At 42.3% G+C, this 956,290-nt stretch overlaps 17 protein-coding genes, 1 long non-coding RNA gene, 2 other non-coding genes and 1 pseudogene across 51 annotated transcripts; 7 read left to right on the forward strand and 14 right to left on the reverse strand.

Moving 5' to 3' along the window:
- Positions 1–5,158: 5,158 nt before the first annotated feature.
- On the forward strand, positions 5,159–5,240 carry TRNAL-UAG (transfer RNA leucine (anticodon UAG)). Its single transcript has one exon. It is a non-coding gene; the product is annotated as a tRNA-Leu (tRNA).
- A 2,172-nt stretch (positions 5,241–7,412) lies between these two features.
- On the reverse strand, positions 7,413–33,908 carry SDR42E2 (short chain dehydrogenase/reductase family 42E, member 2). 2 transcript variants are annotated; one of them, XM_003930172.4, is made up of 12 exons: positions 33,854–33,908; positions 32,925–33,109; positions 32,372–32,467; positions 29,301–29,358; positions 27,880–27,998; positions 26,495–26,570; positions 19,895–19,977; positions 17,570–17,707; positions 16,948–17,013; positions 14,656–14,719; positions 11,287–11,360; positions 7,413–8,159 (listed from the first exon to the last, which is right to left on the reverse strand). In XM_003930172.4, exons 1-12 carry the CDS (start codon positions 33,906–33,908, stop codon positions 7,905–7,907), a joined length of 1,269 nt encoding a protein of 422 aa, XP_003930221.3. In that variant the 3' UTR covers positions 7,413–7,904. The 2 variants fall into 2 exon arrangements, with proteins under 2 accessions (XP_003930221.3, XP_074238049.1); XM_074381948.1 differs by having other exon boundaries at positions 32,925–33,304; positions 33,431–33,908.
- A 10,094-nt stretch (positions 33,909–44,002) lies between these two features.
- On the reverse strand, positions 44,003–111,561 carry VWA3A (von Willebrand factor A domain containing 3A). Of its 4 annotated transcripts, XM_039478452.2 has the most exons (33): positions 111,474–111,561; positions 103,019–103,142; positions 100,405–100,529; positions 100,229–100,306; positions 96,506–96,560; positions 89,857–89,955; positions 88,449–88,555; positions 83,479–83,604; positions 82,457–82,565; positions 82,148–82,213; positions 80,366–80,491; positions 77,981–78,116; positions 77,461–77,564; positions 75,768–75,848; positions 75,234–75,328; positions 73,264–73,383; positions 70,389–70,463; positions 69,941–70,085; positions 68,575–68,770; positions 66,949–67,019; positions 62,262–62,414; positions 60,854–60,944; positions 59,399–59,509; positions 58,378–58,475; positions 56,809–56,946; positions 54,505–54,613; positions 52,191–52,335; positions 50,273–50,417; positions 49,368–49,519; positions 47,480–47,603; positions 46,016–46,113; positions 45,782–45,847; positions 44,003–44,813 (listed from the first exon to the last, which is right to left on the reverse strand). In XM_039478452.2, exons 2-32 carry the CDS (start codon positions 103,088–103,090, stop codon positions 45,796–45,798), a joined length of 3,402 nt encoding a protein of 1,133 aa, XP_039334386.2. In that variant the 5' UTR covers positions 103,091–103,142; positions 111,474–111,561; the 3' UTR covers positions 44,003–44,813; positions 45,782–45,795. The 4 variants fall into 4 exon arrangements, with proteins under 4 accessions (XP_039334386.2, XP_074238050.1, XP_074238051.1 ...); XM_074381949.1 differs by lacking the exon at positions 45,782–45,847; XM_074381950.1 differs by lacking the exons at positions 44,003–44,813; positions 45,782–45,847; positions 47,480–47,603 and having other exon boundaries at positions 46,014–46,113.
- Positions 111,562–123,495: 11,934 nt separating this feature from the next.
- Positions 123,496–198,551, reverse strand: MOSMO (modulator of smoothened). Its single transcript, XM_039478377.2, has 3 exons — positions 198,278–198,551; positions 129,442–129,654; positions 123,496–124,304 (listed from the first exon to the last, which is right to left on the reverse strand). Exons 1-3 carry the CDS (start codon positions 198,381–198,383, stop codon positions 124,120–124,122), a joined length of 504 nt encoding a protein of 167 aa, XP_039334311.1. The 5' UTR covers positions 198,384–198,551; the 3' UTR covers positions 123,496–124,119.
- Positions 198,552–224,279: 25,728 nt separating this feature from the next.
- UQCRC2 (ubiquinol-cytochrome c reductase core protein 2) lies at positions 224,280–250,601 on the reverse strand. The gene is made up of 14 exons (XM_039478089.2): positions 250,475–250,601; positions 247,125–247,208; positions 246,877–247,026; positions 245,877–245,941; positions 241,153–241,209; positions 240,785–240,909; positions 238,216–238,313; positions 237,828–237,885; positions 235,445–235,540; positions 234,954–235,153; positions 232,210–232,290; positions 229,940–230,016; positions 225,490–225,643; positions 224,280–224,544 (listed from the first exon to the last, which is right to left on the reverse strand). Exons 1-14 carry the CDS (start codon positions 250,505–250,507, stop codon positions 224,461–224,463), a joined length of 1,362 nt encoding a protein of 453 aa, XP_039334023.1. The 5' UTR covers positions 250,508–250,601; the 3' UTR covers positions 224,280–224,460.
- Positions 250,602–266,388: 15,787 nt separating this feature from the next.
- On the reverse strand, positions 266,389–335,241 carry LOC101044186 (phospholipid-transporting ATPase ABCA3-like). Its single transcript, XM_074383182.1, has 16 exons — positions 334,666–335,241; positions 326,229–326,327; positions 325,771–325,936; positions 324,514–324,808; positions 311,531–311,777; positions 311,178–311,382; positions 305,517–305,733; positions 301,473–301,646; positions 294,872–295,050; positions 283,357–283,482; positions 282,933–283,127; positions 273,411–273,598; positions 272,598–272,768; positions 271,999–272,180; positions 267,806–267,879; positions 266,389–267,415 (listed from the first exon to the last, which is right to left on the reverse strand). The coding sequence occupies exons 1-16, from the start codon at positions 334,794–334,796 to the stop codon at positions 267,275–267,277; spliced, it is 2,790 nt and encodes a 929-aa protein (XP_074239283.1). The 5' UTR covers positions 334,797–335,241; the 3' UTR covers positions 266,389–267,274.
- Positions 335,242–343,299: 8,058 nt separating this feature from the next.
- On the reverse strand, positions 343,300–374,474 carry LOC141580551 (phospholipid-transporting ATPase ABCA3-like). Its single transcript, XM_074381952.1, has 8 exons — positions 372,638–374,474; positions 365,701–365,874; positions 364,341–364,519; positions 362,537–362,671; positions 347,041–347,170; positions 345,126–345,280; positions 344,733–344,888; positions 343,300–344,077 (listed from the first exon to the last, which is right to left on the reverse strand). Exons 1-8 carry the CDS (start codon positions 372,660–372,662, stop codon positions 343,841–343,843), a joined length of 1,191 nt encoding a protein of 396 aa, XP_074238053.1. The 5' UTR covers positions 372,663–374,474; the 3' UTR covers positions 343,300–343,840.
- A 6,817-nt stretch (positions 374,475–381,291) lies between these two features.
- LOC141580552 (phospholipid-transporting ATPase ABCA3-like) lies at positions 381,292–400,160 on the reverse strand. The gene is made up of 5 exons (XM_074381953.1): positions 400,019–400,160; positions 398,855–399,116; positions 390,948–391,075; positions 388,261–388,408; positions 381,292–382,868 (listed from the first exon to the last, which is right to left on the reverse strand). The coding sequence occupies exons 1-5, from the start codon at positions 400,076–400,078 to the stop codon at positions 382,585–382,587; spliced, it is 882 nt and encodes a 293-aa protein (XP_074238054.1). The 5' UTR covers positions 400,079–400,160; the 3' UTR covers positions 381,292–382,584.
- A 39,845-nt stretch (positions 400,161–440,005) lies between these two features.
- Positions 440,006–460,938, forward strand: CRYM (crystallin mu). Its single transcript, XM_003930166.4, has 8 exons — positions 440,006–440,280; positions 440,793–440,946; positions 442,792–442,854; positions 448,771–448,872; positions 451,206–451,389; positions 457,033–457,154; positions 458,065–458,149; positions 460,599–460,938. Exons 1-8 carry the CDS (start codon positions 440,111–440,113, stop codon positions 460,661–460,663), a joined length of 945 nt encoding a protein of 314 aa, XP_003930215.1. The 5' UTR covers positions 440,006–440,110; the 3' UTR covers positions 460,664–460,938.
- A 3,087-nt stretch (positions 460,939–464,025) lies between these two features.
- Positions 464,026–507,242, reverse strand: ANKS4B (ankyrin repeat and sterile alpha motif domain containing 4B). The gene is made up of 3 exons (XM_010340768.2): positions 507,131–507,242; positions 484,720–485,177; positions 464,026–470,669 (listed from the first exon to the last, which is right to left on the reverse strand). Exons 2-3 carry the CDS (start codon positions 484,881–484,883, stop codon positions 469,580–469,582), a joined length of 1,254 nt encoding a protein of 417 aa, XP_010339070.1. The 5' UTR covers positions 484,884–485,177; positions 507,131–507,242; the 3' UTR covers positions 464,026–469,579.
- Positions 507,243–507,345: 103 nt separating this feature from the next.
- Positions 507,346–523,266, forward strand: ZP2 (zona pellucida glycoprotein 2). Its single transcript, XM_039478210.2, has 19 exons — positions 507,346–507,438; positions 507,529–507,617; positions 508,919–509,002; positions 509,383–509,477; positions 512,029–512,181; positions 513,235–513,279; positions 513,420–513,584; positions 514,593–514,689; positions 514,786–514,967; positions 515,766–515,892; positions 516,703–516,890; positions 516,972–517,063; positions 517,483–517,607; positions 517,755–517,944; positions 520,872–521,007; positions 521,084–521,180; positions 521,845–521,961; positions 522,879–522,971; positions 523,109–523,266. The coding sequence occupies exons 1-19, from the start codon at positions 507,377–507,379 to the stop codon at positions 523,249–523,251; spliced, it is 2,280 nt and encodes a 759-aa protein (XP_039334144.2). The 5' UTR covers positions 507,346–507,376; the 3' UTR covers positions 523,252–523,266.
- On the reverse strand, positions 507,495–523,229 carry LOC141580553 (uncharacterized). Its single transcript, XR_012512757.1, has 3 exons — positions 523,058–523,229; positions 512,000–512,159; positions 507,495–507,644 (listed from the first exon to the last, which is right to left on the reverse strand). It is a non-coding gene; the product is annotated as an uncharacterized LOC141580553 (long non-coding RNA).
- A 17,762-nt stretch (positions 523,267–541,028) lies between the features above and the next one.
- Positions 541,029–566,273, reverse strand: LDAF1 (lipid droplet assembly factor 1). Of its 4 annotated transcripts, XR_005581730.2 has the most exons (6): positions 566,174–566,273; positions 563,310–563,502; positions 551,128–551,296; positions 549,098–549,236; positions 548,049–548,181; positions 542,561–542,599 (listed from the first exon to the last, which is right to left on the reverse strand). XR_005581730.2 is itself a non-coding variant. In XM_003930162.4 (5 exons), the coding sequence occupies exons 2-5, from the start codon at positions 563,403–563,405 to the stop codon at positions 542,518–542,520; spliced, it is 486 nt and encodes a 161-aa protein (XP_003930211.1). In that variant the 5' UTR covers positions 563,406–563,502; positions 566,174–566,273; the 3' UTR covers positions 541,029–542,517. The 4 variants fall into 4 exon arrangements, 3 of the variants coding, with proteins under 3 accessions (XP_003930211.1, XP_010339068.1, XP_074238078.1); XM_003930162.4 differs by lacking the exon at positions 548,049–548,181 and having other exon boundaries at positions 541,029–542,599; XM_010340766.3 differs by lacking the exon at positions 548,049–548,181 and having other exon boundaries at positions 541,029–542,602.
- A 140-nt stretch (positions 566,274–566,413) lies between these two features.
- Positions 566,414–780,313, forward strand: DNAH3 (dynein axonemal heavy chain 3). 4 transcript variants are annotated; one of them, XM_074381954.1, is made up of 64 exons: positions 566,414–566,595; positions 569,366–569,900; positions 572,930–573,353; positions 579,434–579,538; positions 580,564–580,789; positions 584,545–584,617; positions 585,191–585,362; positions 588,629–588,818; positions 590,876–591,071; positions 599,004–599,129; positions 601,143–601,338; positions 604,401–604,580; positions 609,732–609,868; positions 613,768–613,873; positions 614,062–614,240; positions 619,080–619,264; positions 621,090–621,213; positions 626,136–626,289; positions 627,548–627,692; positions 631,624–631,835; positions 637,141–637,232; positions 640,744–640,858; positions 643,318–643,434; positions 644,535–644,714; positions 646,743–646,879; positions 652,921–653,122; positions 654,908–655,000; positions 657,071–657,181; positions 660,741–660,855; positions 663,742–663,940; positions 665,611–665,719; positions 665,945–666,058; positions 667,363–667,539; positions 669,196–669,287; positions 672,464–672,683; positions 673,641–673,775; positions 676,581–676,692; positions 680,319–680,560; positions 684,468–684,568; positions 686,494–686,599; positions 689,418–689,547; positions 693,382–693,627; positions 704,586–704,689; positions 707,615–707,909; positions 710,996–711,175; positions 714,265–714,388; positions 714,478–714,634; positions 714,881–715,024; positions 716,929–717,595; positions 720,126–720,291; positions 721,560–721,776; positions 726,201–726,383; positions 731,673–731,871; positions 736,613–738,754; positions 745,441–745,666; positions 747,526–747,770; positions 749,981–750,097; positions 753,297–753,451; positions 757,714–757,881; positions 761,022–761,164; positions 762,244–762,448; positions 763,653–763,790; positions 765,959–766,342; positions 780,034–780,313. In XM_074381954.1, exons 3-63 carry the CDS (start codon positions 573,324–573,326, stop codon positions 766,310–766,312), a joined length of 12,210 nt encoding a protein of 4,069 aa, XP_074238055.1. In that variant the 5' UTR covers positions 566,414–566,595; positions 569,366–569,900; positions 572,930–573,323; the 3' UTR covers positions 766,313–766,342; positions 780,034–780,313. The 4 variants fall into 4 exon arrangements, 3 of the variants coding, with proteins under 3 accessions (XP_074238055.1, XP_074238056.1, XP_074238057.1); XM_074381955.1 differs by lacking the exons at positions 704,586–704,689; positions 710,996–711,175; positions 714,265–714,388; ... (16 more) ...; positions 765,959–766,342; positions 780,034–780,313 and having other exon boundaries at positions 566,414–569,900; positions 707,615–707,762; XR_012512758.1 differs by lacking the exons at positions 689,418–689,547; positions 704,586–704,689; positions 710,996–711,175; ... (17 more) ...; positions 765,959–766,342; positions 780,034–780,313 and having other exon boundaries at positions 566,414–569,900; positions 707,615–707,683.
- Positions 651,887–652,754, forward strand: LOC120367343 (large ribosomal subunit protein eL8 pseudogene; annotated as a pseudogene).
- LYRM1 (LYR motif containing 1) lies at positions 774,884–799,977 on the reverse strand. 8 transcript variants are annotated; one of them, XM_074381978.1, is made up of 5 exons: positions 798,985–799,125; positions 797,552–797,632; positions 784,021–784,179; positions 778,950–779,042; positions 774,884–775,096 (listed from the first exon to the last, which is right to left on the reverse strand). In XM_074381978.1, the coding sequence occupies exons 2-5, from the start codon at positions 797,555–797,557 to the stop codon at positions 774,980–774,982; spliced, it is 375 nt and encodes a 124-aa protein (XP_074238079.1). In that variant the 5' UTR covers positions 797,558–797,632; positions 798,985–799,125; the 3' UTR covers positions 774,884–774,979. The 8 variants fall into 8 exon arrangements, with proteins under 8 accessions (XP_074238079.1, XP_074238081.1, XP_039334407.1 ...); XM_074381980.1 differs by having other exon boundaries at positions 784,021–784,211; XM_039478473.2 differs by lacking the exons at positions 797,552–797,632; positions 798,985–799,125 and adding an exon at positions 799,887–799,977.
- DCUN1D3 (defective in cullin neddylation 1 domain containing 3) lies at positions 799,549–846,158 on the forward strand. Of its 6 annotated transcripts, none has more exons than XM_039478469.2 (4): positions 799,549–799,683; positions 803,702–803,775; positions 838,493–839,028; positions 840,737–846,158. In XM_039478469.2, exons 3-4 carry the CDS (start codon positions 838,598–838,600, stop codon positions 841,218–841,220), a joined length of 915 nt encoding a protein of 304 aa, XP_039334403.1. In that variant the 5' UTR covers positions 799,549–799,683; positions 803,702–803,775; positions 838,493–838,597; the 3' UTR covers positions 841,221–846,158. The 6 variants fall into 6 exon arrangements, with proteins under 6 accessions (XP_039334403.1, XP_039334404.1, XP_074238077.1 ...); XM_074381976.1 differs by having other exon boundaries at positions 799,554–799,610; XM_074381975.1 differs by lacking the exon at positions 799,549–799,683 and adding an exon at positions 799,946–800,005.
- Positions 846,159–852,727: 6,569 nt separating this feature from the next.
- On the reverse strand, positions 852,728–898,365 carry REXO5 (RNA exonuclease 5). Of its 3 annotated transcripts, XM_074381957.1 has the most exons (20): positions 898,161–898,365; positions 897,774–897,913; positions 891,087–891,199; positions 889,511–889,637; positions 887,850–887,946; positions 882,710–882,853; positions 879,411–879,499; positions 878,315–878,430; positions 877,054–877,192; positions 876,797–876,891; positions 875,708–875,810; positions 871,588–871,691; positions 870,405–870,525; positions 863,802–863,906; positions 863,137–863,274; positions 858,709–858,801; positions 857,846–858,062; positions 857,459–857,643; positions 856,367–856,485; positions 852,728–852,994 (listed from the first exon to the last, which is right to left on the reverse strand). In XM_074381957.1, the coding sequence occupies exons 2-20, from the start codon at positions 897,909–897,911 to the stop codon at positions 852,913–852,915; spliced, it is 2,325 nt and encodes a 774-aa protein (XP_074238058.1). In that variant the 5' UTR covers positions 897,912–897,913; positions 898,161–898,365; the 3' UTR covers positions 852,728–852,912. The 3 variants fall into 3 exon arrangements, with proteins under 3 accessions (XP_074238058.1, XP_074238059.1, XP_010339061.1); XM_074381958.1 differs by lacking the exons at positions 897,774–897,913; positions 898,161–898,365 and having other exon boundaries at positions 889,511–889,579; positions 891,087–891,175; XM_010340759.2 differs by lacking the exons at positions 875,708–875,810; positions 876,797–876,891 and having other exon boundaries at positions 897,774–898,266.
- Positions 898,344–928,898, forward strand: ERI2 (ERI1 exoribonuclease family member 2). Of its 5 annotated transcripts, XR_012512759.1 has the most exons (12): positions 898,344–898,466; positions 900,399–900,466; positions 900,553–900,636; positions 901,152–901,279; positions 903,034–903,190; positions 903,986–904,086; positions 904,349–904,430; positions 905,363–905,451; positions 905,646–906,997; positions 911,079–911,155; positions 916,469–916,543; positions 927,893–928,898. XR_012512759.1 is itself a non-coding variant. In XM_003930158.4 (9 exons), exons 1-9 carry the CDS (start codon positions 898,444–898,446, stop codon positions 906,984–906,986), a joined length of 2,073 nt encoding a protein of 690 aa, XP_003930207.1. In that variant the 5' UTR covers positions 898,344–898,443; the 3' UTR covers positions 906,987–907,354. The 5 variants fall into 5 exon arrangements, 1 of the variants encoding a protein (XP_003930207.1); XR_012512760.1 differs by lacking the exon at positions 900,553–900,636; XM_003930158.4 differs by lacking the exons at positions 911,079–911,155; positions 916,469–916,543; positions 927,893–928,898 and having other exon boundaries at positions 905,646–907,354.
- Positions 907,315–956,016, reverse strand: ACSM3 (acyl-CoA synthetase medium chain family member 3). Of its 4 annotated transcripts, none has more exons than XM_074381970.1 (14): positions 955,622–956,016; positions 938,633–938,902; positions 932,665–932,875; positions 931,137–931,344; positions 927,770–927,913; positions 926,846–927,002; positions 926,186–926,265; positions 922,161–922,284; positions 920,786–920,866; positions 915,133–915,234; positions 913,688–913,815; positions 913,483–913,582; positions 908,529–908,652; positions 907,315–908,138 (listed from the first exon to the last, which is right to left on the reverse strand). In XM_074381970.1, the coding sequence occupies exons 2-14, from the start codon at positions 938,831–938,833 to the stop codon at positions 908,056–908,058; spliced, it is 1,743 nt and encodes a 580-aa protein (XP_074238071.1). In that variant the 5' UTR covers positions 938,834–938,902; positions 955,622–956,016; the 3' UTR covers positions 907,315–908,055. The 4 variants fall into 4 exon arrangements, with proteins under 4 accessions (XP_074238071.1, XP_074238068.1, XP_074238069.1 ...); XM_074381967.1 differs by lacking the exon at positions 955,622–956,016 and adding an exon at positions 945,467–945,588; XM_074381968.1 differs by lacking the exon at positions 955,622–956,016 and adding an exon at positions 945,390–945,588.
- Positions 922,643–922,749, reverse strand: LOC120367537 (U6 spliceosomal RNA). The gene has a single exon (XR_005581904.1). It is a non-coding gene; the product is annotated as a U6 spliceosomal RNA (small nuclear RNA).
- Positions 956,017–956,290: the final 274 nt, after the last annotated feature.

Raw genomic sequence — 956,290 nt, forward strand, 5'->3', positions numbered from 1 at the left:
TCACCTGAGGTTGGGAGTTCGATATCAGCCTGGCCAACACGGCGAAACCCCGTCTCTACTAAAAACGCAAAAAAGTAGCCGGTGTGGTGGCCTGTAGTCCCAGCTACTCCGGAGGCTGAGGCACAAGAATCGCCTGAACCTGGGAGGTGGAGGTTGCAGTGAGCCGAGACTGTGCCATTGCACTCCAGCCTGGGTGACAGAGTTAGACTCCGTCTCAAAAAACAAACAAACAAACAAGAACAAAGCTGAGGCTTGTGAGATGATAGGCCCCAGGTGATGCATCTAGGAAAGACAGAGCCCACACTAAATCCAGACTTGTCTGATTTCAAAGTTCAGGCTCTCCAAAGAACCTTTCTCTTTATGTATAACCCGCTAAGAGAGTAAACTCCAGCTTTTGGCAAAAGACAAAATTGCACCTAGAATTCTGACCCTGAGGCGGTCAGGCAAGAAGGAAATATCAAAGATGCTGAGATAGTCTGTCCAAGCTCAAAGCAAAATTGAAAAAAAAAAAAAACAAAAACAAAAAACAAAAAACAAAACCTGCCGGGCGCGGTGGCTCAAGCCTGTAATCCCAGCACTTTGGGAGGCCGAGGCGGGTGGATCACGAGGTCAAGAGATCGAGACCATCCTGGTCAACATGGTGAAACCCCCGTCTCTACTAAAAAATACAAAAAATTAGCTGGGCATGGTGGCGCGTGCCTGTAATCCCAGCTACTCAGGAGGCTGAGGCAGGAGAATTGCTTGAACCCTGGAGGCGGAGGTTGCGGTGAGCCGAGATCGCGCCATTGCACTCCAGCCTGGGTAACAAGAGTGAAACTCCGTCTCAAAAAATAATAATAATAAAAAAAAACCTACTGCTTAAAGCTCTATGGCCCTTGAGCAAGTTATTTTATCTCTCTGAGCCTCTGTTATTTTTGTCTGCCCAGCAGGAGTGTCCTTCTTTGCATGAGCATCTTGATTAGACTTCAAGGAAACAGCTTACTCTATTCTCAGTTCAGGAAAATAGCCCTCCCCACTCCCTTGGTTCCAAAATGAACAGAAGACCAGACCTGATCAATTAGCATATTTTATCCCTTCAGCCCCATTGATTGGTTCAGGGATGAGCATATGATCCAAGTTAGGCCAATGAAATACTAATCCGTGCCTTTTATAGTAACCATAAAAACAGAATATCTCCTTTCCAGGGAGTTGTTGAGCATGTAGCATGTAATCATAGAGTTTCTGAGCATTCAATCTTTTTTTTTCTTTTTTTGAGACAGTCTCGTTCTGTGGCCCAGGCTGGAGTGCAGTGGCACAATCTCGGCTCACTGCAATCTCCGCCTCTGGATTCAAGCAATTCTCCTGCCTCAGCCTCCTGAGTAACTGGGATTACAGGCATGTGCCACCAAGCCCAGCTAATTTTTTTGTATTTTTAGTAGAAACAGGGTTTCACCATATTGGCCAGGTTAGTCTCAAACTCCTGACCTTGTGATCCACCCACCTTGGCCTCCCAAAGTGCTGGGATTACAGGCATGAGCCATCACGCCTAGCCTGAGCATTCATTCTTATGGCAAATATGTATTAAGCTCCTATTGTGTGCCAAATATGGTGCTAGGAAGTGGGAGAAACACTTTCCTTCAAGGAGATGTCTACTGTGGTAAAACGAAATTAATCAAGGCCAGCCCGGTGGCTCACACATGTCGGAGTTTTGGGAGGCCAAGGCAGGAGGATCAATGGGGCCTGGGCAACGTAGCAAGATGTCTGTCTCTAAAATAAAACATTAAAAAAATTAACCAGGTGTGGTGGTGTGTGCCTGTAGTCCCAGATACGCAGGAAGCTGAGGCAGGAGGATCTCTTGGGCCCAGCAGTTTGAAACTGTAGTGAGCTATGATTATGCCACTGCACTTCAGCCTGGGCAACAGAGTGAGACCTGTCTCTAAAAATTAAATAAATAAATGAAAAAGGCCAGGCGCAGTGGCTCACGCCTCTAATCCCAAAGGGAGGCTGAAGTGGGCAGATTGCTGGAGCTCAGGAATTCGAGACTGGCCTGGGAATCATAGTAAAACCCCATCCTTATCAAAAAAAAAAAAATGCAAAAATCAGCCATATGTGCATACGTGGTGGCTTGCATATATGGTCCCGGCTACTCAGGAGGCTGAGGTGGGAGGGGCGCTTGGGCCTGGAAGGCAGAGGTTGCAGAGAGCCAAGATCTCACCACTGCACTCTAGGCTGAGCAACAGAGTAAGACCTTGTCTCAAAAAACAAAAACAAAAACAAAAACAAAACCCCACAAACAAAAAAGAAAGCGAAAAGACAACCAGAGAATGGGAAAAAAATCTGCAAATCACATCTGATAAGGGATTTGCAGGGAGAATACATAAAGAACCCTTACAACTCAATAATAAAAAGATAAATACATAGCCCAATTTAAAAGTGGGCCAACAATTGGAATAGACAGTTCTCCAAAGATGTACAAATGGCCAATAAGGACGTGAAAAGACGCTCAACATCATTAGCCACTAGAAGAATGCCAAGGCCAGGCACAGTGGCTCATTCTTGTAATCCCAGCACTTCGGGAGGCTGAGGCAGGAGAATTGCCTGAACCCAGGAGGCGGAGGTTGCGGTGAGCCGAGATCGCTCCATTGCACTCCAGCCTGGGTAACAAGAGCGAAACTCCGTCTCAAAAAAAAAAAAAGACAAAACCAAGTTTCCCTTACCAAAAGGATTGACAGAATTTAGCTGGGTGGAGACATGAAAAGAGATTATTATTCTTGTTCGTGCTTTTCCTTTCTTTGCTTGAGTTTCAACAAGAAAAATGCATTACTTTTGCCAAGTTATTTTTAAATGTCACATAGAAGAAAACAAAAACAAAAACAACCAAACAGCCCAGCTGCTCTGGCGTCTGTGGCCTCCCCACCCTTGCTTGGCCGTGGCTGGGCTTTTTGCATATGAGCTGCCCTGGCAGCGTCACCCTCGAAGGCATGAATCAGCAGAGACGCCTTGTCAGCAGGACTGTGAGAGGCCAGCAGGGCGTCGGGGCTGGAGAAAGGCAGGGTGGAGCAGGGGAACTGGTGGCCTTGCCTACACAGCTGAATTTTATTTTATTTTATTTGAAACGGAGTCTCACTCTGTTGCCCAGGCTGGAGTGCAGTGGCACTATCTCAGCTCATGGCAACCTCCGCCTCCCGGGTTCAAGTGATTCTCCTGCCTCAGCCAACCGAGTGGCTGGGATTACAGGTGCGTGCCACCATGCCTGACTAATTTTTGTATTCTTAGTGGAGACAGAGTTTCACCATGTTGGCCAGGCTGGTCTCGAACTCCTGACCTCAGGCGATCTGCCTGCCTTGGTCTCAAGTGCTGGGATTACAGGCATGAGCCACGACGCCTGGCTCTACCACTGGGTTTTTATTCTGTTAGAGAAAGCAACTCCAGCACAATGGTTCTAAGCAGCTCCAGAAACAGTTCTCGTCCCCTCCCAGAGCCTGCAAGGCCTGATCTTTGGCTGATCAAGCCTAGCAGGTGCCGGGCAGACGTTGAGTTGCATTAAATGATCAGAGACAGAGTTAGGGAAGTGATGGTGCTGGCAGATGGTCCAACTGCCAGAAGAGGCTTTGAGTAATTGTAGGGAAATTTACCTAAAGAGAACGCTGCTTCCCTCTTGTGGCCACAGAGGGCAAGTCACAAGTCACAAAATAACTTTTGCAAAAGTAACGGTGTTCCTTGCTGAAACTCAAGTTCAGACAAAAGTTCTCTGAGCCCTTATGTTGGGCAGCTCCAGCCGAAAGCATCTATCTCTGACTCTCAAGTTCACTTGGCAAGATGGAGTGGACTTAACCAAGAATGCAAAACTATTTTTTTCAAGGAATATTCCTGCTGCCCACACTGTTCTAGGTCCTGAGGATACAGCAGTAGATGAACAAGACAGCATCACTTGCCCTCCTGGAGTTGACCTCCCAGCAGGGTCCGGTATCATCCTGGGAGAGACCCCCTACTTAAAACAGGGGGTTTGGAGAGATGCATGTGGAATGCCACCAAGTGACCAGTGCCGGTATAAAAACCCTGTGGTGGCCGGCCATGGTGGCTCACTACTGTAATCCCCGCACTTTGGAAGCCTGAGGCGGGTGGGTCACCTGAGGTCAAGGAGCTCGAGACCAGCTTGACCAACATGGTGAAACCCTGTGTCTACTAAAAGCAACCAAGCAAACAAACAAACAAAACAAATACAGTTAGCTGGGCGTAGGGGCAGGGGCCTGTGATCCCAGCTACTCAGAAGGCTTAGGCAGGAGAATTGCCTGAACCCAGGAGGCGGAGGTTGCGGTGAGCCGAGATTGCGCCATTGCACTCCAGCCTGGGTAACAAGAGCGAAACTCCGTCTCAAAAGAAAAAAAAAAAAAAATTGAAGCTAATATGCAAAATATTAGTAATAATTCTGAATGGTGGGAAATGGAATTTTGCTAGGTTGTACTCTACATTTATTGTATTTTTTTTTCCCCTAAAATACACTAAAATCCTCTACATGGATGAACAAGGGTCTTGGAAGGCTAGGGAATGCCGGCTGGCTGGGGCACCCGAAGCTAGTTACTTAGTGGCTGTATTTTCCTCCTCTGTAAAATAGGTCGCACAGCTAATGAAAGCTGTATAGTTTGAGATGGAAAGAGCCTGCACGTGCAAAGAATCTGTAACAACGTTCAACGATTTTCCTCCCTGAACCCTTGATTCTTAGATCGCGAGGGCTAGGGGTAGGCTGTGAGGCCACGCAAGGCTACAGAGGCGCCTTGAGCTGGACAGATCGTCTGCAGGTTGAGGACTCAGCTTGATTTGGTACAAACTGGGGCTCAGCGCGAGACCTCGGCCCACCTGGGAGAAAGAGGCAGTGCGAGAGCGCCCCCACGTGGCTATGGGCAGGATCACGCCCAAGGAAAACGCAAAAGCAAATCCAAACACATGTGAGGATTTAATATTAAAAATATTAATGTTTGCTATTTAGACTCTCTTCGTTTTAATAGTGCTTTCCTAGTGTATTTACTACTGCTGATCTCCAGAGCACTGTGATTCCAGGACTCCCTGAGTGACGCAGCGAACGCCGGTTCCATATAGAGCATGCGCAGTTTGAGGGCGGGGGGGGGGGCACCTGCGTCATCACATTAATATAGCTGCACAGAAAGACGTGCGAACGGTTGGTAGCGTGGCCGAGTGGTCTAAGGCGCTGGATTTAGGCTCCAGTCATTTCGATGGCGTGGGTTCGAATCCCACCGCTGCCACACCCCAGGCGGGTTTCACTTTTCTATCCCTTAACCAACCTTCGATCTCTGCAGGTAGTCCTTCTCCAACCTCTCCTCTTTTTTCCTCCTTTCTGACGCTCTTTCTTTTTTTAAAGCTTTAGATTGCTTCTAATCAATTTTTTTTTAATGGAAGGGGGAAGGACGGAGAAAAGGAAGAAACGGTCGTGCAGCCTCTCTCACGCTGTAGCCCAGTACACAAACCTCTCTTTCACCTACCCATCCACCTCCCTCGAAGCAAGACAAAAAAACAAAAAACAAAAAAACAAAAAAACAAAAAAACAGGCTCTCCAGGGGAAAGCGTCTGAGCTAACTTGAAAAGTTCCCAACAGTCTGTCTGGGTCTTTCCAGGGTTAGTTGGGGGTGGTTGTAATCATGACCTGAGTTGAAGGGGGCCCCATTTCTGGCCTGCTCTGCTCTGTGTACTTTAGAGGTGTGAGATTGTTTTTCCTGCTCTAAGAACAGATTTCCCAGGATTAGCAGGGAGAAGAAAGAGAGGAAGGAAGTTTCAATGTAAGCATGTTATTGAGAGGAAAGGAAGCCCCAGGACTGTCAGCTTCAAATAGCCCAAGTTTTGCGGATCTGAGAGAACAAAACCAATCCCAGAGGTCAAATGTAAGCCTGGCATGGCCAGGGTGCAAAAGAATAGAATTCACCCTGTGTTGTGTTTAGGTCAGTGGGGGCTTAGGCGATGTTCCTCCAAATTTAGAGCAGAAACCCTCACCCTCCTCTGCTCTTTGGAATGAGACAAAGCCCGTTTCCCTAAAAAGGGAGAATAATAAACCCTATTTAAGGGTGGCTGTAAGAATTAAACAAGATCATATAGATGAAATCCCTTTCACACTGTCATGCATTAAACAGACATAAAGGTTTATTATCGATCTTTAAAAAATTACATACACACATACAATTCAGCCTAGCAGAGAGGAGCATACTGTTTTTGTTTGTTCGTTTGTTTTTGCTCCTTCCCAAACTGCCCACCTTGTTCAGCAGAGTGGGACCCACTCTGCGGTGTCCATGTTGGTTCTGATGAGCCCATTCCGTCCCCTCCACCTCAGGCTTGGGACGCTTTTCTTCTGTGCCAGTCCCACGTGTGCATATTATGATCTATACATGGCTGTATTTACACTCTGATGTCTTGGTACTCACCACTGATAACTGACACCAAGACTATGGTGGGGGTGGGGGTGATTTCTGTGGAGAGCAGGGCTGGATTAAGAAGTTTTGTGACGTTAAACTTTAAAGATTATGGTGATCACCACTACCTCTCAATAAATAGAAACAGTACTAAATAATAAAATATAACCTACTAAACTCTATTTTTCCCATTATAACTTTATTGGTACTTCACTGGGACATCCAATTAAGTTTTTTTTTTTTAATTAAATTTTTTGATGCTCTTTCTGGTACTGAAACCTGTGCTTACTGTGCTGTCATCTCCAGACAGGAACCCAAAAGGGCCAAGTAGGGCTCGGCAGAAGCTTGGGTCCCGGTTTTTCCCCCAGCCCAGGCTGTCAACACCTAGATCTGTGTGAATGAGAAGCCCAGAACATTCGGGTCGGGGTGGATCCAATGCAATGTGACCAGACAGAGCGGGTCTAACTCGGGATTCTGAGACGATCTCAGGACAAGCCCAGAGAGCCTGGGCGGGGAGGCGGGTTCACTGTCCCAGAGCAGCAGCCGACGGCGCAAACTCCTGACGACGCCACCCCAGCCAGCATTAGCCCACAGCGACTGCTGCGGCCAGGCCCCAAGGAGAACCCACCCAGGAGACGGGGCTGGAAAAAGGTGGAGCCAGAGAGGGAGGGGGCAGGGCCAGGACCCAATTAACGCGAGAAGGGCGGGACTGGACCCAGAGGGAGGTGCAAGGCCAGACCCCAACGAGAAGCCAAGGGGTGGGCTCAAGCGCGCGAGGAGGACCAGAAAGGGAGCAAATACCAGATCTGGGGAGAGCCAGGACTGGGCAGGGACTAGGAGAAGGGCCGGAAGACGGAGCAGCCTGTGAGCTTTGACCTCTCAGTAACCGGGCCAGGCCAGAGGGAGGAAAAAGGAAGCAGGGCCAGGACATGGAGGGCGGGTCATGGGCGTAGCCAAGACTCAGGGGGCGGGGAAGGGGGAAGTTGTGACTACGAATCAGAAGGCGGGCCAGAACAGGGAGGGGAGAGGGGCGTGGCTATAACACGGGGGCGGGGTTAGGCCTGGAGAGCGGCCCAGGAACAGGCCAGGAAGTCAGGGGGCGGGGCAGAGGCGTGCGGGGGACGACATGCCCAATTTGAAGGGCGGGGCCAAAACACGGAAAGGGGCTGGGGCTAGGCCCCCTGGCCGACCAGGGGCGTGGCCAGGATTCAGGGGGCGCCCGGGGAGCGTGCCCACTTCGAAGGGTGGGGCAGGACAGAGGCGGGGCCAAAACACAGGCAGGTGTGCGAGGCAAGGTCTGGGAGTAGTCAGCGGCACGGCCAGGACTCGGGCGGCGAGGCGGGGTCTGGAGGGCGGCTCAGGGGCGTGGCCAGGATTCAAGAGGCGGAGCGGAGGCGCGCTCAGACCCAGAAGGCGGGGCAGGGGCTGGTACCAGCCGAGAGAGCTGGGCGAGGGCAGGGGTGCAGCAGGGCCGACCCCGGCGGGCGGCGGGCGGCGGACGGCGGACGGTCAGAGGCGCTTCATGGCGGCCTGTAGAGGCTGCAGGCCTAGGAAGTGCAGGGCCAGGGCGAGCGAGCCTAGGAGCAGCAGCAGTCCGAGCAGCGGCAGCAGGAGCGTCTGCGCCGTGGAGCTGCGGGGTCGCCGGCTAGTGGACTCCATGTATCGCTCCACGGCGTCGGCTAAGCTGAACTTGTCCGGCGCATAGCCGAGCTGGGCGCGGGCCTTGGCTATCTGGAAGGTGTGCGTCACGGCCACGCTTCGCACCTGCGGGGACAGGTGGGGCATCCGAGGGCGGGGCTCGTGGGAAGGGGGCATCCTCTACCTCGCTGTTCACAGAAAGGGAAGAGAGGGTAGGAATGTCCCCTCCATTGCACAGCGATTTAAAAGAACCTAAGTGCAGCGTCTTGCTCCTGCGATGCCCTCATTAGGGAGGACTTCCTTTCTTCTCTCCATCTTCATTTTTATTGGAGGTTGCCGCCTCTGCATCGCCCCCTCCAGCCCCGCTGAATTCGCACCCTGTTTAACCCCTTGACCCTTAGGAAGCAGAGATCTAACCCCTTGACCCTTAGGAAGCAGAGATCTCCTCTTCCCAGCCCAGCACGGTGCTGGGACTCAGGAGGCCCTTGATACATTCTTAGGCATCGGCAAGGAGAAGCTGAACACCTGCCAGAAACAGATCTCCAGAAAACGACCTTGGCTTCCTGCCCCCAGCCCCAGACCAACTGTGGCTAGGCGGGCCCCAGGGGCAGCCTTCACGGCCTCGCTTATTAACTAAGCTTCCCTAAGAGAGGAATTCGATTATGCAGAACCGATTACTCTCAAAGCTGTGTTTCCCCTGCTGCCAGATGGCTTGGGGCCCAGTGGTTTCAAGGGTAGTAATGACAGCTGTCAGTTAAGGAACACACACCCTGCACTTGGCCTGGGCTAAATCCTTTCTATGCCTTACCTCATTTAATCCTCTAAGGTGGTACTAGCACTATCTGTTCTGTGTATACTTGGAAAATGGTCAGAGAGGTTGAGTGACTTGCCGGGGGTCACACAGGGGAGCCAGATTTTAGCCTAAGTCCTTCCCTGCTGTGCTGGCACCTGGAGATGCCCTCCCACCTGACTCATTTCTTCTTCTCTTGTTCTTCAGTCAGACCCCGGGGAAGAGTTCACCAGCTGCTAGATTCTCCAGTGCCACTGAAACAGCCCCTGGGGTCAAACCTGTGGTCTTAGATGCTTAATGGGGGGTAAGTGCAGGGCTTTGAGGAGCACAGGAGCTGAGTTACGCTAGATAAGCAGGGTCCCTAACACACCTAGATGTCTCTAGATGTCACCTCCTCTGGGAAGCGTCCTTTGACTTCCTCAGAGTTGGCATAGGTGCCTCTTCTGTGTGCACTGGCTTTCTCTCGATTTTCCCAAGAATGGCTCTAATTACAGGGTTGAGTTGCCTGGTCAATGGGATGTCTTCCCCTTTGGACTAGGAGCTCCCCGAGGGTAAGGACTATGTCTTCTCGCCTCCATTGCTTAGCTCAGTGCCTGGTACTACAGGAAATGCTCCATACATGTTAAATGCATAAAAGGCTGTAAAGTCAAACTGGAGGGCTGGTTGCTGTGTCACAGATTGACCAGCAGAGGGTACCCGAGCCACAGCCAAGGAACTTCCACAGTTAAGGACACTACCTCAGGGCTGAAGAAGGAAATTTCCAACTTAATTAAGAGGGAGAGGAGCCACGTCCCTGCCTGATCACAATTCAGCAGCAGCCTGGCAGCTATTTTATGTGGATGCGATTCCTGATGCATTTCAAAAGCTAATAGTTAAGCTTGAAATCACTGAGGACTGGGTTCAAATCCTAGCTCTGCCATTTAAGTGAGTGACCATGGGCAGTTTATTTCACTGTGTGTCTCATTTCCTCCTCTCTGGAGTCTACAACTCAGAGTGGTAATGAAGATGAAATGAAATAAAGCACAGTGCCTGGCATATTGTCATCACCCAAGAGATGGTCACTATCATCTTATTCTCTCCTCTACTAATCTAGATGGCTCAAAGGGGAAACCACTCCTTTCTGTGGCCCATTCTGCACTCTCCCTCTCTGACTCCCCTGGTTAAATAACACTAAACATGGAGTCTAAAGCCAACTCCGGTATGGTGTGGCCCTGGACAAATCACTAATTTTCCTTATGCTCAGTTTTTCATCATAAAATGGAGATCACGATCTTTTTGATATTTCTGACTTAGCAGGGCATCAGAGAGAATCAAACAAGAGAGTTGACTGGAAGGATTTTTGCAAATAACCTCAACCACCACCTACTGCTTTGCTATTTACAGTCTGTGATGAAAACATTCTCTCTTTTAACTAAGCAAATATAAACCTGCATCATCATTCTTATGAGAATAGTATTCTGAGCCAGGCATGGTGGCACATGCTTGTAATCTCGGCGACTTGTAGCCTCCCCTTAAGAGGCTAAAAGGGGAGAATCGTTCTCTCTCTTTTTTTTAGGGGTAGGGTCTCCATCTGTTTCCTAGGCTGAAATACAGTGGTGCAATCATAGCTCACTGCAGCCTTGAACTCCTGGGCTCAAGCGATCCTCCCACTTGAGCTGGGACTAAAGGCATGCACCACCTTGCCTGGCTAATTTTTAAATTTTTTGTAGAGCTGAGATCTCGCTATGTTGCCGAGGCGGGTCTCAAACTCCTGGCCTCAGGGGCGTGGCCAGGATTCAAGGGGTGAAGCAGAGGTGTGCTCAAACCCCGAAGGTGGGGCAGGGGCTGGTACAAGCCCAGGGAGGTGCTTACAAGTGATCCTCCTGTCTCAGCTTCTCAAAGCACTGGGATTATAGGTGCAAGTCACCACACCTGGCCAAGAGGATCTCTTGAGCTCAGGAGTTTGAGACCAGCTTGGACCACATAGTGAGACCCTGTCTCATAAAGACTTATATTCTGTATACAGTAGGTACTTAATATATACTTATTCAGTAAGCATAACTATCAGCCTAGGACTGTCAGGCTGTTGTGTGTGTGTGTGTGTGTGTGTGTGTGTGTGTGTATGTGTTGAGAGTTGATGGGATTGGTAACATTCAAAGGAGTGAATGCCTGAAACCTGCCTTTGAGAGCCCCCAGTCTGGCTGGAAAGACAAGATGCTTATGAATGAAAAGAACAGTGATGATGGATGGGCTTGGAGCTGTCACATTTGAGACCCAGAAGGCACAGCCTCAGCAAAAGCTCAGAGGTTGGGGTGATAATAACAGAGCTAGCACCAGCTTTGGACCCACATGGAGACCTCAGACAAGCATCTGTCATCATGGCGTCAAAGGGGTAAGGAGTGGCAGCAGTGGGGGCGGCGGGGAGAGGTGGGAAGGGAGGGAGGGGGAGCAAGGCTGGGGCTCCCATAGCAGCAGCTCACTTACCTCACTCCGGGTGAGCAGCGGTGGGAGGCTGCAGATGGGTCTCAGGGCCAGATGCAGGTGCTCCATCACTGCCGCTGCGGGGAGGGAGGGGGCCAGTGACCAGGGACCTCACATTATGCAAACTCCTGAGAGGCCCTCAGGGACAAACCAATGAGGGGCATCATTTGCTTTGCTAGAGGTCACTTTGCAAAAGTCATTGGATTCCTTTAAATCAGCAGCCTGTGCTGGGGTGCCTTGTTTAGCTGTGAAATAAGTCACAAGTAACTTGTTTTTTTTTTTTTTTTTTTTTTTTTTTGAGACGGAGTTTTGCTCTTGTTACCCAGGCTGGAGTGCAATGGCGCGATCTCGGCTCACCGCAACCTCCGCCTCCTGGGTTCAGGCAATTCTCCTGCCTCAGCCTCCTGAGTAGCTGGGATTACAGGCACGAGCCGCCATGCCCAGCTAATTTTTTGTATTTTTAGTAGAGACGGGGTTTCACCTTGTTGACCAGGATGGTCTCGATCTCTCGACCTCGTGATCCACCCGCCTCGGCCTCCCAAAGTGCTGGGATTACAGGCTTGAGCCACCGCGCCCGGCACAAGTAACTTGTTTTTAATATTAAAGGGCTGGGCTGGGTGCAGTGGCTCAGGCCTGTAATTCCAGCACTTTGGGAGACCGAGGTGGGTGGATTGCCTGAAATCAGGAGTTTGAGACCAGCCTGGCCAACATGGTGAAACCCCGTTTCTACTAAAAATATAAAAATTAGCTGGGCATAGTGGTGGACACCTGTAATCCCAGCTACTAGGGAGGCTGAAGCAGGAGAATCACTTGTACCTGGGAGGCAGAGGTTGCAGTGAGCGGAGATTGCACCACTGCACTCCAGCCTGGGCAACAGAACAAGACTCTATCTCAAAAAAAAAAAAAAAAAAAAAAAAAGCCAGCCTTGGTGGTTCACGCCTATAATCCCAGCACTTTGAGAGGTTGAAGTGAGCAGATCATGAGGTCAGGAGTTCAAGACCAGCCTGGTCAACATAGTGAAACCCCGTCTCTACTAAAAATCCAAAAAGTAGCCGGGTGTGGTGGCACATGCCTGTAGTCCCAGCTACTTGGGAGGCTGACAGGAGAATCACTTGAACCCGGGAGTCAGAGGTTGTAGTGAGCTGAGATCATGCCACTGCACTTTAGCCTGGGTGACACAGCAGGACTCTGTCTCAAATAAAATAAAATAAAATACAAAATTAAAGGACTGAAGCTTTAAGAAAATCTGGGCAGATTCAAAGTGACTCATATAATAATCTATCTCACTTCTACTCCAATTCGCTCTCTAGAATAGGAGAGAAGGAGGTTGGAGTAACAGTCCTCAAACTGGGCTGCACGTAGGACCAATTTAAAAAACATACTGGTTCCTGATCTATCATGATCTACCTATTTTATTAAAAAAAAAAATACTGGTGAGAGCCAGGTATGGTGGCTCATGCCTGTAATCCCAGTATGGGAGACTGAGAAGGGAGGAGATCTTGAAGCCAGGAGTTCAAGACCAGCCTAGGCAACAAAGTGAGACCCTCCCCGATCTCTAAAAAAATTGAAAAAATAGTCAGCACAGAGGTGCATGCCTGTTATCTCCACTACTCTGGAGGCTGAAGTGGAAGGATTGCTTCAGTCCAGGAGTTCTATACCAGCTGGGGTAACACAGCAAGACCCCATCACTACTAAAGTATAAAAATTAGCTGGACCTGGTGGAAGGAGCCTGTAGTCCTAGAGCAGGCATCCCCAAACTTTTTACACAGGGGGCCAGTTCACTGTCCCTCAGACCGTTGGAGGGCCGCCACATACTGTGGTCCTCTCACTGACCGCCAATGAAAGAGGTGCCCCTTCCTGAAGTGCGGCAGGGGGCCGGATAAATGGCCTCAGGGGGCCGCATGCGGCCCGCAGGCCGTAGTTTGGGGACACCTGTCCTAGAGGCTTGAGAGGCTGAGGCAGAGGATTGCCTGAGGCCAGAAGGTTGGGTCTGCAGTGAGCTCTGATCATGCCACTGCACTCCAGCCTGGGTGGCAGGGCAAGACCCTGACTAAAAAAATTAAAAATACTGACGCTTCCCTCCTGCTTCCGCCCTGCTGATCTCAATTTAATTGGTCAGTGGTGTGGCTGAGACATTTCTCTGTTTCAAAAGCTCCCAGGTGACTGTAAAGTGCAACTCGGGTTGAGAAGCACGTAGTCACTTTTAGCCCACTAGGAATTGGGAATGCATTTGTAGTCCTCTCCAAGTGCCCACAGCCGTGGCTCAAGGCCAGGAGTGCCAATCACTGTGAGAGTGCTGCACGTGAGAAGTTGCCCTGCACGTGTACCCTGGTGAACACAAATTTGCAAGCCCCTGCTTTTAATAGCAAGCCACTCGATGCATTTAAAATACAACAGGCATCCCTGGAACACAACTATTTGGGCTGGAGAGCTATCATCCCCCTCAGCCTGGTCACTCCATGTCTGCAGCTGGGAGGAGGCCAGTGGATGGGTGCTGGAGACAGAGGGAAGGGCAGCAGCCAGGACTCACTGTCGGGGCTGGAGGTGGGAAGAGAGATTGACCTTCAGGCACAGGAGGAGAATCTAGGATCAAAATGGAGTCTCTGTTCTAAAGCGGCTCTAACTTCAGAGTGACCTTGTGGGACAGAACAGCCCCAGGGCTCTCTGTCCTCCTGACTGGCATGCGAACTCCCAGTAGCACCACGAGCAGCCTGCCAAACCCAGGTGTGAATTCTGCTCTCCTACTTTCTTACTGTGGCACCTTGAGCAAGTCACTAACCTCTCAGAGCCTCAGCTACCTCAACTTTACAATGGGCCCATTAATGGCTGCCTTGCACGTGGAAAAAGGTGGGACTAGGGTGTGGAATTTAAGGAGGCGCTTGCTCCCAGCAGCAGGCAAGTGCAAAACCAGGCTTGGAGTTGCTGCTCGACCTCCTTAAATTTGTGCCCACAGTGCCTCACTGTCCTCATCCTAGTCCTGACCCTGAGTTTTTTTTCTTTTCTTTTTTAAAAATTTGAGACAGAGTCTTGCTCTGTCACCCAGGCTGGAGTGCAATGGTACAATTTCTGCTCACTGCAGCCTCCGCCTCCTGGGTTCAGGCGATTCTCCTGCCTCAGCCTCCCAAGGAGCTGGGATTACAGGCGTGCGCCACCACACCCGGTTGATTTTTGTACTTTTAGTGGAGACGGGGTTTTACCGTGTTGGGCAGGTTGGTCTGGAATTCCTGACCTCAGGTGATCTGCCTGCCTCAGCCTCCCAAAATGCTAGCATTACAGACGTGAACCACGGCGCCTGGCCCTAAGTTTCAATTAAGGCTATGCAAGGTACACCTGGGACACAGAGGGCTTTTCTACACACACTCCTTTCCTTACCTGTCAGGTAGACCCAGGAAGTAGGCACCTGGATCCAGGGCTGGCTGTACCCCAGCTTCTTAAACTGCAAAGAAACATGACCTGGGGTGAGAACAGGTTGTTGAGGGGCTGGTGTGGAAAGGCCACACGCTCCCTCTACTGGGGACCAGCAGAGGTACCTCCTGTCTCCCCCTCACCCACCCCAGAGGGCAGACCCTGCAGCCAACCCCAAGCCTGTGACAGTCTTGAAAGGAAATCCACACCTTGACCCAGAAAACCCAAGGAGGAATTGAAAGCATGGGATAGTTTTAAAAAAATTGTTTTGCAGAGATCGGGGGGTCTCACTATGTTGCCCAGGCTGGTCTCAAACTCCTGGCCTCAGGCAATCCTGCTGCCTCAGCCTCCCAAAGTGCTGGGATTACATGCCTGAGCCATTACACCTGCCAGGTAGCTTTTTAACTTGGGATTCTTCACATCATTTAATTATCACCTACATCTGTCTATATCTAGAGACACTCCAAGGCACTTACATAGAATCTCATTTTTCCAGAATTGGCTTTTCTGTTGTTAAGGAGAAAACAACAACAACGGAGCATGTGTGTGGAGAGCGGCAGGAGATGCAGCAGAATGGGCTGGTGCGGGATAAAGTGAGCCCTTCACTGGCATAAAAATTCTCCAGGTCAGGAGAAAAACTGTCCTCTAGCCTGGGCTCTCTGGTCTAGCCCTTCCAGGCAAGCCTGGCTGCTAGGAGTCTGGGCTGCTCAGAGAGGACGCCAGAGTTCCTGGGCTGCCATATGGGGAGCCCCCAAAGACTAAACACCACCTCCCTTGAGCTTTTTTCTTTTCCACATACCTCTTTCAGAGCCTCAGCACATAGCAGGTGGTTCACAAGCAAACCTCCACAGGGCTAGAAGCCAACATAAATCTGGAAGCATCAAGACCAGCCTGGCCAACATGGTGAAACCCTGTCTCTACTAAAAATACAAAAATTAGCCAGGAAGGGTGGTGCACACCTGTAGTCCCAGCTACTCAGGAGGTTGAGGAAGGAGAATTGCTTGAACCTGGGAGGTGTAGGTTGCAGTGAGCTGAGATTGTACCACTGCACTCCAGCCTGGGTGACAGAGTGAGACTCTATCTCAAAAAACAAAACAAAACAAAAACATGCTGGGCTCTGTGGCTCACGCCTGTAATCCCAGCACTTTGGGAGGCCAAGGTGGGTGGATCACCTGAAGTTGGGAGTTTGAGACCAGCCTGACCAACATGGTGAAACCCCATCTGTACTAAAAATGCAAAATTAGCTGGGCATGGTGGTGCATGCCTGTGATCCCAGCTACTTAGAAGGCTGAGGCAGGAGAATGGCTTCAATCTGGGAGGCAGAGGTTGTGCTGAGCCATGATCGAGCCATTGCACTCCAGCCTGGGCAACAAGGGTGAAACTCCATCTCAAACAAACAAACCAAAAACGCCCGGAAGCAGGGTGGAAGAGAATTGCAGGTAACTGAGGAGCACATGGTGCCCCTCAAGGGCTCCAGCCAGTTCCAGTGTTGCCCAGTGAATACTATTGCCAGAGCTGTTTTTTTAAAAAATTGATTTTTAGAGACAGGGTCTTATTCTGTTTACCCAGGCTGGAGTGCAGTGGTGCAATCTTGGCTCACTGCAGCTTTGAACTCCTGGGTTCAAGAAATCCTCCCACCTCAGCTGCTCAAGTAGCTGGAACCACAGGTGTGCCACCATCACATCTGCCTAATTGAATTTTTATTTTTGCAGAGACAGGTTCTCGCTTGGTTGCCCAGACTGGTCTCAAACTCCTGGCCTCAAGTGATCCTCCTGGGTTAGCCTCCCAAAGTGCTGGGATTACAGATGTGAGCCATCTCACGGGGCAAAGAGTTGGTTGGTTTTTAACGTGAAATCTTCTGGCCTTTTAGAAATAGAAAAGGATGGCCGGGCGCGGTGGCTCACGCCTGTAATCCCAACACTCTGGGAGGCCGAGGCGGGTGGATCACTTGAGGTCAGGAGTTCTAGACTAGCTTGGCCAACATAATGAAACCCCATCTCTGCTAAAAATACAAAAATGAGTTGGATGTGCTGGCATGCACCTGTAATCCCAGCTACTCAGGAGGCTGAGGCACGAGAATTGTTTGAACCCAGGAGGCAGAGGTGCAGTGAGCCGAGATTGCACCACTGCACCCTAGCCTGGGTGACAATAGGAAAACTTAATCTCAAAAAAACAAAAAAATTTTTTTAAAATAGGAAGAGAATGTCAGGGATCCCAGAATGATCATTCGGGGTGGTGGGGGGGCATCTGGGCACCTACCAGCGGGGCCATCCACTCAAAAACGTTGACGCTCTCCCCATCGTTGATGTAGTATGCCTGCCCACTCTGAAGGGGACACGTGGGAGGGGACAGTCAGCCTTCTCTCCAGCAGCCTGGCCCCACCCTTCCAGATGGCTCCCAGCAGCTGCTCCAACCCTGAGTTCTCTGGAGCAGCCCCAAGACCTGAGGACACACCGGAGCTATTCCCTGTGAATTCCAGGATGACCACACTGACTAGCTGTGTGACCTCCATGGAGTTGCCCAACCTCTCTGTACATCAGTTTCTTCATCTGAGTAATGGGAGGATAATATTGGGATCTCCCTCTTGGACTGTTGTGAAGATTAAAGGAGACGATATGCGTGGAGGCTTAGAATTTGACAACTGTTATTCTGGGATCAACAATGCCAACCTCACATGGTCATAGAGAAGAGCTAACGATGCTCTATAAGGAATTACGCACCCCACCTGCCTGCTTCCCCCAAGCTTCCCTGGGCTGAGAGTCCCACCAGCCATCTGAAGTTGGGGGGAAATCTGGTGTGTCATCCAGGAATCCCCTAGGGATGGGGCACCCTGCCTGCAGCCCTGTGGGGAAGGTGGTTGGGGGCATCACAGGGGACTCACAGCCACGTAGCCCTTGGCCGCGGTGAGGGCTTTGGCCGCCAGCACGTGTGCCAGCACCAGATTGTGCACGTGGACCCAGTTCATCTGTGCCTTGCGGTCCCCAAATCGGAACACGAGCAGCCTCTTCTTGATGTGGCCCTGGTGGAGGGGGGTGGGTAGTAAACATAGGCTTGTGCCCAGAGTGGCTTCACGTTCCGTCTAGATGCTGATGGCTCCGCAGGTTCTAGCTCCAGGTCAGGCCCCTCTGTTCCAGGCTCACGTATCCGTGAGCTCCAGATACCAACACCAGGTCGTCGAACAGACAACTCAAACTCACCAGCTCCTGGAGCAAGCATCTGACTGTCCCTCTCACCCCACGCCTCCCTCCCTTCCCAGTGGACTGGTCAGTTCACTGTGCTGCTTGGGCTAAAACCCTAAAGCCACCTTTGACTCTCATTTGTCTTATATGCCATGTCCAACCCACCTGCAAATCCAATTGGCTCAACTGTTAGAATCTGTCCAGAATCTGACCGCTTCTCGCCACTCCGACAGCCACCCTCTTCTCACCTGGACACACGGTTGCTTCCTAACTGGTCCCTCTCTGTCCACCCTCAGCCCCTGTAGTCTGTTTTCTGCCCAGCGAGGCAGATTCTTTTTTTTTTTTTCCCTTTCTTCTTTTTTTTACCCAGCCTCCTGCAGGCAAGATTCTTTGATTTCTTTTCCTTTATTTTTTTGAGATGGAGTCTTGCTCTGTCTCCCAGGCTGGAGTACTATGGCGAGATCTTGGTCACTGCAACCTCCGCCCCCGAGTTCATGCAATTCTTCTGGCTCAGCCTCCTGAGTAGCTGGAATTACAGGCGCACGCCACCGTGCTCGTCTAAATTTTGTATTTTTAGTAGATACAGGGTTTCACCATGTTGGCCAGGCTGGTCTCAAACTCCTGACCTCAAGTGATCCACCTGCCTCGGCCTCTCAAAGTGCTGGGATTACAGGCGTGAACCACCACGCCTGGCCTGAACATACCTGACAATTTAACATGTTCATTGTTGATCATCTATCTGTTCATGTGAGAAGATAAACCCCACAAGGACAGGAATCATCTGTTTTGTTCACTGATCTGTCCTCAAACCTAGAACAGTGTGGGGCACATATAGTTTGATACGTATTTTTTTCAATGAATGAATAAATGAATGGGAAGAGAGTCACTGGGGCTGACCACATCCCTTAAGAACCTAGTTAACTAAAAAAAATAAATAAATAAATGCCGGGTGCAGTGGCTCACGCCTGTTATCTCAGCAACTTGGGAGGCTGAGGCAGGAGGATTGGTTGAGGCCAGGAGATTGAGACCAGCTTGGGCAACATAATGAGACCCTATCTCTACCAAAAATAAAAACAGTCAATCAGGCATGGTTGTGCACACTTATAGTCACAGCTACTTGGAAGGCAGGAGGATCACTTGAGTCCAGGATATGGAGGCTGCAGTGAGCTGTGATCACACCATTGCATTCTTGCCTGGGTGACAGAGTGAGACCCTGACTGTAACAAAAAGACATATAGCCAAGCAGAGGAATGTTTTGAAACTGCAGACTGGAACTTCTCCCCACTAATAACTCTGGCTCCTCATGATCCTGCGCTCCCAGATTGAATCCAGCCACAGGGACCTCATGCTGCCTCCTAAAACAATCATGATCTTTCTCACTTCCAGGTTTGTCCCCAAGCCGTCCTCTCTGTTTGGCCTATCTTCTCTCTACCACCTCATTTCCTTGGTTAATTCCTTTCTCTCTTTTCCAACAACACAGACACCACTTCCTCCAGGGAGCCCTCCTGGATTTCCCCTGCCAGGCCCATCTTCTTGTGCTCCTCTCTTCATAGCCCTCCCCATACTGAAGCTGTGACTGCAGTGTCTGTCTCCCTGAGAAATTTGAGGACAGGGCCCAGAGCCCCTTGTAGTTATATTTCTGGCACCTATATTTCCAGCAAGCCTTTAGAGAGAGGCTTTCTGTATGAAGACACTTGTGCTCCCGGCATGGGAGACACCATCCAGGCTGCAGGGAGCCCCCATGGGAGTGAGGGCAACAGGCTCCCTTCTGCCTTTTTGGGGTCACAGCTCTATGGCTCCTCTACCCATGCCTTGGCTTGGCTGGTACACTCTGAGACCTCTGTTCCTGCCAGGAGCTCTGAGGGGCCTGGGGACCAGTGGGGACATCCTGTAGAACCAAAGGTCCCAGGCTCGGGACACTTAGACTCAAGTCTGGTGCAGGGACCATGGGCTGGGAGGGCCTGACCAGTGTGCACCTCAGCCAGGATCCTTCTCTGACTCGGGTGCTGAAGGTGGGGATGACATACCGCCACACGGGGCAGGTGCCTCTGCTCTTCAGGACCGTAGATCCCTGGGGGCCGGAGCACACACGTCCGAAGAATGCCTCCTCCTAGCACACAGGGAAGTGTGGTCGGGGTCAGGGAAGGAGCAGCCCACAGGGAGAGGGAGAGAGAGGCCACCTCTATCTCCTGGTCCTTACCTGGACAGCTTAGAGAAGAAGATTGGCCCAGGGGCTTCCTCGTTCAATTTGTTGTTCTTTTAGTCAATTAGTTAGTCATTCAGCAGACACTATAAAGAGTCTGATTCCCACCTCCAACCTCCCTGCCCCCAACCCTGGTTGGATCCTGTGAAGAATGTAAATGGTCCCTGCCCTCCCAGCCCTCACAGTGTAGTCACAGAGTTAAGAGCCAGATGCAAACATCTGCACAGGCAGTCTGTTTATCAAGAATTTGGCAGAGTGATTTCCTTGGACACTCCTTGAGAGTACCATTGTGCCCATTTTACAGATGCACATAGATGCACATGCCCTCATGCCCATAGCTCTTGTTCCCTCTTTTTTATTTTTTTAAAATACGGAGTCTTATGCTGCAGCCCAGGCTGCAGTGCAGTGGTGCAATCTTGGCTCACTACAACCTCTGCCTCCTGGGTTCAAGCAATTCTCCTGCTTCAGCCTCCCAAGTAGCTGGGATTATAGGCACCCACCACCACGCCCGACTAATTTTTGTATTTTTAGTAGAGACGGGGTTTCACCATGTTGGCCAGGCTGGTATTGAACTCCTGACCTCAAATGAGCCGCTTGCCTCAGCCTCCCGAAGTGCTGGGATTACATGCGTGAGCCACTGTGCCCAGCTTTGTTCTCTTCTTTTTCTAATCATCAGTTGGATAAGGACCAGGAGAGGTCTTTATGTATAGGTAAGGACTATATAATAGATATCTAAGAGAGAAGGACTCTCAGAGAGGTCCTTCCATGTTCCTGGTGTTCTGGCACGCCAAGGTCGGAGCTGTTATAATCCCTGCCTATGGATAAAAGAACCATAGCTCAGAGAAGGGCTGTGATTTGCTTCCAGTTACACAATTCAGCGCGGTGGAACTGAGATGGGGACCCGAAGTCCACACCGTTTTCCCTAATGCCCCTGCTTCTCAGCAGTAAGGCAAACAGTAAATACTGCCTTTCAGCTCACTGAGCCTTGGTTTCCTCACCTGGAAAATGGGTGCTTTGGAAGTGGGAGTGGCTGCTACACTTTCCAATCAATGGAGAAAGGAAAGACTAGAGCCGCACAAAAGAGCCAGGCTCTGTCCCTTCACTGTTCTAGCCCAGCGGAGCTCCCTAGACCTGGACAGAGCTGCATCCGGGGCCTCCCAAATTCTCCACTGGAGGGACCCAAATGGCAGAAGTGGGTGAACATGTCTCTCCTGGGGCAATCTAGGGGTACAGTCTGAACGGTTGCCACAGACATATGTCAATCTTGTCTTAAGAACACCTACTAGCTGGTAGCAGTGGCTCATGCCTGTAATCTCAGCATTTGGGAGGCTAAGGCAGGAGGATTGCTTGAGCCCAGGAGTTTGAGACCAGCCTGGGCAACATAGTGAGACCGTTTCTACTATTTATATATATATAAAAGAACACCTACAAAATTTTCGGTTTATAATAATTTATGCTTTTTTTTTTGAGACAGAGTCTCACTCTGTTGCCCAGGCTGGAGTACAATGGTGCAATCTCTTGGCTCATTGCAACCTCTGCCTCCCAGGTTCAAGTAATTCTCCTGCCTTAGCCTCCTGAGTAGCTGGAATTACAGGCGCCCACCACCACACCTGGCTAATTATTTTTAGTAGAGATGAGGTTTCACCATGTTGGCGAGGCTGGTCTCGAACTCCTGACTTCAGGTGATCCACCTGCCTTGGCCTCCCAAAGTGTTGGGATTACAGGTGTGAGCCACTGCTCCCGGCCATAATTCATGTTTAAGATTTAAAAAATTTTCTTTTATTTATTTATTTATTTATTTATTTATTTATTTTTTGAGACGGAGTTTCGCTCTTGTTACCCAGGCTGGAGTGCAATGGCACGATCTCGGCTCACTGCAACCTCCGCCTCCTGGGTTCAGGCAATTCTCCTGCCTCAGCCTCCTGAGTAGCTGGGATTACAGGCACGCACCACCATGCCCAGCTAATTTTTTGTATTTTTAGTAGAGACGGGGTTTCACCATGTTGACCAGGATGGTCTCGATCTCTTGACCTTGTGATCCACCCGCCTCGGCCTCCCAAAGTGCTGGGATTACAAGCTTGAGCCACCGCGCCCGGCCAATTTTCTTTTATTTTTCTTGCCATATAATAATTGTAGATATTTGTGGGGTAAGGTGTGATGTTTTGGCTGTGAAGTTTAGAAAGCAAGGGATACCTGATGTTTTTCCATGCATGAATACAATGTTTAATGATCAAATCAGGGTAATGAGCATATCTATTAATATCATCTGGAACATTTATCATTTCTTTGTCTTGGGAACATTCATATCTACTGCCTGGGTAACAAAGTGAGACCCCATCTCTGACCAAAAAAGCAGCCAGGCACCATGATGTGCGCCTATAGTCCCAGTGTTCTGGGAGGCTGGGGTAGGGAAATCGCTTGAACCTAAGAGTTTGAGGCTGCAGTGAGCCATGATAGCACCACTGCACTTCAGCCTGGGTGACAGAGCAAGACCCTGTCTCAAAGAAAAAAAAAATCCATTCTTCTAGCTATTTGAAAATGCACAATCGTTGTAATAGTCACTATATAGTGCTATAGAATGCTAGAACTTTAAAATATATATTTAAAAAATTTAAAATGACTTTTTGTTTTTGAAATGGAGTCTTGCTCTCTTGCCCAAACTAGAGTGCAATGGCACAATCTCAGCTCACTGCAACCTCCGCCTCTCAGATTAAAGAGATTCTCTTGCCTTAGCTGCCCGAGTAGCTGGGATTACAGGCATATGCCATTGTGTCCCGCTAATTTTTGTAGTTTCAGTAGATGAAGTGTTTCGCATGTTGTCCAGGCTGGTCTCAAATGCCTGACCTCAGGTGATCCACCTGCCTCAGCCTCCCACAGTGCTGGGATTACAGATGTGAGCCACTGCACCCAGCTTAATGACTTAATTAATTAACTTTTTTAGAGACAGGATCTCACTCTGTTGCCCAGGCTGAAATGCAGTGGTGTCATCACGGCTCACTGCAACCTCTCAGGCTCAAGCAATCGTTCTACCTTAGTTTCTCAAGTGGTTGGGACTATAGGCTCATGCCACCACATCCAGCTAATTTTTATTTTTATTTATTTATTTTATTGTTTTTGAGACAAGCTTGCTCTGTTGCCCAGGCTGGAGTGCAGTGGCGCCATCTGAGCTCACTGCAACCTCCACCTCCCAGGTTCAAGTAATTCTCCTGCCTCAGCCTCCCGAGCATCTGGAACTACAGGCACCCACCACCATGCCCAGCTAACTTTTGTATTTTTAGTAGAGATGAGGTTTCCCCATATTGGCCAGGTTGGTCTCCTGACCTTGTGATCCACCCACCTCAGCCTCCCAAAGTGCTGGGATTGCAGGTGAGCCACTGTGCCCCACCTTAATTTTATAAATTAATTAACTCCCAGCCCCAGCTTCTCAACTAAAATGGAGCCTCTGGGAAGAGGTTCCACTCTCTCTCCCTCCCAAGGCTTGGGTTCCCGAAGGGGCTGAACCTTGGTATGGAATCCCCGGGTGGGTCACCTTCCATGACTGCTTTCCTTTGGGGAACCCCTCCCCTTCTGCATGAGGTCTTAGGGGGACCATCAGTTTAGAAGGTGGCCATGGGATTTTCTCACCCAGGAGGGGGACTCTTGATATCATTGACACTGGGAACTAAAATCCTAGGAATAGAGTCACCCAGAGGAGACTGGTCATCAGTTCCTGCCACCCAGGTCCCTGAAGCTGCCTTAACACTGTCCTTTCCAAGCCCTGGTGGTTGCGTTTCTAGAAATCTATTTTCCAGAAGCTAGCCTACATCCTTCCTAGATAAGTTCCCTTTCCCCCGATAAATGAGCTTTGGCCAGTGTCTCTGGGTCATAACCAAATGCCCTAACTGCTACATCCTCTAAGCCTCTCACTTTACCTTGAGGGCAAGTGCAGTGGGTTAAATAGTGGCCCCTAAAGATATGTCCATGTCCCAGAACCTACTGATGTCACCTTATTTGGAAAAAGGGCCATTGCAGATGTCCTTAAGGATCTCAAGATGGATCATCCTGGGTTATCGGTGGGGTGCGGGGGGGCCTCTATCCAATGACAAGTGTCCTTAAGAGACTCACAGAGAAGAGACAGATGGAAAAGAGGAGAGGCCATGTGAAGGCAGAGGCAGGGGCTGGAGCAATGCAGCCAAACGAAGGAATGCCTGGGGCCATCAGAAACTAGACGAGATGAGGAAGGAGCGCAGGCCAGGCACAGTGGCTGACACCTATAATCCCAGCATTTTGGGAGGCCAAGGTGGGTGAATCATCTGGGGTCAGGAGTTCAAGACCCGCCTGGCCAACTGGTGAAACCCCGTCTCTACTAAAAATACAAAAGTTTGCTGGGAATGGTGGCGCATGCGTGTAATCCCAGCTACTCAGGAAGCTGAGGCAAGAGAATTGCTTGAACCCAGGCAGAGGTTGCAGTGAGCCCAGATCACTCCACTGCACTCCAGCCTGGGTGACAGAGTGACTTCATCTCAAAGAAAGAAAGAAAACAAAAAAAGGAAGGAGTGCAGCCTACCCAAGCCTCTGGGAGTGCAGCCCAGCTGACACCTTGATTTCAGACTTCCAGCCTCCAGGATGGTGAGAGAAGAAATGATTGTCTTTTCTTTCTCTGTGCCATCCTGACCTCCCTGGGCTCAGGTGATCCTCTCACCTCAGCCTCCTGAGTATCTGGGAGTACAGGCATGCACCACCACACCCAGGTCATTTTTGTATTTTTTGTAGAGACGGAGTCTTGCCATGTTGCCCGGGCTGGTCTTGAACTCCTGGGCTTAAGCAATCCTCCCATCTTGGCCTCCCAAATGGCTGATATTACAGGTGTCAGTCACCACATCCAGCCCATTTCTATTATTTTAAGCCATCAAGTTTGGGTGGTATCATTTGTCAAGGGAGCCACAGGATACTAACACACCTAGAGACAGAAGACGGGAGGACATAACTGCATTAACACTGAGCTGGGATCTGCATGCCTCAGGATTCTGCTCTCAGGACTAGGGACCCCTGCGCCAAGTCAGAACAGTTTCAGGAACCCGCTTGGATAGGAGGGAGTGGAAATGACCTCAGGTGACTGCAGCTGGACTCCTGGAAGGCAGGTATCGGGTGAGCTTTCCTGTAAACAGCCTGCAGCTAATTTTAAACTTGTGGTCACCTGGGCATAGTGGGGGGAGGTTGGGTTGCAGCTTATGTTGGCAGGCGGGGCATCAGACAGCTACTTCACAGAGGGCCAGGGTATCCATGACTCTCCTGACCATGGAAAGCTGCAGATGCTCATATAAATAATTCTTGGCTGGAGGATTAGGTGTCTAGAGTACAGGCTGCTGAGCTGGCTAGCAGAGGCCCCGTGTAGAGGAAAGAATTCAACTGCACAAGATTGAACCCCTGAGTAAAGAGCAGGATAGTTCCACTGGGATCAGGGGTCCAGGCCTGACTGGCCCAGGGTGATGGGGAGTGGGGTGGGAAAGATTTTAGGGAAAAGAGCCGATGCTCAGGGACCTGCTTAGCTGGGGCTACAGCGCTGCACAGTGATTAGGCCCCAGGCTCTGGTGTTAAACTCTCTTGGGGTTCAAATCTCATCTCTACCACCTAATAGCAGTATGACCTTCAGGGAAGTCAGTTCATCTGTCTCAGTTTTCTCACCTGTATATTGAGAATTATTAATATATTTTTTTGAGATGGAGTCTCACTCTGTCACCCAGGCTGGAGTACAGTGGCACGATCTCGGCTCACTGCAACCTCTGCCTCCCGGGTTCAAGTAATTCTCCTGCCTCAGCCTCTAGAGTAGCTGGGATTACAGGCATGCGCCACCAAACCGGCTAATTTTTTTTTGTATTTTTAGTAGAAATGGGGTTTCACCATATTGGCCAGGCTGGTCTTGAACTCCTGACCTTGTGATCCACCCACCTCAGCTTTCCAAAGTGCAGGGATTACAGGGGTGAGCCACTGTGCCCGGGGGAGGATTATAATTTTTAAGCCCTCCGACTCTCCAAATCCACTTGCCTCTCAAGTTTAGATGGTTTTGATAGTGAAGGGAAACCACACTCATCATTTGGTACTCTTTTGTGTAAAGAGGGCCCCTAAAGCTGGATTCACTCCTGTGCAGTAGAAAAGATAGCTAGACTTGGGTTTGCTCAAGTCTCTTCCCTACCTAACTACGTAAGGACAGACACTGGGCCTGACTTCTTCTGGGCTGTATCCCTGGCGGGGCACAGGCACACAGCAGGCGCTCAGAATGTGCCAAACGATGAAAGGCCAAGGCCCTGGGAAACTGTCCTTTGAAAGGAAGGACACAGATACATATTAGGCCTCAGATACATATTAGCAGGAATCACACGTGTATGTTGGCGGAGGCAGCAGTGGGCAGGTGTGTTTGGTATAAGCAGAGCCCCACGATACTCACCTGGGAGTGGCGTCCCATTGGCCATGAGGGTCAGTTGGTCGGCAATGGCTTTGGTTCGGGAATAGTGGTCTATGTGCTGCCAGATACCAGGGAAAACAGAACCACCAGAGAGGGTCAGCAATGCTGCTGGCAATGCCTGCCCAGCCTGGCCAGCCCCAGGGCTGCGCCTTCCCTGGGGAATCCCACTGGGATATGGCCAAGCCCTGAGCCCCATGGCCCCTTCTCTCCCCCTGGGTGGAAGAACAGTGCATCTCCTTCCAGAGCCACAGGAGCAGAGGAGCACTGGGTCCAGAGCAGCAACAATGACCGGGGCAGGCGGACTCAGGGAGGCTGCTGCCAGCCCCAGATGCCTGCCCTGCAAAGCTGATGCTGGACACCTGCTGGGTAAATTACCTATACGTGGCTGTTTTGTGTTCACATGACATTTTCACATTGCTTATCTCATTTCCTGCTCTGCACAGCCCCATGGTGATACTGTTATCATGTTGGGATGAAGAAACAGAGGCTTCTCCGGGTGCGGTGGCTCATGCCTATAATCCCAGCACTTTGGGAGACCCAGGAGGGAGGATCGCTTGAGCCCAGGAGTTTGAGACAGCCTGGGCAACACAATGAAACCCTGTCTCCACTAAAAATACAAAAATTAGCTGGGCGTGGTGGCGGGCACCTGTAGTCCCAGCTACTCGAGAGGCTGAGGTGGGAGGATCACCTGCCCGGGAGGTTGAGGCTGCAGTGAGTCGAAATCATGCTACTGCATGCCAGTCTGAGTAACAGAGCAAAGCAAGACCTTGTCTCAAAACAAACAAACAGATAAAAACAAGGCCTGTAACCCCAGCACTTTGAGAGATCGAGGCGGGCAGATGGCTTGAGGCCAGGAGTTCAAGGCCAGCCTGGCCAACATGGTGAAACTCCGTCTCTACTAAAAATGCAAAACTTAGCTGGGCGTGGTGGCATGCACCTGTAGTCCCAGCTACTTGGGAGATTGAGGCAGGAGAATTGCTTGAACCCGGGAGGTGGAGGTTGCAGTGAGTCAAGATTGTGCTACTGCACTTCAGCCTGGCGACAGAGCAAGACTCTGTCTCGAAAACAAAAGAAAAGAAAAAAAAGAAACAGAGGCTCAAAGGGCTTAAGTGATTTGTTCAGGGACAGGGTCACATGGGTAGAATGTGGCCAGGTTGAGGCTAAGGCCAGGCCTGTCTGATTTCAATGCCCCTGCAGGTGTGACCAGTTGCAAAAAGAGAGTAATGATGCCACCCAATTTTGAGGGCCTTTTCCTGCTAGGACACATCCTGAGTTGTGAAACCCACCCTGCTTCCACCCATCCCTACCCTCTGAGCTGTGGGTCCCAGGACCGTGGGCCCCACCCACCTCTCCTGGAAGACAGGTACCTCGTCCAATGGGAAATACGGCACGGAGTCCTCATCGCCCTGCTCTATGGGCTTCCCGCCAAATGCAACGTTGACAGTGCTGGTATAGACGAGCCTTGGAACCCGCCGGCGAACACAGACTGCAGCGACAGGTGCGCAGAGCATCAAACACACACACACACACACGTGCACAGACACAGACACACACACGGGACACATGTGAGCAGGGAGTCAGCTGAGGAGGTGCCATGCAGATTTCCACTGAGTTTTCAACACACAACTTGGCCCCCTAGGACCCTCCCAGAATCTAGAGTTGTTCAGGAGGGAAGGGTCTCCTGCCCTTAACTGAGGGTGCAGGTCAAGTTCCTGCTTCATGGGCCCCTGGGAACCAGGCCTGCTCCTTATTCTTTCTCAGCGTGGCTTGGACCCTGAGCTACCTTGCCAGAGACAGGTCAGAAGAAGGTCTCACTGGATGCAGACATAGAAAAAGATCTCTAGAATCAGAGACACACGGGATCAGGCAGGACGTGCCCAGGCAGCCTACACATGGGTCTTCGATTTTGGTGCTTCGGCAACTTTTCATTGATTGACTGATTGAGATGGAGTTTTGCTCTTGTTGCCCAGGCTGGAGTGCAATGGCGTGATCTCAGCTCACCGCAAGCTCTGCCTCCCGTGTTCAAGTGATTCTCCTGCCTCAGCCTCCTGAATAGCCAGGATTACAGGCATGTGCCACTACACCCAGCTAATTTTTGTATTTTTAGTAGAGACAGGGTTTCCCCATGTTAGTCAGGCTGGTCTCAAACTCCTGACCACAGGCGATCTGCCTACCTCAGCCTCCCAAAGTGCTGGGGTTACAGGCATCAGCCACCATGGCCAGCCTTGTTTATTTATTTTTAAATCTTATTTATTTATTTATTTAGAGACAGAGTTTCGCTCTTGTTGCTCAGGCTGGAGAGCAGTGGCGTGATCTCGGCTCAGTGCAACCTCTGCCTCTCAGATTCAAGCAATTCTCCTGCTTCAGCCTCCCAAGTAGTTGGGACTACAGGTGTCTACCACCACACCTGTCTAATTTTTTTTGTATATTTAGTAGAGGTGGGAGTTTCACCATGTTGGCCAGGCTGGTCTCCAACTCCTGACCCCAGGTGATCTACTTCAGTCAGCCTCCCAAAGTGCTGGGATTACAGGCATGAGCCACCGCACGAGACCAGCTTCGGCAACTTTTCTTCCTCCAGCCCCTAAGCCCTGAGAGGTAACTCTGTTCCCCATGTTCCCACACATACTAAGGCTGCACTGACACACCCATCCAGGGCCCTGGGCAGGTCTGCAGTGCACGAAGGATGTGCTGCCCACAGGCCCTCCCTTGGATGGCCGGAGGGTCCCACGTCTGCAGGAGAAGGGGAGGGGCGATGTACAGCAGCTCACACCCGGCTCTGAGCACCTACCATCAATCACTAGTTTGGTGCCTCCGACATTTATAGACTCAATCTGCTCTTTCTGCAGCTAAAAGACAAGACAGTGAGAAAGTAATGGTGCTACCCATGCCTTCTTGCTGAGGCTGGAGGGCTGAGCTTGGCGTCAGGTGGGACGGGCAGGGCAGCAGGATGTTCAGCTCAGAAGCAGGGATCCCGAAGGCCCACCAGGATTGTGGGTGCCTGGCTTTGCCACCATCTTCCTGGGTTGCTAGGGAAGGTTCTGCCCCGCATCTGGCCCTCAGTAACCTCATCTGTGAAATGAGGGCCGACCTCCTCCCCTGGGTGGCAGGTAGGACCTAATAAGACACTTGAGAGGACCTGGTAGAGTGCCTGGTACAAAAGAGGGGCTCAGAACCTGTTGGGTCATTTTCCTGCTCTCAAAGCCTCAGTTTCCCTATCTGTAAGGTGGACATGGTAATACGGGCTGGGCCTTCATGAGGGAGCTGGGGTGTGAAAAACAAAAACTAGGCCACTCTGAGGGCTCCTGTGAGCCAGGGACAGGGTAAGAGCTTCCTGATCCACATTCTCACTTAATTCTCTTAACACCAGGAGGTGAGCTCCATGCCTATATTTCAGCTGTATTTATTCTTTATGTTTGAGATGGAGTTTCGCTCTTGTTGCCCAGGCTGGAGAGCAGTGGTGCAACCTCAGCTCACTGCAGTTGCTGCCTCCCAGGTTCAAGTGATTCTTCCGCCTCAGCCTCCCAAGTAGCTGGGATTACAGGCATGTGCCACCAGGCCCAGCTAACTTTTTTTGTATTTAGTAGAGACAGGGTTTCACCGTGTTGGTCAGACTGGTCTCGAACTCCTGATCTCAGATGATCCACCTGCCTCGCCTCTCAAAGTGCTGGGATTACAGGCATGAGCCACCACACCCAGCCTATATTTATTCTTTTAAGAACTTTTGGCCAGGCATGGTAGCTCACACCTGTAATCCCAGCACTTTGGGAGGCCGAGGCGGGTGGATCACCTGAGGTCAGGAGTTTGAGACCAGGCTGAGCAATATGGCAAAACCCTGTCTCTACTGAAAATACAAAAATTAGCCAGGTGTGGTGGTGTGCGCCTGTAATCTCAGCTACTTGGGAGGCTGAGGCAGGAGAATTGCTTGAACCTGGGAGGCGGAGGTTGCAGTGAGCCGAGATTGCACCACTGTACTCCAGCCTAGGTGACAGAGCAAAATTCTGTCTCAAATAAATAAAGATAGAGACAGGGTTCTCATTATGTTGCCCAGACTGGTCTCAAACTCCTGTGCTCAAGCAGTCCTCCCACCTTGGCCTCCCAAAGTGTTGGGATTACGGTGTGAGCCACCATGCCCGGCTCTATATTTATTCTTGTTGTGGCTGTTTTAGTTTCATAAGCAACACAATCAAGGTGAAAAAGAATTCAAACAGTAAGAATAGTGTATGGTGAAAAGTTTCCCTCCCACTCCTGATTCCAAATCTTCCTTTTCCCTCCCTAAAAGCAGCCACCGTTAAATTTTCTGTGTTTCTAGAGACAATCTATGCTTGTTAATATGAGCATGTAAGCATGTGTGAGTATAGAAATAAACAGTTTCTTTTGCTTTTTTTGTAAACAGGAGAATGCCAAACACTGCTTTGCACCTTGGAAACTGTTTTTTTATCTGTACACATTGAGTCAGCCCTTTCTTTTGAATGGCTGCAGATAATTTCATTGTAAAACACAATTTATTAGGCTGGTCGTGGTGGCTCATGCCTGTAATCCCAGAACTTTGGGAGGCCAAGGCAGGGGGATCACCTGACGTCAGGAGATCTAGACCAGCCTGACCAACATGGAGAAACCACATCTCTACTAAAAATACAAAATTAGCTGGGCTTGGTGGCAGGTGACTGTAATCCCAGCTACTCGGGAGGTTGAGGCAGGAGAATCGCTTGAACCCGGGAGGTGGAGGTTGCGGTGAGCCGAGATCGCACCACTGCACTCCAGCCTGGGCAACAAGAGCAAAACTCCGCCTCAAAAAAACAAAACCAAAACCAAAACACACACAATTTATTTAAATAGTCCTCAACTGATGGGTTATTTCTAGGGTTTTGTTATTAAAAACAATGCTGCAAATGCACAAGTGAGTGTAATTTCTGAGTCAAGGGGTATCTGTATGTTTTGGTGGATACTACCACATTGCTCTCTGAAGAGGTTGTGATATTACTAATAGTAATGTCCTCACTTTCCAGATGATGAAAGAGGATCAGCGAGGTTAAGTAAACTTGCCCTAGGTAACACAGTTATAAAATGGCAGAACTAGGGCCAGGTTCGGTGGCTCATGCCTACAATCCCAGCACTCTGGGAAGCCAAGGCAGGTGGATCACCTGAGGTCAGGAGTTTGAGACCAGCCTGGCCAACATGGTGAGACCCCATCTCTACTAAAAATACAAAAATTAGCCAGGCGTGTTTGTAGTACCTGTAATCTCAGGTACTCAGGTGGTTGAGGCAGGAGAATCACTTAAAGCTGGGAGGTAGAAGTTGCAGTGAGCTGAGATTGTGCCACTGCACTCCAGCCTGGGTGACAGTGAGACTCTGTCTCAAAAAAACAAAAACAGTCTGGGCACGGTGGCTCATGCCTGTAATCCTAGCACTTTGGGAGGCCGAGGCAGGTGGATTGCTTGATGTCAGGAGTTTGAGACCAGCCTGGCCAATGTGGTGAAACCCTGTCTCTACTAAAAATACAAAAATTAGCCGGGCCTGGTGGCACATGCCTGTAATCCCAGCTACTGGGGGGGTGTGGCAGGAGAATCATTTTAACCTGGGAGGTGGAGTTGCAGTGAGCCGAGATCCCGACACTGCACTTTAGCCTGGTGAAGAAGCAAGACTCTGTCTCAAAAACAAAACAAAACAAAACAAACCCAAAACAAACAAACCAAAATGGCAAAACTGGTATCTGGTCTCATGGATGCAAGATGCAGGCTGGGAATAGCCGAAGTCCTTCCTACAGTAGGTGAAGCATGAGGGAATGGATGGGCGTGAGGGCAGAGCCAGGACTGGAACCCCACTCTGTCTAACTGCAGGTGTTGTGTGTGAGGAGCCTACCTTCTCAGCCCCGGACATTCCATAGGAAGCCACGTGGAAGACACAGTCCACTCCTTCGAAGGCACGGTACAGGGCTTCTTCATCTCGGACATCAGCCTGAACCAGAGAAAAAAGAGATGAGGGCAGGGGGTTCAAGTCCAAGGCAAGAGATAACACCTCTGCACCTTGCCTGGTCTCAGAGCAGGCCCCCGACCCAGCCCAGGCCAAGCCTCTGTAGCGTCAGGAAAGGCTGGTGAGGCAGGATTCACTAAAGGATTCTCCAGGACACCGTGGGCATCATCCTGTGCTCATTCATCACACTCTCTAGGTCACAGAGGCTGGGCTACGTTTATGTGCACTGTTTCATCAACTCTCAATGAGACCCTGTGAAGTCAGTGTTACTATTGTCCCCTTTCTGTGACTACAGCTGCCCAGCTGGTAGCGCCAGAGCTGGAGCTCAAACAGTCTGGCTTCAGAGTCTCTGCCCCTAAACTCCACACCACAGGTTTCATATCAAACACTCTCCCCTGACCATCACCACCACCCCAGTCTACTAAGACCCTTGTCCCCAAACCTGGATGAACTCGGTTTCCGGGGACAGTTCCCACTGGGGTCTGCGGCGGTCAAGCAGAATGACGCAAGTGCCGCTCTTGGCCAGGTGGGATCCCAGGCTGAAGCCCAGGTAGCCTCCTCCTCCAGTCACCAGAACCTTCTGCCTGGCAGCCTTTGTGGGTTTGGCTTGAGTCTTCTGCTGTGGTGCTGGTGTTGGGGTTGCTGTTGACTCCCTGGGTTTGGGCCCAGTCCCAGACCCCTGTCTGAGCCCAGGCCCTAGCTCTGGCTCAGGTGTAGACCCAGCTCCTGGCCCAGGCGCCGATCCAGATCGTAGACCAGGTACAGACCCAGATCCTGGCCCAGGTGCCGACCCAGATCCTGGCCCAGGTGCCGACCCAGCTCCTAGACCAGGTGCTGACCCAGTTCCTGGCCCAGGTACAGACCCAAGAACTAGACCAGGTACTGACCCAGCTCCTGGCCCAGGTACAGACCCAGGTTCTAGATCAGGTGCTGACACAGCTCCTAGACCAGGTACAGACCCAGATCCTGGCCCAGGTACAGACCCAACTCCTACACCAGGTACTGACCCAGCTCCTAGACCAGGTGCAGACCCAGATCCTGGCCCAGGTACCAATCCAGCTCCTGGCCCAGGTACAGACTCAGCTCCTAGACCAGGTGCTGACCTAGCTCCTGGTGCAGGTACTGACCTAGCTCCTGGCCCAGATACTGACCCAGAGCCTGGCCCAGGCCCTAGACCTGGTGCGGTTCCTGAAACAGTATCAGGCCTCAGAACAGCACCAGAACCCGCCTGAGGTTCTGGAATAGCTTTGGGCCCCAGTCCAGGCCCTGAAATGGCACCAGGCTTTGGTGCAGGCCCTGACTCTGACCCTAAACCAGACCTTGGACCTGAGACCTCTCCACAGGCCTGGCAGACAGGGCAGCTCTTCTCACCCTGGCCTGCAGCTTTGCAGGCCTCTGGGGAGGAGCCTGGAGGGTTGGGCTTCATCCTCTACTGAGCCATGCAGACCCAGAAACCGACCACCTGTGGGAAAGAAAATAGAAGAAAGAATGCTCTAGAGTTGTTTCAAGTCACAAAGGTTATTAGACCTCTAGGAGGAGGAGAACTCCAGGTGGAAACTAGAGACTCTGTGAGTTCCCAGAGAACCTGTCCCTTTCAGAATCTCAAGAATCTCCAGTATGGGCTGGGCAAGGTGGCTCATGTTTGTAATCCCAGCACTTTAGGAGGCCAAGGCGGGCAGATCACTGGAGGCCAGGAGTTTGAAACCAGGCTGGCCAACATGGTGAAACCCCATCTCTACTAAAAATGCAAAAATCAGCAGAGCATGGTAGGGCACAACTGTAATCCCCGCTACTCAGGAGACTGAGGCACAAGAATCGCTTGAACATGGAAGGCGGAGGTTGCAGTGAGCTGAGATGGTGCCACTACACTCCAGCCTGGGTGACAGAGTGAGACTCAGTCTCAATAAATAAATAAATACAAATCTCCAGTGTGGCTGCTTTCCTCTGCACAGACAGTCAGAGACAAGGCAGCCAAGACTTAGATTTTAGAGCTAGGGAAATTGAAGTCTAAAGTCACACTGTGTGATGGAGGTTGATGTCAAGCATTTCTGACTTCTCTACCAGGTCCTTAATATTCTAGCCTCCATGGAGTTCCAAAGGAAGACAGGGCAAATCATCGAGCAGGAACCTCACCAGATTGGGAGGTGGCTGCTTTCTGACTTGGGAAATGGGGAGGGCTTTCTGGAAGAGGAGGAGGAAAAGGGGGGAGGAGGGGGAGGGGGAGGGGGAGGAGGGGGAGGGTCCACACGGGATCCAAAAGGACTCTGCATCCTGGTAACTTGTACATGACTCCAAGGGCTATGCCTGTCCCCACCCTACCACCTGCCACCTCTGGTCCTCCCAGGTCCTATGGTAGTGCAGGTGGCTGGTACCACAGGGTCTGCCCAATCCCTCTGCAGGCTTTAGGGTCTGGTCTATGGGTCTAGGGGGACAGCACTGAGGATCTTGTTCTTTGCTACCTCAGACTATTTTTTTTTCTCTGTCACCCAGGATGGAGTGCAGTGCCACAATCATAGTTCACTGCAGCCTCAACCTTCCCTACTCAAGTGATCCTCCTATCTTAGCCCCCCAAGTAGCTGGGACTACAGGTGCATGCTACCATGCCTGGCTAATTTTTGTATTTTTAGTAGAGATGGGGTTGTTGCATGTTGGCCAGGCTGGTCTTAAACTCCTGACCTCAAGTGATCTTCCCACTTTGGCCTCCCAAAGTGCTGGCATTACAGGTGTGAGCCACTGCACCCAGCTCCAGCTCCTTAGATATTTTTTTTTATTTTTGAGACAGAGTCTCACTCTGTTGACCGGGCTGGTCTTGAACTCCTGAGCTCAAGCCATTCTCCTGCCTTGGCCTCCCAAAGTGTTGAGATTACAGGGGTGAGCCACTGTGCCCAGCCCTCAGTCTAAACTCAAGGCAAGCCAGGGTGTCAGTCACTGTCACCATCATCCACCCTCCCCCCACTCCCCCAACCTCCTGATCCACCTGAGGGTGAGGCTGGATGACCAGGGCCAAGCGATCACAGCCATAACAGCAACCATGTGCTAGGGGCCTCTGTGCACCAGGCTCTACATACACAGATGGGTGAGTCTCTGCTCTGCATGGCATATACTGGCTGCATGAAAGAATGGAGATTTGGTGAGTGATGGGGCTGATGAGCCCCATGGTTGTTGCTAGTTGCACAGGGCAGGGACTCTGGCAAGTAGAGGGGCTATATTTTTAATTTCCTCTGTTACTGTCCTGCTCACCAAGTGTCTAGGTGAGGAATACAGTCCTGCTCCATAGGAGCATGAACGCTCATGGCTTTATTTATTTATTTTGAGAAAGTCTCACTCTGTTGCCCAGGCTGGAGTGCAGTGGTGTGATCTTGGCTCACTGCAACTTCCACCTCCCTGGTTCAAGCAATTCTTCTGCCCCAGCATTCAGAGTAGCTGGGACTACAGGCACGCACCACCACCCCTGGCAAATTTTTGTATTTTTAGTAGAGATGGGCTTTGCTATGTCAGCCAGACTGGTCTCGAACTCCTGGTCTCAAGTGATATGCCTGCCTCAGCCTCCCAAAGTGCTGGGATTACAGGCATGAGCCATGTGCCCAGTGCACTCATGGGTTTAATGAGAGAGACCCTCCTCACGGAGGAGGCGCCTAAATTCCCCAGAGGGAGGCGAGAGGATGCAGCCCCACAGTGGAGTCCTTCTCCTATTCTTAGGCCCAGAGGACTCTGTTCTGCAGAAGGGTCTATGGGACCACAGCCGACTTTCTACCCTAAGGGGATGCCTTTTGTGGCAAAGGTTGGACTCAGCCCTGGGTACTCACTTGTTGGGGTGTGCCCTTGGGTACAGGCCTTAAAACCTCACTGTACCTCAGTACCCACAGCTGCGAATGGACACAAATATTTCTGGCTGCTCCAGCTCTTCACAGGGTGGTCATGAGAAAACGGACGCCAGAATGCCTTGCAAGCCTAGATTGCAAAGCTCCAGGAAGATTTCATTCCCTGGAGTGTTCCAGCACCTAGGACAGTGCCTGGCACAAAGCAGGCAGTCAGCAAATGCTGCTGGGTGGACAAAACCTCTGGGGCACATTCGGGATCTGACGGTGCTATGGTGGCGCGCCAGACCAACCCACACATGGCTGCACTCATTCTCTTGGAAGTTCAGTAAAGCACAGGCTATGGTTTCCATTACCCAGAGGTGGAAACTGAGGCCCAGAGAACATAAGTAAACTTTGATGGACTCACAGACAATGTGTCTGCCGAAATCCACGTGGATGGGGACCCTAAAATCGGGTTTAGTGAAAGGAACTGGCAAAAGGGAAGGGAGCATCAGGGACTGACCCTGGGCGCGATGGACTCACGGGCAGCTCGAGGGTGGGGGTCCCCTTCCCTTTTGGCCCCCTCACCCTACCTGTCCCGCCAGCATCTGCGTCCCTGGCCCGCGTCCGGGCTTCGCTCACCTGGCCCGGGCTCCCGCGGCGCTGCGTGCTCCCAGCGCTGCGCCTGTCTCCTAGCCGCCAGGGCCACCGGGCCACCGCCTCCTCCGGAGGGGGCAGAACGGGGCGTGGCGTGGCATTGGGACCACCCCCCGCCTGCTCTTCTGCCCGCCCACTGCAGGTGCGGGAGCACCTGCATTCTCTCAGGTGGAGACCCGCAGACTTTCACAGAGAGGAAAACTGAGGCCAGGAGGGCAGGGATGGGCGAAATCCTCCACCTTTTTCTGGTGGGAAAGACACAAAGGCCTTGCGTGACGGCCTCTGTCCTGCCAGCCAAGTCGTCATAGAACCCGAAGAAACAGTGTTTCATCTATACCTAGGAGCAGAATTGCTGGGTCATATGATTACCCTGTTTTTAAGAGAACTACTGCCAAACTGCTTTCTAAAGTAGCTGCACCATTTTTACAATCCTACCAGCAGTGTACAGTGTTCCAATATTCCCACATCCTTACCAACACTTACTATCTATTTTTAAAATTTTAGCTATTCTATTGAGTGTGAAGTGGTCTCTCATTGTGGTTTCATTTGTTATTTCCTGATAGCTAATGCGGCTGAACATGTTTTCTTGTGCTCATTGGCAAGTTAATGTGTTTTCTTTGGAGAAGTGTCTATTCAAATCCTTTGCCCATTTTCAGTTGAGTTATTTGTTGACTTTCAAGAGTTCTTTATATATTCTGGATATAAATCCCTTGTCAGATAAATGATTTGCAAATATTTAAACAAAAACAAAAAGAGTTATTCCATCATCCATAGTTCTACCTATCCATCTATCTTTCCACGTATCCATCCATCCTTCCATTTATCCACCCATCCTTCCACTTATCCATCCAACCTTCCACTTATCCATCCAAACTTCCACTTATCCATCCAGTCTTCCACTTATCCATCCAGTCTTCCACTTATCCATCCAGTCTTCCACTTATCCATCCAACCTTCCAATTATCCATCCATCCTTCCATTTATCCATCCATCCTTCCACTTATCCATCCAACCTTCCACTTATCCATCCAGTCTTCCACTTATCCATCCAAACTTCCACTTATCCATCCAACCTTCCACTTATCATCCAACTTTCCACTTATCCACCCAACCTTCCACTTATCCATCCAAACTTCCACTTATCCATCCAACTTTCCACGTATCCATCCAAACTTCCACGTATCCATTCATCCTTCCACTTATCCATCCAACTTTCCATTTATCCACCCAACCTTCCACTTATCCATCCAACCTTCCACTTACCCATCCAAACTTCCACTTAATCCATTCATCCTTCCACTTATCCATCCAACCTTCCACTTATCCATCCAACTTTCCACGTGTCCATCCAAACTTCCACGTATCCATTCATCCTTCCACTTATCCATTCATCCTTCCACATATCCATCCAACTATCCACTTATCCATCCAACCTTCCACTTATCCACCCAACCTTCCACTTATCCACGCATCCTTCCACTTATCCACCCAACCTTCCATGTATCCATCCAACCTTCCACTTATCCATCCAACTTTCCACTTATCCACCCAACCTTCCACTTATCCATCCAACCTTCCACTTATCCATCCAACCTTCCACTTATCCATCCAACCTTCCACTTATCCATCCAACTTGCCATTTATCCACCCAACCTTCCACGTATCCATCCAAACTTCCACTTAATCCATTCATCCTTCCACTTATCCATCCAACCTTCCACTTATCCATCCAACTTTCCACTTATTCATCCAACCTTCCACTTATCCAACTTTCCACTTATCCACCCAACCTTCCACTTATCCATCCAAACTTCCACTTATCCATTCATCCTTCCACTTATCCACCCAACTTTCCATTTATCCACCCAACCTTCCACTTATCCACCCAACCTTCCACGTATCCATCCAAACTTCCACGTATCCATTCATCCTTCCACTTATCCATCCAACCTTCCACTTATCCATCCAACCTTCCACTTACCCACCCAACCTTCCACTTATCCATTCATCCTTCCACTTATCCACCCAACCTTCCATGTATCCATCCAACCTTCCACTTATCCATCCAGTCTTCCACTTATCCATCCAATCTTCCACTTATCCATTCATCCTTCCACTTATCCATCCAACCTTCCACTTATCCATCCAATCTTCCACTTATCCATCCAAACTTCTGCTTATCCATCCAATCTTCCACTTATCCACCCAACTTTCCACTTATCCATCCAGTCTTCCATCCATTCATCCTTTGCTTATCCATTCCACCTTCCATCATTTATCCTTCCACTTATCCATCCAACCTTCCATCATCCAACCATCCACTTATTCATCTAACCTTCCATCCACGTGTACTTCCACCTGTCCATATAACCTTTCATCCATCCATCCCTGTACCTATGCATCTAACCTTCCATCATCCATCCTTCCATTTATCTATCCAACCTTCCATCCATCCATCCTTCCATGTATCCATCCAACCTTCCATTCACCGATCCTTGCACCTATGCATCTATCCTTCCACCTATGCATCTAACCTTCCATCATCTATTCTTCTACTTATCCATTCAGCCCTTCCATTCATCCATCCTTCCACTTATCCATCCAACCTTCTATCACCCATCCTTCCACTTATCCATCCAATCTCCCATCATCCATCCTTCCACTTATCCATCCAACCTTCCATCATCTATCCTTTCACCTATGCATCCATCCTTCCACTTATACATCCATTCTTCCAACCATCTGTACTTCCACCTGTCCATACAACCTTTCATCCATCCATTCTTCCACCTGTCCATACAACCTTCCATCATCTATGCTTCCACCTATCCATCAAAACTTCCATCCATCCAACCTTCCACCTGTCTAATTCATCCTATCTATCTTTTGTTCCTTCCTTCTACCCATCTATCTAGTCTTCCCATCTTGCAATCTTCCACTCATCTCTGTTGATTTATGCACCAATCACATCATTCTGCTTTTGATGGGTGCTTCTTCAGTGCTGGATCATATCATCCTTTGAAAACTCATGTTCAGCTGGGCATGGTGGCTCATGCCTGTAATCCCAGAACTTTGGGAGGCTGGAGTGGGCAGATAACTTGAGCTCAGGAGTCTGAGAACAGGCTGGGTAACACAGTGAAACCCCATCTCTATAAAAAATACAAAAAAATTAGCCAGGCAAGTTGGTATGTACTTGTAGTCCCATCTACTTGGGAGGCTGAGGCAGGAGGATCACCTGAGCCCAGGAGGTGGAGTCTCAGGTGATCACGATTGCACCACTGCAATCTTACTGCTGGAGAGCTCAAGGCAATAGAGTGAGATCCTGTCTCAGTAAAAGAAAACTCATGTTCAAGTGGCAGTAGTGGAGGGTCAGGCATGTGACCAACAGCTCACAACTGCAGTAATGGAGCCACAGGGGCTGAGAGCAGGAAGGGCTGATTGCTTTGCTCTGAAAAAGGCAACTGGAAAGGCTCCACCCATACAACACTCTCTATGGGCATAGTTGTGGGGAAGAGAAAAACAAAATCTTACTGTGCATGTGCTATGAGTCAGATGGTAAGAGATCTTGCTTAATCCTCACAACTCTGTTTTAGCTCAATTTTAGAGACAGGGAAACAGGTTCAGAAAAGGGGCTCTGAATGTGGTGGGAAAAAGCCATGGGGTCATTCTTGGATTTAAATCTTGGCTTTGCCACCTTCTTGCTCTGAGTCTTTGAGCAGCTAAAAGGTTCAGTTTCCTCATCTGTAAACTATAAATGATGTGCACTTTACAGTTGTGATGCTGTGAGGTTTATGGCTAACATGCTCATTGCAAAATGTTGAGCATGGTGCCTGCTCAATCAGTGCTCAAACAATGGTAGCAATGGTGTTGAGTCAGTGCTCAAACAATGGTAGCTGTTATCCACATTACATGGGAGGTTGGGATTTGAACCTCTGTACTGTCAAACCTAGGTACTGTCCTTCCCCACTTCATAAGCCATGTGTCTGGTCCAACCTTCCATTCACAAAGGCCAGCCTCTTCTTCTCCCGCCAACAGGGCCAAGAACTCATATTCCTCAGTACAAGCTGCAGGTATTGTCTTGCAAAGAGAAGCAAAACTTATATCTGTGATGGGCTGAATTGTGTTCTTCACAAAATTCATATGTGGAAGTCCCAATCCCATGGCCTTAACTTGAACTCTGCAAATAGAGCGATTGCAGATGTAATGAGTTAAGGTCATAGTGGAGTAGAATGGGACCTTACTCCAGTATGACTGGTGTTCTTATAAAGAGGGAAAATTCAGAAAAAGACATGCACATAGAGAGAGCTTCACGTGAGGACTGCAGTTATGCTGCCCAAAGCCAAGGAACTACCAGAATGGAGAAGTCTGGAATGGATCCTTCCCAGTGTCTTCAGAGGGAGCATGGCTCTGAGGGCACCTTAATCTTGAACCTTCAGCTTCCAGAACAGTAAGACAATACATTTCTGTTGTTTCATCCACTCAGTTTGTTGTACTTTGTTATGACAGCTCTAGCCCATGAATACGAACCCCACAGGCCCTTTTCTCTGTATTTGTAGATGTGGCCCAGAATGGCAGCTGTCCAAGATGGACCAGACTGAGATTCATCATGGCAGGGGTTGTGGTCACAACTGCCTTCCTGGGCCCAGCACAGAGCCTGGCCAAAGCAGGATCTCATCAAGCATTAGCATCTTAGTTTTGTTTTTGTTTTTGAGACGGAGTCTAGCTCTGTCATCCAGGCTGGAGTGCAGTGGTGTGATCTCTCAGCTCACTGCAAGGTCCACCTCCAGGGTTCAAGAGATTCTCCTGCCTCAGCCTCATGAGTAGCTGAGATTACAGGTGTGCGCCACCATGCCTGGCTAATTTTTGTATTTTTTGTAGAGATGGGGTTTCGCCATGTTGGCCAGGCTGATCTCAAACTCCTGGCCTCAAGTCATCTGCCTACCTCAGCTTCCCAAAGTGCTGGGATTACAGGTGTGAACCACTGCAGGTGGCCAAAACGAAGTGTTTTTAAACAACTTGATGAATTTTTACTTAGGTATATCTCAGTGTAACTCCTACCTTGATCAAGATATAGAATATTTTCGTCACGCCAGATGTCCCCCATCCCACAGGATAACTACTATTTTGACTTCTATCACCAATAAGGAGTTTGGCGAGTTCTTGAACTTCATATAAATAACATTAGACAGTATGTACTCTTGTGTCTAGTTTCTTTTGCCCAACATTATGAGATTGATGCAGCTTGTTGAATATAGCTGTATAGATCATTCTTTTTTGGGGGCAGGGGCAGGGTCTCACTTTGTTGCTCAGGCTGGATTGCAGTGGCATGATCAAGGCTCACTGTAGCCTCAGCCTCTCCTGGGCTCAGGTAATTCTTGCACCGCAGCCTCCTGAGTAGCTGGGACTATAGGCATGCACCTCCAAGCCTGGCTAACGTTTGTATTTATTGTACAGATGGGGTCTCACCATATTACCCAAGGCTAGTCTCAAACTCCTGGGCTCAAGCAATCTACCTTCCTTGCTTTCCCAAAGTGCTGGGATTTCAGGTGTGAGCCACCATGTCAGCCGTTCATTCTTTTTAAGTTGGTGCATAATATTTCACTATAAAATGTATCGCATTTTAATTGCCCGTTCTGCCACTGATGGACATTGGGTAGTTTTCAATTTTGAGCTCTAATGAATAAGGCTGCTGGAAAAATTCTTATTGTCTTTTGTCTAACATATGCACTCATTAGTCTTGGAGTGGAATTACCAGATCATGGAGGAGGCATATGTTTTACTTTAGTAGAAATTGCCAAATAGTCTTCCAAAGTTATTAAGTCAAATTACACATCCCTACCCCAACCCCTACCCTAACTGGAATGTGAGTGTTCCAACTGTTCCACATCTTGATATTGTGGTTTTTTGTTTTGTTTTGTTTTGTTTTGTTTTTAAAGACAGGGTCTCATTCTGTTGCCCAGGCTGGAGTGCAATGGCTCAATCTCAGCTCACTGCAACCTCCATCTCCTGGTTCAAGCGATTCTCGTGATTCAGCCTCCTGAGTAGCTGAAATTACAGGCATGCACCACCACAACCAGCTAATTTTTGTGTTTTTAGTAGAGATAGGGTTTCACCATATTGGCCATTCTGGTCTTGAACTCCTGACCTCACGTGATCCGCCCACCTCAGCCTCCTAAAGTGCTGGGATTACAGGTGAGAGACACCACACCTGGCTATCTTGTTTTTGTTTGTTTTTAAGAGACAAGTCTCTGTTGCTTAGGCTGGAGTGCAGTGGCGCGATCATAGCTCACTGCAGTCTCAAACTCCTGGGCTTAACTGATCCTCATGCCTCAGCCTTCTGAGTAGCTAAAGCTACACGCGTGGGCCACCATGTCTGGGTAATTTCTTTTAAATTTTTGGAGACATGAGGTTTTGCTATGTTGCCCAGGCTGGTGTTGAACCCCTGGCATCAAGTGATCCTCCCATCTCAGCCTCCCAAAGTGTTGGGATTAGAGGCATGAGCCACTATGCCCGATTCCAGTCTTTTTATTTTTAGTCATTCTAGTGGGAGTTTAGAGGAATCTCACTGTGATTTTAACTTACATTTACTTCCCTGGCAGGTAAGGCTGTTGAGTACCTTCTCATGTACCTATTGTCCATTTTAAAAATTGGGATGGGCCAGGTGCAGTGGCTCAAGCCTGTAATCTCAGTACTTTGGGAGACCCAGGCAGGCTGGATCACCTGAGGTCAGGACATCGAGACCAGCCTGGCCAACATGGATGGCAAAACCCCATCTCTGTTAAAAATACAAAAAAATTTAGCTGAGCGTGGTGGCATATGTCTGTAATCTCAGCTACTCTATTTGGGAGGCTGAGGCAGGAGAATCATTTCGTTTGAACCTGGGAGGCAGAGGTTGCAGTGAGCTGAGATTGCACTACTGCACTCCAGCCTCGGCAACAGAGTAAGACCCTGTCTCTTAAAAACAAAACAAAACAAAACAAAAACCAAAAAAAAATAAACAAGATATCCAGGCGTGGTGGCTCACACCTGTAATCCCAGTGCTTTAGGAGGCTGAGGTGGGTAGATCACGTGAAGTCAGGTGTCTGAGAGCAGTATGGCCAACATGGTGAAAGTGAGACTCCATTTAAAAAAAATTGGCATGTTTATCTTTTTCTTACTGAAATTCTTTATATATTATGAGTCTTTTAATACAGTTTTATCTCACTAAAAATTTACACACATACACACACACACACACACACACACACACACACATGCCAATGGTCACTTCAAACAGTTAAAGTCATGTTGATCCTATTAGTGGAATAAAAGTAATTGCTTTTAATTTTAGAAAATGACCCCAGATGAGCAGCCTTCACTTCAGTTTGGTTGGGCAGGGATGGAGGGTGGTGGTGTGGTTCCTTTGTTTCTTCTTCCCCCAGGATGGGCCGACAGTGACTTCGTTAGCCTCTCATGGACCAGGGTGAAGATCACACTATCAGGCTGCTTTCCAGAGCTAGGCTCCCACAGCTCAGCTGCCTGCTCACTGTTCACCATGTGTCTCCCATGTGGCAGCTTCTGGCGACTTGCAGATCCCAGGACACCAGTCTCATCCTGAGGGAGCTCACAGTCAAGGAGAAGAGTTAGATCAGCAAGCCAGGTGGCAGGACGTGGAGTGCTGAGTATGAGGGGTCTGCATGGTCAGGATGCTGCAAGAGAGAGGCTGGAGGCCCCTCACTCTAGGTGGGTCCCAGCGAGCTGATGTCATTTGAGCTGTGGCTTGATGGGCGAGCAGGAGTCTCCAGGCAGAGGGGGCAAGAAGCACCGTTCAGGCAGGGGACTTGGTTTAGGGCTTCCCAGAAAGGGATGGTCTAGTGGCTGGAGAGTAGGGTGTGCTGGGGGACAGGGCAAGAGAATTAGATTAGACCCAGGAATGTCCCCTCACACAAAAGACAGAGCCTTTCCTTCCTCAGCTTCTAGGGGTTCCTGGTACTGGGAATCGTGTTTCCTGCAGGTCACAGCATTCCACCCCATTCTGCCCTCCAGGCCAAGCTTTGCTCAGTGAGTGGTCCTTTGCAGGATGACATTTCTGCTTAGATGAATCCTTTTTTTTTCAGACAAAGTTTTGCTCTTTTGCCCAGGCTGGAGTGCAGTGGCGTGATCTCTGCTCACGGAAACCTCTGCCTTCTGGTTTCAAGCGATTCTCCTGCCTCAGCCTCCCGAGTAGCTGGGACTACAGGTGCCTGCCTAATTTTTGTATTTTAGTAGAGATGGGGTTTCACCATGTTGGCCAGGCTTGTCTCAAACTCCTAACCTTGTGATCCACTTGCCTCGGCCTCCCAAAGTGTTGGGGTTACAGGCGTGAGCCACTGTGCCCAGCCCAGAATCATTATTTTTTAACTGCCCGCCCCCCACAACCAAAGTTATTATTATTATTATTATTATTATTATTATTATTTTATTTATTTATTTATTTGAGACGGAGTTTCGCTCTTGTTACCCAGGCTGGAGTGCAATGGCGTGATCTTGGCTCACCACAACCTCCGCCTCCTGGGTTCAGGCAATTCTCCTGCCTCAGCCTCCTGGGATTACAGGCATGTGCCACCATGTAGCTGGGATTACAGGCATGTGCCACCATGCCCAGCTAATTTTTTGTACTAGTAGAGACGGGGTTTCACCATGTTGACCAGGATGGTCTCGGTCTCTTGACCTTGTGATCCACCCTCCTTGGCCTCCCAAAGTGCTGGGATTACAGGCTTGAGCCACCATGCCTGGCCAAAGTTATTACTGTCTACAAAATAGAGCCTGCCACTTGGCTCTTAGTGCACACTCAGGCAGTGCAGGGTCTAGTCCCACCCCTTACCTGAGAACACTCCTCTAGGAAAGTGTGACCTTTGGTTCTGCCTCATTTTTCTTTTGGAGTTGTGATCTGGTAGGCAGGAAATGAAGAAAGATGGTCTCCTTGGTGCCCAGATTTCTGGGCAGGAACCCTTGGAGCAAGGGTACCATGACAGGTGCGGGCCCTTCTCGATGGTGTCTGGGGTCTGCAGGGGCTGTAGCCACATGGCAGGTGGGAGAGGCTGTGTGAAGCGCATACCTGAAGGATTGGGCCTGCCAGAGGAAGCTTCTGGCCTTGGTGATCTCCTCGGCCAGTCTCCTTAAATCATCTCCTTCGAATGGTGGCAGCGTGGGATCCTTGAAAAAGGGAAATGAATGTGAAGTTTGATCCATTAAATAACTGGATGGGAGCTGAAAATTCAAAATCTCCCCAGAGCTAATCAAATGCTGGCTTCCATCCAGTGCAGGAAATCTCGTGAGCCTTCACTTATATATCTCCAGGGATGGGAGGCTCACTATCAACAAGACAATCATTCTGCAAAGGGGACACTTTGAAAGAAGGTGTTTAAGAGTCAGTGTAGGGAGGGGATGGTGGCAAAGCATGATGGTGTCAGAAACTGAGTGAAGGTGGCCCCACTCTGGGCCGGTGAAACAGAAATGGCACAAGTTCCTTATCTCACTGCTATTCAGCAAAATCTGTTCAGCCTTGTTTTGTTCTAGTAACATTTCTCCTAGCAAAATAGACTCATATGTGTGCTTTTTATTTGTTTGATTGGAGAGATAGAGCCTCGCCCTGTTGTCCAGGTTGGAGTGCAGTGGTGTGATCATGGCTTACTGTAGCTTCTGGGTTCAAGCTATCCTCTCACTTCAGCCTCCAAGTAGCCAGGACCACAGGCATGTGTCACCACACCTGGCTGAGGCATGCTTTTTAAAAAATGTTGATTAGGCCGGGTGCAGTGGCTCACACCTGTAATCCCAGCAGGCTGAGGCGGGTGGTTCACAAGGTCAGGATTTTGAGACCAGCTTGGCCAACATGATGAAACCCTGTCTCTACTAAAAATAAAAAATAAAAAAATTAGCCAGGCAGGGTGGCAGTTGCCTTTAATCCCAGCTACTCAGGAGGCTGAGGCAGGAGAATAGCTTGAACCTGGGAGGTAGAGGTTGCATTGAGCTGAGACCATGCCATTGCACTCTAGCCTGGGTGACAAAGCGAGACTCTGTCTAAAAAAAAAAAAAGTTAACTAACAAAATTTTAGCACCTAACCTTAAAAATACATGTTTCACAAATCCCAGCACTTTGGGAGGCTGAGGTGGGCGGATCACTTGAGGTTAGGCATTTGAGACCAGCCTGGCCAACATGATGAAACCCTGTCTCTAATACAAATATAAAAATTAGCACACCTGTAGTTCCAGTTACTTGGGAGGCTAAGGCAGAAGAATCACTTGAACCCAGGAGGTGAAGGTTGCAGTGAGCCAAGATTGTGCCACTGCACTCCAGCCTGGGTGACAGAGCGAGACTACATCTCAAAAAAAAAAAAAAAAAAAAAAAAAAAAAAAAAAAAAGGATCAGGCGTGGTGGCTTGTGCCTGCAATCCCAGCACTTTGGGAGGCTGAGGTGGGAGGTTCACTTGAGCCCAGGAGTTCAAGAAGGAAAACCCCACACCTGTTGATATTTTACTGAGCCGTTTCAACAGACCTCACGCTCAGTTACTCTGCAACCTACGTTTTCATCGATGAAGCCTTTGGTCAGCAGGCTGTGAATTTTGGAGAGTGTGTCCTCACCCACAGGGCAGTGATAGCGTCCACCGGTGAAGGAAGCCAGCTTTCTCAGGAACTCAACCGCAGCTCTGGAAGGAAGGGACAGAGGGCTGGGGGAGGCTGTCTGACTAGGCAAGTTCCTGCGACTCCCCAGGTCCATGGGGAGCTTAAGTCAGCCTGGCAATGGGCGGTGGCTTGTGCCACGGAGATCACTATTAGAACACCAAAGGACACTTTCCCTACCAGCTTATGGATGGCTATGGCAACTGCTGCTGCTTGAGGGAAGAGGAGTCCCCATGTGAGTGTCGCCGTTTAGCCTGGACCTCCTCAAAGCATACAGGCCACACACTCCAGGCCCCATTTCTTTTTTCTTTTCTTTTCTTTTTTTGTTGAGACAGTCTGTCAGCCATGCTGGAGTGACATCTCACTCCAGTGATCTTAGCTCACTGTAATCTCTGCCTTCCGGGTTCAGGTGATTCCCCTCTCAGCCTCCTGAGTAGCTGAGACTACAGGCACCAGCCACCACACTTGGCTAACTTTGGTGCTTTTTTTTAGTAGAGACAGGGTTTCACCATGTTGGTCAGCCTGGTCTCGAACTCCTGACCTCAGGTGATCTGCCTGCCTCGGCCTCAAAGTGCTGGGATTACAGATGTGTGCCACCGTGCCTGGCCTGGCCCCCATTTCTTTATGGGACATCTATCCAGTGCCTACTATGTGTTACACCTGTGAAGGACACACATATTACACTTATGGGGCTTATAGTTTAGACCAAGAGATAAAATATATCCCTATGTAGTCTGTTTTGCTAATAATAAAGTTTTTTTTTTTTTTTAAAGGAGCTGAGTCTGTCATACCTGACGTGGTTTTTTTACATTTTTATTTTATTTTGTAGAGAGGGAGCCTTGCTATGATGTCTGGGCTGGTGTTGAACTCCTGGCCTCAAGTGATCCTCTCACCTCAGCCTCCCAAAGCACTGGGATTACAGGCATGAGACACTGTGCCCAGTCATAGCATGTGTTCTATAGTGATCCTTTATAAAAATAACCATGATGATGCTACGTGAATGTTTTCCTCTCTCGTTTTTCCCCTAAATGTCCCCTAAATATTCACAAATGTGTTCCCAGGGAAGAGTAGGAAGCAGACTGTGACATGACAGTGTGAATCCCGTGCAAATGTGTTTCCAGGCTGGAGGAAGTCAGAGGAGGGGGCCACTGATGGGAAATTTCTGAGAAAAGAAAGTAGTTTTCATTCTGTGGTGTGACATCTGCTTGGGCCCTCTAGAAAAATAATGCTTCTCTTTCCTCTCTTTCTTTCTTTCTTTCTCTCTCTCTTTCTTCCTTTCTTTCCTTTCTCTCTTTCTTTGTCCCTTCCTTCCTTCTTTTCTTCTTTCTTTCTCTCTCTCTCTCTCTTTTTTGACAGTCTCACTCTGTTGCCCAGGCTGGAGTGCCATGGTGCAACCTCAGCTCACTGTAACCTCTGCCTCCCTGGATCAAATGATTCTCATTTCTCAGTCTCCTGAGCAGCTGGGATTACAGATGCATACCACCACATCTGTCTAATTTTGTATTTTTAGTAGAGACCTGGTTTCACTGTGTTGGCCAGGCTAGTCTTGAACTCCTGACCTCAAGTGATCTACCTGCCTCAGCCTCCCAAAGTGCTGGGATTACAGGTGTGAGCCACCACACTTGGCTGCTTCTCCCTTCTCCTAATTTCCAATTTACAGGACGAGGGCCCAGGAGAGACCAGTGTCTATTTAGATTAGACACTAGATCAGGTCGGAAGCTTGGATCTCCCTGCTGAGATGTGTGGCCATGGAAAAAGAATAAAGCTCAGCCAGACTCCATATTGCTCACCTGTCTGAGCAGTTCAAGGAAATGGTGTGCACCTTCACGTCTCTTTTCTCCCTGAGTCTTCGGACTTCATTTAGGACAAGGCTGCAGCTCGTGTCTGGCTTTCCGTCAGTCAGGAGGTATAATCCTTCCAGATCATGGAAACTGAAAGCCTTCTGAAAGAACACAGGAAGGCTGTCAGGCTCAGGGAAGAGGCTCACGCAGAAGACGAGAATCAAATGCCTAAAGGTGGTGCCTGCTGTCGCCTCTGCCAAAATGCAGTGATTGGATACCACTGACTTGTTCAACAAGACTGAGAGATTCTCTTTTAGCCTCAGGCAGACCAAGGAAGCTGCTGAGGTTTAGGAGGAAGAGCATGGCTCGCTGCCTAGCTCGTTATCCTAAGCAAGTCACTTAACCTCTCTGAGCCTCTGTGTGTTCCTCTATTTTTTTTTTTTTTTTTTTGAGATGGAGTTTCATTCTTGTTGCCCAGGCTGGAGTGAAATGGCACAATCTAGGCTTACTGCATCCTCCACCTCCTGGATTCAAGCAGCTCTCCTGCTTCAGCCTCCCAAGTAGCTGGGATTACAGGTGCACGCCACCACACTCCGCTAATTTTTTCTATTTAGTAGAGATGGGGGGTTTCACCATGTTGGTCAGGCTGGTCTCAAACTCCTGACCTCAGGTGATCCACCTGTCTTGGCCTTCAAAGATTACAGGTGTGAGCCACCGCGCCCGGCCTGTGTCTTCATATATAATGCGAGAATACTGAGAATCCTTTTCTCACTGGGGTATTGGGAAGATAAAATAAAGTAGTGCTTTGTAAATTCTAAGGTGCTCTTTGTAAATCCTAAAGCATCGTGCGATATTAGCGTAGGGGATGATGGTATTTGTTTTGTGTCAAGGTCGGGCTCCGTGGTGGGACTTGCCATCAATGCTTGCAAGATGGAGGTGCTGCCCTGAGCTTGCAGGTGGGTCACCCAGTGCATAGCCTCATGACACGCTGCATCTGTGGTCTCCACCAGTGTGTCCTGCCATGACTGAAGGCCCTCTGCAAAGCTGAGCAGGTTAAAACTGGGAAGGAGGAAAAGAGGAGGTGAGGGGCAGAGAAGGGGAGAAAGAGATTGGTTAGAACAGGCCTGTCTAGATTGAATTCAGGTAAGTTACTCTCATGAGGACTATTCTCTCCTGTCATCGAAGACCCCTGCAATGAGCCCCATGGCCCCTCAGGGAGAGGGCTATGGGGCCTCTTGAGAATGAGACACTGACGATTTGGATGCAGACAGGAATAGATTTAAATCCCAGCTCAAGCCAGATATGGTTGCTTGTGCCTGTAATGCCAGTACTTTGGAAGGCCAAGCTGGGAGGATTGCTTGAGGCCAAGAGTTCAAGACCAGCCTGGGCAACATAGTGAGACCCCTACCTCTACAAAAAATTAAAAAAAAAAAAATTAGCTGGGCACAGTGGTGTGCGCCTATAGTCCAAGCTACTTGGGAGGCTGAGGTGGGAGATCACTTGAGCCCAGGAGGCTGAGGCTGCAGTGAGCCGTGATCACACCACTGCACTCCAGCCTGGGCGACAGAGTGGGAACATGTCTCAAAATAGAAAACCAAACAAAAATTTAAAACAACAACAACAACAAAGAATAATCCTAGCTCAGCAAATGTCTTAACCTCTTGAGGTCCTACTTTCCTTTTCTGAAAAATGGGGGCTGATCACAGCAATGCCTCACGGGCTCATTGTGAAGGTTGATGAAATCATGCCTGTAAAGCATCTGGTGCACAGAAAGTGCTTGATAAATGTGTACTTTAAGGCAAGAATAAGGCCTCGTCTAAGACGAAAGTCCCTTGCAGTCCCCTTAGGGTCAACCCTTCTGGATAGGGAAAATAAACAGCTTCCTCCGCTCAAAAATCAAGTTCACAAAAATTTAAATAATTAAATAATTAAATAATTTTTAAAAAATGAAGTTCAGCTGAAAGCCACACTTCAGGGCCACATGGTAGTTCCTTTGCTGTGCTTGCAATTGTCCCTAGGCCTGAAATAAATTTCTAAAAATTTCGTTCCTTTTTTTTTTTTTTTTTTTTTTTTTGAGACAAAGCCTCACTCTGCTGTCCACTCACTGGTGCCATCATAGCTCACTGCAGCCTCAGTCTCCTGGGCTCAAGTGATCCTCCCTCTTCAGCCTTCCAAGTAGTTGGGGCTACAGGTGCACAGCACCATACTCAGCCAATTTTTTTTTTTTTTTGAGATGGAGTCGCCTTCTGTTGCCCAGGCTAGAGTGCAGTGGCGTGTTCTCGGCTGACCACAACCTCTGCCCCCAGATTCAAGTGATTCTCCTGCCTCAGCCTCCTGAGTAGCTGGGATTACAGGCACATACCACCATGCCCAGCTAATTTTTATATTTTTAGTAGAGACGGGGTTTCACCATATTGGTCAGGCTGGCCTCAAACTCCTGACGTCGTGATCTGCCTGCCTCAGCCTCCCAAAGTGCTGGGCTTACAGATGTGAGCCTCCGTGCCCAGCCCCAGCTAATTTTTAAATACTTTGTAGAGATGGGGTATTACTTTGTTGCTGAGGCTGGTCTTGAACTCCTGAGTGCACGTGATCTTCCTGCCTTGGCCCCCAAAATTGCTGGGATTACAGGTATGAGCCACCATACCCGTCCTCTAAAAACTGCTTTCCTTCACAGCAGAGCAGAATACAGTGCTATTTCCTACTCAAATACGTTACTCAGAAGAGCATCTCAGAAATTCCAGGCCTGTTGGCACTAAGAAGAGGAGGCATGCTTGGCCAGACAAGCCCTGGGAACTGTCCCTTTGATCTTCCTGATCCGCGCTCACTTCCTACCTGTCACAGCGCTTCCGCAGCTGTTCCCAAATCAGCAGAACCAGCTCTGTCTTCACCTGCTGCAGGTACGGGCCCACGGATCCTGATGTGTCCAGCAGAATGCATACTCTGTTCTCCAAAACGGTGCCAAACAGTCGGCGGCTCCCTGCTCCGAGACAGGTGGGGGCAGAGGAAGGCAGGGAGGGAGTGAGGGGTCCCTTCTCCTGGGTGGTTTCCCTCAATGTATCTATCAACTGTAAATTCTTGTGACACTTGTTGCCTGCCGGATCATTGATCGGATGTCACCCCACTGGGAGATGGCCTTGTGGTGCTGAGGGATGGATCGATCGTCCAAGGGCAGAGCTGGTCAGTGGCTTGAGCTTTGGGAGACGGAGATTTCAGCGCTGGCTTTGTCTGGGATGAGTTGCACAAGCGGTTATAACCTCCTGAGCTTGAGCTTCCCTATCCTTAAAATTAAGTGATTGGACTAAATAGTATCACAATATCCCTTTGCAACATTAGATAGTGTTTGGGTGTGTAGTGGTAGGTGAGCTGGGGGACTCGTACTACAGAAGAAATCGCTGGATCTCTGGTCTTAAGTCACTGTTCCCAGGGGTCATGTGAACCGGGATGGAGAGAGGCTCACACCCTCTCAGTCCCAGCTCAGCCTCTGACCTAGCAACTGTACCTGGAGCTTGCAGCTCCCGCCAGAGGCTTTGGAAAGCAGCAGTCATCACTCTGCCTCTGCCCATGGACTGCTATACCAGGTCCTCCTGCAGAGGACTGGACCTAATGAATTTACATAGGACCCTGCGTGGCACACACACAGTCGCCTGTAGGATCTCTATATAGGACTCCCTTCCTCCCTCCCTCCCTCCACCTATTACCCCAGAAGCCCTCCAGGCCCCATAGCCTGAATCCCCTCCTGTCCAGTTCTAGCTATTTGCCAAGCTTCTTGGGCTTGATGCTTCAGATTGTCTCTCTCTCTCTTTTTTTTGACATGGAGTCTTGCTCTGTTGCCCAGGCTAGAGTGCAGTTGCACAATCTTGGCTCACTGCAACCTCTGCCTCCTGGGTTCAAGCAATTCTCCTACCTCAGCCTCCCAAGTAGCTAGGACTACAGGCATGTGCCACCTGGCTAATTTTTTTTTTGAATTTTTAGTAGAGACGGGGTTTCACCGTGTTAGCCAGGATGGTCTTGATCTCCTGACCTTCTGATCCACCCGCCTTGGCCTCCCAAAGTGCTGGGATTACAGGCATGAGCCACTATACCTGGCTCCAGATCGTCTCTTCATTCATAGCCCAACCCTGTCCATTCGCCTCTCTTGGAGGGGCTTGGTGCTCTCTGTAAAGAGGTCCATTGATGGCTGACACCTATAATCCCAAGACTTTGGTAGGTCGAGGCAGGAGGATCATTTGAACCTAGGAGTTTGGGGCCAGCCTGCTCAACATAGCAAGACTCTGTCTCTAAAAAGTAAGAAAATTAGCTGGGCATGGTGGCACATTCCTGTAGTCTCAGCTCCTTGTGAGGCTGAGGTAGAAAGATTGCTTGTGCCCAGTTTGAGGCTGCAGTGAGCCATGACTACACCACCGCACTCCAGCCTATGTGACAGAGCAAGACCCTGTTTCTAAAAAAAAAGAGAGGGTTTCTGCTTTGTCAGGCCCCCTTGTCATCTGTACCTCCACGGGCTGTTTTGCTGGGGCCCAGTCAATATTAAAGCAAACCTTTAGACAGTGAGCTCCTTGTCACTTGCAGGAAGGCAATGTGTAGCAGGTGCTCTTGCAGAGCAGGCCGGGACACGTGTGAGCTCCTGCTCATGCTCTACCCATGCTTTGGCCCATGCTTCACCTCTCTGTCATCCAGCCCCTTGCCTGACCTCTGAACCCACTGTCTTTTTTTTTTTTGTTTTGAGACAGAGTTTCACTCTTGTTGCCCAGGCTGGAGTGCAGTGGCGTGATCTTAGTTCACTGCAACCTCTGAGATTCTCCTGCCTCAGCCTCCCGAGTAGCTGGGATTACAGGTACCCGCCACCATGCCCGGCTAATCTTTTTGTATTTTTAGTAGAGACCAGGTTTCATCATGTTGGCCAGGCTGGTTTAGAACTCTTGACCAGTGATCCAGCCACTGTGGCCTCCCAAAGTGCAGGGATTACAGGCATAAACCACTGGGCCTTGCCTGCCAGTGTCATGTTGTGCCTAGATGATGATCCTGGCCTAATCCCCTGACCGGCAGTTCCAGAAGGCCTGGCTTTGGAAGACCTGACCTGGGGTCCCTGGGCCTAGCCTTCCACTTCCCCTTATGATCCTCTACCCTTCGTGGCGGTGGGCAGGCTCACCGGACAGCAGCCACTGCAGCCTCTGGACGTAGCGTCTTAACACCTTCTCCATGCACCTGATGTACACCTCCATCTCCCTGGGTGTCCACTGAATGTGTCTCACCACTCCCTGGGTTAAGGCAAGTGGAGGCAAGCACCAACCCCATCAGCCATTTTTTCATATCCCCATCACCCCCTAAAGTTGTTTACTCTATTGTGGTTCACAATTCTCAAAACATTTGTTGGCTGGGCGCAGTGGCTCATGCCTATGATCCCAGTGCTTTGGGAGGTCAAGGCAGGAGGATCACTGGAGCCCAGGAGATCAAGACCAGCCTGGGCAACATAGGGATACCTCATCTCTACCAAAAATAAAAAAAATTAGCTGGTGTGGTGGTATGTGCCTGTGGTCCCAGCTGCTTGGGGGAGGCTAAGGTGGGAGGATTATCTGAGCCCAGGGAGGTGGAAGCCACAGTGAGCTGTGATTGCACCACTGCACTCCTGTCTGGATGACAGAGCAAGATCCTCTCTCAGGAAACAAACAGACAAACAAAAACCCACAAAAGACAACCATCTGTTAAGCATATATTTTTTGTTTGTTTAAAGCCTTTTTTTCTTTTATTAAACTAGTAAGTTTGTGATTCTACAAAGGAGTAGGAAGTTACGATGATTTTTTTTTTGGCAAATGCAGTTGCTATATATTTTTCTTTTCTTTTCTTTTTTTTTTTTTTGTGAGACGGAGTTTCGCTCTTGTTACCCAGGCTGGAGTGCAATGGCGCGATCTGGGCTCACCACAACCTCCGCCCCCTGGGTTCAGGCAATTCTCCTGCCTCAGCCTCCTGAGTAGCTGGGATTATAGGCATGCGCCACCATGCCCAGCTAATTTTTTGTATTTTTAGTAGAGACGGGGTTTCACCATGTTGACCAGGATGGTCTCGATCTCTTGACCTTGTGATCCACCCGCCTCAGCCTCCCAAAGTGCTGGGATTACAGGCTTGAGCCACCGCGCCCGGCGCAGTTGCTATATTAATAAAAACCATAATAATCTCTATTTTTTTTTTTTTGAGACAGAGTCTCACTCTGTTGCCCAGGCTGGAGTGTAGTGGCATGATCTCGGCTCGCTGCAGCCTTCGCCTCCTGGGTTCAAGCGATTCTCCTGCCTCAGCCTCCCGAGTAGCTGGGACTACAGGTACATGCCACCACCCCTGTCTAATTTTTGAATTTATAGTAGAGACAGGGGTTTTACTATGTTGGCCAGGGTGGTCTAGAACTCCTGACTTCAGGTGATCTGCCCACCTCAGCCTCCCAAAGTGCTGAAATTATAGGCGTGAGCCACCGCGCCCAGCCAATAATCTCTAAATATTAAAATAGAAAACCCTTAACAGTGGGGTAAGAGGTTCATAAATTTCGAACTGAAAGATGACTTTGGGCGGAGAAGGGCCGCATACTAGAACAACCCTGTTCCTCTAGCGAATAATTTTGAATTTTGTGGCTATTTTTAAGTTTCCCCTATTGTTGACAATGTAGGATAATAGGGCAAGGAGAGAAAAGATCAGATTTTCATTCTGTACTCAATTTACTTGTTCCAGTATCAAAGCAATAAAAGATCTCCCCAAAATTAGAAAATAGAGAAGAGAACCCTTCACTTCCTATTATGACCCCTATTTGCTGCCGTAACAGAACCATCATCAGTATTGGGGTTAGCATTCTTATGTGTAGACACTTCAGCCACAGCCCAATGTTCTCAGCAATTGCTTCTTTTTCTTATCTTTTCCTTTTTATCTTTTAAGAGACAGGCTCTTGCTCCATGGCCCATGCTGGAGTGCAGTGGCATGAGCATGGCTCACTGCAGTCTTGAACTCCATGACTCAACTAATCCTCCCACCTCAGCCTCCCAAGTAGCCAGGACTATAGGCACGAAGCTACACCTGGCTAATTTAAAACAATTTTTTTTTTTGGTAGAGATAGGGTCTTGCTATATTGCCCAGGCTGATCTCAAACTCTTGGGCTCAAGCAATCCTCTTACCTCAGCCTCCCAAAGTACTTGGTATCACAGGCATGTGCCACCACGTCCGGCCTCAGCAACTGTTTCTAATTCTCTCTCCAGTGAGCCCATCTAGCTCTGGAAAGGGACCTTAGGCCCTCTGGGAAGTTGGCTTTTCTTCCAACAGGATTTTGTGTCTCCTATTTGGTGAGGGGAATCCCACTTTGGGGAGGGAGGCAGTTCCTACAAGCAGAAATAGAGGCCACAGTGCCCTACACTGCTCTCTGCCATTTGCAGCTGAGTTGGAGGAGGGGAAAAAAAGGACAATGAAAATTGTGACTTACATGGATCTCAATGCTGGGGACGACGCTGCAGTGTCTGGCTGATGCTGGCCTCTGTCCTGACTTTTGATGAGTACAGTTGGGACCCATGCATCTGGAAATCTCCAGCTTCAATTTTTTCAGCCCATATTTTGCAACCCACTTTAGAATAAAGGAAAGAATTATTATCTTAGGTTATTCAGACTCGACTGAATGACCATCTGACTAGTCTATGAGAACGTCATGTTTGAAACCTGTATGACGTTTGAAATGTGGGGTTCCTAGGTCCTTACTGAGCATTCATCCTGTGTAGATTCCTTCCCTGGCTCTGGGGGAGAGGTGCACAAGAAATATGGGGTGGGGGGGGGGCAGGCTGGACATGGTGGCTCACGCCTGTAATCCCAGCACTTTGGGAGGCCAAGGTGGTTGGATCACCTGATGTCAGGAGTTTGAGACCAGCCTGGCCAACATGGTGAAACCCTGTTTCTACCAAATAAAAAAACCTAGCTGGATGTGGTGGTGCATGCCTGTAGTCTCAGCTACTTGGGAGGCTGAGGCAGTAGAATCATTTGAACCCAGGAGGCGGATATTGCAGTGAGCCAGGATAGTGCTACTATACTCCAGCCGGGGCAACAAGAGTGAAACTCTGTCTCAAAAACAAAACGAAACAAAACAAAACGAAATACGGAGAGTGGAAAACAAAATCTATTGAGCACCTCCCAGACCCTAGTTTAGTGGACATCGTTGCTTTGCCAACATACATTTCAACCCCACCCATAACATTTGAGTGGAAAGCCATGATTGGTCCAAAGCTCAGACTCGAAAACGATTAGGATAATCTCAGTCTCCTTGTGACAACTAGGGACACAAGAATGGGCAGGCTCAAAGCAGCCAGGGATGGCATCCAGGATCAGCACAATCAGAACCAAGCTCAGGCTTTTGTTGAATAGTTGTGGGACAACCATTCCCTTGTGCACAAGAAGAGGCGTTTCTGTTGATTTCACTTTAATGAATCTTCACATCAATCTTATTTGACACACACAACTGTCCTTATTTTACAAAGGCAGCAAGATTGAGTATAGCTTGGTGACTTACCCAAGGTCACCCAGGTAGGAAGTGGCAGGCTTAGATTTTGAAATTTAGGTCTATTTAACCCTCATCCCATCTGCCACAGTAGTAATTGTTCTTAGCAGGTTTGTCCTCTTTTTTTCTGGAGACAGAGTCTTACTTTGTCGCCCAGGCTGGAGTGCAGTGGTGCAATCTCGGCTCACTGCAACCTCCACCTCCCAGTTTCAAGCAATTCTCACGCGGTAGCCTCCCGAGTAGCTGGAACTATAGGTGCGTGCCACTGTGCATGGCTAATTTTGTATTTTGAGTAGAGATGGGTTTCAGCATGTTGGCCAGATGGTCTCAAACTCCTGACCTCAAATGATCCACCTGCCTTGGCCTCCCAAAGTCCTGGGATTACAGGCATGTGCCACCATGCCCACCTGCCCTCATTTCTGAGTATGCCCACCCTCCTAGAAGTAATGGTTGGATGAGGAAATTGCTTTATCACTTAGTGGGCATGTGCTGGTGGAGGCGACTTAATACCTCTTGGCTTGAGCAAACTGTATCCTTTCTGGGTAAGTCCATAGAAGGGCTAGTCCTTCTCACACCCCTTCCTTGAGGGTACTTCTTGTACACGGAGCCTATGAGAAGCAGAGTAAGGTCATTGCTCTAGTTTGGATGCTTGATTCCTTGAAAACTCAGGTTGAAATTTGACCCCCGATGTTGGAGATAGGGCTGAATGAGATAGGGCTGGTGAGAGGGTGGGGAGCCAGTGAGTTCTCCCTCTATTAATTGCTACAAGAGCTGGCTGTTAAATAAAAGGCTGGCACCTCCCCGTTCCCTTGCTTCCTCATTCTCCAAGTGATCTCTGCACATGCCAGCTTCCCAATGCCTTCCACCGTGGGTGGAAGCAGCCTGAGGCTCTCACCAGATGCCCAAACTTCCAGCCAGCAGAACCCTGAGCCAAATAAACCTCTTTTCTTTACAAACTACCAAGCCTTGGGTATGCCTTTATAGCAGCCCAAATGAACTAAGACAGTCACCCTGTGTACCTCTCTTCCCTCTCCCTGAATCTCCCACTGATCCCTTTTTCATGCCAATTTCTCTGCCAATCAAGTCAGCTGTAAAACCCCTTAGTGCAGTTTGCTGAGTGGTAGAAAGGGAGGCTGTTGGGTGGATGGAGAAAGGCTGCGTGGGACCTCCCACCTAGCAGTGAATTGTTCTTGGGATTGGCACCATTTCACAGCCGTCAATCAGGCTGGCCCAGGTGAATCATCTCCATCCCTTCCCATCTGCCCATCTGAGAATTGCAGCTCAGTTTTTGAGCTACAGAAACTGCCCCTTAGTGGACAGAGCAGGAGTGCCCAAGGGTCACAGGCGGTCTCATCTTCAATATTGACTTTTCTCATTCCCTGCTTGTTGTATGACTTTGCATGTCCATTTCCCAGGGCTGGGAGAACTGAGTTGTTTGAGGACAGGCTGGCTGCCCTTATAGTACTTGCTGTCCTTTCAGCTCCCCCAGGGCCAGGGGGCTGTCCAGACACCTGCATAGTCTCCAACTTACCCACGTTATTCCCTGTCTCTGTGTAGAACAGTGAAAGAGATGTCTCTGCTTCCCTTGACCTGGTCTTCCTCCTGTGTTCCATCATCCCTTCTTTCACTGGCTGGGCTGCAGCTGAGGAACATTTGGCTTCTTGGCTGGAGCAGCTGTGTGCATTCTTGAGATACAGCTGTCCAGCCTGGCTTAGAGACATTCAAGTTCAGCTATACTCCAACCCGGGAAATGGGGCTCCAAGATAGCTTCAAGTCACCTCGTGTCCCCACCCTAGGTCTCTGGCTTTGCTTGGATCAGAAATAGCTATAGCTACCATTTACCAAGTCCAGATCTCTCCCCAGCATTGTGCTAAGTGCTTTGCGTATGCTGTCTTGCTTCATCCTCACAGTCCCCCAGTTTACAGATGAGGTAAATGGGACTCCATTAGTAAGAAACAGGGTAAAGATTCTGCCCAGTCCTGCTGACTCCAGAACTCTGCTCTGAGCCACTCTGCCATATTTTCGACATTAGAAATAAGATACACGGTCTTAGGTTCTATGAGCTGATTACTTTCATAAAGATTGTGAAGGCCTGTTACCACTAGAAGCACATGATCCTTAGCCTCCAGAGCTGGAATTCCTTTGTCAGTACAATAGGAAGCTGGTAGAGTACCGATTGCAGAGGATTGATCGTTACAGGCTTTAAATGGGAGAATCTTAGCAGATGGGCTGGCACATGATCAAGACTCAGGTCACTGATCGTTTTAGTTACTATAATTATTGCTATTATGATTATTTTAAGAGATGTGCCGGGCACGGGTAGCTCACACCTGTAATCTCAGCACTTTGGGAGGCCGAGGTGGGTGGATTGCCTGAGCTCAGGAGTTGGAGACCATCCTGGGCAACATGGCGAAACTCTGGCTCTACTAATAATGTAAACAAGTAGCCAGGCATGGTGGCACGCACCTGTAGTCCCAGCTGCTCAGGAGGTGGAGGCATGAGAATTGCTTGAACCCAGGAAGGGGAGGTTGAAGTGAGCCAAGATCATGCCACCGTACTTCAGTCTGGACGACAGAGTGAGACTCTGCCTCCAAAAAAAAAAAAAAAGAGACAGGGTCTTGGTCTTGCTCTGTCACTGAGGTTGGAGCGCAGTGGTGCAATTATAGCTCACTGTGGCCTCGGACTTCTGGGCTCAAGCAATCCTCCCATCTCAGCCTCCTGAATAGCTGGGGGACTACAGGCATGCACCACCACATCTGGCTTTTTTTTTTTTTTTAATTTTTTTAATAGAGATGGGGTCTTGCTATGTTGTCAAGGCTTGTCTTGAATTCCTGGCCTCAAATGATCCTTCCACTTCAGCCTCTAAAAATGCTGGGATTACAGGCACAAGCTTCCACACCTGGCTCCAGTTACTATCATTATTAACACATGCCTCAGTCATGACCGTGACATCCCTCCACCCGGTCTGACCGTGATCATGCCTTACCTGGTGAGATGCCAGCTCTGCTGCTGAGTGGACGCCATTTCAGAGATTTCAAGGGGAGGCTCTTCTCTCTGTCAGGGTCATCTTTAACATTCTAGAAAACAGGTGGTCTTTCCCATCAGAGGAGTGTTCCCTGTGGCAGGCAGGACCCCAGTTACCCTGACTTCAGTCTGTCAATCAGGAGCTTTTATAGGGAGGAGCCAAAGGGAGAGGACTCCTCAGACAGGATTGGTGCCTCTCCTGCAGCAGATTCAGAGGGGTCTCTGGGTTTTGAGGTGAAAAAGTGTGTGTGTGTGTGTGTGTGTGTGTGTGTGCATGTGTGTGTGCATGTGCATGAGTATGTATATGTGTGTGCATGTGTATGTGATAAGAGTGAGAAAGCTGCTAGAGAGCGAGCTCTGAGGGTTTGCCAGAAGTTTCTTCAATAGTTACCCACCCGTCTTCCTAAGGGATTGGGATGTCTGGGCCTCCAGTATGACAACAGAAATTTAGGTAACTTCTGTGCCTTATCAGGCACCTCAGTTTTAAAAGAAGAGCTTCTCATTCCCAGCCACAACTGAAGTGTGGTGGTCATTGAACAGTCACTCTCTGGGGAGCACTCACCCTGGTTTCAGGGGGCACTCAGGAAGCACTGAAGGTTCAAGAGGCAGCCCCTGAGGAGGGGGTGAGGTGCCTGAGCTGGCTCCTGAAGCCTGGTGGAGTTTCCCGAGTGAGGGCAGAGACTGCCTACACAGGCTCTCCCAGAAAGGCAGCCCTTGGGCTGGGAACTAGCTACCTACTTTCCGGGATGGATTTCCACATTCTGAACATGTGCTGTGCTCACTGCATCTGAGTCAGACAATGCTGAGGGACTCACCGGTGTCCCTCCCTGTCTACTCACAAGCACAGGTGCCTCTGGTCTTTCTGTTAGAGCCCCTTCTGACTGCTAAGGTGGGTCAGTATTTTATGGAGGACAGAACTGACAGGCTGCAAATGGGGATACACCCTTAGTAGGCGCAGCTCACCCTTAGGCTCCTGTCAGGCCCCTGCAAAGTCTTGGGTGGCAGCGAGAACAGCCCTTAGAGACCCTAATTCCTTTGCCCCTGAGAGACTCTCCAGGATAAGCCATCAGATGAAACAGGTGGGTGGCAATTCTGTGGCATCCTCAGTACCAGGGTGGGGAGAAGCCTGAGATAGGCTGGCAGAGCCAAGGGTGGGATGGGGGAGGCCAGAGGAGCCCCAGAGCTGGGGAGCAGGCCCCCCAGGAGAGATTTTCCCCCTGGAGGCCCAGGCGAGAGGCACCCACGGGACACTCACCACTGAAGCCCCCACCCCTATTTCTGCTGTCCCCAGCCATTTTAAGACCTAGGAAGGATCAGAAGACAAACAGGAAACCAAATCTTCTGAGTGTTATTAGGGAGGGGAGTCAAACCATTCTGGACCCCAAGGGGGTGGTGGGCCTGGGAGGGCCGAATTTCTTGGGCTGACTTCTTCGCTGAAGCGTCTTTGGTTTTTCTTTTGGGAGGGCTGCACTTCCCAGTTCTTTTCCTGAATGGTTCTTCAGGGAGGCCATGAGGAAGGCACACTGCGGTGGGATCAGGAGGGTCAGTGGCACCCCAGCCGCTGTGGACACACAGACACACAGACACATACACACACACAGCAGGAGGGACTGCATCCACTGGAACCTCTGACATCCCCTGGACTCCTCTTGTTTGTCTCTAGAAAGCAACTTGGGGCTGAGAGGGCTGAGGACCAATCCTACCAACAATAGTAAGGGCCAGGAATGGGGGTCTGTGATGCACAGGCCCCGGGCTAGTGAATGCCTGAGGGTCTCCGACCCTCATGCCGACAAGTTATGTCAGCTACGCTGGTAGGACAGGTGCTGTCATCTCCCCATTTTGCAGATGAGGAAACTAAAGCTCGGAAGCCATCATCACAGAGTTAACAAGAATTCTGGACAAAAAATATAGCTATCACGAAGCACTGATCAGACTGCACATAGCCCTGCTTCTTTGTAACTGAAAGTCACATAGCACCAGATCCTGACTGTTCACATCCCCATTGTTCCTCTAGATAGAATTTCTGACGTCAGAATCACAAGACTTTTGTTTAAGAATGGCTTAAGATGTTTTTCAGGCCCAAATTCCAGCCAAGCAGCTGATGCCAACCAGTTTGAAGTCCCCCAGAGGAACAGGAACAGCACGAGAACACAGTTTCTTCATCTGCCCCACCTATGACTTCAGCCTGCACCCAACTAGTCAATGATCTTCACTCCAAAACCCATAAAAACCCTAACGCCAAATTCCTTGGGGAGATGAATCTGAGGTTCACTCCCATCTCTGCCTTTGGCAGCTCTACGATTAAACTTCTTTCTCTGCTGCAACCCAGTGTCTCAGTGTATCGACTTGCCATGCATATCTGGCAACAGATCTATTACGGTCACAGCTCTGTGAGCTTAAGGTTCTCATCTAAGGCCACCTTACCAGTGTGTGGGGAAACTTCAATTCAAACCAGGTGGGTCTGGTTCCAAGGCCAGCACCCTGCCATTGTGAGACACTGTGGCCTCCATTTGTGGGCCGGTCAGCTCACCGCATGCCAGGGCTGATTCCAGATGCTGGCAGACTCATGGTGTAAAACTCAATGCCTTTTGTCCACCATTTCCTCAACAGCCTGACAGGTTCCCCAACAATTATTCTCAGTCAAAGCTCCAGAAGACACCATTCAAAGGTAAATAAGGATCTTCTGGAAAGGTGGATTAAGGTGTCACTGCCAATTAACACTGTATGAATGAATGAGTTTATCAGATGAGGGAATGGAACTATGTGCACCTGAGGGGAAGGGATATTTACTCATTTATCTGAGTCTTGCTCTGTCGCCAGGCTGGAGTGCAGTGGTGCGATCCTGGCTCACTGCAATCTCTGCCTCCTGGATTCAAGTGATTCTCCTGCCTCAGCCTCCCACGTAGCTGGGATTACAGGCATGTGCCACCACACCCAACTAATTATTTAAAAAATTTTTTTTTTTAGTAGAGACAGGGTTCAGGGTTACACCATGTTGGCCAGGATGTCCTCGCCTGGCCACATACGCATGGCAAGTCTCAATCTCCTGATCTCAGGATCTACCCACTTCGGCCTCCCAAAGTGTTGGGATTACAGGTGTGAGCCACCGTGCCCTGCCTGGAAGGGATATTTAAAAAGCACCCAAAGGGCCCCTTTCAGGGAAGACAGTGCAGGCACGCAGGTGGAGCCACACATCTGCAGATCCAGTGGCCACAGAGGAATAGAAGGTGGAGACATGGCCTTGCCCTCCCAGGAGTCCACAAATCCAGTCTGGGAGGTGAGTCGTTCTGCAAGTGGTGGAGTCCAGGAGTCTCCTTCACAGTCCAGGAGTCTCCTCCACTCTACTGCCTTGACTATGGCCTTGCTACGCACTCTCTGTCCATCACTGCAGCTTAAACTGCCCCAGATCTCCATCTCCAGCCATGTCTTTTCTCACCTGCCTCTCGGGCACCCTCACTTGCTATCTCGCAGGCTCCACAAACACCCTGTCCCAGACCTGCCTTCCCTGCACCTCCCCATCCTTCCATGGGTTCTTTCTCCTGTCTTCCCGATCTTGGTCAATGGTATCATTATCTCCTGCATGCCCCAGTCAGGACCATGGGACTGACTCTCTCACACTGCACGTTCAATCACTTGCGAGTCTGGGGAATTCTTCCTTATTCATTGCTCTTCACGTGATCTGGCCCCTAGCCACCCTACCTCTCTCATTGTATCTTGTCCTGCTCAACTCCCCTCTCTGTGGAAGTAACATTTTACTGGTCTAAACTAACAGGCTGGGTGCAGTGGCTCCTGCCTGTAATCTAAGACTTTGGGAGGCTGAGGCAGGTGGATCACCTGAGGTCAGGAGTTGGAGACCAGCCTGACCAACAAGGTGAAACCCTGTCTGTGCTAAAAAAAAAAAAAAAAAAAAAACCCACAAAAATTAGCCGGGTGTGGTGGCGGGCACCTGTAATTCCAGCTGCTTGGGAGGCTGAGACAGGAAAATTGCTTGAACTCGGGAGGTGGAGGTTGCAGTGAGCCAAGATTGCACCACTGCACTCTAGCCTGGGTGACAGAGTGAGACTCCATCTCAAACAAACAAACAAACAAAAAACCCCCCAAAAAACCCAAAACCAAAAACAACAAAAAACCCTAACTAATAACAAAGAGCAAGCCATGGAAGGTCTGGGATGCGAAGGACAGAGGAAAGAGCAGGTGCAAAGGCCCTGAGCTTAGGAATGAGTTTAGCAATGAGCTTGATGTGTTCAAGGAACCAAAGGAGGCCAGGACGCGCAGCATACAGACCTAAAACCAATGGCTTCTAGGAGACCCTCGTTTTCTCTGCAACCTTGGGTCTCAGTGGATTAGGACACGAGGGGGGAAGCCGACGTGGGATGAGGTGCATCCCCCAAAAGGACATGTTGAAGTCTGAACCCCCAGGACCTGTGCATGTGTCCTTACATAGAAATAGGGTCTTTGCAGATGTAATAAATATATAAATTAGGGTGAGGTCACATTGGGGTAGGGTGGGCCCCTGATCTAATCTGATTGTCCATGTGAGAGGAGAAGGGACACAGCTGGAGGAAAAAGAGCCATGCGCAGACAGAGGCAGAGACTGGAGCTGTGCTCCTCAAGCCAAGGCATGCCAGAGATTGCTGGTGACAAAGACTCCCTCTCTGACCAAACTTTAGCCAGGTTCCTCTAAACCATCTTCTCAATGAGGCCTTGACCTTGGCCTGCTGAACTCAGTTCTGGCAAAGAATTCTGTTAAGTCAGTCTAGTGAGACCTGTCCCAACCTTGATATCCAATCAAGTTCTTCATCTCCCATCTGAGATATCTTTTTTTTTTGAGATGGAGTCTCACTTTGTCACCAGGCTGGAGTGCAGTGGCTCAAACTCCGCTCATTGCAACATCTGCCTCCTGGATTCAAGTGATTCTCCTGCCTCAGCCTCCTAAGTAGCTGGGACTACAGGTGCCTGCCACCACGCCCAGCTAATTTTTGTATTTAGTAGAGACGAGGTGTCACTATGTTGGCCAGGGTGGTCTCGATCTCTTGACCTTGTGATCTGCCCACCTCAGTCTCTCAAAGTGCTGGGATTACAGGCATGAGCCACCACTCCCAGTCAGTATTAAAAAATGATGTTAAAAAATTATTTAGGCTGGGCGCAGTGGCTCAAGCCTGTAATCGCAGCACTTTGGGAGGCTGAGGCGGGTGGATCACGAGGTCAAGAGATCGAGACCATCCTGGTCAACATGGTGAAATCCTGTCTCTACTAAAAATACAAAATATTAGCTGGGCATGGTGGCGCGTATCTGTAATCCCACCTACTCAGGAGGCCAAGGCAGGAGAATTGCCTGAACCCAGGAGGCAGAGGTTGTGGTGAGCCGAGATCGCGCCATTACACTCCAGCCTGGGTAACAAGAGCGAAACTCTGCCTCAAAAAAAAAAAAAAAAAAAAAAACCTCTTTAACACTGATGGGGTTTTGCCGTGCTGTCCAGGCTGGTCTCAAATTCCTGGGTTCCAGCAATCTGCCTGCTTCAGCCTCCCAAAGTGCTGGATTACAGGTGTGAGGCGCTGTGCCCAGCTCTGTTTTTGATGTCTAAGCCTTTGGTCTGCCCTTAGCAAGAGCCCTGTTTAGTAAGAATCCTTTTACCTATCATATCTCTCCTGTTCTCTTAGTAATATTCCATCCAGCACCTCTGCTCATTGGCTGTAAATCTCCAGCTGCTTTGCTATTATTTGGAGTTGAGTTCAGTCTCTCTCCCCTATTGCAATAGTCTTAAGAAAAGTCTTCCTTGCCATTTTAAGAGAACAACCAGTGCAATTAAAACAATAATAACAACCACCACCAAACACCAATTGCTACCAGAAGCCAGGAAGGGGCAAGGAAAGATTCTACCCAGAGCCTTCAGAAGGAGCCTGGCCCTGCTGACACCTTGATTTCGGACTTCTAGCCTCTGGAAGTGAGAGAATCAATGGTTGCTGTTTTAAACTGCCCAGTTTGTAGCAGTTATAGTAGCCCCAGGAAATGAATACAGAAGGCACTGCGGTCATTGGCCCTCGCCCAGGGAATACCTTTTGGGAGTAGTTGAGAGCCTTTTCCATCTCAGACATGATGGAGTTGATGTCATCACTCTCATAAATGCCTGGAAACAAAACACTTCGTGAGCATGGGAGACAGGGTGTGGATCCTGGCAGGTGTCCGCATCATCTGGATACTAGAAAGCCACCTGGAGGTGACTCGAGGGCTGGGCGTGGTAGCTCACACTCTTGTAATCCCAGTACTTTGGGAGGCTGAGGAGGGAGGATTGCTTGAGGTTGGGAGTTCGAGACCAGCCTGGGCAACATAGTGAGACCCCCTTCTCTACCAAAAAATTTTTAAAAATAGTCAGGTGTGGTGGTGGACCTGTAGTCCCAGCTACTCAGGAGGCTGGGGTGGGAGGATTATTTGAGTTCAGGAGGTCGAGGCAGCAGTGAACTATGACGGCACCATTGCACTCCAGCCTGGGTGACAGAGGGAGACCCTGTCTCTAAGAAAAAAATGTTGTTTTGTGTACCATGTACAACTACCTTGCCAACCATGTGCTGTGAACATACCACCCTTCAAAAAACAATCTGAGGGATGTTTAGGGTGCCTTCTAACTCTGACATTCTATGACATTCTAAAATATATATGTTTTTAATTTTTAATTTTTCCTGTAGAGGTGGAGTCTTGCTATGTTATCCAGGATGGTCTCGAACTGGCCTCAAGCAATCTGCTTGCCTCGACTTTCCAAAGTTGCTGAGATTACAGATGTGAGCCACCATCTGACCCATAATATACTGTTAGAGTTTTACTTTTTTTTTTTTTTTTGAGACGGAGTTTCGCTCTTGTTGCCCAGGCTGGAGTGCAATGGCGCGATCTCGGCTCACCGCAACCTCCGCCTCCTGGGTTCAGGCAATTCTCCTGCCTCAGCCTCCTGAGTAGCTGGGATTACAGGCACCCGCCACCATGCCCAGCTAATTTTTTGTATTTTTAGTAGAGACGGGGTTTCACCATGTTGACTAGGATGGTCTCGATCTCTTGACCTCGTGATCCACCCGCCTCGGCCTCCCAAAGTGCTGGGATTACAGGCTTGAGCCACCGCGCCCGGCCACTTTTTTTTTTTTTTCTTTTGAGACAGAGTCTTGCCATATCATCCAGGCTAGAGTGTAGTGGCATGACCTCTGCTCATTGCAACCCCCACTTCCTGGGTTCAAGTGATTCTCCTGCCTCAGCCTCCCAAGTAGCTGGGACTACAGGTGTGTGCCACCACGCCTGGCCAATTTTTTGTATTTTTAACAGAGATGGGGTTTCACCGTGTTGGCCAGGCTGGTCTCAAACTTCTGACCTCAAGTGATCCAGCCGCCTCGGCCTTCCAAAGTGCTGGGATTATGGGTGTGAGCTACTGCGCCTGACCTACTTTTAACTTAAAAAAATTGCAGTAAAATATACATAAAACTTACTATTTCAATCATTAAGAAGTATACAGTTTGGTGGCATTAAGTGCATTCACTTTGTTGTGCAACCATCACTGCTATCTTCAGAACAGCAGATTTACATTTTAAAATGTGATTTTTACAAGCTGCTTTTCTGGAATACATCTGTGGTCTAAGGGAGCTATGCTGGTGCTGAGACAACTATTTGGAATGAGCTGAAGGGACAAGGAAACACTCATGTACCTGTGTCTCCAAACCAGTGGAAGCGGCCACCTGCAGCCCGGGTGACCTCTCGGTAAGCAGTGGCTGTGTCGGTGCGGCTGGCATAGCAGGCAGGGGGCGTGGTGTCCATCTTTGGCTCACCCACGTAGAAGAGACACACGTTCAGCTGGAGGTCACAGCCGCCACAGGCCTCGGCCATGTAGGCGCTGAGTGTAGGCTGGTGGGGAAGAGAAAGCAGGAGGGGCTCACGGCTGAGGGTCTTGAAGCTGCGGGGCTCTGGACAGCCCAGCCTGGTCATGTTTTTCCAAGGCCTTCTCTGTGCCTGGTCTAGTCCTTGGCATGAGGATGGAAAAAGATGAGCCTGGGTTGCAGTTTCTCTCAATATTTTAACAGAGTGTGGCCGGGAAGCTGGACCTGAGAGCCTCCTGACACCAGGCGTGGTCTAGATCAGTAGCATCCACATCCCCTGGGGGCCTGCTAGAAATGCAGACTCCCAGGCCCCACCCCAGACTTACTGAATCAGGAGCTGCACTATGTATGTATGTATATTTATTTTAAAGAGACAAGGTCTCACTCTGTTGCCCAGGCTGGAGTGCAGGGACATGATCATAGCTCACTGCAGCTTTGACTTCCTGGGCTCAAGTAATTCTTCTGCCTCAGCCTCCTAAGTAGCTGTGACTACAGGCACATGACATCACACCTAGTTAATTAATTAATTTATTTTTTGGGACAGAGTTTCACACTTGTCACCCAGGCTGGAGTGCAATGGCATGATCTCAGCTCACTGCAACCTCCACCTTCCAGGTTCAAGTGATTCTCCTGCCTCAGCCTCCCGAGTAGCTGGGATTACAGGTATGCGCCACCATACCCAGCTAATTTTGTATTTTCAGTAGAGACAAGGTTTCTCCATGTTGGTCAGGCTGGTCTCAAGCTCCTGACCTCAGGTGATCTGCCTGCCAGGGCCTCCCAAAGTGCTGGCATTACAGGCATGAATTCACCATGCCCAGTCACTCCTGGTTACTTTTTTAAATTTTATTTTTTTTAGAGACAGGGTCTTGCTATGTTGCCCAGGCTGGTCTTGAGCTCCTGAACTCAAGTGATTCTCCCTCCCCAGCCTCCTGAGTAGCTGGGACTATAGGCATGTGCCATCATGGCAGGTTATTTTTTAAATATCTGTAGAAATGGGGTCTCACTATGTTGCCCAGGCTGGTCTCCAGGGTCTGCAGTTTAATAGCATCCTTAGGCGCTTGTTTGTACATTAAAGTTTGAGAAGCACTGAAGCACTGGTTTAGAAATAATGCTGTAGAAACCTTGGTGAGGTATCCACCTGGGGGAAGACGAATGAGGCCGCAAAGGATAACGGACATCCAGGACGTGGCCTACCCACCATATCCTGGTCGGGGATGCCCCCAGTGAAGAGGTAGATTCCCTGCGATTGGTGTTTATCTTTGTCCTTGAAGTCCACTTCCACAGCCTTCCGCAGGGCGCTCAGCACGTTCCTGCTGCCCTGACACCGCAGGTTCAGGACCCACCTGGGGAGGCAGGAACGGCCATGCTGAGGGCGTTTGGCCCATGCCCAGGGCATACCTTTTGGGAATAGTTAAGAACCTTTTCCATCTCAGATGTGATGGAGTTGATGTCATCACTCTCATAAGGTGAAGACGCCCAGGTGGGGAGAGCAGCAGACGGAGGCAGCTGTGTTTTGATTTCTGCCCATGGGTGTTTGGGGCTCAGGAATTCTAGAGAACTACTTCCTGATGGAGAGGGGGACAGAGAAAACAACGCCTGCAAACCTTCCCTCAGACACAGCCCCACAAAGTCTGCCCGTCACCTACCGCCAGGCACTTTGTAAATTGTCGTGACTCATGGGAACCAGCTCGGGCCTCCAGCTTTCAATTGTGCTTCCAAACCTTTAAGAAGCAAAGAGAGTTTGTTCTTAGGCTGGTGGGGAGGTACACCTGGCGGCTCAGCTCTTTGGACTTTGCAGGCTTTTGGAGGAACAAAATTCTGATGAGATCCCCTAAAACATGAGGATGTCACTGGCCTGGGCCAGCCATGAGATTTCCTTGAGGGTCATATGGTCTCAACATACTTGAGCCAAGACACAGCGTGAGCCAGCTTTGATCAGCTTCCTTTCTGAAGTGTTGAGCTACAACATGTGGCCCCTTCTGTAACCTCGCCTAGTATGGCCCCCGTCACCACACGTTTCCCCTCTCTATCCATACTATAGTTTTTGCTTTTGTTTTTAAATAAAATCTATGTGATCAACAGGATTTGATAAAGAAAAAATATATACACATCTAGCCTGGGCAGTATAGCAAGACCCTATTTCTACAAATAAAATATTAGCTGGGTGTGGTGGCACATACCTGTCGACCTAGCTACTTAGGAGGCTGAGGGGGGAGGATCACTTGAGTCCAGGAGGCTGAGGCTGTAGTGAGTTCTAATTGTGCCAGTGCACTCCAGCCTGGGCAACAGAGTGAGACCCTGTCTCAAAAAACTAGCAAACCAACCTCCAAATCCAGAAAACCAACATTGTTTCATTTGTCTCATAAGACAGAATTGAAGATCCTTTTATTTTGAGACGGAGTCTCGCTCTGTCACCCAGGCTGGAGTGCAATGGTGCTATCTCAGCTTACTGCAACCTCCACCTCCCAGGTTAGAGCGATTCTCCTGCCTCAGTCTCCTGAGTAGCTGGGATTACAGGCACGTGCCACCATGCCTGGCTAATTTTTTTAGTATCTTCATTAGAGACCGGGTTTCACCTTGTTGGCCAGGCTAGGCTCGAACTCCTGACCTCGTGATCCGCCCACCTCAGCCTCCCAAAGTGCTGGGATTATGGTCATGAGCCACTGTGCCCAGCCTGAAGATCCTTGAGAATAGGATTTATACCCTTTATGGAGGAAAAGTTGTGCCCTTTCTAGGGGGACTTTTAAGATTAATTCCTCCCCCTGAGCTTTGACCTCATCATCACCCATCTCTTCTGAGACTTTGTCCCACAATTCTTCCCCCTCACATCCACACATTCCCAACTCACCCCACTTCCTCTCCCCCAGGGCCTCTCTACCTGTTTCAGACTCTCTATACTTAGCAAGAATGTCCTCCTTCCACTGGGCAGCTACTGTATGAGCAACTTCACTCTTTCCTCTTTACATGCCTTAGCACTTCTTAACATGCCTGTCTCCCACCATTAGGCTGTGAGTTCCTTGAGGATGGGTGTGTGTGTCTTCATGCCCATCTCCCCAGTGCCTGGCACAGGGACTGGTTCATGGCAGACTGTCAATGAAACACTGCTGAATGAATGAATGGGTAGACACATAAACAAAATTCCTCATCTATAATGCTACCGTAAACGTTTTTCTGTAGAGTGTATTAGGGAATGGTTGGGCTGTAGTACAGAATAATATCTAATATTAACTGTTGACTTAATAGGTTTAGAAAACGCCCTATTTGGTATGAGATTGTGTATAAAAGTCTACCCTTTAAGTGGGTTCCTTTTCTCTCTATCTTCCCTTATTAGTTAAAATAGTATGCAATTTAAAAAACTATATATACCGTTTTTATGGCTGGGCACAGTGGCTCATGCCTGTGATCCCAGCACTTTGGGAGGCCAAGGCAGGTGGATTACTTGAGGTTAGGAGTTTGAGACCAGCCTGGCCAACATGGCGAAACCCCGTCTTTACTAGAAATACAAAGATTAGCTGGGTATGGTGGCGTGTGTCTACAGTCCCAGCTACTTGGAGACTGAGGCAGGAGAATTGCTTGAACCCAGAAGGCGGAGGCTGCAGTGAGCTGAGATCATGCCACTGCACTCCAGTCTGGGCAGCCACAGAGTGAGACTCTGTGTCAAACAAACAAACGAACAAAAAACAACAAAATATATAGTTGTTTATATAACAAATTATATAGTTTTTAAATTAAAAATACTAGATATGTACTATATTTAATTATATATAATATATAATTTTTAAACTATATTAAAACTATGCATATTATAATTTTTAAAACTATATATAATTTTGAAGTTCAAATCTTACTTCAAAACGTCTCTGATCTTTGTTGTATTTAATTCCAAACTATATAGTTTTTAAAACTGCATATCATTTATATATATATATATACACACATAATTTAATGTATACATATAATTTAATTTATTTATTAAAACAGAGATGGGATCTCACTATATTGCCCAGGCTGGTCTCAAACTCCTGGATGCAAGTGGTTCTCCTGCCTCGGCCTCCCAAGTTGCAGGGATTACAGGGGTGAGCCACTGCACCTGGCCAAATTTATATATATAATTTAAATTTAGAATTGGAATCCTAAACATTTGAAAATAGTGTGGCTTGCTGGAGCCAGGCTGAGGACTGAGAGACTAGAGCTTGGCTGGGGTACTTCCTTTTCTCTTCGGCCGATTTCATCTTGGAAGGCAAATGGGCCAAAGGGCTGAATTACTTTATCCTGGTTGATCAAGCAGTGTGTTTTGGGGCCGCTTATCACCTTCGCCCCAGTGGGACAGTCCTGTAGCCATTTAATTATTCAATGCCCCGAACAAGATCATCCAAGTCAGATAAACCGATGGCTATCCTAGGAGGCCGCGTGCCCATGACGTCAATATCTGTTGTCCAGCTATGTCCAAAGCCTCAGCCCAGCGACAGCATCCAAACACACACGACCCACCCTTGCCCTCAGGAGCCAGGAGCCACGTACGCGATGAGGTTGAAGCAGTCCTTGTTGGACAGCTGCTCCTCCAGCAGCAGCCGAAGGGAGTGCTGGATATGAATAATGTACATGGAATTGGTCGCAGAGATGTCGAGCAGTATAACCACCCTAAAAGGAAACACGAGCTTTAAGAGGAGAACTGAATCTCTGAGATAATGTTTATTTTGTTCCATTTTACTATTTAAAGTTTTTTTCCAGGGGAATTTTGCATGCCAAATTCATAGCTGGCCAAAATCCTCTCTGTGGTTTTAGGCCAACAGAGATGGGCTTACAATGGTAGATTAAAGGGGGTCATGGAACCCCCTTCTCTCCCAGGAGATGCTGTAATGGAATAAAGCCTGACGGTGGAGATGGTTTAAGAGGTAGGGACTTCATAGAATGATTTTCATGGATTTAAAGAATTAGCATTCAATATTTTTATAGATCAGGATATACACACACATATGTACATATGTATACATATACATATATATATATGTATATCTTTTTTTTTAAGACTGTCTTTCTGTTGCCCAGGCTGAAGCACAGTAGTGTGATCAAATGAGCCTCTTGCCTTGGCCTCTCAAAGTACTGGAAATACAGGCATGAGCCACCACGCCCACCATACGTTGGGGTCTTTGTAGGGAAAACAAAAACCAGGTGAGCAAGTAACATAAGGAATTAGGTGTATCTGGGCCTCTTGGAAAATATTTTTATCTTTTTGTTTGCTCTCTTTCTGTTTTAAGATCTCTAGCCTCAGTAGGTCTTTCTCTCATTTTATTACTTAAAATTTATGTTCCCACCTCCTGCCCCATTTTCATTTTGAGATAGCTATGGATAGCAAAAGAAAATCCATGGAATTTACAGCCGGAAGACCTTGGTTCAAGTTCCACTTCCCACCAGCTGTGTGGCCTTGGGCAAGTCACAAAACCTCTCTGATCTTTGTTTAAGTAGTTTAACTATAAGCTACTTATAAGACTTCTCATAAGGGTTGCTTCAAGAACAAAATTACATAATAGATGTATAGTGGCCAGGTGCAGCAGCTCATGCCTGCAATCCCAACATGTTGGGAGGCTGAGGCAGGAGAATTACTTGAGGCCAAGAGTTTGAGACCAGCCTGGGCAACACAGTAAGACCCTGTCTCTAATAATAATAACAAATGTATAGTATTACAAAATATAATACTTTGTAAATGTTAATACATCAAACAAGGTATGGAATCATAATAATGGCCATGATAGATACCTATGGTTTCTTCCAATTCAGCATCCATGACCACATCTGGCAACAGCATCCTGATTTTCCTTTGGGCAACACCTCTGCCTCTATCAGTCAATGTGAGTTGAGTGAAGCTGACCCCACTCCAAGCTTCAGGGATGGGCATTTGACCCTGGCCAATCAGAACAGCACAGCTCTGATTGGGTGGGAGGATCCATTCATCCACGAGCCATTTGCTCTGGCCAGGGAGAGTGTATGGTTTTTTTTTTTTTTTTTTTTTTTTTTTTTCAGACACAGGGACTCCCTCTGTTGCCCAGGCTGAAGTACAGAGGCAGGATCATAGCCCACTACAGCCTTGAACCCCTGGGCTCAAGCGACCCTCCTGTTCCTGCGTCAGCCTCCTAAGTAACTGGGACTGTAGGTGTACAACACCATGCTCAGCTAACTATTTTATTTTTTGTAGAGACAGGGTCTCACTATGTTGCCTAGTCTGGCTTCAAACTTTTAGCCTCGAGCGATCTTCCTGCCTTGGCCTCCCAGTGCTGGGATTGCAACAATCCTCAGTGACACAATTATCACATTATTAACATCAATGATGGTGGTGATGACTTTTTCCTCCTCTGGGGGCTCTGCTGAGAGACTGTCAATCCCTGACCTAAGGGATGATTTCTGATGCTACCAGCAGGGTATTCATGAATCAGATAAAGGTCATTTCACACACCAGACCCACGAAGGGTAAAAACCCTCCTTAAGAAAGTTACCTTTTTTCACAGACAGTGCCCCAGATTCTTCTGCTGGCCAGGGACAGCCACTCGATTCTCCTCTCATACATCCGCATAGTTCTGCTGAGCTGTTTCTGCAGAAGCATGGGCCACAGTGAGTAGCTGCTCAAAGGCCGAGCAACCAAGGGACCTGAGGCGTACCAGGGTGGGCTTCAGGGAATGGTGTGCCAAATCCCTGGGAATCCAGGCAGTATAATCATTTCACTAAATCATGGACAAATTTGCCACAAGAAGAGAAAGGGAAGAGTCACAAGGTATTTTATTGCATCAAATGGGAGAGCAAGCAGATCTTTCCACAGAGGATTATAGGGTTTTTTTTTTTTTTCAAGGCATTGAGGTCCCTGCCTGGGGAGGAGGTGGCCAAAGCCCCAGGGGGCCTGTAGGTGGAGCACACAGTGCCTCTTCACAAGAGGGAGTTTAGTCAATGGCTTGGTGACATCACAGCCCAGGGGACCTTCCTCCCATTCCCCCTTCCTGCACCCTAGTTTCTGACCGACTGAACCCGTCACTGACCTGGTACTCATAGAGGAAGGGTGGGTCCACATGAATGTTCTTCACTGTCCCATCATGCCATTCAAACTGTATCATTGCCTTCTGTACTCAGGCACGGGCAGCAGGGTGAGCAGGCGGACAGAAGCATATGTAGTTTAATTTGGGCACTGGTTCTCCAAATCAGATGCATGAGAGGGAAGTGGGGTCTGAACACATTTGAGGTTGGATTGAACTCCCCCCACATCTCCACTACACATCCCCCAACACTACCACCACCACCACCACCACCACCACCAGGTCATTGCCTTGTCTGGAGCTGGAAGCAGAAAGCCTTAAAGAGAGTGGTCCCCGGAATGGACCATGCCTGACAGCAAGCCAGGCTGCCTTCCTGAACATCAGGCTTTTCTGAACATCAGAGTCATGAAGATATGGTTGGACGGTTTTAGTAACAGAGAGCACAGGAGACCTTAAAATATACTTCTTAGGTTTGGGAACCCAGACAGGCCTTTACAGGTGCTTTGAAAATCCAATTTGTTCCTCCTGTTTTTTCACCCTCCACGAAGTCATCATGTCCATCACTCCATCCATCTAGCCATTCATCCACGCATTGCTAGACCTACATGTCCCTACTCCTCTTCCTTTCAGTCTTCCATCTTTCTACTATCTTTCTATTCACCTATTATTCCTTCCTTCCATTTCTCCATCCTTCCCCTCCTCCCTCCTTCCATCCTTACTTTAATTTCTACTTTCATCCTTTCACTTTTCCTTTATTCTATTTTGTCATCCATCCTTCCATTTTCTCTTTTGTCCTTCCATTTGTTCAGATTTTCATCCATTCACCCATCCATGCATTCCATGCATCCACTCATCCATCCATCCATCTATCCATCAATCTATCTATCCCATCATCCATTTACCTGCCCATCCATCTATTCATCCATCCATCCATCCACTTATCCATTCATCCATCTATCCATCCATCCACTTTTCAATTTATCCACTCATCCATTTATCCATCTATCCATCCATCCATCAGTCCACTTGTCCATTCATCTGTCTATCCATCTATTTACCTACCATACATCTATCCATCCATCTGCCCATCCATTCATCCATCTATCCACTCATCCATCCATCTATGTATCCATTTACCTACCCATTCATCTAATCATCTATTCATCCATCTATCCATCCATCCATGTTTCCATTCATTCATCATTCTTTTCCTTCTTGTTGCCATCTTTCCTTCCAACTACCTTATTAGCTATGCAGGAAACATTCATTGATTTCTTATTCATACTAAACAGGGTATAGAGAGTTGAAGAGTTTTCCCTCTGTATACCTCATACTTGATAGGGATTTAAATATGTAAAAATTCATGCATTAACACTTTATGGGAGCAATAGTAGCAGTCTGCATTAGGTACAGTAAGGACATAAAGAGAGCAAGTCTGTTCTGTCTGAGTTGGGAGGAGAAAACCTTCATGAAGGAGGTGACCATGGTACCTGGTTTATCCCTCTTGCCCCACCTCCCAAGTTCAATTTTCAGATCTTTGAAAAACAGCAGTTGCAGTGGATTTGATGTGCATTCTAGGGTCCTGGGTAGGAAGCCTGAATCCCTGGTAATTCTTGTTGCCAGAACATTTAAGAAGGTGGGAAAAACCAGAAGGGAGCTCTCCTGCAGGGGACTGGAGAGAATTATGAATCTGAATTACCTCGTGGATAGTTGATGATACTGTTTTCTGGAGAATAGGTACAAATTCCTCCACAGGAGAAAATGCATTGGGTGCCAGGACCTGATATAGACTTAATTTCTTGGCTGAAAAGAAATAAATTGTGAGGTTGGAGGCACTGCTTGGGAAGCTTCAAAGGGTGCAAGACTTTTATTTTATTTTATTGAGACAGGGTTTTGCTCTGTCACCCAGGTTGGAGTGCAGTGGCACGATCATAACTCGCTGCATCCTCAAACTCCTGGGCTCAAGTTATCCTCCTGCCTCAGCCTCTCTGAGTAGGTGGGACTATAGGTGCACACCACCATACGCAGCTACTTTTACTTTTTTTTTTTTTAATAGAGATGGGGTCTTGCTATGTTGCCTAGGTTGGTCTCAAATCCCTAGCTTCAACTGATTCTCCCTTATTGGTCTCCCAAAGTGCTGGGAGTGCAGGTGTGAGCCACTGTGCCCGCCGAGGTGTCAGTCACCTGGTTCCTGGGTTCTGCCCTCTTTGGAGATTTACCTTTCAGACCATTGACCTTAAGCCACTCTGCAGAAGTCTTGTCCAAGTTTGGAAACTCAATGGTGAGAGGAGCGTCATGCTTTGGAGGTTTAGACAAGAGGCTTATGAGTGGCCCTTTTGCAATCTCTGTGGAAATCTAAATGAAATGAGAAAGCCCTCATGACACAATCATATTTCAGAGCTTAAAAGTCCTCAGTCTTCACCCCTACACCTAGTCCCTGCAAGTGAAAGATCTTAAACACTCCCTGGTAGATTAAAGGCGGTTTTGCCTTTCCCTTCCACTGTCCCCTCCCCTTCCCTGGTGATTTCTGGAATTTCCAGGGGAAGAGGGAGGTGTACCCAGCAACTGGCTTGCTCTCACAGTGGCCCATCCTCCTGGTTCCTTCCCTAACCTTATCATGAAGATCAGCATCATGGACCCCAAGATGACAGGTTGCCCCTCCATGTTTCAGAGAACTAAAAACTTCTGCACCAAATAACTTATGGAGCCCCCATCTGGCCACCCTGTGGTCACATTTACAAAGTGAATGGAGGCTCTGAGAGGTTAAATTACATAGAATGTGTAAGTAAAACACAGAACAGCAAGTCCCAAACTTCAGAGATTCACTGCCTTCATCAATTTTGCTATATCTGAATATTACTGTATTATTATTAATATTTTAAAGAATCAACATGTAACATTAAAGCTTTTTAGTTATTAATTTTAATTTAAAAAATTCACTCCCTTTCACCATTTTAGAAGGAAGATCTATGATGCCCATAATGAGCTAGTTTTAAATAGATACCATTTAAAAAATATATTAATCATGCAACACCTAAAATCATCCTGCAAACTACAAGTGGTACATGCACTTTGTTTTGGGAAACTCTTGGCAAAGTTTTGGGCCTTAGACCTGGGTTCAATCCATAATCTACTTCTGTCTCTGCAATCCTGAGCAAGTTATGTAACCTCTTAACTTCAGTTTCCTGTAAAAAGTAATAACATACTTACCTCAGACAGTTAAGATAGTGCATTTAATAATTAAACATTGTGCCTATCTTATAATGAGCATTTAATAAATGAGAACTATTATAATTCTTTTTTTTTGAGATGGAGTTTTGCTCTTGTTACCCAGGCTAGAGTGCAATGGCGCGATCTCGGCTCACCACAACCTCCGCCTCCTGGGTTCAGGCAATTCTCCTGCCTCAGCCTCCTGAGTAGCTGGGATTACAGGCACGCGCCACCATGCCCAGCTGATGTATTTTGTATTTTTAGTAGAGACGGGGTTTCACCATGTTGACCAGGATGGTCTCGATCTCTTGACCTCGTGATCCACCCGCCTCAGCCTCCCAAAGTGCTGGGATTACAGGCTTGAGCCACCGCGCCCAGCTATAATTCTTTTTTTTTTTTTTTTTTTTTTTAAGATAGTCTTATTCTCTTACCCAGTCTGGAGCGGAGTACAGTGGCGCCATCTGGGCTCACTGCAACCTCTGCCTCCTGGGTTCAAGCGATTCTCCTAATTCAGCCTCCTGAGTAGCTGAGATTACAGGTGCCAACCACCATGTCTGGCTAATTTTTGTATTTTTAGTAGAGACAGGGTTTCAGCATGTTGGCCAGGTTGGTCTTGAACTCCTGACCTCAAGCGATCCACCTGCTTCAGCCTCGAAAAGTGCTGGGATTATAGGCATGAGCCACCACACCTGGCCAAGAACTATTATAATTCTAATACTAATTGTTATTATTGTATTTATATATTTTTAAAATTATTTTTTGAGACAGGGTCTCTCTCTGTTGCCCAGGCTGGAGTGCAGTGGTGCTATCATAGCTCACTGCAGCCTCAGTCTCCCAAGTTCAATCATCCTCCCACCTCAGCCTCCCAAGTAGCTGGGACTACAGGCACATGTCATCGTGCCTGGCTAACTTTTTAATTTTTTGTAGAGACAGTGTTTTGCCATGTTGGTCAGGCTGCTCTTGAACACCTGGACTCAAGCGCTCCTCTGGCCTTGGCCTCCCAAAGCACTAAGATTTCAGGTGTGAGCCATGGCTGAAATGAGAATGACTTTAAGGCAGCCTATTCTGGGTAGTTGAGGTTTTCATCATTCTCCAAATTGGGAGTAAGGGAGGGGACAGCGGCAGGACAGAGGGGATGGCAGAAGCCTGCTGGTCTTTCTCCAAAATACATTTTACAGTTAGTAAATCCACCAAGATCTTTCTGGCACCATGGTGGGCCCACCCAGCCCACCCAACTCAGAGCTCTGGGGTGCAATGGAGGGTGGGCCTTGCCTTGTTTTAGGAAGTGATGGGCACTGGCAGCTGTGCCCTCTATGAACAAGTGAGAAAGGGGAATGAGGCCAGCTGAGTGCTGCAGGGAGGAGGCCCCAGAACTGACATTTGCATCCACCTACCTCCTCCATGGTGCAGGTGAGCTCCTCACAGAGGCTGCTTTGCTGCAGGGCTTGCATGTGGCCAAGGAGGCTCTGGGCCTTCTGAATTTCTGCCAGGAGCTCATCCACGTCCCGGCTGGTATAGAGCTAAGGGTGGCAAGAGCAATCAGACATCCAGAATCACCTGGCTACCCACAGGGGCCAACCCAGGAAGGGGCAAGCAGCCAGGCCAATGCCCAGGCAGAGGGGCAGACTCTCTCCACCAGGCCTTATAAACCAGGACCCATGTGCCAGACAGAGCCTGCAGACATGCTACACTTTGTATGTGCAATTGGCCTGCTGTGTTTTTAAAACAACTGAAGGATTTTCTGACTGTGAAAGTGTAAAGAAATACTTTACACGCACTAGGATGAGTAGAATTATTATTTATGTATTTTATTATTACTTTTAGAGAAAGAGTCTTGCTCTGTCACCCAGGCTGGAGGGCAGTGCTGCAATCATTGCTCACAGCAGCCTCGAACTCCTAGGCTCAAGTGATCCTCTGGCATCAGCCTCACGAGTGGCTGAGACTACAGCCACATTCTACCATGCCAGGCTAATTTTTAATTTTTTTGTAGAGATGGGCTCTCGCTATATTGCTTAGGCTAGTCTCAAACTCCTGATCCCAAATGATCCTCCTGTCTTGGCCTCCGAAAGCACTAGGATTACAGGCATGAGCCACTGTGCCTGGTCAAGCCACAGGGGAGGCTAAGGTGGGTGGATCACCAAGTCAGGAGTTCGAGACCAGCCTGGACAATATGGTGAAACCCCGTCTCTACTAAAACTACAAAAATTAGCCTAGCATGGTGACAGACATCTGTAATCCCAGCTACTTGGGAGGCTGAGGCAGGAGAATCGCTTGAACCAAGGAGGCGGAGGTTGCAGTGAGCCAAGATGGCGCCATTGCACTCCAGCCTGGGCAACAAGAGCGAACTCCATCTCAAAAAAAAAAAAAAAAAAAAAAAAAATTCTTGAACCAGTCAGTTTCATTTACTTTACCTTCCTAACTTCTGTAGTCTGAGTCACTTACAGACAAGAGTATAGACAATGAGGTATCAAGACAGGGTGCTGTCTGAGCTTGGCTCCCTGCTGTGAAAAGTGGGGACGGACTTGGTGACCTTTGTATTCACTTGTGGGAGGCAGACACTCATTTACTCATGGTTATAATGGTAGGCAAGACACAGCCTGAGAGCGACCAGATGATTGCCTTCTTAATCTTCCAAATACATCTACACACATGTTCGCTAATTGTTGCCTCCCTTGTGAACACGGGGTGGCTGATGTCTAGTTATTAACTGGGACGAGGACAGTAATGGATGGATTGGTACAGAATTGATTGCTCATTTCGCTCTGCAGTGGGTCCCCTGCAATAGCAAGAGTTTGTCTAGGAGAGAAAATCAAGGCAATTCAGACTTAGTCCTTTGGTGGGAACAGAGCTGGGCTGGGGCCTATAAGAATGGCAACTGGAGAGTGATTGAGGCTTCTGCAGGCAGGGTTTTAAAAGGCCTCTGGGCTCCCAGGTACGTAATCAATGCATTGTACAGGCTGACCAAAGCATCTCTTGTGACCTCAGGTTGTCCCTGTTCTTCCCACATATTAATTCTAACCTGGTTTTACCTTTGTAACCCCATTGAATACAGAAGGGGACAGGGAGAAGAGGAGAAACAAGTGTACAGTGTGGTCCTGGCCTAGATCTCCTGAGTACAACCTTGGAGGCAAACAAGGAGCGAAGGAGAGGGGCCGCCTGCTGGCACCGTGGCTTACCTCCATCTGTGGGCTGTAGCAGTGGTAGTAGCTGCTAATAGCTTCTGCAAGGTTCTTCAGGACAGCCTGCAGGGATGGGGACAGGGTCAGCCCTCACTAGCGCAACACCAATACTCCAGTAAGCCTTTTCCTTAACTGAATCGCCCGGTTATCCAAAGCTTCCCATTTTACCAAAGGGAGAACCAGGCACAAGTACGGGTGTGTTCTGGCCCACAGCCTGGGGGCCTGTTCAAGCATGGGGCCTCAAAGACCAGCCCAGCTCACTACCGCCAAAGCCAAGGGACACCTCAGAGGGTCTCAGGCACTCACAGGGGGCATCTGATCATCGCATTTGTAGGTGATTAAGTGGACAATGAGGTCTCTTCCCATGGTGGACTGCTGGATGTAGTCGGACAGGATTTCAGAAGGCTGATCTGGGCTGGGGGGGAAGGCAGAAGAGAAGCGGGCAACCTAGGTCAGACCACTTTGAGAACATTCCAGAGCAAAATGGTAATTCCCAGGGAACATCTACCCATTCTTAACTGGCCACCTGTGTCCCAGGTCACCTATGCAGGATGCAGGGCTAGGTGGACTGCAGGCCTGGCTCCCTGCCTCCTCTGCAGATGGGCAGCCTGTGACTGCAATCCTTCCCTCTCGTGTGTGTGAAGAGTCATGATTTTCTTTCTCTTTTCTTTTCTCTTCTTTTCTCTCTCTCCCTCCCTCTCTCCCTTCCTTACTTCCTCCCTTCCCTCCTTCCTCCCTTCCCTTTCTTTCTTTCCTCCCTCCGTCCATTTCTCTTCCCTTCTCCTTCCTTCCCTGTTTTCACTTCCCCTCCCTCCCTCCTTCCTTCCTCCCCTTTCTTCCTTTCTTCCCTTTCTTTTCTTTCTCCTTTTCTTTCCTCTCCCTTTCTTTCCTTCCCTCCTCCCTTCCCGTCCCTTCCCCTCCCCTCCCCCTTCCTCCCTCCCTTCCTTCCCTCCCCCTCCCCTCCCCGCCTCCTCCCCTCCCCGCCTCCTCCCTTCCTCTCCCCCTCCCCTCCCCTTTCTTCTCCTCCGTTCCTCTCCCATCCCTTCCCTTCCCTTCCCTTCCCCTCCCTTCCCTATCTGAGTCTCACTCTGTGGCCCAGGCTACAGTGCTGTGGGTCTCACTCTGTTGCCCAAACTACATACAGTGTAGTGAAACAATCATAGCTTACTGCAAACTCCTGGCCTCAAGCAATCCTCCTGCCTTGGCCTGCCAAAGTGCTGGAATCACAGGCATGAGACACCGTGACTGGCCAATCTTTTCTCCAGCAATGGTTTGGTTCTTCAGTCCCCTTTGTGTCGTAGGTCTCCTGCTTAGGAAAGAAGACCTACCAGCTTCTCAGGATGGCCACCAGGGAATCCAGCCCCTTGAGAGTGAAGATCTTCTTCAGGGCTCGTAGCAGGTTGCTGCCTCCAGCAGGCTGCAGTGTCTTTACCCAGAGCTTAAGTTCCTGGAGGCTGCGGGTAGACAACAACAGTAACCTCATTATGAGACTGTTTGTATTGAATTTCATTTTTTTTTTTTTTTTTTTTTTTTTTTTTTAGAGATAAGGTCTTGCTATGTCACCCAAGCTGAAGCGCAGTGGTGCAATCATAGCTCACTGTAACCTCGAACTCCTAGGCCCGAGTGATTCTCCTGTCTCAGCCTCCCAAGTAACTGGGACTGCAGGTATGTGCCATCCTGCCCAGCTAATTTTTACATTTTATATAGAAGGCGGGGCATGGTGGTTCACACCTGTAATCCCAGCACTTTGGGAGGCCAAGGTGGGTGGATAACTTGAGGTCAGGAATTCAAGACCAGCCTGGCCAACATGGTGAAGCCCCATCTCTACTAAAAATACAAAAAAAAAAAAAAAAAAAAAAGGCCAGGCGTGGTGTACATGCCTGTAATCTCAGCTACTTGGGAGGCTGAGGCAGGAGAATTGCTTGAACTCCAGAGGTGGAAGGTTACAGTGAGCTGAGATTGTGTCACTGCACTCCAGCCTGGGCAACAGAGTGAGACTCTACCTCAAAAAAAAATTATGTAGAGATGGGGGTCTCACTATGTTGCTAGGCTGGTCTTGAACCTTTGGCCTCAAGAAGTCCCCCTCTCTACCTTCTCAAACTGCTGGGCTTACAGGTGTGAACCCCGAACCTGGCCTGTAGTATTAGTTACCAGGCCCAGGACAAATACTAGCTCATTTAAACCTAATGATAACTTGTTAGGGTAGTACCTTTATTCCCATTTTGTAGATGAGGAAACTTGAGTTAGGACTTGCCCAAGGTGATACTGTAAGCAACTGGTAAAACTGAGATTTCGAACCAGGTCTGACTCTAAGATATGAGCTTTTAGCAGTTGTCCTATGTGAGGGTCTGGGGCTGAGTTTCTTCCTCCCTAAAGCCACTCTCTTGGGAGCCAGCCCTTAACAGGCCAGCCTCAAAGAAGAGAAAGCACTGGCTGTGCAGCTATGTCCCATATGAGCTGGGGTACACACCACTGATGAGATGAAACATGACTTAACTTGGTTCTTTCTTAGCTACTTTGCATGGCACTGGTAAAAGAGATTTGTTCTATTTCAAAAAATCAAAAATCTGGAAAAGAAAATCTCAGTGATTTTCTAATGGTGGTACTAATAAGTCAGTCTTTCATTATTATAACTGTCAAGTCTATCTTTTGAACAGCAAGAACAAGTCCCTGGTCTAACACCTTCTCTAGCCAATAGATTTCAGCTGGAATTTAAAACCACTGTTTTAAGGCTGGGCACGATAACTGACACCTGTAATCCCACCACTTTGGGAGGCTGAGGCAGGCAGATTACATGAGGTCGGAAGTTTGAGACCAGCCTGACCAACATGGAGAAACCCTGTCTCTACTGAAAATACAAAATTAGCCAGGTGTGGTAGTGCGTGCCTGTAATCCCTGCTACACGGGAGGCTGAGGCAGGAGAATCACTTGAACCTGGGAGGTGGAGGTTGCAGTGAGCTGAGATCGCACCATTGCACTCCAGCCTGTGCAACAAGAGTGAAACTCCACCTCAAACAAACAAATAAAAAAATCCCCCACTGTTTTTCTCTCATTGTATTTATTTATATGGTTGCTTTCTTTTTTTTCCTCAAAGCCATTAAAGAAAGACATATGGTTGCTTTCTAATTATAGAAATATAACTGCATGATTATAGCAGTATAATCATGCAAGTGATATTGGCTTTTCAGTTATGTTACTGATAGAAAGTTTCCTTCAGGCCAGGAGCAGCGCCTCATGCCTGCAATCCCAGCACTTTGGGAGGCTGAGGGGGGAGGAACATTTGAGGCCAAGAGTCCAAAACCAGTCTGGTCAACATAGCCAGACCCCATCTCTACAAAAAAAAGAAAAATTAAAAAAAATTAGTTGGGCACAGTGGTACCCTCCTGTAGTCCCAGCTACTGTGGAGGCTGAGGCTGGAGAATCATTTGAGCTCAGGAGATTAAGACTGCAGTGAGCTATGATTGTATCACTGAACTCCAGCCTGGGTGACAGAGCAAGATCTTGTCTCAAAACAACAGCAGCAGCAAGAAAACAAACAACCTCCCCCACCCCCAAAACAAGTTTCTTACCAGCCTGACCAACATAGTAAAACCCTGTCTATACTAAAAGTATAAAAATTAGCCAGCTGTGGTGGCATGTGCCGGTAATACCAGCTACTCAGGCTGAGGCAGGAGAATGACCTGAACCTGGGAGGCAGAGGTTGCGGTATGCCGAGATCGTGCCACTGCACTCCAACCGGGGTGACAAACCGAGACTCGGTCTCAAAAAACCAAAACCAAACCAAACAAAACCACAAGTTTCTTTCAATAATAAATAAATAGAATTGAAGTAAAGAAAAATCAACAATAGTATACATGGTAGGTAGGCTGGGTGTCGCGGCTCACACCTATAATCCCAGCACTTTGGGAGGCTGAGGGGGGTGGATCACTGGAGGTCAGAAGTTCCAGACAAGCCTGGCCAACATGGTGAAACCCTGTCTCTACTAAAAACACACAAAAAATTAGCTGGGCTTGGTGGCAGCACCTGTAATCCCAGCTACTTGGGAGGCTGAGGCAGGAGAATTGCTTGAACCCAGGAAGCAGAGGTTGCGGTGAGCTAAGATTGCACCACTGCACTCCAGCCTGGGTAACAGAGTGAGATCCATCTCAAAAACAAACAAAAAAAAAATTAAAAAAATAAACAATAGTACACATGGTAAACATATGACAGGGATGTGACAAGAGCAGTCGAGGAGGTCCTGAAGGCGCAGAACTTTGGCTACCATCCCTAACAACCCAGAGATCAGTGCTCCACCGAAAGTGGAAATCAGTTTAAAATGTTCTTGTTCATTGAGCACCTGGCACTTGCCAGGAACTTCATTTTCATCTTCATAAGAGTTCTGTGAGGAGTGAGTAGGATTGGCCTTGTTCTGCAAATCAGAGAGTCACAGTGACTGTTGGGGTTGGGATTCAAAGCCAGAGCTGCCAGAAGTGGGAATTTCTCTACCTGGAAGGGCTCCTCTTTACATCTAGTGCTGGTGAGGGGGCTTCCCTGCTAGTAATCTACACACATACTTTTTTTAACTTTTTAATTTTTTTGGAGACAGGGTCTCTCTCTGTCGCCTAGACAGACATGTGGTAGCACAATCATAGCTCACTACAGCCTCAGCCTCCCTCCCAGTCTCAACCAAACCTCTCACCTCAGCCTCCTAAGTAGCTGGAGCTACAGGCACATGCCATCACACCAGGCTAATTTTTTAATGTTTTGTAGAGATGGGGTCTCACTGTGTTGCCAAGGGTGGTCTCAAACTCCTGGGCTCAAGCAATCCTCCCAACTCAACCTGCCAAAGTGATGGGATTACAGGCATGAGCAACTGGTCCTGGCCAAAGCATGTGCCTTTTCCTGGGATCTGGAATCCAGTCCTGGCTCTGCCACTTTCGGCATCTTCCCTAACCTGAATCTGTTTCTTCATCTGCAAAATGAGGTTAATAATCCTATTCCATGGGGTAGCTATAAATACTAAATACAATCATCTATGCAGAGTACCTAGTATGGTAACTAACCAACACATGTTGGGTGGTCAACGACATTCCTTTCATGGAAAAGAAATTTCTACTCAATGGATAAGTAGAGATTCTTACATGCCTCCCTCCTAACCCTTAAAAAAAAAAAAAGCCAGACTAAAAATCCCCAACTAAAGGACATCTATGCAGTGGAATACTCTGCAGTCATTAAAGCAAATGAGGTAGATTTTGTATGCACTGACAGGTTCAAGACCAGCTGGAAAGCAGTGTTATGTAGCTCCTGTTCATGTCAAAATAAGAAGGTAAACACACAGATGCATGTGTGTGCAAAGACTTATTTGTGGGAGTAGATATAAGAAACTGTTTTGGACCATGAACAGCGTCTCACATCTGTAGTCCCAGCACTTTTCGAGGCCAAGACTGGAAGAGCACTTGAGGCCAGGAGGTCAGGAACAGCCTGGGCAACATCCCATCTTTACAAAAATAAACTGGTCAGGCGTGGTGGCTCACGCCTGTAATCCCAACACTTTGGGAGGCCGAGGTGGGCAGATCAATTGAAGTCAGGAGTTTGCGACCAGCTTGGCCAACATGGTGAAACCCCATCTCTACCAAAAAAATAAAAAATTAGCTGGGCATGGTGGCCCATGCCTGAAGTCCCAGCTACTTGGGAGGCTGAGACATGAGAATCACTTGAATCCAGGGGTGGAGGTTGCAGTGAGCCAAGATGACACCACTGTACTCCAGCCTAGGCAACAGGGACCCTATCTAAATAAATAAATCAATACAAACTCAGCAGGGTGTGGTGGCACATGCCTGTAGTCCCAACTACTCAGGAGACTGAGGTGAGAGGATTGCTTAAGCCTAGGCAGTCAAAGCTGCAATGAGCTATGATTGTGCCACTGCACTCCAGGCTGAGAGAAACACAGAGATCCTGTCTCAAAAAAAAAAAAAAAAAGAAAAGAAAAAAGAGGGAGACTTAATTTGCTATTATTTATCATCCTTTCATACTGTTGGAATTTTAAAAAACCATGCATTGTGTTATTTTCACAGTAAAACTATCTTTGCTATTTTGCTGGATAAAAAGTATCTTGTGGTCACCTTATCTTTCAGTTTACGAACTGCTCATGAAGGTGGCCATGTTTCCAAAACTTGTTTCTGCTTTTGTGAGTTGTCTCTTTGTACTCACTTATCTAGTAGGGTCCTGGGGTTTGCATTTGAATCATTCAATAAAGACTCTGCTGCTTAAGAGGAAAATGAACAAGTCAGCATCACGGTCAGGCAGAAAAGCCACTCACGTGGATGCGCTGACTTCCGTGGGGTCTGGCCAGAGGAACCTGGTGGTGGTGCCAAAGGACAGGACAAACAGCTTCTCCTTGTGGCTCAGCTGCTCATCGATGAGGCTCTGTTGGACAAAAGGGCGTCACTGGCTCCCAGAGCCAGGGGAATGGGGAGCCTGGCTTTGCCTCTCTCGCCTTGGCTGGCCCCTCTGGGTGGGGTGTGAGCTGTGCTGAAATAGGGCTGCTTGAGGCTCAGCTTAGCAGCAGCCTCAAGCCAACATTTGCTTCCCACCTGCTGGGCCTCCTGCGGGTAGGATGAGCATCTGGGTTGCCATCTCAGTGTGTGCTATAGCTAGACCCTTGACACTTACCTGTGGCATCCGGAGGTCAGGGGTCATGGTTTCTCTCTAAGGCACGTGAGCTGGAGATGGAGCTGGTGAGTATCCGTAACTCCTCCCTCTTCTTCCTGGCCAGCTGAACGTTCTACCTGTATGTCATCCCCACGAGCCCTGCCCTGGCTAATAGACTACTCCACCTGGGGGATCTTTGGAAACTCTGTCCTGAGGACTTGTCATAAAGGGGGAGACTGCTCTGACAGCTGTCCCTTGACATCCACTGAGACCAGGAACAGGAGACAAATCTGGAGGATGGCCCCACACTGAGCCTCTTTAGGACCTGTACAACATACAATGGGCTATTGCTCCTGTGGCACCTGTGAGAAAATAGCCCCTCCACATCATTTCACACTGCAGAGGCTTTTCTCTAGGCCAGACTTCCCACTGAGCACTTCACTTGCACAGGCTCCTTTTACCCTTACTGCAACCCTAGGTAGCCACTGTTATCATCCCCATTTTACGGAGGAGGTAAGTAAGGCACAGAGAGATTAGGTTACGCAGTTCCATAGCCTGGAGGTGGTGGAGGTGGCTGAGATTTGACTTCAGCCATCTGACTCCAGCATTCTTATCTTCTCTGCTGTGGATATGAGTTGGGGATGGAGCAGTGGGCAACACCAGTCTGTTCACTGCTCTCAAGCTAGACCTGGTGAATGTCCACCGGGAACCATAACTCCAAAGAAACCAGAATAGCTCTGCCATCCAGAAAAGGCCAGAAGCCCTGCGCTATGCTATGCAGGAGTCTTGATGTCCTCTTTCCAGGAAAACATGGGAGCTCTTGAGTCAAAGTCTAGCTGGCAGGTACTGCTGTGGTGAGAATTCTAGAAGTTCACACTGCAACTGAAGATGACTTTGGCTGGGTTTTGCAGAATTCCACATAGTTCTGTAACCACAGGTGCTAATTAAGTGTGAACTGTTCTTTATAAGACACCCTATCTTGCATTCGCTATAAACAAGCTAGTCCAAAAGCTCAGGAAGGAAAGGCTGGGGGTTGGGGGTGGCTCCAGATGGTCCTCTGTGCCAGACAGACTTACCATGAGGTCCTTCTGGAACTCCTCTTTCTGAGGGCCACTGCTGACGGATGACACATCTATGAGGACGCTGACTCTGGCCCCTTTGATGAGGCCAAATGCCTAAAACCAAAAAGGGAATTTGGAGATAGCCAGTGCAAGTCTGTGCATCTCCTAAGGCCTGCACCGAGGCGCTCTGTGGATGCAATGATGTGAAGACTTCCTTCACCCCTGACAAGCAGCAGCAGATGGAAACTCCGTTTTATAAGGGAAAAAGAAAACCCAATGTCATGACTTCAGCTCTGGGCATGGTCTGCTCGTATTTTGCGGCAGCCTATTCTTTAATTTTTTTCCCCTTGTGTTTATTTTTAATAATTTATTTTTATTTTTAATATTATTTTTATTTTATTCTGAGATGGAGTCTAGCTCTGTCGCCTAGGCTGGAGTGCAGTGGCATGATCTCAGCTCACTGCAACCTCTGCCTCCCAGGTTCAAGCGATTCTCCTGCCTCAGCCTCCCGAGTAGCTGGGATTACAGGTGCCCACTGCCCACCACCACACCCAGCTAATCTTTGTATTTTTAGAAGCGACGGGGTTTCACTGTGTTGGCCAGGTTGGTCTGTAACTCCTGATGTCCTGATCTGCCTGCCTTAGCCTCCCAAAGTGCTGGGATCACAAGCATGAACCAATGCTCCCAGCTTCCCTTATATTTACTGTCCAATCTTGTGAAGTAATACATGCTCACTGGAGAAAATCTGGAGATTACAGAAAAACTTTGTTTGAAGATACAAAGTTTGATAGCGATTTATATTGGTTTATCTGATTTAATTTCTCTATATCCTTTTATTTATTTTTTGCCTGCTCTACCAATGAAAGGCAGATGTGTTAAGCTCACCAGCTGCAATGATATCTCTGTGCATTTCTAATTATGTTCCTTCTTTCTTCTTTTTGAAATGGGGTCTTGCTATGTTGCCCAGGCGGGTCTGGAACTCCTGGGCTCAAGCAACTGTGTGCCACAACAACCAAGCTTCTAATTATGTTTCTAAATGCTATTACTCTACAGTCATTATTCCTTGACTTACGATGGGGCCACCTCCTGATAAACTCATCATAAGTGGAAAAATCCTAAGTCGACTAGTCAAGTACTGCTTGTATTATTTGTCGATGCTGTTTGACTCTGCACATAAATGTTCATCTTGTTATAGCTGCACTGTGGATTGGAGCTTTCATTCATATGAAATTTATAGTTGTCTAGGGACGGTAGGTTCTATTCGGTGCTTTTTGCCTTAAATCCTACTTTATTGGATATCTAATTTTCCTGTTCAATTCACTCTCCTGCTCTCAGACAGTGTTTTACATCTTCTCTCACACCTCCAGCACTCCCTTTCTGCACTCACCCAGCAAGTGATTTTGCCTCCAATTTTGCTGAGAAAACAGAAACAAACTGAAGAGAATCTTTGAAAAATCTTTCCATGCAGAGTCTACCAAACTACCGGCCCATAGACCCACACACTTCTTTCCAGTTACAATGAATCTAAGGCCAATCAGCAACAGTTTCTAGGTCAAATCTTTGACTTGCATTAATGGATCTTCTCTTGCTAAATAGGAACTCTGCTTCTGTGATCATCCCTTCTCCTGGATTATCCATTCCTACTGATTGTACAATTTCCATCACCATACAAACAGGTTATAATATCGCCCATCTTAAAAAAGAAACAGACCTCTCAGGATGCCACCTCTCCCTCCTGCTGTGGCTTCATTTCTCTGCTCTCCATCTTAGCCACATGTCCTTACCTCCTGGGGACCCATTCAAGTTAGCTTCTCGCCTTCCTATTCCTCTGAAACCACACATGTCAAGGTGATGGATGGGCTTTCTCTTGCCAAGCCCAAGGGTTAAATCCAAATTCTCGACTTTCTCAAACTCTGAGTAGCATATGGCACAGTTTGACTGTGTCAAGAATTTAACAAATTAAAACACTTAGTACATGTGTCTTCCAGGACATCACATTCTCCCACTTTCCCCTCTACTCACTGGCCAGACTTTCTTAATCTCCTTTCCCAGCGACCTCCTCCACCTAGTTCCAAAGTCTAAATGCCGGCATGCCCTAGGAACCTGCTTCTGAAGGTGTGGGTCATAGGCCAACAGCATCACCATCCTCCAGCTTGTTGGAAATGCAGAGTCTCCGGTCCCACTCCAGGCTTACCTAATCAGAGTCTTTATTTTAACAAGAGCCTCCAGGTGTGCAGTGGTACGATCATAGCTCACTGGAGCCTGGAAATCCTGGGCTCAAGTGATCCTCCTGCCTCAGTCTTCTAAGTAGCTGGAACAATAGGTGTGTGCCACCACACCTGGCTACTTTTTATGTTTTGTAGAGATAGGGTCTTACTGTATTGCCCAGGCTGGTCTCAAACTCCTGGCCTCAAGAGATCATCCAGCCTCGGCCTCCCAAAGTGCTGAGATTGCAGCCACCAGCCATCACAGCCAGCCACTCTCTTGTTTATATACCCCAGGGTTTGCCAACTTCAGCACTATTGACATTTGGGCTGGATAATTATCTGTTGTAGGGAGCTGCCTTGTGCTTTACAGGATGGTGGGCAGCATCCCCAGCTGCTGCTAATCTAGATGTCGGTAACATCCCCTCTCCTCCAGCCATGACAATCAAAAATGTCTCCAGACATTGCCAACTGTCCCCTTGGGGCAAAATCACCCCCAGTGGAAAACCACTGTTCTGTGATCACTCCCTAAGTGATCTGAGTGTCATGCCTTTGAATATCATCTGAATGTGGATGATTATCTGAGGTCCGTCTTCAAGCAGATTTCTCTTGGAACTTCAGAGCTGTGTCCCCAGCATCCTGCTCCACTTGTCTGTCTGGATGTCTACTAAGTCCCTGAGGCTTCACACATCCAAAACAAGACTTCTTGGTTTTCCTCTTCCAATCTGCTCACCCTCAGTCTTCCCCATCTTAGTAAATGCCATTCAACACCAGCCCAGGCGCTCTGGCCCCAAACCTATCCAATCCATTGGCAAGTTCTGCTGGTCCCGCCTTCCAGCCGTGCTCTGAATCTACCATATCTCATTCCATCGACACTAATGCTTGAGTCTAAGGCTCTGTTGTTCTCGCCCAGCGAGGTCTTCCTGTTTCCATTTCTACCCTCTGTGCAGTCAAGTTATGCAGCAGCCAGCGTGATTCTTTTGAAACTTGTCAGATCAGGTCACTCTCCTGCTGTATTAGAGCCGTCACCTTTGGAATCAGGCCTTCCCTGACTTCAACCTGCTCATCTAACCTCGTCGCCTTTCTCCACAGAGCTCACTCTGTGCTTGCTACACTGGCCCATGTGCTGCTTCTGGAACATACCAAGCTTGTTCCTAACCCAGGACTTCTGGACTTGCTGTCTCCTCTGCCTGGAACATTCTCCCCAAGATCTTGGTAGGGCTCACCCCTACACTTTCTTTTCTTTTCTTTCTTTTTTTTTTTTTTTTGAGACGGAGTTTCACTTTTATAGCCCAGGCTGGAGCGCAGTGGCACAATTTTGGCTCACTGCAAACTCTGCCTTCAGGTTTCAAGCTATTCTCCTGCCTCAGCCTCTGAGTAGCTAATTACAGGCACCCACCACCACACCCAGCTAATTTTTGTATTTTTAGTAGAGACGGGGTTTCACCAAGTTAGCCAGGCCTGTCTTGAACTCCTGACCTCCTGATCCGCCCGCCTCGGCCTTCTAAAATGTTGGGATTACAGGCGTGAGCCACTGCGCCCGACCTGCACTTTCTTTAGGTGCCTGTACAAATGCCTTCTCTTTAGAGTGGGTTTCCTCGACAATTCCATTTATTTGTTCATTTTATTTTATTTCTGAGACAGAGTCTCGCTCTGTCTCCCAGGCTGGAGTGCAGTGGCACGATCTTGGCTTACTGCAACCTCTGCCTCCTGGGTTCAAGCGATACTCCTGCCTTAGCCTCCTGAGTAGCTGGGATTACAGGCATGCACCACCATGCCTGGCTAATTTTTGTGTTTTTAGTAGAGATGGGATTTTGGGATTTTGGCCAGGCTGGTCTCGAACTCCTGACCTCAAGTGATCTGCCTGCCTCGGCATCCCAAAGTGCTGGGATTACAGGTGTGAGCCACTGTGCTCAGCCTCAACCATTCCATTTAAATAGTCCTTCTGTTCCACTCTCTGTTCCCTTACTCGGCTTTGTTTCTTTTTCTAGCACGTAAGCTCCATGAAGGCAGGACCTTAGTATTGGTCATGTTCTGCCCTCCCCGCCCCTTCTGGCAGCAAACCATTCCTTCAGCAAGTTCTGGTCATGTTAGTAGTCTCAATCCTGGAACAGTGCCTGATACACAACAATCACTCAATACATGTTCATTGAAATCATGACCCAAATATAGCATGAGGCTTTCTAGGGTATTCCCAATCTGGAGGCAAGAAGAAGTTGAAATCTAGAGCCAGTTTTATTTCTTTTACATTAAAAACAAGCTGCCATGAGGGCTTTACAGCTTTTGGAATTGAAAACATTCATTCCTAAACCTAGCCATTGAATTTCTAGACATTTATCCCATAGAAATAACTGGACAAGTACATAAGAGGGAATTGGAGCCCAGAAATACCAGATAGTCTCATTTTTCAAGAGAAGTCTGATAGTAGACATAAAAGTGAAATATCAGGATTTAAAAATCTTGGCAACTAATTTGAAAAATATTTACAACTAGGAAGCCCAGAATAGCATGGTTGTGCACCAGATTTGGCGTGCATAACACTAGTTTATAACTTCTCCTTTTATCCTCTGCAGACACAGACCCAGAGGAGCGAGGCCACTTGCTAGGGTCTTACTGGCAGGGCAGGGCAGGAATGGGGACCAGTGATGGTCTGTCATCATCCCAGGCTGCCCACCTCAACACCCAGGGATCCAGTGAGCTGACTGACAGGTGATCACTTCCCTGGGACCCAATCTGGGCTGTAGGCTACAGAGAAACTCTGTAGCTCCATCAGAAAGAGGTGGCAGGAAGAAGGGGCTATCAATCCCCATCTACTTTGATAAAGGTGTCAGGATGGGGTGAGGGGGGTGGGTCAGTGAAAGCAGCATTCCCTAGGCAGATGTCCATGGAGTATGGGAGGATTTCATCTCTCTGGGGTCTCTCTGCCTGTTACCATGGGCAACCAGAGGGGTCCAGCCATAGCTGCAGAAGATGAGCATCTGCTGACCCGACTCATCCACGCAAGTGAAGGAGGTTCTGGATGGGAGGTATAGACCAGATCCTGGAATTGGCGGGACAGGCAGGTTTAGCACTATGTTGTTACTCACCCCACTGGTAACAACCAGTGGTTGAGTAGAGGTGGGGATTGGGAGTAGGGAGCATGACTTTCAGCATCGGCCTCTCCCAGGGTTTAAAGCAAGAGTTGAAGATTGTGCTTAAGGGTGGAAGCAAACAGGAAGCCAGAATAGTGCCAGTTGGTAATCAAGCTAAAACAAATAAGAAAGCAAATCAAAGGTTCATTTGCCGATGATCACTCTTCTACCCTTGGGTTCTGAGAAAAACATTTAATTAAAAAAATTTTTTTAAGAGACTGGTCTTGCTCTGTTGCCCAGGCTGGAGGGCAGTGGCACAATCATGGCTCACTGCAGCCTTGAGCTCCCGAGATCAAGAGATCCTCCTGTATCAGTCTCTCAAATAGCTGAGACTACAGGTGTACAACATTATACCTGGTCCTTAACCAAACTTTTTTTTCTCTTTGAGACAGTGTCTCACTCTGTCATCCAGACTGGAGGGCAGTGGCATGATCCCGGCTCACTGCAACCTCCACCTCCTGAGTTCAAGCGATTTTCCCGCCTCATTCTCCTGTGTAGCTGGAATTTACAGGCACGCACCACCACACCAGGCTAATTTTTTGTATTTTTAGTAGAGATGAGGTTTCACCATGTTGGCCAGGCTGGTCTCGAACTCCCAACCTTAGGTGATCTGCCTATCTAGGCCCCCCAGTGTGCTGGGATTACAGGTGTGAGCCACCACGCCTGGCCCTTAATCAAACTTTTAAGAACAGTAATATCCAGATGATCAGCCTTAGTCTTCTAAATCTCACTGTGGGTCTGAAGTTAAATGCCTAGTGCACATCTTCATTCTCACCTGTCCAGCACCTGTTCCCCCTTCTGGTAACAGTGCCCTGGCCTTCCACATGCAACCATCTGTCTCCCTTTCTCAGTCCATGAGGGCTGGGGGGCTAACCCAGTCTCTTTCCGCTTACTCCCGGTTTTTTTTTTTTCACCCCAGAAGGGAGTACTAGTTCCAGGCCTAGCCAGATAGTAGATTTCATCTCCTTAGCTATGATGATTTGTGTAAATTGGTCAATGAGAGTCAATCCCAGGATTTGGAAGGTGTGCAGGGAACAGGAAGTAAGGTCCCTTCCACTGGAGCTGCTGACCGCCACCTTCCTATGTCTGAAGAGAGATGTCCCGAAAATAAAACCAACTCAAAGGAAAGCAGAGAACCACAGGCAAAGAAGTGACATCATCTGAGCACCTGGATCCAGCTGTGGCTGGGGTTTTCATTCACATAGGTTAATACCTTTTTTAGCATAAGCCAATTTACATTGGAGGTCTACCATTTGCAACTGAAAGGGTTCTAATAAGCACAGATGGGATGAGTGAAAGGGGGCAAAGAATGAAATCTATGTCTGTTACCTTCTTGCTGTTTTCTGTGAGCCACTGAATTCTCTGTTGATAGAGTTCAATAGTGCTGTGAAGACATCAGAAAGACTCATCACCCAAGGCCAGCGTCATCACTGAGCAACAGCCACGTACTTACACAGGAGGCAGCTATGGATTTTTTTTTTTTTTTTTTTTAATGTGCATAGGGTCTTGGAAGAAGGTGGTGCACCTTTTAAGTGTGCTGTAGTGCACACCTGTATTCCTGGCTATTCGGGAGGACGATGTGGGAGGATCACTTGAGGCCAGGAGTTCAAGACAAGCTTGGGCAACCTAGCAAAACCCTGTCTCTACAAAAAAAAAAAAATGTGCTGGGTATGGTGGTGCATGCCTGTAGTCTCAGCTACTCAGAAGGCTGAGGTGGGAGGATCACTTGAGCTCAGGAGTTTTTGTTTTGTTTTGTTTTGTTTTTTTTGAGACAGAGTTTCGCTCTTGTTTCCCAGGCTAGAGTGCAATGGCGCGATCTCGGCTCACGGCAAACTCCGCCTACTGGGTTCAGGCAATTCTCCTGCCTCAGCCTCCTGAGTAGCTGGGATTACAGGCACGCGCCACCATGCCCAGCTAATTTTTGTATTTTTAGTAGAGACGGGGTTTCACTATGTTGACCAGGACGGTCTCGATCTCTTGACCTCGTGATCCACCCACCTCGGCCTCCCAAAGTGCTGGGATTACAGGCTTGAGCCACCGCGCCCGGTCCGAGCTCAGGAGTTTAAGGCTGCATGGAGTTATGATTGTTCCACTGCACTCAAGCCTGGGCAAAATCGAGCAGACAAAACTGAAGATATTTGTTTGCCAGGGACTAGGTATAAGGGGATTGTGAAAGGGATGGAGTGTATAGGTGCTGCTCTATTGGTGGCACAGGGCACATGATAAATGACAATGGTTTGGTGGATCAAGGGGTGAGCTGCCCCATGAGGGCAGGTCTGTGGAGGATGGGGGAGGGTGTTCTTATGAGGAAGGTGGAAGACCACCCTTGCATTTGCTCAAATCTGTGTCTTCTCAGTGGAAATTGTTCCTAGTCTCCTGGAAACTGACCATAAAGACACAATAGAGGCAGTTTGGCAATCGTTTCTACTGGATCGATTAACAAAAAACTTAGTTTCTGAAGAGTAGCCTGGGGAACTTCTTGAACTTGCCTATTGCAAGCCATTCCAATGACTGGCTGGAGACTAGCATATAACAGTGCACAAGGTAAGGACTCGATCACTTGAATTTGATTGACTTGTCCTCACTGGGGGCAGGTGAGATTTGGGGACCTAGAGAGGGACAAAAAAGGTCTTTGGATATGAGATCATGGGGCAGTGGGTGGGTAGTAGAGTCTTAAGGAATACATGAGTTATGAATAGAGCTAAGAGGATGAGCTTTTTTTTTATTATTTCTTATTATTTGAGACAGCGTCTCACTCTGTTGCCCAGGCTGGAGGGCAGTGGTGCAATCATGGCTCACTGCAGTCTCAGCCTCCCTTGGCTTAGGTGACCCTTTCACCTCAGCTTTTTTTTTTTTTTTGAGACAGGGTTTCACCATGTTGGCCAAGCTGGTCTCAAACTCTTGGCCTCAAGTGATCCATTCACCTTGGCTTCCCAAAGCGCTGGGATTACAGGCGTGAGCCACCACGCCCGGCCTCACCTCAGCCTTTAAGTACCTGGAACTATAGGTGCATACTACCACATCTGGCTAATTTTTGTATTTTTTGTAGAGTTGGGATTTCATAATTTTCCCCAGTCTGGTCTCGAACTCCTAAATGGAAGCGATCCCCCTGCCCTTGACCTCTCAAAGTGTTGCAATTACAGGCATGAGCCACTGTGACCAGCTGTGGATGAGTTTTAAAATAAAACATGTTTGTGTCTGAGATTCAGCTCTGCCGTCTACTAGCTGTGTGGCCTTGGACAGGTGCGGTAACCTTTCTGAGCCCCAGTTTCACCATCTTCAACATGAAGGTAACAACAGGATTCTATACAAGTCAATTTGATAAAAGACAATTTACTGAAAGCCAATCCTCTGAAAATCAGAACATTCTTTAAAATTCTGGATTCACAATGAAAACTAATAAACCAAAATATTGCAGAATTCTTTAAAACCTGTTTAAGCTTCCACCTAATAAAAGTTACTATAAATTCTGCAGTTAAATGGTTTTGAGAAATTTGACCAATTGGTCATTCCATGAATGGCCACTTAGCAATTGACTTTTGGTTAGCTGGCTTGAGAGTGACACAGTGTTTTGGGCTGTTATAAGGATTAAATAAAATAATACAAGCAGCCCTTAGCAGAACTTCTGAAACATTAATACATATTCATTATTATTATAAACTTTCAAGAAACCTTAGGCAAACAGTAATCACAGATCACAGATTGCTACAGCTGGAATGGAATCTTAGGTATTATTCTGTCTACTGATCAAGCAGCCTACTTATGAAGAGATGTTTGTGTGTGTATATTTATTTCTGTGTATGCATGTTGATGTGGTTGGCTGTGTCCCAAAGCAAATCTCGTCTTGAATTGCAGCTCCCATGATTCCCACATGTTGTGGGAACTCGGTGGGAGATAATTGAATCATGGGAGCAGATTCCCCCCCACCCCATACTGTTCTCATGGTAGTGACTAAGTCTCACGAGATCTGATGGTTTTATAAGGGGAAACCACTATCTCTTGATTCTCATTCTCTCTTTGCTGGCTGCAAAGAGAGATTAGGGTGTCCCTTTGTTCTTCCTTCATCTTCCGCCATGATTATGAGGCCTCCCCAGCCATGTGGAACTGTGAGTCCATTAAACCTCTTTCTTCTATAAATTGCCCAGTCTCGGGTATGTCTCTATCAGCAGCATAAAAATGGACTAATATACATGTGCTATCAAAATCTGGTTTAGGAGTGGGGATGCATGTTTGGGCATATATTTGCAAAGGTATAAATGCAATCAATTTGACACTGAAAATCATCGAGACAGGGTCCCACTCTATTGCCCAAGGTCCCACAGAGATTGCTGTTTGAACAAAGTTACTTCCAGGCTACTGAAATGACCTAATTTTTTTTTTTTTTTTTTTTTGAGACAGAGTTTCACTCTTACTGCCCAGGCTGGAGTGCAATGGCATGATCTTGGTTCATTGCAACCTCCACCTCCCGAGTTCGATAATTCTACTTCAGCTTCCTGAGTAGGTGGGATTACAGGTGCCTGCCACCATACCTGGCTGATTTTTTTTTTTTTTTTTTTTTTGAGACGGAGTTTCACTCTTGTTACCCAGGCTGGAGTGCAATGGCGCGATCTCGGCTCACCGCAACCTCCGCCTCCTGGGTTCAGGCAATTCTCCTGCCTCAGCCTCCTGAGTAGCTGGGATTACAGGCACGTGCCACCATGCCCAGCTAATTTTTTGTATTTTTAGTAGAGACGGGGTTTCACCGTGTTGACCAGGATGGTCTCGATCTCTCGACCTCGTGATCCACCCGCCTCGGCCTCCCAAAGTGCTGGGATTACAGGCTTGAGCCACCGCGCCCGGCCACACCTGGCTGATTTTTTAAAAAAATATTTTTAATAGAGACAGGATTTCACCATGTTGGCCAGGCTGGTTTTGAACTCCTGGCCTCAAGTGATCCACCTGCCTCCGCCTCCCAAAGTGCTGGGATTATAGGCGGGAGCCACCATGCCTGAACCGAAATGACATAATTCTTGAGCTCTGAGGTGTTGGGAGGGCACTGAGAAATGTACTTACTCAGAAAGCTTTGACTCAAAGTGGCGGATGATCTGGGTGGAGAAACGTATTTTCTGCACAACATTAGTGCCCTCCTCCCTGAAGAAGCAAAGCCTTATGAGGGGGTCTCATAAGGGCCCAGGGAGCTGCGTGTGTCACTGCAGCTGTGGGAATATGGGGAACAGCTTCAGACTTACAGCACTGCTGTGCCCTGGCTTATCAGATCAGCCAAGGTGAGTTTCTGACACTTTAAACTGTGAGCTGAAAGCCAGTCTTCAGCATCCTCCCAATCTGAAGACTGGGTCTCGCTCCCCTGCAGCCTCTGCAAGATAAAAGCCAGAGTCAGAGAAGTGGAAAGAGAGGGAAGGAAGAGGACACCCTAGGTTCCCTTCACATAGATACCCAATGGGTGCCAACTTGGACTCAGCCTATCTTCTTTAGTTTGTTTTCTTCTTTTGAGATGGAGTTTTGCTCTTCTCACCCAGGCTAGAGTGCAGTGGCATGATCTCAGCTCACTCCAACCTCTGCCTCCTGAGTTCAAGCAATTCTCCTGCCTCATTCTCCCAAGTAGCTGGGATTACAAGTATGTGGCACCATACTCAGCTAATTTTTGTATTTTTATTAGAGATGGGGTTTTGGGATTTTGGCCAGGCTGGCCTCGAACTCCTGACCTCAAGTGATCCACCTGCCTCAGCCTTTCAAAGTGCTGGGATTACAGGCGTGAGCCACCGCACCCGGCCTCTTGGTTTGTTTTAGAGACAGGGTCTCGCTCTGTCACCCAGGCTAGAGTTCCGTGGTGTGATCATAGCTCACTGCAGCTTCGAAGTTCTGGGCTCAAGTGACCTTGCCTTAAGTTCTATGCCTGAGGCCTGCTCTGTCCTCTGTCTCAAAGGGAAATTAGCAAGTGTTGAAGTGTGAAAAACAATCTCATAATTACTGCAAACACTTAGATAGCATTTACTACATGTTAAGCACTTTCCATATATTAACTCATTTAATTTTACAAAGTAGGTTCCATTATGATAACCCTATCTAGCTGACCAGGGAACTGAGGTACAGATAATTGAGGCAATCAGTCCAAGGTCATCACGCTAAAAAGTGGCAGATGTGGAATTCAAACCCAGGCTGTAAAGCTCAAGTCACGCTTCTAACCATGGCACTATGTTGTCCCTCTAAGCTAGCACCAAAGTGTGACCATCTCCATGAAGGAGTGAGAGGATTGACGGGCAAGATCACTTTCTCATTATGTGATTCTATGCTAACAAATGTCCTGCCCTTGAAAGGCACCACCTAAAATCATAGGTTCCTGTCGCATACCTGGGGAAACACTGCTCTCTGTCTCATGAACACTAGATGTCACTCTTCTCACCTTTCAGACTCAACCACCTTCCTGGTTGGAAACACTGAGCATGGCAGATTTTTTTTTTCTTTTGAGATAGGGTCTCATTTTATTGCCCAGGCTGGAGTGCAGTGCCACAGTCTCAGCTCACTGCCACAATCTCAGCTCACTGCAGCCTCGCCCTCCCAGGCTCAAGTGATCCTCCTTCCTCGGCTTCCCGAGTAACTGGGACTATAGGCACATGATGCCACATCTCACTAATTTGTGTATTTTTTTGTGGAAACAGGATTTCACCAGGTTGCCCAGACTGGTCTCAAACTCCTGAACTCAAGGGATCCTCCCATCTAGGCCTCCCAAAGCGCTGAGATTATAGATGTGAGCCACTGTGCTTGGTGAGCATGATAGACTTAAAAATTCACCTTTCTTCCATCTTTGTTGCCTTTGAAATGATGTTTTAGGACACAGATTTTGTATTATTCATACTTGAAGATACACTATTAAACACATTATAGATTTTGACTTTAGGCCATGCTGATTATGTAACTCAACTAGTCCCTTTGCAGAGGGAATGGTAAGATTTTCGTGTTGGAGCAATCCTTTCCCTTTCCTTCAGGATCATCTGCAAGGCAAAGGAGGCTCCAGCTGTGGCTGATAAATATAAGAATGATCCTGTGCACACGTGGAAAGTCATGCATTTTGATATAAAATTAGAGGAAAGTTCATCAACATCTGAACTCATTACAGAACCTCTTCAGAATCTCAAAACTCTATCGACTTTTCCTCATCTTCTTTAATTAAACATGCTTTCCTGTAAGTGCCAGAACTTAGGGAAATCATGAGCATTTTTCTGATTATTTAGTCACCAGCATTATAACGGTACTGTTTTTGACTATCATTTCAGAGTTATCATATTTAAGCTCTAGGGTAGATTAGGTACATGGTTGTGCACTAGCCTTGCTTGAACATGGCAACCATTGATTGCCATTGTTTTCATGGTAGAATGAGTTCTGAGTTCTAGACAATCCACTCACCCTCTTGGGAAGGCACATTGAAGGTCAGTCTAAAACCTTAGTTTGGTTAGAGGTTCATTCTCCTGTCATACCCCTTTTGCTCCAATAGCACTTCCTGAAACAGATTTCTGAATCTAGATTTCAGGGAATCTCAAAAGCAAAGAAAATCTCAGGAAGGGTAATTTTAGAATCAAATGCCTTAGACTTCAGGCCTTGATAACATGATCAGAGTCTTCACATACTCCTGAATATTTATTGACATGGCCAAATAGTCTATAAGATTTCTATAAACACTACAGAGATTCTTCAGTCATTTCTATAGGATTAGAGATAAATGCTTAATTAATCCTTTTTCAGTCCTAGGATCCTATGAGAAGAAAGAAATCCCCAGAATTTAACACATCCTGCATTCCCTGAATGACTTGTAGTATCACTACCCAGTTAAAGTGCCATAGTCTTTACCAGTAAGTCCTGTGTCTGGTTAACATGTGTAACCAGTAATCCATTGTCCGAATTTTGACCAAGTCCATCCATGTTCTTCTGGTTTAGTGGCTTCTTTGAATCTCTGCCAGTGTTTCTCCTAATGCTGCAAAACATAAAGGATCTGATCAATGCCTCAGCACTGGGCATAGGTTTGACACTCCCAGTGCCTCCTCTCTTTACCCTAGTTCCTACAAGGATTCTAGAAACATTTGTTTTTTCTGTGCAGTAACTGAGAAAAGTTCCTGCAGAGTCCTGATAGAATGTGGACTCCAGTTTCATATTTTATTATTTAGGTAACTAAAGCCCTCAGGTAGCTATAAGAAGAGTCAATGACCATTTACCCAGTCTCACCCTCAGCTCCCATGAGCAAAATGCTGTTGCTGTTTTCATTTGCAAAATCAGAGAACTATGCTTACCAGTGGTTTTCCAGAAACATATTTTCTTGACCATGGAAGACAGGACTAGTTTGTATAGCCATTACAAAAGAACTCAATGCTTATTTTCCTAAAGAAGAAAAGAACACTGCCAGGCATGGTGGCTCACACCTGTAATCCCAGAACTTTGGGAGGCAGAGGCGGGCAGATCACTTGAGGTCAGGAGTTCGAGACCAGCCTGGCCAACGTGGTGAAACCCTGTTTCTTCTAAAAATACAAAACTTAGTCAGGTGTGTTGTCACATGCCTGTAATCCCAGCTACTTTGGAGGCTGAGGCAGGAGAATTGCTTGAACCCAGGAGGCAGAGGTTGCAGTGAGCCTCAAGATAGCACGGTTGCACTCCAGCCTAGGCGAACAAGTGAGACACCATCTTAAAAAAAAAAAAAAAAAAAGAGAGAGAGATCCAAGATGGCTGATTACTAAGAGCTCAGGATTGTAGCTGTCAGTGAAAGCGCAGACAATGAGAGGACGCCACACTTTCAGACGAATTTTGTTGCTCACAGACCAGGAGATTCCCAGTGGAGTAGCCCCACGGGTCGCCAGCGCAACTCTTGTGGCCGACGTGGCGGTTTTGCCAGTGCCCTGGTGCAGCAATTCTCAGTGCAGAGTAAACGGGACTGGGTCCCCTTTTGGCCGGCATTTGGAGCCCTGGGAAGGCAGAGTCGCCCATTCAGCTGATTGAAAAAGGGACTCAAGAGGGAAGCCAGACTGGAGATTCCTGGGCAGAAAGGCACCAAGAATCTTAACACAGCTATTTTAGCCAGCGCAGTGGGTTGCTCAGATTTCGGCACTGGGAATCAACAAGTTGGACGTCCACTCAGAGACCTAATTTGAAAGTCGGTAATTAGAAAGACGACAGGTGGATAAATTTACAATGACGAGAAGAAACCACCGTAAAAAGGCTGAGAATACTTAAAATCAGAATGCCTCTCCCTCTACAGGGGATCACAGTTCCTCATCAATAAGAGAACAAGGCCTGATGGAGAACGAGTGTGTTCCATTAACAGAATTAGGCTTCAGAATGTGGATAATAAGACACTTCTGTGAGTTAAAAGAACATGTTCTAGCCCAATGTAAAGAAACTAAGAACCTTGAAAAAAGGTTGGACGAAATCCTAACAAGAATAGACAATTTAGAGAGGAATATAAGTGAATTAAATGAAGAATATAATACGAGAACTCCGTGAAGTACGCACAGGTTTTAACAGTCAAATTGATCTAGCAGAAGGAAGGATATCAGAGGTCGAAGACCAAGTTAATGAAACGAGAAGACAAGATTAAAGAATAAAAAGTAAAAAGGAATAAGCAAAGGCTCCAAGAAATATGGGACTATGTGAAAAGAATTTACATTTGATAGGTGTACCTGAATGTCATGAAGAGAATGAATCCAAGCTGGAAAATATTCTTCAGGATATTATTCAGGAAAACTTTCCTAACCTAGTAAGGCAGGAAAATACTCAACTTCAGGTAATACGGAGACCACCACCAAGATATTCCTTAAGTAAAGCAACCCCAAGACACATAAATGTTAGATTCACCAGGGTTGAAATAAAGGAGAAAATTCTAAGGGCAGCTAGAGAGAAAGGTCAGGTTACCCATAAAGGGAAGTCTATCAGACTCACAGCAGATCTCTCAGCTGAAATCCTACAAACTAGAAGAGAGTGGGGGTCAATATTCAATATCCTCAAAGAAAAGAATTTTCAACCCAGAATCTCATATCCAGCCAAACTAAGCTTCATAAATGAAGGAAAAATAAAATTTTTCACGAACAAGCAAGCACTCAGATTTCATCACCACCAGGCCTGCTTTACAAGAGCTTCTGAAAGAAGCACTACACACAGAAAGGACAACGAGTATCAGTCGTCCCAAAAACTTACCAAAAGGTAAAGAGTATCTCCATAATGAATAAGCTATATCAACTAATGGGCAAAATAGCCAGCTAGCATTAAATGACAATATTATACTCACAAATATCAATATTAATCCTAAATTTAAATTGATTAAACACCCCAATCAAAGACACAGACATGAAAATTGAATAAAAAGTCAAAACCCATCGGTTCGCTGTATCCAGATCCATCTCATAAGCAAGGACACACAAAGACTCAAAAGGTTCGAGGAAGACTCACCAACCAAATGGAGAGCAAAACAACAACAACAACAACAAAAAAAAAAACCTCCAAAAAACAAAAAAACAGGAGTTGCAACTTTTGTCTCTGACAAAATAGACTTTAATAGTAACAAAGACTGAAAGAAACAAAGAAGGACGTCACATAATGGTAAAAGGATCAATGCAACAACAAGAGTCAATGATCATAAATATATATGCACCCAATATAGGAACACCCAGATACATAAGACAAGTTCTTAATTTCGACTTATAAAGAGACTTGGACTCCCGCACAGTAATAGCGGGAGACTTTGACACCACATTGTTAATATTCGACGGATCAACAAGATAGAAAATTAACAGAGACATTTATGATTTGAACTCAGACCTGGAACAAGTAAACTCAGTGAATATTTATAGAATTCTTCACCCCAGGTCCACAGAACATATATTTTTTTCTCAGTATCACATTACACCTATTTTGAAAGTGACCACGTAATTGGAAGTAAATCACTCTTCAGCATTTGCATAGCATTTCACAGATTTAAATGAAATATTGGTTGGCTCTTTGTTATTTTCTTCCCTTATTCCTTCCTGTCTCCACTGTTAAGTACAATTATCGGCATAAAAGAGGTTTTTAATACCTATTTTTAGATTGCATTCCAGCCTGGGCAATAGAGCAAGTCCACTGTTCTCTCTTCCCCTTTCTCTCTCTTTCATTAAAAAAAAAAAAAAAAAAAAAGAATACCAGAAAATAGGATAAATGTGGCATACACAGACAATAGTTTTGGGGGGTGGTATATATATTCAGCACAATGCTTTTTTTTTAACATTTTAAAATTATTATTTTTTGGAGATAGGGCCTCACTCAGTTGTCGAGGCTGGAGTACAGTGGCCCAATCATGGCTCACTGTAGCATTGACCTTCCAGGCTCAAGCAGTCCTCCCACTGCAACCTCCCAAGTAGCTGGGACTACAGGCACAAGCCACCATGTCCAGCTAATTTATTGTTTATTATAGAGACGGGGTCTCACTATGTTGCTTTGAATGGTCTCAAACTCTTGGGCTCAAGTGATCCTCCCACCTAGGCTGGGATTAGAGATGTGAATCACCATGCCCAGCCATTTTTAAAATCTTATAGACAAGGTCTTCCTCTGTCATCTAGGCTGGAATAAAGTGGTACTAACGTAACTCATGGCAGCCTCGAACTCCTGGCCTCAAGGGATCCTCCTTAGTCTCCCTAAATCATGGGATTATAGAAGTGACCCACTGTGCCCAGCCAACCCTTCTTTAATTAATTCATTCAATAAATACTTATTGAACACCTGCCAGGTATTAGCCACTGTGTTTGGTGCTTAGGATACAATGGTGAATGAGATAAAGCCTCTCAATGTCAACATTCTGACTCTTGGAGAGGATCATTCTTTGCTGCGGGGGCCGTCCTATGCATAGTAGGATGTTTAGCAGCATCCTGGCCTCTACCTATTAGCTCTCAGTAGCATCCCTCCTCACTTTTTCCCAGTGTGACAACCGGCAATGTCTCCAGACCATTGCTCAATGTCTCATGGACAGCAACACCGTCCCTAGCTGTGAAGTGCTAAGACAGACATTGTCCTTGTCCTCCCAGTGCTTGGGTTCTAGAGGGGGAGACTGATACTAAAACATTAAATAAGATAATTACACATTGTGGAAAGCGCTGAAGAAAGTAAAAGGATGATAGAAAGCAATCACGGGGCCAGGTGGTAGCTCACACCTGTAATCCCAGCACTTTAGGAGGCTGAGGTAGGAGGATCACATGAGGCCAGGAGTTTGAGACCAGCCTGGGCAACTCAGTGAGACTCAATCTCAAAAAACAAAATAAAGACGTATTAGCCAGATGTGGTGGTTATGTGCCTGAAGTCCCAGCTCTTTGGGAGGCTGAGGCAGGAGGATTGCTTGAGATCAGAAGTTTAAGGCTGCAGCGAAAATGATCATGCCACTGCCATCAATCCTGGATGACAAGAGGGAGATCCTGTCTCTAAAAAATTAACAAAAATATACATCAAAATCTGATGTGACACCTGCTTTTCTCTCTCTTGCTTAAAACTGATCAAAGCCTTCTCTTTATTTCTAGGATGGAGACTGAGATCCCTCAGATTGCATCTGAGGACCCCAGGGTCTGGCTGCTCCCACCTACCCCTGTAGATTTCCCACTTCACCACTGCCCGCATCTGTGTTCCACAAGGGCTTCCCTTTCCAGTTCCTGGAATTATCTACAGTTCCTGTAACCACAGGGCCTTTTCATGTGCTGCTGTCTTTGCTCTGGAGCATTCTTCTCCTTCTCCCCTACCCTTGACATTTCAGCTCAAATATTATTTCTTCTGGGAAATCTCCAGCATAACATTCTATATCAGGTTCCTTTGTTTTATACAGATTTTCATAGAACTGTGCTTTTTAGGGTGCATATCTTAATTTGGAATCATACATTCACTAGTGGGATTTTTAAAAATTTGTGTGTTCCCCCCTTACATGGTAATTTACATGAGAGCAGGGACTGGCAAATACTCAATAAATATTTTGAAGGGAAGGTGAAGGGCCAGAAGGAGGCGAAGAGACTGCCTTGGTTTTTTTTTTTTGAGATGGAGTCTCACTTTTGTCACCCAGGCTGGAGTGCAGCGGTGTGATCACAGTTCACTGCAACCTCTACCTCCTGAGTTCAAGTGAGTCTCTTGCCTCAGCCTCCCACATAGCTGGGATTACAGGTGCCTGCCACCATGCCTAGCTAATTTTTGTATTTTTAGTAGAGATGGGGTTTTACCATGTTGGCCATGCTGGTCTCAAACTCTTGACCTCAGGTGATCTGCCCACCTCGGCCTCCCAAAGTGCTGGGATTATTAGTGTGAGCCGCCACACTCAGCCTGCCTCGTTTCTTGAATTTCTAATTATATATCTTAGGGATGTGTGAGACCTGACTTTCTGCTCTTGGGTTCCATGAGATATCCTGTTTCTTAGAATTCTCTACCTTTTTTTGCTTCAGCTGGCTCCTTTAGCTTTCTGTTATTTGCAGCCAAAAAAATACTAGCTAAGACACAGCAAGCAAGAGACTCTGAATAAAGTTGCAGCTTACACATTAGAGTGTGTGTTCTTGTGAAATCATTAAATTAAATTAAATAATGGTTCAGCAACTTGCTTTTCTCTTTCAGGTCTTTAATCTTTTATTCAGAGGATGCTTTGTTTTCTGGGAAGCACCAGGATAATATGGCAATGCTTAAAAAAAACCAAACCGACTTTACTTCAGCAAGCTTTTCTGAGAGACTCTAATGGCAGAGACTGTTGAAATACAAATGCCTCATGAACACTGGCTGCCCCGCAGTGTCTCACTTCCCTCTTTCCAGCCAGTGATTAACAGCTTTTAATGAATTCAGAGGACTGCATGACTAGATTTTGGGGTGAGTGGTGCAGGCTGATGGAGAAGGGGTTGAACTGCACAAAAATAACAAACAAAATGGTGCCCCAGAGAGAGCACAAGGCTGGGCACAGTGGCTCATGCCTGCAATCCCAGCACATTGGGAGACTGAGGCAGGGGAATTGCTTGAGCCCAGGAGTTCGAGATTAGCCTAGCCAATATAGGGAGACCCCATCTCTAAAAAAACAAAATTACAAAAATTAGTTGGGCATGGTGGTGTGCACCTGTAGTCCCAGCTACTAGGGAGGATGGGATGGGAGGAGCACCCGAGCCCAGGAGGTTGAGGCTGCAGTGAGCCGTGATTGCATTGCTGCACTCCAGCCTGGGTGATCAAGTAAGAGTCTGTCTCAAACAAAGAGCACTGAACCTTTGGTTTCTTCATCTTTAGAATGGGATGGGGATAACAGTAACTGACTTGCCTTCTTCAATGCCGTTATCGAGAGGATCCAATGAAATTGAGGAAGTGGAAGCGCTTTGTGAAATATGAAGTACTATAAAAATGTAGAATACCATAAAATATGGGCTGCATCTTCAGGCACTTCAGCATATGACATGAAAACAATCATGTGTTTCATGAACATTTATAGGGCGCTCCCTGTGTGCCAGAGAGAACGAGTGACGGGGAGACAGACGTGAACAGGACACAGCCCTTTCGCTCAGGCCTTTGCTCAAATGAAATCTTATTAGAGAGGTGAGTACCTTAAACAGCACCTCCTCCACCTGGCTTTATCTTTCCCCACAGCATGTTTCACTACATGTATCACTTATTTACTTATAAGTAAATAAGTCTCTACTGAAAATACAAAAAAATAGCCAGGCGTGGTGGCAGGAGCCTGTAATCCCAGCTATGTGGGAGGCTGAGGCAGGAGAATCACCTGAACCTGGGGGGTGGAGGTTGCAGTGAGCTGAGATCACATCACTGCATTCCAGCCTGGGTGACAGACTGAGACTCCGTCTCAAAAAAGGAAAGAAAATAAATAAACTTCAGCTAACTTTCTGGCTTATTAACAGCTGGATCTAGGATTCTCCTAAATACATTTTTTTGGGTCTCACAGGTGTTTGGTAGAAAAACCCACAGTCCTCCATTTTGTCCCTCACTTCCTGGAGTCCGCCTGCAGACCCTATTCTGCCTGGTAGCGCAGGGCGACCAATCACTGCTCAGCCTTAACCCGCCAAACCTAAAGCCAACCCCCATCCCCCACCCCTTGGCAGTTGCAGTAGTCTGCCTAGAAACAAGACAGCCAATAAAATTCAAACCTAAGCCCGCCAAGAGGTGACCAATCCCCTTCTGGCACACAGAAAACCCTCCTCTGCTCTCCCTTCCACCAATCACTCCGCAACACCTAACCTAAGCAGGCCCCCTCCCTATAAAAACCCTCTCCGGCAGCTGCTGGGTGCAGCTCAGCTCCCCTCCCGCCTGGGTTGCCCGCAGATCCCAATAAACCTGGACTCGGCTTAACAACTCCTCGCTCTCATTTGCTTCGGGAAGGGTCTCTGCGGGTCGCACAACAGGGTCTCACTCTGTTACCCAGGCTGGAGTGCAGTGGCATGAGCACGGCTCATTGCAGTTTTGACCTCCTGGGCTCAAGTGATCCTCATACCTCAGCCTCATGTGTAGCTGGGACCACAGGCGCATGTCACCATGCCTGGCTAATTTTTTGATTTTTTTGTAGAGATGGTGGGGTGGTGTCTCACTCTGCTGTCCAGGCTGGTCTTGAACTCCTGGCCTCAAGCAATCCTCCTGCCTCAGTCTGCCAAACTGCTAGGATTCCAGGCATGAGCACTGTGCACAGTTTCCTTCTAAATATTAATCCAGGATAAAACTATGCCCAAGGTTTGTATTTTTTACTGCAAATGACCTCTCCTCTTGCCTCCACCCAATCTGTTCTAGAATGCTGCCAGAATGATTATCCCAGCATGCAGAACTGTCCAATTCTCTACCCATGTGGAACCCCACCATGGCTCCTCAGAGCCCTAGGACAATCAAACTGTACTTTGTTGGAAGGCAATTATTCCTTCAGGATCCGCTCCTCTCCACCTCATCTCTCAGCCTTCTCTGCTCCCAGGCAACCCCTAGGGACACACACCTTACTATTTCATACCCCGCTTTGCTCAAACTTTGCCCCTTTTGTCTGACAAGAAAACTTAAGGAGTCTTTCCTGAAGCCCATTCGCTGTCCCCAACCCCCCAGGGGGGAAACCATCCCCCACTGTGGAAGTCCTCCTGTCTCTGACACTTCACTTTGTCATATGGAGTTGTAATGGCCTGTCCCCAAGACTGGCCCCACGACTTCCTTGTCTACTGGCACCCAGTCCAATGCTCGGCATGTAGGGAGCGAATGCTTCACACCCCAGACTCCCTCAATCTTCTCACTCAGTCCAGAGCTTAGTATCTGGGCCTCCCTGACCCTCTCTGTTACCACCCCTGTCCACCCTTGCGATGCTCACCCTCACCGGATTTCTTCATTTATTTCTTCTCTCTGGGAGAAGGGCCCCTTGCCGCTCCAGGGCCTTCCTTGCTTCTCCTGGTTCACACTTCTGGTTTCTCCAAGCTCCTCCAAGCAATTCAGCAGTGAAGCTTGCCCTGCGGGGATGTGTTAGCTGGTCTCCAAGGTAACAGACTGCACCACTGCAGCTCGGGGCAGGGAAAGGGAAAACTTTTCCTCACCCCAGGGAAGAAGTCACTGCTGTATTGTTGATAAACCACCTCTCCCAGGCCACTCTGCTTTTCTCCACCTTCACAAAAACCTGGAAGCAGGATTTAGAGCTCTTTTCTAATTTCAGAACCTCTCAGGGCAGAACTATGGTTTATGCCAGTAGAGCCCTCGTGCCTGTGGGCTTCCTGTGGTAGGAACTGAGGAGAGATTCCAGAGAACTCTGCTGTGTGTGAAATGTGGTAACTCTCTTCCTCCTCAGATTCCCAGGGGGTCCCCTGAACACATTCCCTGGGAGAGATCAGACAGTCCCCTAGTCCTACCAGGTCCAGCCCCACCTAAATCTGGTAATACAGCCAAGCTCAGTGACCTCTTCGCAACAGAAGAGATCATCTGCCACAGTGGTTCCTAAGCCCTACGCCCAGGAGAATCACCTGGATTGTTTGCTAATAAAACATTCCAATTCAGGAGATTGATTCAAAACTATGATAAGGTGTGGGAGTGTGAATGTTTAACAATGGCCCCAGGTGATTATGATGTGCTAGTCCTTGGTCCACAGCTGGGAACCTCTCTAACCCCTTCCTTTTATAGTGGTCAAGAGAGACCAAGGGATGTAGCCAGTCAACCGACTTGTAAGTCGCTAAGGGATCTGCACTTAGTTTTTCGTATTCAGGTAATTTCTCAAATTAGTTTCACTTTCTGAGAGTTTTTTAAACTTCTATGTTTTATAAGTTAGAACATGAGGTTGGGTAGTGGCTCATGTCTGTAATCCCAGCACTTTGGGAGGCTAAGGTGGGAGGATTGCTTGAAGCCAGAAATTTGAGATCAGCTTGGGCAACATAGTGAGACTCTGTCTCTACAAAAATAAAATAAAAATTAGTGGGGTGCAGTGGCTTGTGCCTATAGTCCCAGCTACTTGGAAGGCTGAGGTGGGAGGATCACTTGAGCCCAAGAATTCAAGGCTAGTGAGCCATAATCCACCATTGCACTTCAGCCTGGGCTACAGAGCAAGACCCTGCCTCAAAAACAAACAAACAAACAAACAAACAAACAAAAACATATGAAACCTGTGGCAGTAACCATAAGGAAGGGAACTCCTTCAGATGCTGACCCCAGCAGCCGTGCCTATAGGCCAGGTCAGAAACAATCAATGTCCTCAAAATAGAAACTGCTTATCAACCGCTGGGCACTGTGCAGAGTAACCAGGGGTTGAGAGCCCCATGTGTAAGTCCACGGTATTTGTTACGTGGCCAGCACCAACAAGACAGAAAATGAGGAATATCAGAAAGAGGTAAGGAGGTCACAAGGGGCTGTGAGCCACCAAAGGCTACTCTGTGAACAAGAGATGAGGGTCCTTGTGCCCACCTTGATGGAAATTTTGGGTGGAAGGGGCTGGCTAGCTTTGACATACCATTTTTTTTTTTTTTTTTTTTTTTTAGACATGGAAGCTCCAGTCTACCACCCTCTCACCTTTCTTTGCTTCCTGGATACATGGGTTTTCAACATTGAGCATAGAAGTCAAGTCCAACACTAGAACCTCTTTGTTTCTGCTTTCTTCTACTTGAGTCTACACGACACACACATTCTGGCTAGATCTGTGCCAGGTGGATAAAGCAGAATAAGGCTTTCAGGGTGTACGACCCATCAAAAGGAAAGCTGTGTGGGTACCATCTTTCTTGGCTCCCCTCAGGATGCAGATCATGATGGCACCTACGGAAAGCGTCAGACCGCAACAGGCATTTCTCCTACCGTAGGCTCTTGGAAATGGATCAGGGTCAACTCCATCTCTGGTCTTTTATTTAGGAGCTCTAGCCTGGTCTCATTACCCAGGAGTACGGTGGGATATATATTTCAGATATTAATTTGTGTTTTGCTTTCTTTTTTCTTCCATTTCAAACCAGGAGCAGGTGCTTTTGGTTGGGATGAGAAGCAGTAGCCTGAAGTAACTGTTTTTTTTCTGTCTTTTGTAAAAGCCCGAGCTAACGAAAAGATTAAAGTGACATGCCAAAGCAGGGGAGGTGAGGAATGTGTTTAATGTCATGAGGAAAGTGGGAGTGTAAAGATTATTTCAGTTAAAAGAGACAGAAACCCAACTCAAACCGGTTTAAGGAAAAAAGGGAATTTATTTGCTTAAATAACACAAGAATCCAGGGATAATTGTGGCTTCAGGCATGACTTGATCCAAAAGCTAAAGTGATGTTAACAGAACTGTCTTCCTTTCTCAGCTTCCTTTCTTCTAGGATGGCTTGATCAGGAGGCTCCTCAGGTGTGGCTGCCAGCAGTACCAAACGCTTCCCCTACAACTTAGCAACTCTAAGAGAAGAAAACCTCTGTTCAGGAGTTCCAGCAAAGTTCCAGGCTGGTCACATGGCATGCTAACTTCTGAACCTGTCACTATGACTCGAGCCAAGCATGGCTGCTGTGTTGAGCTCTGAAGCCAGAAGGTGAAATTGGCCCCATGAAACCACATGAAGTTAGGAAAACAGCGATTTTCCAAAAAGGAGGACCCTTTTTTTTTGAAACCAAAGGGACCGTGGTACTAGGCAAACATGCCTCTCAGTAAAGCCAAAGGGGAGATGATATTCTCCCAGCCAGATTTTAAAAAATCAGAGATCTAAAAATCAGAGGAAGTAGAGACTTGTTCTGTGTTTGGTAGCAATACTTTGGTAAGATGGCAATATCTAAGAGAAAGTGGGTCCTTGGTGCATTCAGGGAAGAGTCCACAGATGCACGAGTTCCCAGCTCACCAAAGTTGATCATTCTCCAAGTGTGAGATGAACACAGTAAAACTACTACCTCATTTAGTCGGGGACAATTGATGTCTCAGCAGTAATGTGTAGACAGATCATCAACTAATGATGGGTGGCTGGGATGGGGGCCTCCAAATGTTTGAATCATGGACTCTCTGCACAACTTGGAGTACCCTAATAACCAGCAAATTCCTACCAACCCAGCACAAGGGATCCAGCTGAGTTTTAAGTGCTTTGGGCGTAGGGGTGAGGAGCAGCTGGTTTGGGAAAATTTCCCAAGGCTCTGAAATCCTGAAAGGGCCCCAATAAAATCAATGCCCTCATCTAGCTTCATCCATCAAGGAAGTCAGCACTAGAAAATACCAGTGGGCTGGGGCATGGTAGCTCATGCCTGTAATCCCAGCACCTTTGGAGGTTGAGGCAGGAGGACTGCTTGAGGCCAGGAGTTCAGGACCAGCCAGCCTGGAAAACAAAGTGAGACCCTGTCTCTACAAAAATTTTAAAATTAGCCAGAAATGGTAGTGCGTGCCTGTGGTCCCAGCTACTTGGGAGACCGAGGTGGGAGGATGGTGGCCCAGGAGGTCCAGGTTGCAGTGAACAGGTAAAAACCAAACCCAGCCGGGCGCGGTGGCTCAAGCCTGTAATCCCAGCACTTTGGGAGGCCGAGGCGGGTGGATCACGAGGTTGAGAGATCGAGACCATCCTGGTCAACATGGTGAAACCCCGTCTCTACTAAAAATACAAAAAATTAGCTGGGCATGGTGGTGTGTGCCTGTAATCCCAGCTACTCAGGAGTCTGAGGCAGGAGAATTGCCTGAACCCAGGAGGCGGAGGTTGCGGTGAGCCGAGATCGCGCCATTGCACTCCAGCCTGGGTAACAAGAGCGAAACTCCGTCTCAAAAAAAAAAAAAAAAAACCAAACCCAAACTCAAAGCCACTGAACGATGATTACAAAAAAAAAAAAAAAAAGCTCAACAATGAGAGGGGAATGATGGAAGATTAGCCACAAACAACTTAATAAGTGGGAGGTTTTTCTTACATTTTTTTTCCTCAACAAAGTGGAAAATGTTTCTAAATAGGGACCACCTTTGATGGTTGTTTGCAGTCCACATCCAGAAGCAGCAAACCATAGATTTAGCTGCTCATGTTTGAGCCAAGGAATCATGCAAGCAGGACAAGCTATTTTTATTCCCTTCAGACCTGCCACACTGGCGATGCAGGACAGCAGGAGTCCTAGATCTGAAGTCAGGGAGTCTGGGTGTGAAACCCAGATGCACCAGTTGCTAGTTAAAAAAGCTTGAGTAAGGTTTTCAGCCTTTTGATCCTTAGTAGTCTATAAAATACCACCCTGTACTTCACAGGTAGAGGATTAAGATGACATACGGGAAAGCACATAACACATGAATTTACTGTTAGTTTCTTTCTCTAAACGTAGAGAATGCCACTATTATTTAACCACAGTGCTTTTGAAAATAGGAATTCCTTTAATAGTTGATATGCTTCATTTAGAATGTCAGGTTATAATGACATTTGAGAAGTTTTTGTTATGCAAGGCCTAAGTTCATGGCAGCATTATCTGTAGTAACAAAAATCTGGAAGCAATCTCATATACATCAAAATGGGAAGATATATATTTATTTGATATATATCAAATGGAATACTATGTAGTCATTTAAAATAAGGAAGTGCTACATTTACTAACACAGAAAAATTTACAATGCAAATTAAGTCAAAAAAGAAAGCCAGCTGGGTGTGGTGGCACGCTTGTAATCCCAGTACTTTGGGAGGCCGAGGTGGGTGGATCATCTGAGGTCAGGAGCTTGAACCAGACTGGCCAACATGGCGAAATCCCATCTCTACTAAAAATATTAAAAAATTAGCTGGTTATGGTGGCATGTGCTTGTAATCCCAGCTACTCCGGAGGCTGAGGCGGAAGAATTGCTTGAACCCGGGAGATAGAGATTGCAGTGAGCCGAGACTGCCCCATGCACACCAGCCTGGGCGACAGAGGGAGACTCCGTCTCAAAAAAAAAAAAAAAAAAAAAAAAGTCACTGGGGATGGTGGCTCATGCGGTGATCCCAGCGCCTTGGAAGGCTGAGGCAGGAGGAGACCGGGAGATGAGTCTGGCCAACATACTAAGACTCCTGGCTCTACTAATTTTTTTTTTTTACATTAGCAGGGCATGGTGGCATGCACCTGTATTCCCAGCTACTTGGGAGGCTGAAGTGAGTGAATGGCTTGAGCCCAGGAGCTTGATGCTGCAGTGAGCTAGGATTGTGGCACTGCCTTACAGGTATAGATAATATCTTGCTTTTGTTAAAATGATCAGTAAAATGTCTGTTAAAACACCCAGTAAACTGTTTACAATGGTTATCTCTGGAAGGTGGATTGTTTCCTATTTTTGTGTACTTTTTTTTTTTTTTGAGATGGAGTTTCGCTCTTGTTACCCAGGCTGGAGTGCAATGGCGCGATCTCGGCTCACCGCAACCTCCGCCTCCTGGGCTCAGGCAATTCTCCTGCCTCAGCTTCCTGAGTAGCTGGGATTACAGGCACGCGCCTCCATACCCAGCTAATTTTTTTTTGTATTTTCAGTAGACACGGGGTTTCACCATGTTGACCAGGATGGTCTCGATCTCTTGACCTCGTGATCCACCCGCCTCGGCCTCCCAAAGTGCTGGGATTACAGGCTTGAGCCACCGCGCCCGGCTATTTTTGTGTATTTTAAAAACAATTTACAGATATGTTATTGTAAAAAGAAAACCCTTTTGTCCCAGTTCAGTGTCATAATTTCTTTCTCCACAATAGTACTTAAGGCAGGAAGAAGTTACTGATAATCCTGAACGCAGAAATGAGGTAAAGTACTGGAGTGGTGCATGTAAGGGTGGGACTGCACCAATAGGTCCATTTTGCTGCTTACTACCTTCCTTAGTAAAATATTTAGATAAGGTAGTCAAAAGCCTCCTTAGATATGTGGGTTTTTAAAGAGCAACTTATTACGGAAAATGGAAAGGATGTTGATTCAACTGTCTTTGCATTTGTCTTAGAGAACAAAGCAATGGAAAAGAATAAGAGTTTTCATGTTTTTATTTAAGAAAATACTTGAGTTGCCTTAGACAACTAATATTAAATACATAAACAACATGAGATAGAGTACCAGACATCAGAACATAGTATTTACTTCACTGACCTTGCTCTGACGGATAATGAATGGGGATTGATTTAATAGTGGCCAAATTCACTAGGCCATATTTACTAAAGTGCTATAAAGTGGCCAGTTGAGGACAACTGTGTCTAAAATGAGATCAAATCCTTGAGTCCATTCCTTTTAGCAGAAATGATTAAAACCATCTTGGCAGGACTAAGTCTTTGCAAAACATATCAAATGGATGGATGGCTTCAAGACAGCAGAGAACCCACAAGCTTGAAGAGGCCTCCAGATAGTTCACTCAGGATCAATGGGGTGCTGACACCGTCCTGGTCCTCTCTGTACAGTATCAGCATCACAGCCCTGTGAATTCAGTAGTAAAGGATCTGGAGTCCATAGGGGAATCCTAAGGTCATCAATGGAACTGACATATCATGTAGCCAAATGCTTAACAATAAAGTAACCATCTTTATAAAGGCTGACTTAGGCAAGCCTCTGCCTTCAGGAAGAGGTTCACTGAAACGAACCTGGTAAATCGATGACTCTGTCTTTCAAGTCTCCAGGAAATATGGTTTCATAATTTTCCTTTAAAACCTAGCCCCAACTTTAATTTTCATAATTCAATGTGTAAAGCACTGTGCCAGGTCTCTAGGGAGTACACAATGAGGAAGCCATATTCTTTGCATTCAAGCATTTATATAGTTATACAAAAGCACTTACTAATGACAATATGAGCAACTAACCTTTGAATGCTTACTATGTGCTTAGAACTTTGTTTCCTTTAAACCAATAATAGCCCCACTGGGTGGGTACTATTATCAGTCCCATTCTAAAACCAAGGCTCACATAAGTTACACAATTTACTAAGGGTTACACAGTTGGAATGGTGGAACTGAGATTTAATCCAAGCAGTCGATTCCTGTTTAGCAAGTTCTGTTACAGAAGCATAAGCAAGACAGACACAAAGCATAAAAGATTAGATATGTTTCAAATATGGGATGATTTTAAAACTGAGAGGAGGTGGTACAGACACAGCCAGGGCCAGGAGCAGGCGGCAGTGAATGGAGAATGGAGAACAGGCTGGTTGTCAGTATGAAGTGAAGACAGAGAGGTGGGAAATAAGACTGAACAGAGAGCCTGAAGTCAGATCACGAAAGGTTATCAAAGCTATGCTAAAGGAGTTTGGATTTCTCTCTGTAGACAGAGGGAATGACATAAATGTGAACATGGAAATAATATGCTTTCTTTTGTGTTAAAAGTATTTTGGCAGAATTGATTTGGATGGATTGGAGTGAATGAAGATCAGCTGAAGGAAGACTGGTTCAATGGCTAAAGAATATGAGTACTGGTCCTAAGTCCAAGGCCCACATGTCAAAGACACTCTTTCCTATGTCGAGTGCTCTGCTAAGATCTAGTTGGGTGACTTTGGCAAAGTCTGAGGCCTTGATTTCTTCACCTGGAAAATGAAAACACTGGACATGCCCTTTGACATTTCATCCAGCTCTAACATTTTATAGTCTCGTGAAAAATCTCTTCTTGAATTGTTATCTTGGGTGGTCTTAGACTGTGTGTGACTGGAATTGGGGCTGATTTGTAAGAATGGGCTTGAAAATACCAACCCACAGTGTTTTCTTCTCCTGGGAAAAGAACCAAAACTCTTAAAAAATATACATTGTGCTTTCTATCTTTAACGCCATTTATAAATAACTACCTTTATTTTTGTTGCTGGGTAACTGTGACCCAGAAGAGTTGACTTTGCATAAAAGGAACCCAGAGTCCTCTAGTCCTGGTGTTTTTCCTATAATCTTCTCACAGTGGCTAGAATAGAGATGATAGAAGAATTCAAGTCAAAATAAGGTATTTTTGAACTTACATTATTGTTTTTAAAGCCACTGTGTTACCTTTTCCTAAGGTATTACCAAATTAAAAAAGTGTTCCCTCCACCATAGCTCAGTATAAATCTACCATTATAATTTCCAGTTGACTTATTAATTAATGTTTATAGAAAATAACCCTCCCAAAACCTCTACTCGGTGTTACAATCGGGATAAGATTTAGATGGTGTGAAGACAGGGCAGAGTGACCAACTCATCCTAGTTTGCCTGGAACTTTCCCAGACATTGCACTTCAAGTCTCACCTCCAAGGAAACCCCTCAATCTTAGAGCCCAAGAACATCTAAATAATCTTACCATGTCTTAATCCTCCAATTCCCCACGAGGTTCCTGAAAAGGCCCCACGAGGAAGAATCAGCAGCAAACTGTAAATATTTTATTATTAATTATTATTGGGCTGGGCTGATCTTGACACTCCCAGAGAGAGCTATAGTTAAGCTGTGATAGGGCACATGGGCCTCTGTATTTGCTCCTCTAATCCATACTTTAAGATCTTAAAAGCTAAGATCTTTTGGCCTGGAGTAAAGTAGAAACAGAAGACTGAATCAAAGATGGTCTTAGGTCTATATGCAAGGAAGAAAGAAGAGAGAGATGGCTGGCTTGGGGGCTCTGGCTTGGTTCCTGTCTCCGAGCTCATGAAGCATGATGCAGAAGGGAGAGCCACATGTATGTCATCTTTTATTGCCGAGTGACTCTCACTGGTAAACGTGGCCTAATCCATGTCCTGGAATATTAATGGCATCTCTTCTCTAGTGGTGAGCGAACAGTGAGTGTGGAAGAAGATGGGGAAGGACCGTCTTCACCCCACAATGCCAACAACAAAACCAACCCAAAAGGCATGGAAGTGTCACTTGTGAATATGTGAAACCTCTATAAGAAATCAATTTTTTAAATGAAGCTTATTTCAAAGTAATAGAAGCCTTTTTAGTTTCTTTAGTAGACAATTTATTTTGATAAACTTGCTCAATAACAAAAATACAAGTGAAGAAAATTATGTTCATTTTATACAGTTGTATTAACAATTTGTTTTGAAACTATTAATTGAAAAATGTTATAACCAATTAGAAAACAATTCTTAATAAAGTTTGGGATAATATACAGACCTTGATCACAAACCTCAAAATTTCTCGAGGTGATACAACTAAAAGTCCTGTGTAGGGAATCCTACCTACACGGGCCACTTTTTTCCTTCATGTTTTTATCCTTCAAAAATTTTCTGAAAGACAGGTTACTGTTTTGAATTCTGAATGTAAATTTAATTTTTTAAAGATCAAGTGGGTTGATAAAAGTTACTACAATCAGAGTAACTTGTGGCCAGTAGTCTTTTAATAAAGACAAAATAAATGCAACATGTTCTTCTCATGAAGCCCACGATGCAAAATAATAGCTAACAGTATATGCAAAGTTAGTTTCCAAATACTGTATTTTTCAGGGCCTTTCCTCTAAATCAACAGATTGTTTGTCACCAGGACTATTTATTATTTTCACTTAATAGATTAAACAGTGAATTCACAGAACATCAAGTGGGGATATCAAAGATTCAGGCAAAAGGGTAAAAACTAATAGTGTTTTGGTCATCTCGAACATTAAAAAGAAAAAAGAGCCATCCTTCAAAAACAAAACAAATGAAACAGAAAATAGGTTTATAAGAGGTGGAAGAGTCAGAAAAATTACATACACACATTAACAACATAGAACATGGATTACCTTTGGAAATAATCATACTGAAACGTTTGCTTTTAATGAATTGAAGATTTTTCATGTTTACAGATGTTTAAGCATGTTCAATAGGAGCTTCCAAAAATTTCAAACTAATTCAGTCTTGTGCAAATAAAACCTAAAAATAGTTTTCAGCAGATTTTACAGTGATATTCTTAGGTATGAGAAGAATGCACACACTCTAAAAACAATGTAACAGACAAAAGTTTGACAAATGATTGCACCATAAAACAGTGTTTTATATACAGTTTACAAGATATGATTTCCTGCTATAAATTAATACTGTACTATATAGTACTTATTATAGTGACCTTTTTAAAAAGCAACTGCTGACAGTTGTCTATCTTTTCACTTACAGGATTTATAGAAATTTATACGAATGAGTCCATTTCAATGACTGGTCTGAAAGAGTACGAAGACTTGACTTCACATACTACTTAATGGGATGGTTTAATCCTGGGTTAGAGTGCTAACTGGCTGGAGGGAGTTTTCCCCCATCAGCCCTGTACACACTGGACCTCCAAGACAGTGATGAAATTAAAGACAATTTAACGGTTTGGGTAATAGATACAAATAAAACCTTAAATTTTGTAATCTTAAATGCAATACCACCATAAGTGAAAGAAGTAAACAGTGGGGAAATTCTTAGCAGCTGAGAAACTTTCTCTCCCCATGCTCATGATCCAGTTAAAAATATTTTGAGAAACTATTTACAATACAATTCATCTTTTGGAAGAGAAAAGCTCTTGGTCATATCATAAATTAATTTGAACCATACTTTGCTAACACTTTATTTCAGTGGTATATAACGGTGAGAACCAAAGCCTTCCTTCTAAGTGATCCATTTGACTCAGGACCAATCAAATCACAATGGCAACTGCAATCCCAAATGTCCATAGAACATGTCCAGTGGTATTCTTAGACTTGACTAGACATCATAATACTTGAGAAAAATAGTCTCCCTCAGGATCTCCCAAAGGTTTCTTTTACTTTGGGAAGGAAAAGTATGACATTCTCCCAGAACACTTAAGGAATGCACCACTGTGGTGGTCCATTTCTTTCCTCAACTCGTGAGTGAGCTCAAACACTGGGGTTTTCTTTCACAATAAAATACTGCTGAATTAACAGTAAGATGGAAGACTGTCAAATGAGCCAGTGCGAAACATATCAAGCCCCTCCATTTCATAGTTTGAATATCTGAGGAGCTTGCTCCCATCTCTGAAGTAATCATTGAATTATGATAATCTGGCTCTTAAAAAACAGTGCATTCATTTCTGCTTGTATGAAGCATGGGCCACATGGGACTCTACTGATTGGGACACTTGGGTCACCAGTTCACTATAAAGAGGAAAAACTTAGCTCCATTGCCATGAAACACCCTCCTGTCCCACATTTCAAACAGGAGATTTTCTATAGTGTTCACCAGGAAAAACAAGCATCAATGTGAAGGCATGGAAATGTGGAGAAGAGAAATACTGTATTTTAAAACTATTTTTGAGTTCAAGGGTTAGCTGCAATGCTTCTTTTAGGGAAAAACTTAAAGCTGTGGGTTTAGTACAGCCCTTTAAAGTAAATGCGAAAATATTACCTTTTAGCAAGCAAAGGCATATAACATATAAAGAAAACACTGTATTGCTCAGGTTTTGGTAAAGATGTATTAATAATGCTTACAGATGTTAATAATGAAATTAGTGTTTCAAATAGCCAAAATAGCCAGATATTTACTAGTGAACTTTGTATTTATGTAAAGTTGTGTGCTTGAACATATAAAATGCATTATTAATGTAACAGACTGAGCCAGTAGAAAAAGAATCTCTGTACAATAGACAACAGTTGCCAATAATTTAAATAGTGTCAGATTCCCCAAATTAAAAGGTTTGACATGATCTTACCTTCTACTATCATGTACAAATAAATTAACCCTACGAAGAAGTTTTAGCTTAAATTAAAATTGCACCTAGAAAGGTATGGGATTATTTGTACCTATTACAAAAACCTGTTAAAATCAAGGGCTGCTACAAAGAATGAGGTAAACTGAAGACTCTCTCCACTATGCAGCCTTCAGATAAATGGCTTTTTTTTTCTATTGAGTTCTAGGTTTGCACACCACAGTGTTTTGCTAGCAAAGCATTCAGAATTCTCTTCCAGGAACTGTTTGCATGTGTGTGTATATAAATGTACACACACAGGTACACACACATATATACACACTGTATACTGCATCAGCAAAATATATATATTATATATATTTATATAAATATAAGGAAGATTTCCCCCACCCACCCGCCCAAAACATGTATCTTAGTGATTTTCTTTTTTTTTTTGTACACAGAGGAGAGGGAATCTCAGAATTTTTACATACATTTTAGCAAACAAGTTTTGATCTTTTGGCTTCTTGGTGCAGTAACGCAGCGGCAATCCATTCTGGTGCCAAAGGCTCATACTATTACAAGGAAGTTGTGAACACTCATTTCTTAGGAGGTGAGGCCAGCCCCACATGAACTTCTCTTGCATCCCTCTGGTCCACCATGATACATAAATACTTAGACCTTTTTTTTTTTTCCCACTAATGAATCATTAGACATTAAAAACGGAACAATAGAGTCACAAAGGGCCACATGCTTTTCAGTATAAAGCATTCTCCTTTTCTAGGTTGCTATCACAGTGCAGACCTGACTGCCTGAATATGCTCAGGAGATTTAGTCAATATTGTCTGTATTTGGTTATGGAAAAGGCTCTCCTATTTTTTTTTTTTTAATCCAAAGTGCATAGTGAGAACAAATGAAAGCGTTTTTTTCCTTCTCAGCGTCAGTTTCATCCGAGCATCTTCCTAGGAGACGGTTGCTCAGATGCCTCACCTTTGTCCTCCCCACCCTCCAAAAATAAAAAAATAAAATAAAAAATAGTAAGAGTCAAGCAATTTAGACATTCATCAGCCTGGTAAACAAACTTTGCCAGCAAATAGAAGTCCTACTATTGTAAAGAAAATTGATAAGACAAAAAGTACATATGATGACCCAACTACTGTGTTGTTGGGTAATTTATAAGGTTGACCTCCGACTTCATTGATGTAAAATCCTATTGGAAATATTAGGGCAGCCATACAGAAAAGGATCACTGTAAAACAAACCAAAACACAACATTAGTAACACGGTTTGGTGATTTCAAAAAACAATGAAAATTTGGCACAAAGGAAGCTTATAAGAAGAGTTGGTCAAACCTGTTAAAACATGGGCCACTTGTCAAAAATTTGTATATATTACAGGTCACATAATATCCCTGAAGCCTAACAATACAATAAAAGCTAGGCTAGCCTTTTATGTAAGTTTTAGGACAATTCTGAACATCAGGATTTAGAAAGTCCTTCTTTAAACCTACCGAATCCTCACAAATACGATTCCTAGTCATTTCCAATAGTAATTAAGGGCACTAGCTAGAGTCAGATAGGGGCTCAATTCCAACTCTACTGCCTACTAGTTACATAATCTTAAGCCTCTGATTCCCTTCTGAAAATGGGTGAAATACTAGAAGGATAAATAATGTCTAGTCCCTGGCATAGTGCCAGGTTAACAGTAAGTGCTGAATGAGTGCTGCATACCATTATCACAATAGTTACTATTCTGAAAATTCTCTGTTCCTCTCCATGTTAGTTAGAAGGAATTAGAGAAAAGGTACATATAAATAAGCACCATTTATCTTACTCTGATTTAAAATCAGCTAGTAGAGGCCGGACATGGTGGCTCATGCCTATAATCCCAGCACTTCAGGAGGCCAAGGCAGGCAGATCGCTTGAGGTCAGGAATTTGAGACCAGTCTGGTCAACATGGTGAAATCCCATCTCTACTAATAATATAAACATTAGCCAGGCATAGAGGCACACGCCTGTAATCCCAGCTATTCAGGAGGCTGAGGCAGGAGACTTGCTTGGACCTGGGAGGCGGAGGTTGCAGTGAGCCAAGATTGCACCACTGCACTCCAGCCTGGACAACAGAGTGAGATTCTGTCTCAATAAAACAGACAAATAAATAAAAAATAAAATCAGCTAGTAGAAAGAACCTCAGATCTCTGGGATGATTAGTAAATTGTCACAGTGGTTCTCTATGATCATGGATAATATTCCAAAACATAAAATCTCTGTCCTGTTTCTGAATACCCGGAGAGGTAGGTTAAAGTCAGGGAGGGTGGATAACCTTTGAGTTTTGCATGTAAACACAAAGGAGTATATTATTTGCTAAAATGTTTCTAAAAAGATATCAGAAAACCCAGTGTCCAGGTAAAAGTGATTCCAAAGCCCAGTGTTTGAGCAAACAGCCTGCTCCCCTGTGCTACCAAAGAAATGCCCTTCTTAGTGAACACAAACTGTTTACAGAGAGGCTACCTTTTCCAAGAAAATGTTTTTGCTTTTTGAAAGCGTATCGCTTAGATGTTCATTGCCCTTCAACTTTTTCTGGAGGCAGAAATATTTCTTCAGTGTAATGTGAGTATAGATTACTAGTCATTGTACATGAAGAGTTGAAACTTCCATTATTAACTGAATGAGAAACCTTCTCCAGGTGAAAACTATTCCCCAACAGTACTGACAGAGCCCTGGATAAACATTTCAGCTGACATCTGCCTCTATTTTTTTTGTGTGTTAACCAATCAACAAAACTTTCATAGTTTTAAAAAAAGTCAATTAGGAACCCTTTCCAGAAGAAATAACTCCAGCAATACAATGACAAATAACATTTGCTTAAGTAATACATCAGCTTAAGAAACAACAGCACTCTTGATCACTTTGCACCATTTAGGTATATTATTTTATATTATACAGACTTACAGCTTACTTCATTTTGGGCAAATGACCACACCAAATAATGTTACATAAGCAAACATGGATTTTTTTCAGATACTTACTATAGAACAAATAAAAAATCCAGGCATTATGTTTTAAAGCTTTTGGCTTTTTTGTTGCACAGTCAGCAACAAATACCTATTAGTGTTGCCAATGCCCAGTTAGCAGTGTTGTCTGTCACCAATTTCTAATGGTTCTACTGCTTAATATGGTCTGGTGAGTAAAATGAAACCACAATTTAGGTAGCTATACACAACCTAATTTAAAAAACAATGAGACAAAATTATTGTTATAAAACAATTGTTTTTCTTAATGTTGACTAATCTCAAGAAACAATTTAGAAAAGTACTTCAGGAATATGCAGATGTTAAATATGTTCACGGGGCTAACTTTGTTCCTGTCATTTCCTATTTTCTACTGTAAAAAAGATCTATCCTTTATAATGGAGTAATACATTTTGCAACCACAGAGTTTAACATTTTTAAGGGTTAAATATTTTCCAAATTTGTTAGGAAAAAGTATAATCAAATTTTAAGGGAGCAAGGAAGCCCTATTTAATCTAACCTTAGATTAAATACAAGCAAGCAGGTTCTCTATACTTCCTGGGGAGCAGATTTAATCCAGGTGGATGAGTTTTTCTTTTAAGCTGTTGTGAACATGAAGTTACTTTAGATCTTAAAATATTATTAATGCTAATAATATCAACCTTTGAAGACTGAGTTCTGGATCCTAAATAAGATTGTAAAGACATAACTTCATACTCTTCATGGCACAGATTTCTTGGTGGCAGGAGTCAGAAATCAGGTGCACTGAAAGATAAGGCTGGAAATCAGGGTGGCAAAGGAAAGGATACGGGCCAGACTTGAAGAACAGATAACTCACCCTGGTTTCTCTTGCCCCTACAGGGAACACCCATCACGTGGGGCTCTTCTCTGAGACATATTTCCCCACTGTGCAGGGCCATCAGAAAATATTACCCTCACGTTACTACGAGAACTGTAGCTTAACTAGAATAGAAATATGTACAATAAAGGACATTTTTCAGGGGTGGAGTGGAAACACTAGGGGGCACCCAATCCCTCTCAGAACTGCCACCCCAGCCACTTGCTTTGGTAACAAAAACAATGTATTTTAGGAAGCTAAAAGCAAGGCAGCTCTATGCTTGCTTAAATAAAATTAACTCAAGATATGTTAAGTTTTAAAACTAAGGTACGGAATAGTAGAAAAAATTTTATATAAATATGTATGTATAGAACACACACATATAGATATGTTTCTATGCACTGAATACTTCTAGTAGGAAACCCCAGAAACTGGTAAAAATTGTTGCCTCCAGGAAAGGGGTTATGGGATGGCTGAGCGGCAGGGCCAAATATGATTTCACCTGGTTATGCTTTCACAGATTTTGAATTATGCATCATTTGCACATATTATTTCAAAAATAAAAATTAAAAATAAAGGAAAAATACACTGCACTGGGGACAACTACACATACTTAAATATTCTGTTTAAGGTGAATGAGAAACAAAGATAAGCTTTCCCTTTATTGGGTCATAAGAATCTATAGCTCATGAGAGCATTTAACATTTTGACTCATGCTACCTTGCTGAATTATATTTTAGGCTTTTGGTATTCAAAGCATATGCATTCCCAAATTTCAACTAAATCTAGAAACTAAATCCTTCTTTGATATTATTTTACTCCTTGAAGACTGAATTCTATCAGGATTAGTGAATCTGTGAGTAAAAGATAAAGAATCAAATTCTCTTTAAATTTCTCATCTATATCCTTAACTTTAGCCGCACTATTTCTACAATTGCTTCTGGACCCTCTCTAGAAAAGAATAGTCTCAGGAGGTCTGTTTGGCAGGGGAAAGATCACCAACTTGTTTCACCCTGCTTAACAAGAATGGGGAACCTTTTTTATATCAAAGGCAACTTGATCTAAATTTAAAAATTAAGAGCAATACAGATAAACAGAGTCAGAAACATACACATTAAAGAGTATAAATTTCAGAGAATACAGGAAGAAACAGGCTTATGAAGGTATATCACTGTCCCACAGCCTTTAAGGATAAACTGAGTTTTAACATTAATAGGGATACATGGGATTATCCCTTACCCCAATTATATGTGTTTTAAATGAAGATATCAAGTGAAAGTGAGCCGTTGTATTTCTTTCTTTCTTTCTCTGAGACGGAGTTTCGCTCTTGTTACCTAAGTTGGAGTGCAATGGCGCGATCTCGGCTCACCACAACCTCCGCCTCCTGGGTTCAGGCAATTCTCCTGCCTCAGCCTCCTGAGTGGCTGGGATTACAGGCACGTGCCACCATGCCCAGCTGATTTTTTGTATTTTTAGTAGAGACGGGGTTTCACCATGTCGACCAGGATGGTCTCGATCTCTTGACCTCGTGATCCACCCGCCTTGGCCTCCCAAAGTGCTGGGATTACAGGCGTGAGCCACCGCGCCCGGCGTTATATTTATTTTTAAAACCTTATGCAAACCTGAGATTATTTTAAGGTACTGAATTAAAAGTCCCATTTACATAGGTATGGTTCTCCTGTTTCTTTAGAGCAGGATTTATAAAACTGGCTCTACTGCTATCTGGGGCCAGATTAATTCTTTGTTGGCGGGGGGCTGTCCTATGTATTTGTAGGATGTTTAGCAGCAACCTCCCTGCCTCTACCCACCATCATTCCCCTAATTGTGACTATCAAAAATGTTTTCAGATATTGTTAAATATCCCCTGGGGTGCAAAACTGCTTTGGAGAGAAAGAAGCATGAAAGCAGAACTGCAGAAATGTCTTTTCTTTGTGCATTTTTCTTTCTTCTGTTTAACTTAAGTCTCTGACGTGTTCTGAAATTAAACCAATTTTGCAAAGTACAAGAGAATGTGTAATATATAAACTTATACCCTTAGGCTGAGCTTAATGGAGTAAGAAATGTTGATAAACAATTATTAAATAACCAAATGTGTTGATTTTTCAGTGGTTACAACATACAGCAGAAACTCAAAGTCAATATTAAAAAATATATCACCACCTTCATCTAATTTATATTTTTATGTATTTGTTCTATATCTTTATTTTGATAGATGATACCAATAGCTTCAAGAAGAGGAAAAGACTCAGGCTACTGGTAACTCTGAGTCACAAACCTGTAATACTTATGTCACAATCTGAGCAAAAATAAAATTCATTAAAATAGCATTTCATACAAAGCGATTAAAGTAGTGGATGTCCTGGTCTTGCAGGAAGAGTTTTGAAGAAATGATGGGACTGTGTAGAGTCTATCTCACGGCCATACACAAGTGGTGTTCTTTGATGATTATGAAGTCCTTATTACTGATTCTTGATTATCTTCATAAAAATACCAGTGTGGGTGCCTTCTAGACAAACTTAGTAAGCACAGGTTACTTACTTCCAGTGAATGCTATCCATCGAGCATATTTTGTAGCTTCTCTTCGCCAGTGGGAAGCCACCAGCAAACCACATGTGACAGTCAATGAAATGATTCCCATGATGATAAAAAACAGTGTGGTGACCCACTCCGGGGGAAGCCGGGGAGGGATGCACGTCCGGTCTCGTCCATGGATTGTTTGACACTGTCGCACGAGGCCCACAGTGAGTGCTCCTGTGGAGATGCAAAAGGTGGGAATACTTTAGTGGGTTTGGCCCGCCAGGGAATATTCCTCACCACCACACCTTTGTCCTTAAAGCTCATTCATCTCTTTGTGGGTCATTCAAGCGCTTAAATCCCCTGAGTCCTACTCTTCAGCGTTCTGCTGTAGTTTATAACCTAGTAACACTTAGTTTAACATACAAAGTGAACTTAAAGAACAACAAATGACCTCAGAAAAGTCAAAATAGGCAGTTCACTTAGGCATTCATTAAATGCTTTTCTCAGTAATTTTGTCAGGTATTCTTCTAGGCTCCAGGGAAATAACGACAGACAGAATGAGGTTCCTGCCCTCACTGAGCCTGTATAGTGGCAGAAAGAACTGGAATTTTTTATTCCCAGATCCAAGACTCATTGCATATTACTTCATTTTGGCTGCAAAGAAAATCACTTTCCAGGAAATTGAAGATAAACTTGAAAAATGCCTAATGGTAATATAGAAATAAAATTAAATAAATATATTAAATGCTAGAAGCAATATATTTATGAAAGATAAAAGGTCTAAGAATATTACAATGTAAGTAGTATTTCATTAAACTCAAGAAAATGTTGGAAAAAAATAGGAGGGCCCTCTGCCCCAAATTTGGCATATTCCCCAATTTTTGTATAGTGCACAAATGTTCACACTGCCAAAACCATGGCTGGCATGCTTCACAGAAAATCATAAAGGCAAATTATGAGGGTAATTCTTAAAATGTCTCTCCCCATTTAAATAAAATAAAAATGATTTTGTAAAATATCAAGCATTATTTTTCCATAAATATGTTCTCATGTCAAACCCAAGGACACTTCCCCAATCAAATTTGGGGTAAATTAATTCATAAAAACAGATTAGAAAGGTGACAGAGTAATTAGTTTATCTTATTCTTCAATAAGAGAATGTTTACACTGTTACTACTCAATAAAAACAACTTGTTTCCCCTTCCAAGAGCAACCAAAAATGGAGAAATACTTACCAAGAATATAGGAATGAAAATTTCTGGAGCTATTAGAAACATAGTAGATTTCTGCATTTGAGGGGATTTCTTTTTCATCTACATTCTTTTTTTTTTTTTAATTAATAGAGATGGGGGTCTCTCTATGTTGCCCAGGCTGGTCTAGAACTCCTGGCCTCAAGCAATCCTCCTGCCTTGGCCTCCCAATGTGCTGAGATTACAGGTGTAGCCACTGTGCCTGGTCAGCATTATTTTTTCAATAGGAACACAAAAATAAAAGAGACATTGATCTCAAAATCATAGCACTTGCCATGAACAAATGTCTTCTGTGAAGGGAGCTGGCAAAATTCCTAGTGTCATTTTGGGAAGCTGACCTGGTGGGAGAAGACAGGGAGGGCTGGACTTGAGTGTCCACATGCATGTGTGGGTAGGTGGGGCTGCTGAAAGGAGGGTACTTTTCTGCAACTTGCGTTTGGCCATTGATAACATTTTTAGAAATATAGCAACTTGTTGAAATAAAATAAAACAAGAAATCAGTCCTCTCAAAGTTGAGTTGGAGTCTTTGCCCCCAATGCTAAGTCTATCTGAACATAACTCCTGAGTAGAAGAAAATAAACAAGCTGCACTTTTTCTACCAAGTTATCTAATAATTAGACCCATCTGGTGATCCCTGCCAAGATGCAAGCAACATTATAATTATGGGGCTGTCACAGGCAGGAGGAAGGCAGACCGGACAGAAAGTACATAAATCTTCACAAGAATGCCCCACACTATGGCCCGACACCCCCACCAGCTTCTACTTGGAGCTGATTGACTTCATACTCCAAACAGAAATAAATCAGTTTAAAAACGGTCACACTATTTATCGCTAACCTTTTAAGTTTCATGGTAATTGCCTGAAACCAGAAGAGAGCCGAGGATTTGGTAGGGGTGAATAGGCACCAGGGAATTTCATGACTGTTCTTAAACAAAAACACTAAAAAGTCTCCTTGGAAAAAAAAACTTAGGGGAGAGGGAGAGTCATGATAAGGCATTTTATTGTAATTTTGGAAATAAGGCATTCACATCAGTGCCCAAGAACTCTTAACAGGAAACTACTCCCGATCATTCAGCAAAAGACAGCTAACGAATTATCCTTTTCTAGTCACTGTTCCATTACAAAAGATGTAATTGCTGGAATAATAAACTACAGGCAATGAAAGACCCTCTGACAAAATGCAATATTAAGGATTCTCTGGGTTTTTTTGTTCTTGTTTTTTGAGACAGTCTCACTTTGTCACCAGGCTGGAGTGCAGTGGCGCGATCACGGCTCACTGCAACCTTCGCCTCCTAGGTTCAAGCGATTCTCCTGCCTCAGCCTCCTGAGTAGCTGGGACGACAGGCATGTGCCACCATGTCCAGCTAATTTTTTTGTATTGAGACAGGGTTTCACCATGTTGGCTAGGATGGTCTCAATCTCTTAACCTTGTGATCTGCCTGCCTCAGCCTCCCAAAGTGCTGGGATTTCAGGTGTGAGCCACTGTGCCTGACCTATGGATTCTTGTATCAGCAACTTTCTTCTCTATTTAACATACAAAGTCTGTACAGTTACAAAGGTAACTCTACATACCTAGTGAACTTTTATTTACATTTGATTTTTTTTTGCTGGCAAATATTAAAAACTGTAGGTTCAGTATATCATAACCGAACTCTCTCTCCTCCAAAGTATTTCTGAGTATCATTATGTCGATACTCTTACTCTCTTGGCATTAGAAATTAAATTTAACTTAACCTCCTGTGCCTGTAGATTCTCAGTGGAATTGCTTTTCTCTTCCTCCCTTGTCTGTCTAGCACACCACACCAAGTGACTACAAACAGAACAAGTATCGAAATTACAGCAACACCTTCTACAAAACTGCAAATAACCTGACAGAGGTTTAACTTTAAAAGAATAGCTACAGTCCTGTATTTATAAAATTACTTATCACAATAAATCAAAACCAAATATTCAGCAGCTCTATTCTAGAAGAAAAAAAGCTAATGCTAATTGACAAACAGAAGGCATACTGCATATAAGAAAACCAATACACAAATATTTTACTGAGTGTCTCTTGTGCTCGGCATAGTAGCAGTCAGAGATTCAACAACTAATATGCTCACACATTCAGTAAAAATAGACTTTCCTTAAATATACAAGGGCTAATGCAAACAGTGGTCAGTCAACATTGTTGTTAGAATTCATTTTCTTAAGACTCTAAGTCAACAACATTTATATCATAGTCATATATTTTCCATAAGCGGACTGGGGGAATCTGTAAGGCTAACTGTGCTGTTACTATTAAATCTTATAAATTCAGGTACTGTTAGTACCCAGACTTTCACCAGGCCTTCAAATTTAGTATTTTACCTCAAGGAATTATTTCCTGCCTGTATGTAGCTTCAGACTCAGCACCCACATTGGCAGTCAAGATCTTTTACTTCCTCTAAATTCCCTTAACACATTTAGTCTGTATCATACAACCATGCACTTATTTTAAGGTAGCTTCTTTTTATCCCCAAACAGGACATGAGCTTTTCAGAGGAGGGAACTGTACTTTCCACTCCACTGGAAACCCCAAGATGGTCTGCAGCAGAATTCATAAGCACCGAGTTTAAGTGTATTAAAAACAAGCTAAATTTAAAATTGCACTGCTTTAAATTAGTTCTCTCCTAAAGAGCTGTCTTAGTGTGGTTTCTATACACTTATTAAGCACAAGCTTAGCCATTCACTAATTTTTGTTTTATCCAACAGGTCTTTTTGCCTTTTGAAGGGGCCTGTATGTATTTCCAGTCCCCAAACTGCCAATCCATCTGTACCCTGCAGCTGTTGCCAAGGTAACTAACCCAGCCAAATAAAAGATTTGTACACAATAGGAAAAAGGAAACTGAACTAGAAACTACAGCCTCCCACATGCCTCTCAGCATCTCACCTGTGCAGCACAAAAAAATAACACACAAAAGGAAAGTCATCATGAGTCTTACCCCATTAAATGGGGGCATCTTAAGTATAAGAGGCTTTGACACTCATGATCTGTAGATCCAGAACCTGTTAAAAAGATTTAATACAGCCAGTCTGAGCATGTCTGTTGCCACAATGAGGATGATTATAAGGCATGTCATCACTACATTTAAAAGGAGTGTCACAGAAAATCTGTAACACAGGGCTTGTAAGGCACACACCCACCAGTCTGTCTGTCCGAGCAAATCATGGGAGTGCTTGCCAATCTGGCCAGAGAGAGGGTTTTCCCATACAGGGTTGGACTTGAGCAAGAATAGTGAAGTTAATATTAGCTATTGTCTTCTTCCATCTTCCCGTTAAATTTTCCTACTACTGACAATGCTCTCTTCCTCTCATGGGGCTCTCCCTGTCAGCTCTAGGTATTGTGATCTGGTGTGCCCGATCCCCACCACAGACGTGGATCTCTTGCTCTAGTTTCTCCTTGGGGAAATAAAATCTGTTCTTGGCAAGCTGCTTCACTGGTTACACAGGCCAAAAAACACTCTACCACAAATGTCTTAATGATTGATAAAAGCTTAATATACTGCCTCTCCCAAGAGCATTTGTATTTGAGTAAGGGGCAGTATCCCAATTAAACTGAAATTACAGAGTTTCATGTTTTAGCAATGTGCTGGCTGTAAGATGGAAGGACAACAGGAAGGGGGACGGTCCCGATGTATGCAGCCCTGCGTACCTCCCTGGGTAAGTCAGACCCTGGCAGCTCGCCCTCTGAATGAGTAGAAGCACAAAAACAACACAACAGACTATAGGTAACCTAAAAACTTCACACACTTATTTTTTTTCCCTCTAGAAACATAGCTAGTGGTGATGATTTTTATCTGCTATGATTTCTAAGTTGTATCTTGGGATATAGGTGCTTATAAAATAGCGAATTGGCCAAAAAAAAAAAAAAAAAAAAAAAAAACAAAAACCAAAAAACAGAAAACAAAAAGAGTAAACAGGTAAAACAAAGAATCTTAATGAATCACCCATGGACAGTGTCTGAAAACTTGAGTAACATAAGAGGCTGAGGCTGAGCCCTCCTTTCCACTGTAGCAATAGCATCTCCTCCCGTGACTTTCACCTGTTCTTACCCTCCAGGGAGTTTCTAGTCACTGGTCCCTACACTTTCTCCCCATCTTTCACTTTCCTCTTGCCTTCATGTCTTTCCCTGTCCAGCCGAGAGTCCTTGATCCATTATGTTACCAATTTTTATCTTTTCATTGCACCCACCTGGCAAAAATGATAGCCCTGACTCAACAGAGATTTCCTACTTCTTGTACTAACTTCCAGGCTGCGGAATGCTGATGGAGAAAATTGTATCAGAGCAGAGGGGTGCTGCTGTAAATTTCTAAATTTTAATCTTGGGGCTATCACCTCTGTCCAGAAACTAATTAGGTCTCACTAATTCAGTCCTTCACTGTTCTTTGCTAAGGCTATTCCAAGTCTCCTGCACTCTCCTTAAATATAAAAATCTACCACCTTCTTCACATTCAGTAGGTATTGGTCTCCATTATTTCTCAGAAAAAAAAAAAAAAAAAAAAAAAAAGAGGCCATCAGACAGCAACTCCCCAACTGTCCACCATCAGACTTACAAATGTATCTGAACACATTCATTAATTCATCCTCACAATCCTTCTCCTTGTGTTTTGGATCCCATCCCCTCTCACTTTCTTTGGGATCTTGCCCAACACATTATTTTCTCTTTTCATATCTATCCTCTTCTGGATCTCAAGCTCCCCTACCACAAAACAAAACTATCCCATATGCCAACACATCATGTTTTCTGTTTCTGTCTTGCTTTGTCTAACCTCCCTTGCTCCCAGTCTTGGCCAGATTTCCTCCTCTTCTGCTGCTTCTACTTCCCAGAGTCTCATTCATTCTTCAACCTACTGAAACTTGGCTTTTGCCCCAACTATCCCTTTCATAGAGCTCTTGTGAAGCTCACTCACTCCGTGTCACCAACTCTAAAGGATACTTGTCTTAACATTTTAAGTCCTGGTCCCAACATTTTAGCAGCATTTGATACAGCTTCCTCAAACACATTTCCTTTGGTGTTGGTAACTCCCTCCACATCTACTGGTTTCTTTAGTTTCTCCTTCTTTCATACACATGTTTTTCTTTCCCATTTGTTAAAATTTTGCGTTCTTTCTTGGATCTGGGTCTTCTATAGTGACTCTCTCTGCTTTAAATCCAAACTCTTTAAAATGGGCTATAAAGGTCTGGGTTACACTGCTTCTACTTCTTCTCTTTCACTTAATTACTTTTCATACTTGATGCTCAAATTCTTAGATTAATTCTTAATTCATATATCTCCTTATATTACATACACCCCAGGCCCTCATATATGCTGTTCCCTCTGCCTACAGTACTCTTCCAAACCTCTTTTCATGGCTACTACCTAAGACTAGAAATTACAGTTGCAGCTTAGAAGTCTCTTCTGGGATATCTTCCTTGACAAACTCTTACACTCCCATCCCGAGTAGAGTGCTTGTCCTCTGGGCTCCTATCAAAGCATTGTATCTCCTTACTGAACCTGATGAGATAATGGAAACCCCTAAATTTGTAGCCAGCCAGAAGCAGAGGTATCCTGCAGCATCTGTATTAGGCGCGGCATCTGAATTTGTGGAGAACTGAGTCCTTAACTTGTGAGGTCTGTACTAACTCCAGGTAATTAGAGTCAGAGTTGAATTGTCCTACAGTGTACTGACTTGGGGTTAGAAAAGAGTACATATCTTTACACAAAAACTTATACATGAATGTTCATAGCAGGATTATTCATAATAGCCAAAAAGTGGAAGCAATACAAATATCTATCAACCGATGAATAAAAAACAAAGCAGAATATCCATACAATGAATAATTTTTCAGCAATTAAAAAAAAGAACTGCTGATACATGTTACAACATGGATAAACCTTGAAAACAAAATGCTTTGTGAAAGCAGCCAGACACAAAAGACCACATATTATATGATTCCGTTTACATGAAATGTCCAGAATAGGCAAATCCAAAGAAGCAGAAAATAGACTAGGTTGCCAGGGGATGGGGGAAAAAGAAATTGGGAAATACAGGGTTTCTTTTTCTTGGTATGCTACAAATATTCTGGAATTAGACATTGGTGATAGTTGCACAATTCTATATGAAAAATCATATATGTGAATACATGAAAAACCACTACATTGTACTTTTATTTTTCTGGCCATTTTAAAGACTTTATAAATTGTACACTTTAAAATGGTGACTATTACCTCAAAAGAAATCCAATAATCATTTAGATAAATACCAACTTAAATTCAGTAGCATACCAAAGCTTTACTCCAATATAGCTCCATTCTCTTCCTTGTCTTTGAACTATTATTATGCAAATTGCATGTATGCACTATAAACCTGTCAACATTTTTATAATTGATTTAAAAGAAAAAAGCAAGCCGGGCGCGGTGGCTCAAGCCTGTAATCCCAGCACTTTGGGAGGCCGAGGCGGGTGGATCACGAGGTCAAGAGATCGAGACCATCCTGGTCAACATGGTGAAACCCCCTCTCTACTCAAAATACAAAAAAAAAATTAGCTGGGCATGGTGGCGCATGCCTGTAATCCCAGCTACTCAGGAGGCTGAAGCAGGAGAATTGCCTGAACCCGGGAGGCGGAGGTTGCGGTGAGCCGAGATCGCGCCATTGCACTCCAGCCTGGGTAACAAGAGCGAAATTCCGTCTCAAAAAAAAAAAAAAAAAAAAAAAAGAAAAAAGCAGTTATAAGCAAAAATACATTTGTACTGACTTTTACTTTTACCTATGCAGTTACCTTTACCAGTGCTCTTTATTTCTTTATGTGGATCCAAAATGTTGACTAGTGTCTTTTTATTTCAGCCTAAGGACACATTTTAGTATTTCTCAAAGAACACATCTACTTGAGATGAATTGTCTCCAGTTTTGTTTACCATGAAATGTCTAAATTTCTCCTTCATTTTTTTTTTTTTTTTAGTAGAGACAGGGTTTCACCATGTTGACCAGGATGGTCTCGATCTCTTGACCTCGTGATCCACCCACCTCGGCCTCCCAAAGTGCTGGGATTACAAGCTTGAGCCACCGCACCCGGCCTCTCCTTCATTTTTGATGTATAGTTTTGCTGGATATAAAATTATTGATTGACAGTCTTTTTTTTCCTGATGTATGCAGTCCTGTGTACCTCCCTGGGTAAGTCAGACCCTGGCAGCTCGCCCTCTGAATGAGTAGAAGCACAAAAACAAAACAACAGACTACAGGTAACTTAAGAGTCTCACTGTTTTCCCGGCTGGAGGGCAGTGGCATGATCTCAGCTCACTGCAACCTCTGCTTACCAGGTTTCAAGTGATCTTCCCACCTCTGCCTCTTGAGTAGCTGGGATTACAGGCATGTGCCACCACATTCAGCTAATTCTTTAGTATTTTAGTAGAGATGGTATTTCACCATGTTGGCCAGGCTGGTATCTAACTCCTGACCTCAAGTAATCTGCCCACCTCGGCCTTCCAAAGTGCTGAGATTACAGGCATGAGTCACCCACTGCACCCAGCCGAGAGTTTTTCTTACAGAACTTTGAACATGTCCTCCTGTACACTGGTCTAATAGTTTTTGATGAGAAGTCAGCCATTAACAGTATTCAGAAGTCAGAAGTCAGAAGTCAACAGTTAACAGTGAATCCCTTGCATATGAGGATTCACTGTTTTCCTGCTCCCTTCAAGATTCTCTTATGTCTTTGGCTTTCAACTATGGTGTTACTGAATGTATATTACTTTGAGTCTATCCTACTTAGAATCTGTTAGATTCTTCAATGTACATATTAAAGTTTTTCAACAAATTTGGGGAGTTTTTAGCCATTATTTCTCTAGACATTCTTGCCACTCCTTTTTCTCTCTTCTTTAGTAATTCCCATTATGTGTATGTTGGTATACCTGATAATGTCCCACATGTTTCTTATGCTCTCTTCACTTTTCATTATTTATTCTTTCTGTTCCTCATATATAATAATCTCAATTGATGTGTCTATAAGTTTGATGATTCTTTCTACTGCTGATTTGTTTTAGCTATTTAACTTTTCAACTCCTGAATTTCTATTTTATTTCTGAAAATAATGTCTACCTCCATTAGATATTCTCTATGTGGTAAGCCACTGTTTTCAAACTTTCCTTTGTGTGTGTGTGTGGGGTTTTTTTTTTTTGGTAACATACTTATAATAGCTGATTTAAACTCTGTCTAGTAAGTCCAATGTCTGGGCTTCATCAGGGACAGTTTCTATTGAATGCTTTTATTTTTCCTGTATATAGGCCACACTTTCCTGTTTCTGTGTCTTGTAATTTTTAGCTGAAAACTGGACATATGAATAATATACTGTGATAACTAAGGCAATCAAATTTCCTTCCTTCCCCAGGATTTGTTGTTGTTACTGCTCTACTTTCCTGGAATCTTTCTGTAAAGTCTGTATCCTTTGTTGTGTGTGGCCTCACCTATTAGATTAGTTTAATAGTCAGCTAGTGGTTAGAACAAGGTTTCTTTAAATGTTTTGAACCAATAAGTCTCTCAGCCTTTGCTGAGGAGGTCTCTCTGTGTGCTGTGGCACATCATCAATGCTGTAGCAGGCAATTAATTTTGTCTTAGCCCTCACTTCCTGCTTGCATAGACTCACAAATCAGGTAGACATGAGAGAGTAGGGCTTTCCCAGTTTTTCCTGGGCATGTGGACAGCCCCAAACGTGTGGCCTTTCAGGTTTTCAGACAAATGTTGGAGCCTTTCAAAGACTCCCATGGACACACTTCTTCAAATTTTCCTTCATGTTTGCCTCTCCGTCTTTCTTACCCCCAATACCTCAGGAACCTGTGATGTTGAACAACTCCTGCTGATTATTTTTAACAAATGCCCTAGGAATAGAACAGAGCGAACTCTGAATCTGATCAAATAAAGATAAACCCTGAAAATTAACATTTTCAGTGAGCTGCCAGATAGATCAAATAGTGACAATTCTTTGGGGATGGGGCTTTAAGGAGTACCAAACCCCCTGCCTCTCAATTGGTGGCTAAGCTGCTAGTTTTCACAGCTACTATAGTTGTGAGGCTACTGGCTTTCAAGCATACTGGGGACAGGTAGATGGAATTAGCACAATTTAAACTGCCACAAAGTTTTCTGTTCCTACCAAAATTCAGGCAATTTTCTCAAATGCTCCTTGGATTGTTGTAAGCTTTAGTTAATTTCCAGAGTTCTGAAAAGGCTGATCTAATAGTTTTGCCAGTGTTCTTGTTGCTTTTATTGAGGGGCAGATTTTTGGAGGTCCTTACTTTGCCCATTCCAGAAGTTAAACTCAACAACAGGTCACAATTTGAATTTCAGTTTTGTCACTCACTCGGGCAAGTCAGTTAATCTTTCCAAGCATGCTTCAGCAGAAAAATAATACAACTACCATTTAGGTCTATGTGAGAATTAAACAAGGTAATAACACCTGGAAGGTAATCAGAACTGTAAGCACTGAATAACAATTACATGTTTTCAGGAAAAGAAATTACGTATTTTTGTTTTGGTTAAAACATACACAGGACGGTACAAGACACAACAATTTAACACAGTAGTGTATGCATGAAACTCACATTCCAACATAAAAAGGGTGCTAAGGCTATTAGTCATAAAAAGTAGTCAGGACATTACTTCCCTGTTCAACTTTTCAGTGTATTATTCAGGTTGATGACCACACACAAGGCAAGTTCAGAATTGCTCAAATAAAAGCTCTGGGGATGGATTTTATTGGAATACCAATGCTGGAAGCCTGGAGATTGAGAATGCTTTGCTATTAAAATGAAATGACAAAATGTTCTGTTATATAACAAGAAAAAAATTGTCACTACCCTTTAAGTTTAATTTTCTTTTTCCTTATATACTATTGGCTGTTCCCTCTATCCCAATTTAAAAGACAGCTATTACCACCTGTTTGTGAGCATCACTGTAGTTTGGAGGCCTTATTTTACAGTTGACTAAATCGTACCCAACACTGTGTACATATTACAACTTATTCTATTAGCTCTTGCTCTCTAAACTGACCTTAGGTTTAATCCCATAAAGACATTTTGTTTAAGCCCATAAAAACACTAACTAGCAGCAAATCTCTATTTTAAAATCTGCTTTATTGACAAGTACAACCTGCTACCAGAATCTGTCCTTACTATGACTCTGCCAATCACTGAAGCTCTTAACATATAATGCATGAAGAATTCATTAAAGAAAAGCTTACCACAATGTTTAAGCTATCCATACAATGTATAGAAAATAAGTGGAAGGATATTTGTCATATTGTCAAGAGTAGCCTACTCTGGTTGAACAGAACTGGAGGTAAAGTGGGGAGAGCAGGTGAGAACATTTGTATTTTTACTCTGTCTTATCTAAGTGTATATAAATCCATACAATTCTGTCTTTGAAAAAAAAAATGTTTGCTTTATATTTTAAAATTCTAAAAGGTTTATAGGATATTACACATTAAATTTACGTAAAGTGTGCTAATTGCATTTATATTACACACTGTGAAATCTTTCAATCATGTATGAATTTAAGCACATGCTCTGGATCTAAAAGATATTAAGAGTATGCCAAAGAAATTAGCATAAATCAAAGTCAATCAGGTAGAAGGCTAAAATGGAATTTAAATTACAATGTCTACATTTTCTGTTCCATTCCAATTAGGGTATCATGAGAAACTCCCATGGAAGAATTCCATTCAAGGATACTTATTGTTTCTTCTCTGATTAATCTGGCAAAAGTAGCCCTTTATTTCACCTGAATGAATAACCTCCATCGTTTGTAAATAGAACTGGGCTGGATTAAGGTGAGACTGGTAAAGAGAATGAAAGTTAAATTTGGTAGGTTAAATAATTCTTGTGGGCAGAAAAGTACTTGTGGGATTGTCTGTAAAAGTATATTAACAAAAAGACTAAACATTAATGACCTCATAGCCTCACAGAAAAGGATTGCCCATGGACAATGATCAAGAAACAAGCAAGCAATGCAGCAGACAATAGCAGCTGTCAATCAAGTAAAACTCCTGGCCAAAAGCAGTCATAAAATTAGAGAATTTAGAGCTAGCAGGGATCTCAGAGATCATCTGTGCTAATCGCCCCAAATCAGGGTTTAGAAAATACTGAAGCCCAGAGAGATTAAACGATTAATCTAAGGATACAAAGTTAACCAGCAGCACTGAGACTAAAACCCAGGTTTTGAATTACCCACTTCAAAACTTCCTAGCACGTGATGCTAACGTCCCTGAACAGCATTCATTGAATAAAGAAAATGAACAGTATTCCTAAAAATACCTCCAGGAACATTTAGACTTCTATCAGAACAGACTTAATTACAATTTTGTAAGCACAGTGATAGTGAATCCAAACTTTCATGGGAGATCAAAAAAAATACAGAGAGAGGGAGATGTCATGTTTGGATTCCTCTTGTCAGTTCACAGGAGTGAAGTGGGTTTTGTTCCCTATAAAATGTAACCTCTTCCTGCACTAGCCACTATTTCTCATAAACGTTCAAGGCACATCCTGCTCCCAGCTCCTTTTCCTTAAAGAAACATCCCAATATCTTTGACTGAAGAACAAAAGGATACCCTACATCAACTTTAGACTCTTATCCTATCTCCAAGGAAACTTGGCTATTTATAGTCTACTCTCAGGCATCAAAATGAACACTCCTATTTGTCTTACCTATTTGCATAGACCAGAAAATGTGCACTACTATTTTCTCAGAAAGGAATTTGTAGAGTAAGTCACAATAGCAAAGGATCCATTTATGATCTCCAGATCTATTAAAGTAACTGCTCTTTTTCAACTAGTTGATATTTCAATATTAAACAACTTTAAATCATTTCTCTACTAAATTGTACTCCCTTAACAATTTATACGAGTACAGTAATTCTCTGACATTAAATCAAATTCTAAACCATTTAGTCATATATGTGTTGTCTTCACAGGGAGATAGAATATTAGCAGTTCAAGCTCAGGTTTTAGATTAAGACTCAAATCTGGCTAGGTGCAGTGGCTAAAGCCTGTAATCCCAGCACTTTGGAGGCCGAGATGGGTGGATCATGAGGTCAGGAGTTGGAGACAAGCCTGGCCAACATAGTGAAACCCTGTCTCTACTAAAAATACAAAAATTAGCCGGGCGTGGTGGCATATACCTATAATCCCAGCTACTCAGGAGGCTGAGGCAGGAGAATCACTTGAACCTGGGAGGTGGAGGTTGCATTAACCTGAGATTACACCCCTGCCCTTCAGCCTGGGTGACAGAGCAAGGCTTCATTTCAAAAAAAAGAGAAAAAAAAAAAGAAGAAGACTCAAATCCAGGTCCACCACTTACTGGCAGTGAAATTTTGGGCAAGTTAATTAACTAACCTCTATGTAACTCAGTTTTATCAGTAAATGCAGAATGACTTCCTAGTATTGTGTATATTAACAGAATATATACAAAGCACTCAGAATAAATGCCTGGCACAGAGTAACAACTTGATAAATGTTAAATATTATTAATAATGTGTTGCTATTTCAATAGATGTACTTTTACTTTAAAAAAGGAAATAGGCCAGGTGCTATGGCTCAGCTCACACCTCTAATCGCAACCCTTTGGGAGGCTGAGGCAGGAGGATCACTTAAGGCCAAGAGTTTGAGCCTGGGCAGCATAGTGGAACTTCATCTCTACAAAAATTTAAAAAATCAGCTGGGCATGGTGGTGCACCTGTGGTTCAAGCTACTCAAGAGGCTGAGGTGGGAGGACTGCTTGAGCTCAGAAGTTTGAGGCTGCAGTGAGTTATGATCATGTTACTGTACTCCATCCTGGGCAATAGAGACCCTCTCCCTAAAATTAATAAACAAATTAAATTAAATATAAGGAAAGAAAAAAGAAATAAGAGAAACATAGTCTGGGATTCCATCTCTTAAATTTTTTTATTATTTTTAAATTTTTTAGTTTTCTCTTAACTTTATTGTCTCATAGTATCTTTGAGTCTCTCACTTTCTTAGAAGAAAAATCGTAAATTCATGCCCTATTTATGTAGATCCACTTATTTTTAAATGAATCAGAATTGTAAAAGTTTAGAGCCTCACAAATATTAGGAAAGTAAGTTTAACACTGAGACAAGTGTTTCTCTATGCCATCAGTATGGTGCCTCAATTATAAAGTGGATAAAGAGTGGAAAGCTTTGGAGAAAGACAAAAGTTCTGGTTCTGACAACTGTTCTTCCATTTAATCTTTAAGAGAAGCTTGTTTTCTCATTGTAGTTAAATTTGGTATAAGATTAAAAATGTAAGGTGGTATCTCCCTCTATTTTCAACCTCAGAAATCATTATCTAAGCTTTTGCAGAAAAATATAAAATCAATCCCTCAATAATTAGCATACATTTGTGGTAGCCATAATCTCCTAAGCAAAGAGACAGTGGTCTAGAAAACCATACTTCAGAGAAGGTTTCTCATGATCTTGAGAAGCCTGGCACCACACCATGAAATATGACTGACTTTTCTGTCCAAGTCTAGTAGGCACAAGTGTGCTATACCAAGCTTTCACTCATTCAGCAAATACTCACTGAGCACATGATCTGTGCAATACACTGTAGGACGTATGAAGAACACAAGAAGACATGATCCCTGTATTTCAGTAACTTACATACACAGAGCCAGGATGCACGTCCACAGAAAGTTAAAAAGCACAATACATAGCAGGGTGTGAGTTAATACCAAGGGAACTATGCGGTCTTGTGGGATTAGGAATCTGGACATAAGCACTCTGTCCACAGGCACCACTACCATGGAATTTTAAGCAAAAAGCTTTACTGTCTTCAGGTCTACTGTCCCATTTTACAAGTGATATCCTAAAAGGTTTCTGATAACCCTTCATAATGCTGACATGAGGTTTACTGAAGTCTAGTTTAGATATAATAAAATTTACATTTAAAAAAGCACAATTCAGTGAATTCTGACAAATATATGTAGCCATCTCAATCATGATATAGAATATGTGCATCACCATAAAAACTTCCCAGAGTCCTTTACAGTTAGCCTCCTGCACTAAGCTCCCAAGATAGATCTGCGATCTGCATCCTAACAGTATAGTTTTGCTTCTTGTAGAATTTTACATAAATGGAATCATATGCAATCATGAACAAGGCTACTATAAACATTTGTGTACAGGTCTTTGTAAAGACATGTTTTCATTTTTTCTGTGTTAATACCTAGGAGTGAAAATAGTCATATGGTAAGTGTATGTTTAAATTTGTAAGAAACTACTCAACTGTTTGCTGAAGTGGTTGTACCTTTTTTTTTTTCTGAGACAGAGTTTCGCTCTTGTTGCTCAGGCTGGAGTGCAACGACAAGATCTTGGCTCACTGCAATCTTCACCTCCAGGGTTCAAGCGATTTTCCTGCCTCAGCCTCTGGAGTTGCTGGGATTACAGGCACGTGCCACAAAGCCTGGCTAATTTTTGTATTTTCAGTAGAGATGGGGTTTCACCATGTTGGCCAGGCTAGTCTGGAACTCCTGACCTCAACTGATTGGCCTGCCTTGGTCTCTCAAAGTGCTTGGATTACAGGTATGAGCCACCACACCTGGCCGGCTGTACTATTTTACATTTCCAGCAGCAATATCCGAAAATCTAGTTGTTTGTCATACTCATGAACACTGGGTATTTTCAATCTTTTTCGTTTTAGCCATTCTAAAAATGCACAGGCAGGCATGGAGAGATCTCTTACTGTGGTTTTGTTTCCTTAATGTTTAACGATATAGAACATATGTTCATGTATTTATTTTGCCATCTTTGGTCTGTTAAAATCTTAACCAATAAAAAAAAGTTAAGTTGACTAATGATTAAATTTAAGACTTCTTTATATATTCTGAATGCAAGTCGATTTTCTGACATGTGTTTTACCAATATTTCCCCCAAAGCCTTGCCTTTAAATTTTCTTAGCAATGGCTCTTGAAGGACAAATGTTTTATATTTTGAGAGTCCAACTGTCAATTTATTTTTTCTTTTTTTTAAGACAGAGTCTTATTCTGTCACCCAGGCTGGAATGCAGTGGCACAATCTTGGCTTATGCAACCTCTGCCTCCTGGGATCAAGTGATCCTACTGCCTCAGCCTCCTAAGTGGCTGGGACCACAGATGTGTGCCACCATACCTGGCTAATTTTTGTATTTTTGGTATAGATGCATTTTTACCATATTGCCCAGGCTGGTCTTGAACTCCTGAGCTCAAGTGATCCACCTGCCTCAGCCTCCCAAAGTGCTGGGATTACAGGTGTGAGCCACCGTGCTCTGTCACTTTGTCAATTTCTTATCCTCCCTTTTGCAGCTACTTAGTGGCAAAGGAGGAAACTCCCATGGATATGGTTTGGCTGTGTCCCCTCCCAAAATCTCATCTTGAATTATAATCCTCATAAACTCCATGTGTCAAGGGAGAGACCAGGTAGAGGAAACTGAATCATGGGGGTGATTTCCCCCATGCTATTCTTGTGATAGTGAGTTTTCACGAGATCTGACGGTTTTATAAGTATTTGGTAGTTCCTCCTGTGTTCATTCTCCTCCCTGCCACCTTGTAAAGAAGGTGCCTTGCTCCCCCTTCATCTTCCGCTATGATTATAACTTTCCTGAGACCTCCCCAGCCATGCTGAACTGTGAGTCAATTAAATCTCTTTCCTTTATAAAATACCCAGTCTTGGGTATTTTTTTTACAGCAGTGTGAGAATGGACTAAAACACCCACCATCTTAATCCCAGACTGAGGCTCAGGCAATCAGAGATGACATCAGTTAGGACACCAGAATAAAAAACATTTATTATCTCTAGAGCTGTCTCTAAGAGATACCCAAGAGCTCATGAAAAAGGCTGTCAAGGAGAATTCAACCTTCCTCATTATATCTGAACAGATAGCTAAACATTATATCACCTCAATTATTTACAGGACAAGAATATAGTAAGAATGGTACCTACTACTGTATCTAGACAAAACTGTCTAACCCAGATGTTTAGAAAACATCACTTATATTACCTTTGGATGATCATTGAATGGCAAAGTATATTCACCATTTGAATAAATAGATTATATACAAAAAATAAAGAGATGACAAATATATCTGGCAAGAGAAAGAGAGGGTTACTACATCACAACACAGAGTCTCAGTTAAAACAACCAAGGTTATTTCAAAGTATAATTCTTATAAAACCAAAGTTTGTTAAGAATAAAAATCATACAGGGCTGGGCATGGTGGATCACACCTGTAATCCTAGCACTTTGGGAGGCTTGGGCAGGTGGATCACTTGAGGTCAGGAGTTCAAGACTAGCCTGGCCAACACGGTGAAACCTCATCTCTACTAAAAATATGAAAAATTAGTCAGGTGTGGTGGTGGGAACCTTTAATCCCAGCTACTTGGGAGGCTGAGGCAGGAGAATCACTTGAACCCGGGAGGTAGAGGCTGCAGTGAGCCAAGATCCCACCACTGCAACCCAGCCTGGGCAACAGAGCAAAACTGTGTCGTAAAAAAAAAAAAACAACAGCCGGGCGCGGTGGCTCACACCTGTAATCCCAGCACTTTGGGAGGCCAAGGTGGGTGGATCACGAGGTCAAGAGATCGAGACCATCCTGGTCAACATGGTGAAACCCCCTCTCTACTAAAAATACAAAAAATTAGCTGAGCATGGTGGCACGTGCCTGTAATCCCAGCTACTCAGGAGGCCGAGGCAGAAGAATTGCCTGAACCCAGGAGGCGGAGGTTGCGGTGAGCCGAGATCGCGTCATTGCACTCCAGCCTGGGTAACAAGAGCGAAACTCCGTCTCCAAAAAAACCAAAAACCAAAAACCAAAAACCAAAAAACAAAAACCAGAAGGTCACCAAAGAGTTCTTCTTCAAGTTGGTTCTCAAGCTGCCCTTTTCTGCTCACTCCATAGTCTTCCTAGGCAATCGCAGCTGGGTTCACTGATTCAATTATCACCTAAAAGACAATGACTCACAGATTTATCTCTAGCTAAGACATCTCTTTCAAACTCCAGATTCCTGCTTATTACTTACTTAATATTTCCACTGGGATGCCTCAAAGGCATCTCAAGTTCAACAAATACAAAAACAAACTATCCTCCATCTCAAACCTCCTGGTGTCCTCAATGGCAGCACTATTCATCTAGCTGCACAGGTCAGTTATTCTTAACTCTTTCCTCTTCTTACCCCTATAGGTTCCCACTCTGAAATTGTGAAGTGGAATTTACCTCCTAAACAAAAGTCTATCCTCTCCTCTCTGTCTACATGTCCAACATCCCAACCCAAGTCAAAGTCAATTCTCAGCACTCAATTCTTATCCCTTCCAATCCTTTCTTCTTCATACTATAGAGCAATTGTTTCTAACATGCAATCTGATTTTTGTTACATTACCTTAAATCTTTTCATGGTCTCCATCACTCTTAGGATAAAGAACAAAATCTCTACAATGGCCTACTAGGTCCTGTATTACCTGAAGTATGCCTATTTCTTCAGACATATCTCATCTCACTCCTTCCCCTCAGCTCTATACAAGTTAGCTTCATTAGTTTTCTTCAGCTCCTAAAGACACCAAACTCTTTTCCACTTCAGGGCCTTTGCATATTATTCTCTCTGCTGGCAGAACCATTTCCTGCTCGTGTTCTTGCTAACTCCTGCACTTCCTTTCATCTCTAGTTTATGTGTCATTTTCTTAGGGAAGACTAAAGTTACTCATAACTTCTGTTAATAGGTTCCTGTTAAAACTACATTTCTCTCTTTATAGCACTATGACAATTGCATTTATTTTTATTTTTTTGTTGATTGTCTCTTAACTAGTAGATAAGTTCTGTATGTGGCCAGTTATCTATCTTATTTTCTGTATGTGGCCAGTATGTATCTTATATATCTAATGCCTAGCATAGTGCCTGACATATAATGTCCTCAACAAATATTAAGTGAATGAACTATCAATTTCTCCTCAACAAATATTAAGTGAATGAACTATCAATCTCCCCGCAATAAATATTAAGTGAATGAACTATCAATCTCTTCTATATAACTTTTATGTCTTATTTCAGAACCCACACGCAACGATTCAACGTGCAACCCAAAATTCATGTGTTGGAAACAATCTGTAGTACAACCATACTGGGAGGTGGGGCCTAATGGAAGGTGTTCAGGTCATGCAGACTCCACTCTCATAAGTGGATTCAAGTCACTATAAAAAGAGCTTGTGAGAATGAATTCACTCTCTTCTACCATGTGAGAAGAGTATTCCTCCCCTCTGGAGGATGCAGCATGAAGGCATCACCTTGAAAGCAGAGACTGGTCCTTCAACAGACACCTAAGCTGCTGGCACTTTGATCTTGGACTTCCCAGACTCCAGAATTGTGAGGAATAATTTCTGCTCTTTATAAATTGCCCAGTCTTAGGTATTCTGTTATAGCAACAAAAAATGAATAAAGGCAACACATTTTATCACATTATACTCTCTCAAATAGTAAGTTAGGGAATAGTTGATAATTCTTCATTTTAAGGAAGAAATCGTTTATACAGTAACTTTCCTAGGCAACTGATACTATTTAACTATTTGAGAGGAAAGGAAATAGAAACATCTAGAAACAAATATGTATTTCAGTAAGTCAGCAAAACATGTTTCACTTTAGGGACATATCCAGATAATAACTATGAATCCTAATGTTCTCATTTATTTCATGGACTAAAGGTATCCCTAGAATAGAATCAGAAATGCATTTTTAACATGGCCAGCCAACTGTTATCTGAGATGTGTCTTGGGGAATATGTTGGTTCCTAATGGAGTACGCTGGTTCCTGGGACAGTGAAATGTAAACATAGAGAAACCAGGGACACATTCAAAAATTTGTGTTTGTCTAATTTGAAAGGAGGGAGAAAAGGAAATGACAAGAGAAACTTTAAGGAAAAAAAGACTACAGAATTGACAATTAATGTCTGAACTCATGCCTCAGTGGTAGATGTCCTAGGATATATTTGTCAAAGTACAGGTTTTAGAAAGAGAACTAAAGCCTAGTCCCCAAGAGGAGAAGTCTCCCAGACGAAGTTATGTAGTCTAGCATAGGGTATACAGGCAGCTTACTTTTGTTACCTCTCTGAAAGCAGCAATACACCCCAAGGTTCTACCCTGCCCCGCTCCCTGACTGTCCAAATTAGTTCCTTTAGGTTTACTGATCTTTTGGGACCACAGTGTGGAGCACGTTATCACCAAACAGCTTCACAATTTTTGGCATGATCCAACTGCATGCTTTGTACTATTCAAGTCAGTAAGGCAGCCTAACTACTCTTCCTCTAAAGTTAGTGAAAAACACAGGCATTTAAGAGGCATAATGAAAAGTCATTTTTTCCCCCACCCTAAAGTGATGGCTAAAGATTAAAATGACTACAATTATCAGCTTGCTATGTGACAGCAACACCTACTAATCCATTTTCCATTACAAAACCTGATATTGGAAAGAATTGTGACTTGAGCTGCAAGGATCAGTTTTTCAAGAAACGTATTTGCATTAAAGACTGAAGATTGTTCTGGAAAGAATTTACTCTCATGGGAGAAAAAGTCTAGGAAGCAAAGTTAAGCTAGTAATAAAGTCTTTACCATCCATCATAAAGCAGGAGTGATTCTGAGTACTGCATGGTGTCCCTTGTATTTGCCTCCAGTGGATGTGTATCTAAGCACAAGGAGGATGTAAAGGTAGTGGGAAAAAATAGCTAGTTCCTTTAAAAGTCTGCAAGATACTGGAGAAAGTGGAAATCCTGTTGTCATACTATTACAGTCAGGGTGTAACATAAAATGAAACTATTTCAGTAGCGCGTAATGTTGTTCATTTCAGTGTCCTGTCATTGAGAGGATACCAGTATATCAACACTTCACCTAGAGGAAGCAGTGGTAGATTCAGCAGTACCCAGAAGCAGTGTGTTGACTAAGGTGACCAGGCAGATGCCATGCTACCCAGTGGAAACAGCATCAATCCTTGCAGTGCCAGTTGGCACAACACTGATGTATCATGTTGCACAGAGGTTGACTAGACTTGTTCACCCTCAAAAACAACTGGAGAGAAGCCAAGACTTTTCAGTGGGCTAGAGACTTATACTAAGAGAATTCATGACTCAGCTGAATACAGGTTATGCTTACAAAGTTTTAATCATTTATACCAGACACAATAAACGTAAAGGAAAAAAAATCCTATCTTTGTAAAAGAGAATGGATTAAATGCTTTATGGAGATAAATGCCTTTGACATGTTTAAATAATTTTAATTAAGTAATAAGACCCAAATTATTCCTCTAAAATGAAAATGTGAAAAAATATTTGTGAACAACCTTAAGGAAAAAGAAAGGTGTCCAATTAGTAGATTCTCTTTCTAAATAGTCAAGATAATGGGTACAGACACTGACTTTTGTTTCCTGTCACAGGCGGGGCCTGAGTCAAGGTTTTGGTGAGATATTTATGCAATCAAATTGCGTAGCATTGCTCTAATATAAGTACGGATTACTAGGAGATGAACTTATGAAGAGGATTAAAGTTTTTTTGTTTTCCTCAAAAAGATGTTAAAAAAACACAAACAAAATTTCAGAGACTCCTTAGTAAACAATGTAAAGAGAGAAAGTAAGGTCGGTAAGATGTTGGAGAATGGTTGAGAGTGGAGTATCATTTATCTTTGAAAAATTGTATTCCATGGAATTTAACTTTCAAGGAAAAATTGGCATGAGAGATAGAATACCTACTCAACAAAAATGTGTCTTCCTGGCTGGGTGTTGTGGCTTATGCCTGTATATCCAGCACTCTGGGAGGCCGAGGCAGGAGGATCGCCTGAGCCCAGGTGTTTGAGATTAGCCTGGGCAGTAGAGTGAGACCCTGTCTTTGCAGAAAATTTAAAAGTTAGCCAAGTGTGGTGGCACGTGCCTGCAGTTCTAGCTACTGGGGAGGCTGAGGCATGAAGATCATCTAAGACCTGGAGATCGAGGCTTTGGTGAGCTAAGATCGCACCACTGCACTGTAGCCTGGGCAACAGAGGGACACTTTGGCTCAAAATGAAACAAAAAAAGTGTCTTTTTTAAATTTCTTATATGGTTTGGCAAAACCTGCAAAGTCATCAAGGTTAGAAATGATACTGGAATTTCCCCAGCCATCTCTCACAAATGATAATGACTTTTCTTTCTCCCTATATATACATTTTTTAAACGAAAATTTGAAAATGTACTATATACATTTGCTGCAAAAATTCAAAGACACAAAAGGGTACATCATAGAGTGATAAGTACATTACCTCTCAACAGTGGGCCTCCTACTACTCAGTTTCCTTTCCTTGAAGCAACAACTACTACTTTTTTTTTGGGAGACGACAGAGTCTACCTCTGTTGCCCAGGCTGGAGTGCAGTGACATGGTATCAGATCACTGCAACCTCTGCCTCCCAGGTTCAAGTGATTCTCCCACCTCAGTCCCCAAAGCAGCTGGGATTACAGGTGCCCACCACCACACACCAGCTAATTTTTGTATTTTTAGTAGAGACATGGTTTCACCATATTGGCCAGGCTGGCCTCAAACTCCTGACCTCAAGTGATCCACCTACCTTGGCACCCCAAAGTGTTGGGATTACAGCCGTGAGCCACTGTGCTTGGCTGCCACCACAACTTATTGTGTATCTTTACAGGAGGGATCATGTATGCATATACAAAAGCATGCGTCTGTGTGTGTGTGTATTATTTTTAAAATGACCCATGCAGTCACGGTAACATATATAATGTTCAATACCTGCTTTCCAACACTTATTTTTAATAAATAACAAATACAAAATATTTCTAAAATTATATAAGGTTAAACAAAACTATCACATAATGAACGCCCATCCATCCACAGGCCAGTTTAAGAAGAAAGAATAGGCCAGGTGTGCAGTGGCTCATGCCTGTAATCCCAGCATTCTGGGAGGCCTAGGTGAGTGGATCACTTGAGGTCAGGACATCAAGACCAGCCTGGCCAACATGGATGGCTAAACACCATCTCTGCTAAAAATACAAAAAAATTTAGCTAAGTGTGCTGGCATGTGTCTGTAATCTCAGCTACTCTACTTGGGAGGCTTGCGCCCTCTCTAATCCTGTTTTCTCTCCTGAGGTAATCACTCTCCTTGATTTTGTGCTTATTAATTCCTTGCTTGTAGTTTTACTATGTTTTTTTTCCCTAAACAACATGTTGTTTAGTTTTGTTTCATATAGTTTAATAAATTATAAACTTTATGTAAATGGAATCTAATCTTATTACATGTATGTTTCCACAATTTGTTTCTCTTGCTCAACATGACTGTTTAAGATTCAGATTGTTATAATTCATTTATTTTTCATGGCTGTATAGTGTTCTCAACATTTATTTATTCTACTCTGGACACAGAATTCTAGAAGTTTGTTGCTGTTTTTTTTTTTTTTTTTAATTGCATTTTAGGTTTTGGGCTACATGTGAAGAACATGCAAGATTGCTGCATAGGTACACACATGGCAGTGTGATTTGCTGCCTTCCTCCCTATCACCTATATCTGGCATTTTTCCCCATGCTATCTCTCCCCAACTCCCCACCCCCCGCTGTCCCTCCCCTACTTCCCCCCAACAGAACCCAGTGTGTGATGCTCCCCTCCCTGTGTCCATGTGTTCTCATTGTTCAACACCCACCTATGAGTGAGAACATGCTGCGTTTGATTTTCTGTTCTTGCGTCAGTTTGCTGAGAATGATGGTTTCTAGGTTCATCCATGTCCCTACAAAGGACATGAACTCATCATTTTTTACGGCTGCATAGTATTCCATGGTGTATATGTGCCACATTTTCCCTGTCCAGTCTATCGTCGATGGACATTTGGGTCGGCTCCAGGTCTTTGCTATGGCAAACAGTGCTGCAATGAACATTCACGTGCATGTGTCCTTAGAGTAGAACGATTTATAATCCTTTGGATACATACCGAGTAATGGGATTGCTGGGTCAAATGGAATTTCTATTTCTAGGTCCTTGAGGAATCGCCACAATGGTTGAACTAATTTACACTCCCACCAACAGTGTAAAAGTGTTCCTGTTTCTCAACATCCTCTCCAGCATCTGTTGTCTTCAGATTTTTTAATGATCGCCATTCTAACTGGCGTGAGATGGTATCTCAATGTAGTTTTGATTTGCATTTCTCTAATGACCAGTGATGATGAGCATTTTTTCATACGTTTGTTGGCCTCATGTATGTCTTCTTTTGTAAAGTGTCTGTTCATATCCTTTGACCACTTTTGAATGAGCTTATTTGCTTTTTCTTATAAATGGCACTATGAACGTTTTTGTCGCCTGGGGAAAACAAGCAAGAATTCCTCTAGAATCTGTTAATAAGTAAAACTGCTAGGTTATAAGGCTTATACACATCTTTAAATTTATTAGATAATACCAAACGTTTTCCAAAGGGGTTATGTAAAAATTTACTTTTCTCCCAGCAGTGTGTAAGTGTCCCACTTGTTCTACATATTCTTGCCAATACCTGATACTGTCTGCACCTGGCAATTTTACTTAACATATAATAGAGAATCTTACATATTAGCACATACAGGGCTGCCTCATCCTGTCTGAAGGGCTTCACAGTATTCTAGCATATAGATATATCATATTTACACAGTTTTCTATTGAGACAACTATCCAGTATTTCTCTTTATTGGATTATTTCCAGTCTTTTGTTATTTTAAACAATAACAATGAACAGCCTAATTTATCTGTTACAAAATTCATTTCACACATGAAACTATAAATTCCTAGAAATAAAATTTCTGGGTTAAAGAGTATATGCATTTAAAATGTTAACAGATAGGGCCAAATTATTCTGCATGGATGTTATAGGAAAAAAACCTTTCAAACCATGTTTTTTTCCCTGTCACACCACAGCAAGCAACACAGCAAGCTTTTGTGACCAACTGTGTGGGGCTTTCCCCTACGCACCAAGCAGTGGACACCAGCCAGGTGTCCTCTAATTCAATTCTGACACTACTATCTACCTGGAGATAGTGTCAGATCCTATGGGTTGACAGCTCAGTCCCCAAGACTGCCACCCTCCCCTATCCCAGACACCTCTCAGTCACAAGCCAGGGCCTCCAAAACTTCTGACTGGCTTCAAGTTGGGGATCCCATGATCCCCACTTTGGGTCCAATTAACTTGCTGGAACAAGTCACACAACTCAGTGAAATACTTATGCTTACTATTTATTATTAATATAAAGGATATTGCAAAGGATATAGAAGAAGGGATATGTAGGGTGAGGTATGGGGGAAGGGGCATGGAGCTGTTGTTGGTACTTCCCTTAATGAAGTACAAGAACTCTTTAAATTTAAGGAAATTAGCCATTTGTCTGTGGTTTGAGCTATTAATGTTTTAGTTTGTCCTTTTTCTTTTGTTTATGGTAGTTTTTTTTAATATGTAGAAATTTTATTTTTATGTAGTCTTTTTTTTTTTTTTTTTTTTTGAGATGGAGTCTTGCTCTGTCACCCAAGTTGGAGTGCAGTGGCACGATCTTGGCTCACTGCAACCTCTACCTCCCCGGTTCAAGTGATCCTTCTGCCTTGGTCTCCCAAATAGCTGGGATTACAAGTGTGCACCACTATGCCCGGCTAATTTCTGTATTTTTCATTAGAGATGGGGTTTTACCATGTTGACCAGGCTGGTCTCGAATTCCTGACCTCAAGTGACTCACCCACCTCGGCCTCCCAAAGTGCTGGGATTACAGGTATGAGCCAGCATGTCCAGCTATAGAGTCAAATTTAATAATCATGTCTTTTATAACTTCTAGGTTTTGTACCATACTTTTGGAAAGGTCTTCTCTTACTCCAATAGTAAATTACTTGTGCATATATTAAACACAGCAGTTATCAGACTGGATTGCACTAAGAAATGAATCTCAGTTTGAGTTTTCTCTACAGCAGGTTTTCTCAACCTCAGCAGTACTTTTTTTTTTCTTCTTCTTCTTCTTTTTTTTTTTGTTAAGAGACAGAGTCTTACTGTCACCCAGGCTGGATCATAGCTCACTGTAGCCTCAAACTCCTGGGCTCAAGTGATCCTTCTATCTCATCCTCCCAAGCAGCTAAGACTTGGACAAGCCTGACCCAAGTGTGTACCACCACATCCATCTACTTAAAAAAAAACCACTTTTTTTTTTTTTTTTTAGACGTAGTTTCGCTCTTATTACCCAGGCTGGAGTGCAATGGCGCGATCTCGGCTCACCGCAACCTCCGCCTCCTGGGTTCAGGCAATTCTCCTGCCTCAGCCTCCGGAGTAGCTGGGATTACAGGCACGCGCCACCATGCCCAGCTAATTTTTTGCACCTTTAGTAGAGACGGGGTTTCACCATGTTGACCAGGATGGTCTCGATCTCTTGACCTCGTGATCCACCCGCCTCGGCCTCCCAAAGTGCTGGGATTACAGGCTTGCGCCACCGCGCCCGGCGCAAAAACCACTTTTTTAAAAAAAGCAATGGGATTCCCCTATGACGGTTTCTAATTCCTGGCCTAAAGTGATCCTCCTGCCTCAGCCTCCCAAGTAGCTAGGATTAAAGACACAAGCTACCATGCTTGGCCCACTACTAACATTTTGGACCAAATAATTATTTGTTGTTGGGGTTGTCTTGGGCACTGCAGGATGTATAGCAGCATCCCTGGCCTCTACCCAATAAGTCAGTAGCACTCTCTCCCTCTAACAGTTATGATAATCAACATGTCTTAAGACATTGCCAAATGCTCCTGGGAGACAAGGTGGTCAATACTGTCCCTGGTTGAGAATCCCTGCTCTAGAAACGGGTCTACTTTCAATACTTCCTTCTATTCATAGAAATAATCAGACCTAACCAATTGTATTTACCTGAAAGTTGTCTCTAAAACACTGGAACTATTTTTTTTTTTAAGTTTAACATTTTAAAGTAGTGCTGTTAATTCTTTTTTACAGTTCTATCTCTAGCTTTAGAATAGCTTAAGAGCAGCCATTACCTTATGTCCAATGGAACTAATAAAGTATGCTATTTAAAGACCACAAGGCAGAATGTTGACAGAGGAACCCAGGCAGGATCCAATTCAATTAACTCCACTTGCTCTAGCTTAAGAAGGGTTTTCCTTTTAATTTCCAAAATTAAAGTCAGTTTTGAAATGATACTTCCACAGAGTGCTTACTTTCCAAGGTGAGCTCTGCAACCACAACATGGATACAACAACCACGATAACGAAGAGTGTGTGCTAATACTGCAGGAATAGATACATTAATCAACAATAGGGAATTGAACACCCCAATAGGGCTAGTATATATAAGATGGTATTACAAATCAGAAAGAAGGGATTATTCAATAAACTGTTTTAGGTAACTGACTTAACACTTATAAAAGAATTAAGATTCCTACTTAATACCATGCACTAAAATTAGATGGCAGATAAAGTAATATAAAAATTAAAATCATTCTAGGAAAACATTCTAGTTGACTTTGTGGTCTTAGGAATAGGGAAAACTTTGCAAGGTATACATACAAAGTCAGACTATAAAGAAAAATACCATAATTATAATTTAAATGTAAACTAAAAGCTCTGTGCAATACACATGAAGGGGTAATCTTTATATATGTTACCTTTCAAATCAACATGAAACCTAACAAGAAAATTGAAAAATGGAGAAAAATATGAACAAGCAATTCATATAGGATGGCATACAGAACATCAAAAGTATATACATTTTAAAAAGTTCAGTCTTTCTAGTAACCAAAGAAATAAAAACCCCCACCCTGGGCAACATAGCAAGACCCTGCCTCAATAAAAGGATTTTTAATTAGCCAGGCATGGAGGCACATACCTGTAATCCTACTTACTTGAAAGACTGAGGTGAGAGGATCACCTGAGCCCAGGAGATCAAGGTTATAGTGAGCTATGATCATGCCATGGCACAGCCTGGGCTATAGTATGATACCCTGTTTGTTTTTTTTAAAGCAAACCAAGAAAACAGTTCTATATTTTGACTATAAACTTGAAAAAAACTACAAACAAAAACAAGAAAAACAGGTTGGGGAGCTCAGCAAAACACTCTCCAGTAAAAACATGAATTTCTATATGTAACTCCTCAGTGCAATTTGGCAACATATATTAGAACCATTAAAATGTTAATATCCTCCCATCAGTATACATAGGAATTTAGAATATAGTAGCGATAGCATCAAGAAATATCAGGGGAGAGAAAGGTTAATGAAGAACACTGGGGCAAATGGTTATAGTTAGGAAAACATAAAGCTAGAAACTTATTTCAAGTTATGGACAAAAAAAATTTGAGATGCTTTACAAAGCTAAACATAAAAAGATAACTATAAACGTAGAGTAAGAAAGTCCTTTCAACGTAAGAAAGAAAACCCTGAGCCCATAAAGAAAAAAACTAACCCACAAAATTTTAAACATCTTTGTCAAAAGAAACCATAAATAATACTGAAAAATAAATTTGAAAAACAACGTGAGACTGGGAGAAAATACTTACAACCATGTAACAATTTAATATGTGGAATATATAAATAGGTATCAAACATTAATAAGAAAAAGATTAAAAACCTCAAGTTTAGAAAAGATTAAATATGGGGCCAATAACAAGAAAAGATATTCAACTTAAGAAATGCAAATTAAAACAAAATATCATTTTGGGGCCAAATTGTCAAAAGCTAAAAAGATTTATACTATTCAGCACTGGAAAAGATATGGAGAAATGAATATACTTTTACACATTGTTGAAAGGGTTGGAAGAAAAAGTGGTGCACCTTTTGGGAGAGCCATCTGTAATAATAATAATAGCAGCAGCAGCAGCATCAGTTAACTCTTACACAGCGTTAACATATCCCAGATACTATCCTAAGTCTTTTGTATACAGCAGCTCATTTCATCTGTTCACAACTCTATGATGGAGGTACTGTTATTTCTCCACTTCACAGATGTACAGATAAAGAACCTGAGGCCCACGGATGTGGAGTAACATCTTACTTAAATGAAGATGTTAGACTCAGGAATTTGCTTTAGAATCTGTGTTATTTGCTATGCTATACAGTCCTACGCTGCAGTAGTAACCACGGAGGTACACTGCTCAGATCTCCCTTGAAGATACATTGCAGTTCAGTTCCGACGTGCCTTTAGGACTTAACTCCCTCATCTTTCAACATCAGGCCACTTTCCTCCCTGACAGTCCCAGGTCAATAACTGAATGTGTGGGAGTACAAGGGCCTGGCTATATCTATCCAGCTGGCTACTATCCTTCTAACAGGCAATCTTCACTCGAATGCCCCACTGAGTATGCTGAAATTGTGAGATGTGAATCAGTCTGAGCACTTTCCCTTCCTTCAGCTTCTGACTGCCTATCTTTCATGGGTACTCAAAGAAATATTTGCAGTCCTAATTCTGTCTCAGTGTCCTCTTCCCAGAGGACCTGACCCAACTGCCTTTCTAAAAAACCTTCAAGTGCATATACCTTTCTGCTTAGCAATTTCATTCTTACATATGCAATCCAGAGAAAAACCTGCACATAGGGAAAAAGAAACAGGTACAAAGATGTTCACTGCGCTATTGCTTTTAACAGTGAAAAACCTAAATACCTATCAATACGGGAATGGTTAAATAAATTATGGTGCATAAACAACACAGAATACTAAAAGGAAATAATTCTGTGCATATTGAAGTGGAAAGATCTCTAACACACGAGAAAAAAGGCAAACCACAGAATAGTATAGATCATGAGATCCATTTATTAAATATATATATGTATTTCTATAAGTCTACATATTTATAAATATATAGGAAACTGATAGTAGTTCTGGAAAGGAAAGATACAGGGAGGGAGTGAGAAAGGTAGTGATGAATGAGTCCTATATTTTAACTTTTCATTTTAAAATTTAGAATGCATTAACTTACAGTCGATCCTCATTATACAGGGATTCCATACTTGCAAATACGCCTACTCACTAAAATTTATTTGCAAGCTCCAAATCAATAGTTGTGGCACTTTTGTGATCATGTGAGGACATGATCCACATGTAAAGTGGCAAAAAGTTTGAGTCACATGACAGCCATTTTCCCAGATGCAGCTGAACACGGCAATGGGCATAAGTGTATGTCTTTTTGGTGATCTCTTCAGCGCCATGTCTTTTACATTTTTACTTTTTATTGATGATTTCACTGTTTAAAATGGTTGTTTATAGTGTTGAAGCGCCGTCTAGTGTTCCTAAGTGCAAGAAGGATGTGATGTCCCTTTCAGAGAAAATATGCATGTTAGGGAAACTTCGTCCAGGCATGAGTTATAGTGCTTGTGGCACAATATTGTTGACATATATTATTGTACAGTATTATTAACATATAATATTAATGTAATTGAATCAACATGTATTAAATAATATGTCCTGAAACAGAGACAAACATATACCGAGGTTATGTATTGATCAGCTGATGAAATATGACCAGAGACCTGCAGGAACCCAACCCTGTTTATTTCCCCTAGGGGCAATGATCCAGTATTCACTAATTCAGTATTTGCAGTGACTTTAGAGAACATAACCCACATGAGAAATGACTATTATTAGTAAGTTTAAAAAACAAAAAGAACTATGTTGGCCAGAACAATAATTCTAGCCTTTAAATAGAGCACTAAAGCCATCTATAGGGGTCAAAGTGTTCCTTTAGCTCTACTTGCACTCAAATCCCACATCCCTCAGTTGCCTGCTTTTCATGGTGAAGATATGGCCATTTAAATATCTCTGAACTAAAATTTTTCTTGATAAGATACCCAAAGAGAATTAAAGAAATCAAAATGAGTTACTACTGACACCTGAATTCATTCAAAAAGACTTGCAATTTTTTTCCATAAATTATCCATAAATATTTTAGAATATTTTATGGATCCATAAATGATCCACAGAATATCTGGATTAATTATACTTACAGTTGAGCATCCCAAAATCCAAAAATCCACATGTGGCTATTGGATAAATAAAATATACTATACAATTATTATTTTAAAACAATAATTAAAGCCTTTTAAATTTACTGCCACCCTTTTAGCACAGGAAATCGTTTTAAGATATGCAAAAAGCAAATTTTTATTTTCAGGACCCAATATCTAATCATTTTTCTCAGTTCCCAAATATTTTACTACCCATCAAGGCCCAGAGCCAACATTGATAACACATTTTATTTGTAAAGACTATGGCGATCTAGCCCCAACATTGCCTTTCTGTGTCTTTCCTACTGCTGTAAAGTCACATCAGAAAATGTCACATTTTTCTAAAATACCCAAACTTTACACTATACATGTTAGAATCTTGTGTATACGAAACTATAGAGAAGAACTGAATCTTTCCTTTCACTTAGTTATAGAGAAGAACTGAATCTTTCCTTTCACTTAGTTATATTATTGCTTTTTCTTTTCTTTTTCTTTTTGAAACAAAGTCTGGCTTTATTGCCCAGGCTGGAGTACAGTGGCACGATCTTGGCTCACTGCAACCTCCACCTCCTGAGCAGCTGGGACTACAGGCATGCACCACCTTGCCTGGCTATCTCTTGTGTATTTTTTGTAGAGATGGGGTTTTGCTATGTTGCCCAGGCTGGTCACAAACACATGAGCTCAAGTGATCTGCCCACCTTGACCTCCAAAAATGTTGGGATTACATGTGTGAGCCACTGTGTCCAGCCTATTATTGCTATCATATGTAAGCTCATCATATAATGCAAAATAATTTGCTAAACTGAAAAGTTATTCTTAACATGAGGACGCATGAAAGGCAGCACAGAATAGCGCTTAGAAGATAGTAAGCTATACAGCAAGTCTGCCTGGGGCTCTGCCACTTACTAGCTCTGTAACCTTGGGCAAGTTATTTATCTTTTCCCTACCTTACTTTCTTCATCTGTGAAATGGAGATAGTAAGTAGTACAGGTTGAGTATCCCTTATCCAAAATGATTGGGACCAGAAATGTTTCAGATATCAGGATTTTCATATTTTAGAATATTTGCATTAATTACACTTATGGTTGAGCAATCCAGATCCAAAAATCTAAAATCCAAAATGCTTCAATGAGTATTTCCTTTGAGAGTCATGTCAGCGCTCAAAAAGTTTTGGATTCTGGAGCGTTTTGGATTTGGGATGCTCAACTGTACCTACTTCACAGGATTCTTGGGAAGATTAATTTATTCTCGTAGGAAGCTTAGGAACAATCCCTGGTACACAGAAGTACTTAATAAATTAGTTATTATTAATGTTGAGAGGTTGTACCAACAATGCAAACAAAACACTTCTGGCTACCTAACTTGGGGGAACAGGTAAACATGTATTCCTTCAGTGGGTAGTACTCTAGATAGCTATTATCAATACTACTTTTACATATGGTATGCTTTGGCTCTGTCCCTACCCAAATCTCATCTTGAATTGTAGCTCCCATAATTCCCACATGTTGTGGGATGAACCTGGTGGGAGATAACTGAATCATGGGGGCGGGGGTTCCCCGCCAGACTGTTGTTATGGTAGTAAGTCTCATGAGACCTGATGGTTTTATAAGGGGTTTCCCATTTTGCTTGGCTGTCTCATTTTCTCTTGCCTGCGGCCATGTAAGACCTGCCTTCTGCCTTCTGCCGTGACTGTGAGGCCTCCCCAGCCACATGGAACTGTGAGTCCATTAAACCTCTTTTTCTTTATAAATTACCCAGTCTTGGGTATGTCTTTATCAGCAGCATGAAAATGGACTAATCCAACATAATTGACACTTCAGAATTTCTCAAACCTGCCTAATCTGATAATATATTTAAGACAAGTCTCCATGATTATAAATTCAACTGCTGATATACAGAACTACGTAGACTTTATCAGATTCTGTATCTAAGACCTAAAAGTAACAACTCAGCTTTCTCTATGGCTGGAAGGGATAAACTATTTTGTCTTGAATCAAGACATAATTTTGCATCTCTCTAGATGGAAAAGTATAGTATATTAGTCTTGTTTAATTTAATTAATGAATTCCAATTTTTCAGGACACAATAGGCTTTCCTTGGGATGCCTAGCAAAATGGCTGGAATAAAATAGGTGCTCAATAAATATTCATTGATAAAATATAGGAAAATGAGGCAAGAGTGTGTGAATAGTCGGATGACAGATAAGCATCCGTGTGAGCAGTGTAAGATACATATTTAAGGAAAAATAATCCCTATGTATGTCAAATGATAGTTATGTCAGAAATGAAAATGTACTGCTGTGTCTAAGACTAAAATACTAGGTACCATCAGAATTTAATGAAAACAAAGCAGAAAATTTTTAAATTCCTGCTATTCATAATACTTATGTGTCCTCATGCAGAATACAGTTTCTATGTGTCATACTAGCAACCCAATGGCCTAAGATATTTAAAAGATCACAGAAATAGATGAAAAATTTTCCATATGTCAAATTTCCAATGCTACATGTCTTTAATTGTTGATCTTTACAGGGCAAGAGGTTGCTCCCAATTATAAATTGCTTAGTCCATAGTCCTAGTGTTAATTTATACATAAAAATAAAAGTAGCTCGACAGTATCTTACCAAATGAAGCATGATATAAAAAGGAGTATAGGGTGTGGAATAAGACAGTTGTGAGTAGAACTTTCAGCTCTCCAGCTTCTTTCCCCTATGACCTAAGGCACTTCAGGCATCTGAGCCTCAGTTTCCCCACTGTAAAGGGGAGATTCCATTATCTATCTCAGAGTTGATGAATATATTAAGAGTAGAATAACAGCAGAGTGCCCAGGTAGTCCGCTCCCTCTTCATCTGAACTGACTCCCATTTAAGCAAACCTGGAGAAAGCTCAGCAGCTTGGTTTCCTTTGCCCTAACCCAGTGTACTGAATTCACCTGGTGGTAATAGAGCACTGGGTGGTAACTTCTGGTGCCCATGTGAACCTATATACCTTCAACAGGGCTGACCTTAGAAATAATAGTTCGTGAAATGAATGGCAAGCATTACATGCCTTGTAATCAAAATTGATAAAAATTTAAACAGTATGGAAAGAACAAATGTAAATATGTTCTATCAAATCAAAGGAAGTATTTTTTGAGTTGAAAGGTAACTTCTAGATACTTTATACAGCAATTATATGAATTTCATTATTCTAGGAAGTGGCATAGGCTGAAAGCATCAAAAAAGGTTTACGTGAACGCCAGATGACGGAGCCAAGATGAATTATCAGAAGATACATGTTTTTAGACTATTCCCTGCCTAGAAAAGTGTCAAGTAACTGCCGACTGGGCCCACCAAAAACTCATGCCACCTACTTAGCAGAACCCTAATGCTGCTCAGTGATGATTATGTTCATCCTTTGTTGACTGTTGCAGCCCCCACAGCAGCTGTTCTAAACCTCTTCACAGTCTTAGAGTTCTCTCTTATCTGCCCAAAGTAGATAACCTTTCTTCCTACTCAAAGGAAAAAAATCAAGGTCATACAAATGAAGCAAACCTTACTTGCCCTCCTCCACCTGAAAATCTCCTGGAAACTCAGTTCCTAACATCTCAAAATTTCTCTTACACCATCTCCTTTTTCTGTTTGTTTTAAAGAAGATGAACTGGCCAGGCACAGTGGCTCACACCTGTAATCCTAGCACTTTGGGAGGTCAAGGTGGAAGGATCGCTCGAGGCCAGGAGTTCAAGACCAAGCTGGGCAACAAACATAGTGAGAGCTTGTCTCTACAAAAATAAAAATAGAAGAATTAGGCAGGCAGGGTGGTATGTGCCTGTAGTCCCAGCTACTCAGGAAGCTGAAAGGGGAGGACTGCTTGAGCCCAGTTCAAGGCTGCAGTGAGTCATGACTGAGCAACTGCACCCCAACCTGGGCAACAAAAGTGAGGTCCTGTTTCCAAAATTTAAAAAAAAAAATTAAAATTAAAAAATAAAGAAGATGAACTTCCTCTCTATCCTGAAGCTTAACCCTATACCTTGGTTTTTAAAAATCTAATTCCCTTCTCAGCCATTTATTTTTACTTCCATTATTACCTGAACCAGTGTTAGTCAAAGTATGGTCTAAATACTTAACTATGTCAGAATCTTCTGGGTGCAGGTTGTGGGGGGAGGTGGTGATGACTATTATTTGTTACAAAAATGTCCTGCTCTGCAGACCTGCTGAATCGGATTCTAAGTGGTGCTAGCAATCTGCATTTTAAACAAAATCCTCATGTTATTCTTGTGCACATTAAAAACTGACAATTGTCTTAGGCTATAGATCTTCTTGCTCTTTCTCCAAACCATGCTTCTATATTCAAAAAAAAGGCAAACTAAGCTTCCCTTAAATGATTCCACCTCAGATTGCCACAGTGCCTCTCTTCTCATTAGCTCTGTGGGTGAAATTTATCTCACTGTCCACTCATTCTTCACACCCTTTGTAATATGACTTTCACTTCATTACTGTATTTAAATTGTTCTTTCCCAGATCATGTCCTCTAAATCTCTAAATCCAAACATCTTCCCTAGTCCTCATTTTCTTCAGTTTTCGGAAGCATGTAATATTTGTAGCTATCTCCACCCTTCCTAGAACTAAATGTCTTTACTTACTTTTTTTTTTTTCGACATGGAGTCTCGCTCTGTTGCTCAGGTTTGAGTGCAGTGGCGCAATCTTGACTCACTGCAACCTCCGCCTTCAAGGGTCAAGCCATTCTCCTGCTCCAGCCTCCTGAGTAGCTGGGATTACAAGCGTGTCTTTATTTACCTGTAACCATAATCCTGCTGTTCGTCAGTCTCTAGGGCTGCACCTTTTCTGTCGAAGGTTGTAAATCCCAAGGCCCTTTATTCTTTCTAGAATTTAAGCCTTCCTCTCCATCTAAGTAGATGTTCTATTGTTACTTTAAACATACAATGCATCTTACATGTAACTTCTGACTTACCCCATTTTGTTTCATTCATTCTTCAGGTATTTACTGCCTATCAGTGTATGCCAGGCACTGTTTGTTCTAAATCTTTGTCATAAAAAGTGATTAAAGGAACTGAAGGCAGATACTTTCAATGACAATACTGTCACTGCATCAATCACTCAGTTTGGAAATCTTGGAAAACATTCTTATTGCCTGCCTATTATGCCCTCTAATATGCCAAAAATCATCCTTCTTTGTAATTTTTAAAATACTTTTAAGTTCAGGGGTACATGTGAAAATTTGTTATACAGGTAAACTTGTGGTAGGGGATTTGTTGTACAGATTTCATCATCCAGGTATTAAGCCCAATACCTATTAGTTATGGCCCTACTGTGTTTTGTTCCCCTCTATGTGTCTATGTGTTCTCACCATTTAGCTTCCACTTACAGGTGAGAACATGAGGTATTTGGTTTTCAATTTTTCTTATTTGTTCCTTCTGTTTCCATTGTTGTCATCATTTCTATCCAGATCTTTTGTGTTCTAATGTTGAAATTATTCTAATAATTTCTTAACTAGTCTCTCTCTTTCCAGTCCCTACTATATTTCATTCATTCAATAAACAGATCCAATGCCTTCTATGTGCTAGGCACTGTTCTGGGTGCTGAGATACAGCAGTAGTAAGACAGACAGTATTCCTTTTCTCATGAAGCATATATTCTAGTGAAGAGAGCCAGTAAAAAAGTGAACAAATTAATAAGCAAGGTGATTGCAGAGTCATAAATGCCATAAGAAAAATGATATAGGGTAAGGCATTAGAGAGGAGGAGGGAGTGCTGCTATCCTAGATTCAGGATGGTTACAGAAGGCCTCTCTAAAGAGGTGGTATCTAGCTGAGACATAGATCGTACCGTACTACTTATAAATTCATACTTCTAAAACACCACTTTAAGGTTCTCTACTGGCTCATGAACTTTTTTTTTTCCCCATAAGAGACAACGACTCATTATGTTCACCAGGCTGGTTTTGAACTCCTGACCTCAAGCAATCCTCCTACCTTGGCATCCTGAAATACTGTGATTACATACAAGCATGTGCCCAGTGAAGTTCTACTCATGAACTTTTACAGGTACCCTACTAATGATAAGACAAAGGCCAAAATTCCAAACTTAACTTTCCAATCGAATTTTCTAAAAAATTCCTTACAGATTCTTCTTCAACTAACATTACTGAGTGGTTAAAGGCTGTGTCAGGCATAGTGCCTGGCATTTTTTCCTCAAAAGATATCCAGCTGAAAATTCCTAACAAGTGTTATAATTTCCTTTTTATAGATGAAAAGGAAAGAAACTTGCCTAAGGTCACTTAGCTTATGAGGGACAGAACTGGGTCACAAATAATGTTAAAAACTGCTACTTACTGCCATTTATCATGTATCAAACTATGTGTCAAAGAGTTTACTTGCCTCATTTAATTCCCATTGCTGAGAATAGATGATTATGATAATTAGAAAACTGATGATTAAGTATGATTATTGTTAGGAAACTGAAGTAGAGAAGGTTAAGTAGTCTACCTAAGTCACTAAGCAGTCAAGATTAGACCGGAGACCTGACTTCAATGTCTATTAAGAGCACTATGCATAGTTCATTCATTGCTTTCTTCCAGGTCACGTGGGACAAATCCCAGCTTTGGATGAACACAATGGTCTCCTTTTCCACATCTCCACCCAGACCACTGAACTCTGCTGGAAAAAAGTTTATAACTGTAAGACTGACATCATTAAAAAAAATTCATGCTTTATGGACCCAACTAGGCCCTCATTACAATCCAGAAATCTGTTTTTTTTTTTTTTAGCCAGCTCTCCCTTATTCTCTACAGTAGCTATTTCAACCTTTTTTAAAAAACTCTTTTCAAACTTCCTACCAGTATTATCACTCCCCTTTCACTCCTAGCAAGTGACCCTTCCTGTTATCTCACAGAGAAAATATAAGCCATCGGAAGTAGACTTCTTCAGCTTTCTACCATATCTATAAACTAAGTTCATCTTCATTGGTCCTCACTTCCTTTTCTCTTGTCACACAAAAAAGTATTTCTTGTCTCCTAAAATCTATCCCTCTGGTATGCCCTACCACTCTGGTACTATCAGGGTCCTTGATCTATCAATTTTGGTGCATTATCAATCCTTCCCTCTCTACTGGCTCCTTCTCATATGGATGCTGACTAACCTCACTCTACCTTGCAGAGGCAAAATTCCATCTTCACTGTTCTCTTACTCTCCCTACTAGCTATTTCTCAACCCCTTGTGAAAGAGGCTCCTACTTTACCACTTCACTGAAGCTTCTCTCACCAACGTTATTAACAATCACCTTACGACCAAGGTACTTTTCAATTTGTTATACTGTGAAAATAAATATTTGGTTTTCATCAGGTTTCCCAACACAGCTCCTGAGATCCTTGGGATCTCTAGAGTGATGAGAGTTTCTTTTGTAGCTAATGAGATAGCTGGTGGCTGGCAGCCCCTATGTAGCTTCAGGATGGAGGATAGTTGTGGGAAATATCAAGGCATAATTAGAAGGCTTTCTAATCATGGGACTTTCAACCAACCTCCAGGTAAGGGAGAGGGGCTAAAGGCTGAACTGTTCGCCAATGGCTAAGGATTTAATCAATCATGCCTATGTAATGAATTTTCCACAAAACCCCAAAAGAATTGGGCTCAAAGAGCCTCCTGGAGGGTGGTATGCCAGGAGAAGGCATAGAAGTTCTGCACTTCTTCCCACATGCCTTGCCCTATTCAGCTCTTCATTTGTATTCTTGTAGTATCCTTTATAATAAACCAGTAAAGGTAAGTAAGTGTTTCTCTGAGTTCTGTGAGCTGTCCTAGCGAATTAGTTGAACCTGAGGAAGAGGTCATAGGAAAGCTGATTTCTAACGGGTTGATCAGAAGCACAGGTAAAACGACCTGGAGCTTGCAACTGGCTTAGAAGTAGGGGGCAGCTGTAGGTCTCACCCCTCAACCTATGGGATCTGATGCTATTGCCAGGTAGAGAGGGCCAGAACTGAGTTGAATTACAGGACACCCAGCTGATACCTGCTGGAGAACTGCTTGGTGAGTGCAGGGAAAACACACACTTGGTCACAGAAGTTTTCTGTGTCATGAGAGCATAGTTGGAGAAACTGATCTTATATCTTAATTCCTTTTTGGCCAAAACTGCAAACCACTTCTTTCTTATTGAAAATATGTTTTCCTGTGGCTTCTATAGTATCAAATTTTTGTTTGGTTTTCCTTTTTAGAGACCAGGTCTCATTCTGTCACCGAGGCTGGAGTGCAGTGGTGTGATCAATAATTCATTGCAACCTTGAATTCCTGGGCTCAAGCAATCCTCCCACCTCAGCCTTTCGAGTAGCTGGGACTATAGGCAGGAGCCAACATGCCCAGCTGGTTTTACTCTTGAGTCTAGCTTTTTCTCAGCATCCTTAAAATGCTGGTGACCTTCAGGGTTGTGTCCTGGGTTCTCTTGCTTCTCCTTTCTCTTCTTACTCTCCCTGGAAAATATTCCTACAATAGCTTCTAAAATCAGTCATATGCTGATGACTTTTCAATTCTGTGTCTCCAATCACAGTCTAATTTATGAGTTTCCAATTCATACATTGACCTGCCCATCAGGGAGATTCTCTGGCTTGATAACCTCCTCAAATTCAAAATATTAAATTCAGGATTCATATTAAAATGGCCTCCTACAGCCCTTACAATGGAGTCCAAATTCTTAACACAGTATAAAAGGCCCTTCAGAAAACAGTCTGGCAGTTTCTTAAATACTAATTTTGTGGCTGGGTACAGTGGCTCACACCTGTAATTCCAGTGCCTTGGGAGGCCAAGTGGGGGTGGGAAATACCTTGATGCCAGGAGTTGGAGATCAGCCTAGGCAACACAGTGAGATGCTGTCTCTATAAAACGTTTAAAACGTAGCTGGGCATGGCAGTGTAGTCCGAGCTACTCATGGGGCTGAGATAGAAGCATCATTTGAGCACAGAAGTTCGAGGTTACAATTAGCTATGATTGAACCACTGCACTCCAGCCTGGGCGAACAGCAAAACCCTGCCACTAAGAAAACCCTAAAAACCAAAAACAAATAAAAATTTTAGACCAGGCCCAGTGGCTCATGCTTGTAATCCCAGCACTTTGGGAGGCTGAGGCAGGAGGATCTCTCAAGCCCAGGAGTTTGTGACCAGCCTGTGCAACATGGGGAGACCCTGTCTCTACCAAAATACAAAATAGCCAGGTGTGGTAGTGTGCACCTATAGTTCCCAGCTACTCGAAAGGCTGAGGTGAGTGGATCACTTGAGCCCGCGATGTCCAGGCTGTGGTGAGCCATGATCAGGCCACTGCACTCTAGCCTGGGAAACAGAACAAGGCCCTGTCTCAAAAAATAAATAAGTAAATAAATAAATAAAAATTAAAAGACAAAGATTTCTACTTTTCCAACTTCTATTTGACAATGTACTGGAGGTTCTAGCTAAAGCAATTAAGTACAAAAGCAAATCCTTTAAAACATTATTAGAACTAGTGAGTTTAGAAAGGCTGCAGGATACAAGATCAACATACAAAATTAGTTGTATTCCTATACACTAGCAAGGAGCAATCCAAAAACTAGAAGGTAATGTATTTATAACATAACAGCAAGCAAAAACCACAAAATGTAGCAACAACAACCAAAATTTAAAAAACAAACACCCAAAACAAGAAACCTAGGAATACATTTAACAAAGTAAGCAGGTAACTTCTGATTTCCAGTCAAGCATGTAAGGAGCTTACAGGTTGTCATCCTCATCCACAGAACAAAAAATATGCTCAACAAAACGCGTATAAACAACTTTCTTAAATCCATCAGAGAACTCAGGGCACAGCACAAACCTCTGCCTGCAAAATTGGAGAGAGAAACAGATACAGAAAGCAACAACTTACAGGAGCAGAAACCTCAAAACCTCCACAGAAACCTGAACGAAGGTAGGAAAACCTAACCTGTAACAGGAATTTCTGAGGCTCCGTGTGATTAAATCTGAGAGTCAAAAATCCCAGAGGGGCCCAGGTTTGAGCAAGGAGAGGAGGGCTTATTTTTGTGTTTTATCTCTAGGAGCTCTACAAGGTTCTCACAGTGAAGATTAAAAAAAAATAATAATAATTCCCCTCCTGCTTCTGGCAGGGGAAAGGGGAAAGAAGTCATTTTGAAATAAGCCCAGAGCATACTGTTCTTAACAGGCCTGTCTGAAAAAAAACTGTTTCACCAGAACTGAACTGCATACCCAACTCTAGCCCTCTCTAGCTTTCCTGTCTCACCTCAGTGAGGCAGGGGACCAAGAAGTACTTGTGAAGGTCACAGCCCAGGGCACAGGCTCACTCAAAGGCTAAGATCTCCTCACAGGATTATAGAATTCTTCCCCTCCCCACGTACCTTACTGTCACATTGACAGGGCTTCTGTATAATCAAAGGGGAATATAACTCAAAGAACAGCAGCTCTTAGGCCCTATTTAAGAAGATTAGGCCAGGCACTGTGGTTCACACCTGTAATCCCAGCACTTCGGGAGGTGAAGGAGGGCAGATCGCCTGAGGCCAGGAGTTCAAGACCAGCCTGGGCATCATGACAAAACTCCATCTCTACAAAAAGATACAAGAAAATTTAGCTGGGTGTGGTGGCACGTGCCTGTAGTCCCAGCTACCTGGCAGGCTGAGGTGGGAGGATCACCTGAGATTGGGCAACCACTGTACTCCAGCCTGGGAAAGAGTGAGACTCTCTCTAAAAAAAAAAAAAGTCTCTAGACCCCAAAGACATCAAGGGAGACAAAATCCACACACAGGTATATCATATTCAAATTGTAGAAAATCAAAGATAAAGAGGAAGTACTGAAAAACGCCATAGAAGAAACCACCTTATCTACAGAGAAGCAAAGATAAGAATTACATGAGACTTCTCATCAGAAATCACATGAGTAAGAAGAGAGGAGTGAAATATTTTAAGTGTTGAAAGAAAAATAACATGAACCTAGACTTATGTATCCAGTAAAATTATCCTTCAAAAATGAAACAGAAATAAAGACTTCCTCAAACAAAAACTGAGAGAATTTTTCACCAGAAAGCTTGCCTTACTAGAAATGTTAACAGAAGATCTTTAGAGAGAAAGAAAATGATTCAGATCAGAAATTTGGACCTGCATAAGGCAAGAAAGCACATTAGAGAAGGAATAAATAAAAGCAAAATAAAATCTTTTATTTTTCTTATTCTTAATTGATTTAACAGACAAGTTTGTTCAAAACAAATAACAGCAACAATGTGTCCATGATTACAGCTTATGGGTAAGTAAAATGAATGACAGCAATAAGAGGAGAAAGGAATTGGGAATATTGTTATAAAGTAATTGTATTACCTATTAAGTGGTATAGTGTTATTTGAAAGTGAACTTAGATTAGTTGTAAATGTACATAGAGTATCCCTGTGGTCCATGACTTATAGTTTTTCAACTTGACCAATGTGTGAAACTAATATGCATTTGAGTACCTATAAAACCAGTTCATTTTTCACATTCGGTGCTGTATTCAATAAATTACATGATATAGTCAACACTTTACTATAAAATAGCCTTTTGTTAGATGATTTTGCCCAAAGATAGGCTAATGTAAGTATTGTGAGCATGTTTAAGGTAGGCTAGGCTAAGCTATGATGTTTGGTAGTTAAGTGCATCAAATGCATTTTCAATTAAAAAAATATATATTTTTTTATATTAAAATAAAGATGGGGTTTCACCATGTTGGTCAGGCTGGTCTTGAATTCCTGACCTCAGGTGATCTGCCTGCCTTGGCCTCCAATGTGCTTGGATTACAGGCGTGAGCCACCAAACTCTGCCAATTTTTTTTTTAGAAACAGGGTCTTGTTCTGTCATCCAGGCTGGAGTACAGTGGCACGATCATGGCTTACTGTAGCCTCAAACTCCTGGGCTCAAGCAATCCTCTTGCCTCAGCCTCTTGAGTAGCTGGGACTACAGGTACATGCCACCACATCTGGCTAATTATTTTATCTTTTGTAGAGACAGGGTTTCTCCATGTTGCCCAGGCTGATCTTGAACTCCTGGCCTCATGTGATCCTCCTACCTTGGCCTCCCAAAGTGCTGGAATTAAAGGCATGAGCCACTGTGACCAACCTCAACTTAAGGGTATTTTCAACTTATGATAGATATATCAGTATGTAAACCCATGTACTGCAGATGCAAGGTCAGTCCCTAAAAAAGTTGTATTTTTTTTTTTTAAGTACAGGCTGGGCATGGTGGCTCACATCTGTAATCCCAGCATTTTGGAAGGCTGAGGAAGGTGGATCACCTGAGGTCAGGAGTTTGAAACCAGCTTGACCAACACGGTGAAACCCCATTTCTATTAAAATACGAAAATTGGCTGGGCATCACGGTGGGTGCCTGTAATCTCAGCTACTCAGGAGACCTGAGGCAGGAGAACTGCTTGAACCCAGGAGGTGGAGGTTGCAGTGAGCCAAGATTGTACCACTGCACTCAAGCCTAGGTGACAGAGCGAGACTCCCTCTCAAAACAAACAAACAAACAAATAAATAAAAAACAAGACCTTGTACACTGAACATTATAAAATGTTACTGAAACTAAAGATTTAATAAATAGAAAGATGGCCGGGCACGGTGGCTCACGTCTGTAATCCCAGCACTTTGGGAGGCCAAGGTGGGTGGATCACAAGGTCAGTAGTTCGAGACCAGCCTGACCAAAATGGTGAAACCCCATCTCTACTAAAAATACAAAAATTAGCTGGGGATGGTGGCATGTGCCTGTAATCCCAGCTACTTGGGAGGCTGAGGCAGGAGAACTGCTTGAACCTGGGGAGGCAGAGGTTGCAGTGAGCCGATATCCCACTACTGCACTCCAGCCTGGTGATAGTGAGACTCCATCTCAAAATAAATAAATAAATAGAGAGAGAGATAGAAAGATGTTTTATACTCATGGATTAGAAGACTTAGACAATACTTCCAAGTTGATCTACAGATTAAATGCAATCCTTACCAGAAGCCCAGCTAGGTTTTTGTCATTGTTGCTGCAGAAGTTAGTAAGCGGATCCTAAAATTTATATGGAAATGCAAGGGACTCAGAAGAGCCATAGGAATTTTTTTAAAAAAAGTAGAAAGTTGGAGGATTCAAACTTCTCAATTTCAAAACCTATAATACTACAAAGCTATAGTAATCAAGATAATGTAGCACCGGTATAAGGACATACATCAATGGAAAACACTGAGAGTCCATATTTATGATCAGTTGATTTTCAACAAGGTTGACATGACTATTTAATGGGGAAAGAATAGTATTTTTGACAAGTAGTGCTGGGATAATCGGATATTCACATGCAAAAGAATCAATTTGAACCTCTACCCACATCCTGTATAAAATTGACTCAGGCCAAGCATGGTGGCTCACACCGGTCATCCTGAGACTTTGGGAGATCAAGGTAAGAGGATTGCTTGAGGCCATGAGTTCAAGACTGGCCTGGGCAAGATGGCAAGATCCCACCTCTATGGAAAAATTAAAAAGTTAGATGGGCAGAGTGATGTGCACCTGTAATCCCAGCTATTTGGGAGGCTGAGGTAGGGGGACACCTTAGCCCAGGAATTTGAGGCTGCAGTGAGCTACGACTGGGTCATTGAACTCCAGCCTGGGCAACGAAGTTATACCCCATCTCAAAAACAAAAGAAAAAAAGAGAACTGTTAAAATTCAGTATTAAAGACAAGTAATCCAATTTAAAATGGGTAGAGGGCCAGGTGCAGTGGCTTATACCTGTAATCCCAGCATTCTGGGAGGCCAAGGCGGGCAGATCACTTGAGGCCAGGAGTTTGAGACCAGCCTGGCCTACAGGGCAAAAACCCATCTCTACTAAAAACACAAAATTTAGCTTGGACATGGTGGCATGTGCCTGTCATCCCAGCTACTCAGGAGGCTTGAGGCACAAGAATCACTTGAAGCTGGGAAGCAAAGGTTGCAGTGAGCCAAGATTGCTCCATTGCACTCTAGCCAGGATAAAAGAGTGAGGCTCACTCTCTCTCAAAAAAAAAAAAAAAAAAAAGGGTAGAGGATCAGAATAGACTTTTATCCAAAGAAGATACAGAAATGGGGGTGGGGGAGGCATATGAAAAGATATGCTACATCATTAGTAATCAGGGAAATGCATATCAAAACCAAAAGAGCAACTACTTCATACCCAACAGAATGGCTAGAGTCAAAAACACAGATAACAAGTACTGGTGAGGATGTGGAGAAACTGGAACCCTCCTATACTGGTCATAGAAATGTAAAATGTAAAATGGTACAACCACTTTGGAAAACAGTCTGAGAGTTCCTCAAAAAGTTAAAGATACTGTTACTTTATGACTCAGCAATTTCATTACTAAGTATACATGCAAGGGAAATGAAAATGTATGTCTATACAAAAACGTGTACATGGATGTTCACATGAGCATTTTTCGTAATAGTCACAAAAAGTGGAAAGAACCCAAATGTCCACTTACTGATGAATGGAAAAATAAAATGTGACATATCCATACAATGAAATATCATTTGGTAATAAAAATGAAGTACTGATACATGCTACAATACGGATGAACCTTGACATTATGCTGTGTCAGAAACCAGTCACAAAAAACCACGTTATCATTTCCTTTATGTGAAATATCCAAATAGGTAAACTATATAGAAACAGAAAGTAGATTAGTAGTCACTTAGAACTGGGGTAGTTGGAGGGGTGATAAAGGGTACAGTCTTTCTTTCTGAGGTGACAAAAATGTTTTAAAATCAACTGTGGTGACTGATGATTGTATAACTCTGTAAATATACTAAAGAAATAATGAAATGTATACTTTAAAGAGGTAAGCTGTATGACGTGAATTATACATCAATAAATGTTTTTAAAAGAAAATTGGAATTATATTTCATTATAGCTCTTCATTATCTTGTCCCTGTTTCCCCATCTAGTCATCTGATACCACTCCTTCCCTCAAACTCCTCCTAGCACACTGAGCTTCCAGGACCCCTATATGCAATATATTCTTTTAAACCTCTGAGGCTTCCTTCTACCTGGAACATTCTTACAGCCCTTCCTTCTCTGGCCAAATTTTTTCTTTTTACATCTTGGCTTAGATGTCATTCCTCCATGTGGTTGTTTCTAATCTTCCATGCCTGTGTTAGAGGAATATCTAATATGCTTCAACTGCAATATGCACTTAACTACTATTTTAGCACTCTTCTTACTGACTTCCAATTAACTGTTTAATTGTCTGCATCTCCCACTAAAACTGGGCCTTACTGCATGTTGGCCTAGAGAAGGTAGAAAATACTTTTCAAAAAATGGGATAAACTAACCATAAATCAGAATCACTTGTCAGCTCAGAAGTAGCACTTCGGGAGGCCAAGGAGGGCAGATCACTTGAGGTCAGGAATTCAAGACCAGCCTGGCCCACATGGTGAAACCCTGTCTCTACTAAAAATACAATTAGCCAGGCATGGTTGTGCTTGCCTGTAATCTCAGCTACTTGGGAGGCTGAGAATCACTTGAACCTCGGAGGCAGAGGTTGCTGTGAGCCGAGATTGCACCACTTCAATCCAGCTTCGGCAACAACAACAACATAAAAAGAGAGAGAGAGAGAGAGACAGAGAGAGAGAGAGAGAGACAGAGAGAGAGAGAGAGAGAGAAATAGTTAAAAACAAAAAAGAGTCCCCAAACTACTGGGAATATTTAATTGTAAAGAGAAAAGTACTGACGTATGTTTTGCCTAAGAAACATGCATGAAGCACTTAATGTTCAGACACTGTAAGGAAGTTTGCAAAAGGAAAAATAATGACACTGTCTTAACTGGATAGGCTTTGTGCAGACATACACATTTAACTTGACTAGACAATACAGTTTTGATTTTCAAATATGTTAACTGTATTTGAATCTTTTTCTACAGTAATGTATGATAGATTCTGTATCCCAGTGAATATCTGTCTGCAAAATCAGATCCAAGAGAGTAGTACTAAGGCCCAGTGCATGCTTATCAATTGTAAATAAGAGTGAAGGTAGAATAAATAGTACATTTAGAGTCTCAAATAACATGGTGACGTCCTTTGTGTAGATTTCTTCAAACTTAAGTTTGAATGGGCTTCAATAAGCAATTTTGCTAGGAAACTTCCAGAATTTTCTGGGGAGAGTAAAGTGGAGAAGCATGAATTTATGGTGAGAGGAGTCAGAAGAAAACAATATTTTCAGACTATCATTAATTTTTTTCTGTGAAGTTGTTTAGCAACCTGGTAACTTAGAAATTCTGGCCAGGTGCTGTGGCTCATGCCTGTAATCCCACCATTTTGGGAAGTGAAGACAGGAAGATTGAGCCCAGGAGTTTGAGAGCAGCCTGGACAACATGGTGAAACCCCACCTCTACAAAAAATAGTTAGCCAGGCATGGTGGTGCCCATGCCTGTAGTCCCAGCTACACAAGAGGTGATGGGAGGATTGCTTGAGCCTAGGAGGTCAAGGCTGCAGTGAGCTATGATCGTACCACTGTACTCCAGCTTGGGCAACAGAGTGACACCCTGTTTCTTTAAAAAATAAAATTCTACTAGAAGTCCAAGTACGGCTTGAAAGCCTTGAAGAATATGACAGCATTTTTCTGTCCAGCAGACTTAATTGTTTAAAGTTCCAGGTCAGGTGACTGCACAGCCACATTTTGGTGACAAAATTGGAGAGGAAAAAGCTTTAAAACAGGAGAATTCTGAAGAAATGGAAAGAGAATTTTCTGAAACTATAAGATCTACAGTGACGTACATGACAGTAAGGTATGCTGGATTTCTTCCATAGACAGATGACAAGGCCAGAAGACTCTAAATGGCAACTCAAGAAATAACTACAGGCAGCCCTGTTTCATTTTATGAATCATACATGTATCTAACAGCCCAGAGAATAAATGCTTTCAAAATTGGAGGTATTTAAAATGTCAAGAACGTACATTTAACACTCTTGACTTTAAGGACTTTTAAAGGTATAAACATAGCAGAGGGTATTGGAAACAATGCTCTGATAATATACACTCATTCAAACCTATGGGAGTGAGGGAAGGTTAAGTTGAGTATAAACATAGGGGAACATAAACATGTAATTTACACCACCTTTGGAAAAGTAAAGTTGTAGAAAGAGAAAAATTAAAGAAAATATGACTGAGTAGATTATATATAATAACTCCTAGAAGAAGCTAAGAATAGTGAAAGGTCAACTAAAAAAGAAAGCAGTTGTTTTAGAAGGAAACACCTGTCAGATATTTATAGAGCAGTAATTATGTGATTCTGATGTTAAGATCCTCTCTTTTAAAATTGTTATTTAATGGGTGTAGAGTTTTGGTTCTGCAAGATGAAAAGAGCTTTGTAGATGGAAGGGGGTTACGGTGATACTACAATGTGAATAAACTTAATGCCACTGAACTGTACACTTAAAAATGGTTAAGATGGTAAATTTTGTTATGTGTATTTTATCAAATTTTTAAAAAATAAAACCATAAAGAAAGATCCTCTCTTTTTAAATTTCAGGGTCAAGTAGCCCTATCCATATTGCTGAAATGACTATGATAAAACAGATATTATAACTTCCAGTACACTTCTTGCAGCTGAGTAATCATAATAAAGGAAAGTCGCATTTGTATGGATGGATACAAATGCATATGCATACATGTGTTTGGTCTAATGATATTTTGAAAACATGAAGAGAAAACTCCAGTTTAATTGAAGAATAGTAATTTTTATTGATTATGACCTCTACACATCTTCTGGATAAAAGACATACATCTTCTCAAAATGGATGGTACAACCTAGGAAAACAACTGACACCAATAAATTTGAACCATACAAATCTAATGAACAAAAAAATGATAGACTTTAAAAATAGAAACTGTATCCAGATGTTCTGCCAAAAGGTTATGGTTAGCTAGCCATAAAACTCCTGGAGACTGCTCTTTGTGGCTTCAGTGAGGCAATTGTCTCCAAAGGAATATAGATATTTTCATATTGAGGCAGAGAAACTGAAGGCAAGGGCTAGGGGCAGGAAACAAATGAGAAATTCAATTTTCTTGTCACTGCACAAGTAGTGTAGGTGTTTAGCAGCTTGCTTTCTCACTTCCCAAACAGAATCTTCAGTGTTTTGGTTCAGAAAAATCTATTTTTGTGCTAAATTCTACTTCAAAACTTTGAGATTAAAATAAAGGGCACTCTGATTAAGAAATTTTCTGTCCCTATCACTCATAAATCTGGAGGGGAAAAAGGAGAGGAAGGAGGATAAAAAATAATAGCTGTCACTACATTGTGAGTGCTTACTTAGCGCTGGGCGTAGTATTAAGTGCTTTATGTATGCTCATTTAATTCTCAAAACAATTCAATGATGAAACTGAGTAACAGGCTAAATGACAAGGCACCAGCTAGAAAAAGTTGGTTAGAACATGACCCGAGTCTGATTCCACAGCCATGCTCAAAGTTTACTATTTAGGAATATTTTTTATAACCGTAATTTTTTTCTAGAATGTTTGCCCAGAGAGTTAAAACTTTAGAAACATTAACAAAGACGTCTCATAAACACTGATATCCACAGACAAGTGGTGTATTTTCTACAAACCGCTATTTTGGACAGAAAATACTAAAATAATTTTCTCCAGGTGTTTAGAAATTCAGTCAACTTAATGAAAGGACTATAACAACAGTTTTGCAATCTTGTGATATAAAGCACTTTTTCAAATTAATCTGATTGCCCATCTTACTTCTTTTGAAAATTTTATGGAAATCCTAGACCTAGATTTTCTTGACAACTTATCTGGTATGTTACATAGAATTATAGTTTAAAGCCACACACTGTAAAGACAGTTTAAGAGTGATTTAAAAAACAGAATTTCACTTTGATTCTGTTAATTCAAGAAGAGGATCTTCAAATGCTGTAATTTAAAAAAATGTTTGGAGACTTGCTACATGAAGTACTTTAAGCAAGAGCTAGCTAAATTCCTGAATGGTTTAACTCCTATCATTTTTACTCAGCAGAATTTCAAATAGCAGCTTGTGTACCCAAGTTATTTACATATTTTCTTCTTTAATCATCACCCTTTCAAAGGACATAGAGTTCATTTACCAACCAGATATTATCTCCTAGTTTTATTGCTATTTTTATTTGCTTTCTTTAATGAACCAATCATTTCAGAAACCAGCTTATAAAGTAATACTTGTTTCCACTATTTCATGTAAAAAGCACAGGTCCAACAACTGCATTCTTTACCACCCCCTCCCATATGTCTCATTACTGAATCACTGTAAGATATCCTAAATTACAAACAGATTAATGTCTTTAAGAATGCAATTCTTAGGCCAGGTGCGGTGGCTTAAGCCTGTAATTCCAGCACTTTGTGGGGCTGAAGCTGGTGGATCATAAGGCTAGGAGTTCAAGACCAGCCTGGCCAACATGATGAAACCTCCTCTCCACTAAAAATACAAAAATTAGCCGAGTGTGGTGGTGCGTGCCTGTCATCCCAGCTACCCAGGAGGCTGAGGAAGGAGAATTGCTAAACCCAGGAGATGGAGGTTGCAGGGAGGTGGAGGTTGCAGGGAGGTAGAGGTTGCAGTGAGCTGAGATCACACCACTGCACTCCATCCTGGGCGACAGAGTGAGACTCTGTCTCAAAGAAAAAAAGAAAGAATGGAATTCTCTCATATATAACTTCCAGACATAGTTATCATACAGTCCATATCCATAAGTAATTGTGACTTGGATACTAACTAATATTCCAGGAACTAGTTATTGGTGAAGTAGGAGGAGTTAGGAAAAAAGCTGCTAGGTCATCTAGGTCATCTTAGAATTTGTAAAAAAATGGGCAGGTCAAATACCCCTTAAGAAAGCAGATTTTAAAAAACTAGGCCGGATTACATGGAATGAAATTATTGAAAAAAGGAGACTCAAATGGTTAGTAAGTTCATGAAAATGTGGTTCTAATAGTTACAGAGGATGTTAATAAGAGAGAGGTAGTAAATAAACCAGGATAGCTAGCACAGGACTCATGGGAAACAGCACACGAGAAAAACAGCAGTATGGTATAATGACTCCAGCATTATTTAATGCCAGGTAAATTATTCCCTTCTTTGAATATGCTTCTTCAACAGCAAAATGGGGACATTTCCCTGCAGAGCTGTTATAGGGGTTTGTTACCTACTAAGATCAGTATTTCTTTGCAGTCCTTTTTGTCCTTAGGTTATATCCCATCACTAAGGGAGCACAGTTAGAGTTTTATGTTGAAAAATTACTTGATAATTCTTTTTACCTTGATGGTTACATGATTAATTTGATATACAATTAGGCTAACTGATTTCAGTTTGTATTCAATATTGAAATTTACTTTTTTCTGATAAGTTAGTAAGACTAGCCTTCTTTACAGCAGTGATACTATTCTTATGAGGTAAACACTTTAGCCAGTTGTCCATGGACTAGAACTTATATGTAAACAGTAGAATCAGTATGGTAACATTTATATCTACAACTTAGTATTTATTACAACAAAATGTTTATGATTGATTTTAAGATAATTGCCTATGGCTCCTGAAAAGACTATATTAACTTCAAAAGTTAGTCCGATTAACTTTAGTTGACACTTACATAGTGCTATGTGCCAAGCACTGTAAGTGTTTTATATACATGAAACAGACCTCTGAGGTGTATTGTCCAAGATCATGCTGCTAGTAAGCTGAAGAGAAAGAATTTTTTTTTAGACAGGGTCTTGCTTCATTGCCCAGTCTGGAGTGCAGTGGCACAGTCATAGCTCACTGCAGCCTTGAACTCCTAGGCTCAAGTGATCTTCTGCCTCAGCCTCCCGAGTAGCTAGGACTACAGGCACACACCATCATGACTAGCAATTAAAATTTTTTTTGTGTAGAGATGGGGTCTTGCTATGTTGCCCAGGTTGGTTCCAAACTCCTGGGTTCAAGCAATCCTCCCATCTCAGCCTCCCAAATTGCTGAGATTACAGGCAAGTGAGTCACGATGTCCAGAGAGAACAGGTAGAATTTGAACCTAGACTCTATAGTCTGTGCTGTTAGCCACTTCAATATAATGTCTCCTGCATTCAAACTGATCGCACGTATGTTCCTGCCATAAATAGGAGCCGAAAAACTTAAACCTTTTCTGGCTTAAGAAATGTGTGACCTTAAGAAATTATTGTATCATAACTTTCCCACTATTAAAAATGCTTTCAAAGATAATCAACTAGAGACTAAATCTCTTATACATATTTGTAAATATTATCTAGGCCAAATCAACTGCCCTACCTAACCAATGATTTCACTCAATCAACATTCATTAAACATTGTTGGGCGGTAAAGTGAGTCCTTTTATTCTCTTGTCTTCTCCAAATCCCACTGAAATGGCCAAAGACTGGCTACTGAAATGACCAATATAATATACCAAAGAAATTGTCAAAAAATCTAGGCCCAGGATTTCAATACAATTTTAAAAAGGCTGGCAACTAATTTGAAAATGTGCTTTATATGAGAATTAAGAATGTAAAATAATGTTATAGTCCTTTTGTTAGATAAACTGTTTCTTAAGAGTGTGTGTGTGTGTGTGTGTGTATACATATACATATATATACATATACATATATAAATATAAATATATATATATATATATATATATATATATATTTATACGAAATTCCATAGCAGCATGGGAAAATGACAAGAATGCCATCAGCAAAGCAGACTCACTGAACAATTTCTTAAATGTATACAAGAGAAAACAGGTTCACAGAAAAGGAGTATCTCTGTAGCCTGTATCAATTCAGTCAAAAGACAGTCTTCTTCATTAGAGAAGTTGACGGATTTTCTAAAAAACAGTAAAACCCCAAGCTCAGAGAAACAGGAGCTGAGCACAGCAGAGGGCTATTGGTTAAGTCAATGGAAACTAACCATTGAGAATGGCTGATGATATCTGTACTCTGAACTTTTTCATCTGGGTATGAACTATTTGAATGGCCACTGGAGATTTGCTACAACAGGCTCCTAAAGAGAAGGGCAGAGTGCAGTAGGACATGATGGATAAGAGATACAATATTTTAACTAATTCTAGGCTAATAAAAAGAGACAAAAGCACTGCCCAGCAACTTACAGAGGCAAAAAATAAAATAAATAGCACAGTAGAGAAAACTCATAATGTACCCAACATCCCTGATAACTGTCAAGATAGTCACAATAAAGGATAATTAAATCTTAAATACAGGGTGGTCCACTTAAAGCTGACATCTTACATAGCTAATGGTGCAATTCTAAATGGTTACAGGATAACAGCTACCTACTGAATGGTAAGAACTTTAGAGTCTGAGGTTCCCAGGATTAGTCCTGTATTAGTAACATGTCAACATAAAAGGGTTTGTCTTCTAATCCTAATCCACTAGATCTTATCTGGAGTACAAGTCTAAAAGGTGATTTAGTACGCTGATATATGACTGTCTACATTTGTTTTAAATAGGATTCTTTGCTATGGTTTCTTAAGTGACTAAATTAAAAAAAATTTTAAACCCAAAATATTTTGTCTACAGGATGAAAAAACAGAGTCTCACATTTTATGTTTCACCATAAAAATGATTAAGACTATACAATAAATTACCTTACAGGCTACCCTGTGATTTTAAATCATCCTTTACATTTAGAACCCTTGGGAGGAAAAAAAAAGAACCCTTGATTGACACTTGGTACTGTCTTAGTCCACTTGGGCTGCTATAACAAAGGACCTGGTGGCTAAAAAGCAACTGAAATTCATTTCTTACATTTCTGGAGGCTGGAAATCTGAGATCAGGGTGCCAGCAAGGCCTGGTTCTGGTGAGGGTCTCCTGAGTTACAAACTGGTAACTTCTCATTGTATCTTCACATAGCAGAAAGAGGGCTAGACCTCTTTTTAATCACCTCCCCAAATCCCTCTGCCTAATACCACCACATTGGGGGTCTGTGAATTTGGAAGGAGGGGTGCATTCAGTTCATAATAGTGACTAACCTCAACTAATGAGGTTGGCGTCATGGTTTACATACCCAGCCAGTTGGGGAAATCTACCCTAGGACTACAGAATACATCCATAACCCAGTTAGCAAACGTTGGCTACTGTAGGAAGGCTGACAGAATGCTAGTGGCTTAGTACAATCTGTTGTCATCACACTTGAAAAATCCACAAATACATGTTACCTTGGATATGCAGTAGAGCACTTGCATATAAGCATTTGGATAGGCTGTCTAGTACTCTTAGCGCACTGGGCTGGAAGAAGGTAGCAATCCAAGTATCAGGGGCACCGTTACAACGTACATCATAAAAGTGATATTATCAGGGCCAGGGCAGTGGCTCACATCTGTAATCTCAGCACTCTGGGAGGCCAGGGCAGGAGGACTGCTCGAGTTTAGGAGTTCGAAATCAGCCTGGGCAACATAGTGAGATTATTTTTTTTAATTTTAAAAAAACAAAAACTGATATTGGTAGCCAGGGATAAAACAATGATATATCCTAGCTTAAAAACATCAGGTTGTTTTCTGTGACTGTATGGTGGGAAAATCATCAACTGCAATGTTTATGCTCTATGTATCAAATGTGATAAGATATTAATCCATTTAGTTGCTTACCACAGTAACAACAGTTACCATGTGTGCCTGCACTGTGGTAGATGTTTCGGATATATTAATTCTTACAACCACCCTTCAAGGTCAGAAGTATTATTCCCATTTATACATAAAAAAACTATAGCTCAAAGAAGCCAAAAAACATGCTCAGAGCCACTTAGCTGTTACAGCAGAACCAGAATATTTGAACTGAGTTCTGACTTCAACACCATCCTTTTTTTTTGAAACAGGGTCTCACTCTGTCACCCAGGCTGGAATGCAGTGGCCTGATCTTGGCTCACTGCAACCTCCACCTCCCAGGCTCATGAGATCCTCCCACCTCAGCCTCTTGAGTAGCTGGGACTATAGGCACATGCCATCACACCAGGCTAATTTGTTTTGTTTTTTGTAGACTCGAGGTTTTGCCATGTTGCCCAGGCTGGTCTCGAACTCCTTGAGCTCAAGCGATCTGCCCATCTTGGCCTCCCAGAGTATTGGGATTACAGGTGTGAACCCGGGCCCCATATCTTTTCATTGTAACTTTGTGAATAAAATACTTTCCTAAGAATTTAACATATCATATATACTCACTTCTATTTTCAGGTAAAAGGATATTCATGAAGATGAAGTGGGGACAGGAACTATTTTTCAGTTGAGGGAAAATAAAGAATAACAAAACTCAGGTAATTTTTCAAGTACAAACAAAACATCTACGGGAAAGCCAGAATTAGAACCTAGATTTCAATATATGTACTCTGAGTTAAAAAGACTTCATTTGCACTTCATCATACCTAAAGTGGCACACAAAATACTGTTTTTCTCCTTACACTATCCAACTATGGAGGTCCCCTCAACAAACAGTAACCAGACTAACGGCCCTCCCCATGGGCTCAGATAAGGAACACTGGATCCAACCTCTTCTATTTCATCTTGCTTCCTCATGGGAGAGATCATTTACCCATTACAAGTTCCTCACCACCCCCTGCCTACCCCCTCCATAGCAAACTACGCATATCATATGCACATGCATGCATTAACACATAGCTTTCTCAGCTCCACTGAGTTAACTCTACCTCAGGTTATTTCTCTTCGGGAAACCTCTTGCACATACATTCTCCCTGCTTTCTCTATCAGGGCAATTTACAAGCCAGAAAACTCAAAACACTGTTGACATATATAAGAAGAATCTCAGTGAACAACTATATCACATAGGAGGAATGTTGTAAGCTTTGACGTCAAACTGATGAAGAATCAGAGAAATAAGCTGCCCTTTCTTATTCCTTTTTACCTTTTGGAGATGCAAATAGTAAAGCAACTGTATTGCTTTCTACTATTTTGTTGTTGCAAAAGTAAGTATTTCAGCTACAACATGGTCTTATGGGCTAGTCTAGAAATCGAACTTCCATATTGACCCAGAGAATCAACAAAGCAACCTACAAATTATGTTTCATCTTATAATATTAAAATCAGGAATGATTCATATAGTAGCTGGACTTTATTTTCCAAATGAACACCAACTGATACATTAAAAAAATGAAGACTGAATTCTATGGATATGCAGCTACTTATATGCAGCAATTTAAGTATCACACTTGTGAAAATGAGAAAAGACTGGGAGTGCCAAATATTCCCGTCTTCTGAGCTCTAGTCCCTTTCTTCTTGCATATCCTACTCTCACCTCGAACAGAAAATGTTTAAACCAATTTCTCACTTTTTACAATCACCTCACTCTCTAAAGTCCCAATTTTATTCCCTAGCCCAGGTTCGAAATCTTAGTGTTAACCATAACATTTCCTCTTTCCTACCATGCACAAGCTTAGGCTGAATGCTGCCTAAGGTATAAAGATCAATAAATCATATTCCCTGCTCTCAAAGAACTTGAAAAAAATCTATACTAGAAAAAAATTTATACTAGAAAATAGGGCAAGTGCCACACAAATAACCATGATACAGATATACTACCATAAAAAATGTGCACCAAGGGGGAAAAAATCACTTTAGGTAAGGGATCAAAAAAGGTTTTATGAAGATGGCAGCTGACATGCTTGGAAGATGGGTAGGATACTGATAAAACAGTGACTGGAGAGGATATTTCAGGTTGAGAATAAAAAACACAGGAAGAGAATTGCAGATGAGAATACAGATTGTACTTAGGAAAGAAAGTAATACAGAGTGGCAGAATGTACATCCATGCAGGGAAAAAAGCAGGATCTAAGGCCATTAAGTATTATAAAGTGGAGCTATATTGTGAAAAATCCTTGAATGTCTTTTGGTTTGTGGAAGATTAAGTCACTGAAGGTTTCTGGTACAAGCACATCCAATAGTTAAGAGCCAGGATCCACTGTGTGACATTAGGCATAGGACTTCTCTGTATTTTTACAGGGCTGTCTAAATAACAGCATTTACACAGGGAGGTTGTGGGGATCAGTTAACACATGTAAAATGTCTAGAAAAGAAATTGTCACAAAGTAAATGCTATGTATTTATTACTCTATTTGTCCTTTAGAACGGACAAATAAGCTGCAATATAGAGAAATGAACTGGAATAGAAATTTCCCTGCCTTCTATCTACCTTTACTCATGCCATTCCCTCTTCAAGAACAAGAACCACCCAAGTCTTCCTTATTAAATACTCATTATTAAACATATCATCTATTAAGCTCAAATTCCACCTCCTCTCTGATTGCCTGATCATACGTATACAGTTTTATCTTTAGAGTATAGGCTACTTCAAGGACTTTTTCATTTGCTTAAACATAATCTCTCTGATTATTTCAGTACAGATTTCTTATAGACCACAAATACATCAATAGCATTTGTGGCAAGACAGTCTGGAATGAAGTCCAATGGCATAGGGAATACCTACGGGAAGATTTTTTAAATGTCCATAGTAAATTAAAGATTTATTTTATTAAAATAATACTCTGTTAATGAAATGGTCACATCTCTTTGATAGTCTAAGCGGCCTTAAAGATTTTTGTCTTTGGAAGTCAGTGGCCTGGTCAGCAGAACTGGTCTGAACATGGCCTATGACTGAAAAGGGCTTCTATTATTATGGCTGAAATTAGACCCAACAATGTTCCAGGTAAACAACTTACTGTGAATATATTGCAATAATGAATTTTGTTCTTCCTTTTTCTTACTTGACCCACCCAATTGCATTTTTTTCTACTCCTGTTCAATCTCTAACTATAGTAGTATATGGTCCCTGGATGAACAGATCTATATTAAAAGTCAACAGCTGCCTTTTTGCTCAATATATATAACGGCAAGTGTCAAAATGACAAATGTGACATTTTATTTATAGCAAAGCTTGTATAATGAGACACACAAAAAAGTGCAGCCTTTTGCTAATTAAAAAAAAAAGCAGTTATTCAAAGATAAGTCAATATACTTCATGGGGTCACACACTGAAACTTCCCTTAAGCAAACTATACATGTTGGTTGGTATATACTCACAAGTACATGTAAGTACATTAATAGCAACATCCAAGGCCATATGTTCTTTATTTTGTCAACTCTAAAGTGCTAAATCCCAAAGGAACATCACATTCTACTTGCTCATTGCATACCTGGCAAGAATTATCCTCCATGTAATTTACAGATAACAAGAATACACAGTAAAATTGACAAACATAGTATATTTAAGTGAAATACACAGTAAGGGTGTATTATTGAAAAATGATTTTAATCCAGGTACTGATTTTAAGGCATTTTGATATTCAAAGATCTTCAGGTTTCCTCATGGCTCTTATCTACACCTTTTTAGGATTTCTACAACAGCTTTCCCAACATTACTTTTTCATCAGTTTGTAGTCGATAAAGGATAAAATAAGCGCTATTTTCAATCTGTTGTTATCAACTGAATCAGATTTTCTACTTATAAAGCCACTACCTGCTTAGTTGGGTAGGGAATTCTAGATAGTACTTGGAAAAAAAATGTGTAGCTTCAGAACATGAAAATAAAACACTCTGAAAACCAAAAAGACATGAATGTCGTGTTATATAAACCATCACAAAGGTAAAGCTGTAAATATGAAATTTATACCTATATACTTGTCACTGCTATCAATGTACAATCTAATTTCCTGGGTTTCTTAGAGAAGCATATCAAACAAGGTCACTATGTAAATAATTATGCATTAAGGTTGCATGCTTAAGCTCTTATTTATAATTCAACAATAACAATTTCATAAACAGCTACACTTTATTACATGTCTAAATTTCCCATATAAAATTATGCAATATGGCCCACCGCCTAAGCATGCATTGAAATGGGTTATGGAAAAAATGAACTCACAGTTGCATTACAGAAGCTAGTAACTAGAAAAAAAATTATTCCATAAACTAAATTTTCAGTTATACTGTTTGCCAGGTTTCTATAAAGAACCAACTACCTCATATATTTCAAACTTATTTTCACACTTTGAGGTGAGAAAAATTGACTTGATACTCCAACTGTACTACCAGCTCTTAGACAAATTCCTTTAAAAATAACTTCTGAACTAAATGATCTTAACAATACACTGTGGTTAATACTCTAACCCACAGGAGAACAAAGTTGGGGTCTAAACCTGCATTAACTATTGGAAGAAAGAGGTATTAATCAGGTCTGAATGACACAATTTTTATTAATAAAAAATCCTCAACTGCAACTTGTCTAAGATCAATTACATGGCTAGTAAATACTGGGGCTGGGACTTGGCTACATGCTGGTTTGCCCCAAAGTGTGTGCCATTTCCACTATGCTAGGCTGTCTTTCACTTAGAAAACCTCTTCAATCTGTTCCAGAAACATATAAACCTGGGTACTCCTTGGTTTTGGTACTTACATGTGTCCCATTAAGGGTATATTACATTAAGTGTAACTGACTATGCAGTTTCTCTTCCCAGATTGGACCCAGCTGGGCTCACGAACATTCAAATACAGACACACCATGTGGCCTTAAATCTCTTTCTGGAACAAGGCAGGGTATAAGTAAATAAATAAGACAGACAGTACAAAAAGGAAACACTAAAAAATGCAGATGTTTTGATCTTCTGTATAATAAATGACTAATATTTGAGCAGTTACTATATACTGGACAATGTGCTAATCTCTCATATGCCACATTTTATTTCCTCACAACTATCTTTTGAGGTATATATATCATCTCCATTTTATAGCTGAAAAATCAAATTATATGCCCCAAATAATAAAGCTAATAAAAAGAGAATCCAAGAATCAGACTGAGATATGCCTGACTCCAAATCTTACAGAACCATTTTACTATACTGCAACTGAAATAGACACTATTTATCAGGAAAGGGATTAAACAATGATGATTTTGGTCACACTAAGTGGAACAGTGGCGAACTGATGTATGTAACTATTACTAAGCAAAATTTGAAAGGGGTTCTGGTAGCCAGATAAGGAAGGATGCAACAAGTATAGTCATCTAACAAATGCATCAGCGGGCTTTAATTTTTTTTCCTTCTGAATTTCCTTCTTTTAGTGATTTCCATTTAGGCATGCCTTCTGTTCATGGTCTTGATCCTAAATTCCCATTCTCCAAAAACATTTAGGCTTATATACGCTCTCAGTTCCGAAGTGGCTCCATCTCTATTGGTAATGGTCAAACAGATGATGTTTGGAACAAAGTTTGTAAAGAAAATATTAATGCTTTGTTCAGGAGATCTAATCTCTTGTTGGAAAATCTGGTCTACACTGGGGATTCACAGTATCATAAATGATTTCAAGCTTTAAGCATGTCCTGTGAGTACTGTAAAAAGACCGTTTTTTGAATTTTTGTTAATTACTTGATATGCTGGAATAAATTATACTGATAATGTCACTTTTAAAAAAATAAATTTTAAAAACATCTTATTTTCCTTTTTAAATTGTACTTTAGGTTCTGGGGTACATGTGCAAATCATGCAGGATTGTTGTACAGGTATACACATAGCAATGTGGTTTGCTGCCTCCATCCCCCTGTCACCTACATCTGGCATTTCTCCCCATGTTATCCCTCTCAGCCCTCCCCAACCCCCCACTGTCCTTCCCTTGCCCCCCACAACAGACCCCAGTGTGCGATACTCCCCTCCCTGTGTCCATGTGTTCTCATTGCTCAACACCTGCCTATGAGTAAGAACATGCGGTGTTTGATTTTCTGTTCTTGTGTCAGTTTGTTGAGAATGATGGTTTCCAGATTCACCCATGTCCCTACAAAGGACACAAACTCATCATAAAAGCATCTTTTAATCACTTTATCTTCATAGACTTTTATGCTTGGAAGTAAAAAACGGAGTGGTTCAAATGTCCACCAACTGATGAATGGCTAAATAAATGTGGTCTATTCATATAATGGAATACCTGGCAATAAAAAGAAATACATAGCCAGGTGTGGCAGCCCACATCTGTAGTCCCAGCTACTTGGGAGGCTGAGGCTGGAGGATTGCTTGAGCCCAGGAGTTTGAATCCAGCCTGGGCAACATAGCAAGAGCCTGTCTCTTAAAGAAAAAAAAAATACCATAACATGGATGAACTTTGAAAACATTATACTACGTTTAAGAAGCCAGTCACAAAGGATTACACAGATTCTATGATTGGAAATGTCCAGAATGGTCAAATCAACAGACAGAAAGCATATTAGGGATTGCCTAGGAGGCCAAGAGACACCTCTTGGCCTGATCTTGGAGTAATGCAAGTGTTCTAAGATGGACTATGGTGATATGGTAGCACACAACTCTGTGAAGATACTAAAAGCCACTGATTTGTATACTTTAAATGGATGAATTTCATGATTATGTGAATTACATCTCAATAAAGCTGTTTAAAAAAGAAATTTACTGGAAACAGGTTTAAAAGGCCAAGAAGAAATTTTATTAATGTTTTTTAAATTCAAGGAGAACACAATCTAAAAATTTTGCCCTTTTAGGTAACCAAATCCTGTCCTTCTCTGTAAGTAATGCCCAAAGTGATTATCAAAATGAGGTTCATGACAGGTTTGTTTAACAACTGATGTTAGAGTTCTTCCATGTCAAAGTACCTTTGTGATCATTGGAGCTGTCACATTTCCAGGGAAAGGACTATTATTTAATAGTGTTCTATTACTTAATGAATAGGCCTGCTTGAGCAACCTGTAATTTTAATGTTTTAAACTGAGGATCTCCAATGTGTAGGCCAGGATCTACCTGCAGATCTTGAACCCTTATGAGATAGATGTAACAGACCACAGTCCCTTATCTGAGGTTTACCAGGATTTCCTACGAAGTAGGTAGGAGCCAACAGAATAGAAAATGACACCCCTCACCAAGTCTTTTACTTCCCTGAACACCTGGCAATCTTTAGACTTGAGGACTCCCTTACAAAATGCCAGACATATACTGGGTTTTAAACAGGTAAGGTTTTCTCCTTCTTCCCAATTTTACCATCCATGAGCAATGGAAAGCAGGAGGAGAGGACAGAATCCTGTTAGCATAATACTGTTAGCTTATTTGTGTCTCCTCATGCAATCCTTGTCAGGTCATGAGAAGTGACCTCATCTGACTGTTAGTTTAGGAGAAAATACAGGGCATATGTGAACCAACATTTTGCCTTTGGAAGCACTCAACTCTCCTTTGCCATGGTAAAGTGTTAAAGGGGCAGGTCCCCCAGTTCTGTCTGGGACTGGATAGTTAAGTTTGCTCCATTTTGAGGTCCAGAAGTAAGCCCCAAATATAAGTGACATTCTCCAATATCCTCTTTCCTAGTAATAAAATAATATTTTAGCCCCTAAGTACCTTATTCCTTTTTGCCCCTCAACTAGTTCAGAATATAAGCAGGAAAGAGGGTGTCAGCTTTAGAGACACCCTTCTAAAGAGTAACAACCCATCTAGACAATCTAAAAAACAATAAGAATAAACCTATGCTGGGCGCAGTGGCTCACGCCTGTAATCCCAGCACTTTGGGAGGCCCAGGCTGGTGGGTCACGAGGTCAAGAGATCGAGACCATCCTGGTCAAAATGGTGAAACCCCGTCTCTACTAAAAATACAAAACATTAGCTGGGTATGGTGGCGCGTGTCTGTAATCCCAGCTACTCAGGAGGCTGAGGCAGGAGAATTGCCTGAACCCAGGAGGCGGAAGTTGCGGTGAGCCGAGATCGCGCCATTGCACTCCAGCCTGGGTAACAAGAGTGAAACTGTCTAAAAAAAAAAAAGAAGAAACATATCTTCAGAAATGAATACACTAACCTTAAATTAGTCATGACAAACGATATGTGAACATGACAACCACTTTAGGGAAATCTTGACAAGACATAAGGGAGAAGTTCTTTCAGATATTTGAAAGAGACTTTTGGGGAACATCTGGAAATCTTCATAAAGAACACAAGGCAAATCCATTTAGGATGATTAGGATTACGGTCACTGAAATCCTCACTGTGAAGAGATAATGCCTCCTCACTAAAGGGATCTGTAGGCCATTTATATTTATCAGAGAAACAGCTTTACTTAACTGTTTATCTTGTTAAAATTAAGGATCACTAAATTCCCCACCCCCCGAAAAAAGTCTCTTCAGGGGTGAGAAGAAAGTGACAGTGAAATTAAGCTTAAATAAGTTATTTAATAAATTCATTTAATAAATAAGTCATTTAATAAGCTTAAAAAATAAATTAAGCTTTGTATAAGTCTCTAAGCTCATACAAAGCAAAGATGATCACTTTAAGATTGAAACCCAAGTCTCCTCCTTTCCCTCTTTGGTAATCTGGGGAAAACTCCAGCCACTGAAGAATTTTAATTTCATTTAAGTTAAGTAAAAGGTTTGCATAAATAACATATAGGTAATACTTCAATGAGGAATCTTCTTGAATGAAATCTTTGCAGCACTGAAACTGAAATCTCACATGCAAAGCACTGCTGTATGGGGAAAAATGTGAAAACGACTATTTTACATTGGCCAAATATAAACATCCTAAGGAATCAGATCAAGTAATAGATGTCAAAGTGCTTCAAACACTATGAAGCATTATGTAAAATCAAATATACTGCTATTGATGTTGAGTTCCAGCAACCAGCAGAAATTTGACCTTAGCATACAGAATTACATAATTTTGCCACTGTATTCATCTACCATTTACTATTTCTGGTTACACTAACAGAAAGAGTCCTTGTTAGCGTGCCTTCCCTCACATTCTTTCCCAATCCATATAATATGATCTTTTCTTATCTTCAAATGTTTGTGCATAATCCACAAGCCATTAGAACAGGTAGATGAAATGTTAAATACACAGGTGAAAATAAAAGGAATGTACTTTCTCTGTATCTAGACCAGGACAATAAAAACATGAAAAACTATGGTCCAAAGTATGGTCCATAATCTTAGAGTAACATAGTTTATCAATAGGGATTTTAGGAAGTTACTTTTTAAAAAAAATTTCCTTCTATGGTCATTCAAGTAGGAGCTGAGGACAAAGATGAGAGTATGGAGAGGTGAGACGGGAAGAGAAAGAACAGCACGGAAGTGGCAGAGAAAGTCCAAAGCCAAGAGGGATGTACATTTAACTTGTTCTAAGCCTGGCTGTATAATTCTTAATGTTTCCTTATTTCCTAGAATATCTAATAGAAGAAAACGTGTCGTTTCTCACAGCTCCGGGCTTTCCTTTCAAAACTGGGATTCTGACACCTATTCTTATAAACTAGAACAGCAATATAACAATATGTAATTTTTGTTGAGCGTTTACTGTGTGTCAGGTACTGTTCTAAATGTTTTACATGGATTAATTCAGTTAATTATCATACTATACCAATAAGATGGGTACTTTTATTATTTCTACTTTACAAAGGAGAAAATGGAGACAAAGGTTAAAGAATCTGCCCTAAAGCCATAGAGCAGGCGTCCCCAAACTTTTTACACAGGGGGCCAGTTCACTGTCCCTCAGACCGTTGCAGGGCCGCCATATACTGTGCTCCTCTCACTGCCCACCAATGAAAGAGGTGCCCCTTCCTGAAGTGCGGCGGGGGGGGGGCCAGATAAATGGCCTCAGGGGGCCACGTGCAGCCCATGGGCCGTAGTTTGGGGATGCCTGCCTGGGGATGCCTGCCGTAAAGCTATGAAGTGATGAAGTCTAGTCTTGAATTCTGAAACTTTCCCTAAGTGGTTCACTCCAGTGGTTTTCAAGCTACATTCTGCAGACTCTTTCAGCTCCAAAAGTTCTACTTTGAAAATGCATTTTACCCTGTTTAAAAACGGCAATGAAAACATCACAATCAAAACTTTATAGACTGAATATAACACACTAAAGGGAACCAACACATTAACTTTTTGTTGCCAGGTTACGTTGCTTCTGTGCAGCCACTGAAATAAAGCTAGACCTGTCGCTACTGAGCTCTTACTTGAACTTCTTGTAAATGTTTCATTGATTTGGAAGGTGTAACTCTGCACTTTTTTTTTTTTTAACTGAAGACTGCATCTGCCGGCTCAGGTGAGACTGTACCGCATACAAGTTCAAGCACAAGAGTGAACAAAGGAACATGTTGTCCCATTCATTTAATGTTTTGGGGGGTTTACCGCCTGATATACATAAGGCAAAAAATACATGCTAGATAATAATTTAAAATTTTTCCTATGTTCCTACTATCTCTTATTCCTCTTTCTAACTATAATATTTAATGGAATGGTATGCTGAGATGGCAGGGGAAACTTTTAGGCAAAAAAATCACTTCCCCCATCCCACATCAGCTCCACATTTTCACTGCTACACTCTGGTCCTTGTGCCTACGATCCCCTGCCATTCCACTTTGCGGGATCGATCACTTCCACTCTGACTGGTCTTCAAGTTTATTGAGTCCACTGTTCCACTGGCCATGTACCATCTGCTATTCCACTGACCAATCCATTAGTCTTTATCCACTTTCACTTTTTATCCAGCTGATACTCCGCAAGTCATCATTACAATACTTTGGCCACTATCCTAAATACCTTGGCTGCTGTCATTTCATTGCGTATCTGGCAAACCCCAAACTTGAACGAAGCCTTTTACTGGCTTTCACATTATTCTTGATGTTTCCTTATTTCTAAGAACGCTTGGAAAACTCACCTATCTCAATACCAAAGTAACTGAGCACTACTAGAGAAGGTCAAGAGAGCGGATAGGTTATCACACTGTATGTCCATGACCATCAACTTCTATGAGGAGCCGGGCGCGGTGGCTCAAGCCTGTAATCCCAGCACTTTGGGAGGCCGAGGCGGGTGGATCACAAGGTCAAGAGATCGAGACCATCTTGGTCAACAAGGTGAAACCCCGTCTCTACTAAAAATACAAAAAATTAGCTGGCCATGGTGGTGCGTGCCTGTAATCCCAGCTACTCAGGAGGCTGAGACAGGAGAACTGCCTGAACCTAGGAGGCGGAGGCTGCAGTGAGCCGAGATCGCACCATTGCACTCCAGCCTGGATAACAAGAGCGAAACTTCGTCTCAAAAAAAAAAAAAAAAAAAAAGGCCGGGCGCGGTGGCTCAAGCCTGTAATCCCAGCACTTTGGGAGGCCGAGGCGGGTGGATCACGAGGTTGAGAGATCGAGACCATCCTGGTCAACATGGTGAAACCCCGTCTCTACTAAAAATACAAAAAGTTAGCTGGGCATGGTGGCACGTGCCTGTAATCCTAGCTACTCAGGAGGCTGAGGCAGGAGAATTGCCTGAACCCAGGAGGCGGAGGTTGCGGTGAGCCGAGATCGCGCCATTGCACTCCAGCCTGGGTAACAAGAGCGAAACTCCGTCTCAAAAAAAAAAAAAAAAACTTCTATGAGGCATCAATTGCTGCTAGACAATCCTACTTATCACCATAGACAAGCTTTCTCTGCAATTACTTTTCTTCAAACAGTTTCTATTTCCTGAAACCTTTGACATTCATCCCTCCCATCTCTGTGGCAACTCATAGCCGATTTTGCCTCCAAATTTGAAAGAGTTATACCCATCTTATCCTTGCTTTCTTCTGAATACAAGAGAAGTTTGCCCTTTTTTTATTTTTTAAAGACACAGTGCTGTTCTGTGGCCCAGGCTGGAATGCAGTGGCTGAAGGGCAGTGGTGCAATATCAGTTTACTGCAACCTTTGCCTCCCAGGTTCAAGCGATTCTCTTGACTCAGCCTCCCGAGTAGCTGGGATGACAGGCATGCGCCACCCGGCCAGGCTAATTTTTTTGTATTTTTCGTATATTTGTATTTTAGGGTCTCACCCTGATGGGCAGGCTGGTCTCAAACTCCTGTCCTCAGGTGACCCGTCCACCTTGGCCTCCCAAAGTGCTGGGATTATAGGCGTGAGCCACCGCACCTGGCTATGCCCTTTTCCATCTTAAGGAATGTTACACTATCACTTATCTTTCTTCTCTTTTACATGTAACAATTCTCTTTCAACTGTATCTTTCTCATGGACATTTGGTCTATTATATCTATTGGGATTCTATCTAAAACTTCTTTGTAAAAAGGCGTTTCTGCTAGAGCACTGAGAATCCTTTTCCCCTAAGTATGTGAAGCCCGAAAGTCTCATAAAAGGAGTCAATACATATATAAGTAGGATAACATCAACAGGTCACGAACTAGATGTCACACATGTAACTGTGTTGTCTGGCAGCAACAATATTTTCATAAACGAAGCCCATAGTACCACCAAATTCGAAACCATCCTGATCCTTTCTTCATGTTTTACAATTAAGAGCTCTGCTAAAACTCTATAGGCAAGAAAAGTAGCAGAATTTTTAGAGTGTTATTTTAATAACCAGTGAATCTGACAGCATGATTTTGTGTTACTAGGTCTAGATTGGGGGAGAGAAGGGAGGGAGGAGGAAGCAACAAATGTCCCAGCTACCACTTTTTTTTTTTAAGAGCTAAAAATACTGCAGGATAAATACAGAACCATAAGTAATACTTAAGAAGTTTTGACAGCACAGTGATGCATTTTTATAAGAAATTATCCACGGAGGGAGCCTGACTTTCCCAACCCCCCAACAGTTCCTTCACCTGCACTGAACAAGCAGTTAAAAAACAAGACCATTCCTTAAATCGGAGCAGCTCTCCTGACAGCTGTTTACATTAATTAAGGTTTGGTCTCACAGGTCTGGGAGAGGGGGAGAAAGAGAGGCGGGGGACTCAGGGAAGGAGGAGAGGACGCAGGGAAAGAAGTGGCCCAAGCTGAGAAAAGTCTGCGAAGCGCATTCACCTGGGGTATCCTTCAGAAAGATGCCCGCCTCTTTCCCGAGGGCACCACCTTGCCTCTCCCGCCCACAGCTCCGTGGCGTTTACAGCAAGCACTGCTACCGCTGCCGGGCTGCCTGCAACTCTAATGTGTTATTTAATTTTGTAACTACTATTAAGATCTCTCCAGCGTTTTTGTGATGTGCTGGAATGAAAGACGCTCCATAAAATGAGGTTTATTATTAGTCGTATTATAGCTCCCGGGCCTAAAATAAAGCAAAATTATAACCACATACATACTTCAAAGGGAAAATCCGAAGCCACAAGCGTCTCAAACACTGCCAAGCGGGCAGGGGATGGGCGGGGGCGGGAGAGATAGGGGGGCTCCATTCAGGCGCCCCCCCCCCACTCCCACGAGCCCCACCAGCTCTCCCAGCACCCACCATTCACCCTGCCTGGTGGGGTCAGCGCCCGCAGCCCGGGCACCTCGCCCCCGGCCGCAGCTTCCTCTAGAGGTGGAGGGTCTGGGGTCGGACCTGACCCTCTCGGCCTCCCCTCGCCCACCAGCTCTCTAGTGGCTCCCGCACTGCCCTGCAGGCTGCCTCACTTCCAGCCCCAGCCTCTCCGCCTGGTTTCTAATTCCCTAGCAGGCGCCGCAGTTTCCTCCCGTCTCCCACCTTGACTTTTTTTTTTTTTTTAATCCAGAACGAAGCTCCTTCCTCTACGACGCCTCACATCGGAGGGCTGCTCCCCTCCTCCCCGGTCCGGGACCCTTTTCCCGTCCTCTTCTCCGTCCCCTTCCTCCGCGGCCCGGGTCTCCCCTCTGCCCCCGGGCTCCTCAGGCCAGCCCCTGGCCGGGCCCCTGGGTCTCCCCCGTCTCGCGTCGCCCTCAGCCAATCCCCCGCCCGGCCCCGCGCGCCCGCCGCTCACCCGCGGACTCCCCGGTGTTGATCCAGTCCGGGTTGGCGATGCTGGCGATGGCGAAGATATCGGCGGCCAGAAAGAGACATCCTGAGATGATGGTCAGTTTATCCATCTCCCCGCCCCGCTCCCCCCACCCCCCGAGCCCCGGACAGGCAGCGGCCTCACGCCTCCCGCCCCATGGGCCGCCGCCGGGGCCCGGAGTCCCCGCGCCGCCGCCTCGCGCCCCCTCAGCCTCAGCGCGCCGCTCGCGCCCTCCGCGCGCCCGGGACCAGCAGCCGCGGCGCGGCCCGCACAGACGGAACCGCCGCCCGCCCCGGAACTGCTCGGCCCGCCCGCCCCTCACCCGGAAGCGAAGCCTCGGCGCTGGTGAGGCCGGTCCCGGCTCCCCGGCCGCGGCGCCCCGGCTCCGTCCTCCCCGCTCGGCACTCCGCCGCGCCGCCCGGGCCGTCCCGGGCCCCTCCCCGCACCGCCCGCCTCCACGCTCCGGACCCGGACCCGACCGGCCGGGCTCAGGTCCCTGCCAGGGTCCCGGTGTCTTCCGGCAAGCCACGCCACCTGTTGCCTTTCTGCACACTAACAATAAGATCGTTGTCGTTCTTGATGACTGTTTGGACGCACGCTGCTCCCTCTCCTGAGCCCCTCAAAAGCGAAACCGGAATGGGAGTGGGGAGCCGCCGTCTTCCAGCAGGAGGGTGGTGCCGACTCCCGCCGAGTGACTCCGGGCCCCGCGCGGTCCCTGTCACCTTGTATTCTCATTGCCCGTTCCGCGGCTGTCAGCTCCCAGGATTGCCCCATTTCGCTGTCTGCGTCAGTTGCTGCAGGTGCAGAGGTACTGAGGTGGACAGAGGCAAGGCCCCCGCTCTCGGGGAGCTCACGTTCAGGTGGGAAGAGACAAACACGTTAAGAACCTATCTGTAAAATAAAGATAATTTCAGGTGCTGATCCCTGAATTCAGTGGAGGTCAATGTGATGGGAGTCGGGGCGATACCTGCGACAGGGAAGGATGCATTTCGGCTGAGACCATCAAGATCATAAAGACCTGCAGTTTGAAGACCTGGCACAAGACCAGACAGAGGGAACAGCCAGCACAAAAATCATTAGGGGTGGGGGGCAGAAAGAGATCGGCGAGTCCAAGGAATTGCAAAATGGCCTGTGTGGCGGGAGAGTAGTATGACAAGAGGTAGGCAGAGGCCAGGTGTAGGGCTTTGGGGTCCTTGGATTTTGTTCTGAGTGCAACGAGAAGGTAATGGAGTTGTTTGCAGGAGAGTCCCATGATCTTATTTAATCTGTGAAGATCCATAGTGTAGCTTGCATCGGGGAGAGGCGAAGATGACAACAGGAACGCCAGTTAAGAGGCCAAGTAGTCCATGAGAGAGAAGTGTGGCTTTGGCTAGGGTGAGAGTAGTGAAGATGGAGAGGAATGGACGGATTTGGATGTTTTGTAGATAGAGGGATAAGGGGAAGGAGTTGAAAGAGAACTCAAGAATAACTTTTAAGTTTTTGACCTGAGCAACCAGGTGTTACGATCCCGTTTACTGAGTTGTGTGTGGAGCGTCTGAAATTGGATGAATAAACAGAAAAAAAAATAATAAGGCATTTGCGTAATCTGTCAGCAAATTATGCGACGGTGGGGAGGTTTTGTTTTCTTCCACAGCTCATGGGCGGAATCACCACTAACCCTGACGTTGATCCAGCTCTCCCTAATAGTCCTCTGTGCAGCCAATGGAGCGAAACACTCATTTTCTCCTTAAATGCCACATAGGTCATCTCTAGAAAGACCTAGAAGAGATCTGTCTCTATTTTTGGAATGCTTACATGTCCACAAAATTCAGGAGGTTTCAAATTCCACCAAATCCAACAGCCTTGCAGAAATGTGCAGAGAGTATTAGTGTAACTACATAGCTTGGAGAAGGGAGGGTTTGATTGCTGGGCTATATAGACTGCTGTCCAAACACTGGTCTCTTGGGGAAAAGGATTTTTGTTGTTGTTGTTACTATATAATTTATTTTTCCTCTGCCAAAGAAATTGACACAAGATAATTGATATGGTCCAAGAATCCAGCTATAATGCATATGACATTACTGAAACAGTCTTCAGTTTCTTTTTTCTTTTCTTCTTTTTGTAAGTACTGGAGAAGTTTAATTGAGTCGTATTCTTGGCTTCTTGTTGGGCTTTTCTATTGCCCAATGATAGAAAAAACTGTAACTATACAGGACTAAATTCTCAGATAATATCCACTAATGTTCTCTACTGGCCAGCTTAAAGAATCCCAGAGCTGAATGTTAGAACAGTTTGCACCTATTCTAACTCCAGCTGAATAGAATGATGATTGTGTTCTTGTGTTTAAAGTAAATACATGTAGCCAAGCATGGTGGCTTGCACCTAAATCCCAGCTAATCAGGAAGCTGAGGTGGAAGGATCACTTGAGTCCAGGAGTTCAAGACCAGCCTGGACAACACAGTGAGACCCCCTGTCTCTAATAAATTAATTAAATAGATAAATAATTAAAAAAATCTTCATTTTACCCTCTACAATTGGTTCTGGGTCTAAGATTAAAGCACAAGAACAACGAGTATTGAGTTAAAAGAATCTAAAACATTTTGATATTAATGGCCACACATCAGTACAGAGAATAGTCACCTATTCCATTCCTTCCTACCATCCAGAATGGGAGGTGGGGTTGGCAGAAGCCAAACTGTTTACACACTTCCCATTAATCCTTGTTTTTATCCCTGTATCTTTCTCTCTCTCTTTTTTTAGTTAGAGATATGGTGTCACTATGTTGCCCAGGTTGGACTTGAACTCCTGGCCTTAAGTGATCCTCCCACCTCAGCCTCCCAAGCAGCTGGGACTACAGGCCCACAACACTATGCCTGGCTGGTGTTTCCAAGTCCCCAGTCTCTGAAATCTGTAGGACAGATCAGTTCCCTTCTCCCCTATATCTCTGTCTAGATTTTGGTACAGGCAAACCCTAAGGCAGGGGTCCTCAAACTACGGCCCGTGGGCCACATGCGGCCCCCTGAGGCCATTTATCCGGCCCCCTGCCACACTTCAGGAAGGGGCACCTCTTTCATTGGTGGTCAGTGAGAGGAGCGCAGTATGTGGCAGCCCTCCAACGGTCTGAGGGACAGTGAACTGGCCACCTGTGTAAAAAGTTTGGGGACGCCTGCCCTAAGGGTTTGGGAGAGGTGATATAGTGAAGCAAAGAGAATACAGAACTATGTTCTAGTTCCTGCCCTGCTACTGATTTGACCTTGGGAAAGACATGTCACCTCTCTGGGTCTTTTTCCCCCAGCTGGCCTAAGAAGACTCGTGGACTCAGTGACAGAAGCATCCTATCCTTTCACCTACCCCTAAGCAGAGCAGCTGGGGCTTCAGAAATGAGCCACGAGGCTTCTTACGGCAGAAAGCCTTGGGGACCCAGAAGAACATAGAAGGCTTCCAGGAGGGAGCTGTGCTGGCAGCCTGAAGTCATAAATAGCCATTCTGCAGCTGTTAAAGGGCCGTGAACATGGCATGCTTTATTGTGATGGATGGTAGGCCTTGGCCAGAAGAGGCTGAATCCAGCTGGGACCGTGGGGAAAGCTGTGGAAGGGACTGTATGATCATTCTTCTCTTTAAGGAATATCTCAAAGAACACACTGCCACCTTAGGGATTAAGCTTACCATGTGGGCCAAGAGCATGGTGGATGCACCACACATGTGTACTTGGGGTTTTGGGGGCTAGAGAAGACACAAGAAACTAAAGCCAGTGTTAGTAGCTTGTGCCCGGGTTCAAATCTCAGTTTGTTTCATGGATTGGTTCCCTTTGAGCAGACTCAGAAATGAGATTATTGATCAGTGTGCAGGAAGTATATTAGAGAGCCTTTGAAGATCAAGTCCTCTGGGGAAAAAGGAAGCAGGATGGGAAGAGGGAGAAGTCAGTCTGTGCTGCCGTCACAGGAGGCTTTGGCAGACCCCAGGGGAAGCTCTGAAGCTGGGATAGCTGCTCTGAGTTGGCCTGAGTTGGAGTAAAGGGGCCAAGCCTTTTCATCTCTGCAGTGACCTGCCGTGGAGCGTTAGCTTGGAGGGCAGCTCATTTTGGACAAAGACAATTCCTTAAGAGGGCTGACAGCTGAGATTGTCAACCTACCACCCTCCTAGTAGCCAGGGAATAGTCCTTCCGTCCTGACTGAGGCAGTGTAGTGCAGCATTTGCAAAAGTGCCGCATGGAGCCGCGCCTCTCATTTGCTGCTTAAGTTTGGACAGCAGCCCTTCAGGACCCTGGGGCATCTTTTTCTGTGGGAAATGCACAGAGGAAGGTTAGTGGGACAAACCACAGCCCCTGCTGCTGCTACAGCTCATCTAGAGGCATAACTAACATACCCGTCAGTTGCCTCTTCCATCCATCCTAGATTCCTCTTCCCCACTGCCAGCACCTCAGATGATGTAGGTGGCTTATGTGGTGGGGTGGCCTAGACCTCCATTCCTAAGAATTTGAGCACCTAGTTACTGTGCACTTCTCAGGCGGTGGTTGCTGTGTTTGTCCATTTACTGTTCAAATAGGGCAAAGGAGTACTAAGAGACACCTAAATAGATCACGTAGGTGCCCAATGTTCCCCTGCCCCTATGCGAAGTCTCAACCCGATTCCTTCCTGGTGATGGAATACTCTTATCTGCTCCCCCGCTCCCTGATACCCCATCCCATTTATTGCTTGTAAAAAAAAAACTTAGCCATCTTAGAGTTTCCCCTGCCAGTGGCTAGCTATGCTCCTTCTGTACCAGGGATGGGCTCCTCATTATTACCTGGTTATTAGGTGATCCATCCTAGCTCTACTCTTAGGAAGAAGGAATGAAGCAGGGGCCAGGCATGGTGGCTCACGCCTGTAATCCCAACACTTTGGGAGGCTGAGGTGGGCAGATCACTTAAGGTCAGGAGTTCAAGGCCAGCTTGGTCAATATAGTGAAACCCCTGTCTCTACTAAAAATACAAAAATTAGTCGGGCATGGTGGTAGGCACCTGTAATCCCAGCTACTCAGCAGGCTGAGGCAGGAGAATCGCTTGAACCCAGGAGTTGGAGGTTGCTGTGAGCCAAGATCATGCCACTACACTGCACTCCTACCTGGGCAACAGAGCAAGACTCTGTCTCAAAAAAAAAAAAAAAAAAAAAAAAAAAGCAGGACAGGGCAGAGGGAAAAGTCAGGCTGCAATGCAGCCACAACGGGGCCTCAGTGGACCACAGGGTAAGCTCTAAACCTGGGATGGCCCTGCACTGACCAGTCACCAGATGCTGATTGATTTGGGAAGGTGAGATCTTGGACAAGGGGCTCTTTTCAGCCAGTAGCAATAGTGAGGGTGGGAGGTGTAAGTCCTTCAGCCCTGAAGGAAGATCTTGGCAGCACAGCACAGCACCCATGACAGTTTGTATCCTACAGTTCCACCAATCAGTGGGACCTTGGCATCTGCTCTAAAGACACTTTTCAGCCTGGGATGGAGGGAAGGCGAAGCGGGGGCCAGGCCTCAATGCGCTCCTGTCACAGAATCATATATGCTGATGGGCTCTATTCCCACAAACTCTCACCCTTACCCTGATGGTAGGAAGATGAAGGAAAAGGATACATTTTATGATAGAATTAAGTTGGTATCTATATAGACTTCACCAGACTGTTTGGAAGAGGAAAGGTGACCTGTCACAAGAAGCCACCTGCAGGAGACTTGAGGTGGGGAATAGCTCTACATACCAGTCTCTGCAACACAGGATTTATCTAATGAGAAATCTGCCCTGGCATTCATGCCTGTAATCCCAGCACTGGAAGGCCAAGGCAGGTGGATCACCTGAGCTCAGAAGTTTGAGACCAGCCTGGCAACATGGTGAAACCCCATTTCTACTAAAATTACAAAAATGAGCCAGGTGTGGTGACACAGGTTTCTGGTCCCAGCTAGTCAGGAGGCTGAAGTGGAAGGCTCACTTGAGCCTGGGATGTGGAGGTTGCAGTGAGCCAAGATTTCATCACTGTACTCCTGCCTGGGTGACAGAATACAGAATGAGACCCCATCTCAAAAACAACAACAACAAAAAGAATCTGCCCTGGCTTATTGTCTGTGTAGAGCCACAGAAACAACAGAATAAGCTGGGATGTAACCAGATTTACCATGGAAATCTTGGCTCAGTGCCTGACACCTAATAGGTGCTTAATAACTCTTCGTTGAATAGACGGGGCAAAGTGCTTAGCCTCTCAGTTTCATCAGACCAAGGATAACACCGGGACCTACCTCATTAGGTTTTCTCTTTCTTCTAGAATGTATTAATTTACTTACTCATTTTTATTTTTTAAGACAAGATCTTGCTCAGTCACCCAGGCTGGAGGGTAGTTGGCTTGATCATAGCTCACTGCAGCCTTGAATCCAGGCTCAAATAACCCTCCCACCTCAGCCTCCTGAGTAGCTAGGACTCCAGATGCAAACCACCACGCCCAGTTAATTTTTAAATTTTTTAATAGAGACAGGGTCTTGCTATGTTGCCCAGGTTGATCTCAAACTCCTAGGCTCAAGTGATCCTCCTGCCTCAGTCTCCTGAGTACCTGGGATTACAGGTGTGAGCCACCACACCCGGCCTAGAATTTATTTTTGATAATTTATGTTTTCCTAAAATTGTCCACTTCATCTGTTTTTTAAGTACAAGTTTCAAGAGGTTAGAGCCTGTGTTTCTTTGTTTTGCCTACTGTTGTGTCCCCAGTATCATTAAACAACAGAGCAGCTCCCTGCAAATACTTGTTGTATGAGTGGATGTGTGCGGGAGGAAAAATTATCTTGGAAAAAAGAAGGAAGCATTAATAGTGCCTCTCCTAATAGTGACTCATTTTTTTTTAGGCCACCCTGGGGCCTTTTCTTATTCAAAACATTCACGAAAAAAAGTGCAGTTCCAAAGCATTGGAGCTACTGATGTAACCATTTTTTAAAAATACCATTATTCGAAGCACAGCAGGGATTCTCTGATCTTCTAGGTATTCTGTGATCTCCTGTGATCTTCTGGCTGTGATCTTCCTCTGCAGACCACCTCACATCTTTGAGACACCCTCCTCTGTGCCTTCTTCCCCTCCCTGTTTCTTAGGTTCACCAAGAATGAATGAAGAGGGCAGGCATGGTGGCTCATGTCTGTAATCCCAGCACTTTGGGAGGCTGAGGCAGGTGGATCACGAGGTCAGGAGATCAAGGCCAGTCTGGCTAAGATGGTGAAACCTTATTTCTACTAAAAATACAAAAAAAAAAAAAAAAAAAGGTGCCTGTAATAGCTACCTGGGGAGCTGAGGCAGAGAACTGCCTCAACCCTGGAGGTAAAAGTTGCAGTGAGCCAAGATTGTGCCACTGCACTCCAGCCTGGGGAACAAAGCAAGACTCAAAAAAAAAAGAATGAAGCCAAGCATGGTGGCTCACGCTTGTAATCCCAGCACTTTGGGAGGTTGAGGCATGCAGATCGCCTGAGCCCAGGAGTCCGAGACCAGCCTGAACAACATAGTGAGACCCAGCCCCTGTCTCTTAAAAAAAAGAAGAGAAAGAAAAGAAAAGAAGAAGTGAAGACCGCATTGTGGGTCAGGCACGGTGCTAGTCTCTCCAGAAGTTTCTACACTGTATACTGGCGTACAATACTCAAGCCACATTTTGCAGGGTCCACGGGAAGCCTTGCGGAGGCCTCAATGACACCCAGCTTCTGGACAACGGCGGCGCAGCGCCCCCTGGCGGCCATCCCGAGGGCGGTGCCCAAGAGCGAGGTTCGAAACTGTTGGGAGTGGGACTGACTCCAGCCTCTGCTCCGGGAGGCCCTCCGGAGCCACCCGCCCTCCCGGGGCCATGCTGAAGGCCTCCCATAAAAACCAAAAAGGTAACTGGGGAGAAGGGAGGGGGTGAAGCCCTGGGGACCAAGCCTTCCTCATTTTTCCTCCTATGTAAAATGGCAACGGCACACTCTTGGCCTGGGAGATGACCTGTCGCCATCGTTATTATTATTATTATTTTTGAGGAGTCTCGCTTTGTCGCCCAGGCTGGAGTGCAGTGGCTCACTGCAACCTCTGCCTCCCAAGCTCAAGGGATTCCTCTGCCTCAGCCTCGCTAGTAGCTGAGATTACAGGTGCCTACCACCAAGCTCAGCTAATTTTTGTATTTTTAATAGAGATGGGGTTTTGCTATGTTGGCCAGGCTGGTCTCGAACTCCTGACCCCAAGTGATCCTCTCGCCTTGGGCCACCATTATTTTTATGAAGGTATATTTCCATACAGTAAGATTCCCCCCTTTTAAAAGTACAGTGGTATGTGTTTTGACAAGCCAATACCCACGTTGAACCATCCCCTCCATCAAGATAGGGAACAGTTCTACCACTCCCTAAAATTACTTTGAGATGCCCAATTGTAGTCAATTCCACCCCACTGCAGCTCCTCACACAACCCCATCTGTTTTTTACAGGGTTTTATTTATTTATTTATTTATTTTGCCTTTTCCATGGAGAATGTTATAAAAATGAAATCATATAGTAAAGTGCCTTTTAAAAATTATACCAATGTAAATAGGGACTTTGGCCCTTTCATTTTTATTAAAATGACACATAAATCTTAAAACAACATACTGGTCACTGTATTTTATTTTTAGAGACAGGGTCTTTTTCTTTCACTCAGGTTGGAGTACTGTGGTATGCTCCTGGCTCACCGCAGCCTCCAACTCTTGGGCTCAAGCAATCCTCCTGCATCAGCCTTCCATAGCTGGGCCTGCAGGTATGCACCACCACACACAACTAATTTAATTTTTTTTTTTTTTTGAGACAGAATCTTGCTCTGTGGCCCAGGCTGGAGTGTGGTGGTATGATCTTAGCTTACTGCAACCCCCACCTTATGCATTCAAGCCATTCTTGTGCCTCAGCCTCCCGAGTAGCTGAGATTACTGGCATGAGTCACCATACCTGGCTGATTTTTGTTATTTTCAGTAGCAACAGTGTTTCGCCATGCTGGCCAGGCTGGTCCCGAACTCCTGACCTCAAGTGATCCACCTACCCTCAGCCTCCCAAAGCGCTGGGATTACAGGTGTGAGCCACCATGCCCAGCCTAAACAGTAGAGATGAGGTCTCACTATATTGCCCAGGCTCTAATCATTTTATACTTCTGCTAGAGCCCAGGTGGGCTTTCCAAAGGCGACTCCTGCATTGAGCAATTCTTGTTCTTTATGCCTTTTTCCGAACAGCATCAGGATTTGATAATGACTCGAGGTTGGTGAAGAGGCTGAACCATGCAGTCGGGTCCTAGGCAGGATTAGGCTTTCTCACTGCAGGGCTGTTGCCATTTAGACTGCTTGTCCTTGGGAAGGTTGACATTGCTCTCTGATCAGCCCTGTAACAAGACCTGTAAGTTTTTCGTATTTGAGTCTGCAGCTTGGTGTCTGGCTCTCCCAGGGTCGTAGTGCTGCCTCCTCCAGCTTGCTGTCCCCAAACACAGTGGCGTACTCTTCTCTGAGCTCACTCTCTTCCAGGGAGGAGGCACTGAAGATCTCACCCAACAGCAGGAGGGTCACCTTTGTCAGCACCTTCAGGTTCCAGGGTCCCTGCTACTGGGCCCAAGTGAACACCTTCCTCAGGTTTCATATCTAATAGTTCATTCTGGGCATGCACTGTGTGAAGAGCCTTTGTCTAAGGCAGGTACAATACTTTTTCCATCTTCAGCTTTTTCCTTCTGCCGGTTTTCATTCTCTAATGAAATTAACGGACTCAGCTCCTGCACTGCCACATCTGTGCTTTCCTGCTGGGTGAGCTACTTCTCTTCTTTCTCAACTAGTTTTTTCACTGACTTTTGGAAGCGCTTTAAAGTAGTGAATTTATATAGGTGATAACCTGTGAAGCTCTCATGGATGGCTGCCATAGTGTGAGAAGTTTTCTCCCCAAAATGAAGCAGAGCGGTCTGGTATGTTGCTAGCATGTGAGACAGAAGATTGTGTGTATTTACTTGGTCCAAGAAGATTCACATCCATCTTCACTTTGTCCAAGTTTTTTTTTTTCTTTTGAGACGGAGTCTTGCTGTGTCACCCAGGCTTGTAGCTGGGATTACAGACATGCACCACCATGCCCGGCTAATTTTTGTGTTTTTATTAGAGATGGGGTTTCGCTATGTTGGCCAGGCTGGTCTCAAACTCCTGACCTCAGGTGATCCCCCCGCCTCAGCCTCCCAAAGTGCAGGGATTACAGGCATGAGCCATCGCGCCTGACCCAAAGTTTTTTTTAATTTTGTTTTGCAAGATGTATTTGTGTTTGTTGCCTTCCCGAACTTCTGCATTTGCTTATAGAGGCCTGGATCAAGCTCCTGAGACACATCCTTCATCTGCATGTAAGGAGCCTTCCCCACCGCCACCACCCCCAGAAATGGTGTTCCATTTATTAACTGAAAAAGAGGGAGATTAGGCCTTCTTTATTCATTTTTCTCCAATCTCCCTCCCCTCATTTTTTCGTAAGGAGCCTTTTGAGTCCGGCTTCTTTCACTTAACCCTGCTGATTTTTAAAAGTGGGCTCCTGGTAGCTGATCTTATAAGCACACTGAATTTGCAGGCTGAGATTAGAACCACTGAACCCTGCCCAAGATGTGACTTCTCTGTTTGCTCAGGAACCAGAGGCTCAGACAGGGCACATCCTGCCCCCAATTGCTCCCAGAACCCTTAAAGGTCTCTGAAGATGGTATCTTGTTTATATTATGTTGTTTTATTTTCCCAAGCAGAAAGCACCTGTGGTTTGGAGGAAGACGAGGTAGGGCAAGGATGTCTGCTTTAGACGAAAGGGCCACGAATCGCTCCAACTCCCCACAGCCAGAGGTCGGGAGCTGGTGGAGCCTTTCCCTCAGCAGTGGCCCAGAAAACACCACAGCCACGTGGACTTGGTGAGCCCGTGTGTCACTTGTCCTTATGGAAAGGAGTTGTGTGTGAAATGCTGGAAAAGTGTGCTGGAAACAGATCTCCCCAGGAGCTTCCTGTGTACCAAAAAGGAGTTTCCTAGCAGCTTCCTCTTGGGAAAATAACTTGTTGTTTTGAATGTCCCTTTAGTCCCTGAAACTTTCCGTGTGAGATTTGGTTCTGTAGAAAACATATTTCAACCCCTTCTACTACCTGTTGTCTCCAAGGCCATTGGATTTTCCTCCCACGCGCTTTTTGGATCTATCTTGTGCTGATTTCCGCTGCTGCTGCCATGACAGGTGCCACGACCCTTTCATTTTCATTCCATTTCATCTAATCATGTCCAGCTTAACTCATTTCTGAGCTTTTTCACTAAGGAGGTTTGAGAAGCAGCCTCTGTCTGCTTGGCCCTCGCTCGTCCTGCCTCCCCCTCCTCTGACAGGGCCTGTTCCTTCCTGTCTCAGACCTTGACACAATGTGCTCCTGCTCCTTCCTTCTTTGCCTAAATATTTCCTATTGGTCCTTTTGGGCTTCATTCAAATTTAACCCTGCTGGAAGCCTGACCCGCTGTGCCCAGATGAGACTTTGGCCCTCTGTTACTCACTCTTAGAGCCCTCCATCCTTTTCTTTCATAGCATGAGTTACAGTTTGTTATTCAACATGTATTTACATGTCTGATCGATATCTGTCCCTTCCATTAGGCTGTAAAATCCATGAGGACAAGAAACACATGTGGGCCGGGCATGGTGGCTCACACCTGTAATGCCAGCACTTTGGGATGCTGAGGTGGGAGGACTGCTTGAGGCTAGGAGTTCTAGACCAACGTGGCCAATATAGTGAGACCCCTGTCTCTACAAAAACAATAAAAAATAGCCATGTATAGTAGCACACGCCAGTAGTCCCAGCTACTCAGGAGGCTGAGGTGGGAGGATCCCTTGAGCCCAGGAGATCGAGGCTGCAGTGAGCTGTGATCATGCCACTGCACTCCAGCCTGGGCAAAAGAGTGAGACCCTGTCTGTTACAATAAAACAAAACAAAAAAACCCAGCACATCTGTTTTGCTCACCACGGTAAACCTAGGGCCTAGCATACCATCTATATCAATAAATATTTGTTAAGTGAATAGATAATACTAATATTGATGAATTATGTCAGACTCTGCAAAAGCCCTTTAATGCTCCCATTTAATTTTCAGAACAGCTCTCCAAGGTGAACACTTTTTATCCTCATTTGATCAACAATGAATCTGCGGAATAGGGATTAAATAACTGCCTCAGGGGTCTGGCTTCAGAACCCCAGTGGGTATGGCCATGCTTCTGTCTTGGTAAAGGCCTGAAATAAGTTCCCTTTTTTTTGGTTAGAAGGAGGAGTCAGCATCAAGGTCAAAACATCTGTACACGACTTGAGCAAAACACAGCAGACCAAACTCACTGTGGGCCGCCTAGGATTAGGCCTCATCATCATCCAGCATGGACCCTACCTCCAGATCACCCACCTCATCCGGAAGGGGGCTGCAGCCAATGACGGGAAACTCCAGCCAGGTGATGCCCTTTCCCCATGCCTCCCAAACACTCATTCTGCCCATTTGCCTGCAGGGAGACTGGGGTCACCGGGTTTCAGTGTAACTATAAGGCTATGACAATAGGCTGGGTGCGGTGGCTCATGCCTGTAATCTCAGCACTTTGGGAAGCCAATGTGGGTAGATCACTTGAGGTCAGGAGTTCCAGACCAACCTGGCCAACATGGTAAAACTTCATCTCTACTAAAAATACAAAAATTGGCCAGACACAGTGGCTCACTCCTGTAATCCCAGCACTTTGGTAGGCTGAGGTGGGTGGATCACCTGAGGTCAGGAGTTCGAGACCAGCCTCGCCAACATGGGGAAAACCCATCTCTACTAAAAAATACAAAAATTAGCTGGATGTGGTAGCACATGCCTGTAATCCCAGCTACTTGAGAGACTGAGGCAGGAGAATTGCTTGAACCCGAGAGGCAGAGGTTGTAGTGAGCTGAGATTGCAGCACTGGACTCCAGCCTGGGCAACAGAAGTGAGACTCCGTCTCTAAATGAATGAATGAATGAATGAAAATTAGCTGGGCATGGTGGTGGGCACCTGTAATCCCAGATACTCAGGAAGCTGAGGCAGGAGAATGACTTGAACCAGGGAGGTAGAGGTTGCAGTGAGCTGAGATTATGCCACTACACTCTAGCCTGGGTGACAGAAAAAAAAAAAAAAAAAAAAAAAAAAAAAAAAAAAAAAAAGAGGATATGACAACATTGGTTGAGAACTTTCTATGGGCCAGTCAATGGCTATCACTTACATCACTATCACTGTTGGGCATATTAATTCATTTAATTCTGGCTAGGTACAGTGGCTCACACTTGTAATTCCAGCACTTTGGGAAGCCAAGGTGGGAGGATTTGTTGAGGCCAGGAGTTCAAAACCAGCCTGAGCAACACAGTGAGATCCTGTCTGTATTAGTCCATTCTTACACTGCTATAAAGAAATACCTGAAACTGGGTAATCTATAAGAAAAGAGGTTTAATTAGCTCATGGTTCTGCAGGCTGCACAGGAAGCATGGCAGGGGAGGCCTCAGGAAATTTACAATCATGGCAGAAGGTGAAGAGGAAGCAGGCACATCTTACATGGTTGGAGCAGGAGGAAGAGAGAGCAGAGGGAGGTGCTACACATGTTTAAACAACCAGATCTCATGAGAACTCACTATCATGAGAACAGCAAGGAGAAAATCTGCCCCTGTTGATCCAATCACCTCCCCCCAGACTCCTCCTCTAACACTGGGGACTATAGTTCAACATGAGATTTGGGTGGGGACACAAATCCAAACCATATCACCATTTCTACAGCAAAAGAGAAGTAGCCCAGCATGGTGGTACGTGCCTGTAATCCTAGCTACTTGGGAGGCTGAGGTGGGAGGATCACTTGAGCGCAGGAGGCTGAGTCTGCAGTGAGCTATGATTGTGCCACTGCACGCCAACCTGGGTAACAGAATGAGACCCTATCTCTAAGAAAATAATAACATTAAATTTACTTAATGAGGCTCAGTGATATTGAGTTCCTTGTCCAGGTCACCTCTTTCTCCTAAGTGGGGATTCAAACACAGGGACCACGTTACTCCAGAGCTATAGTTCTAGATGCATAAAAGTATTTGCTTTCATAGGCAGTATTAAGCATTGCTACACTTAGCTGCATGATCTCATTTCACTCTCACAATCCCTGAGCTAGATTCTGTATGAAACTACCTTGCAGATAAGGAATCAGGTATTTAGTAACTCGCCCATGGCCACTCCAAGGAGCTGGGAGTTGAACCCTCTCTGTCAGACCCCAGCACCCAAGGGCTTTACCAATTCTGCCCTGCTCCTCATGTCTTTGGGTGAATGAATTTTCCATGCAGTTCTGTTTTCCCAGTGTGTGGCCTGGGCCTAATGCTGTGCTCAGGAGTTGGGGAGGCAGAAAGGGCTGGCACAGTGGTGAGATGGGAAAAACATTTTGTGTTAGCTGTCCTGAGTCAGGCCTAGGGTCTGACACTTTCTAGTTCTGTGACACTGGGCAAAGCCACTTAACCTTTCAGGCCTCAGTTACCTCATCTTTGAATTGGGATAATCCTGTGTTTGTTAGAGGTTGCTAAGATTTGATGAAATAATGTGTGTTTGCTTGATAGATGGGGTATCACTCTGTCACCCATGCTGGAGTTCAGTGTCTTGATCATGGCTCACTGTGGCCTTAAACTCCTTGGCTCAGTGATGCTCCTGCTTCAGTCTCCTGGGTAGTTGGGACTCAGGTGTGCACCACCTATGCCCAACTAATTTTTTTTGGTAGATGTGGGTAGTGGAGATGGTGAGTGGCTGTGTCTCATTATGTTGTCCCAGCTGGTTTTGAACTCCTGGTCTCAAGCAATCCTCCAAAAGCACTGGGATTACAGATGGGATTACATGTGGCCTCCAAAAGCACTGGGATTACAGATGTGAGCCACTGAGCCCAGCATGATGAACTAATTTTTATGAAAGTGCTTTTAAAACTGAATCGCTGTAGAAATATTGGCAGTGGGGGTCCCAGTGGATTAAGCTACTGGTTTGCAACTCTGGTTACCTATTAGAATCACCTGGGGAACTTTTAAAACTAGGATGCCTGGGCCCTATCTTCCTAGAGTTTTTGATTTGATCATTCTTGGACTGGGACAGGGCAGTTTGTTTTAAAAGATTCTCAGGTGATTCTACTTTGCAGCTAAGGGTTCCAAGCAATGGCTTAAAGAAGAAAGCAGATACATAACGATTTCATGAAACAGTTTACTTTAATATCCAAAGCATTTTCCCCACACATCACTACTTGGGGGTGGAGAACAAATGGCAGGTGGAGAGTTCTGGACTTACCAGATCAAAAGAACTCCAGGACAGGTCCTATGGACTTTGCTGCTGCTTCTCAGCTTCTCCATGGTCAGGTGACAGATGCCGGGTGATGATCCGGGTGCATACTCCAGGGTGCTACAGTGGGATGGGAGTAAACTTTTAGGCGGGCAACACAGAATCTCATGGGCAGGGCTATTGTTATTGAGCTCTTTGAGGTTAAAAGCAGTCTTGAATTTCATCTTTTAAATCCAGGATTTACCTACTGAATTTGTGTATTCTCACACTGCTGTAAAGATACTACCCTAGACCGGATAATTTATAAACGAAGGAGGTTTAATTGACTCACAGTTCTGTATGGCTGGGGAGGCCTCAGGAAACTTACAATCATGCTGGAAGGGGAGACAGACATCTTCACAAGGCGGCAGGAGAGAGTGTGAGTGTGTTAAGGAGGAGCTGTCAAACAATCATAAAACTGTCAGCTCTAATGAGAACTCACTATCATGAGAACAGCCTGGGGGAAGCTGCTCCCACGATCCAATCACCTCCCTCCCTCCACATGTGGGGATTACAGGTCCCTCCCTCAAAATGTTGGGATTTCATTGGCGATGACATTTGGGTGGGGACACAGAACCACACCATACCATTCTGCCCCTCCGTCTGCAAGTTGAAGAGCAGGGAAGCCAATAGTCCAAGTCCCAAAACCTCAAAAGTAGTGAAGCCGACAGGGTAGCCTTCAGTCTGTGGCGGAAGGCCTGAGAGCCCCTCGCAAACCACTGGTGAAAGTCCAAGAGTCCAAAGGTCAAAGAACTTTGGATGTTTGAGAGCAGGATGCATCCAGCACAGGAGAAAGATGAAGGCTGGAAGGCTCAGCAAGTCTGCTCATTCCACCTTTTTCCACCTGCTTTTCTGGGCTTGCTGACAGCTGACTGGATGGTGCCCACCCAAACTGAAGGTTGGGTCTGCCTCTCCAGGTCCATCGACTCAAATGTTAATATTTTCTAGCAACATCCTCACATGCACACCCAGAAACAATACTTTGCATCCTTCAATCCAATCAAGTTGACAATATTAACGTCACTCCTACAGTAGTGGCTCATTTGTTATGTCTTTGCTTAATAAACAATAAGTGAGCATTTGTCCCAGGCATTGTGGGAGATATTTCCCCATCTATTATCTTTTTGAACTCCAATTTTAATTCTTATTTCAACTTTATAAGAGTCAGGGTCTCACTCTGTCACAGACTGGAGGGCAGGAGTGCAGTGGCATGATCATAGCTCACTGCAGCCTCAAACCCCTGGGCTCAAGTGATCCTCCTGCCTCAGCCTCCCAAAGTGCTGGGATTACAGGCATGAGCCACCTCACCTGGCCCCACATCTATTATCTAATTTAATGTTTGCAACACTACTGAAATGTAGATAATGAAATACAGAGAATTAGATGAAATAACTTGTTCATTTTAGTTATACAACTAAGTCTGTGTTCAGAGCTGGGATTTGAACCCATGTCTGTCTAGAAAACCCATTCCTTTCTAGCCAATTGCCTAACAACTAGAAATGAGATTTTAATACAGAGGAAGTCCAGAGCTCCAAACCTGCCAGTTCTCAGCATCTGTCTAGGCTTCAAAGTCAGTCATTCAGTGGTTTTAGACGATGATGAGATCTTGGGAGACGATAATTGTAGGAACATGATGTTTCTTTGAGCCCATTTCCTCCCAGTCCCATTATCTCTCATCTATTTGCTGAAATTTCTCTCTTTCACGTTGATTTCCCAATGTAGTTTAGTGTTAGTTTACTCTGGCCTAACTTTAAGTTACTTTTGGCCAGTATGGCCTTAACAGACTCCAATATTAAAAATCTTAAGAAATTGGTTGGGCACGATGGCTCACGCCTGTAATCCCAGCACTTTGGGAGGCTGAGGCGGGTGGATCACTTGAGTCCAGGAGTTGGAGACCAGCTGGGCAACATGGTGAAACCCCATCTCTACTAAAAAGTATGAAAAAAATTAGCCAGGCCTGGTGGTGGGTGCCTGTAATCCCAGCTACTCGGGATGCTGAGGCAGAGAGTTGCTTGAACACGGGAGGCAGAGGTTGCAGTGAGCCAAGATCATGCCACTGCACTCCAGCCTGAGTGACAGAGCAAGACTCCATCTCAAAAATAATAATAATAATAAAAAAATTTAATTAATGTAGGCTGGGCACGGTAGCACACATCTGGAATCTCAGCACTTTGGGAAGCTGAGGCGGGCAAATTGTTTGAGCTCAGGAGTTCAAGACCAGTGGGGGAAACCTGACAAAACGCCATTTCAATAAAAAATATAAAAACTAGCCGAACATGGTGGGTGCTTGAGCTTGTAGTCCCAACTCTTCCGGGGGCTGAGGCGGGAGGGTTGCTTGAGCTGTATTTGCATCCCTGCACTCCAGCCTGTGTGACGAAGTGAGACCCTGTCTCAAGGAAAAAAAAATATTATGTAGGTTCAACAGCAAATACAAGTCATGGACTGGCTACTCCCTAAGCATTTCCTGAAGGCCTGGTATATGCAGGCAACCAGCTAGGCACTGGGGGTGTAGTGGTCAACCAAGCAGACGTGGTCCCTAGCCATGAGGAACTTACGGAACTTCTAGCCTAGTTTGGAGAGATGAAAAAAATAAATAAAATCTATTTTTCAGTAGTGGCTTGGCTGCTGTAAAGTTGATTTAATATAGCTAATCAAGACAAAGTTTATATAATGTCACTCCTATAGCCCATTAAAACAGAAAAAAAATGTGTAATGAGGTTGGCGTTCATAAATACCAAATTGGTGTTTCTGTATGAAGGGCAATGTTAATATCTACTGCTGGAGTAATCACATTCACATGCTGACATGTTTGGTTTACAGCCAGAACGGTCAGAAAATTAAGCTGTTTATTTTCTGCCCTCTTGATAAAAGTCACCCTTTTACAACATAATTAAGCAGAATGCCACACCATAGCTTTCAGCTATAAACACTGCTTTTAACATTAGGCAAGTAAGCTCATCCGGGGAGGGTTTTTTTTTTTTTTTTTTGGCCATTATAATTAACCTCAGTACGGTCAGCAGCTGTTTCATATTGCTCAAGCTGCAGGTAGCCTTGTTTCATTTTGAAGTGAGCTTCAGATACATGGTGGATTGTATTACCCCCAGCTACTGCTTAAGACCAAAGTAGGTTTTTCTCCACCCTTCTAAATATTCATTTTCTTGAATTCTGAGAACTTTGATAGGATCTAGAGCTATGGACATTTGACCGTGGCATTCCTTGGAGGCTTCTTTTGGGATCAGTGTAATTCCAAATAGAAGCCCAGTGAATGCATCAGAGAAGACACTTCTTGACCCTTTCCTTCTCTGAGGTTAGGCTTCAGCTGTCTTAGAATGAGGGTGATTGAGGGTTCCCAGCAGGTCGGTACTAGTAAGATCTGAAGACTTAAGATTTTGCCCAACGCGAGTCGGTCCTTAAAAAGCAAATCCTTTGTATTCCTTTCTCAAGTCTTGCTGAATGCTCTTGTAGCATTCAGGGTTCCTCATTGCAAAAAATAAAACAGTTCTGTTAATGCACTGAATTTGGGATACTGAGTCTGACAGAATTGCCCAAAAGGCTCGAGAAGCAGGCTTGGAAAATGGTGAGAGAATCAAGAGCAACTGCAAGCTCCTGTCACTCTTCGGCATCTCCTGCTCCAGGTTCAGTGACCCCGGTGGGAGGTCCAGTGACTGGATCTCACTCACAGGTCCATGACCTAGCTGCTGGAGGTGGGGATATGGGGAGGTCAGAGCAAGTGAACAATTGGTCTGTTTAGCTTCCTCCAATTTGGGGGTTTGGGGACTTAATGCTCAAGATGCAGTCCTCTTACCACCTGCTGGGGACTCAGAGATTACATGATTGATCATCTTGCTTCTTTTCTTGCCCTGCATTGCCCTGAGGTAGGGAAACGAGGCTGTCAAATCCCTTTAAACCAACATACTCACTGCATACACATCTTACAGTTAATTAAAGCATGCCTAATTACCCAATGTTTTATACAGAATTATTTGCTAAACTAATACTGCACAAGGGTAGAAAATTAAAATGAAAGGCTTTATGTTTATTATGGTGTATTAACTGTGGAGGGCACTGGAAATTGCCAGGCAGGTATAATAGAAAGTAGGTTATTTATTCATCACTTAGTGTAAGTGTTTTTTTCTTTCCTACTAATAGCCATTCATTTTATTTGAAACTACTCTATTTTTAGAATCCTAAAGGCTGATTCCTATTGTTTTTTGACCTCTGTCATATTAAAAACTTCAGAAATGTCTCAAAAACATCGTATAATGTCTGCCATTACACTGCTATTAAGAAACATCTTACATACATTCTTCATTATGCAAAGGACATTCATATCATGAAGATGAACATCTTTATTAAATAAAGGCTGAAGCCTGGTTTTGGTTCAAAAAGAAGGCTTTTTGAACAATATGAATATAAAATGAAGCAACAATATGAATATAAAATGAAATACCTCACAATAAAAAAATCAACATGGCCCCTTAGTTATACTGATACATCATTTTTTCCTTCTTCAGGTGATGTTCTGATTAGTGTTGGCCATGCCAATGTGTTAGGATATACTCTTCGAGAATTTTTACAGCTTTTGCAACATATCACCATTGGAACAGTGCTACAAATCAAGGTTTACCGAGATTTTATTGACATTCCTGAAGAATGGCAAGAAATACATGATTTAATCCCTGAGGCCAAATTCCCAGTAACAAGGTAAATAGTTCATTTTAGGAACTGTTTGTTATAATACAGAATCCCAGGGCCTGTGAGGCATAGATGGTTTAATGTGACAATTATCAAATGATAAGAATCATGACAGGAGGACTGGTGACACTGTCAGAGTAATTTCCTGGGTTTCTGGTTTTTCGAAAGGACAATCTATAGGCTCTAAAATGACAAAGCATGATAAAGGCAACTTGGAGTTAAAAAACAAGTCATCTGTTAGGAACTCTGTCCCCACGCCTACCTGCAAGTCAGTCCTTAAAATGTGTCTTGTGAATCTGATTTTCTTTTGCATAATCAACTTTCTTTTTTCTGGGTCCTTCCCAATAACATCTAAGCCTTTTTAAACTTCTCCGGTCTTAGCAAATTCTATCTTCAGTCCCCTCTCCTCTCCCTGCCCTCTCCAGCCACTAGAGTCTCTTGCATCCCCTCCCAACTTGCTGAAAGCTGTATTAGACACCTCCCTTCCTTGAGAGACACCACTTCCAAGACACTCCTCAACCCACTTCAATCTAGGCTTTGCTTACATCCCTTGGCTGAGTCCTTTTCTCACGGCCACCCATAGCCTTCACACTTCTGATCCCAGAAGGCTCTTCTGTCTTTATCTTGCTTGGCTTCTGAGCAGCGTTAGACACTTAATAATTTCCACCCACACTCTTCTTGAAATAGCACTTCCCAGGCTTCTGTGACACCACACTCCCCTGATTTTCCTGTTACCTCTGGCCATTTCCTCTTGGTGTCCTTTCTCCTAGGCAATTTCATTGATGCCCCTGGTTTCTATGACTATTCACATGCTAATTACTTTCAAATTGTATTATCACCAAAACCGTATTTGGAGGGGGGGGTGGCACCACGGGGTTTGGCTCATCGCCAGACTGGGGTGCAGTGGTGTGATCTTGGCTCACTGCAACCTCTGCCTCCCAGGTTCATGTGATTCTCCTGCCTCAGCCTCCAGGGTAGCTGAGATCACAGGCGCACACCACCACACCCAGCTTATTTTTGCATTTTTGCATTTTTAGTAGAGACGAAGTTTAACCGTGTCGGCCAGGCTTGTTTTGAATTCCTGACCTCAGATGATCCGCCTGCTTCAGCCTCCCAAAGTGCCTGGATTATAGGCATGCGCTACTGCGCCCTGCAAAATTTATATTTTTAAACACCCACTTGATATCTCCATTGGATGTGCCATAAACTCCTCAAACTCATTGTGCTTAAAATCAAAAGCCAGCCCATGATGGCTCTATCTTACTGAGGTAGCGTTTGTCTAGTCAAGCCAGAAATTTAGAGGTTGTACTTGATTTCTCCATCTCCCTCCTCCTGCTCCCACCAAACATTAAGATATTTGTCGCCGGGCGCGGTGGCTCAAGCCTGTAATCCCAGCACTTTGGGAGGCCGAGGCGGGTGGATCACGAGGTCGAGAGTTCGAGAACCATCCTGGTCGACATGGTGAAACCCAGTCTCTACTAAAAATACAAAAAATCAGCTGGGCATGGTGGCGCGTGCCTGTAATCCCAGCTACTCAGGAGGCTGAGGCAGGAGAATTGCCTGAACCCAGGAGGCGGAGGTTGCGGTGAGCCGAGATCGCGCCATTGCACTCCAGCCTGGGTAACAAGAGCGAAACTCCGTCTCAAAAAAAAAAAAAAAAAAAAAAAAAGATCTTTGTCTTCTCACATTCATCCACGTCTCTCTCTAGGCACTATGATCATTCCACCAAAGCCACCATTTGGTATCCCTTCATTTATTTTTTTAAATTAATTTTTCCTTTTTGTGACAGGGTCTCACCCTGTCATCCAACCTGGAGTGCAGTGGTGGGATCATGACTCACTGTAGCCTTAACCTTCCCGGCTCACTCAATTTTCCCATCAGCCTCCCGAGTAGCTGGGATCGCAAGTGTGTGCCACCACATCTGGCCAAACTTTTTTGATTTTTAGTAGAAACAGGGTCTACGTTGCCCAGGCTGGTCTTGAACTCCTGGCTTCAAGTGATCCTCCCATCTAGCCCTCCCAAAGTGCTGGGATTACAGGTGTGAGCCACTGCACCCGGCCAAATTAATTTTTTTTTTTTTTTTTTTTGAGATGGGGTCTTGCAATTTTGCCCAGGCTGGTCTTGTACTCCCAGGCTCAAACAATCCTCCTGCCTCAGCCTTCCAAGCAGCCGGGATTACAGGCTCGCGCCACTGTGCCCAGCTCCCTGCCTCTACTCTTGCCCCCTATTTATTTTCTACACAGAGCAATTTTTTATAATGTAACTCTGATCCTGGCACATTCCTGCAAAAAATGTAAGACCTTTTGTTCCTTGGATAAATGCCAAAATCTTCACATTGGCCTAGAACAGGGTTCAGCTGGCCTCTGCATGCCATTCCAACGTCATCTCATACTGCTTTCCCCATCCTTCTCTCGCCCCCTTTTAGCTTCCAGCTCTGCCTTTTGCTGCTCTTTGCCTCAGGGTCTTTGCTCTTACTCTTTTCTATAGCATGCTTGTAGCTCTGCTCTTCAGTAGCCACCCTTGAAGGCTCCAGTGTACTTTCTCCAAGGGGTCTTCCTAGAAACAGGTCCACCTGACATAGGCTCTCACAGCACGCTCCTTCATACTTATCCCAATTTTAATGAAATAATCTGTGTGATCAGTTGTTCACTGTGTTTCCCTGGGAGAACGTGAACTCCATGAAGGCAGGGACTGAGTCTGTCTTGTTTTGCTAAAATTGCCCTAGGACTTTCATGTGGTCAATGGCTCATTTGTTTTTAATTTCTAATTTTAAAAGTCTTATTTTTGAGACAGGGTATCACTCTGTTGCCCAGGCCGGAGTGTAGTAGCATGATCACAACTCACAATCAATCCTACTCAACAACCCCTATACTGGAGGCTATGACTCTAAAAACCTGGGCTCATCTGATTACCTAACAACTGTTCTAAGCATTTTCACTACCTGGAGGAGTTTTGAAATCCAGAACATTAAATTCTAAGGATGGCAGATTGACCATTCAAAAGGAACGAAAAGATAGAACAGCACAACTAAGTATGAGGCAAAAATCCATAAACTTAACAATACCAAGCACCTTCTGAATCCCTTTCTTAATTAAGCAAAGCACTTTTATCTAAGGCATTTTAGTAACGTATGTGGAAGGGGGCGGGAAAGACGGGGAAGGAAAAAGCTGCTTTCACAAAGTTGGTATAATCTTTTCCTGGAGAAAACAGCACTGGGTACACCTGGAGAAAATTCTCCATATAACACTCTAGGTAGGCCAAGTGGTATAGAAGGTGGTTTCCAGCTAATTCTGACCTCTGCAGGCTTGTGGCTTTATTATCCAATGACAATTTACCTGTCCTTTATGGTTATCTAACCATCAGAGTTGCCAAGGACTCACCCTGCAATCTGAAAAAAAAAAAAGTTATTAATACTTGGATTAAAAAAAAAAAAATCACGTGCTATTCAGGAAGACCTGGGTGTGTCTGAAGGCAAATTAAACAAAATCATTATTTAAGACTAGTGGCTCTCAGTAAAAATTACTCAATATCAACTGTTACTAGAAGAGATAAAACTTTAGGAAAAGCCATTCAAATTCTTGAAAGCAAATATAATAGGCAGACTGCCAAGGTTATTCTGATAACACCAGTAAGTCTTAACAGGTTGGTAAGGAAGAAACCTACTTCCTTTAGCAGGGCAGAATGTACCACAGATTTATAATCACAAAGATCTAGTTTTGGTTCTGCTGGGTAACAGCAGCAGGATGAGGGAAAGCAGGTGGCAGCATTCACTCTGGAAAGTTAGAGCAAGCACAGGTACTGTAGGCACTAGGAAAGTTCAGAGACCTGGAGGTGCTAGCAGGCAAGCACCACCAAGTTTCAACAATTAAGAAAGTCAATAATTGGAGAACTTTACAAAACCAAACCAAAACAAACAAAAACCTGGCTGGGCACCGTGGCTCATGCCTGTAATCCTAGCACTTTGGAGGCCAAGGTGAGAACTGCTTGAGGCCAGGAGTTTGAGACAGGCATGGGCAACATAGGGAGATCCTGTTTTTACCAAAAAATAAAATAAAATAAAAATTAGCCAGGTGTGGTGGTATACAACACACACACCTGTAGTCTCAGTTACTTGGGAAGCTAGGGCTGAAGGGTCACTTGAGCCCAGGAGTTCAAGGTTGCAGTAAGCTATGATTGTGCCACTACACACCAGCAAGGGTGACAGAGCAAGATCCTATGCATTAAAAAAAAAAAAAAAAAAAAAAAAAAATAGGGCTCAAAGACTTACTAATGACTAGCACGTTGAAGATCCTTAAGGCCCACTATTTCCTGACGTCCTGACTCCTATGGTTATCAGTAATACTGTGTTATTGCCACGTGAGCGACAAGAACAGAGTTCTCAGGAGATGGCCAGGTTGAACCTGTCACTTTAGCTGCAGTGAAATTAACCTACCCTTTAACACCTCCTAATATTCTGGTCAGTAGTCTAGTACAAGTCTGTGGAAAACGTTTTAAGGTATTGTGAAATCATTTAAGGCAGAATTTGATTTCCAATTAGAAATGGAAAGATTTTTAAAAATAGTTTAAAAAAGAAACATTTTAATGACACAGGTAGTGCTAAAACTAACTGTATTTCTTTTATGAGCTGTAAAGCGAGTAATAAGGCGAGTGTAATAAGGCATCTTGTTAGGGGACCATAAATGTTTAGACATGAAAAATCTATTTTATTCACTATTCTTTTCATTTCAGCACACCAAAGAAAACTGAGCTGGCAAAAGATGAATCTTTCACAAGCAGTGATGATAGTGAAGATGTAGTTTTAGATAAAAGAGTTCAATATTATAGATATCCATGGTCAACTCCACATCACCCTGCAAGGAGACCAATATCGATCTCCAGAGACTGGCATGGATATAATAATAAGAACCATATTATTAGTGTGGGAAAAGACCTTAATTGTGATGTGATGATTCACAGAGACTACGAGAAAGAAATGAGGGCCCCTTCTCCATACTGGATAATGGTGAAGCAAGACAATGAAAGCTCTTCCTCCTCTACTTCCTCTACCTCAGATGCATTTTGGCTGGAAGACTGTGCCCAAGTTGAAAAGGGCAAAGCCCAACTGGAATCAGAGGTTGGTTAGCAAATCTGTGTTCCTATGAGCATTTATCTTGCAGACACCCAAGTTTTGTGCCTCACCATGTAAAAGTTTGCTATACTTATCAAGGACTGTCTGCAGACTCACCAATTCTCTTCTTTTCTGACTGCGTTTATAAAGCCATTAGAGAGATTCTTCAGCAGGGCTATCAAAAGACTTCCCCGGGGTCTTGCAGGCCTCACAAATCTCTTCAGAATAATACCCTCCTTTCTGAGAAGAATTTATTTTTAGAAAATGCAGTATAGAAATCCAGTATCAGAATGTCTGAACACAGTAAAGAATGTCACTTTATGTAAACACCACATTTTTCTTTAAATATTTAGTTTCTGTTTTTGTAAACTTCAAGTACTATAATTAAAATAATTAAGAGATATATTCTTTGGCTAGTTATTCACATTAGCATTTTTTTCCCACTTTTTAGCCCTTCTTTTACTTTAACTGTTGAGAGTTAATTACTTGAAAGAGACAGGATAGTAACAGATAAGAGACAGGAGATGAGAGAAAAACAAAACTCTGTCAGTAAAGATAAATCAGACATAAAAAATAAATTAATAGGAATTTAGGATTTGATAGGAAATTTTTTTTTTCAGAAATAATTTTATTGCAAAAAAAGGCAAAACAGGGGTAAAAACCACACCACTTAGCTGTTGATACCCAAAATGACAAATTTTGAACATGCTTTTATCTTAAAAGCCACGAACAGTAATCTGGAACTATTTACCCTGATAGCCACTTAGCCTTAATTTTAATAGTTTCTGGTGTTTCTATACCCATTATATTCCGGTCTCCTTTAAAGCATCTAAAACAAAGATATCAGCACATAATAAATATTTGTTGATTAATTCATTGAGAAAAACATAAGATAAACACTTAAGCAAAATGTTTTATTGACTTTAGGTCAGCTGGCAATGATTACCTGCATTTATGTCTTATTTTACTTCACTGGAAAAAAGACAAATGTTATATTAGAGACTTCTGACTTTCATGTATTTGCTGCTCTGGGCTGAGAATGTTCAGCTCTCTCCTGTAATGTGTGCTTCAGTATTACAACTCATCAGCAAAAGGTGTATGTCCCAAATTTCCACTTGCTGCCATCGACTTTTTGCCAGAAACAAACTTCTTTGCGGCCTTTAAACAAACAAAAGACAAAGTTAACAAAAATATATATCATCAAGCAGGTAAACTTATTTGCCATTTCAAGAATTTATGGATAGGATTTTTTTTTTTTTTTTTTTTTATGGAGTCTTGGCTGAGCGAGGTGGCTCATGCCTAAAATCCCAGCATTTTGGGAGGCTGAGGTGGGTGGATCAGGAGGTCAAGAGATTGAGACCATCCTGGCCAACATGGTGAAACCCTGTCTCTACTAAAAATATAAATTAGCTGGGATGGTGCTGTGTGCCTGTAGCCCCAGCTACTCCAGAGGCTGAGGCAGGAGAATTGCTTGAACCTGGGAGGGGGAGGTTGCAGTAAGCTGAGATCACGCCACTGCACTCCAGCTTGGTGACAGAGACTGTCAAAAAAAAAAAAGAAAAAAAAAAAAAAAGAAAAAGAAAAAGGAAAAAGCCCACTTTGGATTGATTCTGTAGATCATGTGCTTACTAGGCACAGCAGGGAACACAAGACCTAGTCCTTGACCAGAAAACAGCTCAATCTTGTAGAGAACAGTAATATATGTGAAAAAAAATTAGTAGGAACAGAATGTCTAGGCTGAGAAGAGTAAAGAAAATCTTAGGGTGCTAGATGGTGAAATACTGGTAGGATTGAAGAGGAAAAATAGCAAACTTCACTATTTAGGTTGGATCATATGAAATTGCCAATATTTGACTCTTCTTGAGTTGAATATGGTTTAACCTAATGGTAGTTTATTTGAAGGAGGAAGATACATACACCCGAGCTGACAAGGAAGCTCGCTGTGGATCATATGGGAATGTGCCCTCCTGCCTCCACATGAAGTAGACGGGCACCAAACATGAGAATAACATACTCAACCCAGGGATGCCTAGGCATCCTTCTGAAATTGAATCATTAAGGTTAAGTTCTCTGTTGTTAAATCGTAAGTTTTCATTTGCTTACATTTATGATATCAGCGTTAGCCACTGAATCAATCTGCTGAAGGACTGTGGATGGTGGCATGTAAGAACCAGCAATTAGGGCCTGGGACCCGACTTCTTCCAGGAGACCCTCAGAAGACTCCACTGACATCAGGTATCCAGCTTTCAGCTTGTTCCTGTCCAATAAAAGGCAGAAGTCAGTTTTACAGAACAAAGCAATTCTTTTTTTTTTTCTGGGTGGTGGGGGGCTGTGAATATCAAAGCTTTATTTAATAGATGCAGTAATGGTGTGCCTTCCTCTTCCTGAATTTCCCCAAGAATACCACTTCCTGCTCTGGAACATCACATTAAAACAGTAAGTCTAAAGGGAAGAAGTCTCTTTAGGGTTGCCGAAGTGCCCAACTGAGGGCCCACTTTGGCCTCCATTTGAAGGTCCATATGCTCCTACAGATTTGGGTGAGACAGCTGGAAAGCTCCCTAATGCTTCCCCAAGGCCTCCGGATCTGGTTGTGCAATCTGGATCCTCTGCACGTCACCGGCAAGTCATAGCATGCTCTTTCTCCCACTCACTGGTACAGTGAGGAAGATCTCTCTGCTGTCAGTGGGAGGGCTGCCATCCACTGAGATGGCAATAAAAAATGCATTTAATACACCTAACGTATCAAACACCATAGCTTGGCCCAGCCTATCTCACGTGTGCTGAGAATATTTATAATAGCCTGTGGTTGGGCAAAAATCATCTAACATAAGCCCATTTTATATGAAAGTGTTGATTACTTTATGTACTGCATATCACTAGCCTAGGAAAAGATCAAAATTCAAGGTATAGTCATACACTACATAATGACATTTTTGGTCAATGATGGACCACATATATGATGGTGGTCCCATTAAGATTATTAGGGAGCTGAAAAATTCCTATTAATGACAACATAATGTTGTGCAATTTTAAAAATATAAATTGAGTGTAGCCTATGTTTACAGTGTTTAGCATCTACAGTACTGTACAGTAATGTTCTAGGCCTTCCCATTTACTCACCACTCATGCAGTGACTCACTTGAAAGCAGGAGCTTTCGGTCCTGCTAGCTCCATTCATGGTAAATGTCCTATACTGGTATACCATTTTTAACTTTTGTGCTGTATGTTTACTGTACCTTTCCTATGTTTAGATGCACAAATACTTAACCATTGTGTTAAAACTGTCTACAGTATTCAGTACTACAGTACATGCTATACAGGTCTGTAGCCTAGGAGCAACACACTATACCATACAGCCTATGTGTGTAGTAGGCTATATCATCTAAATTTGTGTAAGTACACTATGAAGTTCACACAGTGATGAAACCACCTAACACCACATTTCTCAGAGCATATCCCCATCACTATGTGACACATGACTGGAAGCTGAAATTGCGATGGTTTTGCACCGTAGTAAAGTTGAAAAATTGTAGCTGATGCATGGCAACTTGGGGACAGCGTGTATTGTAAACCTACCTTCTGGCTGTTAAGAGTGTGCAGACCAGGGGTCTTGAAAACTCTGTCAAAGCATGGTGTCAGGCCTGGAGTTGGTGTCACCAAAGACAACTCTAACTGGTCCATGGCTAGGGCCACAGTGTTACAAAGGTCACAGTCTTGACCTTTTCCTATTGCCTTTTTCTTGTATGAACTGGGTTCTCTTCTTGGATAGAGGATAACTTTTGATGCCTTTTGATAGTTTGAAGATTCTCATGTTTATTTTCTTCTTACACTATCATTTCACTTGTGTTACCTTTTGAGCTTCGGCAGGTTTTGGGGGTGTCTGAATAGCTTCTTCTGTTTATTTCTGTGATATCCACTTCAGCTGTTGCTGCCTCTTTTAGGGTCTGTTTCCACCAAGGGTGAAGTAGAGTCATGCCAGTTCCTCTTAGAAACAGGGCAGTTTTAAGGTATGTGCCCCCAAACTCTTCAATGTGTTTTCGGTAGACAGGCAAACTAACAACTTACAGTGCTAACGGTCTCCATTCTATTTCTTCAGTTCGCCAAGCACTGCACTGTTTACATTACTGTTTGGAAAGGTGTCAGTACAAAACTGTACTGAAAACTCCACAGACTTCATTTTCATTTTGGACTAGACGTTAGATCTAGGTAAAACTATTTTAATCTGAGGTTTTGATTAGTGAAGGAACTCCTGCCTCTTGCTGAGATTTGTCTCAGTGAGCATAGGCCATGATGGAAAAGGCAGGTGGGGAGGGATAATATAGGCCTTGTAAGCAGCAGCAGCTTAAATATGGGCACAAAAGCTCCACTTGAAATAAAACAAAATCCAATTCATAATCCTCCCAGAAACTTATTCCTTATAGACATGGTGTTTGATAAGACAGTAGAGTTATTTAAGCCTCAGAAAAAGATCATCCTTTAACACTCTATAGCAAGACTTCCGTTTAATTACAATTTAATGCTGCAATTTTATATTGTCAGCTTAGCTAAAACATTATTTTACCTGCAATCAACTACCATAAGGTTATTAGTGTGTTTCTTCAGCAATGACACCTCACTTTCTCTCTTTCACTATAGGAAGATTAAGAACCTTACAACAAAAAGTATCAACTCCATCAAAATGGCAGAAAACATATCTTGACATTAATAATAAAATTCTATTTTCTACATTATTACCATACCTTATAAGAACTGTGTTACACTTATTAAGAAAATATATTTTCTCAAATAAATTAGAAAAATTGAGGTTTTTCTTAAGTAAATCTAGTGTTTCAATGTAGTCTCATACTGTTTTGTTTCTGGTACAATCAAGCAGCCCTGCATCCTATCAATTCTTGGTTCGATGTATACAATATTTAAGAAATTATGTTGTGCTTATACAAGAGATGCAACTTTGTAGTGTGCTCAGCATAACAAAACTAACAATACTAATGGGAACAGAAATGACTAAAAGCTTGTTCCATCCTTGGTTGTAATTCACCCTGTCATGCTTTCTCTGTGGGCAATACTAAATGATCATAACCACCACTGGAGTTGCAAGATTCACATTTTGAATTGTCCTAAGTAAATGGAGTCAAACTTAACTGTCTTAAAATGCTGTATGAAAATGCAGATTGATCTCTAACTTTGTCCCAAGTCTGTCTCTTTTAGTTAGAGAAAACCCCTGAACTACTAATGAATTAGGGGTGTTGTCAGCAATCTAGACAGTGGGGATTAATAAATTGCCAAATAGCAGATATTTAGTTGTCTTTCTTATCAAACAAAACAAAATCAGACCTTTTTGGGGTATAAATCAGTAATGAAGAAAGAAACTATTGCAGAATAGGTACTCTTATAATACTGGTGGTGTGATTATAAACTGGTACAATCTCTGTAGATTTGTGACTTAGAAATATATACTTTTTTTTATTTTAAAGAGACAGGGTCTTGCTCGGTTGCCCAGGCTGGAGTGCAGTGGCATGATCTTAGTTCACTGTAGCCTTAAACTCCTGGGCTCAAGTAATCCTCCCTCCTCAGTCTCCTAAGTAGCTGGGGCTATAGGCACACACCACCACATCTGGCTAGTTTTAAATATTTTTTTGTAAAGACAGGGTCTTGCCACATTACCCAGGTTGGCTGAACTCCTGGCCTCAAGTGATCCTCCTGCACCAGCCTCCCAAAATCCTGGGATTATAGGTATGAGCAACTGTGCCTGGTCAAATATATTATTTAAACATATACACACACACTCACCCTAACATGGAGCCTTTCGTTATGGGAATCTACACCAAGAAAGTAATGTGAAATACAAAAATATTTTAAGCCCAAAGATATCTTTATAACTGCAGAAAATGCACAAGTGTATTTTTACACACCAATGAATATTATTTAAATATTTAGTAATTTGAATCAACGGAAACACAATCATTGGTAAAGAATCAGATCATTTTTGTCTTTTATTTGTAATTTTCAAACTTCTATAATAAGTATGCTATTTAAATACGATAAAAAAGTATACAGATGGTCCTAATTTATGATGGTTTGACTTATGATTGTTTGGCTTTATGACTGGCTTATCAGGGTATTAATGCATTTTTGACTTACAGATTTCTCAGGATGTAACCCCAGTGTAAATCAATTAGTATGTGTATATACAGTATTAACAATTATTTTTTAAAATGCATGATCAATAAACCAAGAAAAATGTAAACAACTATTCTCTAATTTTTGCAGAGATGAGGTCTTGCTATGTTGCCCAGGCTGGTCTCAAAGTCCTGGTCTCAAATGAGCCACCTGCCTTGGCCTCCCAAAGTGCTGGGATTATAGGCGTGAGCCATTGTGCCTGGCCAAAATGTTAATAATTATATCTTTAGGTGGTAGGATATAGGTATATTTCCCTTTTTATGCTTTTCTGTACTTCTCAGTCCTTATGAGCATATATTACATTGTTATAATCTGAAAAGAATACAACTTTCAAATAACAAAAACATGAAACACAGTTAATACTGAGACTTACTTGGCAGTTTGGACATCTGTGCTGGAAAGGTTTCCTTGAGCAATTGTTTTTACTTGATTATAGGCAGCCTTGATAACCTAGGACAGGTAAGTAAAAGTTGGTCATCTGTGGTCAGTACCAGTGTCTCCTGCAGCACTGACATGCTCCTTTACTGAGCCAAAAAACACAGACACGGTTAGTTCCAGACAAACAGCACAGTGTCCATGTGGAATGCTGTCATCATTATGGGTTCGTTATTCTTCGTATGTTTCATAAAGCAGCTGTTTGTACACAAGCCTCCTGCCCCAGCCTCCCAAGAAGCTGGGACTACAGGTGCATGCTACCAGGCCTGGCTAATTTTTAAAATTTTTTGTAGAGATGTGTGGGCTCAAGTGATCCTCCCACCTCAATCTCCCAAAATATTGAGATTATTGATGTAAGCCACCACACCCAGCAAACACATGGATTTCTAATCACCCATAAAGAATAAGCACCTTTAAAATTTCCCCAGACTCTCACTGTGTCATGCCATTGATACTGCTATCTCTTACTATTCACTAAGAAGAGAGCAGTAATCCATACACAGCCAATTTGTAAGGTTTGTCCATACTTGCTAAGCCAGAGTCAAGAAGGAATCTGAATCTTTGTATGGTATTTAAAAAAAGAAAAAAAGAATAAAGTTCCAGTGATGTGGGTACTTGGTAAATATTTGTTGAATAAATCAATCTGGTCATGATTTTCTCCATTCCAACGCTGGCACCGCTCTGAATCTGCTACTTAAGTTTTCCCCCTGATCATCTAAATTCTAGGACCTCTGTTTCCCCTTCATTTTAGCTATCCATTTCCATAGCCACATCTCAGACTTGACCATAGCCTAGACTTGTCTACCTCTGCTCAATTCCAAGATCCCAACCTCACTCTTTAATCTCACCATCCTTATTCCTGCATTTTATCAGGATCTCTAGTTCCTTGACTTGTCTAGTCTTTCACCTGATCAGGCCCCCTCTGGCTTCACTTCTCTATTTAGCCTAGATCCCTGAATCATCCTTTTCATCACTCTTGCCAATGCTCCCAACTCCCTTGCTATCTCCTCATACTTCTGACCTGCCTACTTTGCAGGATTCCAACCTGGGATTAACCATAGCACCTACCTCCTCCATTTCTCCATTAGGCTTGTGAATGCTATTGAAGAAAAATTACATGACAGTGATGACTGACTGTAATATGACTTTGTGGTTGCTGACTTCAAGGATACGTACACTGCAGCAAACGCCCACTTTTCGTGTACCTCACTTGATTCGTTTGTCCCAAACTTCAGTATTTTCTTAAAACTTTCTTCCCTTCTCTGTCAAAACATGACTTAGCCTCCTACCTCACTGAGGAGGTACTTCCCCATCTTCCCAATATCTTCCAACATTAGCCTGTCTGTAAGGCTAAAAGGGCCACTTGTGTAATGGATTTCACATATTCCTTTCTCAGACTTGATCATTTCTAATTTTCTATCTCCAATATCTGCTACGATCTTTCTTTTTGTTTAGTACAAATGTCTCCTTCAACTTAATCTCTGAGTGTAAACTCTCCTAAAACAGCTTGCTCCTTGAATGTCTAAGCTCCACTAGCCCCACACCAACCTCTCTTTTCTAACTTGTCATTCATTCCTTAATCACTACACATTTAGCTAATTTCCACTACTCTAGTCAAAACTGTTAAGATCATCCATGATGTCCTAGTTTGCTAAAACTACCAGACTTCTTAGTGGTGACTAATGTTATTTCATTATGGGTCAAAATGGTGTTAAACATTCTCTCTTTCCTAGCCTTCAAATATGTCAGTTTCTCTTTTTTCTTTTTTTCCTGGGCCATTTTTCTTTGCCACTTGCTCCTTAGATGGTATTGTTTCCCAAAAGCTGAGCTTTAGTTTTCTTTTCCTACAATCATTCATACACACCCCTGATTTCAACACAATCTCTATACTGAAGACTTGCAAATAAACATCGTAGCCTTTCCCTCTCCTGGGTTCTCAATTTGTATGTCTCAGAGCCAAGGCAATGCAACTTATCCAACCAGAACCAAAATATGAAGGAGGCAATTCTCTCATCTTTCCTAGAGGCATTAGTATGCCTGTGTAAATTTCCCTATAGCAGATAATGCTTCAATGATATCATAATATACAGAGCTCTGATAAGTCATTGCATTGCATTCAAACACTCCATATTTTAACTAAAAACATGTTCATGGTCGGGGAGAAAAAACACTTGTTTATGAAACAAGTTTGGTGAGTTTGCAACTTACGTCTCCTGCAGCTGCGGCCTGGGAGATAGTATAAATCCCAAAGAGTCCAGAATCTGAGTAACTGGCATTAAACGCAGAAACCTGAAACATAATGAGACTTTACTGTGTAATAGTCTACCAGGTAAAACAGGACACAATTTCTCTAAGGTTGACTAGAAAAAACTTGGACCTTCACAGTATAGTCACAATAGATTAATATTTTACTTAACAGGTTCTGTCAAGAACTGAAGTATTCTGTATATAGGTTACCTCTTTCAGAACTGTCATGCTTTGTTTTTTCATTTAAATCTTTCTAAAATGACTGCTCCCTTTCCTTTATGCTGGGTATTTTTTAATCTTCTTTGGATGACTAAAGGTTAATGAAAACACTAATCTGCAAACATTATTATAATACAGATGGGCTTTTGCGTAAGGCAGACCTTGTTTCTTCTCTCTGCTGTTGGTGGGGACTTTTTCACCAATTTACTTTACTTCTCTTATACACTCCAGTCAAAAAGAGAAAAATTTCTGCTTAGTGGTCATTGTCCAGGTAGCAAGTGTCTAGCCTCTGAATAACAGGGAAATTGCTATCGAGTCCGAGCAGAGCTTTTAGCTCCCTAGGGTGAACCTGATTTACAGTGTTTATGTGAACCATTCACATAAAAACTACCTAAGTTCTTTACAAACTTTCAGATTCCTCAGATGGACCTACTGACTCAGATCCCTGTGGATGTGGCCTGGGAGCCCAGACTTTTAATAAGTGTTCCGGTGATTGTTACATACCTTAAATTTTGAGAACCACTGGGTCAGTCCATGTAAAGCCTAGGAATGGACTTCAATGTCTTTAATTATAATTGAGACCATCCTATTTATACTCTAAATTTCTGGCCAAGTTCTTAAGTAGGAATTTCTATTAAATTACTACATTGGATTAGGATTAAACTCCAGCCACACAAAGCCATCACTAACATTCAGTGTTGAAAAGAGAAGTGTGAAGAAAAGAAAACAGCTGACGATGAACAAAGAGAAACAAAATCTGGAGGAAATGTAAAAAGCAGCAGCAAAATTTTAATTTGGACTAATTTAAGCTAATGGCTTTTGAACTGTGCTCCAGGGAACCCCAAGGCTCTGTACAGAAGATTCAAAGGGTTTCACAGTCAAGTCTGCAAAATTTCTTTAAAAGCTACAACTTTTATGTTGTGCATCACAGGTGGAAAATCATACGGAAACAAAGGCCGCTCTGCTGAATGGAAAAAAAAGTTCAAAAACTACCACTTCAAGTATTAAAGGAATAAAAACAAAAAGATCTTAATTTCCACTGTTAAGTGTCAAATGGCCAAACAGTGACTGAATAAATCAACATTTGCTGAATAAATCAACAGCTGCCATGTCCTGTAACAACTATAACCATAAACAATGCTCAATCTGACAACTCAGTCCATCTGTCACCTTTTAAAGGCATACTACTGGAGATCATGTAGGATATTACATTGGGAAAACAATGCTTACTAATTAAGTAATACCTTGTGGCCGAGCTCGGTGGCTCAAACCTGTAATCCCAGCACTTTGGGAGGCCGAGGTGAGCGGATCACCTGAGGTTGGGAGTTCGAGCCAGCATGACTAACATGGCGAAACCCTGTCTCTACTAAAAATACAAAATTAGCCGGGTGTGCTGGTGCATGCCTGTAATCTCTGCTACTCAGGAGACTGAGTGAGGCAGGAGAATCGCTTGAACCCGGTAGGCAGAGGTTGCAGTAAGCCAAGATAGTATCAGGCACTCTACACAACAAGAGCAAAACTCCATCTCAAAAAAACAATAACTTTGTTCGCTGACATTTTACATTATCCTTGCTCCAATATCATTATTTTGAAAGCATTAGTACTTTTCCTTTTTTAAAATTTAATAATATCCACTTGACATCTGAAGCATTAGTACTTTTTTGTCATAAAAAGGCACCTTCTATCTATCTATCTATCTATCTATCTATCCATCCATCCATCCATCCATCCATAGATGGAGACAAAGTCTTGCTCTGTCATCCCCCAGGCTGGAGTACAGTGACGTGATCTCAACTCACTGCAACCTCTGCCTACCAGGTTTAAGCAATTCTCCTACCTCAGCCTCCCAAGCAGCTGGGACTACAGGTGCCTGCCACCAGGCCTGACTAAGTTTAGTAGAGATGGGGATTTCACCATGTTGGCCAGGCTGGCCTCAAACTCCTGATCTCAGGTGATCTGCCTGCCCGGACTCCCAGAGTGCTGGGATTATAGTCGTTAGCCACCATGCACAGCCTCTCATTTTTCTTTTTAAATTTAATCTCAAGCTGAAGGAGTGAATCTGTAAACAATTTCTTGGTGTTCAACTTGTCCACTTGGTTGGAAAACAAAGAACAGTGAGATTCAGGAAGCAGACACAAGAACAGCAGGGGACAAAAAAATCTAGACAAAAAGACTAGTTAGAATCTAATGAAAGTTTAATATCTACAACTTTTTTCTAACGGGAACAGATGTATGAATTCCCTTTATTTCTAAGCATTCAATTCCTCTTTTTATATTATTAATGACAAGTACGAGACAAAGTAGAAAAGCCAGTGAGTTTTTGATAGACCCTCAAGGATACTAAAATCTCAAACTTGGCTATCTCTTCAATTGTACAAAGATTTTCTGTGTGTTTGTCTTACATTTTAAGAGTAGATTATGAGAATTACATTTTAAATACTGAACCTTTGAAAGCAAAAGGAGAGATACCAATTGTTCAGACTCACATCAAATGGTTGGTGAGTTGCCTTGGCAACAGCCTGGTGCAGATGGCTGGTGGTGTTGCTGCCCCTCTTGATATGTGGCCCAGCACCGAGGACATGCTGAAGAACACTAAATGCATTGGCCTCTGCACTTCCTGCGGCAGCACTTTCTGCTACAAGAGCGGCATGGACAAGACTGTCTCCATTCTGTTCTCGGATTTCACCTGGGGCCATGTTAAGGACAGCAAAGAAAGTGCCTTGTTCACCACTGGTTTCATTCTTCAGTATTTCCTACAACACAGTATTAACCCACGAGCCTTTTCTGTGGCTCCGTGCTTTCCCATGCCATCCTATCCCCAAACACACAAAATGTATGCTTAAAATATAACATCAAGCCATCCAATCTACACGAGACTGTTCAGCAGTAAACATTCAGGCCTATTCCACCTCAACATGCTATTCTAGCAGGGAAACACCATTCTGATAAATTAACCCTAATAGAATTAAATGCTTACCTCCACGGTATTTGGCCTTTGCACCAGATAAACCAAGTCCACCTCTCATGTTCAGAAACTGTTCAGCAACTTGCTTTAGAACAGGATGACTCACACCTGTTTCAACAGAAGCAAAAACGAAGCTAGAACCAGAATTACTAAAACACAATCGTAAAATTTTTTTCGTTTTAAAAACATGATTATAAAATCCAAACATTACAGAAATAAAGAATGAGTCTTCTTGCCATGCCACTCTCCCGAAGATACCCAATTACAGTTTACTATCACTAAACTATTTACTATATGCTTAGTATGACTATTCATCTAGAATTTTTTTCTGTGCAGTTATTATCCTCAATTGCTTTATTACTAAAATGTTTCATTCTATTGATATTCTATCTTTTTTTTTTTTTTTTTTTTTTTTTTGAGACAGAGTCTCGCTCTGTCAACCAGGCTGGAGTGCAGTGGTGTGATCATGGCTCACTGCAATCTCCACCTCCTGGGTTTAAGCCACTGCACTCCAGCCTGGACGACAGAGCAAGACTCTGTCTCAAAAAACAAAGAAGTTATACAAATGGCCAAAAAGCATATGAAAATATGTTCAATGTCATTTGTCATTAGGGAAATACAAATCAAAACCACAATGACCACTTCCCACCCGGTAGGATGGTCATAATCAGAAAGACAAACAATAGGTGTTGGTAAGAATGTAGAGAAATTAAAACCTTTGTGCACTGCTTGTGGGAATGTAAAATGGTGCAGCTACTTTAGAAAACAGTCTGGCAGTTCCTCAAATGGTTAAACGGAGTTACCATAAGTCCTGGCAATTCTATTCTTAGGCATTACCAAAAGAACTAAAAATAGGTATCCTAAGAAAACTGTACACATGAATGTTTATATTTACAACAGCCGAAAGGTGGAAACAACTCAAATGTCAATCAATCATAAACAAAATGTGGTAACAGAGTATTCTTGAGCCATAAAAGGAAATAAGACATTGATACATGCTACAATATGGACCTTGAAAATGTTATGCAAATTAAGAAAAGCCAGTTACAAAAGGCCACATATTGTATAACTCCATTTATATGAAATGTCCAGAATAGTCAAAAGTTGATTATTGCTATTTAGGAGGCTCAGGTGGACTTGAGCCTAGGAGTTCCAGGCAGGGAGCTATGATTGTGCCACTGTGCTCCAGCTCTTGGGCAACAGAATGAGACCTCCAACTCTTAAAAAAAAAAAAAAAAAAAAAAAGGAAAAAAGATAGTGGATGCCACACAAGCAGGGGGAAGATGAGAATGGGGAGTGACTGCTAATAGGTATGGGGACTTTTGGGGGATGATGAACAAGCTCTGAAATTAGGTAGTGGTAATAGTTGAATCTATTAAAAGCCATGGAACTATACATTTCGAAAGGGTGAATTTTATACCTCAAGCTGTTATTTGCAAAATAAAACAAAAAACATTACAATCGATATTCTCATGTAACTATTTTGTAAACTTGACCTCATGTTTCTGTAGGACAAATTCTTAAAAGTCACTAGGTCTATGAGTATAAACATTCAGAATTTTCTTTTTTGAGACAGTCTCACTCTGTTGCCCAGGCTGGAGCGCAGTGGCATGATCTTGGCTCACTGCAATCACTGTCTCTTGGGTTCAAGTGATTCTTCTCCTCAGTCTCCCGAGTAGTTGGGATTACAGGCATGCGTCATCATGCCTGGCTAATTTTTTATTTTTAGTAGAGGTGGGGTTTCACCATGTTGGCCAGGCCGGTCTTGAACTCCTGACCTCAGGTGATCTGCCCACCTCAGCCTCCCAAAGTGCTAGGATTATAGGCATGAGCCACTGGACCTAGCCTAGAATTTTAACAGATATATTCAAATAAATCTCCCAAAATGTTGTACTAGTTTATATTTCCACTAACAATTCGTGAGAATGCTTATTTCTCCATACCCTGGTCAATTCTGGGCAGTGTCAATCTTTTGACTTTGCCAATATCACAGTTTAAAATTTTCTTAATTATTAGTGAGGCTGATCATTTCAAACAGATAGTGGGCTGCACATATACATACATATTTCTCCCATGAACTGTCTGTCTATGCCCTCTGCCTGTTTTTCTAGTAAGCTACATTTCCTTTTAAAAAATAGTAAATGCTCTTTGCTTTGAGAAATTCACCTTTGTCACAGGTTTTGCAAGTATCGTAAAGAATTTACAGCCAGTGGTTTACAAATTTAAATGCTGGATTCTGCTTTCCAAACAAATGACTAGTAACTAAAACCCTATCATATATTGCCTGTCTGGCATAAATAGAAGGCTGAAGTTTGCAAATGTTCAATCCTATGTTCACGTAATTACAGTTTAAGAAACCGCTCTTAAGGAAGCAAACAGACAATACTTAACTTACCAAGTCCAATCAAAGCCATTCTTGCACTTGTGAAATGGTTCTGAACGAAGTGATGTAACTGAGGAAGTTAAAAACACTTATTAGGTTACATTGGCATAAATATAAAAAGCTGTAAAAATGTAAAAGTACAGTTTGGAAGAAAATAAATACTTAGGCTTAAAAGCTGCTGTAATGAACTACATGGTACTAACTGAGCTGAATTACCCTGGGATTTTATTATAAAAACTATTGCTTAAAAGAACCAGCACCTAATTGTGGTCATGGTTGCACAACTGTGAATATAATGAAAACCACTGAATTGTGTGCACTTTAAATAGGTTGTTTGATATGGTGAATTACATCTCAATAAAGCCGTTATTTAAAAAAGGAATAAAAAGAGGCTGGGTACCTCCTCTGGTGTCACTTTTCCAATCCTATAGTCAGGACAATACAAAGGGTTAGCCAAGGCATTCCGGTAAGCTGCTGCATGCAAATTTTCAATGACACCTGTGAGATAAGTAAAGAAACACTTAGGGAAATGCACTTTCAATAAAGAAAACAACATTTTTAAAACCTAGAAAGCATCAAGCCTATACAAATTTGGTCATCCTCTGGCATTAAGAGGACTTGAAATTTATTATTATTTAACCTCTAGTAACTGCCAGTTTCTGCCAGTACAATGTGCTGAGAAAAAAAAAAAGAGATTACATAGCAGCAGCTTCTGTATACTGGAGTCCACCTAAACCACTTTTCTAATTTTAACCTAGCTGGTATCCCCTGGAAGGTATACTGACCTAGGTTTTGGGAAGTCCCCATCTAGTTATGGTTCTGCTGCCATCTTGCCATGTGACACTGGACAAGTTATTTATTCTGGATCTCACTTACTCCTAGGTTTCCTTTCTAGGTAATAAGGAGGTTGTCAGGCAGCTTTCCGGGGACCAATGCGAGCTTCCACCAGGACTTACTCCTCCCTCATGCTTGGTGCTTTCCCTGCTTCAGTGCGTTTTTGCCTGCAGTGTTCCTTTAGTTGCCCATTATCTGGCAACCTCCCTATTCGAGGCACTGTGCTAGGTGCTAGAAATAGAGACATGGGACATACAATGCCTGCCCTCAAATTTTAAGATGAAAATCTGAAATAAAGTATTATGGGTGCAATGTCAGCAGTGTGTCAAAAGTCCAGTAGAGGCATAATGGAAGGGCAGTGGGAATTAGAAAACAATTAATACAAGTAATATGTGGGATCCATCTTACCGAATGAGTAGGTGTTTCCCAGAGGAAATCATTTGGGAACAGCATTTTAGGTATAGGAAGCAGGAAAAGCAAAGTCATTATGTATAATAGTAATTAGATTCAAATGGGAACTGCAGCTGGGGGAAGAGGGTAGGGCACAAAGTAAGACAAGTGGGCTGGGGTAACATCATGCAAGGCCATATACATATATGCTGTTTGGACTTTATCCCACAGATAATAATAAGGCTTACTTTCATGTCAGAAGGATCACTGTAAAGGCAGTGTGGGAGACGGACTAAAGATGTAAACCTGGAGGCAGACGCCAGCCAGGAGAGCACACAGTATAACTGTTCAGGCAGAAGGGATGTGGGCTGGTGCCTCACTGCTGTCAGTGGGCAAGAAGCCACTGTGGATACACAGGTCATCTTTTCTAAAATTGTACCATTTTATCTATTTCCTCAGCAGAAATTCTGAGCAACAAAGATCATGCTCCTCTGTGACACCAAGCATCATCATGAAATAACATCAGGCCTGCATGCGGAGGGGAGCCTGTCCCATTCTGAGCCCCTGAGCTGACCTATTTCTGCACTTGCTGCATATTTCTGTTTCCACCAGAAGTTGTATGATTCCAAAGAGTCAACAGCAGTTGTTTATAGAATTGTTTTACCAGTTGTACTCGTCAAGATTATATAAGACATTATATAAACATAAAATAAGAATGCAAAAAAAGATTCCTATTTTAAAAAATTAAGTTACTTACTTTGGAAAGATTCAATAGGAGATGGCTAAATAATAACGGCAATACAACAGTAAGCAATGATAGCAGCAGCAGCGACAATAAACTGCTGCAGGACTTGATGTAAGCAAAAACAACTCTTAAAAATCACTGGGGGCCAGGCATGGGGGCTTATGTCGGTAACCCCAGCACTTGAGGAAACTGAGGTGGGACGATCACTTCAGCCCAGGAGTTTGAGACCAGCCTAGGCAATATAGTGAGACCCTATCTATATAAAAAAATTAAAATAAAAATTAGCATGGTGTGGCAGCATGTGCCTGTAGTCCCAGCTACTTAGGAGACTGAAGTGGGCAGATCACCTAAGTCCAGAAGGTTGAGGCTGCAGTGAGATTGTGCCACTGCACTCCAGCCTGGGCAATAAGCAAGACCCTGTCTCGAAAACAAACAAACAAAAACAAAACATTTGGAAGAAAACAGGAAAAACTTCTAGGATCCTACAAACAATTTACTTACCATCAAACATGAAAAATGATTTGTTTAGAAACAAAAGAATAATGTATCTAAATAACAAATTTTTTAAAAAGATATTTTCAAATTAAAGTAGTAAAAAATTTGGCCAGGCATGGTGGCTCATACCTGTTTAACTGTAGCACTTTGGAAGGCTGAGGTGGGTGGATCACTTGAGGCCAAGAGTTCGAGACCAGCCTGGCCAACATGGCAAAACCCTGTTTCTACTAAAAATACAAAAATTAGCCAGGTGTGGTGGTGCATGCCTATAATTCCAGCTGCTCGGGAGGCTGAGGCAGGAGAACTGCTTGAACCCAGGAGGCGGAGGTTGCAGTGAGCCAAGATGGTGCCACCTCACTCCAGCCTGGGTGACAGAATGAGATTCTGTCTCAATAAATAAATAAATAAATAAAAAATTTGAGAGCATTTTTTTCTTCTACAAATTGATATTCTAAAAAAGCCAGTATCTTAGAAACAACTGAATGTGATCTGGAAATGTACTTACTAGTCTGTGGATTCTGAAAGGCCACAGCCTTGTCAATCTTTAGCTGAGGCTGAATGTCACCTACTTCCCAGTGACGAAATTCTGGTGATGTGGTGACATTAAGCAGGAACTCCATTAGAATATCACTACAGAAAACATTGAGACAAGAATTACAAGTCAAAAATGTAAAACCAACATTTGAGATTCTATATAGCTGTAATGCTCTCAAAATGAAACTTTAGGCCTTGTAATAAACACAGTGTTTAAGAGTTTATGAATAATAATCCAAAATGAAAGTCAGAGGTCATAATGATGCATTACAGAGACCAGAAGTAAGCAGCTTAGTATTTCTTTTAAAGCAGAAGTCCTAAACACACAAGGGTACTTACACATCACCCCGCAGGCATTCCACAGTGTAAGCCATGTTTTCCCTTGTTGCAGTCACACTGAATGAAAAATATAAACTACAGTAAATAATCTGAATCACAATAGTGAGCTTTCCCTTATAATCTTCTGTTATCTCAACCAATTCCTTTGGAAAGAAAATTTCTGAATTATAAAAGGTGTGAACAGTAATATAACAAAGCCCCACAGATTCATCAACTAAAATTTAAATTTTTTTTTTTTTTAAAACAGCAAATAATTCAACCTTAAAAGGAGTGAAATCCAGTCACACGTTACAACACAAATGAACCCTACAGTAAATAATCTGAATCACAATAGTGAGCTTTCCCTTATAATCTTCTGTTATCTCAACCAATTCCTTTGGAAAGAAAATTTCTGAATTATAAAAGGTGTGAACAGTAATATAACAAAGCCCCACAGATTCATCAACTAAAATTTAAATTTTTTTTTTTTTAAAACAGCAAATAATTCAACCTTAAAAGGAGTGAAATCCAGTCACACGTTACAACACAAATGAACCCTGAAGACATTATTCTAAGTACAATAAGCCAGTCACAAAGGGACAAATACTGTATGATTCTACTTATGAGGTACCTGGGGTAGTCGAATTTATAGAAATAGAAAAGAGAACGGCAGTTGCCAGAGGCTGAGGGAAGGGAGAGAATGAGTATCTATTGTTTAACAGGTATAGAGTTTCAGGTGAGATAAGACAGGAATGTTTTAGAGATAAATAAATGTTGGTGAAGGTTGCTAAATGCCACTTAACTGCGCACTTAGAAAATGATAACTTTGGGCCAGGCACGGTGGCTCATGCCTGTAAACCTAGCATTTTCAGAGGCTGAGACGGGCGAATCACTTGAGGTCAGGTGCTTGAAAGCAGCCTAGCCAACACGGTGAAACCCCATCTCTACTAAAAACATAAAAACTAGCCAGGTGTTGGTAGTTCACGCCTATAGTCCCAGCTACTTGGGAGGCTGAGGCAGGAGAATCACTTGAACCCAGGAAGCAGAGGTTACAGTGAGCCGAGATCATGCCACTGCACTCCAGCCTGGGCAACACAGTGAGACTGTCTCAAAAAAAAAGAAAATTATAAATTTTATGTTATATACATTTGACCGCAATTTTTTAAAATGCCAAATATAGTTGAAGATCTTTTCATACCCTTCCGAGGCCAATGCCCTACTCTCTCCCACTCTGGAAACCACAATCCTAAGCACTACATAGTATTGTTCTGCTTTAAAAATTACAACACCTTAAAGAAATCTTGAATCTTGCTTGTTCACACACTATTTTGCCCTTCAGTTGTGCGATGTTGATGTATAGATCTAGTTCATTCCATAATGGCTGTGTAGTTAGTGGTCCCATCATGCCTCTGTCATACTTTGCCTGTTTTCCTAAAGATAGCCACTTAGATAGTTTCCGGTCTTTATAAAGAATACCTTTGCACATGTGATTAAAAATTGTGGGGTTTTTCAATATTACTAGATATTCCTTGATTCTTTCCTAAGTGGTTATACCAATTTACACTCCATTGGCAGAATGAGAGATTCTCTATCATCTTTACCACTGACAACACAATATATAAAAAATCTGGGCTGGGTGTGGTGGCTCACATCTGTAATGCCAGCACTTTGGGCTGAGGTGAGAGAATCACCTGAGCCCAGGAGTTCAAGACCAGTCTGGGCAACATAGTGAGATCCTCATCTGTACAAAAAATAAAAAATTAGCTGGGCATGGTGGCCTGTGCCTGTAGTCCTAGCTACTTGGGAGGCTGAGGGAGGATTGCTTGGGCCCCAGGAGTTGGAGGCTGCAATAAGTTATGCCTGCACCACTGAACTCTAGCCTGGGCAACACAGCAAGACCCTGTCTCAAATAAATAAAAAGAAATGCTGTTTCTGTCCTGACTGTTCCACTGACCAGATGTTCCCCAAATCTCTCTCTCTCTTTGGGCCTTCCTACTCCTGAGACACAACAGTATTGAAATTAGGCCAATTAATAACCCTACAATGGCCTTTAAGTATACAAGTGAAAGGAAGAGTCTCACGTCTCACTTTAAAGTAGACACTAAAAGTGATTAAGCTTCTGAGGAAGTGGGGAAGGCATGTTAAACACAGACTAGGCCTTCTGCACCAGTCCAGTTCTTGAAGAAATCTAAGTGCTACTCCACTAAACACATGAATGATATTGAATTCAAACAGCCTTATTGCTAATAGAGTTTTAGTGGTCTGGACAGATCAAACTGCATCCCCTTAAGTCAAAGCCTAGTCCACAGCAATGCCCTAATTCTCTTCAATTATATGAACGCTGAGAGAGGTGAGGTACAGAAGGAAGGTCTGAAGCCAGCAGAGGTTAGCTCATGAGGTTTAAGAAAGACGTTATCTTTTTTTTTTTTTTGAGACGGAGTTTCGCTCTTGTTACCCAGGCTGGAGTGCAATGGCGCGATCTTGGCTCACCGCAACCTCCGCCTCCTGGGCTCAGGCAATTCTCCTGCCTCAGCCTCCTAAGTAGCTGGGATTACAGGCACGCGCCACCACGCCCAGCTAATTTTTTGTATTTTTAGTAGAGAAAGGGTTTCACCATGTTGACTAGGATGGTCTCGATCTCTTGACCTCGTGATCCACCCGCCTTGGCCTCCCAAAGTGCTGGGATTACAGGCTTGAGCCACCGCGCCCGGCGAAGGAAGTTATCTTAACATAAAAGTGCAAAATGAACCCACAAATGCTCATATAGAAGCTGCAACAAGTTATCCAGAAGATCTAGGTAAGATCATTGATGAAGATGGCTACACTAAAGCACATATTTTCAATGTTGACAAAACAGCTTTACATTGGAAGAGGATGCTGTCCCGGACAGCTAGAGAAGTCAATGCCTGGTTTCAAAGCTCCAAAGGACGGGCTGACTCTCATTAGGGACTAATGCAGCTAGTGACTTCAGGTTGATGTCATTTACCATTCTCAAAATCCTAGGGCCCTTAAGAATTATGCTAAATCTACTCTGCTTGTGCACTGTAAATGGGACAAAAAAGCCTGGATGATAGTACATCTGTTTATAGCATGGGTGCTGAACATTTTAAGCCCATTGCTCCGAAAAAAGTTTCCTTTTAAAATATTACTGCTCACTGACAGTGCATTTTATCACCCAAGAGCTCTGATGCAGATGTACATGTAGATTAATATTGTTTTCATGCCTAATACAACATCCATTCTGCAGCCTATGGATCAAGAAGTAATTTTTAGGCTGGGCGCGGTGGCTCAAGCCTGTAATCCCAGCACTTTGGGAGGCCGAGGCGGGTGGATCACGAGGTCGTGAGATCGAGACCATCCTGGTCAACGTGGTGAAACCCCGTCTCTACTAAAAATGCAAAAAATTAGCTGGGCATGGTGGCGCGTGCCTGTAATCCCAGCTACTCAGGAGGCTGAGGCAGGAGAATTGCTTGAACCCAGGAGGCGGAGGATGCGGTGAGCCGAGATCACGCCATTGCACTCCAGCCTGGGTAACAAGAGCAACACTCTGTCTCAAAAAAAAAAAAAAAAAGAAGTAATTTTTACTTTCAAGTCTCATTATTCAATAAATACATTTGTAAGGCTATTGCTACCACATATAGTGAAAACACTGATAGATCTTGGCAAAGTATATTAAAAATTTTCTGAAAAGGATTCACCATTCTAGATGTTACTAAGAACATTTGCAACTCATAGAAGGATGTTAAAGTATCAACGTTAATTAATAGAGTTTGGAAGAAGCTGATTCCAAACCTCATGGACGAATATGAGAGGCAAGACTTCAGAGGAGGAAGAAACTGCAAATATGGTGGGAATCGCAAGAGAACTAGAAGTGGAGCCAGAAGGTTTGACTGAAGGGCTGCAATCTTACGATAACACTTGCAACAGATGAGGAGTTGCTTCTTATGGATGAGCCAATAGAGTGGTTTACTAAGACACAATCAACTCCTAGTTGAAAATGCTGTGAACGCTGCTGAAATGACAACAAAAACTATTAAATAATCTTAGTTGATAAAAAAGTGGCAGGGTTTGAGACTACTGACTTTAATTTTGAAAGTTCTGTGGGTAAAAGGCTAAAAACAGCATCTTACGCTACAGAGAAATCTTTCACAAAAGGAAGCGTCAATCAATGCAGCTAACTTCACTGTTAATTGATTTAAGAAACTGTCAGTCACCCCCATCTTCAGCAACCATCACCTTGATCAGTCAGCAGTCATTAACATGGAGGCAAGACCCTCCACCAGCAAAAAGATTATGACTTGCTGAAGATTCAGTTAATTGTTAACATTTTAAAAGTAATAAAATATTTGAAAATTAAGGCTATATAAATTTTTTTCAAGACAAAATGCTAATTGTACACTTAATAGACGAATGTACAGTGTAAACATAACTTAAATGTGCTGGGAAACCACAAAATCCATATGACTTGCTTTCCTGTGAGATTCCCTTTATTGCGGTGGTCTGGAACAGAACCTGCAACGTCTCTGAGGTATGCCTGTACACTGCAGATATCTACTCCCAGGCAGTTACTTAAATTTTTACTTTAAGACATAAAGATGTTTCACATTTTGATGTAGTCAAATTCATCTGTCTTTTCCTTCTCGTGTTGCTTAAGAAATCCTCAACCCCTTGATAACAGAGAAAGTTCCCTTACAACGGAGTATATTCTGGCATTTTCACTATTTTCTATTACTTATTTAACAAACCTTAATAAGCCACCAACTGCTTCAATTCCACGGGTTATCTTGAATGATGAAGCTCCTTTTGTCGTCTTGAAAAAGAAAAGAATGATTATCTTTGTAGTTTTTCAATGCCAAGTCTGCCAAATGTCACACTTGATCATCTGTTGTCTGTTATGAGCAGCCTTAAAAAGAATTCTACTAAATTCTTGCATCCTTTTAAGAAATAAAACAAGGCTCAACAAAAAGCTTAAGTACAGATTTTCATATTAAGTACGTTTATGTAAAATTTCCTGTGTCAAATACATGCTTACCGGATTCATTAGTCTATTCTGAAAGAGACTTGCATATGGGAAAAAGAGTTAATTGTCTTTCAATTTATGACACTTTGTTTTAAAAATTTGTTTACTGATTTCTTATGCTCTAGCAGCAACATTCATATGAATACTAATTTAGTACTTCTCTGTGGCAAATATCTTGTGATTTCTCATTTTACATTAGGGGACTGTACTGGGTTAAAACAGCCAGAATGTGTTAATGTGACTTTATTTGGTAATAAGGTCTCTGCAGATTTAAGTATTTGAGATGACATCATATTGGATTACAGTGGGCATTAAATCTCATATGACTGGTATCCTTATTAAGAGGAAACGTGGACACAGATAGAAGGCCACGTGACAACAAAGGCAAAGACTGCAGTGATGCAGCTGCAGGCCAAGGAACGTGAAGGGCTGTGGGCAACTGCCAGAAGCTAGGAAAAGGCAGGGGAGGATCTCTGCCTTCCTCAAATTTTTAGAGGGATCACAGCCCTGCTGCTTTCTTGGCTTGACTGAGACACCTTGACTTTGACTTCTAGCCTCTAGAACTGTGAGAGGATAAATTCATTTGGTTTAAGCCACCCAGTCCATGGTAATTTGTTATGGCAGGTCAAGGAAGCAAAAATAAAGACACTGATTTTAGTTTTCCTTTTTCATAGGACCAAGATACCACAGCATTTCCAAACACTTGAGGCAGTGAAGATACTCACCAGACCGGATGCAAGACGCAGCAAATGAGTGGTTCCTAAATTGCTGGAGTCCTCATATCTACTGCCTGCTTTAATGAACAAACCAATTCTTGATACAGGAGCGTAGTTTTCCAAAGAAGCAATCACCAAACCATTTGGTAACTTGGTAAACTGTATTTAAAATAAAGTAGAGATATAACGAATGTCTTCGTATTACCAAGGAGAGTAAGGCATGTAGGGGTTCCAGTGAGCAAGTCAGTGGGACTAACCTCAAGGTCCTGAGGTTGTGGCGATGCTCCTGCAGGCGCAGCTGTGGCTTTAACTTTGGGGGCAACTTTGAGAGAATAAAATCTCTAAACACACACAAAAAAACACAGGTTACACATATTTCGCACAAGAACAGTACTCTATATAGAAGCATGGTACCTTAGTGTACCCTAGTGACAGAGGGTGTTTGGGCATTAAAGGAGCAATAACCACCTTCATGGGAGGATTCAGCTGCATAACTTTTTTTTTTTTTTAATGACAGAGCATCACTGCAACCTCTGCTTCCTGGGTTCAAGCCATTCTCCTGCTTCAGCCTCCTGAGTGGCTGGGACTACAGGTGAGTGTCACCATGTCCAGCTAATTTTTTTTCGTATTTCTTAGTAGAGACAGGGTTTCACTATGTTGGACAAGCTGGTAACTCCTGATTTCAAGTGATCTGCTGCCTCGGCCTCCCAAAGTGTTGGGATGACAGGCGTGAACCACTGCACCCAGCTTAGTTGCATAACTTATTATGGACTTATGAATTCACCAGCTTCCCCACTTAAACCTCTATTTATTCGTGATTTATAGAGTTCTTGATGCCCATTTTTATGATGCAGAGAATCACTGTATTTTCTTTTACCTTTCAGTTACCTTATTAAAGTTTCATGGTTCTTTGTAGCCTCTAATGCTTTGGTATTTTTTGAAAAAGTGTCAGATCGCCACATCCACAATCTTTTTTCTTTTCTTTTCTTTGAGACACAGTTTCACTCTTGCAGTGAGCTGGGAGGTGGATGTTGCAGTGAGCCAAGCAGTGGCACGATCCCGGCTCATTGCAACATCTGCCTCCCGGGTTGAAACGATTCTCCTGTCTCAGTCTTCCGAGTAGCTGGGATTACAGGTGCATGGCGCCATGCCTGGCTAATTTTTTGTATTTTAGTAGAGATGGGGTTTCAAATGTTGCTCAGGCTGGTCTCACACTCCTCAGCTCAAGCAATCCACCTGCCTCGGCCTCCCAAAGTGCTAGGATTACAGGCGTGAGCTGAGCCACTGGGCGTGGCCTGCGTCCACAGCCTTTTATAGGTTTCAGCTTCTTGCTTCCCTTATCTGCCCAATGAGTCTCACCTGTTTAGTCTACTTTCCAATTGAAATTCTTTCATCTTCTTAATCATCTTAGTAACCTTTAAAAAAGAGTATATACCAACTTCCTCCGAACCCTCAATATTTTCCATTGTATCTTCACTCTGTTTTGTACTGTATTAAGACCACACAACTTTTTTGACTAAATAAAGTATTTTGACATGTACGTCATCCTGAGATTAACAATGGCTTCACCCACAGCAGATTCTCAACATACAAATTGCAGTTTACTGGTATAGTAAAAGGGTTCCTTTAAATATTAGGTAATGGACCCAAAAGGCACTCATTTTATTCAGTTTGGGCAAATGTTATACAATGCCATAAAAATCGTTCTGATTATGACTAAAGTTCATGAGGTTGCTGGAGGAGATTATGAATGAATAAAACTTAGTGCTCCCAAGACCCAATGAACACCTCGCTGGAGTTTCCCAGGCATCCCCGCACAGGCCGCGATGCCTCCACTCTGTGCTGTCTAGAAGGCTGTTTGCTGTACATCTAGCATGAATGCTGTACTAGGTTGGCTGTTGGTTATCATTTGCTTTTAGTACTGCTTTTCAGTTATGAATTACAATTAGCTTTGCTTTATCATCATCAATTTAGTCTGCTGGGTATGGTATAGTTAACCCTCTGTTATTTTGAGCTGATTTTCCAAAAAGTAAACTTTAAGATATATGGGCATAGCAATTCAAATATGAATAATCTATAGTTCTGTTACCAAGTGAGATTTTAGGTGTTTTCCAACCAAATGTGCCTAGTTAGTGACATTTGGTTAGTGTTTTTTTTTTTTTTTTTTTTGAGATGGAGTCTTGCTCTGTCACCCAGGTTGGAGTGCAGTGATGCCATCTTGGCTCACTGCAACCTCTACCTCCCGGGCTCAAGCAATTCTCCTGCCTCAGTCTCCCTAGTAGTTAGGATTACAGGCCTGCACCACCACGCCCGGCTAATTTTTGTATTTTTGGTAGAGACGGGAGTTTCACCATGTTGGCCAGGCTGGTCCCGAACTCCTGACCTCAAGATCCATCCACTTCGGCCTCCCAAAGTGCTGGGATTACAGGCCCGAGCCACTCCGCCCGGCCCTGCTTTCAAGTTGACTGCAATTTGTTTACTTTGGGCCTCTCCAACTGTTTTCTCTGAGCTTTTCCTATCGCAAAACAGAGTGGAGAAGGAAATTTTGGGGTCTTTAGCCAATCTAACCGTGCTGCCCTCAAAGGGCAGCTAATCACTGGTTTGTCTAGGTATAGCAGGTAGGTTAATGCAATTACAGCCTAAATTTATATAACCCACAGTACATTTATGTAAACATAAAGCATAAGAACATTCCATACCCAGCTCTGGTCTTCTGCATCTCCCTCTAGGGGGGTTTCTCAACACAGGTACTGCTACTGGCACTTGGGGCTAGAAAATTCTTTGTTGTAAGGTGTTTAGCAGCCTCCCCAGCCTCTCGATGTCAACAGCAACCTCCTTACAAGTTGTTACAACTAAATATTTCTCCAGACATCGCCACCGTTTTCCTGCGGGCATACTGTCCCTCGCTATAATTTTTTAAGTGTTTCCCCTTACCCCTCTTAATAACCACTGCCCCACAGTGATATAGCCCTGATGTGTGAGTTTTCCCCAAGTGACAGCTATGTTTAATTTAGGCTTGAAGGGGGAAACTTAATTAAGGAGCTTTTGAGGGCAAACAGAGACGTCTTAGAGGAACCGTCTAGCATATGATCAAGGAAAGCAACGTTAGACTACTAAGACACCGTAATAATTAACAATGAAGTTCCAGACACTGTGATGAGTATTACATCTGCATTAGTTCCTTTCTTACACTTTTACTCGCGGGGGAAACTGATGCTCCGTGATATACCAAGGAGCAGAGGCCGCAGTGGATAAAGTGAAGGTGGGGGGCTAAGTCTGCGCCGTCCTCCCGCTTCCCCGGGTTTCACAGTCCTCCAGCACCTGAGTGGCGGAGTGACCTTCAGAAGTCTCTCCAGGGAGTCGCTTCAACTCCGCTCTCAGGTCCTGCCCCTCTCTTCAGGTTTCCGGTGTTAAGTCTCTTTTGCTCACAGCACGGGCGGCGCCTCCAAAGCCAGACCCAGTCTGCAGCCCAGTAGGCCCGCAGGGTTCAGCTGAAGGGCAGACGGAAGACCAAGGTCCAGTACCCCAGACTAGGCACTTCCACCTCGTATCACCTTGCTGACACACTCCTCCCCAGCCTGTTCCCAAACCCGCCACCTGAGCTCACCGAGAAGGACCCGGCTCTGGTTAGCAACTTCATGATTCAAGATCGTTCTGACCCACAGGGACTGCCGAATTACAGGAAAGCAAGATGGTGGCGGAGAGCGGGAGTTTCCCAGCGTTCCCCGCGAACGCTTTTTCCACGCCCTCGTTATCAGAGGTACTCTCTATACTGCCGCGCTCGACTGCTCCCCGCGGAAGATTGGACCAGTCCAATTTCTCCAGGACTTAGAATAGGGAGACGCACAATTTCCCAATAAATATGCAGAAGATAACGTACGTCACTGCTTTTTGGGTTCTTTTCCTGGCCTGAATATTCAGTATGCACCCTTTTTCTAAGTACATCTGCCGCAGCCAGTCATAACTGCCCCCTCAGCCTTGGGCTCTTCCGCTTGGGATTGTCCAATGGGACGCGCCTCTCCCGGGACTCCGCGGGCGCCTTCCGGGCTGACACCTGCACCCTGGGTCCTGGCCCCTGCGCGTCCACGTCCCTGGACACTGGGGACTTCAGGAGGTTCTTGCCTCTCCGCCTCTCTGCAGAGGTCCTGGGCATCGAATTGCAGCTTAGTTGCCTCTTTCTGGGTGAAGTCCTTCCTGGATCTTAAGTTCCGTGAGACAGGGGCCTTGTTCAACGTATTCGCCGTTGGGTCCCCCAGAGCCGGCCCGGGACACCCTGGGAGAGTCCGCAACCTTGGGGAATCGTCACACGGTCTCTACTCTCGTGGAATTTACGTCCTAAGCTGGGGCTACATAGAACATAAAAACTTAACTGTAGTTTTTGTGTGAGGAAAATAGAAATGTTTTGGATAGTAGGTGTGTATGTGAGCCGAAACCGGCAGTTGGAGAAAGGCAGTCACGTGACAGCGTTCTCCGTGGTCCTCAGTGAGTGTTAACCCAGAAAGTGCCTTGGGCCCGCACGGTGCTAACACGGGAGGCGTGGTTCCTGCCCTTTAGGGACCTGCAGTTTCATACCTTGCTACGTTGCGTGGTTGGGAAACTGACAATATCAGCATTAATAACACTGGGGAGTTGGTTAGAAATGTATGAACTCCAGGTCCCTATTGGATCAGAATCGGTGTTTTTACAAGATCCTGAGATTATTTCGTATGCACAATAGTTTCAGAAGTGCTGGTGGTGTAGACGTTACAAGGCATAGGCAAATTTACGTACTTTTTACCTTGTGTCGGAATTGCTCCAACTCCAGGCCTACACCAGACTCGGGCTTTCTAAGGATTTAAGATCCGGGCATTAAGAACCTGGCAGCAACCTAATTTCTGTGCCTGCTGGGGACACCCCCAGCCCAATTCATACCATAGTTTCCCCACGAGTGGTAGACTTAATACTAGTGGTACGTGAGATGATTTTAAATTGGTACATAAACACTTTTTTTTTTTCCTTTTAAAAAATCTACAAATTTAAGGGACATAAGTAGTTTTGTTATATGGATATATTGCAGTAGTGATGAAGTCTGGGCTTTTAGTGTACCCATCACTCAAATAATATACATGTAACCATAAGCACTTTCTCATCATTCACCTCTCTCCCGCCCTCCATCCTTCGGAGTCTCCAGTGTCTCATTCCACACTGTGTCCATGTGTACACCTTATTTTGCACTGTTCCATTGATTATGGCAAGCAATGCTAGTAGTGAATTTCCTTTGAGTACATTTATAAAATAAAAATCGGTGTAAAAACGTTAAGTAACTTGATGATACAGTGATACGGCAAAAATCATGAATGTGTTATACAGGTACCATTCAGTGAAATTTGGGAAGCAGTGTTCTGACCAAGCCACCTGCCTGCTTAAAATTCTTCAAGTACAGTCACGTTTTTGAAGATAAAGTTCAAATTCATTAACATGGCATACAAAGCTGTCTCCAGTACTTCAAAATTACATTTCCCAGGTTAGCTGCACCTGAGTCCAGTCATTGTAACTTCATCACTCAACAATTCAAGTTGGGTAGGAGGAACACACAAGTCTCCACACTCAAGTGCACACGCACCCATGTGTGCGTACACACATATACACACACACACACCTGCTTAGAAGGTCCTCTCATTCTTAGGTTATGACCCAATATCAGAAAGGTGCAAAAATAAATTGTTTAAAATGTGGCAGTATTTAAAACATAGTTCATATGTTAGATATCAGCTACATAAATCATAAAATCCCAAGTTTGTCCATTGCCAAATTTCCTATTAAGCATTGAACTACAAATTAGAGTGCCCTCTTGTGGACACATCTACCACTTCCACATCATGTCCCTTCTTACCCAACTCCATGGCTGCTTTCATGGTGGAGATGTTTGCCACAACTCTAACATTTTATTGCAGAAGAAAGCCCAGTCCTTGAACTGGTTTCTGCGTAGAAGACACTGAACGCCCTGGGAGAGGAAATAAGCAGACAGGCAAAGAGTAGAGAGGGAAGAGCAGACGAGTTCATTGCTGGAAAGCTCCAATTGTTAGTTTTGTTAACATGGCGTCCAGTTTGACTCTATGGAGCCCAACAACCTACCCTGAGCCCTAGTGGTGAGTGTCTTTGTTTATGCAGTGGGAGAATGTGAAAGGAAAGGAGGCAAGAGTTGTAGTAAAACACATCAGAGGAAAGTGAGGTGGGTTTATACTTGGGAACAACATTACCTTGCAATCTTAGGGCCAGAGGCATTAATCTTGGCTCCCCTAATGTGTAATTTTGATGTTGGCATTTCCTTCTCCATTCCTTTGAGAATCCTACCCAGTCAAATACTGTCTCTGATGAAATATTCCCTGGGCCGGGCATGGTGGCTCATACCTGTAATCCCAGCACTTTGGGAGGCCAAGGCAGGTGGATCACCTGAGGTCAGGAGTTCAAGACCAGCCTGGCCAACATGACAAAACTCCATCTCTACTAAAAATACCAGAATTAGCCAGGCCTGGTGGCAGGTGCCTGTAATCCCAGCTACTCAGGAGGTTGAGGCAGGAGAATGGCTTGAACCTGGAAGGTGGAGGTTGCAGTGAGCTGAGTTTGCACCACTGCACTCCAGTCCGCGTGACAGAGTGAGACTTAATCTCAAGAAAAAAAAAAAAAAAAGGAAATATTCTTCTGTCTACCCCTCTCTGAACTTTATTGCCTTACACTGATAATTATTTTGCATTCATATTTCCTTTAAAGAAAACACTGGCCTTTTTAGACAAACAAAAGTTGAGAAGCTTATATAATGAACTCCCATTTACCCTAATACCCAGTTTCAACCATAATCAACATTTTTCTTGTCTTTAAGCTCCTTAATAGAACTATGACTCATAAATGTTTAAGATGGCTTCAATTGCAATTGATGGGCATGGTTATTTTTGACACCTCACTTAAGTGGTCAAGTTCTGAAGTCAAAGCTGCTCTGGTTAATGTCTACTGCCCATTTTCTCTGGGATCTGTGTATTTCCTATTAGAGAGAAACACACACATACCTTTTATTCTAAAAACTGCTTTCACCTTTCTCTTAGTTGTATGTTGCATCTAAGTTATTAATAATTTGATACACCTTTTATTGGTTAATGGCAGATACAAAGGTGAGAATCCAAGTGAGATCACTTGGGCCATAAGATTGCAAAGTCAAGAAAGGAAGGAACTTCAGGATTAACACTTTATTTAGAATGAACATTTAGAGCTAGTCTAGAAGATATCCATACTCTAGTTCTTATGATGTCCAGTTATACCGCATGGTATTAATGAAATAAGCAAGCTAGGCTGTTCTACTTTTATTTTTAGACTCAAATAGCATAAGCTATTTTGACAAGGTCTTAACACTGTTGAGTTTAGGTTATAAAGGAAAAAAAAAACCACTTTGGGAGGCCTCGGTGAGCGGATCACCTGAGGTCAGGAGTTTGAGATAAGCCTGGCCAACATGGTGAAACCCCATCTCTACTAAAAATGTAGCTGGGCATGGTGGTGGATGCCTGTAATCCCAGCTACTCAGGAGGAGAATCGCTTGAACCTGGGAGGCAGAAGTTGCAGTCAGCTGAGATCACACGCCACTACACTCCAGCCCAGGTGACAGAGCAACAGTCTCAAAAAAAAAAAAAAAAAAAAAAAAAGAAAAAATGTGTTTATCATCTGTATCATCTGTTCACTATGGCTTTAGCATAAATTTTGTTTCAATAGCAACATGACTGAAGATACACTGTTACCTGGTAGTATTTTGCACTAATGTTAGGAAAAAAATTCCTTAACCCACTTCCTAGGTTGCAAACCCTAATTTATAAGAACCCTCTGGAAGCCCTAGCCCATTCCCCCGACCCCCAAAGCCAAACATACTTCACTTACATCAAAATTATGTGGATTACCTGTTAAAATGCAGATTCCACACCACACTGATTGAATTGGTCTTCAGGGTTTGGAATTTAGGAATCTACATTTTAAACAAATGCACCAAGCTGACCTCTAGCACATAGTAAAGTTTAGGAACAGCTTCCTTAGCCTCTGACTCTAGAGTAGTCAGGACATAGCTTTTAAATTCTTACCTGTTCACATACAAAGGAAGTACAGAAACAGGACAGAAAACCTGCCATGACATTTAGATGCAGAATTTACAACTCTTTTACTTACCTTTCCTGAATTTGTTCTAGCTTTTGGATTCTGCTTACTTGTGCCTACCTACTCTTCATTCCCCCTTGCTGTCTTCCTGTTTTCCTGATGTGAGAATTTCACAGATATCTAGGAAGGAAATATTCAAGCACCAAAGGGATTCCTGGTTGCTTTCTCTTCCTTTCCTTCAAAATTACTGGGATTTTTGTTTATTTTCATTTAGTTTTTAAATATTTCTGCATTTGGAAAGTCCCCTAAGTTAAGAACTGAAGTTATGACTAGGTGTGGTGGCTCACACCTGTAATCCCAACACTTTGGAAGTCAGATGGATGGAACACCTGAGGCCAGGAGTTCAAGACCAGGCTGGCCAACATGGTGAAACCCTGTCTTCACTAAAAATGCAAAAACTACCCAGGCATGGCGGTGCATGTCTATAATCCCAGCTACTTGGGAGGCTGAGGCAAGAGAATTGCTTGAACCCAGAAGGCAGAGGTTGTAGTGAGCTGAGATTGCACCACTGTACTCCAGCCTAGAAGATCAAGCAAGACTTCATGACTCCCCATGCTTCCGTATTGGGTTTATAATTAGTGTTACTCATCCTCCCTGTATAAATATTTTGGGTGCAGGAGGTAGGATTACATGGATTGATAAGCCCTCTGATCTATGAGGTACTGAACTAGGGTGACTATATAGTTATCCCAATGGAGACAATATTGAGAGCAAAGGGAGGAACTGTTAGTAATTAATCAGGATAAAGTAAACTAGGACCATATGGCCCAACAACTCTACTTTTAGATATATACTCAAGAGAAATAAAAACATGCAGTTAAAGGCTTGCATGTGAATGTTGCATTATTTATAACAGCCAAAAAGTACAAACCACCCAAATATCCATCAATTGGTGCACAGATAAACAAAATGTAGTATACAAGGGAATACTATTCAGGAATAAAAAGTAACAAAATACTGAAAAATGCTAAATGCTGTAACATTCATAAACCTTGCATAGGAAAAGTAATGGACCCAAAGATATCCCTGTCCTAGTTTTCAAAACTGAAATGGAGCAGGGATCTCCTTTCTAGGGGCCTGCAGACCCCAATCATGGAAATAAAATTCTGAGATCCTTTAAGGGACTAGGTACCTAGCTAGCCCCAGAAGTAAATAAACAACTTGTTAAACAAGAAGGTAATAGGAATTTGGCCAGGCATGGTGGCTCACACCTGTAATCCCAGCACTTTGGGAGGCCAAGGCAGGTGAATCACCTGAGGTCAGCTGTTCGATCAGTGTGACCAACATGGTGAAATCCCATCTCTACTAAAAATACAAAAATCAGCTGGGCGTGGTAGTGTGTGCCTGTAATCTCAGCTACTTGGGAGGCTGAAGCAGGAGAATCGCTTGAACCGGAAGGTGGAGGTTGCAGTGAGCCAACATCACACCATTGCACATCCAGCCTGGGCAACAAGAGCAAAACTCCATCTCAAAAAAAAAAAAAAAAAAAAAAAAAGAAAAAAAGGAAAAAAAAAAAAAGAAAATCTTTGAATCTATCTGCCTATAACCTGTAAGTGGCTGCTTCAAGCTATCCCGCACTTTTAGGTCAAAACCAATGTGTAAACTCCCATATATTGATCTATGATTTTTGCCTGTAGCTTCTGTTTTCCTGTAAGTTACCCCAGCCTTAAACCCTTGCTTGCAAGCCATCAGGGAGGTCAGGATTTGAGCATTTAGCTGCCAAAAGGCAGCTCTAAATCTCCAATCAAAAGGAGGTGCTCTTCAATAAAAGCCTTACTTTCTATTGCTGCAAATCTTAGTGTAGATATCTGGTTTTAACGTGCCAGGAAAGTGGACCCCAGTTTGGTTCTATAACAGAACCTGTAATATGTTACACAGCAAAAGAGACTTTACACATGTGATTTAAGTTAGGGATCTTGAGAGGAGGATATTATCCTGGTGGACCCAAAACGTAATCACAAGGGCTCTTACCGGAAGGACAAGGGCAGCAGACATCAGAGCGGTGTGGCCACAAACCAAGGAATGCAGGTAGCCTCTAGAGGCTGGAAAAATACACAATAGATTCATTCTCCCCTAGAACTTCCAGAAGAAACACAGCTCTGCTAACACCTTGATTTTAGTTCTAAAAATCCCATTTTGGACTTCTGACCTACAGTACTGTAAGATGACAGTTTTGTTTTAAGCCACTAAACTTGTGTTAATTTGTTAAAGCAGCAAATGGAAACTAGTATAAACCTCATAAACATAATGCTAAGTGAAAGGATCCTGACAAAAAAACCCATATAGTATATGATTCCATTTATATGGAATGTCTAGAAAAGACAAAGCTATAGAGACTGAAAAATTAGCGGTTGCCTTGGGCTGGCAGTGGGAACAGGGACTAATTAAATGGACTTGAGGGGGCTGGGTGTGGTTGCTCATGCCTGTAATCCCAGCACTTTGGGAGGCTGAAGCGGGTGGATCACCTGAAATCCAGGTTCGAGACCAGCCTGGCCAACATGGTGAAATGCCTATCTCTACTAAAAATACAAAAATTAGTCAGGCATGGTGGCAGGTGCCTGTAACCCCAGCTACTTGAGGGGCTGAGGTGGGAGAATCACCTAAACCTGGGAGGCAGAGATTGCAGTGAGCTGAGATCGTGCCACTACACTCGAGCCTGGGTGACAAAATCAAGACTCTGTCTCCAAAAAAAAAAAAAAAAAGACTTGAAGGATCTTATTGGGCCTATGGAAATGTTGTAAAACTAGATGATGATGGCTGTTCAACTTGACAAATTTACTTGAAATCATTGGATTTTATACTTAAAACAGGTGACTTTCATGATAGAGAAATTACACCTCAATAAACTTGTTAAACAGCAAGGTAGTCACGCTAAGTATAAGAAAGTGCTTCATCACATTCTCAGAAAGCTTGTTTATATATTAATTATATATATTATGTATAATATATAATTTATGTTATATAATAGATTATATGTTATAGATACATCTATTATAAATATATATGATCTATATATGCTGCATATCATATATGATATATATTTGATCATATACTTATATGAAATTCTTCTACTACCAACATTTTACTCAACCTGAAGGGGAGAGGGGATACAAAAAACAGATCAGACATGTCCTGGAGGAGCTGAACACAACACCATGAACACACAACTTGGTTGTGAAAGTATGGTCTGATACAGTATGTCTAAATGTCAGGATGCCGATCTACCAATCTTTCCCTATACTATCCTTGAGCAAACTAGGTCTTTTAAATCCAACTCCCCCCATTTAAAGATAGCAGGTATATGGATACATCCCTGCCTTTCCACCCTTTTTGTCACTTCCTTAGTGCAGGCCCAGGCCAATGCCATTTATTGCTTCACCATTGCTAGAGCCTTCATGCTCTTCACTTTGAACTGAGACTATCTGGCCACCACACTGCTGACAGAATAATCATTCAGGGTGGTGACCGATGAAACCATAATTATTAAAAGATTTGTCTTTCTCTGTTTAATGATTAGAATGAAGTAGTGAGAACATAAAGAAATAAATGCTTGCTGTGACTGTGCAACTGGACCATGTGCACAGAGAGGCACTTACTGAAATTAACTCACAAAACCAGAATGGCTGTTTTTTTTTTTTTTTTTTTTTTTTTTTTGAGATGGAGTCTCGCTTTGTTGCCCAGGCTGGAAGGCAGCAGCACGATCTCAGCTCACCACAACCTCCACTTCCTGGGTTCAAGTGATTCTCCTGCCTCAGTCTCCTGAGTAGCTGGGGCTACAGGTGCTCGCTACCATGCCCGGCTAATTTTTGTATTTTTAGTAGAGATGGGGTTTCACTGTGTTCGCCAGGCTGGTTTTGAACTCCTGACCTCATGATCCATCTGCCTCAGGCTCCCAAAGTGCTGGGATTACAGGCATGAGCCACCATGCCCGGCCCTTATAATGGCTGGTTTTTACATGGTACACATCTAGATTATTTCCTTAAAAGAAGAATAGAGAGTTCATTGTTTTTGTTTGCATTTCATAAGCATTGCCTGGTTCAGGAATCAAGAAAAGGCAGAGGATACATGCTCAAAAAGAATGGAACCTGAATGAATGATCAAGGATAAAGACTTAACCTTAAAAAAAATTTAACCCTAGATGAAAACATAGGAACAGTTTTATGTTACTGGTTGATTTCTACAAGAGATTGATGAGAGCCTCTGCTATTTTGTGAAAGTTTCTTAACACGATCAGGGATAAGATCATAGACAAAATTATTCAATTATTCAAAGGAACTTAATGCTCAATAAATGTGAATAACTTATTGAAAAAAATTGAGGACATGCAGCAGAACAACAAATAAGACAACACAAATGTCACAAATCAGCCCTATCTATATTACCTGGGAAAGTTGTTTCAGTGAATTCTTTGAACATCTCTGCTTTGTGTTCATTTGTTTCAATCTCAATCTTTGCTGTCCGAGTGTACATATTACCAAGCTTGTTCTTGAGGTGCTGAGGGCTGCCCAGGCACATGAACATTTCCTTAGCCATGGTGGCCACCCTAGCATAGAGGGCCTCACATTCTTCCATGATACAGGGACAAAGGAGGTAGAGCTGAAGAGACTCCCTTTCAAAGGACAAGTTCTGTATTTCCAAAAGAGCCAGGATTAGAAGGCTTGGAATTGGAAGCTGTGATATTGCAGACGATTGTCACCAAGGTCATATTTGGGAAGGGGAAATTTAAAAATTCAAAGTAGTTGATGCCTAACTCTGCAATAGAAACAGCTCCCTAGCATCCTATCTCCTCTCAATTCTTGATTCCAGAACAAAACCGAAGATTCTTGGCTGGCCCCTTAAACAGGTCCAGGTTTTACCAACAGTCCCTTCTCTATAGCTCATATACTTAGCTAAGTTCGGTGACCCACATTCCTGGCTCCAACTAATTCTATCTTACACCCATCGCAACCCGTTATAACTTATAAAGCTTCTCCATGGGTCATACCTGTGGGAAGTTATGATGATAGCTTTACCAGTTTTACACATCCATGTAACTGCATCCTAGAGGAAGTGTCAGGCTGGGTCCATGACAGTAGATGGCTCATCCAGGAAGATGACCGAAGACTTTCCCATTAGGGCAATAGCAGTATTCAGTCTATGTTTGCTTCCTGTTATGGTCAAAAAAGGAGACAGAAAGCAGATATTAAGAGACATTAAGATAAGAGCATGCATATCATAATGCTGATTTGATATGACTAACAAAGCAGTTGGTTCGGGCCAGGTACGGTGGCTCATGCCTATAATCCCAGCAATTTGGGAAGCTAAGACAGGCAAATCACTTGAGATCAGGAGTTTGAGACCAACCTGGCCAACATGGCAAAACCCCATCTGTACTAAAAATACAAAAATTAGCTGGGTGTGGTGGTATTTGCTTGTAATCCCAGCTACTTGGGAGGCTGAGGTAGGAGAACTGCTTGAATCAGGGAGGCGGAGGTTACAGTGAGCTAAGATCACGCCATTGCACACCAGCCTGGGTGACAGAGTGAAACTCTATCTCAATTAAAAAAAAAAAAAGCAGGTTTGAGTCCAGGTATATATATTAGGTCATTTTCATTGACATTACATTTTTTGGAGTAATTTGTTTTAGCATCATTACTTGTGAAATATTTCTGCTTTGAGGAGACAAAAGCCATAGGGAGATGGGAATGAAGGTGTTTTTTGAAATACAAAGGTTACAGCTCATCTCCACGAAAGGTTAACCTCATCCAAGTGAGATTTGCTTTATTCCTAATCTCTGAATCCTGAAGTCAGGTTATTTCACAGTCATTGTCTCTGTGTGATGGAGGGGCTGAGGTTGAATTTGTAAGCATTCATTCTAAGCACTAGAAACACAGATAGGTAGCTTAATCATTGCATTAGTGTAATGACTTACCTGTATGTGTAGGCAACCTTGTCGGCATGGGTTTTGAGGTACACTGAATGCAAAAAGCTTTCCACATATTTGTAAACGTCTGGTTCAGGGACTCCCCACAGCCTGGCATACATGATCAGCAATTCTTGACCTCTCATGTGGTTCAGCACAGCATCAGCATGAAGACAATAGCTAATTCTTGACTTGACCAGAATCAAGAGGGTATTCATAGACATTAGACCCCTGTTAACTGTTCCACTCTGCATGCAGTTCACATGGATGAAACAGAAGACCTGAACTTTTCTAGCTCATGCTACTAAGGTTTGATACCCATAGAGCTACCACAAAGAAGTCTTCTTTTCCAGTCTATAAAATCTTACACCTGGAATTCATTGAGATAAAATGAAATATTAACATCCCTTACTGCAATTTTCAATATACGTCTGTTGTACATGACTATGTACCCAAGACAGATTTTTTTTTTGTCAGATGAAGTTGCCTCTTCAAATATTATTAGAAAAGGGCTATTCCTATAAATTAAAACAACATATATTGATTCCACTGTAATGGCCAAGTAGCTTCTATCAGTCTAATATTCCCACAGATAATAAGTTATATGTTATATTTAAGTATATATAGCTATACATTCAAATATTTATACTTAAATGCTTTATAGTTATATATAATTTGGTCAAGCCAATGCTAAAAGAACTAAACTGAGATATTAGCCTATTTCTAAAATAGAGTTTATAGAGTAAATTTAGTCATCTTAAATGCCTATTGAAAACATTTAAAACTCTTTGAAGGAATATAATAGAATCAAAACTCTCTGCAATATATTATATGCGATGTCCAGGAGAGAATCCAAAATTAGTTGGCAAATGAAGAAATAGGCAAACATTACCCATGCATCAGAGAAAAGGTAATCCATGGAGACTGACCTCAAAATGACCGAGATACTGTAATAAGCAGAAAAGTTTTAAATAAATTATTGTAACTATGATCTAAATAATAAGGAAAATGAAAAAAGTGCTTATAATGAAAAAAATAGGAAATCACTGTAGAAATATAAACCAAAATAAAGAACAAAGTGGAAATTCCAAAACTAAAATTTTAATATCTGATATGTAAAACTCATTGGATAGAATGCATCTCAGATTGGAGACAAGAGAAGAACTCAGTAAATTTGAAGATAAAACAATATAAACTAGTTAGCTTAAAAAATAGAAAAAGTACAGAAAAACGAACAGAGTCACAGCATCTCTGTGTGGCACAAGATTAAAAGGATATAAAAATGAAATCCAACAGAAAGAAAAGAAACAATTGAGTAACATAAAATTTTTTTGCTGAATATTTCCCATATTTGGTGTGAAACGTAAGTTTAGATTCAGAAGCTCGTGAATTCCAAGAAGGCCGACAATAGTGAAAACCACAGGCCAGGAGTGGTGGCTGATGCCTGTAATCCCAGCACTTTGGGAGGCTAAGGCAAGTGGATCATCTGAGGTTGGGAGTTTGAGACCAGCCTGGCCAACATGGTGAAACCACGTCTCTACTAAAAATACAAAAATTAGCCATGTGTAGCGTGCCTGTAGTACCAACTACTCAGGAGGCTGAGGCAGGAGAATCACTTGAACCCAGGAGGTGGAGGTTGCAGTGAGCTGAGATCACACCACTGCACGCCAGCCTGGGTGACAGAGCAAGACTCTGTCTCAAAACATAATAATAATAATAATAAAAAGAAAACTACGCTTAAAACATCAAATTTCTGAAAACCAAAGAAAAAGAGAAAATATTAAATACATTCAGGGAGAAACACAAATTTTTTAAGAAAAAAATTCAAATATCTAATGACTTCTAACTTTGGAGGACAGAAGACAGTGGCACATCTTTATGTTCATTGCAGCCCTGTACACAATAGCAAAGACCTGGAACCAACCCAAATGCCCATCAATGATAGACTGGACAAAGAAAATGTGGTACATATACACCATGGAATACTACGCAGCCATAAAAAATGATGAGTTTGTGTCCTTTGTAGGGACTCGGATGAATCTAGAAACTATCATTCTCAGCAAACTGACACAAGAAGAGAAAGCCAAACACCTTATATTCTCACTCACAGGTGAGTGTTGAACAATGAGAACACGTGGACTCAGGGAGAGGAGCATCACACACTGGGGACAGTTGGGGGGGATGGGGAGAGACAGTGGTGGGTGGGGAGGGAGGGGAGGATGGGGAGGGATAACATGGGGAGAAATGCCAGATATAGTATGCACCTAAAGTAAAATAAATAAATTTAAAAAATTTTTTATTCAAAAAAACCATATATACACACTTTTATATCCAGCAAAAATATCCTTTAAGAGTAAAAACAGTTTTATTTGTAATAATCCTCAAAATGGAAACAATCCAAAAGTCCATTAACAGGTTAATAATAAAATTGTTGTGTATCCATACAATGGAATATAGTGCAGCAATACAAATAACTGATCATGGATACAGGTAACAACATGGATGAATCTCAAAACAATTATGCTGAGTAGAAAAATGGATGTTATATGATTTCATTGACCTAAAACTTTATAAAATGCACATTAATGTGCACTGGCAGAAAGTACATCAACGGTAACCTGAGGAGAAGGGAGTGAGGATAAGTGGAAAGATTACCAAAAGACACAAAAATTGTTGGGAGGATTGGATACACTCATTGTCTTGATTGCATGATGTTTTCAAGTTACATATTTATTTGTCAAAACTTATCAAGCTATACAATTTAAATATGCAGTGGTACTATCTTGGTCACTGCAACCTCTGCCTCCCAGGTTCAAGTGATTCTCCTGCCTCAGTCTCCCAAGTAGCTGGGATTATAGCATGTGCCACCATGCCCAGCTATTTTTTTTTGTATTTTTAGTAGAGACGGGGTTTTGCCATGTTGGTCAGGCTGGTCTCAAACTCCTGGCCTCATGCATTGGGATTACAGGCATGAGCCAGCAGGCCTGGCCATAGCCCTGTTTTGTTCCACCTTTGAGATAAAGGTAAGATACTCAATCAGAATTACCCTCGCTTTCTGATAGCATCCAATTCAGAGCAAAGCCCTTGCTCTACAGTCATTTAACAAAGAACCATATCCTATAAGTCCTTTCTAATGCTTTATTACTAAAATGTCCCATAGTTCCCCACAGTGTGCAGTCTCCCTTTTTGCAAGAAGTCAATAAACTCAACTTTACTACTGTGTTACTGGTGGTCTTTTCTAGCAGGCCATTTAAATGACTGTTGATTCAATACTACTTATTATTAGTTTATCGATATGCTTAGTAACTTTGACACAATAGTAACTATTTTATTGTTATAACAGTAATAAGAACAAACAAGAAGTACTTAAACAAAAGGTTCTGTTCTTATATTATCTCATTTCTGCCTCATCATTTCATATTTGAAGAAACTGGGCATACACAAGATTGAATGTGTGAAAGGAAAATATATCTCAGGACCTCAAAATCACTAAGCCAAAGGGAAAAGTCGTGCTAGGAACTGCATCAGGCAAACCTGCCTCCCATTTTATTCCTAAATAAGATAGCTACAAAGGTTGTTTTTTTCTTTTTTTTTTTTTTAAAGCTACATAGTTCCCTTACAATTTGCTTACTAGGAAATTCCTGTGGGCACCAAGATCTTTACCCTAAAACAGTTCTGTTGAATTTTGCTGTGACAATGTAAATTGATAGCTTATCTTCACAGGTATAGGACAAAGGACAGAACTCAAAGTCATCCCCCTGCTCGCCTGAAAAAATGCATATCTGACTGCTTTTTCTGATGTAAGAAAAAGATCCCTTAGAATCACATGAACCTGGGAGGCAGAGGTTGCAGTGACCAAGATAGTGTCACTGCATATAAGCTCTGGGGAAGAACTTTATTTGCTGCTGCTTGAACTCTTTCCTAGCCCTCTTATTCTAGGGACACTTCTCAAATTTGGGAGCCTTGTCTGGTGTCATTGTATAAAATTATACTAAAATTTCTAGTTTATAATGCATGGTAAGGACTAAACACTGATTTTTTTTTATTTGGGCAAAATAAAAAAATTTTATACCATGACACCAGGCAAGGCTCCCGAATTTGAGAAGCGCCCCTAGAATAAGAAGGCTAAGAAGCAGTTCAAGCAGCAGCAAATAAAGTTCTTCCCTGGAGCTTATATGCGTCTTTCAGGCCACATGAAATTACATGTGTATGTGACCAATTTCTAGCTGACAGGAACTTTTGGTGACACAGCATCTCTCTCTTTGCACATGACAAAGACCAGCTCATAACTCACAGCTAATCACCATTCCAATTTCTGGGCCCCACTTTCTCTTTGCCAGCACCCTGCTCTTCAAATTCTAGCTGCTTTAGAATCCCTAAACTCCCTTTTAATTCATCCCTTTTGAGGTTCGGAAGCTACAGTTCAGATAAAACTAAGATTGTTTCGTTTCTGCAAAGGGAAGACGTGAAGCTACATTGATTTGCCTTATTACTGGCATCTGAAACCTAGTAGAACATTTGACAATTTCATAATGAAGTCATTGTGGGAAAAGGAGCTTAGGTGGAGCTATGGGCTTCATTTCAAACAGCAGGGACAAAAGGAAGCACCTCAACATCAAAAGCATCAACAAAAGGCGCAGCAGCGTAATGACTCACCTGAGGCTCCAGTTCAAGTGAATTCAATCATTTGTTCACATACAGTTGAATCTGGGACTCAGAGACTCCCCATATTCTGGCATACATGATCATTATTTCCTAAGCAGTCATATATTCCAGCAAGGCATCATATTCAAGACAATAACCAATTATTGACCTTACCTAATTACAAGAATTGCATTAAGTAAAAACCCAAGTCATTCATCCCAACAGACAACCATGGATAAGATGGCAAACCTGCAGTCCTCCAGGCCATGCTTCTAAGAGTCCTACCAAGATACTTTTTTCTAAAGGGCTACAAAATTAGAGCTGTCAGATCTATTGTAGGACATTGGAATCATAGGCTCTGTAATTCAGTTTTAATGATCTTGGGGATAAAGAAGTTAGAAATGAAATTCCAGAGCCTACTCATTTTGGAGGAGTATAGAATATGAGATGCTCTTCTCATTCATCAAGAACTCTAAGGGGAATGGCCGCCATGGATGTATTTGTACTGTTCAATCTGTACAACATCTTGTTCCATATTAAGGCTGATCCAGAAGCAAGGCCTTTCCCCACCCTGCCAACCTGGAGACTGCAATGAGCATTGCTTTAGCAATCAGTCAACCCCTCTATTGATTTGCACTAAGGTGAACATAACCTATGAACCAGAGAAAGAGCTATAAATTCAATTTTGTTTTAATTGGAGTCTTCTAATGCTCCTAGACTCTTCATAGATACAAACTCAAATTCCCTATCTAAAAAAAAATATCCAAATAAGGATTTGAAAACACTGAACAAGACACCCCAAAATAGAGCAGCTTTACAGACTCTCTTCACCTTGCCATTCCACAAGAACCATCCTAGCTGTCTACTCAGTTGTCTATGAATCCTGAAGAGGTGATTAGAGTTCTCATCTTATTTATGGGGGACTTCATCTATCTACCAAGGCAAGAATCAGAAGAAACTCTCTGTGTCCCTCCCTCTCCACTTTATTTCTCCTTCTTTTCTTCTTTATTCTAGGAGAGACAATGGTAGAAAAGAAAACACACTATTTTTAAATAACCCTTTTAAAAAATTCTGGTCATGGACCCCAAATGTTCTTGGTGCAAAAATTCTTTTTCAACTGAAGCATAAGAACTTTATTTTGAATTTTTGAAATAGTAACCCGACTCAGCCCTCCAACATTGGTAATTTATATTAGATATATGTGTATGTGTGCATGTGTGTCTGAGTGTGAATTGTGTGTGTGTGTGTGTGTGTGTGTGTGTGTATTCATGAAAAAGCTGATGTGATCCAGGCCTTATGCTCTTCTTATCTATAACTCAGCTGCTAAAACATAGAGCTCTTATTCTTTGGGCCATCCCATCTGACAGCTCCATCCTTACTGGATCTTTCTATTCAAACATCCAGAACACCCATGAACAGGTTCCTGTCCCAACCCTGATAAATGTTGCTCTTTCATATCTCAAGGAGAGAAAACAGGAATTTCACCAAATGTCCTCAGATTTGAGCATGCTGGATACACAGGCCACTCATCTAAATCTGCAATGAAGGGGACAGACATTCTCCTTTGGGAAAGTCTTTATTACATAAATATATTTACACCAAGATATACATGCATGGGAAGGTTTCCCCTATACACAGAAGGTCCAGGTGTCATCTATGAAAGACACAAGGGTCACTGGTTGTAATTGAATCTCATGGCACCTCATTTTCCTCATCACTGTATGCTTTCTCTGGGTTAGCAAAGGTCAGGAAGACTTGTTCCAGTGTGATCTGACTGATAGAATAGTCTTCTAAATCAAATTGCTCTTTAGCTTGCTCCAAAATGCCAAACACCTTTAACAACAGCCACAAAAACGCAGTTACCATTGCAATCTCCCCTCAGCCCCCAACTCAGATGAGCCTCTCCTCTACACCCCTGGTTCCTGCCAAGTGTATGCTGGAGGACAAAAGGCACAGAAAGGAGAGGTGAGAAGTGCAAGAACAGAAAATTAAGAAAGTGAGAGGAGGCCATTCTCTGTTCCCATTCTCTTGATGGACATGGAGTAACAGTGGAATTTAGGGGAAGAAATTGAAGCTATTAAACTCTAGGGGTTTGAAAAGCAACCTAATAGTGCTACTCCCCCAACAATGCCAGGATCCCATTCCACATTCCCAAATCCCAAATACTCCCCATTGTTAGTGTTCTCTTAACATACAACGTTAGAAGGGCAAGGTTGTTATCACCTTTCCCCAGCCATTGTCCTTGCTGGGAATGTAGTAGTTAAGGATTCCTTGATTCTCATGTTTTAAGACACTACCTAAGAAAGGAAATAGGACAGGTGAATAATCTTATAGGCTTCATTTGAAATCTCCAAAATATTACTACCTGCACTTAATTATATACTGTGGAGGGGTGAATAGAGGAGGCCAATACAAAAGCAGATATGATCCACTAACCTACTCTCTTTGGTATCCATGACATGGTTAATGCTTTCAGCAGATTTATTCCTCATGAAATCATCTTCTTATGTGGAATTCATAGCAATTATTGAAGGAAGAATTTGAGGTACAGTAAATTACTAGCTGACATGCCCAATATAAAAAACCTGAGCCTTCTAAAAGTCTAATGCTTACAGAGGAACCTGATCCAAGATGGCCTATTAGAACTGGCTGCAGTTCACAGCACTAATGGAGAGGGATAGAGAGGGATGAGTGAATTTAGCACCTTCAACTGACATATCCAGGTTCTAACATTGGGACCGACTAGGCTAACAACACGACCCATGGAGAAGGAAGAAGAGCAGGGGGTGGAGATGGTCCACCAAGTAGCTACATGAAGCCAAAGGTACCCCCACCCCTAGCCAAGAGAAGCAGCTAGTGATTGTGAGACCCTATCCAGGAAACCATGCTTTTCCCAAAGATCTTTGCAACCCATAGATTAAGAGATCCACTTGTGAGTCCACAACACCAGGGCCTTGGGTCTGATACACAGAACTGTGTGAAGTCTCAACAGAGCATCCACTTAGGCATACACAGAGACCCAGGGGTTTTACATGCTCTGACCTTAGGATCCCCAGCAAGGTGGGAGGTCCATCTGTACATATCTCTAGGAAGGAAGCTGAATCCAGGGAGCCAAGCTGTGTTATTCTGCAGGCCCCACTTCCACATCATGTCACAAGTTAAGACCTACTGGCTTGGAATCCCAATCAGCCAATGGCAGTGAATTGGAGTTCCCCTGAGATGATGAGTCCAAGCTCCTGGAGGGAGGGGCCGCTGCCTTCTCTGTGGTTTGGTTGACTCAGCTGTTTCAGCCTGTCAGCTTTAAAGAATACAGGCAGCCCAAACAAGAAAATGTTCCCCACAACACAGCACACCTGCTCTACCAAAAAGCAGCCAGACTGCTGCTTTGGGTGGGTCCCTGATCCCATTCCTCCTGACTGGGTGAGACCTCCCAACAGGGGTCTCCAGCTACCTCCCCTACACGTATGTGTAGGCTGGTGACCAAAGAAGGGACTCCTTCCTAACTTATTCAATAAGGCCAGCATCATCCTGATACCAAAACCTGGCAGAGATACAACAAAAAAAGAAAACTTCAGGCCAATATCCTTGATGAACATCAATGCAAAAATCCTCAATAAAATACTGGCAAACTGAATCCACTCACACATCAAAAAGCTTGTTCGCCATGATCAAGTTGGCTTCATCCCTGGGATGCAAGGTTGGTTCAATATATGCCAATCAATAAACGTGATTCATCACATAAACAGAACTAAAGACAAACACCACATGATTGTCTCAACAGATGCAGAAAAAGTCTTTGATAAAACTCAACATCCCTTCATGTTAAAAATTCTCAATACACTAGATATTGAAGGGACATACCTCAAAATAATAAGAGCCATATATGACAAACTCACAGCCAATATCATACTGAATGGGCAAAAGCTGGAAGCATTCCCCTTGAAAACTAGTACAAAAACAAGAATGTCCTCTTACGACTCCTATTCAACACAGTATTGGATACAGTATCTTGGTTGGCAGTTTTTTTCCTCTTTAATACTTTGAACATGTCATTCCCCTCTCTCTTTGCCTATGAGGTCCCTGTTGAGAAATCTGCAGCTAGCCTTATGGAATCTCCCTTATATGTTATTTGCTTTTTTTTTTTTTCCTCTTGCTACTTGCAGGATCCTCTCTTTGTGCTTGAGTTTTGAACATTTAATTATAATGTCTTGAGGTAGTCTTATTTGTATTGAATCTGAATGCAGATATGTGACCCTCTTGTACCTGGATATTTATGTTTTTCTTAATATTTGGAAAATCTTCTGTTTTTATTTCTTTAAATAAGCTTCCTTACAATTTGTTTTTTCTCTTTCACAAGTTCTTATAACTTGAACACTGGCTGTTTTGATGCCATTCTATAAATCCCATGAGCTTTCTTGACTCCTCTTTTCTTTTAATCATCTAACTGTATATTTTCAAAAGGCATCTCATTTTATATTTTCAAAAATCCTATTTTGAGGTGAGATATTTTTCTGTGCTTGATAAATTCTGTTGTTAATGCATTCTACTTCATTTTTCATTTTATTCACTTATTACATATTCATGATATGTTTGATTTTTTTTAAGTAATTTCAATTTCCATATGAAGTTACTAGTCTGGGTCATTTATTGTTTACCTGATTTTGGTAAATCATTTTTCTGTATTATCTTGAAGTATGCAGAGCTTTCTCAAAGTGATTTATTGATCACATCAAATAGAACCTCTGGCACAATGTCCTCAAAAATGTTTGTCACATGAACGCATAAGTGAATATTCAACTTCTTAATAGACATATCCATCTGCATGTGTGATGGGCACATCATAAACACTATGGCCACCAGCGAGGTGATTATTTTTCCACACAGCTCGTTCTCCACTTGTGCTTGAACATCCATTTTGTACCTATTTTCTGATTTTCCTTCCTCTCCTTCCTCTCCTTCCCTCCTTCCCTCCTTCCTTCCTTCCCTCCTTCCCTCCTTCCTTCCTTCCTCTCCTTCCTTCCCTCCTTCCTTCCTTCCTCTCCTTCCTTCCCTCCTTCCTTCCTTCCTCTCCTTCCTTCCCTTCCTCTCCTTCCTCTCCTTCCTTCCTTTCCTCTCCTTCCTTTTTTGACAGGTTCTTTCTCTGTCGCCCAGGCTTTAGTGCAACGGCATGACCTCTGCTCACTGCAACCTCTGCCTCCAGGGTTCAAATAATTCTCTTGCCTCAGCCTCCTGAGTAGCTGGGACCACAGATATGCACCACCATGTCCTGCTAATTTTTGTACTTTTAATGGATATGTTTTCACCATGTTGGCCCAGCTGGTTTCAAACTCCTGACCTCAGGTGATCCAACACCTCAGCCTTTCAAAGGGCTGGGATTACAGGCATGAGCCACTGTGTCTGGCCCTGATTTTCATTCTTACTGTGTAATCAGTTTTGCTATTTTCCATTGCCTCGGAGACAAACTTTCAACCTTTTAGCCTAACACACAACAGGAACTTCTGTGATATTTTTCTCAGCCTACCAAAGTGGAAACTAAGGTGAAAAACCAGAATTATTAAAAGCGTTGTCATTGCCTATGCTTTAAGTTAAGGAAAGAGAGGTAAGAGACAGATTGAAATGGGTGCTCTGTCTTGTACTGTTCCATGCAGGCAGACAGGTGTTTACTGAATTTAGCATGAAGAAACAGCACTCAGAAACCAAACTACTCTTGAAAGGAGAGAAACACCAGTTCTTATTTGTATTTCAATATCATATCCTAGCTGAGACAACGAAAACATAAAGTTACATGCTTAGTGTGAGGGAAAAAACCTTAAAATTTTGTACAAATAATCTGTGAAAATAATTGAGAATTATGTGAAAAATATGACTTTAGATATATAATTTATTTTTATTTTTATTTATTATTATTATTTTAGAGATGGGGTCTTGCTCTGTCACCCAGGCAGGAGTGCAATGGCACAATCATAGCTCACTGCAGCCTTAAACCCTGGGGCTCAAGCAATTCTCTGGCCTCAGTCTCCCAAGTTGCTGGAATTACAAGCATGAGCTACTGCGCCCACATAATTTATATGGACAGCACAACTATCAAAATGCCTCATTAGGGGATGTAAGAGCTTGTGAGAACCTCTGTTTTTTTGTGAAACTTAGCATAATCTGGCACAAGAGACATAGTAGCAAACATTGACAAAGGAACATTATAAAAATCAATACGTATCAATAACTCACAGGAAACTGGTACTGAAGACATAAATCATATGGATGTGAGAACAACAAATATGATTCAACACATTTCTCAAACTTCTGAGCTCAAGTCATCTGCCCGCCTCAGTCTCCCGAAGCGGTGAGATTACAGGCGTGAACCACTGCGCCTGGCCGATTTAATACATTTCTGACAAAGGTAGCACAACTTAATTTACCTGGAAACGTTGTTGCAACATAACATTTAAAATTCTCTAATTTAGCTTCAGTCTTGAACTTGACCTTCAGGATGTAAATGTTGCCAAACTTGTTCTTGAGATGCTGAGGGCTGCCCAAGCACATGAACTTCCCCTGCACCATGATGGCAAGACTGGTACAGAGGGCATCACATTCCTCCATACTTGCAAAACAAAAGGGGCAGAACGTTTTAAGGGTAAAAATAAAACATTCTCTTTTGGAGGACATTGTGTAGTTCAATCAGAGCCAGAATTTTGTGACCCTATTTTCAATTGGAAGTTGTATTTTTCCAACTATAAAGCTCATAGCTGGGAAGTGGAAATTTTTCAAATGAAAAATAATAGAGTGCCCTATTTTCAAACAGAGCAGTCCTGTCTTTTCCTCACTTTTTTTTTTTAACTTGATGAGGATTTTTAGCCATTTGATTTATTAGGATTAGCATGAATCCTAATTCCTAATGAGGAGCTAACATACTTAGGCAAGTTTACTGTACAATACTATCCACCAGGCCTAAATAATTCCCTCTTATAGCCACTAAAACTCTTGCTAACCCTCAACCAACCCTTCTGATGAGCCACACCTGTGGGAGGTTATAACGATGGCTTTTCCACTTTCACGTGTCTTTGTCACCATGTCCCAGAGCCGGCGTCGGGCTACTGGGTCCATGCCAGTTGATGGCTCATCCAGGAAGATGACTGAAGACCTTCCCATTAGGGCAATAGCAGTACTCAGCCTACGTTTGTTTCCTCCACTTGATGGCCAAAGAAGGAGAGAAAAAGTGGGAGAAGAAATGGCTATACATATCATTATGTATAGGAAAGAGTTAGTACAAATTTCCCAAATGCTGAGAGTCCCAGCAAACACTTAACCTGAACATCCACAGTACTGATTAGATGTGACTTTGATTAGGTATCAGGCCAAATTACAGACAAGTGTATCAATTCATTTTGAGATATAGAGGAGTGATTTTATGTAATTAATTTTGGGAGTATTATCAGCGGCATTTATTTACAAGTTCTTAGAGTGGTATGGTTTCCAAGTCACATAAATCACACATAATTCAAAGGGCTACATTCCCCCTTACTTGGTAGACAAAGAACTATAGGGACACTAGGAAGAGGAGACATTCCTTTTTTTGAGGTTCAGAGGATACAGTTCAATCAGAACCAAGGCTCTGAGTTTCAACTCTACAAAGGGAAGATGTGGAACTGTATTGATTTGCCTTATTACTAGTATCTGAAGCCTAGCAAAACATTAGATGGTTTCACAAGTAGGTAATGTGGGAAGAGGAGCTTAGGTGGAGCTGTAAGCTTCATGTCAAACAGCAAGGACAAAAGAAAGTATCTCAATATTAGCAGCATCAACAAAAAAGAGCAGTAGCATAGTGACTCACCTGTAGGTGTGGATAAGCTTGTCAGCATGAGACTCCAGGTCCAGTGAATTCAACCATTTGTTCACATACAGCCCAATCTGGGGCTCAGAGACTCCCCATATTCTGGCATACATAACCATTATTTCCTGAGCAGTCATATATTCCAGCAAGGCATCAAACTGAGGACAATAGCCAATTCTTGACCTCACCTAATAACAAAAATTGCCTTGAGTATAGACCCAAGTCATCCATCCCACTACACACCCACTTATGAGACAGCAAACCTGCAGCCCTCCAAGCCCTGCTTCTAGGAGTCCCATCAAGATTATTATTATTATTATTTTTTGTAAAGGGCTAAAAAATTACACTGTCAGACCTATAGTAGGACTTTGGAATAATTGCTTCCATAATTCAGTTTTAATGATCTTGGGGATAAAGAAGTTAGAAATAAAATTCTAGAGCCACTCTGTTTGGAGGACTATTAGAATACGAGATGCTGTTGATTAGGAACTCCAAGGAGCATGGCCACCATGATGTTTTGGCTTTGTTTAATCTGTAGAGCCATATGTACATCTTGTTTCAGAGTAAAGCTGAACCAGAAGCAAGGCCTTTCTGCACTCATCTCGAAATCAGAGACTGCAATAATGTTGCTTTACCAATTAGTCAAACCCTCGTGCTGATTTACATTGAGGTGCATAGCCTAAGATCCAGAGAAAAGCCTATCAATTTAAATTAAATCAAATTACTAATTAATTTATAGTGTTTCCAAACTATTCGTGCCCCCTAAACTCCTGGCATGGCACGAGCCTCTGCCCCTCTGTTTGAAGTGATAGGGGCTTTAAAACACAACTGCATGTATAAAGAAATTTAGAAAGTAACCACACATGCTCAGGAAAAGACACAGACTTGTCTTCGAAGAACTCAGTTTCATACCCCAGGCTGATCCTAAGCACAGAGACAGCCTACAACAATCCAAAAAACAAAAATAAAAAGTAACAAACAACAACAAACCTAGGAGAATGAGGAGAATATAATTTCCAGAATTATCACTTTATTAGAGTGGAATGTCTAGTTTTTAATAAAACTCAAAGCACACAAAGAAACAGGAAAGTATGACCCACCAAAGGAAAAAAAATGAATGAAAACCGTTACTGAAAAAGACACGAGGGCAGATATACTAGAAAAATACTTTATGTCTTAATGATGCTTTAAAAACTGAAGGAAGATGTGGAGGAAGTCAAGAAAATGATGTACAAACAACATGTAAGTATCAATAAGGAGGCAGAAAATTTTAAAAGGAAACAAAAAAATTCTACAGTTGGAAAGTACAATAACTGAAATAAAATATTAACTAGCAGGATTTGAAAGTCACATTTGAATAGGCAGAATAAAAAAATAGTTAACTTGAATATAGGACAATAGCAACTATTGAGTCTGAGGAACAGAAAGAAAAACAATCAAAAAAAAAAAAAAAAAAGAAAAGAAAAGAAAAAAGATTAAAGAAATGTGAACAGAGCCTAAAGGAACTTTGGAACACCATCAAGTGGACCAATATATACTTTGTGGTATTTAAGAAGGAGAAGAAACAAAAGGGCAGAGAGATGATTTGAAGAAATAATAATTGAAAACTTCCCAAATTTGATGAATATAAACATCCAAGAAGCCCAATGAACTCTAAATGAACTCAAAAAGACCCATACCAAGACATGTTATTATCAATTTGGCAAAAGCCAAAGAGAGAGAATCTTGAAATTAGGAAGACGGAAGCCATAGATCACATTAAAAAAAAAAATCTCTGAGCAGATATCAGAAACTTCAGCAGTCAGAGGCAATGGGCTGAACCAGAAGCAAAGCCTCTCCTTATCCACCTTTAAAAGTGTTAAAAGAAGTAAACTGTTAAACAAGAATCTTGCATCTGGCAAAACTATTTAAAAGTGAAGAAGAAATTAAGACATTCTCAGATAAACAAAAGTTGATGGAGTTTGTTGTCAATAGACCTGTCCTGTAGAAAATGCTCAAGGAAGTCCTACAAGGTGAATGAAAAGACACTGGACAGTAAGTTAATGTCATATGAAGTAAAGATCTCAATGAAAGTAAATACAGAGAGAATTATAAAAGCTAATATTATTATAACAAACATTTGTTACTCTACATTTTGTTTTCTAGGTAATTTATAATTTTAATGCATTTAAAATAATTATTGCCGGGCGCGGTGGCTCAAGCCTGTAATCCCAGCACTTTGGGAGGCTGAGGCGGGTGGATCACGAGGTCGAGAGATCGAGACCATCCTGGTCAACGTGGTGAAACCCCGTCTCTACTAAAAAATACAAAAAATTAGCTGGGCATGGTGGCGCGTGCCTGTAGTCCCAGCTACTCAGGAGGCTGAGGCAGGAGAATTGCTTGAACCCAGGAGGCGGAGGTTGCGGTGAGCCGAGATCATGCCATTGCACTCCAGCCTGGGTAACAAGAGCGACACTCTGTCTCAAAATAAAATAAAATAAAATAAAATAAAATAAAATAAAATAAAATAATTATTTATGTTTTGGTCACATAATGTATAAAGATGTAATTCTGTGACGTCAACAACTGAAAGGGGTAGTGATGGAGCAGAGTTTTTTATGTTACAGAAGTTGATATAAATTCAAATTAGTATTACAACATTAGTATATTAAATGTAATCTGTCTGGCAACTACAAAGAAAATAGTTACAGAATACGTACAAAAGAAAATGAGAAAGGAATTAATATGTTTTACTACAAAAAAATCAACTAAATACAAAGGAAAATAGTAATGCTGGCCAGGTGTAGTGGCTCACACCTGTAATCCCAGCACTTTGGGAGGCTGAGGTGGGTGGATCACTTGAGGTCAGGAATTCAGGACCAGCCTGGCTGACATGGTGAAATCTATCTCTACTAAAAATGCCAACAACAACAAACAAATTAGCCTGGCGTGCTGGCACCAGCCTGAAATCCCAGCTACTCAGAAGCCTGCGGCAGGAGAATTGCTGGAACCCAGGAGGCAGAGGTTGCAGTGAGCTCCGATTGTGCCACTGCACTCCGGCCTGGGTGACAGAGAGAGAATCAGTTTCAAGAAAAAAAAAGTAATACAGGAAATTTGGGATAAAAAAGCTAGAAGGCATACAGAAAAAATAGCAAAATGATGGAAATAAGTTTCTCCTTATAAATAATTACTTTAATTACAAATAAACTCTCCAATCAAAAGACAGAAATTGGCAGAATGAAGTTTAAAAAAAATGACCCAACTAGATGCCATCTCCAGGAGACTCACTTTAGATCCAAAGATACAAGTAGACTGAAAATGAAAGGATGGCAAAAAATATATTTCATGTATTTAGTAATCAAGTGGGGTGTAGGGGTGGCTACACTAATATCAGATAAAATAGACCTTAAATCAAGAAAATTTAGAAGTAGCAAAGAATATTACATATACATATTTTTTGAGACAGGGTTTTGCTCTTGTCAACCAATCTGGAGTGAAATGGCATGATCTTGGCTCACTGCAACCTCTGCCTCCCGAGTTCAAGTGATTATCTTGTCTCAGAATCCCAAGTAGCTGGAATTACAGGCACTCACCACCATGTCTGGCTAATTTTTTTTTTTTTTTGTATTTTTAGTAGAGACAGGGTTTCGTCATGTTGGCCAGGCTAGTCTTGAACTCCTGACCTCAGGTGATCTGCCTGCCTCGGCCTCCCAAAGGGTTGGGATTACAGGCATGAGCTGCTACTCCTGGTCTAAATATTAAATATGAATAAAAGGTTCAATTCAGGATGAAGATATAAAAAGCATAAACATTTACACGCCTGATAGCAGACCATGAAAATAGATGAAGAAAAACAACTCTAAAATAATAGTTGGATATTTTAATATCCTACTCTGGTAGCAACCAGACAGAAGATCAAAAAGGAAATAAAGACCTTAAGTAACACATAAACCCAATGAGATCTAACTAACATATGCAGAACACTAATCAACAAAACGGAGTACACATTCTTTTCACGGGCACATGGGATATCTTCCAGGATGGACCATATTTTAGGCTACAGATTAAATCTCAGTAGATTTGAAAAGATAAACCATCTTTCCAACCATGACTGGATGAATTTAGGTATTGTTAATAGGAGAAAACCTGGGAAATTCACAAATTTGCAGATTTACATACTCTTAAATAACCAATGGCTAAATGAAGAAATAAGGGAATTTAGAAAATGATTAGAGATGAGTGAAAACAAAACACTACATAAAAACTCATGGGACCCAGCAAAAGCAGTATTCAAGGGGAAATTTATAGCTATGTTCTGTCCTTGGAGAAAATAGTCAGCACTGCCCCAAAAGTAGTGGCTGACAAGTTCTTACAATGGACTGCCCTAAGTCACACTGAGGTGGGGCCAATTGGCATTCCAAAGAAAGAAGTACTAGAAAACAGTCCAAAACATTTATTAGGAAAATTCATATATAAGAGTTGTGGTTGTCCTTGTGACAGATATTAAGAAAGAAGATGTTCTACCTGGGTATGGCTATAAAGAGGGAGTTGGTTTAGAGTCTGAATGAGTATTTAAATAATTTTGCTCAGGACCAGGGCTAATTTCTATATGTTTAGCAAGATGCTTGACCTTTCAGTTTTGGGCAACAATTTAAACAACTTTATCAGTGTCTTGGAACGTTCCTTGGTAGCTTCCAGGCTCTGGCTTGGGTCCATGCCTGTAGGGGAAGGCATAAAGCTGATCCTGAGCAGCAACTCAGGTTGGTCAAGGCACTCTGTTTTCTCAAGTCAGGACAAAGATAGAAAACAGGGAGAAGTAGGGGGTCATGCAAGCTACAAATTCTTACATTAAAAAACAAAGAAACAAAAATACACATGGAAACCAGCTGTGTGACTCCTGGACGTAAGTCAACCTTCCATTGATTCTGGTACCATGAAAAAGTGATGAATTCATGCAGAACTTGCTACTTCTACATTAAACAAGCAGTGACACCCCTGCATTTAAAATTAGATCTGCGAGTATATCATGAGTCATAGCTGCCGCTCAGCATGTCTCTGAGTGGGAAAAGCCACCAAATATCAAGCACAAAGTTTAATGATATACATAGATTTGAACTAGTTTGGACACCAGTATGGCCTTCTATGTAATATCTTCATAGCCCTGACTAGGAGTTCTTTTTCCCTATACTCCCATATCTAGATGGTGCTGGAGATCAAGTAATTTCTTGTCTCTTGACTCTACTATAACCACCATAGCAACCATCCCATTTTTTTTTCTCCAGGCAGAGAAAGACAATACAACAACAATGATAAAAAAAGGCAGCATCCTAGCGAATTATAACCATGACCCAGTTCTATATCCCTAAAGATTGACTCAGTCAGGTTGCTTGGACCCTGACTTCTATTTAGAAGAGATAGCTGCATTTGATATGAAGTCAGGTCTCATAGTCAATACAGATTCTAAGAAGCTTAGTGGTAATGTTGTGGTATTTCCAAGTTAATCAAAGTGAGTTTCTCTATGGACTTATCTCTTCTCTGGATTTATTTTCCTCTTCTTAATTTTTATTGAATTTTTATTCATCTATTCTATTCATATTATATAAGGTATAGGGAAATATGTTTAATAGACTGATATATTTTTTCTTTAAAAAATTAGTTACATTTCTATACACTAACAAAACCACCAAAAGGAAATGAAAAAAAAAACCAATTTAATTTATATAGCATCAAAAAGAATAAAATGCATTGGAATAGACTTAACCAATAAATTAAAAGTCTTGGACACTGAAAACTATAAAAATTGCTGAAAAATTAAAGAAGACATAAAGAAATAGGAATACATCCCACGTTCATGGATTGAGAGAATTACTATTATTGTTACAAACAATCTATAGATTCAATGTAATGTCTATCAAAAATCCTGATAATATTTTTTTTGCATAAGTAGAAAAGTGCATCCTAAAATTCACATAGAACCTTCAGGAACCCAAACGGCCAAAATAATCTTTTGAAAAGGAAGGATGAAATTGGAGGACTCACACTTTATACATTCAAAACTTACTGAAAAGTTTCAGTAATAAAAACACAGACATATAGATTAGTAAAATAAAACAGTGACCCAGAAACAAATCTTCAGGAAATGATCAACCGAATCACACATGGGTGCCAAGACAATTCAATAGGCAAAGGACAGTCTTTTCAACAAACGGCATTGAGAAAACTGGATGTTCAAATGAATAAGATTGATGTTGGATCCTTATCTTACATCACATACCATAATAAACTCAAAATGGATCAAAGACCTAATATATGAGTTAAACTATAAAACTATTAGGAAAAAATGAGGAATAACTTCATGACATTGAATTTACAAGATTTTGTGGATAAGACACCAAAATTACAGGCAACAAAAGAAACATTAGATAAACTGAATTTCAAACATTTGTGCACCAGAGGACACCAGAAAATGTAACCCACAGAGTGGGAAAAAATATTTACAAATTTTCTGTGAATTAATATCCAGGATATGTAAAGGATTCCTCCAACTCAACGGCAACAAAAACCAAGCAACCCAATTTAAAGTCATGCAAATGATTAATATAGGCACTTCTCCAAAGAAGATACACAAATGGCCAATATGCACATGAAGAAAAAATGCCCAACATCACTAATTGTTAGGGAAATGCAAATCAAAACTATAATGAGATACCACCTCACACTCATCAGGATGGCTACTATTGAAACAAAAATTAAGAAATGTTAGTGATTATATGGATAAATTAGAACTCTTGCACATTACTGGGTGGGAATGTAAAATGATACAGCTACTGTGGAATACAGTATAGAAGTTCTTATGAAAATGATCATAGAATTACTATATGATTCTGCATTCCACCTAGAGGTACATATCCCAAATAATCAAAAGCAGGGGCTTAAACAGATATTTGCATACCAATGTTTATAGCTGCATTATTTGCAAGAGCCAAAAGGTACAAACAACCCAAATGTCCATAAATGGATTGATGGATGGATAAACAAAATGTTGTATACTCATGCAAAGAAATATTATTCAGCCTTAAAACTAATGCTTCTTTTTTTTTTTTTTTTTTTTTTTTTTGAGATGGAGTTTCACAATTGTTGCTCAGGCTGGAGTGCAATGGCACAATCTTGGCACACTACCACCTCTGCCTCCTTGGTTCAAGCAATTCCTCTGCCCCAGCCTCCCGAGTAGTTGGGATTGCAGGCATGCACCACCATGCCTGGTAATTTTTGCATTTGTAGTAGAGATGGGGTTTCAGCATGCCGGCCAGGCTAGTCTTGAACACCTGACCTCAAGTGATCCGCCTGCTTTGGCCTCCCAAAGTGCTGGTATCACAGGTATGAGGCACTGCACCCAGCCAAACTAAATGAAATTCAAATACATAGGTGAACCTTGAAGGCATTGTGCTAGGCGAAGCATATCAGATATAAAAAGAAAACATTATATGATTCTACTTATGTGAGATACCTAGCATAGTCAAATTCATAGAGACAGAAAGTAGAACAGTAGTCACTAAGGAGTTAATGGAGGGAAGAGGAGTTGTTGAATGAGTACAGATATTTAATTTAGGTTAAGAAAATGTTCTGAAGATGAAGAGTGGTGATGGGCATAAAATAATGTGAATGTACTTAACGCCACTGAATTGTACACTCAGCAATGCTTAATATAATACATTTTATATTATGCTATATTATATTATATGTTTTACCACAGTAGAAAGTCAATGTAAAAGTTTTTTAAGGCCTGAATAAATGAAAATATTACCATCTATTACATAAAATATGATGAATATTTTAGAATAGTAGACTTGGAGAAATTTTCTGAGGTTTGAAAGAGTTCCCTCAGATTTACTGAACTTTGAATCAGTCCTTGTAAAAGGCCGATATTTTGCCCATATGCCTGTTCTCTTTTTAAATGTGATGCTTTATATGAACTATCTTTTTAATTCTCAATTTAGCTTTTGCTCCTTGGTACTAAATTCACTTAATCTTTTTCTCCATTATGCACAGTCAGGAGACTGGAGTGTTTTATGCCACGATTATGTTCACCAAGGGGATAAATGGTATGAACAAAGACAGGGGAGACCTCATGTTCCCTGACTTTTTTGCAAGGACCACCTTGTAGGAAGAGATCACCTCCTGCCATCATGTATCACTCCTTCCTCTGTTTCTTTAACTTCTCCCCTTCTAGTATAAATGTGATTGAGTTATTCAACCTATGAAATATTTTCTGTCCTTATAAAAAATCTGGGTGAATTATCATTCTTCATTTTGCCTCACAGTGAATCTTCTTCAAAGTATAATCCACATTTTTAGCTTCACTTCTGGTTACCAGATGATACTCTTTGGCTGTGTCTCCACCCAGATCTCATCTTGAATCTTCACAATTGTTGCTCAGGCTGGAGTGCAATGGCGCAACCTTGGCACACTACAACTTCTGCCTTATAATTCCCACTTGTCATGGAAGGGATCTGGTGGGAGGTAATTGAATCATGGGGGCTGGCCTTTCCTGAGCTGTTCTTGTGATAGTGAATAAGTCTCATGAGATCTGATGGTTTCATAAATGGGAATTCCCCTGCATACACTTTCTTGTCTGTCATCATGTGAGACATGGCTTTGCTCCTCATTTGCCTTCTGCTGTGATTGTGAAGCCTCCCTAGCCATGTGGAACTGTGAGTCAATTAAATCTCTTTCATTGATAAATTATTCAGTCTCAGGTATGTCTTTATCAGTAGGATGAGAACAGACTAATAAACTAGACTACTGGGACTAGTCTATCCCACAGAATGCTCTCCCAACCCCCTCTTGCTGCTTCCATGGTGATAAGTGGCTGATGTGATTAAGTGAGGGGAAAAGAATTACACTATTTCAGGCTCTTGTTACCCCTACCCACTTAACCCTAGTACAATTGTTCTTGCCAACCTCATCAGTGAAGTTCTGCTTACTAAAACCAATATAGACTATCCAGGTTTCACCTTGCCTTGGTCTTCCTGGCATTTGATACATTTGATAATTCCCTTATTCTTGAAATTCTCCCCACACTTAGCTTCTTTCCAAGGTTACATCCTCTCTTCCAATGACTGGCAGATGTGGAGTACAAAGGCTAGCAACCTTGCTTCAGTTGGGGTATTTGTGAAAGGCCATCTTGCTGCAGAGCTCCCAGTAAGATGGAGCAAGGTCTCAGGTGCAACTGAATTGCAGGTTATCTTCTCCTGCTGCCCAGCCTTGCCAGCCTTACACCCTTACAGTACCTTGTCTGGCATATGTTAGATCTAATGTTGAAAGAACTTGCCTTTTACTTAAACAGTTTCAAAAAACATAAAAGACACTCTTGTTTTAGATTCTGTTCTTACTGCTTCACTCACTCTTCACAAGTTGGTTTCCCTCTCCAGAATCCATTGACTGCATCAACAACATAGGTATTAATACATAACATATTTCCTATCTCCCCTCCCTAGCCAACTACCTGTTACCTGAACCTGAGTCATTCATCATGCTTCTTACCTGTAGGATATCTTTTCTGAGGCTAAAGCCATCAATGAACACATCTCCAGAAGTAGGACTCTCTTCCCCAGTCAAAATTTGGAAAGTAGTTGTTTTTCCAGCTCCATTGTATCCAAGCAATCCAAAGCACTCCCCCTTTTGGATTGCAAGAGAGATATTTTTTACAGCCAGAATGGCTGGAGACTTAAAATATATCTTAAAAAAAAATCCAGGAAACAGAATTCAGTAAAGAATACTCATAGGCAAAATACAATCAGTAATATCTCAGACCCCTATGGATCACTACTTCAGTTTCATGATAACTCTTCTATTCTACTGGGAGTATACATATAGAGCCCAAAGAATCACAGAGAGCCCTTGGCACCAATGGCATGTTCTTAAGCAGAAATGAAGTCAGTGTAGGTTAGCCATTGAATTATATTACCTTTATGAGTTCTTTAATAAGTACTGTGGAATTCAGCAACTCCTGAGGCTGCTCCAGGATTCTCTTTCTTTCATTTTGTACATCTTCATCTTCTGATTGCCCAGATAACTCCTTGGCCACTATATCCTGTATTTTCAAACAAAAATTATAGAGGCAGATGCCCTTTAGGCATCTGTTTTCGACTGGGTGGCTTCATGAAAGCTAAAGTGGGGATCGTATTAAAAAGATGTTAAAACAGAAAGTTTGAGTCATTTCTAAGAGACTTCGTGAATATCACTTCAGCTCTCACGTACAATTTGATAAGTGGTGAGTACTAAATAATTCACCAGGGAAAGAGAGAAATTCACCAGGGAGAGGAAAAAGGCACTCACATAGTTGAGAGAATATGAAACAATGTATGCTTTAATATTTTGAAAGACAACTTAAAGCATTTAAAACAGAAAAACAATTTTATCACCTGGATCCTTAAGCAGAAAATCATCTCAAGAGAGTAAAATGCATTTAAACATATGGTAATGAGTTTGTAATGATAAATACTTTTTGAAGGGAATGGGAGTTAAGAAATTCAGCAAGATTTAAAAGATTTTTTCCTAAGAAACTCACTGGACCCCATGGCCTATGTTTTTAAGATAAATGTTACACATATTAATGCTCTTTATTAGCAGGATGAGAACAGTCACCTTGACTAGACCAAGTAGTTTCAGAAAATTGATCCAAACATGTTAGAACAGAAATTTGGCATAATTTTTAAGACATTTTTGTCCAATTATTTCAGAACACATTGATTTTTGTTTTCTATAGATTAAGAAATCAGGATTATGTAACTTGTTTTTTCATGAGGTGAATCAGACATCTCATAAAAAACTGAAGCCACATTGAGATTAAATTAATATGATTTGTTACAACACAGAATGTGCAACATATAGAATAAGGACTGACTCTTTTTTATGAAGGAGAGAGAAAAAATCAGTAAGACTTGATATGGAGTAATTCTGAGACTTCCAGAATAGCAGTGTAATGGGTCTATGAACCTGTACCCCAGTGAAACTGATGAAAGTTGTTTTAAAATATAACCACTTAAAGCCTTTAGTTATGATCCTGCCTTAGCCATTTTCAGTTGCTTATAATAGAGTACTGGAAACTAGGTAATTTATATAAAGAAAGGCAATTTGTTTGCTGCAGTTATGGAGACTGGGTTGTCCAAGAGCATGGTTCAGCATCTGGTGAGGGCTTACTCCTGGTTGGGGGCTTTCTACAGAGTCCTGAAGCAGCAAAGAACATCACCTGATGAGAGAGCTGACATACTTAAGCTCATGCTAGCATGATTGATCAGGTTGCTTTTCCTCTCCTTATAAAGCTACCAGTTCCACTTCCATGTTAAGTCATCAATCCATTAATCAATAGATTAATCCATTCATGAGAGCAGAGCCCTCAGGATCCAATTACCTCTTAAATGCCCCACCTTTCAATATGGCCACAATGGGGATTCAGTTTCCAACACATGAAATGTGGGAAACACATTCAAACCAGAGCAGATCCTAAGGGCATACAACAAATGAAGAAACATTTATTCAAGAAAACCTATTAGATTTATTAAGAACAGTGAAATCCAGTAGTATTTGAATCATGGCCCAACCCCCTTCCCTCCCCACAGGCCAGTGTGGCAGAAGATTACTCTAGGCAGGTTCAGCCAAAAATACTGGATTCCCTTTTTCCCCAGCTTCCAATCAAGGGCTAAGGTATATTTCTGTAAGGGGAAGAGGATTAGCATTTCTCATCCCATTCCTAACAACCTGTTGCAGAGGCTACGTTTTGGGTAAGAACAGCTATGGCTTTGGGTCTCCCTTCTTCCACTCAGCCCCTACTCATAAGGTGGAGAATACCTTGGGCATGAGTTGCTATACTGGGGACTGGACCCTGGCTCATTCATAGCGAAAAGGTTTCATGCTTGGAGAGGCAAGCCAAGAAGACAGAGACTACTGTCCTCCACTGGACATCCAACCCTGAAGCAGAAAAGCATACCACTATCCCAGCTCAGAGATTTTGCCCAGGCGGAGAGTTAGGCCATAAGACAGAGAACTCCTCTGCTTTTCCCAATTTAATTGACTTAATTTGAAACAGAGGATGGGGGAAGTTAAAACTTAAGGATACTGTAAAACATAATGGAGGTTTTGAGGGAAAGCAATTAAGAGATGACTGATAGCTAGCTCTATTACAGATATAAATCAAACCGTAGGCTAGCTAGTTTACTAAAGAAAACCAAGAAAAAAGACAGCTATGAAGAGCCCTCCTGGGGTGAAGATGAAGCTTAAACTCTGACTTCAAACTACTCATATAATTTAATTTGATCAGTTTTTAGAGAAATTCACACCCCAGGGCATTGTTGAAACCAATGAGAAATAGGAGATCAGTCGAGTTTAATAGCTGGATTAACATTAAACTTAGTGGAGTTTAATAGCTCAATGTGGTCATGAAAAGAGACAGTCAAGAGCCCTGAAAAATCACTGTCATCCATGGATAACTGTGCCAGTCCCAAGATCTGCACCCTCTGAGGAGCAACATCTGAGGCTTCAAACTGGAAGTGGGAGACTTCACTCAAACAGCCCAGTGAGCCACTGAGCAATAAACTAGCAAACAGCAACAAGTCCCTTTGTGAGAATAGTACCCATAGTTATCAACGCATATTATCTAAAAAGTTTAGAGTTCAGTAAAAAAAAAATTACATGTGGAAAGAAATATAAAAGTTTGTGTCACATATAGGAAAGAAACAGGCAAAAGAAATTATGAAAGTGACCAGACATCAGCTGTAACAGACAAAGACTTTAAAGTAGCCATTACAAATATATTCTAAAAGTAAATGAAACCATGCTTAAAAAAATGAAGAAAGGTGTTATGGAAATGTTTTATCAAACAGAGAATAATGAGATACAGATTATTAAAAAGGAATCAAATATAGGTTCTAGAGTTGAAAAGTACCATAAGTGAAATAAAAAACTCAGCAGAGGAGCTCAATAGTAGATGTGAAGAAAGAATTAGCAAATATGAAGATAGGCAGAAGGAGATAATGTAGTCTGAAGAACAAAAAGAAAACCAATGAAGAAAAATGAACAAAGCCTCAGGGGAATTTGGGACACCATTAAGCATACCAACATTTGCATATTGGGAATGCCAAACAGAAAGTCAAAAAAGGAACAGAAAAACTATTTGAAGAAGCAATTGGCTGGAAACTTCCTAAATATGATGAAAGATATCAACCTACAAATCAAGGGGGCTTAAGATATACCAAGCAGGATAAACACAAAAACATCTAGGTGTAAACATATAAGTAAATTTGCTGAAAGCCAAAGACAAAGAGAAAAATATCTTGAAATCAGAAAAGAAAAACACTCATAACCTACAAAAGAACCCCAATAAGTTGACAAATGACTTTTTATCAGAAGCAATTGAAGGCAGAAAGTAGGGGAATGACATGTATGAAGTGCTGAAAGGAAAAACAAAAACTATCAGCAAGAATCCTATATCCAGCAGAGCTATGTTTAAATAATGAAGGAAAAAAGAGGACGTAACTTTTAGAAAATTTGTTGCTAGCTGACCTGTCTTTAAAGGAAGTTGTTCAGTTACAAGCAATTGACCCCAGACAGAAATTCAAATCCACACTTTAAAAAAGCTGATAAAGATAATTATGAAATTAAGAAATGGCATAAATGCATGTTTCTTCTCCTTTCTTCCATTAGCTGACTTAAAGAACAACTGTACAAAATGATATATATATATATATATATATATATATATATATATATATATACTTTTTTGTATGTTCGGGCTTATAGCACAGAGAAATACAATATATTTGCTAATTTGCCAATAGTAGCCCGAAGAAGGTGAGAGTGAGCAAATCTGTGTTGGTCTAAAAAAATGACACTAGATGGTAACTCAAATACACAGGACCAAATAAAGAAAACCTAACAGACCAAGAGAGAACGGGATGATATATTTGTGCTCAGGGAAAAACAAAACTGCCATTCAAGAATGCTATACTCTGCATACCTGTCATTCACAAATGAAGGAGAGATAAAGACTTTTCCAGGCAAACAAAATTGAAGGGATTTCATTACCACCAGATCCGTCTTACAAGAGATGCTAATAAAATTTCTTAAAGATGAAATAAAAGGGTGCTAATGAGTAACAGAAAAACATATGAAAAAATGAAACTCACTGGTAAAAGTAAGCATATAGTCAAATGCAGAATACTCCAATATTGTAATGGTGGTATGAATCACTTTTAACTTTAGTATAAAGGTTGAAAGACAAAATGAGATATTTTCTTAAGTGAAACATAATATAACAGAAAGTAAACTGTAACATTAAAAATTTGAAGTGTGGAAAGAGAAGGAGTATATTGCAGAATTTTGAAATATGATCAAATTATGATAAAATTAAGATATTATCAGCTTAAAGTAGCCTGCCATAACTATAAAAAGTTTCTTGGGAAGCATTATGGTAAATGCAAAAAAGCAAAGCAGTTAAAAAGAGACAGAAAATAAAGACTTAGAGTACACCAGTAGAGCAAATCATTTAATTAATAAGGAGATAGCAAGAGAGGGAAAAAAGGGTCAAAGGATCTACACAATAATCATAAAGCAACAAAATGAAAGTAGTTATCCATCAATAATTATCTTCAATGTAAATGAATTAAAATCTCCAATCAAAAGATAGAGAGTGGCTGAAATATATACCACCTACAAAAGACTCATTTCACCTGTAGAGATGCACCTAGACTGAAAATGAAGAGATAAAGATAATATTTCATACAAATGGAAACCAAAAAAAGAGCAGAAGTAGCTATGATAAAATAAGCTTTAAGTCAAAAACCGTAAAACAAGATAAAGAAGGTCATTATATTATGATAAAGGAGACAATTCATCAAGAGGATGTAGCAATTATAAACATACATGTACCCAACATTGGATCACCTAAATATATAAAGCAAGTCTTAATAGATCTGAAGGGAGAGAGAAATTGTAATACAAGAATAGTAGGAAACTTCAATACCATACTTACAGCAATGTACAGCTCATCCATTCGGAAAATCAGTACAGAAACACCGGACTTAAACAACACTTTAGACCAAGTAGAACTAATAGACATATACAGTACATTTGATACAACACCGGTAGAATACAAATTATTCTATAGTGTACCCAGAACATTCTCCAGGAGAGTTCACATGTTAGGCTACAGTACAAGTCTTAACACATTTCAAAAGGCTGAGATCATATCAAGATCTTTTCTGACCACAATGGTATCAGACTAACAATCAATAACATTAACAATTTTGAAAAATTCACAAATACATGAAAATTAAAGAATATATTTCTAAATAATGAGTCAAAGAACAAATTTAAAAAGTTTAAATCTTGAGATAAATGAAAGTGAGAAACACAACATAACAAAACATAGATGCAAAAGATCTCAACAAAATACTAGCACAAATAGGCCGGGCGCGGTGGCTCAAGCCTGTAATCCCAGCACTTTGGGAGGCCGAGGCGGGTGGATCACAAGGTCGAGAGATCGAGACCACCCTGGTCAATGTGGTGAAACCCTGTCTCTACTAAAAATACAAAAAATTAGCTGGGCATGGTGGCGCGTGCCTGTAGTCCCAGCTACTCAGGAGGCTGAGGCAGGAGAATTGCTTGAACCCAGGAGGCAGAGGTTGCAGTGAGCCGAGATCGCGCCATTGCACTCCAGCCTGGGTAACAAGAGCAACGCTCTGTCTCAAAAAAAAAAAAATACTAGCACAAATAGTATTTCTCACAAAATACTAGCACAAAATACTAGCAATGTGGTTGAGTTCTCAACCAAACTCAACAGCACATCAGAAAGATCATTTATCATACCAAGTGGCATTTCTCCCAAGAATACAAGGATGGTTTAACATAACACAAATCTATAAATGTGGCACCACATTAATAGAAGAAAGAACAAAACATATGATTCATCTCAATAAATACAGAAAAAAAATTTCACAAAATTTAACATTCTTTTATAATAAAAAAAGACTCTCAACATATTAGGTATGGAATGAATGTACCCCAACACGATAAAGGCCATATGTGACACACCTACATCAAACATCATACTCAATGAAGAACAATTGAGAGCTTTTTCTCTAAGATCAGGAATAAGACAAGGATGCCCATTCTTGCCACTTTTATTCAGTCTACTACTGAAAGTCCTAGTTAGAGCAATAGGCAAGAAAAAGAAATAGAAGTTACCCAAATTAAAAAGGCATAAATTGAATTGTCCCTGTTTGCAGATGCCATGATCCTACATACAGAAAATCCTATATATTTCACCGCAAATCTGTGAGAGCTAATAAATGAAATCAACAAATTTGTGAAGGTTGGATGTGATGGCTCATGGCTGTGATCCTAGCACTTTGGGAGGATAAGGCAGGCGGATCATGAGGTCAGGAGATCAAGATCATCCTGGCTAACACAGTGAAATCCCGTCTCTGCTAAACATACAAAAAATTAGCGTAGCTGGGACTACACTCAGGAAGCTGAGGCAGGAGAATCACTTGAAACCAGGAGGCAGAGGTTGCAGTGAGCTGAGATTGCACCACTACACTCCAGCCTGGGTGACAGAGCGAGACTTCACCTCAAATAAAAAATAAATAAATAAATTTGTGGGACACAAAATCAATACTCAAAAATCAATATTTCTATTCATGAATAACTACCTATAAAAAAATCCAAAAATAATCTCACTTACAGTAGCATAATACTTAGCAATAAATTTAATGAAAGAGCTGAAAAGTCTCCACACTGAAAACTATAGAACAAAGATTAAATATTTTCTAGAAGACAAAATCAATGGAAAGATATCCTGTGTTTATGGATTGGAAAAATTAATACTATTAAAATATCTATACCATCCAAAGTGGTCTGCAGATTCAATACCATCCCTATCAAAATCCCAATGGCCTTTTCCACAGAAATAGAAAAAACAATTCTCAGATTCATATGAAACCCCCAAATACCTCCAAATAGCCAAATAAATCTTGAGAAAATAAGAACAAAACCCCAGGCATCACACAACTTGATCTCAAAATCTACTACAAAGTAACAGTAATCATAGTAATGCAGTACCAGTACAAAAGCAGACATATAGAATAACAGAAGGAAACAGAGATCCCAGAGATAAAATCATGCATTTAAGGCCAAATATATTCAGCAAAGGTGCCCAAAACACACAACAAGGAAAAGACAGTTTCCTTAATAAGTGCTACTGGGAAATTTGAATATTCACATGCAAAAGAATAAAGTTGAACACTTACCTCACTCAATACTTAAAAAATGAACTCAAAGTGGATTGAAGACTTAAACCTGGCTGGGCACCGTGGCTCACACCTGTAATCCCAGCACTTTGGGAGGCCACGGTGAGTGGATCACCTGAGGTCAGGAGTTTGAGACCAGCCTGATTAACATGGAGAAACTCCATCTCTACTAAAAGTACAAAATTAGCCAGGCATGGTTGCAGGTGCCTGTAATGCCAGCTACTCGGGAGGCTGAGGCAGGAGAATCACTTGAAACTGAGAGGCAGAGGATGCTATGAGCTGAGATCATGTTATTGCACTCCAGCCTGGGCAACAACAGCATTAAAACACAACAAAACAAAACAAAAACAAACAAACAAACAAACTTAAACTTAAGGCTTGAAACTGTGAAACTCCTAGAGGGAAAATATAGTGAAAGAGCTTCTTTACATTGGTCTGGCAAAGATTTTTTTTTGCCCCAAATAATCCCCAAAGCATATGCAACAAAAGCAAAAATAGACAAATAAAATTGTATGAAACTAAAAAGTTTCAGCAGAGTAAAAGAAACAATTAATAGAGTGAGGAGACAAACTATGGATTGGGAGAATATATTTGCAAAACCATAAACCTAATAAGGGATTAATATCCAAAATATATAAGCAATTGCAACAACAGAATAATAAGAAAACAAATAATCTGATTTTAAAATGGCAAAAGACCTGAAAAGACATTTCTTGAAACAAGACCTATGAATGGCCAAGAGGTATGTAAAAAGATATTCAACATCCCCAACACTGACACCGCCACCACCGTGAATGTGCACACAGACACCAGCAACCCCATGCCCTGGTGCCGCCACCACCACTGCTGTAAATGTGCACGGGGATGTTGGCGGCCTCATCCACCCTGCACTGCCAATGCTGCCTTTGGGAGCACACGCACCACGGAGGCCAACAGTGCCATGCTCACCAGTGCCTCACCCCTGCCACCACTGCTGTCAGCATGAGTGTGAGCACCAACACTGGAACCCCTCACTCCAGCCTCCAGTGCCAGCACCCCGCCCTTGCCGTGCCACAGCTGTAAATGGTGCAAGCTCAGGCAGGAATGCGGCAGCCTTGCTTCTGACAATACCCGAATTCGACACCTTGGTGTACTGCTGTGGCTGCTGGCACAGGCAAGCAAGCATAGATCCTGCTGCCACTGCCCCAGCGAAATACTTTGGCTGATGCCACTTAGCAGAGTGTTCTGGCCAGTGAACTGAGACCAGCTCAGCCCTTTCAGTGCAGCAGATTCCTGACTTCCAGGGGCCAGAGAAACAAAGCTGTGGAGCCAGTACCAGCCCAAGAGTGCTGAGCTGAGCCTTAGCCCACTAAAGTCTTCCAGAAACAAAGTTGTCAACTGAATCCACCTTACATCACAATTAAATCTCCAAAGGCATAAAAAAAAAGCAAAAAACAAAAAAACAAAAAACCAACCCATACAAAGGACAGCAATTTCAAATACTGAAGAAACATATGCTAACACAGATGAGAAAGAACCAGTGCAAGAACTCTGGCAACTCAAAGAGCCAGAGTGTCTTCTTACCTCTAAACAACCATACTAGATCCCCAGCAGTGATGGTTCACACCCAGGCTGAAATGGCTGAATGACAGAAATATAATTCAAAGTATGGATAGGAACAAAGATGACCAAAATGTAGGAGAAAGCAAAAACCCAATCCAAGGACTCTAAGGAATATAATAAAGCAATACAAGAGATGAAAGATGAAGTGGACATTTTAAGAAAGAACCAAGCTTTGTCTTACAGAGCTGAAAAACTCACTTCAAGAATTCTATAATACAACTGCAAGGATTCACAGTAGAATCAAGCAAACTGAGGGAAGAAGCTCAGCTCAAGACCAGTTCTCTGAAATAACTCAGTCAGACAAAATGAAGAAGAAACAGTAAAGAAGAATGAACCAAATCTGAGAAATATGGAATTATGTAATGAAACAAAATCTATGACTCATTGGTGTCACTGAAACAGGGAGAGAAAGCATGCAACTTGGAAAATATATTTCAGGATATCATCCATGAAAATTTCCCAAACCTCACTAGAGACATCAACATTCATATTCAGGAAAAGCAAAGAACCCTTGTGAGATACTATACAAGATAACCATCCTCAAGACACATAGCCATCAGATTTCTCAAGGTCAAAATGAAAGAAAAAATGTCAAAGGCAGCGAGAGAGAAGGAGCAGATCACGTACAAAGGGAACTCCATTAGGCTAACAGTGGATCTTTCAGCAGAAACCCTACAAACCAGAAGACACTGGGGGCCTATATTTAGTGTTTGAAAAGAAAAAAAAATTCCAATCATGAATTTTATATCCAGCCTAAGTTTCATAAGCAAAGGAGAAATAAGATCCTTTTCAGACAAGCAAATGCTAAGGGAATTCATTACCACCAGACCTTCCTCACAAGAGGTCCTGAAGGGAGTGCTTAATATGGAAAGGAAAGACTGTTACCAACCATCACAAAAATGCACTTAAGTAAAAGACCGTTGACACTATAAAGCTACTCCACAATCAAGGCTACGTAACAAGCAGCTAATGACACGATGACAGGATCAAGTTCGCACATATCAGTATTAACCTTGAATGTAAATGAGCTAAATACCCCAATTAAAAGGCACGGAGTGGCAAGTTCGATAAAGAAGCAAGACTCAACTGTATGCTATACTCAAGAAATCCATCTCACATGCAATGATACTCATAGGCTTAAAGTAAAGAGATGGAGAAAAATCTACCAAGCAAATGGAAAAACAGAAAAAAAAGCAAGGACTATTCTAATTTCACACAAAACAGATTTTAAACCAACAAACATCAAAAAAGACAGAGAAGGGCATTACATAATAGTAGAGTTTGATTCAACAAGAAGACCTAACTCTCCTAAATATGTATGCACCCAACACAGGAGCATGCAGATTCATAAAGCAAATTCTTGGAGACTTACAAAGAGGCTTAAATAATCACATAATAATTGTTGGAGACTTCAACACCTCACTGACAATATTAGACAAATCATGGAGGCAAAAAACAAACTAACAAAGATATTCAGGACCTGAACTCAACACTTGACCAAATGAACCTAACTGACATCCACAGAACTCTCCATGCAAAAACAGAATATACATTCTTCTTATCTGCCCATGGCACATGCTCTAAAGCTGACCACATAATCAGTCATAAAACAGTGATTCACACATTATTAAAAAAAAAAACCCAAATCCTACCAACCACACTCTTGGACCACAGTGCAATAAAAATAGATATCAATACTAAGATGATTGCTCAAAACCTTACAATTACATGAGAATTAAATAATCTGCTCCAGAATGACTTTTGGGTAAACAATAAAATTAAGGCAAAAATCAAAATCAGACAAAGATACATAAAAGAAAGAAGACAACAGACCAATATCCCTGCTGAATGCTGATGTAAAAATTCTCAATAAAATACTAGCAAACTGAATTCAACAATGCGTTACAAAGATCCTTTCATCACAAATAAGATTTCTCTCAGGAATGCAAGGATGGATTAAGATATATAAACCAATCAATGTGTTATATCATATCAACATAATGAAGGACAAAAACTATATAATCATTTCTACTGATGCTGAAAAAGCATTTGATAAAATTTAACATCCAGTCATGATAAAAAGCCTAAAAAAATAAGTATAGAAGGAACATACCTCAACATAATAAAAGCCACATGTGACAGACTCACAGCTGGCATGCTATTCACAATAGCCAATTTGAAAGCAACCTAACTATCCATCAGTGAATGAATAGATAAATAAAATATGGTACATATACACAATGGAGTACTATTCAGCCATGAAAAAGAATTAGATTATCAGTGAAACAGAAAATAGCATTAGAGAAAATTAATAAAGACAAAATCTGGACCTTTGAAATGGCCAAGAAAATGAATGCAGTTTAGTGTAGGTAATGCTATCTCAATATAGACTAAGAAAAGACATTCCTGTAGACACAGATTTTTGTTTTATCAAGTAACTGCCAAGCTTCCTGAGTAGCTGGGATCACAGGAGCATGCCACCAGGCTGGCTGAGACAATGGTATACAGGCACATACAGACCTAATTTTCACTTCTCATAGATGTTCTTAAATTATTCCACACTTGAGTATTTACCTTCCTGTATCGCTTATAGATACGAAAGTAAATGTGTTGATTGAGGAATGTTCTTAGTCTCCATGAAGTAGTCTCCCAAAGGAAAATCAAGAGAAAGAAAATAAAGCCTGCAGTACTCATGACAATCAAATACTTTCCAAGCATAAACTCTTCCAAAGAATAAATATTCTTCTCAGTATCTGAAATTGGCAAAAAAGAAAATGCAAGAAAGCTAATCTTAGTGCATAACATTGATACCGTGAACAAGAACTCAGAAAACAACAAAGAAAAAATATAGAGTAAAATCAAATATTAGACTAAATTGAGACAAGAGATTTAGTGTGAGAAGTAATCATCCCACTACAAAAATTCCATTTGAACAATAAATTTTGAAGGCTGGCCTTAACACAATTCATAGTAATTAAGTAAGTATATGCATATCAATATATTTATTTATATATCTAATAATTGTTGCATGCTATGAACAATATATCCCAAATCCTTTCAGAGAGATTTTTCTAATTAGAACAAAGCTTTAAAAAGAGGATACACTTGCCTTTAAACAGTATAAAACTGACCATTAGCTGACACTTGTAAAACTTCCTTGGAAAGTTCATAACAAAAAAAGGCACAGAATTCCTGTTACAACAAAATTATAGGCTGGGCACAGTGGTTCATGCCTGTAGTCACAGCATTTTGGGAGGCTGAGGTGGGCAGATCACCTGAGGTAAGGAGTTCGAGACTAGCCTGGCCAACATGGTGAAACCTTGTCTCCCTACTAAAAATACAAAAATTAGCTGGGCGTGGTGGTGGGCACCTGTAATCCCAGCTACTTGGGAGGCTGAGGCAGGAGGATCATTTGAACCTGGAAGTTGGAGGTTGCAGTGATCTGAGATTACATCATTGTACTCCAGACTAGGGGACAGAGCAAGACTCTGTCTCAAAAAAAAGAAATTCCTGTTAGAAGAAAATTATAAACTCTTTTTTTTTTAAAGGATATTTTAGAACAGTATTAGATTTATAATAGTTTTAGATTTATAGAAAAATTGCAAAGAGTGTACAGAGAGCTCTGTATCGCCTGTACTCAGTGTCTCTTACTAATAACATACACTAGTATGATACATGTTATGATAAATATTAATACATTGTTAATAACTGATGTGTCTAATTTATTCAGATTTCCTAGTTTTTAAAATATAATGTTCCTTTTCTGTTCCATGCTCCAATCCAGATTCTACATTACATTTAAGAACCATGTCTTTTAGGTTCCTTTTGGCTGTGATAGTTTCTTGGATTTTTCTTATTTTAATGACATTGACATTTTTGAGGAGTACTGGTCAGGTATTTTGTAGAATACAAACTGGAAGATCCTCAGTTGGGATCTATATAAGGTTTTTTTTTTTTCATGATTAGAATGAGGTTATGGGTTTTTGGGAGGAATATCGTAAAGATAAAGTTCAATCTTTATCACGTCTAAAAGGAGCAGTCCATACTATCAAAGTGAATTATTTACTGCTGATGTTGCTCTTGATTACTTGATTGAGGTGGTTGTCGGCTTTCTCTAAAGTTTTTCCTTTTCCCCTTATATAACTGAAAATAATATATTCAAATCTGAATATAGTTGAACATCATTTAAATAAATGTCAAACTAAATATCAGAATTATTTTAATACATCAGAATAGACTCACAGATGTTATTTTTTATATTTTGGGTTATAATCCAATACTACTTTATTTTGTTGCTCAAACTGTTCATTTTGGCCATTGAACTCTCTGGTTTTCAGAATCACATTTCAGAAATCTTTGTCATTAATGTATAGACATGCAATTGAGTTTTATGTTTGTATTTATTCTGAATTCAGCAGCCACATTAAATATTATAAAATCGAATCGTTTATTAGGGGATTCTTTCAGATGTGGATAGACCATTATACCTACCAGGCTGGAGTGCAGTGGCAAGATCTTGACTCACTGCAACCTCCGCCTCCTGGGTTAAAGCAATTCTCCTGCTTCAGCCTCCTGAGCAGCTGGGACTACAGGTGTGCACAACCACACAGCTTATTTTTGTGTTTTTTTAGTAGCAACGGGGCTTTGCCACTTTGGTCAGGGTGGTCTCAAATTCCTGACCTCAAGTGATCTGCCTGCCTCAGCCTCCCAAAGTGCTAGGATTACAGGCAGGAGCACCATGCTTGGCTTTATGTATAAATTTTAATTATATCATAATGGCATCTATAAGCCAAGCCTCAAAACGAAAAGTTGATGAATATTGTAAACATAATACTTATGTGCTCCTTCATTGTTCTATCTTCCACAAGTAACGGCTATGATGAATTATGTTCTGATTTTCTGTGTTATTTACATACAAATTTATCATTACATGTGTGCATTAACAATATTTTAATTTTTAAATTTGAGCTTTATAAAAACAGTATCATACTCTACATATAATCTTCTGAAATCCGTTTTTCTCCTTATATTATTTCTAAAATTCTCAAACATAAAGTGAAATTGAAATAATAATAAACACCATTCCCTCTGCATAGTACCAACATTGTTAACATTTTGACACATTTTCTGCCCCCTACCATAGGTGTGTTTATAAGTATGTTGCCTTTGTGTTTTTTTTAAAAGGTTATTTTGTCATGTACAGTTTTTATTTCTATTTTTTGTCCTCCTCTCATACTAGCTTTGTATAAAGGTTGTCTACCTCTTTCTGGGAATTTAGTCCACAGTATATACAATTTAATATATCATAATAATGCTTGCTTTAATTTATTATTTGGTTTGTTATCACATACCATTACCAATTCAGCCTGTATGATTCACCATATAGTTCAACAGAATAAACATGTAACTCAAGAGAACAAAGAAGAAAAGTTCAGTAGAAGCAGGAAAAAACATCTGATAAGATTGAACATGTATTCATAATTAAACTAACTAAACACAGAACAGAAAAGAAAATGATTTCTGTGTGAACTGTGAATTTTCTTTTTTCTTTTTTTTTTTTTTTTTTATTGCTTTTTAGGTTTGAGGGTACATGTGATGAACATGCAAGACTGTTGCATAGGTACACACTTGGCAGTGTGGTTTGCTGCCTTCCGTCCCCTCACCTGTATCTGTCATTTCTCCCCATGCTATCTCTTCCCACCTCCCCACCCCCACGCCCCTCCCCCATTTCCCCCCAACGGACCCCAGTGTGTAGTGCTCCCCTCCCTGTGTCCATGTGTTCTCATTGGTGAACTGTGAATTTTCATGGATCATCAAAAATAGTAATTCTATGGAATGGTGATAATGGCTTGGGATGATTACATGGTTACTTGGTTTATGAGAGCTATTTCTGTTGGTAGAGTGAAATATAGTTTCTTTACATGTAAATGTCTTTTTGCTGGGGAGTGAGTGGAGTAGGGTGGTGGTGGTAGTGTGGATACAGTTTTCTGATTTCCTGATAGCCTTTTGATTCTGCAGTACTCTAAACTTAGTGCTGTTTGCTTCTTTCTTTCTACATCTCAAGTTTCCAAGGGACAATTCTATCTTCCAAATTGTCCTAACTTTTCCCTGAAGTTTTGTCTTCCCAAGAATGAGAACTTTCCAAAAGTAATGAGATATCAAATCACAGATATTAGAAGCTTAGAGCATCTAAACAGAAAAAATACCAATTCCTCCAACCACACTGAGATACAGTATAGTCATGAAAAGAATACAGAGTGACAAATAATCTAAGGATTCATCTTGTGATGTTAGAAAATTAATCCCCCAAATGTAGAATGTAGGAAAAAATAGACAATTAAAAAACAGGGCCGGGCGCGGTGGCTCAAGCCTGTAATCCCAGCACTTTGGGAGGCCGAGGCGGGTGGATCACGAGGTCAAGAGATCGAGACCATCCTGGTCAACATGGTGAAACCCCGTCTCTACTAAAAATACAAAAAATTAGCTGGGCACGGTGGTGAGTGCCTGTAGTCCCAGCTACTCGGGAGGCTGAGGCAGGAGAATTGCTTGAACTCAGGAGGCGGAGGTTGTGGTGAGCCGAGATCGCGCCATTGCACTCCAGCCTGGGTAACAAGAGTGAAACTCCGTCTCAAAAAAAAACCCCAAAAAACAACAAAACAAAACAAAACAAAAAAAAAAAACACGCAATAAAAATCAACAAAGTTGAAAGCTTATTTTTTGAAAAGACAAATAAGATTGGTAAACTTCTTGAAAGACTGGTTAAAAAAAATACAGCTGTTCTCGTGCTAGTGAGTGAGTTCTCACGAGATCTGATGGTTTTACAAGCATCTGGCATTTCCTCTGCTGGTCCTCATTCTCTCTCCTGCTGCCTTATGAAGAGGTGCCTTCTGCCATGATTGTAAGTTTCCTGAGGTCTCCCCAGCCATGTGAAACTGTGAGTCAATTAAACTTTTCTTTTTAAATTAAAAAAAAATACAGTTGGAAAAATTAGATATATGAAAATGGAGACATCATTATTAATCCTACAAATGTTAAAAATACCATAAGGTATTATGAATAAATGTATTCTATTACACTGGAAAATTTAGATGGAATGAAACGGTCCTGTAAAAACTCAGCTAACAACTTCTCACCCTAAATTATTAAGATGCCAAATAATTCTAAGTTAGAAATGTGAACAATAATTAAAAACCTCCGCAAAGTATAATCTCCATGTACAATTAACTTCACATATGAATTTCACCAAATATTTAAGAACCAATAACACCAAACATTTAAGAAAATATGTTGGTAAATATACAAAATATTTGAGCAAATAAAAAAAATGGGAAGCACGTCTTAATTTGTTATTTTTAAAATTTTATTTATTTATTTACTTGAGACAGAGTCTTGCTCTATTGCAAGGCTGCAGTGCAGTGGCATGATCTCTGCTCATTGCAACCTTTCTCCTGGGTTCAAGTGATACCTGTGCCTCAGCCTCCCAAGTAGCTGGGATTACAGGCGTGCACCACCATGTCCTGCTAATTTTTGTATTTTTATTAGAGACAGGGTTTAACCATGTTGGCTAGGCTGGTCTCAAACTCCTGATCTCAGGTGATCCACTTGCCTTGGCCTCCCAAAGTGTTGGAATTACAGGAATGAGCCACTGCGCCTGGCCTGTTTATTTTTTGTACCAAAGGTTGATAAGTATTTCACCAAAAATTCCCAATAATTTTAGGTTAATCTTTTTAATAGACATAGATGAAAGAATCCTTAATATTAGTGAACTTAACCCATAGTATATAAAATTTAATATATCACAATAATGCTTGCTTTATTATTTGATTTGTTATCACATACCATTACAAATTCAGCCTGTATATTCACCATGTAGTTCAATAGAATATGCAATTCAAGAGAACAAAGAAGAAAAGTTCAATAGAAGCAGGAAAAAACATCTGATAAGATTGAATATCTATTCATAATTAAACTAGACACAGAATAGAAGGAAACTTCTTGATTCTGATAAAGGGTTTCCATAGAAAACATCATTCTTGATAGTAAAGTATTATAATGTTCTCTTTTAAATTCAAAGAAAACTGAAGGTCTATGATCACCAATTTGATTAAATTTGAACTATGTATCTTTGACAAAGCAGGGAGTCAAGAACAAAAAATAAGTGTACATGGATTATAAAAGAAACATATTAGCCACTGCTTTGAATACATCCATTAAAATAAAAAATATACACCTAAATTATTAAAATAATTTAGCCAGTTCAATATACAGAAAACAAACTCTTTCAACTGTTTTTCTATATCAGAAACAATAAAAATGACACTTCAAAAGTCATATCATTCATAATAGCATCAAAAGATACATAGAAATAAAATGAACAACATAGTTGCAACACTTCCAAACTAATAACCACTAAACAGTGTTAAATAAAAATTTAGAAGACAGAACAAATCTATCCCTATGGGAATGCATTATGCAGTGGAAGAATAAAATCTTCGAATCCCAATCTGGACCATAAGAGCTGTATGACACAGTAATTTCCCTCAAATGAGAATAAAAACAGGTAACTTGAGATTGTTGTGAAGATTTAAAATAATGCAGGTAAAGTTAGTAGATGGTTGATTATTAGTACTTCTTATTGTATATCTGATGATCACTTTAAACTTACCCTGGATTTGCTTTTGAGGCTTTATTATATTTATTTACTTTTTTTTTTTTTTTTTTTTTTGAGACAGAGTCTCGCTCTGTTGCCCATGCTGGAATGCAATGGCATGATCTCGGCTCACTACAACCTCCACCTCCCGGATTCAAGCAATTCTTCGGCCTCAGTCTCCTGAGTAGATGGGATTACAGGCATGTGCCACCATGCCCAGCTAATTTTTGTATTTTTAGTATAGACAGAGTTTCTCCATGTTGGCCAGGCTGGTCTCAAACTCCTGACCTCAAGTGATCCACCTACCTCAGCCTCCTGAAGTGCTGGGATTGCAGGCATGAGCCACCACGCCCAGCCTGAGGCTTTATTATATTTAAGGAGGGTTTTTCCAGCCTTGTAAAAGGACTTATGTACCAAACATGTGTCCTGACTCTCCACAATGAAGGAAGGGCAGATTCTCCACATGTTTTATAGCCTGAACCTGAAGCTAATGTGCTAGAGTCTTAGGGATCCTGAAGTACTTACTTTCTTTGCTACAATTTAGGTAGACAGCAAGATTCTTGTAGATGGTGCACAGTATCTTCATCTCGTAGATAGATGTATACTCACCAATGCACTTTGCAAGGTTGTAATTGGGAAAGAACAGTAATGAATTACTTAGAATGGTTCTGGTAGTGTTTGACATGCTGGTTAGCTTTTCTGAAAAGATAAGAGATTAGGTTGCATTACAGAAAATCAACTCTCCCCGGGACAACAAATCCTCCAGTGATAATCAAATCAAGCTTAGAAAATTGAAAACCAGGTAATTATCTTTGAAGAATGCTCTAGTGGCTGTCTGGAGTGGTCACTGCCACCTGTGACACAGTTTGTGCTGATGATTGTAGAATTCTGAAGTAGTTTTGGTGAAGTGGGTATCCATATGATAAATCTTTCTAACACTTGATAGGGGCAGGAAGTCACTATTGGCTATTTTTCAACATTTCCAACATAAATTGATTACCTAAAGGAGTAAAGTAGAGGCAGGAGATAGAGGCTAGAATTCAGCAGTAGGGAGCGGATAGGGAACATTCTGAAACATTTGAGAGTTCAAGAAAACTTCAAAGAAACAAGCTGGTAAGTCAATTAATGTCTTTCCAAAGAATGAATTGCATATAAATAATTAGAGACTAAGTTCCTGGAGATATGAACATGTTTAATTGATGAATTTCCAGTGTAGAATTTTGATAATGAATTCATACATTTGGGAAGAGGATGAAAGACAGGTCTAAAGAAAAAGTTCTTATAAAACACTTTGAGCAAGGAGAGATGGCAAAGACATAAACCCTCAAGTGCTAAAATTATGGCAAGGCTGTCCTATAGAGAAAAATAATTGACAGAGAATGAATAATTCTGGATACTGGCTTCTTGTGCAGATGTAAAAAATATCAAGGGCTAATTCTATAGACCAGCACTGTCCAATAGAACTTTACATCATTGTGGAAATGCTCTATAAATCCTCTCTAAAGAGTGTCTTTGTGGTGTTCTCTATATTTCCTGGATTTGAATGTTTGCCTGCCTTGCTAGGTTGGGGAAGTTCTCCTGGTTAATATCTTGAAGAGTGATTTCCAGCTGGATTCATTCTCACCATCACATTCAGGTACACTGATCAAATGTAAATTAGGTCTTTTCACATAATCTCATATTTCTTGGAGGCTTTGTTCATTTCTTTTCACTCTTTTTTCTCTAATATTGCCTACTCATTTTATTTCATTGAATTGATCTTCAATCTCTGATATCCTTTATTCTGCTTGATCGATTTAGCTACTGAAACTTGTGTATGCTTTGTGAAGTTCTTGTTCTGTGTTTTTCAGCTCCATTAAGTCATTTACGTTCTTCTCTAAGCTGGTTATTCTAGTTAGCATTTCATCTAACCTTTTTTCAAGAGTTTTAGTTTCTTTGCATTGAGTTAGAACATGTTTCTTTAGCTCAGAGAAGTTTGTTATTACCCATCTTCTGAAGCCTGCTTCTGTCAATTTGTCAAGCTCATTCTCCATACTGTTTTGTTCCCTTGCTGGTGAGGAGTTGTGATCCCTGGGAGGAGGACAGGCATTCTGGTCTTCAATGATTTCATCCTTTTTGTGCTGGTTTCTTCTCGTCTTCATGGGTTTATCTACCCTTGACCTTTTAAGTTGATAATTTTGGATGGGGTCTCTGAGTGGACATCCTTTCTGTTGATGTTGAAGCTATTTCTTTTTGTTTTTTAGTTTTCCTTCTAACAGTCAGGCTCCTCTGCTGTAGAACTGCTGAAGGTCCACTTCAGACCTTGCTTGACTGGGAGTCACCCACTGGGGCTGTGGAGCAGTGAGGATTGCTGCCTCATCTTTCCTCTGGTAGCTTCATCCTGGAAAGGTACCTGCCAGGTGTCAGCCTGAGCTCTTCCTGTATGTGGCATTTTTTTGGTTATTCAGGGGTCAGGGAGCTTCTTGAGGAGGCAGTCTGTCCCTTGTCTGCCTGCAGAGGTGCTGCTGGACTGCCTCAGATTCAGCCCAGCTGCTGTGTAGGCTTCCTCTGTCTTTTTACACAGGTGAGATTAGACCTACCTTTGCAATGGCAGACGCCCTCCCTCCACCACCACCACTTAGCTCAACTGTCCTGGGTCAAGCTTGGACTGCTGTGCTGACTGTGAAAATCTCAAGTGAGAGGGCTTCAGTTTGCTGGTCTTTGTGGGAGTGGGACATCTGGTGATGTCATGTTTACCAGATTATTCATGATCCTTTTTGTTGCAGGTCTGCACATTTGAAGAAGTACTTATTTTAGTCTTCACAGTCTGGCTTCATCTGGGAACAGGCTTCAACAGTAATCCTGTCCAGAGATTCTGGGCAGGCCATCTAGGGTGGTCCCTAAGTCTGAGATTGCTGAGTCCATTGAAAACTAGAAGGTACTCTAAGCCCTGAACACCATGGCCAACACAGTGCCAGGCTGGAATATCATGGCTTCTAATGCTGATGTAGCTCTGGGGCATGCCAGAAGGTAATGGACACTGAGGCCTGCCTGTCACTGAGAGCTGTCCAGAGCCCAAGATTACTTAGTTGGCTGGTGATAGTGCAGACTGGAGATCGAGTCCACTTTGCAGGGATTATGGGTTCTTACCAAGTGCTGATGCAGGTTTGCCCAATTTGAAGGTACTGACCTTGATTTAGGGACAGTAGAGGTCTTCCCAGTGCTGAGTTTTACTGTAGAAGACATGCTATTAAGGCTTAAGACAAAGTCATAATTTTACTTATCTGTTTTTCCCTCAAGCTAGTGGTATCTTTCTCCACTTGCGTTGTTTGAGCTTCAGGGAGAGGTGACATGGATAATGAAAAACTGTCCTTTCTACCCTCATCAATGTGTTGTTTTCTTATTATTGTGCTATAATAAGATATGATGATCTCTCACCTGATTTCTTTAGTTCTTCTGATGGTATTTTTTGTGTGTATGTACGTGACTAGTTATTCAGATTGATGGTTCTGCAGGGGAACAATCACTGGAGAATCCTGTTTCATCATTTGGCTTAGTTATGTGTATGTTAGGTGAACAGAGTTTTTCTTCTTTCTGGAAAATCTTGTTAGTAGCCTAAGGTTCTTGGGAATGGAACAGCTAGTTATCTCACACAAAGCCCAAGGTGGTTCTTCACTCTTTTCTCTCTCTGCACTTCATTCTAAAGAGCCAAATGGATAACCCTAATATATTTGAGATATAATTTTCTATAACTTTCTAAGGCATTTTTTTCCCTAAAAATAAAGCTACTTTTTTGTTCTCTCTCTCTGACAAATGATTCTCAGTGACAAACACTCCTAAACTTTCCAAAATCAGTTGCAAAACGGATTCCTTGATTCATGTGATAGAGATACAGGAGGTGGGGATAGAGGGGACCTGTAGTTCAGGTTGCGTCCCATCATTTCAACACGAGGATTCTAGATCTTGACATAGCAGGAGCATGGCCATCTTGGAAAAGCATCACCATTTTAAAGTGCCTTGATCAAACTGCCTAAATCTAAATGGCATCAGTCTCATGGCTAATGTCAGCATGACCATAAATCACAAATAACATCTCCTACCGGAAACATTCCAACCATAAGATAAACCCATCCCTGACCAGAGACATGCCAGCCCTCAAATAACCTCCCCTCCAACCAGAGACATTCCAACCCCTCAATAAAATTCTCCCCCAACAGAAACATTACAAGCCTGTGATAAGCTCTCTCACTCTATAACCAATAAATACTCTTAGTCTGTAAAAAAAGTTCCTGATTGAAATAAGCCAGAAGTCCCTTTCAGGTTTACTCTCCAAAATAAACCTGCCTTTGACTGTTGAGCCGCTTTTTGTGTTTCTTTCCTCTTTAACTCTTACATGTCTGGCAGCACAATACCTAGAATATCACAGGTAGTCAAAATACGTTTATTGCTATATATTAAATACAGAATTTTCTCTAACACCTCCAACTTCGTTGTCTGCAAATGTTCTTAGATATCTGTAGGTCCATTACTCCTTACTTATTTACTGCTGCCTTCTGAGGAAAGTGAAATATTGTGAAACTTCACACTTACCGTTTTCTAATATACTGCCTATGAGGAAACCCAAAGTGCCTGAAAAGTAGTTGAGTAGGAGAAGCTTGATGTAGGCAGAAGTACTTCCAGAAAACACAAAGCTTATCAGGTACACAAAGGGAATGGCAGACCAGCCATACAGTGTGAAGATCAGCATAGTTTCCAGAATGTGGTAATCCATGACATAAATATCAAATTTGTGGTATTTTATCACTCCCTGAAACACAAAGGGTACAGAGAGAAAGGCAAAGTGAAGGGTAAGTGCAAAAAGAAACCAAGCCAAAACATTTAGAGAAGGAAACAGCAAGTCCTGTCTTTATTTGGTATGGAACTAGTTATTAATTAAGTCAATCTGCCTCTTAAAATAAAACATCACTGGTTATTAGAAAAACACAAATCAAAACTACAATGAGATACCATCTCACGCCAGTTACAACGGTAATTATTAAAAAGTCAGGAAACAACAGATGCTGGCGAGGCTGTGGAGAAATAGGAATGCTTTTACACTGTTGGTGGGAGTGTAAATTAGTTCAACCATTGTGGAAGACAGTGTGGTGATTCCTTGATTTACAACCAGAAATACCATTTGACCCAGCAATGCCATTACTGGGTATATACCCAAAGGATTATAAATCATTCTACTCTAAAGACACACGCACTTGTATGTTTATTGCAATAGCAAATAATTAGAACCAACCCAAATACCCACCAATGATAGACTAGATAAAGAAAATGTGGCATATGTACACCATGGAATACTATACAGCCATAAAAAGGAATGAGTTCATGTCCTTTGCAGAAACATGGATGAATCTGGAAGCCTTTATTCTCAGAAAATTAACACAAGAACAGAAAACCGAACACTGCATGTTCTCACTCATAAGTAGGAACTGAACAATGAGAACACATGGACACAGGGAGGGGAACATCATACATGGACCTCTCTAGTAGAGCTTAAAACCTAGATGACAGGTTGATAGGTACAGCAAACCACCATGCCATATGTATACCTATGTAACAAACCTGCATGTTCTACACACGTATCCCAGAACTTAAAGTAGAATAAACAACAAAACAAAACAAACAAAATAAAAACTTTAGCTCTGGGTCTGGGCATGGTGGCTCATGCTTATAATCCCAGCACTTTGGGAGGCTGAGGCTCAGGAGGCAGGGGTTGCAGTGAGCTGTGATTGCACCAGTGCACTCCAGTCTGGGTGATAGAGTGAAACCCTATCTCAGAAAACAAAACAAAACAAAAACCTTATCCCAAGGGCATGAAGTAAGTTATTTTTATCTCTTCACTAGAGGACATTCCAGTGAGCAGAACCAGTATACTTTCCTTTATTATTGTTTTCTACTTGGAACAGGTGCTGTAATAATACCGGCAAGTTTCCCAGAAAGGAGATTATTTCTCTAGGGAGACAGTTTCTCTAAAGATTTTTTTTTTTTCTCTGACTACATAATTTACCTGTCACTGCTATCCTCCTTTAAACTCGGCCTCCAGGTTCTATTCTACTTTCCCCACTTCCCTCACATCCACCTAAGACACTAAACAAGACAGTGAAACACAAAATTAAAATAAATGTGGTGATGGAGATGAACATCTAGTGGTGAAAAGGAATACATTTCTGGAAATGTATATCTCATTAGTTAATAGTTAACATTTCTCCACGATTATATGATTATGCAGCAAGACAAGCAAGAAGTAAATAGTAAGATTAAGCTAAGAATAATCATTATACTGACTGATGTTCTTGGTGGTGGCAGCAAAAGCAATAGAGATTTGTAGGTAATAGATGAATCTAGTCCCTGCAGCTATAATTATTTTGTTTCTGACTAAGTATACTGTAAACCTAAAAGAATAAATAAAATGAAGAAATCAAATAAAAGGGTAATCTAGGAATTTCTGTGTTCAAAGTCTTATGATCATTCAATGTCACAAATCATAACCTACTTCATAGAAAAGGTGAATTCCTTATTGGATAAGCGAGCAACATAGTTGCTCTTGGACAACAGAATCATGCATTGTGAATATTTAGATTCTACCCAACTTAATCTATATATGAAAATGCAAACAAAAATTTTCAAGTAAATATTTTTACCTCTTTATTATAAAATATACCACATATTCAGAAAAGTACATATAACATAAATGAATTATCACAATGAATTATCACAAAGCAATTCCCTGGGAAACTACCACAATGCCAGTACTCACAGAATCCTATCAGAAACTCCTCCAATCCCTGTAAAAGTAACCAGTTTTCCTGGCACTATTAATCTGCTTTCTGAATCTATGAATTTGCCTATTTTGGACATTTAAATTAAATGGAATCACACAACATATGACCTTTTGTGCCTAGCTTATATCAGTTAGCATACTTTTTCAAGGTTCATGCAAGCTGTAGCAGGTATCAGCATTTCATTCCTGATTATGGTTAAGTAATATTCCATTGTATTGATATACCATATTTAATTTATTCATTCATGAACATTTGGGACTTTCATTTTCAAGTGTTTAAAAAATTGATGTTTGTAGTTCTCCTGGGTATAAATTTAGGCGTCTAACTGCTGAGTCATATGCTAGTTATATGTTTAATTTTTGAAGAACCACAAAACTGTTTTCCACAATAGCTGAAACATTTTACTTTTTTTCTTTTTTTTATCCTAATGATTTTTTCTAAAAGTCTGTTTTGAAAGGTATTATTAAAGCTATACTAGTTCTCTTTTAAAGAAAATCTTTCAGCATTTTATTTTCAAACTATTTGTGTCAATGAACCCAGAGTTAGTCTCTTGTAGACACCATATGGTTAGATTACATTTTTGAAATCATTCTACTAATCCCCAACTTTTGAGTTTAATCCATTTACATTTAATGTACTTACTTATAAGTACTTCTGTCATTTGTTTATTACATCTTTTTTATTATTTTTTTTATTTTTGAGATAGAGTCTTGCTCTGTTACCAGGCATCAGGCTGGAGTGCAGTGGTACAATCTCGGTTCACTGCAACCTCCACCTCCCGGGTTCAAGCAGTTCTCTTGTCTCAGCCTCCCAAGTAGCTGGGACTACAGGCACGTGCCACCATGCCCAGCTAATTTTTGTATTTTTAGTAGAGATGGGGCTTCACCATGTTGGTCAGGGATGGTTTCGATCTCTTGTCCTCATGATCCACCCACCTTGGCCTCCTAAAGTGCTGGGATTAAAGGCATGAGCCACCATACCCAGCCTACATTGTTCATATTTTTTCATTTATCCATTCTGCCATTTGTGTTTAATATATATTTCTGAGTGTGCCATTTAATTCTATTGTATTTTAAGATTACATGTAGTTGGGTTGCTATTTTAGTGGTTGGAGATTAAAATAAATACCCATTTCATAACCATATAATTTAGAATAATATGAACTTAATTTTAATATAAATATTTTGTACCTATATAGCTGACTTCCCTGTCTTGTATGCTATTATCACAAATTACATCTTTATACATTGTGTGTCCATCATCATAGATATATAATTATTGCATTACACAGGTGACTTTTAAATTAAAAAATATAAGAGTTATAAACAAAAACATATTAATACTGCATTTTACATTTACCTATGTTTTTACTTTTCCAGTATTCTTTATTTCTTCATTTGGATTTGAGTCTTTGTCCTTTCATTTCAGACTGAATAATTTCCTTCAGAATGTCTTGTAGGGCATGCCTACTAGCAACAAACTCTATTCGTTTTTCTTTTTTTTTTTTTTAACTTGGGAATGTATAACTACACCTTATTTTCTTTTATTGTGGAAAGAACATTTAACATATGATTTACATTCTTAACACATTTTTAAGTGTAAAATATATGATTGTTAACTGTAGACACAATCTTTTCCTATAAATGTCTAAGGCTTATTTATCTTTTTTAAGTGAAACTTTATGCTCACTGATCAGTAACTTTCCATTATCCTATTCTCCAAGCCCCTAGCAACCACCATTCAACTATTTGATTTTATAAGTTTGACTATTTTAAATATCTCACGTAAATGGAATCATGAAGTATTTGGCTTTTTGTTACTTCTTTATTTTACTTAGAATAATGTCTTCAAGACTCACCCATATTGTAGCAAATGTCAGAATCATCTTTTTTGTTTGCTTGTTTTTTTTTTTTTTTTAATAGATAGAGTCTCATTTGTCACCCAGGCTGGGGTGCAATGATGTGATCTTGGCTCACTGCAACTTCCACCTCCTGGATTCAAATGATTCTCAGTTTCCAAAGTAGCTGGGACTTCAGACATGCACCACCATGCCCAGCTAATTTTTGTATTTTTTAGTAGAGACAGGGTTTCACTATGTGTTGGCCAGGCTGGTCTTGAACTCTGACCTCAGGTGATCCATCCACCTCATCCTCCCAAAGTTCTCGGATTATAGGAGTGAGCCACCATGCCCAGCCAGAATCATCTTATTTTTTTAAGGCTGAATAATATTCCATTGTATGTGTATACCACATTTTCTTTATCCATTCATCTGCTGATGGACATTTAGGCTTTTTTTTTTTTTTTGCATTTTAGTTATTGTGAGTAGTGTTCAGTGAATATAGAAGTGACGGTAGATCTTTGAGATCCTGATTTGAACTCTTTTTGATAAATACCCAGAAATGGGGTTGTTTGATAATATAGTAGATCTATTTTTAATATTTTGAGGAACCTCTACATTGTTTTTTACAGTAGGGGCACCATTTTGCATTTCCACCAACAGTTGGCAAGGGTTCCAATTTGTACAAACTTTACCAATACTAGTTATCTTTTAAAAAATCTTTTAAAGAAAAAGTCATCCTAACAGGTGTGAGGCGATTATCTCATGGTTTTGATTTGCATTTCCCTGTTAACTAGCAAAATTGAGCAAATGTTCATATACCTGTTGAACATTTATATCTTCTTCTGAAAAAATCTATTCAATTCCTTAGCCCATTTTTGAATTGGGTTATTATTATTTTCTGCTCTTGAATTGAAAGAGTTCCTTATATATTTTGGATATTAACCCCTTTTAAGATGTATGATTTATAAATATTTCCCCCCATTTTGTAGATTTTTCTCTTGACTCTACTGATTGTTTCCTTTGCTGTGCAGACGGTTTTTAGTTTGATGTAATCCCAACTGTCTATTTTTGCTTTTGTTGCCTGTGCTTTTGGGGTCATAAAAAAATAATGTTTTCCCCCATGTTTTCTTCTGGTAGCTTTATAGCTTCAGGACTTACATATAAGTCTTTATTATACTTTAAGTTGATATCTGTGTATGGTGTAAAATAAGGGTCTAAATGGATTCTTTTGCATGTGGATATTCAGAATTTTCAACACAATGTATTGAATAGGCTGTTTTTTTCCCCATTTTCTGTCCTTGTCACCTTTGTAAAAAATTAACTGATGGTAAACGCATGAGTTATTTCGGTACTCTATTTTTTCCATTAGTCTATATCTCTATTTTTATGTAAAGAAGTTACTTTTTAAATTAATAATATGGTAAAGTTTCTACCATGAGAGTTTTGCAGTGTGTTTCCCAAGTTAATAAGCAAGAATGGTTGATTAGCAAGAGCTAGGTTTCATAACCATTAGAATAGGAATTTTCCATGAGATACAAAAGGAAAATAAACCTTCAAGAAACTTTATTTCACACTCACCATTATTAAGAAACAGGAAGCAAAGAAGATGATGAAATCCCACAAGAGGGCAGAAAGCCAGTACACAATGACAGAGACGCCACTTATAAACTGAATGTGCTTTGTCTTAGTGGTTCTCTCAGTCACTGTCAGGAGACAATAGCCACTGATCAGAAGGGCCATACCAAATTGTAAAGCTAAGGCCAATTGTTGTCCATTTTTAGGCCTACGAAAGAAGACATATCAGAAAATCAACATAGAGAAAATACAGATTTCAATCAATAGCTCTTTTTAATCATATAAATGTAATCAGAAGAGTTGGAAAGAATGTATTTAAAGAGTAAAACTGAATTCTAATGAAAAGAATAACATACCTTTCATTGTCTTTATCATCAGGGGATGGCTGAGGTTTATTGGAGACTGTTAAGGAAGCATCGGCCCCAGAAAGTGACTTGAAAAGAATGTTGTCTAACACTGCCAGAGCTGCAGATGGTGAATGATATGCTTCATTGTTGAACAGAGCAGTAAGTACTACTACGTTTGTCTTTGACTCAATAGAAAGTGCAACGATACATAAACGAATACAATCTTTTGTTTCCCTCAAGTACCTCAGTAAGTCACCTAGAATGAGAAAACAATGTTGGTCAGTGTGTTCACAATATGGATCACCTATAATATATGCCAGGGAAGAGGAACAAATAATTTTGCTTCTCGCCCCCTTCAATTTTCCCATAATGACTACTTCAAACATTTGCTGTTCCCTCCAGCACTTTACTCCATCATTACATTCTAAGCTGTCTCACTTTATAGCCTATAAACTAAACTGCTACTTCACTGAGCAATCATAGACTCTCTCGGCTTACTTACCTATCTTAAACTGATATATGAGTGTTTTCACTTATAGCTTTGCTAATCTTACAGAAGACAAAGCCTTCCTCTAGAAAGCCTAGAAGCTAACTAAAAACATTAAAAAATATCACCTCATTAAGGATATTAGAGAGCTAGGAAAAGTATCAACATTTGAGAAGAATGGGGATGCTCTAAGAAGAGTCCAACATTCTACATTCTTTTTTTTTTGTTTGAGGCCTTTATGGATTTGTAAATGGTAGAGGTATCTTAGTAAATCCTCAGGCTCTCTGTGGGCTCAAGAAGGGTGATACCCTCACAGAAAGAGTAAGAAATAGACCAATTCTTTCTTTAAGAGATCGGTCTCACTGTGTTTCCCAGGCTGGAGTACAGTGGAAAATATTCACAGTCATGATAATAGTGCACTATAGCCTCAAACTCCTGGGGTTGTGTGACTCTCCCTCCTAAGTCTCCCAAGTAGCTGGGGCTACAAACCCTTGCCACCATGCCCAGCTTAACAGACACATTCTTATAAAAATTTCAACCCAGCCTCAAATTACTTCAATCCATGATTGGATGTATATCTTTCCTTAATCTTACTGCCTGCCAGAAGTAAGACCGAATCTCCTCTGGAGAAGATAATCTTTATAATTTTCATACTCAATATCAGGCATTGAATTAAGAAATTATCAATTATACTAAGAAACAGAACCAAGAAAAAGTGCAGTATCAATTATACTAAGAAACAGAACCAAGAGAAAGTGCAGGCAATAGAAATGGATTCACTGATAGGCCAGTTAGTAAAGATAGAGAATTTACCAAAGAACTAGAGTCCACAGAAATAATCAAATGTTGATGCTGAATTGAGAAATGCATAATTACAATTAAGAAGTTAATACAGTGGCTCACACCTGTAATCCCAGCGCTTTGGGAGGCCAATGCAGTGATCATGAGGTCAAGAGATCAAGTCCATTCTGGCCAACATGGTGAAACCCCATCTCTACTAAAAATACAAAAATTAACTGGGCATAGTGGCATGTGCCTGTAGTCCCAGCTATTCAGGAGGCTGATGCAGGAGAATCACTTGAACCCAGAGGTTATAGTGAGTTGAGATCATGTCACTGCACTCCAGCCTGGTGACAGAGCAAGACACCGTCTCAAAAAAAAAAAAAAAAAAGTTAATACTTAACTATATAGCAGGTTGAACACAAATAAAGTATAGATTAGGGCACTGGCAGACAAGTGATTAAAATACCCAGACAAAAATACAGTGGATGGAAAATAAGAGAGAAGACACCTACTACCAACATTAGGAATGAAACAGAAAATCACTGCCCATCATGCAGATATAAAAGCATAATAAAGGAATTCTATGACCAACTCTACACAAATATGATGGTTAATTTTACGTGTCAACTTGACTGGGTTGAGGGATACCCAGACAGTTGGTAAGACATTACGTCTGGGTATGTCTGAGAGGGTGTTTCCAGATGAGATTAGAATTTGAATCAGCAGACTGACTAAAGAGCCTCATCAATGTGAGTGGCCATCATATAATCCACTAAGGGACCAAATCGAACAAAAGTATGAAAAAAGGGCAATTTTTTTTCTCTTCATGAGAAAATGTGCCACCTATTTTCTCCTGCCCTTAGACATTAGCACTCCTGATTCTCAGACTTTTGGACTCTGGGACTTAACACCAGTGGTCACCTTGGTTCTCAGGCCTTTGGCCTCAGACTGAATTACTGGCTTTCCTGGGTATGCAGCTTGCATACAGCACATTATGGGACTTCTTGGCCTCCATAATCACATGAGCCAATTCCTCTAATAAATCTTTTCTTTATACATTTCTCTCTCTCTCTCTCTACACACACACACACACACACACACACACACACACACACACACTCACTCACTCATGTTGGTTCTGTTTTTCTAAAGAACTCTAATACAACACATGAATTCAATGATTTGGTTGAAATAGACCATTTCTTCAAAACGTACAACTACGGATTTGCTGGCAAGATGGCTGAATAGCAGAAACAGCTCTGGTCTGCAGCTCCCAGTGAGACTGATGTAGAAGGTGGGTGATTTCTGCATTTCCAACTGAGGTACCTGGTTCATCTCACTGGGACTGGTTGGAAACTGGATGCAGCACATGGAAGGTGAGCTGAAGCAGGGTGAGGCATTGCCTCACTCAGGAAGCACAAGGGGTCAAGGGATTTCCCTCTCCTAGCCAAGGGAAACCATGAAAGATTGTACCGGGAGGATTGGTGCACTCCAGCTCAGATACTGCAATTTTCCCACAGTCTTCACAACCTGCAGACCAGGAGATTCCCTCTGGTGCTTATGCCACCAGGGCCCTGCATTTCAAGCACAAGACTGGGTGGCCATTTGGGCAGACACTGGGCTAGCTGTGGGAGTTCTTTTTTCTTTCCATACCCCAGTGGTACCTGAAATGCCAGTGAGATAGAACCATTCATGCTCCTGGAAAGGGGGCTGAAGCCAAGAAGCCAAGTGATCTGGCTTGGCAGATCCCACCCCCATGGAGCCCAGCAAGCTAAGATCCACTGGCTTGAAATTTTTGTTGCCAGCATAGCAGTCTAAAGTCAACCTGGGATGCTTAAGTGTGGTGCGGGGAGGGGCGTCCGCCATTGCTGCTTGAGTAGGCTGTTTTACTCCCATACTGTAAACAAAGCCACTGGGAAGTTCAAACTGGGTGAAGCCCACCTCAGCTCAGCAAGGCCACTGTGGCCAGACTGCCTCTCTAGATTCCTCCTCTCTGGGCAGGGCATCTCTGAAAAAAAAAAAAAAAAAAAAAAAAAAAAAAAGGCAGCAGCCCTAGTCAGGGACTTACAGATAAAACCCCATCTCCCTCGGACAGACCACCTGGGTGAAGGGGCAGCTATGGATGCAGCTTCAGCAGATTTAAACGTCCCTGCCTGACAGCTCTGAAGAGAGCAGCAATCTCCCAGCAGAGCGTTTGAGCTCTGATAAGGAACAGACTGCCTCCTCCTCAAGCAGGCTCCTGACCCCTGTGTATCCTGACTGGAAGATACCTCCCAATAGGGGCCAACAGACACCTCATACAGGAGAGTTTTGGCTGGCGTCTGGCAGGTGCCCCTCTGGGATGAAGCTTCCAGAGAAGGGAACAGGCAGCAATTTTTGCTGCTCTGCAGCCTCCGCTGGTGATAACCAGGCAAACAGTGTCTGGAGTGGAGCTCCAGCAAACTCCAGCAGACCTGCAGCAGAGGGGCCTGACTGTTAGAAGGAAAACTAACAAACAGAAAGGAATAGTATTAACATCAACAAAAAGCACGTCCATTCAGAGACCCCATCCAAAGGTCACCAACATCAAAGACCAAAGGTAGATAAATCCACAAAGATTGGAAGGAACCAGCACAAAAAGGCTGAAATTCCAAAAACCAGAAAGCCTCGTCTTCTTCAAAGGATCACAACTCCTTGCCAGCAAGGGAACAAAACTGGATAGAGAATGAGTTTGACAAATTGACAGAAGTAGGCTTCAGAAAGTGGGTAATAAAAAACTCCTCTGAGCTAAAGGAGCATGTTCAATGCAAGGAACCCAGGAACCTTGGAAAAAGTTTAGACAAACTGCTAACTAGAATAACCAGTTTGGAGAAGAACATAAATGACATGATGGAGCTGAAAAACACAGCACAAGAACTTCATGAAGCATACACAAGTATCAATAGCCAAATCAATCAAACAGAAGAAAGGATATCAGAGATTGAAGATCAACTCAATGAAATAAAGCAAGAAGACAAGGTTAGAGAAAAAAAGAGTAAAAAGAAATGAACAAAGCCTCCAAGAAATATGGGACTATGTGTAAAGAACAAATCCACATTTTATTGGTGTACCTGAAAGTGAGGGGGGGAATAGAACCAAGTTGGAAAATATTCTTCTGGATATTATCCAGGAGAACTTCCCCAACCTAGCAAGGCAGGCCAACACTCAAATTCAGGAAATGCAGATAACATCACAAAAATACTCCTCAAGAAGAGCAACACCAAGATACATAATCATCAGATTCACCAAGATTGAAGTGAAGAGAAAATGTTAAGGGCAGCCAGAGAGAAAAGTCAGGTTATCCACAAAGGGAAGTCCATCAGACTAACAGTGGTTCTCTCAGCAGAAACCCTACAAGCCAGAAGAGGGTAGGGGCCAATATTCAACATTCTTAAAGAAAAGAATTTTCAACCTAGAATTTCATATCCAGCCAAACTAAAGTTTATAAGCGAAGGAGAAATAATATCTTTTGTGAACAAGCAATTGCTCAGAGATTTTGTCACCACCAGACCTGCCTCACAAGAGCTCCTGAAGGAAACACTAAACATGGAAAGGAACAGTCAATACCAGCCACTGCAAAAACACCAAATTGTAAAGACCATTGACTCTATGAAGAAACTGCATCAACTAACAGGGAACATAACCAGCTAGCATCATAATGACAGGATCAAATTCACACATAACAGTATTAACCCTACATGTAAATGGGCTAAATGCCCCAATTAAAAGACACAGACTGGCAAATTGGATAAAGAGTCAAGACCCATTGGTGTGCTGTATTCAGGAGACCCATTGCACATAGGTTCAAAATAAAGGGATGGAGGAATATTTACCAAGAAAATGGAAAGCAAAAAAGAGCAAAGGTTGCAATCCTAGTCTCCGATAAAACAGACTTTAAACCAACAAAGATCAATAGAAACAAAGAAGGATATTATATAATGGTAAAGGGATCAATGCAACAAGAAGAGCTAACTATCCTAAATATATATGCAACCAATACAGGAGCACTCAGATTCATAAAGCAAGCTCTTAGAGACTTACAAAGAGACTTAGACTCTTACACAACAATAGTGGGAGACTTTTAAGACCCCACTGTCAATATTAGACAGATCAATGAGACAGAACGTTAACAAGGATATCCAAGACCTTGTTAACTTTGGACCAAGTGGACCTAATAGACATCTACAGAAGTCTTCACCCCAAATCATCAGAAAATACATTCTTCTTAGCACATGTGACACTTATTCTAAAATTGGCCACATAATTGGAAGTAAAACACTCCTCAGCAAATGCAAAAAGAACAGAAATAATAACAAACAATCTCTCAGACCACAATGCAATCAAATTAACTCATGATTAAGAAACTTACCCAAAACAGCACAACTACATGGAAACCAAACAACCTGCTCCTGAATGACTACTGGGTAAATAGCTAAATTAAGACAGAAAAAAAGATGTTCTTCGAAACCAATGAGAACGAACACACAATGTACCAGAATCTCTGGGACATATTTAAAGCAGTGTGTAGAGGGAAATATATAGCAATAAATGCCCACAAGAGAAAGCAGGAAAGATCTAAAACCAACACCCTAATATCACAATTAAATGAACTAGAGAAACAAGAGCAAACAAATTCAAAAGCTAGCAGAAGACAAGAAATAACTAAGATCAGAGCAGAATTGAAGGAGACAGAGACACACACACACAAAAAAAAAACCCTTCAAAAAAATCAATGAATCTAAGAGCTAGTTTTTTGAAAAGATCAACAAAACAGATAGACTGCTAGCCTGACTAATAAAAAAAGAAAAGAGAGGAGAATCAAATAGGTGCAATAAAAAATGATAAAGAGGATATTACCACAGATCCCACAGGAATACAAACTACCATCAAAGAATACTATAAACACCTATATGCAAACAAACTAGAAAATCTAGAAGAAATGAATAAATTCCTAGACACATACATCCTCCCAAGGCTAAACTAGGCAGAAATTGAATCCCTGAACAGACCAATAACAAGTTCCGAAACAGAATTATTTACAGCCGAATTCTACCAAAAGTACAAAGAGGAGCTGGTACCATTCCTTCTGAAACTATTCCGAACAATACAAAAAGAGGGAATCCTCCCTAACTCATTTTATGAGGCTAGCACCATCCTAATACCAAAATCTGGCAGAGACACAACAAAAAAAGAAAATTTCAGGCCAATATTCCTGATTAACATTGATGTGAAAATCCTCAATAAAATACTGGCAAACTGAATGCAGCAGCCCATCAAAAAGCTTATGCACCACAATCAAGTCAGCTTCATATCTGGGATGCAAGGCTGGTTCAACATATGCAGATAAATAAATGTAATCCACCACATAAACAGAACCAATGACAAAAACCACATGATTATCTCAATAGATGCAGAAAAGGCCTTTGACAAAATTCAACACCCCTTCATGCTAAAAACTTTCAATAAATGAGATATTGATAGAACATATCTCAAAATAATAAGAGCTACTTATGACAAACCCACAGCCAATATCATACTGAATGGGGAAAAACTGGAAGCATTCCCTCTGAATACTGGAACAAGACAAGAATGCCCTCTCTCACCACTCCTATTCAACATAGTATTGGAGGTTCTGGCCGGAGCAATCAGGCAAGAGAAAGAAATAAATGGTATTCAACTAGGAAAAGAGGAAGTAAAATTGTCTCTGTTTGCAGATGACATTATTGTATATTTAGAAAATCCCATCGTCTCAGCCCAAATTCTCTGTAAGCTGATAAGCATCTTCAGCAAAGTCTCAGGATACAAAATCAATGTGCAAAAATCACAAACATTCCTATACATCAATAACAAACAGAGAGCCAAATCATGAGTGAACTCCCATTCACAACTGCTACAAAGATAATAAAATACCTAGAAATACAACTTACAAGGGAAGTGAATCACCTCTTCAAGGAGAACTACAAACAACTGCTCAAGGAAATAAGAGAGAATACAAACAAATGGAAAAACATTCCATGCTCATGGTTAGGAAGAATCAATATCATGAAAATGGCCACACTGCCCGAAGTAATTTATAGGTTCAATGCTATCTCCATCAAAGTGCCATTGACTGTCTTCATAGAATTGGAAAAAACTACTTTAAATGTCATGTAGAACCAAAAAAATAGCCCGCACAGCCAAGACAATCCTAAGCAAAAAGAACTAAGCTGGAAGCATCACGCTACCTGACTTCAAACTATACTGCAAGGCTACAGTAACAAAAACAGCATGTTCGTGGTACCAATACAGATATATAGACCAATGGAACAGAATAGAGGCCTCAGAAATAACGCCACACCTCTACAACCATCAGATCTTTGACAAATCTGACAAAAATAAGCAATGGGGAAAGGATTCCCTATTTAATAAATGGTGTTGGGAAAACTGGCTAGCCATATGTAGAAAGCTGAAACTGGATCCCTTCCTTACACCTTACACAAAAATTAACTCCAGATGGATTAAAGACTTAAACCTAAGACCTAAAACCATAAAAACCCTAGAAGAAAACCTAGGCAATACCATTTAGGACACAGGTATAGGCAAAGACTTCATGACTAAAACATTGAAAGCAATGGCAACAAAAGTCGAAATAGACAAATGGGATCTAATTAAATGAAGGAGCTTCTGCATAGCAAAAGAAACTATCATTAGAATGAACAGGCAACATACAGAATGGAAGAAAATCTTTGCAATCTATCTGTCTGACAAAGAATCTACAAAGAACTTAAACAAATTTACAAGAAAAAACAACCCCATCAAAAAGTGGGCAAAGCATATGAACAGACACTTCTCAAAAGAAGACATTTATGCAGCCAACACATATATGAAAAAAAGCTCATCATTACTGGTCATTAGAGAAATGAAAATCAAAACCACATTGAGATACCATGTCACGTCAGTTAGAATGACGATCATTAAAAAGTCTGGAAACAGCAGATGCTGTAGAGGATGTGGAGAAATAGAAATGCATTTACACTGTTGGTGGAAGTGTAAATTAGTTCAACTATTGTGGAAGACAGTGTGGTGATTCCTCAAGGATCTAGAAGTAGAAATACCATTTGACCAAGTAATCCCATTACTGGGTATTTATCCAAAGGATTATAAATCATTCTATCATAAAGACACAAGCACACACATGTTTATTGTGGCACTGTTCCAGGCAAAGACTTGGAACCAACCCAAATGCCCAACAATGATAGACTAGATAAAGAAAATGTGGCACATATGCACCATGAAATACTATGCAGCCATAAAAAAGAATGAGTTCATGTCCTTTGCAGGGACATGGATGAAGCTGGAAACCAATCATTCTCAGCAAACTAACACAAGAACAAAAAGCCCAACACCTCACGTTCTCACTCATAAGTGGGAGTTTAATAATAAGAACACATGGACACAAGGGGGCAACATCACACACTGGGGCCTATCGGGGAGTCGAGGGGGCTAGGGGAGAGATAGCAGTAGGAGAAATACCTAATGTAGATGACGGGTTGATAGGTTCAGCAAACCACTATGGCACATGTATACCTATGTAATAAATCTACATGTTTTGCACATATACCCCAGAACTTAAAGTATAATCATAAAAAAAAAACTATACAACTATGACAACTCAATGTGAAGCAGTTAATTGAATAGCAATAATTATTAAAGAAATGTAATTCTCAATTAAAAATTACATAAAACAAGTCTCCAGGCCCCAATATTTTCACTGAAGAATCCTATCAAATGTTTAAAGAAGAATAAACAGTAATTATACACAACATATTTTAGAAAACAGAATTGGAAACATTTCTCATTTTAGTTCATGAAGCCAGTATTACCTAATAATGAAGCCATACCAAGACAGTACAACAAAAGGAAACTACAGATAAATATCCTTTATGAATATAGATGTAAAATTCCTTAACAAAATATTAGTAAACAGAATTCAACAATATATAAAAGGAATTATGCACCATGACCAATTGGAATCTGTTCCAGGGATACAAGGCTGATTTGATATTTGAATATCAATTAATGTCACCCTCCATATTAATAGACTAACAAGAAAAACTTACATAATTATACAAATCTATGCAGAAAAAACTTTTGAGAAAACTCAATAAGCATTCATGATAAAAAAAGTACTGAGAAAAATAGGAATATAGCAGAATTTCTTTAACCTTACATAAAGCATCTAAAAAATTCCTTAGAGCTAACATTATGCTTAGTGGAAAAAGACTGCATACCTTTTTTCCTAACATTGGGAACAAGGAGAAACATTCACTCTCACCATTCTGATTCAACATGGTGATGGAAGTTCTATCCAGTGTAATAAAACATAAATGGGAAATAAAAGGCACAGAGATCACAAAGAAAGAAAACTGCTCTTATTTGCAGATAATGTGACAGTCTACATAGAGAATCCCAAGAAACCAACAAGAAAAATTTCTAGAACTAATAAATAAGTACATCATAGTGGCAGGATACATGATAACCATATAAGAACAAAAATCAAATAATTATATGCTAGAATATACATATAGACACCAAAATTGAAAGTGCAATACCATTTACATTAACTGAAAAAATGAAATATTTAAGCATAAATTAACACACCATGTGCAGGACTTGTATGTTGAAAACTACAGACCATTGATGAAAGAAGTAAAAGTTTTAAATCAATAAAGGGACATCCTATATTCATGGATTCGAAGACTATACACAGTAAAGATGTCAATTTTCCTCAATTTACTATACAAATTTAATCCAATTTCTAACAAATTTCCAAGTTTTTTTTGTAGGTATAGACAAACTTATTTCAAAATTTCTATGGAAGAATAAAGAAACTAAAATAGCCAAAACAACTTTTAAAAACAAAAATAACTTTTAAAAACAAAAATAACAACTTTTAAAAACAAAAAGAACCAGTCTACCAGATTTCAAATATGGCACTAGTTGAAGGGATAGATACATAGATTATTAGAATAGAACAGAAATCTCAAAATAGACCCAAAGATGCCCAACTGTCTTTTGGTAAAGGTGCGAAATAATTAAATAAATATCATGATTCAGTAACAGAGCAATTGCTGCTGGAGCAATTGGACATCTACAGGCACGAAAGTTAACCTTGACTCAGATATCACACCTTATACTAAAATTAAGTCAAAATACACAATAAATGTAAAATGTAAAGATATAAAACTTTTTAGAAAACTGAAGATCTTTTTAGGAGAAAATCTTCAAGATTTAGGGCTAGGCAGAGAGTTCTTAGAATTAACATCAAAAGCATGATCAACAAAAGAAAAAATACATTAGATTTGATCAAAATTAAGAAATTTTACCCAGAAAAAAACCTTCTTAGGGTGATGATAATCTACAGTATGAGAGAAAATAATCTTTAAAACTGCTTAAAATTCTGTAGTTAAAAAAAACCCTGAAAATTAAACTGAAAAATAGGCAAAAATGATGAACACACTGGAGATGATATTCAAATGGCAAATAAGCACATGAAAAGATGAAGAAATGCAAGTCAGGGAAAGGTAAGTTAAAACCACAGTGATAATATCACTCCTCACTTATCACAATGGCCAAAATAAAAATACGACAACACCAAATCCTGGTGAATATGCAGAGAAACTGGATCACTCATACATTGCTGAAGGAAATGTAAAACGGCACAGCTACTCTGGAAAGCAACTAGATAGTTTTCTAGAGAACTAAACATGCACCAGCCCTGTTGCTAGAAAAAATTTAAAAACAAGCTATGCCCAGTGTTCTCCTTACTTGTTGTAAATAACAAAAATCCCATTGTTGAGCTTCTGCACAGCAAAAGAAACTATCAACAGAGTAAACAGACAATCTACAGAATGGGAGAAAATTTTTGCAAACTATGCATCCAACAAAGACCTAATATCCAGCATCTACAAGGAACTTAAACAATTTACAAGAAAAAAAAACCCATAAAAAAGAGAGCCAACAACATGAACAGAGACTTTGCAAAAGACGACGTACACGTGGCCACCAATCATATAAAGAAAAGCTCAACATCACTGATCATTAGAGAAATGCAAATCAAAATCACAGTGAGTGGTTACTATCTCACTCAAGTCAGAATAGCTATTATTATTATAATTATTATTTTATTTATTCATTTGTTTATTTTTATATTTTAGGTTCCAGGGTACATGTGCAGGATGTGCAGGTTTGTTACATAGGTAAATGTATGCCATGGTGGTTTGCTGCACCTATCAACCCGTTACCCAGGTATTAAGCTCAGCATGCATTAGCTCTTTTTCCTAACGCTCTTCCCTCCCATTCTCCCCCAACAGGACCCAGTGTGTGTCGTTCCCCTCCCTGTGTCCATGTGTTCTCATTGTTTAGCTTCCACTTATAAGTGAGAATATGCAGTGTTTGGTTTTCTGTTCCTGTGTTATTTTGCTGAGGATAAGGCCTCCAGCTCCATAAATGTCCTTGCAAAGAACATTTCTTTTTATAGCTGCATAGTATTTCATGGTGGACATATACCACATTTTCTTTATCCAGTCTATCATTGATGGGCATTTGGGTAGATTCCATGTCTTTGCTATTGTGAATGGTGCTGCAATGAACATACGTGTGCATGTATCTTTATGGAATGATTTATATTCCTTTGGATAAATACCCAGGAATGGAATTGCTGGGTCAAATGGTATTTCCAGTTCTAAATCTTTGAGGAATTGTCACACTGTTTCCACAATGGTTGAATGAATTTACACTCCTACCAACAATGTAAAACCATTCCTATTTCTTCACATCTGTTGTTTCTTGACATTTTAATAATCACCACAGAATAGCTGTCATTAAAAAGTCAAAAAAATAACAGATGCTGGTGAGGTTGCAGAAAAAAAGGAATACTTATACACTGCTGGCAGGAATGTAAATTACTTCATTCATCGTGGAAGACAGTGTGGTGATTTGTCAGACTTAAAGACAGAAATATAATTCAACCCAGCAATCCCATTACTGGGTATATACTCAAAGGAATATAAATAATTCTATTATAAAGATGTATGCATGTGTATGTTCATAGCAACACTATTCACAATAGCAACAACATGAAATCAACCCAAATGCCCATCAATAATAGACCTGATAAAGAAAATGTGGTACAGGTACACTATGCAATACTATGCAGCCATAAAAAAGAACGAGGTCATGTCCTTTGCAGGGACATGGATGGAGCTGGAGGCCATCATTCTTAGCAAACTAACACAGGAACAGAAAACCAAATACTCCATGTTCTCACTTACAAGTGGGAGCTAAATGATGAGAACACATGGACATACAGAGGGGAACAACATATGCTGGGGTCTACGAGAGGATGGGGGTGGGAGGAGGGACAGGATCAGGAAAAATAACGAATGAATACTAGGCTTAATACCCCTATGACACAAGTTTACCTATGTAACAAACCTATACACGTACCCAAGAACGTAAAAGTTAAAATAGTAAAATAAACAAATCTGAAAAAAATGACATTCTTTGACTTTAACATAACTGTCTCTAAGATATTTATGACTAACAGGGGAAGGATAGAGTGGATAGCCAAACATTATAGTTAAGACCCTTTTTGGAAGTAACACAAGAAGATCATCTCTGAGAGCAGTCTTTTTTTTTTTTTTTCCCCCTCGATGAGCTTTACCTTGTACTTCCTGAGGTCTTTGGTTCTCAGACTGGAGCATGCCCTTCAGGTGTTCGGAGAGATTTGCAGCCAAATCAGAATTCCCAGAAAGAGAAAAGGGCACAATGGTTTGACCATATTGACCCAAATCCATTTGCCTGATAATTTCATCCTCTGAAGTGTGACTAGAACTTAAGAGAAAGGCAAGGGAGCCTATGAGTCCCAGGATCTGTAACAAAAGCAGTTTCCAGTTGCGCCAGTTGAACATCACCCTCTTTACGAACATGGCACGGAACTGCTGGCTGTATAGAGAACACTAAGGAAAAAAGAGAAAAACATAACATTACAACAGTCATAGACCCAAGCGTGCCATCCATGTTGAACTTCATTAAGATGAATGCTTTGAAATTCTGTGGTATGAACATATACGAGTTTTATATTATAAACACATCAAGTTTATAGAAGTAAATACTTGGACTAGAACCTAAGCGTAGTATGACAGGACACAACTGCATGATCGATCTTTTCTTCGTATGAGGCAGGGGTCAACAAACTATGGCCCTATGGCCTGTTTTTATAAACAAAGTTTTATTGGAACACAGCTATGTCCATTTATTTCTCTATTTTCATGGTTCTTTTTGTGCTATAATGACAGACTTGAGTAATTGTGACAGAGACCAGATGGCCTGTTAAGCCTTCAATATTTGTTATCTCTTTACATAAGGTTTACTGACCTCTGCTGTAAGATGTTAAATGTTTATTGTTTGGCTTTAGATGTAACACACAAACATTTTAGAAGGACGATTTTCCTCAGACCCCCGACAGCCAAGAAAACTATGGTGCTTTATAGAAGAAATTGATAGAAGAATGAAAAAAAATGTTTGGCAACTCAGAGAATTCCCACATGAGGGATCATAGTGATTAGGAATCTATCCCTTACACAGTAACAATTCCCATTAGGAAAATTTAGAATACTTAAAAATTGTGCATATTTAAGTGTTAAAAATCAGGCTCACTAGTCCTCTTAATTTAGCCTCAATAAACCAACACATTTTGTAGTTACTGATTTGAAAAGAAATGAATTCTAAAACAGGAAAAAAAAAAAAAAGGATGGAGGAATAACAATGGTGAAAGCAAACAGTTGATATCTAGAACCCATCACTTCTGCATTAGAAAGCTGATTAGGAAGTGGCATAGGCTGCTCACCATCTGGTCAACAAAGTGTACCTCTTGTACTCCAACCATATATACACCAGGTTTCTTGATAAAGTTGCTTACCCCAGCATTAAAGTGAATAGTAGGGCTTTCATTCAGGGTGGGAGGATCTGCTCTCTCAACATTTCTTGACATGTTCTTATTCCAGTTCCTGTTGGAGGAATGGCCCACTTGGGAGGAAGACTGCATAGTTTCAATATCTGTTTGCGACTCTTCCATGTAACTGACCCTATATAAAAAAGTACAAAGTATTTCATTTCAACCTTATCCCAATATATGCTGTTTGGAGAATGTGAGTTGCAGCCCCCAACTCAGAAGGCTCCTTGGTATGCTCATTGCTGGGCAGAAATCATTACTTGGAAGCAACATGGTACTTGTGGTAGAGCAATGGTTCCCACACATGCCCTGTTGCCCTTAAATTGCTATTGGATAAAACCTGAAAGCCTGGAGAGCTTACCAAGGAAACTAAGACATGTTCTTTTCCCTCCAGTGATTTTCTTTTCCCTTATATTGTCACTCACTTGAAGAAGACTTCTTCCATGGTAGTGACAGAGGCACCAAAGCTAGCAATGCCCAGGTTTTCTTGTTCTTGTTCCAGAGCAGTAAACAGAGCTTTGAAACTAGGAATAGAAGAGGAACAGAAAAAACTAGCACCAAACCAGATGATTTTCATATTTATGTCTTTTTCTTCTAAGGTGATTTCCCCTCAGCAGTAGAGAAAATGTAGATCATTTTGTATTTCGAGGTGTATTGCAGTTTTATGCCTCTGGTAAATCAGAAAAGTGGCACAAATGGAGAGAAAGAACTAGCAAATTGCTGCAGCAATTTATTTTCTGAATTTTGTGCTAAGTACACGTCATTTCATACTTAAAGAAAAAAAGAAAATATGAGTGAATCCACTCTGCTTAGTTCTTGGATACACTTATTGTTGGTCTTCTAAGACAATGATCAGGAGACTCTATATATGTTAATACCTCTAGTCAGTGAACATGAGTTAACACACGTGTTCCTATTACTCAGGAAAAAAAATTATCCACAATAATAAAAAGAGATATTCAAAAATAGAAAATGGAGTAAGTGCTGTAAAACTTAAAGACTTCGAGAGAACTATGGGATTAAATGTTCAGAAAAGTCTATGGAAGTTGAGCAGATGAAATATGGAGACATCAAGTCTTTTAAAGAATGGTCTTCCTGGGAATGTGTTACAGAATGTTGTGTTCAAACAGTTATCTTTTTCAGAAACCTCCAGTTCTCAAATCCATCTCTATCATATTCCCAATGAAGGTCAATTAAATCTATCTTTCCACAGAATCGGTGTTAGGGGAATTAAAAATGTTCTTTTAAAAACTCTATCAAAATTGCCTCCATATTCAAGCTTACATTGTGTCTAGTTTTGCACATTAGTTCTAATCTTACACCTCAAGATTATTTAGAATAGATATAATCCATCTGTGTGACAGCCAGCCTTTGACATATCTTAAGTCCATTTTCTGTTTCTTCATTTTCAATATATGACTTCTCAACTAGGGTTCACTCATATTTTCTTTTTCATTTTTTAATTTGGGCGGAGTGTGGTGGCTCATGCCTGTAATACCAGCACTTTGGGAGGCCAAGGTGGAAGGATTGCTTGAGGCCAGGAATTTGAGACCAGCGACCTCATCTCTTAAAAACGAAAAATTAGGTGAGCATGGTGGTGCACGCTTGTGGTTTCAACTACTCATGAAGCTGAGATGGGAGGATCGCTTGAGCCCAGGAGGTAAAGGCTGCAGTGAATTGTGATTGTACCACTGCACTTCAGCTTGGGTGAAAGAGCACCTAAGCTTGTCCCCCACCAAAAAAAAAAAAAAAAAAAAAAAAAAAAAATGAATGTGTGTACATTGTACAAAATTCAGAAAATAAGCGTATAAATAAAAATTATCATAATACCATCCATGAAAGATAACCACTGTTAATACACTAATATTTTGGCAAAATTATTTTTGGTTCTTTTGGCTTTATGTACTATGTGACAAAGTTAGAATTAAATTGTGTACTGCTTTAAAGGTGTTAATATAGCACAAAGTGTTGATAACCTAAACATCTATCATCAGTTTAATAAGCAAATAAATTAAGGTATAAATATATGATGGAATAAGATATAATTAAAATGTAGATTTCTCCACAGTCATTTTATAAATGAAGAAAGCCTACAATTCCTAACATAGAAAGTTAGCTGAGAAATGCTGGTGAGTGAACAAGGCAAGATTCAGAACATGAGTATGGTAGGATCCCATTTCTAAAATGGGCTGGGCATGGTGGCTCATGCCTGTAATCCCAGCACTTTGAGATGCCAAGGCAGGTGGATCATCGGAGGCCAGGAGTTCAAGACCAGCCTGGCCAACATGGTAAAACCCCATCTCTACTAAAAATGCAAAATTAACTAGGTGTGGTGGCGTGCACCTGTAATCCCAGCTACTCAGGAGAGTGAGGCAGGAGAATTGCTTGAACCTGGGAGACAGAGGTTGCAGTGAGCCAAGATCACACCACTGCACTCCAGCCTGGGCAATAGAATGAGACTCTATCTCAAGAAAAATAAAAATAAAAAACAATTACTATGATTGTACACATGTCAATACATGCATGCAGTATTCTTGAAAAATATGCATCAAACAAAAACAAAACCAACATACAAAAAAAGAAAAATGCAAACTCTTCTCAGAGATTACTTCTATGGAAAGTAATTATGAGAGACTTTTAATTTCTAATTCATATACTCCAGAAATAAATATCCTCTTTAATTTTTATCATGCAACCATAAGTAGATTAGCAAACTCTAGCTTCCTTAGTGATAAAGCAATCAGTAAACAAAACAGCATAATAGAGAAATAAACAAGACAAATTATTTCATGAGCCATTTGTATTATAAAGTTATGAATCTGACCACCTCATGCATACCTGTTTTCATAATTATATAAGTTTATATACCTGTTTTTTCTAATTATATGCTTTATTATATATTACATATAATACATATAGTTAATAAATATAGCTATTATATAGATAATATGTATTATCTTTTGGGGAGAATAGAGAAAAACTTAAAAAGAATCTGACTATCCCAAGTATATCCCTGTTAACTATTTGATGTACTTCTTTCCGTCACTACAGATATTTTTAGATTTTTTTTCTTGTGTTCTGAGGTGCAACAAACATAAAATGCACTAAGTTGCAAACGATTTTTTCCATATGAGCATACCTTGATAACATCCAGATAAGACAGACAGCAGTTTCAACGTCCCAGAGGGGGATTCCAAGATGCCCCTTTCTGGTTAACCACCTTATCTGCACACACAGATACATATACACATGTGCATATACACACAACATATGATAACAATCCTATTAGAATTCTAGAAGCAAAGATTTGTTTTGCTTTTTCTTGAGCTTTGTATCAACAGTGTCTTACAGTATGTGCTTTTTTTGGTCCAACAAAATGTCTGTGAGACTTCCTCATGCTGTTGCCTATACCACTAGTTCACTTTTTGATTCCTGAGTGGTGTTCATCTATTTCCTGCTAATGGACATTCTGGTTGTTTTTTGTTTGCAGCTAATATGAATAAAGTGACTGCAAGTATAAACATTATTTTACATGTATTTTAATGGACTTGTCCCTCCTAGGTACATACTAGGAGTGTGATCACTAGGTCATAGGATAAGCACATACTTAGCTTACCAGAAATTATCAAATATTTTACAAAGCAGGTTTACCACTTTACACTTCTCTCAGCAATGAGAGCCAATTGCCATGTTCACATGTTACAGTCCATCTTCTTAGTTTTAGCCATTCTAGGGTGTGTGTAGTGGTAATGTAATGCTCTTTCCTTATTCTTCATTAATTTTGCTCATAATTCTGGGAAGAATTTTTGACATAGTCTTTTCTTTCATCAGTTCTTCTATTTTCTGCCATAATTACTTGCTGAGTTATTTATTACCCTATTGAGACTTTATCTCATTTTTCCTCTTCAGAACTGCTTGGTCTAGATTCACAGCATCTTCTTTAATTTGATTGAGGCTACGAAGCAAAGAGTTTCAAAAGTATTCTATTTTTGTAGTACAACGATTTTCAAAATCGGCATTTCTTATGCCTTCTTAGTGTGCTCCTATTCTTCCAAAATTTAGTTTATTGTCCACAGTCCATTGTTTTTCCCTCATCTTTATGAGAGGAGGTTGATATTTCTGCAGGATCAACATACAATTATATAAAATTTCAGGAGGAAATTATATCTAAGACTGAGGCGTGATTCTATTTGATAAAGTGATTTTTCTTCTAAGTTCTCATTCTAGGTATTGTTTTTTCTTTTCTTCTTCCTTTTTTCCCCCCCAAATCAACTGTGGTATCATTGGTGTTATCTATTTATGAAGCTTAAAATTAGAATGAGACATCTCCAGTTTTGTTTTTCTTTGAGATGGATTTTGCTTTTGTTGCCAGACTGGAGTGCAATGGCACGTGGCTCACTGTAACCTCCGCCTCCTGGGTTCAAGTGATTCTCCTGCCTCAGCCTCCTGAGTAGCTGGGATTACAGGCATGCACCACCATGCCTGGCTAATTTCGTATTTTTAGTAGAGATGGGGTTTCTCCACGTTGGTTAGGCTGGTCTCGAACTCCCGACTACAGGTGATCTGCCTGCCTCGGCTTCCCAAAGTGTTGCGATTACAGGTGTGAGCCACCGTGCCTGGCCATGCCTCCAGTTTTCTAACATCATGGTACAGATAGAAAAGGAAAAATTTTGGAGTTAAATGGGCCTGTGTTTGATTTCAGCCTGTATCAGCAACGATTATTTTATTTAATCTTTCCATTTGATCTACTATTATGATTTGATTGACTCTTTCTGACCTTAAGAGTCATATCATTTGTAAAAAGGTAAAAATAAATACATTTTATATGCTCTTTGTCACAGTGTTATTTCACTTTAGCATTTATTCCTTTATAGCGCTTTCATCATGATCTTAGTGGCTCGTATGTACCACATCTTCATTTGGAGACTGGAATTTATTTGCAGCTGTGAGGAACACTCTGAAAATATCTTCTTCCATTTTGCTTATGTGTACCTTTTTAATTAAAAGATCATTTTCTTTGATAAAAAAGATTGAATTTAAAGAGGAGTTGAAGAATTTAGTTTCCTTAATGATAGCATCGAAGCTTCTTTTCCTTGACATTCTTGGACAAAATATAATTTCAGATTTTTCTTTTTCTTAATGCCAGATCCAAACTTCAAAATCTCATTTTAATATAAATGGAGACAAAACTAGAAGAAATCAAGGTGCATAAAAAGAGGCATTGCCAAAGCAGAACTCAAGCCATAAATTTTCATCTGGATCTGTCATGTTCATGTTTAATTTACTGTATATTTTTTTCCTGATAAACCTCCTGGTCCTAATCTCAAATAGCTTTGTTTCCATTCCACAACATAGAGTTTTTGTAACCCTCACATATCTTTCCAACTGTGCTGCTTAGGAGGCAACCTTGCTCAAGATACCCCAAACTCTTAAAAAGGAGTACAATGGGGTGGGTGCGGTGGCTGATGTGGGCAGATCACCTGAGGTCGAGAGTTTGAGACCAGCCTGACCAATATGGAGACACTCCGTCTCTACTAAAAATATAAAATTAGCCGGGTATGGTGGCACATGTCTGTAATCCAAGCTACTTGGGAAGCTGAGGCAGGAGAATTGCTTGAATCTGGGAGGCAGAGGTTGCGGTGAGCTGAGATTGCACCGTTGCACTCCAGCCTGGGCAACAAGAACGAAACTCTGTCTTGGAAGAAAAAAAAAAAAAAAGAGTACAGTGGAACTACTTTTAAAATTTCCTTTGAATAGCATATTAGACTTCCTAATAATATTCTGTACCAGCCTTTCTTATTTATTCTTGTCTATTGCACTTTAGGTATTTTCCAGTTTCTTTATATTTGGGATTTAGTGGTCAGAATTTCATTACTGAAATTTCCAAATATTCTTGAGGAACACTTCCTTTCAAAAGATCACGCTATGGAATCTTGCTTTTCTGTGTATCTTCCAGTTTTATATGTCTGAATCTATCAAGTTCTGTCCTCCTTTTCTGCCATGAAGTCTACCATGGTGTATGTTAAACTCTCTCAAAGTTATCTGACATGTTTTATTTTTTTAGATCTGCAATCGACATTTTCTTGATGATCAGAATTAGCTGTACAGTATCAGTTTCTTTCTCATTTCCTCCATCTTCCTAGGAAGTTTAATAGTTGGCAAGAAAAGTCTGGAATGTGTCAGGAGACCAGTAGTAATACAAGTCTGTATACACTCTTGTAATATATGTCTATATTACAAATCTATACTTGAATTATTCCCTTTACTAGTAATCTCACTTAAACAAACGTGTATCAGGAATATGTTATACACTTCCTCCTTCTAGCTTGCAGGAGTTTTACAAAATGATATATAACTTGCTTATTTTTCCTCCTGTAGTCACCCATTGTTTTTTCCGTACGTTTCTACCTTCTAGATCTAGAATTTTAAGCATATAAATATTCCCTGATATGTAGCACTATTCTGATGCATCTCATATATCTATCATTCCACTGTTAGATTCTAAGCTTAGGTTTCATCCTATCAAGTCTCAGCATTATTTTACAAGTTATGACCTTGTTTTAAAATTGCTATTTTTTTTTTTTTTTTTTTTTTTTTTTTTGAGACGGAGTTTCGCTCTCGTTACCCAGGCTGGAGTGCAATGGCACGATCTCGGCTCACCGCAACCTCTGCCTCCTGGGCTCAGCCAATTCTCCTGCCTCAGCCTCCTAAGTAGCTGGGATTACAGGCATGCGCCACCACGCCCAGCTAGTTTTTTGTATTTTTAGTAGAGACGGGGTTTCGCTATGGTGACCAGGATGGTCTCGATCCCTCGACCTCGTGATCCACCCGTCTCGGCCTCCCAAAGTGCTGGGATTACAGGCTTGAGCCACCGCGCCTGGCCAAAATTGCTATTTCTAAGACAGGGTCTTACTCTGTCACCCAGGCTGGAGTGCATTGGTGTGATCTCAGCTCACTGCAGCCTCAATTTTCTGGGCTCAAGTGATCTGCCCATTTTGGCCTCCCAAAGTGCTAGGATTACAGGTGTGAGCCACCATGCCCACTTTGTTTCAAAATTTCAGGATGACTTTCCTTGTGAGATATATTCAATAAATTGGAATACAGGTATATGTAATTAAACATTACTACTTTCATGTTCCATAGTATTTATTCAGGCAAATAAATACATATCAGAACAATGTCTGGTATAAACTAAGTGCTCAATTGCTGTTAGCTATCAAAATTTTAGCTGGGGTAGAAATCACTGAGTATTTAACCATCATTTCATTCTTTTCATATTATGCTCTGAAATAACTGGATTTATAGATATTTCTTTTTCTTGTATTTTCTTCCTCCCAATTATTTTAGCTTAAAACTCTCCCTGTTAGAGAAAACGTCATCCTGAGCAAATATATACATTCCTAAATTCATTATTTTCATTTTATTTTGTACTGTGTTTATCATTCTGTATCTGCAGCCCAGAAATCTACAATCAGTTCTTCACCTTCTAGAGTATCTTCATATTTCTCTGAGTGCAAATGATTAGTAAGATGATATGTTCTCACCATATCATCTGCTTCCATGTCTTCTCATTTCCTGTCTTATGTATAATCTCAACATGGCGCTTCTGATCTTGTCTGAGAATGCCATTTGTGGTCATGCAAATCAGACAGGCAGATAGTGTGACAAGTTTAAGCAAGCTCTCTATCTGTGTCTCTCCTTCAGATGGATTCTGTAGCTCCTGATGGATCATGACTACAACCCTGGGCTAAGGCATCAACATAAAATCTGCCTCCCACCTTGGCTAAATAAGTCAACTGCCTTGTATCTCTAGGGGGACATATCTAGAATTTTATTTCCAGTTTTTCACTATTTAATTCTTCCACTTCAGCTTATGATTAGGGTCTTGGTTCTATTCCACACTGCCCGATCTACTGCCCCAAGCTGCTGCTCAAGATTTTTTTTTCCTTTTTTTTTTTTTTTTTGGAGACAGTTTCGCTCTTGTCACGAAGGCTGGAGTGCAAGGGCGCGATCTCAGCTCACTGAAACCTCTGCCTCCCGGATTCAAGCAATTCTCCTGCCTCAGTCTCCCAAGTAGCTGGGATTACAGGCACATGCCACCATGCCTAGCTAATTTTTTTATGGGGTTTCACTATGTTGGTCAGGCTGGTCTTGAATTCCTGACCTCAAGTAATCCACTCGCCTTAGATTCCCGAAGTGCTGGCATTACAGGTGTGAGCCACCAAGCCTGGCTGAACATCCCAATTTTCTGAGTGAACAAAACTCAAATGGTACAATTCTTCTTCCTTGCCTTTTTCCTTATGACTCATTCTTGTTGTTCTCAAAAGTCTTCCTTTTAAAAATTCCCCATCCCCCATATTCTTTATATTATAATTGATCTAGAGAATACCAAAGTAACTGCTTACTTGTATCTGACAAGAAGCTAAAAATACGATACTCTCAAAGTCACCGATGAATACTCTTAGTTTCTGTTTCTCTTTTTTAGGATAGTTATCATGGGAAAAGTTATTTTCCTTTGGAACTTCCTTTGATGAGTAACTTGGCTAACGGGTGCATTCAAACTGCCCATTTCCTCTCAGTTCGTGTCATTCCATTTTTCTCCTCTCATTATCCTATTATTTCCCTTTACACAACTCACCAGGAGTAATTTTCACTCTACCAAAAACATTCATCAGTTATCCCAATTAACACCAGAAAACTTTAGCCATTAAGTGCATCTCTCTTTTCAGTGCAAATGGCAGCTGTAAAAGGATTTTTGTCTGTTAAATAAACTCTACTTGCTAAGCCTGAAGAAACTAGGAAAAGAAACAATGATTTCTGGCTATCTAAAAATTACTCAATTAGCATTCTCTGGATCCATACCTGTGTGCATAATTTTTGGGTAGAATAAATGATAATTCGGTTCCAACATTGTTCTCCAAAGTGGCTGTCGGTATATAATGATGAATCAATTCTGAGATTTCTGTGACATTACAGTTAGGCATCTTCACCATGACAATGTGGTATCCCACACCTAAGAAAAATCCATGTAGAAGAACAGATAAAACAATTTCTTCCCATACTTGTGAGATCACATGTGACTTTCATTACTTGGGTAAGCTAGAAGATAGGGTATGTCACAAATCATTTAATTACAGCCCAAGGAGCCTAGTAAGTCCTTCTTTTATAATTTCATTATTTCTCTAAGGGACTGATAATGATCTGGATTATATAACCAGATAGAGCAGAGATAGGATGAAAAGCCTCTGTTACCTGGCTTCTCATCCTATTAACACTGAAATCTGAGAGGACAAGATTAAACAGATATTTGTTGGGTGTCTACTACATATCAGGTACTATATAAGTCAGATAAAAATATCTTCAGAAATCGAAGACATTGGCCAGGTGCAGTGGCTCATGCCCGTAATCCCAGCATTTTGGGAGGCAGAGGTGGGTGGATCACTTGAGGTCAGGAGTTCAAGACCAATCTGGCCAACGTAGCAAAACCCTGTCTCTACTAAAAATACAAAAATTAGCTGGGCATGATGGGGGGCACCTATAATTCCAGCTACTTGGGAGGCTGAGGTAGGAGAATTGCTCAAACCCTGGAGGCAGAGATTGCAGTGAGCCGAGATCATGCCACTGCACTCCAGCCTGGGTGACAAAGTAAGACTCTGTCTCAATGGAGGGAAGGGTGGGGGAAGAAATATTTCCAAAGTACTCTGTGTCTTCACTACGTGCACTCCACTGGCCTTCTAGAAGCTAAGAGCGGGATAAAGTAGCAGAGAAAATGCCTCCGGGACACTCCGGGACTTTGCAGAAAATACTGAAGCAGCATTTTATTCACAACATCAGTCACAAAAAATGAAAAAACATGCAAAGAAACAAGAAAATGTAAAAGTCAGGTACAGTGGCTTATGCCCATCATCCCATTATTTTGTGTGGTCAAGGCAGGAGGACTGCTTGAGGTCAGGAGTTTAGAACTCTATAACAGAAAAACCAGTAAAAACAACCATAGAGATTGTCTCAGATGTAGGAATTATGAGACCAAGACTTTAAAATAACTCTTATACATATGTTAAATAATCTAGTGGAAATGGAAAAAAAAAAAAAAACAAAAACACATGGTGTGAACAGATGAGCAATCTGCAGACTATGCCTATAATCCCAGCACTCTGGGAGACCGAGGCAGGCGGATCATCTGAGGTAGGGAGTTGGAGACCAGCCTGACCAATATGGAAAAACCTCATCTCTACTAAAAATACAAAATTAGCTGGGCATGATGACTTATGCCTGCAATCCCAGCTACTTGGGAGTATGAGACAGGAGAATAACTTGAACCCGGGAGGCAGAGGTTGCAGTGAGCTGAGGTCACACCATTGCCCTTCAGCCTGGGCAACAGAGCTAGACTCTGTCTCAAAAACAAAAAACAAAAACAAAACAAACAAACGGAAATACTAGAAAAATACACGACAGGTTGGATGCTGGGAAGATGGCCGCCTAAGAACAGCTCAGGACTTCAGCTCCCAGTGAAGGTGCAGAGGGTGAGTGGACGCCGCATTTCCAGACGAACTCTTATTGCCCACAGACCAGGAGATACCCAGGCAGAGGGGTCGCCAGCATCGCAGTCCCAGCCGGTGCGGCTGTTTTGGCCCCTGTGGGGCTGATTCCGCCCGCGGCTGCTGTGACCACGCCCTGTTGCTGCGGTTCTCCACACAAAAGCCACTGGTCTGGGAGCCCTCTTAGCTGGCGAGCAGAGCCCTGAGACAGCAGAGTTGCCCATTCATCTGAAATAGCGAGTCAGGCCAGGAGATGCCTAGGCAAAAAATCCGCCAGGAGCCGGCGCCGCAGTTCGAGCCGACCCCGTGAGTCGCAGCACAGGAGATCCCGGCGCCTTTTCAGCAGGCGACCCGAACGCGGGGTCGTTCAACTTAAAAGAAAAGACTCTGAGTCAGGGAGCCAGGTGATCAGGCTCGGTTGGTCCCACCCCTCCACCCCCAACAACAACCAAAACAAAAACAGTAATTGGAAACCCTCTGGGTTGAGCCCTCCAAACCAAGCACAGCTGAACCGGGACGGTCCGGCTCCGTGGGGGAGGGGCTTCCGCCATTACTGAGACTCTCCACCGACACGGAGGCAGGCTGCCGTTGCCGAGGCAACCTGCCACAACAGAGAGAGTCCGCCATAACAGAGGCGGGGCCACCGTTGCCGAGACAGTTCTAACTACGCCCATATAAAAAGGACTACAGGGAAGAGCTCAGGGCAGCTGGGCGGAGCCCACAGCAGCTCAGCAAAGCCCCTGCGGGCAGGCAGTGGCTAGGCATGCTGCTAGCTGGGCGGGTCAGACCTGAAGAAAAATCAAAAAAGGCAGTAGTGCAACGGAAACTCATAAAGCTCCAACTCCCTGGGACAGAGACAGACAACAGGTGGATAAACCCACAAAAATGGGAAGAAACCAGCGCAAAAAGGATGAAAACTCCCAAAACCAGAACACCTCTCCTCCTAAAAGGGATCACAACTCCTCACCAGCAAGGGAACCAGACCGGATGGAGAAGGAGGGTGATGAAATGACAGAATCAGACTTCAGAAGGTGGGTAGTAAGAAACTACAATGAGCTAAAAGAACATGTTCTAACCCAATGCAAAGAAAATAGGAACCTTGAAAAAAGATTGGACGAACTGCTGACGAGAATGGACAGCATAGAGAGGAGTATAAGTGAATTGATGGAGCTGAAAAACGCAACACGAGAACTTTGTGAAGCATGCACAAGCTTCAACAGCCGAATTGACCAAGCAGAAGAAAGGATATCAGAGGTCGAAGATCAACTCAATGAAATAAAAAGAGAAGGCAAGAACAGAGAAAAAAGCACAAAAAGGAATGAACAAAATCTTCAAGAAATGTGGGACTATGTGAAAAGACCTAATCTACGTCTGACAGGTGTACCTGAATGTGATGAAGAGAATGAATCCAAGCTGGAAAATACTCTTCAGGATATTATCCAGGAAAACTTCCCCAACCTAGCAAGGCAGACCAATAGTCAAATCCAGGAAATACAGAGAACACCACAAAGATATTCCTCAAGAAGAGCAACCCCAAGGCACATAATCGTCAGATTCACCAGGGTTGAAATGAAAGAGAAAATGCTAAGGGCAGCCAGAGAGAAAGGTCGGGTTACCCACAAAGGGAAGCCCATTAGACTCACAGCAGATCTCTCAGCAGAAACCCTACAAGCCAGAAGAGATTGGGGGCCAATATTCAACATCCTTAAAGAAAAGAACTTTCAACCCAGAATCTCCTATCCAGCCAAACTAAGCTTCATAAGTGAAGGAAAAATAAAATCCTTTGTGAACAAGCAAGCACTCAGAGATTTCATCACCACCAAACCTGCTCTATAAGAACTCCTGAAAGAGGCTCTACACATATAAAGGAACAACCAGTACCAGCCACTCCAAAAACACACCAAATGGTAAAAGAGCATCAACACAATCAAGAATCTGCATCAACTAACCAACAAAACAGCCAGGTAGCATCAAAATGACAGCATCAAATTCACACATAACAAACTATCCCTAAATGTCAATGGACTAAATGCCCCAATCAAAAGACACAGACTGGCAAATTGGATAAAAAGCCAAAACCCATCAGTGTGCTGTATCCAGGAAACCCATCTTACATGCAAGGGTACACAAAGGCTCAAAATAAAGGGATGGAGGAAGATCTACCAAGCAAATTCAGAGCAAAAAAAGGCAGGAGTTGCAATTCTCATCTCTGATAAAATAGACTTTAAAGCAACAAAGATCAAAAGAGACAAAGAAGGACATTACATAATGGTAAAAGGATCACTGCAACAAGAAGAGCTAACGATCCTAAATATATATGCACCCAATACAGGAGCACCCAGATACATAAGGCAAGTTCTTAAGGACTTACAAAGAGACTTAGACTCCCACACAATAATAGTGGGAGACTTTAACACCCCATTGTCAATATTAGACAGATCAACCAGACAGAAAATCAACAAGGATATCCAGGACCTGAATACAGACCTGGAACAAGCAAACCTAATAGACATTTACAGAACTCTCCACCCCAAATCCACAGAATATACATTCTTCTCAGCACCACATCACACCTACTCTAAAATTGACCACATAATTGGCAATAAATCACTCCTCAGCAAATGCAAAAGAACAGAAATCATAACAAACAGTCTCTCAGACCACAGTGCAATCGAGTTAGAACTCAGAATGCAGAAACTAACTCAGAACCGCACAGCTTCATGGAAACTGAACAACTTGCTCTTGCATGTTGACTGGATAAACAATGAAATGAAGGCAGAAATAAAGATGTTCTTTGAAACCAATGAGAACGAAGACACAACATACCAGAATCTCTGGGACACATTTAAAGCAGTCTCTAGAGGAAAATATATAGCAATGAGTGCCCACATGAGAAGAAAGGAGAGATCGAAAATTGACACCCTATCATCAAAATTGAAAGAGCTAGAGGAGCAAGATCAAAAAAACTCAAAACCTAGCAGAAGACAGGAAATAACTAAGATCAGAGCAGAACTGAAGGAAATAGAGACACAAAAAACTCTTCAAAAAATCAATAAATCCAGGAGCTGGTTCTTTGAAAAGATCAACAAAATGGACCACTAGCGAGATTAATAAAAAAGAAAAGAGAGAATAACCAAATTGATGCAATAAAAAACGATAAAGGGGATATCACCACAGATTCCACAGAAATCCAAACCATCATCAGAGGTTATTACAAACAACTCTATGCACATAAACTAGTAAACCTGGAAGAAATGGATAAATTCCTGGACACCTGCATCCTCCCAAGCCTAAACCTGGAAGAAGCCAAAACCCTGAATAGACCAATAACATGGTCTGAAGTCGAGGCAGCAATAAAGAGCCTACCACCCAAAAAAAGCCCAGGTCCAGATGGGTTCACAGCTGAATTCTACCAGATATACAAAGAGGAGCTGATACCATTCCTTCTGAAACTATTCCAGACAATCCAAAAAGAGGGAATTCTTCCCAAATCATTTTACGAGACAAACATCATCCTGATACCAAAACCCGGCAGAGACTCAACAAGAAAAGAAAATTTCAGGCCAATATCCATGATGAACATAGATGCAAAAATCTTCAATAAAATACTGGCAAACCGATTGCAACAGCATATCAAAAAGCTCATCCACCATGATCAAGTAGGATTCATCCCGGGGATGCAAGGCTGGTTCAACATACACAAGTCCATAAACGTAATTCACCACATAAACAGAACCAAAGACAAAACCCACATGATTATCTCAATTGATGCAGAGAAGGCTTTTGACAAAATTCAACAACCCTTTATGCTAAAAACCCTCAATAAACTAGGTATTGATGGAACGTATCTCAAAACAATAAAAGCTATTTACGACAAACCAACAGCCAATATCATACTGAATGGGCAAAAACTGGAAGCATTCCCTTTGAAATCTGGCACTAGACAAGGGTGCCCTCTCTCACCACTCCTATTCAATATAGTACTGGAAGTTCTAGCCAGAGCAATCAGGCAAGAAAAAGAAATAAAGGGTATCCAAATTGGAAAGGAGGAAATCAAATTGTCTCTATTTGCAGATGACATGATTGTATATCTGGAAGACCCCATCATCTCAGCCCAAAATCTCCTGAAACTGATAAACAACTTCAGCAAAGTCTCAGGATACAAAATCAACGTGCAAAAATCACAAGCATTCCTATACACCACTAATAGACTTCTAGAGAGCCAAATCAAGAACGAACTGCCATTCACAATTGCTACAAAGAGAATAAAGTACCTAGGAATACAACTAACAAGGAACGTAAAGGACCTCTTCAAGGAGAACTACAAGCCATTGCTCAACGAAATAAGAGAGGATACAAACAGATGGAGAAACATTCCATGTTCATGGTTAGGAAGAATCAACATCGTGAAAATGGCCATACTGCCCAAAGTAATTTACAGATTCAACGCTATTCCCATCAAGCTACCAATGACCTTCTTCACAGAACTGGAAAAAAAACACCTTAAACTTCATATGGAACCAAAAGAGAGCCCGCATAGCCAAGTCAATTCTAAGCAAAAAGAACAAAGCAGGAGGCATCACACTACCGGACTTCAAACTATACTACAAGGCTACAGTAATCAAAACAGCATGGTACTGGTACCAAAACAGAGATATAGACCAATGGAACAGAACAGAGGTCTCAGAGGAAATACAGCATACCCACAACCATCTGATCTTTGACAAACCTGACAAAAACAAGCAATGGGGAAAGGACTCCCTGTTTAATAAATGGTGTTGGGAAAACTGGCTAGCCATGTGCAGAAAGCAGAAACAGGACCCCTTCCTGACACCTTACACCAAAATTAACTCCAGATGGATTAAAGACATCAGACCTAATACCATAAAAACCTTAGAAGAAAATCTAGGCAAAACCATTCAGGACATAGGTGTAGGCAAGGACTTCATGACCAAAACGCCAAAAGCAATGGCAACAAAAGCCAAAATAGACAAATGGGACCTAATCAAACTCCACAGCTTCTGCACGGCAAAAGAAACAGTCAGTAGAGTGAATCGGCAACCAACAGAATGGGAAAAAATTTTTGCAGCCTACCCATCTGACAAGGGGCTGATATCCAGAATTTACAAAGAACTAAAGCAGATCTACAAGAAAAAAACAAACAAGCCTATTCAAAAATGGGCGAAGGATATGAACAGATACTTTACAAAAGAAGACATACAGGAGGCCAACAAACATATGAAAAAATGCTCATCATCACTGGTCATCAGAGAAATGCAAATCAAAACCACATTGAGATACCATCTCACACCAGTTAGAATGGCGATCATTAAAAAATTGGGAAACAACAGATGCTGGAGAGGATGTGGAGAAATAGGAACACTTTTACACTGTTGGTGGGAGTGTAAATTAATTCAACCATTGTGGAAGACAGTGTGGCGATTCCTCAAGGACCTAAAAATAGAAATCCCATTTGACCTAGCAATCTCATTACTGGGTATATATCCAAAGGATTATAAATCATTCTACTACAAGGACACGTGCACATGAATGTTCATTGCAGCACTGTTTACAATAGCAAAGACCTGGAACCAACCCAAATGCCCAACGATGATAGACTGGATAGGGAAAATGTGGTACATATACACCATGGAATATTACGCAGCCATCAAAAACGATGAGTTCACGTCCTTTGTAGGGACATGGATGAACCTGGAAACCATCATTCTCAGCAAACTGACACAAGAGCAGAAAATCAAACACCATATATTCTCACTCATAGGTGGGTGTTGAACAATGAGAACACATGGACACAGGGAGGGGAGCACTACACACTGGGGTCCGTTGGGGGGAAATGGGGGAGGGGCGAGGGGGTGGGGAGGTGGGAAGAGATAGCATGGGGAGAAATGACAGATACAGGTGAGGGGACGGAAGGCAGCAAACCACACTGCCAAGTGTGTACCTATGCAACAATCTTGCATGTTCATCACATGTACCCCAAAACCTAAAATGCAATTAAAAAAAAAAAAAGAACTGCAAAGTATCAAGAAGAAAATATAAGAGAAGATCTCTGCAACCTTTATGTAGACATAGATATCCTAGAAGGGACATAAAAATCTTCAAAAAAATTAATAAATGAGACTTAAACATCTACACTCATCAAAAGATACTATTAAGATGAGTAGGCAAGGAACCCATTTGGATATTCACAATACATAGATCTGACAAAGAACTCACATGAAGAATATATGAAAAAAACTCCTACAAATGTTCAATTAAAAAGACAAATAACCAACTTATAATAGTGGGCAAGAAACTTAAACACTTCACAAAAGAATTTATACAAACAGTTAACTTATACATGAAAATGAACTCAATATAATTATTCTTCAGGGAAATGAAAATTAAAAACACAGAGATACTGTTTCACACCCACCAGAATGACTAACACCCAAAAGGCAAACCAAAATGTTGGTGTGGGTATGGTGTAAGTGGAATTCTCAAGCATGCTGGCTGGTATAAAGTATTGCAAGCACCTTGAAGAAACTTTCAAAACATCATACACATAATTTTTGACCAAATGCCCCACCAGTAAGTACCAAAATACTCCACTACTAAGTATTTTTATCCAAGATGAATTTTTAAGCAAGAGAAATCTTTAAGTTCACAAGATGGATTCTTGATAAAGATTTTTCAATTCATAACACATTTATGGTATTTGAATTCATATATCATATGCTGGAAATGACCTAAAACAACATAAAAATCCATGAATATTTGAACGTATGTACAATTGATCCATGCAACAATATAGATTAATCTCAAATGTATTATACTGAAGAAACCAAGAACAAATTATAATATATAATTCATTTATATGACATTCAACAACAGGCAAAACTAATATATGATAATAAAATCAGAAACTAGTTGCCTCTGGGAGAGGTTAATTGATGAAAATAGGCTCAAAAAGACGTTCTAGAGTGATGGAACTATTTGGTGTCAAACTTTTATTTACGGAGTCAAAGAAGACTGAGGTATAGGTAATTTTGAATAATGGCCTTAGGTAAGGAAGCTATTAGGACATATTTTGTATTTTACAGTTTAGAAAATTTTTTCATATTGCAATACATTATTCTGCTCAGATAGAATTCAATATTTCTTTGAAAAACAAGAAAAAGAACAGAGATATTTGATTCCCTATCTTTCCTCTATGATCCATCAACCTGTCTGTCTTATCTATCTAGCTATCTCTTTGAAAGCACAAACGCATTTGAGCAAATTACAATTTAAGTAGAAGCCATATGGAAAAAAAATGAACATAAATTTTGGATAATACAATAAACATAAAAAGGGAAATAATGTTGAAAAAATGAGTATTATTTCAAAGGGTTCATAGTTGAATCCCAATAGAACAGAGGGAATTGCTGAAGTTTTGGGTACCTAGAAAAGAAACAATGAAACATATGTTTGAAGAATATTATTAAGGCATCAATATCCTAAGAATAATCAAGGAGAGAGAGACCATATATTTTTTTCAGGAAAATTGAAGAGCCGCAGCACCGCAGGGATCCCTTGACCATGATGGCTATGCGGTCACCCAGAATATCAGCTTCATCCATGTAGTGGGTGGTCAATAGGATGGTACGATCCTGTTTAAAATGCTGCAGGAGATCCCAGGTGACCCTTCTTGAGACTGGGTCCATGCCAGATGTTGGCTCATCAAGTATCACTACCTGAAGACCGGAGACACAATTAAATGACCATTGCTAAATATTACATACTGATACCATGATTGTCTTTCCAGTCATGGAGCTTACTCTGATTTTGGTTTTTCACTTGTTCAACTAGGCTGAAATAGTAAGTTTAGAGGCCAAGTGTAGTGGCTCACACCTGTAATCTTAGCACTTCTGCAGGCTGAGGTGGGAAGATGACTTGAGCCCAAAAGTTAGAGCAACATAGCGAGACCCTGCCCTTACAAAAACATAAAGAACTATCTGGGTGTGGTGGCATGTGTCTGTAGTCCCAGCTACTTGGAAGGCTGAGGTGGGAGAATTGCTTGAGTCAGGTAGGTCAAGGCTGCTTTAAGCCATGATCATGCCACTGCACTCCAGCCTGGGTGACACGGCAAGACCCTGTCTCAAAAAAAAGTTTAGAAAAAACTGAATTAGGAATGGTGGAATAATTTCAAACCTATAGCCATGTTATACTAATGAGATTGATAATGTGAATCCCATATGATTTTCATTTAGGAGGTTGTCTTTAGAATGTTAACTCCGTATCAGCTCTCAAATTTGTGTCAGCTGATTCTTTTGGACTAGCTGCAGTGTGCAGTGGAAATCCATATTTGGATTTTTCTTTTCTTTTTTTTTTTTTTTTTTTTTTTTTTACCTTGGAGCCCCCTATAAATGCTATAATGATGGAGAGTTTGCGCTTCATTCCTCCACTCAGCGACTTTGACAATTCATTACGCTTTTCTAGCAGGTTAAAAGTAGTCAGCATGTGGTCAATTTCCATACGAGTCATCTTTCCATGTACTCCTTTTATCTAGAAAAAGGAGCCAGAGTTTACACGGCGCTTCAATTTTACTCTTAGAAACCTATTACACCAGCTTCTTTCTTAAATCATTCATGTAGTAACTTATTCCTTTTGCTTCTTTTTATGTTTAAAGAAGAATTCATCAAAATCGATTTTGACCTTTGTAAGAATAAGGATATTCACAGTAGCTAATCTACCTGAAGCACATGAATAGACTGGGAGAAAAGGAATCTATCTTTTGCTCACCACACAGTAGAAATGAAGGTGTTCTGATACTGTCAAGTAATTAAACAACAGGTTCTGCTGGGGACACAAGCCCAGCGATTTCCTAATCTGGACCATCTGCTTTGAGATATCATATCCATTTATATAGGCCTTTCCACTTGTAGGAGGATAGAGACCTAGAATCAAGGAGAAAACATAACAGAAATTTAGTTTTCATAAGGGAACATGACAACAAAGTACTCTCAACTTTGAAATCTACATATGCATAACTCATTAGCATTAGCAATATTTCACACAGAAGACAATTCTACAAATCATCGACAGTTATTTTTGAGGTGATGAACTTAGAAGTAATTTATTTTGTATTTCCTGTTTAACTGTATGTTCTATGTTTCAATGTACATGAATAAGTGCAAATCATCTGAGTAATAAAAAGCACGAGAGTATTATATTACAACATGCCAGGATTGCCATCAGCCATTTGACATTTATGAATTCTGCTTTAAGTTAAGGTTTATATGGTAAGCGCCAGGACAACTACTAAGAAAAATGAAACTATATAGTGAGAAAAATCATTAAAGGAATTAAAATGTTACACTAAAAAATATTCACTGAGTGCAGGCCAGGTGCAGTGGCTCATACCTGTATTCCCAACACTTTGGGAGGCTGACATGGGTGGATCACTTGAGCTCAAGAGTTCGAGACTAGCCTGGGAAACATGGCAAAACCCTGTCTCTATTAAAAATACAAAAACTAGCTGGGCATGGTGGCATGTGCCTGTAAATCCAGCTACTTGGGAGGCTGACACACGAGAATAGCTTGAACCCAGGAGGTGAAGGTTGCAGTGAGCTGAGGTTGTGCTACTGCACTCCAGCCTGGGTGACAGAATGAAACGTTTTTAAAAAATTTACTTAATGCCAAAGAAATAATAAGAGAGAAATAGAGGAACAAAAAATACGTGAGACATAGAAAACCAAAAGTAAAATGGCAGATTGAACAAAAAAATATGATCCAACTCTATGCTATCTGCAGGAGACATACTTCAGACTCAATGACATAAATTGGTTGAAAGTAGATAGATGGAAAAAGATGTATTATGCAAGAATATTTTCTTGAATACATGTTTCCTCATTTGCTGAATGCCCTTAAGACATTTCCAGAGACTTTAAATGGTTAGGTATTTTGTCAGTTTTTACAGTTTTGCTTGTTTCATTAGGGTATGAGCCTGGTGATCCAAAAGTGGAATATTATTATTTTATTGCTTAAATTTCAATGGTCTAAATAAATGTTTATGTATAAGAATTTTTAAATTCCCATATATATGATCTCAACACTTTCATAATTTCTGGTGCTCTTCATTTCTTCTTGCCAACCTGAGTTTCTGTCTGGAATAATTTCCTTTCTGCCTGAAAAAAAGCCTTTCTTGGCTTTCTCCACTCATCTCTGGGGACAGTCCACAATATAATATATCTTAGCAATTGCCCATGGGTGGTTGAAAAAAATGAGTATCCTGCTGAGTAGAATTTTCCATAAATGTCAATTAGCTCCTGTAGATTAACAGTGTTGCCAAGTTTTTCAGTAACTTTAACAATTTCTGTTTACTGGTTCTATCAATTGCTAAAAGAGTGAAGTCTATCTATTTCTTTCTTCAAGTCTATTGGTTTTTGCTTTGAGCATTTTGATGCTCTGTTCTTTGACTGAATTCAAACTAAGAATTGCTATGTTTTCTTGGTAGATTAACCTTTTTATAACTATGTAATGTCCTTTTCCATCTTCCCCAAAATAAATACTATTTTTCAAATTTTATAATAGTTATTTTCAAACTTTAAAATAGATTAAAGCACACGTCTCAGAAGTCACTATACTGTAAAAATCAAGAAGATACACGAATATCTCATTGCTTTATCTACTGTTTTTTGAACAGAGCAGAACATACCTGCGAGAATGGATAGAGTAGTAGATTTTCCTGCCCCATTACGTCCTAGAAGAACGGTGATCTGCCCCTCATATAAATTCAAAGACAAGTCATTTACAGCTATTTTGGTAGTGTTGTGCCCTTGGAATACCTATGGGAAAATCCCACAAATACTAACTTTATTACAATCACATCGAAAGAACAAGCTCTCATATCAACTATCAAAGACACAATACATCATCAGGCATGAGAAGAAATATCAAAGTGTCAAAGAATGAAACTAAGAAAAGGAAAATAAATATTTGAAGGCATAACATAAGGTTTAGAATTTCACAGTAGATATATAAACATTCCCTGAGCCATCTTATCCATTCCTGCTCTCTTTTTTATGTGTATAAACTTAAGGCGTGTAAGTCTCATTTTGTTACATGGATATACTGTATAGTGGTAAGGTCTGGGCTTTTAGTGTAACCATGACCCAAATAACAAACACTGTATCAAGTGAGTTTTCATCTCTCACGCATCTCTCACACTCTCACCCTTTTGGGTCTCCAATGTTGGTCATTTCACACTGTATGTACAATGTATACCCATTAAAAATGAGAACGTGGTATTTGACTTTCTGTTTCTGGGTTGTTTCACTCAAAATAATGGTCTCCAATTCCATCCATGTTACTGCAAAATACATGATTTCATTCTTTTTTATAGCTGTATGTATGTACCAATTATTTCTTTATCCAATCATCTGTTGATTCAATGGATGATTGCTTTGTTTCAATTTCTATCTTGAACTTACAATGCCACAGTCTTCTTCATTAATGTCTTTGGCCTAATTTAGAGAACTGTCAATTGAAAATCACACGTGGATATTTATCTCAAATTTCTGAAGACTATCAGTGCTTCTGCTTAATACACAAAAAGCTGAAAAAAGAATCGCTCCTACTCTAGCAACAAGTAGAAGCTAAATAATCTGCAAAATTATAACTTTTCTTGAACCCATATTAGAGGTAAGGTTTCCAGGCAACCAAGTAGCCTAAAACTTAAAAGAAAAATGGATACTTTCAAGGTGAGATGGTCTATTGATATTTACTTGTCTGGAGCAGACATGGGTACTTAAGAGCCAACATGAGTGCTTACACAGCTACTAAGAAGATTTTGGTTAGATTTTTAATAAGAGTGAGGTGAAAGCAGTTTAAGAAACACAATACTTAAATGGAAGAGTTGGGATTCAAGCCCCTATCATTAAGAATTAAAGTGTATTTTCCTTCCAACACAACCTATAGATGGTGAATAAAGGCAAATGTCGTGTGTAATAGAAAAGAAATACTATTTAATTTTTTTTTCAAAAGCATTGTTTAATTTAATTTCAACATACATGATTTTTTCTATTCTTGGACATTGTGTTACAGTTTAATATTAAGTTGGATATAGTAAGATTTACTAAACTTCCCAAATCTACAAACTCCGGATAGTTTTAACACTGTTAAATACAGTATCTGTTTTATAGCTCCCAATTTTCTGGATTTCACAACAAGATAGCTTTTTCATTAGTTCTTTGTCTCCAGCTTATCTTCAACCATAATTCTGTTTTACTTAACTATTTTTATTTTATTTTTTTGTTTTTTTTTAATTGCATTTTAGGTTTTGGGGTACATGTGAAGAATATGCAAGATTGTTGCATAGGTACACACATGGCAGTGTGGTTTGCTGCCTTCCTTCCCCTCACCTGTATCTGTCATTTCTCCCCATGCTATCTCTTCCCACCTCCCTACCCCCCGTCCCTCCCCCATTTCCCCCCAATGGACCCCAGTTTGTAGTGCTCCCCTCCCTGTGTCCATGTGTTCTCATTGTTCAACACTCGCCTATGAGTGAGAACATGTGGTGTTTGATTTTCTGCTCTTGTGTCAGTTTGCTGAGAATGATGGTTTCCAGGTTCATCTGTGTCCCTACAAAGGACATGAACTCATTGTTTTTGATGGCTGCGTAATATTCCATGGTGTGGCTACAGTAATCAAAACAGCATGGTACTGGTACCAAAACAGAGATATAGACCAATGGAACAGAACAGAGGTCTCAGAGGAAATACAACATATCTACAACCATCCAATCTTCGACAAACCTGACAAAAACAAGCAATGGGGAAAGGATTCCCTGTTTAATAAATGGTGTTGGGAAAACTGGCTAACCATGTGCAGAAAGCAGAAACAGGACCCCTTCCTGACACCTTACACCAAAATTAACTCCAGATGGATTAAACATCAGACCCAACACCATAAAAACCCTAGAAGAAAATCTAGGCAAAACCATTCAGGACATAGGCGTAGGCAAGGACTTCATGACCAAAACGCCAAAAGCAATGGCAACAAAAGCCAAAATAGACAAATGGGACTTAATCAAACTCCACAGCTTCTGCACAGCAAAAGAAACAGTCAGTAGAGTGAATCGGCAACCAACAGAATGGGAAAAAATTTTTGCAGTCTACCCATCTGACAAGGGGCTGATATCCAGAATTTACAAAGAACTAAAACAGATCTAAGAGAAAAAAACAAACAAGCCCATTCAAAAATGGGCGAAGGATATGAACAGAAACTTTACAAAAGAAGACATACAGGAGGCCAACAAACATATGAAAAAATGCTCATCATCACTGGTCATTAGAGAAATGCAAATCAAAACCACATTGAGATACCATCTCACACCAGTTAAAACGGCAATCATTAAAAAATCTGGAGACAACAGATGCTGGAGAGGATGTGGAGAAATAGGAACACTTTTACACTGTTGGTGGGAGTGTAAATTAATTCAACCATTGTGGAAGACAGTGTGGCGATTCCTCAATGACCTAAAAATAGAAATCCCATTTGACCCAGCAATCCCATTACTGGGTATATATCCAAAGGATTATAAATCATTCTACTATAAGGACACATGCACACGAATGTTCATTGCAGCACTGTTTACAATAGCAAAGACCTGGAACCAACCCAAATGCCCAACGATGATAGACTGGATAGGGAAAATGTGGTACATATACTATTTAATTTTTAAAATCCCAAATGGTGGTAGGTATTTTCTCCGTAAGTGTCTTATACTGTCTTCTCCATAGACCTAAGCATCAGGATTGCAACTGCTTATTTAAAATCTCTACTTGGATGAACATCTAAAGTTCCTATATCCAAAAGTCAGCTCTTGATTTCCCAAACCTTCATTCAAAAACCAACAATAAACTAACCAAACTGTGACCTTTCCCCAATATCTCCAATATCCATAATTGTTTGATCAATCTCCCCCCATTTCTTCAATCCACAAAACCAACAGCCACATTAGTTTCTTCCTTTTACCACAATCTCACATCCAACCTATACATATTCATTTATAACCATAAAACATGTTTTGAATCTTTTTTTTTTTTTTTTGGAGACAGAGTCTCACTTTGTCACCCATTGCTGGAGTACAATGGCATGGTCTTGGCTCACTGCAACTTCATCTCCCAGGTTCAAACCATTCTCCTGTCTCAGCCTCTGGAGTAGCTGGGATTACAGGAGCCTGCCACCACACTCAGCTAATTTTTGTATTTTTAGTACAGACAGTGTTTTATCATGTTGGCCAGGCTGGTCTCGAACCCAAAGTGCTGGGATTTACCATACCTGGCCTGTTTTGAATCTTTATACTGCGATCTCCAAAGCCACCAGCCTAGTCCATGGTGCCATCGTATCCTACCTGAGCTAGTATCAAAGCTTCCAATTTGTCTTCTTTCTTCCACTCATAGTCCTCACAACAGCCAAAGAGGTCCTGTTTGTCCAGTTGTACACTGGCACCACTTTTGATTCAAAACATAATTAACATATAAGCTCCTTCCAACCCCAGGGTTTTGATTTTTTTTTTCTGTCTGTTTGAATTTTTGTCCCTAGTTTTTCTTTTTTGTTTTGGGACAGAATCTCTTTCTGTCACCCAGGCTGAGTGCAGTGGCACAATCTCAGCTCACTGAACCTCTGTCGCCAGGTTCAAGCAATTCTCCTGCCTTAGCCTCCCAAGTAGCTGGGATTACAGGCGCCTGCCACCATGCCCAGCCCATTTTGTATTATAGTAGAGACAGGTTCACCATGTTGGCCAGGCTGGTCTCAAACTCCTGACCTCAGGTGACCCACCTGTCTTGGCCTCCCAAAATGCTGGGATTACAGGCGTGAGCCATCACATCACACACTGCCCGTCCCTAGTTTTTCAACAATCTGGTTCATTCTCATCTAGTCTAAGCTCCAAGGAGACTGTTTCAGGTTTGAGTTTCCAGGAAACAGCTCTCAATTAGAAGATTAGAATGTAGTATGAAAGTTGTCCAGATCAATATGAGGTCACTTGTGTTAAAAACAAAAACAAAAACCTTAATAAATACATCTAAAGAAGGCCATGAAGAGAGAGTTCTCATGTACAAATGCCTGATAACAAGAGCCACCACAAAAGGCTGTGCAGAAACCACAACCTGGCAGCTGGGCACAGTGGCTCACATCTGTAACCCCAGCACTTGAGGAGATCAAGGCAGGTGGATCACCTGAGGTTAGGAGTTTGAGACCACCCTGGTCAACATGGCAAAACCCTGTCTCTACTAAACATCCAAGAATTAGCTAGGAATGGTGGCATGCGCCTGTAATTCCAGCTACTATGGAGGCTGAGATAGGAGAATTGCTTGAACCTAGGAGGCAGGTGTGGCAGCAAGCCAAGATCATACCACTGTACTCTGGCCTGGGCAACAGAGTGAGACTCTGTTTCAAAAAAGAAAGAAAGAAACCACAACCTTGCATAAAGGCCATTGCAGTCCTACACAATAAAATGTTTCTGTAAAGACGTCTGCCTAGTAACTGCCTATCTGACCTCAGACTGGCATCACCCTTGTTATTAATCCTTGCAGCCAAAAATAATTATCTGAAAAATCATACAATCCTAATTCTCCTCTAAAAATCTTTGTCTTTCTTTATCTCCCTGAATACATACACACTTTACTAAGGCACATGAATGCCCTATTCCCAAGTAAATGCCATTTTCTTTCAGATTGCCTTTCTCTGTTAGTTAGGTTGTTATAAACGGTGTCAGAAGCGGGATGAAAGTGAGCTCATTTCAGAAGAATCGGCAGCCCCCAGAATCAAATGTGGTACAACTGAGGACTTTACATTCGCTGTTTCCATGAGTTACCTTTTATGCCCTAGTGAATCTCTTCTCAGATTCTCAGACTCACTCACTTTGGTCAGTGGTTTATGACTTCATATGGGGTTTGTTTTGGTTGTAAGGCCACCGTAAGAACCTTCTCTCTCTCCTAGAAAGATAAGACTTTCTGTCTTATACAACAAGTCCTTTCTGTTATCAAGACAAGTACCCATCATCTGGTTTGAATATCCTGGATTATACATAATTTATTTCCTGTGTCTGAGGCATGTATTTCTGGTGAACTCACATGGTCTGCATGCCTAGTTTAAGATTTTGTTTGGTCTGCATGCCTGGGTTGAAGTTTTTTGTGAACACTCTGAATTTGGTTTCATTTTGGTTTGCTTATGTGCATGTATAAATGATTTGGCTCTTTCCTCTTGCTTACTTCTAAAAATATTCTCAGAGTAAGAAGACATTCTCAATGGCAGATGCAGATTCTAAAAGCCACTAGGATGGTCACTACCATCTAAAACAAGAGTCTAAACTCCTGACATTTGCTGACAGAATTAATGGGATTGTCTTTGCTCTCAAGAGATTAATAAGAAACCAAATGGGATTCTCAAACATTAAGGAATGCCAGGTTTTCTGGGATTTGAGCCAGCATTAGGGGTCATTTTGGAGCACATTTTCAAACCAATAGGGAAATTATATTTAAAATTTCACAGCTGAAATGGTCATTTTCAAACTCTTTTAAAACTTCTAACTATAGAGTGGACATGTAGAGAGTCTTCTCAGTTCTCTATGATTTTTCCTGCCTACTCTGAATCTGCTGACTTTTCTACTGATGCTGAAATAAAACTCATGGCTCATTCCACTCAAGAATAAAAAAGCCTTTAAGGGCTTTAAAATTTGTGGCTTGACAAATTACAGCAACCTGAACATTTTTAAGAAATGTCAAATGTCTGGCTAGTAATCACTTATAGTGATGGAACAGTTAACTGAATAAGCTACAAGAAAAATAACTAGATACATGTTCATGACAGTTAGGCTTCTAGGTCAAACAAGTTAAAATCTTGACCTTAGATCAACATTGTAAGGTATCTCTGTCCAACATAAACATTTTGCTTTGTCTACAAGGTAGGGTGAAAAACACCACAGAAAAAACGTGCTCAAATGCTTCTCTACCTTCACTGATTAGTAAGCAAACCAGGCCAGCAAACCAAAAATGAGATTTGTTACTAAAAATGTAAGGCTACTTGGAGATTTTGTTTTTCTTACGAAATTTAGCCAGTCAGAGCTAAATGTAAGCTCTTGAATATTTAATCCTAAACTTATTTAAAACTGAAAAAAGAAAAAGAGTTTTTTTTAATTTTTAATTTTTTAATTGCGTTTTACATTTTGGGGTACATGTGAAGAACATGCAAGATTGCTGCATAGGCACACACATGGCAGTGTGATTTGCTGCCTTTGTCTCTACCACCTATATCTGGCATTTCTCCCCATGCTATCTCTCTCCAACTCCCCACCCCCTGCTGTCCCTCCCCTATTTCCCCCTGACACACCCCAGTGTGTGACACTCCCCTCCCCGTGTCCATGTGTTCTCATTGTTCAACACCCGTCTATGAGTGAGAACATGCAGTGTTTGATTTTCTGTTCTTGTGTCAGTTTGCTGAGAATGATAGTTTCCAGGTTCATGGAACCTTAGTTCATCCAACATTAGTTCATCCATGTCCCTATAAAGGATACGAACTCATCGTTTTTGATGGCTGCGTAATATTCCATGGTGTATATGTGCCACATTTTCCCTGTCCAGTCTATCATCGATGGGCATTTGCGTTGGTTCCAGGTCTTTGCTATTGTAAACAGTGTTGCAGTGAACATTTGTGTGCACGTGTCCTTATAGTAGAACGATTTATAATCCTTTGGATATATATCTAGTAATGGGATTGCTGGGTCAAATGGAATTTCTATTTCTAGGTCCTTGAAGAATTGCCACACTGTCTTTTACAATGGTTGAACTAATTTACACTCCCACCAACAGTGCAAAAGTGTTCCAATTTCTCCACATCCTCTCCAGCCTCTGTTTTAAAAAATCTCCAGATTTTTAAATGATTGCCATTCTAACTGGCATGAGATGGTTTCTCAATGTAGTTTGTTGTTTTTTTTTTTTTAAATGAAACTGCTATGAAAGTTACTTTACCCAAAATTTTGGTCCACAGTCTTAATCAGAGAAAGTAAAGTTTAGTCCTGTAAACAGGTCTTATTTTATCAGAAATATAATTTGGACCTAACTCTCCTTTATATATTTGTGAGTTTGTATTACTATCTCATGATTAAAATTCTAAAATAAAAGCTAAAGTATCTTTGTGTACATGTACATGTGTGTGTGTTTAGGTGTGTTTCCACATATGTACATGTTTTACTTTACATGTTGTGTCTACATGTAAAGTCTGGCCAAAAATCCCTTAAGAAATTCTCTTCAGGTTCACTTAAAGGAACACTCACATAAAATATATAGTAATTAACTCAAATTCCTTTTAGTTCATGTGACTTATGTAAATTTTTAACAAATAAGCTGGCTTTAAAATCACTGGTAAAATGAAAATAGAAATGTCTTCAAAATTGTCAACATACATCTTGCCCATACATTTTTGGGTTTACTGCTGAAATAATTTATATCTTTCTCTGCTAGATATTATAAGGTCATAAAACTATAAACCCAACTTAAAAACAGAATGATCTTTATGTAACTCCTTGATAAGCAGGACTAATTTAATGCTGTTGGTTCTATAAAAACATTTGTAATTTTGGTGTTATGAGCAAAATATCCATATATTTAACTTACAGGTTCTAACTTAGGTAAACACATGATATTCACAGGCTATAAAAGTGGTTAACAAGAAAATAGCTTAAAATGATGGCTAGCTTTGTCTAATATCTCAATTTTCATAAACAATCTAGGTATAATATTAATAAATTTGACAAATATAAATGAGATAAACATTTATAAACTTACATAATTTAAAATTTTAAATAGGTGTTATGTTAAATTAAGTGATACTCATTAAGTGTTTGAGTCATTTCTAAATAAGACAAAAAATTAAAAATTGCTGAATATAAATATGTTTGTTGTGGACTTCTTAAATTTTATAGAAACACTAAATAAATATATTTGGGTCTATAATACAAAAAACTAGGTTACAGGGAAATATGCTTTAAAAATTATAAAATGATTCTTTTCTATAAAATACAGATACGTGACAGTTCGTAATTGCTTACTAGAAATTACAGTTATTGAAAGTTAAAGTTCTATCAATATAGATAATTCTGTATATAGCATATAAAAAGATGTGTTTTTGATAAAAATTATAAGGCATAAAAAGGTGTGTTATAGAGAAAAAATTTAATTTTGTCTAATTCAGAGGTTAAAGATTATTTCAAAAAGTGAATTTAGGAAATACATAAAAACAGAAATCAACTAGGAAGTGCAAGAGAGAGAGAGAGGAAAGTTATCTTGAAGTATTGATCTGTTCTTGCTAAAACTGCAAGAGGCTTTGATTTTTAATTCTAAAATCTATTTCTTTAACAACTGTCTTCTAAACTGCAGATAGTTTTTATTTTTTGACATGTTTCTTCCTGAGATCCATTTAATTTGTCTAGTTTCAGGTCAGAAATGTTATTTTCTTCCTTGAGAATGGTGATTTCATTTCTAGGGGTAGGGTTTTTCTCCTGGAGCTTCCCTGACTCATCTCAAAAATTCAAAAATCTCAAAATTTCAACTTTTGCTGTACCCACTGCATATGATTTGGAAATCATACATCACTGCTCTCAACTATCATTCTCCCTTTGAAAATGTCTATCTTTTTGGTTGGCAGGGGTGATAATTCTCTCTTTAACTTTTTCATCCTCTCCTGTAACTTTTGCTCCAGTTTTAACTTTGCTATTATGACCTGACACTGCAATGTTCTGGCCTGAAGGCTTAGAAAAGCAGTACTTTCTTTTAGAGTAACTTGATTCTAAACTCTTGGCTTTACCTGATATATCTGATTTTTTCCAGGTAACGAGAAAATTTCTCATTATTTTACTAAGAGCCATATAGCCCCCTATTCCAGGTACCAGTTTGTTTATGTTTCTCTATGATAATATATTCACAATCTTGGACATACTTCCTGTGTCTGATTAAATTCAGGTAACTCTTCATTAGGCTTGACTTCCGGGATACCTAACTAGTAACTAGGCTTCCAAAAAGGAAAAGCAATCACACTGCAGAAGGTTCTTCTTTACCACTGTAACTGGCTTAAAACACAACGATATTTTTTGTTTTATCAAGGTAATTTCCTATGTTATCTTTATGAGGTTTTTTTTTTGATTGCTCAGGTTTGAAATCATTAATTTTTTTATACCCATATATAAATTTACTTAATTTACCTAACTTTACTAAATTTATGAACTTTCTGTTTAATTTTACTTTTTACAGTTTATTTTTAATTTTCATAGGTGCATAATAGTTGTATGTATTTATGGGGTGCATGTGATATTTTGATAGAAGCATACAATATATAATGATCAAAACTGGGTAACTGGGATATCCATCACCTCAAACATTTATTACTCCTTTGTATTGGGAAAAGTCCAGGCTGAGTGTGGTGGCTCACACCCATAATCTCAACACTTTGGGAGGCCAACGCAGGGGAATCACCTGAGGTCAGGAGATTGAGACCAGTCTGGCCAACATGGTGAAACCTGGTCTCTACTAAAAATACAAAAATTAGCTGGGTGTGGTGTTGGGTACCTGTAATCCCAGATGCTTGGGAGGCTGAGGCAGGATAATTGCTTGAACCAAGGAGGCAGAGGTTGCAGTGAGCCAAGATCATGCCACTGCACTCCAGTCTGGGTTACACAGTGAGACTCTGTCTCAAAAAAAAGAAAAGTCCAAACCTTCTCTCTTATTTTAAAACATGCAGTAAATTATTGTTTTGTGTTTTTTTTTGTTGTTGTTGTTGTTTTTTTGAGACGGAGTTTCACTCTTGTTACCCAGGCTGGAGTGCAATGGCGCAATCTTGGCTCACTGCAACCTCCGCCTCCTGGGTTCAAGCAATTCTCCTGCCTCAGCCTCCCGAGTAGCTGGGACTACAGGCATGCACCACCATGCCCAGCTAATTTTTGTATTTTTAGTAGAGACAGGGTTTCACCATGTTGACCAAGATGGTCTTGATCTCTTGACCTTGTGATCCACCCGCCTCGGCCTCCCAAAGTGCTGGGATTACAGGTGTGAACCACACCACGCCCGGCCTAGTAAATTATTGTTAACTAGTTGCCTTATGGTGCCACCAAACACTTTCTGTATAATTGCATTTTTGTATTTTTGTACCCATCAAGAAACCCCCTTTTGTGTCCCAATCTGCACTACCCTTTCTAGGTACTGGTCACCACCACTCTATTCATTACTTTTATGAAATGAATTATTTTTAGCTCCACATATGGATGAGAACATGCGACACTTGTCTTTCTGTGCCTGGTTTACTTCGCTTAACATAACGTCCCCAGTTCCATCCATGTTGCTGCAAATGACTTGATTTCATTCTTTTTAATGGCTGAATAATATTCCATTGTGTATATACACCACATTTTCTTTGCCCATTCATCTGCTGATGGGCACTTGCGTTGATTCCATATCTTGGCTAGTGTAAGAGATGCTACAATAAACATGAGAATGCAAATATATCTTCGATATACTGACTTCCTTTCTTCTGGATATATATCTAGCGGTGGGATTGCTGGATCATATGACAGTTCTATTTTTAGGTTTATGAGGAATGTCTATACTGTTTTCCAGCATGGCTGTACTAATTTACATTCCCACAGTAGTATACAAGGTTTCCCCTTCTCTGCATCCTCATCAGCATTTATTATTTTTTGTCTTTTTGATAATATTCATTTTAACTGGGTTGAGATAATATCTCTTTGTGGTTTTGATTTGCATTTTCCTGATGATTAGTGGCATTGACAATTGTTTTGAGAAATGTCTATTTAGATCTTTTGCCTATTTTTAAATTCTTTTTTTTTTTTTTTGCTATTGAATTGTTTCAGTTTCTTTTATATTTTGGCGATTAATCCCTTTAACAGTTTGCAAATATTTTTCCCATTCTATGAACTGTCTTCTCTTTGTTGTTTCCTTCACTGTGCAGAAGCTTTTTTAGCTTGATGTAATTCCATTTGCCAATTTTTGCTTCGATGTCTGTACTTTAGAAGACTACTTCAAGAAATCTTTGTCCAGATGCAAGATGAATAGCCAGTTCAGGTCCCTTCAGATTATATTAGGACAGCCAGCCAAGGAATTTTTAAAGCTCTGAACACAAGTAAATGTATATTGTTTTCATTTCAAATGAATACAAAAATCTCTGATCTGATAGTGATGGAAGGAGGAATGTCCCAAATCAATGGTCTTAAATTATGTCCATAGGCTGTGTTAATCTCCTGCCACAGGCAAAAGATACTAGATCTGACACAGCTGCGATTGGGTCAACTATTTGCTAGAGTTTGTGGTAGATCCACCGTCATCCCACAGCATTCATCTGGACGGGTTTTTGCATGGACCAGAGTGGTAACTTAAATGGGGATAAGACGAGGGACCACTACTAATACCTTGTTTAAAGATGGTTCTAATCTCTGCCACATCCCCAGAATGTAACAATGCTTTTGATTTATCATCTTGGCTAATGGAGGAAGTTAGTTTCAAAGGATTCAACTTGACTTGACTCTGTAGGGCAGCTCTTCCCTAGAGGACATGGAGCCAGTGTAAGTGTTATACCAGCTACAAAGTATGTCGTTTCCAGTTGCACACTTGACAACTGTGGAAATGCCCATCATAACCAGACAAGGACCAGAATTCCATTTGTTAGCTAGCCTGTACATACCCCTTCGTTAAACAAGGGGACTATGATGACACTTTGTATCTCTGAGTATTACCCAAGCAAATAGCTATAGAGTCTTTTGCAGAAAGATTAGTGTTATTATTATCACGTGTTTTTGCTTTAGTGTTGCAGTCTGCCTCCAATTAGTAATCAAGCCTCTCCTTCAGTCAATAGGTGTCAACTCTGACAACTGAAAATTGTGGAAGAGACCATGAATTACTAATGGATGCCTTGCCTCAGGCTCCTAATGATTCATTAATCCATATTTATGGTTGTATGGTTTGAACAGTGCCCTCACTGGCTGCCCATCTATCTTGCCTCAAGGAAATCGTGTTTCATTAACCATCATTTGTGGATGAAGTGCCTCGGACTGCCACTCCAAACTTGTCACTTACTAGGAAAATTGTTCACACCTGTGCCATACCCTGATCTCTATTATTTTTGAATCATATCTCCGTTGTTATCAGTGAGTCCATTTCTTTAATAATATCTCCTACTGTCAACAGTTCCCAGTAATGCTGGTGTTCTTATTAGCACATTTCTTAATTCTTCAATACATGCTCTCTGGGCCCACTTGCAAAACAGTCATGTAGTACATTAGTTGGATGGGTCTGATTCAGGGTTTCTTTGAGGCTGCAGCCAAGGCATTGACTTCGACTGTAGTCACCTGAAGCTTGACAGAAACCAAGACATCCAAGGAGGCTTACTCACATGGCTGGGAAGTCGGTACCAGATATTTTGGAAAGCCTTAGGTCTTGTCCACAGAAGCAAGTCCACAGGGAAACTTGAAAGACACGGTGGCTTACTTAAGGGCAAGCAACTGAAGACCAAAGTAAAATTCACAACACCTGCTATGAACTAGTTTTGGAAAGCATGTATTTTCACTTCCATTGTGTTATCCAGATCACACAGGAGAGGACTGCACAAGGGTGTGAATATCAGGAGGTGAGGATCCCTGGAGGCCATCTTGAAGCCTGGCAACTATAGTCTACACCCCCACCTTCCAGTGATTCATATTCCTCCCATGTGCAAAATACCTTCACCTGCTCCCAATTCCACAATCCATTATAACATCGATTCAAAGTCCTGCTATAGTAAATCTGTGGAGATTAGGAATTTCAGCTTCTCTAGAGCTCTCCTAATCTTTTGATTAAGTCTGGGGCTTAGTTCTCAGTTTTTTCTGTTCTTTGGCTACTGAGAATGAGAATTTCTTTATATGCTTCCTGGGAGGCTCACTAGATTTTATAACACCCAGCCTCTGATGGTTAATCATAAACAATCTCCATGTATCTGTTCTCCTCCAGCAATAGCTATCCAATTCTATATAATTATTATAATTACTAATACTCCCATATTTTTCAAATGTTTGATGGATGTCACTAACTGGTGCACTTATTTCCCCTGGTATGTCATCCCAATTCACCACATATGAACCCTGTACTGCTAATTTGTACCAGAGTCTACCATTCATCATCTACTTTCTCCGGTAGTTCTGGGTATCAGTAATCACTAACTAGATTCCCTGGGAAGTAAACTGCAAGATGAAAGTTGGCATCCAGGAAGTTTACTTAAGATAGAAATTAGCATGCAGGAGTGTTCTTGGGACCAATACCTGTGTGAAGAAAGGAAGGATACCAATTTGGGAGAGAAAATAGTAGGGCTACAGTATATACAGTAACAACAAAGTCAACCACACAAGGAGTTCTGCAGCTTGGATGAGCATTCAGAGCTCACCAAAGCTGGAGCAAAAAGCTGGGCCTTAATATCTCCACTTTGAGCAGTCACTGGATCTAGGATATTCCAAGAAAATGAGCCTACTTTGGTGTGAGGTGGCTGTGTTCAACTGAGGTTACATTTTTGCAGAGGGTCATGCATCTACAATGGCCATGTTTTCAGAGAGGCTTCATATAATCTATCAGAATTGTTCCTCCTGCCCATCTTCTCTTTAATTAATAGATCATCCCTCTATTTTCCTCATGGCATTTACTGTATACTACAATTATATTTTTCATTCATTTACTTGTTAAGCACTTTTATCCACAGTAAAATACGTTATAGTTTACTGAACGCCATCCTTACACATATACAAAAATCAACTCTCTGGCAGAGATTTTATGAAGATGACAAAAGCAAACACTGAAAAAAGGGATTTAATTACACTAAAGAGCTTCTGCACAGCAAAAGAAACTATCAACATAGAAACAACCCACGAAATAGGAGAAAAATTCTGCAATTATGCATCTGAAAAGGTCTAATATCCAGAATCTATAAGGAACTTAAACAAATTTATAAGAAAAAAATTCTGTTAAAAAGGGGGCAAAGGACATGAATAGACTTTTCAAAAGAAGACATACATGTGGCCAAGAGGCATATGAAAAAAAAAAGCTCAATATTGCCGATCATTAAAGAAATGCAAATCAAAACTACAATAAGATACCATCTCACACCACTCAAGACAGTTTCATTTTTCAGTTAGAATTGTGTAGGTTGGACCAAGTGAGATGTCTGTAGTGTTGGCTACTGTTTGTGCTGTTAATCATCGGTTTTCTTCAATTAAAGTAAGAATAAATTGATCAAAAAAAAGTCAAAAAGTAACATACTAGTGAGGTTGCAGAGAAAAGGGAATGCTTATACACTGTTAGTGAGAGTGTAAATTAGTTCAATCATTGTGGAAAGCACTGTGGTGATTCCTCAAAGAGCTAAAAGCAGAACTACCATTTGACTCAGCAATCCTATTACTGGGTATATACCCAAAGGAATAGAAATTGTTCTATCATAAAAACACATGCATGCATACGTTCATTGCAGCACTATTCACAATAGCAAAGACATGCAACAAACCTAAATGCCCATCAATGGTAGCGTGAACCAAAAAAATGTGGTACACATATACCGTGGAATACTACACAGCCACAGAAAAGAACAAGATAATGTCCTTTGCAGGAACATGTACGGAACTGGAGGCCATCATCTTTAGCAAACTAACACAGGAAGAAAATCATACCACATGTTCTCACTTAAAAGTGGGAGCTAAATGATGAGAACACATGGACACCAAGAGGGGAGCAACAGACACTGGGACATACCAGAGGGTAGAAGTTGGGAGAAGGGAGAGGAGCAGAAAAAATAACTATTGGGTACTAAGTCTAGTATCTCAGTGACAAAATAATCTGGACATTAAACCATTATGACCCGAGTTTATTGCTATAACTAACCTTCACATGTACCCCTGAAAATAAATGTTAAAAGAAAAAAAATCTAATTATATTCTGGAGGGAGGACAAAGATGACACTTTTGATTATATGCTATGTATACACTTTATCTTTCTCAAAGGAAGTGAACGTGATGGCTATGACCTGTTATTAACATCTAATTTTTATTTTGGTATTTCCAGTAACAAGCATTTACAATGAACTGTAAACTAAGGTTGAGTTTCATCAAGAATAAACGATCTTAGAAACAATACCTTGCACAAATGTTTGATCTGGATACCTGCTATCAAATCAGTCGGTTCATCTTCAAAATACTTGCTTTGCATTGTCTCATAAAATTGATTTGCTTCCGTTTTTTTCTCAGGTGGTTCTGCAAACCAGTAAGAGCGCTGAGAAGGGAAGAAAAATACAATCACTGCCCTGGCACAGAAAGGAAGCACTAAACAATACTTTGGCCTTTATATTGAGATGGACGGCACAAAATTTCTTGGGATTAAATTTTGGAGCTAATTGGCTAGTGTCTGAATACTGAGGGCATAAAAAATGGACTTTTTTTTTTCTTTTTTTTTGAGACAGAGTCTCACTTTGTTGCCCAGGCTGGAGTGCAATGGTATAATCTTGGCTCACTGCAACCTCCACTTCCCGGGTTCAAGCGATTCTCCTGCGTCAGCTTCCTGAGTAGCTGAGACTACAGGTGTGCACCACTATACCAGGCTAATTTTTCTATTTTCAGTAGAGATATAGTTTCGTCATGTTGGCCAGGCTGGTCTGTAACTCCTGACTTCAGGTGATTGGCCCACCTTAACCTCCCAAAATGCTGGGATTATAGGTGTGAGCCACTGTGCCCAGCTAAAAAGCACACTATGCTATTAAAATCATAAGAGAGACAAAAGAAAATCACTGAAAAATGAGGCCATAGCAAACAGTATTATACCACTCTCTTGGATCTTCTTTTCTGAGCAATACAGAAGTGAAGGTAATATGAGAAAATACTGAGAAGAGAGGATAGGATGCAAATACTCCCCATTTCTCTGTGGTTCTGACTCTAGAAGATCTGGCCTAACCAAGGAAATAATGCAGGTGGTGTGCACCCAGACATAATTCACCTCTCCTAGCATATAAAGACCCATCATATATTAAATTATTTTTATTTTTTGAGATGCTTTTGTTGTGCAGACTGGAGTGCAATGGCATGATCTCGGCTCACTGCAGCCTCTGCCTCCTGAGTTCAAGCGATTCTCCTGCCTCAGCCTCCTGAGTACCTGGGATTACAGGCACCTGCCACCATGCCAGTCTGATTTTTGTATTTTTAGTAGAGATGGGGTTTCATCATGTTGGCCAGGCTGATCTTGAACTCCTGACCTCAGGTAATCCATCTGACTTGGCCTTTCAAAGTGCTGGGATTACAGGTGGGAGCCACCGCATCCGGCCCCTTCACATATTAATTTGTTTATGCCAGAGTTCAATCCTTTATAAAACTTTTTCCTATAGATTACTCATAATTTGTAAAGTTTGGGATCTCAAGCTATTTTATTTTATTATTTTTTTGAGACAGAGTCTCGCTCTATTGCCCAGGCTGGAGTGCAATGCCACAATCTCGGTTCACTGCAACCTCTGCCTCCTGGGTTCAAGCAATTCTTCTGCCTCAGCCTCCTGAGTAGCTGGGATTACAGGAATGCCTTATCACACCTAGCTAATTTTTTGTATTTTTAGTAGAGACAGGGTTTCACCGTGTTGGCCAGGCTAGTCTTGAACTCCCAACCTCAGGTGATCCTCCTGCATCAGCCTCCCAAAGTGTTGGGATTACTGGCATGAACTACTGCACCCAGCTGGTCACAAGCTATTGTCTACCACTATTTATGTTTATTGGAGGGCTTAGATGTATTAGGACATGGCTAGTAAATTATTATGGCTGCAGTGTACATAAAATGGTTTTTCCACCTGACCTACTGAGTCTATTATAAACAGTGCTAAACTGACTGACTGCTTTTATAAATTTCACAAATGAAGTTCATAAGGACTGTGGCGTCTATCAATAACAGAGGAATTATAACTCACCTGTAAGAAAAAGTTCCATGGCTTGGGCACACCATAGCTTCCTGGAAAGACAGCTTCTATATACCAGGTCACAAGGCTATATAAGAAAGCATCAAATAAAAACATTCCAAGCACATAGGAAAAAAAAAAGTTATCCAGTGTAGTTGATGAGAAGATGTTACTCCATTTAAGTCCAATTCCTAAGACATAACAGGACACATTTAATTTGGTGCCAGCTGAGATTAAAACAGAGATATTTATCTACATCATAATAATTTAAAAAATAATCGTATTGATACTTTCTGGAGATTCCTACTAGAGTCAGTTACTTTCTTGCACCCTTAGAATTTAGGTTGTTTCCAAGAGGATCTGAGTAATGTAGACGTTATACCCCAAACAAGCAGATAATTGGAAAAGACTAAAACAAAAATAAAATATGGCCGGTGTGGTGGCTCACACCTATAATTCCAGCACTTTGGGAGGCTGAGGCAGGCAGATTACCTGAGGCCAGGAGTTTGAGACCAGCCTCACCAACATGGTGAAACCCCGTCTCTACTAAAAATACAAAAAATTAGCTGGGCATGGTGGCAGGCACCTGTAATCCCAGCTACTCAGGAGACTGAGGCAGGAGAATCACTTTAACTCAGGAGGTGGAGGTTGCAGTGAGCCATGATTGCGCCACTGCACTCCAGTCTGGGCTACAAAATGAGACTGTCTTTAAAAAAAAAATTATATATATGTAAGAAAAAGTTCCATGGCTGGGGCTCACCATAGCTAACTGAAAAAACAGCTTCTATATACCAGGCCATAAGGCAATACAAGAAAGCATCAAATAAAACATTCCTAATATAGGCAAAAAAAAAAAAAAAAAAAAAGTTACATACATATATAACAAAAAGCCAGAAAAGTAGGGTTTAACAAAAATAACCAGGCCTATCGGTTGTTCAGATGGTGGCTCCTCTCTCTCCACCCCTCCTCATGCCAAATGTTCACTGAAATATAAAATTTTAGAAAAACATAATCATTGAAAAGTAGGGATGAATGCTGACCAAAAGACAGAGGACTAGAAGAATTCTTGCATAGATACTGTGCTAATAGAAAAAGGAAGGAGGTTACTAAAAGCAGACCATGTCACTATCCACCCTATCATTGGACAGCAGGTGCTAACTCCAAAAGGAGTGGGAAGATGCTGCCAGGAAATTTTGGAAATACAATACGGAATGCAGAAGCACTCATGCCTATAGGTGGCGGTATAAACAAGTGCAATTTTTTTAAAGGGCAGTTTAGCAACCTAAATCAATATTAGAATTGTAAATATCCAATAAGATGCCAAAGATATATCTACTAGAAACACTGTAAAAATTGCAAGGCAAATACTCACTCCATGTTTCCGCATCAGCTAGAAATTTAACTCCCAATGCCATCGCAAAGTTTGAGCTGAGACAGCCTGCCAGCTTCTGGATAAATGTCATCTGTCCATAGTAGACACTGAGGCCAGCAGCTGGAAAGTAGATGGCGAAAAAAAGCAAACCTCCCAAAGCAACTGCAATATTCACTGCAATTAAGAAGAAAATTATAAGGTCAACTTAAGCAATCTTCAAGAATCTAAAACACAAATATTTTTGTTGATTATGAGTGCACTAAAATAAGTGCTGTGAGAAATAGAAACTTGTCTGTTTTATTCACCATTGCTTCCCGCAGCACAGGGCTCTAACAGAAAAAGTAAACGGCATACGAAGTTAGTGGGCAATATAAGCATGAAGATAAATATCCTAATAATGAATGAAAAAGAAATGCTAAAGATCAAAGGCAGTGTAACCAAAATGAAGAATGCCTTTGATGGGCTTATGCATAGACTGGACATGGCTAAGGGAAGAATCTCTGAGCTTGGGGATATATAGATATAAATATCAAGAACTGTCAAGCAAAGAAAACAAAGACTGAAAAAAAAGAACAGAAAAGAATATCCAAGAACCATGTGACAACTATGAAAGCTATAAGAAATGCATAATGAGAACATAAGAAGTAGAATAAAGAAAGAAATGGAAGAAATATTTGACTCAACAATGACTGCAAATTTCCCCCAAATTAATGTCAGATACCACACCACAGATCCAGAAAACTCAGAGAACACCAAGCAGGACAAATGCCAGAAAACGTCAACTAGGCAAATCATTTTCAAATTACAGAAAATCAAAGATAAAGAAAAAAAAAATCCTGAAAAAAGACAGAGAAAGAAAATACTTTACCTATAGAGAAAAAAAAAAAATTACAATGACATCCAACTTCTTTTCAGAAACAAAGCCTGAAGACTTAAATATTTTAAGTTGAAGAAAATTTTAGGTTGAAGAAAAAAACTTTCACACTAAAATTCTGCACCCTGTGAAATTATCCTTCGAATGTAAAAGAGAAATAGACTTTCCTAGACTAACAAAAATTGAGGGAATGTGTTGCCAGCTCACCTGCCTTGCAAGAAATAGTAAAAGAAATTCTTTAAAGGAAAGAAAAGTGGACTCCATACCCCTGGCTGGGGCCCCGCTGCATGCATGTCACCATTATGGTCGTGGTGGCCGTCAGGTGGGGGCTTAGAGCATCAAAGACTTAGTAAGTGAAGGTAACATAAAAACTTTTTTCTCCCAACTTCACTGAAAAATAAGAATTGTCTCTATTTCAAGCGTATGATGTGATGATTTGATATATGTATATATTGTAAAATGATTACCATAATCAAGCTGATTGACATATCCATCACCTCATATCTGTGTGGGGGATGGGGTGGAGGGAGGATATTTAAGATTTACTCTGGATAAACAAAATGTGGTACTTACAAACCATGCAGTATATGTAGCCATAAAAAAGAATGAGACATGTCCTTTGCAGGGACGTGTATAAAGCTGAAGGCCATTATCCTTAGCAAACTATTACAGTAATGGAAAACCAAATACTGCATGTTCTTACTGATAAGTGGGAGCTAAATGATAAGAACACATGGATATACAGAGGGGAACAACACATATGGGGGCCTTTTGGAGTGTGGAGAGTTGGAAGAGGATCAGAAAAAAATAACTAATGGGTACTAGGCTTAATACATGGGTAACAAAATAATCTGTACAACAAGCCCCCATGACACAAGTTTACCTAAGTAAGAAACCTGTGCTCGTGCCTCCGAACTTAATAAAAGTTTAAAAAAATTGAAATATACAATATAGTATTATTGTCACCATGATGTGCATTTCTTGTTCTTAACTGAACAACTAAGAGTTCATTCACAAAAATAATAGTGACAATGAATTCGACTATGTACTCTTATGTATACATATATCTTAGGTATATATATATTTATGTAGGTTTATATATAAATGAAATGCATGACAACAAAGATAGGATGGGAGGAAGAAATTAGAATTATTTTGTTATTACAAGGTACTCATATTACTAGTGAAAGTGAGGTAGTATAGTGTTACTTTAAAGTAGTTTTGCATTAATTGTAAATGTATCTTCCAAACTCTAGGGCAACAACTAAAAAAAGTTAAAAAAAAAAAAAAAGAAAAAGAAAAAAGGGAAAAGAAAAAAAAGAAGTACAACTGATATGCTAAGAAGGAGAGAAAATGGAACCATATAAAATGCTCAATGAAAACCACAAAAGGAAGAGAAAAAGTGGAAGACAAAAATAGAAACAAAGAACAGGGGCAACAAATAGAACACTACCGAATAAATATGGTAGATATTAATATAACTATATTAATAATCACTTTGAATGTCAAAGGTCTATGTGCACCAATTAAAATAGATTCTCAGAGGGGATTAGAAAAAAATAAGACCCGATGATATAATGTCTACAATAAATCCACATTAGCTATAAAAACACATGTAGATTAAAAGCAGATGGGTGGAAAAAACATACCATGCTAACACTAATCAAAAGAAAGCAGGAATAGCCATATACATTACAGACTCAGTACACTTCAAAGCTAGTCAAGTTATCAGGGATGAAGGGCATTACATAACAATAAATGGGTCGAATCTCCAAGAACACACAACAATCCTTAAAGAGTATGCACTTAAGAGGAGACCATCAAAATGCATGAGTGAAAAATGAATAGCATTCTAAGGAGAAAAAGTTGAATCCACTATCATAGTTGGAGACTTTCATAACCCTCTATCAGAAATGGACAGATCCAGCAGGCAGAAAATCAGTAAGGACACAGTTGGACTCAACAATACCATCAATCAATAGGCTATAATAAACATTTATAGGCTACTTCATTTAACAACAACAGAATACAAATTATTGTCAAGCTCACATGGAACATTCACTAGAACAGACAATATTCTGGGTCATAAAACGCATCTCAACAAATGTAAAGGGACAAAAACTATATGATGTCTGCTCTCAAACCACATGACATTAAAATAGAAAAAAAAATAACTGAAAGATACTGGGAAATATCAAAACACATGGAGATTAAATGATATGTTTCTAAATTATGCTTGGGTTAAAGAAGAACTCTCATGAGAAATGTATGCATTTAATGCAGATATTAAAAAAGAAAAAAGATCTAACACCAATAATCTAAGTTTCTACCTTAGGAAACTAGAAAAGGAAGAACAAATTAAATCCAAACCAAGCAGAGGAAAAGAAATCATGGCATTAGAGTAGAAATTAATGATATTAAAAACAGATCAGTAGAGAAAATTAATGAAATCAAAAGCTACCTGTTTGAAAATAGTAATAAGTCTTCAGGCATGCTAAGAAAAAAAAAAACAGAAATAATATAGTAAAAAGATAAGTTTGCCAGGGGTTTGGTGATTATGATGTGTTAACATAGGTTTATCAATTGCAACAAATGTACTGCTCTGACGTGGGATGCTGATAATTGGGGAGGCCATGCGTGTGGGGAGCAGAGCGTTTACAGGAAAGCTCTGTACCTTCATCTGAAATTTGTCTTTAATCTAAAACTGCTCTAAAAACATCTTTTGAAAAAATTAGGAAGGGCCAAGAGTGGTGGCTCACACCTGTGGCCCCAGCACTTTGAGAGGCTGAGATGGACAGATCGCTTGGGGCCAAGAAGTAGAGACCAGCCTGGGCAACATGGTGAAACCCCATCTCTACCTAAAAAACACAAAAATTAGCTAGACACGGTGGCACAAGCTTGTAATCCCAGCTACTTGGGAGGCTAATGCATGAGCATGGCTTGAACCTGAAGGCGGAGGTTGCAGTGAGCCAGGATCGTGTCACTGTACTCCAGCCTGGGCAACAGAGTGAGACTCTGTCTCAAAAAAAAAAAAAAAAAAAAAATTAAGCAGTATTAGGAAATTCCCAGATTAGCAAAAGCTAAGAAAATTTGTTGTTAATAGGCCTGCCCTACATTGTAGTTCTTCCAGCTGAACAAAAAGACAATAGATGATAACTTGAAGTCATATGAAAAAATAATGTGCTCCAGTTAAGGTAGCTATCAAGACAAATATAAAAGCCAGCATTATGATACTGGTTTCTTTTTCCTTCTATATGATTTAAAAGATAAATGCATAAAATAATTATAAACATGTTAATAGGCACACAATAGAAAGATGTAATTTGTGAAAATACTAACATGTCTGTCAAGCTGAAGCTTGACAGAAGAGTTTTTGTACAGTATTGAAGCTAAATTGTTATTAATCCAAATTAAACTATTTAAGATACTAATTGTAATATCCAAATCACCCCCTCAGAGAACAATTAGAATATATACAGAAAAGGAAATTAGCTGGAACTCAAAATGGAAGATATGAGAGGAAAAAAAGATGTGACATATATAAAACAAATACCAAAATGGCAGATATCAGTTCTGTATTATCATCTTCACTAAAAGGCAAAGGTGGCAGAATGGATTTTTTAAAAAATTCATTTATTATACTTTAAGTTCTGGGGTACATGTGTAGAACATGCCAGTTTGTTACATAGGTATACACCTGCCATGCTGGTTTGCTGCATTCATCACCCCATCATCTACATTAGGTAGTTCTCCCAATGGTATCACTCCCCAATCCCCTCACCCCCTGCTATCCCTCCCCTAGTCCCCCAACCCCCAGACAGGCCCCGGTGTGTGATGTTCCCCTTCCTGTGACAGTGTGGATTTTAAAAAATGATTCAAATATACAAACTGGTTGAAAGTGAAAGGATGGAAAAAGATACTTCATGAAAATAACAAAAAGAAATCAGGGTGGGCATACAAAGATCAGACAAAATAGACTTTAAGTAAAAATACTGTGAGAAATTTTTAATAACTATAAAAAACCAGAATGCATTAACAGAGTTATAGAAGAGGAAACACACATGACTCAACACACACTCAACTTCATTGGCAATTGGGAAATGCAGATTTAAATTGCTATGCTATAACATTTCACATTCCTAATTTGGCACGATTTAAAGCTTGGCAATTCTAATTATTGGCAAGAATATGCAGCATGAAGAATTCTCATCTTCTTCCAGTGAGGCTGTAAATTCATAAAACCACTTTGCATGTGAGCCCTCAATGGGAAAGGAAATGATTTTTCTTGGTCTTTGTGTATTAAACACTGTACAAGATCAAATATCCACATTTCTCTTTTTTGGGGGGTGGGGGAATGGAGTCTCATTCTGTTGCCCAGGCTAGAGTGCAGTGGCGCGATCTCAGCTCACTTTAACCTCCACCTCCCAGGTTCAGGAGATTCTCCTGGCTCAGCCTCCAAACTTGGATTACAGGTGCCCACCACCACACACAGCAATTTCTGTGTTTTCAATAGAGACAGAGTTTTACCATTTTGGCCAGGTTGGTCTCAAAGCCCTGACCTCAAGTGATCCTCCCACCTTGGCCTCCCAAAGTGCTGAGATTACAGGTGTGAGCCACCATGCCTGGTCACAGATACCCCAAAAAAAAAAAAAAAAAATGAATGAATGAATGTATACTTGCATTCACTGACTTGACTTCCTATTCATTCCCATCTTCCAACACAAATGTTTTGAAACCTACCTCTACTGGAGGCATTTCCAGGCCTATCTCAACCTGGAATATCTTTATCCATTTCCTTTTTTAAAAAATGTGTATACTATGTTTCATTAATTTTCATTGTTATCTGTATGTCCCCTTATGATGGTTAATTTTATGTGTCAACTTGACTCTCCATGGGGTATACAGATTAAACATTATTTCTGGGTGTGTCTGTGAGGAGGTTCCCAAATGAGATAAGCATTTCAATAAGTGGACTGAGTAAAGCAGATGGTCCTCCCCAATGTGGGCAGGCATCATCCAATCTGTTGAGGGTCTGAAAAGAACAAAAGGGTGGAGGAAGGGGGAATTCTCTCTTTTCTTCCTTGCTGCCTGCTTGACTGGGACATCAGTCTGTTCCAGCCTTTGAACTGAGGTTTACATCATCACCTCCCCTGGTTCTCAGGCCTTCAGAGTCCGACTGGAATTATACCACTGGTTTTCCTGGGTCCCCAGCTTGTACTCTGCAAATCATGTGACCCTGACTAATGTTTTTCATAAGCTACTTTTTAATGCATATAATAGTCATGTCCTCGAGGTCAATATTGGCTCTGGGGGACATACAGTATATTTTAGACACATAGGCTGGACATTCCAGCATTTTTGGAAGCCAAGGCAGGCAGATCACCTGAAGGCTGGAGTTCAAGACCAACCTAGCCAACATGGTGAAAACCCATCTCTACTAAAAATACAAAATTAGTGGGGCATGATGGCAGGTGCGTTTAGTTTCAGCTACCCAGGTGGATGAGGCAGGAGAATTGCTTGAACCTGGGAGGTGGAGACTGCAGTGGGCCAAGATTGTGCCACTCCAGCCTGGGTCATAGAGTGAGACTCTGTCTCAAAACAAATAAACAAACAAAAAACATAAATACACAGAAAACACACAATGAGGATCTATTAATTAAGTGCAAGGACCCTTTCTTTCATTGAAGTAGTACTGCCATTTTTTTCTCTTCACATATACCACTCTCATCATCAGATACTAGCAGACATTCGTCCCACCAATAGAACATAAAGGAGCCATCTCCATCTCAAGCCTTGCTGTTGGAAGGGTTGGACGAATTCCATAGATGAAGCAGCAGCTAAAGATTAGAAAGAACACCCAGACAGGCTCTTTCTTTGGCTTTTGTCTTTTTTCACATGTATCCTGTGCTATGTTAATTGTCATTGCTCTCTTCATTCCCTTCCAAATAATTTCACATGTATATGATATTTGTCTTCTCAGTTAGAGTGAACAGAGGCTGTAGATGAGTTGGCAGTTAAAGTATACTTACTGAGAATATTTCACCATTGGAATCTCAGACTCACCTTTACTGAAGAAAGTGCTAACCATAAAGCTGAAGCATATTGTGGCAATGGCATAAAATAGCAAAAAGATAAAGATAAGGGTTGGGTCACTGCTTTGGATGATTGGTGCGGGTTCAACCTAGCAAAACAATTAGGAAACCAGGTCAGTCATGTTCGAAGTGGCATTGCAGCAAAACCAAAGAGGAAAAATGAAATATCCATAAGTATTTTAATAGTCTTAGTGAAATTGATGACTCTGCTCAGTGAGATGGAGAGTTAACAATTTATTTCTTACAGATGGCCCATCCCTCTAGGTCTAAAGTTTCGTTTCCTGAGAGACTAAGCAGTCTCTGAGTTTCCACCATGGAGTCAACAAAAGCCACGGTTTCATTCCCTAAAAACCTGAGACCCATTTGGCCCCACACCATGTTTCTGTTTTCTATCTCAAAGTTGATCCACAACATGCTGCAGTCAAATAGACACTTGCCTTGACAAAGAAAATTATGCACATGAAAATGATGATAATAGAATACAAAGAGAGGAATGTGAAGAAATAGGCCGCCCAGAGCATCCAATTACTGACTCCTATCATGAGTTGGTACTCCTGTGGGAGAGTTGACAGAAATCACGTATCATGTAAAACAACACATCCATACATAGTTTTCAAAATACATTCACAAGTATTATCTAGTTTAACGTCTACAATCAAAATGGGTTAAATAATAAATATCATCTCCAATTTATAAAGGATAAGAATCAAGGCTCAGAAAGTTAAGTAGCTTCATCAAAATTAGTCAGCTAATGAGTGGCAGTCCTGTGCTTAAAAGCCCAGAGACAATTCCCCAATAATTCACCTGATATTGTTAAGACATGATAAACACTTAAATCAAGCTTTACACCACTTACATGAATATCTCCTTTTTTTTTTTTTTTTTTTTTTTTTTTTTTTTTTTTTTTGAGATGGAGTTTCGCTCTTGTTACCCAGGCTGGAGTGCAATGGCGTGATCTCAGCTCACCGCAACCTCTGCCTCCTGGGTTCTGGCAATTCTCCTGCCTCAGCCTCCCGAGTAGCTGGGATTACAGGCACGCCCCACCATGCCCAGCTAATTTTTTGTATTTTTAGTAGAGACGGGGTTTCACCATGTTGACCAGGATGGTCTTGATCTCTTGACCTCGTGATCCACCCGCCTCGGCCTCCCAAAGTGCTGGGATTACAGGCTTGAGCCACCGCGCCCGGCATGAATATCTCCTTTCTATGTCCTCTCCTAGAAAGTATTAAAAAATTTAAATATATTTTAATTCACTCACAATGGTTAGAAACAAACATTAAAAATAAGATAAAATTAAGGAAGAAAAAACTCACAGTTTTAGCAATCATCATCATGAACCATACATTTTCTTTAGAGGTAGTTGTTTATAGACATGTGTGGTGTTTCAAGTTTTAACAAAAAACTTGAATATAATGTATAAGTCCTATAAGAAGACTCAAATAAGTGATATAAGTGTTAAGAGGCTATTTTAAATATTTTTGCCAAATTTTATTGATATATCAATATTAAATTCTATGGCTTTCGGCTGTATGAGGGCAAGTATCTGTATCTGCCTGGCACACAGAAGGTGGTTAATAAATGTTTGCTGAATAAATGAATAAATAAATGTGGGAATCTTTGGAAATGTGTATGTTTTTCAGAGTTTTAAAAAATGAATGCAGGACCACTTTATTACTTAGAGGGGACAAAAATAGAGATAAAGTGTCTCTTTTAAGTTTTCTAGGCATCAATGCTAGAACCAGACTTAATAAATTTTATTAAAATGACAAAAGTATATTTACACATAAATGATAAAGTATATATACACAGAAAACTATAAAACACTACTGAAAGAAATTAAAGCATAATAAAAGGAAAGATGCATCACTTACATGAATCAGAAGACTTAATATTAAGATGGCAATACCCCCTCTATTTATTATATATATTTCATTGCATTTTAGGTTCTAGGGTACATGTAAAGAACATGCAGGATTGCCGCATAGGTACGTATATGGCAACGTGGTTTGCTGCCTCCATCCCCATCACCTATATCTGGCATTTCTCCCCATATTATCCCTCCCTAACTCCCTACCCCCACTGTCCCTCTCCTAGTCCCCCCTCACAGACCTCAGTGTGTGATGTCTCTCTTTCAGTTCTGCTCTGATATTATTTCTTGTCTTCTGCTAGCTTTTGAGTTTTTAAAAAAGTCTTGCTCCTATAGCTCTTTCAATTTTGACAATAGGGCGTTGATTTTAGATCTTTCCCTGCTTCTCATGTGGGCATTTATTGCTGTAAATTTTTCCTCTAGACACTCTTTTAAATGTGCCCCAGAGATTCTGGTACGTTGTGTGTTCGTTCTCGTTGGTTTCAAAGAACATCTTTATTTCTGCCTTCATTTTATTGTTTTATCCAGTCAACATTCAAGAGCCAAGTGTTCAGTTTCGATGTAGTTGGGTGGTTCTGAGTTAGTTTCTGAATTCTGAGTTCTAACTTGATTGCACTGTGGTCTGAGAGATTGTTTGTTATGATTTCCATTTTTTTGCATTTGCTGAGGAGTGATTTACTTCCAATTATGTGGTCAGTTTTAGAGTAGGTGTGATGTGGTGCTCAGAAGAATGAATATTCTGCGGATTTGGGGTGGAGAGTTCTGTAAATGTCAATTGGTTTGCTTGGTCCAGGCCTGAGTTCAAGTCCTGGATATCCTTGTTATTTTTCTGTCTCGTTGATTCGTCTAATATTGACAGTGGAATGTTAAAGTCTCCCACTATTATTGTATGGGAGTCTAGGTCTCTTTGTAGGTCATTAAGAACTTGCCTTATGTATCTGGGTGCTCCTGTTTTGGGCATGTATATATTTAGGATCGTTAGCTCCTCTTGTTGCACTGATCCTTTTACCATTACATAATGCCCTTCATTTCTTTTGATCTTTGTTGGTTTAAAGACTGTTTTATCAGAGACTGGGACTGCAAGTCCTGCTTTTTCTTGCTCTCCATTTGCTTGGTAAATCTTCCTCCATCCCTTTATTTTGAGCCTATGTGCATCCTTGCATGTGAGATGGGTTTCTTGGATATAGCACATCGATAGGTTTTGACTTTTTATCCAATTTGCCAGTCTTTTTGATTGGGGTATTTAGCCCATTTACATTTAAGGTTAAAATTGTTATGTGTGAATTCAATCCTGTCATTTTGATGCTAGCTGGTTGTGTTTCCCATTAGTTGAGGCAGTTTCTTCATTGTGTCGATGCTCTTTACTATTTGGTATGTTTTTGGAGTGGCTGGTACTGGTTGTTCCTTTCTGTGTTTAGTGCTTCTTTTAGGAGCTCTTGTAAAGCAGGCTTGATGGTGATGAAATCTCTGAGTAATTGCTTGTTCATAAAGAATTTTATTTCTCCTTCACTTATAAAGCTTAGTTTGGCTGGATATGAAATTCTAGGTTGAAAGTTCTTTTCTTTAAGGATGTTGAGTACTGGCCCCACTCTCTTCTGGCTTGTAGGGTTTCTGCTGAGAGATCAGCTTTGAGTCCGATGGGCTTCTCTTTGCGGGTAACCCGACCTTTCTCTCCGGCTGCCCTTAGCATTTTTCCTTCATTTCAACCCCGGTCAATCTGATGATTATGTGCCTTGGAATTGCTCTTCTTGAGGAATATCTTTGTGGTGTTCTATTTCCTGGACTTGAATGTTGGCCTGCCTTGCTAGGTTGGGGAAGTTTTCCTGGATTATATCTTGAACAGTGTTTTTCAGCTTGGATTCATTCTCTCCGTCACATTCAGGTACACCTATCAAACGTAGATTAGGTCTTTTCACAGAATCCCATATTTCTTGGAGGCTTTGTTCATTTCTTTTCATGTTTTTCTCTAATCTTGCCTTCTCATTTTATTTCATTGAGTTGCTCTTCAAACTCTGATATCCTTTTTTCTGCTTGGTCAATTTGGCTATTGAAACTTGTGTATGCTTCATGAAGTTCTCATGTTGTATTTTTCAGCTCCATCAACTCATTTATATTCCTCTCTAAGCTGTTTATTCTCATTAGCATATTGTCAAACCTTTTTTCAACGTTCTTAGTTTCTTTGCATTGGGTTAGAACAAAATCTTTTAGCTCAGAGAAGTTTGTGATTACCCACCTTCTGAAACCTATTTCTGTCAATTCATCAGACTCATTCTCCATCCAGCCTTGTTCTCTTGCTGGTGAGGAGTTGTGATCCCTTGTAGGAGGAGAGGCATTCTGGTTTTGGGTATTTTCAACCTTTTTGCACTTGTTTCTTCCCATCTTTGTGGATTTATCTACCTGTGGTCTTTGTAGTTGGCAACTTTCAGGTGGGGTCTCTGAGTGGACGTCCTTTTTGTTGCTGACGAAGTTATTTCTTTTTGTTTCTTAGTTTTCCCTCTAACAGTCAGGCCCCTCTGCTGTACGACTGCTGGAGGTCCACTCCAGACCCTGCTTGCCTGGGGATCACCTGCAACAGCTGCAGAACAGTAAGGGTTGTTGCCAGTTTCTTCTGTTATCTTTGTCCCAGAAGGATACCTGCCAGATGTCAGCCTGAGCTCTCCTTTATGAGGTGTCTGGTTATATGGGGGTCAGGGAGCTGCTTGAGGAAACAGTCTGTCCCTTATAGGAGCTCAAGTGCTGAGCTGTGAGCTCTGTTGTTCCATTCAGAGCTACTGGGCAGGTATGTTTAAGTCTGCTGCAGCAGAACTCATAACCGCCTTTTTTTCCCAGGTGCTCTGTCCTGGGAAGGTGGGGCTTTATTTATAAGTTCCTGTCATTCTGCTTTTTTCAGTGATGCCCTGCCCAGCAAGGAGGTACCCCAGGCACAGTCTGCCAGCAGAGGCATTGCTGAGCTGCCGTGGGCTCTGCCCAGCCGCTGTGTGAACTTCCTTGCAGTTTTGTTTATAGGGCTATAGTTAGAACTGCCTTGGTAATTGTGGTCTGCCTCGGTAATGGCGGACTGCCTCGGTAATGGCGGACTGTCTCGGTAATGGTGGACTGTCTCGGTAATGGCGGACTGTCTCGGTAATGGTGGAGTGCCTCGGTAGTGGTGGACTGCCTCGGTAATGGTGGACTGCCTCAGTAGTGGTGGACTGCCTCAGTAGTGGTGGACGCCCATCCATCCATAGAGCTGACTGTCCCAGGTGCAGCTGTGCTTCCTGTGAAACTCTCAATCCAGAGTGTTTCAGATTGCTGGTCTTTGTGGGGTGGGACCAGCAGAGCCAGATCACCTGGCTCCCTGTTTCAGCCCCCTTTTTTTCAGTTGAACAGGCAACTCTTGTCTCCTGGGCATTCCAGTTGCCAGTTGAAATGGTGCCCAGATTTGCATGAGTTTTTGTGCAGAGACCTGCTGTATGGGCTCAAACAGCTGCGCTGGAGATTCGTGGTGCTTTTCTGCCTGGGAATCTCCTGGTCTGTAGGCAGTAAAAATTCATTTGGAAATGAGGTGGTCACTCACCCTCAGCATTTTCACCGGGAACTGCAATCCAGAGCTGTTCCTATTTGGCCATCTTAGATCACCCCTCAATTTATTATGCAGGTTGAGCACAATCCCTTTCAAAATCTCTGTGGTTATTTTACATGGATTGATAAGCATATCTCTTTTTTTTTTGAGATAGAGTCTTGCTCTGTCACCCAGGCTCGAGTGCAGTGGTGCGATCTTGGCTCACTGCAACCTCCACCTCCTGGGTTCAAGAGCAATAAGGAAACAGAGCTAATTTAACCTAACATACACAGAACATGACACCCAACAAAAATAGAACACAGATTTTTCTCAAGTGTGCATAGGACATATCCAGGGTAAACCATGTTATTCCACAAAACAAGTTTTATTACATTAAAAAAGACTGAACTCAATAATCAGGTTGTTTAGACCTGCTAACACCAGTGTCCATGTATACCACCTAGGGGCCCAAAGACAGGCATGCTTGACCCAACACTACCCAGTGGGTCCCAAGGACTGGCTTACCTGATGTCCCTGTCCCAGGAAAACCTCACCACAGACTACACTAATAACTGCACCCATAGTCACTGAGAAAACCACAGATTATGCTAATGCTGAAGAAATCAAACAGAAGAAATCAAACTGAGACTATACTACTGCATGTACTCAGAAGCAAAACTAAAGTGCCCTACCCAACCAAGATCATGCATACATATTCAGGAAGAAGTCTTCCTCTACAAAAGCCAGACTAAAAACTTGAAAGAAGTAGCTATTACACCAGATGCACAGATATCAACATAAAGACACAAGAAACATGAAAAGCAAGGAAATATGACACTTCCAAAGGAACACAATAATTTTCCAGTACGTTTCCAGTAAAAAAGAACTTTATGAAATACTGGAAAAAGAATTCAAGATAGTGATATTAAAGAAGCTCAATAAGATAGAAGAGAACACAGACAAACAATAAATAAGAGAAACAATGCAGTATATGGAGGAGAAATTCACCAAAGAGATAGATATCATTAAAAAAAGAATCAGATAGAAATCATGGAACTAAGGATTCAATTAAGAAAATTAAAAATTCACTCAAGGTAGGCACAATGGCACACACCTGTAGTTCCAGCTACTTGGGAGTATTGCTTGAGCCCAAAAGTCTCAGTCAGCCTAGGCAAGACCCCAATTCTTTTTCTTTTTCTTTTTTTTTAAGACAGAGTTTCGCTCTGTTGCCCATGCTGGGGTGAAGTGGCTCAATCTCAGCCCACTGTAACTTCTGCCTCCCAGGTTCAAGTGATTCTCCTGCCTCAGCTTCCTAGTAGCTAGGATTACAGGCATCCGCCATCATGCCTAGCTAATTTTTGTATTTTTAGTAGAGATGAGGTTTTACCATGTTGACCAGGCTGGTCTTAAACTCCTAACATCAGGTGATCTGCCTGCCTCGGCCTCCCAAAGTTCTAGTATTACAGGTGTGAGCCACCATGCCCAGCCAAGATCCTATTTCTTAAAAAAAAAAAAAAAAAAAAAGGAAAAGAAACATAATGAATGGGAAAAATAATCAAGGGATCTGAGCAGATGTTTCACAGAAGAGAATATTAAAATGGCCAATAAATGTCATAATATGCTTAGTCTTATTAATAATTAGGGAGATTACAATTAAAACCACCATGCAAAGGAGAGCTCGACACAAGTGCCCCAAAGAGTGAGGACAAATGGCAATGTGCTTGCAATCCTAAATCTGTCCTCTCCAGCTCTTACCAACACAACCTTTACAATGTAATGCCTATTGCTTCACTTCACCCCCCCAAATCTCATGCCACTTTGCTTCTGACCAACTTCAAACAGGAACCACATGGGGAAGAATTTTCTAGGAAATGTAGTTCCCAGGATGTGTTGGCAGCTAAACAATCCAGCACAATGAGATATCATGATACACTCACAAGACCTGATAAAATTAGAAAATATTGGTGACACCAAATGTTGGTGAAGAAGTGGAACAATTTTTAGGCATTGCTAATGACTGTGGAAATTGATAGAACTTCACTGGCAAACTTTGGTATTATCCACTAATAACAAATAGATAAAATGTAATCAACAAAAAACACACCTATAAAATGTTCACGGCAGCATTCCATATAATAATGAATCATCAAACAATCCAAATGAAATTATCAAAGGAAAATGGATAAATTGTGATACAGTCATACTACAGAATCACAGAACTCAACTAACATAAATGGAACTATAGTCACATATTTAATTGACTCATTCAGATGCAAAATAATATAATGCATGATTCCATTTATTTTAAGTTTAAAAACAGACAAAATTAACTCATGTTAGTGTATATTTTTGGAAAAGTTATTTGGAGGGTGCACAAGGGGACAACTGGGGTCCTGGCAGTGTGTTATTTCTCTTTTTTTTTTTTTTTTCTGAGACAGAGTCTTGCTTTGTTGCCCAGGCTGGAGTGCAATGGCACAATTGGCTCACTGCAACCTCTGCCTCCTGGGTTCAAGCAATTCTGTTGCCTCAGCCTCCTGAGTATCTGGTATTACAGGCATGCACCATCACACCTGGCTAATTTTTGTATTTTTAGTAGTGATGGGGGTTTCACCGTGTTGGCCAGGCTGGTCTCAAACTCCTGACCTCATGATCTACCCACCTCAGCTTCCCAAAGTGTTGGGATTACAGGTGTGAGCCACCACGCCCAGTCCTGTTTTAGTTATTAACACAGCCATGACAAAATGGGCATACTTTCTTTATGCTAAATCAATTTAACCACACACTTATGATTTGTGTACTTTTCTGTGTATGTATGAGCATAAGTCATATGAACGAAGTCTGTATAAAATCCTCTGGGTGACACAGAAGAAAAAGGATTAAATAATAGTTGAGAATTAAAGAGAAATCTCAACAAGGAGACGGCAACTGTGAAGGGTGAGGCAGAAAGTGAACTGTGTTCTCCAATCAGAGAAGAGAGAGAAAAGCATTACAGTCAGAAGAAATAAACAGAAACAACCTTAAAAACCAGCCATTCATTTTCGCTGGAAGGAAAGGGATTTACTGGGGTAAACAAAATGGGAAGCAGTTGGGTGCTAAATCTTAGGAAATCTCTCTGCTTAAATGGATTTTATTCAGCAGACAATAGAATAAATCAATCTATAAAATTATTTATAGTCATCTGTGTTACCAGGTTCATTTCCCTGGCAACAATGTGTGAGGTACATTGGGGGTGAGCAAGTGCATATGGAGGTGAGAAGAGCTAGATGGTGAGAAGTAATGTGAACCTGGTGTTTAAAGTGGTGTTGCCACTCATGAAGGAAAGAAAATGACATGACCTTTGACAACACAAAGGAGATAAGTGAAATGAAGAGACCACTCATACTCATAGCTGAAGCCCAGTTATTGGGCCCCCGCTATGTGTCAGGCACTGTACAAAATATTGTATGTGAATTTCCATATTTCTGCCTCACAGTACTGGATGATTGAAGGATGATAACTTTCCAGGTAATATTTCACTTAATATCATGACAGCCCTGCATGTTAGGTATTATTAGTCTCAATTCACATCTGAGAAAATCAGCTAGAAAAGTTATATATGCCATGTTACAGAGATAATTAGCTATACAGCCAAGGATTCAAACCTATGATTTATCAGGGTCCCTGAAATAAAGTATATACTTACTAAATCAATAATGAATAAATAAATAATCATTGAATCAATCATTGGCTAATTGGTTGATGATGACCGGATTTTTGAAGACAACATTCTGGGCTAAGACATAACACTGCAGGGGACAGTAAAAGGTCATATATTTTGAACAATCTAGGGATCAAAAATTTGATTTAAAAAAATCACAGCATTGGCCAGGCATGGTAACTAACACTTGTAATCCCACCCCTATTCGAAGACGAGGCAGGCAGATCACCTGAGATCCGGAGTTTGAGACCAGCCTGGCCAACATGGTAAAACCCCATCTCTACTAAAAATACAAAAGAAAAGTTAGCTGGGCATGGTGGCTCACATCTGTAATCCCAGCTACTCAGGAGGCTGAGGCAAGAGAATTGCTTGAACCCAGAAGGCAGAAACTGAAGTGAGCTGAGATGATGTCACTGCACTCCAGCCTGGGTGGCAGATAAGATTTGGTCTCAAAAAAAAAAAAAAAAAATCACAGCATCATAGAATATTGGAATTGAATTGTATTTGAATTTTATTAAATATGATTCCAAGAGTCCAATTGATTACTACTTTATTCCAGAGAGACTTTAGGGAATTTGGCATTTAAATTCTAACTGTAATATTCTTGTAAAGTCGACATCTAGAACTAAAATGAAAAAGCATACCTAGAATTCTAATAAAAATAAAGTTATATAATATTGCCAAGAAGCCTAAGTGCTCAGTACTTGCCTGCTCCTGAAACACAACCATCCATCAGTGTTGAGTATGTAGAAATCATTCAACCTTCCACATAAATTCGCCCCCTACATTCAAACTTTTCTACAGAAGCTTCATCTACCACAAGAAAAGGGGAGTTACCTTCAATCGATTTTCCTTTTCCCACACAAGGGATTGAACGAGGGTAAGATGATTCAGAAAGAAGATACATACAAGTACTAAAGGAATGAAAATACCAGAAAACATAAAGAAGAAATCATGATAATATGATGGATAGGGAAATCTCTGAACAAAAACGCCGACATTGCTAAACAGCGTTTCTGCAGCTTGGCCGCTGTGATATCGCATGATGGCTTTATCCAGGGCGTGTTGCACAAACAGGAACCCTTCACTGATGTACCCTAAATGAGAAAACAAATACTGGTAAGTACAACAGACCAAAAAAACAGCTGAGCTGAACAAAGAGAAAGGGAATTAACATATGTAATAAGGCTCTTCTGATGGTCTACATTTCAGAGCAGCTACCATGATTTTGCCACACAAATACATAATACTTTCGAAAATCATCCTAATCCCCAGCTTATCAAAAGCGAAATACTGCATGAAATGGGAGAGCTGCTTTTTGCAATTTCAATTAATTTAAATGAGAAGTGAATTAATTATTGGATAAAGACTTTGCTTGTATACCCCAGACCAGGCGTCCCCAAACTTTTTACACAGGCGGCCAGTTCACTGTCCCTCAGACCGTTGGAGGGCCGCCACATACTGTGCTCCTCTCACTGACCACCAATGAAAGAGGTGTCCCTTCCTGAAGTGCAGCAGGAGGCCGGATAAATGGCCTCGGGGGTCGCATGTGGCCCGCAGGCCGTAGTTTGGGGATGCCTGCCCCAGACACTTGAAGAGAGACATGAAGCTCCTACAATTAAGTGACATTAGTGAGTGATGAAGTGCCGCAACTGAGTGACATAGATGAGCTGATGTCTGATAGTGATAATCCAAACGTGGTCCTTTGATAGTATGCAAATAGTTTCTTACTGGTACATAAATTGAGTACAGAAATTAAGGACAAGCACTTAAAACTTGCATAGAAATTTAGCATTGCTGTAACATCTAAAAATTACTTTTTAATTTATATGAGTGTTATTCCTGTGTCAGAAACACATATTGTGCATATTTTCTCCCCTAGCAATCTTGCCTTTTTATTTAATAGTGTTTTTCATATGAGAAGTATTTAACTTTGATAAAGTCCTATTTATCCATTTCTTCTCCTTTAAATTTTTTCAAAAGTGCCTTTTGTGTCCTAACAAATCATTGCCTACCCTCGAATCATAAAAATATTCTCGGCCAGGTGCAGTGGCTCATGCCTGTAATCCCAGCACTTTGGGAGGCCAAGGCAGGCAGATGATCTGAGGTCCAGGGTCCAGGACTGGCCTGACCAACATGGTGAAAGCCCGTCTCTACTAAAAATACAAAATTAGCTGGGTACGGTGGTGCATGCCTGTGATCCCAGCTACTTGGGAGGCTGAGACAGGAGAATCGCTTGAACCTGGGAGGCGGAGGCTGTGGTGAGCCGAGATCACATCATTGCATTCCAGCCTAGACAACGAGAGCAAAAACTCCTTCTCAAAAAAAAGAAAGAAAAAAGAAAAAAAAAAAAAAAGATACTCTCATCCATGTTGCCATAGAGGCTTTATCATTTTAGCTTTAGGATCTTCTTGAATTAGTTAATTTTGTATAGGGTATAAGGAAGTGATCAAGATTCATTCTTTCATTCATTAATAGGAATACCAAATTATTCCAGCAAAAGTTGTTGAGAAGATTTTCTTTCCCCAGTGAATCACATTGGCAGCTTCATAGAAAACCCAGCCACCGTATGTGTGTATTTCCACATTCTATTCTTTCTGTTCATCTGTTTTTCCTCACACCTGTAATGACAATGTCTTAAGTACTGTAGCTTTACAGAAAATCTTGAAATCAGGCAAGATACATCCTCTGACAGGGTTCTTTTCCAAGATTATTTTTCCTAATCCAGATCCTTTCCATTTCCATGTAAATTTTAAAATAAACTTGTCAATTTCTTCAAAAAATCATGCTAAGGTTTTTTTGTGTTTGTTTTTGGAGACAAGGTCTTGCTATGTCACCTAGGCTGGAGGGCAGTGGCATGATCTAGGATCACTGCAACCTCCACCTCCTGGGCTCAAGCAATTCTCCTGCGTCATCCTCCCTAGTTGCTGGATTATAGGCACACACCACTGTGGTTTTTTTTGTTTTTGGTTTTGTTTTGTTTTGTTTTGTTTTCGTAGAAATGGGGTTTCCTGTGTTTTCCAGACTGGTCTTGAATTCCTGAGCTCAGGTCATCAGCCTGCTTCAGTCCCCCAAAGTGCTGGGATTACAGGCATGAGCCATGGCAGCCCAGCCCCTGCTGAGATTTTGACTGCGTGTGTATTGACCCTGTAGCTCACTTTAGAAAGAATTTAAATTGTAACAATTTTGAGTCATTCAATCAATGAAGTTAAAATACTTTTATAATTTATTTCCTTTAAATTTTTCTTTTAGACCTGCTTTGTTATTTTTGATGTAGGTTTATTATAATTTACTTTCACGTATTGTACTTGTAAATATCTTGGGATTTTATTACATTGACTCATTGGTTGCAGTAGGTTTTTTGATTGTTTGTTTGTTTTGGTAATTTCTTTTATCTGTATACATGATTCTGTCACCTGCAAAGAAACATAATTTTTTTCCTTCTTTTCTAAAATTAATGTCTTCCCCCCAGCCCCTTTTCCTGGTACAATTGAGAACTTCCAGTAATATGCTGAATAGAACTGAGGAAAGCAAACATTCCTGATATCAGGAGGGAAATGTTCAATTTCATCAGTAAGTTACAATTTTTTTGCAATGTGATTTATCAGATTGAATAAATTCATTTTTTTCATACCTTGGGTAGGAAGATTTTTTAAAATATACTTTTTGGCCAGGCATGGTGGCTCATGCCTGTAATCCCAGCACTTTGGGAGGCAGAGGTGGGTGGATCACTTAAGACCAGGGGTTGAAGACCAGCCTGGCCAACAATAAAACTCTGTCTCTTCCAAAAATATAAAAATTTATCTGGGCATAGTGGCACATGCCTGTAATTCCAGCTACTGGGGCGGCTGAAGTAGGAGAATCACTTGAGTCTGGGAGGTGAAGGTTGCAGTGAGCTGAGACTACTCCATTGCACTCAAGGCTGGGTGACACACAGAAACTCTATCTCAAAATGAATATATTTATTTATATATAAGATAAACAAATGTAAAATTATATGTGTGTATATATATATATATGCTTTTTATCTTAGAAAATAATGGTCTTTGTAGAACAGTTGCAAAGGCAATACAGAGAATTCCTATATACTATGCATTCTCAATGGGGCCACAGTATATGAACAGATCTATAGTGTATCTGTGGTATTAATATTTCATGGGGGAGTAGATATGGAAAAAATGTCTAACGGTTTCCTTAGAAAGGTAATAATGAAAAAGATTGAGAAATACAATTATATATCCTGCATGAAGCATAATATTACATCTTACATTATCATTGTGCATTTGTCAAAACTAAAAAAAAAAATGGTGCAATAGTATTTATGTTTTATACAAACTTTATTTGGATTTCACCTGTTTTTCCTGAATGTCTTTTTTTTTTTTTTTCTGTTCTAGGATACCATTCATAATACTGCATTGCATTTAGTTGTCACGTCTTCATAGTCTCTTCTGAGCTGTTAAAGTTTCTCATTTTTTCTTTGTTTTTCATGACCGTGAGAGTTTTTAAGACTATTATTGTTCAGGCATTTTGGAGAATGTTCCACAATTTGGGTTTAATGTTTTTTTGCTAGTAGACTAAGGTTATCATGCAGTAACATAATTTAGAAAAGGCATAAGATTTCATTTCAAATTTTATAACTAGAAAAATAATATTTGACAATATTAATTTGTTTTTTTGAGACAGTCTCGCTCTGTTGCCTAGGCTGGAGTGCAGTGGCATGATCTCAGTTCACTGAAACCTCAGCCTCCCGGGTTCAAGCAATTCTCCTGCCTCAGCCTCCTGAGTAACTGGGATTACTGGTGTCCACCACCCTGCCCGGCTAATTTTTATATTTTTAGTAGAGACAGGGTTTCACCATGTTGGCCAGGCTGGTCTTGAACTCATGACCTCAACTGATCTGCCTGCCTTGACCTCCCAAATTACTGGGATTAAAGGCATGAGTCACCACACTTGGCTTGAAATTATTTTTAAAGAGAGTAACTAACATACAGCACAATTCTGCCACCCTAACAGAGCAATTATTTTCATATTTGGGTATCTGTCCCAGTTTTATGTTGATGAATATTCAGTTAACATACCTATAATTTGATAATACAATTCTGAACTCATGATTATTTTAATGATTGCACAATGTTCTATCAAATTATATATATATATATATATATATATATATATATATATATTTTTTTTTTGAGATGGAGTCTCACTCTGTCACCAGGCTGGAGTGCAGTGGCACGATTTCAGCTCACTGCAACCTCTGCCTCCCAGGTTCAAGCAATTCTGCCTCAGCCTCCCGAGTAGCTGGGACTACAGGTGTGTGCCACCAAGCCCAGCTAATTTTTTTTTTAATTTTTTTTTCTTTTTTGTATTTTTAGTAGAGACAGGGTTTCACCATGTTGGCCAGGATGGTCTCGATTTCTTGACCTCATGATCTGACCACCTCAGTCTCTCAAAGTGCTGGGATTACAGGCGTGAGCTGCTGCGCCTGGCCCAAATTATATTTTATACTTGTACTATGAATTTACCATACCTAATATGTAGGTTATTTCACATTTTTAAGAATTATGCTAAATCAATCAGTTTCTTTGGTTGAATAATTTCCTCAAGGTATATTTGCAAAGTTGTAGGTAAAAGCAAAGTGCTCACACTAAATCCTTGTAAATAGTAGGCTGTATAAGTGGAAAAATTTTTATTACTATATTTATATTAAAAATCACTCATTAACCCAACAGGATAACACACAGTTACAATTAATCAGGGTGTATCAGTATCTGTAAATGTTCATTAAGTCATGTAAGTCAAAAGTTCACAATTAAGCTACATGAAAATATAAAGACATACAATGGTAATGACCAGGAAAGGATAAAAGGCAATAAAAATATGTTGTTGAAGTATGTAGGATTTTTTATTTATTTATTTATTTTGAGATGAAGTCTCTCTGTCTTCAAGCTGGAGTGCAAGGGCATGATTTTGGCTCACTGCAATCTCCAACTCCCTGGTTCAAGCGATTTTTCATATGGGGCTTTGGACACATTTACAAATCACCAAAATAGTAAGTTAAAAATAAGCAGCTTCCTGGCCAGGTGCAGTGGCTCACGCCTGTAATCCCAACACTTTGGGAGGCTGAGACAGGTAGATTATGAGGTCAAGAGATGAGACCATCCTGGCCAATATGGTGAAACCCCATCTCTACTAAAAAATACAAAAATTAGCTGGGCTTGGTGGTGTGTGCCTGTAGTCCCAGCTACTTGGGAGGATGAGGCAGAAGAATCACTTGAACCCAGGAGGCAGAAGTTGAAGTGAGCCAAGTTCGTGCCACTACACTCCAGCCTGGTGACAGAGTAAGACTCTGTCTCAAAATAATAATAATAATAATAATAATAATAATAATAATAAGCAGCTTCCATTGCAAGAACAAAGAAACAGAAGTATAAATATGTGATGACTCATTCTACATGACTAGGATATTAAGAATAAAGTTCTGCTTACCAGGACTCCCCCCATTGTCATCATTGTTTCTGGGTCCCACCGAAGGGAAAGACGGAAAGAGAAAATTTGTAAACCAGCTGCTTTTTCCATAAATATTGTACAGCATATTGCCCTTCTTGTCATTACTAAAACGCAGGTAATATTTTACCTACAAGGAGCAATAAGAAACAATATCTAAGACTCCCCCACCCAAAAATAATTAGAGAATAATCAGAAACAAAAGAAAGTTAAAGTACAGCTGGGAATATGTGATTTTGAGGTAGACTGCCCGATGAGGTGAAAGTATATTCTGGACATCCGGAAGTGTGAGCAAATTTGTCCTAAGGCACCCATGCTCTGATGGCATCTCAACTTAAGCCCCCTTCCTTTAAATCTATCCTCTGTTAATTTTGTAAAGTTTTTTTATTGCGGTGAGAGCAATAGTTAGATGTATACTGCAGGCTTGCGGTAGGCAAATATAGTGGCAACTTGTACATAATTATAAACTTTTTTTGCCTAAACAGACAGCTGGCTGCATACTGAAATGAAATGTACCAAAAGGCATGATTAATTTATCTTCCCTTTATGTCAGTCAATTAGAGTGTTCTAAGAGGAAAATCTCTTCCTTTTAAAAACCGATAATAACATAAAGAAGACCCCTATATGAGAATGCAGGAGGAATGTGATAAGATCTAAGTGTGGAGTGCTGCACAATCTAATTATTAAAACAAAAGGTAATATTAATTTTGGAGAACCGAGTAAATGTCAAGGTACATCATGCTGAAGTTAACTACCTTTACAAGACAACAAATGGACCCGGAGCAGTAGCTCATGCCTGTAATCCCAGCACTTTTGGGAAGCTGAGAAAGATGGATCACTTGAGGTCATGAGTTCAAGACCAGCCTGGCCAATATGGTCAAACCCCAACACGGCAACTGGCTAATTTTGTATTTTTAGAACTGAAAATACAAAATTAGCCAGTTGTGGTGGTGGGTGCCTGTTATCTCATCCACTCCAGAGGTGAGGCAGGAGAATCTATTGAACATGGGAGGTGGAGGCTGCAGTGAGCTGATCACACCACTGCACTCCAGCCTGGGCAACAAAGTGAGACTCTGTCTCAAAAAAAAAATAAATAACAAAAATAAAAAGGACAGCAAATGGACCAAGAGTCATCAAAAGTCAGAAGGATCAGACCAGAGAAATCAGGAAGAATAGGAAGGACAGGCAGAAGTCATAGGTCCAGATGAATATTCATATACTCAGTTATCAAGACAAAAGTTTTAGGGACTTATTCCACGTTCAAGGAGGTAGACCTGTTCCTCCAGGAGATCAAATTCTAGTTCACAAAACATACAGATTTACAACGTAGCATCAACTCAATGATAGAGACATGGTTAAGGTATTCATGGGAGGAAGTAGGAGGGAAGGGCTATATGTGGTCAGAAGAGGCAACACTGACAAAATCACAGCAGCAGTTGTACAAGGTCAGTACGTCCAAGCCAAGTATAGGGCAGGGCAAGGGAGACCATGCCACGTAGAAGAGGTGAAGTTTCCAACGGCACCAATTTAAATTTAAATTGCCAAACCCAATGTACACATTCGAGCCTACATCAGCATCAGTTTACCCTGAGTCACCAACTTGAGGGACATTGACCTATATGGAGGAAGTTATGGGGTGGGATGAAAGGATACCTATTACCCTAGTTAAAGTGATAAGATCTAAGTGTGGAGTGCTGCACAATCTAATTACTAAACCAAAAGTTCATATTAATTTTGGAGAACCAAGTAAATGTTGGTTCACCATATTAGCCAGGCTGGTCTTGAACTCATGACTTCAAGTGATCCATCTTCCTCAGCTTCCCAAAAGTGCTGGGATTACAGGCATGAGCTACTGCCCCGGGCCCAATTGTTGTCTTATAAAGGTAGTTAACTTCAGCATGATGTACCTTGACATTACTCGGTTCTCCAAAATTAATATGAATCCTAGTTAAAACCTGGCAGTCTTCCTTACTTTTTTGTTCCGTTGACAACCATCTGTATCCTAAATGCAGAATTGTGGCTGTGTGCTCATCTCTATTTTGTACTTTGGTTATTTTACTCAGCACCAGAGACCCCAAGGATCAAAGCCCTGTCCTTGCTTCTCCTCCTTGGGGGGTTATCAGAATCTTCTTTGGTGTTTTCAGATGTTCTAATTTTGATTCAGCTTTGTTAAGCCTTAGAGTTATTTTCTTTGTTTATACTTAGAAGAGAAATTATGAGATTCATTCAAAAGAAAAAGGAACATTTCATGTTGTGTTCTCTGCTAATGAAGATGTGTATGTTTTATTTACTGCATCAGGCGTTTTGTCCCAGGAAATGTGCATTTTCTTTGCCATCATCTCTAGGGCTACAGTTGCCATGTCAGACACAATGGCATAGGCCATGTCCACAATTGTGTTTCCGATGATTCCAGTTTATGAATAAGGCCTGGTAGGTGGTGAATAGAATTCTTTCCTCATCTGCATGAAGCACTGGCTAAATTAATGCACAGACACTGAAGCTAGTTAGATCTGGATTCCAATCCGTGCTCTAGCTTACACAAGCACTATGATCTTGGGAAAGCTACGGTCTCTCCACTTAGAACATGGAATAATGAATCATACCTCTACTTCATTAAATCTCTGCAACTGGAATTCAAAATATGAGGTTTCTGTATAAAACTTTCTCACCTTCAGTGGCAGGGGATCATCGCTATTTTTGAAATCATGGTCAAAAACAATGGCAGCCAGAACATTTTCAGAGTTCTTTTTTTGCTTAACATAATCTTCAAATTCTTCTTCTGAGGAAAAGCCTAGAACTGCAGAGAGACAAAAGTCTAATACGTGAGTTGACCACATAAAAGCAAAATATATGACAGCCCTTCCTAAATGTAAGATGGGAGACTATTTTACATGGATAAAAGGCTATCAAAATATTGTTATTAAATTTCAAAACACTATTGCTGAAACACTGGCATAATGAACTAATCGACACTTTGAAGCGCATAAAAATGTTAGGGATTTTTAAAAATTTGATCACAAGTTTAAAATCATAATGAATTGTTATAATAAATACATTTAAGTAAATCAAGGGATAAACGATGCTTCAAACAGTGTTTTGAAAGTTGCATCTTAAAGGGAAATAAAAAAATAGATCCAGTCGGGCATGGTCGCTCACACCTGTAATCCCAACACTTTAGGATAACCTGAGATCAGGGGTTCAAGATCAGCTTGGCCAACATGGTAAAACCCCATCTCTACTAAAAATGCCAAAAATTAGCCAGGCATGGTGGTGGGAATCTGTAATCCCAGCTATTCAGGAAGCTAAGACAGGAGAATTGCTTGTACCTGGGAGGCGGATGTTACAGTGTGCCAAGATCACGCCATTGCACTGCAGCCTGGGCAGTAAGAGTGAAATTGTCTCAATAAGAAAAAAATAGATCCATGAAATTTATTCAAAATCCTACAGTAAGAGAATCTCTAATATAGAAAATACTAGGATATTAAGGAATGATAACACTTTATTGTTTCAATATTTGAGGCAATTACGTTTCAATTTTTGAGGTGATCAATCAGTGAATTTAGCCTAGGTTAAACTTAACCTAAGTGAAATTTTAAAAGGCTGGGGCATCATTTGTACTCTTCTAAGACAAAGTAGTTAGTCATTTAAAATATCTGTATGTGGAGCTGTACACACTAAAGATTTTCTTAGGAGTAAACATGTTTGATATAAATTATCAAAGGCTTCAAAGGTCTGCAGGGGAAAATGAAATGGCTTGTCACAATTCTTCATACAGCAAACTCCAGCTATCTGATTCTCAAAAACTTCCATTGGGAGCCTCATCATTACCATGGTTGATGGAATCGCTTGAGAACACTAACATCCTCACCAAAGGTACTATTCCATGCTTCCCGAGTCCATGTTTCTCAACAGGGCTCACTCCTTGCCACACTTGTCACCTGAACTCCAATGTATCACTAGTTCGGAATCTCAAAAAGGCTAGCATACAGTCAGTTCCCTCAGCCACTCTGCTCCACTCATTTACTGCAAACGAATCTATCAAAAACAAAGCAAAACAAAAACTTAACACTCAGCTGCAAAGATTTAGCCCCCATCCTAGACAGTGTTTTTTCTGTATGTTTGGATCCTGGGTGGAGACCCTTAAGACTCCAAAACATCTGCGTTTAGGTGAATGTGGTGGTTGGGCATTTGCTTTATATTTGCATAAAAATGCATCATTCTTATAGTTCTCATAAACAAAGAAACAGCTTTGTCCAAAAAGAAGAGGGAAGGATGAGGTCAGATTCTGGAACTGATCGGATTCTGGTGTTCCTCGGTCAATATTTATTTAGCCTGAGATGTGACTGGGCATTCACAATGATTTATCTCCAAGACATGTACAGTAAGCCCTCACTTAGCATCATCAATAGGTTCTTTGAAACTGCAACTTTAAGGGAAATAATGTATCACGAAACTAACTTTGCCATAATCGAATTGATATAAACAAGAGTTAAGGGCCAGCACGGTGGCTCATGCCTGTAATACCAGCGCTTTGGGAGGCTGAAGCAGGAGGATCACCTGAGGCCAGGAATTTGAGATCAGCCTGGGAAACACAGTGAGACTCTACTTCTAAAAAAGTTTTTAAAAAATTAGCCCAGGAGTAGTGGCCCACATCTATAATCACTGTTACTTATGAGGTTTGAGGTGGGAGGAACGCTTGAGCCCAGGAGTTTGAGGTTATAGTGCGCTATGATTGCACCACTGCACTCCAGCCTGGGTAGCAGGGCAAGACTCTACCTCTGGAAAAAAAGTAAGTTTTTATGGTATATTTCTGTTTTTTTTTGGGTGGGAGGCTAGGGGTTTTGCTCTGTACTCCTAGACTGGAGTGCCTATATGGGGTATATTTATGATCAGAAAAACATCACCAAATATCTAAATAAATACCAAAACCCAGGCCAGGTACAGTGGCTCACACCTGTAATCCCAGCACTTCAGGAGGCCGGGGCAGGTGGTTCATGAGGTCAGGAGTTCGAGACCAGCCTGGCCAACATGATGAAAATCTGTCTCTACTAAAAACACAAAAATTAGCTGGGCATGGTGGCACATACCTGTAATCCCAGTGACTTGGGAGGCTGAGGCAGAAGAATCACTTGAACCTAGGAGGCGGAGGCTGCAGTGAGCCGAGATCATGACACTGCACTCCAGCCTGGGCAACAGAGGGAGACTCCATCTCAAAAAAACAAAACAAAACAAAACAAAACAAAAAACAAAAAGAAAAAAACACCTCTGTTGGGTAGGCTCAAAAAAAAAAAAAAAAAGTTAAAAGGTAGGTGAAAATGAAATAAAAGTGAAGAATCACAAAGAACCAAACAAGAATGCTCTTGAGTTTCAACAAAGCTGAAATATTTGCAGTTTTCTTTTATGACTAGGCAGGCTTAAAACAAGATCCAGGTGGGAAGAGAAGAGAGGAAAGACAACGAAGGCAGAAAGTTTAGTTATTTCCATTGCCTTGAATGATCCATGAGGCAGTAATCAAAATTTCAAATGGACAGGTTTACAGAGGAGATAGACATGATTTCCTGTTAGAAATGTTGCCTCTACTGTTCAGTTTCATATTTTGTATTATTATTTGGAAAACAGAAGACACAGTCAAAGTCCTGCTAGATGCTACAGCTCTTCTAAATAGTCACTGGTAGGCTGGGCTTATGGTGATACTCAGCATAGATGGTGGCAGAGCAGAAATATAACATTAATAATATATTTCCTATAATATATAAATATACGTTATTTCCTTTTTTTTTTTTTTTTTTTTTTTTTTTGAGACAGAGTCTCTCTCTGTTGCCCAGGCTGGAGTGCAGTGAGTGGCATGATCTTGGCTCACTGAAACCTCCGCCTCCCATGTTCAAGCTATTCTCCTGCCTCAGCCTCCTGAGTAGCTGGGACTACAGGCATCTACCACCATGCCTGGCTAATTTTTATATTTTTAGTAGAGACAGGGTTTCCCCATGTTGGCCAGGATGGTCTCGAACTCCTGACGTCATGATCCATCTGCCTTGGTCTTCCAAAGTGCTGGGATTACAGGTGTGAGCCACTGTGCCCAGACAATAAATCTAGTCATTACTAAGCACTTACTATATGCTGAGAATTGCTTTAAATACTTCATATATATTAATTCATTTAATCTTCACAACTGCCCTATAAATAAGACACTATTATTATTTTCATCTTACAAGCGAGGAAGTATGCTGTTTATTTTGGTTTGTCCTAGAGCAGGGGTCCCCAACCCCCAGGCTATGGACTGGTACCAGTCCGTGGATGCAAGCTCCTTTTGAGAATCTAATGCTTGAAGATCTTTCACTGTCTCCCATCACCACCAGATGGGATGGCCTAGTTGCAGAAGAACAAGTTCAGGGCTCCTGCTGATTCTCTACATTATGGTGAGTTGTATAATTACTTCATTATATGTTACAATGTAATGACAATAGAAATAAAGTACAGGCCGGGTGTGCTGGCTCACATCTGTAATCCTAGCACTTTGGGAGGCCAAGGCGGGTGGATCATGAGGTCAAGAGATTGAGACATCCTGGCCAACATAGTGAAATCCCATCTCTACTAAAAATACAAAAAAATTAGCTGGGTGTGGTGACAGGTGCCTGTAGTTCCAGCTACTCAGGAGACTGAGGCAGGAGAATCACTTGACCCCAGGTGGTGGACATTGCAGTAAGTCAAGATCACACCACTGCACTCCAGCCTGGCGACAGAGAGACTCCATCTCTAAATAAACAAATAAGTAAAATAAATGAATAAATAAATAAAGCACATAATAAATGTGATGTGCTTGAATCATCCTAAAACCATCCCCCTGGCCACTGGTCTGTGGAAAAATAAATTTGTCTTCTGTGAAACCAGTCCCTGGTGCCAAAAAGGTTAGGAACCATTGCCCTAGAGAAACTGCTGTAGAGAGATATTAATGTGTGTAGCTGGGGGTATACTGGTTATATGATGTGTAGCCTCAGAGGTCTTTGATCAAGAGCAATTTTACATTCCTATCACTTGACATCTGAAATCATTCTTCTAACTTCGTTTCCTTTCCAGTGGAGATTCCAGGACCTATCACTTCAATAACTCTTCCAATTCTTCATTTGTTTCTCCCACCTTCCATCCTAGTAACCTGACCAAAACAACCAACCAACCAACCCAACCCAACCCTAAAAGAATCTTACTTTCAACTTTTCTCATTTCAACATATACCCAACTTGCTTAGCCCCAATAAGGAGAGCATTAAACACACAAACATGCAACCATGTTCTGAAAGCCTAGACTGGGGATAGTTGTTCTTTCCATCAAGGTCATGCATGAGAAAGCAAATGCCTCAGCCTGGGATGATGGGGCAGAGCTGAACCCCAGCTGAAACTCAGGATACCTGAGCAGCTCTTCTCACCCCTCCAGGAATTACACTAGTTCTGCTTCTCTTGGTATAGGAGGTTCCATTTTCTTCCTTCCTTTCATTGTTCCTGGTCTTCTCAGATATCTAAAATGTTTTACCTGGATATTCATCTTTGACTGTCAGCTGCCTTGATTAACCATGTGTATCTGGGAAGAGGAGTGAAAGTCTGGGTATGAGCTTCTAGTCTTCCAAGTGAGTACAGGCAGGTAGATGACAGTGACTGGAGGGCTAAAATGCTGAGCAGTGATTTCAGCAGCTGTACCAGGCTTGGGAGACAGAGGATGGAGCTCAAGCCCCACAAGATAAGGAGCCTTCTTGAACCTTCAACTTTATTTATTTCTTTCTTTTTTTTTTTTTTCCTGAGATTGGAGTCTCACTCTGCTGCCCAGGCTGGAGTGCAGTGGCACAATCTTGGCTCACTGCAACCTCTGCCTCCCCAGGTTCAAGCAGTTCTCCTGCCTCAGCCTCCCAAGTAGCTGGGATTACAGTCACCTGCCACAATGCCCAGCTAATTTTTGTATTTTTAGTAGAGATGGGGTTTCACCATGTTGACCAGGATGATCTCCATCTCTTGACCTTGTGATCCGCCTGCATTGGCCTCCCAAAGTGCTCGGATTACAGGCGTGAGCCACCGCGCCCAACCGAACCCTTGACTTTCAGTTGAAATCATGGAATGATCATGGGCTAGGAGTAAGAATCAGTCACACACTAGGACCAAAGTTATGTCCCAGAAGTAAAGAGGAAACAGAAATAGGGCAGTCCTTGGTGAAGCTAAGACCAGCCTTCAGCGGGGGCAAGGGTAATTACTAGCACTCTAACAATGATTCAAAAGAAAATTTAACTGTCTTTGGACAAATAAATATTCCCAAGAGCCTTCAAAATTTTTCATCTGCAAAATCTTGCATTTAGTAACAATATACAAGGCATGTTATAAAATAGAACTAATGGCATAAAAGAAAAAAAAGATAAACAAGTCATCTAGACACCAGAACTTCCTGGTAGAGATTTTCAAGTAACTATGGTTGATATGGTTAATAAACTTAAAAATGGTACATTTTGCAAGAGACCTGGAACCTATAAAGAGATACATGGAAATTCCAGAACTGAAAAATATTTTTAAAATGATTCAATGGAAAGATCACATGAACTGTAATTCAAAATAAATAAACAAAAAGAAAAACAGCTAAATCCCAGTGGGAAATTTTAATATCTTAAAATGTATACGTTTTAATATATACAGGCCAGGCAGGGTGGCTCACGCCTGTAATCCTAGCACTTTGTGAGGCTGAGGTGGGTGGATCACACCCAGCTAATTTTTATATTCAGCCTGGCCAACATGGTGAAACCCTGTCTCTACTGAAAACACAAAAAATTATCCAGGTGTGATGGTGGGCACCTATAGTCCCAGCTACTCAGGAGGCTGAGGCAGGGGAATCACTCGAACCTGGGAGGTGAAAGTTGCAGTGAGCCGAGATCATGCCACTGTACTCCAGCCTGGCAACAGAGTTAGATTCCATCTCAGAAAAAAATTTATATATATATATATATATATATATATATATATATATATATATATATATAACTTATTTAATCCTGATAATCCCTGATTGGAAATTTAATACTTCTTTCAATGACTGATACAATAAGCAGACAAAAAAGAAAGAGAGAGAGAGAGAGAGAGAGAGAGAGAGAGAGAGAGAATATAGTGATTTGAAAAGCATGACACTTAGCCAACTTTGCCTAGGTGGCATTTATAGAACACTACAAGCAAAACCTAGAGCACACATAGATTTTACAAATGCACAGAAAACGTTTATGAAAATACACCATGTACTAGTCATAAACAATTCTCAAAATGTCAACGAACTGGAATCAAGTATACTCTCTAATGAAAGGAAATTAAAACCGAAATCAACAACAGAAAGATAACAAGAGCTCCCCGTATTTAGAAGTTCAGCAACACATTTCTAAAAATTTTAAAATCCATGCATCAAAGAAGAAATCAGAGTGGAAAACAGGAAATATTTTGAGTAACCCAAACAGACTGTTGGAATAACCCCTAACAGACTCTAAATTTGCTGGGATATTTTTGTTGTATCATTTACAAATTACTGGGAACTTTGTATTCTTCTGTTTCAGTCTTTATTTTAAAATGCTTTGATAAAAAATCAACAAAAAAGAATACTCTGAGATGGCATATACTCTCAAGGACTCTCATATCTCTTGAAAGACAAAAAAAGGTGGAAAAATTACATGACTCTGTGTGTGTGTATGCATGCACACATGCAGAGAGAGGTATACTAGGGAGATGCCCACAAACTTTTTTTCTTTTCAGACAGTTTCACTTTGTCACCCAGGTGGAGTGCAGTGTCGCAATTTCGCCTCATCCCAACCTCCCCTTCCTGGGTTTAAGTGATTCTTGTGCCTCCGCCTCCCAAATAGCTGGGACTACAGATGCGCACCACCACGACCAGCTAATTTTTATGTTTTTAGTAGAGACATAGTTTCACCATGTTGACCAGGCTGGTCTTGAACTCCTGACCTCAGGTGATCTGCCCACCTCAGCCTTCAAAAGTGCTGGGATTACAGCCATGAGCCACCACTTCCAGCCCAAACTTCTGATAATATTTACCTCTTGAAGGAGGAGGTAAGAAAGTGATCTGGGACTATGAAGGTGAATGAGGGATTCAGAACTCTTAAAATAATTCTATGCAGCTTGAGTGTTTTCTAAAGCCTTCCTATATTACTTGTACAACATTTTAATATAAAACATTGTTTTAAATAACTGACCACTGACCTGTGGCACATAATCACACACCCCTGGAGGTATACTTACCCAGGTTCAACAAACACCATCAGATAGAAAAAACACATAGTATCGCAAAACTGGGTAACAACTTAGAATGATAATAAGAGTCGGTCATCTAATTTTGAAATATTACTATTGGTTCTGGGCTCTACAAACAAAATATTTTATATAAATTTAACTTTCAAGTTTAATGAAGTCCACAGTATTTATACTTAGTATGAGGATGTCCTACAATGTTTTACTTGGGAGGTTAAGAATCAGTTAATAAGGTTGTAAGTATGTTTTCACTAAATGAATTTAGTAATACTGTATCTTTTTTTCAGAAAACCTTAATTTCTAACCTTCCATTTGGGGGTTTATTTCCATTTTCACCCTCTCAACAATACCCTGGACCACAGTACTTCTGGAAGGCACATAAGCCAATTCCAAAGAAGGAGAAATTAAGTCATCTGTGATGTAGAAAGGCACTTCATTGACAGGCTGAGGAGAGAAATTGAAAGGTCCAGTCCTCTTTATAACAGTAACAAAGCGTGTTGTCAAAAGTGCAGCACTAAATACAAATGTGAAGACCATTTCCACAACTAAAGCAATACATCGCCGCCTCTAGAAGAAGAAGAAAAAAGATGTTAATTGCCCTAAGAGGTTAACCTTGCAAGTTCATTTTTAATTTTTTTTTAATTTTTAATTCTCATGGGTACATAGTAGGTATAGATATTTATGGGTTACATGAGACATTTGGATGCAGGCACACAATGTATAATAATCCCATCAAGGTAAACTGGGTATCATTCCCTCAAGTATTTATCCCTTGTTTTACAAATAATCCAATTATACTCTTTTAAATATTTTTAAATGTTGAATCAATTTTTTTTTTACTCTAGTCATTCTGTTGTGCTAGCAAATACTATGTCTTATCCTTTCTTTCTATTTTTTTGTACCGATTAACTATCTCCACATCCCCCTTGCCTATCCCAAGCTACCCCTTCCCCACCTCTGTTAACCATCCTTCTACTCTCCATCTCTATGAGTTCAATTGTCTTAATTTTTAGCTTCTACAAATGATTAAGAACATGCAAAGTTTGTCTATCTGTGTCTGGCTTATCTCACTTAACATAATGACCTCCAGTTCCATCTATGTTTTTGCAAATGACAGGACCCCATTCTTTTTCATGACTGAATAGTAGTGTATTGTGTATATCTAGAATTCCTTTATATTAAGATAAAATATACTTCATAAAATAATATATATAGATTGCCAAAAACATAGCTTCACTCCATAACAGAAGCAGTTTCCTGGCCTGTCTTTTTTCTCCTTTCTACGTAACATCCTGCTATTATTTCTCTCCGCAAGAACTCTGTATTTGGAAGAGATAACCCTAGCCCTTGTACTGAGAAAAGTAAAACAGTATAAATTGAAATTCAATGCTCAAGATGTCAGAATTTTCCCCTGTGCCCTCTGAGCTGTTGTAACAACCTGACAGATACCTATAGATAGTTCAACTTACCTTTAAAATAAAATTCTTCCAGAGAAGAACCATAAATTTTTTGGACACTGAGAAATCCATTCTTCTAAAAAGAGAGGAAGTTCAACTCTATGGAGGGAGTAAAGATTTTTTAAAAATAAAGGATTATATAATGATGTGTAAATTTTAGACAAGCAAATTACTTAAATTTAAATTACTTAATTTTATAATCAAGCTTTAAAGATAAGGAATATTTAATAAAGATTTAAAATAAGAAATGTAAGGATTTAAAATATTTGAGAAGTTGTTTATCCCTACATTTTTTTTTTTTCCTGAGATGGTGTCTCATTCTGTCACCCAGGCTGGAGTGCAGTGGTGTAATCTCAGCTCACTGATACCTCTGCCTTCTCAAGTGATTCTCCTGCCTCAGACTCTTGAATAGCTGGGATTACAGGTGCCCGCCACCATCCCTAGTTAATTTTTGTATTTTTAGTAGAGACAGGGTTTTACCATGTTGGCCAAGCTAGTCTAGAACTCCTGACCTCAAGTAATTCACCCACCTCGGCCTCCCAACCTACATTTATAATTTAGTTAACATCTATGGAGTTTCTAATATGAATAAAATACCAACCACAAAACAAAGATCAATAAGTTTTGATGCAAGTTTCTAGGTAAATTTTGCTAGCAGCTTTCCCACTTCCCACGGAAATAATTTAAAAACAACAAAGCAAATAAATCACCACCAACAGCAAAGCAACAAAACAGTATATAAAATCACAGCACAACTATAAGCCCAAAATGCTATTCAATAATCAGACTGGAAGTAACTACCACTAACAGTATTGCTAAGGGGAACAGATTTGCAATGATCTCAATGTTTGTGTTCCCGTAAATTCATATGTTAAATCCTAACACTGAAGGTCGAGGTATTTAGAAGTTGGGATTTAGGGTCTGTCTTTTTTCTCCTTTCTACATAACATCCTGCTATTATTTCTCTCTGCAAGAACTCTATATTTGGAAGAGACAACCCTAGCCCTTGTACTAAGAAAAGTAAAGGCATGTACAGTGGCTCATGCCTGTAATCCCAGCACTTTGGGAGGCCAAGGCAGGTGGATCATCTGAGGTCAGGAGTTCACGACCAGCCTGGTCAATATGGTGAAACCCTGCATCTACTAAAAATACAAAAGCTTAGCCAGGCCTAGTGGGGGGCGCCTGTAATTCCAGCTACTCTGGAAGCTGAGGCAGGAGAATCACTTGAACCGGGGAGGTGGAGGTTGCAGTGAGCCAAGATTGTGCCATTGCACTCCAGCATGGGTGACAAGAGTGAAACTCTATCTCAAAAAATTAAAAATAAATAAATAAAAATAAGAAGTGAGGATTTAGAGAGGTGATTAGAATGGGTTGAGTTCCCTTATAAAAGAGGCCCCACAGAGATCTCTCATTCCTTCCACCATGTGAGGACACAAAGAAAAAACAGGCCAACCAGGAAAGGGGTCCTCACTAGACATGGAATGTGCTCCCACCTTGATCTTGGACTTCATAGCCATCAGAACTGTGAGCAATAAACTTCTGCTGTTTTTAAGCCACAGTCTGTGGCATTTTGCTATAGTATCCCAAATGGACTAAAAGAAGGTTCACTCTTACATTTAATGAGTATTTTCTGAACACCTACTACATGTCATGTGAGGGGTAGGTGTGCAATAGGAAGCAAAACAAATGAAATCCATACCTCATGGTAGGGGTGACAGGGAAGATTCCTTTTAATAACCCAGGATCTGAAGTCATACTGCCTGGGTTGAAATCCCACCACTATCGTGTGGCATTTCACAACTATGTGACCTTGAATATTTGACCTAAATTGTTGGGGCTACAAGAAAGAGAGCTGGAATTCAGGGCAAGGAGTGGAAGGGATTAGGACTTGACTTTATAAGGAGGAATCTAAAGGAGACTGGCCTGGCCAAGGACTGCAAATAATCTCAATTCTTTTAGCTTCTACAAATCCCAGCTTCAAAGAATCTCAATCCTTAATACTGGATGAGGGCGCTTCCAAGATTGCAAGTACTGACAGCTGCCTAGCATAAAAAAACGAATCTTCTCTGCAGAAAAATAACAAAATGCTGAAGTTAACTTCTCCTACAAGTAACTTTAAAAAATATGACATAAGGTGAACATAAGATATTTTAAAATCTCTGCTAACACTATGGAATATCTGACACTGGGGTAGGCAGAGATTTCCTAAAATTGATGCTAAGGACACAAACTGTAAAAAAATGGACTTTTTCAAAATCTAAAATGTCTGCCCATCAGAAGCTAACCCAATATCAAGAAAATAAGTTGGGGACTGAGCCTTCACGTCCACCCTAGCACCAGGCTAGATCTCACAGCTCCAGGTTCTGGGCCTGCCTAGTAGACCCAGCAGCCAGGCTGGCCCCAAAGATACAGGCGCTATCAGCAAACTGAATCTCCAAGCCCATCCCAATGCCAGGCCAGTTTCTGCAGTCCCAGGTTCCAGCCCAGCCTGGTGGACTTGGTTTCTGGGCCTGCTCCTACATTAGGCTGACCCAAGCATTAGGCAGGCCCCAATGGCCCTGGGCTTCAGCTCTATCCAGCACCAGGGTGGCATATCTAGGTTCAAACACCTGGCAGGCACCTGCAAACGCAGGGCTCAGGTCTTCCCTGTGCCAAGCCTTGTGAACCCAGGTCCTAAGATGACTCCAGGCAGGACCCAGTTCTTCACAGACCTAATTTCTGGCCTAGCAACCATACACCCAGTCTCCAGGCTGACACCAGTGGACACAGGCTATAGGCAAGCACCAACTAGGCATGAGTTCTACAACCCCTGAGGATAATAAAATCCATGGATGCTTAAGTGGCTTGGATAAAATGGTATACTATTTGCATATAATCTACACACATACTCCTTATGCCTCAGATTTTCTCTAGATACTCATAATACCTAATACAATATAAAATCTATATAAATATTTTTTTTACACAACATTCTCTAGGAGGGTTCATATGTTAGGCCACAAGATAAATCTTAATAAATTTAAGAAGCTTGAAATCCATTTCAAGTACTTTCTCCAGCCACTAACAAACAAAAATAGAAGGAATTTCAAAAAATGCAGAAATAACAGTCTCTCAGACCACAGTGCAATCAAGTTAAAACTCAGGGTTAAGAAACTCACTCAAAACCACACAACTACATGGAAACTGAACAATCTGCTCCTGAATGACTATAGATAAATAATGAAATGAAGGCAGAAATAAAGATATTCTTCGAAACCAATGAGAATGAAGACACAACATACCAGAACCTCTGGGACATATTTAAATCAGTGTCTAGAGGGAAATTTATAGCACTAAATGACCACAAGAGAAATGAGGAAAGATCTAAAATCAACACCCTAACGTCATGATTAAAAGAACTAGAGGAGCAAGATCAAACAAATTCAAAAGCTAGCAGAAGACAAGAAATAACAAAGATCAGAGCATAACTGAAGGAGATAGACACACAAAAACCCTTCAAAAAAATCAATGAATCCAGAAGCTAGTTCTTTGAAAAGATCAACAAAAATAGATAGACTGCTAGCCAGACTAATAAAGAAGAAAAGAGAGAAGAATCAAATAGATGCAATAAAAAATGGTAAAGGAGATATCACCACTAATCCCACAGAAATACAAACTACCAGAAAATACTACAAACACCTCTATGCAAATAAACCAGTAAATCTAGAAGCAATGGATAAATTCCTGGACACTTCCACCCTCCAAGACTAAACCAGGATGAAGTTGTATTGCTGAATAGATCAATAACAAGGTCTGAAATTGAGGCAAAAATTAATAGCCTACCAACTAAAAAAAGTCTGGAATCAGATGGGTTTACAGCTGAATTCTATCAGAGGTACAAAGAGGAGCTGGTACCATTCTTTCTGAAACTATCCCAAAAAATACAAAAAGAGGGAATCCTCCCTAACTCATTTTATGAGACCAACATCATCCTGATATTAAAACCTGGAAGAGACACAACTAAAAAAGAAAACTTCAGGCCAAAATTTATGATGAACATTGATGCAAAAATCTTCAATAAAATACTGGCAAACCAAATCCAACAGCACATCAAAAAGTTTATTCATCATGATCAAGTTGGCTTCATCCCAGGGATGCAAGGCTGGTTCAAAATACGCAAATATATAAATGTCATCCATCACATAAACAAAACCAAAGACAAAAACCACATGATTATCTCAATAGATGCAGAGAAGGCCTTTGACAAAATTCAACAGCCCTTTATGCTAAAAACTCTCAAAAATTAGTTATCAATGGAACATATCTCAAAATAATAAAAGCTATTCATGAGAAACCCACAGCCAATATCATACTGAAGGGGCAAAGACTGAAAGGATTCCCTTTGAAAACTGGCACAAGAAAAGGATGCCCTCTCTCACCACTCCAAGTCAATATAGTATTGGAAGTTCTGACCAGGGCAATCAGGCAACAAAAAGAAATAAATGGTATTCAGTTAGGAAAAGAGGAAGTCAACTTGTCTCTATTTACAGAGGACATGATTGTATTAGAAGATCCCACCATCTCAGCCCAAAATCTCCTCAAGCTGATAGGCAACTTCAGCAAAGTCTCAAGATACAAAAATCAATGTACAAGAATTACAAGCATTCCTATACACCAGTAATAGACAAACGGAGAATCAAATCATGAGTGAACTCCCATTCACAATTGCTACAAAGAGAATAATATTCCTAGGAATACAACTAACAAAGGATGTAAAGGACTTCTTCAAGGAGAACTACAAACCACTGCTCAAGGAAATAAGAGAGGACACAAACAGATGAAAAAATATTCCATGCTCATGGTTAGGAAGAATCAGTATCATAAAAATGGCCATACTTCCCAAAGTAATTTATAGATTCAACACTATTCTCATCAAGCTACCATTGACCTTCTTCACAGAAGTGGAAAAAAAACCACCTTAAATTTCATATAGAACCAGAAAAGAGCCCACATAGCCAAGACAATACTAAGTAAAACAACAGCAGCAGCAGCAGCAACAATGCTGAAAGCATCATGCTACCTGACTTCAAACTATACTACAAGATAACAGTAATCAAAACAGCATGATACTGGTACCAAAACAGAGATATAGACCAATGGAGCAGAACAGAGACCTCAGAAATAATGCCACACATCTACAACCATCGGATCTTTGACAAACCTGACAAAACAAGCCGTGGGGAAAGTATTCCCTATTTAATAAATGGTGTTGGGAAAACTGGCTAGCCATATGCAGAAAGCTGAAACTGGATCCCTTCCTTACACCTTATACAAAAGTTAACTCCAGATGAATTAAAGATTTAAACATAAGACCTAAAACCATTAAAACTCTAGAAGAAAACCTAGGTAATACCATTCAGGACATAGGCATAGGTAAGGACTTCATTACTAAAACACCAAAAGCAATGATGTCAAAAGCCAAAATAGACAAATGGGATCTAACTAAACTAAAGAGCTCTGCACAGCAAAAGAAACTATCAGTAGAGTGAACCAGCAACCAAAAGAATGGGGAAAAAAATTTTGTGATCTACCCATCTGACAAAGGGCTAATATCCAGAATCTACAAAGAACTTAAATTTACAAGAAAAAAAACAACTCATCAAAAAGTTCAGATAGGATATGAACAGACACTTCTCACAAGAAGACATTTATGCAGCCAACAAACATGAATAAAAGCTCATCATCACTGGTAATTATAGAAATGCAAATCAAAATCACATTGAGATACCATCTAATACCAGTTAGAATGGCGATCATTAAAAAATAGGAGAAAACTGATGCTGGAGAGAATGTGGAGAAATAGGAATGCTTTTACACTGTTGGTGAGAGTGTAAATTAGTTCAACCATAGTGGAAGACAGTGTGGTGATTCCTCAAGGATCTAGAAATAAAAATAGCATTTGACCCAGCAAACCCATTACTGGGTATGTATCCAAAGGATTATAAATCATTCTATTATAAAGACACATGTAGATATATGTTTATTGCAGCACTGTTTACGATAGCAAAGACTTAGAACGAACCCAAATGCCCATCAGTGATAGACTGGATAAAGAAATGTGTTACATACATACCATTGAATACTATGCAGCCACAAAGAAGGATGAGTTCATGTCCTTTTTAGGGCCATGAATGAAGCTCAAAACCATCATTTTCAGCAAACTGACACAAGAACAGAAAACCAAACACTGCATGTTCTCACTCATAAGTGGGTGTTGAACAATGAGAACACATGGACACAGAGAGGGGAACATCACACACTGGGGCCTGTGGTGGCGGGTAGGGGGCTAGGGGAGACATAGCAGGGGGGTGTGGGGTTAGGGGAGGAATAGCATTAGGAGAAATACCTAATGTAGATGACGGGGTGATAGATGCAACAAACCACAATGGCATGTGTATACCCATGTAACAAACCTGCCTGTTGTACCCCAGAACTTAAAAAGTATAAAAAAAATTATAGGCTAATATCCCTGATGAAGGTAGATGCAAAAATCCTCAATAAAATACTAGCAAACTGAATTCGAAAGCATATTAAAAGGATCACTCATTCACCATGATATAGTGAGACTTATCCCTAAGATCCCAGGATGGTTCAACACATGCAAGTAAGTGTTAATACACCACATTAACAGAAGAAAGGACAAAGACCATATATGATCTCAACACGTGAAGCAGCAGCATCTGAAAAATTCAATATCCTTTCATGATGCAAACTCTTACCATATTAGGCATTGAAGGAATGTAACTCAACACAACAAAAACCATGTATGACAAGCCTACCATTAATATCATATGCAAGAGTTAAAAATGGAAAGCTTTTTCCAAAAGTATCTCAGTAAAGATACAAACACTTCCACTACTACTACTTTTATTCAATATGGAAGACCCAGCCAGAGCAATAAGGCAAAAAAAAAAAGAAAGAGAAGCCATCCAAACTGGAAAGGAAGAAGCCAAATGGTTCCTGTTTGCAGATAATAGATATAAAAAACCCTAAAATGTAAGTGAAAACACTGCTAGAACTAATAAAATACAATAAGGTTACAGGATATAAAGTCAACATACAAAAATGGTAGTTTCAGCTGGGCGTGGTGGCTCACACCTGTAATCCCAGCACTTTGGGAGGTCCAGATGAGTGGATCACTTGAGGTGAAGAGTTCAAGATCAGCCTGACTAACATGGTGAAACACTGTCTCTACTAAAAACACAAAACTAGCTGGGCATGGTAGCACACACCTGTAATCTCAAGCTACTTGGGAGGCTGAGAAAGGAGAATCTTTTGAATCCAGGAGGCAGAGGTTGCAGTGAGCTAAGATTGCACTATTGCACTCCAGCCTGGGCAACAAGAGTGAAACTCTTTTTCTAAAAAAGTAAAATATAAAAAGTATAGTTTCTATATATTAGCATTGAACCATCTGAAATGTAGCATAGACAACTGTATTTACAATAGCTATGAAAAATACTTAAGAACAAATATAGCCAAGGAAGTGAAAGACCTGTATATTGAAAACTATAAAACATTGATGAAAGAAATTGAAGGCACAAATAAAAAGATATTCCCTGTTCATGAATTGAATCAATTAATATTGTTAAAATGTCCATACTACCAAAAGTGATCTACAGATTCAATGCAATCCCTATCAAAATCCCAATGATGCTTTTCAAAGAAATAGGTTAAAAATCCTAAAATGTTTATTGAACCACAAAAAACCCAAATTGCTGAAACAATTTTGGGGAAAATGAACAAAGCTGGAGGTGTTCTACTTCCTGACTTCAAAATATATTACAAATCTATAGTAACCTAAACAGCATGGTACTGCTATAAAAACAGACACATAGAACAAGAGAAGATAGTAGCCCCAAAATATACCCACACATTTACCATCAATTGATTTTTAACAAAGATGCCAAGAACACACAATGAGAGAAAGGACAGTGTCTTCTATAAATGGAGTTTAGGAATCTGGATTACACATGCAAAACAATGAAATTAGACTCTTGCTTCATATCATGTAAAAAATCAACTCAAAATGAATTAAAGTCTTAAATGTGATACCTGAAACTGTAAAACTACTAGAAGACAACATACAGGAAAAGCTATGTAACTAGCTCTACCAAATATTAAAACATACTATCAAGTCTCTATAGTTAAAAATGTGTTGTGCTGGTACATGAATTGAAAGACAGGCAAATGGAACAAAATAGAAAGTACAGAAATAAACCACAGTACATATAGAAATTTAGTTTATTATACAGGTAACATCCCAACTAACTGGGAAAAAAATCTCATTTATAGTAAATAGTGTTGTAACTAATGGATAGTCATTTGGAAAATATAAACCGTAGGAGGGGGAAAAGTCTCCATGAGTCAAAAATCTAGTATCAAGAGAAGTCTGACAACATAGTATATACAAATATGTTTTGTGAAGTAAATGTCAACACAAAGTCAAAAGATAACAAACTGGGAGAAAATAACTTGTATCACAGATAAAGGGCTAACCTCTCTTATGTAAATATGAAGAGTTCTATAAATTGAAGGGGGAGGGCTAACCATTAGAAAAATGAAAAAAAAAAATTCAAAGAAAAATAGTCCTTAAACATAACAAAAGATCCTCACATTCACTCATAACCAGAGTAACGTCAATTAAAACTGACAAGTCATTACTTACTTTCAGACTAGCAAAATTTCAACAGCTTTATAACAAATTGTAGGTGAGACATTAAGAAAATAAATACAATCTGATCAAAGTTCCAGTAAGCGACTGTGTAGAAATTCTAGTGCTAGAATAGTCAAAAGCAACTTTAGAAAAGAACAAACCTGGAGATTTTGTACTACCAGATTTCAAGGTATACTATATAAAGTTACAGTAATTAAAACTGTGTGGTATTATTGAAGACACAGATATATATATGTCAGTGAAGCTGAACAGAATTCAGAAATAGACCAATGGTAAGATAGTTAATTTTTTTCCCACAAAAGTACCAAGGGAACAAAGGTTAATTTTTTCATAAAAACAGTGCTAGAATAACTGAATATCCTTATGGGGGAAAAATAGCACCAAACTTACCTCATACCAGGCACAAGAAATTAACTCGAGATGGGTCACAGACCTGAATGAAAAAAGCTAAAAGCATACAAATTTAAAAGAAAACAGGAGGAATAAATGAAATGAACAAACATAGGAGAAAATTTCTGTAACCTTTAGGTAGGTAGGGATTTCTTACTTTGCATACCAAAAGTATGAGCCATAGGCCGGGCGCGGTGGCTCAAGCCTGCAATCCCAGCACTTTGGGAGGCCGAGGTGGGCGGATCACAAGGTCAAGAGATCGAGACCATCCTGGTCAACATGGTGAAACCCCATCTCTACTAAAAATACAAAAAATTAGCTGGGCATGGTGGGGCGTGCCTGTAATCCCAGCTACTCGGGAGGCTGAGGCGGAGGTTGCAGTGAGCCGAGATCACGCCATTGCACTCCAGCCTGGGTAACAAGAGCGAAACTCTGTCTCAAAAAAAAAAAAAAAAAAAAAAAAAAAAAAAAAAAAAATATGAGCCATAAAAGAAAAATGGATAAATTGAACTCCATTAAAATAAAATCAAAAAGTACTCTTCTAAAGACACTGCTAAGGAAACAGAAATGCAAGTGGAGAAAGAACATATTCACAATACATATCTGAAAAATAATTTATATCCAGATATTCACAATACATATCTGAAAAAGAATTTATATCCAGAATATATAAAGTACTCATACAAAACTACAGGGGCAGAAGGACCAGCAGTTGTTGAGGTCTCAGGATGGGAGGATTTGCACAAAGGGGTACAAGGAAGACAAAGTAAGACCCCAAAAAACTATTCTGCATGATTTCATTTATATGAAGATATAGGCAAAAATCACATCAATGGTTATAGGGGAGGGTTTGTGATGGATAAGGAAAAGGGCAAGAGGGAATTTTCTGGTGTTACAGAAATTTCTGTCTTAATTAGGTATGCACATTCTTTGAAACTGGTCAACCTGTCACTCAAAATCTGAGCACTTCATTTTATATAAATTGTATCTCAATAGAAAAACATTTTAGAAATCATTACAGTTGCCATATACTGGATACAGACAATAATCTTAAACTACCCAGTGGTGGGAATGGTATCTTGTTCTCCTTTGTGTCTCAAATACCATGGAGCTTAGGGCATTGTGCATTGTTTTATATAAAGGACATGGCCTTGCAAATCTCAATTAATACATGACTGATCTTAATCAAAACTGCAAAGCAGGTGTTTGGTTGATGTGGTGATGGGGTAAAACCAATTTATGATTCACACAGCCTTCTAACTTTTCAACTATGCCATTCTTAAAGAATTTTTCATGAAAGGGGGCTTCACATAAGGTGCTTACTCCTTAGTGCAATTGATCAATACACTCAATATATGTCTGCAAACTTAACAGTAAAGGAATTTATGCAGCAGATCGAAGTCTTAAAGGTTATTAAAAAAAAGCAAACAAACCTAGAAACATATTTCATAAGGCAAAACAAAGATTCAGGCAGAAAGATGTTTACGATAACACTGGAAACAGTAAGATCAAATAAAAACAATGATTATATAAATCATGGCAATACCTTCAATAAAATTCTGTTCCTTTGTTACAAAGAAGGGATAGATATAGATGTACTGTCATGGGAGGATAATATATTGCTAAGGTAGAAAAGTAAACTAAAACATTATACGTGATATAAACACATTTTTTGGAAAAAATATATTAGTATATGTACAGAAAGGAAAAATGGTAGAAGATCTGTTGATAGTATGTCCTCAGGAGGTGGGAAATGGGGGTCTTACACATTCTACAAATTGCATGTTCATAGGGTTTGAATTTTATGTAATGTACCTGCATTGTTTTTCTAATTAACTCTTCAGATAGGGCAACAGGTAAACCTGTGAAGAAGAAATCATCTGAAACACTCTCCCAATAATTTTTTTCTCTTGCTCTTTTAGTGGGTAATGTTTTGGAATATTAAACAAGTTTTCATTTCAGTACCATCCCTCATTAAATCTTTTATTTTTTGGTCTCAGGGAAGACAGAGCAATACTTAAACCTAAAAAGACAGTGGCCAATTCTTTCAGTTTATCCTTTCCAGGGTAAAAGAATGGATTGGAAACAATGCACTATAAGGAAACGTCAAAGCCAAGCTCCTCAGCATCATCCCATCCCTTTCACTATTCCCAAGATAGGCTTGGGGGATCTTATGGCAGAAGAGTTCTGACTCCAAAAGACCCTGGCCAGGAACAGGTGCACACCAACATCGTGGTCCTAAATACTAAACATCCCCCTCCATTATCCCTAACTTGGATGCAACCCTTGTAAGGGAAAAGGAGGGTTGGAAAGAACATGAACCAAAAATGCCTGAAAATTATTAGGGCAACTTGCCCAACTGTAGTCACGAAAGAATAATTATTGAAAATTAAGCAATTACATTGTTCATAGAATTAAATTTATACTATCTAATTTCAACTCCTTTTCTAAAAAGCACTAAACTGCTTTAACTGAAATACTGTGATTTTCTTAATTGTACTTAAATATGTTTCTTTTCTTGTAATTTTTCTGCCTACTTTGCATAAAATGAGGTGGCCAAGACAGCCTTAAAGTTCTCCTCAGCTTGACTTAAAAAGGCTTTTACCTGACCGCAGGCCCCAAACTTTCTTTTCTTAGAGCATGATATGGTTTGGCTCTGTGTCCACACCCAAATCTGATCTTGTAGCTCCCGTAATTCCCACATGTTGTGGGAGGGATCCTGTGGATGATGACTGAATCATGGGAGTGGGTCTTTCCCATGCTGTTCTCATGACAGTGAATAAGTCTCCTAAGATCTGATGGTTTTAAAGTGGGAAGTTTCCCTGAACAAACTTTCTTGTCTTGTCTACCCGTATGATTGTGAGGCCTCCCCAACCATGTGGAACTGTAAGTCCAATAAACCTCTTTCTTTTATAAATTGCCCAGTCTTGGGTTATGCCTTTATTAGAAGTGTGAAAATGGACTAATACAGTAAACTGGTACCAGCAAAGGGGGCTGCTGCTGAAAAGATAACCAAAAATGTGGAAGTGATTTTGGAACTGGGTAACAGGCAGAGGTTGGAACATTTTGGAGGGCTCAGAAGACAACAGGAAAATGTGGTAAGGTTTGGAACTCCCTAGAGACTTGCTAAATGGCTTTGACAAAAATGCTGATAATGCTATGAACAATAAGGTCCAGACTGCAGTGATCTCAGATGGAGATGAGGAACTTGTTGGGACCTGGAGCAAAGGTGATTCTTGTTATGTTTTAGCAAAGAGGCTGGTGGCATTTTGCCCCTGCCCTAGAGATTTGTGGAACTTTGAAATTGAGAGAGATGATTTAGTGTTATCTGGTGGAAGAATTTTCTAAGCAGCAAAGTATTCAAGAGGTGACTTGAGTGCTGTTAAAGGCATTCAGTTTCAAAAGAGAAACAGAATACAAGTTTGAAAAATTTGCAGCCTGAAATGCAATAGAAAAGAAAATCCCATTTTCCGAGAAGAAATTCAAGCCAGCTGCAGAAATTTGCACAAGTAACAAGGAGCCGAGTGTTAATCACCAAGACAATGAGGAAAATGTCTTCAGGGCATGTCAGAGACCTTTGTGGCAGCCCCTCCCATCACAGGCCCAGAGGCCTCGGAGGAAAAAGTGGTTTTGTCGGCTGGGCCCAGGGCCCCCATGTTGTGTGCAGCCTAGAAACTTGGTGGCCTGCATCTCAGCCGCTCCAGCCATGGATGAAAGGGGCCAACACAGAGCTTGAGCCGTGGCTTCAGAGGGTGTAAGCCTCAAGCCTTGGCAGCTTTCACATAGTGTTGAGCCTGTGAGTGCACAGAAGTCAAGAACTGGGGTGTGTGAACCTCTGCCTAGATTTAAGAAGATGTATGGAAATGCCTGGATGCCCAGACAGAATTTTGCTGTAGGGGTGGGGTCCTCATGGAGAGCCTCTGCTAGGGCAGTGCAGAATGAGAAATGTGGGGTCAGAGCCCTCACAGTCCCTACTGGGGCACCGGCCTAGTGAAGCTGTGAGAAGAGGGCCAGTGTCTTCCAGACCCCAGAATAGTAGGCCCACTGACCACCTGCACTGTGGGCCTGGAAAAGCCACAGACACTCAACACCAGCCCATGAAGTTAACTGGAAGAGGGAGGCTATACCCTGCAAAGCCACAGGGGAAGAGCTCCCCAAGACCATGGGAACCCACCTCTTGCATCAGCATGACCTGGATGTGAGATATGAAGTCAAAGGAGATCATTTTGGAACTTTAGGATTTGACTGCCTCGCTGGATTTTGGACCTGTATGGGGCCTGCAGCCCCTTTGTTTTGACCAATTTCTCCCATTTGTAATGGCTGTATTTACCGAATGGCTGTACTCCATTGTATCTAGGAAGTAACTAACTCGCTTTTAACAAGTTCGTAGGCAGAAGGGACTTGCTTGTCTCAGATGAGACTTTGGATTGTGAACTTCTGAATTAATGCTGAAGTGAGTGGAGATGTTGGGGGACTGTTGGGAAGGCATGATTGGTTTTTGAAACATGAAGATACCAGATTTGGGAGGGACCAGGGGCAGAATGATATGGTTTGACTCTGTGTCCCCACCCAAATATCATTTTGTAGCTCCCATCGTTCCCACGTGTTGTGGGAGGGACCCTGTGGGAGATGATTGAATCACGGGGGTGGGTCTTTCCCATGCTGTTCTCATGACAGTGGATAAGTGTCATGAGATCTGATGGTTTTAAAAAGGGGAGGTTCCCTGCGCAAGGTCTCTGGTCTGCTACCATGTGAGATTTGCCTTCTACCTACTGCCATGATTGTGAGGCCTCCCCAGCTATGTGGAACTGTGAGTCCAATAAACCCCTTTCTTTTGTAAATTGCCCAGTCTTGGGTAAGTCTTTTATCGGCCGTGTGAAAACGGACTAATACAGAGCATTTTCTTTAGAAAACTTTTCACTGTAAACTCTTTTTCTGTCTTGAGATATACGTAACTCTTTTTAAAAGCCTCTCAGTCGTTTTACAAACCAGAACCATCTTTGTTACCACGTGGGAGCCATTCCTTTGAAATGCAATCATCAAGGAAGAAGTGCCCTTATCTCCAGTTTCCGTGGGAGGGTAGGAGTCTAACTTCCCTGGGAGCCTATTAGCAAACACGGATGGCCTAATCACGGAGGAAACATCTGTAAACTCAGCAAACAACTCAGTATGCTACCTTCAGCCCTCTAGTACCTTTCTACTCTCATCCTAGCTTAAAAACCCTGCTCCACAGCCCGGCGCGGTGGCTTCTGCCTGTAATCTCAGCACTTTGGGAGACCGAGGCGGGCGGATCACGAGGTCAGGAAATCGAGACCATCCTGGCTAATACGGTGAAACCCTGTCTCTACTAAAAATACAAAAAATTAGCCAGGCGCTGTGGCGGGCGCCTGTAGTCCCAGCTACTCGGGAGGCTGAGGCAGGAGAATCGCTGGAATCCGGAAGGCGGAGGCTGCAGGGAGCCGAGATCCCTCACTGCACTCCAGCCTGGGTGACAAAGCCAGACTCCCGTCTCAAAAACAAAAAAACAAAAGACAAACAAACCCTGCCACGCTTTGTTTCAGCAGAGTTAGTATAGACTGAGTTCTGGTCTCTCTTCCCTGGGGGGCAATAGCTTTGCGTAGAGTATTCCTTGCATATGTAACTTTCTCTGGTGCAATTTATGCTTCGACAAAGGAAAACGAAGACAAATTAAACTACCTATAGCACTGAATTTCCACAACCCCTCTGCCATTTATGGAACCCTTGAAACGCTCTCTCAAAGCATCAGGACCGCCCTCTGAGTTGGATACAATAGTTTTCTTTCCTCTTATAGTTATTTTCAGATACAAGCTTTAGGAAACGGAGGCTTAGAGAGACCAAGCAATTCACCTGAGGTCACAACAGATAGATTCCGGACCCGTGAGGACTAGAGACAGGGCATTTGCCTCCAAAGTCAGTGCGTTCAAGCGCTTTGCATAGCCAACATGAAACTAACAGTGCGTCTTCGAGAGGGGAGAGGGAGAGGGGAAGGGGGAGGGGGAGGGAGGGAGAGAGAAAGAGAGGGGGAGAGAGGGGGAGAAGGGGAGAGGGGGAGAGTGTTTAGGGGTATGAAGAAGTCTCTGGGGATTTCTATGCGTCGGTTTTGTTTGTGGGGGCGCCCATTTGGGGTCGCCGCGCCTACCGCGGGCAGCGGGTGGGCCTCCCAGGCATCGGGGAGCAGCGGCCAAAGCAGGGCGACGCGGGCAGGAGGACCGGCCGGGGGGCACTCACCGCTCAGGTCTCTCCGCCTCCGCCACTGAGGAGCTCGCGTCCACCCGGGCGGGACTCCTCCTCCCAACGCCCTTCCCAACCGCCAACCGCCCACCGGCAGGTCTGCAGCCTGGTCCTCGCGCGGACTCGGCCGGGAGCTGGCTGCACGAGGGCCGAGGGCCGAGGGCGCGCAGTGCGTGGGGCAGTAGCGGTCCGCGGCGCGGGCTGCAGGAGGTGCGGTTGAAGCGGCCCGCGGTGCGCGAGGAGAGCACGCAGGCGCTCCTCAGTCCCTCCGCGCACTTGCGCCCACGAGTCGTAGTTCCCAGTTAGTTCCACCTGTTACCCCGCAGCTCCAGTGCGCCCACCTGCTGCCCCACCCGCCCAACGTCGCCTCTTCCTTGCTTCCCCCGCCCCGGCCCGCGAGGGGGCGGGGGCCTCACCCACTGTCCCACCCACCTCGTCCCCTGCGCCCACCCACCTCGTTCAATGCGCCCTGCCCTACGCCCCAAGTCCCTGAAAAGGCCCCACCTGGGTACTCTTTAGGGTGCTCTTCAGGTTCTTCGCCTGTCGACCCTCCTGGACGAGCCCCACAATCCTCCGCCTCTCGCGGACTCCTCTCTCCCTGGTGTGCCGTGGTCGCCTAGAGCGGGACAGAAGTTTAAGAAAATTCATGAGCCGCTGCTCTTCAGGGTCTACTGGGGTTAACGGAGAACTTCCCAAAGGCACGGGGTCCTGCAAACCCCTCATGCGGGCCATTCAAAGGATTCCATCCTGGGGCAGACCCCGCGCCGCGCGCGCCGTCCTCGCGTCCCTTTCTCCAGCCTGCGCCTCCCCTGCCACTTCAGTCCCTGACAGTTCAGCGCGTGGGACCCGCTTCATCTGCGCCCGCTGCTTTCACCCGCCAGCCACCCCGGCGTTTCCACCTCCGTGTATTTCTCATGCTCCCCAGTTCTATAATGCTTGCTCCTCTTGGCCGACCCCAACCCAATGATCGCGTCCGGTGTAGCTTGCTATTTAGAATCGCAGGTTCTGATTCGATCACCTGGCAAATTCACTCTCCACCGCGGCGCGGGTACGAGACGATTGCTCCAGCTCCGAAGTTAAGCTTTGTCGGGAGAGGGCGCTAGAGGAACACTGCAGGACCGGGAGCGTCTCTTTCCCAGCTGGGGAAAAACCCGGGACTGCACAGAACATCTCTTCCCAAACTGGGAAGGAGCCACGAGACCAAATAACGACTCAGACCAGTCCAGCTTGATGAGTTGATGAGTTTCTTGGGACTCACGTATAGGGCACGTCTTTTTTTCTTCTCTCTCCTTTCTTTTTTTTCTTTCTTTTCTTTCCACAGAGTCTTGCTGTCACCCCAGCTGGAAGGTCAGGAAGACTTGTTCCAATGTGATCTGACTGACGGAATAGTCTTCTGAATCAAATTGCTCTTTAGCTTCCTCCAAAATACCAAACACCTTTAACAACAGCAACAAAAACGCAGTTACCGTTGCAATTTCCTCTTCAGACCCCCAACTGAGATGAGCCTCTCCTCCACGCCCCCAGTTCCTGCCAAGTGTATGCTGGAGAACAAAAGGCACGGAAGGGAGAGGTGAGAAATGGAAGAACTGAGAATTGAGAAAGTGAGAGGAGGCCATTTTCTGTTCCGATTCTCTTTTTTTTTTCTTTTTTATTTATTTATTTTATTGCATTTTAGGTTTTGGGGTACATGTGAAGAACATGCAAGATTGTTGCATAGGTACACACATGGCAGTGTGGTTTGCTGCCTTCCGTCCCCTCACGATTCTCTTGATGATCATGGAGTAATAGTCGAATTTAGGGAAGAAATCAAGCGAAACTCTAGCAGTGTTTGGAAAGTAACCTAACTGTGTTGCTCCTCCCACAATACCAGACTCCCATTTTACATACCCGAATCCCAAATACTCCCAATCGTTAGGGCTCTCTTAACATGCAATGTTAGAAGGGCAAGATTCTACCTTCATCACCTTTCCCCAGTCCTTGGTGGGGATGTAGCAGTTAAGGATCCCTTCGTTCTTGTGTTTTATTGTTTGGTTTTAATTTTATTTTATTTTGTTATTGCATTTTAGGTTTTGGGGTACATGTGAAGAACATGTAAGACTGTTGCATAGATACACACATGGCAGTGTGATTTGCTGCCTTCCTCCCCATCACCTATATCAGGCATTTCTCTCCATGCTATCTCTCCCCAACTCCCCATCCCCCGCTGTCCCTCCCCTACTTCCCCCCCCCCCACAGATCCCAGTGTGTGATGCTCCCCTCCCTGTGTCCATGTGTTCTCATTGTTCAACACCTGCCTATGAGTGAGAACATGCGGTGTTTGATTTTCTGTTCTTGTGTTAGTTTGCCGAGAATGATGGTTTCCAGGCTCATCCATGTCCCTACAAAGGACACAAACTCATCGTTTTTGTAAGATACTACCTAAGAAAGACTAATACGACAGGTGAATAATCTTACACATTTCATTTGAAATCACCAAAATATTGCTATGTTTACTTAATTATATACTTGGAGGGGTGGATAGAGGAGATTAATATGAAAGGAGATATGACTTGCTAATCCAATCTCTTTGGTATCCATGATATAGTTATTGCTTTCAGCAGATTTATTCCTCATGAACTAGTCTTACTATGTGGGGTTCATAGCAATGATTGAGAGCACAAATATTAGCCAGTTCACTTGCCGAAGTAAAACACTTGAGCCTTCAAAAAGTCTAATGTGGCCAGGTGTGGTGGTTCATGCCTGTAATCCCAGCACTTCGGGAAGCCAAGGTGAGCAGATCACCTGAGGTCAGGAGTTCAAGACCAGCCTGGCCAATATGGTGAAAACCTGTCTGTACTAAAAATAAAAAAATTAGTCAGTCGTGGTTGTGCATGCCTGTAATGCCAGCTACTCAGGAGGCTGAGACAGGAGAATCGCTTGAACCCGGGAGGTGGAGGTTGCAGTGAGCTGAGATCATGCCACTGAACTCCAGCCTGGGTGACAGAGTGAGACTCTGTCTCAAAAATAAAATTTTAAAAATAAAAAATACGGCTGGGCACGGAGGCTGACACCTATAATGCCAGCACTTTGGGAGGCCAAGGCAGGTAGGTCACGAAGTCAGGAGTTTGAGATCATCCTGGCCAACATAGTGAAACCCTGTCTCTACTAAAAAAAATACAAAAAAATTAGTTGGGTGTGGTGGTGAGTGCCTGTAATCCCAGCTACTCAGGAGGCTGAGGCAGGAGAACTGCTTGAACTGGGGAGACGGAGGTTGCAGTGAGCTAAGATTGCACCACTGCACTCCAGCCCAGACAACAGTGCGAGACTCCGTCTCAAAAAAAAATTAGCCGGGCGCGGTGGCTCAAGCCTGTAATCCCAGCACTTTGGGAGGCTGAGGCAGGTGGATCACGAGGTCAAGAGATCGAGACCATCCTGGTCAACATGGTGAAACCCCATCTCTACTAAAAACACAAAAAATTAGCTGGGCATGGTGGTGCGTGCCTGTAATCCCAGCTACTCAGGAGGCTGAGGCAGGAGAATTGCCTGAACCCAGGAGGCGGAGGTTGCGGTGAGCCGAGGTTGCGCCATTGCACTCCAGCCTGGGCAACAAGAGCGAAACTCCGTCTCAAAAAAAAAAAAAAAAAAAAAAATTAATTAATTAATAAAATAAATAAAAAATAAAAGCCTAATATTAATACAAGACTTTCTTCCTAAACACACTGCTGAGACTATGAGCCAGGAGGTTTTCCTCCCGGCGGTGTGTGGGCATGCACAGTGTGTTTGGTGGGAAGGATGACAGGAATAATCACAATAAGAACAAGATCAATAACAATAAGGATTAATCATAATGAGAATAATCAAAGTAAGAATAGCCTCGCACTAATGCTATTCTTGTAACTATGTAACCCCATGCCATGTGAAACAGGAAATTTGTATAAATCATCAAAGTCAGGCCATGTGTTCTAGTTTTTTTCTTTTCTTTTTTGAGATGGAGTGTCCCTCTGTTGCCCAGGATAGAGTGCAATGGCACGATCTTCGCTCACTGCAACCTCCACCTCCTGGGTTCAAGTGATTATTCTGCCTCAGTCTCCCAAGTAGCTGGGACTACAGGCATACGCCACCATGCCTGGCTAACTTTTGTATTTTTAGTAGAGACAGGGTTTCACCACTTTGGCCAGGATGGTCTCTATCTCTTGACCTCATGATCCACCTGCCTCAGCCTCCCAAAGTGCTGGGATTACAGGTGTGAGCCACTGTGCCCAGCCACATTCTAGTTTATTATACAGGTGAGTAAGGATCTGCCAGTGGAGTAAGAGGAAAGAGGGTGGTGTCTATTCCTAATTTAGGATAAATATTTGTATTTACACTTTTATTGCATATTTGTGATTATAGCAAGTGAAATTAACTGGGATTAAAAATGTTTGAAAAAACACATTTGTAACAGTATGGGATTTTTCTTAATGTTAGTCTTAAAGCATGTATTGCCTTCATGATCACATAAGTAAATATAAAATATTTCAAACATCAAGCTTAATGAATTATTTAAAGCAAACAAACACGAAACCACCCTATACAGGTCAAGTAATAATGACTCATACATTCCCATGTGCTACTTCCCAGCGTCTGTCTTCTATAAAAAGCAGCCATTGCCTTTATTGTTATTTGAGCAGTTCCCTTTTTATCTTTTTATCTACACATGCACCACTAAAATCGTGATTTGGATTTTTCTACTTTTGAACTTTATGTGGATGGAATCATCCAGTATTCATTCTTTTCTTTCTGCTTCAGTCAATATTATGTTTGTAAACTTCACTCATGTTGCATGTAAGTATAATTCATCATTTTCCCGAGAACACATGGAAACAGGGTGGGGGACATCACACATTGGGGCCAGGTCGGGGGTGCTGGAGAAGGGGAGGGAGAGCATTAGGACAAATACCTAATGCCTGTGGGGTTTAAAACCTAGATGATGGGTTGACAGGTGTAGCAAACCACCATGGCACATATATACCTGTATAACAAACCTGCACATTCTGCACATATATCCAGGAATTTAAAGTACAATTTAAAAAATAAAAGAAAATGATTTGTGAATAAATTCTGCTCTGCACCCTCCACAGTCAGGAAGAAGGGTCCCACACCGGGACTGCTGGCTACCCCTGCTTCAGACCACAACCACGACCACTCCAGTCCCAGGAAGGGAGGAGGGGTGAGGGCATGTAAAATCGTCACAAAACTATCCACTGTTTTGCAGTGATTTTTTTCTTGGTTCAGTATTTACTTGGTTGCTATAAACTTTTTATTGTTTTCCATAGTTCTGCCAAAATTGCTTCTGACAGTTTCTGCTTATTTTTTGAAGTTTTTGTGAGGTGGAAATTAGAACTTACGCCCATTCAACCATTTTGCTGACAAATCGTTCTTCAGTTTCCTGTATATTGATATTTAGTTTCTATTTCCTTCTGCTTTGTCGTTAGTTATCTTCAGCAGGTGAGGGACAGGAATTTTCATCAATGGAAGTATTTTGATATTCTGCTTCCCTCTTATGGCATATTAAATTGATTATCTGGACTACCAATAACAAGTGATTTAATGGAGGAATGGTAACATTTTGCCTAGTTTGCTAAGCTTCTTAATACATATTCATCCTTTTCTATTAATACAGTGAAGTATAGTTTCTTTAATAAATAGAACTTTCTGTAAGGGGATGAAGTGACTCAATTCTGTGATTCTTGCTACTACATGTAGGAAGTTAAATTAGGCTGGATGTGTCTTTATTTCCCTTCACTACCCTAATTAGAAGGGGCACTTCTATTTTCTCAGTTGCTTCTCTCTACCTCTAAAGTAATACCTCTCAAGATGAACATTTATAGCTTTGTACATTTTCAAGCCTCTTTATTTATATCCCCCTATAACCAAGACTTTGACTGACTAGGTCTAGTTCTCAGAGATTTTTTTTTTTTCCAGTATTTCCCAGTTCATGATGGATCTACTGCCATTGGCACTGTGTTCCATATTCTCCTTTTTGCAGAATCCTCACCTGCTCTCTGTGAGAGATTCCCTTGTGCATTGTCTTCTGTAGCACTCAGATTTGCTTTTCTTTCGGTGCATCTACAGTGGGCGTTTCAATCTATGCTGTCTTTTAGAATGCAGTTTTCACAACCTTCTTCCCACTGGGACAGGTTTAAGAGGTTATATGGATTTTTTTGTCTGTTGTTAGGTATTAAATAAGCATAAGCTTTTATAGGGTAGGGTCGTGACTACTAATTGAAATGACTATCCTTTCTCCCTTGAATTACTTTGGCACCTAATCCAAAATCAATTGACCATACACATATGAGTCTATTTTTGGACTCTGAACCTTATTCTATCTATCTATGTATCTATCTATCAATCATATATCTACCTACCTATTTACTTACCCATCCATCCACCCATCCATCCATCCTCTATGTCTCTACTTATGCTAATACCACACTGTCTTAATCACTGTAGTTTTATAATAAGTTTTAAAATATGTTGGTGCAGGGAGCCGCAGTGGCTCAGGCCAGTAGTCCTGGCGCTTGAGTCCTGGCTACACATTTGAGGCCAACCTCAGCAACATATAAAACCTCTCATTCATTAAAAAATAAAAAATAAAAAAAATAAGTTGGTGCAAAGTCTTGCAATTAAAAAATATATTTTTAGATAATCCAGTCCTTTTGAACCCAAAATCAATTGACCGTATATGCGTGAACCTATTTTTAAACTCTGTATCATATACTATCTATCCATCCATCCATCATCTATGTCTCTATTTATACTAATACCACATTGTCTTAATTACTGTGGTTTTATAGTAAGTTTTAAAATGAGTTGGCACAAAGTCTTGCAATTAAGAAAATATGGATTTTTGGATAATCAAGTTCTTTTGAATTTCCATACAAATTTTAGAATCAGCTAAATTTCTACCAAAAAAAAAAAGCCTCTAGGATTTTGACTGAGATTGTTTTGAGTGTATTAATCAATTTGGGGACAATTGGCAATTTGAAAATATTGAGTCTTCTGATCCATGAATAAGGTATATTTCTCCATGAACTCAAGTCTTCTTTAATTTTTCTCAGCAATGTTTTCAGTTTTCAGTGTACAGGTTCTGCACACCTTTTGTTGAAATTTTCCCTAAATGTTTTATGTATTTCATGCTACCACAATGGTATTGCCTTGAAAGTGATATTGGTAATAGATATTTCTAGATTTTCTTACTCAAACTGAAGATGTTTCATTCTAGTCCTCGTTTGCTGAAAAAATCTTTTGGTGATCATCCCTTTTTATTGCTGTGGGTATTCCATTATATGAGTACTTCACAGTTTGATTACCCATTCACATGTTGATGGACATTGGGTTATTTCCAATTTTTGGCCTTTACAATTAAAGCTACTTACAAATATTTGCATACAAGTCTTTCTATGCTCATATACTTTCATTTCTCTTAAGTAAAACTTGTAGAAGAAGACATCCAGTCAAGTTTTTGTGACTCTGTATTGGGCAACGTTTTTAAGATACAGCACTGAAAGCACAATTCACTAAAAAATGATAAATTAAACTTCATCACAATTAAAAACATTTGGTTCTTAAAGATGCTGTGAAGAAAATGAAAAACAAGACATAGCCTGGGACAAAATATTTGCAAATGGCATACCAGACAAAGGACTGATACTTAGAATGTACAAATAATTCTCAAAACCCAATAGTAAGAAAAAAGACCAATTTGACAATAAATAAATAAAAAGTTCACTGGGCACTTCACCAAAGGTGATTCATGTGTAGCAAATAAGCACATGAAAAGATGCTGAGAAGTTTCATCATAAAAGGTTGTTACATTTTTTTAAGTGCTTTCCCCTCAATTGAGATTAATGTATAATACAATATAGATACTAATCACAGATTCTTTCCCACAGAGAAAATGCATTATGCATATAAGCTTTGAATTTTAGTGCTATCTTGTACAAGTCTGTGATATTGAGCAAGTTTTTACATTGTGTAAGCTTTAATTTTTTTCAAAATGAGGGTAATAACATATAACTTGAGTTATTGTCAAGATTCATAATAATGTAGGTAGAATTATTCGCATGTAATAAGTAATTGACTACCAGTAACTCTGATGAGACTTGTAGAGCCTCAGATACTTTCTTTACTGCAATTTGTAGAGTTAGGAATATTTTTCAAGGAGGAACACAACATATTCATCTCTCAGATATTACAGTATTTGCTGATACTCATCCCAAGATTATAAATGGGTAACAGCATGAATGAATCAAGTAGAAAGTTTTTTAAAGTATTATTCCAATCTGTGATTAAAAAAATAACATTAGGCCTGGTGCAGTGACTCATGCCTGTAATCCCAGCACTTTGGGCTGCCGAGATGGGTGGATCATAAGGTCAGGAGTTCAAGACCAGCCTGGGCAAGATGGTGAAACCCGGTCTCTACTAAAAATACAAAAATTAGCCAGGCATGGTGGCAAGTGTCTATAATCACAACTACTTGGGAGGCTGAGGCAGGAGAATTGCTTGAACCTGGGAGGCGGAAGTTGCAGTGAGCCAAACACTGCACTCCAGACTGGGCTGGAAAAAAAAAAAGATAATGTTAGCATATTTTATATGAAATGAACTGTCCCAGGATAACAAAAGTATCCCAAGTTTATAATATTAAACAGAGAAATTTAAAAGCTGTAACATTCTCACAAAACCTCTGTTTTTAGTTTTTAGTGTAAGTATACTACCTCTCATTTCTTGAAACGTAGTTTATGTTGATAATTACAGCTTTGGAAAATCCTTTTGGGAAAGTTGATATCCATATCATCTGTCTTCCTGTCATCTGATGTGAACAGAAAACAATGCTGATTATTTCTCATACCCTTTATTCTATATAACCAATGAAAAAGCAAGGTTGTGATAGGAAATGTAGCCTAGGACTCAACAGTGGAAAAAGGATAAAGGACATACGTCTTCAGAGAAACAAACTTGATAGTAACTGAGATTCCTCTAAATACTAAATTAAATATGTATAATAGTTTATGAATATATGTAAGGAAATAAGAAACATGTTTAAGAATTAAGGTTTTGAACTGTCATTGTAAGACTTCAAGACTGAGTTTAGAATACTGGAAAAAAAGATGAAATTACAAGTCTGAGTAAAAAGCATATTTGTAAGATGCTTTGACAGAAGAGAGGGTGCCACCTGAGTGAGGAGGTAGCACCTAATAAGTTTTCACCTAATATGTAAATTTTTGTGATATTCTTATGACAAAATGATAAAAGTATGTCTTTCCTTATCTGTAATTACATTAAATATAAATAAATTACTGCTTCAATTAAAGATAGAGATTGGCAAAACAGATTTTAAAAAGAGCATGATACAACCATATGCTACCTATAACAGATTCAATTTAAATTTAAAGGCACAAATAAAAGTTTAAAAGACAAAAATATATTCATGCAAATGGTAATCAAAACAGAGCTGGAATGATTCTTCTAATGTCAGACAAAATAGGCTTTAAGATAAAAACTGTTACAAGAGACAAAGGGCATTATATACTGTTAAATGGGTTAATTCATGGAGAAGATATAAAAATAACAAACATATATGATCCTATCAACATGGCCCTAAAATATATGAAGCAAAAACTGATAGAATTAAGGGACAAATGAACATTTCAACAACAGTAGCTGGAGATGTCAATATTCCACTTTAAATAATTATAGAGCAACTACACAGATCAAGCAAATATAAGATATGAACAACAAAATAAACCACTTGACCTAAAGGCATAAATATTCTACCCAACAATAACAAAATACACATTTTTTTCTCAAGTGCACATAAGAAAGTTATCCAGGATAGAACATTAATTAGGCCACAAAACAAGTCTTAATAAATTCTAAAAAACTGAAATAATATGAAGCATCTATGACTAGAATGGAACAAAATTAGAAATCAGTAGCAGAAGGAAATCTGAAAAAATACACAAATATGTTTAGACAACACAAGCTTAAGAAACAAATGAGTCAAAGAAAAAATAAATTAGAAAATACTTTGACATGAATGAAGACAAAAATGTGGCATACCAAAACTTATGAGATACAATAAAAGCAGTTTAGCTTTTTCACATTTATTCTTACATTTAAAACCATTTCAAACAAATAATCTAGTCTTCCACCTTAAAAACTAGAAAAAGAAGAGCAAACCAAACTCAAAGCCAGTGGAAGGCATGAAATAATAGAGACTAAAACAGAGATAGAGAATATAAAAACAATAGATCAGGGAAACCATACAATCCCTTTATCGGATCAACATAGGTCAAAGATCTTTATATTGACTGACCAAAATAAAAAGAAGAAGCCTCAAATTATTAAAATCAGGAAACTAAGAGAATATATTACTACCAATCTTACAAAAATAAAAAAAGATACAAGAGATTACTATGAACAAATGTAGGACAATTGATAACCTAGATGAAAAGGACAGAATTCATAACCTAGATGAAAAGGACACATCTCTAGAAACATACAAACTACCAAACCAACTCAAGAACAAGTAAAATATCTGATAACTCAAGAATAAGTTAAACATCTGAATAGACCTAAAATAAGATATTGAATCAGTAACTAAAAACCTCTCAGCAAAGAAAAGGCTGGGATAAGATGGCTTCAATGGCAAATTCCACCAAACATCTAAAGAATACTTTACATAGTATTTCATGGTGTATATGTGCCACATTTTCTTTATCTAGTCTATCATCGATGGGCATTTGGGTTGGATCCAGGTCTTTGCTACTGTAAACAGTGCCGCAATGAACATACGTGTGCATGTGTTTTTGTAATATAACGATTTATAATCCTTTGGGTATATACCCAGTAATGGGATTGCTGGGTCAAATGGGATTTCTATTTCTAGATCCTTGAGGAATTGCCACACTGTCTTCCACAATGGTTGAACTAATTTACACTCCCACCAACAGTGTAAAAGCATTCCTATTTCTCCACATCCTCTCCAGCATCTGTTGTCTCCTGATTTTTAATGATTGCCATTCTAACTGGCGTGAGATGGTATCTCAATGTGGTTTTGATTTGCATTTCTCTACTATGCAGCCATGAAAAAGGATGAGTTCAAGTCCTTTGCAGGGACATGGATGAATCTGGAAACCATCATTCTCAGCAAACTGACACAAGAACAGAAAACCAAACACTGCATGTTTGTACTCATAGGCGGGTGTTGAACAATGAGAACAGAAGGACACAGGAAGGAGAACATCACACACTGGGGTCTTTTGGGGGGTGGGAGGCTAGGGGAGAGATATCAGGGTGGCGAGATCGGCGAGAAATAACACTGGGAGAAATACCTAATGTAGGTGACAGAGTGATGGAGTCAGTAAACCACCATGGCATGTGTATACCTGTATAACAATCCTCCAAGATCTGCACCCTAGAAATTAAAGTATTTAAAAAAAAGAATAATTTACATTGGTCCTCCTGTTTGGTTTTTAAATAAACAACCAATTGTCCTATTCTCATTTAATATGTTAAAATCATATAGGGAGCACAGTTAAGTAAGAAATGGTGCTAAACTTTCTTTGAGTTATATGTGAATAAGTGTGTTATTAAAGTATATTTCAAAATTGTAAGAAATTCCTACAATTCTGATATGTCTTCGTATATGTTATCGGTAGTCATTATAATGATGTTAAATTGTATGATACAGAAATAAATTTCCTTGTCAATTGTGTCTTTAGGCCGGGTGTAGTGGCTCATGGCTGTAATCCCAACATTTTGGGAGGCTGAAATGGGTGGATCACCTGAGGTCAGGAGTTCAAGGCCAGGCTGGCCAGCATGGCAAAACCCTGTCTCTACTAAAAATGTGCAAAAAAGTTTAGCTGGGCATGGTGGCAGGCACCTGTAATCCTACCTACTTGGGAGGCTGAGGCAGGAGAGTTGCTTGAACCCAGGAGTCGGAGGTTGTAGTGAGCTGAGATCGAACCATTGCACTCCAGTCTGGGCAAAGGAGCAAGATTCTGTCTCAAAATAAATAAATAAATAAATAAAGTCTTTAACCATGGCTGTTCTAAGACTTTTGTCGTTCACAATTATTGTTTTACTCTGATTCCTCTCAAAAAGTGGTTTGTAATCAGCTACTGTCCAAAATTTGCTTCTTCTTTAAGGAATTTCATGGAAAGAACTATGACAAGTACTCATGAATCCAGGATTCTGTTAACTTTGGAGATCAGGCCGGGCGCGGTGGCTCAAGCCTGTAATCCCAGCACTTTGGGAGGCTGAGGCGGGTGGATCACGAGGTCGAGAGATCCAGACCATCCTGGTCAACATGGTGAAACCCTGTCTCTACTAAAAATACAAAAAATTAGCTGGGAATGGTGGCGCGTGCCTGTAATCCCAGCTACTCAGGAGGCTGAGGCAGGAGAATTGCCTGAACCCAGGAGGCGGAGGTTGCGGTGAGCCGAGATCGCGCCATTGCACTCCAGCCTGGGTAACAAGAGCGAAACTCCGTCTCAAAAAAAAAAAAACAAAAAAACAACTTTGGAGATCACACCACTGGAGTGGATAAAAACTTCCAGGGCTTTAATTAAAAAGCTGATGCATTCATGAGGGTTGCTAATCCACCATCAAGGAGAATAATAACTACATGAGACTAAACTGATAAAGGACAAAGATATTTTTAATAACTTTTTTGTTTGAAACATTGCTGACTCTTTTTATGTTTTGTTTTCCAGAGTTAAGAAAACTTTTTTCTTTTGAACTATTCATAGCTTACAAAAATTGGGTAAATATACCTTTGTGGGCAAATTTGAAGTATTTGCCTTTCTCACTACTGGATTTCTCCAAAATTTGAAAACTGTGAGTATTCTTAATTTATGACAAAATAGTTATTTGCATAAGTTCAGTAAGAATCTGTTTTATTTTATAACAGAATGTAATTAAGATACACTGGCTATTCTATCAAGGCTTTGACTGGAATGGCATATTTTCAGAGATGACCAGACTGCTTTGAGGAATTGAGATTAACTTTATAAAGCTGATAAAAAGCCCTCTGGAAAGTCTGGCATGGTTCCTTGTCTACACAGTTCCCTTACATGGTTTCTTTCCTTGCAGTAAAGAATGTCATTTTCTGACAGGGCCATGAGCCTCAGTATATTTTGGGAACTCAAGAAGAGAAAAATTAACCCAGTTCATACAGGTATTATAGATACAGTCTGATGGCAAATACTTGGCTTGGCTTCCTAGCCCCAAGACTTTTAAAAGTCTAATCCAAAATTTCTTATAAAAGTTCCAGCAAAGCCAACTTTTAAAAGCCTATATGACCATTCACTATGCTCATTGCATTTTATGCAAGTAATCAGGCCAAGTATCATAAGCCCCAAATTTATTGTGCAACTATGCATCTGACAAGGATCTAATATCCACAGTCTACAAGGAACTGAAACAATTCAACAAGCAAAAAAACAAATAACCCAAATAAAACATGGGCAAAAGGAACAAACATTTCCCAAAAGAAGACATACAAATAACCAAAAAATATATGAAAAAATGCTCAATATCACCAATCGTCAGATAAATGCAAATAAAAACCACAAAGGAATACCATCTCACGTCAGTCAGAATGGCAATTATTAAAAAGTCAAAAAACAGATGCTGGCGAGCCTTTGGAGAAAAGGGAACACTTATACACTGTTGGTGAGAATGTAAATTCATTCAGCAACTATGGAAAGCAGTTTGGAGATTTCTCAAAGAACTTAGAACTAGCATTTGACCCAGCAATCTCATTACTAGGTATATACACAAAGCAAAATAAATCATTCTACTAAAAGACGCATACATTTGTACGTTCATTGCGGCATCATTTACAATAGAAAAGACGTAGAATCAACCTATGTGACAATCAATGGTGGATTGGATAAAGAAAATGTGGTACATATACACCATGGATAGTATACAGCCATAAAAAGCAATGGAATTACATCCTTTGCAGCAATGTGGATGCAGCTGGAGGCCATTATCCTAAGCCAATTATTGAAGGAACAGAAAATCAAATACTACACATTCTCACTTATAAATGGGAGCTGAACATTGGGTATTCATGACACCATTGGGAGGAAGAAAGGAGCAGGGAAGGAGCTGAAAAACTATTGGGTACTATACTCATAACCTGGGTGATGGAATCAGTCATACCCCAAACTTCAGTGTCATGAAACATACTCATGTAACACATATGCACATATGCCTTCTGAATCTAAAAGTTGAAATTATAATTTTAAAAAATTTGCAAATAAATTGGTCTTGCTGAGATATATTTTCTGTAAAAATGGAGTAGAGAAAGAAAAAAATTATGCGTGAGAAGAAAACAACATATGTATCTGTTATTAGATTCCATCCTTGTACAATGTTTTTGATTTTGTTTTCTATAATTTGGAATAAAGCTTAAACTATTTCCTGCTTACAAGTCTCTAAAGGACTGGGTTTTAATTTTCTTCATGATGTTTTTAATTTACTCTCCAATCAGTTTTTTCTTTTCATTCTGGCATACAAATTTTCTTTTTAACTATAATCCTTATGTATGTTATGTTTCTATTATGCATGCTTTACCTCTGAGAAAACTGAATTCATAGCATGCCAAAGGCTAGAGATGATTCAACAAGTGACATCAGCTAGAGGTAAATGACTTTGAGGGCTATTCAGAAATGAGCTTTTCCAATGATGACGAACACACTTAACACTTTCAAGATGAAAGGTTTTTAATCAAAAGGGGAGAAATAAGAACTTTTATCTGAAGAATGTGGATCTTTTTAAATTATCAGGCCCCTAGAAAGACATTAAAATAAGACAGCTGCCGGGTGTGGTGGCTCACGCCTGTAATCTGAGTATTTTGGAAGGCCGAGGTGGTTGGATCAGCTGAGGTTGGGAGTTTGAGACCAGCCTGACCAACATGGAGAAACTCCCGCTCTACAAAAAATACAAAAAAATTAGTCGGGCGTGGTGGTGCATGCCTGCAGTCTCAGCTACTTAGGAGGCTGAGGCAGGAGAATCACCTGAACCTGGGAGGCAAAGGTTGTGGTAAGCCAAGATAGTACCATTGCACTCCAGCCTGGGCAATATGACTGAAACTCCATGTCAAAAAAAAAAAAAAAAAAAAAAAAAAAAAAGACAACTATCAAATCCTACTTCCCCCTTGAGCTATGTACTTACCTCTTGAAACTGCTAGATATTGCCACAAGTAGTTATAAATTAATTTGATAATACACATCAGACACTATAACCCACACCCTATATCTTAACAATAGACAGCCAATCAATAATCAACGTTATTTCTGAAACCCAGTAGGAATTCTTGATAAAAAAAAAAAACTTTGCATCAGCCCACTCACTGTCCTCCCTTTTGCCTTTAAAATCCTCTTCTAACTGCTACTAATTGCAATGGACAAGGCTAGAATCTAATAACAAGTGCACTATAGTTTTCTTCTGAAGCATAATTTCTTCCTCCAGTTCTCCATTTTTACCAAAAAATTAATCTCTACTTATACTAATTTTGCCAGTTTCTTCCTTTTAGGTAAACAGGATTATACCACATGACCAAGTGGGATTTTTCCCAGGAATGCAAGGCTGACTCAACATACAAAAATAAATCAATACATTATAACGTATTAACCGAATAAAGGGGAAAACACATGACAACCTCGATTGAAGCAGAAAAAGCTTTTGAGAAAATACAACACCCTTTCAAGATGAAAACACTCAACAAAGTAGGAATTGAATGGCCTCAACATGGTTATGGGCAGCTATGAAAATCTCACAGAAAACATGATCTACTCAATGGGGAAAGGCTAAAAAAATCTCCTAAAATCAGAAACAAGACAAAGGTGTCTAGTTTAACCACTTCAATTCAATTTTATATTGGAAGTCCTAGTCACAGCAATTAGGCAATCAATCAGTCAATGTCCTCCAAACTGTAAAGGAAGATGCAAAACTACCTCCATTTGCAGAGGACAAATCTTACATACAGAAAATCCTAAAGAACTCACAAGAGCTAATAAATTCATCAAAGTTGCAGAAAGCAAGATCAACATACAAAAATTAATTGTATTTTGGCCAGGCATGGTGGCTCACACCTGTACTCTCAGCACTTTTGGAGGCTGAGGCAGATGGATCACTTGAGGTCAGGAGTTCGAGACCAGCCCGGCCAACATGGTGAAACCCCGTCTCTACTAAAAATGCCAAAATTAGTCAGTGTGATGGGGTGTACCTGTAGTCCTAGCTACTTGGGAGGCTGAGGTACAAGAACTCCTTGAGCCCAGGAGGTGGAGGTTGCAGTGAGCCAAGATTATGCCATTGCACTTCAGCCTGGGCAACAGAGTAAGACCCTGTCTCAAAACAAAACAAAACAAAAAGTTGTATTTATAATCACTAGAAATGAACAATTGTAAAAGGAACTTAAGAAAACAATTCCATTTACAATCACATCAAAATGAAAAAATACCTAGGAATAAACTAAAGAGATACAAGACTTCTACACTAAAAACTATAAAACATTGTTTTTTAAAAAATAAAGAAGACCTAACTAAATATAAAGGCATCCCATGCTTACAGACTGAAAGACCTAATATTGTTAAAATAGCAATATTCCCCAAAGTCAAGCAAGCCCCAACTTCCTTTTTTTGCAGAAATGGATAAGTTGATCCTAAAATTCATATGGAATTACAAGGTACACTGAATAACCAAGCAATCTTGAAAAGAACAAAGTGGGAGGTCTCACACTTCCCAATCCAACATGTTCTACAAAGTGACAGTAATCAAAACAGTATGGTATTGACATAAGCACAGACATATAAATCAATAGAATAAAGACTCCAGAAATAAACCCATACATCTACGATCAGTTGACTTTTGACAAGGGTGCCATGCTCATTCAATGGGGAAAAAATGGTGTCTTAATTAAATAGCCACATGCAAAACAATGTGGCTACATATATCAATACAAAAATTAACTCGAAATTAATCAATGACCTCAATGTAAGAGCTGAAACAATAAACACTTAGAAATCATAGCAGTAAATCTTCATGATCTGGATTTAGCAGTGCATTCTTAGATATAATACCAAAACAATATATCTATAAAATGAGTTTCGTCAAAATAAAAAAACTTTTGAGCATCAAGGACACTATTAAGAAAATGAAAAGATAACCCACAGAATAAAATAAAGTATTAACAAATAGTATCTTTCTAAGGACTTCATATCCTGAATATATAAAGCACCATTATAACTCAACAGCAAAAAGACAACCCAATTAAATAATGGGCAAAATGATCTAAACGGACATTTCCCCAAAGCAATTATACAAATGGCTAACAAGCGCATGGAAAGATGCACATCGGCCGGGTGGGGTGGCTCAAGGCTATAATCTCAGCACTTTGGGAGGCAGAAGTGGGCGGATCACCAGAGGTCAGGAGTTCGAGAGCAACTGGACCAACATGATGAAACCCCATCTCTACTAAAAATACAAAAATTAGCCGGGCATGGTGGTGGGCACCTGTAATCTCAGCCACTCAGGAGGCTGAGGCAGGAGAATCATTTGAACCTGGGAAGTGGAGGTTGCAATGAGCCGAACCAGCCTGGGTGTCAGAGCGAGCCTTTATCAAAAAAAGGAAGGAAGAAAGGAAGAAGGAAAGAAGGAAGGAAAGAAAGAGAGAGAGAAGAAAAGGAAGGAAGAGAAATGTCCAGAACCCATAAAGCCACAAACACAAAAAGGTAGATTGGTAGTTGGGAGCTGGGAAAGACAGGTCGAAGTGGGGAATGGGTGTAACCGAATGAGTACAGGGTCTATGTGGCGGGGGGTGGGGGTGGGGTGATGAAATGGGATTAGATGGTGGTGGTGGTCGCAGAACATCGTGAACATACTAAAAGCCACTGAACTGTGCACTTCGAAAGAGTAAAAATGGTGACATTTATGTTATTTGAATTTTACTTCAATTTTCTAAAAACGAAAAAAAAAGCCCGATGAAATGGATAAAATGTTATTTCTGCATTACTGATGAGATGCAGAGGTCATGTGAGTTGCCTCAAACTAGCACCGAAATTGACTACACCTCCTAAACCCTCTATCTAGCACTGAACTACAAGCCAAAAAAAAAAAAAAGTTAAAATCCAACCCTAAGTCCCTAAGGGTTTTCGTTTGTTGGAGGGACGCCCTTTGGAGCTCTGCGCACCGACCGCGGGCACGGGTAGGCCCCCCAGCGCGGGGTCGGGAGCAGCGGCCAGCGCAGGCTAAGCTGGCAGGAGGAGGACAGGCCGGGTCTCCCAGGCACCCACTGCTCAGGCCTAGCCGCCGCCTCTGCCGCTGCGGGGCGCACGTCCACCAGGTTGGGGCTCCTCCTGCCAACGCCCTCCACGCCCTCCCCCAAAACCCGCCGTGCAGCAGCCGGTGGGCAGGTCTGCGGCCTGATTCTGCGCGGACCCGCCAGGGGCGCGCCAGGCGGGGAGCCGGAGACGCGCGGGGGAAACCCGGATGGGAGCGTGGGGAGCTGGGGCCGCGCGGAAGGGGCTGGGGGCGCGCGGAGGAGTCGGGAGCGCCACCTCAGTGTCCCCACCGCCCCGCCCCGCGCATGCTCCCGAGAGCCCCAGCCCACCCTTCTCGGGCTTCCCAAGTATTTCATCCTTTGCTTCCTTTGCTTTTCCTGGCCCGCCGCTCAGTGCCCCAACTTTAGGACAGCAGAGGTTAGGGGATAAGGGGAATTAGACACCGGCCTTGGCGGCAGCATTCAATGAAAACCCAACTCAATAGTCAAAATAAAGACTTTCATACAATCTTTTTAATTTTTTTTTTTTTTTTTTTTTTTTTTTTTTTTTTTTTTTTGAGACAGAGTTTCACTCTTGTTTCTCAGGCTGGTGTGCAATGGCGCGATCTGGGCTTACTGCAACCTCTGCCTCCTGGGTTCAAGCGATTCTCCTGCCTCGGGGTCCGGAGTAGCTGGGATTACAGGCATGCACCACCATGCTAAGCTAATTTTATATTTTTCGTAGAGACGGGGTTTCTCCATATTGGTGAGGCTGGTCTCGAATTCCGGACCTCAGGTGATCTGCCTGCCTCGGCCGCCCACAGTGCTGGGATTTGAGGTGTGAGCCACCACGTCCTTAAATTTTTTAAAATGAAATGTAAACATAAAAGTTCATGAGGAACTTTTTAAAATAAAATGTAAACATAAAACTTCATAAGGAGCTATATTGGCATCTACAGCAAAAGGAAAAATCAGTAATCCTAAGCCGTCTTTGTTTAAAATTTTTATACACTTTGCGTAAAAATTTTATACGCATCTTTTTAAAAAAATTATAAAAATGTTTTGGCATTGACTTTTATTTTAAATATTGCATTTAGATGTTTCAGTTTAATATTTATCATGACTACTGAGTGCGTCCCATAAATTTTATGCCATCGGTGAATACCTCAGTTATTGTCCTTGCCTCACCGTGGTACAGCTCTGCCTTGCTGTCCTCTTCGCTGTGGTGGTGGCAGAAGTCTAGGGAGGTGCAAGTAAACCCCTCCTTTGCAGGGTCTGATAGGGGTTAGCAGGGAATTTCCAGAGGCTCAAGCACAGGGGCTTACAAGCCCCTCAGACTTGTCCCAGGACAATGTCTCAGCGGAGGGCAGAGAACAGAGATTTACACCAACTTTCTCAATACTGACCCCTGCATGACTAAAAAGTTTTTTAATCTTCTTTCTGTTGTCATGATTATAATAGTAATTTCATTATTTTAACAATAATAAAATAAACCTCAATAATACCTAATATTTAATATGCTACTTATTAATAATACTTATTATTGGAGGCTTGGGATAGTTAGTTCTCTGTGCCTCTGGTCTCAACAGAACTGATGGAACCAAGACCAGTTTTCTCAGTGCTACTTTACTGAGGACCTAGATGGTGTGATCCAAAGCTTTATAAGGAAGACAGTTTGAGATGATTTGCAGACTTGTCCTGTTTTGACAGGATTCGCTGGAGTGAATTCCCATTATTGAGGTTTCTTATTTTGTTATTGTTAAGATAATGAAATTACTATGATAAAAATGACTTAACAGAAAAAAGATTAATAAACTTTCTAGTAATTCAGGAGTCAGAAATAAGATTTCTATTTAATCCGAGCTAAATTCTTAATTTACCATGAAAGCAAATAAATATCTGGCTTTCTTATTTCATATCTCTTTTAGTTGATGAGTATTTGGTTTTGCTTTTTTTCTCCTTGCTAACTTAAACACACACACACACACACACACGCACGCACACACACACACACACGCTTTATAAATTTAGAAAGGAGGAGACTTACTTGTAAGGGGTTACAGCCTGCAAGGAATAATACAGCATGCTCAGAAGCATGCTGTATTATTCCGTTTTCATCCTGCCTATAAAGACATACCTGAGACTGGGCAATTTACAAAAGAAAGAGGTTTATTATATTTACGGTTTACATGCCTGGGGAGGCCTCACAATCATGGTGGAAGGCAAGGAGGAATAAGTCACATGTTATGTGGATGGCAACAGGCAAAGAGAGAGCTTGTGCAGGGAAATTCCCATTTTTAAAACCATCAGATCTCATGAGACCCACTCCCTATCATGAGAACAGCACAGGAAAGACCCATCCCCATGATTCAGTCATCTCCCACCCAGTCCCTCCTGCAACACATGGGAATTATGGGAGCTATAAAATGAAATTTGGGTGAGGACACAGAGCCAAACCATATCACATGCCTTGGCCAAGATCAGAGACAGGCACTTTGAAGGAGGAGGGTTGGGGTAGGAGCTTTATGCTGACCAGGTTGGCTAAATATACATATTCAACAGGTGACAGAAGAAGCTATGAATATTCATGAAAGTGGTCCTGATGCTTGCATATTTAACAAACATGCATGTTACATACAACTCATCTTCAACTCATCTTCAAATGTTTTACAATTCAGCTTGATACATCAAAAGGTCTTTTCAGAACATGAAGCCGTGCAAGTGTGCACCCTCTGTAAGTCAGCCAGAACCATTCTATGGTTGGTAGTCTTATCAGGAGACTTCAGTAACAATTCTGTTACTGAAATCAGTCTCTTGTCTAATCAAGTTGTAGTTATGGAACAAGGGGTCAGTTAGTCAGTATCTGTGTACTGGATGAGTTGTAATTGTTTTAATATTGCCCATCTTTGACTGGGCATGGTGGCTCATGCCTTGTAATCCCAGCACTTTGGGAGGCTGAGGCAGGTGGATCACTCAGGTCCGGAGTTTGAGACCAGTCTGGCCAATGTGGCAAAACCCCATCTCTACTAAAAATACAACAACAACAAAATTAGCTGGGCGTGGTGGCACACACCTGTAATCCCAGCTACTCAGGAGGCTGAGGCAGGAGAGTCTCTTGAACCCGGGAAGGGAGGTTGCAGTGAGCCGAGATTGCACCACTGCACTCCAGCCTGGGCAACAGAAAGGGACTCCATTTCACAGCAAAACAAATTGTGTGTGTGTGTGTGTGTGTGTGTGTGTGTGTGTGTGTGTGTATAGCCTACTGCCTTTTTTTTTTTTTTTTTTTTTTTTTGGAGACGGAGTCTTGCTCTGTTGCCCAGACTGGAGTGCAGTGGCTTGATCTCAGCTCACTGTAATCTCTACCTCTTGGATTCAAGCGATTCTCTTGCCTCAGCCTCCAGAGTAGCTGGAATTACAGGTGTGTGCCACCACGCCCAGCTAATTTTTGAATTTTTAGTAGAGACGGGGTTTCACCACATTGGCCAGGCTTGTCTCAAACTCCTGACGTTAAGCAATCTACCCTTCTTAAGGCCTTCCAAAGTGCTGGGATTACAGGTGTGAGCCACTGCGCCCGGCCATGTTGCCTGTCTTCTTTAATCAGGGCTAGGGGAAAGAAAAATAAAAATATTGTTTAACTTCAAGAAAGTGTTTGTTTAGCTGCTAGAGAAAATGAAAAACTTTGTGACAGTTGGAACATAGTTATTTTCTTTAAGTGTAAGGGTGGGTGACTTAAGTCTGGCCTGGCATGGCCTTTGATCCTGTTTATCATTTGTTATTGTATTGTCACAAAGAGTCTGTTCTGTCAGTCTTGCAATCTCTGTTTTAACATTAAGTCTGCTCAGTTGTGTCTAAACTCCATAAAGGAGAGGATGTAACGAGGCATGTCTGACTTCCCATCCCATCATGACTGGAAACTAAGTCTTTAAGGTTTTTCTGGGGTCCCCTTGGCCCAGAGGGGGTTCATGCAGCAGTTGGGGGGTGTAGAATTTTATTTTTAGTTTACATTCACTAAAACAAAGCGCCAAACAGAGTCTCAATCTGTTGCCTAGGTTGGACTGCAGTTGGTGCAATCTTGGCTCAATGCAGCCTCTGCCTCCAGGGTTCCAGCGATTCTCCTGCCCCAGCTGCCCAGGCAGCTGGGATTACAGGCATCCACCACCATACCTGGCTAATTTTTGTATTTTTAGTAGAGACAGGATTTCACCATGTTGACCAGGCTGGTCTCAAACTCCTGACCTCAGGTAATTCACCTTCTTGGGCCTCCCAAAGTGCTGGGATTACAGGTGTGAGCCACTATGCCAGGGCTATATCTCTGTATTTTCTAAACCAAATAAATGTTATGTAATAATAATGATAACAACACACATAGTGGCCCAAAAACATTTCTATAAGCCTGGCGGCTCTGGGCATAAATTTCTAGGGGTGGTGAACTGAAGAAACAAAATTGTGTTACTGAAATCAATTTTTCCCCACAACCAGCATCAGCATTTCTCCCTCCCTCTCTCTGTCTCTCTCTCATGTTCACTTATTATGTGGCTACTCTGTGCCAAGCACTGTTTCTAAATACATAATGTACAATTTCTCATTTCATTGGTACTGATTTTGACACTACTCATCCACTGTTTTTTATTGTGATGTGACCATTTCCAACAAAATGCCTTATGTAACTTCTAGTCAAAATATCACAAAGCACCACTTAAGTAGTCCTGCCTCTTGACCTGTCTTCCAGGTTCTGCTCTTACTCATCTGTCTCTGTGGGCAGAAGACCCATCTTCCTAAATGCTTATTCTCTTGGAGCATGTAATTTCTTTCCTAGGAATCACCCCCCACCTTTTTTTTTTTTTTTTTTAGATGGAATCTCGCTCTGTCGCTAGGCTGGAGGGCAGTGACAGGATCTCTGCTCACTGCAACCCCCAGGTTCAAGCGATTCTTCTGCCTCAGCCTCCCGAGTAGCTGGGACTACAGGCATGCACCACCATGCCCAGCTAATGTTTGTATTTTTAGTGGAGACAGAGTTTCACCATATTGACCAGGATGGTCTTGATCTCTTGACCTCATGATCCACCCGCCTCAGCTTCCCAAAGTGCTGGGATTACAAGCGTGAGCCACCGCACCCAGCCAAGAATCACCATTCTTATCTGCCTGACTCCAATAATCATTCTCAGTTTTATCTCCTGATACTCCTAGACCTCAGCACCTTATTCCAGCCCGACAGATCTGGCAACTCACTGTTCCCAGAGCTGTTCAACATGCCTTACACTCTAGAGCTTCACTTAGCCTGAATGATCTCTTTCTCTCTTTCTGCCAAAGTAGCTTAATGATTAGGAATATAATTCTGAAGTCCAACCAAGGGCAAAACCAACTCCTCTGCTGATTTGGTGGATGACCTATAACTAAATTCCCTCCCTTCTCAGAGCCTCCAATGGACAGTAAAATTAACACCACCACCTCCCTACCTTAGAAGTTGTTGTATAATTAAATGAGATAATGTACATAAAGTGCATGGTGCGGTATCTGGTACATAGTGAAGATCAATAACCTGTTGATGTGATCATTGCTGTCAATGCTGTTATTATTTCAGAACTTGGTTTCTCCCCACTCCTTCATGAAGCCCTTATCTAACCACTCCAGGTCAAGGTAATCTCTCTTTTCTTTGAATTAACTTACTTTTCCTATCACTGATTTGATGGCTAGAATTTATTGCCTTAAGCTTTACATCATTCCCTTCTTATTTTATTTCCCCATCTCAGGTAAAAAACTCCTTGAATAAAAGATCCTGCATTTTGGCTTTTTGTGAGATGGAAATCATTACACCTTGCCCTGCACACTTCCCCCCTTTAAAGGCGAAGGTTAGGTTAGTTGGCCTGTGAGAAAATTGTGCATTCTTAACAATCAAACGCCAGCCATCTGGGGTACAGGTGGGAGGAAGACTAGGATCAGAGGCTCCAGATCGGGACAGAATTAAAAGAAAAAACAAATAAAATAAGCCTCCGTCTCCTTTAATCTCCTAGCGGTAGGCAACAATTTAAGAAATAAAGGAGCCCCGTTACCGTTTGCCCTGTCCATTCTTTCCCAGGCACAGTGACCTAGACAGCAGCAAAAAGCGAGTTAATAGGGAAGGGTTAGGTAGGAATCAAAAGTCAAGGAATGTGGTTATAGTCTATTACAGGAACTGAGAAAGCGGACCGAACAATAGTGACTCCCAGCCCGCCACCTCGATGCCCATCTTGGGGAATCCGTTGCTGGAAGGGACCTGTCTCGCCCGCCCTTAGGGGTCGGGGTGGGCGCAGGGGGCGGAGACGGCTGGCGGGCGGGGCGGGGTGGGGTTGCTCCGCCCCCGGAGGCTGGGCGGTGACCGGCAGGCGGCTCCGCAGCGCAGCGGGCGCGCTCACAGAGGGCGCAGCCGACGGTCGGTGGATCGCGGTGCAGAGACTGAGGTGGGAAGGCAGGTGGCGAGATGAGCCGGGTACCAGCGTTCCTGAGCGCGGCCGAGGTGGAGGAACACCTCCGCAGCTCCAGCCTCCTCATCCCGCCTCTAGAGACGGCCCTGGCCAACTTCTCCAGCGGCCCCGAAGGAGGGGTCATGCAGCCCGTGCGCACAGTGGTGCCGGTGACCAAGCACAGGGGGTGAGTAAGGAGGATCGGGGCCCGGGGCAGGAGCAACTGGAAAGAGGGAAGAGGAGGAGCAGAAAGAGGAGCGGTAAGAGGAGCGGTGGGAGGAGGGAAGAGACGGCTTGCAGAATCGTTGCTAACAGCTGCCACTTTTAATAGGCGCTACCTGGTGTGCCAAGTGGGCGCTTTACGGGTGTTACCTTGTTTATTTCGGCACACTCTCCACGTAGGGAAGTACTGATGCCACCATTTTATTGATGGAAAACTGAGGCTCGGAGAGTTTAAGTAACTTATCTAAGCTTACACGGCTACTAAGTGGTAGAGCTGGGAGGATGGTTTTCTGATCCAGAGCCGGACTTCGGAACACACTATGCGTGGTGTCTAAGGGAAGGGCAGAGGGATGCGGGGCCTGGGAGAGGGCCAGTGGGGCAGTGACGAAGGAAAGAGAAAGGAAGGTATATGAGAACTTTAAAAGAGACCCCAGCATTTATGAGAAGGGGCTGAAGCTGCTCCCTCTCTCCTTGTAGCTACCTGGGGGTCATGCCCGCCTACAGTGCTGCAGAGGATGCCCTGACCACCAAGTTGGTCACCTTCTATGAGGACCGCAGCATCACCTCCATCGTCCCCTCCCACCAGGCTACTGTGCTACTCTTTGAACCCAGCAATGGCACCCTGCTGGCGGTGAGCAACTTCCTGTCCCCGGGTGAAGTGGGGCCCTTGGGCCCGGCATTAAGCTCAAAAGGGAGTTCTCGATGAGCAGGGGAGTCTTAATTGTGACTACCCTGCCCCTCTGCAAGTGACTGGATACCAGCGACACTGAAGGTTGTCTGTGTCCATGTATCTATTTCTAGGACTGCCTGAGGATGCATAACACAGCACCAGCGCCCACTGCTGCCTCAAGCATGTGACAGTGTGGAAATAATAATCTTGTCATTCTTGCATATGTCCTTGTCCTATACTCAGTTACCCCAAATACACAGCTTGAACTAATCCATTAGCCAAGGGAACATTTACTTACTCGATCCTTGTCTACATGGAAAAGACGGGGTGTTCTATAATCCCTAGGAGCCTTTTTGGAGGGGTATACAGTGTGACCTGTTTTAATATCTAATCGCAGTATCAAAAGGTAGCAGTAGCTTGTGTTAATGGCATACTTTTTAATGTGTCAGGCACTGTTCTAAACATTTCGCATTTATTAATTCTCTTAATACTTAAAACCATTCTATGTGCTGGGCAACATTGTTGCTCCCACTTCACAGATGAGGAAACTGAGTCAGAGCAACTATGTTCAACTTACCTAGGTTTATGTAACTAACAATTAGCATGGCTGGACTTCAGAGCTGCTCAGACTCAGTCCCCAGTGCATAGGTCCAGACTCTCCTAAGACTACCGCCATTTTAACTGCCACATATTGGGCACTATGTGCCAAGAAGGAGGCACTGATCACATTCAATTCTGACATATTCCTCTGGGAGTTTTTATTACCTCCCCTTCCCCCCCATTTCTATTGAGGTCCTTGAGGCTCAGGTTGGTAGAGTCACTTTGCTTGAGGTCACACATCCGGTTAGCAAAAGACTCAAGAATCACTCTTAGGTCTCTCTGACGGTTAACTCTTGTGGTCTGCACACTCCAAGCTGGGTGTTACGATGTCCTTAGTTTTCCTCTGAATTTCTGGATCTCCAAAGAATCTGGCTGTTCAACACTCCTTTGAGAATATCTATCCCTCCCTACCTTACACTCATCCAATGGAGATGGCATTCATACTACCTGCCAGCAGTGGTCCCCAGGGGGGTAGGACCTGAGGCTTTGAAACTAGGTGACAGCTGAATCTGCTCAGTAACATGGTGATTCAGTTCCTCATCTGTAAAATGAGGTTGATGATGCCTACTTTTTTTTTTATGGTAAGCTGAGATGAATAACTTATAAACAGAGAAGAATGCAGAGGGTGCTTGTTACTAGTGAGGCATAATCTTCAACTTTGCTGTGTATCAGAATCACCTGGGCTGTCTGTATTTCACTCCTAGAAAAGATACGGACTAGATTAATCTAAGGGTGGTATCTGAACATCTATATCTTCATGAAGCTTTCCTCATGTGCAGCAGGAACGGAGAGTCACTAAGGTAGAGTTTCATGGCCCTTGTCAAATGGCAACCTTCTCTCTCAAGTTCCTTCTTAATCTGGTGTTTTGAGAATCTCAGGGAAAGAAAAGAAAATGGGCAGTTCTTGAGCGCTCACCATGTGCTAGATGTTTCCAGATATGCCAGTGCATTTAATCTTCAAAATAAACCTCTGAATGACTGGCATTATCTTTGTTTTTACAGGTGAGGAAACCAGCACTTAGAGATTACAGTGTTTATTCAAAGTTAAATATCTCTTAAGTGGAGGAATTGGATCCAGGTCTGACACCAAACCCATGCTGTTGGAGGATGCTATAAAACTTCCTAGGCTGATATTTTAGAACTGTTTCTTCTAGTTTAAGTAGTGGACAGGGGTTTCCCTTGCTCACTGTTTCTCCTTTCCTCCAAGGTCATGGATGGAAGTGTCATAACTGCAAAGAGAACAGCTGCAGTCTCTGCCATTGCCACCAAGGTAAGATTAGTGGCTGGCTGTACTATGAAGGTGAACTGTTGGGTGGGGTCTGGTGTCTCAATCTTGAGAGACTAAAGGAGAAGTGAGGAACTTAATTTTGGTCTCTGTTGGACATAGCTGGAATTCCAGATGCCAGATATGAGATATCACGTGAGCACAGTAATTCACAAAATTATTAGCTACCATTTAATATGCATGACCAGATTCCAGGTACCTTACATGCATAATCCTCAATCTTCCCATCAGTCTTGAAGAATAGAAATGATTCTCTTCACTTGCCAGATCTAGGAATGTATCTCAGAGAGGTTGTGTGAGTGGTCCAGGATCACACAGGTAATAAGTGCTAGAGTAAGAATTTAATACCTGACCTCTCCAGCATCCAGGACTGGCTTCTTGTCCCTGTACCACATTGCCCCTGGTAAGAGAGTATGATTGCCCCATAGACCAAAGCTAGTACTACACAAGAGGGAGAGTGAGCTGAACAGATCCAAGCCAGATCCATGGATTCATTGAACGAGTATTGACTGAGCTCCTATCGTGTCAGGCACTGTCTAAATGTTAGGGAAATGGCAATGAACAAAACAGAGGGGCACACACGAGGGAGGTAGATAACAAAAAGTGAAATACTGGCCAGGTGTGGTGGCTCATGCCTGTAATTCCAACACTTTGGGAGGCTGAGGTGGGCAGATAACTTGACATCAGGAGTTGGAAACCAGCCTGGTCAACATGGTGAAACCCCATCTCTCATAAAAACACAAAAATTAGCTAGGCATGGTAGTGCACACCTGTAATCCTAGCTACTCGGGAGGCTGAGGCAGGAGAATCATTTGAACCCGGGAGGCAGAGGTTGCAGTGAGCTGAGATCAAGCTACTGCACTTGCCTGGACAACAGCGTGAGACTCTGTCTCAAAACGAAACAAAACAAAACAAAACAAAACAAAAAAAACCCCCAAAACCTTTGAGTTTAATAATGTCTTAAATAGTAATAACTAATGTCATTAATTAGTGTCTATTAATAAATGATTAATAGTGTGCCTAGAATTTGCTAAGAAATAAAACCAACAACCCAAAAGCCACATAACATGTTGGAAAGATGAAGATAAAGCAGAAGTGAGAGTATTGGAGAAGGTGTAACATTTTACATTATCCAAGAAAGACCTCCCTGAGAAGGTAACCTCTGAGTCAAAACTGAAAGCAGTGAGTCAGTGAACCATGCAAAAATGTGGAAGGGCGCTCCGGGCAGAGGAAACAGTTAGCAGTGGGGCGATGATGTTTCCAAGCAATGTCAAGTCACCCTATAAGAAAAACAGTATTTTTGAAGTTAGAATTAAGAGGAAGAGGCTTAGAAAACAGGATGTCTGTGGGAACGACTGGAGTCTTTCACATTAAACGGGGACGTACCAGGTCTTGGGACACTGGTTTTCCTAAGTTATTACAAAGGGAAGGTGGTCACCCAGGGAAAGTTGCAGTAGCAAAGACCAGGTGTTCAGGTTGTATGTTACGGTTTTCTAGATACCTGCTGGGAAGGAAAGAATGGGAGGATTAATCTGGTAATTGTTTGTGAAGGGAGTAGACCAACAGCACCCACCTCAGTGAACCAGTTTTTAGTTATTTCCAGACCCGACTCAACAGAAGTAATCAAGGACTCCTCGCTGTTTGCTGGTAATTTCGGAACAAAATGAATCTCGTATTACTGCCTGTCATTTGTAAAGAGCTGTAGTCATTTTCAAAATCATTTCCAACCCCTTGTCTGGACTATGAGTTTCTGTGAGGAAGGCAGAGAAAGTATGAATGGCCTCATTTTACGCAGAAAAGAATAGAAACTTGGGTTTCCCGAAGTCATACAACCAGGTGCCTATGGGTTCTTTTGAGGCTGTGTGGTCTTGTCCCAGTTAAGAAATTTCCCATACAAGCAAGCTATGCGGCAGCATTAGCTAGGGAAGTTTTCAAAAACCCAAATTCCCAGACCTACTAAATCAAAATCACAAAGAGTAAGGATTAGTCAGATCTAGAAACCACACTTTTGTAGATCCAGCCTTCAATAACACTGCTTTGTTGCATTAATAAAAATCTATGCTCCCAGAAGAATCAAGAAACCTTGACACTTCAAAGTTTAGACACTTCAAAGTTTAGGCTGAAACTTCACAGCTTTATTTCTAGGGGCTCAGATGAACTGATTCAGTAAGGAACAAAGGGTCTATTTTACTTGTTGCCTTGAGAGTAGAATATTTTCTTGTCCACCACTTCTCTTTTATTGAGGGCTTTTGTGGGGAGAATAAGTATAGGGAGCTCTAAGTTCTGATGAACACAATAAATCTTTTGTGCTTGGGTTTCACATAAACCTCATTGAAGGCTCTTGATATGTTTTCTCAAGGTGACAGTATATATCAGGATTTAGCACTGGCATGCATTTATTCAACAAATATTTCAGTGTCCACCAAGTGCAAGTTTCTTTGCTCAGCATGGGGCGAGCAAAACCAGATACAGTACCTGCCATCATGTAGTACAGGGTCCAGTGAGGGGAAGACAAAGTACAGTCCAAAGATCACACCAATAGGCCGGGTGCAGTGGCTCACACTTATAATCCCAGCACTTTGGGAGGTTGAGGCAGGCAAATCACCTGAGGTCAGGAGTTCAAGACCAGCCTGGCCAACATGGCAAAACCCCGTCTCTACTAAAAATTTTTTTAAAAGGCCAGGTGTGGTGGCTCATACCTGTAATCCCAGCACTTTGGGAGGCTAAGGCAGGCAGATCACCTGAGGTTGGGAGTTTGAGACCAGCTTGACCAACATGGAGAAACCCCATCTCTACTAAAAATACAAAATTAGCCAGGCAAGGTGGCACATGCCTGTAATCCCAGCTACTCGGGAGGCTGAGGCAGAAGAATCACTTGAACCTGGAAGGCAGAGGTTGCAGTGAGCTGAGATTGTGCACTCCAGCCTGAGCAACAAGAGCAAAACTCCATCTCAAACAAACAACAACAATAAAAAATTAGCTGGGTGTGATGTTGGGTGCCTGTAATCCCAGTTACTCGGGAGGCTGAGACGGAGAATTGCTTGAACCCGGGAGGCAGAGGTTGCAGTGAGCCAAGGTCATGCCACTGCACTCTAGCCTGAACAACAGAGTGAGACTCAGTCTCAAAAAAAAAAAAAAATTACAGCAATAAATATGAAAGTAAAATGCTGACAAGGACAAGTGCTGTGAGAGTGTAAAGCAGTAGGTCTTGACCTAGTCTGTGGGCTTGCCTCTGTAAGGGATATTTGAGCCGAGATTGAAGGATAATAGGAATTACTTATGAGGGGCAGAGGAGACAAAGCAGCCTAGCATCCTATGGAGAGGAATTAATTAATGCAAAGGTGGTTGAAGGAAGTACAGGAGTTTGGGAAGCTGCAAGGAAGCTAGTATGGCTGGAAGACAGGAAGTACAGGGAAGCATGGCATGATGGCATGAGAGAGGGCTACAGCGCTGAGATCACCAGACCATGCAAGGCCTTGGCAAATGCAAAGGAAACAGACTTTCAGACTCTTTAAATGAAAAACCTAGCAATCTAGCAGATTCATATACATGTACTTAATAACCTGCATGCTGATGAGAAAAGACTGAAGTGTCACTAATCCTATTTAATAAATCCCATAAATACATCATTTTAAAAAACTGGCTGGGTGCAGTGACTCACACGTGTAATCCCAGCACTTCGGGAGGCCGAGGCAGGCAGATCACTTGAGGTCAGGAGTTTGAGACCAGCCTGGCCAACATGGCAAAACCCCATCTCTACCAAAAAAAAATAAAGAAAAAATTATCCAGGCATGGCGGTAGGTGCCTGTAACCCCAGCTACTCTGGAGGCCGAGGCATGAGAATCACTTGAATCAAGGAGGCAGAGGTTTCAGTGAGCTGAGATCACACCACTGCATTCCAGCCTAGATTACAAAGCGAGACTCTGTCTCAAAAATAAAAATAAAAAAATTTAAAAATATATAGGAATTATCACACTATTGCCAGGGAAACAAATTATCAAGACAACAAATCAGAATTACAGATTTAGTTTAGGAAGTTGAAGGTTACTTTTATAGGATACTGTAACAACTTCTGAAGCTCAGGTATTCTTTCAAGAATAGATTCATATTAACTGAGAACAGAAGAAAATGGTAACAATTAAGGAAAAATCAACTACTTATCCTTATCAGACAGAAACAGAGTTATAGTCTTATGGATATTATCATTTTAAAATCTTTTCAAATAAGAGATGTTGAACTATATTTTATGGCACAGAATGGTATCTCTCCTTTGGTAGCTGCAAGAGATATAATTAATTCCTAATATTTCAGAGATGCTGTTTTGCTAGTAATTAATAGTTAAGAAGACTTTTCACTTTTTAAATATTATACTCCAGAATTTCAGTGAGTAGTGCTGTATGAAAGAACAGACCTGGGTAACTAAAAGTGTACTAAATTAAATAGAGAAAAGGCACAATAGAGTTTTATTTAATACATATGATGTTGAGAGCCAAGTGATGTCTTTCCTCTATGCCAGTGATTCTCCACTTAGCATGATTTTGCCACCCGCTCCAGAGACATTTAGTGGTGTGCAGACATTTTTAGTTGCCACAACTTGAAGGGATGATGGAAAATGCTACTAACATCTAATGGATAGAAACTAGAGATACTGTTGCACATCCTGTAATACACAGAATGGCATCCCTCCCCAACAAAGTATTGTCCAGCCCAAATATTAGTAAGTACTGAGGTTGAGATTCAGTGTTGCTTCTTGTAGGCCATAGTAGACATGTGCCAGTTCTAGGCAGATAAGACTACCTCTGTCTTCACGGAGCTTAAAAACCAGTAGAAGAAAATCTACAAACAAGTAAGTGCTGTGGCCTGGTGTATTCTATTAAGGAGGTCAGAAAGGCTTCATTGGAGAGGTGGCAATGGACACGAGTCGGTCACAGAATCCTGCTCTCAAACACAGACACCCTCAGGAGATGCCATAGATGCTAATTCTACCTTCATCTTTAGCAGAAGACAGAGGCTATGAAAGGATCAACAGAGTGGACTCAGAATATTGCTAGAACCCTGGGAAGGAAGGGCTCACAGATTCCAGGGAGCTCTTAGAAATAGCTCAGAGCTCTGAGAAGTGGGTATGGCTGAGCATATACCTGAGATATGGTGGCACAGAAGAAAGGACATGAGCTTTGGAGTATGGAGGATGTGACTTTAGAGCCCCACTGTGCCCTTTAATAACTGTGAGACCTGGCCAGGAGTGGTGGCTCACACCTGTAATTCCAGCACTTTGGGAGGCTGAGGTTGGCAGATCACCTGAGGTCAGGAGTTTGAGACCAGCCTGGCCAACATGGTGAAAGCCTGCCTCTACCAAAGCCACAAAAATTAGTTGGGCATGGTGGTGCGCACCTGTAGTCCTAGCTACTCGGAGGCCGAGGCAGTGAGAACTACTGGAACCCGGGAGACAGAGGTTGCAGTGAGCTGAGATCGTGCCACTGCGCTCCAGCCTAGGCAACAGAGGCTCTGCCTCAAAAAATAAAATAAAATTTAAAAAAAAATGAAAAATAATTTTTTAAAAAAGCTTTAAGACCCAGACCAAATTCACTTCTCTGGACCTCAGTCTCTTAATCTGTAAGAAGAAGATAATAGGAATCCCCAGCTCATAGGGCCAATGTCTAGACTAAATGAGATCATGGGGTCAACACATTGGCATATATTAGCTGCTCAGTGAAGCCTTCTTCCTTCTCTTCCCACTCGACACTGGGGAAACCAAGACCCAAAGTGAAATTCTCTGGATTGCCTGCAAGCTCTTGAGGGAGGCAGAAGAGAGGGCAGAAGTCACCTAATACTAAAACCATAGTTTTGTACCCACCTGCTAGTGTCTCCCTTGACCTTTGCCACTTCCTTTCTCTCAAATAGTTTCTGAAACCACCCAGCAGTGAAGTGCTGTGCATCCTTGGGGCTGGGGTCCAAGCCTACAGCCATTATGAGATCTTCACAGAGCAGTTCTCCTTTAAGGAAGTAAGTCCAGGGGCGGGAGTGGGAGAGGAGGGAGGGAGTGGTCCCTGACCTGTCTGTAGTCCTTCACGGCACCACAGGTTATTATGAAATAATTAAGCCATGAGTCCCATCTAGACCATTCTTGTACCTTCATGACTTCCCAGGAGCCCTGATGGAGGGGATGGAGGAGAAGAGTTGGGGAAAGATCCGATTACCTGTTTCCAGTCCTCAGTTCACAGGGCATTTGGCCTGAGGATACAGCAAGCTTACTCAGTTAAAGGATTCTATTACATCTCTTGTATACATTCAGTTGTCCTTTTAGGCCCTGTCTATTATGTTTTTCTTAGGAGAATGCAGAGTTTTTAAGTATTCAAGGTTATGGATCAAGAAACTGGATTGGATGAGACCCGGAGACCAGGAGGCCATAGCCTCTCTCTGTTGCAGTCTCCATACTGGTCCACCTTCCCCCAGTTGTGGCTCGTGCTTCCTCTTGGGAATGTTTGATGTGATTTTTATTTTATGTGTGTGTATAAAAGGGATGGAACATATTCATAGTATGATTTAATGATGAAAATAAAACCACTGCCTTGGGAAATATAAACTATTAAGTTAGTGCAAAAGTAATTGCTGTTTTGGCCATGACTTTTTTTTTTTTTTTGAGACGGAGTCTTGCTCTGTTGCCCAGGCTAGAGTGAATGGCATGATCTGGGCTCACCGCAACCTCTGCCTCCTGGGTTCAAGGAATTCTCGGGCCCCAGCTTCCCCAGTAGCTGGGATTATAGTTGCCTGCCATCACACCTGGCTAATTTTTGCATTTTTAGTAGAGATAGGGTTTCACCATGTTGACCAGGCTGGTCTCGGACTCCTGACCTCAGGTGACCCACCTGGCTTGTCCTCCCAAAGTTCTGGGATTACAGGGCATGAGCCACTGTGCCTGGCTGCCATTACGTTTAATATAAGGAAGAAAACGAAAAATGCTCTTTTATCTGTTTTCAAAGGCAGTTAATGTTTTCCGATCTTCCCTCTTCAGTTTTTTCAGCAGTTTCAGTCATGTTAGACATAAACCATTTTATAGCCTGTCTCACTGAACATTCTAACACCACTTTTCGGCTGAACGAATTTTTGCATAAAACTTGCATAGTCTTCTATTGAGAAGGGTATAAAGGTTAATCATGTGCTTCTGGCTGGGCAAAATGTCTGGTTTTTCACCTTGCCTGGTGAACTTACTTAGACATAAAGTTTGTTTATGTATTCTATTTCCTTATGAGAGATTCTGTAGGTCTTATTTTTAGTTGACACATGACAAACCCTTGACCCAGACATTGAAAGCTGTCAAGCACGTCGACAAGTCCCCAGCTCCTGGCCTTTGCCAACACCAGCACCTTCCAGGATTCCAGCTGTAGCTGCCATTCTTGTCGTTTTTATCGGCTGTGCCATTTACCTTCAAACTCTTCTGGTTTTGAATTTTCTACCTATTCTTCACTGATCAAGTTATTCCATGCAAAACACTGCCATAAATAACCCTTTGTATGAATCTCCTACCCATTGCAACTCCTTTACAGGGTCTCAGACATAAAGTGTGGGTTCCACACAGACTTTGCCAGGTTACCATTTCCATTTCACAGACATGGAAACTAAGGCTGAATGACATGAAGCAATTTCAGTAAGTAGCGGAATAGAGATTGGTTCCAAGCCTTCTACCTGGCTCCAGAACTTGCTCTGCTAATCAATATGCAATTTTTTTTTTTTTTTGAGATAGAGTCTTGCTCTGTCTCCATGCTAGAGTGCAGTGGCATGATCTCAGCTCACTGCAACCTCTGCCTCTCAGGTTCAAGTGATCCTACTGCCTCAGCCTCCTGAGTAGCTGGGACTATAGGCGCGTACCACCAAGCCCAGCTAATTTTTATATTTTTAATAGAGATGGGGTTTCATCCTGTTGACCAGGCTGGTCTTGAACTTCTGGCCTCAAGCAATCCGCCTGCCTTGGCCTCTCAAATTGCTGGGATTATAGGCGTGAGCCACTGCACCCAGCCTCATTATGCTATTAATATATAATAGCTATTAAGTTGTTGAGGCTATGCATCCTGACCTAGAAGTGAATACTTCCACCCTCTTTTAAAGGGGAAAGTGGCAAAGAAAGTTCATTTTCAAATACCTGGCTAGGTATTTGTCCAAATTAATGCTGTACCCTTGATCAAATGTCCATTCTCCATAGGGAACGGTTTTGGAGTGATTTAGATAACCACCAGCCCCTATCCCAGAGTGGTTCAACTTTCCCTTGGCATCCCTGGGCTCAGTATAACATAAGCAGCCAAAAAATGGCACCAATGTCCCTCTTGTTACTCCCAATGAAGGTGAGGATATGGAACCGCACCAAAGAAAATGCAGAGAAGTTTGCAGACACAGTGCAAGGAGAGGTACAGGTCTGTTCCTCGGTCCAGGAAGCTGTGACAGGTGCAGATGTGATCATCACAGTCACCTTGGCAACAGAGCCCATTTTGTTTGGTGAATGGGTGAAGCCAGGAGCTCACATCAATGGTAAGTAGAGTAGCTCCATAAGGCATGATGGGTGGTAACCAGGCTCCTCTCTAGACTGGACCAGTCGGCTACGTCTGCAGAGCCAGTTTACTCACGCAGATGCCCAAGCTTTCTAAAGGTCTTAGGAACATGTGAGACTGAAAAAACAATATTGGGCCAGGTGCAGTGGCTCATGCCTATAATCCTAACACTTTGGAAGACTGATACAGGTTGATCGCTTGAGGCCAGCAGTTTGAGACCAGCTTGGTCAACATGGCAAAATCCCATCTCTACTAAAAATACAAAAGTTAGCCAGGCATAGTGGCTTGCACCTATAGTCCCAGCTACTCTTGAGGCAGAGGCACGAGAATGGCTTGAAACCAGGAGGCAGAGGTTGCAGTGAGCCAATATTGTGCCACTTCACTTTAGTCTGGGCAACAGAGTGAGACTCTTGTCTCAGAGGAAAAAAACAAAAACAAAAACAAAAAAAAATTTGCTCCCAAAAATGTAAAATGGAAATTGCAAACCTGAAGCTAATGAATATTTAATGTTCTATAAAATGTAATTTTTTTTCTTTTTTTTGAGACAGGGTCTCACTCTGTCACCCATGCTGGAGTGCAGTGGTGAGATCTCAGCTCACTGTAATCTCTGCCTCCTGGGTTCTAGCAATTTTTGCACCTCAGCCTCGTGCCATCATGCCCAGCTATTTTTTTTTTTTGATACAGACGAGGTTTCACCACCATATTGGCCAGGCTGGTCTCGAACTCCTGGCCTCAAGCAATCTACCCACTTCAGCCTCCCAAAGTGCTGTGATTGATTACAAGTGTGAGCCACTGTGCCTGGCCATAACATGTAAAATTACGTAAAATGGTAATTCACAGCTCAGTTCTTAGATGTGATGAAGTTTAAATCACAAAGGCCAAATGAGTCATTTGTTCTTAATACTAAGACTTATAAAATTTTAAATTTCTTTTGTACTGTAATTTATTATGTGACATATATATTCTTTTAAATATGTGTGATAGGATGAGGGGCAGGAGAAGGAACTCTAGACATGAGGGTGCCTGGGGCCTCTGCAGACCTTCAAATGGCCCTGAGTGTTATAGCAAGAACTGGTCTATATCTAATACTATTGCAGGTGTTTATTCTATGTATACATTATTCTCTATATAATATCGTTTAATACTTATAACCAACGTATGAGACAGGAACTACTATCATAAACCCCATTTTACAGGGGGATAAACCAAGACATGGAGAAATGACATAACTTTCCCAAAGTCAGAGGTTCTTTTTTCTTTTTTGAGATGGAGTCTTACTCTGTCACCCAAGCTGGAGGGCAGTGGCACAATCTCGGCTCACTGCAACCTCCACCTGCTGGGTCAAGTGATTCTGCCTCAGCCTCCTGAGTAGTTGAGATTACAGACACTTGCCACCATGCCCAGCTAAATTTTTTTTGTATTTTTAGTAGCAATGGGTTGCACCGTATTGGCTAGGCTGGTCTCAAACCCCTGATCTCAAATGACCCGCCTGCCTCGGCCTCCCAAAATGCTGGGATTACAGGGGTGAGCCACTGGGCTCAGCCCAAAATCAGAGGTTCTTGATGGCAGAGCTGGGATTTGAACTGAGGCACTCTATCTTCAGAGCCCAAGCTTTTGAATAATACTCAGTATCGCCTTCCAACAGGAAGACCGGATTCTGGTGAGCAGCGCAGGCAAATTTTAGAGGATTTAAAGATGGTCTCAGTGCTCCATGTTTTAGTGACAAGCACATGGTGTGAGCTGAGAAGCTAAGAGCTTTGCACACGTGGGCAGATGAGCAGGCAAAAGCCAAGTAAAATAAAGGTGCATTCAACCATACATGCCTACTGAATCTCTACCATGTGCCAGGCACAATTCTAGATGCTGTGGATGCCACAAGTACCAGACAGTCAAAGTCACTGTTTTCCTGGTGGTTAATTTCAGTGAGGAGAGATAGATAACAAACACACACATAGAGGAACTAGATAGTTTGTAGCTAAAGATGAGACTGGGAAGAACAAGGCCCTGAGTGACAGAGGCTGGTGGTGGAAGTGGAAGTTAGAAGCAGAGGGAGGTGTTTTCAGTAGGGTTATCTGAGAAGCTCTCTTAGGATGTGGGGTTTTTGTTTGTTTGGTTTTTTTTTTTCGAGATGCAGCCTAGCCTAGCTAGCTCTGTCGCCCAGGCTGGAGTGCGGTGGTGCGATCTCAGCTTTCTGTAACCTCATCCTCCCAGGTTGAAGCCATTCTCCTGCCTCAGCCTCCTGAGCAGCTGTGATTACAGGCACCCGCCACCATGCCCAGCTAATTTTTGTATTTAGTAGAGACAGGGTTTCACTGTGTTGGCCAGGATGGTCTTGAACTCCTGACCTGTGATCCACCTGCTTCGGCTTCCCAAAGTGCTGGGATTACAAGCGTGAGCCACCGTGCCTGGCCAGGATGTGGTTTTTGAGCTGTGACCTGAATGAGGAGGAAGAGTCAGCCACGCCAAGAGCTGAAGGAAAGGCAACCCAGGTAGAGGGAACAGCAGAGACAAAGGCCTTGAGTGTGGAAGTGAACATGGCATATTTGAGGAGTGGGTCAATGTAATTTGAAAGTCTCAGCCTGCATGGTACTGGTGGTCAGATTGGGTCCAGGGAATGGGTAAGAGGTGAGTCAGGGCTGAGTCTGTGAACAATAAGACCATTTCTGGAAAGATTTGGGAAATTGAAAGGAACCAGTTCCTGGTGAAATGGGTTTCCAAGGCTGCATCTTCAGGAAGATGGACTTGATTTTTTTTTTCCAGCTTAAAACAACACATTATTATCATCTCACAGTTCCTGTGGTTCAGGAGACTAGGTGTGAGTAGCTGGATCCTTTGCGCAAAGTCTTGCAAAAAAGAAACTGGGAGGTATCCAGGCTGCACTCAGCTCATGCCCGGAGGTCCTCTTCCCGTCTCTATGGTGTGGCAGGATCCCTTTCCTTACGTTGGAGGATGGAGAGGGGAGCCCCTTTCCTTGGGGCCATCCTCAGCTCCCGGAGACGACACAAATCCCCCACCACATGCCCTTTCCATCCTCACATCCAGACACAGAGAATCTCCCTTATGTTGAATCCCTCTCTCCCTTGGAATCGCTCTCCAGGAAGGGCTGACTTGATTTTGAGTCAAGGCATCTCTTCTGTTTTCCTGGCCCAGGGACAAAATTGGTTTATGTGTTCACAGAGGCATCACATACATTTAAGAAAAATGTGTCACAAGCGCAGACAACAGGGAAACACCAACAACAGATTTTACTTAGTTTATAGCTCAGCAGAGGGACAGGCCCAGTTCCAACCTCCTCCACGCTTCTCTCCTCCTGCCCCCACACCCTGTCAGCCTGTCTTCGACCCTCACTCATTTACCTCCATCACAGCCAAGCCAGAGCCTGATCCTTTGGGCCCCTCTCTTTACTGCCTGGCCCACCTCCATCCGTCTGAGTGACCTCACACAACCCTTTGAGGATGCGCCCTGCTCATAAGCAGTGGTTGTGCAGGGGAAACAGTCCAGAGAGAAGGGGAGGCCTGAGAAGTGGGGGTTTTGTTCCCACCAGCTTATGATTTATTTACGAGCTTCCTCAGCTAGTGCTTTTGTTCTGTAGAACTTGCCGCACAAACAACCTTCAAGATGGACATTTTTACACCACGCTCTTTGGAAATTAGCATGAGGAAGAACAGCATGGGAGGGAATAAGTGGAGAAGACTGGGCAGCAGTTCGAGAAGGCATATAAATGCTCTCTTATATTTGTATAAGGCTTTATAGCGTTTTTTAAAGACTAGCCAGCTAGGGGCTGGATCCAGCCAGCAGATGTGCTTTGTTTGGACCATAGTGTGATCTAAAACTCAAGGAGTGACATATGCAAATAGATTTCCTGTTTCTCTTTTAAGAAAACAACTGGGGCATATCTGGTAACAGTGGATCTATATTCACACGTGGTAATGATTAGCTGGAGCTGAACAATGTTCCTTTCGAAAGGGCCGGCTGGCTTCTGCACCCCTCAGTCTCCACCACATCGAATTCAGTCCCTCTGACCAGCTTGGCTCATTTGCATTACCTCCCTGGCCCTGCAGGCTTTTGGTGGCAGCCTCTGCATTCTCCTGTGTCCCAATGCTCGACACCTTGGATTCATCATTCTGGTCCTGGACTCCGCAGGGGATGTGATCGCTCAGGGCCAGGATGGAGCCATTTTTCTTTGTGCCGAGACTTCTCCTTGACACTGGGCTTTCTTTTTGTCACGAGTGAACAGAGAACGGGGGTGAGGGAAAAGCGGTATGATGGCACGCGCCTGTGGTCCCAGCAGTTTGGGAGGCTGAGGCAGGAGGGTCACTTGAGCTCAGGAGTTTGAGGCTGTGGTTTTTTTTCTTTTTCTTTTTCTTTCTTTTTTTTTTTTTTTGGAGCTAGAGTCTCGCTCTGTTGCCCAGTCTGGAGTGCAGTGGCACAATCTTGGCTCACTGCAACCTCCGCCTCCCAGGTTCAAGAGATTCTCTTGCTTCCCGGTAGCTGGTATTACAGGTGTGTGCCATCCCACCTGGCTAATTTTTGTATTTTAGTAGAGATGGGGTTTCACCATGTTGGCCAGGCTGGTCTCAAACTCCTGACTTCAAGTGATCCTCCTGCCTCGGCCTCCCCGTGTTAGGATGACAGGCATGAGCCACTGCACCCAGCCTGTGGTGAGTTCTGGGTGCACCACTAAACTCCATCCTGGGCAACAGAGTGAGACCCTCTCTCCAAAAAGAAAAAAATAGATATTAAAAGAACTGGTTGGGGGTGAGGAATGGGAATGACAGAAGAGCAAAAGGAGAATGGGGTGTGAATAAGCTCCAAGTGATGTCTCTGTGTCGGGATTTGTGTGAGGAAGTTGTTAATCCTGTTAAGCGGAGGAGGCGTGAAATCCCAGGTGCTCTCAGACCCAGATTCACCCATCAAATCCTTAACCTTGGCAAACACCTTCACTTCTTTGATCCTCCATTTGTGCATCTGTTAAGTGAGAACCAGACTTTGAAATGTACTTGTGAGAACCATAAATAGTATGTGTAAAACATCCCACAGATAGTAGACATCCTGTAAATGAATGCTATGTCGTCTCAAAATCTTTTAGCAATGAGGTGGGATATGGAATAGAAAGGCAGAAAATGGTAGGTAGTATTCTTTTTTTTTAATTTTATTTTTCAGATGGAGACTCACTCTGTTGCCCAGAGGCTGGAGTGCAGCCGTGTGATCTTAGCTCACTGCAACCTCCGCCTCCTGGGTTCAAGCGATTTTCGTACCTCAGCCTCCAGAGTAGCTGAGACTACAGGCGAGAGGCCCCACGCCTGGATGATTTTTTGTATTTTTGGTAGAGACGGGGTGTCACCATGTTGGCCAGGCTAGTCTCAAACTCCTGGCTTCAAGTGACTTGCCTGCCTCAGCCTCCCAAAGTGCTGATATTACAGGCATGAGCCACCACACCTGGCCTATTTCTTAATAAGTATTTCATCTTACTGATTGGGAGAGGCATTGCCTGGGGAATGAAGGAGTGTTTTGAATCTGAGTGTGCTCACGGGTCCTTCAATCACCTCTCTCCCATGCTTTGGCCTTCTCCGTAGCCTTTGGGACTATTTCTGGGCTTAGGGTCTGTTTTTCTGTCTCTTAGCTGTTGGAGCCAGCAGACCCGACTGGAGAGAACTGGATGATGAGCTCATGAAGGAAGCTGTGCTGTACGTGGATTCCCAGGAGGCGGCCCTGAAGGAGTCCGGAGATGTCCTGTTGTCAGGGGTGAGGCTCTTCTGACCCCAGTCAGGGCTGCCACCTGGCTGGCCTCACCTGCGTCCCAGGGTTTCATTAACTTCCCTTCCAATTTGGCCTGCTCGAGACCTCAGCCACCCCTCCTCCTTGTAGGGGAAAGAGTTCCTAAACATTTTGCTTTAATTTCATTCCAGAAAAATATGGGCATTATGGTGGTGACATGTGTTTTCCTGTCTCCTTTGCCTGGACAGAGCTCAATGAATTTTGATTTTTTTCTCCTTTGCCTGGATGGAGAAGCTCAATGAATTTTTTGATTTTTTTCTCCTTTGCCTGGATGGAGAAGCTTAATGAATTTTTCTTCTCTTTCTTTCTTTTCTTTCTTTCTTTTCTTTTCTTTCTTTCTTTCTTTCTTTCTTTCTTTCTTTCTTTCTTTCTTTCTTTCTTTCTTTCTTTCTTTCTTTCTTCTTTCTTTTTGCTTGGCTGTCCTATAAAGCAGTGGGATTGGAAGCTTCTTGCAGCCTGGAAACCTTCCCAATGTGGCCAACGCGATAAGACTGTGTTGCCCACCTTCTGGCTTCATTTTAGTGTCATAATCAGAGCATAAAAGCAAGAAGAGAGCTGCTGGCATGCATGTTCAGATAAGAGCATGTCTATTTCCTCACTGACACAATGATCTTGGCAGGACAGCTCTCTGAGCACCAACTTGAATCTCTGTGTTTACGGTATCACAAAAGCAGATGCCACTCCAAAAGGATTTCGGGGCCAGTCTCCTCCCTAATATCATCCAGTGTACAAAGGATCTTTTTTTTTTTTTTTTTTCTTTAATCAAATATGTCTTACCTAGTTCAAGAGGCTTCAAAACCAATCTGGGCTGGCTTCAAAAGCCAACCCCGAACAGACTTTAACTTCATACCTCGGTCAGCTTATGTTTGTTTCCTAGGCTGAGATCTTTGCTGAGCTGGGAGAAGTGATTAAGGGAGTGAAGCCAGCCCACTGTGAGAAGACCACAGTGTTCAAGTCTTTGGGTAAGATCCATTGGTCCCTGGGCACAAATCTAACCAGAGCACAAGGCAGGTTCACCCATTGGTGGAAAGAGCAATGCGTCACCAGACTCTGTAGCTGAATCACTGTGCTCCATCATTCAAGTCAATTATTTACATGGCTTAGCCTAGCAATTAAGCTCATGAACTCTGGAACTGGGCAGTCCTGGGTCGGAGTCCCTTCCCCGCCACTCAAAGGCATGTGTCCTTAGGCAAGTGATCTGACCTCTCTGGGCCACAGTTTCCTCATCATCTGTTACCAGTGAGGATTAGGTGTGATGTGTACATAAAATGAATCAGTTAGGTGCAGATCTTGATGAAACTCAGAAGTGGAGGGGGCAGGGGACAAAGATGTTAAAAGACAGGAACCTTACGGGAAATGGCAGAGACCCAACCTGAAAGAGAGTCAGACAGAAAGCGCTGAGCCCTGTTCATTCCTTCCTTCCCTACTCTCCCACTTGCTGCTTTGAAAAGGGCTTCCATGGGGAACCCCTGCCAACTGAGTTGTACAGGGTACCTTATAGAAGCCTAACAAAAGGTGGGCTCCCAGTGGCCAGTCTGGCCCTTGCCCTTGTTTTCTTCCCCTCTATGAGATTGAAGGAAACAGAAGTACATGGGAACAGACCAGGCATGGTGGCTCATGCCTGTAATCCCAGCACTTTGGGAGGCCGAAGCAGGCAGATCACCTGAGGTCAGCGATTTGAGACCAGCCTGGTCAGCATGGTGAAACTCTGCCTCTACTAAAAATACAAAAATTAGCTGAGTGTGCTGGTGCAATTCTGCAATCCTAGCTACTTGGGAGGTTGAGGCAAGAGAATTGCTTGAACCTAGAAGGTGGAGGTTGTAGTGAGCCGACATCATGCCGCTGTACTACAGTCTGGGCAACAGAGCAAGACTCAGTCTCAAAAAAAAAAAAAAAAAAAAAAAAAAAAAGAGGCACATTGGAACAGAACTGATACACCTAAAACAAAACATTGAAATACTCCAAAATGTTGGTAAGCAGTTGCTACCCTGAGCCTCTCAAGAGAGCCCCCTGTCCCCCTCTCATGATCTTCCATACTTCATGATCAAGCAGCAAAACAATTAATACCTGGCAGAGCATCAAGAGTGCCCTGGCCACCCAGAGCCCATGCCATTAGTTAAGTATCCATGCCTTGCAGGTTGGTTAATGTCTTTAAAATCTCTCATACACTGCAAGCAATATCTTCATTATGCCAGTGCATGATGTCTCTCGTGCACTGGCAATAAAACTTTATCTGGAGCTTTGTTCAAATACATCACATGGATCCAGTTGTGTCCAAAAGCTTCAGAGGTCATGGCAGATCAGAGGTCAGGGAGCCCCCACTTGAGTTGAAATGCTGCAGAAACCTGTTCTGTGCTTTTCAGCAATTTTTGCTTTCTCACCTTCGGGGATTAGTTTCTTGGCACATTGTTTCATCTAACAGATGCATATCAAGCACCTAATTACATATCTGTGCTAGGTGCAGAGGTTAAGGTATCTCCCAAAACTACAAGACAAAGGGGAGATGCCAAAGGATGCAGCACTGGCACTGGACCGTGGTCAGCAAACTGCAGTCTGTGGGCCAGACCTGCTCTGCTTCCTACTTTTGTGTAGCCTCTGAGCTAGAAAAGGTTTTTAGATTTTCAATTGATTGGGGGGAGGAAATAATATTTTATGATGCATGAAAATGATACAGAATTTAAGCTTCAGTTCCATTAATAATTTCACTGGAGCACAGCCAGTCTCATTTGTTTACCTGTTGGCTGTGTTTTCTACTCTAAGGGCAGAGTTGAGTAATTGTAATAGAGACCCTTTGGCCCACATAGCCTGAAAGAGTTACTGTCTGACCCTTTTTGGGAAGTTTGCTCGGGCTGGGCATGGTGGTTCATGCCTATAAGCCCAACATTTTGCGAGGCCAAGGTGGGCAGATCACCTGAGGTCAGGAGTTCAAAATTAGCCTGGCCAACATGGTGAAAGCCTGCCTCTACTAAAAATACCAAAAAAAAAAAAAAAAAAAAAAAATTAGCCAGGTGTGGTGGCAGGTGCCTGCAATTTCAGCTACTTGGGAGGCTGAGGCAGGAGAATCATTGAACCTGGGAGGCATTGCAGCAAGCCGAGATCACGCCACTTCACTCCAGCCTGGGCGACAGAGCGAGACTCTTAACACACAAAAAAATAAAAAATAAAAAAATAAAAATTTGCTCAGCCCTGAGCAAAGGACACACAATTTGTTGGTGGGTGTTTTTTAGTATATTTTCTGCCCCTCTGCAGACCATCCAAGCCTGAGCTCACCTCTGGCTATCAGTCCCCGTTATTCCAGTAGGCACTGGCAACATGAACTGGAAACGTGACTGGAAATTCCAGTCACGGGGCCTGGTTGTTTCAGGAAAAGTTGTTCTGACCAAAGGTGAACCAAATTTCTGTCTGTTCTAGGCATGGCAGTAGAAGACACAGTCGCAGCCAAACTAATCTATGATTCCTGGTCATCTGGTAAATAAAACAAAGGAGCTTAGTGTTGAGATGGGTGCTCGAGGGATGTTGCTGCTGGTTCTCATAATTTCTTGAGTAAATGAGGGAGTCCAACCCCAGAGAACTCCCGTTTTGTGCTTATTGTATTTTACCTTATGTGCTCATTTATGTTTGTAGTTGGAAGATCCTCATTTATGTTTGTATTTGGAAAGCAAACTAGATAACCATTTCTTCTGTTATACCAAGTTATAATAGTGTTCATTTCCCTTTATGTTTCCCTGAAATAAAGCACTTTCCAATTCTACAGTGTTTGCTTCGGTAGCTTCTATTCCTATCACAAGGAAACAGAGGGATCAGATGCTTCCATTCATTCCCTGGGGGAGCGCCAATGGCTATAATGAAATTTATTTTCAATTTTTTTTTTAATAGATACAAATCGCATACTCTAAGATACACTATTTTAACATATACAATTCAGTGGTTTTTGTTTTGTTTTATTGACATGGAGTTTCACTCTCGTTGCCCAGGCTTGAGGGCAATGGCGCCATCTTGGCTCACTGCAAACTACGCTCCCAGGTTGAAGCGATTCTCCTGCCTCACCCTACTGAATAGCTGAAATTACAGGCATGCACCACCACACCCGACTGATTTTTAGTAGAGACAGAGTTTCACCATGTTGGCCAGGCTAGTCTTGAACTCCTGACCTCAGGTGATCCACCTACCTCGGCCTCTGAAAGTGCCGGGATTACAGGCAAGAGCCACTGCACCTGGCCTACAATTCAGTGTTTTTTAGTATGCTTGGAGTTGTGCAACCATCACTACTCCAGTTCCAGAATATTCTTAGTCCCCAAAAGAAACTTGGTGCCTGTGAGCAGTCACTACCCATGTGCCCCTCTTTCCAGCCCTCTGGGAACCACAAATCTGTTTTCTGTCTCTATGGATTTGCCTCTTTGAGATTTTTTTTTTTTTTTTTTTTTTTGAGACAGGGTCTCTCTCTGTCTCCAGGCTGGAGTGCAGTGGCACAATCAAGGCTCGCTGAAGCCTCGTCTTTCTGGGCTCAAGCGGCCCTTCTATATAGTTGACATGACAGGCGCATACCACCATGCTTGGCCAACTTTTTGATTTTTTTACAGATGAGGTGTCACCATGTGGCCCAAGCTGGTCTCAAACTTATGGGCTCAAGCAGTCCTCCTGCTTTGGCCTCCCAAAGTGCTGGGATTACAGGCATGAGCCACCCACCTAGCCTGGTCATTATAAGTGAAATTCTGCAATATGCTGTCTTTCGTGTCTGACTTCTTAACATTTAAAGGAAAAATGGAGTTTCTGTATGGATCAGGGCTCCTTTGGTCACAATGGTAGAGACTACAACTCAAATTACCTTAAGCTGAATGAATGGAGAATGGAATTTATTGACTCTTGTAATTAGGAACACACAGGTAACTGGTTTTGGCTACAGCTGTATTCAGGGGCTCCAACTCTCACCAGGGCCTGGCCTTTTTCTCCCGTCCCTCTCAGTTCCGTCTTCTTCCTTAGTGGGTCCATTATCAAGTTCTCCCTGGTAGTGGCAGGACATTTATAATTCAGTTCCTGAATTATATTCTGTCCTTTTGAGCAAACTGAGCATAAATATTCTCTTCCTTTACAGTTAGATGTTCCAGAACTGAGATTTACTGGACCGTCTAGGTCACATGCCTATTCCTGAGCCTAACATTGTGGCTGAAAGACATGGAATAGATGTGACATGATGGCTCATGCCTGTAATCCCAGCACTTTGGGAGGCTGAGGGAGAAGGATCACCAGGAGTTCAAGACCAGCCTGGGCAACATAGCAAGACCCCATCTCTTAAAGAGATGGAACACTCTGGCCAGGCTCAAGCCTTGTACCTATCCCTGAACCATCACATTGTCCAGGGGGATTGGATGCTCTGGCTATCCAGGCCTGGACCACATGCCCATCCTTGAAGTCAGAAGTACAATCAGTCTATCTGCTCACATGAGCTGACAGAGGGAAGGTGTCTCTTACCAAAAAGAGGATTGGATAGTTGAAAGGCAAAATCTACAGATATCCACTACATTATCTGTGTTTAAAGGGCCATTAAGGATCATCTAGTCGATCTTCAACTTATAGATAGGGAAACTGAGGTACAGAGATGCTTTCTCCAGACACCCCCTACTAACCCCGAATCACTAGCAGAACTGTGTTGTCTTTGTCCTGCCAAAGGCCCTGTCCAAATCCCACTCTGACTGTAGCCTCACCCCACCCCTTCCCTTATCGCTACTCCAAGGCTGGTTTTCAGATAAGTCAGCAGCAAAGCATACTTGGCTCTGTTTTCCTGCCCATACTCCTCCTGGCAAGGACTCTTCATGCTCCAGGTGGCTTAGCCAAAAGTTTATCATATTTGCCAGGCTGTCTGTACAGGGACCTTTGTGCTGATATAAAACACCCACATGACCTGATTCCGCATATGTCAAATGACTATGGAGTCTTTCTGAGGAAGCCTAATGGTCATCACCCTAAAGGATGTATAGAGAAGAGTGTGGAATTATGAGAATATTCATATATTTTTTCTTTCATTCTTTTCACAAGAGCCCCTACCATAACCCTGTGCTAGGATACTAAGATACAACAGAAAAGTAGTCCTCAGCCCCAGAGAACGCACTCCCGAAGAGAAGACAGATATTTTTTAAAAATTACAGTTCAGTTATTTGGTGTTACGCGAACATGGTTCAGGGTCCCTGCAGGAAATGCAGATATTCCTTGACTTGTGATGCAGTCCTGTCTCAGTAAATCCACCAAAGTTGGAAATATGTGTCCAGGCACAGTGGTTCATGCCTGTAATCCCAGCAGTTTGGGAGGCTGAGGCAGGAGCATCACCTGTGGTCAGGAATTCAAGACCAGCCTGGGCAACATGGTGAATCCCCGGCTATACTAAAAATACAAAACTTAGTTGGGTGTGGTGGCATGTGCCTGTAGTCCGGCTACCTGGGAGGCTGAGGCAGGAGAATCACTTGAACCTGGGAGGCAGAGGCTGCAGTGAGCCGAGCTTGCTCCAGTGCATTCCAGCCTTGGGGACAGATCGAGACCCTGTCTCAAAAAAAAGTTGGGGCTGGGCGCAGTGGCTCGCACCTGTAATCCCAGCATTTTGGGAGTCCAAGGCAGGTGGATCACAAGGATCACAGGAATTCAAGACCAGCCTGACCAACGTGGCAAAACCCCATTTCTACTAAAAATACAAAAATTAGCCTGGGCATGGTTGTGCATGTCTGTAATCCCAGCTGCATAGGAGGCTGAGGCAGAAGAATTGCCTGAACCCAGGAAGTGAAGTGAAGTGCTGTGAGCCAAGATCATGCCACTGCACTCCAGCCTGGGCAACAGAAGGAGACTCTGTCTCAAAAAAAAAAAAAAAAAAAAAGGTGGGGAAATGTGTCAAAAATGCATTTAAAATATTTGGGCAAAATCACCTGGTAACACTGTACACTATCAATTGATTACCCTGGATGTTCACGTGGCTGATTGGGAGCTGTGGCTCACTGCCTCTGCCCAGCATCCAGAGAGAGTATCTTACCAGTTTCTACTGAATGCGTATCCCTTTCACACTATTGTAAAGTAAAAAAATCTTAAGTTGAACCATCGTAAGTTGGGAACCATCTGTAGACGCCAAACTCAAAAGGCGTGATTGAAGAGAATTTAATAAAGAGACTGTTTAGGAAGAAGCAACCCAGGGTTAGCAATAGTAGGAAATTGCTACCACTGCTAAGCTTGAAAGAGTGGTTAGTGAAACCCAGAAACAACTCCAGCTATTGCAGAGGGCTGCCAGATGGGAGATGCGAGCTTAGATGAAGGCAGCTGCTTCCCTGAATGGAAGAAACAGATGGAATAAATGCCTCAATCTTTCTTCCTTCCTTCCACTGTCTGGTCTCTTGTTAGTACCTCCCATTGGCCAAACCCAACCAGGATCCTAAGGGCAAGGGAGTTCTTTGATGCAGTCCAGAGGCCAACCACCTGGGACACAAAGTAGGATGGAAAATAGTAGAGAGAAGTTCTGGATAGGCAAACAGAAGACAGCTTGCAAAGATGGGAAGTTACTCAACCCAGACTAGGGGCAGAGAGACAGGCTATGTCTCCCAGTGAGGGTGGCTGCATGGAGGAAGGCTTTTCCAGGCAGAGGGGTGAAGGTGTACTAAGACACAGGCATGTGGGAGGCATGTATTCAGGAAGCCACCAGAAATCTAATATAGCTGAAATTAGGGGACAGGGAGAGGAATGGTCAGAGATGGGACCAGAGGTTTGGAGGAGAGAATAGCGCTCTTTAATCATGAGGGTCTCCTGTGTGGTGGTGAGAGTTTGAAAAGCAACAGGGGCCGAGTGTGGTGGCTCATGCCTGTAATCCTAACACTTGGGGAGGCTACCTGAGGTCGGGAGTTCGAGACCAGCCTGACCAACATGGAGAAACCCCGTCTTTACTAAAAACACAAATTTAGCCAGGCGTGGTGGCACATGCCTGTAATCCGAGCTGCTTGGCAGGCTGAAACAGGAGAATTGCTTGAACCCAGGAGGCAGAAGTTGCGGTGAGCCGAGATCATGCCATTGCACTCCAGCCTGGGCAACAAGAGTGAAACTCTGTCTCAAAAAAGAAAGAAAGAAAGAAAGAAAGAAAAGTAATGGGAAGGTAGAAAGTGACAGGAGCCTTGCATATTAAAAAGATTGCATGACTCAACCAGCCTTGTGGAGAATGAATTAAAGACAGATAAGGATACTTACAACAATTCAGTGAGTGACGGTTGGGAGCATGAACCAATAGGTCATCTTGCAAACATCAAGAGAATTTAGCTTTGAGACAAACTGAAAAGTTGAAAGGGCCTGGTGACCAACTGGGTGATAAAAAGAAGTACTGGGTTAAATTTTCCATTTATGAAAAATGGAGATTTAGAGTGTGTGTTTCAATGCAGCTGAAACTGAGCACAATCACTGTTTGGGTCTGCATAATTCATTGTTGTGGTGGGCTGTCCTACACATTCTAGGATGTTTAGCACCCCCTGTTTCTACCCAACGTATGTCCGTTGCACCACTGTTCCCCTATCTTGGCAATCAAAAATGATTCCAGACATTGTCAGATGTCCTCTAGGAGACAAAGGGCAAAATCACCCAGGTTGAGAACTGCCAACTTGGAAGAAAATGGGTTCAGTCCTGGACACGAGTTTGGGGTACTTGTGAGACATGAGAGATGTCAGGTAAGACTTGGGCTTATCTGGATTTGGTGCCCAAAGCAATGGTCTGGGCTGACTTGGACTTAGGAATTATGGGCATATAACTGACCTGATTTACACAATGGCCTGAAATATAAGCACAACACACATTTACCACAACATAACTTCTCAAACTCTCTTCAGTAAAATGCTCCCAACTGCTTTTCCCTTTTGTTGACTTTTATTCCAAGCTACATGGAGGAGAAAAGGGAGGTGGTAGGGGCAATCACCTATTATTGGATTGAGCTATTCTAAACATCTAGTTTAAGAGATGGAGGTTTGAGATCAGTGAGTACTTGAAACCCATCCTAGCTCATAATCCTCTTGTCTTTGTCGCCCATCAAGGCCTTTATATTGCTCTGGCATCTTCTCTTAGGCCCCTGTAGCTGGTATTTAGTTGGAAAGATATGGAATTCTTAGAACACTGATAACCTCTTATAACATGGTGGAAACTTTTTTTATTATGTAACAATACTCTGTGATGGGAAGTTCTCAGCATCAAGAGGTTATATCCTTGATGCTGAGAACTTAGGAGAATGCTCACCTATTAATTCTGTCAATCATAAAATAATAGAACCCCCAACATGAGCATAAAGATACTTCAAGAGACCCCTAGTGGCAAACTTCTCCCAAAAAGGGATGAGAGTCAGTGTTCAAGGTCATTTCTACCAATCTAAGTGATGGCTCTCTTGCTATTATGCAGCAAGGGCAGGAGGTGGAGCAAGTATCTCATTAGGCAGATTTCGGGCAGTGGGTGAAGAGAAGATCCTGGCATCTATGATGATGAAATATAATAGTGGCAGGCTCAGATACAAACATTTTTTGAGCGCTATTTGCCAACAGCTTCTGTGCCCATTAATGAAGGCGAGCACAACTTCAGTTTATTCCAGAACAAAATATGGTATTTGTAAACATAATCATCCCCTAATGCAATGCATTTATTCAATGACTAACAAGGTTTCTGAATTTATCCGTTGAGGGAGAATGAGCCAATTGTTCATCAGATTTGAGCATTTGTATCCTCCCTAAGCTTGACTCCTCCGCGATGCCTCTTGGAGTAACCCAAACAGATGTGCATTAGAGAGCAAGCTGAATATAAACAGCTGTTTCTGTATTATATCCAGAATCAACAGTAAATTCCACTTGATATAAGTCAGGCTGTAGAAAGCTAATGAAGCTTAGCTACTCAGTGGGGTTTCAGTTCAAATTTGGGATTGCCACTGAATAAACGTCAGCAGCAGTTGTTGTCAGTTTCTTTTTTCGGAGACGGAGTCTCACTCTTGTTGCCCGGGCTAGAGTGCGGTGGCATGATCTTGGCTCACTGCAACCTCTGCTTCTTGGGTTCAAGCAATTCTCCTGCTTCAGCCTCCCAAGTAGCTGGGATTATAGGCATACGCCATTACGCACAGCTAATTTTTGTCTTTTTAGTAGCAACAGGTGTCTGCACTGTTGGCCAGGCTGGTCTCGAGCTCCTGATTTCAGGTGATCTGCCCACCTTGGCCTTGCAAAGTGCTGGGATTTCAGGCATGAGTCAGGTGTTGTCAGTTTCTGTCATGGAACCTACACATATTCAGATATGCGGCAATGTGACAGACAACAGTAAATAAACCATACATACATAATAAGAATGAAGATGTGGAGTTTCCTTTTATGATTAAATCTTCCCTCCAAAGAACTTAGATTTTTTTTTCCTTTTTTAAGTTTCAGTGGGTGTTTACCCTTAAATAACTCATCAGTTGGCCAGACACTTTTTTTCCTGTATCCTTCTTGGTCTCCTCCCTCACCCTCTTACTTAGGACTATGTTATTCTGCTACAACTGCTGTAACAAAACGCCACAGACTGGGTGCCTTCAAGAACAGAAGTTTATTTTTTCACACCTTCGGAGGCTGGAAGTCCAAGATCAAGGTGTTGGCGGGGTTGGTTTCTCCTGAGGCCCCTCTCCTTGGCTTGCAGACGGCTGCCTGAGGTTCTCACTGTGTCCTCACGTGGCCTCTCTGCATGCCTTCCACCTACATGTCTCTTCCTCTTAGAAGGACACCAGTCCTAGGCCAGGTGCAGTAGCTCACACGTGTAATCCCAGCACTCTCGGAGGCCAAGACAGCTGAGTCACCGGAGGTTAGGAGGTTGAGACCAGCCTGGCCAATGCCGTCTCTACTAAAAATACAAAAAATTAGCCAGGCATGGTGGTGCATGCCTGAAATCCCAGCTACTCAGGAGGCTAAGGCATGAAAATAGCTGGAACCTGGGAGGCAGAGGTTGCAGTGAGCTGAGATTGCACCACTGCACTCCAGCCTGGGCGACAGATCAAGGCTCCATCTCAAAAAGAAAAAAAGAAAACATAAAAGGCCACCAGTCCTTCGGGATTAGGGTCTTGTTGTTATGACTTCATTTAACCTTAATCACTTTTTTTTTTTATTTTTTTGAGACGGAGTTTCGCTCTTGTTACCCAGGCTGGAGTGCAATGGCGCGATCTCGGCTCACCGCAACCTCTGCCTCCTGGGTTCAGGCAATTCTCCTGCCTCAGCCTCCTGAGTAGCTGGGATTACAGGCATGCGCCACCATGCCCAGCTAATTTTTTGTATTTTTAGTAGACACGGGGTTTCACCATGTTGACCAGGATGGTCTCGATCTCTTGACCTCGTGATCCACCCACCTTGGCCTCCCAAAGTGCTGGGATTACAGGCGTGAGCCACCGCGCCCGGCCAATCACTTTCTTTAAAGGTCCTATTTCCAAATACAGTCACATTAGGAGTCAGAGCTACAACATATGAATTTGACACAATTCAGTCCACAACAGGTACCCTGTATTCTATTTCTTTCTTCACTTTCCCCACTACGACTCTGTCTCTATTCTCAGGCAGGAGTATTATAGACTCATTTCCATTACTTGTAAACAAGTACATATTTGTTAAAGGGTTAGATGCATTTAAGTTGGACATCAAGCCTCAGGCCAGGGAATAGCTTTAGTCTCTACCACTAGGCAAAGTCATAGAGCTCAGGACAGAAAAAGACTTATAATCCCCAGGTTATACACATCAGAAAGCAGGCAGCAGGATAATGTGATGAGATTATAATTTTAAATCCATAGATAATTAAAGAAAGTTTCTTTCATTTTCCTGTCATGCATATGACCCTTTCTTTATTCAAAAGTATCAAAAATATAGGCTGGGTACAGTGGTTCATGCCTGTAATCCCAGTGTTTTGGGAGGACTGCTTGAGGCCAGGAGTTTGAGACCAGCCTAGGCAACATGGCAAGACCCCAACTCTACTAAAACATACAAAATAAGCCAGGTGTGGGGGTGCACACCTGTAGTCCCAGCTACTTGGGAGGCTGAGGTGGAAGGATCACTTGAGTCCAGAAAGTCGAGAATACAGTGAATTATGATCATACCATTGCACCCTGGCCTGGGTAAGAGAGTAAGACCCTCAACTAAAAAAAAAAAATTATACATATGTATAAAACTGAAGAGAAATGCCATTTTCTTGTTACGAAGTCTCCTCAAGTTTCTCATGCTGATTTATTTGGATAGGCATAGTCTACCTCCCAGAGTAAAGTTTGGGCCTCTCTCTCAGGGAGGCATCTCAAATGCCCTAGAATCCATTCCCAGTGACCTGGCATTGGGTAGAGAGGGAGTGCTGCCTGGAGTGCGACCAGCGGGCCAAAGCATCACCCCAATGCTGCCTGCCAAGGCTCTCCATCACAGGCTGGTGTCAGTCAGCTGCCCAGGCTGTTGTAGCACGTGCTTCCTCCTGTTGATAGCATTCAGAACTTTCTTCCTGGGACCCAGCTGCATTTGTATGCTCTGAAGGTCCTCATCAGAGCAGAGCAGCAGAGCTTCTAGATCAATCTGCTCTCTCATAAAGATAGGCAGGAATTCTTCCAGGTGCTGAGACAACAAGAACACTTCCAGGGGTGTGGCATCAACCACGTCTTCCTCCCACTCCACTTCATCCTCATCCCAGGGCAGATCATCTTTGAGGCCGATTTTCTCTCCCTCTTCATCAGCTGTGTCCTCATCAACCGCTGCTGCTCCTTGTCTTTGAAGCAATTCACTGGGCAGTTTAAAACCCAACTCCATCTTGCTATCTGAGATGTCTTCAGGACTTGATATCCTGTTCCTTTTAAAAACAATATTTCCTAGACCTGGACGATTGAGAATGGATTCATGGTGTACACTGCTGTCCTCCTCTGCTGACAACTGGAGCTTCTCTTTGAAGTCCCCTGAGAAGGAGTCTTCCTCTTCCTCTCTGAACACTTCCATCACATTCCTCTGCCCACTTCTGCCTTCCTTCCCCACCTGTTCTGCTGTATCTTTGTTCTTCTTGAACTTGATCTTGAAAGTGTCTTTGATACCCTTAGATAGTGACCCGAATGTGCCAGGAGCAGAAGCATTTGAAGGAGATGACCTGGAGAAGGTGCCCCTGGAGGAAGAGAGAGTCCCAGATTCCTCCTTGCTGTAGGTACGGGCCATCTTATTTTGGTGCTTCTCCTGGAGCCTCTCACACTCTTTGATCTGTCTCCTGGCATTCTTCTGAGCCTGCTCCTTCAGCCTGGCAACCTTCTTGGGGTTCATGATGTTCTGGGCAGTGGCAGCCTTGTCCAGGAGAGCAACACATTCATTCTGCTCCCTGCTGGCAGCAGCCTCCAGTGGAGTCTGTAAGTCATTATCCAGGGCAAAGATGTTGGCACCAAAGTTGACCAGGAATGAGACACAGTAGGCATGGCCATTGGAGGCTGCAAAATGTAGAGGAGTGTTTCCCCAGATGTCACACCTATCAGGGTCCCCTCTAGAAGAGAAAATACAAAAAAAAAAAATATATATATATATATATATACGTGTTTGACTCTTTTTCTCTGAACATGGGTCCAAAAAATCAAAACAAAAATAAAGAACAAAAGGCATGTCAATGCAAACATGTTCATCCTGACTTGTTGTTAGAAGATACTGATTGCCGGTCCAGCTGTCCTACAACCATCCCATCCTGAGACCACATGACCAGAAACAGAGCCCATCTCCATTTCCACCTTGTGCCTCCTTTTTGTTTGTCTCTTGTCTTGAGATAGGTTCTGACTGTGTTACCCAGGCTGGAGTGGAATGGTGTGATCATAGCTCATTGCAGCCTTGACCTCCCAGGCTCAGGTGATTCTCCCCACTCAGCCTCCCAAGTGGCTGAGACTACAGGTGTGCACCATCACACCTAGCGAAAGTTTGGCGAGAGGGTTTCGCCATGTTGCCCAGGCTGGTGGCAGACTCCTGGACTCAAGCCATCCACTCACCTTGGCCTCCCAAAGTGTTGGTATTACAGGTGTCAGCCACTGCGCCTGGCTGTATCTCCTTTTTAGGAGCAAAAACAAACAAACAAACAAAACAAACAAAAAAACTAAGAAATTCTCCAAACAACTTTCTTGTATCGTTGGCCAGCACTGGGTCACATGCCTAAAAGAAGGGAAATACAGTATTGTGTTTAAGTTAAATCAATTAGCTTTTGCCCTGAAACTAGGGATAGGATTGTTCAATGGCTCATGAAGGAAATAATAAAATCAAAATTCTACAGCATGTGCCAATTTCTGTGGTGTAAATACATCTACCATGGCAAATTTCAAGCTACCAATGTGACATCACTGGACACGGAGTTTGGAAGAGATACGCAGTAGCATATCATTATCAGTTATTTCCACCATGTAGATATAATTGACATGAATAATCTTAAGAGCATAGGTAACAGTGAAATGTATTAAAAGTAGGATGTGAGAGTTTTGTGTTATCTTTTTAATATAATTTGGTAAATTATAAGTTTGCATAATTTTTTTTTGAGACAAAGTCTTGCCCTGTCACCTAGGCTGGAGTACAATGGCATAATCTCAGCTCACTGCAACCTCCGCCTCCCAGATTTAAGCAATTCTTCTGCCTCAGCCTCCCGAGTACCTGGGATTACAGGAACCTGCTACTGCACCCAGCTAATTTTTGTATTTTTAGTAGAGATAGGATTTCACCATGTTGATCAGGCTTGTCTGGAACTCCTGACCTCAAGTAATCCACCTGCCTCAGCCTCCCAAAGTGCTGGGATTACAGTTGTGAGCCACCACACCCAGCCTGTAATTTTATTTTTAAGAATGGCTATGTTCTCAGGAGCTCAAGGTTACCGTAAGCTATTAAGGCATCACTGTACTACAGCCTGAGCAACACAACAAGACCCCATATTAAAAAAAAAAAAAAAGTCTAGGCTTAGTGGCTCATGCCTGTAATCCCAGCACTGGGAGGCTGAGATGAGAGATTTGTTTGAGGCCAGGAGTTCAAAACCAACCTGGGAAACCTAGCAAGACCTGTCTCCATTAAAAACTATTTTAATAAAAATAAATACAAAGTAAAAAAGAATGGCTATGCTTAACTATGTCAAACTTTCTAAAATTTAGCAATAACTCCTGACAAGCTGGTTCCAGCATGCCACTGCTACCCTCCTGAGTTGAGTCACATGTGAGGAAATAAATAACTGAACCAAACTCAGACCCCATCAGCAGGAAAGAAAAAAGAAATGGATGTTGGGGAGGTAGCAAATAGTGTGTTATAAACATTATTCACGAAAAGGGTATTACATTGCTATTTATTCCTCAACTTACTTCCGAACCTGACTGCAGGTTCATATAAGTGTGTCCTACAAGAGTTTATGGTGGAATTGGGGATACTATTAGATTAAGGTCAGAGAGCAATGCCTGGCACAGAACAGGGACACAGCAGGTGCTTCAGTACTGGTGGAATGAATGAAAACCTACTGGAGTCCTGCCCAAGGCAGCAAACCCTCCTCTTCTATGAAGACTTGGGTTACAAACACGCACAGATGAAAAGTTGAGTAACTTTTCAAAAATTTTTATACTTTAGGTTCTGGGGCATATGTGCAGAACATGCAGATTACATAGGTATACACATGCCATGGTGGTTTGCTACACCAATCAACCCATCATCTACATTAGGTATTTCTGCTAATGCTATCCCTCTCTTAGCCCCTCATTCCCTGACAGGCCCCAGTGTGTAATGTTCCCCTCCCTGTGTCCATGCGTTCTCATTGTTCAACACTCACTTATAAGTGAGAACATGTGGTGTTTGGTTTTCTGTTCTTGCGTCAGTTTGCTGAGAATGATGGTTTCCAGCTTCATCCATGTTCCTGCAAGGACATGAATGCATCCTTTTTTATGGCTACATAGTATTCCATGGTGTGTATGTGCCACATTTTCTTTATTCAGTCTATCATTGATGAGCATCTGGGTTGGTTGTAAGTCTTTGACGTTGTGAACAGTGCCACAGTGAATATGTGTGTGCATGTATTTACATAATAAATGATTTATAATCCTTTGGGTATAGACCTAGTAATGGGATTGCTGGGTCAAATGGTATTTCTATTTCTAGATCCTTGAGGAATCGCCACAGTGTCTTCCACAGTGGTTGAACTAATTTACATTCCCACCAACAGTGTAAAAGCATTCCTATTTCTCCACATCCTCTCCAGCATCTGTTATCTTCTGATTGTTTGATCACCATTCTAACTGGCGTGAGATGGTATCTCAATGTGGTTTTGATTTGCATTTCTCTAATGACCAGTGATGATGAGTTTTTTTTATACGTTTGTTGGTTGCATAAATGTCTTCTTTTGACAAGTGTCTGTTCATATCGAGTGACTCTTTGTAACGATGGCCAGAGCCACACTCCACTGCTGAGAACTCTGATAATACAGATATTAAGGGGTCCTTCCTTTGCTCTAGACTCCAAAATCAGAATCTCATTAGACTCTGGCCAGGCTGGCCCCATGGAAAGAGGACAGTGAGTCTAAGAAGTCCTTGTAACATTCCCAGGAAGTAGAGGACAGATACAGAAGGGAAGATCAACACCCTTCCAAATGACCTGTTAGTGCACCATGACCCTTCTATTAGTTCCTGGTTTCTCAAAGTTTGGTCTCCAGACCAGCAGCAGAATCATCATCTGTGAGTTTGTTAGAAGTACAGAAGGATCCCAAGCCAGACTTACTGAATCAGAATCTACACTTTAGCAATATCCACAGGTGATTTGTAGGCTCACTACAGATTGAAAAGAACTTCACCGGTTTACATGATCCAACCAGTGTCCTATACTTTGATAAATCAGATTTTTAGTTGCTCCATAAGAATCCCTAGCTCTTTGGTGCTTGTTAGTTACAAAGAAGCACTTTCACATTCTTTGCCATCAACCATCACAATATCCCTCTTAGAGAAGGCAGGCAAGAATCAAAATAAGACTCAGGGAGTTTAATTAAGCTCCCTGATTTGCCCAAGGGTGATAGGCAGCATGCTTTGGATCAGGCTGGTCTACAAGTCGTATGTTTCCAACACAATACATCCTAGAATAACACAGGAAAAGCCCATTTTACCAGCTACACGGCCTCAAGCTTAACTTTTCTAGGACTTGGTTTCCTCATCTGTAAATTGAAGATAATACTATTACCTATTCACAGAGTTATGTGAATTAAATAAGTTAATTTACATAAAGCATTAGAAAACTGCTTGGCACATAGTAAATATTGAATAAAGCTTGCTTATTATCCATCCTCTTGCCCTCAAACTTGTAATCCTTAATTTCATGTATTTATTTTTCCTCATATTCAACTAGTAAATTCCTGGAGCATAACTGTTGTGGGTTTTTTAAATCACTTATAGGCCAGGTGAGCTGGCATCAGCACTTTGGGAGGCTGAGGCCAGTGGATTGCTTGAGGTCAGGAGTTTGAGACCAGCCTGTTCAACATGGTGAAACCCCATCTCTACTAAAACTACAAAAATTAGCTGGGCATGGTGGTGAGCACTTGTAATCCCAGCTACTCGGGAGGCTGAGGCAAGAGAATGGCTTGAACCTGGGAGGTGGAGATTGCAGTGAGCTGAGATTGTGCCACTGCACTCCAGCCTGGGCAACAGAAAGAGACTCTGTCTCAAATAAAAATAAAAATAAAAATAAATCACTTATAGTCTGAATTTGACAAATATTTATGCTCTGTCTCCTTAGTTGTATAATATGCCCCAGAGGGCAAAGCCTGTGTCTCTTTCATCTTTGTGTCATCCACATGTCCCAGCAGAAGTCTTGACCCCAACCCAAAGAAGCCACCCGTCATGTAAGTGACTGAATGGGGCCAAGTTTGTTCTTTGAACAAAGTCACAGTTGAATACATAACCCATCTAGAAAGGACAGCCACAGCTCAGCTACCTTGGGTAAAAGCAGAAATGACATTGCCAGTGCTCCCGTTTTTTCAAATGAAGCCACAAATCCAGAATTTCATCTGAAATTTTGTGATTTTTAAGTGTTGGCTCAAATTTAAAAGAAAAATATAGTAAAGTCCAAATAAAACACATTTGTGGACTAGCTCCAGCCCATAAGCTGGCAACCGGTAACCTCCTTCTGAGCAGAGAGAACAGTGTGAGCAGAGGCACAGATGGCTGATATTACAAGGCATATTTGGAGAACCAGGAGTATAGATCAGCGTGACCAGAGTGCAGGGACTTGAGGGTAAGGGAAAAGAGTGGAAAATGAAATTGAATCTAAGGAAAGCAAATATTAAGTAACACAGTTTTGCTGGGAAGCCACTTTCCAGAAGGTTCTGGTCAGTCAGCCTGATTTGATTGTTAGGGATGAAAGGAGACCCTTCAACTTTGGCACAGACCCGCATCTTAAGAGACTGCAGTGCCTCACCCCCAAACATGTGGTTTCACTTTTTGTTTTAAATAACCACTAGAGGTAAAAGACTCCTTAAGTATCCTAGACATCAAAGAAAGATTGTAAAACACGATGTTACTAAGACATCATTACTTAAGATGTTACTATAAACAGAAACAGAAACATACTGATTAAAGATGCCTGAAGTTATCCTTGAATTGGATAAGTTGAAAACAAAATTATTAAGAGGAATGAGCTGCAGTAGGAATGCAGAAAGGTGCTAAGATGTCTGGGATAAATGTAGATGTTTAAGACCATAGAGTGATGGAATTTTCCCATTTCATTGACTTTTTAAAAAATTTTGCTTTAAGTTCTAGAATACAGGTGCAGAATGTGCAGGTTTGTAACATAGGCATACATGTGCCATGGTGGTTTGCTGCACCTGTCAACCTGTCATCTAGGTTTTAAGCCCTTCATGCATTAGGTATTTGTCCTAATGCTGTCCCTCCCTTTGCCCCCCACTCCCTGACAGGCCCCAGTGTGTGATGTTCTCCTTCCTGTGTCCATGTTTTCTCCTGGTTCAACTCCCACTTTTGAGTTTGAGCATGCAGTATTTGGTTGTTTGGTTTTCTGTTCCTGTGTTAGTTTGCTGAGAATGATGGCTTCCAGCTTCATCCATGGCCCTGTAAAGGACATGATCTCATTCTTTTCTTATGGCTGCACTCATTTCACTGAATCTTAAATGATGCCTTCAAGACAGAAGAAAGAATAGTAAACCTGAGGTGACCCCAAAGGCGGGTCTTCTTTTGAGAAAATTTCAAATGCAAAATTCCAGATGACACTGTCAGTAAGACAATTTCTGGGTTTTCCTAGTGGCTTTAAGTGATTTCAACTTGCAAAACTTCTATTTACAGATACATTTCCAAACTGATATATGATTTAAATGAAAACATTTTCCACAGACAAGTTGTATGGAGTCCTTCTAAACTCCATACTTGTCATTGTTCACAATTATTGATAGAACCATTGCATGTATCTGCCCAGGTCACACACTGGTCTCCCTTGTTTGATAATCGGAGTTCAACATTGATGCTCTGTAGTTTTCTTGAGCTAAGGGTTTTTCTATTCTCCCTTTTCCCCCCAAAACAGAAACTCACCAAAGAGATTTTAAAATAATCCATTTTCCCCTTGGTTTTTGGTAGATGAGTACATTTGGGCAATAATTTTTAAAGCTGGCTTAGCCCTATTGTCACTAAGTAGGCAATTTGCTTAAATTACTCTGAGCATCTGTTCCATTCCAATTTCTTCTCCTGAAGTTGATTTTTTATGAAGTTCTAAGAAAACAACTCTTCTTTCAAAAATGTTTTTCTGCATAGAAAGAAATATTTGGACTCGCTAATAATCAAAGAAATGCAAATTAAAACAATACTCTGCCATTTGCCAATCAGATAGGCAACGATTAAAAAGAATAGTAATACTTGGTTTTGGCAGGAGTATGGGGAAAGAAATACTGCTGGAAGAAGCAGAAAGTGGTTCAAATTTCCTGGCACAATACATACAAAAAGTCTTTAAAATGAGGCAACCTTTTGAATCTACAATTCTACCTTTAGGAATCTGTCCTAAGGAAAGAAATATCAGATCTTTGTGCAAAGATGAATGAACAAGAATGTTCCCTCCAACCTTACTTATAACAGGAAAAAGACTGGATTCAAATTAAGCATCATGAATAGTCAACTGATTAAATATATTACGGCATCAACCTGTGTCCATTAGTGGAAGAACGGATAAATAAAATGTAGTGGCTCCACACAATGGAATACTATCCAGTCTTAAGAAACAAAGAAATCCTGCCATTTTCAGCAACACGGATGAGGCTGGAGGACAGTATGTTAAGTGAAAAAAGGCACAGAAAGAAGAATACCACATGATCTCACTTATATGGGGAATCTAAAAAAGTCTCGAAGCAGAAAGTAGAATAGTGATAACTAGGGAGAATGGTGATAACCTGTCATTCTAGGCTGGAATTGTGCCAGTGCATTCCAGCCTGGGTGACAGCAAGACTCGGTCTTAAAAAATAAGTAAATAAATAATTTGCTTGAACTGGGACCCGGGAGCAGAGGTTGCAGTGAGCCGAGATCACACCACTGCACTCCGGCCTGGGCTACAGAGCAAGACTCCAGCTCAAAAAAAAAAAAAAAAAAAAAAAGAAAAAATTTAGATCAGCCTGGCCAACATGGTGAAACCCCGTCTCTACTAAAATTACAAAAATTAGCGGGGTATGGTGGCAGTTATCTGTAGTCTCAGCTATTCAGGAGGCTGAGGCAGGAGAATTACTTGAACCTAAGAGGTTACAGTGAGCCAAGATCCTGCCATTCCACTCCAGGCTGGGGACAAGAGAGAGACTCCATCTCAAAGAAAAAAAAAAAAAAAAAAGAATAATCTGGGGAAAATGTCTAGTTTCTGTTTAAAAAATGAAACCAAGAAATTTCATACACTTTACAGTAAAATGAATTTTTTTGTAATTGGGCCATTATGCTTCCTAGTGCAGAAAAATACATGTAATGATCACTTTCCATCTTTAAATTTTAAAAAGAAAGGAATATAGTTTTCTAACAAAGCCAGAGTTTTTATATTGATGGTTGCTATAGGATTTGTCTATCAGGTAATGACAGATTAAACTCTGAAATCATCAGACTGGAATGAACTTCAGTAGTTGATTAGCTTCTAAATTCAATTTTTAATTTTCTTTTTTTAATTTCAAGTTTGGGAGGTTACATGTGCAGGTTTGTTATATAGGTAAACTGGTGTTGCGAGGTTTTGTTGTACAGACTATTTTGCCACCCAGGCACTAAGCCAATGTATTCTCATCATTTACCTCCCACTTATAAGTAAGAATATGTGGTACTTGGTTTTCTGTTCCTACATTAGTTTTCTAAGAATAATGACTTCCATCTCCATCCATGTTCCAACAAAAGATGTGATCTCATTATTTTTCAACTGCATACTATTCCATGGTGTGTATATACCACATTTTCTTTATTTAATCTGTCATTGATGGACATTTAGACTGATTCCATGTCTTTGCTATTGTGAATAGTGCTGCAATGAACCAAAGAACATTCAGGTGCCTATGTGTGTGTGGGTTTTTTTTTTTTTTTTTTTTTTTTTTTAAGATGGAGTCTCACTCTGTTGCCCAGGCTGGAGTGCAGTGGCATGATCTTGGCTCACTGCAACCTCCTTGTGGGTTCAAGCAATTCTTGTGCCTCAGCCTCCTGAGTAGCTGGAATTACAGGTGTGTGCCACCATGCCCAGTTAAGTTTTTGCATTTTTCTTTTAGTAGAGATGAAGTCTCAACATGTTGATCAGGCTGGGCTTGAACTCCTGACCTCAAATGATCCACCTGCCTCAGCATCCCCAAGTGTTGGAATTACAGGCATGAGCCATGCATGTGTCCTTAGAGTAGAATGATTTATATTCCTTTGGGTATATACCCAATAATAAGATTGCTGGCTCGAAGGGTAGTTCTGCTTTTAGCTTGTGGAGGAATTGTCACACTGCTTTCCACAATGGTTGAACAAATTTACACTCCCACTAACAGTGTATAAGTGTTCCCTTTTCTCCTCAACCTCACCAACATCTGTTATTTTTTGATGTTATAACAGCCATTCTGACTGGTGTGAGATGGTAATTTTCTTCCCTTTTCAGTTTCCTTAAATCTAATTGGAAATTTGACCAGACACTGGTTCCGAGGATTGTCTATGGTCTAAAAGGGAGATCACCTATGAAAATCCTCACAAGACTTTTTTTTTTTTAATTTTTTTTTAGCCTACATCAGGCCTATTCAACACAGCAGATCTCAAATACTTTTGAGGACGAGAAAACAAATCTGAAATGTACTAGAACCTGTGAGAAAACCGGAGTTCAGAAGGAAGGACTAGGAAAAGCAACGTTAAAAGAGTATTTGCACCCATAGCCAGTGTTTAATAAATATTAATATAAGCCAACAGGAAGCTGGATATTTTTATCATATTGAAAGAAATTACGTTACCATGTCAAATTAGTGGAGAAAAAGATAGATTACAACAACTAATTGTATTGGAACAAATGGGTAGCTGCTTGGAGAATGCAGAGTTAGATCATAATTTCAGATCTTAAACAAATTATATATAAAATTTTTAAAATAAAAAAGGAAACTAAAAAAAGCACTAAATTATCAGTCAATATTGAGGCATGGTCTCAAAGTCAGAATCACACAACAAAGATTGAAGACTTATATATACTTAAGTATATATAATGTTCATATTTATATTTAAAATACCTGTCAAAAATAGAAATTGTGTATTGTAAAATAGTTGTAACCTATATGACAAAGAATTGATATTGTTAACCTTAAAAAGCATTTTTATAAATCAAAGAAATGTTGAAACTCCAATATAAAAGTGGAATAAGGTTATAAACATGCAGTTCACAGAAGTGGCATTCAAATGGCCAATTCAAGTATAAAAAGAATTTTCAACCTCATCAGTAACCAAAGAAAAGAACATTAAAGCCACACTGATACAGCATTTTGTTTTTGTTTTGTTTGAGACAGAGTCTAACTCTGTTGCCCAGGCTGGAGTGCGGTGGCCTGATCTCGGCTCACTGCAACCTCTGCCACCTAGGTTCAAGGGATTCAGGAGCAATTTGTGCCTCAGCCTCCTGAGTCGCTGGCATTACAGGCATGTACCACCACAGCATGCTAATTTTGGATTTTTAGTAAAGATGAGGTTTTGCCATGTTAGCAGGCTGGTCTTGAACTCTTGGTTTCAAGTGATCCCCTCGCCTTGGCCTCCCAAAGTGCTGGGATTACAGGCATGATCCACGGCACCTAGCCTGATCTATCATTTTGGATCTATCATACTGGCCAAAATGGGTACTCACTTTCTGAAGGACAACATGTCTATTTACACACACACACAGTCTTTCAATTGCACAGATGCTACTATGGTTTGAATGTTTGCATCCCCTCCAGAATTCATGTTGAAACTTAATCCTAAGTGTAACAGTGTTAAGCAGTATGGCCTTTAGGAGGTGATTGAGTCATGAGGACTCTGCCCTCATGAATGGGGTTAGGTACCTTTAAAAAAGGTCTTGACACAAGGAATTTGCCTTTTTTTTTTTTCTTTTTGCCCCTTCCTTCCCTTCCTCCATGTGAGGACACAGCCAGAGGATCCAATAACAAGGCACCATCTTGGAAGCGGAGACAGGGCTCTCATCAGACACCAGTCCTACTGGTGCCTTGATCTTGGAAGTCCCAGCTGCCAGAACTGTAAGAAATAAATTTCTGGTTTTCATAAATTACCTAGTCTAAGGCATTCTGTTATAGCAGTACAAATGGACTAACATAAATGCCAATTGATCTAGAAATTTCACTTTGGAGAACTTATTCTCAAGAAAATGTGGCCGCACCCAGTGGCTCACCCCTGTAATCCCAGCACTTTGGAAGGCCAAGGTGGGCAGATCACCTGAGGTCAGGAGTTCGAGACTAGCCTGGCCAACATGGTGAAACCCCATCTCTACTAAAAATACAAAATTTAGCTAGGTGTGGTGGCACATGCCTGTAGTCCCAGCTACTCAGGAAGCTGAGGCAGGAGAACTGCCTGAACCCAGGAGGGGGAGGTTGCAATGAGCCGAGATCGTGCCACCACACTCCAGCCTGAGTGACAGCGAGACTCCATCTTAAAAAAAAAGAAAGAAAGAAAGAAAGAAAATGTCAGCTGAGTGCAGAGGTGCATGCCTGTAATCCCAGCACTTTGGGAAACTGAGGCATGTGGATCACCTGAGGTCAGGAGTTGGCCACTAGCCTAACATGGTGAAACCCTCGTCTCTACTAAATACAAAAAACAAAAACAAAAACAGCTGAGTGTGGTAGCACATGCCTGTAATCTAAGCTACTTGGGAGGCTGAGACAGGAGGCGGAGGTTGCAGTAAGCCAAGATCGTGCCATTGCACTCCAGCCTGGGCAACAAGAGCAAAACTGTGTCTCAAAAAATAAATAAATAAACAAAGGAAGAAAACATCAGTAAAGATATATGTACAAGGATAGTCATCACAGCACTATTCAAACTAGGGAAAACAAACTAGGTGTCCAAGAGAGGTGCTGGCTAAGAAATGTATTTGTTGACTAGAGTCCTACAAAGTCCCTGAAATTTATAGAAGAATATTGACATGTATTTATACACACTGTGTTTTATATAGAGACAACTATATAAATCCTAGTAGCATGGCATTATAGGACATTTTTTCTTCAAATGTTGTGTGCATATGTGTGGTTTAATCTTCTGGGTTCAGTTCATGTTACTTTTGTAATTAAAGACTAGCAGAATACGGCTGAGTGCTGTGGCTCACATCTATAATCTCAATACTTTGGGAAGCTAAGGTAGGAGGATTATTTGAGCTCAAGACTTTGAGACCAGCCTGGGCAACAAAGCAAGACCTTGTCTCTAGTAAAAATAAAAATAAAAGACCAGCAGAACACTTACTGTGACAGGATATTTCAGGCTTTCAAAGGAGAGAGAGAGAGAACACCTAACCATTACTATTCAAAATGGTCCTCAAATGGAACAAGAGCTCTGTGCTTACAGAGAAGACCCCTAAACCCTCTTCTAGGAGGACAAACCCACTGATTGATATGGTCTGGATCTGTGAGATCTGGGGGTAACAAATCTCAAATCAAATTGTAATCCCCCATGTTGGAGGTAGGGACAGGTGAGAGGTGGTTGGATCACGGTGGTGAATTTCTCATGAATGGTTTAGGACCGGAATCCCCCTTGGTACTGTCCTCATGATAGTGAATTCTCATTAGATCTGTTTTTACCTCCCTGCCTCGCTCCTCTAGCTCTTGCTCCTACCATGTGAGATATGCCTTTTCCTTCTGCCATGATTAGAAGCTTCCTGAAGCCTCCCCAAAGCAGAAGCCAATATGCTTCCTGTGCAGCCTGCAGAACTATGAGCCAATTAAACCTCTTTTCTTTATAAATTACCAAAGTGTAGGTATTTCCTTAGAGCAGTGCAAGAATAGACTAATACATTGATTTTAAAGTAACCAATATCTTGCAGTTTGTGGAAGGAAGTAAACTTTCAGTAGACGGAGAAAGTTGGGGAACCCTAGGCTGAGCAGAAGAAGAGGTGAGGCAGCTGGAGAAGGCTGGCTGATGGGGATTGATGTGTCTGAGAAAAGGAAGTCTTAAATCAGGCAACAGAGACGGGAAGATCTGCTTCACTCACTTCTCATTCCATCTTACACTTAGGAATTCTCCCAATCCTGGGTTCTTCTGACTTCCTAAATGTCCCCTGTTTTAATACAGAGTGTCAACATCCAAATCCTGGGTCCTTAACCCTCCTTTTCCTTCATCTGCCCACATCCAGTCAATCATAATTGATTCTAGATCCAAACTGCCACTCAAAGCCAACCACATTTTCCCATTCCCACTATCACTATCCTAGTCCAACTCATCTCGACCATTAAAACAGCCCCAAACATTCTCTCCAACCATTATCCATCTACCTGAGCTTTGTAAACACAAATCTACTCTGGTGGCTTCCCTGCATAAACCCAAGACATGGCTTCCTGGACCCTTAGGATAAAGTCCTTATCAGAGTTGACAAGGCTCTCTGTGATCTGGTCTTATCTCTTGGGGACTTGCCTGTCCCCAGTTGAGGGGACTTGAGCCATGTCCATCCATATTCAGCTTCTCTACTTCTCAGAATGTAGTGTTCTGTATAAGGGAAAACACTCTTTCATTTGGCCAACTTGTTTTCATTTTCCTAATCCCAGCTTAAATGCTTTTCCCTTAGGGAAGCCTTCCCTCACCCCTGAGATTGAGGTAGATGCCTATGTTACTTAGTGCCCTCTATTTCCCTTTTTGTAACAAACATCACAGATAAGCCAGGCACAGTGGCTCACATCTGTAATCCCAGCACTTTTGGAGGCCAAGGCTGTCAGATCACTTGAGCTCATAAGTTCAAGACCATCCTGGGCAACATGGTAAAACCCCATCACTATAAAAAATACAAAAAGTGCTGGGCATGGTGGTGCACACCTCTAGTCCCAGCTAATCAGGAGGATCAGGTGGGAGGATCACTTGAGCCCGGGGCTCAAGGCTGCAGTGAGCTATGATCACAACATTGCACTCCAGCCTGGGTGATAGAGGGAGACCCTGTCTCAAAGCAAACACACACACACACACACACACACACACACACACACACACACAAATATCATAGATGTCTTGTCTTCCCCTCTCAAACCTGAACACCATGACAGGGATTGTGGCTATCTTTCTGATCACAGTGTGCCAGTGGCTAGCAAAATGGCTGGCACATAACAGATACTGAATAAATAGGTGTTTAATTGGATTCACTTGGTTCCTTTATTTACATTGTCCTTTTTTCTTTCCTTACTCTTCTTGAGTCACAGTTGCCAACACAATCTAGCCCTCTGATAACAGAACAAGCAGAAGAGGTAGCTTACTTCATTAAAATCTGGGCAAGGAGATGGGTAGGTGGGTGGGTGGGTAGGTGGGAGGGTGGGTGTGTGTGTGTGTGTCTCCACTGGCCAAAGAAGTAACAGAGTCAAGGTAGGCTAAAGATTCTTTGTAGAGCCAGCAACTCCATTCAGAAGAGCAAGACTCTGTGTCAAAAACAAAAAATAAAAAAATAAATCATGTGCTTGTACTGGGATTGAAGGTTAATAAAAGACTGGAATTTTAATGGCATAGATGAAAAAATAAACTAAAAACATGTCATTTGTTCCAACCAAATTTGACAACTTAAAACCAAGTAAAACAGTGGCCTCTTTTAAAAGAGTGAACTATTTAAATTTCATGAAAACCATTTTTAAAGGCATAGAATTAAAATATCTCCCCTCTTCTCCACACAGACAATGCCTTACAGTTCAGAATCTCTCCTCTGATTGTGACTAAGGGATGAGCCACTCCCATAGTGCCAGTCCTCAGTGAGAAAAGAGAGCCTCTCTAGGTATAGTTTTCTCCCTTTCTCTAAAAAGCCAATCATTTAGACAATATAGAAGAGGGATAAAGTATTTGTACTGACATCCCTGCCTCTTGCTGCTGTCTGCAAAAAGCTACCATGAACACTGTTTCCAACTGAAACCATTGGGTTGAACTTACCCTCTACTGCAGATTATCTCTAGGGCTTCCAAGTTCCCATGGTAGGCTGCTAAGAGAGCGGGAGTCATGCCATCTTCATCCGAAAGATTTAGATCTCGCTTGGTAGCCTCTTTTAGAAGTTCCAGGTAACTATCACTAGCAGCTTGGTGGTAACGAGTAGACATTTTTTCTGCTCACCAGAACTTGGCCAGATGTCTCTCCAGGCAGAGCAGGGTGTTGGCAGATTAACCTTTCTATAGAGTTAGTTAATCAGTGACAAGGAAGAGTGTCACCGGGGCAAAGCTCATTCCAGCTTCCTTTCATGGAAGGCAACAAAGTTCGAGGCACTGAACTTAGATCTTTTCTCTCTGGAATGGCCATGACGTTGACTACTGAAGACTTCTGTATTCATCTTGAGTGTTTTGAGGTACATTTAATTTTTCTATGTCCATTAGTTTCTTGAGTGTAATACTGGTCATCTAGGCACAAAATATAAGAAATTTCTTTTAAAAATGCAGAGCTAGTCTAGTTCACTGTTTTTATTTCCAAAAATAACAGCTTTATTGAGGTATAATACCACTAAATTTATCCATTTTATGTATGCAATTCAATTCAATGATTTTTAGGACATTTATAGAATTCCATACCCATTATCATAATTTCCATCAACCCTCAAAGATCCCTCATGCCATTTGCAGTCAATCCCATTTCCACTCCCAACCCCAGGAAACCAGTGGTTTGCTTTCTGTCTCTATAGATTTGTGGGTTTATTTGTTTGTTTGTTTTGAGACAGAGCCTTGCTCTGTTACCAGACTGGAGTGCAGCAGTGCAATCTCAGCTCACTGCAACCTCCATCTCCTGGGTTCAAGCAGTTCTCTTGCCTCAGCCTCCCAAGTAGCTGGGGACTACAGGCGCACATCCCCACACCCAGCTAATTTTTTTTTTAATTTTTAGTAGAGATGGGATTTTACCATGTTGGCCAGCATGGTCTTGATCTCTTGACCTCATGATCTGCCTGTCTCGGCCTCCCAAAATGCTGGGATTACAGGTGTAAGCCACTGTGCCTGCCTATAGATTTGTTTTTTATAGGCTTTTCAGATGAATGAAATCCTACAATATACAGTCTTCATTATATAGCTTTTTTCAATTCATATTTTTTTGAGGGTTGTTCATGTGTAGCATGTACAGTAGTTCCTTTCTTTTTACTGCTAAGTAATATTCCACTATCCTAGCATACCGAATGTTCTTCATCCATTCAATGTTTGATGAATATGATGAATATTTGGGTTGTTTCCATTTTTTAGCATTGATGAATAATGCTAGTTTGAACACTGATATACAAGTCTCTGTGTGGATACATATTTTCATGTGTCTTGCATATATATCAAGGAGTGAAACTGCTGGGTTACACGGCAATTTACATTTAGATTTCAGAAGTTGCCACACTTTTCAAAGTGGCTATATGACTTCATATTTCCACCAATAACGTATGAGCGTTTCAGTTTCTCCACATCCTTGCCAGCTCTTACTATTGCTTATCTTTTTGTTTACAGCCATCCTAGTGGGTGTGAAGTGCTATTACTGTGGTTTTAATTTGCAATTCCCTAATGACTAAGATATTGAGCATCTTTTCATGTGCCTATTAGCCATTCTTACATCTTCTATTCAAATCTTTTTGCCCAATTTTAATTAGGCTGTCTTATTAATAAATTATAAGATTTATATACTCTGGATTCAAGTTCTATATCAGATATATTTTGGACAGAATGAAAATGAAAATACCACATATCGGGATTTAGAGGATGCAGTTAAAGAAAAGCTTAGGACAAAATTTGTAGCTTTTTATGCATATATGAGAAAGAAAAAAAAAAGATCTCAAATCAGTAATTTAAAGTTATCGATAACTCAAAGGAAGGAGAAAAAGTATAGAAAAATGACTACAAATAAAGAGTACAATATAAGACAAAAAAATTTCCAGATCTATCTGCAATAAAAACAAAAGAAAATGGACTAAACTTATGATGTGAAAGACTCAGCCATGTCTTGTTTATAACAGAGACTTCGAAAACATAAAACTGCAGAAAGAGTGAAAGCAAAAAAATGGAAAATTCATAGCAAGCAACTACTCACAAAACATTGGTGTACCCATATAGATGGTCTGCAACTTACAGGAGTTTGACCTAATTTTTCAACTTTATGATGGTGCAGAAATGATAGGAATCTGGTATGCTTCTCAGCTGACCGCTGAGTTATTATATTAACTTACGGTGGGTTTGCATTGTAAGCCGAGGAGCACTTGTATTGGTAGCAAGGGGAAATACAGTTTGAGCCAAAAAAAATTTTTCTAGGCATAAAGAGAGATAATACATAATAATGAAAGGAACAATTAATCAAGAAACTGTGATAGTTTTAAACTTGTATAAATTGAATAACATAGCTGCAAAAAAGGGAAAGCAAACATGAAACAGAAAAAACAAACCCGCAATCATAGGGGAAGATGTAAGATACCATCATAATGTTCTACATCAGATTAAAAATTGGTATAGATATAGAAGATTTGAGCACAATTAACAAGCTTCATCTAATAGTTGCATAGAGAAAGGACCCTGTACCCCATAGTAAATGCATGTTTTTTCTAAGCACACATAGAATATTTATAAAACCTGACCACTAGGCCAGATGCAGCAGCTCATGCCTGTAATCCCAGCTCTTTGAGAGGCTGAGGAAGGTGGATCACAAGTTCAGGAGTTCGAGACCAGCCTGGCCAACATAGTGAAACCTCGTTTATACTAAAAATACAAAAATTGGCTGGGTGTGATGGTGCGTGCCTGTAGTCCCAGCTACAGGAGGCAGAGGCAGGAGAATCCCTTGAACCCAGGAGGTGGAGGTTGCAGTGAGCCGAAACTACACCATTGCACTCCAGTCTGGGTGACAGAGTGAGACTCTGTATCAAAAAAACAAAAAAAAAGCAAAAAACCAAACCAAACCAAACCAAAAAAACCCTGACGACTGCATAGAGCCCATGCAGTTCTCAACAAATAACAAATAACCACGTTCATGCAAATCGTGTTCTCTGAAGACACTACAGCTAAATTAGAAACATCATCCTTACATAACTCATCAACTATGCATATATTCTCCTGTGGTGTATTTTGTACATTGTTTTCATCAAATACATGTAATTTTACATTATGTCTTTTCCACTCTTTAATCCATCATAAATATATTCCCATATTATTACACAGTCTTTAATATATTTGGATAATTGTCCACTAAATTGATGTGAAAAATATCTGTTTTTGAAGTCTGTAACTGTGTATTCCTCTTATCTCTTTTTGTCTAAGTCTTTATTCCAAGATAAATTATTTACCCACTCAAAAAAAGTATAAAGCTTTCATCTGCAGTTTCTTCACAAAAATAATAAGCTCCAAGGGTCACTGTTTGTTCCTTTTTCTGGCTTCTAGGTGAACAGCAGTAGAAGCAGCCTGGAGGGCAGCATTCTTTAGCTTTTTATTAAACATTCTTTTTAGCCCAGAGAGAGGGACATATCCAAACATGATGGTGAATACTTGGAGAAAACGGTAAGGTTATTCCTCAATTTTTGTATGAGGCACTTTAATTTAGATACAACTGCATTCATTAATGCACTTCGAAATTTAAAAATAGGGCGGGTGCGGTGGCTCACCCCTGTAATCCCAATATTTTGGGAAGCCAAGGCAGGTGGATCACTTGAGGTCAGGAGTTCAAGACCAGCTTGTCCAACATGACGAAACCCTGTCTCTACTAAAATAAAGAATTAGCTGGGTGTGGAGACACACACCTGTAAGCTGAGCTACTCATGAGGCTGAGGCAGGATAATCACTTGAACCTGGGAGGCTGAGGTTGCAGTGAGCTGATATCACACACTGCACTCCAGCCTGGGTGACACAGCAAGACTGTCTCAAGATAATAATAAAAAATATATACATAACCTGAGAGAGAACTTCTGAAAGATGTATTATTTGTAGTAGTATTCTAAGACTCCAACCAAAGGGTCAGCTATCAGAAACAGATGATGAGGAAGAGGAGCAGGAAGAGAAGAATGGCGGCCACCAGGATGGCCATACACAAAATGAGGATGAGGAAGAAGATTGTCAAAGTCAAAAATCTAGAGCTGAATCTCTAAATTTAATGTTTTATTTGGGAAAATATTTGCAATTTGGGATACACACATAGGCCAGGTGGTCTTCAGTATGTCTAAAGAGCAAAGAGAAGTTCGGAGGTTTCATTAAAAAGAGAAACGTTACATATTGCTCTTCAAGAAAGTTCATTGGCACTAGTAAGGGTTTGGAGAGCTGGCAAGTCTAGTGGGCAAAATTAGTCCTAGAGTTGCAGCAAGTTATCTCAGCAGCTGTATATAAAACTTCTCTCGGGTTATAGCAGGCAGTCCCAGCAGTCTGTCTTGCAGAGAATTACATTCTTGGAGCAATTTCTTTTTTGTACTCAGAGTGCTACCCCACCACCTCTGCCACCCAGCCCCTCAACCCTGATTTAGTTGGGTATAACAAGAATGACGCAATTTACATGACTTTCACAGGATAGGGGCGAAGGGCAAAGAGGACAGAGTAATTATAGGTATGAGAAGAAGGACTGGAGACAGAAGACAAGAAAGAGAAAGAATTTCTTAGCTCCAACAGTTCTTAGAACTTGAAGTCTCCTGTGAAATGGCGAAATATCTGAACTTTTCTTAAATGGTAAATATCCTGGCATCCTCTAGCACTTTCTTGGGAAAACTTCTTTTTTGGGAGAAGAATGGGTTGGGGCAGATTTTTAGAAATCACATATGAAAGGGTTCTGGAGAAGGGTTTAAAAAATTCTTTTGAACTTGAAGATCCTCTTTATCCCATCCCTTCAAGGTGAGGTTAGGAAAGAGGGTTGAAGATGTAGAGTTCATATAATCTGAGGAAAGTTACTCCATCTATTTGTGTCTCCATATCCTTGTGGATACAATTGTGGGATGTTGCTAGTGATCATATCATCATCATCAACTAACTTTACTGTAGTAAAAATGAAGAGATATATTTTTTTTTTACAACCCAAAATGTATGTTTTACAAACTAGAAGAAGTAGTGTGATTGTGGCTTAGGGAACAGAGAAAGTTTTAGCCCAATAATTGTATTTTAATTCCTCAAAGCCCAAAGGAACCAAAATTGATGGGAAATGGTAGGGGCAGAAATTAACAAAAAGAGCTAACGCAAATTTGTATACAATGTAGACACTAACTCCTTGTGAGGAGTCATGGTAATTGTGGGGGCAGTTGTGGTTTTTTTCACGTATTGATCTTGTGGAAATTAGTATTTGAGTGTGTTCCAGCAGTATACAGCGGAACTCCTGGAAGGCCAGAGAAGGATATTTGCCAGACACACACTGGAGAGACGCTGAGGCTCAGACCTGAGTGGTCATGACCCCAAGTCGAGACTCTCATCAACCTTCCTGTTGGAGCCACGCCATACCCCCCCGTATCTCCCGATACTCTTGTACTACTAGTGTATCTGAACTTAGAGAAACATCCTGCCTATAACCTCTGTATTTCCTTGGCTCTGGCTGACACTTAGGTTTAGAGAGGCAGGTTTTGCTTCCTCCTGCACTGTTCTAAAACTCTGGAAACTCCCAGAACCCCAAGCATTTAGTTATTTAATGATAAGAAGCCCTTCTCCCCAGACACCACTTCTTTTTTTACCAAAGACTCAGAGAAAACATGATTAATCCCATTCTAGGGGCAGCACCTGGAGAGACTCTCCCATGAATGGGTCCCCTCCTCCCTCCAGAACAAGGACACTGTCAGCTTCTCATCATTGTGTTTATGATTTTACAATCTCCCCTAACATCAAAGTAGATGACAGTAGCTAACAACTGGTTGGTCTAAACAGGTGTTCCTTCTACCATGGAGTCCAATCCCAGCCCAGAGGAAGTAGCATTTGGATAAAGAATTTACCTGGGACTCTTACTATCTATAGAACAGAGTCGTGTGTGTCCCTTTGTTCAGGGAGAGGAAAAGAAGGGAAATAGATGATGGTAGTTGATATTCCCAGCCTACCCTCAAGGAAAAAAAAAAAAAAAAACTTGCAAAGTGCAAACCAAACTTCTCCCTCATCATTCTGAAAAACCATTCACTGCTAATTGGGAAAAGAAATTCAATGGCTTATGCAACCCAGAAACACGTATTTTTAGTAATGAGATTGCTCCTGTGTCCTAAGAGATCTGGCTTTCAAAAGCAGCCTGTGTTTGATCTCTAAAGCTATTCATGTCTAATTAGAGAAGAAATTCACTAGTATGGTGGGGAAGCACATTTTTTTACATAAGAAGGAAAAAGATCAGAGTAGAACACTGCTTTTAACAAGATTACTTCATCTAATGAGGATCTTATTATGAATTTTAATGAAAATAGAAACAGTAACAAAATAAGGAAAATTAGAGGGTATTACAAAAGTCCTGTTGTTCCGCAGAAAACTTACAGGAACCACACAAGGACAAAACAAGCCATCAGTAACACACTGCTGTATGCACTGCACTTGGGTTTATGAGAGACTATCTGTTAAGGTAAAGATGTGCTCAAGGTATTGTCCAGAAAATGTCACTTACATGTGTATTTTCTCTTTAGCACAGTAATGCAACTGTTCAACCTATTTGATACGGATTTCTCCTATTCAGAAAAAGTTTCAATAACCTCACTTCTAACTTAAACACATATATCGACTAGCCTGGCCAATATGGCGAAACCCTGTCTACTAAAAATACAAAAATTTGCTGGGCATGGTGGCAGGTGCCTGTAATCCCAGCTATTCAGGAGGCTGAGGCAGGAGGATCACTTGAATCCAGGAGGTGGAGGTTGCAGTGAGCCGAGATCGTGCCATTGCATTCCAGCCTGGGCAACAAGAGCAAAACTCTGTCTCAAAAAAATAAATAAACAAAAAACAAATGAATGAATAAACACATATATCACTGTCAAAATGAGAAACTTTCCTTCTCACATTGAAAGTCATTGGTGTTTTCCTTAAAAGCATTGCATCATGTTTATATTCCTTAACAATCAAAAAGAACCATTGTCTGTCTCACTTTATGTTTATTCTTTTCTAAATGAAAACATTTATAAAAATATTTAGGTGGATAAGTTGCCTATTGAAATTGTAATGTCCCTGAAGTATTGGTTGAGCTTAATTTATTCATATAAGTTTCAAGCCATTCAAAGGCCTATTTTTCTGGCAGAAAACTAAAGACAGAGCTGTTATTGTACCATCTGGTTTGCATGAGGAGTCTCTTGGCATCTCTTAACTGCATATTTTATAAATGCTAAATCCCAGATGGCATACATTGTAACAGTGAAGAGTTTTATAAAGGCTTCCAAAAACAAATTCTTTCAAATTTGAATACTGGATAGTCTAAGCAGGGGCTAAGAATTTAAATTCTACACTTGATTCAACTGGCTTTGTTAGCTGAACAAGTTTCCCTTTTTCCTTGTCTTTCCTCCTTAATTATTGGTTTTGTGACTTGAAGATTTCAGTCTATGTAATTCTTCTACCAACAGGTACCCTCTATAACTCAAGTTCTAGAAAAACTGCAGGAACAACAATCATTGAAAAAAACCTATGTTAGCTTCCATTTTGTTTCAAGATGGCAGAATTTACCACAAGGGAGGTGTGTTATAGCACCCATTAGCAGATCATCAAATACCATCAAAATCGTTCAACTCTCATGAAGCTGATGGTTGGACTGAGTGGTATAGAATAAAGGGTTTATTGCAGAGATTAAGCTTATACCTGGAAGCCAGGTAAGTTGTCTAGTAAGGCTATTTCTTCTGCACCAGATTTTAGACCCAAAGTCCATAGGGCCAGCAATTGGGAAGTAAAAATGGAGGGAAAGTGAAGAAAAAGAACAAATTAGAACATACAGGGACAAAGTGGAACCCCAGAAAATGAAACCCATGCCTGTCTCTCACCAACCCCAACCTCCATGACACAGGTGTCTACAGGATATGCTACCACCTTTCACCATAGACAGAGCTGCAAACACAGCTGGCCTAGGATTCAGAGAAGCTGAAGGGGGAGATTTGGAGTGAGTGGGAGGACCCGCAGGTTTGCCTCCTGCCCCCAAGATGAGCAGCAGCTTAGCTACAATATACATGGTCTCCATGACTTTGGAGGTTATAGGCTCATGGTTGATGAGATAAATATGGCCAGAGATAGGTCCTGTTTGGCAGGCGCAGGATTTTGAAAATATTTTTAACATTAAACAACGATAGTAAAATTGAGGAAATTTAATGGAATCTGGATATTCAGCTTCCAGATGAGAAACTGAAGATCATGACAATAACTTCTGCCTGAGCTGAGCAGTTATTTCTTTAGATGCAGCCTGGATTCAACAATCCACCCCACCTCCAGCTGCCCAGAGCTGTAATCCTGACCCTGAGGGCAACAGTTAGTCACTTGCCATTCTTATCACACTAAAGCCATTGCCTTGCACCCAACTGACTTTACTCAAATACAGTACTTGCTTTGCTCCAATAACCATGTCTAATGGCCTTTTGAGTGTGACAATGTCCTATCAGTTCCTCTCACATCAGTTACATCCTAACCCTCCCTCATTTCCTTCTGCGCCAATCAGTCCTCAAATACATATTGTGCACCTATGTGAAATCTCTTCTAGTCCCCATTTACAGCATTTCTACCAAACTCTCAAGCATTACAAAGGCTGTTCTCCTGGAGATGTGGGGATATTTACACCCACATTTACAGGGTTATAAAACTTAAGCAAACTTGCATATGGCCCAATTGCAGCTGAATTACTGATTAATAGAAAGAACACACACACACTTGCAGGATAATTTCCCAGGTCAGCCAAGGATACATAAGTGGCTACACAGAGCAAAATAAGCTGCTATTTATTTTAGTAACACTTTATCCTGGTCCCATAGTGCCATTGCTATATGGGCACTTTGTAGCAGGAGCCGCCACAAGAAACAGAGTTCTCGAAAAAAGAACAGGAAAGGAAGGAGTTTATTATTATTATTACTATGGCTGGGAGCCAGGCAATGATTTGTCTTAACAAAGAGAGAATCTGTGTTTATATAGGCTTATACTCTAGATATTACATGTGAAAGAATCTCAGGTTTACAGCCTTAGAAATTATGGGTGAAAGGGTTTTGGGTTTACAGCTCTAGTCTTGGGTTTACAGTTTCAGAAATCATATATAAAAGGGTTTGGGGTTTACAGCTGTAGTCTTGGGTTTACAGTTTTAGAAATCACATATGACAGGGTTTTGGGGTTACAGCTTTAGGAACTACATGTGAAAGGTTTCTGGTCTCCGGATGAAGCAGTGGGGTGGAGATTTGATCTTGTTTAAGTAAAAACAGTGTCTTCCGGAGAGATTCCCCAATACCAAGCACACTATTTACAGGAAGGTGATTCAGGAGGCGCCAGTCAGCCCACCTTTTCTTCTATTGAAATGCAGTGTGGAAGTCAAGGGGGAGGTGATCCCAGATGCCTGAGTCTCCTTTCTTACCTTACATACTCTCTGAACAAGAGGAGTCCTGCCATAGTTAAAAACATCAGCTTAGGCCAGATGCAGTGGCTCATGCCTATAACCCCAGCACTTTGGGAGGCCCAGGTGGGCAGATCACCTGAGGTTGGGAGTTCGAGACCAGCCTGACCAACATGGAAAAACCCCGTTTCTACTAAAAATACATAATTAGCTGGGCATGGTGACTCATGCCTGTAACCCCCATGCTTGGGAGGCTGAGGCTGAAGAATTGCTTGAATCTGGGAGGCAGAAGTTGCAGTGAGCTGAGATCACGCCATTGGACTCCTGCCTGGGTAACAAAAGCAAAACTCCTTCTCAAAAACAAAACAAAACAAAAGAAAACAAAACCCAGCAGCCATATCACTGCCCTTTTATATGCAAGCTACTCTAGAAAAACATATATGTATATGCATGCATGTGTGCACACACACATATACATACCACTCATCTTTCAAATCTTAACTTCTCTTAGTTCTTCAAACAACCTCAACATAGGCAAAGCCACATACCCACCAAGGATAAAGACAACCAAATCAGTATCCAGGTCTTCTCAAACAAGAATCAAACAGGTAGAAGAACACTTCAGAGCTTGAAGACAAGGCTTTTGAGTTAAGCCAATCCAACAAAGACAAAGAAAAAAGGATTTTAAAAATGAACAAAATCTCTACGAAGTTTGGGTGTATGTTAAAAGACCAAACCTAAGTATAACTGGTGTTCGAGAGGAAGAAGAGAAATCTAAAACTTTGAAAAACATTTTGGAGGGAATAATTGAGGAAAACTTCCCTGGCCTTGTTAGAGATCTAGACCTCCAAATACAAGAAGCTCAAAGAACACTCAGGAAACTCATCATAAAAAGATGATCATGTAGGCACATCAGGTTATCTAAAGTCAAAATAAAGGAAATAATCTTAAGAGCTGTGAGGCAAAAGCAACAGGTAAACTACAAAGGAAAAACTATCAGATTGACAGCAGATTTCTCAGCAGAAACCTTACAGGCTAGAAGGGATTGGGGTCCTGTCTTTAGCCTCCTTAAACAAAACAATTATCAGCCAAAAATTTGGTATCCATTGAAACTAAGCTTCATAAATGAAGGAAACAGTCTCTTTCAGACAAACAAATGCTGAGATAATTAGCCACTACTAAGCCAGGACCACAAGAACTGCTAAAAGGACTTCTAAATCTTGAAACAAATTCTCAAAATATGCCAAAATACAACCTCCTAAGGCATTAATCTCAAAAGCACAATGAAAAACAAAACAAAACAAAAAAAAAAACCAACACAAGGTATTCAGGCAACAACTAGCACAATGAATAGTACTTCATTTCTCAATACCAACACTGAATGTAAATGGCCAAAATACTCTGTTAAAAGACATAGAATGGCAGAATGAATAATAATTCAGCAACCAAGTATCTGCTGTCTTCAAAAGACTCATCTAACGTGTAAGGACTCACATAAACTAAAGGTAAAGGGGTGAAAAAGGACGTTCCATGCAAATGGACATAAGAAGTGAGCAGGAGTAGCTATTCTCCTAACAGTCAAAACAGACCTTAAAGCAACAACAGTTAAAAAAGACAAAGAGGCTAGGCAAAGTGGCTCACGCCTATAATTCGAGCACTTTGGAAGGCTGAAGTGAGCAGATCGCCTGGGGTCAGAAGTTTGAGACTAGCCTGGCCAACATGGTGAAACCCCATCTCTACTAAAAAATCAAAAATTAGCTGGGCATAGTGGCATGCTCCTGTAGTCCCAGCTACTTGGGAGGCTGAGGCAGGAGAATCGCTTGAACCTGGGAGGCAAAGGTTACAGTGAGCAGAGATCATGCCACTGCACTCCAGCCTGGACAACAGAGCCAGACTCCATCACAAAAAAAAAGGACAAAGATGGACATTATATATGGTAAAAGGACTAGTCCAAAAGGAAACCATCACAATCTTAAATATATATGCACCAAACACTGGAGCACCCAAGTTTATAAAACGATGACTACTAGACCTAATAAATGAGATAGATAAAACAATAATAGCAAGGACTTCAATACTCCAATGACAGCCCTAGACAGGTCATCAAGACAGGAAGTCAATAAAGAAACAATGGACTTAAACTATACCTTAGAACAAATAGAACTTAACAGATATTTACAGGAAATTTACCCAACAACTGTAGAATACACATTGGATTCATCAGCACATGAAGCATTCTCCAAGATAGATCACATAATAGGCCAAAAAACAAGTCTCAGCAAATTTAAGTATGGGCATGGTGGCTCACACCTGTAATCCCAGTACTTTGGGAGGCTGAGATGGGTGGGTCACCTGAGGTCAGAAGTTTGAAACCAGCCTGGCCAAGATAATGAAATCCCATATCTACTAAAAATACAAAAATAACCAGGCATTCTGGTGCATGCTTGTAATCCTAGCTACTCAGGGGGTTGAGGCAGAAGAATTGTTTGAACCCAAGAGGCAGAGGCTGCATTGAGCTGAGATCACCCCACTGCACTCCAGCCTGGTTGAGGGAGTGAAACTGTCTCAAAACAACAACAACAAAACAGAAAAACACCAAATTTAAGAAAATCCATATTATAGCAAGTACTCTCTCAGAGCACAGTGGAATATAATTGGAAATCAACTCCAAAAGGAACCCTCAAGATCATGCAAATACATGGACATTAAATAAGCTGCTCCTGAATGATTGTTGGGTCAACAATGAAATCAAGATGGAAATTTAAAAATTCTTCAAACTGAACAATAATCGTGACACAACCTACAAAGCAAGCCCAAACCCAGCAGAAGAAATAAGACCCAAATGAAATTGAAAGGAAAAAAATACAAAAGATAAATGAAACAAAAACCTTGTTCTTTGAAAAGATAAATAAATTGGATAGACTTCTAGTGAGGTTAACCAAGAAATGAAGACAGAAGATTCAAATAAGCTCTATTAGAAATGAAACGGAGGTATCACAACTGATGCCACGGAAATACAAGAGCTCATTCAAGGCTACTAAGAACACCTTTACACACACAAACTAGAAAGCATAGAGGAGATGGATAAATTCCTGGAAACATACACCTCTCCTAGATTAAACCAAGAAGAGACAGAAACTCTGAACAGACCAATAACAAGCAGCAAGATTGAAATGGTAATAAAAATCATTCTACTATAAGGACACATGCACACAAATGTTCATTGCAGCACTGTTTACAATAGCAAAGACCTGGAACCAACCCAAATGCCCAGCGATGATAGACTGGATAGGGAAAATGTGGTACATATACACCATGGAATATTACGCAGCCATCAAAAACGATGAGTTCACGTCCTTTGTAGGGACATGGATGAACCTGGAAACCATACTTCTCAGCCAACTGACACAAGAGCAGAAAATCAAACACCGCATATTCTCACTCATAGGCGGGTGTCGAACAATGAGAACACATGGACACAGGGAGGAGAGCACTACACACTGGGGTCCGTTGGGGGGAAATGGGGAAGGGATGGGGGGGTGGGGAGGTGGGAAGAGATAGCATGGGGAAAAATGACAGATACAGGCGAGGGGACGGAAGGCAGAAAACCACACTGCCATGTGTGTACCTATGCAACAATCTTGCATGTTCTTCACATGTACCCCAAAACCTAAAATGCAATTAAAAAAAAAAAGGCCAAGAAAAAAGAAATCCAGGACCAAATGAATTCACAGCTGAATTCTATCAGACATGCAAAGAATTGGTATCAATCCGATTGACACTATTCCACAATATAGAAGAGGAAAACTTCCTTAAATCATTCTACAAACCCTAATACCAAAACCAGGAAAGTACATAACAAAAAAAGAAAACAACAAACCGATATTCCTGATGAGCACAGGCATGGAAAACCTCAACAAAATACTAGCTAACTGAATCCAGTAGCATATCAAAAAGATAATCCACCATGATCAAATGGGTTACATACCAGAGCTGCAGGGATGATTGAGTGGCTGGGCTCACTCATTCATCACCAGTAAACTAGCAAGTCAGCTGAGGATTGGTCACTCTAGGATGGCCCCAGCTTTGATGCCCTGTCTCTGCTTTTTGAGATTGTTCATTATCCACAAGTTAGCCTGGGCTTGTTCTCATGGTGACAGGAGGGTGTATGAGGCCTCTTGAGACCTAGTCTCGGAAATGGCACATGATCATTTCCACCACATTCTATGGGCCAAAGCAAGTCACAAGGTCTGCCAGATCTTAGTGGCTGGGGTGGTGAAACCTAAGTTGACAAGAATGGCATGTCAGATTGCGGACAGAAATGTAGCCACAATTAAGCATTAATCAGGCTGCACTTTGGCCCACTTTCTTGTTGCTGAAGGTAACATAGCACTAGATACTGACCATTTGCATCCCCATTGTTCCTACAGATAGGATCTCTGACATTAGGGTCATGAGACTGATTAAGAATTTATTTGCATCTCTGTTGTTCCTATAGACAGGCTCTCTGACATCAGAATCTAGGGCTTTTTGCTTAAGGATAACTTAAGAGATTTTCAGACCCCAAATTCCAGCAACCATTTTTCTTTTGAGACAGTTTCATTCATGTAACCCAGGCTGGAGTGCAGTGGTATGATCTCAGCTCACTGCAACCTCCATCTCCTGGATTCAAGCAATTATCTTGCCTCAGCCTCCTAAGTATCTGGGATTACAGGCACCCACCACCATGCCCAGTGAATTTTTGTATTTTTAGTAAAGACAGGGTTTCACCACATTGGCTAGGCTGGTTTCTCCTGACCTCAGGTGATCCTCCTGCCTCAGCTTCCCAAAGTGTTGGGATTACAGGCATAAACCACTGCTCTTGAACTTTTTTTTTCTCTTTAATTGAGACAGAGTCTTGCTCTGTCACCCAGGCTGGAGTGCAGTGGTGCAGTTAGAAACAAATTTTCAGTACTACAAAAGAAATAGCACTCGAACATAAATTTTCTCAGCAAGGCAAATATTCTTCTATAGAAGGATGCATCTTGGGAATGGAATAATGGCAAGAGCACACTGGACAAGGGAAGAGAAGGGGTTGTTATCCCTAACGCAGCTAGTCCCTACTGCTGTGTCATTCTCCCATTGGCTAGGTTTGGACAGCACAGTCTAAGCTTATTCTGATTGGTTAAAGAGAGCAGGAGTATGAGCCAGAGTGGCAGGTTAGTAGTTTCCATGGGAAGGACAGTTACAGAGCAGGTGATTAAGGATTACTAAGGACAGAGCAGATGACTAGGGATGATGAAAGACTCCAAATATGTGAGTATAGAGGTTAGGAGGGGGTTGTTTACTGAAACTAGGGACAAGGAGGTATAAAGAATGAGGATGTTACACTTTTAAATGGAGAACAAAGAACAGGTAAAGTGAACATACTGACATATTGGTTGTTTGAAGAGAAACTCAGAACTCATTGTACTTAACAATTTTTCCCCTCTTGAATTTTAAAGGGAGTTAACAGGCTAAACCTTTGAAGAGCAATTTACTGTATCCTACAGTGTGATTTCGACTCACTGCAACCCCTGCCTCCTGGATTTAAGTAATTCTGCTTCAGCCTCCTGAGTAGCTGGTATAATAAAAAAAAAATAGGAGCACATTACCATGCTTGGCTAATTTTTTGTATTTTTAGTAGAGATGGGGTCTCACCATGTTGGCCAAGGTAGTCACAAACTCCTGACCTCAAATGATCTGCCTGCCTTGGCCTCCTAAAGTGCTAGATTACAGGCATGAGCCACCATGCTCTGCCTTCCAGCAACCATTTTGAGGACTGCCCCCTCTCCTTCCCAGAGGAATGGGATCACCATGAAAACAGTTTCTTCATCTCCCTGTCCCATGACTTTACCCCACACTCTACCAATCAATGATTTCCACACACTGGCCCATTCCAAAACCCTTAAAAACTCTAGCTCCAGCTGGGAACAGTGGCTGACACCTGTAATCCCAGCACTTTGGGAGGCTGAGATGGGTAGATCATGAGGTCAGGAGTTCAAGACCAGCCTGGCCAAGATGGTGAAACCCCATCTCTACTGAAACTACAAAAATTAGCTGGGCATGGTGACAGGCACCTGTAATCCCAGCTACTTAGAAGGCTGAGGCAGGGAATTGCTTGAACCCAGGAGGTGGAGGTTGCAGTGAGCCGAGATTGTGCCACTGCACTCCAGCCTGGGCGATAGAGGGAGATTCTATCTCAAAAAAAACAAAACAAAACAAAACAAAAAACACCGCAGCCCCAAACTCCTCAGGGAGATGAATTTGAGGTTTCCTCCCATCTCCTCATTCGATGACCCTATGATTAAACCTCTTTCTCTGCTGCAACCCAGTGTCTCAGAGTATTGACTTGCTGTGGGTATTGGGCAATTGACCTATTATGATTACAGTGGTGGTAAAGTTGGCTGACTACAAAGGCACATTACAAAGGGTAGGAGCACAGAGAAGGGTGCAAGATTAAGACTTTGGCACTCAATCTACTGCATCACTCTAAGAACTTCAATACTGAACATACCTTATATTCTAGCAACTAAAAGAAATATGCTACATTGCTAAGAGTAACCATTGCCCTAACTACTTAGCCATAGGGTCACTTGTGTTAACATTTGTATGTAAATGAGTTTTTATTTAGAACTTCTCCACCAGGTATGGAAATCTTCGCACTTTGGGAGGCCGAGGCAGGTAGATCGTGTGAGGTCAGGAGTTTGAGACCAGCCTGGCCAACATAGTGAAACGCCATCTCTACTAAAAATACAAAAAATTAGCCAAGTGTGGTGGCATATGCCTATAATCCCAGCTACTTGGGAGGCTGAGGCAAAAGGATCTCTTGAACCCAGGAGGCAGAGGTTGCAGTGAACTGAGATCACAGCACTGCATTCCAGCCTGGGCGACACAGCAAGACTCATCTCAGAAAAATAAAAAATAAAAAGGACTTCTGGGCCTTCTGTCTTCTGAATATTGATACCGCCTTATCTTTATATTTATAGATCGATAAAGCTTTCATCCTAGTTCTTTCTGAATTTATTACTGTCAGAAGGCTCATTCAACTTGGATCTGTCTAAAGGACCCAAGGAGAAAACAACATTAACATTGTATATTAGATTGGTAAAGGAACTACCATATGATGTTCAAGAACATTCTCCTTGACATAGTCTATCTTATTTTTCCAAGTTAAATTTATATTTGATATTTGAAAGCTATTCTGAGCTGCATTAGCATAAATGAGAGAAGTTTTTATATTATTTATCTTATATTCTAAATTCTAATTAATGTCATCTTGTACTTTTAAAGAGAAGTGAACTGCAAGAGAAGCAGTTTTAAAACCCCACATGCACACGCGCACACACACACACACACACACACACACACACAGAGAGAGAGAGAGAGAATCAAAATGAATTAGAAAAGGCAGGAGTGGCATCAGGAGACCTGGTTTCTCACTGGAGTTGTGTGTGCTACTAACTTGGTAAATGACCTGGAGCAAGTCACTAAACCTCTCTACATATTAAACCTTTTAATATCTTCATTTTACAATAGGGAGTTGGACTTTGTTTGAAAGCCTCAAGCTCTGGATCCATTCATTTCCGCATTTTACCTTTATGCTATTGAGTTTTCATCCTTGAACCTTAGACTCTGTAGCTTATGTAGATCACTCAGAAATCAGTCAAAATTATATTTAAAAAAATTTTTTTTGACCAGGTATGGTGACTCATGCCTGTAATCCCCGCAATTTGAGAGGCCAAGGCAGATGGATCATCTAAGGTCACGAGTTTGAGACCAACATGGTGAAACACCATCTTTACTAAAAATACAAAACTTAGCCGGGTGTGGTGGCACATGCCTGTAGTCCCAGCTGCTGGGGAGGCTGAGGCACAAGAATAGCTTGGACCTGGCAGGCAGAGGTTGCAATGAGCAGAGATCGTGCCATTGCACTTCGGCATGGCAACAGAGTGAAACTCTGTCTTTAAAATATAAATAAATAAATAGTTAAGAGACAGGGTCCTGCCATGCTGTCCAAGCTGGTTTTGAATTCCTGGCCTCAAGTGATCTTCTTGTAAGGTCTTTTAGGCTAACTGACAGCACCATGGACACCATGGTTACTCTGTGACTTGCACAGACACTCCAGATGAGTTCCTGAAAAGTCTGAAGTAACTGGAAAAACACAAAAGGAGAAAGAATGATCACCCCCGGCAGCACCTAATTAACTTGAAACATTCTCTATCGTTCCTTATTCCTGCTTCAATTGATAAGGCCATTGGACTTCGTAACTGACCTTGGTCAGCCTCCTGACTCCAGATCCTATGACCCCCGCTCCCAGCTTGCAAAACCACCCTGAACTGTAACTTCTGTAACTTTCCACTGCCTATCCCAAACATATAAAACCAACTCCTCTCCCACTACCCTCTGATGACTCTTTTGGATTCAGCCCGCCCATACCCAGGTGAATACTGTAAATAGCCATGTTGTTCACACAAAGCCTGTTTGGAGGGCGTCTCTTCATTCAGAGCACACGTTAGAACAATTCTAGCCTCAGCCTCCCAAAGTGATGGGATTATAGGCGTGAGCCACCAGGCCCAGTCTATAATGATTTAGTTGGTTATTTTATCACTAAAGCAATTCAACCAAAACAGAGGTGAACAGAGTTGTTGCAGTCTCACCAATGCACCTTAATGTAGCAGTTTCTTATTGTCTGGACTAATACCCCAAGTTCTTTGTCCTATCTCCAAGAAAATTAAGGAATGTGGACACAAAGGTGGGCTTGGAGCGAAAGTTTAATAAGTGAAAGAGGCTGGGTGTGGTCGCTCACACCTGTAATTCCCAAACTTTGGGAGGCCGAGGTGGGTAGATAACCTGAGGTCAGGAGTTTGAGACCAGACTGGCCAATATGGAGAAACTCCAGCTCTACTAAAAATACAAAATTAGCCAGGCATGGTGGCACATGCCTGTAATCCCAGCTACTTGGGAGGCTAAGGCAGGAGAATCTCTTGAACTCGGGAGGCAAAGGTTGCAGTGACCTGATATCACACCATTGCACTCCAGCCTGGGCAACAAGAGTGAAACTCCATGTCAAAATAATAATAATAATAAGTGAAAGAAAAAAGCTCTCTGCAGCAGGGAAGGGAGTCCAAGTGGATTGCCGAGTTACAGCTGAACTCAAACGCTTTTAAAAGAAACTCCTCTCTCATCTCTAGCAGTTTGAGTAACTTCTCTTATCAGTAAAGCTGTCTGTGCAACGCCCCTTATTTTACGCAGCTGTGGGTATGTATCTAGGCAAGCATAAAGCCGGCTTCTCTTGTTTTAATAATTGTGGGTTTGTTTTAGGTAAGCCTCCTTCTTCCCTGTGTAAGTTCCCACCATGCATATGCCTGAAAAGGGGAGGAAACTTTTTCCTGGGAGCTCACTAATCAAAGTTGCTCATCTTCGTGCAGGTGCAGCCTGAGTTTTTCCCAAATGATTTTTCCTTTCCTTCTCTCTCAAAGTCAAAAAAGCATGAGTTACTTATTCTCTTAGCGGGTGAAGGAGGAAAACTCCCACCTTTGCACTCTGAAGGTTCACTGAAAATAAACTGACCAAAGGCAGATGAATAGGAGAAAAATGCATACAAAGTTATTAATGTGCAGGGAAGGGAGGTGGAAATCACAGAGTGATTGCCCCTAACCCCTCAGTGGGGTACAGATGCATATATAGAGTTTTTCATCGAGGAGGAAGGAGATGGGGACTGTAGACAATTCTTTTGAGGGGCAGTAATGATTATTAGGGAGAATAAACAGAACAGGGAAAGAGAAATTAACTTGTACATAATTATCTTTGGAATTTGAGCTTTAGAGGCTGACATTACCTTGTGGAAAAGTCTGTCCATGTGTGGTTGTATTACTTAGTCTTCTAAGAATCATTTTTGTAAAGACATTAGTTTTTCCTACCTGTTAGGAGTCACTGTTTTACGGAGCAGCTATTTCTTCCTTGTGTTCCAAGTCAGCTGCCAAACACAGTGTAGCTTCCTGCTTTTCCAGAGCAGAATCCTAGATATTAATGCTCATGGGCTTGGAGCCATTTGTTCAGTGACTGTCCCTAGTGCACCACAGGTCTGGGTTAGGTGAGACAAACAAAACCAATCTCTGGTGCATGTACCAGCTTCACCAGCTCACAGCGGGCCTTCTCACCACATCTCCTGCTTGGGGTCTCTGTGCTGCCCCTTAAACTTTTAGAAACCCATAATTTGGGGGCTCTGACGAAAGCTTCCCTTTTCCAAGGCAAAAACTTCCCACTCTGGAGAAAAAGACAGCGTCCTGAAGGGAATGAGTAGGGGAATGAGGTGGGGAGGGAGGTGGGGTCGAGGGAGGCTGAATAAGCACATTAACCCATCGCTTCTCTGACCACCTTCTCAACAGGGCTCTGAGTCTCATGTCTTCGCTTCTTTTTCCTCTAATTTCTCATCAGAGTCTTCACTGTTGTGGTAATAAATCATATTTATAGAAAAAGTGCCACTTTTCGGAAAATATCCATAAAAGGAGAAACTCTTGCCATCATGCTTTGGCTGTAAAATGAGATCCTTTTAACATCTCTATCCCCAAAAACTTTTCCGTATTTTGCACCCTCTCCCCAGTTCCTCTGGGATGTAATCTACTCAATCCTATAAAGAGTTAACCACTGGCCACCACAGATTTTCTCACCTCACTCCCTCCAGGTATTTTCCAGGTTTTCCTGATCATAAGAATCACCTGTGGTGCTCATTAAACAAATATTACCCAGGCACGTCCTCAGGAGAGTCCAATTCAGCAATTCAGCAGCTTTTGGTGGGGGAGAGGGGGGCGGGGGGTGGCCGGGAGGACCCAGAAATCTCTGATATTAATGAGAGCTCCATGTGACCCTTTTGATCAAGGAAGTCAGGGAAACGCTGCTATAATCTACAATGTTATTTCAGATGCCTCAGGGTACACCTCAAAGGCAACACATGAATGAATACTGTTCAGGTTGGTGAAAAAATGACTGCAGTTTTGGCCATTAAAAGTAGTGACAAAGAGTTGGACACAGTCACTTATGCCTGTAATCCCAGCACTTTGGGAGGCCAAGGCAGGTGGATCACTTGAGATCAGGAGTTTGAGACCAGCCTGGCCAACATAGTGAAACCTAGTCTGTACTAAAAATACAAAAATTAGCTGGGTGTGGTGGTGCATGCCTATAATCCCAGCTACTGGGGAGGTTAAGGCAGGAGAATTGCTTGAACCTGGGAGGCAGAGGTTGCAGTGAGCTGAGATTGTGCCACTGCACTCTAGCCTGAGCAACAGAGAGAGACTCCATCTCAAAAAATAATAAATACATAAATAAAAGTAGTGGCAAAAACCACAATCACTTTTGCCCCAACCTAATAATTGCAAATGTCACCCACTACTTGTATGGAATCTAGCATTATATTCGCCTATTTTGGAACATGGGCTGCAGACATCTAGTTATCTGAAACAGCAATGAGAGATGTTGAAAAAATGCATCGATCAGGCCTCAGGAAATCTGAGTTTTTCACCTGGCCCCTGACATTGTTTAGGCAAGTTACTTTGCCTCAGTTTCCTCATTGGGAAACTTCCAAGTGCTTTACAAAAACATAACATTCTTGTTTATTTCGATCACTACTCCCTTTTACCCAGAAGTTTTACTTTGAGGAATTTATCTTGACGGTTAACCAAGAAAATGTATCAGAATGCTCATCATATTATTGCTTATAATGAGAAAAACTGCAAGCCACCTTAATGCCCATAATTAAGGAATTTATATAAACATGGATTTATCTAAACATTGAATACTATGGAACCTTAAAATGGTGATGGAGAGCTTTATGTTTAACAGGTTATAAAGTGGCAGTAGCAGATTATAAAACAGTATTTAAACTTTCCTCAAAATTTTTGGCTGGGCGTGGTGGCTCACGCCTGTAATCCCAGCATTTTGGGAGGCCTAGGCGAGTGGATCATGAGGTCAGGAGTTTGAGACCAGCCTGACCAACATGGTGAAACCCCATCTCTACTAAAAAAACAAAAATTATCTAGGCGTGGTGGCGCATGCCTTAATCCCAGCTACTCGGAAGGCTGAGGCAGGAGAATCACTTGAATCCGGGAGGCTGAGGTTACAGTGAGCCAAGATTGCGCCACGGCCCTCCAGCCTGGGCAATAGAGGGAGATTCTCTCAAAACAAAACAAAACAAAAACTTTCCTCCAGTTTTTTTTTTTAAATTGTGTGTGGTGTTTGTAGAAACACATCTGTAAAGTTACCCACCTAAATATTAGCAGTGGCACTATTATGAGTGACTTTGGCCTTTTCTTTGTATCTTTCTGTAATTGCCTGTATTTTTTGCAGTAAACTTAAGCTTTTATACTTGGGGGTGAATAAGGCTTCATTAATTCTTTTAAAGACACTTCATGTGTATTATCACGGTGATTTCTGCAGTAGCCCGGAGACTAGATGTTAAAAAGGTTTTAGGTTAGGCTTAATGGCTCACGCCTATAATCCCAACACTTTGGGAGGCTGAGGTGGGTGGAACACCTAGGTCAGGAGATTGAGACCAGCCTGACCAGCGTGGTGAAACCCCTGTCTCTACTAAAAATACAAAAATTAGCCAAGCATGGTGGTGTGTACCTGTAATTTCAGCTACTCAGGAGGCTGAGGCAGGAGAATTGCTTGAACCCAGGAGGTGGAGGTTGCAGTAAGCCAAGATTGCACTAGTGCACTTTAGCCTGGGTGGCAGAGTAAAACTGTGTCTCAAAAAAGAAGTTTAATTGTGTGAACAAGACTTGTTTTTTTCCTCAATAAAGCCCATGATTCTCTTTCACTCTACATTGCAGTTGTAAATAATCTGCTCAAAAGATCCTAATTTTCCCCAAAGGTATAGGGAAAATACCAGTTCACTCACCTGGAGCTGATTGCAGGGAACTCTGATTTCATGCCTGGCCCACAGGGGCAGCTGGCCGAATACCCAGTGCAAGCTGTCAGGAATCAGAGAGGCCACTTCCTTCCCCAGTCCTTTCCTTTCAGCTGGGAGAATGGGAGAAGTTCAGGTGCCCCCAATGGGGAGAAGGTGTGGATGGTACTGGCTTCCTGATATAAAGACACAGAGCAGCCCACCCCCTACCTGGTTGATGTGATAGTACCTTCTGCTATGGCGTCCAAGCAGCGAGGATACTCCTGGAGTCCCCCAGGCTGGTTCAGTGCAGGCTGGAGGTGAGTAATTCTGGAAGCAGAGGGAGAGGGTAGGATACCTTTGTTTGTTGAAGTCCATTCTTCCTTAACTATCTCCCTGTCTCTTTCCAGCACTTACAGGTCGATTTCTCTTTTCTTCATCCTTGTGACTTCAGTGAACTCAATAGGTGTTTCTCAGTTGGTAAATCCCGCCTTTCCAGGTATGACACTTGGGTAAGGGAAGTCCTCTTAGGAGAGAAAACAGGTTGCAGCTGGAGGACCTAGCAGGCCAAGAAATACAAGCCTGGCTAAGACGACCTCCATTCACCCTCTTTCTTACCTTGGTCAGGTTACTGGATCATTTCTCTGCTAATCTGTAGACTTACTATCCCTGCTAAATGAAAGAACTCAAAAAAACACCGGCACTGACTTCCAGTCCCTCACTGCGTCAAGCTTTATGGTATCCACAGAACAGCAAGCCAAAACACTAAACCCTCACCTTTAGGAGCAGCAATCTTCATAGAAAATTTTTTAAGACCAAGTTTTGCCCATTATCTGCCACTCTGTAACCTCTGGTTCAAGTGAATGTCAAGTGAGTAGCTCTGTAATCCCAGAACTTTAGGAGGCTGAAGCAGGTGGATCACCTGAGATCAGGAGTTTGAGACCAGCCTGGCCAATGTGGCGAAACACTGTCTCTACTAAAAACACAAAAATTAGCCAGGCGTGGTGTTGGGCACCTGTAACTCCAGCTACTCAAGAGGCCGACTCCAGCTACTCAAGAGGCCAAGACCAGAGAATTGCTTGAACCTGGGAGGCAAGGTTGCAGTGAGCTGAGATTGCAACATTGCACTCTAGCTTGGTGACAGACTCCATCTTAAAAACAACAACAACAAAAAAGTGCATTCTCAGACTTACCCAGGATTTTTTTTTTTTTTTTTTTTGAGATGGAGTCTCGCTGTGTTGCCCAGGCTGGAGTAGTGCAGTGGCACAATCTCGGCTCACTGCAACCTCCGCCTCCCAGGTTCGTGAGATTCTCCTATCTCAGCCTCTGGAGTAGCTGGGATTCGTACCACCATGCCTGACTACTTTTTTGTATTTTTAGTAGAGACGAGGTTTCACCATGTTAGCCAGGATCTCCTGACCTCATGATCCGCCCGCCTCAGCCTCCCAAAATGCTGGGATTGCAGGAATGAGCCACTGTGCCCAGCTGGCTTCTTTTAACTTCAATTTGCAAAACCTGTTGACAAAGCTTTTGTCCGTTTTTCGGACCTGCTTCCGTCATCTCCACCGTCAAGGTGTTGACCTGGCTCCTTCAGAAATCCTGGATGCCTGATACTTCCCTTACAATTCTTGGTATATTACATTGTCATTGTCTTGCTTGTTTGTGAGCTCTCTTAGGGTAGGGGACAATCCTTGCCTCTCTCATCTGGCATCCTTCCCATCCAAGAGGAGTCTATACATTTTTGTAGGAGTTGCATTTTTTTATGGCTCAAAGCCCCCAAATGCTTCCTTTGCTCTCTAGGCACTGTCATTTGTGATGAAAGGGGAATAACAGTGGAGTTCCGGAGCAGTCCTGGCACCAAGAAATGGCATGCATCTGTGGTGGGTAGGTAATGTGTGTTATCTCATCACAGTCCTGATTAGCAGGAAGCTTTTGGCTTGGGCCAATCCTGTTTGGGGAGCAGAGTACCCACACTCCTGCAGCAATGGCATCCAACTCCCATGATGCCATGGGGTACCTGATTTGCATGAGGCCACCCAGCATGGAAGACCCGTCTTCTTTGTAAGTGTGTCTTACATCAGCATCTCTGGGAAATTTCTGGTTGCAAGTCCTAGTATCTCAAAGCTAAAGTCCTATCACTGAGTTGGGCAAAAGTGAAGGGACTGAAATGCCTTAGAAATGGACTGGTGGTCTTGATTCTGCAGCTTTGGACTGTCACTGAAATGTACTTAGCCATCCTGTCTAATCTGCTCTGGCTTCGGCAGATCCCTTTGGTCTTGACATGCCAAACTGCCCTTACCACCTGGACCCAGAAAAACTCACCATGACAGCTACCTATGATAACTGTACCAGAAGAGTGGTAAGTAGTTGCTTTGAGCAGTACTTGGGGAAGCACGTAGTAACCTATAGTTACTGGTAGTAAAACTTGGCTGGGAACTTATTCTTTAGAGTAAAGCAGTGGCTCTCAACCAAGCGGGTGGTGTCTTGTGTCTGGCTCTTCTTTTCTTTTATCTGTCCAAGCTTGGCATGGTGCCTCACACCTGTAATCTCAGCACTTTGGGAGGCCAAGGTGGGTGGATCACCTGAGGTCAGGAGTTCAAGACCACCCTGGCCAACATGGTGAAACCTCATCACTAGTAAAAATACAAATAATGAGCTGGGTGTGGTGGTAGTCACCTGTAATCCCAGCTACCTGGGAGGCCAAGACAGAATGTCTCAAACCTGGGAGGTGGAAGTTGCAGTGAGTCAAGATTGCATTCCAGCCTGGGCAACAAGAGCGAAACTCCATTAAAAAAAAAAAAAATCTGTCCAGAGGACATTTGGCAACATCTAGAAACATCGTTGGCTATCACAACTTGGAGTAGAAGGATTGCTACTGGCATCTAGTGGGTAAAAGCCAAGGATGCTGGCAGACAACCAACACTGCCCAAGGTGCCTTACCATAATAGAATTACCAGGCGTGAGATGTCAGTGTTGAGGATCAGAAAACCTGCTGTTTCAGTACTTAAGCCCTTGAGCCCCAGCTCCACTGCTACTTAGGAGTAATTTCTAGCAAGTTTTCTAGCCCTTTCAAGCCTCTGTCCATTAGAAGATGAGAGTCATGGTACCTGCTCCATGGGGTAACTAGAGACCAATGATGTTCTACAGATTAAGATCTGGTTCTGCACCTGGATACAACAAATGCTGAAACATTAGCTATTTTGATCTGTAAACCCTCACGTGAGATGGAAGGCTATTTTGGTGCTAGCAAATAGAAAACACTACCGTTATAGAAACAGGTGTTAAAAGGCAAACAGCAGCTAAGCAGTAAGGGTTTTTTCTATTGCCAAGCAACAGTTTTGCCCAATTAGGAATATTAGGAGCAATAAAAGCAACCTGTCTAAGCAGAAGCTAGCAAGTTGTAGTTTGGAAAGTTTGGATGTAATTGACTAGTTGGACATAGGCCTGGGTGAGTTCTGGGAATCTGCATACCTAACAGTCTACACCATCTGATTCCAGTGCAAGTAGTCAGCTGCATAAACTTTGTGCAGATACAGTTTTAGACGCTACTCTGTAAACAAGCTTGAACTGTAGGTCATCTGGTCCACTAAGGCCCTCTATGATCAACCAATGAAGTAATCATATGTCCTTCATGAAAAATCCAGTCATTTCTTTCTAAAACAGACCTTCTGAACCATAGAGGGCTTAGAGTTGCATTCTCTTAGACCCAGGGACTGCCAACCGTAACCTGCGGATGGCCAAATCCAGTCCATGGCCTCTTTCTGAGATAGGCTTACTTTGTAGCTCAGCTGGAAAGCAGTAGCTGCAATCATGGCTGACTGTAGCCTGGAACTGCTAGGCTCAAAGGATTCTCCCTCCTCAGCCTTCCAACTAGCTGCGACTACAGGCATGCAATACTATGCTTGTCTAATCTTTGTCTTGTAGAGATGGGGGTTTCCCCATGTTGTCCAGGCTGGCATCAAACTTCTGGCCTCAAGGGATCCTCCCACCTCAGCCTCCCAAAGCACTGGGATTATAGACATGGGCCACTGTGCCTAGTTCCATGGCTGCTTTTTGTTTGTTTTCAAACTAAGAACAGGTTTCATCTTAATCCTGAGACAGGGTCTCACTCTGTTGCCCAGGCTAGAGTGCAGTAGTGTGATCTCAGCTCACTGCAACCCTCACCTCCTGGGCTCAAACAATCCCCTACCCTATGTCTCAGTACCACCTCAGCCTCCCCGGGAGCTCGGACCACAAGCACACACCACGATGCCCAGTTAACTTTTATATTTTTGGGGGGAGGGTAGAAATAGGGTCTCCCCATGCTGCCCAGGCTGACCTTGAACTTCTGAGCTCAAGCAATCCACCTGCCTTGGCCTCCCAAAGTGCTCGGGTTACAGGCATGAGCCACATGCCCAGTTGGCTTTTATCATTTTAAGTTCTCTTAAGGAAATACGCTACATACGTTATGTGGCCCACAGAGTCTGAAAGAGTTGCTAATATATAATGGAAAAAGGTTGGCTGATCCTGCCTTTATACTGAGTTTTCTAAGGTCAGGGGTAATAGCAAAGGTAGCTCTACCCAGCACAATGGCAGCTACTTAAGTGCTTAATAAGTATTCAGATAACCTGAGTAGAAGCCCCATATCAACTCCATTCAGCCAGGACCATGGTATTGAGACATAGGGTAGACATAAGAGAAACGGAAATGGAACTCCATTTCCTGATGCGAAAACTGGCCTATCAGCATGAGTCTTCAATAACAAATTGCAATGTGCTAGCTAATCTCCTGGTAGAGGAATGAGGTACCTTCCAGTACTTGTGGTATTGGCAACTTTAAGGGTTTTGTCACTCAGGTGGGTCAGATGGTATTCTAGAATCCCATGGTGGTATCAGCACTTACTCTGTTCCCACTATGCTATTGGTACACAGCATGGTGGACACCAGATGACCATCAAGTTCATAAATGACGGTGCTGCCATAAGACACAGAGCTGTCATGTACCAGTTCTTCTGTCCAGCTATGCAGGTAGAAGAGACCCAAGGGCTTTCAGCAGCTACAACCTGCAAAAAGGATTCAATGTCTGTGAGTGAAACGGGCTGACTGCTTGAAGTATATGGCTATTACAGGGGGAATGTGATGTTCTAACCAGGGCTGGGCTTAGAAATTGGACCAGGATTTAATCCTGTATTTGCCAATTTTCTGTGTGATGATGGTTTAACCACCCTGAGGCTTTGTTTCCAAGTCCAAAATGATAGAACAATCATGTTCACCTCATAGGGTGGCTCTAAGAATTGGCTGAGTGTACACATGATACTTGGCACACGGGAATAGAAAGGGTTTTATTGGTAGTTATACTAATCATCTGACAAATGTAATGTGTGCCATGTTCCAGGTCCTACCCCTGGAGGCTAAGATGCAATAAGTGAACAAAACGGCCCAGTTGCATCTTCAGGGATTTATAGTCTAACATGGCTAATGTCAACAATGGACAACAAAAAATAACACTGACATAAAAGCAACACCATAACAATGATAGAACTGCATGGCTTTACATAGTACCTGATTTCTATGGACACAGATGAAAGGGTGAATGTTTAAGAATTGTGTTCCAGCTGGGTGCAGTGGCTCACGCAGTAATCCCAGCACTTTGGGAGGCCAAGGCAGGTGGATCACCGAGGCAGGAGTTCAAGACCAGCCCAACCAATATGATAAAACCCTGTCTCTGCTAAATATAAAAAATTAGCTGGGTGGGGTGGTACATGCCTATAATCCCAGCTACTTGGGAGGCTGAGGCAGGAGAATTGCTTGAACCCAGGAGGTGGCGGTTGCAGTGAGCTGAGATTGCACCACTGCACCGCAGCCTGGGTGACAAGTGCAAAACTGTCTCAGAAAAAAGTGTCCCAACTTACAGCTGGAAAGAAGCTTAGATCTTCCAACTGCCTCTTGGGATCAGAAATTCAAAGAAGTATAATGACATCTAAGGGCTCAGTTAGGGTTCATGTGCTTTTTTCCACTGCATCCCACAACCAGGCTTCTTGGTGTGATAACTACACAGCAATTTCTCTGACAGGTGACATGAATTCAGAAACATCCACCTCCAAATCAAAGTCTTACATCACAATTCTCTTCTTCCAGTTTTCCTTGCCACGGATCTTCTCTGGTTTGGCTGATGCCACTCAGGTATGAGAGAAAATTTAAAAATCAGACCATAACCTTTAATTCTGTTAAAGGTGATATTACCTTTAACCTGATCAATCATTAGACTACCAGAGACTTGGTTAAGTGAGCACCAGCACCCTAAACAAAGCTTTTGACTTCAGCAGACAGAAGTTCAGATGGGATGGAGCATTGAGGTTGGTGATGGTGCAAAAGCCAAAACTTTGACCCTGTCGGAAGCTATGATGGAAGGCTTCAATCTCCTATTTGACAACAACAGGATGACCTTCTACGTGCCATTCAATGCCACTGGAGTGACTCACTATGTGGTAGGTGTGGAGTCTTTCTTTGTACTACCAAAACATAGGCCAGTATTCCTAAATCCAAGCATGATCTCAACCATGTCTTCACATTAACTTACAGTACAACCCATTCAAGCGTTTTAATGCCTATTAAGTGCCAAACACTTCCCTGGGTATTCATGCCTGTAATCCCAGCACTTTGGAAGAGCTGAGGTGGGCAGATCACTTGAGGTCAGGAGTTTGAGACCAGCCTCATCAACAAAGCGAAACCCTGTTTCTACTAAAAATACAAAAAAATTAGCTGGGTGAGGTGGTGCATACCTATAATCCCAGCTACTCGGGAGGCCGAGGTTAGAGAATCGTTTGAACCTGGGAAGTGGAGGTTGCAGTGAGCCAAGATTGTGCCACTGCACTCCAGCCTAGGCAACAGAGTAAGACTTTTTCAAAACAAACACATGATCCTTACCTCAATCTGGTCTCTTTTTCATAGTCTTAAATCTATAGTGTAACATAGAATAGGCATATTCCTAAAAGCTTTATGGGTTAACGGGTTCTGTTTGGGTTACTGTTGTCCTATCTTTTATAGCAAGTATTGGTGCTTTCCAGGCCAATAGTCTGAATACTATACTAAACTAAATGAATTCATCTGTTAAAGTACTTAGGACAGGTCCTGACACATAAGGGCTCAAATGTCAACCACTTCAAGAATAGTCCTATTTTCCATCAAGAACACAAATGGATTGAGGCTTAAAAACGTCATCTGGCTGCTGATACTTTAAAACAGTCATGGAGCAAGGACAAATCTTATCTGCCCAGAAGTGATTGGCTACAGGTGATCTAGACAACACTCTTCCAGATGTTAGAACAAGGATTAAAACTAGTATACCTCCAGAACAGTCATTGGACAAACATGTAAATCCTACTTGTGTCTAAGTAGTACTCAATACTTGAACAGATGCTTGCCAAGATGATGCTTACTGGTTCGAGACTCAAGTAACCAATGTTTTTGAAGTTCACTGTTATTTATCCCCCTAGCAAGGTAATAGTCATCTCTACATGGTGTCTCTGAAGCTTACATTTATAGCTCCTGGGCAGAAGGTGATCTTCTCTTCACGAGCTATTTGTGCACCAGGTAAGGTAGCAGATAGCTGCAACCTTAGTGTGGGAGACACTGTCCTAGAAGCTTAATCAAGGCTGGTAATTGGCCTTTTGCTGTCATTCCTTCCAGATTCTGTGACCTGTAATGCCACACACATGACTGTCACCATACCAGAGTTTCCTGGGAAGCTTAAGTCTGTGAGCTTTGGAAACCAGAACATTGGAGTGAGCCAGTTGCATGACAGTGGAATTGATCTAGAAGCAACAGATGGCACAAAATTGCATTTCAGCAAAACTCTGCTCAAAATGAAAGTATGTTCAATTATCAACCACTGAACTCCAGAGTCCTGACTTGAAGTAAGCTGTTGTGGGTAGTCCTGATACAGCTGATAACTTGCCCATAAACTAATTGCCAACATAACAGATGCAAACTCCAGAAGGCCTCATTTGATCATCTTGTATAAGTGAAATATCAAGTAACTGAAGTTCATTCTCTAACACGAAACGTCTTTAACTTCTGTCACGAAAAATCGTCTAAGTCTTAAAATTGTCTAAGCCCCCAACTGAGTAGTAGCAACTACCTGTCAGATACCTAATGGTGAACCTGTCCTGGCCAATGAACAGAACACCTTAATCTAAACAAAAGAGTCCCGTACTATCACTGTTGACATTAGTCTTCACTAGAACTGCCAGGGATACCAGAGAATAACCTTAGGTTGGGGATACATATTTCACAATAGCATTTTATAACATCTGTAGAGTCCTTTTGACTCAGACCTGGCTTGGCAGAGGATTCCACTATTTGGAATTTGATCTGTTAATTCAAGCTTTAGTGCCTAGAACAAAGAGTACAGTGCTGGGTACTCCAGGGCATGAGTTTAAAGCAATAAATCTCCTGCCTGGGGATGCATCCAGATCTGAGGAAGTGATAGGGTGTCTCTTGTTTTGGTTTAAAGGGAAGCCAGATAAGTCTGGAATGTGTCCTGTAAGTATTCAGTGGACTTCCTTCCTGTCCTCCCCTACCCCCCCACCGCCCTCCCCACCACTGCCACGATGGTTCCAGGCCACAACAGGCTATGGTTACTAATTGACATCCTTTTCTCATTTCAGTTGTCTGAAAAATGCCTACTCCATCAGTTCTACTTAGCTTCACTCAAGCTGACCTTTCTCCTCCGGCTGGAGACAGTATCCATGGTGATCTATCCTGAGTGTCTCTGCGAGTCACCAGTTTCCATAGGTAAAGTCCTTTTATTAAAAGGCCTTTTCTCTCCCTTAGCTCTTTGTGTAGGAAAAATGTATAGAAGTTCACATTCGGATGTATTGCTTACAGATTGAAGAAACTAAAGACTAGACAGATTAGAAACAGTCTAACTGTTGGGGGTCCTAAGTATAAGATTTTTAAGATCTATACATAGGTAGATCTCATGGTAACTGCTCCGTGGTTAAGTAGTCTAGATATTTTGGCTTAGGAGCCTGAGCCTACCATCTAGGTAAGAATGTTCAAATTTCTAATTAGGATTAAAAGTTTAAGTTTCTTCCTCCCCAAACTTCTGCAAATTCTTAAAGGAATACAGAGTGCGTATCTCTGGTTGAGCATTGCCTCCACCCTGTGCTTCTGTTTAATCTGATCTGCACAGGTCAAGCCACATAGGGAAAATAAGTTCCTGCCTTAGTTTGTCCCCAAACTACTCAGGATTTGTGAGTTTACAAAGAAAGGATGCAATAACATAGGTGCTGAACTTAAAACCACGTTAAGTTTAATCTTAAGTCACTTCCACCCTTCATCAGGATTCTCACTGGTGTTATATAGCACTTCTTCCTACGTTTCCTGATCCTCCTTTGGATGAAAAGTTCTACTCTTATACAGAGCAGTTAATTTCAGCTCCCCTTGTAATTCAAGCTGCTGATCAAGGTGTCCTCACAAAGACTTTAAGACAAATTCTGATGCCTCCTGCTAAGATAGAATTTCTCCCTTGTAACACATCAGGTTGGGAGAGGACAGTGTAATGGCAGACAACCTTTCCTCTAAACCTTCACCGCTGTCTAGTTACAGGGGAGCAGTGCACCCAGGATGGGTTTATGGACTTTGAGGTTTACAGCCACCAAACACAACCAGCTCTCGACCTGGGTACTCTGAGGGTGGGAAACTCATCCTGCCAGCCCGTCTTCGAGGCTCAGCCCCAGGGGCTGGTACGGTTCCACATACCCCTGAATGGATGTGGAACAAGCTATAAGGTTAGTACTGGCCGGATGGTATGAGGTTAAGACTCATCTTTGACATAACTGGCTGTTAATCTACTTTCTCTGACATTTAAGTTTGAAGATGATAAAGTCATCTATGAAAATGAAATACATGCTCGCTGGATGGATCTTCCTCCAAGCAAAATATCTAGAGACAGTGAGTTCAGGTGGGGTACAATTGCTATTTGATTCTTAAGCTCTAGTTTAAACTCAAGCAATTTTATTTTTATTTATTTATTTATTTTAAGAGAGCATCTAGCTCTGTCACCAAGCTGGAGTATAGTGATGTAATCTCGGCTCACTACAACCTCTACCTCCCGGATTCAAGCGATTCTCCTGCCTCAGCCTCCCGAGTAGCTGGGACTACAGGCGCGTGCCACCATGCCTAGCTAATTTTTATATTTTTAGTAGAGCCAGGGTTTCATCATGTTGGTCAGGCTGATCTTGATCTCTTGACCTTGTGATTCACCTGCCTCAGCCTCCCAAAGTGCTGGGATTACAGATGTGAGCCACTGCACTTGGCCCTAACTCAAGCAATTTTTTAACCTAAAATTCTCTGTACCCTTCCTTCTCCAAACTCTTACAGAATGACAGTGAAGTGTTCTTACAGCAGGAATGACATGCCACTAAACATCAATGTTGAAAGTCTTACTCCTCCAGTGGCCTTAGTGAGGTCAGGTCCATTTACCTTAATCCTGCAAAGCTACCCAGGTAAGAGACTGCAGTCTGTGAAATCACTTAAATATTCTTGAACTCCTCCCTAAAATGAACTTCCTGATACTGCCAGACTAACAGAGCGGTGGTGACCTGTGAATATGTGTTACAGCTGTCAACTACTTGAATACTATTCAATTTCAGGTAATTCCTACCAACAACCTTATGAGAACAATGAGTACCCTCTAGTGAGATTTCTCCGCCAACCAATTTACATGGAAGTGAGAGTCCTAAACAGGGATGACCCCAACATCAAGCTGGTCTTAGATGACTGCTGGGCAACGTCCACCATGGATCCAGAATCTCTCCCCAAGTGGAACATTGTCGTGGATGGGTAGGTACTCCTGTACTATCGAGTTGCCCTGCTCATCCATCTGAACTTGCCAGTGATGGGAATAAACCCTCTTAGGCTTAAGAAGGGCATTCAGTCAAGTGAGACCCTGATGTAGTCCTTGTTTTCTAATTGGGACTTGTGTTGCCTTCTGGGTTTTTTTGTTTGTTTTGTTTTGTTTCTGAGATGGGGTCTCAGCCTGTCACCCAGGCAGGAGTGCAGTGGTATAATCTTGGTTCACTATAGCCTCTGCCTCCTGGGTTCAAGCAACCCTTCTACCTCAGCCTCCTGGGTAGCTGGAATCATAGGGGTGTGCCACTAAACCCAGCTAACTTTTGGATTCTTTGTAGAGACAGGGTTTTGCCACATTTGCCAGGTTGGTCTCGAACTCCTAATCTCCGGTGATCCACCCACCTCAGCTTCTCAAAGTGCTGGGATTACAGGTGTGAGCCACCATCCTTGGCCATGTGCCACCTTCCAATCACCTTTGAATCTTAAGAAATGAGGTCCTCCCCAGCCCCAGAAAGTCTAGCTCTAATACAGATTCATTGTCTGGAAAGACTGATCTCTAGTCTTTATCCATCTGTTGAACAACCACCATGTGCCAGGCCCAGTGCCATGTATTCCACATCCACTAGTTGTACTAGTCACATTACTTGATGAAGAAACCCCAAGCTTGCTGCCTAAATAACCAGCCCCAAAGAATACCTAAGCAATGGAGCTTGGATTAGAAATACCCATCTGACTCTAGAATCTGAACCCTATGAGGCTCTGAGGTTGTAGCCACACACTTGTACATATAAGTGCTCATCCTCATTGCTCTCCTGCGGGGTTCTATCCTACTGGATCTCACTCATTCTTATGGAATAGTCTGCACTTAGCTAGAACTGCACCTTTGCTTTCTTGAAGCTGTAGTAGCTCAGTTGCTAAGCTTTATTTATTTATTTTTTTTGAGATGGTGTCTCGCTCTGTCCCCCAGGCTGGAGTGCTGTGGCATTATCTCAGCTCACTGCAGCCTCTATCTCCTAGGTTCAAGTGATTCTTATGCCTCAGCTTCCTAAGTAGCTGCAATTACAGGCACGTGCCACCACAGTTGTCTAATTTTTGTTTTTTTCTTTTTTGAGACAGTCTCACTCTGTTGCCAGGCTGGAGTGGAGTGGCACAGTCTTAACTCACTGCAACCTCTGCATCCCGGGTTCAAGCAACTCTCTGCCTCAGCCTCCTGAGTAGCTGAGATTACAGGCTCCTGCCATCATGCCTGGCTAATTTTTTCATATTTTTAGTAGAGATGAGGTTTCGCCATCTTGGCCAGGTTGGTCTTGAAGTCCTGACCTCATGATCCACCCACCTAAGCCTCCCAAAGTGCTGGGATTACAGGCATGAGCCATTGCACCTGGCCTTAATTTTGGTAAATTTAGTAGAGACAGGGTTTCACCATGTTGACCAGGCTGCTCTCAAACTCTTGACCCCAGGTGATCTGCCCACCTCGGCCTCTCAAAGTGCTGGGATTACAGGCATGAGCTACAGTGCCCCACCTCAGTTGCTAAGCTTCAGTTGCTAACTTCAGGTATACTCCAGCCTTGGGACAGTGAGTGGCCAGTGCATCCACACAGCTGATTCCTGTACCTCACTGAAGACAAAATGTTCCCCCTTATCCATGAGGATGATCCTACTTTCCCTTTGCCCTGGTTTATCTCTTCTTTCCTTGTTTATGATATTTACTACCTAACCTGCTATGTTCTTTATAGCATCATTCATCTGCTGGCACATAAAACTATAAAACATAAAACTACTTGTCATCAACATACACTGCCTGAGATACAATCATATTTCTTTTTCATGGGTACATTCTTATGGAGTTTGTAAGATGTTTTGAAACAGGCATGCAATGTGAAATAAGCACATCATAGAAAACTGAGTATTCATCCCCTCATTCATCATTTCAGTTATATGCCACCCAATTACACTTAGTCATTTAAAAATACATATGTATGTATATATATATACATAGGTATGTATGCATATATATATATATATATATATATATACAATTTTTTTTAAGATGGAGTTTGGCTCTTGTCGCCCCAGTTGGAGTGCAATTGTGCAATCTCAGCTCACTGTAACCTCCACCTCCTGGGTTGAAATGATTCTCCTCCCTCAGCCTCCCGAGTAGGTGTGATTACAGGTGACTGCCACCATGCCCAACCAATTTTTGTATATTTAATGGCAATGGAGTTTCACCATGTTGGCCAGGCTGGTCTCAAACTCCTGGCCTCAGGTGATCCACCACGTTGGCCTCCCAAGTACTAGGATTACAGGTGTGAGCCACTGTGCCTGGCCTATAATTTATTATTGACTATAGATGTCCAACTATACTATCAAATAGGTCTTATTCTATTTTGTTTTGTACCCCTTAACCATCTCTTCATCACCCCCAGGGCCCCTCTACCATTCCTAGCCTCTGGTAACCATCCTTCTACTCTCTGTCCATAAGTTCAATTGTTTCAATTCTTACCTCCCACAAATAAGTGAACATGTGATGTTTTTCTTTCTGTGCCTGGCTTATTTCACTTAATATAATCTCTAGTTCCACCCATATTGTTGGAAATAACTGGATCTCATTCTTCTTAATAGAATAGTCATATTTGGAAAGAAGCCAGTAGTGTCTCCTGAAGTGGTATAACTTGTACTTCTCCTTTAGTTGGAGAATGGGTACTGCTAAAAGAGTTAAAATATAACTAGCATATACAACTTATGACTTCATAGGTATTATAGGTCAGGTATAAAATGCTGAATAAAACAAAGGTGCTGGTAGAAGGTGAATATGGTAATAGTCCTGAAGACATGACATATGACTAAATCTGGGCAGATGTCGAATTTGACTCCACGATGTGTGTGACTGACATCCCTTCCTGGTGCATACCTCCTAGCTGTGCATACAACCTGGACAACTACCTGACTACCTTCCATCCAGTCGGCTCCTCTGTGACCCATCCGGATCACTATCAGAGGTTTGATGTGAAGGCTTTTGCCTTTGTATCAGAAGCCCACATGCTCTCTAGCCTGGTAAGTGATTCAGAAGTCACCAGGGACAGGTTAAATGTTAGCGCATGGATTCCACTTAATGCTCTTCTGTCTCCAGGTCTACTTCCACTGCAGTGTCTTAATCTGCAATCGACTCTCTCCTGACTCCCCTTTGTGTTCTGTGACCTGCCCTGTGTCATCTAGGCACAAGCGAGGTAAAAACTTCACATACCTGTTTCTGTGATTCTAATTCAAAGCAAAGTAAGTATCAACTTTTCAGAATAGATGATCTTAAGGACAAGTATGACTAATTCTTTACTTAGTGCCAAGAGCTCTTGTGGTCTCAGTCAAAACTTCTTCTTGGCCCAGTCTACCTTACTCATGTGATGGGTCTAAGATGAACAGGTTCTTGTCTAGTTCTATAGACAAGTTCTTTAAGAGTCCATCTTTTTTATTTTTTAAGACTGAGTTTCACTCTTGTTGCCCAGGCTGGAGTGCAGTGGTGTGATCTTGACTCGCCACAACTTCTACCTCCTGAGTTCAAGCCATTCTGCTGCCTCAACCTCCTGAGTAGCTGGGATTACAGGCACATGCCACCATGCCCGGATAATTTTGTATTTTTAGTAGAGTTGGGGTTTCTCCATGTTGGCCAGGCTGGTCTCAATCTCCTGATCTCAGTTGATCCATCCACCTTGGCCTTCCAAAGTGCTGGGATTACAGGCACAAGCCACCACACCTGACACCAAGAATCCAACCCGTTTTTACAGTAAAGGGCATAATCTCTCCTGCAAAGGCAGGACAAAAGATAGGAACTAGATATCCCATAGAGCTTATGCTTCTAAGCATTCCATTGACACACGTCTTGAACCACTCTTCCAGAGGCCAAACGCAAACTCAATTGTCTGTCTCCAGCCACAGGGACCACTGAAGCAAAGACAATGACAGTCAGTCTCCCGGGACCCATTCTCCTGTTGTCAGATGACTCCTCATTCAGAGGTATGGACATAAAGACTGGAGTAATTCCTGGATTCAAGTTCTTGGCTTTTTATGCCAAGAGGTCAATGCTTACATATACCATGTACCTGTGGTAAGTCTAAACATAGAAGAATAAAAGACTGTCTCTCTTCCCAGAGGTAGGCTTCTATTAAGTCTCCTGTGTACCCTCCGAGAAATCACTTCAAAGCCATTGGGATCGTATCTTCTACCGACTGATCTAGAACTTGGTCTCTAACCTGTTTTATCTACCTTATATCTATACAAAGAGCCATATAGGATTCTACATGGCTCTACCTTAGTCATGATCCTCATTCATGGATTCTATTTCCAATTTTGTCCTCAGTCCATATTGGAATCCTTTTTTTCAGAGATGGAGTCTCGTTCTATTGTCCAGGCTAGAGTTCAATGACACAATCTTGACTCACTGCAACCTTCACCTCCTGAGTTGAAGCGATTCTCCTGCCTCAGACTCCTGAGTAGCTAGAATTACAAGCATGCACCACCATGCTCAGCTAATCTTTGTATATTTAGTAGAGGTGAGGTTTCGCCGTATTGGCTAGGCAGGTCTCAAACCCCTGACCTCAGGTGATCCACCCACCTCAGACTCCCAAAGTGCTGGAATCACAGGCATGAGACACCACACCTGGGCGGGGGTGGGAGGAAAAGATTCCTCTTAAATCTTTGACTACTATACAAGAAATTCAGGATATATTTCCACTAGGATTAGGTCAGAGCATGTGCATCTTAACATGCTATGGCCAAATTTGTCTGTATTAGTTTATGTTCCTGTTATCCCATATCTTTACCTGAGAAAGTCTTAATGAACCTGTGGGATTACACCCTCAGGGGACAGCTTACCACATCGACTAGCATGAAATGTTGTATTAAACAGGCTGAGACTCTCAGGTTCTTCCCAGGTGTCGGCCCATCTGATCTGAGGCTGCGAAAAGCAAGTGGGAGCCGTGGGGAGAAGAGTGGGAGTGAAACAAGGGAGGAGGCAGGCTCACAGGGTAAGTTTATTCGATGTTGCAAATTTCCCAAATAAGCTTAGTTTTATCCCCTTCTCTGGGGAGCCTTATGTAAGGTTTCAACTTACCCTTGTTTAAAAATGCTGATCGTAAGACTCAGATGTCTGCTTCCTTTGTAGATGTTATGGACACCAAAGGGCACAAGAATACTGGGGATGTTGCTTCCAAAGCTGTGACTGCTGTGGCCACCTTAGCAGGTGTGGTGGCAACTCTAGGCTTCATCTGCTACCTGTGCAAGAAAAGTATTGTGTCAAATCACTAATTGTACTTATAAATAAAGCAGTCTAAATAAGCTTCTTGCCTTCTATGTTCTCATTAAGATGAGATGACAAGTGATCGTTTCTTTCGTTCTTCAGTGTGGAGGCATTACCTACTCACAGTCCTCTGGCCAGGCTTTGTGTATAGATACAAATAGGGGAAGTTCATAGTAAAATTGATTCCTGTCATTTGGCTTCTTCTGATCCTCTAACCCCAATACATGAATCCTCTGATGCTCCCAGGCAAGAGTAGGGCTTAACTACAACCCACCTCTGGGGATACACTTGAGTCTACACTCTTACTCACATAGGATAAGAAGCCAGCAAGCGACCCTTGATCGCTAGCATAAATCCTACCCCCCATTTTTTTTTTTTTTTTTTGAGGTGGAATCTCATCCTGTTGCCCAGGCTGGAGTGCAGTGGCTCGATCTTGGCTCACTGCAACTTCTGCCTCCCAGGTTAAAGCAATTCTCCTGCCTGAGCCTTCCAGGTAGCTGGGATTACACACATCTGCCTTCATGCCTGGCTAATTTTTTGTATCTTTAGTAGAGATGGGGTTTCATCATGTTGGTCAGGCTGGTCTTGAACTCCTGACCTCGTGATCCACCCACCTCAGCCTCCCAAAGTGCTGGGATTACAGGTGTGAGCCACTGTGCCCAGCCCTCGCATCCCCCCTTTTTAAGAGAAGGGAAACCAGATGTTCCTAAGAAAGTAATTTAAGAGCCTACTCCAAGGTAATTCCTAATTCAAGTTACACTCAAGCTTATGATTTTCCTGAGCTTAAAAGGACTTAGTTACCTTCTCGCTTACAGTCATAACTAAAGACATGCAATCTTTGGTAGGGAAAGGAATACTAAAGTACCAGCTTCCTAAGGCTCAATTATAACATTGCAAGTATCAGACTCTACCATTCAACTGAGCCTTCAGTTACTTTTCCACTACCTGCATTTGATCTTGATCTCCTGAGTCCTTCTTCCTGAGGGTGTCCAGTCTTATTCTAAGCAACAATTATGTCACCAACATGACTAGCATCTGCTTTACACTGCAGCTCTTCGATACCTTCAAGATATATGGAAATTCACTTGTATTTCACTAGAAAACTCAAGTCAAATTTTTGCAAGGAAATATTTCAAATCTATACATGGCAGTGGGGAGAAAAAGTGATGAAAGCTTCTAGTGGCTGTACTTAAATGTCAGCTCAGAGTCGTCATACTCTTCGGTTTTTCAGAGTATGACTAACCTTGAGGTTGAACATTGTGATGGCTATCTGGTCATCTTGTGGTTTTCTGTAGGCATGATCTCGGCTGATTGCAACTTCTGTCTCCTGGGTTCAAGCGATTTTCCTGTCTTAGCCTCCCGAGTAGCTGGGATTATAGGTACCTCCCACCACGCCAGACTAATTTTTGTATTTTTAGTAGAGATGGGGTTTCACTATATTGACCAGACTGGCCTCGAATTCCTGACTTCAGGTGATCTGCCCACCTAGGCCTCCCAAAATGTTGGGATTATAGGTGTGAGCCACCGTGCCTGCCACTTGTTCTAAAGTTCTGCTGCACAGACGTAAAAGGTAGCTTTCTAAATCCTTTCATTAGGTCTTATAAGTAAGACTCAACTCTGCTGTGTGGAAAGAACCACTCCTACCTTGTTGGAGGGTCTGGCATTTCTAGAGTAATAGGGTCAAAAGCTCAAATCATCTCATCAAAACCCTTCTTTGGACCTTGCTTTTAAGGATATCAGGCATTCTGCTAATGATAAAGCAAGAAATAGTCTTAGATTTAAAATTCTGTGTGACTTTATCAAGTTGTATTATACATCATAACTAAATGTCATGTACCATGCTTTTTAATGACATTAAAAATAATGGCCACTTAAATGGCTTCCTGACCCTATGTGGTAGGCTGAATGATACTTACCTTCTGACCCACATCTAGGAATTACATCCTAATTCCTAGAGTCTGTGAATATTACTTTTGCATGGCAACTTGGACTCAGCAGATATAATTAAGGGTCTTGACATGGTAAGATTATCCCAGTGGGCCCAATTACAAGTGTCCTTATAAAACAGGAAGGTCAGCCAGGCACGGTGGCTCATGCCTTTAATCCCAGCACCTTGGGAGGCTGAGGCATGGGGATCACCTGAGAGCAGGAGTTTGAGACCAGCCTGGCCAATACATTGAAACACCATCTCTACTAAAAATACTAAAAACTAGCTGGGCATGGTGGTGGACACCTGTAATCCCAGATACATGGGAGGCTGAGGCAGGAGAATAGCTTGAACCCAGGAGACAGGTTGCAGTGAGCTGAGATTGCACCATTGCACCCCAGCCTGGGCAACGAGAGTGAAACTCTATCTCAAAATAAATAAAAACAGGGAAGTCAGAATTGGAAGTATCCATGGAAGCAGAAATTGGAATTAACGATACAGGGTCACAGGGAACACAGGCAGCCTCCAGTGGGGAAACAAGCATATCTTTTCCCATAGAGCCTCTAGAAAGAGCACAGCTCTGCTGTACCACTTCAGACTTCTGACCTCCAGAATTATGAGATTGTTTTATGCCATTAAGCTAACTTGTTATAACAACAATAGGAAATTAAAACACTGAGTCACTACCCACAACTTGAAAAACATGGCTTAAAAATGTGCATTTTACAGATGAGCAACTTGAGCTCTAGAGAAGCTTGTCCAGGATGTCATAACCCCTTGATTACAGTGCTAGAGCCTCTCATCTGCAAGTCGGTCCACGTGTGTAGAGTCACAAGTCGGGATCAAGGTCCCCTGGGTCTCAAGGCAGCCCACAGCGTGACTTAGTTCTGATGTGTTTGTCAAAAACGCTAAAGCAGAACTTTGAGAGTGGAAAGCCAAGCTGGTGTGGAGCAGCTGCCGGGATGAACACTTGTTGCCATGGTAGCCTGGGAGCAGTTAACTAAAGTCATGTTCTCGCCTTTTGAAAGTACGCATCCTACTATATATGGGGGAGGCAGCCTCCTCAGACAGGAACTGTGTGGGAAGAGAGTTCATCTTAAATTCTAAAAGACTGCTGCTTCAACCACACTGGAGTGCTTGCAATCCCCCTTATCCTGTAGTGATGGGCTGTAACTGTCATACAGGTGTCAAGAGTAGAATGATGGAGCTCTGGGACTCTAATATTTGAGCAGTTCTGATTGATGGTGGAGGTTGCAGGAGTTGAAAACAGACTTGTGTTCCCTGGGAAGCCACCTGTAATGTACTACTTTCCCCTGATCTGTTCTGCATTAGGAAGTTCTGTGGGATGCATAGGGCTCTAAGCAAGAGTTGAGTTTGGATTCTGTATCTACATCCTCCTGGCTATGTGGCTTTGGGCAGACAGAACAGTCTCTGAGTCTGCTTCCACATCTGTAAAAAGGGAATACAATCTACTTTGGAAGCATGTGAGGGTCCAAAGAGATAACTATTGTATTTTTTTGTTTTTATGAGACAGAGTCTCGCTCTGTTGCCAGGCTTGAGTGCAGTGGCGCCATCACTGCAACCTCCACCTCCTGGGGTCAAGCAATTCTCCTGCGTCAGCCTGCCAAGCAGCTGGGACTACAGGCGCACACCACCATGCCCAGCTAATTTTGGTATTTTTTAGTAGAGACGGGGTTTCACCATGTTGGCCAGGATGGTTCGATCTCTTGATCTTGTGATCTGTCCACCTTGGCCTCCCAAAGTTCTGGGATTACAGGAATGAGTCACCAGGCCTGGCTACTATTATATTTACGTATGTGCTGCCCAGTCAGCATTGGAGTATCTGAACATCAAGATAATAGCACTGTCCTAAGAACTCTAAATAAAAACTCATAACACTATGGACAATAACTGTAGGTTGAATAAATCTGTGTGCTAGACCAAGGCATATGTAATCAAGTACATATCTGGTAGAATGTGCACTTGATTATACAGCCCTCTGGCCTAGACACCATCTACTAAACTAGAATCTTTAGGAAGATACCACCTACAAAACTAGACACTATCGGCTGGGCGTGGTGGCTTATGCCTGTAATCCAGGATTTTGGGAGGCTGAGGCAGGCAGATCACCTGAGGTCAGGAGTTTGAGACCATCCTGGCCAACATGGTGAAACCCCATCTCTACCAAAAATGCAAAAATTAGTCAGGCATGGTGGCGTTCACCTGTAGTCCCAGCTACTTGAGAGGCTGGGGTAGGAGAATTGCTTGAACCTGGGAGGCAGAGGTTGCAGTTAGCTGAGATTACACCACTGCACTCCAGCCTGGGAGACAAAGCTAGACTCCATCTCAAAGAACAAAACAAAATAAAAAAAACTAGGTATCATCTACTAAACTAGAATCTTTAGGGAGTGGAGTCTAAGCATGTTTAGGCTCTGTAGGAGGCTAAATGATGGCCCCAAAGATATTCATGTGCTAACCCCCGGAACTTGTGAATTTTCCCTAATATGGCAAAAGGGACTTTGCAGTCATAATTAAGGTAAAATGTTCAGATGGAGAAATTATCTGAATTATCCAGGTAGGCCATAAATATAACTGCATGTATGCTTGTAAGGGAGTTTTGATTATGCGGAGAAGGCAATGTGATGATGGAAGCAGAGACTGGAGTGAAGCACTCTGAAGATGGAGAAAGGGCTGTAAGCCCCGGGATACAGGTGAACACTAGAGGCTAGAAATGCCAGGAAATGGATCCTCCCCTAGATCCTCCAGAAGGAACCAGCTCCATCAACACCTCAGCCTTAGTCTAGTGAAAGTGATTTCAAACTTCCGACCTTCAGAATTGTAACAGAATAAATCTGTGTGCTTAAAACACAGATTGTAATAGTAAATTGTAATAGTTTGTCTAAGCAGCAAAAGGAAACTAATGCATGTTCCTCAGATGACTCTGACATACCCCTGGATAGAAATCACTGTGCTAGTGAAGGCAGAGGCTACCACACTTCATCACAGACAACACATCACAAACACGCCACGTTGCTCACACATAGGGTCTAAGAGCATGGGGAGCAGCTTGCAGCTTCAGGAACTTGGCACATAAGTTTCAACTAATATTATTTCCAAACAGTGATGTATCCTAGTTGAAAGAAGAGGCGTGGCTGAGAATACAGGCCCTGAGACAGGGATGAGAAAAGAAAAGAACTTTGATCTGAGAAATATGAGTCCTTCAAACTATCAGGACTAGAGACCTTAAGACGAGACAGTCATCACATCCTACTCCTCCCTTGAGCTAAGTATCTGTCTCTCAAATCTGCCGGCTATTGTCACAAGCAGCTGTGAGTTAACCGAATAATGCCGTACCAGACATATAACCACACCCTATAGCTTAACAATGTATAGCCAATCACTCATCAATACTATTTCTGAAAAACCAGGAGAATCCCTGACAAACGACTGTGCATCAGCCCACTCCCTGTCCCCCTCTTTTGCCTTTAAAACTCCACTTGCAACTGCTGCTAATAGGAGCCTCTAACTCAGGGCAACTTGAATCTATGTTCCGGGGCTGCAATCCTGAAGCTTGGCACCAAAAACTCTCAACTTTAAATTCTGCCTCAGTTTCTCCCTTTTGAGTCAACAGGGAATTTAATTTGTCTCCTGCTGAGGTGCAAAGATGTGAATTACCTCTGATGGTGGCCACAACTGTGCCAATAAGCAGAAAATCCAAGGCACCACAACATTGCTTCTGGTTTGAAAGTAATGATGTGTTTAGTGGGAAGCGGTCTCATCATTGGCAGCACAGGGGGTGGGGGAAGGTAGAACATGCAGTCCTTGGAACAAGGTGTGTGCTCAGGCTTACAAGTTCATACGAAGTTCTTTTTTTTTTTTTTTTTTTTGAGATGGAGTTTCGCTCTTGTTACCCAGGCTGGAGTGCAATGGCGCGATCTCGGCTCACTGCAACCTCCGCCTCCTGGGTTCAGGCAATTCTCCTGTCTCAGCCTCCTGAGTAGCTGGGATTACAGGCACGTGCCACCATGCCCAGCTAATTTTTTTGTATTTTTAGTAGAGACAGGGTTTCACCATGTTCAGGATGGTCTCGATCTCTTGACCTCGTGATCCACCCGCCTCGGCCTCCCAAAGTGCTGGGATTACAGGCGTGAGCCACCGTGCCTGACCCACAAAGTTCTTATCCCCAGTGTGTATGTTTTTGAAGTCCTTAACCCCAATGTGATATATTTGAAGGTGGGGCTTCAGGAAGCAATTAGGTCATGAGGATGGTGCCCTCATAAAGGGGATAAGTGCCCTTAAAGGAAGAGAGAGGAGAGTGAGCTTCCTCTCTGCTCTCAGCCATGTGAGGATGCCATGAGATTACTATCTGCACAGCAGGAAGTGCTTCCTCTAAATTTTCTGTTTATAGCCTTTGTCTAATTTATACTAGATTTTAAAAGTCCTTTCCCTATTGAGTTTTAGGATTTCTTTATATATTCTGAATGCTGATCCAGGACTGTTTGATTACAGGAAATCTATCAATACATCACAGAAATAGGTCAAAAAATACCCTAATGCGATGACATCCATAGATACCAAGAAGGCATTTGCTGGAACCTGAGATTCACTTCTGTAAAAAGCCCTTTGAAAATTAGGATGAGAAGCATAATAATCATATCTCTTTTAAAGCAAGGTGCACATCAGACTTGGAGAGGAAATATCAGCTCTGATCCTACTAAAAAGAAGGATGCTCGCTGAATTGGAGGATTGAATTGTGTGACCACAAATTGATACATTGAAGTCCCAACATCAGAATCTCAAAATGTGGCTGGAGAAAGGGTCTTGAAAGAAGAGGTAATTGTGGCTGGGCATGGTGGCTCACGCCTGTAATCCCAGCACTTTGCAAGGCTGAGGTGAGCGGACCACCTGAGGTCAGGAGTTCGAACCAGCCTGACCAACATGGTGAAACCCTCATCTCTACTAAAAATACAAAAAAATTAATTGAGCATGGTGGTGTCTGCCTGTAGTCCCAGCTACTCAGGAGGCTGAGGCAGGAACATGGCTTGAACCTGGGAGGTGTAGGTTGTAGTGAGCCAAGATCGCGCCACTGCACTCCAGCGTGGGTGACAGAGCAAGACCCCATCTCAAAAAAAAAAAAAAAAAGATAATTGTGTTAAGATGAGGGTGTTAGGATGAGCCCAAGTCCAGTAGAAATGCTATCCTTACAAGAAGAGGAAATTCAGATACAGGCAGAAGACACAGAAAGAAGACAGCTCTCTACAGGCCAAGGAGAAATCAAGCCTGCTGGCATCTTGATCTTAGACTTCCAGCTTCCAGAATTGTGAGAAAATAAATGTCTGTTGTGTAAGCTACCCAGTCTGTGGTGCTTTCTATGGCAGCTTTAGCAAATGAATACATATGGTCCTCATTATAGCAAGTTCCATCTGCTAAGTCCAGGGACTCCAGAGTGCGGGCTGGGCTGCTAGGCAGCATTGATTACTGTTCCTTCTCTCAAGAGTATGAACCCCTGACTGAGGTTCCAGATTTAATCCTCCTTGGTCCTGACGTTTGCTCACACAGCACATGAAGATCCTTACTTTGTGAATAAATACAGCTAAAACACAAGTGTACTGGGGCAGATAGCGTAGGGCTTAATTAAAAGGGATTTTCCGGCCCTTTCTTTTTCCTTCCCACCTCCTCCCCTTTTTCCTTGCTAAGAGAACTTGGATTTTGTTCAAACGTGGCATAGCACACCCTTAGGGGACAATCCTGCTTGGCATGAGTTAACGAAGATAACGTCCATTTCCCTTCTGTTTAGAGGTGGGCAGGTAGTACAGTTCTGTTCAATGAGAACTAAGGGAAAGTTGGGAGGGTGCTTCTTTTTCCTTATTTCAAAAAAGGTATGCGCAGCTAACACCTAAGCCCTTTTCTACCTGCTTTTGGATGTGATTATGTGATGTGATTCCCTGAGCTGTGGCAGCACTTTGTAACTATGAGGAAACAACCCTAAAGACACTCTGAGAATGGTGGGGTGAAAACATGGAAAGCCTAAATCTTCAATAACGTCATTGTGTTCCTGAATCAACACTAGAACCACTCGCCTCTGGATTTCATGTTTAGTGAGAGTTTAGAAGCTCCCATTTCTTAAGGGAGGCATTTTTTTTTCTGTAGGTAAAAGCATCTAAACTGATTCAAGCTAAGGACCTTTATTCTTAGGAGAAAGTCTATGGCTATATTTTGCATTCATAAAAACATACCAAGTTATATGTAAGCTTTTCTTTGGATTACATGCCAAATTTGTACTAACCAAAAATAAGAATAACTTTCACTAACAAATCTATTTTACTTTGGCTTCCCAGCCTCAAAAGAATTGGAGTCTGGTTGTGATCATCTTTGAATTTTTACTGGTAATTCTGCAAGGGAAGTGATTTGACCAAAAAGAAGGAAGGAAGGAAGGAAGAAAGGGAGGGAGGGTGGGAGGGAGGAAGGAAAAAAGGGAGGGAGGGAGGGAAGGAAGAAAGAAAAAAAGGAAAGAAAGAAAGAAAAAGGAAAGAAGAAAGAAAGAAGCAAGCTTGATTCAAAGCAGATAGCATAGTTTCTTACTTCTCACCCACACTTAGGGATCCTCTTTCCCAAATCCTGTTCCAGGGTCAGAGGGGCAAGGAAGATGCTATGAAGTGAGCGCTAGGTGTAGGAGTCATGGGTTCTAGCCCTGGCACTGGTGTCTTTCTGTTTGGCTTCCAGCAGTCTATCCTCCCTGGGCCTCAGGTCTGCCATCTACCGGAGAGGGCTGGAGAGGGCATCTATTACCTTGCTACTCAAGCTGTGGTTGGTGGAAGCCTTCACCTCGTGGCTGATAAGCAATGCAGGAATTCAGGTCCTAACGCAGACCTACAGACTCAGAATCTGCCTTTTTATCTTTTGAGACGGTGCCTCACTCTTGCAATGGTGCAATCTCAGCTCACTGCAACCTCCGCCTTCCAGGTTCAAGCGATTCTCCTGCCTCAGCCTCCTGAGTAGCTGGGATTACAGGCATGGACCACCATGCTCAGCTAATTTTGGAATTTTTAATAGAGATGTGGGTTTTTTGTTTTTTTGTTTTTTGTTTTTTGAGACGGAGTTTCGCTCTTGTTACCCAGGCTGGAGTGCAATGGCGCCATCTCGGCTCACTGCAACCTCCGCCTCCTGGGTTCAGGCAATTCTTCTGCCTCAGCCTCCTGAGTAGCTGGGACTACAGGCGTGCGCCACCACGCCCAACTAATTTTTGTATTTTTAGTAGAGACAGGGTTTCACCATGTTGACCAGAATGGTCTCGATATATTGATCTCGTGATCCACCCGCCTCGGCCTCCCAAAGTGCTGGGATTACAGGCTTGAGCCACCGCTCCCGGCCTAGAGATGTGGTTTTAGCATGTTGGCCAGGCTGGTCCTCTTGACCCCAGGTGATCTGCCTGCGTCAGCCTCCCAAATTGCTGGGATTACAGGTGTGCACCACCACGCCAGGCCGGAATCTGGCTTTTGACAGGCTCCTGTGCATAGGCACATTCAAGTTCAAGGATCATTCGTCTAATGCTTCTTCCAGCTCTTGGCGCTGTTGAAGTCTCGCCTGAGCCAGCTTCAGATGGCCTGGATGTGCGCTCCCTCTACTGGCTTAGAGATGAAACGCTTTCATTAGGAAACAGTTGCATCTCCTTCTGATGGTTTTTCTAAGGTTTCCAGGTGGGGATTGAAACTCCAGTATAGGAGTTTCAGACGGCGGCATAGAGACTCCTGGAGCTTGTGGCTGGGGCTTGAGTCTCCTCCCGAGTTTTGGAAAAATGAACAATGTGGGCTTCTGGAGGCATATGGGCCACTGTCGTCCATCTTCCAAACGTCTTGTCCTTGTCACTTCTGCTTTAGCAAAAAAGGAAGCAGGACGGGGAGGAAAGAAAGTGCACGTGGGCTAAGAGGCTGATAACTGGGTTCTGTGGCTTAGTCACTTGCTAGCTCTGAGAATTTCCACAGGTGACTTATTCCGCAGGTTAGCCCCGTTTCCTCTTCCATCCGCTGAAGAGTAGGGGATGGAAATGAGAGCAGAATAACATTTCTGGACTGTTACAAAAGGTAAGGATGGTAACTGATGCGAAAGCTGTTTGACTGAACTATTTCATAATTGTGAATGTGTGTGTTTCCCTGATGCCACGATTGCCACTGGCCGCTCTGAGGCTGACGTGGTCAGTTTTGACCCCCTCTCAGACCAGCTCTGCTCTTGCTTGGTCTGAGTCTCTTAATTCTCTTTATTTGTTGAGGTTAGGGTTTTTCAAGCTTGGCCCTGTTGACATTTGGGCCCAGATAGTCCTTGGTTGTGGAGGCCTGTCTTGGCCTTGGTGAGATGTTGAGCAGCATCCTTGGCCCCTCCCCATCACAGGCCAGCGGCACCCGACACATGCACGCACATTGTGACAACCAAAAATGCCTCTAGCTCTTTAGGAAGCCAAGGCAGGAGAATCGCTTGAGCCCAGGAGTTTGATACCAGCCCTGGCAACATAGTGAGACTCCATCTCTACCAAAAAAAAAAAAAAAAGAAAGAAAAAGAAAAAAAGAAAAAAGAAAAAAGAAAAAGAAGAAGAAGAAAAAGAAAGGAAAAGAAAAGAAAAAATGCTGGGCATGGCACTGTGCATCTGTAGTTCCTGCTACTTGGGAGGCTGAGACAGGAGCATCACTACTTAAGCCTCGAAGGTCAAGGGAGCTGTGGTTGACACTGGGCACCAGTTTGGGTGATCAAGCAAGACCCTATCTCAAAAAAAAAAAAATGCTTCCAGACATTGCCAGATGTCTTCTGGGGGTGCTGGTTGGGGGGACAATCACCCCCAACTAAGAACTGCTGATCTAGATTTATTTATTTATTTTATTTTATTTTTGAGACGGAGTCTTGCTCTGTCATCCAGGCTGGTGTGCAATGGTGTGATCTCGGCTCACCGCAACCTCCACCTCCCGGGTTCAAGTGAACCCTCCTGCCTCAGCCTCCCGAGTAGCTGGGATTAGAGGTGCCCACCAGCATGCTTGGCTAATAATATTTGTATTTTTAGTGGAGACAGGTTTTCACCATGTTGGGAAGGCTGATCTCAAACCCCTGACCTCAGGTGATTCACCCACCTTGGCTTCCTAAAGTGTGAGCCACTGTGCCTGGCCAAGGGTATCTTTTGTAGTCAGGTAAACTGGGTTAGAATCCCACTTCTAATTCTACATGCCCCTAGGCAATTTAACTTCTCAATCTTTTGGCTTCCTTATCTCTAAAATAGGTGGTAGTGAGGATGGACTGGAAACACGTATTGATGTGCATAGGGCTTAAAATAGCATCCGGCAGGCAGGCACGGTGGCTCATGCCTGTAATCCTACCACTTTGGGAGGCTGAGGCGGAAGGATCATTTGAGCCCAGGAGTTCAAAACCAACTTAGGCAACATGGTGAAACCCTGTCTCTACAAAACATACAAAAATTAGCTGAGCATGATGGTGGGCACCTGTGGTCCCAGCTCCTCAGGGGACTAAGGTGGGAGGGCTGAGGCTGGGAGGTTGAGCCTGCGGTGAGCTGTGATCATGCCACTGCAGTCCAGCCTAGGTAACAGAGTGAGACCGTGTTTCAAAAAAAAAAAATGTATATATATATATATACACACACACATACACACACACATATGTACATAGACACACACATATATGTGTGTGTGTGTATATATATATATATGGCACCCAGCACATGACAAATGCTCAGAAATAAAGAAGAAACCTAGACATACTGATTAATTAACATTATGATTGTATAAGAGTCATCATTTTTATGCTCTGGGGATTAATTACCTTTCTGATCTGCCACACATTGAGCTGTGTCTAAAAGGTGAAGGATACCTTTGTAATGACCTTAGCCTTTAAGTCCTTAACAGTTCTCCAAAGCTTGGTTAACCACAGGCCTTTTACATGTTCCTGTTTCACTCGGTTTTAAATAATTCATGCAGCTGTGCATTTTGACAACTTTTTTTTTTTGAGACAGGGTCTCACTGTTGCCCAGGCTGGAGTGCAACGATGTGATCATAGTTCACTACAGCCTTGACCTCTTGGGCTCAAGCAATTCTCCTGCCTAAGTGTCCTCAGTAGCTGAGACCACAGGTATGCACCTCCACCCCCAGCTAATTTTTGCATTTTTGTAGAGGCAGGTTTCATTATGTTGCCCCGGCTGCTCTTGAACTCCTGGGCTGAAGTGATTCTCTCGCCTTGGCTTCCCAAAGTGCTGAGATGGCAGGCATGAGCCACTGCGCCTAGCCCTTGACAGCTGTTCTTGACGGGCTTATCTGGTATCAGCCACTGTGCTAGGGTTCTGCATGTTATTTCACTTCATTTGATCGATTAGGCCCAGACTGTGTAAAGAACAGAACCTGAATGAATAACCTCATTGCACAGCCTTGATTTAGATGTCACATTTCTTAGCTAAATTGGGTGAGTGCTTTGAACTTTAGTTTTATCTCTCATATCCGGAGACTGATGGCATATAAAGAGGAAGTAGCAGGCAGCAGAAACTTGAATTGGGTTTTTTTTTGTTTGTTTGTTTTGTGGTTTTGTTTTGTTTCTGTTTGTTTTTTGAGACGGAGTCTCCCTCTGTCACCCAGGCTAGAGTGCAGTGGCGCCATCTCGGCTCACTGCAGCCTTTGCCTCCCAGGTTCCAGTGATTCTCCTGCCTCAGCCTTCTGAGTAGCTGGGATTATAGGCACGTGCCACCATACCTGGCCAATTATTGCATTTTTAGTAGAGCCAGGGTTTCACCATATTGGCCAGGCTGGTCTCAAACTCCTGACATCAAGTGATCCACCCGCCTTGGCCTCCCAAACTGCTAGGATAACAGGCATGAGCCACTGTGTGCAGTGGGATTGGTCTTTGATCATGGATTGATCCATGAGAGGAAGAAGTTAGCACTTCTAAGTGCTGTGGGAAAGCAGTTTGCACTTGGCAGAGTTTGGAGCAAGGTGTTTATGTGATCAGAACTATGTTTTGAAATGATCTGCTGGCTACTCTCTGGAGAGCATCCCACAAGAAGGCTGTGTAAAGCTCTCAGCACTAAAAATACTCCCCAGCCCAAACCTACTCTCTAAGCCAGCTATCTACTTGACATATCCTCTGAGTCTCCAAAAGGTCTGTCTGACTTAATATGAGCAAAGCAGGGGTAGAATTTTCACACAGCCCCCATTGAGGCACACAGAAAGATACCCCAAAGTATGTTACTTTGGCATGCAGAGCACTTCTGAGTTAAAGGAAAATGAAAGGCCTTAGAAACTGCCTCAAAACCAAGGATTTTCTAAACTTCTCTTGTTTCTGCCCTCTTGAGTGCAGGGAGGGGCTCTGTATTAGTCTGTTCTCATGCTGCTGTGAAGAAATACCTGAGTCTGGGTAATTTATAAAGGAAGAAGCTTAATTGACTCACAGTCTGCATGGCTGGGGAGGCCTCAGGAAACTTAATATCATGGCGGAAGGCACCTCTTCACAGGGTGGCTGGAGAGAAAATAAATGTCCCGTGAAGGGGTAAGTCCCTTATAAAACCATCAGATCTCATGAGAACTAACTCACTGTCAGGAGAACAGGATGGGGAAAACCACCCTCATGATTCAATTATATCCACCTGGTCCCTTCCACAACACGTGGGGATAATGGAAACTATAATTCAAGATGAGATTTGAGTGGGAACACAGCTTAACCACATCAGGCTCTCTCTGGAAGTTCCCTTATCAGACTGAAGAAAATTTCTTCCAGAACAAATACAATTGTTTTAATTGTATATTCTGTGAATATACAAAGTGGCTCCCAAATGCTGAGGAACCAAAGACAGAAGAAGACAGATCCAGTTTGTTGGTTTTGGATGATTTATTAAAGGAACTTACAGACAGAAGTGTGGTCTTGGGTGGTGGCAAGACAGGTAGATCTCCGCACTGTTATTCCCCACACTAGGGCTATGCATATACCATAGGGAAAGGGTGTGTTTGCTCCAGCAAGCCAATTAAAGGCAACCCTTCAGGACAGGCAAGAACGCTGTATGCATCATAGCCTATGATTTGTGTGATAACATCAAGGTCAACATACCCTTACACTAGGAACAGTAAAGTAGGAATCAGGAGGCATCCACGGGACTGGGGTTAATCAGAAGTCAACATGGTGGATTCACATCCAAAATAACCAGAAAAGATTAACCACCACAAGTGAGACTAAAAGTTGTCACCATGCCCAGACAGACTTTTCATCTACTTTGCTGAGAGCAATTCTGAGAGATTACCTGAGACTTAATCTGCATAAGACTACCTTTTTGCAGTGCAGTTCTGCCCCTCACCTTCCCATAACTTGTCCCATTCGGTATCTAAAAAAAAAATTATTTACAAACTATTGTCTGCTTTTTTCAAACTTTTATTTTAGTTCCAGGAACACATGTGGAGGTTTGTTACACTGGTAAATTGCATGCCATGGGGGTTTGGTGTACAGATAATTTTATCACCCACGTAATAAGCATAGTACCCGACAGTTTTTTGATCTTCACCCTCCTCCCACCTTTCACTTCCATGTAGGACCCCAATGTCTGTTGCTCCTATCTTTATTTCCGTATGTATCCAATGTTTAGCTCCCACTTATATGCGAGAACACATGGTGTTTGGTTTTCTGTTCTTGCATTAGCTCACTTAGGATAATGGCTTCTAGCTGCATCCATGTTGTTGCAAAGGACACGATCTCATTTTTTTATGACTGTGTAGTATTCTGTGATGTATATGGCAGCACATTTTCTTTATCCACCACTGATGGACATTTGATTCTATTTTTGCTATTGTGAATAGTGCTGTGATGAACATACATGTGCATGAGTCTTTATGGGAGAACAATTTATATTGCTTTGGGTATATACTCAATAATGGGACTGCTGGGTCAAATGATAGTTCTGTTTTAAGTTCTTTGAGAAGTCACCAAACTGCTTTCCACAGTGACTGAACTAATTTGCCTTCCCACCAGTAATGTGTAAGCATTCTCTTTTCTCTACAAACTTAGCAGAATCTATTATTTTTTGACTTTTTAGAAATAGCCATTCTGACTGGTGTGAGATGGTATCTCATTGTGGTTTGCTCTTTGGGTCCATTTGATCCTCCTAAAAATCATTTACAATCCTTCAAATTGCCTACATTTCCCTCATCTCCCTCTATGTAACTTTCAATCATTTGGCTTTTCTTTGAGTCACGTATTTTTGGGACTCCTGTGTCCATGTGCATGTTCATAAATTTGTATATGTCTTTTCTCTTTTTAATCTGCCTATTGTCAGTTCATTTCAGGGATCCTTCAGAGGATGGAGAGGAAGCTTGTCCTGCACTCCTACAATAGTGTCACTGTCCAGTACTGGCTCAAGCTAAAAACCTAGGTGCCAAACTTGTGGCCCCTTTCCTTCTCCAACATCACCAAATGCTGCTGGCCCTCTAAGTGAGGAAGGTCTCCACTACCTTTGCCCTAATGTAAGGTTTTTTTTGTTTGTTTGTTTGTTTGAGACAAGAGTCTCACTCTGTCACTGAGGCTGAAGTACAGTGGCACGATCTTAGATCACTGCAATCTCCACCTCCCAGGTTCAAGCAATTCTCCTGCCTTAGGCTCCTGAATAGCTGGGATTACAGGTGCCCACCACCATGCCTGGCTAAGTTTTGTATTTTTAGTAGAGATGTGGTTTCACCGTGTTGGCCAGGCTGGTCTTGAACTCCTGTCCTCAAGTGATCTGCACCTCAGCCTCCCAAAGTGCTGGGATTACAGGCATGAGCCACCGTGCCCAGCCTGGTATGTTTTAAGTTACAACCATCCTCTCTGCTCTTGGGTCCTGTAGACCTCCCAACTGGCCTTCCTGCTTCACATCCATTGGCCATGGAGTGATAAAAAAGCCTGAGTCGGCTGGGTGTGGCAGAACTTTGGGAGGCTGAGGTGGGCAGATCACAAGTTCAGAAGATTGAGACCATCCTGGCTAACACGGTGAAATCCCGTCTTTACTAAAAATACAAAAACTTAGCTAGGGGTGGTGGGGTGCACCTATAATCCCAGCTACTCGAGAGACTGAGGCAGGCGAATTGCTTGAACCCAAGAAGTAGAGGTTGCAGACAGCCAAGATCACACCACTGCACTTCAGCCAGAGTGATGGAGCGAGATTCCATCTGAAAAACAATCAACCAAGCAACCATCCCCCTAAAATAAAAGCCCAAGTCTGATCATGTCACTCTCCCATGTAAAATTCTTCATTGTCTTTCCTTTGCTCTGCATAAATCAGAGGTCCCCAACCTCTTTGGCATCAGGGACAAGGTTTATGGAAGACAGTCTGTGGTGAGTGGGGCAGTGGTTTTGTGATGATTCAAGTGTATTCCGTTTATTGTGCACTTCATTTCTATTATTATTATTACATCATAACACACAATGAAATAATTATAAATCTTATCATAATGTAGAATCGGTAGGAGGCCCAAGCTTGTTGTCCTGCAACTAGACAGTCCCAGCTGGGGGTGATGGGAGACAGTGACAGATCATCAGGCATTAGATTCTCATTAGGAGCCTGCAACCTAGATCCCTTGCTGCTCACTTCCTGTTGTATAGACTGATTCCTAACAGGCCAAGGACCGGTACTGGTTGGGGACCCCTGGTGTAAACTCACTCCATGAGGTCTTGCATGATAAGGCCCAGCCATGCTGACATCATTTTTTCCTTAAACACGTTAAGTTTCTTCCCATCTCTGGGCCTTTGGGATACTATGCCTTCTGCCAGGAACACCCTCTCTGTGTGTTTGGCATGGTGACAACTCGTGTTTGATTCAAACACGAGAAATCTCTGATAGCTGTGGCTAAAGCATGCTCTCCCAGTTACTTACAACCCTTTTACTTCTCTTCAGTGCCCTTGGTCTAATATTTGGTTTACTTGTTGTAGTAAGGTGGACTACTAAGGACCCTAGTAAGGACTCTAAGGCAGAGCCCATAGTCCCCTCTGTGCTTACCTGCCCTTGGGTGACCCCTCCTCATGAGAGTGGGTAGTGGTTCCTGGGACTTGTTTCTAACCAGCAGAACATGGATAGAGTGGTCCAATGTTTGTGATTGTGCATGCATGATCATGTTCTCTAAGAATGTAATGTCTATCTTGCTGACACTGTCCCTTGATGGCTTTGAAGAAGCCATTTGCCACAGTGAACTGTCACGGGGAGAGGAATGTGCAGCAAGGAACTGAGGGCTTAAGTCCTGTTGCCAGTTGGATGCTGCCAATGACCATGTGAGCCTGGAATATGGTCCTTAGACCCCAAATGAGAAACCAGCCTTGACGACAGTGTGATCACAGGCTTACAAAAGATCTAGCCAAGACATTTCTGGACTCCAAACACATGAAAAATGTGAGATTAAAAATGCTTGCTCTTTCAAGCCAATAGTTGTTAGCAAACTGTTATATAGCAACAGATAACTAATATGCTTGCTTACTCACTCTTGCATTAGGAAGAAAACTTCAGGAGGGAGACCAGGGATCCTTGCATTCTTTATTAAAGCTGCAGAACCCAGCTGACTAAACAGCACAGAAAGATAATATCAGACACTTGCATGAATGAAGAAAACATCCAATAAACAGTAAGTGTTACTATTAATTGTTATATTAACAGTGGGCTGACCTATTATCCCCTCTGTTTTTTGAATAGCCACCATCCCAGCCCCACCCCATCTGTATATCTCATCCTCCTAGCCACTGTGATTGGTCTGGGCTTGCTCACATGACCCAAGTCTGTCCAATCAGAGCCAAATCCAGAACTTTGTATATACTGTTGGAAAAAAGCAGTTTTCTTGCCCTGGATGGAGCTTCTGGGACCTCCACACGGAGTGGGTCTGTCTGCAAAAGTGGCTCACACTGAGGAAAGCTGTACTGAGATATGAGGGGTGAGAGATGCCTAATGACACCACCCAGCCCCTGCAATTAGCAGCCCCTCAAGATTTACCCCTTGGCTTTTTTTTTTCCCTTCTCCCCACCACCTCTCTTTTTAAAGTAATGTTGAACTGGGTGTCTACCACAAGCAACTAAATTCCTATTACCCAGCACCACCATGAAATTGATGGGGAATAGACAAGTCTAATGCATGGAGCAGAGGGGAAAAAGAGCAAAGAAAAAAAGCCCACCCAGATAAATATTTAATGAAATGCCACAGCAAATAAACCACTCAATAATTCCACTGGGAAATCCCATAGGAAGTTTTATTATTTATTTACTTTCTAGTCCTTTAGCATTTTTATTTTAAGAAATGGCTTAGACCAGGAGTAGTGGCTCATGCCTACAATCTCGGCACTTTGGGAGACTGAGGCGGGTGGATCACCTGAGGTCGAGAGTTCAAGACCAGCCTGACCAACATGGTGAAACCACGTCTCTACTAAAACAACAACAACAAAACAACAACAACAACAAAAACTAGCTGGGCATAGTGGCAGGCACCTGTAATTCCAGCTACTTGGGAGGCTGAGGCAGGAAAATCACTTAAACCCAGGAGTCGGAGGTTGCAGGGAGCCAAGATTGAGCCATTGCACTCCAGTCTGGGCAACAAGAGCGAAACTCCATCCCAAAAAAACAAAAAGGAAGGAAGGAAGGAAAGAAGGAGGGAAGGAAGGAAGGAAGGAAGGAAGGAAGGAAGGAAGGAAGGAAGGAGGGAAATAGCTTAGCAGGTTAAGTTCTTTAAAACAGTATAAAAGTATCAAGTACAAATATGTAAAAGATTAACAGCACTTAACAGTACTCAAAAGAATAGTGGACACTATACCTTTAGAGTTTTTTGAAAAGACTCTCGGCCACAAAGTTACATTTGGACTCTATTTTCCAACTTGGAGAGGCCATTATTCCCAAATGTTGCTGTTCTTTCTGATGAAAAGCAAATACCACAGAAGAGCATGTTCTGCTTTGGATTTTTTTTTTTCACCTTATTTCACATGAGTAAAAAAATGAACAGCTGCCCTCATTATTGAAAACAAAAAACAACAGACAATCACTGATGCTCCCAATGGAACTGTTGGACGTGAGTCTCGAAGCTTTGGGGTCAATGGGCTAGACTTTAGAAGCCCAGTTCCCCGCCAAGACCAAGTCTGCATACTTGGGTCAGGATGAGCTGTTGAGCCATCGCATTTCTCTGCTGCTTCTTTACATGGGAACCAACACAAGAACAACACAATCCCTAAATTGGCTGCTGCGGGACCCTACAAATAAGTGAAAAAGTGGGATGACACAGCCAAGGAGTGCTTGCCTACCCAGCCCCCTTCTTCTAAGCCATAATCCCAAGGGGCGAGTACAATCCAGCAGTGCTTGAAAAGAAGCCCAGCCTCTGAGCAGCCACTCATTCCTGGTAAAGCCCCTTGAAGTCTGTGGCCTTCATGGCCAGCTGACAGTCGCCATTGGAGTTTTGCTGTGTCAGTGGTCTGCTGAATAACAAGAGGAAATGGTTAGCTTTAGGACCTCAGTAGAGAGCAATGTGGGAAGTGTGCGTAGCTGAATACATGATGTTCTTTTTGCTCATTTATTTTTAGCTGCTTCTTGCAACCACACCAGGCCTATGCTCATTATACAGATGAAGAAACTGGGGGCGCAGGAGGTTAAAATGACCAGGTTAGGAGTAGGGTTACTGCTCCTTTCCCATCTTCTAATTTGGATATATATTATGTTTTTCTCAATTATCTGTGTCCTCACAAGAATCCATTGAGAATGGTACATTAAGAGTAGCTATTTTGTCTATTTTACCAATGGACAAAAATTGAGATCAGAGAAGTCAAGCAGTCTGTTCAAGACCACACAGTTAAAAAACATGGCAGGGTGGGCATTCAGACCATGTCTTCTACTTCTAATTAGTGTCTTGACACCTTCCATGGAAAGGAGTTGCAGGGGAGGACGAGTGAATTAGTCCATTCTCATGCTGCCAGTAAAGACCCGACACCAGGTAATTTATAAAGAACAAGAGGTTTCATGGACTCATAGTTCCACATGACTGGGGAGGCCTCACAATCATGGTGGAAGGTGAAGGAAAATCAGAGGCACTTCTTATATGGCAGCAGGCAAGAGAGCATGTGCAGGGCAACTGTCCTTTATAAAACTATCATATCTTGTGAGACTTATTCACTATCATGAGAAGAGCAATCATGGGAAAAACTCACCCCCATGATGTAATTACCTCCCACTAAGTTCCTCCCATGACACATGAGGATTATGGGAGCTACAACAAGATGAAATTTGGGTGGGGACACAGCCAAACTGTATCAGGGGAAAGGAAGATAAACTAGTCTGTCTTCTGCAGTTCTTGTGACTGTCAGAAGACTTTACTATTAACTCAGTTGGATCCATGGTTGATCTCTGAATTTCAAAAACCCTTACCATCATTGACACCCCACTGTGGAAAACCACAGCACACACCAGAGTTTGGCTGACCAGGAGACATTTCCCAAACCCTTCTCTTAAAGTTTTATGCTACAGAAGATGACACAGCTGAACACTCCCAGCTTAGAGTGGGGATACGCTTTGGATGTTTGTCCCCTCCAAAAATCATGAAATGTGATCCCCAGTGTTGGAGATGGTGCCTGGTGGGGCAGTATTTGGGTCATGAGGGTGGATCCCTCTTGAATAGCTTGGTGTCATCCTTGTGAAATGACTGAGTTCTTGCCCTGAGTTCACGCAAGATCTGGTCATTTAAAAGAGTGTGGTACTTCCCTCCTCTCTCTCTTGCTCCTGCTCTTGCCATGTGACAATGGCTCCCCTTTGCCTTCCACCATGACAGGAAGCTTTCTGGGGCCCTCACCAGAAGCAAATGCCAGCACCATGTTTCCTATATGGCCTGTAGAACCATGAGCCAAAATAAACCTCTTTTCCTTGTAAATTACCTAATCTCAGGTATTTCTTTAGAGCAATGCAAAAACAGACTAACACAAGCAGCCATCTGACAAAGTCCTAGACAATGAAGTCTGTTGGGGTATAGTGGTGAGAGGTCCTGGGAAATATTTACATCATAAAAAAGGTCAGACTCAATTTTTTTCTCCTTTTATTCTGCCTTGAAGGTAGCTGGTGCACCTGGAGCTGTAGCAGGTATCTTTTGGCCATGAGGTAGGAAACCAATGGGCTAAGGATGGCAATACAGTAAGGCAAAAGGTGCTGGATATGTGGATACCACACAGCAGCTGCACCATCCCTGGGTAGTCTCCAGCTTTTCATTAAGCAATAAAAATAAGTTCCCTGTGTGTTTAAGCTAGTATCTACTTTGGTTTTTTCCATTACTTGCCACCTAAAGCATTCCTCCCTGATAACAAAAAACTAAGGAAGAAGTCTTTCCTTTTCTTAGTAAACATGTAAGAAAGCTAGTTATGCTCAGGCTGGTTTAGAAGATTATGATGTGGGATAGTGAGTTTGGTGGCTCTACAGATAAACACAGCTGCCCAGGGCCTGACTTCTCCCAAGCTGCAGGCCCTGGGAGGTCTTGCTGTCTCCATAACAAAGCAGTGTGGTTTTGCCCCTCGGAGGCTAGTTGATCTACATCACAGGCAGGTCAGTATCTTTGATCTAAATATTGTTTAGCTGATTTTCATAAGTAAGGGAAATTTAGTTTTGTTTCCTTTTTAAAAAATTTAAGTTGTATTATCTTTTGTGTTTTAGGGCCAAAATTCCATTAAATCATGACATAAATTGTATAGCTCCTCTTCCCCTCACTGCATGCTTTTGATCATTTAATGAAGGAGTTATCTTTTTTTGAGTTATAAAGAATTCACTAATGCAGGCTGGGTGCAGTGGCTTACGCCTGTAATCCCAGCACTTCATGAGGCTGAGGCAGGTGGATCACTTGAGGTCAGGAGTTCGAGACCAGCCTGGCCAACATGGTGAAACCCCATCTCTACTAAAAATATAAAAATTAGCCAGGTGGGGTGATGTACTCAGGAGGCTGAAGCATGATAATTGCTTGAACCCAGGAGGCAGAAGTTGCAGTGAGCCAAGATCAAGCCACTGCACTCCAGCCTGGGTGACAGAGCGAGACGCCATCTCAAAAAAAGAAAAAAAAAAGAAATTTGCTAGTCAGAGGTTCTCAGATGAAAACTATATTCACAATAACATGACCTATTATATGCCTTTTCACTCACATTCTCTCACAAGGGAACAGTGCAATTTTTCAAAATATATTTGGGACATTTGCATGATTCAATGAGCCAACATTCTCCCAACGACCAACATGTGAAGTTACAAAATCATGCATGGTAAAGATCAATTTAAAGTGTGAGATAGACCTGCAGATTTCAATAGAATAGAGTACAAGAATTTCACATTTCAGCTAACCTTTAAGAAACTACCACTTATGGAGTTCTGGTGTACTATCATAGAATATCCACAATCATTTGAAAAAGCTTTGCCTCCCTCTCCCAACTACACTTCAGTGAGGCTGAGTCTTCTTCAAATACTTCAACCAGAGCAACATAGCACAACAGAATGGATGCAGGCATACAAGCGAGAAGCCAGCTGACAACTGTTAAGGCAGATATGAAAGAGATTTGTAAAATGTGAAACAATGCCATTCACAAATTTTATTTTGTTTTGGAAAATATAGTTACTTTTCATTAAAACACGTTATTTATATCAACAGGTAATATTGTTCCTGTGAAATGAATAGATATTTTTAAAGTTTATGTTATGATTTCTAATTGAATAATTATTTCCGAAAAAGGAATACTGAGGAAGAAATTTTTTAAAAAAGAAATAATTATTAATACTCTTTTTCAGACAGAGTCTAGCTCTGTTGCCCAGGCTGGAGTACAGTGGTGCAATCATAGCTCACTGTATCCCCAACCTCCCAGGCTGAGGCCATCCTCTCTCCTCGGCCTCTTGAGTAGCTGAGACCACAGGCATGCACCACAACGCCCAACCAATATTTAATTTATGTTATGTTTATTTTAATTCATTTTACTGTATATAGATTATGTCATGTTATTTATTTTAATTTATTTTTCACTTCATTTCATTTATTTTTTGAGACAGGGTCGTGCTCTGTTGCCCAGGCTGGAGTGCCTGGAGTGCAGTGGTGTGATCACAGCTCACTGCAGCCTTGAACTCCTGGGCCCAAATGAGCCTCCTATCTCAGCCTCCTGAGTAGCTGGGACTACAGGCATGTACCACCACATCTGGCTAATTTTTGTATTTTTTGTAGAGATGTGGTCTTGCCATGTTGCCTAGGTTGGTCTTAAACTCTTGGCCTCAAGCTGTCTTCCCTCCTTGGCCTCCCAAAGTGCTATTAATACAATTAACCACATAAAGAAAAACTCCTTGGATGCCTCAATAATTTTTAAGAAGTTAAAATGGGACTTGAGAACAAAAAGCTTAAGAACCTCTGCCCAAGTGGAAACAATTGATTGGCAGCAATAGGGAAGGGTAAGGAGAAGTACATATCCTGGATTTCTTTTCCAATTTCTTCATTAATAAGCAGGGAGTCAGATTTTGCTTCTTCCTTTGACATAATTTTTAAGAACTTACCCTATTACAGCAGGGTTCAGAGATAGGGAGGGATTTTATTTCAGAAGCATCACCCTCAATATGCAAAATAGGCCAATATTTCTTCTTTAATGTCTTTACGACTGGGAGTTGAGTCGGATGCCTCACGCCTATAATCCCAGTCCATTCAGAGTCCAAGGTGGGAGGACTGCTTGAAGCCAAGAGTTTGAGACAGCCTGGGCAACATAGCAAGACCCTACTTTATACATAAAATACAAATGAACAAACAAAAGACTAAGAGTGATCAAAGTGATTTATGAAAAGGTGAATATGACTCCAGATATATCAATTAAGCAATCCTATGAGAGCCATCCTTGAGTGATTTTATACTATATCCACTTCACTCCAGCCTGGGAGTGAAGTGGATATAATATTTTTCAACATATGAATAATGACAGGATAACCTTTTATTTTTCAACATATTAATAATGACAGGATAACCTTTCGGTAAGGAGATCAAGGGCTGTTTTATAGAAAAACAAAACTTGGGATATCAGTTCTTATAGAGCAACAATTGGCAAACCATGGGCCTTGGGTCAAATCCAACAAGCTGCCTGTCTTTGTAAATAAAGTTTTATTGGAACACAGCCATGCCCATTCATTTACTTCCTGGTCTGCACTGCCTTCATGCTACAGCAGTAGAGTTGAATAACTGCAATAGAGACTATATGGCTTGCAAAGCCTCAAATACTATCTGGCCCTTTTCCAGAAATTGTTTGCTAACTCCTGTTTTAGAGAGTCACTTTGTATCTTGATTAAGAGGGCTTTGGAATTAACTGACATAAGTCCCTTCTGGGCTACTCTTGGCTTAAGGGACATGGCTTAATTTTCCTTATAATAGAAAGGGACTAAATTGTAAGGATTACATGAGATAAGGCCTGGAAAGTATTTTGAGTCCCTGGCACAGAACAAGTGCTCAGTAGCCACTATCATCAACTTAGCAGGAGCTTAAATGAAGTATGATGAGCTTGGGACTTAGATTCTAAAATCAACACATAGGACAAAAATAAAGCATTAAAAAAAAAAAAAAAAAAACTCCTTTGGAAATCCCTTAGGCTGGTGGCACATTATAGACAAAAACAATGTCTCCCAGTAATGACAACATAGCTGGGTTTTCCCTCCAGCATTTAAGTAGATCACTGTTGCTTCACTTGAAGCCCCAGATGAAGTAGCTGGCATCGAAGAGCCATATTATAGGAACAAAAATCTACGTTTTCCCCTCCAGCATTTAAGTTAGATCACTGTTGCTTCACTTGAAGCCCCAGATGAAGTAGCTGGCATTGAAGAGCCATATTATAGGAACAAAAATCTATGTATTCAAACACGAGGCTCACACTCGGTTGGTGAGAAACTCACATTCTCAAGAGCAGAGGGGATCAAGACAAACTCTGAGCACAGAAGATTCATGGCTCCCATACTGTACTGCTTTGGGAGACAGGCATGGCTGGTGGGTCATTTTTCTCCTGTTCCTGTTCCTCTCCGCCCCACCCTGCCAAAGAAAACCACGTAATTTGCCATTTGTAAATTAAATGGACATCTTTTTTTAAGACAGAGTCTCATTCACCCAGGCTGCAGTGCAGTGGTGCAATCTCGGCTCACTGCAACCTCTGCCTCCCAGGTTCCAGCGATTCCCCTGCTTCAGCCTCCTGAGTAGCTGGGATTACAAGCACAAACCACCATGCCAGGCTAATTTTTTGTATTTTTAGAGAGACAGGGTTTCACTATGTTGGCCAGGCTGGTCTTGAACTCCTGACCACAGGTGATCCAACCACCTCAGCCTCCCAAAGTGCTGGGATTACAGGCATGAGCCACCAGGCCCGGCCTAAATGGGTATCTTTTAAAAGGGTCAATAATACTGATAGAGTTGCTATGACAATGAAATGTGTGTATCTGATGGAAGATGATAGCAATTGCTTTGTTTGCAATTCCATGGTAAATTCCCATTTGATGCCTGGCATACATGGGGACCTACAAGCAATATCTGGGTCTTACAATTTTCCTTCTGGACATCAACTAGGATTATGGTTTTATTTGTGAAAATCCCCTCAAGTGGCAAAGATTAAATTATTCAACAAGGTGTGTTGACTCATGCCTGTAATCCCAGCACTTCGGGAGGCAGAGGCAGGAGGATTGCTTGAACCCAGGAGTTACAGACCAGCCTGGGCAACACAGTGAGACACCATCTCTATTTAAAATAAAAAAATTTAGCTGGGTGTGATGGCATGCACCTGTAGTACCAGGTACTTGGGAGGCTAAGGCAGGAGAACTGCTTGAGTCTGGAAGGCTGAGGCTGCAGTGAGCTATGTTCATGCCACCGCACTCCAACCTGAGAGACAGAGGCCCTGTCTCAAAAAAAAAAAAAGGAAAGATTAAAAAAATAAATTATTCCATGGACATGTATTTACCTGGGAGAAAACGAGCAGTTGATGAGTCTGGAGGCTATTATATAGGATGCCATCATCATCCCCGACATGGCGAGTGATACGAAGCCCAAGCCACAGAGAATGCAGAGCAGTGAGAGACCACCCACAGAGATGACCAGTCCTAGGAGGAGAACGTGGTTAGAAGTGTTCCTCTCGAACAGGTTGAAAACTGGCAGACCCTGGGTCAGTGTGTTTAAAATAATGACAGCTAACTCAGAATTTTAAAGTAAGGAGATATCCCACAAAAACCCAGATTTCTGGCATCACGTTAAAAAAGGAGGCAATATGGGCACCTGAGTGGGCATCAAACCATGGCAACAACTGGCTGGCCCTCCTGTTGCCCCCAGTCTCTACAATTCCCAAATTGCATTACACATGGGCCACTTTGCTCATTTTGTCTTTTTTTGTTTTTTTTTTTTTTTGAGATGGAGTCTTGCTCTGCCTCCCAGGCTGGAGTGCAGTGGAGCTATCTCAGCTCACTGCAAACTCTGCCTCCCAGGTTCAAGCAATTCCCGGCCTCAGCCTTCCAAGGAGCTAAGATTACAAGTGCCTGCCACCATACCAGGCTAATTTTTTTTTTTTTTTTTTTTTTTTTTTTTTTTTTTTTTTGAGACGGAGTTTCACTCTTGTTACCCAGGCTGGAGTGCAATGGCGTGATCTCGGCTCACCGCAACCTCCGCCTCCTGGGTTCAGGCAATTCTCCTGCCTCAGCTTCCTGAGTAGCTGGGATTATAGGCATGTGCCACCATGCCCAGCTAATTTTTTGGTATTTTTAGTAGAGATGGGGTTTCACCATGTTGACCAGGCTGGTCTCGATCTCTTGACCTCGTGATCCACCCGCCTCGACCTCCCAAAGTGCTGGGATTACAGGCTTGAGCCACCGCGCCCGGCCTAATTTTTGTATTTTTAGAGATGGAGTTTCACTATGTTGGCCAGGCTGGTTTCAAACTCCTGACCTCAAGTGATCCACCCACCCCGGCCTCCCAAAGTGCTGGGATTATAGGCATGAGCCACTGCAACCAGCCTGCTCATTTTGTCTTGCCCATAGGTGTTGGAGTATGAGATCCCCTTATCCTCATGGTCAGAGATGAACTTCCAAAAGGATCCCCCATGAGGAGTCAGCCAAGGCAGTACTAAGGGAGGTAAACTATCTCTAGTGTCTCAAACTGCATAATAAATGCCATTATTTACACGAACCTATAAGCTACAGGTATAAAGTAAAATCTAAATGCAGCTAAAGTAAAATCTAAATGCAGCTTTTGATGGCATCCTTGAAAATCCAGCCTGACAACTATTTTATTATTTTATTATTTTCTAAGTATTATTATTTTTTGAAATGGAGTCAGTCTGTCACCCACGCTGGAGTGCAGTGGCATGATCTCGGCTCACTGCAACCTCCATCTCCCAGGTTCACGTGATTCTCCTGCCTCAGCCCCCTGAGTAGCCGGGATTACAGAATTATCACATTTTAATCCTGAGGTCTGAGTGGGCATTTTTATGTATCATTTTATATGCCATTCCCATTCTTAATGAGAATATTAATGAATTACCTTCTAATACATGCAAGGAAAATACATTTTTCATAATGTGGGGCCTGTAGCGGGGGAAAGAATAAAAGATACAAGGAAAAGAGCATGACGAACAAATAACACGGCAAGTGTATGGCTGACATCCTTCCCTTGGCTTTGCCAGTGGCCAGTTAGCCTGGCATGCCTCCCACAGCCACAGCGTTGGTTTCAGGGATGGACCCTGAAAAGGCTGGAAGGAAGAGATCATCCACAGATGTGCTGCCTTTTCCTAAAGATTTCCAAATTTTAGATCAGTGTTTTTCAAAGTGTGGCCGCCAAGTAACTGCATTAGAATCAGGTGCATCAGGGAAACTTGTGTTTGAGACCAGCCTGGGCAACAAGACCCCATCCCTTAAAAAAATTTTTTTTAATGACAGATGCCCCAAAAGTGTTGTTCTCCCAATTGAGTTACTTTCCAAGGGTGTGAATGACAGAACAGGCTACCTTCCAGTATTATGACCCCCACCAGAGCAACCAGGGTGGTAATGATCACGAGGAGCAGGAAGAACCCAACAGGAACGGCCGATGTGACAATGAACACCAGCAAGGCGAGGGCCAGAAACGGATGCCTGTCCAAGTACTGACTCACTGGAGACTTCGTAAAGGCCTTCACCTGTGGGCAAAGGATGAAGAGCCAGGGTTAAGTACCATGCCTGAATCCCAGGTTGAATGGACCTGCCAAAGCTTTGGGAATTACAACCAGAGGTCCTAAAGCTGGAACACTCATGCATTAAGAAGTCACTACAACAAGACTTCTCCCAAGACATGAGTCACCCAGGCAGCAATCTCAGGCAGTTGTGGGCAGGTGGCATGTCCCCACCCAAGGTCAAGTCTTGTGAATGGAGGAAAGACTCAGTCATGGCTCTCCTGATAAACACACAGGCTTCAGAAGACCTCTTCAGCATAGAGGTGCATTGATGTAATGTACATACCATCTGCCTCCTGCTTTACAGCTGATGTTCTCATTGTTGAAGCCACTCAGACACACACAGGTTTAAGTCCTAGCTACTCGGATTACCTAGGAGCTTGTTAGAAACATAGAAACTGGCTGGGTGTGGTGGCTCACAACTGAAATTTCAGTGCTTTGGGAAGTCGAGGCAGGAAGATTGCTTGAGGCCAGGAGTTCAAGATCAGCCTGGGCAACAAAGCGAGATTCCATCTTGACAAAAAATTTAAAAACTACCTTAGCATGGTGGCACATCCCCATAGTCCTAGTTACTTGGGAGGCTGAGGCAGGAGGATCACTCAAGCCAGGAGTTTGAGGATGCAGTGAGTTATAGGTTGTACCATTGCACTTCAGCCTGGGCAACAGAGGGAGATCGTCTCCAAAAAAAAAAAAAAAAAAAAAAGGAAATGCAGAATCTCAGGCCCTGATGAATCAGACCTTTCCTCCTTCCTTCCTTCTTTCCTCCCTTCCTCCTTCCTTTCTTCCCTTTCTCATTCTCTCTCTCTCTCTCTCTCTTTCAGCAGAGTCTCACCCAGGCTGGAGTGAAGTGGCACAGTCTCAGCTCATTCATTGTAACCACCACCTCCCAGGTTGAGGTGATTTTCCTGCCTCAGCCTCCCAAGTAGCTGAAATTACAGGCCTGTCTGCTGCCACGCCTGGCTAATTTTTGTATTTTTAGTAGAGACAGGGTTTCACTTTCTTGGCCAGGATGGTCTCAAACTCCTGATCTCAGGTGATCCACCCACCTCGGCCTCCCAAAGGGCTGGGATTACAGGCGTGAGCCACCGCACCCAGCCAGAATCTGCTTTTTTAAGCGAGATTCTCCAGGTGTTTTGCATACATATTAAAGTTTGAGAAGCAACGGACTAAATCACTTATCTAGAGTCACACAGCCTCCAAGTGGCAAAATCTCAACATTAAAAGCTAAGGCCTAGCTGGGCGTAATGGCTCACACCTGCAATCCCAGCACTTTGGGAGGCTGAGGCAAGTGGATCACCTGAGGTCAGGAGTTCGAGAACAGCCTAGCCAACATGGTAAAACCCATCTCTTTAAAAAATACAAAAATCAGCCAGGCATGGTGGCACGTGCCTGTAGTCCCAGCTACTAGGGAGGCTGAGGCATGAGAATCACTTGAGCCCAGGAGGCGGAGGTTGCAGTGAGCCAAGATGGCACCACTGCACAGCAGCCTGGGTGACACAGCAAGACTGCTTTTCAAAAAAAAAGGTGAGGTCTTTGACTCAAAAGGTCCAATACTTTTAGCAGCTACCAACACATCAAGTAGAAATGCTTTTATGTCATCAACCTTATCAACCTGTTACCATAGTTGGCCACAGCCTGTGACTAATGCAAGTTTATGCTGTTAATAAATAGTTTATTTCCCTTCACCAGGCAAACAGAATTTTGGATCTGACTCAATAGAGGGAGACTGCTTTAATGTAGAGCTGGCCCTAGGCAAATCCACAAAGATGGGTTTCCCCGCCTCTCCTTCTTAGGCTCCATGCCTTCTCTCTCCCCAGTACTGGCATTCTAGATCCTGTTCACTTGAAAGGTACCATCATTCCAGAACCTTCTACCATCAGAACAGGTCCTTCCTAAGCTTCATTCCTAGGGCCTTGCAGGCCAGCAGATGAAAGAAAGACATAATTCAGGCCTCCAAAACACATGTGCTGCCTAGGAAGAAGAGTTTACCCAAGTGATTTCAACAGTGGGATTTTCAGGGTGAGCTGGAAGGCAGAAGGGGTTTGTGGTTCATGTTGAAGGAGCTATGAGTGCAAGCCACACCCTGCTTAAATAGAAGAGGCCATGCCAAGAAGCCGCAGCCATCGGTCTTGGGCTTCATTCAGCATGGTTTCCTAAGGATTACTCTGGGGGCATAGCCAATTTCACTCCCTGCCAGGCCACAGGACAGCAGAATGCCCACTGGCCTCACTGCCTCCTGCTACACCACCATTCTGACAAAAGCCACCAAAGATCTTGCTATTCCACTTCTCTAGCCAGAGATGACTGTAGCAAGAATCACCTCCGAGCCAGGGCTGCCGTCATCAGAGTCCAGTGAGATCCTGCTGCATTAGGTCAGCTGAAAGCCAGAGAGAAGTGGAGAGGTGCTAGGAGTCGCCACACAGAATGTGGGCTGGTCCCTTGCACTGTCTCAGGTCCTGACGTCTTTCCAGTTCTAGTCCACATGCATCTTTCTTTGATGCTTCTTCTGTCATCTGACCCTTACAATCAAAAGAACCACAGTGGAGAGGAGCAGATGTGCTCTCCAGGAAAGGGAGGCAGCAGTACACCAGTGAGTGTGCTGTGCCAGCAAGGGAAGGGCCATGCAGCGGAAGGAGCCCATGAGGCTGGGACGCCAGGATGCCAGGCTTGCCTGCTTACCCCAGGACTGTCCATCATCTGGCCACCTATGCCATTCAGCACTTGAAATGCTCCTCCTGTGACTGATAGCATGGATTTCCAATTTAATTAATTAATTAGTTTATTTATTTTTTAAGATGGAGTCTTGCTTTGTCACCCAGGCTGGAATGCAGTGGTGCGATCTTGGCTCACTGCAACCTCCGCCTCCCAGGTTCAAGCGAGTCTCCTGCCTCAGCCTCCCAAGAAGCTGGGACTACAGGCACACACCACCATGCCCAGCTAATTTTTGCATTTTTAGTAGAGACAGGGTTTTACCATGTTGGCCAGGTTGGTCTGGATATCTTGACCTTGTGATCCACCCATCTAGGCCTCCTAAAGTGTTGGGATTACAGTTGTGAGCCACTGCGCCCAGCCTTTAATTTAATTTAAAGCTGAGACTTGATTCAGTCACTGGAAAAATTTTAAGTATGTTTCAGATAGGTTGAGTATGTGAATCTATTTTGCTGAATTCTAAGTTTTATAAAATCTGAATAGAGGCTGGGCATGGTTGCTCAAGCCTGTAATCCCGGCACTTTGGGAGGCTGAGGTGGGTGGATCACAAGGTCAAGCATTTGAGACCAGCCTGGCCAACATAGTGAAACCCCTTCTCTACTAAAAATACAAAAAAAAAAAAAAAAAAAAAGGCAGGAATGGTGGTGGGCACCTGTAGTCCCAGCTACTCGGGAGGCTGAGGTGGGAGAATCCCTTGAACCTGGGAGGCGGAGGTTGCAGTGAGCCAAGATCATGCCACTCCAGCCCGGGCAACAAGAGCAAAACTCCATCTCAAAAAAAAAAAAAAAAAAAAAAATCTGAATAGAAATCAAATATTTCCAATGAAAATTTGGCATTGGAATTGAGATGTGCTCTAAGTGTAGGAAAAAATTGCAAAATATCTCATTAATGACTTTTTATATTACTTACATGTAGACATTATAGTGTTTTGGATATATTGGGTTAAATTAAAAATATATTATTAAAATTGATCTCTGGCCAGGCACGGTGTCTTACCGCCTGTAATCCCAGCACTCTGGGAGGCTGAGGTAGGCAGATTACTTGAGATCTGGAATTCAAGACCAGCCTGGTCAACATGGTGAAACTCATCTCTAGTAAAAATACAAAAAAATCAGTTGGGCATAGTGGTGAATGCCTATAGTCCCAGCTACTCGGGAGGCTGAGGCAGGAGAATCACCTGAACCTGGGAGGCGGAGGTCGCAGTGAGCTGAGATTGTGCCACTGCACTCCAGCCTGGGTGACAGAGTAAGACTCCATTTCTAAATATCTAACTAAGTAAATAAATAAAATTAACCTCATTTGTTTCTTTGTATGTTTTTTAATGTAGCTATTAAAACTATTAAAATTAGCTGAGCATAAAATATATGTGGCTCACATAATATTTCTGCTAGACAGCACTCATTTAAAATTCATCTGGAAAAAAAAACAGGGAACAAACTGCTGGCATTTGAGCAGAACTATGGCATCATTAAAGGAATGATTTAAGAAATATGAACCTGTGTGCAAGAGTCAGGGAGAAAGACGTGTAGGAGATCAGGCAAGATATACTGATGGTCAAGTTCTGGCTGATGGCGGACAGGGAAGAGGACAGGGAGATGGGTATAAAAGTGGAATGACAGAAGAAAGAATACACAGGGCTTAGGGACAGTTTGGCACAGGGATATAAAGAGAAATAGGCAAGTCTGTTTTACTTCAGTCCTTAAGGAATCCACTTTTTTCTTAGCCTTTTTCTTTTTTCTTTTTTTTGAGATGGAGTCAGTCTCTGTTGCCCAGGCTGGAGTGCAATGGCATGATCTAAGCTCACTGCAACCTCCATCTCCCAGATTCAAGCAGTTTCCAGCTAATTTTTATATTTTTTAGTAGACATAGGGTTTCACCATGTTGGCCAGGCTGGTCTTAAACTCCCGACCTCAGGTGATCTACCCGCTAGGATTACAGGCGTGAGCCACTGCACCTGGCCATTCTTAGCCTTTTCTGATTCTGGGTTCTATAATCAAACAAATAGAAAGCCATTCACATATGCAAAAAGACCAAGATTCAGATGATTAAACCCAGCAATTGTCTTCTCCCAGGAAGTACAGCTGAGCTCCAGCCAGTCTGTCCTAGGAGGGGAGGACGCGGTTCAGCCACACCTAGTAATAACAGAGAACATTCATTAAACGCTCAGGTGCCAGGCACTGCATTAAGCACCTCCTGTGTTACCTCCTCAGTTATTTCTTCCTACAATGCTACAAGGTAAGTAAAAATGAACGACCTAACACTATTTAAACCCAGGGGGGTAGAACATAGCAATTAACATTTCATTCTCATGGCAACAGAGGGGGATGCAATGGAAAGATAGAAAGTGGGAGAGGTTATGATTCAGTAACCTGCACTGTGATTTTCCATCACCAGCCTGGAGACAGGCACAGCTTATTCAATCCAGACTTTACAGGCACAGTGCAGCATTGCAGAGCCCAGGAAGGCCAGGCTGAGACAGACTGACCGCATTATGTGCCGGACTCTGTGCTAAACCCTCAAACAGCATCTCAGATAATCCTCATAACTAACCTCTGAGCCTGGCATTGCTCATTTTAGAAAAGAGGAGATGGCAGCTGGGCATGGTGGCTCACGTCTGTAATCCCAGCACTTTGGGAGGCCAAGGCAGGAGGACTGCTTGAGGCCAAGGGTTTGAGATCAGCCTGAGCAACACAGTGAGACCCCTCTCTCCCCAAAAAATGAAATATTAGCTGAGCATGCTGGTGTGCACCTGTAGTCCTAGCTACTCAGGAGGCTGAGGCTGGAGGGTTGCTTGAGCCCAGGAGTTCGAGGCTACAGTGAGCCACGATCACACCACTGTACTCCAGCCTGGAAGACAGAGGGAGACTCTGTCTCAATAAAAATAAATAATTTTTAAAAAGGAGATGGAAATTCAGTGAGCCTAAGTGACTTGCCCAAGGTCAGACACAAGCAGTTGGGTTGTAAAGTAGGGACAATGTGGCCAGTATTTGAGGACATGAAGGCTCCACCTGGGATCATTCAGGAGCTAGGCAAATTCCCTGGTGTCAGAATGCAAAAACCAATCAGTGATTCATTATCTCTCACTACTAGAAGGGAGAAGGGTGAGGACCATTAAAAACCACTAGTGGCCAGGCGCGGTGACTCAAGCCTATAATCCCAGTATTTTGGGAGGCTGAGGCAGGTGGATTGCCAGGTCAGGAGTTGGAGACCAGCTGGCCAACATGGTCAAACACCGTTTCTACTAAAAATATTTTTAAAATGAGCTGGGCATAGTGGCAGACACCTGCAATCCCAGCTACTTGGGAGGCTGAGGCAGTAGAATTGCTTGAACCTGAGAGGCAGAGGTTGCAATGAGCCAAGATAGCACCACTGCACTCCAGCCTGGGTGACAGAGGGAGACTACGTTTCAAAAATAATAAATAAATAAAACCACTGGTGATGACAGGTCATAGGTGCTCTGTGATGGTTTCTCCCAGATTATGCCCCCTGGTTCCCACTGGCATGCGATTCAGGGGTTAGCACACAGGTGCCCAGGGTGGTTGTTTGAAAACACCCTTTGTGGCAGGAAGCCTCCAGCATGGGAGCAGCTGTTTTGTCATGGATCATCCACATAAGGAGATGCCATCAGAGGTAATCTGCTCAGGCTACCCTCCATCTCTCCTCCTCTTTCCTGGAGGTGACCCCTTCCCATGGCAGGGGTGGGCCCCCAAAGCCATGTTTACAGCAATGAAAGGAAATACCCCGGCCCAGCTGCCACCTCATTGACCCATAGGTGACTGGGGCAACCAGATTCTTGCTCCTAGGAATCAGGCACTGAGACACCCAGGCCAGTCTCCCTGGAGGGCTTCAGCTGGGAGAGGTACAGATTTAACGTTAATTAACATGGCCTGGCCAGCCACGTTTGCCTACATGAATGGAAAAGCCAAGGAAGCCAGGCTGCAGGGAGAGGAGAGTGAAGATACACAAGAAAACGCTAAAAAGAGCCGGGTGAGGTGGCTCACGCCTGTAATCCCAGCACTTTGGGAGGCTGAGGTGGGTGGATTATGAGGTCAGGAGTTCGAGACCATCCTGGCCAACATGGTGAAACCCCGTCTCTACTAAAAAAATACAAAAATTATCCAGGTGTGGTGGCTTGCACCTGTAATCCCAGCTACTTGGGAGGCTGAGGCAGGAGAATCATTTGACCCTGGGAGGCAGAGGTTGCAATAAGCCGAGATTGTGCCATTGCACTCCAGCCTGGGCAGTAGAGACTCCATCTCAAAAAAAAAAAAAAAAACAACAGGCTAAGAAGAGAAGCTGCACGGCCCAAGAGAGGGCACTGGGAGTTACCTCTGACCCCAGTGAACTGCCAGACCCTGGTTCTAATTCCTTCTGAGGCTCGGCCCGGCTTCACTTCCTGCCCTGGGTTTCTCAGAGTGCCTTACATTCCCCCAAAATCTCAGCAGTTCCTGCCTATCGATTTGCTTTTTGCTTAAACTCTTTTGAGCAGATTTGTCTTTCTGAGTCTAAAAGACAAATGCAATGACCATGCATTCCAGAGGCTTCCTGAAAGAGAGGCTGGAGCTGTTTCACACACTCCATCTGAAAAAGCCCATAGTATTCTTATCTGGAGTTCAAAGGGGTTACTAATACCCCAGGAGAAAGGGTAAAAATTAGCTGTGGGGGCCGGGCGCGGTGGCTCAAGCCTGTAGTCCCAGCACTTTGGGAGGCCGAGGCAGGTGGATCACGAGGTCAAGAGATCGAGACCATCCTGGTCAACATGGTGAAACCCTGTCTCTACTAAAAATACAAAAAATTAGCTGGGCATGGTGGTGCGTGCCTGTAATCCCAGGAGGCTGAGGCAGGAGAATTGCCTGAACCCAGGAGGCGGAGGTTGCGGTGAGCCGAGATCGCGCCATTGCACTCCAGCCTGGGTAACAAGAGCGAAACTCCGTCTCAAAAAAAAAAAAAAAAAAAAAAAAAAAAATTAGCTGTGGGAGGCCGGGCGCAGTGGCTCACGCCTGTAATCCCAGCACTTTGGGAGGCCAAGGTGTGTGGATCACGAGGTCGAGGGATCGAGACCATCCTGGTCAACCTGGTGAAACCCCGTCTTTACTAAAAATACAAAAAATTAGCTGGGCATGGTGGCACGTGCCTGTAATCCCAGCTACTCAGGAGGCTGAGGCAGGAGAATTGCCTGAACCCAAGAGGCAGAGGTTGCGGTGAGCCGAGATCGCGCCATTGCACTCCAGCCTGGGTAACAAGAGCGAAACTCCGTCTCAAAAAAAAAAAAAAAAAAAAAAAAAAAAAACTAGCTGTGGGAAAAGAAATCTAAATTTCCCAGAGACAAGAGGATGAGTATGTAAATTATGGTATGTGGATCTGATGTATTTGCTGATACATTGTCAAAGTCATTGTTCTGAAGACCTATGTTTCAATATGGAAACACAGGAGGGTACAATATAAAATAAACATACAAATAAATTGGGAAGCTGAGGCAGGCAGATCACTTGAGGTCAGGAGTTCGAGACGAGCCTGGCCAACATGGTGAAACCCCATTTCTACTAAAAATACAAAAATTAGCCAGGAGTGGTGGTGCATGCCTATAATCCCAGCTACTCAGGGGGCCAAGGCAGAAGAATCCCTTGAACCTGGGAGGCTGAGATGAGGTTGCAGTGAGCCAAGATAATGCCATTGCACTCCAGTCCGGGCGACAAAGCAAGACTGTTTGTTTTTCAAAAGAAAAACAAACAAAACATAAAAATACAGAACTACGTCTGCTGTGATTATAACTGCTATTATGTAAAAATTATATACCAAGAAGGCAGCATCATAATAGTAATAGCCACCACTGGATTTGTCAGTGATGGTTTTGTTTGTTTTTGTTGAGACAGAGTCTCATTCTGTCGCCCAGGCTGGAGTGCAGTGGCACGATCTCGGCTCACTGCAACCTCCGCCTCCTAGGTTCAAGAAATTTTCCTGCCTCAGCCTCCCAAGTAGCTGGGACTACAGGTGCATGCCACAACACCTGGCTAATTTTTTTGGTATTTTTAATAGAGACAGGGTTTCACCGTGTTAGCTAGGATGGTCTCAATCTCCTGACTTCATGATCCACCCGCCTCTGCTTCCCAAAGTGCTGGGAGTCCGATGTGAGCTACCACGCCCGGCCCTCGGTGATGGTTTTATAGGTGATTTGCTCTCCTTCCTCCAGCATCACTCTACTGAGTTGTTAATACAGTAAATATTAACATTATAAAAAATTCTGAAAAGAACTACTCTATCTCAGTACTATCTGAAGAACATGAGGATTTAGACAACTGATGATTTTTCCTGTTGTTCTGGGAGTCAGCTGGCCTGATAGTTAATCTAGCTCAAACCTATTCCAATGGACATGGCTAAGGATCTGACATGAAGGGGTAGAGAAACGTCAAAAAGCAAGTTCATCTGCTGTGTAAATGCCTACTTCAGAAGGTGGATGTGACTACTAACTTCAGGCGGGGCAAATACCTAGTGCAGTGCTTGGCATATAGTCAGTGCCAGGAAATATGCAGTCAATCCTTACCACTTACGATTCCATATTTGTAAATTTGCCTCCTCATTAAAATTGATTTGTAACCTTAAAATGAATACTGGCAGTGCTTTTTCTTTTCCGTTTTCTTTCTTTTTTTTTTTTTTTAACAGAGTCTCGCTGTTGCCCAGGCTGGAGTACAGTGGTGTGATCGTGGCTCCTTGCAACCTTTATTTCTGGGGTTCACGCGATTCTTACACCTCAGCCTCCCAAGAGCTAGGATTACAGGCACACGTCACCCACCCAGCTAATTTTTGTATTTTCAGTAGAGAAGGGGGTTTGTCATGTTGGCCAGTCTAGTCTTGAACTCCTGGCTCAAGTGATCCACCCGCCTCAGACTCCCAAAGTGCTGGGATTACAGGCATGATCCAATTGGTGACCATTTTTAACAGTAAAATCACTAGCCTAAAGCACAAACATGGCACTAAATAGGTCACAATAAGGACACTTGTTTAAAGAGCAAAACAGGAAGGCTTAGTGTCACCTTGCTTGACCTCAGGAATGTACGTGCCAGGTGACTTCATTTTTTGCTGTTGTGGGCATGTCTACTAATGACCTCAAAATCACTGTAGGCTGGGTGCAGTGGATCACCTGAGGTGAGGAGTTCCAGACCAGCCTGACCAACATGGAGAAACCCCGTCTCTACTAAAAATACAAAAATTAGCTGGGTGTGGAGGCACATGCCTGTAATCTCAGCTACTTGGGAGGCTGAGGCAGGACAATCCCTTGAACCCAGGAGGCAGAGATTGCAGTGAGCCAAGATCGTGCCATTGCACTCCAGCCTGGGCAATAAGAGTGAAACTCTGCCTCACACACACACAAAAAAAAAAAAAAAAAAGAAAGAAAAAAGAAAAGAAAATGGTCACCAAATATAGTGCTGAAATGTTCTCTAGCGTTTCTAAGCATGAGAAGGCTGTGATGTGCCTTGTGAAGAAATTACATGTGTGTGATTAGCTTTAAGACATGAGTCACAGTACCGTTGTGGCCCTGAGTCCAATGTTAATGATCAACAATATATGTTTATGTGTCTTTAAACAGAAATACACATAAAACAAGGTTATGTACTGATCGGTTGACAAAAATGTTGTGAACAGAGTCTCACAGCAACCGAATTCTGTATTTCCCCTAGGAGTGATGGTTTGGTATGTGCTAATGAATGTCAGCAGTGACTTATAGAATGTAACTACCATGGTTAATGAGAATCAGCTGTAAATGTGGAACAGGCAGGAGGACCCTTCTTACTGAGCTAACTTTTAATAACAAGAGTCTCCGCCAGCTGGCAAGAAAGCTGCTTGTCCAATTTAAAAATAGCTTGGTAAATCCACAAAGAGTGCCAGATAAATTCTGGAACAAGTCCAGAATGTATTGTTGTAGACTGCAAAGAAATATCTCTTCAAGTAGATCCTGGTGGAGCTGTGCTATCCAATACAAAAAACAAAAGTACATCACAAAACAGTTCATTTTGTTACATATACGTCTGTATAATTATAGGTCTATTGCAGAGAAAAGTGGTGTAGAATGACATACAAAATGTTACCAGGATTAGCTCTGAAAGCTTTTCTTTTCCCTGAAAAATTCTGAAAGGCATACAGAAGAAATAAAACAATATACTATCAGAAGTCCCATTGCCACCCAGTGGCTACTGAATACCTGAAAAGTGGCTAACTCAAACTGAAATGTGCCAGAAGTGTAAAATATGCACTGGGTTTCAAAGATGGAGTAAGAAAAAGAAGGTAAAATGTCTCAAGAACATTTTTTAATTAATAATTTTGTATAAATGATTACATGTTGAAATAATATTTTGGATATATTAGGTTAAATAAAATACATTATTGAAATTATTATTACTATTATTATTATAATTTTTGGAGACAGAGTCTCACTAGCTCGGTCGCCCAGGCTGGAGTGTAGTCGCACAATCGTGGCTCACTGCAACCCTCGCATCCCAGGTTCAGGTGATTCTCCCACCTCAGCCTCTCGAGTTGCTGGGACTACAGGCGCTCACCACCATGCCTGCTAATTTTTGTATTTTTAGTAGAGATGGGGCTTTACGGTGTTGGCCACGCTAGTCTCAAACTCCTGACCTCAAGTGATCTGACTGCCTAGGCCTCCCAAACTGTTGGGCTCATAGGTGTGAGCCACCGTGCCCGGCCAAAAGTAATTTTACCCTTTTTACTTCTTAAATGTGGCTACTAGAAAATTTTAAATTACATGCATGGCTCACATCATATTTCTATTGGACCTGGATTCCTGGTGGAACACAGAACTCATATCTTGAAGTAGGCTTTCCTCTCTTGTTAGGGTAACAGGGCAAAAATCACAACAAAACAACAAAAAAAGGATGATATCTGTGGCACAGACTTCTTTATCCAGCTAAACAACTGCATTTGTCATTAGTGGCAAATGACTCATTTTTGGCTTAAGAGATGTAATTGGAAGTATTGTGTGTGACTCCCAGGAAGTCTCCTTAAATTGGAGGTCGCTTGCACATCACTTTCTCCTCAAATCCTGTTGCCTGCAACATGGATACAATGGCTGATGCTCTTGCAGTCATCTCAGACAGTGAGTTTGAAGGTCACAGCATAGACATGGCAGGGTGGTAAGCTAGAAAGATTCCTGACTTACCTCCAAATTTCTTCTACTGGAGAAAGAAATAACTTTCTATCCTGTTTATGCTAGTGTTAAACAGGAATTTTCTATTATATGTAGTGATTGGAAACTGACCTTTGGGTTATTCTGGAAGAACTCTATCAGCAAAGACAGCTTCTTCTGCAGCTCCTGCAAGTCCCTTGAGATACTCCGGGGCTCCTCTTTTGCCATCCTGAAGCTCACTTCAATCTCTTTGGGGATTATTTTTCCTACCAGTAAATTACCCCATGCAGCGCTGGTCCAATCTCTCAGGTTGCCCTGTCTCTTGCTGTTACCAGAGGAAACAAAAGTTGTTAGTGGCCTTCATCAAACTGGTTCAGTAAGAGCTTCTACTATCCTCATGCCTTGATGGCGGGCACGCAGATTGAGGGTAACCTGGCAATATTCACAACAATTTCAGATTGCACACACTTCGAGCCAGGAATTTATTTTCCAGGAACATGACGGAAATAATCAAACAGGTATCTCAAAGTGTACCAAAAGGCTGTGCACCGGGTCCCTGTTTGTAACCTATAATGACTAGCAAAACATTGGAAAGCTACCTGTATTTCCATTAAGAGAAAATGGATTAAATAATGAAAAATTCAGTCATTAAAATGATGGTGTGACTGTTTAGTGATGTGAAAAGATGTTTATGATACTTTTTTTTAAAAAAATGACAAAATGTTAACAATATTATCTCTGAGAGCTTATGTTTGTTTTTTAGCTTGACAAAATGCTGAAAATATACAGAAAGAAAGTTGAATATACAATTTCGAATCTCATTGCCTTTTATTTTCCCTAGAAAGTTTTCTTGTACAACAGCAGCCTTGTTGTCTTCTTTATTACTGCACAAGTTGGCTCCCAATTCTATCCTTGCAGACATTATCAGTTTATTTACTTGTGGGTAAGTCTGTCCTTGCTAAGGAGAACTGCATCTCCCGGCCAGACCTTACCATAATAATTGTACTCTAAATTGCCTGAAATTTCCAGAGCTGTCCCAATCTCACACAATTTTTACTTATCTAATAAAGGCAATTGGTTAAATTAGATATATTTTTTAACCCATGTTTTCAAATATAAAGAAAAATTAATCTTATTTTATATTTCCCAGAACTGGCTGGACACAGAGATATCTTTTCCATTCCTCCCTATAAACTGACCTCCTGACCTACAGTAAAAATGTTTAAAAGATTCTGTCCACATGGCCAAAATTAATTGAGTGAGAGATCGTCACATTTATCATATTGAATATCCTACATGCTAACTGCATTCATTACAGGGGGTGATTCTTTTTTTTTTTTTTTTTTTTTTTGAGATTCAGTCTAGCTCTGTTGCCAGGCTGGAGTGCAGTGGCACGATCTCAGCTCATTGCAACCTCCACCTCCCGGGTTCAAGCGATTCTCCTTCCTCAGCCTCCGGAATAGCTAGGACTGCAGGCACGGTCACGACGCCCAGCCAATTTTTGTATTTTAGTGGAGACGGGGTTTCACTATGTTGGCCTGGATGGTCTCGATCTCCTGACCTCATGATCTGCCCGCCTCGCCTCCCAAAGTGCTGGGATTACAGGCGTGAGCCACTGCCCCCAGACCAGGGCGTAATTTTATCTATTACTAAGATGTATAAGGTCTAGTATGCAAATTAAAACACATTTTAATCATCCCAGCTAGACATCCTCTGCTACTTCCCTTTTTTTTTTTTTTTTTTTTTTTTTTTTTTTTTGCTACTTCCCTTTTGTAAAACAAGAAACCCTTTGGAGGGAGAGTTTGAGGAAGGGACTAATCCCCCCACCTAACATTCTCTCTTTGAAGCAGCCACGTACATCTTGAACTTGGGATGTGCCCAGCACTCAGTTCTCCTACTCTCATCTCTGCAGCAACCAGAAACAAGCCCAATTCCCCTTACAGGCCCAACTCTTCTTTGGCCTGGGAGCCTCAAGTGCCACCCAGACAGGTCTGGGGAGTCCGACGCGGCATAAGTGGGGAGAATGCCATCGGCCACAGCCTTCAAATGCGTCTACCTGGCCACCAATTCCCAGACACCCTAGTTACTCACTCCTCAGAGGAACCTCCCCAGGCACGGAGCTGTCTCCCGAGAAGGGAAAGCGTGGACCCGGTGCGGCCAAGAGGTGCCCCCACCGTCTCCACGCCTAGGGAACTAGGCCAGGCCGACACCAGCCAACCCTCTCCCCTTCCAAGTCTCCAAATAAATCTCTTGGCTCTCCCACCCTCGCACCTCCAGGGGCAAACGGCTATCTCGAACGTTCTAACTGGGAGGTGGGGATCACATCTCCGGTTGGGGGATGGGAGCTGCAGGGTGACTCAAGCTTACCTGGCGGCCCCCTCGCCGTCTGTACCCAGCCTTTCAGCCTTCAAAAGCCAGGGAGACCCCAGGAGAGGAGGAAGGAAGTGAAATGCAGGTAGAGAGAGGGTCCGCACCCCAGAAGGCACAGAGGCTGAGTAATGGGCACTCAGCGAGGAGAGAAGAGTACTTTGTTATTAATTTGGGGGAGAAGCCTCCTTTGATACTTGCAGATCTCTCTGCAGTGACCGGGAAGAAGACCTCGGTGGAGAAGAGGGGCTGGGTGGTGAGGAGGGCGCCCGTTTTCAATAATCCTAGTGAGGTTTGCCTCGACGTATTCCCTGTCAGGTTCCCCAGGAAGGGACACAGTCTCGGGGTGTGGTGGTGCTAGCTACCAGTTAATCTCATCTAGTGGTAGTGTGTGTGTGTATTTAGGGGTGGGGAGGAATCGTGTCTCCTCGTGCGCTCCCAGCCCGGTCTGTGACTCAACAGGCAGGAGACGGCCCTTACACTAACCGCGGGACGGAGGGTTACGGGCGTGGGACCCCGCTCGCGCGCTCACGCCGTCGCTCCCGCGCTCCTCCGCTGTCCCAGCCCGGCGAGGGGGCTCTAGCCAGCCGGGGTCCCCGGACCCCCACTCCCAAGCTCCCAGCTCTCACCTGCTCCTGGCGGCCAAGCAGCCCCCACCGCGTTTGCAGGAGGAGCGAAGAAAGGCGGGAGGAGCGAAGAGAGGCAGGAGGAGGAGCAAGAGGAGGAAGGAAAGAGCGTCCCGGGAAGGAGCCACTGCCGCCGGGCACCGCCCCCCGGCCCGGGTACCGCCTCCCAGCCCGGGCACCGCCCCTCGGCTCTGCCTCGCGGGGCTCGCCCCGCCCGCGGCCGGAAGGACCCGGTAAAGGCGCGTCAAGGCCCGGCGCCCAGGCCTATGGAAAGCGCGCTCCACACACCGGCTTTCGGAGCCCCTGGGACAAGCCCGGAGAGGTTGACAGATGAGGAAACTGAGGCTCAGAGAGTGTCCCTTCCCACACTCCGGGCTTGAAGAACGCTCAGACCACCTTCAGGACAGGCAGACTGGCCGCCGAGAGTGAGTTTTCGAAGGGTCTCAGGGTTTCCCCTCCTGTATACCCAAAACCAGATGCTCTGGAACGTCGCTGGAGCTCAAGACACACACATGATGAAGTACCACCCTGGCTGGAAGTTTTGTTTTTTGTTTTTGTTTTGAGTCGGAGGCTCGCTCTGTCACCCAGGGTGGAGCGCAGTAGCGCCGTCTAGGCTCGCTGCAACCTCCGCTTACCGGACGCAAGCAATTCTGCCTCAGCCTCCCAAGTAGCTGGGATCACAGGCATGCCCCACCACGCCCAGCTAATTTTTTGGTATTTTTGGTAGAGACGGGTTTCACCATATTGGCCAGGTTGGTCTAGTACTCCTGACGTTGTGATCCACCCGCGTCAGCCTCCCAAAGTGTTGGGATTACAAGCGTGAGCCACGGCTCTGGGCCTCTGGCTGGAGGTTTTTAACCATGACTCCTCAAATGCAAATGTCATAAGCTAGTGAGATCCTTCCAGATGGATTAGATTAGTATCTCCATTTTACAGATGAAAAAAAAATCCAGGCTGAGAAAGACAAGATAGATCCTCCTAAATTCCTCAGTTTGTAAGGATCCAAGTTGGAGCAGGAACCCGTGTTTCACCTGGCCCCAAATCTTAGAGTAAGGTTTCTCAATAGTAAGCTATTGACCTTTGGGGTAGGATAATTCTGTGTTTCTGAGCGGTGCATTGTAGAATGTTTAGCAACATCCTGGCCTCTTCCCATTAGATGCCAGTTACAAGAACCCCCCACCTCCAGTTATGTCTCAAAATATTGTCAAGTGTCCCCTGGGAAGCCCTATCATCCCGAGTTGAGAACCACTGGTAACTTACTATGTGACCCAGTAACCTCTCTGAACGATGGCTTCAACCATAAATTAGGGAGAAGGATAAGCCCAACCACTGGTCTGCTGTTGCACAGGTCTCAGCCACTTTCCAGACAGGGACCTGTGTTGACCGACCCCTCCTCTGTGCCTGTGGCCATAGCAACCTGGAGAATAAGTCTTTAGATAAAGAAAAGCTGACAGAACACAGTGGTTCACACCTATAATCCCAGCACTTTGGGAGGGCAAAGTTGGTGGATCACTTGAGGCCAGGAGTTCCACACCAGCCTGGTCAACATGGCGAAACTCTGCCTCTACTAAAAATACAAAAACTAGCTGGGCATGGTGCCACCCACTCATAATCCCAGCTACTCAGGAGACTGAGGCAGAAAAATCGCTTGAACCCGGAAGGTGGAGGTTGCAGTGAGCTGAGATCATGTCACTGCACTCCAGCCTGGGCGACTGAGTGAGACTCTGTCTCAAAAAAAAAAAAGAGAGAGAGAGAAGCAGTCACAGGGTGGTAGTGAGGACTGGTGCAAAAGTGACTGTCAAGAACTTAGCACCTAAAGTAGGGGCTCAGAAATATTTGCTGGTATTACTACATCTACTACCTAATATTTCTGGAAACAATCAGGCTAATGGATAGAGAAATAGGCTTGGGATGATGGTTGATGATGATGATCATGACGATGATGATGATAAATCAAAGAATCCTGCCGTAATTCTTCCACAACAGCAAAAAAGAAGAGCTAATGGTGGGTATAGGACAGACAAGAGTCCTTAAATTCTGAAGTTTCAACCTATCATGTTTGGCTTCATGCACTTTGTTCAGCTGCAAAATGATGGGTTCCTCACCCAGGAAAAGATAGTTTGTGTGTGTGTGTGTGTGTGTGTGTGTGTGTGTTCCCTGGGAAAAGATTGTGTGTGTGTGTGTGTGTGTGTGTATTTTCCCTGGATGGATGTTGGAAATCCGAATTGGGGTTTCCACTGGGATTTTTGTTTAAGGGTGCCATCTAGGGGTATCTGTGTGAATCTTTGAATTCCTCCCACTTCTGGCATTTTTGCTGAGCCAGCAGAGTTTTGATTTTCCTTGTGTGACAGCTGCTTCCTCCACCTCATCATGTGTTCCTTCAGGGTTGGGATCCTAGAATCTCTTCATAGCATCAGGACTTGGCTCTCAAGGAACATGCAATGGTTGGGTAAAACGAATCCATGTGCAGCATCTCCTGTGTCTTCCCAAAGACTTGCTACAATGGACTGAATATTTTGTTCCTCTAAAATCCAGATGTTGAAATCCTAACACCCAATGTGATGGGATTAGGCATGGGGCCTTTGGGAGGTGATCAGGTCATGAAGGTGAAGACTTCCTAAATGGAATTAGTGCCTTTATAAAAGAGATCCCAGTTGGCCGGATGCAGTGGCTCACACCTATAATCCCAGCACTTTGGGAGGCCAAGGTGGGTGGATTTCTTGAGTCTAGGAGTTTGAGACCAGCCTGGGCAACATGGTGAAACCTGCCTCTACTAAAAATACAAAAGTTAGCTGGGCATAGTGGCAGATGCCTGTAGTCTCAGCTACTTGGGAGGCTGAGGCAGGAGGATCTCTTGAGCCCAGGCAGTCGAGGCTGCAGTGAGCTGAGATCATGCCACTGCACTCCAGCCTGGGCAACAAAGCAAAACCCTGGCTCATTAAAATAAAATAGATTCCAAAGAGCTCTCTTACCCTCTTTCCACCATGTGAGGATATAATGAGAAGTTGGCAGCCTGCAACAGAGAAGGAAGCCTTTATGGGAACCAGACCACGCTGGCACCCTGATTGTGAGCTTCCAGCCTTCAGAGCAGTGAGAAATAAATGTCTATTGTTTATAAGCGGCCTAGACTTTGGTACTTTGCTATAGTAGCCCCTAAGGATTGAAACTCTTGCTCTGCTTAAACAACTATTTTAGGCCTCAGGAAAGAAATGCCAGGAACACCAGCCTCTGAATAAGCAATGCACAAAAATTCCAGCACTCTGAGAGGCCGAAGTGGGTGAATTGCTTGAGTTCAGAAGTTTGAGACCAGCCTGGGCAACATGGTGAAACCTCATCTCAACTAAAAACACAAAAGATAGCCAGGCATAGTGGCACATGCCTATAGTCCCAGCTACTTGGGAGGCTGAGGCAGGAGGATTTTTTTGAGCCCAGGCAGTCGAGGCTACAGTGAGCTGAGATCACGCCCCTGCACTCCAGCCTGGGCAACAAAGCGAGACCCTGGCTCATTAAAGTGAAATAAAATAAAATGAAATAGATCCCAGAGAGCTCTCTTACCCTCTTTCCACCATGTGAGAATGCAATGCGAAGTTGGCGGCTGCAACACGGAAGGCGGCCTTCACTGCAACCAGAGCACCTTGGGGACAAGTCGAAACCTCGCTGACCTCTGCTCCCCATGTGGGTAGATTTGGCAAATAAAAACACAGGACACTCAATTAAATCTGAATTTCAGGTAAATATCGGGTAACTTTTTAGTTCATGTACAGCCTATGTATTGAATGGGACATGCTTATACTGAAACCTTCTTTTACCTGAAAAATTGCTTAACTGAAATTCTAATTAACTGGGCACCTTGTGTTTTGTCTGGCAGCTGTGTGCACTTGGAGTTGAACAGATTGAGAAGGGAGGTGGGGTGCAGTGGCTCATGCCTGTAATCCCAGCACTGTGGGAGGCTAAGGCAGGTACATCACTTGAGATCAGGATTCAAGACTAGTCTGGCCAACATGGTGAAACCCTATCTTTACTAAAAATACAAAAATAAGCTGAGTGTGTTGGCGCATGCCTGTAATCCCAGCTACTGGGGAGGCTGAGGCAAGAGAATAACTTGAACTCAGGAGGCAGAGGTTGCAGTGAGCCAAGATTGTACCACTGGACTCCAGCCTAGGCAACAGAGTATGACTCCCATCTCAAAAGGAGGAGGAGGAGTAGATGAAGGAGGAGAAGTAGGGGGAAGGAGAGGAGGAGGAGGAGACGAAACTTGAAGCCTATATCCTTTCTTAAGAATTATCCAACAGAAAGTTGTCAGACGACAAACAATCCTCATACAGATGAGGTGGCCTGGGGGAAGGCACTTTCATTCTCTTTGGCAGATATTTTATTTATTTTTCATCTTTCCTCAGATTACATGTAGGTCTTTGGTTGAAGCCATGGAACATATTTCATAATCAAGTTCAAACTTTCCTGCTGACCTAGCTGTGTGACTATGGGCAAGCTAGTTTAGTGTATCAGTTTCCTCAACCATAAAACTTGTGATAATATTAGTAGTCTAGGTTGTTGAGACGATTCAAAGACATGATGTTTATTAAGTGCTTACCAGCAGTCTCGGAAGATAGTATATGCTCAATAGGTGGAAACCATTATTATTGTTTTGATAGTTTTGAACGTAAGTAGACTTAAAGAACACTAAATTTCAGACGGCAGCATGCCTCCTACTCACACACAGGCCGTACGGTCCGTTAGCTCCACATCATGCCCATTCTAATTTTTTCTTTTTTCTTTTTTTTTTGAGACAGAGTCTCGCTGTGTCACTCAGGTTGGAGTGCAATGGTATGATCTCAGTTCACTGCAATCTCTGCCTCCTGTGTTCATGCAATTCCCCTGCCTCAGCATCCCAAAAAGCTGGGATTACAGGTGCCCACCACCACACCCAGCTAATTTTTTGTATTTTTAGTAGAGACAGGGTTTCGCCATGTTGGCCAGGTTGGTTTCAAACTCCTGACCTCAGGTGATCCACCCGCCTTGGCCTCCCAAAGTGCTGGAATTACAGGCGTTAGCCACCTCGCCCAGCCTTATTCTAATTTTTCACTTCATTGGATTACAGTTGCTGTTTTTGGTTGGACATGGGATTTCATACCCAGTATAGGAGCCCTGATCATCTCCCTATTTCTGTCTAAACCAGAGTCTCCAGCGCTCCAACTGTCTCATTTATTCAAAGGCTATTTGCAATCACATATATACTTTATGATAAAGAGCACAATATAAAAAATGGAGAAGATCAGGGTTATTCTGAAAGGATGGAAATCCCAACTTTGAGGAAGGAGTGGGACAAGAAGGAAAATGGAATTACTTGGTGCTATACAATGCTCTTCATAGGATCTCAGAAATGTTTGTGTTCTGGACAGAGCAATGAACTTGGAGTCATCAGGATGGGTTTCAATTATATCAATGCTACTTATGAGTCGAGATGACTTAGGAAAATTACATATTTCTCAGTTTTGTTTTTGTTTTTGTTTTTAGATGGAGTTTTGCTCTTACTGCCCAGACTGGAGTGCAGTGGCACGATCTCAGCTCACTGCAACCTCCCTCCCAGGTTCAAGTGATTCTTCTGCTTTAGCCTCTCAAGTAGCTGGGATTGCAGGTGCCTGCCACCATGCTCTGCTAATTTTTTACTTTTAGTAGAGATGGGGTTTCACCATGTTGGTTAGGCTGGTCCCGAACTCCTGACCTCAAGTGATCCACCCACCTCAGCCTCCCAAAGTGCTGGTATTATAGGCGTGAGCCACCATGTCCAGCCCATATCTATCAGTTTTGATTCCTTATCCTTAAAATGGGAATATCATGGTGTTTTGGGGGAAAATTGAATGAAAAATAAAACAGATATGCAAGCATAAAAAACTCGTTAAATCCACCTTGGTTTTTAGAGAACATCACAGCAACCATGGAACATGGTTTTGAATATTTGGGTGGCAGCTAATATTGTTACTTATGATTATGTACACATCTATTTCTGTGTTTTTTGTAATATTGATGTTAGCTGCAACATTTATAGAGCATCCATTGTTGGATGATCAAACTATCCAAGTTTGCTCAGGACTGCAATGCCTCCAGGATGCAGGACTTAGTGTTAAAATGGGGAAAAACTGGAAAAAGCCCAGGCAAACTGGGATCAATTGGTTATGCTTCTACTATATGCAAATCACTCTGTACACGTCACCCTGTTAACTCTCCAAAGCAAACCTATGAAGTAGGGACTCATGTTATTGCCATTTTACAGACAGAAAGGACACTTGGAGAGATTAAGCAACTTGCCCAAGCCACACAGCTAATTAATGAGAGTAGGATCTGAAGTCTGACCTCTCCAACCGTAGATCCCAAGAACTTAACCACCATACTCGGTGCTTTTAGACTTCTCCAAAGGTCTTTTATTGCTGCTGCTTCTGCTACTCCTGGAACATTGCTAAACATGCTCCCATCTTCTCTTCCATCACCAACACTTCCTGCTGCCCACCTGAGCCTCCAGCAAAGGGTGACACCAGTTCATAGAGCTAGATCATGCCCAGTCTTGTATATAGGCACTGCAGAGTCCCCTCCTTCCCTTAGCAACAGACGCCGAGACTTGGTTACTGTGCCTAGAGTCTGCTTACAATCACTGCCAGTGTTAGAGCCCAGGAAGGAGGAGGGAGAACAGGACAGGCTGCCAGGGTGTTGTTTGGAGGGGTGAGTCCTCTCTCTTCTCTGTATTAATATGTAACTCTCCTTCAGTCTTTCCTCTGCAGTGAACTCAATGTGTTTCTGGAAAATTTCCAAGAGAGAAGCCACTCAAGGGAAAGGAAGTGTGGCCACTGCTGGAGAAGTAAGAACCAGAGCTAAAAGCCCAGCAGAAACCCAGTGCTGTGTCCTTATCTCTAGCTTCCCTTTCTCTCCTCTTCTACAAGGGAACTCCTCAGGTGGCCTTTCAAACTCTATGACCTCAGAGAGGCAGCCACATGAACAGAGCTTTCAGAATATCTGGAAAGTTCCATTGTTGGTGTCATCCCCATTATGCTTTAAGGAAGTGTGAATTTCAGAGCAACTGGATGGTGAGAGGCACAGCCCTGGAGAAACTGAGAGCTCTTTATTCATTTTTTTAAAAATAGCTACAATTAGGGTGGACACCATGAATGACATGGATTGCTCATCTCAGAAGGTAGGTGTGAATTTTAAGACTTTTCTTTTTTTACCTGTATTTTTAATGTGTTGGAAATATGTGGGAAGAGGGATATTTTGATCATAGGCCAATTGGCAAGTTAGATGCCGTTGACTGAACAAGCATATTCATCACATTTTTTATGTTTTCTCCTTTGAAATATCATATTTTGCTGAATGAGACTTTTGGAAATCTTCAAGTTTTGCTGTGAAAAATTCAGGAATAAACACCCATTCTTCCTTTTCCTTCCCTTTCAAACCCATCAGACCATATATTCCATCCATTGGTCTTTGACTATGGCTGCACATTAGAATATTCTGGGAAACATCTTAAAAACATAGAGTCTTGGTCCCCCATCCTAGATTCTGGTCCAGAAGATTTGGAGTGAGGCCCTGGAATCTATATTTTTATATAAGACAGGAGTGATTCTGGTGTAGCAGGTCCTCAGATGAACATTTGGGAACTGCCTCTGTGAAGAATGTGCATACAATCAGAAATAAGTTGCCTAAAGTGACACTTCTACTCAATCTGGGTTCTAGAATCTCTGTTGTATCTCTTTTGAATCACCAGCCTGCCATTCAGGAAAGTGTCCAGAGGAACATTTTAAATTCAAACTTTATAAAACTAAAGTGGAGTTGTAGATAATAATTAAGCCAATATGCTCTGAAATGAAACCTCCTTGAAATTTACCAAAGAGAAAATTTAAGCATTAATTTCTTTTTTTTTGAGACAGAGTCTCTCTCTGTCACCCAGGCTGGAGTGCATTGGCATGATCTTCACTCACTGAAGCCTCTGCCTCCAGGGTCTCCTGAGTAGCTGGAACTACAGGTGTGCACCACCATGCCCAGCTAATTATTGTATTTTTAGTAGACTCGGGGTATCTCCATGTTGGCCAGGCTGGTCTCCAACTCTTGGCCTCAAGTGATCTACCTGCCTCAGCCTCCCAAAGTGTTGGGATTATAGACATGCGCCATCATGCCTGGCCAAGCATTCATGTTTTTGACAGTTTTTCACAACCAGCTAGTTCTTATGAGAATCTCCATCTCCTCTTGAAGGTACCACAGAGGATTCTTAGCCAGGTAGAGCCAAGAAAACTCTTTTTGTTCCATTCTAAGATTGATGCCTAGACCTGCTGATCTTGTGTGTGCCCCATGTCTTCCTGTTCCATGGACTGGGATGCTTTCTGCTATCAGCATACTTACGACTGTTTGTGTATTTGTTTTAGTCTGTGCCTATGACATAGCTCAGTTTAATTTGTTTCTACAGAGTTTCTCCTTCTTTCCATTGTGTTCTGCAAAATGCTCATGGTTTGCTTTCTTCATTATCCCAAGAACAGTATATCTGTCAATTTGCATAATGCAGTAACTCTGTTCTCTGACCTTAGCACTCCATTACTGATTCAGCTGGCTGTATAGCTATCCCTTGGTTGATCATTTCTCAGTATAAACATAAACATAATTCAATCTGGCTCAAACTCAAAAGAATCTCTGGGCTCAAGAAATCAAGAAGTTCAAGTTGGATCAAGGGATTCAATTGATGCCATTGAGAGTCTTTTTCCTTCTAGTGGCTCTGCTTTCTTTTATATTGGCTTCATTCTAAGGCAGAATTCCCCTTACATAAGGGAAAAATGCCGATGAGATATCTGGTCACAAACATCCCACAGCTAGTGACCCTAATGAAAAGAGAGTGCCTTCTTCTCCGGACAGAAAGAGCGGTGGACTCAGAGAGCTCTAGTGAAAGTGTTAGGAAACACTTTGATCAGTCCAGCTTGAGTCATGTGCTTATCCCTGACCAATCACTGCATTTTGGAGGAAGGAGTATTTTGATGTCAGACCTGTGTCACATGCCTTGCCCTGCAGCCAGGGGCTAGGATGAACCCCACTCTATAGCATGGACTAAAATTGGAGTAGAGCCAGTATATTAGTCTGCTTCACGTTGCTATAAAGAAATACTTGAGGCTGGAGAATTTATAAAGAAAAGAGGTTTATTTTGGCTCACAGTTCGGCAGACTGTACAAGAAGCATATTGGTGGCATCTACTCCTGGTGAGGCTTCAGGAAGCTTACAATCATGGTGGAATTTGAAGCAGGAGCAGGCATACCACATGACCAGAGTGGAAGCAAGAGAAATACCAGGCTCTTTTCAACAACCAGGTCTCATGTAAATGAACAAAACAAGATCCCACCCTCTCATTACCATGAGGACAGCACCAAGCCCTTCATGAGGGATCTGCCTCCATGACCCAGACACCTCCCACTAGGCCTCACTTCCAACACTGGGGATCGCATTATACCATGAGATTTGGAGGGGACACATATCCAAACTGTAGCAGCCAGCAATGTTCATAGGGCCGTATTCCTCTTTTCTTTTGCTGGGACGAGGAAATTCCCAATTGATGTCATGGCTGAAATTTTCAGAAGCAAAAAGGCCAAGACACCTCCTGAATGTTAACATCCTGCTGGACTGCAGAGGGTCAGAATTGTTTCCCTCCCCTCCTCTTCCCTTCCCTCTTTCCTTTCCTTCTTTTTTCTTTTCTTTTCTTTTTGTTACCTTCTCATTCCCACTCTTGTTATAACCCACTCAAGATGTTCTAATGGCATGGTGTTTGCTTGTTGCTGTTTTAATGAAGATTTTTATTTGAAACAGATTTAAAATCTAGGCCAAAGGAAACATTTCCACTGACCGCCAAATCTTTTTAACCTAACTTATCAATCGATATATGTCTTATATCTTGGATCCTGAAAGAAATCATGAATGCCTTCATCTCTCTGAAAATACTGTAGCCAAAATCTTCCTTGGGTAGTATAGTACCTGCTTTGGATAACTAGATTTCTTTCAGATGGATGCTGGGATTTTTCCATTTTGTTAATCCCATCAGTGCAGATCTGCTATTAACTTCAGAGGTGAAAGAGAGAGCTCTTGGAGATAATTGGTAAATTCTCAGATTCTTAAAATTGACGTCAAGAGCAGAAAGTCAGACAGTGATTTAAAACAACATGGCAGATTTTGTAAGATGAAAACAACAAGGTCAGTGGTTCTCAAATGCATCATATTTGAGGTAGGGCTCAAACATTTCTATTTTTAATACAGTTCCATTGGAGAATCTGATATGCCGCAATTTTTGAAAACCATTGAACTAGGCTATTATTAGATCAGTGAACCCATTCTATGGTTTTGAAGATCTGAGTCTCAGTATATATCTTTGTTTATGAGCTTGCATGTTTTTGTTGAATTTTGAGGTCTACAATCTTCCTAAAGTAATTAGCCATGTAAGTGATCCTTGCCATTTGCAAAGTGTTGGGATGCAGAAGGATGTGTATTTAAAAGACATTGACTGGCTGGGCATGGTGGCTCACTCCTGTAATCCCATGTCTAAACCATGTCTCTACTAAAAATATAAAAGTTAGCAGGGCGTGGTGGCATGCAACTGTAATCTCAGCCACTAGGGAGGCTGAGGCAGAAGAATCGCTTGAACCCAGGGGGTAGAGGTTGCAGTTGCAGTAAGCTGAGATCGTGCCACTGCACTCCAGCCTGGGAAACAGAGCAAAACTTGGTCTCAAAAAAAAAAAAAAAAAAAAAAAGTTACTGACTTAGAAGGCAAGCCAGCCAATTATGTGGCTGGGATGTGTTACCTATCTTCTCAGCCTCACTTTCTTCAGCTAGAAAACAATCTCATAAGGTTGTACAGTACCTGACATATAACTGTTTGGAATAATGGTAGATATTATTGCTGCTGTTATTGTTGTTTTTGTTGCTATTTAATGAGGCAGGTGCTCCAGGAGAGATAATAATGGTTAATTTGAGTCATCTGTAAGGGGTTAGAGGTAGGGGAGGCAGCTAATAACTGTGTCGTATGTCTCTGCCCCATCCCACCCCCATCAATGATCTTGCATGTCATAATTTGCACACCCAAATAAATCACATTGATACAATGTTGGCTCATCTTATCTAGGAGTTAAGTCCAAAGTCATTGCCTAAGGTGAAAATCACAGAGAGCCAAAGTTGCCCTGGAAAATCCCTCAAATCACCTTTAAAGTGCTGAACAGCAGCACCTCTCAATAAGTCCGGGCCAACGGTTTTTCTTCCAGTGTTGGAACACATTGCAGTTTCTCCATCACTAGCCCCAGGTGAAGTGGTTGTTTGCATATAGGGGCTGAGTCTTAGGACACGACCATATGTGATCTTGGCCAGGCACAGTGGCTCACGCCTGTAATCCCAGCACTTTGGGAGGCCAAGGTGGGTGCATCAGGAGGTCAGGAGATCAAGACCATCCTGGCCATGGTGAAACCCCATATTTACTAAAATATAAAAAATTAGCTGAGAGAGGTGGCACACGCCTGTAGTCCCAGCTACTCAGGAGGTTGAGGCAGGGGAATTGCTTGAACCTGGGAGATGGAAGTTGCAGTGAGCCAAGATCACCAGTACCCTACCCTCCGTGACTGAGATTGTGCCACTGTACTACAGCCTGGCAACACAGAAAGACTCTATCTCAAAACAAACAAACAAACAAACAAAAAAGACACAACCATGTGTGGTCTCATTCAATAATACAATCACCTTCATCTCTGCTCAGGATAGGTAGAGGGGCACTTGGGATCTGAGAGTGACCATGGAAACCATAATTTACCCTTACCTGAGGCTCACTCCAGAGTATGCACTCACTGGTTGGAATGGAGGACTCAACATCCACAGTGTTGAAATAATACTTTTCCTTTTCACAGGAAGCACAAAGAGTTCCTCATGTATGTGTTAAATACACAGAAAATTCAGTGTCACTGCCTGAGTGAATTTCTCTTTGGAATTTTGTACATGTGAAAATGCAAGAGTCCACCCAGGTTGGGGGGGGGGGCGTGGCTCACTCCTGTAATCCCAGCACTTTGGGAGATTGAGGTGGGTGGATCAACAGAGGTCAGGAGTTTGAGACCTCCCTGACTAAGATGGTGAAAACCCATCTCTACTAAAAATACAAAAATTAGCTGGATGTGGTGGTAGGCACCTGTAATCCCAGCTACTTGGGAGGCTGAGGCAGGAGGATTGCTTGAACGCAGGAGGCAGAGGTTGCAGTGAGCTGAGATCATGCCATTGCACTCCAGCCTGGGTGACAGAGTGAGATTCTGTTTCAAAAAAAAAAAAAGGAAAGGAAATGCAAGAGTCTATTTTTTTAAAGTCACCTCCTTTAATTATACTTGAGGGTAGGGTACTGGGGATGTCCTCAGAATTTGGGCTCTTCCATGGGGTAAAAATATCCAAATTTGCTCATAGAAGGGAATCTGAGGAGGAGACACTGGATGATTAACAAATGAAGCAGGGGCCAGGTGCAGTGGCTCACGCCTGTAATCCCAGCACTACCGGAGGCTGAGGCGGGTGGATCACCTGAGATCAGGAGTTCAAGACCAGCTGAGATAGTGCCACTGCACTCCAGCCTGGGCGACACAGCAAGACTCCATCTCAAAAAAAAAACAAAAAAAAAAAAAACAGGAGTGGAAGGGTTGGGGAGATAGTCATAGGATACAAAATTTCAGTTAGATGAAAGGAATAAGTTCAAGAGATCTATCGTACAGCATGGTGACTAATTAACAATATATTGTATTCTTGAACAATGCTATGAGAGTTGATGTATTCTCACTGCAAAGATAATAACCATGCAAGGTAATGTATATGTTAACTAGATTTAGTCACGCTATGATCTGTATACACTTCAAAACATCTGAGTGCGATCTCAGCTCACTGCAACCTCCACCTCCCAGGTTCAAGTAATTCTCCTGTCTCAGCCTCCTGAGTAGCTGGGACTACAGGTGCATGCCACCGGCCCAGCTAATTTTTGTAGTTTTAGTAGAGACAGCGTTTCACCATATTGGCCAGGCTGTTCTTGAACTCCTGATCTCAGGTGATCCACCCGCCGTGGCCTCCCAAAGTGATACGATAAATGAAACATACATAATGGATGGGAATAAGAGGGGTGTTTTGTGGGCAGAACTCTGGGCCTAAAACCTTTCCTGGGGCTCTTTAGTCCTAACCAACTCAGAGGCTTGCAAATCTTCCCTAATTTCTGAAGGGTGGCTTTGTTCCCATGTCCCACAGATTGCCAAAAGTGACTCCATACATCACATGAGCCACTCCCAGAGGCAGCCAGAGCTGCCACCTCTGCCTGCTTCTGCTAACGAGGAACCATCTGGACTCTATCAGGTATGCACACCTGGCTCCCAGCTCAGTTGAGGGTGATGAGGTGAAGAGCGTACCCTACTTCTCTTGGTATTTGACAGATACTTGTTGGGGGCAGGGAGTCAAACAGATCTGACAAGTCAGATTAGTATTTGGTCACTTTTGCCCCAAGAAGAGGTTGCAGCAGTGTAGGGGAGAGAGCTATACCATTGTCAAAGGTGAGTTAGAATCTGGCCATCCACTGATCTGCTGTGTTATTTACACTCTCTGAACTTCTGCATGTTTCATTGTAAAATGAGGGTACCTACTTGTAGTCATGTCCGTAAGGAATAAAGACCAGAGATGTCAATTACCTGCCTCATAGTTACTGGTGAATGCAAGCTATTATCTCTGACATCAGAAATCATGCTCACAATGGTCAGTGGAGTATAATTGGTATTTGTTCAGAAAATCTTTCCACTGAATGTGCAGAAGGCAAAAACACAGCATAAGGTGTTATGCCCAAGCAAGTTTAAACAGAAATGCCATGCTCTGAGTTTGTTGAGAGTCTGCTTTAATGGCCGGTGTCCGAGAGTCAGCTAGAGCTCAAACCTCTTGGCCCAGAACAAAGGGCGGTCAATATTTTTATATCAGTTTAGGGTCGGGGGCAGTAAGCAGATTATTACAGAAGCAGAAGGAGCAGGTTAGGGGAAGGGGTGGTGGTGCCTAACAACAAAATTCTGTTTAAAGTTGTTTTTCACTCAGGATGTGAGGTAGGCAGTTACACAGTTGCAGGTACAGGATGTATGGGCCAGTGGGCCCTGTTTCTCAGAAAATTGGTTACAAAGATGCCATGTGTCTCAGACTACAAAGTTCTCAGAACAGAATGCCCTGCATAGCTCAGGGAGGGCAAAACAGAGTTGGCAGGATTGTTTAAAATGTATTAATCACAGCCAAGCTAGGGTATGTCAAAGGCATTTGGAACTCTCATGAGCCTCTGTGTGAGTAAAGCCCAGGCTCATCGAGAGATGTTCCTCGTTGTGTCTCACTCTGCACCTCTTCCCTTGTAGACTGTCATGTCACACAGCTTTTACCCGCCCTTGATGCAGCGCACATCATGGACCTTGGCTGTACCCTTCAAAGAGCAGCAGCACCACCGTGGACCCAGTGATTCCATCGCCAACAACTACTCCTTGATGGCCCAGGACCTGAAGCTGAAAGACCTGCTGAAAGTCTATCAACCGGCCACCATCAACATCCCTAGGGACAGGACCAGTCAGGGGCTGCCATCGTCAGGTACTTATGGCAGTGTTATGCCCTTGCAGAATGGGGCTTTGGAGTGATTTTTTATTTTTAAGTTGGAGCCTCACTCTGTCACCCAGGCTAGAGTGCAGTGGTGCAATCTCAGCTCACTGCAACCTCCACCTCCAAGGTTCAAGTGATTCTCCTGCCTCAGCCTCCTGAGTAGCTTGGACTACAGGTGTGTGCCACCACACCTGGCTAATTTTTTTGTATTTTTAGTAAAGATGGAGTTTCACTATGTTGACCAGGCTGTTCTCAAACTCCTGACCTCAGATGATCCGCCTGCCTCAGCCTCCCAAAGTGCTGGGATTACAGGCATGAGCCACCGCATCCAGCCTGGAGTGAAATATTTACTCCTGGGTTCTGATCCTGGCTCCCCTTTTGCTGCACCTAACTTTGGAGAACTTTGCAAAGCCTCACTCTCCTCCTTATCTATGAAACGGAAGTGATTGCAATGGCTAACATTTATAGACCGTTTACCAGGCACTGTTCTATGTACTTGTGTTGTTGATTGCTGCATGATAAGTTGCTCCAAAACTCTGTGGCTTAAAACAACCCGTATTTATTATCTTACAATTTCAGTGGGGCAGGAATGTGGACATGGCTTAATTTGTAGTGCTGGCTCAGGGCCCCTCACTAGGGTGCAATCAAGGCATACACCATGGCCACCATCATCTAAAGGCAACTAGGGAAGGATCCTCTTCCAAGCTTACTCATGTCATCAGGTCCTTGCTGGCTGTTGGCCATAGACATCAGTTTCTTGCTACATGAGCCTCTCCCCTAGAACAACTCACAACATGGCTTCTGATTTCCCTTAGAGTTGGGGAAGGGAGGGAGGGGGAGAGGGAAAGAGGGAGAGAGGGAGAGAGAGAGAAAGAGAGAGAGAGAGAGCGAGCGAGAGAGTGAGAGAGCGCCAGCAAGAGAGAACCCATAGTCTTTTTGGAACTTAATCTTAGAAGTGACAGCCTATCACTTTTGCCATATTCTGTTCATTAGGAGTCACTAGTTCTATCTTACATTCAATGGGAGAGGATTACACAACAAAGGGGTGTTACCAGGAAATGGAGATCATTGGGGGCCATCTTAGAAGCTGCTTACCACAGCACCTTGTATGTATTAATTTAATTTCCACCAAGCATACATAATCTGCATAAAGGTATCCTTTAGTAATTTTTGCTGGACATATGTTGGCACTCTTAATCTACTCTTTGTCTCAAACTCATTTTCATAGTTTTCATTTTTCTCTCTGTGCCACATTTGGGTGAGTTTCTCAATTACATCTTCCAGTTCACTAATTTTCTCCTTAACTCTGTTCAGTCTTGAGTTTTTCATGTTAATGAGTGTGTTTTAGCTCATGACAATATCTATTTCAAATATTCTAATTTGGTTTATGGTTTTCTATCTCCCTTCTCCAAATTCTGATTCCATTCTTATTGTCATAGTCCTTTCAATATCACCTGGAGGATTTTTTTTTCCAAGAGGTTCTTACCAGTGTTATTTGTGTGTTACATATACACACATAGTCTCTAGGATGCTGCCTTTGCATGTTCCTGCTTTTAGGATATGCGGCAAATAATTAATGCCCAAATGTTCAAGATCATGATACACAGAACCTTAAGTTTGCTGCTGTAATTACTAATTTCATGGTCATTGTCTTAGTTTGTTTTGGGCTGTTACAGCAAAGTGTCATAAACTGAGTGGCTTATAAACAATCTTATGGTTTTGGGGGCTGTAAAGTCCAAGATCAAGGTACTGACAGATTCGATGTATGGTGAGGGTCCTCTTCCTGATTTATAGATAGCTGTCTTCTTTATCTTTTTGCTGTGTGCTCACATGGGAGAAGGGGTGACGGATCTTTTTGGTGTTTCTTTTATAAAGGCACAATCTCATTCATAAGATGGAGCCCTTATGACCTAATCACCTCCCAAGGGTCCCACCTCCAAATACCATCATGCTGGAGATTAAGTTTCAACATACAAATTTTGACAAGACATTAGCATTCAGGCTGTAGTAGTCTTTAATAATTTTCTTAGTCCAAAATTATTAATATCTGTGAAGAACTAGAGCTAATGCCTAGGCAAGCCAGAGTCTTTGAGTATAAAGTACTAAGATGCTTTCTTCAGAGCGGCACTGGTGTCTGTTATTCATGTCCTTGCTTGAGTTGATTTCTGCTTATTATTCATTAAAATACATGTGTACTTGTAGGATCTTAAAAATTTATTTTGGAGCAATATTGTTTTTCTGTACTATTTCCATTTTGTAAATCTATCCCTCGATTATTGAGTTTATTGAGAGAATTGCTTGAGCCCAGGAGTTGGAGACCAGCCTGGGCAACATGACAAAACCCTGTCTCTACAAAATATAGGAAAATTAGCTGGGTGTGGTGGCATGCACCTGTACCAGCTACAGGAGGCTGTGGTGGGAGGATCACTTGAGCCTGAGAGGTCGAGGTTGCAGGGAGTTGAACTCGTGCCGCTGCACTCCAGCACAAGCAACAGAGCGAGACCCTGTCTCAAAAAAAAAAAAAGATTTTTTAAAATTATTGTTATGTTTAGACTATTTTGAGCAGTTCATAGACACTTTAGCAAGTAATATCTAGCTAAAGTTTAATATAGTTTTTATATCACTTATTGAATTGATAGCTACCTTCTATTTATTGCAAATTACATTGTTTTTTCTACTTGCAATAAATATATACTTACTGTTTTTCTATTTGTGATAATAATATAAAATTTCTTTTACAAATAAACATACTGTTTATTTTTATTTTTCTTTCTTTATTATTGTTATTATTATTTGAAACAGAGTCTTGCTCGATGACTCAGGCTAGAGTGCAGTAGTGCAATATTGGCTCACAGCCACCTCCAGCTCCCAGGTTCAAGCAATTCTCCCTGTCTCAGCCTCCCGAGTACCTGGGACTACAGGTGCTCACCACCATGCCTGGCTAATTTTTATATTTTTTAGTAGAGATGGGGTTTTGCCATGTTGGGCAGGCTGGTCTTGAACTCCTGACCTCAGGTGATCCACCTGCCTCGGCCTCCCAAAGTACTGGAATTACAGACGTGAGCCACTGTGCCAGGCCAAATGTACTAAGTTTAAATCTACTTAAGTCTACTTAAAGAGAAACATTAAACAGAAATACAATGGGTGTTTATAAAATAGAGCATACGGTATTGGAGAGCATGTGAAATCGGCAGTTATTAATTCTTGCCAAATGTATGGATGAATGGAAAATATGCACATACCCACTTTATGGTTGAGGAAGCTGAGGTCCAGAGTGATGAAGCCAGTTCTTCAGGATCACACAGGTAATCAGTGATGCATGCGGGACCTGAGCCCACACCTTCTGTCTCATCACACCATATCATTTCCACCTCCCTTAGAGTGCTCCTAGATTGTTCCAAAGTCATGTCCCTGTGGTCAGACTTTCTTTTAAAAATAAATATACTGTTTATTTTTATTTTACTTTATTATTTTATTATTGATTATTATTATTATTATTATTATTATTATTATTATTATTGTTTAAGACAGAGTCTTGCTCTATCAATCGGGCTAGAATGCAGTAGTGCAATCTTGGCTTACTGCAACCTCTGGCTCCCAAGTTCAAGCAAGTCTTCCTGCTTTAGCCTCCTGAGTAGCTGGGACTACAGGTGCTTGCCACCATGCCCGGCTAATTTTTATATTTTTTAGTAGAGATGGGCTCAAGGCCACTGCCATCACTATGTCTTTCTTCTCCATTCTTTCAGCAAATAAAAGCTCCTTAGAGCCCATGATGAAGAAAATGAAGTTTTCCTACAGAAACAAAGAAGAGTCCACTGGGTAAGATGTCACTGTGGGCACCAGAGAAGGAAGGACAGTGGGCTGAACAGAAGAAGGATGTGGTCTCACTAAAGCCACACTCTCTGCTTCGTGGTTTCAAAGCATTCCCAGATAATCATGTTTTTATCCACCAATCGCCTCAATCAAAAAAAATTTTTTTTTGAGATGGAGTCTTGCTCTGTTGCCCAGGCTGGAGTGCAGTGTACAATCTCAACTCACTGCAACCTCCACCTCCCAGATTCAAGCAATTCTCCTGCCTCAGTCTTCTGAGTAGCTGGAATTACAGGTACATGCTAATTTTTGTATTTTTAGTAGAGATAGGGTTTCATCATGTTGGCCAGGCTTTTTGAGATTGTAAACAAAAATAAGCCAACTGAACACATGCTAAAATACCTATGAGGTGTTCAGTCATTAGGGACATCATTGAAGTATACACACCTGCCATTAGATGACACAGAGGCGAGGGGCTTCTATGGCAGAACCACATTCATCAGGCTAGAGAAAGTATAGATAACACCACAGCACCTCTCTGGAGAACCACACACCAAGGACTGAGCTGTGACTACTTTTCAGGATCAAGTTGGCCTGCAAAACGTCAACCTTCCCACCCATGAAGGAGGTAAAGACATCTTTGACGCTCCCTGGAAGCAGACCAATGAGTCCAGAACAGCAGATCGATGTCATGTTACAGAAGGAGATGGAAATAGAAAGTAAAGAAAGCAAGCCCTCTGAATCGGACCTGGAGGTATGTTCTTGTTGCCCTCTTTCCCTCAGTTTGCTGAGTAATATTCTTGGCATCTCAGTGATTCTAAATTCAGGGAGAACAGCAGAATCATCTGGGAAATGTTTGAAAAACACCAAAGTCTAGACCCAAGACAGGCTACTGAAGAGGGCATGTGATTGTGTGCGTGTGTGTGTGTGTGTGTGTGTGAGAGAGAGAGAGAGAGAGTATATGTGTGGGCATGTTCTCTATCCTAGTAAGTGATGGGAATTGATACCTTTGGTCCTTTTAGAACATGGGTTTTAAAAATGGTGACCCATAGGCTAGAGGTGCCAGATTTTGCAAGGCAAAAAATGGGACATGTAGTTAAATTCAATTTTAGATAATGAATAACTTCTTAGTATAAGTATATCCCAAAGCATCCCATATTTTATGTGGGATCTCTATCATAAGGCTGAATTGGGCCTGTAGATGTGTTTTGAAAATGAGGTGGCTGGGCATGGTGGCTAGCTCCTGTAATCTCAGCACTTTGGAGGGCTGAGGTGGGCAGATCACTTGAGGTCAGGAGTTCAAAGCCAGCCTGGCCAACATGGTCAAACACCATCTCTACTGAAAATACAAAAAAATTAGCCTGGCATGGTGGTGGTCACCTGTACTTTCAGCTACTCGGGAGGCTGAGGCAGGAAAATTTCTTGAACCTGGGAGGTGAAGGTTGCAGTGAGCCGAGATCAAGCCACTGCACTCCAGCCTGGGTGACAGAGCGAGACTCTGCCTCAAAAAAAAGAAAGAAAGAATGAGGTGTCTGGGCATGGTGGCTCATGCCTGTAATCCCAGCACTTTAGGAGGAGGAGGAGGAGGGAGGATCACTTGAGCCCAGGATCTCAAGACCAACCTGGGAAACACGGAGAAACCTCATCTATAAAAATTAGCTGGGCATGGTACCATCCATCTGTGGTCCCAGCTGCTTAGTAGGCTGAGGTGAAAGAATTGCTTGTCCCCAGGAAACTGAGGCTGCAGTGAGCTATTACTATGCTACTGCACTCCAGTTTGGGCAGCAGAGTGAGACCCTGTCTCAAAAAAAAAAAAAAAAAAAAAAAAAAGGTAGGGAGAGGAATTCACAACCCTTTCTAGGACAAGACGACCTACCCTTGGTCCCCTTCTCTGACACCTCAGGTATCCCAGCTATGATCATGCCACTGTACTCCAGCCTGGGCAACAGAGCAAGATCCTATCTCAAAAGAAAGAGAGAATGAGGAAAGTTTCACATAAGCGACATTTTCCAACTTCTCTTGAGAAAGCTAAAATACTTGGTGCTAAGCAGTAGCTACCTCCTTTAGATGAGAAATCCACTCCTCAGTTCATCACAGTTCCCACCATTCCTTATTATTCTCTTAGGTATAGCCAACTTTCACTTCTTAACATTACCTACCTGGCTCCAGGTAGATGTTTGAGTTTCCAACTCATTCTTAAAAGAACAACAAAACTTTAGAGCAAATGTCTTGTGGGTTCGGGGTATATGATAAAATGATTAACAAAAACTCACAGTGAGTACATGCTACTGGCAAAATTCCATGCTAAACCCTCTAGCTGCTTGACCCTACTCAAGACCTCGGTTCTGTGATTATCTCTACTGTCCACTTGTGGAAAGTGGAGCATAGACTGATCACGCAATGTGCTAAGGGCTGCAGGGTAAGAGACAAAACTAGGACTTAACCCAGGTCTGGCCGTTACCAAAGTCTCTGTGTTCTTACGACCTGTGCACCATTTCACAAACTTGCCTGAAGATCAGGATCACCTGGGGTGCTTGTTAAACACCCTAAATGCCTGAGGAGGGACCTGGGAATATGTATTTTAACAAGCACTTTTTACCCCCGCCTGAACCCAGACAGTTCTTAAAATCAGAAAAGCTTCGCAATACTCCCCTGTTAGCAGCTGCTTTTACTAATTTTGGAGAGAGGTGAGGGTAACAAAGAGGTGGCAGCAAACTCTTCTTTTTTTAGACAGAGTCTCGCTCTGTCACCCAGGCTTGAATGCAGTGGCGCAATCTTGCTTCACTGTAAACTTCGCTTCCTGGGTTCAAGTGATTCTGCTGTCTCAGCCTCCCAAGTAGCTGAGATTACAAGTGTGCACCACCCCACCTGGCTAATTTTTGTATTTTTGTTAGAGATGGGGTTTCACGATGTTGGCCAGCCTGGTGTCGAACTCCTGACCTGAGGTGATCCACCCGCTTCGGCCTCACAATATGCTGAAATCACACGCGGGAGCCACCGCACCTGGCCAGCAACCTCTTCTGATCTGGCACTGAAATTTAAAAATGGGCTTCAAGCCCTTTCCTCACACTCTATGCCTCTCTTCTATCTTAAATTAGTGATTCCTAGAGCCACTCAGCCATCCAGCAGCTCAGAGGCAAACCCAAATAAACAAAATTTCCTGAAGTCACCAGGTCCCATTGGCCATTTTTGTTTCATTTGTGTGTTTATGTTGCTTTCAAAACTTAAAAGCCTGTGCTTGGATAAGAAGAACTATCTGCTGGGTGCATTGGTTCATGCCTATAATTCCAGCACTTTGGGAGGCTGAGGCAGGCAGATCACCTGAGGTCAGGAGTTCCAAGACCAACCTGGCCAACACGGTAAAACCCCGTCTCTACTAAAAATACAAAAATTAGCCAGGTGCCTTGGTATATGCCTGTAGTCCCAGCTACTTGGGAGGCTGAGGCTGGAAAATCACCTGAACCCAGGAGGCAGAGGTTGTAGTGAGCTGAGATTGTACCACTACACTCTAGCCTGGGCAACAAAAGTGAAATTCTGTCTCAAAAAAAAGAAAGAAACATCATGTATCTTGAACTTTGGGAATATTTTTCCACACTGACAACTATAAGCCACAGGATCAAAGTGCTTTGTAGGAGATTATTACTGTTCAGATGAATGATTAGAGGCCATTTTAGGAGCTTGTCATTCCTCTTTTTAAAGATCACCAGATATGCCTCTTCCATCCCTGGTCTCTGCACTCACACTCCACTCTTCTTATCTGAGTGGCATTTGACAGATCTTCCCTTATACCCCACTGACATCTCTCTGGCTTTGGTTGATTCTTCTGAAGTCCTGGGGAGAATTTGCCAGTGACCTCGTTGCCATGAGTGTGAAGCGACAGGCCCAGGGTGCATGGTTACAGAAAGTGAAGGATATGGATGAATGCTGTATGAGTGGGGTCTCTTGGCCACTGATGGGCAGGACAGGTGATCCCGTGATCCATTCATGACAATTTTCTTGCTGGTGGTTTGTTTATGGAAGAGATACTATTACTATCTGACGAATGGAATCCGCAAAGACATGATTGCCCCTGAGGAGGGTGAAGTGATGGTTCGGATTTCAAAGCTGATTTCTAACAAGCTGCTGACAAGTCCCTTCCTGGAGCCCCTGATGGTGGTCCTCATGCAGGAGAAGGAGAATGACTATTACAGTAGCCTCATGAAAAGCATCGGTAAGGCTGGCGGGCATAAAGGGGGCTGGGGAGCTTCTATGTAGAGGGCACTTTAAAAAATTTTTATTTTCATAGAGACAGGGTCTTGCTTTGTTGCTCAGGCTGGTCTGGATCTTCTGGGCTCAAGCCAGCCTCCATTCTCAGCCTCCCAAAGTGAGGGGATTACAGGCATGAGGCACTGTGCCTGGCCTGGAAGGCACCTTCTTTCTTCTCGCTTTGTTGTTTGCCACCCTGGTTCCGCTGGAAATACCCAAAACATCGTTTACTCTTTAATTCAAATTCCCCCAACCCTCTACCATCACTGATGTCTACGCTAGCATTTCACACATTAACGTGCATTCACGTAACCTGCAGATCTTATCAAAATGCAGATTCTGATTCAGTAGATCTGAACCTGGGCCCTGAGATTCTACATTTGCAAAATTTAAAACAATTTTTTTTTTTTTTTTTTTTTTAGTTACAGGCTATCCTATGTTGCCCAGGCTTGTCTCAAACGTCCTGGACTCAAGAGATCCTCCTGCCTCGGCCTCCCAAAGTGCTGGGATTATAGGCAGTGGTGTGATCTTGGCTCACCGAAACCTCCGCCCCCTGGGTTCAAGCAATTCTCCTGCCTCAGCCTCCCAAGTAGCTGAGATTACAGCTGTGCACCACCACACCCAGCTAATTTTTGTATTTTTAGTAGAGATGGGGTTTTGCCATGTTGGCCAGGCTAGTCTCAAATTCATGACCTCAAGTGATCTGCCGACTGCAGCCTCCCAAAGTGCTGGGATTACAGGTGTGAGCCATGGCGCCTGGCCTGTTACTCATTCTTTTTGAACTAGCACCATTACTTCTAAGAAACTTTCTACCAATCTTTCTTAGTATGTAAAACATTTGGCCTCTAAATTTCTATTTGTAAGTGTAATGGATGATATCATCCATTGTGGGGTTTTTGATACGTGCATCTATTTTGGTGTGAGAAAGCAATCAGTGACTAATGAGCTACCAGCAAATCCTATTTCATTGTCATGCATGATACTAGACATCCTACCAAGGCTCAACCCCAGGTTCTAAGTGCTCCACACTGTGAAGTCACACTCCTCCTTCCTGTAAAATATCCTCAGAAGGCCGGGCGCGGTGGCTCAAGCCTATAATCCCAGCACGTTGGGAGGCCGAGGCGGGCGGATCACAAGGTCAAGAGATCGAGACCATCCTGGTCAACATGGTGAAACCCCGTCTCTACTAAAAACACAAAAAATTAGCTGGGCATGGTGGCGCATGCCTGTAATCCCAGCTACTCAGGAGGCTGAGGCAGAAGAATTGCCTGAATCCAGGGGGCGGAGGTTGCGGTGAGCTGAGATCACGCCATTGCACTCCAGGCTGGGTAACAAGAGCGAAACTCCATCTCACAAAAAAAAAAAAAAAAAAAAAATATCCTCAGAAAACAAACACCTAGAGTGAAGCTTCCTCAGTTGAGTTTTACCCTCGGGATTACCTGTGACCTTGCAAATGGACAGAGGCTCATTTACATTCTACGAGTTGAAGCTAAAACCAGGTATGCTAGATCATGCCTGTAATCGTAGCCCTTTGGGAGGCCAAGGTGGGCAGATCACCTGAGGTCAGGATTTTGAGACCAACCTGGCCAATATGGCAAAACCCTGTCTCTACTAAAAATACAAAAAATTAGCTGAGTGTGGTGGCAGTCACCTGTAATACCTCCAACTACTCTGGAGGCTGAGGCAGGAGAATTGCTTGAACCTGGGAGGCAGAGGTGGAGGTTGCAGTGAGCCGAGATCGTACCACTGTACTCCAGCCTAGGACAGAGTGAGACTCTATCTCAAAAAAAAAAAAAAAATAGAGTTGAAGCTAAGGCCAGGCATAATAACTCATGCCTGTAATCCCAGCACTTTGGGAGGCAGAGGTGGGAGAATCACTTGAGCCCAGGAGTTTGAGACCAACCTGGCCAGCATAGTGAGACCCCATCTCTATATTTAAAAAAAAAAAAAAAAGAAAGAGTTGAAGCTAAGATCACAAACCTTAGAGCTTAATAACCAGGTGTTTGTCCTTTCTGGTTGTAGTTGATTACATCCTCTTGGACCCCACGGAGAGAAAACGGCTCTTTATTGAGAGCATCCCCCGCTTGTTCCCTCAAAGAGTGATCCGGGCCCCTGTGCCCTGGCACAGTGTCTACAGGAGCGCCAAGAAGTGGAACGAGGAGCATCTGCACACGGTGAACCCCATGATGCTCAGCCTGAAAGAGCTGTGGTTTGCAGAGTAAGAAGTCCCTTCTCTTTTTTTCATTCCCTTTCTTTATTGCATCCACGTGTAAGCAAACCTGTTCTGCTGTGCACAGTGGGAGTAGCCCTGCCAGTACAGAGAAGAAAGGGAAAAAGATCCTAGGCCAAATGTGCACGTGAACTGTAAGTAACACTTCTCCTTGCAGGCTTGCGTGTCCCTCCTTTGTGTCTCCAGGGCACCCCGTCCCTGTCTCTAAGCACTGGAGAATCCTGCTTAGTTGCACAGACTTGGAACCAGCCTGTTCAGGTCTAACTCCTGGCTCTGCTGCTTCACAGACATGTATGTGTGTCACATCACTTTTCTGTGCCTTGCTTTCTTTATCTCTAAATTTGCAATCATGTTAAGAAGAGTTTCCACTTCATAGGATTGATAAGAGGAATAAATAACACATTTAAAGTATTTGAAACAGTATCTAATATAACCTAAGCACCCAGTAATTGTTAATTTGGCATTACCTCCATTACGACGTCACCCTCAGTTATAGTAGAACATTTACTTATTTTTCTCCCTCTAGCCTATGAGGTGTTTGGGGGCTTGGGTTTTATTCCTTTTTTTTTTTTTTTTTTTTTTTTTAAGATGAGTCTGACCTTGTCACCCAGGCTGGAGTTCAGTGGCACAGTCCCAGTTCACTGCAACCTTCTCATCCCAGGTGTGAGCAGTCCTCCCAGCTCAGTCTCCCAAGTAGCTGGGACCACAGAGGCATGCCACCACACTCGGCTAATTTTTTGTATTTCTTGATAGAGACAGGGTTTCACCACATTGCCCAGGCTTGTCTCGAACTCCTGAGTTCAAGCAAGCCTCCCAACTCAGCCTCTCAAAATTCTAGGATTACAGGTGCAAGCCACTACACCGGGGTGATCTTATTCCTTTATGTAGCTCAGTGCCAGTACAGGGCTGGCAAGCAGTGATCTCTCAGGTATATTTATCAATGATTAAATTGGCAAAACTCCATCTAAAAAAAAATAGAATTGTAGGAGTCCAGATGAGGCAGAAGCCACCTTTTTTTACTCTTTCATTTTTTTCATGCACACATATGTTCATTGTGGCACTATTTACAATAGCAAAAACCAGAAACCAACCCAAATGCCCATCAATGATAGACTGGATAAAGAAAATGTGGCATATACACACCATGGAATACTACACAGCCATACAAAAGGATGAATTCATGTCCTTTGTAGGGATACGGATGAATCTGGAAACCGTCATTCTCACCAAACTGATACGAGAACAGAAAACCAAACACCACATGTTCTCACTCATAGGTGGGTGTTGAACAATGAGAACACATGGACACAGGGAGGGGAGCATCACACACTGGGGTCTGTTGGGGGGTGGGGAGCTAGGGGAGGGACAGTGGGAGGTAGGGAGGTTAGGGAGGAATAACACTGGGAGAAATGCCTGATGTAGGTGATGGGGGGATGGAGGCAGCAAACCACCATGGCATGTGCATAACTGTGCAACAATCCTGCAAGATCTACACGTGTACCCCAGAATTTAAAGTACAATTAAAAAAAAAAGTGAGATATCCACATTCCACAAAATTCATCCTTTTAAAGCACACAATGTGATAGTTTTTAATATATTCACAAGTTTGTTTAATCCTCACCACTGTCTAATTCAGGAATATTATTATTACCCCAAAAAGAAACCCATTAGCAGCCACTCCCCATTCTTGCCTTGCCCCATTTCCTTCCAACCACTAATCGATTTTCTGTTTCTATGGATTTGCCTATTCTGGACATTTCATAGAAATGGAATCATGCAATGTATGATCTTTTGTGTCTGGTGTCTTTTTTTTTTTTTTTTTTTTTTTTTTTTTAAGACAGGGTTTCACCATGTTGGTCAGGCTGGTCTTGAACTCCCAACCTCAGGTGATCCGCCCGCCTTGGCCTCCAAAGTGCTTGGATTACAGGCGTGAGCTACCACGCCCTGCTTTTTAATTTTTGTTTTTTTGTTTTGTTTTGTTTTGTTTTTTTGGTGTCTTTCAATGAACAATGTTTTCAGTCTTCATCCACATTGAAGCTTGTATCAGCACTACTTCCTTTTGATGGCTGCATACTAATCCACGGGATAGCTACCCACATTTGTTTTATCTATGCATCAGTTGCAGTGGGCAGGGAGGAGGAAGGCTGTGGTTTTTTTAGTGAGCCTTTCTTTTAAGAAGGGGTACAAATCCTGGTGAGAGAATGAAGACACTGGAGTTCACCGAAAGGCCAGGCTAATGAAATGTTGAGCTGCCCCCATTTGAATTTTTTAATTAGAAAAATTAGAGACAGATATGCTTACTTAACTCTGATTGGCTGAACTTGTTAGTAGCCCATATATTTTGTGGGAGGATATCTAGCTTTGAACATGTTTAGCTTAAGGGAGCCCTGTGGCTTGGAGAACCTACTTGTTTTTCAAATCCTTAGTTTTGCTTATATTTTGAAAAGGAGGCCAGGTGCAGTGGCTCACACCTGTAATTCCAGCACTTTGGGAGGCTGAGGTAGGCGGATCATGAGGTCAGGAGTTTGAGATCAGCCTGGCCAACATGGTGAAACTCCGTCTCTACTAAAAATTTTTTAAAAAGCCAGGCGGTGGCAGGCACCTGTAACCCCAGCTACTTGGGTGGTTGAGGCAGGAGAATTGCTTGAACCAAGGAGGCAGAGGTTGCAGTGAACCAAGATCATGCCACTGGACTCTAGCCTGGGCAACAGAGCAAGACTCCATTTCAGAAAAAACAAAAAAAGGAATTGAGGATGAAGTCAAGTTAGGACAGAGCCCACCAGTGAAAAGAAATAACTGTATTCTCTTCTTTGAACTGAATTCAATTTTCTAAAGCATTGCAGGTACCAGTCAGCAGTCAGGACATTGAGAAAAAATAAGTAATTTTCTAACTAGGTAGAAGCATATAAAGTAATAATTTATGGAATGGGATCTGAATTCTGGTTCTTGTTCTGTCACTAATTAACAGTCTAATCTGAGGGAAATTAATCCCTCTGTGACCCTGTTTGTTTCTCTCTTTCTTTCTTTCTTTTAGAGAGGGTCTTGCTCTGTCACCCAGGGTGCAGTGCAGTGGCAGGATTAGAGCTCACTGCAGCCTCAAACTCCCAAAGAGCTGGGACTGCAGGTGCATACCACCATGCGTGACCAATTTTTAAATTTTTTGTAGAAACATGGTCTCTCTATGTTGCTTAGGCTGGTTTTGAACTCCTGGTCTCAAGAATTCCTCCCTCTTCAGCCTCCCAAAGTGCTGGGATTAGAGGGTGAGCCACTGCCTAGACTGACCCTGTTTTCTATATGCAAATGAGAATCATCATAACAATACCTACCTCATGGAGTTGTTAGGGAAAGAAAGTGCTAAGGCTACTGCTTGGCACACAGTAGTTACTCAACAAATGAAAATACTGCTTTAAGTACAAGCATGTGTATGAGCTAAAAATATAAATTAACATAAAAACTAGTGAGGAAGTCAGTCTTAGAGTTGGGTGAATTGTCAGAAACTTCATGCTAAGAAGATAGTAGGTACATGTACATGAGTTTAAATTGATCTTGTAGCAAAGATGGCGAATTTTTGAACCTGTAGCTTCACTGAGAAGAAAGGCTTTTTACCACTTGCTTTTCATGGTTCCCTAAGGAAGATAATGCCGGCAATAGAAGCACTAAACTGTACTGAAATGATTTAGGAGGATTTTAACAACTGAACCCAAAAAAATCAGCAATGAGAGGCTGGATATAGTGGCTCACACCTGTAATCCCAGCACTTTGGGAGGCCGAGGAAGGCGGATCACCTGAGGTCAGGAGTTCAAGACTAGCCTGGTCAACATGGCAAAACCCTATCACTACTAAAAATACCAAATTTAGCCGGGTGTGGTGGCGTGTGCCTATAATTCCAGCTACTACTCGGGAGGCTGAGGCGAGAATCGCTTGAGCCTGGGAGGTTTCAGTGACCTGAGATTGTGCCACTACACTCCAGCCTGGGTAATCGGGCAAGACACAAAACAGGGCAGTTCTCAAAAATAAATAAATAAATAATAAAAATAACCAAGGAGAAAGATTGGTTAAGGAAATGACGTAGAGCTATTTTCTCATGTGATGCACTATTTAAGTTCTTAGTGATCAAGGAAAGGTGGGGGATTTTAGGGCTAGAGTGAGGATTGTGGTCTGAGAAAAGAATAGGAAATCTGATCTGGCCAATGTGGGAAGTTTGTTAGGTTTTGAGGAAAGATGAGTAACAGAATTATCAAGTGGTGACAATGGCCACATTAGGGGTGGCTATCCAATGTGTGGTGAATGAGGTCCTTGGGTCTTACTCTTGCCTAGCAGTGCTTTATGCCTGGTCAGATAAGATGAAAACCAAGCTCATCACCTCCACCAAAAAGAACTCAAAACCCAGCTTTCAGGATTTGCAGAGGATGAGGAGAAATGCCTAATTGTCATTAAAATGAATGATGAAAATTAGAGGCAAGAATTTAGATGAGCTAAGATATTGGGCAAAGATCCAGTTTGGAAAATAGTGACAAGGAGTGATCATTTAAAGGAGCCATTTATAAATGAATAGATGTCAGGAAGAGAATCGTTGGACCTATGAGCTAAAAGAGGTCTTGGGTAGTGTAGCAAAGGGCAGGGCATCCACTGATCTCAGAGAAACAGGTGAAGGTAAGCATGTCATAGGACAAGGCAGAAGGAGATTCATCTGTTCATTCAGCAAATATTCACTGAGTGCCCGTATTGTATAAGGCATCATGCCCAGGAATGCTGTGTCTGTCTTGGTGAACCTGTCTCCAGGTGGAATGGTGGTGTTGCCTTTAGTGGAACACTGCATGATTGTAGATCAAAGTAGAATTCTGCCTGGACTCATTGCAGAAACCCAGGGGAACTTCACAGCTGCTTTCATAGAGGCGGTGGGCTGATCTGCCCTGTGGGTCTCAGTTGAGTGGTATGAGTATGGCGTGGAGAAGTGGTCCGGGAATGTGAACATGTAGCCAGCACTTTTCTGGTTCTGGTTCCTACTACTGGGCTGCCAACAATCTGAATGGTGGCCTCTGAAACTCTGATGCAACAGCACTAGACAGCCACATCCTTGGTTGACCAACATCTAGCTGCTAAGCCTGATGGGTTAACAGGAGGAAAAACAACAAAAGATTAAAAGTGGAGGATTTCACTGGGCATGGTGGCTCATGCCTGTAATCCTAGCACCTTGGGAGGCTGAGGTGGGAGGATCACCTGAGGTCAGGAATTGTACAACATCCTGGCCGACATAATGAAACCCTATCTCTACTAAAAATACAATAATTAACTGGGTGTGGTGGTGAGTGCCTGTAGTCCTAGCTACTCGGAAGGCTGAGGCAGGATAATTGCTTGAACCCCAGAGATCAAGGCTATAGTGAGCCTCAGACTGCACCACTGCACTCTGGCCTAGGTGACAGAGTGAGAACACTGTCTCAAAAAAAAAAGTAGAGGGCTTGATGAGAGATTTTTATTAGTTTCTGCTCTTCCTTATCCATCCCCACTATCCTACTGATATACCCTGGAAAACTCTAGCAGCAATAGTTCTACGAGTTGTCACTCAAGCATTAGATAGAAAATAAATATATATTAGGTCCAAAGGCTCCTTCCTCTCTCTCTTGTCTTCCAAACTGTGAGTTCATTTGTTTTTTTCATTTATTTAGTCATTCATTCATTCATTCATTTAACAAATAGGTGCTAGGTCCTGGTAATGTGCTAAGCATATTTTAGTGCAGTGGCTACAGAAGTGAGTTCATTTTTCTAGGAGGAAGACAGGCAATAAATATATTAGGTAAATAAATTATATAAAATGTTAGAAGGTGATGGGTGCTATGAAAAGAAAAATTCGCCAGGGTAATGGGGATAGGGAGTGTGGTTTGTGTGGGGCTCGGGTGGGGCTGCTTGCCCATAAAACACTTGTTTGAATTTAACAAACCTTCCCCTCATCCCTGTTCTACTCATGGGATGGATATAGCCTAACACCAGGGTGCATTTGTTTTTGTTTTTGTTTTTGAGACAGAGCCTTGCTCTGTTGCCCTGGCTGGAATGCAGTGGTGCAATCTCAGCTCACTGCAGCCTCTGCCTCCTGGGTTCAGGTAATTCTCCTGCCACAGCCTCCCAAGTAGCTGGGATTACAGGCATGTGCCACCACGCCCAGCATATTTTTGTAATTTTTTTTTTTTTTAGTAGAGATGGGGTTTCATCATGTTGGCAAGGCTGGTCTTGAACTCCTGACCTCAAGTAATTCACCCACATTGGCCTCCCAAAGTGCTGGGATTACAGGCAGGGTGCATTTCTTGACAAGCAGAGCATGAACCCATTCTGGCCCCTCGAACGGGGCACAGCCTGCACAACCACACACCTACCTGTGGGTAGCCTTTACTGTGAAGGTGACATTTGAGCCAAGGCTGGAAGGCGAAGAGTAGAAGTCGAGGGGGATGAGTTCTGGAGGCAGCAGGAACAGCCTGTGCAAAGGACCCAAGCAGCAGCAGGTGGCCATGTCTTGGGAACAGCATGAGGCAAGTATGCCTGGAGCACGATGAGTCAGGGAGGCAGATAGGGGAGGAGGTCAGGGAGGGAGGTGACAGGTAGGACAGGAGTAAGAGAGATGGCACAGGATGCAGAGCACCTCATGGGCCCCAGTCATTAGACACTCTTTTACTCTGAAATGGTAAGTCAATGGAGGGTTGCGAGCAGATAGAATCTGACTTAGGTGTTAAAAGGATACCCCTCCCCTTGTAGTGGAGAAAACTTTCTTCTCACCGGTTGGCCTTTCTTCACCAGCACAGTGACAGGAGGTAGAGGGCTTAAAGAGGCTTTTTGTTTTCTTTTTGGAGACAGGGCGTTGCTGTGTCACTCAGGCTGGAGTGCAGTGATGTAATCAGGGCTCACTGTAGCCTTGACCTCCTGGGTTCAAGCAATCCTCCTGCCTGAGCCTCCCAAGTAGCTGGGATTACAGGTGTGCATCACTACACCCAACACATCCCTTTTTTTTTTTTTTTTTTTTGGAGAGATGATGTCTCACTATATTGCCAGGCTGATCTCAAACTCCTGAGCTCAAGCCATCCTCCATCCTCTTTCCTTAGCCTCAAAAATGCCAGGATCCATAAGCTTTTGGTTTAAATTGAAGCAGTCCTCCAAGTTGCCTTCAAGAGTTCACCCAGGGGCCGGGCGCGGTGGCTCAAGCCTGTAATCCCAGCACTTTGGGAGGCCGAGGCGGGTGGATCACGAGGTAGAGAGATCGAGACCATCCTGGTCAACATGGTGAAACCCCGTCTCTACTAAAAAACTACAAAAAATTAGCTGGGCATGGTGGCGCGTGCCTGTAATTCCAGCTACTCAGGAGGCTGAGGCAGGAGAATTGCTTGAACCCAGGAGGCGGAGGTTGTGGTGAGCCGAGATCGCGCCATTGCACTCCAGCCTGGGTAACAAGAGCTAAACTCCGTCTCAAAAAAAAAAAAAAAAAAAAAAAAAGAGTTCACCCAGAGGCCACAGTGAGGCTTAGGTGAATCTCACTTGACGATGAAGATGATGCTTTGCTTGGTCCTGGTCTCTGGGTCTTCATTGTTGTAAAGGACATTGACTCATCGATTTGATACCCAAGTTCCCAGCCAGCTGAGTCTCCAGCTGGTACCATAGCCCCACCCCTCAATGGATTATGCAGAGTTCAGCACATCTAAGGCTCAGAAACACTCTTGGGTCACCTCATTTGTCCCCTCCCTGCAAGCGTTCTTTAGGACTTAGCTCCCCTCTGCTCAGTCTCCCATATCCTCCTCAGGATCTTTCCCATATCCTGTAATTCATTTGATTCTGCTTAACTTTCACTGAAAAACGTGAATGCACACCCTTGGAACCCATCCTACAGAATTTGTTATTAAGTGTTCTTTAGCTTAGGAAGTTTCTCCCCTCTTTTGGCAGATTCAGAAACCTCAGGTTTGTTCGAACGGCAGAATTACTAGCGGGAAAATTGCCTTTGCAGCCTCAGGAATATTGGAATGTGATCCAGAAGCACTGCCTGGAGGCGCACCAGATTCTTCTCAACAAGTCAGTATCTGCCCTCCGAGTGGGGCTGAACCTCGGTATCTTAAAGACTGAAAACCCTCTGAGATGAAGCTGGTACCCAGCCTGCGGGTCGTCCCCCCGACATCCTTTCCTGTCCTCTTAGTCTCATGTCCAGCTGCTCTCTGTGCCTCACGCCTAGTCTTCCCTCTGCCTTATTGAAACTCCCCCATCACCATAGAAGGCTATCACTCGCATTCCCTCCTCCTGGAATCCTTCAGACCAGTGGTCCCCGACCGTTTTGACAATAGGGACTGGTTTCGTGGGAGACAATTTTTCCACAGACTGGGGCAGGGGAATGGTTTCGGGATGATTCAAGCACACAACATTTACCGTGTACCTTCTTTTTATTATTACATTGTAATATATTATGAAATAATTATGCAACTCGCCGTAATGTAGAATCAGTAGGGTCTCTGAGCTTGTTTTCCTGCAACTAGATGGTCCCGTCTGAAAGTGATGGGAGACAGTGACAGATCATCAGGCATCAGATTCTCCTAAGAAGTGTGCAAGCTAGATCCCTCGCATGTGCGGTTTACAATAGGGTTCCCGCTCCTATGAGAATCTCATGCCGCTGCTAATCTGATAGGAAGCAGAGCTCAGGCGGTAATGCAAGTGATGGGGAGTGGCTGTAAATACAGATGAAGCTTCGCTAGGCTACCTTCTGCTTACCTCCTGCTGTGCAGCCCAGTTCCTAAAACCAGTCCATGGCCCAGGGGTTGCAGACCCCTGCTTTAAACCTTGCTGTGTTACAGGGTAATGTACTTGAATAACTTATATTCAGATGGTCCAGATAAACAGCCTCAAGATTTCAAGGTGAAGGTGTTTCAGACATTTGGACAATTCCTTTTTCCTTTGCAAATGCATGCAAGACTATATCCACAGCCAGAGAAATTCTCTTTTGTAAAATAATGATAATAATACTTACAGATGGGTTTTCTATTAGCAGAGAAAATGTAGATAAAATCATTGGCACATAATAGCTGCTCAATAAGTCTCATGCCTCTATGACTATAACCAGTAGTAATGCTTCTCTGATTGCTAGAGTAGTACCTTTTTAGAGTCAGAGAAAAGATGCAATAGGATGAAAAGGCCAGTGGGTTTCCACAGGGAATTAGTAAGTGGGGAACTTGGGAGGAAAGAAACAATGGAGCATCTATTTCTTCATTGTTGTTGTTGTTGTTGCTTATTTGTTTTTGAGACAGAATCTTGCTTGCTCTGTCACCCAAGTTGTGCAGTGGCACAATCTCAGCTCACTGCAATCTCCAGTCTCCCAGGTTCAAGTGATTCTCCTGCCTCAGCCTCCCGAGTAACTGGGACTACAGGTGTGTACCACCATGCACCACGCCCAGCTATTTTTGTTTTGTTTTGTTTTGTTTTTGCTTTTGTAGAGATGGGGTTTTGCCATGTTGGCCAGGCTGGTCTTGAACTCCTGGCCTCAAGTGTCTGCCTGTCTCGGCCTCCCAGAGTGCTGGGATTACAGGCATGAGCCGCCACACCTGGCTATTTCTTCTTTTGGTTAACTGATTTCTGCCATCAACTTCTGATCAACCATGGCCACACTGGAGTTTCTCCTCCTCCATTTTCTTTCTTTGCTCCTCATTCTCTCTTTCCCTCTACAAAGTCTGAATCAAAAGTCAGGCACCTTCCAGAGAGAGAGAAGTGGGACAGAACATTCTAGTTCCTTATGCCCCTTTACCCTAATCTCTGATTATAATGAAGAAACTGTGGACTCTTTCAGCAGGACATGCCACCAATATCCCCTTTCCATTTGGGTATTGTCAATGGAAGAATAATCTCTTAATTCAAATCATATTACTTTCTTCCCAAGAAAGAGGCATTGGCAGGTAAGGCAGACAGAAATTGAAAGTACCGATTTGCAAGGCTGCTTGGTGAGACATGAGCCCATCTGCCTCATCACAGAGCTCAGGGGCATGGCAAGAGGGTTCCTCGGAGCCCAGAAGAGCTTCTCACATGGACACCCTTCTGTTTTTACAGGTGGATCCCCACCTGTGCCCAGCTTTTTACCTCGCGCAAGGAGCACTGGGTTCGTTTCGCTCCCAAGAGCAAGTACGACTCCTGTCGAAACATTGAGGAATATTTTGCTTCTGTGGCATCGTTTATGTCGCTGCAGCTCAGGGAGCTGGTCATTAAGTCGCTTGAGGACCTCGTTTCCCTTTTCATGATACACAAAGTATGTCAGGGACCTGCGCTTGGACCTTTTGAGGGGAATGACCTGGTTAGAACCAGGATTCTATCATGTATGTCCTCAGCTGTGAGCCAGGGCACAAAGTGAAATGCTTGACTTGTACCCACATCAGTCAGTCAGTTGTTAGTTTATAAAAATGCTTTATTTTAGCTGGAAGAAGGGTATTGAATGTTCCTAACACACAGAAAAAAATTGGTAACTGTGACCAGGCGCAGTGGCTCACACCTGTAATCCTGGTCACTTTGGGATTTGGAGGAGGGCAGATTACCTGAGGTCAGAAGTTCAAGACCAGCCTGGCCAACATAGGGAAACACTGTCTCTACTAAAAATACAAAAATTAGCTGGGCATGGTGGCTAACACCTGTAATCACAGCTATTGGGAAGCTGAGGAAGGAGAATCGCTTGAACCCAGAAGGCAGAGGTTGCAGTGAGCCCAGATTATGCCATTGCACTCCAGTCTGGGTGACGAGTGAAACTCTGTCTCAAAAAAAAAAAAAAGTAAATGAGATGATAAATATGCTAATTACCCTGATCTGCTCACTATACATTATAGGTATCCCATAAATATGTACATTTAAGAGGTATCAATTTTTTAATGTTTAAAGAGAAATATAAAAACATAAAATTTTTAAAAGTCCAGTCCAGCTGTGTATTTGAATGATTTTAAAAATTGTTTCTTTAAATACATAGCAAGCTTTCTTGAGATAATCACTCAGTATTAAGTTGATAAAAATTTGCAGAAGTAAAGTTGTTAAGAAAATTTAAAGAAAAATTGCATAAAATGAAATACGTATGTCTTACATTTTAGGGAGAAAGAATCCTTTTTTTATCCTCTCTGCTCTGTTACAGGGAAGGGGGAGGGGGTTGGAAAAGGTTTGTTTTCAATCTTTGGCTTGATATTGAGGGAGTACTGTGTGTTTCATTGCAGATATTGGCTTTCATTCTTTGGTCTTGGCAAGGGATACCCCTCAAGACAAAAGGCTTTGTTGACCTAATTAATAACTTCTTTCATGAAACTGTTTTAGTGAAGTAAAAATGAAAACTAAAAACACTGGCCAGGCATGGTGGCTCACGCCTGTAATACCAGCACTTCTGGAGGCTGACGCAGGTGGATCAGTTGAAGCCGGGAGTTCAAGACTAGCCTGGTCAACATGGTGAAACCCCATCTCTACCAAAAATACAAAAATTAACTGGGAGTGGTGGTGGGTGCCTGTAATCCCAGCTACTCAGGAAACTGAGGTAGGAGAATTGCTTGAACCCAGGAGGCATAGGTTGCAGTGAGCTTAGATCACGACACTGCGCTACTCGAGCCTGGGGGACAGGTGAGACTCTTTCTCAAAAAAAAAAAAAAAAGAAAAAAGAAAAAAAGAAAACTGAAAACATTAAGTCCTGGTTTTCAAAGCACCATAGCATTCCTTAATTTAGATGGCCTAAAAATCAATGAATATTTATTTGAATTTTATGCTATGTGCACATTTTACCTTTAAAAAGTAATAAAAGTTAAAAATTACCTTGTTATAAAAGGTTAAGTTTTCCAAATGAAGTAAAGATGAACAGTTGGCCTATTGCTCAAAAATGTAGAAACCAATGCTACTGAATTGCAACAGCAATGTTAGCTCTCTAAAGAGGACCAACCTATAAACATCATTGTAATCATCTACTTTGCTAAGCAGAAGAAACCCGATGGTAGAAACCAATCTCACTCTAAAATTCCACACAAAGGGAAGTGTAAAATCTTCCTATGTCTGGAAGTAAGGGGGTAATTTATAGCTATTTGATATACAATGGGTGTTCACCAAATATTATCAGTCATCTTTAAATGGATCTAGAAATCTCTGTATAACAAGTACTTTACAGCTGCCTTACGACAATTTTATTAGGCTCCATAGTTTATAAGAGTATTTTGTGTTAGAGCTTTTGTAGAGAATTAGAAATAGCTCTATGTCAATATTTCTGTTGTAGCAAGGTTGATATTTTGAGTGTCTAAAATAAACTAATGCCCATTAGCAACTCCATTAAGGGTCACACAGATTACAATTAATACTTTTGGATTGAGTCAATAAGTTTTTATTGAGCACCTATTAGGTACTAAATGCTGTCTCAGGTATTTTGGAAGAGAGAGATGATCAGACATAGATCCTGCCCTCAACTTTAGGAGGAGAAGTTGAGATATGCATATCAATTCCTACCACAGAGAAAGAAAAACATACTAGGCTGGGCCTGGTGTGTCATGCCTGTAATCCCAGGCCAAGGCAGGAGGATCACTTGAGCTCAGGAGTTTAAGACCAGCCTGGCAGCATGGTGAGACCTTGTCTCTAAGAAAACAAATAAAACAAAACAGAGAAAAATTACTATGAAAGAAGCAGAAATAACACAAGTTCAGAAGTGGGAGAAGATTATATCCAGCTGAGAAACAAGGAAGCTTCCCAAAGGAAGAAATGTTTTAGCTGAATTTTGAAGGACAGGAAGGATCTAGAAATTGGGTGCAGGAATTACCAAGCCATGTAAACAATGAGAAAATAAAGTCTTTAAGAAAGGGAGAGAGCATGGACTCAGGGTGAGCTAAGCTATACCCAACTATCCTACCATCCCATCCCATCCCATCCCATCGAATCCCATCCCATCCTATCCCATCTCATCTCATCTCATCTTATCATCTTATGTCGTGATCTCACTGCAACCTCCACCTCCCGGGTTCAAGCAATCCTCCTGCCTCAGCCTTCCAAGCAGCTGGGATCAGGCACCCACTACCACATCCGGCTAATTTTTTTGTGTTTTTAGTAGAAATGTAGTTTCCCCATGTTGGCCAGGCTGATCTCGAACTCCTGACCTCAGATGATCCACCCACCTTGGCCTCCCAAAGTGCTGAGATTATAGGTGTGAGCCGTGGTACATAGCCCCAGGTCAAGTTTTAAACATATACAGTACATGGTGCCGTTCATTGCCTTTTCTGGTCCTCATGTAGTTCTATGAATGTGTAAAATTCACTCCCTTGATTTTGGAAGGCTCAATTGTGTGACACTTGCCATACCTTATGTCTCCTGAAGGATGGGAATGATTTTAAGGAGCCCTACCAAGAGATGAAGTTTTTTATACCTCAGCTAATCATGATCAAACTTGAAGTCAATGAACCCATTATCATCTTCAATCCATCTTTCGATGACTGCTGGAAATTAATATGTGACTCTTTCCTGGAAATTATTAAGAACTCTAACGGGATCCCCAAGGTATAGTAGTCACTTAATCATTCATTTGCATGATTTATTCACTTAGTGAATAAAATGTATTGAAAGAGGTTGTTTGTACAAGTCAGGGAGCTGTGATACACGGTTAAGGGGTTTTGCTTTGGGGATATATCCTGAATATACCCCTTTGACTCCAGAGAGATGATTTGTACCGTAAAGAAATATTCATGCAACCCAGAATTGTGCTTCTAACAAGGGCATTAAGAGCTACTTTGTGAGAGAGTAGAGTTTCCTCCATGATGTCAACTTCAATGAGTCAGATAGGTCCCAAGCCATATCCCTGGGTTAATAATCCATCATAAATCAACTGCCATTAACTTGCCAAAAATTTTTTTATTACATTTTGAAGTTTCACTTGTTTGTGTGCTTGTTTGTTGGTTGGTTTGTTAAGTTTTAGCCCCTGTAGGCTTCTAGAGAGAATAACTTTTCCTGGCTGAAGCCCATTCCAGTTTGCTTTCCAGAGGAGAGTTACTAAATTCCAGACACTTACTAGTGAACTTTTATTACTAGACAGGATCATACACTGGATGTAACTCCTTTTAGCTCCATCTTTTTCTAAGTCCCTCTGATTGGTTGGTATGGCCAAAGGGCCATTGTCCAGGTCCATATAGGGAAGGGATCTGTGAGGTCTTGCTGGCTAGTTCCCTCACCCTCCTGCTTTCTCATTGTCTTCATATATTACCTGTGTTTCACATGAGCCTTGCTCATGTGAAACGAATGCCCAGGAGTTCAAGGGTATAGTACAAGGAGGCCCACTTGCTCTTCTCTTTGCAACCTGGTACTTACAGGGTTCTAAGTGCTTCATTAAAACTGGTATGTGGGAGGAGAAGAAACAGTGAGCAGCCCTCCTATAACCAGTATCCCTAGGAAGGAAATGGAAGAGAAGACCCTGTGATTTGGATGGCTATATATGGGGCTTGGGTACAGCCTGTAATCCCAGCCCTTTGGGAGGCCAAGGCGAGCAGATCACAAGCTCAGGAGTTTGAGACCAGCCTGACTAACATGGTGAAACCCCGTCTCTACCAAAAGTACAAATATTAGCCGGGTATGGTGGCACACGCCTGTAATCCCAGCTACTCAGGAGGCTGAGGCAGGAGAATCGCTTGAGCCCAGGAAGCGGGAGGTTGCAGTGAGCTGAGATCACACCACCACACTCCAGCCTGGGTGACAGAGCAAGACTTCATCTCAAAAAAAAAATAAATAAAATAAAATAAAATAAAATAGTACTGCTAGTTGACTAAGAAAAGTCTTTAAGAATAGCAACAGATGGGTACTACCTTCACGCCCTACAAGTTCTGCCGTATTTATGGTTAAAAAAGAATTTTAAAAGTTAGTAAAAGTCAAGTGCGGTGGCTCACACCTATAATTTTAATGCTTTGGGAAGTCGAGAAGTGGGAAGATTGCTTGAGGCCAGGAGTTCAATATCAGCCTGGGCAATATAGCAAGACCTTGTCTCTACAAAATTAGATTAGCTGGGTGTGGTGACACACATCTGTAGTCTCAGCTGCTCTGGAGGCTGAGGCAGGAGGATTGCTTGAGCCCAGGAGTTCAAGGTTGCAGTGAGCTATGATTGCACCATTGCACTCCAGCCTGGGCAAAAGAGTGAGACCCTGTCTCAATTAAACAAAAACAAAAAATGTTGGTAGGAAAAAGCCAACAAGAGACTTTTGAAAACAGAGTAAATAGCATTATTCAAGACACAAAAAGAAACCAAGAAAGCATATTTGTGAGAAAGAATTATCAAAAGGGCTGGGCCCAGTGGCTCATGCCTGTAGTCCCAGCATTTTGAGAGGCTGAGGCGGGCAGATTACCTGAGGCCGGGAGTTCTAGACCAGCCTGGCCAACATGGTAAAACCCTGTCTCCACTAAAAATACAAAAAATTAGCTGGGCATGGTGGTGGTCACCTGTAATCCCAGCTACTCAGGAGGCTGAGGCAGGAGAATCGCTTGAACCCAGAAGGCAGAGGTTGCAGTGAGCCAAGATCATGTCATTGCACTCCAGCCTGGGCAACAAGAGCGAAACTTCATTTAAAAAAAATACATATTAAAGGAAATCAAAGTAAATATTGGAATTATTTATTTCAACAACATACCTGAGGAAAACAAGGATGCTCTAATGCTGACTGTAATGAAAAGAGGTGAATGAGAAATTAAATGAAGCCAGATTAAATAGAAAAGGGTTTTATAAAACAAAAACTACCGTAAGTAGAATTAATTAATTTATTTATTTATTTATTTTTTGAGACAGAGTCTTGATCTGTCACCCAGGCTGGAGTGCAGCGGCATGATCTTGGTTCACTGCAACGTCCACCTCCTGGGTTTAAGCGATTATACTGCCTCAGCCTCCCAAGTAGCTGGGATTACAGGCACCCACCACCTCGCCTGGCTAATTTTTGTATTCTTAGTAGACACGGGGTTTTGCCATGTTGGCCAGGCTGGTCTCAAACTCCTGACCTGAGTTGTTCCACTTGCCTCAGCTTCCCAAAGTGCTGGGATTACCAGCGTGAGCCACCATGCCCGGCCTCAATAAGGAGAATTTAAATTAGCATTTGTAGCCATGTTAGTGCATTATTTTCATAATCAAGAAATATATATAATTTATATTTGATATATCAATATTAATATTATAATATTATATATTACTATGGAAGAGCTGCTAGGGCCAGTTTCTCTCCTGATGGGAGAATTCTCTTACTCAAAGTGACAGGGAATGGCAAAGTTCGAGCAGTGTGCAGACGTGAGCATTGAGTGTGATGACAAACCCAAGGAGTCCGGGACCAGAGAGCAAGGGAGATAAGCAGAAAGTAACAATTAATTACCTGTAAAGAATGTAATTGTTCTTTTTTATTTTATTTTTATTTTTTTGTTTATTTTGAGACAGGGTCTCACTCTGTCACCTAGGCTGGAGTGCTGTGGCATACTCTCGGCTCACTGTAACCTCCGCGTGCCAGGCTCAAGCCATTCTCCCACCTCAGCCTCTCAAGTAGCTGGGGTAACAGTTGCACACCACCATACCCGGCTAATTTTTGTATGGGTTCTGCCACGTTGCCCAGCTGGTCTTGAACCCGTGAGCTCAAGCGATCCACCCACCTCGGCCTCCCAAAGTGTGGGAATTATAGGTGTGAGCCACTATGTCTGGCCGAATGCAATTGTTCTTGCCTCCATTTCACAGACTGCTCTACAGGGCATGAGAGAATCAACCACATTGAAAGAGCAGCAAGAGGTATTTCATCCTCCTGAATTTGAAGACTTACTCCCATGAGACAAGCCATTATCCTGCCCACTTGTGATCTGTCACATGGCCTGGGGGCACCAATTGTGCTGCCCTAAACCACTTCATTCACTCACTGACCAATGCCAATCCCTCCATCTTCTTGCCTTCAGCAGCTGTCTGTAGTAAGGCTGCAGCAAAGAGGTTGCTCCTCCACTGGTTTCAAAACCTTTGGATTGGCCAAAGAAGACAAAGATCATTTGCACTTGCTTTTCCCTCTTTGTAAATCGATGCATTTCCATCAAAGGCATATAACACATGTAACTCACTGAAGCACTCCAAAGACCTTTTCTGAGACCAGTCACTAAAAGCTTTCTTAGCAGAGAGGACAGTGGAAGGCAATGGGTCCGAGGCAGGAACTTTGCAGCCCGCATGAGTCATGCAAGTGAGAATATTCTCAGAGACACACACATGCCTTGAGGGAATTAGAGTCCCTACATGTGGAGACTCATGCCTGTAATCCCAATATATTTGGAGGCTGAGACAAGAGCCAGAATTCAAATTCAATTACAGGAACACCTCCATTATCTGAAAGTTACGAAGCCAAATCAGCAGTTCAAGACCACCTGGGCAACATAGAGAGAGCCCCTGTCTCTACAAAAAAAATAAAATTAAAATAAGAAAATTAGTCATGGTGGCATACACCTGTAGCTCCAGCTACTCAGGAGGCTGAGGCAGGAGAATTGCTTGAGCTGAGGAGTTTAGGGCTATAATGAACTATGATAGTGCCACTGCACTCCCACCTGGGTGACGGAGTGAGACCGTCTCCTTAAAAAAAAAAGAAAGAAATTAGAGAATGTGTATTCTCTCAGAAGATAGTTTCAGTGCCTCATGATCATAAAACCATAGCTTTTTGTTTTCCCCGAGCTGAGAGGAGAATCTAGTACATCTCACCTTTTTCATAGATGAGAAAATGGGGATTCAGAGAAGTAGTTTAGGCCAGATGTGGCCTGTAATCCCAGCACTTTGTGAGGCCGAGATGGGTGGGTTGCTTGAGGTTTGAGACAAGCCTGGCCAACATGGCGAAACCCTGTCTCTACTGAAACTACAAAAATTAGCTGCATGTGGTGGCAGATGCCTGTAATCCCAGCTACTCGTGAGGTTGAGGCAGGAGAATCACTTGAGTCTGGGAGGTGGAGGTTGCAGTGAACTGAGATCATGCCGCTGCACTCCAGCCTGGGCCACAGAACGTGACTCTGTCTCCAAACCAAATAAAAGAAAAAGAAAAAAGAAACCCACCAGAGAAGTAGTTTATCAAAGGTCACATTGTCGATTAGTGGCAAATTCAGAATTAGAATCCATGTCTCCACACTTTTCATTAGAGAGGAAAACCAGGTAGTAGGGGAGCAGTATGATAATATTCATGGACTCACATAGTATTTATTGAGCACTGACTAAGTGCCAAGCTTTGCTAGACCCTGGGGATGTAACAGTGAAGAAATCAAATATGATCCAAGCCTTCATGAGATTCACATTCCATTGACCCACCTAGAACATCCATTACACATTCATCTAATTGCAATTGTGATGAGCATTAAGCAGGAAAAGTTCAGAAGGCGAGCTTGAAACAGGAAAACCAACATCCGCTGGAGGGTGGGGTGAGGGGAGAGCAAGGGGGACTCTCAAAGGACAAGGCACTTGAAAGGTTGGAGATTTGAAAGATGAGTAATCCAGGTAAGAAGTAAAGGAGAGAGAACAGAGATAGAGGGAACAGCAGGGTGATCCCAGCACTATCTAAGTGGGAATAGAGTAAAAATGCAGCTGACATCCTTGGAAATGAGTTCATGACAGGAGGTTTTGCATTTTGGTACCATCTCCCTTCTTAAGTCTTGCAGCATGCAAAAGTGGTGTTTACTCTTTAGGTGGAATCTGTCCTGTTCCCAGAGCTGAAGGGATGTAATCTGATCCTTGGAACTGTTAACGCAGAAGAAAAACTTGTTTCTGACTTTTTGAATCAAACTTTCAAGGTATTTCAGAAAAATCAAGTTGGCCCTCGCAAGTAAGTTTAGTTATAACTTTATTAGCTACGTAGCCTTCGGGCATTGATTCGGCATTCTTAACTCTCATCCAATAAGCTATTCCTGTTCCCACACACCTGAACACATACGTAGTAAGAATAGCCAACACTTACATGAGTATTACTATTTATCCACACTTTGTAGCTGAGGAAACTCTAACTGTCCCAGTGTTACACAGCAAATAGGAGAGCCAGGATTCAAATTCAATTACAGGTCCACCTGCATTATCTGATAGTTGTGAAGCCAGATATGTTTTGGCACTTCAAAATTTCTGGGTTATATAAATATAACATAATGCATACATCATATATTATCTCACAGTTTTTGTGAGGTCTGGGGCATCATACTGATATTTTTGCAGGGAAACCTGTAAGTATTCACATAAATAGTCTCATATCCATTTAGGCCAACTTTTGCTACCAAATAAATTTTGAAGCAACTTTCTGTTTTCAGGGCATTTTGGATTAAGGGATTGAGAATCAGTTATCTGAACCCACAGGCCATGCCCTTTAATCATCACACTGTAGAATATCTCACAGTTATGCACGTGAGCAGTCACTATGTACAGTCCATTCATGCACTGGTAATAAAGACATGTCTGAGACAGTAATTTACAAAGGAAAGAGGCTTAATTGACTCACAGTTCTGCAGGGCTGGGGAAGCCTCAGGAAACCTACAATCATGGCATAAGGGGAAGCAAACACATCCTTCTTCTCATGGCAGCAGGAAGGGGAAGTGCCAAGCAAAAGAGGGAGGGAAAAGCCCCTTATAAACCATCAGATCTCATGAGAACCCACTATCATGAGAATAGCATGAGGGTAACTGCCCCTGTGATTAAATTACTCCCACTGGGTCCTTCCCACAACACGTGGGGATTATGGGAAGTACAATTCAAGACGAGATTTGGGTAGGGACACCGCCAAACCATATCACACTAGGGTGATCTTGTAAGTAGCTTCCAAAGTGAGTGAAAGGAGTGTTATTAACAGTTGACATGGGACAACAGGTGTAAACCTGGACCGTCCCAGGCAAACCAAGAGATATGGTCACACTAACCCAGAGTTTTTAGACTGCAGCTCTATTGACAGTTTTGACTGGAAAATTCTATTGTTGGGGGTTGTCTTGTGCGTGGTGGGCTATTTAGCAGAATCCCTGTAGGAATTATGCATGCCAGAAGGAATCCCCTGGTGGTGACAACCAAGAATGTCTTCAGGCATGGCCAAATGTCCCCTGGGAAGCAAAGTCCCCACCGGTTGAGAACAACGGCTAACCTAGTCAAAAAATCATGGCCTTATATTTAGAAACCCTGGCCTCATGAATTTGATTTGGGAACTTATTTTTGAAACCTCTGTTTTCCCTATTCATGAAATCTTAGACACACATTTATTTTATTTTATTATTTTTTGAGATGATGTCTCTCTCTGTCACCCAGGCTGGAGTGCAGTGGTGCGATCTCAGCTCACTGCAACCTCTACCTCCTGGGTTCAGGCAATTCTCCTGCCTCAGCCTCCCAAGTAGTTGGGACTACAGGCATGCACCACCAGGTCCAGCTAATTTTTGTACTTTTAATAGAAACAGGGCTTCACCATGTTAGCCAGGCTGGTCTTGAACTCCTGACCTCAGGTAATCCACCCGCCTTGGCCTCCCAAAGTGCTGGGATTACAGGTGTGAGGCACTGTGCCTGGCCCCAGTTTTGTCTTCCTGGATTGTCAGTTCCACATACTTCTCACTGCATCACAGTTTCAGTGTCTGAAGTGTTGGCTAACTCTCGGAAGTATGTACTGAGTCCCATAGAGTTATTTCTGCTTACTCATTGTCATTTTTATTTTAATTCAAACTTAAATTTTAAACCAGATCATCCCAAACACATCCTCCAATTTTGGGGAAACCTGTCCAGCCATTTTTGCATCATTTGATAACAGACAGAGAAAAATGTGATTTTATTTAATAGATTTTAGGTCGATTAGTCCCAGATTGTCATCTTAAGATTTAGGCATAGAATTTTGGAGCTGGAAAAAGGGATAGGGATCACAGGCATCCCCTTTGTCTGTGGTTTTGCTTTCTGCAGTTACAGCTACCCGAGGTTAACTAAGGTTGGAAAATATTAAGATATTTTGAGAGAAACAGACCATGTTCAGATAACTTTTATCTTTATAGCATATTGTTATGTGTTCTATTTTATCAGTTATTGTTAATCTTCTGCTGTGCCTAATTTATAAATTAAATTTAATCATAAATACATATGGGTGTATAGGAAAAAACAGTATACAAAGGGTTCAGTACTGTCTGTGGTTTCAGGCATTCACTGGGTGTCTTGGAACATATCCCCAAGGGTAAGGAGGGACTAGCATAATATTTTGTTGCATATTCACTGTATGTCAGGCATAGCATTAATTCATTTGTATATACTTTATTACAGTTAAGCATTACAATAATCCTGCGAGATGTTAATTATCATTTCCACTTAAAATTAAAGACACTGGGCCCGGCATGGTGGCTCGTGCCTGTAATCCTAGCACTTTGGGAGGCCAAGTTGGGCAAATGCATTGAGGCCAGGAATTTGAGGCCAGCCTGGCCAACATGGCAAAATTCTCCCTCTACTAAAAATACAAAAATTAGCCAGGTGTGGTGGCACACACCTGTAATCCTAGCTACTTGAGAGGCTGAAACACGAGAATCATTTGAACCTGGGAGGAGGACGTGGCAGTGAGCTGAGATCACGTCACTGCACTCCAGCCTGAGGGACAGTGAGACTCTGTCTCAAAAAAATAATAAAACAAAATAAAAGACACCTGTGATGGTTAATACTGAGAGTCAACTTGATTGGATTGAGGGATACAAAGTATTAATCCTGGGTGTATTTGTGTAGGTATTGCCAGAGAGAAAATAAGGACGAAGAAAAAGCAGAAACCCCTGATAAACCCATCAGATTTCATGAGACTTATTCACTAGGGAGAAGGCAAATCCCTTCTGCCTATGAGCCTGTAAAATCAAAAGCAAGCTAGTTACTTCTTAGATACAGTTGGGGTACAGGTATTGGGTAAATACAGCCATTCCAAATGGGAGAAATTGGCCAAAACAAAGGGGCTGCAGGGCCCATGCAAGTCCAAAATCTAGTGGGGCAGTCAATCTTCAAAGCTCCAAAATAATCTCCTTTGACTCCAGGTCTCACATCCAGGTTATATTGATGCAAGAGGTAGGTTCCCATGGTCTCGGGCGGCATGGAAAGGTGTGCTTGGTTTTGAAATGTGAGGGCACGAGATATGGAGAGGCCAGGGACAGAATGATATGATGTGGCTATGTCCCCACCAAATCCCAACTTGAATTGTATCTCCCAGAATTCGGTGTTGTGGGTAAGACCCAGGGGGAAGTAATCGAATCATGGGGACAGTTTTGTCCCATGCTATTCTCATGATAGTGAATAAGTCTCACGAGATCTGATGGGTTTATCAGGGGTTTCCACTTCAGCTTCTTCCTCATTTTCTCTTGACACCACTATGTAAGAAGTGCCTTTCACCTCTTGCCATGATTCTGAGGCCTCCCCAGCCATATGGAACTGGAAGTCCAATTAAACCTCTTTTTTTCTTCCCAGTCTCGGGTACGTCTTTATCAGCACTGTGAAAACAGACTAATACAATGCTGATCCTTGAAAAAGTGAATTATCTTGTCTAAGTTCATGGTGCTAGGAAGCGGTAAAATTGAAATTCAGAGCCAAAATTCTGAGTTATCTGTTTAATGCAACTTTGGCCATGTGAGAGTTCTCTTTCCTAGTTTGGGCTAAATTTTTAAAAATGCTACCATGTCTTCATTTGCCACTCTGACTCATCTGATTTGGTGACTTGTATTTATGTGTTTGATTTCATCCTCTTCAATATGGAAGATACTTAAATGTCTACAAAAAGTATGATGACTTGCTGGATAACACAGCAGAGCAAAACATCATGGCGTTCCTGAAAGAAAATCACGACATTGATGATTTTGTGACGGTAGGAACTGCCACTTGAAATTTCATGCCTTGGAAACATGTTCTGCAGACAATCCAATGAGCACTTAGTGTCTCTTTAGTGCATAGACTGTGCTCAGCATTGGACTACGGTTGGGCGAGGGTGAGGCTGGGGGCAAATGGGAGAGGCTCAAAGGCAAATCAAGCTACTGAATATGCCCCTTTCTACAGAGGATCAATGCCATAAAGATGCGGAGAAATGAAATTGCATCCATGCACATCACCGTGCCTTTAGCCATGTTCTGCCTTGACGCTATGACCTTAAACTACGATCTCTGTGAGCGAGCTCAAAATCTTAAAGACCATCTGATTCAATACCAAGTGGATATAAACCGAGACATGAATACCAGGTATCATAATTCTGTGCAGACAAATAGCAATGGTATTTGGCATCACCTAGAGATAGAAAAGTGACCAGAACTTGCACGTTCCAGCAATGAACCGATTATTTTCTAGTTCAAGTTTTTTCTGCCCCTGGATAAGCATGTCGAGGAATTCAGTTTCAGGCTAGGAGGTGAACAGTCAAGAGAAAACACCATGGAGGTTGGAGGAGGTGGGTGGAGGGCATTTGTTAGCTGTTTGTCTCTAATCCTGAAGCTTTTGCCTTCTTGCAGGCAGATTCAGGAGAATGCAGAGTGCTTCCTGGGCTTGTCTGTCTGAGGTCAAGGGCCCTTCTCACTGTCCATCTAGCACATATTTTGAAACACAAAGTACTTACAGGCACATTTTTCTTAGAATCACTCCTAGGCAGAATTCTGCTGTGTAGGTCTGGGAATTCTGTTGTTCTATCTTTTCCTCTTTCAAAAAGGGGGTTTCACTCTGTCTGGAGTGCAGCTCACTGTAGCTTCGACCTCCTGGGCTCAAGCAATTCTCTTGTCTCAGCCTCCTGAGTAGCTAGGACTATAGGTATCCGCCATCATGCCTGGCTAATTTTTTAATTGTTTTTGGAGACAGGTTCTTGCTGTGTTGTCCAAGCTGGATTGCAGTGGCTATTCACAGGTATAATCACAGTGCACTGTATTCCTGGACTCAAGAGATCCTCCTGCCTCTATTTCCATATATATATATATATATATATATATATATATATATATATATATATTTTTTTTTTTTTTTTTTTTTTGAGACAGGGTTTTGTCTGTCCCCCAGGCTGGAGTGCAGTGGCATGATCATAGCTCATTACAGCCTCGACCTCCTGGGCTCAAGTGAGCCTCCTGCCTCAGCCTCCTAAGTCTCTTGGGACTACAATCGTGAGCCAACATGTTTGGTTCTATTGTTCAATCTTAAACTCTGTATTATACCTTTATTTTGCTGATAACTACGTGTTAGACAAGATGTTTTTGGTGGTAATGGATAGATGCTCAAACACTGGCTAGTGGTCATTATTACTAAATCGTTTTATTTTATATTTATTTATTTACTTATTTTGAGGTAGCATCTTGCTCTGTGGTCCAGGCTGGAGTGCAGTGGCTCAATCATAACTCACTGCAGCCTTGAACTCCTGAGCTCAAGTGATCCTTCTGCCTCAACTTGCATCTCTCTCTGTCATTTTTTTTTTTTTTGAGACAGAGTCTCACTCTGATGCACATGCTGGAGTGCAGTGGGTTAAAAGGGAATTTGGGGTTCACATGTTGAAAAATTTAGAGTTTCTAGCTTCAGGCCTTCAACGCTGCAATTAGGATGCAATTCCCCTCTCTCGGCTTGGCTTTCCTCCACGTTGGCTCCATTCTCTAATAGATTCTTTCCAGTTTATGGGCTTCCGCAGCTCCAGGCTTACATCCTCCCAGGTTCCTATACAGAAAAGGCAAAAGTTTCTTCTTCTAACATTCTTGGAAAAGTCCTGGCCCATGTGAAGTTGGCCTGAATTGGGTCATTGGCACAACATTGAAGTAAACACTGTGGCCAAGAGGATGGCTTAGATCTTGCTGGTGTTCCCATCCCTGGGGTGGGTGTCAACCCTACCTAAACCACATGAACTGAAAGGGGTGAGGGTCCCCAAGAAGACATAGGTGTTGTTACAGAAAGAGATAATGGATGCTCAGCTGAGATGGCAACTGCCTGCTACTGTGTCTCTATCTGAAGGTTAGAAAAGGGGTTATTCCATGTTTAAAGTGGTTATTCCATGTTTAAAGTCCTCTCTTCCTCAAAGCACTTTAAACTATAGACCAAAATAATTTAGTGGCCAGGTGCTGTGGCTCACTTCTGTAGTCCCAACATGAGATTGGATTTACTTTGTGAGGCGGAGGCAGGAGGACTGCTTGAGCCCAGGAGTTTGAGACCAGCCTGGGCAACATAGGAAGACGCCATCTCTACAAAAATAAAAATTAAAAAATTAGCCAGGCACAGTGGCATGTGCCTGTGGTCCCAACTACTCAGGAGGCTGAGGTGGGAGGATCACTTGAGCCTCAGAAGTTGAGGCTGCAATGAGCCATGTTCATACCACTGCACTCCAACCTGTGCGTCAGAGTGAGACTCTGTCCAAAACAAAATAAAACAAAAGAAAAAACACACACAGAGAGAGAGATGCAAGTTGAGGCAGGAAGATCACTTGAGCTCAGGAGTTCAAAGCTGCAGTGAGTTGTTATGATTGAGCCACTGCACTCCAGCGTGGGCCACAGAGCAAGACTCTACCTCAAAATAAATAAATACATAAATGTAAAATAAAATGAAATGATTTAGTAATAATGACCACTATTAATATTATATTATATACTATATTATTCATATATGCATAATTTTAGCATTTTATAGTACTTTAAGTTTTACAAAATATGTATCAGAAAATCATCAGCAAGTTAATAATAATACTTTAATAGGTTGTTCATTATTTTCTCCATTGTGTTGATGAAGACACTGAGACTCTGACAGATTAGGCAGTGGTGTATCTGGGGATTAACTCAGTTCATTTTGACCTCAAAGTCCATGTACAGTCAGCTCTCTCACTCAATGATGAAGAGGTCAGATTTCTGGTTTTGGAACCAGAATATCTGGTTTTGAATCCAGATATTTATGACCTATGTGATGCCGGCCTCACCTCTTGGATCTTTAGTTTCTTTGCTTATAGGATATGGGTTTGGGACCAGAACAGCAAAAGATTTTCAGCCTTCACACTACTAGGACACTTTTTAAAAAATTGAGACAGTCTCAGTCTGTTGCCCAGACTGGAGTGCAGTGGCATGATCAAAGCTTACTGCAGCCTCAACTTGCTGGGCTCAAGCCATCCTCCTGCCCCTAGCTGAGACTACAGATACATACCACTATGCCTGGCTAATTTTCTGCATTTTTTGTAATGATGTAGTTTCACCATGTTGCCCAGGCTGGTCTCAAACTCCTGGCCTCAAGCGATCCTCCCACTTCAGCCTCCCAAACTTCTGGAATTAGAGGCATAAGCCACCACATCTGGCCCACTTGGAGACTTTCTTTGGAAAGTTTGAGCCATGGATTTTTTTTTTCCTTAAGTATTCATCCATTTGTTCCTGTCAAATCAAAGCAACATGGTGCCTTAGTTGATTGGTGCATCCATCCTTATTGAAATAAATGTATAAATTCTTAGGTCTTTTTCATATAAGTGAAAATAAGAGCCCCATTATGAACCAGGGATATCCATGAATGCAGAAACCCCAGGTTGGCGGCTGAACTCCAGGTTGGTGGCTGGCTTCTGAAGTTTCTGACTGCCTTAAAAATAACATCAACATTTCATGATCAAGTAATAATAACAGAACTATGATATGATTGCTAACATTTGTTGAGGGCCACTCTGTGCTATGAGGGGATTATTTGCAGGTAATTTGCTTCTAATTGTAGTTAAGATACTGAAGACCATCAGTCATATGCTTTTGCATAAATTAGCATATTCAAATTATCTGTATAATAACATAATTGTTCAGTCTTATGTTTGAAAACTGGGCAGTTGGACCTGGTAGCCCCAGTAATGGAACATAACATTTTCTCTGCCACCAGGGATCCCCTGCAGCCCATGAGGATAAACTTACTGATGTACTGTTAAAAGGCAATGATTAAGGCCAGGCACGGTGACTTACGCCTGTAGTCCCAGCACTTTGGGAGGCCAAAACAGGCAGATCTCCTGAACTCAGGAGTTTGAGACCAACATGGCCAACATGGTAAAACCTGGTCTTTACTAAAAATACAAAAATTAGCTGGGTGTGGTGGCAGGTGCCTGTAAATCCAGCTATGTGGGAAGCTGATGCAGGAGAATCACTTGAACCTGGGAGGCGGAGGTTGTAGTGAACTGAGATATCACACTGCTACAATCTAGCCTGGGTGACAGAGAGATACTCTGTCTCAAAAAAAAAAGAGATTAAAAATTAATTTAGTGCTCTATTTCAATATAAAATGTGAGGGATTGCTGTTGGTGGTGGTGGTGATGATGTTTTGGTCTAAATGTAGGTTCTATGTATGAGAGGTAGTATGGTATATTTGTTAAGAGTATGAACTAGGCTGGGCATGGTGGCTATGCACTTCAGGAGGCTGAGGTGGGTGGATCACAAGGTCAGGAGTTTGAGACCAGCCCGACCAACACGGTGAAACCTTGTCTCTACTAAAAATACAAAAATCAGCTGGGTGTGGTGGAGCATGCCTGTAATTCCAGCTACTCAGGAGGCTGAGGCAGAAGAATCACTTGAACCTGGGAAGTGAAGGTTGCAGTGAGCTGAGATCACACCAGTGCACTCCAGCTTGGGTGACAGAGAAAGACTCCGTCTCAAAAAAAAAAAAAAAAAAAAAAAAGCGGACTATGAGATATGGAGTCAATTAACCCAGGTTCAGATCTTGGCTCTGACACCTACATACCATGTTGCTTTCAATAATGTTACTCAGAGGCACAGTCACTTTCTTCCATTATAAAGTGTAGATAATAGTAGTATCTATCTCTTAGAATTGTTGTGAGGCTTAAATGAGTTAATATATGTAAATGATTAGGATGGGACATGGCACTTCATAATGGCTTATTACATAACAGGTATTACTATCATTACAACTGTTATTCTTCCTGGAGTTTAGTGTGCGTGTGAATGTTATCCATCAAGGATTTGCAGGTAGGGAAAAAAAATAAAAAACCATTGTTCTTGTTTCCAAGTAGGAATTGTATCTTTTTAGCATGGAGTCTTACAAGAAAGTCGTTTTAGATGGTGATGATGATGATGTTGACAATGGCTGTTTCTTTTCTATAGCATTTGTAATCAGTACAGCCACATTGCAGACAAAGTCAGTGAGGTTCCTGCCAACACTGCGGAGCTGGTATTCCTCATTGAATTCTTAAAGAAATCCAGTGATGTCACTGTGTTCAAACTCAGGCGGCAACTCAGAGACGCAAGTGAACGGCTGGAGTTTCTGATGGATTACGCAGACTTGCCGAGTAAGTCCAAAGCCGTATGTGTACATCAAAATGCGTACCTAGCTGCATATTTTATATTTGTATATATACCATTTAAAATAGTCCATATGTATTTACATATTTAGGAGTAAAGTGTGGAGAAAAAGGATAGTTATATGAATTCTACCACTAAATATCAGAAAAGCTGCCTTTTAAGTGCCCCCATATGTTAGAGGTATTAATTTTATACTCATATCCACAGTAATTTGAATCACGCAAAAGGAATCTTGTTAGACACAAAGGAGACATAGCTAGGTACTTGCCCTCTGGTTCTTAGATGCCTGTCTTGGCATCTGTGTCTGGTGTTCTGGAAGAGTCACTTCCAAATGCAGAATCATTTTTTTAAATGAGTAGATTTCACTTACCTGTAGGGTCTTGCTCTGTCACTCAGGCTCGAGTGCAGTGGCACCACCTTGACTCGCTGCAACCTCTGCCTTTTGGGTTCCATTGATTCTTGTGCCTCAGCCTCCTGAGTAGCTGGAATTACAGGCATGCGCCACCATGCCCAGCTAATTTTTGTATTTTTAGGAGAGACAGGGCTTCTCCATGTTGGCCAGGTGGTCTTGAATTCCTGGCCTCAAGTGATCCATCTGCCTTGACATCCCAAAGTGCTGGGATTACAGGCATGAGCCACCACGCCCAGCCACCCATCTGTAATCTCCATTAATCCCGCCTTTGAAGAGGCTGGGACACTTTCCTTCATGCTCCTGCATATTGTGAAAGGAAATAATAGAAAAAATAGTCAGGGATCCTTGAAAGCTTGGTGGGCCAAGTTAGCGTTTTGAAGTAAGAGGCAGATTCTGTCCGGGCACGGTGGCTCACACCTGTAATCCCAGAACTTTGGGAGGCTGAGGCGGGCGGATCACAAGGTCAGGAGTTTGAGACCAACCTGGCCAACATGGTGAAACCCCATCTCTACTAAAAATACAAAAATTAGCCAAGCATGGTGGTGTGTGCCTGTAATCCCAGCTGCTTAGGAGGCTGGGGCAGGAGAATCACTTGAATCCAGGAGGCGGAGGTTGCAGTGAGCTGAGATCATGCTGTTGCACTCCAGCCTGGACAACAGAGCAAGACTCCATCTCAAAAAAAAAAAAATTCTGAAGGAAAAGTTGATAAACTCTCAACAAGCCATTTTCTACCTGAAAATACCTGTGAATTACTTGATATTCACAATGTGTGGAAGTTGATGGGAGGGAGACATGGGGACTGGGAGTGAAAAGTGATTCCTTGACCATCCACCTGCTTGTTCATGAGCTGTGTGTCCTTGACCCCTAGATATACCACGGATTCTCACTGTGGGCTCTGCCTCCCAAAATTGACAAAGGAAACCCAGGGTGGGCATTATAATTGACCAGAGTCACAAAATGGGTAGGGCATCTGGCTTTGATACCATGACTGCCATTTAACCAAAAGGGAAACCGAGATGCAGATGAGGACAATAGTTTGAACTGTGGAAGCAGAGCATCATCCTGGGTTTCTGACTTTACTCAGACCTAGCTAGGAAGACAATTAAGCAGAGAGGTTAGAACGTAGGCTTTAGAATTAGAGCTGCATTTGAATTCCTCTCTGCTGCCTTCTAGCAGTATAACCTTGACCACTAGGCTCAATGGCTGTGTTTGCCATCTGTGCAAACAAGGCTGACAATATCATCTATCTTCTAGGCTGGCCCTTAGTAAATGCTCAACAAACGGCACTGGCACTCATCCATGTGTTCATGGCCACCCCCACAACACTCCTGTTGACCTCTTGTTCTGCCTAATTACCTATGCTGAACAGTGTCCAGGAGCAGACAGTATGTGTTTTGCAGATGAGGACATCAAACTGAACAGCACTCTGTTCCTCTGGCCAGACCAGATTGAAGATATCTTTGAAAACAGCCGGAACTTGCTCCTTCACAAGAGGGATCAGGCAGAAATGGATCTGATTAAAAGGTAGCGGGAGTCTGGGATTGTTTTGGAAATAAGACCTGACTTCTTCACCCATGCTGCAGGTTCCTGGTTCTGTCTGGAGCCCCCACCACCCCCCACTCCACGGCAATCTGTGGGTGAAGTCTAAAAACAATTGGTGCAAAAAGAATTTCCTTTGGTTTCCCACTGAGGGATGTTTTAAGACTGCTTCACTGTAGTAACTCCTGCTAACGTCTTCCCTTCCTGCCTTGAATAATTGGAATTTGGCAGTGCAGAGAGAAAAAGGCAAAACTAGTTGCATGTCATAATAGCCTCCCCAGTAATCATAGTGAAATTGTCAGCCTTACATTGGAGACCACAGATCTGTAAGATATCAAGACAGGGATAATAAAGGCATGGCAGGGTGGCCGAGAAATTGCCTATTTTGCAACTGGTCTTGTTCAGAGATAATGTAGCTATAATCTCTTATTCATTCATTATTTGTCAATTCAATTGGTATTTTTTATGGATTTTCATGACGTGCTATGCTGTATTCTAGACATATATGTGTGTTTGGCTGCTAATAAAGATTTTAATACAGTGACATAGAAAATACAGACATACCGACAAATCCAATAATGTCAATAATGTCAAGTGAAGTGAGCCAAGTGTCATGCACATGGTTTTTTGTTTGTTTGTTTTTGTTTGAGACGGAGTCTTGCTCTGTCACTCAGGCTGAAGTGCAATGGCGTGATCTTCACTCACTGCAACCTCTGCCTCCTGAGTTTAAGCAATTCTCCTGCCTCAGCCTCCCAAGTAGCTGGGATTACAGCCACACACCACCACACCTGGCTAATTTTTTGTATTTTTAGTAGAGACGGGGTTTTACCATTTGGCCAGGCTGATATTGAACTGCTGACCTTGTGATCCTCCCGCCTTGGCCTGCCAAAGTGCTGGGATTCCAGGGACACCCCACCCAGCCCTGGAAACAATTATCATTTTATGACGAGAGTTAGGAAGGGCCCATTTCTCCTTCTGAGGGGTGACTCTCAGCTTGATCTCATCCACTGGTTCCCCAGCTCTTAACAGCAGAGGCCAGTACAGGTCTGCTCTTCTAGAAGCTCAGCAGGGCACCCCTGGGCTCAGCCCTCTCTTGGTTGAACGTTTAAATCCTTATGTCCAACATTTTGCTTTAATCCTGGGAACAGCCTGGGAGATGGATGAAGCTCTATTCATGCATCCATCTATCTCATGAGAAAACAATCGTGCTTCCTCTGCAAGAAACTTGGCTTTATTTTCCCAGCCCACATTAATGATTTTGGGGTTCCATGCCAGTTCTTCTCCATTCACTGTCCCTACCCCACCCTCCGGCTCTGCACTTGGAAGGTGATGCCCAGTCTACAGTGTTTGATTCTCTTTTCTGTTGGATCTGGGCTAGGCCCTGTCCATGAGGCCCTGCAGGAGGTTGGAGAGTTGCTAGTGGGCTTTTCTTCCTCTCCCTTCCTGCTTGGCCCTGGGGCTCAGAGGCAGTAGCTGCATCCCTCTCTTGTCAACACCTGCTCCTCCCCGGTTCCAGTTTCCCATTGTCCCCAGCCTGTGGGTCCTAATGGCTTCCCTCTGATGCTATTCTCTGGGTGCCTTATTGTCTGCTATTTGTTCCTTTAATCCTACCCATATCTTACCCTTGCAAGTAATCAATCCTTTCTTAAAGTATCTTTCTTTGAACATGGTAGTGAATTGTTTCCTGCCAGAATCCTCCCTTATGCTCTAAGTGGTCCCACAAATACAACTCTTATTCATCCTAATTTCCTGAGTACCTACTATTTGCTAATGATTGTATTATTCTATGGAATATAATATATTGGGATATATATATATACATATATATATATAGGAATTTATGTGAAATATGTGTGGAATTTATATGTATACACACACATACACACAGCTAGTCAGACTTACGATGGTTCAACTTACAATTCTTTGACTTTCTGATGGTGTGAAAGTGACACTTTGAGTACCCATACAACTATTCTGTTTTTCACTTTCAGTGCAGTATACAATAAGTTACATGGGATAGTCAACACTTTATTACAAAACAGAGTTTGTCTTAGATGATAGCTGTGGACTAATATGAGTGTTCTGAGCACATTTAAGATAGGCTAGGCTAGCCATGAAGTTCGGCAGGTTAGCTGCATTAAATGAATTTTCAATTTCCAATATTTTCTATTTTTTTTTCTTTGTTGAGATGGAGTCTCGCTTGGTCGCCCAGGCTGAAGTACAGTGGCACTATCTTGGCTCACTGCAACCTCCCCATCCTGGGTTCAAGCGATTCTCCTCCCCCAGACTCCTGAGTAGCTGAGATTATAGGCACACACCACCACACCTGGCTAATTTTTTGTATTTTTAGTGGAGGCAGGATTTCACCATGTTGGTCAGGTTGGTCTAGAGTTCCTGACCTTGTGATCTGCCTGCCTTGGTCTCCCGAAGTGCTGGGATTATAGCATGAACTACTGCCCCCAGCCAACTAATTTCTAGTATTTTCAACTTACATTAGGTTTATAGGGATGTAACCCCATTGTAAGTCAGGGAGCATCTGTTTGTATGCATGTGTTACAAGGATGCGAAAGTACTTTGGAAACTATAATGTGCTCAGCAATTAGAAGAAATTAGAAACAATAGTAATATTTTAAGGTAATCACTGAGCTTACATGCTGTTGCCCTCTGGGAGGAATTCAAAAGTGCTTTCATCAGAGATTTCTATGTGAGTATAGTATTTGGAGCTTCAAAAAGAATTTAATGATGTGAAAAGGCACCTAATTGCATAGACAACAGCAGTAAAATAAGTTTTGCATCTGACTCAGTGGTAAATTCTGTGGTTCTGAAAGTTATATGAAATTTACGTGATGGATGACTCAGGGATGTGAGCTGCTGTTCTCTGCCATAAAAGGGTAATGGAAAACACTTTGGCATCCTGGACGAAGGAAGAAAGAGGTCTTACTTAGGGAGAGCACCCAAGATTGTGTTTCATCAAAGCCTAAAGATTCAGATAGAACATGGTTCCTTGTATATAGTGGATGTTCACCATTTTGATGGGTGAATGAATGAAAGAAATGTTTTTACAGTAAGGATATTCTTAAAAATGAACACCAACCAGAATCTAAAATTACAGCTTATTACAAAACAAAACTTAAAAGCTGAGAAAAGGAATGGAGGCCAGAATATGTAGCTCATGACTGTAATCCCAGGACTTTGGGAGGCCAAAAGCAAATCACCTGAAGTCAGGAGTTCGAGATTAGCCTGGCCATCATGGTGAAATCCCGTCCCTACAAAAAATACAAAAATCAGCTGGGCGTGGTGGTGGTCACCTATAATCCCAGCTACTCAGGACGCTGAGGCAGGAGAATGACTTGAACCCAAGAGATGGAGGTTCAATGAGCCAAGATTGCACCACTGCACTCTGAGCTTGGGCAACAGAGCGAGACTCTGTCAAAAAGGAAGAGAAGGAAGGAAGGAAGGAAGGAGGGAGGGAGGGAGGGAGGGAAGGAAGGAAGGAAGGAGGGAAAGAAGGAAGGAGAGGGGAGGGAAAGAAGGAAGGAAGGAAGGAAAGAAAGGAAAAGAAAGAAAGCTCAAGTCAAACCACTTGAAAATAAATTATCCTAAATTGAGTTTAAGAAAAAAGCAACATTAAAACTGTCATAACAGAATTAAGTATTCTTAAGATAGCCAAATTTATGAAATGTCACTATAGCTGATGTCAGTGACAAGTTCCCTTGTTTGTTCAAAAAGTATTGATTATTTGCTATATGCCAGATGGTCTAACTGCTAAAGACACAACAAGAAATTAAGGAGACAAGAAACGTGTTTATTTTCTTGAGCAGAGCTGGGTTAAAAAAAATACATGAAAATCTAGTGTATTTATAGAGTTTACATTTTAGTGAATGTGAGTAAACACTTGTGTATTGACAACTGTATACTAGGCTCAATTCTGAGTTTTTTTTGTTCTCGTTGACTTTATTAAGCCGGTACTTTTTCTATCCTTGTTTTATGTACCCGAGACATAGAGTTTAAGAAACTTTCCCAAGACTACTTAGCTACTAAGTGGCAAGGTGGGAATCTGAATCTAGCATGTCTGGCTCAAGACCCTGTTCACTTGATGCTATATAATTCTACCTCATTAGAAAAAGGGAGCACTGAGACCTGCTTTGTTGATCATATGGATGAAGTCGATAAATTTCTGGAAAGGTCACCCCTGATCACTGTAGCTACAGCAGCCCTCCATGTCTGTCTGCTAGTCACTCTGCCCTGTTTTATTTTCTCCGGAGCATTTATCACTAACAGAAATAACTTATTGTTTGTCTTGTCTATGGATTTATTCATCCATCCATCTATCCAGCCATTCATCCATTCATCCATCTATCTACCTGTCTATCTATCTATCTATCTATCTATCTATCTATCTATCTATCTATCTATCTATCTATCTTTCCATTCATCCATCCATGTCTGTTGTCTAGGTCTCCCTCAGTTAAAATACAGACTCCTTGAAGGTGGAAAGCTTAATAGCATACCTCACAGATATATTCCTGATGCCTAGGGCAGTTCTAGAATGTATTAGGCACTTAATTGTCTAGTGGCTGAATGGATAAACAATATGTATATGTGTACATATATCTTATACATATTTACCTGTACAGAAAAACACCTGGAAATGTTTAACCACAGATAGGCTCACAACAGCTCCATTTCTGGGAGGTGGTCTTATAGATAGTTTAACTTATTGTTTCATCTTCATTTATTTTGAGAGAGAGAGAGATAGAGAGATGGAGTGGAGAGGATGGAGGGGAGAAAATCTGCAGATACCTGATCAAATTAACTGCAGGCTTAAATATGGGCAAGCAGAGCTGATGTTTTGAAAGTGCACAAAATGCAAAGTCCAAATGTGACCAGGCTGTCTTTACTTTCAGATGCTCAGAATTTGAGTCGAAACTTGAGGTCTACCACAAAGAACTGGAAGGTTTTAGGAAGCGTGAAGTGATGACTATGGAAGAAATGAAGCACAATGTTGAAAAGCTTAATGAGCTTTCAAAGAACCTAGAGCAGGCGCTGGCGGAATCTGAGGTTTGGGATCTTGAGATGGGGACTTAATGATGCTCTACTGCTCTGTCGGTTCTGATCCTTGGTTGTATATTTCTGGTTTCTTAACAGCATCTATTAGGTGGATAGTATTGATTAACTCATTGGCCAGTTCTTTCATTGGTACTTTCTTTCTTTCTTTCTTTTTTTGTAAGACAGGGTCTCATTCTGATGTCCAGGCTAGAGTGCAGTAGTGTGAGCTCAGCTCACTGCAACTGCCACCTCCTGGGTTCAAGTGATTCTCCTGCCTCAGCCTACAAAGTAGTTGGGATTGCAGGCATGTGCCACCATGCCCAGCTAATTTTTTGTATTTTTAGTAGAGATGGAGTTTTGCCATGTTGGCTAGGCTGGTCTTGAACTCCTGATCCCAAGTGATCCACCTGCCTCAGCCTCCCAAAGTGCTGGGATTACAGGCATGAGCCACCAAGCCCAGCTTATTGGCACTTTCAACTACCTTTTCTTACATCCCTTCATGACATCAGACTTTTCCCTTAGTTACTGAGCACCCAAAGAAGAAATTATAATGTTAATGCCTACATATATTAAGCATTTATTGTGTGCTTAGCAATGATGAAGACTTTCATATGCAATATTTCATTTAATGCCTGTAACACATCTTTGGGTTAGGTACTGTCATAATCCTCACTTATCCCTGAAGTAAGAGAACTAAGTCTTGAACAAGCTAAGTAACTTTCCGCAAAGGTCAGCTGATAAATTGTTTAACCATTAAAATTCTTACCTCCAGGGCAAGTTGGTACAAGGGGGTGACTTCATATAAGTAGCTAATGTATATATGAAAATTATGAAACAGAGATATGGCTATCATAGAGTGGAAACAGAGAAGAAAGGGCAAAAGCAACATTAAAACTGTCATAACAGAATTAAGTATTCTTAAGATAGCCAAATTTATGAAATGCCACTATAGCTGATCTCAGTGACAAGTTTTCTTATTTGTTCAAAGAGTATTGGTTATTTGCGATGTGCCAGGTGATCTAACTGCTGAAGACACAACAAGCTGTTTATCCTACAGTTTCAACCAGACAGACCTCAGCTGCCAAGGTCCTTGGAGATGGCAGAGGGACATTCATGCTTGAGTTCATGCTTTCGTTTCCTCTCTTACTCTCCAGATGAATAAGCATTTCCCTCCACTTGGTTTTCAAGGCGCTGAGGAATTTGCCATGGTGCCTTCTAAGGTTTAGGAGAACAACTCATCCCATAAACAGCATCTCCTTTTGCCTTGCAGCTGATCAATAAAGAGGAAGAGCTATTGGAAAAGGACAAGAGTACCTATCCTCTTCTGCAAGCCATGCTGATGAACAAAGTGCCTTATGAGCAGCTGTGGACGACAGCCTATGAGTTCAGCACCAAGTCCGAGGAATGGATGAATGGTATGTGGTGATCTCACTCTGCTGGGACAGATGGGGATGGGCGCAGGATCCACCCAGCCACTTCTGAAATACAGGTTGCACTTAAGAATCTGTCTGGACTTGGCCAGCTGCAGTGGCTCACGCCTATAATCCCAGCACTTTGGGAGGCTGAGGCAGGTGGATCATGAGGTCAAGAGATCGAAACCATCCTGGCCAACGTGGTGAAACCCCCTCTCTACTAAAAAATACAAAAATCAGCTGGACATGGTGGCGCGCACCTGTAGTCCCAGCTAATCGGGAGGCTGAAGCAGTAGAATTGTTTGAACTGGGGAGGCGGAGGTTGCAGTGAGCTGAGATCACACCACCGCACTCTAGCCAGGAGCCTGGTGACAGAGCAAGACTCTGTCTTAAAAAAAAAAAATCTGTCTGGACTTTTAATCGGATTTTGACACTCCAGATTAAGGTGGCCACAGTCAAAATTTGTTGATGTGATAATAAAAATAGAAGGTGGAGCAAGAGCCAGATCTATTTCTAGGGTAAAATGCAATAGGCAGCCACCCAGAGTCACGACTTTGAGTTGCAGATAGTGGGAGAACAGATGTCAGTTTTATGATGGTGCTGCTTCAGGAAAGGCCAGGGTGCCATAGACACCCTTTTACTCTAGGACCTGGGGTCCAGAAAGGTATTGAGGAGTTGGAATCAACAGGAGTCAGTGATTGATCCAATATAGGGTAAGGGGCAGGGAGGAAGAGAGTTATTTTCCTCCCAAAGGTAAGAATTTTGTTGCCTCAAAGTTAATTTATCTTGCTTTTCTTTTTCTAGTTACTGAAGGTAGAAACTTGGATGATTGATTTTAGAACTTTCTCCTTTTTTAATGTTATAAATTTCTCCTTTATAGTTGTACTTCACAAATTTTGTTCAATTTAAAAGACTTTCTAATTTCCTTTGAGACTCCTCTAGGACCCATGGATTATTTATAAGTGTGTTGTTTAATTTTCTGGTCACTGGAGATTTTCTTGTCATGTTTTTATTGTTATTTCTAATTTAATTGCATTATGGTCATAAAAGACACTGCATGATTTTACTTATTTTCAATTTGTCGAGGTTAGTTTTGTGACTCAGAATAAGATTCACCTTGGTAAGTGTTCTATTTGCAATAAAAAAGAATGTGTATTCTGCTGTTATTGAGTGGAATATTTTATCAAGGGATCAAGCTGCCTTTGTTAAACACCAGCTTTGGCAGGGCTGTTACTTTGCTAGACATATCCCTGACCATGGATAAGCATCAAGTTCTGCAATGGAATTCCTAGTGAGTGTCACTTCACTTTTCCCTTGCAGTGGCTTTCAAAGTATGGTTCCAGGACAAAGCAGCATTCTCATTAACTGAGAATGTGTTAAAAATGCAAAATCTTGAGCCCTCGCTTGCTCCAGACCTGACTCAGAAACTCTGGGAATGGGGCCCAGAAATCTGTTTTAACAAGCCCTCCTGGCAGTTCTGATGCCTTCTAAACTTGGAAAACTGTGAATATCCTACAGAATCCCTCCCTGTCACTCACATTTGGATGGCACCTTCTCTAGTTTCCATTAGAGACACATGTTTTTCCTTTATTATCTGCCTTTGATCATTAAATGGGGAGTTAGAATAGGCAAACTTGGTTAATTGCATGGCCTCACATTGCTCTTTTGCCTAAAAGTTACTTGTTTACATTCATGGGGCTGAAGAGTATTAAGCTTGAAGAATGACTTCAGCAATGTGTTATAGAACTCCAGGATGTCTGAGCTGGACAGGACTCCAGAAGTTATTAATGTTCCCTGCAACCTCTATTCTTGAATCTTGACTGTATCCACAGAGCTACAAAAATTTCTACCTGCTGTCTTATCCTTTGAGATCAGAGAATTTCAGAATATAGTCTTGCCATAAGCGATGAACTGAGAAGCTACCAAGGCATGTGGATAAAGGGATCCATACCTGCTCTTCTCTTCAAAAAGCAATGTCTAAAATCCCAGGACAATTTTATGTTCTCTCTTGTTGTAGATATAGATTTACCAGTTCAGGCTGTCTCTAGACAATCATAAACAGAGGGAAATTGCTTCTAACAGAAATACTACTGCTCCTCTTTGCCTGACTGATTGCAAATAACCCAGGCAAGTCACTTTGTGCTTCACTCTTACAACTATAGAGTGGGAACAATGTAGAGTGTTAGCCTTACCTAATTTATTCATCCTACTGGGAAAGTCACTGTGATAATTCAGCCAAACCCACCCAGTAGAGGCTACTCACTTGTGGCGTGGGCGCCTTTCTATTCTAGCCCAGCACCTTCAGTATTTCCTGGTGCATGAAAGATACTCACTTTTTTTTTTTTTTTTTTTTTTTGAGACAGAGTCTTGCTCTGTCACCAGGCTGGAGTGTAGTGGCGCAATCTCAGCTCACTGCAACCTCTGCCTCCTGGGTTCAAGTGATTCTTCCGCCTCAGCCTCCCAAGTAGCTGGGACCACAGGTGCATGCCACCACGCCCGGCTACTTTTTTTGTATTTTTAATAGAGACGGGGTTTCACCGTGTTGGCCAGGATGGTCTCAATCTCTTGACCTCGTGATCTGCCCACCTCGACCTCCCACAGTGCTGGGATTACAGGCGTGAGCCACCACGCCCTGCCGATACTCACTTTTTAAAAAATTTAAACTTCTGATTACTCCACAAAAATGTTGGGTTGATGAAGCATGTTAAATTAACAAAGTTATATTTAGTTTCAGCAGTCCCAAAAGATAAGTATTTTTGAATAAGTTAGCAACATCACATAGCAAGAGTTCATACTAATTTGAAATATCTAAGCAGGGGGCAGCAGCATGGAAAGGTCTTAGCTGAATGTGAAACCCAAATGCTAAAGGTTCTTAGCAAAATAAAGGAAAGGGAAGGAAATTAATGTTTTGGACAAATTGTTTAAAATGAGATGTTACTCTTTGTTTTTAATACTTTTTCTTTTCTTTTTTCTTTTTCTTTTTTTTTTTTTAGACAGAGTCTCACTCTGTTGTCCAGGCTGGAGAGCAGTGGCACTATGCTGGCTCATTGCATCCTCCACCTCCCAGGCTCAAGTGGTCCTCCCACCTCAGCCTCCCAAATAGCTGAGTAACTGGGACTACAGAGCGCACCACCACACCTGGCTGATTTTTTTTACATTTTTGGTAGAGGCGAGGTTTAACCATGTTGCCCAGGCTGGTCTTGAACTCCTGAGCTCAAGCAATCTGCCTGCCTTAGCCTCCCAAAGTGCTAGGATTATATATGTGAACCACTGTGCCCTGCCCTGTTTTTAAAATAATTTCAAACTTACATAAAAGTTGCCAGAACAACACGGAGACCTCTCATATCTGCATTCACCTTTCCCCAGTGGTTAATATGTCACAGCTTTTGTGAAGCACTTTTTATTACTACTATAACAGCTTCTAAAGCCAATAATAACAATTTGTTTTCTTTTTTAATTTTTCTTATTTTTTTGTGGAGACAGGGTCTCACTATGTTATCCAGGTTGGTCTCAAACTCCTAGGCTCAAGCAGTCCTCCCACCTTGGCTTCCCCAAATGCTGGGATTACAAGTGAAAGCCACTGCACCTGGCCATAAAAACACAATAATAACTATTGATATGCCAATTGTACATCCATTGTATGCCAGGCATTATGTTAGCCACTGTACATTATCTCTGTGAATTTCCAAAATCACTCTCCAGGGTATCCATTATTACCCCTGTGATCACAGGAGATACTGTTGGTGCTCAGGAAAGTCCTGTATCATACCCAAGGTTCCACTGGCTTAGTGCAGGTTTCAGAACCTCAAAGCCTGTATGTGTTCCAGTCTCCAAAGGATACAGGAGGCACAGCTCTAAGTTCAGGGGATTAAAGGTACGGATGACTAACACCTAGGCAATGGTCCGACTCTTCCCTCACTCTTTTGTCTTTCAGGACCCCTCTTCTTACTGAATGCTGAGCAAATCGCGGAGGAGATAGGGAATATGTGGAGGACAACGTATAAACTGATCAAGACCTTATCTGATGTGCCTGCACCCAAGCGCCTAGCGGAGAATGTAAAGATCAAGATCGATAAGTTCAAGCAGCATCTTCCCATCCTCAGTATTTCTTGCAACCCAGGAATGAAAGACCGGCATTGGCAACAGGTTTCTATCAATCACTGCCCGTCCCCGAGCAGCCTGGCCCAGACCTGGTCCTCAAGGTCCTTGGGAAGGCAGGAAACATTACTAACTGAAGCTTCTCCTTTCTGAAAGGAGAATCTCCTTAAGGCCAAAGGGATAGCAAATGAGAGTGGTAAGCCTTCTGAAGGAAGAGAATAAACTTCCTGCCCCATGAACAGGTTGGCCCTGTCCCTGGAACCCGTACTGCTGGTGGTTGGTTCAGTGTTGTTCCAGTCAATGGTCACAAAAGGGTCTCTTTCCTGCTTTCTAAGCAGATGGGCTTTTGGAGGCCAAGAGCCTCCAATCTTGGCCTCCAAGATGCAACAAGGATGTATATGTCCTCTCAATACAGTGATGGGACCTTGATTTGCTCCTTGACCCAGGGTGTACAAAAAAAAGTCACATCCCTCCCTGAGGGTTGCTAATAATACCAGATGATGTCCACTTAGGATGACTTCACTTAGGGTGACTTTGGTGTGGCCTTTCATTGTCAAACAGGTTCAGAACTCATTTTGCACTCTTTTTTCAGCCCTCTGGGCCTATAAATTAGGATAATACTCTCCTTAAAAATAGTTGCGATTTTTATGAGCAACCAGGTATGAGGGTGACAAGTGTGTGTGAACACTAAGCAGAAAAAAGAAAACTCACTGTGTTTCTAAAATAATCGTCACATCCAAGGGCTAGCAATGGCCTTGAAACATCCTCTACCAAAGAGTTGCTCTGTGCGCAAGTGAAAGTGAATATGGCTTTCTTTGGGCAGATTCTTCTCTGACTTGGCCTGTACCTCCCCATTCTCAGAACACTGTTAAGGCCAGGCATGGTGGCTCATGACCACAATCCCAACAGTTTGAGAAGCTAAGACAGGAGGATAGTTTGAGCCCAGCCTGGGCAACAGAGTGAGACCTCATCTCTCCCTAATTAATTAATTAATTAGCCAGGTGTGGTGGTGCACATTTGTAGTCTGAGCTACTTGGGAGGCTGAGGTGGGAGGATTGCTTGGGCTCCAGATGTCAAGGCTGTATCAAGCCATGATTGCACCGCTGCACTCCAGCCTGGGAAACAGAGGGGGGCAAAAAAAAAAAAAAAAAAAACAGATATAAGACTGAGGAAATTCTCTCTGAAAGGAACCAGTGGTGACACAGTGACAAGGAGCACTTTGCTCTTCCTAGGGAGACAGAGGTCTTAATACATAAGAGAGTCAGGGTTTTTTGTAGGGAGAAGCTACTTTCAATTTCCCAAAAAGTCTTGAGACTCAAGACCTAAGCAAGGATGAAGTGCTGTACAAGGCACAGTCTGTCTGAGTCTACTTCTGGTTTTTCGTTTGTTTGTTTTTTGTTTTGAGATGGAATCTCACTGTGTTGCCCAGGCTGGAGTGCAGTGACATGATCTTAGCTCACTGCAACCTCTGACTCCCAGATTCAAGCAATTCTCCTGTCCCAGCCTTCTGAGTAGCTGGGACTGCAGGCATGTGCCACCACACCTGGTTACTTTTTGTATTTTTAGTAGAGATGGGATTTCACTATTCTGGCCTTGCTCTATGTCCTCAAAGCTCGGGAGATAAAAGCCCCTTGATGCATTGGGAGTGGTCAGACCGGGTGGCTCTTAATCTGCTATACTTCTGTTGCAATCGGTGGTAAACTCAAAGTACTAGTTTAGCATGTCTTAGAAGGATCTCAAATGCTCTCCACCTGGTTATTTTACCTAAATCTTTATCCTCCCTTTCCACGCCCATAAGATCAATGAGACTGTGCACATGATAAGTATTAGGAGCCCAGAGCTTGGGGCCAGTGTGTTTTCCATGCTTGCATTGGTCCCCTGGACCCATGCCGTAAATTCTACTCTTCTGTCTCTGTCTTTATTGCCTTTTCTCAATCCCTTGTTACTGCCAGGACTAAGGGCACACACGTACGGGATAGGGCTGGATCCCAACATCTGGGGCCCAACGAATGGGGTCTGGCACCCTACAAACAGTGAGCCCGTAAATGGAAGCACAGTGGGCTAAGCAGTTAAGAGTCAAGTTCAGAAAGGACAAAGGCCCCAGATACCCTCCGGGCCACCCCTACGCAGATCTCATTCCTCCCAGAAGTGTATGTAGGTCACACCACAGGCCACCCCAGGGACAGCCCAGGCTTGGGGATGTCATTCTCTGCCTGATGCCTAAGTTAGGAGATCCACTGGCATGGATGCCAGCTCTGGCAGAGGGATCTGAAGGATGAACACCTGTAGCACTGTAGTCTAAGCTGGATCTTCTGAAGCCACGCCGTGGCAGTGCTGGGAGTTCTGGTCATTTACAGAACATAGGCAGAAAAAGTTACAGCCTTATGTTTGGGGCACAGACTTTACAGATAACAGCAAAGGGGCTGCTACTGTGGTTTAAAACAAGATGGACGCCACAAATCTGAAAGGCTTTTTGGATCACTACCCTAAGGTATATTTCTGATGTCCTATTTGCAGTTAGTGTTATTTTTGTTATTTTTTCATCATGTGCCTATAACGCTCTTGGTCTTCCTTTATGTCAATGATAACTATTTCTGGGTTCCTTGTTTTCTCGTACTTTCTGTGACATTATAAAAAGTTTCCTGGTCTGGCCATGCTTGGTGACTCACGCCTATAATCCCAACACTTTGGGAGGTCAAGGCAGGTGGATCACCTGAGGTCGGAATTCAAGACCAGCCTGGCTAATATGGTGAAACCCTGTCTCTACTAAAAACACAAAAATCAGCCGGGTGTGGTGGTACACACCTGTAGTCCCAGCTGCTTGGGAGGCTGAGGCAGGAGAATCACTTGAACCTGGGAGGCGGAGGTTGCAGTGAGCTGAGATTGTGCCATTGCACTCCAGCCTGGGCAACAAGAACAAAACTTCATCTCAAAACAAACGAACAAACAAGACTCCTGGTCTCTGTTAAAAACATGTTCAGTATCTGGTTTGTTATTATTTTCACAGTATACTTTATTTTCATTCAAACAAAACTCAGAAGATGACTGGTAAAGATATTCCAGGGACTCAGAGTATAAATGAGATGGAAAGACATTTATGAGACCGAACTATTTTTGTTCAGAAATACATGATTGTCAGGAAAAGATGCATCTGGAATACTACACCTGAGTACCCCAGATGCATCTGTTCCTGACAGGCATGTATATTATTTGTCAAATTAGAGGGTATGTTCTTTATATTCCTTCTTCCCATAGTGGGTCTTCCTCAGAACAGGCAGAAGTTTTAGATTATTCACACATTTCACTCAGACTCTGCTTTAACTCAATTGTGATGAGTTTTAATGTTTTTTTCCACTGTCATTTGCCTGGTTTGACCCACAGTTTCTCCTAGTTTTGCACACAAAGGAGTCCTGCACATACAGTTATATGCTCTCTGTTACAATGCTTGTTCGCTTCTGTTTGTTGAAACAGTTTTTGCAGATGCAGAAGTGGAAGGTTAATTTGCTAGTTTTGTTTGTCAGATGTCTTTTCTGTCAGGGTGCCTGTTTTAAAACTTACTTTATCTTTTTTTTTTTTTTTTTTTTTTTTTAAGAGACGGGGTTTCACCCTGTTGGTCAGGCTGGTCTTGAAATCCTGATGTTGTGATCCACCTGCCTCAGCCTCCCAAAGTGCTGGGACTACAGTCGTGAGCCACTGCGCCTGGCCTGTCTTTAAATAATCAAGTATGGAAAAAGGCCAGGCGCGGTGGCTCACGCCTGTAATCCCAGCACTTTGGGAGGCAGAGGTGGGCAGATCACCTAAGGTCAGGAGTTTGAGATCAGACTGGACAACATAGTGAAGCCCTATCTCTACTAAAAATACAAAAATTAGCCAGACATGGTGATGTGAACCTGTAATCTCAGCTACCTGGGAGGCTGAGGCAGGAAAATCACTTGAACCCTGGAGGCAGAGGTTGCAGTGAGCCGAGATTGTGCCATTGCACTCCAGCCTGGGCAACAGAGCGAGACTATGTCTCAAAAAAAAAAAAAGTATGGAAAAAGAAAAATTTTTAAATAACAAAATTTTAACTGTTAAGAAAAAAAGCAAAACGGAACAAGGTAACATTTGATCTTAGGGAGAAACTGCATTGATAGATGTCAAAACTGGCCCTCTGTAACTAGTAGAAATATAATGTGAGCCATTTGTGCATTTGTGTAGTTTTTGTTTGTCTGTTTTTTTTTTTGTTTTTTTTTTTTTTTTTTTTTTTTTTGAGACGCAGTCTCGCTCTGTCACCTAGGCTGGAGTACAGTGGCACAATCTCGGCTCAGACCTACCTCTGCCTCCTGGGTTCAAGTTATTCTTTTGCTTCACCTTCTCAAGTAGCTGGGACTACAGGCACATGCCACCACACCTGGCTAATTTTTGTATTTTTAGTAGAGACAGGGTTTCACCATGTTGGCCAGGCTAGTCTTGAACTCTTGATCTCAAGTGATCCACTTGTCTCAGCCTCCCAAAGTGCTGGGGTTATAGGAGTGAGGCACTATGCCCAGCGAATAATTTTAAAGTTTCTAGTAGCCACATTTTAAAAAGTAAAGGAGGATTGGCATGATGGCTCACACCTGTAATCCCAGTATTTTGGGAGATCAAAGTGACAGTATTTCTTGAGCCCAGGTGTTCAAGACCAGCCTAGAAAACATAGCAAGACCCCATCTCTACAAAAAATCTTCTTAAAAGAAAAAATTAGCCAGGCATGGAGGTGTATGCCTGTGGTCCCAGCTGCTCAGGAGGTTGAGGCAGGAGGATCACTTGAGCCTAGGAGGTCAAGGCTGCAGTGAGTCGTGATCACATCACTGCACTTCAGCCTGGACAACAGAGCAAGACCCTGTCTAATTAAAATTAGCTGGGTGTGGTGGCCCACTCCTATAATATGACAACTTTGGAAGGCTGAAGTGGGAGGATTGCTTGAGGCCAGGAGTTTGAGACCACGCTGAGCAACATAGCAAGACCTCATCTCTACAATAAATTTAATAATTAGCCAGGCACGATGACGTGCACCTGTGGCCCCTGCTACTGGGGAGGCTGAGGTGGGAGGATCGCTTGGGCCTGGGAGGTCAAAGTGGCAACGAGCTATGATGGTGCTATTGTACTCCAACCTGGAAGAACAGCATGAGACTCTGTCTCAAAAAACTTAATTTAATTTAAAAATAAATTCATCAGTCACACTAGCCACATCTTCAGTGCTCAGCAGCCACCTGCTGCTGGTGGTTATTCTGCTGACCAGCGCAGATAAAAAGAACATCTTCATTATCACAGAAAGTTCTACTGGACAGCACTGCCTTAGTAATAGACACTTGCTTTCCTCTTTTCTTTGCAGATCAGTGAGATTGTTGGCTACGAGATAAAGCCCACTGAAACGACTTGCCTCTCAAATATGATCGAATTAGGATTCGGCAAATTCATTGAGAAGTAAGGGTTTATCCTTTCCTTCAGGAAAGGTTTTGGTCAAAGGATCTGTAAGTTCCCACAGTGATCTGACTGTCCCATATTGGGCTATTTGTTTTTTTCCTTGTGGCATAGGGTGGCTTAAGGCTATTTAATCACCACCCCCTGACTAGTATTGGTGAAGCTTCTACTTTTAGCTGCAGAGCTGATGATGGTTATGACTAGAAAATGGAGTCACAGATTTTATTTCAAAGGGAATTTTTTAAAAAATGTTCTTTGAACCTGAGCTTCAAGCCCAGCTCTCAGTGACTGGGGGCAAAAGCATTCAACTTTTCTGGGCCTTGGTTTTCTCTTCTTTAAACAAACAAAGCAACAAGGCTCCCTGAGCTTTAAAATTGTATGAAACCTGGGCCAATAAGAAGTCTCTTCTCAGCTGGGCACAATGGCTCACACCTGTAATTTCAGCATTTTGCAGGGTAGAGGCAGGCAGATCACTTGAGGTCAGGAGTTCCAGACCAGCCTGGCCAACATGGTGAAACCCCCATCTCTACTAAAAATACAAAAGTTAGCCACGCACGGTGGCACACGCCTGTAGTCTCAGCTACTCGAGAGGCTAAGGCCAGAGGATTGCTTGAACCCAGGAGATGGAGGTTGCAGTGAGCCAAGGTAGCACCACTGCACTCTAGCCTGGGCGGCAGAGCAAGACTCCATCTTAATTTTTTTTTTTAAAGTCTCTTCTCTTGCTTTCTTCCCTTCTCTGAATTCCTGGGGAGTTTGTGTGTGAGAGAATGTTTCTATTTGAATGCTATTTCTAGAACAGTGCTTCTCTCTCTCCCTTTATGCCCCTTTCTGTGGAACAGAGGGGCCATGGATGGGTGGACCCAGTATCAGGAAAATAGTAGGTGTTTTTGAAAGGGGGAGGGATGGGAAGTGAAGCAACAGCCATTCCATAAATTAACAGAGGTTCAAAATCTCAATAAGAAATCAGAATATGGGCTGGGCGCAGTGGTTCATGCCTGTAATTTCGAAACTTTGGGAGGCCGAGGTGGGGGGATCACTTGTGGTCAGGAGTTCGTGACTCAATATGGTGAAACCTCGTCTCTATTAAAAATACAAAAATTAGCTGGGTGTGATGGTGGGTACCTGTAATCCCAGCTGCTTGGGAGGCTGAGGTAGGAGAATCGCTTGAATCTGGGAGGCAGAGGTTGCAGTGAACTGAGATCGGTTGCACTCTAGCCTGGGTGTCACCGCGAGACTCTGTCTCAATAAAAAAAAAGAAAAGAAAAGAAATCAGAATATGGGCAAATAAGGCATAAACAAAGATGGAAAAAAGAGGTCTTATTTTAGTAACCTTACAACAGTGGTTCTCAACTGGGGCCCATTTCCCACCCCTAAGGGACACTTGGAAAGATCTGGAGACATTTTTGGTTGTCACAACTGGCAACAGATGGGGACAGGGCTGGGGAGTCTGCTGCTGTATCTAGTGGGTAGAGCCCACGGATGCTGCTAAACACCCTAGAACAGGCATTCCCAAACTACGGCCCGTGGGCCGCATGCGGCCCCCTGAGGCCATTTATCCAGCCCCACCGCTGCACTTCAGGAAGGGGCACCTCTTTCATTGGTGGTCAGTGAGAGGAGCACAGTATGTGGCTGCCCTCCAACAGTCTAAGGGACAGTGAACTGGCCCCCTATGTAAAAAGTTTGGGGACGCCTGCCCTAGAACATATGGGACAGCTCCCCATGACAATTACCCAGCCTGTGTTAGGTTGCTAGGGCTCATCAGAAGATGAAGCTACCACAAATTTAGTTATAGTCTAATTGACTTTTAATCAAGATTCATGAATCAGGAAAGCCTCCGTTTTCCAAAATAGAATGAGAGCTCCTACTGGGCAGTAGCATAATGGTAAGTTTTATAAGGAAACAGAACAATATGAAAAAGAAAAAAAGATTGAATAATATGAGGTTATTTTTTTTCTAAGGGTTCATTCACGCAAAGGGAACTTCCTTATTCGCTGACTCAGGTTTTCAGGAAAAATGGTCCTGTTTTGGGATCTATCTCCTTCCTTAAAGATTTAGTTTGATTACATGCCGTATAGCATGAGTGACTCCATTTTGGTTTGGTCTGGTCTGCTGGGGTCTAGTGCAGGAGCTCAGCCAGAATAATGACCTCCCATAATTTTTGTTGAACAGGTTGCTCTTACAGTGTACCACAGACTGAGTGAGTGGCTTACACAACAGAAATTTATTGTCTCATAATTCTGGAGACTCCAAGGCCAAGTTGTTGGCAGGGTTGGTTTCTTCTGAGGCCTCTCTTCTTGGCTTGCAGATGGCTGTCTTCCCTACGAATTGTCATGGTCTTCCCTCTGTGTGTCTGTGTCGTCATCTCTTCTTATAAATTCACGAATTACAATGGATTGGGGCCCACCCTCGTGACTCATTTTAATTTAATTACCTCTTTAAAGATCCTTTCTCCAATTAGGGCTATATTCCAAGATATTAGGGGTTAGAATTTCAATATGTGAATTTTGGGGGAGACAATATTTAACCCATAACACAGCCCAAAATGTCAACGATGCCAAGGGTGAGAAACCCTACAAAACATTGGTGGTAGCTGGCAGATCTTACAGCAGGATAGTAAACTTTTTGGTCAAATTAAGGGCTTTTGGAGACTGAGCTGAAATTTCTCCTTTTTTTTTTTTTTTTTTTTTTTGAGACGTAGTTTCACTCTTGTTACCCAGGCTGGAGTGCAATGGCGCGATCTCGGCTCACTGCAACCTCCACCTCCTGGGTTCAGGCAATTCTCCTGCCTCAGCCTCCTGAGTAGCTGGGATTACAGGCATGTGCCACCATGCCCAGCTAATTTTTTGTATTTTTAGTAGAGACCATGTTTCACCATGTTGACCAGGATGATCTCGATCTCTTGACCTCGTGATCCACCCGCCTCGGCCTCCCAAAGTGCTGGGATTACAGGCTTGAGCCACCGCACCCGGCCTTTTTTTTTTTTTTTTTGAGACAGGGTTTTACTCTGTTGCCCAGGCTGCCCCTCTGCTTCTGAGGGGACTGGGAAGCTTTGAAACACTGCACAAGCCTGCACCTTCCCTGGGAGGTGCTGATTTAGGAGGCTTGCTTGGTTCCTTTGCACTTAGCATGAGTGACTCCATTTTGGTTTGGTCTGGTGCAAACCAAACCAGTTTGGTTTTGGTTTGGTTTGCCGGAGTGCGGTAGTATAATCATGATCTCCACTCACTGCAGCCTCTACCTCCCAGGCTCAGGTGATCCTCCCACCTTAGCCTCCTGAGTAGCTGGAACTGCAGGTACACACCATACCCAGCTAATTTTTGTGTTTGTAGTGGAGATGGGGTTTTGCTATGTTGCCCAGGCTGGTCTTGAACTCCCAACCTCAAGCAATCCTCCTTGGCCTCCCAAAGTGCTGGGATTCAAGTGTGAGCCACCATTCCTGACCTAAAATTCCTCCTCTGACGTGTCTTCTCTGCCTCCTCCTGTTGATGTTGCTGTTGCTGTGTTCTCTCCTTAGATTTGAGCCCATTGGTGCAGCTGCCAGCAAGGAATACTCTCTGGAGAAAAACTTGGATAAAATGAAGTTAGACTGGATTAATGTGATGTTCACCTTTGTGAAATACAGGGATACTGTGAGTCTAACTCCAACTGCAACCCCCCCGCCCGCCCACTTTGAAAGCAGCCCCATTTATTTGCAGTAGATTACAGAAGCAATTCATTCAGAATGGCGGTAGAACTCACAGAGGAATAATCATTCACATCTTGATTGTTTGCTCCTGTCTGCCTTCCTGTGCCAAGCATCCCTCTCAGCACCGCCAGAGAGATGTATTCTTTAATTCAGAAAGGACTTTTGATTCAGAGCAAGAAGCTTTCTCAGTGCAAAGGAACCAAGCAAGCCTCCTAAATCAGCACCTCAGAGAAGGTGCAGGCTTGTACACACCTCCAAGGCTTTCCAGTCCCCTCAGAAGCACAGGGGCAGACAATGACTAGGGTTTCTCAGATGTTGATGCGTGCAGGAATCACCAGAGACCTTGTTAAAGTGCAGGTTCTGATTCAGCAGGTCTGGGATGGGACCTAAGATTCTGCAGCTCTAACAGGCTCCCAGATAATATCGATCACATTTTGAAAAGTAAGAATGTAGGTCTTTGTTTTTGCTTGCACTGTAAAAAACACAGGAGTTTGTACAGTGCATGTGAAGGTACACACACCTGAAGTGTTTGCTCAGCTGTCTTTAGGGTCTAGCTTGGTTTTGGGATGGAGTGTGAGGTAGGGATAAGGGCTGCAGCTCTTGGGGAGCTGTAAATCATGGAGGCAACAGGTTGATACACACATCCTACAGACTGTTGGTTTTTCTTTTTTTGAGATGGAGTGCAACTGCCTGATTTCAGCTCACTGCAATCTCTGCTTCCTGGGCTCAAGCGATTCTCGAGCCTCAGCCTCCTGGTAGCTGGGATTACAGGTGCCCACCAACATTACCCAGCTAATTTTCCTATTTTTAGTAGAGATGGGGTTTCACCATGTTGTCCCGGCTGGTCTTCAAAACTTGACCTCAAGTGATCTGCCTGCCTCAGCCTCCCAAATTGCTGGGATTATAGGCGTGAGTCACCACTCCTGGCCCAACCATTGAATCTTAAAGCAACACTTGTAAACCTGCATTGCAGAATCATCTAGGATACTTTAAAAATCCCAGTTGATTCTTCCTGGCTCCTCCACTCCCAGAATGCTAGGGCATCTGTATTTTTAAGGCACCCCTGGTTTTTATCGTGTGCAATATGGATTGAGAACCAAAAGCTCCCAAGCCTCCCTCCTCCCCCAGCTGCATGTTGTCTACTTGTGACTTCTTTCCCTATTCAGTTTCAGTGGTCAGAGTGCCTTGATTTCACTCAAAGAGCTGTAGGGGATGGAAAGGTATGATCCCTTTCCTAACCTAGCATGAAGTTCATTCACAGCCAATACTCCTATAATAAAAGACCGATTAACAAGAAAAAACCATTCAAATTTTATTTAACCTAAGTTTTTTGTTGTTTTTGTGACAGAGTCTAGCTCTGTGTCCAGGCTGGAGTGCAGTGGTGCGATCTCAGCTCACTGCAACCTCTGCCTCCCAGGTTCAGGGGATTCTCCTGTCTCAGCCTCCCAAGTAGTTGGGACTACAGGCATGGACCACCATGCCCAGCTAATTTTTATATTTTTAGTAGAGACAGGGTTTCACCATGTTGGCCAGGATGGTCTCAAGCTCTTGACCTTGTGATCTGCCCACCTGAGCTTCCCAGGTGCTGGGATTACAGGCATGAGCCACCTCACCCAGCCTAAATATCTTTAAGAAAATTTTCAAGAAAGAAAGTAGAAGTCCTATGTCCTGCAAGACATAGATTCCTATCCCATTAGAGTGGAGTTCTGAGCTGTGAGATTTTAAGGGATCAGCATGAAAAATGGGGAGGTGGCTGGATGAAGTGGCTCATGCCTATAATCCCAACACTTTAAGAGCCTGAAGCAAGAAGATTGCTTGAGACTAGGAGTTCAAGACCACCCTGGGCAACACAGTGAGACCCCACCTCTTAAAAAAAAAATCCAGTCTGAGCACAGTGGCTCACGCCTGTAATCCCAGCACTTTGGGAGGCCAAGGCGGGCGGATCACCTGAGGTCAGGAGTTTGAGACCAGCCTGGCCAACATGGTGAAACCCTTTCTTTGCTAAAAATACAAAATTATCCATGCATGGTGGCATGCACCTGTAATCCCAGCTATTTGGGAGGCTGAGACAGGCGAATCACTTGAACCCAGGAGGCAGAGGTTTCAGTAAGCCGAGATTCTGCCATTGCCCTCCAGCATAGAAAACAAGAGTGAAACTCCGTCTAAAAAAAAGAAAAAAAAATCCTAGCATGGTGGTATATGCCCGTAGTCCCACCTACTTGGGAGGCTAGGCAGGAGAATTCATTAAGCCCATTAGTTTGAGGCTGCAGTGAACTAGAATCAAGCCATTGTACTCAGGCTTGGGTGAGAGACCCTGTCTCTAATAAACAAATTTTTTAAAAAAGGAAAAGAAAAATGGGGAGGTTTCACAATTTTGACAGGGTGGTACCTCTTTATTTACAGGATACAAGCATCTTGTGTGTAGTTGATGACATTCAAATGCTACTCGATGATCACGTGATAAAGACCCAGACCATGTGTGGCTCCCCATTCATCAAGCCAATAGAAGCAGAATGCCGGGTAAGAGGAAATTAATGTTTTGACATGTTTCATTAGCTGTGGGTTTCTCAGAGGAGGGGGAAGGTTTTCACATTCAGTTAACAAAGTTACTTTGTCCTAATTAAAAAATATATATAATTGACATAGTGGCTCATGCCTATAATCCCAGCACTTTGGGAGGCCGAGGCGGGCAGATCACCTGAGGTCAGGAGTTTGAGGCCAGCCTGGCCAACATGTTGAAACCCTGTCTACTAAAAACACAAAAATTATCCAGATGCAGTGGTGGGCACCTGTAATCTCAGCTTCCTGAGTGGCTGAGACAGGAGAATCACTTGAACCCAGGAGGTGGAGGTTGCAGTGAACCAAGATTGTGCCATTGCACTCTAGCCTGGGCAACAAGAGTGAAACTCTGGCTCAAAAATAAATAAGTAAATAAATGACGCAAGACTGAAAGCAATAACCATCCAAGTAAGCATATGGTAGGTTGAGCCTTTGCAACTGTCTGACAAAAGAGAAGATGAGATTTGAATGCACCAAATACACATGCATTTGGAAAGCATCTTATGGGCAGTAGTTATTTAGAATGTAAGCTACCCAAGGGTAGGGGTTTGGCCTCCTGTGCTCATTGTTTGTAGAAGTGATGTAGGCTAAGGGTACAAACTCTGAAACCAGATTGCCTGGGTTCGAATTCTGGCCCTGCTCCTTATTGGTGATGTGACCTTGAGCACATTACTAAACTGTTGTGTTTCAGTTTCTACATCTGGAAAATGAGGTTTGTAATAACATCTACCTTGTAAGGCTGTTGGATTAAATTGTTCTGTATACTTAAAGCACTCAGACCATCACTTGTCACAGGTTGTGTGTGTAACTATTATAAGTATTCTGCTAGAACATGAGCTCTATAAAGGGCAAAGCTCTTGTGTGTTTCACTCATTGCTATGGTCACATCACCTGGAGCAGTGACCAGAGCATAGGGGGACCCTCAATAAATATTTGTTAAACAAGTGACTGACTGACTGAATGAATGAATAAATGTATGGCTCCATCCATTTGCTTGGTCTGTGGCCCTGTGATGCAGAGTGGCAGGTTAATGATTCAGATATGAAATGCTAAATTCACAGAAATGGGAAGAAAAGCTAGTTCGCGTACAAGATAATTTGGATGCCTGGTTGAAATGCCAAGCCACCTGGCTGTACCTAGAACCAATCTTCAGTTCAGAGGACATTATTGCCCAGATGCCAGAAGAGGGCAGGAAATTTGGGATTGTTGATAGTTCCTGGAAATCGCTTATGTCTCAAGCAGTAAGTTTTTATACGCTAATAACTCTTTCCAGTAGAAATACGAATGTTTACTCATTATGCATCCTAGTCACCTTCCTTGAAACTTGTAAATGAACTGGAGTTTTGCAAAATCAATCTTTTATATCTTCTTCTAATTTCAAAAGTTATTATTATTAAAAATGCAAACATATGGCCGGTGTGGTGGCTCATGCCTGTAATCCCAGTACTTTGGGAGGCCAAGGTGGGTGGATCGCTTGAGGTCAGGAGTTCCGGACCAGCCTGGCCAACATGGTAAAACACTCCATCTCTATAAAAAAAAAAAAAAAAAAAAATTGCTAGGCATGGTGGTACATGCTTGTAATCCCAGCTACTCAGAAGACTGAAGTAGGAGGATCGCTTGAACTCGGGAGGCAGAGGTTGCAGTAAGCTGGGATTGTGCCACTGCACTCCAGCCTGGGAGACAGAGTGAGACTCCATCTCAAAAGAAGTTTAAAAAAATACAAACCTACAAATATAAATATGTAACATAGAAAGTAGAATCCTTTTGAATTTCCACTTCCCAAGCAGTAACTATAGGAAGTTTGTATTAAGCTGTCATTTTACATGAGGTTTTATTTGTTACAGGATAATGCAATAACAATTCCATAGATTGAGAATCCTTTTAGAGCTCCAGCAATTATCCACATTTGGTTACTCAGTTATTTAACAAATGTTTATTCAGTACCTACAATGACTCAGGGGTTGTATGGGAATCAGAAAACCCTTGAAGGTGGCAAGAATATGATTTCTGTCTTCATAGAATTTGCTGCCTTGGCTGAGCGTGGTGGCTCATGCCTATAATTCCAGCACTTTGGGAGGCCAAGCCAGGTGGATCACTTGAGCTCAGGAGTTTGAGACCAGCCTGGCAACATGGTAAAACCCCATCTCTACTAAAAATACAAAAAATTAGCTGGGCATGGTGGCAAGTGCCTGTAATCCCAGCTATTCAGAAGCTGAGGCAGGAAGATCCCTTGAGCCTGGGAGGCAGAGGTTGCTATGACCCCAGATTGTGCTACTGCACTCTAGCCTGGGTGATAGAGCAAGACTCTATCGCTAAAAAAAAAAAAGAAAAGAAAGAAAGAAAAAGTAATGTTATAGAAGAGTGATTGGTTGTTTCTGCCTCTAAAGTAGGAACACTAGGATCAAGCCTTGAAGGTTGGTAAGTTCACTGGGTGTGCAAGGCAGGTAGGGGCATCTTTTAGGAGGTCAAATCATTTTTCTTTTTTAAGTCAAGTGTGGTCAAATTGAGGTACACTTAAAAAGATTATTTCCTTTTTGTTATTAAAAAGATTTTTATCTTCTCTGCTTTGTTTGTGGGGGTGAGATAAATGGGGATTTAGATTATCCAGTCAGCATAAGCCAGTTCTCTATTAGATAAAGTTCTGTGGGTGCAAGTGACAGAAACGGACTCAGAATAGCTAAAACGAAAAGACCAAACAGGTTTCTCATGGAACCCAAGACCAAAAAGTACAGCCAAGCCTCACAAAGGACGGATCTAGAACCCAGAAACCTCTCAGGAACTCTTTTCATCCCTCTGATCTCAGCTCCTCTTTCCTGGTCATGCTTTAGTCAGTCTCTCTCTCTGTCTCTCTCTCTCTCTCTCTCTCTCACTCACTCACTCTGTCACTCTCTGTCTGTCTGTCTCTCCCACTCTCTCTCTCTCTCTCAAGACTGGCTTGCTCTGCCACTCTATCACACAAAGAGACATGATCCTCACTCAGCCCGACTAGTATAGAATGTCATGCTTTGGATTCTAAACTCCCTGGGTTAAAATATAACTGGGCTTGTTTGGATTCAGGTGTCCCAGTCCCTGCCCAGTCAACCATGATCAGAGGAACAGAGTCATGTTCCATGAGCATTCACCCCTATGCAGTTAGGAGGGGGATCAGGAGGCAGTTAGCTGGATAAGGAATGCCGTTAGTTGATAATCTGGTCACACATTATTACAATGACCAATCTCAGAACTTGGGAACCCCATCATGAGTCTCCCTTTTTTTTGATGGAACCCAGGTGAAAGATAGCAGGGTTATGGTGGCAGCTGACCAGCCACGGATGACCGAGAAGCTTCAAGAAGCCAACCTTCTATTGGAGGATATCCAGAAAGGGCTGAATAATTATTTGGAGAAGAAGAGACTATTCTTCCCCAGGTATCCAGCATTGTTCTTTTATTTGGAATTACATTCTTTCCCCATATGTAGGTAGAATTACATTTTTCATACTGAGAGTTGGCTTCAACCAATCTAGACCATACTCTTTCCTGGTTTTCGATTCTCTGAGACAGCTTTCAGGAATGGGGCATGGCTTCATGGTCATTACTTAGTGTGAATTTGAATGGACACCAGTGGGTGTCAAATGCACATGTCATGTCGAAACCAACACTGTTATTTTCCCCAGTTACAGGGATAGAGTAGTGATGACTATAAGCCTGAATTTTGGAGTTAAACAGACCTCCTTTGGCATCCCAGCTTTTCTACTTGATAATCTTGAAGCCTCCAGCAAATCTATCCAAGCCTCAGGTTCTCCACTATAAATTTGGGATGTAATAATGGCCCCTTCTTAATGTATTTGTTGTACAGATTAATGAGCTAATGCATGTAAAGACATTTAGCACCTAGACTATGTGTTTAGGAAACATCAGCCAATTTTTTATGCCATCAAGTTTTGTAGTTTCTGGTAGGTATGCTTATACATATTTGACTCTTTTTTTCCCCACAAGAACGAATCTTCTGCATGAAAGTCAAGGGAGTTTTAGGTTAGCTCCAGGTCAGGCATGGTGCCTCACACCTGTAATACCAACGTTTTAGGAGGCCAAGGTGGGAGGATTTATTGAGCTCAGAAATTCGAGATCAGTCTGGACAAGATGGAGAAATTCCACCTCTACCTAAAAACACAAAAGTAAACCAGCTTGGTGGTATGTGCCCACAGTCCCAGCTACTTGAGAGGCTGAGATAGGAGGATCATTTGAGTCTAGGAGGCAGATACAAGATTATGCCATTGCACTCCAGCTTGGGCAACAGAGTCAGACCCTGTCTCAAAAAAAAAAAAAAAAGAAAGAGGAAGAGGAGGAAGAAGGAGGAGGAGGATGAGGAGGAAGAAGAAGAAGAAAGAAGAAGAAAGAAAAGGAACAAAAGAAAGAAAAGAAAGAAAAAGAAAGAAGAAGGCTCTGTTAATCCATCCATGTCTGGTTCACCACTGATGGTCACTCCATGTCATTTGACCCTGATTAGGGTGTTTGATCCTAATTTACATTTAAGAAACATGAATTTTAGTGTCTCTTTATATGGAGACAAAGTTAGTTCCTTGCTCTTTACAAAAAAATAAATGATTTGTTAGAAAGTCAGAAGTATGGCCGGGCATGGTGGCTCACACCTGTAATCCCAGCACTGTGGGAGGCTTAGGCAGGTAAATCCTGAGGTCAGGAGTTCAAGACCAGCCTGGTCAACATGGTGAAACCTCAGCTTTACTAAAAATACAAAAAATAGCCGGGCGTGGTAGGGGGCACCCGTGATCACAGCTACTTGGGAGGCTGAGGCAGGAGAATTGCTTGAACCTGGCGCCTGGGAGGCAGAGGTTGCAGTTTCCTGAGATCACACCACTGCACTCCAGCCTGGGTGACAGAGCAAGATTCGGGCTCAAAAAAAAAAAAAAAAAAAAAAAGAGAAACTGAGAAGTATCTTTGGTATTTATTCAATTCAGCATTATCCAATAGAGCTTTCCTCAATGATAGGAATGTTCTTTGTCTGTACTATCCAGTACAGGAGCCCTTAGAGACCAGTGGCCACTGAGCACTTTACAGGTGGCTGATGTGACTGAGGAAGCCAATTTTTAACTTAGTTAATATGACTTTTTAATATAAATAGCCACATGTGGCTAATAGCTTTCATATTGGACAACACATTATAGTGGAAGGAACCCTGGTTTGGAAGCATAGGCTTGGGAAGAGATTAAACTCAGGAAACGCCTGAGGTTTGGGCTTCTAGACCCACTCTTGTTATTCCTATTAAAAATAAGAATAAGGCCGGGTGCGGTGGCTCAAGCCTGTAATCCCAGCACTTTGGGAGGCCAAGGCGGGTGGATCACGAGGTCGAGAGATCGAGACCATCCTGGTCAACATGGTGAAACCCTATCTCTACTAAAAATACAAAAAATTAGCTGGGCATGGTGGCGCATGCCTGTAATCCCAGCTACTCAGGAGGCTGAGGCAGGAGAATTGCCTGAACCCAGGAGGCGGAGGTTGCGGTGAGCCGAGATCGCGCCATTGCACTCCAGCCTGGGTAACGAGCGAAACTCCATCTCAAAAAATAAAAAAATAAATAAAATTTAAAAAAAGAATAATAGGCTGGGCACAGGGGCTCATGCCTATAATCTCAGCACTTTGGGAGGCCGAAGCGGGCAGATCACCTGAGGTCAGGAGTTGGAGACCAGTCTGGCCAAAATGAGGAAACCCCATCTCTACTAAAAATATAAAAATTAGCTGGATGTGGTGGTAGGTACCTGTAATCCCAGCTACTTGGGAGGCTGAGGCAGGAGAATTGCTTAAACCCAAGGGCAGAGGTTGCAGCGAACTGAGATGGTGCCACTGCTCTCCAGCCTGGGTGATAGATCAAGACTGTCTCAAAAAATATATGAGTAATAGCACTAATTTAGCACTTAGCTTACATCAGGACCCTGCTCTAAGTGCTTTATACTTATTAACTAATTTAATCCTCATAATACTCTTATGAGGTTGGGAACATTATTATTATCCCTGTTTTATGAATGAGAAAATAATAGTTTGCCCAAAGATACAAGACAGGTAAATGACCAACCTAGAATTGATACCCAGGAAGTCTGGATAAGATATTCAGCATTTAACCTCTCTGAGCTACATATTTTCCCTAAGTTGAACACACACACACACACACACACACACACACACACACACCCCTCAATATTTCTTTGTGCATTTTTATGAAATAAAAGTAAACACTCTCAGTAAACACTTTGAGAATGTTTTTTATGGCCACATAATTTAATTTATCTTGAAAATACAGATATCTAAAAAAAGATTTTAATTTTAATACAAGTGTGTTATTATTACTCTTATGGCCATTGAGCTTTATTTATTATAACACATGATGGAGATGGAGGGAGTGTATATCCATAGAGAGTGTATATCCCATTTGAATTTCACTTGGAAGTGGGAGAAATTGACCTCTCATTGGATGTTGGTTAGTTGGTCAGCAACAAATAATTATTACTCTTTCTACTTGCTCAACATTGTAGACACAGTATATTAGTTTGCTTTGGCGAATAAGAAATGACTGCAAAACTTAGAAGTGTGAAACAGCAACCATGTATTTAGCTCATAATTCTGTAGGTGGGGAGATTGGGCTGGGCTTAGCTGGGTGGTTCTTCTGGTCTCATTGGGGCTCACTTGTGACTGCAGTGGGCAGTCAGCATCCTTAATTGCTTGTCTGGTCATTAGCTTCCTATTGGCTGGGGAAACAGGTAGTTGGGCCACATGTGTTTTGTTCTGTAGAAGACTAGCCTGGATTTATTCATATGGCAGTGGTCACAGGACTCCTAAGAGCAGCAAGTGTGAAAGCATCATGGCCTCTTGATACCTAGGCTTAGAACTTGCACAGACTCATGTTCATTTATATTCTAATGGTCAAAGCAAGACACAGAGCCAGCTCAAATTTGAGAAATGTGAAAACAGACTCCACCCCTTGATGAGGGAACCTGTAAATATTTTGGCCATTTTTGTAACCCACTATATTTGGTAAAGGTCATAATCACACAATCCCTCCATCATAGAACTTTCAGCCTGATGGTCACAGTACAGGTTTGAACATTGAACATTTCTGAAAGTTTGTTGTTGCTGGTTTTAGGCCTAATAAAGAGATGAAATTGTCTTATCCCTAATTTAAAAGATAGCAGACGGCTGAGGGCAGTGGCTCATGCTTAAAATCCCAGCACTTTGGGAGGCAAAGTGGATGGTTCACTTGAGCCCAGGAGTTTGAGACTAGCCTGGGCAACATGGTGAGACCCATTTCTACAAAGTAAGCAAAATTAGCTGGGTGTGGTGGTACATGCCTGTAGTCCCAGCTACTCAGGAGGCTGAGGTGGGAGAATCACTTGAGCCCTGAATGCCAAGGCTGTAGTGAGCCATGAATGCACCACTGAACTCCAGCCCAGGTGACAGAGCAAGACCCTGTCTTAACAAAAATAAAATAAAATAAAATAAAATGAAAGATGGTAGAGGCCTCTGCATGTAAATAGGCTCATTCTTAACATTTGCTTTCTTGTATCATGCCTATACAATTTTCTTGCAAGCATGGAGAGAAGGAAAGACAAGGAAGTCTCTCTCTCCTGCCCCTACCCAGTGGTTCTCAACACTGACTGCACATTAGAATGACCTGAAATTTGTAAAAATATCAGACCCACCTCCAGACCAATTCTATTAGAATCTGGGCAGTGGGACTGTGGCACTGGGATTTTGTTATAAGCTCCCCAGGTGATTCTGAAGTGCAGCCAGAGTTGAAAATCGCTGTTCTATCTGGGCTCCTTTCAACTGATAGCAACCACACCCTCAGCCCTATTAAAGCCACATATGCCAGCTTTCATTCTTTCTCTTGCTCTCAGAGTCAAAATCATTGCTTCTCAGCCTTTTGGCTGACATCATGTGTAGTATCTCAGAGTCAAAACCATCCCCAACACACCTGTAATCCCAGCACTTTGGGAGGCTGAAGCGGGTGGATCACCTGAGGTCAGGAGTTCAAGACCAGCCTAGCCAACATGGTGAAACCCCATCTCTACCAAAAATACAAAAAAAATTAGCTGGGCATGGTGGTGCATGCCTGTAATCCCAGCTACTCAGGAGGCTGAGGCAGGAGAATTGCTTGAACCTGGAAAATGAAGGTTACAGTGAGCCAAGATCGTGCTGTTGTACTCCAGCCTGGGCAACAATAGCAAAACTCTGTCTCAAAAAAAAAAAAAAAAAAAAAAAAAATCTCCAAACTGGGTGTAATGGCTCATGCCTGTAATCCCAGCTACTCAGTAGTCTGAGAAGACAGGATTGCTTGAGCCCAGGAGTTCAAGTCTAGCCTGGGCAATATGACAAGACCTCATCTCTTTAAAAAAGCAAAACTGCTCTCTTCCCGACGACCAACATGCCGAAAGGAAAGAAAGCCAAGGGGAAGAAGGTGGCTCCGGCCCCTGCTGTCGTGAAGAAACAGGAGGCCAAGAAAGTGGTGAATCCACTATTTGAGAAAAGGCCGAAAAATTTTGGAATTGGACAAGACGTCCAGCCCAAAAGAGACCTCACCCGCTTTGTGAAATGGCCCCGCCATATCAGGTTGCAGCGGCAAAGAGCCATCCTCTATAAGCGGCTGAAAGTGCCCCCTGCAATTAACCAGTTCACCCAGGCCCTGGACCGCCAAACAGCTACTCAGCTGCTTAAGCTGGCCCACAAGTATAGACCAGAAACGAAGAAAGAAAAGAAGCAGAGGCTGTTGGCCCGGGCCGAGAAGAAAGCGGCTGGCAAAGGGGACGTCCCCACTAAGAGACCACCTGTCCTTCGAGCAGGAGTTAACACCATCACCACCTTGGTGGAGAACAAGAAAGCTCAGCTGGTGGTGATAGCCCACGACGTGGACCCTATTGAGCTCGTTGTCTTCTTGCCTGCCCTGTGTCGTAAAATGGGAGTCCCTTACTGCATTATCAAGGGGAAGGCAAGACTGGGACGTCTAGTCCACAGGAAGACCTGCACCACTGTCGCCTTCACACACGTGAACTCGGAAGACAAAGGTGCTCTGGCTAAGCTGGTGGAAGCTATCCACACCAACTACAATGATAGATATGATGAGATCTGCCGTCACTGGGGAGGCAATGTCCTGGGTCCCAAGTCTGTGGCTCGCATCGCCAAGCTTGAAAAGGCAAAGGCTAAAGAACTTGCCACAAAACTGGGTTAAATTGTACACTGTTTTCTAAAAAATAATACAAATTTTCCTAAAAAAAAAAAAAAAAAGCAAAACTACCTTCCAAGTCCCAGATGAAAAGTGGTAAAAGAGCGTGGGCCTTAGTGAAGACCCCAGGACATTGCTGTTATTCACCTAGGTGTGGACTACCTGTTAGAGAGTATCACCTTGCTGGAAAAAGTTCTTGGAAGAGGTTCCAGTTACCATTTTTCTTTGCTTTGAAATAGGTTCTTCTTCCTATCAAATGATGAACTGCTGGAAATCTTGTCAGAGACAAAGGACCCTCTCCGAGTGCAACCACACTTGAAGAAGTGTTTTGAAGGTATTGCCAAGCTTGAGTTTACAGACAATCTGGAAATTACGGGCATGATCAGCTCCGAAAAAGAAACTGTTCCATTCATACAGAAAATCTACCCAGCTAACGCCAAGGTAACTCCCTTTACACATTTTTGGTTCTTTTCTCCATAACAGAGTAAACCAGAGAGCGTATTGGTTAAGCACTGGGACCCTAGTTCAAGACTGCCTGGGGTATGGAACACTTGGGTTCCACAGTGTAACAACTGAATAATTTGGGGAAGTTACTCAATATTCTGAGTCTCAGTGTACCCATCTCTAAGATGGGGATTATACCGCAAGCCACGTGATGTATTAAATTTGTGGATTTTTAACCCAACTCAATGTGGAGTCAGTTGAAGGAATCAGATCCAAACAACTGATGCTGTTTAGATTTCCATATGCAGAGTTCAGTTGAAAGCGATTCAGTTAGACAGGTAGCTTTCTGGGGCACTCATTTTAAAGATCAATAAAACATCATGGAATCAATGAGAGATATAATGCTACTTAGGTTTTCATACATATGTCCTTATATAATGAGTAAAGTATACATTACTTCCATTTCTGCTGAGTGACAGCACCCTCAAGTGGTAATAGACAAGCAGGCTTAGCCTTGCTTTGTTGGCTGTTTTTGCTACCCACACTTGTAAACTGCAGCAACCAGGAGTCACATTACCAACGCAGACACCAGCTAGCTTAGAAGCACCTGAAGTCAACAGCTACAGTTACCTGAAATTCTAACACTGAATAATTTGCTGCATATTTGGATTTCCCTATGGAGCTTTAATCAAAATCCAAATGACCTGGTTGCATCCCATACCAATTAAATCAGGAAGTCTGGGGGTGGGAGTCAGTCATCAGTATTTTTTAAAGATCTCCAAGTGATTTCAAGGAACAGCAAAGTTTGAGACCCACTGAAATAATGCATGAATCAGAGCTGTTCATTAAAAAAGTGCAATTTATTTTATGAACTGACATAAATGTTTCATTTGCCTTCTGAAAAGTTGTCTGTTTCAGAAGATGGTATGAAAGTAATGCATGCTAAAAATGGGCCGGGCACAGTGGCTCATGCCTATAATCCCAGCACTTTGGGAGGTCAAGGCAAGTGGATCACCTGAGGTCAGGAGTTCGAGACTAGCCTGGCCAATATGGCGAAACTCTGTCTCTACTAAAAAGCCGGGTATGGTGGCACAGACCTGTAATCCTAGCTACTCAGGAGGCTGAGGCAAGAGAATCACTTGAACCCGGGAGGCAGAGGTTGGAATGAGCTGAGATCACACCATTGCACTCCAGCCTGGGTGACAAGAGTGAAACTCCATCAAAAAAAAATAAAAATAAAAGGCCTATTGCCCCTTTAGAAGGCATATACTTCTGAGAATACACGAAATAAGTGTAAAGCAGATAGAGAATATTGGCTGGGGCCAGGTGCCATGGCTCATACCTGTCATCTCAGCACTTTGGGAGGTTGAGGCAAGAGGATCTCTTGAGACCAGGAGTTCGAGACCAACCTGGGCAACATGAAGAGAACCAAGCTCTACAGAAAAAATCAAAACTTAGCCAGGCATGGTGACATGCGCCTGCAGTCCCAGCTACTCAGGAGGCTGAAGGAAGAGGGTTGCTTAGGCCCAATTCGAGGCTTCAGTGAGCCAGGATCGCACCTTCACACTCCAGTCTGGATGACATAGAAAGGCCCTGTCTCTCTCTTAAAAAAAAAAAAAAAAAAAAAAGGACAGGGAGAAAGAGAACATGGGCTTGAAAAGGTGCCAAGCCTTTGGCCTCCCTCCAGCTGTGTCCAGAGAGAAAGCTGTGTTCTGCCCACTGTCCCTCCCTCCCTCTGGATGCTGGTTGACTGTTGCGCTCTCTGTCTGTCTTGCCACATAGGGCATGGTGGAAAAGTGGCTCCAGCAGGTGGAGCAGATGATGCTGGCCAGTCTGCGAGAAGTCATTGGACTTGGGATTGAAGCATATGTCAAGGTAAACGAGAGTCGGGGTACACATGCCGGGACACTAGTGCACTAAAGAGAACACTGGGGAGAAGGTGAATGTAACAGTCGTTCAGTTGGATCCTCTGCCTTCTACCAAAACCTGTCGCTCTGCACCTCTTTCCTTACCTGTGAATCCTGGGGCAATGAACCTATTCCTGGTGAAATGTTTGCAGTTAGAAGCAGGTGATGTAAGAGAAGAAGGTTAGCTGGAACCCTTTGGTTGCTACAGATCAGTCCTTTTTTAATGGAATTAATGGCACGAGGTCTATTTAGAGCCCCTTCCAATTAAGCATTCATTTACCTTACAGATGCCCTGAATGGTATAACTCATTAAGTTCCCAAAGCTTTAAGGGAAACAGGTATGATGTAAGGCTTAAGACAATGAACCTATCAGAATAACTTGGTAGCCAGCCTCTAGCAACATTCATGACTGGCTCTAACTTTTTTTCTTTCTTTCTTTCTTTTTTTTTTTTTTTTTTTTTTTTGAGGTGGAGTCTCACTCTGTCTCCCAGGCTGCAGTGCAGTGGCATGATCTTGGCTCACTGCAACCTCCACCTTCTGGGTTCAAGCAGTTCTCCTGCCTTAGCTTCCCAAGCAGCTGTGATTATAGGCACCCACCACCACGCCCAGCTAATTTTTGTATTTTTAGTAGAGACAGGGTTTCACCATATTGGCCAGGATGTTCTCAAACTCCTGACCTCAAGTGATCCACCTGCCTTGGCCTCCAAAAGTGCTGAGATTACAGGTGTGAGCCACCGCACCCGGCCAATTGACTCTAACTTTCTTACTTTCTTACTCCCAGGACCCACAGAACAAAGCAATATTCAATTAACACCTTCACACTAATGTACTGGGGACCGACCTTACTGTCCCTTGAAGTAGTATTTGCATTGTCAAATGAAAGACCAATCCTTTTTTCTATGACATGTTCTGAATCAAAAATTAAAGAAAAGCAGTTACTGGTATGAAACTATTTCATGCAAATCAAATCTATCAAGTTTTATCCTCAGATCAAACTTTTTCTGTAAAGAGCCAGATAGTAAATATTTTCAGTGCTGCAGGCCACATTCCCAGTGCAACTATTTTTCAAAATAAATTTTATTGTGCATATTTAATGTATACAACATAATGTAATAAGAGATATATGTGTAGTAAATGGGTACTGTAGCTTTGCCCTTGTAATGTAAAAGCATCAGAATATATGTAAAAGATGGGCATGGCTGTATTTCTTTTTTTTAATTTGTTTTTTTAAATTTTATTTTATTTTAAGTTCTGGGATACATGTGCAGAACTTGCAGGTTTGTTATATAGGTATACTGTCATGGTGGTTTGCTGTACCCATCAACCCATCATCTAGGTTTTAAGCCCCACATGCATTAGGTATTTGTCCTAATGCTCTTCTTCCTCTTGCTCCCAACCCCCAAGAGGCCCCGGTGTGTGATGTTCCCCTCCCTGTGTCCATGTGTTCTCATTGTTCAACTCCCACTTGTGGGTGAGAACATGCAGTGTTTGGTTTTCTGTGCCTGTGTTAGTTTGCTGAGAATGATGGCTTCCAGCTTCATCCATGTCCCTGAAACTCATTCTTTTTAATGGCTGTGACTGTATATACAACTCTATTTATGAAAAAATTTCTATACATAGTTTGCCCACTCCTGATCTGTAGCTTAAGGGAAAAATTTGTGGGGTGGGGAAAAAATTGTGGGGTGGGGAAACAGCTAAGAAAATTGTGACTCAGCACTGCAATATTATGCAGCCATTAAAAAACAGTAGTTATGAGAACTCTCTGAACGTCACCTTGAGTATAACTATGGCAAAATTTGATGAATGGAAAAAATGCAAAGTTGATGAGATGATTGGTGATTTATTTTCTTTTTCATAAAACTCAGAAAGGAAGATGTAAGTCAGTAATCCCAGAGATGTTGAACCTTGTAGCATCTGAGGATGGGAGAAGATTTTGTTTTTGTTGTGGGTGGGGTAAGATGGTTGGGGCATGTTTTTGTAAACCCAGTTTAAATCACACATGAACTGATCCTACCACATGTCCGCTGCACTTTTCCAGGTCCCTCGAAATCACTGGGTCTTACAGTGGCCTGGTCAGGTGGTTATCTGTGTCTCTTCCATCTTTTGGACCCAGGAGGTGTCCCAAGCTCTGGTGGAAAATACCTTACCGGTAAGTGAGATTGCTGTGAAGCTTACAGAAGAGATCCAAGCATCCATTAGGATTTGAATGACGTATAATTAGAGTAGCCATGTTTTATTCTCTAAACAAAAGTTGTTTGGACTCAGCCTCTCAGACATCAGCTTTCCCATAAGGACAGTGGGATGGAGAATTTGGGATTGGAGCTATCCTGGAGTTCTATGGTACAAGATCCTCACAGTCCTTCCTAGATGACAGACATTCTGGACCGAAGGATTCTACGTCTTATACCCTTGATTCTAGGGGCCAACCTGGCACAATTTCCACCAAAGGAGAACTCCTGAATTCTTCCTAAGCCAAGGGACCATAATTTTCCTCTCCTTCTCCTTTACAGCCTCCTTCTCATTACCCCTACTCCCTCCCAAATGAATCCACCTCCCATCCTTCCTTCAGCTTTCTCCTGAGACCAAGTGTACTCAAGCATCTGCTTATCCTCAGATCCAAATATACGTGTTTCCAGCCAACTGATGCCAATGCTTGACTGTTAAGACCTGGATGGACTTGAGTTCAAATCCTGACACTGTCTTTTCTTAGCTGTGTGACCGTGAGCAACTTAACCCAAGTCTCAATCTCCTTTGTCTGTAACATACAAGGAATTGTCACACTACATCCTAATATTGTGGGAGGGTTAAATGAGATGTCAGTAAATGATTCAGTACTTAGATACAAGGCTATAAACCCTACAGGGAAGAAGCTTTGTCTGCTCTGCTGACTATTATATCTTCAGAGGTTAATATAGTGCCCAGCACATAGTAGATGTTCAATAAATATTTGGAGATTTGTTTGTTTTTAAACTTTTTCTATTTTTTAAACTAGAGATGGGGTCTCACTGCGTTGGTCAGGGTAGTCTTAAACTCTTGGCCTCAAGCAGTCCTCATTGCCTCAGTCTTCCAAAATGCTAGGAGCCACCATGCGTGACCAAATATTTGTTAAATGAATGAATGAAAACTTCATACTCAGCCAGGCTTTCTACCATGGTATAATTCCCCATGAATATCTCACCAGACCTCTTGTTACTCCCCTTAGAGAATTGGCTGTGGATTAGAATATATTTTAATTTCCTGTATTTTGCTGTATAAATTGAAATTAGAATATTAATACTTGGCCAATGTTTAAACTTATACAGATTCCATATTGACAAATCCTAATGGGCATATTGTGCTTTACACATGCAAACTGCTTTCACATACATCTTTCAAACTTTAGAAACTCGAAAATCCTCTGACTTTTGTGATGGTATCTCTGTGTCCCAGTTTTCCCACCCATAGATAGGGAGAATGTTTCCCATCATACACCCAGGCCCTGGAGTGCATGCATGCTCTGTGATGTGCCTCCATATCATAAAGGAAGCAGGTGTTGACACAGAATAACCATCCCTCATCCCTCCAACCATTTATTATTCATTTAACAAATACCAGTTTGGCATCTGCTCTGTGCTGGGACTGCTGCTAACAAAGGTAATTAGAAGTGAATGAGACAGACATAGTCCCTGTCCTCATGGATTTATAGTCTAGTGGGGGAGAGAAACAGGCTCTTTTATAGAACTATGATAGGAAAGAACAGACATCCAGTAATTGTGGGGAGGGAGGAAGGGAAGAAGGGAGAAAGAAAGGTAGGAAGGCAGGAAGGGAGGAAGAGAGGAAGGGAGGAAGGAATGGAGGAAGGGAGGGAAGGAGGAAGGAAGGGAGGGAGAGAGGAAGGAAGGGAGGGAGGGAGGGAGGGAGGGAGGAAGAGAGGGAGGGAGGGATGAAGGGAGGTTAGTTAGGATTGCGGAAGATTTCTCAGAAAAGTCGTGTCTAAGAGGTGACCTGAAATATAAGTAGGGATTAACTGAGCAGAAAATAGGAGAAAGAGTATTTCTGAGAGAAGACCTGGATTATGCAACAGCCTGAAGATGAAAACCATGGTGTATTCCAGCAGGAAGACACTTTGGTCTAGAATAGCTGTGGAATGGGTGTGGTTAGGAGAGATGAGGGGAGAAGCCCCAACACCGCATCCTCTACTTCATTTAATCCTCAACACAGCTTGAAGAGGTTGCTATAATTACCTAGATTTAGGGCAGGATATGGTGGCTCACACCTGTAATCCCAATGGTTTGGGAGGCCAAGACGGGAGCATTGCTTGAGGCCAGGAGTTCAAGACCAGCCTGGGCAACATAGCGAGACCCCCAGTTCTACAAATAGCCAGGAGTGATGGTGTGTGCCTATGGCCCCAGCTACTCAGGCAGCTCAGGTGGGAAGATTGCTTGAGCTCAGGAGGTCAAGGTTTCAGTGAGCCATGTTTGTGCCTGTGCACTCCAGACTGGGCGACAGAGCAAGACACCATCTCAAAAAAAAAAAAAAAAATCTGCATCTGACACACCAGGAGACTGAGACTCAGAAGCTTAAAATCATTTTCCCAGAGCCACAGAGCTAGAAAGTAGAAAGTAGGGAAGGTAGGATTTGAACCCAGGGGTGGTCTTACTTTTTTTCCTTTTTAAGTGTTCTTTTTATTTTTTGCCTCTTTGTTTGAAATAACATGAAACGTTCCAATAATACTGTAAATATAATACAAACAATTTCCATATATCTTTCATACAGATTCCTCATATATTAATATCTTATATAATCATATTGATATGATTTTATTGCCTAATCTATAGACCTTTCTAAATTGGCTAATTTAAATTTTGTCATCTTGGAAAGGAAATGACAGGCCAGCATGGTGGCTAATGCCTGTAATCCCAGCACTTCGGGAGGCCAAGGTGGGTAGATCACTTGAGGTCAGGAGTTTGAGACCAGCCTAGCCAACATGCTGAAACTCCAGCTCTACTAAAAATACAAAGATTAGCTGGGTGTGGTGTTGTACACCTGTAGTTCCAGCTATTCCACTTGTATTCCAGCTATATTGAGAGGCTGAGTCAGGCTCCATCTCAAAAAATAAAAATAAAAAATAAAAATTAGCCAATTGCCCTACTATCCTTTTTTTTTTCCTAGTCCAGGATGCAAGCTAGGGTTACATGCTGCATTTTGTTTTTGCAGCTCCTTTGTCTCTTTTTCAAATGTGAAAAAGTTTCCAATTTGGGAGGTTAATTCTGATTTACAGTATAATTTATATACCGTAAAATTTACCCTTTTTAGCACATGTGTTCTGAGTTTCGAGAAACACATGTATTTGTGGAGGCACCATCACAATCAAAATATAAGACAGTTCCACACCACCCCAAAAAATGCCCTCATGCCTTTTGTAGTCAGTTGCAGTCTCTACTCTAAGCCTCCAGTAACTACCAAGTATTTTCTGCTCACTTTTCCACAATATTATAAAAATAAAATCATGCAGTATGAAACCTTCTAAACCTGGCCTCTTTCAGCATAATTCATTAGGAATTTCATTCAGAGATTAAGGACTGGGGTAAGGAAGAGGTGGACTTGAGGAACTAGCACCCAGGAGTCTGGCTTGAGCCATCCGGTGGTTCATGATACCATTTCCTGACATGGGGATTACCAGGGGACAATCCAGTGTAACCGGTTGTCCCCTCCTCTGCCCCTGCCAGGATTTTCTGAAAAAAAGCAATGATCAGATTGCACAGATTGTCCAGCTGGTGCGAGGGAAGCTGAGCAGCGGAGCTCGACTCACTCTCGGGGCCCTCACAGTCATCGATGTCCACGGTAAGCCAGAAGGCTTCCCCTCTCATTACCGTTGGTCCAGGAGTTGCAGCCTAGTCTTGCTCATCTCAATTCTCCAGGATGGAATGAGTCAGGGTTTCCTTCCTCATTAGGGAGAGCTTTCTTCAGCCGAGAGTAAGATGGAGCAGGGCCAGGCGTGGTGGCTCACGCCTGTAATCCTGGCACTTAGGAAGACTGAGGCGGGTGGATCATGAGGTCAAGAGATTGAGACCATCCTGGCCAACATGGTGAAACCTTGTCTCTACTAAAAATACAAAAATTGGCCAGGCACGCACACCTGTAGTCCCAGCTACACAAGAGGCTGAAGCAGGAGACTTGCTTGAACCTGGGAGGTGGAAGTTGCAGTGAGCTGAGATTACACCATTGCACTCCAGCCTGGTAACAGACTCCATCTCAAAAAAAAAAAAAAAAACAGAATGGAGAGGAAAGAGAGAAGCCAATGCCAAAAAGCTCTGTGTATCTCTACCTGTGTTTCCTCTCCCATCCCCAATCTGATTTCCAGGAACCCTCCCAGCAGGGCTTGTACTGAGACAGTGATGGCCAAAGTCATTTCTGAGCTTCACCAACGTGGAATCATTTCCTTGGCTAACCATACCTAATATTTTGGAATCCTTGCTAGGTGCCAGGCTTTGTGCTAAGTGGTTGACATACATTATCTCGTTTTCATAGACATTTCACAGATTCAGAACCTGGCACTTAGAGAGGTAACTTGCTGAGAGGCATACAGCTATAATAGTAAGCAACAGAAGTGCCCATGTCTGTCTGCTTCCAAGCCTAAGGGACTGGGAATGGGCAATTTTGCAAGCAGTGGGTGGTGAGACAAGATGCCTTCCAGCTCCTCCTTTAAAACGAAGAGGAGGAGGAAGAGGAGGAGGAGGAGGAAAAACTGGGGTCTTTATATAAAACAAACCACCCCCACACCCTCACTCCATCACCAAGGAAACTGGGGCTGGACCAGGCTGGTTGCTTGGGAACAGAGTCTCTTGCTCACACACCCAGCTTCCTACTGGCATTTCATGGCATCTCATTCCCCTCAAGGTTAATGCTGACTTCGATCTGATTTCATCAGATAGGCCAGCATAACATCAGGGAGAGAAGGGAAAATGTGCTTTTCACACGGCCACATACTCAGCTATTAGGAATAATTGGTGCAGATGTGGTTATACCACCCAGGGTAACCCACTGTGGCTGGGTTCACAAACATAAGCATGTGTGTATGCACACATGCACACAATTGCACATACACACTCACACACAAATGTAAGTGTGCATATACACACTGCATAATGAAGGGATCCCCAACCCAATCCCTTGAAATTCACTTTCCTCTTGTATCCCTCATGCATACCCTACCCCTGCCCTACACCTGCTTCCTTGGGAGAACGTAGAGGGTGGTTCCCCTCTATATTCCCTCAAAAGCCAGGAGGGGAATTAAATTCCTTGGGAAGGAAGACAAAGTTGTGTATATAATCTTCTTCAAGGACTCTTCTCTGCAGGGTTTTGGATTTTACTGTAATGTAGAAGATTCTGTCACAGAGAGGCAGGAGCCTTATGGAAGCAACCCTTTGAAAAGTGACGTTTCTGAGATCTGAATTTTGAGTCTGCTGTACTAACTCTGAGATCTCCATAGCTCTCCACCCGAGTTACCAAAAATGTAATGAATGATTCTCATCGGCCTAGGTCCACTCTTCGACTTCAAGGCCCCTGTCACTTGGAGAAAATAAATCAGGGCTTACAGTCCCATGAAAGAAAGGAGAAAAGCTAGAAACTGTATCTCCCAGCTGGTTTCTCAGGCCCCCAGATGGAAAGGATGCATCTAACCATGGATTCTTGGGCTTCCTTCCCCTGCTATATAAGGCCACTATGATTGCATTCTCCTAAGATATCCTAGGGGCCTGGAACAGGACCAAAAGGGTTGTATTGGACATAGGATGGAATTTGGAGTCACTATGCATTGCAAAGCCCTCTGGATCAGCCTTCCAAGAATTTGGGGATGATAGCTAATACCTGTATTAGTAGCTAATAGTAGCTAATACCTGTGTAACGTTTTCAGTCGCCAAGCACAGCTCCCTTTCTCTCGTTCTCTCTCTATTGTGTCTACATGTAGATATGTATATATGCACATATGTTTATTTAATCCTCAGCATAACCCTATAATGTAGGTACTGTGTTATCCCTATTTTACAGATTATACAACTGAAGAACAGAGAGGTTGAGGAACTTACCCAAAGTCACATAGCTAATTCACGGTGGAACCAGAATTTGAACCCAGGCAGCCTGATTTCAGAGCACACACCTTTAATACCTCTGCTGTGCCATCTGAGAGAAGGTGGTGCAGCAGATTCTCTGCCTGGCCTTGAGAGAAAGCAAAGACCAGCTTCCAACAGATATTGCTGCCTGCAGATTGGGGGTGGGCAAGAAGGCTTGTGAAATCTGAAATTGTCTGGGCTGGGTTCGGTGGCTCACACCTGTAATCCCAGCACTTTGGGAGGCCAAGGCGGGTGGATCACATGAGGTCAGGAGTTAGAGACCAGCCTGGACAACATGGTGAAACCCCATCTCTACTAAAAACCAAAATTAGCCAGGCATAGTGATGTGTGCCTGTAATCCCAGCTGCTTTGGAGGCTGAGTCAGGAAAATCACTTGAACCTGGAAGGCAGAAGTTGCAGTGAGCCGAGATGATGCCATTGCACTCCAGCACAGGGGACAGAATGAGACTCGGTAAATAAATAGACTTGAAAAATAAATAAAATAAAATAATTTGGAGAATGAGGGACCTTGATAACACCCACTTCTAACCGAGGAGCTTACAAAGATGGAGAGTTCTGATGGCTCTGCGTGTGTGTTTCTGCATCTGTGTCCCAACAGCCCGTGACGTGGTGGCCAAGTTATCTGAGGACAGGGTCTCTGATCTGAATGATTTCCAATGGATCTCGCAGCTGCGCTACTACTGGGTGGACAAGGATGTGCAGGTGCAGATTATCACCACGGAAGCCTTGTATGGCTATGAGTACCTGGGAAACTCCTCCCGGCTGGTGATCACACCCCTCACCGACCGCTGCTACAGGTACATTCTGGGGTTCCTAGATCTGAGGGGTGAATGGAGAACTCCAGGGGAAGAAAACTCTGAGGAAGAAAGATAGTAATGTCTTGGGTCACCTTTACTTTTCACACTTCAGATTATTAGTTTCTCCATAGTCCCAAAGATGGGTGTAGAAACTAGGTCTTCAGGCTAGAAATGAGAACCCAGCAGGAGTTCTAGCGTAAATCAATCTATTTGAGCCAACAAGTGGAATACTGATGCACGTCTGTGAATATGACACACGACTTAACATAGAAGGCTCTCCAATGGCAGGAATGAAGATGGTGCCTGGAGATCCTATGACCATAAGATAGACAAGAAGTGATGTCAAGGACATAGCCAAGGAGTCTCTGTGCTCTCCAGCCAGTCTCATGAAAAGATCTGGCCATTCTGGGCTCAGCAAAGTATTTTGCCATATTCTGTGGAACTCAGCCTTTGAAATTGGGATTTTGTTAACTTGTCAGTTTTGTGATGTTTAAATGTTCTTTGCTTTTATATATTTCCTTACAGTGGATTTTTTTTTTAGATTATAAAAATAATACTTCAGAGTATTTTCTCTCTTCAAAATCTTCAACCACTTGTTTTTTTATGGTCTGTGATTTTTGCTCTTCATTTATTTATTCCACTCATTATTCAACATCCGTTTTTTGAAGTTTTCTGTGCATCATGCATGACCTCAAGAAACCCTAAATCTAACTGGGGAGGTGGGAGAGACATATTCAAATAATTACAAGATAGAGTGCTAAATGAAAACACAGAGACTTATACCAAGGGATGTGGAACCACGGTTATTACATCATTCATTTCTAACGTTTATCTTGTACCTATTATATGCCAGAAACTATTAATTTACTGGGGTTATGAAATAGAATTAAATATGATTCCTGAACTTAAGAGTTCATAATCTAGCTGGGCATGGTGGCTCATGCCTCAGCACTTTGGGAGACCAAGGTAGGTGGATTACTTGATCCCAGAAGTTTGAGACCAACCCACCTGGGTTGGGGGTAAAAACATGGCAATACCCCATCCCTACAAAAAATACGAAAATTAACCGGGTGTGGTGGTGTGTAAGTTCCAACTACTTGGGAGGCTGAGATGGGAGGATCACTTGGGCCAAGGAGGCCAAGACTGCAGTGAGCCATGACCATGCCTCTGTACTCCAGCCTGGGTGACACAGTGAGAACCTGTCTCAAGAGAAAAAAAAAATTCTTAATCTAATGGGAGAAATATCTTTATTTGCACCATTCCATTAGCACTGGTGATCTTTGGAAGGTGGAGTTTATGAGTATTATTCACTTTTATTTGATTCACTGATGTATGTGTGCACGCATTCATTTATTCATTCAATCATTCATTAAAACAAATATTTATGGGTGCCACTCGTGCTGGGCACTGTGCTGGGCTTTGAGGTTACAATGCCAAGTAAAATAGAAATATTTACAATGATGTTGTATTGCTCAAATGATCAGGGAAAAGGTTTTAGCTATTTGGTTGGTGCAAAAGTTATTGCAGCTTTTACCATTACTTTCAATGGCAAAAACTGCAATCACTTTTGCACCAACCTAAATATATGTATGAGTCAAAATAAATACAAAGCCGATTTCTTTTCTGTGTCTTAGAACTCAAACACTGAAGTCCTATTTTCTTCCCCATAGGACACTGATGGGAGCTTTGAAGCTGAACCTTGGGGGTGCTCCAGAGGGTCCAGCTGGGACTGGCAAGACAGAAACCACCAAAGATCTGGCCAAAGCCTTGGCTAAGCAGGTAGGGAAATGCCATCTATCCCCTCCCTCTCTTCCAGGCCCTCTCTGCACCCCATTCAGGGAAGTGAGCAAGAACTTTAAGATGGTTTAGCATTAATAGGCAGTGTGGGTCCCAGCTTCTTCAGCAGAGCAAGGAGAGAGAAGCCCACCCCTTTTGAATGGTGCAGGATAATTCAGATGGGATGGAATCCACCCTGAATGATACCTACACCCTCCCTCTTTCTAGTGTGTGGTCTTCAACTGCTCCGATGGTTTGGATTACAAAGCTATGGGGAAGTTCTTCAAGGGGCTGGCCCAGGCTGGAGCATGGGCTTGCTTTGATGAGTTCAACAGGATCGAGGTAACTTTGCTTCTAGGCTGCAAAACCAAGAAGTTACACCTGGAGGGGCCTTTTTCTGGGCTTTGAGCACCTTAATTACAGGGCCTTATGTCTTCTCTGTGGCAGATGTGAGTACCTCCAAAGCAGGCACTCAGTGAACTAAACAAAAGGAGTCCCAAGGAGACAGATGCATATTTTATACACATATCCCCATCTCCCAAGCATATTAATTCATTCACTTGCCCATTCCAAACTACTGAGCAGCTACTATACATCAGATATCCTGCATATGTTCATGCTACAAAGATGAGCAAGAAATGGTTGTATAGCCAGGCACAGAGGCTTACACCTGTAATCCCAACACTTTGGGAGGACAAGGTGGGAGGATCACTTGAGCCCAGGAGTCTGAGATCAGCCTGGGCAACACAGTGAGACCCTGTCTCTACAAAAATAAAATAATCTCGGCTATTCAGGAGGGTGAGACAGGAGGATCACTTGAGCCCAGGAGTTCAAGGCTGAAGTGAGCTATGATGATGCCACTGTCTTCCAGCCTGGGTGAGAGTGAGACTTCGTCTCTTTCGGCTGGGCACTGTGGCTCATATCTGTTATCCCAGCACTTTGGGAGTCCGGGGTGGGTGGATCACCTGAGGTTAGGAGTTCAAGACTAGCCTGGTCCACATGCTGAAACCCTGTCTCTACTAAAAATACAAAAAATTAGTCAGGGGCATGGTGGCAGGCACCTGTAATCGCAGCTACTTGGGAGGCTAAAGCAGGAGAATGGATTGAACGCAGGAGGCGGAGGTTGCAGTTAGTCGAGATCCTGCCATTGCACTCCAGCCTGGGAGTGAAACTCTATCTCAAAAAAAAAAAAAAAGGTCTTGCTGTCTAGACTGTTACAATCTAGGAAAGAGAAATAAAAATTTAATGAAACAAATAACAATAGGATAAAAGTCTATAGTAGAAGTACAAAAGGTGCATCACAAAAGAGTGTAGAATTCTATTTGGATGATGAATGAAGACCAGGAAATATAAACATTCCTGATCTTTGAACCAATATGAACCAAAAAACACGGAATATCTACTGTATATCAAGTACTATTCTAGGTGTTGAAACAAAGATAAGATACACACACACACACACACACACACACACCTATATTCTTTTTTCTTACTGAAATCCCAAATCATGCTCCTGATTTTGAATGTGCAGGTCCAGTTTTCAGGTGATTTGGGTTCTTTCTTTGCTATGTGGGAGGACTCCGGTAGAGTAGGGTGGTTGTCAGACAGCAGCAGGTGCTCATATCAGCCTGACATTCTCACCCCAGGTGGAAGTGCTGTCTGTGGTTGCTCAGCAGATCCTTAGCATCCAACAAGCCATCATTCGGAAGCTAAAGACATTCATCTTTGAAGGCACTGAGCTCTCTCTGAACCCAACCTGCGCTGTGTTCATCACCATGAACCCCGGGTATGCTGGCAGGGCTGAATTGCCCGATAACCTCAAGGTAAATGCCAGTGGATATACATGTGGGGTGTGCTCTTTAGAATAGAAACCTCTGGGCTGGGTGTGATGGCTCACACCTGTAATCCCAGCACTTTGGGAGGCTGAGGCAGGCAGATCACCTGAGATCAGGAGTTGGAGAGCATGGCCAACATGGTGAAACCCCGTCTCTACTAAAAATGCAAAAATTAGCTGGGTGTGGTTGCACATGTCTGTAATCCTACCCAGCTACTCAGGAGGCCGAGTCAGAAGAATCACTTGAACCCAGGAGGCAGAGGTTTCAGTGACCTGAGATTGCATCATTGCACTCCAGCCTGGGCGACAAGAGCAAAACTCTTGTTTCAAAAAAAGAAAAGAAAAAGAAACCTCTGGAGGTACCCACCAGGGGTGGGGGTGGGAGATCTCACAGAGAAGGCCAACGATAGGGCTGGCTGGCCTTTTTCAGCTGTGAGAAGTAGTAGTGAAGTGTCAGTGGTAGTAGATTGTACTTGGAGCCAGGTGTGGTGACTCACACCTATAAACTGCAGTTCTCATTTTTTACTGCCCAGTTGTTGTAAGCAACCCCTGCACCCATCCCAGCCAACATCCATATTAGATCTTCACAAGCAGCTTTCACGACACCATGGTATGGTAGAAAGCACCCGGGGGTGGTGTCAGGAAGCCTGGATTCTAGCCCTGTCTCTAGCTCTAACTAACCATGTGACTCAGGCAAGTTACTTCTCCTCTAAGATCTAAGATAATAATGCAATAGCCAGTGTATACTGAGCACTTACTATGTGCCACATACTCTTGTAAGCACTTCAGTTTCATTCTATCATCTATTCTCATGATAATTCTATGAAGAGGGTAAAGTTAGTCTGTTTTGAAATGAAAGAACTGAGGTCTACAAAGGTGTATAACTTGCCCATGCTAGTAGGTAGCAAAACAAGAATTCAAATCAAGATCTGTCTGGCTGGGTGTGGTGGCTCACGCCTGTAATCCCAGCACTTTGGGAGGCTGAGGCAGTTGGATCACCTGAAGTCAGGAGTTCAAGACCACTCTGGCCAACATGGTGAAACCCCATCTCTACTAAAAGTACAAAAATTAGCCAGGCCTGGTGTTGGGTGCCTGTAATCCCCAGGTACTTGGGAGGCTGAGGCATGAGAATCACTTTAACCTGGGTGGCGGAGGTTGCAGTGAGCTGAGATTGCGCCACTGCCCTCCAGCCTGGGTGACAGAGTAAGACTCTGTCTCAAAAAAAAAAAAAAAGAAAAAAGAATCTGACTTCGGGTTTCTTTTGATTCTTGATGCGTATTGGTTCTGTATTACTAAATGATTTCTGATGTCTATACTGAACACTGGGAAGCTCCAACCGTTGAGCGATGCTATGAGGCGTCCTCATTTGGCATAGGAGAATGAGGTCAGCACCTCGGGCCTCCATAGAACTATTGAAGGACCCAGTGTAACAACATGTACGTGCACAGGGCCCGTGGGCAGGTTGGCTGAGCCATGCATTGGCCCACTGAGGATGGCCCATCCTCATAAACTTGTCCCCCAGTCCTTCCTGCCTTGATTGTCACTGGGGTGGCCTGAGTGACCATGCTACTTCCCTTTGCTTCTGTGGATGTGCCTTACCCCAGTAGTCACTGCACGTGTTCTGGTTCTGATTTTTCTTTTCCAGGCCTTGTTCCGGACAGTGGCCATGATGGTGCCAGATTACGCCCTCATTGGAGAAATCTCCCTCTACTCCATGGGGTTTCTGGATTCCAGAAGGTGTGTTACATGGGTTTTCCAGTGCATTCTCAAGGACTTTAAATAGTGGATTTTTGCATGGCAGATTCAAGGTGGTTTGCCCATTGGAAGAGGAGAGAAACTTGAGAAACTTGCTTCTACTTACTGGGTGGTCTGAGAGTGCATAGCTGCGGCCTTGGTCTTACCCCATTTCTGACCAGGAAAGGCCCAGATTCCCAGGGCAGGACCCCGCTCTCTATATATACCTGAGTTCTAAGTTCATATCTTCCCCACCCCTCACTCGAACACATCCCTACCCACATGACTAAATGGCTTAAAGCAACAGGATAAGGCTGGGCACGGTGGCTCATGTCTGTAATAACAGCACTTTGAGAGGCCGAGGTGGGGGAATCACTTAAGACCAAGAGTTCAAGACCAGCCTGGCCAACACGGGGAAACCCTGTCCCCACCAAAATATTCAAAAATTAGCCGAGTGTGATGCCACGTACCTGCAATCCCAGCTACTCAGGAGACTGAAGCAGGAGAGTCGCTTGAATCAGGGAAGCAGAGGCTGCAGTAAGCCAAGATCTCTCTACTACACTCCAGCCTGTGTGACAGAATGAGACCTTGTCTCAAAAAAAAAAAAAGGCAACACTAGGCCAGGAGCAGTGGCTCACGCCTATAATCCTGGCACTTTGGGAGGCTGAGGCGGGTAGATCACCTGAGGTTGGGAGTTTGAGACCAGCCTGACCAACACGGAGAAACTCCGTCTCTAATAAAAGTGCAAAATTAGCTGGACGTGGTGGCACATGCCTGTAATCCCAGCTACTTGGGAGGCTGAGGCAGGAGAATTGCTTGAATCCGGAAGGCAGAGGTTGTGGTGAGCCAAGATCACACCATTGCACTACAGCCTGGGCAATAAGAGTGAAACTCTGTCTCAAAAAAAAAAAAAAAAAAAAAAAAGCAACACTATAAAACATATACAATTATTCCAGAATTGAAGAGGAAAAATTATTAATATAACATTTATTGCATCCAATTAACTAGGTTATTTCTCATTCAAATATTGCTCAGTTTTCCAAGACACATACTTATACACAGATCAGTGTCTTCATGTGTGTACATGTATATACACACATACATAATGACACATACACCAAGAGTTATGAATAATCATTGCAAAAAATGGCTAGTATTGATCTATTCCAAATCTTATATTTATCATGTCAGTTGACTTTTTGTGACAATGAATGTCTTTATGGCCTGGTGTCTTTATTTATATTCCAAGGGGCTGCAGAAATTCTCAATAGAATGTCACCCTTCCTAGGCCAAGAAGCTGCCTCAGTCATACGACGTTTAACTCATTGTTTTCTATAGTAACCCAGATTGTATTGATTTGGCCATTCAATTCATGTATTTATTCAATTAGCAAATCTTTATTAAACCACCAAGCTTTGTTTTGAAAGGAAATCAGTTTTGTAACGAGGATCTCCTTGAGAAAAAAGCACATCGTAAGTATATTCGCTGACCCCTGAATCTCAATGGCTTAGCATAACGAAGTTTGTTTTTCACTTGCTGAAAATCCGAAACAAGTCTACGGCCATACCACACTGAACGCAGCCGATCTCGCTGCAAAATCCAAAGTGAGTGTTTGTGATCAAGGGCACTTCTTCCCCAAGGGATGGTTGCTTATAGCTCATAGCTCTTGGTTACTTATAGTTACTATGGTTACCCAGGTTACGTATAGTTCATGGCTACAACCCATGAATGGCACAGAGGCTCTCAGGGAGGACGTTTTTGTGGATCTGCCCTGTAAGTGGCATATGTCAGTCACTGTCGCTCACATTGCACTGGCTGGAACTCAGTAACATATGGCTTCCCCTGACTGCATGGCAGGCTGGGAAATGTGGTCCACCTACGTGTCCAGGAAGAATAAGAAACTCAATTCAAAATTTAATATACTCAGCACACAAAACATGCACACTTACGTGCACATAAGTATAAAGTGCGCATGATCATTCATGTGTTGTGGGCTGAGTATATTACATTTTGTACTGGGCTTCTTAATTTTTTTTTTTTTTTTGAGACAGAGTTTCACTCTTGTCACCTAGGCTGGAGTGCAGTGGTGCAATCTTGGCCCACTGCAACCTCCACCTCCCTTGTTCAAGCGATTCTCCTGCCAGCCTTCCAAGTAGCTGGGATTATAGGCACCCACCATCACACCTGCTAGTTTTTGGTATTTTTAGTAGAGACAGGGGTTTTGCCATGTTGGGCAGGCTGGTCTTGAACTCCTGACCTCAGGTGATCCGCCCACCTCGGTCTCCCAAAGTGCTGGGATTATAGGTGTGAGCCACCGTGCCCAGCCAGCTTCTTAAATTTAAAAAGTAAAGTGGACATTGCAAAAATTAAACTGTGACAGAAATGAAAAAATGAGTTTCCCCTCAGTAACCCATAGTTCCAGTCTCCAGGGATTAATACCACCAATAGTTTGATGTATTCTTCCCTAGCTTGTGTGTGTGTATATGTGTGTGCTTACATTCGTATATATAGACACAGAGGTATAAAACATACCATTTCTTCTGGGTGCGGTGGCTCACACCTATAATCCCAGCACTTTGAGAGGCTGAGGCAGGTGGATCACTTGAGCTCAGGAGTTCAACACCAGCCTCACCATATAATTTCTTTTTTTTTCCATTTAATTTTAATTTTAATTTTTTAGAGACAGAGTCTCACTCTATCACTCAGGCTGGAGTGTAGTGGTGCAATCTTGGGCTCAAGTGGTCCTCCCACCCTTAGCCTTCTGAGTAGCTGGGATGACAGGTGCCATGCTACCATGCCCAGCCCATTTTAAAATTTTTCTGTAGAGACAGAGCCTTGCTATGTTGCCCAGGCTGTTCTTAAACTCTTGGCCTCAAGCAGTCCTCCTGCCTCAGCGTCCCAAAGTGCTTGGATCACAGGCATGAGCCACTGCACCTGGCCAAAAACATATGATTTCATATACCATACATGTTATACATATATGTGCACTTGCTTTTTTTCATGCTTCCATAGCTCATTACGGTAACTCAATTAAAAGACCCTTAAATGATAGGGTTTCTCCATCAAGTCCATGGGCAAGCCTGGTTTCTGACAGGGTAAGAGATAAGGGTATTGGGAATGTCTGCTGTGCAGGATGTGGTCCTCTCTGGATGTCTGCACACATGTCTTTGCCCTCCCAGTCTCGCCCAGAAGATCGTCGCAACCTACCGCCTGTGCTCGGAGCAACTGTCCTCTCAGCATCACTATGACTACGGCATGCGTGCTGTCAAGTCTGTGCTTACTGCTGCAGGAAACCTGAAGCTCAAGTATCCAGAGGAGAATGAAAGTGTCCTGCTGCTCCGGGCATTGCTTGATGTAAACCTGGCTAAGTTCTTAGCGCAAGATGTCCCTCTGTTTCAGGTATGTAGTGGTTTGGAACGTTGGCCAAGGACCAAGGCTCAATGTTGGAAGATGAAATGTTGTCTTTGGTGCCTTCTCCATGTCCTCTTCCATTTCCTGACACCCTCCCTTCTTTGGCCAGCATCTCTGCACCTGATACCCACCTGCAAATGTTAAATAAGAAGAGTGAGAGATAGCAAACATCTCTGCCTGAGTTTTAATAAAAATGGTTTCACTGATTGGATAATATTTGCTGTTGGGTATACATAAGTGTTTTTATCCAATCTAATTAGTTTCCTTATGTAATGAATTTAATCTTACTTGCCAGCCTCTGAGCTTCATAAATACAAGTCATGACTATCTTGTTCATTCCTAGTACAATGACTGGAAAATAATCCAGACTCATTAAATATTTGCTGACTTTTAAAATTAACTACGGGAGAAATAATGGGTTTGGTTGGTTGCTTGGTTGCTTGGTTGTTTTTAAGTTTTTTGTTTTTTGTTTTGAGATGGAGTTTTGTTCTGTTGCCCAAGCTGGAGTGCAGTGGCATGATCTAGTCTCATTGCAACCTCTGCCTCCTGGGTTCAAGCGATTCTCCTGCCTCAGCCCCCCAAGTAGCTGGGATTACAGGCACGTACCACGACGCCCAGCTGCCCAGCTAAGTTTTGTATTTTTAGTAGAGACGGGGTTTCACCATGTTGGCCAGGCTGGTCTCGAACTCCTGAACTCAGGTGATCCACCCGCCTCAGTCACCCAAAGTGCTGGGATTACAGGCGTGAGCCACTGTGCCTGGCCAGAAATTATGTTTTATAAATAGTGTTGACATTTGTAATTTTAGACAAGTTTTGGTGCAAGAAAAAATGAGGTTTGGAATTTTTCAAAGATCTCTGTTGTTGCTACATCTCATTTTAGGAAAATGTTGAGATCACATATCTTATACTTACCCTTTTCACTTTCTTTTAAATTCTTTTAAACAGGGAATTATATCTGATTTATTTCCTGGAGTTGTTCTTCCAAAGCCAGACTATGAAGTTTTTCTCAAAGTGCTGAATGATAACATCAAAAAGATGAAACTCCAGCCAGTACCTTGGTTTATAGGAAAAATTATCCAGGTTGGTTTCTTAACCCATATAAATGTGTCTGATTCCAGCAAACAGTAAAGACTTGTAGAAGATTGGGATTGAACTGACAGCAATCAGAGGTGCCTGTGTAGAAATATAGGTAAAACATTAGCTGGGCGTAATGGTCCATGCCTGTAGCCTCAGCTACTTGGGAGGCTGAGGTGGGAGGATTGCTTGAGTCCAGGAGTTTGAGGCTGCACTGTGCTATGATCACGCCACTGCATTCTACCCTGGGTGACAGAGTGAGACCCCGACTCAAAAGAAAGAAAGGAAAGGGAAGAAAGGAAAGGAAGGAAGGGGGGACGGGGAGGGGGGAGGAAGGGAGGGAGGTAAAACAAAACCAAAAAACTCAGTCCCATCATTATTTTTTTTTTTATTTTTTGAGACAGAGTCTTGCTTTGTCACACAGACTGGAGTGCAGTGGCACGATCTAGGCTCACTGCAGCCTCTGCCTCCCAGGTTGCAGTGATTCTCCTGCCTCAGCCTCCTGGGCAGCTGGGATTACAGGGACCTGCCACCACATCTGGCTAATTTTTGTATTTTTAGTAAAGACAGGGTTTCACCATGTTGGCCAGGCTGGTCTCAAACTTCTGATGTCAGGTGATCCACCCACCTCAGCCTCCCAAATCCCATCAGTTTTTTGCTGTGAGATTTTAGGCAAATTAGTTTAACTCTTTTACCCTCAGTCATCTGTAAAATGGAGTAATTTTGAGAGAAGAGGTGTGTAAAGTGCTGGACATAGTACCTGATGCTATGTCATTATCGACTATCTCTGTCATCATCGTCAGCACCACTGGCATCATCATTTCCCAAAGTCATAATGTGAGTTACAAGTGAGGTTCGAGGTAGGACCCAGGTCTTCAGATTCTGAGATCGTACTGCTTTGTGGTAAAAATAATCATTTTTTTTCCCTATTATATGATCAAGTGAGCTAGTTTTTGATACAACCCATTTAACTGGATTTTGAACCCCAATTTATGATTGAGATTTTGCAGGACTATTCTTTAACTAGGTATAAGCTTTAATTTTCAATATTTTATTATAAAACATTTTAAACATGCAGAAAAATAAAAAGAAATGTACAGAAAATACTCATGTACTCACCTCCTGGATTTTACACAACATTTTTTACTATTTGTTTTATTATTTATCCATCCATCCATTCATCCATCTATCCATCCATCTTACTTTCTGATATATTTCAAAGTCATTTGCAGACCTACAGATGAACTTTCATATAGCTTAGTGCCAAATTACAAAAGCAGGGCAATATTTTCAAAACAAGGTATCTGGAGCTACCTGCCCTTTTACATATTGATGTCTCAATGTGTGGAGGAAGGTGAGAGGCTATTGAATCATTAATTAATGTCTTCCTCTCTTATTCTTTTGCTTTTTTTTGAGACAGAGTCTCCCTTCCATTACCCAGGCTGGAGTGCGATGACGTGATCTCAGCTCACTGTAAGCTCCACCTCCCAGGTTCAAGTGATTCTACTGCCTCAGCCTCTCAAGTAGCTGGGATTACAGGCGTGTGTCACCATGCCCAGCTAATTTTTGTATTTTTAGTAGCCATGGGGTTTCACTATGTTGGCCAGGCTGGTCTCAAACTCCTGACCTCAAATGACCTACCCACCTTTGCCTCCCAAAGTGCTGGGATTACAGGTGTGAGCTACCAAGCCCGGCCTTCCTCTCTTATTTCTGATGCACAGACAACTCCATCCATCTTTGTTCAATCTGAAATGGCTTTCAAACCTACTTAAATGTCAACCCTGCTTAACGATTAGGGGTTCTGTTGTTTGGTTCTCTGCTCTGTCTACAGCACCTAGAACAGTGTCTGGCACATAGTAGATCCTCAACAAATATTTGCTGAATGATATATGTTCCTGTCTCTGCCACTCCCATTGTCACTACCTTTGTTTAGATGCTTCTTATTGCTCATCTCCAAGGTGAAAAATAATAAAAACTTAATCTTCAAAATAAAAGCTGCTTGTGTTCCCTTTCTCTGAGGGAGTCACAGTCTAAAGGAAGAAATTTTTTTAAGCCATAAAATTCACATAAATGCAAATAACCAAAGCATTTGCATTTTAACTATCATGGGCTACTTGTCACAGAGAATGATAAAAAAAAAATTTAAGAAATGGGCTTCCACATAGCTGTTGATTCTTAAGGGTGGGGGGCAAATATTGTATGGAAGACCATTTATGCTTTACAGCATGGAGCATGGAACCTGGCTCAGAAAATACATTTTCACCTATTGAGAAGAGTTCCAGTCATATCAGAACAACAGTTAGATCTCAGGAAAGCAAGCTTCCAGGAGAAACACAATTTGCTAAAATGACTGCCATTTTGTCTCTTTAAAATTAGATGGCAATGGCGTCATGAAAATATTAGAGGCATTAAAGTTGAATAACCCTGTCTGCAAATTCTGGCTCCATCATTCATGAACTTGGACACGTATTTAACCTCTCTTGGGTTCAGTCTTACCATTTGGAAAAGGCGGTTAATGATATTGGAGTAGATTAAATAATTTGGGTTATCAGTTGATCCTTAACACATATAGACAGGTACAGAGCAAATGGTAGTTCCCATCCCTTAAATAATGTGAGACACACACATATATATTTATTCATCTGAAAGATATGTAAACAATAGACCCAGTAAAGAACTGTAGTTCATCAGAGGTAGAAGCGACTGTGAGAATCCTCTTCTGACCCCTCATGCCTCATTGACTTCTGACTAACTCACAATGGGGTAGAGTAGCAATGATTAACTTAATTTATGAATGATGTCTCCTCCCAGATCTATGAAATGATGCTAGTGAGACATGGCTTTATGATTGTCGGAGACCCCATGGGCGGCAAGACCTCTGCTTACAAAGTGTTGGCTGCAGCTCTCGGCGATTTATATGCAGGTAAAGCTCACATCCCTGGCTGCCAGGGAGGACAGAACTCCCCACTCAGTTGGCTGGCTCCATGGAGATAATGCCAGGCTGCTAGTCTTGTCAGGCCCTGATTGTGACGTCAGAGCTAGAAATAGAACATGGCACACAGATGTCTGCAAGCAGAAAATAAAGGGTGGGGGTAGGGTGCTTCTATAATAACAAGGGACTTCATGTGCATATCATTAAGGCTGGAGGAATTTTCTCAAATGCTGAGCAGTGGTTTTTCCAAAGGTCCCCTAATGAAAGAGAAACTCTTTTCATTGGCCTTAAAATAAGTCTAAAAACAAATCATTGCATGGTTTTGTTTCTTTTCTTCTATTCTTCTCTTTTTTTCCCATTCTCTTCCTTTTACTTTTTTTCCTCCTTCCCTTCTTTTCTTCTTTCCTTCCTTTTTAAAGTAAAGGATAGGAGCTCCTACTTTTGTTGTGGTGGGGTTTTTTTTTGTTTTTTGAGACAGAGTCTTGCTCTGTCACCATGCTGGAATGTAGTGGCTCGATCTCGGCTCACTGCAACTTCTGACTCCCTGGTTCAAGCGATTCTCCTGCCTCAGCCTCCCGAGTAGCTGGGATTACAGGCATGCGCCACCACACCCAGTTAATTTTTGTATTTTAGTAAAGATAGAGTTTCACCATGTTGGCCAGGATGATCTTGATCTCCTGACCTTGTGATCTGCCTGCCTCAGCCTCCCAAAGTGCTGGGATTACAGGCGTGAGCCACTGCACCTGGCCTAGAAGCTCTACTTTTGAATCAGACTCAGACTTGGGCAAATGACTAAACCTGTCTTACCCTCTGTTTTCCCAGCTGTAAAATGGGGTTGTTATGAGAATTAAGTGACAGTATGCAGGTAAATAACTGAGCACTGTACCTACTCAACAAATGGAAGCTATGGTTATTTCCAGATAAACAGTTGTGTGTTTTTTATTTGTGTGTGTGTGTTTGTTTTGTCTTGCTTTTAAAAACATAAACCTGTAGTTTTAAAAAAGCATTTCCTTATTGTGCATGCATTGCTTCAAGTTTTTTATTTAAATTTTTTTTTCTAATAACATTTGATGAGTGGGTTTTTGAGGTTATGTTTTGGGGATTATCCTAGCCATAATAACTAATTTGGGCATTTCGAATTTAAGCAAAAATTTTGAGGCCAGGTACAGTGGCTCATGCTCATAATTCAGCACTTCGAGAGGCCGAGGCGGGTAGATCAGTTGAGCTCAGGAGTTTGAGGCTGCAGTGAGTTATGATTGCACACTGCACTGCAATTCCAGCCTGGTGAGTGAGATCCTGTGAGACCCAGTCTCAAAATAATAGAATATAATAAAATATAACATATTTTTGGCATTTTAATATACCTTAAGAAACTGAATGAAAAAATAAAAGGAGGCTACCACTGTGTTTACCTCAGGATTCTGCACAGTGGTTTTTTTTTTTTTTAATGTTTTTTAGAGATAGTGCAGTGGCATGATCTCGGCCCACTGCAACCTTTGCCTCCTGGGTTCAAGCGATCCTCCTATCTAAGGCTCCTGAGTAGCTGGGACAATAAGCAAGCACCACCATGCCCACCTAAGTTTTGTATTTTTTGTAGAGACAGCGTTTTGCTATGCTGCGCAGGCTGGTGTCTAACTCCTGAGCTCAAGCAATCCTCCGGCCTCAGCCTCCAAAAGTGCGAGACTATGAGCATGAGACACACACCTGGCCCGGAAGTGGTTCTTTACTTAGTTCATGGCTCAAGCACTTCAACTTTCTTCCCTTACTTTGAAGGATTTGTTATTTTTTTGTGTCATTATTTTTTGTTATTAAATACATATATTGCCGGGCGCGGTGGCTCACGCCTGTAATCCCAGCACTTTGGGAAGCCGAGGCGGGTGGATCACGAGGTCAAGAGATCGAGACCATCCTGGTCAACATAGTGAAACCCCGTCTCTACTAAAAATACAAAAAATTAGCTGGGCATGGTGGCGCGTGCCTGTAATCCCAGCTACTCAAGAGGCTGAGGCAGGAGAATCGCGTGAACCCAGGAGGCAGAGGTTGCGGTGAGCCGAGATCGCGCCATTGCACTCCAGCCTGGGTAACGAGCGAAACTCCGTTTCAAAAAAAAAAAAAAAAACACATATATTGTGCCTTCCATCAGCCTGTATGGTCCGGTTGAGTTTTAATACTCCAGTAGTGTGTATTTCTTGGAACAAATGACACTTACTGAGCAGTCAAGAAAGATTTCAGAGCTAAACTAGCCCTTCAGAGACAGAAAAGTAACCATCATTTTTTTTTTTTTTTTTTTGAGACGGAGTTTCACTCTTGTTACCCAGGCTGGAGTGCAATGGTGCGATCTCGGCTCACCGCAACCTCCGCCTCCTGGGTTCAAGCAATTCTCCTGCCTCAGCCTCCTGAGTATCTGGGATTACAGGCACGTGCCACCATGCCCAGCTAATTTTTTGTATTTTTAGTAGAGACCATGTTTCACCATGTTGACCAGGATGGTCTTGATCTCTCGACCTCGTGATCCACCCGCCTCGGCCTCCCAAAGTGCTGGGATTACAGGCTTGAGCCACCGCGCCCGGCCTACCATCATTTTTAAGAACCTTTTTACCTGTCAGCTGCTTCCTGTTTCCTCATCTCAAATCAAAGCCAAGGGTCTGTTCCATTCTTTTCTAATTTCTTTTTTTCCCCCTCGCCCAACTCTTTTTAAGTTTCTTTCTTCAGCCTGCTTGAGTTTGAAAAGCCAAGATTCTTAGGGTAGCTATGAAAGAAGGTACATAGAGGGCTGACAACATGGTATCACTCTCCCTTCCTGCTTGAATTCTGTGAGGGCAGTCAGATTTCCGTAGTCCTGGATTTTTTTTTTTTTTCTCTTTTTTCTCTTTGAGACAGAGTCTCACTCTGCCGCTCAGGCTCTGGAATGCAGTGGCACGGTCTCAGCTTACTGCAACCTCCACCTCCTGGGTTCAAGCGATCCTCCTGCTTCAGCTCCTGAGTAGCTGGGATTACAGGCATGCGCCACCATACCCAGCTAATTTTTGTATTTTTAGTTTCATCGTATTGGCCTGGCTGGTCCCAAACTCTTGGCCTCAAATGATCCACCCGCCTCAGCATCCCAAAGTGCTATGATTAGAGGCATGAGCCACCGCACCTGGCAAGTAGTCCTGGATCTGACTGGCACATTTGCCCTGTTTGAAATGAGGATTGGAAGAAACTAGAGGCTGTAATAACCAAATAATGTAAGTTGCCTAGCCAGATATCCCAGTCTTTTTTGAGACAGGGTCTCACTCTGTTGCCCAGGCTGGAGTGCAGTGGTGCAATCATAGCTCACTGAAGCCTCCATTTTCCAGGCTTAAATGATCCTCCCATCTTGGCTTCCCCGAGTTTTGGGATTATGGGTGTGAGCTACTACTGCTCCTGGCCCCAGATCCCAATCTTTATTAAAACTGAATACATGTTTTATAAGAAGGACTTCCCCCATATAGCATTGAATACATGTTTTATAAGAAGGACTTCCCCCATATAGCATATTTATAAAAGTTGATTGATTGTCGAGATGACATCATCTCTTGTTTAAAGTTCTGGTCTTACCAAGGCCTTTATAACTGGTGTTGAACCTTCTTGCCCAGCCAATCAGATGGAGGAGTTTGCAGTGGAGTACAAGATCATCAACCCCAAAGCTATCACGATGGGGCAGTTATATGGATGCTTTGATCAAGTGAGCCATGAGTGGACAGATGGTGTCCTTGCTAATGCTTTCCGGGAGCAAGCGTCCTCGCCCTCTGATGATCGCAAGTGGATTATATTTGATGGGCCAGTGGATGCTGTTTGGATTGAAAACATGAACACTGTTCTGGATGACAATAAAAAGGTAAGTACTGAGCCTGACATCACTTTTCCATGAGTGGAACATAAACTCCTATATTGAAGTAAGCAATTGATCAAAACTATATGAAGATATACATTTTTACACTAAGAATAAATGCCCTCAGGAGAGCAATAGTCATCAATTCATGAGTGATGCTCTGTTCGTACTTGCAGTTGGTAAGCTAAGCATGTTTAGAGACAATGTTGAATAGTGAGCCTTGGTGCTGGCCTCCTAGCTCTGCTGTGTTATACTGGGCAAGTTGCGTAACTTTTCTGAATCTCAGTTTTCTCATTTGTAGAAAGGTAGTAATAAAATGAGGTTGTTGATAATTAAATGAGATTGCACATACATAGTACCTGTGGGATATGTTTTGGTTACTTATTGCTATGTAACAAACCATCCTAATACTTAATGGCTTAAAACAACTGTTTCTTTTCCTCATGATTTTGTCGGCTGGGAATTTTGAAAGGGCTCAGCTGGCCAGTTGGGCTCTAATTCTTTTGAAAATCCACATTCAAGATGGCGTCTTCACTCAATGCCTGGTGGCATAATTTTGGCTCCTCTTTCTCCTTCTTTTTCTGCCTTTCTAAAAATAATAACTCCTCTTCCAGTCCACTTCACATGGATTGGGCTTCTCACTTGGTGGTGTCTTGGTAGTGGTGCTTCTTATGTGGTAGGTAATTTCTAAGAGTCAGGAAGTAAAGGCTTCCAAGACATTAAGGGCTGTGCTTATCACTTTCTCTGCATTCTGTTGATCAAGGAAGTCACAAGTCCTGACAAGGAAGTGGAAAAACAGACCTTACCTCTAAATGGAGGTAGACAGGTCACATTGCAAAAACGCACATGGGCTGGGCCCTGTAGGCTCGTACCGGTAATCCCAACACTTCGGGAGGCTGAGACAGGAGGATTGCTTGAGGCCAGGAGTTCAAGACCAGTCTGAGCAATATAGTGAGAGCCCATTTCTATCAAAATATTTTTTTTTTGGCCGGGCGCGGTGGCTCAAGCCTGTAATCCCAGCACTTTGGGAGGCCGAGGCGGGTGGATCATAAGGTCAAAAGATCGAGACCATCCTGGTCAACATGGTGAAACCCCGTCTCTACTAAAAATACAAAAATTAGCTGGGCGTGGTGGCGCGTGCCTGTAATCCCAGCTACTCAGGAGGCTGAGGCAGGAGAATTGCCCGAACCCAGGAGGCAGAGGTTGCGGTGAGCCGAGATCGCGCCATTGCACTCCAGCCTGGGTAACAAGGGCGAAACTCCATCTCAAAAAAAAAAAAAAAAAAAAAAAAAAAATTTTTAATTAACTGGGCATGGTGATGAGTGCCTGTAGTCCTGGCTACTCAGGAGGCTAAGCTGGGAGAATCACTTGAGTCTAGAAGTCAAGGCTACTGTGAGCCTTGATTGTGCCACTGCGCTCCAACCTGAGCAACAGAGAAAGACCCTCTCTCAAATAAAAAAGTGGGGGTGGGGGGACATATGGAATAGAATTTATATAATTTGCCCAATACAACATAGCTCAATAGTAGAGGCAGGAGTCCAAACTGATGCCAGCACCTTTGGAAAATATAGCAACCTTTGAAAAAAATACCACCAATCTTTGGAAAAATAAGGAGAGTGGTGCCACGGTAAGTATAGTGCCACAGTACGTATGGTGGCTAAAAGATCTTGGGCTCTGGAGCCAGACAGCCTGGGTTCAAATCCTAGCCTTGCCGCTTTCCAGCTACATAACCGCAGACAAGCGATTTTGTCTCTTGATGCCTCAATTCCATCATCTGTAAAGTAGGGACAATAATGTCTACCTTTACTTTTAGGAAGATTAGAGAAGTTACTATTTATACAACTCTTCCAATAGTGCCTGGCATATAGCAAGTGCTATATAACTGTTTAAAATAAAATTTATCATCATTTCAAGGAAGAGTTTCTTCACTGGATATACATCATTATCAAATCAAAATATATTTTCTAACTGTGTTTAAATGTCACAAGACTGAGTGAGTCATGCTCAACAACGAAAGGCCTAATTATCCAAATTATACATATCCACTAATTATAGCATGTGCATAATTTTGATTATATAACATCCCAAAATGGAAATGTTTTATTACATGATATGGACTGTATTACATAAACTAATTGTACAGATGAATCGGTTGGTCTTGACATGACAAGTGTCAAGAGAGTTATAATCAGTGAATTTCCTAATGGTTCTCCTCTGCTCTGGGTATAAATGAAACTACAGTCACAGGTGTGGGTCTGTTTTATTTTTCTTGATATTCAGAGATGACCCGGTTGGTGGTGTCAGTCTTTTAACGGCTGTGATCTTCCTGAGGATACAGGCAGTGATCTGTTTCAAGTTGTGTTTGATATAGGCCGAGTAAGGTGCAGGGAAGTTTTTAATCACAAATTTGAATGAGCAGAATGATTCAGTGGTATTTCCTCTTCTTCCCTGGGAGACTAGGGCCTCAGGCATTTTCTTATGACTTAAACATCTCACTGGAATCCATTTTGGTGAGTGGGAAGCAAGGCCATTGACGTAATGTATATTCCAAGGCTTTCCTGTGTAATTGCACTACTTCCTACAGAATTTTACCTGCTACACACTAGGAATTCTGATGATTTTCCTTTTTATTTTTCTTTTGAGACAGAGTCTTCCTCTGTTGTCCAGGCTAGAGTGCAGTGGTGTGATCTCGACTCACTGCAACCTCTGCCTCCTGGGTTCAAGCAATTCTCCTGCCTCAGCCTTCCCAGTAGCTTGGATTACAGATGTGTGCCAACATGCCTGGCTATTTTTTTTTGTTTTGTATTTTTAGTAGAGTTGGGTTTCACCGTGTTGGCCAGGCTGGACTCAAATTCCTGACCTCAGTGATCTGCCTTTCTCGGCCTCACAAAGTACTGTCCTGGGATCACAGGTGTGAACCAAGCCACTGTGTCTGGGTTCTTTTATTCCACTCTAAAAAAAATTTATGGGCCAGGCATGGTGGTTCATGCCTGTGATCCCAGCACTTTGGATTACTTGAGCCCAGGAATTTGCGATTAGCCTGGTCAACATTGTTGGATCCTGTCTCTACAAAATAAATAAATAAATAAATAAATATATACACATATATATATATATGTATATATATGTATATATATATAATTTTAATTATTATGAAAACATTGATTTAATCTAAAAACAAAAAAATAAAAAACTAGCTAGGTGTAGAGGCACATACCTGTAATCCCAACTACTCAGGAGGCTGAGGTGGGAGGATCACTTAAGCCCTGAAATTTGAGGATAGAGTGAGCTGTGATTGTGTCATTGTACTTCAGTCTGGGTGACAGGGTGATACCCTGTCTCAAAAACAAATAAAAAGTAAAAAGGATTTATAGAAAGGCTTTTGTCTTTCCTGCTATGGATTAGTCCATGCGAGTGTTCAAATACAGGTCTTTTGTGAGAGGCTTAAGCAGATAAAAACAGGATGTGGCTGTGCACTTAAGTTCTATGTTAAATATTGAGAAAGGGACCGGGGAACTTGGTGAGGTCTGATAACTTCTCAATTCTTCATCTGAGATTGCATCTGAGGTCAGTGATTTCCTGGCCTTCCTTTTAAAATTGCAGCTCACTTGACCATGACTGAGGGTTCTCCAACCCCTCTTCTACTTAATATTTCGCCAGAGCACTTTTCACCATTTTAAACACTACACTGTATATTTTGCTTGTTGTCTGTCTTCTCCAAGAAGAATGTAAACCCCAAGAGACAGGACATTTTGTCTGTTTTATGCACCTAGAACAGTGCCTGGGACATAGTAAGTGCTCAAGAAATATTTCTGGAATGAATTCAAAGCAGCTTTGTCTGTGCTGAGACCTTTTACTTGCTGATGGAATTTAAGCCCTTCCCTGTCTGTTACCCTCTGCTTTGTACTTTTAGCTGTGTCTCATGAGTGGAGAAATTATCCAGATGAACTCCAAGATGAGCCTGATCTTCGAGCCAGCCGATCTCGAACAAGCCTCTCCAGCCACTGTGAGCAGGTCAGGCAGCCCTCACTGGCACCCTGGGGGACAGTGTGGCCCCATTCACCCTAAGCAGAAGAGAAAACTCTCAGATTCCACAAATGTGATGAAGCCTTCATGGATCAACTATATTATTATTATTTTTCTTTCCAAGTTTTATTTTAGGTTCAAGGGGGTATATGTGCAGCTTTGTTACATGAGTAAATTGCATGTCATGGGGGTTTGGGGCACAGATTGTTTTGTTACCCAGGTAATCAGGTAGTTTTTCTATCCTCATCTTCCTCCACCCTCCACCCTCCACCCTCCACCCTCCACCCTCCACCCTCCAATAGGCTCCCGTATCTATTGTTCCCTTCTTTGTGTCCATGTATACTCAATGTTTAACTCCCACTTATAAGTGAGAACTTAGAGGATTTGGTTTTCTGTTCCTGCGTTAATTTGCTTAGCATTGTATTATTTCTCATTCATTTAGACTTGTCATAAAATCAGCCCTCAATCTACACTGTTGGTGGGAGTCTAAAACCCAGCAAGCACTTTGGAAACAGTTTGACATCATCTCCTAAAGTTGAATCTCCTTAAAAGCCAGACATTCTTCTAAGTATAGAGCCAAGAGGAACTTTTGCCACATGCAATAGGAGATCTATACCAAAAATATAGCGGCACAACCCACAGTAACAAACACTTGGAAACAGCCCAAATGGCTACTAATGAGAGTGAACTGGTAGCCAGGCATGATGACTCACACCTGTAATCCCAGCACTTTGGGAGGTTGAGGCAGGTGAAGCACCTGAGGTCAGGAGTTGGAGACCAGCCTGATCTAACATGGTGAAATCCCCTCTCTACTAAAAAAAATATACCTATATACCAAAATTAGCCAGGTGTAGTGGTGGGTTCCTGTAATCCCAGCTACTTGGGAGGCTGAGGCAGGAGAATTGCTTGAACCCGAGAGGCAAATGTTGCATTGAGCTGCGATCACACCACTGCACTCCAGCCTGGGTGACAGAGAAAGGCTCTGTCTAAAAAACAGCAACAACAAAAAACAAGAGTGAATTAATAAAGTATAATAGAGTCAGAAACTATAATATGTGTAATAAAGTACTCAAAAGAACTTCACTGACATGCAACTATAGGGATAAATCTTAGTAACTGTATTAAGGACAAAATCTTTAGCAATAATATAGATAATGTAATAATATATCTATAAATATAATTATAATATATATTATGATACACTAATATATACTATATTATATGCTATTATATGTCATATTATTATATAGTCATAAAAGTAAAATCAAAATATTATCTATAGCATGGTGCTCCTTTTAAATTGTTAAAAACAACTAAAAATATGAACATTTTAGGAACAGGCCAGGTATGGTGGCTCACGCCTGTAATCCTAGCACTTTGGGAAGCCTAGGCGGGTGGATCACTTGAGTCCAGGAGTTTGAAGCCAGCCTGGCCAACCCTGTCTCTACTAAAGACAGAACCCCATCTCTACTAAAAATACAAAAAAAAAAAGAAAAAAAATTAGCCAGGTGTGGTGGCACGTGCTTGTAATCCCAGCTACTCAGGAGGCTAAGAAATGAGAATTGCTTGAACCTGGGAGGTGGAGGTTGCAGTGAGCCAAGATGGCACCACTGTACTCCAGCCTGGGCAGCACAGCGAGACGCTGTCTCCAAACAAATAAACATTTTAGGAACATATAGAAATGCTATAAAACTGCATAAGAAGGAAATAAATCAAGGGGCAGATGAACACAAGATTTAAGGTGGGTAAACCCAGGGGACTAGGATAAGGGAGGCCATATGGTTACATAAAGGTTATTGTCAAGATCCATTAATGCCTAACATGGTGCCTGACATGCAGTAGATGCTCAATAAATGTTAACCCGTATTGATAACAAACTATCGAGCACTTAGACTGTCCTCTGTGCTTCCCAGGTGTGGGATGATCTACATGGAACCCCATCAGCTGGGCTGGAAACCCCTGAAGGATTCCTACATGGACACCCTGCCCTCCAGTCTCACTGAGGAGCACAAGGAATTGGTGAGACCCTCAGACCCGCCTCCTTCCCCTCCTCCTGTCTCCCTGCTTTTCATATCGAGGGTCTTCTAGGTACATCTTCACTGTCATAGTCCCAGGAGGCAAGAAGGGGCAGGGAATTCTCTTGTCATCCCCAGTTATCTTGTTTCCTGGCTGCCTGCCATTTTTCCAACTTTCTTCTCCATATGGTGGGCATGGGGTGGTGCAGTCAATTTCTCCTTCCTCTTCCTCCTTCCCCATCACTTCCTGGCTCCCCACTGGAGAATCACAGTGCTGGGGAATGTTCTTCATGGGAGCTGAATTGTCACCTCTTTCTTCACTGTCCCACTAGCAGAAATGTCTCTAGAAGATTCTCCAAAAATGGATCATGTGTTTCTTTTTGTGGTGGCAATTCCCATCCCTGTAACCTGGATTCTGCACCTCTCACCTTGAGGGAGCTGGAACCAGTTAGAAGTGCTTTCACTGGGCCAGGCACAGTGGCTCACGCCTGTAATCCCAGCACTTTGGGAGGCCGAGGCAGGCGGATCACCTGAGATTGGGGTTTGAGACCAGCCTGACCAACATGGAGAAACCATGTCTCAACTAAAACTACAAAATTAGCCAGGCATGGTGGCCCATGCTTGTAATCCCAGCTATTCAGGAGGCTAAGGCAGGAGACTCACTTGAACCCAGGAGGCAGAGGTTGCAGTGAGTTGAGATTGTGCCATTGATTGCACTCCAGCGTGGGCAACAAGAGCAAAACTCTATCTCAAAAAAAAAAAAAAAAAGAAAAAAGAATGAAAGAAAAAGAAGTGCTTTCATTGCAGCTACTCTGAGCAACCACTCTCTTCTCTTCTCTAAAGAGGTGGGAAAGTCAGGTTAGGCAGGTATCTGACCACATTCTCAGACCTGTAAACAGGAAGGGAGTGGCGGTGTCTGTGGCACCTCTTGCCCTCCCCTGCATTAATAGAATGCTTAGGGAAGTCTCCCACTGAGGAATCCAAGAAGGGTCTATTCCCACCACAGAAACTCTCTGGGGGATTATGTAGGACAACTCCATGTCTGTCACCACTTACGTGCATGAATAATATGTAAATGCAAGTATAGATCCACATGCACGTTCAAGCACCAGTCCACACATACACACGCACACCCCAAAAGCTTCCCAGTCCCCGTATATGTAAAGTCATTTAGGGACTCCCCAATGTCCCTGGCATTGAAGTTTAGCTCCTTATCAGGGCCCATGAGGCTATGTGATCTGGCCCCGCCTGCCTCTGCAATCTCATTGCCTACTCGTCCTCAGCCTCAGTTCAGCAGTCTCCAGCAGTCCTGTCTTGTTTCCAAGACAAGATCAGGTTTCACCACTTTAAGGCTTTTGCTCTTTTTATTCCTATTCCTGGGAATCTTGCCCCAGTTTATCTCAGAGATGGCTCACCCTCATCATCCAGTTCTCAACATAAAAATCTCCTCCTCCAGGAAGCCTTTGCTAACTACCCTATTTAAACCCTTCTGTTCTTTGTAACACCTTTGTGTTTTCTGCTAGAACTTTGCATAATCTGTAGGTATTTTACTGATTTCCCTGCTGGATTTATTTATTGTTTGTCTTCCCTGCCCCTCAGACTGTAAGCTTCACGACGGCTCCTTGTGTACCTTTTTCATTGTTTATCCCCAGCACTACTACCATGAAATTAGTAGATGTTCAACAAATATTTGTTGACTGAATGGATATACCACATTTTCATGTATACCTGTATTTTTATATATATACATAAATGCATCTATACATACATATATTATCTATATAGAGCCACACCTAAGTGTGTATTTATTTAGTGGTGGCCTGCTTACTACTAAAAAAATAATGTGTATAGGGAAAGTCACAAATAAAGTATAACAAAGAGGCCAAGCATGGTGGCTCATGCTTGTAATCCCAGCACTGTGGGAGGCCAAGGCAGGCAGATCACTTGAGGTCAGGAATTTGAGACCAGCCTGGCCAACATGGTGAAACCCTGTCTCTACCAAAAATACAAAAATTAGCCAGGCATGGTGGCACGTGCCTGTAATCCCAGCTACTCAGGGAGGCTGAGGCAGGAGAATCATTTAAACCCGGGGGAGCAGAGGTAATAGCGAGCTGAGATTGCGCCATTGCACTCCAGCCTGGGTGACAGAAGGAGACTCCATCTAAAAAAAAAAAAAACAAACCCTAAATAAATAAATAAATCTTTTTTAAAAAAATATAACAAAGATTTTAAAAAAGAATTACAAGAAAAGCAACTTCGGTAACTTTTTAAAACAGTAAATAGGCTGGAGAGCCAGAGGCTAGAGGCAAGAATCATGATACCCCCAAATAAGAACATATAAACCTACCCATACATGTGGTGAATTACTGAAAATGAAACCCCAAATTAGCTCAGTACTCTCTTTGACTAATTTATACAGGAGTCCCCCCTCACCAGTATCTAACAGTCATTTGCAAATTAATTGTTTAGAATTCCTCGTACTTTTTATAGAAACAAAGGCAGATACAGTAGTTGGGTCCTAAATACATTTTATAGGTCCCGTAGCTGACCCAGAGTGTTTCCAAGCCTCTCTGAGTATCAGCTCTGGGCAGCGGAATATGGATGGGAAACTGAGTTAACATGGCCTGTGGGCAACACAGTCTTAGGACCATGAAGGAGAAAGCTGGGATAGGGGTCTTACTGTCCGTAGGTTTTCCCCAAGGCACCTACATGCAAAATCAGCAGTCTAACCAGCATCTCTAGCCTCACAAGGCAGACCATGCTCTTGGTCTTAACTCACTTTTGATAATGTCTCCAAGTCTCATGGCGCTTTCTACTCTCAGGTCAATGACATGTTTATGTGGCTTGTTCAGCCCTGCCTGGAGTTTGGTCGCCTTCATTGTAAATTTGTCGTCCAAACATCTCCCATTCACCTTGCCTTCTCAATGATGAGACTGTACTCCTCTTTGCTTGGTAAGTGCTAGCTATGATTATTAAGTTATATGGGGGTTGGGTCTACCTTGGCAATTCCTTTTTTTTTTTTTTTTTTTTTTTTTTGAGATGAAGTCTCAGTCTGTCACCGAGGCTGAAGTACAGTGGCATGATCTTGGCTCACTGCAGCCTCCGCCTCCCAGGCCCAAGTGATTCTCCTGTCTCAGCCTCCTGAGTAGCTGGGACTAAAGCATGCACCACTTGTATTTTTTTTTTTTTTTTTTGTACTTTTAGTAGAGACAGGTTTCACCATGTTGGCCAGGCTGGTCTTGAACTCCTGACCTCAAGTGATCCACCTGCCTCAGCCTCCCAAAATCCTGGGATTACAGGCATGAGCCATAGCGCCCAGCCTATCTTGGCTCTCTTCTGCTCCTACCTCTCTCTGGCCCCCATTGAATTATAACAAGACTGGCTGTTTGGTCTAGAACAAGCAAGCCTTTGGAGTGCAGATAGTAGAGTCTGGTAGGGAAAGTCCATGTGTTTAGTCTTTGTCTGGCATTGATGTTTTGGGGGTGTTCTAGTGCAAATTACCCCATCGTTCCGCAGTCTGAGGTTCCTCATTCACAGAATGAGAGTAGTAATTCCTGCCCTTTTTACCTCACAGGGATATCCTAGAGACAGATGAATTTAGATGATACCTATATGAAAGTATCTTGGAAAAAAATATTCTGGAAAAAAATAATACAGAGAATGTTCACATGTTAAGAAAACTTACAATATAAAAATCTGAATTCATAAAACACATTGATGCACTATAAAAGAATTAATCACATTTGTTTTCAAAAGTAGGGAACTTCTTCAGGAATTTAAACAATGGTTCTAGATTTACATACTTCCCAAGGTACAATCAGATATTTCTTTTCTTTTTCTTTTCTTTTCTCTTTCTTTCTCTTTCTTTCTTTCTTCTCTCTCTCTCTCTCTCTCTCTCTCTCTCTCTCTGTCTCTCTCTCTCTTTCATTTTTGTGAGTCAGGTTCTCACTCTGTCATGCTTGCTGTAATACAGTGATGCAATCATAGCTCACTGCAGCCTCAAGCTCCTGGGCTCAAGTGATCCTGCTGCCTCAGCCTTCTGCATAGCTGGGACTACAGGTGCACACCACCACACCTAGCTATTATTTTTTAGTTCTTATAGAGACAGGGTCTAACTATGTTATCCAGGCTGGTCTCAAACTCCTGGCCTCAAGTGATCATCCTACCTCATCCTCTCAGTACTGGGATTACAGGCATGAAGCACGATGCCCAGCCCAGATATTTCTTTAACCATTTTACAGCAATCAAATTTTACTGAATTCTACTGGAAATCACAAAAGGTATGTTCATTTAGAGAACTTCTATTGCATATCATTTGTTTTGCAAGATGACACACAACTCAACTCAAGATAAATCTATACAACTTCTGGTACATGAGCATATTATCTTAGTCCATTTTTTTCCAAAGGTATTGTAGGTATAGGAAGTGGAGAATTTCTAAAAATTATTTGATTTTCAAAAGTTAAATTTTGAGTCAAGTTTCTCAGAAGCACATCAATTGTAGAAATGCCATGCTTTTGCATTATTTGTTAATTTTGCTTTGTGTGTGTGTGTGTGTGTGTGTGTGTGTTTAGAGTCTCGCACTGTCACTCAGACTGGAGTGCAGTGGTGTGATTCTGTCTCACTGCAACCTCCGCCTCCTGGGTTCAAGCAGTTCTCTGCATCAGCCTCCTGAGTAGCTGGGATTATAGGTGCTTGTCACCACATTCGACTAATTTTTGTATTTTTAGTAGAGATGGGGTTTCACCATCTTGGCCAGGCCGGTCTTGAACTCCTGACCTTGCGATCCACTTGTCTTGGCCTCCCAAAGTGCTGAGATTACAGGCATGAGTCACCGCACCCTGACAGATTTTGCATATTTTTGCAAGCTCTCTCTACTGTCTTTGTGTAGTATCTCCTAGGAAAGAAGGCACAAGCATAAGAAAGGGACTCATTGTTCCCAACCCTGAGTAACCTCTCTGATAAGAGATTAATATCCAAAATATATAATGAATTCTTAAAATTCAACAACAAAAATACGAACAACATAATTCAAAAATGGGCAAAGGATTTGAATAGACATTTCTCCAAAAAAAAAAAAAAAAAAAAAAGATATACAAATGGCAAATAAGTACCTGAAAAGTTGCTCAACATAACTAATCATTAGAAAAATGCAAATCAAAATCACCATGAGATACCAACTTTCACCCATTAGAATGGCTACTATTAAAGAAAACACACACACACCAGAAAATGGCAAATAGCGCTGAGGATGTAGAGAAATTGGAATCTTTGTGCACTATTGGTGGGAATGTAAAATGTTACAGCTGTTGTTGAAAACAATTTGATGGTTCCTTTAAGAAGTAAGCATAGGCCAGGGGTGGTGGCTTATGCTTATAATCCCAGCACTTTGAGAGGCCAAGGCGGGCGGATCATAAGGTCAGGAGTTTGAGACCAGCCTGGCCAACATGGTGAAACCCTGTCTCTATTAAAAATACAAAAAATAAATAAATAAATAACCAGGCATAATGGCACACACCTGTAATCCTAGCTACTCAGGAGACTGAGGCAGGTGAATTGCTTGAACCCAAGAGGCAGAAGCTGCAGTGAGCTGAGATCACCCTACTGCACTCCAGCCTGGATAACAGAGCAGTGGCTCACGCTTGTAATCCCAACACTTTGGGAGGCCAAGACTGGAGGATCATTTGAGGCCAGAAGTTTTAAGACCTCCCTGGCCAACATAGCTAGCAGGACCCTTGTTTTACCTCCTCTCTAATAAGAGATTAATATCCAAAAGCAAAAAGTAAACATAGACTTGTTGATTCAGCACTTTCATTTCTGTATATAAACCCAAAAGAATTGAAAGCAGGGACTCGATCAGATATTTGTACGACCATGTTCATAGAAATTTCATTCACAATAGCCAAATGGTGAAAACAACCCATGTGTGTATTGATGGATGAACAGATAAGCAAAATATGTTGTCATTTTGCAATGAAATACTATTCAGCCTTAAAAAGGAAATAAATTCTGATGCATGCTACACCCTGGATAAACACTAAAGCATTATATTAAGAAAATAAGCCAGTCACAAAATGACTGTGTGATTCTACCTCTATAATGTACATAGAGTACAAATTTATAAAGACAGAAAGGAGAGTTCTGGTTGCAAGGGAGATGAGGGAGGATAGAGTGGGATGTTATTGTTTAATGGCAAAGAGCTTCAGTTCTGCAAGATGAAAAAAGTTCTGGATATAGATGGTGGTGGTGGTTGTACAACAGTATGAATGCAGTTAATACCACTGAACTGTACACTAAAAAATGGTTAGATGGTAAATTATATGTCATGTGTTTTACTACAATAAAAATATTGCTCACACCTGTAATTCCGGTACTTCGAGAGGCTGAAATGGGTGGATCACTTGAGCTCAGGAGTTCGAGACTAGCTTGGGCAACCTGGTGAAACCTCATTTCTACAAAAAATACAAAAATTAGCCAGGTGTGGTAGCTGGTGCCTGTGGTCCCAGCTAATCTGGAGGCTGAGGTGGGAGGATTGTTTGAGCCCAGGAGGTGGAGGCTACAGTGAGCTGTGATCGCACCACTGCCCTCCAACATGGAAGACTGAGTGAGACTCTGTCTGAAAAAAAACAAAAACAAAAATGCATGTGATAAATGATCTGGTAGGTGATAGAGGCATTCAGCCAATATCAGTCACCTCTCCACCCTAGACCCTTCAAAGCCAGTTCATAGCTCTCATATCTGTAGCATTCTGCACTATGTCCTGAGATTCTCTTTTCTCACTTTTAGATGAAATCAGGGCAGCAGAAGAGGAGGAAATGGAATTACTCGAAGGCCTGTCAAGTCAGCAGATCTTTCTCTGGCTACAAGGACTGTTTCTCTTTTCCTTGGTGTGGACCGTGGCTGGCAGTATCAATGCGGACAGCAGAAAGAAATTTGATGTGTTTTTCCGCAACCTGATCTTGGGCATGAATGATGACCACCCAAGGCCCAAAAGCGTCAGACTCACCAAAAACAACATCTTTCCAGAAAGAGGTAACTTGGCACCCATTTGTTATGTTCTAGTATAATAGTTTGAATTACATGTTCTAAACCCAATCAGAATGTTCAGACCAGTTAAGCCCTTTACAGAAGCCAAGGAAGGCCAGGCAGGCATGGTGGCTAATAAATGTGTAAGGAATGACAGAATTAAAATATCATCCTTGGCCGGGTGTGTTGGCTCACACCAATAATCCCAGCACTTTGGGAGGCCAAGGTAGGCAGATCACTTGAGGTCAGCAATTTGAGACCAGCCTGGCCAACATGGTGAAACCCCGTCTCTCTTAAAAATACAAACAAAATTAGCTGGGCGTGGTGCCATAGGCCTGTAATCTCAGGTACTCGGGAGGTTGAGACAGGAGAATCGCTTGAACCAGGGAGGCAGAGGTTACGATGAGCTGAGATCCCACCACTGCACTCCAGCCTGGGGGCAACAAAAGCAAAACTCGGTCTCAAAAAAAAAAAAAAAAGTGACCTGGACTTCACAAATAAATATATGCATTTGCCAAAACTGTAAATGTGGGCTTAGGATGCATGCATTTCATTGTAAGATTTGTATCAAAGGAAAAAATAATAAATAAATACTGAACACTAGGTAATGATAAGCACATAGAAGTGTTTAGGAGAAAGTATATAGATACTTACAGTTTTGAATTTTTTTTTTTTTTTGAGTTTTGCTCTTTTTGCCCAGGCTGCAGTACAATGACACGATCTCGGCTCACTGAAACCTCTGCCTCCCGGGCTGAAGCGATTCTCTTGCCTCAGCCTCCTGAGTACAGCAACTGGGATTAAAGGCATGTGTCATCACACCCAGCTAATTTTGTATTTTTAATAGAGATGGGGTTTCTCCATGTTGGTCACGCTGGTCTTGAACTCCCGATCTCAGGTGATGTGCCCACCTCAGCCTCCCAAAGCACTGGGATTACAGGCATGAGCCATCGTGCCTAGCACAATTCTGAATTTTTTTTTTTTTAAAAGCTAGATTAGGGCCGGGCGCGGTGGCTCAAGCTTGTAATCTCAGCACTTTGGGATGCCAAGGTGGGTGGATCACAAGGTCAAGAGATTGAGACCATCCTGGCCAACATGTTGAAACCCTGTCTCTACTGAAATACAAAAAATTAGCTGGGTGTGGTGGCATGCGCCTGTAGTCTAGTTCCAGCTACTCGGGAGGCTGAGGCAGGGGAATTGCTTGAAACCGGGAGGCAGAGGTTGCAGTGAGCCAGGATGGCGCTACTGCACTCCAGACTGGTGATGGAGCAAGACTCCATCTCAAAAAAAAAAAAAAAAAGTAATAAAATGACAGCTAAGATTAACATTTTGATGACAATTCTTTTAGACATTTTCCTATGCATATTATGTGTCCAGATTTATTTTTACAAATATAAGATAATTCTGTAGTTTTATCTCCTAGTTTTTGCTATCATTAACAATGTTGTGAACAACATTCTGGTGGCTACATATTTACTTAATTCATTGTTATTTCCTTATGACAATTTCCAAAAATAGAATTGCTGAGTCAAGAGTTTGGTAATATGTTAAAGCTTTTGGTTGCTAAATTTCCTTTATGCCTCACTGAGTATAGTGTTTTCAAAATTTCAAGCAGTTTGAAATATGAAGATCATATCTCGGCCAGGCACAGTGGTTCACACCTGTAAGATCACTTGAGGCCAGGATTTTGAGACCAGCCTGGCCAATATGGTGAAACCCCATCTCTACTAAAAATACAAAAATAAACTGGGCATGGTGGCAGGTGCCTGTAGTTCCAGCTACTTGGGAGGCTGAGGCAGGAGAATCCCTTGAACCTGGGAGGTGGAGGTTGCAGTGAGCCGAGATCACACCACTGCACTCCAGCCTGAGCAACAGAGCAAAACTTCGTCTCAAAAACAAAACAAACAAATAAAAATCTCAAGCAATTTGAAATAGGAAAATCATATCTTATTTTAACTTTCTTTTCCTTTAAAAAAAACTTTTGATAGACTTTAGTCTTAAATTTTTAGAAAAATGTTGCAGAAAATACAGAGTTTCCGTATGCCGCTTTTCCTCACCCACGCAAACACAGTTCCCCCATTAACATCTTGCAGTACTGTGGTATTATAGTTACAATTGATGAACCCATATTACTAATTTATTTAAAAAGTTCATAGTCTACATTAAGGTTCACACTTGTGTTGTATGTCCTATGGGTTTTGACCGTCTTATGGGTTTTGACCGAGATGTAAATGTCACGTATTCACCATTACAGAACCAGCCAGGATAGTTTTACACAACTCAAAAAATCCTGTGTTCCACCTCTTCATCCTCCCTTCCTCCCCGATCCCCAGGCAACCACTGATCTTTTTACTGTCTCTATAGTTTTGACTTTTCTAAGATATGATATTCTTGGAATCATACAGTATGTGGAATTTTTAGACTGCTTTATTTCACTTACCAGTATGCCGTTGAGGTTCCTCCATGGATTTTTGTTCTTTGTTAGATTCCTTCTTTATATATTTCTTTGTATGTATGTTTGTCCATGCACCCACTAAAGAACATTTTGGTTTATTACAATTTTTGGTACTTACAAATAAAGTAGTTATAAACATTTATGTAAAGGCCTTTGTGAATACAACTTTTCCATTAATTCATTTAGCAAACACATAGACATGCTATTGCTGGATAATATGTTAAGCCTGTGTTTACCTAGACGAAGTCAAGAAGAACAGATTTTTTAATAATTTTGAATCTTTCTATTCATAAACATGGATTATCTCTCTTCATTCAGACTTTTAAATTTCTTTGGCTAGAGCTTTATAGTTTTCCTCATATAGATCTTGTACTTTTTTTGTTAAATGTATACCTAAGTGTTTCCTTCTTTTTTGGAGTTAATATAAATGATATTGTGTTTTAATTTCAAATTCCACTTGTTCATTGCCTGTATATAGAAAAGCATTTGACTTTTTTATATTAATTTTGTATCGAGTGATCTTGCTATAATCACTTGTAAGTTCCAGGAGATTTTTTGTTGATTCTTTGGGACTTTTTACATAGATAATTATGCCATTGGCAGACAGTTTTATTTCTTCCTTTCCAATATTTTATTTCCTTTTCTTGTCTTGTTCCATTAGCTAGGACTTCCAGTATAATGCTGAACAGAAGCAATGAAAAAGGGCTTCCTTATCCTTTTCCCAGTCTTAGGAAGAAAGCATCTAGTTCTTGGCCCTTAAGTGTGATCTTTAGCTGAAGATTTTTTTGTTGATATTTTTATCAAGGTGAGAAATTCACTCTATTCCTAGTTTACTGAGAGTCTTTGTCCTCAGTGGATGTTGGTTTTGTCAGATGATTTTCTGAATCTGTTAATATGGTCATATGATTTTTCGTCTTTATCCTGTTAATGCAATTAATTACATTAATTGATTTTCAAATGTTGAGCCAGACTTATACACCTAGAATAAGTACCACTTGATTGTGATGCATAATTCTTTTCATACATTGTTGGATTTGATTTGCTAATATTTTGTTGAATATTTTTGCCTTTATGCTGATGAGAGATATTGGTCTATAATTTTTCTCTCTTATAATGTCTTTATCTGGCTTTGATATTAGCATAATGCTGGCCTCATAGTATGAGTTATAAAGTGTGTCCTCTGCTTCCTTCTATTTTCCGTAAGAGATTGTAGAGAATTTGTATCATTTTTTCCTTCAATGTTTGATAGAATTCACCATTGAACCCATCTTAGCCTGGTACTTTCTCTCTTGGAGGGTTATTAATTGTTGATTAAATTTCTTTAATATATGAAAGTCTATTCAAATTATCTACTTCTCCTTATGTGAGTTTTGGTAAATCATGTCTTTCAATGAATTGGTCTATTTAATTATCAAATTGTTGGCATAGAGTTGTTCGTAATATTCATTATCCTCTTAATGTCTATAGAATCAGTACTGATGGCCTTTCTTTCATTCTTGATATTAGTGCTGTCTTCTCTTTTTCCTTGGTTAACCTGTCTAGGGGATTATCAATTTTTTTTTTTTTTAAACAGATGGGATCTGCCCAGGCTGGTCTCAAACTCCTAGGCTCAAATGATCCACCCATTTCAGCTTCCTAAAGTGCTGGGATTATAGGTGTGACCCACTGTGCCCTTCCTATCAATTTTATTAATCCTTCAAAGATACAGCTTTTGTTAATTTTATCAATTTCCTATTGTCAATTTCATGATTTCTGCAATAATTTTTATTTCTTCTGTTCTGCTTACTTTAATTTGCTCTCTCTTTCTAGTTTCTTTAAGATGGATGCTTAGATTACTGATTTTAGATCTTTCTTCTTGGCTGTGCATGGTGGCTCACACCTGTAATTCCAGCACTTTAGGAGGCCAAGATGGAGGATCGCTTGAGTACAGGAGTTTCAGCCAGGGCAACATGTCAAAAATCCCATCTTTACAAAAACAACAATTAGCTGTGTGTGGTAGCACACCTATAGTCTCGGCTACTCAGGAGGCTGAGGTGGGACGATCGCTTGAGTCTAGGAGTTTGGAGGCTGTAATGAGCTGTGATCGTGCCACTGCACTCCAGCCTTGGTGCCAGAGTAAAAGAGTGAGACCCTGTCTAAAAATAAAAACAAAAAAATCTTTTATTGCCCAGAATGTATTCTATCTTGGTGAATGTTTCCTGTGAGCTTAAGAAAATATGTAGTCTTCTGTTGTTGAATAAAGTAATAAATGTCAATTCAATCCTGTTGATTGATAATGGTGCTATGCAGTCTAATTATATTCCTACTTATTTTCTGACTGTTATATGCCCATTGCTGATTGGCAGGGGTGGTTGAAGTATCCGACTATAATATTGGATTTCTCTATTTCTCCTTGAAGTTCTATCAGTTTTGCCATATGTATTTTGGCATTCTGTTTACATTTGAAAAGTGAAAATAGCATCTAATTTAAATTTCTTCTTTTTTTAAATTAGAAGTGAGGTTGAATTATATATAAAGTGGTAGTTTGTTTTTCATATGTTCTTTATTTAATGTTCTTTTGTAGGTTTTGTTTCTGTTTTGTTTTTAACAGACTGTGTCCTCTTTTGTTTATTTTGCCTGAAATGTGATGCATCCTTTCCATCAGCAAGGAAAAATTTTATTCTCTGGCTACCATACAATTATCTCCTTTTTTGTTGTTGTTGTTTTTGTTTTGGGGCTCTGGTCTTTCCAGGTAGACTTTTCATTTTGGTGTCAGCCACTCACAACTTCAATTATTCCTTTTACTGCCTTCAGTGATTTTAATTCTGCTTTTGTATCTTTTATTTCTGTGTCAGGCTTTCTTAGTGCAAGGATGGGAAAGCTCAGGACATTGAGTGAAATTGTCGGAGTTCAGACCCTAACTCCAACACTTGCTACTGGGGTGACTTTGAACAACTTCTTTATCTCAGTTCCCTCAATTATAAAATGGGGACAATAATAATAGTAAGGATTAAATGAAATAATACTCAAAGTATTCAAAAATACTTTGAAGAATACATGGTATGTAGGAAATGTTAAATAAACATGAGCAATTTTGTTGCTGTTAACATCATCATGTCTTAGAACATCCATCTCACTTTTTATCTCATCTTGCCTTTTCATCTTAGCTTGTTTTTCCTTTGTTCCTTTCTGTTGCTACTTCATTTAAAATTATGTTTTTCTGCACCTTAATGAAGATATCAGTTTTCCTGAAGTTTGGTTTCAAGTCCTGCATTAAACAAGTTTCAGCCTGGCACGGTGGCTCACCCTATAATCCCAGAACTTTGGGAGGCTGAGGCAGGTGGATTGCTTGAGCCCCAGAAGTTCAAGACCCTCCTGGGCAACATTGCAAAACTCTGTCTCTACAAAAAATACAAAAAAAAATTAGCCAGGCATGATGGCCCATGCCTGTAGTCTCAGCCACAGGAAACAGGAAGGTCACTTGAGCCTGGAGGTTGACGTTGCAGTGAGCTGTGATACATTCTCCAGCCGTACATGACCACTGCACTCCAGCCTGGGTGATAAAGCAAGACCCTGTCCCCCGCCAAAAAAAAGTTTCATAGACAAATTCTTCAAGTTAAACTCCCTATGACATTCCTTTACTTTGCAATATTTTTTTCACAGGCTCCACATGTTGTTTTCTGTCTTCCTCATCCTTCAAGATCAATCTGTTTATGCTCTATCTATAGAGATGGTACATGAATTGCCCTTGACCTTGCTTTCAGATCACTTTGTGATGACCTCTTTCCTTTCCTTCTGCAGCTAGAGGGCTGATGATGTGATGTGCATAGCTCCTACTCAGTTTGTAGGTAATCGTCCCTTATCCTGTCTACAACAATGGCCTCATCTCCTCCCTCCATGTCCTACCCAGCAGATGCAGCATAAAACAAACCTTAATTCTCAACATGTCCTGCAAATGGACTTCTTTGTATATCTTCTTTTGCAGCAACTTGTTTTCAAAAACAGGTTTTTGCTCGGGATGGTCGTTCATGCCTGTAATCCCAACTACACAGGAGGCTGAGTTGGAAGGATGACTTGAGCCTGGGAGTTTGAAACTAGCCTGGGCAACATAGCAAGACCCTGCACTTTCTTTTCTTTTTTTTTTTTTTTTTTTTGAGACGGAGTTTCGCTCTTGTCACCCAGGCTGGAGTGCAATGGCGCGATCTCGGCTCACCGCAACCTCCACCTCCTGGGTTCAGGCAATTCTCCTGCCTCAGCCTCCTGAGTAGCTCGGATTACAGGCATGTGCCACCATGCCCAGCTACTTTTTTGTATTTTTAGTAGAGACGAGGTTTCACCATATTGACCAGGATGGTCTCGATCTCTTGACCTCGTGATCCACCCGCCTCGGCCTCCCAAAGTGCTGGGATTACAGGCTTGAGCCACCACGTCCGGCCTGACCCTGCACTTTCTTATAACCATTTATGAAAGCTTAAAATGACTTTCTAACCTATCCATGAGGGCCCATGATTAAAATTCTAATGTTGAGTGCTCCAGGAAGGCCTTTCCTGACTTCATGGGATGTTGCTTTCTAGGATTTCATGATATACAAGGCATGGCATAAATGGATCTCTCAGATAAGTGCTGGAGGAACTACACTGGGAAGCATACATTAATGAAAGCAAGCTGATCCTTGTGGGACTCCATCAATGTTGGGCTCATATTTTTTGACATGGTCCTTTGTTTGTCAACCCAGGGGTCTGCCTACTTGTCCAGAAAATGCTAAATGTTTCTTTATTCACTCATTCATTGTGTGACCTTTGAAAAGTCACTCACTGCTCAGTTGAAAAGTTTACCTTATTTTCCCAAGGGCAGGAGAGGACAGCAGAGCTGAGTAGGAGTGGTAGAGGTGATAGAAGTCATTTACCAATCATTACCAATCCATTCCTGAATTTCTGCTGTTCTCTTTCCACCCTCACACCTGGGCCAGAGTTTAAATTATTATCACAACACAGAGAACAGGAGCCATTTACTCTGATGGAAACCAAGGAGAACTAGAGCTAAGCATTACCAAGTGCCTTCTCTGTGCCCAGAACTATGCTAGATGTTTGACACGTATATCTCACTCACTCTGCATAGTGATTTTCCGAGCTTGACATAAAATCAGGCCTGTTTTACAAATGTGCAAATAGTAACCTTTGCCAAGGTCACACGACTGGTAAATTCACTTTTGCTGGTTGAATCTTTTTTTTTCCTCTTCTTTTCTCTTCTCTTTTTCGACATAGAGCCTCCTTCTGTTGTCCAGGCTGGAGTGCAATGGTATGATCATGGCTCACTGCAGTCTTGACTGCCCCCCCAGGCTCAGATAATCCTCCCATGTAGCTGAGACTACAGACACCATGCCTGGCTAATTTTTGTACTTTTTGTAGAGACAGGCTTTTGCCATGTTACTCAGCCTGTTCTCCACCTCCCAGACTCAAGTGATTCATCCACCTCGGCCTCCCAAAGTGCTGGGATTACAGGCATGAGCCACCATGTCCAGTCAAATCTTTTCTCATTAGCCTAAATGTTCCCAAATCCAGCCACAATTAGCTCTAGCTCAACATCAGCAAAGGAAGAGGGAAAAATATTTTACTGGTTCAGGCTTTTAGTGTCTCCTTTTTATTGTAAAAGCAATTCTATTCTACTAAAGAAAAATTATCAGTAAGTATCTCTTTCTTCATACCACCGTATTGCAGTCATTTCAGTTTTCAAACAATCTGTTCCCTTACTTGTCCACCTGATTTCATCTCTTTACATAATTGCCATAATGGTATATATTCCTCTCTATAGTCTATCTATCATTGTTTGTTAAAAGCATTTTCTCTGCTAATACTTAGCTTTTGCAACTATCATTTTAATGACTGAAGAATATTCCATCCATCTCTTAAAACCTAATTTTACTTGTCTCCTAATGTAGGATATGTAAGTTATTTCTTTGCTGTCACAGATGGTGTTGCATACTCATGTATACAGATTATTTTCATTGTGAATTATTTCCTTATGATAAATTCCCAGAAATGGGATTTCTGACTTAGAGAACATTCTTGTAGCTCTGTAAGCATCGTGCCAGATTGCTTTCTAAAAGCGTCGCACCAGATTGACTTCTAGGTAAGGCTGCGGAGTGACGTAGAATAACAGAAGATCTCTCTTAAAATACCTAACGAAATCATGGGCTGATCTTAATGAAATCAGCCCATGATTTCGTTAGGTATTTTAAGAGAGATCTTCTGTTATTCTACGTCACTCTGCAGCCTTACCTAGATGAAATAAACAACAATCATTTTTTAATCATAAAAAGTCCCCAGCAATAACCAAAGAACGAGTTACAACTTAATTCTACAACATTGTGAAGTAGTGAATAGGAGAGAAAACAAGATTCTGGCCTGGCATATCTCCCAACCCAGAACCTGCCACCCCACTGTCTTGCTGACAGTGATGGGAAGAGGAAAGCAGGTCAGTTGACAACATTCTGAAAGTTCTAATTGGAAATCGCCAATGGAGAGGAAAACGGACTATCTAAGGGTTTTTCTTAGATCTTTTGTGCAGTTGCCAAACCACCAGCTGCACAAAAGATGTAAGGAAAACCCTCCAAGCTTCTGTGTGATGCTAGAGGACCTTAGTATGGATGGGAAAAACCACCAGGTTTTGCATCTTCCAACCCTGTGCTGTGTGAAGACATGAGCTACAGGAATGAGGCGTCACTAGCTGGGATGGGAGTAAGATGGATCCATGGTTCAGAAAATGTAGACAGATTTCACAGAGAGGGTACAGTAGTCAGATTTTCCAGCAGGACAACTGAGCATTTCCCTTTATCCAACCCTATAGACTAAGGCTATAGAAAAAAAAGTCACACACACTTCCTTGAATGGTGGCCAACAAAGTAGATAACATAAACTGACCCCAGATAATGTTGGGAAAAATGTCAAGAAGAATTTACCCAATTATATTAGAGCAGAATGGTAAGGCAGTCATGCATGCACACATCAAAGAGAGAAAGAGAAAATGTCTAACAGGAAACATGAACCAGGAGCCAGAAAATATTTCTGTTGAAAGCATTTTTTAATAATAGAAGCTTAATTTTTTAAGTTCATAAATGAATAGCATGGTATACTGGCAAAAGAACAGAAATATAGATTAATTGAATAGAATTGAGAATCCAGAAGGTAAACTCTTGGATTTATGGTGACTTGATTTTTGACAATGGTGCCAAGATGATTAAATAGGAAAAGAATGATCTTTTCAACAAATTGTGCTGGCACAACTGAATTATACATGTAAAAGAATAAATTTGGGCTGGGTGTGGTGGTTCACGTCTATACTCTCAGCACTTTGGGAGGCCAAGGTAGGAGGATTACAAGGTCAGGAGTTCAAGATCAGCCTGGCCAACATGGTGAAACCCTGTCTCTACAAAAGATACAAAAAATTAGCCAGGCATGGTAGCACTCACCTGTAGTCCCAACTACTCAGGAGGCTGAGGCAGGAGAATTGCTTGAACCCAGGAGGCAGAGGTTGCAGTGAGCCAAGATTGTGCCATTACACTCCAAGCTGGGCAACAAGGCAAGACTTTGTCTCAGGAAAAAAAAAAAAAAAAGTGAATTTGTAGTTTTGCCTCACACTGTAGTCAAAATTAACTCAAAATAGATCAAAGACTTAAATGTAAAAGCTAAAACTGTAAAACTCTTAGAAGAAAACATCATGCACATTTTTATGATTTTGGAGTAGGCAATGATGTCTTAAGACAAGCAACAAAATAAAAAATAGACAAACTGAACATCATTAAAATTAAAAACATTCATGCTTCAAAGGACATCAAATGAAAAATCCCACTTAATGGGTGAAATTTCTTACAAATTACATATCTTAAAAGGGACTCAAATTTAGAATATATAGTTATCATAATTTAATAATAAAAAGACAAATAACCTGATTTAAAATGGGCAAAATATCTGAATAGACAGTTATTTAAAGAAGATATACAGGCCAGGCATCCCAAGTAGCTGGGACTACAGGGACCTGCCACTATGCCCAGCAATTTTTTTTTTTTTTTTTTTTTTTTGCATTTTTAGTAGAGATAGGGTTTTACCATGTTGGCCAGGCTGGTCTCAAACCCCTGACTTCAGGTGATCCACCCACCTCAGCCTCCCAAAATGCTGGGATTACAGGTGTGAACACTGTGCCTGGCCTTGTTCTATTTTAATACTTGCTGTTTACATTATGAAAACTAATAATTTGCTTAATTAGCACCTATCATTTTTATACAAATAATAAAATCACTAGGAGGAGGAGGAGGAAATAAATAAGTAAATAAATAAATAATAAAGTCACTACTCTTTAAAAAGTGTTGTTTCAGTTGATACGGTTACCAGCCATGTTTAAGTTTCACCACAACTATGCCAGCACTGGTAGTTACATATTTTCAGATGCTGATAGCTGAGGGACTTAAAATCTTCAAATATGGGAGACAAGTAAAGCCTTCATGTGCTAATGCTCTGTTTTGTTTCTTTGGGTCCAGGAAGCATCTATGATTTTTATTTCATCAAACAAGGTAGTGGACATTGGGACATGTGGACAGAGTATATCACCAAAGAGGAGGAAAAAATTCCAGCTGGTGCAAAGGTATAAAGAGAAGCATTGGCCATGGAACTTTGGTTGCCAGAATTACCCAAATATTCTCTCAGGTGGTAGAATTAACAGTCTTTGGGAGGAGTTTTAAGAGCTCTCTTTAGAAAAATACTTAAACATGAGCTGCACTGAACCTTCAAAAACATGGGCTTTGGAATCAGAGACACAGCTTCCTTTCTCAGATTAAATTTGCTCAACAAAAAATTGGGGGTAGATAATTTACCGTTGCAGAGGTTGGAGGTGTTATACATGAACACGTGGCATATACTAGGGGCTACATCACTGTTTGTTGCTATTCTGATTATTGTCATTATCCATAATACCAGGTGGTACTGGCCAGGCATGGTGGCTCACACCTGTAATCCCAGCCCTTTCGGAGGCTGGGGCAGTAGGATCACCTGAAGTCAGAAGTTCGAGACTAGCCTGGCCAGCATGATGAAACCCCATCTCTACTAAAAATACAAAATAAGCTGGGCGTGGTGGCACATGCCTGTAATCCCAGCTACTTGGGAGGCTGAGGCAAGAGAATCGCTTGAACCCCAGAGGCAGAGGTTTCAGTGAGCCGATATCATGCCATTGCACTCCAGCCTGGGTGACAAGATGGAAACTCCATCTCAAATAATAATAATAATAATAATAATAATAATAATAATAATACCAGGTAGTCATCAGTGTGCTTCTCAGTTATCTCAGCAAAAAGGATTCTTCAAATCCTCAGAGAAAGGTTTTCTCAATCAAAATTCTCTAAAAAGTAGGTTCTGATTAATAAGTTTTCTGAATAGAAAATGATTCACCTACAACTCCTGCACATTTCAATCCTTGTGGAAATTTTTTTCAGAGAGCTTTTATGTGCCTGTTAGTAGAATCTAGTAGACATGGTTTATCTTTCTGGAGTGATCGGAGATTGTCCAGGCCCTGCGTAGAGTGGAAGGTGGCAGAGAAAGTACAGATTTTGACAACCAAGTCAGACATGAAGCAGGACCACAGCTGCATGTGTAAGGATGTGTCAAGCAGGGTGAATGTGTGCTGAATTTGGGACACATCTTGGGGGCTGAGTGTTGTAAAGCAACCCCCAGCACTGACGTCCTAAATTTTAATTCTCCAAAAAGAACTTAGTCACTTGAGCTCCAGGGGTTTGCAATCTTGCTGAATTAATACAGGTAAAAGAGTCCAATGCAGAAAATACGTTCAGTTCTGGGGATTTTTCCCTTGTCTAACAATTGTCCTAGTTTCTGAAAATAAACATCTGTGAAACCCAACTTGCTTTAAATCCCCAGTCTTGGTAGCAAAATAGGCATCTTAAACCTAGTTCTGCATTCAGCATCACTTACTGGCTATATGGCTTTGAATATGTTAGCCAGTTTCTTGGAGCCTCAGTTATTTCATCTGTTATTACACACCTGCCTCAGAGGGTTACTGGGAGGACTGTAGGGGGTAATACAGGCAAAACACCCACAGTTAAGCACTTGTTACTTCTCTTCTTCTCAACTTTAATTCCCTTGTCTCATCTGTTTCTTTTCCTTTGATCAAATTACTTATAGAAAGAAGCTGAGCCTTTGTCTACCAGTATACACAGGGCCACCACGTTGCACAGACCTAGGTGGCGCTGTTTGCATTACTGTCCAGTTCTGCGTTAGGAGGCACCATTGACGTGATCCATGGTGTGAATGGTTCTCTCTGTAGTTGTACAACACAGTGGCTCCAAGTTCTAGTCCTTTTCAGCCTAGACATAGAAGGAGACTTCAGTGTATGATATAACCTTCCTGCTTCTTCCCCTTTCCCCATAGAGGGACCAAATGTAGCCAAACGGCTGATAACGGGGTTCAAGCTCAGATAAAACAAGCCAAGGTCAGGGGTCCTGTCCAAGTAGGGATTCCAGGAGCCCGAGATCAGGCCTTAAGAGTACAACTGGGCCTTGAATACCAGGAAGAGTGTGTATTAATACAATCCCCATATTGGAAAAGGCAAGGGATCAGTAGGGGTGGGCCTGAGAACCAAGAATGTGAGTGTTATAAAAAATACAGATCAGAAACAAGCACAGATAATGGGGACTCAGGGTCACACCTAAACCCTCTGCACGAGGCAGTGCAGATGGTATAGGGGAGGCAGACCTCGCCTGGGACAAGGGAGACAAATTGGTTCAGAGCAATGCTCTAGGAGCACAGCAGCTATGGACCAATCCTTACCACAACTGTTTATTATTTTATTTTATTTTTATTTATTTATTTATTTATTTATTTGAGATGGAGTCTCACTCTGTCATCCAGGTTAGAGTGCAGTGGCTCAATCCCAGCTCACTGCACCTCTGCCCCCCAGGTTCAAGCAATTCTCCTGCCTCAGCCTCTGGAATAGCTGGAACTACAGATGCACATCACCATGCCCAGCTAATTTTTGTATTTTTAGTAGAGACGGGGTTTCACCATGTTGGCCAGGATGGTCTCGAACTCCAGGCCTCAGATTATCAGCCCACTTCAGCCTCCCAAAGTGCTGGGATTACAAGCATGAGCCACTGTACCTGACCACCACAACTGTTTATAATATGAATGTTCAGTAGGAATTTGGAATCAGACAAGCTGGGATTCAAACCCCTGCATCTTCACTTACTTGCTGTGTTACTTGGGCAAGTTGCAGAAAGACTCTCGACCTCAGTCTTCTCATTTGCAACACGTAGACAGCAATGCCCAACTTTACATTCATGATCTTGTTTAATTGTCAAGCCAGCCAGATCTGTGAATTGGGTGCCATTATTATCCCCTTCACAGATGAATAAACTGAAGCCCGTGGAGAGGTTCAAGACTTGCCTAAGGTTATAAAGATAGTAAGGGATGAAACTAGAATGTAAACCCAGGTCTCTTGAACACCAGGACCCCCAGCTTCCTGGGCCCGGGACCAAGACTCTCCCATGTCTGTGTGGTACAGGTCTCAGAACTTATCATCCCCACAATGGAGACAGCCCGGCAGTCCTTCTTCTTGAAAACCTACTTAGACCATGAGATTCCAACGCTGTTCGTGGGTCCCACAGGCACTGGCAAATCAGCCATCACCAACAACTTCCTTCTCCACCTTCCCAAAAATACATACCTACCCAACTGCATCAATTTCTCTGCCAGAACCTCAGCCAATCAGACCCAGGATATCATCATGTCCAAGCTGGATCGACGACGGAAGGGCCTTTTTGGGCCTCCTATAGGGAAGAAAGCAGTGGTGTTTGTGGGTAAGGCATTGGGCTGGGTCTGGACACAACCAGATTCTTTCACCATAAGCTGCAAGTAACTACAGCTTCCCCTTGTAATGCCACTGTACATGCCTTTACTCTCCCTGGGAGATGAAATATTTCTGGTTAATAGAACTTAGTATCCATTCCCTCCTCTTCTTTTTCTCCTTCATTCTTTCCTCCCTCCTTTCCTTCTTCCCTCCTTCCCTCTTTTCTTCCTTCTTTCTTTCCTTCCTTTCTTTCTTGCAGTGAGTAGTAATTTCAGAGGGGGACTATGCTGTTTGCTTTCTGGCATTTCTAAAAGCAACACACACCTTGTGATAAACCCCTTATTCCATTTTGTGTCAGATAAATATGTGATCACTCAATGGAGGAACCTAATACTTGCTAAATAAACATTTGTGAAATAAGCACAGTGAATTTTCCCAAGACTTTAACTGTTTTTTTTTTTTTTTTTGAGACAGAGTTTCGCTCTTGTTACCCAGGCTGGAGTGCAATGGCGCCATCTCGGCTCACCGCAACCTCCGCCTCCTGGGTTCAGGCAATTCTCCTGCCTCAGCCTCCTGAGTAGCTGGGATTACAGGCACGTGCCACCATGCCCAGCTAATTTTTTGTATCTTTAGTAGAGACGGGGTTTCACCATGTTGACCAGGATGGTCTCGATCTCTTGACCTCGTGATCCACCCGCCTCGGCCTCCCAAAGTGCTGGGATTACAGGCTTGAGCCACCGCGCCCGGCGACTTTAACTGTTTTACAAAGCATTTCCTCATTTAGGTCATTTGAGCCCCACAACCTTGTGAGCTTATTAACCATCATTGTCATTTTACTAGTCAGTGTATTGAGGCTCCAGAAGGTTAAATTTCTTGTTTGGGATCAAATATCTAGAACATTCTGGAGCTGTGACCCAAACCCAGGCTTTTTGGGGCCAAATACATTATATTTTCTATCTTACTGTTGACTCATAGAATCCTCATTTAGCAATAGTAATGCCCCATGCTTCTGGATTATTTCATTATCTGCCTTCAAAACTTGTGTATTCAGAGTAAATGTTGCCTGAGTTCATATCCCTGCCAACTAACAGCTCCTCAGAGGCAGGGGTCCTATTTTATTTTATATTTCTTTTCTCTTCCTCTTTTTCTCCTTTTCTCTATCTCACTCTCCCTCCCTATTTTTATGGTATATTCTAAAATAGGGTAAGCTTTGCAGCCAAACAGATCTGGCTTCAAATCTTACTTTTTTGAGAGAGAAGGTCTCACTCTGTCACTCAGGCTGGAGTGCAGTGGCACAATGACAGCTCACTGAAGCCTCCAACTCCTGGGTCCAAGTGATCCTACTACCTCAGCCTCCTAAGTAGCTAGGACTACAGGCACATGCCACCATGTTTGGCTAATTTTTCTATTCTTGTTTTTTTTAAGACGGGGTTTCACCATGTTGGTCAGGCTGGGCTTGAACTCCCGACCTCAGGTGATCCGCCCACCTTGGCCTCCAAAGTGCTTGGATTACAGGCGTGAGCCACCATGCCCAGCCCTATTTTTCTTTTCTTTGTAGAGATGGGGGTGTCACTTTGTTACCCAGGCTGGCTGAACTCCTGGACTCAAGTGATCCTCTCACCTTGGCCTCCCAAAGTGTTGGGATTGCAGGCATGAGCCACCATGCCCAACCTCAAAGCTTACTTTTTAACCCTAGGTATATTGTGACTTAATGTCCCTTACACTCAGTTCCTCACCTTTAACATAAATACTATCTTCCTTATAAAGTTTTTATTGGATCAGATGAAAGAATGTATACAAAGCTCCTAAAATGTTACCCTACACAAACTGGGCATTCAAACAATGTTTGTTGGAAGAAAAACTAAAAGAGCCCCCATTTTATTGAGTGCCTCCAATGTGCCAGGACTGAGTAATATGCTATTGGAGAAAATGCAGTCCCTGCCCTTGGGGAACTCTTAATATATTCTTGCCATTTTGGCTTTCTCATCAAAAACCCTAGCTCAGGGTGGGCACAGTGGCTCATGCCTGTAATCTCCGAATTTTGGGAGGCCAAGGCAGGTGGATTATTTGAGTTCAGGAGTTTGAGAACAGCCTGGCCAACATGGTGAAACCCTGTCTCTACTAAAAATAGAAAAATTAGCTGGATGTGGTGGCACGTGCCTGTAATCCCAGCTATGTGGGAGGCTGAGGCAGGAAAATCGCTTGAACCTGGGAAGTGGAGGCTGTAGTGAGCCAAGATCACACCACTGCACTCCAGCCTGGGTGACAGAGCAAGACTCTGTCTCAAAAACAAAAACAAAACAAAACAAAACAAAACAAAAAACCAGCTCAAAGCCTAGGATCGCATCATTTGTTGCTCCCATTGAAGTTCAACTATTACCTGCTGGTCAATTTAATATTTATTGGCTGGGAGTTTGTGGGAGCTTGACTGTTGCCATCATATGGGGGAGCAATTAAAAAAATGTCTAATACATAGTAGACAATCTATTTTACTTGAGAAAAATGAGAAAAAATTAAACGCCTGTTTTCTTTTTTTCTTTTCTTTCTTTATTTTTTTTTTAATGCAGGGTCTCACTCTGTTGTCCAGGCTGGAGTTCAGTGGCATGATCTTGGCTCACTGCAAGCTTTGCCTCCCAGGCTCAAACAATTCTCCCACCTTAGCCTCCTGAGTATGGGACCACAGGCACGAGCCACCATGCCTTTTTTTTTTTCTAATTTTTTGTAGATATAGGATTTCGCCATGTTGCCCAGGCTGGTCTTGAACTCCTGAGCTCAAGCGATCTGCCTGCCTTGGCCTCCTACAGTGCTGGGATTATAGGCATGAGCCACTGTGCCTGGCCAAGCCAGTTTGTTAATGTCAGTCTATGCACTCTTACAGTCACAGTGAACAGAGATCTCAGTGAGGCAGGAGAGCCCAGAACCCAGGAAAACCCCTTCCCCTCTGGTCAGGGCATCCATTGACTAAGTCCTAAGTGGAATGGGGAATGGAAACTTGGGCACAGATTCCCCTCCAGGGGAATTGCCATCTGTTACCTCCTGTGAGAGCAGAGGATGCCATGAACTTGCAATGGCTGTGTCTGTGCCTTCTTTCCCCAGATGACCTCAACATGCCAGCCAAAGAGGTGTATGGGGCCCAGCCCCCCATCGAGCTCCTGAGACAGTGGATTAACCATGGTTACTGGTTTGACAAGAAAGACACAACCAGGATGGACATCGTGGACGTGCTGCTGGTGACAGCCATGGGGCCCCCCGGAGGAGGAAGGAATGACATTACTGGTATGTAAAAAGAAGAGCTCATTCCTCTTTCCCTCCATCCCCAGCAGAGCTGGGCCACCTTTATGGAAGGAGGGTCTGTGTGTGACAGTCTGTCCTGCCAAACCATATGGCAGGATCGTGGAGCAGAAGTTGTGTTTAGGCTCCAGGCTTCATGTTGGAAATTGGGTGAAATAGGAGGGGAAGATGACGAGAAGATGTGAGGAGTGTTTGGCTATGCCCTAGAGCAGGCGTCCCCAAACTACGGCCCCCCGCCACACTTCAGGAAGGGGCACCTCTTTCATTGGTGGTCAGTGAGAGGAGCACAGTGTGTGGCAGCCCTCCAACGGTCTGAGGGACAGTGAACTGGCCCCCTGTGTAAAAAGTTTGGGGACGCCTGCTCTAGAGAAACAGAGAGTCTCATATGAAAAGGAGAGTCCAGTGTGGCCGGCATGTGTTCCAGCAGGGAGGCTTGATCTGAAAGCCTCAACTAGGGGAGCATGGCAGTCATCCATTGTATTCATTATAATTCTTTAGCTTGCCAGAGATGGAATGCCTAACCCAAAGTGCTCTAAGCAAAATTGATAATAAAAATAGCAAATAAATGAATCAATGGATATACTGCTTCATGTGCAACTTGATCCATCCAGTCCTGTATTTCTATTTTGATATACATTATTGGTTAAGAATCTTTTTTTTTTTTTTTTTTTTTGAGACGGAGTTTCGCTCTTGTTACCCAGGCTGGAGTGCAATGGCACGATCTCGGCTCACCGCAACCTCCGCCTCCTGGGCTCAAGCAATTCTCCTGCCTCAGCCTCCTGAGTAGCTGGGATTACAGGCACGCGCCACCATGCCCAGCTAGTTTTTTGTATTTTTAGTAGAGACGGGGTTTCACCATGTTGACCAGGATGGTCTCGATCTCTTGACCTTGTGATCCACCCGCCTCGCTCTCCCAAAGTACTGGCATTACAGGCTTGAGCCACCGCGCCCGGCCTGGTTAAGAATCTTTATACCAACCAGGTACAGTGGCTCATGCCTATAATCTCAGCACTTTGGGAAGCCAAGGTGGGTAGATCGCTTGAGACCAGGAGTTTGAAACCAGCCTGGCCAACACAGCAAAACCCCATCTCCACTAAAAATACAAAAATTAGCTGGGCTTGGTGGCTTGCACCTGTAGTCCCAGCTACTTGGGAGGCTGAGGCAGGAGAATCACTGAAACCCAAGAGGTGGAGGTTACAGTGAGATCGCATCATTGCACTCCAGCCTGGGCAACAGAGTGAGACTCTATCTCAAAAAAAAGTTAAGGATGGTGACTGAGAGCATGGTTTGACAGCTGACACAGTCCTGGGTTTGGGTAACTGAAAGTAGGCATTAATAAACATTAACTACTATTATTATCCCTATCATCAAAAGATTAAGTTCAAATAGCTACCAACAGTTCCAGATCAACATTTATTTAATGTAGAGAAAAATCTACATGTCAGTATGTGTGTGTGTGTGATATGTATACATGTTAGCTACATATATATGTATTATCTATATAATTTTTAACATATGATATATATGTAATTTTAAAAAACCATGGAAAGAATTTCAGGGAAATGGCAGCCACAAAGGCTGCACAGTTTTCAGATATTCCCACATCCCCACGTAAAAACAGAGCAACTAGGTAACAAAATCAGAAAGCTACAAGCAACACTTAAAACAAAGCTAGTTTGCAAGGCATCCCCACAAATTCCAGAATACTATTGGGTGACAACAAACCACTGATGGCTGCAAGTCCTGCAATTATCTGCACCTGTGCAGGAGACTGCAGCGGGAAGGAATGGATCACCTCACAGACCTGGGGGGAAGAACCCAAAAGAAGCCAACGGGTATGCCCTGGGAAGTGTGCTGGCCCATTTGAGAGGAGAAGCAGAAGTTTACAGGGCTTTCACCTGCTGAAATTAGTGAGCGCAGTGAGCCCATGGTGAGCTCTGAAGAGGAGGCTAGCCCCTGTGATTTCTCAAAACTGACCAGTCAGGTGGCCCATTCCGAGGCAGGACCCTATATTGAAGAAAAATTGCTAGCAGCTGAATCAGAATTGAGAAGATTAAGATGAATAGACGCAAAAGAAAGAGAAGGTCCAAATAAAAGAGAGAGCGGGGGAAACAAACGCAGGAATTTTCCGAAAGCAAGTCACTATATTTTTGAACATATAAGAAACCAAGAGAGTCTGCGCACGGTAGCTCATGCCTGTAATCTCAACACTTTGGGAGGCTAGAGAGGGCAGATCTCTTAAAACCAAGAGTTTGAGACCAGCCTGGCCAACACGGTGAAACCCCATCTTGACTAAAAATACAAAAATTAGCCAGGCATGGTGGCGCACACCTGTTATCCCAGCTACCCAGTACAAGAATTGCTTGCACCTGTGAGGCAGAGGTTGCAGTGAGCCAAGATTGCACCATTTCAGTCCAGCCTGGCTGACAGAATGAGACTCTGTCTCAAAAAAAAGAAAGAAAAGGCCAGGCGCGGTGGCTCACACCTGTAATCCCGGCACTTTGGGAGGCCAAGACAGGCAGATCACCTGAGGTCAGGAGTTGGAGACCAGCCTGGCCAACATGGCAAAATACCAAAATTAGACAGGCATAGTGGCACACACCTGTAGTCCCAACTACTCGGGAAGCTGAGGCTGGAGAATCACTTGAACCCGGGAGGCAGAGGTTGTAGTGAGCTGAGATTGTACCATTGCACCCCAGCCTGGGCAACAGAAATCTCAAAAAAGAACACAATATAATATAATAAATATTGAGCACTAAACTAGCACTGCCAGTAGACCTTCTGCATTATGGAGATGTTCTATACTGTACTGAGTAATACAGTAGCCACTAGCCACATGTGGCTCTTGGGCACTTGAAGTGTGGTGAGACTAAAGAAGACCATTTTTAACGTTTTTTAATATTAATTAATTAAAGTTTAAATTGCTGCAGGTGGCTAGAGGCTGCCATATTGTACAGCACAGCTCTAGAACGTGAAGGCAGAAGGAAAATCCAACTCTCCTGCATCGTAGGGTCACAGACAGTGTGAGAATACGTGTGTTTCAGGAAGATTCACTTGTGTGTTGTGTTTTCCAGGACGATTCACTCGCCATCTGAATATCATTTCCATCAATGCCTTTGAGGATGACATTTTAACCAAGATTTTCAGTTCCATTGCTGACTGGCACTTCGGGAAAGGGTTTGATGTGATGTTCTTAAGGTAAGAGGTTCCTGCATCTTCTTGGATATTGGGCTGGGCATTCTCAGTTTCTGGCCCCTACTTGACTGTACCATCCCCTTCCTCTCAAGGTATGGAAAGATGCTGGTCCAAGCTACTAAGACAATTTATAGAGATGCAGTGGACAACTTCCTGCCAACTCCCTCCAAGTCACATTACGTCTTTAACCTGCGGGACTTTTCACGAGTGATTCAAGGGGTCCTGCTGTGCCCTCACACTCACCTTCAGGTCAGCCACTATCATTTCTCCTACCAGGATCATTCAGCATGTCCTTGGCTACATGAAATGTGTAGTAATCATAGCAATAGCTAACTTTTATTAGGTACTTCCTCTATGCTAGGTGTCATGCTAAGCATTTTGTAAACATTATCTAGTTCAATCCTCACATCAACTCCAGGACTGAGCTACTACTTGAGAACTACCACCTAAGGCATCGTCTTCCATTCATTTGAATCATTAACTCTGGATTTTTAGGATGTAGAAAAATGTATCCGGCTTTGGATCCATGAGGTTTATCGGGTCTTCTATGACCGTCTGATTGACAAGGAGGACAGACAGGTCTTCTTCAACATGGTGAAGGAAACCACCTCCAATTGCTTCAAGCAGACCATAGAGAAGGTAAACCAGATTCTGTGATCATTTGGCCTCAGAAATGGTTCTGAGTGTTTACCCATGTTACCCTCAGATTTCAGATTCCCTTCCTACTGGAGACCCCCAGCTCTGCACTCTGAATCTCAGGAAACAATATTGAGTCAACTGCTCTTTTGATTTGGTGATATTTTACTTGGTCCAATTTTGCTTCTCTTCAGTAGTAACATATAAGTTTGAATCCAATCTAAATGGCTTCATATATTACATTATTTGTTTGTAATTAACTTAAAATGCATTTTTAAGATAGATTAATTGGTGAGAAATGAACTATACATTGTCATTATTATTATTTTTTTTTTGAGACAGAATCTCACTGTTGCCCAGGCTGGAGTGCAGTGGCGCAATCTCAGCTCACTGCAACCTCTGTCTTCCAGGTTCAAGCAATTCTCCTGCCTCAGCCTCTGGAGTAGCTGGAATTACAGGCATGCAACACCATGACCAGCGCTTTTTTTCTTTTTTTTTTTTTTTTGTATTTTTAGTAGAGACGGGGTTTCCCCATGTTGGCCAGGCTGGTCTGGAACTTCTGATCTTAGGTGATCTGCCCGCCTTGGCCTCCCAAAGTGCTGGGATTATAGGTGTGAGCCATTTCACCCAGTTTCCACATTGTCATGATTTCACTGAGGCCCTAATAAAGCCCAAGTGGAAAATTGTTATAGTCTTTCACGTGTCAATATTTTCTCTTTTCCATTTTCATATAAGAAAAGTTGTTTTAAACATCTACATTTGCATTATCTGGTTATACTTCCATTGCTAAGAAACTGTGATTTCTCTAGGACACTAGAAAAATTTCAGGTGTTTCATCTTGCATTCAGAGGCCAAGTGCAAAAGCATCACCAGGTTCCAACACAGGAAGAGGAAGCATCTAAAACATTCCTACTCTGGGCACAGAGTGGGGACCAGGGGTGGTGTCTATACTTCTGTTTAGTGGAAGATCAAACACATAAAAAATGATGCTTTCCTTCAACTGTCTTTTCTGGGGACCTTACAAACTGACCACCAATGTTTTAATCACTTGGTAAACAGACTGATTCAAGCATTTATACTCTCAAATCCTTTCTTTAAAAAAAAAATTATTTAATTTTAGAGGTAGGACCTCACTCTGTCACCCAGACTGGAGTGCAATGGTGGCATCATAGCTCACTGCAGCCTCAAACTCCTGGGCTCAAGCAGTCCTCCACCTCAGCCTCCCGAGTAGCTGGGATTACAGGTGTATACCACGATGCCCAGCTATTTTTTTTAAAAATTTTATTGTAGAGACTGGGTCTCACTATGTTGCCCAGGCTGGTCTTAAAAGTCCTTGGCTCAAATGATCCTTCTGCCTTGGCCTCCCAAAGCGCTGGGACTATAGGCATGAACCACTGTGCCCAGCAATGTTCTTTCATTATAGTCTTTACAAGCATGAAATCCACATACTATGTTTTAAAAATGAAAAGACTTAAGCCAGGCATGGTGGCTCACACCTGTAATCCCAGCACTTTGAGACGCCAAGGTGGGTAGATCACCTGAGGTCAGGAGTTCAAGACCAGCCTGGCCAACATGGTGAAACCCTGTCTCTACAAAAATTAGCTGGGCATAATGGAGGTGCCTGTAATTCTAGCTACTTGGGAGGCTGTGGCAGGAGAATCACTTGAACCTGGGAGACAGAGGTTGGAGTGAGTGAGATTGTACCATTTCACTCCAGCCTGGACAACAGAGCGAGACTCTGTCTCAAAGCAAAAACAAAAATAAAGACTGATGAACCATGAACCATGACCTTGAAGTATGTGCTAAGAGGAAATAAGCACGTCTCCCACCCGCTCCCTCCATACTCTCTCTACCAGCCTGGTTGGGCCATTCACTGAATGCCCAGCCGAGATTTATTTTTCTTGCAGGTGCTTATCCACTTGTCACCCACTGGAAAGATTGTCGATGATAACATTCGAAGCCTCTTCTTTGGAGACTATTTCAAACCAGAAAGTGACAAAAAAATCTACGATGAGATCACTGACCTGAAACAGCTGACCGCGGTCATGGAGCACTATCTGGAAGAATTTAACAACGTCAGCAAGGCCCCCATGTCCTTGGTCATGTTCAGGTTTGCCATTGAGCACATCTCCAGGATCTGCCGTGTCCTGAAGCAGGACAAAGGCCACCTGCTCCTGGTGGGCATAGGGGGCAGTGGGCGGCAAAGTGCCACCAAACTGTCCACATTCATGAATGCATACGAGCTATACCAGATCGAGATCACCAAGAACTACACAGGCAATGACTGGCGAGAAGACCTTAAGAAGATCTTGCTGCAGGTCGGCGTGGCCACAAAGAGCACCGTGTTCCTCTTCGCTGACAACCAGATCAAGGACGAGTCATTCGTGGAGGACATCAACATGCTTCTGAACACGGGCGACGTGCCTAACATCTTCCCTGCGGACGAGAAGGCTGACATCGTGGAGAAGATGCAGGCGGCAGCCAGGAGCCAAGGAGAGAAGCTTGAAATCACTCCTCTTTCTATGTACAACTTCTTTATTGAGAGAGTGAAAAAGAACCTTCACATTGTCCTCGGTAAGAAGAAGAAAACTCCCTTTGCCCTTGTTCCTCTGGGTGTTTTGGTGTCTTCTGAGTGCCCTGAACAGCTCAGTCCCTTACAGTGGTCCTAGGGTTGATCCAGCCAATGCACCAGCTTGGGGTAAGGGCCTGGAGTTCCTCTGGCAACTTTTTCCACTCTTCTAAACAGCCTTTTTTTTTTTTTTTTTTTTTTTGAGACAGAGTTTCGCTCTTGTTACCCAGGCTGGAGTGCAATGGCACGATCTCGGCTCAATGCAATCTCCGCCTCCTGGGTTCAGGCAATTCTCCTGCCTCAACCTCCTGAGTAGCTGGGATTACAGGCACGTGCCACCATGCCCAGCTAATTTTTTGTATTTTTTTTTTCAGTAGAGACGGGGTTTCACCATGTTGACCAGGATGGTCTCTATCCCTTGACCTTGTGATCCACCCGCCTTGGCCTCCCAAAGTGCTCGGATTACAGGCTTGAGCCACCGCGCCCGGCCTTTTTTTTTTTTTTTTTTTTTGAGACAGTCTTGCTCTGTCGCCCAGGCTGGAGTACAGAGGTGAGAACTCAGCTCACTGCAACCTCTGCCTCCCAGTTTCAAGCAATTCTGGTGCCTCAGCCTCACTAGTAGCTGTGATTACAGATGCCTGCTACCATGCCTGCTAATTTTTGTATAGTAGAGATAGGGTTTCACCATGTTGGCCAGGCTCGTCTCAAACTCCTGGCCTCAAGTGATCTGCCCGCTTTGGCCTCCCAAATTGCTGGGATTACAGGCATGAACCACTGCACTGGACCCTGAACAACTCTTTCAAACCTGTCGTCCTCTCTTCGATTGCCTGAATTCTCCTCTGAGAATTACCCTTGCACAGAAGAGCATCTGGGGTTCTCTTTGTTAATGACGTTCCCAGTCTATCTAGAAACGTAGGAATTGTGTTTAGTACTTCCCTTTCTTTACCAAGTCCTGCCTATTTTACCTCCAGCTATCTTTCACATCCACTCTCTCATCTCTGTCTCTATCACCTTCACATTAGCTAAGCTGCCATCCTCTTACCCAGGCCTTACCTCTGCAACTTTCTAATTATTCTATCTCCATTCTTATCTACTTCATAAAGCCAGGCTGATTTTTTTTCATATACTGCAAATATTGTCATTGTGTTCACGCATGCATACACACACACACACACACACACATGCATGCATGCATGTGCACATACACATACACACACATTAAAACAATTAAATTTCTTTCCATTAGGATAAGGACCAAAATTCCTAACCTGGAGTCTCATAAGGCCACCTGCCAGACTGTCCTCTGTATCCTCTCCACGTTCATCTTTTCAAGCCATCCCCACTTTCTCTTTTGTTTTTGTTTTTGTTTGATTTGGTTTTATTTTTGAGATAGAGTCTTGTTCTGTCACACAGACTGGAGTTCAGTGATGTGATTCTAGCTCACTGCAGCCTCAACTTCCTGGGCTCAAGCGATCCCCTCACCTTAGCCTCCTGGGTACCTGGGACTACAGCCACACACCACCATGCCCAGCTAATTTTTTCCATTTTTGTAGAGATGGAGGATGGGGGTAAGGGGTTCACTTTGTTCCCCAGGCTGGTCTCGAACCCCTGGGCTCAAGTGATCCTCCTGTCTCAGCCTCCCAAAGTGTTGGGATTACAGGCATGAGCCACTGTGCCAGGCCTTTTCTCTGTTCTTTACCCAGACTGACCTTTCACTTCCACCTAGACATCATGCTCCCTTCTACCACACTGAGTCTAAATAAACAATGAATGGAATTTTAGATGTGGAACCCAAAAGTAGTGTTTGGCTGGAGATGGGATCAGAAACAAGCAGATGACCTCATAGCAACTTCTATAAGTAACAGTGTATAGCTCCCGTATGTTAGCACAAATACAGCAAGTATGTTGAAGGGCTCCAGCCACTCTGGCTACATGACCTGAAGGATGCAGAAGGGACAATAGTGCATACGGGAGACCAGTTAGAAGGTAGTAGACTCTGGCGCAGTGGCTCACGCCTGTAATTCTAGAACTTTGGGAGGGCGAGGCAGGCAGATCACTTGAAGTCAGGAGTTTGAGACCAGCCTGGCCAACATGGTAAAACCCCATCTCTACCAAAAATACAAAGATTAGCTGGATGTGGTGGTGGGAGCCTATAGCCCAGCTACTTGGGAAGCTGAGGCAGGAGAATAGATTGGACCCAGAAGGCAGAGGTTGCACAGTCAGCCAAGATTCCACCACTGCACTCCAGCCTGGGTGACAAGCAAGAATCTGTCTCAATTTAACAACAAAAAAAAAATTTTAAAGGCTGTTGTAATGGGCTGATAGCTCATCACAAAGTTAAGTGAAAATATCCCACTAATTAGCCCACACTTCCCAGGTACCCATTATGGTCATTCACGGTCACATCCCTAGAGCACCAAGGGAAAGCATGCCCCCACTTACCCCACCAGAATGCTTGGAAATACCCACTTGCCTCCTTGGAAATACTTACCTACCTTAGAGGAAGAAAAATTAACAAAATCTCCTTTTCATTAGCCATGAGTCCAATTGGAGATGCCTTCAGGAACCGCCTGCGGATGTTCCCTTCACTGATCAATTGCTGTACGATTGATTGGTTCCAGTCCTGGCCCACAGATGCCCTAGAGTTGGTGGCTAACAAATTTCTAGAGGATGTGGAACTTGATGACAACATCCGGCTAGAGTAAGTGTTGATTGCATTTTAGGACTCCAGATATTCCAAATTGGAAGTCCAGATGCTGGCTCTATTTTTGTTGTTGTTTTGAAGATTTCTCAATTTGTGTATAGAAAATGTCTTATGCTTTTAAATTAAATCACAGTTAGTTGGATATTTAATAAAGCATCTTTTCTAAAAAAGAAGAAAATTTTGGCTGGGCGCAGTGGCTCACACGTGTAATCCCAGCATTTGGGAGGCCAAGGCAGGCAGATCACCTGGGATTGGGAATTTGAAACCAGCTTCTCCAACATGGAGAAACCCCGTCTCTACTAAAAATACAAAATTAGATGGGCATGGTGGTGCATGCCTGTAATCCCAGCTACTTGGGAGGCTGAGGCAGGAGAATCGCTTCAACTTGGGAGGCGGAGTTTGGGGTGAGCCGAGATTGTGTCATTGCACTTCAGCCTGGGCAACAAGAGCAAAACTGAGTCTCAAAGAAGAAGGAGAAGAAGGAGGAGGAGGAGGAGGAGGAGGAGGAGGAGAAGGAGGCGGCGGCGGCGGCGGCGGCGGCGGCGGCGGGGTGGAAGCAGGGGGAGATAATTTTATTATTGAGAATTGTCCTGGAGATATGCACTATTGTCCTAGCAATGAGAACCTGAATATAATGATATAGCTATTTCAGTAGTCCTAGAATATGCATTCTCAACAGGAATAATATTGCTGCTGAGACCACAAAAAAATTGATTTTTGTTTGTTTGTTCGTTTGTTTGTTTTTGAGATGGAGTCTTGCTCTATCCCCCAGGCTGGAGTTCAGTGGGGCAAACTCCACCTCCCAGGTTCAAGTGATTCTCATGCCTCAGCCTCCACCAGCAGCTGGGATTACAGGCACCTGGTCTCTACTAAAAATAAAAAACTTAGCCAGGCATGGTGGCACACACCTATAATCCCAGCTACTCAGGAGACTGAGGCAGGAGAATCACTTGAGCCTGGGAGGCAGAGGTTGCAGTGAGCTGAGATCGCACCACTGCACTCCAGCCTGGGTGACAGAGAGAGACACTGTCTCAAAAAATAAATAAATAAATAAAATGAAATCATTTGTGGAAGAGTATGAATCTATGCACCTGCCCCGTCCTTCTCTGCCTCAGCTCTGTTGACATGTCTTCAGAGAGTTTGGGTTATAGTGGGTCATAGTCAGTGTATATGCCTTCTCACACCCTCATGTCTGTAACCAAAGTTGTGCTGGATGTCCCTGGGGGATGTTGGGTCCTGCCTAACTGCCTTGGTGTCCTCGGCAGGGTCGTCTCCATGTGCAAATATTTCCAAGAAAGCGTCAAGAAACTGTCACTCGATTATTATGACAAACTTCGAAGGCACAACTATGTTACCCCCACATCCTACCTTGAATTGATTCTAACCTTCAAGACACTCCTGAATAGCAAGAGGCAAGAGGTGGACATGATGAGGAACCGCTACCTGACAGGCTTGCAGAAACTCGACTTTGCAGCTTCACAGGTAAGCGATGCCAAAACAGAACAGAGCCGAAGAGGCCTGGGATGAGGTGGATGTGCTGAGGCACGTGTTCAGGTGCAGAATTAAGAGGACACCAAGTAAAGCAGCCTGTGACCCTGCATTTGCAGAACGTACCTTACCTACATCACTGTAATCCCTGCCCTGTGGGATCCTGTCTTTAAGATTTTGATATTTTGTTCATCATGGGGGTTTTTTTGCATTAATTTTGATTTCTTAACCTATTGCAATAATGCATCATTTATATTGAGTACTGCTTTTTTTTTTTTTTAATGCCTCCTTAAGTTTTATACTCAAGGTGAGTCCCTCACTTGTCTCATCTTGTGGGGAGCTGGGCAGGATAAGGCAGTGAGTGGTTCAAGATATCTTTGTGGAGTCAGATCTGGGTTCAAATTTATCTCTACAGCATACCAGCTGTAGAGCCAGGAGCATGTTATTTCACTTCTTTGAGCCTCAGATTCCTCTTCTATAAAAAGGTGAAGGCTCAGTGCAGTGGCTCACGCCTGTGATCCAGCATTTGGGAGGCCAAAGTGGGAGGATCACTTGAGGCCAGGAGATTGCTTGAGACCAGACTGGGAAAGATAGCAAGACCTCATCTCTACAAAAAAATAAAAATAAAATTAGCCAAGTATCGTGGTATGTGCTTGTAGTCCCAGCTACTTGGGAGGCTGAGGTGAGAGGATCACTTGAGCTCAGGAGTTCGAGCCTGCAGTGAGCTATGATCACGCCACTGCACTCCAATCTGGGTACCAGAGTAAGACCTTGTCTCTTTATTTTAATTATTTCTTTGAGATGAAGTCTTGTTCTGTTGCCCAGGCTACAGTACAGTGGCAGGATTTCGGCTCACTGCAACCTCCCTCCCGGGTTCAAGCGATCCTCCTGTCTCAGCCTCCCAAATAGCTGGTTCTACAGGTGTACACTACCACACCTAGCTAAGTTTTGTATTTTTAGGAGAGACAGGTTTTGCCATGTTGGCCAGGCTGGTTTTGAACTTTTGACCTCAAGTGATCTTCCCACCTCAGCCTCCCAAAGTGCTGGGATTACAGGCATGAGTCACCATGCCCAGCCACCTGTCTCTTTAAAAAAGAAGAAGAAGAAAAAAAACGTGTTAGCAGTTTTCACTGCATAGGGCTGTTATAAAGATGAAGTAAGCTGACACAGTGCAGCCCTTACCAAATGCCTGGCACAGGAGTTATTAATTAATTTGTTCTTAGAGCCACCTGAAAAATTATCTAAAATGAAAGCCATTTTAGGAGATGGATTTTCCACCCCAATAAAGAACTGATGCCCTTGATTGATTGACAGAGCTTAGCTCTGCGCACAGCAAACCCACAAACACTGCAATACAGGGATGGGAGAGAACACTGGAAATGGCCTCTGTTGCTCTGTCCTTTGGGACGTGAGTCCCCTGGGGGGTCGTTGGTTTTTAGAGACGTTGAAACTGAAGTCTGTCCAGACAAGGGTGAGGTCAGTCATGTCTGAGGAGCAGCAAACGGACCCAAGCTGGTCTAGACCAGAAAAGAAAATGATTGTACCAGTTAACATTTTTTGAGTCCCACTGCATGCTAGCGCTGTGTGTGAACAAAATATTGTTATCATCTCCACGTGATACACAAAGAAACCAGGACTCGGAGAGGCCAGGTGACTTGCCCATGATCACACAGCCTGGTGAGTGGTCAGGCCAGAATGGAAACTTAGATCTGCATGACTCCAAAATCAATGTCCTACCCAGGGCAGCCTGCCATGCTTCTGGTCTCACACAGGCTCAAGGGAGGCAGTGGGTCCAATGTCATGAAAACTCTCTCCAAATACATGAAATCCAACCTGATTTGTTTGAGCTGCCTTAAAAGGCAGAATCAGGACCAGTGAGTGAAAACTTCAAGGGGTAAATTTTAGCCCTGTGTCAGGAAAATGTAAAGCTGCTTCTTTTTTTTTTTTTTTGAGACAGAGTCTCGCTAGGTTGCCCAGGCTGGACTACAGTGATGAAATCTCAACTCACTGTAACTTCTGTCTCCTAGGTTCAAGCAAATCTCCTGCCTCAGCCTCCTGAGTAGCTGGGATTATGGGCGCCTGCCACCATGCCTAATTTTTATATTTCTAGTAGAGATAAGGTTTCACCATGTTGGCCAGGCTGGTCACAATCTCCTAACCTCAAGTGATTCACCTACCTCAGCCTCCTAAAGTGCTGGGATTATAGGCATGAGTCACTGAGTCTGGCCTAATGGGTTTAATTGTCTAAAAAATGGCACAGCTCTCATGAGAGGTGGTGAGCTTCCCATTATTAGAGGAGTTCAGAAACCAGAAAACCACTAGGCAGGAATGTTTTATAGAGAATCAGACTATTGGTCTCAGTCAGCTTTGGCCTGTCATAGCAAAATATCCTAAACTGGGTGGCTTCAACAACAAATGTTTACTTGTTTCTCACAGTTCTGGAGGCTGGGAAGTTCAAGATCAAGGCACTAGCAGATCCAGTGTTTGGTGGGGGCTCTCTTCCTGGTTTGCAGACAGCTGCCTTCTTGTTGTGTCCTCACATAGTGGGAAGAGACAGATCCTATTTGGCTTCCTCTTTCTATTAAATAAGGGCATTTACCCCATCATGAAGGCCTTACCCTTGTAACCTCTTCTACCCTAATTACCTCCAAAGGCCTCACCTATAATTACCGTGGAATTGGGGATTAGGTTTCAACATATAATTCTGAGGAAGACACAAACATTTAGTCCACAGTACTATTGGGAAAAGTAGCCTTGAAATAGCCTGAGATAGCTTTCTATCTCAGCTATCTGTTTTTTCTTCACAGCCTTTAAAAAAAATGTAGCTTTAAAAAAGTATTTTGGTTGAGCACAATGACTCACACCTATAATCACCAATCCTCACTTTGGGAGGCCAAAGCAGGTGGATCACCTGAAGTTAGGAGTTCAAGACCAGCCTGGCCAACATGGCAAAACCCTGTCTCTACCAAAACTACAAAAATTAGCCAGGCATGGTGGTGGGCGCCTGTAGCCTCAGCTACTTGGGAGGCTGAGGAAGGAGAACTGCTTGAACCCTGGAGGTGGAGGTTGTAGTAAGCTGAGATTGCACCACTGCACTCCAGCCTGGGCAACAGAGTAAGACTCCATCTCAAAATAAAAAATATAGATATTTTAACTTAAAAAAATTTTATAGACACCGGGTCTCACTATGTTTCCCAGGCTTGTCTTGAATTTCTACACTTAAGTGATTCTCCCACCTCAACCTCTCAAATTGCTGGGCCAAAAAAAAAAAAAGTAGTTAAAGAAAAATTTCTTAACTTGCTTTTGCTCTCTTTCTCATTACCCCAGCACTAGAATATAGACTCAGTGAAGAAGAAAACTGTCTTTTTTTTTTTTTTTTGAGATGGAGTTTCACTCTTGTTACCCAGGCTGGAGTGCAATGGCGTGATCTCGGCTCACCGCAACCTCCGCCTCCTGGGTTCAAGCGATTCTCCTACCTCAGCCTCCTGAGTAGCTGGGATTACAGGCACGTTGCCACCATGCCCACCTAATTTTTTGTATTTTTAGTAGAGGCGCGGTTTCACCATGTTGACCAGGATGGTCTCGATCTCTGGACCTCGTGATTCACCTGCCTCGGCCTCCCAAAGTGCTGGGATTACAGGCATGAGCCACCGCGCCCGGCTCGAAAACTGTCTTTTAACAACAATGTTTTAGTTTACAATTATATGTCTAGTGCCTAGCACAATGCTTGATAACCACAACACAGAGAGTAAACTCAATAACTGTGTTGAAAAAAACAATGAGATGGGCTGGGCATGGTGGCTCATGCCTGTAATCCCAGCACTTTGGGAGGTTGAGGCGGGCAGATCACCAGAGGTCAGGAGTTCGAAACCAGCCTGGCCAACATGGTGAAACCCCATCTCAAAAAAAAACAGAAAAAGAAAAAGAAAACCAATGAGATAATCACTAGGAAACAAATATGTACCTAAAACCATGTTAAAATCATTAGTACATATTTTCTGCATATGTCATTGGTTGGAGAATCATTAAAACTCTTGTCTGCCGGGCGCGGTGGCTCAAGCCTGTAATCCCAGCACTTTGGGAGGCCGAGGCGGGTGGATCACGAGGTCGAGAGTTCGAGACCATCCTGGTCGACATGGTGAAACCCCGTCTCTACTAAAAATACAAAAAATCAGCTGGGCATGGTGGCGCGTGCCTGTAATCCCAGCTACTCAGGAGGCTGAGGCAGGAGAATTGCCTGAACCCAGGAGGTGGAGGTTGCGGTGAGCCGAGATCGTGCCATTGCACTCCAGCTTGGGTAACAAGAGCGAAACTCTGTCTCAAAAAAAAAAAAAAAAAAAAAAAAAAAAAAAAAACTCTTGTCTACTCTGCCATTTTAAACACTGGCCCTGGCTTCCTCCCACCTCTCTCCTTGCTAGGTAGCGATCATGCAAAAGGAACTGACTGCCCTTCAACCTCAACTCATCCTCACCTCCGAGGAAACTGCCAAGATGATGGTGAAAATTGAAGCTGAGACGAGAGAAGCTGATGCAAAGAAACTTCTGGTGCAGGCAGATGAAAAAGAAGCCAATGTTGCTGCTGCCATTGCCCAAGGGATCAAGGTATAAAGAATGAGGGGAAAGAGGAAGGGGAGGGAACTAGTGCTGCCGAATGAGCATGCTCATGCCCATCTTACAGATGAGAAAAGTAAGGCTCAGAAAGGGTAGGCAAGGCCGGGCGCAGTGGCTCATGCCTGTAATCCCCGCACTTTGGGAAGCCGGAGTAGGTGGATCACCTGAGGTCAGAAGTTTGAAACCAGCCTGACCAACATGGGGAAATGCCATGTCTACTAAAAATACAAAAAGATTTAGCTGGGCATGGTGTTGCACAGCTGTAATACCAGCTACTTGGGAGGCTGAAGCAGGGAAATTGCTTGAACCTGGGAGGCGGAGGTTGCAGTGAGCTGAGATCATGCCACTGCACTCCAGCCTGGGCAACAAACTCTGTCAAAAAAAAAAAAGAAGGAAGGAAGGAAGAAGGAAGGGAGGGAAAAGAGGGAAGGAAGGAAGGAAGGAAGGAAGGGGAAGGAAGGAAGGGAGGGAGGGAGGGAGGGTAAGTGACTCTCCCAGCATCACATAGCTGATAAATGATGAAGCAAGTCTTTCTGATACATGGCCAAATACAGGAATTATTATTGTTTTCCAAATATTCTCCATCTCACAGTCAAGGCCTTATAAGACCCAACATATGGGCAGGTGTGTTGGCTTACACCCATAATCCCAGAGCTTTGGGAGACAAAGGCTGGAGGATCACCTGAGCTTAGGAGTTTAAGCCCAGCCTGGGCAACATAGCAAGATCCTGTCTCTACAAAAATAAAACTAAAATACTTATCCAGGTGTAGTGGCACACCCATGTAGTCCTAGCTACTCAGGAGGCTGATGTGAGAGGATTGCTTGAGCCCAGGAGTTTGAGGCTGTAGTGAACTACTAAGATCATGCCACTGCATTCCATAGCTCACTGCAGCTTTGAACTCTTGGACTCAAGTGATCCTCCTGACTCAGCCTCCCAAGTAGCTAAGTAAGACCCTGTGTTGTCTAAAAAACAACATCAAAAAAGTGGCCAGGTGTGGTGGCTCATGCCTGTAATCCCAATACTTTGGGAGGCTGAGGTGGGTGGATCGCTTGAGTCCAGGAGTTCAAGACCAGCCGAGTTTGAGACGAGCCTGGGCAATATGGTGAAATCCCATCTCTGCAAAAAAAAAAAGTATTTTAAAATAGCCAGGTGTGGTGGCATTTGCCTAAGGTCCTGGCTAGCTACTGAGGAGGCTAAGGTGGGAGAGTCTTGAGCCCAGGAGTTGGAGGCTGCGGTGAGTCCAGATCGCACCACTGCACTCCAGCCTGTGTGAGAGAGCAAGACCCAGTCTCAAAAACCAACCAACAAACAAAAAGACGCAGTATGTTTTTACCTCATCTCTTACCATTTTTCCTGCATTCCCTGTACTCTGGCCACATTGGTCTCCTCGCTATTTGTTAAATAATCATAAGCCACATCCCCAGCCCAGAGTCTTTGGACTGGCTGTTCCCTCTACACAGAATGCCCTTCCTTTTGATATCCACATGGCTGTCTCCTTAACCTCCATCATATTTTTGCTCAATTATGTCTGGCGTGTTGTAGGTGTGGAATAAATATTTGTTGAATGACAGAATGGTGAACCTAGAGGAAACCTGTTTGAAGGTGATTCTTGTGCCAGAGAGGAAATAGTCCTTGTAAAGACTTGACCTACATTCAGACAGAAGAAAATCTACTTCTTCTATTAGCACTGATATGATGTTGTATATTTCACAAAGCACTTTGAAGTACATGGTTACATTTGAGCATTACAACTACTTTGAGACTTCAGAATAACAGATAGGGCCAGGCATGGTGGCTCATGCCTATAATCCTAGCACTTCAAGAGGCCAAGGTGGGCAGATCACTAGATCACTTGAGGCCAACATGGCAAAACCTTATCTCCACTAAAAACACAAAAATTAGCCGGGCGTGGTGGTGCTGCCTGTAATCCCAGCTACTCAGGAGGCTGAGGTGGGAGAATTTCTTGAACCCAAGAGGCAGAGGTTACAGTGAGTCGGATTGCAGCAGTGCAGTCCAGCCTCAGCTGCTGAGTGAGATCTTATCTCAAGAACAACAACAAGAAAGACAGACATGGCCATCTGAGAACTGACAGCATTGAGGTTCGGCAGTGAATTGACCTTCCAGAGCTGCACAGCTAGTTAGTGGGGTTAGAAGCCAAGGTTTGTGGCACTTACCTTAAGATACTTGAACCTATGCCCCCACTTAAAATTCTCTCAACCATTCTTCAAACAAGGGCTTGATCAAAAAGTAGCCTATGTCTGTCTTCTATCACAAATAGGTCATGGTGGCTGGGCACAGTGGCTCACGCCTGTAATCCTAGTACTTTGGGAGGCTGAGGCAGGCGGACCACTTGAGGTCAGGAGTTCGAGACCAGCCTGGCCAACATGGTGAAACCCTATCTCTACCAAAAATATAAAAATTAGCCAAGTGTAGTGGTGGGCATCTGTAATCCCAGCTACTGAGGAGGCTAAAGCACAAGAATCATTTGAAACTGGGAGGTGGAGGTTGTAGTGAGCCAACATCATGCCACTGCTCCAGCCTGGGTGAAAAAAGAAAAAAAAAAAAAAGGAATGGGGCATTGTCTAGGAAAGGACAGGTGCTGTTGATTGGCTTTGCTCTACTGAGTCCAGAGACCTGGCCTGTGGGAGATCCCCTGGGTGAGTCTGACCCTTGTCAGACTCACATTATAAATACCCTGAATTACAGATGCTTGTTCACTTATAGTCCTAGCGGAACGAACGGGAGGTGAATGGAAACCATCAGTGATAATGGGCCTGGCATGGTGGGGCATGCCTTTAATCCCAGTGGCTTGGGAGGCTGAGGCAGGAGGATGGGTTGAAACTGGGAGGAATTTCAGACCAGTTATCTGTTATTGTTTCACAGATAACAATAGTGAAAACGCTTCTCTACCAAAAAAAGAAAAAATTGACCAGGTACAGTGAAGCATGCCTATAGTCTTAGCTACTCAGGAGATGAGGCAGGAAGATCACTTGAGTCCAGGAGTTCAAGGCTGCAGTGAGCTATGATCACACCACTGCATTCAAGTAACAATTCTGAATTTTCAGCTTTTCTTTAAAAAACGTCAGGCATCCTGGCAACACTGGAGCTATACTCCTGGGTTGCACTCATCAGCGGTATTAAATAGATGCTGCCCCTGTGTGTTCCAATTCACCAAAGCCCCAGCCCCATCCGCTTCCCATACTCACTGGCCTGGCCCCTGAGGCACATGAATTGTCAACTCGTTTGTGGTTCTGTGCTAGAATCAGATACATCAGGGCTCAATTTTTGCTCTGTTCTTTCCTAGCCTCAGTTTCCTCATCCATAAAATGGGGGGACTAAGAGAAAACATGTAACGTTTGTAGCCTGTGCCAGAGCGTAAGGGTCTATGTTAGTGAGTCTCCAAAACTGCTGTTTTTTGCTCTATACCAAGGGGACTGGCCTATGTGACCAAAGCTAGCTTCTTTCCACATGTGGGTCACAGAGGGAAGGAGAGCAGTGCAGCCAAGATTCTGCTCTGTAGTGACAGCAAACAGAGACTTGCTAGAGAAGCAGGGAGGTGAGTGATGGCATGAGGTTTGTAAGGTGGTGACCCAGGATGCCCCACCACACCCACTCCCAGGCAATAACTGCCACATCAGGTTTCGGTGTAAAGGGCGAGGCCCAGTGCTCTGCCATCCCACCCCTCCTCCCAGGAGTGACATCCAGGGATGAGTCAGGAAATTGCCCAGGGAGAAGAAACCAGTGTCTGATGTGCAGCTTCCCTGAGGCTTTTGTGTGGAGCAGAATCCCTTCCTGGACTTTTCAGGGTTGTGGTCCTCCTGCCCAGGAGGATGGCTAATTTTCTCTAATCTCTTCACACTCCCAGAAATGACACAATGTGGAATAGTGCCTAGTAGGGTGCCGAATGCACAGTAGGAATGCAAATAAAATCCGTATTAGAAGTTTCTGTTTGATCCTAATTTGCCTTTAAGAAACATAAAATTTAGTGTTGCTTTATATGGAGACAAAGTTAGTTCCCTGCTCTTTACCAAAAAAAAAAAAAAAAAAAAAAGGTGATTTGTTGGAAACTCAGAAGTATGGCCAAGCTTGTGCCTGTAATCCCAGCACTTTGGGAGGCTGAGGTGGGTAGATCACCTGAGATCAGGAGTCTGAGACCAGCCTGGCCAACGTGGTAAAACCCCATCTATACTAAAAATAAAAAATTAGCTGAGCTTGGTGGCAGCACCTGTAATCCCAGCTACTTGGGAGCTTGTAGTGTGTCAATCTCTTGAACCTGGGAGGCAGAGGTTGCAGTGAGCTAGATTGCACAGCTGTTCTCCAGCCTGGGTGATAGAGCGAGACTGTGTCTCAAAAAAAAGAAAAAAAAAAAGAAAAAGAAAGAAAGAGAAAAAGAAAGGGAAAGGGAAAGAAATCCATACCGGGAAGACGAAGAGACTGGAAGAGCAAGAATTAGGTCACCAACTCTTGATTCATAAGCATGATAGTTTGCTTACCTTGGTCAAATTATTTCCAATTATTTCTTTTCCCTCTAATGAGGATGATCAATGATACCAAAATTACTGTGATCTGATTACATTTCATCACATTGCACTGAACTCCATACCTCTCAGACAAGCCAGTTGCTCTTTTCATGCTAAGATTCACGGGCCATTTAAAATTATTATAATGTTTTTAGCATAGAAACAAATGGGGTAACAGTGCCTATGTGAGTTTTTTTGGGGGGGTGGAGTTTGAGACGAAGTTTTGCTCTTATTGGCCAGGCGAGGGTGCAATGGCCCGATCTTGGCTCACTACAACCTCCACCTCCAGGGTTCGAGAGATTCTCTTGCCTCAGCCTCCCGAGTAGCTGGGATTACAGGTGTACACCACCGCACTCAGCTATATTTTGTATTTTTAGTAGAGCCAGGGTTTTGCCATGTTGGCCAGGCTGATCTTGAATTCCTGACCTCAGGCGATCCACCCACCTTGGCCTCCCAAAGTGCTGGGATTAAAGGTATAAGCCACAGTGCCCGGCCAAAAAAGCAAACAAGTTGAATGCTCAGATGTTTGGGACATCCAGACCACAGCCTCAAAAGGCCATGCATGTGTTCTGGCTGCTGGTTAACGGTCAGAGTCACTGTCCAGCTCCAGGAGCAGGCACCATCTAAAAGGGGATCCGGAAGAGGAAGAGGAAGTATCTCTTTCTCTTTCCTCTACCTCATGTAGGAGTGGAGCTCTGCCTCGCCCCCAGCGTGCAGGGGCCTGGGCACTCATCCCCTTTGTCCTTGTGCTGCCCACAGGATGAATGTGAGGGGGACCTAGCTGAGGCGATGCCTGCGCTCGAGGCTGCCCTTGCCGCTCTGGACACCCTGAACCCGTCCGACATCTCGCTGGTGAAGTCGATGCAGAACCCACCAGGCCCTGTCAAGCTGGTCATGGAGAGCATCTGTGTCATGAAAGGGATGAAGCCGGAGAGGAAGCCAGACCCCAGTGGCTCCGGTAACCCTCACCTCCCTGCCCTCCCCAAAAAAACAGGGGATTTCAAATAACAATTCTGAATTTTCAGCTTTTCTTTGGAAAACTTAGGCATCCTGGTAACGTCGGAGCCGCATTCTGGGTTACACTCACCAGTGGTATTAAATAAATGCTGCTCCTGTGTGTTACAATTCACCAAAGCCCCAGCCCCACCCACTTCCTACACTCACTGGCCTGGCCCCTGAGGTGCATGAATTTGCAACTCATTCATGAGTTTGGTTTTGTTTGTTTGAGATGGAGTTTCACTCTTATTGGCCAGGCTGGAGTGCAGTGGTGCGATCTCAACTTACTGCAACCTCTGCCTCTAAGGTTCAAGTGATTCTCCTACCTTAGCTTCATGAATAGCTGGGATTACAGGTGCCCAGTACCATGCCCAGCTAATTTTTGTATTTTTAGTAGCGACAGGGTTTTGTCATGTTGGCCAGGTGGTATTACATACATGCTGCCCCTGTGTGTTCCAATTCACCAAAGCCCCAGCCCCACCCCACCCTACCCAGACGCCTGCACAGGCTGCTCTTTCCTGGCAGTGAGGTGCCAGCACCCCACTGCATCCCCAGGTCAGCCCCAGGTATGCAGGCTAGATCACCGAGTTTGGAGGAATTACGAAAGGAACCAGGGTGTGCGTGTGCACCCAAGGCCTCTCTCTTGCTTCTTCAACAGCCTCTGCCCTCTCAGTCAGTTGGGAAAATGCAGGTATCTGTAGGTGGAGTTGAGCTTAGTCAAGACCTCTGCCTGCAAGTGATTACAAAAATGAAGGTCAGGTAGACAAAAGGCCTAGTGTGGAGCAAACAGGGTCATGTGTGGGTGACCGAGAGAGCTACAGAGAGAGAGAAACAGAGAGAGAAGCAGAGAAAGAGATAGGTAAAGGAAAAGAGTGAGACAGAGGCAAAGAAAGAAACAGAGAGAAGAGACAGAAATAAATGGAGACTCAGACACCTGTACACACATGCATGCGTGCACAGATACGCACACACACACGCATGCATGGACATGCAGACATGCATGCAGTCATGCACACACATACACACCCAAAGGGACAGGGGACCAGGAGAGAAGGAAATCCAGAGAAAGAGACAGGGAAACACAGAGAGAGAAAGAGAGAGAGAGGAGATGGGGAGAGACTTGCATGCACAAGTGAGATGCAGACATACAGGAGCGAGTAAGACGTGAGGGCAGAGAAACAGGTAGATATAGAGACTGAGAGAGAAATAGGCAGAGTGACAGAGAAATGGAGACAGAGAGATGCAGAGACACTGGAGTGCCAGAGATACAAAGATAGACACAGAGATACAAAGAGAGATACACAGAGATACAGAGAGAGAGACAAGAGTGGGAAGAAAGACCAGATAGAAGAGAGACAGACAGGGAGACAAAAAACACATGAAGACAGAGGAAGAGTTAGGGAGGGGAGAGGAGGGGTGGAGCAGGATCAGGGAATGAAAGATCAGAGGGAGAGACATGGGCAGGAAACAAGGGCAAAGAGAGGCACAGATGGAACTGGAGGGGGAGAAAGAGAGAGAGAGGGACAGATGAATAAAGAAAGAGAAAAAGGAGGATACAGAACATTAGAAATGGGGAGAAAGGAATAGGGGAGGGAAGAATAAACCCAGAAACATTTACAGGTGAATATTCATTCTCCTTCCAATTTGAATTAGATGTAAGACTTCCCATTAAAACGAGTGTCTTAGAGCTGAACAATGACTTTTTTTTTTTCAAACGGAGTTTTGTGCTTATTGCCCAAGCTGGAGTGCAATGGCATGATCTTCAATCACTGCAACCTCCACCTCTCTGGTTCAAGCGATTCTCCTGCTTCAGCCTCCCAAGTAGCTGGGATTACAGGCGCATGCCACCATGCCTGGCTAATTTTATACTTTAATAGAGATGGAGTTTCACTATGTTGGTCAGGCTGGTCTTGAACTCCTGACCTCAGGTGATCCAGCCAACTCAGCCTCCCAAAGTGCTGAGATTTCAAGCCTGAGCCACTGCACCTGGCCTGAACAATGACTTTTAAAACCACTTCCAGTTCTGTTTCCTGCCTTTGAGCCTCCCATCCTGGGAATGGTCTGGCTATTCTTTCATTCTTTCTGAAATGTTAGAAATCTCTACTCTAATCCCAGCCAGGCACTGTGGCTCACACCTGTAATCCCGGTACTTTGGGAGGCCGAAGTGGGTGAATCACTTGAGCCCAGGAGTTTGAGACCAGCCTTGACAACCTTACAAAACCCTGCCTCTACAAAAAAATACAAAAGGTAGCCAGGTGTGCTGTCACACATCTGCAGTCCCAGCTACTCAGGAGGCTGAGAAGGGAAGATCGCTTGAGCCTGGGAGGTTGAGGCCGCAGTGAGCCGTGATCCTGCCACTGCCCTTTAGCTTGTATGACAGAGTGTGACCCTGTCTCAAAAATGAAATCCCTGGTTCCTCATTTGAGACCTTCCAGCTCCTGTTTCCCATTGCTTAGCCTTCCCTCTTCTCCAGCAGGTTGTCAGGCCTACAGTCACATAAAGCAGATGCAAAGCAAGGTATAGCCAAGCAAGGAGGGCCTTTAGGAGAGCACCCTTTAGGGAAGCAGCTGAGGCTGCTAATGATAAGTTGGCCTTGAGCAAAGATGAGCTAGCAGTACTTCTGCACCCTGGCTGCGGCCTAGAATCACCTGGAGAGCTTAAAGAATGCAGAAGTTGGCCAGGAGTGGTGGCTCATTGCCTATAATCCCAGCACTTTGAGAGGCCAAGATAGGCAGATCACCAGAGGTCAGGAGTTCGAGACTGGCCTGGCCAACAAGTTGAAACCCCATCTCTACTAAAAATACAAAAAAAAAAAAAAAAAAATTAGCTGGGCATGGTGGTATGTGCCTGTAAATCCCAGCTTCTCAAGAGACTGAGGCAGAATTGCTTGAACTCAGGAGGCAGAGGTTGCAGTGAGCCGTGACTGCGCCACTGCACTCCAGCCTGGGCAACAAGAATGAAACTCCATCTCAAAAAAAAAAAAAAAAAAAAAAATGCAGGAATCCATGCCTCATTCCTAGAGAGTCTCATTCCATTGGTCTGAAATGTGGCCTGAGCATTAGGATTTTTTTTTTTTTTAAAGCTCCCCCTGCATCTGGGGTTGAGACCTGCTGAGATCCACAAAGCACAGCCAGGTCATGAATGTCACTTCTCATCTTGGATCATTGATGATCAGCACAGAACCCATCATTAAATTAAAACTAAAGCAAATTATGCCTATTATTCACCCAACCCATGGAATTGAGTGAGTATATTGAGATGGAGCAAAAGAGCAATTGAGTTAGTTCGGGGAACCTTGAATTTAAATGAAGCAGATCATTTTCTAGAATGCCAACAAAAACCTTCATGGAAAATATTTGGCTGGTTGCTGTGCTTGTAATTAGGAACGGGACACATTTGACCTGCTGTACTCAATGTGATGTCTCAGAGTATAACTTTTTTGATGAGCCTGAGCTTGGCAAGTACCCTGAGCCAAAAAGCTTCCCAAATTTTTCCCACTGTGTCAACAGAAGGAGCATTGTTTCGGGATGGGATCAGGACTCACTTGATTAGTTGTTAGTCAGCACAATGGGTGCTAAGAGGAATAAGGGCCTGGCTTTGTGTCTGGGCAGGCCACAGGTAGTCTTCTGTATCAGTGGAAGCCTGCAAGCTGCTTCTCCCAGCCTCCTTCATTTTCACAAGACCTTTAACTCACTCACACCATTCATCACAAGGAGGACCAATTGGGCTCCATCCAACCCACCTCCCAGACTAGGGAAGAATATTCAATACGCATCCCCGTGGGCTGCTGCTCCTGTTGCCCTTTCCATCCATGAATAAGATAATGGGGTACTATTCATTCAATCCATGAATGAATAGTAAGAATGACAGCTAAGTATCAGGCAGTGTGCCAACTTCTAGAAAACAGCAGAAAGTTACCTCTTTGAGGGAAAGGTAGACGGTAGAAAATAACTGAAAACTTACAGGTTGTGATAAGTGCTATAAAGGGAATGGACTTTCTAGCAAGTAAGATGAAGGAGAATGCTGGTGCAGGGGTCAGGGGGCCCCCCTTGTCAGAAAAGTCTAGGGAAACCTCGATGGCGATGGCTTTTAAAGCAAGGCCTCCAGCTTGGTCAACATGGTAAAACCTCATCTCTATAAAAACACAAACATTGACCAGGTGCAGTGGCTCACACCTGTCATCTCAGCACTTTGGGAGGCCGAGGCGGGTGGATCCCATGAGGTCAGAAGTTCAAGACCAGCCCAGATGGTGAAATGCCATCTCTACTAAAAATACAAAAATTAGCCAGGCGTGATGGCATATGCCTGTAGTCCCAGCTCCTTGGGAGGCTGAGGCAGGAGGATCGCTTGAACCCAGGAGGTGGAGGTTGCAGTGAGCTGAGATCGTGCCACTGCACTCCAGCCTGGGTGACAGCTCAAGACTCTGTCTGTACATGAATAAATAAAACCCAGCTGGATGCCATTTACAGTATAGGCAAAGGGCTCATGGTAGGAAGCACTTGGGGTCATGAGGAATTGAAGGAAGTTTCTTTGTAACCCAAGTTTAGGGAATGAGGCAGAGATGAGGTTGGTGAGGTTGGCTGGGCTTCCCAGACCATGTTTTTGCTTTTGTTTTTTCTCAGATACGAGCAGTAACCACTGCAGAATTTTAAATCTTGGCCAGAATGTCTTAATACATTATCTTTGTTTCTTGTTCCAAATAGGCAAAATGATAGAAGATTACTGGGGGGTATCCAAAAAGATTCTTGGGGATCTGAAGTTCTTGGAGAGTCTTAAGACATATGACAAAGACAACATCCCCCCACTGACCATGAAGCGGATCCGGGAAAGGTTTATCAATCACCCAGAATTCCAGCCAGCTGTCATTAAAAATGTGTCATCGGCCTGTGAGGGTCTGTGCAAGTGGGTGAGGGCCATGGAGGTGTACGATCGTGTGGCCAAGGTGGTGGCTCCCAAACGGGAGCGACTGAGGGAGGCGGAGGGGAAGCTGGATGCACAGATGCAGAAGCTGAACCAGAAACGAGCAGAGCTGAAGCTGGTGATAGACCGGCTCCAGGCCCTGAATGATGACTTTGAAGAGATGAACACCAAGAAAACGGCCTTGGAGGAAAACATTGAAATCTGCTCCCAAAAGCTGGTCAGGGCAGAGAAACTGATCAGTGGTCTTGGGGGAGAGAAGGACAGATGGACCGAAGCTGCCCGGCAGCTGGGGATTCGCTATACTAATCTGACAGGTGACGTGTTGCTGTCCTCAGGAACTGTGGCTTACCTGGGCGCTTTTACAGTGGATTATCGGGTCCAGTGCCAAAATCAGTGGTTGGCCGAATGTAAGGACAAGGTCATCCCCGGCTCCAGTGACTTCAGTCTTAGCCACACATTAGGGGATCCCATCAAAATCCGTGCCTGGCAGATTGCTGGGCTTCCCGTTGACTCCTTCTCCATCGACAATGGGATCATTGTGTCCAATTCCAGACGCTGGGCCTTAATGATTGACCCTCAGGGACAGGCCAATAAATGGATTAAGAACATGGAGAAGGCGAATAAACTGGCTGTCATCAAGTTCTCTGACAGCAACTACATGAGGATGCTGGAAAACGCGCTGCAGTTAGGCACCCCTGTCTTGCTTGAAAATGTTGGGGAAGAGCTGGATGCTTTTATCGAACCTATCTTGCTCAAGGCCACGTTCAAACAGCAAGGGGTTGAGTACATGAGGCTGGGTGAAAACATCATTGAATACTCCAGGGATTTTAAGTTATACATCACGACCCGTTTGAGGAACCCACATTACCTCCCAGAAGTCGCCGTGAAAGTCTGTCTCCTCAACTTCATGATCACCCCCTTGGGTCTCCAAGATCAACTCCTTGGCATCGTGGCTGCGAAAGAGAAGCCAGAGCTGGAAGAGAAAAAGAACCAGTTGATTGTGGAGAGCGCCAAGAACAAGAAGCATCTCAAGGAAATTGAAGATAAGATCTTGGAGGTGCTCTCCATGTCCGAGGGTAACATCCTGGAGGATGAAACCGCCATCAGAGTTCTGTCCTCCTCCAAGGTGCTCTCTGAAGAGATCTCTGAGAAACAGAAAGTTGCTTCCGTGACAGAAACGCAGATTGACGAGACTCGGATGGGCTACAAGCCAGTGGCTGTGCACTCCGCCACCATCTTCTTTTGTATCTCGGACCTGGCCAACATCGAGCCGATGTACCAGTACTCCCTGACTTGGTTCATAAATCTCTACATGCATTCCCTGGCCCACAGCGTGAAGAGCGAAGAGCTGAATCTGCGCATCGAGTACATCATTGACCATTTCACCCTGAGCATCTACAACAACGTGTGCCGTTCTCTGTTTGAGAAGGACAAGCTACTCTTCTCTCTCCTCCTGACCATCGGCATCTTGAAACAGAAGAAGGAAATTACAGAGGAGGTGTGGTACTTCCTTCTCACTGGAGGCGTTGCGCTGGATAACCCCTACCCGAACCCAGCTCCCAAATGGCTGTCTGAGAAGGCGTGGGCAGAGGTTGTCCGTGCATCTGCCTTACCCAAACTGCACGGCCTGATGGAGCATTTGCAACAGAACCTGGATGAATGGAAGCTGATCTATGACTCAGCCTGGCCCCACGAGGAGCAACTCCCTGGGTCTTGGAAGTTTACTCAAGGATTGGAGAAGATGGCGATCCTCCGATGTTTGCGGCCTGACAAAATGGTGCCAGCGGTCCGGGAGTTCATTGCTGAACACATGGGAAAGCTGTACATTGAAGCCCCTACGTTCGATCTCCAGGGATCCTACAATGATTCTGGCAGCTGCGCGCCTTTGATTTTTGTGTTATCTCCAGGTGCAGACCCAATGGCAGGTAAGGACAGAGTGTTGTGGGAGAGACGTGGAAAGCTCAGAGTGTGTGGATGGATATCAGTAACCTGTCCCTTACAGCAGGGGTTCAAGTTCAGATGGTTTTGAAGGCCACATGGTCCACAGGTTGAGGTGGAGCCACAGAACTCCTCTTCTTTCCATATATAGAGGTCAGCTGCTATTCGGCACCCACAAATTGGGCGGTTTGGGAATGTAAGCCCAGAACTGCCAAATCATCTGATTTTTCAAGAGAAACTAGAAATGCAGAAAGCGCTCACTTTTATATCTTGATAATTCATTTGAAGTTTTTTTCTTAAAAACCTTGTGAGGGTTCAGGTGAAGTGGCTTATGCGTGTAATCCCAGCACTTTGGGAGACTGAGTTGGGAGGATTGCTTGAGCCCAGGGGTTTGAGACCAGCCTGGGCAACATAGTGAGACCTCCATAGCTATAAAACATTAAAAAATTAAGCCGGGCGCGGTGGCTCAAGGCTGTAATCCCAGCACTTTGGGAGGCCGAGACGGGTGGATCACGAGATCGAGAGATCGAGACCATCCTGGTCAACATGGTGAAACCCCGTCTCTCCTAAAAGTGCAAAAAATTAGCTGGGCATGGTGGCATGTGCCTGTAATCCCAGCTACTCAGGAGGCTGAGGCAGGAGAATTGCCTGAGCCCAGGAGGCGGAGGTTGCGGTGAGCTGAGATCGCGCCATTGCACTCCAGCCTGGGTAACAAGGGCGAAACTCCGTCTCAAAAAAAAAAAAAAAAAATTAGCTGGGAATGGTGGCACATGCCTGTAGTCCCACCTACTTGGGAGGTGGAGGCAGGAGGATCCCTTTAGCCTGGGGAGGTCGAGGCTGCAATGAGCTGTGATCACAGCACTGTACTCTAGTCTAGGTGACAGAGCGAGACCCTGCCCACTCCTGAAAAAAAAGAACAAAATAGAAGCTTGGTGAGATTCAGCTCGGATGATTCCACCAGAAACTTCACAGACACTGTGTCCCTTCTAGTGCCACATGTCAGGAGATCCATACTGTCTGGCTGTCTCTTCTGAAAAAGACAAATCAAGGGGACTCAGGTATTGTCAGTGTAAGCCAGCTCTCCATTTCCCCACTCACTCATAGTTTCCCACCAGCCTTTCACCTAATGTGATGGTTCTCAATCATGGCTACACATTGGAATCACCTGGGGAGTTTAAAGAACGCTCTCAATGCACGGGCCACATCGTTGGCCAATTAAATTAAAATCTTAAGAGTTGAGGCCCATGCATTTTGTTTTGAGGAGCTTTTCCAGTAATTCCAATGTGCAGCCAGTGTTGAGAATCACTAACTTTAATAGTTTTAGTGGCCTTTGAAAATCATTACCAAGATCCATTATTTCATTACGGGCTGCACAATGATTTTTTTTTTTTTTTTTTTAGATAGGCTTGCTCTGTCACCCAGGTGGGAGTGCAGTTGCATGATCTCGGGTCACTGCAACCTCTGCAACCTCTGCCTCCCGGGTTCAAGTGTTTCTCGTGCCTCAGCCTCCCAAGTACCTGGGACTTACAGGTGCCCAACACCAGGCCTGCCTAATTTTTGTATTTTTAGGAGAGATTGGTCAGGCTGGTCTTAAACTCCTGACTTCAAGTGATCCACCCACCTCAGCCTCTCAAAGTTCTGGGATTACCAGTATAAGCCACCATGCCTGGCCAATGATGACATTTTAATTCTGTCCTTCCTTACACATTTATTAGCCAAAAACCTTCTATGAAGAATTTCTGGATGTGTACATGTGATGGTATTCATCTGTAGTCCCAGCTACTCAGGAGGCTGTGATGGAAGGATCACTTGAACCCAGCAGTTCAAAGCTCCTTCTCAAAAAATTTTTTTCCTTTGTCAACTCTTTTGTTTACTCTTAATATAGTTTAAGCATGTCAGGCAAAAGAGATGCTTGATTCTTTATTTACTAGCATTCAGAATGTTGAGATGGTGTTGTAATAGCCTCCAAAATGAACCAATAAGAATTTTCTGTGGCCATTATGAATGCCTGGAGATTAATATATTGGATACTTTAAATATAGTGGTGTTTTACTCCACTGCCATCTTCTTTTTTTTTTTTTTTTAAGAATGGAGTTTCAGGCCGGGCGTGGTGGCTCAAGCCTGTAATCCCAGCACTTTGGGAGGCCGAGGTGGGTGGATCACGAGGTCAAGAGATCGAGACCATCCTGGTCAACATGGTGAAACCCTGTCTCTACTAAAAATAAAAATTAGCTGGGCATGGTGGCGCATGCCTGTAATTCCAGCTACTAAGGAGGCTGCGGCAGGAGAATTGCCTGAACCCAGGAGGCGGAGGTTGCGATGAGCCAAGATCGCGCCATTGCACTCCAGCCTGGGTAACAGTCTCAAAAAAAAAAAAAAAAATCAAAAAAAAGAATGCAGGCCAGGCATGGTGGCTCACGCCTGTAATCCCAGCACTTTGGGAGGCTGAAGAGGGTGGATCACGAGGTCAAGAGATCGAGACCATCCTGGTCAACATGGTGAAACCCCGTCTCTACTAAAAATACAAAAATTAGCTGGGCATGGTGGCGCGTGCCTGTAATCCCAGCTACTCAGGAGGCTGAGGCAGGAGAATTGCCTGAACCCAGGAGGCGGAGGTTGCCGTGAGCCGAGACCGTGCCATTGCACTCCAGCCTGGGTAACAAGAGTGAAACGCCTTCTCAAAAAAAAAAAAAAAAAAAAAAAAGAATGGAGTTTCACTCTTGTTGCCCAGGCTGGAGTGCAATGACACAATCTCAATCTTGGCTCACTGAAACATCTGCCTCCCTGGTTAAAGCTATTTTCTTGCCTCAGCCTCCCGCATAGCTGGGATTACAGGCATGTGCCACCATGCCTGGCTAATTTTTTGTAGAGACAGAGTTTCTCCATGTTGGTCAGGCTGGTCTTAAACTCCTGAACTCCAGTGATCCGCCCGCCTCGGCGTCCCTAAGTGCTGGGATTACAAGTGTGAGCCACTGCGCTCAGCCTCTTTCTTCTTTTTGAGACTCAAATTATTCCATCTGTGGCTTATGGGAGCACCTTCCTGCCTTTGTCTTTTTCACAGTCTTAGTAGGTTTTGATATTAACAGCTTCCTTGCCTTCTAGAACTATCATATATTCCAGGATTATCTTGTACATTTCCTATCCCAGACCTGGAAGCAAATATTTCTCAAGGGAGCCTTGGTTCTTCCAGCAGACAGTGGAATTTTCTTTTCCTTTTTTTTTTTTTGAGACAGGGTCTTGCTCTGTCACCCAAGCTGGAGTGTAGTGGTATGATCTTGACCCACTGAGCCTCTTGGGCACAAACAATCTCCCCCTATCTCAGCCTCCCCAGTAGCTGGGACCACAGGCACACACCACCACACCTGGTTAAATTCCCCGCCCCACAACCTGGTTAAATTTTTAAATTTTTAGTAGAGATAGGGTCCTTACTACATTGCCCAGGCTGGTCTCCAACTCCTGGGCTCGAGCAATCCTTCCACCTCAGCCTCCCAAAGTGCTGGGATTACCAAAGTGCTGAGATTACAGGTGTGAGCCACCATGTCAAGCCTATTTTTTTAAATTAATTTTTGTTTATTTTTTACATATGTTAATATCTGACCACTAGACAATGATATTTAGAAAACACAACCTGCATACTAGAGGTGCTTATTACTACTGCATGGATCATAAATTATAGACCTTAATGTCCTCTAATTCTCTTTTTGGTGTTAACTGATCTGCTTTTTTTTTTTTTGAGATGGAGTTTCTTTCGCTCTTGTTACCCAGGCTGGAGTGCAATGGTGTGTTCTCAGCTCACTGCAACCTCCGCCTCCTGGGTTCAGGTAATTCTCCTGCCTCAGCCTCCTGAGTAGCTGAGATTACAGGCACGTGCCACCATGCCCAGATAATTTTTTGTATTTTTAGTAGAGATGGGGTTTCACCATGTTGACCAGGATGGTCTCGATCTCTTGACCTCGTGATCCACCCACCTCGGCCTCCCAAAGTGCTGGGATTACAGGCTTGAGCCACCGCGCCCGGCCCTGATCTGCTTTTTTAATCAGCACTTAGTGTTTTTGTCTTCATAATGACTGTGCTTTCCACTTCCAGAAGTTTTGTTTTGCTTCAAATCCATCCATATTTTTAATAGAATTCCAAATTTTGTTATTACTTATTTCTAGATATGATCCATTCATTTTCTTCCTTCCTTTCTTCCTTCCTTTCTCTCTCTTCTCTCCTTCCTTCCTTGCTTCCTTCCTTTCTTTTTTTTTTTTTTTTTTGAGACGGAGTTTCGCTCTTGTTACCCAGGCTGGAGTGCAATGGCGCGATCTTGGCTCACTGCAACCTCTGCCTCCTGGGCTCAGGCAATTCTCCTGCCTCAGCCTCCTAAGTAGCTGGGATTACAGGCATGCGCCACCACGCCCAGCTAGTTTTTTTTTGTATTTTTAGTAGAGACAGGGTTTCACATGTTGACCAGGATGGTCTCGATCTCTCGACCTCGTGATCCACCCACCTCGGCCTCCCAAAGTGCTGGGATTACAGGCGTGAGCCACCGCGCCCCGCTCCTTCCTTTCTTTCTTCCGTTCTTTCTTTTTTTGAGACAGAGTTTCCCTCTGTTGCCCAGGCTACAGTGCAGTGGCACCATCTCAGCTCACTGCAACTCTCCAACTTCCAGGCTCAAGTAATCCTTGTGCCTCAGCCTCCCAAGTCGCTGGAACCACAGATATGTGCCACCCACCCTGCTAATTTTTTTGTATTTTTTGTAGAAATGAGGTTTCGCCAACAGGCTGTTCTTGAACTCCTGGGCTCAAGTGATTTTCCTGCCTCAGCCTCCCAAAGTGCTGGGATTACACACTCGGCGGATGTGTTTCTTTTATGGTCTTTTTTAAAAAGGACAATATTAGTTTGCTAGGGCTACCATAATAAAGAACCATGGACTGAGTGGCTTAAAAAAACAGAAATTTGGCCAGGCGCAGTGGCTCTTGCCTGTAATCCCAGCACTTTGGGAGGCCAAGGTGTGTGGATCACCTGAGATCAGGAGTTCGAGATCAGCCTGACCAACATGAAGAAACCCCATCTCTACTAAAAATACAAAATTAGCTGGGCATGGTGGTGCATGCCTGTAATCCCAGCCACTCGGGAGGCTGAGGCAGGATAATTGCTTGAACCTGGGAGGAGGAGGTTGCAATGAGTCGAGATCAGGACATTGCACTCTAGCCTGTGCAACAAGAGCAAAACTCTGTCTCAAAAAAAAAAAAAAAAAAAAAGGATTTTCTCACAATTCTCAAAGAAAGAAGTTTGAAATTGAGTTGTTGACAGGGTTGGTTTCTTCAGAGGCCTCTCTGCTTGGCTTGTTGATGATTATCCTCTCCTTATGTCTGCACAAGGTTTTCTCTCTGTTTGTCCTCATCCTTTTAAAGGATAAGGATATTAGTCATACTGAATTAAGGCCCACCCTAATGATTTCATTTTAACTTTGCTTCTGCAAAGACCCTATCTCCAACTACTGAACAGTTACATTCTAGGTACCTAGAATTAGGACTTCAACATATGAATTTTGCTAGGCACACAAGGCAGCTCATCTCAGAGACCACATGTAATCCTTAGAATGTTAACCCTGATTTTTTTATGTGCCACCTGTCCCTCGTTGTGATGTACTTCCTCGTGTTTTTTTGTTTTTGTTTTTTTTTGTTTGTTTGTTTGTTTTAATTGTGAGTTCACCATCAGCAAATTTGTTTTGTTTTGCGGGAGTCTCATATACTTTTGAGTTTTACAATTTTGCATGTGCAAACAGTGATGCCTCATAGGGGCCGGGTCGGGGGTCACCAGTCTGGATCAAATTTTAACTCTTTTTTTTTTTTGAAACCGAGTTTTGCTCTTGTTGCCCAAGCTGGCGCGATCTCAGCTCACTGCAACCTCTGCCTCCCAGGTTCAAGCGATTCTCCTGCCTGAGTAGCTGGGACTACAGGTGCAGCACCACCACGCCTGGCTAATTTTTGTATTTTTGGTAGAGACAGGTCTCAAACTCCTGACCTCTTAATCTACCTGCCTCCACCTCCACCTCCCAAAGTGCTGGGACTGCAGGCATGAGCCACCATGCCCAGCTGGAATTGAGTGTCTGTCTGTGTGTGTGTGTGTGTGTGTGTGTGTGTGTGTGTTTTAAATAGAGACAAGGTCTCACTGTATTGCCCAGGCTGGTCTCAAACTCCTGAGCTCAAGTAATCCTCCCACCTCGGCCTCCCAAAGCGTTGGGATTACACAACACCTTGGTGTGGTGTGGTGAGCCACCACACTGAGCCATGTTGTTATTGTTAATATGGCTATTCTGTTACTTTTAGCTGGCCTCTCCTCTTTTTTTTTTTTTTTTTTTTTGAGACTGAGTTTTGCTCTCGTTACCCAGGCTGGAGTGCAATGGCACGATCTCGGCTCACCACAACCTCCGCCTCCTGGGTTCAGGCAATTCTCCTGCCTCAGCCTCCTGAGTAGCTGGGATTACAGGCACGTGCCACCATGCCCAGCTAATTTTTTGTATTTTTAGTAGACAGGGGGTTTCACCATGTTGACCAGGATGGTCTTGATCTCTTGACCTCATGATCCACCCGCCTTGGCCTCCCAAAGTGCTGGGATTACAGGCTTCAGCCACCGCGCCCGGCCTTGGCCTCTCCTCTTTTAAAGTTTCCTTTCTTCCTGTTCTCAGGCCTGCTGAAGTTTGCTGATGATCTTGGAATGGGAGGTACCAGAACACAGACCATCTCCCTTGGCCAAGGCCAAGGCCCTATTGCTGCCAAAATGATCAACAATGCCATCAAAGATGGGACCTGGGTGGTCTTACAGAATTGCCATCTGGCCACAAGCTGGATGCCTACACTGGAGAAGATCTGTGAGGAGGTGATTGTTCCTGAGAACACCAATGACAGATTCAGGTGAGATGCTGTCCCACTACTGCCTTCTCTGGGACCCAACCTCCAGATGTCAGGCTGGTGGCTGGGAAGATCATCAAGACAGAGTTCTGCCCCTTAGAAACTCTCAGTCTAGGCCTGGCAGGGTGGCTCATGCCTGTAATCCCAGCACTTTGGGAGGTGGAGGTGGGTGGATCACCTGAGGTCAGGTGTTCGAGACCAGCCTGGCCAACATGGCAAAATGCTGTCTCTACTAAAAATATAAAAATTAGCTGGGCATAGTGGCGCATGCCTGTAATCTTAGTTACTCGGGAGACTGAGATGGAAAAGCTGCTTGAACCCAGGAGGCAGAGGTTGTAGTGAGCCAAGATTGTACCACTGCACTCCAGCCTACATGACAGAGTGAGACTCCCTCTCAAAAAAGGAAGAAAAGAAAAAGGAAATAAAAGAGCCTCTTCTGTCTAGCAGAAGGCAGCCCATAGATGAATAATGTTGATACCATGTCATACCTACGTACTCACTATTTGAACAAGACCCATGAAATACAGAAAAGGGATGGGAAGGTTGGGGAAGTCCTGGAGGCCTGGGGTTTTGAAAAAGGAATAGGAGATGGCCAGCAAGGCTATCCTAGGCAGAAGAGACAGCATTTGGGAAAGAAAAGAGAAGTATTAAGGAAATACTGAGAAGTTATCTTACGATTCTGGTATATGTCGTGAGAAGTTGTTGGAGAAGATAATAGGAGATGCAGCTGGAAAGGTAGATTCAATGTAAGCAAGTCTCATTTTTTTAAAATGTTATTTATCTAAAAAAAAAACATGGCCAGTGTGGTGGGTCACGCCTGTAATCTCAGCATTTTGAGAGGCTGAGACAGGTGGATCGCTTGAACCCAGGAGTTCAAGGCCAGCTTGGGGAACATGGCAAAACCCCACCTCTACGAAAAATAGAAAAAATTAGCTGTGCATGGTGGCACACATTTGTAGTCCCAGCAATGTGGGACGCTGAAGTGGGGCTGCAGTGAGCAGTGATCGCGCCAAGAAGTCAAGGCTGCAGTGAGCAGTGATCGCGCCACTGCACTCCGGCCTGGGTGACAGCATGAGACCCTGCCTGAAAAAAATAAGAATAAATTAAAAACAATAAAAATGAAAAAAAAAAAGAGTCTTGGATGCCATATTGCCAAGATGTTAACCTATAGGTGGTAAAATTGCCAGTTCTAGTTTCTTCTAAATACTGTTACGTGTTTCCCTTTTTTGTGAGCATAGATAAACTAGCATTTTAAAAAAAGAACTTCTCTCTATTTTTCAAGGCCCATTTCAAATGTCATTTCCTATATGACAGGCATCAGCACACTTTTTCTGTAAAGGGCCAATAGTGGATATTTTAGGGTTTGTGGTCATATTGTCCCTTGCAACTATTCAACTCTGGTTGTAGGGAGAAAGCAGCTTTCGGGCCAGGCACAGGGACTCACACCCGTAATCCCAGCACTTTGGGACGGTGAGGTGGGAGGATCACTTGAGCCCAGGAGCCTGGGCAACCTAGTGGGACTCCATCTCTATATTTAAAAAAAAAAAAAGAGAATACAAGCTTTGGAGTCAGAGAACCCTGAGTCCACATCTTGGTTCAACTACTGCCAAGTGATGTGTCCTTGAGAAACCCGCCTGACCTTGCCATGCCTCCGTTTCCTCACTGGTAAATGAGAGTAGTAAATAAATCCCTCTTCATTGGGTGGCTGTGAACCTTAAGGGAAATAAAAGGACATATATTAAATGCTCAGCATGATTTTGGCTCTGGTAGCATTTAGTAAATCATAGCTATTATTTTTTGTTATTGTTTTTCACTATAACTTAAGACATTGCTCTAAAACGTTGGGTCTGTTGTTCTTCCAGACTCTGGCTAACCAGCTATCCAACAGAGAAGTTTCCGGTCAGCATTCTCCAGAATGGAATCAAAATGACCAATGAGCCCCCCAAAGGGCTCCGGGCCAACCTTTTGCGCTCCTACCTCAATGACCCCATCTCAGATCCTGTGTTCTTCCAAAGCTGTGCAAAGGCAGTGATGTGGCAAAAGCTGTTGTTTGGGCTTTGCTTCTTCCATGCCATTGTTCAAGAGAGGAGAAACTTCGGCCCCCTAGGTAGGCAATGACCTGTGGGAAAGGATGTCAGACAGATGCAAGTGTGTTTCCAGGTGTGTGTTTAAGCTTGTGCTCAGACAGGGTTGCCAGTAAAATACTGTATAAGTAATTTCCATGCAATATTTGGGACATACTTATACTAAAAGATTTATTACTTAAGATCAAACTTTCACTGTATTTTTATTTGCTAAATCTGGCAACCTGGCTGGACTTGGTGGCTTGTGCCTTTAATCCCAGCACTTAAGAGGCCAAGGCAGGCAGATATCTTGAGGCCAGGAGTTCGAGACCAGCCTGGGTAACATGGTAAAACCCCATCTCTACTGAAAACACAAAAATTAGCCGGGCACGGTGGTGCCTGTCTATAATCCCAACTATTTGGGAGGCTGAGGCATGAGAATCACTTCAACCCAGCAGGTGGAGTTTGTAGTAAGCCAAGATCACACCACTGCACTCCAGCCTGGGCAACAGAGCAAGACCTTGTCTCAAAAAAAAAAAAAAAAAAAGGTCTACAGGTAGATTAATGTATAAGCAAAATGTTGCATATTCATAGAATGGAATTTTTTTTTTTTTTTGAGACAGGGTCTCACTCTATAACCCAGGATAGAGTGCAGTGGTGTGATCGTGGCTCATTGCAACCTCCACCTCTCAGATTCAAGTGATCCTACCACCTCAGCCTCCCAAGTAGCTGGAACTACAAGTGTGTCACTACACTCAGCTAATTTTTATATTTTTAGTAGAGACAGGGTTTCACCATGTTCCAGACCAAGCTGGTCTAGAACTCCTGAATATTAATCAACCTTAAAGAGGAAGAAAATTCTGACATGCACTACAACATGGATGAACCTGAGAACATTACGCTAAGTGAACTAAACCAGTCATGCTGAGCACAATGGTTGAAGCCTGTAATCTCAGTACTTTGGGAGGCTGAGGTGGGAGGATTGCTTGAGGTGAGGAGGTCGAGGCTGCAGTGAGCTGAGATTGTGCCACTGCACTCCAAACTGGATGACAAAATGAGATGCTGTCTCAAAAAAAATTAATTAATATAGATAAATAAATTAGCCTGACATGGTAGCTTGTGCCTATAGTCCCAACTACTTGGGAGGCTGAGCTGGGAGGATCGTTTGAGGCTGCAGTAAACCGAGATCATACCACTCCAGACTAGGCAACAGAACAAGATTCTGTCTCAAAAAAAAAAAAAAAAAGCCATGCAACTGTTTGGCTTGCAACCACCTGCCAGCCAGTCATGCTTCGTTTACTGGCACATGAATTTTATTATTTTGTTATATTTCTAATTTGAAAGTGAGTGTTTGGAAGGAAATTAAACTTCTCTACTGAGACCTGGCACGGTGGCTCACATCTGTAATTCCAGCACTTTGGAAGGCTGAGGCAGGTGGATCACTTGAGGTCAGGAGTTCGAGACCAGCCTGGCCAACATGGCAAATCCCTGTCTCTACTAAAAATACATAAACTAGCGGGGCCTGGTGGCATGTGCCTGTAATCCTAGCTACTTGGGAGGCTGGGGCAGGAGAATCACTTGAACCCAGGAGGCAAAGCAGTGAGCCAGGATCACGCCACTGCACTCCAGCTTGGGGGACAGAGCAAGACTCTGTCTCAAAAAAGCAGACAAACAAATAAACAAATAAAAACATCTCTATTGAGCACAAGTTTCCCCATACTCTTGTATCCTGCACCATTCCTGGTTTACACATGTATGTCACTTGTTTGGCCCCTCAGTGGGCATTTATCATTATACCCTTGGAAATACAGGCAGTCATTTCTTTAAGGCTGGCCATTCAGTTTTCCCATGAGCTCCAGGAAGGGAATTCTCAGAACCAACGTGGCTCTGTTGCCCAGTCATAGCTCCTGCTGTCTAGCCATGCCTCAGTATTATTTTTGGAGCTCCATGCATTACCGCTGTATTCCTGCCAGGCTGAATAATTCTCATTCCACAAATCTCAGGATGTTAACATCTTCCTTAACAAATGGGGAGGTACGTAAGGAAATTGATTTTAGAATGGATGTTTTCTCAGGCAGAATGGCTCCCACGTTGGCGGTAAATGTCCAGGCTAATAGTTGGCTCCGTTGCTTGATATTCATGGGCCTGAAAGAGGCTCTTGATACATAATGATGCTTAACTCCCCCAGCTCAGTCTCTGAATGGAAATTAAGAGCTCTCAGCACTGAAGCCTCTTTCTGCTCTCCTGCATGCAGGGTGGAATATTCCCTATGAATTCAACGAATCTGACCTCAGGATTAGTATGTGGCAGATCCAGATGTTTCTCAATGACTACAAGGAGGTGCCCTTCGAAGCTCTGACCTACCTGACAGGTATTTACGGGAGGAGTTTTTCCACTGTAAACCTCCAGTATCATGTTCCACCCTCCTCCTGCTCTGCTTCCATTTCCATTCACTTATTTACTCCCTCCCTCGCTCCATAAACATCGAGCTCTTACTAATGCTTGTCATCATGCTAGACATTGCAAGGAAACAAAAAGAAAATTAAGATAGAATCTTTACCTTTGAGTGACTCATGGTATTCAAAAGTAGAACAATTTTTAAAAATGATACAGGCCAGCTCGGTGCAGTGGCTCACGCCTGTAATCCCAGCATTTTGGGAGGCCACAACAGTCTGACCAACATGTTGAAACCCCATCTCTACTAAAAATACAAAAATTAGCCAGGCGTGGTGGTGGGCGCCTGTAGTCCCAGCCACTCCTCAGGAGGCTGAGACAGGAGGAAGAGCCCAGGAGGTTAAGGCGGCAGTGAGCTATGATCACACCTGCACTCCAGCCTGGATGAAAGAGCAAGACCCTATCTCTTAAAACACACACACACGGGGCTGGGCGCGGTGGCTCAAGCCTGTAATCCCAGCACTTTGGGAGGCCGATGCGGGTGGATCACAAGGTCAAGAGATGGAGACCATCCTGGTCAACATGGTGAAACCCCGTGTCTACTAAAAATACAAAAAATTAGCTGGGCATGGTGGCGTGTGCCTGTAATCCCAGCTACTCAGGAGGCTGAGGCAGGACAATTGCCTGAACCCAGGAGGCGGAGGTTGCGGTGAGCCGAGATCGCGCCATTGCACTCCAGCCTGGGTAACAAGAGCAAAACTCTGTCTCGAAAAAAAAAAAAAAAAAAAAAAAAAACCACACACACACAACCAAAGAAACATGACCACTAACTTCAAGGAATTTGCCATGTAGTCCCAGAGATAGGGATAAAAATAGACATGTGCTAAATGAATGGAATATCATGGCCGAAGGTCAAAATGCAGCTTAATTAAAGAACTGGGACATTAAGATCACACACAATTCCCTCTTCAGCTCCATGGTAGGCACTTGTATACACGCAATTAATGCATTGAGTCTTCACGTTAAATCTTATGAGCTCCATGTTAGTAACCCCATTTTACAGCTGGGAAGACAGCAGCTTAAAGGAGTGGTTCTCAACTGTGGGTGATTTTGGCCCCCGGGGGCTATTCGGCAAAGTCTGGAGATGCTTTTGGTTGTCATAGTGTGTGCTACTGGCAGTTATAGTAGTGGAGGCTAGCGATGCTGCTGAACATTCTGTGGTGTATGGGGTGGTCGCTACAACACAAAACTATCCAGTTCAACATGTTAAGAGTGCCAAGTTCACAGTGGCTCATGCCTGTAATCCCAGCACTTTGGGAGGCATAGACGGGCAGATTACCTGAGGTTGGGATTTCAAGACGAGACTGACCAACATGGAGAAAATCTCTACTAAAAATATGAAAATTAGCCGGGCGTGGTGGCAGGTGCCTGTAATCCCAGCTACTGGGGAGGCTGAGGCAGGAGAATCGCTTGAACCCAGGAGGCAGATGTTGCAGTGAACCGAGATCATCCCATTGCATTCCAGCCTGAGCAAAAAGAGCAAAACTCCATCTCAAAAAAGGAGTGTCAAGGTTGAGAGACTGAGCTTTAGAGTGATTAAGTTCAATGCCAGAAGGTCACACTGATCTTAACTCAGTATAGTGTTCCCTAAAACAAAGCCCCAAATGGCACACACAGCACAAATACAGTGGATCTCAGTGAAAGAACAGTGGATACATTGTAAGAATGTCTCCAAAGAAGGTGTGCCTGGAGGTAGACACAGTGGCTTGCACCTGTAGTCCCAGCTACTCAGGAGGCTAAAGCTGAAGGATTACTTGTATCCAGGGGTTTGAGACCAGCCTGGGCAAAACATTGAGACCCCATCTCTAAAAAAAAAATAATAATAATAAATAGAAGTGAGCCATATTCTCACAGTTCCAGGCCACACAGAAGCATCTCCCAGGGTTCCTCTTCAGACCATAGAATGAGTGCATGATTGTCCTGGGATATGGTCTGTGTACAGAACTGCTTGCAAGTCAGAAACCAACTACCTGCCGGTAATAAGCCAGCCAGCTTGAGAGTAGTCACTTTCCAACTGTACCAGTCAGGATAGGCTAGTTAGGCTGAGATAACAAACAATCCTCAAACCTCAAGGGTATAAAAGACATCCGAGATCCATTTCTTGCCCACTTTACATTGCCAGCATGAATTGGCAAGGGTCTTTGCTCATTGTAATTTTCTATCAGGGGCACAGTTAGCAAAGGCTCCACCCACTATTACTGCCACCATCTCAACATATATACTAGTCCCCCTTTATCCATCAGGGATATATTCCAAGACCCCCAGTGGATGCCTGAAACTGTGGATTTTACCAAACCCTATATATACTATGTTTTATCCTATACATACATACCTATGATAAAGTTTAATTTATAAATTAGACGCAGTGAGAGATTACCAACATCAGTTATAAAATAGAGCAAATTCAATATACTATAATATAAGTTGTATGAATGTGATCTCTCTCTCTTAATGTCTTTTCTTTTCTTTTCTTTTTTTTTTTGAGACAGGGTCTCCCTCTGTCATCCAGAGGAAAGTTACAATACTCTTTTAGCTCTGCTGTCCACAGACAACTTAAGTGTTAACTGCCCAGTGGCAAGTCAGTGTGACAGCCTTTTGCACCTGCACTCAGGGCACCCGAGCTCTTCTGTGGTGTCCAAGAGGAATGAGGTTGCACAAACGAATTGAATATGGTAAACTTTTATTGCCGATGAAAATGACTCTTAGAGGGAAAGGGAGCTGAAAAGGGGATGGAGCAGGCAGGTAATCTCCTGAAGTCAAGCTGCTTCTCTCTGATGTCCAGTTGCTTCTCTCTCTGCTGGCCGAACCTGGGGTTTTGATGGGCATGGGATGGTGGGGGGAGAGGGAAGATCACGGATGGTTTTGGCAAAGGCAGCATTCAAGTGGAAAAACTGACGTAAGTTCTCACTTTGGGCTGCGGTTTCAGGCTTTTCAGCTTGAGGGCGGGGTCCTTGCAGGGGACCCGCCATATTCTGCCCAGCATTTCCCGGCTTCCTGTCCTTAGCACTGTGTCCTAGCAGAGATCTTTGGCAGGAAGAATACCCTGTTTTACATAACAACCAAGCTCACGATGACCTTCCCTGGGCTCAACCTCTCCTTCTGTTGGTTGTCCCCAGGGGAATGTAATTACGGAGGCAGAGTGACTGATGACAAAGACCGACGTCTCCTGCTGTCACTTCTGTCCACTTTCTACTGTAAGGAAATTGAAGAGGACCATTACTACCTGGCTCCTGGAGATACTTACTACATCCCTCCTCATGGCTCCTACCAGGTAAGGGGCGGGCAGAGGAGGCCCACCTCTGTTGTCTCTATATGGCTACAGGGCTGCGGTGTAGCCAACGAGCCCATGGGCCACCTCGGGGTTCCTGAATTGGGTGCATAAGCTATTCCCAATATTCCCAACAGTCTGGAAGAGAGACATAGCTACTCGTTATGAGGGCTTGGTATGTGGTTGACAAAGTATTTCAAAATACAGGATCCATCTGGGTGGAGGAGGGAAAGAGAAGGATTATTAAGATGGAGCTTTGGTAGTGACCAAGATGGACATTGCTAGTGACCAAGATGGACATTGCTAGTGACCAAGACGGACATTGCTACCTGAAGACAAAGATTCAGAAGGTGGCAAAAGGCAGGAACAGAAAAACTGGACAGGGAATGAGAAAAGGAAGATGAAAACAATAAATCTGATGGATAGAAAAGAGCTTGCAGGTTGGGCATGTTGGCTCAGGCCTATAATCCCAACACTTTGAGAGGCTGAGGCAGGTGGATCACTTGAGCTCAAGTTCGAGACCAGCCTGACCAATATGTGAAAGGCTGTCTCTACTAAAAATATAAAAATTAGCTAGGTGTGGTGGCACCTGCCTGTAATCCCAGCTACTTGTGAAATGCAACAAGAATGAAACTCTATCTCAAAAAAAAACCAAACAAACAGATTAAAAAAACCCAGAACATCACAAAAGATACAGATGAAGAGATAAATAGGGTAAAGTATGGTGTGGAAGGAGTGGGAGCTTCCATGCCCTCCCTGGGTGTAACACCCTTCAGGAACCTCCACGTGGTCAGCTATCCAGAAGCTCCCCACACCCTGTCCTCTTGGGGTTTGTTTGTTTTGCCCACCTGCAACTGTCTTGATTGAGTTATACCTCTTGGGTTTTTATGGAAGCTGCATGATGTCCTCTGAGTATAGAGAAAGACCATTTCTCTCAGGGGGGTGTCTTAAGACTCACAATCAGGCCAGGTGCAGTGGCTCATGCCTGTAATCCCAGCACTTTGGGAAGCTGAGGCTGATAGATGGCTTGGGTCAGGAGTTTGAGACCAGCCTGGCCAATGTGGTGAAATTCCATCTCTACTAAAAATATAAAAATTAGCCGGTGTGATGGTGTGCACTTGTAATCCCAACTATTCAGGAGGCTGAGGTGGGAAGATCACTTGAGCCCAGGAGGCAGAAGTTGCAGTGAATGGAGATTGCACCACTGCATTCCAGCCTGGGCAACAGAGTGAGACTCTGTCTCAAAAAAAAAAAAAAAAAAAGGACTCATAATCAGAAAGGCAGGTGGGGGAACACCATAACCTGTCACATGCCAATGCCTGATTCCTTCTGTCTATGAAAAGAATCAAACTCTGTAAAATATTTGAAGAGATTTATTCTGAGCCAAATATGAGTGACCATGGCCCATGACACAGCCCTCAGGAGATTGTGAGAACATGTGCCTCAGGTGGTTGGGGCACAGTTGATTTTATACATTTCATACATGAGGCATCAATCAAATACATTTAAGATATCCATTGGTTCAGTCCAGAAAGGCAGGACAACTCAAAGTGGAGACTTGCAAGTTACAGGTAGATTTAAACATTTTCTGATTAGCAATTGGTTAAAGAGTTATTATCAATAGAAAGGAATGCCTGGGTTATGGTAAGAGGTTGTTGGCCAGGCGAGGTGGCTCAAGCCTGTAATCCTAGCACTTTGGGAGTCCAAGGCGGGCAGATCTTGAGATCAGGAGTTCAAAACCAGCCTGACCAACACGGTGAAAACCCGTTTCTACTAAAAATGCAAAAATTAGCCAGGTGTGGTGGCAGGCACCTGTAATCCCAGCTACTCAGGAGGCTGAGGCAGGAGAATTTCTTGAACCTGGGAGGCGGAGTTTGCAGTGAGCCAAGACTGCACCACTGTACTCCAGCCTGGGCAATAGATCGAGACTCCATCACGGAAAAAAAAAAAAAATCGATTGTGGAGACCCAAGTTGTACCATGCAGATGAAACTTCCAGGTAGCAGGCTTCAGAGTCTAGATTGTAAATGTTTCTTATCAGACTTAAGGTCCTTGTTGATGTTAACGCTTGTGGGGCATAATGAGGCATGTCTAATCCCCACTTCCCATTATGTCCTGAACCAGTCTTTCAGGTTAAATTTTAGAGTGTCCCGGTGTTGCAGGAGCGGCCACGGGGAAACAGCTCTCTCGGACACCGAATACTGGAGGAAGGAGTTTATTGGAAGGAGTTTATTCGCAGGGAGCCAGGTGGCATATTTGCCTAATATCTAAGCTCCCCTAACAAAAGAAGGTTCCTTCTTTATATAGGCTTACACTTTAGATGTTACATGTGGAAGAATCTTAGGTTCATAGCTTAACATATGAAAAGGGTCTCAGTTTACAGTCTTAGGAAAAGGGAAGTATACAGTCTTAGAATTACATATGAAAAGGGGTTTCAGTTTACAGTCTCAGGAATTACATATGAAAAGGGGGAGTTTACGATCTTAGGAATGAGAAGCATTTCAGTTTACAGTCTTAGGAATGAAAAGGAAAAAGGGAAGTTGATCTGAGATGCCTCAGTCTCCCTCTTCACCGGGAGGAGGAAGTCCATTCAGATGGTTGGAGGGCTTTAGGATTTTACTTTTGGTTTACACATCATAGCTACACTTGTCTTTCCATTTACAGATAAGGAAACTGAGGTTTCAGATGACAGGGTCAAGGGTACATAGTTTTGTTACCAGATCCAGACCCAAAGAGACGGTTCTTGGACCTTGCACAAGAAAGAATTCAGGGCGAGTTGACAGAGTAAAATGGAAGCAAGTTTATTAAGAAAGTAAAGAAATAAAGACTAGCTACTTCGGCTGGCTGTGGTGGCTCACACCTGTAATCCCAACACTTTGGGAGGCCGAGATGGGTGGATCACCTGAGGTCGGGAGTTTGAGACCAGCCTGACCAACATGGAGAAACTCCATCTCTACTAAAAATACAAAATTAGCCAGGTATGGTGGCATGCACCTGTAATCCCAGCTACTCAGGAAGTTGAGGCAGGAGAATCGCTTGAACCCAGGAGGTGGAGGTTGCAGTGAGCCAAGATCGCACCACTGCATTCCAGCCTGGGTGACAAGAGTGAAACTCCATCTAAAAAAACAAAACAAAACAAAACAAAAAAAAAGAATGGCTACTTCATAGAGCAATGGCCTGGGTTGCTGCTCAACTGATTATACTTGTAGCTATTTCTTGATTATATACAAGGGTGGATTATTAATGAGTTTTCTGGGAAGGGGGTGGGCAATTCCCAGAAGTGACAGTTCCTCCCCTTTCTAGACCATATAGGGCAACTTCCTGTTGCCAAGGCATCTGTAAACTGCCATATTGCTGGTGGGAGTGTCTCTTACCTGCTAATGCATTATAATTAGTGTGTAATGAGCAGTGAAGACAACTAGAGGTCACTTTCATGGCCATCTTAGTTTTGGGGATATTTGACTGGCTTTTTTACCACAAACTGTTTTATCAGCAGGGTCTTTGTGACCTATATCTTCTGCTGACCTCTTATCTCATCTTGTGTCTTAGAATGCCTTAACCTCCTAAGAATGCAGCCCAGTAGGTCTCAGCCTTATTTTACCCAGCTCCTATACAAGATGGAGTCACTCTGGTTTTTTTTTTTTGAGACGGAGTTTCGCTCTTGTTACCCAGGCTGGAGTGCAATGGCGCGATCTCGGCTCACCGCAACCTCCGCCTCCTGGGTTCAGGCAATTCTCCTGCCTCAGCCTCCTGAGTAGCTGGGATTACAGGCACACGCCACCATGCCCAGCTGATTTTTTGTATTTTTAGTAGAGAAGGGGTTTCACCATGTCGACCAGGATGGTCTCGAACTCTCGACCTCGTGATCCACCCGCCTTGGCCTCCCAAAGTGCTGGGATTACAGGCTTGAGCCACCGCGCCCGGCCACTCTGGTTTGAATGCCTCTTGACAGTTTGGGATAGAGCTATGATCCAAACTCAGTTCTGTCTGGGTCCCAAACTGGGCCCACTGGGGGAGTAGAGGGGCAGCCAGGGTGGGCTGAGAGATAATTCGGCCCCATCTGCTTTTATGCCCACTCCCTAGAAAACTGTATGAGGGAGAGGCAGGGATGTGTTCACCCAGGCTCTGTGTGTGTGTGTGTGTGTGTGTGTGTGACCTGTGCTACATACAGTGTGATTCCTGTTCTTGTTTGGTTCTGCTAAGCCTGGAATCATCTGTGGGATTCTGGGGTCCCTTGTTTATGTCAACTGAAGATTTCTCTTCCAGTCCTATATCGAATATCTCAGGAGCCTCCCCATCACAGCCCACCCGGAAGTGTTTGGCCTCCATGAGAACGCAGACATCACCAAAGACAACCAGGAAACCAACCAGCTGTTAGATGGGGTCCTGCTGACCCTCCCTAGACAGTCAGGAGGGAGTGGCAAGTCCCCTCAGGTAACTGGGCTGGGGAAAGGGACTTAATCCCATTTCTCAGGCAGTTCTCCATCTAGTAGGCACACAGGGTTGTAGGATGACCAAGAAGGCAGAGAGTGGGGTCCTAGCAGCCTATTTACATAATGGGTTTTTCTTTTGGGTTTTTTTTTTCTTTTGCTTTTGCTTTTTTTCTACATAATTTTTTTAACTAACTCTATTTTGTTTAAAATGGAAAAGACTGCACATCAGAACCATAAATGGAAACTCAATATCATTTCCATAAAGTCATGATAGGCACAAAAATAAAATGAAAGCTGAACAGTTGGTGTGTTTTGGGTTTTGTTTGTTTGTTTTTTGAGACACGGTCTGGCTCTGTCAACCAGTCTGGAGTGCAGTGGCGTGATCTTGGCTCACTGCAACCTCCACCTCCGAGTCTCAAGCAATTCTCCTGCCTCAGCCTCCAAAGTAGCTGGGATTACAGGCGCGCACTACCACGCCTGGCTAATTTTTGTATTTTTTGTAGAGATTGGATTTCAGCATATTGTCCAGGATCGTCTCAAACTCCTTGGCTCAAGCAATCTGCTCACGTTAGCCTTCCAAAGTGCTGGGATTACAGGCGTGAGCCACCATGCTGGGCCTGAACAGCTGTTAAGTTCTTCCTGGATGATGTTGCTGGGCAAAGCTCCTGAGCTGAGGCTTTGCTGGCTTCTTATTAGAAAGATACGTGAGTGTCAAAGAATTAGCACCGACTTGAAACTTTCTTTTTGAGAGGAATGAAAAGAGAAAGACAGTCAGAACTTGAAAAGAGGGCAAATGCACTGGATTACACCTGTAGTCCCAGCACTTTGGAAGGCTGAAGCAGGAGGATCACTTGAGGCCAGGAGTTCGAGGCCAGCCTGGGCAACATAGGGAGACTGCATCTCTACAAACAAAAAATTATTTTAAAGTTAGCCAAGGGCTAGGCATGGTGGCTCACACCTGTAATCCCAGCACTTTGGGAGGCCGAGGAGGGCGGATTGCTTTAGCCAAGGAGTTTGAGACCAGCCTGAGCAACATGGCAAAATCCCATCTATTTAAAAAAAAAAAAAAAATTAGCTGGGTTGGGTGGCATGCACCTGTAGTCCTAGCTACTCAGGAAGCTGAGGTGGGAGGATCGTTTGAGCCTGGGCTATAGAGGCTGCAGTGAGCTGAGATGACGCCACTGCACTCCAGCCTGGGCAACAGAGTAAGACCCCCATCTTCTTTTTTTTTTTTTCTCACCTGGGTACAGGTGGGCTGAGGCCAAAAAGGGCATCAGCCAAGACCCTGTCTTAAAAAAAGTTAACTGAGTGTGATGGCGAATGCCTGTAGTCCCAGCTACAGGCTGGGCGGGGTGGTGTGCACCTGTAATCCCAGCTACTCAGGAAGCTGAGGTGGGAGGACCACTTGAGCCCAGGAGGTCTAGGCTGCAGTGAGCTGTGATTGTGCCTTGCAATCCGACCTGGATGACAGACTGAGACACTATCTCAAAACAATAACAACAATGAAAAAAACCCCAAAACCTGAAAGAGTAACTTTCTTTTTTTTTTTTTTTTTTTTGAGACGGAGTTTCGCTGTTGTTACCCAGGCTGGAGTGCAATGGCGCGATCTCGGCTCACCGCAACCTCCGCCTCCCGGGTTCAGGCAATTCTCCTGCCTCAGCCTCCTGAGTAGCTGGGATTACAGGCACACGCCACCATGCCCAGCTGATTTTTTGTATTTTTAGTAGAGACGGGGTTTCACCATGTCGACCAGGATGGTCTCGAACTCTCGACCTCGTGATCCACCCGCCTTGGCCTCCCAAAGTGCTGGGATTACAGGCTTGAGCCACCGCGCCCGGCAAGAGTAACTTTCTTACCACGTAATTCAACATGATTTTTCTGTGTCCTGGAAACACCTAGAATCACTGGGTCCCTCTAGCAGCCCCAGTCCACACTTTGTGATGCACTGACACAGGCTACCCTCCTCAGTCTACAAACGGAGAGAGAAACAAATCCTTAGAGAGAGAAAGTGACCAGCTTCCTGGCCTTCATAAAATCCAAGGACAGAGCCAGAGCCACCTTCTCCTGACTCTACCCCACTTCCTCTTCCATCCCTTCCTCTCCACCTTCCGAGCTACCTCCTGTTCAACCTCTCCCAACTGTAGAACTTTCTTGATTTGGTTTCTAGTGCCATTAAGTATCACTGGTATGAAGGTAATCCAGCCTGGTTGGTATGTCCCGATGTAGGAGTGGAAATTCCCCTCACAGTGGAAAGAGGGAAAAAAGTATACATCCCAGCATCCCTCATCCACAGGACGAAAGGATGTCTGTCTCCCACACTCAGTTCTTGTTCCTCATGGAGCCTCGAGGCCTGTCCCCTGCCTACTAGGCTGAGCTCAGCGTCCTGTGCTTTTCTTGCTCAATGCTGAAGAATGGCCTGCTGCCTTCCAGGTGTCACAGGCACTGAGAAAGGGTCCCATGGCACCAGGAGCTAATCCTCAGGGACTGAGGCTGTGGGAGATTCTCACCCAAGGGTGACATTGAAAACAGAGGTTCAGTGCTACCCCGAAGCTACCTGGCCCTCAGGCTCTTACCTGAAATATCAGGACAGGACTCTTTGTTTGTTTGTTTGTTTGTTTTAAAGTTTTAGGCAAGTGAACTTTTAGGTCTCCCTCTGTTGCCCAGGCTGGAGTGCAGTGGTGCGATGTCAGCTCACTACAACATCAGCCTCTTGGGTTCAAGCAATTCTCCTGCCTCAGCCTCTCGAATAGCTGGGACCACAGGTGTGTACCGCCACGCCCAGCTAATTTTTATATTTTTTATAGAAACTGGGTTTCGCTCTGTTGCCCAGGCTGATCTCAAATTCCTGGACTCAAGCGATCCACCCACTTTGGCCTCCCAAAATGCTGGGATTACAGAGTAAGCCACTGCCAAGGACAGGACTCTTTATACTTCTGGGCCAAGGGGAGATGTCCTCCCCAAGGCTGGTGGGATGATGAATGAGTCCTTTCCCCAGCAGAGGCAGAAATGGCTTCTGTTGGAGACTTCTCAGGAAAGTCCCACAGTATACATTTGAAAAGCCAGATGCTCAGTACTTCAGGTTTATCCAGTGCCACAGCCTGTAAAGTTTGCTTCTCATTCACCTCTCTTCTGCACTTTAAGGAAGTGGTTGAGGAGTTGGCGCAAGACATTCTCTCCAAGCTTCCCAAAGACTTTGACCTGGAAGAGGTCATGAAGTTGTACCCTGTGGTCTATGAGGAATCCATGAACACCGTCCTGAGGCAGGAGCTCATCCGATTCAACAGGTGGGCTGGATGATCTAGCTTGAATCCTGGGAGTTGAAACAAGAGGAGTAGGATCTAACAGGCAGTAGCTGAGATGGATGCTTGATAAGGGGTTGCTACACAGAGGAAGTGGTTTGTCCCACCCATAATAGGGGTATGAATAGGGCCATCCCCAGCACATGCCGGCCCTGAGTTGAATCATTCCATTTGTTTGTTCCCATTCATTCATGTGACGTCTGTAAAGTTAGGCTAAAACCAATATCAAACACAGGCTAATAGTAAAAGCAGTCATTAGAGACACTTTTCTTTTCTGAGTTGAGGTCTCTGTCTGTCACCCAAGTTGGGAGTGCAGTGGCGTGATCATGACTCACTGCTGCCTCAAACTCCTGGGCTCAAGCAGTCCTCCCACCTCAGCCTCCTGAGTAGCTGGGACTATAGCCATGCACCACCATGCCTGCATATTTTTTTTTTTTTTTTTTTTTTTGAGAGATGGGGTCTTGCTTTGTTGCCCAAGCTGGTCTGGGATTCCTGGCCTCAGGTGATCCTCCCTACTCTGCTTCCCAAAGTGTTGGAATTACAGGTCTTAGCCATTGTGCCCAGCCCTATTGCATACTTTGAATGAGAACCATGCATAGTGGTTAGAACCATATCTAGGACTAAAGGCTCTATACAAATGGTTCTAGGCCAGGTGCAGTGGAGTTCAAGGCTGCAGTGAGCTATGATTGCACTACTGCCTTTCAGCCTGGACAACAGAGTGAAACTCCATTTCTAAAAAAAAGGACAATTTAGGTCTCTATTTATTGAATTGGAAAGATGTTTCCTATATGCTAAGAGGGAAAAACAGATTATAGAAAGATAATATAGTATGATCTCATTAAAAATAATTTTTGTTCACATAGAGTAAAATCTGGAAAAATATACATCAACGTTATATTTAGGTAGCAAGGTAATTGATGATTAATTTTTTCTCAATTAATGGCTGTGCATTAATTGCCTGACCTTTAAAAGGGGGGAAAAGTATAAGGAGACAGGAGTCAGTGGACTTGGGTAGAATGTGGCCACTGGAGAGCCCAGATCAGCCAGCTCCTCTGTTCTTGCAGGCTGACCAAAGTGGTTCGAAGGAGCCTCATTGATCTTGGCCGAGCCATCAAAGGACAGGTCCTGATGTCCTCAGAGCTAGAGGAAGTCTTCAACAGCATGCTTGTGGGTAAAGTGCCAGCCATGTGGGCGGCCAAGTCCTACCCATCACTGAAGCCCCTGGGGGGCTATGTGGCTGACCTGCTGGCCCGCCTGACCTTCTTCCAGGTACCTGGGAGCCAGGGGTAACTGGGAACCTGGCATGCTCACTTAGGTGGAGAGGACATTCTGAAATGACAGACTAGAGGCAGCGGGAGGAGGGCAGTCAGCCACAGAGCATCCTGGATTGAGCTTCTGAAAATAGTCTTCCCAGAGTGGAGGGCAGGAGGGAAACTTTAAAGTCCTTAAAAAGATGATACTCTATGGAGACAGGGACAGGAACTAGAATAAATGTCACAAACTAGTGGCTCATGGGATAGATTTGGACAATAATTCTGTCTGGTTTGGCTGCCTGATATTTAAAAATTTTTTGAACCAGCATATAAACATTGGATTTTTATGCATAAAAATCCAGATGTTTCCACGGCAAAAAATAGAAGACCTGAAACAATGGGCCTGCATTCTCACATGGCAACTGTTGCTGGAGATGAGGGGCAGCTGCTCAGTTTAGACAAGGCACATATTCTCTACTGCTATAGTTCCCAGCACTCTATTGTAACCCTGATGCCAGCTTGCACTTGGGCTTTTCTTTATTCTTTTTTTTTTTTTGAGATGGAGTTTCATTCTTGTCACCCGGGCTGGAGTACAATGGCGTGATCTCACCTCACTGCAACCTCTGCCTCCTGGGTTCAAGCAATTCTCCTGCCCCAGCCTCCAAAGTAGCTGAGCTGGGACTACAGGCACCTACCACTGGCTAATTTTTGTAGTACCTGGGCTTTTCTTAAAGTATTTTATATTTATTTAAAAAATGGGAAGATGAAGTTAACCAAAAGGGTTGCCCATTTCAAGAAAAATAAGAAAAAGAGTGTTTTGGCCGGGCGCGGTGGCTCTCGCCTGTAATCCCAGCACTTTGGGAGGCCGAGGTGGGTGGATCACGAGGTCAAGAGATGGAGACCATCCTGGTCAACATGGTGAAACCCCGTCTCTGCTAAAAATACAAAAAATTAGCTGGGCATGGTGGCGCGTGCCTGTAATCCCAGCTACTCAGGAGGCTGAGGCAGGAGAATTGCCTGAACCCAGGAGGCGGAGGTTGCGGTGAGCCGAGATTGCGCCATTGCACTCCAGCCCGGGTAACGAGAGCGAAACTCCGCCTCAAAAAAAAAAAAAAGAAAAAGAAAAAGAGTGTTTTATATGAGACTCATTTACGTTACTTGCCTTTGAACTATCTTTGATGTGTTGGTGATTTTGAATTTTGATTTCTGTTGCTCTCGAGGAATGGATTGACAACGGGCCTCCTGTGGTATTTTGGATCTCTGGATTCTACTTCACACAGTCTTTTCTGACTGGCGTATCTCAAAATTATGCCCGGAAATATACCATTCCCATTGACCACATTGGATTTGAGTTTGAGGTAAGAGTGCTTTGGGTTAAGTTCACTCAAGGGGCTGACCAGAGAAAGCAATGTTGCCAATTTCCTTATGAGTCAAAAAATGTGGATGTGTTAAGAGCCAAATGCTTCTGAGATGGTACATATGAAGTATTTAGCATAATTTACAGTAGCTCCAAAAGCTACTCCTAAAATAATTAGAGGATTCCCAGTGCTTTATCTGTGTGTATACAAAAAGGGAATCTTTTCAGATTCCATCAGAATACCAAGAAAAATGAAGGCACTCTCCCACTTTGTCTGTTCAACGTGGTGGACTCTTCATTTGGAATAATATTAATGACTAGTCCTTCTCTTGGAGTCAACCTAAAAGAATGGCCAGTTAACAGGCATCACCCTGTCATATATAGAGAGTGGAGTGGGTAAGATTGCGTGTTACAGAGCATTGTAGAATTTTAAATTCTATGGAAAGATCCTTCGAAATCATCTAGTCCAGAGGTCACAAACTGGTTGCCTTATGTCTTGTTAGTTTATGAATGAACTTAACCTGGTTGGCCTTTGAAGACAATGTTAAGCCAAAAGAAATAAGATAATAAAACACAAAATAAATAAATAAATAAAATACAACGACTAAAATAAACATTGAGAAAAGATAAAACCATCTTCCTTGATGTTGAAATGGTCGTATACCTAGAAATCAGAAGTGATTAAAAACATAGAGTCGGGCTGGGCGCGGTGGCTCAAGCCTGTAATCCCAGCACTTTGGGAGGCCGAGACGGGTGGATCACGAGGTCAAGAGATCGAGACCATCCCGGTCAACATAGTGAAACCCCGTCTCTACTAAAAATACAAAAAATTAGCTGGGCATGGTGGCACGTGCCTGTAATCCCAGCTACTCAGGAGGCTGAGGCAGGAGAATTGCCTGAATCCAGGAGGCGGAGGTTGCGGTGAGCCGAGATCGTGCCATTGCACTCCAGCCTGGGTAACGAGAGCGAAACTCCATCTAAAAAAAAAAAAAAAAAAAAAAAAAAACATAGAGTCTTTTACTTGCAGTGGTTCAACTTACAGTTTTTTGACTTCATGGTGTGAAATCAATATGCATTCAGTAGAAACTACAGTTTGAGTACCCACACAACCATTCTGTTTTTCACTTTTAGTACCGTATTCAATAAATTACATAAGATACTCAACACCTTACTATAAAATAGATTTTGTATTAGATGATTCCTGCCCAACTATAGGCTAATGTAAGTGTTATAAGCACATTTAAGGCAGGCCAGGCTAAGCTATGACATTTGGTGTAGGTTAGGTATATTAAGTGCAGTTTTGACTTACAATATGTTCAAATTATGATTGGTTTATCAGGACGCAACCCCCTTATAAGTTGAGGAGCATCTGTAGAAGAATTTACAAGGTCACTGGATATTGGTTAAATTTATAAAAATCAGTAGCCTTTTCCTGTTCTTGCAATATATACTTAGAAATGAGAAAAACATTCCATTCACCATAACAATTTTTTTAAAATTATAATTTGAATGATTTTTAAATGGACCTTGTGTTCTCTGGTTTACCATCATCCCCACCCCTCCCTATTCTCCCATACCATGTCCATTTTCTGCAATTACCTTAAGGAGTTTGAGTTTGCCACCTCTGAATCTAAACAGTGGTGTGCTGGAGCTCACTCATATCAGCACCTCAGGGCCAACTGTTACATTTTCAGGAATTTTGTGAGCTGGTTGTTAAATCATTGGTAGCCTGAAATAAACGATGGTGGAAGTCTTTATACCACACAAACTAGAAATCAAGGCTTTATTCTCCCCATACACGTCTCCAGAACTGTTTACCCAGTCTGTCTCTGAATCTGAATCTAACCCCTCACTTTTTAAATCCAGATCCAGAAAGGGAAGGGATTGTGCAAGTCACTAAGTGAGTTACAGGTAATGTGGCCTCCTGATTCCAACTTTAGTGCATCTCCAGCCCACCACTGGGAAGGGCAGCAAACTGACTAGGAGTCAGGCCTGGCCCATGTATGGCAGACAGGAATATTACCACAGAAGCCCCACTGTCCTTGGATCCTGGGAGAGGTAGATATTGTAGCCAGGTTGCACTTTGAGTATCAAAAGATTCCAGTCTCTTAAAGCTGACCATGTAGGAAAATGGCAGGCAATGAAACTCGCAGCTTTTTATTCTTCTAGGTCACCACACAAGAAACAGTGATGGAGAATAACCCTGAAGATGGGGCCTATATAAAAGGGCTCTTCTTGGAAGGTGCTCGTTGGGACAGGAAAGCGATGCAGATTGGGGAATCTCTCCCCAAAGTCCTCTATGACCCACTGCCCGTCATTTGGCTGAAACCTGGGGAGAGTGCAGCGTTTCTGCATCAGAACATTTATGTGTGTCCAGTCTACAAAACAAGTGCCCGGAGAGGAACCCTCTCCACCACTGGCCACTCCACCAACTATGTCCTCTCCATTGAGCTCCCAACAGACATGCCCCAGAAGCACTGGATAAACCGAGGGGTGGCCTCACTGTGCCAGCTGGATAACTGACGGCATTCATCTCAAGACAGAAAATAAAAGGTATTTCATTCTTTCCGTTTCGCTTTGTGTTTTTTGGGGACTGTTGCCCAGGCTGGAGTGCAGTGGCATGATCTCGACTCACTGCACCCTCCGCCTCCCAGGTTCAAGTGATTGTTGTGCCTCAGCCTCCTGAGTAGCTGAGGGATTACAGGCATGCACCACCATGCCAGGCTAATTTTTTTTTTTTTTTTTTTTTGAGACGGAGTTTCGCTCCTATTACCCAGGCTGGAGTGCAATGGCGCGATCTCGGCTTACCGCAACCTCCGCCCCCTGGGTTCAGGCAATTCTCCTGCCTCAGCCTCCTGAGTAGCTGGGATTACAGGCAAGTGCCACCATGCCCAGCTAATTTTTTGTATTTTTAGTAGAGACGGGGTTTCACTATGTTGACCAGGATGGTCTCGATCTCTTGACCTCGTGATCCACCCGCCTCGGCCTCCCAAAGTGCTGGGATTACAGGCTTGAGCCACCGCGCCCGGCCTGTTTTTTTTTTTTTAGTAGAGACAGTGTTTCACCATGTTGCCCAGGCTGGTCTTGAATTCTTGAGCTCAGGCAATTCGCCCGCCTCAGCCTCCCAAAGTGCTGGGATTACAGGCGCCACTGCGCCCAGCCAAAAGGCATTTCATTCTTGATGATGGTGGTGGTGATGATGACAACCATTATATTAATGGAGCAATTGCTATGAGCCAGGTATTTCACAGCAACTCTATAAATTGTATTATTATTATCCTCATTTTATAGCTGCAGAAATCATGATACAAAGAAAATAAGCAATCTCCCCCAAATCAGATAGTTACTCAAGTAGTATTTGAACACAGGCAGTGGGACTTTTCAACATAGACTCTTGGTCAGTTAACTAAGCTCCCTTATAGTTATTTTCTTCTTCAGAGACAGTTTCTTGCTCTGCCATCCCGGCTAGAGTGCAGTGGTGCGATCTTAGCTCACTGCAACCTCCATCTCCCAGGTTCAAGTGATTCTCGTGCCTCAGTCTCCTGAATAGCTGGGCTTACAGGCATGCACCACCTTGCCTGGCTAATTTTCATGTTTTTAGTAGAGATGGGTTTTGCCATGTTGGCCAGGCTGGTCTCAAATTCCTGGACTCAAGTGATCCACCCACCTTGGCCTCCCAAAGTGTTGGGATTACAGCCACGAGCCATTGTACCTGGCCTTTTTTTTTTTTTTTTTTTTTTTCTTGTTATTTTGCTGTAACTGTCTTTGAATTTCAATCACATCTTTCCTTGTCTATCCATAAGGGTTACCACCAAGGCCTCTCAGAGGTTGAGAGAGGCTTGGGCCACTTTTATTGGCTAAGGTCTTTGATATATTTAAAATGGACTCTTTTTGGATAGGAGAGTATATAAGGGCAAAAAATAAAATAAAATGCACTTTTCACAATAATCTAGATGGGAGCCATTATCTCCATTTTATGGAGGCAAATGCAGAGATTTAGAAAAATAACTAGCCCAAAGTTCCACAGCTAGTCAGTGGTAGAACTGGGACACAGTTGCTTCTCTACTAGCCTACACAGATAGGTGGAAATTTCCAGAGGAAAAGGAAGGTAAGAAAAGCAGTATTTATTGCATGCCCACTATACACCATGGTTTGTGCCCAAGACTTTAGATTTCTCACTTGATCCTTTGTGGTAGGACTGACCGCCCTCTCCCTTGGAGGTTCAGAGAGATTATCTTCCCTAAAATCACCCAGCTTTTTCACACTGCAAAGCCTGGTCTGTGCTGGTCTGGTTCTTGAACCCATGCATTTTTCACGCCACACACTGCCTTCCTGCCAAGGACTTGGCTCTGTTTTGATGTAGATCTATATCCAAGAAATTTCAATCACTTGTTTCTCCCCAGGGCCAGCTGGAAAAGAATCTTGAGGGAGACAAAAATCAAATTCTTGATATATTACTTCTTTGCTAACTCTCTCATGTAGCCTTTTGGCACTAAGTGGCTTATTTCAGAGTACTGCCTTGGTCACTTCGTACTTGAGGAAAGACATGAGACTATTTGGGGGTCTTCACGTGTCTGGCCTTGGCTTCTCTGCCTCTTCACTGGAAGAAATGTTTTGAATGAGGGTCTCTGATTTTAAAAAAATTTATTGTTTGAGACAGAGTCTCACACTCTCACGTAGGTTGGAGTGCAGTGAACAATTTTGGCTCACTACAACCTCCACTTCTCAGATTCAAGCCATTCTCCTGCCTCAGCCTCCCATGTAGCTGGGATTACAGGCACCTGCCAGCATGCCTGGCTAATTTTTATATTTTTAGTATGATGGGGTTTCACCATGTTGGCCAGGATGGTCTCGAACTCCTCACCTCAAGTGATCCACACTCCTTGGCCTCCCAAAGTGCTGAGATTATAGGTGTGAGCCACTGCGCCCAGCCAATAGCTATTTTTTCAAGAAAGAAATACAAATTTTTCCAATGGAGAAAAAATCACAATGAACAGATAACTGGAACCACCCTATTGTTCCAAATAATATTGTTAGTCATTTTGGATAGAAGGATGGTCAGGATCTGAAATCCCTGAATCTTGGACTGGTAGGTAAGTTATACCACAAGCTGTGAAGGAGCTGTCAGTGAGGGGGTTGCTAAGAGAACAGCTGAATTTTAATTATAGTTATCTAACCACAGTTTCCGCAACAAAAAGCTGAGGGAGGCAGGGACTGGTCTCATTCCTCAGGGGTCAAGGGACAGAATGTTTTCATATGATGGATTAAATTTCTGTAATTTAAAAAATGTTCTCCACTTTGAAAAGAAAGACTGCCTGAAATTTGAGGTCATTTTCTATTGGGGCCAATGTGGTAGTTAATGTCTCCTCCCGTGAAAGAGCAATATGTTCCTCAGAAATCATGTTGAGTTTGAGGCTGGAGTCCTGGGGAAGAGATGGCCAGAGATCAGCTCTGTGAAAAGCTGCAGGCCCTGCCTATAAATAGCTCAGCAGATGACATCAGACAAGCCTTGTCACCAAGCTAGCCCTTGTTCTTTAAAAATCGAGCTCCTGGGGGCCAGGTGCAGTGGCTCACGCCCGTAACCCCAGCATTTTGGGAGGCCAAGACGGATGAAATCACCTGAGGTCAGGAGTTGGAGATTAGCCTGGCCAACATGGTGAAACCCCATCGCTACTAAAAATACAAAAATTAGCTGGGTGTTGTGGTGGGCACCTGTAATCCTAGCTACTCAGGAGGCCGAGGCATGGGAATTGCTTGAACCTGGGAGGTGGAGGTTGCAGTGAGCCGAGATCGTGCCATTGCATTGCAGCCTGGGTGATAAGAGTGAAACTGTCTAAAAAAATAAAAATCTAGCTCGTGGGTAAACAGTTATATTCAGTCCTTATTAGTGTTGGGAGATAATTACAGTGAAGGTGGGGATGTAGGGAAGATAGGTTACGCCTTCAAGACACCCAAGATGGGGATTTTGTAGTTTTGGAGAGAAGGCAGGGAAAATGCTATTAAGAAGAGAACACAGGTTACATGGAAGGTTTGAGAGTAAACGGACAATTATGCTTTCATGTAACAGTATGTGCATGTTTGCAGAGGGGGCAGGCACGTAAAATTCACATTAAGGCATATGGTAGATGTTCAAAGGCTTGCTAGCAATGAGATGGACTTCCATCATGGAAAAGGCTGGATGAAAACTTTTTGTTTTGTCTTGTTTGTTTTTTTGAGACAGAGTTTCACTCTTATTGCCCAGGCTAGAGTGCAGTGGCATGATCCCCACTCACTGCAACCTCTACTCCTGGGTTTAAGCAATTCTCCTGCCCCAGCCTCCTGAGTATCTGCGATTACAGGCACCAGCCACCATACCTGGCTAATTTTTAAATTTTTAGTAGAGATGGGGTTTCAACATGTTCGCCAGGCTGGTCTCAAACTTCTGATCTTAGGTGATCCACCCACCATGGCCTCCCAAAGTGCTGGGATTATAGGCGTGAACCTGGCTGCGAAGAATTTTTTAAAAGCATGTTCAGTAGAGAAAATTAAGGGTTTGGCCAAGCAGCCCTTTTAAAAAAGATTAATATGGGTAGAAGGAAGCCAGGTTTTATTCGCAAAGACAATGGGAAAACAACCCGAAAGGCATTTCAGCGATCTCTGAGGTAAGCTAGGACCTTGAGGGCAAGGTTTTCAGAGAGGTGCAGGTGAGGACTCCCTCCCCAGATTACAAGCTCAGCTGCCCTAGCCATGGCTCAAGTGGGCCTACCAGCCCACGGGCTTGACCTGTCACTCCAGAAAGTGCAAGCTATAGATCGTTGTTTTTTTTTTTTTTTTGAGATAGAGTTTCGCTCTTGTTACCCAGGCTGGAGTGCAATGGCGCGATCTCGGCTCACCGCAACCTCCGCCTCCCGGATTCAGACAATTCTCCTGCCTCAGTCTCCTGAGTAGCTAGGATTACAGGCACGTGCCACCATGCCCAGTTAATTTTTTGTATTTTTAGTAGAGACGGGGTTTCACCATGTTGACCAGGATGGTCTCGATCTCTTGACCTCGTGATCCACCCGCCTCGGCCTCCCAAAGTGCTGGGATTACAGGCTTGAGCCACCGCGCCCGGCCTATAGATCGGTTTTATACACACACACACACACACACATAAATCAAATTGTACCCTATAAATATGTACTAGATATGTATTGAAACATCCAATTGCATCCTATAAATATGTACAATTATAATATACAATTTGTCCCATTTGTTTAGATACAATGTGTCAATTAAAAAGATAATTAAGGCCGGGCGCGGTGGCTCAAGCCTGTAATCCCAGCACTTTGGGAGGCTGAGGCGGGTGGATCACAAGGTCAAGAGATCGAGACCATCCTGGTCAACATGGTGAAACCCGGTCTCTACTAAAAATACAAAAAATTAGCTGGGCATGGTGGCGCGTGCCTGTAATCCCAGCTACTCAGGAGGCTGAGACAGGAGAATTGCCTGAACCCAGGAGGCGGAGGTTGCGGTGAGCCGAGATCGCGCCATTGCACTCCAGCCTGGGTAACAAGAGCGAAACTCCATCTCAAAAAAAAAAAAAAAAAAAAAAAAAAGGATAATTAAAAAGAAAGTACAAGCCGTGAACCTAGGCAGCATCCATGTGATTCCAATTCTACAGGTGCACAGAACACAAGTGCCGTGGTGCCTTGGCTCCACCTAGATCTCCAAGCGTGTTGTAGACAGTCTGGGGACCCAGGAAGAGATTTGTCACAGGGGCAGGGCCATTGCAGAGTTCTCACTAGGGAAATGCCTAGTGCAGTCATGAGAGTGGGGCAGTTCTTGAGGCCACAAACTGTGAGGCCGCCATGTGCAACTCCAGCGTGGGAAAGCTGCAGGCATGATTCCAGCCCATGAGAGATGCTGGGTAGACTCAGCCTAGTTGCCTGAGGCATTGGGGGCTCAATTCCCACCCCAGTTGTGCCCAGGGTGTGGAACATGCAATCAAAGAGGATTATTGTAGTATCTTTTTTTTTTTTTTTTTTTTTTTTTTTTTTGAGATGGTCTTGCTCTGTTGCCAGGCTGGAGTGCAGTGGCGTGATCTTGGCTTACTGCAACCTCCACCTCCTGGGTTCAAGTGATTCTCTTGCCTTGGCCTAACAAACAGCTGGGACTATAGGCGTCTGCCACCACGCCCAGCTAATTTTCGTATTCTTGGTAGAGACGGTGTTTCACCATATTGTCCAGGATAGTCTCTATCTTTTGACCTCATGATCCACCCACCTCAGCTTCTCAAAGTGCTGGGATTACAGGCGTAAGCCACTCTGCACCGCCTATTTTAAGATTTAATATTGTTTTCCCTCTTGGGTTTTAGAATCACTTGGGACCAGTTCTCTCTCTTCTTCCCATTGGAATGGGAATGTCTATTTGATGCCTGTCCTGCAATTGTATCCTGGAAGCAGATAAAACAGGATTACAGCTGGAGGGAAATTTACTTCAGGATGAATTGTGCCTGGATCCTCACCCGTATCTGTTTTAGATGAGTCTGGAATTTGGGCTTTTAAGTTTATACTGAAACAAGTTGAAACTTTTGGGCTACTGGGATAGAATGAATGTATTTTGCATGGGAGAAGGACATGAATTTTGGGGGCCAGGGACAGAATGATTGGAATGTGTCCCCTGAAGTTCATGTGTTGGAAACTTAATCCCCAATGCAACAGTGTTCAAAAGTGAGACTTTTAAGAGAAGATTAGATTATAAGAGCCCTGACCTCATGAATGAATTCATGTCATTATGGTAGGTATACATACATTATTGTGACAGTAGGTTTGTTACAAAAGTGAGTTTGGCCAACCTCACTCTCACCATGTGATGCCTTCTCCCAGGTAATGAATGACACAGCAAGAAGGTTGTCAGCAGGTGCAGACCCCTTGACCTTGTAGTTCCTGGCCTCAATCACTGTTAAGAAATAAATCTCGGGCTGGGCACGGTGGCTCAAGCCTGTAATCCCAGCGCTTTGGGAGGCCGAGGCGGGTGGATCATGAGGTCGAGAGATCGAGACCATCCTGGTCAACATGGTGAAACCCTGTCTCTACTAAAAATACAAAAAACTAGCTGGGCATGGTGGCGTGTGCCTGTAATCCCAGCTACTTAGGAGGCTGAGGCAGGAGAATTGCCTGAACCCAGGAGGTGGAGGTTGCGGTGAGCCGAGATCGCGCCATTGCACTCCAGCCTGGGTAACAAGAGCAAAACTCCGTCTCAAAATAAATAAATAAATAAATAAATAAATCTCTGTTCTTTTATAAAGTACCTAGTGTTACATAGTCCATTATAGCAGCACAAAGTGTACTAGCCGCATTGTGTTAAATATGCATATACTACTACCCCACTGATACAGCATCATTTGTTCTCTATGTCACTGCCAAGCCCCATGATAGTTACCTTAAGTGTGAAAACATGTGCTCCTCCTCATAGGAGTAGGTTCCAAATGTTGCTTCTGAGAGTCAGGAATACATTTTGGAAAAAAATAGAGAGACAAAAATTGATAATGCTTTGTGTTTATTGGTGATGCCCATCTTCTTTGAAGATTAAGAAATGACACTGATGCCGGGCGTGGTGGCTCAAGCCTGTAATCCCAGCACTTTGGGAGGCCGAGGCGGGTGGATCACGAGGTCGAGAGATCGAGACCATCCTGGTCAACATGGTGAAACCCCGTCTCTACTAAAGATACAAAAAATTAGCTGGGCATGGTGGCGTGTGCCTGTAATCCCAGCTACTCAGGAGGCTGAGGCAGGAGAATTGCCTGAGCCCAGGAGGCGGAGGTTGCGGTGAGCCGAGATCGCGCCATTGCACTCCAGCCTGGGTAACAAGAGCGAAACTCCGTCTCAAAAAAAAAAAAAAAAAAAAAAAAAAAAAGAAATGACACTGATGTACAAATGACTCACCATGTGACCCTCACCTGACTCTACTCTCGAAGGGCTGTAATAAATCCCTTATATTTTCCAGTCTTATTTGTCCCACTTCTGTTTAGACATAATTTGAAAGCTGGCTTGGATGTTGTACTTTTCAATTATGTTAATATAATATACTCGTAATGAATGCAATATGAGTTTAAAGTGAGACTTTCAGATCCCATAAGTGCATCCTAAGTGATGACAGGCTTTAAGATAAGGAATATATGCATTTAGTTAAGGCAGAAATCTCATAAAACTTCATTGAAAAACCATGGTCAATCCAATGATGCACTTTTTATGATGAGTTTATCTAGAAATTGGAAGGGTTAAAAGACAACAAAAAACACACACGAAAAACCTCACTTTTAAGTAAATCTGTAACTTGAAAAAAAAGTCTAAGAATATTCTGAGAGTGGTACATAGTTTCATAGTAGCCCACAGTAACTTCCAGTGACTGAAAAATTCCTTTGCATTAGCTCGCATGTGTGGTGAATGGCATTCCCATGAAAAGCTCTTGCACCCTTCTGCCTTCTTCCCACAGGCCTTAGTCTTGTTTCCAAAGGTGATTGTAGTGAGGATGTAAAGTCCATGACCTCTAGGGATAATGCCATCCATTCAGGAAGAAAGACGCTGAGAAATTCTAGGGATATCCTAAGTGCACATGATGAGGTGAGAATCAATTGTGGAGGTTTCAAGAAGACATTTGAATTTTTGCCTGTAATCAAGAAGTATTAGGCTGGGCGCGGTGGCTCACGCCTGTAATCCCAGCACTTTGGGAGGCTGAGGTGGGTGGATCACGAGGTCAAGAGATCGAGACTATGCTGGTCAACATGGTGAAACCCTGTCTCTACTCAAAATACAAAAAATTAGCTGGGCATGGTGGCGCGTGCCTGTAGTCCCAGCTACTTGGGAGGCTGAGGCAGGAGAATTGCTTGAACCCAGGAGGCGGAGGTTGCGGTGAGCCGAGATCGCGCCATTGCACTCCAGCCTGGGTAACAAGAGCGAAACTCAGTCTCAAAAAAATAAAAAAAAAAAAGAAGTATTTGGGGCCGGGCGCAGTGGCTCACGCCTGTAATCCAAGCACTTTGGAGGCCAAGGTGGGTGGATCACCTGAGGTCGGGAGTTCAAGACCAGCCTGACCAACATGGTGAAACTGTCTTTTTATTAAAAAAAAAAAAAAAAAAAAAAAAAAAAAAAAAGAAGTAGTATTTTGCCATCTGGTTTACATTCAAGAACTAGTTGGCTCATCATTCGCAGAAATAAACTTTCTTCTAGATTAGGAAACTTCATCATGAGATCTGAGATATACTGGTTTGGAGAGTTTCCTCAGTTTCTCCTGGCTTCGAAGTCCCCGGCCTCGGAGTGGGGTGAGGCTCATTGGAGGCAGATGAATCTGAATAATAACAATAACATGAAGAATCATACTCATAATCATTGCAGCACTCCTATTTACTGAGGATCTACTCAGAAAGTACTATACCCTCTGCTAAGTGCTGTATCTACATTGATTCATTAATCTTTACACGTGTTAATTCGTAATAACCTCATAAGGGATTATTATTCTAATACAGATAAGGAAATGAAACCTCAGAGAAGTTAAATAACTTAAGGTTATATATTAAGAAGGGAAGCCAGAATTTGAACCCAGATCTGTCAGATATCAGAGCTTGTGCTCTTTGCTGTATTGCCCACATACAGGAGAAAAAATGAGCATGGATCACCTAACAAGTTGAGAATCCAAAGATGGGGAGAAAAGTTTGTGTATACAGAGATGTTCTGTGCATAGTGGAAAACTGGGATCATACTAAATGCCTACCAATAGAGGGGCTGGTTAATTATGGCTGGGATGGTTAATTTTTCTTTTTCTTTTTAAGACCCAGTTTCACTGTCACCCAGGCTGGAGTGCAGAGGCGTGACCTCAGAATCACAAATTTAAGTGATTCTTGTGCCTCAGTCTTCCAAGTAGCTGGGATTACAGGTGCCCATCACCACACCCGGCTAATTTTTGTTTTTTTTTTTTTTTTGAGATGGAGTTTTGCTCTTGTTGCCCAGGCTGGAGTGCAATGGCACGATCTCAGCTCATTGCAACCTGTTTCTCAGGTTCAAGCGATTCTCCTGCCTCAGCCTCCTGAGTAGCTGGGATTATAGGCATGCGCCACCATGCCCGGCTAATTTTGTATTTTTAGTAGAGACAGGGTTTCTCCATGTTGGTCAGGCTGGTTTCAAACTCCCAACCTCAGGTGATCTGCCCACCTTGGCCTCCCAAAGTGCTGGGATTACAGGCGTGAGCCACGTGCCAAAATTTTGTGCCCGGCCAGATTTTGTATTTTTAATAGATACAGGGTTTTGCCATGTTGTCCAGGCTGGCCTTCAACTCTTGACCTTAAGTGATCCACCCACCTCAGCTTCCCATAGAACTGGGATTACAGGCATGAGACACTGTGCCTGGCCTAGGATGCTTAATTTTATGTGTCAATTTGATTGGTGATGGGTTGCCCAGATTAAACGTCATTTCTGGGTGTGTCTGTGAGGGTGTTTCTGGATGAGATTAGCATTTAATCAGTGGACTCAGTAAAGCAGACGGCCCTCCCCAATGTGAATGGGCATCATCCAATCCATGGAGGGCCTGAATAGAACAAAGAGGCAGAAGAAGGGGAAGTGGCTCCTGGCCTGTGGACTCAAACTGAGTAACACCATCAGCTTTCTTCTGGGTCTCCAGTTTGCAGATGGCAAATCCTAGGACTTCTCAGCCTCTATAATCACATGCACCAATTCATTATAATAAATCTCCTTTCAGGCATATCTAGATATATCTGTCTAGATATATAAAGAGCCAATTCTTCATAATCTCTTTACATATATATCTAGATATCTCTATATCTACATGTCTCCATTCTATGGGTTCTGTTTCTTCAAAGAACCTGAACTAACACAATGGTACATTCTTACAACAGCATAACAATCCAGTCATTTAAAAAAGATTGGGCTGGGCATAGCAGATCACACCAGTAATCCCAGCACTTTGGGAAGCCAGGGCAGGCAGATCACTTGAGGCCAGGAGTTTGAGACCAGCCTGGCCCACACAGTGAAACCCTGTCACTGCTAAAAATACAAAAATTAACTGGATGTGGTGGTGCACTTGTAATCTGTAATCCCAGCTACTGAGGAGGCTGAGGCAGGTGAATCCCTTGAATCCAGGAAGTGGAGGTTGCAGTGAGCCAAGACTGTGCCACTGCACTCTAGACTGGGTGACAGAGTGAAACTGTCTCAAAAAAAAAGAAAAGAAAAAAGAAAAAAGATTGAGAGAGAGCTACATACAAAGATGTGTAAAAGAGATGATATAAAATAAGTAGACAGTAAAACATTATATCCAGCATCTTATATATGTAAAGAAAATATGTAGGTACATGAGTATAGAAAAAAAGACTAAAAGGGTGTACTACCAAACTAATTAGGTTGAGCCACTACAATATAAAATTGCTGTTTTTGTAGGTAAAAGGGTTGAACATTGGCAATTTTCCATTTAACAGTTAAAGTGGTCACCTTGTATACAATGAGAATTTTTTAAGAATTTGGGGCTGGGTGCAGTAGCTCACACCTGTAATCCTAGCACTTTTGGAGGTCAGGGTGGGCAGAGTGCCTAATCTCAGGAGTTGAAGACTAGCCTGAGCAACATGGTGAAACCCCATCTCTATTAAAATACAAAAAATTAGTTGGGTACAGTGGTGCATGATTGTAGACCCATGTATTCGGGAGGTTGAGGCATGAGAATCACTTGAACCCGGAAGGCGGAGGTTACACTGAGGATATCATGCTGCACTCCAGCCTGGGTGACAGAGTAAGACTCTGTCTCCAAACAACCAAACAAACGAAAAAGAATTTTGGCCAGGCACGGTTGCTCATGCCTGTAATCAGAGCTTTGGGAGGCTGAGGTGGAAGAATTGCTTAAGCACAGGAGTTCAACAACAGCCTGGGCAACACAGTGAGATCCCATCTCCACAAAAAATGAAAACATTACTGGGTGTGGTGGCACATGCTTGTAGTCCCAGTTCCTTGGCGAACTGAGGTGGGAGAATTGCTTTGGCCTGAGAATTCAAGGATGCAGTGAGCCATGACTGCACCACAGCACCCAGCCTGGGTGATAGAGACATTCAGTCTCCATAAATAAATAAATTAAATTTTAAATTTTAAAATTTACTTTGTTGTTTTAAATTTATGGTATGAAAGAATTTGAGAAAGAAAAACATAAATTTATATATATTTATTATTCTAAATTCATATAAATTTGAAAATTAGTTTCTTGACAGACATTCTGAATGTATTAAATTTATTTATATAAATTTATTTTTATTTATTTATTTTTTTGAGACAGGGTCTTGCTCTGTCACCCAGGCTGCAGTACAGTGGTGCAATCATGGGTCACTGCAGCCTCAACCCCCAGTGACTGGGCTGAAGCAATTCTCCCACCTCAGTCCCTCAAGTAGCTGGGACTACAGGAGTGTGTTCCTATGCCCAGCTAATTTTTAAATTTTGTGTAGCAATGGGGTCTCACTGTGTTGCCCAGGCTGGTCTCAAACCTGGGCTCAAGTGATCCTCCTGCCTTGGCCTCCCAAAGTGTTAGGATTATAAGCATATGCTATATTGCCTAGCCTAGGTGAGAATTTGTGACCATTTTTACTTTCTACTTTATGCATTCCTTTCATGTTTGAACTTCATTCATTTTTTTTGTTTTTATTTTTTTTATTATTTTTTTATTTTTAGTAGAGACGGGGTTTCACCATGTTGACCGGGATGGTCTCGATCTCTTGACCTTGTGATCCACCCGTCTTGGCCTCCCAAAGTGCTGGGATTACAGGCTTGAGCCACTGCGCCCGGCTTCATTTTTTTTTAAGTAATAAGTTTAAGCAAGGAACTTTATTCTTTTAGTAACAACAAACCTGCCTTTTATAATTAAAAAACCACATTTCCATAAAAAAGATGAAAATGAAATGAGAAAAGCTCTATAGTGTGAGCTGGTTTTCCCTTCCATATGTGGAAGGCTGTGTAAGTAGGAGACGTCATGCATTCATTGACATTTTACTCTGTTGTGATGGCTGGCAGCATGTGAGGATAGCTTATTTCCAACATGCTTCCCACAGCAGCTCTGGGCTTCTCGGCAAGCACTTGCCCTCTCGTTATACATTCTTGGAAATAACTGTGTTGATGAGGGTCAGTACCCACCACCTGTTAATCAGAGTCACACTTACTGGCCTTGGATAAGGAATCTTGTAATGCAGTCCAATTTCAATCCTGGCTGTGCATTCATCTATACACTGTTTAATTAGGTCTGTGTCCGTAAGCTATTTAAAAGGGAAAAAGAAATGAGGCTGTTAGCATATTTCTAACGGTACATAGAGTATAGGTATACATTTTCTCAAACTTTTTCAGTTCACTAGCCAGTAAATTAAATGTTGCTAATTTGGAAAATCAAAAGCAATTTAATATTAAAGCTTACCATAAACTTTTTGAATCGTTAAAGTAGGTAACACGTATACATGGTAAAGATAACTCAAATAATAAAAAGGATATAACATAAAAGCTATGCTTCCCTCTTACTCTTCTCTTCCAGTTCCTCATCTTAAGATAACAATCAGCAGTTTCTCGTGTGTTCTTGTAGGGGTATTCTATGTATATATGAAAGTGCACGTGTATATAAAAGCTTATTATTTTCTCATGCGAACAATAGCTCCCTTTGTTCTGAACCTTTTCTTTTTCATCAACATAACTTGAAGTTCCCTCTATTTCCATCTATAGAGCTGCACCCTTCTTTTTAACTGCTACACAAAATTCCAGCAGAAGGCTTTATTGTAATTTAACCAATCTCCTACCCATGGATACTGATTTCCAACTTTTTGCTATTATGAGTGATTCTGCTATGGATCCCTCTAAAATTATTTTGCTCCCATGCATATGTTTCTAAAAGATGAATTCCTAGAGAGAACTGCTGGGAAAAAGGGTATAGGTTCATGCATTTTTAAGTCTCATAGATATTCCCAAATTACTCTCTAGAGTTTGCACCAATTTGCATTCCTACCAACAATCTATAAATTATATTCCCACCAACACTGACTGCTTCTTCACACCCTCTTTATGTTGATTAAACTTTAAAGTTACCCAATGGTTTCTGCAAGTGCTGTCCTGAAACCCCTGGAGTAAGACACTGGAGAACGATCTACCCCTGTTAAACTGTCAACTGCCTTGCTCATTAGTAAGGGGAACAAAGGGCTTTTGAAATTCCAAAATTGTCAAATCATAGTATAATCTACTTTCAATCTTTAATTGAAATTAAAGGAATAAAAAATCCATTCTGAAAAACAGCCAAGTAGCAAAAAGGGAGAAACTCATTCTGAGGAAGGAAATGAATCAAGACACGGCTGTGCTGGGAGTTTGCAAGTGGACCTCAAAGGACAGCTAGGATTGCATCAGCACCAGATAACACCCACAGCAAAGTCTGGGTCCATGCGGCTTGAAAATTTCAAGGGCATTCCTGTCCTATGGCACCTCTTAGAGCAGAGAAGAAGAGTTCCAGGAACAGCAATGCGGAGAACCACAGCTGAGTCCCTTGCGGCAGAGGCCCAACTTTCTGACCTCTGTGCTTCTCAGAAGCCATTGATTTGCTGTCTGTGTTGGAAAAGATTTTCACATTCTCATTTGCCCACTGAGATTCAGAGCAGTTCACAGGATACCTCTGGATTATTAAACTCTCAGAGCAATCAAAGTTACAAGAAACTCCGTATGTCTGCATGAGGAAGCAAGAAAAAGCCTTTGACAAAGATATTGGTTAAGGGGGTTGGGGCTTGGGGCTTCAGCTGTGTATCTGAACAAGCTGGGGCTAGCATACTGCAAATTCAGTCATTCACGGGCTGGCTGCATGATTCTGCCATATCCACATACTACATATACTAATGTTAAAATTTTTCATTAAATGAACTCTCTCTTAAGCAATAGTATTTGTGAAAGTGTGGTATAATATTCTCTTTCCTTTCTAACACATACTAAAGCAAGTACGTATCTTAAAATTAAAAACCCATGTACCTCTTCTGCCTACTCCCAAATAATCTCATGTACTGTCTGTGGCACATACACTTCCCTCTGGCCCACCCCTCGAGCCAATCCAAGCCAAGGCAAAGGAAGGGTTATTGCAATAACTGAAAACCCATAGTCTGAGTAGTTTCCAGATGAGTTAGCATGCAAAGCTTTATTGGGCATGTACTAGGCCCAACACCACAGGCTGGACAGTGCCTTCAACTATCCAAGTTATTACCTAGGCAGAACAACTCTGATACCTGAAGCTACAGGAAAGGTACAGTGGTATATAATCAATGGATGCAGTGACTGCTACAGACAGCTATAGGAATTCAGAACAGGTGGCCATCATGGGATTGAGGGGGAAGCAAAGAAATTGAAGATTTCCTAGAGGAGGTCAGTTGAATCAAAGTATTTACAGCTGCTCATTCATTTAGTGACATCACAATGAGGTCCTTTGGGATATACTAGAAAAGTATAAGACCTTGTTTATATGTTCAAAAAACTGATAATCTGGTTGGGAAAACCATGGCAACATAAATTAAAATAAAGAAGAAAAATGAGAATATAAACAGCTACTTAGGGATCTCCAAACCTTTTGATCACCTACTCTTTTTTTTTTTTTCTTTTTTTGAGACAGAGTCCTGCTTTGTTGCCCAGGCTGGAGTGCAGTGGCGTGATGTTGGCTCGCTGTAACCTCTGCCTCATGGGTTCAAGTAATTCTTGTGCCTCAGCCTCCCGAGTAGCTGGAACTACAGGCATGCGCCACCATGCCCAGCTAATTTTTGTATTTTTAGTAGAAATGGGATTTCACCATGTAGGCCAGGCTGGTCTTGAATTCCTGACCTCAAGTGATCCACCTACCTTGTCTTCCCAAAGCGCAGGGATTATAAGCGTGATCCACTATGCCTGGCTGATCACCTACTCTTTTTTTGCTTTGAGATGGGGTCTCGTTCTGTCACCCAGGCTGGAGTGTAGTGGCGTGATCTCAGCTCAACTGCAACCTCTGCCTCCTGGGTTCAAGCAATTCTCCTGCCTCAATCTCCCAAGTAGCTGAGACTACAGGCATGTGCCACTGCACCTGGCTAATTTTTGTGTTTTTAGTAGAGATGGGGTTTTACCATGTTTCCCAGGCTGGTCTTGAACTCCTGACCTCAAGTGATCCACCCACCTTGGCCTCCCAAAGTGCTGGGATTACAGACACAAGCCAGTGTGCCTGGCCCACCTATTCTTTTCATTAAAAAATTTCTCAGTCCACAGCCCCTATATATTTATTTACATTAATTTATAAATTTAGTAGTTTATAAATTATATGTATGTACAAACAAGTTCATTGTAACTATGTACCAGATGGACTTGTTACAAAGATGAAAGGAAAGAAGAAATAGAAATAGCAATTGTATTTTATTCCCATTTTAAGGAATTCATGGGGTGAATATACTCTGGTTTGGCAAGCATGGTCTATGCTAAGAGCAGAAAAAGTTTGGGGAAGCTAAGTTTGGAGGAAGGTCAGAAGGATAGAAACTTCATAAGTAAGTCAGCCTTGAAAGGCTAGAGGCATCACAGATTCAGAGAAGGGGAAGTTGCTGCCGATTAAAAGGGTTTCTTTGGTAGCACTTTTTTTTTTTTGAGATGGAGTCTCACTCTGTTGCCCAGGCTGGAGTGGAGTGGTGTTATCTTGGTTCACTGCCACCTCTGCCTTCGGGTTCAAGTGATTCTGCCTCAGCCTCCTGAGCAGCTGGGACTACAGGTGCATGCCACCACACCTGGCTAATTTTTATATTTTTAGTAGAGACAGAGTTTTACCATGTTGGTCAGGCTGGTCTGGAATTCCTGACCTTGGGCCTCCCAAAGTGCTGGGATTTCAGGTGTGAGCCACCATGCCTGGATTTTTTTTTTTTTTTTTTTTTTTTTTTTTTTTTTTAAGAGACAGGGACTCACTATGTTGCCCAGGTTGGTCTTGAACTCCTGGGCTCAACCAATCCTCCAGCCTTGGCCTCCCAAAGTGGTAGGATTACAGGTGTGAGCCACCATGCCCAGTCTTTGTAGCACTTTTCTCAACTGTAATTTTATATTTCTTTCCATTTAACTCTAATTCCTTTGACAGCTCTGCCTTGGTTTGGCTTATGTTTTTCCTCAACACCTAGTCTTGTGTTTGGCACATAGTGGGCAATTGAATATTTGTTGCGTGAGGAATGAGAACAAAGAGTGGCAGAGTGGTGACACGAGCTGTGACACCAATGGGCCAGCGGGGAAGGGGAGGCACTCCTGTAGAAAGATGACTCTGCTTTGGACCATTACGCTGTGGTGAGGTCCTTCAGGTGGCCAAGCATAGACCAAGGCTGAGGATTCAGATGTGACGGCTTAAATCAGAAGGTAGCTGCATGTTGCACAGGCCTCAGCACAGAGGGTCGACTTTGAGAGGACCCCTGCAGCTGGTAGGAGGGCATGTGATGACAGGGCCGAAGACAGACAGTCAGAGGTCAGGGAAGGAAAAGTGGTGAGGGTGGATTGTTAGGAGGTTTCATGAGGGGAGAGTAACAGCGCTGAATCCATTAGGTCAGTGAGGAGGTGGAAGAGAAGTCAGGCAAGAAAGCCTCTTTCCATGCTTAGTGCCAGGCGGTCTTCCCTGAACCTAACAGCTAATGCTTTAGTGCTCGTGGGGGTGGGTCCAGTCTGGCTCCCTGCTGTCTGGGTGTGCATTTCCCTTAAACCAGCTAATGGAGAGAATATTTTACCCAATTCTGTGGTCCCAAAGGGCAACCTCAGTCTGCTAACCAGAGGCCTGAGTTCAAAGCTGTTATGAAGGGAACCCTGTGTCTTAATCCTATTCTCTTCCTTCTAAATGGCTTTATATTTAGAGGCTTTGAATAGTTTATGAATTGGAAAAAAAAAACAAAACACCACTTCCCCACACACCTCCTTTGGGAGTGGCTAGCAATGGGTACAGTATCAGGACTGGCTCCTCCTCTGAAAACTCTCATTGGCCTGACACATGTCACCTGGCTCATAGGGTCTTCAGAGCACAATGAGCCACTTACTGGCTGGTTGGAGACCTGGAAGAAGTGAAGAGAGAAACACAGGCTTCACGGTGGTCAGGTGAGCTAGCCAAGCTGTGCACTGGCCCCTTCCTGCCCCACGTTCTGCCACCACGACTGTGTGGCTCAGCTCTCTCAATTAAGGACCGAAACGAAAGAAACAAATATAAGGAACTCCTCTCCTCTGTGCAATCTCCCAGTGGGGTCTACTTACATTTTTGTTTTTCCGGAACAGCGTTCTGGCTTCATTTAGTATGTACTGTTTTTCTTTGATGGTGTCTTCCATCTGCCCTGATGTCGCCTGCCATTTCCTTGCAAGCCTGAAAATGCTGCGGTAGAGGCCAAGGATTTCTTGTCGTGTTGCCGTTGTCATCTTCAGACCCACCAAAATAGAAGAGGGAAAACCTGCATAAAAATGCAGTTTGACAGGAGGCAGACAAACACATGTACAGTTTTTTAATCAAGACCTTTAATTAGTCTAGAAATAACTGGTCTTTCTCAACAGATCTGTTGGGTAGCACTGCTGCAACCGTGTAATAGAAACACAGTATCTCTCAACTGGCTTGGTAATTCATCCACAGGTTGAAGGTCGCTCGACCACACTGTTTGCCATGGCAAAACCAAAACTCATACTTATTATTCTTTAAACCAGTCCAGTAAAAATATATTACTCACCCAAATGCCTAGGAGAAGGCATATTTTGGATAATGGAATTTAATCCATTGGTTACAAATTCAAGTGCCTCTGCAGCCTGGCAGGTAATATAAATGAAAGGACCTGCTTGGATGGGGACAGTGGCCACCTGGACCGGACATGCCCCCTTGAAAAGGAACAGTTGCTATTCAGCTCCAGTCAGCAGCTGCCATGTAGAAAGAAGTGCCTAGGAATGCCAGATTTCCTGATAGCTTAAAAATAGGTGGCAATCCAGAGTTTAAAAATATGACATCTCAAAAAAAACACACTTAAGTCATTATTTTTGAAAATGTGAGGCTAGGTGTGGTGGCTCACACCTGTAATCCTAGCACTTTGGGAGGCTGAGGCAGGAGAATTACGTGACCTCAGGAGTTCGAGACCAGCCTGGGCAACATGGTGAAACCCTGTCTCTACTAAAATACAAAAAAAAGTTAGCCAGGTGTGGCAGGGTGTGCCTATAGTCCCAGCTACTTGGGAGGCTGAGGTAAGAGACTGCTTGAACCCTGGAGGCAGAGGTTGCAGTGAGGCAAGATCGTGCCATTGCACTCCAGCCTGGGTGACAGAGATTTTTTTTCTTTTTTTTTCCAAAAAGAAAAAAAAATAAAGTGTGAAGACTGTAAAGGCCAAACAAAGTGAGTCTGTAGGCTCAGTTCCACCCAGTGGTTGTCAGGTTGCAACCTTTTAGTTTGTCATAACCTTTTTGGAAACATTTTTCAAAATTGTTGGTCTACTTTTTTTGTTCAGTAAGTATAATTAAAAATCTTTCTGGGCTGGGGGTGTTGGCTTACACCTGTAATCCCAACACTTTGGGAAGCCGAGTCGGGTGGACCACCTGAGGTCAGGAGTTTGAGACCAGCCTGGTCAACATGGTGAAACCCCATCTCTACTAAAAATACAAAAGTTAGCTGGGCATGGTGGCAGGTGCCTGTAATCCCAGCTACTCGGGAGGCTGAGGCAGGAGACTCGTTTGAACCTGGGAGGTAGAGGTTACAGTGAGCTGAGATTGCACCACTGCACTCCAGCCTGGGTGACAGTGACACTATGTAAAAAAAAAAAAAAAAAAAAAAAAGCAAAGATATTAGGACCAATATAATAGACATATTGTTACAACAGACCTTAAAGAATAAATTTTGTATACCGCAGAAACCCGACTGTGCCCCTTCCAAATCATATTCCCCTTCCTCTCCTAAAAGGAATCACCATCCTGAATTATTTTTGTGCATATCTTTACATGTAACATTTATAGTATTGCTTTGCAAGTTTCTTTTATTTATTTATTATTATTATTATTTAAGACCAAGTTTCACTCTTGTTCAGACTCCACAATGGAGTGCCATAGTACAATCTTAGCTCACTGCAACCTCCGCCTCCTGGATTCAAACAATTCTCGTGACTCAGCCTCCCAAGTAGCTGGGATTACAGGTGTGTACCACCATGCCCAGCTAATTTTGTGTTTTTAGTAGAGACGGGTTTCACCATGTTGGTCGGGCTGATCTCAAATTCCTCACCTCAGATGATCCACCTGCCTCAGCCTCCCAAAGTGCTGGGATTAAAGGTGTAAGCCACCACACCCTGCCTGCTTTGCAAGTTTAAAAAAGTTTATAGGTAAGTTCTGCAATTTGCTTTATTTGCCCCTAACATTCATAAGATTCATCTATGTTGTTACACATGGCTCTAGTTCATATATTCTCACTGCTACAATTCAGCCTGCTGTATGAAGACCTCCCAATGTACTGTCTACTTTGCTGATGGATATTAGGTGTTTCCTTTTTAAAAAAATTATTTAAGGCCACATGCAGTGGCTCATGCATGTAATCCCAGCACTCTGGGAGGCTAGGGCAGGCAGATCACTTAAGCTCCGGAGTTTGAGACCCACTTGGGTAACATGGTTTTTTTTTTTTTTTTTTTTTTTTTTTTTAGATGGAGTTTCGCTCTTGTTACCCAGGCTGGAGTGCAATGGCGCGATCTCGGCTCACCGCAACCTCCGCCTCCTGGGCTCAAGCAATTCTCCTGCCTCAGCCTCCTAAGTAGCTGGGATTATAGGCACGTGCCACCATGCCCAGCTAATTTTTTGCACTTTTAGTAGAGACGGGGTTTCACCATGTTGACCAGGATGGTCTCGATCTCTTGACCTCGTGATCCACCCGCCTCGGCCTCCCAAAGTGCTGGGATTACAGGCTTGAGCCACCGCGCCCGGCTTAACATGGTTTTTATAAAACATTCATTTTGTAAAAAAATTAACCAGGCGTGATGGCACATGCCTGTAGTCCCAGCTACTTGGGAGGCTGAGGTGGGAGGATCGTATGAGCCTGGGAGGCTGAGGCTGCAGTAAGCTGAGATTGCACTACAGGCCAAGATTGAGCCCCTGCACTACAGCCTGGGTGACAGAGTGAGACTCTCAAAAACAAACAAACAAATAAACAAACAAAAAACCCAACAACTTATTTAAAAACTTCAGGCTGGCCCCATTGGCTTATTCCTATAATCCTAGTACTTAGGGAGGCTGAGACGGAAGGCTCACTGGAGGCCAGGAGTCTTGAGACCAGCCTGGGCAATATAAAGAGACCCTATCTCTATAAAAATGAAAAAACAAACAAACAAACAAACACACACACACACAACAACAAACAAAACCAAAAATCTCAGCCCCCACTTTTAAAAAATAACTATTTACAATATTAATAACTAAATAACCAAAATAAATTCAGAGAAGCTAGGAAAAAAAAGAAAGTCCACTACTGGAAGATTCTGATTAGTCAGAGTTAGAATAACGAATATTGTACTGCCTGGAACCAGAAGACAGGCTGGGAAGACAAGAAGGGCAGATTTGGTGAGTAAGTAGCAAGGCCAGGCAGTTGGACACCTCATTCTGAGTTCTGGGTTTTCCTCTAACAGGATCATCAGGATCAGGAAGTAGGCTCCTCACTGCCTGCTGCTTGGGAACATGATCCATTTCCAACTTACAGAGGGAATGGCATAAGGCATGGAGATAATATGTTTTAGGGTAGCCTTGAAATTATGAGACTTTGAACAGCTAAAGAATGCAGACTGGCTGGGCGCAGTGGCTCACGCCAGTAATCCCAGCACTTTGGGAGGCCAAGGTGGGTGAATCACGAGGTCAGGAGTTCAAGGCCAGCCCGGCCAATATGGTGAAACCTTGTCTCTACTAAAAATACAAAAATTAGCTGGGTGTGGTGGTGGGCACCTGTAATCCCAGCTACTCGGGAGGCCGAGGCAGGAGAATCACTTGAACCTGGGAGGCGGAGGCTGCAGTGAGACGAGATCACACCACTGCACTGCACTACAGCCTGGGAAATAGAGCAAGACTCTGTCTCAAAAAAAAAAAAGAATATAGATTGGAGCTGCAAGTGGGCATGTTTACCTCGAAATTCTAAGTACTTGCAAGGAATTCACTTTATAGAGAACTTCTCTTTCCAATATGAGCACTTACCCTGACCCTGATAACCTTTCTTGAGGTTTATTCTTGAGTAAAGAATGAGCCAACTGATGAAAAGATTCAAACACCACTTCATCTAATTCAAAGGTTAAAATGACCAAAGTTATAGCCAATACCAATTCTGAGTCTATGAGGCTGCAAAGAAAAATGCTTACAAGGAATTCATAAAAACCAAGAGAGAACATCATGCTTTGTGGCTTATTGTAATAAAAACCCAGATGAGATTATGACATTTTTCCCGGTAAGGAAACAGGTTTCTGAGTTTCTGGCTCTCCCTAAAACTCCATGGTTTCATATGAAAATACGTGAGTCAGTTCCTGTGAGGAACAGGGAGTCTTTTAACTAACATCTCTTAATGATTGCATCACTTCCCTGTCATTAACAGACTGAACTTCCTTGACGGCAAGACACTTGAGTAAAGTGAAGGAGGTCAGGCATATTCAAACAGCAGCAAAGTTTTTATAGTTGTTTTTGTTTGTTTGTTTGGTTGGTTTGTTTTGTTTTTGAGGCACAGTCTCACTCTGTCACCCAGGCTGGGAGTACAGTGGCATGATCATGGGTCCCTGCACCTTCGACCTCCTAGGCTTGAGTGAGCTTCCCACCTCAGCCTCCAGAGCAGCTGGGACCTCAGGCATGCGCCACTTCAGGTGTGCACCACCACAACCAGCTAAAGCAACCTTCTCTAAAGTCTGATGTTAGTTGGTTTCCTTCCACGGACTCTAAGAACCACAGCTTCAAACTCTGATCCTTTACCATAGTCTGATACACAAGCCCTGCAATTAGCTTAAGGCCCTCAAGGTAATGACCAGTGCTAACAATTGGTACTTAATGCTACCATTTTCAAAACACTTTAATTGGCGTTTAAGTGTTTTGAAAACTAATCCTGAAAGGGATTTAGGTGATACCTCGATTTGCAACATCAGGTGACCCAGAAAACCCGATTCCCAAAGATTTCCTGAGAAGGGTCTGTAACTTAGCCTACCATTTCCTTCCAAGTCTTGAGAGAAACGCAAGAGAAAAATGTTTCTTTTGTTCTTTTTTTACTGGATTTGTTTTAGGTCTTTGACGGGAACCATGTTCTTTCTTGTCTTAGGGGCACGTATCAATGCTGTTTTCTCTTTCTAGAAGGCTTTCCCCGACCCCCTCCCTTTTACCTGACCAACACTATTCATCCTTCAGTTCCCAGTGAAAATACGGGTGTCTCAGAAGATTCTCCCCGGCTTCACCCACATTCCTGGCTGGGGCTCTCCGTTGAACCTTCTCATAGCTCCCAGTGTTCTTTGTATAGCACTCCCCACTTGAGTAATGGCTTGTTAATGTCTTCCCCCAGTAGACTCTAACCTTTAGGGGGGACAGTGATCACATTCATCTTATTTACTGCTGGATTCTCAGCACCTAGAAAGGTGCATAATCAGTATTCAACAACTGTTTGCTGAATAAGTGAGAGTATCCTGTGATTCCAGAAACAGAAAAGTTTGTGATTCCAGAAACAGAATCAGCCATATATATTTTTTAAAAGTTTAAAAAGCTCTTTTCCTTTTGCTTTATATTTTTGTCTTTGTTCCTAGAAAGCAACTCATTTAGAAAAACTACCTATTCCCGAATATGGATTTAATGGCATGAAACCAACATTTATTCCTCTAAACTATCAATTATCTCTCACAATTAATGCAAGACTAAGGAAAAGCCCTTTTCCTTTTTCATTATATCAGGGGTTGATCTGATACAATGGGGTCTGCTGGGATTTTCCCATGGGCAATAACATCAGGAATATTCAGTAGTTTAGAGGGGGACTCAGCTGCTCAAGAAGTCTATCCATGTGTATTTTTTTTTTCTTCTTTTATAAAGAGGGTTTCACCATGTCGGCCAGGCTGGTATTGAACTCCTGACCTCAAGTGATTCATCCGCCTTGGCCTCCCAGTGTTGGGATTACAGGCGTGAGCCACTGCGCCTGGCCTCCATGTAGATTTTTTAAAGCTAACCTTCTATAATCTTTATTCTGAGATGGACATTTCTTGCAATTCTTTACTCCTTTTCATCTCCCTAACCGCCAAATCCCAAAATGAAGAAAGACAGATGATATGAGGTGTGCCTGGAAGGAAACGGGACTAGAAGCTGGTTTCTTTTCTTAATATCATACCCTTTCTGTCATAAACACAGGGTTATACATGTGTGGAGGTGAGGATCATTTCCACGCCTCTACGATGTGCAGGCCTGTGCCATTAAGATAAGGCTGACAGATGTTGCTGCCAGTGTGTTTTGGCCTCTGGTCATAGTTGAGAGATGTGTCCCCTAATGCAGGTGTACCAAGATGATCTTAGATATACAATACAAACTGTGTAGCAGAGTAGCCCATTGAACCCAAAATTTGAATGATCTAGATTTTATGTGATACAGAGCTTCCTTTAAATAAATGAATTACAAAACTTTTAAAGCTGGGTTAAAATCTAGGTAAAGAGCAAAAACTGTGATGTGGACTCTGAAGTTTGGGAGCTACTGCTCTAAGGGGCCTTGCCTGGTAATACTTCTGTCTGTCCTGGCTGAGTCTTCCTTTGCTTACAATGCCTCTTTTCTGCTAGCCATCCACGTCATCAAATATACGCCTACTTGCTATTAAGCTTTTCCATAGCAACCTTTTCCTTGCTTCTATCATGGCCAGCAGACAGTTCTGCATTTCTTTCGCTGTTTTTTTCTTCCGAGTCTGAATTCCTGGAGGGCAGGGACTGTCTTGTTCATTACAGTAATAAAAATATAAAAATGTATGTTTGCTTTACATTCACTGTGTGCCAGATAATTTGCTAGGTACTCTATATACATAAACTCCCATGCAGATACTACATTATCCCCGTTTTACAAAGGAGGAACCTGATGCAGAGATTAAATAACTTGTTCAAGGTCTCAGAGCTAACAATAGGCAGGGCCAGGATTCAAACTCCGCTAATCTCGTCAGAGCCCAGGCTTTTAATCACGAAATAGACTGCTCAATCTCAATAAATGTTGAATGTCTGCTGATCGCTTTAAGGAGCTTCACTAGTTGTGACAAAGAAAACTAAATAATTTTATTTCCTTCCTATACAAAGAGCAAAGGAAGCAATTTTTTTTGCACATTGATGTGAATTGCAACAGTGTTCCCTGTTTACCATCTGCCCCTGCTCCTATCCTGTAACTGCTCTTTTAAAATAATTGTTACACACCAGCATGCTCAAAGCAGGTTGAGCACATGGCAGTGCCACTTTGCTCTTCCGTGCCATGTGGCAACCCTGTCCCCTCCAACTCCAATGGGAGCCAACATCACAAAAGCCACCAGTGCAGGGCTCACTACAGTGCTACTAACTGGTAGGCCTTACTCTTCCTTTCCAAGGATTCATCCATCCGTCCAGTCAACATTTATTGAAGGTCCACCATGTGCCAGACACCTGCAGTTTCTGGGGATACAGTGATAAACAAGCAGCCAAGGTCACTGCCCTCCTTGAGCTTATATTCTAGTGGCAGAGGCAGACGATGTACAAGAAAAAGTATTTCAAGGCCGGGCGCGGTGGCTCAAGCCTGTAATCCCAGCACTTTGGGAGGCCGAGGCGGGTGGATCACGAGGTCGAGAGATCGAGACCATCCTGGTCAACATGGTGAAACCCCGTCTCTACTAAAAATACTAAAAATCAGCTGGGCATGGTGGCGCGTGCCTGTAATCCCAGCTACTCAAGAGGCTGAGGCAGGAGAATTGCTTGAACCCAGGAGGCGGAGGTTGCGGTGAGCCGAGATCGCGCCATTGCACTCCAGCCTGGGTAACAAGAGCGAAACTCCGTCTCAAAAAAAAGAAAAAGAAAAAGTATTTCAGATAGTCATATGTGCTCTGAAGAGTAGTAAGATACAAATAAGCAGAGGTGGAGGTTATTTTCTGGGTGGTCAGTGACATCTGAGGTGAGTCCTGGATGGTGAAGGAACCTAATAATGGACCCAGGTAAGGGGAAGTTGGTGCAAGAGGGAACAACAGGAGCAAAGGTTGTGAGGTGGGAATTAACTTCAAAGATGAACATGAGGCAGGACTTGTGAGGTGGGAATTAACTTCAAAGATGAACATGAGGCAGGACATGGTAGCTCATGGCTATATTCCCAGCACTTTGGGAGGCTGAGGTGGGAGGACTGCTTGAGTCCGGGAGTCTTGAGACCAACCTGGGCAACACAGGGAGACCCCACTGTCATTGAAAAATAAAACAAATTAGCCAGGCACAGTGGCTCATGCCTATAAGCCCAACTCTTTGAGAGGCTGAGGTGGGAGGATCCCTTGAGCCCAGGAGGTTGAGGCTGCAGTGAGCTATGATCACACCACTCAAGCTTGGCAACAGAGTCAGACTGTCTCAAAAAATAAAAAAGATGAACATGAATGCAGCAAGAGACTTTGGGAATGGGGCCACAGGTCCACAGAATCCAGCTCAGATTGGGGGTAGGCCTTGGTTTCTGGTCTCAAGGGCAAAAGACACTAGCAGATTTTACTCAAGTTGGAATAACATGGTCTGATTTGTATCTTTTTAAATATACTGGATATCAAACTACTGTATATCATAACTACTTGTAATTCCACTACTGATGGCGTATAGATGGCAAAACAAGATCTTGCCTAATGCCCCCAATTAGTTGACAGGAGTCGGGGTCAAGAGCCAAAAAAGCTGGATGATTATTTTCCTGACCACAAGCTTTTCTGTTTTTATTTTGGAGTCGGTAATGAGGACTCATAATGGGCAGTGATCAATCTAAAAAACCAAAACCAAACACTCACCTCACCCACTCTGCCTCTCACTGTCCAAAGTGTAGTTAGAGGGTCTGGGGAGGGTCTAAGAACTTACTCTATAAGGCACATCTAGATGCTTGGTCTGTCTAGATCTGCAGCTACAGGACTATGGAAAGATCTGCTAGTGTGAGGGGCTTCATCCACTGTGCCCTTTTTCCCATCTCTGGAACAGCTACCCCTGCCTTTGGAAAGACCATTGTAGTAGCATGAACACTTAGGAGTTTAAGAGCAGAGATGAACTTCCCTTTCCCCAGATGAAATTTATAGAAGTATGACTCTGGTCTCAGGAATGTCCAAATTCCAAATGCTGGACTCTCATGAGTCTTTGCCTTCTAAAGAAAATGTGTTGCAGTACAAATAAGGGACAAAGGCAAGAGGAATTCACCCTGATTTTCAAGCCCCAGGAAATGGAGGGAAACACCCCTTTCCATTTATTTCAGGAAAGACCTGCGTGGAATTTTTTCCATCATCAGAACTAATGACCGTAGTATAGTCAAATTTTTCTCCCGAGTACTTTATGATTTTTTAGCAGGGAGGGGGAATCATGAACTGCACCCAAATGAAATCATGGTCTTCTTTGCTAATTGTGTGCAATTCTTTTTGCCACAGGAATCCTCTCTAGTTAATGCAACTGAAATATCCTTTGCCTATCTGCTGCTTCTCATCTTTTGACTTCCATCACTTCTGGATGGGTGTCCTTTTCACACTGGGGCTGGGTCAGTGTCCCTGATATGTGCACTCCTGGCACCTCCAGCTTACCCCTGTCATAATGTTCATCCTATTCTATCAAAACTTTGCATGACTTACCTTTCTTTTTCCACTGTGTGTGTGCTGCAGGGAGTAGAGGGTGGGGCGAACAGGGAGAGATGTGGGACTGTCTCGTTCATTACATGCCTAGGCTAGGACATAGTTGGAACATGACAAATATTTATTAGAAGAATAAATCTGGCTGGGTGCGGTGTCTCACGCCTGTAATCCCAACACCTTGGGAAGCTGAGACAGGCAGATCACGAGGTCAGGAGATCGAGACTATCCTGGCCATGGTGAAACCCTGTCTCCACAAAATACAAAAATTTAGCTAGGCATGGTGGTGCATGCCTGTAGTCCCAGCTACTCAGGAGGCTGAGGCAAGGGAATTGCTTGAATTCGGGAGATGGAGGTTACAACGAGCAGAGATCACACCAACTGCACTCCAGCCTGGCGACAGAGCAAGACTCCATCTCAAAAAAAGAACAAATTTACACATACAGAATGGTCACTGGTAATGTCTGTTCTCACCCTGAGATACACACGACGGTAGCCGGACCAAGCTTTGCAACTGATGATCCCAGAGCAATAAGGGTTAAATATTAATTAACCCTTACTAGGATGCTTTCTGAGACCAGTATGTATCAGGATAAAGAACTGAAGACTCAGTGTTGTTTGGGGAGGAATCCTGATCAGTTTCATCTAGAATAGCAAAAGAAACAGCTATGATGCAACCCTCACTCTTGAGTTCTCTTTAAGGCCAGTTAGCATTTGTCCACTGGACTGAAATGCTTTAATAGTATTTCCATGAAGCTTAGAACCAAACAGAAAAATGGGGTTCTGATACTTTTTTCTTGAAAAACAAAATTCTTTTGAGGAATATGGTCCACTATACTCAATGTTCAGCAGTTAAACTCAATCTAGAAAACGGTGACTTAAAACTGTCATTTGGAAAACTTTTACTGAATTGAAATGCTCTTGATAATGTCAAAGCAACCAGACATTCTTGCCTTGTATGGCAGAGTAGAGAGTATCTGTCTTTGCTTTAGAGGTTTTTCTACATTTGTAAATAGGCAGATATAATACAAAATAAATGAACATTTATTTTGGGCTCTGGGTGGACAAAACTGGGTTTGAATCTTGATTGGTCAAATTATTAACCTGCCTGAGACTTGGTTTCTAAGAATCTAAAATGGAGTAATAGCAAAACCCCTTTGGTAAGGATTATTTATAAAATAACCCATGTATATCACTTAGCACTGAGAGTTAACAGAGGCAAATATTACCTAAATAGGAGGAAACGGAGGAGGAACAATGAGGCCTCTTTTATCTATGCTAAGCTTTGTCTGCAGAAGAGAGAAATGTGTGGCCTGTTGGTGAATTTATGGCTTTGTGGTAGTAATGGATTTTCCTAAAGCTGTTTCCCTCTGATCATTAATAATCCCTGTACAGCAAAGGGCTATTGTTCTTTGGTATGAGTAAATAACCCTGTTGGAAGCATCGCTTATCTTCAGACCACAGTGCATACTTCTTACTGGAAATATAATGCAGGTGCCAACACCAAAGGCATGACCAGGCTTCCCTTCCTATTTTTCTTCCTTTATCTCTTACTTCTTGTTTATCCCTCAGTGCACTTTTCTCTTAGATCTGTTATACTCCCTCCTTTTTGGTGTACACCCATAATCTTATCCCAATCAAACAACCTTTAAGTGATTCTCCATACGTTTTTCCATACATTTCTGGTCTCATATCCTTCCCCCACCACCGTCAATCAACCACACACACACACCCCCATGAACTTATTTCCTGTCTCAGATTCAGTTTTTGGTTACTAGAATCCAAAAAGGGAAGTGTAATGCCACACACTGTTTTGCAAATTTCAGGATATGCTTGTGTGGTGTACTTAATCATACCGCCGCTATTTTATGAAACAGCATCTTTTTACACAGAAAATGACGATAATATGGTCTGTCAGCCACAGGGGGCAGGGAGGAGAGGGTAGACAGTATTTTCGTATCACCTAAGGGAAAATAATTTAGTTTAGGCCCTGTAATATGGGAAATTTTTAGAACACAGGGCCAAAACAAAATATTAATGTCTGAAAGACTTCTAAAATGACTATCCCAAACAAGGTCACAGGAGGCAAGCACACCCATTCTAAATATATCATACCAGCACCAGAGCACACACAAGATTATACTTGTGCAGGGGAACTCCAATCAGGCTACTGTAACCAAGATAACAACCAATAGCCATTTTTCCCTTCAGGGACAGCAGTTCTAAATGAAAAGTTATGAGTTGCTCAATTCAAAAGAAGTGGAAGTGGTTTCCTTATCAGCATATTTTAACAGTCAAAGAAAAGGTGTGGGTCAGTGAGAGGTGGCAAAAAGTAGTTACTAGTTACCAGAAGTAGGGGACAGTGGAGAAGATGTAGGGGAGGGGCTGGAAGTAGAAGGCCAAAAACAACAAAACGCTAAAGATCAACCATTCACTCATTCATTCATAACTCCCCAGCCAGGATCTTTCACCCTTCACATCAACTAGAGAAGTCTGAGAATACAAGACACTGACTTAAATTCCTGCTTTGTGATAGTTTTCTGAGGAACTGGATTAGGAAACTGACCAGAGCTTTGCATGGTACTGTTAGATGTAGCTGGGGCTTTCTAGCACCTGACCCTTGATCCAACTCTGATAAATAACTGCATTCTGTGCAGGGATCCACACCTTCAGAACAGCTTCCTCCACCATCAAATAACTATTGAATGAGCAACTTTACCATCAGCAGAGGCACCAGAGCGCCTCACTATGCTAAGTCCCTTGAGTTTTATATGCGGACAATGACTAGCCTACGTAGCACCCTTGAGTTCCTCCAGCCCAGTGCCAACCAAGATTTCTGTGAAGGGAATGTTCTATCTGCTCTGTCCAATAGGACACACCTGTCACAGGTAGCTATTGGCACTTGAAATATGGTGTATTGAAGGAACTGTATTTTTATTTAAATAATCACAGGTGGTTAGTGGCTACATAGGGGATAGCACAGACCTAGACCAAGAATTGCAAATCAAATGCCCACAGTGGGTCAGCAAGGTTAGAATAGGACTTTTTGGCAAACCCTGAGCCTGAGCCACATAGGAGGGGAAGCAGCTCTCCAGGTCTGGCTGACAGCTGCTGTGTAGGAACCTCTAGGAACTTCAGGCTGGTATTGTCAGATTGTCGGATTTTTCAAATGAAGCCAAAAGTCTGGATTTTGATGTCCAATTTTTAAGTGTTGGCAAGTAAATTTAAAAAAGAATTTAAATCACTGTGTGGGCTGAACAATATGTTTGCAGGCAATATCTGTCTTGTCAGTTTGCAACTTCGAATCTAGGCCAACCATCAGCTCAGAGACAAGAGCTTTATACATGGTCAGTGGCAGATCCAAGATTGAAACCCAGGCCTTCTGATTCTTCTTCTGATACCCTTTCCACTATATTGTGGGACTGACTGTAATGTGGTGGGGTTGGCAGCAGTGGCAGGGACAAAAGTCCCTTTTTGTGACAAGCTGCTGGATTCCATGGCTGATAACATATGAACAGTGTTCCTGCCCAGCTACAACCACCATATGGATAAGGCTCTGTACCAGGAGCCAGGAAGACACAAAGAAAAAGACAATTTATCCAAAAAATCAGGTTTTCTATATAGGACACAAATTACCTGTGCACAAGTCCAAAAGCACTGACAGCTGGGGGGAAGGGGAGGGAAGAGATTTGAGCCAGGACATAGCTTCTCCTTGCTGCCAGCAGAAGCTGGCAAGTGGGTGGATGAGACTCACTGATTATGGGGATGGGTCCCATTATTCCAGGATATTAAGGGGCCTCCTCCTTTATCTCTGAGGTCTTGTCTGTGTCGTCTCCTTTCCTGGCTTCTCCTTCTCTGGGTAATCTCTAAATTGTAAGAACCCAAGGGATCTAGGGGTCTTCCTCTTTCATTTGCACTTTTTTTTTTTTTTTTTTTTGAGACAGAGTCTCGCTCTGTCGCCCAGGCTGGAGTGCAATGGCGCGATCTCGGCTCACTGCTACCTACCTCCATCTCCCAGGTTCAAGCGATTCTCCTGCCTCGGGGTCTCGAGTAGCTGGGATTACAGGTGTACACCACCACATTCGTCTAATTTTTAGTAGAGACAGGGTTTCACTTTGTTGGCCAGACTGGTTTTGAACTCCTGACCTTGTGATCCGCTCGCCTCTGCCTCCCAAAGTGCTGGGATTACAGGCAGGAGCCACCGTGCAAGCCATTTACACCCTCTTCTTCCTCGATCTGACAAGTCCTCCTTGCCTTCCCCATTTATTATCTCCAGCTATGATTTTTCCCCTGAATTGTGTATCTAACTTCTTGACAACTTCATTTGAATTGTTAATGGACTTACCAAAGGTAGTATGTTCAAAAGAGAACTTTCCATATTCCTTTCTAAACTGTTTCCCCTTAGAGAGTTATCCTAGGTTCCACACTTCACATCCAATTCCCCGGCAAGTCCTGTAAGCACTACCTCCCAAACACATGCTGAATGGAATTCTCTCAATTTCTACTGTGACTAAGGGCCCCTTCAATACTATCCTCACCTTTCCTTTGTCTTACAGTGCAACAGTCTCCTAACAGGTCTAACTACTTCCACCCTTCTCTATCCAGCAGGCAGAGCTATTTTAAAAAATGTAAATCAAGTCAGGTCACTTCCCTTCTTAAAACCTTTCAGGTACACAACAGCCAAACCCCTGCCTTGGGCTAAAAGTCGCTGCTAGAGTCCTGCCACTTCTCCAACTACACCGCAGAGCACTCCGCCCCTGGCCCTGTCTGCTTGAGCCACAAGGCCTTCTGGCGGTTTCCAACCTAAAAATCCTTCTCATCGGCTCTTCTCTCCACCCAGAAAACCCATTGTCTCGGATCCCCGCAAAACCGTGGCCTCCTTTGAACGGCCTTACCCGATTTCGAGGGGCCATCCCCCAATCTTCTGTCACCTCATCTGGTCTTTGGGGGGCATTTCTCACTTGCTGATACCTTCTTTATTGATTTAACTCTTCCGTACTCGTTACTTTTCAGTAACAGAGCAAGGAAATTATGAAGCTGGCCCTCACTGTCCTAGGGAGTCTCCGTTCCTGTACAGGAGGGACATGGCTTGGGTCAACTTTCCCCAGCCCGACACCTCTCGCCCTTGAGCGGCCCCTACCACCGCCCATTTACATTCGGGGGTCCAAAAGATTCACAGCCTCCGGGGGACACCAAGCTGGCACGTGAGCGTCCCCACACCAAGCCTGCCCTCCTGGACGCGCGAGCCACTTCCGTGAGGAAGGTCCCGAGGCCGGTGGCGATGACACCGAGCCGCCCCCGCGAGGCTGGGGTCACACAGGCGCGTCTCCCGGCAACGCCGCACCCCAACCTCCAACCCATCCCTGCCCTGGCGAGCCAACCCCTTCCCCCGCGAGTCTCCCGCGCCTGGAGTCGGTGCCTCCATCCCCTACACTCACTCTGCGTCAGTCCTGCCTTCCCCCACCCACAGAAGCGCGCAGCCCGCGGCGGGCTAGGAGAAGGCGGCGCCAGGAGCCTAGCGGAGCCGCGGCCGATCAAACACAGGCGGGTCCAGTAAGCCAGGCCGGACCAAACCAACGGGCCCACCTCTGTGGGAGCACCAGTTCCAGGTCTGAGGGAGTCTCGAGCCTCCCCGAACCTCAGGCTGTACCCATTTCCCGCTGCATCCAACAATCAGCTGAGCTCCTCCTCTCCCTATTTTTCCTTTACGCTTTCGTCACCCTCCCCACTCCATTCCCGTAAAGAAAGAAAAAAAAAAAATGGTCCAGCCCAGCTCCCTCTCCGGGTGGCTAGGTCTTTGCCCTTACTTGGCGACGGCTTCGTACGTCTTTGCGTGCGTCCTGACGCAATCCCACTCGTTCCCTCTTCACCCCTCTCCCATTCTCCCTCCTGGAGCTGGCGGCCGGCGGGGTTACCGGAAGTGATGATGCAGGAGGCGATGGAGGGGGTGGGGCTTCGGGGCGGCCGCCGCCGGTGGGCCGCAGATGAAGAGGAGGCGGTGGCAGTGGTGGAAGAAGAGGCGGCGGCGGCGGGGGTAGGGAGCCTGGAAACGCGAGCGGGGATGGTAGGTGGTTTGGACCCGCCGGGCCGCCGTCGTTTCCAGAAAGGGTTTGACTGGAGGAACCTCTGGAGCAGCTGTGAGTTTTGGGGAGGGGGGGAGTTAAGGAAAAGGCGGGGGGGGGGGCATTGAGAGATGAAGGGGCGGGGGCTGGGTACCTTCGAGAAAGGGGGGTGGAAAGGGAGGAGTGGAAGTCAGCGCGTTGTGTGGACTGGCCCCTCTGGAAGAAGAGGCTGTGAGGGGAGCCTGTGGCGTGTCAGCCGCAGGGCTCAGAAAACTTACCTACTGTCTCTGCCTCCCCACGGCCAGCACCCCTCAACCCAGGGCCTGGGGACCCGGGGTTGGAGCTGCCCTGGAGTAGGTGCAGACTCTGGTCCTATGTCCTGGGTGAGCGCTGTGAGGTAGGAACCCAAGGGAGAGGTAGTGGGTGAATCTCCCAGCTCCCTCCGCCCTCATTTCCCTCCCCACCCCCATCCTTCTCTTTAATCATTAACAGCCTGGAATTAAGGGGCTTAGACCTGAAGGCCTTTCTGTGCACCTTTGCTGTAAACGATAACCATCTGTGTCCGAGGTAATGGGGCTGGAGGCTTTGCCTGGATCCTCTGTAGGAAGTGGGACGGGGTGACAAATGTATTGTTTGCCCCCCCACCACCCCGCCACTTCTCACCCCTCATCCTCCCCCATGCACACCCCTGGTTTCCACTTTTAATTCTCTGGCTGAGTGGCAATCGTGTTTTGTTTTTTTTTTTTCTTCCCCTTTCTTCCTTTATGGCACTTAGTGCCTTGGTTACCTCTTTTGAATTTGGTGTTCAGCCTCTATCCCAGATCTTAACTGCAAGCTTTGTAATACTTCACACAGGCTGTCACATTGGGAGTACCTCTGACGCCGGGTAGCTCCGATGATAATGAGCATTTTCTTTTATGAATACTGGAGTTCCAAAGCCTTTGCAAGGAATCCTGAATGGCATCATAGCCCAGGAATCAAGGTCTCTTGCTCAAAATACTTTCTGTGTGAGGAATTTACATGTTGTTAGCTTTTCCCAAAATGATTTGCCAGGCTAATTCTGGATTTCTGTGTTTCTCTCCACCCACTTTTCATGATGCACTTCAGAGAACAGAAAACCCCATATTACTTTTTTGTTTCTACAATTGGACAATAGCTCTTTTATCTTTTTCTCCATTTGTGTGTGGCACACGAATCTTCAGTGACATTCAGTTTGTGATGATTTTCATCTTTATGTAGCTGATTCTTTCTGTATAGGGGGTCCTAAATGAGACAATGTGATCTGTTTAGTCTGTTTAGTTTTGTTTTAAGGGTGAATACAAACCAATAATGGATATGAAAAAAATTGTTTGAAGAAAGCAGAGAATGGAAAGAAGGCGTCTTTGTTGATATGCTGTTAGTTTAAAAAAATACATCACCAAAGAGCACTCCTCATGCCTCTCATACGGATTTCAGAGTGAAGAGTAATGATTTTCCTTTTGATACTGATATATTCTTCGGAAATCTTTTGTAGGATCTGAAACTGTTTTCTGAAGAACTTTAAGAGGTAGGGCCCACATTTTAGGACTCCTTTTTTTTTTTTTTTTTTTTTTAAAGACGGGGTTTCATCATGTTTTCAGGCTGGTCTTGAACTCCTGACCTTGTGATCTGCCCACCTCTGCCTCCCAAAGTGCTGGGATTACAGGCGTGAGCCACCAGGCCCGGCCTTAGGAGTCTTTTGATTAGAAAGTGCCCATAAATTCTGTCCTGTAACTGAGCTTGATATGCATAGTGCTAGGAATTTCTGACGCTAGAAAGTCCTGTTTAGGACTTTCAGACCCTATGAAACAGAATATTTAATGCCTTGATTGTACCAGTAACAGTGTGTGTAGGTGTTTCACAAAAATACACAGAAGAATGACTACTGTTCTCACTTTAACTGATTTGGAACCTAGTTTGCCATTGAATAAAAAGTCCACAATTCATTAATTCAGCAAACATTTATTGACTCTCAAGTGCTAGCCAGTGTTTCAGGCACTGGGTGTACAAAGGTGAACACAAGCAAAAGGTTCAGCCTCTCATGGAGCTTACATTGGAGTGGGAGCTGGGGACAGAGAGAGAGATAATGTATACTCCAATAAATCAGGTTTTGATCAAGTGCTGAAGAAAATAAGAGTGATGTGATAGGAATTGTCTTAACTGTAGATATGGTCAAAAAGGACCTTTCTGAGGAGGTGACACTTAAGTAGAGCTTTAAGTGTAAAGAAGGAGCCAGCCAAAGATAAGGGGAAGATCCTTCCAGGTTCAGGGAACAGCTGGTGTAGAAACTGACTGGAATGTGCTTGTCAGGGTCCAGGGAAAGGGAGGAAAGAGCCAGGCTAGGTGGGAGGTAATGGGAAGAGGATGGGTTGGGTTAGTAATAGACAGAGCTTAGTGAACACTGGGAAGGGTTGGAGATAAGGTCAAAGAGGTGGATATGGGGCTCAGAATAGGTAGGCAAACAAATTAAGAGCAGGAAGGAGGAGGAAGTAAAAAATGATGCTACTTGTTGACTAATTCTCTTGCCTTAACTAGGTCTTATCACTTACTGTTTTTGCAGGTACTGTTGGACTATCATAATAAAAAAAAGTCACTCCGCTGAGTGGGAGAGGAAGAGGCAGTGGTCACCTGGGTCTTTTCTAGCAGATAAATCTCAAGCTGAGTGTTCAGATTTCAGCAGGATGTTCAATTGAGGGCACACCTCGTTCCTTATTTTGTCTTATATGCTGCTATTTAAAACTGCATAATATGTTCTCTGAATGTGTTCTAGTATACGAATACTCCTTTGCTTCCAGCTCTGCATGTATTTAAAGTTGAAAGATTGGGCAAGTGTTAATAACATGCCCTTGTCGGTCTACCAAGATGTCCATCAGGATCTAAGTTTCAGGTTTTCTTTCGTAGGGAGGCAGAGTTTATGTTGTAATAGTTCCACTCTTGTCTGGTCCTCCTGATGACTAGTAATGCGTGACTAGTAACTGAGGTGTAGGTTGGTGCTAAACATTCACTCAGTGGATTACGTTAGATAAATGACCATTATGGGGCTCAGTTCCACTGTGTCGGCATCTTTGTGTTGGCATGTAACCAAGGGATATAACCTACTTTTGTCTCCTGCTGGGGGCATTCATCTCTAATAACATACTGCTTTTCAGCCTCACCTTGACCAGATTGTCCACTTGAGAGGCCCAATCATGACTCCTTGATTTGGCCCTCTTGAGCCATGTCACAGTGGGCTGAAACAGAATATGCTTTTTTCTTCTTTTGAACCCCACAACAGTGACTAGTGTGTTCTTTGAGTGAATTGGCTCTTTGAGCCAGGCGGTTGAGAGACTTAAATGTTGCTTGGGCTATTTGTAGTAAACTCAGTATTAGAAATGCCAAATAAAACCTTTTAGTGTTTGGAGAAAATGATCAGAAATTGAAGATTTGTCACCTGTTTTAGGTTCTAGTATTCTAGTGGCACCTGTGGAAGGACTGTCGAAAACTTGAACAGAGCTCTCTGTGCAGTTCTAGGGGTAATGAAGGGGACGAGGTAGATCCTGGTACTGAATTACTAATTCTGACTTGACTGCAAACAGAAAGTCTTTTAGTTAGCCAGCAAATGACTAAAGTAAACAGCTAGGAACAGGCAAATAGCGTCTACTCTCCGTACTAGAGAATCTCAAAGGAATAGAGAATCATAGTGATACTTATTAATTTAATTATTTGGCTTTGGCCCAGGTTAAAGAGTTTGGATTTAACTCATATGCTAATGCTGGGCATAAAATGCCCTATCCGATGGGTTACTAAGCTCTCCACTTCATCTTTATTTCAATGGTTTATTGTAACTCAAATATGAAAATATCCTGTAGGCTGAAGTTTCATCAGCCAGTTTGGAGACTGGTGTCTCTTTTCTAATTTTTGAAAGGAGGTGGATGGGTAGGAGGGGACTTGAACACAAGGGGAAGCCATTGACTCCTACATTGGCTACTAATTGTGTTTGGGGAAAGAATCTGCAAAATTAAGTGAATTGGATCTTTGGAGCTGAGCTGGCCTTTTAATTTAGGGTACCAGTGGATTTGTTTCTTACACTTTGCAGGCTTTTGGACGAACTCTTCTGAAAGGTGGGCAACCTAGAAAGCCAGTTGATGCCATTTGCTATTGCAGTTGTGGGTAAGTGGTTTTGCCTTGCATTACACAACTTAAAGGTAATCTGATTTTGCTACTGTTTTGGGATACAGATGCTGTTTGATTTACAATGTGGTTACCTTTGGTAACCCCATCATAAGTTGAAGGTATTGTAGGTAAAAAAATGCATTTAATATACCTTATCTACCGAACCTCATAGCATAGCCTAGCGTCCCTTAAACATGCCAAGAACATTAGCTTGCAGTTGGTCAAATGTATCTAACAAGGCTGTTTTATAATAAAGTATTGAATAGCTCATGTAATTTATTGAACAAATACTGGAAGTGAAAAACAGAATTGTTAATTGTTGTATGAGTACTTGAAATAGTCAGGGACTGTTTACATGTGCTGTAGGAAGGAGAGTTCATTGTACACTAGCTGCCAGTTGTTTTGAGGTGAAGAAGTGGTAGCTTAGGTTGAAACAATGGTAATGATGTGGTAACTCCTGTCTCCCCAGGTCTTGATAACTGAAAATTATCTCTTTGTGTCTGTTTATAGATGTTGATACCAGTGAACCAGAATCCATTCTCCCTCAATGTTGGGACTATTCTGAAGCTCTTTGCACAATGGACCAGGGTTAATTGAGTTAGTGTCTTTCAGTTCAAATCTAGTTTCACTAGTTCTTATGTTTGTTTTTCTAGATAATGATGAGTCCTATTTCTTTTGGATGGTGGGAAGAGATTACTACAGAACTTGACCATTTAATTAGTAAATAATTTCAAACTAAAGCATAACTTATTTACATCCCCTTGGTATACTGGGGGATTGGTTTTGGACCCCTTGGATACCAAAATTTACAAATGATGAAGTGGTAGTATATGGGAAGGTGCAGGGAGTGACGGTGATGCACATCTGTAGTCTCAGCTACTCAGGAGGCATTTCTAGATTACTTATAATACCTAATACAGGTTGGATGTGATGGCTCATTCCTGTAATCTCAGCACATTAGGAGGCCGAGGTAGGAGGATGGCTTGGAGGCCAGGAGTTCAAGTCTAGCTTTAGGTAACATAGTCAGACCCTGTCTCTATAAAAAATTTTAAAAACTTAGCCAGGCATGGTGCTGCATGCCCAAAGTCCCAGCTACTGGGGTCACTAAGGCAGGAGAATTGCTTGAGCCCAGGAAGTCGAGGCTGTAGTGAGCCATGATGGAGCCCTTGAACTCCAGCCTAGGTGACAGAGCAAGACCACATCTCAAAAACAACAGCCAAATACAATGTAAATGGTATGGAAGTAGTTGCTATACTGTATTTTTAAAAATTCAGATTTTTATTGTTTTATTATTATGTTTGTATTTTCCAAATATTTTTGATCTGTGGTTGGCAAATCTACTGATGTAGAACCTGTTGATACAGATGGCCGATTGCACTGAAAATGAGAGAAAAGGTTAGAAGTGGCTCAAACTCTTACTCTCTGAAGTTGTGATATGTTGAAAGAAGAGAATGGCAGAGAGGGAAATGCTAAATCATTTTCTTTAAGATGTGTGCAAATGAGACCTTCTTTAAATATACATTAGAATGGGGAAGCTCAGTAAAGCTTAGTAAATCACTACCTCAGGACTGAGGTGGTGATTAGCTCTCGTGGCAAAATAAGTCACCTATGACCAGTGCCTGGATACCAGCCTGGTTGCATGCAAAGGCAGACTGTTGATGATTCCTCCTACCTTTCTGAGGGCTTGGCTTTGTTCAGAAGTGTCCTTTGAGCTGTGTTATGTTGTTGGGCTTAGGATTGAATTGCCACACAGAAATTTAGATGGCATAGTGTTGGGAAGCATTGTCCCTGATCCTTTTGTGCCCTGCCCTCTTTGAGGGCTCAACCGCAGGACCTGGTGACTAGAAATAATTCTGTCACTTGGGCCTGCAGATTCAGACCAGGTCTGATGACTGACTGAGGATCTCAGATAGCAGCAGTGTGTAGTGTGGCACTCTTCATTTTTGAGACACTTAGTATCTTGGAGCCACTGCCCCTCTTTCTGCCTGTTGGTCCAAGAGAAAGTGTTAGACCTGCCCCTTTTTAATTTATTATGTTTTTATTTATTTTTTGAGACAGAGTCTCACTATGGCTCAGGCTGGAATGCTGTAACATTATCAGGGCTTACTGCAGCCTCAACCTCCTAGGCTCAAGCGATCCTTCTGCCTCAGCCCTGCTGAGTAGCTGGGACTACAGGCATGCACCACAATACCCAACTAATTTATTATATTTTTAGTAGAGATGGAGTTTTGCTGTGTTTTCCAGGCTAGTCTCAAACTCCTCACCTCAAGTGATCTGCTCGCCTTAACCTCCCAAAGTCTGGGATTATAGGCATGAGCCACCACACCTGGCCTGCCCCTTTATTTTAGTAGCAGATTGTTCCCACACAAGCAACAGAATTGGGTTACAGCTTTTAGCTCTCTATCATTCATGGTGGGTTTTAACTCTATGCAGTGTTTGCCTAAAGTGGATGAGTATGTGTTCTGTAATTTTGAGTCTGAACAAGTCTCAAGACATAGCATTACTACATTGAATGCTGTTAATTCCTCTTCCTGACATTAGGAGAAGCAGGAAAAAGTCAGATCCTTTTGCAGAATCTTAGCATATTTGGTTAGTTTATTTCAAGCTGGGCTTTGAGGAGTCCTCTCTGGCCACTGTTGAAGTATGCTTGTGGCAGGGATGAGGGGGTTTTGCCGTTTTCCTTTTGTTTCATGTTACTACTTCAGTCTGTGAAAAGTTACTGTAAACTTCTGTTATGTTGGGCTACCCTGTAAGAAAATGTTCTGAGGCAGAAAACAGGTTGAAAAGTGGTGTTTTTTAGTGGGAAAACAGAAATCAAGAAACATGAGTAGGCTGGGCATGGTAGTGCACTGCATGCTTGTAATCCCAGTACTTTGGATGAGGCAGGAGAATCGCTTGATTCCAGGAATTTGAGATCAGTCTGGGCAACACAGTGAGATCCCATTTACAAGAAATAAGAAAAAGGAGCTGGGAATGGTGTTGTGCACCTGTAGTGTCAGCTGCGCGGGAGGCTGAGGCAGCAGGTCGAGGCTGCAGTGAGCTGAGATTGCACCAGTGGACTCTAACCTGGGTGACAGAGTGAGACCCTGTCTTATTTTTTTTTAAAAAAAGATGAGTAAATGCTTAAAGTTACAGGGCAAGCTATAGGCAGCAGCAGGGCTAGAATCAGGCTTTCTCTTCACTAATTATTCTTCTCTCTGTTGCACTATATCTCTCAAACAAGTCAGTGTAGGCACTCAGTAAAGTTCGAGTTTAATTGAACCCTTGGTGTTTGGACTCTGTATTCTTGGGTTCCGTACTCAAACGTTTTGTCACAAACTATTTGTCTTTCAAAGAAGATTCCTTATAGTGAAGGAAATGTGAAGCAAAGTTATTAATGGGTAATGGGGTGGGAGGCTTCTTAGTTTTAGCAGTGGTTGTGGATACTTAATAGAGAGCTGGCCTTTTTTCTTCAGAATAGTTGTGATAGAGACCATATTACCTTCAGTAGGAGTTGAGGCATTATCCCTGCAAGTTTTATTTTTTCCCCCAAATCAAACCCCAAAATGGTCAGTACACTGTAAGTTTTTCAGATAAGCAAGTGAGCATGCTCTCGAACACCTGTGCAAAATGCTGAGACAGACTTCCATTTCCTGTGACCTGCCCTGGAATCTGAAGAGGAAAATCCAGGTGGCTCCATGGACAGAACAGCTTTTGAACAGCTCTGTGTAAATAATCACCATGGCCATGCATTCCTTATTTTTAAAAAATATCTGTAAAGCAAGTTAGCTTTCAATTAAATAGTTGCTTTATGTCTGCTTAATGACATGCCTAGGAAGTGCTCTTTAAACAGGAGGGGGAGATGAGGAATACCATTACAGTGAGGGCAACGGGACTCTAGCAGTGTGGGTCCTACGAGACAGCGTCCAGGGGCACACTGGAAGTCTTAGGCCCTCTGAGGAGGTGTTTTCCCAGTTGACATTTTCTTACTTCTCAGTAATTGGAATTAGAGAGTGTGGAGAGATGGGGTGAATGCTCTGTGTCTGCTTTTGAGAATGTTTTCAGGTTCGTTTTCTTTTAGAAAATTAGTTGTTCTTTGAAATAATTAGTCACTTGTTCGATCTTTTACTCAAAATGGTGTATCTCATGACCATGGTGAGCAGCATTCTGCTTGAGAGTTTCCTGACTTTTTATGAAAGAGAAAAGCCTAAAGACTTCGAGAGCATTAAGATGAGAAGTTAAGTTGGCGGAGATGAGTATGTGTAGGGTCGCTGCCTTTGAGATGGCACGGTGGTGGTGGTATTGTGGACTGGGAGAAAAGCCCATGAATGGTCTAGCTGGGAGAGGGTGGAAAATACTAACAGTGCACTTACTGGGGACAGAGGGTAGGGATTGGCCACAAAATTGGCCAACTCCAGGGAACGCCATTCACAAGAAGGGGACAGGGCCCTGTGGAGTTGGGCAGTACATTGGCCCTGGCCAGGGCTCTGACCACAAGTCATCTATCTCTCCCACAACTGGAAAGCATATTTCTGCCTAAGAGGGATGAGTGCAGGGACACAGTGGCTGGTTTGGCCAAATTGGCCTCCAAGATGGACTAATCAATCATGATCTACAGTTATCCCTGGTCCCAGCTAGACTACTGATAGGCATTTCTCCCCAATCCACATCCAGCCCACAGTATCACCATCAACACCGCTAAGCCATCTCAAAGGCCAGCTACCCTACATGTACTCCTCTCTGACAACTTAACCTCCTATCTTGGAGACCAATCATGCTTATGAACTGCTGGCCAAATTCCCCCCTCCTGCCCCGAGATCCTCTCTTAGGGCTTTATTTTGACAAATCAGAAGTTGGTAAACAAGAGGGATTATAATTACTGGCATGCATTAGAGTGTGTGGTTAGAGAACACTGGGTCGTTGCTCTTGACATTTAACAATGTTTGCTATCCAAACGAAAGTTACATGTCAGTCATTGACGTAATTAATAATTCTCTTGTGGAAACTGTAAGATGAAAAAAAACCTACTAATTAAAGAAAATTGGCTGGGCACGGTGGCTCACACCTGTAATCCCAGCACTTTGGGAGGTTGAGGTGGGTGGATCATGAGTTCAGGAGTTGAAGACCAGCTTGGCCAAGATGGTGAAACCTTGTCTCTACTAAAAATACACAAATTAGCCAGGCACAGTGGCAGGCGCCTGTAATCCCAACCACTCGGGAGGCTGAGGCAGGAGAGTTGCTTGAACCTGGGCAGCAGAGGTTGCAGTGAGCTGAGATTGAGCCACTGTACTCTAGCCTGGGTGATAAGAGTGCCATACCCACCCCCAAAAAAATCATTTTTGACTTCACATTTGTACAACATCCACATTCTCTTTGGCAGGCCAAATTAGTTTAGCCTTTCTTTAAAAATTAAAAAATTGTCCATAGGACCTGATTTTCTACTAGTGCCATCCTGCAAGCAGTGCTCTGAATTGGTAACAGGTGTAGATTTAATGATTAAATCAAGCAGGGAAGTGGCTTCTGAGCATCAGGATGGTTAGTTTTAGTGTGAACCTCTTAATGAGGTTATTAAAATTATATCATTCCAACAGTTCTTGGGCAGCAATTGAATGTCCACCAGTTCAGTTCTGTTTCTGTGTGGAGTTAGCATAGACCACACATGTTAATTTTGTTTTTTGTTTATAAAGACTGGGTCTTGCCCTGTTACCCAGGCTAGAATGCAGTGGTACTATCATAGCTCACTGTCATTTCAAACTCCTGGGCTCAAGTGATCTTCCCACCTTAGCCTCCCAGGTAGCTAGGACCAGAGGCACATGCCACCATGGCTGACTAATTTAAAAAAAAAATTTTTTTTTATAGAGATGAGGTCTTACTGTGTTGCTCAGGCTGGTCTCAAACTCCTGCCTCAGGTGATCCTCTTGGCCTCTCAAAGCACTGGGATTACAGGTGTGGGGCCCCAGACCCTAAGACCCCACATATTACTTATTTGTTCCCTCAAAATTGCCCCACTTCAGATGCCAGCTGCAGGCATTGGATATTCCTACAATACCCAAACTTCTGCCCAGGAGACCATAAATTTGGTTGTTTCCATGACCCCCCCCATCCCAGGTTTGATAATTTGCTAGCATGAGTCACAGAACTCAGTAAAGCATGATATTTAGGATTACAGTTTTGGTATAAAGGATTTATTTATAGCTCAGGAACAGCTGAATGGAAGAGACATATAGGGCAAGATATGAGTTAGGGGGTGCAGAGCTTCCATGCCCATTCTGGTGTGCCACTCCTAGCTCGTAGATGCTTTTACCAACTTGGAAGCTCTCCCAGCCTCATTGTTTCGGAGTTTTAATTGAGGTTTCATTGTATAGGCATGATCATTGACCATTGGTGATTGAACTTTGTCTCTAGCCAGCCCTTCCCTCCCTGGAGCTCAGAAAATAGGGCTTTGAAGTCTAATCGTGTGCTTGGTCTTTCTGGCTTGGCCAGCCCTTCACTGGAAACTATAAGGGCCCATGGTGAAATCACCTTGTTGGCATAAACTCTGGCATGTGCTCCAGAGGGTTCTTCATGAATAACAAAAGACAGTCAGAAAATTCCAAGGGTTTTAGGAGCTCTGGCAGGAACAAAAGACAAAGACCAAATATATTTTTCTTATGCAACATTAGTACTCCAGTTTTGTATCTTGTAAGTAGTAATGGAATAAGCCTACCTAAAGTTGATTTAAACAATTAACAATTGACATTTCTTGACATACCAGATACTGCAAATTGATTAGCTTTAGATTATAAGGAGCAAATTCTTCCTTCAATCAGTGTGAAATGGCTTTCCCAGATTATGCAGTATTCTTGAACTTCAAAAGTGCATTAGGTCTAGAGTTTCCTAATGGAAGAAACAAGCTTATTTATAATGCAGATTTCATGTTACTATTTTTTTTCCCCCAAGACAGAGTCTCACTCTGTTGTCCAGCCTGGAGTGCAGTGGCACGATCTCAGCTCACTGCAATCTCTCCCTACCGAGTTCAAGCGAGTCTCCCACCTCAGCCTCTTGAGTAGTTGGGATTACAGGCACGTGCCACCACACCTGGCTATATATATTTTTTGAGACAATCTTGCTCTGTTGCCCAGGCTGGGATGCAGTGGTGCAATCTTGGCTCACTGCAACCTCTGCCTCTTGGGCTCCAGCTCTGCCTCAGCCTCCTGAGTAGTTGGGATTATAGGCATGTGCCACCACGCCCAGCTAAATTTTGTATTTTTAGTAAGAGGTAGGCCAGACTGGTCTCAAACTCATGACCTCAAGTGATCTGCCCACCTTAGCCGCCCAAAGTGCTGAGATTGCAGACGTGAGCCTCTGTGCCTGCCCCTGGCTAATTTTTGTATTTTTAGAAGAAACAGCATTTAACTATGTTGGTCAGACTGGTCTCAAACTCCTGACTTCAAGTGATCAACCCGCCTCGGCCTTCCAAAGTTTTATGATTACAGGTGTGAGCCACCGTGTCTGGCCTATGTTACCTTTTACTATGACTTTTAAAAAGGTTTAGCTGTACATAGTAGGCCAGGCACAGTGGCTTATGCCTGTAGTCGCAGCACTTTGTGAGGCCTAGCAGGGAGGATCACTTAAGCCCACGAGTTCAAAACCAGCCTGGGCAACATGGCGAAACCCTGTCTCTACAGAAAATACAAAAGTTAGGCAGGCATGGTGTTGCGTGCCTGTGGTCCCAGCTACTTGGGAGACTGAGGAGAATCACCCAAACGCGGAAAGTTGAAGCTGTAGTGAGCTGTGATCGTGCCACTGCACTCTACCCTCAGCGACAAAGTGAGACCCCATCTCAAAACAAACAAACAAAAAATAGATGTATATAGTACATTGGTTAAGAGAGTATAGGTTCTAGAGTCAGTCTGGGTTTGAGTCTGAACTTTATCACCCACTTGCCACTTGACCTTGGATGAGCCACTTCTCTCTCTAAGCCTCAGTTTCCTCAAGTATGGAGTGAGGATAATCACAGTAAATAGTTGTGAGGATTCAATAAGATAGTGCATTTGACGGACATGGGACAGTGCCGGGCATATAAACAAACATTTCATAACATTAGTTACTATTGGCTACATGGCATCCATTGCTATGCGCACCTGGATGGCAGCTAACTCCCAAAGAGCCAAGAGTCGTGTGTATAATTTTACCTCCTCTTATAGTCAGTTTATAGGACAGTGTATAAAAGATTGCTAGGCACACAGTAGACACAGTTATCTATCATTTGAAAATAAAACCTGTCCTCTGGGTATCTGGGAAATACACTAGTGACTCTGTAATGGAAACTTCAGTGTGTTTCCAAAGCTGGCCTAAAATCCAGAGATGGAAAATCTTCCTCCTGAAACCCTATGGAGCCTGTATGAGTCTAGCAATGGGGACAGGGGCTAAGATACTGTAGGATCAAAAATTGGGAAACTGATCCAGGAGACATTTTTATCTTTGGCTGTATGCCTTGAGGTTCTGTGAGTTGGGCAGAACCACATTAGACTTTGGGAAAGGAAATAGATGTATTTCAGCCAGTCTAAATAATGTTTGACAGAGTCTCAGATAAAGTGAAAAGCCCAAATCCACATACATGCAAAAGGGCTTCCTGACTGCTTAGAGTTTGCTTGTTGGTCAACTCCTCTGAGGCCAAGTCTCTAATTCTTCCTGTAGCTCAACTACCAAGAGAATTTACCATAGTGGGACTGCCACTGGACTAAGTTCTTAGTTCTAGTCTAGACCCTGCCATCATTGCTGTTTTTCCTTGGGCAGATCATATCCCCTCTCAATCTGTTTCTTTAACTATGACATAAAGGATTTAAGACTAAATTACTGTTTCTCAAAGTGTGGCTGTGGTTACATTTGTAATTTATGTGCCGCTGAAATGAACACTCATGTGTTTTTTGTACTGCTGATGGTGCATGAGATGATTTTTGGTGTTACATGATGAATACTTTTCATTTACTAGTTCTGTTTTTTAATGTGTATGAATGAAAACATAACTATCACATCACACATATGAATTCATGAACAATAGTGCTTAGGATGATACTAAAGTCATGTCAAAAGACAAAATTGCGACCAATTTAGTTTCCACATCTCAATTGGCTGTATTGCAATTCTAGAATTGGGCAATGTTTCATTCCATAATATAGAATAAGTGTTTAGATGAGCTAAGCAGGAGTTGGCTTTATAGATGGAAGGGCTGAAGAAAGCAGAAGCAAAGAACGAAGAGTGTATCACTCCTTTCAAAGCTACTTTTCTTGTAAGGCAGGACAGGGAGACAGAACAATAGAGAAATAACTGATTAGTTAACATTAGATTACTTCTGACTTTTGTGTTTGTGTGTAAGGAAAAGCTAGGGAACTTTATTGTCATGCCAATTGAAGATTTAAACTTGCAGTTTGGGAAGTTGGATATTATCTCTTTCTCTTGGTTTCTCGGAAGGTCAGATAACAAACTTAGTTTGGGCATGAGTGACTCCATTTTGATTTTTAGTCTGGTCTCTTGGCGCCTAGTGCAGGAGCTTAGTCCAGAACCATAGCCTCTATCATTTTTATTTAACAGTAGATACAGTTCTTAAAAAAGCTTTTGAGAAAAATATTAGATAAACAGTAGATGGGATGGTAAAGGTGGGATGTGAATGGCTGAAGTTTGTAGGTTCCAAGACTCAGTAACTCTAGTGCAATGCTGCACCTTAAAGTCTTTGTGGTGATGGCCAAAGTTGGGCAGGTCCAAATTTCAGGATTTAAACACTTGCCTTCAGAAGTCTCAGGCAAAAAAAAAATACTTGACTAACTCAAGCAAATTGACAAATTTCTTTTTTTGCATTCATGGCAAAAATACCCAGAAATAGGCTATGTAGAATTTAAAATATCATAGACATTAGTATGGTGGCTTTTTTTTTTTCCCGATGAAAAACTGAATAATGTTTCCTCTTTCACCAGCAGTTTCCCTGCAACCTGGATTGCTCCTTGTTTCTTCATTGTTTGGTGTTGGGACTTTCCATGTTAGAAGTTAAGTTAGGGTCTGACTTGTTCTGTTGGGGTGGGAGAAAAAGCCTAATTGCTTCTTGAACCCAAGCCAGTGCATGAATTCAAAGCTTTGTCCCATCTCAAGAGCTGACCTGTACATTACTCCTGGAAACTGCTTTAAAGGGACAGTGTGACATGTGCCCTAAAATGACGTTAAAGATTGAGGCAGGCAGTATTTAAAATCTCATTTCACTGTGTCATATTGCTCATAATTCTACATAGTGGGGTCTTGAGAAGGAAAACGCATAGTGGTAGAAATAATACAGACTACTGTGGGAGGTACTTTCTTTTTCAGTAAAACCCAGAATAAAACGGAAATCTCTGTTGAGCAATAGAAGCTGAGAAAGCTGCTTTCAGATGTCCTCTGTGGTTTTTTGAGTTTTTTTTTAAGCCTTAATTACCTGTAATCCCTAGACATTTTCTGTGTATCTTAACACTGTCATCCTTCATTATCTACATTTAAGTGTTGGTCTGTGTTTTGCAAATGATTTTGTTCTAAATTAACATGGTGTAAAGGGCCATAGATCTGGTATAGCTCCTTGTAGTAGTTATTTAGTGTTTCAAATTTTAGTTTTAAAAAATTGCTATAAAGATGTTTCCAAGTCTGGTATCTTTCTGTGCCAAGTATTACTAGTGAAGGTTAAACTAGAACAAAACAGTGATATAGCCCAAGAATATTCTCCTACTTTATTTTCTTTACTTATTTTGAGACAGGGTCTCTCACTGCGTCGCCCAGGCTGAGTGCAGTGGCGTAATCATGATTCACTGCAACCTCAGACTTACTTCTTGTACTTAATACACGGGGTGGGATCTTTGCCTCAATTCCTCATACTTTGTAAATTTCGATTTTGTCATTCTTGTCTCCAGAGAGAGGTCCTGACCTGTGTCATTGGGCACATTGGCAAGGGGGAAAAAGGCTTTTACTGAAGGCTATGCTTTGCAGGATAAAAAGTCTGCCTTCCCACTACAATCTAATTGATGACATTCAGCAAGCATCCTTTGAGCAGATTTTGAGTTCAAACTAAGCAACTTACTTTTCTCCTTGGATATAAAAATGACAAGACCACCTTGCTTGTAGACGTCAAGTTTCTAAAACAGCCCATTTCCCTTGGTGCGGAAGTTAGTCATTATGTGTAGGCAATGGCTGAGGAGTCTGGATACATTCTGAAAGGGGAGGGGCCCAGTTGTGACATTTGCCCTTGGTCTGCAGACCAGGTTTTGCAAAGCTAGAGTGGGGCTGTTTGTTTTCTTCTCTTCTTGGAAAATTGCCATTGGATCAGTATGTCTTGGTTAAGATCTTTTGTGGGTAACTGAGCAGTTGGGCTTTTAAAGATGTGAGCCACATGAAAGAAGACTGTTCTTTCCCAGTCATACAAATAATTATCTCCATGGTTGTGTAATCTCCGTAAGAAGTATGAGCATTGAAGACCACACATTTAAAAACTTAAGGTATAACAGAGTCAGAAGGAAAGATGTACAAATATAGTGGCAGAGGTCAGTACCTTTGTAAGCCATTCTTACATGTTTCCAACACCACTTATCATGGTCTTCTCATGGTGGAATAACCTTTCAGTTTATCCAGAATCATTTTACTCCTAAAATAAAGTCCTTTTAGAATGTTAGAAACTTGAATTTTCATGGTAACTTCAAGTTTTAAGAAAAAGTTTAATTGACTTAATCTTTAACTCTGACTTTAAAACTTTCCTAATCAAAGAGCTGGAATTGCCTATTTGCTTTTCCAAGTTTACAGCTGTCAACCGTTGGTTGGACTAGCAGAAAGAGATAATCAAAAGTTATGCAACAGGTAAAAATCTTTCCAGTTGCCTTTTCCCCATTTGGAAGGAAACCTGTTTTTCCTTCCCTCTGAGCAGTTTGGCCTAAGCTCCTCCCCTTTTTGATTTGCATACTTACTATTTGCATACAGTACTTCAATTGATTCACTCAACAGAAGATCTACAGTATTTAGTACTTCTGATACAACCTACTTAAGCAAAAGAATTTTCAATTATGATAGCAGTTTCATAAAACAAAAGCTTTAAAAACACACTTTTAAAGTACTGAAGGTACTGAAACTCTGAAATCTGAAATGCTCCAAAATTCAGAACTTTTTGAGTCCTGACATGAGGCCCAAAGGAAATGCTCATTGAAGAATTTCAGATTTCAGATTTTTGTATTGGGGTGCTCTACTGGTAAGTTTCTATTGTTAATATTCCAAAATCTGAAATTCAAAATCCAGAAAGAACACTTCTGGTCCCAAGCATTTGGGATAAGGGATACTCAACCTGTACAAGAAATTTTCTCCCTAAGAAGAACAGACTTTGTAATTTTCAAGTTAGAAATCTATGAGCAAAAGACTGGCTTTGTCAGACAGAATGTGGATCATTCATAGGGTGCTTCTGAAACTAAAAACCAGTTTTGTAAGCTAAAAAATTTTGGCCTCCAAAATGTAATGCTTTCATGGTTGTATTCAAAGTGAAGTGTATGTAGTCTGAATTCTTCTGAAAGACACTCTAGGATTGGATACATGGTGTTTCAGGAAGAAGAAATGTGTTTATATGCTGCCAGCTACTTATTCCAACAAATTTTAGTGTCTGTTATAGATCTTGCTCTTAAGGACCTTATCGTCTGGTTGGAATATCAGACAGCAACAATTAGAAAACGTTGTAAAACCAGTGCTATAAAAATAGCAGTGCTATAAATGAAGGTGCTGAGAGGCAGAGAGGCTCTCAGTCAGTCAGGAGTCCTGCGGGAAGTCAAATCTGAGCACAAGGCAGGAAAGGGCAAGACTAGAGAAAGGAATGGGGAGGAATCTGAGCAGTGGTAACAGTGTATAAGACCACAGAGACAGGAGAGGCCGTGACATCTTGTGGAATGGCAGATGTTTCAGTATGCCCAAGGTACCCAGAATGAGAGAGGGAGAGTATTGACAATAGATGAGGCCAAATCCAGATGTATGCCTTGTTAAGTTTGGGTTTTATTCTGTAGGTGGAGAATTATGAAATTATTTTGAATAGAGATATGGCATGCTCACATATTGTATGTGTGTATGTGTTAGAAAGGCACTCCAGTGGCACTGTGGAAGAGAGATTGGAGGGAACAATCCCTGAAATAGATAAAACCATTTGTGAGGGTCTTGCAATATAAGCGATAGGGGGCCAAGCTCAGTCAGTCACTGCAGAGTTACTGAGAAGAGGTAGATATTCAGGAGTTAGAACTTAAAAATTTTGTCTTGATCTGATAAAACTTTATTATTTGTATGTCCCACACGCATCAATAGGTGGTACAGCGCTGTGTTCCATATAGTCATTCACAGACCCAGGTTGATGTAGGTTCTACTGTCTTCTGACTATACATCCGTACTTTATTGGTCACTGTCTTGGTTCATCATGGCAGAGGAAAAGATGTCTCGGATGTCATATGCCAACTCTACTTGCGCCTGGAGACACAAGTATCCCATCTTCTGCCCACAGCACAATGGTCAGAAGTAAACACATTTCCCCACCTGACTGAAAGTGTGCTTGGAAATTAGGGGAGCAGATGAAATATTTGGTGAGTTTCCTCTCTCTCTGTCACAGAGTAGAGGCTTGCATGAGCTGCTTCATTTCTGAGTTTATTTCCTCATCTGTAAAATAGGGATAGCAATAGGAACCTCCGAGAGAAGCTGTGGAGAGTAAATGCTATCATGACTGTAAAATGCCTAACGTTGTTTCAGGCAGATATTGGAGGGAACCTTCATCAAGCCTGGTTGAGATTTCCAAGCAGTGGGTCATAGTTCATTGGTGGGTTATAACCAACAATTAAAAATAAAAAAAAAGAAAAATAATGCAAATCAGTGCATCATAGAAGTAAGGATAAATATTGGGTAGTTTATTTATTTATGTGTTTATTTTTGAGACAGGGTCTTGCTCTGTCGTCACCCAGGCTGGAGTGCAATGACATACTCATCGCTCACTGTAACCTCGAACTCCTGGGCTCAAGTTACTCCCTCCCCTCAGCCTCCTGAGTAGCTGGGACTAGAGGTGTGCATTACCACACCCACCTACTTTTAAAAAATTTTTTGTAGAGATGGAGTATCACTGTGTTGCACAGGCTTGGGTACATATTTAAAAGGGTAAATATTCATAGAACTTTTCTTTGAGTTATACATGGATTTATATGTGTGCATTGGGTAAGGATATAAAATGTATTTCTCACTGAAGGTTGTAGTTAAAGTTTGATTTCTCAGTAACTCAAAGACTTATGCACAGCAAAGCAAACAAAAAAAAAACCACTCTATCAGAGTGTGCTGTTTTGAAAGAAGCAATTTAAACCTCCAGACTTAAAAAAAAATAGCTTTGAAAAGCATTATTAATTTAAGAATTTGAATTTTGGCTTTACTGCTATACCAATCCAACACTCCTATAATAATACCCTAGGAGGTAGGATATTATTATACCCTACCTCCTAGGGTATTATTATAGGAGTGTTGGATTATTTTATTAGTTGATATGTGTAAAAATGTTTTGAGAATGATGCCTGGTACGCAGTAAACCTTAAGTAACTATTTGTGGACATTATTATGTAAAAGTGGTAGAACTCTCCATTTAGGTAGATTTGTGCAGTGCACTAGGGACATAGTTGGCGCTTATTTTTCACTTGATTCTTTAGAAAGTGAATGCCAGTTAGCCGTTTTCTTTTCCTTTTTTTTTTTTTTTTTTTTTTTTTTTGAGACAGGGTCTTACTCTGTCACCCAGGCTGGAGTACAGTGGCATGATCACTGCTCACCACAGTCTAAGGCCCCTGGGCCCACGGGATCCTCCCACTTCAGTCTCCCAAGTAGCTAGGACCACAGACACGCACCACCAAGGCTGGCTAATTTTTTTATTTGTGTTTTTGTAGAGACTGGATCTCCCTATGTTGCCCAAGCAGGTCTTGAACTATTGGGCTGAAGCAATCCTCCTGCCTTGGTCTCCCACAGTGCTGGGACTGCAGGTGTTAGCCTCCACGTCATGCCAAGTTGGCCCTTTTTGTGTTACCATACATTTTCCCTGTCTTCTTGGAGCTTGCAGTCTAAGATGCTGTCACTAAAACAACAACAGCCTTTCTGTTCTATGTACTTTTGCTTGGGAGCCATGAATGTTTTTTTTCCAAGGGAATAAATAATGTATAATGCTTTTAAGCCTTGGATGCACAATAGACATAGTAAAGTATCTTAATAAAATGTCATCTTAGGCACTTAAAAAATTCAGTGAGAAGGACTTACTGGGAGGGAGAAATTATGAAGCATTTTCTTTTCTGGTTCTTAAAATACGTTTTTGGCCTGGAAAAACAAATATCAAAGTTGTTTTTAAGATAATTAGGTTGACTTCTCTTACAGTGAATAGTTGGTGTTAGCAAACTCATTTGTAGTGAGAAAGATGACTATGCCTTTTGCTGAGCAGTGGTAGATAATATACTTCCACTTCAGTAAGCCTATTGGCAATAGTGAGTTGTAACCTGGGTGAATAGGAGTTAATCCTGGCTCCCTGGCAGAAGTAGATTTGTTATGTAATTTATGATACCCAGAAGTCCTTTAGGGAGGTCTTTATTATCTTATTATCATGACAGTATCCATCTAGGCCTGAAGATTAATTTTTGTTGTTCTTATCTAGTTCTACCAGAGTGATTCTCCTAACTGGAAGGGTAGTAACTTGTTAAATGCTTCTATTTGGCTTTTGCTTTGACACAAAGGTATACTAATCAAGATTGGATGTTAGAAATCCAGAAGTATTTCAGTTAGTGATTTATTGATAGTTGAAAGGTTTTTTTTTTTTTTTTTTTTTTTTTGAGACGGAGTTTCGCTCTTGTTACCCAGGCTGGAGTGCAATGGTGCGATCTCGGCTCACCGCAACCTCCGCCTCCTGGGTTCAGGCAATTCTCCTGCCTCAGCCTCCTGAGTAGCTGGGATTATAGGCACGCACCACCATGCCCAGCTAATTTTTTTTTGTATTTTTTTAGTAGAGACGGGGTTTCACCATGTTGACCAGGTTGGTCTCGATCTCTCGACCTCGTGATCCACCCGCCTCGGCCTCCCAAAGTGCTGGGATTACAGGCTTGAGCCACCGCGCCCGGCCGAAAGGTTTTTACTTCTGTTAAACTGATGTTAACTTCTGAAAAATGAGTCATATTCAGGGTTTCAAACATTTCCTCTTTGACTAGCTTCAACAAAGGTTTATCAATGTTTCTGTCTCATAGGTTGCTGCTGCAATTCATTTGTGTCAGTCCTGCCACTGCTGAAACAAACAAACACAGGAGGGGTGTCACTTTGGTTTTCCATCATTTGACACAAGCAGACTTCTTAATTCTGTTACTGGTGGACGATCACTGTTAAAGAAGCCTGTGCTATTTTTAGGACTCACTGAGAAGTCATGTGGTGGTGTGATACCCCGTCCCCAGCTACCGGTGTTTAAACTTGTAATTTTCAATATATTGTGTTAAAACAAGCTTCTAATTCTGGCTATTTTTCTTTTCAATTTTAGGCCTAAAATTGGAAGCTCTGTTTTTATAAAACAGCCTCCTAGAAAAGTCACCGGTGTTGCTATTCTGTCTCTACCCCAAATATCATAACTGGGCCTGGGGGCGGGCAGAGTAAGAGCTGGCTGTTTCACATGGTTAAGCAGAATGTGTGGGCCTGCCAGCCGACGGAGGTGGAATCTGCCCTTTGCTTTCTCAGCAAGAACTTTTGGCTTTGGGGGCCCCGTTGAGGACTTTAGCTGTTGGCCTTTCTCACTGTCATATGAAACAAAGTTCATTGTCTCTGGTGGCATTAAAGAAATGGAAGACCTTTTTTGTCTGTATCTCTTACTCTCTTTGATAAGGTATGTGCTTCAGCCCTCCCCGTTAAAAGTCACTCTGTCATCAGGCAGTGATATCTCAAGAGGTGTAACACTGGCCATGATTCCTTGTGTTTTAAGCAATTGAATTTCTATTTAAAGCAAGCAGTATGCAGTATTCAAAAAAGCTGCTGGCTGTTGCTCCTGCATCTCTAGACATCTAAATATGATGCTTTATTTGTCGAGGTAGGGAAGATGCAGTTCAGACCAGCAGCCTGAGGCTTTTCACTGGAGTGCTCCTGATTGGTGAGCCCTTCGGTCTTCCTAGAGTGCTGTGTGTGGCTATGACTTCAGTAAACCCTTGGAGATAACACCCTGGCTAAAAGGAGGGGCACAAGTGATTTCTGTTAATGTGAATTTTTTCTAAGGGCCTGAGTGCAGGTCAAAAAGAAGCATGACAGGTTAAACATCTCCCTATTTTAGCTTCATATTCTGGATTTTGCTGTGTTTAAGGTGAAAATTAGATTGTGAAGTGAGGAGAGATGGAATCGCGTACTGCTGGCCAAGAAGCTGTGTTTGTATCACATTGTCTGAGAAACTCATAAGTTAAGGAATAATTGGAGTAATAAGACAAATCCCCTCCTCTCTCTCCTCTCTGAAGGTAGTAGGTACTTCAAGTGGGGGAGTCCAGAAAAAATTAGACCTTAAGAAGCAGGGATGGGCACAGTGGTCATACCTGTAATCCCAGCGCTTTGAGAGACTGAGGCAGAAGGATTGCTTGAGCCCAGGAGTTTGAGACCAGCCTGGGCAACATAGCAAGACCCTGTCTGTACTAAAATAAAAATAAAAATAAAAATAATAGCTGGGTGTGGTGCCGTGTTCCTGTAGTCCTAGCTGTCTGGGAGGCTGAGGTAGAAGGACCGTTTAAGCTCAGAAGTTTGAAGTTGACACTGGGCTATGATTTCGGCACCATACTCTGGGCTGATCAACAGAGCCAGATACTGTCTCTTTAAAAAAAAAAAAAAATCAGCTCTTGAGAACTGAAATTGAGTTCTGCATTCCTGGGACTCAACTCCCTTTACTCTTTCCTGTTGAGTGTTTGCTAACATCATCATATAATTTGAATTGGTATAAATAGCTACCGTTTATTGAGTACTAATTGTGTGTGAGAAAGTGCTAAACATCTCAGGTTCATTATTTATTCAATCATGAGTTAATACATTTAAAGTGATAAATCCGTATACAGAGCATGTGCTCAGTATCAGTGATGATTATTCCTTCTACAGAAACTTATTAAGGTGCCATGTGCCACATAGCCTAGGTGCACAGGGTAAAGTGGTGAATAAGACAGATAAAATGCCTGCTGTTAGGAGGAGCAGGCATTACATAAGTCAGCAAATTAGAATTTTAGAGAATTGTGTGTCCCATGAAGACGTAAAACAGTGTTGTGCTGAATTAGAGAGGAGTGGCATTTGGATTGGTTGAACATGGAACACATATCAGCACATGAACTGAGGTCCATCTGATATGAAGCAGCCATTTATTCCTCACAGTGACCTTTTTTCTTTTCTTTTTTATCGCAGAACTCAGTCTGATTTCTTTTGTTCATTGATAAATAATGTATGTAGTTTTGGGACACATGATAATTTGATACGTTTATGTTATGTGTAAAAATCAAATCAGGGTAATTGGGATATGTATCACCTTAAATATTTCTCTTTTGTTTATGCCAGAATCATTTAAATTACCTCTTCTAGCTGTTTTGAAATGTATAATAGAATATTGTTGACTGGAGTCACCCTATTGATTTTTCAAACACTAGGTCTTACTTCTGTTTGTACCCATCAACCAACTACTTCTCTTTATTTTTTCTTTCCTGTCCTGTCCTGTCCTGTCCTGTCCTGTCCTGTCCTCTCCTGTCCTCTCCTCCCCTCCTCTCCCTTTCCCTTCTTTCCCCTTCCTTACCCTCCACTCCACTCCCTTCCCTTTTCTTTTTTTCGAAGTCTTGGCCTGTCACCCAGGTTGGAATGCAGTGGCATAATCTTGGCTCACTGCAACCTCTGCCTCCCAGGTTTAGGTGATTCTTCCACCTCAGCCTCCCCAGTAGCTGGGATTACAGGCACCCACCACCATGCCCAGCTAATTTTTGTATTTTTAGTAGAGATGGGGTTTCACCATGTTGGTCAGGCTGGTCTGACCTCATGATCCACCCACCTTGGCCTCCCAAAGTGCTGGTATTATAGGAGTGAACCACTGCCCCTGGCCTAACCAACTTCTTTTCATCTCCCACTCCCCTCCCCTGCCTCTGGTAACCACCTAGAGATTATAACCGTCTCTCTCTTCATGAGATCCACTTTTTTAGCTCACATATGAGTGAGAACATGTACTCTTTGTCTTTCTGTGCTTGGCTTATTTCACTTAACATAATGACCTATGGTTCCATCCATTTTGTTGCATATGACAGGGTTTCTTTCTTTTTTATGGCTGAATAATATTCCATTGTATATATGTACCATATTTTCTTCATTCATCCATGGATGAGCTCTCAGGTGGATTCCATCTTTTGGCTATTGTGAATACTGCTGCAATAAACATGGGAGTGCAGATATCTCCAGTATATTGATTTTCTTTCCTTTAGACATATATCTAGTAGTGCAATTGCTGGATCATTTGGTGGTTCTATTTTCAGTTTTTCTGAGGGCCTTTTATACTGTTTTCTGTAGTGGTCATACTCATTTCTACCAACAGTATACGAGGGTTCCCATTTTTCCACATCCTTGCCAGCATTCATTATTCTGTTTTTTTTTTTTTTTTAATAAAAGCCATTTTGACTGGGGTGAGATAATATCTCATTGTAGTTTTGATTTACATTTTTCTGTTGATTAGTGATGTTGAGCATTTTTTCATATACTGGCTATTTTCATGTCTCCTTTTGAAAAACATCTATTCAGATTTTTTGCCCATTTGAAAATTGGATTAGATCCAGGCACAGTGGCTCACTCCTGTAATCCCAGCACTTTGGGAGGCTGAGGTGGGTAGATCACTTGAAGTCAGGAGCTCAAGACCAGCCTGGCCAACATGGTGAAACACCATCTCTACTGAAGATACAAAAATGAGCTGGGCTTAGTTGCTTCTGCCTATAATCCCAGTTAAGGCAAGAGAATTGCTTGATCCTGGGAGGTGGAGGTTGCAGTGAGGCGAGATCATGCCACTGCACTCCAGCTTGGTTGACAGAGTGAGACTCTATCTCAAAATAAATAAATAAAACTCAGATTTTTCTTTTCTTTTCTTTCTTTCTTTTCTTTTTTCTCTTTTTCTTTTCTTTCTTTTTTTTTTTTTTTTGCTATTAAGTTGTTCGAGCTCCTTATATAGTCTGGCCAATAATCCCTTGTTAGATGGAAGTTTGCAGATATTTTTTCCCATTCTGTGGGTGGTTTCTTCACATTGTTCATTGTTTCCTTGGCTACGTAGTAGAAGCTTTTTAGCTTGATGTAACCCCATTTGTCTGTTTTTGCTTTGGTTGCCTGTGCTTTTAACGTCTTACACAAAAAGTCTTTGCCAAGACCAGTGTCTCAGATCATTTTCCCAGTGTTTTCTTCTAGTAGTTTCATATCTTATATTTAAGTTTTCAATCACTTTGATTTGATTTTTGTATATCGTGAGAGAGAGGGGTCTAGTTTTATTCTTCTGCATATAGTGATTTAGTTCCTGGTGATTTGTTTTATTTCCCTAGTTTTCAAGTGAGAAAACTGAGATCAAAGATGGTTAAGTGTGTGCTAGAGAGCTGGTAGAGCTGGGCTATACAAATGCAGTCATTTTGCATCCAATGCATGTCCTGTCCTTTTTGGAAGGCACATGACTATACTCGAGTACCTGAAAGAGCTGCAGTATCTGTGCAACTGGTTTTTGAGTGAGAGAATGAGAATTGAATGTTGGTTGCAGAACAGTCAAGACACTGAAGGTAATTCAGAAAAGTTGCGTGTAATTCATGGACCCCCTATCGTTGGATGCATTTGTGTGTGCGCGAGCACAGTTTATTCTGGGGCCCATAGTTGCCTTTGGATTTTCAAACTTACTGATAATGGAAAGAGCTTATGAAGCTGCTGCTTTATTTTAGAATGTTTTCTTACAAACATATTGTTGTTTCTTAAAATAGGGCATAGCTGCTAGGGCAGGGTTTTAATAGACAGCATTGTGATGGCCATTAGGTGGCAGCAATTTTGGCCGGTCATGTGGGTGGGAAGTGGGCAGGAACTGAACAGTAACCGTCAGCTGTCTTACTTTGCAAAGCTTGCAGTACCACAGTGCCTTCCAGCAGGTATAGAGCTCTATTTTTGATTATCTGGTTATCTTCACACATGTTAATGTACCCTGGGGCCTCAAGCCACGTGAGCATACATGAAAATAAGTAACTGTTTAAAAAAAAAAAATCAAAGCCTAAACCTTGGGGCCTCAAGTTTCACCCTGCAGGGAATGTATTTCAATAAAGATGTGCAAACATGAGCATTTCCTGTCAGTTTTCGAAACCGGAACACTTTCTAAATAGGCTCTTCAGCACGTAAAATCAAGAGAAATTGTTTCGGTGACAGTAATTGAAACCAAGAGGGTAGCCAAGTTCAGGTCAGATCTGGTCTTTCAGTTTCTTGGGATATGGTTTAGATCAAATACCTGTTTCAGCTGGAAGGTTGATCATGTTATCATACAGAGAAAGACTTCTGAGGGTTTTTGCTTTACAGCCTTTCACATGGTGTCTGAATGCTGGGTCAGGGTTCCTCCTTGGGAACAAGATGACGACAACAAATATGTACACAACAGAATAAAGCACCTGAAGTACTCTGTGGCATATCTACTTGAAGGAGGTCTAACGGCCTAAAAATTTGCAGTTGGAAAGGCTCTTTTAGCCAGTTAGCCATACCATCTTTTATTTGACAGCTTTCATGAACTTGGGATCATGGGTCCTGTTGTTCAGCTAAGGGTCCTATGATATATTGACTAGAAATTGTGGCCTAGTCAGTTGGTTCTGAACCATGCATGAGAACATCTAGGTATTAGATCATTTCTCTCTTTGCTGTCTGAATGGAAGAGATCTGAGTGACAGAGCTGTGTCTTGGTAGGGACTCTTTCAGTTGTGATAGAAAACCTCACATCTGACTTATGCAAAGAGGAGTTTGTTGGCTCACACCTGTGAAGTTCAGGCTTTGATCTTGACTCTAGGAAGAGTTGGATTCAGGGTGTAAATAATGCCTTCAAAACTCAGTTTCTCTTTGTCTCTTCGTGGTGCTTTCCACGTGGTGATTTCATTTTTGGGTTCTACGTGCATTTGAGCTGAGCCCCATATGATAAGCAGGGACCATTTAATCCTCACAGTGACCTTTGAATAGGCATTCTTATTTTCTCTGGTGGCTCTTTCTGGTAGCATCTCCAACCTCCTGTATTTTCTTTTTCTTTTTCTCTTTCTTTCTTTTTTTAAGATGGAGTCTCACTCTGTCACCAGGCTGGAGTGCAGTGATCTTGGCTCACTGCATGCAGCCTTCACCTCCTGGGTTCAAGTGATTCTCCTGCCTCAGCCTCCCGAGTAGCTGGGACTACAGGCGTGTGCCACCATGCCCAGTTAATTTTTGTATTTTTAGTAGAGACAGGGTTTCACCATGTTGGCCAGGATGGTCCTGTATTTTCAGATCCTCCCTGGCTGGCTTGTCATGGGCATATCCTAGATCCAATCATTAAAGCCAGATGCATGTGAGGCCTTGGTGGGCGTGAGTCCCTTAGTTTTTTATGAACCCCACCCAGCCATATGGTGGCTGAGAGCGAGGGAGAAGGATCTGCTGGTGAAAATTGGATAATCACCTGATGATAAGCCTGGATGCTGGAAAGGCAGACACGTTTGTTACAGATTTGTCCTGTGACCCAGTCTGCAGCTTGAAAGCCCGTGTTAGTCTCCACACTAAATCAAACCATTTCCAATCATTGTCTGTCCACATTACTCTTTTGAATGTGCCTCTTACTCCCTGGGAATGTGAATCACACCATCCATGGGCCAGACCCTTCTACCCCTGATGTTAAACCTTTGATAAGGGGACTGTTACTCATTAGACTTAAGATGGTCATCATCTTTGTCCTTTTCTTTTTCTTCATGGGAGTGTGAGGGAGAAGTTGATCTTCTTTTGAAAGAATAAATTGAGGAAATTTAGATATAAGTGAAAGATGTCCTTGGATTAAATTCTTTTTCTCCCCATTCCCCCATTATTTAACAACATTTTCTTAAAAATCCTTGGAGCCAGACTCATTGGATTGGCTAGCCTTTTTGACGTGATTCTCAGCGAAGTAAGTGATCTCTTTCTTTACCTGTCTTCTGTCCTTCTTTGACAGTTTGTTTTTTCTTAAATATAAAGTCTTATGTCCTTTTGCCAAGGATTTTTTTCTTTAAATAAATTGAATTAGTTGTCAAATATTACAAGTAGATTTTGAGAGAAGTATGCACTTCCAGTACCCTGCCAGAATAACTTAACACTACATTTTTGGAAGTCAGATTGACTATATATGTAATTTTCTTTCCATATCTTTGATCCATCAGTTCTCAGGAAATAATTATAAACATGCTGAGTTTTAGCTGCATATTATATTTATTATCCCAGTATTTTTTTTTTTTTTTTTTGAATTGGGTCTCTTGAGTTGTGCCCCAGGCTGGAGTGCAGTGGTATGATCTTGGCTCACTGCATCCTCCACCTCCTGGGTTCTAGTGATTCTTGTGCCTCAGCCTCCTGAGTAGCTGGGATTAGAAGCTCGTATTACCACTAATAACCACAAAAATTACTGGCTAATTTTTGTATTTTTAGTAGAGACAGGGTTTTCCATGTTGGCCAGGCTGGTGTTGAACTTCTGGCCTCAAGTGATCTGCCCTCTTTGGCCTCCCAAAGTGCAGGGATTACTGGTATGAGCCACTGTGCCCAGTCTATCCCAGTATTGTTTATAATAGTGAACTACTGGAAGCAGGCTAAATGTCCAACAGTAAGAGATTACACTGACAAATGGTACCCACATCAACAGAAGACATCTGGCTATTTAAAATGTTTCAACACAGAGAGTCTCAGCTTGTTTCTCCTGACCCCTGCAGTGTAGCACCCACATTTTTGACTGACTGACTAGTAGGGTATACAGTCTGTGGGTAAAGATTTTATGAGAGCGGAAGATTTTTATGAAAAATTGTTCAGTGGAAAAGTTGCAAAATAGGATGTACAATATAAACTCCATTGTTTTTCGAAGTTTTGTGTGTATAATATGTGCCTGTATGTATATTAATTTCTATGTACCATCTGTATGTGTTTACATAAAAGAAAGGATATACTACAAAACATTAACCATAGGTGGTGAAATTAGTGGTTGACTTTTCTTTTTCTTTATGTGTCTCTGTATTCTCTAAACTTCACAAGATAATTATGTCATACTTTTGAATTTGCCAGCAGGGAAGAGCCAAGTGACCTCACTTTTCTGACCAGGTTACTGATGTGGTTGAAAGCAGGAATTCTTTTATTGTACGGGTCTTTTCTCTCCCTCTTCCTGTCTATTAGGCATTAGCAGTCAGTCTCCATCATGGGGCCTCTTGGAAAAAGCTGATAAATGTGATCTTAATAGATTTAGATTTTTTTTTTTTTTTTTTTTTTTTTAAGAATTAGCAAACATTAAGAGATTACTTGGTTACCACACGGTGAACCTGATGCCTACTTAGAGGCCATTGGATCTGGAAACCACATCTCTACATTTGTGGTCATCCAGGTGCCCTTTAAGACATTTGGATGCAGTCATTTATCATCTGTATATTGTGTTCCTTCCTTGTCTTTGGACTCATTTTACAGTTTCCTTTCTCGTCTTTTACTTAGATGCCCAAATCTAACCTTGTCTCCAGTTCACTAATTTTCAGTCAGTTGCTGACTCCCAAGTTCTCAGAAGGTGACTAAAAAATGAGCAGTTGATGTGGTAATTGGCTGTTTTGAGGACTAATCAGTTGAAATCAGGTAAACCTCCAGGGTGGCTGATATCCATATGCTGACTGGAAGGAGGAAATTAGTGCTAATCAGTGGTTTACTTTCAGTGGGGTCTAATGAGGCTCCATCCTAAGAAATAAAACAAGCTACAGGCTTATCACCAGAGATGAAGAGTGCAGTGGGCGTGCCATTTTTATCAGAGTACTGTGCAGCACAAATCCAAGACAGCCTTCTGCTTTTAAACAGGGTAAGTTACTGGAAAAGCTGATGTGAAAACAAAGAGTGACCAACCTAGAAATTTGGTGCCTCTTAATGATGCCCCCCCTCCGCACCCCCTCCACTTCTAAGTGGGTAGTTAGAAGTGCCCAGATCAATAGTGACAGCAAAAAATATTTCAAGTGTGGGTCAGTGATACGATATAGCCCTTTTTTGGTTATTTTGAGTTATGTGGGGTTAAACATGTAGCTCAGTTCAGAATCCCAGAGACCAAAAAAAAAGGTTCATTATTTGGTATTTGGAAACTTTATAGTATGTGTTGGCTTGCCTGTGTTTGGCAAGTAGGCATTTGTTCTGGCCAGCTCACACTGGCTTCAGTCAACTGGACATATATTCTTAGTAGTGCATTCAAAGGGTACAACGTAAGGAACAGTGAGAACACTTTCAAAGAGACTTTAAGCCAAACTGGCTGGTCTTAGTCATTCAAAGGGTACAACGTAAGGAACAGTGAGAACACTTTCAAAGAGACTTTAAGCCAAACTGGCTGGTCTTAGTCATGTGATCTAAGATGATTTTTATAGAATACAGCCAGTTTTAAAAAGTTTTCTCTGCCCTCCCTACCCTCTTTCTCTCTTCCTTCCTCCCACTTTTCTTTTGCACTGTTGAGATTGGTTGATGTAAAAAGTCATGGATTCCTCCCCAGCCCTAACTGGAACTACTGTCTTAGCTTGTTGCTGCATTACATTTTAGGACAAAAAGTCTTTTAAAAGCTGGAAAATAGAAGCAGACGGGTCTAGTTTGCTTTGGCAGAGGGAACAGCTTTCCCTCCCAAGTGGCTCTGGGTAAGACCTAATCTCCAAAGGTGATCTTTTAAGTCGTAAGTTGGAAGTGGCAGCAGCAACTCTGCATTTACAGTGTTCTCTCAATCTTGCCTCGTTATTTTTGCACGTTTACTTTCTAGGAAGTAGTTTACAAATGGACACCATCCATATTCTATCTTTTTTCTCAGGTCATTTAGAGTCTGTGGCTGACAGGTGGGACAAGGGGCTCCTGTGGTCTTGCCTATAGACTCTCTGGAGGATGGCTGTGCCAGTACAGCCGCTTCAGCCCCTGGCAGCTGTAGAAAAGCTGTCTAAGGAATTCATGTACTCATGTTCTCTGGCCTTTGGGTATCTGGCATATGTAGGAAGAAATAAAAACATGTACCCAGCTAGCTCTACAAACTATTTAGATAAAAGTTGAAAAGATGGATTTTTTTATGTTGTTAATATGTAGGAGCACCAGCCTGGTTTCTTGCTGCTGAATAGACTCTAGATGGGAGCAGAATGGAGGAGTGGAATGGATTGGTCCCTTCTGTCAAGGAAGCTCAGAGCAGATCTCAAGTGCCTTGCTGATATTGACTTTTGGTGCCAGCATTTGCCTCCTGTTTTTTTAGCTCCTCATTTCACAAGTCCGTTCTTGGGTGACAGGCTGCCCATCAGTAGCCAACATGGCATTCCTCTGAGTGGGCTTCCTGACCCAGCCAGCTCCAGCAGTCAGTTTGTGTGGCTCTGCTTTCCACGTCTGGGCCTATTACTGACTCTGCAGAGATCAAACTAAGATGATTAAGGAGAGGGAAGGCTGCAAAACCAGTGTTTCCTATCACCCCTTGTTCAAATTGGAGTAGCCCTGCTTTCCCTCTGCTTTTGGACTTCTGCTTTTTCTTTAACTCTGATAGTCTTGGGCAAGGAGAAGTGTCAGATCAGTTCACCAAGGAGCCAGAGTGCCTATCCTCAGGAGGGTTGCAAATTTAGAACTTTGGCCTAAATTTGAATGCCAAAAAAGGTGATGGTAGTCCCAGAATATTAGACCTTGGAAAGACTAACCCAGACCCCTCACTTTAATGTTGGGTCACAGAAACTCAGAGAGGTTAAGTGACTTGCTCGAGAGCACATGTTGTTCAGGGGGATTCCAAACCAGAATCAGAGGCTTTCTGGGGGTATACTCTGTTCCTATTGACTTGGTTCCTTAGGAACATACTTAGGCGCTGATAGAATGTTGGACATTTTCTTCTTGGGGCATCGGTACCTCCTTAGGGATAGGGTAACATCCTGGCACACATCATAGCAGAGAACAGTAGTGAGACCAGTGATGGAAAGTGGCCAGTTTAGAGTCAGACTGCCTGGATTCGAACCCTTCTCCTCCATAGATTGACTATGTGACCCCAGGCCACCTCCCTTAAGTTCCATTCACTTCATCCCTCTGTAAAATGAAGATTATATTATTTTCCTGATAGAGTCATGGATTAAACGTGAAAATTCATGTCAATAAACATATGTAATTATTGATTTTATTGATTTTTTTTATTTTTTGATCTTGTCCCCAGTTTGAAAACCTTACTAATATAATTATTTTTATAATATTGTTATTAATATACATTAATTGGACATAAGCCAACCATATCAGCCCTCTCCCTTCTTCCTTTCATGTCATGCTTATAGACATTTAAGGACCAGAATAAGACCTGCCTTCTCTCTGAAACTTCCCCATGGAAAGTCTGGCAGACTTGTTTTATTTTCGTCTTACTGCTTAGTAGTTAAGAGACCTGTTTCCTAATCTGTCAAAGCTGCAACAGCTCATTTCTTGAGGTTGCTGTGAGGCTAGAAGGTGATGATGAATGTGAAGCATGTAGCCCCAGGCTCCACAGATGCTGATTTCACTTTCTCAGTCCCTCTCTACCTTTCTTTCTGTTAGAGTAGTTCACACTTCTGTCTCCGTCTCCTGTCTGCATTTGCACAGAGTCTCAGTGTGGGTTTGCCCTCTGTGGTGGTTCTGTTCTATAAGAGGCAGTTGAGGTTAAGGCCCTAGAAGACAGGGACTTGCCTGGTTGTCATTTCATGATCTGCCTAGGAGTTAGGAGCAATTTCCTGATCCTTCTTTGGAGTTAAAGCAACACAGGGACTATGGCCTCTGGGATTGCCCTTTGGACCCAGCAGTGGCCGCTCCAGGCCTAGGGCCAGGCAGCCAGCCAAGCACATCCCCAAGAACAGCGGCCAGTGCTGGCACAGCGGGGAAAGAGTCTGGAGGCCGATGTGCAGAGGAGGGAGGGAGAGCCAGAACAGCTGGGCTGAGACTGAGGGAGAGAAGCTGGAGGCTGATTTTGGTCCAGTAGAAGCTAAGCAGAACTGTTGTCTTTGGTCTTTCAGGTAAACACTCAAAGCTCTAAGTAGAAAAGAAAAAAAGCCTAGAAGTAGGTTTCCAGTTTGTGGAGGTTTTTTTCCTTCTTTTTTCTGCCTTTTCTTCACATCCCTCCTTATCTTTGGCTCCATTCAACCCATTTGTGCCCCTTGCTGAAGCATGAGAATGGTCACTTACTGTGAGCAGACCTGAATCGCCATGGGAGATCTGGGCTGGCTCCTGCAAAGAGCACCATTCTAGGAGAAGGGACTTGATTCTGTCACTGACGTTGTGACAATAATCATAACTATTATAGAGGCTAATACTTACCAACCAAATGCTTTCTGTGAGTCAGGTATTGAGCAGAGCATCTACATGCATTATTTCGTTTATTTTACCCAATAGTGCTTTGAGGTACAGCTGCCCCGTTTTAAAGTTCCATGCAGACAGTTCCAGTTCTTTGGTGAGATTGCCATGGCAATGGCAATGCTTTGTCTTGGTTTGTCTGAGCTCATCCTTTTCATCACTGTGCTCCTGTTTCCTCCATTCCTAGATAGGCTCCTTGACCTTGGTGTGTCTCTGTTCGTTTCGTTTCCTGTAAAATGGGGGTAATTGCTTCACAAAGATACGTTTGTATATAGCTTCACTCTTGTTACCCAGGCTGGAGTGCAATGGCGCGATCTTGGCTCACCGCAACCTCTGCCTCCTGGGTTCAAGCAATTCTCCTGCCTCAGCCTCCTGAGTAGCTGGGATTACAGGCACGCGCCACCATGCCCAGCTAATTTTTAGTATTTTTAGTAGAGACGGGGTTTCACCATGTTGATCAGGATGGTCTCGATCTCTTGACCTTGTGATCCACCCCCCTCGGCCTCCCAAAGTGCTGGGATTACAGGCTTGAGCCACCGCACCCGGCCGTATATAGCTTTCATAACGTACTAACAAATACAAAATGATATTCGTGAATAATAATGCTCTGTTGCTGCTGAAAATTTGGTGCCAGGTATCCAGATTGTGCTGAGGCTATCCACTTCAGAGGTGGCAGTGATAAGGGAAGAGGACCAGTTGGGAAGACAGTTCCATTAAATTAGCAACTGCGTAGAAATCTAGACGTCCTTTCTTTTGTAGATCTATAGAGCTGGGACCAAGTGGAGAGGGGAAGGAGTTTGGAACTGGCTGAAAGCCTGCTCCAGGTTAGGGTTGAGGCATGACCAGCAATTCAGTGTCCATTGGGCACAGCAGATTCTCAGCTTGATTTTATTCAGGATCAATCACAAGGAAATCCTGTGTTGCGGAGAGTCTGATCCTACAAGCATTTCTGGGTAGTGGTGTATTTGAGTAGGATCAGTACTGTGGTAAGAGAATCGGTTTTGGAACAAGCCCTGGGCCAATGACTCAATGCAGGGGTAGGACTTCCTGGTTGGGCCTGTGGAATCTGAGGCCTGGAGCCCCTTGTTCAGATGGGATAAGTTGGGACTTCTAACAGGCTAACCAGATGCTACTGAGCTGCTACTACTAATAGTACAGTGATAGCTGTTTTATCAAGTGTTTTCTCTGAAGCCTTGTACCTTTTATCTACATTTCCTCACTGAATTCTTTCAAGAGCTCCATCAGGCGGGTACCATTTTGCAGATTATAGAAATTCAGGCTCTCATTAGGGTCAAACAATTAGCCAGTGGTGCAGTTGGCCTTCCTTTTCAGAGCTGGAGCTTTTAACCGTGCTGGTGGACCAAAACATCACAGGTTTAGGGCATCTGGACTAATTCTAGTTTCCACATCTGGTAGGGTTGAGCCCAGGCGCGTGGTACCTGCCTGGATTGTGGCAGGAGGGCTGAGCTGGGGAGAAGGCAGTGAGTAGGATATCCTTCTTGAACACCAAGCACAGAGATGTGTTGTCTCTCCAGTGGCTGATGGTGAGATTTGCTGCTCTGGGGTTGCTGTGGTGTCACTCCTGAACTTGGGGCCTGTCTGTCGTGTGTTCTCTCTAGGTGCTCTGCTGTGGGTGGGCTCAGCAATCTAGTATAGGTGTAAATGTCATGGTTTCTTGAGCCAGACTTGTGATCTTGGGTAATTTATTTTCCTCAGCCTCAGTTTCCTTGTTTTTAAATGGGGTTATTATGAGTTCATGTCCCTAAAATTGCTTAGCATAATGCCTGGCACCATATCAAGTGCTCAATAATTGATGACTGCTATTATTAGCTGTTAGCCATCAGCTAGTGAGTCTAGGGGAGACCTTCAACTTTAAAACACTTGAAGTGCTGCCAGCCTGGGCCACAGGGCTGGGCACTGTGATTGAACCTGAGGGAAGCTTTGGGAGAGCAAAAGTATTTTCCCAGAGAAGGGGGTAGACACAGAAGGTAGATCATTGGCCAGTAATCAAGAGTAATCAGGGGACCATACTCATCGGATCTAGAGATATTTTCTTCTGGCTTTAGACCACCACTCGCCTTAACACTCAGTGGAATGGGGGCATTTCAAAGAAAGGGACCAGAATGGAAGAAGGATCCAACCTTCTGGTATTTGCTGATTGATCATCTGTTGGAACTGATTTTCTTCTTTTTTTCATCTGCTGGGCATGCTAAAAGCTTTCAGGTTTCAGCTGGTTCTGCTGTGTCAGGTAATCAAAAGATGCTCTTACGTGGAGGGGCAGTCGGCTAAATGGGATTAGGGCCTCTTTGAGAGCCCCATCTGTTCTGTCCCCACCTGAAGGCCTTGGCACCAGGATTTAGAGGAAGCTGCTATGATGAAGCGTCTGCCCAGTGGGGGCAGGGTGAATGGCCTGGGGTAGGTGGGTCAGATGGAGGCCAGGAAATCCTCTTATCTCACTGGGTACCCATTCCTCCCTCAGCTGCAGGAGCTGAGCAGCAAACACTGGTGAGTCAGCGTGCCTGGGAATTAGAGTTGCCAGTCTGTGAGCATGTGGGGTTTGTGTAAGTTTGGGCCTTTTGTTTCTTTCAGCATTCTAGTCTTTAGAAACACAAATCTGGAAACCAGGCCCTCCACATGGTACAGTCCTTGTTTTGAGATCATTCAGCTTGCACAGTTGCCTCCCTTGTACGATGGTCTTCCAAGAATTAACCCCTTGCCATTTGAAATTGTAATGAGTTGTACTTATGGCTTACTAGCTGTAGTCAAAGCATAAAAAGTCTTCTAAAAAACTTACTTAGGGTGGTTACTTTCCATACCAAAAGCCCTTCTAAGAGCTTCAGTGTCTAAGATGCCTAAGTAAAACTACTACAGGTCTTTGAGGACATGTTTGGACATGTCTTTTTGTCATTTTTCTCTTTGAGATTGGAGAATGGGACAGGCCTTGATATGATAATCTCTAATAACTATAGGAATGATTGTGCTCTTCATTTTAAACTTACTGTATAATCAGAGCTTATCCTCAGAGAGAATTCCTCTCGAAGACAACCCCCAATTTATCCAGGCACTATTTGGAGGAAGCCAGGTATTTTAGGTAAAGTTTAAAGCTCCAGCCGTTCATAAAAACCACCCTTTTGTCCCACTGCCCGTTCTCTAAGATCATTCAGTTTGGATCATAGAGGTCGGGAAATCTCCCTAGAACCGGGGAGGCCTGGGTGACTGACGTCGACTTTTATTTAATGTCTGTTTCCTACTGCACTTGTGGCTCCTGGTCCACGCTTCATTAACAACATAGTATCTGCCATGATTATAGCAGTTGGCAAAATTTTATAAATACTAAATTGTATATGAATTTTCCAACAAACCAGTTGAAGATAGGAATATGAGTCCTGAGTAGACAGAGTCATCTTGGAGAAATCATCTCACCTCTGGCAAAATGTCTAGCAATTTGTTTAAAAAAAAAAAAAAACACTTTAAAATTATATAAATAATTAATAAGCCACCATGATGAATTTATGTATCAGTGCAAACTTTTCTTTTTCATCTAGCAATTATCCTACCATTTAGATATTGTAGTTGAGTAAATCAGTTCTTTTACTTTTCTTTTCCCAATTTTTTTCAGTTTTTTCTTTTTTTTTTTCCTGAATATTTTGAACATTTATTTATTTATGGTGAATTTTTTTAAATTCTCATTTTAGGTTTGTGGGTACATGTTAAGGTTTGTTACATAGGTAAACGTGTCATGGGGGTTTGTTGTACTTACTATTTCATCTTCCAGGTATTAAGCCCAGAACCCAGTAATTGTCTTTTCTGTTCCTCTCCCTCCTTCCACCCTCCCCCATCAAGTAGAACCCAGTGTCTGTCGTTTCCTTCTTTGTGTTCATAAGTTCTCATCATTTAGCTTCCACTTTGTAAGTGAGAACAGGTGCTATTTGGTTTTCTGTCCTTGTGTTAGTTTGATGAGGATTATAGCCTTCAGCTACATTCATGTTCCCACAAAAGACATGACCTGGTTCTTTTTTATGGCTGCATAACATTCCATGGTATATATATACACTGTGTTTTCTTTATCTAATCTGTCATTGATGGGCCTTTAGGTTGATTCTACATCTTTGCTATTGTGAATAGTGCTACAGTGTATGTTCACATGTGTGTGTCTTTATGGCAGAATGGCTTTTGTCTGAGTATATATACCTAATAATGAGATTGCTATGTTGAATGATAATTCTGCTTTTAGCTCTTTGAGGAATCATCATACTCCTTTCCATAGTGGTCAAAGTAATTTACACTCCCACCAGCAGTGTATAAGTGTTCCCTTTCCTCTACAACCTTACCAGCACCTGTTACTTTTTTTTTTACTTTTAATAATAGCCATTCTGACTGGTGTGAGATTACATTTCATTGTGGTTTTGATTTGCATTTCTCTAATGATCAGTGATATTGAGCTTCTTTTGCTTTGCTTGTTGGTCACATGTATGTCTTTTTTTGAGAAGTGTCTATTCATGTACTTTGCCCACTTTTTAATGGGGTTGTTTTTCTCTTGTAAATTTAAGTTCCTTATAGATAATGGATATTAGACTTTTGTCAGATGCATAGTTTGCAGATTTCTTCTCCCAATCTGTAGGATGTCTATTTACTCTCTTGATGGTTTCTTTTGCTGTGCAGAAGCTCTTAATTGTTATAGATTTCACTTGTCAATTTTTGCTTTTGTTGCCATTGCTTTTGGTATCTTTGTTATGAAATCTTTGCCTGGTTCTGTGTCAAGGATGGTATTGCCTAGGTTATCTCCTAAGGTTTTTATAGTTTGGGGTTTTACATTTAAGTCTTCAATCCATCTTGAGTTGGTTTTTGTATATGGTGTGAGGAAGGGGTCCAGCCTCAGTCTTCTGCATATGGCTATCTGGTTATCCCAGCACCAGTTATTGAATAGGGAGTCTTTCTCCCCATTGCTTGTTTTTGTCAGCTTTGTTGAAGATCAGATGGTTGTAGATGTGCGGCCTTATTTTTGGGCTCTCCATTCTGCTCTATTGGTCTGTGTGCCTGTTTTTATACCAGTAATTTTTTCAATTTTTTTTTTACACAGGGTCTTACTCTGTCACCCAGGCTGCAGTGGAGTGGCGCTATCCCAGCTCACTGCAGCTGTGACCTGGGCTCAGTTGATCCTTCCACCTTAGCCTCCGTTGTAGCTGGGACTTCAGGCATGCATCACCACACCTGGCTAATTTTTTTCTATTTTTCATAGAGATGGGCTCTTGCTATGTCTCTCAGGCTGGTCACGAACTCGTGAACTCAAGCTATCTACTCACCTGCCTTGGCCTCCCAAAATGCTGGGATTACAGGCATGAGCCACTGCACCCAGCCCCAGTCCTTCTTTTAAAGTGGAGACATGCTTCTTTGGACAACTCAGCCCATAGGCCCTACAGGACAATCACATTTTTTGTGAACTTGGCTTCCATTCTAAGTACAGCCTTGCTGAGGACGTGGGGGAGAAAAAGAAGCTCCTTGGTTGGGAAACTTGGTTTGGAGTACAGGCTTGGTGGATGGTTTCTATAGGTGGATGGAGTAGGGCAGAGAAAGAGCATTTCATCTACTTTGCCAGATAGGCCCAGAAAGGAATCTGGACAGATCAGAGGCAAATTTCACTTTGCTGCTTGGCTTAGGCCCTTGCTTGTAGTCTTGACAACCTCATCGTTAGACCAATATGAGACTGTTGTTCTGAATATGGCCACCCCTCCTCCCTACTCATCCTACTTAAAAAGAAAATCTGAGAATGTTGGCATTAGGAACTAGAAGATGAACCCTTTCTTTGTGCCTCTGGCTTAACTCAAGTCCAAATAACTTTTCTTACATGATGGCAAGTTGGCAAGACAGATTTCCTCTGGAATATTTCTGTCAAACTGTAGTCTTTGATGCATTCTACATATGAATCAGCCTCTTTGAAACCGATTTTACCTTAAGACTTTTAGGAATTTCCCTCATTGGTTCTCCATATGTGCCCCAGCCACTGCGTCGCCAAGGTGAAGTTACGGAGCTGGCCTATGAAGCAGATGATAAACTTGGGGTCTCTCCTATGGTTCGTTGTTGGCTCATGGAAATAGACTGGTGAACCAGTGCGCAGTCCCTAGAAGGTAGGGTCCATACCCCATTTCCCCTGCCCAGAAGTGATGGCTTTCTAATTTCCTTCCAGGTTGGCTAGCTCCTTTGGCTGATGGCATGTTGAGGTACATGGGCCAGTGGCAGCGAGGGCATCCGATCCAAAGGGGGCCACTCTAGAGGCTGGGCCACCAGCACCATGGGCCAGTGTGTCACCAAGTGCAAGAATCCCTCATCGACTCTGGGCAGCAAGAATGGAGACCGTGACCCCAGCAACAAGTCACACAGCAGGCGGGGTGCAGGCCACCGTGAGGAGCAGGTACCACCCTGTGGCAAGCCAGGTGGAGATATCCTCGTCAATGGGACCAAGAAGGCCGAGGCTGCCACTGAGGCCTGCCAGCTGCCAACGTCCTCGGGAGATGCTGGGAGGGAGTCCAAGTCCAATGCCGAGGAGTCTTCCTTGCAGAGGTTGGAAGAACTGTTCAGGCGCTACAAGGATGAGCGGGAAGATGCAATTTTGGAGGAAGGGATGGAGCGCTTTTGCAATGACCTATGTGTCGACCCCACAGAATTTCGAGTGCTGCTCTTAGCTTGGAAGTTCCAGGCTGCAACCATGTGCAAATTCACCAGGTTAGTCACAAGTACTTTATGTCACCAGGTGAGCAAAGGAGGAAAGAGAACACTGTCGGGCAGTGGTGCCCAGCTAGGATAGGACTGGGTTGGCTTCATAGGGTTTTGGGTGAGTTTATTTTTCTGACTAGGTTCTCTAAAGCTTAAATGTTTTGAGCCAAGTTGTGGTTATGACCCAGAGAAGCCCCTCTGGACTCTAGGGGTTTAAAATGTATCTGTCTGGCTCTGCAGACCTGCTGAATAGGAATCTCAGTGGGGAAGGCCCAAGCATTTGCATTCTGATAAAGATTCTTGTCTGGGCCGGGCGTGGTGGCTCAAGCCTGTAATCCCAGCACTTTGGGAGGCCGAGGCGGGTGGATCACGAGGTCAAGAGATCGAGACCATACTGGTCAACATGGTGAAACCCCGTCTCTACTAAAAATACAAAAATTAGCTGGGCATGGTGGTGCGTGCCTGTAGTCCCAGCTACTCAGGAGGCTGAGGCAGGAGAATTGCCTGAACCCAGGAGGCGGAGGTTGCGGTGAGCCGAGATCGCGCCATGGCACCCCAGCCTGGGTAACAAGAGTGAAACTCCTACTCAAAAAAAAAAAAAAAAAAAAGATTCTTGTCTGGTTCTAATGTGGACCACATTTTTTTTTTCTCAGAACAATGCCTTTGCCTAATTCATAGGTCAAATTTCAGGCCTACCTCTGAGTAACTGAGCACCGCTCATCTTTGCCTTCAATGAAGAATAAGCCAGGGTGAGCCAGGTCGCCGAGTTGCCACTCAGCCCTACTGCTGTCTTGGACCTTTCTTTTCTTTTATTCCTTTATGTGTCAGTTCACTCACTCCATATTTATTGTATGCCCAGCATGTGGCAGGCACTGCAAGTGCCAATACAGTAAGTGCCTTTGGGATATGCCTCTCTCCCTCCATGAAGCCACTTGCCCTTTCTAGTTCTTAGCATATTGCCCACCCTCAGCCATGTGTCCCTATAGAATGTGGTTTGTAGAGCATGGGGTTATGAATAAGAACCGGCTTTGAGACCCAGCCGTACAATTTCTGGTTTGCATGCCCCCCACCCCAGACAGGTTACCCTCCAGACCTCAGAGGCCTCAGCTCTGCAGCAGGACTGCAGTCCCTGAGAAGATGAGCAATGTGAGACCGTGCTGAAAGGGTCGTATAGATGTTAAAAATACATACATCATTTTTGTTTTTTAACATTAGAATTTTGACCCCTGGTGGTAGAATTACCCAGGTTCAGAATCCTTGGCTCCAGAAGTCTCCCTTGGCAATCACTAAAAATATACCCCAAACAAACAACCCATAGAGAATCAGAAGGGAAGCAGGAAGCCTCCTCCTCTGGAAGCAGAAAGAATCCACAGCTTAATCGCTATTGCAGAGAGGGAAACAGGGGAGGGAGCAGGAGACTTGATTTTAGCTTTGGGAAGATGAATGAATGAAGAAATGAACCATTATCAGCTGCCCACCATGTGCCAGGCACTGTTAGCAGCAGAGGATTAATTTGTTTAGTCCTCACCAAAACCCTATGAAGGTGGTATTTTTACCATTTGACAGATAAGGAAATAAGACTAATTAGTGGGAGGAGTTGGAGTTCAAATCCAGAGCATCTGGCAGAAAGCCCCACTCTTAATTACTATGCTATATTACTTCTCAGTCAATGGTATCGTTTGTAATTATTAATTGTACTTTCTTCTTTCTGTTGCAGGAAGGAGTTTTTTGATGGCTGCAAAGCAATAAGTGCAGACAGCATTGACGGAATCTGTGCACGGTTCCCTAGTCTCTTAACAGAAGCCAAACAAGAGGATAAATTCAAGGATCTCTACCGGTTTACATTTCAATTTGGCCTGGACTCTGAAGAAGGGCAGCGGTCACTGCATCGGGAAATAGCCATTGCCCTGTGGAAACTAGTCTTTACCCAGAACAATCCTCCAGTATTGGACCAGTGGCTAAACTTCCTAACAGAGAACCCCTCGGGGATCAAAGGTATCTCCAGGGACACTTGGAACATGTTCCTTAACTTCACTCAGGTGATTGGCCCTGACCTCAGCAACTACAGTGAAGATGAGGCCTGGCCAAGTCTCTTTGACACCTTTGTGGAGTGGGAAATGGAGCGAAGGAAAAGAGAAGGGGAAGGGAGAGGTGCACTCAGCTCAGGGCCCGAGGGCTTGTGTCCCGAGGAGCAGACTTAGTGGCTCTGCCCCAGGAGCAGCAGCAAGGATCTGCCCGCTGCCCTGCAGCCAACCAATGAATTGGACCTTTTTGGAAATTACTGAAGATCCGGATATTTTCTACTTTACACCTTTCTCTGCCTTGTATCTGAAAGGGCTCTAAAATGCTGTATCATGTTTTAGGCACTTTCTTCATTTTTTGGTTATTTTGGTTATTTCCTTTTTGGGGGGAGATCTCCCAAAATATTTGAACCTGGCTACATGTTGTGTATCTTTTTTTGAAGCCTTCAGATAGAATAAGCCTGCCATTTCTTGCACAAATTAGATTATTTTTGTGTGGGGGAGGGGTTAGAACAGGGAGGGGGGATGGGACTGTTAGGTTGAATTAACATTACAAAATGATACAGTGCCAGATCTCAGTTTTGCATATTGTTTTTCAGGGCAGGTCTGTACTGTGTGTAGTGCTGTTTACATGGTTGAATTTAGGTTGTAATAATTATTTTTAAAGATTTACACAGATTTGAATAGCAGTGTTAACTGTTAGCCACATTGCATTAATTACCAGGCAATTTAGAGCTCTTGGAGAGCCATGGCCAGCCAAGAGCATTTGTAGTCTGGTGACAACCCCCCTTTAAGCTAATTTATCCAGAACCTGTATTTCCCTCACTTCTTGGTCATTCCTTCTTTGACCTATTGCATTTCATGTTGAGTTTATCCATCAACATGCTGCACCTGTCAGTCAAGTGAGCATTTTTTAAGAACACATTGTACTGAGAACCACTTAAGCATTGAATGCAGAGAAAGCAGTGCTACCTCAGTTTTGCTGGAAGTAGACTTCTTTGATAGTTTTCTTTCTTTGATGAAGTTTCTGTATTTTCATGTTGTAAGTGGAAATACTTTTTTTTGTTTGTTTGTTTCATTTGCCTTGGAGCCAAAGTTTCTGTTCCTGGTCGGGAAACTGCCTGCCGGCCAACTGACTTGAAGGAAAACTGTGGTCTGGAGCTCTGCTTGAATTTAAGGTTTTTTTTTTTTGTTTGTTTTTTTTGTTTTGTTTTTGTTTTTTGTTTTTTTGAAGTTTAGTTTTTTTCTTTGAGTATCATCAGCTTACTTGTCTGGCAAGGGCAGAAGCCTGGGGTTGGCCTGAACTCTGCCAAACAAATATCAAAGTGTATTTAATAGTAAAATTTGTGCCCTTTCCCTTCTTGCTGCACCCATGTTGTCACTTAATCCCCAGGAGTTATTTATTATCTTTTTGTTAAAGTCAGGCTCATTTGGGGTAATGTGATGACTGTTTAGGTTTACATGACCCTTCTCTCCTTTCCCTACCCCCAAATATGTATATATACATATATAAAATATGTATATATTTTACCTATATAAAATATATATATATACACATATATGTATCTATATTCCTTTGTTTCTTTGCCTGTTTAAACTGGCCATAAAAGAGGGAGCTGCCTTCAATGTATAAAGTATAAGAGTGCCAGGGAATGCCATAATGGAGGCTTTTGGATCTGAATTTGGACCATTTTCACTAAAGAGGAGTTTGCTTAGCCCTTTCCTCACAAGAGGGAAGGCCTGGTTCCCCGGACTTCTCCACGCGCCTGCTCCATAAGGCCAGCTTTGGCCAGACTGCCACAGGGGCCTGAGGAGCTGACCTTGGTCCTACTCAGTTTCAGTTAGAGGGTCCTCCTGTTATTTTTCCATTTAAAAAGTATGTCCTCAGAAAACTGTACTAGAAGGATGAGTGGCAGGAACTTGTATAGTTCAGCTTCCAACACTTTGGAACAGATTAAAAAGGGAATCTTTTAAATAAAAACTTATAAAAATATTTTATACTCTTGAGGTAATGAGACTTTGTCTATTAAACATTTGGAGGTTTCTCCCCTAAAGAATACCCCTCTACCTCCCAGGAATGTTTCTCAGCCTGGGCAGGAATTGCATGTTTTGAGTTCCATTGTGAGTAGCCTTACAGCTCTGGGCTCCCATCTTAAGGATTATTAAAGAGTTTTGGCAGTATTTTTCTAAAATTGGTATTGACAGTAGGGAACATTCTTGGAATTTTTTAAAGCCTAAACCTGACAGTTCCTCTTTCAGAGAGGCAAATGGGAAACTTTGAGATCATCCACGGTACAGTATTGCCAGAAAGCTGAAGGGGGTCGGGCCATATGCCTGGCTTCTGTTCTAGCTAACTAAGAATCCTGAATAAGTCTCCAGGGGTCCCAGCAGGTTCTGTAGGATCCGCTGTAGCTGGGGTACCCAGACTGAGGTTTTAGAATGGCCACTTTTTTATTGAGCCAGTTTGCAACTCATTTTTTCTGGTTCTGGATTGGGTAGTGGTTGACTGAGGGAAAAGGCAGGCTGCTCTTGGCCAGGTAAGGCCCTTTCCATCCCAGATCAGTGTGTATCGGAGAGAGGCATGCAGAAGAGGGAGGCAGCCCAGGGCCCTGAATACTCTGGAGAAACTAGGTTCCTTCCCCATCCTGTAAGAAGACATTCCGTGCATTAGGTATACTAGAGTGGGTGGATTTTGTTGTTTTTTTAAATTAACTATTTAGCTTCCTTACCCCCCACCACGAAAGCCATTTAGTTATTTTTTGGTTATATTAATCCATTTGCAAATGAGAAGCCAGAAAAGGGAGCAGTCAGGGAGGGACTTAGAAGTTCCTTCTAAGTTTGAGTACTTTTTACTTGGCAAAGATTTCAAGCCTCTGCAGCAGCTCTGGGCCAATGCTTTCATGACAAGAAATGCAGTTTTTTTCTGCAGAGGGATCCAAGGTGAGGTGTGTGTAGGGTTTGAAGTTATACTTCTGGGAAATGAAAAGCCTTGTTCCTTTCAACCTAGAAATAGGTTTGCCACTTAATGAGTGAGCAGTAAGTCTGTGTAAGAGACCGAATGCGTGCCCCTCAGGTAAGCTAGTACACTCCTTACTTAGCAAAATAACATTAGGGTGATGTGGAGAGGGGCAGGATGTGGATGCCACTTTAGAAATTGGCAACATCTGAGGGTGACAACAAACTGTTGGGAAATAAGAAAGAACTTGGTTTTGACAAATGGCTTTGTCTGTGAACTTCTGTGATGTTTCTTTAGCAATTTATTAGAAAGCTGGTATGAGATGACGTGCTGCTTCATTGCATGCGCTTTCCCTGATCCTTGCCAAATCCGAATGTATCATTCCAATCCCATCTCCTATAAGGGCCTTTGCTGTGTTTCAGCTGGTTGTCTCAGCAGGTGAAGTGCTGCCCACCTGTGGGAGTTGGGTCCAGGAACCCATGTCTGCCCTTCTGATAAGGGAAGACGAATCTAGAGCTGGGCAAAGATCTAAATTTTAACCAAACCTCCGGGCCCAGGAAAATAACAATTGAAAATGCACAAGACAGTGTTTTCAATATTAAACTTTCTAAGGAAGGCACAAACTAGTCTTTTTGGAAAGGAAGAAAGGATTAAGCCACAGAGTATTAGTCTTTGAAGCAGTATTGATCTCCAGGGGCTGGTGCCAAAATTTAGTCCCGAATGCTGGAGGCTGTAGGGTGTGGGACCCCATAGTACACTTGATGGCCTCATATACTATATATCCTGCCAAATTGTATTAAACAGTGGTGGGAAGTTACTGGGATAAGAAGTTGTCTACAAGTTTGCAAACCAAAACAGATCTTTTAGGTTGGTGCAAAAGTAAGGCAGAAACCACAATTACTTTTACACTATTTAGGAGTGTTTGGTTTGCCAGATTCCAAATGAGGTCTTCAGTGTAGCAAAGCCCAAAAGTTAGATTCAATTATGCAATTATAAAGTAGGGCATGGAAAGAAGCTGCTGCTAGGTTTTTGTTGCTTTTTACTTGACTGCTTTGCTATTTTTCCTTTCTCTCATGTTTGGTTTGCTATGACTTGAGCATCTTGGTAACTGACAAAGGTCTTCCTTGGGGGACTTGAACATCTTGGTAAATGACAGGTCTTCTTTGGAGGACTCCAGCAGTATCTTGTTTAAACAGCTGAAAGGACTGTTAAGGCTGTTGAATTGTGTTAACTGGGACTCACTGAGGAAATGCGACATTGATCCTCCTCTTTATTCCACAGTGTGTTTTCTGATCATATAAAGGAGGTTCCCATCCACCCCCCTTCAGTTTATTCTCATGGTAAGCTGTAATTACATATCCAGTTTAAACTGGACTGGAACTGCATGTTGGTGAGGATCAGCAGGGGTTTTCCCCCTTTTCAAAAGACAAAGTAGATTCCTGAGCACTGGTTCCAGAAGCAAAATAGTTTAAATAGCTTTGCATAACCATTGGGTTCTGCTTCTGATTCAGGTGCTGGGCATCATGTCGTCCCTATTCTTCTTGGAAACCCAGCCTATCTCATAGATACCTACTTCCACCACCCATCTAACTTCCTTGCTCCTTTCAACACAAATCTTGGATATTGCCAAAGGAAGCCATTCAGCAGCTGCTGCGATTTTTCATCCCCACTGACACGCAAACATTTGTGCTGGGAGAAGTGTCTTCCCTCTGACCCTGCTCCCCAGCCCTGTCTGTGATTAATTGCTCTTACTTGTTGCACTAATGAATATGACTCCAGTTTTTGTTGTGTTTTTTTTTGACTCTAGGTTTTAAAGGGGGAATGTAAAGCAATAGGCAAATGGGGCTTAGATGAATTGGTCCCACAGATATACCCTGCCTTAAGCCGCTGAGGTGATGAGTCCACTGCTCATGTGACCCTCCACCTTTGTGAATCCCTCTTGGTTTGTGACCAGTGTGTCTATTTGTTGAGGTTGTACAAACTTGACAAAAGTTAATACTTTTGTTTGTATTCGCTGCACTGTTGCACTCTCCAAATGGCCCCTTGAGTATTTTTATTGACTTGTTACACACATTTTTGTCTTTGATGTCTACATTTTTTCCTTTAATGTTTTTTATTTGGAAGGTTACCTGCTGTTGGATTTAATAAATTTGTTTACTTGATTATTGATATTTCTAAAAAAAAAAAAAAAGTGACTTTATTCTGGGGCAAAATTTACCCACTGGGAGCTTCTGCCAACATGATATTCAGTAACAATTTTTATTCTTTGAAAAATAATCCAGATAAGTACAGGATCCTCAGACTCCAAACATGAGTGTTGACCTCCCACATACCAAACTTAATAGGGTAGCTTTTAGGGGTCTCAGTGCTTAGAGGCAATGAGAAAGTAAGTCTTCACAGGGCCACTACCTAAATAGTCTTACCTTAGCAACTGATGTGAATTCTCATGAGGAATAAAAAGTGAAGTTGAGTACTATATTAAATGCATGACCCCTAGATTTAACAGGATCGCAGTGAGTAAGGCAAAGAAAACAAGCTGTGTCTAGCTTTAACTGTCGAGGGCCACTGCTATCTGACCTTTGGCAAGTTAGTGAACCTCTAAGTTTCCTTTTACTTATCTGTAAAATTAAAAAAAAAAAAAAGCTCTTGCTTCCATCAGAACGTTTAAAAGCGTTGATAAAGTCCCTAAGACACATAAGTGCTCAAACATTACAAACTCAAAATTTTAAGGTTCTCCAAAGGAATGTTAGGTGAGTGATGCAGGGAAACCAGAAAATAGGAGAGGGGGGTTGGCATGGCCATACATAATCTTTCGTTAAGTCACAGCTCCTCTGTGCCAAATTGGGGATGGGGGAAGAAGCTCAGACTAACACGATCCCTGGGAATTCCCATCTGCCTTTTAACACTCTAGATGCATGATTAGACCACTTACGACCCTTAGCTTCCTTCCATTGTATTTTCTGTGTAGTTATTGTTTAAATTCAGGAAAGCTCTTGAGTAGCCATCTTACACATTTCTTTCATGGAGGCCCTGATGGCCTCCCCAAAGATTCCCAGCCTCATGTTGGTACCTTGTAAAAATAAGTATGGTGGTGGGAGTAGATGTTCTTTTTCTTTTCAGTTGCAAAGGCTCTGGAATTCATGTCTATATTCTCTAATTAGGGAGAGGTTTCTGAGGTTTCTTCAGTGAACTGGAATTCTTTCTTTTCCTCCCTCATTACTTAGGATAGACCAGGTAGGGGCTGGAAGGAAATCTAAGGGGTGACGTTTTCCTCACTTAAAAAGTATACCTCCTATGAAAACAGACGAATGCAATTAATCAGAAGAAAAAGAGGGAAAAAAAAGTATACCTCGTAAACATTCCCCAGTTGGCTCTTGGGCTTGTTTCTTCCGTGCTTTGGCATTTCTGAGTTATGGAGCCCACCAGAGCCTTACAAACAGGTTTGGAGAATAAAGTCAAAGGTTACTGATTTTGGGGCTTGTATAGAGCCTGGGCTATTCAAAGTGCTGTCATAGGCTGTATAGATTATATACAGCTGAAATCCAATTTTCAATTAGATGATGGGCAAACAACTTCACTTAGTTACCAGAAGAACTTAACTGCATGTGGAATGCTTTGTAGCAAGAAAGGTGCACTGAAAGTAGTGCTGAGGGTCTGAGGAGTATGGAAGAGCTGCAGTACTGGCTTCTTCCCTCCTTTCAAATCCAGTTGCTGAAGCACATGGCTGAGTTGGCTCTGGAAGTCATCCTTCTAGCTGAGTTTTGACGTAGGTCAAAAAGGGTTAGTCTGCCCGATAAGATTAGGGAGCTTGCCTAACCTCTCCATTTCCCTTCCTTTATGTTGACTTCTGAGGATGCCCTATCTTAAAACCATAAGGCTCCTACCTGAGTTTAACATTCTGTTCAGTGTTCTGGCCCTTATCCCGTCTCTTGACTCGGGTGCTGAAAAAGTCCTGGTGGAATGTAGCAGCACCAGTGCAGTCAGCAGCAAAGCATCTTAACTCTACAGTGTTTTGTAATCCATGCAAAAACTCTCCATGGGCCCTGTGCTTATCTGGGGTGGTACTGCTAAAACTGTTAGTATATTATAGAGCTACACAATAGTGTGGAACCACTACATGAACAAGACAGAAGAAAACATGTATGCTGGCCCTAGTATACACATGGACTTATATGATAAAGGAGCATCCTCCTTTATTGGGTAAGTAAAGATAATTGGGTAAACTTACCTAAATATTTGGGAGAAAGTTATTATATGCCAAAATAAGTTCCAAGAAAAATAAGGCTATGAAGTATAGAAATTAAATCATTAGAAATACATAAACTTGTCATTGTATCCGGAGATCAGTCAGGACTTTTTTTTTTTGGACAGAAGCAGACAGAAGCAGTCAGGACTTTCTAAGCATAAAAGCAAATAGAAGAAATCACAAAAGACTAAACATAAAATGATGTACCTTAAAAAGCAAACTGCCAGGCACGGTGGCTCACGCCTGTAATCCCAGCACTTTGGGAGGCTGAGTCGGGCGGATCACCTGAGGTCAGGAATTCGAGACCAGCCTGGCCAACATGGTGAAACCCTGTCTCTAATAAGAATACAAAAGTTAAGCCGGGCGCGGTGGCTCAAGCCTGTAATCCCAGCACTTTGGGAGGCTGAGGCGGGTGGATCACGAGGTCAAGAGATCGAGACCATCCTGGTCAACATGGTGAAACCCCGTCTCTACTAAAAATACAAAAAATTAGCTGGGCATGGTGGCGTGTGCCTGTAATCCCAGCTACTCAGGAGGCTGAGGCAGGAGAATTGCCTGAACCCAGGAGGCGGAGGTTGCGGTGAGCCGAGATCGTGCCATTGCACTCCAGCCTGGGTAACAAGAGCGAAACTCTGTCTCAAAAAAAAAAAAAAAAAAAAAAAAAAGGAATACAAAAGTTAGCCAGGTGTGGTGGCAGGTGCCTGTAATCCCAGCTACTTGGGAGGCTGAGGCAGGAGAATTGCTTGAGCCCGGGGTGTGGAGGTTGCGCCACTGCACTCCAGCCTGGGCGACAGTGAGACTCCATAAAAAATAAAAAAATTTAAAAAAAGCAAACTAAAATTTGTAATAGTTTATAAATGGACGCCATAGTGAATCCATAAGATGCTCTTAAAACTTCAGTATTGAAAAGTACCCGGCTTCCCCACAGAAAAATGGCAAAGGATATGCACAAACCAGGAAAAATAATTGACCAAAAACCTTCTGGGGAAAAAAGCAGGTTGTCAATCTAATGCATTTTCAAATAAACAAGACATTAAATATACAATGAAAAACTTAAATTGGCAAAAATTTGAAATCTATGCTAGTAAACAGTAAAAGCCTTTTTGAAATTAAAAGCATGTATTCATACTCTTTAAGCCAATTTCACTTACAAACTTTTCCTAAAAGAAAGCTGCCAAGGATGTATGTGCAAGGATATCATTGGCAGCATCATTTGGGAACAACTTCAATGTCAAAAGGGACTGTTTTAGAAATTACGGCATGCATCAATGCTAGAATATTATACAGCTATTAAAACTGCTTTTGAATAATAGAGTTTCTATCATGGAAAAATAGAATTGTCATAAAATATTGGCAGTCATTGACTCTGGATGGTGGGAACAGTTGTGATTTAAATTTTTCTGTATTTTTCTAATTTTCATTAATAGGTTTCCTTTATAATAGGGAAGAGGTTATTTACAAAAAGGGAGACAAAAAGAAATGAACAATCCCACTATGGGCAAGGAGACCAGAAAATGGGAGTAATGTGTTCAAAGCCTAAACATGAATTGTGTAAAAGCCCTTGGAGTTGCTTTTCTCCCATAAGAAGCTGCTTCTCCAGCAGCTGCCTTGGCAGCTCTGTGCTGGCTGCCTAGAAGGGTGTGGGAGGAAAAATGCACAAACGCACTTATGAATGGAATGTGTGTTTTGCAAGAGGCCAAGCTGGCAGCTTTGGCTTCCAAAAGGTGGAGCATCAGGCGAAAGAACAGTGTGTGCAGACTGAGGTCTCAGAGGCCTTGGGATGCAGGCCCATCTCTGCAGAGTTCTGGAGTTGGATCCTAGGGAGAGACCTCTAGCCCTACCCTTTCTCCTAAGAAAAAAAAATGGTCTTGGCTGTTCTTGGGAGCAAGAGGAGTGTTCTTGGTACAGGGAGATGATGCTTAGTTAAAAAAGGATGTTATTTATTCAGGACTTAATCTTGACTTTGCCTAGTTTAATACCCGTAACCTTATAAAGTACGAATTTCCCCCATTTTAAAGGTGAGAAAACTGAGGCCCAGAGAGGGAATATAATTCACACATAGTGCATTACTGTGTCATTTGCCACAAACTGGATCTTTGACTTATCAATAATCAAAAGTAGTTATTTCCTCATTTTATACAGCTGTGGTAATAGCCTCACATGAGGTTAAATGACTTGTCCAAAAATACTTAGGTGTGTGTGGGAGGTGAAGCTCTGACCCAGGCCTGTTCATATCCACAGCAGGCACTTAATTTGTCTCTTAGAACTTGGGCCTCAAGAAGTAAACAGCAGGTAAGCTCCCACAGCTTTGGCATTCAGCTGGGCAGGAAGGAACTCAACAACACTGTCAGTTTCAAGTTGTTCTCAGGGCCTTGCAGCGGGAAGTTGGCAGTTCACCTGGAGAACTTTCCTCCTAATGAAGGGACTTGAATCAAGTTGCAGTGTTTGATCCCCAGTCAAGCTCTTCAGCTCTGGTTCCATACAGGGCCAGATTTTATAGAAGCTACATTTAAACTTTAATATAGGATCAGATGTTATCAAGCTACATTTACAGGATTAAATACTGCTCCAACTGCCCAATTTTAAGTAGAATTATCTTTTTCTTCTTCTCCTGACAGCAGCTGGTAAGAATTATTTTCTAATTATAAAAGCAACGTATGTTGAATGTTAAGAAAAATCGAATCTACACACAAAAGCATTTGTTAAAACCTAATTTGTCAGTGCCACTAGCCACAGATAAATGCTGTTAACATTTTGGCATATAGCCTTGTAGGTTTTGATAGAAGCCTATGTATAGCTATGTACATTTTCTTCTACAAAAGTGGACTCAAACTACATGCTATTCTGTATCCCTCCAGGCTTCATACAACAAATCATATACAGTTCTGTGAATATATAATCTCATTAATCTGTAATCTGGGATACATAACATTATCCCAAGCACAGAAATGTTAAGTAATTTATTTAAGTTCACACAACTAATAATTTAAAAAGCTGGGATTCAAAGTCAAGCATTCTAGATCTAGAGGTCTACTGCCTCTTCTTGAAGATCTCTTTCACTCAAGATTTTATTTACTCTCTCTCTCTCTCTCTCTCTCTCTCTCTCACACACACACACACACACACACACACACACACATTTAGAACCGGCTACCTAGAACTCCACTACAATAACCCTATGCTATCTCCTTCATTACATGTTTTTATGTAACTATCCTAGTACCCTAGGATAATGCTGTAGAAGTAGAATTGCAAGGTCTCAGTATACAGAGCAATCTACAAGATTTTTGGGTATGGTACATACTGTATGCCAGATTCATCTTTTCTGGAGGGCAGTTAATATCTCTACCGGTTTTGGAATTGGGTGCCTATGTCCCATGTCCTTTCCAGCACAGATTGTTATCAGTTTGACAGTTGATTAAAACGCAGAGCACTGGCTTTTACTGAATTTCAAGTTTCCGGTTACCAGGGAGAGAGATGGTGTGATGGAGGCACCTTCTGGTAAAGGGTGGCACTGCAGCCACATTCTGAAGGGGAGGATTCCTAAAAGTGGAATGGAAGGGGTTTCCAGGGCTAGTTAAAACTAAAAGAATCAGCCAGGAATGGTGGCTCATGCCCTTAATCCCAGCACTTTGGGAGGCCAAGATGGGCCAATGACGAGGTCAGGAGATTGAGACCATCCTGGCCAATATGGTGAAACCGTCTCTATTAAAGATACAAAAATTAACTAGGCATGGTAGCATGCACCTGTAGTCCCAGCTACTCGGGAGGCTGAGGCAGGACAATCTCTTAAACCCAGGAGGCAGAGGTTGCAGTGAACCAAGATGGCACCACTGCACTCCAACTTGGTAAAAGAGGGAGACAAAACAAAAAAGGCTGGGTGTGGTGGTTCACGCCTATAATCCCATCCCAGTGCTTTGAGAGGCCGAGGCAGGTGGATCACGAAGTCAAGAGATCGAGACCATCCTAGCCAACATGGTGAAATCTCATCTCTGCTAGAATACAAAAAGTTAGCCAGGCATCAAGGTGCGCACCTATAACCCAAGCTACTCGGGAGGCTGAGGCAGGGGAATCGCTTGAACGGGAAGGAAGAGGTTGCAGTGACTCGAGATCACGCCACTACACTCCAGCCTTGAGACAGAGGAAGACTCTGTCTCAAAAAACAAACAAACAAAATAAAACTAAACTAAAACAATCTTCCGCTCCACTGCCTGATGGACTTGCCAGAATTTTCATTTCAGTCTATCATTGTCCTTCAATTTTATAAGAGCTATCAATAAGAAAACAGTTTATCTTAAAGAAATTTGCTTCATAGACATCACAACTTTGACAAATTGCATAACTGACTGGTTTTCTACATAGAGAAATCATTCCTCCTGGTTTCCTCATCAGTATATACCACATAATAGGGGTGGCTACATGGAATGAGCACCTGCTACTGTGCCTCTGCATAGAAACTCAATGACATAAACAATCTGTGGACACTATGCTTGAACATTAGGCATTTATTGAAAACTGATACATGCCATATAAACAAATTAACTCTTTTAGCTGCTACACCATGTTTCCACAAAAGCTGTCTGCTGGTTGGAGAGGCTACAGCCTGACCACATTCTTTACCATTGTCTGCAAGGGGTAAGAAATGGCACATGGAAACATGGCAGGCAAACTCATGAACACAGGCCTAGGGCGGTGCTTTCTTCTTCCTCTTTTATTCCCATCAGTCCTAGGCCAGAGAGTGAACCATGAGTGCTGCAATAAATGAGAAACAAAAGTAGGTTTTTATCCATAAGGTTTAATGAATGGTTATAAATGCCTAGAGATGTTTTTTTCAAGTATGTGTATGTGTGCCATGAGGCAGGAAGGTTTCTGGAAAGCTGCCTGCTGAAGGTGGTTTAATGGAAAAAGCACTGATGAGTCCCAGAGGCCTAGATTCAAATCCTACCTCTATCTATTAAGAGATATGAGGCATATCTATACAACTATAAATATATTTAAATTGCTATCTCACAGGGATTTAGTGAAGAGGACCAACAATAGCAAACATACACTGAGCACTTACTACATGCCAAGAATTGTTCTAAGCACTTGTCTCATTTATCCTCAAAACAGCTCACTGATGTAGGTACAAGTGTTATCCTCATTTAAAAAGTAAACAAGCTCATAGACATTATATGGCTTGCTCAAGTCATACAACTGTAAAGTAACAGAACAGGATATCAATAATAGCAATCTGTCATTAGAGCCCTTATAAATTGCTGTTAAGAGTCTTAATCTTGGTTCATTTCATACTTTTGTAGCACCTACTAGGTGCCAGTGGCTGTTTGAAAAATGTTACAAAACATGAACTTACTGACAAATGTTACAAAACATTAACTTATTTAATAATGCTTGTTGTAGAAAATCTGACATGGTGCTTGGAATTTAGGAGCCATTCAATACATGTTAGTTCCCTGCCACTTTGTAATAAATAATCATGGAATTGGGTTAGAGTTGAGGAGCTCTCTGAGGCAAAGCAGGCAGAAATAAGCAAAGACAAACACAGAATCTGTCTCCACCTGACATCTGAACTTAAACTTGCAAACACTAGACTTTTGTGTATGGAGAACTAGAGCTTCAAGGGCAGGAGAGTTGCTCTGGAGTCAGACACACCATCAGGGTTCAAGTCCTGACTATGCACTTGCTAGCTCTGTGACCCTAGAAAACTGCTTAATCTTAGACTTTTTCTCTACTTTGTTAAATAAAGATTCTAACAACCTCAACCAAAAATGCATATGAAAGAATTTAGCACAGTACCTGGGTTTGATAAATTACTGTTGTTTTAAATGTTAATTTAAGCACTACCAAAAATGTAAGGATTAAGAGCCGAGTCAAGACCCCAGCCTAAGGAAACCTTCTATTGTTTTAGCTATTCATTTTTCCCCCAAGGTTTCCCAAGAGTATCTGCTGCCATCATAGACACAGCTGCAGAAACAAGGCCCAGAGAAGTCTGTCACACAGCAAGCTTCCACAGCTTGGGGAAATGCATACTACTGCTGTGAGTTTGATCAGTATGTCTACAGAAATCAGAATGTGACTTTTAAAAGACAGGACTAGTTCACGTTTCTTCACCTCAGGATTTGCTGCTTCCAGAGGCTTAATTCTCCTGACTTCTCAAACTTCTCTTAGGATCTTTGTCTCAGTCACAACTTAAATGTTTTTGCTCTCTAACCCTAGCACTTCCTCCTCTGGCTTCACCCTTTGTGGAATATCTAGGAAGAACAATGATTTGGGCTACTCTTCACTTAGTTTACACAGTGGCAGACTGCAGTCTAAGTATTCTGCGTTGGAACATGAACACCCAGCCCACCTACTACCAAACACTGCCCCTGAGGAGCTATCTAAGGACAAGTCTGTCTGTTCCCCAGAGTCCACCTCTTAACCAAAAAGCTTTTACTGGCAACTTGTGGTCACTTTTTACCCTGTTCCTGTTAGCTTACCCACAAGGCTGTTTAAAATCTGTTGGTCTAAGATGTTTTCTTCCCCCCAATCTAAACACCTAATACTTGTTTCTGCTTTTCAGAGAAAGCAGTTCTTTCAAGCTGCCCAGCAGGTAGACCATTCCCCTAATGGCCCTCAGATACATGTTAAAAGAACTTTATGACAAGATATGAATTTCTGATCCAGCTTCAAGGCCAGAGGTATTCATGCCCTGTCAACTCTTAGAATGTCAGATTTTTTTTTTTTTTTTTTTTTTTGAAACAAGAGTCCCACTCTATAGCCCAGGCTGAAGTACCGTGGTGCAATCTTAGCTCATTGCAACCTCTGCCTCCCGGGTTCAAGTGATTCTCGTGCCTTAGCCTCCCGAGTAGCTAGGACCACAGGAACACACCACCAAACCTGGCTGGGTCTTTTGTTTGTTTGTTTGTTTGTTTGAGATGGAGTCTCACTCTGTCGCCCGGGCTGGAGTGCAGTGGCATGATCTCGGCTTACTGCAACCTCCGCCTCCCAGGTTCAAGTGATTCTTCTGCTTCAGCCTCCTAAGTAGCTGGGACTACAGGCATGTACCACCATACCCGGCTAATTTTTGTATTTTTAGTAGAGATGGGGTTTCACCATATTGGTCAAGCTGGTCTCAAACTGCTGACTTGAGGTGATCCACCTGCCTCAGCCTCCCAAAGTGCTGGGATTACAGGTGTGAGCCACTCCGCCTGGCTTTTTTGTATTTTTGGTAGAGACAGGGTCTTGTCATGTTGCCCAGTCTGGTCTTGAACTCCTGAGCTCAAATGATCCACCCACTTTTGCCTCCCAAAGTGCTGGGATTATAGGCATGAGCCACTGTGCCCAGCCAGATGTCAGAATCTTAAGAGACTTTTTAAAATTAGCACATCAAAGGTTTACAAAGTGTTCAAATAAGCCACTGTCTTTTTTCCCTTCCTCCTCCAATATACATTCATTCATTTAGCTGCCCACTCACTCATTCCAAAACTGCCCATCTTTATGCTTTAAGATTTAACATCAATTTTTCTTTAAAGAAAGGGTTTACAGTTAAAAGGGTTTGAAAATTACTGATTTATTCCAAATCCCTCATGTTACTGAAAGGAAATTGAGACCTATAGTGGGGAAGTAGCTTGGCCACTTGTGAGAGGAGATAGGTGATTAAGCTGGAACTAGACTCAGAGTCCTGCTCCAGTATTCCTCAGGCTTAGAATCAGCCAAACGGGCCCTGTTATTTCTTAAAGCAGGGGTGTCAGTGGGGTAAATGATACAGAAGGCAGGAACACAATCCTCATATGTGGGGAGGTTACACCTAAGCCTTAAGCCTTGTTCTGAGGCTTTACTTTTTTTTACTCAAGTGGAGTTAGCAGCTACTTCTTACTCCAGAGAGGAGTAAGAAGGACATTAAGACCCCTGGTTTTAACTGGGGATAAGCTATCTCCTTGAGGGACCAATAAATGTAGTTATGCAACAGCATATAAATGTGAAATGGGAATACAATGCCTGTCTCTTAGAACTGTGAGAATTAAAGAGATGATTCATGTAAGACCTCATTATGTGCCTAAATATCAGCAAAAGGCTTTTTCTCTAAGAACAGCTGAAACCCAGGGGACATAGTCCTGAAGGGATACCCTTTCTAGTACTTACCTCTTGGTTCCTGGCAGTAGGATGAGGCAGAGGGTGCCCGGGCACAATGTGTTGTAGAGCTTTACAATCTTCCGGCCCCAGCGCCAGGCTGCTATCTTCGGATGGTCCACTTTCAGAGTCTGGGATCAAAGCCATGTGTCAACACTCAGCCAGAACACTCTCTGGTTACCTTTGGAAGAGCTGTAACACTCTTCCTCTGGCTCTAAGGCTACGGGATTCCAGTAAAGGTTCCAGAAAAATCCCTTGTCTAATGCTGGAGCCCACACTGCAGGTTCTCTGCTGACCCAGCATCCCCAGGCCTCCAAGTTGGTTTAGGACTTCATCAGGGGAGGACGGCTACTGTTCTTTCCTCCAGATGGGTCTTCTAGAGCCCCAAACTAGGGGAGCCACATTGCTGATGAGGGCTCTGGTCTTGCTTCTGCCATTAAGTCTCTTTGTGACCCTGTGCAAGTGACTTACCAACTCTAGCCCCTACTTTTTATCTGCTAAGTATGAGAGATTAGACTAAGACAGGGTTTCCCAAGCTTCAACCATTCACCTTCTACCTCTACTCTTCTGCTTATATATCCCTCTAACATTTTTCCATGAAGTGAGTTAATTTCTTCCTTAGCCTTGTCTAACTAATACCATCCACAAAATCATAGGCTCAATGTAGTTGTTATATACTTTAACAGGTATTAGCAAAACAAGTCTATTCAGATGTTTTAGATATAATAAAAAGACAAGTCCATAACCAACAAAGTGGAAACAAAAAAAAGACCATCTATGACAACCACAATTTATCTTGTGTGTGCACCACACTTTGGAAACCCTAGACTAGATCACTGAACAATTATCCAGCTCTGTAACCTCCTGCCTTGGTCCCTCAAAGTCCCTTGGAGACCTGGAAGACTAAAAACCTAAGTTTAGCAGGTATGGAGGGGGCAAAAGTATGAGCAATCTGGGAGAAAAGGAGATGAGGCCAGGACTAGAGGAAGCTGCAAAGTGAAATAAGACCGAGGCCAGGACAGAAAAAAGAAAAAGATTAAAGGATTAAGTATCACTGAGTAGAACTCTCCTGACACCTTCTCCAAGACACCTTCACTCACTCACCTGCAAGGCCTCCTGTTCCAAGGGGGGAGGTACAACACGAAGTCCTGGGGGACTTGATTCAGGTGGTAAGCCTCTGAGCCAGGCATGGAGGTGCCTGGGGGTTAGGGCATGCCTGCCTTTCAGCTTCCAGTCCTTGCCTGTGAGAATGTTGAGGGCCCTCTGGGCACTGCCAAAACTTTTGAATTCTGAAAGCAAGAATGCCCACCTTACGTTATTAAGGGCCAAGAAAGCTGATCACCATCCAAGCTGCCTGGCCAGGGCCATGGGAGAAGGACAGAAAACTGTTGCCTTGGCCCAGCCCATAAGGTGAACTTCCCTTCTCTGACCTCATGTTATCACCAACCCCAGTTTCCTTCCCCAAAGCTACATTCAGTAGCATAGACTTACTCAGGAAGCAGTATTTTTTCTGCTTTCCATTTTTAAGATCTTTAGGCAAGATCACAGCTTCCAAGCCAAGAAAGAGGCGGGGCTCCTGCAACAGCTGTTCTTTGAAGGTTTCACTCACTCCAGAAAGATATAGAGTGCCTTGATTTTCAGAATCTCCTTGCAGCTCGTGCACGAGGGTGTCACAATCAAGTGTGAGCTCTGTCACAGGCCTTTGCACCTAACCATGGAAAGTTGGTATTAGTTGTAGAAGATCAATTTAATTTTCAGGCCTGTTGGATACTAGCAAGTATAAGGTTGATGCAAAAGTAATTGCAGATTTAGCCATTACTAATAACTTCATTTTTCAGTTTCCTAAAATTTTTCAGTTTCCTTCCTTTTCTGTAAAAGGAAACTAAAGATAACTGTCTCACTGAATTATATTAGACTTAATTGATAAATACATATATATATTTCCATGTAAATCTATTCTCTTCAGTTTCCTGCCTCCAACCCTTAATGAAATTCTGTTTATGTGCATAAGAAACTTCCCAATACCATCATATGATCTCCCTGAAAGATGAAGGAAAGGGCAACCACAAAGAACCACCCAGAATAAACCATTTGGGGCTTAAGTAGTAATACAGAATACAAGAAAGACTCCAATCTAGCCCATGATGATTTTCGACAAAAATCAAAGCTGTTATGTTTTCAGTCACTGCCAGTAGGAGAATGTCAGACTTGGCTGAAGACTTTTCATAATAAAAGTCTTGTGCCTGGGCCTCTTGAGGGTGTTTCCTATATGTCCTCAGACACTACGAATACAGGCTGTGGTAGGCCAGACCTGAGCAAAGGGGGCTGCTTTTGGCTTTCTCTTGTCACCCTACCTTGATGCGGGTACCATCTAACAGAATGCCATCCACGGACTCTATGGCCAGCTGGGCACCTTCTAGGACTTCATACTGTATACAGAGATGAGGCTGCAGAAAGATGAAGATTTCCTTACCATTGTTTTCCAGCTCAAACTGCTAAAGGGGCTGGGGAAAGGATTCAAACTACTGTGGCCAGAGCCACCAGAATGGATGCCTTTGCTGTGCTAGGCTACACAGGTATTGATTATAAACTGTCAAATTTAAATGGAATCATCAAAGTTCAGGAACTAGCTTTCAGACATAACTAACCTTTGTCATTTAAAATGGAATTATCCAACAAGCTTTTCATAATATTTATTATGCATCACTAAAGTCATCACTGCAACTCACAAGCAGAGATTCCCATTTGTCTGTTAGCTTAGTTTTAGACACATAGCTCTCCTATAAGCTTGGGAGGGATAAGTTCTTCCACAGGATAGGCTACAATGTAGCCTTCAAATGGTCTGCTTTTCTGTTTGGTAACTCAGAGTAACTAAATCTTTGTGATTATCTGAGCTATAGCACCAGTAAACGCCTTCCCACAGAAAAGTTTCATGACATTGGATTTGGCAATGGTTTCTTGAATATGACATCAAAGGCAGGCAACAAAATTAAAAATAGACAAATTGGACTTCATAAAAATTAAACCTTTTGTATATCAAAGAACACTAACAGTAGTGTCAAAACGTAATCCATAGAATGTAGAAATAGTTGCAATCACATATCTAATTAAAGATTAATATCCAGAATATACAGAGAACTCCCACAATTCAACAATAAAAAACCAAAAAACCTGATTTAAAAATGGGCAAACATTGCAGAGTAGCTGGAACTGAAAAAAATAAGAAAAAAAGAGCAAACAGGTGAATACACATTGCCTATGATACGCAACATCACTAATCATTAGGGAAATGCAAATCAAACCCAAATGATACACCACTTCACATCCATTAGGATGGATATTATAAAATAAAATAGAAAACAAGTGTCAGTGAAGAGGTAGGTAATTTGGAACTTTTGTTCTTTGATGATAGGAATATAAAATGGTATCGCCACTGTGGAAAATAGTGTAACGGTTCCTCAAAAAATTAAACACAGAATTATTATTTGATCCATCAATTCCACTTCTGGGTATATGCCCAGATGTTCATAACAGCATTATTCGTGAAAGTCAAAAGGTAGCAACAACCTCGGGTTGTTCACAGTGCCTTGCACCTGTAATCCCAGAACTTGGGAGGCTGAGGCGGGCGGATCTCTTGAGTCCAGGAGTTTGAGATCAGCCTGGGTAACATAGAGAGACCCTGTCTTACAAAAAATTAGCCGGGCATGGTAGTACACACCTGTAGTCCCAGCTACTCAGAAGGCTGAGGTGGGAGTATTGCTTGAACCCAGGAGGTTGAGGCTGTAGTGAGCTGTGATCATGCCACTGAACTCCAGCTGGGTGAGCAAGACCCTATCTCAACAAAAAAAAAAAAAAAGAAAGAAAGAAAGAAAGAAAAGGTAGAAACAACAAAAATGTCCATCAGTGAATGAATGGATAACCAAAATGTGGTATATACATGAAATGGAATATTACTTTGCCTTGAAAATGAAATTCTGACACATGCTATAACATGAATGAACCTTGAAGACATGCTAAATGAAATAAATCAGAAACAAAGGGACAAATATTACGTTTATATGAGATTACACAAAATAGTCAAATTCATAAAGACAAAAAGAAAAACAATGATTATCAGGGGCTGGGAGAAAAGGTAATAGGAAATTATTGCTTAATAGGAAATTTCAGTTTGGAATGATGAAAAGGTTCTGGAGATAGATAGGGGTGATAGCTGCACAATATCAATGTACTCAATGCCACTTAAAAATGGTTAAAAAGGTACTTTTTAGGCCTGGCCTGGTGGCCCAAGCCTGTAATCCCAGCACTTTGGGATGCTGAGGTGGGAGGATCACCTGAGGTTGGGAGTTCGAGACTAGCCTGACCAACATGAAGAAACCCCATCTCTATATATTAAAAAGAAAAAAAAAAGGCACATTTTCTGTTATACATATTTTACTCCCCCACACCCCCCAAAAAAAGGGCCAAGAGAAAGACTTAGAAAGAGGTTATGTCCCTTGCTATACATTTATCCCCCAATCTATCTTCTCAAATACAAAAACATAATCTTTGTATTTGTATTTTTAGCCATAGAAAAGCTATTAGTAAAAGATTTGGAAGCTGGGTACAGTGGTTCATGCCTGTAATCCCAGCACGTTGGGAGGTAAATTACTTGAGGTCAGGAGTTCAAGAGCAGCCTGGCCAATATGGTGAAACCTTGTCTCTACTAAAAACACAAAAATTAGCCAGTATGGTGGTGCACACCTGTAGTCCCAGCTACTTGGGAGGCCGAGGCACGAGAATTGTCTGAACTGGGGAGGCAGAGGCTGTGGTGAGCCGAGATCACACCACTGTATTCCAGCCTGGGCTGGGCCTCTGTCTCAAAAAAAAAAAAAAAGTATATATATATATATATATATATATATATATATATATATATATATACACACACACACACACACACATATATATATATAAAATTAAAAAATTTGGAGACAGCACATTAAAAATATCTAGCTCTTGCACTCACATCACTTTAGAAGTGTTTTTACTTCACTTTCAGACATAGTAATATAGCAGTTTAATAGTTGCCTAGATCCAAATTCTAAAGGAACACTATGTTTGCAGTGAAGTCTTCCCCTAATCCCTTTAGCTAGCTGCCTAATTCTTCCCTTTGGAGGTTTCCACCATTCCCCATTGTTATCTTTATTGTATATCATTCTACAAACATCCTATTATACTGTTTCCATTTTTTAATTCTTTTCATAATTTCTCCCATGTCTCTATATAATGTGCTTATGATGTTATTTAGGTTCATACATAAACTTTAGTCTATTTATGGTATTTATCATAGGGTATTTATATGACTGTGAAGATGAAGACTTAACTTGTGAAGTCCTTTTAAACTATATAAAAAAAATTTTTTTTTTTTTTTTGAGACAGAGTCTCGCTCTGTCACCCAGGCTGGAGTGTAGTGATGCAATCTCAGCTCACTGCAACCTCTGCCTCCTGGGTTCAAGCAATTCTCCTGCTTCAGCCTCCTGAGTAGCTGAAATTACAGGCATGTGCCATCATGCCTGGCTAATTTTTGTATTTTCGGTAGAGATGGGCTTTCACCATGTTGGTTAGGCTGGTCTCAAACTCCTGACATCAGGTGATCCACCTGCTTCAGGCTCCCAAAGTGTTGGGATTATAGGTGTTAGCCACTGTGCCCAACCTGAACTATATAAATTTTTAAAACCATATGCAAGTATTATTTTTGTTAAAAGTAATCTCTTTAGGCTGGGCGCGGTGGCTCAAGCCTGTAATCCCAGCACTTTGGGAGGCCGAGGCGGGTGGATCACAAGGTCGAGAGATCGAGACCAATCTGGTCAACATGGTGAAACCCCGTCTCTACTAAAAATACAAAAATTAGCTGGGCATGGTGGCGCGTGCCTATAATCCCAGCTACTCAGGAGGCTGAGGCAGGAGAATTGCCTGAACCCAGGAGGCGGAGGTTGCGGTGAGCCGAGATCGTGCCATTGCACTCCAGCCTGGGTAACAAGAGCGAAACTCCGTCTCAAAAAAAAAAAAAAAAAAAAAGTAATCTCTTTAAAGGGCTTTTATGTAAATATAAACCTAATACAACAAACTTACTCTAAGAGATTAGAGAACTAACAACAACAACAACAAAAGCCCTCCCACAATCTTCCTCCTGTATCTTGACCAAGCCATGAGCCTACTCTGTTAAAAACAGAAGTAACTTTCTAAGACATGAAAGTTACTTCTCTTTTTGAAAGGGTATATTATTTAAAGCTGAGGTTACAATCATAAGGACCACAGGTTATATTCTACTAGCAGACATATTTTTCTGTATGGCCTGATATTTGAGAAAATGGGAGCCAACATATGAAAACTGACAGATTTCTCAATTCTTGTTTTTTAATTTTTTGTAGAGATGTGGTCCCACTATATAGCCCAGGCTGGTCTCAAACTCCTGGGCTTGAGCAATCTTACCTCCTCAAACTCAAAAAGTGCTGGGACTGCAAGTATAAGCCACCATGCCCAGCCAGATTACTCAATTCTTTAACACACTCACACACATACACACACACACACACACACACACACACACACACCAAAAGATCTCACAATACTGGATATACATTCTTGTGGGTCAACAACTGCTCTCATTAGTATATGTCTCACATTCCACTTGGTAGCAATCCAGCTTACTTCATGAATATTCGCTATCTGCATGACCCCAGCAGTCACCTGAATGTCTAACACTAATGTAGAAAATCAAAATCTGAATTTTCTAGTGTTACCTGATGGGTTTCAAGAACAAAAGTCATTGACTGGACTGGGCCAAAGCTCTTAAACAGCCTCTTCAGAGCCCTGAGATTGCAATTTTTGCTAAATGGCCCAGCATAGACAGTTGATATCTCTGTCCACTTAATCCTCATCTGCAGGAAAAACAACAGAATATAGTATGAGAATGAATGTGGAAAGAGAACTGAAATCCTGAGTCAATGCATGGGATTATTCATCAAAGATTTTTTTTTGACATCAATACTTGCCAAATGTACAAGGATATTCACTGAAGTATTTGTAATAGCAAAAGTGCTATTTTTAGTCTAATAGCCAAAGTGTAATAGCACTTTTGCTATTACAAATAATACTTGTAAAAATGCTGTTAATAGGTATATCATATAGTGGAATACTATGTAGCCATTAAAAACAAGGGAAATAAGACATATAGTGATAGAGAAAGGTGTATGAGATATACTGTTAAATGAAAAAATAAAGTTGCAAAACAGTATGCATAGTCTGAATCCCATTTTTACAAAAAATTTTTTAAATGTTAATATGCAGATAGTAAAAATCTAGAGAAAGATAAAACAAATTAAATAAAGCATGTATAACTTTCCTTAATGATGAGAAGTTATAGTAAGTCATTAAATAAATCATTCAGCAGAACCCATCCACTTACCCTTTTGTTCATCTCTTCAGTGAGGATGGATGAAAAGGCCTTAAAAGAGAACTGAACAATGCTGAAGGGAAACAGGGGGATTTCCACTCTGGCCTGCTCAAGAACCTGTAGAGAACAGCACAGCCTGGATAAGGCAGAAACCTCATATTCTATTGTGGCTCCTGGATATGAGCCACAATAATATAAACAGTAGTTGCCTTTTACCCATATGGAAAGGTAATATCTGACTTCCAGGTCTAGAGGAAAATGGCGAAAGCACACAGCTTCCCAGAGAACCACAGAATCAATATAAAGAATAAAAGTAAAATACATATGAGCCATACCTTTGGCATTACTAAGAGACAAGGGCTATTACAAAATTTTCAAATGACCTGTATTTAAATAAATAAGTGTAACTCCCACCATTGTAAACTGCTGTAAGCCTGTTGAGTAGGGAAAGCAAGGAGAAGAGGCTTAATAGATTTGGTCAAAAAAAAAAAAAAAAAAAAAAAAAAAATCTAGGGACATGGAAGAATTAGGTAAAGCACAAAAAAAATCACCCTTCAAAAGAAAAAGTCCAATTAAATGCCAAATAAGGAACTCAGGTCATGATTTTGACATTTCTCAGCACTTGACTACAGGCAAGAGGCTTGGCAGCCAGAGAAGCAGTGCTTCTGGAGAAGAATCAGATATATTGAGAAAAGGTAATATTCCTTGGAGACACTGCTGTGAAGAATGCCAACTCTTCTGAACAATATTATCAATTCCTCCCTTCCTTCAACACCACGCCATCATTTTGGAAATGGAGAACTAGGAAGCTTCACTTCAGCCTCTTACACTCCCACAGAGACAATGAGTTAACAACAATACATGGACCAGGACACCTTTCAGACAACTGTAGAGACTGGACGAGAAGCTATATAGCACCTAGACCAGCATGAAACCAAGAAGGGATTCCAGTAAATGGGAAAGGATGTTTTGTGCTCCTGTCCACACTCCTCCCTATCTGACATCACAGGGCTTCTCACACACCACAGATCCTCCCTTGGGATGGAAATAAAAGAGTGGACCATGTGTCCAACATTCTGGGTAGTCTGGGGCTGTCTGAGGGACTATTTTCTGTCTCGCCTGACTCAGAACGCTGACAGGACTGAAGGCCTTGTTTGTAAGCCACTGAAAACAGATGTGATCACCATGGCTGTTAGAGCTGCAGGAAGAAACCTGGGGAAGAAAAGTTTATGGGCTCTGAAAAGAAGTAGAGACAGGGGGCTCAAGGAATAACTAAAGGCACATGCACAACCCCAGAGAAGACAAATCTCCAAAACAGGTTTGAGAGGTCATGAAATCTCTAATTAGGCTGAGTGGTGAAGGTCTTTCCCTGCACAAAGCAGTCTATAAAGACTACAATGAATGGCTATTTTTTCAAATGCCCAAGCCTCAATAATACCAACAATAATAATAAATCCCAAGGCATACAAAGAAACTTAGCCCAAGTTTCACTTCTGCAAAATAAAGTTCTAAGATCTCTTTTACATGAATATAAATACACTTAACACTACTGAACTATACACTTAAACACAGTTAAGATGGTTAATTTTATGTTTTTACTACAGTAAGAGAGGGAGGAAAGGTAGAATTGTTGATAAGTGGAGGAAAACCACAAAAAAAGAAGAAAAAACTGCATTGAGGAAGGCAGAACTAATATAAGAGACGCTCTTGAATGAAAACATTGTTCAAAACAAATCAGTAAAACTGGAAAACAGCAGACCATATTAATCTAAATTACTATTAAAAAAAACAGAAACAGCTGGGCATGGTGGCTCACGCTTGTGATCCCAGAAATTTGGGCAGCCAAGGTGGGAAGATAACTTGAGCTCAGGAACTTGAAACAAGCCTGAGCAACATACTTGAAACTCATCTCTATAAAAAAAATTTAAAAATTAGCCAGGCATGTTGGCAAATGCCGATAGTCCCAGCTACTCAGGTGGCTCAGGCAGAAGGATTGTTTGAGCATGGGAGGTCGAGGCTGAAGTGAGCTCAGATCATGCCACTGAACTCCAGCCTGGGCAACAGAGTGAGATCCTGTCTCAAAAACAGAAACCAAGAAATAAAGTGAGAATCGAAGCATTTCAGCTTATGAAAACTCTTCCCCCTAAATAAATCAACCATGGGGCTAAAGGATACAGTTAACATTACATTATAAACTGAATTGAATATGAACAGCCAAGCATTTGGGATATAAAAAAGCAACTATAAGTTGTCAAGAAAGAATAGATTCAAGTGAAATTGTAATAAAGGGCATTAATGAAAAACATGGAAAGAATTAGGAGTATACAAATGAAATCAAAAGGATCAGAGAGAAAGTAGGTGAATGAAAGATAGGCCAAGAGGGGACAATGTACATGCGTAAGTGAAGTCCATGAGGAAGAAAATTAAAGCAGTGGAACTGAATACTTGAAAATACAATCTAAGAAAACCTTCTGGAAATAAAAGAAACTATAACCTATATATTAGGGGCCTTGGGTACCAAGGAAAAGTGACTTGGAATGATCCACTCTGAGACACAGCTTAGTAAAACAATTAGACTTTAAACATAAAGGAAAAAATAAACAGTAAAAATAACTTACAAGTCCAAGAAAATTAAACTGTCATTAAATTTTCTCAAATACAGCTTACAAGGATTTCCATCCCCAGCCAAGACTGAATAACAAAGACTAGATTTACCCTCTCTCATTAAGCAACTAAGAAACTATAAAAAAAATGATAAAGAGAATGAGAAGACAAGCCAGAATGAAAGCCTCATGAAAATATTTGCAAAGACGTACTGTTAATGGACTGTTATCCAAATATACAAAGAACTATTAAAACTCACCAATAAGAAAATGAACAATTCAATTTTAAAAATGGGCAAAAGAGCTGAACAGACACTTCACCAAAGAAGATATACAGATAGCAAATAAACATATGAAAAGATGCTTCATATTATATGTCATTAGGGGATTGCAAATTAAAACAATGAAATACTAATACATATCTATCAGAATAGCCAAAATCCAAAACACTGACACCATCAAACACTGAAAAGAATGTGGAGCAGTAAGAACTCTCATTCACTGCTGGTGGTAATGCAAAATCATAGACACTTTGGAAGTTCAGCAGTTTCTTACAAGACTAAACATACTTTTACTATACAATCTAGCAATTGCACCCTTTGGTTTTTGCCCAAATGTGTTGAAAACTTATGCACACATGAAAACCTGCACACAGATGTTTATAGCAACTTTGTCCCTAATTGCCAAAACTTGGAAGCAGCCAAGATGTCCATCAGCAGGTGAATGAACAAACTGTGGTAAATCCAGATAATGTATAATTATTCAGGGTTAAAAAGGAACAACTATAAAGTGGTGAAAAGACATGGAGAAAACTTAAATGCATATACTAAGTGAAAGAAGCCAATCTGAAAAAGCTACATACTGTATGATTCCAACTATGTAACATTCTAAAAAAGGCAAAATTATGGAGACAGTAAAAAAAAAAAAAATCAGAGATTGCCAACAGGCAGAGCACATTCATCACAGATTTTTTTAGGTCAATAAAACTATTCTATATGATACCATAAAGGTGGATATATGTCACTATACATTTGTCAACACCAAGAGAGAACCCTAATGTAAACTATGGACTTGGATAATTACATGTCACCGTGAGTTCATTGATTTTAACAAATGTACTACTCTAGTACAGGTTGTTGATAGTGGTAGAAGTTGTTTGCATGGGAGTATGGGTGTAAATGGGAACTCTCTGTACTTTCTCTTTTTTTTTTTGAGACAGGGTCTCATTCTGTCGCCAGGCTGGAGTACAGTGGTGTAATCATATGTCACTGCAACCTTCACCTCCTGGGCTTAAGCAATCCTCCCATCTCAGCCTCCTAAGCAGCTGGGATCACAGGTATGTGCCACCAGGCCTGACTAATTTTTTTGTAGCATTTCACCATGTTGCCTAGGCCAGTTTCAAACTCCTGGACTCAAGAGATCCACCTACCTCAGCCTCCCAAAGTCCTGAGATTACAGGTATAAGCTACTGTGCCCACCTTATACTTTCCATTTAATATTCCTGTGAACCTAAAACTGCTCTAAAAATTCAAGTCTATTAAAATAACAACAATAATGCCCAAAGAGCCCTTGAGGCCCAGGTAAGTGCTCAGAGAAAAAAAAAAAAAAAATCCTAAGAATAGAATGTTGGAAAATGAAGGACAGTGATCCTTAAAAGATAGGAAACTGATAGATCTGTACAGAATTCTCCTCAAATATTCAGTTGCGTAGGGATTAGTGTATCCATATAAGTAAACTATGCCCAAAAGGATTAGAGGGAACAATCACAAGGTCTAACACAAGGCCAGGAATGGTTCAGATTCCCAAAAGCTAAAGTGTAAAGTCTCATCATTTATGGAGATCAAGTACTTAGTATGGTTTTGCTTCAGTAGTGGGACAAAATTTACTCTGGTTCCACCTAACAAACCTTAAAAGTAAGAATTCAAAAGGATCTGGCCAGGCATAGTGGCTCAACCCTGTAATTCCAGCACTTTGGAATGCTGAACTGGGAGGATTGCTTGAGGCCAGTTTAAGATCGGCCTAGGCAACATAGTGAGTTCTACCAAAAAATAAAAAAAGAAGAAGAAAAAAATAAAAGATCCAAAAGGACCAAAGTGTTTCCAAGTAACTTTACCACATCCCAGACCAAAGTTCACAAATATTTATAGAAATACAAAAATATATAGCACCCAACAAATTAAAATTCATTGTGTTCAGCATCCAATACAAAAAGCTACCAGGCTGCAAAGAGAATGAAATACAGTCCATAATAAGGAGAAAAACCAATCAATTTATATTAACCTAAAAATGACAGATTATCAAATTAATAGACAAAGATGTTAAAATAGTTATTGTAACTATATTCTGGAATTTAAGAGGCTAGAAGAAAGTCTGAATGTTAACTAGAAACATGGAAGATATGAAAGAGAGCAAAAGTTAACTTCTAGAGGTAAAAAATACAATGTGTGAGGTGAAAGGAAGCACACTGGATTGGATTATCATTAGATTACACACTGCAGCAGAATTAGAAACATAAAGACTTAGCAATGGAAACAATCTAAAATAAAACAGAGAGGAAAAAGACTGGAAAAAACATGTATAGCACATCACTGAGCTATGGGACAACTTTAAATGGCCTAATACATATGTAGCAGGAGTGCCCAAAGGAGGGAGGGTGGTGAAAGAAAAAATAATGGGAAGAAATAATGGTCAATACTTTTCCTAATTTGATGAAAATGATAAACCCACAAATTTCAAAAGCTCAACAAGCCAAAGCAAAAGAAACATAAAAAAAGAACACTTGGCTGAGCCTAGTGGCTCACACCTGTAATCCCAGGCTGCAGTGTAGTGGTACAATCATAGTTTACTGCAGGCTCAACCTCCTGGGCTCAAGTGATATTGGCATGTTCTTAAAATATCTCCCCACATATTTATTAGAATTAAGAGAAAAAAATAAGAACTCTGCAATACAGAAAGCAGACAACACCTTGACCAAGTAATCAAAATAAATAGCACAAAAGAGAGGCAGAAGAATAATAACTGCCTCTGGATGCAACACCCCAAGAAATTCAGCTAAGAATGCATAATCTGAATTCAAATGTGAGCAAACACTACATAAACCTAAAATAAGTAAAACTCTGTTAAAAAAGGGAGGGGGGCATGGATAACTCAAAAAGTATCAAGGTTATAAAAGGCAAAGGTTGAGAACTGTTCCAGATTAAAGGAGACCAAAAAAACATGAGAAGTAATTGTAATACACGACCCTGGAAGCGATACTGTTCGAAAGGGAAAAGAAATGCTATAAAGACATTATTTGGTCAACCAAGAAAATTAGAATACAAATGAAAAGCAGATAAAGGTACCAGGATAGTATTAGATTTACTAAAATTGGTAACTAAGATGTGGTTATGTAAAATATTATTTTTATTCTCATGAAATATGCCCAAAGTATTTAGGGCCATGATATATGCAGCTTACTCTCAAATGGTTTAGGAAATGTCATACAGAGAGAAGAGAGTGTATACATGAGAAAGCATAAGCGTATGGGTACACATAAAATAATAAAGCAACTGGGCAGAGTGCTAAAAAAGGTGCATCTAGATAGAAGGTGTACAGGTGTTCTACCATTTGTGCACGTTTTCTGTAAGGTTGAAATTATTTACAAACAAAATATTAAAAAAAAAAAGAACAGATCTTCTGAATATGATGAAACAATAGGCTCATGTTTGATGTAGCCCCTCTGACTTAACAGAGCAATGATAGCTTAAAATGTAAAAAAAAAATCAAAAAGATACAGCCAGGCTCAAAACCAAGATAAATATTGTCATGAACCAGAAACACAACAGAAATTCAAAGAGATATGCAAAGCCAAAACCAGAGGTCTGATGGACTTTGGAAGCAGGCATTGGCAGCTGACAGTTCTGCTCCTATGGGGACTTAGGTACTCCATACAAGATGTGAGACAGAAGCCAGACTTGCTAATTGTAGCCAGGGTTGCTGATGAAAAAAAGCTTGACACCTGCAGGTCACTCACCTCTTTATTTGATATGCACTTAATAGTCTGACAATTTCTGGAAGAAGGAAGTTCACCAGCATCTGTCTCCCGGGTCAAAAAAAGGAGCTTCTGACCCACTGAATCCAAGCATTCTAAAATACTGTAAAGAAGTAGAAGAGTTAAGGTAAGAACAACAGTTTTCCATAAACTGACAGTTATTTCTGTATATCTGCACTATACTATATGGCAGCCACTAGCAATATGTAGCTATTAACATTAAATAAAATTTAAAATTCAGTTTCTCAACTGCATTAGTCAAATGTGACTAGTGGCTACCAAACCAGATAGCACAGATACAGAGCTCTTCCATAATCATTGCTCATTTTGGACAGTGTTGCTTTAATACAAAGAAGGACAAACAAGAAATATACCCAAAGCTCTCTATCAAAGTTTAGGCCAAATTCTAAAGATCTGATACATTTGTTATAGCCTGGAGGCAAAGCCCTTTTGAGTCTGTGTGTGCGTGTGTGTGTTTCACAGTCTGGGCAATACAATAAGGCTATAGGTTGACTCTTCTAGTCAAAATACCAACTAGTCTATCATCTTTCCCAGTGCAACCTAGGTTCAACGTATTTCAATAATCTTTTTTTCTTTCTTTCTTGTTTTGGTGGTCAAGGATATCATTCTAGACCAGCTTCTCAATTCAGAAAATTAGAAATTAAATACTATAGCCGGGCGCGGTGGCTCAAGCCTGTAATCCCAGCATTTTGGGAGGCCGAGACGGGTGGATCACAAGGTCAAGAGATCAAGACCATCCTGGTCAACATGGTGAAACCCCATCTCTACTAAAAATACAAAAAATTAGCTGGGCATGGTGGCGTGTGCCTGTAATCCCAGCTACTCAGGAGGCTGAGGCAGGAGAATTGCCTGAACCCAGGAGGCGGAGGTTGCGGTGAGCCGAGATCGCGCCATTGCACTCCAGCCTGGGTAACGAGAGCGAAACTCAGTCTCAAAAAAAAAAAAAAAAAAAAAAAGAAATTAAATACTATATATTAAGGCTAGAAGGTGGTATTTTTTTCCATGGTTTTTGTGATAAATGTTAATTTTTTGGTAAATATTTTTCAATATACTCAAAAGAGGATGAAAACATTTTCAGGTGTTGTTAAATAAGAAACTAGATACTCCATTTGTCTTTGCTCTTGTTTTAAACTGAAAATATTACCTTGTGTTTGCGTGCTGAAGTACTTCTGCTGTGTTTCTAGACTCTTGGCTTGCTGCTTGTAGTTCTTGGCAATTAGCTAGTGCTTCTAGATTTAATTCTGCAATCTTGAAGAAAATAAAGTGGTAAAAATATAATTTCTTGCAAAGCATTTGATGCTCAGAAGAATGCAAAACAAAAAGTAACAACAACAAAAAGCAAAAAATACACTTAAATAATGTTCTCTGTTTCCTTAGCAGTGGCTTTGCCATTGCCACAGCCCTGGGCTGGCTTTAATAGTTACCAGATGGTTTATGGCTGCTGAGCCAAGAATGGCAATCTGTTACCAGCTACTAATGTTGTTACATGAATATGGGGAAGGACCAAGTAGGGCTGATTGAAAAAGGATGACAATTTTGGCTCATCACTCATCCAACAATCAGTCACTTAAAATTTACTTCTCTGAAAACATGCAATTTTGGAAATGATAAAAGAATGGCGTTTACAGGAAATTTTTTTTAAAAAGACTATTAGTTTAATACAAAATCATAAGAAGTCTATTCTAGTTGATATTTCTTCTCCTTTCATACAGTGGGAGCCCACCAAGGAGTTGTGATGCAGAGAGAATAATTTTTAAAATTACAAATTTTTATTTAGAATCATTTTAGATTTACAGAAAAATTATGAAGATAGTACAGAGTTCCCATATAGCATACCCCCATTTATACCTATTAGTAATAGATTACTAATCTATACTAATTACTATACTAATAACTGTGCTAAGAGCTTTATACACAGTATCTCATTTACTCTCAACAATATCCCAGAAAAGTGTATATTCCCATATTATAGTTTCCCTTGTTATAGATTTTTACCTATTAGTAATAGATTTGTATGGCACATTTGTCACAATTAATGAACCAATAGTAATGCATTATTATTAACTAAAGCCCATGCTTAATTCAGATTTGCTTAGTTTTTGTCCAAGTGAGATACAATTTTCACTGGAAATCAAGCATAAAGTTCCCCAAATGTGGTTTGAGAATTCCTGGGCTTTCCAGAGATCTCACAAGGGGTTCATGAGGTCCTTCCTTTTCCAACTATGTGACATAGCAGACTGAATGTGAAAGCAGATATGAATAGCCACCTGTCTTCTATTAAGCTAGATGTTAAAAGGTTTCAAGAAAATACCTAAAACAATGATGCTCTTTCCACTAGTTTTTATGGAAAATTCTTTTTTCCACAAAAGTTATTTGTAGCTGGACAGAGTGGCTGTTTAAGTGCTGAAGTTCCAGCTACTTAGGAGCTTGAAGTAGGAAGATCTCTTGAGCCCAGCAGTTCCAATCCAGCCTGGGCAACACAGTGAGACCCCGTCTCAAAAAAAAAAAAAAAAAAATGTGATTTGTGTTAACATATAATGGTTTTTTATTTGTCTTAAACAAACTAATATTGACAATGTATTTAATTTCTAATATGGTAAATGTTGATAGATACTGTAACACAGAGTCCTTGCATCTTCAGGTGCACCCTATAATATTGTAACCCCTGTTGTATCTTGTTTCAAAAGGTTACAGGAAGAAGACTAGCTACAGCAAGACAAAAACCATCTGAAACCAGAGATGCCTGAAGTTAGAGATGAACTTGGCAAACTCTCTGCATTAGCATACTGAAAATCTCACCTAAAGAGGAACTTATTCTCCATTTTCTATACATGTATGTGTCAAGGAACAAACCCTGTGTTTACATACAATGACTCAGTCAAACAGCACAATAAAAGCCTTGCTTTCACCTTCACTTGAGGAGACACTGCTTTGGGAACTATCCCTGGTATTCTTACTTGTTGCAAAGCAATAAAATCCCCTTGTTAAATCCTCCTTGGACCGGGCATGGTGGTGACTTGTGCCTGTCATCCCAGCACTTTGGGAGGCTGAGACGAGTGGTCATCTGAGTTCAGGAGTTTGAGACCAGCCTGGACAACATGGTGAAACTCTGTCTCTACTAAAAATACAAAAAAAAAATGAGCTGGGAATAGTGGCAGGCACATGTAATCTCAGCTGCTTGGTAGGCTGAAGCAAGGAGAATCGCTTGAACTGGGGAGGTGGATGCTGGAGTGAGCAGAGATCGTACCACTGCACTCCAGGCTGGGAGACAGAGAGAGACTCTGTCTCAAAATAAATAAACAAACAAACAAATAAATAAATCTTCCTTGGTAGCGGTCATTGGGTTAACATCTACCAAGTGATCAAACTCACCCATTGTGTGAGTAACAATATTACCCACATTAGCAAAAGAGTCATGAGACCAAAAGGTTTTTAGAACCTGTTGTAGTGATTTAGAGCAGAGAGTAGCAAACCCCAATACATATATATATATATATATATACACATATATATTTGTAAATAAAGTTTTATTTCACCTGTGCCCACCTGTGTTGACATAATGTCTATGGCTGCTTTGTAGTATAACAGCAAGTTGAGTAGTTGCAATAAAGACAATATGATCTGCAAAGACTACAATATTTACTGTTTGGCCTTTACAGAAAAAGTTTGTTAACCCCTGGTATAGAGAACAGAAAGAATGTGGCAAACCTGGGTTTCAATACTGGTTCCACCTCTGACTGGCTGTGGGACCTCAGATAAGTTATCTAAGCTTTGATAACCTCAAAAGGCTCATGTAGGCCGAGCTCGGTGGCTCAAGCCTGTAATCCCAGCACTTTGGGAGGCCGAGGCGGGTGGATCACGAGGTCAAGAGACCGAAACCATCCTGGTCAACATGGTGAAACCCCGTCTCTACTAAAAATAAAAAAAATTAGCTGGGCATGGTGGCGCGTGCCTGTAATCCCAGCTACTCAGGAGGCTGAGGCAGGAGAATAGGAGAATTGCCTGAACCCAGGAGGTGGAGGTTGCGGTGAGCCGAGATCGTGCCATTGCACTCCAGCCTGGGTACCAAAAGTAAAACTCAGTCTCAAAAAAAAAAAAAAAAAAAAAAAAAAGGCTCATGTATAAAATTGGAATGATAATAGTTAACTCGCAGCTGTTTTGAGGATTAAATAAGATAATGTATACACAGCATTTTAGAATAGTACACTTAAAACCTCAGTGAGTAGTGGCTATTATTATCTATATGCTCAAAGAAGATCTTTTAGAATGTCTTTCCACCACCTGACACAAAACACTGGCTGTTGATATTATTCTATGTGGAGGACAATTTATTTCATAATGGAGTCATGATAGAATATATTATGCATTGGGACAATCTAGTAGGTTAAAATGCATTATAATAAAGTTTATCAGAAACTGTGTCCTATTCCATGTCTCCCTTATGTGCTGTTCTAATCTGTACCCACTGAACTGCTGTTGAAAGAGTATGCTCCCCCTACTCCAAGAAAACAAAAAATCTATGCAGATTTTTTATAATTATTAGTATAAACTACAATAATCACCATACCACCAGTATAGTGCTTAATATATTCAAGGCACTGCGCTAAGAGCTTTTTATACACAGTATCTCATTTACTCTCAACAATATCCCAGAAAAGTGTGTATTCCCATATTATAGACCTAAAAACTGATGTTCAGATAAATTGCCCTATATTATATAGCCAGACATAGAACATATATTTTAAAACAGATAAGTGCAACTTCCAGAGACTACATACTTAACCACTACATTATGCTAGTGATATGGGTCTTAATTCAAAATACATGCTAGGATTCAATCACACTGCCATTTTCTTTCTTTCTCTTTTTTTTTTTTTCCGAGATGGAAGTCTTGCTCTGCCGCCCAAGCTGGAGGGCCATGGTGTGATCTCCGATCACTGCAACCTTCGCCTCCCAGGTTCAAGTGATTCTCCTGCCTCAGCCCCCTGAGTAGCTGGGACTATAGGCGTGCGCCACTATGCCTGGCTAATTTTTGTATTTTCAGTAGAGACAGGGTTTCACTATGTTGGCCAAGCTGGTCTCAAACTCCTGACATCATGATCCTCCTGCCTCAGTTTCCCAAAGAGCTAGGATTACAGGCATAAGCCACTGTGCCCGCCCACACTGCCATTTTCATATAGATAGGTAACAGGAGTTCGTAGTCTGACGGTCTGTTCTAATCCCATGATTTTAAGAAGGTGAACACACTGATCAAAGATACTAACCTTCTTTGGGCCATACTTAAGGAAATACTGAACCAATTCAAGGGTTGTTCTAGCATCTTCTGTGGCATCATGACCAAGTCTGTCTGGACACTGTATATCCTTCCTGGACAGTCAAGATAAAATTGACATACTTGGGAACACTTGTAATGATAGGCTCTTTCAATTACCTCAAGTGTTCTGATTATCTGTAAAACGTTAGCATTCTGCTAATTATTTTGCATCACAACAATCAAGATTACTTTATTCCAGCTAATTGCCAGGCCCTGTGAGAGGTACTGGGGGTGCAGAACAATCAAGAGTGGCTTTGTTCACAGTAAGCATAGCATAGCATCTGGACAAAAGACTACCCAACAAAAAGTTTCTGGCTGACTCCCCAGCCCGGCCCTTCTCTCATTTCTTAGATATAATCACTGTTTAAAGTTGCCTTCCAGAAATTTTTTTATTTGTAAATAGGTGTCTGTATGTATTTAAATACTTTCTTAGTTGTTTTTTTAAAAGCTTATATATGTATATATTTATGTCTATAGATAGAACTAAATCTAATCTATATCATACAAATATCAAGGCATATATGATCTTGCTCTGCATCTCTTATTCTCAGGAGTATCTCAAAGAGGTTTCCATATCACATACAGATCTATCACATTCTTTTGAACAACAAAATACTAAATAATACAGATAACCATAATTTATTCAACAAGACTTCTAGAATATTTGAGGTTTTTCTATTATGCTATTTTAAACCATGTTATAATGAACACCTTTGAATACATGTGTCTTAACAGAATAGGACAGTATAGATATGTTATACTATCTTAAATAGTTATATAGGTATGTTATGTTTTGAAATTTTGGTTAATTCTTCTGCCTTCATAGTTCAGTTCTATCCATTGAGCCTCGGCTGTGAATGTAAACCCCTGTCACTATTGCTACAATTTCTTCATTTCATAAGAAATACACACACACAAAAAAGTTTATAAGCAAAGAGAAAAAAGACCGTCAATTTTGCAACGTGCATTAAATTAGATACCATATGCTAACTTGTATGCAATTTGTCAGAACAATGTTACAGTATATAAACAAACCTACCCCAAAATAACTTTGGCTAAGAACTTTAGCTTAAATCTTCTGCCCTGCTCTCTGACATAAAGCAATGATGTATCAATAACATATGGATGTATCATCTGAGGAAGAAAGATAATAAAATGAGTAGTATCTTGTGCTAAAGGAAAAAACAAGTGGAAAAAAGCTAGCAGGGTGGGAGAGAAGAGCCTAAGATTTCAGATTTGGGATAAATGGAACAGGCATTTATACTGAAAATACAAAGTCCTAAATCAGATACTCACTTTCAGTGCTCTGAGATCCAAATCTAAAGAGTGGCCCACTAACACAGCATCAGGAGGAAGCAGTGCTTTTAACTGTCTCTGTACATCTTTGAGTTTGGTTGTCACTGGATTAAGAATGTTCTTTGTGATTCCTGAAAAGCTTTCAATAAAGAAAGATAAATAGGCTAGGATGTTAACAAGTTTTCCACTCTGAAAAGTCATTTTAAAAAGAACATTAAAAGAATTATACTTAATATATATATGCTAAGTGTCCAAAAGTAGAAAATACAAATAAAAGAAAATTAAAAATTAGATATAATCCTATCACCCAAAGATGATTTCTTTTTACATTTTAGTAAATGTCTTTCCATATTTTTAATATAGATTCAGATATATATTTAATTTTTATAAAAATGTAATCATAATGCATGGGCTGCTTCATAACAAATCTATCATTTGTAATATCATAAACACATTTTCACATCAATAAATCTATTTTAGCACATCCTTTTAAATGGTTACAGAGTATTCCATTATACAGATACAACATATTTTAACTAATCCCCTACTTTCACACATTTATACCCACGTTTTTGTAGTACTGTGACAAACATGCTTGTGCATACAACTTTGCCACACGTGACTGCTCCCTAAGAACCTAATTGTCAAATCTGCTAATCGGACAGTCTTTATCACTATCATTGCCTCTCCAACCCTAAGTAGTCATGAATCTACAGGTGTAACTCAATGGATGGAAACAGTAATATTTCACTGGCTTCTTGCCTAGTCACTGTGTATACATTCTGAAATTACATGCTTAATTTTGAAAAAGTAGACTAACATTTTGAGCTTCAAATTTCTGTTATGAAAAATATTAGTTTTGTTTGTGTTTTGGGGGTCAAGGCAGATTAAGCTCTAAGATCACTTGACTGTCAAATGACAATTTTCAGATTTTCAGATGAGGTCTTATCAGAAAGCAAAGCTCCAGTTGTTTGGCAGTTGTAGATAATGATTATAATTGGGAGATTCTAGAACAAGTAAGATAATATTCCGCTGACTTAAGGTCACAAGAAGATTGGAGAACAAGAAGGGCAAGAGCATTATACACTGACATTGTGTAATTTCAGTATTAAAATACATCAATGTGATGCCCTAACCTTTCTTTAACAATATTTAAGTAGATAAAACCTAACTAAACTGAAACTGTGGGTCATTCTTCTCAAGTATTATTCAATTCTAGTCTGATAACTCTCAGAAGAGCTGAAGGTAAGGTGAAAAATACCTGGAAAGGTGGTCCAGAATCTTGTTTTCAGGTTTGACCAGTTTATCCATAACACAGCAGCCTCCTTCAGAAACCAGTGAGATGCGCGTTAGCTCTCTCCCCTTGGATGTGAGGCACTGAAAGACCAAGATGTAGTCAGGCTGCTGAACTGTGGAAGATATTGCTTCCTCTTATTATTTACACTATGTCAACTGCCATCTACTCTAATCTACCAGAGTCCCTGCAGCAATGGCACAAACCTGCTTACTAGAGGATCTAGTGTGAGTGAAATCGAAGCTGGGCAGGCTGCTGAATGTTACTTAAGACACTGTAATTTGTAATTTGCACAAGGAAGATGAATGTAAATAATATTAATAATTGTATCTATGGAGTGTGTTCTATATCCAGTATTATGCTAAATACCGCTAATAGGTAATTTTTATTAAGCCCATTCTATTATCAGCTAGTGTTGTACTAAGCATTTTATATATGTCATTCTCATGATTAACCTTTTGAGGTAGCCTTTATTATTGCCCCCACTTCACAGAGGGAGAAGCAGAGGCTGATAGGTTAGGGGAATTTGTCCAAGGTGACATGACCACTAACAGGCAAGGCCAGGATATGTACCCTGATATGTCAGATTCTCAAATTTTAGGTCTTAGTTACTCTATAAAAGAACTGAAAAACTGTTTCTGAGTACTGATGCACTGTCTTTATCTTACTAAAATTAGATAAAGCAAAGTATAAGGGGAACTTAAGCAGGGAAATCTTATTTCCGATTTTCAAGGTGTAAAACTTAAGCCAAACCAACAATTAAGGCAAAGTCCTCATGGCAGCAGCAACAAAATACTTGTTCAAACACAAGGAATCAACATTTAGTAATGTGCAAAGACTTGATTAAACATAGTAATTAGTTGGAAAACTTACGGGATATTTATTTTATCCTGGAATACAGATCTAAGTTTTCTAAAGTGCGAGTAAAAGGACCTATTTTCATACTAAAACAGAATACTAGAAATGAATGTATTGATTCATTGGTGCATTAGACTCAAGAAATCATTTTCTATTAAACCTCAGCTTGCAACACTTCAATTGAAAAATCAAAAGTAGTACGTGCCATTTCACAGTCAAGTCCAAAGAGAGGACTACTGTCAGTTACAGAACCATTATGTTTGGTAAGTACAAAGTTTTCACAGTCAGGAAAACCTAGGAGAAAAAGGAAGAAAATATTTGCCTTTAGAATAGAGATAGTAAATATCACTCTTAGATTCAAGCAGGTAAAACTAAAATACTAGATATTTTAAGTTAGATATGTTGTCATGTTAGACACTTGAAATACAAAGACTAAGATACAATATCTGTCCTCAAGTTTTTCTCCATCCACTCATTTTTATATTGAAAGAACAATGTAGGCTTGCTGTTGGAGGAGATTCTGGGCTTGAACTTCCTGGCAGTTACCAAGTAACAATTTTTCCTTCTCATAAGAAAAGAGATAATTAAATCATAGCTAAACCCAAAGTCACTAGGCCTTTTCCATATCAGCACTAAGAATGAATAAAGTATGCAAATAACTGTACGTGGCATCTTTCTTTCCTAAATGTAGGAAGAGAAAATATGAGTGAGATTTTACCATAGTGGAGATATAAAAGGATTTCACAGTAGGAAGAAAGTTTAAGCAACATTCACCATATGTGTCCCTCTAGCCAACTCAACCCTTTAGAATCCTCTGAAACATCTATTCAGAGCCTTGCCTGCATTTTCTGGAATCATACATTTCCTACAAAGACTCAGCTACAGGCTTAAGGTACTCCCTCTATTTGTGTACTCTGAGTCAATAACCATGCATCTTTAGCTCAGAGACCCAAAAGTATCTGAATTGTTGAAGATTCTACCTTCAGGCAGAGGCTGAAGCAGTAAAGGTAACATCTAGAACTTGTTTGACAAGGAACAAAGGAGGCTATGCAAACCTTTGACCAGTTTCTGATTCCCAGTACTGTGAAATTTCCAACTAATGGCAATTAAAAGAATCAAAATATGGTCTATTCCAGAGAAGAAAGGCAGTCCCAAGTTTCAGAGACAATATACTTGCTGCCTACCTTATCTATGTTATTAGTGGTGTTTTATAGGTGTTAGCAGTACTGCCCTTACTACGTGCTCATGTGACAGTAGTGCAACCTCAAGAAAACCATGGTTATAAATTTTACGTTAAAATAAATAGAGAAAAGAGCCATCTATAAAAATGGAGTTAAAAGTTAGTTTATGGAATAAGAAATAAATCATAAGGAATAAATCATTTAATGTACAAAAGGAATAAATCATTTAATGTACAAAAAGGCAACTAACATGGTGCTTGGCACCCATAAAACATGCCTACATCAACTTAAAAAAATAAAAAATAAAAAAACTTATGTATCCAGAATATAAGAACTCCAATAATTTCACGATAAAATATAGCCCAATTTAAAAATGGACAAAGGATCTGAATAGACATTTCAGATCCTAAAGTTATACAAATGACTAATAAGCACATGAAAAGTTGCTCAAAATCATCAGCCAACAGAAGCATGCAAATCAAAATCACACTGAAATACCACTCAAACCCACTATGATGGATATATTCAAACATGATAATAACAAGTGTTAGCAAGAATGTGCAGAAGCCGGAAACCTCATATGTTATTAGTAGGAATGTAAAATGGTATAGCTGCTTTTGCAGCCTGACCATTCCTCAAAAGGTTAAACACAAGAGTTATCACATGACCCAGCAATTATACTCCTAGCTATATGCCCAACAGAAATGAAAGCAGGTGTCCACACAAAAAACTTGTACCAAATGTTCATAGCAGCATTATTCATAACTAAAAAGTGGAAACAACCCAAACGTCCAACGCAGTATCATTAAGCAGTGAAAATAAATGTAGTACTGATACATGCTATAACATGGAATAACCTTGAGAACATTATGCTAAGTTAAAGAAGCTAGTCACAAAGACCACATATTGCATATCCACTTACAGGAAATATCCAGAATGGGTAAATCTATATATAGAAAATAGATTAATGAGGCTGGGCGCAGTGGCTCACGCCTGTAATCCTAGCACTTTGGGAGGCCGAGGTGGGTGGATCACAAGGTCAAAAGATCGAGACCATCCTGGCCAACATGGTGAAACGCTGTCTCAACTAAAAATACAAAAATTAGCTGGGCATGGTGCTGTGCACCTGTAATCCCAGCTACTCAGGAGGCTAAGGCAGCAGAATCGCTTGAACCTGGAATGCATAGGTTGCAGTGAGCTGAGATTGTGCCACTGTACTCCAGCCTGGCAACAGAGTAAGACTCAGTCTTAAAAAAAAAAAAGAAAGAAAGAAAGAAAGAAAATATATTAACGGTTGTCAAAGCTCAGGCAGTGGAGGGAAATTATAATACAGGGTTTCTTTTGGGGTGATGGAAGTGTTCTAAAATTGTGGTGATGGCTGTGCAACTCTGTGAACACATTAAAAAATACTTAATTGTAACTTCAATCAGGTGAATTGTGTATTATGTTAAATTATATCCCAGTAAAAAAAAAAAGGAAATTTAATTATCATTGCTATAATTAGGAGGTAACAAAGAAAATAAAATGAAATCAAAGTACTTTTATTAAATTCTTGCTATATAATTGACCAAAGCTCTGAGCCTACACTTGCTCTATTTGTTAAAGAAATATGGTGGCAGCATGGGAACAGAATTAGAAGTATTGGAAAAGTGTTAAAATGTTAAAGACATACTGTTTTTAATATATTTTTTTTTCTTTTTGTTTTTAATACATTAAGAAGAAAGAAAACTGAATGAAAAGGAAAGGGAATAACTTTCTCACTAAATATTATTATTATTATTGTTATTATTATTATTTTTTTTGAGATGGAGTTTTGCTCGTTACCCAGGCTGGAGTGCAATGGTGCAATCTCGGCTCACCACAACCTCTGCCTCCTGGGTTCAAGCAATTCTCCTGCCTCCGAGTAGCTGGGACTATAGGCATGCAACACCATGCCCAGCTAATTTTTGTATTTTTAGTAGACAGGGTTTCACCATGTTCACCAGGATAGTCTCGATATCTCTTAACCTCGTGATCCACCCGCCTTGGCCTCCCAAAGTGTTGGGATTATAGGCGTGAGCCACCCCGCCTGTCCTACTAAATATTATTTCAATGCTCTTTAATGTCACATTCATGTAATACCTAAAATCATCACTTTACCAATCACGGTATACATCACACATTTTGGGATACACTGTGCTTATGATATTTCCTCATTAATAGAAGATGAAATAAGAAGAAGCCACTCAGAAAATAGCCAGAAAAATGAATCTCTAACAGTAGTATTTAAAAGCTGTTAGATATTCTTACATTGTTAGCAATATCAGATTAAGCCTAAGCCAACCTTGTAATGGAAAGTGAAACGTTCTCATTTCTTCCTTTGTCAGAAGGCATCTAGTCAAGCTCACTTTCTTAGAGCCAAACTTTTGAATGATGGGGTCATTCTGAAGGTTGATGGCAGCTTTTGAATTGGGAGAAGGTAAAGACCCTGAAAGAAAAACAGTTGAATGTATATTAGAATGTGTCTTTAAGAACCCTAGAAGATATGTCTCCTAAGGTTGTATAGCCTAAGCACAGGGAAGATCAAAAGATGTATAAAAACCAGCCCTAACCATTTAGGAACTTGCAATCTATTCCAATGATAAGAATACAGAGAAAATGAAGTCCCAAATGAGCTAAAGCAATAAAGAGAAAGGAGGAAGAATATAGTTAGTTCACAATGGAGTGGTCAGAGATCAAGAAAGGAAAAGATTAGCTGAGTCTTAAAAAAAGACAGAATTCAGATAGTTGGTATACTCAACCCGTTCTTTATAGTGCCTGTCATTCCCTATGGTTCATTCTAGCTAAATATACTCCACTCCCAGCCATGTATTTAAGCAGCTAAAGCTTGTTCTTTAACCAGGGACCATTACTGATTGGATTAAGAGTATGACCTGGCTCAAGAGAGATCATCTATAGATTGAACAATGACTTGATATTCCTTATCAAGACATGCTCTCAAAAGGGAAAATCGTAAGAAGTTAAGCTGATCAGACTGACTGCTTTGAGAATTTTCACTAGAAAAGATAAACAACTGGGCTAGGTACAGTGGCTCACACCTGTAATTCCAGCACTTTGGGAGGCTGAGGTAGGCAGAACACTTGAGGGCAGGAGTTTGAGACCAGCCTGGCCAACATGGCGAAACCCCATCTCTACTAAAAATATAAAAATTAGCTGGGCATGGTGGCATGCACCTGTAATCCCAGCTATTCAGGAGGCTGAGGCACAAGAAATGCTTGAACCCAGGAGGCAGAGGTTGCAGTGAGCCAAGATTGAGCCACTGCACTCTCCAGTCTGGGCAACAGAGCAAGACTCTGTCTCAAAAAACAAACAACCAAACAAACAAACAAACAACAACAACAAAATATATATATATATATATATATATATGGAGAGAGAGAGAAAGAAAGAGAGAGAGAGAGAGAGAGAGAGAGAGAGAGAGAGAGAACTGACTAATCAGAGGAGAAAAGAAAATACATAGATAAGTAGATGAAGAAACTTTCTTTGCTAGGGGCAATTAAGTTCCTGCGGGCTTTCTATCCACATATATCCTTCTTCAAACAATACTTGCTCAAGATGGCCTAAGTGAGTAGCTGGTCTTTGTAAGGAAAAGAACCAAAGTATCATAAGAAGAAGAGGGCATTCCAGGTAAGACAGAAACATAAAGAGTAAACTTGGTTTGGCAGTAGACCAGTGATGATGAAAAAAAGGTCTGTGCAAGAGACGAGTATAGGAAACAAGGTTGAAAAAGGAGGACAATTAACTTTCATCCATCATTTAATACATAATGGGGAGCCACAAAAGGCTCCTGAGAATGGAAGTGACATAATTAAAGCAGTGTTTTAAGAAACATCAACCTCAAAGATCTGTAAAAAAATGGAGTAGAGGTTGGGTGCATGGCATGCCTGTAATCCCAGTACTTTGGGAGGCCAAGGCAAGAGGATTGCTTGAATCTAGGAGTTTGAGACCACTCTAGGTGACAAAGCAAGACCCAGTCTTTACCAAAAAAAATAAAAATAAAAATTATACAAGCATGGTGGTACATGACTGCAAGTCTTAGCTACTCAGGAGGCTAAGGCAGGAGGATCACTTGAATGCAGGAGTTTGAGACTACAGTGAACTTAGACTGTGCCACTGCACTTCAGCCTGGGCAACAGGGGGAAATCCTGCCTCTAATTTTTTCTTTTAAAGAAAGAAAGAAAATGAAGTAGAAAGAGGCTACAAAGGGTTTTACAGTAATTCTAACCAAAAAATTATGAGCATCTGCTAGAAACATAAATACCATTTGACCCACCAATCCCATTACTGGGTATATTCCAAAAGAATATAAATCATTATATTATAAAGATACATGCAGGTGGAAAAGATATGAAATCAACCCATATGCTCATCAATGATAGAGCAAATCGAATAAAGAAAATGTGATGCCTATACACCACGGAATACTACAAAGTCACAAAAAGGAATGAGATTATGTCCTTTACAGGGACATGGATGGAACTGGAAGCCATTATTCTCAGCAAACTAACGCAGAAACAGAAAACCAAATACTGCACATTCTCACTTAAGTGGGAGCTGAATGATGAAAACACATGGACACATGGGGGGTAAACACACCTTTGGGCTTTTTGGAGAGGTTGGGGAAGGGAGAGTATAAGGAAGAATAGTTAAAGGAGACTGGGCTTAATAGCTAGGTGATGGATTGATCCATGCAGTAAGCCACCACAGCATAAATTTACCTATGTTTTTAACAAACCTACACATCCTGCACATATACCCCAGAACTTAAAATAAGTGTGGAAGTAAAAAGGCCAAGTACAGTGGCTCACACCTATAATCTCAGCACTTTGGGAGGCTGAGGTGGGTGAATCACTTGAGGCCAGGAGTTTAAGACTAGCCTGGCCAACATGGTGAAACCTAGTCTCTACTAAAAACACAAATATTAGCTGGGCGTGGTGGTGCATGCCTGTAGTCCCAGCCACTTGGGAGGCTAAGGCACAAAAATCGCCACAACCCAGGAGGCAGAGGTTGCAGTGAGCCAAGATCATGCCACTGCACTCCCGCCTGGGTGACAGAGCAAGACTCTGTCTCAAAGGAAAAAAAAAATTACCAGCATTTGAATTAAGATGGTGGAACGGATGGAGGAAAAGGGATATATAAAACATATACAAAAAACAGGTAGAACATGGTGAAAAAAATAATTCAATTCAGCCAGCAAAATATTTAAATATTTATCTATAACTTTATTATATACCTGGCGTTGCTTTGGCCACTAGGAATTCCCCAATGCACAAAACCAATAAAATTCCTCATGAAACTTAACTTCTGGTTGGACATATGGATAACAAACAAATAAATATGCAATATATCAGATAAGATAAGGGCTTTGAAGAAAAGTAAAGGAGGAGAAAAGGATAGGAAATTCTGGGGTAGGAAATGGGTTACTGTCATATATTTTTTATAGAATGATCTAGGAGGGTCTCAGTTAAATTGACATCTGAGTAGATTTATAGGAGCAAAGGGAATGAAGCATGCAGACAGACTGGGGATAGGGAGCCAAAAGAAAATTGTAAAATTCAACACTGGTGTCTTAGATCTTAGAGAAAAATGACACCAAGAAGGAATTTGAAGAACTCATTATTTGATGAGAAAAATGCTTTTAGCTATGTTATGACTGAGGACAGTGGAATACCCAAGTAGCAACTGGAATATTCAGCAAGCAGTTGAAAATGCAGGCCTGAAATCTGGGGCATCTGACCTAGAAATAAAGATATAGGAGTCATTCAAAGAAAACTAATAGGTAGACTTGGCAAAAATCAGATAATACTCCAAAGGAAAGACTGATTAAGGAAGATCAGAGTGCAAGGGAGTATGCCTTAGGGCTCCGATATTTAGCATGGTAAGATGAAGTGAAATACTTAAGAGAATAGAGAAGTTGCCACAACCCCTCTGGCTCCTCAAGGCCTACAGAATAAAATCCAAATTCTTTTGGCATGGCATTCAAAGCCTGCAGATTGTCTCTGTGTCGCTGGTACATAACATAAAAAATAACATAAAAACAAAGCCTGCGGGATATGGCTTTAATCTGTCTTTTTAGCTTTGTCTCTCATCACTACCTCCTCCTATCCTTCTCAGCATGCCCAGCAAACTGTACTCTTCAAACACGTTAAATTTCTTTTTCCTGATTGTATCTTTTCTTTCACAACATGATGCTTTCACTTGAGCCTAGAATCTCATAATGATTACTCTGTGATTTACTCACAGATGTTTAAAATGCAATGCAGATAAAATCAAATACAACTGCAGATCAACAATGTGCATCCATGGGAAGAACAAAAGAAAGACAGAAAATTAGAAGTGGGGATTAGGAGAGAGGATAATACAAGCACATTTCTAGAGGAAATTAGAAGAAATCAAGTTACTCCTCACTACTTTTTCATGTTCCCTAAAGTGCAATTATTCAATTATTTCTGAACACGAAATAGAATATCATTAAACAACAGCTAACCTTAATATATGCAATAAACTCTGATAAGTCCTAGTCTATCACTCACCTCCCCGCAAAACCAAAAAAGTTAGCTATAACTTGCTGATAGGACACAACCCACAGTTTGAAAAACACTGCTATCATGAATCTTTCAGCTGACTAGTAACTAAACCTCCTGCCTATTCTTCACTGTCAGTAGTATCAGCAGGTATCCCTTACATTAGTTAAAGGCAAGATCTTCCTTCCCACCTGTACATTGGCGGGTACAAAGATCCAGTGACAATTTAGAAATTATTCACAGTAATTCATAAGAGTCCAACATCAGTGATACCCAGGTATCCTTAGCTATCTAATTTAACCAGATGGTTTGAGGCATGAACCTTGGCTGTGGTTCCTGCTATCTAACTTCCCTGGGTACCTGCCCATTTTTCCTTAAAAAAATTGTTTTTGTGGCCCAGGTATGGTGGCTCATGCCTGTGATCCCAGCACTTTGGGAAGCCAAGGCAGGAAGATCACTTGAGCTCAGGAATTCGAGACCAGCCTGGGCAACACAGTAGAGCCCTGTTTCTGTTGAACTCATGACCTCAAGTGATCCACCCGCTTTGGCTTCCCAAAGTGCTGGGATTACAGCCATGAGCCACAGTGTCCAGGCTGGAGCCCCGTTTTTCAAAAAAAATTAGCTGGGAATGTGGCATGTGCCATAGTTCCCCAGCTACTCAGGAGGCTTAAGTGGGAGGACTGCTTGAGTCTGGGAGGTCAAGGCTGTATTGAGCTGTGTGATCATGCCACTGCACTCAAACCTGGGTGATAAGGGTGAGATCCTGTCACAAAAAAACAAACAAACAAAAATTGTTTCTGTGCTTAAGTCAGAACTGAGCTTTTTTGTGCTTAATCTACTTACAATCATATCCACCTCTTTTAGAGTGGGCGAATCATCAAACTAGCATCACAGCCATACCTTCCATTGTCTTGGGCAGATCTCCAGCTGTTTGTTTCATCTGTAGCCCAACAATATCAGCTAGAAAATCAGATGATGGTGGAGGCAAGCGGAATTTCTGAAAATATATTTAACAGGTTAAAAAAAATGCTTGAAAACAGTTAAAATACTGTGAAAGGCTAGGACTTTTATTGTCAGCTCAGGGCTGTGAAAAGTTCTAGACAGCAATTGCTAGCATTTTATTTATTTATTTATTTTTTATTTTAAAATTATTATTATTATTATTATTATTATTATTATTTTTTTTGGAGACAGAGTTTCACCCTTGTTACCCAGGCTGGAGTGCAATGGCGCGATCTCGGCTCACTGCAACCTCCGCCTCCTGGGCTCAGGCAATTCTCCTGCCTCAGCCTCCTGAGTAGCTGGGATTACAGGCACGTGCCACCATGCCCAGCTAATTTTTTGCACTTTTAGTAGAGACGGGGTTTCACCATGTTGACCAGGATGGTCTCGATCTCTCGACCTCGTGATCCACCCGCCTCGCCCTCCCAAAGTGCTGGGATTACAGGCTTCAGCCACCGCGCCCGGCAATTATTATTATTTTTAATAAAGACGGGGTTTCACCATGTTGGTCAGGCTGGTCTTGAACTCCCGACCTCAGGTGATCCGCCCGCCTTGGCCTCCAAACTGCTTGGATTACAGGCATGAGCCACCACACTCGGCCTAATTGTTAGTATTTTAAAACGAGAACTGTTTCCTTAATATAGAAAAGTGACTAGGTAAATGAAGTCATACCACACTAACCAATCCCTGTTATTATATATTGTAGAAAGGATGAACTTTACAGAAATGTACAATTTAGACAAGAGAAGTTCCTTTATATTTTCAAAGTTCTTTCAAATCTATTATTTAATTGGACAGCATGCCATGCCATCAGAACAGATGGTACCAGAGGGCCAAAAGTTTATGAACTTTAGCTTCAGGTTCACACTGACTTAAATTTCAGCCCTACCACTTAGTAGCTGTAACTTGGGCAAGTTACTCAGTTTCTCACGTACAAAATGAAAATTTAAAAGTATTTTATGAGACTATTGTGATAATTAAGGATGCTATGTGTAACATGTGGTCCATGGTTAAAAGAGATCCTGACACACAGGAAGTGTTCAATAATGAAAGCAAAAAAGAAAATGGTGACCCAGGAAGGTTAAATTAAAGTTCACCAACTCTAATGCCTTCAGGAATAAATCGATGAAATGGATCACTGGGAAATGGAGGAGGCTATGGAAAAATGGAGAGCAGATGTCTCTTTTTAAAGATGACAGCTGCTATTCAGCTCCATAAACTGTTCTAAGGGTGCCCAATCTTGTGATTTCCTAAAGGGAGGTAGAAAACACAGATTGTATATATATTTTATAATTTCTGAAAATACCATAGCCCAAATAAAATAGAACAATATCAACCTAGGAGCTACAGATTATAACCTGGGAATAAGTGTTTGCCTAGATTACCAAAGAAAATCAGAGACAAATTTACCTGAGGCCTCTGACTAAGGTCCTTTCGCTTTCTATATCCTCTACTGTTTGTTTAGTTAGGTTGCCAAGGAGCATGGTCTCTGACACATGTATTAGTCTCAGAATAGGAGAACCAGACTCAGCCCCTAGTACAAAGTTTTCTTAACTTACGTGTCTGAATGCTTTTCGAAGACATCCAAATTCCAAATAGAACCTGTAGAAGTGTAGCTGACTCATTCCCTGCAGAACAAAAACCACTACGTTGTTCAGATGATTTTGATGAAAAAGCTGGCACCAGCTGCCGAGAAATCAAACCAACACAGTTAAGAGAAATGCCCTTAAGTCAATTATAGGCATATAGAGGGGAAATGGGGGAGAAGGAACAGGGAAAGCAGTGAGTGAGAGGTAATAGAATTTATCATCATTCACTGTCTGCCTGGAACTGGAAGAGAACCATTATTGCACAGAATTCAAATAAAGAACCCTTGAGATAAATATTTGTTGCATTCAAATCAAGTAAAATACCAAGCAAAATGCAATGCATTTAAATTCATTGTCCAATTGATTAAGATTTGTTTTGAATCAGAATTAAGCTCACGTTACAAAGTCACCCCTATGATCCCAACCTATCCTGCAGCCCTTATTAAACCAGGTAACCAAATAGCTGGCTTTAAGAAATTCAGTTCTGGCTGGGCATGGTGGCTCATGCCTGTAATCCCAGCACTTCAGGAGGCCAAGGCAGGCAGATCACTTGAGGTCAGGAGTTCAAGACCAGCCTGGGCAACATGGCAAAACCCTGTCTCTACTAAAAAAAAAAAAATTCAAAAAATTAGCCGGGCATGGTGACGCACACCTGTAATTCCAGCTACTCCGGAGGCTGAGGCAGGAAAATCACTTAAACCTGGCAGGTGGAGGTTGCAGTGAGAGGAGATCATGCCCCTGCACTCCAGCCTGGGTGACTCATCTCAAAAAAAAAAAAAAATTCAGTTTTAGATAAACTGATAGACTGATGGCAATAATTGCTGATGGAGAAGATAGTTTTCCAAGTACCTAGCCAATTCATAACAATCTCCCTCAGAAAGATGTATTATTTGTACACATGCAAAAACATTTTTCATAAGACACTTAATATCAGAACAGTGAGATTCTTTTTTTTTTTTTTTTGGAGAGACTGGGTCTTACTATGTTGTCCAGGCTGGTCTCAAATTCTTGGACTCAAGCAATCCTCCCACTTTGGTCTCCCAAAGTGCTGGGATTATAGGTGTGAGTCACTATGCCGGGGCTCTCTTGGTCTTTATTTGTAAAAGAAAGAAAAAAGATTAACTGGAATTCTTCACGTATATTTCAACTGAGTCTGCATCAGGGGAAGCAAAGTAAAATACCTGTAGCAGACAGACAGATACTGTAAATAAGGGAAGCAGGCAGGTAAGACATTGGAGTATACATGTCCCATCTAAAGAGGGAGACCACCAATCAGCTTTCACAACTTGTTGCCGTATGGGAATATAGGGATAGCTGCCATCTTTGAGTTTTTCAAAGAAGAAAATGTGGATTTGTATATAGGAATTTCCAGAATTAACACTTGGCAGCCATCATAAAGTAATTCAGGACATGTTCCATAGCAAAAAACAAAATGTGGGTAAGCTAGTTTGAAACCTCTGGTTTGAATAAGGGAGGCTTGGAAGAAAAAAAAAAAAAAGAAAAAGAAACCTTTGGTCAATACCCACCATTTAAGTTCATCTCATACCTGGGTTTTGGAACATTGGATTTGCCCAGAACTGCATACTTCAGCAATTCACACAGCTGGTAATGGGTTACTTCACAATTGTCAGTAAATAATATGGTAGATAAGTGGGCTTTCTGCAAAGATAAATCAGGGCATAGTAAACCACTATTGGTTATCAAGAATATCAAAAAAGCAAGTTATTCAATTATTCTAGCTTCTGATTACTTTAACATACAGGTATATTCAAACATAATGAGGTTCTAATTAATTGAAAATGATGGTCTAAAATAACAATTTATGGTAGGTAGGAAATTATTAATAAAATATTCAACTATCATTGACACAAAACCTAATTATAGATACTTGGCTACCTGCTAGGAATAGTAGGATAAATAAAACATAATTCATGCTCTCAAAGAGTCCATTCTACTAGGGGGAAAAAGCAATAGCTAATTCCAACACAGTGTAGGTAAGTGCTATTACAAAGGTATGAGAACTAGAAGTTTAACTGGCTTAGGGGTTAGAGAGTTTGGGGATGGCTACTGAGATGAAAACACTGAGGCTGGGCCTTGAAAATGAGTCTGCCAGGTTGGAGGAAACATTACATTCAAACATGTAGGTTGGTTTGGTAGGAGCCAAGATTGCATGTGGCATAGTAGTGGAGATATGAGGAAAGGGAAGCAGGAGCCAGATCACAGAAGAATGTGGCCTAAGCTAATGAATAAGAACTTATCCCTGGGCAACAGGAGTTCAGTGAAGTTCCCAATGTCCTTAAAATGCCTTTTAACTTACACTTTTTCTTTTTTTCTTTTCTGAGACAGAGTCTCTCTGTCACCCAGGCTGGAGTGCAGTGGCGCTATCCTGGCTCACTAAAACCTCTGCCTCCCAGGCTCAAATGATCCTCCCACCTCAACGTCCTCAGTAGCTGGGACCACAGATGCGTGCCACCATACCTGGCTAATTTTTGTATTTTTGGTAGACATGGGTTTTCACCATGTTGCCTAGGCTGATCTCAAGATCCTGAGCTCAAGCCATCTGCTCTCCTTGGCATCCCAAAGCATTGGGATTACAGGCATAAGCCACCATGCCCAGCCTATTATTGTTTATTAAAGTAATTCATGTTTGTTATAAAAGACTCAGTAACACAGAAGTGCATAATAAATGATACACAATAGAGAAATGAAAATAAAAGTCATCTCACAGACAATGAAAATAAAAGTACAAGTCAGAGGTAATTACCACTTTCATTTTGGTCTGGGAGGCAGCAGAGTATAGCAGTTTGAAGCTCAAGCCCTAGAGTCACACTACCTGAGTTCACATATCAAGCTCTATCATCTTGGACCAGTGCCATAGCCTTTCTAGGACTCAGTTTCTTCATCTAGAGAGTAATTATAATTTTATCTCATTAAATAATTGGGAGGACCAATGAAATAGTTCAAGTACAATGTACTGAGGCTAGTGTCTGACATAAGTACTTAATAAATATCAGATGTTATTATTGCTAATTTCCTCCCATGGCCTTAAGCTAATGTTAAACTCTTACATTAGCCAGACACAGTTACATGCATTATATCATTTAATTCTCACAACTTTTTTAGTGTGTACTACTATTATCCCCATTTTACAGATAAATTGGAGAAACACACAGAACCAGGACTGGAATGCAGGTTTATCTCTAAAGTACACAACCCCCAAGGGATTTTATCAATCACTCTTCTTTGAAAGGAACTCCCTACTTCCAAACTTAATCTGTTAATATCTTTCCGCGGGGCGCGGTGGCTCACACCTGTAATCCCAGCACTTTGGGAGGCCTAGGCGGGTGGATCACGAGGTCAAGAGATCGAGACCATCCTAGTCAACATGGTGAAACCCCGTCTCTACTGAAAATACAAAAAGTAGCTGGGCATGGTGGCGCACGCCTGTAGTCCCAGCTACTTGGAAGGCTGAGGCAGGAGAATTGCTTGAACCCAGGAGGCGGAGGTTGCGGTGAGCCGAGATCGCACCATTGCACTGCAGCCTGGGTAACAAGAGCGAAACTCTGTCTCAAAAAAAAAAAACAAATAAAAAAAATAAAATAAAAAAAAATCTTTCCATGTCAGTTTAAAAAAAAAAAACAACACCAATTTTAATAATTGAATAGTCAATTTTCTGTTTATCTGAAAATTTATATCTGAAAAAAATCCCTATTGATAACACTGTTTTGTTTTTTAAATTACAAACAATATTATGATGAACATTCTTGTACAGACACCTTTGTACATCTATCTAATCACTTTCTTAGGATCAATTCCTGGTTCAAATGAACATGTATATTTTATATTTTCATAAACATTGCTAACTCCTGAAAGAATATGCCAGTTTGTTTTTGCCAAATAAAAACAAGAGATTAATAAGCAAGAGACTGAGCAAAATGAAGTCTGTATGGCGGTGAGTAACCATGGTTGCCAGGCACATGATGTCAAGAGCTGGAGTTGGGTGACGAAGGTGACCTGTAGAGGAGACAGGTCAGGACTAGGAGGAGAAGCCCAGGACATTCATGCAGGAGGATGCCCTGGTGTGGGGTGTCAAAGCTTCAGCGGCATGAGGAGGTCACCCATACAAGAAAGAAGGGAGGGAGGTCAGTAAGACCTGACATCAGATGTCAGAAACTGTTTAGGGTAAGGAGGGCATCAATGCTGAGGGACAGTAGTGGCCTGTTGCCTGTTGCAGGATTCAAAGCCTGAGCAGGATGAGGATATCCACATGAGAGGAATGGTGGCAGTCACCTGTCATAGGATGAGGGTGCTTACAAAGGAAGATGACCTGACAAGGTGATGGAGCCAGTGCATGGTGATAGAGACTAAGCAGAGACAAGATGGTCTAAGGGTTGTGGGGGTGAGTGGAGGCAATAAGGGATTGATCAAATATACTGAAGATGTTTGGAGTCAGGTTTCTCATTGTTACTGAAGGAACTTACAAATATGAAAATGGGCTAGTGCAGTGGCTCACGCGTATATCTACAACACTTTGGGAAGCGAGGTGGGTATATCACTTGAGGTCAGGAATTTGAGACCAGCCAATACGGTGAAATGCCATCTCTACTAAAAATACAAAAATTAGTCGAGCATGGTGGTAGGTGCCTGTAATCCCAGCTACTCAGTAAGCTGAGGCAGGAGAACTGCTTGAGCCTGGGAGGCAGGAGTTGCAATAAGCAGAGATTGTGCCACTGCACTCCAGCCTGGGTGACAGGGAGATACTTTGTCTCAAAAAAAAAAAAAAAAAAGAGAGAGAAAGCTAGAATGAACCCTGTGGTACTAGATTTGGATTAAAGTGGAGATACTTCTGTGAGTTCACATTAATAAAACACAGAAAAATATTCAAATGTAAATATGTATATGTGTACACACTTTCAACTTACAAAATTTTCAATTTATGATGGGTTTATCTGGACATAATCTTATTTTAAGCCGAGAAGCATCTGTATTGACATTGCCATAGCACCCAAATCTAAATATCATTTTCCACTAAAAAAAAAACAGGTACCCTAATGACCCTCTCAAATATCATATAACTTACTTTTATCATCTGTCTCTGCCCACTAGAATATAAGACCTAGTGGGCAGTGAACTTTATTCACTGATGTACCCTAAGCACCTAGGTCAGTGCCCCAGCACATGACAGACAATAAAAACCAGTGAACAGCTGGGTGCAGTGGCTCATACCTGTAAGAGGCAGAGACAGTTTGAGACCCCCTCTCTACAAAAATTTTTTTTTAAAGTAAAAAAATATCAAGGCATAGTAGTGTGTGCTTGTAATCCCAGGAACTTGGGAGGCCAAGGCAGGAAGATCACTTGAATCCAGGAGTTCAAGGCTGCAGTGAGCTATGATCATACCACTGCAGTCCAGCCTGATTCCAGCAGAGCAGAGACCTTGTCTCAGACACAAAAAAGCCTAACGAATGACCAAAGGGATGAATGAGTATATTTAGTTCTCAATAAATGGTATGGATGATAGGGATAATCACCCTTTTTTTTTCCCCCAGTGGCTTTTAAAATTCAAAATATAATTTTACTTTTTATTTTTACAATACAGTGTATAGTATGACATCTCAAAATAACAGAGTGCAGATACAGGATAAGAGTACAAAGGGGGATTAACAGCAGATGTCAGAAGGTTACCTTTATAAAGGCTACATCCCTGCTTTATATTTTCCACACATTCACAAAAGTACATCCAAATCATTCCTTATCAATACTTATTTCTTAGGCCATGAGAAAAGGAAAATCCAGACATTAGATTTTCACAGAAAGCAAATCTGGATTAGTCTAAATAATATTCTCTTTCCGTTTGTTCTGACTTAGGAAAATTTGAGAAATAAAGATATGCAGTTCCTCATTTGGATTTTCCAAGTACATTGCATTAGCTATCGATATCATTTCTATATTAACTGGTTAATACCTCCCCCACACGGGTTTCCAGTCAGAACCACAGAGGGACAGGAAATGGAATTGGCCAGAGTGGCTATACAACTAGGCCTAAAGCAATGCTTTTTTCCATGTTCTTTTGTGGGGGTCAGCAACAATTCACTTTAAAGATTGTTGAATATTAGCACATCCTTATCACTGGGATTTATAAAAGTTTGGGACATGTCTATCTACCACTACTGATAAGGGAGAATGATAGGACTTCACTGACCTTGAAATATTTATCACCTCAGACTTCCTAAAAGTATGGCATGGCATGGCCTGTGCCTTGGTACAAGATTTGCTTGTTAAAAGCCATGTGCCTGAATCTTGACAGCATATGGCCCTAGTGTAGGCCTAATGTCTACAGGGGGCACAAGAGCCACTCACTGACACTACCTACACCCTCACTCTAACTTAACTTGAACTGCCAATAGTTTAGCTCTTGGAGTTAAAAACAGTTGTCAGTTACAATCTCCCTTCTTACTCCCCTACTGCAGCAGTCCCCAACAGCACCAGGGACCAGTTTCATGATAGACAACTTTTCCACCAAACGGGAAAAGGGGGTGGGGGATGGTTTCAGGATGATTCGAGTGCATTACATTTATCATTAGAGTCTCATGAGGAGCACACAACCTAGGATCCTCTCATGCACAGTTCACAACAGGGCTCACAATAGGGTTGGCATTCTTATGAGAATCTAATGATGAGGTGGAAGCTCAGGCGGTAATGCTGGATCGCTCACCATTCACCTTCTGCTGCTCTGCAGCCCAGTTCCTAACAGACCAGTTTGTGGACAGTGGGTTAGGGACTTCAGACAGGCAGGTACCAGTCTGTGCACAGGGGGTTGGGGACCCCTTCCCTACTGGAATGTAAACTGCTCGATGGCAAGGAATCATGTTTTTGTGCCCCAGGATAGCTAGGACATAGAACAACTCCTGGCACTCAGAACAGCAATAAATATTATTTGTTGGACAAAGATTCCTATTGTGCGCCAGGCACTATGCCAGTTTTTTTGTTTTTTGTTTTTAAAAGAGATGAAGTCTCCCTATGTTGCCCAGGCTGGTCTAGAATTCCTGGCTTCAAATGATACTCCTGCCTTGGCCTCCCAAACTGCTGGGATTATAGGAGTGAGCCATTGCGCGCAGCCCGCTATCCCAGGTTTTTTGTTGTTGTTGTTTTTAGACAGAAATGTTGTTCTTGTTGCCCAGGCTGGAGTGGTGCAGTCTCGGCTCACTGCAACCTTCGCCTCTCGGGTTCAAGTGATTCTCCTCCCTCAGACTCCCAAGTAGCTGGGATTACAGGCACCCGCCACCACGCCAGGCTAGCTTTGAGTGTGTGTTTTTAGTGAAGATGGGGTTTCGCTACATTGACCAGGCTGGTCTCGAACTCCTGACCTCAGTCGATCCACCCGCCTCAGTCTCCCAAAGGCTGGGATTACAGTCGTGAGCCATCTCGCCCAACCGACTCACTATCCAAAGACAGCCTTGTGTCAGGAAGATGACCGGTATTACAAACTCATTCCCACTTTAAAGATCAGGGAGCAGGTTCCGAGAGGCCAAGGCGGAGAGCCCGCCCAAGTCCGGGGCCCCCGACGGCAGTTGGGCGAGGGAGAAACTGGTCCCTGGTGCTAAAGGTTGGGGACTGATGCAGCAGGGGAGTAAGAAGGCTGATTATCCCTATCACCCATACCATCTATTGAGAACTAAATATACTCATTCATCCCTTGGGTCACTCATCAGGCTTTTTTGTGTCTGAGACAAGGTCTCTGCTCTGCTGGACTCAGCCTGGACTGCAGTGGTACGATCGCAGCTCACTGCAGCCTTGAACTCCTGGATTCAAGTGACCCTCCTGCCTTGGCCTCCCAAGTCCCTGGGATTACAAGCACACACTACTATGCCTTGATACTTTTTTACTTTTTTTTTTTTTTTTTTTTTTGGGACAGAGTTTCGCTCTTGTTGCCCAGGCTGGAGTGCAATGGCGCGATCTCGGCTCACCACAACCTTCGCCTCCTGGGCTCAGCAATTCTCCTGCCTCAGCCTCCCAAGTAGCTGGGATTACAGGCACGCGCCACCATGCCCAGCTAATTTTTTGTATTTTTAGTAGAGACGGGGTTTTACCGTGTTGACCAGGATGGTCTCGATCTCTTGACCTCGTGATCCGCCCGCCTCGGCCTCCCAAGTTCCTGGGGTTACAAGCACACGCTACTACTATGCCTTGATACTTTCTTACGTTTAAAGCGTCTCGGGCCCCCCCCGTCGCTCACCTTGGCCTCGGGCTGACTCTCCTCGAGATCCCAACCGGCTTTCATCGCCTCAGCCGCCCCGACCAGCTTGTTCGGGGCTTGCTTCCTCTTCCTGACCTTCCTGGGGCGTCCCTCGGCCCCTTCCCTCTCTCGCTCCATGGCTGTGGAGAAAGAGGAGCGGGAGCCGGGGAACCGCCGGCGCCCCGATTCCCCCCGCGGCCGCCTCCTAGAGGGAGAGCCGCACGGGCTTGACGGCTGTCAATCTCCCTAGGATCCGCTTCTCAGTGCAGCTTCCCCAACTCTTCCCGTCCCCCTAAAAAGGCCAGAGTGCCGACGACCTCCCAGTTCCGCGGACTGGACACCCGCGCCGCTCGAAACCCAAACCGCTTTACGGTTCGCGTCGTTTACCGGGTTCCTAACGGTTTCCAACGGCTACGACGGGCGTCCGCCCGCTGGCAGAAGGGGAGGGAGGTGCTGCCGAGCGGCGGCTTCCTAGCCCAAAACCACTCCCCACGCCCCTAGTCCGAGAAACGCAAAAGAGAAGCCGGGCAGAGAGCAGACGCCCGCCCCGCCTTAGCCGCAGTGGCCAACAACCGCCGTCTCCTCAGACTCGCGGGCGGTTTGAACGGACCGGAAGTAGAGGTCGAGCCACTTCCGGCAGTTGGACTTGGAAGAGCAAGGAGTGTTGGGAATGGCGACCAAACGGCTCGCGCGGTACGTGAGGGGTTTCGGGTTGGGGCGTGGGGAGGGGGCCGCTCCGGTAGAGCAGGGCAGGGCAGGTGGCGGCTGCGGTGACTGCCTCCGTCCTCCGCAGCCCCGGCGTCTGCGACCTGTCCTCTGTGGCACGGTTGGAAAGACCTCGGTCCCCAGCCTTGGGCCGCCTTCTACCCGAGGGTGACCGGAGCCCGAGGCCGACGAACCCTGGGGTCTTGACTGTGTGGCCGTGAGCCAGTGCCTGCCCATTCTAGACCCGGGGAAAGAACCCGACGTGACAGTGCCCTGCAGACTGGAGGCCTCAGACGGGGCACACTGTACCCTTCAAGGTGTTCAACCCATTTCCCAGTGATCCTTTTAATGAACAGTGTGAATCATGGTGTCCTCCCTGATGCATAGACGCTCTGTGCGCATTTCTGATTACTAGAAGAAGGTAATATATATATATTTTATTTATTTATTTATTTATTTATTTATTTATTTTGAGGCGGAGTTTCGCTCTTGTTACCCAGGCTGGAGTGCAATGGCGCGATCTCGGCTCACCGCAACCTCCGCCTCCTGGGTTCAGGCAATTCTCCTGCCTCAGCCTCCCTAGTAGCTGGGATTACAGGCACGTGCCACCGTGCCCAGCTAATTTTTTATATTTTTAGTAGAGACGGGGTTTCACCATGTTGACCGGGATGGTCTCGATCGCTTGACCTCGTGATCCACCCGCCTCGGCCTCCCAAAGTGCTGGGATTACAGGCTTGAGCCGCCGCGCCCGGCAAGAATGTAATATATTAGCAAATACCGTGGGCTTCAGAGTTGGACAGTCCTGGGTTGACGTACCAAAGCTATGTTCTTTGGCAAATTACGGAATCACTTTTCTCATCCATAAAATAGAGATAGCAAAAGTTTCTACCTGCTACACTTGTTGAAGATTAAAGGAGGCTGTCATCTTAGTTTAATACCTGCTATGTAGTAAGCAATCAATAAATGATAATATTATTTCCAAATCCTGGCACTTCCCTCTCACCTCTTAAACATAGAAAACTACAAGAGGTGTCTGCTTAGTTAAAACTACCAAGTAGTTTGTTTTACTTGCACTTAAGACCTCAATAAGCTCTTTTTTTTTTTTTTTTTTTTTTTTTTTTTAAATAGAGGCGGTGTTTCACCATATAGCTCAGGCTGGTCTTGAACTCCAGACCTCAAGCAGTTCACCCAACTTGGCCTCCCAAAGTGCTGGGATTATAGGCATGAGCCACTGTACCTGGCTCTATTTTTTGGTTCTTTACCCAGATTTTTAAGGTGGAAGACTAAACATTGTCTTCTTAAAACTGCACTGTACATGTAGCAAGAGGTTAGAAAATACAGAGGTAAGAATAAGATTTCCATTGGATTTTTCCTCTACAATCATTTGAGTTCCTCGGTATTACTGTAAATAACGGTAACATAAAATTAGCGTAAATTGGCTGAACACAGTGGCTCAGGCCTATAATCCCAGCACTTTGGGGGGCTGAGGTGGGAGTATCACTGGAGCCCAGGAGTTTGAGACAAGCCTGGGCAATATAGTGAGACCCTGCCTTTACAAAAAAAAAAAAATTTTTAAAGCTAGTGGCCACGGTAGCATGCACCTGTAGTCTTAGTCAGGAAACTGGTGGGAGGATTGCTTGAGCCCAGGAGATTGAGGCTGCAATGAGCAGTGATCATACCACTGCACTGCAACCTAGGTGACAATGCAAGACCCTGTCTCAAAAACAAAACCAACAAATTAGCCTAAATTTGCAAATACATATTTTTGAGGCCTTTGAGGTAAACCCAAAGTCCAGTTCAGTTTCCCTTTGGTCACAATAAATAATGTAATTGTTGCCCAGTACCATTAGTTTGGTAGCTTATTCAAACAGGAGTGTGAATGAGTTCACTGATCATATTTGGATTGCTTCACATTTTTAGGCAGCTGGGATTAATTAGGAGAAAGTCAATTGCATCAGCAAATGGGAATCTAGGAAGAAGCAAATCCAGTAAGTAGTATGCTTAGTTTCTTTGTACTTTGTAGCCCTGCGCTTTCAGCACTGGTAAAGCATAAGAACAACTTGATCTTTTGCAGAGCAGTTATTTGACTACTTAATTGTCATTGATTTTGAATCAACATGCTGGAATGATGGGAAACGCCACCATAGCCAGGAAATAAGTAAGTCTGGACTACCAATGGCTAAAGCTGGCACCAAATAAGTCACTTTAAAGTTTATAGACATAAATCAGCCAAGAGTTTAAGAAAACACATTGGTCTATGCATTGGTAGTTTAATATAAACCTGTGCTGAATAAGAAACAGCAAAATCTCAAATACCTAAGTGTGTTATTATATAAAATAGTTGTTTTATATTACATAAAATACCTCAATTGCATAGAAACTGAAAAAAATACCTTTGCAAAAAGGAGTAAATTTTATATTCCATATGGTCTTTATATTTAATTATATTGAGTTTTAAGACAATTTACTCATAACTTCAGTGTTTTGATTTATTCTTTAGCATAACTTTGTTATAACCTTTATGTCACACTGCTTTGGCCATTTTAATATGCTTTTACTGAAAATTGGTTGTTTAATAATGCTGTTGAAATGAGGTGTGTTTAATTTAGGATGATTACAGGATTAATTTTAAAATTATATATTCAACTGTCAATTGATGTTTCTTTTGTTTAGTTGAGTTTCCAGCAGTGTTGCTGAACACATCAACTGGACAGATTGAATCTGAGTTCCATGCTTATGTTCAACCTCAGGAACAACCAATTCTTTCAGAATTTTGCATGGAATTGACAGGCATAAAGCAGGTATGATGCAAATTTTAAAATTCAGAAGTTAGTCTCAAAAAGAAAATAAAAGCTATTATACCATTTGGAATTAGATTTATTTAATGTTAGGCATGATAGCTTTATGCCTGTAATCCCAGAACTTTGGGAGACTAATGTTGGAGAATTGCTTGAGGCCAGGAATTCAAGACCAACCTAGACAACATAACGAGAACCCAGTCTCTGCAAAAAAAAAAAAAAAAATTTTTTTTTAGTTAGCCTGACTTGGTGGCATGTGCCTGTAGTCCCAGCAATTTGGGAGGCTGAGGCTGAGGTGGGAGGACCACTTGAGCCCAGGAGTTTACGACTGCAAGGCAGTATAATCTCAGTCTATCGTAGGCAACAGAACTTGTTGCTGAAAATAAATAAATAAGATTAGTGTTATTCTAGATTCAGGATTCTATTTATGTATTTGTTTGTTTGTTTAGTTTTGACACAGAATCATGCTCTGTCAGCCAAGCTGGAGTGAGGTGGCTGAGCTCACTGAAACCTCTGCTTCCTGGGTTTAAATGATTCTCATGCTTCAGCCTCCCAAGTAGATGGGACTATAGGTACACGCCATTACGTCTGGCTAATTTTTATATTTTTAGCAGAGATGTGGTTTCACCATGTTTGCCAGGCTGGTCTTGAACTCCTGACCGCAAGCGATCTGCCCACCTCAGCCTCCCAAGGTGCTGGGATTATAGATGTGAGCCACCTCAGGACTCAATTTAAAAAGCAAAGGAACACGCCTATAAACCCACCACTCTGGGAGGGCAAGGCAGTGGATCACCTGAGATCAGGAGTTCAAGACCAGTGTGGCCAACATGGCGAAACCTCGTCTCTACTAAAAATACAAAAATTATCCAGTTACGGTGGCACACATCTGTGATCCCAACTACTCAGGAGGCTGGGGCAGGAGACTTGCTTGAACTGAGAGGTTGAGGTTGCAGTGAACTGAGATTGTGCCACTGCACTCCACGCTGGGCAAGAAAGCAAGACCTTGTCTCAAAAAAAATAAAAAATAAAAAAATTTTAAATAAATGAAAAGGAAAGGAAGAATAGTGTTATAAAAATGAGGATCAAATTGATTTTGTGGAAATTAACTAATTCAAATTTGTCTTTCATTTCTGTCAGTCTGGATTTAATGATCATATTTCTGTGTGATTTTAGTTTTATCAACCTAGTTTGTCTTACCTTGGTAGATTTTAAATACTATTTCTTTCCCATGTATTTTTACGTCTTTCCACTAGATAAACTCTGCCTGTTAGAATTGCTTTGTTGTATCTTCCCACAATACACTGTGTTTTCATGACTTGGCATTTCTGATTCTTTCTTTTTTTTTTTTTTTTTTCTTTTTGACGGAGTTTTTGCTCTTGTTACCCAGGCTGGAGTGCAATGGTGTGATCTTGGCTCACTGCAACCTCTGCCTCCTGCCTCCGCCTCCTGGGTTCAGGCAATTCTCCTGCCTCAGCCTCCTGAGTAGCTGGGATTACCCGCACGCGCCACCATGCCCAGCTAATTTTTTGTATTTTTAGTAGAGTCGGGGTTTCACCATGTTGACCAGGATGGTCTGGATCTCTTGACCTCATGATCCACCCGCCTTGGCCTCCCAAAGTGCTAGGATTACAGGCGTGAGCCACCGCGCCCGGCCCCTGATTCTTTTAAAACCATTAATCTTTCTCCACAGTTATAAAATATGCTAAATAATCATGGACTTTGATCGTTGAATTCAGATTTTTTGACTCTCTACTCAGGCTCAAGTTGATGAAGGAGTCCCTCTGAAGATTTGCTTATCTCAGTTCTGTAAATGGATTCATAAGATTCAGCAACAGAAGAAAATTATTTTTGCTGCTGGGGTTTCAGAGCCTTCTACTTCTGAAGTAAACTTATGTGCATTTGTTACTTGGTCAGGTAAAAAATATCATAAATGGGTAGCATTAACACTATGTAATTCTTTATTTCTAGTTTTATACTTTCCAACCTATTTTATATTTGTTAATCTCCTGGGCTAGGAAAAAAAATTTAAATGCCTAGCAGATGTTAGCCAAGAAAGGTAAATTCATACATATTTTTCAAGTTAGCCTTTTGGAATTCCTGAATTTTAAGCCTGAACTTAAAAAATTTTTTTTCTAGAGTTCCACTATTTTCTTGTGAATTAAGCAAAGATTTAGTGAAAACTCTTATCATGCTATTTTCTACAGAGTCTTCATCGGCTCAACATCCATTGCTTTTATGCTTTGACACTTAAAAGAAAAAAAAACGAGCCATTCAAAGTAGCTTTTTTTGTATGACTGTGGTGGAACATTGCTGTTAATAGTCCTTGATAGCAATACTATGTCATTGATAGCATAGCATTGGTAGTCATATTTGGTTTCCAGTTACTACAAAATGTTTGGTTTTTCAATGACATTAATATTTTCCCAGAATATAGAAAATATAGCCCTTGTAATTTAACATCTTGCTCTTCTTTCTGAAATAGTCAGGGTTTTACTGGGTATTTAAGAAATCATTTTCAAATTTAATCATCAACCTAACTTCTTAATAGTAAGTTATATAAAGTGAATAATTTTTAGATATTTGCAGAGCAATGAAATCTTACTGTTTTATTTTATATCATCTTCTAGCATTCTATTTGTAAATGGTGGCACCATAAGTTAAAAATGCTGGCATCATTGACTTTGTTCTATTTTAATGTACCTAATGCAGACTGGGACTTGGGGGTTTGCCTGGAGTATGAGTGTAAAAGAAAGCAGCTGTTAAAACCTGTGTTTTTAAATTCTTGGATTGATCTCAGATCAACTTACAAGGTAATGGTCAAAAATGGGGACATGGTTACTTTTCTTCTGTTGACAAGTGATTAACTTTTATCCTACATATGGGTATGGGTTTCTACAAATAAGATAATTTCTTTTGGAATGGTCACAATGCATTTCTTAAAGTATTTAAAAACAATACACACAAAATAAGCACATTTTAAATCTAATAGAACTAAAAATTATGAAAAGTGGTTAATACATAGCCTTTAAAATACTAATTTTTTTTTAGATATGTCTTATTTTATTTGATTAGCTTTTCTATAGGAGAAAACCAAAAGGACTAAGTGGTGCCTTGCAGGAAGTGGGAATAGAATTCTCAGGACGAGAACATTCTGGTTGGTATAAATTAAAACTTATGTAAGTTATTTGACTTTTAAAAAACATTTCATATGAATTTCATTTTTTGGTAATGTCATTAATAAGGGATATCTTCAGACTTTAAAAAAAGTTCCTAAACAATTCACATTGTTTTAAGACTTTCAAATTACCACTTCATAAACTATTGTAGGATACACTACCATCTAGTGGCTTTCTAGTTGCTAAAAAGAATGAAAAGACTTAGCCAAATCAAATGGAGGTTAAAACAAGTGCCCAAATAATATAATGGATTAGTGAAAAAACTGAACAAGACTATTAGATTATTCACAACTCCTGGTTCCTACAGAATGTTGGCCACATTTTGGGGAGCTGTCTAATCCATTTTCAGATCCTCCTCTATAAATGTGGATGAGCTTGTCTTTCATTGGTAATGCTGCTACAGCCTTCCACAACACCAGTTTATCATGATTAAAATTAGTAGATGGTCATAAAACCTGGCTGGGTGCAGTGGCTTACGTCTGTAATCCCAGCAATTTGGGAGGCCGAGGTGGGCAGATCATGAGGTCATATCAAACACTGAGTTTAGTGGTACTAGTACTATTTCAGTCAGGAGTTCGAGACCAGCCTGGCCAACATGGTGAAACCCCATCTCTACTAAAAATACAAAAATTAGCCAGGTATAGTGGTGCGTTCCTGTAACAGTCCCAGCTACTCAGGAGGCTGAGGCAGGAGAATCACTTGAACCCAGGAGGCCAAGGTTGCAGTGAGCCAAGATTGTGCCATTGCATTCCAGCCTGGGCAACAGAGTGAGACTTCGTCCCCCACTCAAAAAAAAGCTACAATTTCTATACAAGTAGTAGGTGGTGGTTGTTGTTGGCTGTTATTTTTTTAGTACTAAGGAAATAGTACTAGTACCACTAAATTCAGTGTTTTATATCTGTATCCTCAGGGTTGGACGATTCTCGGAATACTGCCCTTCTTGCTTGGAAAATGATCAGGGATGGCTGTCTAATGAAAATTACAAGGTCATTGAACAAGGTTAGTAGTGTCTTGCCTCTTTATTCTGTCATCTCAAACTTCATAAACAGGAATATGTTCTTTGAAAATGTAGATTTAATGTATGTAGTCATTTATAAATCAATGACATTTCTCCTTTTTATCATAAACTATATATTGAAGAAATTATGAATGCACAGTTTCTAAAACTGTTGGATTTGTCTGTGGAATCATAGGTTCCCACTAAGAAGAATTCCAGCATTCTGGCCAGAAATTTGAAAACAAATCAAGTTGAAGAAATGTCTGCCTGTAACAGCATCCAGGGTCCTAGCATATATGATAAGGAGCCTAAAAATACAATAAATTCTCGTGAAAAAGTTCAAATGAAGTCAGTTTGTGCAAATTTTCCTGTAAAGGCACAGAAGGATCAATTACAAGTAAAGAACACTATAAAAACAGGTCTTCACAGTGTCAAAAGTTGCTTATCTATTATTAATTCTAAGTCCTCTACTTCTCTGGGGCATTTGCAGTCTCCTACCTTGAATTCACCTATCTATATGCAAAAGCAAGGAAAAAATGAACATCTTGCATTTAATACCAAATCTAAGTCTTCAACAGTTGGTTCAGAATTGGTACTTGTTTCTACCACCATTCCAACTGTTAATCATGTTTCCGATATGGAAATGAGCTCTACCCTTGACTGTTTGCCTATGTTGGCTGATTGGGAGGATGTGGTTTTACTGCCAGCATCTCAGCCTGAGAAAAACATAGACTATACAGTTCGCATTAGTGATTCAGACTTAGCGATTTCATTTAATTCTGGAGAAAGATTAATGGTTCTGAAAGAATCAGAAATGCCAAGTCATGAAAACTTTGGAGACGTAGAGAAAACTCTTCAAAAATCTGAGACTTCTAAGTCTATTGTCTACAAGAGTCCTCACACTACTATTTATAATGTAAAAGAAGCCAAAGATCCGGGTTCAGATGTTTCTGCCTTTAAGTTACCTGAACACAGATCAAGTACCTGCAACAGAGTTAAGGCCAATATGTCTCATCCTTTAGTTTTGGGGAAACATCCTCCTCCTTCAGATGGTACCAAAAGGAATCCATGCAGTCCTCAAGCTTTCCCACCAGCAAAAAAACAACCCTTCACTATTCATGAAGAAAAGCCTATGTCATCTGATTGCTCCCCAGTAAGAAGTTCTTCCCGGAAGCTTTTCCCATCTGTATTAACTTCTATAGTTAACCTACAAGAGCCTTGGAAGAGTGGGAAAATGACACCTCCCTTATGCAAGTGTGGGCGAAGGTCTAGGAGACTTGTTGTTTCCAATAACGGACCGAACCATGGAAAAGTCTTCTATTGTTGCCCTATTGGGAAATACCAAGAAAACAGAAAATGTTGTGGTTATTTCAGATGGGAACAAACACTTCAAAAGGAAAGAGCCAACAGCATAGTTCCATTTCATTCCACAGGAGAACTTACTTTTAATTCTCCAGAAACAAGCCATCTTCGTGTCCAAAATTTAAGTATTTCCACCAGAAATTCCTTGAGACTCAGGCCTTCAATGAGGAATTGATAATCTTTCATGTATGAATTCTAATTGTTCTTTGAATTTCCAAACATGAGTATTCTGATAACATCTTACACTGTTTTATATATTAATGTTTACTGAATTCATCATACTTTCTTCAGGAACCACAAATGTCATCTTTTGTTAACAGTATTTATTAGATTACATATAATAAACAACAATAGTATATGATCCTTCTTTTATAGTTAGACCTTGAAGCAAGTCTTAAACTATTTTTAAATTATGTGCACAAAAATGTGACTAATAAAAATCCCTAGTCTATTTTCGGTTAGATACATGTACTTTGAGAATTATCATAATCTTCTAACTGGTATTTTGTATTTTTCTTTTTTTTTTTTTTTTTTTTTTTTTTTGAGACAGAGTTTCGCTCTTGTTACCCAGGCTGGAGTGCAATGGCACGATCTCGGCTCACCGCAACCTCCGCCTCCTGGGTTCAGGCAATTCTCCTGCCTCAGCCTCCTGAGTAGCTTGGATTACAGGCACGTGCCACCATGCCCAGCTACTTTTTTGTATTTTTAGTAGAGACGGGGTTTCACCATATTGACCAGGATGGTCTCGATCTACTGACCTTGTGATCCACCCTCCTCGGCCTCCCAAAGTGCTGGGATTACAGGCTTGAGCCACCGCGCCCGGCCGGTATTTTGTATTTTTCTAAAAATTTTTATAAGTTGTTTAGTTTTATTTCACAGCTTCAACATTGATTTTGATTTGTATATCAACATATCAGAAGAATTAGTCAACTAAAGTTTGAAAACCTGTGTAGCAGAGATTTGGTTCAGAAACTGCTTCTATACTATACATTTAAAAATTAATCAATAATTGATGACATTCTTTTTATATTAAGAAATGATAGGAACATTGACAGTAATGCAGAGGAATTTACCTAACATTTTATTTCAAAATTTAGCATCTGATATCATAACCACAAGATATTTTAAATCAACAGTTTCTGAGCATACTACCACAGTTTTATCACCTCTCCATCATCTTGTAGTTTCTAGAGATTGACAGATAATATGTTTGTTTTATAAATGTGGTAGTCAAAGAAACACATTTAAATTGTTTTCCATTCTTTCTTCCTCAGTTCATTTCTTTTTGTCTTCCCACTGATAGTCTTTGGCAGCTCTTGAATAAATTCTACCTGTTGGCATCAAGGGGAAGAAAATTAGCCTGGAAATTTTTGTCTTTGCATAAAGCCAATTATATAGCAGTTCAATTATGAATTCTAGGTGAAAGAATTAGAATATTCATTGGAATAGGTTTTGGGTAACAACCAAAGAAGGGAAAACGGTATTGTTGAGGAAATTGTCTTGATATTAAGTATTTACTACAAGTCCAAAGGACCAAACAAAATAGGTTTAGGGTTTCATTTTTATCTCAAAGATTCTGATTCTTACTCATATGTCATCAGTTCAGTTTGGGACATGTGGTATGTAACATGAGTGAAGAAAATAGTCATTAAAAGGTAAAAATAAACAGTTGCAATTTTCCATAATACTGAGCAAATATTCATCATAATTAGGATACCTACCTTTCTGGGATATTTGTAAGGTGCTGTAGTTTTTTTAACATGCTCCTGAATCTCCTTTATTAGTTGTTCTTGATCATGTAACTTGTAATCAGGGTTCAGAACAATAAAAGCCTTTACTACCTAAAATAAATATTTGAAATGCCAGGAAAATAAGTTATACATTTGTATGTTTTAGTAAGTCTTATTTGCTTGCTCTGAGAATCTCTGTGCCTAGTGGGGTGGGCCAGAGTGTTTTAATAAAGTTTGATCCCAACTTTGTGTTCTTAAGCCAGCCAGTTGACTCACACACTTCCTGGTCTGTACCTAACACAGGAGAGCTTCTGGGACCTGTGTGATGACCCAGCCTGGTCCAGCCTAGCCCTCAGCATGGGGGCTACTTATAAACAGTAGTCACCCTGAGTTTGCCATGTCATTGTTGAAGGGAACAGTTCACAGAAAACATGCAGTCTTTACACAAGGCTGTGAAGATTCCAATAGCCACTTTGCTATTGCTCTGAGCCATTTCCATAGCCCTGAGGAATAAGAGTGGAAATTGTGGCAGAAGACAAGAAAGACGTTGTTACTTTATGCTTACAAATCCTGTTCTCCAAAGTTTATCCTTCCTAGAAATGTTTTGGAAAACCCTGCCTAGTTTTTGGAACTGTAATGGAGAAGACAGAAAGATAGGCCATCCCTCAGAGCCCCCTTTAAAAGTAAATTTGGAGTCCTATCATTTTCTCTCCTAGGGCACTGCCAGGACTGCCATTTACTGCCTTTCCTATAGGCATTGTGTCTAGGTGTATCAACTAGTATGTACCTCCAAAGCTAGATTACCAGCCCAGAGCTGGCTGTGGAATAATGGTTTCTGCAGGTACAGTTCCAGGAGAGTCCCCTGAAACTGTTTTATGATTAAATATCCTGCAGTTAAGTGCCTGAAATCTTATTAAACTCAAGGATTCATTTGTCCAGCTTAAAGATAAGCTGGCAACATTTCCTATCCACTTTGATCTAGGAGTAAAGATTTAATTGAAAATGAATTATTTGAAACAACAAATTGCTCAGAACAACTATTGGTGAGAAACAAAGACTTCAAGTTATAATTTTTTCACATATTGAAAATTTCACCAGTGGGTATTTTACATTTTATGAGCTGTTACCCATTTTTGTCTTTACCCAAAACCCTTGTGGGGTGCAGTGGCTCATGCCTGTAATCCCAACATTTGGGAGGCCAAGGCGGGAGGATTGCTTGAGCCCAGGAGTTTGAGAGGAGCCTGGGCAACATAGTAAGACTTTGTCTCTAAGAAAAAAAGAAAACCCTTTAACATTTTAAATTTACATGTGCCATAGGGCAGTTGTGAACCCTTGTGTGTATGTGTGTCTATGGATATAATTTTGTTCTATTCATTTCTTGACATTTTATAAAATGTATTTGTAGTTATGCTGGTTCTGCTGCATTAGCAACATTTTTGCAAATTAAAAAATTATGCTTGTTATAAGTAAGTCATTCAAAGGCAAATTATTTTAATGCAATACTGGTTCACATATTGACTTCTACACCTTGGATGAAGTCTCCTTTATCTTTTTAAACGACTACAGAAAATATTAACAAGGAACAACCTAACGTTATGAGTAAAAGTATGAACTCTGAAGTCAGAACAGCTGGGTTCAAGTCACAGTTTTTTGGGTAATGTTGGACAAGTTAGGTAATCTCTTTGTGCCTCAGTTTCTTTCTCTGTGGAAAGAGATTATGATGATTAAATGAATTAGCGTAGATGTGTAATGTCTGGCACATAGTATGTCATCAAAAACATTAGATCTTAGTTGTAGTCTTAGAATTACAACAAGTTTGGGTTTTATTTTTTAACCCCAAATCCATAAATGGGCTTCAGATTTCTCTGAAGTTCTATGCAAAATCTTGTATTTTTCTGAGAAAAGTGGCTGTGCCATTCAATATGATAGCCACTAGCCACATATTTCAATTTAAATGAATTAAAATTAAATAAGATTAAATTTTCTCAGTCACACTAGCCACATTTCAAGTGACTGATAGCCATGCATGGCTATCGTATTGGATGGTGCAAATACAGAACATTTCCATCATTGCATAAGTCCATCAGTGGCCTGTGGTTTTCTTCAAATTCTCAAAGAGGTATGTGATCCAAAAAATGTAAGAACCTAGTGATCTAGACAAATATTTCTCAAGTGTTTATTTCACATTCCAATATTAAAATTGTATTTCAAATCTATTCTTTTTAATCAGTTCTGGAACTTGCTACTCAATTAAAGGCCTGGCAAGACCCAGCCTGGAGAAGGACCTAACCCAGGTAGAATAGGCCTGCCAGCAGAAAGGGAGGAACCACTGGTGGCATGGAGCATGTGGCCATTTTGTTCATAGACACCTTGTTTGAGACACCCACTCATCTACCAGGAAATCCTGCAGCCCACCAGTGTTGAGAAACTGGCTACATTCTCCCCCTCACTCTGACTAATCCAAGCCCTACGCCAAGACCCCAGAGCTGTGAGGGGACCACAACCCACTTACAGATCTTTTCTGTATTGTACTCTAGGATATCAGGTGACTGCCAAACCAACCCTGTTCCCAAAGGCTCAGCTACCATCCTGTTCCAAGTAAGCACCTGTCTAGGTGAGTAAAACCGATGATGACTTATGGTAGGAGTGAAGTACAGGAAGAGCTGAGACTTGCAAAACCTTGCCGGTGGTGGTCAGAGCAAAGAGACAAGCCAATAATCACGGACTGTTTTCCTTGCCCTCCACTGCCTGGAGTATACCCTTTCATAGTAAATAGGGACAATAGGGACTTTCCTTATTTATTTATTTTTTTAATCTTATTATTTTATTTTTTTAGACATGGGATTTCACCATGTTGACCAAGCTGGTTTCAAACTCTTGACCTTGTGATCTGCCCACCTCAGCCTCCCAAAGTGCTGGGATTATAGGTCTGAGCCACTGCACCTGGCCTTAAATAGGGACTTTCATCCTAGCAACTTGACAAACTGCCAATTCCCATCCACTGGACAATATATCCAACCAGGAGGACTTACAGGGTATCTTCTGGCATCAAAGATCAGTTAAAGGAGTCAGTCCTGGGGGGAGAACCACCCTCATTCCACTGTAACATGCATATCTCCCATTTTTGCCTTAAACTTTTAAATTTTATTTTATTTTATTTTATTTTTGAGACGGAGGCTCATTCTGTTGCTCAGGCTGGAACGCAAGTGGTTCACTGCAACCTCCCATTCCTGGGTCCAAGTGATTCTTCTGCCTCAGCCTCCCAAATAGCTGAGATTACAGGTGTGCACCACCATGCCCTGCTAATTTTTGTATTTTCAGTGGAGACAGGGTTTCACCATGTTGACCAGGCTGATCTTAAACTCCTGACATCAGGTGATCCACCCACCTCAGCCTCCCAAAGTGCTAGGATTACAGGTGTGAGCCACTGTGCCTGGCCTGCCTTAAACTTGAGGACCTATTTCATCCCCTGAAATTAGTATCTTCTAACTCTGCCCCATGCCCTGTGCTTGCAGCCCTATACCTAGGATTTGAGATAAGGAGCTTGAATACATGGTACAGAAAGTTCTGGATTTGTATTGACATCAATGTCATCTTCAAAACTTGGGTTCAGGCCGGGCGCGGTGGCTCAAGCCTGTAATCCCAGCACTTTGGGAGGCCGAGGCGGGTGGATCACGAGGTCAAGAGATCGAGACCATCCTGGTCAACATGGTGAAACCCCGTCTCTACCAAAAATACAAAAAATTAGCTGGGCATGGTGGCGCTTGCCTGTAATCCCAGCTACTCAGGAGGCTGAGGCAGGAGAATTGCCTGAACCCAGGAGGCGGAGGTTGCGGTGAGCCGAGATCGCGCCATTGCACTCCAGCCTGGGTAACAAGAGCAAAACGCCCTCTCATAAAAAAAACAAAAAACAAAAAACAAAAAACAAAAAAAAACTTGGGTTCAGTGTTAGAAGGGATACAGATTGAAGAAATATGGTGAGAACTTGTAACTCATCTAGAGAACCCCTTGGGACATGCTGTAGACACAAAGGCAAAACAGGAGGCTGCCTGGCATGGTACCTTTAAGCCAAAATACTGTGTGGTCAGCCCCAATAGGAATGGGCTTTCAGGACTGCTGTATTATTCAGAGTTTATTTCTTTTTTTTTTTTTTTTTTTTGAGACGGAGTTTCGCTCTTGTTGCCCAGGCTGGAGTGCAATGGCGCGATCTCGGCTCACCGCAACCTCCGCCTCCTGGGTTCAGGCAATTCTCCTGCCTCAGCCTCCTCAGTAGCTGGGATTACAGGCACACGCCACCATGCCTAGCTAATTTTTAGTATTTTTAGTAGAGACGGGGTTTCACCATGTTGACCAGGATGGTCTCGATCTCTTGACCTCGTGATCCACCAGTCTCGGCCTCCCAAAGTGCTGGGATTACAGGCTTGAGCCACCGCGCCCGGCCTTCAGAGCTTATTTCTTGAAACCTCTGCTTATTTACCTACCCACCCTGCTTATGGTTACCTCAGTTCTAGCCTCTGACCTTGTTCTCACTCCTGATATGTGATGCCCATTCTCCACTACACCAGGGACCTTGTTGGTTTCCAGACCTTCTGAGTAACAACTTGAAACTATCCAGCTGACTTCTGTCACCCCATCCTCATGTGAGCCTGGGTTACTGACATTCACACCATCTTTGCCCTAGTCCACCATGGAAAGAATTTAAGTTCTTTCTAGTACACATTTTCAGTCTTATTATTATTTTTTGGTTTTGGTTAGGATCAGAGCTACAACTCATAATTCAATCTTATTTTGTAGCAGTTCTTTCTGACTAGCACATTTCTATCTGACTTGCATATTTAGTGAATGAATCATTTGGTTTATTCTGTTTCACTAAGCTACGGTTTGTAAGTTTGTGTTAAACTGCCAACAAATTATAAAGTTGAGATGAATCAGTTCTTTTACCTCTCCTCTGATGGGGTCTGGGCTGCTGACAACAGCTGACTCTGCAACTGAAGGGTGTTCATTCAGGGCACTTTCTACCTCAAATGGTCCAATTCGATAACTAGAAAAGCATATAGGATGAATACATATAGGTGAGTGGCAGGTTCACTCTGGAACCCGATGATCAGTTAACACAGACATATGCACATATGGAAAAGAAAATTACCCAGAGGATAATATGATATCATCTGATCTTGCAACAAACCAGAAATATCCGTCTTCATCCATATACCCTTTGTCCCCAGTAATATAGAAATTGCCTCGTAGAGTTGAAGCTGTTTTGGAAGGATTATCCTGCAAAACAAATAGGATTTTGTTAATGTGGTGAATCTAACCCTTCTGGTCAATTGGCTTTTATTTATTTATTTTTTTTCGAGACAGAATCTCACTCCATCACCCAGGCTGGAGTGCAGTAGCACAATCTTGGCTCACTGCTTCCCAGGTTCAAGCAATTCTCCCGTCTCAGCCTCGCAAGTAGCTGTGACTACAGGCTTGCACCACCACACTCAGCTAATTTTTGTATTTTTTGGTAGAGATGGGATTTTGCCATATTGGCCAGGCTGGTGTCAACTCCTTACCTCAAGTGATCTGCCCACCTCGGCCTCACAAAGTGCTGAGATTATAGGCATAAGCCATTGTGACCAGCCCTCAGTTGGATTTTTGAATGTTCAAGAAAGCAGAAAAGTTTGGCTCCTTTGAGAAGCATTAGAGTTAGGAAGAGCCAGAGTGTGAAAATAAGGATGAAATTCCAGCATGGAGCTAGCCCGAGAGAAGAAATTTAAACTACATATAATTATAGGCATGTTTCCATCTTAAGAATTTTCTTAGATAGATAAATATTGCAGGAGCTCGGAGCTCAGAGAAGTAAACTAAAGTAAGTCTTTTGCTAACTGATTAATATATAATGCTGGTGGGAAAAGAGAGATGTAAATACCCGGAGTTAAAAAAAAAAAAGCACTGACACATAGTAACTCAAAGAGCAAAGGTTTGTTTTTGGTTTTGTGTTTTGTTTTGTTTTACACAATAACAAAAGTGGTTCTGCAAATTTGACATAAAAGAAATGAACAAGATACTGTTACATTATATAAAATACACTGACAAGTAGCATCTGGACTTTATATGATACAGACTTTGCTCTAATTTGTGTACTGTGATTAGAGATGAAAATACTCTTGCAAACAATAAGGAGGTTGGAACCCCTCTAGTGAAAGTCATTTGCTTAATCCCACCACCCTTTCATCCCCTGTCCCTCTCACTCTTCCCAAGAAGAGAGAGCACTAATTGGATTTCTGGAAAATGAGTAGGTTTTGTTTGATAATTGAGAGGCTCCGGGGATGTTAAGAGGCTTTTTTCTTTCTAGGGTCCCTTCCTTTTGCCTTCATGGACCTGAAACAGTGATCTAGCCTCAGGGTACAAGCTGTTTTTTTTTTTCTTCAGCAGGAATTTGGGTATTTCTTCAATTTCTTGTCTTTCGGATTACAATTCAGGACAAGCAATCTTTCGAGAAAGAGCCAAGTATCCATCCTAGGTACATTTTGTGGCTAACCAGGATAGTTACCAAGAACTTGAGAAATACATAGAAAATAAGAGATTATTTACGAAGTCACTTACTACATAATGAGTAAAAAGGCCAAATGGTCGGTTAGGTAGAACTTGAATGCCAATATCCCCTTCTTGTCCAGGAGGTAGAACATTGCCATTTCCATCTACAATCTAGGATAAAATAGCACAATTTATTTAGGAAATTTTTGTTTAATGTCACAGCTTAAATCAGGTGTCCCCAAACTACGGCCCGCAGGCCGCATGCGGCCCCCTGAGGCCATTTATCCGGCACCCCGCCGCACTTCAGGAAGGGGCACCGCTTTCATTGGTGGTCAGTGAGAGGAGCACAGTATGTGGCGGCCCTCCAACGGTCTAAGGGACAGTGAACTGGCCCCCTGTGTAAAAAGTTTGGGGATGCCTGGCTTAAATATTAACTTTGCATGTTTTGTTTTTTGCCATTTAAAAATGAAGACTTAAAAAATTTTTTGTGTGAGACAAGGTCTTACTTTGTCACCAAGGCTAGAGTGCAGTGGTGTAATCGTAGCTCATAGATCACTGCAGTGTTGAACTCCTGGCCTCAAGGAATCCTCCCACCTCAGCTTCCCAAGCAGCTGAAGCTACAAACACATGCCATTATGCTCAGCTAATGTTTATTTTGATTTTTTTTAGAGACAAGGGCCTCATTATGTTGCCCAGGCTGGTTCCTGGCTTCAAGTGATCCTCCAGCGTTGGCCTCCCAAAGTACTGGGATTACAGGCATAAGCCACTGTACCTGGCTCCCCCAAAATTTTAAATATACTTTAAATTCCTAAGATAAATATATTTATTTAAATTCTTATTGCATAAAATATTAAGTACAGGTTACCAAAATGTGAAAGAAGGATAAAAAAATTTTTAAATGTTACCATCCAGGAATAATCACATTTTGGTAATATCCTTTGAGATAATATAAACAAATAGAAAAATAGGATTGCTGGCCGGGCACAGTGGCTCATGCTTGTAATCTCAGCACTTTGGTAGGCTGAGGTAGGCAGATCACCTGAGGTCAGGAGTTCAAGACCAGCCTGGCTAACATGGTGAAATCCCATTTCTACTAAAAATACAAAAATTAGCCAGGTGTGGTGGTGGGCGCCTATAATCCCAGCTACTTGGGAGGTTGAGGCAGGAGAATCACTTGAATCCGGGAGGAGGAGGTTGCAGTGAGCCAAGATCACACCATTCTATCCCAGCCTGGGCAACAACTGAAACTCCGTCTCAAAAAAAAAAAAAAAAGAAAAAGAAAAATAGGATTGCTTTATAATATGCAAGTTTGCCAACCTGCTTTTATCATTTAGCAATAGCTCTTGGTTATCTTTTGCTCTCAATAAATAAATAACTTCATTATTGGTTTTCAAACTTTGTTTAGCTGTGGAACTTACAGAACCTTACATCAGAAGCCCAATCTAAACAGGAAAAGGGGAATGTTCTCTTGTTAACAATGGTGAGTAAGCCACAGCCTTGCTCTTTCCCTCTCTCCAATCTTCATCATTTCTTGAAGTACCTAATAGTAGCTAGCATTTAAGTACTTACTGCATGCTATGTATTAAATGCTAAAGCTTTAAGTACTATAGCCCTATATGGTTAGAACTTTTATGCCCATTTTACACATGAAGTAACTGAGGTATAGCGAGTTTTATGCATGACTGAGCTGGAATCCAAATCTCAGCACTCACACTCTAGGTCACATGCTTTTAATCATTACACTCCTCTGTGCAATGCCTCTAAGGAGTTTAATCCAATTTTTAAAAAATCAGATTAGCATTTCTCAAGTTGATTGCTGATTTTATACCAGATTTTGCTCTAAATGACTTTTAGCTGTTTCTAAGTATCAAAGTTCTGCTTTTTTATCTGAGGTGTGGCCTGCATGGAGAATAAGTATAATACTTATCTAGTACTTTCCAAAAGGAAAGGGGCTTATGTGCTGAATGAGAAACTTCAATGGGAAAGGAATTCTAAGAGTAAAAACTTCCCTTTAAGCTCTTGCAAATAAAAAAAATATAAATTCCCACCCAGTTATCTAAAGAAATATGTGGTTCCAGATATGAAGGAATTATTGATGGAAAGGAAGTATTTTAAAAGTTCCAGTTATTTATCACAGATTTTAATAGATGGGAATATAGATAAAATCTTCTGTCTTTGGGGAGAATCATGTTCCTCATTGTTCAAAGGGTGTTAAAATGTTTAAACATGAAAATTATGAGTATTTAAATTTAAAAGCAAACAAAAAAGATTATAAAGTTTGGGCTTCGAAGTTGTAGACATCTGATATTAACCTGGTTGGAACATATCCCCAGATGCCAGAATGTTACTGCAGATGCTCTTAGCTGAGGAACAAGAAGCCCAGTAATAATAAGCCCTTGGAAAAGAGTTAAAAATGGTTGAGGATGCAGGCGGAATACTGTTTTCGTCTCAGCCTCATCATATTTGCATTCAAAGGTAGCTGCTCGAGAAAACCGCTGGGCTCAAATTAATGGGGAACAGGTCAGGGTACCTTGCAGTTGGAATCACTGTGAGTACAGCTGTGCCTGTAAGGCCCTGATAGCCATGCATGTTGGGAATTGCCATTAAGGGAGGAAGAAAAAGAACATAGCTGTGTTACATATCAACTTCCCTGTAATACAGACATGAGCGTGCTTAATTATCAATATTTCTTTCTTCAACCTAAAGTAGCCTGTTTAACAAACTATTGTTAAGCCTGTTTATGGAATGCAACTACGGCTCTCCTACCATTTTTTCTTACAGAAGTTTTTCAAAGAGGAATGTGAGGGAGAGGTAAATAACGGCACCCATTTTTTGGACCTTTATTATGTGCTAAGCACTCTGATATGCTCTTTAAACATATTATCTCATTTAATCACCACAAGAAGCCTATGAACTCAGTTCTATTATTATTCAGATTACCAACCATCTGGGGACTGAAGTGGTGAGGGGTGGGTGAGTTCTTCATGATATATTGCCTTAAGTACTAAAACCAGATTACTCCCAGGCAGACAGACAGGTTGGTCACCCTAGTCCAGGTGTCCCCAAACTACCACCCGTGGGCTGCATGTGGCCCCCTGAGGCCATTTATCTGCACCCCCCACCCTGCACTTCAGGAAGGGGCACCTCTTTCATTGGTGGTCAGTGAGAGGAGCACAGTATGTGGCGGCCCTCCAACGGTCTGAGGGACAGTGAACTGGCCCTCTGTGTAAAAAGTTTGGGGACGCCTGCCCTAGTCCCAACTTTACAAATCAGGAAACTGGAGCTTAGAGAGCTTTAACGGCTCACTCACAGACACTCAGCTAGTGAATAGCAGAGATATAGTTGAACCACTAGGCTATCCTATCTTGAGACAAGCTTCCCATAGCAAGGTTAGAGTGAGAGAAAGGACCCAGGATCTGGTTTATTCTATAAACAGTTACAACAACAATCAAGCTCGTCTAAACTCTCAGAAACTTACTTGATCCTAAAAACTACCTGGAGGTGCTTGTTAAAATTACGAGATTTCAGCTTTCAGAATCCCACTCCAAATCTATTGAATCAATCTCTCCAGGAGCCTGAGAATTAGTATTTTTAACAAATATCCATATGATGTTTATAATGAAATAAGCTTAGGAAACATTTATCTAAGAGCTCTACTCTGTTAATTTATCCATATTTTTGCTACTTTTGCTTTCTCTTAACGTACAGATGGGTCTCTGAATTAAGATGGTTTGAACTTTAGCTGGGCGTGGTGGCACATGCCTGTAATCCCAGCTACTCGGGAGGCTGAGGCAGGAGAATCGCTTTAACCCGGGAGGTGGAGGTTGCAGTGAGCCAAGATTACACCACTGCACTCCAGCCTGGGTGACAGAGCAAGACTCTGTCTCAAAAAAAAAAAAAAAAAAAAAAGATGGTTTGAGCTATTTCCCAACTTTACAGTGGTGTTAAAGAGATAACCATTCAGTTGAAACTGTCCTTCTCTCTAGATGATGGGCAGCAACAGTGAGTCACAACTCCCAGTCAGCCATGCATTTGTGACATAGGATGTTTTTAACTTACGATGACTTTATTTTGGGACATAACCCCATCATCAGTTGAGGAGTGTCTATGTTAGTGTAAGTTTCTTTGGCTACACCCAGCTTTGATGCTGGGTTGATCAGAGAACAATTTTAACCCTATACAAAGTGTGCTGATGGGGAAGTGGCCTACCCCCTAGGCATCGGGTGGTAGTAGTGGCAATGTATACTAAGAGCCCGGAAATGGCCAGGCAGGCCTGGGAGCAGAGCGGGAAAGTGCTGAAGCCACTGTATACTGAAGCTTTTTGGGCCTGGTTGACCTCCCAGAAGGTCTTGACCTCTCTCACTTGGGGGGACAGTGTTGTATTGTGGTTGAGTGCAGATATTGGAGCTAGACTGCTGGGGATTGAATCCCAACTCTAGCAGCTATTAGCTGTGTGACCTCTGGTGAATTCTTTTACCTCTTTGTGCCTCGTTTGTAAGATGGTTCTAATATTAGTACGCTTCTCATAGGGGTTTTTCTGGAAATTCAATGGGTTAATATTTATTTATTTAGAGACAGGGTCTTGCTCTGTGGCCCAGGCTGGAGTGAAGCAGTGTGATCATGGCTCACTGCAGCCCCAAACTTCCAGGCTTAAGCAATCCTCCCAACATAGCTTCCTGAATAACTGGGACCACAAGCATGTACCACCATACCTGGCTAGTTTTTTTTTTTTTTTTTTTTTTTTTTTTTCTTGTAGAGACAGTCCCACAACTTGCCCAGGCTGGTCTTGAACTCCCAGGCTCAAGTGATGCTCCTGCCTCAGCCTCTCAAAGTGCTGGGATTACAGGCGTGAGCCACTGTACCCAGCCTAATGGGTTACCATTTATTAAATGCTTAGGACTGTATGGTACAATATAGGTATTTGCAAAATAATAAGACCAATTAGCTAACATTTCTAACTCATTTTCATATATTTTTTTTTTTGAGACGGAGTTTCGCTCTTGTTACCCAGGCTGGAGTGCAATGGCGCGATCTCGGCTCACCGCAACCTCCGCCTCCTGGGTTCAGGCAATTCTCCTGCCTCAGCCTCCTGAGTAGCTGGGATTACAGGCACGTGCCACCATGCCCAGCTAATTTTTTATATTTTTAGTAGAGACGGGGTTTCACCATGTTGACCAGGATGGTCTCGATCTCTCGACCTCGTGATCCACCCGCCTCGGCCTCCCAAAGTGCTGGGATTACAGGCTTGAGCCACCGCGCCTGGCCTCATTTTCATATTTTTATAAAAATTAAGGTATCATAGGCCGGGCACAGTGGCTCAAGCCTGTAATCCCAGCACTTTGGGAGGCCGAGGCGGGTGGATCACGAGATCAAGAGATCGAGACTATCCTGGTCAACATGGTGAAACCCCGTCTCTACTAAAAATATAAAAAATTAGCTGGGCATGGTGGCACGTGCCTGTAATCCCAGCTACTCAGGAGGCTGAGGCAGGAGAATTGCCTGAACCCAGGAGGCGGAGGTTGCGGTGAGCCGAGATCGCGCCATTGCACTCCAGCCTGGGTAACAAGAGCGAAACTCCATCTCAAAAAAAAAAAATAATAATAAGGTATCATAGAAGTAAAATGGAATCATCACCAAAACAAAAAGAGTTTATATGGGGGCGAGTGGTAGGCAGTGTACAGATTGAGTTGTTAAACATTCTCCTGGAACAGGATGTGCAAACCTTAACATCAAAAGCAGGAGAAGGTTTTCCCATTGAGCCAGGTTTAATTTTCATTCCCTTAAAATTTCCACAGATTAGCACCTAGTTAAGAAAAAGAAGAGGAAAAAGTAAGATAACATTATAAGTAACTTAAAATTTATTCATCTACCATGCATTTAACAAATTATTTATTGAAAACTTAGCTATGAACTAGGCTCAAAATAAATGCTATACTCTTATGGAATGTAGTGATAAACAACATACAAATACATACATATATATAATATAGTTACAACAATAATTGCTAATATATCTATATTTATAAAACATGAGGATATTAACCTTTGCACTTGTATTAGCATGATACTTGTTATGCTATTCTATTTAATTTTCAATTATTTGTTTTTATTTTATTTTTGATATTTTCATTTTTGACCATGTGATACCTTCTCATGGTTCATAAATTGAATCATTATAAAGACCCACATTGTGAAAAGTTTTTTTTTGACCTTTCCCTTATCTGTTTTATCTTATTCCTCCTTCTTCTACAGAATAACCACTTTTGTTCATTTTTCTTATTTTATTCTTTATTCTTATTTCATTTTTGTTCTTATTTCATTCATTTCCTCTAGAATTTCTTATTCTTTACTTCTATGAGCTCTTTAAAAATTCCTTTTTAGAGTATGGTTGCTAAGGAGTTATCCAGCAAACTTAATATTTTAGGTAGCAAGGAGCTCAGCATTTTCCATTTTGAGGCAGCCCTAAATAATATATTTCCCTATCATACTGGGACAAATTCTTTCTTTAAGTAGATCCAGTATTACCTCTTTTTTTTTTTTTTTTTGAGATGCAGTCTTGCCCTGTCACTCAGGCTGGAGTGCAGTGGTATGATCTCGGCTCATTCTAACCTCTGCCTCCCAGGTTCAAGTGACTCTCCTGCCTTAGCCTCCTAAGTAGCTGGAATTACAGGCATGCACCACCATGCCCAGCTAATTTTTGTATTTTTAGTTGAGACGGGGTTTCACCATGTTGGCCAGGATGGTTTCGATCTCCTGACCTCATGATCCACCCACCTGGGCCTCCCAAAGTGCTGGGATTACAGGCATGAGCCACTGTACCTGGCCAAGCCAGTATTATTTCATTTTAAAAAAAAAAAAATTGTAGTTCCCTCACTCTGATCCATTAGCAGTGGTGTTTGTCAATGAATGGCTATTTAAGCAACTATCTGTTAACAGAGCTTTTTTGCAACTGGGTTCTTGCAAGCAATAGTTTTTAAACATTTTCTAACCACTCCACTCCTATCCCTCAAATAATCATAAGGATACAGTGGACACTTTGGTTTTTATTCATCTGACTAAATGGAGTCTAGCTATGTCTTTTCAGTGAGGTCAGATACCGTTTCAGTCTGTCCATATCCTTCATAAATATCCAGGCCCGTCTTGTTTCTCCATTGTTCAGTCACATCAGTAGTAATTGGTTCCCCAGCACTCACACAGTGCTTTAAGCTTTCAAACTTATAGCTTCTCAGAAAACAGGTAAGTTAGATTTAGGAGGAAAAATGGAGAGAAGTGAAAATTAAGGATTATTTCTTATGAACTTCAATATAAAATGTTTTAGTTGCTTCTTAATTCCTCTCCCTAGCACAAAATAAACCACTTTACCCCATATATACATCTATTATATAATCACAAATATTAAAAATAAAAATTATATTAAAAAGATAAATCATTCTAATATCATAGAATGATATTAGAACACCTCAAATACTAGTTTTTCTTCCCCCTTTTTTGGCAGGGGAGATAATTTATTACAAAGAAAGTCATTCTAGTCTTATGAAAGGTACCCCATAATAATATTTTATTTTATTTTATGTTTTATGTTTTCATGGAGTGCTTCACAAATTTGCATGTCATCCTTGAGCAGGGGCCATGCTAATCTGCTCTGTATCATTCCAATTTTAGTGTATGTGCTGCTGAAGTGAGCACCATAAAAACACTTTAAATCAGCAATGAAAAGTTTACCACTTGTCTGGTTAAACCGATTGTCAGATATTTATACAATGGAATACTATACAGCTATGAAAAAGAATAAGGAAGCTCTTGGACAGTGCTGTCCAACAGAACTTTCTGTCATGACAGAAGTACTCTGTAGTCTGCTCTACCCGCTACAGTATATGCTAGCCCTACATGAGTGTTGAACACTTGAAATATGGCTAGTATAACTGAGAAATTGAATTTTTATTTAATTAATATTTATATTTAAATAACTAGCTGTGGTTAGTGGCTACCATATTGCACAGCACAGTGCCAGAATATGTTGTTAGGGAAAAAAAGCAAGGTGCAGAACTGTGTGAATCTTTTGATGTCATTTATGTTTATAATAGAGAAACAGAGGCTGGGTACAGTGGCTCACACCTGTAATTTCAGCATTTTGGGAGGCCGAGGTGGGCGGATCACCTGAGGTCAGGAATTCAAGACCAGCCTGGCCAGCATGGCAAAACCCCATCTCTACGAAAAATACAAAAAGTAGCTGGGCATGGTGGTGCACACCTGTAATACTATATGCTCAGGAGGCTGAGGCAGGAAAATCACTTGAACACGAGGCAGAGGTTGCAGTGAGCCAAGTTGGTGCCACTGTACTTCAGCCTGGGCAACAGAGCAAGACTCCGTCTAAAAAAAAAAAAAAAAATAGAGAAGGGGAGAACACATGCATATTAGTGTATTTTCAGGGAGAATCGACAAGAAACTGGAAACTCAGATTGCCTCCATGGAAGAGGACTGGGTGACTGGGGACAAGGTTTGAAGCAAGACTTTTCACTATGTATTTTTATATACCTGTTGAATTTTTTTTCAACTGGTGAATAGTGAATTATTTCCTATTCAAAAATTAAATAACATCAATTTAAATATATTTATGTGTGATATGTGATATAACAGGAAATATGTAGAGGTTGAGTATCCTTAATCTGGAAATCCAAAATCCAAAGTGCTCCAAAATCTGAAACTTTTTCAGCACCAACATGATGCTCCAAAGAAATGCTCATTGGAGGATTTTAGGTTTTATATTTTTGGACTAGAGCAGCCCAACCAGTATAATGCAAAGACTCCAAAATCTAAAATAATCTGAAATCTGAAAGACTTCTGGTCTCAAGCATTTTGGATAAGGGATACTTAACCTGTATTGGGTCTTCATCCTGGGTTCTTGGCCCAGAGCTTCTAAAACCTTTATAATTTCCCAAGCAAGGGGTATGCTAGGAGTAGCTTTTGTTCTCATATTTTGTCTTTGACTCCAGTTCCTGACACAGAGCTCCTAAGTTCCGTGGAATTTCCTGGGTGATAGAAACGTCTTTTGTTCTCATGAGGCAACTCTTATGGGGCTCCTGTATGGGGGTTGGTCACCAGAAAGACCAAGCCAGGAATAGAAGCTTGACACTTTCAACCCCACTTCCATCCTTCAGGGAAAGGAGATGTGCTGGAGATTGACTTAATAATCAATCATGCCTACATAATGGAGCCTACAGAAAAATCCTTGAAGTATGAGGTTTGGAGAGCTCCATGTGCTAGAAAGGTAGTGCACCCCCACTCCACAGGGATGGAAGCTGCTGCACTTGGGATCCTGTGGATTTCACCCTATGTACCTCTTTGTCTGCATAGCTATTCATCTGTAATCTTTATCATATCTCTTATAATAAGCTGGAAAATGTAAGTAAGTGTTTTCCTGCATTCTGTGAGCCATCATAGCAAATTACTGAACCCAAGGAAGGGTCACGGGAACCTTTGATTTATAGCCATTTGGTCATATGCGGAGGTGACAGCCTGGACTTGTGATTAGCATTTGAAGTGGGAAAGTCTTGTGCAGTACTCCAGGAGCACAGGATGCATCTGCATCTTGTGCTCCTGGAGTACTGTATGTGGTGGCACTGCAAAGCACGGCATCGCTCATGTACAGTACTACTTCCGGTGACGTGGGACACATGCGTCACAGCTCCGGAAGCACGTCATTGACGCACATCTGGTCTGCGGCTGTGGGTGCCCCACATCACCGGAAGCAATGTGAAATAACAGCAGAAGTAGGAAGAAAGGCAAAGCACTATAACCGTTACTACACAGTACAATGGCCCCCATACTCCCCCAAATGTACAACAACATAATGGCCCCTATAACCTCCCTTTGCCCAAAAGTCTCCCCGCACATTACTACACACCATGTTTTCCCTATTATAAGACCCTGTCTTATATTAATTTTACCCCCAAAAGATGGGGGCTGTCTTATTTTTAGGAGGTGTCTTATAATAGGGGAAACATGCAGCAGTGGGCTTCCCACAGAAGAGGCCCACCGCTGCTGCAGATGTCCAGGACGCTGTATACACAGTGTCACAGGCTGATCACCGCCATCCCTGTATGCAGCACTGGAGGCGGTGCTGGGCCTGTGACACTGTATACCGCTGTCTGGGATAGTAGAGGCAGCAGTGCTGGCAGTGAAGGGTGCCACACCTTGCATAGTCCAGCCCTCCAGCGGTCTGAGGGACAGTGAACTGGCCGCCTGTGTAAAAAGTTTGGGGATCCCTGGTCTTGTGGGACTGAGTTATTAACCTGTGGGATATGATGCTGTCTTCAGGGAGATAATGTCAGATTGAATTAAATCATAGGACACTCAGCTGATGTTGGAGAATCAGTCAATGTGGGTGAAAAAAATCCCTTATATCTGGGGACCAGGAGTATTGAGTGTTGTGAATATAGTAAAATAGTGGCTCCTGGGAGCTGAGCTATGAGGATACAAAGGCATAAGAATGATAAAACGGACTTTGGGGACTCCGGGAAAAGGGTAGGAGGTGGGTGAGGGATAAAAGACTACACAATGGGACAGTGTACACTGCTCGGGTGATGGGTGCAACAGATCTCAGAAATCACCACTGAAGAACTTATGTATGTAACCAAACACCACCTGTTCCCCCAAAACCTACTGAAATAAAGAAAAAAAAAAAAACGAGAAAAACAGTGGTTGTTTTGCTTTTCAGATTACCAATGCACCCTTTCAAATAGAATTAGCAATAGAATAAAAGATATGCATCATCTTTTCTATCTGCCGGGATAAGGTTCCAAACAGAAATAAGTTCTCTACTTTCTCAGCTCAGAGAAAGCCATCATTCAAAAGATTGACCGTCTTCTTACCCATAACCACTGGGCTTAGAGCTATAGATGTTGTGGAACCTTCACTTTCTTCTTGTTTAGGGGAGCCTATTCTGGACACAGTAATTATCATTCACAGAATGCAAGCAAGAAGGAGAAGAAGGAAGAGGAAAGATTGCTAAATCCTGTGTCTACTGGCTTGGAGCTATGTTTTCAGGCAGACAGATCCTTGATTTTATAGCTTCCTCTTTGCCCCTCCCCCAACTAAATGCCTATTTACTAACATTTCTTACCTGGTCATGTCATTCTGTACAAGCATTCGGTATGCAGTTGGTGCTGAACAGAAGACTGTGATGGGGTACTTGGAGAGTGTCTGAAATTTAAAAAAAGCAAACTCTTAGTCTTGCTACAACTTTAGTAAGTGCTTAAATGTCTTTGGTTGGCACAGCACAATTTAAACATTGTTTATGTTAATGTAAATGCATTCTTACTTTTTCTTGTAGAGTCATTCCTCAGTGTCTGCAAGATTGGTTCCAGGAATGCTTAAGTCCCTTATATAAAATGGTGTGGTATTTGCATATAACCTATGTATATCCTCCCGTATACTTTAAATCATCTGTAGATTACTTATACTGCCTAAAACAATGTAAATGCTATGTAAATATTTATTACATGGTATTTTTTTTTTGGTATTTTTTTAATTGTTGTATTTTGTTTTTTGTTTTTTGAAAGCCAAATACTTTCACTATGTGGCTGGCAGAATCAGAGGATGCACAACCTGTGGATATAGAGGGGGCCAACTGCATCTTTTCAGGCTTATTGACTTTCTGGATATGACATATCTTAAATCATATTGTCTACTCTGATCTCTGAAAGTTGCTTTATTCATCAGTTCTGTCAGCCATACTGCTTAATGCACTTCTAAATATTGACCTCCTTGTGCTCTGGCTTACTTGCAAAATAGAAGTTGGCTCAAAACGGGGTAAATAGTGTGCGAATACACATGCTCCCTGGATCCATGGAGAAAAAACACTACTCCATGCAGACTTTGCCCAGCCCGTATCTGAGGTATTCCACATCACGTCTGAGGGTGTCAAATCTAGCCAGAACCTGGGGAAACAAAGAGTATCCCTGATGTACATAGGAAAGCAAATACAAAAGACCAGTACGGCCGGGCACGGTGGCTCATGCCTGTAATCCCAGCACTTTGGGAGGCCAAGGCGGGTGGATCACGAGGTCAAGAGATCGAGACCATCCTGGTCAACATGGTGAAACCCCATCTCTACTAAAAATACAAAAAATTAGCTGGGCATGGTGGCACGTGCCTGTAATCCCAGCTACTCAGGAGGCTGAGGCAGGAGAATTGCCTGAACCCAGGAGGCGGAGGTTGCAGTGAGCCGAGATCGTGCCATTGCACTCCAGCCTGGGTAACGAGTGAAACTCCGCCTCAAAAAAAATAAATAAATAAAAATAAAAATTAAAAAAATTTAAAAAAGGACCAGTACATGGCCAGGCGCGCAGGCTCATGCCTGTAATCCTAGGACTTTGGGAGGCCAAGGCGGGCAACTCACCTGAGGTTGGAAGCTCAAGACCAGACTAACCAACATGGAGAAACCCCATCTCTACTAAAAACACAAAAAATTAGCTGGTCATGGTGGCACCTGCCTGTAATCCCAGCTATTTAGGAGGCTGAGGCAGGAGACTTGCTTGAACCTGGGAGGCAGATGTTACAGTGAGCTGAGATTGTGCCGTTGCACTCCAGCCTGGGAAACGAGCAAAACTCTGTCCCCCACCCTCCCCCGACAAAAAAAGACCAGTACGTAAGTCATCATTTTTGCAGTTTTGACACTTAAAGCTGCACTTCTGTGGAAGTATACCGTCCATTTACAGATAATCCTAAACCGAAACTGCTGTGGGTGTGTCCAGTCATTTTCGGAGATCCACTTGTTCCACTAGTAAAGAAAATGGCCATCATCTCATTGTGTTTTGTCTTCACACAGATGTGGCTGTCACTGGCATGTCTGCAAGGGAAAAACTATAATGACTGCATGTTAAACACAGCTTCACAGACGGTTACCACTGAAAAAGATTTGAGAAGCTATCCCCTTGAACCTCTTCATGTCACGAATCAGGTGCCAGTGGCTTAGCTTGAATTATAAGGTAAACGCCATCACTTTCTCTTCCGTTTAGGTGCTTTCCAGAATCAAAACTTTGTCCTCAAAAGGCCATTTATAATAGCTGCTTTCCTAGCTATTTATTCTATGATAAGGAAGGATTGAAGCATTTTTATCATACCTCCAGCAGAGTGAGGAGTCTGTGATCTTGCAGTCATGGATAAGGAAGAATTTCTCCCTCCCCTCCCCTGTGGATGCTTTAAAATGTGATTTTTAAAAATAGGTATGTTAATACAATACATATTAGTAAAAGTCATGGGGACTGATGACTCAACAAACTACAGCCTACTGTAGCTTGTACTCAAAATCTGGCCTGCCTCTTGTTTCTGTAAATGTTATTGCCCATTCATTGATGTATTATGTGTGGTTGCTTTCATACTACAATGGCAGAGTTGAGTAGCTGTGATGAGACTGACAATATGGCCTGCAAGGCCTTAAGTATTTATTCTCTGCCCCTTTTACAGAAAATGTTTGCTGAGTCTAGGTATAGTGGCTCACGCCTGTAATCCCAGCACTTTGGGAGGCCAAGGTGGGTGGATCACCTGAGGTCAGGAGTTCAAGACCAGCCTGGCCAACATGGGGAAATCCTGTTTCTACTAAAAATACAAAAATTCGCCAGGCACAGTGGCACACACCTGTAATCCCAGCTACTTGGGAAGCTGAGGCAGGAGAACCGCTTGAACTAGGAGGCGGAGGTTGCAGTGAGCCAAGATTGAGCCACTGCACTCCAGCCTGGGCGACAGAGCAAGACTTTGTCTAAAAAAAAAAACCTGCCAACTATGAAAGGGTGGTTTTTCTGTTTCCCACAAGAGTGTCTACATAGTTCTGGATATAGTAAACAATAAGGCTAAACAGGATCTAAAGCATCCATCCAGGGAAGAAAGAATTCCAGTTAAAGAGAAAGAAAACCTTGTAGTTCCAAAGGATAATCAGACTTCTATACAAGTCACACATTAGGGCAGCTGCACGCATACATATCAAGTATATGAGAATGAGTGGAAACAACCAGGCCATTCATAAGAAATATAGAAAAGCTCTTACTTTGTTTTTTTTTGTTTTTTTGTTTTTTTTTTTTTTTGAGGCAACCTCTCTCTCTCTCTCTCTCTCTCTCTCTCTCTCTCTGTCTCTCTCTCTCTCTCACCCAGGCTGGCATGCAGTGGCTCAACCTCCTGGCTTTAAGCGATCTACCTCAGCCTTCCGAGTAGCTGGGACTACAGGCATGCATCACTACACCTGGCTGATTATTTTTATTTATGTAGAGAACAGGCTTCACTATATATAATTATTTTTATTTATGTAGAGAGGAGGTTTCACTCTGTTTTCCAGGCTGGTCTTGAACTCCTGGACTCAAACCATCATCCCACCTCAGCCTCCTAAAGTGGTGATTTACAAGCATCAGCCACTGTACCCGGCTGAAAAGCTGTTTTCAAAACCTGGCAGAGCTACACCAAATGTTCAGTCTATGATTCCATAATTATCTGAATTAATTAAAAATAGTATTTATAGTCATGTTCCTATCACTTCTGTTATCAACACAGTTGCCCTGAAAACCTGAGGCAGAGTTATCTTACTGATCTCTTACTAGAAGCAGTACATACAGAAGTGAGGAATGTAGGCTCAGCAACCATACTGCCTGGGTTTGAAACTTAGCTCTGCTAGGTACTAGCATTTGACCTTATTTATCTGTGTAATTATAGTATCTAGGTTGCTGGGACGTTTTAATGAGGTAATATATCTGAAGTCCTTAAAATAGTTTCTGGTACATAACCATATCAATATAAGCTATGATTGCAATTACAACATTATTTTTATTAGACCAGTACTTGGCCTTTGGCAAGAACTCAATATTAGCAATTATAAATGTTATAGGAACAAGTCTATAGTTGCAAGCATGCTCCCAAATCCTTGAGTAAAGGTAGGAAGCTCATTCTAGTGAAGGACTTTGCTACCAGCTCAATTCTAGGTCATAACCAGTACTTGGCAAGAGTTCCAAGTAACCCATGGAAGCCCCACAAGCTAGGCTAGAACATCAGTGAAATTCAGTTTTATAATTTCACTGATTAACATTAAGTATTTTTCTTATTTTAACTTGATACCAGTGTTGGCTGTCAGCAAGGGAATGGCATAGCCAACACTGAAGGACTGACTGTGATCAATTTCCCTGGGAGATCATAACAGCTCTATGATGCTGTGATGCACTTGCAAGATCCTTCTGCAGGAATGAAGGATTTAATCCCCACAGGAGCTGGGAGCCCTCTTTAGAGAATGCCTTGACTGAAGAGAGCTGCCTTGTTAAAGGTCTTGCCTCCTAGGGACAGACCACATAATTACTGACCAATGTGGGTATATAAAGGCCAGGACCTATTGCCTTAGCTGGGAACAGCTTTGGGAGCTGTTCAACCTTCAGAGGTTCCAGTGGGTTGACTGAAGGCTTTGCAAGGAATACATCGCAAATAAATTTCTTTCTCTACCCAGTCCTACATTCTTACCCTTCCTTCACAGGTGTTAATACCAAGAGAACTCCTTAATAAACTTCTTATACACCAATCTCCATCTCAGGGGATCCCAACCTGCAGAAAGCACTCCAAGCTCCTTACCATCTCAGAGTTTCGCACTATTAGTACAGCAATAACTACCAATTGTTTCCTTTGCCTATTGTTTTTTTTTTTTTTTTTTTTGAGACGGAGTTTCGCTCTTGTTACCCAGGCTGGAGTGCAATGGCGTGATCTCGGCTCACCACAACCTCCGCCTCCTGGGTTCAGGCAATTCTCCTGCCTCAGCCTCCTGAGTAGCTGGGATTACAGGCACGTTGCCACCATGCCCAGCTAATTTTTTGTATTTTTAGTAGAGACGGAGTTTCACCATGTTGACCAGGATGGTCTCGATCTCTTGACCTTGTGATCCACCCGCCTCGGCCTCCCAAAGTGCTGGGATTACAGGCTTGAGCCACTGCGCCCGGCCCTTGCCTATTGTTTTAATTTGCATTTTTCTAATCACTACTGGGTTGAACATCTTTTTATTGTTGCCTTTCCTTTTGCGAAGCTGTTCTACAACAAGCATGGCTACTCACTTCATCATCTCCTTGAGGTTTCCCCATCCCTCTCTGGAATTCTGTGACACAATCAGCTTGGAGTGCAGATTTTCACATTTGGATGCAATGGCATCTATTGCTGGGGCTAAAATATCATTGGTGATAATGCACTTTGCTTTTGAAGATTGTAGTCTGTAGAGAATGTCTTTCTGGGTCAGCTGAGTGGTTCCTGGAATTAAAACTGTCCCTAAAGGAGCAGAAAAGAAATGGTGTTTAGAAGAAAGGTTATTTTTCATTATGTTAGTTAGAGTAGTGTAGATAACATCCATACATTCTGTATTTCTCAGAATGAGTTAGTCAGTTTATGAGCAAGGTATCTATTTGTCTTACTTCCATTTATCTGCTTTTGCCTTTCAAGGTATTTCAGAATCTATGATCCTTTTGGCCTAACATGAAAGCCTATTCAATACTGGATAATTATTCTTTATTTGAAGACCATCCGTAACATTGGGCTTGAAGAAAGTTTTGATTGAAAAGTAATATTACCCAATGTTTATTGAATATTTATTATATGTTTTAACTCATTCAGTCCCCCCCCAAAAAAAAACTTAAAAAAAAAAAACAAACCTATGACTCACTTGCCCAAGATATTACCTAAGTAGTAAGTGACAGTGCAGGAATGAACCCTGTAGCCTGACTCCAGAACTGTGGACTTGACCACTTCAACTTAGTGCCTCTTAAAATGTACATGATTGCTTTATAATTTCTTTCCAAAAGAAAGGGTGGAGGCATTCGTCTTTTCTGTGGTTCTATTCCTGCTGGTTGTATATTATACTGTAAGATAAAGTATAATGATTAAGAGTGTCCTGGAGCCAGACACACTTATAGCTGGGACTTGGACAAGCCACTTTACCTCTCTGAGCTTCAGGTTCTGCATCTGTAAAATGATATTATAATAATAATACTTCCCTTATAGGATAATTAGAGGATTAAATGAGTTAAAACATGTAAAGAACTTAGAACAGTGCTCAGTAAGCTTTGGATATAATTTTCTCAAAGGATAAATGGATTCTCAAAAATATGTAATCTGCCTCCTGGGCCCCACCACCCTTAGGTTCCAGACCCTTAAGACAGGGATGGAGGTTATTCACTTCACAATAGGTTTTACTCTTCCCAGGTGACACAGCAGGCAAGATTGGGGAACATATATCTGCCATTCCTGGACTCTTGACACTGGCTCATCATTTTACTTTGGAAAGGACCAGTTCTCTCCAGCAGGGTTCTTCAAGAAACCAACAACCAGGAGGCAGAACCAGGTTCTGTAGAATATCTTTTCTTTCTAATCAGGGCAACACAACAATTTTTGTGAGGCTGTAACTCTAAGGTTATCCTTTAAAGATGTTCCACCTAGGGATAAGGAATTAGCCTACCATGACTTAACACTTTTATATCATTTAAAGATATTTTTTGACAATAAGCCCATACCAAAATAAATATATTATGATTATTTAGGAAAATCTCCCATCCAACTTAGTTTAAATATGATCAGAAAGCAAACATTACTAACCTGTTCGCAGACAGGCCACATTTGTAAGCCACCACTCTGGGACCCTGGGCAGAATCAAAATTACTCGATCTCCTCTTTGTAGGGAACAAGCTTCTGAAAGTACATTGGCAAGTTTTCTAGACAGAGATCCCAGTTCCTCAAAACTCCATTTCACCTCTTTTCCTTTTCCATTGATCCACCAGAAGGCTGGATTTGAAGGTTTCTTTCCAGCCTGAGGAAAGACAAACCAGTCATGAATTTAAAGGTTGTTATACAGCTAACTTCTGGGTCAGCTGACTTAGTGGAATATATTAGCTGAAGAAAATTCACAAGTCATTAGTTAGAACATAAATGGAGTATTGGGAAATATCTCTAGGAGAGACATTATCAAGATGGATGACTAAAGATGCCCAGTACTCACCTCCTATCAGAAGGACCAAAACAGTGAGCAGATAACCACATGACAAATAGAATGTCAAAGGGAGAACACTGGAATTTAGCAAGGAAGTGATAAAACTCTCCAAGACCTGAAAACTAGGATGAAAGCATAAATGGGGAAGACCAGCAGCTGGCCAGGATCAACTCAGAGCCAAGAGGGACTCCATATGGTCAGGAAAATATAAATGGAAGATCCTCAGCAGCCCACATTCCCACCACAGATGCCTGAAATCCTACCTACAGGAGAGCCCCTCAGCCCTCACAGGTCCTGAGCCTAGTAAAAGCTATACAGTATAGTATGCTAGGATAGTATAATATTGTTCTAGAGAGGAAATTCATACCATACTAGGTCCCTGTGCCACAAACCCCAGGAACCAAGCTGCTACATAATTTTAGAAACAGAGCTACCACCATCTTGCCTTGGGGCCAATAGTCCCTGCATGTCCACATCCCTAAGGCCCTTCTGACATCCCCACACATTCACCTAGAGGGCTACAGCACTGCAACACCAGGTGGTTCCAGTGACATACCCAGGCCACTGGCACCCGAGCCTACACACAGCACTCTACCCCATGGAACAGAAAGTCCAGCACATCAGGGAGGCTGCGCCCTAATGTAAGGCACTGAAGCACACCCCCCAGAGCCTGAGAGCAGCCTTCCTGAGCCTGCTGCCATGAACATGATCTTGCCCCCTCTAGTGGCAGAGCCACTTTGTGCCTGCATGTGCCATCTGGGGACCAAAGGACTGGCCCATGCAGTCCACCACTACAAGTACCCATGTGCACTGCCAAAGGACTGAGGACTGACCCACTTGAGTCTTAACCTCCACTACTGCCAGTGCCTATGCACACTTTCTGGGAGCCTAAGGATCATCCTGCCTGGGACCCACTGGAACCACTGCTGGCATCCTCACAGTGAACAAAATAACACCTATCAATAACAATCTTGAATGTAAACAGTTTAAATTCCCCAAATAAAAGATATGGACTGTGTGGACTGACGGAATGGATAAAAAACAAGACCCAACTATAGGCTGCCTATAAGAAACTCACTTCACCTGTAAAGATACACGTAGATAGGGCTGGGCACGGTGGCTCATGCCTGTAATCCCAGCACTTTGGGAGGCTGAGGTGGCTGGATCATGAGGTCAAGAGAGCGAGACCATTCTGGCCAACATGGTGAAACCCTGTCTCTACTAAAAATACAAAAATTAGCTGGGCATGGTGGTGCGTGCCTATAGTCCCAGCTACTTGGGAGGCCGAGGCAGAAGAATCGCTTGAACCTGGGAGGTGGAGGGTGCAGTGAGCCAATATTGCACCACTGCACTCCAGACTGGTGACAGAGTGAGACTCTGTCTCAAAAAAATATAGATAGATAGATAGAAAATAGTATTTCAAACAAATAGAAACCAAAAGTGTGTAGGAATAGCTATGCTTATATCACGTGAAATACACTTTAAGTCAGAAAACATAAAAAGAGGCAAAGAGGGTCGTTATATAATGATAAATAGATCAATTCGGCAAGAGGATATAACAATTGTAAATATATATGCACCCAACATCAGCACACCCAGATATGTAAAGCAAATATCGTTAGATGTAAACAGATAGATAGATTCCAACACAACAATATTTGCAACTTTAACACTCCACTCTCAGCATTAGATGGATCATCTAGACAGAAAATCAACAAAGAAACATTGGATTTAAACTGCACTTTGAACCAAATGGACCTAACAGATATTTATACATTTCATCCAACAGCTACAGAATACACATTCTTCTCATCAGCACATGGCACATTCTCCAGAATAGACCATATTTTAGGGCACAAAACAAATTTCAACAAATTCTTAAAAACTGAAATCATACCAAATATGTTCTTAGACTACAGTGGAATAAAATTAGAAATCAACAACAAGAGGAACTTTGGAAAGTGTACACATACAGGGAAATTAAACAGCATGCTACTGAATGACCAGTGAGTCAATGACAAAAAGAAGGAAAGCAAAAAATTTCTTGAAAATAATGAAAATGGAAACATATCAAAATCAATGAGATAATGCAAATAGAGTGTGAAGAGGGAAGTTTATAGCCATAAACAACTATATCAGAAAAGCAGAAAGATTTCAAATAAAACATCTGAGAATGCACCTCAAGGAACCAGAAAAGCAAGAACAAACTAAATTGAAAACTAGTAGAAGGAAAGAAATAGTAAAGATCAGAACAGAAACAAATGAAATTGAGGCAAAAATTATAAAAGATCAACAAAACAAAATTTTTTTGAAGAAAAACAAAATAGACAAATTTATAGCTAGATTACGAAAAAAAAAAAGATCCAAATAAATAAAACCATTAAAGACTATTATGAACAACTATCTGCCAACAAATTGGAAAATATAGAGGAAATAGATAAATTCCTAGACACACATAACCTACCAAGATTAAACAATGAAGAAATAGAAAACCTGAACAGACCAATAATGTGTAATGAGATTGAATCAGTAATAAAAAGCCCAGAACTGGATGGCTTTACTGCTGAATTTTACTGAACTTTTAAATAAGAACTAACACTGTTTTGTTTTTGTTTTTGTTTTTGTTTTTTGAGATCAAGTCTTACTCTTGTTTCCTAGGCTGGAGTGCAGTGGCACAATCTTGACTCACTGCAACCTCCACCTCCCAGGTTCAAGTGATTCTCCTGCCTCAGCCTCCTGAGTAGCTGAGATTATAGGTGTGCGCCACCATACCCAGCTAATTTTTGCATTTTTAGTAAAGAAAAGGTTTCACCATGTTGGCCAGACTGGTCATGAACTCCTGACCTCAGGTGATCCACCTGCCTCAGCCTCCCAAAGTGCTGGGATTGCTGGCATGAGCCACTGTGCCCAGCCTTAACACTAATTCTTCTCAAACTCTTTTTAAAAACTGAAGAAGGAAGAAGAATTCTTCCTAGGGCATTCTACCGAAACTAGATAAAGACACCACACTTTTTAACTTCAAATCATACTATAGAGCTATAGTAACCAAAATAGCATGGTACTGGCATAAAAACAGACACATAGACCAATGAAACAGAATAGAGAACCCAGAAATAAACCCACACGTTTACATTCAACAGATTTTCAACAAAGATGCCAAGAATATACACTGAGGAAAGGATATCCTCTTCAGTACATGATGCGAGGAAAAGCGGTATCCACATGCAGTAGACTAAAACTAGAGCCCTATCTCTCACCATATACAAAAATCAATTCAAACTGGATTACAGACTTAAACGTAAGACTCAAAACTATAAAACAACTGATGAAAACAGTGTAAATGCTTCAAGTCATTGGTCTAGGCAAATATTTTATTGTTTTTAATTTTAATTTTTTTATTTTAAAAAAGTTTTATAATAAATTTAATGAAATCGGACAGCCTTCTGAGCCAGAGTAGTCTCTGAGACTCCCCTAGCAGATATTTTAGGGATAAGGATATGAAAATAGGCAACAAAAACACACAAATGGGACTATATCAAACTAAAAAGCTTCTGATCAGTAAAGGAAGCAATCAACAGAGAGAAGAGACAAGATGTAGAATGGGAGAAAATATCTGTGAACTATTCGTCTGACAAGGAACTAATATCCAGAATATACAGGGAATGTGAATAACTCAACAGCAGTAAATAAATAAATAAATAAATAAATAAATAAAAACCCACAAACAATTCAATTAAAAATGGACATAGGATCTAAATAGACATTTTTCAAAAAACATACTAACTGGCAGCAAGAATATGAAAAAATGCTCAACATCATTAATCAGGGTAATTCCAATCAAAACCACAATGAGATATCATGTTACGCCAGTTAGAATGGCTATTATCAAAAAGACAAAAGATAAATGCTTGAGAGGATGTGGAGAAAAGGGAACTCTTAAACACTATTGGTGAGAATATAAATTACTATAGCCATTGCAGAAAACAATATAGAGGCTTCTCAAAAAACTAAAAATAGAACTACCATATGATCTAGCAATCTCACCACTGGATATTTTTTCAAAGGAAAGAAAATCAGTATATTGAAGAGATAGTTGCACTGCCATGTTTATTGTAGCACTGTACATAAAAGCCAAGATAAGGAATCAACTTAAATGTCCATCAACAGATGAATGGATAAAGAAAACATGGTATAGTATTGCACAGTGCAATACTATTCAGCCATAAAAAAGAATGAAATTCTGTTGTTTATGGCAACATGTATGAACTTGGAGGACATTATGTTAAGTGAAACAAGTCAGACATGGAAAGATAAATGCCACATGTTGTTACTCATATGTGAGAGCTTAAAAAAAAAAAAAAAAAGAGCTTCACTGAACTTCAGCCTGGGCAACAGAGCAAGACTCTGTCTCTTAAAAAAAAAAAAAAAAAAAAGACCTTGGCCAGGCACAGTGGGTGGCTCAGATCTATAATCCCAGCACTTTGGGAGGCTGAGGTGGGCAGATCACTTGAGACCAGGCGTTCAAGGCCAGCCTGGCCAACATGGGAAAACCTTGTCTCTATTTAAAATACAAAAATTAGCCGGTGTGGTGGCAGGTGCCTGTAGTTTTGGGTGCTTGGAAGGCTGAGACACAAGAATCTCTGGAACCTGTGAGGCTGAGGTTGCAGCGAGCTGAGATTATACCACTGCACTCCAGCTTGAAATTGTGTCTCAAAAAAAAAAAAAAAGCTCATAAAAGTTGAGAGTGGAATTGTGGCTTTTAGAGGCTGAGAAGGGTAGTGGGGAGAGGAGGATAGGAAGAAGTTGGTTAACAGATGCAAAATTATAGCTAAATGGGAGGAATAAGTTCTAGTGTTCTCTAGCACTGTAGGGTGAATACAGTTAAGAATAATTTGTGTATGTTCAAAAAGCCAGGAGAGAGGATTTTGAATGCTCCCAGCACAAAGAAATAATGCATGTTTGAGATGATGGGTAGCCTAATTACTCTGATTTGATCACTACACATTTTATACATGTATCAAAAAAACATCTCTGTACCCCATAAGTATGTATAATTATCATGTAACTAAAAATAACAGAAAAAATAATAACTCTGGGGTCCTTATTTCTAGATGGTGGAAGCCATGTCGTTTCTTTTGGCCCACATCATTTCCCATTTAGCCTGATCATTTTTCTTTACAATAAGTGAGAATTGTTGCATTCCTTTACATTTTCCTCAATGATTTATCTGTGCCTTCTTTTCTACCATTTCTGACTCCTGGAATTACTTTACACGCTTCTCCTTTTTGTTTTTGTTTTTTTAAAGTCAACCTAGAATTCTACATTTATGTAATCCAGGGTCTCTCAACTAACCATGGAACTTTTGACATTTTGGGTCAAAGAATTCTTTGTTTTGGGGGCTGCTCTGTGCATTACAGGATATTTAGCAGAATCCCTGGCTTTTACCTGTTAGATGTCGGTAGAAACTGCCTCCACCCCTGTCACAGCAACAAAAGTATTTCCAGACATTAGAGTTGTTACCTAGAGGTAAAATTACTCCCAGTTGAGAAACTGGTCTGACTGGCCCTTGCCCCATACCTTTTCGATATCAGTCCATTGGTCCAGGACATCGTTAGCAAAGTTGAAATACTCTGGAATCTCCAGTTTGAAGTCCTGTTTCATGGATTCATAATTGGAGAAATTATGAGGGGTTGCTGTTCTATTTTCTTTATGCAGTGCCCTCACAGAACCAGAAATTGGTAGGCGCTGTAAACACTTGGCATGACGTAGCGTCTTCATGGTGACACGAGCTAGCAACAGTTTTGTTGGATCTTTTAGCACTCAGGATTTGCACAGAGACCAGTCCATCTAAAAGACAAGCAAAAAGGACATATATTTGTTTCTGTCCCTGAAGGTAGCCATACCCCAAAGTGGCTAAGTTTTGTTATTATTGATAATCATCATGATAGTACCATTTTCTGAGTACATTCTGTGTTCTAAAAACTGTGCTCAGTGTTTTATATACACTTCATCATTAAATCCTCAGAGAAACCCTGTGAAGTGGGTACTATTATCATCTCTGTTTACAGATTGAGAAAATTATTTGTAAGAGGCATTGGTTGGATTGGAACCCAGAACTATCAGGTCCTAGCCCATTCTCCTGAATACTGTGCCCTATTAACTCCTATATGCATTTCCAAAGAAGTAAAAATCTGGGTCACCCTCTTAATCTCACTGAAAGCAAAGGGCTAAGCCTTTTTGTCTGATGTCTTTAACCTGCGGATTTCAAAGTAGGGCAGAAATTTTAAGGAACGTTTTTCAAAGTGGATACTCTGTAGATGAAGCAACCGACAGTAGCCCAATAGTAGTACCAATTAGACATGAAAGCACTGTCACAGTTTATAAACTGTGTAGTTTATAGGCTGTAGTTCCCATGTTCTCAATAGGGGCCCACACTACTTTCAAGTCCAGGCTTGGAGCTGAATTTACTGGAGATGTAATAACGGGGCTTTAACATTTAAGACTTTCGTGGGGGAGGCCCCTCTGGGCCATCACCTGCTTCTGTGGGAAATCATTTGATCACAGTGTTATTTATTTGGTTGAGGCTGTTAAAAATACAGTTCTAGGGATTATGAGTGAGGTTCTCCTCATTATACTTCCTGTAATTTTCCAAATTTCCTATAATGTAATATGTATTACTCTCATAATCATTAAATCATCATTCTGATTACAGTTCTGTGTAAAGCAGTCTGGCTATGTGGAAACATTTCTGTGTTGATACATTGCCAAAACAATACATAATTGCAGATGTCAGCTAAATGGACAGTTTAGCTGACATCTGCAATTATTGCAGTTTTACTCTAAATGGACCAGTGTTTGGATATCATGTTGATATACCCAGTGCATCAGGAAACCTGGGTACTTCTGCCCCTCTCATTTGTTTGTGTGAAGACATGACAAGTCAGTGATCTTGAGCCCTCTGAGACCATCTGGTTCCAGCTTTTTCATTTTTCACCTGCAAAGAAAACTGGAGGCCCAGAGAAGGGAAACAACCTGCTTCATTCTGTCATACCAGAGTTAGAACTAGAACTCTGGTCTTTGGATTCCCATTTGGATGTTTTTACTATCATTCAACAGGATTTCAATAGAGCGGTGGTTCGCAGTTCAGCTGAACATTTGAATCACCAAGAAAACTTTGTTTAAAAACAAACTCTGATGCCTAGGTCTTGTATCAATTAAATCAGAATATTTCGGAGTGGGCTCTTTGCCCATTCCTATATTTTTTAAGTTTCCTCAGAAGATTTTAATGGGCAACAGTCATAGTTGAGAATCACTGATTTAGAGGCTGTGATTTGTGGACCAGCATTATCATCATTATCACCTGGAAGCTTGTTAGAAGTGCACATTATTAGGCCCCACTCCAGATCTACTGAATTAGTAGATGTTGACATTTTAACAAGATCCCAGTTAACTGGTATTTACATTCAAGTATGAAAAGCACCAGTCCATAGTATGATGGCTAAATATATTGGCTACTGAGCCAGATAGTCATGTGATACTGTCTCCCAGTTTTGCCTCTTATGAACTGTGTGACCTTATTTGAATTATTAATCACTCTGAACCTCAGTTTCACATTTTACCAATGGAGCGACTAACAAAATCACCATCAGAGATTTATCCTGAAGACTGAATGTGATAATGCATGTGAAATGCTGATCATGGTGCCAAGCATATTACTCTCTATTAGAATATGGGTCAGCAAACTTTTTCTGTAAAGGGCCAGATAGTAAATATTTGAGGCTTTGTGGGCCATATGGTCTCTGCTGCACGTATTTAAGTCTGCCCTTGAGAATGCAACCATTGACAGTACATAGATAAATTTTGGCATGGCTGTGTTCCAATAAAACCTTATTTATGGGTACTGAAACTAGAATTTCATTTAATTTTCATGGGTCATGAATTAGTATTCCTCTTTTGGTTATTTTTTCAACCATTAAAAAATTTAAAAACCATTCTTAGTTCAAAGGCTATACAAAAACAGGCAGAGGGCTGGATTTGACCCATGGGCTGCAGTTTGCTGATCTTTGCAGTGTGATGTAAGTTCTTTTTTTTTTTTTTTTTTGAGATAGAGTCTTGCAATGTTGCCTGAACTGGAGTGCAGTGGCATGATCTTGGCTCACTGCAACCTCTGCCTCCCAGGTTCAAGCAATTCTCCTGCCTCCATCTCCTGAGTAGCTGGGATTACAGGCACCCACCTAATTTTTGGTCTTTTTAGTAGAGATGGGGTTTCACTATGTTGGCCAGGCTAGTCTTGAATGCCTGACCTTGTGATCTACCCACCTCGGTCTCCCAAAGTGCTGGAATTACAGGCGTGAGCCACTGCACCTGGCCACTGTGATATAAGTTTTACCAGAGCAGGGGCCTTTTCTGTTACATTCATGCTACTATCCCTTGAAATTATAGTAGCATTTGGCCCATAGTGTGTACTTGGCATATGTTTGTTGAATGAATAAATGGCTTTTTCAGAAGGGATAGACCTGAAATGTGCCTTTACTGCTTTAACCAGATTTATGTGAATTCTGCGCTGTCTACATGTGGCAGTTTTTCAAAAAATTGAATTAAATAAATTTTAAAATTAGTTCATCAGTCACACTAGCTACATTTCAAGTGGTTAATATCCTCATGTGGCCAGTGGCTATTGTATATAGGTTAGTACAGACATGAAACATTTCTTTTGTTGTAGAACATTCTTTTGGACAATGCTAATCTATATTAATAGTAAATAAGAACTAGATTGATAGGAAACATTAAAATACAGGAAAACTGAAGGGGAGGCTTTCCAAGATAAGATTTTTCTAAGGTCCAGTTTAGTAAACTGTTGTCTAGGGTTCTCTTGCCTATATATTCCATGGGAGGGGAAGTATTAACAAAAATTTCTTGACAGGCTTTAAGAGAAAAGGCTGCTCTTAAGAACAGAAGTAAAATCACTCTGAATCCCAGTTTCCCTGTAGGTTAAGACCTCAAGTCCAACAATGCCATTCTGTTTGGCATTGGGGATTAGGTAGGGAGGGAACTACTGGTCCCTGCCGTTTGCTGGCAAGTCACAGCCTATGCTTTTGGCTGCTCTCCTCAACAGAATTAGCGTCAGTTTTATTTTAACTGAAAGAAGTTAAGCAATCAACAGTCTGTCTCTATGTTTTTAAATTTTTTTTTCATATCTTCAAATGGCTCAAAAAAAACATTAAAAAAAAATCTGCCTCCCACTTGTAGTTTCAAAGCTGCCTGGTTTGCTCTCACCCCAGGAAACCATTATTATTTCTACTTACTTTTCAAGGTTTCTTTTTGTGCATTCAACCAAGTTATGAGTATAGATTCTTCTCCACCAATTTTAACAGCAGAGACCCCAGAATACACACTATTCTGCCCACTAAAAACATTTTTAACAATGTACTTTTTGAGGGCTTTCTATACCAGTGCACCATTTTTTTAAATGAAATATTTATTTATTTATTTTTTCCTCCCCCAACCCCCTGCAAAGACAGGATCTCACTCTGTCACCCAGATTGGAGTGCAGTAGCATGAGCATAGCTCACTGCAGCCCCAAACTTCTGGGAGGATCCTCCTGCCTCAGCCTCCAGAATACTTGGGATTACAGGTGTGTGCCACTACAACCAGGTAAGTGTTTTTAAAATTTTTTTTTAGAGATGGGATCTTGCCATGTTGCCCAGGCTGGTCTCAAACTCTTGGCCTCAAGCAATCTCCTGTACCAAGCACTTTGCAGTTATTTATTATTTCCATTTACAGACAAGGAAATATACACAAACATGCACACAGCTTCCCAAAGCACTAGGATTACAGGTGGGAGCCACCACATTTGTCCCTGTCCTGGTTTTTCTTATAACAGCTGCATGACATTCTAGTGAAGAGCTGCACGGTAATTTCTTAAACCCATTCCTTATCAATGATCACTTGAGTTGTTTGTATAATTTTGCAATTTAGATAAAATTTTGAAACTATTTCTTCCAAAAGGAATGTCCTGATTCTTTCATTACTTGGATGTAAAAATGAATAGTATTTTTAAATGGTTGAGAAGTATTAGAAAAAAATTTCTGATCCTATTAAGAGGCAGGAATTTGGACAAATATCTTAAGATCTCGTGCTTCATTCTTGGTAGGTTGGCATGATTCATTTATATATTCAACAATTCTTAATCACTAGCCATGAATTATTTCAGACATAGAGGATGTGAGAGGGAATGAGACAAGGTCCTCCTTGCTCTCATGGAAAGACACACGTAGTAAACAAAGCAACAAATAAATGTGATATTACACAAGAAAAGAGAGTAATGGGAGAAAAGGGACACTCTTTTAGAAGGTCTCTCTAGGGAGGGTAACATTTTTGCTGAGATCTGGCAAGTGGTTGTACTATCAAGCACTTTGCAGATATTATTATTTCCCTTTTACAGACAAGTATATACAAACATGCACACATATTTAAATTGGACAGTGCATTTATTCATTAACCATGTATTTCTTGAATAATTCCTATATGCTAGACCTGTACTAAATGCTGAAAATACAGCTGTAAACAAAACATAGCTTGTCTTGCTCCCATAAAGTTTATGGACTATTAAGGAAGACATTAAATAATTATGTAAATATTAATATGATTGGGGCTTGCTAATAATTCTTTTTTTTTTTTTTTTTTTGAGATGGAGTTTTGCTCTTGTTACCCAGGCTGGAGTGCAATGACGCGATCTCGGCTCACCGCAACCTCCGCCTCCCGGGTTCAGGCAATTCTCCTGCCTCAGCCTCCTGAGTAGCTGGGATTACAGGCACACACCACCATGCCCAGCTAATTTTTTATATTTTTGGTAGAGACGGGGTTTCACCATGTTGACCAGGATGGTCTCGATCTCTTGACCTCGTGATCCACCCGCCTCGGCCTCCCAAAGTGCTGGGATTACAGGCGTGAGCCACCGCGACCGGCCGCGGCTTGCTAATTCTGAATAGAATCAGAGTTTAGTATGATTTCTTCCCTAGCCCCCATACAGTACTCTACGCCACATTCAGAATCCTTCAAATGTATGTTGAAAGGAAAATTGACCAGTCATTTGGAGCTTAAAATGAACCTAACCATTCTGTTACCAAAAAACAAACATCAGCATCCTCTTAGTCAAAACCATAAGATTGCCTTCTCCTCAACAAAGTTCTTTTCCTACCTTTTCATTGATCTTAGCATTTTACAACTTGTTTTACAGGTTTGTAAAATTATCTGTAGGTAAAAGAGCTGAGATAACTTTCCCAGGGTGACTCCAGATTTTTATACTGAGCCACAGAAACATTGGTAAGGAAAACTCTTCTAAGAAAGACAATACCACTCCTGGTCAGATGGGCTTCTGTAAGTATTTAAGGTCTCATCTGAAATGCAAGCTTTTTGTCCATACAGCCAAGGGGGCTTTGACCTCCCCACATCTCCATAAACATTCTTCCCTCTACGTATCCAAGTAATAATAGTAGTTTAACATACATAGCCACAACACAAGGTAAAGCCACTGCTGTTCTCTCCAACCCCAACCAGACCCTGCCAGAAACCCCTCCTATACAGAACTTTTGCAGCTGCCTGTGACCACCTAAAGGAGAAATGTGGCTGCTCTTAGGTTTGTTTGCATCTGTTTCCCAAAGTTTCCTAGAGGTAATTTACGTACTTACTGGATGATGCAGAAGATGGATTCCCATCTGTCACTGAGCAAGGTGGGAAGTTAAGCAGACAGAACAGTGAAAAACTCAGCCACTATCTGGTCGTTTTTTGTTTCCTTGTTTGTTTGTTTGTTTTTGAGATGGAGTCTTGCCCTGTCACCCAGGCTGAAGTACAGTGGTGCAATCTCAGCTCACTGCAGCCTCCGCCTCCCAAGTTCAAATGATTCTCCTGTCTCAGTTTCCCGAGTAGCAGAGGTTATAGGCACATGCCACCACACCCAGCTAATTTTTATATTTTTAGTAGGGAGGGGGTTTCACCATGTTGGCCAGACTGGTCTCAAACTCCTGACCTCAAGTGATCCATGTGCCTCAGCCTCCCAAAATGCTGGGATTACAGGCGTGAGCCACTGCATCTGGCTCAATTAAAATTTTTTTTTTTAATTTTATCAAGTTAACACATGTACATAGTTTTTCAGAAAATCAAATAGCACCAAAAGGCTCAACATGAAAACTCAGCTGCTATATTTATAGCCTTTTTTGTGTGCATACCCCTCATCACTTAATAGTATCACATAACTGAGAAATTCTGAGAGAAACCTTGGCTGCCCAAGACTTGACTTTAATGACAGCATTTTTGATTTGTTGGTTTCGTTCACCTGTTAATTATCTTTGCTTGAAAATCAGATGTGCCAGTTCAGGAAATCTTACACAGGAGAGGAGATGAGGTACTCACTAGACTTAACAGATTCCAACACAGCTGGCGATGATGGCAGACTCGTTTCCTAGTAGAGCAGCCCTGAAACTTGAGTTCTCTCTTCTGCTTTTTTGGATAGCAGTCAACAGAAGAGGGAGGAGTAGGCTGACAATCGGGAGGAGCAAGACTGGCCCAAAGCATTTTTCTTGATTGGTGGAGACATTCTGGAGGGTGGAGCCAAGCTCGAGGCTAAAGTTTACGCTGAAAGTTTGCCCAACTCCCAGAGATTTCTCTTACAGGTAATGAGTTACATATACACAACAAGCTATTGAGGGAAAGCAAATATATTCACAAGAAGGAATGTGTCCAAGGAGTTCCTCAAGTGGTTAGTTCTGTAAAGGGGCAGAGAGGGCACTTCTCAGAAGAAGGAAAGAACAGATGGAGGAAGCCATAGAGGAGTTTCGAAATTGAAAGGAAAAAGTTGAAGGATGGTTATGGGTTCGCCTAAATCTTAGCAAACCAGTTGCTGTGTTTATCTGTTGAAGTGGCAGGACTAAACATAAAGGCTATCAGGTTACACCCCTGCGCGAATCTTTCAGTGCTTCTCTGCCCGCTCCAGGTAAAATCCGAGTCCTTAGGTGAACTGCAACGAGCTGTAAGATCTGGCACAGAGACCCCTGATCCACAGCCTATTTCCCCTCCTCTGCCTTACTCTGTACAGCCACCAGCCTCCTTGCTTTTTCTCAAACATACTTGCCTGTTTCAGCCCTGACTCTCTGAATTCACAGTTCCCACTGACTGGAACTCTTCTCTCAGATATCCTCCTGGCCAAATTCTTCATTTTATGAGGTGTTCATTTTTTTTTTTTTTTTTAAGAAGATTAAATGCCAATTTATTTAACTCCCCGGGCGAGGTTCCATGGTCCAGGGGAAGGGGCAAGGGAAGTCGCACCAACTTCCTGGGGCGTGGGGTTTTTATGGCTAGGAGGAACGAGCAACAGCTGGGTGCTCTGATTGACAAAGAAACTTCCTAACAAAGAACTCTTCCCTTACCACATTTTTAAAAGTAGCACGCTTCATTTTTTCTCTTTTACCTTTTTAAAAACTGTTTGCATCTCTTACCATCACCGTTGAGGGTAAGAACTCTTTTGTTTGATGGTGTTATCTATTGCCTGGAATATTGCCTGGCAAATTTTAGGCATTCAATAACTAGTTGATGGATATGTAAATAAATAAAGGACTCTTTCAATTACATGTGATAGAGACCCAACTTAAATTTACTTAAAGAGGAATTTATTGGTCACTTTTGAGTCCTAGGAATTTTTTGTTGTATTTTTTTTTTTTTTTTTTTTAAGACGGGGTTTCACCATGTTGGTCAGGCTGGTCTTGAACTCCCGACCTCAGGTGATCTGCCCACCTTGGCCTCCAAAGTGCTTGGATTACAGGCGTGAGCCACCATGCCCGGGCTTTTGTTGTTAATTCCTTAGAATTTTCTATGTAATCACATTATCTGCAAATCAGTTAACAGATTTTACTTCTTTCTTTTAGATCTATATGCCTTTTATTCAACCGGCACAGTGTCTCATGCCTGTAATCCCAGCACTTTGGGAGGCTAAGGCAGATGGATTTTGAGACCAGCCTGGCCAACGAGGTGAAACCCTGATTCTAAAAATACAAAAATTAGCCAGGCATGGTGGTGTGAACCTGTAATCCAAGCTACTTGGGTGGCTGATATAGGAGAATTGCTTGAAACTGGGAGGCAGAGGTTGCAGTGAGCCAAGATTTCACCCCCGCACTACAGCAGTGGTGAAATGCGGTTGTGAAATCCAGAGTTTTTTTGAAACTCCATCTCAAAAAAAAAATCTGACTCCAAAACTCACATTCTCTATACTACATTATGAGGCCTCTTGCTCTTTTAATTTATCTGAAGCACAGTGTTTATAATCTTTATGGACAATAAAGTTGTAACAAGGATAGTGAAGACACTCTGAACAAACTATGGATTCCATCTGCCTCAGCCTCTCAAAGTGCTGGGATTACAAGCGTGAGCCACTGTCCTCAGTTGGAGTCAGATTTTAGTAGGGGAGAGGCCTGTAACATGAGATAGGGTGTTGCAAGTATATGTGCATGTCATACATCAAATGGATCTTCAGAAGGTATCTGAGCTTTACCAGGTAGACCCAACAGACAGAGGATGAAAGTCACACCCAGCACAGTAAGCCCTCTTACTCTAATCTTATTTCCTTACCCTCAACAATGGAGGCTCTGGAGTTTAAAAGAAAGAGAAGGGAAAGGTGTTAGTGACAAATAAGGCGACTTGTTTCTATTCCAGGTATCGAGCCAGAAGAAGAGTAGAGCGGACAACCCAGCTACCCACCTCCACCCCTGTCCTACTCTCTCTGGCCTGCCATCTGTCTCTACTTCACTTTCTGGCTCAGTTCCTCACTCAGCCAGCCAGAGGGGGATATCAACCAAGGAATGTGATGCCAGTCTCTTCTTAAAACCACCTCTACGTAGAGGATTCCCTTGGTATTCCTGACAGCAGAGAGGGTGAAAAAAATACTCTTTGCCCTCTTCCCAGGCTTCTAAGTAAACCTAGAAGCAGGATGGTGAGGCTGGGAAATTGCTTGGAGGTAGCAGGGCCAGTTGACCTACCTTTTTGCAAACCTGGAGAGAGGTACTTCACTTAGTCCTTGTTGATAGTTCTCTTAGAATACGAAGGGCAGAGGCTTAGTGTCTCTTCATTCTTATTGGGCTTTAGTTCGGAAATGTGGAAAATAGTCCAATAGACATTTCCTAACTAAAGCCCAAAGCCCATTCTTTGGGCTTTAGTTAGGAAATGCAGAAAAATAGTAGGTCTTACTGACTATCATTTTGAGATACACACACACACACACACACACACACACACACACACACAGACACACACACACATATATATAGGATTACAATATAACATACATATATGTACATTCATATATGCACATAGATACATGGCTATTACCTTTTGAAACATAAATTAGTTCATATTACACATACCTCACTTTGAAGATCTTTCTTTTCTTTTTTTCTTTCTTTCTTTGAGATGGAGTTTCACTCTTGTTGCCCAGGCTGGAGTGCAATGGTGCAATTTTGGCTCACTACAAGTTCCCCCTCCCGAGTTCAAGCGATTCTCCTGCTTAAGCCTTCAGAGTAGCTGGATTACAAGTGCCCACCACCACAGCTGGCTAATTTTTGTATTTTTAATAGAGATGGGGTTTCACCATGTTGCCCAGGCTGGTCTTGAACTCTAGACCTTAAGTGATCTGTCCACCTCAGCCTCCCAATGTGCTGGGGTTACAGGCATGAGCCACTGTGCCCAGCCAGATCTTTTCATATTAACATGTTTAGATATAATAGGATATCTCTGGGGTACTGAGAACCGGTATGAAATGGCTAGAAACACTTCGAAGCAAACTGACCAACACAAAAAGCCTGAGTATCAACCTTAACTCTTTTTTGCTAAAAAGTATCTTTACCAAACCTTCCAATTAGCAACAGCTACAACAAAATAGCAGCAGTGAACATTTATTGAATATTTGTATATGTGACTGACATGATTATTTTATTCAATACTCACAATGACTTTTAATGTATATTCTATGGCTATTCTCATTTTACTGATGAGGAACATGAGGATTAAAACAGTTAACTTGCCCAAGGTCACAGAACTACCAATGTGGTAGACTCAGTATTTAAACTCAGGACTGTCTGACCCCTAAAGTATATTCTTAATCAATTTGTCTTTGTTCATCTATACATTGAATGCTGTACTCTCACTGAGGATGTGGCTTCCCTTCAATTTTTAGTTTAAATATAAATTATTCAACCTAAGTATTCATGTAGATAATTCTTATTTAGGCCTCATTTGTGCTAAAATAGCGTCTAAACTCGTTACCCTAGACTTTTTTTTGTTTGTTCATTTATTTATTTATTTAAGACATGGTCCCATTTTGTCTTCCAGGCTGGAGTGCAGTGGTGCAATCATGGCTCACTGCAGCCCTGACCTCCTGGGCTCAAGCGATCCTCCCACCTCAGCTCCCCAAGTAGCTGGGAACACAGGCGTGCACCACCACACCTAACTTTTGTATATTTTATAAAGATGGAGCTTCACCATGTTGCTCAGACTGGTCTGGAACTCCTGAGCTCAAGCGATTCATCTGCCTTGGCTGCCCAGTGCTAGGATTACAGGTATGAGCCCTCGCGCCCAGCTAGACTCTCAGATGTACACTGTAACTACCCTGAAATTTATGCTTCTTACATTAGTGTTTTACTCAAGACTAGTGTTCTGCATTGGTGAACCTTGCAATCCATAGTATGATTTGAGTGCTAAATGGAAATATTTTCCTCTAACTTATCAAACTGAGATGCCACCATTGGGGATTCACTCTTTGGACCATTGACTAAAGTGAAAGTAAGAAGCAGGCAGATGATCTAGAAGTGCTCAAAGAAGTAGAACTAAATAATGATTACTTTGGAACATAGATTATTCAACCAAATCTCAAAGGAGTGAGAAGGAAGTACACACAAAACACCTGGAAAAGTTTAAGAAGAAAGATTTGTATGTATAGAGTATAAAATTCCAGGAGAAAATTGGAGGGGAAGACATTCATTGACTTTTGCCCTTAAGAACATAGGCCCGCTGGGTGCGGTGGCTCACGCCTGTAATCCCAGCACTTTGGGAGGCCGAGGCGGGTGGATCACGAGGTCAAGCGATCGAGACCATCCTGGTCAATGTGGTGAAACCCCGTCTCTACTAAAAATACAAAAAATTAGCTGGGCATGGTGGCGCGTGCCTGTAATCCCAGCTACTCAGGAGTCTGAGGCAGGAGAATTGCCTGAACCCAGGAGGCGGAGGTTGCGGTGAGCCGAGATCATGCATTGCACTCCAGCCTGGGTAACAAGAGCGAAACTCCGTCTAAAAAAAAAAAAAAAAAAGAACATAGTCCCACAAAAATGCTAAGTTTGCCATAGAGAAACATATCCATCAAAACTGGGACCCAGGCACTGGTGTGATTAAATTAATTAGGGGTGATGGGGATCAGTTTAGGACACCCAGCAGGGCTGAGTAGGTACAAGGGCCAAGCCAAATGTGACTCCTCTAGGGACAGACTCAAGTTCACGTGAGTTCAAAATTGGGTTCCAGCCTGGGAGATCAGGCTATTGAGTGAGTTTCTTATACAATGTGTAAGTGTGATGAAAGTGCAAGTATGACAAGTGCTACCAGTGAGGCTACAAAGCCAGTGAAAGGTGGGATGTCATTCAGTCAAATGTGAGGCAGAAACCAGTTGGCAGAGGTAAGGCATGCAGTTCTTAATGCATTTTATGTTACTTTACTTTACACTATATATATATTTTAAGTTCCCTTGTCCACAGAGGAGGTCTATAGAAAAATAAAGTAAAATTCCTTTTAGCCTCCTGACTGTAAGGATTAAGCAGCTTTTAGTAAGCCAGAAATATAAAAGAACCATTGAAATTAGGGAATAATAGGCAAGTAATAAGGTTAGGTGATCAGACTGAGGGATGGATACTTGTACTGAAAAGAAAAAACAGGCTTCCGTGAGTCACAACCGAGTTGAAACTAGCTGTTTTTAAGTATGCATTGACTGAACAGTGACTGGGAGGTAAGCACTTGTCATGCCTGATCTTACTGGATTTTCCTAGTAACCCATGATGTGAATATTATTAGTTCCATTACTTTTAAAAAAATCTAACAGGGAACGTAAATCTTGGCTTGGGTAACTTACTCAGAGTTTCAAAGCCAGGTCGTAGACAAATCAGAATTTGAACTTGGTTTGACTTTAGAACCTGGGCTCTTAATCATACATGATACCTACTCTGAAGGCAGCAGATACTGGGAATCAAGTCAGAAGGAAACTGGGATTCAGTGCCAGGACATCCATTCCCTGAAGATGCTGGCTAACAAGAGTATAAGGCAGGAAGTCTGGATGGGGAGCAAGGTCACAACAAGAGGAGTGTCTGAGAGCATCTCCTACCTGGATTCTGTACTGAACATGCAAGTAGAACTTCAGGAACAGCAACTTTTAAGGTTAGGAAGAAAAAGGGAAAGGGAATCTAGAATGTGTCACACACCATTCTCCCCTTGATTGTGAGGCCTTCTGAATATCTGAAGCAAATAGATTTTTAATTAAAACAAATTTTAATTAAAACAAATTTAATTGTTAATTAAAACAAAAGGCAGCTTCCTCAGACCACTTTCATATACTCTACGTGGTGCCACAAGGTGCCAAGTGGTCTACTTATTTTCCCAGGCTGGAGTGCAGTGGCACAATTTCAGCTTACTGCAACCTCTGCCTCCCAGGTTCAAGCAATACTCGTGTCTCAGCCTCCCAAATAGTTGGGATTACAGGCATGCACCACCACGCCCAGCTGATTTTTTATGTTTAGGCGAAATGGGATTTTGCCATGTTGCCCAGGCTGGTCCGAACTGGTCTCAAGTGATCTATTCTCCTTGACCTCCCAAAGTGCTGAGATGACAAGCATGAGCGACCATGCCTGGCCCCAAGTGGTCCCTTCTAAGAGAGGTTTACAAGTGACAGAGTCCTTGGTGTCCAAGGATAGACACTGGGCCAGTGTCCATGTCTGGGAGGTAACCTAAGGAGGTGAAAGTTCACATAGCCATGAAATAATAGATGCAGTCATAAAGAATAAGCAAAAAAAAAATTAATAAATAAATGAAGGTTGAGTTATTTAGAGCTGGACAAGGGCCTGGTACAGAGGAGGAAGTAAGAGGATGCAGCCCTGGCAGCTGCCACAGGATGAGGGCATGATTTAGATAATTCTAACGTCTAGACTGAAAACTATAGGTTTGCATATTTTTCTCACTTCACTGGGATGTTCTCTGTTGCCGGGTCTGTCCCACAGACCCTGGCAGATGGATGAAATGAATAGTCAGACACAGGTATGCAGTGTAAGAGCAGCTAGGTGACTGCATGGCTCTAGTGGCCAGAGAGCAGCCCCGAGAAGTTGGAGCTGCTTGCTTTTACTCAGTGCAGGCACAATGTGGAGAACCTGGAGCCAACACAACCTGTAGATAATTAACATTTGTTGTTCCCCTTTCAGGGAACGTCATGTGAGGATGATCAAAGGTCAGTTCCTGGTCAATATAAGTAAACAAGCCTGTTTAAGATAAATTCCCCCATACTCCCTATTACCTACTCCTTGCCCTCTGCCTCATGGTTATAGAACAGCTGCCTTCAGCTCTTTCCCCTCAGGGCTCTGCAGAAACTTCTGACCTATCAGAAGGTTTGTGTCCTTTTCCTATAGTTTTTCCCACTACTCTGACTGATCTCCCACACCCAGCACAGTCAGCCATCATGAAGTACAATAAACTGTTAAAATAAAAACTTGAGACAGATTAAATTTAACAGAATTTAATTGCTCAAAAAAGGGTTCTCTAATCAGGCAGGTCCCTGACCCATCAAGCAGAATAGGTTTAGAGATATCCTCCTGCTGCCACGTGGCCAGAGATGATTTATGGACATAAAAAGAAAGGTGGCCGGGCGCGGTGGCTCAAGCCTCTAATCTCAGCACTTTGGGAGGCCAAGGTGGGTGGATCACGAGGTCAGGAGATCGAGACCATCCTGGTCAACATGGTGAAACCCTGTCTCTACTAAAAATACAAAAAATTAGCTGGGCATGGTGGTGCGTACCCGTAATCCCAGCTACTCAGGAGGTGCAGGAAATAGAAGTAAGGCACAGAAACATCCCAATATGTTGCAATTCAGTGTTTGCCTTATTTAAACATGGTTTGGCCAGGTGTAGTGGCTCATGCCTGTAATCCCAGCACTTTGGAAGATCAAAGTGCGTGGATCAATTGAGGCCTGTAGTTTGAAATCAGCCTGGCGAAACCCCATCTCTATTAAAAATACAAAAATTACTTGGGCAGGGTGGCATATGCCTGTAATCCAAGCTACTTGGGAGGCTGAGGCAGGAGAATCGCTTGAGCCCAGAAAGTGGAGGTTGCAATGAGCTGAGATTGTGCCAGTGCACTCAAGCCTGGGTGACAGAGTGAGATTCCATCTCAAAAAACATAAAAATAAAAAACATGGTTTGAACAATCAGCCACCTGTGAGTGGTTGAGCATGACTTCTGTGATTGGCTGAAATTTGGCTACTTGGTGTTTTTTTTTTTTTTTTTTTTTTTTTGAGATGGAGTTTCACTCTCCTTACCCAGGCTGGAGTGCAATGGCGTGATCTTGGCTCACCGCAACCTCCGCCTCCTGGGTTCAGGCAATTCTCCTGTCTCAGACTCCTGAGTAGCTGGGATTACAGGCACGCGCCATCATGCCCAGCTGATTTTTTTATATTTTTAGTAGAGACGGGGTTTCACCACATTGACCAGGATGGTCTCGATCTCTTGACCTCGTGATCCACCCGCCTCAGCCTCCCAAAGTGCTGGGATTACAGGCTTGAGCCACCACGCCCGGCCAGAAATTTGGCTACTTGTTACAAGCAGTTACAGTCTGTTTACACATCCAATTAGGTTATAGTTCACCATGTCTGGAGAAACCCGTAGGCTAGGGGTGTCCAATCTTTTGGCTCCCTTTGAAGAAAAATTCTCTTGGGTCACCTAAGAAATAACTAATGCTAGCAATAGCAGATGAATTTTTTAAAACTGCAAAAAAATCTCATAATGTTTTAAGAAAGTTTATGGATTTGTGTTGGGCTGGTTGAATTTTAAATCTGTCCTGGGCCACATGTGGACTGAGGGCCACAGGTTGGAGAGGCTTGAATTAGGCCAAACTTAAAATATGTGAAGAGGCAGCTTGAGGCTAAATTTAACAAAACTGAGTTTTGGGTTTTCAAGTTTGCCTCCATGTAGTACTCAAATATGCTTGGGACTTGAAATATGTATCTTCATTTTTTATCTGTATGCTAATATTTAATATCCTAAGGACAGGTGGCAGAACATGGGCAACTGAAATCCAGCCAGCAGAACAGAAAGAGATTTGGGGAAAGGCCAATGTCAGTGTCATGACACTACTCTTCACAAACAACCTAGGACTTCTAGAAATCTCTGCTGTGCAGTCTCCACCAATGAAATTCTGAAAATTAAATGCTGATTTGAATACACAGGTAAAAGCAAAAAATGATAAAATTTTTGTACATACTGGTAGATCTGGGGTTGGAACCTAGGGTTATTGACTGTGAATTCAGTGTCCCTTTCACAGTATCAGATTACATTTTTTAGGACTTTGTAGGAACTCAAATCTGCTAATGGGTTTGTACCTGAAGAGTAGTATGAGAAGCACTTGTTTTTTAAACATTCTTCAAAAGTGGCATCTTTTCAATGATTTTTAAAAAGAGAGTAACATGATAGTTGCCAAGACTATGGATAAAAAAGCCGCAGAGAAAGCAGCATGAAACACTTAACACCAGCCAACCTCCTTGATTGTAAGTCAAATAGAAACAGCCTGGAAAATTGAGGCTGAAATGGAATTTATTGGAAGCCTTTTAGGTAACTGTATTGTGCGGGAAATACACGAGGGGAAAAGAAAACACATATACACAATACCTTTAAGGGTAAACAACCTTTATCCTGTTATACCCGAGCAAGTCTAAACAGGAGTGCCACGCACTGAGTTTGTTGAGAGTCCACCTTTATTTGTCTGGTGTCCGAGAGTCAGCTAGAGCTCAAAACTCTCGGCTGAGAACAAAGAGCAGTCAACATTTTTATACCAGTTTAGGGTCAGGGATCGGTAAGCAGATTATTATAGAAGTAGAAGGAGCAGGTTAGGGGAGAAGTGGGGCCTAACAAAAAGTTCTACTTAAAATTATTTTTTTACTCAGGATGTGGGGTAGCACTGTGTGATAACAGTTATACAGTTGCAGATACAGAATGTACAGGGCCAGTGGGCCCTGTTTCTCACAAAATTGGTTACAAAGATGCCAGGTATCTCAGACCGCAAGCTTTGGAAGAGAATGCCCTACATAGCTCACGGTGGGCCCTATAGCTCAGGGTGGGCAAAATGGAGTTAGCAGGATTGTTTAAAATATATTCATTATAGCCAAGCTCAAGCTAGGATTTTTCAATCCACTTAAATGGCAATGCAGATATAATAAGCAAATGATATAATAAGCAAATTGCAATGGAAAGAGGAAAAGGGAAATGATACATATATATATATATTTACCCTCAGCAAACTAAAGAGGATTCATCACAAGAAGGGGAAGCAACATCCTGGGCTCCAGAGTTGGCCACTTGTGTGTGCGAGGGAGAGGTCTCATGAAGCTTCCATGCACAGAGGAGAGGTCTCATGAAGCTTTGGTGCAGCCTGGGACCCTGGCTCATTTTTTTTTCTTTTGAGACTGAGTCCCACTCTTGCCAGCCTGGAGTACAGTGGCGAGATCTCGGCTCACTGCAACCTTCGCCTCCCGGGTTCAAGTGATTCCCTTGCCTCAGCCTACCGAGTAGCTAGGAGCCACCATGCCCAGCTAATTTTTTATGTTTTAGTAGAGACAGGATTTCACCATGTTGGTCAAGATAGTTTAGATGTCCTTGCCTCGTGATCTGCCTGCCTCGGGCTCCCAAAGTGTTGGGATTACAGGCGTAAGCCACCGAGTCTGGCCGACCCTGGCTTTTTTTGTAATGAGTTGATTGGCATGAGGCCCAGTCACGAGGGCCCTTCCTGACAGGGCTCAAGGAACACAAAAGGTCAGCTTGTTTTTGCGATTGTCTGTTTTTCAATAACTAACCTACAGGAACAGAGTTAACTGAAACAGTGCTGGATGATGCCAGGTCCCAAGCAATCTGTTCTGGGACTTGGTGTCCACTGTGTCCACGTTCAATTGAGTTCAAATTT

This window comes from Saimiri boliviensis, chromosome 12 (genome assembly GCF_048565385.1).
Source record: "Saimiri boliviensis isolate mSaiBol1 chromosome 12, mSaiBol1.pri, whole genome shotgun sequence".
Lineage (NCBI taxonomy): Eukaryota > Metazoa > Chordata > Mammalia > Primates > Cebidae > Saimiri > Saimiri boliviensis.

Excerpts from the sequence above, each read along its gene's own strand:
- SDR42E2 (XM_074381948.1), bottom strand. The coding sequence starts at position 33,908 with ATGAAGCCCAACCCTCCAGGCTCCTCCCCAGAGGCCTGCAAAGCTGCA. Across the intron at positions 14,720-16,947 it reads TTGAGTGGATGGCCCCGCTG|TTTAAGAAGCTGGGGTACAG; the intron begins GTAGGTGCCCAG and ends GTTTCTTTGCAG. Across the intron at positions 8,160-11,286 it reads CGCTGCTCACCCGGAGTGAG|GTGCGAAGCGTGGCCGTGAC; the intron begins GTAAGTGAGCTG and ends CTGTCCCCGCAG.
- VWA3A (XM_039478452.2), bottom strand. The coding sequence starts at position 103,090 with ATGGATGGACTTGGTCAAAATTCGGACAATGGATTACTGGTTACACAT. Across the intron at positions 62,415-66,948 it reads CTCTCAACTACTCCCAAAAG|TGTGCCTTCCTCATGGCCTC; the intron begins GTATTCCCTGGG and ends ATCCCACCGCAG. Across the intron at positions 56,947-58,377 it reads CAGTTTGCTCAAGCCAAGAG|TGGGTTGCAAAATATGGGCT; the intron begins GTATTAAGTCGC and ends TTTATTCTAAAG.
- MOSMO (XM_039478377.2), bottom strand. The coding sequence starts at position 198,383 with ATGGATAAACTGACCATCATCTCAGGATGTCTCTTTCTGGCCGCCGAT. Across the intron at positions 129,655-198,277 it reads CAACACCGGGGAGTCCGCGG|GAGCACTCACTGTGGGCCTC; the intron begins GTGAGCGGCGGG and ends GCATCTCCACAG. Across the intron at positions 124,305-129,441 it reads ATGGATAGCATTCACTGGAA|TGATCCTTTTCTGTATGGCT; the intron begins GTAAGTAACCTG and ends TTTGTTTTACAG.
- UQCRC2 (XM_039478089.2), bottom strand. The coding sequence starts at position 250,507 with ATGAAGTTGCTAACCAGAGCCGGGTCCTTCTCG. Across the intron at positions 235,154-235,444 it reads AAAGGCCAAATACCGTGGAG|GTGAAATCCGAGAACAGAAT; the intron begins GTAAGCATTTAA and ends ACATGGCCCCAG. Across the intron at positions 232,291-234,953 it reads CAACTCACCAACCATTTGAT|GTTTCTGCGTTTAATGCCAG; the intron begins GTGAGTCTGAAC and ends ATTATGTTTCAG.
- LOC101044186 (XM_074383182.1), bottom strand. The coding sequence starts at position 334,796 with ATGGTGAAGATGCCTAACTGTAATGTCACAGAAATCTCAGAATTGATT. Across the intron at positions 283,483-294,871 it reads TCTATAAGCGATACAGGAAG|GATATAGTGGCCAAGGAGTT; the intron begins GTAAATACTCAA and ends TTGAAAATACAG. Across the intron at positions 283,128-283,356 it reads TTATTAAAGAACTCATAAAG|ATATATTTTAAGTCTCCAGC; the intron begins GTAATATAATTC and ends TTTTTTTTTAAG.
- LOC141580551 (XM_074381952.1), bottom strand. The coding sequence starts at position 372,662 with ATGGTTAGCACTTTCTTCAGTAAAG. Across the intron at positions 365,875-372,637 it reads TAGCACTTTCTTCAGTAAAG|TGAATATTGCAGTTGCTTTG; the intron begins GTGAGTCTGAGA and ends TCTTAATTGCAG. Across the intron at positions 344,889-345,125 it reads ACCTTCATTTCTACTGTGTG|ATAAAAGGAGTACATGGAAA; the intron begins GTGAGCAAAAGA and ends TCCTTTTTCTAG.
- LOC141580552 (XM_074381953.1), bottom strand. The coding sequence starts at position 400,078 with ATGGATTTCTCAGTGTCCAAAAAATTTATGGTTCTTCTCTGGAAGAAT. Across the intron at positions 399,117-400,018 it reads GGAAGAATTTTATTTTAAAG|AGGCGGCGATGTATTGCTTT; the intron begins GTAAGTTGAACT and ends TTCTTCTTCTAG. Across the intron at positions 382,869-388,260 it reads TGACAATGGGGGGAGTCCTG|GGTACATCAGTGAAGGGTTC; the intron begins GTAAGCAGAACT and ends TTTCTCATTTAG.
- CRYM (XM_003930166.4), top strand. The coding sequence starts at position 440,111 with ATGAGCCGGGTACCAGCGTTCCTGAGCGCGGCCGAGGTGGAGGAACAC. Across the intron at positions 442,855-448,770 it reads TCTCTGCCATTGCCACCAAG|TTTCTGAAACCACCCAGCAG; the intron begins GTAAGATTAGTG and ends TCTCTCAAATAG. Across the intron at positions 451,390-457,032 it reads GCCAGGAGCTCACATCAATG|CTGTTGGAGCCAGCAGACCC; the intron begins GTAAGTAGAGTA and ends TCTGTCTCTTAG.
- ANKS4B (XM_010340768.2), bottom strand. The coding sequence starts at position 484,883 with ATGTCTACTCGTTACCACCAAGCTGCTAGTGATAGTTACCTGGAACTT. Across the intron at positions 470,670-484,719 it reads GAGATAATCTGCAGTAGAGG|AGGGGACCCTGATAGGTGTG; the intron begins GTAAGTTCAACC and ends TTTCTCTTCTAG.
- ZP2 (XM_039478210.2), top strand. The coding sequence starts at position 507,377 with ATGGCGTCCAAGCAGCGAGGATACTCCTGGAGTCCCCCAGGCTGGTTC. Across the intron at positions 517,608-517,754 it reads AATCCTGCAAAGCTACCCAG|GTAATTCCTACCAACAACCT; the intron begins GTAAGAGACTGC and ends ATTCAATTTCAG. Across the intron at positions 522,972-523,108 it reads GGAGGAGGCAGGCTCACAGG|ATGTTATGGACACCAAAGGG; the intron begins GTAAGTTTATTC and ends CTTCCTTTGTAG.
- LDAF1 (XM_010340766.3), bottom strand. The coding sequence starts at position 563,405 with ATGGCAAAAGAGGAGCCCCGGAGTATCTCAAGGGACTTGCAGGAGCTG. Across the intron at positions 551,297-563,309 it reads TCTTCCAGAATAACCCAAAG|GTGAAGGCCTTTACGAAGTC; the intron begins GTCAGTTTCCAA and ends CTTTGCCCACAG. Across the intron at positions 542,603-549,097 it reads AACTGCTCGTTTTCTCCCAG|CAGACCACTGACACAGCAAA; the intron begins GTAAATACATGT and ends CTTGTTATTCAG.
- DNAH3 (XM_074381954.1), top strand. The coding sequence starts at position 573,324 with ATGAATGACATGGATTGCTCATCTCAGAAG. Across the intron at positions 631,836-637,140 it reads AAGACCGGCATTGGCAACAG|ATCAGTGAGATTGTTGGCTA; the intron begins GTTTCTATCAAT and ends TTTTCTTTGCAG. Across the intron at positions 757,882-761,021 it reads GGAGTGGCAAGTCCCCTCAG|GAAGTGGTTGAGGAGTTGGC; the intron begins GTAACTGGGCTG and ends CTGCACTTTAAG.
- LYRM1 (XM_074381978.1), bottom strand. Across the intron at positions 779,043-784,020 it reads TGTTCCGGAAAAACAAAAAT|CTTACGGACACAGACCTAAT; the intron begins GTAAGTAGACCC and ends CCTTTTAAATAG. Across the intron at positions 775,097-778,949 it reads AGATTCCTTATCCAAGGCCA|ATTCATCTGCCTCCAATGAG; the intron begins GTAAGTGTGACT and ends GTTATTATTCAG.
- DCUN1D3 (XM_039478469.2), top strand. The coding sequence starts at position 838,598 with ATGGGCCAGTGTGTCACCAAGTGCAAGAATCCCTCATCGACTCTGGGC. Across the intron at positions 839,029-840,736 it reads ACCATGTGCAAATTCACCAG|GAAGGAGTTTTTTGATGGCT; the intron begins GTTAGTCACAAG and ends TTTCTGTTGCAG.
- REXO5 (XM_074381957.1), bottom strand. The coding sequence starts at position 897,911 with ATGGAGCGAGAGAGGGAAGGGGCCGAGGGACGCCCCAGGAAGGTCAGG. Across the intron at positions 877,193-878,314 it reads ATTCTGGACCACCTTTCCAG|CTTTTCAGGAATCACAAAGA; the intron begins GTATTTTTCACC and ends CTTTATTGAAAG. Across the intron at positions 863,275-863,801 it reads CTGAAGAGATGAACAAAAGG|ATGAGGATTAAGTGGACAGA; the intron begins GTAAGTGGATGG and ends TTTTTCCTGCAG.
- ERI2 (XM_003930158.4), top strand. The coding sequence starts at position 898,444 with ATGGCGACCAAACGGCTCGCGCG. Across the intron at positions 901,280-903,033 it reads AATTGACAGGCATAAAGCAG|GCTCAAGTTGATGAAGGAGT; the intron begins GTATGATGCAAA and ends CTCTCTACTCAG. Across the intron at positions 904,087-904,348 it reads ATCTCAGATCAACTTACAAG|CTTTTCTATAGGAGAAAACC; the intron begins GTAATGGTCAAA and ends TTATTTGATTAG.
- ACSM3 (XM_074381970.1), bottom strand. The coding sequence starts at position 938,833 with ATGAAGACGCTACGTCATGCCAAGTGTTTACAGCGCCTACCAATTTCT. Across the intron at positions 927,914-931,136 it reads AACCTCAAGGAGATGATGAA|ACATGCCAGTGACAGCCACA; the intron begins GTGAGTAGCCAT and ends TTTCCCTTGCAG. Across the intron at positions 915,235-920,785 it reads CTCCTGCTTTTGATGTTAAG|ATTGTAGATGGAAATGGCAA; the intron begins GTTTGCACATCC and ends ATTTTATCCTAG.